The 1,135,636-nt window shown below is 43.6% G+C and overlaps 23 protein-coding genes, 3 long non-coding RNA genes and 8 other non-coding genes across 93 annotated transcripts; 12 read left to right on the top strand and 22 right to left on the bottom strand.

The window, feature by feature from the left end:
• Positions 1 to 2,856: 2,856 nt before the first annotated feature.
• RGL1 (ral guanine nucleotide dissociation stimulator like 1) lies at positions 2,857 to 86,598 on the bottom strand. Its single transcript, XM_009463546.2, has 18 exons — positions 86,460 to 86,598; positions 85,392 to 85,502; positions 56,628 to 56,836; positions 45,698 to 45,775; positions 29,103 to 29,287; positions 25,687 to 25,811; positions 24,828 to 25,043; positions 20,847 to 20,950; positions 19,633 to 19,717; positions 17,101 to 17,190; positions 15,139 to 15,225; positions 13,964 to 13,996; positions 12,295 to 12,416; positions 11,341 to 11,430; positions 9,113 to 9,299; positions 6,962 to 7,213; positions 5,520 to 5,634; positions 2,857 to 4,872 (listed from the first exon to the last, which is right to left on the bottom strand). Exons 1-18 carry the CDS (start codon positions 86,484 to 86,486, stop codon positions 4,685 to 4,687), a joined length of 2,304 nt encoding a protein of 767 aa, XP_009461821.1. The 5' UTR covers positions 86,487 to 86,598; the 3' UTR covers positions 2,857 to 4,684.
• Positions 86,599 to 122,191: 35,593 nt separating this feature from the next.
• Positions 122,192 to 123,222, top strand: APOBEC4 (apolipoprotein B mRNA editing enzyme catalytic polypeptide like 4). Its single transcript, XM_009463586.2, is given in 2 exon segments — positions 122,192 to 122,986; positions 122,989 to 123,222. Coding segments are annotated over 2 exon segments (1,029 nt in total).
• Positions 123,223 to 124,982: 1,760 nt separating this feature from the next.
• On the top strand, positions 124,983 to 129,903 carry ARPC5 (actin related protein 2/3 complex subunit 5). Its single transcript, XM_087732316.1, has 4 exons — positions 124,983 to 125,189; positions 126,051 to 126,122; positions 127,922 to 128,098; positions 128,616 to 129,903. The coding sequence occupies exons 1-4, from the start codon at positions 125,046 to 125,048 to the stop codon at positions 128,676 to 128,678; spliced, it is 456 nt and encodes a 151-aa protein (XP_087588442.1). The 5' UTR covers positions 124,983 to 125,045; the 3' UTR covers positions 128,679 to 129,903.
• A 151-nt stretch (positions 129,904 to 130,054) lies between these two features.
• On the top strand, positions 130,055 to 145,632 carry NCF2 (neutrophil cytosolic factor 2). 2 transcript variants are annotated; one of them, XM_009463549.2, is made up of 16 exons: positions 130,055 to 132,999; positions 134,315 to 135,023; positions 135,525 to 135,607; positions 135,942 to 136,050; positions 136,276 to 136,410; positions 136,783 to 136,890; positions 137,749 to 137,808; positions 138,983 to 139,026; positions 139,228 to 139,369; positions 139,675 to 139,737; positions 140,127 to 140,205; positions 141,892 to 141,935; positions 142,677 to 142,828; positions 142,908 to 143,019; positions 143,289 to 143,451; positions 145,395 to 145,632. In XM_009463549.2, exons 2-16 carry the CDS (start codon positions 134,850 to 134,852, stop codon positions 145,490 to 145,492), a joined length of 1,566 nt encoding a protein of 521 aa, XP_009461824.1. In that variant the 5' UTR covers positions 130,055 to 132,999; positions 134,315 to 134,849; the 3' UTR covers positions 145,493 to 145,632. The 2 variants fall into 2 exon arrangements, with proteins under 2 accessions (XP_009461824.1, XP_087588441.1); XM_087732315.1 differs by lacking the exon at positions 145,395 to 145,632 and adding an exon at positions 143,689 to 145,375 and having other exon boundaries at positions 135,525 to 135,680.
• A 1,324-nt stretch (positions 145,633 to 146,956) lies between these two features.
• Positions 146,957 to 201,580, bottom strand: SMG7 (SMG7 nonsense mediated mRNA decay factor). Of its 8 annotated transcripts, none has more exons than XM_087731416.1 (24): positions 201,199 to 201,580; positions 193,179 to 193,330; positions 179,343 to 179,374; positions 177,908 to 178,025; positions 176,826 to 176,958; positions 173,372 to 173,543; positions 172,451 to 172,522; positions 171,577 to 171,727; positions 171,092 to 171,227; positions 168,835 to 168,997; positions 167,565 to 167,721; positions 164,518 to 164,588; positions 164,127 to 164,187; positions 163,300 to 163,419; positions 162,731 to 163,166; positions 158,862 to 159,006; positions 157,246 to 157,634; positions 156,126 to 156,491; positions 154,417 to 154,566; positions 152,186 to 152,266; positions 151,422 to 151,581; positions 149,878 to 150,048; positions 149,627 to 149,778; positions 146,957 to 149,111 (listed from the first exon to the last, which is right to left on the bottom strand). In XM_087731416.1, exons 2-24 carry the CDS (start codon positions 193,205 to 193,207, stop codon positions 148,998 to 149,000), a joined length of 3,579 nt encoding a protein of 1,192 aa, XP_087587542.1. In that variant the 5' UTR covers positions 193,208 to 193,330; positions 201,199 to 201,580; the 3' UTR covers positions 146,957 to 148,997. The 8 variants fall into 8 exon arrangements, with proteins under 8 accessions (XP_087587542.1, XP_087587543.1, XP_087587545.1 ...); XM_087731417.1 differs by having other exon boundaries at positions 193,179 to 193,327; XM_087731419.1 differs by lacking the exon at positions 193,179 to 193,330 and having other exon boundaries at positions 157,246 to 157,376; positions 157,494 to 157,634.
• Positions 201,581 to 212,224: 10,644 nt separating this feature from the next.
• On the top strand, positions 212,225 to 242,027 carry NMNAT2 (nicotinamide nucleotide adenylyltransferase 2). Its single transcript, XM_087734168.1, has 11 exons — positions 212,225 to 212,404; positions 234,648 to 234,736; positions 235,464 to 235,531; positions 236,259 to 236,337; positions 237,513 to 237,642; positions 238,298 to 238,378; positions 238,494 to 238,538; positions 239,875 to 239,951; positions 240,920 to 241,021; positions 241,267 to 241,334; positions 241,476 to 242,027. The coding sequence occupies exons 1-11, from the start codon at positions 212,320 to 212,322 to the stop codon at positions 241,576 to 241,578; spliced, it is 927 nt and encodes a 308-aa protein (XP_087590294.1). The 5' UTR covers positions 212,225 to 212,319; the 3' UTR covers positions 241,579 to 242,027.
• A 3,005-nt stretch (positions 242,028 to 245,032) lies between these two features.
• On the bottom strand, positions 245,033 to 264,749 carry LAMC2 (laminin subunit gamma 2). The gene is made up of 23 exons (XM_009463554.2): positions 264,619 to 264,749; positions 260,108 to 260,296; positions 257,376 to 257,505; positions 256,334 to 256,432; positions 255,972 to 256,108; positions 255,460 to 255,582; positions 255,141 to 255,330; positions 254,676 to 254,788; positions 254,142 to 254,360; positions 253,109 to 253,288; positions 252,388 to 252,621; positions 252,002 to 252,138; positions 251,525 to 251,678; positions 251,213 to 251,418; positions 250,855 to 250,934; positions 250,249 to 250,389; positions 249,324 to 249,468; positions 248,927 to 249,076; positions 248,457 to 248,571; positions 248,170 to 248,369; positions 247,415 to 247,573; positions 247,227 to 247,326; positions 245,033 to 247,015 (listed from the first exon to the last, which is right to left on the bottom strand). Exons 1-23 carry the CDS (start codon positions 264,698 to 264,700, stop codon positions 246,765 to 246,767), a joined length of 3,534 nt encoding a protein of 1,177 aa, XP_009461829.1. The 5' UTR covers positions 264,701 to 264,749; the 3' UTR covers positions 245,033 to 246,764.
• Positions 264,750 to 270,562: 5,813 nt separating this feature from the next.
• On the bottom strand, positions 270,563 to 340,021 carry LAMC1 (laminin subunit gamma 1). Its single transcript, XM_087731195.1, has 28 exons — positions 339,523 to 340,021; positions 295,895 to 296,199; positions 293,837 to 293,967; positions 292,251 to 292,417; positions 290,934 to 291,122; positions 288,760 to 288,877; positions 288,560 to 288,658; positions 288,319 to 288,455; positions 287,315 to 287,437; positions 287,038 to 287,227; positions 286,656 to 286,768; positions 285,136 to 285,357; positions 284,853 to 285,041; positions 283,205 to 283,450; positions 282,728 to 282,881; positions 282,141 to 282,283; positions 281,230 to 281,408; positions 280,914 to 281,070; positions 278,324 to 278,529; positions 277,819 to 277,898; positions 277,269 to 277,406; positions 276,930 to 277,074; positions 276,126 to 276,275; positions 275,598 to 275,712; positions 275,042 to 275,241; positions 274,654 to 274,812; positions 274,015 to 274,114; positions 270,563 to 273,573 (listed from the first exon to the last, which is right to left on the bottom strand). The coding sequence occupies exons 1-28, from the start codon at positions 339,917 to 339,919 to the stop codon at positions 273,317 to 273,319; spliced, it is 4,809 nt and encodes a 1,602-aa protein (XP_087587321.1). The 5' UTR covers positions 339,920 to 340,021; the 3' UTR covers positions 270,563 to 273,316.
• An 18,154-nt stretch (positions 340,022 to 358,175) lies between these two features.
• SHCBP1L (SHC binding and spindle associated 1 like) lies at positions 358,176 to 363,934 on the top strand. The gene is given in 5 exon segments (XM_087732519.1): positions 358,176 to 358,401; positions 361,457 to 361,510; positions 361,512 to 361,655; positions 361,657 to 361,707; positions 362,352 to 363,934. Coding segments are annotated over 5 exon segments (567 nt in total). The 5' UTR covers positions 358,176 to 358,267; the 3' UTR covers positions 362,536 to 363,934.
• A 323-nt stretch (positions 363,935 to 364,257) lies between these two features.
• On the bottom strand, positions 364,258 to 393,103 carry DHX9 (DExH-box helicase 9). Of its 7 annotated transcripts, none has more exons than XM_087732515.1 (28): positions 392,876 to 393,103; positions 390,914 to 391,054; positions 389,539 to 389,650; positions 389,150 to 389,262; positions 388,613 to 388,758; positions 385,449 to 385,495; positions 384,643 to 384,776; positions 383,938 to 384,027; positions 383,681 to 383,842; positions 382,243 to 382,320; positions 381,732 to 381,923; positions 381,080 to 381,221; positions 380,470 to 380,552; positions 379,117 to 379,273; positions 378,370 to 378,470; positions 377,314 to 377,527; positions 377,022 to 377,116; positions 376,751 to 376,824; positions 375,945 to 376,097; positions 374,168 to 374,328; positions 372,149 to 372,260; positions 371,290 to 371,451; positions 371,010 to 371,137; positions 369,678 to 369,907; positions 367,264 to 367,379; positions 366,169 to 366,369; positions 365,103 to 365,260; positions 364,258 to 364,512 (listed from the first exon to the last, which is right to left on the bottom strand). In XM_087732515.1, exons 1-28 carry the CDS (start codon positions 392,987 to 392,989, stop codon positions 364,421 to 364,423), a joined length of 3,708 nt encoding a protein of 1,235 aa, XP_087588641.1. In that variant the 5' UTR covers positions 392,990 to 393,103; the 3' UTR covers positions 364,258 to 364,420. The 7 variants fall into 7 exon arrangements, 5 of the variants coding, with proteins under 5 accessions (XP_087588641.1, XP_087588642.1, XP_087588643.1 ...); XM_087732516.1 differs by having other exon boundaries at positions 364,354 to 364,487; XM_087732517.1 differs by having other exon boundaries at positions 364,464 to 364,582.
• Positions 393,104 to 393,616: 513 nt separating this feature from the next.
• Positions 393,617 to 405,854, bottom strand: NPL (N-acetylneuraminate pyruvate lyase). 3 transcript variants are annotated; one of them, XM_087733719.1, is made up of 13 exons: positions 405,421 to 405,854; positions 404,838 to 404,906; positions 403,127 to 403,200; positions 401,931 to 402,018; positions 401,714 to 401,773; positions 400,706 to 400,763; positions 400,542 to 400,617; positions 399,181 to 399,273; positions 398,211 to 398,359; positions 397,978 to 398,024; positions 397,083 to 397,167; positions 396,174 to 396,213; positions 393,617 to 394,764 (listed from the first exon to the last, which is right to left on the bottom strand). In XM_087733719.1, the coding sequence occupies exons 2-13, from the start codon at positions 404,900 to 404,902 to the stop codon at positions 394,613 to 394,615; spliced, it is 987 nt and encodes a 328-aa protein (XP_087589845.1). In that variant the 5' UTR covers positions 404,903 to 404,906; positions 405,421 to 405,854; the 3' UTR covers positions 393,617 to 394,612. The 3 variants fall into 3 exon arrangements, with proteins under 3 accessions (XP_087589845.1, XP_087589846.1, XP_087589847.1); XM_087733720.1 differs by lacking the exon at positions 405,421 to 405,854 and adding an exon at positions 405,181 to 405,255; XM_087733721.1 differs by lacking the exon at positions 401,714 to 401,773 and having other exon boundaries at positions 405,421 to 405,836.
• A 14,556-nt stretch (positions 405,855 to 420,410) lies between these two features.
• On the top strand, positions 420,411 to 425,686 carry HEBP2 (heme binding protein 2). The gene is made up of 5 exons (XM_009463556.2): positions 420,411 to 420,559; positions 422,944 to 423,028; positions 423,411 to 423,546; positions 423,801 to 423,966; positions 424,636 to 425,686. The coding sequence occupies exons 2-5, from the start codon at positions 422,954 to 422,956 to the stop codon at positions 424,808 to 424,810; spliced, it is 552 nt and encodes a 183-aa protein (XP_009461831.1). The 5' UTR covers positions 420,411 to 420,559; positions 422,944 to 422,953; the 3' UTR covers positions 424,811 to 425,686.
• Positions 425,687 to 426,234: 548 nt separating this feature from the next.
• LOC148052210 (small nucleolar RNA SNORD47) lies at positions 426,235 to 426,307 on the bottom strand. The gene has a single exon (XR_015699362.1). It is a non-coding gene; the product is annotated as a small nucleolar RNA SNORD47 (small nucleolar RNA).
• A 1,235-nt stretch (positions 426,308 to 427,542) lies between these two features.
• LOC148052209 (small nucleolar RNA SNORD79) lies at positions 427,543 to 427,621 on the bottom strand. Its single transcript, XR_015699352.1, has one exon. It is a non-coding gene; the product is annotated as a small nucleolar RNA SNORD79 (small nucleolar RNA).
• Positions 427,622 to 429,933: 2,312 nt separating this feature from the next.
• On the bottom strand, positions 429,934 to 430,019 carry LOC148052208 (small nucleolar RNA snR60/Z15/Z230/Z193/J17). The gene has a single exon (XR_015699371.1). It is a non-coding gene; the product is annotated as a small nucleolar RNA snR60/Z15/Z230/Z193/J17 (small nucleolar RNA).
• Positions 430,020 to 430,183: 164 nt separating this feature from the next.
• LOC148052207 (small nucleolar RNA snR60/Z15/Z230/Z193/J17) lies at positions 430,184 to 430,266 on the bottom strand. Its single transcript, XR_015699370.1, has one exon. It is a non-coding gene; the product is annotated as a small nucleolar RNA snR60/Z15/Z230/Z193/J17 (small nucleolar RNA).
• Positions 430,267 to 430,624: 358 nt separating this feature from the next.
• LOC148052206 (small nucleolar RNA SNORD24) lies at positions 430,625 to 430,704 on the bottom strand. Its single transcript, XR_015699360.1, has one exon. It is a non-coding gene; the product is annotated as a small nucleolar RNA SNORD24 (small nucleolar RNA).
• A 239-nt stretch (positions 430,705 to 430,943) lies between these two features.
• Positions 430,944 to 431,010, bottom strand: LOC148052205 (small nucleolar RNA SNORD75). Its single transcript, XR_015699377.1, has one exon. It is a non-coding gene; the product is annotated as a small nucleolar RNA SNORD75 (small nucleolar RNA).
• A 782-nt stretch (positions 431,011 to 431,792) lies between these two features.
• Positions 431,793 to 431,868, bottom strand: LOC148052204 (small nucleolar RNA SNORD74). Its single transcript, XR_015699369.1, has one exon. It is a non-coding gene; the product is annotated as a small nucleolar RNA SNORD74 (small nucleolar RNA).
• Positions 431,869 to 432,930: 1,062 nt separating this feature from the next.
• Positions 432,931 to 457,818, top strand: ZBTB37 (zinc finger and BTB domain containing 37). Of its 5 annotated transcripts, none has more exons than XR_015699121.1 (6): positions 432,932 to 433,048; positions 435,029 to 435,140; positions 436,641 to 437,590; positions 438,997 to 439,096; positions 441,349 to 442,862; positions 443,971 to 457,818. XR_015699121.1 is itself a non-coding variant. In XM_087733884.1 (5 exons), exons 1-5 carry the CDS (start codon positions 432,946 to 432,948, stop codon positions 441,835 to 441,837), a joined length of 1,758 nt encoding a protein of 585 aa, XP_087590010.1. In that variant the 5' UTR covers positions 432,931 to 432,945; the 3' UTR covers positions 441,838 to 457,818. The 5 variants fall into 5 exon arrangements, 3 of the variants coding, with proteins under 3 accessions (XP_087590010.1, XP_087590008.1, XP_087590009.1); XR_015699122.1 differs by having other exon boundaries at positions 441,349 to 451,349; positions 455,962 to 457,818; XM_087733884.1 differs by having other exon boundaries at positions 432,931 to 433,052; positions 441,349 to 457,818.
• A 1,789-nt stretch (positions 457,819 to 459,607) lies between these two features.
• SERPINC1 (serpin family C member 1) lies at positions 459,608 to 471,195 on the bottom strand. Of its 3 annotated transcripts, XM_087733880.1 has the most exons (8): positions 469,111 to 471,195; positions 467,872 to 468,063; positions 464,277 to 464,655; positions 461,746 to 461,961; positions 461,277 to 461,414; positions 460,791 to 461,184; positions 460,381 to 460,445; positions 459,608 to 460,155 (listed from the first exon to the last, which is right to left on the bottom strand). In XM_087733880.1, the coding sequence occupies exons 1-8, from the start codon at positions 469,155 to 469,157 to the stop codon at positions 459,982 to 459,984; spliced, it is 1,605 nt and encodes a 534-aa protein (XP_087590006.1). In that variant the 5' UTR covers positions 469,158 to 471,195; the 3' UTR covers positions 459,608 to 459,981. The 3 variants fall into 3 exon arrangements, with proteins under 3 accessions (XP_087590006.1, XP_087590007.1, XP_009461834.1); XM_087733881.1 differs by lacking the exon at positions 467,872 to 468,063 and having other exon boundaries at positions 468,433 to 471,195; XM_009463559.2 differs by lacking the exons at positions 467,872 to 468,063; positions 469,111 to 471,195 and adding an exon at positions 468,159 to 468,399.
• Positions 471,196 to 472,323: 1,128 nt separating this feature from the next.
• RC3H1 (ring finger and CCCH-type domains 1) lies at positions 472,324 to 536,883 on the bottom strand. Of its 16 annotated transcripts, none has more exons than XM_087733857.1 (21): positions 519,268 to 519,285; positions 518,245 to 518,383; positions 513,193 to 513,560; positions 505,572 to 505,692; positions 504,043 to 504,282; positions 502,934 to 503,109; positions 501,910 to 502,110; positions 500,600 to 500,732; positions 498,376 to 498,494; positions 496,290 to 496,402; positions 492,505 to 492,786; positions 491,959 to 492,176; positions 490,069 to 490,445; positions 488,797 to 488,928; positions 488,037 to 488,207; positions 485,664 to 485,874; positions 484,445 to 484,535; positions 484,192 to 484,327; positions 482,021 to 482,191; positions 481,318 to 481,433; positions 472,324 to 480,072 (listed from the first exon to the last, which is right to left on the bottom strand). In XM_087733857.1, the coding sequence occupies exons 3-21, from the start codon at positions 513,421 to 513,423 to the stop codon at positions 479,919 to 479,921; spliced, it is 3,393 nt and encodes a 1,130-aa protein (XP_087589983.1). In that variant the 5' UTR covers positions 513,424 to 513,560; positions 518,245 to 518,383; positions 519,268 to 519,285; the 3' UTR covers positions 472,324 to 479,918. The 16 variants fall into 16 exon arrangements, with proteins under 16 accessions (XP_087589983.1, XP_087589981.1, XP_087589985.1 ...); XM_087733866.1 differs by lacking the exons at positions 518,245 to 518,383; positions 519,268 to 519,285 and adding exons at positions 480,894 to 480,977; positions 536,746 to 536,883 and having other exon boundaries at positions 479,933 to 480,069; XM_087733867.1 differs by lacking the exons at positions 518,245 to 518,383; positions 519,268 to 519,285 and adding exons at positions 480,894 to 480,977; positions 536,746 to 536,883 and having other exon boundaries at positions 480,015 to 480,072.
• On the top strand, positions 536,512 to 555,968 carry LOC148052203 (uncharacterized). Its single transcript, XR_015699124.1, has 5 exons — positions 536,512 to 536,584; positions 541,127 to 541,201; positions 543,412 to 543,463; positions 547,872 to 548,436; positions 555,863 to 555,968. It is a non-coding gene; the product is annotated as an uncharacterized LOC148052203 (long non-coding RNA).
• On the bottom strand, positions 555,400 to 557,080 carry LOC148052202 (uncharacterized). The gene is made up of 2 exons (XR_015699123.1): positions 556,669 to 557,080; positions 555,400 to 556,336 (listed from the first exon to the last, which is right to left on the bottom strand). It is a non-coding gene; the product is annotated as an uncharacterized LOC148052202 (long non-coding RNA).
• A 54-nt stretch (positions 557,081 to 557,134) lies between these two features.
• RABGAP1L (RAB GTPase activating protein 1 like) lies at positions 557,135 to 818,864 on the top strand. Of its 5 annotated transcripts, none has more exons than XM_087733877.1 (27): positions 557,135 to 557,295; positions 558,054 to 558,132; positions 578,426 to 578,593; positions 579,859 to 580,039; positions 581,875 to 582,085; positions 584,500 to 584,674; positions 585,466 to 585,626; positions 586,459 to 586,569; positions 591,067 to 591,133; positions 593,087 to 593,189; positions 594,833 to 594,999; positions 599,588 to 599,732; positions 615,558 to 615,651; positions 620,413 to 620,563; positions 704,119 to 704,232; positions 715,140 to 715,214; positions 718,748 to 718,873; positions 720,251 to 720,394; positions 733,881 to 733,922; positions 753,003 to 753,131; positions 802,710 to 802,802; positions 810,145 to 810,255; positions 812,670 to 812,774; positions 814,000 to 814,083; positions 814,578 to 814,649; positions 816,039 to 816,236; positions 816,570 to 818,864. In XM_087733877.1, the coding sequence occupies exons 3-27, from the start codon at positions 578,459 to 578,461 to the stop codon at positions 816,723 to 816,725; spliced, it is 3,150 nt and encodes a 1,049-aa protein (XP_087590003.1). In that variant the 5' UTR covers positions 557,135 to 557,295; positions 558,054 to 558,132; positions 578,426 to 578,458; the 3' UTR covers positions 816,726 to 818,864. The 5 variants fall into 5 exon arrangements, with proteins under 5 accessions (XP_087590003.1, XP_087590002.1, XP_087590001.1 ...); XM_087733876.1 differs by having other exon boundaries at positions 558,050 to 558,132; XM_087733875.1 differs by having other exon boundaries at positions 557,991 to 558,132.
• Positions 646,427 to 653,384, top strand: GPR52 (G protein-coupled receptor 52). Of its 2 annotated transcripts, none has more exons than XM_087733885.1 (3): positions 646,427 to 646,557; positions 646,634 to 647,130; positions 648,276 to 653,384. In XM_087733885.1, the coding sequence occupies exon 3, from the start codon at positions 648,469 to 648,471 to the stop codon at positions 649,552 to 649,554; it is 1,086 nt and encodes a 361-aa protein (XP_087590011.1). In that variant the 5' UTR covers positions 646,427 to 646,557; positions 646,634 to 647,130; positions 648,276 to 648,468; the 3' UTR covers positions 649,555 to 653,384. The 2 variants fall into 2 exon arrangements, with proteins under 2 accessions (XP_087590011.1, XP_087590012.1); XM_087733886.1 differs by having other exon boundaries at positions 646,446 to 646,553.
• Positions 818,865 to 824,074: 5,210 nt separating the features above from the next.
• On the bottom strand, positions 824,075 to 825,343 carry LOC148052201 (uncharacterized). Its single transcript, XR_015699125.1, has 2 exons — positions 824,772 to 825,343; positions 824,075 to 824,283 (listed from the first exon to the last, which is right to left on the bottom strand). It is a non-coding gene; the product is annotated as an uncharacterized LOC148052201 (long non-coding RNA).
• Positions 825,344 to 825,431: 88 nt separating this feature from the next.
• On the top strand, positions 825,432 to 831,467 carry CACYBP (calcyclin binding protein). Of its 4 annotated transcripts, none has more exons than XM_087733889.1 (7): positions 825,432 to 825,595; positions 826,213 to 826,405; positions 827,064 to 827,160; positions 827,756 to 827,855; positions 828,297 to 828,461; positions 829,168 to 829,262; positions 830,105 to 831,106. In XM_087733889.1, exons 1-7 carry the CDS (start codon positions 825,575 to 825,577, stop codon positions 830,115 to 830,117), a joined length of 684 nt encoding a protein of 227 aa, XP_087590015.1. In that variant the 5' UTR covers positions 825,432 to 825,574; the 3' UTR covers positions 830,118 to 831,106. The 4 variants fall into 4 exon arrangements, with proteins under 4 accessions (XP_087590015.1, XP_087590013.1, XP_087590016.1 ...); XM_087733887.1 differs by lacking the exon at positions 830,105 to 831,106 and adding an exon at positions 831,148 to 831,467 and having other exon boundaries at positions 825,438 to 825,595; XM_087733888.1 differs by lacking the exons at positions 825,432 to 825,595; positions 830,105 to 831,106 and adding exons at positions 825,640 to 826,014; positions 831,148 to 831,467.
• Positions 831,468 to 832,891: 1,424 nt separating this feature from the next.
• On the bottom strand, positions 832,892 to 836,096 carry MRPS14 (mitochondrial ribosomal protein S14). Its single transcript, XM_087733891.1, has 3 exons — positions 835,921 to 836,096; positions 835,359 to 835,517; positions 832,892 to 833,284 (listed from the first exon to the last, which is right to left on the bottom strand). Exons 1-3 carry the CDS (start codon positions 835,963 to 835,965, stop codon positions 833,102 to 833,104), a joined length of 387 nt encoding a protein of 128 aa, XP_087590017.1. The 5' UTR covers positions 835,966 to 836,096; the 3' UTR covers positions 832,892 to 833,101.
• A 98-nt stretch (positions 836,097 to 836,194) lies between these two features.
• TNN (tenascin N) lies at positions 836,195 to 872,567 on the top strand. 2 transcript variants are annotated; one of them, XM_087733872.1, is made up of 18 exons: positions 836,195 to 836,564; positions 838,708 to 838,840; positions 847,563 to 848,018; positions 849,052 to 849,429; positions 852,865 to 853,128; positions 854,014 to 854,199; positions 854,748 to 854,837; positions 856,933 to 857,196; positions 860,186 to 860,449; positions 861,465 to 861,728; positions 863,129 to 863,392; positions 865,995 to 866,125; positions 866,655 to 866,787; positions 867,639 to 867,790; positions 868,915 to 869,011; positions 869,682 to 869,849; positions 870,383 to 870,546; positions 871,122 to 872,567. In XM_087733872.1, exons 3-18 carry the CDS (start codon positions 847,607 to 847,609, stop codon positions 871,266 to 871,268), a joined length of 3,378 nt encoding a protein of 1,125 aa, XP_087589998.1. In that variant the 5' UTR covers positions 836,195 to 836,564; positions 838,708 to 838,840; positions 847,563 to 847,606; the 3' UTR covers positions 871,269 to 872,567. The 2 variants fall into 2 exon arrangements, with proteins under 2 accessions (XP_087589998.1, XP_087589999.1); XM_087733873.1 differs by lacking the exons at positions 836,195 to 836,564; positions 838,708 to 838,840 and adding an exon at positions 840,685 to 840,694.
• Positions 872,568 to 875,143: 2,576 nt separating this feature from the next.
• On the bottom strand, positions 875,144 to 885,916 carry KIAA0040 (KIAA0040 ortholog). Of its 3 annotated transcripts, none has more exons than XM_087733935.1 (2): positions 885,588 to 885,916; positions 875,144 to 878,690 (listed from the first exon to the last, which is right to left on the bottom strand). In XM_087733935.1, exon 2 carries the CDS (start codon positions 878,577 to 878,579, stop codon positions 878,247 to 878,249), a length of 333 nt encoding a protein of 110 aa, XP_087590061.1. In that variant the 5' UTR covers positions 878,580 to 878,690; positions 885,588 to 885,916; the 3' UTR covers positions 875,144 to 878,246. The 3 variants fall into 3 exon arrangements, with proteins under 3 accessions (XP_087590061.1, XP_087590059.1, XP_087590060.1); XM_087733933.1 differs by lacking the exon at positions 885,588 to 885,916 and adding an exon at positions 884,734 to 884,793; XM_087733934.1 differs by lacking the exon at positions 885,588 to 885,916 and adding an exon at positions 879,576 to 882,527.
• A 7,824-nt stretch (positions 885,917 to 893,740) lies between these two features.
• TNR (tenascin R) lies at positions 893,741 to 974,485 on the bottom strand. 3 transcript variants are annotated; one of them, XM_087733192.1, is made up of 23 exons: positions 974,290 to 974,485; positions 929,803 to 929,875; positions 927,127 to 927,682; positions 923,919 to 924,395; positions 923,198 to 923,461; positions 922,230 to 922,345; positions 919,541 to 919,691; positions 916,610 to 916,879; positions 914,618 to 914,803; positions 911,665 to 911,754; positions 911,289 to 911,552; positions 910,378 to 910,644; positions 910,150 to 910,269; positions 909,460 to 909,603; positions 908,692 to 908,811; positions 907,968 to 908,111; positions 907,211 to 907,341; positions 906,077 to 906,209; positions 902,914 to 903,065; positions 901,856 to 901,952; positions 900,870 to 901,031; positions 899,083 to 899,246; positions 893,741 to 898,630 (listed from the first exon to the last, which is right to left on the bottom strand). In XM_087733192.1, exons 3-23 carry the CDS (start codon positions 927,620 to 927,622, stop codon positions 898,511 to 898,513), a joined length of 4,068 nt encoding a protein of 1,355 aa, XP_087589318.1. In that variant the 5' UTR covers positions 927,623 to 927,682; positions 929,803 to 929,875; positions 974,290 to 974,485; the 3' UTR covers positions 893,741 to 898,510. The 3 variants fall into 3 exon arrangements, with proteins under 3 accessions (XP_087589318.1, XP_087589317.1, XP_087589319.1); XM_087733191.1 differs by lacking the exon at positions 929,803 to 929,875; XM_087733193.1 differs by lacking the exons at positions 909,460 to 909,603; positions 929,803 to 929,875.
• Positions 974,486 to 987,261: 12,776 nt separating this feature from the next.
• COP1 (COP1 E3 ubiquitin ligase) lies at positions 987,262 to 1,119,392 on the bottom strand. 10 transcript variants are annotated; one of them, XR_015698751.1, is made up of 22 exons: positions 1,118,869 to 1,119,389; positions 1,112,297 to 1,112,356; positions 1,110,655 to 1,110,752; positions 1,109,219 to 1,109,295; positions 1,106,687 to 1,106,806; positions 1,104,471 to 1,104,539; positions 1,092,320 to 1,092,379; positions 1,090,316 to 1,090,392; positions 1,085,207 to 1,085,264; positions 1,080,875 to 1,080,989; positions 1,077,217 to 1,077,352; positions 1,061,471 to 1,061,614; positions 1,052,964 to 1,053,072; positions 1,051,090 to 1,051,171; positions 1,044,133 to 1,044,249; positions 1,025,344 to 1,025,461; positions 1,021,315 to 1,021,439; positions 1,020,048 to 1,020,208; positions 1,008,408 to 1,008,539; positions 1,003,378 to 1,003,966; positions 990,383 to 990,427; positions 988,053 to 988,388 (listed from the first exon to the last, which is right to left on the bottom strand). XR_015698751.1 is itself a non-coding variant. In XM_087731541.1 (20 exons), the coding sequence occupies exons 1-20, from the start codon at positions 1,119,216 to 1,119,218 to the stop codon at positions 988,371 to 988,373; spliced, it is 2,139 nt and encodes a 712-aa protein (XP_087587667.1). In that variant the 5' UTR covers positions 1,119,219 to 1,119,388; the 3' UTR covers positions 988,053 to 988,370. The 10 variants fall into 10 exon arrangements, 2 of the variants coding, with proteins under 2 accessions (XP_087587667.1, XP_087587668.1); XR_015698746.1 differs by lacking the exon at positions 1,008,408 to 1,008,539 and having other exon boundaries at positions 1,003,378 to 1,004,085; positions 1,118,869 to 1,119,390; XR_015698748.1 differs by lacking the exon at positions 1,008,408 to 1,008,539 and having other exon boundaries at positions 1,003,378 to 1,004,085; positions 1,109,231 to 1,109,295; positions 1,118,869 to 1,119,390.
• LOC148052200 (small Cajal body-specific RNA 3) lies at positions 1,006,161 to 1,006,295 on the bottom strand. The gene has a single exon (XR_015699373.1).
• Positions 1,119,393 to 1,135,636: the final 16,244 nt, after the last annotated feature.

The raw sequence follows: 1,135,636 nt of genomic DNA, 5'->3' as shown, positions 1-1,135,636 counted from the left end.
CACTGTGTGCTGGGGGCTGGAGAAGGAAGGGACTGACGCCCTGGGGGCGAGTGTGCCATCCCAGCTCCCTGTGCTCGGGTCCTGCTGGGCTCATGGGTGGGGATGTGGTCTGTGGCACAGCCTCACAGCTGCCCCTTCCGTCTCTTCCCCAGGGAGGTGAGGAGCATCGCTGCATTGGTCATGCAGGAAATACAGAATGGATTTAAAAAAAGGGGGATTTGAGTCCCCCTGCTTTTTTAACCTTAATGTATCTCTTTCAAATGATAAAAAGGAAAAAAGGTCTCTGCATCACCTGCACAGCCTTTGTATTGCAGCAGCTGGGGTACCCTGGCCTTACAGCAAGGCCGGCAGATGTGGCGAGGGCAGGGGCGCGAGGCTGGACGCGGCTGGTGCCGACCACCAGGCAAAGCTGCTGTACGGTGTGGCAGCCCGCTCGCCTCGCACGGGACCGGGCTGGCTAACGCAGTGCTCTCAGGAGGCGATGCTGTCGGTGGAGCTGGTTTGGATGCTCAGGGAAGCTGAGTTTTCTTGAACTTTGATTTCCTTAAGCAGAGCAGCAGCAGTTTATTAAAAACATCATCTTGACAACAGCATTGGTGGTTTTGGGGGGCTTTTTTTCATGTGTGTTTTTTCTTTTAGTTGACTCTGGAAGTGAGTAGTACAAGGGGTTTGGTGGCGGTTTCAGGGGAGGGGGGGGAAAACGAATAAAAATGTAATGAATTAAATGAATGTGTCCATTTCAGAGCAGACAGGGCCTCAATCTAGCTGATTGGTCTTTTACCTATATGCATACCTGTGTGTATACGTACATGATTTTCTATTTATTTACACATGCAAGACCTGGTGGATGGCCAGTGGTTCTACCTGCTGTGACAAGTGCTGTTTTTCCCGTCTGTGTTTTCAGTTCCTTGGCAGGTGTTGCCCAAGGAATTAACTGTGTTTTGGAAAAGTAGGAGCCAGTTGAAACACCTCTATGGTTTTCTGATATTTTTCCGCTTTCCATGTACTTATTTTTTTTTTTTTGACTCGTCTAATGGGCTTCAAAACTGAGCGCAAGTAGGAGCACCAGCTTGAACCGGCCTTCTGGCGGCGGCTGAGCGGGCTGTTTGCTGCACCCAGGCCGGGGCCGCGCTGCCCGGGGGGACGGTGCAGTCCCTGCGGAGCCTCCTGCGGGTTTAGCGCCCACAGCCTAAACGTGGAGGTGCCTCACGCTGCGGTCGTGCGGTTGGTCCTATGTCTTGAAAATGAGTTTCTGTTAGCAGAACTTCACAAGTGAGAATTAAGAATTTGCCAGGCTGCTTCATGAACCACAGAGGGCTTTTTTTTTTTCCTTCTCCCCCCCTGCCCCCCCGCCTCCTTCTTCCTCCTTTTGGTATGGGGTTTTTGCTCTGCTGTAGGGCATTTGAGCTGAGCCCCCAGCTGATGGAAAAACCACCCAGCAGTCCCCACCCCAGTGAGTGTGGTGACAGAGCGGTGGCAGCTAGGAACAGGTTTTACAAAGCAGAAGTAGCAAGCCAGCCAAAAAGGCAGCTTCTTCACAAGAAAGGTGGTGGTGACAGGCCCTAAAAATGATCATCTGCAATCAGACTGCTTGTAACCTGACAACTCTGTCCTTGTTTAAAAAAGGCAAAGTGCTGTTGTACTGTCAATATGGCAATATGAAATTCCTAGTTCACAAATAGATTGTATTTATCCTGAAGGAAGTCAAGTAAGGTTGTGGTGTTGCGTTCTGTCTCCCTAGGTAGTTTAAATAGAAAAAAAGCAAGAGGCAGCTTAAATTCAGGGTAATCTTTCTTTTGCCTTTCCTGTCGTAAGACGAGAGGCCCTTCCGTGACAAAGGCAAGCGCCACAGTTCAGGGACTCAGAGGGTGACCTTCGGCTCTTGGGAGTCTTCCCCCAGCGCTGAAGTGGCTTGCGGAAGGGCCGGTCAGCTGTGGGAGGGGGCTGAGGGGAAGAGGGGCTGTGCTAAAAGGTACAAGTGGCTGTGGTGTGTAAACTCCAAACGCTCATATTGTGTGCAGGGGAGGGGAAAAATACCAATAAGCTAATGGTTATGAGGCCAGGAGGAAACATGACATGATGGAGACAATGGGGAAAAGAAACCCCAAACTGGTTTGAGTGTTTCTCTGTTTGTATTAACTTGCTGCAGAAATCATTCAGTGACCCAAAAGAGAATGAGTTCATGAAGAAGTTATAAAATTTGTGTGTAATCTAAGTTAGCTAGTTAGTTACAACACAAATTAATTGTTAAAATAGCACAAAATATTCCATAGCAACAGCAGGTTGGTACGCATGGCTGATGCACTGGGATGGCTTTTGCTTTGCTGCTGTTTACCTGTAGCTCGCAACAAGCTCGTTGCACTCCTGCAGCGTACAACTGGACTGCGTACGGCTCGTGATTAGCTGCTGCCACGCGCTGGGTAATGTCGGTGAGAGGGTGGTTTACTTGGACAGCCCTTCCAGCCACACTGCTGAAGAAACACAGAAGCTGCCCTCGTAAAAACCTTTAGGAATTAAAAAAAAAAATGCTGACAGCGAGTGTTACAAACAGTACAAAACTGTTCCTGGCTGTGATGTTGAAGAGTAAAACAATGCTGAAGGAAAGTTGTAGCTGAAGGGTTACAGCTACAGGGAATACATCTAAAATGTGGTGTTTCGAGTTCTCTGCATGGCAGGGAAGATGAGTTGTGAGAGCTGGAAGAAGTTGAGAACAGTTAAAACAGTGAAAATGATGAAGTTGAAGAGAGTGACAGTGAGGGAAGTGGTGTGAGGTGTACAAAAAAACCAACCAAACCAACCAGAACTGACATGCAGTAATAAAGTCTAAGAGAAGAAAACAGATTAACTCCAGGCAAATATTAGTGGAAAAAAGTTTATATACTTGTATAAAGATTACAGATAAGCAATTAAAAAAATCTTTTTCATATATAACCTTTTGGAGGGTGTAATTTTAAAATCAAGAACACTCAACTTTCAGCTTGAAACAGACATACAACCTCTATACTATACTTACGAATGATACTGTTACAGACATCAATGCATGCTTACACTGAAATGCAAAGAAAACTGAACTTCTGTTTTAATCGTGCCCTAACTCTGGGCAAGGGTTAAGGCTCAGTTACAAACTCAACATTTTCACCCTCTCAACAAAAATACAACTGGAATTCTTGAACTATTCAGACTAGGACCTGCATGGTGCTACTTGTAAACAGAAGTGATAAATCTTCATGTAGTGTAAAACATAGTAAAACCCAACATTGTTTACATCATGAGTTTATCACTAATCATTAATGTAATCTGAGCCCAATTTTGAAAATTAGTGCTACAGAACTGGTGCGAAAAAAGGCTGAGGCATGTAGAAAATTCAGTATTTGAATTTAACTAATACTAATGTATCTCAAAGACAGCCTGTTCAGTAAGGGCTGCTTACAATCCAATGTCTCATTTATGGCTTTTTAAAATAAAACTTCTAACTATCCTTTGAAGGAAGCCTGTGAGACTCAAGAAGTATGTATGTTATATGATTAAATTCTTTATTCCAGCTGAATTATTTATTCCAGCTGAAAGGATGTACCATGTCAGGAAATTCATTTAGTAGATGTATATAAAAGCAAGGGAGGTGCCTGTAGATTATACAAAATAATGCTACAAATATATAAAATCTCTGGTTGGTTGGGGTAATGCTTAAAGCCCGGCTACCTCCTCTCAATACCGACTTTCAAAATAAAAGGTCACGTAGTTGCCCCTTATGAATGAAAACGTGAGTTAAAAGTTTTGCTCTTGAAGAGTGATTGCACATTACAAAGAGGTACATAAGTCATTTCAGAGTACATGCAAAAGGCATTGATTTCTGTTCAATGGGTTAGCAAAGTAAAAGGAAAACCACCCTGTAGTGGCATTAAGACAAGACCTAGACAAGTAGTGTTTGTTTGCCTTGTTTGTGAACAAACCATGACATTCATCCAAAAGCAAGTGCAGTCCATTTTTTTTAAAGTTCTTTGGGAAAAAAAAGTCCAAAATAGGTAATCTTCTGGCGTGGAACAAGTGCAAAAAAAGAAGTTTGCCAGCTGTGTGGAAGCAATACGCACACTTGCAGTTTCTGCAGTCTCCAGCGATGAGTGTTTTGGGGGATGTACCCACGCTGCTTTTTTGTGAATGCAAATGCCTCCTGGTGGCAGCGACTGCTAGTGGCACTCCGCTCACCCACACCTTCTGCAAACCAGTGCTCCCGTCAGTCAGCTGCAGAATTGTATTGACACTTTTCTTCTCCAGTTCTATAAAAATAAATTTAGTCGTTCTTCTGTGTAATACTGGCACAAAGGGAAAAATGTTTTCTCACAAAAAGAGTTGGCTTGTGTGGTGTTCTTAAGACAAATGTTGCAGTCCCGTTTTCCCCTCTAACTGGGGCTTCTCACCTTCCTAGGCTAATGTGCAAAACAAAAAACAAAAACCAAAACAAAACAAAAATTCCAGTCTGTACTGTCCCGTAAATCCGTGCCTGTTTGTCCATATCTGGCTTCAAGGGAGGAGAGACATCTCTGGCTGTAGGTCTACCGAATGTTCACTTTGCATTTCAGCCTTAAATATTTTCGAAGTTGAATACTGACACATTAATCTGCTGTGATTTTGTAATACTGGATGGTAGCAAACGTACGGCTCTCAACTCCCCGTGGCCTTGTCTCCCTCACAGTGTAATTTTGCTGGGCCTGTTGCTCCAGCACCCCCGTTTGGCAGTTCTGGGGAGTGTCAGACTGCAACGGCTCCTCATTTTCACCTGCCCGTTGACTGAAGCTTTTTTCCGCAGGATGAAATTGAAGTTCACGTGGCTGTTCATGGCGTAGAACACGTTGGCGTTGGCAGGGATCACCAGCTCTGCAAAGGAGGGACCAGAGCAAGTGTTAATTCAGCAGAAGGAAAGCCAGGAGAGAACAAGGACTGGGTGAACAGACTGAGCGTACACAGCCAGGCAGCGCTGGGCCCCTTTCCTTGTTCCAAAGCTGCACTGGGTGGTACCCACAGCAGCGGTCCCACAAAAAAGGGGGAGCAGGGTTGCAGAGGACAGGAGATGGAGGCCAAACCCAGACCACGTCCAGCCTGGCAGAGGCCCTGGCAGCCCCTCCAAGAGGAGGCTGTGCTGAAAGCTCTGCTTGCGCAGCCCGATGACAGCGGTAGGATCCGGGCCTGCCCTGATCCCGGGGGACGTCGCACCCTGACACCTGACGCCTGTGGCAGACTCTGCGCAGGCAGAGAGAGCAGCTGCCCTTCGGCTGATAGCTCTACAGTCACAGCGCACATACAGATGTCTAGCTGGCAACCCACAAGCGAGCTCTGCCTGTATAAAGTGATGTGCTGACAGGCTGTGATAAGTCATCCCTGCGCACCCCTTATCGAGAAGGGGTTATTCTCCCTGGCAGCTGTGACAACACGTCCATGTCACTTCTAACGCTGCTTCACCTTTTACCCTTTCCTTCAAAATCCAGCAGAACTTTTCAAGCAGCAGCAGAGTTCTGCTTCCCTACCTTTGTTCTCCGAGATGACCTGTACAAGCTCATAATCCTGAGCTGCGTCGGATTCCAGGTTGTGCTTCAACATAGCTCTCTGGATGACAGCAGGAGTTTTGTCTTGGCTAGTTACCTGGAAAGGTAGAGTTGCAATGAGAGATTCTGCTTATTCACTCTATATAATGAATTAATAATTGGCAAAGGCCTGCCTTTTTGCAGACCAGTTGGCCTTGGAAAAGATTTCAGAAAACTGAAAAAATATGGTGGGTCAGTAATGAAGTAGTAGGTACTGCTAGATACTAAAACATGGTATTTGTGCCATTTGGTGGTGGTGGTGGTTTTTTAGTTCAAGACAACAGATACTGTACTAGAAGAGACAGCAGTAAATCAGTGTCTGCTCTCCTGAGCAAACACTGAGAGATGAGATGTTGTTCTCGCTAGCCATGAAAGCCCACGTAAATAGCTGCCCCATCTGTTGTTTGCAGACATCAATTAATCTGCAGTCTCCTCTGCTAAATACTTTCTTTGACATCCTGCAAAGATTTTTGGCCTTGTAACTGGGTTTTCTGTCTGCTGTGGAAGTGCTGTGCATCCGGAGCAGACACAGGGCTCCCTCCAGAGCCTTATGCAGTCAAGAGGAAGATTTGTCTCACCAGTAGCCGAATTTGTCATGCCCTTGGGGAACAGCTCTCTGCAATTTGGGGAGGTCAGACCATTAAAATCATCAGGTAGCTAAACGTGCTAAGAACTACCCTCCAGTGTGTTGGTTCCCCCCAGGCCCTGAGGGACCTGAAGTGTTTGCTCAGCAGCTAAGGCTCCGTCAGGTATCTGCAGAGATCGCGAGCAGAGGAATCACATCGGCCGCGATCCAGCACAGGCCCTGCGCTCCCTCTGCCATTGGCCCGGCACTGGCAGAATCCCTCCATAGGACCAGCATGGAGGGAAACACCTGAACGCTAGTTGCTGCTGGTCTGGCAACCCTTGCCACAGAGAGAAGCTGCGTAATTAAAGGGCTTGTCAGCTTCTTCATGTACAGCTCCCTGTTTCCAGAAACCAGCTCCTGGGGAAAGTTTCTCCAGGCAAAACTTGGCCTGTGGCATCTTGCGTCAAAGCTCGCACACAAATTCTGTGCTGGAGAAAAAGCAGCTAGTGCTAGCAGAAGGGCAGGAGCAGCAAAGCCTGCACTTAATCAGAACTCTTTATTTTATCAACAAGTTCAAAGTGAAAACTTTAATTTCAAGACCAGAAACTTCCACAAAGATGCTGTTTTCAAACCTCTCGTTCATACTATGCTCCGCATATTTTGAATTGTAACATTTGTCATCTTCCCTTTCAAGCCAGGTTTGATTAGTTGGCTCAGTGAATTGGTGTTTTCAGAACTAAAAGCACCATTTGTTTAAGTCACCCTGGATGAAAACATCACCAACAATAACAACATTTTGCTGTTCCACACCGCTTACCAGGATGCTCTTGTACATATTGCCATTGTTGTCTTCTACGCTGATCCGGATGATGCACATATCTTTGTTCTGCTGGTTGTAAACAGGAGGCAGTACTTTTGAGGTAACGGGTGTCACGGAGACAGAGCCCTTGTCGTTGAAGGACACCAAAGGAGCGGGTGAGATGAAAGATGACACCCCCGAGGAAGATGTGTCCATGGAATGGGTGAAGGAACAGGAGGAGGAGGAGGAAGTGGAGGGGGATTCAGAGAGCTACACAACAGAAAGAAAGAAAAACACTGTCACAAACTGGACCTTTTGTGTTATCTGTGTGTGTCATTCTGGAGGAAGAAATCGAGAAAGCAGCAGGCACATACAAAACCTCAGGCAGCTGCACTCTGTCCAGCAGGCTGGCAGTGGTATTCCCTGCCTCCAGAAAAAGTGAACTTCACTTGATTAATTAATTTCTAATTCGGTGTGCCAGACACGGCTCTGCGTGCTCTTGCCTCTCAGTACGAGCGGGCCAGGAGGTGGCAGCAGATACAACGAACAGAATCGGGTTGTGGGCAACCAGCTGGGGACTGGGACCGAGCAGAGCAGGCCATGGGCGCCCAGCGCCTGCACTAGGTCGGAGCGTGTGCACGGGGAGCTAGACTGGGGTGAAAAATACACATATGACTCCCTCTCTGCCACTTCTCCTTGAATATACTTTCCTCGATGGAAACTGTCCCCTTACTTCCCCTGCTGCTCAGGGTTTTGCCTTTCTCTTCATCTGCCTTGCTCAAAAACTGCTGAGAGGATCTTCCCTCTCCAACTTGCGTATTGAAATCACCTTAACAACAGCTCCAGCTAAACAGTTTAAACCATTTATGGATGCCAGTGTCGGGGACCTCGTGCTTTATTTCATTTAAGAACATTTAGTACAATCTAATTTAAAATGTCCATAAGCTAAACCCCAATATAACAGTCTTCAGCAAAACATCCCTAAAAAGGGCTTCAACAATACAGTTAACGCAATTTAGTTCAAAAGGGAAGAGTCTAGGAAAGATGTCCCTGTGGATCCCCCCCATCAGATCCCTTCTGCTGGTTTCCTGTCTTTATAGTTTGCCTCTCTGGATGGTATCAGCACACACCCGGCCCATCCGCTCTCAGCGTGAACGCTCACAGCTTCAGCCTTACACTCATTTTGCTGTGGGGTGTCCCAGCTGCCAGCCTGCGGGGTGTAGGGCTTTGCCTTCTCTGCAGAACAAGGGATTTCCTGGCACGCTGGTTCAGTGCCTTTGCGCAAGGCACCGGCTGCGTGTGCTAAGAGTGAGCTGGCGTGCAGGAGGAGGTGCAGCAGCACTGCACCACACACCGACTTCCCCCGTGGAATTAAACTGAGCCAAGGCGAGGTGTTCATCTTGGCAGCAGGGAGCTCGCAGGAGGTCAAACCCGCAGGGCTGGCGAGCTCTGACCTTACCTGCCTGTCACTTGGCCAACTGCAGCTGCTCTGCCTTTCCCAGGATTTTGCAGTGCTGTCACTAATGCACACAGCTGATTGAGCATGATGGATGCAGCAGCAGGCTGCTAACAGCAGAATAACTCATCAAACCCGAGATATTCGAGGAGGAAATGACTAACTGTTGATCTTACTCCTCTTCAGCTCATCCCATCTCCTGTTTCATTTGGTTTTGTTAGTGAGGGCTTATAAATCCTCTTGGCCACATCACTGCTAACATCACGCTGCTGTGTGCTGGACAGAAGCACCGCCATCTGCGAGTGTGGTGCTCAGGCTCCTCACCCCACTTCCCACAGGCTCCAAGGCAGAAACACTGCTAGCCTGCCCCATCCCTCTCAAAAAGCACAACGAGGGACTGAAAGAAAAATTAACGTCGTGATGCTCCAGGGCCTCACCTAAACCTAAAACACTGGCAGACATCACAAGAAAATGGTATTTCAAGGAAGGAGAACTTCAGTCTGCCTTGTAGCTTGGCAACATAGAAGGGATTGTGCAAAAATCCTGACTGGATTGCTTCCATTTTTACACATTTGTTTCTAGAATCTCTCCATTCCACTAAAAGTAATGCTCTAGTCAAGACCAACAGGCTTGGGCAAGCATCTAGGGCCTGCCTGCGATGCGGGCAGTCTCTCACAGGCTATTTTATGCTGGCAACAAGGCCCAGGCCGTACCTTTTTCTGAGAGTCATCAGGAGTGCCTATGGGACTGATGCAGATGTCTTCAGATTCAGAGTGATTGAACTCACAGGACGAAACACTGGCCGAGTCCGTGCTTTCACCAGAGCTCCCACCTGGAGCAGATTTGGGTTGCTCTTTGATGGGTGTGCTATGGGCGATCACCTCAGAGCCTAGAAACAGTCTAGTATAGAAAAGAAAGCATAACAGCCAGTAAGTGAAAGCAGAACAGAGCTGGGCTGAGCAAAGCTGTCACTTGCTTCAAAAATCTTACGTACTGTTTTGTTTTCCTATCTTGAGTGGCCTATTGTTTTCGTTTCCTCTATGTTGTTTATACAGTTTGTCAAGAGAGCTTGTTACACACTAACAAAATACCTTCTTGACCTAGCGTACCCACCAGCTGCAAGGCCAAAATCGGAGCTAATGCCCAAGTATCTCAAATGAGACTCCTCTTCAGTCCGTTAAATTTTCAGACTCACTTGTCAGGAAACGATTGATCGTAAACCTGATGCGTTTACAAACCAAGGGACGAGGGGCAAGTTAGAGGCACGGCAGGTGGCCCCACCTTACGTGCTCCTGCACACTGCTGTCACACACTGGTCCCTGTGACTCAAGGCAGCTCAAGACGTACTCGGTCGCCATGAGTAAGTGAAACAGTGCGTGAAAGGTAACGCATGGCCATACACTGGGCAAAGGTCTTCAAAAGGCAAATTCATCCCCGCTGCAAATTCTTTCACTCAATAAAGGTGCCACAGGTACCAGTTCCTCTCCAAGAGTCTAAACAGACATGTACACAATAAGGAGATCACAAGAAAGTGTAAATTATAGGCTCGCTCTCTCTCTCCGAGACTCATTTCTAAATGCAGGTCAAGTAAATTTAAAGGAGGGTCGAAGGAAACAAACTTGTATAATATACAGAGGGAAGCAAGATGAATTAGATGCTATGTCAGCATGCAGTTAATGATTTAAAGCAATTTGGAGAGGTGTCGCTCGCTGTTTCTGGGATGAACTATGCCAGTCTTTTCTACAGTATTAATTTGCAAAATACATTCAGAGTGCAGATGAAACAATTCTTTAGACAAAGATTGCATAGCGCAAACAAACTCTATATGGTAAATTACAATACTACAGCACTGAAATGCAGTCAGAAATGAGAGAATAAAGCCTGTGCTCCGCAGTGACAATTCTTACGCACAGCTTAGGCACGCGCCAAGGGAGAGACAAATAGGAGGCCACCAAGAGTTCAGGCACTGTCATCTTCAAAGCTCACGTTCTCATAACGTTATCACCACCAACTCAGATGGACTAATTGAAACACTTTCCAAACAGCTGCCCATAATTTTTTGCATATCATAACTCAAAACTCTAGATTGAAAACATCTATTCTTCCTTCAGACCCTAACCTGCAGGAGGACTGATGTGAAGTGAACGGCTACTGGCTGTTCTGAGGAAACTAGGTACAAGAACCAAGCAGGAAAGAAGAGTTAAGAGCTGATAGTGCTGTTAAATTAATCATTTCCCCCCTCATCTTGATCATGCCACTGGTATGTGGGAGTCCCTTCACATCTCCTCTTGCATCAGGTTCAAATTTCTCACCTTTAAGATATTTTTACTTCCGTCCTTGATCTCTGCTTTCATTCCCTGCAGCTTTCCCTGAATTCCTGCTAGTGTATTGTTTCCTGTGTGAGCTTAGCTGCATGCCCCTGTTCTCCACCCACCTCCTGTTTGAATCTTTGCGGTATTAGACTAAATTGGACCACGTCCCCATGATTTTTTTCCTTCTCTAACTTGAAGGCATTTACACAGATTGTTTTTATCATCAAATGCCTTCTTGCTAACCTTGATTTTCATATTAAAATCCTGCAAGGAATTTTTTGCTTGTGTATAGCAAATTAGACTAATAATGGGCCAGACTTTATCCTCATTTACTCTGTTTTGCTACTGCATTCAAGAAAGTTACTACACAATAGATATTGAATTTACCTTAGGAAGGCTTGTTTGTTTCTAATATCTTTCATCACTAATAATCCTCATAACTACTTGTAAAAATAGAAAGGGACCGCTTCAGACAGAAGTATGCACTTCTAGCTGATCATGTCTCCTTAAAGTAATGCAGTGGTCTGGATCCCCAGCCAGGTTTTTCAGCTGGTGAAATGAGTACTGCTTGTTTGATTTATTCAGGCTCATATTAACACACCAAATGCGCCTTGTCCCATCATACTCACAGGCTGAATCTCTTCACCATGCTTTTCCGAGATTTTGGCGATGTGGTGCTAGTGTCAGCAGCTGCTTCAACCTCACGTGAAAGGCTGTAACTGCAGAACAGAGGCCACCGGGTTAATTTTTACAAACAATACTATTAGTTATATATCTCAAAGTAGCAATATTCAAGAAATTCAAGAAACCTTCAGTTATTCCCACTTCAGAGAAGGTTGCAACCCCACAAAAAGGAACATAGCTCTGTCCGCATTTTACCATAGTGAAGGGGATATTTCACTTATTTACAATAGTTTTAAAAACTAGTGCTTTTTTGGATGACATTCATCATTTTATTTAAAAAAAAAAAAATCAAGAAAATACTTAACATGTGAATCTTGGATAAGCTGACATTTTTTTACTACAACTCAGTACAATGCAGTATGTATCTGTGCTTACACTCTTAGTGCAGCAGAGTGGTATTCAAATACCTCGTGGAGATATTAAAATGCTGTAAATAGTCTTGGGTTGATCTGGCAGCACGTGCAGTAGCACAGAACTCAGCAGGGCTGCAAACCCCACCCCACATGCCCAGGAGACATTTATCTGGTGAGCGCTCCGTGAGCTCTGCATTGCCTTGGCTACCAGCTGCCTGCATTCACCAGCCGAATGCTCAGTGACTGCATCTTGACATCCCTTAGGATCGACTTCTGAGCATGTGTCTGGGCATACAGACAGCCCAGACACAACAGACTATCACATTTCAAAGTCAGAAGCCTGATTTCCAATCTCAAAACTAAACCCTGCTAAGTGTTCAACAGGTTTTCTACAGCTGTTTAGCAGAAGGCAGATGTATTTCCACTCTCCTCTAGCAGCAGCATATGTAAGTTCCTGTACGAGGATAGCTAAAGGCTGACATAACCTACCTGCAGGTGAGTGTGGGATAAGAAAAGCCTGCTTTCCCAGCTGGACTGAGAACCTACCTCTCCTCCTCAGTTAAGTGCTGCTGTGTCCTGAACCACTGGATGAATTTTTGGTCTGGTGTCATGCAATAGCTGTTACATGCAGATTGCAAGAGCTTAATTTGGGCAATTACTTCAAATTCCTAAGAAAATAAATAATCAAATAGGAATTCTAATTAGAAAACACAATAAAGCCAAACAGACTCATTCATATACTAAACATATGCAACAACAGATCGAGGAGAAACTTAGTTTGACCTGAAGTTCAGTTTCAGTTGAGTAACCGACTATACCAAGAACCAGTTTTTTGAACAACAAAGATTTTATTTTTTGTCCCCCCCCCGGCATCCATAATGTAATCCATTCTGTAATGTGCATTGAAATGTGAACACTTCACATCAAACACGCACAAATTAGAAGACAAACACAAGGAACCACACTTCACCACAGAGCTTTTCCCAAGTACTAACCGAAGTGTCATGCCAGTGCAAACCCAACGAATGGCAGCACTGCTGGTTGTTCCTCTAGGAACAAGGGTAGCAAAGGGTCACGGGTTCTTCAGATTACCCTACCCGCTCACCCGTGCACTGGCCAGACCAGGTCTGAGAGAAGAATCATGCTCTGTACTTAGGTGGTTCTCAGGCAGCAAGCAAGGGTAATAATTAGGGGTGCCTGCGATGAAAGCAGAGAGTCTGATCCTCCCTGGCTTTGCACTTTGTGCACTCACACTTGCACCAGAGGAACATAAAATGCTACCCTTAATACATGTAACTAGAATACGCTGCTCTTCTGTAACACCACTTGCATACATACTTTGCCAAAATAATTCTTAAAAAGCCTTTGTGTTAGAGCAGGTTATAGAATCAGGATGCGGGAATGGAGCTGGGTGCTCAGTACGGTTCAGAGGGCAGCTTTGCCACTGGTTTGTATGAAGCTGGACTGATGACCATGGAGAAGCTCATGTATCTCACTATTAGTATCTTAAGCCATGCGGTTATACATACAAGGCAAGTCCAAGAAGTGCTTTGTAGAGCTGGGAGCAGTTAAGGGAAGGAAATGGCTCCATCACAGCCAAATCCAAGTCTGCTTTCAGACCCCAGAAGGGAGATTTGGCACGGCTTCATTCAGACAGACGTAACCCTAGTACCTTTACTCCTACATGGCATTACTTATCTCTGACCAACAAGGATCAGGCTGAAAGGAAAGACTGATAGCGTTTATGTCTCAGTCCTGTGTACCTAGTTCACACTCTGCAGCCTTTTACCTATAAACGGTTTATTGCAGCAGAAAGAAGATGTTTACAAACTCTATCTTCTGGAAAGCAAAGGTCTCATGCCACCAGGTCTGATTCACTCTCAACACACAGGACATACACATGTAACGTATTCCCATGAACTCCAAATGGAGGGAATGTGCATGCCCCTGATGTAAATTCCATGGAAGTAAGTGGCCTGCAGCTCCTCTTCCCCTATTGCACACATCTAAAAAGTAGGTTCTCTTCCTGCACCACCCCTCACAGTTTGGCAGAGGCTCACAGCATTTCAGGGATCTATTCTTTCCTCAAGTACAAATAACTTGCATTCAAATTAGTGGCTGTTGTATGTGCCTGAGCAAAGACAACAGGCCTCGCCAAGAGAATGCTGTAGAAGAGGGCATCAGTAAACTAAAGATCACAGAATATTCAACTTACCCTGCGCCTCTTCTCAAAATTTATCAGGCCACCCTGTTGGAAGGAAAGAGAAGGGTTCAGAATAGAAGAGCACATGCTTAGTTGAATTTAATCACAAATAGGATGAATTAGCAAGGCTAATGTAAAGCACAGACCTGCCCTGAGCAAGGACCTTCTAAAAATACCTGTTTCCAGATCTGGTAAAAACCATAGCACTCATATATCCGAGTCACCAAAGGATATCTGTCCTCATGGCCTAAATGGCAATCTGCCCAAGAAGAAAAGCCCAAGACAAGAATGTTCGTAAAAGCTGTGTTGAGATCAGGTCTGAAGAATGCTAGTGGGATTTTGCATGCAAGAAACAAACTCGGCTTTTGCCTGTGCTGTGGGTTTAGCAGTGTCCTCAGTGAGTTTCAGAAACACCAGCTGAACACAAAGCATGGACAGAAGGGAAACCGCCAAAAAGAAAATAGACATATAGCAACCTTATACGGGCCTGCACAACCAAACCAAGCAGCAACCATTACCAGACCCAGGGAGAGGTGCGTTTGCCCACTCTTATCATAAATACCAACACCAGCACAATGAAGGCTGAGTGCCTGCAGCATGGCTCATCAAGTGACTCCATTAACGGGGCCAATTTTCAAAGGTGTTGGAAATTGGCCTCATTCTCAGTCTCTGTTAAACAACCAGCCTCTCCTGCAATCCTTTTTCCCTTCCTATGCTAGATTGGGTCCCCCTACTTGTTCAGAAAAATGAAAAAACAAGTGTTTAATCACTTTAGGGCTCAGACCCATCTGAGTCAATACTGAAGCACTTCAGTGATCAGTCTGAAGAGCTGAATTCGTGATTCAGTGTATTCTACCAATTATTCACAGAAATCTTTATACCTGAAACGTTGCTTTCAGAAAAATAAAACAGAATAATGAAAGCCTACTTTCTTCACATTTTCTAACCTGAGAAAACAAGGTAAAATACAATGCTAAGCTTGTCCGTTGAGATAACTGCACTCAAACTCATACAAGATTCTTGTTGGTAATAAAACTGCATATTGCTCCTTTTTTTTTCTTTTTGAAAGCAGATTCCTCCATTTTTAAGAACTGCACAAGAACGCAGTAGAAGATACAGGAACAGACACACTCAGAGCTGGGAAGGCAGGGAGGATACTTAGGATTCAAAAAGTTGCTCCAAATTACCTCAATATAGTCCTGAAGGGCTGTGTCAAGCATGATGAGATCAGTGAGGAAGGTACCAAGATAAGGTACCGTGCCTTGCATTACTCCCTGCAAATGATCAGAGCAATGTAATGAGAAATGGTAATGGTAATAATTAGAATGCTAGAATACTCCTGTATAAAAAAAATGAAATGAAAGTAGTCTGCTTAACTGAACAGTGGTCTTATAAATGATGTTTTCTTTCATTACATCATCCTCGGTATCTAATCTAGAATTTAAATCAATTTCTAATGAGAGCAGGATGCTCTCACAGATATTGCCAAGTGGCTTTATACTACAATCCTGCCACCATACACTGATTTCTAACAGTGAGTCACCAGGAAACATCACTGTGGAAGAAGCATTGAGCACCAGGGACAGGGTGCCTTGGTTTCATGCTACAAGAGAAAGCCGGGGAATGGTCCTGGCTAGCCTGTGTAAACAGTTTCTCTCTCTGCTTCATTGCAGTGGATTTGTCCTTAATGATGTTGTTATACTATGTGACAGTCAAGTGAAATCAAGTCACAGTTTTTTCCTCCAAGAAGTGACCATCTTCCCCAGCTATTCACTGCATTTTAAATAGTCATTATTCAAATTTTAAACTTTCTAGACTATTAGCCGTTGTAGAGTTCAGGCTCTTTCTACACTTGTGAAGGAAATGCTTGTTTCTGTCACCCAAAAGAATCCATATTTTTTCCAGTCAAACTGAGAGACAAACAAAAAAATCATATTCAGCACTTTTGCCTCCCTATCCCAGATTTCTCTCCCCCTGTCCTTTTAAATCTTTGCCAACTTTGAGACAAAAGCCATTTTCACCAGCAGACTGGAAGCCAGACACATTTTACAAAGCAATCTCTGTAAAAGTCTGTGTAATTTTCAAGCTGGTATGTCAGAAGTTTCATGAGCTTGTTTAAAAGTAAATGAGATTTCTGCTCTGGCCAGAGCTAATCTTCTCTATCACAAGAATTCCAGTATTTACATTATGTATTTTACTACATGAAAATTGTGTGGCTTTCCCTGTATCGCTCTCTAAAGGGTACCAAGAGTAGTTAATGGAATTCTTTCTTGTAGGACAGAAACAAGACAGTTGAAGATGATGAACACATGTTTATATCCATCAATCATTTATTACCATTTTATATGACAGTTTTAGTAAATTTCTGGAAGACTTGAAGCTAAGGCCAAACCCTTGGCTCAGCATCCATCCTGAACAGCTGGTTGGGATGTGAAGCAAATGCAAGCGGGGAAAGGAGCAGCAAGACTATACATCCAGTTATCCCCTTGCAGGGGACAGGGGAAGACTGGCACCAGGGAACATAACGTGGCCGCTGCGTACGTCCACCAAATCCTGAAATCTTCGAGCATTCTCAGCATCAGATCACTGAACGCAGTGGCTATGCTGATGCTTTGCATTATCCATTTCCTCCAGCATTTCAGTACAGAGACTGGTGTTACCAGAGTAAAAGGACAGCTGGGTTGCACTAAAAACCATAGCTGTTAACAGCTTGGTAGCTCAGCGTAGGCCATACAGCTTGAGCTGGCTGCAGCATGAATCCCACTTTATAATTGTTTATACGTACAGATGCATGCATGTGTGGGATTGTCTCTCTCTCTCTCTGCACACTATATATACACACACATAGTATTACCTGCTTGCTATGATCCACAGCATAAGGGAAATACAGCTTTGGGCGTATACTTACAGGGACAAACATTCTGACTGCACATTCAGTCTAAATCTTTCGGTTCACTTGCTTTGTGTCAGCTAATCAATAGCACCGATGTGATTGTTTTGCTTGACAGAGGGCACATTCAAGAGCATCACCTACTGTACACTCGCAGCAAAATAAATACCTTTCTAGATTTTGCTTCTTATATAATCCACCAATTAGGGTTAATCATGTTACCAGTTCAAAAAGGGTAGGAAAAGGACCCCAGACACACCATATCTTTTTGAAGTTGTAGTCGCCTCTGTGTCCTTTTCTGATTTTCTTTCACACTGCTGTCCAGATTCGCAAATTTGGAAGTTCCTTCCTGTAAGGGAATTAAAAGGCAATTAATGGAGGAGCTAAGTGGTAAGGTGGCAGCTACGGTTGTGTAAAATAATTGCAAATACATTTATCCAGGCAAACTAGGTCAGCAAAAATATTTGCTGTGCAGGTACATGCATGTATACATACACGTGCTAATTTTCTGGGACTCATACACTGATTGGGAATTTTGGACAAAATCCCACAAGATGACCATAAGGGAATTTTTCTGCAAAATAGCTCTACTCTGGCCAAAGCTAAGTGCTGCTGAAAATCTCCTGAGAGTTTAAATCAGAGAAGCTTAGATATACTTCAGGTGTCCAGACACTTCTCTGAACTCTATCCTGCCACTCTTGGCCTCAGAATTTCTGTTTAATTTACTAATCAGGACTGCTCCGAGTAAACATCTCTATCTTATGTAATGCTTAGTTGTTTTTCTTATGCTGCAACATAGAGATCCAGCAACTACGCTCTGTGGCTTATTGACTAATCCAAAACCACGCAGGAAATGGAAGTAATAGGTTTTCATCTCCACAATTCAAGCTTTCCTATGAATGGATAAGCTATTTCACAATAGATCTGTAGCCTTTATTTCCCTGGATCCATACGGGACGCTGCGAGTGGCCAGATAGAGGGGTTATGAATCATTATCAATGTCTTTTTAAGAGGCACAGACAACAGCCTGCACTTTTAAAGATCTTCTCATTACAACATTTCCTTCTCTCAGTCACAGCTAATGGACAGATCACTCAAACTGTATTTCCTTCCTTGCATGAAAAACAGGAGCAAATGAAAAAGGAGTGTTGTCTCAATGTCTTCAAGATACTGAAAGGTAAACTCAATATTCTCTAACAGCAGACAGAAGGCAGGCACAGAAGCTACAACTGCAGCTTGCAGCCGAGCTGTTGTTTGGGGAGGAGAGAACACAGTGCTCCCTCTCCACACTGGCCAACCTGTTTCATATGGCATTTTGTCTGCTCTACACTTAAATTTGCAGGATGGATAGGCAGGGTCAAACACGGCTTTCCCTAGAGACACTATTTATAGTGAAAGAAAACAAAGACTTTAAGGATTCAGTGGACATTAATCCTCTAATCATTACAAAACGGTCCAAGACAAGAAGTAGGAGAGAGGTTCTAGCTACTCTGTGGAATTTTTCTCCTCTCACTGTTTTCAAAATGTTTTGCAAATCTACTTACAGCAGCTGGAGAGAGCGATATGTTGGGAGCCAGAAGGTCTGGGCTCAGACTGAGTTGTTGTTTTGTCTTTTTAATATTTAATTAAATAAGCTATTCTGAACACACCTTTTCCCTCTACACTTATTATTGCCTCACCTGCTTTAAAATTTAGCTACAGATGTTGATAAATGGATGATTAAAAAAACCAGACAGGTTTGAATGTGCTCACCCATCATTCTTGAGCAAAACACCAAGGCAAAGGGGTAAGGTACAAATGCCAGATAGACTGGATAGAACTGCCAAAAACTAAACTGGTTAGCCAGTTTATAGAAACTTTTTTATGTAAACAGAAAAAACTGCCACAAACATTCCTCAGTTTCTACAGAATATAACCTTTCCCTCTATTCTTCCTCACTCCTTTCAAGCTCCTGAGCTTGTTGGGGTCCGCCCAGGAGAGCGCACAAGTCAAACTGTTTCAGACAGAGCCTGCTTTGTTGTCCATCTGGCCACACACAGAGCAGGAAGCCTGTTCCTTCGAAATTCCCAGCCCTGTTTTCTAGTTCCAAGAAAGGTATGGGATAGTTGGATAAACATCTTGGTTTAATTCTTCAGCTGAAGCTAAGCGGCATTGTTCCAGTGAAGTCAAAAGCACTACAGTGGTGCAACCCAGTTGAGAATCTCGTTTGGAGCTGCTCTGCACTTACCAGTGCAAACCTGAGCCTTTCCAGGTCTGCTCAAGGGGTGCGCAAGCTAGCGGTTCATCTCTATATACAGAGCAGTATAAAGCCAAAGTGCTAATTTGTAACTCATCTCAGTAAAATTACACTGTGCAGGACCTCTTCACTCTGGTTGTGGCTCCAGTGCTATCACAGGTACGATACGGCGCACATGGCTATTCTTGAGCTAGGCATCACCATGCCCAAGGGAGTGTTACCAGTTACCTAACTACAGCAGCGTGGCATTCAACCTGAGGGGCTCCAGGGGGTCCTGACCTGCTGCCTTGTGAACAACTCCACAGAATCTATGCTGCTGCAGCCTGCTGTTTGTGGGTATCCAAGCTCAGCAGGCTAATGCTAGCGTAGGTTTTTTCAGGAACAATGAAATCACCTCTCCGCCCAGTAGAAAAGCACAGATTTTGCAGACCTGTCTTCCGTGCAGCACCACATACAGTAGTTCAGGGAGAGATCAGCTTTGGCAGCTGGTTAGAAAAAGGGCTAACCTCAGCTTTGATGGAGATCACAAGCCTTGCAATTCAAGCTAATTCTCACCTTCATCAGCAGCTCCCTACTTGTCAAATAATTGTCATGGTCTGAGAAGATATAAGACAGCTCTTCAAACATCAGCATTATGTCCCTGTATAGGAAAAGATTAAATCATTTAGGTTATTAGTAAGCACCCTAAATCAGATCAGATTACTATTCAGCTTTTTTTTCCTCATGAATCGTTAACAGCTGGGCACATAAAAGATAACACTACCAAAATGCATCCAGTGAGATGCTGCACATCTACTAGGAACCTTCGTGGGATCTTCTGGTGCTCCCAGTAAAGTCAGGCCTCATTTGAGAGCATCACAAAGAAACGCCATAGGTATGCAGACCTATGAGAGGAGGGTTTTCGATCACACTGCAGGGTATGAGATTGTTGTAAGAAAGTGGGTAAATAGATACAACGGAACAGAAAAATAGCTGTGAGAGGTATCTTAAGTACTTCATTTTTGCCATGTTCCATGCACTCTGGAAAGCTAGAAGCATTTAAGCATACGAGTCCTTTTCTATTACCCGAGACTGTAAACATGAGATAGCAATATTTTGATCAGGAACAGCAACACAGGGCAGCGGAAGGAAAGACCCACCTCTTTCTAGGGGAAATGCAGTATACTGCGTGACAGAGTGACATTTTTCTTTGTTTATCAAAGGCAAAGGAAAGAAATCTATTCTTCCCAAACTGAATGAGCAGAACACCATCTTTCCTACACAGAGATTTTCTGTTTGGCATGCAGTAAATATGCCAGTTGCACAAAAAGTTATTCCCCTGTAAGAAATATTGTCTTCAATACAGATTTGGATTTTGTAGTTTAGGGATATATTTTAAGAAATGTCAGGACCAGGAGAGGATTAGTGAAGGCTGGTAGCAACCTAGACCTCCTCCAACTTCACAGGAAACTAGACAACAGGCAAGCATCATGGTGCCCTTTTGCTGACCTTCCGAGAGCGGTGTGCATGAGCTGGGTGAGCTATAAAGGACAGAAGAGACCCAGTATCCCTGAGGGCAGGTTGTCCCCTCAATATATGAAAGAGGAGCTCACAGCAGTCAGACCCAGAAAAGGGGTCTGAGCCTCACAGGAATGAGAGGTTCTTCTAAGAGAACAGATGTCCATGAAGGAGCAGAATAGGAAGACTGAGAAGAACAAGATGAAAAGACAGGGCACTGAGCTTTTTGCCTTTGTTTTGGGCTAACCACAGGAGTGGAGGGGGAAGCTTACTTTGGAACACACGCCCAGGCCTTCTTTAGCCGATAGATGGAGTTGGACTGCAGTGCTGAAATGATGGCCCTCAAGGAGGAAAAATTCTTCAGGATCCTACATTCCTGTGAAAGGAGCGGTTAGAAATACAGGAGCATTAAATGTCAGCATTACGAATACGTTGGTGCTCTTCTGTTTGACCGGTGTCATGCTTGCTACGCATTCTCACTGCTAAGCAGGCAGCTGTACAAATATTGAGCATCAAAAATATGACTCCCCCTTCCAGCCACCAAACACTTTATGGGCTTTGGCACTTATATCTTGTTTTCCTCACTTTCATGTATTTGTGGTGGTGTTGCAGTGTTACAGCTTCCAGTTCTCCTAGTAAAAATAAAAGTGGAACTGAATCCATGAAACCAGACTAAAAAGCACAAATGTTAGACTTCTTAAAAAGCTCTTTATAGTTACCAATCCCTTTTACCCTTTAGGGGAAAAAACAGGGTTTGCCTCTTTGTATGTGGTATTTAAAATGTAAACCCTCAATCATTTTTGTGTCAATTAAAAATAAAGACAGGCAAAGGAATAACCTGTTATTCAAGTATGTGTACACTGTTAAAGAGAAAAACCTTCCCAGCTTTTCCAGAGTTGGGATCAAATCCTAACAGAGAGACTGGTTCATAGACATTTCTTATGCAGCTTCTCTGTGGCAAAAGCTCTGACAGAAAAGGGTACTGAAAAACTTAATTCTCAAAAAAATAGCACAGATTCCTGGTAAAGCAGATGGAAGCAAGGGGTGGGGGGGGGGAAGTCTGGCTTGTGACTCTTCAAGGAACTCCTGTAAATCTGTTGGTGGCTCACGAACCAGAGCATGGGCACCACAGACTTAAGAAACTCTTGGAAATACAAGCTCTCACAAACAAGTGTCTCTACACGCAAATTAAGCAGACAAAACACATGCCAATTTGACTGTTGCATGTAGATGAGAAAGTATTCAAACTACTATTCCACTTCTGCAAACTTTTATGGGGCTGACTATTATACTATTAATGCTGATTACATAAAGGATCCTTACAGTGAAAATAGACATAATTTATTTCCTTTGTAGGACTGAACAAATGTAAAGCAATCTTAGCATAAACAAAAGTCAGACCTTAATATATCAGCAACTCTGTTCATGAGTTGTATTAAAATTGACTGAACAACTAAGGGAAGTACATTTACTTCCATTTATTTACCTAAAAAAAAAAAAAAAAAAATCTTTGTGCAACTTAGGAGGCTACGTTTAAGAAAGTGTGGCTTAAGAAGACAGACTGAGCAGACAGCACTTGAAGCAGGGTGGCAGTTAGTCTAGATAAAGACCAAGTTCAAAATCATGTGGTAGGACACACAGGAGCTGAAAGCTATTTTTGCGTGGTTTGGGGCCAAAGCAGCCATATAACAGCTCTTCTTCAGAGACTGACACATTTGAAAAGGAGACCCTTCTTTCTTTATGTTCAACTTGAAATTCAGGCTGGGGAGAACATAGATTTAGAGACACCAATTCTTAGCCTTTCTTTTTTTTTCAAATACAACAGGGGTTTGGACTGGAAGATCCAATTTGGAACCATCTTGACTTAATTGCATGTTGCATAATTTAAAGCACATTAAGAATTCAATATTGGATTGTGTGTTCTCAATGATTTAACTGACTGCAGACTAAACTTTAGCAAGCTTTCATTTGTATATAAGAAGAATTTTTAAAACTGGTTTGAATAACTTTGCTTCATGCTGTGTCCTTCACAAGGGGAAAACCAGAAAGAATCCTGTGCAGAAGCAACTTTGATTTAAAAAAATTAAGCATAACAGGGTATTAATGATTTCATTTTTACTTTTTATTTTTAAAGAAAATATTGTGTAAGTTAAATTGGCTGCTCCTGCTCAGGAACCTTAGATTTAGGTGGAGCAGAGAGGGCTGGCAGTTAGAAAAAGTATTCCAAGACACTGGATCCAAAAGTCACGAACAGATAACAAACGTGGAACTCCATGCTGCTAAGTTACAGAGTTGTCAGTGAATAACTGCACTTTAATGAGTGGATTATTTTCTAATTCAGGCATCTAACTATTCAAAACACTCATTTGCATGCACAAAGCAAGCAACTTTCTTCAGAAGTGGGCAGCTAAGTATATATACAACTAGCTATTCTACATGTGCAATTATTTTGTAGAGCGTGCACATGCATTTTTCATGTGCTTAGCTAAGACTGGAGTATTTAATTATGTGTATGAATTAAGTAAAGGGAGAAGTACTGAATCAACAGAGGTGGAGAACAAAATTCTCTATCCACAGAACAAGTATGATGAGCGTGCTGCCTGTCCTGGCTTCCCTGGTCCTCCCTGCTGCCCCGTGATGAGCAGGAAGCTGCTTTGTACCTGCTCGTCCCAGCTGCAGCCCAGTCTGCCCCATGAAGGCCCCTTTAGCTGGTACCCTCTGCAACTTAAAGATCTGCACACAGAAAATAGGAATCAAACTTCCTAACCCATTCACATGGGCTATAAAGCAGCCATCAGATGATAACAAAAACGAGTCAACGTAAGTGCCAAAAGAGAGGTGAAAGACTACTTCCCCATACCAGTTTCCTGAACCATGCAGTTGCCAGAGCTTAGGTGCCAGGACTAACAATACTGCCTCTGGAAGCATAGAAGTGCATTGTCAAGGTTGGAGAGCCTCTGTTTGGCTTAAGCTTTTTATGACTGCTTATTTTGTATAGCTCGGAAAGAATCCATGTGATTCTTAAAACAAAAGTCAACACACATCCATATGAAAGTGCTTTAAATGTTCTCTTCAAAAGAGAGATCTAGTTTACTGCCAGCTGCCCAGTGCTCTGAGAGGAGTTAAAAAGGTTACAGTAAATTATTAAAGATAAAATCTAAGAAATTAGCAAACTAGAGTTACGTAAAGAAGGCATGCAAACCCCTTTCACGCAAAGATTAAGAAACACACAATCTGCTACAAGACAAAGGAATTGAAGCAAAGAGTAAAAATGTGTTAGAGAAACACATGAGGCAATGATAAAGCAGAAAGGTAAGAAGATGAGGAGACTGGTACCATATTGTAACTCTACTTATTTTTTCTGGTCACTGCTTGCACCTCTCACCCCCTCTAAACCCAGCCTGTTTGTATACCTGATGTAAACAGTGAATAACTCAGTAGGCAAATGACTTTTCAGCCTCAAGAATTTTTCAAAACAAAAGAGTACAAACAATAATTTCATTTTTTCCATGTTAAAGAGGCTACGGCTTCCTAGAAGTAAGTTAGCTTTGTCTGCACTTACTTAAAACCTTGTATTTACTTTACTTTCATATACACACACACACACGTATATATATATAAAGGTATAAAAAGACAAACAGTTGTGCTGTCTTCCATCATATCTGGTTTCAACTCCCGTGGTGTTCATAGACACAGGAGAGGGAGCATGACTCTCACTGACTGAACATGAATGGCCAAAGGTGGGTAAGCGCAAAGCCTACTCTGCCTGTGCCCGCTGCCTGTGCCACTGCCAGTCCTACTCCATTCTTATTAAACTTTCCTCTGAAAACAAGTCTAACTTTTGGATGATATCAACCATCGCTTCACTTCTTTCACTGATATGAGCAGTATTTTCTTCCTAGGGAAGTAAACTGTCTGAATTTATACCTATCTTACTACAAATGTTACTTGATAAAGTATACAGCACTCCCCACCTGCAAGACACAGTATCTGCCTCACCCATTAATTAGCACTCCCAACCCTGTGAAAAGACAAGCATCAACCCCGTTTCCATGGTGGGGAGGGAACTACGGAGAGGAACGGCAACACTTCATTTGCTATTACAAAGGAAGTCAGTCAAAAATAGAAAGAATTAGAGCTAAGATGTTCACTGGCCTGGGACCAATGCATACAACCCCTTTCTCCCCTCCCAACTCCCTCACTCCAAGGCACCCGCACAAGAAACATTAAACAGTCTAGAATAAATGCTTTACATGTGCAATATGAATCCACTTCTCAATGATCTTGGCTCTTTGCTGTGTTTTGAGTTCTTTGCTCTTCAAGATAGTGCTGACAACACATTTGGTAACTGCATTGAACTGAGAGATGGTGGCTCTGATGGTGGGTGCCAGGTGCTTGTTTTCTTTCTTATCCCTTCGAGACCAGATGCATCCCAAACAGTGGTAGGGCACAACTTTCTTGAAGAGTTTCTAGAGTGAAATAGAGGTAAGTCAGCGGGAGTCTCCCTAGATCTCTATTGTCCACAAAAAGAAATGCATGCTTACAGTACAAATTGGATCTAAATCTAATATGGTATTAAAAGGTAAGTATTTGTTTTCTCTTAGTTTAAAATAGACACTTTGGCATACTCTTTATAGGCTTGATGCCCTAAAAGAACTCTCAGCTAAACAGTCCTGGGAAAATAAGAGATACCTTTATATCAGTTGCATAACCAAAGGGAAAATTTTTTATATAATGATACTTTGAAGGAGATTGATACAGACAAACAAAATCAGAGCACTACAGTTAAGAGTACCTATACATCTTTAGGCCAGGTAGCAATATAGTCAAAATGTGCTATTTCTCAGGTGTCAAATATTAAACTTTGCAAAAAGGCTACACATTATACATTCACACTTTAAAAACAACAACAACAAAAAAACAAAACACCAAACTTCAGAATGACTGGAGGAAAAAGCCCAATAAACAAAGCAAGTTTTGATAACCAAGTAGAACTGTGTTCTGTGTCCCAACAACAGACCTGCTCTGGAACACTTATACTTTTATTGACATAACTTTAAAAAAATTTTTAGAAGCCCCTAGCATTTCAAGTAGTACATATGCTCTACGTACTGCATCCATGTATGTCAACTGTTCTGCCACAAGGTCTTCTTGGAAAACAGAGAATTCTTCTGAACTGCTGATCTCCAGTTCCTCTTCATCATATAGGTTACAGGGGGAAGTGTTATGGAACCCATCTGTCCAGGATGGAAAACACGACTTAGTAAATTTATACAGCAAAGAGTGAATCAAAGCAGATGTTTGTTTACTTTAAAACATCACTGTATATATTATAGCAGAATGCCCAGAGAGTCCTGCCTGAGGTAATGGCCCCACTGTGCTGCATATTTTAGTGAGTAAGATGATGAGCAGAAGATTACACTGGCAAAGAAGAGGTGGAAGAAAAAGAAACAGAGTTAGAGACAATTGAGCTGTTCAGGGTCTCTTAGCTGAGAAGTGGCTTAACCCATTCGCTAACCATTCTTCTAAAAGAAAAAACACCACCACCACCCAAACAAAACTTCCTTATTAACATTGCAGAATTTTGTTAATCTACTTTTCAGTATTTACGCATTTTATAATCTGAAAAAAAGCAAACTGCAAAGGGACAAGACTGCAGTTATATCCCCAAACTACTGCATTAGGAATGCTCTTATATCCAGATTTCATCTCCCATGTGTGGAAACAAAAGGAGATATTTTCTTGGCACCGTTTGTGCCTTCACAGGGCTACATGGAAGAGAGTTTATTCCAGCATCCATCACCTCACCTCACCTTCCTCTCTGGGAATTTTTCCCAGAAAAGGGAATACAGTGAGCACCTACAGCATTCAGCTGAATGCTTCTTCTAAATTTGCACTGGGCAGCAGTGAAGAGGTGAGAGAGGAGAGCTGTCCTCATTAAGGGACCTGATCCAGTGCAGAAGCTAAGGGATTTCACAGATGTTCCCATGTCACCTTTTGGCTCCCACAGGGTGGGAACAAAGCCACATTAAAACACAAAGAAATGTGCCCTTGTTTCCCATGGTAGAAGAAGTCAAACAGAAAATCCCTGAAAATAAATCCTCTTCCTAATCCTTTTAACTGTAAGGCGACAGCAACTCCAAAAGAAGGGAGAGAAAAAAAAAATGGACTTGTTGAAGACTAACAACAGAAGTACTGAGTTTACCACTAGTGAGATTTCATTAACAAAAACAAGCAGTGCATTTCGGAGTATGTTATGCAATACTTCGTATCCAATTAAAGCACAACAGACATTAAAGCAACAAAAGCAAGTAAAGTGATACTTCATCATTGTTTTTCAAAATACTTCATTTTTCCTTTCTTCATTAATTAGAAAAACCTAATCATCAATGTAAACTGCTACAGTTTTCATGTAACAAATGGTAACTACAGGCTGTATTAGATTTCCATCTGTACATTCCAATTGCACAATTTATTGACAGAGCTGAATGCAATAAATGGAGACCTCAGTTCCAGCATCATTTTTCTGTGGCTGTTTTTTAACAATATGCATAATTAAATGGACTTCTACTGAACTGTTACAAGAGTTACACTTTTTTCTCTCTCTTTTTGGCTATGTAACTCCTCATTTTCCTTTCAGCTCTTGAAATTCAACTGAAAATCCGCACCACTGAGTTGCGGCCCGACTCAAAACCTCACAGTGCCCTCAAATTCAGGTCCTGGAGTACAACGCAAGATTTTCCTGTTTTTTTTTCATGCCTCTTTTTCTTCTTTCTCTCTCACCTTCATAAATGTGCAACCAGTCTTCTCCCTACTCCACAAGAAGCTGGAAACCTCTTGTACTCAATTATCTCATCATCTTCAAATCGCTCTGATCCATTTAGCCCTCTCAAAGTCCAGCAGCTCTCTTGACTTCAATGAGAGCAAACACGTGCCCCTTCTGAATTTGCAGTCTCTGACTCACCTTGCTTTGTATTGCTCAAGCTGCAAGCACTGAGGCTGGAGGAACAGCTTTTATCTATGTATCTGGTACTGCAATCTAATCTACTGGCATGGCTGATGGCAGCACTGAATGGAGGTCTGATTACACAAATCAAACTGTAGGATTAGGACCCAAATTTGTAAATTCATAGCACAATATGAATGCTTTAGAACAAAAATTATCAGCAAGTCTTGATTGCAGACAACACGTTAAGAGTTTTGAAAGAAATCTCCAAAATGAACAAAGATGGAGCTCTGATAAAGTGACAACTCTAAAACTCTTCTCTGCAGACCCTGCATATTAACTGTGTTATCCTCCTCTTATTTTATTCTAATTAACAGCCTCTATTCTAATGTTATCCTTCAAATTGACCCATCTATAACTCGGAAAAGAACTTTTTCAACTGTTACTTGAGGAAACAAATGCAGAAGCAGGGCTGCTGGGAACTTCTGCTCACTTTGAACAACAAATGAACCCAAATATAGCTCTCGTGAGGTTTTTCTTTGTTTGACCTGTGGGAACCAAACCCAGGAAAGGACATCAATGGGCACATATTAGCAATCCTGTTCACTTATCTGCGTTCAATAAGGAAAATGCCTGAGCTCTGTGTGGTACTCTTTTTCATGTATGTGTTAATGACCGAGTTAATTTGGCACTTCACAGTATTATGCATTGACATGGTATTTCTGGAACATCCGGCAGACATGATTTTTATGGGATGAAATGTTTTGGGTTTTTTTTTTCCTGTCATTTCCTTTGTCCTTTATTACATGAATTATTCTCTCTCGCCTCTCTACCAAAGCTGGAAGTTGATTCTAGTTCTCATTCACATACTACATGAGCTCCTATGACTTTTCAGCTTATGCCACAGGAAGCTTTCTGAGCAGGATAAGGGTATGTGTCAGGCTTGACGCTGCACACAGCATATTTGTGTTACTACAGTTCACTATTGTTTCAGTAGATTGTGACCCCCAATAACGTAATTTTTTCCTCTGTCCTTGGATACCAGCAGCCGGCCACTCAAATAGGAAAAAACAGCCACAGACACTTCCTTTGACATGATGGTAACTAGGAAGAAAAGCTTCATGACAACAAGGCTTGTGACTCACGCTGTATTTTGTCACAGCTCTGTATTTTGCTTTTTGTTGGTTTAGGTTTTTCTTGGGGTGGGGGGGGTGAAATGAGAAGACCAGCTAAAGACCAGCTGTGTGTTTAACTCAGTGACATGAGAAGTGTGCTGACAATTAACCACTGCAGCAACCTCAAAGCTTCGGCTAAATATTAGAGAAATGCTGGATTTCCCAATCCACCCCAGAATGAACAGGTATAGGCACCTACACTGTGCGACTATTTCATCCCACACAGAACCTGCAGCCTCGTACAGAGATTTTTTTTTTTTTTTTAAAAGAAACGAGAAAAAAAAGTCACTGGTGAGCCTCACAATATTGTCAATTAGCATGACAGTTGATGAAATGTACTCCACATAAATCCCTGTGGTACAGTACAGTCTGGGAGAACAGAAAGACAGAAAGGAAAAGTAACTTACCGTCGTTTTCCACTTCTTGGTTCTGGAACTGCTCCAAAAGGTTCTGTGCCCTCCTCTCCGGGTCAGAGCCGGGTATATTCCTCTTCAGGTAATCCAGCAACTTCAGCAAACACGGGTAGTCAGGTGGCTCTCTGAAATCCTCAGAGCACTGATCGAGCCAGGCTCGTAAGATTGATGCTATTGCACTAAGAGCAAATACACAGACAACACACTAGTTGTATACAGCATGTATTGATGCAATCACATATATCTGTATCTAATATAACAATAAAAACACTGAGATATTCATACCCCACGCGAAGGCAGTATGAAGACTTTTTGAGCAAGGAATTTAATTTGTTCTTTTTATGCATGGAATCTTATCAACATATCATTCAGATTTTGCCAGGGACTTCAGTGAAGTTGCTCCTGATTTGCACTGCTACGACTGGATCCAGTTATAGCCCCAAAATGCGAACTAATAAAGAATTAAATCCAATTAAGATACATTAAGATCCTTCTATTAAATTCAGGATATCAAATAATGATAGATAAAGCAATTAGGATAATAGAACAGAACAGAATATTTCAGTTGGAAGGGACCTACAACAATCATGTAGTCCAAGTGCTTGACCAATACAGGGCTGACCAAAAGTTAAAGCATGTTATTAAGGGCATTGTCCAAATGCCTCTTAAACACTGACAGGCTTGGGGCATCGACCACCTCTCTAAGAAGCCTGTTCCAGTGTTTGACCACCCTCTCGGCAAAGAAATGCTTCCTAATGTCCAGTCTAAACCCCCCCAGCGCAGCTTTGAACCATTCCCAGGCATCCTGCCCCTGGATGCCAGAGAGAAGAGAGCAGCACCTCCCTCTCCACGTCCCCTCCTCAGGAAGCTGTAGAGAGCAATGAGGTCGCCCCTCAGCCTCCTTCTCTCCAAACTAGACAAGCCCAAAGTCCTCAGCCGCTCCTCACAGCACATGCCTTCCAGCACTGTCACCAGCTTTCTTGCCCTCCTCTGGACACATTCAAGTGCCTGAACGTCCTTCTTAAATGGTGGGGCCCAGAACCGCATACAGTACTCCAGGTGGGGCCGCACCAACACCGAATACAGTCGGATAATCACTTCTCTTGACCGGCTGGTCGCGCTGTGTTTCATGCACCCCAGGATGCGGTTTGCCCTCTTGGCTGCCAGGGCACACTGCTGGCTCCTATTGAGTCTGCTGCCAACCAGCACCCCCAGATCCCTTTCTGCAGGGCTGCTCTCCTGCCACTCCTCTCCTGATTTACACTTGTGCCCGGCGTTACTCCATCCTAGGTGCACAATCCAGCAATTGAACTTGTTAAATTTCATCCCATCAATCATAGCCCAATGCTCCAATCTATCTAGAGCCCTCTGCAAGGCCTCCTGTCCCTCAAGAGAGTCAACAGCACCTCCCAGTTTGGTGTCATCAGCAAACTTACTAATGGTGCATTCAACTCCTGCATCCAGATTGTTGATAAATATATTGAATGGAACTGGCCATTCAATTCAACTAGAATTGAACCCCAAGGAACACCTCTGAGGACCGGTCACCAGCCAGATGTAGCCCTGTTCACCACAACCCTTTGAGCTCTGCCCTTCAGCCAGTTGTTCACGCAGCACACCATAAACCCGTTCATTCCACAGTTGCTTCCAGTCAGCAGGGACCTCTCCAGGCTCCCAAGACCTTTGGCAGATGATCAAGAGGGGTCCTGCCATACATCTGCTAGCTCCTTCAGTACTCTGGGGTGAATCCCATCAGTCCCCGTGGACTTCTGAACATTCAGCTGATACAGCTGGTCCCTTACAATTTCAGTGTCCACAAATGGAAAGTCACTGTTCCCACACTCATGGTCCTCTGACTCAGGGGACCAGGCAGCCCAAGGTCTATCAGTATTATTAAAGACTGAGGCAAAAAATGCATCTGCTTTTTCTTCATCCCTATTAGTTAGATGACCATCTTCAACCAGTATTGGTCTAATGTTTTCTTTAGACCTCCTCTTGCTATTAATGTACTTTAAAAAGTCCTTGTTATCTGAAACAACACTGGCCATTTCAACTCTAATTGAGCTTTGGCCTTTCATGTCTTCTCCCTGCATAAACGAACTACAGCTCTGTAATCTTCCAGCGAAGCCTGACCTCACATCCAGAGATCATACAGTTTATTTGTCCTCTTGAGCTCCACGAGAAGTTCCCTGTTCAGTCAAGCTGGTCTTCTGCCTCACGTGCTTGACTTACGACACAGTGGAATTGCCTGCTTCTGTGCTTCTAAAAGGTGGTTCTTAAAGACTGACCAGCACTCGTGGACTCCTAAGCCCTCAAAAGCAGATTCCCAGGGTACTCTGTTATATAGCTCCCTGAATAGCTTAAAGTTTGCTCTCCTGAAGTCCAGGGTAGCAACTCTGCTGCCCTTTTTTCTCATCACACTGAAAATTTTAAACTCAACCATTTCACCATCACTGTGGCCAAGACAGCCACCTACCATCACATCCCCCACGAGTCCTTCTCTATTCACAAACAGCAAGTCTAGGAGGGCATCTTTTCTAGATGGCTTACTGAGTAGCTCTGGCAAGAAGTTCTCCCCTACAGACTTCAAGAATTTCCAAGACCTGCTTGTCACAGCAGTATGATATTCCCAGTTGATGTTCTGAGAAGTTGAAATCTCCCATGAGGTCAAGGGCTACAAATCCAGACATTTCTCCTAATTGCCTATAGAATAACTCATCAGTGTTTACATCCTGGCTGGGTGATCGGTAGTAGACACCCACTACAACATCTCCTTTGTTTTCCATCCCCCTAATCCTTACCCAGAGGCTCTCAAACACATCATCACTAACCGTAAGGGCTGTGCAATCAAACCTCTCCCTTACGTATACTGCGACACCTCCACCTCGCCTGCCCTGCCTACCCCTCCTGAACAGCCTGTAGCCCTCCATCCCAGCACTCCAGTCGTGGGACTCATTCCACCAAGTCTCACTAATATCAATGATACCGCAGCTCTGGGAGCTGACCAATGCTTCCAGTTCATCCTGTTTGTTTCTCATACTGCGTGTGTTGGTGTACAAGCATTTCAGATATGCTCCTGAGCCTTCTGTGCTCTGGGAGCAGTGTAAATGTTCCCACTAGGACTGCCACTCTCTGGCAATGCCATGCCAACCCTTGGCTTACCTACTGCAATCCTGTTGGTATCCCCTTCCCCCATCAATTCTAGTTTAAAACCCTCTCAATCAGTCCTGCCAGCTTACACCCAAAGACCCATTTTCCCCATCAGGACAGATGGATCCCATCAGGCTCCAACAGGCCTTGTCTCTTGAAGGCTCTTCCATGGTTTAAAAACCCAAAGTTTTGGCGCAGGCACCAGTCCTGGAGCCAGGTATTGATATCCTGGCCTCGCCTGTTTCTTCTGAAGTCTCCCCTCATTACTGAGAGGATTGAGGAAAACACTACCTATGCTCCCGAATTTTTTAGCATTCTTCCCAGGGTTCTGAAGTCTCTTTTGATTGACCTCAGACTTCTTGTTGCGCCATCATTTGTACCCACATGAAAGAGCAGAAACAGATAGTAGTCTGAAGGTTGGACTAGGCTCTTCAGTCTTGTGGTGACGTCCCTAATTCGGGCCCTGGGGAGGCGGTAAACTTCCCTGAAAAGAGGGCCCAGTCTGCAAATGGGTGCTTCTGTTCTGCACAGGAGGGAATCACCAATGACCATAATTTGCCATCATTTCTTCTCAGCGCTGGTCTTAATGCAGGTCTTGTCGCGAGGAGTTGCTCTCTGATCTTGGCAAGACTGCTTGCACAGGTGTTTCTCTTACCGCTCTGTGCTGTAACCTTCTTCCACCCTTCCTTATCCCTTGTGACACTGCCTTCCTCCTGGCACAAAGCAGATCCAGGACCTGCCTCCATAGTGGCCATGCTGAGTTGGCTTCTATGCATCATAGATAGCAGAGCGTGGCTCCATTCATCAATCTCCCTCTCAAACTCTCGAATGCTCCTCAGTCTGCCCACTTCCTCCTACAGCTCAGCCACCAAGCAGAGCAGTTCATCAGTCTGGTCACACCCCTGCAGTATTGCCTGCAATCACTTTCCACCTCTAGGAATATCCCTTCACACGTCCCACAGCTGGAAACCTTGGTGGTCGCGTGCCTGAACAGAAGCTCTGTCTGTGCGGCTGCATTGGTTCTACCAGATGCTAGAAGCTGAGGAGAAGCAGGGGACAGTGCTTTTTGCTGCTGCGTGCCTGCCCACTCCGGCGTCCATTGCAATCAGCTGGGCTGGTTGTTTTCACCTGCTCAAATCTCCCACACTGCCAGGTGCAGGCTCCGTGCCTTGCTGTCTCATCCAGTCAGTGGGTCTGGGGTCAGTTACTGGGGGAACGCCCCCTGTTCGGTCAAGCCTCTATTGGTCCATGTGTATCTCTCCTCGTGTGTCCCGCTACTGCTTGCTGCCACCACTGCTGGTGCTCCTCACGCTGCTTTGGCATCCATTGCCATCGATAATAACAGAAATAGCCCTCTCCCAAGTATATAAAGCCAGCACTTCAGATAAAACCAAATAATTTTCTATCACTGGCATTCATTATGATCCTGCTTCCCTGTATTGCAGTTTGTCAAGCCAGCAAAGCAAGACTTGCAAATTACCTTGGAGTTATGCTTTGTGTAATCAGTTGAAGTATCTTTGCTTCGCTGTACCATGACCATGTTTGAATAACTACCAGACGTTATGCACACAATCAAAAGCAGAACATAATTTCTTGATTCCCTCTTGTGCCAGTGGGAAAAGCTGTGGCCCGGCGAGGCTGCAGTGTTTGCTCTGTTACTGCTCGCTGGGATGTTGTGGGAAAATAGCAGGGAGGAAACAAGGTATTTGCGACTCCTTGAGGGTAGCAGCTTCCCAGTGGAAGTGCTAAATCAAACGCTTCCTTTGGTGCCCTTCCTCTCATCAATTGCTGCTGCCGAGTCTGGGGACTAAACTGAAGCTGAATATTCCTCCACACCATATTACTCATTATCTGCTGTCTTAGTAGAAAGACTGCCTGTTCATGAAACCTTGGGTTCTGTGAAAAAGCAGTCTAAGCCTGAACCTAACCTCAACGAGCACACACAATTAGTGAGACTGCCTCATCTGTGAAGATAAAGCCCTAATCATGACACGTGCAGCATGGGCAACACTATGCTGCCAGTGCCCAGTATCAAGTTTGAAGCGCCAAGATAGCTGAACCCAGAAGACAGATTGGTCTTGCTAATCTTAGAATGAAATGCGTAACAAAAATATATCAGCAGAATCTTGATTTTACCCGTAGCCTGAAGACAAGGACTGGCTGTCAAATTATACCATGCAAAAAGGTATCTCGGTCATGCTGGCGGTGCAGGAAAAGGATGCTTATGGAGTTATAGGAGCGTTGGATCTTGTTCAGGACAGCTATCCCAGACCTTCTTAGACACATGCAGCTAAAATGACACCAACTGCAGAGAACTGCCCACGGACAATCCTTCTACAGACTAAGGGGGATGAGGGGAAACCAGAGCTGATGAATCAATGTTGTTTCCACTCTGCCTGAAATGGAGGGAAGTGATCTGTTTATCTACTTTTCCTGGTGTGTGTAGCTTTTAATCCACACTCACCTATTAGATTGGAACTTAGATACCGCACAAATATATGCTTATGCGAATTTCTTTAAATCCTGTCTTTGCAGGGATTTTTCATCATTTCAACTTGATTTTGTAAGAAAATAAGACTTACAATTTATGCTATGGCTTCCCAGAAATTACTTACAATGTGGTTGACGAATTTCAATTAAGTGTGGAAAAACTGGAAGTAGCCTGGAAAAATAACTAAATTTCTTCAAGTTTTAAGAAAATTCAAGTCTGGATAAAAAATAACGATCAACTTATTTTTTCTGCTGCGGGAAAGACTGTGAGATCTTTGGTTCTTCATAGCAATGTGACAGTAAATCAGCATGTATATTTTGGTTCACCAATTAGCACTGGCCACAGGACATATTACAGGCTGGGAAGACACAGATGGCATATCAAAAAACTTTTTAAAGATAATTTTGTTTACCTGAGCTGACAGAGAGATTAGGGAAAAGGACTTTTCTGTGCAGTCACATAACATGACACACTGGCCATGGCCACTGTCTCATGATTGCCTACTGTGGTGTTCAGAGTAGGACATAATGTGAGAGGGGAAAAAAACCCTTGTTCCGGAATAAAAGGCACAATAAATATCCAAACTTCCTGAGAAAAGAAAGTCCTAAAGATTTCCTCTGCAACACTGAAACCATTCCTGTATTTCAAATCTCTTCCAGCCAGTAGTCATAAATGCTGTGGCAGGCGTGAGAGGTGACTTACAGGTACTGCTGTCAGGGAAAGCAGGGGAAGACATTTAGGAGAGAAGAAACACAGTTTTGTAGGGAAGCAGATCTCATGAGCTCCACTGCCATCAGAAAAACAGCTGAGATGACCAAGTGACCACAGCCCTGGTTTGCAGCAGGTCCTGTTTGGTTCTGCAAATGCTTAGGGCTGTGCTGTGTAGCTAGCTGTGAGAGCTTAGCCCTCCAATGACCATATTTTTCACATCTACAGAAACCTTCCCTGATAGCTATTCCAATAGCCCCATTTGACAAGACCGTCATGCAATAACGGTATCCCGTACTTCCAATGATATTCCATGAAGAGAAGAAGGGCCATGCTCCCAGTAAAAACTTCTAACCATGAGTATCCAGTTAGAGACACCAATGTGTCAGCTCAAAGAGCATCTGTGCTCATGACAATCAGGCACTTGGCTTTTAAAGTTCAAATCCTCAAAACCAGGGATGTAGTGGCTCTGGGTCTATCATGTTAATAGCCGCAAAATGGAAAGGGAAAAGCATGCCAGGAAGATCTCTCTTTCCTCAATTTATGAGATCATGAGAGGAGTTCAAATATGAACACAGATTTCACATGTAGACAAGAAGGAACCCAAAAGCCAACCCAGAAAGCTCTTGTATCAGAGCTGTGTACAAATACTGGCACGTTTGCTCTGCAAGTAGGGAAACCACAGCAATATCCAGTTAACTGAGCTGCTCAGTGGCATTCAAAATAAACCAATAGTTAAGAAAGAGTAAAGATAGTTTCTCCCACTCTCCTTGTCTCATCTTAACTGTATTGGTTTTTCCTCAAAACTCAATTAACTTTTAATCCCATACAGATATCATTTTACAAGTCTTATCCATTTATCTGCTGTTTATTCTGTTTCTTTCTCTGATATTGTGGCAACTTGGAATGTCTAATTAGAGTATTTGGAAATCTGTCAGTAATACTGTTTGGTTAGGCTTGCTGACAGGAGAAACTCTGGAATTACAATTTTAGAGCTACAAAAAGTATTTACAACCAAAACTTAACATGCAAACACATTCTGGATTTCAGGTTACATTGCAAACATGAAACACAGATCGTGCAGCTTGGAAGACTTTCTTCACATTTGAAAACTGCTTTGGACCGAATTTTCACAACTCTGCTCAGACAAGCTTCCACCATACACACAACAACTACAGCCTTCACAGTTTAGGCCAGTGGTGGCCAAACTTCTTATCTGGAGCTTCAGGACCATTTTTCTCAGCCAGGACAGGTGTCACACAACAGCGAGTGCTCCACAACCTCCGCAGCAAAGCCCAACAGTGCCAGCCCACCTCCAGATCCCAAGGCGCAAGAAAGGCCACAACAGACAGATGTCCACAGCAATGCTCCCAAGCTCTCACTCCACCCTCCCCTCTCCTCACATTTTTAATCATCCTCTCTAGCCCTGTGCATACCCAGAACGCTGCATCGCAGCAGCACTTACAGTCACAAACACCACTGTCCTATATCCACATATGTCCACAGTATTTTTGTTTCTTTTCCACCACGGGTAGGGGAACACTGTGCCTCACTCCATGCCCTAATGGTGTATTTCACCCTGCTCTGTGCCCCTTTTCCCCACTCCCATCGTGAACTCACCATCGTCCCTACTGGCTCCACCAAAAACTAGGTTGGGTGTTCTTTTCTAGTGAGCATTTAAAAGTTCAGCAATGATTTGAAAGAAGAAACCTCTCCACAGGATAAGTTCCTGTACTAATATTCTTCACACACTCTTTATACTAAGCTCAGTTTCCAGAGGCTTGGTTGATGGCCACTTTCATAAGCTGAAGAATAAACAGAGTTTAAGACAGACCCAGTCTCCCAGAGCAGGGTGAAGAGTTCACAGCTGTTACAGACGCTGATTTTTGCCAGCAAAATCATTTCAGTCAAGAGGGGAAATAGGAAAGAGAAAAAAGGTACACTGTGCCCTACTGACCTCCTATCGCCTGACTGTTTAATTGGTGTGTCAGGGAGGGAAGCTTTCTGAAAACAGGCTGGAGAATTGCCCATATCTTGCAGTAGCTTTACATTTGCTGCCCTTGAGAAGAAACTCCCTGTACTCGATAGACCCAGAGACAGATAGGAACAGGAGCCTTCCAAGATCGACAGATAGGAACGGGAGCCTTCCAAGATCTCAGACAGGAAAGAAACATCACAGACTACATTTTTCATGGGTTGATTAGGAGCTATAAATTTTGCCTTTCCTGCCTATAAGAAAAGGCTTTTTAATGTTTAACTCCTGTCCTACCAACCACAGACTCTGGGCTCTGGTCAGCAGTGCTTTCAAGTTTCACACCTATCAGAAAGTCTTCTGATTTCCACACCATCTTTGCTTGAAGTCCATCTTTGAAGGTTTCAGTCTCCAAAATCTAGCTACTGTTAGGTGGAAGAAGCATATCTGATTCCATCATTCACAAACTGGGAACACAGAACTACTCATCCACTCCCATTTGCCCATGAGCTACCACGAAACGTGATGAGACTGTGGCAGCTCCAAGTCTAACATCTCTGTTAAGCTGAGCTAGCAGGGCACAGAGGAGGTGGAAAATAAGGCCTTCATATCACACAGCCACAAGTGATTCAACAGGTTACACGGAAATTCTGTGTAGTCTTTTCTCAAGTGGGAAGAGAGCTATAACACTGGTCCTGAAGAGGTCTGCATAGGAATTAGAGAGATAATTTCTTGCCAAAAAGGCAAAAGCAGTGTTTTCTTTCCCACCACAATTATTTCTAAAGAATGAGTAGAAGTTAGTCTCAACAATTAAAGAGAATAAAGAGAACCTCAGTTGCAAAAAGAGATTAAATGACTGATTCCTTATGAAATTAGACAGGAACATGCACAAAACTATCTGTAATTTGCCAAGCACATACTTAAGACCATCAGTGGAATAATCTTTACAGAGGGCTATTCCCTCTCCTCCACTGTCCACACAATAGCTTTCAGGTTTGCTCGCACAGACTAAATTAAGCCAGCTGTATTCTCTCAGTTTTGCTTGTTAAATAACTACATGGGCAGTTAAATCTCAGCTTTGAATCAGGGGTAAAATGTATGTAAACTGCAAGCAAAGGCTGATGTAAGGGTAGCTTCTCACACCCAGTCCGTTTATAAATAATGTGCTGATTACTTCCAGCAAATGATCTGCTCTTCTTTTGATTTGAGAAGAACTGGTTGAATAGCATATAGGGGGGCTTTTGCTGGGATGCATCTAAAGTCACTAAGGGAATAGCTCTGCTGGTCGTTCTTTGTTTTAATTGAGATGCCAATCATTATTTTTCTTTGCTCTTCTAATTATTCTTTTTTTGCTTGGTTCTGGCTGTTTTCATAACTCTCCCACTCCTCCATTGCTTATACTGCCCTGTGTTTGACTCTGCTTCTCATGTAACCACATTGGTTTCTGCTGTTGTTTTAGCTTAATTGGCTTTACTGGAATGAATGCTGATTGTGGCTCTCCCAAATGCGTCTTAACTGCTTCCCACCATGGATTTCCCAGGCATCAGAAACTTCCAGCCGATTTTCTTCCATTTGTCTCACATTCCTTAGGCGTCTGTTCTCCTGGAGTACGATGTTTCAGGACCGGCTTTATTTCTGCAGTACTGTAACTATGCACATTGTTTTCCAGCAGGACTGTTAACTTCAGTAGGAACAGATTTTCTGTCAGGAAGGTCTAAATGCACAAGAAGCCATGTGACAATGTTTGTCTATCCCTAGGAGAAACTCCAAATGCTGCAGTATTACATTGAAGGTTTCGGAATTTGCTATTTTAATGCAGAAGGAGAGGGGTAAACAGGCAAGACATGCCATGTGGTAGCTGAATAGTTTCTTAATTTTCTTTATTTGAACCGTTTTACCCAATTGCTGTGGAATGAAACACAGATTTCAGTTTAGCTTCAAGTTGCTTTGTCTGCGGTTTTCAATCGCGCCACATTCCAAGTTTTAATAACAAATAAATACCACATTTTGATAATAAAGCAGATGCAACTAGGAGATGACGTTCAAGACAACAAAAAAAGCTCCAAGTGTTTTGATTCATTGCTGTGGCCTGTCATTCATCTGAGGGAGAGCACCACCAATCTACTCCAAATCAGCAAACCGAAGCCAGTAGCAGAAGAAAACCACAACCTTATACTCCAAGAGGAGGCTTGAAAGGACTTTTACTGTTACTCAAGCTCATTTAGGATTTAAAAGCTTCAGGACTCAGCCATGGTGATGCTTGGGGCTGCAGAAGAGGAGAGTTTGAGGGCTTAAAGCTATTCTACTTTTTGTACTACATAAACTCTTTCTGCTTTTCATTCAGCTGGTCCACGCCCAGTAAGAATCCTCCCTTTTACAGCAGTGGGGATGTGAGTATACAATGTAGCTGGGGGGGGGGAGGGCGGGGAAGACAATTAAAATCCCCATTGAAACATCATACTGCAACCAGGAGACCAATTTTCCGGTTCTACCGCTTCCTCTTTAGTATCCTTGAGTAATATAACCTAAACTGGGATTTAGAAAAGCTCTTAAACTTTCTTTGGTTTCATCAGAAGGAGCGATGTAAATGAACAGATCAGAACACGGCTCACTGTTTGCGGCACAGCATTTCATTTTCATCGCCTTTGCCCTGGCTGTGGAGTCTCTCACTAGCTACAAATGCAAGAGTTATTTCTACTTACAGGGGAAGACCGCACGCTTTTTCCTCTCCCCGTTATATTTACCAACATGCCTAAAGGGTATCTTTAAAGAAAACATACCAATGTTAGACCTCTGGAAAACAAACAAAAAATCATGGTCCAAGTCCATGGACCAATATGGCAACATTGTCTGCCTCTTGAAAAACCTCTCCCACAGGTAATCTCAGGTTCGCACTACTATATCTTTGAGTGAGGTCCTCAAGTAACTAGATTCAGTTAACATTAAATTAGTCTTCCCTGATGGCAAACATTGCAGGCAAGCCTGAACAGCCAGGCTGGATATTTTTCTGTGTGTGCTGAACAGGAATGAATCACTTCTGGGACCTTCACTGACAGAAATCTTTTCAACTCGCAGCAACGAGCTCAGCACCTTTTATCCGTGAAGCGCGATGCGCTGCATCAGCTCTCGAGGCCTCACACACCTAGCAAGTCATATGAGTGACATGGCCCCAGCACGGTGTCAGACCCTCACATTACTCACAGATATCTCAGTATCCAATGAAGATATTGACTTCCAAACGGTACAAGCAACTACCATATTTTATACTGCAAAGGCTTTATGGTTCTTTCTCTATCCTCAACGAGCTCCAGCCAGGTCTTTAATGCTTATCTTCTGGGAAAGAAGTGTTCTGCTCCTTTAATACATCACCTCTTTAAATTCATAAGTTTGTAGTTTGGATATAGTTGTCTGCCAACAGTGGATTGCCCAGAGATCAAAATTAACACCATCTTTCAGTTGGGGGAGGCAAGTAGGGCACAAGTTATTTCACAGATCATTCTGCATAGAAAACTCAGCCTTTTAACAGTGAGTTAAAAGTTAACTGAGGAACTCTCCTGCTCTGAAGAGAGATCACAGTGATCAGCTCCTATCACCAAAAGCATTGTTTCTAACTATCTTGTAGGCAATACACACAACCATTTCAGTAGAACTGAAGTCCCCAAACAGCATTAGTTTTTTGGCTTGCTCATCCCCTTCCCAGAATATGTAAAGGTGCTCGAGATCTCTTGGGGATGACTCTGTCATAGATGTTTCCCATGACTCCTGGCTCGTAAGGTCCGTATAGTCTTCACATCAGACAGAAAAAAGAGAAAAGTACTTTATTTCTTTTTGCTCTACTTTCCTTCCCCGTTTGCTTTTTGTCAGGTGACATGTATCAAATGACACATTTGAACTACACAACCTCACTTAAAAAACCAAAACCATAATTGAATTATAGTACAAATTCTCTACAGATCACGTAAGGTATACTATCATATAGATCTCTCTTTAATTCTTAATGCTACTCATCATACTGATAGTTTTTATTTATGTTTAGCATATGTATGGTTTTATTCTGAATTGACATGTCTTGGTGTGTTATATCTACTCTTTTCTTTTTTAAAGTCAACAGAAGTCCTAAACTGAAAAACATGTAGTGAACACAGAGAACTCCAAAGACAACGACGACTTAACACGAGGCACCTCTCACACCTCGACACAAAAACATGCAGAACTGAGCAACAGCACCAGGCAATCTTGTTTATATGATGCAAAGAAGAGCAAAAAGAATTGCTTATAGGAGGAGACGGAGGGTCAAGTAAGTTACTCCTTACAACTCTCTTATCAGACAATTAAGAGAGACATGGCATCATATTTCTGGAAACACAGGCTGAAGTCCATCTAACTCAGACATTTGGCTGGAATATCTGACCTTTTCTGGACTTTATTCTTCTGTTACTTGCGATCATGAACTTTCTGACTGACTGAAAGTAGTGAGAACTGTGGAAAGCAAACTACTGAACATGAAAAGCTAAGGTGGGTCCTGATACTAAAAAAAAAAAAAAAAAAAAAGCTTAGAGTCATGCATGGCACATTTTTTTTAAGCTCACAAAACTTTTGACAGTATTCAGAGCTTACTCATAACTCTGAGGTCCAAACTGTCTGTGTATTTTTACAGTTACAAAATTACAGTACCTTTGTTTAAACTGTGTATTACTGAATGAAGTTTTAAAGAGCAATAATAATAAAAAGCCTGAAATATATTTTGTATTAGATGTAATTAAGTCAGATCCCTGTTGAAAAATAATTTTTTTTGACCACTCCAGCAGCCCAAAAACGATAGGAATGATGCTTAAGTGAACAGGAGAAAATACCCTTGGCAGAACGGATCCTTAGAAGGCATGTTTCCGAACATAGCTGAAGTGATCTTGGGTCAGTAACAACTATATGTCACTGCAACAAGTGTGAGAAGTAACTGCTGGCTGAGACCCAGAATCTGGAAACACAAGGGTAGGTTTATAGCTCCCACAAGTCTCTCAAACAAGGCTGGGCTGTGCCATGAGTGTGCTCGAGCCCCAGTGCAGGACTTGCAGGTTCTGAGTTACATGAACACTGGGTGGAATGCTAAAATAATAATAATCATAATAAAAAAAAAAAATTACATACATAAAGCATTTTCCTTCTCAAATCACATCACAACTCCACACTACGATTACAAAAAGCACAGAGAATTTCGACACAGAAATTAGTAACCTGTGGGCTTACAGTATACCACATACAACATAATATTCCTCCCATACATACCTAAGATTTTGCAAAAGCCCCTCTCTTCTTTAAAGCTCCATGAGATGTGTAAAGAGCCATAAATTCTTCTCCTGCAATTGTTTTTAACTTCTGGAGTGTGGGGTTTTTTTTTTGTGTGTGTCTGTGTGTGAAACCAGTGGAAATGCTTTAAATTGCATCCCCATTTCTAATGCCCCAAATGGATTTTTAAAGCATCTGAACTGTCACAACAGGAGTCTGACGAATGCAGAAGATCTTTGGCCACAGACCACTGGTTTCCCCACAAGATATTTTTCCTCTGAGAAATACAGAGTTAACGGCAAGAAATAACATGGCTCTACTGCTTCTTCCTCTTATTTCTCCAAGCCATATAAAACTGCAAGCACAATTATATCATGTTTCTGTTCTATGAGAAAAGAGGGTAAATGCAATTATATTGGAATTATCCCAGACAAGAGAAAACCTGAACTACTAGAACTGCGTGTTTCACAACAGGACTACAAAGCCAACCTCTTTTCCAGATACCATTAATCATATCTAAGAGACAAGTAGCCAGAGCAACTGAGAGCAATGGAAATTTTTAAAGCAGGAAAGTGAATTCACATTATACAGGACCCGCTAAAACACGTATACCTGACAAATTACTTTGTTGACAACTTCATTGTTGAGCTTTCTATAAATAGTAAGTTGGGTAACAGGTACAAAACTCAGACACAAAAGGTATCTTATGAGAGCCAAAGGATCAAAATCAGCTGTGCCAACTATGTTCATGAAAATTATGTCAGATAAACTCATCAGAAGTTGTGCTACCACAGGAATAGGACCACTGACTCCACCCATTTGTCAGTCCCTGGCTATGCAAAGGCGTTACATGACGATTACGTGCCAAGAGGGGAGACAGCATTGATGCAGCAGGAAGCAACTAGGCAGACTAGGCAGGGGGTATATGATAAACTATGTGTATATCAGTAGAAAAACAATTCCATTAAAAAAAAAAACCAAAAACAAAACACACAAACATGCTCCTACTAAATGCTATTTCACTTGCATGCTCACTTCTAGGAGTAAAAAAAAAATTGATGCATTTTACCCAAAGCCTGAGTGACACTAATGTCAAAATTGCTTTCACCCCTATTTTCTCCATCTCATAATCAGGCTCCTTTGGGTCCATGAAGAGACATGGGAGGGGATTAATCCCAACATGATTTATACTGTTGAAATCATCTTCCTCATCCCCAATATTAATCCTTAGTCTATTCTGCAGGAAGGGTACTGCTTTAGCTTGTATTTTATGGCTGGACTGACTGACATAGGGGGAGGTCTAACGGTCTGCCCAAAGCTGGAAGAGACCTTAGAGTTCATTTTGGATGGGAGTGTGGGAACGCCCTGGCTGCCTATTATTGCCTCTACCCACTACATAATACTGCCTTCTTGGTGCTTATGACCAAGTTTTAACTACCAGCTGTTTTTTGGTGAGATCTTATGGCAAAGTGGGAGAAAAACATGGATAGCTCCCTGTTGCACCAGCCAGGAGAACTGAACTCCCATGTCAAGTCTCATGGGGCAAGGGGAACAGCCCAAATCATTAGAGCTTGTAGCTTTCTGTCCTTGCTAAGTGCTTAAAAAAAAAAAAATTAACAAGTGATAACATTTTGTTTCTAACTAAAGCCTTTGAGAATCCTGTATCATTTACATACATTAATTAAGCTCTACATTTCTCCTGCAGTCAAGCAAGCATAATTCATTGTGTTTTCAGAGACAGCTATTGAAATGCTCACAGCCAAGGAGCTTTCACCAATTTATCTCTCGTGGTTAAACAAAACAGTTTCCACACGGATGACAGAAGGCAAAGCGACCCCGCTGTCTAACCACTCCATTCAGACAATGGAGGACAGGAAGGTGTTCACTATGTTAATGGCACATTTCTAGACGGGAATATTTGAACTGGTTTAAGTCAGACTCAAAACCCCCCTATCCCAACACATAGGCCATCAGAAGAGCATGGAGGTAAGCAGTGGGAAGAGCAGGCCCAATATTATAGAACAGAATGTGATTTGAATCGACAGTCTGCCTGGATCCCAGGAATGAAAAACCTGCAGTGTATTTCTCAGTCTTGATTGGACTGTGTATCTCATGATAGAAAAGTTCAACATTTTTCTTCTGTCTCAAAACAACAGGAAACTAAAGGCGGCTTCTTCAATCACGCCTTAAGAAATCAGTGCACTGACAAAAAAATTTAAGGTTTTCTTAACTAGTGAAAGCTGAGATAAATTCATAGAAAGACAATCTTCAGTAACACCGACAAGAATCAAGCATCACCACATACTGTAACCAAATATAACAACGCAGCTACTTTTTACTGCCACAATGCATGCAAACCACAGGTCATACAGACGTCAAAGTACAAATGCTGATGACCTAAGGCACATTTTACACCCAATGTCTAAAGATAAAATGCAGTTTCATATGACCCTAGGAGGATAACCAAAGCACTTTTTTCCCATTTAAACTGCATTTCAAAACAGCTTTCCTATTTTTCCTGCAAATTAGGATGACTTCAGAATTTAAATTTCACTCTAAAAGCAACACTGTAAATCATAGGGACACTAGTGGAAAAGATACATGCATACACACGTTGCCTGAAACCACCTCAGCTTTGGTCTGCAGACACTGTTGTAATGCACAATAAAATCAGTCATAAGCAATAACCATTTACTGCTATAGATAAGGCAGGGGAAACAAACACTCCTTGTTTGTTTAATCAACAAAATGTTGGCCTAGATGTGTTCATCTCATATTTAATTCTGAGACAATCTCCTTGACAGAAAGATCTCTGGGTTATATTATTGGATATGTTAGGAGACAGTTGATATTTGGCCTTTACACAAGCTTGTTTAAGCAAGCAAACAGTGCTGTGAATTTTCAAAGGAAATAACAGCGATGCTGCCCACATTCTCCTCCAATACTGAATCCTGACTGGGGATCACTGTACAAAACCATACTTACGTCCTGAGTACTGTTTTGGATTCGGAGGAATTCTGGCTTCCAACTTCTTCACAGCTTGAGGTCTCCAGGATTCCAAACCTGAAAAATGAGATGGGTGTTTAGAGGAGCCCCTACTGAATAAAAGCAAAATCTCAAATAGCATAATTCATGTACAATTATCCTAAACAACTAAAAAGCGTTTCTAGCTCAAACTACAAATACAGAATCTAACATTTGGGCAAAATTAAGGAGCTTGAAGATTATTTCAGTCTGAAGGAAAAAATTCCTAAAGAGACAGCCAGTACCTTCCAACCTAATTTGTTAATTTATATGAAGCAGCCTGCACACAGCAGGAATCAACCAAAATAGTTTCTTTGCTCACAGCTCCAAGACCCTTTTTGACTATTTTCACTCTATCCTTTCCTAGAGCAACATTCCAGTGTGCAATGAGGCTGTAATACAACCACTTTCTCTGATACAGCTTCTGTTTCTCTAGTATTTGTCATTCCTTCTAAACCCAAGTGTGATTTCACACACAGTTTTCTAGGTGGCACGTGCCCACTTGTGCCAAAACTGCTGACACAGTTGTCACAAGCAGGAATGGCCCGTGGCGCTGTGAAAATGCCACTGGGAAAGAGGAAGCCGTGGGCACAACAGCAGCGCAAAGTAAAATCTCTTACCTACATAGGCAACGCATATGCCTTGAAGGCAGGATTATGCACTTCATTTTCAATGGGAGTGCCTATTGTTTCAGATATACAGCTCCATAAAGAATTTCATGGTTCCTTACAGGCAGCTTTAATGAAGGCGCACAATTACTCACAGTCCAGAATGAGGCAAGCTGGTTTTACACATTCTGTGCTCAACTAATTGTGTCAAGCACCTGCAATTAATCTGAATAGTTTGGAGAAGTAGCGCATCTTTAAGTGTTTGTGCTACAACATCCTAGTAACATCAGATAGAGAAAATATCGTGGGCTGTCGGTTTGTGTCCAGAAGGTTCATGCCAGAACTTTAACAAATTCATCCAATATGTTTCAAAGGATAAACATAAGAGGTGGTAGTTTCATGCTCCTCTAAAGTATCAGTCTGAGGCTTCACATGTAAGAATCCCAGATCTGTACAGAAAGTCAACTAGTGCAACTGAATTCGAGCTCACTCTCACCACATCTGCTAGGTTGTAAAGAACATGTTTTAGCACCACCGTTCACCACCCTCATATTGATGTTTTGCCCTACCATGGCTCACAATCTCAGAACTCCACAATAGTTTAAAGTAAGAACTTGTTTCAACAATGTTATGACAAGGGCTTAATGTTGGACAATTCCACTGTGGATAGGGAAGCTGAGGCAGAGAGAGATCGAGGATTTGCATACATTCCAGGGCACTGCTAAGTAAACCCAAGTTAATAAAGGCAAACAATTAATCCCTCCGATAGGAGCAGCGTAGCCACACTCCTAAGGAGATCAGCTTGGGCTTACTTAGCCTTGAGAGTACTGCGCTAAGACCACTTGCATTATCTGAAACAGCTCATTTAAAATGAGATCTTGCCTCTCCAACTACATTGCAGGTAGACATAACAAAAATTATTTGCTCCAGTTATTACTGCATATCTGTGACAAAGCTGAGAACAAAATCATGACTGCTTGACCCCAGTAGCTCAGTCTGACCAATAACTGTCCCCCATTCAACCTGAGTTCCCACATCAGTGGCGAAGACTTCGGAAATCTCAGCGTTTTATCTGTCCAGAAAAAAAAGGCATAACACATGCATAAAAACTTGCAAACTTATGTTTTAAAGGGCCCAGATTCTTCTCAGTTATCCAGAAACAAACCTGCTGGTTCTATAGGACAGCAGAAGTATGACACTAGATTTTAAGGACTTCTTAAAATGGAAAGGGTCCTTAGAGATTGAAGTACGTACAGGATAACACATTTTGCTGTTGCGATTTCACAGAGCTAATCCAAGCATCTAAAGAAAAATATGCTTAGCAAAACTGACAATGGGGTAGAATCCACTTCTAAAACATGCTGAATAACACCTCGATCCCCCAGTGAATCACAACAGGAGCATTCACAGAACCACCACTGCTTGGTACAAGAATGGCTGTCAATCTTGTTCTGAAATTTTTGGTGCACCAATGGCCTCTGTGCTTTCTCCTATATTCTCCCAAGCAATTTCACACCCTGCCTGCGCTCCTTTTATTGGGATCAGCACTACTGAAGCTGTAAAATTGAATAGGTACCTTCTTTCTGACTCTCTGCTATGCCCAAATTCACCACTTAATCCTACCTGGCCTCTCTCAGCTCTCAGTCATATCCTAAATGCTCGTTACTAGCATTTGCAATTCAAAGTGAACGCAATTAACTATTTGAGGTACTTCCCACTGCTTTACTGCAAGGATGGAATAAATCAGAGAAGCCTTAAGAACAATACTGCCACACACCTCAGTGAATGCCATCACTTCGCTAAGCTGAAGCGGAAAGTTTAACTTGTTTTTATTTAACTCTATTGGTTTCAATATTTGCTCTTGAAGACCTGTAGATTGTCTTGCATTTCCAAGTAACACTGGGTAACACATTGTTTTACCAAAAAGATACAAAAAGAGCACAGGGGGGATATTTAGAGAACTATGCTGATGCCTTCTCAGTGGAGATTGCCCAAGACAGAGTCAAGACATGCTGCTGATATAACGTACATTACACGCTACGACGGCTGCTCCTGTCCTATTGCTAAAGGGAGAGGATTTCACTCTCCACTGCCATCTGCTAGGTAAGATGACTAAAATATATCTTAACCAATAGACAAAAGATATTTTTCCCCCTGCTGGGAGAAATATGCAAAGAAAGTCTCAGTTTTTGAATAAAAAATAAATTTTTAGATTGATTTTTCAAAACTTGCCTTTAATTCTTAAAGCACAATTTATTGAGATGACTCACAATGTCATTGTCCTAGTATTGTATGAAATATATGTATTTGCAGACCATTAGGCATTTGCATTTAAATCCCGCTAGAGACACACATGCTGGTTTTTATAATATAAATCCATAACACAGTAATAAAGAGCAGGCAATTTTCTACACAAAACTGGAGAAGTATATAACTCTTTGTTATATTGCCAGATGTAAACCTCTGCCTATCTCAACGCAAGAGCTCTGCATGAACAACAGGCCATTAAATACGGGTTAGGAGGAGTTAATGACACATCTGATGTAAAGAACAGCATTTCTGCAGACTTCCACTGCTCTGTTCTCACCAGCTCCTGGACAAAGAGCCATTCACTACCCAGCCTTGTATGAATGCTTTGCATACAAAAAGAGACATGAGAAACAAAAGGATCCTGTAGCCCACAGAACTTTTCAGCCTTGCTTCGTGTTTGGAAAGTTATAGACTCCACTCAAAGGGACTGACTAAGCAAATGAGACCAGAATGTAATGGGTAGTACTGAATATTTAAATACTGAAAAATAGAGTAGAAAACACACCCCTGCATCTCTGTTGAGGAGGAAAGGGAAGAAGAGGGAGGAAAATACTCTTTGAATGACTCGGAAATAATAAGGAAAGGTGGTTCTCTGCAAAAGCCCCGAACAAATCCCTAAATAAGACTTATAAGCATTGAAACAAGTGACTGGAAGCACAGATACTCAGCAAGAATTGTAAGGTGTTTTGAATTATACACACGTAGAATCATGGAAATTAAGTTCCTTCTTCAGTTGAGTAGACAAGCCACCTGGTATACAGGAAAACAACAGAGGAAAGAATAGATGCTACAGCAACAACAGTGAGCCAAATGCTATATAAAGCTACTGTCCTAAAAGTGTAGTCTGCTATGAAGGACCCATTCCTTCAATGTCCCCTCTCTGCCTTTATTTTCTTCTCCATTTACCCACTATCGAGCCATTCTCCAGAAGAAGAAATGAAATGAAAATATAAAACTAACTTGCTATTTGCTGTCATTATCCAGCTCTGGCTCTCCCATCAAACAGTATCCATTCCCTTCTCTGTAAACTCCTTGAGATAGGAACCAGTTGCTACTTTATATGCAACTGTGCCAAGCACAGCATGGCCCTGCTTTTAAGCGCTGTTGCAAGGAACACGATTACCAGGACAAAATAAAATACGTAAGAGAGGACCTTGGCCTGGTTCTGCTCTCATCTGGACAGCTAAACATCTTTGGCTTCCATCACACTTGTGAGCATTTAATTCCACAGCGCACCCAGCAACACTGGGGATACCGAAGGATCTCTGCATAGGCATCATGCTGTACCCCCACACCCAGGGGCAGGAGGAGCTGGTCTCTGTTTCCTCTCTCCATGAACTTCCATTGAGGGTTTTCACATCAAAATGCCAACAAGATTTTTTTTTCTTTTAAATCTGCCTGCCCACTTCTACCAAACAAAGAGAAAATATCAGAACATATAGTGTTAAAGACTTGGCAGGTTTTCAAAGCTGTCTGCTGCATTTAGATGCCAAACTTCCATGAATACTAAAGGGATGCGGATGTCCAATTACTCTTAAATAGCTTTGAAAATACAAGTCATCCCCCTCACTTTTCAACATACCAGCTTATGCCCAAGATTTTGTTTAGTTTGACTTCTACTCTATGTTAAAAGAAAACCTTTATAGGCTGAATCCAGCCAAAAGAATGAATAGGGCTGCAGGCTCAAATTTAATAAAAAGCAAAAGCTTAACTTGAAGTCCTGGAGGGCTGGGGGGGGGGGTGGGGGGGTGGGGTGCAGGGATGGGAACCAACACACCGACAAAAAAAAAAAAAAAAAAAGAACAGATTTATTCACAAACTCCAAGAAATGTTAAAAGTTACTCAGAAAGCAAACAGCACATCTCTGATTTTACTAAAGATAGAAGATATCAAAGGGCCCAATGTAAAGTCCATTACAATAGGTAGCATAGCACTAAAAATCAAATAACTATCTTCTGACTGAAACATGGGGAATTGCATTGATCTTAAAATAGTCTGAATTGTACATTAACAATTTAAACCTTTTCATACGCCTTGTTTGATACTTTGTGTGACTCCACTCCCTGCACTGGCTGTATCGTAGGGCAGAAACTGCCTTTAGAAACGTTCCTCTCTGCCCCGTTGGTTTGTGCATTTCTGTGATGACAATACCGGCACGGGCTGTGGGAGTCAAAAATACCACAAGGACTAGCACCGTGCAACTGTGCGATTCCTGCTGTGACATAACCGAAGCCATGCGTGTTTGCCTTTGGGAGGACTTCCTCCCGCTTTCTGACGTCATGTGAAGAGCAGTAAGGACAGTGTAAGCAACATGCGTGTCCCTTTTGTCCATCCTACCACACTGGGAGAGAGAAAACTACCAACTCCTCCGCAGCCATGCAGGAAATTAAGATTAGAGTGTACAGCCCAGAAAGGCCTCCTAGGAGCTAGCGATGGCTGCAGAGCCTCACATGCTCACAGGGCAGATCACAGCTTATTTTAACAGAGTAAGGCCCAAGCCAGGAAAAAGGTTTTGCCCAGAAGATTTCACAAAGCCTCACCGCAGCACAGACTGATTTAACAAAAGCACACATTATTCTGAATTATTCAAACCTTTTAAAAGTTCATTTTTTTTCTGCCCTAACACTTCAGTTTCTCTTAAGTACAGCATCTGCTTTTTTTATTTACCTCTGTCACTCAGGGAAGAGCATCTCACCTTTTTTGGACAGAAAAAATGTTTCATGCCCCAAATTCAGTTAATGCTTGCACTGCTTGGACAGGATACTCTGCAGACAGCATCAAATGACCAGCAGGTATCCCCACACACTGTGGGTACAATATATCCAGATTTCCCAGGACACTTTCCAAGAGTCCCAGGACCCTTGTTGTCTAATCTGGATTTGTGTATGTCTAATGCATACACCAGACAATTCTGCAGCACTCACGTGAGGGGTTTATCCACAGCAAATCCAACATAAACTGAATGCACTGGACTTGAGGGTGATAGAGCTTCCACACTTAAACTTTGGAGGAAGTTTGTCAATGTGTACGTTCCTACAAAAAATATGTCCCACAACTGGGAGAGGCAGATGCTGTTCTGTCATACTCTATGTCAAGGAGCTGCTCACCTGTAAAAAGTTAGAAGGGCCTTTTATGATCTGGCCACATCACTGTTCTGCCTTGGACCAAACAACAAGAGCTCAGCATTGCCATTCACGATTGTTCCCTTACTCCATAATCCTGCTCTATCACCAAGAATAAGAAACAGGGCTTAAGCTCTTCACATGAAACTAAAATTGACAACTAATGCCAAAATCTTACTTGTTTGTTTAAGAGACTGCCTTTTTCATTACTTTTTTCCTTCACTAGAAAACAAAAGACAAGTACCTCTAAAACACAGATTATGAGCTGACACCCACTTCAGTCTCTGTACTGATACTTATTAACAAGCATCACTAATAAGAAAGTTGCAAAAATGCAGACTCTTTGCTACTTACTCTGCACCAATGTAGAGATGAAAACTAAGCTGGTTAAATTCAATTACTATCCATTTCTTTTTTTATTTTTCCTTATAACATCTGCTTTTCTTCACAAGTCCATATTCCACAGCTGCATGTAAATCATTCTAACTTTTATAGCTTAAGTTTCATCTATATTTTGTCCCAAGACATAAAATTCTAGATTATCCATGATATTTGAAAAAGCCAAGAGAAACATCCATGGATTCTTAAACACTATTTGTGAGAGGGGAAGGAAGTGGTGACCTCCTAGGATTTCCTGTGGATTCTATCATTTATTATAAAAGGCTGGGGATAATGTTGACAAGGTCAGGCAGCCTACGTGCCCTTCCTCTGAAGGAGACGTTATAACTTGCTCTGAGAGGTACACAAGCCAGTAAGATCAGAATTGGGCCCAGAAAAGAAAGTTCTGTTCTATGGAGACTTTTCCGCTATGCTTTCTTGCCCTCTTCTGACATTTTCACCTCTTCAAAGCAGCATCAGAGGAGGGCAGGGCCAACTTCCTTAGAGTGACATATGCTCCTGACTTGCTGCTGCTTTAAACAACCAGACTACCCAAACTTACCTGAGATGTTGCTATAAATATCATTTAGGCTATTTGTTTGAAGCAAAACTACAGTATCCAAACTTCCTTTATCCTCCCTTCCTACCCTCAAAGCCAACCACAAGAGGATGTCCATCCTTAAAGCAGGGCTTCTACCATGCCAGCACGTTACCAAAAACCAACGGGACAGGAACTCAATCTCTTGAAGACCACAAGGACACAGCAGTGCACAAGTCTGACCCAAGATCCTTCCCCTCAATCAGCAGCCAACAATGCAGTGAATAACAAGCACATCATCTTTAGAAAAGGACATCTATTTTCCTGTCATTCCTGCTTGAATGCTCAAATGAAATCCCTTATAAACTGGCTATGCACACATTTCAAAGCTGAGTTAGTCCCGTCTGCTCAATTTCTTTTCTAATCAAGGCTTGTTTTCTCACCTCTGATACACTCCTGAGAAAAAGTAAGACAGACTCATAAGTCAGACTTGCCACTTCTTTTGTGCTGCAATCCAATTGTAATATTACAGATGTAATTCCCAGATATGAAAATATTAAGAATTTAATTGCAGAGTTAATTGAGCTAAATTGCACCAGCTATACAATTTACAGAAACCTTTACTGCATGGAGCTGGCATTTCCACAGGAGCCCAAAGAGTTTAGGTGTCTCATGACCAATGATTCTCAGAGTAATTACTTTCTGCAGGATGTTTTTAAAATCCTAACATTAATACTTACATTAAAGAAAACAATACAGAAATAGAAACTAAAGCCCATGATGATGAACTTCATAAAGATCTTGAGTTCTTCCCCCTCTCAAATTTCTGATCTTTGAGTATCTGATTTCATAACTTCCATATTTCACTAATTTTGTACGTTTCTATTTTTAGGTTGCTATGATCCTTTTCACTAGGGGAAAATATGGCAAGAAAATAGAACATATCTAGAGGACTCTAGAAATTCCAGTGCAAAAGCAAGATTCCCAAAAGACTTTGTCATCATCCTTGTAACACTGCAGCCTAACAGAGTTTGAACACTTCAATGGCTAGTAATGAAACGCCATAAAACAACCAAAACCATAACAAGGCTAATTGACTGTAGGATGGACTGATGTTTCAAGAAAATACCCCTTTGGCCCCAACCCCAAGTTTAAAATGCTTCAGTCCTCAATTACAGAGAGATTTAATTATTTCAGTACTCATTGAAGGGCTGAACTGACAATTCTGGAGAGCTATATCCCCTATTAAGTGCAAAGGGGCAAAAGCACGAGCAGGGACACCACAGCTGAACATGCCTTCCCATGCCTCAGTTCATCCAGACCTCCAGCAGCACCCACAGCTTGGCTTCTTGGACAGAACCGCCTGGAGCACCCATTGAATCCAGCCAGGTGAGGCGGCCAAGAGGAAAAGATCCAGACACTTGCACATGAAATAATCACCTGTCCCATAGAAGGGTTATACACGGAAAGTCCTCTGTGCAGAAGCACACAGGAGGACAAAGCATCCCAACAGCTACAAGATCGCTTTCCTAGTCCTGCCCAGGGACTTTGCATCAACCAAAGAGCCAGCCCACCACCAAGGACCCAAGGCAGCTTCCCAGTGCCAAGAACTTTTCTCCAAAAACATCACTTTGGTGATCACCCAGCTTAACAGATTTGATAGTAGATTCTAAACTTGCTTGTCAGATATACGGGATCTTTTATAATTATACAAATTAAACAAGTCTAATATGTGAATTGCTCTTTGCATAACAGTCTTCTGCCTCCTGAGGACAGCAAAAAACAACCAGATACGTTGTTGTAAAAACATGGATGCATGAAAACCCAGGTCTAATTCCAAAACTGTCACTGTGAGTTAAACCCTTACTCTCTCTTTGCCTTAGTATGCTCCTCCTAAGTATCTGCATCATAGTCTATTCCTCTCACTGTTTTTCTTTATCATCTCTTGACAGTAGAGGGTCTTCAGGGTGGGGCCTGTTGCAAAAATTTCTAGGCATGTTTGTACAGTGATTTGTAAAGTGAGGTCACAGCCTCAGGCAGGACATTTATTTGCATTACTGAAGTACCGCAGTAAGAGAGAAATAAGAATGGAAACTACTAAAAATCAAAACTATGTTGAACTGGGTGGGGAATGCACATGGAGATGCTTTCTGGGCATTTAAACAGGATATATGAATGTACTTTAAGACAAAATAAGTTGTCTTAAGACACCTTAAGAGCCTTTAATTGAAAAGCAAGGTGTATATCATTGGGTTTAGAGCCACCTTTGACTGACTGATTCACATTATTTGAGCTACTCGCAAGTTCTCATTGATTACAGAAAGAAAATTTCCCCAGATACACATCAATTAATATATAAGAGCCCTGAAAGAGCAGTCTGGCAACCCACCAACACAGAGCAACAAAAACTACACTGTTCGGGGAATGATATTTAAAATAGCCATTTTGGGCAAAGCATCCTTGCAAAGGCTACTATTTTACTTGTTCTAACTTTTTCTGTTAATATATTTTTATAAAAGTAAGTAAAATAAATCATACACGAAACATTACTGGCTGAAAGTGACAATGTATATGCATACAACTATTGGTTTCTCCTATAAATTTGTGGCTCTGGCAATTTCATGTGTTTAGGAAGCAAGAGATTCTCATGACACACTGTCACCTGGCAAGTTAGCTCCTCTTTAAAGTTACTAGAATCCACACAAACTTGGTGTCCTTTCATATTTTATTCTTCAAAGATACGTATGTCCAAAACATAGAATCCAAAACTGAGGGTGTAGAAAGAATTACCCATTCAAAAGAAGGAACTCCTCAACATTTTTATATTCTTTTATATATGCACTGTCAATTTTTATTGCTCTTCATGTCCTGCGTCAGAATTGGTATGGACTGAGAGGTAAAGCTCACAGTAGTAAATCTAAATGTACGTTCTGCTCCCCAGGATGGCAGCTCTTTCCTCATCTGACTTCTTACCTGGCTGTGAAGTTACTGGACTTGAGCAACTACAGCTGTTATTACAATCACAGCAGGCCTGGCAGCTAGGCATTTCAACATCATTATTAATTGAGCGACATAACATTCCTACAAAGCAAGTAGTATTATACTCCTCTTCAGATACAAAAGAAAAGCACAGATAACTTATCCATGCCTTGTTCCTTATCTACCTAGTGGGAGAGCCAAAATTAAAACCTAGTAGTTCTTATGCTACTCCTCTGTTCTAATTACTGTACGCCAGAATAACTGTTCCTGTACATCACTTGATTTTGAAAATACAATAAATACGTACTCCCAAAATAAGATCACCTCTGACCCAGTCATGTCTCAGTTAGAATTTAGGGTGAGAAAACTAATGTTGCATGTTCTAAGCATTTATACAGATATAGCAGACATGATTTAACAGTCTTCCCATAAAAGCTATTCTTATAACATTAAGCGGTTCTTGTGCTGTCTGCAAAAATTTATGACTGCACGTTCACGTGAAGTAACAGACAGGGATAGTGAATTCTTTCTTATGTTTGTACAATCCCCATTTCAAATCAGCAGCCCCCAAACAGGAGAGTGAGGTCTGAAAATATCAGTATCCGGCAAAACATAAGAATCTATTCTAGCTATGACTTTGCAGCCCATGCATTCTCTTCTTTTTTGGGGGGGAAACTATATTAGTTTTCTTGTGTTGGTCCCAGTTTGGTTCCTTAGCAGTCAGACATGGCACGCTTTCCCTACCTGGTGACTATGCTTTAATGAGAGTTGGGATGTGGGCAGCATGCATTTACACATTTTATGTTTATGCTGAAATTCTGAATTTTGCAGTATTCTTGATATCTGTCCATCAGGTTATTAAGTCCATGTCCACTAAAAGTAATGGAAGAAATTCCTGACAACATCTCCCTATCATGTAAATGATGGCTCAGTTTCCATTATATATAGGCTCTCACCTGTCAAGGAGAAGTTCCAGTACGTCCTTAGTAGAAGCAAAGGCCCTGTACGTTGAGAGAAAGATACTGATGTAGGTAAAATCATTATCCCCAAAAGCTGTCAGAAGATTCTCCACAAGTTTGTCCAAAGTTCCAGCTTTTATTGTCCTGATCTTGCATGTTTCATACTGGCTCACAGTATGTTCTGGAGGTAACTGGTCCCCTTCAACCTACAATGTTGAAACAAAAACAAAGCACAAAAATCAGACAGAAGCCAGATAGATCCCTGACACAGCTTTCACAATGAAACACAAGTGAAATTCCATCTTTTCACAGGAATAGTCCATCTTCAGTTACTAACCGATTTTGTCAATTTTGGCTCTCCAAACACCAAATGCTGTATCAAATAATGGAGGGTTTTAGTAAGTTTATCTTTAAGATATTTCTCTGACATGCTCCACAAAATATTTTATAGTGCGACTGCTATAAGTTATCTTATAATCCCATCACATATTATTATCTAAAAGAAAATCCATTATCCCACAAAGAATAGTATTACTGGAGGGAACAATAGTGGTAATTCAGTGTCTCACTTAACTTCTGAATAAATATGAAAACTGACCACAACTTTAGCATCAGCACTTGTGATTCCCTTGCTGAAAATACCACCTTTGGGTTGCCACACAGAATCTAAGGTCATGAACAGATTTGGATGCAAAACATTTCATGATACTTTTGCAAGGATGGTGTCAAAGTCATCTTGCAAACATGCCATTATAACATTTCATTTTTCTCTTACAGTTCCTGTTTGGCACAGTATTTGTCAACAAGTTTAGGGTTTGGTGTTGGGGGGGTGTGTGTTTTTTAAACGGCATTTGGTTTTAATGCTTACAGCCTGCTTTAAGCCTGAAATAACTAGAATAATTCTCTTAAATTCTGCCACTATTTAGAGGACAGTTCGGAAAATTAGTTTTGTGACTAGTTTAAATACTTATTTGTTAAGTATGTGTGATAAAAAGCTTTAAAAATAGGATTATAAATAAAAAACATCAACAAGGGCAATCTAACAGAAAATTTCTCTCTACCTTTTGAGTTGACTATCTCTGGGAAGGAATGCTCAGACCACTAGTGTAAGAAAGGCCGAACTCTACAGAGGCAGCATAGGGAAGCGTACAGTTCCCCTTCCGTTGCTGCTGTTTAACAGGAACTGAACCGACTGACATACTGCATCCTCAGCTTGAGGACAACGTGCTGTGACACACCTGCTTTTTTACCTTGGTCACAATTAGATGACATGCATCATAAACATTAAATCACTATAATCGCACATCACCAGCACTAATAAAACTCCAGTAACAAAAAGGTCATTTTCCTTGAGAGAAAGAAAGGGCTTGAGCCTGTTCAAGCGTCTGCAACCATGAGTGAAAAGAAAAACCCTGTCAAAAATCCCCAGACATCACTATGATTTATGTAAATAAACTATTAGAAGGTCATCTGAATGAATGAAATATCTTTTTGAAGTATAGAGTTACTTTTATTCACATATACTGAGTTTAGAAAGTATTTTAAGGCAAGGCTTGTACCTAGCTAGGCTTAATGGCATTACGCAAAGGAAAAATCAGGCCATCGTGAAATATTTCAAGACTCTGTGTGTGGGGGGGAAAATCTTAAATCTTTTTAGGCTAGATTAAATATATCAGTAGAAAAATACTACAGGAAATAAAATTGTACTTGGCATGAACACACAACAGTCTAGCTTAGTCTTTGCATCATCAATTCTCCTGCAATCTCAGGATAAAAACTAAGGAGTTCAACCCATTACAGCATTATTCCGCTGCAGATTTCCTCCTTACATATGCACCCACAGCAAGCTTTCACCTGGGACTGCTGTGATGGTTCTCTTCCAAATCACAACCTTCCCCTCCTAGGTAACAGCTTCTGCTGTATCATGATACCAGATAGTAACAGTGTATCATTAGGTCAAATTTCCCAGCCTTAAAGTAATATTTTATAATTTAACAGCTCTTCTGGGTTTTCAATATTGTGTCAGTATTTATACAGATTAAGAGACTCCCCTAAGGAACAATACAATCCATATTTTGGGTTTCTCCATGGTTCCTTGACAATACATCTCAAATTCATTCTGATGAAACACCACGAGGACCGAATATGAGATTTAGACACACAGCCATTTTGACCGGAAGTTTTGCTCTAGAAACTGCCTACTAAGGTATGAGTTAGAAACAACAAGGCTAACAATACTCCAATGTTAACACAACACCTTTGTACTAGACTGAGGACATGAAGACAGCATGTTAACAGCTCACAGTCACTACTGACTCTGGCTTGGTATACTAACAAAACACAAAGAAAAAAATTAATATATTCATAACATAATTAGGAATGGATAACCCAGCCACTTCATATTTATATCACTACCTTCCATTGCTTTTGAATTATTTATAATAGATATCCCTTTTTGGATTAAACAATCATAGAATCATTTAGGTTGGAAAAGATCTTTAAGATCACCGAGTACAACCATTAACCTAGCGCTGCCAAGTCCACCACTAAACCATGTCCCTAAGCACCACATCCACACATCTTTTAAGTACCTCCAGGGATGGGGACTCAACCGCTTCCCTGGGCAGCCTGTTCCAATGCTTGACCACCCTTTCGGTGAAGAAGTTTTTCCTAATGTCTAACCTAAACTTCCCCTGGCACAGCTTGAGGCCCTTTCCTCTCGTCCTATCACTTGTTACGAGGGAGAAGAGACCGACCCCCACCTCGCTACAGCCTCCTTTCAGGTAGTTGTAGAGAGCAATAAGGTCTCCCTTGAGCCTCCTCTTCTCCAGGCCAAACAACCCAGTTCCCCCAGCTGCTCCTCATAGGACTTGTGCTCTAGACCCTTCACCAGCTTCATTGCCCTTCTCTGGACACGCTCCAGCACCTCAATGTCTTTCTTGTAGTGAGAGGCCCAAAACTGAACACAGCACTCGAGGTGCGGCTTCATCAGTGCCAAGTACAGGGGCACTATCACCTCCCTGGTCCTGCTGGCCACGCTATTTCTGATACAGTACAAATGTCTAATATTATTCTAAAGCTCTGCTACTCTTGCAGAGATCTCATTTCCCAGCTAAACAAGGTCCAACAAACTCTTGTTGTTACGTTAAAATGCAACCTGCTGCCTGTATTAAAAAAAAACAGACTAGACAGGGAAAGATAAAATAGGAATAATAGCAGTTCCCCACAATGTTCTGGACTTTCTAACAAGAATTGGGCCCAGGCACAGTTTCTGTGGCAGAAAAGTGCCTCTGTGCCTGTAGGAAGCCCTGGAAGAGCCAGGAGCATCTTGCAGGATCTGTCAACAGACTGCAAAGAGTATAGACACAGTAGGCAAGCAGAGGTCCTAGGAAACTAGCAGCCACATCTCAACTGCAAAATGGCACCATTTCATACCGAGTTTAAGCTACTGAAAGAAGCCATTTCCAGAGGCCCTTTTCTGCCCGCCTCCTACAGCGAACTGGGCTGGGAAAGTGGTCCAGCCAAAACAGAGCCCTTCATTTTATTTGGTGGGGTCAGGTTTAACTCAGACAAGTCGCTCAACTTTGTTCACCCCATGGCTGCAGAAATACACAGGCTGACACAGGGAAAACAAGCTTGAGTGCAAGATGTAAGACAATTTCTGGAAGCACCCCAGCTTTACATCTGTTCAAACAGACTGTGAAATTACAGACTGGGTAACTTGGTCTCGTGTCATGAACCCATTAATGCCTTTTGTAAATAGACAAGGCAATGTCCAGTACTACTGCACCAAACCCCCCTGTTACCCCAATGCAATCCCACAGGGAATGAATGAGATTACACCAGAGTAACCTGCAAAATCTTGTTCCATGGATCTTATGGCTGTTTTAGAGGTGTATAATTTGTCATAAACCTGACTTCAAGGTGCATATAGAATTATATATGACACCACCGTTACAGAAACACTAAAAGGATATGTTGTTACCACCGCTATATATGTCCTCCATTCAAATTCTCACGAAGCAAAACTTGCTCAGAAAAAAAAAAAAAATTAAATTTTCTTGCTGACTTTTCATCTTACAATTAAAATACACTTTTGAAAACAACTAGTTACACAATACAACCACTTTCAAACAGGGAAGAAATTCTGCATGACTGTATTTAGCTCTTAATTTTCTGTCCAGCACTTTCCCCCACTCCACAATGTATTGACTTCAGGCCATATTCTGCTCAGTGTGTAAAAACCTCTCATTCACTGATGTGACTGTGTACCAAACAAGGGCAGAATCTGCTTCCAAGATTGATACATGCACAAAATTTTCCGTTAATTGCAACACTGCAACTTCCCCAGGACATCATGTTGGGAGAATGTTTAAAAAAAAAAACAAAAAACAAAAAACAAAAAAAACCCAAACAAAGCAAAACAAAAAAACAACCGTAAACCCTGAAAATCTAAAACTGAGTTTGTCAGCAAAACATTAAACTGCTAGAAATCATTTTAAGAGACTTTTAGGCATTGTTTGTATTTGTATTATTTTAGCAATTCTGCCTGTAAGTTTAAAAGGAAAAAAGACTTGGCAGACAAGCTCAATAACAGACTTTCAGAATAAGACATTGTGGGCTGAGTTAGCATGCTAACAGGAAACTACTCAGTCTGGATTTAATCAAGAGGCCATCTCTTCTCTGACATAACCAGGCTACCCAAAGGCAAAAGAGTTTTCATGTTTGCTTTCGTGTTGTCTGCTAGAGGAATACTGTATCCACTGCTATTAAAAGATGTGCTTAAAGCTCTTGGCAAGTTTTGACAGTGGCACACGGTGATCACTGTTATGTGGTACCAATTAAAGCCAACAGAAGTTTTGCAGTGTTATGTTCATCAAAACAACAAAAAAAGGCTCTCCAGCTCCTTCCGTTCATCTCCTTCAACATGTCCAGCAGTCTAACAATGATGTTAGACCCCAACACCTCAGGGCTTCAGTAAGATTTTCTTGGTCTTCTACAGGGCTAAAAATAAACAAACATACATGGCATTTTACATTATGATTTATTTTATGTTTTTTAAACAGTTTCATGTTAATTTTTCAGGCAATGGATTAGGACCTGGATAATCTGCAAATGTAACTGATGAGCAAATAGATTCCTACCAGATAGACAGCATCTTTCAAAAGCAAACGTAGAAAGATTGAACTGAGGTATATTCTTGCAAGTCATTTTTTGAGGTTGTGCAGGTACTGATCTAGTGTAATTCTAACATCTTTACTAATCTCCTGCAATGCTGTACCTTCAGAGGGGCCCACTCTCTTAAGGTGATCGTCTTACAGCTATAGAATACAAAACATTACCCACATATACAGTTCTTACTGAAACAGGAGAGCTCCACACAAATTAAAAAACATTCAGGCTAAAAAGTTCCTTCAAACACAAACCAACTCCAAAACCAGCTGCAGATGCCTGGTACTGAAGGAGCTATAATTCGGTTCCAAGCTGGTTACAATTAAGGTCCTGACCTTGCCCTGAACAGGCTGGCTCCTGAACCAACACACAATCTCACTGACTCACCAAGGCATTGTGAAAGTGCAAGATAGCCACACGCACAATTCCAGGATGAGGAAAAGATATGAGTATCAGCATAATATCCAACAAACGTCTTCTCTCTGCAACAGCCACCAATACAGGGCTTGAGTAAGCAGGTCCTAAGTTAGAACCAGCTTGTTACTAGGTGTGTAAAAGCAACACTCCCTTATGAATCTGATGAGACACCATGTGCGACCTTTGATACCATAAACTCCATTTCCTATCAGTCCTTCTTTGCAAGAACTGGGCAAGATATGCTTGCCATTTTACCTACCAATGACAGGAAAATAAAGTAAAACCTCCACATGCCCCAAAGCTGCCAGGTATTTCACTCGGTTTGACAGCCAGAATGCAGATCTGGATCCCACAGCCTCGTGGGCCAAAGGTAAAAACACTACCTGTTAACCTTCAATGGGATTATAAATTAATTATAAACTCCACCGTCTCCTAAATTAACGATACATCCTAGCAAGAAGGAGTAGAGACTCAAGGTAAAAAAACAGTTCGAATTTTAAACAGTACAAAAATAGGCTGCCACCCAAATAATGACATACAGAATTGTAGTCATTATTTCAGAAATATCACTGGAAACAATCGCTTTTACCCGAAAAAACACTGGTCTGCAGTTTTTTTCCAATGCAAATATTATCTCTGGAGATTCTCAAAGTGAGAATTGTGGAATGAAATCAATGTAATTGTTTTTCATTAGGCAGACTGGAAAAAAAAACACCAAAGAAAACAACTGGGATGAACAATAAGTAAATGAGATATCAAATATTCTTCAGGCTTAGTCATTTAAAACATTACCACTTCACTAAAGACTCGTTTTATTCAGAAATTCTGCAAAATTATTTTCAAGAGCACCTAACTAACTAATGTCTCTTAAACTCCATTTTTACTGATTTTAACAGATTTTTAAATGCTTTTGACCTTCCTTGAAACTTACAGCTTTTCCAGATGAGGAGTTTTCCACTCTACGTATTTTTATTAACTTACTGGACAGACACCCTATGCTGGAATAAAACTGCCTAAAGTGCAGTAACTTATAAGTTAACTAAAAATAAGGTGCACTAATCAAGAATGACTGTTTCATTTCACTGTTTGCCTAGATGTGAATCAGCTTTAACCTTCTGAAAGTAGGAATAAGATGCGCTTTGTGATTTTGCCCTTTTTTTTTTTTATACTGCTTTCTTACACACAGGCTCTCCAGCATAAGCCTTCAATATCTACACTCATCCTTGGGGGGCAGGGCAGCAGAAATTATTAAACTGCAAAAGCTCCAGAAATACAAGCATCCATAACACCAGTTTGCGACAAGAAAAACCTAAGGTATCCTTCACTTAACATGCAGTCACACACCGCTTAAAGAAAGTAGCAAGACAGATGAAAAAGTTGTTTGAAGAACAACTGGATTCCATGGCGAAAACACACAGAACTTAATAATTTGTCTTCAAGATGCTACGTAAGACCCCTACTCACTTTAATCAAGAATTTTTGTAAAGAACAACTGCAAAGATATTAACAACTTATTTGATATAGCGTTTCCTTCCAACAAAGATCCTAATGAACTTTATAATTGAGCCTGCTCCCCTTAAAAGGAAGAAAGCAAGATTGTCCTGTACATATATTGACAGATAAAATCCACAGCAGCTGACAATCATGCTGAACTGACTCAAACTTGCACACATTGTGCTGACTCCCCCCCGTCTGCACCACATGACCATTAAAAAAAAAAAAAAAAAAAAAAACAACAACCCTGTGAACAGTGGTAATTTTGCACTAACAATACCACATAACAGTGCACATTAGAAAGAGCAGTGACCGGACTAAGCTTATCAAATGAAGTCACAAGTATTTCAAGTGTTGTTAGGGTAGGCCCCCAGGTGTGCACATCCATGCTTTCTCTTGCAATCAGTTCTGCAATGCTGGCAGTATTTAAGAGCTTTGCATCCCACCGCTCTCCCCTCTGTCCTTGTCCTCCACTCTGCAGAACTGCCAGCCTGGAAAACAGCTTGCATGAGATAAGACTCTGAATTTGAAGGAGAATTTCCAGTCTAGGAAACCATAGCTTGAAATGCAGGATTTGGGTGGCCAGAGGGAGGAACTCTTGCAGCCTGCATAGATGCTTGCCTTTGCAAGGGCGGCTGCTTTTATCGCACAGCGCACTTGGAAATAAAATGACTATGGAGCTCTCCGCAGAGTTCTCTCCACTTCGCTAGCTCCTATTTCCTCATTTTGGATGCTGCTGAAAAATCAGAATTCTGCATGTTAACTGCACCAAACTCGGAAGCCAAAATAACCTTATGAGCTCTTTCCTATGATCCGACAGCTAGGGGTATTCCTGGATTTCCAAAGCGCCACCCTTTTCCTTTCCTACCACATAAATAACCTTTCTTGGCAGCAACCCAGAGTTTCCAGGACCAATTAATTCCATGGTCATTATACAAAAGGCATTCTCATTTTCTCGTATCCTTAGAGCTCACAGCCTGGCTGGTATCTGTCTGAAGAGCTGGCAAACAGTAACAAAAGCTGTGGGTCAGATTTAGAGGTAAAAAAAGGCAACAAAAAAAAAAAAGCCTCTTACGCAAATGCTGTTGCTCAGTTAGAACCCTTTCACTCAGGCACCTTGCAGCTACTTAAAGCCACTCTGGGGAAAATAAGAAACAACATGCATACCATGGTGCTGAGCTGTGCATTCTCACACCTTCTGAAGTTATGCAAATTTAGACTCATTTGGATATCAGTGAACTATGTGGGACTAGCTCTAAATGAATCAAAGCAAAAGTAAAGAAGCCTAATTTACACATCACCTCTCGCTGCATGCATTAAAAGGAGTTTAAGCAAGTGCATTAAGAAATTGAATCTTCAAAGAGGTCTACATTAAAACGGCATTGTCCAACTCTTAAAAATGGTGGAACCTATTCAGTCATGGGAATATATAAATTCTTCCTCCGAATTTGGCCCACTTCTTAGAAGCATCTGTGCACCAAAGGAATGTAATCATATTCAGTGAGAATCAAGCCCCCTGAGAGGTTCACTATGCAGCATACGAGCTTTTTAAAGAGACCAAAAATTGCCCCAACAAATAGCCCCAAATCTTCATCTCTAGCTATCTTTTATGATTTATACACTTACCTTCTCATTGCTTCCTACCTACAAAAAGTTCTGTCTCATCCTGACTCTCACCTCTCTTGCTAGAAGGACTTTTAATAAGATCAATACAAGCCCTCCCACCCTCTTCTCTTATCTGACTTATAGTCTTCATTGAGTTAACTGAACCTGAAACATCAGATTACTTAAACCCTTTTCATTTTTGTTTGACGCGTTTCACAGTTCTGCAGTTCACCACAATTTTGTTCTCTCGCAAGCATGCCAGGGACATACTATTTTCATAATACGTCAGTATATATAAATATTCCTTGTGGTGGTTTTGATCGGACATTGAAGCCTAGCAAGTTCCTAATTTAAAATAGAAAAGCAAGAAAAAGAAACCAGTAAGTCAGGTAAGACTGTTAGTCATGTGCATCTTACATCGTTTGAGGAATAGCTGTCATCAAATGACATTTACCAGAAACACTCTTCTAACCCAGCAAACAAACGTGTCCCATAATAAACATCTTTCCAAAGCCCTTCTATATTAACGAAGAATTACTTTTGTAAAACTCAGCATCCTCCTCTCTTCAGTGCATAGGAACACCAAAATGTCCAATCACCAAACTGAGCAGTAAATAAATACTCAAAATAATAGCTAAGTGAGTAGGGCACCAGAATGGAGGCAAGGAAATACATTTTATTGCCCACTTTGGCAGTAAAATCAGCCCATTTTGTAAAATATTTTGACTTCTGGAGATGAAGGAAGTGTTACATAGTGTCTCCATGAGGGAAGCACTATACATAGTGTCTTTGGACTTGCATAAAACAGTCAGTGATTAACTGTCAAAACTAATAAAAACTTTTACAGGTATGGATTATAAAGAGTCCCTAAGGGAGGGAAATGGGCATCTGGGGCAGTTCTCCTGTGCCCCAGAAACAGTAAATAGTAATTACTCTTTCTGCTAATAACCCTTATCTTAACTTCTCTTCCTCCCTCCCCACACTCTCATTGCTTCCAGCCTGTCCTGGAAATTTGTAGGTGCCAAAGCCTGCTTCCAGTTCCCAGGCTGAGTTACTTACTAGCAACCATAAAGGAGAAAGGAAGGGATGATTGAGCAGGGAAAAATAGTACAAAAGGTGGAAGACAGCTCAAGTATTTCACTTGACTCTGAAAAAGATTTCAGTAATCCTGACTGTAGGTTACAACGATAGGTATCCTGCACCTTCCATCTGAGGAATACTTCAGAAGTTCAAGCTCACAGCACAGCAAATATTGTATTTACATACAGAATGCAAGCCTCAATTATGATTATCTGAAAACATAGCACAATGTTTCTACTGTTCACTACCCCAGAAGTTAATATCATCCGTATCTATAAAATGTTAGACAAATCAGATTACACAGCCAAATATGCATTTGGCCACCACTAAGTTTAGCGAGAACTACTGGCTGTCATTTGCAAGAAGTGCAACTATTTTCTCTGCTCACAGATTTTAACTAATTTCAAAAATTTTAGCTGCACAAAGCAAAACATCTGTTAACTGCAGATGGTGGGGAGTTTGGCTCTTCAGATGACAGTCTTGCAGGAAGAAGAGTCTCTCCTGGGAGGTCCTCAAAGGTGGCTCAAGAGAGTCTGAGACTCTGGAAATTCAAGCCATGGTTATATTAGCCCTGGGTAGAGCCATATGCAAGACCTCTGTGTACCTCATTTTTTCCAGCTATGGAAGGGCACATTAACACTGACCTGTTCTATAAAGTACTTCAGAGTCCATAGATGAGAAGTACTCTATAAAACTAAGCAATATCATTTCTACACTGAGTCTATATAGCAGATGTAGAAGACCACGAAACCAATCTAGTTTTCTTGCAACAAGCAGAAGGCAGAAGCCAAAAATGACAACTGAAAACATGACAAATCCATGCATTCATCTCAAAAGGCCAGATGCCAGTTCAGTTCTTTGTAAGGTCTACTAGGAGCTTGAAAACAAACCACCTCTTACTGAAATGAAAACTTCTCCCCAGTTCCTCCTCACCCATTTTACCATCTTTGGAGGAGTCACCTGTCAGTGTCATGCAATACCAGTCAGTCTTGATCTTAATATAGGGTTGAGACACCAGAGTGTTCAACAGAAGAGACCTTCACGTGGCCTTAGCTTTTGCACTGTTACCCAGCGATTGTAGAATACTGTCACAAGCCAACAACTAAGGGCACAACAAGCAAGGAGTAGTACAAACCTAGGTGTGAACAAATACTCTGAAAAAAGAATACTGTCAAAAATCATTGTGATATTTTTGTTAAACAATGTGACATGCTGATATGCATTGTAAGCAGCCAGGTTGAATATACATAATGGAATTCACTTATTAGTGTGTAACTCCCCTACAAAAGAGCTAACTAAACTCTGGAAATGTGGCATAAATGGCTAAGGCCATGTCAACTTCTCAACTTTAAGAGCATTTCTAACAAACATGAAAACACACAGGTAATAACCTACCTTCCTCACTTCAGTAAGTTAAGCAGCTTAGGCTAAATTACTGACCTAAAAGCACATATTAGTCCCTTTTCGTCCTTCCAGGACTCATTTCGTATGCAAATATTAAAGAACTTTATACAAAGCAGACTGTATAAGCTAGTAGAAGTCAGGTTACCTGATTCAACGACATGTGACAACGCTACACAGAATACTTTCTCCTATTTTAAACTAATCTAGATTTCGAAGGCCTACAATATTGGACCTTTCTCCCCATGTCACCCACATCAATATCCTCCCAGATATAAAAAAACACAGTCACTAAAGTCATCGTCCAAGCCCATAAATATCTCATAGTCTGCCTTGAAATCGAAAGCCTTGTCCTTCAAGTCTCTGTATGTAACCCTGAGCCAAGCCTCAGCTCCTGATCTCGTCCACCTCAATGCTTATGCTGCAATTACTGCATAACTGCAATTTTAACATTGAGTCCCCTCCCATCTCCCTAATTCCCTGTTTTATCGTTAGATAACCCTTGATTATTTTGACACAAGGCTAGGCATCACAGGATTATTTCCAGTACAACTGAATTTTGATGCCACTTAATACTGCTATGATATCAGCCCAGTGACATCACCACCACACAGAAGTTGAAAATTCTCCATTATCCTTATATTTATAAGCTGCCTGGATGTTAAAGATGACAACGACTCTAAGTCTACCCTAAAAAATATCAGAGGAAAGTCATTATATAAATTTTGCTTGTGAAACACTGGTCAGTGAAGCCATTTGCCATCTTTCTTTCATGAAAAATGCTAAAACAAAATATGCTGTCATTTTTTAATAAATGCCAAGTATAGCAAAAAGAAGCGATGATTGATATTACCACTAACACAGTCAGATTTAATATGGCAAGAGTCACACCATTTTATGAAAATTATAGGTCAACATGAAAAAAATGTATTTTGACCCTTCAGAAACGTAAAGACCATTTTTCACCAGTACCTATGTTGTTGCTAGTCAAAAATTGTGATACTTTTCCTCTGAAAAGTCACATTATTTTTTCCCCTTCCAGGAACGTAATTTAATTTAATTGTGGAGCTCATCATCACTTTCTGCTCAGTCAGTAGAAACAAAGACCGTCCTGTATGAGACGGCAAGCAACACTGCTGAACTCAAAATGGATTTAAGGGATGCCACAAGTAATAATTCTGTTGCATAATAGTAGCATGAATGCACATTACATAACCCAAAATGGTTTTATTCATCCTGATTGTATTGTTGGCCTTCCTTTCACACTGTAAAGCTTGCTTAAACAGTACACAGAAATTAAAATTATACTGACTCAGGATTTCAGTGTAAACTGCTACTGCACTCGGTGTAAACAACAAGGCAAGAGTGATAGATTTTAATAGTACAAATAGTTGGAAATAAAAGTGTAGCTGTGGGAAGATTAAATGCATTCTGACAGGGGAGAAAATATTTAGCAGAGGACTGATTCAGATTTTAAAATAAACTGAACTTGAAGCATAAAGTATTTCTGTGGAAGAAAAAATATCCAGGAAATGTTGTTACATGTTTCATAATAATTACTGTGAGCAATCTCTATTGCCAAGCTTTTTAAATCTTTTTATAAAAGAAATAGGTTAGCAGTAAGTAAACCATTTTTATGACCACAGCATGAATACATACCTAAACTGTGTTATAAACTTAATTTCAATGGCTGTGCTTTTTACTACCCTTTGTTTTGAAACTAAGAGACCTCTCCAGGGTGGGGCCTAAGTAGAAAAAGCAGTAATAGTAAGCTAATGTTACCTAATATTAAGAGTTACCAGCTTGAACATTTACTTAAGTCCTGAAAGAGTCCAAAAATATTAGTTCAATCGCTAGTTCAGGCCAAACTGCATTTTTACTATATTATCTAGACATCACGTGGGATCAGATTATGGAATCTCTTAGGATTCTTCTCTTGTACACATACGCACACATATAAAGGGAGGGTCTATTTATGACTACATGTGTGTCTGTATGTACCATACCTGTGATGGCAACATCCTTGTGCCAATTCTACAGGTATCTTCTCTATGACAAATTCTGCATTTTGTATGACAAACCGCATAAGCATACGGCAACTAAACATATTGCATACCTACACAAATTACTGCCTTCTTGTTACTACAGCACTCGGCCATTAATCCATGTCTTCTGACACAGCAGAAAGCAGCCCAGGTTGCATGAGCTGAAGCTGAACCCACTGCAGACATTTGTATTTCAGTTTAAGAATGCTATGTTGCAGTTGAACTTAAATCCTTAGGCAATGGACACAAATCAAAACACACACATAATTATGTGGAAGTACTGAGTCAGAATGCAAAATAAGTACAGCTTACAAGTAAGGGGGAAAGAAGGAGCAAAAAATGTCAGGCTATAAGATAAAACAGAAATTGTCCATGTTTACTGTCTGTTTGTTTGGGTTTTTTTCCCCCAGTTGTTGTTTAATTACCCATCAAGAGTTAATAGCATACCTCTGTTCTTCTCTGTCCTGTTCTAACTCTATGGCCACCTGATGTTTTCCGAACAAGATGACTGGTTTTGCACGAAGAAGAATGCAAGCCTTGTGGTTTAAGTAAGTGTGCAGGAGTTCATTCACATTTTGTATGCTACAGGGAGCCAGCAGACCGAAAGCACAGCCAGAATCAATCTGAAGCACTCAACGGGAGGAATGCAAAAGCGTAAGATCTGACTTCGAAATGAAATACGTTATTGTTACTTATGAAACATTTCCAACAGCAGCACAATGTCTGCCATGTCAAAACATAAGACACCATCCCTGCCCTAAAGGGTTTCTACTCTAAAGATATAAAATGCACCGCAGCTAGAGCCAGAGATTACTGCAAACAGACAAAAGGATGCATAGGCATATCTTCATAATTATTTTCTTGTTGTCTTTGCATGTAATATTTAAACTGGCTTCCAAACACACCTCAGGAGCATTTAGTTAACTAATCTCTTTTGCACTGAAGACAACAGTTAACCTGAAGGGTGTCCTGACTTGTCCTTTGCATCCCAACACCAACAAAGCTTTGAAACTTTACCAACCTCATCTAATAAGTTTTGTCCAGGTGAATACTATAAACAACTGAAGGACATTCTGCACGTGATTTGAGTCAAAACAGAAATTCAATATGATTCAATGCATCCAAGCTTTTATGCAAGATTATGTGGGGCACAAACTATATATAGAAGGAAATAAAACCCTGGATAGCTCTTTAACATGTGATGGTCTGTTTCTGCTTTAGGATATATAGATACTCAGAAGTTTAGATCATTGATTTTTAAGAGTCAGAAGGAGTCCCTGAGATCAGGAAGTCTAAGCTACTACATAAGACATACCACAAGTCTCCAGTCTGAAGCCCAATACCTATGATAATTTGAATACATCTCAAAGAATTCAGTCATTCCATAATGTTCAATCATTCTGAGACCTTTCCATAGAAAATGCCACTTTATAATAAAAACATGTTGTTTTACTTGCACAAGAGCTCAAGGACTCCCTAGAAAGGAAGAAACAGCTATTGACTGGGAGAAAGGTTGAGCCTTCATAAGCAGAAAGGCAACTGTACAAAGCAGCTGAAGGGGTGGGAGGGGAAAAGAAAATAATCCTCTAAACTGCTTTCAGAACAAAAAGGTGGGAGGAACATAAGAGGAAAATAGATGAAAGAATAGAATATAACAACAGGATCACTGTGCAAAAGCATTTTAAATGCCTACACCTTATTAGTGCCATTGTGGCCCAGTGGCAGCATTGCCAGCTGTAGTCCACAGGCCATGAGCTGGAGACCCATGCAGCACTTGAAGCCACTGCAACCCACTCTGATACAGCAACCCACTCCACAGGGCAGGCACTCCTCCCTCTGCTGTGTGGTGCACTCCTAGGGTCCTGCTGGGAGGTTTTAGGAAGAAGAGATAAACTCTAGTGTCTCATCCAACACCCTTTCTCTTCACAGGAGGGATTAGAAGAGCCAAGCCTTTGCATCTGCAAGCAGCAGAATATATTGCTCTCTAATACTGCAACAGTAAAGATTGTACAATGGAGTCACAAGGCATAACAGGAGGACCCTGCTCTGCTACAGAACTTTTCTTGCATGTCCGGCACAGTAGAAGAGCTTTCTCTCTCATAGGTTTGAATACTATACAGTTGTATTAAAGCACAAGAGTGTGCCTCTACACTCCTTGGATCACTAAATCTCAGAATGAATAGTAACTATATTACTGGTGAGAAAATTAAACCCCCAGAAGATAAGTTGGTCAGTTCAAGCCCCAGGGTGAGTCATTAGCAAATGAATACTGAGCACGGGTACCTTTCTACATCCAGTATCACAATTGTCCTCAAATTGGTACAACAGGGCCATTATACATAACAATTCATGTGCTCAGTATCACATACAGCGAAGAGTTCATTCTCAGTGAAGATTTCACATTGCTTTTAAGTCATGGGAGACAAGTGGAGCAGCAGCAGCTAAGGGACCATGACCACGAATTTCAGTGGCGTTTGTAGCATGCAATAACTTCTGCACTGATGCAGGGCTGAGCTATATACAAATGATTGTAAAAATTTGGACATAAATTGGTATTTGGACACAAATTGGTGGCAAAGAGGAACAAGTGAAAACTCCATCAGGCTGTAACCCAGTAACCTGACAGAGCAAAAGGTTAATGACTGCTACCATGCAAAAAATGGCAGAAAGCTTCACACCTAAGGTGGAGGCTGCCAAAGTTTCATTTTGATTGCCAAAGCTGTTAAAGAGCAGCTACACTCTGATGGGCAACAGATGGCTTATGCAACTAAATGTAGAGAAATGTAAGAGGCCAGCAAAAAAGTCTGTTGAAAGTACTACCCTCAAAGGTCACACTGTGGCACACAGATCAGAGAAAAGATCTGAAGGGTTAGAGTAGGCAGAACATTAAATCTTTCAGCACAACGCTTGGAAGCGGCAACAAAAAGCAAACAATTCTGCAAAGTATAAATAAAGGGTACCAAAGCAAGTCAAAGGACATTATTCTTCCACTGCATAAAAGGTCTGATGAGACCACATGTAGAGTACCATACTCTGTTCTAGCTGCCTTATTTTTAAAGAGGCTATTATGAAGTTGAATGGGGTAAAGCAAAGGGCAACCCACACGATTCCTACATTTGCAGAGTCTAAAACAGCAAGGATACAAAGTTTTGTTTTACTCACAAAAAAAGCAGGATCTGAGCACCCAGAGTTCTCATTGACCAGGAGGAGGTTGCAGGACTGCTGGAAAACAGGCCCACAACAAACTCCCATACTATGTTGCAATATGGCCCTGACATCTTCTGGACATTAAAGGTCTCATGATTCTTTTCATGCGTGCCTGTGTTCAATTTTATTCTGCCTCATTAAATATTTGCTGCAAACAAATTGAAACCAGAACTTTATAAACAGCAACACATAATAATTGTCATTTTAAACTAAACTAGAGGTTTTTCCCTCTGACAACGGCCAGATGCTATAGAGGAAGGTGAAGAAATAACACCCGTAACATACAGAATAACCAGTCTAAAGGGAAAGACTCTTCTCAACTGCAGGAGGTGTTTGGTTTATACCTAAATCACAAAATGTTACATGTCTTGTGTTTTAATTCTCATATAGTATTCATGCATTTGTTCTCATTATTAATATAAATGTCTAATCCTTTCTGAATCCTTCTAGACTCAGTTGGACTCAATTACTTTTTCCAGCAGTGACTCATTCAGGTTAATTACACGCAATGTAAAATTACACATTTCTTCCCCCCCCCTCCTCCCCCCCGCTTTTAACCCCACCAAACGCTCCCTGGGGATAAAGCATCCCTTCTCCACTCACTGTTTTAAATGCCTTTGCTATATCCTCCTATTCGTTGCCAGTATTGAGCCCCAATGCTGTGAATATTTAACAAATGCTCTTATAGTTAAACCTGCACATCAACCCTAGTTGCACTAAGACACAAATTTAACAGTCCTCACCTTCTCAGTGTCTCCAAATGCCGGCAATCCTTTCCCACATATAGATCCCTTTTCTAGTTCTCTTATCTTTGAGATGAGGTGACAAGCATCAGCAATGAGTGAGGTGCTACTGTCATCTCCTTAGCAGTATTTTCTAAGCTTCACTTCATTCCCTGCTACAGCTTAATATTTGAGCTTGCTTTCTCAACTGTTGTTGCACGGTGGGCGAATGCTCCCACAGAATTCTGGACTCTCAGAAGTCCAGGTCTTCTCCCCAAGTGGTTTTAATTAATTCACTTCTGGTCCTAAATTGTTTCAATGTGCTGCTGTGCATTGTTAAGCAGCTGCTCCTTGCAGCATATATGCCACATGTGGAGAAGATATCCATGTGATAACACTATGAAGCCACTAAATAAATATTACCATGCAACTTTGACAGCTAATCCATCTCCCCCAGAACTTTTTCTAACTTTCAACTCTTTGGTAACCTCAAAAAATAGCCTTTTAAAAGTCACATTGTTGCAGAAACACTTTTTTTCTCCTCTCTTTCCCACCTCCCCAAATAAAGGGGAACTTTACCAACGCCCAGGCAACAGCACTGCTGCCGAGTTTTAAGCCCCACCCAAATCACACTTTTGTGCTCTGTTACATTACAACATATTTCGGATAGTCTGTCTGGTGAAAATTTGTGACCATGCTTTGAAAGTCATTTGGGTGAAAGATGCTGTAAGAATGCAAGATCATTATTATTTCACTTAGATATGTTTTTTACTTTCCTTCTGGTCCCTAAATTACTGGTGGCATGGTGCTGAACTGAACTACAGTGCAGCTGTATTCAGGCACTAGCATGAGTTCATTTTGGTCCAAGGTAAACTGATTTCCATAAATAGTAAATGGATTTCTATGGCCGAAATGTAGAATTCCTCACTATAGCTTTAAAACTTCATTAAAAACAAAACAAAACAAAAAATACCCCTCATTCTCGTACATCTCAATAAAATTCTTATTCCAGAAGGTGTAAAAACATAACACAGACTTTATAGTTTGGCCCTAAACGCTGGTGTACTGCCCATGAAGAACTACAAGTCACATCTTAAGGGCTTGTATGGCCACTGAACATGAAAAGAGAGCATTTTGGGGGTGAAACAAGGGCAAAAGCAGTTCTGGGAGACTGCAGGGGCAAACCACAATGACTCCTTGGAGACAACTACTGGTCAGCTGCTCAGCCCTTTAGGAATGAGGTCTAGATGTATCTGTGTTAACTAGGAGGAGATACAGAAAAGTATGCAAATAAAACATCAAAATACCATCCCAGTGTTCAAAGAATGGTCTGTCAACCCTGTCCACATCCACTGGACAAAAGCAGCTTTGCTGCTGTCTGAGCAATCCACTAAGAATATAACATTTCAAATGCAAGAGGCACCCTCTGTTTTTCTGATGTTAAAAAAAAAAAAAAAAAGTCTTATGCATAAAGGTAACGTTTCACAATCTCTGGTAGTATCTTACTGGGGTGATAAACACCACTAAGACATCACACACGCTTTGCCTCTGGTTTACAAGACACTACACACCAGCTACACAAAGACAAGCAAGAACAGGATTCACACTGAGTTAGCATTCATTTACCCCTTTCACACAAGGTAACCCCCCTTTCTTCGAGGGGCTAGGCCATGATCTGATCAGTTTGTGCTCACATCTTCACACAGCTGTACCCCCTTACGCTGCTGGCTATAGGAAGCTATGCATTTAGAAAACAGATTCTTACAGCAGCAGCAAAAGATGCAAGTTCAAAGCATGCATTTACACACTGTCACTAAACATATTTTTAATTAGCTTTACCAAGGCTAAATTTAAATCCAAGCATGACTAACATGCTCGCAATGCTTCAGCCTGTTTCTTAAATGAAAACATCAAACCCAAAACTGTAAAACTAATGGTTTCTCCAGGGCTATTCTCTTTACAGCATCTCAGTCCAGTTCGTATGCTGCTTCTCCCAGGCTTTCCGATGACACATAGCCACATTCCTTGCCAACACTTCTTTAACCCAACAAGTGACCTAGATTCTTCTAGCATTCAGAAAGAAAATGCCAGTTTCTTTGCAGAGTGAGCTGATGTTTTTGTTATTCCTTCCACTTATTTCTTCTTGAAAAAAGCAAATAAGGTAACATTCAGTGGTGTTAGCAGCAAGACAGTTAAGGTGCCACAATTCAGGGAGAACCTCTACCATCCAAGAAGCATAGTTTAAAAAGACAGGCATCCCGGCTAGTGGAGGAATTCCCAGTGGGGGACCAGTTATAGTACAGGATGTCGTTATATTCTTACTTGTCACAGGTAAACTGAAAGTATGCCAAAAGCAAGTTTTTGTACATAAGCAGGCTGGCTGCGAGATTTCCGAAATGCAGTCACACGCAACCAGTGCAAAAAGAGAACAGTGCAGTCCCCAGCAACATTTGCTCGAGGCCTCCCTCACCTTTTGCTATTCCAGTTAATATAACGATCATTAGCAAGAGATGCCTCTGCACAGCCTTATAGGAAGGGAGGCTTCCTGTGTCTCTCTCCCTAGTTCCGTGTGGCCTCGCAGGAGTATCCTACAGCCTTAACTCAGTGTTAATAACACCTCAAGATTAAAGCACTGCCATCCTGTCACCCTTTGACAGTTTGGAATGGGAGGTTTTAAACTCAACTGAGAGCATGATACCCTGCTACAAAGCCAGTTACCCTTCTAATTATGCATTTTGTATTTGGAACTGGGAAAGTAAAAGACAGTAATCTTTCAGGCTTCCATTTTAAAACTCATAATAAGCTCAGGATTCATTTTTGAGTGTCTGTTCCACACACAGCCTTTACCCAGCTGATGACCACATCAAAGAGTGCTACTTGGGATATTCCTGGAGCAGAGATCTGTGCCTGAACCAGGAAGGAAGGAGAAAAACATTCCATAAGAAGTCATTAATAAGGGCTACAATGCTATGGTACTACTACGCCCAGAACTGAAGGAATGGACAGGAGGAAAAAGCCTACTCAAAACCAAAAGGCAAGCTGAATGAGATGCCAAGGCTTTCTTTTTGATAGCTATGTACCTGTCTACAGGTAAAATCATTCAGTTCCCTCTGAAATCTCCTATATATCTTCTTTGTGGGTCTCCACCAGTTGACAGGCATCTTCCACCATGCAAAATCAATGTCAGTACACCCCATCTTTCTTCCTTCTCCATCTCCAAGACAGTTCCTTGGAGAAGATGGCATTTGGAGCAGACAATAGTGCAACCCAGTTTCTGTAAGGAGCCTGTCAGCTCCTTGGGAACTGCTTTTCTCTTTCGGCCAAACGTACGGTCAGAACTACACCTTGGCCTTGGTCTGGGTGGTCGGGACAGGCTGCAGGAACCTGATTCCAAAGAGACTGATTTAGCCAAAAGGGACCAACATATGCTATAAACCAAGAGACAAAACAGCAAACTGGAGTGAGGACAGAGATCAGCCAAGTCCTTGCCTGCTGGTTGCACAGGAAACTACACTTGACCAGAACATCTGGGACGCAAGAGTAAGATAAAAAAGAAATCACAGAGCTGGCTCAAAAGGGCATATGGGAGGGCAGGAGCAGGCTCAGAGAAAATTTGAGGTTTTTCATGTTCCAAAAATGTTGATGGTTCCAGGCACCATTTAAATCTCAACCCATATTTAGGAGGTCAGTGTCGGAAAGAAAAAAATCCAAACTAAAACTTTTTTTCTGACATATTGTTCAAGTCAAAGAGAAGGCTATGTTCTAACTGGGATATAGATTAGTTAGACAGACATTTTTGTAATGTTTTTCTGCCTGAACTCTCCAACACAAGATTCCTGCCAATGTATGTGAATGTAGAGGTGTTTAGAAGCCAAACTTGTAGTCACATGCAGTGTGCAGTGCGAGACAATCATTCAAAATTAATTTTTAAAACACCACAAAATTCTCAGAAAAGGTAGCTATCAAATAATGTCAGTGTTAAAAAAAAAAAAAAAAAGGAAGATTTGGTACTTTTCAGCTTTTCCCCTTTCAGAATTTTGAAGATATTTAAAGTACCCTTTTACAGCAATTTGTTTATAGTTTTGGAAGAACATGTTCTGCTATACACCCAATATTATAGCATTAAACACACCTTGAGAAAAGTAATGTTTTGAATCAATCTTTGCCTGAACAAACCCCAGAGCCAGAAGTTTGGCTGTGGCCAAAAAAAAGAAAGCAGAAAGAAAAAAAGATGTATCTAAAATCCACTCTAGACACATAACCAATAGCTAACTAAACCAGGCAGCACTGGGCATGAGGGAGCATAGTATTTCTCTGTTATCTGGATATTTAAGACTCAAAGGAAGAGCAGTCCCTGTCATCCATCAGTAGAGCAAGAAACTTGATGCTTGAGGGCTGGCTCTGAATGCTTAGCAATCATTTAAGATAGGGAGATACAGTCTCTATAGGCCTCCCCCGGTGCACAGAGGCTTGGGGAAATCCCATTCCTGGCTGCATTTCCTGCCCCAGTAAAAACTCCAGAGGCAGAAGGTAGAGTGCAGGTCTCTTCCTCACTCCTTCCTGGATAAAGGACTGCAATAGGAAAAACATTTGCAAGCGTTAAGGAGCCCCTCCTCCCTCAAAGACTCATTCCTCTCTGCTTCCCTCAGATTCCTCAAGGGCTGGACACCGGTCACCCACCCCTCCCTAATCCCTGGAAGGGTGAGATAAAGCACTATCTAGCTGCTTAACAGGGAGGTCTACAAAAGTCATTTCACAGCATTTTAAAAACTCTTGTTTGCTTTTCATTTTGTAATCTTCTTGTCCATCTGCCCATACCACACCCATGCCTTTCAGCACTCATTTTCTGTGGCACTGCATCCACCCTATTCTTCTTACGCCACCGTTCCCCCTCCTCCAATTCCACAACATTTTCTAACACCGCTCTGCTGCCTTTCTCCATCCACTTCTCCATATTCCGCTTCCCAGTGCATATTCAGACATCTGCACAAACAAGGCACTCTCTTCATCCATCTCCCCCACTCCCCAACTGTACGCCTCACTCCACCTGCCCTTCTCGTGCTGCCTCTAGAACGACAACTTCAAATCTAAAATTTGCCAGCGACCTCCTCTTTGCATACTGGTCTCTCCAGCAGCAGAAGGGACCGGCACCACCGTCTACCTTGAATTAACCAAGGCTTTACAGCCACACCTTTTCTTCATCAGCCTGGATAAGACTATGGGGGACTTATACCACAAAGTAGTGGCTCCCAAATGTTCCCCTCTGCAGTCTCTCTTCTCCAGACTCTCCCCTCGTCTTCATCTCTTACATACAACCAGCTCCCCACAATCGACTTCCCTCTCTCTGATTATACATCTTGATCTCTCTTTTTCTCTCATCACAAACTCCCATCTTTTTCCCTCAAGAACTCAACTTCCATATCAATGAACTACCCCAATCCTCCCCTTCACTGCACACTTTCTTGCTCTTACATTTTCTCTTGGCTTAGAAACATACAATTGGAGGATGCTGTGTCCTGCTATCAAGGGAGATTACCTTATAATCCTCTTCAGCAACTGATCCAGCTCCAATGTTGATGCTGTTGGGTTCTTTGCTTCCTTCATTCTTGCTGGAGCATCATTCCACTATCTCATTGCTCTGATGATTTAAAACTTTCTTCTAATTTCTAACAATTTATACACCAGTCTATAGCTGGTGTGAATGGTTCTTTTCCCTCCCTTGCGCTGACTTCATGTTTTTTCATAGGTATTAATCACATACTCCCTAAGTCTTCATTTTGTTAAGCTAACTAAGCTATACTCTTCAGATTATAATCAGACATATTCATAATTTTTTTTATGATCCCAAAAGTCCTCTCCTCTCTCCCTTCCAGTTTAAATCAACTTTCTCAAAAATGACCAGAATTACAGACTGTGAGCCAGGACTCTCTACAAGGGGGTTCATGCTTCCCATCTCTGCTGGCAATAATCTAAAACAACAGAGCATCACATTTGCTTTTTCTGTTTTGCATCATGCTGGTGGCTCACATATCTTGTGATTGACTAATACACCCAAAGTTGGAAGGGACGAGGACAAAAAACCTATAGCAGAAATTACTTTAATCCATTCACAAACATGCCTTTGCGTTCTGTGCTAGTTAATTTCAACCCACTTCTGTTAGAGCAATCCTGAATGTCAGCCTGTAGGATATTTCCATCCTCCAGGTGTTTTCTTCCTCTGCCAGACCATCAGATTTTGTCAGCATGCTTCTGCTTTTATGTCACAGACCCTAATGAACACGACAGCAGTTCAGTCATGGAACTGACCCATGTAGAGCTCCTGTAGGCACCTGTCTCCAGATCAACAGTCCCTCTTTCAGCTCGAGCTGCAGCAGCTGCTCTTTTTCAACAGGTCCTTCACCTACTTTATAATTCCTCAGTCTCTCCAGAGACTAATTTTTTTTGAGTGATTTCAAGAGTAGACTTTCAAACAAACAGATTAAACCCACAGCCTTTTTAAATCCAGAAGATCAGTTATCTTTGCGAGACAAATATCTCCTGCCTACCTAGACCACTCCTCCCCCACCCCAAATACAGGCACCACTGCTGTTCTCCAGTCATACAATGTCATTTCTGACTTGACAGATGAATTAAAACTCCCTGCTGCTCGACTATCATTTCATACACCAGTTCCTTTGCAATTCTGGGCTGGACACTGCCAGCTGCCCAGTGGGGGCACACATCAAGCTTTTGGGCAAAGACAAAACATAAAGACACGTGAAAGCCCCATGTGCCATCATTACCATCAACCTCCAGGTTCACTTTTTTCATCTTTATAGAAAATAGGCAAAAATTTATTTGTTTTTTTGGATTATATGTGGATTAACTTTAATTCCTATCTGTCTGTGAAGCAGACTTATTTTTTGTTGTTCTTATATGGCTGACAAACTTTTAGCTGTTTGTTTTCATTTGCTTTATAAGGCTTGACTTTCAGCAACTCTTATTTTAGCTCTTAGATACAGCTTTCTCTGCTGACAAGAACTTTTCTCTATTTGTCAAAACCTAATTCTAAAAAAAAAAACCAACCCAAACTTATCTTTTTTAGATGATTATTCCCACACCCTTTTCTGAAAGTTTTTTTTCCCTTATTCAAACTAGAAGTCAAAGTAGCATTTGCAGTTTTGACTCGCAAACTTCCAAGCTCACACATTAAGCTATCTGAACTTCCTGCTCCGCTTGACTTCACAAATACTTCCCACAGTTTCCAAGTGTGCCACTGTAAAGCTAAGCATCTCACAGACCTACTCTACTTACCTTTCTACAGAATTTAATCATTTCCTGAAAATCAGTTTAAGGCAGACCCCACTGACAGAGCATCACCTCCTATTGGATCAGTCATATTTGATGAAGGAATCAGCTGACAATAGTATCTACTTCCTTGGTTCAATTCTTGTCAGTTGCCAAGAACATTCACCCATCCAGGTAGCCTTAAATCACCCCCTCACTTGTCTCTTTGCTGTTTACACGGTTTAATTTTCTTCCTGCCTTATTGTCTTACACCATTCATTCTTTCCTCTTTCCATCACTGTAAGGCCCATTCTGCTAGCCCCCCATCCACTTACGTCTCTACCTGCTGCTGTTTCCTTTCTCTTTCAACTAACTGTTTACTTTTCAGTTTACTGTTTACAATAAATCACTGACTGGAGTTCACCTTTTCCAATGCCATTCATACTCTGTCAGCGTACTGCTCCTGGCAATGGAAATTCAGGTGTTTAGCAGCTGGTCCACTTTTACAGCCACTGCTTTACTGTTCTTATCTGCTTCTGGCTACAGTATGATTCAGCTTGTCTCTGTTTCATTTCATGGGTACCTGGCTGTCAGTTAAAGATCAAAAAATCCCACAGAACTCTAAATGTTTCACCTGTCTTTTCTGCTTTGGTGCCTTTTCTTCATGGACAATAGCACCATCCTGTTTGACACACAGGGTGCCAGCCTCCCTACAGGCTGTCTTTACATCCTCAGAGGTAAGCTGAATCTAATTTTTTAGGTTCTTTCTGTGTCATAGTTTTAAAATACAACCTTCTCTTTCTAGCCACATCATTAAAATTCCTTGCTGTACTCTCAAACCTTCTATTCCAGTTACCAATATGCCTTTTTCTGTAGCCTGACGTAATGCCATTCAAAATGATGCTGAATGTCCACTCAAAAGCCTGCTGCAGAAAGCATTCTCCTCATCCCCTCTTTTGAGCTTGCCATCCGTCTATACAAATCTCTACTTCTCCATCCTTCTTTCTCACAAAGTGAGGCCATGTATCTCAGTTTCCATGGCCTTCATGGCTTGTTCCCAATCTCCACATCACCTCTCTCAAGGTCCTGGAGACCTCTCAAGGTCTATCCTGGAGACACCAAAACCTTCTTCATTTTCAAAAAATGCCTTCATGCTTTCTCTTGTTGAACGTGTCGTGTTTGGGCAGTATTCTCTCTCAACATCTCCAGAAGTTACATTTGACTTTTGAAGTTTTGTTAAGACTCTCCATTGCCTTGATGTCTACAAATAACTTGAGAAAAATCAGACTGTTGCAAAACTGATACAACTGCCTCGGATACCAATCATCAGCTGAGACAACGTATGTGTGCAGACAAGCCTCATCTGATATTTAGTCTGTAAGTTCTTTTTAGTCAGAATAGTGCTTTTGTGCAGCATCTATCACAATACTGAGCTACTACTAGGGCTTTTAATATTTCATAATACTCTAGTGCCTGAAGTCTTAAGCTTCACTAAATATTTAGTGACAAAAACAGTAGCTATTATCGGCATCCTTCAATGTCTAATATTAAATTTAAAGCTAAGAGGTTTGGCGTTTATACAAAAGCTTCACACTTTTGAAAATTATGGAACTGCTGATGACTGCATAAGTCACAGCCTGATTGTCTTTTTCTTTTATTAATTGTAGAAGTTTGAAACATGGAAAAGACATTTCTGTATTTAAACAGGCAAGTGTTTATGGTGCTTAAGCTGTAATCTTATGATTGGTTTTTAAACAGATCATTCTCTCATAACAGGGCCAACCATTCGAGAACCCTGGATGGGTTCTTAGGATAGAGAATTTTAAGAAAGGTTTATTAGATTTCTTGAAACATAAAAGATCTACGTTCATTCACATACCGGTACCTGTACAAGAACGTATTTAAGCAAGCTTCTCAGTAATTAAAGGAATTGGTAACAAATCCCAACACACTCAGAATAAATAAGACTTTTTATATTCCTTTCAACACAGAGACTATGAAATTTTCAGTTGGATCTGCATTTCTCTCAGACACATCAAATAATTTACCACTAACTGTTTTCAGCTGAAAAGCCTCCAAATCACTTTACGAATGCAGCACCACTAAGAACTAACCACTCTAGAACCACTCAATCAAACCCCCGCTCTGATACCACGCAACATTTAATAGCCACATGCAACATCGAGGTTTGAAAAGACTTGGGCTTTTCAAGTCACAAGGAACTTGACCTGCACCAATAAACCATGAGAAGCTCAGTGCCGCAGAGAAGGTCAAACTGCTAAGTAGACCTTTACAGGACACAAACTGACATTGAAAAAGTAACTTTTTAAAAAGTAAATCCATGCATGCATGTAATAAGTAACAGAGTTACTATATTCGGTACAAGGAAGGCTCAACACTTGCTGATGTACAAATAGGTTGTTCCCATACTCGTCAGTTGACCTTGAGTCTTCAACCTAAGCCTGACTTACAGCACCATCAAAAAAATTAAGATCAACACTGATAAATCCAACAGCTTATTAATTTAGTGCTATGAATTTCAAAGCACAGAAAAAAAAAATCATAAAACCCTATAAGCTTCAGATAAAAAAAAAGAAAAAATCACCTGATGACAATTAGAAAAGAGACAATTATGCTTTTCAAGGCAAAACTGCTGGGGGTAGGGATGGCTATTCACAAATAAGGTTCTGGGTTAGAGGCTAGTTATTGACTTTGGGACCACAGTAAAGCCATTAATAAAACAAGATCACAAAAAGAGCTTAAAATATTTTATGTTCTGAAGAGTTTAAGGGAAAAAAACAGCCCATATGTTTAAAAATATTTTTAAATAATATGCATGAGATTTTTTGCTTGTGAAAGATACCAGCCTGGAAGCTGAAGTCACAATTTACGCCCAGAACAGGTGCGGACTTCTGACACACTGCCTCCTTCCCCACAAACAGGGCTCGATTCTGACCTGAAAAAAAACCTAACACTAGCCACAGAAAGCCAAAAGTCACCTCCGTGACCTTGCAGTCCCTTGTCCTCCTATTAAGATCGACACCATCAGCTGTGGTGATGATCTCAGGAACACATATGCACTCTTCCTTTGAGAATATGACAAAAACCTGGCAAACTCCTTCTACACACAAGGAACAACACAGCTGAAACAGTATAAAATTCTACTTTTCTAAAGTATGTTTATGGGACACAGACAGGTTCAAAATCAACCCCACCTCTTACACAAAACCACCAGCTGTGAAATTTACAGGAGCTCAAAAATACTTTCTAATATTTTTCCTGGTAAAAACAGGAGGCAGAGATGGGAAGTCTACCACTCAAAGGAAGCAGATTTGAAATTATCTGTTCTGATTAAAACTCTATGCACTTCTTGAAAATACGGGAAGGGAGATTCTAAGCACTATCTGTAGGACAGAATTGGCTTATCTTTCTTGACTGTGGTTTCAGCACTGCTGTATTGCTTTATGTCATGGAACTTCACAAGAAAATTATCTGATATATATCTCAGGGCAGTTTTAAAAGTCTTTAAAATACCAACCTGGATACTACATCAAACCAAGTTCTTACATTATTGCCTTTGATCCCAAAGAAAATATATAAACATAACAAAATAATATGAAAATTATAGCCACCTCCTGAAGATCTGGCTCAAACTGCCACAGCTGCACTGATTCCAATGAAGTGAGGACATTTTGTATCAGCTGGGGGCTTGGCCTGACAAAGGTGAAGGCACTCAGCAGCATGCCAAATTGAGTGCGTGTGCATTTAAGCTCCTTTTACTTACCACTAAAGCCTTCGTGCTTTGAAATACACCTTTGAAAAACAGTACAGAGCTGTAATTCTTGCAGAAATGCAGACAACTAATTTCTCATCTGGCTGAGAAAGCAATACAAAAATGAGACCCAAACCTATATTCACTTAAGTTTTGAGGAAGTTTCTGCTAACTTTTGAGAGAGCTTCATTAGTCAAAACACCCTATTTGTTTGGGAGACCTGAGCTAGGTTCCTAACAGCAGAAATGAGCCGTAGCCCTGTCTGAAATAACTGTTAAATGTTCAGCTTCTCAGGCCATAAGCTAAGATCCTTGTTCCCGCACTACGTATCATCTGATCCATGGCCACAACTGGTCAAATCTTTTTTACACATCAAGAAAAGAGGAAGAGTCAACACAAGGAGAGAGTTATTTCAGATGACCCAGACAGACAACCCCAGTGTTTCGTTTTTTTTAAATAGTGAGAGCAGTCAGTGCTAAAAGTTAATATCATAACGATTCATGTGGAATTCAGCTCCCTGGAGCAGGCTCCAAAGTCCATGAGCAGCCTTCCAAAATGCCACCGCGCCAGCTTTACTTACCCCTAGCCATCTTGCTCCTTTGTTGGCAACCTGCTGAATCTGCACTCTTTTCAGGGTGACATGGTAAACAGCTCCCTCTTCTACTTCTTCACCCCAGTCCTGAATTGTGCTCTGCCAGGAAAAGGGGAAAGAAAAAAAAGTAAGAGAGAAAGGAACATTTTCCCTCTTCTGCTAACCACAATCTATACCAGGTGCTCTCCTGCTTCATGCGGAGCTGAGGGCAGAAGATGGGCTGCACAAAGTAAATACAACAATCAAAGCAATACGGGATACTTTTAGATTGAGGGAACACTGGAGATATTCTTGGCAAGCTGTCCTTTCCTGTGGTATCAGGATACCCTGACTTTCCATTTAACTATTTTTCCTAGACTAGCACATATTTTAAATAGTTGTATAAAGTCTTTTCTAAGGAAATAGTTTGGTTTTGATTAGCAGTCTTCTCTTCCCTCTCCCTCCCTCTCTCCCCTTTTCTAAAGCAATTAATCTCTTTGGCCTTTCATTTACGGAAGGAATTGCACTTTTTAAAACTGTTGAATTACTTAGGCAGACAGCCTTTAAACTTCGAAGCTAACAAGCATTTAAAATACAGCAACCCTTTATTTCTTTTGACAGGAGGGATCTAAAGCACTTGTGGTTTGCTTTTCCAAAACCTATTATTTCAAGCTACAAAAAACTTTACAGAGTCGAGGCTTTAAAACGCACAAATAATAGAAAGCGGATGAAAAAAAAAAAAAACACCAAAAAAAAGTGCAACGTCTTCCAAACTTTAACTGAACATGTGCTGCAATGACTCCTCATTTCCTAGATTATTAACCGTACAAAAGAGCGCAAGCCGCCGCAACGCGGACAGAAAACATGCATCTGAATTTCTCCAGAGGGTAACTAACTTCCCTCTCTGGAGCACTCTCTTCATCCCCTCCGTGTCAGGCACACACACACAGTTACTCGTGAAGATAAGCATCACTCGGAAGCGAGGAAGAGCAGAAAGGCTCCGGGAAGCAGCGGGCGGCGCGCCCGGCCACCGGCACCCTGCGGGCAGGGGAAGGGGGGGACGGGACGCCCGGTTACCATTTTAGCTTTCCACAGCAATTTCATTCTCGATGCCTTCTCGGGCGCCTCGACGGGGCACGCCGCCGCTCCGCCCTGTCAGCGGCCGCCGCCGCCGCGGGCCGGGCCGGGCCGAGCCGTGCGGCCCCTCGGCTCCGCGGCGCGGGAGGCGGGAGGGCGGGCGGCCGCGCCAGGCCCCGCCCCGGCCCGGCCCCGGCCCCGGCCCCGGCCCCGCCGAGGGGCTTCCTGTTTACCGCGGGCAGCCCCGGCCGAAAAGTTACGGCGCGCTCGGTCGTCCCCGCTCAGAGCCGCGTCGGGACCGGCAGCGGGGCAGCAGCTGCCCGGGGGAGGCCGCCCGAAGCGGGGCGTCCATCCGCCCGCGCCCCGGTGGCCCTGTAAGAGGGACAAGGTGCGGCGCGTCCTGCTCGGCTTCCAGCGGGGACGGGGCGCGGAGGAAACGCCTCCTTCCAGCCTCCGCCAGCCATCGCCCGGGTGTAGCCGCGCACCGGCGCCCTGGCGGGGCGGAGGGGAGCGGCGGCGGCGGCCGGTGCCCGCGGGCAGCCGGGGGCAGGGGCGGGGAGCAGAGGGGCCGCCCTTGGGGCTCCCTGCCCGCTGCTGACGGGCTTTGACCGTTCTAGAATAAAAAGCCAAATAGGCAAAGGCAGGAATTTTAAGCCAGGCTTAATTTTAAAAACTTATTGCTACGAGTTTGAAAGTGAGGAAATTAAACGTTATAGTAAACCCTGACACCGCTGCTAGCGGCGGTACTCTACGTTGTCGTAGTCCTGCTCTGCAGAGGCGTGAGGAGCCTGCCCGGCACTCGGCCACCGGGCAATTCAGGTGGCTCAGACAGGAGCAGAGAGAGGGCCTTCCTCCTCCTCCTCCTCCTCCTGCCCAGTCCAGCCAGGCGGTGCCAGGGCAGGCAGCCCCCACCGTGCTGGCCGGGGGCGCAGCCGCAGGCCCCACAGCCCTCTGCAACCCCATCCTGCGACCCTCTGCAGAAAACCTCGCTCTGACAGGGAGATGGAGAAAGAGCAGGGACGGGGGATGCGCAGGTGTATAGCAGCAGGTAAGAAACCGGTGATAAACAGTGGAGCCATGAGGAGCAAGGAGCAGAGATGTGGGCTGTGCAGCCAGAGATGTGGAGGGGAACAGGGCTGAGTTGCTGGTTTGGGGAGATAAAGTTTAGGGTGATGGGAAACTGGAGGCATGGGGAAAGCATTCCTACCTCTTGGACCTGTACAACTGGCATTAGGAAACAAAGCCTGACTGTTTTCACCTGTCTTGCCGCAAGAGAATGATACTTCTTATGCAAGAAGAAAAGTTTCTCATACTGATTCTGTAATCAATAGATTATAGTCTATCATATTTCCCACCTATAGACTAAGACCACAATATCTTTGTTTTTCTTCTGTGGGAGTCCCTTGCTCACAGACAAGCCTGTATGAACCATGATCATCATCTCTGTACAAGCACTAGCTGCAGACATCAGCATGCTAACACAAGGATCTCAAACCACCTTAAAAACACTAACTTAAGTTGCCTCTTGAGCTGTCTTTAGTTACCTGGTTTTTTTAGACTTACAAATGAAAGCAGAGAGGAGTTGAGTGCACAAATTACTGTACAAGTCAATGAAAGCCGTAAGAATTGAACCAGAGAGTTCAGATCTCCTGAACCTCAGCACTAACAGCCAGTATATTAACAAATTTATACACAAGTGTTACTACCAATTATCTCAGGAGCAGTGTTGGTTCAGAGAGACGATTATCACTTGCAGCTGTTAACATGAGGAAGCACATGAAAGCAAGGAACATTATTTTAAGCTACGAAACCAAGATTGAGCTGTGTTGTCACGGGTGACTTGATCTGATTATTTGCCAGGCTGTGCACTTAGTTTATTTGTGTAATACTGAAGTGATCCAGAATATGCTGCGGCAGATACAGACTTTAATAATCTGACTGAAATATATTGTAGCATACAAATCAAAGTCTAGCTTTTCCAAAGTCCCTTGGCTGCTCCTGTAAAACTGCACAGAGCATTCTGAATGCTTTAGATTTTGAAACTGGTTTTCCACATCATAATTTTTAGGTGCAAAAAATGGATGCTGCATTGAATTCATATAGCTAGCCCAGCAGGCATGCAAGCAGTTTCAGAACAAATTGCTATTGAACAGGACAAACATATGTTAGCATATGAAAATGGATATCCAGCTACAAGGAACATAACACCAAAGCCAAATAATTATTCTGTATTGAAATAAAAGCTTTATCATGCTATGATGTTCTGGTGCCACAAGAAGTGCGGTAGTGCCACTACCATTACTTTGGATGGCAGACACCAAAAACCGGCAGTTATTTCTAACTATTTCTTTAATAGTAAGAAAATGGCAGTGAGTTAATAAAGTGGGAAGGAGCACACGTGTTTGACTCAATTTAGCTTCTGTTGAATCACACATTTTAGACTGGGTCCTTAGGGAACACCTTCTCATGGAGAGACAAGCTCAGGGCTTTTCTTTCAAGGCAGGGCACAAGCCCTCTCATGGATGATGTTTCTGAATCCTCTTGGTCACTGACAAGTGACACAGAGAAGCTCGATCAGGAAGCAGTGCCAGATGAACTCACGCAGTTTAGCAAGTAGCAAAAAAGCTACCCTTTTATTAGTTAGATTTGCCATTAGTCATGCTTAGAGTTAGAGTACGCTATTTTCCAGATTATTTTTAGTGAGATATGGTGCCCAGACTTTGTAACATTAGACACAGATACACCTTTCCAAAAAAACCCACAAATCGAAATCAAAGTGAAAGGTTATGGGACAGACAGTAATCATGCATATAATTCTGTAGCATATCAAATTGCAACCTACTTTTGTAACAGTATTTTGAACGTACACGTTGTCTTTCTTCCTAACAGACTGCAAGGACTGCACAAACAAGGTACTATATAAACTGCACCACTGGCACGTGGTCACCCCTGGGCTGCTGAACAAGAACCTGCAACACACACAATGCATTGGCATACAGGGCAATAAGGGGAGACAGAAATTTTGGCCAAGGTGATGAGGTCTGTATGGCAACAGATATGTGTATTTTGCAAGGACAGAGAGTTACCTACGCTCTTCCAGATTTGAAGTGTCATACAGTCTAAATCACACACAAATGCTAATCTTTACCCCTAGATCCCAGCTCTGCCAACGTGCACCTGAGATGGCAAATTGTTGTTATCTGCATTTTTCCAGCATCATCCACCCTTTGCTGTCATGGGTGCTAAATGCACTTGTGAAGGCAAATATACTTAAAGAAGCAGCTATTTCCCAGCTCAACAGATTTCTGAGTGAGCCTTGAAGATGATGCGTTTACAATGGGATATTTGGTTCTGTAGTGTCCTCAGTCAGCTGATCCGGGAGGGTAGGATCAGAATCAGCCTGAAGGAAAAATTCATTGTCTATGCTAAGAGTTATTGCTTTTTAAGGATGAGGGAAAAGTAACACAATATTGAAATAGTTTGTCTTTTGTAGAAACCTTCAGTATTTACTTGATTGAAATCTTAATCTAGTTATGTTGTTTACTTACCCCTTAAATTGGTTTACATGATTAAGCTTCTAGAAACTGTTTCCATTAATTAGTTCAGCTGCAAGGCAAAAACTGCAAGATGGCCAGGACAACACACAGTGCAACTTAGTCTGGCAAATTAATTTAATCTTCCTTTAGCCCCTACCTAGTATGCCAGTTCAGAAAAGCATGTAAGCAGTAGCTTTACTTTAGCATGAGCTTAAAACACTCCCATCAAAAGAACTAAATTCTTAAGATTCTTTGATGAACTGGACCCTAGACCCTGAACTCAAAGTGAATCGCAGGTTCAAACCTCCATGGGACCGAATCTTCTCCCCACAAGAATTACATCAAACATTGCATTGCAAAAAGCCCAGCGATCACATTTTCAACAGATTTTCAGTGAAAAACTGTTTATCCAAATCCTCTGCCAATTGTAATATTGCAGTTTTCTAGTTCCTTGGAAGTCTGGAGATAACTGCCTCACTCGGGAAAAGGATATTTGTAAGTTGGGGTGGTATCTTCATTAAAGCAGCTGACAGGGGATGGGATAGTGTGTTCCAACACAGTGTGCCTTTCTTATGCCACAGTATTTGCTTCTTTCCAGCTAAACAAAGAGGTCAATTTAAATATATTGCCTCTTTTGACAGACTTTGTCTGTATTTATATCATCAGATCTCATAGCTACAACAACGTTGCTACATGGAATATAAGAAATTTCTCTCAGACTGGTCAAATCTTTCAAAGTGAATGAAACGTACTGTACTGACTACAAATTTAACAGAAGGACCCACTTTAACTCCAACTCCTGTCATTAGCTTCTACCAAAACATGCATGTCTGTGTATGTATACATAACATACATGTATTTATTTGGCCTTTTAGAGAGAAAGGATTATGCTCAGTCTAGGCTCCTAAAAACCTGCCTTCTGTCCAAACACTGATTATTTAATACTGGAAAGAAGGAAAAGCATATGTAACATTTAACTTCCATTTAGTTGCATTCTAAGACCATTATGTAGTGTTCAACCACTTGTTTGAGACCAAGAGACAGGATCGGAATGCACAGGAAAACGTGAAGACAAAGCAGGCTCTGATTAATCTAAAAGATGTTCTGTAAAGATTTCAAGGACTGAAGGAAGCATGAAAAAGCATAAGAACAGTCTGCAACTCACTTTAGTAGATCTGCTCTTTTGCTCTTTCAACAGACTTTAATCATGAAACCGATCTATACCAATGAACCACACTCATGGTCAATGTTGTGTTAAATATTTGGTTCTTTCCGAATCATGTTCACACGCAATAACTACATTCCTGCCATAAGCAATCCCTGCGTCTGCCCTTTCTACTGAATCAGAATTGTTCCTCTAATACATCTGAGCATGTATTCCCTCCCCTTCGCAACAAGAAAGAAATACAAATCCACTTGTGAATGCAACCTTACACTTCTCACAGTGAAATGTTATATAAGAAAATACTTTGGGGTCTGGAAAGTTCTCAAACTGCAGATCATTGACCACTTACAGCCCAACAAGAACTTCCCGACTGTCCACAGAGAAATAAGTTAGTCACAGAGTGATGATTTTTCCTTGTTTTCAGCTGTTGCTACAGCTGGCATGCAGACGCTTTCATGAGAAGACAAAGCAAAAGACCTATAAACCAGCTGGAAATAAAGAACAGCTAGTCTTGCTGCCTCTGCTAGGGGCCTAACAGAAGGAGAAGAGGAAACAGAAATCACAGATACCCAAATAAGGAAAATATTCAGGAGAGAAAAGGAAAAGGACAAAGTAACCAGGTGATGGAAGAATCACCCCAGACAGCTTCTCCATGAGAGAAAGGCATGGCACAGCCTAAAAGGAAAGCAGCCAGGTACCAGAGATCTGTATGCAAATTAGTTTCACTGGGAAAGGATGCTCAGTGGGAGATGGGAAAGAAAAACACACAACTGTCTCATTTTTTTTCCAAAAAAGGGAAAACACTCCTTGCATTACAAAAAATGTTAAGTTAGGCCATGGTTTCAAGATGTTCCTTTCAATGGCAGTGCCAGCTCAAGCAGTTTCTACTCCCTGGTGCTTGATTGTGCCAGGGGCTAGAATTGTTTGTATGTTGGATATGCTAGACATTGCCTAGTAACCATGCCTTTGCATTAAATGTTTTTCCAATATTACATTTTTTTCTTTTTCTTTTTTTTTTTTTTTTAAGAAGCAATGGCTACCACCTCAAGGGTACTACCTGTACGTGTGCAACTGTTAATTGGAAGAGAGGATTCCACAAGACAGTCTGCCTGTTCATCCTGTAGAAAATATGAGAATCTATCACATAGAATAAAGTCTGCCCAAAGAGACACCCCTGCAATGGATGATGCATTAGAAGTGCATGCCTACAAAAGGAGATAAATACTGTTCCTATTAAGACTATCTCATTAATTATTATTTGTCTGGTTTCTTTATAAGCACATTTAGTTCTTGCTTTCCATTTATAGAACATGCCCTCGCTTTGATAACTAACAGGTGCTACAGAATACAGTTCTTGAGGTTGAAACTGTTTAAAAAAAAAATCACACGCAGATGAGCCACAAAAGCTACAGAATGCAGAGACTATAGAAATGCAAACACAAATCAGTTTTATATTGTGTTTTAATGACCGTGGACTCTGACCTGTAGCTTGGCTGCAGAGAGCTCTTTACCACAGTTACCATGTGAAAATTACCTGGTAGTATTCCTTTATGTTGTGCACACCTGAGTTCTTGCTTTCCACTCAATTACAGTTAGTTTGTCAGGAAGTGCTTTAGATCTGCCTAACATCCAGTGCGTTACAATCTCACCTACTCTGAAGGTCCCTTACAGCACAAAGCACCTCATAGGCACATACCTCATGCAGCCATTTCCATCAGTATAGGGGCAATGCTTTGCACATGCTGTGTGCTGATGTAGAGGGTAACAGAGGTGAGTCAGGTCCTCCATCCTCATTTGAAAATAAATTAACTTGGGTATTTATATTCTTTAAATGAATGAGATGCACTGTCACTACATGTCATCCAGTAAGAAAAATTGTTGGGATCAAAAATTAAATTTCAAACCACTAACTAATCAAAGCAAAAGAAACATTACATTACACACTCTATGCCTGATCTTCCACTGTCTGCAACATTTGCAATCCTTACTCCTGTGCAAAAAGGGAGGTGAGTTCCCCACTCACTCTGAACAGCGTTGAAAGATATGACAATGCAGGAGCAGCTCAGTAAGGAACCAGATACACAAGTTCATCATAATCTGTCTTCGCTGACACTAGAACTAAATAGAAGCCTTCAAGTAATTGGAAATATTAACCAGCTTCATTGTAAAATGCCAGAGGAAATGCAGCAGAGCTCCCATACATAAAACTGAATTAATGATTCGTAAGGCTGCATAATTAACAATGCTAAGTCAAAAAATTATGTAGTTACGGAAGCACATCCAGCCTTCCCTTGACCTCTCATTTCACATGTGATTGCAATTAGATAGGCATGCACTGTTTCACAAACTATGCTGTCCAATAGGATATGGCATGCTTTTGTATAATCTCAGATCTAGGTGGCATATCCTCTTCAGGAACAGCAAGTCCTTAGACTTCTATTTGTTAAGACTTCAAAGCAATGCTGCTTGCAAAACCACAGTCACATCACCGGTAAACAGCACCACCTGCAACATCATGTGGAGAAACAACGGCATATTTTACTCCCTGTCCCTTGAGCCTTTTGACTCAAGAGGAGCGTAAGTAGTGCCAGTGTACCTCAGCATCTGGTCTCATACCTGCCCCCTACTCAGTCTGCAGAAACCCCTCTTGGTTCTTTGGAAACGACCTGGAGGAGCAAAGACAGCAGGTCCTAGGAACTTGAGTCTCAGTCACACATATCGCAAAACACACAGAAACTTTTCTTAGGCCATAAGCGCAATCCTCTTGACTGCACCCTTCACAAGCTTTGAAGGAAGAAACAAAACCCTGAAGTACTTGCTGAGTACATGGTTTTCTAAGGCTCGTAACTCAGTCAAATCAAAGCCAAAACTAAGGCACTTCACGGTTATGGCTATTTCAATGCCAAATTTTCGCACACAGGCCTCAGCTACTCACGCTGCAGAGCTGTTCAAAAGAAGGCAGCAAAAAAGTCTTTATGGAGGGGAAAAATAGTTTTCCACTCTCCTCATACTCACACATGGATAAAATGTTTTCGCTCAAACTTTCCAAAAAATTCACCTTTGAGCAGAGTCCAAGGGCCTTATTTGAACAATTTAAAAACTTTCTGCAAAGAATAAATACTTTAATCGTATGAAAAGGCATCGCTCAATTACAAATTTGACTGTGGGTAATTCTCCTGACGTCAATTCCATTTCTCCCAATTTACATTGTCATGAGACCAGAATCAACCCCACTGCCTACGCAGAACTAATAAAAATTATTACTCTCTTCTCCAACAAAAAGTTATGGAAGACTGAAAAGAGAAGGCTAATATATCCAGCAGGCATTATATACCTATAAGTACAGTGACAAAAATAACAGCGCCATAAAAGTGCAGACCAAAATGCCTAAAACTTAAGCTTCATACCAAGATCTTCATCTCACAAGATGCATAAAAAATGGCAGAAAGGGAGAGCTCCAGAAGCATTTGAGGTTGAAGAGGGCAGTGGCTACCCGTGAGTCCTTCCTGGCCACGGTCAAATGGAGCCGGCCTTGGCATACAGCAGAGCTCCAGGACAACCTGGTGACTTCAGCCAGATAGAGATTTGGATCCTGCAGCAGACCCTGCATAAGCACAGCCCACGTCTTTCTTGGCTGATAGTTTAGGCATGGAATTATACTTGAACTGCCTATGAGCTTGCATAAGTTTACTACCCTTTCATGAGAATTCAATCATATCTCAAAAAAAAAAAAAAGGTAAAAACAATGTCACATGGTAATGTCACTCAGTAATTTCTTTGTAAAGAAGATGGTACAAAACAACTATAACAGGTCAAGGGTTTAGGCCTGAAAAGGCAGTAACCAAAGCATTCAGATATTGCACAGTGCTTGAAACAAGGCTGTCTTGGGGGATAACAGGGTATTAATGAAGTGAAAGTTGCTTATGCTGTTGAGATCCCTCTGTTTGTAAACAACGGGACCATGTTCTTTATCTTATTATTGCTTCATGGAGGAATAGGCAAGTGTGCATATAAAGGAGAAGACAGGGAGATGAAGCTCACTGATTTCTTCCTTTTTCAAGGAGAGGACTGATTTTCCCATCTTTTACACACACACTTCCATTTAGCATCGTTAGTATCATAACCACCAAGTTTTCTGCCACAGCTCCTGGACAGCATCATAAAATAAGTCCAACAAACATGAGGAAAAAAAAAAATCTTATGGACATTGTGATATAAATGGGTCATTTTGTTTGCATCAGCTGAATTAAGGAAAAGAAAACCCCTTTCCTGATTTGTGAATCAAATGGCTCTCATATACAAGTGTCACTGAAAAGATTGCCGCCTTCTGTGTTTCAGATCTTTTTTTTGCACCTAAGTAAGGTTTAATAATTAAATGGGTCATGGCACAAACATGTATTGGGCTGATTTAGCAAAATTCTAATTTTCCCTAATTGCTTTCTTGTCTCCATAAACAGGCTGATTCTCCATAAGAAGGTTATTACTTTCAATACATTTACAAATTTGTTATTTATATTATTGGCTAGTTGGTACTCAATCCTCCCCTTTATTCCCAAATTACTTGCCATAGTTCATGTTCTTTTCTAGCAAGCTTCAGTTTCCAGAGTATGAAATTTAACTATTTCATTAAAATGAGCTCTCAAAACTTCCAATTTACAAATATAACTTTCCTTTTCACTTCTGCTCTGTTTCATTTTGCTTTGGTTACAGATATACTGCACATATGCCTTTTATGGCCTGGTTACAGTATGCTTCAACAGTATAAATCTCTATTGACTATGAGGATTTTCATCTTCTTAATTTTCACTCCAGAGTCTTTTTCATTTTTCCTCTTAAAAAAGAAATATTTCCTCCCGTAGAAGTCTGTATCACTCTGGTATCCTTTAATCCAAGCACTCCCCAGAGGACTCTGGGCTTAATAATTATATTGGAGTGTCTATTATTTAGGATACTGGGAGTACTTCCCATTCTATCTGGGGCCTCCCGTTCCTCTGAAAAGACCTTTGCCAGCTAGCTCTGTATTTATATCTAACTAGTTCAAAGCCTAGTTCAAACTAGAACTAGTTCAAAGTGGGAGTTTGTCCCGCCCACCCATTGAGTTATAATCAGATGGCATGTCTTAAGTTTGAGTCATTCACTTCATGCATACATAGTTTCCAGAAAGACTAAATGAAAAGTTTAAATTTAAATGCTGTTCCTACAACAAATCCTAGTAATCACATTTTCAGTGACATTGTATATGTTAGAGATCACAATTAAAATGTCCAAAAGTAACTCCATAGCTTAGACTTAAAACGTGAGGAAAATCTGCATAAAGCAATCTTGTGAATTGTGAACCCCCAAAGTTTGGCATTTCTGAACATTGTGTACAAACACAACTCTCTTAACCTCTAAGAGGTCATTAAAATGACAGGGATAAATTAATCATAAATCCTTGTATCACTATCATAGTTTATCTTACTTGCTTTTTTATTCTAAATGACCCATATTAAAAACTATGTCCCCCTTTATTGTGGGACATATTGCAAAATACTCAGAAATTCCTAGACCCCACTTTAAGAAGCCTGCTGAATGCCAGTCGTATATGAGAGCTCTTCTGCATGCTGAAGACTGTTGAACACCATGGACAGATTTCTCAGCCAGATCTAAAACAAATTCTTGCAAGCTTTCATGTAAGATGGGCACTCTGTGCGATTCTCTGGTCTCAGATCGCAATGCTGTTAATCCAAGCCAACAAAGAATTCCCACTAGTGTAACAGAAAACAGAACATAGGCTTCAATTCAGCTCAGAGTGAAGACGTGAGAAAGAATCTCATTTTCCAGTTGGCTTGGGCTACTGACCCTACCTTTTTCCCAGTGCTCAAGCAACAGTAAGCCAGAGTTGTCATCTTTTTTCTTCTCTTCATTGGGTTAAAAGGGAAATAATGAAGTGAAGCAAGAATTCAGTTTATCTATGGGTCTCTGTAATGCTACATTCATTCTATCTGATTTCACCAAATCCTACAAGGATTTTATTACCCTCTGATAGCCCTGCCACAGAGCCAAGTAGGCACCATTAAATCAGACTCCTACTCCACAGCTTTCTTTTGAGTGCTGTTTAGATTTGCAGGGACAAGCAAAGAACAAGAGAATTGTAAACAAATACGTAACAATTAACTTTAGAAATTTATATACTGGTCCCTCTGTAACACGTAATGTTTTTTCATCATACATATCACTCAACTAAAATTTCAGGGCTTTACTAACTACCGCAGCCTTGAACACAAAAATCTCTGAATTAGAAAGGATATCTTTTGAGTGCAGTGCAATAAAATCCAGCTTTGGGGAGGCTGGGGTTTGGGGTTTTGTAGTTGTTTTTCTGTTTGTTTGTTTTTACCTCCTCCATCTCTAAAATATCCCATAGTCAGATACAACAGTCTGTACACCAGTGACTTGCCTTCTGCAGGCTCTGGGGCTCAGGTGGGTTGCTCCTTCGTCTTCTACCGAATCTCCGAAGAAACAGGTCCTTGAAGGAGAAATTCCACACCTGTTTGAAAACAACAGAAAGGCGGTTTTGAAATGCAGATAGCAATACATTTACTTTTCATGTCTGTTATGTTTCTCTCTCTTTTGTGAAACACAACAATGGAATAAGATCATTACACAGATAAGGAAGATGCTCAGTCATGTTCATTAGATGCAGTGCCAGCCACTCACAACAGATGGCATGGTTACATACACCCAAGCCCCCTTCCTACCTCGCTTCAATTTCCGCTTTCTCTGACATTAGAGTAAGTACTGCTATTGCAGTGGCCTAAAACAGTAACCTAGACAGCACATCTACTTCTCCCTCTTGACTACACTGCATATGTAATTGCAATGATAAGACTTCCTTGATCAGGACACCTCTAGATTAAGGAAATGGGTACTAAACATGTTTCTGCAAGAGACCTATTTTGCTAGGGGAGGCAAAAATGCTTTTACCAGCATAAATCAGCTCCCACCTTTTTCCCTTTATGCTGTTATGACTCTTGTCTTCCACCTGTTGCAAACCCTGAGCTTTCCAAAGCCCATATTCCTACCCTCCAGATCAGTCAAAATGCAGCATTAAGACTTTCTTTCGCATTCGGTTATTTAATGTTCACTTTTAAGATCCCTCAGAATTTGATCTCTCTTCTGACCCTCCTTATTTTAATCTCTTAGAAGCTTCTCACCTCTGTTGATGCTTCTTCTCACAGATCAATGCCTGCCAGAAGCTCCCAAGGGTAAAGTTCACTGCTAGGCTTTTTCTTTTATATGCTACCAGTATACACTTGTTAACCATTTCAAACCAATAAACCAAGCTTTGAGATGCACCTTTATTCTGATGCCAAAAATGCACCTGCAGTTCACAACAGTGACATAAAGATCCTGTGGGACTCAAGCAATATTTCCTTTACTAACAGAAGTTTAAATGATTTACAGCCTGCAATTGATGCGTATCTCTAGTGATCTATAAATACTTGCTCTCGCTGGTATTTACCTTCATACTTTGCCCTACATCCTTCCCACTGTTCGCTCTACCCATGTTCTGCCTTTTCATTTTCATTACATTCTTTGAGACACACTTCTACCCACTTGCAAATGTTCCAGGACAAGATGATATAAACCCTTGCTGTGACCTTTAGGCACTATTACAATGCAAAAATGGATTATACGATGGATCCATAGAGTCCAATACCCAACAATCATGCCAACTGATGCCACTCTGAGGTAGATTGATAGAGTACAACCCACTTGAACAAATTTAGATCAATACTTATTAAAAATTCTGTGAACTCTTGGGAGCAGTATGCCCCAGCATCCTCAGCTAAAGAGAAATCCCTCTTACTGCCTGTGCTCTTGCTACTTGGCTGCTGTTGTAGACCATGTATCACTTCCTTGAAGAAGTGCTGCTAGTGACTTCAGTGGATTCACTTGCAAGGGAAAGGTGACAGGATTAGAACCACAGGCTGTAAACACTTCAGTACCCTCTGGGATTACGTTGTCTTATTATTATTGGCGCATTGTGCTCAGACAGCAAAGACATTCATTTAAGGATACTAGTTTCTATTTCCAGCTCTATTACATCTATTTTTATTTGAACTTATTTAAAGACAACATTATCAACCCAGAAACAAAAGACAGGAAGGAGATGGAAGTCCACAATGCTTGAGACTCTAGACAATGACAGGAAACGGCCCGTGTTTTGACAGTTCCCCCAATTCTCTTCCAGATGATCTTTACTGAAGAATTAGACAAAGTCCAAAAAGCAAAATAAAAACATAAACAAAACTCTCTGAAGGGGAAATCCTCTTGTATTCAGATACCAGCAGAGTGGAAAATTTTAGAGAGAATCTAGGTCTAGAACATTATGTTAGAAAAAAATTATCTATATAAAAGCAGGAATGAAACAGTGATATGACAGTAACGAGATGCAACAAGAACAAATGATTCTGTGTGTTCCACTTGGAGAAATCCTATTGTCTGCCTCCAAGCAAAACTACAAACAAACACACAAAAAAAATCGTTTAGTGTGTTTTGTGATGGGTATATTAACAAGATATTTGGCTTAGGCATTTTCAAAGTACCCACCACAGTGACAGTTGAACATAGTACAGGAATGTTTTAGGTATATGAAGCATCACATCCAATCCACTTCTGAGATCTCCACAAGCTCAGAGAAGAAATGTCCTTTAGCTTATATATGCCTTCTTAATAATTAATACATTAACATAAAAACCCAGCTGTGTTAGAGAAAAATTAAGAAAACCTACCAATGAGCAAGCCAGACTGTAAATCGGTTTTGTGCTGTTCTGAACAAGCATCCAGCTTACTGGCAACGGAGCATTACTTAGCAAACTCAAACCCTATCCATTGTATTGGGATGACATTACTAAAGATGTATTTTGAAGTTTTTACATAGATAAAGATCTAGCTGAAGTCAAACATACTTTCTCCTCAGTAAAAACCAAGTAAGAACTTCAAACCTGGCCAAGGTCGAACACTGTAACACAAAAGTTTGAGCAGAAGCCAACTGTTTTGTTCTCCAGAGATCAGCTGGAAACACACCAATAAACAGGATGGAAGATACTCTTTTCAAGGGAGTATCATAACAGCAAATTAATTGTGCAATATGTTACTATGCTCAGGGAGATGAACTGGATTGGAAATCAAAACCTAGAGCAGATAATAATTATGCAGTTATATTAAAAACACTAAAACACACACAAAAAAGCCAAAGGAATATTAAATTATTGCACTTTAGGTTATAAGCTGAACATTGATGGGATCCATGGAGGGACTTTTCCTATAAGAAGTTACTCCATAGTTGTCCACAACTGAACTGTCAGGAGCTATATACGCACTACGTAGACAATTTGTCAATCTTGATATAGCCACAGCTGCCTTCCACATTACAGGGATTTTGCAGCATCCTCAAAGAATGAGCTAAAACATACAGTCTTTCATCCACAAATAATTTATTACCTGAAACTGCCTTGCTAGAGAGGACTATTCAAATGGTAAGGCAATTCTTTAGTAATACTGCCGGCAAGAATACCAGAAAGTGTCAAATACAATAAAGGAGTTTATAAAGTGGTCACCAGTGCACTGAGGACTGGAAGAAACCACCTGATGCATTTCACATCCAGCATCAGACAGCATCAGGTGGCAGTATGGTTCAGTCATTACGGATTTATCCTGGATTAAGCAAGCAAGAAGTGAAATGACTGTATATCTTCCTCTTCCCCCAAATATGTGTTAATTATTCTTTATGGCTTGTTTTCTTAATCTTTCTTTTGCAAAGCAAAAAGAAAGCAAGGAAGCCCTAGCTTTATTACCTTTTTTTTTTTTTAAATATAGAATTTAAGCTTACTGCAAACCACAACCAGACGTGCATTTATCACCATAACGTGGCGTGATGTGTCAGTTGATAATTTGGCGCCCACTTAAGAGAAGGAATTCTGCTTATTTTTTATTCCACTAGCTAGTCCAAAACCAAGTGCAAAGTTGCACAATCCCTCCAACTTTGTTGGAGAAGCAATAGTCAGAACCTAGATTCACAGAAGAGGGAAGGAAAAAAAAATCCCAGTCCTCTTTTCTGGATAAGTGGTTATATGTTAAAAAAGCACGAGTTCGGCAGAGAAAAACACTGCTCTTTTGCTTTCCCAGGCAGGTTTCTTGCTCTTCCAAGTGGACTCCAAACTTCATGTATTTCTTTCCCTCCCTCCCTCCCTCCCACAACCCTTGATGGTAGTATTTGGCAGGATCTTTTAATTAAAAAAAAAATCCAGACTGCCTTTGTGCTACCCCAGCAAACCTCTCTGGGGAAATGATGTTCTTTGCTCAGCAATTCCTGTTCAGCACAGAGTGCCAACACGAGGAAAACAGCTGGAGTGACTTCCTATTCTCCATTCAGGCCTGGCGGCCTAGGAACAAATCCTTACAAAAAGAAACAGAGGCTGAAACCAACAAAGAATCATTGACAAAGAAATGCACGATGACTTTTGCACGATGTTATTTTCAGCTCATTTTTTAAATGAATACATTCAGTCTCTCACAATAACACAGAACTCATTGACAACCTGACCCAACTACCACCAAAGCTGTGGAAAAGCTTCATGTCAAGTGGCAACCAGAACAACAACTTTAATGAAGAAAGTGGATCTGTTGTAAAGACGGTGCAGGAATGACCTGGGCAATGGGCTTGAGCAGCACGTACTACAACAGTCTGAACCTGGATGCAGCCTCCAGCATTAACAAACAGCAACAGTAATGCAAAGCAACAGAAATCTGTTCTATAGCATCACCCGATGAATGCGCTGAGGCTGGAGTATACATTTTCTAGGCCAGACATGCGTCCCAATGCAAGTGATCCAGGCAGCAATCTTGCCATATGTCATGATTTTATCTATTTTTGCATTTTCCCTGAAGAACCTCCTGTTTAGTCCCTGAAAAGTCTTGCCTTTCATTTACATACAAATAATTTTCTATATTCCAACACCTCAATATGGTTCCCCCAATAACTCCTTTAACACCTAAAAAGTGAAGATAATGCAAACATTATTAAGTCTTGTAGTTATGTCATCCTCATATTGGGGAGGGAGGAGCTTGCCAGGTGGGACTGATAATTATGTGGCTGCAATCCTAACAGCTGTCGTTCAGACACATAAAGATATCGTCCAGTTTAATCTGAACACCAAGAGATTTACTTTAAATCCCTTTCCACTCTGTAGAAAAGCAATACTAACTATGCAGCTATCACCACATCTCCCCAGGCTTCAAGATTATTTTGATGAACGTTATTTTTTTCCTGAGAAACACAATGTCTGTTTACATGTGTAGGGAAAGCCAACATTTAATCCAAGGACTACAGCCATGAAGTCCTGCTATTCTAAATCAGACTGCTCCTTGGGCTTTAATTTGAAAATCCATATATTACTTGCTAACTTCCTTACATATAAATCTCAAAATGCAAAGCATCTGAGATCATAGCTGAGTTCTGGAAGAGACCCAACAATTAAATCTCCAGGGAAGCCAGGCAAGGCTGATAATTGGGTTCAGACAAGGATATATATTTGTTTTTTACTACACTGATACTGGATAACACGCCAGCCTTGCATTTTCCCTTTTTTCCAGGTTTGCTCCTTTCTTCCTTTTAAGGAAAGGCAACCTTTTTAATTGCCTCTCATCACTAATCACATCTAGATAATACTAACTAACTAACCAACCCTTTACAATAGTCTGGCTACTAATGGTTTAGTGAGGGGAGAAGGAAGGGAGGAGAGAGCAGTGTTATACCTCTAAGGTGACAGAGTTTACAATTTGAAGGTCTGTCCTTTTCCCGAGGCTGTGTCATCCCAACACTTACACCGCTTGCATCTGAATGACAGGATGGGTCCACTTCCTTCTCTCCCCACCTCCTTTTCTTAAATTACCATGGATTTCCTTCACTGTAACCTTGTTGCCAGCTCTCAGCCTACTCAGTGGACAAATGACAAATACCTCTGGTTTAGTCTGCAGTTGAGGGACGAGGAAAGCAGTTCCTCCAACAGTATTTAGAAAAGGAGAATGGAAACAAATATTGCAAAGTAATATTCAACCAATTATACAAATGTTGATTAATATAAAACTACATTAAAACAAAGTGCCCTGCAAGTAACATGCAGGGTATATAACTTGCCTGTTCCTACATGTTTAATCAAAAGACTTAAGAAAAAAAGTCACGACATGTATCACATTCAAGTTATGATTTGTTTCAGGATCAGAATACAGCACTAGCCATCTCCCATAACAGTCATATGGCAACAAATCTCTGTGCTAACCTGTCCTCCATAATCTTTGTTGGTCTCCTGTGCTTGTAAAAGAACTGAGTACAACACCAGGATCAAATGCCGATATTAAACAGGTATGCTAAAAAAGAGAATCCACAGCAAAACTTAATTAGTCTCCATGGGAGAGACACCAGGGGCACTATGGAGTCCCTCTTCAGGACTTTGTTATGCTTATTGTGCTTGTGAAAATGTTTCTTATCTAGGTCACTGTTTTACCTTTTCCTGCTCAATTATTTGAAGAATTGTTTTACAGCCTCCTTTGATCTAGGTATTCAGGCCAGCAACAATAAAGCGCAGAGTGGGATATCTTAAACAATATTTAGCAAAGACCATAGAGGAATTTTTCCAGTTTATCATGTTTCCACTGCAAAGAAAGATGCCATTAAAAGCAAGAGAACACCTACACAACAGTAGCTCAAGAAGGCCCCCAAGATAAGCAACTACTGACCTGTTTGGGCCTTCCCTGACGTGCAGCAATCAGTGTTTGCTTGCCACATATAAGCTACCCACATACCTGAAATTTATTGAACAAGGAATTGAGAAGATATGACGACTGCAAACCAATTCTTCATTAGACCTGAAGCTAGAAAGGCATTATATATGTGTTGAAGAAGAAACTCTAAGTCCAGAGGTTTAAAGTTAGTAGCAAGTCATAAAACTCCTAACCACAGCAGCCAGAACCTGATGAGATGTTGGGAAGGATCAGCCTTACTCTGAGGGCTCAGCTGGCTAACTCTGTAAAACAATACCGAAGGAATTAGATCAGTATAGTCTTTCTTTTTCAGCTTGATTTCCCTTGTGTTCCTGCAATCACATTGTCTGCCACCCTCCCCCTTAAATCAGTGGATTCAAGCCAGGTTGAACAGAAATTTAAACTGCTGTACGGTTGATGGAAATCTTCTACAGCTGGAAAGGAGGACAGGCCCTTCTAGCATCTCATTGACAAAAAATGGCCCAATCTTGGGAAATACTTCATTATGAGCACACATCTTAGAATCCAGAATCAGTCACAAAACACAAACTAGAGGAAAACCAGTCTTCATTAGTTCGGGCCTCCATGGTTGCGAGTGCCTGAAAACACATAGGGTATATTCGACAAATCTCAGAAAACCTCATATGTGGAGTTTTGGAACAGATACAGAGAAACTCAGAGACTTGGATTATCTTGAAACCTCATTATGCAGACCTGAAACAAATCAGTTTTGTGAGCAAAAGAATGAATGAAGCCTAGCTTCTGACCAATCTGTGACCTAAGTCCTTTCATCCCTTCCTCCACCTAACCCAACTCCCTTACAAACACCCTCATCCTACCCTCCTTCCCAGGTAGCCCAGGCAAAAACCAACACATATGGTAGCTGGTGTCCCCCCCCAGCACTGACTACCCAACCAGCACGTGTACATGCCAACTGGCCTGCTAGAGAAAAGCCAAGGATAAAATTTTTGGAGCCCCGACTGGAAGCCTTTCTCACAGTGGGGTCATGAAAAACATTCTCTATCCAAGTGCTGATTTTTATGACGCATTACTACCTGGGAAACCTCTACTGCTTTGCTAAGTCAAGCTGATATCTGCAAAGTGATTCAAGATTCAATTGAAATACAGGCTAAAAGAAGGCATACTCACATAAACCTCACTTGCTTAGGCCAATAAATAAAAATGCTTTGAGATTAGAGAGAATTTGAAAGCATCCTTGCAAAATGAGACAAGGTTTTGGAGCAAAGTAAAATTAGGAAACCTTTACAAAGAGATGGTTTGATTCTACAATTGCAGAAAAAAAAAAAAAAAGTGCATCTTAGGCATGAAAGGGATTTTATACAAAATTAACTAAAACAGATGAAGACAATGTAAGATACAGTTGATTCGGGAAAGGAAACAACCAAAAGTCAAAATAAAGACCTTCCCAAAGCTTTTACAGAACAAGAATCTAGGCTCCCCCAGGAGAGAGCTGCAGACTCTGCGACTGGATGACTTACAGCAGTTTACAGTCCCACAAAAACATACGGTCCATTGGTGATTTCCATTTATGCTACTGTAGTGAACTGTAAAAGTTCTGGTAACTCAGAAGTGGATACATATCCTGTTTGGTCATTTTTACTTACAGGGGCAATAGTTTCAACAAAAGAGCATGCAAGACAGCTAAGGGCAGTAGCTGCATCTGGCTTCCCAGATAAATTTACTTGCTATCATAAATGGAAATTTTTACTTTTAACTTGAGTTTTAGCACAAAGTCAGAGCATTGATTAACTTGTATGAAGAAAGAATAATAAGAAAGATGGTGGCACATGGATGCCCTGTAAGCTGTGCAATGGCAGAGAGGAGCATGGGAAAGGTGCTACCTGGAAAGAAGCTGGAAACTGAAGAAAAAAACCTCACAGCAGTTTGAATCCTCTTGTACACAAATTTGTTGCTTTGAATATATTTTTTATCAACAAGCGAATTGAGTTTAAAAAAAATGTCTGGTTCTAATGACTTTTTCTTCCTAATGAGAAAAGTCTGTGAGAACCCAAAATACTGGCAAGCTGCTTGGGTCAAAAGGGGACCAGTACAACAGGAAGGTATTATAATTGATTACTGAGGATTGGGAGTCAGGACTTTGCCGGTGCCTTGCATAGTTTTTGGAAACTTCCATGATTTTAGGAAGAGTTTCCTGTGTTTACCTATGTTTAAGACATGGATAACACTTAGAACTGGTCCAAAATTTTTCAGATGTTAAGGTTTTTTAATCAGAAAATGGGTCATCTATTGAGTCAATGTGGTTCATCAGAAATACCTTGGGTTTGAAATATCTTTCTCCCAAACTGCAAGACTTTCCAGCAGAATTCTCCCTAGACTCCTATCATCTTTGTCCCTGGCCAGAGGCTCACTAGTGCTCACAACTACAGAAACTGTAAATTGCTGAAATAAATTTGTGTTAATGGAATTAATGTAAATGTGAATGGCAATTAAAAAAAAAAAAAGAAAAAAACCCAAAACACAAACAAACCTACATGATCCAGACGACTTCTCATTTATGTGAAATGTGAGAAGTAGTTTGTTTGAACCAAAATCAAGTTTTGAAATAAAACTAAGACTTTCTGATTTTTTAGACACGTCTTTCTTTCCTCACACAGAACAGTATGAAACTTCAGTTACTTCACAGCAGGTTATGGTCCTTCCTCCACCATCCCTTCCCTTTTCCAAACCAGACAAAATAAGTATGTCATCCCAGAGATCCTTCTGTCTACAAGAAAGTAACCATTCAGCAGCTGTGGCCATGTCTCCACAAAGGAAGAAATCTCTCAGTGGGTTTCCCATTCATGCTCACCAAGAAAATACACTTGTGTCTTACACATACTATGATGGAATCCATACAGCGAAACCAAGATCTAATCCTGTGTCAGACACTTTATAAATAAATACATCAGGACTCTTCCTGCCCCTAGGAGTTTAGTTCCACATCTGTAGAGCACTTTGAAGCCATCAGACTGAAGGTACTACAGAGAGAGTAAATTATTTTAAAAATATTAAAAGCAACTAAACCAGCAGGTTTTCTTCCATGTAAAGGAACGATGCTTTGCTATCACAACACAAGCCATATGTTGGGTGGAAATCCAGGTTTTCCGTGACTCACTGACACCTGGCCCAAAACAGAAAACAGCTACAGTCTTCCTGTGCAGAGTTCTATTCATTCTCTGTTCATATTTTGAAAACAAGTTTTATCATCCTGTAATTTTACTTTACTTTTGTTATTTAACTAATTTTAATTGTATTATTTCTTAGTGGCAAAAAAATACCGATATTTAGAGCGCCCCTTCTCCTGCTAATTCAGAGGGAAAAGAGGGGAAAAAAAATCACCCTAGGAGAGCAGAATGGAGAAAAGAAAATTACCACCTGTACAGGAGTGTTACAAAGACTATGGGTAAAAAAATGCCCTTCTCAAAAAACTTGGAGGTAAACACAACTTTTTTTTAATGCAACTAACCTGTATTCAGGGCAATAGTAGAAACTATGATCGTGGAAAGTGAAACAATGAGTTACAGTACTACAGAACAAAAAACTCTCCGTGTCCTGTGAACAGCAAGTGATACAACACACCATGCAAGCTGAGAAACTCAGAGGCAGCAAAATATTTCATCTGTTGCATTCCAGACTGCTATCCAAATGCAGACACGTCATTTTATAAATTCAGTTATCAAGCATTTGTACATCAAATAGAGATAGAAGAGGTCAATTAGGTAGCAGACACAGCTGTCAAACTTTAACCCTTAACCTATATATATATAAACACACATAAAAATATATAAAAATCAAGGATCAAAGCACCAACACCCAGCAAACACACACAAGCCATTCTGCATTGTCTTTGCAAGTGCTATTAAGAATTACCCAAGGTACTCTTAAGATCTGATGAGAAATCCAGACACAGCCCTGCTAAAGCATTTGAAAACCTAAAGAAAAAGAAAATTACAGTTCTTTAAGCATTTCCTATATCACAGTAAGATTTTTCTCCCACTCTGGGATATAAAAGCCTGAGCTCTTTGCAAAAGGCATGACTATACCAGATGTACATTTTTCTCAATCAAATCTGTTTCAATTTCTTATTTAGAAGGATATGGCTTTACACTACAGCCTTCATACTGAAGTGCATCAAAAGGTTGTACGGAACAAAGAATTACCTTCAATTATGATCTGACTTTGTAGGCCAACCATATGAGCACAAAGGACCCACTGTTAACTCCAGCACAGTTTGGGACATTACAACTTGTTTTTTGTAACATTTAGCACCCTTGTTACATCCTTTATCAGGTCTCCTCACATTTCACAGATTTTTACTGAATTGAACATCCCACAATTCTCTAAGAAGCAAGGATGAAACGTTATGAGGATGAATATTACAGAGCAGGAACTGAACCACTGGCAGTTAAAATACTGGGAGGGACTGTCTCCATGCAAGAGCCAGGAATAAATCCTAGAAATGTTGACTTGCGGTTCTTTGCTCTAGCCGGTAGGTTCAGTCAGCACTCAGCTCCCCATAAGATCTTCATAGTGCTACCTGAACAGCAATTAGGAGCTAACAGTTGAAGAAATGTTGATTTAAAATTTTATTTTTCAGGCTACCATTCCATGTACATTATGCAGTGCAGTGTCAGACGGAGGTCTAAGCCTAAATGCTAACTTGGGACCTGAATTCATGCCTCATAAGGCCAGAGTCCTCCACCCTGAGAATTTTTATGCACTTTGCTAATATATCAGCAAGGTAAGCAGCAAAGATCAGAGCCTTCGTTTCTGCAGAGCTTCTGCCAACCACGAATCTTGAAAGCAGAGTGGGGTATAATCAGGAAAGCACTTTGGTGTCACTTTGAAAGGAAAAAGCACACAGCTCCTCCCCTTGGCTAGCGTTTCCAGAAAATAATTGCATGCAAGGAAACAGAGTCCTCGAGGTACATTCCCAAAAGACTACGTCCTTTGGGACTGTGGTGAATGGACTAGGAAATCAGCAGCCCATCTCTCCCAGCACACCCAACACTGTGATGAGATCCAGCCCTACTGTTTGCACTGGGAGAGGGGTAATATGTTTACAGCACACTGACCGTCTTTTCACCACACATTCAGCAATCAGCCACATGCATACGCAGCTATTGTATAGGACAGAGGGATTCCTCTATATCATCTTGCAGGACATTGTAAACAAGCTCTCAGGAGTCAGCAGAGCAATACCTGGAAAGAATTAGCCTGTTATTTTGTACATAAGCAGTAACACAAAACGAAAATCTCAAAACATCCAAATATAATAAACTGTGTAAAGAAACATGTTCATTAAAAGCAAACACACAAGTGTATATAAAAATATATCTTGCTTTCATCTATACAGTGACTCCATTCAAAGGCAAAGCTGCAAGAAGCAGGACCAGTAAGATTCACACACAAATTCAACATTGATACGAATAAGAATCACATCTGCAGTACACTGGTTAGAACAACAACCAAATGGGCTGCCAGACCTTCAGCTTCTCTGCAGGACCTGCCCACTGACAGTGCTGTGCAATTCAGTGAGTTAAGGTGAGTCGGGGATTATCCAAAGTTTCTGAAACTGGTCTTTTTTTTGCAGATGTGATGCTGATCTAGACAGAGTTCTTTGATCTGTTTCTTTAAGGGCCAACTCCAAGGGGATGTGAGAAGGCTACCAATAATGTTTACATCTGCCTTATGCTACAGCACATCTGGCTTGTAATGGGAGCAGCTGGCACACACAAGCATTGAGGCACTGGAAGAAACTGCTGTTCTGGGCAAAGTTAGTCTTGCTGCTGACACAAAGCTGGAAAAATCTGGATTCTTTTCCTGGCTCAGTCAGTAACTCACCTGTACCTTCGTTTCTTGCTCTATACACTGAACATAAAGGGTTCTGATTCTGTTACGCTAAATACTACTGATACAGTGACTTCATAGATTTAGCTAGCTCAGAGAAATGCACAGTCTATTTCATTGGTATTTATAAAAGTGTTTTAGAAGTCCTGAAACAATGGTCATATAGCAGAACAGGGCATCAATACTCTGAAAATAATCTTTAGTGACATTCAGAATAAAGAAAAAATAACAAGACATTCCTCACCCGTAGGTTTATCCGTCTAAAAGACTAGCAAGCATTAAACCTCCTAGAGTGTCTGAAATATCTGGACAGAAATGCCAAAACAGGGGCTTTGGGGTATTTTCAACACAACCAGAAGCAGGAAGGACCAGAGTGCAGACCCATGAGATTTAATTCGAATAGATAACTTCACTGCTTATCTGATCTACATCTGCAATCTGAACCTTTTGAGGTTTGCCCACCACCACTAAACATGACACCAAGCTGAGAACACAGGAAACCTCAACCGATTTAGTCAAGAAATCACACAGGCAACAAAATGACGTCATGCAATTCTTGCAGCTTAACACTGGCAAAGGGAGAAGGGAGTAGAGAAGGAAGAGGGAGGAAGTCCACTATCCTGTAAAAGCAAGGCACTCCATAGCCAGTGATATTCTCACGTTTTTCTATTTGTGTTCATCCATTTTCCTGTTCTACTTTTCCCCCTCCTCACAAGCTAATCAATAGTGCAACTAACATGAAATAACACGAAACTTAATCTTCCCATTGTCTTAATACCATCAATTATACCAGGAAACGCCTTATTCTCTCCTAAGTGATTCTGATAAAAACCAGCTTAAACTGTGCAAGGTACACATCTAGAAATAGGATATCCTTTCATATTGCAGTTTTTACTGGACCTTGAGGTGACAAACAGATTTTAGGTAGTTTACATGAGTTTTAACCAAACCAAATAAGAGACTTCAGTGCTGTACACAGAAATAGCTTCCCCTATTCAATCGGCAAGCATGTAGAGCTGCCCTACACGTATCAAAGGAGTCTGAGTGAATTCCCATCATCCATACTGAATACATCACTTTATCCAACCATGACATAAAAGAAAAAAGCTGGCTCTTTTCTCATAAAAAGGAAAATAGCAATACCCTGAAATCACATGTCTTCTAGGCAGCTTCCCAAGCACACTTTGTTTTCATTGACTAAAATAATGCCTAACAATAGAAATTGAAAGCAGATTTTCCTACACTGTAAAAAGTCTTATTCTATTAGAGACCAGCAGATCTTAAATCCTGTTATTTAGCTGACACTCGTCTCTGCATAGTGAAAGAACATAGGTCATCTAAATAGAGAAATATTATTGACTCTTTCTCCACTCTCCTACTGTTTTAATGACTAGATTAGAGATGGAACTGGCCCAAAACAACACTCTGAGCCTCATCAAACCATTTGGAAATATGCGCCACATAGTCCTATTTATTGGTTCTCTGATGGCCGTTCTTGTAAATAACCCCAAAAGTCACAAGGGCTGTAGAGGCTGTTTGGGATGCCCAGGCTGAAAGCCCACAGTTAAAACATCCCCAGGCATCTCTGAGTGTTCCCAAAGAACACCAAATTCTGGCCTCCTCTTTCTTCTTGTTGACATGCAGCCAGCATTTGTCTGTCTGTTTGATCTGAATCACCAGGCAGCTAGTTTGGAAGAAGGAGTTGATAGGTGTAATCATCCTTTATTGCATTAGCTAATTTTGATTTGCCTGGTTTATACCATTAACAGAGTAGAGTCACAGCTGAAATGGGTTTTATGTCAGTGCGATTCCATTTATTTCAAAAGAAGGGCCCTAAATTAGACAAGTGGAAGTGAGATCAGAATTGGACTGAATATTGGTGCAATATTCTACATGTACACAGCTCATAGTTCATACAAAAATAAAAATGAACATTTCTGCCTGTCTTATGACCCTTATGCAAGTAGTTGGTAAAACTTTCTCTGGCCCTATGCTTCTGGACATCATCCTAACTGATCTTCACTGAAGCAAATCTGTATACACATTAATCATTTGACCCTAAATCTCAAATGATTTTCTGAACTGATATTTTGTAAGAATGAAATGAGGCTCTTTGAGTCCCAAGAATCGTCTTCACTTTAAATGGAAGGAAGATGAAGCAGCATAGTACTAGCAGTCATTCAGTAGCTGCTTTCAATCGTTTTTTTGTTAAGTTTCTTTTTTCTACTTGCTTCATGTGTTTCATACGAATTGCAGCCAGCTTTGTAGACCTGCTTCGTTTTTCACTCCTGTAGAAACTGATAGTTAAATAGAACGTAACTCAGCAGTATCATTCTACCTTAAAAAAAAAAAAAAGACAAGGTCTCTTCTTTTTCCATCTCTTAAACTTATGTTTTCGTCTTCCATATTTTCTATCTACAAACACAGGCTCTTGGAAAGTTTGTTGGCATTTTCATAGGTCAAGAGGAAATCTGTCCAATTGTTTGACAAACAAAGCATACTGATAACAGTTTATAAAGTAATATGGAAGAATTTCTAAACCTAGAATCTGTATTGTGACCACATTCAATACCATGGGATTTTTTTTTAAATAATCAAAAAGCAAGAAAAATCCTGGGTTACTTCATCTATAATTTTTCCTTATACTTTTTGCTGTCCTAAAATTTAAACTGGTCACCCTGCCAATGACATTTTAGTATTCCTTATTTGCCATTCACCTTACCAATTGCTTGCTGCTACAGGACAAATCTGCATTTCAACACAAGAGATTGCAGTATCTCTCTCTCTCATTCCTCGAATAGGACTAATGAGGAGACCGCTCAGCTTTAAAGTCAAACAGGAGCAATACCCATCCTAAGACCCATCAGGAGGAGAGAACCCACGTTTCAGGAAGAGGTGAGTAGTAAGAGTGTAGGAAAACCACTGAAATGAAGAGACAGGTGTCAGGAGGAGAATGAATGTGGTTCACTAATTCACCCGAATGGATGTGATGGTGTGTATCTCAAGGTTATGCAAAGACCATGAAATATGAATGAAGACTGCTGGCTTTCCCCATTCTATGGCACTTACAGCTTATTCTTGACTCAACAGTTTCCTGCTTTATCCAAGATGGACAATATTCCAAAGCCAGAAAGCATTTGTCTTTCATTTTCTCTGGTTTTACCTCTGCCTAATCCAGACAATTGCAATCTTTTTTTTTTTTAAATAACATTCTTGCATTCTCTTCAATACGGATGGGAAACAATCTGACAGATGAAGTTTTTGATCAGTTAACAACAAAATATATTTTTTTCACTTTTATGATCTAGTTAGTTACACTTTTTAAGCTGTGAATGTAATCAAAACAGGGCCAGATTTTTCCCATATGCAAGCACAGGAGTAACCTACTGTAACACACAGACTATATACAAAAATTGGCAAACCACTAACCAAACATCCTTACATAACAACCAGGAAAAAAACAAACAAACACGCACCCCCCCCAAAAAAAAAAAAAACCCAAACACACATCACTACCAATCTCTGTCCAGTGAAATTCACACTCTTTTCAGAATATTTGCTGCATGGCCAGAAATTAGGATACTGATAACCAACAGGTTAAATTTCCACTCTGCCTTCAATGCCAATAGCACATATTATTCAGCAGTCTCCAGTTAAAGAGCTGTGTGCAAATACATGAAAACTGTTATATTAGATTCAATTGCTGCAATTTCATTTTCTATTCACTAGGAGAATGCATACATGAGAACAGTATTTTTCTAGCACAAAAGAAAGACATGTATACGTTCTGCGCTTCGCAAACTGAAGACACAACAGCCTTTATGGAGATTATTATACAGGAGAATAAAGCAAACCTCTCTCATTTACCATACCCACATGGTTCCCTGAAACCTGAGCACATGAATGTCTGGTTCTGATCATTCACCCGTGTCAGAGTGTGTAAACCATACCTTATCCAGGAAAGGATGAGCAAACGCCCAAGAAATCTATCAGTATTACTTGCCTACAAATAGAGCCAACAGAGTAAAAGTCAGAGGGCAAATATAGATACGAACCTCCCCTTCCTTCCATTGGGCTGGAAGAAGTCATGAGCAAAAACGGTTGACTGAGTCCTGAAAAAGGGGACAAAAGAAGGTCCCAGGACAGTCACCCTGCAGATCTGGAAAAGGACTTTTGAGCACTGCTGCTAGATTCCAGGAAGAAACTGAAAGAACCACTTCTTTGAAAAGAGGAGGAACGAAAAGTAAGTCAGAAGATGACAGCAGGATACTGTGGATCAGCATTGCTTAGAAAACACCTGGTTTCTTTTGAAAGCTAAAGAACGCCAAAAGCCTTGGAGAGGAGCATGAAATGGCCAGGAAGACAAAGTTATAAAAGAGAGGGATGACCGGAAAACCCAGAGGAGCAGGTGGCATGTGACAAGAGTGTAATACCAAGCTTCACACTGCAGGATGAGACACCTTCCACATGCACATGCAAAGCTCACTGACACGGACAGCGTCCTTCCTCTCACCTATGTCTGCAAAAACAAGAAGCAGGTTCAGTATCCTCGCTGTTATGAAATAAACTGTTTCCTCTTTCCAAGAGAAAAGTGATACCAACAGTTACTTTCACAAGCTAGACCTCCACCAAAGCCAGTGAAAACTGTATTTTCTTTTAGAGGGAAAGCAAGGTAGCGAATTATGCTGGTGTTTTCGATTACCAGATCGTTTGCCCTGCTGCAGATGAAACCAAGACAAAAGGGAAAAAGTGATGTCAAAACACAATCAGTGATGTGGAAGAGGAAACATGTGGGTAGAAGACACCCAAACAATGCACAGCTAATGCAGAATTACCTTGGACACCTTAATGTTCTCACATCATGGATATAGTGTAAAAACTTTGTCCTACCTGAAAAAGAGACATACAAACATACACAAAGTACAGATAATCTCACTCTTGGATAGCAATGCTCATACTTAGCCCTTAAGATAGGAACCCAGCTAACAAAACCAGATTACTGCTGAAGAACCTCAGTGCCTTTCACTTTTTTCAAAGTTTGAAAACTTTTTCAAAGTTTGAAAACTTTTTCAAAGTTTGAAAGTTTTGATGTTGGAAGGCAGGTGAGCCCTTTCTTTCAGTAAATGGGGCTTAACTGTCACACCAGCCTCATGAAGTGCTGAAGGCTGGCAAAGATACCAGTGTGAATCTTGGATCCTAATTTATTTAGGGTGTACACAAAGAAATATGGCATTTGTAGCTGCCATTTGACATATCTTTTTTCTAACCTCTATTTACATTTTTTTCATCCAACCACATTATCAATCTAAATTCATATCCATAAGAGTAACAGCAGGTACCAATTTGACCAGTTTCATACAATGTTAACCATCACCCTCAGCAGCCAGTACCCTCCTTCATACAATAACTAAATCATCTTTGGCAGCTGTTACTGTTTTAGTCCTGTACCCTGCAAAGATTTATAGATCTGCTTAACTTTATCCATGTAAACAGTCCCAGTGACACTAGCAAGAGCCCTCACATTTGTTAATTTAAACTTTGTAGAATCAGGGCCTTGCCTAGAATTCTCACAAGCAAATAAAATCCAGGTCTGAAATAAATATTATTATAATTTCTTCACTTTGTGTTTTCAGGTTCCTATTTTTCATGACACCTTCTCAAGTGGTCTTAGATTCGAATATGTGTCTCCAAGCTCAGAAAATCTTTCAAGGGCTCTTTTAGATGTCTGCCTGTCTATGAGTGAGAGCCATCAAAAGGAACAGCATGATTCTTTGACAAGAAGACACTTGAATATCAGTTATGGCCATTTGCCTCAACAGTTTTATAATCATGCTGAACAGTAATCTAGATAGACTATTTAAACTAAATGAACCAGAGGGTAAGTAAGTGGCTCACAGGCTAGTCTAGCATATTGCACATCTATTTTTGCTAATCTTGGTCTAATTCAACAGCAAAATTCTATTTAATGGCCACATCCAGGTCACCAGCACCTACCTAATAAAAAACAGTAATAAATCAGTATCGTTAGTGCAATGGATTCTGGAGAGAACAAACACTGAAGTACAAGGAGTGCTAGAGATGCCAGTTAAGACTGTCTGGTCTTCTTGATCCGAGATGATGCAGTTTCTAGTTGTAACTTCTTTCCTTGGCCATTTATTCTACCGCCTGTTGTAGCTGCTACGACTAATAGCATATGAGCTAAAAGATCACCTGCCCTTTGTTGCAGTCTCCAGGATTCATCCACAACATGCAAAAGATTTTTTCCTGCTTGATGCCAAGGTGAGAGGGCCTAATTCTCAATTCCTCTAACATAGCAAAAATAGAAATGACATAGCTGAAATGCAAATATACCCAGTATCAATTAATGGCCCTCTGCATGTTACAGTCCCAGGCCATTGCACCTCTGTGGACATGCCATTTGGCTCTCATTAGCTTACATTTTCAAACACATTCAACTTAACTGCCACAGCATAAAGTTCACCCCATCTAAAGTTCACAAACATAGTATGTGAATTTTTGGTATAAAGAACAATTCTGTAGTGAGTTGATCTGTGTAGTGCTATACTACCCAACAAATAAACATCATCTTGAACAACAATCAGCAAAGTTTCCATTATTTTTATATTTTCAGCTTTCTTAAGCACTTCAGGCAATTCACGCTGAGACCTGACTCAACTGATGTAAAATAGGCCTTTCTCTCCTCTTTTTTTTTTTTTTTTTACTGCTTCTGTAGGGTTGTTCGCCTGAAATCCTAAAGAAACAAAGCATATGCAGTCCTGCTGTCTTTCTGCCCCCTTCCAGCTCCATCCTGTGTGATTTCTGAAGTCATTGACTCACTTGAACCCATCAAACCCAGCTGAGAAATGAACAGAGGTCACCAACATGCTGGGTTCCTACTAACTTCCAGAAAATCAGCAGACAAATAGAGATAGAAGAAAGTTCCCCTACTAAGGAAAATTTGTCAGCATAACTCGTCTGCCACCTGCTCAGCTAGCCACCCATCAGCTGATCCAGACCTGCACGGTTTGAAACTCGTTGCAGCCAGACCCCTTTCCTGGCCAGCTTACAGATTGCCTAGAGGCTGCTACAGAGAGAAACAGTTCAGAGGTGGTATTAGGGGTGAGATTATAACTGATGCCAAAAAAAACCCCAGCAGTAATTTTCAGGCAAGTGGGTGGGGATAAATAAGACAGGCAGTACCTTACAGACTTCAGGAGGCCTGCTGCCCATTAAACATGGTTTCATATAGAGTTCTTCAAGATTACAGATAGCTTGGGTATAGCAGAATGCTCTGCCTTTAATTTTCATGATCACCATTAGCTGAGCTACATGCCAATGTAAAGGAAGTGGAAGGCAAGCTGCTGTTCGTTATCAGAGGCATCATAAATTTATCAGTGGATGGAAGATTTAAAACTGTGTTTTTAAATTCCACTCTGAATAGACAGACAAGGGAAAAAATACTTATTTTTAGACATAAAGATAGAGAAAGGGAAACAAACAAACAAACAAAAAATCTCTGGTGATAGTTTGAATCACTTTGAGGCTGGACAAGACAGGTGAGGAAAGTTTGGTGGAACAGTTTTGTGAAGGTCTGACTTTCACACGAGCTCGAGCAGGAAACGCTCCAAACTCAGGGCCTAAATCGTCGCTAATCTTTACGTCCTGGTGGCAGAATGCAAAATACCAGGGCTCCACTTCGGAGCTGTGAGCCAGTGTTCCTGCAGTAGTAGATATCCCAAACTCACGTGTTAAATGAACTTGAGATTGTTCAGTGTAGAGGCAACAGATGCCACAACAGCTCAGGTTTAAATTGTCTGTGTGGATGTGTTCATTAGCAGTTTTGGATAGCATTCTGCTTCTTCCTTCACTTCGTATTTTTAAAATCTTAGGACTGTACAGGAACGTCAAGTCTCTGGCTGTTTAAGGACCATGTGACTCTTCTGTACTTTGAACTCAGATAAACTTCTTACTGAATGAAGTCATGTGTAAAATGCTTTCCAACAGAGATTATTTTGAACCAAGCTGTACTAAGAAATGCAACAGAATTTCAACACTCATATTTCAGCAGCAAAAAAAAAGGAACCATTCTTGTACTGAGTGCAGCCGTTTAGGGGGAAGCACCAGATCCCCTCACATAAACAGAACTACACTGGTACTAGACTATGGAAGTAGATCATGTTTTAGTTCAGGGAATAAAAAAGTCATCATACTTCCACATAATCACAAGTCAGAAAAATAGCTTTTGCCTAATCAATGCATGCAACTTCGCTTCCAAAAGACATCTTCATAAATCTCCGTATCCCAAATTTTAATCAGTAAAACCAGTATCAGCTCCAAACTGGCCACACTGGGATGGATCAGAATTTCTGTGTGTTTTTTAGCCTGAAGAGATACCAGGTTTTAGCTAACGTTTGGATAAAAAAAATGCACAGACCTGGTCATTACGCTTTTTTTCCCTAGGAGCAGAACATATGGCTTCTATCCTGGCTAACTTCCAACCTGAGTAATTACGTACTGACCACATAAGTTTCCCCTGCGGTTTTAACTGGATAAAGCATTCCTTTCCAGTTCCTCCTGTGAACATTTATGCCTTGTTGTGGAGCACTATTAAACAGCTACTGCCCTCTGCCCCAAAGATGCCTGCACTTTAGTAATACATGAAACAATGTCTTAAAATTATCATTATATCCCTGTCCCCTTCAAATATAATTGGGAGGGACAGGGATACAATGATAATTTTAAATGTAATTGGGGGGGACATGGATCTGTTTCATTCCTTAACACGTGCTTTGAGTTTCTAATCATATCCATTAGACATGATCTTCTATATCAGGATGATGTTTTCATGCAATGAAATGGATGGATGAAGATGGTATTTTTCCTAACAACTTCCAGCGTTAAAAGACCTACCCTTAGGTCCATACAGCATATTTAAGATCAGGCATTTCTTGGTCCCTATGGGCTCAGGAAGGACTGGGTGTTGAAAAAGATTAATGTTGGAGAAGATATGGGCAAGCTTTCTGCTCAAAAACATGGGACAACCAGACAAAGCAAAAGAACAGTTTGGGTATCTTGGTTTTATACCAGGGCATTGACTATTTTGATTGGTGTGTTGTGTTTAAACAATAAAGAGAATGAAACAGAATGAGCTATACATCACCATACAACACTGCGGTCCACCAGGTATCCTGAAGATCTCAAAGCACTTTACAACTGATTAGTGCCAACACGACGTACTGGAGACAAGCATGAGGAGAGCCTTCTTATAGCTAACCACAGAACCAAACCAAGTACCTGATCAGGTAAAATTCTTCCTCCCCCCTCAATCAGGATTGCAAACACTGAAATCAAGACAAAAATTACCAAAAGGGAGAAGTTATTTTGAGTACCTTCATATTTTATCTCCCAGCCTGAAACCATCTGAATTCCAAATTTCAGACTTATATAAACTATTAACTTCAGCTAAAGTCTGCAGCATTTACTACCTCTGCAGATGCATCAGGATCGCTGTGACAAATTAGGCACCCTGAAAGTCAGAAGCCACTTTAACAATTCCCCCTGCACAGGACTTAAGTGATACTAAGCAGCAGAAATACCGGGAAAAGAGCCATTTAGACCAGTCTATATTTTAACCACTTGGTCAGATTTATAAACCACTTTGAAGATGACAAATGCTACTGAGATGTTCAGTATTACTAAATAAAATTCTGCATGGGAATGAATTTTTTTCTGCAAGAGAGCTGAATGATGAGTGCTCCTATTAGCTGCTTAATCCACACGCATGTATACATACACACACATCCATATGTACGTGCATATATACATCACTTTAAGAGATCTTGTGTAACACGTTTGCATCTTTTTTTCTGCTTTAGAAAAAATCTTGGGAAAAAGGAAGAAAAAAACAACTTTCTGCTTTCTCATAAACCAGAAATGGGTCCATTCTGAGAACATGATGAATGGTCAGCTTTCTTCCATTTTGCTCGACTTGCGCTTTTTGTAAACATCCTTCCTCTTTGCACCCCCAAAATGATCAGTTACGGGACTGACGTACATGGCAAATGAGGATCCTCTGCCACGCTCACAGATTCATTGGGATTCTGCTCCCTGGCCCTCTCTGCTCGTTGGAGCTGGCAGAGGATTCGGAGCAGTGGGAAGGCTGGAGCGCGCAGAGGCAGAGCGAGCAGCCCTTGTCACTGCGAGCCCCAGCAGGCTCACAGGGACAGCGCTGGCAAAGGAGCCAAAGGCTGGTGCAGCACACACAGAAATGAGCTCGGATTGTGGGAATGCTGTTCCAATTAATCCATCAAACTGAGTAGTTTGGGATTTGACTCCCATCCTGTAAGGATGCGACACTATTAATTGAGAAGTCTGAATATTTGCTGGGTTTTCATCAGGCCAAAACACCAAACAAACAAACAAAAAAAGGCAAGTTTTAGAGGGAGATGTAAAATTTTAGGTTTCTCTAGTGGCATTCCTTTAAACACACTGAAACAGAGTTCAAGCCATTGCCTCGATCAACAAGCATAAAATGCGATACATCTCTGGTGTGCAACATTGCCATCATGTGGCCATTCCAGCGCTGCAAAAATACCAGCAGGGACAGAAGGCATTGGAACCTTGCCGCAGATTTGCAGCTTTTTAAATTGTCTGTAATAATATTGGCAACCTGCAGGAGAACTGGAGAGGTGGTGATAACTCTCTCATAACATCCCTCTAGAAAGAAAAACACTCACTTCTTCAGACCTGCTCTTTTCTTATGTTAGGTAGCAAACACATTTTTCATTTTCTGAGACACACCGCTGCCATGATTATGTTGCAATGTGCAGTATAGAGTGCAACTGAACATCAAAAATGTACAGAAACATCAAAAATGACAAATGGAGCATTCCTGATGTCAGGAAGCCAATCTTTAGAAGTAATCTGAATGAGAACAGCACAATGGCCTGGATCAGGAAAGAGCTCCAACACAGGAAAATACACAGGAGTTGGCATAGAGTCAGGAGTGGAAAACAAAGCAAATTAATCAAATTAGTAATTTACGAAGAAAATGAAATACTGACAGTCAGAGGGCAGAACAACGTGGAATGCAGAAGCAAGCTGTAACAAAATATGTGGATGGAAGAGTTGTACATAGTCAGAAAAGTAGTAACAGAATTAAACCAGATCCAGTGATGATGAGTGGCTCAATTAGAGCCACAGTGAATAAAAATAATTATCTGCCTCAGTGCTTGAGCCAAAAGTTGTTCATCTACACAAAACTTGTGTTTGCAGTCATCTGGAACCCTGCCCAAGCAAAGCAGGCATGATTTAGCTTACTCACGACATGGCCCACTGCTTGCTTGGATTACAGCCTCAGTGAGGGACACCCACAAACTTCTGAAAGAAGGGATGACGTTGTTGCCTGCATACGAGAGCAGAAGCACAACAGGAGCTTTCTGCCCTGCTGGCACAACAGACAGATACTCACAGAAATAACAATCACCTGGAAACAAATTTAGTAACACATTCGTTAGAAAAACATCCATCTTTCAGCTATGGAAAGCCTTGTATCTAAACAGCACTAAAGAAACAAAGGAAACATAATAAGATAAGAAACAAATATTGACAGACAAAGAACAGAAGCTTAACTACCACAGATGGCTGGCCGTACAAAAGAAAATCCTGTTTATGTTCTCGTCTCCTAGCACTTGGCACCTGTAAACACCTAAAGGAGCCCGCCTGCCGTCACCATTACAACTGGAGCAAAGTTACCGCGCTTGGGAAAGATCCTTCTACAGCTGAACTGGCAAAATCAGGGAAGAAATAGTAACTTTCTTCTTCACCACGTTTGAAAAAAAAGCTTGCAATATTCACTGAAGTGGAAACTCTGAACCAATCCTAAAAAGCCAGAAATCAGATAAATATTTACTGTTACCCTGAGGTGGAGCTGCTGAGGTGGTAATTATACCTTTTTTTTGTGTTGGTATTTACTTGTTTGTTTTGTCAGATTGTGTAACACTCATCTGCTAATCAATTCCTGGAAAGTATGGCTGGTTTTATTATACAGTTTCTCCTCTTTAGGGTAAGAGGGCAGAAGACAAGGCAATATTTTTAACTTGTGTTTTTAGCAAAAAGGCTAGTTTGTGAAAACTAAAAATGCTCCCAGGCTGCAAGAGAGCTTTGTTCTCTGTGTCATCGAGCAAGTTTCTATGTCCTGCTACAAGTTTTGGTACATTTTTTAAGAAACTACTCCCCATTATTTTTGCAGTTTAAATGGAAAACAAATTGAAGGGTTAAATCAAAATATTAATTTCCTTTTTCATTCAGGACCGTCAGCTATATAGCACATAAACAGGAAGATTTTTCAACAGAACATGAATCCAGAAGAGAAGACAATTTTCCAAGAATATCTGACAAACCAGGGAACTGTGGTAAAGCCCTATTGCTGGCAGAGACAGAACCACATCTGTGCTAAGTGTCCCTACCACATACGGACCGGGGAAGAAGCAAGAGTCCCTTACACAGAATTTCACAGGGTCTTTGGCTTCCCATACAGATCAACAGTAACTCTCCAAAACAAACACCTTCTCTTCTATGAACTGAGGAGTTTCTCAGGCACGGTAGTCCAAAAAGGCCACGCTACAAACTGTACTGACCAAGACAACCATCCAGAATCTACGCTGTTTGAGGTGGGCGGTTATCTGGATGCAGTTACAGATGCCTATGAAGACATCGGATACATCATCCTCTATTCAAATTACTCTCCTTGTAACGAGGCTTACCACTGCTGCATAAGTAAAATCTACAACTTCTTGCTGAAGTATCCAGAAATCACGCTCTGCATCTATTTCTCTCAGCTTTATCACACTGAGGACGGTTTCCCCACTGCTGCGTGGAACCGTGAAGCTTTGCGGAGCCTCTCCAGCCTGTGGCCTCGGGTGACTCTGCAGAGACTGCCTGGGGGGACATGGCGTTACCTCCTCTGCAATTTTGTGTGTGGCTTCCCAGGGTCAACCCTTTATCACCCTGCTTCACCATCAAGCACCTTAGCAGATCAACAAAATCCACACCAAATTAACAACTTAACAAGAATGAAACCGTGTTTTAGGAAAGCCTTTCCCCAAGCAATGCAGGGAAAGCCTGCTGCACAGCAGAACTTAAAGGCCTTTTCTTCTCTTCTCCTAGACCGGCCTCCCAACAGCCTTTACAGGCAATGAAAGGCAGTCTGCTGCCTCTGATGTCTCAAAGCCTCTTGATACTTTTCCCAGGCATGTTTCTGCCCTTTCAGAGGGAACATCTACACCCCAGACCTAAAAATATTGTAAGACACTTAAAAATGCCAAAGGAATAATTCAATGAAACTCATAATTCTGAAACGTTTCCAAGTGGCAGACACCTACGCTGAAGATGATACGAATTGAATTGCTTTCAGGCTGTAAAACTGAGATCACAGATAGCAAAAAAAAACCCACCAGTAAAGTCACCTACTACAAAAGTTAACCCACAGAATAACTGTGGATCTCAAATAACTGATTATGAAGATAATATGCTTTTATTTTAGTCCTGTACCTTTCAAACGTAAACCTATAGCAGTAAAACCAAAACCTCTATATCTTCTGATTACCTCCTGCGATTAATTTCTTTGTTGCCCTTAAGCCAATTTCTACCAGAAAAATGTAAACAGTCTACAAGCTACAACCACAGCTACAGCCGGATTGTAGCTTCCCAGCTGAGGTAACTTTGGGGGAACACATGACATAGCCTAAATTCCTCCTCTGTCAAGAAGGTGGTTCTACAGGTAAGGCTGATATATGAACAAAGTTTTCCCACCAGCTGTTTCCTTAATAATGAGGGGGTTTATATACACATAGATGTGTGTGTGTGTGTGTATGTATTTTTTTTTTCTAGGGCTGCTGCCCTCCACTAAGAGGAACCTCAGAAGGCTGTGTAATTTTCTAATTAATAAGAAATATCTAATAGGATAATATAGATAACACAGATCTACAGAGTCCAAGCATAACTGGAAAAGGAAAAAAAATCCTATCATTTCAAGCAGTGTTTTCACTTTGTGATTCAATACGTTTGTTATTATACTAAAGGTTTTAAAGAATGGGGCAACTGAAGTCAAGAACATGTTTTTTCCCAGCAAACAGGGCTTCCTTCCCAGGTAACGTCAATTGTGAAAAAACACACTGGCTAACTCGGTAGAAGTCAGTGCTTCTGCTCCTTTTTTACTCTCTTTGTGGTCACAGCTATTACGTATCTGAGTAAAAAAAAAAAAAAAGAGGCTGCTACCCAGTGTGGCCTGAAATACCCTTCACTTCAGCAGAGGTGACCCTGCTTGGAAACTCAAATGTTTTTCTGAGTCTCTTGTGACTTAATAGAGGTGGAAGCGTGTTAGAATCCACCAGATCCCTTACTTTTACAACGCCTAGGAGCTTTTTTTAGAAAAGCTTTCTTGAATTAGATCATGCTCCTTCTGCGCTTCCCGATAAAATGTTAACTGACATGATCACAAGAAGCCACCTGTGCTGTAGCATTGGCGTGATTACTTTCTTTTGCCAAGAAACACAAAGCCAATGCTACTTTTTAACTCTTGCAGTGACAAAGTGGTGTTTGGGCTTGGGCTTCCGCTGTCACCAAGTTCCGAGCCAAGCCCCGGACGCCGCTCACGGGGCGCAGGTTACATTGGGCTGCGCTGCCTGACCCCCGCTTCCAGCCCCAACAGGCCTGTGAGAGGAAGGAGAGGCCCTGCCTTTCTCGTGCTCGTCCGAAAACAGGACCAAAGTCCGCTCTGCGCGCTCATCGTGGGCTGCCTCCGGTTCCGCGGGGCGGGCTGGCTGCCGCGGGCTGCCAGCGGACCGCGCACCCGCGCCTTGCCGGCGGCGAGAGGCGGCGGCCCGACTGGAGCCGCGGCCGGACGCTGGTAACTGACGGCTCAGCCGGCAACGCCCGCACGCGTAACCATGGCGACCGACCGCCCCCTCGGGAAACCGCGCCGCTCGCGGCCGACCAATGGCAGCTCGCCTCCCGCAACGTTCCACGCCCTCCTCCCCCTCGTGCGCCCCCTCGCGCCGCGGGAGGGTGAGCGGCCGCCCCTCGGCGCGCCTGCGCAGAGCGCGCGCCCCGGCTGGCGCGTGCGCCCGGGGGCAGGCGGACGGGGGCGGCGGGCGCCTGCGCGGGGCGGTGGCAGCGACAGGGGCGGCGGCGGCGGGGAGCGGGGCGACCATGGCGAAGCACACGGTGTCGTCGGCGCGGTTCCGCCGGGTGGATGTGGACGAGTACGACGAGAACAAGTTCGTGGATGAGGAGGAAGGAGGCGACGGGCAAGCGGGGCCCGATGAGGGCGAGGTGGACTCGTGCCTGCGGCAATATCCTTCCGCCGCCGGGCGGGAACAAGTCCCGTCGGGAGCGGGCGCGGCGCGGGGTGCGGGGCGGGCGGGGAGCGGGCGCGGCGTCCGCCGACGCCGGGGCTGCCTTTTATGGGAACGTCCGTGCTCGGCGCTCCCGCCGAGGGACGGGAGAGGGGCGACCCGGCCGTGTCCTGACAGGAGGGCGGAAAGGGGCTGACGGGGGCCCGGGGCTGACAGGAGGAAGGGGCCCGGGGCTGACAGGAGGAGGGGGCCCGGGGCTGACAGGAGGAGGGAGCCCGGGGCTGACAGGAGGAAGGGGCCCGGGGCTGACAGGAGGCCCTGCTTCCTCCCCCACACGGCAGAGGCGGCGGTGTCCCGGGGCCGCGGTATCTGGGAGGTGTCTTGCGGGGAGGCGGCGAGAGGAACGGAGGAAGGGGGTTTCCTGTGGCGGAAAGGAGAGCTCCGTGTGCCCACTCCCACGGCCAGCTTTCCCAGCTCTTCCCACCGGCCGATGCTGGGTCGCTGTCCTGGCAGCTGTTGGAGGTGGATGTGCCGAGCTGAGGCCTGTTCTCAAGGGCTACAAATTGCAGAAGTGATGGAGAAGAATTTGTTTTACTTGGATCCTCATCCAACAAAGGGCTCAAGAAGTATTCTCCAATACTGGAACTGTACAGCTTCTTGTTCATGCTGCTCCTTCCTCAAATGGCCTAGTAATTGCTACCTTACACTGTAATCAGTGCTATCTGTTGAGGGGATCATTGCATCCACTGAACCTTAAGTATTTTCAGTCATGCACAAGCCAGCTACAAGTATCGCTGTCCTGGAGGTGGTTCTGTTGCTTTCCAAATATTTGGTGTCTGGTCCTTAACCATCTGGCACAGGAAACATGATGGCCGCACTACAGGCAGCTTTGAAGAACCCTCCTATCAACACAAAGAACCAGGCAGTGAAGGTGAAAGAGTAACTAACTCACTCATGGGTTACTCATTAAAAATCTTTTCCTGTTTCTATAACCCCTACCCCACCCACCCTGCCAGGTATGCTTTGAAGCAGCCAAGAAAGCTGGTTTTTAGGATATTCCCTGATGTCCAAACATCCACGACGTCTGCCTTTTTAATCTTGTTCAAAGTACCGTAGCTCGGATGTCATCTGTCCACGTACCTTTAACTTGGTGCTAGATCAGGTTTTGTATGTTCTCCTACGTGGCTTGGTTGTATATTGTGTGCCCTGGCTAACTCCACACATCACCGGGTGCCCGTGCCCGATCCAGACCTGGCAGCACATAGATGTAGTCAGCACTGAACAATCAAGGAACCACAACTGCAGTAGTCACCTCTAACTAAGGAAACTCTGCTAGCGCAGCCAGACCGTGAACCTACAAAAAAGGAAGAACTGATGGTTATTGCATCCAATCAAAATTAAGCCGTTAAAACCTCAGAATACGCAAGCACTCCCCCCTGTGACAGAATATAGGAGCCTGCTGCATGCACGTATTTCTGAATCTCCCCAGAATAAACCTTGAATGGCTCATGATTGCAGTGGCGAGAGGAACAGGCAGATAAGACATGGAACTGCCCAGATGGTGAGTGCCTGCAGAGGGCTGTTCTCCCTGCTTGAGGAGAGTCCCACGGGCACGTTTCCGTGCTGCTCACCAGGCCACTGGTGGAGATTTTTTCACCTAGCGCCAGCCCTTTTCTGAGAGTTTGCACAGGGTCTTGAGATCCAGCTGTTTGTTACGGATAGTGCTGTATAAAAGACTGAACAGCTTTCTCCTCATATTAGTGATTTCTTTCCATTAGATCCATATTGATGTATTAAGAATACATTTTGAAGGCAGTGGAATTGAAGAGGGCAGAGTGACTGAATTTTAATGTTTGGCTTCATTTTTAGCTGGTCTCATGGAACTTGTAATGTTTTTACTTATAGTTCTTCATGTGAGGTCTCGCTAAGCCAAGCGGCTACGGGATATTAAATTGAACAAGAAAACTGACATCCATAATTTTTGAAGAAGGAAGCTGCTTGAAGTATTTGTATAATGGAATTATTCAAAAGTCCAACAAACCCAAGACCTTTTTCTTTCATCCTCCCTCAGTGATGGATGAACAGGAAGAGCTGCTTTTTGCTGATTACATGGCTAATCTGCCGCTGTAATCATGCCACACGCATTCCTGGGCCTGAAATGACATCGAGATCAATTTGCAAATGGTTATTAATGCAAAATATTAATGCTGCCAGTTTGTATTCTGTGTGCCTGGGACTGAAGTTGACTGTGTTGAAAATATGTGGCTTCCAGCAGTCACCTCTTCCAGGCCGGCCCATGGCATTTCCATGGAATATAATAGTTGTATCTCATTAAACAGTACAAAGGCATGGAAAAGGCTCTGGTGACAAGGGAGGCCAGTCAAGTACTTAATTCTTAAAATTCTTTTGGAATTTGCCAGACCTTGAGTTTCGATATGGAAATTTATTATTTAGCCTTAACCTCATTTAATAGGTGGAGATTTGCAAACACAAGCAGAGAGGCAGAAAACCTAGAGCAGGCAAACGCATTAAGTTTTTATGCTGTTTATCATTGGGAGGATATATCTGTTATACATCATTATCACAAGCTTTGTGCACAAACTGCCCTATTCAAACAGATTTTAGAATTGTTTAAAAAAATCTAGTTTTTTTTGTTGGAGAGGTGAGTAATATTTGAAACGCACCTTATACGAGAGCGAATGTCTCTCTGCCTTCCTTATTTGTTGACAGGATCGCGCAGAAAGTATTGTCCTGAAGGTCCTCATCTCTTTCAAAGCCAACGACATTGAGAAGGCAGTGCAGTCGCTGGACAAGAACGGTGTTGACCTGCTAATGAAGTACATCTACAAAGGCTTTGAGAGCCCCTCTGACAACAGCAGCGCTGTGCTGCTGCAGTGGCACGAGAAGGTGCGTTTATAGGGCGTGCTCTTGCCTGGGTTATCCATGGTAGCAGGTTCTTGGGTCCGAGGCAGGCTCACTGAGCCTGGTAAGAACTGCCTTTCTGTCTGGTAAAACTGAAATGCCGTATTTCACGCTGTGAGGAGTGTATGGTCCTGTGAGCTCGTGTGCCTACTTCTTCTGATTCCTTGGGTAAGGATTCTACAGTTAAAATTTGGTTTTACGTTAGATGGAGGCAAACAAAATGGTTCAATCCAGTGATTCAAGCGGATGGAAGTAGAATTTCCTTCCTAGAGGGAAGCAAAATTTGCAACTTGGTTATGCAGTGAAATAAAAGCTTGTTAAATAGCTGTCTTTAAAGTGAATGCGGTTATCCTTCCCTGGCACCTTGAGTGCTAGTGTTTCGCTCTTAATGTAAAGGGCGGGGAGATGCTCATTTGAAATACAGCCGGGAAACCTTTCCGCTCAGTCATTTCAACCCGTAGCTACCTTGACCTGGTGTTAATTGCCGTGTTTCTTTTCTCAGGCCCTGGCTGCTGGAGGAGTAGGGTCCATTGTCCGCGTTTTGACTGCCAGGAAAACGGTTTAAATCCAGCAGCGAGCGGTTGTCTGCCATCCACGGCGTGGGAAATGCTGGTACAAAACCCAAACAACCAAATGCCATTGCTGCCCTGTGGGCAGCGCCTGTCTCTCAGCTTGCCTTCTCGCTGCTTCTTTCATACCTGACAAATAATGCATATCGTGATCTCTTTTTTTGTTAAATTCTGGAAAATTATGAAGGTGCAATTTTATTTCTAACAAACAGGAATATTTGGTACTCGCGAACATTTCAGTGACACGTATAGCGACATATACAACTTCATGTTTAGGATGATTTGCATTTGTGTATAATTATGGCAGATCCAGACCTGACTTCCCAAACAAATGCTGAGGGACCTAGGGCAATGTCTTAATTCTTTTCGCTAGCCAAGCAGTGTTTTGACGCAAGATCTGTATTTGAGAAGTGGGGCAGCTATTAATATAGGTAACTGGACCATGTTTTCTTTGGTCAGCCTCTGAACCTACGGCTGTGAATAGGACAGAAAGCAAAGGCTCCCTTCCGACCCCGATTATCATTCCAGAGAGCTGAGTATTTTCCTTAACCTCGCATCTCACGGCCTGTTCAGGTTCCTTGTGATCAGTCAAATACTGGGTCCGCAGCAGGAAAGTTACAACAGGATGAAGTTGTCCATCATGCAGTTTGGATGGTAGGATTTAACGGGTTGATGGTCCGTTTATGCTGGAGCCCAGCCCAGTGAACTCTTTTTATTTTGAGGAGCAAAGATCCTGAAGAGGAGAAGAAAAAGCAGCTTTCGCACACCAAATCACCTTTCAGCAACTTGAAAGTGATTTGATTATGTCAAGCACAACAAAGTGGCTGCCTGGGGTAATCCGAGAAACGCATACTGGTATCCATGCCATCCTTGCAAAGCTCCCATGTTTTGTATTCTAGATCTGCAGGGTCTTAAAGGATACCAGACAGTTCACGTTCCTGTTGTATTATGCCACGTGTGTTAGATAGTGGGCGAATCGGGTTACAGAATAAAGAGGAGTACTTTAAGAAGAATTAGGAAAGCCCAGGGCATCCCAGACCACAGATCACCATTGAAGGTTTAGGGCCAGGACTGAAATACATGTGTTTTACATTCACCATTTTACTGCAGTTCAGTTGTGTGAAACTGTTGGGGAACTTGTGAAATCTTTGCTGTTTTTTGATATCTGCTTTTTTTGTAATAATAATAAAGACCAGACAATAAATCGTCACTGAATATTTACGCTGCGTCTGAAATGCCTTGAAATTAACTGTTTGACTAACTATTTTCAGCAGGCTGCTATTCAAGGATGGACAAGAGTAAAAAAGCAAGCCCTAAAACTTCTCCTCTCCGTTATTTTTCTTGATAGGTTTGCTTTCTAGCCTTTATTTGTACCTGTACGTAATGGCGATACATGCGCAGCTTCATCCGCTAGAAAATCTGAGATTATTTCAGTGATATATTTAAACAAGAAGAAATGTTCCAAACCAGGACTGCTAGAGATGTCTCTGCCTATGCTAAAATTGGAGCCAGAGAGCGAGTTCATCACAACCATTGATGTTAGATGCTTTCTCAAGACCAAAAGAAGGAAAAGGGTAATGGCCTAGTAGGGTTGTTTTGTGGAGCAAAACTCTTGATTTCACAGTTGGGCTTTTGTTTGTTTCTCTGCCTGCCCCAGCTCCAAGAGATGAAACATTTAATTGTTGGTTTTAATAATAATTTAAGCACAGGTACAGTCCTGGGCTTGTCCTGTGGGTGGGATGACTGCGTGTGCCTACGTCATCACTAATGGCTTGAACTTCTGAAGGGCCTGAGCATACAGAAACCTGGTGTTGAGCACTCCGACATCTGAAGGGCATCTCCTGTTCGTTACCCAAGTCGCCGCTTTGGAAAAGCAGAGCAAGTGCCTTCAGACGGCTCAAACCAAAGCGTTCCTGGTGCGCCACGTTCGCTCAGGAATCAGTAAGACGACAGCTTCGGTAATAACTTTTTTTCCTTCCATCCCACCTCCTCCCCCGTTCCCCCAGGACAGCCCGAGACCTGCATGGCCGCAGCTGCCACGCGTTGCGGACGTGGGCAGGTGCGGGCAGGCAGCCCTGTGCGGCAGCTGGAGCAGCCGTGCCTTTCTGAGCAGGGTAGCAGAGCCCTGTCACCCAGCCTGTCTCACCCCGCCGCCCGCTCCCCGCAAGGGGCACAGCGCCCCGGGGCCTCAACGCAGACAGGCACTGGCATGGTTACCCCTCAACCGTTGGGTGCCCTCCCTACCTTCCTTCCTAGGATCCTTTTTCTTGCTTAACTTCAGAAGAAGAACACAGGCACAACAACAGGAGGCGCGGGCCACGCAAAGCGGAAGACCTGGCCTTGCTGCAAAGACAATGGAAAACGTCCATGTTTCAGCCATACATACGGACATACGTAGGCCTCACCCTCGTGGCCACGTGCAGCGACGGCTCTGTCCTTACAGCTCTGCCAAGGACTGCGTTTGGCTTCTCTGTTTCCTTCCGTTCATCCAAATTTGGTTAAGACACCAACTGATCCTCATTTAAAAAAAATAATTAATAAAAAGCTGTAATCTCAGACAAGTGAAAAATATTTTCCAAAGCAACTGATGACAAAGCAGGTCAGCTACCTCTAGGTGGCATCAGATAAACGAAGGCAACAAGAAGGGCGATCTTAAGGTTCTCCAGACGCCCCTTGGGCTGGGCTATGATGTATTTAGAAACATTTACAAAATGTATACATCTGCCTCTGCATCCAGGGATGTGCTAAAAGACATGCACTGATGTGGGGGTAGTAGTGCAAGATTTACAGGAAGGCATCTCTTCTGTTAACTGATTGACAGGAAGTTAAAAAGTACATCTAGTTTAAAAGAAAAATTTACCTCTTTCTTCCAAATCCTGCCTTGCTCGATTTCACGGACCATACAAACACCACAACAGGGAGCAAGCCCCAGCCGTGCCAAACAGCGACCTGTGTCTGGATGCTGCATTCACCTTATGCGGCGGCCGCCACCGGCTGAGCGAGTCCAGAGCAGCGCCGAATCCTCAGGCACCAGCTCTGCGGGAGGAGGCACGCGCTCCCACCGCCCTGCTGGCAAAGCAGAGCCTGAGCTTGGTATCCCCAGCAGGCACACGGCAGAGGGCACTGAGCGTTCCCGGCACAGCCAAAATCCACCAGCGTGGCCTTAACGAGACCTCCAGCAGTGCAGCCCAGGGATGGGACCAGCCCGTAAAGTGGAGAGGAGCTCACCATGGGAGTCACCTCCAGCTACTCACCATGGGAGTCACCTCCAGCTAGCGCCGTCTCGCAGCAGTTGGGGCTGGTGGAGGCCGTCTTCAGCTCCTGGCCCCAAACCCCACTCGTCCCCAGTCACCCCAGGAGAGCGGCCATTTCCATGCACCCAAGCAGAGAGGGTGTTTTAATCCTTTGAATAATACGGCACAACAAGTTTCTAAGAAGAAAACAGAGAAAGATGGGCAGAGAGGAGAAAATCCCTGAACAATTTCATTTTGCAAAACACATTTCCCTTCCTATTATGAGAAGGAAGCCTTCAATACTTCAATACAAAGAAAAATACTCTGTGTGCAGATCGGACCTACTCGAAGGGGAACGGCATTTGCAGGGCCCTACTAGGAAGTCTCAACACTTCCAAGCCTCGCTTGCAAACCTCCCACCACTGCCTTCAGCTTTGGCCCGAGCATGTGGCAACGGCACCCTGTCAGTCACATCCTGCTTTTGTAACAGCCAAGAGAAACTGCTGCCCTCCTGCTGCCCGGAGCTGCGGCCCCCGCTGAGCCCAGGGCTCTGAGTCATCCGTCACTTGGCCAAAGACTTTCTGGGCTCCTGCCTCCCTCCCTGCCACCGTGCAGGGAGTGAGCCAAAAACTCAGGTCCTGTGCAGAGAGTGAGCTCAGACCTGCCTTCCAGGGAAGGAGCTGGACACGCTCCGTCTCCTCCGCTCCTCCTGCGTTATAGATCTCCTCCCAAACAAGATCAATTCCCTTGATCTTTCCTCATAAGTAATGATGTTTTCTAGTGCCCAGATGAGTCTTTTTTTGGGTCTCTTCTCTCCAGAAATTATGATAAACTCTTGCATACTGTTGCTGTACAAACTTAAAAATGACTGCTGCGCCCTAGCTGGATTTTGGGTATTATTTCTACGTATTTCTTACCTGTCTCTTGGCAATCTGCATTTGCGCTGGATTCCAGGAATCTCCCATGGGAGATGTCACCATCTCTGGTTTACTCACTTCCTCTTGGACGTTATTGTAGAAGAAACAAATTTGCCTACTAAATCAGCTCCATAAGAGAAAGGCGAACAAGAGCTTCACTAGAAGGGGTATGTTTATTGCAGCTTTGAAATTGCTTGAATGTTACATTAAAAATAACCAAGCAGAAGGATAGCTGCTGTGAGCATTTGCCGTTCTTGCATCTTTCAGATCCCATCTTTCTGTAAAACGCAAGAAAAAAACCCCAACACTTGTCACAGGGGTGAGCTGGCATCCTCCTCCAGCTCCCCTTGTACCAGTTTTGGGATAAACCTGACCCAGCAGTGCACCAATTCAAATAATTAAACGAGCAGAAAATTATCCCTACAATAAGGTGAACCATTTTCTACTAGATGGGGTCCCCCATTCCTCACAGGAATGAGAAAAGGCGTCTCAGAGGGTTTTCACGCTCACCATGTGATTATTCCAACCCCTCTCCTTCAGCATCATTTCAGCTGGTTGCATTTCCCTCTGCTTTTCTGGAGATCAGAGAGTCTCCTCCATGCTCCTGTAGGAAGCCCATGGGAGCCAGCTGGGCGCAGAGGGATGCTGAGGGCACGCTTACAACTGGAGAACCAAAGGGAGCCCCGGGTTCAAGGATGTGCTTGGTCCTACTTTTTATTAAAATCCAAGTCCTTGCTGTTCAGCAGCTTGGGCTTCTTCCTGAGCAGAAGTCAAACAAAAGTCTCCTCCGCAGTCTCCCTCCTGTTGTTGGCATTATGTAATTTGCTGGGGAAGTTTGAGTAAATGCACAAGGGCCAAGTCTTGCTGACATATTTTAAGCTCTTACAAAATACGCATTGCATCGCTGGTAGATGTGGCAGAGGCAAAGTACTTCCAAAACTACTTAGAAACCACGTGTGGAGCACCCAGCTCGTGAGTCAGCAGGTCAGACCCCTGCCATCACTGCCTTCACTGCTGCCATGTGCTCAGCATCCCCCTGTCCTCCCAGCAGCGCTCCAGAGCCAGGTTGCGCACGTTGGCCATAAAACACCTTGACAGAAGCGGTGTTGGGCTGAGCGTGAGTTACCACCGGTGCCGGGGCTCAGCGTGGCACGACGGCTGCTCCCCAAAGCCCCATCCTTGGGCAGCTCCGCGCTCCCGCAGCAGCAGAGCTCCTCACTGGGGCAATGCGGTGGGGGACGGGCAGGGCAAAAGGTTTCCCAGGTTGTGCCTTGGGCTGTACTTTGCCTTCTCGCTTGGGCGGGCAGGGTAGCCCCAGCCCAGCTGCAGGCAGCTGTGCCTGCCAGGGGATGAAGGATGCATGTCTTCTGTTAACTGACTGACAGGAAGGTAAAAAGTAAATCTAGTTTAAAAGAAAAATTTACCTCTTTCTTCCAAATCCTGCCTTGCTCGATTTCACGGACCATATAAACACCACAACAGGGAGCAAGCCCCAGCCGTGCCGAACAGCGACCTGTGTCTGGATGCTGCATTCACCTTACGCGGAATGCATAAATGCAGGAACCATTTAGCAACTACCTCCCTCAAGGACCACGCTTCGGAGGGCACAAGGGGCTCAGCTGCAACACTCGCCCTCTGGCTTTGCAACCCTAAATTTGACCTGATCAGCCACCCAGCTGACAAAATCCATGGCTTTTCATGAAAAACACAGAGAAGCAAAACCCGAAGAGATGAGGAGTGGCTGCCGGAGAGGACCTGGTGCACAACCCGTGGCAGCTCAGCGTGGAAACCCGCTGTGGCAGAGGCAGCCTCTGCCCCACTTCCCCATCCCTGGGCTGCGTTTCACTGACGTGATTGAGGCCACTTCCTGCCAGGTTTGCAACACGGGCAGCGGGGAAGGCAGAAGTAAAGGCAGAAGGGAGCTAGAGAGAGGCCGAGCAGCACTGAAAGGAAGGACGAGGAGAGGGGCGAGACCCACGACGCGTCCCAGGACTCCACATCCCGCTCCCACCACACCATGTCCCTGGTAGAGACGATCCGGCTGTGGCAAGAAGGGGTGTGCGCGGCAGACAAGAAGGAGTGGAGTGTAGCCCTGGATGCCTTCACAGCCGTCCAGAACCCCCCTGCCAAAATCTGCTTTAACATCGGCTGCATCCACCTTGTTCTGGGGAAGCTGGCCGAGGCGGAGGAGGTAAGGTACAGCCCTTACAGTCACTACCCCGCTCGCAGGCAGCAGTGAGTTTGCATGCAGACCTGCCAGACACATGGATGCGGTGGGAAAGGGAGGCATTAAGGGCCACAGTCTGACTAAGGGAAGGATTCGGGGCCTTTTAAAGCTGGGATAAAGTGTGACACCCCTGGGCTGTTCCTGCTGAACCTGTTTTCTTGGTGAATCAGAGGCCAAGCAGCAGAAGAGGTGCACGGCTTGCTGCTTGCGCTTTCTCCCTCCCAGAAGTGACCACAGGGCACTAAGCTGCCAAGCAAGCAGTGGCCGATGGTTCCAGCTCAAAAAAATTAGGAGCCTGGTACAGGCTCCACCACCCAGTGCCCAACACTTTAGGGAAACGTAGCCCACAGAGCCCAGTTTAAGCCCCTTGGCTAAAGCAGGACAGGTATAACTGCTCTACACCCTCAGTTTTTTTAAATGTCTTCCTTTTCACCCCTTTTTGGCCCCACTCCCACCTCCGTACAGGCATTCACCCGGAGCATTGGCTGTGACAAGCACCTGGCAGTGGCTTATTTCCAGCGAGGGACTGTGTTTTACCAGAGGCAGATGTGAGTGGAGGGCTTTAACGTTTCGGTTTTGCCGTTTGCGGAGATGCCAGCCTTCGGCTGAGGACAGGCCCAGGTGGGTTGGTACCCCAGGGGCCAAACTGCAACCCCTCGAGGTAAAACAGGCTCCTGTTCATCAGCAGTGCAGTCTTGGGATTAACACCAGCCTTGGGGCATCTCTCCTCCCCCTGCAGTGCCCAAAAACACTACGAGGAGATAGGAGAGACCCAACTAAACTCAAACACGTTTGAGTAAAGACTTAGAGGCATCTGCGAGGTGTACCAGGCAGCCAGAGTGCCACCACAAGGTGGTAATGCCCTTGTCTTCTGCTCCACAGCCATGAAAAGGCCATCGAGGATTTCAAAGAGGCGCTGGCACAGCTGCGAGGCAACCAGCTCATCGACTACAAGATCTTGGGGCTGCGGTACAGGCTCTTTGCTTGTGAGGTGAGAAAGACTTGACCGGCAGTTTTGATCCAAAAGCGTTGTTCACAGTCTCAAGAAATCTAAGGAGAAGACAGCCAACCTCTCTTCGTGCCTTGCAAAAAAGCAAGCAAGCTGGTGCAGTGCTCTGTGCGGTGCCACAGCCCTGCTGTCCTCTCCTTCACCGCACTCTTGGCAAGCATCCGTCTGCTCTAAGAGCTCATTTCCTTGCTCCCATCCCTCTGGCAGATACTCTATAACATCGCGCTGGTGTACGCGACGATGGAGGACTGGAAGAAAGCTGAGGAGCACCTGACACTGGCCATGAGCATGAAGAGTGAGCCGCAACACAACAAGATCGACAGGGCAATGGAAGCCATCCTGGTAATGAGGAGCAGGTCTTACAGCCACCATGTTTGCTCACAGCAGCCCCACAGGGAGGAGGGAGAAAAATCCCAGCGACAGAGAAACCACCCTTTAGCTACGGCTTTAGCAGAGCAGGAGAAAAACACAGAGGGCTGAGCAAAATGTGGGTGTCCTACTGAGACACGAGTTGGTGGGAAGAGCTTTGGGTCACTGGGGAGGCAGGGACAGGAAAACCGGGTTAAATGGACCATGTCAGGGCTGGGGTCGGGCTGTCACAGTGGTGTTTTGCCTTTATGCGATGAGACCTTAACCCCAGAGGTAGAAGGCAGGGGATATTAAGCAGTCCCTGCTCTCACCTCTGAAGAGTGCTATGACTCCTCTGTGCTACAGAAGCAGAAGCTCTGTCAGCTGGTGGCCATTCCCGTGGGGAAGCTGTTTAGACCAAATGAAAAGCAAGTGGCTCAGCTGGAGAAGAAGGACTATCTGGGAAAGGCTATGGTAAGAAAGAAATACCTTATTTACTCGAGCCAAGCCTGTGGACTGAGGAGACCTGCTGATCACCCTCTCACCACCCCTCTGAGCTGCCATCTACTGCCTGGTGGACAGCCAGAGACATGGAGCCAGTTTGGGCCTCAGGGATCTCCCCAGGTGTGGAGGGAGGGATGGCACATAGGGGTCTTGTGGGAAGCAGGGAGTCTGCAGGAATAGAGGAGCTAAAAGCCCGTTTCTGCAGAGCATTTTCAGTTTCTCTCCTTAGCAAGACATGAGGGATAGTCAGTCAGCAACAAGCTGGAAAGGTCCCACTGGAGCTTCAACTTGAGCCAAGATTTTGTTCAGGGAAGGAAAAAAAAAAAAAAAAAAAAGGCAGCTATTTAAAATCTGACACCCACAACTGACCTCCAGTTCTCCCCCTCCTCCGTTTGAAAGGGGCTTTTCAGCTCGGATAAGCGAGCAAGCATTTCTCCCATGAGTTTGCAAAATCCAAGCACTGGGATATCGCCCTTGGGCTCCGGTCCTGGGAGGCAGTGCTCCACTGGAAAGCAACCCATCGGCTGTGCGGGCACTGGGGAATCAGATGACCGAGAGCCAAGCAGCTCCTCAGGTGTCAGGGGATCCCCAGAAACATGCACACATACATTTATGAACTTTCTAAACGATGTTTAAAGTTGCCTATAGGAGGTAAGGGCTTGAGCTGGACTCTTTGACTCCCTTAAACATTTGTGATTAAAATATAAAGGGAAACTTTAGGTTATAATGATTCTTAACTGCAGTAATGGTGAGGCTAAGAGCTGAGACCTTGCCACAGCTGAGAGGTGAGTTTTGGTGCCAGAAGCACCTGTCTGTCTTTGGCTCTAGGTGGTGGCATCCGTGGTGGACAAGGATGATTTCTCAGGATTTGCTCCACTCCAACCACAGGTAAGGCACCACCGATGAACGAAAGTTGGCGAAAGTTCAGGAGGACGTGGGGATGGGTATCATCCCACAGCATCCCAAGGGCTCTGGCTCATAGTGGGGAGCAAACAGCAGCATCGCCACCATGAACTTTCTGCTAGTGCCGCGAGGAGGAGGCGGACACTGCCCCCACATATCAGCTGCTCTCTCCATCATCAGAGAGTGCAGCCCAAACCCACACACGTTTGTGGCTGAGGTTAACCTGGTTCCCTGAACAGGGAAGTAGCGGCCTAGCAGCACATCCTCTGCCCCCGACGTTGCCGTGGGCAACGGCTTTCAGCAGGGAGCGGTCTCAGACCCTCCCCATGAGTCATGGGGTTCATCTGTCTCAGCTCAAGCCATCAGAGAAGCAAGAGCAGTTTTGCTTTCATTCCCCATCCTCCTCCCAGTTCCCAAAGCCCTTCACATTTTCATTGCCGTTTTCCTGATGATGTAGCAGCATCTTTCCATCTCTAAAGGCGCCCGAGAGTTTTTACAGGAGCTTTTCCAGAGGATCCAGGGAAGGGCAGCTGCTGCAGCCTACAGCACCATTATGCAAGATAAAACACGCTCTTCTCAACGCAGCCAAGCATTGACACCTCACTGCAGGAGTCAGCACTACTTCAAGTAGCTTCTTCAGAGGGCTGATAAATCCACCGGAGACTTCAAATTACTTAGGCAGGAGAGACCATAAAGCATGACGACAACGGCTGGGGATTTTACAAGCACAATAATGGGAAGATACATGGAAGCACAACTTACTGCTTAAACCAGCTGATCTCCAATCCATACTCTCAGCCCTCTGTGGGCTGAAACCAAAATCACGAGTGAAAACAGGATTCTGTCTCTGAAAACCAACTGCAGGTGGAAGAATTTAGGAACTGCTTGCTTGAAGGAGCAAAGCCAGTGATATTCCTCACGGCACAAAAGACAGTTGCTTTACGCATCAGGCTGGCAGAGAGCTAAAAATCTACCACAGCTGGCTGAAAAGCAGCAAGACTCCCTTTAGGTTCAAATTGTCTGACCTGACACCAGCACGGGGAGGAAGAAAGTGTGTAGGGGTGATGGCAGGTGTGGTAGAAGGCTGCAGGACATTTCTGCAAAGCAACTGAAATCCTCCAGATTACTGATAATTTTCTTTTTGTCTTCTTGTTGGCAGGCCTCTGGTCCTCCCCCCAGGCCCAAGACCCCAGAAATCCTCAGGTAAGTTGGATGAAGGATGGACAATGCTGCTAACCTGTGCAGCCTGGCACCATTGCAGCTGAGCATCCAGCTGGCACCCAAAATTCAGGAGGGGCAGGGAAGGGACCGTAGAAACAAGGAGACAGAGGTCTGGGTTTCCCCTACAAAGTAAAACAACAATGTCGCCCACCTTCCTGACCCGGCCGCTGCTCCCACACCCAGGGCCCTCGAAGGGCAGCCACACCGCGTCCTGTACGAGTTCATCCCCGAGACCGCCGAGGAGCTGCAGGTCCTGCCGGGAAACATTGTCTTTGTCCTGAAGAAAGAGAAGGACAACTGGGCTACAGTGATGTTCAATGGAAAGGTACCAGGGGCGTGCTTGGCAGGAGGGGACGGACAATGGGGCGGATGCTGTGAGGTTCTGCAGAGGACTTGGAGAGCAAAGCCTTGCCATCAGCAACTACACGAGCTTCTGACTTAAGTCCCTTATGTCCACCCTGGCTTAGGCCACAGGGTTTGGTGAAACCCACCCAACCTGCAGCAGCTAACCTTCAAGCCTCAGGGACTCTCCTGGATTCAGGGCAGGGCAAGGACACGCTCAGCTGCGTCCTCCAGCAGCGGGTTGCCTCCTTGCCACGGAATCCCCACTTGTTTCTCCTTCCTCCACAGAAAGGGATCGTCCCCTGCAACTTCCTCGAGCCCGTGGAGCTCCAGAACAAGCTGCACATCCAGGTGAGGAGGCCCAGGAGGAGATGGTGTGCTGGGGAGGGCAGATGCCCACATGTTCACCCACCACCTATTCCGGGCCTTCCAGCAGGACCCATACCTGCAACTTCCTCCCCCTCGTAATGCTGGGGTTGGTTCTTCCAGATCATGGTCACCTTAACATGAGCTCAGAGACCTGCAAAATCTGGGCAGATGCTGTGTTGATGGCCCTCTGGGTGGTGGTTGGCAATGCCAGGGAGATGAAGGGGTAGCAAAGTCACCCCTCCCCACTTCAAGACCCCAAACAGACCTTGGGAAAACAGTGGGTTGGAGGGGGAGCTCCACAAGGCAGCAGCACCCCAGCTCCCTTAGGAAGGGTGGGATTGACAGCACTACCTTCTTTCCATCCGGCACAGGAAGAAATTCCTCTTGAAGCCGAGATCCCAGAGCCACCCAGCTCCCCCGCTCCAGAGAAGCCACGGCGGCCAGCACCAGGTCAGTGAGGGGAGCTGAAGGGATGGGGGTGCTTTAGGGGCAAAACCCCAGCAGCAGGTTTGAGACAGTCTCCTCAGTGCCATGTCCTCACACTTTGAAGCCAGAGCTTGGCGTTCATCTCCATCCCATTCCCGGGCCTGTTTGCAGTCAAGGATGGAGAGGCATTAAAGCAGGAGGCAGAGATGGCAACTGCAGTGCCGAGGATGGAGTAAAATAGAGCATGTGGGTCCCCGAGGAAAGCAGGGCCCTCCGTGCTCTTAATTAGCACAGTGACTAATGGGAAAAAGGGCCCGGGGATGGGAACAGGGCAAGTGACCCAGCTTGTCCAAGTCTTGGAGTAGAAGGTTCCTGACAGGCTTGTCCTTAGAGCAGGGCACCCACGATGGTTTTAGTGCTGCTGTGAGCTGGGCTAGATTTGAAGGAGCTGTGGTTGCCCTGGGAAGGGGATTCCTGTCCAGTGCTACCCAGTGTCCCAGGCCTGGGGCAGGGATGGTAGCACCAGGGCCACCACACTGCCCCCAGCACAGTAGGTTCAGGATGCCGGGAAGTCGAAACAGGGCGCTGCCAGCCACAGTCACGCTGCTGCAGGAGTGCTCAGGTGCATGGTTCAAAATTGTGGTTTAAAGCTGGGGAGCACATGTGTTTCAGCAAGCTGAAACGAAGAGCTGGGAGGAAGCATTGTGAGTTGCCCTCTCTAGAAAACATCACACCGTGCTTGGAGGTAGGAGCCTGCAAACTCCACACTGCTGCAGGAAAAACCCATCTGGGGTAGAAAATATCACTGTGCAGAGACTGTACCGCACAGGTGTTAACCTGCTGCAGTTTACTCTGGCTTTCGACGGCCAACCTGCCAAAAAAAATTGAAATATGTGGACAAGCAATTGACAAGCCCCCTGCTCTGAGGTGGGTCTGAGCCAGTCGATGGTGGGGAAAGGTGGACCAAAAGCCTACTAATGACAGGACAGGGCTCATGTCCCAAGCAGAGCAGCCTCATAGGCGGTCCAGTGGTAAAGTTGACAGAGAAGATGGCTGTGGCTCATGGGAGTTAAGGGCAAACGTCTCAGGGACCCAACAAACTCAAGGAGCATCTTTATGGCACCAAAAGCCATCGCAGATCTAGCAGTGGGACCGCATTCAAGAGCATAGCTCTGTCTCTTCCCATAACGAGCACAGTCATGTCAAAGCACTGGCAAATCCTTGTGAGCAGAGCAGATCCTTGTGAAAGGACTTCAACAAACCTGCATCAAATCACCCTACCTGGCGGTCTGAATTTAAGCTTTACAACCCCAGTGAAGGACAAGGATTGCCTCCAGTTTTCAGTGTGGACCTGGGGAGATCAGAAGAGCAGACACTAAACCCAGCAGCTCCTGTATTTAATTTTTCTTTTTTTTAAATCCACTCAGGAAAGACATCCCACCCCTAAAGCTCCTGTCCCTGTAAGAGGGAAGGCACAGAGCCCAAACCTCTGCTTGGTGGTTATGTCTAAATCTTATGGATGAACCCCATCACAGCTGATGCTGCATCCATTCAAGAGACCACCACTGTTTCCAGGGTTGGTTGCTGTTGCTGCAGATAATGATGGGTGTCGAGGAGAAGGGCTGCAGGAGATCTCAATGCATATTTAGGTGCAGAGCAGCAATGCTTACCCCATCCCACTTGCTGAGCCACCTCTTTCTTCCTCCACAGACTACACTCCTGCTACTGTGACACAGCCGAGAGAAGCAGCCAAGGTAACATCTCGTGAACACAGATCCCAAGGTCCATGTTACAAACCCCCATTTATTGCCCATTGAAAGGTGCTGGCGTGGTGGCAAGCACCATGGCCCTGGAAGTGTTTCAGGTTTTTATCATTCAGGAGCACCTCCAAAGCATGACGACAGGCCTAGGGGCCAGCAGGTCATCAGGACCCAGCTGGGTGACTAGGGCTCCTTTTTGGGAGGTCTCCTGCAGGTCCGCTCCCCACTGGACCTGTGGCTGTTGGCAGAGCCCTTGTACAACTTGTGGCACTTGAGAAGGGAGAAACAGGAGAGAGGTTGGCTGTAACGCACATGCTCTTGGGCAGGGTCAGTGCATCAGAAGGTCATGCTGGGGAGAGAGATGGGAAAACATGACAATCCCAACTCAAAAAAAGAATAAGGGGGGTGGGGGGTGGACACACCTCAAATTTGGTCACCCAAAACCCATAATTTGGCTGCTAAGTGCCTAATTTATTACTGTGCTCTCTCCTGGGACAAGCCCAGGGCTGCCAACCAGCCACACGTCCAACCATAGCTTGGGTGGCACAACTGCTGACCCGCCCCGAGGGAAGTGCCAAAGGCTGCACATGCTGGCAGAGATGTCTCCCTGACCAGCAGCCAGCTGATGCCCCGCAGCTCAGATTTGACTCAGGCGACCGCAGTTTCCATGTCCTGGTCCCTCTCCCTGCTCTCGCCAAGTTACACAAGCTCTCACATCCAGTTTACTGCCCGCAGGAGGCCGAAGCAGCCCTCACCAGCCCCTACATCCTCAAGGTGCATTACAAATATACGGTCGCTCTGCAAGTCGAGCCAGGTCTCTCCTACACAGAGCTCCTGGACCTGGTTTGCAAGAAACTGGAGTTCCAGCCTGCACACACAAAGCTGAGGTGAGGTGCTGCCCGCTGCAGGCAGCAGGAGCCGTGTTTCCATGGCTCCCACCCTTACCCATGTCCTCCGTGTGCCCAGGTACAGGCCTGCGGAGAGCCAAGAGCTGGCGACTCTAAGCACGGAGAACCTGAAGTCAGCTTGGAGCCAGAGCAAGAACAACTGTCTGACAGTTTGGTGTGACATCACGGAGGTCAGTGACAGCTAGCGGTGGTGGCCACCTCTTCTGCCCGCTCCCAGCAACGAACCTAAGCAGAGGCTGCCTTTGCTTTCCTTGCGACAAGCGCAGGCTTGTGGCTTTCAAAGCAAGCCAGCGACCTCTTGAAAGGCAGAGGAGCAAAGAGCAGGCAAAGAGGAGAAGCAGAGCTTGTCTCTTACCCTGGTACAAAGAAAAAGGAGATGCCAAAAGGTGTCCTTACCTTACCTTACCTTACCTTACCTAAAGCTTATTTTCTGCCCTAGGGAGAGGGGTTTTTACTGGACAGTAAACCAGAGGAGTCGCCACAGGAGGCAACGCTGGAGGAGACAGGACCAACCCAAGTTGTAGCGCAGTACAATTACGAAGCCACCCAGCCCGAAGACCTGGAGTTTCAGGCAGGAGATGTGATACTTGTTTTATCCAAAGGTAATTGTGCTGCTTCTGCGACAGGGGAGGGAGGGACCTCCCAGCTCTGGTGAGAACACGGGCCTGACCCTGAGATGCTGAGCGCCTGCGGCAGCTGCTGCACAGTTCAGTGGAAGCTGTGGGTTCCCAACATCTGCCAGTCAGGCCAAAAACTCTCAGGTATTTGGTCAGACACTGGATGCATGTTCTTCAGTGAAGCCTACAAGCTTCATAGGGACTTTTGATCTCTTTCCCCAGATCCTCCTGTCCTCCAAAGCAAACTGCTTCATGCTGGGGACCTGCAGAGTAACAGGCTGGCTCAGGCAGCCTTCACCTATAGCAAACTTCTCCTGCGAGTTGCAGTTTGCCACCTTTAGACAGAAAATAGGCTACTCGGATTTCTGCCACAGGGCTCTCCAGGAAAGCTTGCCTTGAATGCAAACACTTTACAAGACAGGTTGGAAAAGAAGCTTGCAGAGATTGGATGAGCATGAGGTGGCAGGTGGAAGCCAGGGGAAAGGACAACCTAAGGACACATACGAGAGTTGCTTTCCTTTGCATCACTAAGAGCTGCATCACTGAGCTTCCAGTTTCTGGATTCAAAGGGCAAATTCACTCCATCCCCATGAAGGACACAAAAAAAAAAAAAAAAAAAAGTCCAACCTACTGCAGCGTTTCCAGCCTCTGCTTTACATGCTCCTGACTAACCACAGGCTTTTCAGCTTACTAGCCAATTCTCTGGAGCCACAAGACAAGCAGGACCCAACATCTGCAAGACTGCTTTCCACAAGTGCCTTCTTCCACCGCAACCGCCTTGTGTGCTGTAGCACAGGCAGAGCTCCTCCAGCTCTACCATGGGCTCCCCACCCAAGTCCCGGTGTTATACACACTTCTTCCAACATATTTTCATCACACTCTTGTTTCTGCCACCTCCTTCCCCAAACAGTTTCAAGATGGGAGAGTTTCACTAGACTGTGTTTAACTTCACTGATCACAGTTTGTTTTTTAAAGGAGATGCCTCATTTTGGCTGCCACCCCCGCAATGGGAGAATGCTCTTACTCCCATTCCCCTCACCTGGCACCTTCTTCTGGCTGCTTTTCTTTTTAAGGGTACAATCTTGCATTAGCCTCAATCCTCTTTAATATTAGTCTTTATTAGTGCTTCTATGAGAATTGAGGCTTAAATACAGACTAAATCTCAGCAAGATGTAGTACATGTTTTTGAGCTGGATCCTTTCAAGTCTGTGCAAAACGCACAGGAGGGAGGACAAATTCTGATACTTTGCTATATGTAGCTCTATCACTAATTCGTGCCGGCTGGCAGGCTTCGGCAGCGGTACGCAAGCGATCATAGTCCCCCCCCCTCCACCGCTGTAGAGGCGAGCTTTTGCACCATGCAACATTGATGACTCCTCCCCCCCCAATCCTACTCCACCCTTCACTGCTGAGCTAAATATTTCCCATTAAGAAGTTGGTTCTCACCTCATTTGGTTCCTCACAGCAAGAGCTTTCAGAGCTCCGAACCTTTACTCAACCCAGGGTAGCAGAGGCTTTTGGATTTTTTTTTTTTTTTTATATGAACATGGAAGAGCAGATGAAAATACACTTTAGTTGGCATCTTGAAGAGGACAGCCTGTCTGAGATCATTTCCTTGCTCTCCACGCTCACTTTGGTTGTCTTCTATTCAAGGCAGTTTCTAAGCCCCTTGGTCTCTGTTTTGATCTACTTTTCCCACCTTCATTTGGCAATGCGTTCGCTCTTACCTTACGGCTTTGCTCTCTACCTCATTCCTCCTCAGCCCCTTTCCTCCACATTCCTCTCTCTGCCAGGCTTTAGCATGGCTAAAAGGTTTACCAGCAGAAAACCCTGAAATGGTGACCTCGGGCCTGTCTGTAGCACGCGGAGGTTATTATGCTCCTGTATATCCCCAGGGTGACAAAAACTGTGTCGATTTTATCTTCCAGTGAATGAAGACTGGTTAGAAGGCCAGTGCAATGGGAAGATAGGCATCTTCCCATCCGCTTTCGTTCAAAAGTCTAACACTAAAGACCCGGAGATGTGATTTCAGAAGAGTTTAAAGTCATGGATGTGGAAAGAAATTAAGAATTCAACTGTTGCAATTAAGAAGTCTCCATATTAATCACTGCATCTGAAAATGAACTTTAAATATTATTGCTGCTTGTATTAAAAGCTTTGGTTTTTATTTTACTTTTTGCATTGTTCTCTAAAACAGGTACTTATTAAAAAGTTGCTAATTGTCTTCCTGTTAGGAGTACATTCAGTCCTAAAAACTGTGCTTACCGAGAGCCTTGCTCTGTCCCACCTGCCCTACCCTTAACAAAGCTCTTCTACAGACATGCCAGCAGCTGGGAAAACCCCTGAGAAGGTGGTGCTACTTGCATTTACAGCCCTGCCAACAGAGCCAGAAGAGGAACTGGCATTCAAGAAGCTCCGGCCCAGGAAAGGCTGAACTTCCAACAGCATTTGCCTCCTTAAAACATCACTGCCAACCCCAAGAGCTTAAACAAGAGATACCGTGCAGCCTCACCCTGCTCCAACTGACAATTCACTTCAAAACCACGGTGACTTTACCCACCCCACCCCCAAAGTATAAACGTTTTGTTCACCTTTGGGAGTCATACCTCAAAGCTTTTTCTCAGCAGTCAGAAGAGACAGTAACTTAGAAGGACACCGCCTGGAGCCTCAGCAGGTCATACAGCAGCAAAGTTGTCCCCTTTATAAAAGCCTATACAACTTGGATGCCCTCTTCCCTGTCCAAGAGGTTTGCCCTCCTCTGCCCTTGGCGCTACTTTCACAGTATTTCACCTTCCCCGGCTGCTGAGAGCCGGTCCTTCTGGCATTTTAAAATTATCTACCCTGCCCCATCCTCAAAACACACAAGCTGTAGATACAGCCAGCCACCTACAGCATTGGGAGCACTTTGCTTTGAAGGTGCTAAGGGCAGCAGTTTCCCCACTTCGGATCCTATCACACAAGTTCTGGACAGCCCCACTGTCCCAATAACCTAAATATCATAGTTATTTTTAAAGGAACTTATTCTGAGGAGTTGCCTGGATACAATGAAAGCCTCTCATTTCAAAAACAGAACATCTCTGTAGTTTCCTTTGACGCATTTGGAAGTATGCTGTTTAAAAACTGGCTGCAAACAGCCAACGTCCCGATCTGTAGGCAGGTCAACAGCAGAAGGACCTGTGTCCTCCAGCTCCCACTGCCTGTGCTCTGCCAGGTTCAGCCTGCAACTGAAGAAGAGCTTTGCAAGCTACTCCCATCCCATCTTTTTGGTTTGGTAGGTAAAACGCATTGCACACAGGCAGCACAAAACCACGATCCAATTATCTGCACTGAGCCCAAGCCAGAGTCTCTGCGATTTATTTAGTTCTCTTTCAAATAGGAAAAAAAAAAAAATCAACTTCAAACCTTCTTCTGACTTCTTCAGAAAAATAACGCATTTTTAAAAGCCTGTAGCCAAGTTACACAGGAAATAAATGCTACACACAGACCTGGATGGAGAGAACATGGTTTAATTAAAGGCAAAGCTGATTTCAGCAGCTGCAGTTCTTGCACAGACAGACAAAAAACACAAAAAAAGCTTACGACACAAACCAGTTTCTGTTGGGGGCCCCTTCCCTCGCTCCCCCAGGCGTCGGAGGGCGGGAGGGGAGTCCCAGCCGAGAGCCGGATGCATTCCCGAGGCTGGATGCTCATGCACAAGTGGAACGGTGTGGCTGGGACCCTGGCACTGCCGGGAGTGAGATGGCGAACCTGGTTAGCTCGTCTAGGGTGCAAGAGTCAGTGACGGTTCAAACACTGGAATGTCGCAGCTGCCTGGGTGCACAGCTCGATACACAAACCGGGAGGGCCGGAGGGAAGTACAGAGGGGTTTGGTTCATATGACCACTGGGTGGGAACTTCACTTTTTGGACTCTTTAAAGGAAATACAGCTTCAAAATGCAACAAAGAACAGTGATGTTGCTAAGGTGGAGATCGTGGGGGTGCTGCTCATACCCCCCGGAGAGGTATCGTGTCTCCTCCGTCTTCCCTTTTTGTATTCTTTGGGGCTGCCCAGACTCCAGTGTCACTTCGGCTCCTGCATGTGCTTTGCTCTGCAGCTGACTTCCAGCTCAGAGATCCTGAATCATCACACAAACCCCTACTGCTAAACACAGCAAATGGACATTGAGATTGTTTCCATAACTTCCCTGGGAAACCTAACAAAAATGCTGTCCTTTCTTTAACGAAGCTTCCAGTCTTCCTTCCCCCTAATAAATAGCAAATAAAACGTTTTCCTTTTCCCTTCCGCACCTTTTCATCTACGAACAGCACTATGCTTTCTTCCGTGTGTCTGTTACACACGTGTGTCCAAGGGTGCCTTGAATTTCATTCTGGAACTGAAAGCTTGGGGCTGCAGCTGGGGGCAGGGGGCGCAGGGGGGGACGGGTTTCTGCAGAGCTGATGTGTGCCTGCGGGGGTGCGTACACTCCGCACTGTCCAGGCTGACTGTCGGCTTTACCCAGCCCTGCTGGACCCCTGATTATTTTCTGCGAGATGTTGCACGTTGGTAATGAAACTACTAGCGTCCAGCAAAGATGGGAGGATGGAGAGAGAAAGGGGAAAAAAAAAAACCAAACAAAAACCATTGAAAGCTTTCTACCTACCTATTAAAATGAGTCAGGCTGTGAATGCACAGACTAGCCTGCCCTTTGTGGGGCTAGCCACTATGCTACAGTAAAATGTACAGGAATCAAACATTAATTTAAAACCCCATAGCAGTTAACTTGCTTGTCCAGCAGAGTGCTGCAATGCCCCACGTCACCCGATTATAGCTCAAACACCTACTGAGAGGAGGGCATTTCATGCTGGAGTCTCTAACCCACCCGTGGGCTGGCCAAAGCCTTTGGGTGAAAGGTGAAGTGGTATCAAGTGCCAGACTCTCCTTCATGAAACTCCTTCGCTAGCCCAGGAGATAGAGCCCCACCTCACCACCAACCACCTCTGACCGGAGCAGCAACTGGGGCTTTCACTGCTACACACTGACTACGAAGCACGTCTGTGTACGGAAGAATTCAGTGTGATCTTACTACTGAGATAGTAATAAAGATGTTTAGGAGTAATTTCAACTACATTCTCAGTCAGCAAAGCAATCATTAATGGATTCCTATTTTATCTCCCCAAAGAGAGGAAAAGGATTGAGAAGTTCTCATTGGCTTCTCCCATCTGCCCTTCATTCTCAGCTTTTACTTCCCATGTGGCTGGGGACATGCACGATGGAGAAGGTGAGAGGCGGTGATATCGGGTTACTGAGTGAGCCAAACAGCAGTTCCTCTCTCCCTCCAGAGGGCCCAGGGAAGGGAGAGTTCCTGATGTTGTTTTCTTGCACTGCAGACGTTTTGTGCACACTCAGTGGTTTGGTGGAGCACTTACGCCCTCCTGACAGCAAGGAACAGAAGAGAGGGCTGCCACCTGCACAGGACTGTGTGGGCCAGTCCTGCAAACCCAACATGCCATGGTTTATGGAGCCTTCGTTTGCAAGGGTTGCCACCTCTGTCTCAGTGAGGTGGGTTCATGGTGCCTTGTCCGCGTTGCTGCTTCTGCTTCTGCTGCATTAACAGCTGCTCCAGGGCTGAGGGTCCAGGGTGCATCATGGAACTGGACCAGATGGACTAAAAACAAACAGCCAACACTAGCATCTCTTTGCGTTAGACAGCCCCTCTCTTACAGATGAGAAAGCAGAGACAGTTTTCTATATTCTCCCTCTTCCCTTTATCACTCATACCTGGCTTATCGTGAAAGTTATCCAGACTTCAAAGAAGGCCTTCTAAAGAGAGGCTCCCTGGAAGAAGCTTCTCCTCCTCCAGAATCCTCATTACCATAAAAATTCATCCCACATTAATGATTACTAGTTTTAGACTAGTCAAAGCAAATGATGTAATTCCTTCCAGTTCTGCCAGCCTGGTCTTGTTCCGCAAAATATTCTAGAACAGCAAGAACTGGAAAACCGTGACACCTTCCAGCACTGGTCACACCTCCCACATTGCCTGCGTAAGTGGATCTGCAGGAAAAACTTCCGGTTTCTGACACTGAACTCTGACACTTGCAATAGGCTAACGCCCATCACCGGGTCTTCTGGCCCCAGAGACAAGCACCCATTCCTGAGCACAGTTCCAGTCAAACATACCTTCAGGCTCTCCATAAGCACAGCTGAGGAGTCCTCCATCGTGGGAGGGCCTTGGGCTGCCCAGGTGCCACTGGGAGCGCTGGACTGGTGCCAGCTGCTCTCCGAAGACGACGATGTTGCTGGGAGATAGTCCAGACCAAACCCTCCCATTGCTAAAACAGGAGGAAGACAAGTTCAAAGGAATGTAGCAAAACCACTGCAAAACAAACACCATCAGCTGGCTTCACGCAAGCCTGGAACCCAGCACTTGCCTGGCTTATCTGTTTTCCAGCGGTCTGCGACTCTCCTGTCTCTGTTGTCTGGAGTCCCAATGGGTCCGAAGTTGGAGAAAGGAACAGAATTGTGGTTATGGGTTGGAGGGGAGCTTGGCAAGCTGCTGGGGTTGGAGGAGTGAGGAGACTGGCTGGCTGGTGTCGAATGATCTAGTGATTACAAGGCAAGAGGAAAAAGGTCAACAGAAACAGCAGGAGCCTCCCAATTTTGAATTTCTTAGTGCTGCTGCAAATTCTGCCATCACCCAGGTTTCTCCAGTGCTGAAGGTGAGTTTTTATTCCCTCCATTATGCAAGTGTAATGCAAATTCCTAAGTTCCATGTGAAAATTTTTGTGCATATACAAGAACAGAATGACTGTGTTTAATGCACACACGTGCTTACTAGAAAAACCAAAAACCAGGAAACCTCAAGGCTAGCCAAAGTGAGTTTTCCCCACGTTTCTTGAAGAACTTTTCTCAAACTAGAAAAACAAAAATCTGTCTCCAAGCTTGACAAACCAATAAAAAAATGACATTAGACCTTGAGGAGTTTGCAAGTTTACAAGTCGAACCCCCAAGTCTGTGAATGTTTTACTCTTCTATGACTCTTAAAGCAATTCAGACCAGAATCCAGTACTGAGCAAAAGAGGAGAGCAAGCATCAAAAAGCCTATCTGCAGGAAGGAGAACAATGCCTGAAGACAACAAAGCATAGCAGGGTGGCAGGAGACTATGCGGTCTTGAATGAAAAGGCGAAGGGAGAGAAAGCTGAAACCATGTGAGCCATAAATCCTGCTAGAATAAAAGCACTTTGCAACTCCTTCCGTTTCACCCACAATGGTTATTCCTGGTTGGTTGCAAAAGTCTCAGCGCAACCAAAAATCTCATCCAGTGCAGATGTTATTTAAAATCCACTCATTTCTTAGATTCAACTAATTCCTCCCCTCATGCTCTTCTGGATTTTTAGTGAGAATAAAATAATGAAATAATAGTTATGGTTTATGCCTTTAAGATAATTACTAAGGAAAAAGCTGGTTTGCTTTGTAGGCTGCTTAACAGTAAAAAAAAAAACAAAACAAAAAAAAACCACAAAAAACAAAACACCAAAAAACCCACTGTCATATTTTCCTCTACGCTCTTCAGTCATATAGTTTCTTTCTCTTTCAAATATCTACGATATGAAATCCAGTTCTTCCTGCTTTTTCCAAAGAAGCAACACAAAGTATACAGATGTTTGAGTTAAAGCCCTACTCCCAAATGCTTGTCAGGAATCTAAGTTAAAGAGATTTCAGGATTTCACACCTCCTACAACTTTCATCCTGCTCAACTACTTCAATGAAAATCCAGGTTCTTATGCTATATTAATTACAGAATCCCCTCATAATTTCTGAGGATATATGGAGAAAAACAAACAGAAACCTTCAGACACCTTGTCAAGCAGGTATTTTTTTTTAATTTTCAGTTACATTTAACTTGCAGTAGGTTCAGAATTAACTCAAATCCTCTTAAATCAGTAGACACAAGAAAAACCATACCAGGATTACCTGAGCTGGCTGGAAGGGATGGAGACCACGGAGTCCCTTCAAAGAGAGAATATAGTGAAGTCTCCTGATGGGCAACTGAAGGGGTGACTTCTGTTTTTGTGCTGGTATTCATGTTCTTCCCATATACCTCATTGAACATGCTGTTATTTGGATATCTTTCCTGCAAAAAAAGAATGTAAGAGTTTAGGTACTGGATTTATTTCAAACAGCAAGACTGTACAAAGGAAACAATTATAGATCAGAATATTTTCCTAACTCCTTTTTCACCCCTGAGCCTCCTCCTCTTTGACCAATTTATTTAACATACACCTTCTGAATCAGGACAGGTTTCTCCTGGTTGGACTGCAAAGCCTTCACAAAAATCTTTAAATTCCCAGTACTCACAAAAATTGTATCAAAACCCTGCTCAGTTCTCTGGAAGAGAATGGGTAATCCATTGCTCAGGAAATAAAAACCTACACACCGTAACACTTTGAGATGCACCTTTTGAGTCAACTCCATGATTCTACTAAGAGCAAGGGGCCCATGAACTCAGCAAGATTGAACAGTATGCCTGCGGAACTATAGCTAGGGTGACTTTGGGAAGACAACTGATAAAGGCAAAGATAATCTTGCTGATACAGACTGAAATTAATCACCCATATAGATTTCTTTCAGGTTTTCCACTGGTTTGAACTAAAGGATATCCCCATACTTCTGCCATGTTACCTAGTTTAATGGCAAGCTCAAACAGCAAAGGGCAGCAGACTCGGGTCCTCACTTACCTGATTAAGAGAAAAGCCACCGAGGGACAGGAAAGACGACGACTGAGACATCAATTCTGATGGTTTTTCCAGCAGGGACTTCTTCAGAAAGCAAAAAGGGAAAAAGAGCCATTAGTGTTCAGTGTAGTGAGCAGGAGGAAAGTATGCTATCAGAAACTGCCAAGGTGGTTTTGGTCACATTTAAAACCTTGCTTCTATTTTAGCTTCAGCACCTTGGAGGACAGGGGGAGCAAACTAACAAATGCAGAAAATCAGTAGTTTCCCTACTAACTGTAATTAATACCTAAAAATCCACAATCACGACAGCTGAGAGTCTCAGGCAAGCCCCGCTATCAGAACAGCTTTTCAAATCATAAGTGTAATACTCTGTCCGATACATCTAGGGGGAAATTTCTGCCAAAAAAACCCTATGGTTGTGTAAAACCTTGAACAAATGAGACAGGATCCTTTTCAGTAATCAGAGGACTCCTTCAAACATGACTAGACTCTTGTACGTTGCTACTGACAGAATATTTTTCAGTTTTGAGAGCATCCCTGCTGTACAGACATTCTTAGACAGCAAGAGCAGCCAAGTGCTGTGATTTTTTAATCTGTTTAAACAGTCCAAGTTTCATTTAGTGCTCTCTCATTTTCATTATAAATGACTGTAGAGAGGAAGAAAAAAAAAACCAACACACCAGTGTTTAAAACAGAGGTTCCAAAACCCCCCTGGGGTTCCACGTTAAGATATTACGGGCCATGACCTTTTCCATCATCTACGCCACCCCCTCTCATACAGCTGTTATTTCCAGCATATTTCTCAGCTTTCTCTTTGGTTCTTACTATGACTGAGCAATGAAAAATACTGTCTCTGAAACAAGCCTATTTAGGGAAGAAATAGGATCAGTTATCATCGATACAGAAACCAAAGAAAAATTATAAAGCTCAGCTGATGGACAATGAACACCACCAAATTTAGGATCAGGATCACCAAGCCATAGAATTAGTGAAGCCGTAAGTAAAACTGTGTGATCCAAAATGAAAGCTGCAGTCTTGTTCCAAATAAAAGCCGCCTTACACTCATACCAGCCCAGCATGTCAGATGTTTTTAAATTTATTGTTCAAACAACAAAAACCTGAACTAGCATCCCCCTCTTTAACGTGGCCCCAATATCTGGAATATCTTTGCTGTTATCCTGTAAACCTAAGACAAATAGCCTCATTTTCTTGGCAAGCAGCTCCTAGCTTGTTAGATTTTCAAAGTGACAACTCATTACTTTGAAAGCACATTTTAAAAGGCAGACAAAATTCACACTCTGCATATCCACACAGCTTGCACAGAGAGGAATTTCCTTCCATTTGTCAGCAGACAGCAACTCTAAGAGCTTCAAAGGAAGCTGCTGAAGAAGCAGCTATTAGTTTCTTAGCAAAGGTATCTAATGAGACAGAAATGGGTGTCTATTTTGCTACTGGCTTCTTGGGATGGCATGTAAAATAACTAAGGAATAGACTTAATCAGAGATTTTGAGTAGAGTCACAAGTAACTCTTCTTTGTTACTGCTACAATCTGAAATAGTAGTATTTAATGAACATGCTTGTAGCCATACTAGAAAGGCAGACTGCATTTTCAGAGGCAATTTACAAATCCAGCAGCTCTAAGACCCTCCAGCTATTGCACTAGGAAGGTTTTAATACACAAATGTAAGAAGAAATGTCTCTGTCTGTCAAAAACAACTGTATTTCTACAGGAGATACCGATTATTTAGCCAGTTGCTTACAATTTTCTTCCAAGATCATCATCTCTTTTACAGCCTCTCCTGCATTTAGTAGGGGAGCTTCGCCCTGTCTTTATGTAATTTTTATATGTAGATTATAATAAGCCATACTTGTTCTGATGACTTCCCACAGCTGAAACTGTGCTCCCCCTTGCCCTTATTACTAAGCCCATACAACTGCAGAAAAGTGAGTGCATTAAACGATGCGTCAACATCTCTCCTGTGGACTGTACTTACAAAAAACTCCACTGTTATTCTGATTTCTGAACAAATTAGCAGGCCTGGATTCGGCCCAAGAGCTATGCTGCGGGCCTTCAGCTGGTCTGAGCTCTCGCATGAAGACTAGCTCAAGGGTGAGGCAGGGAAGTGGACAGGAGGGATGGGGGAGAGAAAAGAATTTCACATTTCTTACAATTTCACAGAAGAGAGAGATGCCAGTTAAGAGTGAGAAGCAGCAGTATTACATCAAATACATACAAAGAGGCTTCGTCCAGGAAGAGAGGCGAGAGGCCCCAGCAGAGCTGGGTAAAGATCAGGAGGATTAGAGAAAATCAGCTCTTCCTCCTCCTCCAAGGCAGCCAGACTCTTTAACAGGTCCGGAGGAAGCAGAGGGGAGCTCTTGGGGTCCTAGTGACAGAAAGGAGCACAGTGAGACAACAGAAGGCAGAAGGGGAACAGCAAGAGATGGCGAGGAGAGGCTAAGCCACAGCAGGATGAGAGAAAACGACAAAAGAAAGGCAGAAGGCGACATGCAGGAGTGCGAGGTGAGAAAGTGGTGCAGCAGAAGTGTGTCGAGGCACACAGAGAGAAATTGCTGAGCAGAAAACATAACTAGCCACGTGGCCTAACACGTACTGGGAGGAGCGCCACACCATCAAAATGATAGGCAGCTAGTTTTAATTAGTGGAGCGTGTGCTTCCCATTGCATCCATGCCAAATATTGAACCTGTTTTTGCATTCAAGGAAAAGGAACACAAAATCTTACAATTATTCTTCTATAACTGATCAGTGAGTAATTTAGGTTTCAAGTAAAATTATGTTTGCATCTTCTTCCCTCCTCTATTTGCGGAGCTTAAATCCCATGAGGCTTATTTCCACTGCTAATGGCTGCTACGCCAACACAGAGCTGACCAGACCACTGGGCCAAAAAACCCTGCAAAGTGCTGGTTAAACTGGACATCTTGACTTTTGTGAGGGATGCTTAAAACACAAGCATCACGGGCACAGCTTCTGTCCATACTGCACTGTGCTTGCACCAAGGCAAGGTTTCCCTTTTAGGGATGAGAATAAGCATTTGACCCCGTCTCCACCTAAAAACCACAACTTGACATCAAGGGTAGAGGCAGACTCCTGTATATTGCCTGGCTTTTCTCTCTGAAGCATACGCCAAGCGCTCTCAGCCGCCCTTCTGAAAATCCTGAGTGCATCTACAGAGGCACATCTGACCAAAGGTTTAAAGAGGCCTCTGTTCAAGTTTCCTTATAAACATCACCAGAAGCACTCACAGACAACTCCAGGACCGTTAATAAATAACAAAGATTGCAGGTTTTATAGACAGCAACATGAAGCGCAACTGCATGAACAGAAGCAAAGTATTCCATTAGTGCAACCAAGAGCTAAGGAAGTTGTTCAGCTCTCTCACTGCATGGTGGGATTTGCAGGAAAAAAAAAAAAACAAAAAAAAAATCCAAGACAAGACTGCTCCTACCACCCTCCATTTCCAGCCTCAATCTGACTATTGCAGCCTCAGCCATTCAACACACGCAAGATACTATACGGGTGTTAAGAGTTCATCTAAAGGGTAATAATTCAACTGCAATTATTTGGATGGCTTTTATGGTTTTCATCAGTTGCCAAACAAGAATTTTCCCCAAAACTATCAGCTGCCACATTTCTCGACCTGACAGATACAGTGCAGAGATCAGTGTCACATCTACACTGAACAAGGACTTACACCACGGACTTGAAACCAAATCTTCAAGAGCCGGATCCCACACACAGCCAACTAAAATGGAGAATTCATCACTGTTTGCTGGAATCCCATTTACTGATACCCAGCTCCCTACTAAATATGCTCACAGTGACCTACTTGGGGCTACAGGGCGTTCCTGAAACAGGGAAGCTCTAGAGTTGTCAGGAATATCAGAGCCTCATTGGTTTTCACCACTTATAGCACGGATCTTTACCTCAAAGGTCATCCTGGAGACAGCATCCTGCTCTGGGCGGAAGACTCCTTGCCGTTTTCCCCTCCGGTCCATGTTAGACTGCTGTGCCATCACCCTGTTGTCAGCCATGCCATAGGAAGAGTCCCAGTAATATTCTGGCACCTTGACTTCTGAGGGGTTCTGGTTATATGGCTCCATTGGGAAAGGCTTCATTTTTTTCTCCAGAGGTTGCTGTTGCATCACAGGAGGCTGTAATGACTGTTCAAATAATTTTAGAGGGTCCTGGGCCTGCAGGTAATAGGACGGCTTTACAGGCATGATCTTCCCCAGTGAGCCTTGGACTTGAGGCGGGTTCCAGAGCTGCTTTGATGAGTCTGTCTGCGGATACTGAGGCAGAGACACATGACTTTCACCAGCAGGTAGGAACAATTAGTATTAACTGAATGCCTAACTCCATTCAAACTGTCAGTCTGGCTCACTTGTGACAGACATTCCACAAACAATCTGATTTGCTATGTTTTTCACGAAAATGCACAGTCTCCATAGGCATCTAATACTCCCTAGTCAAGCTTTACACCAACAGCCCAGTATAATCCTTACGCTAATCCAGTACCTCATGAACGCCTTTACTAAGGCACTGAGCCAGCATTTTGCTGCCCAGAACACCAGGAGGGTCTCACCATCGAGTCCAGACATGCCAGAAGAAAGATTTTCTCCAGCACGACGTGAGCATAAAACTAAGAGCTGTGAGGGAACTGACACTGCAACCCAGTTACCCAAAAGGAGAGTGCAGGTGAAGGTTCAGGCTCAGTCCTCATTACTCAGACAAGAAAACCAGACAGGACTAAGACAGAAATACCTGATCAGAAATATCACCTTCATATCTTGCCTATAAACAGAAGCACACAGAAAACAGATTACCACCTTCCCGTTCCAGTAGATACCTTCCTCAGTTACAGAACCATACATTCATACCCACTGAACTTCAGCTCTTTTTCAAATTTGCCCAGAAGGTCACAGATCAAAATTCCACACTAAGGTCTTTAACGACAGTTTTGAAAAGGTAATCCATGAATGTAAGTCTTGAATGTTGCCATTTATTTTTAAACAAAGCTTAGCACATCGCATTAGTCAAGTTTACCTGCTGGAATCCAGAGTGGTGTGGCGGGCTCTTCCCCAGGCCCTGCACAGTTTTCGTAGGGGACTGTTGCTGCTGCTGCTGGGCCAGAGCTTGGACCTGTAACTGGCTTGCGGACTGTGCTGTTGCCTGAGCTGGTAAAGATGAGAGGGGTTGCTGGGAAGGAGGTGGTGTTTGCTGAGGTCCCTGGGTCATTGGCCCTGGTCCAGAGGGCCGTTGCTGGCTGTAAGGAATGTGGGACTGTTTCCCACCTTGCACCTGGTTTCCTGCAGGCGAGTGAGCTGTGGGCTGGAGGAAGGTTCCTGGGACAGAAACACCACCTGGGAAGGTGTACCCCGTGCTCATGGAGAAAGCCACAGGAGGGGGGACAACGTAGGTTGGAGGTGGAAACCCTGGAAAAGATAAAAACTCACCTTTAATCGAAATTTGGCAGAGCAGGTAGCTCCCTCAAGAAAACATTTAGTGTGGGGTTTTGGTTTTGGTTGTTTGGGTTTTTTTTCCCCTTGTTTTGCTCATTATGACCATGAGGACAGGAAACACCAAGTACAGTTTGTATAATGCACCATAACATCCTTTCTCACTTTTGCACATACATGGCTGTGATCAAAGGGTTATTCAGGGTTTGTTCTTGAGTTTTCTTACAATATTCAAGGCACTGATAACAGTTAGCCGGGCAGTATCTGGGAGAGTCATGTGTCATCCGTCCGTGTCCCACCCCCAATCTCCCTGCCTTTTTTTCCCTGCTACCTTTTTCCTTCACCATTCTGGGGTTTTTGATGCTTTACCCTCAAAGTTCTCCCCCCACCCCTCCCCCCCTCAAACACATGCATTTTCAGGGACTAAACTTCTGGAGCAATGGACAGAAGCAATCAATAAGTCTACTGCCTCCTCCCAGAGGATCACCAGTCTCAGGATCAATTTAGACAGAGACAGGCGGCAAGCAAACAAATCCTCGTATCTGCAAGATCAATTTCTTTCCTGTAGTTCACACGGAAAAGTCAGGTTTGGAAGGCAAGCTTTAATTCTGTGTGTCTCAGGCCAGATTTTATGCTGGCTTTGGGACAGGAAAGATGCTCCTGTCTTATATTGACCAGCTATTTTGTGAGCAAATATGGACAGCAAGGTATGACAGGAGCAGTCCGCAACAGAATGGGAACATGCAATGCAGGACCAACAATAAATAAGACCTCACAAATTACAGCTTGAAACATGAGCACCACTACAAAAGAAACGGAGCTTTAAAGAAGAAAGCAGTGTGATTCACCTTTTGTAATGGAGTCCTATGCACAGAGAATGCTTCCTCCTGAGCTGGCAGAACACTTTGTCACGTTTTGACTAACTACAGAAACAGCCTGCTGTGAAGTTCCTTGATCTCATACCCACGAACCAAGAAGGAATGTGGCAGATTTCATGACAGACCTTGACTCCGAAGCATTAGGAAACTTGTTTCTCTCACTTCAGTTCTGCTCTGCCCCTTCTTTACTACTTCGTAAGATTCTCAATGTGAGAATGCATGCTCATTAAAACAGCTCTACCTTCAGAGGCTGTAACAACCACTATTACAGTATTTTCTTTGCAGTCAACAGTAAATCACACTTCAAAAGAATGACGCAAATTACCTGGTCGGCTAGGAAGGGGAGGGAAGGCTCCTGGGTGATGAATGGGGATGAACTGAGAACTGCTGGCCTGACTTGGAGTCTGAGTTACAGGTGTTTTCCTGGCTTCAGACACCGGAGTCTTCCTCATCTCCATCTGGGATTTCACCTAATGCAAAAGAAAGAAGAAATTAGGTAACTTTTCCTGTAATTATCCACATCATGTCTCAAGCCAAAAAATGAGCTCCCAGATTGTCTGAGAGATTATTTTCTTTTCCCTAAGTAACTGGGAAAGGTTTGGAACACAGGAACTCAGTTCCCTCCTCACTGACCTCAGGCAGGTTACCCTGCCTGTCCCCAGGCACTCCTAGCTTCACAAAAGCTCTCTAAGGATATCTACCCAGAAGACTGCAACAGGCTCCTTCTCTAGCGAGAGAGTGGGAAGTGGACATAATATCCTCAGACCATACAAAGAACTTACCTTGCTGCTCACCTCCAGTGCCTTAAAAACAAAAAGTGCAGATGCCATTATGCTTCTCCTAGGGCACCGCTTCAACCTAACTCATGCTACTTACCTGCAGCACCTTAAAAAACAAACACTACCATGTTTTTTCCTAGAGAACTCTTTCAGCCTAATCCATATGGTGACATATATGCACAAACTCCTGCATACTATGAAATTCTTTTGACCGAGAGCATACAAGACAAATAGCAGAAGCGCTTAACCTCTTTCAGTTTACTGTGTAACTGCTGTATGTTCTGTTAAAAGAGCTGCACCAGTTAAAGGCAGAGAGAAGAATGTAATGTAATGTTTACCTGAGTCTGAGTCTGCTGCGGTCTGGGTCTTCCTGGAGAGGAAGACAGAGGGGAAGACTACTTTCCCTTTCTGTTCAGCTCAGCAGAACTGCCTGGAATGCAAGATGGAGCAGGCAGGAAAAAGACAGCAAGCAAGGAACCCGGGCAATACAGAAAGGGCCCAGGAGCAGACCTGACGCCAAGCCTCAAAGGTGATTGAAAGAAAGGGTTTTATCAGGGACCAAATTAAAAAAATCCAAACCAAACAAACTAAAACTGTGTGGGATTTATTTCAATATTTAGTGCTGCTGAGTTGAAAAGAGTTAGAGGGCAGGTCTTTTCTGCCAAAATACAGTAGTAAAGGGGTAGATGCACTCAAACGCTTTCTTAAGTTCTTTTTCAAATAATTCTGAACTTCCCCATTTACAAATTATGAGTGCGCCGTTTTTTGCATTTAATTAAAAAAGTAGATTGTAAGACTGGGAGGTTTGGGTATATTTTTGATCTCCTGCTAGAAAAAGTCAGGAGGGAACTCCACCTCAAGGTTCTGGCTGATACTAAGCACCACGAATGATGCAGCCCCTGCTCATGCCGCACCTATTCACTGCCCACCTTCGCCCTTCATCACATTGTGTATATTCAACTTACATCGTGCTGTCCCTTTTTTCTCCACAATGAGCCAAACATTTTTTAACCCATACTGAGAGGTATGCATTCTTTTATAGCAATGTTGGAGAATTCAAAAGACAGTCTTCCTACCATGGCATTTCAAAACATGAGCTCTAGTCCATCATAAACTCAAAGCTGCTATAACACATTTCCAAAAGTGGCTTCCAAAAGACCCCCGCATGATTTATAGTTAACTTTTAAAAGCTAAATAACTAAAATTGATTAATCAAGACAGACAAATTTCTAATTTCTAATTGCCCTCACCTCAAAAGCATCAATTCTACCAAATATTTATGCCTGCAGTGGTCCTGAGGGTTCCTACACAGTAACTGAGAGAAGCACCATTTCATCACAGTGGCCTCTTAGAGTACGTTACACCTTGAGCAAGTCTGCACGCAACCTTCCTCAGCACCTAATGCTATTTTCCCTAAACAGCAGATATTCGACCTATGCCACACTTTAATGATCCTGTCTGAGCATGGAAGTTTTCCACTTATTTGCCAAACAGGACTAATTACTTCCATATAACATTCTTAACATTTTTGCTAAGTAGGAACTGCAACATTTGCAGCATTTGGGCTTTGGAAGGCAATGAGGTATGGAGAAGATAAAAGCCTTAAGTATCAAGGAAGACCAAAGCAGAGCGCTAACAGACCACCCGTCGGTGCAAAACCTACACTGGTGTCTCCTCAGCTGGGGGGAAGCAAACCTTTCCCATCTTCTGGAATAGGTCTGGATAAAGAAGTCCACCAAACTATATAAAACAAAAGGTATTTCATTGGAATGGTTGCCATAGCAAATACAGCTGATGAACTAAAAAGTCAAAATTGATTTCTATTCCACAAGAGATGAAGAGTGACCAAACACATCAGAAGCGAATCCACTACAGCTGGGTTTTAAATAAGTTTTCCCTGGGTTTGTTATCTCTTAAGACTAAGACAAGCAAATTTCTGATAAATCAGCTGGGTTAGAATTAAAATATCTTGCCTATCCAAAACACTACACATACTTCTCAGAAGATCTGGCGAGTTTTACTGGCCTCAATTCCTTATTTTGCAAGACAGGGGCACAAACACTGAAACTGGGAGTTGTGCTCAGGCCTGCAACCACATTCCATATGTGTTCAACAAATAAGAGACCTGCTATTCTAACTCACCTACCTAAGTTGTTCTTCAGATACCAGACTCTTGTTCAGTGACTCATGAATGATTGCTACATGGTTTCTGTAGGCTACTCCCCTTTACCCCCGCTTGGTAGGGCCCCCTGCAAAACCAACTGCATAACACTGCCAGTTCAGACCTTCCGTTTCATAACGACAATGATTAACAGCAAATAATCAGGAAGAGAACAAGAATGATCCAAGGGTCCTAACACCACAAGCCGGAAAGACTGAAAGAGCTGGTTTGTCTAGCCTAGGGAAAACAAGACCTCAATTACACAGGCCTTTAGAGCAGATGCAAAGAGAAGGACTTAAGTTATTCTGCGGACCTGTCCTGGGAAGCAGTAATAGGCTTACACAGAGGCAAGGGAGATGAAGTAAATTAGGAAATAATTTCCATTTGCAAGAACAGTGAAGAACTGACAGTTTCTCTAGGGAAATAATAGTCTCCATCACTATCATTAAATGCCTCCAGATGTCATCAGAGAACGACTGAGATGCAACCAAACTATCCAGGTACAGATCAGATCAACCCCGAAACTCTACACCCTTATTTACTACAACTCAATGGAAGTCAGACCAGTAAATTCACTATCTACTTACAAGGTGAGCATTTTTGTACATAATGCTCACCGAAATAGGGGGGGGAAAAAGCATGCCTCAAAAATATGACTGAGAAAAGAGCAGCTGATATGAAAACAAACAATTTTGAGCAAGCGTCTGAGCACAGAATTACGGTTTGAGCGCAGTGTGGCTTTCCTTACTTCCACAGAGGGCCACCTGACTGCACACACAGTACGGAGGGTCTTATTCCACATAAACAACTGGGTGCTTTTGTGATGCGTTTCATTTATTGAATGGGCACAAGTCAACTGAACCAAAAATGCAGAGTACCCAGTTCCTTCACAACAGACCAAGAGCATGACTAAGACCTGGCCACGCAAACTGCCTCAGTAGCCCAAATAATTTGTGCAACAACAGGTAGAAGTCTGTTTTTGACGACAGTTAACATAGCAAAATCACCTTTCATTGCTCCCTACCTTTTCCTCCCCAACAAATTGAGACAGCATCAAGGACAAGGGCAGAGACCCAAAGATAACTAATCCCTGGTCTTTGAGATAGATGTGTTTGTGGTTTTTTTGTGCATTAGCTGTACCTGCAGGGCCCACAGTGAGACCTCAACTCTACTGTACTCTACACAAGTAGCGACGGCCCCGACACAAACATCATACTGCCTAAGACGCAGTATCCCTTTGATCTAAAGGCTTACCTGAACTGCCACGTTCTGCTTTCCTGCTTCCTGCATCTTATCCAAGCTGCATTTCTTGGTCTCATTCTTTCTTTTATTGTTATCCTTCTTTCCATCATTCTTATTGGCTACTATTCCTTTGCTATAGTCCCGTCTTTCCCTACCTACATCTTTAGGGGGATAGATTCGCCCTTGCTCTCTGTTGATTTCCCGTGGCTTGATGTTCTCTTTGAACGTGACCATTGGTTTTTCTCCTGCATCACAGTTGTTGCTCAGACTTCTGCCAGAGGACAGAACTGATTTGAGTCCAGGGCTCCCATCTGTAGATAGTGGCTCTGCAATAGATGTTTCCTGCAAGGCGAGACTCTCTTTGGCTTCACTAGGGTCCTCTAGTAATAATTCTGGGATTTCCGTCAAAAACAACAGCTTTCCTACCTCATTTTCACACTGAATCAACCTGAAAAAGACAGAACGGAATTGAAAAGCAAGTAGGAATAGTTTTTCACAGGGTAACCCACTTCCCCAAATTATAAAAGCAGAAAGTCAACATACAGCAGCAACTGAAACACACAGATGCTACTTGCAATTACCTCGGCTGGTTATCAGCAATCCATTTGCCTGTGAATATCAGACGCTGTTGCCGTATCCGACGTTGTTGCCCTTCCTTATCTCCTGTAATTGCCTGGTGGCCTTTGGAAAAATCCAAGTTCCTAGTATTGACATAGGAGAGGGAATAATATTAATTATAGAATCATCCTCTGCAACATCATATTTCTTTAGAAATACAACTGGTCAGCTCTATTATAAGCTGTGAAATTTCATCAGATCTTATTCAAAACATGACTCTTACAGATGTCTGATTTACAGATGCAACTCTTCTGGTAAGACGCAGCCACATTAAAGAGGTTGTGGGTTTTGTTGTTTTTTTTGTTTTTTTTTTTGGGGGGGGGTGGTGGTGTTTGTTTTGTTTTTTTTTTAAACAAAAGGCCAAAGTTTATCTGTGTGATAATCAAAATCACAAAAACAATAGTTGAATGAATACGTCTAATATTTAGTCAGCATTTGTGCATGATGTCAGGTACATGGACACAGTTAAAAATAGAGTAAAAAATCAGCGAAGTAAAAACATCAAGCAGTTTTCATGTAAAAGTATTCCTTTCCTCACTTCTTACATTTTTCCCTTTCAATTTACTAGTCCGAAGACTACAAAAGAAAAACAAAAGTCATGAGTGATATTATAAGCTCATGACTTTTCCCAGAGTTTTACTACATAGTCTATTACAGTTGTTTTGCAAAGATACCTACATCAATCCATACATTAGTAAGTACTCATAAATAAGATATTGTAGGGAACAGGTCAACGTCTATCAAAGTAGTGACATCAGCAAGAGTACAGTTTCCTTCAGCTGTCACCCACCTGAACGATGGCCTCAGAGCCAAGAATCCTTGCAACTCAAATTCTTCTGGAAGGGGGGTTGCTGGTGAATAGACAGTAAACAGAGTAACGAAAGCATGAAAGCATTGAGTACAGTATCGTAAGTAGATAACTCAGCAAGGTCACTATACATAATATAGCGTTTTATTAACATGCTCATCTGTACTGGTCCACCCTGCAATCTGAGGAGCTCAGGAATGATAAAGTAGAGCAAAGTCTGCTCAGCACGAGAAAGCAGCATTTGTAAAGTATTCATATGCACTAATAAGACAACTTGCTCCCTTATTTGCTCTTCAACTGCAAGTCCCCACAACATCAGGAAAAATGTGCATCGTTCCCAGTTCTTTATAGCACAAACTAAAAGCATCCTTACCATTATTATTGGATAGATCTTCTTCATGAGGCTGGAAGCTGTTTAGAAGAGAAATCAGCCAGGGCCATATGCTACAAACCAGAAAACAGACAAACTATAAGTGAAAACTACAAAACATAGAATCTACCTGCCTTACTAAGAAAACATTAAACTGTTACAGTCACAGCTACCATTAATCCTTTGATTCCCAAGAAAAGTTAAAGTTTCTCCCATGTGTCAGGGAAAAGATCACTTTCTCAAAGAACTTAAAGTTTTTAAAAAAGTCAGTCTAAAGTTACCAAGGAAGCCAGACTCTCGCAGCACTATGTTCATTATCCAGCAAGTCAGAAAGCCTACTATGAATTTAACTAGGCAAAACTATTGCATGAGCAAAAGTTCAGAGCACTCGTTTACAATCCAAGTTTTCCAGTCCAAGGCTGACTGCTCTCAAAGCACAGTAAATTAATCAGTTGGGAAGCAAAACAATTTATCAAGATACAGCTGTGCAGAAGTACTTCTGTTCTGTGAACATGAACACTGTACTGTAGCACTGAAACAGTTACCAGAACGGTAAGAAGGTCTAAGTAAGGGTTGCACTAAGTAAGACCATTAAACTAGAGGTTAACTGGCAGTCTCCCTGCCTTGCACTGGCAATACCTGTGCAAGCAGTGACTGGAAATTCTTTACAAAGGCCCTGGAGCAAATAACTTAAAAATCGCAACAATCACCACATAGGTGGTTAACATTTAACTGCCACCAAGAGGCTGCTTTCTCCTATTTTTTAAAAGCTTTAACCCAAAAGTCTAAGCATCCTTCTCCTGCTTTAGTCATGTGCATCAAGTCCATCGAGGCAACAGAAAACTATTTTAAGAAGGTGCCCACTGTGCTCAGTTGTTAGCGAAATGAATCTCCATCCTCCCTCAGCAAGGCTTCAGCCATCATCCAGCACCTGGATTAGAAAATGCAACGTGCACCCAAAAGCCTGAGGTCAGCCACTTCCCTGCACCGCTGCAGGGACTGGAAACATTATGTTTATGCTTATTCTCTACACTAAACTAAGCAATACCTCCTTCCCATGACTGACAAGGAACAGAAGGAGGAAAAAAGGGAGAGTGAAAGTCTGTTGCAACCTACAGTAAACTGCAATCTTCCTGTACAATATTTGAAATAATGAGATTTCATAATAAGAGATCTCTAAAGAAGAGTGATGTAGTGACACATGTAAAAGTCTAGACCTAATGTGACTTCCACAGGGCAGGTTTGGAAAACTCGTTCCCAAAGAGCACACACTAGTACTGTAGTACTAGTAGTCATTTCTGTCCTCAGTTGCTGCCTTCAGATTCATCTACTTTTCTAGGGAAGCATGTTTCCTTCCTATTTCAGATGCTCATTCAGTTTGGGGTAGGATTAATTATCCACAGGAGAATGGTAAGCATAGAGTGGGGAAAACTGAAAGTTTAAAAAGGAATATGGATTATTTCTTGAACCAAGAGCACCATTAAGTATGAATTCAGAGTAAGGAAGACTTTTCAATATAAAACAGACATCAGGTTATTAAACAGAGGCTAATAAAGGCATGTGTGTGTTTGTTTAGTCTGCAAAGAATTATTTTCATTAGGATCTTCCAATAGAAATAAAAAGAAAACTCTCATCCTTATCAATAATGGGAAAGATGGACAGTCACCTCCACTTTTTAGAGCCAACAACTATAATGGCTACTAATGCCCAGTTTGACAACTCTTAGCAGTCCTTAACTTTCTTTTCATCTGTGCATTTTACAGCTGTTTGCTGCCCACTTCACAACTCTTTTGTACGATGAGTACCTGAGAACACCATGTTATCACACCACAGATTTAAAAAACAGGCATGTTCTTTAAAGAGACCCTGATCGTTTTATGGGCAGAAGGATCTGCTCTGGCTAATTCAAAATATACATTCACACCTGAAGATTCATTTTGATACTCCACAAAGTACTGCCTGCATCTCCTCTCTGCAAGGACTACCTCATATCAAGTAGTAATCTTCCCTATTAAAATACTGGTATAAAGTCTTCCTTCAGAATATGCATACAGTCATACTTATTACCACCTCAAAACAACTTGTGAACTCTTATTTTCCTTAATCTTGCCTTCAGGAACTCTGGAATTGAAGCTCCCACAGCTCCAGGGCTTTAGGTTTTGCACACATTTGAGCGAATCTTATTACTCATTTAGCAAACCAAGGTTAGAGGGACCCTTGCTCCCCATACACCAATGTACAGAAAATGCGAGCCTTGGCTAGAGTCGCACCTTACAGCACACACTGCCAAGACAGAGCCGAAACCACTGTGGGGGAACATTGCACAAGAGCAGCTAAGCAGCTGGTTTCACACTGTTTTCCTTATAGTGGCCATCCTAGGCAAAATACTCATCCAACTGTGTCAGTAACAATCACTCCAACCCAAAGAAACATCTTACAGGTCAGAAACGCTTTACTGAATTGCTATAATTCATGAAAAGTTAACAGGCTATAAAAAAAGTTGGCGAGTTTTGAACTATTTAAGCCTAAATTAATAAGATTAGAGGCAGAAGTGAAAAATCAGAGTAACAGTCCAGAACAGTAATGCCTGTGCTGACGTTTAAAGACCCCTTCTACTTAATTCAATTTAATTCCTGGATGATGAGCCAAGAAAACTGGATTCCAGCACTGCCCAAGAGATGGCTCAATGCATGAAATTAAGGCAAGTATTCTCCTGCCACCTACCTCAAGAAATCTGAGAAATCATTACAACAGATTAGACTAAGGGTACACTCAGTAGTTATGCTCAAGTCAAACATTATAAAGTAGATCCCTCTGATCTTAAAAAAAAAAGTTACATGCAAACCTAAAGCCAAATAAAACAGTGAATTTGCTCATGTAGCCCACCAGTCTCATGTTTTGTTTTATGAACTTTTTAGCGCATCCATACTCTATCATTTTGATGCCTGTAATAATGACTTATAGATCACTTTTCCCATTACTAATTTGTGCATCATCAGTTATTACTACTTTATGCAATTAAATGTATCAAAAGAAAGATTAACACTCACTACCGTCTTTCATCAACCACTGCCTCCTGGAAAACACTGGGCCTAAGTTTCAGCCAGTCCATTGAAACCTTCACAGCTGGAAGAGGATATGCAGCCCCAGAGTCCTCCTGGTAGTCATTTTGTAAAGGACACTTGCACAGAACTCCAAGAAAGGACACTAGAAACAGAGCAGGGAAAAAAAACAAAAACAAAAACAAGAAAACAAAACACACACCACAAACAATGCAGGAATGACACTTTAAAGTTGACCAAATAACCTAATCAAACACATCCCACACATAAAACCCTATTCTTAAGAGCTAGCTCTTTAGGACAAAGCAGCCCAATTAGTTAATCTGAAAAAACCCACTAGCAGATCAGAACATCTTTTTTCAATAAAGAGTTTTCTACCATGAAGCAGAATCTTGGTGTTTTTTTCTCCCCTCCCCTTTTTAAGGGTCATGGCAAATCATTTTGGTAAGTTAACAAAATCCGGTGAGACAAGCCCATTAGAAAATTATTCATTCATTTATTTATTAGAAATGATCAACTCAACTATCTATCTGCATTTTATCCACTTTCCCGGGTCAGCAGGCACACAAATCCACCGGAGCTAGCTCTGCAGGCAGGCACCCAGCTGAGACCCACCAAGGCACACAGAAACAGTAACCACACCAGCGTGGCCATAGTGCTTTCAGAATAAACTCCAGGCTGGAATCTGGAGAAATTCAGAAATTTAGGCATTTACAAACAAGCCCAAGCTGATCATGGGCCAGATCAGGTTAAGCGAATCAGCGTTATGCAGCTAGAGTCTAAAATGCTCTGCACTCCCACTTATCTCCTAGTCAATATCATCAAGAGCACAGAAGCAGCTGAGGTCCTCGTTCAGTCAGCTTCAGCCCTGCTGAATCACAACTAGCTCCATTCAAAGCAACTCAAACCACATTGCAGCCAACTGCAGAGCAGCCCCCCAAGAGGGGTACTACCCACCACCAAGTTGGATCCAATTTTGCATCCAAGTTAAAATGTTCTTTCGGAACCAGGAAAAAGATGCAGAGTTCTGTAAGGCTTCAAACGGAGTAATTCCGGGGCACATAAATCCAGTGTCAGTCAGCACAGCGAGACTTACACGATCCTGCACAATCATCTTTTCTCTTAACTTTCTCCCATAACATCTATTCTCATCACTTACCTCACACAACCATTAAGCTAGATATGGACAGCAAATTACTAATGGATTCCATATAAAAATTAAAGAGAAATACAAAAGTCAATTAGTTTTCATACTTACTGAAGAGAGCCAGTAACTGTGTCCAGCAGAGCTGCTCATCCTGGCTGTAGCTATGCTGCTCCGTTTCATTGCTGAAATCTCGCAGGTGATGTAGTTGAAACAGATTGATAACAGTAATATGTACTAACTGCTGAGAATTGAAGGCCTTTTGGAATAACAACCTCTGTAACAAAAGACGCACATACGATGTATGTATTTTCATATGGTAAAGCACACACTTGAAAGGATTCGTAGTTGCAGTATACTTCACTGCTTGATTAATGCTTCTGCCCTTAAGACAACATTCATTCTAGATTTTATTTTCAGGTCATCCCTATTAGAACAGCACTGGGCTTCCCAGGAGGACATGGGCAGATGCATGCCCACTGTTAAGTCCAAGGTTTTTGCTCGTACACCAACTCATATGCACAACAAATCAACGTCCTCTTGGACATGGTTCTCTTTCAGAGCAAGTGCAACTTTAATGTGCAATGACAGCATTGCAATGCAACTGGAAGAAGTGCAGAGGCATGTATACCCACTGTATTTTTCAGTCTTTCGAAGAAACAGCACAGAGAAGGTGACATTTTAAAAAAATACCCCAGGAAAATTTAACTACTCTTTGGTTACGTATTAAAGACTAATTCCACATCTGACTTCATGGGTCATGGAACGCCAGAGTAGACCATAATAGCACGAGCTATTTACAAATGCATTTCAGTAACTATGCTGCAAAACACACCTTTTTCAGAACAGGAAAAGAAACTTTAATGCTTTTTTTAGCATTGTGAAAAAAAGGAGATATCCTAAACCACAACCAACTTATCTTCAGACACAACAGTCAGGGAGGCAAGTGGATTAACCAGCGTGAGCATCAGGAAAAGGTTTGAGCTCCATGTTCAACCTTCATTTTTAGTTGAGGGCATAAAGCACGCTACAGCCAACAACTCAAACTGGCAGAGCTGTCAGCAGCAGAATCGTGGGCCTGGCTGAAGACTCCTAACCCTGTGACTGCTCTCCTCATTCAGAGTTAAAATCAGCCACAAAGTTAAAGTTATTATCCCCCATACAGCCAATTTCACATCCACATTCAACCCATTTAAGTCAGAAGAATTGCCCTCTAGTAAATTAAGCCTTATGTTGCATAATATAAACAAAAAAGTAATCTACGCAACAAAGCAGGGCTCAATTAGCTCTATTTTAACACCCTGGATCAGTTCAGAAAAATAAGACTGTTCCACATGCCTGAGCAGTGCTCATAATTATTGATTATAAGCACTGTGGAAAAAGCAGTACTTGTTCAACAGCCAACATGACACTAAAAGAGAGATACAATTATTTAATTTTAAAACAACATTAACTCCCAGTGTTCAAGCAGCTCATATTCAAAGCTAATACAATTCACAAGTTTTGCGCTTTTTAAAATTTATTTTAAACACAATTTGGACCTAGCTGTAGCAGCCCAATTCAATGCAAAAATGCAAAAAGACACTGTAAAGAACATTTGTAATTCTTTATATTGCTAAGACCATCTTCCCCTTTCTTACTTTGGAACAGCATCAACTGCTTTGTTGAACTTATCCATAGTACCTGCTCATTTTCCACAAATGAAGAAGCTGAAGCAGAGCAGTTTCCAAAAGGCACAGTTAATACGATGTCCTCTTTGAAATTGTACTACCTTGTACCTTACAAAATTCTTTGTTTCAATCTTTGCTATATTGTCCAGCTTAATGAGATGACTATATGATTAATGGGTACTCCTGGATTTTCCAGAGGAAACGTGTTCAGAATAGTTCTAGTCTACACACAAATTAAGGTTGTACTGGAACACTTTTTAAAGGCAAGCCACTGACAGGAGAGGCAAGTTGCCTGAGGAAGATTAAAAGCAGCCTTAACTGGTGGGACTGAATTAATGCCATCCAAAAATGAAGCTCTCAAAATTCCTCAGGCAACTGAGCCAAGACTTCCCAGATGAATCAAGTGCTTTTCACAGGTATCCAAGAATCATCCAGGTTAAAGAGCAGAGAATCAACGGTGGTCATTGATTTCTCCTCTATCTCCACCAATAACGCTCCATGTCAAATGGGAAAAATCCCTACTATTTGCAGAAGTCAACAGAACTATCCAGCGTTAGCTGTGATGCAAACCTTCCATAACTGGCTACTTGAGCTTCCCGTATTTTAGCATGTGAGAAAGTTATTACTGGACTGTAATTTCAGAACTCAGCTGCTAAAAATACTCTCCTCAATACGCTAATTAATATGTTGTTAGAACTAACCTTGAACTGTTCTTCCAGCTTTTCTCGAAGAGGGCTCAGTTTCTCCAAGCTCTTGCTCAGGTACACGTGGCCATGGAATTTAATAAATGCCTTGATGAAGTCAGACACGCTCCATCGAGTCTTCACCTCATCACGACTACATTCAGAACAGAAATATCCGTCTTCAGTCTTTGGAATTAGACACAGCTGCATGTAACATTACATACTTTTTCTGTGAAGTTCAAGAAAGGAGGAATGCCCATGCAAAGCTACTTTTTCACGCTGGCACAATATGCTTATTTCCTGCATTCACTATTCACACTCAGGAGCATGCCGGACACAAACTATTCTTTGTTCCATACATATGTTAGGATGCTCTGACTGGATGGGGGCCGAGGAACTTCTGTTTCTACTACCAAATATGAGTAACTTCTGGCAAGGGAGGTACATTTGGAGGAAGTCTCCTCCGTCTTATCTGAGCAGAAATACATTATGCTTAGTCTTACCTTTCCAGTGCTTTAGAAAGTGCTTTTTGTAGGTTAGTGGAGGCAGCTGGGAAAGGAAACTTCACAGCAATGCTTCTGCAGTAGTAGAAAATTGTGGTCAAGTGGTCTCCTTTGGAGGAAGCTAGAATAGCCAACTGATTATAAGGCTGACCTAAGGGAAAAAAAGACAAGTAGTCATGGACTGAAGCGTGCTAGATTTCAGCCTAAGTATAGTCACCTTAAAAGGGAGCACGAAGTCCTAAAATCTTCAGCATACAAGATCCAGATTCATCTGCTGACCTTTTTACTCCAGCCTCATTATCAGTACCCCTCAAATGAAAAAGCTTCCAAACCTGCAGTACATTTTCTTGTTCATTGGTGGTGGGGTTTTTTGGTGTTTTTTTTTTCTTTTTTTTAACACATGATTTAAAATTGGACAATAAATATGGTGTAAAAAGCTAGATACACGAACTAAAGAAGCTCTTAACTTGCATGAGCAACTTGAAAAGTCCAATTTTAGCTACTAAACTTTACAAACTGGCATGTGAACAAGCAATAAAAGAAAAAATGCTGCTGGTAGGCCAGTTTTCATTAGTTGTACTTTGTAACACATGAATGCAATACAGTATAATGTAGCAGTAGTGAAGCCTTGGAGTGAAGCTGCGCATTAACTTCTTTTTTTTAAATCTTCACAAAAAGGAGACAAGTGACACAGATCAGGCAAACAGCTACTATCTAAATGATTTACCAACGGGCCAGGCTTTGTTGCGTGATTGTTTTGGGTATTTGGGGAGGAAGTTTTATATAAAATCCCAAGTTTCCAACTGCCACACAAGAAAACCAATACCCCAAATCTTCTTTCGAATTACAAATCTAAAAGGTATCCCAGACTCACCATTAGAAGGGACAAGCTGAGCTGCATGTCTGTAGTAAGACTCTGCCTGGCTGGTCTGATTCCTATAGCGAGCTAAGAAGAAAACAAAAAACCGAAGTTGAGACAAAAAATTCAATTCTCCCACACTTACTTTAATACAACCCAGTTTACCTGAAGAGCATTTTACTACTATTTTAGAAATAAGCATCAAAAGAACACACAAGTACACCAAGCAGCATGAAGATTCAAAAGGTTGAATTTTAAGGTGGTGGTTTTTCCTCAAATCCTATTGTCACAGCTTACCAGTTCTTATTTAGAAAGATGTTGTGCCAACAGCATCACATCCAGACAGCTAGAAATATTTTTCATACTTCTTTGCACAATCAGCAACTAGATCTACTTTTAGGTTTTTTACAAAAGCAATTGCAGATTCCTGTGAGAAGAGAACTTTCTAGAACACATAGTTCTACTCCAATCAACAAAGAAATAAACCTGTTGAATTTAATGTAGAAGAGAAACGTTGTTTATGAAAGGCTGGATTTCTAACTGTTGCCTTTGCATACAAGATTTAAAAGTTCTGAGATGGAGAAGTATGCTAGCTTGCTGCAACAAGCTTTTGTAATAGTTACCGGTTTCAACATTTCACTATGCCTACCAGCTATAACATGATTAGTATGCTAGAAGACAGATTCTAGCAAATCACTAGAAAGCTAGTGATTAACTGTCTCCATGCGTTAATGTGTAACACACATTAGAAAAGTCTAACAGCAATCCTTTCCAGACCTCTCCCCCTGCAGCAACCACCAAGCATACAATCAGCTACTAGCTACTAATTTGGAGCACACTTGGTCAGTTGCCCAGGGTACGTACAGATCTTTCCTTCATGAGGGCTGAACACAGGTAGAACTCAGCGTCCCACCTCTTTTTCCTTCAAAAACTCACCAATATCTCCAAGGTGGACAAGGCAGTGCTGGCAGATGTAAGAGCAGGAGCTAGATTGCGGCTTCACTATGGCGCTGGTGTGCGTCTGTTTATTGCTAATGATTCCCAGCTGGGAAGACTTTACACGACATGGCAAGTCTACATTAAAAACTGTGCACAATTCCTGTAATAACTAGAAAAACAAGTCTAGTTTAGTAGCAGCTAGAGACAGTAATCAGAAAAGTACTGAAAAAACAGACAAAACTAGCAGGTCATCACTTGGAGGCACGGATCAGCTAAACATATTTGAAATGAACAAGCACAGGTTACTGAAAGTGAGACTTTAAATTACATTCTCCATATGGGAGTCATTGAGCTCCATGCTGCATTATTCTGCCCAGAACCATGAAGAGAAGTTTTACTTCTCTTCTGTAAGAAAGAGCTGTGCATCCCAAACCACTAAGCAACTCAATTGCCACGATACTTCAGTTACTAAGTATGCATCAGTGGAGATTGACTATCAGAGGTCTTGCTGCCCTGTTTTTGGTTTTTTTGTGGGTTTTTTTGTTGTTTTTTGTTGTTTTTTTTTTTTAACAGACCACTCTTAAGAAGAGCAGAATCTTTTTTTATACCTAGATGAAGTGACAACATTCTCTGAAAATAAGAAAAAGGAATGCCACTCATCCTCTGAGGAAGCTTTTTCCAACATAAGAAACAGCAGTACCCTGGCTTAGACTTTAGAGAGAAGCCAGAACAAAACCAAGTCTGTAGGCAATGCAAGGAAATAGCATCCAACAGTTCAGTGGCTGAGTTGCAGTAAATATTTGTGCTAAGCTAACAGTGAGACTCTTTCAAAGAACAAGGCATCAGCTACTTCATCAAATATCTCAAAAGCTGATTGAAGGAAAATTTCGCCATTCTAATTACTGCTTTTGAAGTTTTTCCTAATGGACTCCAGCAAATACTCTGGAAAGTAACAGTAACCATGTAGTGATGAAAAGTGGTTGTTCTACTGTGTTCAGGGTTAAAAATGCAAGTAAGAATTGACAGACTTTCTCCCAGCTGGGAACATACTCAGTCTCCAAATAAAACAGACCTGCAGCAGGGTTCCACTTCCAGATAAAGGCACATAGAAAGCCCAGGGCTGACAGAGATGCACACTCTGTCAACACCTAAACATGCAATGCGGTGCTTTTGCTTGCTGCAGAAAAAGGTTTGTGTTACGCCTCCCTCCCCCTTTTGCTCTGTCTTTTATACAGTAGATAAAGATCCTCAAACAAGAGGGATCTCGCAGGTGAAAGCTGGATAAAAGAGAAAAACTTGACATCTTCCAACATGCGGAATTAGGAGAATTCATGCTCTCTTTCAAAGATGTCATTTACACAGGCCTCACAGTTAGAGAGCAGGTATCTTGCCTGAGCAAAATCTTTATAGACTAAAAATGGGACAATTAACATCACAGCAAACAGAAGGACAACCCCGTCTGAGGTGTCATACACAAGAGCAGCAAAATTCCCTGGATACACTGCAGGGAAGAACAAGGCTTTTGCAAGACAAACTGTGTAGATTGTAGAAAACCCTTGGCAACCATACCACTGGCTGCTTCAAACAAGAAGCTTTCCAAAAAACAATGCCCAAGGGAAGAAGCGGGGGGAGATAATCACACAGATTCTGGAAAAAACCTGAGATTGCCTTGCAAATGCTCAGAATCAAACCAGGAACCGATAAAGTAAGAATGACCTACTGTGCATGTTGTAACCTGAAGACAGTGCAAACTAGCCACAACAGAAAGTCTAGTCAGACCACTACTTGAGATAGAGGATTCAGCAGCGACCATGTTGCTGAAGCACACAGCAAATGAGGGGAAAAGAGGGAAGAAAGGCAAGTTAACTTTAAGGCCATTATCACACACTGACTCTTATTCTCCATAATCTGTAAGCTGAAATCTAACATTGCAAAGAGAGTATGGGCAAAACACTGGCAGCAAGGAATAAATACAGGAATCGCACTCCTTTTGCAATTAACTGAAAGTCTCACAAAAGATACTTAGCTCAAGAGCACTCACCAATACGGCTTTGCTTAAGGGGAAGAAAACCTCCTGTAACTGAAGTTAGCAATTCTAAATAATTGTTGACAATAATGTAGAATTAAGACTGAAGATGTGCTTGTAAGCCTGGGAGTCTTGATCAAAAAAACAGCAAGGCATTATGTGTTGCAAATGCTACATAATACTCTTGGGGACAACCACCCTACTTAAACGCACAACCGTGGTGGGCACTAAGTTAGGTATTATTCAGAAAAAGCATGTATTCAAATATGTATGTAGTATGTACATAGATTAACTCAATGCTCACCATCAGTGTTAGGAGTTACAAGAAAGAGACGCAGAACAAAGCACAAAACATTAAAGCATCACACACATCCTCAGTGCATCTGCATTTTGGAATTCTGGACATATTTCTGTTCTTGAATAACTGGAGCCAAGAACAAAACTGATTATCTTTGCTTATTCTTTGCTATATAGGGGAAGTCTCACATTTTTCAAAATGAAAAGGAATTATGACAATGGCCCACAAATTCATGCATAGTAATGAGAAGGTGAATGGGAGTTTTTAGAGAAATGGCAGAAAAAAGAACTAAAAGTACAATGAAATCATCGGTTAACATGTTTGTTGGGGTTGGGATTTTTTTTGTGTCATTGTTTCTCTTAGACATTACAATTAAAATACAGAATTCTTCACCACAGATCACTGCAGAGACCAGGGTAAATGGCTTCAAAAGGGACCAGAGAGTCAATGAAGGCTAGACCTCCTAATAGCTAGGTGATTCAGATACAAACTAGCTCAAGGTGGCAACAAGTGTACAGCCAGAAAGCAAGAGACTAAAGTAAGGAAGTATCTATCATTCCACATCTTCCTGCTGCGTAATGCTCGCTCTGAGCGGTCACAGCAGAGTGCTGTAAGAGACAAAATATGGGGCTAAATGGACCTTTGATCTTACCCAAAGATGTGGTTTTTAGGCTTTAAAGCAGATTCTATGGAACAGAACTTAAATTGTTGCCATGTTTTTATGGGGCACCAAAACAACTACCAGATTCACAGAAGTCTGAGATCAACTAGAGGCTGCTGCTGATCAAAAGCACATCCCCAGCTTTGTAGACATGTTCTACTGAGAGCATCGGTGTTAGCAAGGTACACTGCTTGATCCAGAACAGCAACAGTGTCCTACACTAAGGGAAAAGAACAGATTTTACCCACCTCAAACCAATCCTCCCACCCTTCCTCAAAGGGATGAATACTAGTTCTTCATGCTGGTATGAGATCAGAGCTCGTCTCTCATGAGCAGTTGCTGGAGCAGCACAGATCTGACAGCCGAAGCTTTGTACAGGACCCATACATAAGCAGTATAAGGCTGAAGCACACTTGCTTCCAGACTGTGCAAAAATACCACAGCCAACATATTTTTTGCAACTCACCTGTGTGTAGAAGCCACTAGCTGCCTCTAAGAACAGAGAGAGGTTCGCCTGAACTTCGCTCCGATTTGGATTTGCTCTATTTTTCGCTTGACCCTGTAGCGTCGTGATCTGATTTTTAAAGGCATGATTCCAACTGAAAACAAAAGAAGCGTTTTCCTTTTTTACTTTGGAAGTGCCTTATGCAGATAGCATAAGCAATAGGAAAGAACTGTTTAATTACATAGCATCAGACATGAAAATGAATGATATTCAGACAACATTCTGATTAGAAATAACTTTAAATATGGAAGAATTACCTTTCCCCACCTCTCATAACTAGAGAAACCAATCCTAATATCGGACAGCTAACACCATTAGTATTTGCTTGTAATTGTTTTGTTTCAGGCAGCATAGCTCTCTTCTGAAAACAGGATATAGGGTATAGAAATTTGAGTTACTCCAGCATCTGGAGGCATGGACAGCACAACTCAGCCAGCCTACTCGTCTTATTTCCCTCAGCGCACCAGAAGAACCACATGCTTCTCAACTAAACCTTTTACAACCCATGTCTGCATCTTAAATAACAGGGAATGGACTTAGGGCACAGAGAAAACCCAGCAGGATCTTTCCTGGATTCCCCTGACGCCATGAGCACCCCCGTAAATTTCTCTCCTGATACTTCTCCCTCTGCCCAGCCCTACCTCAGAGGGCTTAAAGTGAGGGTCTCCTGTTAGACCTTGTTCAAAGCTCCAGGTGATTGCATCAGGTAAATTCCCTCCTTTCTGGAAACTCCAAACTTCAGCCCCTTCCCTGACAGCATAGAAGACTGATGTTTCTTAGCTCTCTCCCTTCCATCTGGCTCACCAAACCCCACTCCTGCATGACATGGCTGCTCCTAATTACCAGAGGTAAAATACTGACCTGTTGAATGCTCTTCATCAATTCTGCAGTGCATCCTCATGTTTCACCCACAGCACAGCTCTCATTTTAAAGGAAATAAGACAACCACTTCATAGGATACAATCGCTTTTCTGGAAGTCTCAGGGTTTACTGCTCATCAGCTCAGATTACATATATACATAAGAATTTATTGAGATACTTACAGGTCCTGCTCCACTTTTTTATCTAAAGCATATTCCAAATCGGTCACTAGCATTTTCTGATATAAGTCCTGTAGAGCCTGTCTGGACGTCCAGACTTCTGCTGGACCCAGCTTCGAATCTGAGCAACAAAAAACAAAGACACAACAGTTTTTGTAATACTCAAACTTACGAGTTATTCCAACTGATTTTTTTACTCACCTAGCAAAGGAAAGAATACAGTACAGTGTAAGATATCCAATGCCAAACACCCGCTTTTATCACAGATTCATCAGAACAGTGAAATACAAGAACTACAGAGGGACTGAGGATTAACTGATCACTGATTAACTGATCAGTCTCCTACAACACCAGAACTAGACATGAGCAAAGTCAGCAGCTGGCAAGTTAAAAAAAAAACAAAACAAAACAGACAGGAGGAGGTGATTCTCCAGAAGTCATTAAGCTGCAGAACTTCTTGCCACTGGATGAATTTAGAAAAATTTCCAGAGTAGCCTGAAAAAATCTGCATAAAAGAAATCCATCAAGGGATGCTAAACAGGACAGTCCCTGGAGCTAGCACTGTTGGTATTTAGGAGAACACTGCGGGCAAGTACTACTGCATGCTTGCCATTTTCTAACTCTTTGGTAGCCATCTGCTTTCCATCACTGAGGGTGAATGCAAACACTGCTCCCTGCTATCACAAGTTACAGAATCCAATTTCCCATGCCTTGTAACATCACCTGAGCTGGGGCTGCGAGAGCACAAGGGATGGGCCTCGCTCCAGGGAAACCATTCTGCTGATGGTGTAGCCACTCCTGCTAGGTTAGATGGATCCAGGTAGTTACAGTGTTCCTACGGGGACTACATCAACCTGCTATGTGTACTACGCCAAGGTGGGAAGCATGGCTGAGCATAGGTTCATTATGTGAGCTGCTTGTACTGTGTGGCTGATATGTTAATATACACCATTTATATTTTCCATAAATACATACAGCTTTAAACACAGCTTGTAGCATCTACGGGTTGCCCTTTCATAACACACATGGTAGCACTCAGACCAACATTTCTGTCACCCGGGTTTCTCAAAACCAGCCAGATCCTTTCCCCATTGCTAAACCCAAGTACAGCAGTTCCTGTGACAGGTTGGACAGCACTTGCTTTCTCTTCCCCAAAGGGAGAACACTATGGGAAAGGACTAAGGGCATGATCTCCACCTCCAAATGCTCTAAAGCACCCAAAGTCAACTTTAAATATATATGTATTCTAGGTACAGGAAAGAGAGGCACACTTGTTAAAATACTATTTATTTATATACAGAGGACAAACCTTTAACATAACATCACATGCTTTCCAGAGAATTCTTAGGAACAATGAGCATAAGGAACACACAAAAGGAAAACAAAACCAGGAATCAAGTATTGGCAGCTAGATCAACTGTATAATAAAGGCAACTACCTGTCATGTCAGCCTTCAGGACTTCTGCCTGCCTGTAAGAAAGCAATAAAACAATAAATTAGAAATGGACTGATCAAAATAATTGAACCATGCTAAAGCACATGCATGCAACAATGAGTAGAGAAAGTAGGGCCAGCTCCGTAGAGGCTGCCTACAACCTACGGTTTATCCCATACAGTATGGATTTGAGCTACTGTTGTTCAACAGTATGAGTTCTTCTAATTCACAGCACAACAAAAGTCAACTATTCACTTTTCCCTGCTTAGCTTAAGCCTCTTTCAGAAAAAATACAAACTAAAAATGCTTACACTGTATTTTAAGCTTTACCTGGCAGCAGTGTCTTGCCAACATTAGTGATACCTGCTTACCTGTAACTGGGAATTTGATATCAACTTTAAGTTGTCACACGTGAAATGCAGTAGCCAACATAGAGCAAAGCAAACTCCCACTGGTGCCTGTCAGCACGTTGCTATAGCCCTCCTGCCCCTCCATGCTGCACTAGCATTCCTTAAGGAGAGGTGATAAAAATGGCTTCCCCAACTACCTCTCTTCCTTGCACTGCCTCCCTGAAGCCATGGTTTGATCAGGTTTTCAAGAAAAAAAACCCAACATACAGAACATACAGAAAGAATGGCAACTACAGGTGACCAACTACCACTCCTTTGCTGAACATCCTCTGCAAATCCCACTGCTGGTGGAGGCTGGCAGACAGTTTCTCAAATAAAGGAACACTGGGACACAGTCCTCACTAAATAAATACTTATGAATGGTCATCAATGGCTAGATGGAGCAGGCAATCGAGATGCTACGGTTAAACGCTGTCAGCAGTACATAAAACTTCAAGGGGCAGCACTGCTGTCCTGTCTGACCAACACAGAATTAACACAGGGCAGACAGAGGCAGAAGGGATACAAGTCTGCCTGGTTTGGCTGGGTTTTGGTGGAACATTTTGCTTTCCTTTTGCTACACTCAAATGTTTACATGTATTTGCAAAGAGTGCAAGCTTTCCATACCAGTCACGGAATCCTCCTAGCATACGAAATACCCACTTCAACCTGCCTCCCTCAGCAAAAAAACTAGATGGAAGTCACACCATGACTAACATGAAAGTCAGATGCCAGCTTGGGAAAGAATGGAGAGCCAGGAGAAAGCACCACCTAATCCCTAAAGACGCTTCAGAAATAAGTATATACTCTCTTGCCAAAGTGAAGTTGTGGTAACTGTAAAAATAGTTTTTCAGGTTGTTCTGGGTTCTACCTACTGGCCACAAATTATAGGGAAGGTTTTGACATCCACATCAGGATTAAAAAGATATCGTAATAGCTCCAGTGCTTCACTAGGAAGATGTATATCGGTAAGTCCCTTCACAAAGTTTCTATTTATTGAATGCAAGAATTATCTGTAGCAACTCACCATAGTCACCACAGTGTACCATCCAAGAAGCAATGGGATGCTCCAAGGGCTTTAATTAAGTTAAGAATATCTTAACTGGTGCCAGAAGTAAACCTCTATGTTCCTCACTTGCTTCAGAAATTTAATCTATTTAAGATAACTTTTTTTAGTTTATTTCTTTCAAGAAGGCGTTAATACATTTTTTCAATTCCTAATAACAGAGTACACTGGAAGGAGAGATAACCTATTACTACTGATGGACAAGCAAGGAAAATTTTAGGTATTGTGTCATGAGAAAGCCCAAGAAACATTTCTGCCTCGTCCACATGGAGGTAAGGAAAGGTGCCTCAGCAATGCCCTCCCCATCGCTGCAGCTAGCAGCATGGGAAAGAGCAGATCTTTTCCCCCACACAGCTAAGAAGAGCCAACGAAGGATGGCAATCTCCTCTGCGTGCTGCGCCTCGGGAGCCTCTGCGACGCTGACCTGCAAGTCTAGTCAAGCACAAAGCTGAGCAAATTCTGCAGTGCTATGACTTGGCAGCTAGAAATGCCACTGCTCAGAAGGAAAAGCTGACTTGCTCAGGTGCAGAAGTCTCTCTTTTTTGAACGGCCAGCCAAGTTAATGCAGTTTGGCTCACACTTTAAACACCTGCCAGTTGTGCAAACTTTTTCTTTGAGCTGAGAACATGATCTGTGTTGCCAAAGCCATGAATCCTACTGAGAGGCTCAGCCCGAGCGGGACACACAGCACTGCTCCAGCAAACACGAGCCCAAAATTCTCCCCCAGGCAAAAAGGTTCTGCCCTTTTAAAGCCAAGAACTGCTCCTCTGAAAATTACTTGTGCAGAACTACCATCCACTAATCCTTTAAGGGGGAAATACAAACAGCACCATTGTAAAGGCTTTCTTTTCATGAAGTTTTGACCAGCTGTTTCCTGGAGCCTCAACCCCTACATCAGTGCAACTGCTGACAGATGCTCTGTAAATGCATAGCCCTAACAATATTGCTGGACCTGAACTCTTACCAAAAAGACTTTTTTTTTTTTTAGAACACCTTTTTTCAAAGGCAATACTAATGGGCTTACAGAACGAGAGCTTTAGCACCAATCTCTTCACTAGCCATAAAGCAAACTGCCTTTTATATTTTATAAGCTTGCAACAAGCTACACTAAGGGGATTATCACTATAATTTTTAATAAAATGTATAGAAGTTATTTCAATACTTCCTAGAGGCCAAAGGAATTAAAGTAGGTCTAACATTAGCACGCTCTGTTTCCACCTAAAACCAACTTTTACTTAAAACAGCTGCACATACCATGGCTAAGCCAGGATGAGGAAGGGCAGCCTGGATACCAAACTTGTTCTGCATCAGTGGCAAAATATTAGCACCTCGAGAAAAGATGCATTGCCTGTTCCTTGAACAGACTTCACTGAAGAGCCTTTGCTGGTGCTCAGAGACTCCTAGTGGGCACACATCGGAGTTCACTGATAACAGCAAGACTTTCTGACAGTGCAAATGGCTCCTTATATTGTAAAGCACCTTTTAGCAAGCCTTTTTGTCCATATATTTTCTTGCACCAACTCATATTGAATTTGCATTAGAATGACTCATTCTGGTGCAAAAATACATTGCCTGCCAGCAAACTTGGTACAACCTTGCTTACACATTTTAGCATTTCGAGAATATTCTCAAGTACCTCCTTGCCCAGTTGGCCTCAGCAGTTCAGTCTTCAAGTCAAGTTTCCTGGAGTTCGTGGGTCCAAAGCCAAATAAGCACAAACTGTAGCTCAAAAATTGTATTTCAAGTACCTCTGTTAGATGATATCTCATCTTGGTATATTGTTATAGCTATTCTTTATAATTTCCTAACCAAATATAAATTCAGCCCATGCTTTAGTTCAACTCAAAACTCAAATACAAAAGCCTTCCACTCAATTCGGAGATAGTTTGACAGCAAAAGGAATTTTCATTTTATTCGAATACTTGAAAAGTTTCAAAACTTCAAAAGACAGTAGTCAGGACTCTCTTCTGAAGTTCTGAAGGCATAGCATATATTAAAATTTAAGTAGCCACAGATGGCAAAGGAAACTTTTCTTCTCTTAAGAACCTGGCAGTATATGAAGTCCAGTTTTGCTGTAACTCAGGGGAACTCAAGACACTATGTTTAGCCTGAAATGAACCACCAGATTTAGCAAAGGAAGACAAGACAGACGCATTTCGTTTGTCCATTTTCAAGTTTTTACCGTTCTTGATCAATTAAGTTTTCCCTAAGCAGAAAAAGAAAACAAGTTGTTCCCCTTAAGCTGGTAAACACTACAGAGAGGAAACCCCACAAATATAGGGATGTCTCTCCCATACACATTTTCAAATGTTTAAACCGTCACATTGAGAGGCTGAAAGGTATATCGAGAGATGATGTAGTCCCACTTACACTTTTACACTAGGACAAGGTTGCTTAATTTGCTCTTAAAATGCTACAAAAAAGGTCATATAACCTCCCTTGTTAACTATTGTGTTGCTCAGTGATAGACCAGAAGTTTTTTCTGAAATGCCAACTTAAGGCCCCTCTGCTGCAAACCAAGTCCTCCCCACAGCACACCCGGCTGTCATGCGGAGCTACTGATCACCGCCTTTGTACAACAGCCACTTGGAAAACCACGGACTTAAACGCGTACTCTGAACCATCAGTTCTCTCTTGTAAGCTAAAATGTCGACCTTCATAAATTAAGTTTTCCAATCCTCTTATTGCCACCTGACTTCAAACTCCATTCATGTATCACTAAACAAAAGGATCTATTTTACTGTTGTCCCCAAAACAGCTCATCTCTGTTTCAATATATGTTCTTCAGTTCTGTTATAATTCAAAGCATGCATAATAACAAATTTTCAGTTCTGCATACACCACAATGCATCTCTAAGAGGGCAATATCAGTTCTACAGAAGCAGTTTTGCTAACAAGCTTCATTATTAAGCACAGAAAAGCAGATAAAATTAAGCCCAAGTTTTCAAAGCAGCAGTCTTGTGTTACCCAACTAACACCCACTAATTTCTGAAAGTTCAACTGGTCAAAGTCAAGCTTCACTTACACCACACTCCTCTCGTTTACACAGCGAGGATGAGCCAGGCAAGATCTGCTACAGCATGACAAGTCCTACAAAAAAACATGGAAAAACCCCAACCTCACAAAAAAAAAAAAAAAAACAAACCACTGAACACAATGCTCTGCTTTCCACCATGGCTAAAGGGGAACTCCACTCAGTTTTCCCCTGAAGCATCAGCAGCTGTATCAGTTCCCTTATCAAATCTCAGTTACACAAACCATCTGATAAGGAATTGAGGATTTTCAGTACTAAAATAGGTAATGAGTCCAGGCAGCTGGGCATATAAAAGCAATCGGAATCCAATCGCTTGTTCTATGAATACTCTACAAACTAACAACCATATTAAATGGTCAGGTTTCACTCCAAGCAGGAATTCATATTCCTGCACTTTTGCTCCCCAGAGGTACATGCAGAAATAGTACCGCAATGAAAAGTGCCCACAGCCTAGCGAGCTTTAGCAGGAGGTGACTGATCCAAGGTTCATCAAGGGCACTGCCAGAAAGTCTTCCTTCTTCTGAAAGGGAATAAGAACATATAGAATAGACCATATATAGAATAAATGTAGGAAATCCCTGATTTTAGGTAGAGAAGGTAAATTTTATTAATGCTAGCATGCTAAAAAAAGTGAAATACACTCAACACACTTAAAACAAGTTGTTATTATTTTTTAATCACTCCAGTAAGTGGCAAGGCTCACACTCGGAAGAAACTCCAAAGCAACACCCAGCAACTACTATTTTAGATTTTCCTCAAACTAATATTTAACTTGAACAAAAATTAATAATGGTTTAATACCCCAGCGGAGTTTTTGTTTGTTTGTATTAAAGTACATTTGTGCTGATTCATGGCAGGGGAAAGCTGTAGAAAACACCGCATGGGCACTGAATATTCTACAGCAGATTTAGGGGAGAGCTGGGTTGCTCAGAAGCCCCTGATTTTGAAAGACATAGAAATAACTGACTTCCCTGAACTATTTTGCAGACAGGAACTGTATTGCTAACTACCACCTGTCAAAGGGAAATATTTTCATATCAATCTTAGGATTGTGCGCAAACCTAGATTTTTACACCTGAATAACAATAGCAGGGAACTTACAGATAAACTTCATCTTTGATATTTCCTTCACCTATTAATTCAACATCACCTGAATATAACAGGCTTCAGACTGCAGCTCCAGTTAACAGCCTGACACATCTTTTCCTAAAAGTGTAACTGGATGGAGTCAGGATTTTGCAGCAGTAGAGGGAGTCCGATATAGATTTCACTTACTTATTTGTGTATAAACTTTACTTACTCACTTGTGCATCAGATATGTACTGTTTAACAACTTTTTTAAAGCAGCTTTATTTTTATGGAACAAGTTCTTAATGTTCCAAACTTGCAAGTGTTGCCACCTAATTTAAATGACCATAGTTTTCATAAAGCGCTGGAATCACTTGCTTCAGGAGCAGGCAGGTTTTGGTGATGTCAGCTCTGACTGACATAGCAAGAGATCTTCAGACTATGAGTCATGGAGTTAAATGCTCCATGTGCCTTTTACACTGAAAGGACAGTCTTCACAGATACAGCAATGAAAAACATCTTCAACAGTACCACCTTATTGTCAATTCTATGTGCTAACTAGTTTAAAGCTTATTATTCCTGTTACAGGCAGCTGAAGTCAGGGTACAGCTAATTTCTTTGACCGGTGGCTTTATCAGATTATAGCTGTAGATCAAAGCCACGCAAACAATTAATTCAGCATCAGTGTAACTGTGCAAGTAGAAAAACCACCTCTGCAAGCAGATGCTAAAGCAAGGCAATCAACACCTGAATCCAAACCCTCTACATAAGGAATCCTGCTCTATCGCCTTCTTGTTCCCACCTCAGCTGAGAGGGATGGTGAGAAATGGGGACACAGAATAGGAATTTTTTTTTAATCCCATCTTCCCCCTTTCTCCTAGTCCAGGCTCTATTAGAAGCAAGTCATAATAATCATCCTCAAAAAGCAACCACCAAAAGCAACTCTTTCCACATTTGACCAGAACTGACAATCCTCCTCCCTGGATAAGAGTAAAAAGCACCCTCGCAGTCAGCTTCATTCAAACTCATTTTTTTCCTCCAGTTTCATGGAAGTCAGTTCCTTTGTCTCAAGATTTGAAAGAGACGTCCTCAACAGGTAAAAGTTACCCTAAGGGAAGTTTATATGTGCTTACTCTCCAATTTAATCTACAGGGAGGGAAATACAAGTCTCCTACCCTGCTCAGGCTTCTAGCGTTCAACTGTCTCCACTGAAGTCTCCGCTCTCCCTCTCATTTCAGCCTAGAGCTCACATCAAGGATAGGAGCAAGTCTGAGCCTTGTTAGAAAAGCAGCGCTGCAAACGTGAGTTAAACACCTCAGAAATGGGATCTGGTCTGTAGGTAGTCGTTCAGGATGAGCAGCATGCCTGTGCCTATTCCAGAGAGTTCTAAAATTTAAGCCAGAAGAGTTACCTGCAAACTAAATACCCAACAATCTATATTTTTTCAATTCAAACAAAAATAGCTTGGAATAAATGTACAGTATTAAGACTAGATCAGGAAAGCTCAGCTGTGTTTTCCATAGTTGCTGGTTTGTAAAGATATTTTTTAAATACTGACTATGCTGTTCTTTAACTTTCCATCTTGACCTATTAGTTATCTGGAATTTTACTGGAGCTATAAGGGAGAAAACTAATCTCTAAATGGATGTTGCCCATGAAAGAAAAGCACAAGAATTCCAGTTACTTTGTTTACTTCCCAGGAGCTGACAGCATAGCTCCGCAGGTGACCCTGACAGTGTTTTCAGTACAGAAAAATTAAGAGCAAGTTACCAAATGATTAAAAACAATTTAATAACCATAAAAAAGGCAGGCTCAGGAAAGAATGAGCAGATACTTAGTATGTGTGGCACTTCAAGACATGGGTATCTTTTAATATTTTAAGGAATAACTTTAAATGAAAGTTTCTGATAGGAAACAGTCAACAAATGAATACACTTAAGGAATACTCCATTTCCTTGTCAGCATCCATACAGTAAGACATTTACTGCATCGGCTGACAACATATCAGCTTTGCAGTTGACCTGAGAACAACTCAATGGCAAAACGTTTAACACAGAATACATAATCTGTCTGTGTATCTCCTTACTTTACACTATCCATCAGCCAGGCTAGTTTTTAAAAACGAAAGCAATCTTAAAGGTGTGAAGGAACAAAAACTTCTTCAAGATTGCCTGACAATCCACTCAAACACTGACAGCCCACTCCCTTAAAAATATGCAGATTTTGGAGAGAAAAACCATAAAGCTCTGCTTCCTCACTACCCACAATAGGGAACTTTTGGTAAGCACACAGAAGGTTTATTAGTTCTTATGACTACGGTGCTAAGCGGGATGAGAGAGGTTTGCACCTGAACTAACTTATTTCCCATGGTAATTCCAAAAAGGTTTTGAGACTGAGCAAGGAAAAGCAACGTAATTACTTTCTGAACAAAAAACAGAACAAAACACCCCAACAAATTATGCCCTTGTAATATTACTATCTTTCGCTCTTTCAAATCCACCCTGATTAGAGTGCACACAATATCAGGTTTCAGTTGTGATAAATATATAGTAACACCAGTACTCATTTGTTATGTTACAGTTCCTGACTTGGTAAAATCTTGTGTTAAGAGCTGGAAACTGCAGACAATAGATGTTAAAATAAGTGAACACTATTTAACTTCTTTCAACAGCTTTTGCATTATGAAAACCATGTCCAAAATTATGGAAAGTGCAGAAATCAGAGCATCGAGATCAGCTTCAGATGGATATCATCAAATCAGTTTCAGAAAGTTGTGCTATTTAAGTCAGCCTTGCAGAAGCCAGATCAGCTAAGGTCAGGCAGCAGACGCCAACCCTCCCTGGACATTGTACGAGATCTCCCAGGCAAGTGTACAGTATTCAATTCAAAGGCTGGTAATTACACAGTCGATTTAGTGCCACACTGTTGCAACATGGATAAAATATGCCCTCTTGCCCGCCCGTGGAGCTAGAGAGCAGAGCGCCTGCAGCTAGGAGCTAGTTACAAAGGTGACAGATATTTCCCCCTGGAAAGTCCACCCCACTTCACAAGAAGAGGGCAATACCTGCAGCCCTCTAAGTCCCGACTTTTAGCTCTAGCAGTTTCCTGCTGCCTCTAGCCTCGGCTAATAGCTTGGGATATAAAACCAAGATATATTGCTGATTTTTGGTGTTTTCTATGGACCTCCTTCCTCTCAATCCCTGACTCTGAAATTACCCCTCACCCAGTGGCAAAGGCTGATCCTTACGAGCAGTAGTGCTGAGAATGACTCACATTGACACAGGAGGCAATGACCATTAAAGAGGAGTCAGTTATTGGGAATTCAGGATACTGTCTTCCTTGCTAAGCAGCAGATGAAGAAAGAGCAAATACATTAGATGGCACCATCAGAGGTGGCAAAAATAAAGCACGAATAACCCCTCATACTGTGCTTGTAGCAAGTTAACTATGATAGATACAGTAGAGTTCAGCATTTTGAACATGTGCTCTCCCAGTACTAATACTGAGATCTATGCCCAGACAGTCAAGACCTTCAAAAACATAAGGCCTAAAGCAAAATTACTGACATTTAAATTATTCTTTGCAGTCATTCAACAGTTGTATGAAGCTGGGTTTTGCCAACCCCCTTCATTTTATAAACTCACAATTATATAAACATCACACAAAGCACATACGTATGCACAAATGTGACATACCCAGAAGTTTTAAAATAGCTTTTCATAACTAAGAGATTTTTCAGTGTGAAAGGACACTGTATGGTTTAGACACGCTATGACAGATAACACTCAAATTACATCTGAGTATGATCCTAATTGCAAGCTGCATCTCAGAAATTATTTTCAATTCTCCGTCTTGAAACTAAATGCAAGCCACACTCTGAAAGCACAGCAATAGGACAAAGGCTGAACACCAGTCAGGGAGAACGATATCGTCCATTTATGATAATTAAATGGGTACTCAGTGCATCATTGCCAATAGTTTACAGGAGTCTTATTAGCTGCTCCCCATTCTCTATCAGAAACACACAGGCAATGCTGTTTTGAAACGTACTTACTTTTCAACTAGAGAATATTTGAAGAACTGTTTTCCCAAAAAAGTATGGAAATAAGAAAAAGTAGGAAAAATCCTCTGCCACCATAGGTTTAACGCAGCTCTATCACATACGTTAATTTCTAATAAAAAAAAGGATGCCTGATCATTAAATTCTCACCTCAAACCACACCACCAGCAGTATTTACTACATATTTCAAAAAAGCATGAACATGACACAAGGTATCAAGGACACCCCTTTGAGCTGCGTGGAACTATAGGAAGGAGAGGTTGTTAATGAACCTCCGATTCAACTTCTGAGTTATCAACACACAGCTCTCCCATAGTCCTCTGCTCTTGGTTCTCCCCCCCAAGTTCAGGAGCTCATCCAGATGGGCTGTCAGCTACAAAACCCAAGAGTCCATCACCAAAACACGTGTACTCCTGGAATATGTAGAAGTTACTCTCTTGTCTGTGTTCAGCTGAAGGAGAAACCTATGACCAATCCAACCAGCTCAGATCTAGCAAGTTTTATTAGCTCAGGAGTGAAGCAGCACGGACACGCTACTATGAGAACTGCCCCTGCCTAGGAAGGCTGCAGCTTGAAGCTTTTGAGCCCTGTCAAACACAAACGGGTCCTGAGGAAAACCAGCCTGGCTGAAGTGGTGCAGCTCACTCGGCCAAACCCGGCTGATCTCTGCAGCTCTGCTTGCAGCAGGTCCAAACTGCCTCCAAACAGAGCTGCTGCTGCTGCAGCTATCGCCCTGTGGAGCGCTCTCAGGTACTGCCAGTTAACCAGTAACCTACCTTTCCCATTTTAAAAACTAATGGGTTGGTTAGGAGCAAGCATCTGAGCAAATTTATAACTTTCAAGGTTAACCCTGCTTTGGGGGATTAGATGTTTTTATAAAAATAATTTTATTTCAAATTTAAATCTCAATACCTTAAGACAGATTCCTTTCTAGTTCTGTATCTAGAAAAGTTCACACGATGTACAGCCACCTACAAATTGGCATCTGCTTTACGAATCACGTATGGAAAAAGTTTTGGGTTTAGCAGATCTTTACTGAACATAAACTCCGTAGAAAACAAACTTGAATGTTTTGCAGACTGCAGTCTCCCTTTCAATAGTCAGGCCAGACCTGTTAATTACACTCATTTTACCTTCTGCAACGGCTGAGGAACAGGCTCCATAGCAATGGACTAACACATCTAGCCTGAAGATCAAATCTTAAGGCTGGAAAGAACCTCAAAAGGTTATGTAGCCCATTCCCTCACCCTGATGCTATTCCTGACAAACATTTGCATTGCTTGTTTTTGAAGTCCTCCAGAGGCAGACACCTCCATACCCCAAAGCAGCCTATCCCAGCCACCTTGCTAAATTGTTTCTGCATGGCACTGCATCTTGCCTTAAAGAACCGCAGCATGCCTTGGGTTCACCCACTCTGTCTCCTTCCTCTCACCAAATCCCTCAGCAAACATCACCAGCCTTGTTCAACCCACTGCTGCCTTCATAAGGTGGTGAAGAGGCAAGAACTGTCCTCACCTGGTTAGACTGAGAAGACATTTTCTGAATCTTTGCCGCATATTAAGCAAGGAGGGATGATGCCAGGAAAAGATTCAGCATGTGACTACGCCATTACCGGTTATTAACTCAACACTCGTGCATTACTCAGGTTGCACAAGCCAACTCAGCCCTGGCATTTCACTTTGCAACCACAATAGCTTGGATCTTGTCATCAAATGTTTTGTATAGGATACTAGCATGTGCAAAACAAATTTTAAAATAGAATAATTTTGGCAGTGTACTTCAGCATTTGACAATAAAGCGTGTGAACTACGCAAATCATGCTGCTCTAACCCCAAATCTGAAACCCATATGTTCAACAGCACTTTCAACCACACAAAAAAAAAATTCCTGCAGCTGAGTCCTTAGAGGCCCCAGGATCTTCATGTCTTCTGATCTGTCATTCCTAAAGACAAGACACTCCTGGGCCACATCACCTAACACTCCAGCATAGCAGTTTCTAGTTTTGTAGTCCTCAAAGATTTCAGGAATTAACAGAATCAGTTATACATGATATAAAATACAATTTTAGAACCATCTTGAATGCAAAACATGCAGAATTTTACCTGATTTTGAGAGATTATCCCAAAATTCTGAGTACATAAAGTTACAGATAGACACATCACTTTTAGTGCTCACTTCTGCCTAGCTGTCTATGATGGAAGCTACCAAAATAGTCTTGTAGTGCACAAGCAGCATCAGCTAGCATTTGGCACCTTCATTAGAAAGATATCGGAAATTTCTGTCCGGACAGCTTCAAGCTTTAGAGCTTTTATTTTAGTCTTTGATATCAAAACCAGGAGAAGATGAGTACTTCAGCTGAAGCTGGACTGCACACCGGGCAAGCCACAATCCCCTACAGCTGTCTTTCCCCAAGCCCCGCAACTCCTACAGTTTACCTAAAAACAAAACAAATCTCTCAAATGAAATAGTATGGGTACATTCAAGCTGGGTGGAAAAATTGCCAGAAGTTAATGCCCTAGCATAATCTATGTGACATGCTCCTAAATTAAGGCATTCTGTATAAATTCAAATGAATTTTGACAATGCATATTAGGCAGCTTATCAGTTCTTTTCTAGTTAAAGATTTCACATATATGTTTAACTTTGTGCATATTGAGGGTATTACGACAAACTGAAACCTAGATTTTTATTGCAAGTTTACTGTCCATCTTTTAATAATTTAATTTATAATCATTAACCCATACAGAAAAGTAGCCTTTCTTGAATCTCATCTTTTTCTTCATATTGAAATAACATTTACTCTATTTTACTAGCAACTGCTGGATGTTGAAGCTCTAAGAGCTGCTACAGTTTTCATGGTTTTATACACTCTTGGTGGTTTTAGGTTTTACTTTAATATTAAAAAATGTGGCTTAAATCATTTGGACACTATTCTTATTGCCATTCACAAAAACCAGACCCAGCAGCAGACTGGCTTTTTCTGGGGAACAGCTGACTAGATCAAGCCTCTACGCTCAAGAGTTTCATCACAGCATTGTCCTCGACAAGTATTTACACTACTTCAGGACAGACAACTAGCATCTATGCCACAGACAAAAGTTTTGTCCCATTCTCCTTTCTTCCCCTCTTCATAGGTACAGATGATTAGCATTTCTAATTTTAGTTATTATTAGGCTAGTCTGGAAAAACTACCCTAAAAAGCCCTCCTAATGGCTCAAGTGTACCTCCAAGAGTACAAATGCTCAAAGGCACTGCCAAAACCAGTACTGACTGCAGAAGGAACTGAAGCTGGAGTCTGTCAAAGGTTCCTTGCTGGCTACAGGAAACCCTGGTTTAAAAAAAGATTATCACACAGTTGCAGCTGTTTGACACATAGCAATACCCACGTGCTTTCTTCAAATCACAGTGAGACCAAGACAGGACACGGCAAAGCAAATACCAGGAGACCTTCATTGCAACAGGAAGTACAGTAGCAGAATTTACAAGATTATCATAAAACAAAGGGGGAAAAATGGTCTTCCCAACAGATTTATCAAAAATTCATTTCTTTCTATTCCTGACAACACCTGTAGGGAAGTCAAACAGTGACAAATAATGCAGCACAGACAAACCACTGGGGAGTCCAGGGGGCCCTAGAACAGGCTGGCTCCAAACAAACTGCCGTTTGCTGTAACCTGATCAAATAGGAACAGCTATCAAGGCCTCGTTAAATCAAGGCACCGAGAAACACCAAAGTCAGTCTTGAATAAAAACTCTCAATGCCCAAAAGGTCTGTTCTACTGTGTCCAAACAAAAAGTCTAATCTCTGCCTAAGGTTCTTTAAAGTAATTCAAGAAATTTTCCCCAAGTTCATTTGGCTGAATCAATCTTAAAGGTTTCACTGGAAATACATTCAGAATTAATTTCTCACTTCCTAACAGCTACAGAGCAGCTCTCAGATAATTCAGCCATATGACAAGTGGGGCCCGCAGACTCAAAACAGACAATGCTGGGGGGATAGGATAAAATAAAAATCAGCTTACACATACCAATATTAGATGAAGCAGAAATCTGTTCAATAGGGCTAACCACTAAAGGATATAGAACACCACAGACAATGAAATTAAAATACGAGAAACAGACTGCTGATGTATTAGAGATATCATAAGTACTTTCAGAAAAACGACATTTCTTCTCCCTAAAGGTGGAAGAGAAAATTAACTCTAGCAGGACTCCTAAGTACCTCAAGGGTATCTCTGATTTGAGTCCCATCAGTGAAATTCAGTCTGTCGCCCACGGCTGTGTAACAATCCCAAGAGACTCCTCAGCCTTCTGGTTCCTTATGATAATCCCTTGAGTGCAGAAGCCAGTGTGAATAATCCGAGAAAAGTCCTACTGGAATACAGAAAGAAGAGAAAGCAGGCCTAACGTTACTCAAAAAGCTCTTATTCCACCCCAACTCACAGCATTACATTGACCTGAATGAGCAGTTGCTGATTTATCTCAGAGGAATTGAAATACAGAACAACAAAACACTGCTTAAGCCATTTCCCCCTCATTCGGTTGTCTAGGAAGTGCCCAAGCTTACGATCAGAAGTTCTTCTTAAATTCAAATGGGAAGAAAAGCAGTGGCCAGACAAGCCTAGAAACGTGGCCTAAAGGCAGGACTCTGAGTACGGCTGCACAAGTGGAAGCTGGTGATGAAACCAGTACAACTGTAAAGCTACATTCAGCAAGATACTGCATGCAGCAACACGAGTGCTCAAGAGGCATGTACAGAAAAAAACACCTGCCCTCCCTCCTGGATGAAATAGTGAGAAACTACAGCCCACAAGTCAGCTCCATGATTCCTTGTGTCACTCCACAACACACATTAAGTTAGCCCTCTGTTCTTTTCACTGCGGTAAGATGGAGAAATAGAGTTAAGATGCCATACCCCTCCCTGAGCACAGGAAAACTTATACTTGACCAATCACCACTGAAATCTGTGACCTCTCTAGTAATATATTAAAAAGTACAGGGCCAAAGTATGCAATTCTGCTAATGATTTTAAGGAAATAAACATGCAGTTTTATTCCCCTCCTGCTTGACAGCAGCTGCACAGCTTCCAAGCAAGACGAGGACAAGCCTCAAGTTCAAAGTAACAAAAGCAATAACTAATGTCCTCCCACATATGCTCCTTACACATTATAGCTGCATTCCTTAACTGTTCTTCCACCATTCCTTACTCTGAGGAGTCTGCTCCTATTATTGAATCTCTGCTGCTGTTGTGAAGATCCAACGGCAGTGATGAAGGACCCTTAAAACTCTACAACCCCCAGCAGCTCAACCCCCAGCAGAATCTCATCCAACAAAATCAGACACTACAGCAAACCATCCTCTCCTCCCTCCCCAGTCACCATGCACTTGAACTGCAATTACTCCTCTTCCATACTGATTTTGCTAGCTGAGCAGGGCAGGGCAGATGCCAAGGCATCTATCCATCAAGTCACTGTCTTCTCCCATCAACCCAAGCGATCCTGAGCAATGACTGCAGCCAACCTTCTCTTCTCAAGTGGGAAGCACCAAGACATCTGAAAAGGCACGTGATAGCCAATGTGGCAAATGGAAAAGCAGGGCAGCTTCACATTCCACGTAGATTAATTTAAATAAAGCTTTAAGTTGCTTGAGGTGAAAGTTAGCGATATAATTCAGTGCCCAGATCAGTTTATTTGGAGGCAGAAACATCTCACTGGAGTAGGCTAGGGTTACTTGTTATAAAACCGCTACATGGAAGATACACTTTCAGGACAGAAGTAACAGATTTTACCAGTAGCTTGAATATCACGGCATTCTTTATATTGAGTACTTAAATAAAATAGCTAAGCACTCATCAAGCAAATTTTAACAGGCAAATATGTGTCTTCACACTGCACTGAAAGGAAGAAACTCAGCAAAAACCCTCCAAAACCCCATATTCAGAGAAGGGGGCAGCCGCTTTGCTGCGGCTTATGTGCCCCCGTCAAAACTTCAGATAAGCATCACCTGGTTTCACTGCCACAACAGAACTTTCTCCTCTTCAACAAAGATCAAACTAAGCAGGAGTATGCAGGTTAGAACAAAGAACTCATGGCTACAAGAATCATCCCTGCCATCAAAAATAAATAAATAAATACAGCTGTAACTTTACTTACACTAACCTGCACTTCTAGGTCACTGGAACACTGTTTTGCAAATAACCTCAAGCACAGCACAAAGCACAGTAACAGCATCCACAGTGAGCTGTGTTCTGCAGCAAGAAAAATAAGGGGAGACTCTCAGCCCAGACTGAAAACAGGGGTACTATTTGTGACAGTGATACCAGCTATCACTATTTTCTATATATTATATAGATATATTCTATATATAGCTACAGCTATATTCTAGGAAATGGGGAATTATTTACTAGTGTTATGGGTCAGTGAGCACTTTAATGATAATGAGCGCTATCACCAGAAGCAGTCCCACCCTGCCCTTACTATTAGTGTCTCGTTCCTGTTGCACACAACCTCACCCCTTTTGTCAGCACATGTGCGGTAACATGATGAAAGGGATCAGGAAACCAACTCAGACTAAACTCTGTGGGTAAAAAACAAAACAAAGCAGTTTTAACCTAGCGTAGTTCCCCAGTCCAATCCACTGAAGACCTGGCCATAAACTTACGCCACCAAATCAGGGCTGAGGGTGAAAGGAAGAGTGAGAAACTTCTGTCAGGAGCAGGTGAAGTTTAACACACACCCTTTGTCCATATGGCCAAGCTTTTGCTAAGTGCTAAGCAAGTGGGGGTCAAGTTCTCTGACGACTGCAGCCCTCTTCCCTCTGGCACACTTTCATACATAGTCACCTTCCTGCCAGTCCCGCCAGCAGAAAAATGTGCCCCCCACCTGCTAAACTGCACACGCATTCAAATCCTCGCTATTAACAGAGGAGCAAACTCAAACTCCATGCACAGAAAAGCACGTCACAGCTGACATGAAGCTCTCCATGTGCTGATTCACACCAGCTGAGCTCTGCCTGCTCCTCTCTCAACAGGCACACTTATTTGGATCGCTCTTCTAACCAGCTAACTTTTGTAAAGTCAATGGCAACAGTCAACTTTGAAACTTCTATCCCTCTGTAGAAGACTGCTAAAATTTGTCAAAACCGTTTGAGAAAGAGGAGAAAAAAAGTGATAAGCAGTACATTCACACAAACCTTGTTCCTTAGGAATCTAGGCTTGAAAAAAAGTATCAGTTATGATAGCACACCCAGCCAACTTGTGACTTCAGCACAAGTTGTCCCTGGGTAGCAAGAGGGTGCTCAATAATCCAAATCTCCATGACAGAAGAAAGGGAGCAAGTAAGAGCTGCTGGGCTACCACGGCCTGGCTGACCCAGATACCACGCTGCAGCAGCTGGAGTTGGTGGGAACCTGCCCAGAGACCTTAGGGGTACGGTGTGTGTCTTGGGGCTCTCAGCAAGACAAATTTCCTTCAGCAGAAAGCTGAGAGGGGAATTGCTTAACGCTTTTCTTACTGTAATTCTTTTTACTTCATAGGTCACCACAAAAAGTTTGTTGATCAGTAGTAATCATCAATCTTATTTGCCTTTTTAAACCACTACCCTCACCCTTGAAGAGGGATAAGAAGTGTTGCTCATACTAAATGTTGGCAACAATTCTAGTTATCAAATGCTAGAGACACGTTGTATGGAGGAAAAAAAAAAAAAAAGAGAGAAAAGAAAAAGGAATGTTTTCCCTTTATGTTCCCCCAAAGAAAACACTGTGCTAAGAGGTGCCTCCTGAAAGGCCAACACAGTATTTGATCTCGCCACTACTCCTCCCCTGTTTAAAATTCAAGAGTAAACAATGTCTGAAAGTAGCATTAATCATTTCAGAACATAAAAAGCTGGAGGGAATACTTTCCAAGACTGACTAGTCTTGTTCAGATATCAAGACAAATCAAGAAATCAACCTGAGCGAGGTCAGCGGAGGCCCCCAGGGTGGTTGGGGCTGGAACACTTGCATTCAGGGCTGGCGGAGAGGCCATGGGAGCGGCGCTTGGTCAGCCTGGGGCAGGGAAGGCTTGGGGCACCCACAGCAGCCACACGCCTGCGAGGAAGGGATTGAGAAGACGGAGCCAGGCTCTCTGCAGTGGCATGTGGTGGGAGGATGAGAGACAAGGGGCGTAAGTTAAAATACAAGAGGTTCAGACTGGATGCAAAGAAAATCTTTTCCACCGCGAGGACAGTCAAGGAGTAACAGAGGCTGCCCCAAAAGGCTGAGCTGTCTCCATCCTTGGAGGTTTTCAAGACCTTAGTGGACCGAGCCCTGAGCAACCTGGTCTGACCCCCTGCTTTGAGCAGGAGGTTGGACAGGGACCTCCTGAGGTCCCCTCCAGCCCAAGTTACCTTGTGATCCTATGAACTCCAGGCAGCATGCTGCAGGCATGCATTACAAGATTATCTATTAACACTGTAGTTACATTTACTACCTTTTTCCTCTATGTACCCTCAAGATAATTAAATAACTTACTCTGCCTGTCCTGTTGAGATTCATTCTGGGTTTCAAACAGTATTCTGGTTTCTGCCTTCCAGCACTGACAAACATCAACTCTACATCATCCTGATCAGGAATCGGTACCAGAACATGCTCAGACACACAGATTGCAGCACTAAATTACCTCCGCTCTACCCTCCTCCATTAACAGTGAATAAACACTGCAAGAGGTGCGTCATGGACAGGCAGACAGCAAAGGAGCAACCATGAAGAGACACAGCAGATACAGAAGTTAATGGAGCTACTGATGAGTCTTTGAAAAGAGAGCCACAATTTAAATTATTAAAGCAGTCAAACCTTTAATGAAGTTGGTTATAGCCTCATCATAAGACTACAGGAAACTACCTACTGGTTTGTCAGCACTAGAATTTCTAAGCGGTGTTCAAGCCCTGTAATTCAAGCACTTTTTATTCCATGTTTACAGAGTGCTAAAAGCCACAATTTACCAGGGTAATGCCACATTTAACTAGTAACTAGAGTTCACATCTTTGTGAAATGCAATTGAGATGGTTATATCTCAATTCAAGCCAAACTGCTAAACTTCTGAATCCAAGTTAACTACTTGAACATTAACATATAAAATTGGCAATGAAGATAATTTCCTTAAAGTGAACAAACATGGACTAAAGCTCGATACTGTCTTATAAAAAGGATGCGCTCGGAAGTTTCTGTAGTATTATGTTAGAAATCCTATCGGTAGTGATACTTTGCTTAGAAGTGACTTCTTCTGTACCTAGCAGGACACATTAAATGTTTACCGTAATATGACTGCCCCACGAAATTAGTTTGATTTATGGGGAGTGCTTGTAGATTCCCAAAGCAGCACAAATGGTATCGGTACAAATTTTTAGCCAGATGAGATGAACACGTTCACATGAACAGAGAGATGTGAACCACGCGTCTTTTTCCTAAGAGCTCTTTGAAAGAACCTTCTGAAAGGTCTACTCACCTGACCAGATGTAACGCAAATCTTTCGAGAAGTGACTCAAACAATGACCCGAAAGAAGTTTCTAGGAAACTAGATGGGACAGAAGACACTCCAGTACTCTTGAAAGGTGACCTTGAAAAGGATAGGAAGACTGGGAAAGCAAAATCCCCAACACTTTCTTACAACATATGAAGATGACTTAAAAACAGACTCTCCTGCAACTTTTGAAAGAGTCGGTACATGAAGTCTGACCTTCTTTGTTCATTCTGGAAGACTTCTGTAGGAGTCTCAGGTGTTTCTCAGTTCTTGCACTTTGATTGAAGGTGTACAGTCTTTTAAGGATAGCATTTTAAAACAGCCGATTCATATAGATTTATACAGAAAGCGAGAGACTGGTAGTGGAGGAGTTAAGGCAGTCCAGCTGAAAGTCCTTTCTTCCCTGCTCATTTTTTCAGTGTCTTGATTCTTGCAGAGTCATTATTTCACTAGTTATTCAACCATTACGTGGTCACCTTAGAAATTCAGCTCTCTTCTGTCTAAACATCAAATACAGAGAAAGATTTCTCACAAAAACTTTTCTGTCCCTCCTTAGTTTTAAGACGATGAGCACCAGCAGAGACTAATTGCTCCACATCTTCATTTGGCACAATGTTTTGTTAAGCTGCCCCTTCATATCATTACACTTTTGTCTATTTATTCCTTCATCATTACACTCGGATTGAGCTTCTAATGCTACAGTAAGGAGGATGCCCTCCTCCTTAAGGCAAAGGACTAACAGAACTGGCTCTGAGAGTTTGAGGCTCTATTCCCAGTTCTCTTTATGAGCTTGGGCTGCAGTAATCCTCAGCTCAATTTCTGCCCTATGCAAATCAAACAATTTAAATAGTCACTCTGTGGATGTAAGGAAACTATCCCCAAGCTTACCTTCTACACAGAGAAACAAACCCAAATGTTCTTTAGAGAAAGAAGAGGAAGATTGCAGACTACAAAGTGCTTGAAAATTTTGGGCTTTTTTGGGTTTGTTGGGGTTTTTTGGGGTTTTTTTTGTTTTTGTTTTTAGGAGGAGATACGGTTCTTGGTGACAAAGACAGGAGTCATTACTTGTAAGACATTAGTGCCCAGATGCTTCAATCCCATTGTATTAGGCACAATAAAAACAAAACAGTCAGGAAAAAGTGATAAAGGCCCAGCTATGGTGCTGGAGGAACAAAGCTAGAAGAAATAGGTGATTACTGCCCACATGCTTGCAAGCAAGAAGGATCTCCAGCTTGGTGCAGCAGAATACAAGAATGCTAAGAAAGAGTACGGTGGTGCAGGAAGGTGACTGGGGCAAGTGCTGCCTCGTAACAACGCAAGGCAGACAAAGACTTGTAGTCATGGGGAGGGAGGGGGGGAACAAGAGGTTACAACGTTATTAAAAACATATACTAAAATTAAAAGCAAGTCTTTTACTGGTAGAGGAGAGCTAATAATGAGGCATTTAAGAGCTTTTTCCATAACGTAACAGGAGAGAAAGAACGAAGAAGTTTCTAAGGCAGCATAGGTTGGCAGCCTGGAAGAGAAAAAGGCCCATAAACTTGCTATTAGAGAAAAAGATTAATTTCTTTTTTTTCTTTTTTGAAAAGATGAACTTGAGATAGGATCTCGACTACCAGAAGGAGGCAGGCAGAGATACATGACAAGATGAGGAGGAAGAGGAGGATTTAGAGAATCTATAAGAAGAGACACCTGAAGTGTTTCAGAACCCTGGATAGAAAGTATATTGGAGATGTAAAAACCTCCTTGAATTCACTCCATAGAAAACCCTCCCAAGCCCCGAAACTCTTCAGAAAGAATGTGCATACCCTTCTGGCATACCTACACCTTTTCCATGAGGCGCTCTGGAAAGGGCGGGGGGGGGGGAAGGGGCAACATCACAGACCACACGGTATTTAGCATTTTATAGCTACTGAAAAGCCATTTGTATCTCACAGTGCTCCTTTCCAAAGTCACTAGAGAAGGAGCGTTTCATACCCTAAAGATAAGTTCACCCAAAAGCCTATCAAAGTTCTGCTCATATCAACGTGCAGCATCTAGCGCTCTCGACTTCAGGGACTCAGGAGCGTTTCCATTCAGCGAAGCGTTTCGAAGCAGCACAACCGCGGCAGACTCGCTTCTCTCCCAAACCCTCGCCCGACCGTCCCCAAAACTGATCAACTGTACAAGCCGCGACAGAGGACTTTCAGCAGGCCGCGGGCTGACTGGTGAGGGCCGAGACACGACTCCTGCTACTGCCGTTCTCCCAGAGCACCTCACGGGGCTGCGAGCGCAGGTTTCGCTTCACCGCCGGGGTCAAACTTCGCAGTCGCTCCGCAGCGGCGGGTTATCACGGCACCTATTGGAGAGGGGCTGGAGAATTCCTGCAGGGAAGCCGGTGGGCTCCCCTGCCCTCCCCGCGGCTCCAAGGCACCGGCTTGACCTTGCTGCGGAGCCCTCGCCGTGCCGGGCCGTCCTCAGCTACGCGGCAGCCCAGGCCGCCCGCCCGCGGGAACGCGGCTCCGTCCCCCTTCGGCCCCTGCTCCCCGCCAGCAGTGCGGGGCTCGGTAACGTGGCGGCCGGGGTCCCCCCAGCCCCCGGTCACATCCCCCTCACAGCCCCGAGCTCCTCGCTGCCGCTGTAGGGACTCCCCACGCCTGAGGGGACCCCGTCCCCCGGCTCCCCGCCGCCTCCAGGGCCGCTGGCCGCGGCCTCGCCTCAGGGCAGGCGGCGACCCCCCCCACCCCGCTTCCCGGCCGGCTCTCACCGGAGATACTGCGCGCACAGCAGGCTCATCCTCCGCCGCTCGCCGCCCCGTCCCGCCGCGGGTCTCACAGCCCGGGCCGGCCCGCCGCCCCCGCGCCGCCGCCGCTGCTGCTGCCGCTGCCGCCTCCGGCCGCCGCCGCCATCTTCCCGTGCAGGGCCTGCCGCCGCGGGGGAGGGGCGGCAGGAAGGAAGGGGCGGGGGTGTCCCCGCTCTGCGCTCCGGCCGGGCAGAGACGGCCCGCGCCCCGCCGGCCCCGGCAGCGCCGGTCCCGGGGACCTCAGCGGCCCCGGCAGGCCCCGGTAGCCGCCGCCGCTCACTCGCCCGCCTTCCCGCCGCCCCGCTGAGGCGCCCTGACCCTCCTGCCGCGCCGGCCGCGCTTCCGGACCCGGCCCCGCCCCCGCCGGCACTTCCGGCGGCGCCACCGGCAAACCCTTCCCCCGCGCCTTCCCCCCGCCGACCCGCGGCGGCGGCCGCTGATTGGCTCGCCCGCTGCCATAGCAACCGAGGGGGCAGCGGGGCGTCGTCACGGCAACCGCGGCGCCTTCCCGCCCGCCGAGGCCGGGGCCGGGCCGGGGCCTGCAGCCGCGGCGTTAGGCGGCCTCGCCTCTCCCGGGCCCTCGCAACGACACCTCGTTTTATCAGATTCCCCTTCAGGGAGCTCGGGGAGGCGAGAGGGTCGGCCTGCCGGCGGGCGGTGCCCCACGGCGCTGTGGGGGAGCCCCTGTCCCTCAGCGCGAGGCGATGGCAGCAGCCTCACTCTTCCCTGACAGAAAAGGTTTTAGCGGGAACAACGCTGGTAGGCCTGGGCTTCCCACATAAACCAGGCTGCCCGTTCCCTGCCTGCTTGCCTGCCCACACCCGAGGATTCCCAGCGTTTGGCTGCTCAGGTGTCTGGCCCTGAAGGGCACCCCAAAGTGTACCAAACAGCCCTCATCTCAGATTCCCTCCGTTACCCAAAACCGCTGGCACCATCAGCCCCAGCACCTGGAAGGCAGCAAGCTCAGGCACGGGATGGGCCCCGCACCGGGGACGCGGCCCGCGGCCCGCGGCCCCAGGTCGGCACTGCAGCCAGCAGGCCTCGGCATGGAGCCGGGCGCTAGGCGGTAACCTTGCGCCTCAGTACAGCAGTCTATCACATCTAAATATTTACACTATTTACACCATGTGGTGCTGCCTCCTATGCCGGCTTGGTGACTCGTTTTATGCTCAAACCAGTCTTTTGGGGCAGAAGTCCCACTAAGTTCAGTGGCTATTCGCAGGCATGGGCCAGCCTGAAGAAATGAGGCAGGTGACAATTTAGGATCAGATGAGCACCGAGGAGGCTGGCTAATGCAAACTGTGTTATTTGAGCATGTAATTGACCCCAAGGACAAAATGAAAGATCATGTTTTGAAAATAAATCCCTCACATTTTTTTCAGGTTGAAACGAGAACGTGTTTAGGGAACGATTTTCAGGGCCCCACATGTTTAGACAGAAGCCTCTCAAAGCTGCAGAATCAGTTTCCTGGTGTCAGTGCAATCAGGGCTGGGCAGCGAGCCACACCGCCAAACTCCCCATCGAATCGTCTGCGGCACCTCGGGCAGGCACCGCAGCAGGGCTCGGGGCTCTGCCACCATCCCTGCAGGCTCTCGGCTGCAGAGCAGGAGCAAACTGGTTCAGCGCTGGGCAAACTGGGGCTGCTCCTGCCTGCTCAGAGCCTGTCTTGGGCTAAAACAGACAGGTTAAGTCTGCACAGCTGCCACAGGGACTCTATGAGATTGTATCTATCTTGTGTATCAATGCACAAACGCTGCTCTTCTTAAGCCGCACCTCTCAGGGCAGGGCACGTTGTCCAGGACTCTCCCCGGACCCTTTACATTGCCAGTGTGATCTGGAGCCTCGTCCCCTGGTTTCTGAGCACTTAGGGCACTCTGCATCTTGGAGGAGACCCACCAGGCAGCACGTACTACTGCGCAGATACCTCAAGCTTTTCTCTACTTTTCACGTATTTTTCCGTCCATTCCTTCTCCTTATGGAGGAGTTGAACAAGCCAGGTTTTGAAAGAAGAAACACCTTAAGCCGATGCCGCTTCCCCTTCCACCAGCCCCTCATTTCCATCCCCTGTTTGCAGCCAGATCCTTTGCCAGTCCCGTGTTCACAGTATCCCGCAGCAGCAGAGTGGTGCTGTGAGAGCAGCTTACGCAGCAAAAGCCAAAACCTCACAGGAACGCAGGCTTCCTGTGAGCTTCCCTGCCTCCTGAGGAGCCGATTTGGGATTTTCCTGGCAGTTTTCTCCATCACTCTTCTCCCAGGGGCTGTTCCAGGGACTCCCCATCCCTTCTTTAGCCTTGGCCAAACAAACTGTTGTTTTTCCACCTTTTTCTGGTTTTTTTTGCTGGAGAGGATCTCCTGCCAGAGGCTTCCTCCCAGGCAGAACAATATCGTACAGCCTGACTATAAGGTAGCCACCAAACTGCAAAGAGCACTCTGGCACATCCTCTGCTTCATGCCCCCCTGGCAGCAATGTTATTGCTTAAAATAAAATGTTCAAAATAAAATTAATGTTAACCTGCACTGTTATTGCTTAAAATAGAAGGTAATTCTTTATTTTTCGGTCCACTTTAGCACCGTGCTGGACCTTAGGCAAAGTCACTGGAGCAGAAGTGCAAGTGCACTTCTGAGCTTGACAGGTTGGATCTGTGCAAACAGGGGTTTCCAGGGCTGACTCACCCTGACCTCCTGCGTTTGCATGTGGATAGGAGAGGGGAAATTCAAAGGCAGAAGCTTGATTTTGGACATTTTGCCCAGGAAGGGGGTGGCACATTCTGGCTTTCTGCAGTATCTCCTCAGACAGCGAACAAAGGTCTCATCCAGGAGGCCACAAAGCGCTCCCTCGAGGCGTCATGCTCATGCCGCGTCAGGCAGAAGCAAGGAGTGGGCAGCACTGACTCAGTGGCTGTCTTGTTTGGTTTGGCTGCATCCAATCCACTTCCAGAGCCACCCCGAAAGACCCAAGAGGTTTGCATGGGGCAGAACTGACTTCTGAGTCTTGGGCAGCGGGGAATAGGCAGCCACGGGTATTTTCAAGAGAATCTGATGGGTGTTGTCACCGGTGTTATTTAACCTGTTCAATGTCAATATGAATTGCAAAGTGGAGCCATACCTAGGCACAGCTATATGAGGGAAACTGTGACCCATCAGGGCAACCTGCCCAGCCACAAAGCTTCCCTTTGCCTTTTCTCACTCCTCTTGAATGTCTTCCAGCCACAGAACCAAAGGACGTCAGACCTTGCGCAGGGTTTTCTCTGTTTTTCAGGGCTTTTCCTCTGGATTGTGGAGTCTTTCACTTCCCTATGAGTTTCTGTGGTGTTGGGACGGATCCGTCCATTAGGACAATGTGTCCATGAGTTTCTCTCCCCAGCCCACTCTTCTTGCCTCTCGGAGAGCTCTTCCGCATCCCCGCGCCTCCAGATTTGGCCGCAGTTTCTACCACATGGCATTTTTGAGGACTTGGTGTTGCTGCGGATTGCTCTGCTCTGTTTCTTATTAAATTCTACTCCAAACCTTTTGGTGCACACAGCAAGGGGGCTAATCTCCTTCCATTTAAGGGGGAGCCACAAATCAATCTCCCCTTAGTTTTGTTCCAAGAGATTTGTGATGAAAGTCTTATCTTCAAAGAAGCAGATTTCTTGTAGGGGCCACCACATATTTTCATTTTTAACATTAATGGGTCAGTAACTACCATTTTATTAATTACAGAGCATTGGGAAGGATTTGATCCCCAGATGAGGATGGCAGACCAGAGACCTTATGAACCCAGTGAATAACCCTGGCCCTCCACCAGCAATACAGCCAAAATGCCCAGGAGTGAAGCTGCTCTACTCTCCGGAGGGAAAGTCTCGTAATCCCAAATGTGAATCTGTTTTACAGCCCTGGACAGCCTGTTACCATAGGAGCTCAGCATTTCACAGACCTTTGACACATTTATCCTCAAAACACTGATCCAGCCTGCTCTAAGAGGAGAGCGAGTGAGCATCCCCACTTAACAGATAGTCAGAGGAGCAGAAGAGATTTTCTCAAGGTTGTTTAAGACAAGAATGGAGAGGTGGGCCAAATCGGAGCCGGCTCCCATGCTTCTTCATTAGCTCTAACATCTTTAACTGTCCAGGAATATCCTGTGAGCGTTGCCGAGTCCAAGGTCTCCCTTTTGTGTGCATAAACTCTCCCTCTGTTTTCATGTACAGATGTGGCCGCTGGACAGCCCTCTGTCTCAGTGCCAAACCTTGGCGTTTAGGTCTTTGAGACATCACATTTTCCTGCTGCTCAGGGTGAAAACCTGGGATAAAGGAAAGATGAGAGTACAGCTCAACAGCTGAATGATAAAATGCCAGATTCTCTGCAGGTTTGGTGATTATTTCAATCTAAATGTTGTGAATGTGGGAAATTAGCACTCAAAAACAATTGAAGAACTTGAAGGAAGAAACAAAGTATGAAGATACCTAAACAATCTTAATTTTGCCTGGTATTTATCCCTCTCAGTCATTATGTGATTAAAATGTATTTGTTGTCATCTGAGATTATACTATTTAGATTTTTAATTGTTGGTGACGAAAGCCTCATCTTACCCTAATTATAACCTCAGTTCTCCAAATACAGCCTATACGCAAAACTTCAGGAATTTTGACTGTATAGAGGTTTGTCAAGTCTTCATTATCCCCTTGCAAATATCAGTCAGAACAAAGACAAAATTGTAAAATAGGCTGCATCTCTTAAGGAAATCCCATTTAATCCTTATAATTCATAAAATATCTACTGGATTTACTTTTCATTCTTTGAGAGTAAGTGTTGCGCATTCTGGAAAGAAGTACCCTTTCACACTAAATAAAAGCTAAATCCCTCTTGGAAGGGAAAGGGAAAGCAGCTGTTCCTGGGGAGCCATGCTGAGTGCCTCTGCTTCGCGCCCCCATCCCGCATAACCCAGCTCAAATCGTGACTGCGCAGATCGATCCATCCGGCACGGCTGAGCTGTAACCTCAGACAGAATTAGAGGCATTAAAATGCCTGCGGAGCTAATTGCATCTGTGGCCAATGCTCAGCTGCTGAATATGGGCGAGAGAGAAATCTTTTACCAAGCTGAACTTCCCAAGGAGATATCTTGAAAAGTCAGTCCAATGTCCTAGAAATGCTGCACAGCGCCTGGGGATGGTTTGCAGAGGCCACCGCGCCGGGGTGTTAGGTCCACAACCTCAGCACACCCCCAGGAGCCCACGGGAGCTTTATCCCACAGCGTCCTTTGGCAGCTTCTTCCAGGACATGATGAACCATGCCCTGAGAAAAGCTCTTGAGCTGGAAGGGGCGGCCACTGGTTGGTTCCTGGCCACGCTCCCCAGGCTACTCATGAATTTTCAGACCTGGGTTATAAGTCATCTGTTTCTCTGGCTGAAGAGCCCTGCTCACCCATTCCTTGTTTGAATGTCTGCTTCTACCTTGGGTCATCAGAAATTGAAGGCTTCTCCCTTTGGGCAAGGCTGTCCCATCCAATGTGGCCTCAGACCTGGTAGCTGCAGGTTCGGCAGCTCCCTCCAGCTCAACCAGGCTCATGCCATAACAGCTACCCCGAGCCTTGCCCGTCTGCTCCCACTTACTGCCCTGTGCAGTTGCTCCATGATCAACGGGTTCACCTTGGCTGGTCCAGCCTGGACCAATCTGCCAGTCCAGTCTGGCATGTGGGGAGCAGAACTGAACTCCCTTGTTATCTCCAGACAGCAAAGGCTCTGAATTGCGGTGAGGTGGGTTCACAACTGGTTTAAGCCCCTCTAACTCCTCGGCTGGACCTTGCAATCGTTTGGCTGTGGGTAACACGGCCAAAGGACTCAATTTGATTTGTGCTTGTTGGGGCCAGCAGTGGAGAGATGGGGGAGAGGGGGCAGTGAAAGGGTGCCCAAGCTCAAGGTCACTTCCCAGACATCCCATCTAGGATCAGCCTGTGGGGAAAGGATCTGGGAGAGACATGAAGAACCTCCTCAGGGCCTCCATCCTCTGCTTGGGAGATGCTTTTAAGCTCGGCTCCCTGCTTGCCTGCCCTTGCAGAGCAGCCCTCTCCTGCCCCCGCCCCCCCCCCCCCCCAGCAGGAATTGCCCTTTTCTCCAATAGATTTGGGTTGTTTTAAAGAGTTTGCAAACTGTCAGTTTAAAAGCCTTAAGTGGGAAGGTTTCCCTTCCTCCTCCTGAGCCCAAGGGGAGAGACAAGGTGAAAGGCAGTGCCGGGAGAACCAAGGAGCCCCCATCCCTCACCCCAGCAAACACAGGCAAAATCTTCCTGCCTTCTGCTGCATGGCCTCACTGCTTGTGGGGCCCGGCTGTCTGAACGGTGAAGAGCCGGACACATCTGCATGCAGAAATACCCTTGGTGTGAACCACAGGTGATGTTTCAGGTGTGTTAGCAGGTCTAGCATCGCTTCTCAAGTCCTACAGGCAATGATTTTGCAGTGCTGCTACAAGCTCCCTGTGTCGGGGTAGGCAAGCCACTGTGTTTCTCTGTGCTATTTTCTTCCCCAGAGAATAAAACCAAGCTAATCATCCTTCTGCCCTCTGTCTGTCCTGCTGTACCAGCTCCACAGATGGCAGGTGGCTGCTTGCCACCATGGGCTGGGTTGGAGCCCAAATCAGCTGGGGGTCTCGGGGCGCTCCAGCGCTGCACGGCAATCACAGCGAGGGCTGGCAGGGAGCATCTGGCTCCTGCAGCTGGGGCCATTGTCTTCACCAGTGGGAAATTTGCACACACACGCTCAGGGAAAGCAGCAAGGAAAAGAAAATAAAGGCTGGGCTGGAAAACATTGGGGGGAAAAAGGTGAAATAACCTCCTCCCGCACACATAGTCTGTGTTGGAGGCAAGGAACCTCTCCTCGTGCATGCAGCTCCTTCTGCACCCCAGTCTCTAGCAGGCGCTTGGCTCTGGGTGCCCATCTCAGTGGGCTGTGCCTCGGGCTGGCTGATCCACCATGCAGCCTGGCAGGCATCACTCCCGCACCAAAACCTGCTGCCGCTCCCGAACCGGCAGCGTTGCTAAGTGACAGCTGATTTACCACATCACTTACCCACCCCGGCATGCAGCAGAAAAGCAAAGGAAGAGGTGCGGGCAGCGCTGGCCGGACCTCATCCCTGCCACAGCCAGGCGATGCGTAACCCACATCTGGACAGACCACCTTAACCTTTCGCTACCTGGTGTTTAAGGTCAAACCCCAGCATGAAATGGAGCAGGCAGAGATATTTGGCTGTGCGTGCCAGGAGCTGGCAGGCGCAGTGGGCTGCGGCGGGGATCACCAGGCAGCGGGAGAGCTTGGCCACGTGCAGTTTTCTCCATTTGTGCTTTCTCCTGCAGCAGCAGCACCTGATGCTCCTATGGCTGCAGGTGGTGCAACCTACAGAAGGCTGAAGGGAAAAGATGCCTCCTTGCAAAATTTCCTATGCAAAATTAGTGGGTTAGGATTAACAAAAAAATAATTTTCAAGTGTATCACCTGAGCTTCAGTCTCTTCTGTATGAAAGGAATCAGTGAAGGAGTCTTCTTGTAAAGGGCAACCCCCCACATTTCATGTCGGTGCAGAGTTGTACTACCCCAAGGAAAGGGGGTAGGACACCATCTTAGGTGGGAACATGCAGGAGAGAAGCACCATGTTCCCCATTGACAAGACCTCTCACAGCTCTGGGCTTGAGCCAAACCAGCAGTGTCACAACGCCGTTCCCATCCGAAACCCGCGCTGACGTACAGCAGGGTGAGCCGAGGAGCTCTGGGCCCATCACCAGGGGAGATGGCTGAGCTGAGAGGAGCCCAAGGTCGGCTCTTGTGCAGGAACCGCGGCAGCTTGCAGCTTGCTCCGTTGCTTTACATGAGCAATGATTGCTCCCTCTGGTAGAGACACTGGAGCATCCACAATGGAAAACCAGCACCGTTACCCCCACCTTGCCAGAGTGGAAACCAGCAAAACATCTCACAGTTCAGCACCAAAAACACGGGAATTCAGGTCTCCCTGGTTTCCAGAGGAAAAGAGGTTTCTGTCCCTCAGTGTATTAGACTCCAGCTTTTGAACCTGTTGGCTAATTTTTAACAAAATTGGAGAATAAGTTTTGTGAAAAAAGAGAGAGATACATGCACACAGAGGGCCAGTCAGTCAGCACACACATGTGACTGAGAGAGGCTTGAAGACTGTCCTCTTTCTCTGCTGTCACCCCGAAGCTTATAAATGCTAATTAAAGCCTGTGGTTTTAAAGGCAGAGTTATACTGAGCACAGCACCAGTGTTAAACCGCAGAGAGCCACAATTTTTCCTGAAGCAACGAATCTCTCCCTTTTGGGGTAAACTCAGAGGAGCAGCACAAAAAAATCCCAACACAACCCCCAAAATCTCATCCAATTGAATCATCAAATGTCTGTACAGAGCTGGTAAGAAGGTAAAGCACCACTTTCCGAGAAAACATAAAAATGCACTGTACCTTTCCTGTCTTGACATTATTTGTTCATTTATTTATCGCCATTTATCGCCGTTTCCCCACGCAGCTGATGGCAAGAGATGGATCTGATTGCCCTGGCCTTTCCGAGCCGAGCAAGCAAACGTGACACCAATGTTTTTAGGGCACCATTAGACCTTTGCATGGATTAGCAGCCACTGCGCATATCTAATTTGATGGCTGACCTCATTCAGACTTGCACCCAGGTCACGCTGCCACCAAGCCAGTTTTTGGCAGGGGCCAGGGGACGCAGCTGCATGGCAGCACCTCTCCTACCCTGGCAGGGCAGTAGTTGGGCTGCCGCTCTTGATTCCACCTCATCCCCCAGCTCAGCCCATCCTGCAGCCGATCTGCCATGGCCGTGTCGCCTACCTGCCCGATGTCCTGGGGTTTGTTCGGCTTTGAAACTAACACCAAGAGCAAACCTCTGAGAACCCAAATCATTTTGTGTTTGCAGCAGCAAGCTCCCCACCTGGATTTCTGCTGGTGAGAAAACAGGATTCCCTGAAGGATTTTTGCCTGTAGACAGACATTTACACCCATAACACCATTTTTTTCTCACACCTGAGAGTATTTTCCTAGTGTGTTTTTTTCAATTTTTTTTTTTTTTGCCCCTGGCCGTAAGAACCTCTGGCTAAGGCATGTAAACTGCTTTCTCCTTTCCACGCTGCATGTGCTGTATGGGTGGGTTTTTTAATGGTTTGTTTAAATTCTGGCACCTGCTTCTCTCCCAACCCCCATCCTGCAGCCTTCAACCTGCGAAGCCTATTCAAAGGAGACTGTGAGCTCTCAAACACCAGCAGGTTTTGAGACGGCTTGTCACCAAAGAGGAACACCCCGTTAATATATCCCACATCTCCCTGGGGATCTGGATGGAGTCAAAGGGGAGAGGCAGGGGGCAGAGCATACCGGCTGTCTCAGCATCCCTCTCCCTCAATGCCAGCGTAGTCTGAATTAAAAATAAGCATAAAAATATAACCCCGGGGTGTGTTACCACACCCCTATGTGGCAAGAGAGACCACCACTTGTTATCAGTGTGTGCTCCCGAGGGTGGGACTGCAGCCATGGCCTCCGCAACAAGGATTTAAGGGTTTCCTGAGCAAATGGACTCAATATCTTCTTGGGTTTGTTTCCCAGGGGTCTTACTCCTTCATATCACTCAGGAATAGGACTGATGAGCATTCCAGCACCCGGCTGAGCTGGCAGGGCAAAAGTTTTCAAGCAAAGGACTGGAAATAATTGATCTTAGAAGGCCAGCTGCGGGCAGGGCTGAAAGCCACCGCCTCGGGAAGGCAGAGGGGAGATAACGGCGACTGCAAAGCCCTGCAGTCGGTACCTCTTCAGGACAGAGGGAGGAGGACAGATGAAGGAAGAGAAAGGGAAACCTGTTGGTGGCAAATAACTCCCTGTTGGGAGGAAAGGCTGCATGTAGGAGATGGAGAGAAGCGACAGGACAGAGACAGCCTTTGGGAGGTGGTTGAAGGCAGCTGCCTGCAGCTCTGCCTGCAGTGGCTGTGAGCAGAGAGGGTTCTGCCGGCCCTTTCTCAGGGAGAGGAGCTTCTTTAGCAGAGAACAGCAATGCTGCAAGCATACAAACAAGAAATGAAGACAATTAGTCAGTCAGTCAGTCTGGTACTTGTTTACCTTGCTGCAAAGACTGGTTTTTGGCATACCCACAGCATCTACGTGATTTTTACTTCCTTCAGACAGTGAAATGGAGGTGTTGGGTGAAGCTGAAGCTCTCCAAGCCAGTTTCCCCATGCAGCCCCAGAAAAGGGTGTTGCAGCAATGCTGTGCTGGGGCAGCTGGGAGGCCCATGTGGGTCCCGGGCTGGGGCTGGGGTCTCCGGGGTCATCTGAGCAGGACTGGGGGGACACGCAGAGCATGGCTGCTCTTGAAGACCGAGTTGTGGGGGTGGGGGTGGGGATGCGCGTGTTATGTCTCCTCAGCCCTGGGGATGCCAATGTGTCACCTCTGCTTGCGGGGGGAGGCGCAGCCCCCCTGTGGGTGTGTGTATCTGCGTGTAGGTATCTGCCACCGCTCTCCAGACCTCTTCGGAGGAGGAAGACGCATCTCGGTGTATGTGTGTGTGTGCACATGTGAAGCTGTGCACATGTGTGCATATACAGGGGGTGTGCCTGTGGATGTATGCATATACAGGGGGTATATGCGTGTGGGGGGCTGGGCGCGTGTCTCTGCAAATGTGTGTGCACATATGGAGATGCCTGTGGAGATGGACGTGGGCGTGTGTTCGTGCGCACATGTGTACGTGTATACATACACATCTCTCCGTGTGTGTAGGTACCCCGGAGTCCGGCCGCAGCCCCCAGCCCCTGGGCAGGGGGTGCACCGCCTGCCCGCGCCTGTGTCTGCGCCGTACCTGCCCGCCCGCCGGTGCCAGCCCGCCCGCGGGGCCTGCGTGCCCCGGGCTCTGCGCGGCGGGGGCGGCGCCGGCCCCGGCCCCGGCCCCGGCCCCGCTCCCGCAGCCGCGGCGCCGCCCCCGCTCCCGCCCCGGCCCCGCTCCCTCCCTCCTCCCCTCCCTCCTCCCCTCCCTCCCGCCGCCGCCGCAGCCGCACCGAGACACAAAAAGCGGCTGGGGCAGGGCTGGGCAGGGCCGGGCAGGGCCGCGCCGGCACCATGACGGAGACCACCAAGACCCACGTTATCCTGCTGGCCTGCGGCAGCTTCAACCCCATCACCAAGGGCCACATCCAGATGTTCGGTCAGTCCCGCCGGGACGGCCGGCAGCGAGGCGGGGAGGAGGGGTGGGGGGTGCCGGGGCTGCGCCGCGGGGTGTGGGGGCGTGGGGGAGCGCTTCGGGGGCGCAGCCCCGTGCCCGGGGGAGCGCCGCGGGGGGCGGGAGCGGCGGGGCCGCCCCGGCCGGGCGCTGTCCGCGGCGGGCGGTGCTGAAGGCGCCGCGGGCGGAGGCCGACCCGGGCCTCGGCCTCCGGCCGCGCCGAGAGCCAACAGCAGAAAGGCTGACATCCAGCCTTGGGTTATGTTTCCCTTAAGGTAGCGGGGTTCCCCCCGGCTGCACTCACCTTGTCACGCTCCCGCCCCCACAAAACCCCCGGGGTCCGTCCTGGCAAGGGCTCCCGGCGGTATTTGGAAGCTGCCGCTTGCCCGTTGGGTCTGCGAGTCTGCGGTCGCTGCAGCACTTTTATATCCTCTCTGACCGGGGAAGGAGGGAGGGACCGGGTCAAGCAGCTAAAGCCAGGTATGGCAGAAGTGAACAAAAATATAGGCAGTTAACTGAAATATTAGAATACCCAACCTTTAGATTGACAGTAGGTCGAAGGAATCGGAAATGTTTGTGTGAGATGATTGATATTACTGAACATCTGTGAGATGATCCAAATGATGGGGATGCTAGAATCACTGCTACAGCCTGTTCAGGCAAGACAAGAGGGAGGGAGGGAGAGAGGGATGGAGGAAGGGCAGTCTCTGTCAAAGGCAGTCTGACATGCCATAAATACTGACAGTTTGGGTAAAGCTCGAAATGCCTGGAGATCCCTATACAAACAGTGACTTACCTGGGGTGGGGAGGAGTCCTGTGAGGGTGAAGTGTCCACTGCAGACCACCGAAAAAAATGGGAGTAGAAAGATCAGCTCCTCTAATATCCCTCCTTGGAGTGCAGACAGAGGAACCATCCTTGATGTCTGATAGGAGATTTGAGGCTGGGGACCAGATGCTGAAGGTCTTGTGCTACAGTTGGAGAAGCATCCCTGGGGTTTCTAAAAGCTGTACATAAGTTTCTAAGTGCAAAAATGATTGAGATCAGCTTGGGGTATTTCTGCGTCAGACCTTGTTTTCATAGATCGTAATGAGTTGGGCAGCAGGCTAGAAAATGATGGTTTTCTAGATGCAAATGATGACATTGTTATTCCATTTCATAAATGCCAGCAAAATGTAGTCCTGGGCACCAATATACCTGAAACTTCAAAAAAATCCTATTCCCTAAGCTAAAAACAATTGCGAACAACAAGGAACAAGAGGAACTATTTAAAAATAAAAACAATAGTTAAATGAAATTACAGGGCCTTGGTTGATAGAAGCAACTATTGATAAAAGAGATTTCTGTAATCCACATTGTTTAGTCCTAGATGATATTTTGATTAAGAAAAGTAATACTAAAAATATCAATGTGGCCCATATTCAGTGCACTAAAAACCAGTAACAAGATATAATTTAGAAAATAAGGATCAGTGAGATATTGGTATGCAGTGGGTGTTTTTAGTAGACTCCCAATGAGATTTTTTTTTTTTGCTCAGTACTGTTCAGTATCTTTATCAATGACCTGGAAAAAACCATATAATCCCTGCCAGTAAAACGTACCAATGACCACAAAGTGGGTAGAATAGCAATTAATGATGGTAACAAGTCGGTTGTGCTGCCCAACTCGGGTTGTTTGATGAAAAGGGCTTGTTCAAACAGCGAAGTCAAATGCAAAGTCATATGTCCAGCAAGGAGGAACGCACATCAAATATAAACAACAGGCAAATGTCTTCTGCCAAACAGCGACTGTGTCAAGGACTGAGGAGTGATTGTACGTAGCCCGCTGAATACAAACTCTGTGTGATGCTGTAAATAAAGCAGCAAATGCAATCTTTGTAGATATAAGCAAGGGAATATCAAGCAGAAGAAGAAAGGTTGTATTATTTTCATGTACAGCATTAGCAAAACCCTTCTTGGAGGAACAGTAACAAAAATTACTTTAGCTCCAGAAATAAGGCTTTGTGGCAAGAGCTTAGAGAGGCTCAGTCTAGATCCACCCTTAAAGATGCTAAGGAGCAATTTGATCCTGGCCTTAAGTATCTGCTTGGGGGAGGGATATGTGATATGTGATGGAAGGGGGCTCCTTTATTCAGCTGGTGAGGACTGGTGAGATGCCAGGAACAGGTTTGCGTACCACACCACTTCAAACTACAAACATGGTGTGTGGTTTTGAGTGAAGGTAATCAAGTAGTAGGAAAAAGTACTTGCGTACCTGGTGGATTCTCCATCACCTGAAGGCTGCAAATCAAGACTTAGACGTCTTTCAGGAAGACATGTTTTAGCCCAAAGAGGATGGCTTGATGCGGAAATTTTCTATGCATATGTCCTGCAGAGATCCTGGAATATAAGTCCTGAGATACCTGATATGGACAAATGAGTCTTCCACGAGGAAAGGACACAGAATTTAGGTTCTAAATCCCTGTTCATTTTTGTTTGAGGAACACTTCCGCCCAAGTCTAAAAGAATAATCATGTGAAGCCATGGGAATCTCAACCAAAATCTGTGTTATTCATTTAGCTCTGTGCTATACGAGTCCAACCAAAACAGTACTCCATCCTGTAAATGTTGCGTTTCAAACAGCTGAATTTGTGCAAAAATATTGTCTTTATCTTTCAGACAAATATTTGGGCTTTGTGAGCCTGATAGGAGGATTTTTTGCTTAACATAGAGAGATACAATTTATCTGTTTAACACATGGCACTAATTAAGCCAAAAGGAAGTATAAGATTTGCACTGGTATGCCACTATAGACATGCCATTATATGCCAATCATAATTTTTCTCAGTCTGGATCTTACCATGTTTTATTCAGGCCAAAACCCAACCTTTTCCCGTAGGATTTTTGCCTGAATAGGAGATGGGTTAATTATTTGGAAGTCTCTTCTAGTGGGGGAAAGATTCCCACTGGATTATTTTTTCCACCAGTCATGTGAATTTAAGACTCAGTATCATCATTATCCTTGGGTTTACAGAAAGCTGGGATTCTTGTTACAACCCTAGACCTGCAACTGCAGCCCACCGTTGACCCTCGCGTCTGTGCAGAGCTGAACTTACTGCAACAGGGCTCCCTCCATCCTCTGCCAGTTAAAAGGCTGGGTCACTAGGGCTCACCAAATGAGGCTGATTCATGTCTGTGTATATAAAAACGAATACTGTACATACAAATTAATAATTAACATTAGGTATATGACATATAATAAAAAAGTAGGTGAGATACGGTGCTGTACAGCCATCCATACCAAGGGGTTGAGACAAACACCCACATAGCCCTGAAAACACTCTGAGTTATTTGTGGTATCAGATGTGCTTTGAGATATACGTATATTCTGAGTCACAAATTTGAGTTGTATTTTCTAGCTTTATGTGGCTATGAGAAACGGTTTAGGATGATAATGTCGGGGGGAAGAAAGGCAGGAGGAGAGCAGAGAGCAGAGGTTGTTTCTAAAACTTGACATGAACATTGGTGGCCTTTAGCCTGAAATGAAAATCCATTTATATTCTGAAGAAGCACGGAGAAGAAAAAGCAGATCCCATGCAGAAAGTCTTAATAATTGGAGAAAAATAAGATTCAGAACAAAGTCCTGTGTTAAAGCCACATGCTGGTGGTAGATGGTGAGGCACTGGAACAGGTTGCCCAGAGAAGCTGTGGATGCCCCATCCCTGGAAGCGTTCAAGGCCAGGCTGGATGGGGCTCTGAGCAACCTGGTCTAGCGGAAGGTGTCCCTGCCCATGGCAGGGGGTTGGAACTGGATGATCTTTAAGGTCCCTTCCAACCTAAGCCATTCTATGATTCTATGAAAACCCCACCACTGTTTGGTGCCAGGGAGCCCAGCAGCTTCCCTCAGCCAGCACGGCCAGCAGACACCCAAACTCAAACCAATTCACTTTAATTTCCCTCTGACACTTGGAGAAACACTGAACATAGGGTAGATGCCTAACCCTCCTCCCCTGCAGCTGGCTCAGGAGGGGGTCCTCTGAGATGTCCCCATGCTGGCTTCAGCATCTCAGTGCCGAACTGCTGGGGACATGCGGAGTGGCATGGCACTGCCGGCCATGGGATTTGCTGCCTAAAGGACATCTCCCTCCATCTTGGCCTCGCTGCAGTTCGCCTGCAGCTTCCTTCCTATGCAAGCGATGCCGCCCAAAGGACAAAAGCCAACAAACCAATGTCAAAAGCAAAACCTAATCCATGCAGCCCTGCTAACACACTGAAGCCCATGCTGGCACTCTTCCAGCTGATGAGCTTGGGCTTGCTTTGACAATTAAATCATTTGCCCACCTTGTCCCAGCTCAGGGAACCCCAACACAACAGTGTCCTCCTCCTTCTGGGGTTAAGAGCATGAAAACCAAAGGGCAGCCCTGCAGGGCAAGGTAGAAAGTGTATTTTTCAATCAAAAAAACATGATTCACTTTGAAGGTGGTCTTGGGTAGAATACTGGGATTAAAGGCATCACCGTGCAAGGTCAGAGGCTCCAGGATTAGAGAGGGAGGCAACAAACTGCCAGAGTTGGATGGAAGAGATTTTGATGAGTGAGTTTCTTTGTATCTCTGTGAGGGAAAGGGCTTGTCCTGTCCTGTGGATATGTGAGAATCAGAGAGTTGTTCTGATGATTTCTGCAAACTGAAACATGAGTGGTTTGGTGGAGGGAGATGGTATCAGATCGATCAAGATGCAGTGTTTTGATATTGATTTTTTTTTCTATTTTCTTTTTATTCAATTTTCTTAAATTGTAGAAGAAAAGGCCTCTCTGTAAATGCCCACATTCCTTGTTTTGGCACATTAAACATTTTTTCTTGCCTTTTTAAAGTTCTGAAATTCCTCCCAACCTGTTCTTTCACGTGCAAACTTCTGGCTTCAAGGAAATGACCTTGCTCACCAAACGTGGTTTTATTTCAGCCCAGCTCTAGGAGCAGCCTGACACAGCTTCATCTCCAGGGCTTGGGTCACCCATCACATCCATCCCTTTTTGACATGTCACGTCCCTCTTTCCACCTCTGCTTATCAGCCTTTGATTAGCAGAGCTTTACTGGGGATCTCCCTGCCCTTGTGGAGGAAGGTTTCAAGCTGTCCTTCCCCTCTCCCGGCTGCACAGTGCCCGTGAGGTCAAGGGACACGAAGGCTGGGGGCAGCGGGATGCTCAGAGCTGGGCTCAGAGGCAGGAATTTGGGTGACCCCCAAGGAAAGGGTTGGGATGTTGTTATTTCACTCCACAAGAGGCACTTGGCTTTTTTTACAGCTGTTTTTTTTTTTTTGGCACTCAAGTGTTTGGTAGCAAATAGGCGATTTTTATCAAATCTGTAGTGTCTCAGATGTAGCCTTCTCATAGGGAGTCTCGCTACCTTAGATGGTTTAAACCTGTTTGGCCATCGAGTTTCCCACCCACTTCATTTCAAACAGTGCCAGGACTTGGACTTGCACAGAAACACATAGCTTGTAGGTAGGGTGAATCTTGAAATTCAGCAAATCTCTGCTATTTTTCCCTTCACCGCCCTTTTTGTCTAATTAAAACTAAATTTTCCCAATATCCTACATGCATGTGTTATTGAAGAGAGTTTATATCCTAACGAGCAGTTGGATAAAAAACATTTCTGATGGAAAACAATGAAAGAGGACTCTGCCATCAGAAGTAAAACTTTCCATTGCACGGCTTCTTAAGAAAATTTGAGCAATTAAAAATCCCAGCAGGCTGCTCTTTGATTATTCAACACAGCCCTTCCAGAGGAGCAGCCCTGAGGTCTGCCGCATCATGTAAATAGGCTTTTGAGGTAAAGGGATGGAGTTTTGTAAGTACAGAGGGAGGAAGAGGCAGGAACTGAGGCCTTTGTCAATTGTGTGTCGTTTTAATATCCTGAATTTCAAGAATCACTTTTTCTTACTTTGTTGAGATGACTGAACTGCAGAGCAGTTTAATGAGAGCATCGCTGCCTGGGATGGAGCTGGGAGAAATGCGTGAACAGAATGACAGCTCACCCTTTCCCCTTTTGCTTAAATGTGAACATATCTGTAAATGACCAGAAGCAAAATTCTGCCTCCCCGCCCAGCCCCAATCTAGCAGAAGCTCATTGGGAGCTTGAGAGAGGTTTTGCGTCTGCCGTCTGTAATGTGAGTAAGAAGTCAAGGCCTCTGCAAGGCTGCCTCGTGTTTCCATTTCATCTCCGGGCTGAAATCTGAATGCGTAATTAGCTGGAGTAATCAATGGAGCGAGAGGCGGGTGATGGGACTCCGGGAGGATGTGACGGACAGGGAGGGCCTGATTCAGCCCCGACTTTGCTCCGCATGGCATTGGCAGGGCTCAGGGAGCGCAGGCAGCGCAGGCAGAGCAGCAGCAGGAAGGATCCAACCTGGGGCAAAGCCAGGATAGACGTTACTTATAACACCTTGGGTGATTTATTGGACATGGGGAGCTGCAGCATCCGTGTTCACCTCTCAGCAGCTTTGTAAGTTAATTCTGGACGGGCTCTGCAATGCCTTAGAGGTGATTCCACTGACACCCTAGCTGCTGAAATCACAGCAAACAGCCTAAATCTTTCATAGGAAGAAAGGGTCTGGGAGGGCAAGACATTCCCAGCCTGGCCAAGTGCTCCCAGCTCAAAGTGGAGGCAGAGGGCGAAACCGGTCAGTCCAGCCTTGTGCAGTGGGGGGGAGTCACCTGCATGCCTCCACTCCCAGCACTTCCCCAAAACATGCCGAAACTGCAGTTTCTCGGGTGCTGTGCCAGGAGGACAGAGCAGCACCAGCAGGACCACAGCACCCATGGCTCTTTTGGGTGCCATTATATATCAGTTAATGTCACATTCCCATCACTGTATCCCATACAGACTCTTTTTTTCATGGCCTTTATCACCGGCTTCCTGCAACTCAAGCATCTCCTCTCCTCTTTATGACCCACAAAGAGGAGGAGATTTCCTAAGCACCAGATTAAACTCCATCAATAACCACTCAGGGATTCTTTTAAAATATTTATAAGCTCTTAAACATTTAGCAGTATTTATTACAGCCTGTGAGACATTACATTGTCTCTATGACAATGCCACCTCCCAAAATGTGCCACATGCCTTCTCTTACTTCCACCGACTATAAACAAACCCAGCAGTGAGAAAAACAGTCCTACAACCTCATTCAAGAAAGAAACAGGGTCTCCACTTCTGTTTAAAAACCGTTTGTGCTCACTAAGATGCTCACACCTCTTGCATCATCTTCTCTGATACTTTTTAATACCAGCCTGTGCAATGCCTAGGGTATCAATTAGCTGAATGCTAAACCCCAGCAGTGGCAGCCCATGTCTCTCATGCGACCTTGGACAAGTTACTTAATCTCTCCTGACTTGTGCAATGAGGGGGGACTCACGTCTCGGCTTTCCCTGCCAGGCTGCTGTGCGTTTGTGTCGGGTACTGCAGCGATGGGGGACACAGGTAGGAGCGGCTTATGATTACGCTGATCTTTGTGCATCTGAGCAGCAGCTGGCCTAAAATAGACATCCTCACCCCTCCATGCTCTGGCCTTCGAAATCCTTTCTGGCAGCAAGGCAGGGGGACTGCAAGGGGTCCCCTGAGACAAGGAAGAAGGCGCAGAGATGTATCAGAGACGGCTCCGAGCCTGTGTCTCATCACTTGCGGCTGGGGAGCAAGGGGCAAGCAGAAACAGTCTGGCTGTGTTGAATGTGCAGCACAGGTAACCCTAGCTCTAGCCCTAATGCTAACCCTTACCTTAACCCTAGCCCTAGCCCCCACCTGGGACCAGGGAGGTGGAACAGCCCAAAGCACCCAACAAAGACCCAACAAGCTCTAAGACAGAAAAATCAGCCTAAGATAGAGATAAAGCCAGGGCACCTCTGGACTTTGAGATGAGCATGTCCTCTCTGGCATTTATAACCCCTTAATGCAAGCGCTCCTGCAGTGCCACTGGTGCCCAGCCAAGCAGGGCTGGATTTTTGGGATGCCCTGCATGGAAAAAGCTGGAAAAAGTCTGCGGTGCCCACCACAGCTCTGAAAACAAACCAGGGCCAGGGCACAGCTCTTGTCCCCCCAAAGCAGCATTGCTTGCATGTGTTGATGGTGTGCAGTCATGCCTGGAGAAGACAACCTCATTCGGGAGCATGTTTTATTTCTCTCCTTTCCAGCATCAACTAATTTCCTTTAGTAAGCTTGAGCTGCTGGATGTAGCTTGGTCGTGCCAGTAGAAAACTGCTATATCCATATTTTGGGAACAGAAAAACCTAGAGTCTTTAGAAATACGTATTTTCAAGAGCTTGCCCTATACGTTTGTTTTGGAGCTGGAGTAGAAGGGGGCAAACACAGAGGAGCTCCCCACGGGATGGGTGGAGAGCCTGTCTCTGAGCCAGGCAAGGAAGGACTTGCTCAGCCCCTGCTCCACAAAGGTTTCTACTTTCATCGAAAATCCAACACCCCCTAATTGAGCTTAAGCCTTCCCTAAGGAGATCATGTTTTGCTAGGGCTTATTGGCAAGGGAAGTAAGAAAATCCAGTTTTCCCAGCGAGACCTCACGAGCTGGGTTGGAGGTGCTGAAAGGCATAGCTTTGCTTCTGGCGCCATATGCTTTGTGCAAAGACATCATTGATGCTTCTTTTGGGGGAGAGGGGGCCTTGGGAACAGATCTGCAAAGAGAGAGAGTTTCACTGAGCCACGCAGCCAGGCAAGACACGGCTGCAGTAATGGGAACATGACATCCCTGTGGTATCACCGTGAGGCTGAAGTCCTCCCTCAGCTGCCTCTGCCACCCCATGCTGTCACCAGCATCCCCCCGACCTTTCTGCATCTCCATAGGTGGGACATTTTCTGCCTGCACAGTCCCAGTTCAGCCAATGCAGATCCCTGTCAGGGTCACCATCTTCGGATGTTTTGCCAGCAAAGACAAGCCATGGGTCAGAGTCACGGTGTGGGGGTCAGCCCCATGTAGAGGCAACCCAAGTCCAGCAGAGAGCCACCAGGCAACTGCTCCCTGTCTCTGCTGCATGGGGATTTGGGGACCGTAAATCCTCTGCTCCTGGTAGGGCTGTGATTCTGCCATGCGTCAGCCCGAAGGAGCAGCACTGCACGAGCCGGGGTGTACAAAGCACTGCCTTTGATGTGCTACAACAGCGTGGAAATGAAAACAAATGGAGTGCTTGCACGGGGAAATTAGGGCAGTGGAAAACAAGTGTGGAAATCAGTTGGAGTTTTTCCCCCCCCATTTTTTTTAAAAAAAAGGCACTGGATGACACCGATTTCCCAGCCTGTGGCTGGCTGACATGGGGACTGGGACCTCTCCAGGGACCAACATTGAGGTGCCTGTCCTACTTCGGATATGCATCCTGGTGGAAGCAAAATAAGACCATGGCAGGATAATGAAAATATTCGCCAGGTGCCTTTTGCTGCTACCCTTGTGCTGTTTGACTATATCTGTGGGCCCAGGGCAATAAAAATCATTTCAAAACAGAGCAGTCAGGACTATATGCAACACCCTCCCCTTTGCTTGCCAAACAGTTTATTTTTGCTCCTGATATTTAGACTTTCACTGAAGCCAAGATACAGCCACAGACTACCAGCTCCGGGCCAGATTCGTGCTGCAAATTGATGTCACTTTACTGCGGGCGGCACGTTTACATCGCTTTACACCAGCTGGAGAGCTGTTAGCCTTGAAAACCCTACAGGAGAGACGGATTTCAGACGAAATCACTCCAATTGCTTTCGGCCCAGTCCAGCTGCAGTGATGTTCACTCCCCTGGTTTGTACTTAAATAAATCCTGGTGCTCAGAGGGGCATTTTACCCCAAGCGCTAGCAAATGCACATTTTGGCACATTTCTCTCTAAAAAAATGAAGAAAATACTATGCTGGAGGAGAAAAACTCGCTCCCCTCCACCATGCATCATGTTACAGCATGCACAGCTCTTGCTGACTTATGGGGTGGCTGGCTAATGCACCAGCCAGGGAAAGTTATATGGCCTCTCACTTTTCACTTCAATACCATGCATACAGAGACTTGTCTTACCTAGAGATGCTTAATCCTTCTCTGAGGGCTTCTAAGCAAGGTGTTTCGGTGCTGTCCTGTGGCAGGGAGCTCAAAAAATGTCCTTCTTCACATCATCTTCTTCATCCATTTTCATCTGCTAAGAGTTGCTTTTACCAGCTTAGATGCTTCCCCTCACCTTGCCAGCCTCAAGACCTCTAAGATGCTCAGGCAGTAGCTCTGGGTGTCAAATACCAGGTGGAGGGTGGTCCACCTTGGCAGAACTCAGCTGCCCATCCTTCAGGTGAGACCCAGCAAGGTGCTGAGCACATTCCTACTGTGATACCAAGGTGGAGATCTCTGGGCAATAAATTATATTGCTTCTCCTTAGAATTGGTGAGAATGACAGCACTGTGCTAATCACCTGCCTGACAGAAAAGTAGGTCCAATGCCTATGTGGAGGAGCTGGTGGCAGCTTCAACTCAAGAAGCAACTCCCTGTACTTGTCCTCATGTTGCTCACCTGATGGGCATTGCCTGCTCCCACCTGCTCCACCACAGCAGGGTGGGATGCTCTAGAGGGGAAAAGTGCTTTGGCCTGGGTTGCTTTGCCAGGATCTTCCTCAGATGCTTTTTCTCAAGCTCTGAGACCTTGAGGGTTTCTTCCCAGGGTCCTGTGTGCCTTCTCACATGCACTGCCCCTTGCAACACTCCAGTTCTGAAAAAAGAGGGAAAAATAGGATGCCTTCAATTTAAATTTCAGTTATATCAAATAGGCTGTTCCTCTATGGCCCAGGCCACCTGGGACCGGCCAGATGCCCTGCCCAGGCCCCGTCTTGTTGGGTCTCCAGCAAATGCTCTGCTATTTCTAGATTAGCTCGCTGTGACTCAGGCTTCAACCTTTTTTTTTTGGTTTGTTTTAAACATCTAATTTCACTTTTCTGCCATGAATCCATGAGTGGTCAACAGGTGGTGATAACATGAGTCTCATTAGTCATCACTCGTGTGGCTCTCAGAGCTGGACGCTGGTGGGGTTCCTGGGTGGGCCAGGAGGTGGGAGGGTCAGGTGCTGCAGCATCATTTCTCTGGGGTCTTTCATAGCCTCCACTTCTACTGCAAGTTTCCAGGTATTTGGTGGCCAATGCTTTTTTGTGCCTATGAGAAGCAAATGTGCAGCAATGACTGAAGGCATTTAGCACAGAAGTCCCTTCTAAATTTCTTACTTCTACAATGCCTGGATGCAGCTATGGACTAACGGAGTGAGGCGGGAAAAGTGTAACAGAACAATTAGCTTGGAGATGAAAATCATTAAACGTTAGGGGGTTTAATGGGATATTTCTACCAACCAAAAGTCTCCTGGGAATCTGACTGAGATCATCTAAGGGGCACTGAGCTTGAGGCAGGACAGGCTGTTTGGGTCAGTGGGACACACTGGGATCTCCCTAGGCTTGCCTTGGGAAGGGTCAATCCCATGACAAAGAACCGTGCTCTGCCCCCTCCTCCTGATTGTCTTGAAGAGCAGTCAGGGCTTATTCTTCTAGTAGAAAAGTTGTTTTGTCCTTCTTGGAAGTCTAGGAAATGGAAGTGCTGATGGTTTCCCCAGCTTCGGCCAAGGTGCAGCTGTAGGCAACGGGTGGGTGAAGATGCTGGTTGGGGCAGAGAAAGTGGCCCTGGAGCAAGTGGCAGAGGAGAGCTGGGCTCTGAGATGAGTACATCTCTGATGAATACATCCCTGATTCGGCATTCAGAGGTTGTTTTTTTTTGCTGTTGTTTTATTTTTTTTTTAATATATATATACACACACCACTCAATTAGGCTGAGAATAACTGCTGGCTCCTTGCCTGAGTTGGGCTCGGGGTAGAAAGCAACATTTAAGTCCTGCAAGTGCTGCTAGCTCGAGAATAAAACAAAGTGTGCTGGCGTATCTGGGTCACTCTCCCCTGCAGGAGAAGGTACTTTAGACAGTGGGAAAGCGCCTGCCTTGCCCTCGGCACCTTGTGGCCACGTCCCGCCTCCCATCCAAGGATGTCGGAGGCCAAATTGCTCAAAATGAAAATGAGACACCTGGGAAATGGTTTTGCCTTCTCCATCACTTGTGGCTGTGCATCCTCCTCTTCCCTGGCTCTCAGGGAAGAGCGATTAAGACTGTGCAAAACTTTCTTGCCTCCCTGCTACCTCGTGTGTGTTTTTGGAGGGCTGGCGCAGAGTGTGAGTGGGCTGCAGCTTCAGTCCCCCATGGGGAGAAGGGCATAAATCAGAGCTGGCTGGTGGCATTCCTCCGTGAAAGAAAAAAAAAATAAAAGGAAATAGGAAGTCTTAGGGGTGCAGATGAACCAGGTACAAAGGCAAAGCAAATACAATTTGAAATTACACCTTGAAAAATTGAACATGAGGAATATTTGATTTCATTAACACCAATTTAGGTGATGGAGCAGTGCCAGAAGAGCTGAAACATTGCGATTAAATATACTCAGTGAGAACCGCCAAAACGAAACATCTCTTAAATAAGCACTGATTTCCTATTGGGGAAGCAGGATGCTATTTTTTCATTCAATCTGGACAAAATCATCACTTATCATTTTTGTAGCCTTGGACCATATCCTCTGATTGGTCTTTCCCCACTGTCACATTGCAGGAAAGCAGTAGAGCCAAAAATATTTGAAGTGCATTTGCAGAGGAGGTGAGCAAAGCTGGGCTGGGGCAGCGGGGAGGTGTCAACAGTGCTTGGGAAGGGTCCAAGTGTCACCCCTGTCCCATCCTTCACCAACATAGCAAGGCTAAGGTCAACCACCAGCCGCTGCAGAGGGGCTGTGCCAGAAGGCATGGAGCTGGGGAGCTGCAGCTGAAAGCTCTCCACTGCACAACCGTGCTGCCAGTGGGCTAATGCATGTCTTGGCAGGGTCCATTGCTGGTAGTTTATTTATGTCAACAATGTTTAAAAGCCATGCAAGTTGTCTGGAGCATTAACGACCATTTACACTGGAAAAGAAATGAGCTTTTCTCTTCCAACCCAACATCCTTGCATTGGTGTTGCAGGCTATAAGGTGCTTGTAGAAAGTGAAAATATTGGAGGCTGTTTTCTGGGTCCAGCACAGTCTCTGGACATGACAGGTATTAAACAGGAAAGAAATAGGCTGGGAAAGGGCCAGGAAGCTGTGACAGGAGGCTGAGCCCAAAGACAATGAACAGGCCAGAAACCCAACAAACCGGCAGAGATGCAGGACTGAGACTCCTGAGACCAATGTTTTTTCAGACCAAAATCTACTCTTTCCCAGGCAAAAAATCTTTGCACAAGCAGGAAGGGAAGGTTGGGAGTTGCACAGATGGCTGACTGTAAGGAATACAGACAAGAAGAGGAATGCAAAGCTACTGCAGTGTCTTTGGCGTCAGCCATGTCTGCCAGGAGACCACAAGCCTGGTCTCCACAAGCAGCATATTTTGCATGAAAGACGCAACAAATTTTATTAAAAAAAGACTTTTTCTGAGAACACGGACTTGGGGGTTTGGAAGAAGCACCACAACATCAGAGCTGCCACAGTGGTTCAAAGCAATGACCCACCAAACCCAGAATCCCATTTCCAGAAACCCAGAAGAATGACCAGTGCTGTGTTGGGTGCGGGGCTCCTCAGCTTAGCCCCACGCTGTGCACAGCCCTGCTTTCTTCAAGGGCAGCAGAATACCCAAAGGCAGAAGAAGACCCAAAGGCAGAAGATCCAAAGGCAGAAGATCCAAAGACAGAAAGAGACCCAAAAGCAGAAGGAGACCCAAGGACAGAAGGAGACCCAAGGACAGCAGGAGACTCACCCTCTTTGTCCTTTCCATGCCAGCCATGACCTCCGTTCTGTCTCCCTGTCCTTGCTGCCCAACTCCTAGTTGCTCCTTGCGCAGAGCCACATCACTGATCACCCATTGTTTCGAGATGCTGAGACCCACACCTCCTCCCACATGTGCCAGGAGCACACGCTGTGGCAGGAGGCACCACGACCTCTGCCTGGGGGAGGGCGAACCACCAACAGCCCCGGCATCTCTTAGAAGAGCTAAAGTAGTTTTGTCTTGCCTTGTACAGAGGATGAGACTCAAGTCTCGATGAGCTAATGCATTTGGACAGGCTTGGTTACAGCTGCCTGTCGCCCTCTTCATTTAGCCACTGAAGAGTAAGTCAGCCTGAGAAAATTGAATCTGTAAAAAAAAATAATGAAGCTTTAAATGCAGCATCGTGCTTGCAGCATGGATGCATCTAGACGCTGCAAACTAATGCCACTATCTTGCGCCACCCTCAAGCCATGGTGCCACCTGCCCGAAGTCCTCTGCCACTGTCCCAGCAGCAGAGGTGGCTGCTCCCACTGTGGTGCCAGCCCTGCTAGCAGCACAGCTCCTCTTTTTAAAGGCTTTTTCGTTGAACTGAATGGCTGTGAAGGTCTGCCTTAGCTGATGGTTACACAAACAAGTGAGCCAGCAGAGCTGCGAATGAGTGGGCAGAGCCACCCGATGGACACAGCCCTGCAAGCAAACATAGAATCATTGAATTGTAGAATCATAGAATCGTTAAGGTTGGAAAGGACCTCTGAGATCATCAAATCCAACCTGTTAACCTAATTGCCTGGTCCACCTCTAAACCATGTCCCTAAGCACCACATCCATGCGTTTTTTGAATACTTCCAGGGACGCTGATTGCACCACTTCCCTGGGCAGTCTGTTCCAGTGCCTAACCACTCTCTCAGTGAAGAAATTTTTCCTAATATCTAATTTAAATCTCCTCTGGCACAACTTGAGGCCATTTCCTCTCCTCCTATTGCTTGTTACTAGGGAGAAGAGACCGACCCCCCACCTCACTACAACCTCCTTTCAGGTAGCTGTAGAGAGCAATAAGGTCTCCCCTCGGCCTCCTCTTCTCCAAACTAAACAACCACAGCTCCCTCAGCCACTCTTCGTAAGACTTGTGCTCTAGACCCTTCACCGGCTTCGTTGCCCTCCTCTGGACACGCTCCAGAACCTCGATGTCCTTCTTGTAGTGAGGGGCCCAAAACTGAACACAGCACTCGAGGTGCAGCCTCACCAGTGCCGAGTACAGGGGGACGATCACCTCCCTGGTCCTGCTGGTCACACTATTCCTGATACAAGCCAGGGTGCCATTGGCCCTCTTGGCCACCTGAGCACACTGCTGGCTCATGTTCAGGCGGCTGTCGACCAACACCCCCAGGTCCTTTTCCGCCAGACAGCTCTCCAGCCACTCCTCCTCAAGCCTGTAGCATTGCATGGGGTTGTTGTGACCCAAGTGCAGGACCCGGCACTTGGCCTTGTTGAACCTCATACAATTGGCCTCCTCAGCCCATCGATCCAGCCTGTCCAGGTCCCTCTGTAGGGCCTTCCCTCCCTCCAGCAGATCGACACTTCCACCCAACTTGGTGTTGTCTGCAAACTTACTAAGCGTGCACTCGATCCCCTCACCCAGACCATTGATAAAGGTATTAAACAAACAGGACTGGCCCCAATACTGACATGGTCTGCCCCAAAGCCAGGTGAGAATGAACCAGTTTGTGACTTGAAGACACTCTCTGCCAGCTGTGGGCAAGGCAGAACCAGAAGGCAGGTATTCCCGTTCCAGGCTCAGCCCTCTGTTTGCTACACTATACTGCTGCTTCATAGCACGCGTGTCGACCCGCATCCTTACTTTGCAGAGATTTACTTGAGGAGATTTACTAGTAAATAAATATACTTTTTCCATGCATATTTATATTCTATTTGGCATTTCTGAGGTAGACAACAAGCTCTTGAAAGTACAGATCCCAACTTTTATATATATATATATTTGAGAGCAGCATCATTTTTACAGGTTTCTCTAAATAATACTGTGCAGGTTAAAAAATAAATGAACAATTTTGATGGCAACACAGAAAGCAGCAACATCCATCCCCTCCCAGCAGCACATTCCTCCGTGAGTGCTGTGAGGCCAGCAGCACGTCATCATCCCATAGGATCTATCCTGCTGAAGCTATTGACCTTGCTGTAGAAACAGGCAAATACTTTTTCCAGTACAGTCACAAGAATTATACAGGTTTGCTTGGGTTTCCAGTCCTTTGCATGCTTTCATAAGAAACGAGCTGTTTTCTGCAGGAAAAGGTGTTTTATTAAGGCAGGTGGTGGTAGAGGCTCAGTGTGAGCTCCTGAGAGCCAGAGCTGAGATGACATGCCACCACCATGGGTCACATCCCCTGCAGATGCAGGCTCGGTTCCAGGCTGTTTAACCAGACCTCGAGAAATTGAGAGCCAGGTGAAATCTTCGGCTTTTGCCACCAAAAACTCAAGGCAAATTAATACCATCAGCTGTCTTTGCGAACGTGAAGCAGAAGTTACGTGCAAGGAGTTTATCTCTTCTTAAGAGTGAACTTTATAAAGGCACCGTATGGAATAATGAGAGATGTTTTAATTTAAAACTCAATGGCATTTTTTGTTTGGGAATTTCCTTTTTCTTTTTTAGTTTGCATTTATATTGCATTACAATGTAAAGGTAGACACGGGTCTGTTGATCTCTGCTCCTTGGCACACCCAAAGCCCAGGCTCTCCTGCATGGCAGCATGCATCAGGGAGGCTCCACTTTGGCTTTTCCAAAAATCAGCACTCAGTTTTTGTCCCTCCGTGGTGGCAACTGGCTCCAAGCGTTTCAGTTGCCTTCTTGCGTGTGCTTCCAAGGCAGTCAGGACAGCCTTCCCACGAACCTCCTCTGCTTCTAGGCTCATCCAAAAACATTTCTTCACTCCTTTTAATTCCTCTTCCAACATCATAGCTCAATTCTTTAATTTTTTTTAAAAGTCTCTTGGTGCTGTTTTCTGTAACTTATACCCTATGCAGTCTTTTTTTTCTTTTTCAATCTAGAAGAGGTCCCGGGATATGGTTTGTGTGAAAGATGCCAGAAAGAGGAGAATCAGGAAAAAAAAATGGCTTTTTTTTCTCTCCTTCTTGATTGATTAACCTTGAAGGCACCGATGGGAAAGCCAGTAGCATCAATAAAGGCAAGCACAGAGAAATGGAGAGGGAAATTGCTGCTGGTACCCCTGATTCCTGTTTTTAAAATGCAAAATGGAGAAGAAAGAGGATTTTCTTGCACATTTGGCTTTCTGGGCAAGTGGTTACAGAGGGCTGTTGTGGTGGGGTGCAAAGGGAATCCCACCACCCATGGAACTTTGTGCTTTAATTTATGATGCTGGTTCAACCTCAAACCCCCTTGCCCATGCAAAAAAAAAAAAAACAAACAAGAATATTGTATTTTTCTGTGTGTGCTTCCCCATAGGGTTCTTCATGGGGTACCACTTGGAGCACAGATAGCCATAGTCACACACAGGACTGGGTTTGGTCCCCTCGCTGCCCCGATGAAACCTGCTGGCGGATGGAGATGCTCCCACACAGTTCCCAGTGGATAAATACCCAGCAAAGATGAAAAAATATGGTTCAAATGAAACTGTTAGTGTTAACCCCTTCAAGCTTACGATTTTGAGGGCAGGGAGGGAAACTTTCAGTACCTCTAATTCAGGCAATTGAATTTTACTCCCTGCACCAATCAAATGATTTAAATCCTTTTTTCTCTCTCTGGGGGCTGATGCGCCCAGGGCACAAGATCTGGGAAGAAAGCCAGGGAAACGATTTCAGGCGAGTCTGAGGAAGAGGTTTTATTGAGGCTGGCAAATCTCCCACAGCCCGTCACAGGGGCCTGGGTCTGCTCAGCGTCCTTGGGGGTGGGGGAAGTCCACGGCAATTATAGTCCCTTAGTTGACTTTTAACTGACCCAATAGCTGAACAATATTCCCAAGTAGAAATTTCAGAATTTGGAGGAAAAAAACATCATTTTGCCCAAGTGGTTCTTCAGAAACATCCCTACGTCCCTGCCCTGCTCAGCCCCTCTCACCTCCCTTGACATATGAGTGCTCCTCATCTATCCCAAGCCATTGCAAGGGAGCTCTAAAATAATTTTAGAGCTGAATTTTTGCCCTGAAGCAGAGCAGGAGCGAGGGCACAGGAGCTGAAGAGATGCACTGCTGGGAGAACGGTCCTTTCCTAAACAGCACAACACCATCCACACCACCCAGAGAGGATCATTTGACTGGGAAACAGGCAAGAGAAACATACCCATCAATGTACCCATGGAAAAGCCCCTTTCCCCACATCTGGACCCACCAAGCCGTGCTCTCACCTGCCCATCATGCTGAGCTGTGGTTCAGGGCTCAGCCACAGCTCCCACGTGCTTGAACCCAACTGCTGTTACCCTCATGGCACCGGCAGGTGTGAATGAGCCTACAACATGGCTAATTTTCAATGAGCAGCAGGACAACGAGGTGTTTCTGTTGCTACTAAAAGCCCAGGAGCCCCAGTTCAGTGCAGGAGCTCCAGAAGATGCAGCAGGATCCCCTGTCCGCTCGTGTTCCTCTTCGCACCTCTTTGTGTTTGCATCTGGCAAACACTGATTGTTCTTCTTCCCCTCTTTTTTCCTATTTCTCTTTGGGAAAGTTTCTTTTGGAGTGGAAATGGGAACGTGACTGGTTTGGCAAAGATGGGTTTATAGGGTGGGTCCTCTGCCCCAACAGCAGCTGCCATGTTGAGCAGCCAGGATGCAGAAACATCTCCCCAGATGGCAGGAACTAGCTTTGCTGCTTGTTTCCAAGGAATAATGCAGCTATACCACCGAGGGAAGCAGGAGCCATCCTATGCAGGCCGGAGAGCTTTGCACCAGCTTTAGTGGGTGCCAGCTGGGGCTGGGTGCAGGTGGCAGGGGGGAGGAAGGCTTCCTGCAAATGTCTCCCCATGGCTGCTGCACAGGAGGGCACCAGCCCTTCAGGCACGGCTGCTCCCCAACCCTGGGGAAATGCTGGCAGCTGGAGCAGGGTGCCTGTAGGATACATTGCACAGTGACATCTCAGGATGGCTGACGGATCCCAAAGTCACTTTAGCTTCAGAAATGCTTGTTTTCTTTGCAAAGGCAAAGTATTTTCTAGATCCTCCACTTGCAAAAAAAAAAAAAAAGCACTTTCTTATGACTTACCAATCTCGTCTCCCTTTTTGCCTTTACCTTTTCTATCTTTTTTTTGTTTCTACTGTCTCAGTAGCTGGGGCAGGCACTGCTGCACTGTGCACTCCCCAACCACTCTCCCCACACTCAGAAAAGGAGGCAGGGCCAGCCCAGCTGTGGCCACCACCACCACCACTGACCTGCCCCACACTCGTACCTTCCAGCCTCTTCTTCCTCGCTTTCTGCTGGGCTGCACCCCCATAGCAGTGCCATGGTTCATGCACAGGCGTGGTGTGCCTGGGGGACAAGGCGGTTGCAATGCACCCAGCGGGAGACCTCAAGTAAAGGGGGTGGGTTATACAGCTACAAAAGCTTGGGGGGCAGGAGGTATTGCTGCTGTGGTGTGAAAAGATGGGACTTTCCATCTCCAGCTTCGGTGAGAATCCCTCTTTGCTTCTCTGACAGCATCTTCAGAGAAGCATTAGGGCACAAATGTGTGTGCTCTGGGGCAGGTCGGTCGTGGCATAGGAGCCCACATGAGTTTAACGACTCTTTGCCAGCATGTTTATCCTTGAGTGTCACTTTTGGAAATATCAGCCTGAGACTGTGCATCGGGCTGGAGGGACTCTGGCAAGTCCCTTGGCGTGATGGGTCATGGGCAACACATGGTGTTGACGCAGGGAGGGAGCAGTGTAAGAGCCATGCGGCTGGTGAGGAACCAGCTCGGACGTGGGTGGCAGGTGCCATGGTAAGGGGACCTGAGGAAAGCCCCAGGGATGACACAGCTGACATTTAATAGCATGTGTCGCAGGGAGCAGCGAGAATTTGAGGGAGAAAGGGCTGGAGGCGAGGGAGCCAGGTGTGTCGGCAGATAGTATCGCTGTGGCAGAGTCGTGACAAAGATGGGTGCAACCTTATGAGGCATTGGCAAAGAGGTTTCTAAAGGAGAGGACATAATCACCTTTGCCCAAAGCCCGGGGTCCCCTGCCTGCAGGCAGAGAGGGAAGCAGGATGGGTGGCTGCATCAGGACCAGCCCAAGGAAAGAAGGGAAAAATGGCAGGGGGAAAAATGCCCAAAAGCAAGTGAGACCTTAGGGATCAGCTGGCAGCTATGGCAGGGACCATGCCGTGACCAACCCTGCCATTGCTCTTGCAGTGGAGCTGCCATTCCCTGACAGGACAGCTCCATTTGTCTGTCCGAGACCACACAGGGCAGACCCCAGGAGCCCGCACACAGGGCATGTGAGCCTCCCCACTCCCCAGTGCATGCAGGAAGGGCTCTCCCCCATCCCGCTGTGATGACATGCTCTCAGACCAATATTTCCTCTCCTCTGCCAAGGCTTCGTCCTGCAGCAGCAGCTGTCTGTGAGTTGGATTGAGCAGGGAGCAAGCAGGGCTGGAGCAAGCAGGGTTTGAGCAAGCAGGGTTTGAGCAAGCAGGATTCGAGCAAGCAGGATTCAAGCAAGTAGGGAGCAAACAGGGTTAGAGCTAGAGGTGGTGAGTTCACCACCAACATCCCAGTGCTTTCCAGCAGAGAGGAGCAGATGGGGATGAACATCTCAGTCCTGGTGTGGTGCTCCTCCTGGTGAACCCTTCAGCATTTCCAAAACAGCAGCACATGAGGTGTGGGTCTTGCAGTGGGGGTGGCAGGGATCCATCCGTGCTAAGCACCCATGCATGCAGCCCCGTGCGTAATGGCAGTTCTTAGTTAGGCTGTCAACCAACAGCACATCTTAGAATGGTTTGGGTTGGGAGGGACATTCAGAGATCCAACCACCCCCACCACGGGCAGGGATATCTTTCATCAGGTTGCTCAAAGCCCAATCCAACCTGACCTTCAACACTTCCAATGGTGGGGCATCCACAACTTCTTTGGGCAACCTGTTCCAGTGTCCCACCACCCTCATGGTAAAAAAAAGTCTTCCTTATATTTACGCTAGATCTACCCTCTTTTAGTTTAAAAAAAGTCTGCCCTCTTTTGTTGCTCCTTGTTCTGTCACTACAGGCCCTGGTAAAAAGTCTCCATTTTTCTTATAAGCTAACTTTTTGTATTGAAAGGCCACAATAAGGTCTCCCCACAGCCTTCTCTTCTGCAGGCTGAACAACCCCAACTCTCCCAACCTTTCTCCAAAGCAGAGGTGTTCCAGCCCTCTGATGATTTCCGTGGCCTCCTCTGGACCTGCTCTAACAGGTCCATGTCTGTCTTTTACACTGGAGACCCCAGAGCTGGATGCAGTGCTCCAGGTGGGGTCTCATGAGAGCAGAGTAGAGGGGGAGCATCCCCTCCCTTGACCTGCTGGCCACACTGCTCGTGATGTACCCAGGACACAACTGGCTTTCTGGGCTGCAAGTGCACAGTGCCGGCTCATGTATCATTTGTCACCCACCAGTATCCCTTTCTCGGCAGGGCTGTTCTCAATTCATCCATCCCCCAATCTATGTTGATATCCTTCTGCAGGGAGTTACGGCCGGCCACTGACGCATGAGCCAGCAAAAAGTTTTCTGTTCATAAAACCACAGGGTTGTCCCTGCAGCCGAGCAATGACAGAGGCAGCAGGTTTTGTTATTATCCTGTTTTTTTTAATCTTGCCCGCATCTAAGGGGTCCCTGTCAGAAGTTATGCTCCTGGTTAGGACAGCCATCAGTCACCTTCCAGATGCTAAGAAAGCTTTTGGCTGGTAGTCAGCAGCAAACCATAGCAGACAAGGAAGGGAGAAGTCATGGGGAGAGAAAGGATGAACGTAGGTTATGGACAGAGAAAAATAGAAAGGAAAGGGTTTGTCTGCAGACAGTGAATGAACCAGCTTTATGCATCACCTTGTGAGCTCGGTCTGGCCCCTCCAGAGCTGCTGAAAGAGCCCGTCTCTGCTGAGTGGCTCTCATCAGTGTTGCAGGCTCTCAGCTGCCCCTCTGGTGCCCTTGTGAGGTGGTTGAAGGTGATTTGGGGTTTGAATGTGATTTAGCTTTTGCTGAAGACCTGCCTTCTTCCACCAACTCCTCCTTCCACAAGGTCTGGGAGTCCCTGGGAAGGTCCATGCTCAGAATCACCAAGGATGGGACTGAATGAGATGGGCATTAAAGATGAAGCCAGGCCTCTCCTTGCTCACCTTCCCCACCCAGCACGGCCCGAGCCAGGATGAGCTGCTCCACAGGCGCTGGGCAAAGCCGGTGGGCGGCAGCGGGGCATTGTGGGGCTCAGTGGGTCCAGCTGAATCCCCCTGCACCCTTTTCGTTGTCCTCCTTCAGAGCGAGCCCGGGATTATCTGCACAAGACTGGACGCTTCATCGTCATCGGTGGCATTGTCTCGCCCGTGCACGACTCCTACGGGAAGACGGTGGGTCGTCCCCCTTTTCCCTTTCTGCCTCCTACACACAATGGTATCTCTGAAGCCAGGGGCGAGCACTGGGCAGTGCTGCCTGCACCCATGGTCCTTTCATGGACCTCCTCTGCCCGGGGCAGCTCCTGATCATGGGAAAGTCTCTGAGAGGAGGGAGAGGATGAAACCATTCACTCTTTAGATAAAACTGCAGCGAGACCCTATAACCAGCCAAAGTACTAGACAGCAAAGAAAGAGAAACATTCTCACCCAAAACAGTGGTGGTCATCTTGTTGGGTTGGGGTTTTTTTGTTGTTGTTTAAGTGATTTCAAAGCCAGTTTTATTGTGGGGGTGGCAACAGTGCAAACAGGGACCTTTAAAAGCATTTTCTGGGGCAGGAGGAAATCCAAATTAGGAGAGGGTTTCCTCCTCTCCTGAAAGCTGGAGAAATTTCATCAAGAAGCCACCATCCATAGGTCTGGCCCCACTGAAGTGCAGGGCTGCACGTGGTGGTGCTAAGCCAATCTCACCGACTGGTGCATAACCAGGGCTTAAGCAAGGCAGGGACTTCTCCCCTCCAGCAAACAGGAGCTTAAATAAATTTTTGTGGGCAGGAACGAATCCTTCTGGCCTGTCTCATCTGAGCGAGTCTGATGCTCTACCCCAGGAAGGTTTGCAAGCCCAGACTGGCCAGGGCACGATGCTTGCATCCCATAACCATTCCTCCATCACCCTCTCTTGCAGGGTCTGGTCTCAAGCCGGCACCGCCTGACCATGTGCCAACTGGCCGTCCAGTCCTCCGACTGGATCAGGTGAGTGGCAGAGCCCGCACCCACCACAGCACCAGCAGCCCCCGAGAGACCCTGCCCCTCCTCTGGCACTGTGGTGGCAAAGTCCTGCATGCAAAGTGGAGATGCCACCAGCTGCTAAAGCTCTAGGATGGACTTCCTCCTCTCCCAGCCAAAGCTTGATTAAAAACCGGAGGCCTTCCTCTCCTAGTCCAGCAGAGAACCAATGAGTAGCATTACACCATCCTTCAAGGGAGCCCTTTGGCTTCAGGGGGTCTTGTAAGCCCCCCACTGAGTCTGTTGTGTCTGGGTGAGGCCCAAAGTCACCCAGCCCACCCCAGCCTTGTGCCGTGGCACCTTTCCTTTCTACACCTGCAGCACCAGCCCACGGACTCTCCCCTTCCCAGCATTGCCACGTGGCATCTGGCAGCTGAGTTAGGACCAGAAACATCGCTGGGTTGCCCTCAGGAAACAGGGTTGTAACACATGTAGTTACATCCAAGCCAAATGAACGCTGGTTAATTGGGTACCAAGAGTGGAAAGGTGTCCAGGCACACATTCAGGTCCCAAAGCTATTAGGGAGAGCTGGATGGAAGGGCTGGAGGAAGGACATGGTCCGTAGTAGAGCTGAGGGAGCAATGGTGGCTGCTTATGGCACTGCTGGCCAGCCTGGTGGGGAGGAGGTAGCATGGCCAGGAGGTCCAGGCAGTGGCCATCGGCCAACACTGTTGCCTTACCGTGCTCCCCACAGGGTGGACCCCTGGGAGTGCTACCAGGACACCTGGCAGACCACCTGCAGCGTGCTGGAGCACCACCGCGACCTGATGAAGGTGAGGCAGCCCCCTCTGAAGGTGGGTGCACCCAGGGTGAGGGCGTGGGGAGAGCACGGGAATAGGATTGCTCTTGCACCAGCACATGGACATCAACAACCAAAATATAGCTGGGATAGACAAAAGGAAGACTTGCAGGAACATGCCTGAAACCCTGACCTGGAAGAGGCGTGACTTACCTTGTCACAGATGCTTTGAGCTCCTTGCCCTGATGGTGAAAGCAAATTGAGCCCTCCAGCCAGATCCAGCAGCCATCCCAGTCCCACACACACCAGGAGTGGAGCAGGGGTGGGCATAAGCCAAATCATTAATGCTGACCGCTTGCTCCACCCTGAGGGGAAGGAGAGGTGGACGGGCATCCCCACTCACCAGCTGAGCCAAAACTGCTGTATGAACCCAATGGCATGACTCAGCGGGAAAATTTGGCATCTGGGAAGTCCCTAGGGAGCACAAAACCCAAGAAGAAAAGTCCCTCCAAAGCCCAGGCAGGCCTGAGAGCTGAGGGGGAAGGCGACTGCCCTCGGGTGACCGCAGGGACAGGGAGAGCGGGGCTGCTGCCAACATTTGGATCTAGCGAGCAAACCAAGGACGGGAAATGGATAAAACAGCATCATACAAATTCACAGGCAGCCCAGACAGGAGGCATAGAAGTAACATTAACCAGCCCAGCAGGATGTCCAGTGCATCTAGGGACCGTGGGGTCAAAGCCAGGGAGCCCCTGGAGATGCCTTCCTTCTCCTGCAGGGACTGGTGGAGGAGAAGAGGGCACATTTGCTCCCAGTGTAACATGTAAGTCACTGGCTTTGCACCACTGATTCATCAGCCGCTGTATTTTTATTTATTCATCAGAATTTATGACCACCTCCAGACAATGGGGGCAATGCCTGCCTGCAGGCAGCACAGCTGCAGCCTTGCCAGCCTCATGGGCCCACAAAAAAGTTAATCCCACTGTCCCCAGCCTTAATCATGAGTCGTTATCCACAGGGTCCTGCCAGCCCCAGGTCCATCTGGTGAGGTCAGATGGGACTGCGGATCCTAAAGTGAGCTTGGACATACCTGTCACTAAAGATGCTGTTCAGCCTGAGGTGCAGAGGCTCGATACAGGGGTCGTAAAGGTTTTTGGGATGTTGCTGGGGTGAAGACACTGTTCCAGTTACATCTCTCCTTCATTGCAGAGAGTGACTGGCTGCATCCTCTCCAATGTCAACACCCCCTCCATCACCCCCGTGATCGGCCAGCCCCAGAATGAGTCCTCTCAGACCATCTACCAGAACAACAACAACGTCTCCAACAAGCCCACTGCAGGTAGGTGGCAGAGGGGTACAGAAGAAGGGGATGACCACCCACCCCTCACATCCCAGTCAGGGCTGCTGAGTGCTAAGAAAGGCACTCCAGCATCTCATTTTTGGGTCGGGTCACTCATCAGGGTCCATGCACCAATCCCAGGATCAGGTGGGGATGCAAAGAAGGAGTTAGTTAGCATCCAGCACAGCAAGGGGAGCCAACGACAACTTAAAATGGCTGTGAACTCTCACTGGTCTTTAGCTGGATGATGTTCAGGCAGTGAGAGCAGCTAAGAGAAAGGCTACCTGGCACCTGTGGGGTGTGTACAAGGGACGAGCTGGCAGGAGAGGTGATGCAGCTGGATCCCCCATGGGCCGGCAGGATGTGGGACATGGAGGTATTAGCAGGGGAGAAGAGGGAGGATTACTTAAATCCCATAAAAACGAACATCTTATGATTCTTTTAGTGATTTTAGCTGTCCAGCTGGTCTCTTCAAGGCACAGCATAGCACTCTCAGGCGTTAAGATCACGAGAGGCAGCGGTGGTGAGGTGCTGAGAGCAGTTCCCACACCTGGGCACAGGAGCATCTTGCAGGATCAGGGTGGATGAAGTGTTTGTGTGGGTCAGTCTGCCAGGGCATTATTGTCTCTGGTTAATTTTTCTTCTTCACCTTTAGCAAAGATCCTGGGGAAGGTGGGAGAAAGCCTGAGCCGGATTTGCTGCGTTCGCCCACCCATGGAGCGCTTCACCTTTGTGGGTAGGTAAAGGAAAGCCCCAGCATCGCCTCAGCTTCGGTGCCAGCCCCCAGCCTTCCTCCCAGCCCCCTCTCCCAGGCCAGGCACCAGCAGCTCTCTTTTGCTTCCCTTCCCCAGATGAGAACGCCAACTTGGGGACGGTGATGAGATACGAGGAGATTGGTGAGTACGCAGCCCCCTCCACATCGCTCTGGCTCTTCCGGGCCAGCACTATGTGGCTCAGGAGTGGCTGCAGAACAGATCTGGTGGTGAGCGAAGGATGTCGGATCATCATCCTGTCCCAGTGCCATCTATCAGGGCTCGAGTAAAACAGGAGCAGTGCTAAACTGGCCTGAGCCCATTCCTGTTGGCAGACAAACAGCCTAAAATACGGGAGCAAACCACAGAGACCTGGCTCCCAGCGCTAGCACAGACCTGCCGTGGCATTGTGCCTTGAAAGTCACCCCAAGCACCATGAAACCTGCCCTCCGGCAGTGGTGTCACCCACATCCTCATGTTGCCCATGGCCCTGAGGAGCTTCACACTCAGCAGTAGGAGGGATTTCAGCCGCCTGAGCAGCCATGGTGCTCCTTTCTCCAAAGCCCTTTAGGGGTTTTAGACCCACCAGGCTGCCATGCACTTGGCACCACCATACATCACCCAGGGCTCTGCATGGGGAGCGTGGCCCACCGACAGCTTGCTGGTGGTTTTGAGACCCATTTCATGGGCTAGCTCACACACAAACTGGCACAACACCCATCCTAGCAGCAGTACCATTCAGACCCCAAAGGCTTTGGCCACCTGGAAATGCCAACCAGGGAGGCACCGTCCCATGCAGCCGCCTCTTCTCACCCCTCTGGGCAGGTTTTCCTCTGGTATTTGTGCAAATAAATGAATCCTTACAGGCCCGTTGGAGCAGAAAGCTCCTTCCCGCAGCACAACTTTTTTGATGTGCTTACTGAGCAGCAAAGCCAACCCTCAAAGCAAGCTGTCGGCGAGCACCAGTCCCAGTCCGGGGAGAGAAAGGGAGGACACAGAAGTCCTCCAAGGTGTGCAAGGAAAACCTCTGGTACTTCATGATCAGCTTTGCTAAAGCAAACATGGCCACGCCCAGGGCTCTGAGCAGTCCTCCGGGCTCTCCCCATTGCCCCGTGTCTGGAGCCCCTGCAGCAGACCATGAAGAAATTGCAGGTGCCTATAGCATGGAGAAATTACTCCCCCCGGGGATACCCCACCTCCAGGGCTAGAGCACAGCCGTAGTTTAACGGCACATAGCAATGCTGACAACAAGCCAGCAGCACGGGAAAGGAGCTGAAATAAAGTAGGGTGGGGGGCATTTCATGTTCGGTACCAGTAGGGATGCGAGAAGGACCACAGGATCTTTAGCGGGACTTGTTTTGGCAGGGGAGGTCTGTGTGGAAGAGGATTCCCCTGAGCAACACAGTAGGATGGCAATGGGGGGGTGCCTGCTCAGCCCCGTTTGCTCCCACCTCTGATGTTTTCTGCTTCTTTTCTTCAGAGCTTCGCATCTTACTGCTCTGTGGCAGCGACCTGCTGGAGTCCTTCTGCATCCCCGGTCTCTGGAATGAGGCAGATGTGAGTCACCACCACCAGCTGCCCTTCTGTGCTCCTCTTCCCCAGGCTCCTTTCCTCCTCCTCCTTTGCTTCGCACACCCAGCACTCCTGGGAGCCGCCTGGGTCCCTCAGGATGGCAGGAGTCATCCCCACTATCCCCACCTCCTCCTCCATCCCAATCCTGACCCTCACCTCCCCTATGCGCGGGCAGCCTGAGGGACAGGGTCTTCTGCTCCCAAGTCACCAACCCTGCCCAGCCTCCCCTTCCACAGACCCAAGCCCTGCTCCCACTTACGCAGAGGACATCACCCAGGGTGCAGGTAAGCCAGTCCCAAGGGATTTCCAAAGGCTATGCTCCCACTCCTTGTCCCTTGGAAGGACCCAGCATCAAGTAGATGAAAGTCCCAGCAATAATGTGTGGAGGTAGGAAATAAGAGGTTTACAAAAGTTGGCCTGACATTAGAAATGAAACACATTTACAGACAAATCAACAGCTTTCACTTAATAAAATTTGCTAACCCAGAGCTCTTTCGGCTGAGCCTGGTTTGCCCTGAGATGGGTGAGGCAGTGGGAGCCATCCCCATGCAGTGGCAAACTTGGCCACCAGCCTTGGCGCAAACTCAGGTTTTCTCTGCCCAGGGCAGAACAACCTTACAAGACCTCTGTCAGGACCAACACATCCATCCTGCTCTTAAAGCCTTCCAGTGAGGCAGAGGTCACATCCGCCTCAGGCAACCTCTTCTGCTGCCACCTTCCTTCTACTATGACAAGCCCTCCCTAAAGCTTAACCTCAATGTCTATTGATAGGATTTAACCCTGTGCCTTTTCATTTCGTCCACCGCAGACTGTCCAGATAGATAGCCTCAAATTCACTTTCTGTCTCCATCCAGACCATGGCCCAGCTTTCATGGTGCAGGGGGGTTAGCAGACAGTGGCAGATTTTGCACAGGATGGCTATGAAAGCTCTCCCTGCTTTGGGTTGCTCCTAGATGGAAGTGATCGTCGGGGAGTTTGGGATCGTGGTGGTACCCCGGGATGGAGCAGACCCTGACCGGATCATGAACCACTCCTCCATACTCCGCAAGTACAAAGTAAGTGAATGCACATATGGCCGGGGAAGGTTGTGAGAAGACCCACAGCCTCTCTTTACGCAGGGGAACGCTTCAGCCACAGGGCACAAAATGTCTTGAGGCCAGACGCTCTCAACTGCTAGGTGGGATGAGCAACGGGGCCACCACACAGCAGCCCCCAGAGGCCACTGGGGCAGGACATCTGGTAGGGCAGATGCCCACTTTCAGGCTATCCCTTCACTCTTCTCTTCCTCCTTCCCCTATAGAACAACATCCTGGTGGTGAAGGACGACTCAAACCACCCCATGTCGGTTGTCAGCTCCACCAAAAGCAGGTGGGTGATGCAGGGGGACTCCTGCTACGGGGTGGGGAGAGGGGTGCCCCCAAGCCAGCCCCTCCATTTGTGGGGACACCAAGGTGCCACCTGACCCACCCAAGTGGGCTCTGACTCCTTTCTCTCCCCCCGCACCCCCAGACTGGCCCTGCAGCATGGGGACGGACACGTCGTGGATTACCTCTGCCAGCCCGTCATCGACTACATCCTCAAGAGCCAGCTCTACATCAACACCTCCGGCTAAGTGCCAGAGGCCTTGCAGCGAGACAGCCCTCATGTCCCGCCTGCCTAGAGCTCTCCATCACTCTTTTCTCTCTCTCAGTCTGTGTCTCCATCTCTCTCCCCACCCCATGGCCTCCTGCCTGTGTCTGCCTCTCACCCCCAGCGCCAACGCTCCATCGTGCAGCAATGTCCAGGGAACCGCAGCACATCCCCGAGGGGAATGGTTTGGTCTCTTTTTTCAGGGAACTGCCCTCCCCCTTGTACATGGGGAGCGGGGGGAGGGGGGTGGTAAAAGAGCGATGTGCTCGGTGTGCTTGAGGGGAGGCAGCTCCAGCACCCCCCTCCCAGCATGTCACTGGGAAATGGTCCCCCTGGTCCGTCCTCCCAGCATGCTCAGAGCAGGGGCTTTCTCTTCTGCATCATCTTACAGTACTTAAGCTCAATAAATCTAGGTGGACTTTTTTTCTTAAATAGTTTTAGTGCGAGCCCTTTGGACCTCTTGACACGATGACCAAACAAATCTCGGTTGGCAGCAGGCAGTTGTAACCCAACTGGCTCAGTGCCGCACGGCAGGTGGACCTCCTCAGGCCAGCAGTAGGACAACCCAGCTAACAAAATCCTCCTCCTGGCCCTGAAAAATCATAGAGAGGGCATTTCTGAAGGGGAGGAGAGGCTTTGGCAAGCATCGCTGCCAAAGCATTACTAGGGGGGATGTCATGTCTCACCTTTCCTTGGCTGCAAGTGAACCCAACCCACCCCAAGCCACTCCCTAGGCAAGTGGAGTTGGGGTGATGCTCTACTCCGACCCAGTGTTGGAAGGAGCAGCCCACAGCACCTAGAAAGGGACCTGCCATTTATGAAGCCAAGAAACGAGGGAGGAAGAAGCAGGTGGTGACCCAAAGCCTCTGGTGAGAATTTGCCCCAAACCTGACTGAGCTTCATAGGGGCTGGGTCCATCCCCATCCTCTAGCCTTCAGATCTCCACTCCTGTCTGTAAACTTCCCCTTTCTCCCTCCACTCCTACCCTCTTCCTCTCCTTAACGAGTTTATTAAATGCATGATACCTTCCCTCTCCCGAACCGGCTGTGGCTGCTTCACACATCCCTTGAGACAAGCCAAGCTCCTGCTCTCCTGCCTGTGACATGCCCTCAGATGCCAGGGATGGAGCCTAGTGCAGATGCTTGCATTAACACTGGGGCAGATAGATAACATGGAGCAAAAGAAAGTTATTTAAGTCCTGCAGAGAGGAGAGTTGCTGAAGCAGGCCGTTGTCCTGCTGAGCATCCCTAGGGTGCAAGGACCCTGCACAGCCCCTGGGAAAGGTCACAGCCACAAGGAGGAAAGTACAGTCCTGCTTTACTCCTCACCTTTTCCTCTCCCTTTGCTCTCTCTAACCTTCTGTCACTTTGGGTGTAGCCCTGCTGCTCCTGGACATCTGCCTGCTCCCCACAAATTTGGGCTAACTAGGCTCAGGCTAGAACCCCCCACCAAGGCATGACTACTGCCCATGTTGGCTTTGTGGCTTTCCTAGGGCAGCACTGTGACTAGCTGCTGGTCCCCAGCAAGGGACAGTGTTGCATTGAGACACCTGAAGGCTGATAGTCCTCCAGGGTGTTTCAGGGAAAGAGCTGAAATTACCTTTTTTTTTTTTTCCTTGAACATCTACGAAGCATCACAAATTGCTCTTGTGGAAGTTCCGAAGATGAGACATTGTGCTAAATTTGGTGACCTGCTGGATGCCGCTGGCATCTCTGTAACAGCAAGCAACTTTGGACAAAAAGTAGCCTACAGCCACAGGCTCCTTGCAGCGGGCAGGGTTTTACGAGCAATAGCTAATGACTTCTCGAGGACAGCCCTTCCCAGAAGGGAAAGCAAGAGAGACAGAAGTGATGTGACTTTCCCAAAGGCCAGAAGTTGTCTTTCCTTGCCAGAGATTTCCCTCCGCATGGAGAGTCTTGTTTGGGAACTGTTGTAAATTCAGCAGCTGAATCCCTCAGTGCCAGCTCTGGTATCACTAGGGGGTTGCGTACGTATCCCACGGGGTGAGGAGATGCCAAAGCAGAGAGGGTGGTGAGACTGTGCGGGACTGGGAGTGCAGGGATGCCTCTTCTCCAGGGAGGTCTTCCAGCCAGTTCAAGCTGCTCACTAACACCCTACTGAGTTCCCTTAGCTAACAAGCTGGGCAGGTGCCTGTGGTGAAACATCTCATCCATGAGACACCCAATGTACGTAAGCCAGTAGCTAGACTCCTCTCCACCCGTTGTTCTCACGTGCTCAGTTTTTAAGTCTCTCCTCCCTCTCCACCCCAACACAGAAGTTATTTCAGACAGCAGCCTCCTCTCCTTGCCAGATGTCACCCATGTTTCTTAGCTCCAAGCCGGAAGAGAAAGAGTAATGGTAGCAACCAGCCTCCAAAACACACACACATGCACACACAGAGGGATTTTAACCTCCTGAAGGAGCGATGCCTCTTTGAAGCGAAAGGAAAGACAGTGGGTTGTAACTGAGGAAAAGACAAAAGGAAATAAGACAAAGGAGATGGAGAAGGAAGGCAGGCAGCACGTCCAAGAGCCATCTCACATCCTCCCTCCTTTCGTCCCTCCCTCCCTCAGGTATGCGAGATGGGACGCACAGGAAGCCAGCCGGCTTCCCATCCCATTCTGGTTAGGACGGCATGCCTTAGAGACATAGCGTTGTGGTACGGATGATGAGTATCTTCTGTCTTACTAGTCTTACCTGCGCCTTCGTGTATCCGTTCAGTAAAACTCACAGTACAGGGTGGGGTGGGATGGGGGGTTTGTAACAGGTCGTTCAGCTCTGGGATTGGTTTGGAAAATGTCTTTGGGTGGGTACAGAAAAAAAAAATCATCCCTGAAGATCCATGTGACCGCCGGGAAGGTGAAGACCGGGGTTTCCAGGGTTCAGGGGAGGGGTGGGAAGAAGCTCGTGGGTTTTGGTCTTTGAACCTCCACTTTTAAACAGTGCAATTTGCTGAAAGAGAAATGAACTTCTAATGCCTTTTGGGGAAAAAAAAATAGGGGGGGAGGGAAAAGGGTTGAAGTTGCCATGCCACCGATTTCACCTTTGTCAAAAGTTTTGGAGCCTAATTTCTTTTTTTTCTTCTGTTGCTATATGAAAAAAACAGTCATTGACAAAAAAAAAAAAACTTTATCAGCAAAATGTTTAAATTATGTAATAAAGAAAACAAAACAAAGATGTTGCTGATGTCATTTCAAAACAGCACCAAGATCGAGTGAGCACAAAGAGTGCAAGCAGCTACACTGCTGGGACATTTGATGGCCAAACTCACCCAAAACAGGGAGCTAGAGAAAATAAACCAGCAGGCAAGATCCAGCCAAAAGTATTCAGTATTTATTGACCTCCTGCCTTTCAAAAAACCCAACTCGTGTTAAAATAAAGTCAGGTCCATAATACCTGTCCCTATGCTGTACAACGGGAGAAGGAAAACATGCCAGAGGCAAGAATACATCTCGCTTAAATAAAAGTATAAGGCAGACATATTACTTGGTATATCCTTATCAAGCAAAAGCATGGGTGCTGCTTTATCAGAGAATCAGAGCTAACGAGGGGTAAGCATGTCCCCCAAAGTGTCCTCCTCCATCCAGGATCTCCTCTTTTACCACCATGCAGGTCAGAGGGCTTCAACAGAATTGAATTCCAGCACATGCTACCTCTTTTTTCCCCTGAAATGGCATCTAAAGGAAACTGGGAGCAGTATCAGAAAAGAGCTGGACCCACAGGAAAGCCATGGGTAGGTGAAGGGAGCACCATAGTCTTCGGGTCCTCCAGGCTCTGCTCAGATGTACAGTGGAAAACGCTGCGGACAACTAATTAAGGCTCTGAGAAACATCCAGCACCATGCAGGAGGGAGGGAGGGGGGAATGGGCAGCACCAAACCAGAGGCAGAGACGCATTGAAAACATTGTCAATATTTTTAAATGGATCAGATCAGGGTGCTGGCACTCCAGCAGGATGGGACCGGGCTCTCAGACATGAAAGCTTGTAGCTGCAGATCCCTGGAGAAAGCCCCCATTTCTGTGACAATTGCTGCAGGTTCCTGGGTGCTTGTGCAGAGGGGACACCACCTTGCTTCTCCCAGGCGCTGAGAGACGCGGGAAACTGCCTGGTACCAAACTGGCTGGTCTTGGAAGAAAAGGTTGTGCTTGAGTGTGTAAGGGGATGGTAGGGAGACCTGTGCTTGCCCAGAGGGAGCTCTGACAAGAAAGCCATCCGTCAGGGGCTTTGGGACTCAAAAAGAAGTGCAGGAGAAAGAAAGGGGGTCCTCTCCTCCTGGCTGAAAGGAGCAGGTGGAACAGGAAAGACTTTCCATTTGAGGAGCCCCAGCAGTTCTCTCCTCTGCTAATCTGCTAGCCTGGGATCCCCTTCTTCCTCCATCCAGCACATCACCCTGAGCTCAAAGGCAGCTGGCACATTTTGTTTTCCCCTTTAGCAAAACAGTAACCACCTCACTGGGAAGCGCTGTGGAAGACCTCCAGCTTTATGAAAAGGGTCAGCAGCAGCATCTGATGTCAAATCTCCAAGCCACAGCAAAACCACACCAGCACCACTCCCAGCAAGGTGAGGACTGGGCAGGCTGGGAGCAGAAAGCCATGTGAAGCATCACTGATGCCATGGCTCAAAACTCATCTCCCCCAGCTGCCACTTCACGCTGCTCACTCCCTGCCTCCTGAGCTACCGAAGGCGAGGAAGACCCCGCAGAGAACATGGGGAAGAGGTGGTGGTGGCAGTGTCAAAAGTAAGGACAGAGACTCTAGTCCTTCTGTGTGTGACAGACCAGGAGAGGGGATCTGCAGGGGGTGGAGAACCTCTCAGCTGTGAACTTCAGGCTCTGAACCACGCAAACTCCCAAGGCTGACACCAAGCAACGCCCCCCCTGCACCTCAAAGAAACATTGTAGGAAGAGGCTGTTCTACAGCCAGTAGCACCTTCACGCAACCAGGCGTCTCTTTCCTCCTGTGACTGAGAGACGGACCACTTTTTTAAAAATTGGGGAATCTCCAGGCCCAGCGTGGCGATGCGAACTTCAGCCACCACGCTGAACTTGAGGGTAAGGATCAGTTCAACACGATCAAATGTAGCCAGTCCTGCGGGGTCTGGGGAGGGCAGCTGGGCCAGGCTCTCTGGCCTTCATAGCCTGGCAGGTGCTGCAGCCTTTCCAGAGCTCACTCATGGCAATTCAATGGCTTTTGTGTTGTAGCAGCCCGGAGGAAGACTCCTCTGGATATCCTCCAGGTTCTTAATATCTGCCAGGATCTCGTCAATGCTGCTCTCCAGCGTCCGCACCCGGGCCTTCTGCAGCGCTGCTGTCTGCTCCAGCTCCAACATCTCATCCTTCAGCTGGTTGCTTCTGGTTTTGGCTTTGCTAAAATTCATCTCAAGCTGCTTCAGGCCATCCTCATCCACAGCACCAGGCTGGTCTGTTGCACAGGAGGAAAACAAGGAAGAGGGAACCATGGATGGAGGCTGAGGACTAGATCTTTCTAGATACTTTAGCAGCTCTAGCCTGCTGCCCAGCCTGTTTACAGGCATCATCTGAGGCAGCTTCCCGCACAACTCCCAGCACCCCTGCCTAGACCCCATCAGGGACCTATCTCTCTCCACACCCTACAGCAGCAGCACAAAACCTACTCATCAGACGCAGCAGCTCTTCCAGGGCACTCAGTGTCTCCTGCACGACCACCCCTGCCTGGCCAGCCTTGGCGTGGACCTTCTGAGCTTCCTGAGCTGTCTGAAGAAGACAAGGTGGCAGCTGTAAGGCCAAGTCTCACCCGAACATCAACAGGGAAGGGGGCTAAGTGCAGGAGACAGGGAACCACCTCCTGTATCACAGCATCCTCCGCCTCGACCTCCGAGAGCTTCCTCTCAAATTCACCATCCACTTCCTTGGCCTCGCGTCGCAGGGTGGCCACTGCCTTCTCTAGGGTGAGGACGCCATCGGCCGTCTTGTTGGCTTCCACCTTCAGCTGTGTGATCTCCTAGGGAATGCAAAGGGACTTTCAGAGGGGCAGAGCATGGCTGAAATCAGTCTGGGTGCACCGGGGCATGGAGCTGGTGGAAACTGGTTCCTTCCACACGGACCCAAAATTATCACAGGCTGTCCTGCATCCTTCATGTGCTCCCACCAGTTGCTCCAGAGAGTTGTTTCTATGATTACAGCTCAACCCCTTCTGCAGATATCAGTGAATCCCTTGGGAATTACAACATACAGTCTGGGAGTCGAACCCACCAACGCCAAGTCTGGGAGCTCACAAGCTTACCAGCTGAGACTGTGGAAGTGAAAAATCCCCTTGGTCACCAAAAGGTGGCTACAGAGAGATGCCACAGAGATCCTCACGGGACAAACATGCCTGCAGAGATCCCCATGCACCCACTCATCTACAGCCAACTCGGTTATCTCTGCAGGATCCACTATAGACAAACATCAGCCAAAAAGTCAATGCATCAGGTCCAAAAGTCAGCACATCAGGCCCACCATGAAGACCCATTAGAGTTGCCAACCATCCCCTCTTCTTCCATGGTTTTCCCTTCCAAACTCTTTTCTGCCAGCAATAGCCCCAGGGCTTGCCCTCACCTGCTGGATCCCCATGGTGATCTCCTTTGCTTCCCCTGCCACCCTGCTGGCTGCCTTGGATTTAGAAGCGGCGCTGCCCAAGATTGCTTCAGCTCGGTCTGTCTTCTCCCTGGCACTTGCAACCATGCTGCTGATAGTCGGTAGCCTCTTCATGGCATCTTCAGCTTCCCTTCTCTTGTCATCTGCTTGCAGGTTAAACTCTGAAAGGAACACATGTGGAAATGAAGCTGCGCTACCTTTGTGAGATCCCACAAGGGAGGGGAAAGGAAGGTTTTTTAGGACATTACCCCGGAGGCTCTTCAGGATCTGTTCCACCTCATAGAAGGTGGTGTTACCAGCGCTCACAGCTTGCAGGGCTGTGCCCCTGGCGAGGCTGGCTCGGGACAGCAGCTGCGTCAGTGTCTGCAACAGGCCAAAGGGACACAACAGGCAGATGAAGGAAACGGTACAGGAGCATTGGACAGTCCCTCAACCAGTTCCACCCATCATGAGTCATCTTAGATCTAATCTTTCCAGGAGCAGGTCTTCAACCTGCCTCACATGGAGGTGGTGTGCTGCTAAGACCCTACACCAGCAGCTTCATGCACACGGTGAGGTCTCTCACCGGCTCCAGAAGACCAACCCCAAGTGGCTGTGTTTGTGAGGAAGGAAACAGGCTAGGACAGCATGTAGTAGTGGTGGTGCCACGGGCATCCCACTGGGGCTCCAGCTCATGCTGAAGACAATTCAAGCTGCAGCCTCCCAGCCAACTTCTTACCGCTCTCTCGCCCTCTCCCTTCCGCAGCAGCTGCTTGATTTCTTCCTCCCAGCGCCCCATGCGGCTCTGCAGCTGCCTGTACTGTGCCATGTAGGTGTCCACCAGGCTCAGGAGAGCACTGGCATCCTGCTTCAGCCGGGTTGCCTCCCCCTGAAACACAGATATGATGACTGCCTGGGGGTCCCTGCATCTCCCCAGGACCCACAGCAAGCAGCAATGGATGCTTGTCTCTTGCTCCTTGTGCCGTGGCCAGCTATGGGGGCAAAAGGGTGGGAAGATGCATATCCAATGGTTCTGCAATGGAGACAGAGCCCTGGGAAGGGCTGAGCTCCTGGCAGGGACGGAGTAGGAGAGAGCAAAAGGGGATCTCCTGGTCCTGCAGGAACAATGCCCTCACCTCAAATGAGCCGATGTCAGTCTTTGTCAAGCGGGACAGGGAGTTGAGGAGCACCAGGCTGCCCTGATAAGCCTTGTCTGCCTCGGAGGCCATCCCATTGGCCTCAGCCTTCAGGCCTCCAGCCAGTGACTTCAGCAACTCGTACCTGCATGGATGCGAGGTTGAAGAGCACGGTACCAGCCAAGCTGTCAAACCCCACCACAGCATTAATGCTGCCTCCTACATTTACTTGTTCATGCTCCCTGAGCACTCTCCAGGGCTCCACACAGATTTATCACACTGGGAAAGCCAATTGCAAACGTCCCCCCCATCCCAGCCCCTCTGCCAAGCAGGGCATCCACTGGCTCCTTGCTCATGCTCCAAAATCCAAAGGTGCTTCACACCAGCTGAACCCTCACAGGCTCTGCAGTGGCTTGGCTAATCCTTGCCCTACCACTGGATGTTTCCTCCTGCACATCCCCATTCAGCTCCTTAACTTTGTTCGGGGCCTTTGCTTGCACCCCAGCAGTGGTGTGCAAAGTCCCAGCACAGTGGTGGGCTCTGGAGAGGCACCAGCCCGACCAGACAACGTGGGGCTAAATCTATCCTTGGGCTAAACACAGTCCATATTTGCAACTGGGTGCAGAGTTGCCCCTGGGAGCCTGTTCACACACACAGTGCTAAACCCCTTCCCCCAGCTGCGGGCAGGCCCCCAGGGAGCATCATGGTCTGTGGAGCGGGAAGCAGATGCTCCACAGAGCTGCTGACCCTCCATCTCTACCATTCAGACAGGCCAGTGTCCTGCCTGCAAGTCCCTGCCTGCCCTGCCTCCGACCGCACATTTCTGCAACTCAGCTGGGGAGGCAGGGAAGGGGGACACTTGGCCACCCCCCTTCTCCCTCCCACATCCCCCCATGACACGCAGGCGAGTGCAGCCTCCACTCACTTCCCGAGCAGCCCTTGCAGGGAGCTAGAGGTGGCTGCCTCTCCACCAGCCGCTGCGCCGCGAACCAGCTCCAGCGCCTGCCGCGCATCCTCCCGTGCCGCCTTTGCAGCTTGCTCAATGGTGTTGGCAGCTTGCAGGTGGCTGCAAAGCACGGGGGGGAGGCTTGTGAGAAAGGTTTCCCACCCGAGTCTTCCCCACCAACTTCCTTTACCGTTGTATTCAGTGATGCTGGATCACACCTCCACGTCTCGGGAAATGCAGTGTGTTTGAGAAGGGGCCCTATATTTTGCTTGCCCCTCCTGCGTCTCCCAAGGGCAGAGGAGCACTGGGGGGAGGCAGATGCTGCCTGTTCCAACTGGACAGCCATGGGCCGAACTCTGACCCCAAACACACTCAACACCACCCTCAAAGGCAACCAAGGACAGCTCTGTAGGGCAGCAAAGCCAGCCCAGCAGCCGCATCTTCCCCTGCTCCAGGGCTGGCACAGAGGCTGTGGCAGCTGCAGCCTAGTGGCTAGGCAAGGACCCCCAAAAAGGACCTTCTGGGCCCCCAGCAGGATTTCAGTCCCCCTCCCCTCTCTCGTGGCCCACGGCAGGAGCAATTCACCTGTTTGCCAGTCTCAGAGCCTCCTGGGCCAGCATCAAGAACTGATTCGAGCCCCCAGGAAGGTTTGAAACAGGAATGGTCTGAGGAGGGAAGAAGAGAGGTGTGAGTGCTCTTCCCTGCCCTCCATCCAATTCAGCAGTGAAAGAGGCAACTGCAGCATGTTAAACCTCCACAGCCCCCCAAAGACACCTGCCAGCACCTCTCCAGGTCCCAGCCCTACAGAAAGGGCGACCAGAACATCTTCCGCACTCACAAAATGAATGTAACAATGGGAATACATTAAATTCTTGCTCTCTCCATGGTTTTTTTTTTCAGCCCTGGGCTAGACTAGGAGCACGTTGCACAAGGATGCTCTTACCACCTGACGCAGAGCAGCCCCACTGCGGTCGAGGTCCAGCCTGGCTCTCTCCAGCAGCTGCCGGGTGTCCTGCACCTGCCTCTCGTACTGGCTCCCGAGAGACCTCAGCCTCTCCACCGTTGCCTTGATCTCATCCAAGCGGCTCTGGCAGCTGGACCCTTGCCCCTTCATCCTGGCCACACGGCTTTCCAGAGACCTGTCAGAGGCTGGTGAGAAAGAAAGAAGGAGGCGGAAGAGAAACTCGTGACTGAGCAAAACCCTCCCCTGATACGGCACAGATGGCCCCATCCAAGGGCAGTGGGCGGGTGGTACCTTGCAGGCTCAGGGCTTCCCCAAGGATGGCCCGCAGCATCTCCTCAGCCAGCTGCATCCTCCCCTCCAGCTCCTGGCTCTTGGTCCCACCACCAGCTTGCACCTCCGAGAACAGCTGCTCCAACTCTGCCAGCTGCTGCAGGTACAGGTCCACCTGCAACCACAGCAGACCAGGCCATCAGCCAGTGGGACACTGAACCCATGATCAGGATGGGAACCAACTCCACAGTCTGGCCAGAGGATGGAGAGCAGAGCGAGGGCTCATTTTTGGATGGGGCACAGCAGGCCAGCAGCTCTAGGTTATCGGGTTTTTATCAGTTGAATCAGGTACAAACCCAAAGTTCAGGCACAACCTGCAAAATCACTTCTCACTCGCACCAGGAGATGCTTGAGGAGGCCAGGAGGAAATGCTTGAGGGCATGCGTATCTTTGTGCCCCTTTCCGGTCAGTGGCCCTGGGGCCGGCAGAGATGCTCACCTGGGCTTTCACCTGGCCGTAGCAAGCTGGGCACTCGCTCTCTTCACAGCTGGGACCCTCGAAGCCGGGCTTGCAGATGCAGGTCCCGTCATTCCCACACTTCAGAGGCTCGGCGCCAGCCGAGTCACAGGCACAGGCTGTGGGTCAGAGTGGCACAGGTTCAAAGGAGCCTGTCCCCACCTCAGGTCTCAGCATGTCCACCCTTCCATCCACCCTCTCCTCCTACTTTCCTCCCACTGTTTAACCCCGTGCTCGAGTTCCTGCCCCCTGCTCCTGCTTTCCAGCCTTCTTACATTTTTGCAGCATTCCCCTTCCCATCAAGCCACCCTGTGCTCCAGCACGGATTTTCTTACTCACCCCCAGCTCAAACAGTGCCCATCTCTCACCTCTGCACTTGTCGGCAGGATCATGGGCGAGGGGGTTCCCAAAGAAGCCGTCTTTGCAGCGGTCGCAGTAGAAGCCGGCGGTGTTGTAGATGCACTTGAGGCACTCGCCCGTCCGGCGGTCGCAGTTCCCCACGGCGTTGGGCTCCACGTTGCCATTGCATTGGCATGGCTGGCAGGACCGGGAAGCCGCTGGGTCTCCAAAATAGCCGTCGGCACAGTACTCGCAGTTGTCTCCTGGGAAAGGAGAGATGAGGAGAAGCTCACGCTCTTGCCCAGAAGGCAGAGGCTGCCTCACTCCCTCTGCCCCACAGAAATGGGGGGCCGACACAACGCCGTCTCCACTCTCCTTGCCGCCATAGCCAACACACAATGCTCCGGGCAGGCTCTCAAAAGCTGGGTGCAACGATCAGCCTCAGGCAAGTCATTTCCTATTTGTTTTTTTCCTATTTTTCTATTTCCCCTCCCTCCCCACCCATCCTTTTTCCATCCACGTTATCTGTTTAGATGAGAACCTTTCCCGGGTCAAGGCAATGCATATTTACACAGCCCTTAGGGCTGAAACACCCTGTTACAGGCAGGAGCTGCAGTGCCGTAAGCAAGCCAGGCTGAGAAGATGGGATGACCTGCCCAGCTCTGAGCATCCTGGCCCGCTGACACCTGCGTCTCCCCCTTAAAGCTCCAAGGAAAGGCAGAGCAGAAGCAACCTGGAGGAGGGCATTACCAGCAGCTCCAGGAGGGCAGCGGTCACAGACGACCTCCTCGCCACCGGGCACCACTGAGCAGCCTTGGCCATTGCTGCAGGGGCATGCCCTGCAGCCGTGTGGCTGCCAGGGGTCTCGGTAGGAGCCGAAGGGGCAGCTGACACTATTGCCCACATTTTCATCTCCTGAGTAGCATTCGCCTGAAGGAGGAAGGAAAGGGCTTAGGGCAGTGTGCTCTCACCCCCAGTGGGACACCCTCCACCACTCCACCCCCTGGCCACCCCTCGCTGTTGGCCATGCCACGCACTACAACACAAGCACCCATGGTCCAACATCCTCCACCAGAGCCCTTGCAACCCTCACACCTGCCCATACATGCTCCATTTCTCTGCCCATCAGTCCCTCACCACTCAGGAAGGACCGTGCCCTGCTCCTGTAACGGGAGCCCAGGGAGACCCCACCAAGGAGCCCGTCCCAGGGCATGGAGGCTGGCCATCACCACCCAAAGGTGACTGGATCTTGTTTTTCACAGCTCATATAGTTCCTGAGGAGCCACACGTTGCCTTTTGTGCCTCCTGATCAATGCTCAGATATTTGGAAATTCCAATTCAGACTTGGAAAATAATAACAGCTTAACTTTGCTTTACTTTGACTTTACATGGCAACGCTGCAGGCTATTTTAACAAGACAGGTAGTAAAAAAATGTTTACATCACTGATATCTACTGACATCATGCTTATCTTTAAAACAAAAAGTCAGAAGAAAAGATTTTTAATGCTATCCAACCAGTATGAGAAGTTTTGCCCTCTCCAATGAGCATCATCTAAGCCTGATTTGATCCCAATGCATCTTTCCTGTATTTTTGGCTGCAGCACTTCTAGGCTTTGGGGAGACTTACCCCATGATGTTGCATGCACTCCAGCCCCCCAAGCCAGGGATCTCATCCCACTCAGTGCCCCCCATGCCCCCGTATAGCTCAGTTCTTGGGAGGCAGGCAGCTGCCCTACGATCCCATATGCCCTACAAGCATAACGCTGTGGTGGGTTCTCTTACCAGTGTCAGGATCACAAATTCCTCCCCCCTGGCAATTGCACAGCACACAGATGCTGAACGGCCCCAGGCCAGGGGCATCTCTGCGGTAGCCAGGGGCACACCTCTCACAGAACTGCCCCTGGTACCCCACTGGGCACTCGCAGTGCTCCACCCAGGGAGCGGGGACTCCAGTGACAGGCTGTGCTGACACCAGGGTGACGTTGTCGATGTAGCCAGTGCCTGGAGGGAGATACAGACGGTCACCCACAGTGGCCAGCATCTCCACCTGCAAATCGCCCACACACGGGACCTGCACAGGTCGCATGTTTCATTACAGCGCTTGCGGGCAGATGGACTGGAGCCAAGGCTTTGCTGTCCCCACTGTTGCCATCCTGCTCAATCTCTTTGTAATTTAATTTTGCCCATCTTAGGGCATTTTTTTAAAATTATTATTATTTTTTAATACCTTTTAGCAAAGGTGTCTCCATCTGGAGACTTGGCATCTCCAGCAATGGATAAGCCAACCTTGTGCTTACAAGCTCTGCCCCCACTTACTGTACTCCCCAAAGGTGGCTCGGATCCAGAGAGCTGTCAGGTTTCCCAGCAGCCTGCGATACTCAAAGTGATTCAGCCTTGGGCTCCACTTGCTGCTCAGGTGCTCGTCCAGCCTGCCCATGGGAGGGGGGAGAAGTGGAACCGGTTTCAAGAAAACAAGATGCCTCATCAAGAAAATGCAGCAGCCCTCGCCTATCACTCTCCTGAGCCCAAGGCTTCAGGGAACAACCTCCACCCATGTGACTGACCCCGAGCAAAGTACCTAGTCCAACTTCAAGCCAGATCGTCTACCACCCCGCTCACAAAGTAACCTCCTCGTCCAGGAGAGAAGAACCTGAGATGCCTCCAGCCCAAACCAAGCAACAGTTTGCCACCTCTGAGGGATCACAGCTGAATCTAGGAGTTCCCTGAAGCCGCAGCCTTTCTTGCTCAGCCTGCCCCAAACAGCCCAGCATTCCCCTTTACCTGAACGTGTACGTCTGGGTGACGCCACAGGGCAGGACCTTCCCCTGGGGTAAGAAGGGGGCAGTGACTCTCAGGCCATCTCCTTCCAGGACCACATCGTGTGGAGATGGCTCACGTCCCCCTCGGTCCAGGCGGTAATCAAAGGAGAGCGTCTGGCCATAGCTCAGCTGCTGGTTCCCAAGGAATTTTGCTGCGAAGGGAAGGAAGGAAGAAGATTAAAGGCTTAAAATCTTGCCTTCCTCCTAAAGGCTCGATTCACAGGATCAGGCCAAGCAAAAGGGACACTGACACCTCTCCCCTACACCGATCCCGCACCTACCAGGCGCCACGAAGTATATCGGCTCCGATCTCCTCGCCGCTATGAAGGCATCCTGATGGCGTGGGGACCACTGGAGGTGGGCTGGGGACCCGCTTTCATGGATGCCTCGCCAGCCTTCAGCACCTGGAGCACCAAGAAGGAGCAGTCAGTGGGGACAGGGAAGGTGTTTCCCAGACTCCAGCATCTTTCTGGAGCTGTATCTTGTCAAAACCTCTGGCTTCCTACCCCTTGACCTCCAAGGGGGCAGCACAGATATCCCTGTGCTGATATGTCTGTAAATAAGCTGGACTGAGCATAGGGCTTTCCTCCCAAGTGGCAGGAAAGACATGATGAAGCAAGCCTACGCTCCCCCTACCCTCATACCCTACTTCTGCCTATGGTCAAGCCATCCCACCCATCAAAGCACAGGGACTCCCAGCACGGCTGCGAACCAGACAGCTCCTCCAGCACGTCAAAGAGAAGGGATGGCAGACACCCCCAGGAACCATAGGGATGTCCTGCTTGGGCTTCACCTTGCTGGAAGGTGGAGGTGATGTTGTAGACACTGTGGTTGTCTGCGCTGACACACACAGACGAGTGCCCATAGCAAAAGCAGGGGGAGCATCCTACGGGGTTTCTGGCGTCCAAGTTATAGAAGTTTCGCTTGCACCTGGGAAAATGCAAGAAGATGATAAGTTTAAGTGCATTTTCTCCTCTTCCTGGCCAGCACAACCAGCCCTCTAATGACAGCCACGCAACACAGCCATCACCACATTTTGAGGTCATCGCCAGGCTGGGATGGCGAGACAGGCATGCGGGCACTGCCAGGGATGCAACTGCCAGGGAGATGGAGGACAAGCCATGCAGCCATCCGGCAAGTCCTCCCGACACCCACCTCTCGCACCGTTCTCCAGTCGTGCTCGCCTTGCAGACACAGCGGCCGGCGAGGCAGCCCCCCGTGCTGCCAGCTGGGTCGCACTCACACTGTGGGCTCCTGCAACAGGGACAGCGGGAACCTCCACCTGGATTTCCAGCTCAGCCTAGGAGCTCCATGCCCCCAGCTGTTATACAAGACAGCAGAGAATTCCCCCAGCTACCATTCCCATGCTAGAAGGGGAAAAATAATTGGCAGAACCATCTTTCTAAATAATTCAGCTGCAGCAGAACAGATGCCAGGCTGAGATGGTGCCCAACGCTACTGCCCCAGGACACTCCAGAGCAACCATCCCAGGTGCCTCTCTTTAGCAAGACCCATCTACAAGAACAAAGAGAAGCTCTGCTGAGCTTAATAAGCCCTGGCTGAGCTTAATAGACCCTGGCTGAGCTCCAACAGGCAGCAACATGCCAGGGAGGCTCTGGCAGGAGGCCAGGCACAGCAGCACAGCTGCAGGCAGCCACCCCTCGCCCCCACCCTTTGCCTGCTGGGAGGCTCAAAGGAGCAACAGCAGGGTGAAGCAAGGAAGAAGAGGACACAGCGATGAGGAAGCCGAACCAGAAACACTTTGAAAAGTGTTTAAACGGGGCTCTGTGCAAAGGAAGGAGTTGATTTTTGCATGCACATGTTTGCATGGAAGCAATCCTTGCGAGTAGCACTGACACCAGGCAGACCCTCGTGTGGGCAAGTTTTATTTTACATGGCTAGCCTGGCTGGTGCCTGTTTGGCATTATCTGGATAATAAAGCAATTCCTTCACTCTGGTTTTGTTGCTATTGTGTCGCAGCAAGCTCTGTGGGCTGGAAGGAAGGTCTAGCCCCACTCAAGCCTGCTCTCTCCCGGTGACAGTAGTATAGGGCTGTTGGTGTGGAGCCATGAAACAAACAGCTTCTACCCCTGCACGGCATGGTTTCAGCCAGCATGGGCTCTTTACAGCAGCTGGGAGAGCTCTGGATGCTGTCCCTCCAGCTGTCCCCGTGCCATCAATGGTCGTCAACACTTACTGCCTCTTTCTCCGGCAGCCGGCCTCAGAGAGGGACTCGAAGCCCGGCTGGCACTGGTCGCACTTCTTGCCCATCACGCCGGGTTTGCAGCTGCACCGGCCATCGCTGTCGCACTGCGGGCCAAGGGCACCTGCAGAAAGAAAGGAAGGAGAGGTTCGGACAGGCACCTCTCTGCACCCTCCCGGTGATGCTGCTGGTGGGACAGGGGAGCAAAGCACCACACTGTCATTGCAGCAGCAACCCCACCTCAGTGACAGGTCCCCCCTTGAGGCCCCAGCACAGGGCTGAGACACCAGGTCTGGCTGTTAAAGCTGCTCCAGCCTCCCCGACTGATGCAGGAGACTTGGAGGAGATAAATCCCAGCAGGCATAGACCAAATGATCAGGATAAGTATCTTCTTCCCTACTATAAAGGTCATTGCGAAGAACAAGATGGACTCCAGGGCACACAAACCAAGTGGAGAATTAGTTTTTCTTTGCCGAACCCTCTGCTAGTAGACATCTGTACAACTTGATTTCGGTGCCACCACAAGGACATTATGGGGCTGAGAGCTGTGGTAGGCTCTTTCTTTTCTGACCTACAACTGTGCACATGCAGGCACCGAGGGGAGAGGACACCAGAGCCAGAGGCAGCCATCCTACTGCTGGGCCCTCCCTGCATGCTGGCATGGGGGGCACTCATGGGGATATTCACCCTCCCACCACCTCAAAGCCTATTGCTCTGTCCTCTTCCCTTCTGTTTTTTTATGTTCAGGTGATGCTTTTAGTGATCTTCCTGCATTGACAGATAGCAACAGGCATTTTGGTATCTACAGCACCTCAGTGCAAGAGGCACAAGCTATCTACTGCAGAGCAAGCCAAAACCTGATGAGGATGAAGGAGCCATCACATTTACTGTGTAACCACCACAAGACCCACAGAAAACACCCCAGAGCTAGAAATCCCATCTTATAGCATTGCAGCCTGCAAAAAGCCACTGGAAGAGCTGGAGAGGCTGAAGATGCCTGTTAGTCACCAAGAGCCACAGCACTTTGCACCACCTCCTCTGCCGAGGCGCAACGCAGTGAACTGGGGAATTATCCTTTCGCTTTTACAATGCAATTAAAAGCTTCTGTGGAGCCTGCCAAACATTGTGACACCCAGGAAGCAGCAGCCTGACTCACAAAGACGGTGAAAGCCCCCACTTCCGCACTGGAGTTTGGCCACCATCCTCAAGATAACGATGGCAGCCGGGAGGGGCAAGCAGCTCCGCACGGGCATCAGCGGGTTCATGACCACCCACCAAATTCACGGCAGGGCAGAGCAGAGCAGGGTCCCTCTTGGCAAGGCAGGGATTGTTGATTGAGATGCTGGAGGGAAGGGATGCCATCCAGAGGGACCCTGACAGGCTGGAGAAGTGGGTCCATGTGAACCTCATGAAATTCAATAAGGTCAAGTGCAAGGCCCTGCACCTGGGTCAGGGCAATCCCCAATATCAGTACAGACTGGGGGATGGATGGATGGATGGAGAGCAGCTCTGCAGAGAAGGACTAAGGGGTACTGGTGGATGAAAAGCTGGACATGAGCCAGCAATGTGCGCTTGCAGCCCAGAAAGCCAATTGTGTCCTGGGTGCATCACCAGCAGCGTGGCCAGCAGGTCAAGGAGGGTGATGGTCCCCCTCCATTCCGCTCTCGTGAGACCCCGCCTGGATCACTGCATACAGCTCTGGGGTCCCCAGTACAAGGCACGGACCTGTTAGAGCGGGTCCAGAGGAGGCCATGAAAACTGTCAGAGGACTGGAACACTTCTGCTATGGAGAAAAGCTGACAGAGTTGGGGTTGGAGAAGAGAAGAAGCCTGGAGAAGGGAAGGCTCTGGGGAGACCGTATTGAAGCCTTTCAATACATAAAGGGGGTTCAATATATAAAGGCAAGCTCCTCAAAGGCTTTTAATTGCATCGTAAAAGCAAAAGGATAAATCCCGAGCTCACAGCATTGTGCCTCAGGAGGGGATGTGGTGCAAAGACAGAGAAACTTTTTACCAGGGCCTGTAGTAATAGATCAAGGTGCGAAGGTTTTAAACTGAAAGAGGGGAGGTTTAGATGGGACATAAGGAAGAAATGTGGACTTGGCAGTGATAGGTTAACGGTTGGACTCGATGATCTTAAGGGTCTTTTCCAACCTTAACGATTCTATGATTCTATGAAATGTTTTATAATGAGGCTGGTGGGACACTGGAACAGTTCACCCAGAGAAGTTGTGGATGCCCCATCATTGGAAGTGTTCAAGGCCATGTTGGATGGGGCTCTGAGCAACCTGATCTAGTGAAAGATGTCCCTGGCCATGGCAGGGGAGTTGGACTAGATGATCTTTGAAGTTCCCTCCCAACCCAAACCATCCTGTGAGTCTGTGATTATTTTGGGGGGCAGGTGGGTTTTGAAGCCTGGCTGAAGCCTGGACCTGCTGAGGGGTTCAAAACTCCCAGCACCAAGCAGTGAAGCAGCCAGGAGGAGTTCCTACAACTTGCAGTGCAACAACACAGCACTGGGCTCTGGCACCTCCCCAGATAATCCCACCTGGAGACAAGCTGGCCCCACTCACTCCTCCTATGATGCTCTGGTCCGGTATGTAGGGACCCAGAGCCTGACCTAGCCCAGGTGCTCAGCAGGGCTGAGGGACACGCAGGGCAACAGACACTTTAAGCCCCCCTTCACCCTGACCCAACCCTGTCCCCTCCCGGCAGGTGGTCACGTACCCTGGGGGTGGCAGTGGCAGGGCAGGCAGCAGTCCTCTTCCCACTGGCGGAAGAAGCCCTCCTTGCAGCGCTCGCAGTGGGCACCCTCCGTGTTGCCCAGGCAGTCAAGGCAGCGGTACCCGTTCCCCGTCTCCCTCAGGAGATGCCAGTCGAAGATGCACTGCCTGGACATCCCATTGCAGTCACAGACTGGGGAGAGGAGAGAGACATCTCAAATGATGCTTAGAGATAAGAGCACCAGCTACAAAGCCATAAGCCCACCCTGATGCCCAAAGAACAAGCCCAGTTGATGCAAACCTCCTCTTATTGCTCTGCTAATAACAAGCCCTGTCCCCATGTCTCTGCGCTTGTCCCCATGTGTCTGCATCCATCAGCCACTCACGTGCCATCAATGCCCACGCCGTGCTCCACATCCCCGCGCTTTGGAGCGATGCCCGGTTTCACTGCCAACACAGCTCAGGATGGACAAAACCCCTGAGCCAAGCAGCCCTGCTCCACAGTGCGGCATGGCCAGGGATGTTCTCCATCCTTTCAGAGGCCTTCCAGCACAACGAGGTCTTTGAGTAAGCAGAGATGGTAAACAAACCCCCAAACTTTGTCCTGATAAAAGCATGGGGAATTTTACTGGTGACTTCAGGGAAAAGGGAAAGACCCCTGAGGTTATGCTTGGTTTCACCCAGCCTCTGACCAGGAGCAAGCGCAGAAGGAAAAGCTCAACCAACTTCCACCAGGTCCCTCTATCTAGGTCTGTGATGCAAGTGTCCTCCCAGCCAAGCACAGGGGTGATGAGAAGTGGTTTGTGATCAGAGGAGCTTGGTGGAAGCGTGCCAGCTGAGAGGGAGTTTAAAAAAAGGTTTTGGCAGGATTACACAGGTCATCTCACCCCACCCTCCCCAGGAAGAAAGCTGCAGCTGCCAACATCGCTGCATGATGGATGCCAGGAAGGATAGGCATGAGATTTTTGCATCCCACTACAGCCAGGACAGACAGGACCTCTGGAGAGCAGACTGGCAGATATCTCACCAGACATGCCTGCTCCAGCACTCTTCTTCATTGCCTTGCCCAGGTCTTCTCTTGAAGTCACCTGTCATCTACTTACCAAGCCCTCAGCGGGCTTAAACTAGAGGGTTTAAGCCTGAGGACCTTTATTTCAGACAAGTTCCTCAGCGCCACTGAGGAGAGCAGACACGGTTATGAGAATGGTTGGCAAAGACAGGCAGGAGAAAGAAACACCCTGAGGGAAAAAGCAGGGTCTGCCGGGGTGCAGAGCCTGCTGACAAGCTGCTGCTGGAAACCACCCCGATGCTGCCATGGGATCCTCAACCTCCCTCCGAGAAACTCTGCTCACTGCTGACCTCCTTGGGACGCGAAAGGCAGTCCCCAGCTGCCCATCCCAGCTCAGGTCACCTCTGACAGCACGGGGAGGCAGAGGAAATCCAAGAGCAAGCAGAAATCTGCAGCATGGATACGGACAGCAAATTGTACTTGATACACATGGAAGTTCCTCTTTCCCAGCGTTCTTCTGGCACAGCTTAGCCCGAGGATACAAGGTCCTGTCCTCCACATCTGTGATTCCTAGGACCAGGCGAAGCCTCCTGCGCTCACCGCCCAAGCACGCAACGCCCAGCACTCACACCTGGGCACCGCCCGCCACCCTCGCACACACCCATTAACATCCCGCATACCAGACGAAGGCACTCAGCAAGCGGCAGCCAAGCAGGGAGATGACCTCATGCGCCAGCGAACAGAGAAAGATTTTTTCCAGCTCTGGCAAACACAGTTCTTCCCTTGCAGCCTGGCTGCCAGGAGACTGAGACCCAGCTGCAGAAGGTCTTCTGCCACCCCAGCCTGCTAGGAGGGGAGCTGCGGATGCAGAAGTTCTGCCTCTTAGGGTACGAGAATGCATCTAGAGCCTCAGTAGACGTCAGCAGTGACCAAAGAGCAGAGACAATACAAACCACCCACCAAAAGCAACAGCGCAGCACTTTCTCAAGGTATTTGTGCTCACCTTCACAGCGGGACTGCTGGGGTCAATGCCACCCCTCATCCCTTCACACCAAAGTTGTTAAACTCTGCCCACGCATCACCCTATGTCTATGTAATCCAGAGGATTTACCGAGTTGCTAAATTACAGGCATGAGCACCATCCCCCCAGGGAATGAAAACCTTCTTTCAAGTCTTGGTCTAAGGCTGCAGCACGTTCAGGGCCAGCTCTCCAGCCCTGGCAGTGATTCAGGTCTCACTAATCCAAAGCCATTTAAGATGCTGTTGCAGGTTAGTGCCACCACCTCACCCGCATAGCTGTTCCTGTTGCTGGTCTTCTCCTGGAAACCTGAGAGCTCAGGCAGGCTCATTTTTACCAAGAGTGAGGCACTGGAGTTGCTAACGAGATGGAGCATGCCAGAGCTGCTAGGAGATGAGGACCAACTGAGGACAGATCCTTTTTGTATCCAGGTGCCCTGAGGCTCTGCCCTGAGATCATCCATTTCTCAGGCAGCTGTGGAGAAGAACAGGCTCCAGAGAGGAGAAGCTTTGCAGCTGGATTTCTTAAGCACTACGTCAGGATGAAGGAGGTCCGAGGCATGCATCCAGCAGGACATCATTACCCCAACTCCCGCCCAGCAGAATAAGGCATGAAAAACACTTGTTTGCTATGCTGAGACAAATTCCCACATCAGAAAGGCTCAGAGAAAGAGACAGGCAGCTTCGGACCTCTTAAACTGTCATCTTAAATTCACAAAACCAGAAAATGAGGTCGGCCCTGGGTCTGCGAGGAGCAGAGCCAATAGCTCCGTACTTATGAGCTGGTCTGCAAAGACTCCTTTCATCAAGGGATCAACACAGCTTTGCATGCAACTAAGCCTCCGTGACAACACAAGCCATTCCCCACTCCACGCTTTTGGGGCAGTGACCCAGAAGGCTGTCACATCTGCTACCCCAAGTCCTGGGTTTCCCCATCACCCGACTCCACAGCTTTCTTGCTGTGGGAAGACCTGCCTGCATCTCCTGGGGCTCCATCAGCATCAGCAGGGAGAGACCACACCCTGGGAGCCAAAACCTGCCATTTGGTGTCTTCTCCTTTCCAACATACCAAGTTAGACACCTCATTAGCACGGTGAAGCTCTGACCTCCGCACCCCAACTCTTCCCCGAACCCTGGGAGATCCCTTCAGCCATCACGTGCAGGCACACAGCACCGAGGCAAATGCACGCTTGCTCGGCTCTCCGCAGTTCCGGGTACAAGCGCCCTGACCTCTGCTACTCAACCAGGCCATACATGAACCCAATTTGACTCAAGCAGTTCATTTGCAAGCAAAATGGGATTACGTGCGCTAATTACAAGCAGGCAGCTAACACTGGGACTGGAGGAATAACAGCACAAGAGACTAATTTACACCACTGAACCAACTCAGAAAGCCTGCTGCAGCGTAAAAGCATGGCCAGTTATCGAGTGTCCCTTTTACATACGCATAGAAATAGGTTTAAGAGTCCATGGAAAAGCAGCAGTTGCCTACACACTGCCAGGAAGGTGAGGGGTGGGGTGGGGAATCTACATCAGTATTTTAAAACTTGCATGCCATTAAGGCTGCTGTAATAATTATCCAAGTAGGAAGTAAAGCAAATCAGGTATTTAAAAAACAAAAAAACAAAAAAACAAACAAACACTTATTCAGCACTTTTTTCCCTTATCATGCTGCACTGCACTAAAAGGAAAACTGAAAAAGGACCAATTCAAGCCCGGTGAGCGTATTTCAGAACACCAGTACTGCAGACAAAAAAAAACCCTGAAATTGCTCAGTATTTACAAAATACACATAAAGACCCGATTTTGGCCAAACGTACCCATCTCCAGACTATAAGCCGATAAAACTGAAACCCTGATATCGAATTACCACTGGGCTGAATGCACTTAAACATCCCTGCATCGCCCTCTCTGCTACAATTGCACATGCCAGAGGATCCTCTGGATGTTTAAAGCTCTCCATCGGTCTATGTACTGCAGGAGGCTTGCTGCCTCCCACGGGGTGCCGTGGGCACCTCGTAAGCCTCACAGATTCACACAAAACACAAACACCGCACGTGTTGCTACAGCAAACTGGATCCTGGATGCTTGCAGCTCTTCCTCAGGCTTAGGGAACGTTTTGGTTACAGCAGTAACATGGGCAACGCTCATGCTCACACCCGAATCCCACCCAAGTAGCAAGGCTTTATACAGAAAGCAATAAAGTAATTGCACATAAATAAGTTATCTAAAATGGATGCCAGCAAAAAAATTATGTCTAAATGCTCATGGGATATTTAACCCCAAAGGAAATGTAAGGAGAAGCACCTACAGGTCCAATTTTAATCCCAAAGGCAGGAGGGGAGAGCGCCCTAGCAGGGTGCTGTGGCACCCAGCTGTCTCCCAGTTACCGGGACTCTCGGGCACTGGGGCAGGGCTGCGAGCAAAGCTGACGGCAGGATTGCATGTCAACGCGAAAGCAGGAACAGTCGGCCTTCCCAAAGCCTCACCTTCTCCTCTGTTGGTGCTCAGGGCTGCAGGCAGGAGAGACGCCGCGAGGCAGCACAGGGCCAGGAGCCAGCACCCAGCCATTTCTTATGCCGGGGAGCACAAGGCACCCGCTCCGGCAGGCAACAGTGGGGCTCGTGACCGGCTGCCTATTGCTTTTTTTTCAGGTGGTTTTTATCGGCTGCTCTACCTGAGTCACTCCCAACAGGAAGAGCGCGTGTGCCGTGGGCTGACTCACCCCGAGCAAGGAGAGCCCAGCCCAGGGAGCGCAGACGGGCGCCCGCACACGCACCCGCCCGTGGCTGCCCTGCGCCATCGAGAAAGAGGGATTGATGGGGCACAGCACCCCGAGGACCTGCTGCCTGCACCCTCCTAGGGGCACTGGCTCATGGAGAAAAAATAAAACGTAGCTGCAGCCCCTGCGGACATTCCTCCTGCCCATCCCCACTCGCCCAGCTCCATCCCACCCACTGTCGCAGCCTCCACAGGCAGGGCACCGGTGCTGGCTGGGGAGAGCCAGGCTGCCCGGGCATGCAGGCGGCTTGCAGGGAGCTAAATGAAACACGATGAGCTCACGGGAAGCCTGGGAAGGGTGGATAGGGACTGCCTGCTTGCAAGCCAGGTCCAGCCAACCAACCCGCAGCAAGACCATGGCTCAAAACCAACCAGAACAGATGACTAGCGGGACTCACAGCCAAGGGCTGCTGGGGATGCAAAAAGACCTGAGGACAGCTTGGACATGTACTCGGAAAGCAGATCTATCGGGATTTACCAGACAAGCATCAGGTTCAGGAAATCCCCAGACCTGGAAATGGGGTGGAGGCCAGGAATCATCACACGTTTGTCTGCTTTTGCTCCCGAGATAAAAAATGAGGTTAGATAGGTCCTTGGCCTGACCTAGCACAACCACTTTTATGCTAGAAAGAGGATGAGGAGTGCAGACAGAGAGGGGAAAAGGCTTGCTTGAGGTTGCTGATGGAGCCAGGATGAGGATCCCAGGCTGCACAGCCCCAGGTTCAGTAGCATTTTGGTCTCAAGGGTAGCCAATGAGCCACACAAGCCATGAAGGGCAATTCTACCTTGCTCCTCGCCTTTGCCTTGGAGGAGGATGCAACCACTTCTACAGGGGAAGAGAGAAATTTGGAGGTGGGGTCCTCCTAGTCCTGCATACGTCAGGGTAAGTGAGAAGCCGGCACATCCGCCTGACCTGGAAAAGCAGCCCACCAGAGGATCACAAGGAAGGACGGATCTTGTGCTGCATCACAGCATCTTCCCCTGCTTACTGCTAGGGGACACCTCCTGTCACAAATGACTGTGAGTGGTCCGTGAGCACCTTTAGATGGAATGAAGACACGTAACAAATTTGCCCCCAGTCTAAGACACAAGTTGTCTTTCAGGTCACTTTCTGCATTAGGGACTGAAACTCAACCCAATGAACAACGGTGCTGACGCGCTGCTCATTTCAGAGCTAACAAACCCAGGGTGATTAACATTTAGGTCCTCATCTGAGCCTCTTATGCTGTCCAACAGCCTCCAGACACTAGTGCACCTGGAGCTGACTCAGAGGGCTTTCCTCCGCGGCTCCTGGTGATCTCATGGGCACAACCAGCCCGAATTCACCACATCTTTGCACCTCCCTTTGCCAAGCTTACCTGCCTCCGCTGATTGAGTCAACTATCTGTTATAAACAGTCTGTTTCCTTTTAATTTCACACGCTGGATCTTAATATAGTTCACAACAAGGAACCCAGCTTCATGAACGCGCTGGTGGCATGTTGTGTTTTGGCACCCAAGGTTACCTTATTTGATTTTTTTTTTTTTTTTAACTATTATTTTTTAAGAAGCAAGACAAAACCACTTATGGCGTTCCCACCAATTTGGCAGTTCTTAGAGTCTACTTATTCTTCTAACGAAACACACTTAATCTCTTCTGCTCTAAAGTACATCACTTGCCCCAAACACCTCTTCTGCATCCTTCCTACCCGCTGACACCCCTCTGCTTGGGAAACTCATCTCCTCCAGCAGCACTGTCAGTACAGCGGTTCCCTTGGACCTTGCCCAGCCCAAATCCTTGCCTGATTTCTCACCACCTCTCATCATCATGAAGCTTTTCCCTTATCCGGCTCCTGTGTGGTATCCCTTCTAGCTCACCGTTATCACCCCACGTCTTACTTCACTTCTGCAAACAAGGCACTGACACAGCTCTCTCTCCAGTCATTTCTGCATATTTACTTAGGTAACTCTTACCTCGTCATCCTCCACCATCCTTCGAGATCATCTCTGAAAACCACATGAACGTGCGCATGAGGCTGTCCAAAAATATATTTTCTGGGGCCTTGATTTTGTAAGCACACAAAATCTGGACCAAACTGATGCCCACCTCCCTCCACAGAGCAAGTGTTGCCCGTTACCGACCCATTGCTACGGCAGCACCGTAGGTCTGATACAAACATGGTTAACAGAAATGTTACTTTTCAGAGTGAGCAGAAGTGTAAGCGATGGGAGGCATGAAGAACAGTGGCACGCATCAGACATTGCAACAAATCAGCATTTCTTCACTGGAGAACCTGTGTCTTTTAATCTGCAACATAAGAATTGTCATTCTGAAGGTGTCCTCTGCTCATTCTTCATAATAGGGCTAAGAAAGCTGCTACAGCAGGGAGACCACTGCGGCGGATGGCAAGTTTATCAGTCCTTGAGGACATGGCCATGGCAGAATTAACCACTCCAAAGACAGTCTGGATCCACACAGTGATCTGAATTTTGCTGATGGTTGCCGATGGCAAGAGGTGGATGTGCAAAAGCCCCAAAGTAATAGCTTTATTGATGTAACCAAGGGAGAAAATCCATTTTGGTGGCTCGTGACAGATAAACGACACCAGGATGTTGCATACATCCTTGCAGCCCAGCTCATCCCTGGCACCCCCACGCCTCCCTCCATAAGGGACCTTCTGAGCTGCGATGTCCTCCTGCAGCTCCGGTCCTGGGCTGCTTCTGCACGCAGCCTCACTTTTCCTTCAGGGTTTGTTGAGAAGTGGCTTATCACAAGATGTTTTCTCTTTGCTTGCCTACTGCCCTTCCTGCCGCCTCACATATGCACCCGCTCAGCACCAGCCTCTTTGAGCCTGAGGAATTTCTCCTCCAGTCTGGCAGCAGACCTTTATCCTGCCACCTGGGACTTCCTCGGCATGGAAAATCAGGGATCCTGCCGCGCCAGTATCGCCAAACGCACGGCGTAGCAATAAAGCCTGGACTTTGGTCTCTCTGTTGCCAGATGGGTGCCCTGGGCTTCTCAGAGCAGGCTTAGGGCCCGCACACCAAGCCACCTTCCCCATGCTGGCATGGAGGTGGTGCCCTGATACAGCGCTATTCCTGGATAGAGAATCTGATTTATAACCTAGGATTTAAAGCATGGTGACATTATCTCTTATTTTTTTATTTCTTTATTTATTTAAAGAATCAAATCTCCTTGCTCAGGAACACATGGGCTTCCTTCAGGAGACATGGCCTTCTGGCGCGTTTTGGTTTTACAGCTGTTTTTGGTGGGTCTAGAGGTGCAGTTAGACACCTGGGGGCAGCCCTTGCTCAGGGGTGGCAAGTCTCCTCCTGTCAACCAGGGCCACCCAGAGCAGAGGAGATCATTCGGGCAGAGGCTCTGCCAGGATGGGCAGAGGCAGGCAGGGGAGCAGGCAGGCAGTGGGACACCGGGGGTCACAGGGGAGTGCTGCCCTGCCCCGGTCACAGCGGCGGCAGTGGTGAGCAAGCAGGGCAGGGCCGGGCAGCAGTGGCACAGCAAGGAAGTGCCGTCATGTCTGGCCTTGCCTCGCCTGTGCCCTGCCCGTACCAGTGAGGGGGTGAGACAGACAGACAGACAAGTGGAGATGAGGGAAGAAGGCAGTGCCATCCCACCATGTTCCCCTCTCTGCCTCCACACCCCGCAGTGGTGGCTGCTGGGCTTCACTGGGGACCTCAGTGGTGTTTTTTTGTTTTGTTTTGTTTTTTTACATGGCATTGCTGATGTTTCTCAGATGGGGACACGCTGAAGATACAGCCCAGCAGCTAACTAGAAAGACTAACCAACCAGAACGTGGTCCAAGACATCACGGCTGTAGCTGGGGAGCACAGGACACCGCCAGCTTGGTGCGACAGCTGTACGTCCCCTTCTCCTTCCTCAGATTCACGAGGACGCACTAGAGCTGCCTCCTCCAGGCAGTTACTCCCAGGACTTATTAACTCCTGACAATCGCTCATCCTCCCCAGAAGTGCGAGGGAACCTGGCTCAGCAGCCCCACGAGGTCAGGTCCTCTGAAGTTCACCGTCCCCAGAGCAGCCCATGAAGCCCCAAGCCCCGCTCCTCAAGCATCTCTCCCCCACTCTGCTGGGAGAAGCACCCCAACGATTTTTACCCAGCTGCAAAGCCCCCAGCTGATAACCAGTGCCGCTCTGGCCAAGTCCTTCCCATTGCCACCTGCTCACCCACTGCCAGTCTCTCGCTTCTCCAGAGAGCACCTGAGATGATGGAGCTTGAACTTGGACAGGGAGAAAATCCACTGGAAATCAGAGCAGAAACTCAAGTCACTCCTCAGCAAGGTCCCTCCTCTTCCACCCTGAGGTCAAGCTCAGCCCATGCTGAGCAGAAACACCCTCCTCAGATGTTCTCTAGCTGGACCCCAAAACATTAATAAAACAGTTCTTTAGTGATCTGGAAGCAGCACTTCTGGTGCCCCTTGGGGTCTGCTCCTCCCTGTGGCAGAGAGTAGCACGTATTGCCCTCAAAAACTCCTAGAGATTTTGGGTGTTCTAGACTGGTGGGATACAAGTGTTTCAGAGACTCGGCATAAATCTACAGAAGCCAAGAGCTTCACCTTAATTTGGGATTTCACCCAGGCTTTACAGAACAAGCACTGATGCTGTGTGACCTGCAGATGAAATAAAGAGCACAGACTTGCTTCCTAAGCTGAAGATTTTAGCCCCAAAACGGTAAGAGGCTCCATGTCAAGCTACAGCCCATGCAAGGTCAGCACTGTCCCACCGCTTGATTCTTTGCTCCCCAACTGCTACCTACAGTCCAGCTGAAACATCAGATTTTACCAGCCAGGATTTGCTCAACAGCAGTGTTGGCCAAAAAAAAAGGGCATTTTAGAAAACAAATGCAATAGTGGCAATTATAGCTGAAGAACAAAAAAGCTGGAGCTAGACAAACTGAAATAAAAAAAAAAAATAATGAAAAGAACTTACCAGTTGAGAAGGGATTAGCTCTGATGCAAGTTAATGACACATGCATTTTCCTCTGCCGAGAAAAATAAAGAAATCCAGTCTGCAGCTGTAAGATGGGTGTGATGGCAGAACTGCCCAGCCTGTTAGCACAGTCATCTGTCCTGACACTAAAAACTTGCAAAATTCGGGAATAAAATTTATCCTGGGTTCTGGCAGACAGGACTCACGGAACAACACAGAGTACCCAGATTTATTGCAGTTCCCGGTAGAGAAGTTTCAGTCTCTTTATTTAGGATTTTTATTTTTCTTCTCAGGAGCCCCATCCTTTTTCGTGTGTTCATCTGAAAGCAGAAAGGACTTTACCCTTACATTGTAAAGGAACACCCCCCCAATCCCCCAGGGCTTTCCAGGACAGTGCAGCTCCAACAGCATCAGCTCCAATAGCATCAGCACCAACAACATAATCTTATTTTTTAAGGCCTGGAAAACCAGCAGCATAAAATTCATTGTAGCTATGGCAATAGAGCAGTGGACATGGGGAGAAATCATAATCACTATGGCCCTCTGCAGCCTACCACATCAATTTTCAAATTACTTTTCCCTTTCTCCCACCCCAATCCAGCTCATCTGATTAATTAAGCAAGAGGTGAATCTTACAGCTGAGACACATCCCCATCAACACCTTCCCCCCCTCTCCCCCCAAAGCAATACTCAAAAGAATGCCAAGGTATAAGGGGGTTACAAATATTCAGACTTTATTATAAATAAGAAATACTGTTTTATACATAAAAACTGCAAGTGTTGCATTTTGTTCACCGCCCCAGACAGCAAGACCACAGATTAAGGCAAAAAGCTGGAGTGAAGGCACGTACTGAGGGGGCCACAGTCGGGAATAAGGTGATGAAGGGACTGTCACGCACTGCCCGTGACATCCAGCACTCCACCAGCAGCTGTTGCACCATCACATTACGTAAAGAAATAACTGGACTTATACAATGAATAATGGCTGTAATGCAGTAGTGATTAAGAGATTGCTTATAAAGATTTTTTATTTAAAAATAAAATTCTGTTAAAAACAGCTTAGGGGGGGGGGGGGGGGGGGGGGGGGAGAAGAAAGCAGGAAACCTTAGGCCTGAGGTCAGCCAGGGCATGCGCGCATCTTCGCATCTGCTCTTCTCACAGCCTTGGCAGAGAGGTGATGCGGTACAGCCAGCCATCTGACCAGAGCAGCCGTCCAAGACACTGACCTCAACGTCCCACGCGCGTGGGCGAGCACAGGTAAGCTCTCCTCCAGGTATTAGGTATGTTTGCAGGCAGGGGGAAATCCCAAGCTGGTAAATGGTAAGAATCTCTAAGAGAAGGGGTACAAGAGGGATGCAGGGTTTGCTGGGAACACCCCCCGCCCAGCAGCGCTGTTCCCGAGGGTGCACCAAGCCTCCCGCCTCACACAGTGGTATCAAGATGTCCCCAAAACCAGCTCTCTGACCACCTCAACACTGGGTCCAGTCTCCCAACAGCGCTACAGCTCCTCACAGCCCAGCTGCAAAGCCACAGCCCCTGCTCTCCTCCCGGCACAACATCCCCAGGGACAAGGGGCACAAAATGGGGTGCTGTGAACACCGCACATCAGGGCTGGCTGTGGAGGGAGGGCTAGAAAGCATCCACCCAACAGGCAAAGTGGTTATTGCTGATGCCCCAAGGGGTGCTGAGGGTACGGGAGAGGGAAGAAAGGGGAGCCCAGCTAGCAGAAATACCAAGCTGTAAGGGAATAATACGGAGAGAAGCGACATACGGTGCATGTGCCTCGATGGCTGTAACAGAAAGCACATAGAGGAGGCCAGGCTGTGCCACTCTGGAAATACGGCTGAGTATATTTACACACACATACGCACACACAAGAGACTTCCTCACACTATAATCATGATAAAAAAAACGGAAAAAAAAATCACATTCACACAAAAAATATAAATTTGAAATAATTAATAGCACCAGTGTGTGTCAGATAATAATTTCTTCCCCGCTACGCAAACGTACAAAGTTGCATAGTGTTTAAGGATAGATATATACTGATCTCAAGGAGGGGGCGGGGGTGATGCCAGGCTGGAGGCAAGGAGGAAGCTGCAGAGGATGCTCTCGTTTCAGAGGAGGGCTGGAGGAGGAGCGAGGGGCTCCCCGCCACTCCCACCCAGCACCAGTATGCAGCTGGGAGGCATTACCTGGGGAGGGAGCCTGCCAGGGACATGGCAGCAGCGGTGTGAAATGCAAAATTGCCACCCGAGCCCGGCCTGAAGTCCCTGTGCTGTGGCGGCTTTACAGTGACCGGGAGATCGGTGGGCAAAAAAAAAAAAAAGGACACCAGTAAACTCCAGCTCTTTCTGCCAGGTTAAAAGCAGGCAAAAGGTGAGAGCAATGCCAGGAGATATAAAAATGCCACTGTCCTCCTCCAGGAAGAAGATGGGGAGAAAGACCTTTTCATTTCCACTTGAATGCCCCCTTCCTTCCCCACCCAAAGACATTCAGCATGAAGGCCAATGCAGCTGTCAGAGCTCTCTGCAAGCAGCTCTCCTCTTCAGCAAGACTTTTCCTGCTTGAACAAACTAATCTGTCAATCAGACATTCGTAGCCTAAAAAAAGATCCTCTGGCAATTCGATAGCAACACCTACAGATGGGAACGCAGCTCATGGCTTCCACACTCCCCAGCCTGGACTACCCAGCAGGTAGCTGCTTACAGACTGGACCCAAAACTTCTCCACAGACCAGGAGCGGGCTGGCAAGGCCTACCACTCCGCCAGTAAAGACCTACCACTCCACCAATATCCCGTCTTCCCAAAGAGCTCCTCTCAGAGCCTGCATTTTCTCAGAGTGATGCATCATCACAGAAAGCATTTCAGAAAGAGGCTTCGGCTATTTTGTCAAAGGCTACCAACGCTGTCGATTGGCCACTAGTTAACAATAAAAAAAAAAATTCACAGGGTTAGAAGTTGGGAAGAGGGATCTGAATGAGTGCAGCTATACTGGCCATTACAGTAATACTTTGGTAGCCATCCCCTTCCTTCATAGGGACAGAGAGCTCTGGGACTGAGGATTTTACAGTCAAGGGGAGAAGAGAGGAAAGAAAGTAGGGTTAGTTTTGCCTTGCTGTATACAGCTCACATGGTTATTTCTGAACCACAGTAAAACGAGTCCCGAGCATCTCTCATCCTTGCGCTAATCAAAGGGAAACTGTCTGAGAAAGGGGCAAAGGCGGAGTGCTCAGGAAGACAATTTATATAAAAAAACCCCTTTGATGCCCAAAGACGGATATTTAATTTGCTTCTCTTAAAAAAAAAAAACTTTCAACTTATCCTGATTTGAAAAGAAAACAGTGGCTGCGAGCAGCAAAGAGTTGGGGATTTGAAGAAGGTAATGTGTGTTAAGGCACTCCATAGCCAAACCACCGCTCCACTGCTCACCAGGGGAATACCTCCCACCCCCAGCGCACCCTTAGGGTTTCTCAATGGACGGGGTGTTAAAACAGCCAGACGGCAAGGTCTTCTTGATGTCTTCCAGGTTGCTAATGTCCTTCAGGATCTCTTCAATGTCCCTGTTGTAGGCCTGTATCGCATCGTCTTGCTTCCTGGCCTCTTTCTCAAGGAAAGACACTTTCTGGTCCAGGTCGCTATCTTTCATCTGGTCTTTGGCACTGTTCAGGGTACCCTCGATCTCATTCAGTTTGTTCAAGTCCACTGTCTCCAGTTGTCCTGAAAAGCCAGAAGCAAACAGTGAAGTCCATTAAAAAAAAAAAAAAAAACAAACCTTTGACGCACTGGTTTTGGGTGCTTACACAGCTGAGCCCGTACCCGGACCGAGATCTCCACTGGGCCATCTCTGCATTAGAAACAGCGTTTAAAACAGGACCAACCAAACACATTACACCTTCACTGCCTCAACAACGGTCCTCAACTCCCAGAAAAGCAGTACCAAACATTGCACAACAAGCTTTGAGACCACCCCGGGGGGGAAAAACCAAACAAAACCCTTGCTGGAAACACGCAAACCCCATTTCTAGAAGTGAATGGACCAGTTTAATTCGCGGCACAGCACTGGCATGGAAGCCAGTACACTGTGCCAGCTGCCAGCACTGCAATGTCAGGCAGCAGGAAAACACTCAAAGGTGTAAGGCACATTAAGGACAGTCTTACCTAACTGATCCAGCAAGTCATTAATGACAGCAAGCAAGCTGTTCACAGAGTTCTTTGCTTTTCTTGCATTGTCTTCTGCCTCCTGGGCAGCCTGTGAGGCCTGCAGGGTATAAAAAAAAATAAGAGCACAAAAAGGCTGTAGGGATTACAAAACCATTGCCTCTCCTTTTCACAGGTCTGCCCAAGCAGTTAGTCTCACACATCCCTGGCTCCTCTCTCCAGGATAACACCCCTGGGCTGAGATCTTTATCACAGCGCTGGCAAAGAAGGACAAACTTCAAATAATCAGTTTTCTGATTATTTCAGCATGGGGATCCCTGATAACCGAGAAGGACTTCACAGGAAAAGTCAGAACAGACTCAACAGGCCTACAGTCACGTTTCAGTTAAAATAAAAGGAAAGTGTTGCATTAAGAAAACTGGCTCCCAAATTCCAGCAGGGAATCCATGCTAACGCCACCAGAGGAGCTTCTTTGCTCATCTCATGTTTTCAATCCCGCTTAAAACTTGGAAGAGATTGAATACTTGCTGGACCCAGTGTTATCTTTGCAAGAGGACAGGGCAAGAAAACCCTGCATTGCCAGGACGGCAGGGAGAAGGCACCTTCTTGCCACTGCTGCCACTTGCCAGCATTACTTACCATGCCTGCCATCATCATATCCTGCTCAGCATCATCCTGCTTCCGCTTCAGCTCTTTTTCTGCATCCTGTAGTTGCTTCATCATGTCATCCACTTCTCTGGCCAGCCCCGTCACATCAGCAAAAGTCTTGTCAGCTTCAGCTTTGGTAGCAGCAGCACTCTGCAGCCAACAAGGGGAAGAGGATGGAAAAAGGTGGTGAAGGTGCAGAACTTCCTTCAATCCTTTTCGTCAAAATGCACCCATTTCCTATCATGCCGCATTTTGCATTCCCTAGTGCGGAATACAGCAGAAATCACGTGGGGCCCACCAGGAAATACTGGAACAGAGGAGGTTATACAGTCACACACCAATATCACAGGGGGTGGCTCCAGAACCACAGAGGACTCACCTTCTGAACAGAACTGGCAATTTTCTCAGCATCATCTGCTTTAGTCTTGGCTTCGCGGGCATCAGCAGCAGCATTGCCAAGTGCCAGCTCTGCCTGGCGCGTCTTATTGTTGGCTTCAGCAATGGTCTGGGTAATGGCAGGAATCTTTTTCAGTGCCTCCTCAGCTGCTGTCTTGTTATCATTCACTCGCTTATCAAAATCTAAGAAAGGGCAAAACAGGTTCTTATCACTTGCTCCAGAAGAGCCTTGGGATGCTTCTTTGACCAAGCTACCAAGGCTTTGCCACCTTGACATTAGAGGGATGAAGAGGAAACTGGGGGTGGGGGGTGTATGCTTGCAGCTCTCCCAATTACACCTCTTCTGACACTAAATAAGGAACTTAAACAAAAAGGCGATTTCTAGTCACTGAAAACATTTCTACTTCTTTCTTTAAAGAAAAAAAAAAAAGCCAAAAGAACACACCCAACACCTAGGTGCTAACAACAGCACAGACCATTTAGCCAAGTGACTTGCCACACAGGAATTGAAGGATTCTCTGCAAGTGCTTTCTCTTTACCTTTCAGGTTGCTGAGAATGGTATTAGCCTCCTGTAGCGTGCCGTTGCCCTTCCGAGCAGCTTCTTCAGCCAGGGCTTTCGCTGCATCTGCTCGAGCCAAGAGCTGGTCTGCAGTCTAAGGAGACATGATATTTATCAACATATTCTTACCTTTTGAAGGACAGCCACCTAGGTGTATCAAAAAGCATCGCTGAGCCTGAAACACCAACACCATACAGAACAACATTCATCCCTGAGTGGCAATGCTTTCCCTGAAACCAGGTGAATTAAGGTACTTTTGGAATACTGTTCTGAATACAAAGATGACACCACACCTGGCAAACATCCCCTATTTTCCCATATAGCCTCAATGCACTTGCTTTTAACAGCTTTTTGCATCTCCTTTCCGGGACCATTCTTCAGTATTCCTATAAGTAACAAGCAGTGCGAAGGTAAGACTGAATAAGACCAAATCTTTCACATCTGGCCAGTTACTTGCTTTTCTTTGTTTTTCCCAGGGAACAAAAGCCTGCACAAAACAGAACTGACCTGCTGCTCCGTCTTCCCTTTCTCCAAGAGGTTCTTTACTTCTAGCTCCTTTCCTTTCATGTCTTCTCTCAAGTCCTCATAATCTTTCAGCTTCCTGGCAATTAGCTGATCTAACTCCTCTGCTTCCTTTTTGATCTTATTTGCTTCATTCTGCAGGTGGAAATCAGAAACAAATGCAGATTCCTGAATGTTAAAGAATTTCTGAACAGGTGGCAGAACACGGTATAGTTTCTAGGATGGTAGCAAAATGAGAGAGAAAAATAAGTAATATGGGACTTGATGATCTTAAAGGTCTTTTCCAACCTAAACGATTCTATGATTCTAAGCTATGATGGGTTCCCATCTCTTACAACTACAGTTGTAACTTTGCCTTCAAAGCTCTGAAAACCATGAGGGTCAGTGCAATGAAGGACAGAGGTTGCAAACAGTTTCACATGCAAGAAAATCTACTGCACTACAGTAAGCACAGGAGAGGGAGTAGTTCTGCAGACTTGAGAGGGAACTGAAATTTTTGCACTTCTCTGTTCAAGCCAAGATGTTTGGCAAACAACATTTCACTCAGTTTTTTGTCCTTCAGAGACCGGGGTTTACGTATGTAGTTTCCTGCATGCAAGTCCCCTGCATAAAAGCTGAAATGCACAAGTCTGGATTACGCCTAGATGGACAAAAATTCCACAGACTGTTCTTATGCAAAGAAACATTAGCAGAGCACATGCAAGGCACGTCAGCAACCTAGCACACTGCTATAAAGCTTGGCCTCATTGATCTTTAGAAAACACTGCACGTGATGCTTCCCGCATGTACCTCTAGCCCCGTGGAATCCACAGTAGGTAGACTGGTGAGATTGGCGTAGATCTGCAGGGCTTTGTTTCCAGCTTCCTCTGCCTCTGCAAGCACCTTGTTGGCCTGTTTCTCTAAGTCTCGAGAAATATTCCTTGCTTGATTATACCTAAAAAAACCCCAAGGATCCAGTTACACTACAGTTTTTTTTGTGGAACTGAACTTACTAAGAGAGTAGAGAGGCTAAGAAATTGAAAGACAACTCTCATAAAACCCAAAGCATACAACGTTACAGAAGGCATCTTAGTTTTAAGCACTGCTCTAAAGCCAGGAAATAAAAATAATTTTCTGTTACTGACTCACTTCTGGTTGAGCTCATCAATGTCCTTTGCAGTTTGGTTTTCTCCAGCCAGGGTTTTCAGCAGCAGCTGATAGGCTTCTGTGGAAGTATCATTTGCTGCTTTGGCTATGCGAACAATCTCATCAGCTTCTTTTTTGTGTCTGGACAAGATTACAGAAGAAAAGTAATGCCATTAGAATTGTCAGCCAGCGGTTTCTATTCTCAATTCCAGATTTTATTGTCTCTTACTTCTCCCTCCTTCACCCAGATTTGCATATAGAGGATGCTGAAACATTTGCAGTGGAAGATGCTGTTTGAGACCATCTCTGCAACCAAGGCATCACTTCAGCAGTGCCCACGAGATCAGCTGAAAGGCACCACTATGGTTGTACACGTCCCTCACGCACATGTCCAGAGTTTGCCCTCAATGATACACAGGCATGCACCCACAGTGCCAGTCTCTTACTCAGCAAAGGGCGTGTGTTTCATATCACGCAAATTAAATTTTGCTTCCCCCGTGTAGGAAAGAGCAGGGCCCTAATGCTGGCTGTGAGGAGCCTTTCCACAGCCTACCTTTCAGCCAGCTTACGGGCCTCTTCTGCTAATAGAGTCATGTTGTTAGGGTCCCCGCTTGACTCTGGAGGTGTAATGGACTGGAAAAAAAAAGAAAAAAAAAATCTTAAAGCTCTTTTTTCATCTTTTATTCACCTCTGCTTTAAATATTTATTGTCATGATCTAAGTGCTTAGATATGTCTAACCTACTTCTGACTTCTCTGTATTTTTTTTTCTTAAGCCCATGCAGTTTCCACCACTGGTTATCCCTTAAAAAACAAAGGTGCCGATATTTGTTTATGGGTTCTTACGTTGGTTTCTTCGAGCAGGGGCTAAGACACGATCTACGACAGACACTGGTGATCTTCCTTTATTTATTTCCCACAATCTTGGGTAGAGGAGAAGATATTTGCACAGCAAATTTGCGATATGAGAGAGAGAACAAGCAGAGAAACACACCAGAGGGCACAGAAAGGAAAGGCCCTCTCCTCTCCTAACCATGTGGGATCTCGGCAGCACACTCACCACATTGTCAGCTGCCATCTTTGCCTTCTCGAGCATATCAGAAGCTAAGCTGATAAGGTCCTCGGTGTCCTCCACCCGCACCCGGGCTTGTTCTGCCAGGTTCTCTGTCTCCCGCACCGTGCCCTGGATGCTCCTCAGCCTGTTGAGTTGACTCACTAGTGTGCTGTTGATGTCTTTGAGACGATCCATGAGGCCCTGATCTACATCTGAAACACACAATAAAAAAGAGAAGCAAAATTAATTACAGCAGGAAGAGAAGCTGGAGCAGCAGCTTACCACTGCAGGCAACATGTTGGTAGGTTAATCCCCTATTGAAAGGGGATCAGCAAAGCCATTTCGTAAGTCAGTCAGCTTGAGATCAAAGTCATCATCAGAATGTGCACCAAGAGAAATGAAAAGCCATTAACTACTAATAAGCCAATCCTGCTGGGTGTTGGAACAGACTCCGATAGGTGATTTTGCGTTCAGAATCACGTTTCACCTCTACCACTAACTTAAAGACAACAGAGCTGCTCCTCAAGAGGTATGAAACACCTGCTTTGTGAATTCTCTTTAGCTTAACTCCCAGAAGGTAAGCAGAGATGGAGAATAGTGGGGCTGTATGTTATTCCCTGCTTTGTGCAATGGTGGCTACTCCTGAGCCAGACACAGTCTTCATACAGAGCAGCTAGAAGATGTGCTGAATAGCAAACCCACCCCAATCTCCCCCCTAAACCAAAGGGATGACAAAAGGTGGCAGAATAGAGCCTTGGCTCTCCAATCTGTAGGACCTGCGAGCCCCCCAAACTTCCCCGAATTTTTGGGCCACCAGGTAACTCCCCGCAACACTGTCTTAATAATGGAGCCATAAAAGCACAGATACGTGCCTCATGACCACAGGCAATTACTTCTGAAAAGGTGAGAGCGTTATTAAGAGACGAAGTACAAGCAGAAGCCTGCAGGCCTCCAAAATTAAGATTTTTTCCCAAATACGTTGCCTTGACCTTGCAGCACATCTGAAGTATTGAACATGGAATGTTTGACACATTTCAAAAACATACTACAAACTACATATCAAGTAGAAAAACACAAATAAGTGCTACAGGTATGCATAGATTTTTGCAAGGGTTAGTTTTTGTTGCACTTAACTTGCCTCTTAGTTAGGAAAGAGCAACAAAGCTGGTGAAAGGTCTAGAGCAAGAATCTTGTGATGAGCGGCTGAGGGAGCTGGGGTTGTTTGGCCTGGAGAAATGGAAGCTGAGGGGAGACCTTATCGCTCTCTACAACTACCTGAAAGGAGGTTGTAGCGAGGTGGGGGTCGGTCTCTTCTTCTGAGTAACAAACGATAGGACGAGAGGAAATGGCCTCAAGTTGCGCCAGGGGAGGTTTAGATTGGATATTAGGAAAAATTTCTTCACCGAAAGGGTGGTCAGGCACTGGAACAGGCTGCCCAGGGAAGTGGTTGAGTCCCCATCCCTGGAGGTATTTAAAAAAATGTGTAGATGTGGTGCTTAGGGACATGGTTTAGTGGTGGACTTGGCAGTGTTAGGTTAACAGCTGGACTTGATGATCTTAAGCGTCTTTTCCAACTTAAATAATTCTATGGTTCTAAGGAGTGGAAAGAAAGATGAAAAATACCACCACAAACCCCAATCCATTCCCTCACCTTTCTCCAATCCCCACCCTCCTACCCCTCTATATGTGACTATGATCTAGACACAGATGCCAAGCAAGCAGCATAAAGCTACCTCAGCTAAAATTGAGAGCAGCTTCAGTGATCATTTCCACTGGCAGGAATCTTCCGAAGCAAACGCAAGCGTTAGATGTGCGTCAGCTTTTTCCCAGCTTCACACAAAGGGGACAAATTTTTCCAAAGTGGTCTGAAATCACTCAACCAACTCCCAGGGGAACATATTTTACTGCAAAGTCAACAGTCTTCTTGAAGTTCCTCTTCTCCAAAACACACATCAGCTTATACATTAAAAAGACCCTAAGGACAAGCCACCGTCACATTGCTTAACGTCCTGCTCACAGACATCCTATGGTAAGGGTGACAGTACAAGAATCACTTTGAAGCAGGACAAAAAAAGGACAAAGAACAGCAAAAATAGCTATAGGCCACCACAACAGCACTTTTCATAACATTATACACTTTATGGTGGGATAATTAAGCTTGCCAGCAGGATTTTGAAGCCTTCATTCTGATCGCTGATCATATCCCAACAAGAACTGCTTTACCACAAGATGTCTGAAGAAATTTAAAAGCATAAGTAAGTATATTGGAAAGTCTTCTGCTTGTTTAACAAGTAAGTAAAAACCTCCTTTGCATCTGGAGAAGAGAGTAACACAAAACACACCTGCATCTGTACAGAGCTAGAGGCAGATCTTTACTTTGCGTGTACAACAGAGACCACTGGGAGACCAGCAGCGATAAAAGCACAGCCACCATTGTTTTGACAATAACTTACACTGTCTCAGCGCTATCTGAAATAGCTGCCTGTCCTGATGCACAGCATAGGCTTGAAATAAAACGTGCTGTGTCCAAAGGGAACAGGAACATCAAGCAAAGAGCTCATTTCACATTGGTCCATGTCTGATCAGGTCAACTCACCTTTGCTGTTTTGTGCTTCCTGAAGCAGCTCCATAACATCTCTTTCTGCCTGCTTCAACCTCTCTTCGAAGGCTTGATCGGTTACTGTTTCTTCTCCCGTACCCAGATTTGCTATAAGATTTTCCAGCTCCTGCAACCTCTCTCGTTGCTCTGCCACCTACGCAAGAAGGACAGAGCACAGCTACAACACAGAGCAAAGCACTTTGAACCTCTCTCTTTCAGCAAGCGTCAGCCAGCCACGGGCGTAAAAGCTGCTGCACAAGAGGGCACGTGCCACCATCTCCAGCGGTACCAACAGTGGCGCTTGTGGCCTTACCTTATCTTTCACTAATCTGTAACAGGCCGGACACTCTTGGCAGCCTGGCCACGAGCGGTTGTAGAAATAGTTCTCTTCACACTGGTCACAGCGGCTCCCCACAAAGCCTTCCTTGCACTCGCAGCGACCATTCTCCCGGCACTGCAGGGAGCGCGAACCCTCAGGATCACAGTCACAGGCTGTGGGGAAGTTGAACCTCAGTCAGACTGGAGAAGAGGCAGAAATACCCTAAAACCCCCAGGGCGAGAGCGTACTCTCAATACCCTAAAACGTCTGCAAGAGCAACAGGGCACAAACCCACAGCTGGAGCCCCGCTCCCGATCAGGGCGCTTCTACACAGAGCAGGGCACTCTGTCTAGCTGGACACAACATTCATTGCATGTGTTCACAGTGTTGCTATCGCCTCTCCCATGAAGCATTGTAATTTTCTACCCCATTTCATTGTAATCAACTGCAGTTAATTTTTCTGCTCTTTACAGGCAGGGATATTGAGAAGGAAAGTTTGGATCATCCTGTTTTTCAATCACGTTCACAAGATCTGTTGCTCCTCAAGACAGAATCTGTATATTCAGGTCATTTGCAGAGTAGCTGTGCTGATTTAACGTTAGGAAACAGGACCGTTGCAGGACAAGATTCAGAGAATGTATTTACACCAAAGAAAAGTGGGTATCTAATAAGTTCAAGTTCTTCCTACCCCCAATTAAAAAAATAATGAAAGAAAAAGGGGATAAGCTATTGTACAGAGATCAAATTTCACCATGCAGGGTGTGGACATAAAAGTACCAATTTCAGCTGTGATGAAGAGGGAGGTGAGAAAGTACCTTCCCAGAGACAGGAGGAAAGCAAAGGCAAGGCTGGCTATGTAAGGATGCTTCCTTCCCATCTGCCTCGCTCCAGCCTCTCAGACTTACGTTTACAGCCTTCGGAGCCAAAGCCAAAGTGGTTGACCTCGCATCTGTCACAACGCTGGCCGGCAACACCGGGCTGGCACTCGCACTGCCCGGTTCGGATGTCACACTGGCCGTTGGTGGAGCCCAGCGCGTGGCAGTTGCACCTGGGGGAGGCAGCCACACGTCAGGCAGTGACACAGAAGGGAAGCATGGGTGAAGCACCTCTCTGAAGGAGACTTAACAAGCACAGCTCAATGTTTCCACTTCCCAAAAGTCACTTTTCTTGCTGGGCAGATACAGGAGGTGAAGCACTGTGCAAGGTCACTTGGGGCCTGCACTAAAAAAAGGAACCCATGAGCCCCTGCTACCAATAATCACACAGTCACGTGGCACTTTTCTATTTAAAAACCCTGATTTAAAGCTATTTATAAAGCTATAAGTCAGGCTTTTTGTACAGCCTTCATAGCTGTTCCTTGACTGCTGCTCTTCCCCACCCATAGCAGCATCGAGGCACACCAGATACTTGTGACAAATATCACATTCCTGCACAAGGTAAGCACAGAACCCCCAAAACCAGGCTCTTTGCCCTGAGCCAAGGTGAACATCACCTCTCACAGCCACGTCCACTCTGGAGGTTGAAGAAGCCAGGCTCACAGGCACTGCAGTCCCTCCCGGTGACGTGAGACAGGCACTCGCACTGCCCGGTCACTTGATTGCAACTCGTCTGCTGATTCACAGTGCCATAGGGATTGCAGTGACAAGCTGCAAAAATAAAAGGGATGGAGAAATATGCAGAAAGTCAGAAGTCCCTTGTGGTGATGGTACTCTGCTAGCTGGTCCCTAAATGGGCCTGGATCCAAAACATGCGGCAGCCCAGCCCCTGCACTGCACAATGCTTTTGCTTTGACGGCAGTAAGCGCCCAAACACAAGCGTTTTACCAAGCTAGAACCACCACACCAGGATAAAGCCACGCATCGCTGCTGACAGGCACGAACAGCCTGACATTGTGTCCTAACAACACATCAGGAAACAGCAGCTCTTGGGGACAAAACCATTCTTCAATGCAAAAGGAACTGTCTTGCACCTCTGCACTTGTCGGCAGGATCAGGGGCGAGGGGGTTCCCAAAGAAGCCGTCTTTGCAGCGGTCACAGTAGAAGCCGGCGGTGTTGTAGATGCACTTGAGGCACTCGCCCGTCTGGCGGTCGCAGTTCCCCACAGCGTTGGGATCGATGTTGTCATTGCACTGGCAGAGGCGACAAGGCCGCACAGCACCATTTTCACCCAGCGGGTCTCCGAAATAGGCGTCGTCACACAGCTCGCACCTCTTACCTGGGACACGGCAGAAATGCATATGTTGCGGCAGAAAGCCCTTTGCTGCCATCTCACCCGGACCCCCTTTGCAGCCCCTTCTGAAAAGTCAACTCTCCATCTTCCTCCCCTTTTATCTTTCTGTTGGAGCCAGAAAAGTGTGTGAAACCACACACAAATCCCTCCCCATCTCTAAATTTAAGCTGCTTTTTCACTGGAACTTTGCATTATGAATTATTTCAGCTCCTCTTTTCCGTCCTATCCCTTTAAGCCAAACCTATTTGTTGTAATCTGTTGTTAATTTAAGACTCCAAGCAGGTAGAGCTCCATGGGGCGTCACTGCTCCACGAAGCCCCACTGCCAGTGAGATCTGCCAAACCTCCACAGGCAGCCACTGAAGCATCCAACTCAGCAGCTCCCTACACTTACTGCAGATTTGACCTCCCCAGCCAGCTATAAACTCCATGTCTTAGGCAGTTCTTGCACATGCAAACCCTCTTTTCCCTCACATCCCAAGGTGGCGACAGGAGACAAGAAGAACTCTTGTGCGATCACAGAGCTACAAGATGAGTTTGTACTGAAACCTGAGCTGCAGGGAACCTGGACCCCTGGACTCCACTTCGTTTCACGAAGCAACGGCACCCATGGGAACCCCCACGAGCTGCCTCTGTGCTTGGTCAGGGGCTTTTCTAAGCATTTCAGGCATTTACAGGTATTCTGTACTTTGGACTCTGCCATGCCAAGCATAAAATCAGCAGAGAAGCATGGAGGCTGCCAACCATCCTAAGGCTTCCTTGCTGTTTGCAGGCAGAACAAAAGGCTCTGCTTAATGACTCAGGCACATGCTCAGACTTCATGGTTTACTGCTAAGAAGAGCAGCTCTGTACCTGTTTGCGTATTTCTCTTTAAAACTGCTGAGCCTAAATTTGGTCTTGTATATTTTGGGCAGTGTTTGTGAGTCACTGCAGCCTTCCTGCTTCTCCTAGGGAGGGCACTGGCCCTCCCCTGCAAGCAACCCGCAGTGCCTCTCTGGCTGGCAAACTGCATCTTCTAATTTTAATTCAGTTGACCTGCGTTCCTGGCTCTTTTAAATCTATCGTATTTTCTGCCCAACACCATGCAATTAACAGAGCCCTGTTAGAAGATAGCATGGCTCACCCACGTAGCATAGAAATGTTCAGACTTTGCACAGATTAAGCCTTTGTCTCCCTTTTGTTCTTGAGAGACAGACACAAAGAACACCGGTAGCCCTGAGCCTCTCGCAGGACAGAAAATAGGGCTGAGGAAGGGAGAAGCATTTGAACCAGAAGACACAGCAGCTTTCAGCACTGCTCACTGCAGGTCAGAGCCCCAGAACTGGCAGGGGACACATTTCCACAGGCACGTGGGGTGTAGAAAAAAGACTTTTCATGTAGGAACATACCTGTAGTGCCAGCCTGGCAGCTGGTGCACACAACCTCCTTCGTGCGCGGCACGATGGCACAGCTCGAGCTGCCTGGGCACGGGCAGGGCTGGCAGTCTGAGGCCGTGCCTGCTGTCGCATCTCCGTAATACCCATCACTGCACTTCTCACAGTGAGACCCTGCCGTGTTATCCCTGCAATTGCACACGCCTGGAATAGAGAGGGACATGGTTTTTCCTTCATCGTCCAACCCAGAAAGAAGAACTAGGCTCTTGCTGCTCCCTGTTTTGTCAGCCCCTCTTACCCGTCTCGGGCTCGCACGTCTCGCTGTGCCCGTTGCAAGTGCAAGGCACGCAGGGGCTGTAGGGCCCGAGGCTCGGCGTCTCTCGCCGGTATCCAGAGGAGCAGCGCTCACAAAACTGCCCCTCATATCCTGCCGGACAGGAGCAGCTCTCCACCCAGGCCACAGGCACACCGGGTCCAGGGCGAGCGCTCGTGATGGTAACGTCATCCAGGTGGCCAGCACCTAGAAAGCACCAAGAGGGGAAATGCTTTGTAACCACAAAGACTATCATCACTGCTTCACCAAACATATATCTGAATGGTACAAGACACAGACAGGTGGATGCTCGCAGTTGGTAAGGTGAATCAAGAAGCAAAACCCTCTGGGAAGGTTTAGACAGATGAGAAAAGATGTAATATAGTTCACACAGGGCACGCGCAGGGCAGGAAAGCTGAGAATAACAATAGAGGAGGATGCTGAGAACAGCATGTGAGCAAGTACGGTCAGTTAAAATAAGTTACGTTTTGCACGTATATGGTTTCAATTTCCAAATCAAATACCAAAATCAATTCCTGTCTTTCTAGGGAGGACAGACCATCTCTTTAATACACAGTGTCTAACACAGCGTCTGCAGACCATGCCTCAGGGCGAACTCTTCAGCTATCCCTCTCACGCCATTCCTTCGTCTGGCATTTGAAAGCTCCCTCCTCTCCACCCAGCCCCTTCCCTGAAGCAGAACTGAGGCCTGGACACGACATAGCTGGTTTTTAACTTATAGCAGTGTGTTTGTACCACTGCAGCAGCTCTAGAGCACCGAGCAGAGCCTCAGCTCCCACGTATTAGTGGCGGCTATAGCACTCAGGGGATGGCTTGCTCCACACCTTTCCTCCCCTCCATCTCACAACCTCACAATCCTCTTTACGAGCCACCTCTACTGAAAACACTTGCAGCTTTCCCACCTTCCGCAAATGCAAATTCATCCTTTGCATCCTTCTGCAAAAATTCTTCTTCGTATGACAATACCCAATATTTTTGCTCCTAATTCATGCCTGGTTTTTATAAATCCTCCTTACAGGGAACTTTGACTCAAGTTCAGCACAGGCAGTGCTTTTGAGACCTTGTCCTTCCCATTTGTCATGCCAAGGCAAGACCAGGAAACAGGGGGGATGTAACCATTCCCAGTATAGCAGAAACTGAGGCCCGTTGTAAACTCCCTACATCTCTTCTACCATCTCCTTCAGGACTCTGTACTATGTATTTCTACCAATCTGGAAGACATTGGCTGTGCAACACAGCAAAACCCCCACATTTAGAAGCAAAGAATCAGCAGGTGATGGGTGCTCAGCTTCCAGACTCTCAAAGGCAGCACCTTTCTCCCCCAACTCCTCTCCAGGAGGTCTGGGAGAAGCTGTTACACAGGAAGACCAGGGGAAAAGCAATCAGCACGGGCTTTGCCAAACAACCTGCCACAGCTATTTATGACCGGGCCCTAAAATAAAGCAATGCAAGCACTAGACAAATGCTCCTGCCCAACAACTTACTTCTCTCACTGTACGTCCCGCGGATCTTGATGGAAGTCAAGTTGTGGAGAAGCTTCTGGAAGTCAAATGCTGTAAGAGCAGGCCTCCATGGGTAATCTGCAGCCTCGTGAAGCCTACGGAGAAGAGTCATGCATCATCAGCAAAGCTTTCAGATGCTAACAGCTGTGCCCTTTTAAAGCACCCTTTCCAACAGTGGTATGCTATTGCAACATACTTCGCATAGGCTTATGCAATGCTGCTAGACAGCAGGCTTCAAATTAACCTGATAAGACTGCTCTTCCGAGCTAAAATTAATGCTGTTTATTTTCTCAAGAGCTCAGAGGCCAGGGGCACCACAGGCTAGGTCCCAGCTGCTCCCACCACACCTGCAGAGCCCTCTCACCTGAAAGTGTAGATGAGTGCATTCTCACTGGGGTAGGGGTTGCCCTGTGCAATGAGCGGCACTGACACTCTCAGCCCAGCCCCTTCCAGCACCAGGTCCTCTGCTGAGAGGCGCGTGTCCCGTCTGTCCACGCGGAAGGAGAAGGTCAGGTTTTGCCCATAACTCAAAACCTGGTTGCCCAAGAACTTGCCTGAAAAGGGAAGAAATCGTTACAGTTAGGGGACAGAACAGAAAGGGCACAAGTAGCACAGAAAGTCTTGCTTCTCAAATGACCTACGTGGTGCAACAAAATACATGGGGAAGTAGCTGTCCGAGATAACAGAGATATCCTGGGTCTCCGCACTCCACTGGAGTAAGACTTCTGAGCCGTCACGCTGCTCAGCGCGCCACTCATCCTCTCCTGAAAAATCAAATGTGCAAGAATTAACACCCTTTGAAGACACTTCTCGTGTCATACTGCACACTGCTCATATATAACTAATCTGTAGTCTGTACACTGGCACTAACAGACTTTAGAAAGTAGTTGTGCAGAAGAACGTAGACAGCAAACATCATCTTTCCAGTTCAAGCCCCTGACTCGAGTGCTGACTTGAACCCTCTGAACCTTGAACCCTATGACAACTACTTGTTCAAAATCATCTTTTCTAAAGAGCTTAAGCAGGGATGAGAAAACCTGCAGTCCCCTATGACGTAATGCAACTTTCAGCCTTCATACGAACTATTCTCCAGTGGATTTTAATTAAAAAGATGTTCTTTTCAGACTATGCAGCATGAAAACATGCATACACACAGGAAACTGACTATACAAAAAAGACCTCTCCTGAGCTTACAGACCTATCAAACACAATTGTGTTTTATTCAGAGCCACATAAACCCCAAATCTAAAGTGATTATAATCCTCTCAATCAGAAATTCCTGATTTGGTTCTAAAATTAAGAAAATGACCCCTTCCAGCACCTCTCTCAAGCTACAAAAGCTTTACATTTACAATTCCTGTTTGCACCTGCACTGGGTGCCCGAGGCCGGAGCTGTGAATTCATTCCTCCCTAGCTGAACAAACGAGCTGCTGACTGGGAAGCTCCCAGTAACTTCAGCAGTAACTCAGCACTTCCAAAAGAGGGGTCCTGGAGCTGCCTGCCCAAGGTTTGCGATCTTGCACAGGGAAGAAGGAGCAGGGTTTGTTTGTTTTTGGTTTTGTTTGTTGTTTTTTTTTTTTTTTTAAATCACTTCTGACTTGAGTACACAGGCCAAGCCGAGATACAAAGGCAGGCTCAATTTTACCAAACTGGAAGCTGGAGGTGATGCTGTAGATGCTGTAGCCGATGGCATTGGTGCAGACTGAAGAATGTCCAAAACAGAAGCAGGGGGTACAGCCCCTTGGATTGGAGGAATCCAGATGGAAAAATCCAGGTTTGCATCTGAAGATGTGAAGGAAAGAGAATTAATTTCCCTGATCCTTACCTCAGGCCATTGCTCAAATGTTTCTCATTCTTGAAACAAAGCCACAGGAAGAGAAACTCACCTCTCACAGTGGAAGCCTTCAACATTGTCCTTGCATGTACACCGTCCTGTCTCGACATTGCATTCCCCTGTGCTGCCAGCCGCATTGCAAGAACAGGGCCTGAAAGAGCCAGGAGAGAGGATAACTCATTAAAAGCCACACAGAGAAAGCTTTAAAAAAGACACCTAGTTTTTCTTTTAGAGAGCAGCAGTATCCCTTACCTGCACCCAGCTTCGGAGAGGGAGTGGAAACCTGGCTGGCACCGGTCACACTTCTCACCCATCACGCCCGGTTTGCAGCTGCACTGGCCGTAGCTGTCGCACTGCGTGCTGAGGGAGCCTGCAGGGACAGAAGGGACAGGCATCTCAGCAGACCCACCCAGCTCTATTAGCCTGCAATTTTTTAAAACTTTACAAAATGGGCAAGAAATATGGGAAAAGAAAGTGGGAAGCATAGCTTCAAGCTGATGAGTGACAGCTTACCTAAAGACTGTCCCTAGTTCACAGGGATTTTTCCCCTAGCAGCTCTAGAGAGATAAATCACTACCTAGTCTTCCAAACTATATTCAGCTTTAAGTATTCCTACCAACCAACCTTTTTATATATAATTTTAACTTCAGGTTGCATTCTCATCCTTATTCCTATTTCATCCTCAATGTTACCTTTGCATGCCTCTAATTCCATGCCTGTTTTACCCTGCAATGCACGATTTCCGAGATTTTATTCCCTGAATCCCTTGTGTTCTCCCTAATCACCATCTCTGCTTTGCCAGGGGATATCCTGACCTCTCCCTTTCACGCTCTGATTTCCTCCCTTGATTCCCAAGTTGGATTTAAAGACTAAACCACCTCCTCAGAGTGAGGCTGTGTGTGCCACTATTAACCCTAACAAACTCTTCAGCAAAGCTCTCATTTTTGGCAGGATGTCTTCCTCAATACTGCTCTGTTCAAGCAGACTTGAAGAAAAAGCACCAGCAGTTTCTTTAATCCACAGCTGACAAAATGCTTTCTCCCAAGCAGCAGTGTAGCTAGCAGCCTAGGCATTGTCAGCATTGTAAGAGTTAACTACCAGGAGAAAAGTATTTTAATATACAGAAATAGTGGCTTCTTTCCACTTCAATCCACACCAGAAGATTATAGCAAAGTGAAGAGTTACAAGATGATTAGGCTGGACAGGACAGAAGAACTCACAAAACCTTTACCATATAAAGCCAAAGTTCAAATCCCCTTTGCAGTCCCACTTATGATTATTTAGGAAGAAACAGTACTTGGACAAAAAAATAGCCATCTAAACCAATCCAGGGCTTCAAGTAAACTCTGGGTGCCAGTGTGCCACAGGATACAAGCTGACGTCTAAGATATAAAGTCCTTTGAAATTTGTCCTTAAAGACCTGAGAAGTCACCTCCCTGCCTCTTCTCGACCATCTCAGCTGGTACCAACCCTCACCCCTGTTAAAATAAGGTCCGACACGAGGACCTGGGAGAGCAGACAGAGGAAGAAAGAGGCCTTTCTTGGTCAAAAATTTGACAACTGTACAACTCTCTGACCAAATTAGATAGGAGACATACCCTGGCAGACCTCTCGCTGACTGCTTTTAGGGCATGCTGCAAGCAATTACTTATTCCAGCTACTCTATTTTGGAACCTCACATCCTATCTTACTATCTGTTACCCTTTTGTCTCCTTCCCCCTTATTTGCTGTGGGCTGGTGTAGTTCTGAGATCACTCCATATGGGTCAAGTGGTTCCCTTGACAATAAAAGATTTGTTCTCCTGCCAGAATTTTTTGCATTTGTTTTTTTGTTTTGGTTTTGTTGTTTGTTTGTTTGTTTTTTTAAGGAGTTTAACTACATATTTTGAGTTTACTTTGTTTTTTCTCACCACCACCGCCTTTTGTGTTTAAGGTTTCACTGGTTTGTATTTATAGTGCTTGGATACTCAGTAGGAGAAACTGATGCAGCTGAAGTTCACTACAATTCTTCAGTATGAAGAACTTCCAGAAATATCTGCTCACATCATCTTGTTTATTAAGAATTTAAATGAGCTCTTTAGTACTGGGAGTGTCCAGGGTAACACATACACAGTGGCGGGGAACCAAACCCAAAAAAACACTCAAACCCGAAGTAAAATCTATTTCGGAACACACTTGAAGGAGTAAATGCTGCAGAGGTGAACCAGCTGCCCCTGCCACCCCAACCCCAATTAGATCCAAGGATAATTTAAACCAAAATGCAACCCAAAAAACATTTCCTACAGGGGTGGGGGGAGACTGAAAAGAAAACCAAACAAAAACCCACTCTTTTTACCCCGTAGTGTGCAATTAACTGCATAACAGAGATAAGAGCTAGCTTTTGTGCATGGAAGTTTCCAAGCAGAAATGTTTGCTGCCACTGCTTACCGATTGGGCTGCAGCTGCAGGGCAGACATCCCTCCTCGCTCCCCAGGCGATAGAAGCCATCCCTGCACCTTTCGCAGTGGGCACCATCGGTGTTATCCAAGCAGCCCATGCAGTGGCCCCCGTGGCCCGTCGAGCGGTACAGCTCAGGGTCAAAGTAGCACTCCTGCGACCTCCCGTTGCAGTTGCAAGCTGCAAAGACAAGGGTACCATCAGTGAACACCACATGCGGCCATCCGACCCCGACAGTCACAAAACCTGCTACGCAAAGCTCGATATTAAGTTGTAGGGGAGCTGGAGTAGGAGCCTTCAACCATCCCGAGACCCATGCACAGACCCCCTGAGGCATTTGTGCATCGATGAGAAGAAAAAGGGGGAAGCATGTTTTTGTGGTGGTTGAACATGGGGAGGGGGAAGCAAGACTAACGATGAAACAGACTCCGAGACCACTCTCATCTGCATCCAGAAAAAAACTAGCATTTTCTACCCTACTCCCTTCCATGTTGGGCTGCCAGTTGCAGCTGCAATGCCACCCTCCCACACAGCAACACTGATCTCAATCATGCAAACAAGCACGAGAAGATAACAGTGAGGCTGACTCCATACTATAAGGAGAGTTTCTCCCCTGGATTACAAATCCCCTCTGTCTAGGGAGCAGGAGACCCGGGTTTCACCGGCCTGTCAAGGGAAGCCACAGGTCTTTACCAGGCAGCTGGGATCGATCAACACACACAGAGGTCAGACAAGAAGAAAGCTTTTCTGTCTGAAAAAGCTTCCCCATAAAGTAAACTACCAGGAGCTGTGGTGTGCAACACAAAACCAAGCAAAACAAACTGGCATTCCATCACAGAGATCCGCATTTGCGGTCCGGAACTGTTGCAACAGCCTCAAAACTGGATGAAATAGTCTACAAGGCACTGTAAAAACCAATAACCCAAATACAAGAGGAAGTCAGCGGATGCTAAATGAGGAGCTTTTTAAAGGGCAATTATACTCCAGCATACTAATTACAGATTTTTTTTTCTATGGGTCTCAAAGTACAAGCCTGTATGTTTTTGCAGCACACCTCTTTCCTAAAGGTCACTGCCATCCTTTTCCAGAAAGGAGATGCCCCTTTCTACGGATCTACCAGAAAACTCCTAACAGGACAGGACTGGAATGACCAGCAGTCCCACAAACTGAAAGACACCAGAACTGTGTTTAACACTGGCTAACTGCAACTGACATAACTTAAAACCATGCAGGGCCAGCTTCTGGACGCCAACAGAGGCAGGGACCTAACCCCTGAGAGATTTCCCCCTCAAGCGTGGTCACACGTACGCAAGCATTCATTGGCACTCTCTGCTGTCGCTCTCCTCCATGGACGGTCATTGAAGAAAGGAAGACATTTTTCACAGTCGACCCCAAAGGTGTTGTGTTTGCAGTTGCAGACCAGCTTCCCAAGCTCATTCTTCACGCACTCACTCGCGTGCCCGTTACATTTGCATCTGGTTAATGAGAGACAAGGAACAGGTATTTAAACTCCAGGGATCCAGGTCACTCACAGAGCAATCACAAAAAACAAAGCCCAGATCTGAAAATCTGAGACGAGACAAATTCAAAGGTAGATGGTCACAATAAAATTGAGAACAAAACTGCTATTGTTCAGCTTGGAGAAGAGGAGGCTCCAGGGAGACCTTATTGAGGTCTTTCAATATCTAAAGGGGGTTTACAAGAAAGATGGAGACTTTTTACCAGGGCCTGTAGTGACAGGACAAGGGACAATGATTTTAAACTGAAAGAGGGTATGTTTAGATTGAACATAAGACAGGGAAGTTTTACAATTAAGAGTGGTGAGACACTGGAACAGGTTGCCCAGAGAAGTTGTGGATGCCCCATAATTGGAAGTGTTGAAGGTCAGGTTGGATGGGGCTTTGAGCAACCTGATCTAGTGAAAGAAGTCCCTGGCTGGGGTGGGGGGAAGGAATGGATGATCTTTGAAGGTCCCTTCCATTCTATGAAACAAATAGGTTTAGCATGCTTAAGGTAGGCATTTAGAAACACAAGAATGTTAATCAACTTCTTCACAGTCTGTCACTATAACAGAATAAGCCGAGTAGGAGAAGCAAAGATTTTGTTGGCTTTAGGTTAGTATGTTCTCCATAGCTTCTCTCTCATGAGAGTCCAGGAAAGGGGATGCATGCTGGCTGTGTACTCGTATCACTAAGAAATTAAATAGCACAAAGGTGACTAATACAGAAGCCCAGGGACCTCCACAGACTGGTGGTGCAGCCAATGCAAATCCCCATGTTGTCAAATCCCAGTCTCAGGACTGCTCTCTGCAAACAGTCCAAAACACTGCACTGGTCTCAGCTCTGTTCATGAAAACATTTTATCGTCAACAACTTAAGATTTAAGCATTCTGCAATACACTTTGGCAAAAGGAATGGACAACCACGGTATGGTACAATGCTTCAGATCTTCATAGGAGATAGTTCCCAAAATATATGTGAAGTAGACACTGAGATTTTCTACTTGCTGTTATTCTAGCTACAGATATAGGCAGAAAACAATTAATAACGCATTAAAAACCACACAGAGTGCAGGGTAAAAAAAAAAAAAAAGTTGTGCTTTTTTTTGTTTTACCTTTTTGTCACTCTTTTCACCCTCTGCCCTCCCAAATCACTTAACATTTGATCTAATCAAGGAAAAAAAAAATTTGATCTCTCTCTGCCCTGAAATTATAGCCACAAGAGGTTATACACAGTATTTGCAAGCTTCGTAATATTCACTGCATTTTTGGTTTAGGACAGTCAATAAAGACCAGAGCCTAATGGTACCATGTGAGTATAATCAAAATCTTTAAACCACTCTAGCAATCCTGACCAAGAGCTTTAAATAAGTACAGAGGTTTATTGTCTACTCACCTACCACCCACAGCAAAATCAGAAATTGCATAGTAATAAGACTTGAGGACTTTTGGGTCATTGAAAACTTCATCTCCAAATGTGTTCAGACGATTGAGGGTCACTCTAATATCTGTAGCCGTCACCCATTCCTAGAGCAGACAGAAATCCCATCAGATTAAACATCAGACATCCCCCTCAAGAGCATACCAGTACTGTGTCTTGAGCCATTGTATTTACAAAGTCATTCATCACTCAGCAAGTTCCTTCCTCATCATTTTCCCTTCTGCACCTCGGAAGCTCACATGTCCCTGCCCGAGAAGCCTTACACCGCATCCTCTCGGATCGAATGTATTTTCCAGACCCTGCTCCTCCCTGGATACCCTTTCCAATGCCTCTTCGCATCTTGACTGCTCTCAGCTGCGAAGCAGTGGGTAACCTCTCCAGCAAAAAGTGCAGTGCAGGCAATTATGCTACCTTGCTAATTGTACGTATCTATCTGACTGCAGTTTTCCTGCAAAGTTATACAGCACCAATGGGAAAAGCTTTAGGGCGCACTTGTCTGCAGACATATTCCACCAAACAAAAAAACACAGACAGATGAATGAGGCTGGGGGAGGCTGAGGAAGAAAAACAGACAGGCAGATCTGACTTACAACACAAGAGCTTTTCATAATATTTACACAGCATCTTCAACACACTACCCTACCCTCCTCCAGCAACAGCCAGCAAATGTAGTCTGTCCCCAAATTTCACATCACCTTCAGACAGGGACTGTCATTAGTACCTCCTTGTTTTTATTACAGCTTTTGCAATGCCATTTTCCTTCCGACACCACAGAAACAATAAAAACATCCTTGTATGTACAATTGCACTGCAGCTGCATTGCTGCTTAGCCAGTACAATAAGAAGATTTGCTGAATTACAAACACTGGCATAAACACATGAAAATGCTGAGCCCAAAAAGACACTTACTTCAGTTCTGAAAAGCAACACCAGAGGTTTGTACGTATTTTGGGAAACTGGCAGTCAGGTCTCTATTCCTTACATAGAGGAGTTTATCAGAAAATTATATGCCGTATCGCTAACTTGAAATCTCTCCGCTCCCCTTAACAATTAGACCCTGTTCTCTCCAAGGACTAGCTACACCAACAAGGCAGCCAAACTGGTTCTTTTCCATTTCAGGAGTTCCTCCTTTCCCATTAATCTTTATTTTTGTTTGCAGAAGCAAGCACCACCAGATTCTGCTTTCCTGCCCACTGGCTGGTGATCATGTCTCAGTCTGCTCCTGCTGCTCAAAGAGGAAAGGGAAGAAGTGGCAATCACAGCTCCGAAAGGAAGGAGACGAGCCCCGATGGGGCAAACCCCACAGCTTTAGCTCCTTGTTGCAATATAAGCTGGAGAGGTCATCAAGCAGCATACAGAAAATGGTAAGTAAACTGGACAAACTGGTGTTCCCAGTATGCTCCTGACCACTGCCCAACCAGTGTTGTGAATGGTAGCAACAAAAAAAAGAAAACCCCTTGACCAAACCCTCTCCCCAAGCTGCTTGTAAGAGAAACTAAATACTGTGGATAAAATCAAGCTCCCTCACCCCAACACACATGTAAAAGAAGAGGTTAGGGTTTCCAATAACCCTTTATTTGTTTAGAAGAATCTCACATTTCTTAAATTTTTGCTTTCACAATATAAATGCAGATGCCTCAAAGATTCATTTGACTTAGGCTTTACCTTCCTCTGCCCTTGTATCTGAAACAACAGCAAAATGCCCACACCTGCTTTCTAAGCAGGCAGAGATTTGCATCCATCCTAAAAAGACTTCCATGATGCCTAATGACACATCATCCTTAATGCCACCAATTCTGCTTTTTCTACCATAAACTTACTAAAAATAGTCAAGAGTTCAACTCTTCCTTCAAAAGCACCTCTTTGGATTGTCCATGCCAACTTAGCTGTGCAGGGGCCTTTCAGCATGAGTAAGGGCTGTAGTGCAGCCCCCAGTCGGCACAAAGCCACCATCCACAACAACTAAACAGACTCAACTCAGGCCACCCAATTGACTTAGTCCTGTTCACATACCTGTAGCACAGGGCTGTTGTCAAAGTTATAGGCACTGGGACGCCCCTCCAGTGTTGAAAACGCCACGTTGCCCCCAGTGAGAGGGGAGATGTCACTGAACTCGTCCGTGCAGAGCGCCTGCTGCTCATCCTCTCCAGTCCGAATAAAGCCCCGATTGACTTTGTGATACGTGCTCTCACAGGAGCCACTGTAATACTGGTAGGGCACCCACGGACCATCTTCCCTGGTGCGTTTGTAGATCGCAAAGCTCTCCGGCCGACTGGTGTGAAACTTCAGACGCACATACGTGATGTCAAAGGCCTTTCCTGCGGATGAGAGAAGACAGACATGAGAAAGACTCAACTTCAAACAAAAAGAATGGGAAGAGCTGCACTACAGTTCTCTCAAGAAGAAACATCTCCTCTAGTACCATCCAGAAGGATGAACAATGTCCAGTAGCACCAGAAGTACCTCCTCCAGCCCTATGTACTGCATCTCCCGGCAAAGACAAGGTGAAGGAACCAAAGGCAGAAGTCAAGGGCAGGCTAAGTAGATAAACAAACAGACCTATAAACTTCTGTGCAACCAAACACACATCTCAAGCTGCAATTTTCTCCTGCAACAATTTTCTCTCTCCAACAGTGTCCTTACCCCAACAGATGATGTATTACATCAGAGCCACAAACACACTGCGTGTCTCTAAGCCCAGGTCCAAGTTAACCATGACATTTGATAATACTTCTTCTAAATACATGTATGGGAGAAACAGTATTAACCAGAGAGGTAAGGGTCACACTGTAGAGCCTGTTTTGTACCTCTACTTCCTCCCTAAATAGACAATATCCCAAACTCTTTCTACTACTCATGAAGCCTTTCCTTCAGCAGTGAACTACTGAGTACACCCTCTTTTACTCATTCCCTGGGAAAGATAAAACAAGGTTTAAGTTTCCCAGACCATATGATTAAAGTTGCCAAGACACTTTGCAGATCTGTGTGCAATGATTTACAAGCTAGCCATGTTCTCCCTCTTGTAAGAGGATAAATGTAAACCCACCTCCCTGCCCTCTACTCATCTCCTAACAGGTCTGTGGCAATCAGCAGATCATCCTCCTTCATGGATTCTTCTCCAATGACTTGAGCATCTACCCCTGTGCACATAAACCAACCACCCAGGGGATTCACACCCCCGACAAAAACCATTAGTGGAAAAGGACCGCAGCACACTTCAGCCACCTTCCTGCGCCGCCCCCACCAGCCGAGGGGCACGTTGCCAGGAGGCGGCGTACAGCTGCGTGCCGGCTGTTCTTGCTCCACTTCGGCAAGCACCCTGGTGCACGTACGGAACTTGCTAAAACAACGTGAGCTTTGTCTGGAACAAAACCTCGGGCGTTTAGTCCCTGCCATACTCTTTTACGCTCCCACCACCTCCAAGGAAAACACTGCTCTAAGCAGAGGCTGCAGCCATCACTGGTCCCTTCACTGAACAAAACAAAAAGAAAAAAGTTACTAGAAGAGTTTCAAGTGATTGAGAAACAGGTTTTTTCCACCTGTAGAAGTCATGCGGATTTAATCTCAACTTGTAAAATTAATTAACTCCACCGTGTTAAATTTTAACACAAGGCTTTGCACCTGCTGAAGAGTGGCTCACTTCACAAGTTAGAGCAGACCAGGCGGCACCAGGCAACAAGAACAGCGTGCCTCTCAAAGCACACATGCAAAACCTGATTGCAAAATCAGGTCATGAACCACAGTTCTCACTCACAGGCCACCCACCAGTTACACCTGCATTAGGCACATCATGCCCAGAGCCCAGACGGCGCAAGGGAGGAACCTCTGTCCTTTCTGGCTGCTGGAAACACCAAAGTAGCAGGAGAAGCATGGCAAAGGGTCCAGAAATCAACATACCAGAAAAAAACTGAAGTAAAAATCAAGACATGCGGCACCAGAAAAAAACCTTACACCTGCATGTCCCAAGGATAAAAAAAGACCAATCTTGTGTTTAAAGCCAAAGAAATCTGCTGATACCTTAACCTACCAAAAAGTACTATCTGCGTGACATGCAAGACAGCTGGGGCATTGTACAGATACAACCCTCCCAATACTTCCCACAAAATACCCTTTACTGTTACATCATGTGTGAGGTTACAGATGACCTAAGCACAAGACTGGAAGCCAGACACTCACAGTCTGCAGCTCTTACTCAATACTAGGTCACTTTTGGTTTGGGGTCAAGTTATTTAACAAGATCTTCTTACACACAGAACACAAGTGAGAAGGAATCACACTATTAATGCCAAACTGCTTCCACAAGGGCTAGAAACTCCGAAGGTTCAACACTTAACATTGTAATGCAGCTTAGGCCTACCCTCTCCTTGCTGCCCAATACAAGAGATGATTAATCCTGTTTCCATTTATTTGGAAGTATTTTTCATATGAATCTCAATGCAAGAAGCAGCCATCAGGTATACAAATCAGTCTCTTCCAGGTTTCCCATTTCTCCTGATACGTGGTCTCTTCTCAAGAAGAGAGCTCCTCACTGAAGGCAAAGCATGCTTCAGAGGTGAAGAGCATGCACACACAGAAACTCAAGGTGAGCGCACCAGACACAAGCCAATAGACCAGACATGCACAAATACCTTTTCCAGGCCCATGGTAAACAAACCCAGGATATACTCCCCATCTTTTCCAGATAAAGGCAAGGAGTCCCAGAAGCAAATGCCTCCTTGCTCTTCCGCAGGAAGACCCTAGTATATGTGTTGACCTGCAACTCGCCAGTCCAAGAACTTCACCGACACCTTGGATGAACAGCAACTAAAACCAGACCTACTATCACGGTTTTATCACTAATAAAACTGTCATCATCAGCTTCATGAGGAAGTTTTCTTTGAGCTCACACACTGAAGTAAAACAAAATATGAGGCTGAAAGTCACTGCCCTGGTGAGACTTCTTTGGGTAATTTTCATCACCAGTGAAAACAGTAAAGACACCAGGCAAGAGCCACCATTCCATGAGTCAAGAGGGAAAAAAAGTCAGAGCCAACAGCATGAAGATCATTCAATTAAATTGTGTCAACTGAATTGTCAAGAATACCCTGCTACTTTCACGTGGGTCAGTTTTCTTCCACTAGTACTGCATTCCTCTAGCGTGAAGGAAAAACCCTGTGCTCAGGCTTCATCAAGATGACTTCAGGGAGGAAACGCTTCGAAAGAATCCTGGGAATGAAGAGGGGGCCAGGCGTGTGCTCCGACTACACACACACACACAGAGCTTTCTGCTCTAGCAGAAAGGCCAGGTCACAGCCCACACGTCCCCATAAAAAAATATTTTTCCTCTCCACTGTAACTGGATTACAGTCCCTGTTCCCCAACAAGGTCTCCTACAGCTCCTTGCAAAAATTCCAGCTCAGCTAAAGGCACAACACATGCAAACTGCACTCTGGGCAGCGCGAAAGCATTTTCCATACAAATCCCTTGTGCTAAAATGGAAAGGACCCTCCCTTTTTCATCTTCAGTTTTACACCACGGGCCAAAGAAAACACATTCAAAACCCTCCCAACCGAGCAACCCAGGTGAAAAGACATTTATTTCAGCTGGCAGCGTAACTATTTGAGAAATCCTGTTAATGGCATTGAACAGGAATGCAGTTAATGCACACAGCGCGGCTGTGTGCTAGCGCAGTATCAGCTTGCCGTGGGTAAATACTGCTGGAACAATAGAGTTTACCCAAGACCAGCTGACACAGTGTTGAAACACGTTTCCTCCATGTTCATACTGAATGTAAAAGCTGTGCTCTGCAGCCTGGCAGCTAGCAGGGCTCTTCAAGGTTGCAGAGACTTTTTCTAGCAAAGATAAGCCGCCTAGGTTGCTTTCAAGTCTTGGAGGGCTAAATAAATATATACTGCTATTACAGAGAGAAACGGCAACAGCAATAACCAGGTGAAAGGCAGTTTTAAATGTTTCATTTGGAAGACAAAGAGTCATTGTTCTCCTGTTCCTAGAAGCTGGTAATTATTTTGATCTCAGTTTGGCTTAGAAGTGTCTGATAGTGTCAAGTATCAGGTAATATTTCCCGCTGTGTACTGAGAAGTGGCAGATCTATTTTGCAGGAAGAACTCCAGATGTTTGTTATAAAAATTTGTTAGAAGAAAGACGACTAATTAATGACCAGTGCAATCTGACATGCCTTTAATGCATCCAGGGCTCAAAATCACGAGCCCCACATTTTAAAACTGCATCTTTTCTGAGGCATGAAGCTGTTGAACAGCAAGAGACAAGATGACAAAATAACCAGCCCCTTTTGATCATTCACGCTGATGTAGAAAACCCTGTAATAACATTCTCTAAAGTAAGCGAGCACACATATAATCCTTCAAGACAGTACTGCAATTACAGATTCAAACAAGCAAGCAAGTCTGAGTGCCTGCAGAGGCAGCAGCAGTGGCATTGGAAACGTTCATCGTTATTTGATGCAGGGGATGCTTCCCCCAACAACCTGCTCACGTTGTCGGGCTGGCCACAGCTGCCAGACGTCATCGGCAATCAAAGCCCCTCCTCAACAGGGTTATCACCCAATTCTGTATCCCAGGGTCCACCAGGAAATGCACCATGCTGAAAACCGTAAAGATAGACTGGAAAAATGTAAGCAAATGCTATTTAGATCTTTAGAAACTCCTCCCTTTCCCCTCCAAGTTAGGAATTCGTCCCTACACACAAAAGGCCTCCTTGTATTCAGACCCCTTAGAACGGATGGATAATTTACATCAGGAAAACGTCCCGCCAGCTGGCACGCCACTACAAGTACTGAATTGTGAGCAGATGCCTGGATGAGATAAGTCCAGACGACACTAGTCTCCTTCATTATCGGTCCACCCGCGTCCCCTGCATGTGGGAAGAAACCATGCTACCTCTTCTGCACTCTCTACGATCCCTTGGTGCATCCTCCTGGCAGTGAGCTTTAAAATACAGCCGCTGAGTTTTACTGCACAGGAAAAAAAAAAAAAAAAAAAAAAACAAACACCTGAGAAGATTGTATTAGGCAAAGAACCAAGCCTTTGCAGATTTGTTTTCAGCAAAATTCACTGAGCAGTAATTAAATGGTTAAACTTTGCTTTGTTTCTCTTTTGGTTGGCTTTTCAAGGCAGCTTTTTCACACAGGTACCTGCAGACAACTTATTTCTAAGTAAAGGTTAAAAGAATTGAAAACAAAACAGTAAAAAATACCACCATATTTATTACTTTTGTTACTGGATTTCATTTCCATTTTGCGGTGACAAGACAGAGAGCAAGCAACTACCACTGGCATTTCTTTTTGCTCTTATCTGACCTGTTTCCCCATCATTCCCAGGAAGAAAGGCCAGCTAGAACATGCCCCAGGCCATTCGCCCATCTTCTCCTCTACTCCTATCTCAACTCTGTTCTTGAACCTTCAACTCTCCCCACCACCAAACACAATGCTGGACCAGCTATAAGCAGACAGACTTACTCTGCTGCTTCAAGACATAAGTGCTCATTTGCTCCTCTCTGACAAATAAAGAGCTACCAGCCATAGCAGGAGGCAGCATCTTCCACTCTTACACTACCATGACATGCAAAGGGTAGCAGAGATACCGGAACCTCACATGAGCAGTGAATTGCAAGGGACAGAAATATTGATGTCAATAGACAGAGGCCAGCAAGTTTGCAAGATCTTGTTCAAGACTGATTGCTGCTTCTTGAGTCAACCAACCACTCCAAGTTCTCAGCTACTGCAGTATTTTGTTCAGCCTCCCATGCTAGAAACCTTCCTGGAGGCTTCCTTCCCAGAGCACAGGGGCTACAGATGAGAGGGAAATATTTAAGGAGACTGAGTTATCCCATCCCATGGAATGGGACAGGATTTTCCAGCATGCAGATGGGCAATGAGACCAGGACAGTGTTTATAAGGAAAGGAGGAGAGTGAGAAACATCCTGAGCAACTTGCTCTTTTGGAATAAAAGTGTTTTATTAAACAACAACAGTCCCGACACCTGCAAAACACGTAAGCAGTAAGTTATGTCACTTGCATCACATGCGCATGAAAAAGCCAAACTTATGACAGAAAGTAAGAAGTTATTATAGTTCTAGAGCAAATGTCCGTTACAACTACACCCTAGCTTTTCTGGGAAAATTTGTGGAGGAGGAGGAGGAAGATGAGAGCACCGGTATTGCACAAGCAAATGGAACATCCAGGGTCTGAAAAAAGAAAATGCAGGATTTTCTTTTTCTGATGATCTTCACTGGGGAAATAACTCCACGCAAGAGCACAGATGACAGCTCTCAAATGCTGAGTGGTGGCCCTTATGGGAACACAAACTGGTAATAATAAACTTTAGGTTTATTTGCTTGTCCTCACCTGAAGAGTCTAGAGATTCAGGCACGTACATGATGAACAAGAAATGTCTGCTGGATTTTAACGCAATCTCATCATAAACCACGCTCCACCAAACCAAAGATTTTGGCATGCAGAGCTCCACCAGAGACGGGCGCCCGGATTTTAAGAAAGCTTGATAGAGATACAAACACGGGTTGCTTTCTCTGGGCTCCTGTACTAAGACAGGGATGGAGAAAGGAAACGCATTTGGGACACTGGGGGAATGAGCGCAGCCTTGAGCGCGCTGGAACGAAGGCGAACTCCCACCACCCCATTAGATCATGCATTCTTCCAGCACTCCTGAACAAAGGCACCATTGACTTGTGCGCGTGGGCGGCTCCGGACAGCAAAAGGCTGCCCAGTAAATTATTGCATGATAATCCAACATTGATAAGTCATCAAGACTGCTTGTTCTAGTCATGTTTCCAAAGGGGGGAGGAGGGGAAACTTATTTTCCCCTTCATGGGCTGAAGGCAGCTTCATAAGAAATACATTTCTTCATTTGATCGCTCCCAAGTCAGTGTAAAAGTCAGAAAACATTTTGTCTAATAATTCAGTACAGCTTGCTGCCTTATTTGTACAGCTTTGATGCAAAGATGTTAAGTCCGTTTCCCAAAACGGCCAGCTGTGTTTATTCACTAGGGACTGGAAAGATCCCATATACAACACAAAGTCCTATCTGCACAGGAAGCCTCAAAGTCCTTCTTCAGCACAAACGATAAAAGCTCGTTTTAAAAAGGCACTTTACACTTGGCAAGCACAGCCAGATCACAGATGATCAAGGACGCCATGGGCCATTTGGGGAGGGCTCCATTTCATTCACATATCCGGACTGCAAAGCCACCTCCTGCCACCACTGTCAGCACCAAGACGAGCAGGATCTGGGTTACAGTGGGTCGGGACACTTGGAGCGTTCGTCTGCTCGTATCAAACATCCAGAAGCTGCTCTGTGACCCGTCCACAACAGGTATGGGTGGAAGAGAGTCACTCCCCCAACTAAAGGAGCATGGAAAAGTGGGGGGGTTACTCCCCTTCCTCCCCCCAAAATGGGGGTTTACCCAAGGGAAAAAAAAAAATTGCTCTGAAAAATTTACTTATCCAGAGAAGACAAAAAAAGCTGTCTTTTGCCCTTTATTCCCAGCAGAAGAATGCATGGCAATTACCAAGAAACCATCATTTCATCACCGATAGTCCGTAGCAACACCAATAGCAACTTCACTAATAACTGCCCTTTAAATGTGGCAATCTCCACCCATTCCAACTCACTGTGGGACCTTGGTGCCCCAGCAAGGTAACGTTTTCCCAAGGGTTGTCCTCATGTTGGAGGTACAGCTACCATTCAGTAATAAACAAAGCAAGCAACCACCACCACCACACTCCCCCAGAAGATCAGAGCTGGTGGCAGCCGCAGGCGGGAGGAGATTCACCAAAAAGCTTTCAATTGAATTGTACAATGAGATACTTCTCATCCATGGCAGCACGGCAAGACATCTCTTACGAACATTTCTTGAGTAAGAAAGCATCTCCAAAGGAATCACAACAAAGCAACAAATCTTACCCACCTTCAAGTCATTCTCATAGCATTCAACTTAAACTGACAAAACAAAGACCAAATCACATTACATTTTAATTTCCCCTCAGATACGTTAATTTGACAGTAGGAGGTGTAGGAGGGAATATTCCTGACGTTCAGCTCCAACTGTATCTTTTCAGAGGTGAAGATGTGGGGATGGAAGAATGACTGGAAAAAAAGACTAAAAATTACTTTCAAACTCCAAAGCAAAAGTTTAAATAGCTAAACAAAAATGAAATTGTAGCTTCTTTAAATACGATGTTTGGCCAACTGGCAAACACATGACTTGTAATAAGAAAATAAGTTTATTGGATTGTAGTGCAGTATCTTCCAAGCAAATGTAAATTATCAGACAATCTGGCGAGAATTACAAAACCATTTGTTTTAAAGGACAACTAGATTTTACTGACTGGTGACCAAGAAAAAAAAGAAGTCCAAATAAAAAGCATTTTGCAAATGGGATAGTTAGTGCAGGAATGTTAACAGGCTTTCCTGAGGTCTGTTTTCCTTCTGCATGCCCTCCCAGGAGCCTCTCCCTCTAGCAGCTGGATGCCCTTCCCTTGCACGCTTTCAACTAGCACACCTAAAGTCAAAGCGTATGCAACGCTTTAGTTTAAGAAGTTCAACAAACCCAAATGACCAGAGTGGAAAACGTCCTGGCCAAAGGCAGCATGAAAGTTATTTTGGATGGTGTCTGCATGTGCGGGTGAGACGCCAGACGCCCCTCGCTCCAGCGCTAGCACTCCTGGAGGGGAGGTACACCGGCTCCCACCAGAGCGCTGCCTCTCGACCCAGTTCAACGGCTCCATCGCTCATGAGAATTAGCTGCTAGTTTCTATTAAATAATATTTTGAAGCTTTTTCCCCTGCCTGTTGAAAGGTGGTGCTTTCCCCACTTGCCCCCTCGTCCTCCACATGTGCTCATAGCCCACAAGAGCTCTAATGCCTGGCTTTGCTCCTATCTGAATTAGATATCAAAACCACACGGCTCGCATTGAGCTTAATTAAGAACAAATTAAGTGATAAATATGAGTGTTCTGAGCAGCAGCACATTCAGCAGCTCTGGGAGCAAGACGACCTTCCAGACTAGCTCCCACACTGCTGGCTGTACAGCCGTGGAGAGGCCAGAAACGTTCCATACACAAAACACTGAATTCTCTGGAATTTTGATGTTTTAATCTCCCTCCTGCCCCTGCCCTTCCACCTCCCACTCACCAGCCACAGATTTTTTTCAGACACAGGCCATAATTAATACCACAGCTATTTAGAAATAATACTGCTGCTATTAGCATCCATCACCTGGCCCTGATGCAGACAAGACAGCTTTCTTTACTCGAGTATTTAAGGATTTTTGCATTCTTCAATAAACATTTAAGAAAACTAACTTTTAGCACGTTTGAATCGTGCTGTTTAATGTTGCACAGAGTTTGCAGGCCTCCTGCCTCCCCATCTCCCACTAAGAAATCTCCCCCTCCTCCCGACCGACTCCTGCTGTGGATTTTTAAGTAGCAGCTTACATGCCTTCATGCTATCTTTTAATGCATTTTCAGTCAATTATAGGCTTATGCACAAGCTACCATTATTTATGAAACACAAATTACAGCAATATCCATACGGACCATTTTCAACCACCCACCCAACAGTTTTACTTTCTCAGCCTATTAAGCCAGGAAAGGAATTGGGATAAACAGACCCGACAAAACCATTGCTGGAGTGAGGCCATTTCCAAAACAAAGCTTGCCACTGAGTTATGTTTCAAATATGTTTTGGAAAGTCAGAAGCAAAGCTCTTCCAAATTTTTCTTGAAGCAGAGAGGGAATTGCACTCCAGTTCTCGACTCAGAAGTAACAGCCAGCATGTGCCTTCACCTCCGTCTCTGGCGGATAAACCGCACAAACTGCAAACGCTCATGGAAGTTGCAACGGTGTATTAAACACACAATCATGAAAGTTCACGTTCCTCTACACGTTCTGTCTGGAGACACGTGAAGGACAAGGAACTACTAAATGCAGTGACTATTTCTACGGAAAGAGTTTAGCAGAAAACCACACGTACTCAAGAAGGTAGCATGGCTTAGCATGACTAGCCTCCCACAGAAGCGACTCCGTAAGATTATTTTGGAACGCCATGAACAAAGAAAATGAAACTGGATGCTCTCTGCTGACCCTTCAAAGATAATACTAACTCCAGGCTTCTCAATACTTCCAGCTGCAAAATCTGAAGCCTTTGGTTTAATTCACAGACTAGAACGGAGCCAAATCTGCTTTACATCAGGCTCCAGAACACCTCGATGTATCCACACCAAACCTAGATTTGGAAAGTTATCTGTAGATCAAAACTCCCTCCACCCAGGCTAAAGGCTGCCCATCCAGGAACAGAGAAAACTCTGGGAAGAAAAAAAAAAGAAAAAGAGATATTTGCACAGCCTTTCCTTACCATTTTCTATAAGAGGGAGATTTCCAGACTGAGACAGCATTACTTTGCTGCTCCTTTGTAAAGGAAGGAGTTAAAAGAAGGTACCGACATAGTTGCTGAAGTGGGACCAAACACCACCTGGGATACCACTGAGACAGTATAACATCAAATGAGTTTCCTACAAAGCATGTTTTCCTGCAACAGCTGCAGCAGAAAAAAAAAATTAAACGTTAACGTGTTTAAAAGACCTTCCACAGGGACTTCTAATTTGTTGAGCTTATCTACTGATCTCGAAACACAGGCCATACAGTATGGTATAAAGCTAAATGTTAGCACCCAGTTCCCAGTGGCAGGAATGCAACTGAACCCTAGTAATTCTGCAATTAATTCACCTTGTTAACAGTAGAGAAGCGAGGTAGTTGTGCTGTGAAGAACAGGCTGAGTCTGATGAAAAAGAAAAAAAATTACACAAAGAAATACATTTTATTCCCAGATGGTCAGAGGTCATGGTGCTCAAGAACTCAGACCTGCATTTAAGTTAAAAAAGCGTGGATTAGGAACAGCTGCAGAAACACTTACAGAGCAAAGTCCAGACAAGGCAACAGAAAACCCACTCACTCCACAAAAAGTAGGTTCATCAGCCCTGGGACTGTTGCAGAGGACATTTCCAGTGAGGTCACCGTGGAAGAGGAGCCTTGCGAGCAGCCTGCTAGCAAGCGTCTAAGAAACATCTTGCACATCAGAAGACAAACCTCCCCTCCCCAAGCTCCATGTTGAGAGGCAATGCTACGACTTGTTAGCTCACGCCACATCCTCCCCAGTTGCACACAGGTTCCTGGGCAGCACAAGACTTCCTGAGGTAACAGCACTGCCTAAAAGAAGGTGATCGCACAGAAAATTTGTTTAATCATTTGCACTGAATGCCGAATTATTATGAGATTTTCTTCAGGAATGCTACACCGCTGTGAAGCCTAAATGAACTCTATCGGAAGTTATTTTTCTCAGGAGAGACACTATTAAAAATTCATTTCCTGGTTAGTACTGCTAAGGCAGTGACATTCCTTTAAAAATGCTGATTAACTAGTTGATGAAAAAGACTTTTTTTGAAGTTAGAAGATAACTCTCGTAACTCAATTAGTAACGTAAACTACCACACGTTAGAACTTCAAGTAGTCTGTTGACCATGAAGTAGGGGTCAAGATATTTCTTCCTCGCTCTGCTTTCAGGGTCTTTAGTATGTATACTGACTCTTTTGACAGTATTGGGGGGGGGGGGGGGGGACACAGAGAAGAAACAGCCACTTAAACCCATCTGTAAAGCTGTTGCCTTTGTGAAGTGAAGTCTCAAACAATACAGCACTCTCAAGCCTTTTTTTTCCCTAAATCCTTATGTTTAGTGATAGGTCAAACCCAAACCAACCTACCTGTGGCTCCTTCAATCCACAGACACCCCTAGAGAGCTGAAGTGCATCACGCTCTGTAATCTACCATGGAGTTACAGCAACGAGGACTTGGCTTCTCCAAAAGCTCAGATTTCAAGACCCCACAGTATCCCCACGTCTCTGTTGCCTCAATAGGTACCTCATTCAGAGGTCAAGAGAAGCTACCGCCACACAACCCCAAACATTAATCTTCACAGATATGACCGTTACCAATATGTCAAGGTGCCTATAAAAGATCAAAATTTGGACAAAGCGCGGACAGCTCAAGGAAAACCAAAGCTACTTTGGTTGGAAAATAGAATCAGTTGAGAAACCCACAGAGCCTAGCTAAGATTTCATTTTCCACGGGAGGTATGCAGCCCATCTTCATCAAAACATTTATAAAGCCCTCAAACTCTGCTCCACCTCATCCAGGAGGACGTGCTTCTTACCTCTGCCCTCTTTAAAAACTGTCATCACTCCTTCCTAGCCAAGATCCAGCTAAAGCAATCAATACATTTATCACTTCAAGAAAGATGTGTACAACTCAGTGCAACAGAAATGGAGAAAAACCCCAAAGATACCAAACGGTACAAATTCTAGAGGCTTGCTTCCTTGATGGCCTGATCAGATAATTATTTTTAAAAGTCTACCATTTCCCACTGAACTTCTGATATCAAATGAAGATTAGTCCTTATCCTTAAAGCAATTAATAGGGCCTGTCATAGGCAAGAAACCCCCTAATTTTAAACCCTCAATAGCAGCACACATCAAGCATAGTGACAGCAGCTATCTTCTTCTGGCACAACGCGTATCATGCTGGGTCTCCACTTTAAAAACGTAAAATTTAGAGACAAAACATTTTACCAAAGGAGATTCGGCAGTCACATGAGCCTCTGAAAGGAGAAGAAAAGTCAAACCCAGGATCTGTCCACATTAAGGAAACACTGCAAATGCACTGGAGCAGTGGGGAAGGATCTTAATTCAATCAGAATGATGAATGTAACACCGGCAATGCTTTCTACCTTCAAACCCACTCAAACTTTTCCTTATAGAACTTCATACTAAATTAAAAGTGAAAACCTGGGTCTATAGTGTTTTTAGTTTGAAAATAAAAGTTGCTAAAGAGTAAAAGCTTACCAAGGACTTCAACATTGGTCTTAAACACAAGACATTTTGTTACCATAGGGCAGCAGATGAACACAAGACAGGCAGAAAGACGTCTGTTGAGATCTGCTTGGGTGAAGTGAGGCACTTGAAGCCACTGCACCCAGAATCCCATGCAATTCCTGCTATTGCTAAAACAAGAAGGGGGCAACAGAAGAAGCCCTGTGAGCAGAGGAATTAATAACACATGGCTTCCTATATGCAAGCCTCTTGGTTGAGTTTTAGAAGGGAAGTCTTGCATCTTCTGAACTCCTTGACAGGGATATCTTCGGAGTCACATCTGACTGCAGAAGCCAAAAACTGCGACAGGTGAAGGTGTACGTTTGAAACCTGGTTCCTTCTTTGGTCGACCTTTTCCATGACACTAACAAGAACCGTCATTATTGTGGAGAGCTTCCTCCTTCCACCCATCCAAGCAGAAGAAGAGCAAAGGATTCAGAAACTGCGTGGGACATGATAGGGCACAGACCAAATTCTTACGTGAGTTTTACTTCCACAGGATAATGCATTCCAGCAAGAGAAACACAACTGCCTCTTGTTTGCAAAGAGGATATTAACAGCCATGACTTCTGAGTCATTGCAAAAAATTCCATGAGCCTCCCATGACACCGTCAGGAAAAAGCTTTAAGATACAGAGTTAATACAGCAATATCAGATGTAACAGCCTCCCTCTGGATGAGCAAATGGACAGTGACATCCTTCTTGGATGTCTCACTCCTCCAAAGACTTGGAGAGCAGTTTTACTAAACGGTTTCATTACCAGCTCCTACTTCCAGAGAAGAACACTTGAAATACTTCAAATGCATGGACAAGTTGCGCACATACTTGGGTTTCCTTTCACCAAGGTCTGATAACCCTATATTTTGCTGTAGATTATTTGCATTACTATAAAAATCTTATTTCATGTGAAAAAGTCCTTTTATGAAATATATATTCTATTCCTTTAAAGTCAGAAAAAAAAGTAATTTTTAAGCTCATTCTACACTTCCACTACCAGCATGGTAACGCAGATACTTGCTGAATTTTCTTAACACAAGAAAAAATGCTCAAGTACACACGGTATCATTTAATTTCAGGTCTCCTTATACAAGTTGATACAAAGAAAAGCACTGCTGTAAAAAAGCTATCAGCCCATTGTTAGATACACCACATTTCACACAGATGCCAAGGAGAGAACCTTAAATCAATACCAGCAATAGCGTAATCGCTTCCAGATCATGCTGGGATAATTCTACAAGAAGTTATTTGAACTTATCTCAATTACTTTTGGCAAAGCTAAGGATAGCAGTAAAAAAGTTAATTTTCAGCTAATCAAAAAACAGCAATGTACATTTCTTTTAACAGGTGTATAAAGAAATCCAGATCTGTGCTGCCGATTTCTGAAACAGTGATGATGGTGGGGAAGAGGCACAATCCTGGACAAGAAGTTGATAGGGCTGACAACTTAGGGGGGAGGATTTTCCTGGAATAGCTGATTTTGCCGAGGATAAGGGAGCAGCTTTCCCTATACTTCAAAGTGCAGTATTACTTTGGTAAAATACCACTAGAGTAAGCAGGGCTTACTTTGGATGAGACCTGGGAAAAGACCTTCAGGGAGTTTTAGGATGCATTCATGCTTAGCCTCCTACCTCTCACTTCAGCTGCAAGAGAGTGATTTCCTTCCTCCCAGTCTTCCTTTATCTAGACCCCCTAAGTACTGAAGGTAAGTAAATGTGAGGAGGAAAAAAAAAAAAAAAAAGAAAAAAAACAACACACAGAACACCAAAGTTGGAGAGAGTGCAGCTAAAAATTTGTACACATCAAAGTAATTTTTACCCACAAAAAGATCACTACTAAAGAAATAGTCACTGCACAGATCAGATACTGCTTCATTTTCTCAAGTATTACCAAGATGATCACCCAACCAGGTCTGGTTACTTTTTATTTTAATTTATGTCGTAGAAAGACAGTGTAGTTGGACAGATTGGCTTTTTAAGGGCATTTGAATCTCCCAGGAACATTAAGTACACAAATTATTCACTGCTTCATTAACCAAGTGACCAGATAGTAATGGCCTTCAAATTTAAACCACATTGCCTAACATGAGCATATCCTCCCCCAGACTTGCTGGTTGAAGAGTAATCTATTTTCCCCCAGCTCATTCTCCCACAGCTCCTGGGAAAACAAAGCCAGGCTGTTCCCAGCCTTTTCATGGACATACCAATAAGCTTTGGAAATAAGATGAACTTCAGTGGGTAAAGCTGTGAGCACGAAGATGCAGAGAAGAAAATCATTGTACTGTCTAGCTGCATTGCAATTCAGAAAATAGCTTTTTTTATAATCAATTCTTCTCAAGATTCAACTCCTTCCCTCCCAATACAGAGCTCTCAAATATTTCAAGGTCCCTCTGACACAAACATTTTTACAGCTGAAAAAGGTGGATTTGCTCATGTATTTGCTAAGTGAAGTTTCTGTAAATATTTGTATCTCTATAGCAAACAAGCATGAAGCTGTGCCAAGTCTATTTGTATAGGATAGTCTCCACATACTGTTTAAATGAGCACTAAACTAAAAAAAAATACAACAGTAAATGGTTATGAGATCTTTGAGCTTGTACTCCAGGCCTGGGTGGATATTCACCACCAGCACATAGGAAAAACAAAAAACCAAAAAAAACCACCCAAACTTACAGCTCTCCCTTTTCCCACACTACTTTTAACCCACTTTAAAATCAACTAATTCACCCAGTTCCCGCTTCCGAGTCTAACAATGAAGGGCTACAACAGCTCCCCAGATAATCCATCAATCCTAATACCCACCAGTAATTGCAAATCTTAGAAGTGTATTCAAACAAAACATTATTCAGGAAAAAAAAAGAACCTTCAAACCTATGTAAAAGAAAATGATAAAATAGCAAAAGCTTGGTAACAAACTTGTAGGCAAAGAGTTGGTTTAATCCTTGGTCTAATCTATTTCTTTGTCTAAATGGGGGGGAGGGGTAGGAGGGAATTAAACACCTCCTAGCTCAAGTCAAGGTATTAAAAGATTTTTCAGGAAATGCCTTTCTTTAGTGATTCTGTATGTGGGTCATCTTCAGTGGCATGGATACTACTTCATGCTTCAATTCCAACTCAAAATTAAATTCCAAGCTTGTTTTCCAAAACAAGACAGCAGCACACGCTTTACAACATGTTTTGAAGACTTTTTTGCTCCACTAAGCTGCATGACTATGAACATCTTCAGCATCAGCAATATTCCCAATAACTCCTCAAATACTCAAAAAAAAAAGAGAGAAAAGTATTAATCCTCGCACTGCATCTGAAGTCCTCTGGCACTACCATACACTGGAGGAGAGGTGATCATCTCACACCAGTACCTGCATGGCTTAGGGGATGCTGGGCTGGGGTTTTCTTGTTACATGTGTTTCCCTTATGAAAACTGCTCAGATAAACCACCACTGCTGCTCAAGACAGTCATCATTCTCCCTCTCCCAAAGGGAAAGCAATAAGAAAGGAAGAACAAATTAATAAATTCAGGTCTGCAGTGTGGTCTGAAGGCAGAAGCATATAGTGTCCTGCATCCAGCTGAGCATTCAAGTCTGGGGAAGGGCTGTGCTCCACGACAAGGACTGCCAGATCCACACAAACCAGATACACTGCATCTGCTCCCTTTCGATCGCTCAGAGTCCGGACAACCCAGGGAAGCACAAACTGTACTGGTATTTTTAGTTTTCCTCCTGTTTACCCCGTAAAATTTGCAGCTGCAGTGGGAAGCCTCTCCTCCTCCTCAGAGAAGCCCCACCGGGCTCACAGAACAGCACACAGAGCAAGTCCAGATCCTCCCCCCTCACGTGTCGGACACCCACGCGGAGGAGCTCCAAATCGACAGCTAACCCCACCCCGCCAAGCTGCAAGGTCCAAAGCTTCCCACGCAAGAGTACAGGACCCATCCTGGCAGCGGGGGACCACATTTCACAGGCCAACTGTCAAGTGCAATCAGCAACAGATAAATCACCTGTGCTTCAAAAGAGCCTGTTCAGGGATTAAATGAAACAGATGTCAGCATGAAGGACATGCCCCATCCCTCTCCTGCCCACGAGAAGCACCTGCTTCTTCTCTCTGCCCCTTGGTCTGGCTTGCAGGTCCTCGCCAAACATGCAGGGAGCTGCAGCCATTTCAGGCTGTGGAGCAAGGGAAAGAAAACAGCCAGTGCAGTAGACAAAGCATGCTCCAGGCTTGCATGTTGCTGAGATCGGTGGCAGGACAGCAGAGAGAAATTTCTGTCCTTGGCCTTGATGATTAACGGCCAACTCCTTTGATGGATAAGGGTTTGTATGAGGTGGAGGAGTTGGGAGGAGTCTCCACCCCCCAAAAAACCCATAAACGGAAGATTTTTGTATTCATTTGAGCACTTAATATTTAAAATTTATTAGGGCATTATCCAACAGTAAATTAAAGCATTGTGTTTCTGGCTTAATAGTTTGAATTCTTCAGTGTTATAAAATATTTTCTCCTTTTAGTAAGTATTGAGGTTACCACCCACCCCATCCCAATTTTGGAAAAGGGTAGGGAGGGGTTTTGAGACCATATAGGTACATACTCTCCCAAAAATCAATCCAAAGAGCTTTAACTGATATTCAGCATAAAGTCAGCAGAACTTAAGTGATCTACAGCAGTGGTTCATGCTGAATAAGATTACTTTGCACCAGATGCTCCTGCTAAATGCAACTAGAGCCCAGTAACCTCAGCGGTGGGGCTGCAATGATATCCAACTTCACTATGGTATCCCCAAAACCATCCTGCAGCGGCACTGTCTATACTACAGCCAAGGATGCCATTTTCGACGCCAACTTTTCCATCTCAAGACTCTCCATCTCTAAAATTTTTCCTCCCCTTCTCCCCTTGAAGTTTAATCCATGCCATCATCCCCCTCATTTCTCCAATAACTTCTTAAATTCCAACCAGCAGAGAGGTCTTGAGAGTCACCGAGTTCGCACAAGGCTTGCGCAGCAGTCATAGCGATAATGATTTAGTAGCCATTGGACATTCTCCTTCTCTCTTGGTTATATCTTCCATTACTAAAATGAGAGCTGAGATACAATTAATCCCACCTGCCAGTGGAGACACACCCAATAACACATGGCTAACTGTTTTTCCCAGAGTGAATTCAGATCTCATCAATATAACCTAATAGCTCAAACGTTTCCCTTTCATCATGCAATACTGAACACATCCATGGGGGATTTTATCTGCTGCAGTGCTATTGAATAACCTGATCTCACTGCAGCCTTTTGAAATTCCTCTGAAACCACCTAACCAACTTCATTAGCGCTAACTTCAGTAGCTGTGTCATCTGAAAATATTACCTCTTCACTTTTTAAAGAGATTAAAAACCACAGATGCCAACAAGAGCTTCTTGAGAAATCCTATTTCTAACCTCTTATGAAAAGTGACTGCACTTGTTTTTCCCTCCTCACCAGAAGCAAATCTTGAAATGTAAAAGCTTTCCAAGCCTACCCCATACTCTAGCAAGTGCTCTCATAAGTTGTTTGTTTGTTTGTTTTTAATCCCAGGAATGCACCTTAGACAACTACTGGTTTTTTTTTTTTTTCTTTCACTGAAAAGGAGCAAGTTGAGTTTAGGAGTGGTACTGCACTGATCTGTCCTACACCCTACTCCCAGTCCAATGCAGCCATGAGCCTCTTCCCTCCCTCTCCCAGAAAACCCACCGATCACCAAAATACCCTCTTGGCTGCAGATGAGGAATACGAACAGGGTTTTTTTCTTTCATTTTAAAAGATTTTAAGACCTCTGGAACAACAGGTTCAGAGCTTGAAGCATTTATTAGTAGCTCAGTCACCTCACAGCTAAGCTCCCAGGCTAGCACCTTGCCCTCACTTTGAGGTGATACTGTTGTTTTCTCTGGACCACACCTGTCCTGGCACAGGCACCTCCATCCAAACCCTGTTAAGCTAATTAGGAGAAAGTGAGTCCCCTCCCTTGGAAATGTTGACATTTGGCAGAATTTACCACCTGAAGCTCGGCAACAAAGAGCTGAAAATGGCTTTTGTGTTACTGGCTCTACCAAGTTCAAACCTCCAACAAGATGGTCACCAGAGTAACCCAAGCACCTGACAGCATGCCTGGCTGGGCTCTTTCCAACACTTCCAGCTGAGAGCAGCAGAGACTCACTTAACTGGTGACATCAGCCCTTCGTGAGTTCAACATAGCCAGCTGTAAACAAAATATCAGCAAAACCAAGGATGCTGTCCTGGAAAGAGAGGCTAGCACACGGTGAGCCCCTCCCAAGGATGTAAGAAGGCAGATGAGACCTTGACCAGGGTTCATCCCCACCCCAACAGTCCATTTTGTTCCAAGCTCCAAAAAGGCAAATGAGCTTTATGCCTCCCAGCCCAGCTGGTGTGACCCTGCCCTGGGGAGCCAGGGCTGCTGTACCAGCTCAGGGCCCTGCTCTGGAAGAGGTAGACTCGAGCAAAGATAAGAAGTGACCTGCGCCTGAGCTCTTTCTCCCATTCCTCCTCCCCTGCCTGGAGGCTGGGAGCAAGTTTTGTAAACCACTGCTCCCAGACATGCAAACCAGAGCAAATCAACCATATGTTTATATGTATTTACACATTCTGTTTACAGAAGTCTCTGGAATTAATAAGATAAATAATTTCATCCATCTGCAGGGGAGAAAACATTGTAAATTCAGAAATAAGCACCATCTGTTCCTGCTGACTGCCCCTGTCCACCCTTCGAGCTCAGATGAGCTCTTTGAACCAGGCTTCAGCGACGTGGGATGGAGAGCTGCCTTCTGCATCACCCTCACCTTCACACACACACACAAAGTAGCAGCTTGTTTGGCCAACGATCCACACACGAAACACTGGGAATGAAAGCACCATACACATCCCATCTGCAGAAGTACATGGACAAAATGGGCGCACACATGCAGCTGCCTGATTTCCAGCCTCAAATACACCACATTTCCGAGCCCGAAACATTGCGGTCTCTGCGCAGTTCTTGCACGTACTGATGACCGGCCCTTGTCACACAGCTAGGGGGATTTCAGCTTTTTCAATTGCTTGAACCGATGCCGAACCGCAAGTACTCCATAGGAAACACTTACTCCTATTTTCAAAAATCAGCCACGGAAACCTCAGCTGCATGCTAGACCTATTCTTGGTTTTCAATATGTTGACATCCTGAACTATGAAAAATTAAGACAAATAAATCTAGTGGTCTTCAGAACTTGAATATAACCAGAAACTGTAGCTATTAGGTCAGTATGGAAAAGACAAAAAAAAGAACATGGTAATTTATATAAAAATCCACAGGCACCTGGTGCACATGTGTAACCCTTCCAGCCTACTTTTCTTGAGATGGATTTCTACTACAATTTCTGCTTTACAAAACAGTTGAAAAACCCACATTAAGAAATCAGTTTGCTACCAACGGTAGTGAAAACCAGCCCAGGGAAGATGTGGTGGGCAGAGGGCTTCACAATTGTCTGAAGGGGAAATTTCATTTGAGGTTTTCTTCCTACCCACCTCCTTTTACTTTCAACCATTTTTAAACTTCAAAGCTCTAAAGAAAGACTCGGAAGTAAGGATTTTTAAGCACCACAGGACAGCTCAGGACCCTTCCGAGATCCTGCACCAGGATGCAATAGCTGCTCCATCACACTAACCCATGAGAGCCCAACTCCATATATTCTTAACACTCAATTGTGCAAAACTCATCTTGCCCATTAGTCTCTACATGTCAGAAACAGTGTCTTGCTCTAGGGTCCAAACACCACGGATGTCTTTCAGATTTTGGTTTGAACAACCCATTGGGGAGAACAGGACAATTCACCCCTTTCGGTTAGTACTACAGTTACTGCAACTGTGGTTTGCAGAGCACCCGAAGAGAGGGACACTTGTTATTTCTTAACGCAGCTTTGTAATCTCATCAATGAGGTGTTTGCTTCTTGAAAGAAAGTACGAAGTTCTGCAGAAAATATAAATTAACAAGAAAGTCACACAGGTAGAGAAGCATCAAGTCCACAGACCTTCAATGCAAGCACGTCCCACCAAGAGGAACAACAGGGGCAACAAGATATCCCTTGATCCTACCCAGCACGCTCTTTGCACAACCACTGAGCGAGATGTTCCCAAGTTGCCAGCTACAGAAAACGAGTGAGCCAGCCAAGAGCTCACCAATTCAGCTTCTCCTGTTTCTTCTTTCCAGTCACTTAGTGTTTCTTCTTAAGGTATATCTCCATGTCAAATGGATGTAAGCATCCGAAATAGTATATTCTGAGAAGTTAGCTTATAATTGATGCTTAACAACCAAGGGCTCAGCAGTCCGCTTTGTGATTGCTACCCAGAAAATCAAGATTGTAATAAGCAAGAAACCATACAAATCCGAAGAGGCACAACTGCAGAGGGAGAAGTCCTCAACATAAACACCAATGCAGTGAGTTACTGTATCACTGCATGAAGAAACATCATGAAGAGGACTGGGAAGTTTTCAAAACCAGACTGGGCAAAGCCCTGAGTAACCTGGTCCGAATTCAACATTGATCCTGCTCCAAGCAGCAGTCTGGACTAGAGGACTTCCTGAGGTCCCTTCCAACCTCGCTTCTTCTATGAACAGAATCAGAATGGGATTAAGGTCCAGGCTGTAGACAAATAAACTCAGACACCTAAATATACATGACTGACCTCCCATGATAGTCAATGGCGCCCGTGTCAAAGCAGTCAGGAGATTTTTGGAGAGCAATCACACTAACACAGACACCAAGACAGGGGAAGACCTCTCAAGACTGACTAACCCAAAGCTACACCTAAGCTCCACATGGACAGGGACCCAGCCCAAGTAAAATAGAGCATAATACAGCTGGAGACCCACATGCTTTGCTGCCACAGCCTTCGATACAGAAGACTGACTTCTTGGTACACACAGGGGTCCAAAAGGGCTTAGAAGCACACAGAGAAGTTTCCTCATTTGGACTGTTTTCCTTCATAGCATAGATTTGTTCAAATCTGATTTTTTACACAAATTATCCAAAATGAACAGGACTGCTGCCGAGCAGCGCAGGTGGAAACAGATGCTGCAGTCCTCTGCGTTGGCTCCACGTCCCTCAGCTAATCTCTGCTGTACAAACCCAAACTCGCACCCACAGAAAGTCTGCACGTAGCAGGCACAGCAGATGCAAAGGCAGTGTCAGGTAACCCCAGGCCTTGCAGGGAACAGACAGGGCAACGCCTGTGGTACGTGGTCCTCTCTGCAAACAGCATCAAGCTTTCTGTAGGGAAGTTACTAAGAAATCAGAAACTCTTTCATGGAAACTGTGAAAGCCAGGAGCGAGGGGGGAGGGAGGGGAAGTGCTGTGTGCAAGAGAGTTGTATTTTCTAAAATAAGTATGGGTTTTTTTTTTAATTTTGAAGGACTAAACAACTGAAATAATTTTCCTCCACCCACACAAAACAGGAGCAGAAAACAACCCTGCTCTGTACCAATACCACAGAACAGGCAGCATGCAGCACACTAATTCTGCCTGAAACAGTTCAATGAACCCACAGCCAAGGAAACGTTTGGTTACCAGAGAAAAGACATACCTACCAGACATACACACCACCATACACACCAGCACTAGCAAGAGAACTCAGCAAGGAGCTTTATTAAGCTCCTTTTATTATTTAAAGGCTTTATTAATAGAGCCAAGGGGAAGACGGTTCTGTTTCATAGCAACCTCCAAGGTTTTGAAGTTTGTTTCTGTTCTTTTTTGGGACAGAAACAAAATGTCCCTGACATTTTTCAGGAACAAATCTGTAGCAAGATATTGGAGTTAGAGATCACCATCTTGCCCCTTCCAGGGGCATCACCCCGTGAGTAGGCTGGGTAGGGATGCAAAACATTTCACACTCAAGAAAAATTATTTGGCATCTTCCCTACCAGTTCACGTCGGATGAACAACATGAAACCCTGTCTCTGCAATCCAGGCCTGTGCTTTAAAAAAATAAATAAATAAAAAGTTATCAAGCTACAGTGTCCAGACCAACTTCTTTTCCTAAAGATTTAAAGCCAGAAGCGTTCCTAGTGATACACTGCTTTAAGCAAGAATGCTTATTTTGGCAAAACTTCATTTAGCTGAGAGTACTCTGCTCTCCTCGAGAGGCTAGGAAGGAAGCTTCTAGCTGAGAGCCCTCAGCTCCCTGAAAAAAAATTGGTTTCGGAGCTAACAGTGATGCAAATGAAGCTGCATGCACCACTTTCAGAGGAGAAAAAAAAAAAATCATGTGAAGCCCATGCCACCACAGCAGGCATGAACATCAAAAGCCCCCCGAGGCAGCTCCTCCTGGCAGAAGCCCCTGCACAGCAGCACAGGCACATTGCTCTGCAGCAGCGTCACAGCGAGTCCCCCAACAGAAGGATTTGGGCTTTTCCTTCCTAAGACAGAGCTGCCTGCCACTCCCAGCTCCACCAAGACATCACTTCTCACCAACACAGACTGAGCATACCAGAGGGTCAAAGACTATTTTGATGTCAAGTTGGTAGACAGTCCTAAAGGTAACCCTTGCCCCAGCTCCTGCTAGGAGCTAAAACCCAAAACCCAGAGCAACCCATAGCGATGGGAAGATTTTTTTCCAAAGGTTAACACACGCACAAGAACATCTCCAGGTTTCAGGTGGACCCAGGGAGGGCAGAAAGGAGCAGGGTGCTACGGAGCTGCAATGCTGCACGAAAGGACCAGCCAGGAATCACCACAGCCTTGGCTTTCCCCAAATTCTGATAGGATTCATGGTTCCTCAGTTCACAGAAAAACAACACTGCATTCAGAAAGGGATCGGCACAGCTGTACCTGCTGGGCACAGACCCCACACAGGTTCCCGTCTGTGCTCCTGGCACCAAACACACAAGCCCCGTTCTGTTGCAAGGCAGATAAATGCAGGCGACAACAGCAGGTTGGATTCATGCCTCCACACCACAACCAACACATTTGTCCATTTCATCTTCTGCTTCTCCATCCGGCCATTGAACTTCTTTAGAGCAGGGACGGGCAATTAATCTGTAGGTCAATTCCTAATACATACATATTTATTTTTATAATTACCTTCGAAGAGGGGTTCATAGACTATTGCTTAGATTCTGTTCCTTCTCATGCAGCCTTTGGTTGCATCACATTAACTGCAGGGGGGATCATCTCAATTATCGATTACTACTTATTAATATCACAGTTTTATAACCCAGAACAGAGTTTTGAAGCATTTTAATTCACCTCAAAGGCAGCAAGCCTCCATCAGAAAGGCACACCAACAATCAGCGCCTGGCAATTTCTAGCTCTGCAAACCCTCATTTCAAGGGGCTGTGCTGCACTTAGGCTATGAACAGTTAGGAAAAAACCAACAGGAGAAGCAACTAAATACCAGTTTTGGGTTTTTATGGGCTGTTGGTCCAGCAAGAAAAAAGGGGGGGAGGAGAGTTTGCCAGTGCTTTATTTTTGCACACTCAAAGATAGGGAGGAAGGGTTTCCCTCTGACACTTCCAAATTGGTAATGAGTATTTTCAAAAACAGGAGACAAATCAAAAATTGCATGGAAAGGGACAGGCAAGAACCCTGCAGACCAGTGCAAAAGCGCTTTACTCCTAAGGAGCAGGACAAATATTTGAAAGCCAGGCAGAGTAAACAGGAAAGCCGTAGTCCCCAGAAACAATAGGATCAGCCAGGTTCCTTTTTTGGGTTTTACCACCAATTGTTTCCCTGTGCTTTTGGAGAGAAGTTTAATGTCTATGTGCTTAAGAAATCCTCTCGAAAAGCATATTAGCTTCCAACAGTGCAATGGAGTATCACAGAGCAGCTGGGGTGGAGAGCAGACCCTTGGAGCACTTACCCTGCAAGCCTCGGAGTGCCATAACCCACCAGCCAACATAAGCAAGACAGACAGACATCAGCAAGACAAACAGGGTCATTCCAGAGACAAACTTGGAAGAAGTATTCCAGCTAACACAGGCCAGCACTTCTTATGTCATTATGAATAAAGTGAACCTAGTTCAGGGGTTTGGGTGCTTTTTGTTCAGGTGTCCAGCACTGTGCTGGTAGCAGCCAAAACATGACACTTTGGAAAAGCCCAGAGGCAGGCAAAGTGTATAAGCAACTTCTTGCAGCACACTTGAACTTCCAACGCCATGCCAGTTGGGCACCAAGCCAGAGACAGTGGTTTTCCACTCACCATCCAATTGTAGCATGGACCTGTCTTGAGGTTTCTGGCTGGCCCGGTACCATTTCCCCCCTTTTGGCCTATGTGACAAATTCACATAAATACCCTTGAAAAGATCTCGTGCTCGAGCATCCCAGGGTGCTCGGGTCTGGACCACGCACTACCTACTGCTTTTGCAAGAGAAGGCACATGATTCGATATGGTGGTCAAGGTCCAGGCACAGGCAGCCAGGGGAAGAACACTAATCTCTGCATCTGCCTTTTTTTTTTTTTTTAAATAAAAAGTTTGACTAGCTGTAATACCACAGAGGGAGAAAAAAAAAAAAAAAAAAAGTGTGATTTGTTTGGTTTTTGGTTGGGTTTTTTTGTTGTTTTTTGGGTTGTGGGTTTTTTTTTTAAAAAAAAACGCAAAATAATTATTTGCAAAATGCTGGAAAGAAACACAGAAAAACCCTGGATATCTTTGACAGATTTTCATCATTTTCTACAATTTCACCTCCCATGCAGCTGTGCCTTTATCGCACACCAAAAGCAAAGAGAAACTGTGTGGGGATTCCCAAGCTGGTCCAAAGCCGCAAGCAGGAAGCGGCTCTGAAATACAGGGGTTTGGCAGAAAACAATGAGAAACCACAAAGAGGAAAGGGAGCCTCACACACGAGAGGCAAGACAAACATGACACTGAAAACCAAGTAGCTGTGACAGTTCAACTACTTCGAGTCTCGATTTTTTCCATGACAGTGGAAAAGGCAGTGAAGGATACAAAAGCAGTGGAAGCAAAAAATGAAAAAAAAAAACACAAGAAAAAAGAATGAAACTAAGCACCTCTTTCCCCCAACAGCTAAGCAGCTAAAGCTTTCTGTATCGACCTGACATGAAAGTTCCCAGAGAAAAAGCAAGCTGCCAGCTATATTCCCAAATTTAGCACAGAAATATTGTGACCTATGACAGTGAATATTTCATAACTGACAACCACAAGGATAAATAAAAACTTTAAAAAAGGCTTATAGAAGCACGCTACTCATTTGAACTCCAAAAAAGCCTCAGAGCATAACAGCATTTTCTCACGCTTCCCGCCCCCCCAAAATCTATAGTCTCCATTATTTTTCTTAAAGGAAGTTGAAAACTCCTACTGTTCAACTAAAAACCTCCAGAAATATTAAAATCATTTGCCAACATTTACAATTAACTTCTGAAGATGGAAAGTAAGTGTACGCACTCGCTCTGAACACATTTTAGCTACGCACCATGTGAAGTCAGGGAGGGGTGCTTCCCACCATGCTCCAGCCCCAGCACTGCCACATACCTACCATGTCCAAGAAAACAATAAACTTTTGCACATTTAGAATAAAGGCACAACCAGTAAGTGACATGAAGTAACCTAGTTATTTTTATGGAGGTTTTTTTTATATACACTTTTTAGGATCTCTTTATATTACTACAACCATCTGTTGCACAAGTCACAAAGCTGCACAGAGACGAGCATCCTCCCAATGACGTATGATCTGATTTTGGGATCGTTCCAAGTCTGGGTGAGGAAGCACCATTAATTGCTCCTTATCAAAACACACATTCCCCTGCTGGGCTGGGTCTTGAAGATTAGATGATCCTGCTAAATCAGGGGGAATCCTAATCACGTGAGGAGGAAAGGGGAAAAAAAAAAAAATCTGTGCCAGTGTAAAGGAAGCAAGAAGGGAACAGTTGCTACATTACAAAAACCAGAACTTCAGCAAAACCCTCTCTTATTCCTACCCTTTTAGGAAAACTAAAAAAAAAAAAAAAAACAACAAATAAAAAAACCACCACACAAACCCACAGCTTTTTACCTTTCCTATACGTTTGTCCTATGTCCCAGTTTCCCGCAGAACTGCAATTCCACACAAGTTACAGATGACTTTCACAGCTGCACAAGAGAGAGTTGGGTACAGAATAACACCTGGCAAGCATTGTGCAGGCTTGAGATAAGCCTGCGTATCTGCTAATACAATCGGCAACGGTGCAATAAAATCTGTGTGGTCACCGCTAGATTTCTGTGATGACAAAACGCAGATACCAACAGCTGACTGCTACTATAAAGAAGCCAGCTTGAGACGGGAGGCTCAGGAAATTGCTCTCCATCATTTCATGCACTATTTACATTTGGAAGCTTGTCTCTGCAACCACGACAGCCAGAGATGCTCACGGTTTAGGTTTATATTTGAGGACACAGCTCCATAGTTACAGAATCCCACCAAATAAAGGTCCTGCATGCCTTTGTCTTCTCTCCTGAAAAGCCTGCCTTTGGTTTGGGGCAAGCTGGGCAAAGTTGGGGGTCCTGAAAAAAGAATGACTCATTTTTTACAGTGGTTACAGCTACTGGGGAGAGGGAAATTGCAGAGACTTACTTATTTGCTGCATGGTACAGCAATGGGACAAGGAAAAAAGTATTTTTAGTAAAGGAAAGAATTGTACCAAAAAGCAAATGGTCTATTAGATATTATTTCAGGTTCTTTCACCAACTAGCTTTGCAGTTGGTGCCTCTTAATTACAAAAGGCAACAATTCTTCAGAAATCCCAAGCTCAGTCTATTATTTGCAATAATCACACTACCTAGTGAATGGTAGCACACCAAAAACCTAATTTATCCAAAAGACTGTCTCTTAGCTCAGAAAAGCAGCTCCTCAGTGCAGGGTGAAGAGGACGTAAGAGAGCAACCCCTTCCAAAACCTGGTGCTTCTTAAAATACAAGGCATGCTTCAGCTTCCAGCGAACCTGTCAACACCAACACAATAGCCCTGCCTTGAGCACTTCTATTTTTAACATTTTCCATCCATGCAAAGGACAACTATTTAATAAATCTAAAGGAAGCATAGCTAAAAGAGAGAGTTGAACAAAACTCTTTTCAGGGCCAGCCTGATTAACACGAGCACAAGCCATAACCTTAGGCAACCCAAATGCGTTGCAGGGATTACTGAATTACCAAGGTATACTGGCCTCAGAGACAGGAGAGGTGCGGAAAACCGATGCCCGATCACCTGAGAGCACAACAGCACATGACAGAGTTGAATGTGATGCAAAGGTCAATGCACGATATGCTTACGTGATAGAGTAAGCATCATCTGGCACGGCTGCCATGGAGAATAGGTGCTATAAAGGATAAAGTTGACCTTAAATAGCTTGTTATTCATTAGATGTATCTGATCCCTTTAATTTTCTTTAGGATGCCTAGTAAATCTGAGCACTCACAGAGCGCCTTAAAACCCCCCTGGACTATGCATACGTGTGTACGCTATCTTTAGCGAACAAGCCTTTGCTTGCCTTGCTGGCAGGATTCAGCTTGTGTTCAGGCTGAAGACACCCTGCTCCAAAACAGTCACAGACTTGCTGCGCTGGAAGGAAACTATGCATTTAGCACCAAAAATAAAATGACCCAGAGATTTTTCAGTGTCTATCCCAGCAGGAAGGAAGGGGCTGAGCAGTCCAAAACCCCCCAGCAGGACTCTGTGGCTTACGTACCCCGGTGACTTCACGCTACTTTTGAAACCAAGCCCATTTTGGACAGCTTTCAAGCATTATCTGGGGAGGAGGGAGTTGACTACTCACCACCTTTCCGCCAACTGGGAGGTGAGGGGGAAGGATGAAGTTGCACTATAAAACTGTGCCTGCACTTGCAAAGGAGCTTTCAGTGATCTGATGGAAGAGCATCTGTCCCCATGCTCTGCTTTCAGGTGTCACTACCTGTACATCCCTTTCAGGAATAAAACAAGAAATTACCTCAGTGCATGCTCTGCCTGAGCACCCCCACAACCTGAACACCCCACTGATGATCACCATACCTCTTCCCAACACATCAGAGGCAGCTCCAGGCCGGCAGATGGGCTGGGTCCTTCCAGCGAGAGTCGCTTGGGCAGGAACTGCTGCATACCCATGCAAAAATGCATCGCTCTAGGGGTTTTCTTGCTCACCTTTATCTCTGTGTGGGCAGGACACATACTAAAGGGAGACCTCTGTAAGAAAAGCCCTCAGGTATGCTAAACTCGTTTTCCATTCCTCCAGGCACCCGCAGATTAAGCAAGTAGGTGAAAGTTGCATTAAACAAACCCTCTCCTTCGGACTAATGAATACAGTTCATTTGCAGGACCAAAGAGCACTTTTTTTATCCCCAAAATCAGAAGGCATAATCATTTTTATATCTATATTCTACAAAGATTTATCACCATTCATTTGTTGACTCTGTTTGCTGGAAAAGCAGCTCTACAGCTCTGTACAGGTGGCGGAGGACTTGCAGGAAAACTTCCTCCTAGGAGACGCATATGCCAACTTTTGTTAAAAAGCATCGTAAGAGATGAAAAGAAATGCTGACACAACATCAGCCTGGCCAACCTGACATGTAAAGAACAATAATTATGCAGAAGCTGCTCTAGTAATTAACCCAAATCACTGAGACACTTCAGCCTCCTTCTCTCCTTTGGCCATATGTTTAACTCTTAGATAAGCAATGAGTATCAGCAGCACAAGAGTCCTTTATGCACTCTCTCTCATCCATCACTACGGGAACTCCAAGCCCATAAGGAAAAAAGCAAGTAATTATGGTGTCATTAATTCTGAAATGAGAAAGCCTATAAATTTAATAGCATTGGGATGCACCATCTCAAATTTCAGCATCAGTTATGAAAATTAGATTTAGTTTCACATTGATTTTTTTTTTTTTAGTAATTCTTGGTGATGAAAAGCTTTAAAAAAGACAAACAAGTGGACTGTTTATCAAGTGAATTTTACACTATAGATCAACCTGTTGCCCTTGAACCTACTTCCAGGATAAATATCGGTTCGCCCACTTATTCTAATGGGTTATTAATGTAAAAAAACAAATCTCATTATTACTGCTTATGCAAAGTCAGCTAAAACAAGCTACGACAGCTGAATCTCCAAATAAAGATGTTTTACATACAGTAAAACTCTACAAGAATTCAGTGTTTTAACTTAAAACACATACATGAATGTCTTCTCTATGAAAACCCTCCCCCCCAAATGTTCTCTAATCTCTCTCTCAATCTTTTTCTCAGGTTTCTTACTTCAACTAATGAGCTGCATCCATGTGCAAGGCACAAAAGTGGGAATTTCAGATTGCTCATTTCCTTCCTTTCACGAAAGTCTGAGCTTTCAAAGCTCTCAGTAGCTTCCCATAATCCAATCCTCACTTTGAGTTCATCTTATCACAAGAGTCCTTCTAAAAAAAGTTATAGGGTGTTTTCAAAATTGGCTGCAACTGGTGTAAGCCTGCCCCATATCCCCGGGCTGTGCATCCCTGGTGCCTCCTTCCCACCAGCCAGCACTTAGGTGGCCCCAGGCACATCCCAGTATCACCAAGGCCACCAAAAGGTTATCTTTCCATCAGATTAAGCCACTGGGACTTAATCAAGCAAGCTGATACAACCAGCCCAGGGCTGCATGATTCCTTGCCCCCAGCTGCGGTGAGGTGGGCAGGGCTGAGAGCAGCCAGTGTACCTTGAGAGACCGTGAAGCCACACCTTAATTTCTTGCCTCTCAAATTTTAAGCACCCCACTGAGCCGCAGTTCGGCTGTTCCGCAAGGACACTAGGATTCAGGCAGATAAAATGCTTCTGCTTTTTAATCTGTTGTCACAGCAACTGAACAAAAACAACTGTCAGCGTGAAAGCCTTGGGGCTGGTGGAAGAGGAAAAAGGGGAAGCAGCAGATGTGCAAGATAAAAACGGTATAGAGATACATGGCAAGTACTTGAGCACCTCCTGACTACTGTCCGTTACCCAAGCCCAGAACAGAAAGCCCAAGCCTCCTACAGCTGATCCTTATGGCTTACACTTCATTTTGGAGAATCATAGAATGGTTTGGGTTGGAAGGGACTTTTAAAGGTCATCTAGCCCATCCCCCCTGCAATGAGCAGGGACATCTCCAACTCGATCTGGTTGCTCAGAGCCCCATCCAGCCTGGCCTTGAACGTTTCCAGGCGTCTACCACCTCTCTGGGCAACCCGCTCCAGTGTTTCACCACCCTCATCGTAAAAAATTTCTTCCTTACATCTAGTCTGAATCTACCCTCTTTTAGTTTAAAACCACTACCCCTTGTCCTATCGCAACAGGGCCTGCTAAAAAGTGTGTCCCCATTTTTCTTATAAGCCCCCTTTAAGTACCGAAAGGAAGAAGTTTAATGATGATTTGGTTGTTTTACCATGGTAACATTCTTCAAAGAAACAAAGCGGCACGTGTCCTTTAGGCATGGTAGATGGAAGATGCTCCAAGAATGCCTTACCAATTATTTATTAATCACTTTTTAATTGCTGATTCAGAATGACCAGTAATCTTTTCCAACAGGGTAAGAATCCTCCCCCTTCAAAAATCTTTAAACATGCCTTTCTCAAGGATGCAAAAAAAGCACACAGAGCTAGGAGTTACATGCTCTTTTAACTACAAATGCTTGTTTACACTTTAAAGCAAGTCTCTGCTACTAGAACTTAATTAATTAATCATTAACTCTATGATAGAAAGAGTATGATGTTCCACTCCACAATGTGCAAAACCATCCTCACTTGTCCTGGAGGCTCTTGTCCTTCCCATCGCATCTCATCTCAGAAGGCAGAGGCAAGAATAAAGAAGCAGTCTTAGCATCTACCTCAAGAAGCCGGACAGTCAGAAAACCACCATGGAGTATTTTTTTTTTTAAAGTACAGTGAGGCTGTCCTTATTTTAGACCTGTCAAGACACCTCATAGAACCACCTGAAGCAACTGCCATTGCTTTCCCAAGGGTAGCCAAGCATGACTGTAACTTGATGAGTAACTGCTTTTCAGCAAGGCAAAACCACCTTTCACAGCCTCCACGCTTTCCAACCAAAGCCTTTTGCAATCCATTACCTTTTCTGCTGTTACCTGTGCTGAAAGCGGGCTTTAAAACATCAGCAGGAGAAAAGCAGAAGCTGAGAGATTTCAACCGTATGTTTTAAGATAATCTTCCCTTGAGCGGCCAGCACAGCTACCTGAACAAAGCAAGCGTTTCTGCAGACCCCATACTGTTACAGGAGCACACGCTCCGTTTGCATTTTGGACTATTACCAGTGAATTTCTTAAGCAAGTCTGGACACGCGTCACTCCTCAGAGGGGGGTAATAAAGAAAGTTTTCCTGTGTTACACTAATTACACACAGAGAGCAGAGACGTGAACCGAACACTCCACACTTTCACATCCTCCATGGGTCCAACAGCAACACCAACTCGTTTTCTTGAGGTTTCTTCCAGCCGGTCTCTTGCGGTTTCCCCAAAGCCTTGAGCAGCTTTCTGCGGCAGGACTGGAGGAAGCAGCGGGGATGCTGAGCACGTGGGGATGCCCGGACCAAGCAGCTGTGTGTTTGCAGGAAGGACAAAAGCCAGCAGGGCTGCCAGCACTGCTGTGAATTTCAAAGACTCATGCGATTTAGCCAGGCACAGTTTAAACTTTCTGGTACGCAGTGCTAATGACGCAGATGAACGACTCCAAACTCTATCTGTTTTGCTGAACCACCTCTCCTCCCACAACCCCTCTCCATACCCTGTCTAACTCAATACCACTCCCACCAATGGGATCACACTTTCAAAGCACGTTTCATTCCCTCCCACTGTTTTCAAGTTAATGTCGACTTTTTAGGGGTGGGAGCAATAAAAAAAAAAAAAAAAAAAAAGGCGGTATCTGGGGGACAGAAAGGCTGGGAGACAGAGACCCTCCCATCTGCCAGAACAGCACGTTAATTTTCTACCACACATTTCACAAAAGAACATGCCACAGCCCTGGAGTTGCAAAACAGACTGTATGGATGACACGAAAAAGGCGATTAATTCGCAGACAAATTAACGAGGAGACATTTTGTAGCAGGTTTTGCAACAGGAAGAATGGAGCTTCCTATAAACATTTGTAGCCTCTTCCATGTAATAGCTAGTGAGTGACACCATCCAGGCAAAGATCAGTGTCAGCAGCCCAGGCGACAGCACTGTTGTAACTGCGCACCCAAATCCTTGGTTAATTAACCATTAATTTGGTGAATAAGAAAGTACGAAGAGACCAAAGCCAACTACTTCAAGTGCACCAGAAAACCAGTCCGGTTCATTCCCTGACACAAATAAGAGCTTTCCAAGGGCTGTAACCAAAGCTCTCAACCTCTGCTGATGACCGCAGCACTCACGAGCTGCCCGTGCCGCAGCTGCACCACAGCCGCTCCAAGCGGTTTTCAGACACCATGGGTAGGTGCTATGAATTAGGACTAAAACATGATGCGTCATCAAAAAATCCCAGGATTGTTACTGCCATGTTTTTGCTTGAGCTCACAGACAATCAAAGCACAGAAGGGCAACGAACCCGACTTTGGGAATCTTCTGATGTCCTCCCCCAGAGCTACCCATGTACCTTCAGAGCCGCAAACGCATTTTCCTGGAGATTTCTAAATATATTAATGGATACGAAATTAAAGATCTTTTAAGAGTGGCTCTTGGATTATTTTTCATGAAATTGTGCACCCCGTACTCAAATAAAGACTGGTGGCAGTCCGCCAGGGAACAGAGAGAAACAGCCTGGAGTGCAAGGGGTGCCCCAAGTTCAGGATTTGCAGCCTTTCCAGCATCTTCCAAGCAGTTACGAGCTTCTCCTGACACAGCTCCTACGTCTTACAAGGAAAGGAAGTACAGAAAAATAAGGCTACAAGGAAATCTGTGGCAGAGAAGATATACCTTAAGTTGACCAAAATCCCTAACTACTACTCCTGCCTGCTTGCCAGGGACAGATGAGCAATATGGTCTCATCCTGCAGACTTTCAGCCAGATGCGCTCATCATCTACACTGGCAATTTCTAGCTACTTTTTCTTCACCCAACAGCCTCGACTCTCCGATTTAAAGAAATGTAATTCTGGAAAAGGAAAAAAAGGGGGTTTTTATTCCTGCCTTTTTGGGATATTGACAGACAAGAATAGCTAAAGTCACTTGCAAGAGAACTGTGGTTTCAGAGCTGTAGTTCTGTCAGTCAATTAATTGTTTCTTAGGGGTATTTACCATGATTTGAAATATCAGTCCTTCACGAAAACCACAAGCTTCCCTTCCTAACCAGAACTCAGGGACTCTGGCACCGCAACAACCTGCCTGCAATGTTTTCAGACAAATTGCCAAAAAGAAACGGACAGCACTAAATACACTTTCTCATAAGGGCCTTTTTTACTTTCATTGTAGCTGTTATTTCCTGAAAGTGCTATGAAGCTGTTGGAAGAGCTCATCGCTGTATCATTACTTCCAAAATAATCTGTACTTTGTTCCATAAGGAACTCGGGTTTAGCTGTCCCAACGGTGGAGGCACCAGGGATGGCCCTGCTCGTCCCCCCTGCAACCGGGGCCTGCCCGAGGGAGGGAGGGAGGGTGTGAGAAAGGGGCAGCGTGCGCATACAGATGTATGCGGAGTCACTCTGCTTAGAAAGCAGAAGAGCGGTGACTCATGTAATGCCAGTAATTTAATCAGTTAACTGATGCCTGCAGAGCATGGATGGAGGGGACCGAAGAGCCATCCCAGTCCCGAGCACCCCTCCCAGCTCCGCTGGCAATCCCAGTACTGGGGGGACAGGGGAGGGAGCAGGCTGGGAGGCAAAGTAGGGAGAAAACTAGATTTCATTAAATAGACACCGCACAATGATGGCACAATACTGCTTTATTTAGAGTTCAGATTTCACCCTGGCAGCAGTACCAGCCCCTGCAGCATCTGCCCCATCCCTGCAGCCCCCAATCTCTTTACTCCACGCTTTGTATATTTTCTTTATAACCCTGCTGGGAATCAGCAGCGAAAAACATTAGATTTTAATGACAAAATAATGCTTTCAACTCAGGAAAACTTGTAACTGTCTTTTGATGGATGAGGGGCTTCCTCCCTCCCCAAACTCTAATGTGTGTAAGAGGGGAAACTACGGAATAATACTAAGCATTTAACAATTCTGGATTTGTGTTGTACCTCTCTCTGACCTGAGCCTAACCAAAATGAAAACTGCCAGCCTCTTGCCTGAAGACCTGTATAAAGCAGCCAGCACAGGAGGGCAGCAGCAATGCTACCCACGCAGGCTGAGAGGCTGCTGCTGGGACCAGAAGTACTGGGAGATCTCAGTAGAACAACCCCATCCTGGGGACGGGGGAACCCCCCCAGACTGCACTCCCCTGGAACATCTCAGTACCAGGAAAACAGGAGCAGGAGGGAGGCGAAACCCAGGCAGGTTGCAAGTAGCTTCAGAAAGGAGAAGGAAGAGGGGCCAGAAAACGAGTAAGGCAAACAGGAGGTTTACACGCTTAGAGGAACTACAGCGTTAAGCATCAGCTTCTTAACTAGTTCATAAAGCAGCTGATTCAGTGTTGAGAAACTGCTTGTCCCACATTACTCCGGCCAGGATAGCGGGACCCACGAGACCCATGAAGGCAGTTAGCGAAAGCAGTGGCTGGAAGGAAGGCACCAGCTGCTCTAACAAAATAAAAGTAGGTTGCTGGGCCAACCCCTGCACCCCAACCGCCGCAGACAGGAGGCAGAGCAGAGGGAGACACGCTGGATCCCCACAGAAAAACCACTTTTTTTTCAGAAGCTGGGAGGCAAGGGCGGCAGGCAGGGCAGCCTGTCCACAGCTGCTCCCCAGGGACCAGCCCCATGAGCTGCCCGGAAGAAAATCCCACTGCAAAATCCCACCGGACGGGAGCATGTAAAGAACTGCAGATGAAAGGACTATAAATAATCATCATAATCAGAAGCGGACCACAGAAGTCCTAGGACAAGAATGTTTTCTTTTTACTCTGTCAAGCAGTCCCACTTAACACTGATTAAGGGACAGATTTTTCATTCCACTCGTATCTGTAAGAGATGCTCCCAAAACAAACTGCACCTTTCAGAGCATGTAGCTTATACTCCACAACCTTGTAAGTACATCATAAGAAAGTACCACAAAAACTGCCGGTTCATCCCTCCTGAAGAGGTTCAATGCAACCATTTGCTTAAAGACTCTATGAGATACATTATTTTTTTTCAGGAAAATGAATCTTTCTGACCTTCTTTGAATTAAAAGATATTCAGGGAAGAGAAAGAATTTTTTTTTGTAAATCTGTTCAGGATCCTTAATATCTTCCCCCCCACAAAAAAACCAAACCAGCCCAAGCACAATGAGCTGTACAGGCACCAGCTCACTGAGGTGGGAATGAGGTCTTTTCTGATGCTGAGTAGGTTGAGCTATAGAGCAGACCTTGAAAAATAACTTGCAAGATGAAAGCAGCGTGCTCAGAACTGGGCTGGTGCCAACCTCAAACACCGCAGCACTCCCTTGGCCCTGGAGCATCCGAGGGAATGAGCATTTTGGGCAACCCACTGGCGAGCCAAGCACTACCATGTGCAGTCAGCCACTGCCCACTTGAACACACATGTGCTGGGGAAGAACAACCCCTGTTATCAAGCAGGTTTTGATGTTTGGTAGGTTTTAGGGTTTTTGTGGGTTTTTTGTTTGTTTGTTTTTTGTTTGTTTGTTTTAAGAGATTTCTCATACATAGCTGATCTTCCCATTACAAAGGGGAAGAGCAATGCAAGGGCCAAGTCTTCCTCCTTTCCACTTCAGGCCACTGGTAGGGGCAAGCTGCCACACCTGAAGCCATTTAACAATTCTGCACCCTGATCTTCCCACAGGAGCACATCAAGCCCCTGAAGATGAATTAGAGAATTACCTTGTAATTGAAGATGAATTAGAGAATTACCTTGAATTACCAGTAAAACACAGGACCCACTACAAAGCCAAGTCAGGTAAGCAGTTCTCCAAGCACACTGAAGTCTGCAACAGAGACAAGAACATTACAGAAAGCTGACCCAAGAACCCACAAACCCTGGGTCTTTGCAACATCTCAATATATCCTCTCTACAGATGCCTTACAAATCTTCCCCTTCCCCCACAAAAACAACAAACCCCCAAACCAACCATACAAATAAGCCCTCAAGCTATCTGGAAGTCTACCTCCCATGTACAAGATGGTACTAGCTTACCTACCAAAGAAAAAAACCCAATAATAGTTTTTGGATACTATTTCTAAAAGAGGAAATTTTGAAATTCTCCATTACTGAACACAGCTGTGTTGTGTCAGAACTGCAGGCATGATTACCTCTGGAAACAGTTCTTTGATGACTATCACACTGGAATATCTAAAACAAGTAGAAGCATGGAAACATGAAGTGCTTTGCCACCCAGTTTCAAAACAAAATGCTGAAGATCACTAAATAATATATAAGGGGGTGGGTTAGGGTTTGGGTGTTTTTTTTTTTGGTAAAAGATCTCTCAAATAGGGCTGGACCAGTAGGAAAAAAGATTAAAGAGGGAGGCTCTTTTTTCTTTCTTTAAATTTAAATAAAATTACCTTGCCATTTCAGATCCTTTTTACAGTTGGTGAGTTTTCACCATTTTCTAAGCTTCTCCATGAGAAAAATTCTGAGAAATCATTATGTTTCACCTCAAAAGTACCTAACATAGCCCACAAAGGCTAACAGCGGCTTGCACCTGCAGTCTGGCAGGTTACGAAAAGCAGCCTCTCATCTCAATGTTCCCAGCCCTGTTTGACAACTGTGCATGTCTACTAGTAGGAGCTCTCTAATCTCACAGCGCAGTTGCTTCAGCAGCAGCTGTCCTGAACCTCTCCTCAATGCTGATGTGACAGCCAACATCCCCATCATACCAGCACACTGCTAAAAACCCAGTGTTACTCAAGGGCTGCTACAGACCACAAGAGCACTCCCAAGCACATCCTTTGCAAATGGCTTAGTGTTAAGAGATTGTGCTAATATTACAAAGAGTTTTAAACACAGCTAGTGATGCCAAAGGTCCTCGACACAAGCATCCACCTTCATCCCTCACTTAAAGTCTCTAAAGCTTGACTTGAGACACACTGGGCTACTCTGTACCTGGCAGGGGGGAGAACCCAATATACTCCTGTTTGTGCAGCAGGACAACAGACCCAGCAAGACTTCTGCAATTTATTGGGAAACTATGAAACTTACTTTATTTTCTGATCAAAACACACTGTGGTAGCCACCAATAAGCAAGACTTCATGGTTAACAGATGCGTAAAAGGAGGCTGAAACGGTTCTCCTCAGGCAGGAGCCTACAAGAGGGGCTGCAGCCCCAGGCTGAGCTTCCCAAGGTTATTACAAACCAGAGACGGTGACGTTAGATGCCACTAGTTCAGTTTAACACACCAGACCTCGTATCCCAGCTAACCCACAGGTAGAAAACAGAGCCAGACAGTAAGCCTGCACAAAATCACTCAGCACAGCATCACCAGTGGCAGTAAATGATGAATTAGGGCCCCAAGGACGCAAGCGGGAGGTCTCAGTCTGATAAAGGTTGTATGATTAAGGACAACACTCACAGTCCTGTTTTTAAGAATTATGGTGAACTAGAGATCCAAGTTCCCCATCCCATCCATCTGTGCTGGAAATTATTTTCTCTACGTGTTGTTTGCAGAGCAATCCCATTTTTCACTTCCGTGGGAAGCAGCAGCCTGGGATTTTCACTTGCAGACGCAGAGAAGCCACGAGAGCCTCCCGAAGCCTCGGGCTACAAGAGAAATGCTACTTAATGCTACTGAATAAGCCAGAAATTTTTCAGCAAGCTAACAATTCTGAGCAGCAAATGACAGTTTCCAAGGTTTAAACCTACAAAAGCAACTATTTGACTGTGTGAAAACCAGCGATTAATCCTTCTAGCAACTCAGGGCAAGCACCACAAATAGCAGCTGTTTTTGCAGCAAAATACCACACAATCCCAGCTCCCTCCACCCCCTAAAATAAGTGCTCTGCCATGTATAGTATTCCCAAAGGCGTCACGCAATGGCATCAGCATCCCAAGAAAGACACAGGACAGAGGAGTTGGAGAAAATCTGGGAATTTAAAGGGTATGCTGGTAAGTGATAAAGAGCTTTAAAGCGACTTTATATAACTGCACTGAACAACTGCTGGCCGTTAAAAGCCCTGATCTCTTAACTACTCATGTTGAAACCTGCAAAATGTAAATCAAGCCTTTGCGAGACCAACTAAAATAGAGTCCCCCCCCAGGGTTCCGCAAATACCACGGTGAAGCCACTGCGGCGCGGGGCCGGCCCTTCCCAACCCCAGGCTCAAGGCGTCCGCGAGGGCTTCCCGGCATACTCGGTAACACCAGCCTAAGTGCTGGAAACACTCTCCCAACGCATTAATTACCATTTCACAGTTTTTAAATTGCAGCTACGCTATGCAAAACTTCACATGCGTACATCCTGCTTGTTCGCCGTTGGTTTCTGCGGTGGTTCCCTAGGAAGGCAACGAACCGCAGCCTCGTAAAGTTTTAATAGGATAACTGGCAAACTACTGGCATCACTATGCTGCGCTAAATAAAACAAAGCAACTGATTGCATCCCAGTTGCTTAAACTACATACTTAAATTAAGGCACATTTATAGCCCTCCCTTCAAAAAAAAAAAGCTGCTTTTCTGTACTTAAAAAAGTCTCATCTGCTACAAACAACTGGCAAATAAAGATGAGGCTGAACATCAGAACTGGCCTCTTGCCTGGGTTTCCTTGTAAATGCCTTCAAATGGCAGTCATACCCCAAACTATGTGTCGTGGACAAAGTATATATAGGCAAGCATCGTCGCTCTCCTCAAAGCCAAATAAAGGACTGAGCAGTTAGGAAAGGGGGAGGTGAGGCAGACAGGCAATCCATTTCTCCTAACAGCCAGCAGCTCTTAAGAGTTTTGTTTTGTTTTTTTTTTTATTTTATACATACAAGATACCGTCCAGCTTGGTGACACGGGTTTCTAGGCTGGCCTACAGTACGGACTTCAGAAAAATTCAAGAGCAGGAACACTCAGCTCTAACCACGCTCCATGCCCACAACACACAGACAACATGTTTTTAACAAAGGCAACCAGCAATTTCATTTTCCTTCTTGGAAGGCAGGCTAGCAGAGGGCTGCCCTCCAGCACCAAACACTGGCTTCTCTTCCCAGGCGAAGAGAGAAGAGGTGGGAATTGGTCTTTCCTGCCTACCAGCTCGTCTTGAACGCATGGTGGAGGCCACCAGCATCACCGGCCAAGCACATCTCCTGGCCACTGTCCCTGCTGAGACGCAGCGGGCAGTCACCCGCAGTGGGAAAGCCAGACCGGACCGCTCCTAGCTCGCAGGCTTGTTGATAAAGGCACGGCTGCTCTCAGCGCAGACAGGGCCACCCCACCACCACAAAACAACCACCAGCATGCTGAGGACGCTGCCTCTTTGTCCGAGGAACAAAACACCAGGATCACAATAGCTGAAATCAAGCAGATCCAGGCAGAGAGTAAAAGTGGTAGGGAAAAATGAGAGGTGGCTCTAGCAGGACTGGTTGGGAAGGGAACAGGGAGGCACACGTGAAAGTGGATAAAAAAAGGTGTAGAAACAGTAGAAACAACAGCACACAGAGATTAGAACTGCAGAAGGAAGAAGCGAGAATCTGCTCTGAAAAAAAGATGCAACATCTGAAATAATACAAGCCTTTGTCCAGCAACACCTCCCAGCACCAAAAATTCTCCTTGCACCTCAATGCTATTTCTTTTCCCCTTCTTCCAGTGTTCAAAGGAGCATCTTTAACACACAGCTTTGTTTTGGTACATTAGGGGTCTAAATAGCAAAGCTGTGCTAAAACGTATGCACACAAAGTGCTGGGGAGATGCCAGAACTATCCCAATGCTTCCAGCAGAAGCAAACAGCACAGACTGTAAAAATAACGTGACGCTCTGGCTTCAAAAAAAGCAGACAACTAACTACATACCATAATGCCTTGGCTTCCATCTTCTATTTAAAAGCTGGCACCACTGCCTCGAAGTCCCTTATTCCTGGAATATATGGGAACATGGGGGGAGGGCAGCGTTGGGAAAAAAAAGACTGGTTGGGTCAATTCTAAATTAGAAATAATTCAACCTGAGGAACTGGAAAACAGGGGAAGAGAAGGGATACTTTTAAGAAAAGCAGAAGAAAGGACACAGCAGTGCTCCCCCCTCCTCTCGCCCACTACCCTAATTACCCAGACACCACCCTGTGAACAGGTTCAGCTCCCCCCTTCTCCTGACTTACAGCTGCAAACTCATGCCTCCAAGCCTCTTGGGGGAGAACTCTTACTTAGGGGGTCTTAATACCCTCTCATACAAAGAGAAACAGCTTTTACAACTCCAGATGCTCCTTGTGCAGGGACTGGTAATTACCCCAATTCCCCTCTCCCCAGGGAGCACCCTAACTTCTGGGCACAGATCTCCTTTCCAAACACTCCCAGGATCTGAGCCTTTGACTCCGTAATAGTGATCTGTGCTGTATCTTTCTGTATCAGGCTCTCTGCTAGCATCTCATCCCAAAACTAAATGTTTTTAGACTTGTTTTGAACTAGAAATTGTAATAATATTCAATGAAACTCACATTCACATGTTGGCAATAGACCCGCACTTCTTATTGACCTTTTGAAGGCTCCTCCAAAACCTTACTTATCTACATGGACCGAACATTGCTGGACGTTAATCAAGACATCCCAAACTGCCAAAAACACAGGGCAGGGCGGCATTTGCATGCAGAAAGCCCGGAGCCGACGCTGCCAGTCCTGAACGGGTGCAAAGCAACGCTAACCATTCAGCATACCAGTGCTTTTAGAAATAAAGGCGACCGCAGCATCAAACAAGGATACGGGTTTTGAGCACACAGCCTAATCCTCAAAGATCACACAGAACTAACTGCATAAAAGGGCTTTGTGTCCCAGAATGCATTTATGTCCTCCTGAGTACACAAATACTTGTCAAGCCCTCTGCCTCTTCTCTCTTACTGATGTCAATAATTAAGTGTCCCGCAGACCATGGCGTGCCGTGGGGAACAGGCCGGGGGCACGCAGAATCCAAAGGCGGTGCCCAACAGCTCACACAAAGATGGTTTGAAGGCTTCACAAGAGCCAAGCAGAGCAATGCTGCAGAAGAGTTTGGGGCATTTGAGACTAAAATGGCACTTTTTGGTACTCAACAGTTCTTCAACCTGCAATGAACTCAGCGACACATACAAAGTCATACAGGAATATTTACTGCTTGCACAGCACATGCACAGATAGCATAATACCTTGCTATTAGTCTTCTTAAAACCAACTCCCACCACCACGCCTGTAACAAGCTTCCGATTCTTAAAAGGCTTTACACTACAAATACCCCACCCAAAAACCTAACTGGAAAAAAAGAAACAAAAGCCACACTCGGCACCATCATCTCCACCTCACAAACACGGGTGGGAGCTTTCACGCAACCTGTCCTGAGGTTGTGAAACCCAAGAGCCGGCTCTCCGACCCCTAACGCAACCTTTTTTCCTCCAAATTACACTGAAAGTGAGACACGTTATTGGTGCTAAAACTTAAGGTTCAACAGCGGCTCTTGAACAGAAACCATGAATGGTTACACTGAAGGGTTTTTTTAGTTTTTACTTTATTTAATGAGGTGAGGATATAAAATGTGGTTTTAACTTTCCGTTGGCTGGCCTGTCGTCCAAGCCAATTACCGTTCCTTCATGTCAAGACAGCTTAAATAACTGAATGAACAGAGGAAAAGAAAAGCTTGTCCGCAAACCAAAGTGAGGGCTAAAATACTTTATCCCAAAGGAACCTCTGGGAATGCCAATTAATCAGAAAATTCACCTTTTCTTTTTTGACTCGATGCTACAGGTTCTGCAGTAACCCTGGCCGCTCTCTGACAGACCTATCCCACCCAGTACGTAAAGGACAACGCTGCCCCAGCGTAAGGGGACGCGGAGCAGACGGGCCCTTGCGCCCACGCTTTTCCCCGCAGCGCTCGCCGCTTGCCAAGCCAGCCTCGCCCGCCTGAATCCCAGGCCCGCTGGCTGCAAGGCCACGGGATCCGAGCTCTCCCAGCGCACGGGGCACGGCATGACACGCGCCCCACGCCGCTGCAAGCTCTGCCTCCAGCAGCACGGGCGTGCGCGTCTCGCCAGTCGACGGCACAGCCAACACCGGTGGCCACGAAGCGACCCCAGGCAACGTTGGTTTTCACTTCGCCCCTGCGGAGCAAGCCAAAATTCACGTTTGCAAAGCACTGTTTTGCAGCTGTTCTTATCCTTAAAGAAAACACCAGCGGCCGAGGGGCGAGGAGGTGGTGTCCTGCAGGAGCAAACCCTTGGGTAAGAAGACCCCAGTCGCCACCAGGACTTTGCAGCAAGCAAAGCTTTGCCAAAGCAGCGTTGCCCGAGACAAGGCGAATCCAGCCGGGACCAGCGCGGCCGGCCTGCTTACAGCTGCCGAAAACCCGCTTCTGCCACGGACGCCCCCCGGGCCTCGCTACAGCCGCCTTTCGTTAACGGGTGCCCAGGCAGGGCCTCAGCGACCCCCGCCGCGGGGCGGCGCCGCCGCCCGCCCGCCCGCCCCGGTTCCCGCTGGCTCTGGCGCCGCTCTCCCCCGGGCGGCGCGGGGGACGGACGGACGGACACGACCCTTACCCAGGTGGAGGGTGAGGTTGACGGCGGCGGGGTGCTGCACGCCGGCCAGCATGGTGCGGCTCTGCCACCAGGTGGCGTCGGCCGGGCTGTTGTAGTCGGTGAGGAAGGCGGCGCCGTGGCGCAGGTGGGGCTGGGCGGCGTCGCAGAGGTGGCAGGACTGGGTGACGCCGGTGACGCCGGTCTGCACGCAGTACTCCTCGGCCGGCGTCCCGCACGTGTGGGTGGCCAGCACCGTGGCGTTGAAGGCGGCGTTGACGAACTCGGGCATGCAGCGCTGCGGGCGGCCGCTCCGCTCCTCCGTGCACTCGTCCATGGCGCCGCCGCACCGCCCGGGCAACCACAGCCACAGCACCGCCAGCCACAGCGCCCGCGCCCGGCGCTCGCCGCCGCCCCCCATGGCGCTCGGGCCGGCGGCGGAGGGGCTGGCCGAGCGGCGCGGAGCCGGCGGAGGGGCTCGCTCGCTGGCTGCCGCCGCTCGGCGCCTGGCCGCGGGCTGGGACGGGCTGGGATGGGCCCGGCCCGGGCGAGGCAGGCGGCGCGCGCGGCCGGGGGCGGGGCTGGCGGCGCGGGGCAGGCCGGGAGCGGAGTCCCGCCGGCGGAGCGGGCCCGGGAGCCGCCCCCTCCCCCCGCACCGCGGGGCTTAAAGCGGCGATGGCGCCGCCCCGAGGGGGAACGCCCGATTCCCGCCCTCTGCCTGCCTGCGCCGCAGCGGGCGCCTCGGCGGGCGGTGGTCCGCGGGAGGGGCGGCCCCCTCTGACAGGGCTGCCGGGGCGGGGGGGGGGGGGCGCCCTCCCAGCGCCGCTGGCGTCGCCTGTCGCAGGCGGGAACGGCCCGCCGATGGCGCCGAGCCCGGTCACCGCCTCTGCCCTCTCAGAACCCAACCGAAGCCACCCGTTTCTTTCTTTTAAAGGCTTCTCACAGGAAAAAAAAATCAAGTTTCTCAAGAAATGTGAGAAAATGGATTGCGCTTTGCCAGCTGGGCGGTTCTGAGCCCGGCCGGCCTCAGGCTGTCCAAGGGCACGGGCCTGGAGAAAGGATGTGGGTCTGAGGGGACCTGTGTTGCCACCTCGGCTTCTTTAAATTTTAATGAACTTGTAGCTATTTTCATATCTAAATCCAGATCTCTGCGCTGCTTAGGGGCATCGGCTCTGCCAGAGATGGCCAAAGACCGGGTTGTGATTTTTACCTGTCGCCATAAGATCACCCTGTGACTTCTCAGGTTGAGGAACTACGTAAAGATCAATTGCATAAAATCGAGGAACCGTGTCAAGCCAAAACTGCTTTTATAGGAGAAAGTGCTTCCAGAAGCCTGATCAGGAAACAGGAAACTACTCAGTGAGATAGAACCTGGTGCGAGAGTCAGAGAGTCAAGGAAAGGCTTTGTAAACTCTGTGTCAGTTGTATTCTGGGAAAGCCTGAACGCAGCCTGTGGCCGAAAGAGCAGAAAAAACATAGTCTGTTCTGTAAAAAAGATGCACTTTCTTGTTTTGAAGCAAACACATGCATTCCATAGAAGTCAACCCTTCGCTTCGTACGCTAAGAGTGTCTGTAAGACTGTTGACAAGGTCCGCACAGCACGTACTCATAAGCGAGCCTGGAAATTATCCTGCTGCTGGTAGATGTTGTTATTACGTTTGGTGCTACACATTGGTGCAGTGATTCCTCTTTTTCCCTCCCCAACAGAGAATTAACCTGGCTGTGATGAGATAGCCTCTGTGCCAAGAGTCCCCCGGACACCCCCAGCACCAGCAAAAGGGACGCGGGGGCGTTACAAAGTCATCGCTGCATCCCTGTTGTTCAGGCTGGAATTACACATCTCCAGTGGAAAGTTTGACTTCCGCTGCTTCCCCCCCCCCCCCCCTCCTTTTCCTCAGTTCCTGAAAACAAGTCAGCTGCTGTGAAAGTGGTGCTGATCTGATGCATCAAGGCAGAAGCTCTGGAAAGGGCGCGCTCATGGAGCTTCCCAGGTTCAGTAACAGCCTGGCTGATGCCTGCAGTTGAGAGTGAACGTGGCAGGGCAGGCAACAAGGAAGAAGAGAGCAGGAAGCCACGTGGAGCAGATCGATGTGAGGGAGGGAAGGATTAGGACAGAGGTGAGAAGGGGGCAAGGACTCTGAGAAGGATCAGAGGGTATTGCCACAAATCTCACTCAGTGGAGCAATGGGATTGTCTGTCCACGTGTGGGAGGTTCCCATGGATAATGGAAAAAATTCAGCTTAATGCAAAATTCCTGCATTTAAAAATACTCAGTTTTAGTACCTAAAAACAATAATTCACTTGTGTTTTTTAACTAATCGTTTTCCAACATTTTATAGTATGTATGTAGGACCATCCCCACCAGTTGATGTGAAACCCTTCTGTCATTTCCAGGTTACCAATTCTAATAAAGAAATCCTGAGACAGAGATATCTGATGATATCTCCCATCAAAATCCACTTCTTACTCGTCACTGCAATTTCATCTTTGACATACATATTTAAAGTACTAGGACAGATCAAGCGATGCAGTGATATTTCATTTGGTAAACCTGCCCTCATCTATCTAAAACCAGAATTACATCTCATATCCCTATAAATACATGACCTGTGCTTTCCTTTTAATGTCTTCCCCACTGAAGTACTCTATCAAAGCATCACAGCATATTCCCCATAAACCCATTTCCTTTCCAACACAGAAAAAAGCATGCTTATGTAAAATAACTGTCTTAAAGGCACAGAACCCGGATAGATGCTCTAACTTTGCAATGCTTACAGGGGTGAATAACAGTAAAAATACCTTGGTCAATAAATTCTTACGACTGGAAACTCCCATGAAGCGGAGTGAGTCATCCTGCACGGCAGGAGTGGCCTGAAAGGAAGGAAGGACTGTTTGATAGCTAGGATGGGCACAAGAATGAAACTTTCAGTTAACCATCTGTACAGTAAGAATGGTATTTGTGGATAAGGTTTGTGACTGTGCTGGGCTTAGACAGCACGGGCACAATGAAACAACAGTGAAAAAATGACATGGCTGCTGCTTCAAAAGCAGGTGCAAGTCTTCAAGCATTTACTGCCCCAAATTGCGCTAATCAGAATGATATCAAGTCTCAAGAAAATTTTGTTTCTATTTAATAAAGAGATGGTCAGGAAAGAACTTCAATATATAAAGTCTACTGTAGAAATTGTCACGTTATTACTTCAATTCTTTTTTGAAGTACACAGATCAGGTTAAATGAATAAGAACAAGCGGGGAGAGAGTAAGAACAAAGAGAAGAAATGCAAAAAAGGAAAAGCAACATAAAAACCTGAGAGGAAACAGCCTTTATAAAAGCAAATCTTACAGGAAATTCTGTCAGCTTTCGGAAGGCCAGAATTCCTGAGGCTGGCAGTCTCACTCTTTGAATTGGCCTCTTCTAGAAAAAAAAGAAAAATAAAAGCAGTATTTTCTTTCCTTTTGATCAAAAAAAAAATTGCAACCTTGTGGTGTGCACCCACAAGCGATTTCAAATAACAAATCAAGGGCACAGTTAGTCTCTGTCCTACAGCAGCTCAAACCAAGCGCTAACACACCTATTCGCTAAGACATTTGACCCATTTGGGGCTTATGAGGTTCAGAATGTTTTTAGTAAGCGTCACAGGGGAGCAAGCATTTTAATTTTTCAGTCTTGCCATACTGATTTAGCATCCGCATTTGTTCACGGACAAAATTTGAGTGCATACACTAAGGAAAACTGCTCAGAAGTTTCAGACTGTGATAGTGGAGCTTGGTTGTTGCGTGGGTCTCAATTATTAAAACAGGTTGATAAAAGTAACCCCCGTGGAGAAAAACAATCTGCATTTGCTAATAAATGTAAATAGATGGCTTGAGGATGCCCAAATGAAAACTGCTGTACACCCAAACATTTCATTACCAGTACATACATGTCAGTTTACACTAAAAAATGAAGGACAGAAAAGCCCCGTGCTCGCCGTCAGCCTTACAGGGTTACTAGCCACCGGAGGAGGCACTGAAGCAACCTGATGGAATGTCACTTGTCACCATCTGGCTGGTTTGGGCAACGTAAGACGACATTTCCAGCACTTTCCTGCCCTGCCCTCTGCCACGCAGGGGCTTCCCATGGGCCCCACCGCTTTTCTCAGTGGACGCAATCAAAACAACGGTAATCACAGCAGACATCCACTCCCCAGCCACCAAAACACCAAAAACATTTATAATAGAGCAAGCAAGTCAGCAGATTCACCCAAGAGTCAGTGGAAAAGAGTCAAAATTCAGAAAGGTTGGGTAATGAAATTCAGATGCTTTTAAAGGTGTATGCGAAAATAAACCACACTGCAGTCTCCAGTAGTGCATTGCGGAACACAGAAATAAACCCGCTCTAAACTGTTTCTTTTTATGAAGATAAAAGCCAAGCTTTAGGCTTACTTGTTTTTCTGTCTTGGTTGAAAACTTTATTTTACCAAGTTGGCTTAAATATTTTGACTCAGTCTCAGCTGGGATAATCTCTGTGATTCCACTGAAGCGTATAAATGACTGCAAATTTAATTGATTGATCCATCACATCTTTCTAGTGCCCAAAGTGAAGTGATCAAAGTGCCTGCGTGCTATGCAAGGTGGGATCTCAGTTCTGTTCTTACCAGCTGGGTGCTGCTTCGGTCTCGGCGTCAGCGACAATGATGCAAAAGCTTGGTTTCTCCAGGCAATGGCCTACAGGCATGTCGAAAACGGGAGGGAAAAGCTGTAGCAGAGTTAAAGCATCTCACATTTTATTTCAATGGGGACAGCAGAAACTGCAGAGGGGGGAACGAGGGTAAGGATCAAACGATCTCTTCCCACTTGCAGTGCAAGAGATGCAGCTTAGGACTAATGTTACAAACGCGTAAGGAATGCAATTCTGTATTAAAATTGAAGCATGGTTTAAAGCCACCCTGTTTAGAGAAGACCTTCTGCAATCAAGGATAGGTCTGCCGAGAATGTGAATTAGTTTGGCAAATGTCTGAGGTTTCAGCGCAATCTTTGTCCACTATCGCTACCAGTAAACGTACAGAATAAATCAGAGACCCGTACTAGCTACTACATATTCATACCTATTGTCATTTTATGGAAGCAGAGAGTTACTGTAATCTTATAAATAGAACTGAAAAAGAGAGCTGCTAGCCATGAAAGCAGAAGATGTTTCATAAGGTGGTTTATTTAAGTTTGACTTTCTTAGTCGCTCTTTTGCAGATTATCCTAAATAATCCTGTACGGCAACTACTGGTAAGTGAATGAAAAAGTATCTCTGAACCTGTTCGTGAGAGGTAATCTGCTTCTTACAAGTTTCTGCAAACCCAGGAGAAATGAAAGACATAAGCTGATCATTTTATCTCTTTTCTGAAGTTGGTCTGGGATGTATCCTCATTTTCTCTCCTTAAGACTGTAATGTTCAGAAGAAATATGCTAAAACGAAAATAAAGCATGAAAGGACTGTGTAGCTTTTCATCTTCCTATTGTGGATTCAAACACAGCCCATCCTTTTAACCAAAACCCATTTTGATTAATGGATGTCTGGTGGTGTATATGAAATGAATTCATAATCTTCGATTCCGAGTAGATAAGATTTTTATCTTTTATCTTTACTCCCTCTTTTTATTCTGCAGTGTAGTCCTGTGCTGAATTTAAGCAACCACATCTTGCAGCCTACATTAGATGGTGGCAGTAACATCAGAAGGACCCGAGCCAGCCCTAACTATACTTCCTTCCCTTCTCCAAGACCTCCACTCACCTGTCCGATACCACCATGAACAGCCGCCTTTGTAAAGCCCGCTGACGAGGGCATTGGGAAAGGGACATGCATGGATGGGTGCATTCAGCCTTGAAACATCCAGTGGGCTTCTTGGAGATGAGGTGTTCCTCAGCACTCCTCTTCTTCCCTTCTAGCACTCCCATTCTCAACCAGTACACCAGCAGTGCACTGCACAGAAGAAAGTATGCCAGAGGGACTGATTAAATTTATTTCGGTATGGTACTACATCTGTAGTATAGAGACACTAAATTCACCAAGAATAGTCTCAGGCTCAGTACCACCTTCATCCTTGTGCTATACCGCCCACTAATGATGCTCTGCCACCAAAAAATTGCGGCAATATTTAGGTTTCCGGCGCGCTGATGAAGTTCTCCCTGTAAAGAGCAGGACTTGTTTACCCAGATCCCTTTGGATAATGTCTGAGTTCTGTTCTTCACCGACTTGTATAGCTATGCAAATCCTTCACGGGGGTGAGCTGGCGCTGTTTACACTAACTGTAAAACATTCCCAGTGGAACTATCTTCCAAGCCTGATAAAATGCTATCCCAGAAAGTAGTGCGTGTGTTGGGGGTGGTCATGGGCATCTCACCATGAAGGGTGTTGACCTGCGTGACCACAATGAAGTTGTTTAACAAATATCCTTCCTGAACTTCCAGCAGATTTCCCAAGATTGTTTTCAACAGAAAGTTGGATAACTTCTTTTGCCCAGTGCCAACAGGGCTGAAATTTTCTTCCCAATTAATTCTTAACGATCGTTTATGGGCACAACCTGTTTTTTTATAGCACAGTCTGCCAATCAGTTTTTCCATGATCATGATTTTATTAGTAGTAAATCAGGTTGCTGTTTTATCATTTATAAAACCCTTCTTTTCCTCCTACAAGATGGCCATTGAGAGCCATAGTTCGTCTTGACTAGCAAGCTGCCGTTTGATTTGTTGTTACGCCAGAAGAGTCACACCTAGATGCCCAGCTGGAGGCCGGCAATACTAGCACGTAATTTGTGGATCTGGAGATTCACTGATCTCCCCCAGCTGCTTGTTCCTCCCCCTAAAGCTCCTCGGCCACTTTTCTCTGCTCCCACATGCAACTGAGTTAAGGCAGAGCTGCTTCCCCATTGCATGACTCGGAGCATACAGTGAACGACGAGGAGCTACGAGCCTGACCTACAGAGCTGCCTTTGGGATACGTACCCATGCCTGTTCTTGGCCGCCTGTCAGCGTGCCCCCTCTCTAATCTTGGTACCCCCCAGCTCGCTATGTTCTCCCCTGCATTGCCTGCGTGTCTGTTGACTGTCAGAGGATGACCAGTTGAGAGGACAGAAGAGACATTCTCTGGACTCAAAGCCCCCCTGCCACCAACGACTAAATAGACAAAAGAAGCAATTCAGGGAAAATCTGTTCAGCCCCTGCAGCAAAAAAAAGTACTTGGAATGAACAGAATCTTCTGAAAATATAGCTCTACAAAGTCTCTGCAAAGCTACAAAGCACACACGAACTACGATTTTCAGAGGTTTGTAACTCAGCCATCTTTAGGTAGATGTTTGCAAGAACACTAAAAGCTTGTTTTTTGACATCAAGACCATTCCCCTATCAAACATCAGTCCCTTGATCTACTGTTCAGAAAGAACAGAGTATCACAGTGAAATACATACAGTGGCTTTGATATAAGTTGCACACTGTAGTAATCCCTAATGTTTTTGTTTGATCCAAATCACTCTCAGCTGAAAATGAACACAAAAACTCAACAAATGTATTGATAATGAGACATGTACCACATGCAGTTTCAGTGGGAAAAAAAGAGTCAGTTTTGCAAAATTACAAACAGTGGAAAAGTCAAGGCTGAAAATGCTACATGTTTGACGACGCTACCAGCTTTGTTTACAGTAAAACAAGGAACGCTGATTTTGTTTTAGCAGAAAAGAAGGCATGGTCTAGCAGTTTGACCTTCCTACCAGCATCACGACTGTAATGCCAACTTTTTTCCTGTTCCCTGGCAGAGCACTTAAACATTCCTCATTCCTTCCTGACTATAAAAATATGTAATACCTGTCCATTAACACATTGCTATGCCTGCTAAGTGCTCTTGGGCAAATCAAATCAAACTTATCAGCCTCCATGGTCTGTCACATCTATTGAGACTGGACTTCTCCAGGATGTCTTCACCTCCGTTTGAGTAGTAGGTAGCCAGAAGATGGTCCATCTCAGTGGGATAACACAGTACCTTTACTGATTTACTGTTACTTTACGTTTCTTCTTTTTCTCCTCTCTCATAAAATTGCTAAGCCTTCTGTTGGTACTAAATAAATAAAGACCAGGGAGCTATGGGTCTAGTCAGCTTCTGAAAAGCACCCACAACTCCTGCTGCAAAGAGCTGGGAGAAATGCCAGTGCTCTGGTATCCTACCCTTCCTTCCCTTTTCTTTGAGTCAACGAAAGACTCTCCAAAGACCCAGAAGTCTGGGTCCTGTGGGAAAGAGAATACAGTCTGCAGCGGCCAGAGGTTGTGGCCAGGGCTGTGTCTACCCTACCAAGTCCTTAGCTAGAGCAGAGGGCAAGTCACAGTTTCCTGGGAGTGTTAAGTCTTACGATCTTGCAATCGTAAGAGGAACTGGGAAGAATATAAATGCGCAAGGCCATTCCCTGGTTGTTCTGTCATCCGTAGGTATCACAGGACTGGAAGATACCCTAATTTTGCAGGGACTAGGAATTAATCCCGATCCATAAGGCAGAGTGTTGGAACCTCATTCGTTGGGAGCAACTGAATTCCCGTTTCCTTCTGTGTCCATAATTTTTTGAATAATAAGAGAATTTACCCTCCTCGTTTGAAGCATGCAAAATGCTATGTAAACGCTCACACTGCTACCTATGGATTAGCAAAGCAAAGAGAAAAGTTAAGATTGTTAGGGAAGGAAATGACATTTTTAAACCCATCAGTGGATACCATAAACAATGGAAAAACCTCTAAAATGCCTTATAAATAGACTGTTTCCTGGTAAATGTCTCCTTTTTTTTTTTTTTTGCTTTTTGAAGTATCAGTAGCAAGCTACCTGAGGGGGAGATTTGAAAACTTATTAAAATAAGAACTCAGTAGGCAAGAAAAAAAACGTAGTTTTCATAGCTGTAAGCTGCATTGTGCATGCTGGGAACTCAACACCCTACCCCCATTTTCATCCTTGATACTCAGTTCACGGAAATATCAGAAAGACAAAGTCAAGTGTTCAGAAAAATGCAGTGATTGCGAAGGGATGGGAAATTCTAAGACCTGTATCCTGTTCTTCTACTTGTCAGATCTTTAAAGAATAGGAAATCTGTGGTCTCTTCAACTGTTATTCAGTTCTTCTGTTTTGGAGCTCAGGAAAATTATTACATCAGAGGATTTAATTACATTAAAAGCATTTATCCGAGTAGATCAACTGCAACATTTATCTGACAATTCATTTTTGATACATTAATTTACCTCCAGCTATAAGCACGTTGTTTTAAAATCATATGAAGAAGTTAAAATCAAGATTTAGTGTGTTGATTTATTAAACAATGAGTTGTAATTGTTCGCAATAGGGTTAACTTACAATAAGCACCGGGAGAGAGTACAGAGCATAGCCTACATCTTTATAGGATGGTAACGTCAATCCCTCCGCTCCTGTTTTCTCGCAAAGATTCAGATGCCTGTCAGTGAAAGGCTGTTGTATTTTAATTAGCGTTGAACTGACATTAGAGATTTAGATAGCAGAACATGCTTCTTAGAAGTTATTTCTTATATGATTTTAAATCGCAGAATGCTCTTTAAAATAGCACCTCATTGTGACTGCCCAGTGTTTTTTTAACCTAGAATGTAGTTTTTGTTGGTCCACTTTTTGGCTTGAGTCGTTCTCAAAACACATTTCACACCTCCCCATCAGCCACTGGCTTGTGGCAACCGAGTTTTTGCCACCCGAACTGTTGAACTTCAAAGGTTAAGAAAACAAAAAGTCTCCAGAACATAAACATCTTTCTATAGCAATACATACCTAGCATACCATTTTCATCAACACTTCAGTGCAGGTCCCAAAGCTCTAAAATAGTATCTGAAATTTTATACAGGTTTGTTGAATCCCGCATTTTCCTATATTTAAAACTAAGAAGTGTCCCTGAATATGTACGTTAGTAGGGAAGGCTGCCTTATTGAATGTTACTGGTTTATCAGACACCACCGGATACCATTTTCATGAATTTTATACCCTTGTTTGAGGCCTCTACAAACCCACAGACATATTCAGCTTCTCTTTCATTTTGCCGAACCACCTGTGTTTCTTCTTACAATGAAGTGGGTTGCATAATGGGTGAATTGGATTTAATGGGTTTTGCCAGATGCGTATCCCCCCGGGGTACTCCCTTCCAATTCATTTACGCAAATATAAACGTAATTCCCCACACAGTACCTGAAAGCGTGGTAAGCTTCCAGATAATCACTAGGAGCTCTTTTCAGCTCGCCCTAATTTGGGTAAATATTTAAAGTTGTTTTCTTTTTTTTTGCCCCACCTTGTGTTTATGTCTTCCAGCCATTCCTTGCCCTGCCTGGATCTGAGGCTTTAAGTCACAAAGGAGCCAAGCTGCAGGAGACTTTCCTGGTTTGTTAACCTGTAGAAGAAATCAAGCTTGAAAGCTTTTACTCGTATTCACCTCATCTCCAGCTCAACTGTGGGCAAGTACGGGTGCTCACAGTTTTAACAAATTCCATCTCTCAGGACAAGAGGCAATAACAACTATTCCCTCGTTGGAAGCCGCATGGCCAGGTCTCAGTTTAGCAACATCTGGCTTTCCAAACAGAGAAAAAAGAATGAACAATGCTGCACAGATGACACACAACTTCATTAGTCCCCTGAAGTGTACAACGGGCAGTTAGCATTTTTCTCATACTGAACCCAAGTACTCACAGTCAAGCTTCCTTCCAGGTCACAGTTGGGACAGCAGATGTTCTCCCAATGTGTTATTCTCCTCGCATCCTGCGGTCAGGATTGCCAATTTATTCGGGTTCCAGAGTATAAACAGGAGTTAGCTCAATGAAGCAATTGTTCATCCCGCTACGAATTATGTGAGATAATTTTGCAGGCTTCTCTTGAATTCCTGCTTCAGGGGAGCTAAAATGTGAAGGGGTGAGGACTAGACCTGGTGGCACAAAGCAAGAGGTAGCTTGCAGTTGCTCTCAGTAAGGATGCCTCCTGCTGTCCTGCATGGCTGGAAGGGCACTGGAAAAAACATTTCATACTCATTGTTAGGTCATTAACATGCCATTAATTTTTTTTTTTTTTTTTGCTATATATTTGGGGCATTTAGGGACTCATCAATGCTAGTTCTCTATAAACTGATTTGTGTGATCAACAACAACAGACAAATTTGATGTTCTTTGGTAGGTGAGACACGTACAGGTTTATCCCGAGACATTACAAAACAAAAATTTTAATAGGGTTGTAATAGAAAGAAAAAACTTGATGAAATGTACTGATAACAGCTGATGTTCTTCAGCTGAGTATTTTAAGTAATGAAAACTCGGTATGTGTTGTAGAATATAGCAACTTGGAAAAGGAAAGAAGAGATGAGCTGACAGATGGGCTGCGTCGAAGACAGTGCCGTGCTTACTACCCTTGCGCTGCCTGAGCAGAAAGATTTCCACTCTTCCCAACAAGGGCAGATAGCCAGTTGTCTGTTTTGTTGCTGTCCCAGCCTGAACCGTAATGCCCTTTCAAACCATGGTGCTGTATAGTGCCATCGAGACTCTTCCAAGCATGTTGTGGTTTCTGTAGCTGTATACCATAACTTCCTGCATTTTTCGCATTTCCTGGAGCTTGTGGAGTTGGAATTCTCCAGTAAATGGCTAGTTTGAAGAAAGATTAACAGGCATGGCACGGAACAAGCGCCCTTGTTAAATATGTGCAGTCCCAAAGCTGTCAAGAGGCAGAACCCACCTTGGTACCAGTCTTAAAACAGTGAGGTACTGCCTGGTTAACACGACAGCAGAGCAGCAGAAGATAGTCTATAGGCAGAGGTTGCCAGCGATGCAACGGACAAATAGCTTTGGGAAAAACTGAAGATGAAAGAAAACAACTGGCTTGGGATCTTCAAGACTAAATCAGAGTGTTTCATCGTCAATTTGGAAGATTTAATTACACCTTCTGTTGGAAAACTTGTTGGGATAACTTCTCTGGCTATCTATCTCGTGTATCCATGATGCTATCCATGATGATACGTATCCTGACGATCCATGAAAACTCATGTTAAAATCAGTAGGCTAATGACCTATATAGTCTATTTAATATAACAGAATTTCACCAAGGGTCTCTCTCAGTGAAGGAAGTTATCTTTCCGTGGGATAAAATGAGCATTACTAAGCACAGTGTGTTGTGATTAAAGATTTTTTTTTTCTTAGAAAGGCAACTAATGTTCTCTTTTAAGACTCCTGTTATGTAAACACTTTCAGCTCAAGATTAAGTTCCCAGCCTTCTCTTGGATAAGCTAACTACACTGAAGTCTTTTTGTTAGACCTATTTTTGGCCCTGGGTACTTTGTGATCACTTTGAACTCTCTCCAAATTTTTAACACTGTAAAAATGTTGGATGTGAGAACTGGGTACACTTTAGAAGTAATCTTTCCATTAGCATATGCAGAAATAATATAAATGTTTTTATACACACATGTCTTTGCAGCCACCATGTGTTCACATCTTTTTGTTCACTTACTTTTTTACAGTGTTTTTTAAGTCCTCCTCAGAGATAGCTTTCTACATAGTCAGCTGTGCAGATCTGGTTTTACTAAACTTGCTTTCTGGACAAAGATCATTTACTTGGAACAAGAAAAACCAGACCTGAGTCCACATTTATGTTTACAGTAACTCCCCCCGCAATGGTCTCTTTTGGAGAGTCTCCGCTCAGAGTTTGAAGGTCACCCTTACCGAGGCTGAACCTGGAAAGTTTCAGTCTGAAAAGGAAGGCTCCATTTTTTTTCAAAGGCTCCGTTCCAGCAACAAAGTAGCTGGAAGCAACTCAAAATAAGTTATATAGTGTGGGAAAGCTAAGTAAGCTACTTGCATTGTTTAGACAACTTTGAATATATGAGTCACAGGCAATGAGGAAAGGAACCATCCTCTAAAATGTAAATTCAGAAAGCAGCATTTGGGACAGCTCAAATACACTTTTGTTGCTTGCTTGTAGATGTTGGTCACTATAGCCGCCTGATGTAGCCATTGTGTATATTGCACAGACTCAAAAATACCCTGCCTGGAAAGAATTACAGGAAGATCAGATGCTGTTCTCACAATACCGATTTTTAGTTTAATATTATAGACCATTTATTTAAGTAGTTTTGTGAGTTGAATGACAAGATCATACAGCTACGCCTGTCTCTCTAGTTCTTTGTGCGTATGACGATGCTAATGTAAGGAGGTACTGACATATGTAGCCTTTTGCCTAAATCAGGTTACTTGCAAACCACCTCAGAGTTCACCATGTCAGCTTAAAGCCTCTATATCTTCTGCTGAGGGATTTTCCTCTCATTTTGAAAACGTTCCCAAGAGAAGTGATAATGTTCTGGAGCTTTGTGTAACATTGCTGGAAGCGTGGCCTGGAGAGGGACAGGGTGGTGCTGGATTTGAATTGCCCGGGCTTTGAAAGTTGTGAAGCATTTAGCTTTTTGCACTATTTTGGCATTCCCAGATGATACAACATTAACTGAGGAGCTGTATCCATAGCAGAAATATTTTAAAGCTTGCTTACTTTGTTTTGGTAGTGGTGTAAGAGGAATCACGCAGAAAACTCGAATCTCAAATGCAGTAAGACCGAAAACGTATCTTGAGTAAATCCATGTCACGTTGCTAAGAAGCTTGTCTGGTTGAGCTGACCTCGCGTAGAAAAGTTTATCAGCTTCTAGTTGCCCCATCCTTGGCTCTACAGAAATCTCTGGTACTTGCTCTCCTCGCTCAAGCGGTGTCTCCTTCCCCCACCTTGTTCTTGTTACTTCCAGAGGCACTGTTGCTGTTGCTGTACTGTTCTCAGTGCACAGCATTTTTAAGGCTATAGCAATTTATCTCCAGAGCTGACAGGACATTTTAAAACATCTTTGTTGTCAGAAATGTCAGGTAGGGAAAACTGGTGTGGAACCTGATGACTCTCGTGCTTGAGAACCACTCGGGGGGATAAGGTTGTTGCAAAATTGTCTTTGCTTCCAGTGATAAAGTGACTCTTCTAAAGCAATCAGTTTGAATCCCAGAGATTTTTCTTTGGAAGAAAATGAAGACTAAATTGTTTAACACCTTTGTCAAGTAAATGCCATCTGGAAGACTAAAAGACGAAACTCGCTCTCCGAGTTTTGAAAAATTTGGTCTCGGACTTTGTCCTAAGTCAGGGAAGAAAAAGAAGTCCTAATCTCAAACTCTCAGAGTTTGCAGACATGAAAACGCTTTCACATTTAGCCACTGATTTGTTTTTGCTTCATTTTTGGTGCCTCACCCTTAGAATAAAGATTATCAAATGGCAGTCTGTAATTGGTAAGAAGACTTTTCTCCTAATGGTTTGACTTCGGTTTTCTCACTTCATATTATATTCTTCTTTGTATTATAGCCTACTTCAAAAATTGCAAAGACCCTTAACAGCAGAGTAGGTGAGGGCCATACGAGCGTGCAATTAGAGGAACCTAGTGAATGCGTGTTTCCCTGCAGAGGACAGCAACATTTATTTGCACAGCGGGTTTCATATCTGTTGAAGTCTTTCTTGTCAATAGTTTTAAAAGTATCATATGTGTGAATCGTCTTCAGGATGTTAAAAGATTATCACGTTATTGCCAAGAGTGAGCAGGCAGGATCTGCTTCCAAACAAATGCAATACCTGCTTGCTTTTCATCCAACACAAAATTTCCTCTTTCAGCATTATTAATACGTTTAACATTGGTGAGATGGTTGTTGCTGTTTCGGGGGCTGTTTCCCATGAGTTTGGGAACAAACTGATATTAAAGCTAGAGTTTAGCTCTGATTCTTCCACTGTCTGATGATGATGGTGATCCTTTTTTTAGCAGTCATTAGCATATGCAGAGGAACATCTTTTTGCATGGTTTGTCCTAATTTACATAAAGCCAAGATCAATGTGTGTTGCTCCTTCAACTTCTGCCTAATATCTACCTCCTCCTATAGGTACCAGATGCTTTGCAAACCATTACCACTGTAAACACGAGAACACAGGCGCTCCTATGAAAAACAAGAGAAGCCTTTTGGAAGCAAATTTCTGTGATAACTGCTGCATCAGAGATGCTCCCAAGGCCGATGGCCTCGCCAGTGCCTCTCCTGGGCTGAAAAAGTGGGAAGCTCCTTAGCGAGCTCTTTGACAGGCATTTTTTTGCTCCCCTGTGGGAAGGTTTGGTGCAGGATGAAGATGCTGACCCACTGGTGTTTATTTTCGGTCTGTTCTTTTTGGTCAGTGTGGCTTAACCCATCTGTTATTTCATTGCCCTTGCTCACTTTCTTTTTTACCAGCGTAACAGAGCCACCTGGCTTCTGTTGGGCTAGTACAAATGCATCTCTCCTACCGGAGTGCACCAGAAGAACTGGCCTCTACAGACAAAGGTATGGTATTTTTTTAACCCCTCTTCTCTTCTTTTGTGGCAGACTGCTGCCTTCCCCAAACGATGAGTGAAGCCAAACTGCATTCCAGAAGCATTGCTGAGTCTTTGGCTAGTCCTGCGAGCAGCCTGCCAGCTCCACTGGCCAAACCAAGTGTCTGTGTTAGCCCTAAGGGAGGAGGATGAACCATTTTATGGCAGCTGTAAAAGGTCACACAGTAAACACCAGTGCTACTGCTCATCTGTTGTCCCAACTGACCCAAGTAGTTTGGATGTGTGTGTGGTATGCGAGTGGTTCAAAGCTCTCTCCTGGCTCTTCGAGATTCAGATTACAAACTAGAGAATTAGCAAAACTTAGTTGATTAATTTGGGTTGGTTCTATCTAGCTTGAGACTGGTTGTTCAAATGACATGAGTCTCAAGGCCTAGAACGCTTGAAAACCTTTGTCTTAAAATACATATTCTGCCTTTCCTGCATAAACCTGCGCAAGGTCCGGGGCTTTTTGGCTTTGTTTGTTTGTTTATAAGCATGGGGGCACTCCCTGAGATTATAAATATCTAAGAGTCTAACATTGTTCCGCAGTCTAGCATGTACTAGAAATCTTCTGATTTGGCTTCTCCTAAGAACAGAACCAAGCTGTTTCTATTGTTGTGAATAGCTTTCGTATTATGAGTTTAGTAGCCCTTTCCTTCTGCTTCCAGAGGTGTTTTTGCAATGTGTTTACATGTTCTCATTTCCTTCAGCCTTATCCCTCTGCAGGGATGCATTCAGGAGATTGCTTGAAACATCCAATAACGCTACTAATCTCTTTTTTTTTTTTTTTTTTTTTTGCTTATTTTATATGTTATCGATTATATTCTGCAGAAGAACAGAAAAGTTTCATTGTCCCGGAATGCTTCCTAGTCTTCCCCTTCCCCCCAGTAAATGATAGCTATACCAGAATTTTTTCTCATCTAATTATATCATTTGCAGTCTTTCTATATTAGGAAAATTATCTGCAAACTTCTGTGAGATTAAAAAAAGAAAAAAAGACAACTTTTCCCTGCTCTCTATCCACTTACATACTGTAACATGAAGGTATCCTTTACATTCTTCAGTGCCGTCATTTGGAGGGCCGGGGACGATGAAGAAAGGTGTGAGAAATAGTCAGCTCTGGTTGAGGAACTATTCATGCTACAGTGGGTCACCATTTTAAAAACATCTGGAGAAGTACAAAATCTTGCGTTTGGAACTGATTCATTACCAAAGTAGCGTTAAAGAAGAACTGACAGCTGGAGAAGCTGATAAATACTGGAAAACGTACTGTGCTGAGTGAACTGCTGAAGAAATGGGACACCTAAGTCTCCAGTAACCGTTCTGGGTCATTGGCTACTTGAAAATTTAGGGGAAAAAAATAAAAAAGAAAATAAGTAAGTACTTTGAAATTGCAGCCTTCATTGCCTGCATATCCACAGGCTAACAGGCAGATGCCTTGCACATTGCACACAGAATATAAAGAATGCACAATTAATGTGAAACTGGATTAAATCTTCTGTCTGGAATTACATGGGAAATCGGGAAGTATCAGGGAGAAAAATCTCTTTTCTCATGTAAATGAGCATATAAATTCCTTAATTATGACTTGAGTGATTATGTACCAGAAGTACTCATGACCAGAAATATTTTATGTTTTAAGAGGGGTAGTGGGTTCAGAAGTATATTGGGCAAAATGTTCTATTTGTTATCTGGCACAGTATAATAAAGATTTTTTTGCTTTTTACCACAATGTATCCTTGTATTAGATAATGTACTGTGTTTTAATCCTAACTTTTATATCCATGGTCTTTGGTTGTCCTGAGACTTTCGAGCTCTGATCAGCACCTGGTATTTATGGATTCTTTCTTCCACCCCGGTTCCTTAAATTCATCTTCAGTTGGATTAGGAGAACTCTTAACGTCAAAGTCTACCCTCCACCCACTACGGATGCTCATATCATACCAGCAAAGCTCGCACTTTACACAGTGCCAGATTTCTGAGTCACTCGAAGATTTTTAAAAAATTAAAGTTTATAATGGTGCCTTGGAAAGTATGACAACACCGGGAGTTTCTCACAGAAGTTTTCTGCTCTGAGAGCATCCGGCAGGCCGTGCTTGTACAGTTCCCACCGTGCAGAGTTCGGATCATCCTAAATCCTCAAATTCTTTCTTGCCACCAAATCCCAGAATTGATCAGCCCTGCAGAGCAAAGGGGTGAAAAGTGGAGGACAAGTAGAAAACAGATGTAGAAAACATCTTCAGGAATGTCACTTACCAGTGCATGGAATGAAGCAGAGTTCCTATGTAAGAAAGCATAGAATTAAAACTACAACAAATCCACCGTGAAATGGTGATCTAGGTTATATGATACTTAAACTCCATCAAAGCAGCTTTGGCCATATCTATTTGTTTGTCAAACAAACCTTATAAAGGCAGCTGCGCTGGAAGAGCCGTGTTTAGACTTCAGCACTTGTTTTCAAACATGAGTCAAAGCCCGGAGCCCTGACATTCCGCGAAGCTGAAGTTTATTTTGAGGGTTTGGATGTGGCAAGCAGGTGGTCTGAGCAGCTGAGCACAAAAGGAATAACCAACTGAAATGGTAATTATTGCACTGGAATCATCCACAGTGCAGCATGAAAATGGGGCATCAATTGAAGGAGGAATTATCTTTTAAGACGCTTTACAATAAGTAACATCATCCAAAAAACCCCAACATTTGAGGCATCTTTTCTTCTTCCTTAGAGCCTTCCTAAACTCATAGGTACCACCTACTACGTATCTTTTCAGGACTGGACCTTCAACTTTTTGTTCCCTATCTGTAGGTGAGAATTTTGGGCCATCATTACAGTGACAGTGGCAGATGGCACAGAGTTACATGACCAAACATATTATTCTTTCTGCTCACCACAGTTGAGAATTTTCTTTTTCTTGCAATTTCGTTCCTTGAGAAGAGCGCTGATGCAGTTGAGACAACGCTTACGCCCCTTTCCCCCTAGGAAAGAGTTGGCTACACTGAGCAACTAATTTCTTTAGTAGAAGGTAAGAGGAACAGTGGGGAATTACACACCAGACATTGACTATAGGTCAGGAGCTTAGATGTGCACAAAACCAGCAGCTAGGAAAAAAAGGCAATTCATCATGTGTTTTCCAGTGTAGTCTTTCTGAATGCCTCTTTGCAGACGGCAGCGTGGGAGGAAAACTTGGAATTCCAAAATGCAGTCCTGGTATCTAAAAAGCTCCTGCAAAAGGAAGTGACTGCAGGAAACAGAGCAGGGCAGAAGATTTTTAAATTGCTCTTAAATTTGAACCTTTCGCTTTGCCTTTTTATTTTTAGTTTGCTCAAATGTAGGAAGCGGTGCTCACTCTTTCCTGAACGGGTGAAAGACTTTTTCTATGGACACTCCAGTTCAGCAACGTGATAATTTCAACGCGGCTTTAGAAAGCCGGTACAGTGGAGACCATGTGGTCGTTTTCCCAGGAGAATACAAGGCTGTAAACTTATCCCTGTTAACTAAAGACATTATTATTGGACCTTAGCATTGTATTCTCTTACAATTTACCTCTGTCTTTATGAACCATAGCTCAAAAGCAGTCCTGATTAACGGTAGGGAAAAGTATGTTTACCAGAGCTTTTAACGGGATTAAAAATTTCCAGTGTGAAAATAAACAGTGGAATGTAATTTGTTAGCTGCTACCTAGGGAAAAAATACTGTGCAACTGGAATACAGTATAGCAGGAATTCAGTGAAAAATTAGTTTCATAAAACATATGTATATATAAAATATACATATTTTAAGGCAGCATCAAGTTAAGCAGCACCTCTAAAGTAGGCAGGTCCTCTTCCTTGATGGCTCTTGAAAAGTGTGATTTGTTTTTTGTCTTTTTGTTTTGTTTTTGGTTTTTTTTTTTATAGGAATACCAACATCAGCACTGCATTTAACTCTCCCATAAGGTGACAGGTTTAATAAGAAATTAGCATCAGCAAACTTTCCAGCCGTGCTTCAGCAAATCACACCTTGCAGATTTAAAGCCTGCAAGCACCGTTTATCTAAATGCACACGTTTGCTTGTTCAGGTTGATGCCTACACCGTCGTATGGTCTCACATCTTGTAAAATACAGCATAGAGTTCCAAGTTTATCTTTTACTCCATCAATTTTTTATGCTTTTTAGTATCCTGCAAACAATGCAAAAGCGCTCCTTCAGCTGCCCCTCCATTCTAGCGTGCTGTTTTAATGCGCATTACCTCCAGGGGAGAACAGTCACTGAAAGACATCCTGCTAAAGCTGGCCCTTCTGCGACACCAAGGCTTATGCTAACCAGTAAGGCAAAGCTCCCAGCAGAAATACAGAGAAACTGAAGCTATTTCTTGCACCTCAGCCTTTTAGCCCCTTTTCCTGCCCAGACATGGGCACGCTTAAAATGCGCGTGCTTCACCAACACTAAGGCAGCATCTCTTGCTTCTTTAAATGACCTTCTCATCCTTCTAGACCCAATCTGCTTTTAAAAACCAGTGCCTCATGCAAGCTACGGGTGAGGACTTTTCATTTAGCTTATTTTAAGGATGCCTTAATGCAGCTGTCTGTTACCAAACAGGTTTCAGAGCTCTTGACAGTGTTGGGAGAAAAGCACCAGGAGGCTAGGGAGCGGGCAACGGGGAGATTTGGAATGAGGCAATAGAAAATGTCAGTGAATCTCGGAGCTGGTGCGTGCCAGTGAAGCGTGCCTTTCTGCTGCAGACAGCAAAGCCATGCCCTTCAACAGACGACATCCGAACTGCCAGAGTGCTTGTAGGCAGCCATCTTCAGGTCCTTCTCCTGTCAAAGCTCCGGGTGAGCTTCTGAATAGAAGCGTTCATCTCTTCATCTTTTTTTGCTGTTTTTAAACTCGTATTGTGTCTCTTTTTCAGAGACAGGTAAGGCATCGCTATCTTGCACGCTAAGCCACCCACCTCGATGGATTTGTATTATTTGTGACATTGGCTTTCCTCTGGCTGGCATTCCTCACCCCATTTTTGGTTTGGAGGCAGGAAAAGAGATCAATTAGATAATTGCAACACTAATTTGGTCAGTTTTCTTAGGAACAAATTCAGCATGGCCACACTTTTAACACATGCTCTAAAGATCAAGCACAAATGTTTCTAAGTAACTTCACAGAAAGAACCTTCCTATAAAGAAACTGCTTAAGAGCAGATTTCCTTTCAAGAGAAGGACTCACCCTCCTTGGAGATGGTGGTCTTGAGATCAGTGGGATACCATCAATGCTGATGCCACAACTGACCACTTAGTTTTCCTTTAAACTTTCTCCAAGTCAAGATCATAGCATAGCATAGTTCTGTGGAATTTTTCTCCATTGGTGGAAATCTCCCTACGGCTAGAGACATTTTTCAAATCTTACCCTGGAGTACGTTATAGAATCATAGAATCGTTAAGGTTGGAAAAGACCCTTAAGATCATCGAGTCCAACCATTAACCTAACACTGCCAAGTCCACCACTAAACCATGTCCTCAAGACGTCTGCCCTTCTTTTAAATACCTCCAGGGATGGAGACTCAACCACTTCCCTGGGCAGCCTGTTCCAGTGCCTGACTGCCCTTTCGGTGAAGAAGTTTTTCCTAATATCCAACCTAAACTTCCCTTGGCATAGCTTGAGGCCGTTTCCTCTCGTCCTATCACTTGTTACGAGGGAGAAGAGACCGACCCCCACCTCGCTACAGCCTCCTTTCAGGTAGCTGTAGAGAGCAATAAGGTCTGCCCTCAGCCTCCTCTTCTCCAGGCTAAACAACCCCAGCTCCCTCAGCCGCTCCTCATAAGACTTGTGCTCTAGACCCTTCACCAGCTTCGTTGCCCTCCTCTGGACACGCTCCAGCACCTCCATGTCCTTCTTGTAGTGAGGGGCCCAAAACTGAACACAGCACTCGAGGTGCAGCCTCACCAGTGCAGAGTACAGGGGCACTATCACCTCCCTGGTCCTGCTGGCCACGCTATTCCTGATGCAAGCCAGGATGCCATTGGCCCTCTTGGCCACCTGAGCACACTGCTGGCTCATGTTCAGGCAGCTGTCGACCAACACCCCCAGGTCCTTTTCTGCCAGACAGCTCTCCAGCCACTCCTCCCCAAGCCTATGTCACGTGCTGCCTGAGTACTGCCGGGTAGATGAGATCAATCTTCTAGATATTTACTCTAACAGAGCAACAAAAGGCGGACGCTCAGCCTTCCTCTGACTGACTCTAAATATCACCTCAAAGACAAAAGTGAACGTGCTGTGCAGAGATACACAATCCAGGCCTTTGTGGTTTGTGTTCTGCTCACCAGGCTTTTGAAACTGAGCAGCCAGTTTGCATGAACGGCGTTTCTGTTTTGTTTAATGCAGCATGGTGCATGCAATCAGGCAGGCAAGCAGGAGGTCCAGAAATTAAGATAAGAAGTGTGTTTAATGGCAACTTTGTAACTTGTTGGTAGCATTAATATTTATGTGAGAAGTTTTAAAACCAGCAAGCTAAAAATTCAAGTAACCAACGGACAAGTGTTATCCTTCACATTATGATTTTGACACTATTGTCAATATTACTCTTCCCCTTTTTCACGTGGAACTGGAAAACCAGAAGAACCCGTGATTATTTCCAAACCCCCTTATGAGATTTGTGGTATCAAAAGCCCAAGATACAAACCTAACGCACCTGAGGTCGGTACAGCAGAGAATAGTCAACGGTGTCGTGGCTGCCGAATCCGGGCAGGTGACTATAGCAAATTGTGTACGAAGGTGTGAAGGAACTGGCATCTGCGCTCACTGGGGCTTCTCTGACCATCACGGATAGCGAGATTACTGGAGCTCAGGTAGTTTGTTCTTGTTGAATTTCAGATCATTAAATTTGTTGGACAAGAGACGGGAGTGCTCTGACAAGCTGGCTTTTTTAAACAAAGCACAGATCAATTTACTGACACAGTAAACTCATGACAAGCTCAGCTTTTACTGTGAAAACGTACATGTCATTTCAGGTTAATTTTCAGTTTTCTGTACCCAGGCTGTTTAAGCTCCTCATTAGCATGTCAATCCTTGTTTAGACTGTGCTATTCATTTCTGGCACGGGAAGTGTAGGCAAGGATTATTGCTTTCCCACTTAACTTGCCCTGATGGATTAGATACTAAAAAACAGACTGAATGTTGTTAAGCAGTATTTTCATGCTTGACGCTCCTTAGTATGTAAAACACTAGCACATAGATAAAACCAACTAAGCCGTAATTTGTAGATGCTAAATAGTCCATGGCACCTTCCCCCTTCACAACCTGCGACCTGAGCAGTCCCCAGGACTGGGTATCCTTGCAAGCTCCATCCCAGCAGCAACTCCCGACGCAGGCTTGTGACCTACACAATTTCATACGTTATTACACCAGGCTGTATTCTTAAGTGCCAATTAATTTTTTTAACAATTCTTACAAGCAACATGAAATTAGGTATAACCTTTTTGTTAACGAACGGGGCGCTGGTGTTGGGCAGTAGCCAAGAAGCACAGCCATCTTAGAGAGTGACAAAATTCATCACCGCAATAGTACCAGAACCAGTGAGACCTCACATCATAGCCAGGGCAGCATTGAAGTTAAGGTAACATTTTTTGTTCTTTTTCCAGTAATAGTAAATAATAGCTTTATGGTTACAAATTAGAATAATTTTTGTAAATAGGCCTGAGAAACATCAACTTCACTCTTAAAAGGGAATTTCTTTAGCTAGGACTTAACATCAAAGTACCCCCAGTAAAACCATTTTTAGCTAGTATCATAGCATATTGTACATATACTTGATAATCCCTGGTATCCTATTCCACCTCCTAAAACTTACGAAATTAGAAGCAGGGAAAAGCTAACGGTAATTACGTAGTTGAAAGCAGACTGTGGCGAAGGCCCCGCTACACCTGAAGACCTGATCAGAACAAAACCTTAACTGAAATAGCAGGACTCGGTCATGGAAACGCCAGCGAAGCTGCTCTCCAGGGGGAGGCCAGCTCACTAGAATTCATCTGAATTTTTCCCAGTATCGCCAGCTCTGTTTCTGCACACGTACAGACTGCGGTAGTGCTGAACAGCTGAACAGCCTATAGCTGTAGGGTCCTTAAAACTCTGGCCTGTGCTCACCTTGCACCCATCCCTCCTGCCTCCTGTTGAAATGCTGACTTCTTTTGAAGACCAGGAACAGCTAGAGGAAATTAGACAGCTTTAACAGATATTAGATCATATGCAAGATCTGTAGGCTTGATACTGAAATTAGTAAGTATAGTTCTTTTTAAAACCACTGGACATCTGCTTCACGTTTCCAGTTTTGTGTTAGTAACACAACGGGGATGACACAATGTTTGAGGGGCAAACCAAGAAAAGCAAGTTTTATCTGGATGCAATAAATACAGATGTGGAAAGGGAAGGTGGCTAACACTATAGCACACCTTTCAGTGTCCAGTCCTTCTGACTCCCTAACAGGTTGTTCCTGGAGAAGAAAAATAATCGCATTTTCAGTAATGGTGGCACCATTACTGAAGAGTAACCATTCTTCAGTCTACAGAAAAGTCTACATCAGCAGAGAGGACTGTGGAGTTTACTGCATCAGATGATGCAGAGGAAGATACACACTCCAAATTAATCCCAGATTTAAGTTTGGAGATGAACAGTGATACACGTGATGATATCAAAGATAGCTCTCTAATTCATAGCTGGATATCTAAGCTTCATGTGGCATTTGGCTTTTAGCAGTTTTGATTAAAGGAACAGTGCTTCACCCTCACCTAGTTTTTAAGAACTCTTCATTAGAAATACAAAAAATGTTGGTCTTGCTTTAAACTTCACTCAAACACCAACATCTCCCACAGCCCTGTAAGCGCAACTAATTACTGGTTCTGAATAAGCTTTCCAGTTGGATTAGTGGGGAGGTGGGGAGGTTAATCTCGCCAGGATTGGTAACATAACAGGTTTCATACTGAGCTGTGCCCACAGACGTGTCCCTGTGCTGCTGGGACCCTGCAGTGCAACGTGTGTGCGAGAGGCGGTACCTGCCTGCTGCTGCCTCAGGGCAGCACAGCTGGTTGCGTGGCCATGCTGTAATAGAGGTAAGGGAGTTTTGGCCAAAAAAAAAAACCCCAAAACCATTCATACACACGCATTCATTGTAAACTGGAATGCTTCCCTCATCTTGTTCACACAGGTGTTCCTGCACAACACGGCCAACTGAGGAAAACCCTTGAGAGTACTCTGTACCTGCGGGTACCCCGTGTCATCCACCCCTGCTCCAGGTCACTTCCCAGGTGGTAGTCTGAGAGGTACAGAGGAAACCACACCTCGCTGGAGGGCTTTTTATCCCCTATGTGTCGATGTACTTCTGCAAGCACCAGGCAGCCAGCTGAGCTTTGAATGTCCGGAATCCACAGGCTACCATTCAAATGAATTCTAATGAAAGAATTGCTCTCTTTCACATGTATTTGGAAGGAAGCACGACTATTTTGGAGTAGCAATGTAAATGAATACCGCCTCAGATGAAGGGCACAGTTCACGCTTCTGAGATCGCTTCAGGTTCTGCAAAGACAGGCGGCGTCACACCAGTCTTGTAAAAGGTATTCCATGTCCCCGCAGTATCTGAATCGGCAAAAGAGCTCATCAGCTGCCGTGCCGCGAGGTGTAACATGGCATGCAGCAGGCCAGTGGCTGGCTGCAAGGGAACCAAGTGCTGCCTGGCACAGACAGAAAACCACCGCAGAGAGGGCTATTTGCACAGTTTATTAGACAACAAAGAAAAATCCCCACTGAGCCCAAGTTCTGTAATTTGAAATTTGTTTGGCAGAGAATGGTTTTAGACAATGAAAAGGTTTCCTCAGAATGCCTTATACCTCCCCTACAACCAAAACTAACAACAGCTGGCTTCAAAATCCAAATCCAAAATTAAATGTATAGCATATAAGTCTTTAAAAACAAACTCAATATTTATTAAGAATAAAATCATACAACTTGCAGTAAATTCCCTAAGGGTATGATATATTACAGAGCTGTACTTGTACTAAGGAACTGAAATGGCAAACAGACTGGTAAGGGCAAGAAAGGGATTCAGGAGAGGAACACGCTTTTGTCAAAGCAGAAAGACTTCACTGAACTCCCATAACTACCACCTGCCCCTCCCCGGATCCCCACAGCCTCCTCTGTAGCCACCGCCTGCTCCTCGATACCCTCCTCCTCGATAGCCTCCCCCCCAGCTACCTTGGTATCCTCTTCCTCCTGAGCACCTGCCGGAGTAGCTGTAGCCACCGTACCCTCTACCTCTGTAGCCAGAGCCACGCGGGTAACCTCCCCAGCCCCTGAGGCCGCCTCCATTGTCGTAGCGAGCCATTTTGGGGGGGCGAGGACCATCGCCGAACCTGGGAAAAGAGAAATATTATGTATCTACTGCAATCTTACGGATTCCTTTTTTTTTTTTTTTAAATATTCAGAAGATTAATCAATTGCCATGATACTCGGTTAAGATGCCTCTATTTTCTGGTAACAGAATATGATGTTTGAATTAGTTGCACTTTTGCACCTTTTCTACTTCAGTAAAGAAAATGGCCTGCCATGCCACATAAGCAGTTCCTCCTCTAAATCTCAGCCAGGTCTACACCTGGGATAGAAAGTTTTCCCCTCAATCCCACTTCTCCAGCTCACACAAATGCGTAGGGAGCCCCATTCCTGTTTATGGGAGCACAGTGATCTTTATTTTGCTCCTCGCAAAACGAAGTGAAGTGTACATCTAAGCTGTTCTTTGTTTTGATCCTTAAATTACTAACAGCTCACAGGTGTTTTCATTTTCCTTTGCTTCAGAAGCAAGACATGAAAACAATGGGCAACAGAGGGGTGCAAGCACAGCCAAATATTTGTTTTGTTTCCAGAGACAGAGATGAATAGGTTTGCCCAAAATAAATTTGGATTATCTTTTCTTTAAAAGTCATTGTGTTTTGGAAGAAGCGATGACAGCTTTTATTCCTGAGAGCCGCTTGTCCTTCCTGTGGAAACAGGCAGTGATCTGTCTACATCAGACTTTGAACATGACAATTTTACATACGCTCAGACTACTGATTTTGTAGCAAAAGCCCGAAGCTCCCATCCACACGGGACAAGACTCTGCTGGTGATTTTAGCTCTGGGCTTCAGCAGCCACCGTGCAGGGAGGGAGCAGTGGAGCGGACAGCTCTGACCTGCTCTGTTCAGGCTCTTCGTGTCCTTGGGGCAGAGGTGGTGAGTGCTCCTCGCCCCAGAGCTCCAACTGCACGAGCCAAGGGAGCCGAGCTAACCTTGCATTGGCAGCCATGAGGCTGATGCCCGCGGCTGATGGCCTGGAGATCTGACGGATCACATTCAGCATTCGCTCATTTGCTGGGTCCAGCTGCCGAATGATCTCAGGATCTTTAGTCACTTCTACAACAAGAGCCTCCATCGCAGCACGCAGAGCAGTGATGCAAGCCGCCGCGTTGTGGGGCATCTTCAGCTTGATCCTAGAGCAGAAATAATTACATTAGATGTTCTACAACTTCTAGCAGAGAACCTGTTATGAAAGATGTTCTGTGGAGTGGTTTTTCATTGCATGCTGCACACACTGAGCCAGAAATCTACATTCTCATCTTTTAAATTCCAATTTGTTAATGAAAGGACATGAAATTCAGGAGGCAAATTTGCCAGATCCCTAAAATTTGACATTGTTAAAACCTAACTATCCTTCTGTTTAAATTTGCTCTTGAGATTGAACATACTCAGATAACACCAATATGTAACCCCGGCATCAGAACAGAAAGATACAAAATATCAAGTAAACTAAAACCATGAGGCTCCTCAAGACTTTGAAAGCTCCAGGCCACCCTCAAAAATATTAGTGAATTAAGCTTAAGCAAATCTTCACCTTCATTTTACTGACCGGGGTGGGGCGGGGGGAGGGAGAGGGGGAGGAAGATATCCAGATGGTATTGAGTCATGGCCATAAAATGTAGGCTGCCAGAGGCAACCACCAAATCCGTAGCATTTCTCTCCTCAAGCTATGTTTTTGAGACTTAAAAACAAGGTTCCCTCGGCCCCTCTCTGAAGGGGAGGTACAAAATACATAGTACCTCTTATTCATGTTCCAGTTAAAGGGGAAAAAACCAGCAGTTTTTATGGAAACTGCCTGGTATCATGTTTTCAATTTAAGCAGATAATCTGCATGAAATAATGCTGCCAATACAAACTCCTCCCTTCCTCATAGGAAACAAAGGTAATGCCTTCACAATTAACCTGTAGTGCAGGGCTTGCGCTAGGGTTCTGTTCTATAGAGATTTACGCCTGCCTTAGCAGCCACTCCCCCGCAGTCTGTGTTCTTTCATAGACCTGAATATTATGAGCACCAAGGAGGTCCGTACCAGTCGTCTACCAGAACGACCTCCCCATCCGACAGGACTTTCTTAGAGGCAAAGAGAAGCAGCTGCAGCGGGCTCACCAAGGTCATTGCTTTGGCAGAGATGGCTCGTGTTCGAATCTGCAGGTGGAAGAAGAATATGACTCTTGAAATGGAAAATAGATCCCTACACCTTCCTCTGGCCACTGAAACCAGAGAATTCTGTAAAAACACCACCACAAAAAAATCTAGGTATAGCGTTACGAAATTACAGGAGCACACACACATACAAAATTGAATGCTAGGCAGACGTTTACAGGGATTCAGCACTGGCTGGTGTAAAAAAAAAAAACCCAAAACTACCTGCCATTTAAAAGTATGAATTTTTCCATGACTGCATGTCTGCAATTATGCAGCTGACATTTTGCAAGAGCCATCTCAAGCTTGGCCAACATAAAAATGACCAAGGTATAGCTGAATTATCTTCCCACCTTTTGCATTGCTGGGGCTGTGATGAAAAGCTCATAGCTTCTTTAGTAGGGTCCTACACATCCAAATTTGGAAGCTGCTACACGTCCGTGCAACCAGCCTGCTTTGTCATTCTACAGACCTTCAGCTTGTACTTGAAGTGAGCACTTGGGCAATAACAAGCCATCTGACCTGAGCCAGAGATAACAGCACTGACTGCATGGGCTATTGCCCTTCATTTTAAAGAGGAACTGAAGAGCGGTACTTAGGGTTTCAGCCTCCCACCCTGACAGCTGCCTCTCTCCCCTTTTCTTTCACACAGGAGCACGATGGAGCGTGATGGGCAGGATTCGTTGTACTTGCTTGTCCTCAGGGAGAAGATTTGCTTCTGCCTGGAAGATATCACACATACTCAAAAGAGAGAAGCTGCCAGAAGCTGGAAATTGTGGCCAAAAAATGGCCACAGTGAGGAGTGTTGAACTTGCAGGTCAGAGAGAGACTGCCAAGTGCAGCAGGAAACAGACAACCAGACCTCAGAGAGAAACTTTCTTTTAGCAAGTACATACTGGGTAGGGAGAGAGCTGCATATGAATCCTTCCTTCACCCCAGTCTCACCCAGGTGCTCTCTTAGCCACTCTTACACCACCATCTTAGTCACTCTTAGTTTCCCATGCGTACTTTGATTTAATAAAGAATAGCTTTTTGAGTTCAAAAGTCTTTTGGTGTTTTTAGGTGAGCTCACTTCACAGAGATGGTCGAGGCAGATCAAAGGTCTGACCCACTTGGCATCCTGTCATAAAGGGTGAAGAACAGGCGAAGCCTCACCACAGCTCTGAACTACGTATGTGGAAGTCCCGAGCGTCAAGCCAGTGCCCAAAGGAGTCAAAATTCCATTTATTACCAATGAAGTTGATTATTTGCCATTACTAAAATGTTGCACGTCAGCAAAAAGGATTGAGGATATAAAAATCAGCATAAACTGTAATTCTGAACTAACTGGTGTAGACAGCGCGACAAAAAAGAAACCCATACAGCGTCCCCTCTGCTATAAGATCTTAAGAGGCGCTCCTTACAGCAAGAGGCCTTGCCAATTCAATGCTTATTCTCCAAAACATCTTTACAGCACTTCCCAGGCTGAAGGAACTCCGGTGTTGTGCACAGCTGGTTTCAACACCAGGCGACAGAGTGCATCAGGGCCTCCCCATCGCTGCGCTGGAGTAGCTGTGCACAGGCAGCCCAAGCAGGCTGGCAGCCCGAGGACTGTCTCACAGCTACGTCCTACACAAAGGCACTGCCTTCATTTGCTCCTTGAAAGAAGGGTGAGCAGGAGCAGTTGCATTCATGATGGCCATCACTGGAGCACATGAGAGCACACAGGGGTTTAAGTGTACACATACAGTATGTGCCGAGTACACAAAATTAATGGGATGGAGGAAAAGGTCATGGGGACCCTGGGGAAAGCATCTCAGGGTTTTTGTGAGTTGCTTGGGAAATGGGAGTTGTCCTCGGGAGATGACAAACTACCTATATGCCAGAAAGGGAGCACCCTGCTGCCATATTACATGTTCCTGTTTTCTCTCTGGATTCATAAGTAGCAGAAGTGATAAGGGCAAAAATTCTCTAGTGCCTAGTAAGTATGGAAGAGCTCCTAAAGCAATCTCTTAAAGATAATAATTTAGATCTTTCTCTACGACCTGGCTGTTTTCACAAAACTCACAGGAAGTTTCTGTGCAGCTCTGCTTCTACTGAATTTGGTTGACTGGAAGTTACTGGAAGGCTGAGTGACACCACGACCACATAAGGTTCACTTTCTGGAGGGCGGGGGGAAAAACCCAACAACACCCACCCCCCCACCCCCAAACCAAGCTAAATATTGCACGGTGTAGTTTTTTTTCTTATGGCTTCTTTACCAAAAAGAGCCTCTTAGACAACTTGGGGGCATGTGAACAAGAGTAAATTTGAAGCTTTTACCTTTTCTCCAAAGACAAAAAAAGGCGATGGATACTTGATGTCCTGGCTGCTGAATGGGCAGTTGACAGATGACTTGTGGATGAGTGCGTTGTGCCCCTCAGTGGTAAGAATTTTCCTCTTCTCCTTGTGGTAGCAGACATTGGGGTAGACCCCAAAAGCAAGCAGGGAGATTACAACATCCAGATTATTATCTGGTCCAGTGTTGTTAAACGGTTGAGTCATCAAACATTCTGTTGACAGAGAACAGAAGACTGGCTTGCATCCACGGGTCATGTAGGACAGCACAGCAGAGTTGTTTAGGATCCCGGATCAATGCATTTTCTGATTCAATCAACTGGTAGATATGCATCTGTTCTCAAATGACCTCTGCACTCAAAGCATTTCAGTTCTACATTCAATTTTCAATTTATTCATGGAGAGCAAAAAGCTGAAAAATACTACTGCAAAGAGATATTTTTCTCTCCCAAGCTCTTAAAAAACAAGGAGAGAGGGGTTTGCCCAGAATGTGCTGTACCACAGTGTGTTTCCTGTAATTTGTTTTGGAGACAGATCTTTTGGGGGAGGTCAGAATGGATGTTTTCATTAGTTTATTTGTTACAAACCTCCCCAGAGTCTCTGGTGGCTTGTTTTCAGGTCATCTTGCCCAGAAATAAAGTTAAGGACAAATGCAGCAACGATCCTTGCAGCATGAGGAGAAAAAAAAATAAAGGAATTTAAAAAAAAAAAAGAAAAAAAAGGAGGGAGGATGAACATTTGCTGAATCCAGCCAGCCATGCCATTTAACTGAGCAAGCTCCTCAGGAACATTAGGCAAATTCAGAACCTGGTCAACTTTAAGAATTTTTTTTTTTCTTTAGAAAACTGAATAATATGCCACACTACTGCACATCCCTCCTGCAGCACAAATCCAGAAAATCATAGGGCGCATAGCACACTGTTTAGATCACACAGAGTCCCTAAGGCTAATGAAAAAGAACGGGGAAGCACAGCACATTTTGGAGACGCAACAAGTGAAGAAGAAAGAAAATCAGGGAAGTAATTCTCTAAGGACAGTTGTTTAATAGATTTTTAATCCTGCAGCCCTAATCTCAGCCTCTGAAATCTCCCTGTGTTGCACCACAGCCATCACAACTTCTCTGGTTTAGACAACTACGAGAGAATGAGACAGCATTAAAATTTCATCTGACCACAGCTGTAAAAGCAGGACAGCTTTATGGCAAACCCACTATAGGCCTCTGTGCTTCTGTATTCATCATAGATTATCTTGTTTATTTATTTCTCAACTCAGAATGAAAAATGCAATCATTAAATTATTATGTCCAAGTAGAATCACCTTCAGGGAAGCCAGAATTAATAAGTATATCTTTCAGCTGGACTTTTGCTTCCCAAGTCATTCTAAGAGTAGCCATGCTGAGTCTTTTGTGTTCACAAAATCTTTTTTCTGCTTCTTCACCACCCATTCTAAAAAACAAACAAAGTGAATTAGAAGCCTGTGCAAGAAAAGGAAAAGTGGGACAGTCATAGCATCCATTGACATATCTAGTCTGGTCACAAAACTGCTCGCTCCGTGTTACGCACAGCCTCTCATCAAATTGTGTGCCAAGACAATATACCTTGCATCGTCCCAGGCTTGAAAGACAGAGAGCAAAGCAACATGATCTGAAAACCTGTTCCCAGCAAAATTCCTGTGGACATAACCCAGCCGTTTGCCTTCACTGATGAAAGGTTCAGGGAAACAGGTGGCTGCAGAGATGGTACAAATAGCATCTCCCACACTGAAAGAAACCACAAAAGGTATCAGGATTGGGTTTATTCACAGTATTGCTGCCAGCAGCTACTACAGGCCGTTGATCCGAGTAAAAACTTACGGCTTGAGGTTAGAAACCTTAGTAATTTGGCCCTTGTATACCAGACTTCATAGAAACACATCCCAGGAAGTGGATGTTAAATCAGCTCCAGTTCCAGCAGCTAACCTTTCACAACAGCACCTGTTCACAAGTCCTTTTTCTATCTTCCCTCCCCTTCCCTCATCCATACACAGTTCTTTTCACCACCTTCTTCTGCTGGAAAGGACCCTACAGCCATCACAATTACAAACAACAGTTCTTTATTTCTGTTGAAGCAAAATGTGTGGATTCATTTTTCTTCTTAACTAGGTCTCAAATTTCACATCTCCCCACCTCTAGCTCACTGCCATACTTAAGCATGTAGAGTCCCACTCTTAATTCATAAATATTCAGCCTATACTGGTCCCTTTCCACTACTCTGAACTTCATGACTACTTTATTCCTTTTACTAGAAGTTATTTATCCTCTGCTCTCATGAATATTCAGTTTCCTATCCCCAGCTGTAGCATTTATTGCTCATCTAGATGTATTGTTTTTTCCTCTTGTAGCGTGCATGTCTAGAGGCTCAGGAACTCAAGAGAAACAAGAAAAAAAGACCACTGAGACTAGAGACTACAAAACTTACTAAAAAATACAGCCCATTATCATCATCTTGCCAAGACGAGGTTCAATGGGAAGTTTGGCTAGGATTCTTCCAAGAGGTGTCAACTCATCATTGGAATCCAGGGCATCAAGCTCTGAAACAAGATGTCTTATTATCAAAGACAGTTAGCTAATCCCAGAAATCCTTAGATAAGATATTCAGAATTTTAATAATGGTGTTTAAATAGAACGCCCACCTATATTTAATGTTGTTTAAAATATTGCCAATCTGATTTTCAAAACTGGTCTGCGGTCAAATAAACAAATTTTACTTTAGCTTTACAGATGTTTTACTACCTCTTCCACAATTAAAATAATTACTATTTAATTCACAAACTTATTTTTCTATTTCTTTTTAGCTCGCTTCTGTACAAACCACTATTACACTATTAAACTTTTTCAAGTCCCTATATTTGATCTAATTAATCTAACCTAATTTCTGCCTCATGAAAATCAAAGCAGCCCTATCACAGCCAACTGTAGAGTCTTCATTGCAATGGCCAAATCACAGAACCCTCCATCAAAAAGAAAACACCAGAAACTCTCTCTTCCATGAGGCTTTGCCTGTCTTTCTCTCCTTCCATTACCTAAAAATTATCACCTGAGCTCATCCTCAAAGCTATCAAGCCATTGTCAATAATAAAGTCAAACAAGTGTCTCATGAGTCTGCTTATCTTTCTAGCCATTTGGCCATAACCATTAAAATCTACTTCATAAAACTCTTTTTACGTTTTCATGACAAAGAAAAGCAATAAAAGTGTGATCTTTAAAAACCCTTTCAAGATATAAATGAAAAATACAAACTTATAGTTCATGTACTCTATTTACAGACTACTTTGGGAAACTTCAGTATAAATAAAAGCTATACATTTAAAAAAAAAAGCTTTGTAGCCTCAGCAATTAAATGGGAAACCGAACAAATAAAGGACTCCTCAGCCACTATCGAATCCATTTTTCTTGGTATTTAATGAACTCAAAAGCCTAAAGAATATTTTGAAGAATAGCATGTCTCGCCATCCTAAACACATACTAGTAGCATACATGCACTGAAAAATGACAGGTCATCCAGGAAATGGATGCAGATGCAGAAAACGTCTCTTTGGTGTTAAAGCTGAAAACACCGGCCTTTTCCCCTGGCTTTGCATTTCTTACCTGCAGTGTAAGAAAAGCACTAACAATTTTTAGATCAGAAAGTCATTAAACTTGAATACATATCCCTAGCTGTGTTTTTCATTCTGGTCTCCCTTCTGTACACAAGCAACGTAGGCTCGTCACACGTTTTTTTCATAAAATCAACAATCAGATATTTCAGTTCATAGAAATTTTAAGAAATGCTTATTTAGTCACATTTGCAAAGCATGCTGAGGTTCGAGATCACTGCTTTAAATCCAAAGCATAAATTTAGGGTTCCTCCCTGCTTCATTTTACTCATATTCTAGCTAGTTCCTTGAAGAAACTGGGGAGATGGCTTAACCCCCACCTCAGTTTCTCCTGTTTTAGGAAGATACTGATGCTTGCATATTCATAAACTGGAGATTTAATTACTTGACAGAATACTGAGGTCTTGGGCCAGCAAACTGTACAAAGTGGTAATTATACAATAAACTACTAACCTCTCTTTTTCAGTACTTTTATAGTAGCTTTGTAAATGGCTTAGGCACTGGACTGAGTCTGTCATACACAGCAGTGCCACAGCTGGAAAACAGGAAGCTGGAAGCTAGCATAAGTTACTGGAAAAATAACAAAACAAGCCTTAAGTTTGAAGGCTCAAGTTTCTTAAAGGAATGACACTCCACTTGGGAATTCAAGTATTTCTTCAGCTGCAAAAGACACTGCCACCCACACGATGCATCCAGGAAACACCTTGCTGTTTCAGACAGCATGCTACTACACAAACAATCTAACCAGAGATGTTAAAGCAGTTTTTAAGTGACCATTATACATGGGAAATCACTTGGAGTCAGCTTCATTAACATACAAGCTTGTGGACAAACAACGATACCTCTTAGTGTGCGCTCTGCTTCAATCACTGCATCCAAAGGTGGCGGCTCTATTGCTTTGGCCAAAAATTGACCAATTCCTCCCAGTCGCAACAATTTGATGCTCAAAGCAATTTCGTGAAGTGGTGTTCGAAACATTTCGGGTGTCATGTGAGTTTGAAGTCTGGAATGAGAAGAGAACAAAAAAGCCCATGTTTTTCTGAACACAGGCTTTGATCACCATCATGGGTCATTCCATCAGCATAAACTACCGCCCTCCAAAGCAAATACCGCCTCCCAGCCAACCCATCAACTCTCATTGTGCTCCTGTAACTTAGGCTCTTGTACCAGTATTTATCTTCTGTGCTTCTCAATTCTCATCTCAGGGTAAATTTACAACGGAAATGCACAGAAGGTATAGCCCTCACACCACCACTACCCGGTGTGGTTTCTAGCATGGCTGAAGCCCGATTCGCAGCATAGCTGTGTCCAGCCCCACACTTGCTGCCTTACAATCATCTCCTACATTGCTAAGGAAGGTCTTCCATTCCTAAGACAGACAACCTGCTTTCAGCCTGCCTTAGATACAAGCACTTCTCTACTTGTCCTTCTGTCAACTCCAAACCACCCAACTCCTCCTGCACATTTCTGCTTTGATCACTAAGAAGAGTAACTATTTTTGCTGGATGCTTTCCAAAGGTGTTTTTCTGGTAGGAACAAGACCTGATGGAAACAGATAAAGCCCTTAAGTCTTTAGCACAGTATCGTTACTGATCCTTTAGCTTGCTGGTTGAAATATGAACTCCTAGGAATGACTGCACTGAGCAAGAGACAGCTAGAAAAGGTTTCAAAACACCTTGAACAGATATCCAGATTCAGCTGGCACCAGATTTCGGCACCATGGAGCTAGTACATTTTGGGTTTATATTCTTTGAAGGAAGGTAACCTTAAAGTCATGAAGTCCCATGATTACTTCAGTAGCCTAAAATCAGTTCACTGTCAAAAATTCTTAATTAAAATCACTCCACTGTACTAGACAGCAGGTGTAAATAAATTTGAGCAATTTAAGGAAAGTTTTTGATCAACCGATGCTTTCAGAGGTTACAAAAAGCTGAGCATCAAACACAGCTATGCTTTTACAGCTATGTGAGAAAGGGACACTGAAATTTTCATGAGAGAGATCAAACACTGAGTGTAACAGCTGTGTAGACTTCTGCGACCAGCAAAAAGATTTCCATGGCTCTGGTAACTGAGAAACAGCTTGGCAGATAGAAGAGGTCAAAAGTTTCAGCAGCAGGGAAGGTGCTAGAGCAGCAGTTCAGCAGCATGAAGGGGCTTCCGGGCCACAGAATGGGGCTGGAGGGAAAAGTAACATCTGTCTTCCCTGCTTTTTACCACTTTCACGACAAAATTGCCTGTTATATGAAGATGCCAGGGGCCTGCAATGTTTGAAGGCAGACTAGAGCCTTATCCTCATTCCAAAGCCCTTTTCTGCCTTGCCTCAATTTCCAAGCCGTACTAATTTTTCTCCTCAGAGGTTCTACAGGTTGCAGTGAAGCTCTCAATAATAAAATCATGAACTATTTGTCCACCTCATACTACAGGTAAAAGCATATATACATACGTAATTTTTTTTTAAGCAAAAGAACCGAGATATCCAAGAATTCCAGTGTGAACCGACTTCACGCATCTCCTCTCTGTCCTTTCTGAAATTATTTCCCCAGTTTGATCAGACGTAGCATACAACAGTTCTGGGAGAAGTCTCTGAGGTTATTTTATTTCTAAAGAGCGCAGCCTCACCTTTCAAAGCGAGCTCTGCTGCACAAATGGAAACAAAATCCGGCACGCACACGTCCAGCTCTTCCTTTACGCTGCTCCAAATTAGTTTTTGATGCCCAGACTGTGGCATAGTTTGTCATGTTATTATGAGCAGTGAACAGCTTCACTTTTTGTCTGTTACAGAAAAAAAAAAACCTTAAGATCAGATGTTCTTCATCTTAAGTCCGGCCAAATCAGTTCTTATTGCATTCCTTGCAGCCACACTGCTTTTAAGAAGCAAACCACCCCTGTTTGACTAGCTAAGCTTTGGCTAGTTAGCCATCCATCTGGAAGCTAAAGTATCATACTCTTTATAAAAAGCAGTGCCCCAAGCTATACACAGAATGAAGTCTTCACAGCTGTCTCAAAAGCTTAAAATTCTCATGCAATTAAAGAGATCCCTATGTGTAATTTGCTCAGAGAACATGCATAGCAAGACAGGATCAGACTACAAAAATCTTCCTATTTTCCATCAGCTATACACTGGGTGTTTGTAATATTCATTTGGCAGATGACATACTTCAAATACGCATGTAGACCCAGTGACACCTCACATGAATAGTGCCAGCATGAATGCAGCTGACCAAAACCAGCCCACTGAAATGCCAGTGTGGTTTGTAACTGTTTTGAACGGCTAAAGACAATGCAAATTTGTCTTGAGTGAGTTAGAGTCCTCAAATTCAGCTCTGTGCCTATGGGAACACAAGGCAGTTCTGTGTGTGCGGAAAACCTTTTTTGCATTCTAAAGGATAGGATTTACAAAACAAAAAGCTACTTCATGAACTCACTTGCAGGAGTCTATAACATAGACCACATCATTGATGGTAATGCTAGTCTCTGCAATGCTGGTAGATAAAATAACCTATAAAAACAGGAAATGCATATTGAAATATATTTGGTCTGAGAAAGTTAAGGATGGACTGCAAGATAAACTACATTAACTACTGCAAGACAAACTACATAACCCCTACTAAAAAAGGAAGAAAAGGAAGCAATACATTCCACAAAAGCACAACAGAAAAAAGCGTGTTACACTCCACAAAGAGAAGGCTCTCATACTTTCGTTACTCCAGGAGGCACAGGATCAAACACTCGACGTTGTTCCTCCAGAGGAATTTGTGAATGCAGAGGTAAAATTCTATACTGGCGTCCTCCTACAACATGAATACAAGAAGGCCAGTAACTATAACTGTGTAAAACTCATTTGTTCTTTGCACAACATTATAATTTCTACCCATTCGCTCTCACATCAAATCAATCCTGTTCCCACTCAGCTAACCCGCATCTTTATACAGTCAGTAGTTTCCTTTGGAAAAGGAGATGAAATATAATAGAACACAGTTGCTTGTACCAAAGCGTGGATTCATTTCTAGGTGCTTCTGCATTGTATATATCAAGTTCCAGCCAGGCAAGAAAACAAGTACAGCTCCAGGGACATTCAAGGTCTTGATATAGATTAGCAGGGCTTCAATGAGTTCAAAAGAAGTTTCTTTCTCATTCAGCTGAGCCATGGAGTGCTTTGTTTCTGGGCCATATTCATCACTGCAAATAAGGTTGCAATTGGCCTACAAAAAAACCCAAAACAACAAAAAAACAAAACAAAAAAAAAACAAACCACAAAAGAAATCACATAAATTAATTTATTCAGCCGGTGGAGCCTAGCTGGCCAGGCAAACAGGAAAATGAGATGTGTGGATAGGGAAGAACATCTCAGGCACAGCTCACAGAATGACTCACAATAAGCAGTTCAAGTCCTGCTTCCCCAGCTTTCTAATACAAGAATGGAATTGTAATTCAACAGGAATGGAATTGTAATTTGCAACAGGAAGCTATCAAACTAATTTAACTTCCATTCAGATGAACAGGGATAACATCATAAGGAGGAGAAGAAAATGCTTCTCTCAAGAAAAACTTATAATTTTTTAAAATATCAAATAACTGACCTAAATGGCAGTTTCAGATCTACAAATTAAAAGCTTTCACTATCATGAAAGTCATAGTTTCTTGACAATATATGTAAGCACTAACAATAACAACTGCAAGAGAAGAAGGGAGAGAATCTAAATTTTCACCCTTAAAAGGCATCACCAAGCTCATATTTCTGTATTTATTTTTTATTCCAAGGTCACCAATGTTTTCACTTTTAAAAGCATTTCAGTTCTATCTTTAAAGAGAAGCAGGCTGACAAAACCTCAGAATTTTAGCTTCAGCAAAAAAAAGAAATTCTTCAGTTTCCAAGGGCAATGAGAAAATTAAATTCTATTTCTGAAGTTAACAGCAACCTCAGATATTAAAAATACGACAGCTGGTAAAAATGTTTAAGTTCAACAATGCCGAATGAATTACACTTGAGCTAGAGTCCTAACTGGCACTTGTTTATTTTTTCATATTAAAAAGTCAAACATACATCATCATCTTCACCACTTTCTTCATCCTTCTCTTTCTTCTTCTTTTCCTTCGGCGGCGGAACAAACTGAGTCATTTGAATGCAATCTTCCAGAAAATAATCTGCAAGGACAGACACGTGTTGGTTATCAAGACTGACCACTAGAAGCGTGCATAAGGGAACACAATTATTTTTGTCATCTCTCAAGATTCTCCTGGTATAATCCTGATGTTTCAGAGTATGAAGCCAAGATTAGAGAAAACTCCTTGACTGGCAGCTAGGGTATGAGAATTATTCCCACACTATTCCAATGATTATTCCTCTATTCAATATACTTCCACATAATTTTTTACTGGTTTGTTTGTTTGTTTGTTTTTAATACTGACTCATCTAAAGCTATTTCCATTATTCCCAAGATCACAGACAACTAACTGATCTGTAACACCACAGCTTGACTATTACTGTCTCATTCTCCAGTGGAAACTACCCCAAGTGGTAGCATTTTAGGGTGGTGGGGTTTTCTGTTGTGGGGTTTGTTTGTTGGGTTTTTTTGGGGGGTGGTACTGTTTCCTTGTTTGGTTTTGTTTTTAAACCAAACGGTGCTGTAAAATGATTCAGTGTTACTGACTTCTTTGCCCAGGGTAAGCCACATCTGTAAGACATGACAATCCAAAAGAAATGTGTATCTTGCTGTACCCATAATCTTAAAGCATATGACTGATAAATTCAAAACTAAAGCAGTTCCTGAAAGTTCAATCAACAATTTACCTTGGACAGGGTAGGTTCTACCAAAGACCTCAACGACAGGACAATTGAAGAAGTATTCACAAAACATACTAGTATCGATGGTGGCAGACATGAGGATAACCCTGATTTCAGGATATGCCTGAACTACATCTCTCAGCACCACCAAGAGAAAGTCAGTCTGCATATAAAGAGAATAAAAGCATCATTAATTTCCTATCCATAAGAAGCAACATCTTCCCAAGAGACCAGAAAGAATTACACAGACATATACATTTATTGAGCAGGAGCTTTGCTGGGCAAGAGAAGTAACAATTATCACAACAATATTCTATAACCAGAAACAGTTGTCAGTGCTTTATTTTGCAAATACTGCAATTCCTGGGCTAAGTGAATTTTAGGACTTCCAGTGTAAAGAAGAGTTATTCCTTTATCAGAATGAAACAAACTAAAGAAAAAAATTCAAAAACAGTTTGCTTCCTTCCTAACAATACATTACAACCTAAGGTCTTTTTAAATTTGGTTTACCTATAAAATAGCCATAGTTCAGAAAATAAATAGGAATGACTCAGTCCAATTGTATGCAAAGTTTTATAGTTCTATTTAAACATGACGTTTATTCAGTTTTGCCATGCAGTTAGCTGGGCCCTTAGTTCAACAGATAAAATTCCAGTCTCATTCAAAATTTGAAAGCTTATATTTTACACCATTAATAAAACAGATTAAGAGATCAGAAAAATCTGCATTGCAATTCCATCTAAATGACTCTCCAAATTCTGTCAAAACAAGCTTAAATAGCATGTCAGAACTTAGCAGTTTCTCTCACTCTTGGTGTGGCAAAGCTGAAAACTATACAGAAGAATCAAGGAGACAGAAAATGTTTCCCATTTCTTAAGTTACATACAATCCCTTCCCCAATTCTATTTTCAACTTGTTGCATTTTCCTTTGTGTCAAAACCAAATTGAAATGTGTCACTACCAAGATGGCAGCTTCTGTAAATACCACTGGTGTTCCATTACAGTAACACAACATTGTCAGTAGAAAAAGCGCTCCAAAATAAAACTGACATTCAACATGCTCCCACATTTGGACAAGAAGTGCTTGTACTATGGCGTTCTATTTTCCAGAGGACCAGGACATAGAAGGAGATCCTAACAGGCAAAAGAGACAGAGCAGCAAGTAAGCACAAGTCCTTGCTCTTTTAATTAGGTAAGGAGTAATTAAGAGAAGAATTTCTAAAAATCTTATCGAAGATGGAAAACTCACATATATGGCCATTAGTAAAATGCAGTTTACTATTACACAAGAACACATGCAAAAGTTAAACAGAACAGAAGCACAGAGAGAAATAGGGTCATAATCACCAGCTAACTCACATTAATGTCTCTCTCATGGATCTCATCGACAATAACATGACTAATGCCACGGATCCCAGCCTCCACCTTTCTCAGAAGAACACCTTAAACAGACATAGTAGTTAAATGTTCATGTAGGTAACAGCTCAGTCTTCCCCCTGCCCCCGACCCCGCCTCATTTCATCAAGAACAGTTGCACTGATTTAAAAATCAGGAAGTGTGCAAGCTGCCCAGCATCTTTTACAGCCCCATCTCTAATTGCCGTGCTTTCATTTCTACAAGTGATGGGGAGGGTATAAAGTACTACTACTAGAAAGACTCTTTCTTCTTTCCCACCCAACACTGCTTCCCCATCTGTCTTTTAAGGACAATCAATATATGGCAATTTTATCTCTTCAGGAGATTATTTCTGCATGGTACTAGACCTGTATTATCATATTTCTGAACAACAATTTTAACCTTTTTCTGCACAACAGTATGTCAGCAAGCTTATTCTATCAAAAAGAAATGTTAATCTTTTAAACAGATTTTCTAAAAATTTTCATGTAACCATGTTTCTACTTTTGCTGCTAACTCAAAGAATTCAGACCCATAATTAGTAAGCTCCAACCATAAACAGAACAATACAGACCTACAGTGCAGAACATCACACTGGCATGCGGCCGAGGAAGCACCGATTCAAATCGCACGCTGTATCCACAGCTTTGCCCAGGTTCTTCTCCTCTCTCATATGACACACGTTCTGCTACAGAAACTGCACTAATCCTCCGAGGCTGAGGGATGAAAGAGTTTTCTCTAACTTAATGAAGAAGTTTTGTAAGTTTATCAGAACACCATCGAAACCAAGAAAGTAAATTGTAAAAGCTATAGGTGTCCTGTCCTAAGATTTCTTTATAGAGTAGTCATTAAATGGTAATACCTGTAACAGCAGGCTTTTTTCTTCTGAAATGGTCAATTGTGCACATACAATTACAGAGGAGGGATATAAGGATATACGGGAGCTACCAGCTGCCATTTGCCAAATCGTTTCCCCTTCGTCTGCCAAAAAGTTTTCACCTGGGCAAGGTACAAGCCAGGTTATCCCTATTGTAGATACATGAAAGAATAACTCTCCAAATGCAAATACACGTGATGCTGAGGTTTCTCCTACATGTAGTACTGAGGAGATACTTTTACGAACAACGTCCTGTAATGATAATCAGATTTCTCAACACATCCTAATAGGTGATTTCTAGTATCCGATCACAAAACTTGAGTGGTTGTATTTGTAACATATTCCTCACCTGTGTCACTACTATGTTGCACTCTGCAGCTCTGTTGGTTTTGATGTATTCATCCAGGATGTACTGTGGCACTTGTGTGGTTTTGCCACAACCAGTGGCACCACGAATTACAACAACAGAATTGTGACGGATTGCATCCAGAATTTCACTTTCAAAATTCTTCACTGGTAAAGTCTCTCTCTCTTGTTGGATCTGGAAAAAAATCCAGCATATTTCCAAAAATCTCCAAAAATCAACCTGTTCTTCCATATCCATACTTTGTCTCACTCTTCTACACAGGTTTCGCTTACAGAAAGGAAAAACTGCTTAAGGAGAAAATACAAACTATGATTTCTTCTACACAATGCAACGCATCCCCATATCCATCCCAGCATAACATTCAGTACTTCTGAAAACTTGGCGCATGTTACTACTGAAATCCAGTCTTACACACTTTGCATGATACGTTCAACCTCTTTTGGAAAAGAAAAAGACTAGCACAAGCACGCCATGTTACACGAAGTGCACTTACCCTTTGTAATTCTTGATTGTGCTCCAAACAGTACATGAAATCACTTTTCAAATCCATGCTTATTTGCTCTGGAGTGAGCTGTAAAGACAAGACATTTTTCAGAGGCTTTTTGACCCCTCTGCTTACCTATATCATAACTTCAATATAAAATCAGTCACAACAACATAATGATTCCAAATATCAGTAAAGGATCATTTCCTACATAACTCCCTGAAATCGGTTATGCCTATGAGTTATTCTATTTCGCTCATTCCAGTGTGTCAAAATTAAATGGCCATCCTCAAAGAAGTTTCTCAGAAAGATCCAATATACTGAAAAAGAACAAGTGTTTAAATTTAAATACTTTAACTGCTTGAGAAACACACTCTATTCAGCAGTAAGCCAATGAGATACTTAGATGAACATTCAGACAGGAGTTTTTAATGCACGGAATGAGATAATGTAAGCACGTAACCACCCACAGAACAGCAGCTGAAAAGGGAAAAGTGAGCAGAGAGGGAAATTTATCAGGAAACTCTTGTATTTCAACTAAGAAAGAATTCTAAAAAAATTAAGATTTGTTACCAAAAGGCTAATTGGTTTTACTGAAAATGTTAGCTGTACCATGACTAGCATATAAAAATCGTAATGAGATTTGAAGCCAGCTCAATTTGCAATGTCCGTAAATATATTATGTGTTTTAAGCAGCAACACTCAAATTTACATCAGTTCCATATTTTTTAAATCAATACATAACGATCAATGTTAAATTAATGTCATTTATGGAAAAAAACCTGCAGTCGAAAGTAGTATGAAATCACTATTTTGGTCATAAGTATTCTGTTTCCCTGTTGTAGGAAACTGAAGTTCCTGCCCTGAGAGTCTTTTCTGACCAGGTTATATCAGTGGCCAAATTATGCCTCTGAACTTGGCAACATAGTATTTCTTCCCTTCTTCGTCATTTTATCATGCTACATTGCTGCTTTTCATTTGTTCTGTGGTGAAAGGGACTAGAAATGACAAAAAAAGCAAGCAGGCTGATTGTATAGTGGCACCGGCTTGGAGCATTTTCTCCTCCCAGAAAAGAAAGTCCTAGCATGGAAATATGGGAAAGAGAGGCTAGCGAATTATAAATGACATGCCCTTACGCTTACCTTGTAATTTCAATTAGAACTTTGTATGGGCTGCACAATAGCAGGCAAAAAGTGAAACAAAGCAAAGAATTGGGACATCCAAGACACTGCTGCTCAAGAACCTAACAAAACATGAAGTAAATACAAAGAACTCCTACCAATGAAAAGACTCCCTTCCTCCAGGTCAAGAAGGGAAGAAATTTTATCAGTGGACTGTTTTCTCCTTTGGAATAGCTCATACTTTAAATCCTGGGGGAAAAAAGCATTTAAAAGTTCGGGAAGCATGGGGAAAACAAACAACAAATCAATTATTTAAGCTATCTTACATTTGCCAGAGGACCCTCATCAATATTGCAGCTAGTCCAAGGGTTCCAGTTGGAATGAGGTGGTGACCATGGAACAACTCCCATATGACATTGTCTCTGAGATGGTTCAAAATGGGCCAACTTTCCAACATTAATCAGAACTGGATTACTGGGATCTTCAGGCTATAAATCCAAAAGCAAAGTGGGCAAAGAAAGATAAAAGTATTAAACAAGCAGGCCTGACGTTAAATACTGGAGCATCTGAAGCACACACTCACCAAAGGCACAATCTCCAGAGACAGTTCCCGTACAATGTTTTGCAGCCGATTTTCTAAGTCAGAAGACAGCGACACCTCAAAGGGTTCCACCTATTAAATGTTTAAAAACTACATGTTGATATACACAAAAAGACAGACAATGGAAGCCAGAACTGCAGGCTACCAGAGAGTACACTGAACCATCAAATAGCTCCTAGGGAAACAAGGCCAAAGAGTACCATCACTTCAAAATTCACCTTCTCGAAACATTTTGCCAACTTTTCATCTAACAAGAATCCGCAGAATATTTTTAAATATCTGAGTTTAATTTCAGAGGAAGACATTCCCAAACTTGTAACCATATACCAAAAAATGCTAATGTGCCAGAGAATGAAACAAAATAGCTGAGAATTGTACATAGCATAAACACAAATCTTTAAGCTTCTAGAAAACTGATACTGAAAAAAGCATTTGTTACAAATCCTATTTCATTTAATATGCTGTAAAACTAGTTTACTGCTCCATTCACACACACACCAAGTTCTGTTTCTGATCCAAATCACTGGCCAGAACAGAAACAGTTGCTGGTCTAAAGAATCAGAATTGTTATTAACTCGTAAGCTGTCAAATATTGAGAGCAAACTCTAACTCACTCATCTTTATAAGAGAGTGCTCGCGCATAATTAAAATGAAAGCAACAATTTCTGACCCTTCTACGAAACTCACCAATTCTTCTTTTTTCTTTGTCTGTCCAGAATAAGGTTCTATGACACCAAGATGGTAGAGCTGTCTAACCAAGGAAAGGGCACAGGACTGTGCTGCCAGCTTTTTGTTTGATCCATGCTCACGACTGAAAATCCCTGCGGCACAAAAAGTTCAGAGCTGTAGTAGCTGATGAGTCAAACGGCTTCCACAGAAGATACTACTCTGAGATGGGCTTTGTGATTGTCCACACAGGCCAGGTTTCAGGGAAAGAATCTCAAATCTTGATAAATCCAGAGTTCCAACATAAAATCCAACCAGGGCCCTTCATCAGCTGACTCACACTACCTGTGTAAAGATACTTATGGACTTCCCGGGGAAATCCTGTGAAGTTTTTTCTGCCTTCAGCATCTAAGGAAGTACAATTATCCTATACCACCCAGCAACATTGTACAAATTTCACAGCAAGCTCTACGTAAATGGGTATGGTATGGACATGCTGGCCCATTGCTGGGAACATATTAGACACCTGCATTTCTCAGATATGTGAAGAAGAAGGAATTAAGACAAACAAAACCTACCGCATCTCACAAACATTTCTTTGTCGTGAGAAAAAAGACTCGTGGAAGCATGTAATGGACAAGCAGTAGAACACAACAAGCACAGCACAGAGAAAAAATATTTCACGTCAAGAAACAAACATGAATCGTCACCTCTGGAAGTGGCTCCAACACGTAACTATAAAAGTCTCTACCCACAAGTGTGACCTATTCCTCTGTACTAACACCCATCTCCTGCTAAGGTGAAAAAAAATAAATAGGAACACTTACTTCTGCCCAGCTGCTTCACATAAATGTTCATTTCTGCAATAAAGCTCCTGTAAGAGAAAGAAAGAACACAAAGGTGCAATTATCAATAGCTGACACTGCAAAAATAGCCACTCTTTCTAATTTTTCTAGGCAAAGATCTCTGTGTCCTCAGTCAGAGACTCCCAACTCATCAGTGGCCAAGGTAAAATGTTACTGCTTTTAGTCCCTTTAACCCCAAGTTAGTAGGTAACAGACTTGCCATCAATAGAACCAGTAGATCAGTTAAGAAGAGTCCTGCAAATGCCACCATTCAGCATTGAAATTTAAAGCCACATTATTAGGAAATACGCTCTGAGCTGTCTAAGTTTAAGGCAACAGTTATAAAGCAGATAGCATGTTAATGTAACATTAACATGCATCCCACCGTACCATTAACTGTACCCACATTATATTCATGTAACCTACTAGTAGCCCAGGTTTATTAACTCAGATGCAACACTTAATACAGCTACCCTGGTTTTTGCCACACATTTGGCCAGATCAGAGCACAGACAAAACGAAACCAGGTCATGTTGTCAAAGACCATTAAACATATCTGCACAGAAGAATACTTGCACTTTCATGAAGCCCTTATTGCCATACTCTGGGAACAGCATATAGTCAAAAGTAACTCTGTGCAGCAAATGTAAGTTTGCCTAGTAGGCACATAACGAATTAATTTAAAGGTCAACTGGTATATTAATTTAGGCTTAAAAAAATGAGAAAGACATACATCAACAGAGTATGATGGAAACCAAGATCCACATTTTTAGGAATCACAAATCTAACCATATATTTGCACAGATTAAAAATGAAAGCCAATTTCTTATAAGACAGGATTTAAACTGGCAAATGATTCAAGATGTATGACTGGGCTTTATCAGACTGAGATCCTCTTTGAAAACTATGCCTTGGTACTTCCACAGCTGCAGGCAGAGCCTTGCATCTGTGTCCTTCATTTCTTGCTGTAAACAAACAAACAAAAAAAGGTTAAGTGATGGATTTAAATTTCAAGTTAGAACTCCTTCCTGTACTACCAGTGAACTGACCTGCAGGCACAGTGGCTTCATGGGTCAAAGGCCACTGGCTTTCAGGGACACAACAGCCAACTAAGGCACCGATGACAGTATGTTTCTCAGCCAGGCCTATAGTCAGCATTCAATCTCATTCTCCTCCACCTAAGGGGAGGAGAAACCAGAAATCAGTTTGCAGCAGAATCCCATGTGATTGTTTAGTACAGCCTCAGCAGCCCGTGTGTGAACACACACAGATCTTTGGTGTCGCTCACTGCCACCATCTTCAGCAGGAACACAAGGAGGCAAAGGCATCCCACACTACCAATGGAATCCCAAAAGACAAAAGCCACATCCCATCCCTTAATATTTGGTTCACACTTTGTGTATTAGGAGGGCCATGTTTATATTTACAATTTATACCCTCCTGTCATAATTAAAACCAAATTTCTGAATTCAAATTTTCCAGCTATTACTACGTTCTTATAACATGTGACTATGATTAATTGACAACAAAAATACATTTCTCCTTTAAAAACCTCTGAGAGCAAGGCTGACATTTCTGTTATGAAGACCATTACTTTAAAAAAAAAATCAGATTGGTAAGATATATGGCAACTGCTATTTCTTACAAAAAACCCCAAACTATATTACTGTCCTCAAAACTCCACAAACATCTGAAATTATTCCTTTCCTGTTATACATACCAAAAGGATTAAATCAAATAGTTTGCCCTCTCTCAATGAACACTAGAAGACATTAGGATTGTTTCATGCCTATCCAATCCATTGCAGCAGATAGTTAGTTCCCCCTTCTGCCATTCCATCCAGGGCAATTCACGCAAGCTTTCCTGGATGTAGTAAATACAAAATTCTGAAATGCTGTCCGGAAGAACAGTAAGTGGGCTGAGAAACATACTGTCATCTATGGCCATCTCATTCTGCTCAAGATTATATGCATTTAAATACATGGGGTTTAATGCTTTTACCTGCAGAAGGCATAACAAAATGAGCTGCACAAGTAATCTGCAAGTTACAGACTAAAAGAAGTGCTCAAGAACTACATCTGCAACAAGCATATTTAAAATTCCTAGTACTGTACAAACGAATTTTTTACATTACTCATTTAAGGGAAAGAAATATCCTTCCTTGGAAACATAAATGGAGATTAAGTGACTTGAAGACAGGTTTTAAATGAGAATTTAGAACTTTCTGACACCAAGACATATTTTAGATGTTCTAAATGCTTGTAAGACTTAACAACAAAAGAATACCAGAGCTCCTGCAAGTGAGGCTCTCATGGAAGACTGTAATAAGAAAATTCACTTGTCTTTCTAAGAAAAATAACTTACAGAAAACAAATTTATAATATGCAAAAAAACCCCCAAACCCAACAAGAATCCAGCAGCAGCAGCATGCCATTGTTTCTGACCACAAAACATAATTATATTTCACAAGAAATAATACAATGTCCTGAAGTTGTGATGATTTGTAAAGACTATTCCAAACAGAGGTAAAAAATCAAAACCATCCATTCTTTATGCACAATCTGTTACGTGTTATTTTCATTTGGGAGAAGCACATGTAAATTTTCTGATGGAATGGGCAGAAAGTCAATAAAAAGTAATACCCAACTGGTTTCAACTGAAATTTAAGATGCTCAAAGCTCCTTTGGGAACATCCTGCCAAACTAATTTTTCCAGTAGAAGATTCTGCTGCCAAAAAAGTTAATGATAATAAAAATATAAATAAAACATCCTTAAAGCACATTTCTACATAAGCAAATGTAAGCATATTTAAGATTTACTCAAAATGTACAAAGGCAACTACAGTCACACAATTACCACAAGCAATTGAGCACTCTTTCCACCCAAACTGACACCTCAACAGTTAGCCAGGGCACAGAGCTGCACACCCATGAAAAACATTAGACAGAAATTTCTTCAGAGTCACTCAGATCTCGGCACCAAGGTTCATCACCCCCATTTCAAGATTTAGGGATGTTGTTGGTCCTAGTAAAGAACACGGCTTTCTCAAATGGCACTATTAAGCCCTACAAATCAGTGTGATTAGCCACTGTCACCAAAAATATTTCTAACCCTTCATATGCAGAAGGTGAATAAAACTACCAAACCTGTTGTGATCAGGCCCCATTTCGGTGTATTTATATTCTTCCTGAATCTTCTCCTTTTGGAAAAACTGGTTCAGACGTGCCTTGGCATTTTCCAAGGTCCAACACCCGTGAAGGTCGGCATTTAAGTCCACTTCTGACTCCGAGGTCTAATATTGAAAAAAAAAGGTACAATTTACTGGTTTCTAATAGATTTCAGTTTTAAACATTCTTACAACAAGTCTTTGAAATAACTTGTCTAGATGCTATAAAATAATTATGACATTACAGAAAATGCTAAAATTTCCTTATTTTCCCAACAAAACGTCTACACAAACAATCGGATATTCACAGTCTCCAGAGTGATTTATTTTGTTCTTCACTTAAACAAGCTACCATTGTTAAATGTCAGCAGGTAAATCTGCAGCTTAACTTAAAACCAACAGCAAAATATCAAACAAAAACTGCAAGCTTGATTATAAATGCTAATAACAAATGGAAGGGAGTGAAAAATACCTATTTAAGAATGAAAGTAAAGGAGAATTACAAAGAATGACTTACTGCCTGCACTTCTTGCTCCTCTCTCTTTGAATAGTAATCTTTCAAATTTGCACCCCGATCCCACTGAGCTCCATGATTGCCACAGTTTCCAGATGCTGCACCTGGGCCATTGCCTATCACGTGGGGAAAAAAAACAAAAGCAAAATAACTCTCCCAAAACATGTTCTTAGCAATGGAGAGGTACTGCCTGGCAATCTCAACAGGACATGGCCAGTCCCTCAGATCTCATGCAGTCATTGACACCTCTGCCTCAAAACTACAATGACTTCTGTCTTCCGCCTGCAGAATTATGCTATTTGGGAAAAAAAAAAAAACAAACAAAAACCACCCAAATCTATACGCATATATTACATGCACATACATGTAAATTACAGTTTTCACAGTCTTACCTGTTTCAGCCTCTATAATCAAATGCGGAGGAAGAGGCCCACCCAAAGTAGAACTGGAACCAGTAACATCTCTAGCTGCTTCATGTCCATCAGGGGTATCAGCAGCTGCTGGCTAGGAAAGAGATCAGCATGTTTGTACAGAATAAGTCTTTTTACTCTTTAGCTAGAAAACTGTCCAGGCAGTTTAAGGAGATCATGCATCATTGTGCAATAGTTACCCCCAGCAGTAACCCCCAATAGTAACACCCTTTTAAAAACTGAAAGGAATACAATTGCTGAATATTTGGCGTTTTGTGGGTGTTCTATAACAAGATTTCCAAACAACAAGTAGCCCTGACTTACTGAAGTTCAGCAATTATAAAATCAACTCTTTTAGCACCCAGGATAAAATAACAGGTACAGTCCTTATCATATATCCGAGGGAACTCAAATATACTTTATGAACACACAAAAAAAAATGCTGTAAGAAAACATTAATACCCTTAGGAAATGACAAAATTATGGTTAATCATTACAATTTGAATTCTTCCCACTTTGAGATCTGTATGTTTAACTAACTGATCACACCGCCTCTGATTTATTCCAGATACAGAACACGCTGTCCCTTTTTAGGATCTAGCCATGCAACACGCTGCATTGCCATGAAACTAACTGATACATCAGAAACAATACAGGTCCTGTCACCATAAGGCTTCACCTAGGCTAAGGAGGCAGGGACACTGCCTCCACTGATCAAACTAAGTATCTTGTACAGATATATCCTTAATGAGGCACTAGAAAAAGACTCTTCCAATGTGTAACGTGTAGCTTCGTGCTTTATTTACTGTTCTCTAAAATTGCTCTAAAGATAGAGTAACCTTCCTCCTCAGCTTTTATGTGATAGTCATTGCTGATGCTTGCATGGTTCATAAAACATCATAAAAAGCAGTGATCCTATTACACATCGGAGGTAAGGCAGAAAGCATTCACTGTTTAAAAAAAGCCAAGTTTTCAATGTCTGGTTTGAGACGTGATTTTTTTTTTTAAAAAGTACATAGTATTATATATCATAGCATGCATTTAAAACAATTCCCAGTGTCAGGTGTAAGTATTCAGCACAATATTCAGTATTCACATCAGGCTGCACTTTACAGGGACTCTGAATTCTCTCCAGCCTCATCAGTTATACAGACGAACACGCAGCTGTTTTTACCAGATCAGCCTACAACATTCACTGTATATATTCCAGCTTCCCAGCACTGCAAGTGGAAGTCCCACACTTTCAGTCGTCTTCACTGCACACGGGTGCCAGGCTGAACTCCAGGGATGAAATGCAACCAGATGCACAGCACTGCAATTAAAGATTAGCCTTGGGTAAGGAGAAAGAGCAGCTTACTCCAAAAGCAGGAATTTCTTCTCTCTTCATTTCATTCACCCGAACCAAGTAATTGACAAAGTCTCGAGCAGCGTTGCTCTGTGCATCTTTCTTGTTAGTGGAATTGCCCATGCCAATGTAGTTAAAGCCTTCCACTCGAACCTGCAAATAAAGATACAGATCTGTGGCACGCACAAGTGAAAGTGTCTTGAAAACAAATAATACTGAAACACCAAATATCATTTGCTAGTAAGTACATGAGAAATATTATTACTAAGTATTGTTACATATCATTATACATATACATATACTTCTGTAGGTTTTGAATGTGTACTTTATACCTCTTAAAGAAAACACTCACAGTCCATTCTCAGACAGCATGAGTGTCTCCCAAAACCTTGTTGAAGAAAACGAATCCGTGTAGGAAGGGATACTACCAACACACAGCAGCAAACTCTGCCCAGGTTCACTTTCCTCAACCTTAATCCCAAACCCTCAGACAACAAGGAGAGGAGTGAGCCTGTGTGTCCTCTAGCGTAGCTCCATGTTATTACAGCTAGCAAGATGCAATGTATTTCATAGAGACAAGCTTTAGAAGAGCAACTTTTTATCCCGCTAGCTTGCCTGACAGGCTGCTGCAAAACTCAATCACGGGAAACGTATTCAAAATTCAGACTAACCAGACTTTTTACACACGCTTTTCTGCAACCGCTGCCCCTCATCTTGAAGTTATTTTCTTTTTTTCACATTTACAGTCAGCAACTCCATTTCATTTCAGCTTCACTTGGATAGACCACTTAAGCATTTCTGATTTCCACTCTTCACTCTGCTGACCATGTAAACAGCTTTTTACTGTAGCTAGTTGTTCTTAAAAAAAAAAGTATGCAGACTTGCGTATAACATTCCAGCTAGCCCAAACCAGAGTTTTGCACAATATTACTAATGCTAGACTGCATTTGTCCTTCGGTGCGGAATCACATTGGAAGCCAATACCCATTTTCTCATCAAACAACATACTTTGTTAGTATTCTGCTTAACAGGTTCCAAAGAACAAGCTTCCACTTTCAGCACCGAGTATCAGTCCACCAGGACAACGGTATCACCAACCAAACAGTAACCGTACTGGATTCACAACCATCATACCAGACTGTGAAAATCAGTAAAAGAGAATGTTTTAGTGAGATCGATCCGTTCACCCGTTAAGTTTCTACAGATGCTCACGGGGCATCAACATACAAAACAGAGAATGGTTCAACAATGTAACTGTCCCTACAACCACTTCATCCGAGCAATGCTCAGTCTCGGTTACAATACCGAGAAAATTGGCTTAATATCACTGTGCTTCTCAGTTTCGTTATCGGTGGGGAAGATGAACCGGGAAGGAAGGGTATAACGACAAATTCAAGGTGTTTAGTGCAGACCTACGGCGTCGCTTACAAACTGGCCCGTTCCGCACGCGGCCTTGCGCTTAGCGTCAGCTCCTTCTCAGAGCCCAGCTGAATTCAGAGCGCCCTGCTGGCGCACCCACCGCGCCTGGAGCGGGAACAGCGCAACATCATAACAGCACACGGACCAGCCGCCAGCCCCGCGGGAATCCTTCGGTACATCTCAATTCAAGTTCCGCAGATGATCCGAGTTTTTGCGAAGGGGACACACAGTCCCCCTGGCCGGCAATTTTAACAGCCAGAAGGGTCACAGGCGCGGTGTGAACGCACACATCGCCCTTAGGGAAACCGGCTCCTTTTTATCGCAAGAGCCTTGCCCCAGGCCGCTTTCCTCCCGCAGACCCGCTCGGCGCACAAGGAGCCCGGACGCTTTGTCCGCCGCACGGCCGGGCCTCCCGCCGCCTCGGCCCCCCAGGCGCTCCCTTCGCCCCCGGCTTCCAGCGCCCTCCCGCCGAGGGCCCGGCCGACCCCGGAGCCCCGGCAGGCCCCCGACCCCTGGCCCTCCCCGGGGGCGCCGGCCAGGCGGCAGGGTCCGCACCTCGCAGAGGAAGGTCTGCCGGCTGCGGCCGCCGCCGGCGGCGCGGATCTCGTAGGCCGGCGTCACCCTCCTCCTCCCGCACCAGGCGTACAGGTAGTTCTTCACGTCCCCCATGGCTCCGGCCGGAGGAGCTGAGGGGGGGGGACGGACGGGGACGGGCACCGGCCGGGCCGCGGCCCGCCCGCTCCTCCCGGCGCCGGCCTAGCGGCGGGCAGCACCGCCTTCCCGCGCCTCACGACGGCGGCCGCGCATGCGCGGCGACGGCGGCCGCGGCGGGACACGGCGGGGCCGGGCGGGGAAGCCCCGTCGCGGCGGCCAGAGCCCCGGGGCCGCAGCCGCCCGCGGGGGCCGCTGCTGCGCTCGCCTTCTTCAGTACCGGGCAGGGCTGCGGCGGCACGCGGCGCTGCCGGCCCTCACAGGGCACAGCTTGGAGCACCGTAACTGGGGCCTGTCAGGAAGGTTCACCCCTTACCTCTGCCCTGTACCGAAATACTCAGCGAGTCACAGCATTGGCATGGCAGCGTTACCATGTATTTTAAAAAGGGCCTAGCAAGCAATTCCCGTGTCCTCAGAGGACCAGGGCCTCCGCAGGCCGGGCGGTGCGCTCGCCCGCAGGCCTCCGTCGCTCCCGTCCCACTGATGGTGCAGGGACAACCTCCGCGCATACCCACAGCTCCCCGGGCTGGTTTCACTCTCTTCCCCTTACCTGTCAAAGAAGAGCTCTCCTAAATTTCTTACAAATTCAAGGGGGGTAAAAGGAAGCCTTTATTATTGCGTATTTCTTGTTCAGTGGTTACACAGCAAGAGGAAGTTAGTAGAATTTTCCACACTCTTGTGTTACGAGAAGTTAGCAACGTGCCTCTCCACGTTTCCCCCTCTCCCTTCCCTCCTTCCAAACGTCCCGTGCGATCATTTTCGCACGCGGGAGCCCTGTCAGGAGGTACGCGCCGAGCGGCAGAGGGCACAGGACCTCGCATTTGTCAGCTACACGTGCCATCAGACAGTAAGAGCTCAAGCTGGTGGAGAGGGATCAGTCCAGGGCACAAATACAGCCTTTCGCTCTGACAGCAGATGACTTTCTAACATACAAGACAGTATTCCGCATTGCGGCATAGAGACGTACAGCTCAATTCTGCTTTCATTTTTGTTGCAAGGAAAAAGATTGAGAAATATCTGCACATTAGAGAGGCAAAAGCTTTCTGTTGCAGAAGGTTTTTTAAATTTTGCATTAAGCGGAGGTGCACAAAGACAATGAGATCAGACAAAAACTGGATTTTACATACATAGTGTTCCAATGACTTTGTGACAAACAGTAAAATACCCATCTGAGCAACTAGATGGTGTCATACCAATGTTCAAAAACACACTGTAGTGCTGGAGATACTTATGAAGGGAGAGGACAAAACATGACCTAGCTGGAGGGAGGGTAAAGACAGATCTTCCTCCTTTCTAGACAAAAGGAGTCAGGATCCTTCAACTGGGGAATATTTGCTTTTGTGTTTTTTTATTAAAAGATACCAGCTAGTCCTGGGATGTGCAGCACCCCAGGGGAACAGAGTACAGTTACACAAAAAGGTGGCTACACCTGTGCCAACAAGGCCAGCCCTAACAGGAAGGCGCTCAGGCACATTGCCAATTCCCTGAAAGAAATCACAGCCCATCACGTGGGGAACGTGCCAAGTGACAGTGAACCCCAGAAAAGGAACCTCCACTTCCAGATCGACATGGAAGTGAACATCAGTCACCATCAGGCCACACAATGCTATCCAGCTTGGCTTTGGCCTTGACGATGAACTCCTCCGAGGCGTCAACAAGCGGAAGCCGCGGAGGTCCCATGGGAATGCCAGAAACAAAAGTCATTACAGCTTTAGTCTGTGCAACACCAAAACCTGGGTAGACAAAAGGAGAATCAGGTCATTTACAGCTCATTTTGCTTAAAGCAGTCTCTATACAGGCGTCCATAAAAGCAGCAGCATAGAGTTCCTGTGTAATCCAGCATAAACCAGTCTTGAAGCACTTCTCAGAAGTGAGAATAGTGTAATAAAGAAGAGAGAATCATACTTGCAGACAAGAAAGACATTACAGTAAAAATTATGCCTACTTATTTATTTATGTATTATACCATCATTGTTTCCCTCCTAAAGATACCAAGCAGAGTATCTTCTTAGACATGCACCTTACAAACTACTACGTCAGTTTTACAGATAACCAGGGCTGTGTGTGTGCGCGCGTGTGTGTGTGTTCCTTTCTCCTTGCCAAAAATGTATTGCCACGCAGCCCTGACAATAGAAAAGATGGTGTGAGTCCTCTATAGGTAAACCGAGCAAAAATAGGGCTACTTCAAGTTTCCCTTCACCGGTAGGCTGACCTATCCCAGCCAATTTGTCATCCCAGCAACCCGATCTTTGCAGCCTCATAGCTATCCCCTGATGGCAGACTCACGTAAAATAATGCCCTGGGAGTAGTAGTACCAGTTTAATCCACCATGGGAAACTTCAGGAGGCCTCTGTGTCCATAGCTCAAGTCTCCTTATGTACCTCTGGAAATTCAGTGTTTCTCTCTTACTTATAAGACTAAATAATCATGCATTTCCTCTGACTTTTAAGCCAAGAAATACAACCAAGTGCTAAAGCTCAGCTAGATTCATTGGGGTTTGCATATGTATAGCAAAACCACAGTGAACAGTTTTCTTCCTTAAGTGAAAACCATGAAATGTCTGATTCAGTCCCCCTACACTACTCTGACTTGGTTGGTTTTAATTGCTTTTTATGTTAAAACTTGATTTTGTTTCTAAAAATCATTCCATTTTAAAATGCTTTGGCCTTGTACAGCCTTGAACAGTTACTCTTAAACTATAGCAAGGCAGGAGACACAAGCATCAAAGCTGTTTTCTTACTGAAGCACCGCCATTTCAGAAAAATTACTCTCTAGAAACAAAGCTAGAAATGAGCTTTTGGAGACAGAATTTAAAAAAACAAAACAAAAAACAAAAAAAAACCCAACCCACAGGAAGAGTCAGGATAAGAAAAAGAGTAAATCAGAGTCACAGCTTTAAAGCTGTGAGATTTCACAGAAGGAGGAAGGAAGCAAGCAAGAGTGGAATCTGTCAGGGATGCTTGGTCAGCTCCCTTTGCTGAGCTCCTAGCTGCTACTAACTCGGGAAATAGCACACGCAACATTTTCTCACTGCAAAATCTTTCAGGAAGGAAGTTCTGAGGGTACAGCAACATGAGAGTTTCTGGAGCACCAAGCCTGCATTTTTAGATATAACAAGGGAAACGGGCAGCGTAGGACTTACCTAGTTTGATGACAAAGCTGAGAAATTCCCCAGTGAGAAACTAGAAAAGACAGACAGGAGTTTATTAACTCCTTCAAATGTTAAGATGTAAAAGCATCTAGAGCTATTATGGTATTTACATCTAATACAATTGTTGCACAACCTTGAGAAAAGCCCTTGGCCACCTGGCCAGTCTATGGGAAATACTAATTGAATTCCATTGGAATAGAGGAGGGAGGGATGGATATAAGAAAACCATCACTCCCTCTTAGTCTGTCACTCGGTGTTCAAGCTGTCCCTCACTGCAAGCAGTCTGAGAACACTGATAAGTCTCATACTGGTCCTAAAGGTTTACAAATCTGAATATCCACTGCCAAGTGAAGAGATTTCCCAGAGCAGATCATCCTTCACACGTCTTTTAAACTTTCATCCTGCAGTCACTTCTATTTTAAGGCAAAAGAAGGATGCCTCAAATGTCCCATAAAAACATTGGGTATAGATTGTCTACCGATTGCTCAGAACTCCTCACAAATCTTCAAGCTGCTCAAGATCAAGAGGGGTCAAGGCAGAGCTGCTTTGGGATGCCTTTCTGCCCTACATCATGTAGGGTATCACCAGAATAATATTCCCGGCCAAGGGGCTTGGCCATTGTGGGCTTGTTCAAGGAAAAAGGTCAGGCCGTTGCTCACTCTGCATGTAGGAAATTAGACGGTTGAAGGATAAGTAAGGCAGGTCTTGGTTAAAAGTTAGTAAGGACTGGTCAAAAAGGCGAGGAGAGATGAAGAACAAGCAGGGCTGTTGGAGCCGAAAGAAGTTTGCTTTAATAAAGCTACCTTAGGGTATGGATGACAAAACCGCATGGAAAACAGCCCCAGTAAAGCTAGAGGAGAAAGAAGGCTGCTCCTAGTGGGGACAGTAAAGATACTGTACCTGATACTTCCGTGCTAACGCAAGGTCTGGCTTTGCAAAGGCTTGCAACATCAGATTGGTTTGTCGGCCCAAATAGTTGTATGTACTGCCAAAAAAAACCCAAACCAAAAATAGAATCAGTAAATGCGAAGGAGGCACTTAGAACCACTGAAACAAAAGATGTAGCCACAGGCTTTCTCTGTTGACATTATAAGAATGCCTTTATTATGATAGAGATTCATGCAATCTATGTGCGGTTTATACTGTCAAGCATCTGAAGTATGCCAAGCCCTACGGAAGAGTTTAGAGAGCAGATTTCTCTTCCCAGTTCTTTCCAAATGGAACTGCTTTTCAAAATTAAAAAGGAACAATTAGACACAATACAGAAAGTCAATCACTTAATTTTCCAGTTGCTTGTTCATTTAATGGATTATCTACTCAAGAACAGAGATATCACACAGTAATTCATCCAAGCACTCTGGTATGAGGGGCAGAAGACAAATCAGAAATAAAACTTAGCAGGGCCCTTTTCCTCACAGACTTCTCATGTGAACTAAGGTAAATGATTTTAACCTCTTTGGGTTTTGGTTCCTTACCCATAGAATGATGATAAAAGGGACTCCCTACTTCAAAAAGTTGCTGTGAGGATAAAGAAATATGTTGAAACCTTTGGGTCAGCTTACAGACTGCAACTGCAGCAATAATCACCCAAACTAACGTACTCTAAAATCCCAGATTATACGACTGTCCCATTGCTAGCACTGGAGCTCGCTTGTCTGTCTGCTTGCTACTGTACAGCCTTACCCTGCAAAATCCTCCATCGCTGTGACAGGAGACAGTTAAATACTGTGTGGACAGTGGAAGACATAACAATAAGGTGCGTGTGTCAAGGGGAAGGAGTCCAAACCATACTGACCTTCCAACTGCTCCATCTGCCCCTATTGCCAGCGCACTCAACAGTTGCTAGTTCGGGGTGGGGGGAGAAAAAAAAAAATTACTTCACGTATCAAAAAAAAGAAAAAAAAAAAAAAGGGCATTGGGAAGCAGCAGCAAAACTACCTGGCACTGAATGTCCAGGGCTACTTTTTTCCCCAAGGCTGAAGCAAGAGGATGCCACAGAGGAAATAATTTTTAAGAAGAGCCTCTTACCTCATCCACCCCATAAAGAAATGCAAACTGTTCTCTCTCATTCTTGTTTATACACTGTGCAAGGTCCAAGAGGTCTGTGTCGCTGAACTTCACGCCCTGGAAGGTGGGGATCCGCTCTTTTATTCCATCCAGCAGCCCTTCAACACGAACTGTGCAGAACAGCAATCTCATATGAAGAAACACACCCCTGTTCTGGGAGATCTCCCTGTCTTGTCCCCAAGAGGGAGACTTACTATTTTACAAGTTGTTCACTTTTGGCCTAAGCCTAGTAAACTATATAGCTCTAAAACAACCAGTAAGACAACTTCAGTGTTGTTATTTCCCAGAGTTATACATGACAGCTTTCCACCCTCTCTTTGAAGCATTCCTTTTACCAGATCAGAAGGGAAAAACCCTGGATAAGTGAAGGTTTAGGAATGAACTGGCAACAACATATTTAAGAATAAATATAAGTTCATACATCCAGAAACACCAGATAACCTGCTGTCTAGAGCAAGTAGCCAAAGATCTGTATTCTATTCCTCATTCCTCTGCTAAATAATAAGACTTGAGAAGCACTGTGGTTTCACACGTAATTTACTAGCAAACATGACTATGCAGTCAGTGTACACCAAGAGAGACAGTGGTAACTATCTTGCAAAAAAATTGGGATTCAACTATGGTTATCCAAGGCAATTACCTATCCTGGTCCACACTAATTGCAAAGCCATGGTCAGCATCACCTCCTCCATCCCAGTTGTTCAGTACTCAAACTGTGACTTTTTTCTGATGAAGAGGAATTCAATTTATTTTCCAGTCTTGCATTCACCTCCCATTTTTGGAAAGGAACCTTTCCACTACAGCTTGCATGTGATGGGAGCAGAGGCCACATACCTGGTTTAGGCTGGTAGACTAATCACACCAGCCACTGGGATTACTCAGGTTACTATGAGCCTATGGGCTTAGGAAGAGCTGACTAAGCAGTACTTACTCTTCACACCTGTCAGAAGAGGAATGTGATAGTAATAAAACGGAACCGCAGGGGCTTCAGATGCAACCTTCTGTAAGAAAGCAATCAGCTCATCTGAAAGAAAACAAGCAAGTACCCCCATAAGAGAAGGAAACTATCTGTAGTGAAAGACAGTTCAGATTCACAGCAGCCAGGGTATGTGGAGAGGCAACCTACAGCTTGCGGACCATACACAGTGAGTCATAAAAACCTTAAATGTAACAAAACTCAGTGGAAGACCTTAGGAAAGGCAAAGACAATATTTGTTTTAAACCAAACCGATTTCAATAACTCACACTCATTCCCTTACAGATGAAACTCATGTATGCTCTCACATGCAAACTGGAAGACCTGGGTGCCAAAGCGGTCTCAGCAGGATCACTTGTGTGCAACACAGAGGACAAGGGATCAAGTTCATATTCACCTCCCTGGGGTACTGCTCAATGGTGGTGATGAAGAGGTTTTTGGACAACTTTTTTGTACTGTTTTAGGAATCAAAGAGGTATTATGGTTGACATTCTTCCTGAGAATCTTGTTCACTGCATCCTTCATAAATCTTAGGCAAACTTCCCATTGGCATAGCAGGAAGAGCAGCTGGCTGAAACCTCACTGCCATCCTGCTACTATCAGCGAAGGTCTTCTGCTGATCTTTGTGCTGTTCCTCTGGGCTTACCAGTTTGATTGCCACTGATTGTGTCCTTGGCTGTCAATAACAGCAATCCCCTCTGGTTTCTTCTGGTATTTTCATGTGAACGTTGACATTCATAATTCATTCAGACAAATTTTAACATACCTGTTACAAAACCTCCACTTCATGTGGTTCTTCTAGGTTATGTTCATGATATTAAAAGCAGAACACTCAATTTATAAGTTCTGAGGTAACTTTAGGTGCACAGAACCAAACCCGACCACGTCAGTAACAAGAGGCATGCGTGTGTATCAGCAGTTTATCAACTTGGTCAGTGTCCAGCAAGGGTCAGCATGGAACCAGCTGCTTCCTAGCGTGGCCCAGATCAAGCGTAAACTCCATACTATCTATTCAGAAGACAGACTAGTTAACTACACTTTCCATAAGCAACTCTTCTTTTTACAAGAGGCTAACAAAATACATCCCAAAAGACATCCTTCCCACTTCTTACTGGGAGACTTCTGATATCTCCCATCTTTAAAAAATGTTTCTTCTAGGTTTTGCTTTTGCATGACACCAGACATGACAGGCGTGCGAATATTATCACCAGAATACTTTTGAAAGAAAGAAGATGGCATTAATCCTTTATCCATGATAAAGGTTTGGAGGGCAGTATAAAAGGGGCTCAGCAGGTCTGGTAATCACATCTACTCACCTTTATTTGTGGGTTTGAAGAAGAAAGGGGCTATTACAGCAATACCACTAGCACCTATGGCTGCTGCATGTTGTGCCTATAAAAAAAAAGAATGGAAAGTATCTCAAGGTACATCTGCTTTATATGTATTACACACATAGCAAAAAGGAAACATATATACACACCAGTTCTTGGGACTCTGGCAAACTTAGTGCTCCCACATGAATGATCACGTGATCCAATCTGCACAAGAACAAATTCAGAAGGTTTGGGGAGGCTTCAGTGGTGGTGAAAAATATCAGTCTGCCAAAATAAATCGCTTCAGACCAAGGAGCCACTGCACAAGACCTTCATTGGGCTAGATTAGACCTAACAGGGATTTGAACCTGTGTTGACCTGATGAGCAGACACACAGGGAAAATGCCGACAGTGGCAAGCAGCTGGCGGTAGAAAAAAGAAAACACGTTTGCAAATATGAATGATGTGTGACTCCTTGCTGTCGTATTTGCAAGGCTGTAAGGGGGGACTAATCTTCGCATTTTATTAGGAAGGTAAAATTAAGCCATTAAGGATTTAAGAGGAAGCTGGGAAAAGGAAAGGATATCAAAGCATACGTTTGCTTTCTAAACTTGTTTCTCTGCAGAACTACCAGAAGAGTTCAACCTCACAGCAGCACCTTTGACCGCTTGTCTGCTCCTGCCAAGGGAATCTCCCAGGTTCCAGTCCATTGGTCCCATTTCTGTGTTTCTCCTTTATATCCACAGACTGTGAGCCTCACACCAGTTTACTTCTGCTCACTATCCTTCTCACCCAAAACACCTCCTCCTCCCCACATCTTCTGACGTAGCAACTAAGAAGGCAGCAGTGGTGAATGCTACAAGAGTACAACAGGTACAAGAGATGGAGAATGGAGCTGCAATTGGATACACAGGTGAAGATTCGGATTGAATTGCTTCTTCTACCACAGACTTTGCACCTTTAGGGAAGCACCAAAACACTTTACACCTCAGCTTCCCCCATACCAAATCATTGAATACATTAAAAGGTTCAGAAATGTTCACAGGGCATAAACAGGCAGATTACTCTTTACTTTCATCTCTTCTCAAGAATAAGAAAAGGGTACAGCCCTTTTTTTCCCCAGAGCCCTTTTGTGTCCCCCTACCCCTCAGTATACCAAAGCGAAGGACACTTACAAGCTCTCTAAGCAGTATGAATGGACACCAGCTAATGGGCAGTGACAAAAACGCAGACTTCTATGATAAAGGAGAACAAAATGTTTGCGAACAAAGCCCAACAACAAAATACTCCAAAAAACCCAAAGCCATCAGCAGATGTGGCTTTGCAATCAGTCAGGCACGCCTGTATCATAACACGAGATCTGGAATCCCCTGTTCACTCTCAGCTACTCACTTGTCTTTTCCTTGGCACACCCATTCTTCGGCCAACTGCTTCCTCTCCTGGATGTTAAGGGACAGTCCTTCTCCTGTTGTGCCATTCACTGTTTCAACACAACACACTTGCTGAGGCCTGGCCTACATGCATTGGCTTTACTGAAGACAAGAACTGACACTTTTAATGATATTAAACAGAAATATTTTCACCTCAACTCGTTTCAAGATAGTTGGTCCACACCAGTATCTGCATGGGGATTGCAGTGTTATCACCACTAAATGCTCGTGTCGGAAACCTGGGTGTTTCAGGATCAGCAGCAGTAGGAGGGAGGAGACAGCTGCTGAAACTGGGAAACTGCCCCCCAGCACCTCCTCCCCAGCAGACACCACCTCCTTCCCCCAGCAACACGAGTCAGGCTATGACAAGCACACAAAGGGACGCCCAGCTAGCCAGGCAGAGTGACTGTCTGTCCTCCACTCCAAGGAAACCGTCTGACCTGACATTTGGTGTCTTTGTCATGAGTTGAACCGCGTGTGCTACCTAGGCTAAAGCACTCCTAGAAAACAACGAGATGTCAGTATGTTCACTCACAAACAGATTAAAATGTGGCAGCTGAAGTCACTGCCACGGTCTGCTCTGCATCTTGGCATTCTTGACTGAAGTTTTGAACCAAAATCTTATCACTGACTTCAGCTTACTTAACTATGCCAGGCTGTGAGCAAAAGTGTTTTAGCAGATGCTGTATTCTCTATCCAGCCATCCCTGCTGCCCCCACAGCAGTCCCTGAGAGAGAGGTGGGAGCAGTGACCACCTTGGTATCACCCAGTGCACCACAGGTTTCCTAAACAAGCCCATTTGGCTTTGATGAGCCCACTGAATTCCCCTGACTCCTGAGCTGATGTTTTTTCATCAGACAATTGGCAAAGGGGAGAATCATTCAGTTGAATCTTCTCTGCCAAGACAGCATTATCCATTCATCTCTGGAAATGTCACTGTATGAAGGCAATGCTTATTTTATCCCACACAGAAATGGGGTGTAGGCAAAAGCAGATGCCTTAACTATTGCTTACGTTCTCTCCACTGATGAATATAAATGTCTAGGATGATCCCACATCCACAGTCCCTCCCACTACAGCTCTTATCAGGCAAGGTATCATCGGATTGCCATCCAGGCAAAAGGGGTGTAACACAGTTTCTGTCAAAAACACACTTACCAAAGACGTTCTTCACGTTCTGCTCGGTCACCAGATAATCCACATATTGACGAATCACCGAAAGGTTAATCTGTCTGAAATGAAAGGAAGTGCAGCAACCTTAGGAGCCTCAGCAACCATAAGTCTCCACCCACAGATATCTTAAACTTAGAGATTAAGAAAACAAAGACAGGCATGTATTTTTGAAGCCTCGCATTTGTACACACACAAACTACCCCAAGGTATGATACCCTCAGCATGTGTTTAACACTTCAGGTAACAGTTCAGTTCTGAATTCTTTCTTCCAGTTTCTCTTCCTCCTGACAAGTAGTTCACTGTTCCAACCTTTTATCTCAATTGGTAATTACTGCAGGCTCATCACAGCAAAGGACTTTTTTGGGGAGATATGGGAAAACAAGAGGCACTCAAACCTTTTTGACTGTTGAGGGAAACAGGAGTCCTCTTGAGAGCACAAAGATATTTGTGCAACTGCTGGCAAAGAGTTAAACTATACTTGTAACTGCTGGACACAGACCGGCATCTGCTGGATGTGACTTTGACCTCTCTCTCTCTCATTAAAGGATGAGGAAAGCAACAGACTTCCCTGGCAAACAGGGGAAGTTGAATTCTAGGTTTATCTTCTCTGCAGGACAAACTTATTTTGTTTATCAGTGTGTAATATTTCACCGTTGTTTTCATTTGTCAAACATACAGACCAACCCTATAGTCTGGAAGTCAATTCTGGGACCTTGACTGGGTTCACACATCACCCAAAATTTCATAGCTGCTTTCACAGAACGTATCTTACAAGGGCCAGGCACGCCAGGCAGCAGGCCCAGATCACTCTCCAAATACCATGTTGCAATAAATCTGAGTAGTAATAAAAATGAAATTGGAAATAAGTTTCTGTTAAAGCAAGAAACGAAGCAGTGACTGCAATGCAATTGAGTTCCCTGACTGAGACAGTACCACGCTTTACAGCACTTTTCAAAAGTAAAGGATCACTTTTAGAGGCCTGTAGTAGCAAATCTCCACAGTCTCCCTCAGAAACACATACAGATCTTGACACAATCCCCATCAGAGAAGCTCAGGGTCTTTTGCTGACTCCAAACAACTCTGTCTTGCAACATCAAAATGCAGTAGGGACGACATCTGTTTACCATCACTGCTTTGAGGAAGGCCAAATTTCAACTTTCAACTTGATGTTATTTTCAGAACTGTGCAGTCCTTGCAATATTCTCTTCTGGTTTAGACTAATTCCATGCACACATATATACACACGAATGCTTGCATGAGTTAAGTAGGGTAAAGTGTAAAAGGACATCAGATTTTGACAATTATTCTCTAGCTCTCAAGAGCTCTTTTTAACTAGGACTGTGATTTTGCCTTAACAAATGTGGAAATACTGCAATACTCTACACGTATAACCTTACTATGATTTAATTCGCACCTACAAAAGCCATAGAAAAAGAGATGTAAGGCTGATCCAAACTCTCCAAACCCAGACCTACAGCACTTGCTGGGCAACAGGAAGATGCAGAGGCTAAGGGAACCCACTCTAGTGCTAGTGGGACCAACCTAGTAGTTTCCCCAGCCCATCAGAGATCTCATTTAAAAACAAAACTCAAACCAATCAGTTCCAAATAAGAAAGAAGGGAGACAGGGGTTTAAGGTAACAGTAAGCAGTGCAACTCCAACAACACGCCGTGTTGTGATACAGGGTCATACTCACCCATCAGGAGTCATTGGAGTGATTGTAGCAGCTACAAGACCCTGTAACTTCTTTCCAGGTGTCATTGAGCTGTTTGGAAAGGAAAGAGATAAACATGATTCCCATCTTTACTCAAGTGCAGTTTCAACTAACTTCTGTGAACAGCAAAACTAGACAGGCAAAGTTCAGAAGAAGTGGACTTTGCAAGGGTGTTATTTTTGGTTAGAGAGAATCATCTTGTTGTTGTTGTCGTTGAAAGAGCAGCTTACAGCAGCTAGCCACCATCCCAGGTACAGCTACATTTCAGAGACATCTTCTATTTTACCCTCCCTTTCCCACGAACAGGTTATGCTCTCGCACACACCTGGTAACGCCTGGCAGCTTGGAAGGGAGAACAGTTTTGCAGAGAACCGGGCTCAAAACCCTTCCCCCGAGAAAGGCAACCTCACCCTGAACACACCACCCCCCCCCCCGCAGACCACAGCACCCGGCCGAGCCGAGGGGCCAGCCCGCCCGGGCGGGCGGCTCCGGCTCCGGGGAGGGCAGGCTGAGGCCGGCCCGCAGGGCAGCGGCGGCGGCGCCCCCCAGGCCCTCCTCTCCTCACCTCGCCTCGCCGGCGGCCAGCCCCGGCTCCTCAGCGCCTGCGGCCCCGCCGGCCGCCTCGCTCCGCCCTCGGCCCGGCGGGAGGAGGCGAGGCGAGGCCCGGCCCGGCCCAGCTGTCGGTGGCTCCTCCGGGCTAAGGGGGCCGGCCCCGTTCTGGCCCAGCCGGCTCCAGGCACCGCGTTTAAAAGCTGTGGTGCAAAACCCGCTGAGCAGGCGGAGCGGAGCGCCGGGCGGGCGGGCGGGCGGAGGAAGCCGGCATCAGCTGACAGCTCGCCACAGAAACCATCTCTTCACCGCCCCTCGTCTGCTTGCTCCCCGGCTGCCTTTGGTGGCCCATGAAAACGCGCACCATCCCCGCGGCCTCCCGTAACCTTCGCTCTGCAGGTCATGCTTGAAAGCTAAGGCTTGTTTGGATTATTAATCACCATTTGCAAACTTTTAAAAAGAAAAAATAAATCAATAAACTTTTAAAAATAAAAAATAAATAAACTTTTTAACATAAATAAATAACACAGTGGAGAGCTAAGAGAGCTGGCTGCACGACTGAGGAGACAGCGGGCTCCACCAGAGGCTTTGCTGGAGGAATGGTAGCCATCGTAGCCGAGGCAGACAGCAGCCCTGCAGAGCATCAGGGCGGGAGATTGGGGAGTGCTTGGTTAACAGCCCTACGGATTTCAGCAGGGATTTCTGCCCAGGCACAAGTCACTGTAGAAAAAAGGGGATACCTTTTTGTTGATGGCTGAAAATAATGAGGGAAGCCTGGATGCAAACTAGAAGCAGGTTTGCAGCTGAAGCAACTCACACAAGATCAGCTCCCCTTAGGCTCTCTACTCATACAACAGAATCATAGAATCGTTACAGTTGGAAAAGACCTCTGAGATCATTGAATCCAACCTGTTAACCTAACTGTCAAGTCCACCTCTAAACCATGTCCCTAAGCACCACATCTACATAGTTTTTGAATACTTCCAGGGACTGTGATTGCACCACTTCCCTGGGCAGCCTGTTCCAGTGCCTAACCACTCTCTCAGTGAAGAAATTTTTCCTAATATCTAATCTAAATCTCCCCTGGCAAACTTGAGGCCACTTCCTCTCCTCCTATTGCTTGTTATTTAGCAGAAGAGATGGACCCCCACCTCACTACAACCTCCTTTCAGGTAGCTGTAGAGAGTGATAAAAGTCTCCCCTCAGCCTCGTCTTCTCCAGACTAAACAACCCCAGCTCCCTCAGCCGCTCCTCATAAGACTTGTGCTCTAGACCCTTCACCAACTTCGTTGCCCTCCTCTGGACACGCTCCAGCACCTCCATGTCCTTCTTGTAGTGAGGGGCCCAAAACTGAACACAGCACTCGAGGTGCAGCCTCACCAGTGCAGAGTACAGGGGCACTATCACCTCCCTGGTCCTGCTGGCCACGCTATTCCTGATACAAGCCAGGATGCCATTGGCCCTCTTGGCCACCTGAGCACACTGCTGGCTCATGTTCAGGCGGCTGTTGACCAACACCCCCAGGTCCTTTTCTGCCAGACAGCTCTCCAGCCACTCCTCCCCCAGCCTGCAGCGTTGCATGGGGTTGTTGTGACCCAAGTGCAGGACCCAGCACTTGGCCTTGTTGAATTTCATACAGTTGGCCCCAGCCCAACGATCCAGCCTGTCCATGTCCCTCTGTAGGGCCTTCCTACCCTCCAGCAGATCGACACTTCCACCCAACTTGTGAGCCAGTCCAACTCGTCCAGCCAGTTTTTAACCCAGCGCAGAGTGCACTTATCCAAGCCATGAGCAGCCAGCTTCTCCAGCAGAATGCTGTGGGAGACAGTGTCAAAGGCCTTACTAAAGTCCAAGTAAACAACATCCACAGCATTCCCCTCATCCACTAAGCAGGTCACCTTGTCATAGAAGGAGACCAGATTAGTGAAGCAGGATCTCCCTTTCATAAAGCCATACTGGCTGAGCCTGATCCCCTGGTTGTCCCGCACATGCCATGTAATGGCACTCAAGATGATCTGCTCCATGACCTTTCCCGGCACCGAGGTCAGGCTGACAGGCCTGTAGTTCCCCGGATCCTCCTTCCGACCCTTCTTGTAGAGGGGCGTCACATTTGCTAACTTCCAGTCATCTGGGACCTCCCCGGTTGACCAGGACTGCTGGTAAATGATGGAGAGTGGCTTGGCCAGCTCCTCTGCCAGCTCCCTCAGTATCCTCGGGTGGATCCCGTCGGGCCCCATGGACTTGTGAGCATCCAGACGGAGAGGCAGGTCAGTGACTGCCACCTCTTCAACAAGTGGGGCTTCATTCTGCACCCCATCTCCATCTCCCAGCTCAGGGGCCTGAGAACCCCGAGGATGACCAGTCCGGCTATTAAAGACTGAGGCAAAGAAGGCATTAAGTACCTCAGCCTTCTCCTCATCCTTCGTGGCAAAGTTTCCCTCTGGATCCAACAAAGGAGGGAGATTCTCCCTGGCCCTCCTTTTGTCACTGATGTATTTGTAAAAACATTTTTTGTTATCTTTAACGGCGGTGGCCAGATTAAGTTCTAGCTGGGCCTTCGCCTTTCTAATCTTCTCCCCGCATAACCTCACAACATCCTTCTAGTCCCCCTGAGTCACCTGCCCCTTCTTCCAAAGGCGGTAAGCTCTCTTTTTTTTCCTGAGTTCCAGCCAAAGCTCTCTGTTCAGCCAGGCCAGTCTTGCCTGCTCGACTTATGGCACGTGGGGACGGCCTGCTCCTGCGCCTTTGAGACTTCACTCTTGAATAACATCCAGCCTTCCTGGACTCCTTTGCCCTTCAGGATGGCCTCCCAAGGGACTCTGTTAACCAGACTCCTGAACAATCCAAAGTCTGCCCTTCTAAAGTTCAGGGTAGCAGTTTTGCTGACCCCCTTCCTTACTTCTCCAAGAATCAAAAACTCTATCATTTCATGGTCACTGACCCCAAGACAGCCTCCGACCACCACATCGCCCACCAGGCCTTCTCCGTTTGTAAACAGCAGGTCCAGCGGGGCACCTCCCCTGGTTGGCTCGCTTGCCAACTGCATCAGGAAGTTATCTTCCACACACTCCAGGAACCTCTGGGCGCAAAACTGAACACAGCACTCGAGGTGCGGCCTCACCAGCGCCGAGTACAGGGGCACTATCACCTCCCTGGTCCTGCTGGCCACGCTATTCCTGATGCAAGCCAGGATGCCATTGGCCCTCTTGGCCACCTGAGCACACTGCTGGCTCATGTTCAGGCGGCTGTCAACCAACACCCCAGGTCCTTTTCCGCCAGACAGCTCTCCAGCCACTCCTCCCCCAGCCTGTAGCGTTGCATGGGGTTGTTGTGACCCAAGTGCAGGACTCAGCACTTAGCTTTGTTGAACCTCATGTAGTTGGCCCCGGCCCAACAATCCAGCCTGTCCAGGTCCTTCTGTAGGGCCTTCCTACCCTCCAGCAGATCAATGCTTCCACCTAACTTGGTGCCGTCTGCAAACTTACTGAGGGTGCACTCAATCCCCTCATCAAAATCATCGATAAAGATATTAAACAGAACTGGTCCCAACACTGAGCCCTGGGGAACACCACTCGCGACCGGTCACCAACTGGATTTGACTCCATTCACCACCACTGTCTGGGCTCGGCCGTCCAGCCAGTTTTTTACCCAGTGTAGAGTGCACTTATCCAAGCCGTGAGCAGTCAGTTTCTCCAGGAGAATGCTGTGGGAGACAGTGTCAAAGGCCTTACTAAAGTCCAGGTAGATAATGCTCCAGACAACACTCATGCTCTCTGGAGCTCCACGAGAGAGAGAAGCTCATGCTAATTAGCAGCGTCAAGATGCCCTCCTGGAGCTGTCTGCCAGAGAGACACATCCACTGCGCGGTGCAATAGAAAGATAAACAGATTTTCTGTAGTTCAGTGCCATTGAATGAGGATTTCGAAAGGCTCATTGTGGTAAGTGAGGAAGCAAACCCACACTGCCTTGTCATAAAGGAAACAAGCACCAGAGGGCATGTCAAAAGCTTATGAAGGCCTGGGAACTGCAATAAAGAGCATCTCTGCTTAAAAGATTATTTTTTCCAAACAAATTAGTCTAATTTCATCTTTTCTCTGTTCCCAGACAAAAACAAAGGTACAACTGGAGATGAAACCTAAAACTACAGCTCAGTCATTTAAGGGTAAGCACCACAATATTATCATTAACGTCAAACAAAATCCCATACACCCAAAAATTCAGCATCGTTCCAACTTATCTTACATTTCTGCATTTCTTTTAAATGACAGATGTGCACATTTCATCCTCAGGGTCTCAAATCTGTACTGAGCACCAAATTTAAAAATTGTGGCATTGAAGAAATGAGCCAGCCATTGATCTCCGTGCCTTAGTCCCCCTTTGTAAAGTAGAGGTCATATTTAGCTCTTCTGTTCCTTGCCATGGTTATCTAGCTGCAAGCTCTGCAGATAATAATTGTCTCTGATGGATGCCCGCTGTGGTGGGGACCTCCTGTTACCCAGTGCCTCTAATTTGCAGTTCTTTTACAAATCAACATTATTTGGATAAGAGAAACCCAAGCCAATAACATATAATGTATGAATAGAAAAACCATGCCATAAACCAAAAGCCACGAGATCGACAGAAGTGAGAAGTTAGGGCAAAGACCTGCTTCATTTCAGCCACGCTATGTACACCACTACGGCCTGGGTGCAGCTCACATTGGGAAGGCTGCAGTACAGCATGAGGACTTCAACCAAGAACGGCTTCAGCTCCACTTTTCCTCATCTCTTGCCTGTTTCTTGTTCCAGTGTGGTGCTGGAAGCACTCCCAATGCCACTGCAGTGCCTTGGCTCTGGGACACGCGGGATGGGAAGCTGGGAAGATCCATGCCACGGTGTGAGAAAGGCAAATGGAGGTCAGGCTACGACAAGTGAGCAGAAACCAATGGCTCATGGGGAGCTAAAACCACTCCCCGCATGCAGCCCATGTGGCTCTTGTTTTCTTCTCCAATATGTGGTTTTACCAGATGTGTACCACGTGCAGTGCAGAGCCTGGGCTCCATAGCAGAAATGCAGCTGTGCACAGCACAGTCCTCCTCCATCCCACCAGAACCGCAGCTGGTCTGGAATTCAAATCTTCTCCCAGCAGATCTGACCTCCAGACCACCAGCACCTCTTAAGACAAGGTAGTGCCCTGCACAGATTTGTAGCAGACATTTAACTGACTCAGAAGAAAAGGGGCTATGAAAGGCCATATAGAGTGCATATGGACTGACCACCAAAAAGACATCAATCGGTCTTTCTTGAATACGCCCCAATGCCTGCAGCTTGCAGCTCTCCTGTGGGCTTGGTTTGCTTCCTGGGGAAAATCATTTGGGTTTTCTACACCCATCCGTAAAACAGATGCAATAAAACATTCTGCCTTCAGTGTGTACTTTCAGATCTACCATTAGAGTGCGTTTTGAGAACATCCAGTGCCTGCAGTAGAGAGAACAATCCCCTTTGTTGTGTGCTCTGGGAGCACATTTTTCATGTAGTCACATAATCATCTCAGGAGTCTGGGTTTGTGGTATTCCTCCTCCACTCCAAAATATGCTCACTGTGGGCTGTTCACATGCAGAGATCACTTTCTCTGGGGTTTGGTTTTACTAACAAGTTCTCACAAAGCACATGTATTTTTATTTTCTTTGAGGCTCATCTCGTTCTTCCAGAAATCCCCTTTTCTCTATGCTCTTCCATCCCTATGGGTAATTTCTTTTTTCCAGGCTGAACAGTCCCACCTCTCTCAGCATCTCCTTGTAATACAGATTCTCCAATCCCATGATCATCTTCAAGGCCCTTCACTGGACTCACTCTAGGATGTCCATGTCTTCCCTTTGCTGAAGAGCCCAACACCCCAGATGCATCTCACCAGTGCTGAGCAGAGGGGACGATGACCTCCCTTTACCTGCTGGCAACTCTTTTCCTAATGCAGGATACTGCTAGCTCATGTTCCGCTTGTCCACCAGGACCCCCAGGTCCTCTTCAGCCAAGCTGCTTTCCAGCTGGGTGGCCCCCAGTCTGCACTGGTGCATGGGCTTATTCCTCCCCTGCTGCAGGGCATTGCACTTCCCTTTGTTGAAGTTCATGAGGTTCCCGTCAGTCCATTTCTCCAGCCTGTCAAGGTCCCTCTGCAGACTTGCTGAGGGTGCTCTCTGCTCCATCATTCAGGTCATTAATGAAGAGGTTAAGCAGTACTGGCCCCAGAAGAACGGTGTATTTTGGGAGGTTCAGAGACAATTCAGCACTCTGTAGAGCCATTTAGGGAAAGTTCAGATTTTTTGAGTATTTTAAGAGAGTTTTAGAGCTACTTTGTGCTTTTGACAGCATATGAGAGAAGTTTTACAGTAGCCTGAAGTGGTTTAGAGCCGCTTAGAACAGTTTGTCAGAGTTACAGATTGGTCTAGAAGGGTTTTAGAGCTGCTTAGAGCTCTTTAGAGGAATTTGAGAGCTGTGTAGAGGAGTTTAGAGTTATACAGTAGAGATTTAGAGGCATTTCAGATGTATTTAGAGACATATTAGTGCTGCTCATAGCAACATAGAGGAGCTTTACATCAGTTTAGAGGTGCTCTGAGGTTTTTAGAAGAGGTAAAGGAGTTTACAGTTGTTTAGAGTGCTTTATAGGAGTTTTGGCATACTTCACAGGACTTTAGAGCTGCTTAGAACTGTTTATAGGAGCTTTAGAGGAGTTAGATGAGTTTAGAGCGGTGTGGAGCTGCTTAGTGCTGTTTTAGAGAACTCGGAGCAGTTTGAGAGGACTTCAGAGAAGTTTTACTGCTGTTTCTCTAAACAGGAGTATCAGAACTGCAGAAAGGAGTTCTAGAGCCATTGCAAGGAGACTGAGAGGGGTTTGAGACCTATTTTGAAGCATTTTACTGCTGCTTAAAGCAATGTGGAGGAATTTTAGATATTAGTGTTGTTTAGAGGATTTTCAGAGAGGAGGGGTGGAGGTTTTAGAGGAATTTATAGCTTCTCACCGTTGTTTATAGCTGACTAGAAGAGTTTAGTTTTAGTGCTGCTTAGATGTGTTTTAGAGCAGCGTAGTGCACTTCAGAGGTATTCTGGAGCTGTTTAAAGAAGTCCAGACTGGTTTAGCGGCACCCTAGAGTGTTTTAGAATCAGTTAAATAATTTAAGAGTGTAATTTAGGGGGTGTAATAATAGCTCTTTAAGAGCTCATCAGAGGTGTTTTGTAGCTGTCTGGTGGTATTTTAGAGGGGTTTAGAGCACCTCAGAGCATCTTCAAGGAGTTTTGAAGCAGTCCTTAGAGGAGTTCAATAGGCCTAAAGGAAATTCAGGGATCTTCAGATCAATATAGAGGAGTTCTAGATAGATAAGATCAAATTAATCTGAAAGCTGCTTAGAGGAGGTTTAGAAAGATGTTAGTGCAGTTCAGAGGACCCTAGTACTCTTTAAAGCAATATTACAGCTCCTCAGAACTGCTTAGTGTGCTTTTGAGGAGTTTTGGAGGAATCTGGAGTTATTTTTCAGATCTTTAGAGCTGTTTATAGGAAGTTTAAAGACATTTTAAAGGTGGTAATAAATCGTTAGAGATGTTTAGAGCCATTTAGTGACAGTTTAGAGCTGATTAGAAGAGTTTCAGAGTGGTTTAGAGACCACTTAAGAGTTGTGCAAATTGCATCTGTTTTGAGGCAATTGCCTCATTGCAGCAATACAGAGGTCCTTACAGCTCTTCAGAGCTAATTAAAGGATTTTTAGAGCAATTTAGAAGAGATATACAGTGGTTTAGAGCTGCCTAGAGGGGGTTAAAATCCTGCAGTAGTTTAGAGACATTTTGAGAAATTTTAGAGCTGCCCCAGCCCATCACCTCCCCAGTTCAGTGCTGGTTCAGGGTTGGGACTGTCTTCCCATATCCTTCAAAGCCACGATCACTGTTTCTGACTCTCCTCACTGCCTCTGTCCGTCTCCCCGAGTCCTTGGGCGAGGGTTTCGTGTTTCAGGGCAGTCTTCGCTTACCTTTGGAAGGAATGCAGTTAAGAAAATGATGGTAAAGATTCTAAGACTCTATGATATTTACACTGATGAGGCCCTATGTAATTACCAGAAGGAAAAAGAACTGTGCTTTAGCCAAAACCAATACACTAGTTATTCCACAGAGGTTTGAAGGACAGCATAGGTCCAGTTCAGCAGTACTACGTAATACAGTGGGTAATTACTAACTCTCTTCATTCCTCCTACAGTCATCAGCAAATGAACACCTGCACGTCCCCTTACACTAATCTCCCGAGTGCTAGGACACCACATGCAATCAGCAGTGCCAATGAGGTACAAGTTCAGAGTCCTAAGGATGAGAGAAAGAAGGAATGAGTTTACTTTTGCCATTCAAAATACTTCCTCTCCTTTACACTGATTTTAAGTGCATGTTTAATACCAAATATATCCTTCCAATGGAAAAAAAAAAAGCATTTAGGAGGGCTCAAGTGGCTGTGCGAATTTATATTCAGGAGAATCTGAATACATGAACTCACATTCAGGTTCCAAAATCTGCATTGTAAATTTTGGGCAAGGCAGAAGAAGAGTTTAGGCTGTCTGCAGCTGCAGCATGCTGTGTAGTGACCAGAAAAGTGTCTTCTAACTTACCACTGAAATAAGCAGTAAAGTGTCAGTGGTGCCAAAGCTCAGAGGATAATAAGGACACCAGTGGAAAAAACAACAAAAATCAGTTGCTATTTTTCCAAAACAAGTATAGGAATAAAAATACGGTCTTATAGATTTAAGAGATTTTTCTATAAGGAAAAGAAATGAACACGAATGTCAAAAGCTTATTTAAATAACTCCATAGGGTAATTTCAAATAGGGAAGTTATAAACACTTTTGTGTTTCCATGTGCCAACATAGTGGATTCACATATCTATTAAGAATTCCACTATTCATATAACTGATTTGCGGAGGTAGGTTAATTACTAAAGCTAAAGGCCCTGCAAGTGTCCTCCAGACTTCCTTGTTGTTGCTGCGTTAACATTTCCAACATTTTCTACACTGACTACAATTTACCACCCCTGTCCTTTACTTCTACTTTCCCCAAATCACACTTCTCTCTACCTATACACAGTTTTGACATCTGAATTTTCCCATTTCTCAAGCGACCATGTTCTGGTTGGGCATAATTAAACTATGGTTTTGCTTCTGTTTCTCTCTGCAATAAACAATTGTACCCAGACATAATTTTCTTTCAAAGACAGACCCAAATCTATTTTCAGAACACATACAAAGTACCAAAGCCTAAATGATGGAAGAAATTTAAAAAGACAATACCTGAGAAAGTGATCAAATTCTGTTAAATACCATCTTGGCTGGCTGGTATTCAGAAGTCCATCATCTGAGAAGCTGACATGATGTCATTATACGTAGAGCATCTACCTCATTTTCTCTGCACTAAATCTACAGGTGCAAAAATCAAAAGAAATACTGACCTCTCAGATTTTTAGTTTTAAACTGTTAAGCTGGATATCCGTTCTGCCTGGAAGCTTGCCAGTTTAACTCTTCTAGAAGTGAGCATAACTTGGAAGATTTTCCTAACTTAGGATTTTCTTAACTGTCCTAACACAGACATTCAGACTGGTGCATCTGCTGCATAAAAGCTGTTTAGCATGCCAAGATGTTAATTTTTTAGATGTTAAGATGCTTAAATGTTTAATCTTCCCATTAACAGTTCACTAATAGATAGTAGAGTATATTAAAATGTAAGGCTTTAGAAATAGAACTATCACTGTACACTGGATCCATTAGCGAGCTAAAGTGACCATTGCCAACCAACAGAGTTTGAGGGACTTTTGTATTAAAGTAAAACTCACCTCTAAACACAAACAACAGTGCCACCTGCTGCAGAATGCAGCATTGGCTCATCTTGAGACAGGAGAGAAAGAGAGACCATGTTCTTAAAGAATACATCTCTGGAGGCCTTACTTGCATAATCTAAATAACAAAAATGCCCACCGAAACCCCACACCCACTACCAAAATCCCCACTGTTAGAAGATGGGAGAAATTCTGATATGATCCGTACTCATGCAACTAAGATCAGGAAGAAGCTTAGGAGACAAACCCTCAGCTAGGATAACTGATCGATTTGTGCTTAGGTGGTTAGTTGGATCGACAGGCCAGAAAGAGAACACTTTCCTACAGCCATGCATCGCTAATGCCTGCATGCCGACAAATACATTCACGGTTAGACTGCAAGGGCTTTGTAATGGATTCCTCATTCTGCTTCACATTACCCAATAGGTACCGCAGTGGCCCTCAACTCGCACTGCTGAAGAGCTGTCACAATAGAGACACTCCTAGCAAGAAGCTCACCATTTTTTTAGTTATCTCTTCATGTCTTTTTGGAGAAAGTGAAAAATATTATTATTTTAGGAGACTGTTTTCTTTAACATTTTTCTAAGATACTAGTCCTTATGCTCTGGGCCTGTTTCTATCATCTCTGGACATGTTTTCAGGTCATTGAGACTCCATAAGGAAACCCTGGCATCTCTAGGGCAATTTCTGCATACCTGGGTCCTTTTTAGACTATTGGGGCTGTTCCCATCGTCTCAAAATAAGCCTTCAGCAGAGTCAGGAGCTTAACCCAGGCCCTGGGCAGAGGAGCAGCCTGTCTAGCAGGTGAGATGTAAGAGGCCTTGGACTGCCACTGTGGTTGCTCACTACTTTTTTCTCTGCATTGCTTGACAGCATTATTTGTGGTACGGATTGTTGGTAACTTCAAATACTGGACTTTCCTATTGGTAAGAAACAATCGGTAAATGCCTGTTCTCCTTAAGGCTGTTTTTTGAGCCCTCTCTGAGTAATGTACTCAGATAATTGACGCCTGGGCTCTTTCCTCTTCAGAGCTGTGTTTGCAAAGGTGTATTCTCTCTCACGTTAGGCTATACCTTAAGTCATTGTTAAATACCATTTAAAAAAGCAAAAATAGCAATACAATAGGTTCGTGTCAAGGCTTTTTTCTATAGCAAACATTGTTACCTATGATGTGACCTTAATCTTGTTTCCCCGAATGAGATGTTCTTATCTTGAGGATAAAAATTCACCTTGTTTCATGCTCTTGTTTCTGAGAAGAATCTGTCAATAGCAGAATGTGGATGAATTTGTAGGGGAAGATGAATTCACTTCCTCTCCTTTCATAACTCAGAGACGACTCTGACTTTTCTGTGGATTTAGGTAAGTATTAATGCTGGCTAAAGAAGTTTACTGAGACAGTTGCTTGTGGGGTTCAGCTGATAGCTAGTTCCCTAAACAGATCCATATTAAGAATAACCCTTATTTTGGAAAGAAGGCAAGTGAATAAAGGAGTATATAAAGCTGAGAAAGCTTCCAGTCTCTCTCTGGGCTCTATGGACAGAAGACAGGAAGGTTTAGGAAGGTTTTTCATGGCAGCTGGAAGGAAGGATTAATTTAGGATTAGTTCTCCAAGCCTAGAATGATTCCAAAACGTGACCTTCGGCAGAGAAATCTTGGAAAATGCTAAGTCAAGAGTGCTCTTGCCAAGTCCACAGTGGTGTTGGATATAGGAAGCTTTTTATTTGGTCAAGAGCAGGCAGTTCCATGCAATCTCTGATGAAGTGAGCAAGGAGTCACTCATTTAGCACCATTTTAGGTAATGCTGTCATTCAGTCAGCTGTTCAAGGTAGCAAGGAGATGCAATAGTTTCATGTGTCATTTGTAACAAATTAGCTGGCATCAGGCAAAAAGCAGATGGACAAAATCCACATATACATTTCCAGAAAGCAAATGATTTTTGGCTGAAGGCCAATCCAATGGTAATAAATTGGTGAGCTGACATAAAATGCATAGGTTAGAGCACAAGGTCTAAATATCATCTCGTTAGAGTTACGGCAGAGATTTCATGTCCGCAATTTGCAAGCGATAACATGGAATCTCCTTGGAACAGTACTAGAGTACATTCAACTGCTTCTTTAGAAGATGGTACGCTTATGCTTCCTCATTTTCCTTTCTGGAAGTGAGAATTATATCTTATATCTATTTATATAGAGAATTGTATCTATTTTATCTATTATATCAAATGGAATTTGCTAGAAGGCTTTCTCTTTCTTTAAAGCAAGGAGATAAGAGACTTCTTTTGTGAGATGAATTTGCAGAAAACCACAGTTCATCTAACAACATGTAAAGACACTTTTGCTGCCCTGGACTATTATTTACAGTAACTACAGTAACATCACATGCTCAACTTCCTTATTGTGAAGTAAGGGCTTCTGCATCATCTGGTAAGTGTGTGTTTGCAAAAGCAAATGTCATTTATACGTGAAGAGTCTCAGCTCTTTTAAATCAAAGGCTTAAACTCAAGGCTAACTGATGCTCTGACAGGCTTAGGCAGAAAACATTGCCTGGAGTGTTTGGGTTGAGACCACTTGTTAGAACATGTGAGTGACCAGACTGGAGATACAGGCATCCCTCTCTGTCCCTCACATGCAATTTTTTCATATTATGCTACAGACTTGTCAGTTACAAGAACATGACTCGAAGTTATCATTAACCATACTGTAACGAAACATTTTTTCCCGGTCTTCTCCAATCCTGACACACTTACGTCAGTGGAAAAGATTCATTGTTTTTGTGCAAGCAGGCTGTGCTTGCCTCTAGGGATAAAGGCAACTTACAACACACTTCCATGAATTTGACAGCAGCTATTGTAATGTTGCCACAGAGCAGACTGAAGCACTTTTGCTTTACAGCATGTTGCTTAAGGTCTTGTCTGGGCTTGTTATAGATAGGGTCTATAGAGAGGAAAACTGGAAATCACTAATGATCATATCACGGGCTTGTCCTTATCCTTAACCAATAGAAGCTGCTCGCCTGAAAAAACATTTCTTGAGTACAAGTTCATTACGGTGTTCTGCCCAGAAGTACCTGCAGAAAATAGTAAAATTAAGCTACAAACCGCATGCTTTTATGTGCTTGTGCCCTCGTCTCTACTCCTTGAGTTTAAGGCAAAGTACAAAAACCACGTTGCTTTGTCAGCTATTGCAGAAAATACCAGCCAAGGCCCAGACAGATATATATATGACATTAAACACAGGTGTCATAGGCTACCTTTGAGACTTAATTACTGGCTGTTTAATTAGTACATTTAGGGCTCCTCTGTGGGCAGCAACTCTTTGCATTAGAGGTATACTGTACAAGAAGAGGTTGGTATTTATATAAGCAGTATGAGCCTGTATTACTGCCTGGTTTTGCTTTTCCCCGTGCAGTAGAGATAGCCAGGCAAACTAGCAGTATACGTATGCTGTTGAACTTCCCTGTCTTATGTTCTGCAAACTACTGGGACCTCAAGGTGCTAAAACAGTTCTCATGTTCTTTTCCTGTGTAAAGGGCGAGGGGTACAGAGTTAGCGTTATTCAGATTTTCCCCTCTTTGGAGGTACCAGTGAGACTGTGTGTCAGCTTCCATCATAATCCCTTCCCCATCCCCCTAATCATATACGGTTTGGGTATGTATATAGTTACGTACAGTATACATGTCCTCATGCCTGCCCTACTGCCTCTTCCAACTGTTGACATGTTCTCTCAATTTATATGTGAAAAACAAGAGTGTTGGAAAACAACCTCTCGGGAAAACACTAATGATTGTTCTCCAACCTCGGGCTACTGCACCAGGAACAGTTAGCTCTTTGTCAGGGACAGAAACATCAGCTGGACACATAGAAACTGACTGGGGATTTGTTCTGGATCTCTCTGCTTCAGAAACAAAATGAGAATTCACAGGGGGCTTGTGTTTATCTACAAATTGCCCCTCTTTCGAGGCAATACTTCTCTGTGCTCATGATTGGGGGAGATTTGTTGAGATCTGCCAAACTGTCATGGCTGGGTGTAGTTTTTTACACAGCCTTCTCTACTCTGGAGAAAATAATTACTAGTACAAACTTGACAGGAACGTTAGGATGACGGAGTAATGTAACTGCTAACCTTACACAAGCACGTGCCTTTGCATGGCTGTAGCTCCTGAGCAAAGACCATGAAGTAGCAGCTTCTGCTTCTCCGAAACGCCCTGCTGATTTTCCTGTTTGACCCAAGCAGAACACAGGTAAAATTGAGAGAACGTTTACTCCATAAAATAAAAGTACAAAGCATGCAGAGAACTGGTTCTGCATTTCAGGCCTTAACATGTTCTAATAAAAGAACTGGCTTATGTTTGCAAGTTTGCAATCGCTATTTGGCACGCGTTTGGGTTTTTTTAATTCTCCCTTTCGGAATAGGGGTCTATCACACAGCATCCTGATTAAGTTCTGCGCAAGCAAAGTGTGTTTCCTGTTAAAAGTCATTCCCAGCTATTGATCTTCAATGTCCCAGAGAGCTTGGCTGAATTTGGCTGCAAGGAATGTGCACAAACCACGACAAACACGGGAGGTGTTCTCAGAACTCAAACTGTGAAGTTTAATCTGCCCTGTTGTGCTGGTACCTAAATATGGCTGGAGCTGCAGCTGGTTACATGAAGAGTCCAGCTTCACTTTGTGTATTATAAGCAGGACAGTAGCTTTGTATAACCCCTTTGTGCGAATATCCAAGGGCTAAGGGAGCTGATTAGTCTCAAATACCGCTCAAAACAGCCAGCCATTATAGAACACTGTCTGTCTTTCATAACATGCCAACAGAAATCTTGTGAGGATGGTCTTCGCTTAGTTTGCAGCCAAATTTCTACCTACCATTTTACCCCAGGGGTAAAAAGGAAAAGCTGTCATTCTGTACCATCACTCTCATGTAATCTCAGTCTGGGGGGGAGCGTTATTTATGTGAAATTCTTTCTCCCTAGAGCACAAAACCTGCCGCTGACCCTGACATAAGCAGGAACAAAGCCATGGAAACCAGGGGTAGTTACACAAGGGTGCAAAACTGTTTATGGAGCCAGATCACACACACTGGACCCAATGTTGTCTCGTGGGCAGTAGGTGGGGCTTCTGGCATTTGCGTGGGAGCTCTCCAATGAGGCCCAGAGGAGGAGAAGGCTGCAACGATCTGGTTTTCATAACAGCATCTCCCTCCAGTAGGGCTTAGGCATGGGCGGAGTTCGATGAAACAAAATAAACACTGACACGCAGCATCTCACGAGTATGGGCAGCCACAGAAGGATAGACTGCAATAGCTAGAAGGATAAGGACAGCTTAAAACGTAAGTATGTCTACTTTCTCCGCTTTCTTAACATAATTCGCGGCTTGTGAAATGGCACGTTCTGGCTATGCTTACTCGCTGCATCATTGTAACCTGTGAAGATGCCTGCTATGCTTTCTGTCCCTTTGGCCCATGTCGTAACACCCTACAGTGATATGTTTATGAACAGATGGAAATCTCAAAGCTAAGCTTTCCTGTAGATCTAAAAATTAATTCAAATGTAAATATTTGGAGGATTCTTCTCAGTTAGTCTTCCTCCCCTCAAAAGCATTGTTTTATGTAATTCAAAAGTATTTCATACGCATGTACCGACAGTACTGGCCACAAAGTTATAAAAGACCGAGCTGTGAGAGATCTAACCAGCAGTTAAGCAAATGTGTTGGGGAGGAGCTGGAATTGGCAAGTAGAGAGACAAGCCAGCTCGTACAGCAGCTGCAACAGCATGTGTTGAAACTGAGGAACATTTACTTCTGTGCTTTCTAACGTACCCAGGGAGCACATGAAATCGTTTTTCTGTCAAGTCGTAGCAAGGAGAAATAGAAAGTGGAGTGATAGCAAAGCAGCAGCATCTTTGCCTTTGAAATGGCAATGGATAAAATAAATTACTGTAGGAAGTTTCAGTATAATTGCTCACATTTGCTTCTAATAAAATGATCGGATTCCTGCTTTATTGTTATGCTTTGATGATTTGTGAATACTACTGACAAAAAGTGTATTAGAGTACAACTGTCCAGCTTGGGACTGTGCAGCAGTCCCTGGTGACCAGTCACTCTGGTAAAGACCGCTGAAGATGTTCTATCTTCAGCCTGGGACAGGGAGAGGGACAGCGCCTGCTTTTAGCCGCTGCCATCGGTCTCCTGCTGTGTGGTTCTCTGGTCTTCCCTTGCTCTAGAGTGACAACTGAAGGAGCTGCTATACAAACAGCTCAACACGTGAGTGCTCTGTGCACTACTTATTTTAAGGATTGTAAGTGAAATCAGTGCCAGCAGGTTTTTTTGGGCGTTTTTTTTGTTTTTTGATAAAAGCTTTTCAACCTCATAGATCCTAAAGAGAAAACTCCTTGTAGCCACCTCTAAACCAAGGTACAGAAGGGGATTAATAATATTCAACAGTAGTTTACATGTCGTAAGAAAATGGAAACAGAGAAGAAGGTAGGCGGGTAGTACAAGAAAGTTCTTAATTTACAAAAATAGCCATTCACAAACGTCATGTTAAAGATGGCATACCTTACAGACTTTACCGCTGGAGATGGGACATGCTGTGAATTGCATCAGTGCACCTTGAATACTAAAAGCCCATGAAAAAAGCAGAGCCACAAGTGACAGAGCAGTGGCTTCCTGTTGACTGTAAACAGTTGAGGAGGTGGAGAAATGAAAAATAACCTCAAAGTTTGTTCTGCTACCCAAGAAACATGCAATAAAATTATATTCTGAGAAGACAATGTAGTATGATCTAAGAATCAAGATAACTGCTGAATTAACTACGGGTCATCTTTGCAACGTGAAGTGCAAAGGTCATCATAATGCAATAGAAAGCAGAGGCTTTCTCAGGATGCAGGTTATCTACTACCATCTGAGTGGTATAGACAAAAATCACAACAGAAGGCTCCTAAAATGTCAAGACGTTTAACCAGATGTGATTATTTCAACAGTGATTTTGATTATTTTCACCTGCTTTCTTTTGGGACAGTGAGAGGAAGTTGAGCGTTTCCATGTTTTCAGCTTTTTCCTTCCGTGTGAAGGCTACCTAGGAAAGTAGCTACATATTCATATATACAGAAAATCTCATCTATCCGCAGGACTCTGGGGCTAAAGGCCTTTAAGAAAGGCATCAGCTATTAGGAGGCCAAATAAAGTTATAACGGAGTACTCATCAACACCAATACCTTTTCATCCAAGAGCAAATTGGCTGAACTCCTCAAGTCCTTTTTACTTACAGATTTCCACACAACTGCCACTTGCAGAATCTCAACCAATCTCTGCAATCTTTTGCAGCCAGAAAATGCCTTCGCTTCACAGAGAAGGGAAGGCAGCTTATCCTGGAAGATGACCACTCCCACATCAGCCTAGACATAGCTTCTTGGTCTTGGTTCTCTGTTGGTTCCTTCAAGGGCTTAAAGGATTTCAGCCCCTGTTGAATCATTGGGGATAAGCAGTGGAATCCAGGCCTTTCACAATTTCAGGGATAACTGCCTTTTAGAAAGCACCAGTCTCTTGCCTGAACTTTTCCAGTCACGTCTCAGCGTAGCAAGCATTACTGAAAGGTTGGAGACCAGAGGCTTAGGAAAAGCTCTTTGATATTAGGCAGAAAAGCCCTAGTGCTTTCTTCTTCCCCATGTATACTGCATTGATTGGAGAGGCCAATGAACTGTGTCTGCCTTTCAGCTCTGGCAAGATGATCAAATCCTTCAAGCAAACGTTTCTGTCCCTGGATCTGCAGTCCCCTCGGTGGAGCTCAGCAGAGACGATGGTAACTGCTCAAGGCAGGGAAACAGAACTCTCTGCAGTCAGGGCGCTGCAGAGCTAAGGTGGATTTGGGATTCTCGGTCCAATGGGTGTGGAGGAGCTGGGAAGTGTTACTATAGACGTTGTTAACACGAAATTGCAAAGGGGAAGAGGAACACCTCTTTATAAGCTCTGGGGAGCTCAGCCTAAGGCAGAACAGCATGGTTTCACAAGGGAGGCATCAAATCGTTTGATGTTGGGCATAGGCCCAGAGTCTGCAGCTAAGTGGCTGCCCAGTGTTATCAGATTGCAACAATACTTTCATGCTGATTTGGAAAGAGTAGCTATTAATTTATGTTATCTGTGACATTCATCTTATGGTTACTGCAACTTTTGCTACCTTTCAGGCAAAGGATTATGAACTGCGTCAGTATGAGATGGCTAAGTGGGTCAGCACAGTCATTAGAGGAGAGACCCAGAAAGAAGCGATGCGCCAGGGCTTCTGGAAACTCTTCCACTACATCCAAGGGAAGAATGAAAAAGGTACGATGTGCTGGTTTTGAACTGCAAGAAGCACAAACGGGAGGCAAAGCTGAATAGCATAAGACAGTAGACAAGCTGCGGGACAAAGCAGGTTCACTTTCCTGGTCTAACACCCTTGTGACTCCATTAGGCCATGATACCCATGAGGCCGCTTTGGTTTCTGCTTTTAGGATAAGTCTGCATGACCCTTTAGGGCAGCATTCAGGCGCTGTCTTTGCTTGCAGCTCAGAAGACTCCTTTTCCCTCTCCTCTAGAAATGAAAATTGATATGACCGTGCCAGTGACATGCCTGATAAAATCTGGCTGCACAGACTTCAAGGTCTCTTTCTTTGTGCCATTTGAACATCAAGACTCTCCACCACAGCCCACCGACTCAGATGTGTTTATTGAAGAGCGGAAAGCGGCAGCCATCTTTGTCCGGTAAGCAGCACCAGCACAGCTGACAAATGAAGGTAACTACTGAAAGGGTTTCATCTATTAAGACTACTCTTTCTTACAGCTGATTTTTAACTGTGGATATATCCTGCTGTTCAGAGCCTTGATTTCCAAATGCTCAAGTTCTGTCAATCTTTCTTACTAAGTACAAAGAGAAATGACCAGGTTTGGCAACATTCATTTTTCAGCACTCTTGAATATTGCATTGAGCAGGTTTCATACAAGTACAGCCTACAGAATCCTCCTCTCTTGGGCACACCCCATGCTACAGAACACCTAAATCACTCTTCCAGCCCCCTTTATGTAGTCCCAAACTCCTACAAAACCTGCATGGCAGCTCTTTATTACATGCAAAGCTACGCTCGCCCTCTCTACATGTATTAAAGCCACAGCAACAATCTGTGTCAGCTAATGCTCTCAGAATTGCGTGCAACTTAAAGAGTGGTTTTTTTTTTTTAAATTCTTTTAAAGTAGTATACATAGCCATACGCTCCCTGACAGCTAGTTTCTGCATAGTTTACCTAATAACTACCATCTGCATCAGAAGTGCTCAAACACTGCATGCTTTGCAAGACTGAAGTTTCCTCCTGTGAAAATAAAAAGCAGGGGCTTGAACTCTTTAACAAGAAACCCCTCCCTTTCCACTTCCATCAGGTCCTTTGGTGGATTTGCCTCCCCAGAGAAATATGCTGAGGAAGCTGAAGTCTTGGCCAGAATCTTAAGAAACAGAGGCCAACCGTTCCATGAAGACTTCTTCTATACTGCAGGCTATGACAGTCCCTTCAAACTCTTTAACAGGCACAATGAAGTGTGGTATTTTAAAAAGTAATATGGTGGTGGGGAATATTAAGAGGCTACTAATCAGCTCTGGATGAAAACACACCTTATTAATGGCTTTTGCTTTAGTGCAGAAGAGATTTAATTTGCACATGGACACAGGATCACATCTAATTAATTTCCTTTAGGATGAAATACAATTCTGGTTAAAAAGATTTCAGCTCTTTCTGTAAGATGTGATTTAAATTCACACAGATTGTACCAGGTGTAGTGGGAGGGAGATATGACAAACATATTCCTCTTATTGAAAATTTCTAGGGAACACTAGTCATCTGAAAATATACCTGCAGAACAGTTTGAATGTCTAGTTTTACTTCTAATGAGAAGTGCTACAGCAATAGCATTAAGAAGAATGAGTTCTTCATAGAGCTGACTTTTCCCATATTGGTATCACTCCTGAGACAACAGAAAGATGGGGGAAATTAATTTTTCAGAGAAGAAACCTACCATTAATGAGTTCTGGGAAGCAGCAATACCTTAGCAGGCCCTAGTGCCTCATGGGCAGTAACTTTTTTTTAAATAGTATTATCACAATCCCTCACCTCTCCACTCAAATATTTTTTTTCCCCTCATGGAGGCTGTATGCTGTCTTGCTCCAGACTAATGCCAGTGACCAGGTAAGACTAGAAGTCCAGTGGAAAAGGGTTAACAGTGTCCAATCTGTATGCTTATTCTGTGCACATCATCTGCGCCTGAACATGTAATACGAGACTTACTGGTGGCCTGCAATTTTAGGAGCAAATACACAAGTAGTAGTGTTTAGCTCTCACCTATGAAACACTAATTACTACTACTTCAATTATTTAGCTTTGTCTGAATCTTGCTATTGGTCAGGGCAACTGCAGTCTGCACACTAGTAATATCTGACACCTAAGTTAAGACACTTGCAGGACTAGCATGTAAACTCATTTAGTCCCTGCTCTAAATCAAGCATTCAAAGCTTTTATAAAGTAGCCTAGAGCTGGTTTACAGCAAGCTGTTCAAGTCAAAAAGCAGTTCACAACAACAGGTAGAGTTTACAAATTTTTATTGGTTCCAATCAGTATCGGGCAAACATTACCAGTGTGGTAAAAAAAAACAAGTTTTTTTTTAATGCTGTTCATGCAAGTGTAACCCACTATTCCGCAATCTTCCACCTATTAAAAGAGACATAAGAACCATTATAAGGCACCAAACCAGCACAGCAAGCTTGCTGGGAACAACTCAGACCTTAGATTTTCATCTCTGTTCAGAGAGAGAGTTCAGGCTAAGGTTATCATCATTTGTTCCAGCAAATAAATTTCATTATTACTACAGTTACACTCACCTTCTCAGTTCTTTATACAGTCATTTCAAAGTTGCCTCCTCACCTAAAGCAAGAAAACACAATTAACATATGCAGTAGCACAACTACTACAAGCTCCACAGTAGGTTTGTAACCTCAGAGAAAAAAGGAACGGAATTGTAATCACAGTAATTCATTTGGCAGAATCAAATTTCATCAGTGGCTACAAATATTCCCAGAAGTTTATAATAGAATTAATCTCCTGTGTGGTCTTACCCAATAAGGTTGCAAACAGCACAGTCCTTTCCTGAGAAAGAGAGAAATTGTTTCAGAATAACAGACATTACTACATGCAAGTTTGATTATTTATCTATGAAATTCTATTCACCAAATTAATTTTACCTACAAGGAGGCTGCAATTCAGCTGGCAACTGACAAGAACGTCAACTTGCAACACCCAAATAGGATATACAAAGCTTACAAATCCTAACTGACTTGGAAATACAGAATTCCTAACACTGGCAGAATCAGGTTAAAGTACGAAGCTACCACTTCCTTTCTGATACTCTCTCTCCCCAACAGAAATTTGTATTCAATGAGTTTTGATACCTAAAATACAAGTCCCATAGAAATCATCTTGAAAATCTATCCTGAAGTGAGAAGCAGTCTGCTGGAGGAGACAAGTTCATACAGCAATTATCTAGAACTTGTTCCTAAATTTGTGTACAGCCAACATAGCCAAGATTAGCAAAAATTTGAGTAGTGACAACCACAGCATATAGGGTTGGTGTTTTGGTTTTGGTTTTTTTCTTTTTAATTCAAGAGTGCATTGTTATAGTGTCAGTTCACAGAACAGCCAGATATATCAGAGATGAGTTATGACAGGAGTTGTGTTTGCTGCTGTGCATTCCACTGTACTACGTTACCAACACTGTATTGGCTAAGTGGTCTCCGCTGATTCAGTTCCTTTGCTATTTCCATTGTGTGAAGACATTCAGCAATAAACCCCCAGTTTTTAGAGTCATTGAGGCCACATCTGTTCATACAAACAGAGCTCTGCATAAAGTTCACCACTGACTACAATTCCAGGAATTGTCAAGGTATCTGCTCAGAAAGAGCCTTTCCTATTTAAGTCAAATTCAGAACTACATAGAAGTACATTCTTGCTTCAAGCACATTGTGTTTATTCCCACAGTAGCTGGGAGTGGGAGGATCCAAAGACAATAAAGGAAGACAAATCAGATCTGTAATAGGACTAATTTTAAGAGGTACTACTATCTAGGCATTTAGCACAACAATATTCCAGTAATTATCAAACCCCATGCACTCTACACACTTACCTCAGAGATAAGTTAGTCTTGTTTCTCACACAAACTCCCCATGAGCTTCACTCTGTAACAAGTGAAATTTTATTAACACGCTCTCCTTGGCAGTGCTTCAAGAGTTAGTTTGAATGCGTGTACTGTTTCAGTGCAAGAGTCCTCCTCAGCCTCTCTCAGAGAGATTCCCATTGCTTAGAATTAATCATCACAAACAGTACATGCTTAGAGAAGCTTAATGTTCTGTTACTTTTGTTTCTCCTTAGAGGAGGACCCGACCTCAGCATTTCAGACCTTATTCCCAACCACATCTTCATTCACATCATGTAAAAGCTCCAATCTAGCCATCAAGAAAAATAGTTCACCACATTACTATTCAAGATCAGTGCTACTCCCTGCAAAAGCCCACTATTCAATTTAACCTGTAAAAAGTTAAATAGCAAATAATTGTACTGTTTCCAGTTAGCACAAGCTCTGCACTGCCAGGTTACCACACATTCTTATCAACTAGAAACTCAAGCAGTCCACAGCAGCTACATTATTTCAACTGGCCCATACTGTTTCTTTTCAGTTACAGAAAGCCATTACCATTTTCAAGTAATAAAAAATCTTATGGCAACTAAGAAGCAAGCAGCTTACCAAGTAAGAAGCATCTCTCACAAAGTATCCAGCAGTTCTCCCATTCTCAAGTCTAGGATACACACCTAAGAAAATGAAATGTCAGTCCAATGCTGATGTTCCTCTAGAGTCTCATTAAGATTTCCAGAAACTCCTTTGTCCATTACTGTTACAATCATCACTATCTTATCCCTGTCTTTGGTCAAAGTATGAGATTCAGTCCCTAGCACCTCAGGTAAGTGAACCCAGCAGGGTGTTGGTAACCTGCGATCTACTGGTAGAGGTAAGAACATCCTCAAGGAAGCTTCTGCTGAACACTGGCCTCAGAGACCACCATCTAGTAACTTCCCCATCACACAGTTCTGACCAGTCATATGCATTTGCCAGCAACTTACTTTTGCTGGTGGCACTACCACCTGCATCACTTCACAGCTCCTCCACCACCACACCAGCCCTAGAACAGAGCAAAAGTTATCAGGAGAGTGCACAAGCAAGCACACGAGGATTAAATCTAGTCAGGTGCCTGCAGTCAGATAGAGCTAATTGCAGACCTCCATGATTGAAGTCAAGGTAGTCACATCTCATCACACAGGCAGCTCACATTGTCAGTCACGGGACAGCTATCTGCTTTAGGCTACGGCTGCTATGAGGAAGGGGGGGCAAACATGCAAACAGTGCAATCAGAGCAACTTCATGAGCTCACAGGCACACAGTGAAGAGTTTAGTACAAACCAGCCTGTCAAGGCTGGGCCTTATCCAGCAGTGCTCCCCTTAAGCATCCTCCTGGTTTGGCCAAGATGCAAGCAGCAGCCACCACTGGCCCCTTGCACCTCCCCTCAGCTTATATGCAGTTAAATACTTCACTTCCAGGCATATTTTATGCTAATACTCACGAAGTTAAAACAAGTACTTACATCGCAATGAGAAATGCTTTGGAAGCCTGCAAAAGAAAATTTGCTATTAGATAGGGTCCAGCAGAAGTTTTGGCATGACAGTAGTTCTGGTGAAATACTGTATCAGTGTTTAGTCAAGTTTTATCCTCATTGGGATCAGAGACCTGATTCAACATCATCTACAGTAGACTGCAACACTCCCCTCCCCTTCCACAAGGGGGGGTGTAAAGCCACCTCCCAGCGCTCTCCCCAACACCCTTGAGATAATTTCTCAACTCCAGAGACTGCTGGAATTGCAGAAAGGAGCAAACCTCTAAATGGTAGAGTTCAGTGACAGGCATTTCGTGTCAACATTAAGTTGGCCTAAGCCAGGAAAAGCATTTCAGATACTAAATTCATAGTACTGCCACATTCACCATTTAGTCTCAACACGCATGATCTACAAATCTTTTAACACCACAAAACAATTACTTAATGCTTTTCCTGTGAAGCATAGGGGATCTGAAGGCATGCTTAGGGTATAGTGTCTTTGCTTCAGATTTTCCAGAAACAACAGGGATGTGCAGACCTTCTTATCTCCAAAAGCAAACTCCCAAGCTCAAATGCAGCACAGCCAAATGTAGCATCCATCTAAAAAATGGTTTTCAATTACCTTCAGTTAGGAAGGCCTTGTCTTCACCAGCATCAGTAATAGGTGAAACAGCTTCTCACACTGGAGGCACAGCTTATCCTCTGTCCAGGGCAGCCTGCAAAGCGACAACACTTACAGAACCTGGAACACTAACACCAGATCAACCAAAATTTTGTGTTACTGAAATAGCAAATTGATTCTGCTGTATTTATGCTTAATTTCACAAGCACAGCCTACTCAACCCTTCTATTCATCCTACTAAATTTTTTGATGTTTAGCCCATTTACTGATCTTCTGAGAAATTTTCAGAACACATTCATGGAACAAAAGTAGTGTTTCACCCTCAGCTTTCCACATTAATTTGCTGTCAAAGTTAGCCTGAGATACAGAAGGCTGCATCAGATAGGAGCGAAAGACAATAACAGTGTTATCACCACGAGTCATCTGCTGAACTATGCAGTCATCACACGCAGCCTTTTCACACATCAGGGTTATAATTTTTTTACAGATGCAGGCAATACAATATTTACCTTGCACAGCTTATAGCTTCATGTCCCAGTGCCTACAACAAAAGAAAAAAATCAGATTCCCTCAGCCTTCATGGCCAGGCCTACACCTCCTAGCAAGAGATCACAAGAGCTAGATACATCAGATAGGAGCGAAAGACAAAACTCTGTTCTTCACAGGATATTCTGCTGAACTATGCCATCATCACTGTATCTACTTTGGAATAATAGTACCAAGCAATTCCCTCTTGTGACAACTTTGAAAAACTGAAGTTCTCCAAATAAAACAAAAATATGCAAGAGTTTTTGGAATACCACCAAGCATCAATTTTTTGTGTGTATTAGTGAAAACTAATCCCAATGTACTTCCCTCCCATTTTACACATCCCACCCTTTCCACTGCAGTGTTTCAGCAGCTTTGTGAAGAAACCCCTACAGAGACTACATGTTTCTCACCAGGTGATGCTTCTGCAAGTCTTCCAAGTGCACAACTCAAGTCCTGGAAAAAAAAAAAAGAAAAGCTTATGAACAGCATATTCAGAAGTCAAAACATCAAGGGGAATTCCAAGTTGTTGTGCCTCAGAAAAGTTATGGTGGTAAAAGTGCTCATCATTCTCTTGGTCAAGAGTAGCAAATAAGTGTCATCATTGTGGCACCAGAGGGAAAACTTAGCTCAGGGAATAAAATCTGCCCACTGATGTCATTAGAAAAAAAGATGCTGTCTAGACAAACACTAAGCAGCATTTTATGCTGAATTTTCAAGAAGTATTTTTCACCTTGTGAAGTAGCATCATGTCTCCATATTTGGTGCCAGATCTGGAAGAGAAAGAACAGCTTCAGACACTTGTAGAACTAGAGGGAGTACCTCTGGTAGTGACACCAAGTACAGAAAAAAGCCTCAGCACAGAGTTTTCAGAAATCACTTCTGTCCACTACTCTTATACTGAAACCATCATAGGCTCTGATTTAGTTATCAATCCTGATAGTTACAGGTTCTTTTTGAAACATGCATCAGGCACTTCTCTCCAAACAGCAAACTATTTATTGCTGTGGATGGTGAAACAGCAGTAACGAAGGAAAAAAGGCATCTAGGGTACCACTGCAGTCTGGTTACAGGACAACTAGTGGTTCAGAAATAAGGGCCTCGCATCCACTTTCCAATACAAAGAAAGACTTGACTTTTCCCAGCAGAAGAGTGAGGACTGCCCGGAGAAACACCACAAGCAATTAGTGGATTACAAATGCTGGTGCTATAATTTCCTGTAATAGCAGAGTACTCCAGGATAGTTGCTCTAAGTGCACCTACACATTAATTCTCAATTTAAACTCCGTATTTCAGAAGCATCACCTACCTGTTTTGAAGCCATAAGAGGGTCAAGAGTGTAGCTGATGTATCTTAACTGAAAATAAGAGATTATCCATTAGTTTTTCTTCTAAGAATGAAGATGTTCACGAATTCTTTTTTGAAAAATGCAAGTGAAACCCAAACCAACACTGAGCCTTACAGCAAAGCCCCACCTGAAGCAATCTACACTTCAGCTCCTTTGAGACCCCAGGCCACACCATTAACTGCTAGCCCATATTTTTAAGCAGGACAGAACCACTAAACTTCTTAATCTTCTACAGCTTCAATTCTAGTGTATAAGCACCTTGTCAGTCCTGCAGCCATTAACTTAGTTTGGCTGCCCAGAAAGGACCACGTGGAGTTTCAGCCACACCAGATACACCACTATACACTATTCCATGCCCTGTTCAGATATGTTGGTATTCATCACCCTCTCAGATGTCCCTACCAACATAGTTTTCATCATGCAGGCACATGGAAGCCCAAGTGAGCCATCGTACTACTTTGTCAAAATCGGGCCTTTAATTGCAACACTTGGAATGCTAACTATTACCCCGAGCACATGATACGGGTAAGGCTGCCTCCTCATTTACCAATAAACTGTTCTGCAGGGGACAATCTCCACCTTCCCCGCAACGAAAGGACTCTCCCCAGCCTGGCATCGGCTTCCGAACATTAATTTACGGAGGGGCAGGCAACCCTTAACCCTAACACAACACTTCCCATTTACCGGTGAAAACTACCTCCCTAAAAGCATAGTGCAGAGTAAAAAAAAAAAATAAAAGTGAAACCTAAAGCTGATCTCTGCAGCTGCCGCACACCATCTCGCCATCTCCCAGGAGCATTTCGCATGGGACAAGGGCTTCCAGACAACACGCCGCCATGCGGGCTGCGCCTCGCTTCTCACCAGGCGCCCCCGAGCTCTTCCCATCAAAACCGAGCCCAGGCCGCAGGCTCTGCCTCCCCGCTGCGCTCACACCCAGGGCACCACCCAGCGCCCCCGCACCACCGCGGCGTGACGGGCCTCCAGCCTGCGGCTCCACGGGCCCGCCATCTCGTGGGGCCTGCGCTGGCCTCCCCTTCCCGCAGCCCGTGTGGGGGATCCACTACCTGCCTCCGCTACGTGCCCCTGCCCGTCCCCCGCCCCCTCCCTCCCCGGGCCGCCACGAGGCGGAGTCCCCTCAGCAGGCCCCAGCGGCCTAGGCCGCAGACCGGGCCCCACTGACCCAATCCACCTTCATCCTCCCCCGCCGGCGCCCATCGGGGACCGACCCCTAACCGCAGCACCTCCACATCGCCCCCCGGAGCGGCGCGGGCCCGCATCCGGCGGGAAACCCCCGCCACTCACCGGCAGGGCCGCAACAAACGCCACAACGACCGGCTGCCGTGCAGGCCAAAAAGGCCGAGGCTCTTCCTGCGTGCCCTTTATATAGTCCCGGTGCCGGTCACGTGGGCCCGGCGCGGCGGGCGGTGCGCGGCCCCTCCCCTCTCGGCGTCGTGGGGGGGCGTGGCGGGGCGCGGGGGCGTGGCCCGGCGGCGGGCGGGGGAGCGATGCGCGCCGCGGCCTCACGGGCGGGAATTTTCTTCCGGGGTGCGGCCCGCTCGGGGGGTTTCGCTTCCGGGACGGTGCTGCGGCCCTTCCCACCCCCGCCAGGTAGGTACCGGCGCGGCGCGGGCCCGGCGGGCCGGGCGGGGCGGGGCGGGGCGGGGGGAGGCCCGGGCCCGCCCCTACCGTGAGGCGCCGTCACGCCCGCGGGGGCTGGGGAGCGCGGCCGCGCCCCGCCGCCGCCCCTCCTCCCCTCAGGGCCGCGGGGCGGGGGCCGCCGGGCCCGCTCCCCCCTCCCGCCGCGGGGCCTCCGCCGGCCGGGCCCGTCCCTCTCCAGAGGCCCCGCGGCCCCTCCCGGGCTCGCCGCCTCCCTCCGGCCGGTGCTGCCCCCCGCGGGAGGGGAGCGGTGCGTTGTCAGCCCCGCGGGCGGGATGGCGTGGGGCCGATTCAGCCCTCGGGGTGCGGGGAGGGTGGATTTCGGTCCGCCGCCTCCGCGCACCCCCGGGTTCGGGTCGTCAGGCGTCTCTCCGCAGCTGTCAGGGCTAAAAATTAACCGTAACCCCCTCGGCCGGGAGCGAAGGCCTGGAGTCACCGCTTAGGAGCGATCTAGTGGGGAATAAACCGAGCGCTGCTAAATCTGCTCCTTTAGCTGAGGCGGGGAAGGATGAGAAAGGCAGCATCTCCCATCTCAATTCAGAATTACTACTGTTATTATCTTTATTAAGGTCCCCTCGTAATTTGAAAGTAGTCAAGTTGACCAGTCGTCGTAAATCTCAGCCCTAAAAGCTGGGACTTTTCAGTTCCACCTCCTCTATACGGCTCCCCAGCTTGACAGTTTTCTGACAAAGGATATACTCAGAGTGAGCATCACCTGCTGCGGATGGTCTGTCCCAGCTTTTTCGAGGGCCCGATGGATCGAGAATTTCTGCTGCTCTCGGTAGTTGCACTTGCCTCACCGGGTGAAAGGCATTTTCTGAGATAAGTAAGTCCAAGTCTCAGCTGGTGACACTTTAAATTGTATTAAAAATAGATAAGTCTCTCGATATGTTCTCTGTAAAGAGCATTGTGCACCAGGAGATCCCATTCATCCTGCAGGTAAAGGCTGAGGTGATGAACGTGTAGTCTGGCACCAGGAAAGGCAAAAATTGAGGTGTCATTGCGCTGCCAGCTGAGGTGTGTAAGCTTATGATAGGCCCCGTACCCGGGAGGACAGAAATCATCTTCTGACAAGGGTATTTTGATCCAAAAAGACAGAGTCCCCCTCACCAGCCTCTGACTGAGGTTGCCCCCAAAGCATATCATAAAATGCCGCTTCCTCGATACTGAGGTAAACGAAGCTATGTGGGGCCTTTTCTCCTGCCGTCAGTGGTGGACGGATTTTTCCATGCCTTTGGAGCAAAAGCTTGCAAATAGTTTTTTGGGCTCCCCTGGGAGCAGCTGACTTCTGACCGGGGCAGTACACAGCCACGCTCAGCAGTTAAGATCTGATTATTATTTTTTCCCTTCTCTTTCTGTACGCCCTGAGCTGACGCCCTGAGCAACAAACGGTCGGCCTCTGCCTCCAGCCTCGCCTCCCTGCGCAAGCCTTCCTTAAGAGAATGCTTTGGGGTTTATCGCTTTAGAAACTGGTGGTTTGGGAAGATTATGTGATTACAGGCTCCCCAATCCTGTAAACATTTGCACATGCTCGATGTGATTTCGGCTGTGTGAGTGTCCCTAATGGCATAACTGAAACGGCTCATTTGAGGAAAACCCTGCGTGTGTTTAAATGCTGCAGGGTTAGTGCCAGAGATACCAGCCCTGTAAGAGAGGAAATGACTTTCTCAGGTTATTTGCACTTCCATTTTTTATTTTAATGACCATCGGTACAACACAAACACTGAGCAGACACTAGGGAAAGATCAATTTGATAAGATTCAGTGTTTCTCTGTGGTTCGGGGTGGGACGTCATGTAATGGTTAGCTCATCCTGCTGCTGTATCCTCCAGCAAAACAAAGAATGACGAAGCTTGACGTTCTTGATTGTGCTTGGGAGAACCCAATTCCTCCGTGCTACGTTTTTTCTTTCTTTTCTTTTTTCCTTCTAAAGGGGAAGGGGGCAAAAAGTTTTCAGACCTTCTTACTACATCAGAAGAAAAAAGGAAAACAACAAGATACCACCCCCGTTTCCTCCCCTTTGCATGTTACTCGTAACGTTACAGGTAAGATGTCGGATTTTCTATTTCACCTTGTTTTGCGCGTTTGAAGTTCTGCTCTTAACGTTGTGTCGATGCGGACCTGCGTGCTATAGTTCCTTGATTTTTGTGGGCTTTATTGCTTTCTTCTAAAGATAGGGGAGGGGGAAAAGAAGCCGTAAGACGTGGCGCTGTTAAGCTGCACCTTGTGAAGTTTTGTGCACGGCACCCCTGATCTCACCTGCCCCAGAGACATACAGCCGTCCGGCCATTTAGTAATCTCTTTGCACAGCTTCACAAGATTGACAGGCTGTCCTGCAGCTTCAGGTTTAGTAACATATTTTGCCAAGTTTGCACAAAGTCTGCTTGGGCATATGAACATGCGCTATCCTGCAGCATTCATAAATTTAAAAAAAAAAAAATCCTCAAAAGGCACATATGCTTTCCTGTGTGCTAGTCCCTTCGATTCTGAGATTTCTCGGAGTAGGCACTATAAGCCTTGGTATTCCCGGCCTGCCTGAAATCGTTTTAATATCCGCAGCATTCTGCTTAATCGACACTTCAGATGCCATCCAGCTTGGAATCTGTTCATGCCACGAGTGGTCTTTAATAAACTTATTTACTTTTTTTTTTTTTTTTCTTTTTGGGAGAGTTTACGTCTAATTTTGGATCATTCTGAATTTTTACCATATATGGTCAGGGCTCCTTTTCAAACTTTGCCAAAATGAAATGTGATGATTATAGAAAAATGAATTATGGAAGGGAAACCGGGAGAGCTAGTTTGTTAATCCCCATTGTTCATAAGTTGTCTTTTGCTGTATGCAGTATCTCAAACTACCCAAACGCCAGCTTCTTTTGCCAGGGAGTCACTTGTGCCCAGTGGATGGTCTGATAAGCTGGTGTTTAGAACTGGATTCTGTTCTTTTTCTTTCACCGTCCTGTTACATATTTTCTGTCATGTGTCAGAAACGCCACATATGATGAATATCTTGGTTTTAACGGTGTACTTAAGATTCCTTGAGGTCAAATGTGTGCCAGTCAGCTTTCGAAAAGTCTCTGAGGAGGATTTAGGTCCCAGTGTCTCCTTCCTGATTCCTGCTCAATAAATGAGGAATAACAATATTACTTTCCCTCTTCAAAGTGCTTAGAAGGTACAAGTGCTAAGTATTTTAATCCATTATGCAATCAGTTGCCTATTTTTAGTACATGAACCATTTTTAATGTTCTTTTTACAATGCAAATGTGCTTTTATTGAGGCTGACAGAACAAACTGTTTCAAGCACTTAAGCCACAGGGAATGGGGAATGAGGATCTATCGGGGACTGGTTTAATATAACTCTTGTGAAAGGTGGTGTACAGCACAGAAGGATCAGAGAACTGCTGCGACGTGCTTGTAAATTAAATGGTGAGAGACTTCTCTAAAAATCCCCATTTTTCAAGCTGCATGAAAGTAGGTGAAAAATGTTTTAAATGCAAATGATAGACTAGCTCTGTTAACGATGGTATTTTCTCCCCTCTTTCCAGTAGGGTCGTGCACCTGCAACTGGGACAGCCATGGAGAAGAGTGGGAACATTCAGCTGGAGATTCCTGACTTCAGTAACTCTGTCCTGAGCCACCTGAATCAGTTACGCATGCAGGGTCGCCTGTGTGACATCGTGGTCAATGTGCAGGGGCAAGCTTTCCGCGCTCACAAGGTGGTGCTGGCTGCCAGCTCGCCCTACTTCCGCGACCACATGTCCTTGAACGAAATGAGCACCGTTTCCATTTCTGTCATCAAGAATCCTTCTGTTTTCGAGCAGCTTCTTTCCTTTTGTTACACCGGTAGGATATGTCTGCAGCTGGCTGACATCATCAGTTACCTAACGGCTGCCAGTTTCTTGCAGATGCAGCATATCATAGACAAATGCACGCAGATTCTCGAGGGAATTCATTTCAAAATTAATGTGGCGGAGGTGGAAGCAGAATTGAGCCAGACCAGGACAAAGCATCAGGAGAGACCACCGGAGTCTCACCGGGTGACGCCAAATCTAAACCGTTCTCTGAGCCCCCGTTACAACACCCCAAAGGGGAGTCGCCTGGGCCAGGTTAGCACGGTGCTGGACATTCGGGAGCTCAGCCCACCCGAGGAGTCCACCAGCCCCCAGATAATTGAGCAGAGTTCAGACGTGGAAAGCAGGGAGCCCATACTACGGATTAACAGAGCGGGACAGTGGTACGTTGAAACGGGAATGGGAGACCGCGGGGGACGGAATGATGACGACGTCCGGGTGCTGGGAGGAGTACACATTAAAACAGAGAACCTGGAGGAGTGGCTCGGGGCAGAGCATCAACCATCAGGAGAAGATGGGAGCAGCGCCGAGGAGGTCACTGCTATGGTGATCGACACCACGGGCCACGGATTGATGTGCCAAGAGGCTTACACGTTAGGGTCCTCTGGGGCCAAAGTGGTCAGGCCGACCAGCAGTGAGATTGACAGGTGAGTTTTCTTTAACTTAATTACTGACCTTGGCTGTAAGAGGAAATTGTACAAGATTTTCACTTGGCCGGGTTTGTCGCTTTGGAACGTTTGCCCCTTGTATTTCCTGTAGCCATTGAGCATAAGCGCTGAAGGAAGTTTTTCGTGGTGTTAGAAAGTGTATCTGGTTTGGGTTATAGTGTTTTGGCTGGGTAGTGATCAGACCAGGATCTCCAGGTACAGGCTAGTGTGGGAAATTAATTATTGGCACTTAGAGATATATAGGTTGGAATCTCTGCCTCTTGGTGTATAGCTGAGGTGGAATTTTTGTCTAAAGGAGATATTGCAGTTCAGTCTCAGTAGATATCGTGCTCAGCATCGGAATTAACGAGGTCACACAGTACGTGTTATGCAAAGTGTCATTGCAGTGGTGCCTTCTGGCCTGAAAACCTGGGAGTGTTTCTGTTTGAGAAACAAGCTGGTCACCGGCTGTAGGTCAAGAGAAAATTGTCTTCCCAGTGGTCCAGGACAGCAGTGGGTTGTGGGTTTGCATCTTCTGAAGCAGTTGAAGTGGGGAGCCCATTGGCCTCCGCTGTTGTTTTGATTTGTACAAAAGAGCAGAAAGCCTTTACTGAAAACGGGTGGTGAAATCTGCTGTGTTTTGATTCTGCATCCATCTGCTTCCCCCCCCCACTCCAGCATTTGTTTTCTTGCCCTTAGCTCAGACCAAAGAACAGATCCGATAAAGGGCAGATCTGTTGTGTTTGAGGGGTTTGTATTTGTGGGGTTTCCCTTCACATCTGCCTCTCTTCTCTTCTAGCTCAATCCCTCTGGTCCCATGGGGGAACAGCTACCTGGAAGCAGTGGATATTCTGTCACTTGTCACTTAATAAATCCATCAGTGGGAATGATCTTGAGCTGGCCCTTGGGAGAGCGATCCTTTCCTAGTTCCTTAACTCTTTTCCACAGGTCAGCTAGCCTCGAGCATCTCTTTTTGCACGGCACTCAATACGCAGTGTTTCCTACCTGGAGTCCATCACATCACTTTTGTTTCACACTTGAAAGGGGGAGGAGGGCAAGGGTGGTGAATAAGAGGTGCCCTTAGGGAAATGGTTTCTTCTCCTGTTGTACAGTTCCTGAGTCACTGGGCCCATATCGGTTTACTTGCGATAGCGACCGAAAAGCTCTCTGTTACTGAACTGGAAGCCAAATGACTCAGTTTTATTTTTCAGATGTTAAGACTGAAACCACAGACCAGTATGACTTGGTTTTTCCTTTATACTTGCGCTGTTCCACCTCCTGTGTGTTAGCTGGTGAGGATGAAGAGATGCTATACAGGTGCCTCTATTGCTCACCCGTTGTTCTAAACACCGTAGTGACCTGATGCCCATTAAAAACTCCATTTACACTCTTCCCCCACCCCACAGATTTAGCCCTTCTGGCAGCATGGTTGCTGTGACTGAGCGGTACAGATCAAAAAGCGAGTCTCCCAGGCGGATGGATGAGCCCAAGCAGCCCAGTTCCCAGGTAGGCAGATCAAGAAGTTTGCAAGTAAATGTTGGCATTGAAGGTGAAGGGGGCTGTGTTGTGATGAAGTGTATAATATTTTATATTTGTAAGCAATGCTCTTTGTGAAACAAAGACCTTTTACTGTTGCTGTCGGTATATGATTTAAAATTGATTTTGGCTGTCGTTTGGGATTTCGGCCAGATACCTGGAAAACATGAGGAGTTTCTCTTGTTATCTGAAGGCATAAATATCAACCCTCGTTCTGGGCAGGCCACCAGCTCCTGAGGAGAAACCCCATTCGCCTGCAGAGTTGGATCTGCCCTAAAACACTGACAGCAAATGCCTGAGTTGACGGAGGAGGTGTTAGTTGGCTTCTGTGGAAGACTGAGGGGTGACAACAGCTGAACCTTTCCATGATAGTGCCAAAATCATTCCAAAAAGCCCTCCAGGCAGTACTACACCAGTAAAACTTTAGGGTGAAGTGTCAAAGGACCATGGATTTGTACAGAGGTCTCTGTCTCATCCCCAAGGGACTGTGTTGCATAGCAGAATTTGCAGTGTAAAGTAGCTCCAACTCCTCGGCTTTCTTGGGGTACGGGCACAGTTTTGGGGTAGGAGGGAGAGATACACAGAAATACAGAAGGACAATGGGCTATAGGGTGCAGCAAAGTGGGGCACGGTGATAATACCTGTGCCTAATCATTTTGATCTAATTTTTTTATTGCATACAGTCAGTATTGCAGTGGCACTATAGTGCAAGTGTGTCACCCAACACTGTGTAGAACAACTCTTGTGTGCCTGGCAAATAAGTAATATGTCAGTTCGTAATCAAATGACTTTGCTGGAGGCGGGTGAGGAGTTACCAGGCTGCTTTGTCCTTGAGTAAGACCAAGTGTAATAAGGGGAAAAAATTGTGATTGCTGTCTGCTAACTTTGTAATCCGCTTCCATAAAAGAAAACATATCTTCTTGTTTCTATTTTGCCAAAGCTTAGTTTTGTGTCCTCAGAATACACCTAGAAAATTTCAGGTCAAACTAACCCTCCAGGGCAAATGCGACATACAGAGCAATTTTAGCTCTACGTACAGAAAAGCTGCTATTATTTCTTCATTATGAGATGGCCTCAAACACAAAACTGTAGGCTACCACGTACACGGGGAACATCATCACCTTCCGCTCTTCTGGTATTGCCATATCGATGCTAAAAATAGTCTGCCTGTGATCCCTGCCCAGTGGCAGTGGTAGAGTGGAAAGAGAGTACCATAGCTTTGCGCTATAAGCACAAAGTGTTTCAGTCCCGAGCAGCTCACCAGTGCTCATACAGCCGGATTCCACAGCATCTGGCACAGTTACGCTGCTGCTTGCACGTGCACAGCCCTCGTTGCCGGAGGAGAGGCCCTCCTGCCATTACGCTTGTTGCTTGTCTGCGTTTGGCATCATCAGGAAACAGCGTAAGACTTGGGAGTGCAAATACTGCATCCTCCAGCACGGAGGCATTCAGGAGACTGTCTGTTTGTGCTTGTTCTGAATATGATAGCCAGAAGCGGTTGTCCTAGAGCCCGCGCTTGCGGTTCAGGGTTACCCTTGGCTGTTTGTCTTTCTGGCTTCAGAAAATAGCGAGGAGCCAGCTAGTCCTTGCTGTGTGACTCGGGCCAGGCGTGCTAGCTCTCTGTGCTGCAGATCCTCCCCTGCAATGCCGCAGGGCTGGGATGGATTACACAGCCATTTAGGCAAATGTGATTCATTATAAAATGAATCCTGAATGACACCTGAATAAATACTTGTGTAAAATGACACCTGAAGAGTTTCTGGTATGATTTGTAGTTTATTCCACCTTCGTTTTACTGCAAGCTCATCAACTGGCTTCTTTTTAACCTTTACTAAGTAAAAGAGAACGTGGTATACAGTATTTTAATCAAACTGGCCCAAGTTTTAAAAGAAGTAACATGTATTGGCACGTTTGGTCCACAACTCAATCGGTGGTTAAGCACCCTCCTGATGAGTGCTGTCTTTTCTTCCCCGAATCTAGTGAACGACTTGGCGGAAGGGGCCGCCATAGCAGAGGTTTCTAATTGATTGCTCATTTGTCTTCAGCCCCAAGGCCCCAGTTAAGCACTTAAACGGCTGCTTGAGGTTGAAGACATTAGTGCTGCTGATTTCGAGGTTTGGCACATGCTTCAGTGATTTACTGGCTGGACTGGGGCCTGATCTTCTTTCCTGCAATTTGTTTTAGGCTGCTTGTTATTTAAATCTCTGTTGCTTCCTTCGCAGGGGGAGGAATCGGCCATGCTTGGAGTGAGCGGTTACGTGGAATATCTCCGGGAGCAGGAGGTTTCAGAGCGCTGGTTCCGGTACAACCCACGGCTCACTTGTATTTACTGCGCCAAATCCTTCAACCAGAAAGGCAGCCTGGACCGGCACATGCGTCTCCACATGGGCATCACGCCTTTTGTCTGCCGCATGTGTGGGAAGAAGTACACCCGCAAGGATCAGCTGGAGTATCACATCCGCAAGCACACAGGCAACAAGCCCTTTCATTGCCACGTCTGCGGCAAAAGCTTCCCTTTCCAGGCCATCCTCAACCAGCACTTTCGCAAGAACCACCCTGGCTGTATGCCTCTGGAGGGGCCTCACAGCATCTCCCCTGAGACCACCGTCACATCTCGCGGGCAGGCAGAGGAAGAATCTCCTCCGCAGGAGGAAGCTGTCGCTGTGGGGGAGACGGCACAGGGATCTGTGTCCACAACTGGGCCAGATTGAAACACAGCTGCAGAGTCTGGGAAGAAAGGACCGTCTTCCCGTTTTTGGCTCTAAAGAGTCAGCACCAACCTGGCAGGCTGGTACTGTAATTAGTGCAATGCCACCACTGGACAGAAAGAAGCTCCCAAGATGTTGCCAAAATAGAAAAATCTTTCTCTCTCTCTCTCTCTTTCTCTCACACACCCACACACACACACTTAGAGTGTTAAAAGTTTTTCTCCCTTATTCCTCCTCCTCTCGGAGAAAAACAAAACAACTGTGTCAATCAACTTCTTATTCAGGGATCGACAGGATTTTAAATTTTTTTAATGTTCCGTAGTGATCTGGGATGAGCAGTCATTTGTATTTCTCTACAGCATTTTGGCCCAGCAGCTAGGTCCTGCTGGCCGTCAGCCGTGCAGACCCAGTGAGCCTAGCATGCAGGGCTGCTCCTCGCCATATCTGCTGGTCCAGCTCAAGGGGAAAGCAGGGGCGAGGTGCCATTGCCTTCCTCCATTCCCCAGGTAGTTGCCACGTTAAAGAAAACAAAAAGACTGTCCTGGTGGAACCCGCCTTGCCCGAGTGTATTTATCCCTGTCTTATTTTTGGTGTGTCTCTTTTTACCTTTTTACTTAAACTATTATTTTAGGGCTTTTGGCTTGCCTGTTCCAGGCGTGCGGCCTCAGCGCCCCTTGTTAAAAGCCGGCACGGCTATAAAGCGGTATTCTAGAGGTCAGCAAAATTTGAAGCGCTTTGGCTACTGAAAGTGAAATTTAGCAGCTGTGAGGTTTGCATTAGGCTCTGATGGGTTGGAAGAAGGGTTGGAGGGGTCTTTCGGAGGAGGTTGTCCTTTGCTGTTGCTGATCTGGAGAGTTCAGAGCACTCTGACGTCCTGACCGGTGCGCTGCCGTGCTTCAGGTGTTGCTGAGTGTTAGGAAGAGTTCTTCTCGACTGGCTGAATTGTGGAGTTAGAGGCTGGCTACCAAAGTCGTCCTTCACCCTACACCCCACTCGACACGCACTTGATCTTTTATAACAGCAATATGGTATACTGAAATACTATCATCCCAGCCAAGCAATTGTGGGGGGTTGCTTTTAAACGTGTTTCTACAAACTAGTTTGATAACTTTTTTATCAATGAAATGCAAAAAGAAAAGAAAACCCTACTTTATTTCCTTGTAACGGTTCAGGAAACTTAAAAGTGAATGGTTCCTAGAGCAATCACAACTCTGTCCCCTTGCATGGACTTAAACTTTTGTATTCTAAGCGGCTCTGATGTTTAGAGCAAGTTAAGCAAACCTGGAGAGACATGCCTGCATTGTGTATTGTAGGTGTTTGCACGTGCTTACGTGTTTCATAAACGGAAAAGCATGGGACAGGTAGATAAGTGCAAATATCTTGACATCTTTTGAAGAAGTCTTTTAAAAAATATGCAATACTTTAAGAGTTTTCTCTGGTTCTGATGCCGAGTTGTTCGCAATGGAGGGGGAAAATGAACGACAGGTTGCGCAGATTGGGTTTGGGAGAGGACGTTTGGTTGAAGGAGTTCTCTTGAGGATGTATAACGTGTACAATAAGGAATGATGAAGTTCTGATCCTTAAGGTGATGGGAGGAACAATGAGACATCGAAAAAGGAATACACTTCATCTTGCTTTGGCAAAGCAAGCCGGGCGAGCGGTTAAGAGCGTGGGCTTGGCGGGCAGGAGACTCACCAAGTGAAAATAAAGCTTGCCCTGCAGTCTGACTGCACAATTTTGGGCACATGGAAACATTTCCAGCCCTCCCTTTCCTCACCTGCAAATTGGGACTCGGGATCATTTTCCTGCCCCTTGAGAGGGAAGAATTTGGAGAAGGGTAATGTATTCTTGCCTCACTTTATGTATTTTTCTCTTCTATAAGCGAGGGGTCTCACTGTTCCTCCCATGTCTCTCTCAAAAAGCAGATGTGGCTCTAAAGATTTTTTGGCGTGTGGGGAAGGGAAGGGCTTGGTGCCAGGATCACGTGTAACGGGGATGTGCTCCTAAGAGAGGAACCTTTGCAGGTGTTCTGAGCCGGGCACCTGCAGAGTACAATTTCATTGACCATTTCAAACAGGAAAACTGATATTTCACCTCCGTTTTCCTTCTGTCCCTTCTTCCTCCTCTCCTGTCAAGTGCATCGTCACACAGTGAATGGTTTTCTAAGTGGCCACCCGAGGGACCAGCCCCATTGTGTTTCCTGTCGAAGGTCAAACAGGATGGTACCGAAACAGTAAGGTTGCCAGAGAGCAGTCGCAGAAGATGAGAGATGAGAGGGTGGCTAAGGTAGGTTTCGTTGCAATTGAGGTGCGGGGAGAAGCGGAGATGTGCAGAGTATGCTGCTTTAGTCATAGCTTTTGAAGTTACCAAAAATCAAAAAGAAAAAAGTTAAAAACTTTGAAATCCTATCCTGTTCACACTAGAGAGCATCAAAAGTTACTTTTAGTTGCTTAAAAGATTTTTAAGTGTTTTAAAATAGAACTTTTAAAAGAATACTACCAAACTATAAAAACATAAAATTATTTATATACATATATTATATATAAATATAGTGGGAAAGTTTCCCTGCTAAGCTTGCTGTGAAGAGAAGGGTGAAGGTGCAGTAACTGCTATACAAGCAACATGTTTCTGAAACAGATGGCAACCGATCCATCAAAGCATAGTGATGAAGGGCTGACATAAAATGGTGAATGCCTTTATTCATATGGCATAGCTGTGAGTTTCTTGAGCAGGTTTTTGTTTTACTGTATCGATACTGTGAATGGAGGAGCATCCGAACAGTCCAGGATGCCAGCAGTGCGTCCTGTTTTGCTGATTCACTACTTTCAATTGGCCTGGTGAAAACCATGAAGTTGGTCCTTCGTATCGTACTAGGCTAGTCTGAAAACAAAGCTTGTGAAAGGTTTTTATTTTTTCCTCTTTTATGTTGTTGTTTTTTTTTTTGGTGCAGAGGTTGCCACTGTATAAACGATCATTTCTGATTGCATGCAAAAGAGCCAATATTCTTGCCCCAGCCTCACTGAGGTGAAGTTTATAGCTTGTAGCTAGAGTCAGTATAAGGTATGGTAGTGGGAATCATTTTAATATTATTTCTGTACATTTAATGGATGTGTATGTGTATGTATGTGTAGGAATCATGGTGTCTCTGATGTTTTCTCGAACAGTGCTGAAAGCAGTTTAGGCCCATCCGCACTAGAAGATGGAACCAGTTCAGAGGAATCGTTTATTAAACTTTTCTTTCAGTGGTTGACATCCTCAGTGCACGTAAGGCCAAGGTTTGAGAAAAAAGGGGTTGGAGGTCGTATATGGTATGGAAAAACCTCATGTTAATTTTCTGGCAGTGGTGTAGCTACTTGGAGCTGCTTTCCATAACAGAATGATACCATCTTTTGTTGCCTCTCCATTGGCAAACCGTCACTCTTTACGGTTGCACCGAAGCTGTGGAGAATCAGATGCCAGCTTCCCAAGCGCGAATGCTTCTGTGATGGGTTGAGGCACAGCTTTGCATTTCCACGTCTAGCTGCAGCTTTTTCCCCTCTGCCAAAACTGTGATTTCAACTGTGATTTAAGGAGGATGTGAAGAGAACTGTGTCGTATTTTAATACCTCTGTACGTAACATTTCTGTCCGCTCCAGAGTTAGGGCTTACTAACCCATTTGTTTGCTTGCCTCAGGCAACAGGGGGAACACACTCTATTTCTGCAGTTTTCTTTCTCGGAGGGGGAACGCATTTCTTAGTTCTTTGCTGCGGCAAAGAAGCCTTCCAAATGTGAAGTGTTGCGGTTATCTCCTTGAGCCTGCAGAAAGCCCCAGTGCCAAGTCACAGCAGAGTGACGTGACGGTTGCTGTGGCCGTTCCCTGCTGCTGCCAGGTTCCCTGTGAATAGCTGTGAAAATAACAAGAATTGTGTTAATACTGTGCTGCTGCTTTGGGGAAAAGCTAAACCTCTTCCTCTCGGGAGGATGACCGATGTGAAGCTGGGAAAGGGAAAAAGCAGAAGGTCTTTTTGCTCTCTTGCAATGCGACTATGTGAAAGCAAACCGTGCTTCTTATTTCCAGCAGCTAGATAGAGAGGGATGAATGAGGAGGCTTTATGAAATGTGAATTTATAACAGGAGGCTGAGAACACACTTAGAGCCACTTAATAAGATCCAGGGATATCAGCCTGGGAAGAGTCAGAGCAGCCGATGTAGATGGGCAATCCCTCGCCTGTGCTCCCAGCATTGTCCGGCCAGCAGGTTCAGTCCTTTGACTTACCTACATCTTCTCTACAATATTTTCAAGCTGCGATCCGTGTAATTTAACTTTCAGAAGTTTGAGTGGTTGGAGGGCAGGAAGAATAGAAAGCATTTTGTGTCTCTGCTGCTGTTTTAAATCCAGCCAAGGTCGGTAGCGACTGACTCTGTTCCCATCTGACAGCTATTCAGAGCTGGAATTGCATTTGGAACAAGCTGCGATCTCGCTGAAAAGGGTAGCGGGGCAGGCTTGGTGGGGAGGGCACGGAGCCAGGATTTTAGCCTTCTGCGAGATCAAGGTTGAAATAAATTGACAGGATAGATCTCCCTGCTTGTCCTGCTCTTGTTTTGTGACAGCTAGGTGACTTTGTTTTCCAGGGCAGGCCGTCCCACGCCTCTACGCAGTAGTAATTTCAGTTAAAAGTGCGATGCCCAGTTTGGTAAATGATTCTAAGCAGTCTGGTCTTGATTCTAAGCAGTCTGGTCTTTGAGCAGAGTCCTTCTGCCGCCTTTGGGTGATTCAACCCTAACGATGCATTTGCAAGAGCAGAGTTGTAGCTTTTATTTGCTGCTGACTTCATCTCTCCTGCAGAACCCAATGTATACATAGAAAGACAGCTGAAAAGGTGCAGTTTATTTGGGCGGAAGGTAGCTTTGTGAGATAGACCGAGTCATGCATCTTTAAAACCAACAAAAATTAGCACCCCTTAAACTTATTATTTAAACTTTATAAAATTCTCCTCTTCAATCCATGACATGCCCGCCAATTTAGCCATACCAGCATCCAAGTGTTTCTGCAGATTAGTGACACCAAAGGCTGTTCTTGCTCTGCTGGAAATATTTTGGGGATGGGAGAAGTCAAGGAGCTGTAATTCAGGAAACTTCTAATTTTTGTCAAGGTTTGGGCTCCAAGTTTCCCCTGGGAGCTGAGCCCGTAGCCAGGACTGCAGTCAGAGAGTCTGGGGTCTTTTGACGGAGCTGCCAGTGATTGCTGGCATAGCCTCGTCTGGCAATAATGACATTCTCAGAGATGAGCATTACTCCTGTCATGAGGTGAGATCCATGCACAGAGCTTTGACGTCTTCAGTGGAAGGTCCTAAGGAGGAGCTAAGTATCTTTATTTTAATCATTGTCATTCAAAGGATATTTTAATATAAAATACATACATATATATGTATGTACATTTTTATCTTTATATATATTTGTAACCAAATAAAAGCTAGAACTATGCAAACACTACTGGCTGCTGCTTGAAACTAATGTCTACCAGAACGTTTTGGAATAGAGTAGATTTGCAGTAGATTGGTTGGTTTTTTTGTTTTTCAATAAAATGCAGCAGACCAAAGTTTTGCTGCAGTTAGCCTTACTAGAAACTGAGGTTATTCCTAATCTGGAACCCACTCAAGTGGGTTATAAAATTATCTGAAGAGTCCTGCCATCTCTAAAATATTTCCATCTGCTGAAAGGCTTTCTTTTGCAAAACATACATAGGAAAACACAGAGGCTGGGACTAGGAGAGACTGAATGTGATGTTTGGGATGATAGTTAGAAGAGAAGTAGAATCAAGGGAGCATTTTCTTTCGGACGTAGGATTGAGTTGGCTTCAAGGAATCCTCCTACTTGTGACAATGTCCATCGCTGAGACAGAGGCAGTGATTGAAGCATCACCAGGCTGAATTCTGGTCCCGGTGGAGGTATCGGAAATCTTCCTGCTGAATCTGATGGTACCGGAGTTTAGTCTGCTGATAGAAATTTCATATGGTTTCTATCGTTTCTTTGTGTCAGATCCAATCTTCGCTTTTAGGATTAACAGAAATATATCCAACTGTAATCTTCAGTGACCTTTGACTTTTTATTCCTGGGGACTGTAGAAAATTCAGGTTTCCTAAAACATTATCCTCATCCCAACTGTGAACAAGTTACTACTGCTTCTTATAATTTATTGTCTTTCTGTTCCTGAACGTCTATGTGATCCAGCTGTTCACCCGCGCCACCTTCCAGTGCTTCATTAGCTTTTATGCACAGGGAATTGTTGCAATGGATAAGTTGACCACGCTAGTTGGAAGAGTAGAAGCCTTTGGAGAATGACTTTTGCTTCCTCTAGCTGTCATTAGGGAGTGCACACACACATACCTGTATATACATATATATGTATACATATATAAAGTGTTTCAGTATAAACTCATTTAGCATTATTCTTATTTAATTTATATTTTAATCCAGTTGTAAACCAAAGTATTACAGCTTGTGAAATGATGTGTCTCGGAAATAGGAGGAACCTTTTTAGATGGGAGCTCTGAAAGATCTTTGCTGACAAAAAATGCGGATACGTGTAAGACTTAAGGTGCTGGTGAATCCTAGAGGTTTGCAGCCTCGGAAGGATTTAGGACTTACTTACTGGATAAAGTCTGGTGGTGGGGAAGCAGTAGGGGTTACCATTTTAAAACACTGTTGTTTTTTTTAACTTACCCGGTATAACTTGGTATTGGAGGAATTGCTACAAGAGCAGTACGGCGGGGCGTCTGATGGAGATGAAGCGCATGGTTAAAGCTAAAAGGGCGATGTCAGGTAGCACCGTTTGCTCCTGGTGTCTTCCGTTCACAGATCTGGACTGAGGTGTGCTGTGTCCAGCTCTGGGCATCTCGGTACCGCCTTGTCGAATGACGCGGCGGGCAGCTGGTCGGTTGGTGGTTTGAATGAACGCTTTAAAAGCACGACTCAGCAGCGTTTCTGCTGCTGGACTTTTCCAGCAGAATCGCTTTGGAGCCTCTGCCACCCTGCTGCGCCTGCTGGTCACAAAACCTGGGGCTTCTGCCCTGCCTCTTGAATTGGGATGCTTTAAGGAAGCGTGAGGACTTGCCTACTAGAACGCCTCAAGGAAATCCTCTGCAAGGGAAAATGAGGCAGGAATTTAGGCATGGATTTGCTCTATATGCTGTAACACGGATCTAAAGCGATTCCATATGGTCCTCTGCCTGACCCCTTCCTTATAAATGCAGGGTTTGGATGAATCTTTGTAAACACGCATAGAGAAGACGAGACAGGCTGTCTCAGTGCTGGCACTGCTCCTGCCTGCGTCCCCTTTGGCTTGCTGTTTCTTGCTGTGGTATCTAATAAGGGCTGGAGCCGAGAGGTGTTTGTTGAGACAGAGTACAGCTGCCACTGGCCCAGGTGCTCCTGGGCTTTGCCTCATCTGTGCTGTCAGAGTGATTAAAGCAACCCACGTTTCAGAGCCTTCTGAAGGCTTGGAAATGGCAGTGTTTTTCATGGTACTTAACGGTTTCACAGGAAAACAAATATGTTCTGGGGAGCCTAGCAATAAAAAGGGAGAAGACAGCAAATCAGACCATAGTCTGGCACAACTGGGAGCTGGAGAGAGAAGGCCACAAAACAACCGCTAATGTATTTAGTACCTAATTTACAGTTTTAGAAAACAGGCCTTTGCTATTTACTGATGTCTAGAGGTGGTTGGGGGTTTTTTTTAGCAACTTCTGTGGAGGTGCGTGTTCTGCTGTCCCCAATGGAAAGAAAAAAATGCCTTCAGAGATAAAATGTTGCTGATTCTTCTGTGCCGGAGAGTAATTGCCTTTCCAACACATCAGCAAACGCTATGAACAAATTCACCTCTAACAATCTCTCACAGGCTTGGCAGCGGCTGAGTTCCCTCTTGCTCTTCTGCTCAGCCCGCACGCTGGAGTCTCTTTTCGGAGCGGGTTTCCCTGCGTCCCTTATATTGAGCAGGACGACAGTCCGCCTACCTTTGTTGATTAAGTTCATTGAATACTCCCCAGCAGGATTAGCGCACACTCGCAGCTCATGGCGTATCAAGCACTCTGCCAGCTACATGCGGTACAATTTTTAGCTACTAGATCTGGCAAATATAAAAAGACTGTAAGCTAATCTACTTCTAATTGCAGTCACCAAGTACTGCGGGTTGAGTACAAGACCGCTTCTGTGCCGCGTGCTGTACCAGTGTGTAGGAACATCATCCGTTACATCGAATTCCTTTTGACTGAGGCATCCTGTAAGCAACGTCGGTGCGAAGGTGCTTCTCAGTGCAGCTGTCGGGAGAAACTGGTCTGATACCAGCAGCAGATCCCGCCTGGCTGCTGTGTCAAATAGCAGTTGCTCTGATAAACCAGGCAAAGGAAAAAGGGAAAGCGGGGTCAGGAGAAGAGAAGTACCTTAGACCAAGCACTGGCTGCTAGTTGGGCAGAAAAGAGTTATTTGATTGAGACAGTGGTCTGTATGTGGATTTTCTGTCATTTTTTTGTTCAAATAACTTTTAATAACATATATATATATATATAATTTTTTTTTTATGAAAAGGTAGCCCTTTCCACTGAAAATTTCCCAAGTTCATTATCAAGTAGCACTAGTGTCAGTATGCTGCATCCAGTGCCTCCTCGGTGTTTGGTGGGTTGGCGACGATACGTAAGCCGGAGGCTTTGGGTGAGGGGGTTGTGAATGCATGCTGCTGACTGTCTTTCCCAATAGTCATTCTGATGGCTTTGGGACATGGACCAAAAATTATTCTCTTTGTTTTAAAGCTTTAATTCTTTTCATGGAAATGTTGAAAAATCCTAGCTCCCTCCCCAGTTATTTTTATGTTCTGTTTAGTTAAATTCTCATCCGGCATCAGTTTGTGATGTAAGAACAATTTCTGTGACACCCATGAGTAGGACTTTGTAGGACTTCGCAGATCACAGAAGGTTTAAGACCTGTGGCTGTAGGAGGTGATGTTTGTAACATGGTTTTTATGCTGCCATAGAGGTTGGGAGGGATGAGGAAGGGTCTTTGCGGAGAGCTGGTCTCTGTCGCAGTGTGGATCGAGTCACTGGGCACCAGTGCCTGCTTGCACGGGTCTTCGAGGTTAGAGATGCAGATGGGATTTTCTTCAGAGGTTTTCCTCGTGGCTTCCCATTGCATCAGTGCTTCAACTCCCTGCTTAGGCAGCGAACAACAGACTCCGCTGCCTTCAGCATCAGGAATGCAGCCAGCATTGAGGCTGTGTGCCGGGAGCCTGTGGGGGAACCTTAGGAGGGGAATTGTGCACCTTCAGAACCAAAAAGTTGAACTTGTCAAAGGCTTTTGCGAATGAGGAGTTACACCTGCTTTTGGCAGGGTGGTGGAGTAGGCCTGGGGGTTTTGGCTGTTAACATATATTCAGATCCTTGTTTTCGCAGGGTGAGATGGGCCATTTCAGAAATCTGGGCAAGGAAAAGTGGTAGCGTTTGAACCCTGTGTTCTCATTCCAGGTTTCCACCGAGAACCACACCAGGTATGTCGATGCCGTCGATGGGGTGGAGGGGGAGCTGTGCAGCGTCATGTTACGTGGCTGGGAGTGTGTACGTGTTACATCGGGGGGTGCTGGGTGCCCCGTGCTAGAGATGTCCCAGGTAAATGGGCACCTTTTGAGACCAATAGGATGGTGAAGTGTTCCCAAAAAGTGGTCTGAGCTGTGCCCATCAAGCTTGCAGGGTAGTCGTTTTCTGATGAGCTGGTGAGTAGCGTTGGGAGAGGAATGGGAAACATTTCACCATAAACTCCTTGCACAGTGCTTCTGCAAAGCCGTGGGGCTGTGTTGTACCAGCACAGCCCTCCACAAGCCCCCCCTGCTCATCCTCTACTGCTACATGCAGCATCAGCAGAGCAGGCCAAGCTGAAACTGTCTCCGTGGAAATAAGAGGGTGTTCCCTTGCAGAACGCGGTGCAGGAAGGGAGGGGGCTGTGGGATTTGTGCCCCAGCTGGAGCCCAGGCTTTTTAGCCCTGGGCACAGAGAGCTCAAGACCTATTGCCTGTCACCGAAGCAAGGGGCTCAGGTGGGTGGTTTTCTTCTTTGTGAGAGGGAAGCTATTATGTCTGCTGGAAAAAAAAAAATGCATGTGGAGTCTGGGGTAATTCTTGCTAGGAAACCAGTTACATTACTGGTTACATTCCAGCAGCAGAATAATTAACAAAATACTTCTTTTCGTTAAAAAAAAATCAGTGTTAATTCTAACCTGGTGACAGTCACCTGCTTACATCATCTAGTGCATGATTCACATCACACCTCTTATGAAGCTGTTTCTGTTTTCCCACCATAGAAGTGGTGGCAAATCTCCCTACAGCTGCAGACTCGTTGCGGTCTGTAAACGGGAAGAGGCCCCTTCCCCGTCTGCTGGTGAGCACTGTAAAAGATTCAGCCCACAAAGCGCTTGAAAACAGCAGCACTTCAACCGTGCAGATAGTTTGCCTGCATTAGCCAGAGTTTCTTTAGACAGCCAGAGACACGCCCTCGGCTTCTTCCTAGCCTGAGCCATTTGTTGTAGCAAGGAGATCATCTGCAAAGGGCAAACAGAAATAGCGAGGAAAGGAGGTTGGCTTAGCGGCGAGGAGGGAGACACCCAAAAGAAGAGGAGGGCTCATCTGTTTTCAGCACTGGCTGTTGGCACTGGAAGCCAACAGGAGGTGTTGGGTAGAACAGATGAGACGTCAGCAAAGCGTCATTGGGATGAAGCGTGCGTGCGTCTCTAGCATGTTGTGGATGCTGTGGGCAGGGAAACGCCAGTTGTAGAACCTGCAGGTGTTCAGGAGCGTGCAGGAAGCCTTGCTGTCTTGGGAGACAGGCGTGCAAAGATGCCTATACCATGTCCTAAAACGTCAGAGCGGAACACCACCAGTGTTTTCCATCCTGGAGCCGTGAATGGTAATGAAGGAAAACAAGTCAGTCCCTAGTGGAGGCGAATTTGCTGTGTGGATTTCAGAAACGCCCTTGGAAGGAACTGAAGGCTGGCAAGTGAAGGCTGCAAATGGGTAGTACCAGACAGATTTCAGAGTGCCATTTTCTGAATGTTAGGTTTTCTAGCATGTGTTTAAGCTGTTGAAGACTGAAGTTTGCTTTCGTTTCAGTACTCTCTCCTTTACCTATGTCATTTCTTCTATTTAAACTCAGCAGCCGTGGGGAAGGTGCAGAGGAGGCAGAGCCAAACTCTTCTCAGAGGCGCATGGTGGAAGGAGGAGCAGCGGTAGGCAGAATTTTACACAAGGGAGATTCAGGTTAGGTATTGCAAGACATTTTTTCACCGTGAGTATAGCCAAACAGTATTGGAACAGGTTGTCCGGAGAGGCTGTGAAATCTCCATCCTGGGAGATACTTCAGACTTGACCGGGCAAGACCCTGAGCGATCTGCTTGAAGTTAGCCCTGCTTTGAGGGGGGAGGCAGGGCTGGGATCCAAAGGCCTCCCTCCCACCTCCCCTTATTCTGGGCTTCTCTGTCACTCCCCTGGAGTATAAAACATTGCCCCACCGTGTGCTGCACTGCACAATGCAAAACAAGGGATAGAGAGTTTTATCCTACCAGTGCATTTCCAGTTAAGATTTTTGTTCATTTGTCAATGATTAATCCATGAAACAGCATCTTGTCTGCTACAGTCCGTGAAGCCCAGCTGCTCCCCAAGCGTGAGTGCAGCCTCCAGGTTCCTGTTTCCCTTAGACTACACCAAGCTGTATTTTTGTTACCTTTTTTTTTTTAGTATTATCATGTAAAAATGGGCAGCTCTAATGGGCTCCCTAGTTCATATCAGTTAAGCTTTTGAAACATATTCAGGTATCTTTTAAATACTGCTGTGTAAGAAGTTCCTTGTTTAATCTGACATATTCTGATTTATTATTTTACTGCAGTTATCTAAGGCAGTACTTTAAAAAAAAAAATCACTGCATTAATTTTTTGCAGACTGTCAGCTATGTTAAGCCTCCAGCTTTACTTAGTTTTTGTAAATGTACTTAACCCTCTCAGATCTATGGTTAAATGTCTTCATTATTTTTATATTGCAGTAAAGCTTATTTATTTAAACCTTCCCGTGATCTTTGCAGGCAGACCCAATACCATTGGCTATGAAACTGTGAAACTAATTAGGAATGAAGCTAGATTGGTTAGTTTTACTACTGGTTGTAAAATACAGAAAGTAGCAGCATAAAAGAAGAAAAGTACAACTGAAATTACTCAGTCTGGGGCGGGGGGAGGAATCACAAAACTACAGCTGAGAAACTTCTTGGAAAATTAGTTTTAACCTGATGATGTTACTTCACTGGTTCCCCATTTGGCCAAGTTCAAAAGATGTGTCTTGAGACCGAGAGGTGTGTCTGGGATCCATTCGTTCATCTGCGTGTCTAGGGCATTGGTTTGATGTGGGAGTTTGTGCTCCCGTGATGCTATTTTCTTAGAGTTTACATGTCTGAGGAAACTCTATGGATTACTGTGAAGCTTTTATTTAATACTTCATTGCATGTAAATTGGTAACTGAACACAACTCTTGGCTTAACAGAGGCGAGGGCCGGTGGGGAGGAGGAAGGTGCCGTTTTGTCGCGGAGGCTGGCAGCTGCGGGTTACGCGAACAAAAGGTGGACAGTGCAATTCTTCCCGTGACAGCTTTGATTTTGGCAAGAGGTGTGAAGCCTCGTCACCCCTGCGGCTGTCCCCTGCCCATGGGGCGCTTTCAAGGTGAATTAGTCCTAAGTTTCCTCCGTAAAAACACAGGGACGGGGGTTTTGTTCACACAGGCTGTCATCGGTGCGTGTGTTCACAGGCCGAGGGTGAACTGGATCTCTGAGGGAGATTCAGGGAATGAGTTTGTAGGTGGTGTGCAGGTACTTTTCTCCAGTGTTAGAAAGTTTCCAAGGCCAGGGTTACGGCTGCTTCTCCCAACAGCAGCCTGGATTGCAGGTGAGTTTGGGATGGACAGCAGAATTTTGCTATACCCTTTGCTTAAGACTAATTCTGCTCCCCTCAGGTTCTTGCCTGGGCAGAAAGCTGACGTGCGACAGCTTCCAGGGCTACGTTGTTGTCACAGGGCAAGTGACTGTGAGAAATACTTCGAAGCGAAAAGGGATCGTTGTCATTCACCTAATGCACGTTTCTTTTGTGTTTGTGTATGTAAAATTGCTGGCAGTTAGGACAGGCCGAGGGGTGCAAGAGTAATCCTTCTTGGTGGCAAAACAGGGACTTTCCTGAAGAAGCTCTTTTAAAAGCAGAGTTAGGAAGGGAATAACACGCAGCTGCGTGTTCTTGTGGTAACGTATTCCTCACCTTGATGCCCCACGCTTACAGGCAGAGTTAGCGAAGGACAAGAGAAGATTGTATCAGAGGTCAGCTCACAGAAATGAAAGCAAGCTATTCAAAGTACTGCTTTTATCTGAAAAGGGAAGGGAACGGATGCAGGTTTCCCCTAAGCCTCTGGTATCTTAAACACTAGCTGAAGCTCCCACGAGCTGTGCCCCAGTTGTCTCTGCAGCCGCCCTCTGCCCCCTTCTTTCCCTGGCGTCACCCCATCTTTCCTGTACAACACTGTGAATATGACACCAGTAGCTCTTTTTAATATTTCCATTAAAGCGTGCTCAGAGCATGAAATGCTGTCCTACGCTGTCACCTGGTGACGCTGTAGCAGACAAGCTGTGACCGAGAGCCCTGTTCAGCTGAAGAATAGCCCCCAAACAGGGACGCTGATGACTGAGCACTTCCTTGCGGAGCAGTGGAAGAGTATCGTAACAAGAGTTAACAATGTAGGTGGCTTTGTATAGCAATTTGCTAATCGAATTGATTTCGTAAGGAACTAAACTGACAATCAATTTCTAAAATATAAAAGCCTCTTGGAGGGAATAGTCAAGTATGTCTTCAACAGAAGGATTAACTGGGATAACTTTTAATAAAGAGCACAGGATTTTTTCCTTTTTTTTTTTTTTTTTTTTTTTTTTTGAGCAATCACTCCAGAAATTGAGTTGCATTAAGCAGCAGAAGATTCACAGGACAGTAACTACCTCTCTCTCTTGGAGTGCTGAGGTTACCACACTACACACTCTATCAGCAAAGCTTTCACTTAAAACAGATTTGTTTTCCTTACCTCTGTGTTTCAGAAATGCAGGTCTGCTCTGTAAAGTGACTCTATGAAAATGGCATCTGGCAGGAGCAGGGGGAAGCCTTTTGGGGTCCATCGTCCCTCTTTGCCGCCAGTTTCTCGCTATGACCCTTGCAGGTTCGCTCTGGGGCTGCGACAGTTCAGGGTGGATTCGTTACTTTGCGTATTCTGCATAATAGCAAACTGTCCAGCGGGCCAAAGGCTGCTGCCAGAGCTGCGAGACTGCGGGCTCAACGTCCTGCACTGGGAAATTAGCTAACGGTGTGGAAGGTAAGAGGAGATTCCATCTCCCTCCTGCCTCCAAGGGAGCAGGCAGCAGTAAAAAAGCAATAAAATAAAATAAAAAAGAAAACGCTTTTATATGTTGGTCATTAATCAGCAGATCTGACTCTGCAAGTTTATATATATACACACACACATACACAAACACATACAGAGAGCAGATCTCTCGTGTGAAAAGGTGCCATTTTTTTTTTCTAAACAGAGTCCCTTTCCAAACTAGAACAGCACTTTAAATAGGTTCCTCTTGAAAAAAAAAAAGAAAAAAAAAAGAAAAAAAAAAGAAAAACCCTTTACTGAAGAAATGCACTTTAAATCATAAGATGAGTATGGCTGTTGCTGGCTTTTGACACAGCTGTACAGGTAGGTGGCTTCTTGTCAGCCAGAGCCCAGGAGGGAGCCATGTTGCCAGACCCTCGACCGCAGCTCTACCTCCCGCAGCCCTCCCGGCCTGGCGCTGCCCCTGCCGCCACTACAGACAGGAGTTTCCACCGCAACCACAAACCTGGTTGCAGCTCAGCCGTGCTGTAGCACTAACAGGACTGGCATGCATCGGCCTGTTAGAATACTTTTGTAATCGGTTAAGAAAAACCCACCTTTGCCTGTAAAGAATATTTAAACCCTGTTTATAATAGGTCAGAAGTTACACCCAGTTACAACACAGCAGACAGCCCATCCGCATGCACAGGGCTGAGCTAAGTTGAACGAGCGAAGCTGCGATGAAGGTGTTGCTGGGGTTGTGGGTTTTTTTCCATAACGTGGATATGGAGCCCTAGTCAGTTCAGTATTTTTTTTTTTTTTTTTTTTTTAAAACCCAAGTTTGTATGTCCCACATTGGTTCTGCTCTGAGCTGGTTTGCAGAGTAACAATTTGTAAGAAAAATTGTGCTGTCACCTTCAACTGTTGACCTATAAATCAAACTTTTTAGGACAGGTGTCCTAACACTCAAGACTTACTTTCACAGTGAAGAAATTTCCTGCTGTACTAATTATTCTTTTTTTTGTTTTATTTTATTTTTGGTTGCAATCCTTATTTCAAGGAAAAAAAAGAAAGTCAGTGTTCGCATGAGTCTGCAGTAGGTTGAGGTGTGAGCCTGCTGTAACTTGCGCATAGCAGACTGTTCTTCAATGATGTTACAAGCTGTTCCCAAGCTGGTCCTCTACCATCGCTTTCCTTTTCCTCTTCCAGCGGGAGCTGGCAGATGATAGCAGCTCTTTGGAAGGGCCACCGGCTCCATGGCTGATGGCACACAGGGATGGCCAGTGCTGCTGGAGGGGGGGCAGGCAAGGGTGGCAAGAGAACCAGAGTTGGGGAAGGGGGAAATAAAACCGCGGTAGAGGGGACTGTACAATTGCATTGAAAGCAGTTTAGCAAAGAGCGCTCTTGTTGGACAGCTTTAAGAACAATGTGAATGAAAACTTAGCAACTTGGGTAGGAATCTTTGAAAATTCTATAAATGTATACTTGAAATTCTGTTTGTATTAAAAAACAAATCGCATTTTCTTCTTTCTTTTAACACTGTGTAAAAGAACATTATGCATGTGAGTGGTTTGAGAATTAAATGGTTTAATACTCAGATCCTCGTCTGTGTCTTGTGGCTGACTGGTCTGACCTGACATTGATTTTCTCTCTGCTGCCCGCTTCGAATCGGCCGTGGTGCGAGAGCCTGGTCCCTGCTTTACACAGCTCTGCGCTGCCCTAAGCTTAGCAACATGGGAGAGGCCGGGCTGTGCCAGGCTGCTTTTCCTGGTATCTTAGATGACTTCGGTCCTTCTCTTTTTATGAGCTTTGTCTCATCAATTCTGCAGGCTCAGCCCTTTTCGGTCTCACAGGGTAGAGAAAGCACTGTGCTCTCACCGCAGGCCAAGCGCCCGAGTCCTGTTGCAGCAAGAGGGCTTTCCCAGCTGCCGATGGCAGGGGAAGCATTGTGGTTCAGCACCATGCTAGGGAGACCCAGGCGCTTCCTCAGCCCTCCTCTTTCACCAGCTGCTACCTCCACAGCCTGGAGCACAACCGCAAAGGCAGAGGTCACAGGAGGAGACTGCACGTTTCTGGAGCCGCGCAATGAGGTAGCAGGCAGAAGATAGGATCCAGCAAGAAAAGACACACCGGTGAGTGCCAGAGTAGGACAGGGAGAGGAAGAGCTGCTTTCTGAACTCCTAGTGATTTCCAAAATGCTCCCCCTTTTCTTCCAGGGCCCAAGCTTCTGCATTAAAGTAGCTGCACACACAGCTTCTTCCAGAGGTATTACTCTGGGCAAGCATGTCAGCACAAAAAGGATAAGTGCTTTTCGTGTGTGTGTGCAGGGGCCTGATGAGTACAGCCCGGTGACACAACACAGGAGGTGACTCTCCGTGTCCAAACCATGCACCACTTGCAACACAACACAGAGGCTCAAACCTTCCTACAGGAGAAGAGAGAGGGCTACAAAACCTTCCAAAACTATGGAGACGTTCCCAGACACGTACAGAGATGTTCCCAGATGTGACCAAACATCTTCTCATCCCAGCTCTTCGGCAGACTGGCACATCTGACTTAAGTCCCTCATTGCTTGGCTTGCGGTGGCAATTGCTGCTGAGAGGAAGCCTTTATAAAGGCAGATGTTTCACTGGTTCTACAAAATCCAGAGTAAATGGCACACTGGGGAGTGCCACCTACTGGTGTTTTAGCAGCTGTCTGCACACAACACTTCTGTAACACGTACTGATGACAGGACAGGACTGTGCTTTTGCTGCCCTTCTTGTTTTAAACAGCTGCTCTAAATGCAGAAATCTTAGAGGGAAGCTCACCACATTTTTTTTCTGCATCTTGAAGACAACCCTGTCAGAAGTCCTACAGCAGCACGGCCACCTTGGGTGGACGAGAGGTCAGAGTACGCATCTGGCATGGCAGCAGGCCAGGACACCTCAGCTCTAGGAGTAAACTTGCAGGTGAAATAACAGATTTGTAACGCAGAATTATGGACCTTCGTTGCCTTACCTGGGCATTGTCACGGTTCATAGACACCCCCGCTACAGCAACTTTTAGCACGGAGCTAGTTAAAAGCTTACTACTCAGAAAGACAGATTCACCGCCTTGGCTACGCGAGGCTTTTTGGACACATGGGACAGGCCAGACCTGTCGGCGAGTAGGGCTCCGGTGTTCGGCAGCTCTGCCACCTACCAGCTGTTCCACGCAGAGCTGTGTGCAGGTGTTTCTGGCCCAGCCAGCACATGCCATTTGGCTGCTGCTGTTCCGCTGACCTCTCCGGTGTGGGGTTGTTCTGCTGGGACCGGGGCGTGCAGGGAAGGACCCGTTTGTTGAAAAAGGAAAGTTTAAATAAGTCTGGGGAGTGACTTAGTGAAAACTGTCCATTCAGAGATCAGTTTGTTACATTCAGATCTATAGGTTTTTAATGTACCAGGGGATCAGAGTTACAGTTTGAGGCCTGAAAGGGAGGAGGGTTGGATATAAGAATGACAGCAATGCTGGACTCAGGCTTAGGTGCCACAAAAATACTGGTGCTGGAAAAAATTCAGCTTCCCTTTGAATGAAGGACAGAGCAGGTGAGGTGCCCTCTGAGCCCCCTACCCGGCACAGCAAGAGGAGCGGTAACAGCCCAGCTGGACACAGTCCCTCCCTGCAGCTTGCACCAAACAGTAAGACCAACCACCCCAGGAGCAGCCTGGGCTCTGTGGCAACACCCTACCGCCCCTTTTCCAGAGGCGGAGAAGGGAGGAGCGAGGCCCCGACAGCCCCTTTAGGAGCAAGGATCAGCTATTCTGCCCATGAAGATAACGGTGTTGAGGGCAGCTTCCCGGATGAAAAGCAGGAAGGGCCTGTTGGCATTGAAGATTATTCTGTTCATGGGGAAGGAACGGCCGGAGACTACGACAGCTGTAGCAGCTGATGCCTCGCTGCCTTCTTCATTCACCTACCAACCAAAAGAGAAGATGGGATTAAAACACAGGGATTATGCAGTATGTAGAGGGCTCTCCCTCCTCCCCCATGGGAGGTGGGTGCCAAGCTCCCACTTCCCCCTAACGCCCCAGATTGCTGAGGAAGTGAACGCCATGGATGCAGAGCTATTTTTTCTTTTAATGCTTCATGTTTTTAAAAGCAAAGAGGAGGACACTCGTGGGAACAAAACAAGGCTTACCTCGAGGAAGGCTTTGTGGAAAGCCTCAGATACGTACAGGTCTGTACGGCCCTCTGCAATGATACCTGAAATACAAAATGGAGAAAGTTAAAACTATGTTCTTAGACAACAGCTCAAGAGAACACCCTTCTATCCTTCATGGCCTGTGTTCAAGCAGAAAGCATGTCTGCCCTAAAACAAGAATATCCTCCACCAGCTACAACTGATTGCTTCACTCCCATGCCCTTAGCGCAGAGCAGGGCTGCGTGTCCGTGATGGGACTGACAACAGAGTCCATCATTGACCGCACCAACATCTAAATGCTTTCATGTTCTCGTTCCTCACATGCTGCTATGCTTACTGCCCTGGTGCCTGTGGAGGAACGGTTACCCCCCACCTCCACCCTGCACCACCCCGTCTCCACATCTGACCTGGGAGTCTGGCATTTTCCGGACTGAAGAGATCTTCCAGCCCCATTTTTCTCAGCTTCTCCTTGACACTGAATCTGTCCTCAACACGGAAGCGAGGGAGGTAGACAAAGAGAGAGACCTCTGTCATGGAGTCTATCCAGCCCTGCAGCTTCTCCGACGTCAGGGCTCGCTCTACCTCCACCAACGGCGTCCCAGCGTTGGGCAGGACCAGCACCATTGTGATATCGTCCCCTTTGTAAGGCAGCTCCAGCACCTGGACTTTGTCCTGGGGGATGGACGCGTGGTGGAATTTGGACTCTTGATACATAATGGGGACTTTGCAGGTCTCGCCATTGGCTTTATGAAATAAATCCAGTTTTGTGTTTGGGACTGGGAACTGTGATTTCCAGTGCCCCTAAAAGGGAGAGGAGGAGGGCAAACACAAACATGAGCATCGTGTTTTCCCCCAGGCAAATGGGTTGCTTCCCCCAGTTTTGTTTGCCATACCTTAAAATAAATGGTGTTGACCAGGACCAAGACAGTGAGATCATCAATAGCTCTTTCTGGGATCACTTCTGTAATGCGCTTCTCTGTCTTATTAGCCACCCACTCATTAATGATCTTCCTGGAAAGTTCTGGCTTCTCCTGAAGGAAGAGACCAAAAAAGGTTAAGTCAAGGGTTTTAAACACCTCTTTTTATCCCTTCTGAAGGAGACATGATTAACAGGGTGTGTGCTCGGGGAGGACACTACTCCAGTGTAGTGCTGCAGTATTTAGAAATGAGGAGTGGGGAAGTGACGGTGGTTACGGTGAGCTGGGACAGGAGGAGCTGCATCCCCTGCCTTCACCCATGTCCCGCGCACCCAGAGCGTGGCACTCCCTGCAGGCGAAGGATGAGGATGCAGCAAAAGGAGAAGGACAGGGAGGAAAAAATCCCCAACCAATCAAGGAGAAATCCCGGGCAGTTCAAACTCACTTTGAAGTTCAAGGGCCAGAGTTTCGCTCCATAAACTATTTCACTGATGTTCTGGTAAGTCTCATTAAAGACCAAGGACTTCTCCCCAAAGAGGCGGTTGGCTGATACCAGCTCTGAGGATTTGTTGGCTTTCTTGTAAAGCCGGCAGTTCAGCTTGGCAAAGAAGAAGTGGATCTGATCAGATGTCTTCTCTGAAATGGTGTCAAATTGAAAGACCTAGAGGAGCCAGCGAGAAGGAATCCATGAGCAGGTTCTTGTGCTCCCACAGCTCCCAGGCCCCATAGCAAGTGGCGACGCAGCCTTTGCCGGCTGCCCAACAGCCTAAATCGTGGAGCCAAGAAATTTGCAGGCCCTCAGAGCTTCACTCTCCATGTTTAATTTGGAACCCAAATCTACGTAAAAGCAACACATCGCTAGCCCAAGACCCTGCATTTTGGACTCCAAAATGCAGGATTAAACACTGCTCAGCATGCAGAGGTACTGCTCCTCTTTCTAACCCTGGCTTCCTCGCTCTCCATACTCTGCCTTTGACTGGTCCAGGCTCCTGACTGTCTTTGACCCAGTGTCTTACCCAAGAGAAGACTCCTCGCTGAAGTTCCTTCCCCGGCGCTAGCGGCAGGGCGCCTGCCCGAATCTGCCTCTTTCTCTGCCTCTGTTCTCCACCCCCTTTCATTGCCCCAGCTGTCAGGGGAAGATGCATCATTTTGTATGCGTCTGTCTCAAATGTGGGCATGACGTAGCTAGACCCTTGAGGTGATTGTGCAGAAGACACACTAAGGCCTTGGAGATGTTTTCCTCTGTGTGATCCGACCCCTCTCAGGGAACAGATTCTAGCTTGGCATGTGAACCACAGGGCTTTTCCCAGTGCTGTTAAAATGAACACAGTTTATGCACAGTGTTCACAAACCCTCTACCAGACCCCTGCGAGAGCCTCACACGAGATGAGCATCGGGCTGATGGGGCCTGGAAGCGGCTCTTGGGTCAGTGCAGGTCACAGGAGGACTCACAAGGTTTGCGCTAAGCCCTCCTGTGATGATGCCAAAGGCTGCTCCTCCCCAGCAGCAATTCTCATGGCCTGTTGAGCAATTCTGGTATGTTATCTATTTTTGCAGGGAATGGGACTATGTAGCAATCATTTTGAGGGCAGATTTCTGCAGCACAGTGAATTTTTTCTTATCTGCTCCCAGCTGCCAGCTGGAAGGACAGTTACGATTTGTCTTCTACTATCCAACCTCAGGGCTTTAAGGCACAGAAAATCCCATAGCACGTTGCTCCACACAAACATCCAGGATCTCTGGCACCGTTCCCTACGAGGCAAAGGTGGTGTTACCAGCCCATTTGTATGGAAAAGGGGGATTAGGAGTGCAGCTCTGCATCCCGGGTGGCTCAGTGAGAGATGGGTCCCCTTCCAGTGGGAAGGGCTGCCCAGAGGGGAAGGCACAAGTGAAGATTTTGGAGATGTGGTTCGCTGCTCTGTTCTGCCCAGGCTGCGTGGATAACATCAGGAGACCCCAACATGACTAACTCCAGAGGCAGGATTTGTAAGGACAGCAGCAGTGGGGACAAGTGGAGCAGTTTGATTCACACGTCCTTGTTGCAGGGAGAAAGGCCCCTCTGGGCTGTAGTCTCCCATCTGCGAGGAAGGTACAGGCAGTACCAAACCCCACATGGCAGACGAGTGCGCTCACAGTTGTCAGGCGAGCAGGTCTGACAGTGAGAACGGTGCTTGGACAGGCAGGGGGCTAACAGGTCCCACAAAAGAGCCGGAACTCAGGATTACCTCTCAGTCTAGGACCAGAGCTCCTGCCTCCAAGTTTAGGAGCCACAGCTGGAGGGAGAGGCTCCCTGCATACAGGCTCCCCTGCCTGGGAAGCTCAGGCCCTTCCTGTGCTGCTGAAATACTGTCCAACACAAGCAGAGAGAAGCTATTTATTCCTGGCTGAGTGCTCAGACTGTCCTTCAACTTACTACAAGGAGGCCCTCAAGAAATAACTGATGTTCCTGTGCTCCCGCAGGGTGGCAGAGCCCTGGAAGCCAGGTGGACTGCAGGGTGTCCCGTGTGTCTTGGTTTTGTCCCAAGGGAGTGAGAGAGGGAATGTGAAAAAGAGCCTCTCCCAATGGGATTTATCATGGCTTTTCCTGCTTTTTGCGTAAGAACACGCTTAGCTACCTGCTCAGCTACATGCTTGCCCGATCTGCAAGAAACGAACTGTTCCCATTACCCTTCCCTCATCTCCCAAATGGGCTTCCTTTCCTCCAGATAAAAACTAACCTCTCAAACCCAGGAAATCCACCCTGAATGCTGGATCCAAATAGGGAGTCAGAGGAAAGAGCTGGGATCTAAACAAATCCAGAGATAAGCAGCCCGTGCATGTCCTTCCCAGGGCCTTTTTAAATAAAGGTCTCCCTTCCCAAGCCAGGGAGCCACCCTGACCCAGAGAGCCCTTTAGCAGCCGTCAGCCACTATCACCTTTGCTGTCTTTCAGACCCTGGTGACAACTACAGGAAAAGGCTGAGGAAATGCCACCGACCTCCATGAGCTGCTGGAGGGTGCTACCACAAGCTCCAAGCTTGGTCATGGCAAAGGCTGTAGAAATGCTGAGGGGTGACATGAAGATGTTTTCCCCATTGTCCTTGGAGTCAGCCAGGTACTTGTAGAAGACAACAGCAAAGCGCGAGTTGGCCTTCGACAGCTCCCAGACCCGGGGGTTAGTAGACTCCGGGAGCTTGTCTTTCCCTGGCTCTTGCCCCTCGTCCTCCTGGGGCTTCTTCACAGGGTTGCGATAGATGCAGATGGGATTCACCGGGATGTCGCGTGGCTTTGCAGTGCAGATATCTTCCACGACGTACTGCTCAGGGGCAGCCAGACCCCAGACACCGAAGAGACACACCACAAGAAGATGCATTGTCCTGGAACCAGAAAGAGAGTGCTTATACACACTTGCCTGCCCAGAAAACCCACGCTGCCACCGCAGCCCACGGACCCCATTTCAGCCAACATCAGAGCGACAGGAGCCCCACAGTCCTCTCCAATTCTCCTTCTGTCCCGCAGCTGCAGGATAAATCAGGACAGACACCACCAGCAGGACAAACATGCCTCTGGGCACACACCGCTTTTACAAACAATATACTCTGCATTCCTAGAGCCCTGGCTGCCCTCTTTTTAAGCAGCAGGCTCAACCCTGACAAGTTTGTACCAAAACATATGGACTGAACGTGTTTCCTTCCCCGGTTTGCTGGGGGAGTCTCCTAGTTTTCCTGGTCTCTCTTCTCCCTTCACCTGAGCTCCTCTGTCCCCTTCAATTGCTGTCTGTGCTTTCAGGCTCACCTCAGCTCTACGCTATTTAAGTTACTGATGCAGGAAACGCTACAGCAGAGAAGAGAGGTGATAAGGAAGAGGTCTCCAGGGGAGCTGGTCCCTCCATGTGTTGAGCATCTTTAATCCCTACAAAGTGTACTTTATAAGCACGTACGGCGTAGCTGGTGCATCACAGATATTCCTGTCCAAAGTTCACAACACCTCAATGCAAATTGACTGTCCCTGGTACCTGAGGAGGGTAGGCTAACGTTAATAACCATGTTCCAGCAAAAGCAAGTCTCTGAAAATCTCCCAATAAACCAAAGATAATTTGTATTTTCCACCTTTGCTAAAGCAGGGGATCTGCACACCCCATCAGCTCTGCTGGCAAGGCCTCATCAGCCATCCTAGGGCCGATTAAGTGGCACACAAGATTTCCTCTGCACTGTGGTTTTGAGATGCCCTTTACGTGACTGTGTTGGGTTTGTTCACATACCCCGTGGGAGGAAGCTCACAGACCACAGTCACAGCAGCTCGGGAAACAACTACTGGAAAGGGCTGGCAGCCCGCCCAGGACTCGCTCGCTGTGGAAGACTTTTTCAAACTTGGGAGGGTCTCTGCCTGCCCCCACATACTCACTGCCACAGCTACCAAGCGCTGCCTCCTGCATAACTAAATTAAAGATCAGCTGCATTTAGCACTGGTGCTCTCCATGTCTGTGGTCTTGCCAGCACTGGTGGGCCAGCACCTGGGGGCAGGAAAACGGGAGCGGCTCAAGGGCCGATCTGGGATGCAGGAGACCTCTGGGTTCTTTCACAACCCCCTCCCCGGGGCTCTCGGGCAATGACTTCATCTCGGCTCCAGTTCCTCCGCACAAGCAGAAATTACCTCATTTGGCACCAAGACCATAACGAGCCCTAAGGGGCCGTCTCTAGCATACGCTAATAGCATAGCAACAAGTACTGCAAGAAAACATACAAAACAAGACGTACTTGCTCAGGCCACGGCCACCGCTCTTGCTGGTAACAACAAACAGATTATCTTTCAAAAGGTTTAGGGTAGATGCAACACCACAAAGGGCAAAAAAAAAAAAATCTAAAAGGGGAGAGAAGTCAACCAAATACAGAAATACAGAAACAAAACACAACAGCCAGGGCAGGAGGGCAAGAGGAAGGAAAACTATTCAGACAACTGAAAGTACTCCAGGAAGCGCTGCTCTTCTAAAAATTTCCCTCCTACAGGAAAAATCAGCCAGCAACACGCCAGGCACATTTCTGTGCTCCGCAGCCCTAGGGCCAGGACCAGCGAGCGGCCCTTCGCTGTCTGCCAGCAGCCCTCCCTCACCCACACTTAATTCCCCCTGGCTCCAGCCGCGCTGACGTGCCTGCCGCTGGTCCCACTGCAGAAAGGACAACCTCGCTGCGGTCCCTGCCCTGTCACCCTGCTCACCTCCAGGGAAAAGCATGTCCACAAGCATGTGCTGACCTGCCTGTGCAAGCACAGCCGCCTGCTTCTGTCAAGATAAAGGCAGATCGTGGTGTCTGCCGTCACACAAAGTGCTGCTATTCTCGCATTTAAAACTCAAAGCACAAGAGCAGGGAAAGCACCTCATCTTCATCCTGTCCTGATTTAATGGGAACCACTCCCTGTTTCTACTTCACAGTAAAGTCCTGACTCCATCTTAGAGGAGACTCCAACTTAGAGGAGATACAAGACTTCATACTAATGCCTTAAATTGAATTTATCAGCCACTAAGGCTGGCTCAGCCCCTGACACACCCAATCTACGTGCGTAGCATTTCCTGCAAGAGGGGAGATGTGAGACTTGTGGCGAACTACCACCCTGAGAGGCGACAGCTACCCTGTAGAGCAAGAGCCCTTGCTATTTCTTAGGCCAGCTCTTCACTGTAGCATTTGGCCCAAAAGCACTCCTCCTCCCTCCACAGCTCTTTGGCACTCCCTTTTCCCCTGCAGCACCGCCACGCACTCCATATGTCAACTGCTCTCCTTCTGGAAGGATCCCAAAAGCATTACCACAACATCACTGCCTGAAAGGGGTTACTGGCAAGGAAGAATGTAAAAATTAGGAAGGGCTCTTTTCCTCTGCTTCACCCCTGTAAGAAGTGTAGAAAGCCAAGAAAGAAGTTGCTGATTCAGCTCAAGATCAGAAGGCTCCGGGCAAGTCTACAGAAACTCCATCCCACGCCTGCTGCGCAACACGGCCGGGCTCCAGCCAGCGCAGGACATTTCCATCCCACTGTATCTCATCGCTGCATGGAAGGACGAGTAACTGGGCTTGCAGACCCACAGCTCGTCCTCCAACAAGCACCCTGCTGTACCTACTGGTGCGACCCACGGCAGCCTGAACGTCCCACAGCACCCATGCAGCGTGCTGAAGAGCCCAGCGAACGTTAAGTAGCTCAAACCATTTTGAGATTGACTTAGGCTCTTGAGAAGAAAAGCCTTTCCCTGTCCGCCCACACCACAAAAACGGAGCGCAAAGCAAATCAGCAGTGTTCTTTTACAGCCAGGCAAGAAATCAGTGATTACTCAGGACATCCTGACCTTATGAATCGCCCTCCACACCCTGAAGCATTGCTACAGGTTGGGGATAAAAGTCAAGCATGACACATTCGCGAGCTGTACAGAAGCAAGCCTTCTTAAGAGCTGGGATGGGAGGGCCCTCTTGAAACGGCTCCTCGAGCCCATGCCCAGAACTAAAAAAACACTCTGGCAGCAGCTAAAATTCATAGGCTCCCGCAAAGGGAAATGAACCTGTGACAAGGAGTTAATTTACAGTGAAAGATTAGTGGAATCTGTTTCTCTTACCTGCCCCTGTACCTCCAGCCTTCTGCTTTTAGGATGTAAATGCAAATCGTTAGGAGGACAGGCAGTCTTGCTTGAGCCCAAACCAGTCCAAGGCAGTTTTCCCACTGGATTTCTGTGCTCAAGCAGAGCTGGGACAGAAGCACGGGAGGGTGGGAGGGGAGTGGGATGCCGAGGCCAAAGGCTGATGACCGGCTGCAGAAGGTTAAGCAAAGAGCAGAAAAAAAGCAATGTTTAGTTTGAAAGAGGTTTTAAAGTTCAATCTGACAAGGGAAAGTTTGACCACCTACCCCACGCAAGTGCCAGATGCCTTCAATTCTTGCCAATAGAAAATTAAGTGCTCATGCCATGAAAAACCACCCCAAACTTTCAAGAGTTCAAATAAAAATGTGATGATCTAAGGTATTTGTAAATCTCACTTTGGTATCTTGTAGCTCAGCAAAACGCTTCTCTCTGCCCCAAGCCCTGTCACCCCCCATTCCCAAACAAACAGACACGAGTTGGGAGCAACTGCCCCACTTCACACTCTGCAGTTTCAAATACGTCCCTCTTAACTACACTCACCTTTTCACTTGCACAACTGGAAAGCCGAGGATTAAGAGCATCTCCCCCCACCTCCAGCCCACGCACAGCAGTGTCGGGAGCAGGACTGAGCAACACAATTTCAGATGTAGAATGCGGTTGCTCCACAAATTCAACAGCATTGCCTCCGGAACGTCAAAACCTAGGACCTGGCTGGCTCAGCGGGTGCTAAAGCTGCCCTGTTACTGGCCTCCAGTAAGAGCCCAGGTCTTAATGGAAACTAGTTTGGGGGAAATAAAAGACCTTACTATACCAATAAGGGCTAGAATAAAAATGGGACAGAGACTGTGGAAATAAATGCATGTGAAGGAAAGGATGACATACTCTGGACCCAACTGTGCTTTCGTGGGTTCCCCTCCGTAGCCTGGGACCACAAGCGCCCTCTTAAAAACTGCCTCTGCCCAACATAACATCATTTTTGCTCTCTCATCAGTTCTATAATCAGGGATATCTTCAAAAGCAAGCACAACAGCTACACAATTCCCTCTCTGCGCTGCCCAGCAACACACACAAACGCCCGCTCCTCAGCATTGCTTTCTGCCTGACCGCAGATCAGGCCAGACCTGCAATGCAAGTCGGTGAGTAACCCGCAGGTTGGGCATCTGCAACCCGCAGCAGGAGGCAGAGCGTCCTTTATGAGAAAGGGCTCTCACACCATACCTTGTTGCTCCAAGCGGCTGCTGGTTTAATTTTCCAAGGCAAATCATACACTTGCAGGTCCCAGGGTCTTTGCAGGGAATTACGGATCCTCCACGCCCAGCAGGCAAACATCCAAGCACAGGTTTCCATCCACCCAATACTTAGTTTAATGCAGTAAAAATGAGAGCAAACACCGATCATATTTTGCACATCCCATGTACCTCAAGCTAACGTGAATGAACTCTAACCAGTGTGACAAAGTATACCGGCATTGCGACTGCATGCTGCTTCACTGTAGAAGAGTGGCCAAACACCTAGAACCGAGCATGGAAGTGCTTCCTTTAACGACGGTGGCCCTATTAACAGTGAGGTTAATTTCAGAATTGACACTGTAGGGCTGCAGTAATCTATAAGCTGCCCAAGCCAGACCCTCTCGGGTGGCTGATAAGTATTCTTTTTTTTTGAGCGTGGTATGTAAGTGGCAACTTATTGCAGGTTCAGCTCAAAGAAACAACCCAGCATTCAAGCCTGAGCAGAGCTATACCTAAGGAAGCATCCAAAATGGCAAGTGCGTTAATACAAATCATTAGCTGCCTTGTTTGCTCTAGCCGAGGGACTGTTTTTCTCCCAAAGCTGCTGTTCACAGAGCCAAAGCAGGGGCCACCCGCTCAAAATCGCCAAGCACCAAAGCTTTAAGCCTGGTGGCCTAGGGCAAGAGGGATCAGGCATCACGCCTCAGTTTGAGCCTCTCCCACACTCAGAGGCCAGGAGACAGGGAGTCAGAGTTGATAATCACAGGGCAGGAGGTTACAGAAACAACTCAAGACATCCCAGCCAGGACAGGGGACCCCTTCGCTTCAGGGTGCTCCTGCCTCTTCCACGTGCCCGCGGAGCTGTGCGGTGCGGCACACCGCTGCCTGCCACCTCTGCAGGGCGATCGCAAGCTCTGCTTCTCACAGAAAAGAGCCCAGAGCAGCTTACAGCAGCAGGGAGACAGCATGTTTTCCCAACATGCTTGCACTGTCCTCGGAATTGCCCCTTTTTTTGAGAAGCTGGCAACAGCCCTTAAACGTACCCGAGTGGTGAGCTGGAACATAAATTTGCTTAATTTTGGTTTGTGCTTTGGGTGCTCACTGTTGAGTTTCACGGCAACGCACGGGGAAAAAAAAATTTCCAGCAGCTGCCATCCACCTGAACCCGGCCTCCCCTCTTTTCCATATACAAAGACCTCCAAGTTTCCCCAAAGGTCTTCTGATGCGGAGCAGCCACTGCTCCCTTCTACAGGGATCTGACTCTCCACAGCACTTCAGATCTTTAAAAGCCAACCACTGCAGAAATACACTTTTTTTTTTTTTTAAATTCCTGAGTGAGTACCTGAGCATCCTTGACCCTCAGACTCGTGGAAAGGAAACCATCACCAACTGAAACATCCATTTTTCTGCTGGATTGCCCACCAAATACAATTCCCTTTATAGGAACTGCATGCTTCAAGCCATCCAGCAAGAAAACACAACTGTGTGGAAGCGTGAGGGGGCCTAATAGTCAGCAGTAATGGGCTTCAGTCCAGCAAAGCACACGCTTCAGACCAGATCCACGGTGCCTGAGCTCAAAAGTAAAGATAGAAGTAATAAACATATGCATGAACTCCCAGGGCAGAAGGCTGTGCTTGCCCTGGAACAGGAGAAGGAATAATTTTTCAGCAAAGCAGCAGCTTATTCCATATCAGACTCTGTTCAGCCAGTCTCAGATTTATAGCCAGCTACTGACTTACTAAAGCCCACAAACAGGAGTGAAAGGAGAAGAATAAAACCCACAAACTAGACTGTGGGGCAATCCTTATTCTCACTCTACGGCAAGTTCCAAAGCAGGCTCAACATGAGAGGCACACTGCTTGCTCCTTGCTCTGAAGGGCTTGTTTTGTTCTGTTTTTCAAATATGTAGACTCTCTTCGAGCAAAATAATTCATTTTGCTAATTGAGTATCCTTTCTTGTTCACCTCTGTTGAACACCTGAAGAAGCCACTTTGCTTACAGGTAGAGTCAGAGGAGAACAGACCAGACCCCCAAACAGAGGCACGTGGCTCCTCTGCTACTTGGCATCTCTTCTGCTCCAGCCCGGCAGAGAACAAACACACCTTGACCTGGAGAAAGGCTTACACAGTCGGTCGTGCCCAGTCTTACACATCACACAAAATCGAGAAGAGAACGCACACTCATCCCAAACAGAAAATGAGAGATATTTCAAAGTGTTCTCCATTAATTTATCATTTAATATAAATGCTGACAGAAAAGCAGATAAGACCTTGTAGACACTTCCATCTATTTACAAACCAAGTACTGAACCACCACCTTTCCACTCTTCTCTTTGTTGTTGAATCTGCAACTCAAAGGACCCTTAGACACTATGTGGAAGCAAGGTAAGGCTGAGTCAGCTTTAAGAGGGAGAAAAGCCAGGTGCAGAGGGAAGTAGAAACAGCATTTCAACATATGGCTTTTTCTATATAACCACCATGCACACACAATAGGTCTCTACTTCCTTGTTCTTTAATACAAAAGTGACACTGTTGGCCCTAGAGTTCTAAAAAAGAAATAAAGGAGACAAATACTGACTTTCAGATCTCTGGATCCTCTTGCCTTTTGCTTCCTTTAATCCACTCCATCCCATTTCAGCATAATATCTAGAAGGCTTTTCTTTCAAGTTTAAAAAGTATGTTGCAGGAGTAAAGACACAGGGAGTTGGATATAGCGACCTCTTTTCTTCTACTCCTTTTGTCATCTCAGAGTTTTTCCAAAAGGTAGTAAAGCACCTAACCTTTCAAGGAAAGCGATCTCGATGCCTTCCATGCCTCTGAATGTCTCCCCCCTGACCAGGCCTGTATGTACAAGACTTCAAAATTCCCCTGAACTTGCAAAGAATTCAGTTTATGGAATTCTTCTTATGCATTCTACTTAATCTCTACTCCTATTAAAAATGTTTTGATAGTTACAAACAATAAATATTCACAATATCAACCAGAGCCAGCCATTCCCATAAAGGCTCAAGATTTTTTTTTGATGGAGAAGAGAAGCAGGAAAGGAAGAGAACAGCAGAAGGAAGAGAAGAGCAAGAAAAGAACCAGTTCAAACACAAAGAGAGAATTCATGACATTTTGTTTAGCACTGATTTATGAGAACAGCAGACAGGGAATTTCATTTATCCAGGATCCTAAATAAATTCAAGAAATAGTTCATAGCCTGACTCAACAAATCTCAGGGTCTCCTTTATTACCTAGACTATCCTTTTTATTTTATTTTTTGTTAAATATACCTCTGCAGGGCACAATCACATACAATCAATACGATTGGAAAATTACATGAGCTCTATCCCAAGCATATATGCACCAATGTTAAAAAGTTATTTAAAAAACCAAACAAACCAAAAAATAAAACTCCACCCAAAAAGGTGATAATGACTGCAGAATGTCTCGGGGAGACTTGTACGGAACTAACAAGATCAAAGAAAACTAGGCTTACAAAAAACAGGAAAAAAGTCATCTATAGAGAAATCCCACAACTGGAAGTAGATGATTTCAGAGAGGGGGGCGGGAGCTGTCAGACAGAAGATCCCACAGCTCTTCCTCCCTCCTCCCATGCATGCCTTGCCTCACACCTCTTCCTCCCCATAGCAACAAATACAATGGGGAAAGAGCTCGACACTATGCTACCAGTTACAGAAAATAGGGAAAAATAATCAAGCTACAGCACAGTTGCTAAGCTGACTTCAAGGAAAGCTCCTCTTAGCATAGAGGCTGCTTACACAGCAAGCAGAAGCCGAAGGGGTAATGGGAACTCCTTAAAATTAGAAAAAAACTGAAAGTCATTTGATGTGCTAGATTTGCCCATGTTAGAGCAGCTTCACTTAGGAGAGGCTGCGGATTAAAGGTACCAATTGCAAACTGTGCAGCAGCTGTGACATGAACAGGGTTTCTTCTCTTCTGTCTCAGGTCGCTTTATACATTTATAAAATGCTGCTACCGGGTTTCTTTTTAAAAAGCTACAAATAAAAAGGTCAGTGCACACATCCAGTTGTGGGATCCATCCAATACACAATCTGGTTGGGATGCCAAAGACTTGTGAGTACTGTCTGCCACAGAACTATTAATAAATCTCTTTAACATTACAAAGAAGCAAATAATTTCTTAAACATCAAATAGTCCACAAGATTTTTTTTTTTTTTTGCTTACAGATATATTTTCCCCATATACATTTCATATGTAATTCCATCATCTCTAATGCTTTTTATTTTCAGAGACACTGCACCACCTGTTGCTTCCATCTTTCCCAAGACTGTATTTTTCAAATTGAAGTTGATAGTTTTCCTAAAACTTTCAGATCTTAGAATCCGTTGTTTCCTGGAATATGAAAACATCCAATCTGTATATCCAAAGACACCTGCCTTGGTGGATAAAGCTAGGCACCTAAACTTTCCCAAATGCTGAACACCTGGCAGTTTGCACTAAAATCATACACAAACTCACTGGAATTGCAAAGATTGCCTGGGAAAGATCAGTTAATTATTTAGGCTACTAAGCTATATGCATCCCATTTTGATTATTACGGTCACATATTTCAAGCTTTAAATGACTGGGATGTTCCCAAGGCAGGCAAATCCACGTTCCCACGTGCTCTTTTTCTTGAGAAATTTCAGAAAAAGCTGCACCCTCTTTGCTTACCATAGTGTTCAAAGAGTTTCCATGGCATACTACACTTGCCATGGGGAAATAAAATTATAATGAAAATCAATACTAAGTTTGTTCTCCTTTCCCTGCTAATCAAGGCTCTACCTGCATCACAAGAAGTGCCTCGAAGACTGTGACAACACTACATTCTTCTTCCTACACAAGAACAAAGACCACATGTTCACTGCGTAAGGACACTGTGCTGGGATAACATTCCCAAAAATTGCTTACTTATATTGTATAACTTGAACTAACTTACTGTGGCCTCTTTCAGCTCCCTGACATTTCAACAGAAAATAATGCAGTTGATAACAGTTGAGTATGAAGAAGAGAATCCCCAATGAAGTTTTTGACATTTCAGATTATATTTGATCTGAGAACAAATTAATTTATGCTACATAATCTGTATGCTGGTATACCACAAGTAACAACCACCAACTGTGAGCACCACGGCTATACCTAAAAGGTGGCTCAGAAGAGCTGTTTCACTTTCCTCATAAATTCAGAGTTTACATTTACTCAAGCAAGGCAGATGTTTTTCCAGTTCATGTCTAAATTACCATTTAGACAACTCAAGAACTTTTGCTTCCTTTTTTTCATCCAGGGGAACTGATTTATTGTGATACAAAAAAATTAAGTTGCTGACACACTGCCTTTTTTTGGTTGTTTTTAAATTGGTGCTATCAACATTAGGAGACTGAAGTAAGAAGTGCGTGTTTTGGAAAGTGAATGATGACAAAATTTGAATATGAAGGTAACATCATGCCCCAGTCTTGCTCTGTGTTCCTTCTACCTATTCTAGGACAACAAAAACTTCTTTGTGTACACACAGACAAGCACAAAACTTGCAGGCTGCTTATATGTTTTTCCCCCCATTTTAGAACAAAGATGATGAGATGGCACTCCTGCTCTTGAGCCTGCTGATAATTAGCACTGAATTTCTTGGACCATAAAAGTGGGTCTGAAATAGCTAGTCAACCGAAGATACATTATATTGGGGTTCTTCAGATAACTATCCTGTAAGTCTGCTTCATTACAGTCAAGATGGATAAATGGGAATTGCAATGGAAATGAGGGTTTATGCTACTCTGACTTAGATTTCTCTCTGAACCTAAAAACCTTAATAACAGTCTGCAAGAGTTTAAGTTAGATCAAGGAAGGGAAATGCAAGTGGCTTTCTTGTATTATCAATGAAAAGCCTCACTCCTTGTCCTTTCTAATAAAGAATTTGCCCCACCTTACTCAATTCATGCTGTCAAGAGACAATATCATCATACAAGTTTGCTTCTTCCACATCTAATTTAATGTAATGCTACAGTTTGACATGTCTTTTCAGTTCAATGGGCTTAAAAGTCAGTCACATTTGCAACACAGATTTATCTTTTACTGTAACTGAAGAAATTTCAAATCAGTATTCAATTTAGATTTCAACACTTAAAGACAAGGCTTCTTTGATTATATAAAATTTCTATGTTCCTTCTCCCTCTTTAAATGAGCCATTCCGTCAGCTGAGAGAGTGCATGAGAGACTGAAAACACATCAGAATACCCCAATACATCTCAGTACATTGCAAGTTGTGTGACTAAATGGAACGATTTTCCACAATTCAATGCATGGGTAAGGCTTGACAACTATTAACTTTTGTAAATTGTTATTAGGATAATACAGTCAACTCACAAAACCCTACAAAGATTTGACAATCAAAATGGCTACACTAGGAAAAAAAAAAAGTGTAAAGCACAAGTCTTTGGCTCTCCTTTAAAGAAAAACAGCAGTTTACCATGTTTATACAGATCCCCCGTTTGCCTACCAGTAGGGGCAATATCACATTTGTGCATCACTGAGTAATAACACCATTAGAAAAGGCAACTTCACAGAAGTTATTGGCTAAGCGAATTCATTTGAATGCTCTGTTTTGAGGCAGCAAGCTGTCACTGTTACACAATCAGGGAGGGTGAATGGGGAAGCCACAGAAGGAAAGGAAGGAAGATATGGACAAAAGGGAGAGAATAAAGCTCAGAAGAAACTAGACAGAGAAGAACTTGAGAAGAAAGGGGATAACAGTGCTGCAAGTTTGAAAGGTGCTCTGATCTAAATAAAAAAAGTCCTACCCTAAAATGGGACAGGATACAATAGTATGTAAGAGGGGCAGAAGAAGAAGCGCAAGTTTCTCCTATTAAAAAAAAAAAAAAAAAAAAAAAGAGAACTAGGTCACAGGAAAGAAAGAAGAGATGTTGACAGAAGAAGGAGGAAAAAACACTACAGAATAAACAAACATCATTTCTACACTGACTGAATCACTGTTTGATTAAGACTGAACCAAACACTTGAAGCTTCCTATTCTGGGGGGTTTATCCATGCTGGGGCTGAAACCCAGGTATCAACGAGTGTTCAAAGTTGTCTACTGCAGTAGAAAAATCTAACGTACCTACCAAATGATGCGGTAGTGCCCTAACACCATTGTAATACTGCTTCTTCTTGCCCAAGTAGAAAGAACTAAACCACTTTCTAGCTGAGACCAATTTCACTGAGGCGGACAGCATTCCTGTACAACTAGGACAATGATGGGCTATAGAAATGAACGCAGCAGTATACAGTTACTCCAGAAATTTTCATTCCTTAGTTATTTGCTGTAAGTATCAGTGCTTCTGTTATATGTAGAGCTATCTGTCCTCCCATTTCTACTAGCGTGCTTTTCCACAAAAAGGGAAAATTTTAGGTGCAGCTTCCAGAAAGACTTAAAAGCATGCGCTGTGTTTTGCTGTTTGACTTGTTTCATCAACTAAACTTCTGCAAAAAAGCAGAAAAAGGACAAGAGGAGGAGGGGAAAAACAAAGCCAAAAATCAATACTGTTGGTAGATATTAAACAAACTATTTAACAAGCTAAACTATAATACTGGGCAAACAGGGCATTCACCTGGACACACTGATCACAACAAGGACACTATGCACAAAGTACAGCACGGAGAGCTGGATAAAGAAGAAAAAACAGGAAGGTCTCCCTTCTAATCCACAGGTTTTGGAAGCATTCACCATATGTAGGCCAGCAATCTGAATAGCTCTTACTGCAGAATTCCTCCCGGGAGCAAAAATGGAGAAAAAAATCCCTAACCTGGCAAGGAAACTAGCTGGCACAAGTAATAAAAGGCAAAAAGTTTTTTGCCCCTCCAGTTTTTCTTCCTAGTGTTGAAAAATGAATCTGTAGATTCAAACATATCATAACCGTCTTTGAAAGTTCATTTTACATCAAGAATTACTCAGTCAAAAAAGGTACATTCTGGGCTTGTCCTCCTAGATGAGAATATTGCACTAATTATCTCAACTAAAGTGAGCTCCCTATGTTAATAAAGACACAACACGAAGAAGTAAACTAATTAAAACCAACAAGAAGGCGGCTGACCTGACAGTGGTGCTCTCCACTTAAGGATGGGAGAACAGGGCACGGTGCCTGTGTCAGTTGACTTGTGAGCAGGCTGCCAGGGGAACATGTTATTCATCATCATGCCCAGAGCAGAGAAGGGAGGAACAGACCTGACGGGCTCAAAACTGCATCAGCCTAGCTCTGCTCAGCTCGAAAGGGAGCGGCTGTAATGCTAGGCCTCAAGTAGGAGATATGGATGGATGGGGGCAAGGCGTAGATGAAGCTGTTCTACTGCAAAGATGATTCTTTGCCAAAAGTTAAGAGGGGTTAGAAAAAAAGCAAGCTTCAGAACTACTCTTGGCAATTAAGAGGCCAAAGTTCAACTAAGAGCGAAATAAACCCGTGTGAAGACATATGGAAAGTGTGGGCGTGGGCGCTGAAAAATGCCTTTATTTTCATTCAGTGCTTCTACCTCCCAGACATTTGATCACAACAGCTGCGCTCATGCGAAAAAATTCTTAAAACATACCCAATATATATACAGATATAACTATGTATATATGTATATATATATTTATATATAAATTTTTATTTAAATAAAAAAGAAAGCTCGAATCCCAAGCCAATATGTGTATCAAATCCTTGACCAGCCAGGTCTGTAGGGCATAATCAAATTCAATGTGAAATAGTATATAAACGCGGTGCCTTGACTGGGCAAATTAAATAATTGCTACTCAAAAGAGTCTTCTGTTTGGACTCTCCTACTGGTAGGCAATAGTGGGACTGTATCCCCTCCCACCCCCCATTTTGTTTTATTTAACAGTATGATGAATGCAAAGCTTAGCCCAAGGTTGCTATGACCTCAGCAGGAGTTAAGGTTAAGGAAAAAACTAAAAACGAAGAAAATTATTGACTCTTGCTTTACCCAACCAAAGCAATGCAGTAATTTATTACATAACCAGTGCTTTCCGATTTAGTAGTCTAACCCAGAAAGAAAAAACGGGAACAGGCCAGGAAGGTGCATAGGGAGCAGCACTTTTTTAAAATTGTTCTCCGAAGAGCTCTTCATATACAGGGTCTCACCCCAGTGCATGTCAAGAGTCAAAGAATGTGCAGCAAGAACAAAATCTCTTTCATTTCTTTAACTTTTGAAGAAAACATCTAGAAAGGCTTACCGTTTCTCCAACTTATGCTTACAAAGCATCTACTTGGAGAAGTAGCACACTAGATCTATCAAGCAAAATTTGCTTTTCAGCACTACTTCTGACAGGATCCGTGCTGTACCTTAAGTGGTCATTTTGATGCAACTTTTCCCCTAAGAAAGGGGAATCTAGGAAGGATTCACTGCAGCAGTGGCAGACAAGCTGCAGATTGATTCTCAGGTGTCAAATTCTAATATGCACAGACCTTAAACAATGACAACTTTAAAAAAGAAATAAAAATTCCCATCTACTTTTTGAAGATTGCCATCATTGATGCACACAAATCAAAGATGTTGGTCTCCTTCAGTAAAAGGCCCACACAACAGCATTACAATTAAATAACTGATGTATCACTGAACAAAAGAAAAGAAAAAATCAGGTTATAGCAGAAATTATTATGTTTTTAATAATAATAAAATAGCAATGAAGAATAAACAAAGGCAAGAGTTGCTGAGAAGGAGGCATACATGAAAGACCTGTTTCAAAGGCAGTGAGGTCAGTAAGTCCCTCTGTATCAGCTTAATTGTATGGACTTTGGGTAAGCTTGTTTTAAAGGCATAGTGAGAAGGGGAAGAAAAAACCCCAGCAAACATCCTTCTAGCATCCTTCTAGCAACTGCATAACCGTATGTTCACTCTGCTTCCTATTTCTAGAGATTCTGCCTTGGTCACAGCTGCACAACCTTCACTGGTTAGTTAAGCCTCTCTATCACAAGCCCCAGCTAACCAGCTTCAGAGATACCCATGGCGTAGTAGACTGGTCTGCATTCTGCTGACCTCTTTAGTCCCAACAGACAATAAAAGGCCGGCAACCTTCAGATAAAATAATGTATGCTGGACACTTGTTTTGTTATCCTCTTTAATTACACACGCTGTGCTGGGACATACGCAAAGGACTGCACCTGTCGCATTGCAAAGATTCGGTCACTTGTACTTTAAACTTAAATTATTTAAGCAGTCTCGCACAAGCTGGGGTTCAGTTCCTAGCCATAATGGGAGGAATTGTTTTAAGAATGAAGTTTGCTGCACATCTTTTGACACTGCAATTCACAGCTACTCTCCAACCCTCATTCCTTGTTTACCATTAAACCATACAAGGAAGCGGCCAGGTTGTTTTAATTGTTGAGAAATTAAGGTGATAAGGAATTATGCACTGGGTATGTAATAATACCAAAATAAAAGAAAAAAACCTACTTCATTAAGATCATACAATTAATCAAACAGAGTATATATATAATATCTTTTTTTTAAGCCCTGGGATCCAAGGCGTCCAAAGTTATTAAAATAAAGTTCATTCACAGAACAAAAACAAATTTAATTTGAATTGCTTGCAGATACTGCTAATTTTCATTTTTTTTAATTAAAAAATGCGTTAATGTGAACTATGTGCAGGATTTGTTTCTAGTAGTTGTGTTTGTGCACATTGCCTCTGGACCTGCTGCTCTGCTACTGCTGTTGCTCCTGGGTTTCTCCAATCACCCCTGGAAAAAAACGTGATGGAAGCTACCAACACCCCAGGCAAAAGAAACTGGGGTATGCTGGCCTCACTTCATGGAGCAGACGTGGGCGTAACTCCCGCTCTCTGGGAGTCGTGGTTGTCTCCTCCTCCCTCTGGGTCCTCTGACAGGCTGAGAGATGCTGTCTTGTTTGACAGGAGGCCAATGTTCTCTTGTGTCAATGCTGATCCATTCGGAACATCACTGCTGAAAGAAAGTTGAGGAGAAAGGGGGAGGGGGTGAAGAGAAGTAATTACCGAGATTGTTCATTTATTTTAAATAAAAGGACTTCAATATTTGTTGTTGCAGCATCTCAATGAACATTCGCCAACATATATAAACATGTAAAGGCTTGCCTCCCATAATAAATAGGTTGTCTGGTATGATGCAGGTACTTAACAGAAAGAGAAGAACTAATATAAGGCTAATTGAAAACAAACAAGACTACATATTTTTAGGGTTCTCGATTAGTTACATTTTGCAAAGTATTTCAGTATATGCCACAAGATGTACAGTATCAATCTGTAAAACGCACACATTCCAGAATATTTAACTTATCTGGACCATTTATCTTTTTTTTTTTAATAGAAAAAAACTTAGTTGTTTCAAGATCATTACTTCCAGAATTTCATATGGAAAAATTACTTTCTGCTCTGGAGGCCTCAATCTACTGGTGCAGCACAGAACTCAAGGATTGATTATAGGACTTCATATGCAATTGAGAGGGATACATTTCCTGGATAAATACACTTTCTGAATAAACATCCAGACCCCAAACTGCTCATGTAAAGTTATGTAAACTTGACTTAACAAAACATCTGCAGCATTTGAGCTTTAATAAAGTATTAGTCTGAATACACAGATGCTTGCAGCCATCTGAAAATGGTTGCCGTGTACATTTCCACCATTCTCAGCCAACATCTTATTTCAATTGACTATCGAATGTGAGTTTAAATCAATCCCAGCACCTACACAGATAAATATTACTGCCTAAAAATAAAAATGAACTTTGTTTCAAAGTTACATACCTTCCTAGACAACATCCACATCACAAACCTTAGCAGGATGGAATAACTTTCCTCTCACATTTGGAACATTTCTTTGCTTTGAAACTAAAACAGTAGATAGAGATTTCTTTTATGGTGGTTGTTTATCTCCTGCTCCTCCCTACTAATCATCCAATATTGACTAGATGGACTTCTGGTCTTACAAACATTGCAATTCTTCTGTTGCATTAATTAATATACAGTCTCATTCCACTCACCTACTCATCAGCTGAAACAACCCTTAATTCATGCTCACACTATAAAAGCTTGATTTGTACAATCTTTTCCTAGTAGATGCTTCCACATTAGAGAATGTAAGGCAAGGGTTATTATTCATATACCAGAGAGTGACCCTGATGAAAGTCATTCTCCTGTTATATAACGAAAGGTTGAAGACCCATGTTACCTGAATGTCAGTGCGAGGTCCTCAGCTGGAACCTTGCTTTGTGGTTCTAATTGTCCATTTTCTGTCTGTTTAGTGGTGCCCAGTTTGTTTTTTATATCCAGTGAAGACTGGCTCTCCTTTAAAAAAGGGACAGAAGAAAAATTCTTTAACATTGTGTTAAAAGAATTTGAGACTTCATCTTTTGGGACCAATTGGAGTCATATAGTGTAACCCACAAAAGCCATGAGACAAGAAAACAGACTCAGTAAGATATGCTCATCCTCTCAGGACACAGTATTTCCCAAAAGGAAACGATGATTCTTGTAACAAGCAGCAAAGACCATAGACTGTAACAGCACACAGACTTCTGAACACTAGCCTGTACCTGCAGATAATGTTTTCTACGTTAAAGCAGTTTACACAACTCATGGCACAGTGACCTTGGAGACGATTCTTAGTTTTCAACAAATTCAGCTTCATGCTTATTTTCAAATGGTGACAAAATAACAGCAGAGTATTTTAAAGTTGCTAGAGTTCAAATTCGTCACAAAGAAGAATCAAGAAACTTTTCAGGAGGTTTTGAAGAATAGAGAGGTGAAGAGGAAGATGGATGACTCCAGCTGTGGTCATCCAGTGGAGAGCCTTTGTGCCAGGGTGAAAGGGCTGCAGCCAGCTACATGGCTCTCCACTCCACCTCTCTGCCTCCCACCCCCACAGCACTCACCATGCTCAGCTCACGGGTTCTCTTCCCAATTTCCCTTTCCACCTGGTGTAGCTCCAAGCTCAGCTGTTCACTTGAGATCATTCCAGGCCACTTGGGAGGTGGGGGTGGGGGCTGTGGTTGGCCTGCCAGGGTAGTCGCCTCCCTCTGCAACAGCAGCCTGTTACTAACAGCCTAAATGCATAAAGCCAAGCACATACACAACTGAGCACACAACACACCAAGCACAGAAAGAGCTCTAGGTCATAACTCTAGAGTATTGCTTATTTGCAAAACCAAGGCCTTCTCTCTCCACGTTTAACAAGGTCCCAATCAAAATCACTTCCAATGGAAGTTTAAACATTTTTTACATGCAGACGAGTCTTTTCACTTTTGAACAAGCAGCGTTAAATACCTTTTACTGTAATAAATTTGCATGGGTTTTCCCCATATACCGCTCCCTTCTCAAAACTAAGATTAAGCATGTGAACAAAAACACTACTCTTTTTGTGAGCTATTTGTTGAACAAAAGATAATAGCAGATAAGCAAATCTGCTGCTTTATTTTACAGTAGTAGAATTTATCAAGTTCTACAGGAGAGCCCGTATTATTACTAAATCATATAAAACATCTTGAGAGATGTAGATGTCAATATGTAGCTCTCTGCTGACCCAGATTAGGAAGCACAGGAACAGAGAGGGGCAAGTGACTACAGTCATTCACAAGTTGTAAGTTACTAGCAGCCAAGTAAAAGCAGTAACCATGTCAGCTACTCCAAAAATCTGCTAATACTTGCGAATCAGTTCTGTAAGTGTGTGCTCTGCATTTAAACACACTATCTACTACTCCACACAACCAAACATCTGGCTGGTCTTCAAGTAGAAATGCTCATTAATTTGAGAAGAAAGCAAAATAATCTAGTTCTTCATGCTCTGATCGAATTAAGCAATTGCTACAACCTTGTAACAAGGAAATCAATAGCCTCCTGAATTTCAAATATCTACTGCAGCTTTGAACGCAAGAGATAAATTGAAAGCTGTTATTACTCAAAATAAGCGATCAGTTCTGACAAATTCAAATTATTATAAAATCAAGGCTCAAAACTCAACTACATAGGATTTAACACTGACACAATCACAATAATAACGAGCAGGAGAGGCAGACCACTTACGGGTTTTGCAACTTTCCAATACTCTTACGGCAAAGGCAGACATGCAAGATTTAAAACGTTTTCTCCCCTTGTTCCCAAACAAGGGCACAAGAACACAAGTTATGTTTCAAGTAACTAAGAGATGCATACTACTTGTAACTGCTGCTGAGACTTAAAAACTGTGAGCTCTTACAACTAATCCGTAATAACGCTCCTCTGTAACATGTGTTCTTAGGTAACCATAGTTTCAGCAGAGCTGCTATCCACTACTTATAGCAATTCCTTCTGGGAAAACATTAGTATGAATAGTTGCCGAGGTACCTAGAATAGTTTTTTGGTAAATATTTACTGATTTTTCCTAGCAGGAAAAAAAAAAAGTAACTACAGCTTTGCTAAAACAATTATTTCATTATGCCTTGACATTTCTCCTTCTGTGTCTCACAAAACAAAGACTTCAGCTCATTAATTCTTTTTACTAATGGAGACTCCTGTCTTTCCTCATGTTGCAAGTGACTACATTTCTTCTAAGCAAGGAGACGTAAAATATTAAGCTTTAATTTTTCAAGCTAAATATCTTAAATATTAATTTTCTTGACTCTTGTGGCTTGCGCTATTTAGGAAGAAATAGGAACAACACAAAGCCAAACATGAAACAGATGAAGGTCATAGCTTTCTGTACATAAGATCAGACATTTTCAATGGCAGTAAAGCCAAGAGGAACAGGTATCTACACAAGTTTGCCTCTGAGTTAACAGATAAACAGAGAGGGGGAGTAAGTGAGAGAGAATGAAAGCAAACATGAATGAGCACAGAGTGCAGACTGAAGTATGATGTTGACTTGCACGTGAAGTGCAGGAAGTTTCTGCTGCTGAGCAGAGAGGTTTACACTTGTACCATAATCGTGATGCCTAGCATCACAGAATGAAGTATTGTTACTGAGTATCATTACAGTCAGAGAAAGATCATCAAGGCATGAAAAGCAGCTTTACCAGCTTCATCTCTCTCCATACCACCCCTCACCACTCTTCCAAATGTTGGTACCAACCTCTAGTCCTCGCATTTGTGTCTGCTGGCTAATCTGATGGTCTACTTGCTGCAGCTCCATGCGCAGCTGCTGCTCTCGCTCCGCTGAGGGCAACTGTTTGCCATGACCAGCTACATCTGACACGGACAGTCTCTCCCTTTGGGATCAGAAAAGCAAAAATAAGTCGATTTCCAAGAAAAGATTTACTCAGCTGGCACAGAAAGAAATAGATAAAGAAAATTTAGAAAAGAGAAAAAACATAAAGCAATCCTACCTGTCACTGAAACGTCCCTGAGAAGGTATATTTTGATGAGGAGAATATGGAGAGCCTCCCCAGCCACCGTGAGTTCCATAAGGATTGTAGTCTGCCAGGGAACAGAAAGAAAACCATGTCACATTACTACAAAACTATCCTTTAAGTAGTTCAGCCAACACACGGAACTGAACAGAAATTAAAGAATAACCAGGAAGGTCAGCCCTCTAAGAGTAAGGAAGTGTAACATTTCTCCTGCTGAAATGAACGCAAAAATACTACATGCGACCAGTCTCACATACATAATGCATGACTTCCCGCACATCCCACAAGATTTGCTACAGCCTCCCACAGTCTACGAGCTTGTGAAGGACTTCAGACATGCAGGGGGACAGGGGAATAAAAACAAACTTACAGCCACTGTGAGAGCAATTATTTTTATTACTTAAGTTCCTAAAAGACTCAGGAGTTAATTGATAATTCTGAGATACCTAGTTAACACCAGGTTGAAGATTAAGCTTTCAGGGAAGCCAGAGTTCTACCTGTGATAAAGTCCAGAGAGTTATTGCTTGAATTAAGCAAATGAGTTTTTGTTTTGTTTCCAGCAGTTAACTCCTGAAAAAAATCTAGAAGGAAGTTTGGGAGGAATATAATTAAGTCTTTTCTTAAGATTATTCAGTGCACTTCAAGAAAGAGACCATCTTTTGGAGCAAGATATACAGCCACACCATACACATGATTAGAAAATAGATGTGTAGAAAAGAAACCATTCCTACTTTATTTGCTTTACCTAATAGTACACAAAACAACGGCTGCATGAAGCTTGCAGCAGCAACTATCCATAAAGTAAGAGCACAGTACAGTACTTAGTTATGATGGTTTTGCATTATGTATTTGAGAAAGCAGTATGTTTCTGAATTCCTGTACAACAGATTTAAAAGAAGCCTCATTTCAGAGAGACCAGCAGAACAAAATAACTTTTTCCAAACAGCAACAAATCACCAACATATACACTACACATGCACAAACCTGTCCATGGAACAGGAAGTAGTGGCAGCCTTTTTCTTCAGGCTTCTCAGTGTAGCCCTACCTAGAGTTATTTTTAGTGGCGTAACATACATCTCATCTATCTTTCTAAGATAAGAAACAAGTTTACAGGGGCTGTCTTCAACTTGCACTACACTGTAGCACTAAAGAAAATAGCAACAGCCAGCAAAATCCAAGAGCACACGCATCATACCTGAAATGATTGATTTGGTGGTAGCTCCCTGAACTGCCATGGCCTGCATGGGACCAGAATTCTGGTACATCGCTTTGGAAGTACGAGAGATAGCCCCAAATCTCGACACAGTTGGTCGGTCTCCAAATGGAATGAGGTCATCATCACCAGTCTCTGCTGCTCTTCGCTGCATGTCTAATCGCTGGTCACGCATGGATTTACTATCTACGTTCTAGACAAGATATGGAAAAGGCAGTCAAACACTTATTCAAAAATGAACAAAACCACATTCCTTTTACAACAAGCTGGTACCAGTACAGTTAAGTGTCTCTTGTATTCTCTATTCCCTTCATCCTTCAAGAATAAGGATTGCTAGAAACAGACAAGATAACATAGCTACGGCAGGAATAAAGGAATGAAAATGGCAGTCACAACTGGGTTGGAAGCTAAACTCAAGAAATGTAACATGTTGAAATTGGAAGAGGCATTAGACAGCATCTACTTTGGAATTCTGAAAAAAATGACATTTTAATCTCAAGTCTGTAAGATGGTAGTACCAATTTTAATTTATTTCCATTTACTGAGTGGGAAGAAAGAACGTAGTGAAGTTGCAATGCCATCTGCATAAAATCCAGCATTATGCACTCTCAGATGATACTATTCTTATCCTTGAAAAAAGGGAATTTTTGATGAACAATAAAAAAAAAAAAAGGAAGAATTCATTCACTTGCCATCTGCAGTGAAGGTTTCCTGAGAATTTTTTCCTGTGAGGAGACAGAAACTGAAGAGTAGCAGAGATTCTATTTGCGTATCTGAAAATTAGCTCTGGGGCAGAAGAACGCTTTGTTTAGCAATGAAAAAGGAGGCTGCTTCTCCGGAACCCTATTACCTCTCTTAATTGAGTTCCAGTTTGTTTGCACAGTTTTCTAGCAGCAGGGATGAAAGACAAGAGCTGTTTGTTGGTTCCTGAACACTTGGACAGCAATACACCGATTCTGAGTAATCTCCATACTTCCCCAGGTCAAATGTGACCGTGTTATGACTCACAGTAAACACACTGTGTAGGACAGAGAGCAAAAGGACATGTGAAAATCCCAAAGCTGCAGATGAAATGCCTTTTCTTGCTCTGCTTTTTCTGGGAGCAAGCCTCGTTTTTGCTCCCATTTCACATAGTGCCTTCAATGTTTTACAGGAAAGCAACTGAGTGGACAGAAACTAGATGCATTTCATTCCAATGAGGCAGAGGAAAAACAGGGAAGCCTGCTTGTGGTTTGCCCAAGAAGGAGAAGCTGGAGAGAAAAATCCTATGATTTAGTAAAGTGGTTGCAACAGGTGAGCACCTGTCCACAGAAGAATAAATTCTGGATAGAAATTTCTTCCCTCTCCCCTTATTGGTCAAAGAAAGATCACCATGACAGTGACAATATATAAACAAAAGATGATAGAACACTTTTGCAGATGGGAGGTGAAGGAGAAAAATAGATGCATGTCTGTAAAGTAGTCCCTCAGACTAAACTGTCCTTTCTCTTGAAGGACTTGAATGTCTTCCTACTTGTACGGGCTACCAGCATACTTCTTGCTGTCGAGTGACACTTAAAAGTTAGGACAAAAGAGAACAGTGGCAATATTTCAGAATCCTGTTTCTTTTTTTCCTGTTTCCTATTTCATGACTCCCAATAATGACACCCTAGCAGCCCCTTCTTTTTGCAAAACTGACCTAGCAAAAATGCAGCAGCACAAAATAAGATCACAACCAGACACCCACGGCTTCAGTGAAGGATTGAGTAAGCACAGCATAGAGTTAGAAATTGCCCTCAAGAAGAATCAGCCTATTTATGACTATGTTATGACTATGCTTCTCTCAAAAGCTTCATGCAAGTTTTGGGTATTCTTGTGGTCACAAATCAGAATCCTTCAAGTAAAAACTAATAACATTGTCAACAGCAGTCACAATCACCTTAAAAGGAATTAATAGTACAAAGTTAAGTTACAGCATCTCCCTCTGACAGAAAGCAGTACAGGAAGCTACAGATGGACATGTTTAATTGACAAGCTGCCAGTACAGTGTAATTTTTGGATTTCAAGTAAGTGTAAAGAATCATGGCAATATATCTCTTGCTACCTGTGCCTTCAGAGCAGAGTGGCTAGCCTGCATCTACATCCAGAATTTTAAGACATCTACATCCAGAATTTTAAGACATCTACACAGATGTAGGTCTGTTTATAACTTTGAAAACAAAGCACTCTGCACACTTGGAAATGCATTCTTTGACTGTAATGCACTTTCGAGCTTAAATACAAGCACTGCCGTCATCCTGGAAAGCAAATGAAAGAGTCCTTCCCAACCCACAGAAGCATGAATTTTTCTTCTGTGTTCCCCTAATCCCTACATACCGCCATCTCCACACTCCTTGCTGCCACAACATCTTTGGGTTTTGCATCTTTGGTTCCAATGTAGGAGCCGATGGTGTCACAGGACCAGGGAGAGTACTGGCTATAGTCATTTCCTTTGTATTTCCCAGCTACCTTCAGGTCTTCATCCAAGTACTGTACAAACACAAAAATCTGGTTCTGTAAGTGAAGGGAAGAAGCAGCTTCACAGCCACCACTTAGTTCAACACCAGTGAACTTGAAGAAAAACACCACCAAGATTCTTTTTTTAGTGGATACATCACCATTTGGAATTGGGCCATGGCAAGCATGAAATGTGCAAAATTCTGATCACCTGGCTAGACTCCCAGTGCTGACTGTTCACCTGGCCAGTGTGAAAGTGATATTTTGACCTTGGTTAAAAAAAAAGACACCTCTATCAAGCTGTTACTTAATTCTAAACATGTCAGGAGTAAATGAAGCAAAGTCCAGTAACCGTGAAGACTGCCTACTTCAATTAATAATGGCTCAAAACTAATTCTCTTGGTTGCATCGAAAGCAGATAGCTTCGGATCAGTGGCAGATCAGAGAATCAACAGTCAATTGAGAGACTGGAGACTGCACTAGAAGGGCTTCCCACCTGAAGCACAAAATCTACCCCCCCAACACTTGCCAACACTGTACTGTTCTGATTTTCTTGTTGTCTTCACCTATCAGCACACACAAACTCCAAAGTATTTTCTAAACATGCTAGTAAGTCACATTTTTGTCAAAATATGCTTACCTCCTCTGAATGAAAAGTATGAGGCAAGGTCGGTGACGGTGCAAAAGGAGGTGGAGAAATCACCTTCCTCTCTTCCAACTGGGCCATGATCTCTTTCCTTCGTCGGTGAAGTTCGTCCAGGCTGGGATGGGGCTGAAATGAAGACAGAAATACATTACAAAATACAGCAACCATATACCACAAGAAAATTAGAATACAGTGAATAGACAGTATCATTACAATAATAAGTAATGGTCACTTTGTTAAAAGTCTGTCAACTTTCATGTTTAATACAGGACACGCATGTTCCTACACTGGCCAGAGTGTTAGTTCAAGACACCCCAAAGGCAAGGAATGTTGTTGTTTGCCTAAAACTGATTAGATCCCCACCTAACCCAGCGTTTCTAACTTTAAAACGACTAATCCTTCAGCTCATGGGTAGCTCAACATGGCTCTGTGTTCCAACTTGACAAAGTTTCCATTGGAACATGTTTCAGCATGGCAAGTCCCCATTTCAGTCATACGGGGGAAGTGGTAGAACTCTACAGATAACTTAGTCACAGTTAGCTTGCATTTATTATTCATTTTGCAATAGAATTAAACATCCCACAAATGTGTCAAACTCAAAACTGATAAATCTATAAGCTACGTTAAAAATGCTTCCTGGACTCAGCAGTATGATTCATGTAGCCTTTAATCTGAATGACAGCTACATAAGTCCAACTACTCTACAGGACTCAATTCCAGCTGGTGATTTACCAAAACGAGTTTGTACACTCCTACTAGGAGTGTACACTCCTACTACACTCCTCCAGTTTGCAATCTTGAAGCAGAGAAAATTTGGAAGAGCAGAATTTTTAGTTCCTCTATCAAGGGACACAAGTTTGCATATTTATTTATTTAGGCACAGCGATGGTCAGTCATAGATGGGCAGTACTAGAATGCACACACTGTATTTAGTCTGCACTAGAAAGAGTGGCCCTCTCCAGCCTAATCTTTGTTGGAGAAGTCAGGGCCATATGAGACTTCCAAAATTAATTACAACACTTTTCTACTTCAAGCACTAAGCAGCAGCCCGCTCTTTTACATATTAATATCATTACAATTGCAGAGTTGACCAATAACTAAACTGCCTTCCAGTTTTTGATCAGCTTTGTGCAATGTACCCCTTCTTAAAGTTCAAACTTCGAATTCCTCACAAAAACCATCAACTTACTGCAAAAATATTCAACTTCAAGTAGTTTATATTTTCTCTCTCAAACAGCTACAAAAACACAATATAAAAAACCATACCCTGTGGCACGAAGGTCTGATCTGACCGAGATGTGGAGCCACTGGGCAATAACCCTCTGTTTGCTGGTATCTGTCTCTGGATTCAGGTACATAGGAAGGTACAGCTGCTTGTGGAATTTCAATGGGTACAGGGCTTCCTCGGACAATCTCCTCTCGCTGATATGGCTGGACAGGGGGATATACACGACGGCTGTCATAGTGCGGTGGGTATATGGGTTGTGCCATAGGAGGATACTGCTGTGGCTGTGTGTACTGTGGGCTCACCACACGATCCTGAAGGTAGGGGGGGTAATGGTCTAAATAAGGCGGACCAGGTTCAGGAGCTGATGGAGGAGGCCGGACAAAGCGAGACATGGACTGAGTGGGATAGTAAACTCCTGAAACAAGGCAAGAGGAAAAAACACAAACAAGGTATAGAAAGTGATTATCACAACTGTCCACAACAGCAAATTGTTTCAAATACTCCAGTCTGCAAGTATCATGAAGAGAATGGTATAAATTAATTCACATTTGTTGTTTGCCCCCACTGTCTATAACCAGTATTTATACTCAAAAATTAATCACACAAAACCTAGAAAAAGCAAACGTTGATCTAAAGCTCAAGTGACACAGTTTAATTATCTAAATAAGATACCAGCAAGGTGTAAAGGTTACAGTAGCTGGAGAAGAGGTGATGAGACTCAGCCCACCACAGCTGCCACAGAAGACCTGCTAGCATAACAAACAGAAATAATTCACTAGAATGTCTCTGCAGGTTGATATGAATGCTTTTAGCTACACAAGACCTAAAAAGTAAACTGAAGATTAGCCTGTACATCTTTATCCATGCGACTAAAATTCAATTTGTCCCAATGTATCAGAGCCACTGCCTGTGTAAAAAAAACCCTCTGATTAATTAGAACTTAAAGTTATGTAAGATTTGTTCTACCTCTTGAACTTTAGAGGGAAATTTCAGTACTGTGAATCACCAAAAGACTTCTAAGATCTCACCTCCTAGTTACCTGAAGATTTTAGTAATCTATCCAGGATCTCTGGGTAACTTAAAAATATGCACGGATATGTGCATACCATCAATGTGTGCATCAAATTTTATGGACAACTCAGATCTTCATTTGCACACAATAATCAAATGTAAGCTTCCCCCACCCCCCCTTCAAAATGCTCTGCAACTTTCTCAAAAATGGTCATGTGTGCATCCCCCTTCCTTTCTAGGCCTTTTTCTTCTTCTTTCGGTCTTTCATTCCTTATTTTTCTTTCATATTAACTTCACTTTATGTCATTTCTCTCTCCAATCTTATGTTGCATAAGAATCATTCCCTGTCTTTATATATAGCTATACTTTTTCTTTTTAATCCCCTTCAATATTATCTTTCTCCATGTAGTATTCTTTATACTTAGAACTTTTCCTCTTATTTCCTTTTTTATGATTTTTTTTGTGCCCAGCCCTTTTCTAATTTCACCTGTCTCTACCCATCACATGCATGTGCAGACATTTCTGAAACACTCATACGCTTTTCATTAAGGACATAAGTACTTTCACCCCTCAAGCATAAACCCCTCTGCTGGTTAAGCTTTATTTCTATTTTCCCCGAGTCAAACTGAATTAAGGTTTAGCAGATCCCTGATCTAGCCCAGTTGAAGAACTAAAGAAAGAAGGATTTGCTATACTGGACGGATACAAACCTCTGTTTTCACTTGCATTAAAGTCCTCAGTTAAGACATAAGAAGCCTGCCAATTCCCATTTTATTATGCCATCGCCACATTAGCGCCTATAGTCCACATGATATGCAAGAAAACTTCACCTTAAGGGCTTAAGTAAACACCAGAGTGGGAAGAAAGAATAAAATCAGTATGAAGACGAAAGATAGAGATCTTGGTCTCAAACTTACCTTGTTGGTAGGGTGCTGGCTCAAATGGTGGGGCAGCTCCTCTAGGATCTGGATAAAACATATCTGCTTGCTGAGTATTATACAACTGAGACCCTCGTGGTACCATCTGCAACTGCTTCGTGACAGACACTGAAGGCAGATCTGTTGGTGCCCGAGCAGGCACAGGATGAGGGTTCACTGGTAAGGCAGAAATAGAGCTCTTGGGGACAGATTCCAGCCTAAAAAGTAGAAAGATGGCACTGCTTATTAAGGCCTAATATAGCACACTGTACTTTAACACACTGTTCTTTGTCTATATTCCACCTTCTGAAGGCTTACATCACCTTCTTCAATTAAAATATAAGCAAACAGGGAAGCAGTTTAGAGTTTCAGCTTTAGTTTTCTACTCTAATCTTCAATCATTTAAAAAAAGAAAACCAAAACCAAACAAATTCCAAACAACCCAAAAAACCCTGTTCTGTTTCTTTTCTAGAGAACGGGTTTACTTTGTTTCTATTGCATATTTACACACATGACACTTTGAACAACAGTTAGGAAGAGCCGTACAAGTCAGGAGGGGATCCAGGGGCACTGCTACTCAGATGGTCCATCTTCCCTGGCTTCAGAGATGTTTCGTAACTGGAGTCAGTCCCTCGAGAAATAAGTTGCGTCACCGTGCTGCCTGTTGACACAATTCCATTTGGCAGAGCAGAAGTTTTCCTATTGGGCAAGTCCACTCCCCCTTCCTCTGAGAGGATAGCTCCTGAAGGCAGGCCCACCTCATTTAGCTGGCCCAGGGAGGCACTCAGGGGTCTTCTGGGAACCAGACGCTTGTTCATTTTACGGAATCTTCAGAAAAAGAAACCATACATCAAAAATTGAGACAAAAAAAAAAAAAAGAAAGTTACATTTTCAAGATTTTTCAAACACAGATGCTACTGTAAGCTTCAAGTTTGAATTCAAGTTTCCTAAGGGCTTGTGAGAAAGTTATTACGAATATCTGTTAGACTATAACTTCACTACTATTTGAACTGTTAATAGCAGTTTCAATCGGAAGAACAGGGATGGATTTTTAATAAGTACACCAAGAATTCACAGCTCAACTTCACACAGCAAGTTGAAAAATATTATTTCCTGTACATATATGCATTTCAACTGTATAGAAAACCAAAACCAAACATCACATAAAATACTACCTACAGTAACAGAAGCTTCAGAATAAGAATCACATACTATTCAAGTCTATTTTGTTCAGAGAATAAACTAATAGCAGAAAATTAAAGTGACAAAAGATGAACAGATTCCTTTTTGCACCATTTGTCCAACAATAAGCCAAGTCAAGCCTTTCTTGCCATGTGATATTTTTAAAGTACAGTTTGTTAAGATTTATGTTACTATACCAATATGCAGCTTACACCATTTGCATTGTTTGACAAATTAAGTGATTGCAGAGATAAAAACTCTATGAACACACTGTAATTCCAAGAATTTAACTACTTCTGACAAGTCTGAACAAACATGAGCCTTTTAACTAGTGTTCCACAAAAATCAGCAGACTGATGGTACTGGACCAACAAATAGAAAATTCCAGAGTTGACAGTCCTCCACTAAACATTCTGCCATTAGCTTAGATACCAGAATGCAAGTGGGAGGGCATATTTGTAGGCCTAAGCATTCCCACTGTTTATACTGCACAACAAGACGCCATTTCCTATGCAAGAAGGTTTCAACAGGGTTGAAGCCAACACTTTCATATCATATCTAACAAGCAAAGTGAGATGGTAACACAGACTAGGAAGGTACACCCATTATTGTAGAAAACAAAAAAGGGGGCCAGTTATAAGCTATTACTCAGTCTTCACATAATCTTTATGTTTGCCCACATGCACAGCATTAACAGCAACGCAACAGAGGCAAAAAGGTTTTTCATTGTTGGGGGTTTTTGTTGTGGTGGTTGTTTTGTTTTTTAGATGTGACTGAGTATAGTCTCAGACAAAATGTGATCTTGTTATACAGATTTGAGTGGTTCATCTGAAAGAGTTCATTGATTATCTTCTAGCCACCTTCCTAACTCTCCATCAACACCACAATTTCCTGGCTGGATTAATCTTTACCCACATAATCAAACTAGAAATTCAAGCTACATAGTGCTGACAGGGGGCATCATTCAGAATGCATTAAAAAGGAGTAAACAAACCAGGCTATCACCACAGCAGAAGCACTTGAGTAGGGACAGACTACAACTTTCTAAACATATGCTGTGCAGAAGTCATTCTGGCATCTCATGTCAGCCATGCAAGTCAGCTGGACACACGGAGGTGAGCAGAAGTGAGCTCCCTGGGCTGAACTTAAGGCTTTGCTTTGGCATCCTGCTCAATATCCAAACCAGTTCCTCCCTGCAAAGCAGCAGCAGGACATTGGGAAATCACTGCCATGTTCTCCTTGCCAATTACTTCTGGACAGCTGCCTCCCATCAGGTCTCTTAGAGGTGCAGTGTCTGATGGCTCCTGACTCTCTGAAGGCTTGCACACAACTTGCAAGATGAGGAGGACTGGCCATCCCTGCTCATTCATCTAGAACATGACAATGCACTCAAGAGAGACGGGTGCACGTGTATAGACACCCATTCAATCAAAGGTGACAGAAAGTTTCTATAGCACCCTCCAAGATAAAATACTGAGAAAGAATAAAAGTTGCACAGTGCTGCCCTCTGGATTCTTCTGAACAATTTTCTGGATCTTTGTTGCAGTCTCCATAAAAATAATCTAAAAAAGTTTAATACTTGCCTATGCACTCTGAGTCTTTGTCCCTTGCCAAGAGGGGAATCAGCTGCTGTTTAAGCAAGTCTAGATTATAATTTGCTATCTAAGGCACTACCACATACTTCCCCATAACCTTCCTGCAAACTTAATGCTATATATAAGATACAGGAACTACATAGCAACAACAGTACATATTATTCATACTAAACATTTTTAAAAGGAGGAACACTAATGCAATATCTACTCAAAGGAATTTAAGATAAAAGGTACAAGAAAGAATCAGAACTCAAAGTTCCCCAGCCACCTACAGAAACTGCTGCAACCTGAAATAGAAAACACATTCACTTCACCCCATGGCAACATTATTTCTAAGGCATACAAGCCAGTCTGGATAAAATAGGACTCTTCCAGTGGCAAAGCTGACGAACAGTCCTTCTTGATACATACAAGTAGTTCAGAGGCACTAATACTGACTCACCACCTTTGTTAACCATCCAAACCAGCACTACCAATCTCCATTTTCTTAACACCATGACAAAAGGGGAAAAACCCCAACTGTTTCTGCAGAACTCAAGTATCAAAGTCCTATTCTTTGTTCATTTGAATAACTGCCTTTGCCGTTCTACCATCACGTGATCTACTCTTTTTTTCTTCCTGTTTTGCCTATGCACTGCATGCTGGCTATACAGACAATGAAATGCTATATTAATGCTTCAACTTTTGGATTTTTAAAGGAGAAAAAAAAAAAAAGAAAGAACGCATACCATTTCAAAATCTTTGGAGTTTTCTTCGGATGAAAAAAAAGTGCCTTTTCTTGAAAGAAGTGAATTATTTTAGCCCAAAACCCAAGTAAGAAGTTATACATACTGCATAAAATACATTGTATTTCTTTTAACTCTTAAATAATACATTTTACTTTCAAAAATACAGTAAAACAACCCTCAGAACAGCAGCAGCTTGCTCTTGGATAACTGGGTGCTCTCTAAATCTGTAATGAATGTAACTTATTTACTGCAGACTTCATATGACCACCATTGTTTAACTCTTCAACAACAGCTTTAACCACTTTCACGTTACTGCATGTGCAATCTGTCAAAGAGTTTCAAAGAACAACTGTTGCAGAAAGAAAACTTGCAATGCTCATTTTTAGCTCTCTGGATAGCCCTAGCAACACAGAAGGAAGAACAACAGAACCCCTACATCTGGAAAACTGCCAGCAACCTACTTCTCACACCTGCATATAAAGGCAAGATGAGAAATACACACAAATAAACAACCATAATGGATGCAGACAAACAGCATGTTTAGTCACACTTAAGAAATAAGAAAAACCTCCAAAATCTCCAGTAACACTCCAATCAAACTTTCAGAGCTGCGTTACTTCTGAACAAAGCAAAGTATCCTATATTTAAGGATGAACAGTTCCAAAACCTAAGAGATGGCTGTTACAAGGGTTTTTTTTACATTATTTCTTGCTAATGTAACAGATACCTTATGCCTCCTCTCCCCATTCCTAGATATGATAAATAACTCTTATGGATAAGATGAAACAAAGATTGGACTGATTTCTACCAGAAGAGGTACACTTACTTTTCTAGCTCCTCCTGTGAATGTGCAAAGGTGCAGCTGGCCCCTCGGGGGCATCCTCCTCTCTGTTTCATGTCTCGGCACATATATGTCTTGTACTTGCTGTGCTGAGGAGGCTGACAAGGTTAAAGAAACCAGGTGAGATACCTGAATATAAGTGCACTTAACCAAGAGCTGAATGTACCCTCTTATTAAAGGTCTGATGTTTGACTGTTGATAATTCCTTCAATTTAAATGTTCCAGAAGTACCTAATGTGAAAGAAAATGACTGGAGCCGTATTCGTGTTTGGTTCTTCAACAGAACTAATAGATTCAAGTAGTTATTTTGACAACTAAGCCACTATCAGGTTTTTAAAAGATTTTTATTCAAATGCCTTACTGGAGCTTCATTGGAACACAGCTGTATGTTTCAGGAAACGGTTAAGTGGAGAAAAGTGATATAGGCTGAAAAAAAATGACCATGCTTAATCAGAAGTTGCCAAATATTCATCAAGCTTTGTGGTAGATTTAAAATAAATACAACTTAGTTACTTTTCCCTTGCTTTCTGTTAGCTCAAAATGGCACTTGAGTATCCCTTTGATCTCTATGAGAGTTAAATTTCATTAAGTTCACTTTTACTCCCCTTTGGACTAAAAATCTCTTAGCTATGATAATAATTTCCATCAATAGTTGAGGATGCAACCTTACTGCCACATAGATCAGCAGGGTATGGGTTGGCTTCTGTATTTTTAAGTTTCCCAAGAAACAACAACTTCCTGCAATCTTGCTGTCTGCATGTATGCCCATTTGCCAGTCTCTAAATAAATTCTGACAGAAGGCCAGAGGTGGTCTCAAAGACATTTAAGCTCCTACAGTTTCTATGGCAGAATTAAATCAGAGGCCAAAATACCATATCAGTTACCACCAAGGCAAAGGTCCATAAAAGTAAACTCTTGCTTTCTGAGAAACTCAGCCAAAAGATGTAAATCCATACGAAGCCATCTGCAAACTGATTTTTTTTTTTTTTTTGGCCATCTACTGTAGTGAAAAAAAGGATTTAGGCAGGGTGTACATAAGCTGCACAGCCCTCTGCTGGCCACTGCTGCCAGCCAGCAAAACTCTGCCCAATACTCAGTAGATGTCCCCTTCCCAACGTGGGAGACTTTGGGTTCCCTTCCAAGCGGCACAGCATGTACCAAGTCTAGGCAATGGCCTCAACAGTACAAAAACTCTCACTGTTTTTCCCACCCCGATTTCCACTTGTGTATTCCTACTGCTTTTCCTTTTGCTGCTAACAGTGCTCATAAGGCATTCCAGTGAACGCAAAAAAATAGAACAGCAGAAATAATTCACACTGATTTTGCCCTTTTTTTTTTTTTTGGTAGAGATAATCTTTCTATTAGTTCAGCTCCCCAAACCAGCTCTCCAAGAGAATGAGCGCCAACGCAAGGGAGGGAGTGGGAACATGTGACAGGCAGCTCTTAGAGCAGCAGCTAGCATTTATATCAGCTTCGCTATACAACAAAATGAGATCAAAGCAACATGTGGTAAGATAACTATGAGATAAGCTAATATATATATTTGGCAACAACATTTCATTTCTGAAACAAAAAATTTTGCTTCAGGAACTTGGATTGCACCTTTACGTTAAGTCTTCCCAAATCTTTAGACTTTACAGACCATTAAGCACAGGTATAAGAATAATTTCATTAACACAGAGCCATAAGGCTGAAATGTGTCACGTTAAAACAAACCCAAAGAAAATTCCCACAGATCATAGTGCTAGGCACCCCAGCTTCTCTTCCCTACCCTCTGGTCAGGAGGGTTGTTTATTCATTTCCTTAAGATTGTAGCGGTATCAGACTGTTTTCTTCTCAAGCTAGTGAGCTGTGCAAATTAATGCAAGAAGTATTGGAGGGGGGTTGTGTTGTTTTGGGTTTGGGTTTTTTCCTTTCTTGTTTCTTTTTTGATAAATATGAAACAGCAGTGATATTTTTAATCAGCTCCTCGTCAAACCAAATCTCTCCAGATGACATTAGTAAACCACTACTACTGGATACAGTCAATAAAATTTAGGGATAAGCATTTCCTAAATGATTTTGCTTTTACCTGTTGCTGATCTGTTCCTTTCTTACTGTGATTCTGGATATAATCAACTAAGCCGTGAACCACAGTCCTCACAGCAACTAGTCCATTTTCCAGTTGTTCCCATGTTGGAGGTGGAGCATCTATGGCATTGACAGCAAGCAGAGAATATAATAAGAAAAGTCAGAAAGATTTTCCAAAACTGGGTACAAAGAAACCAACAGCATCACACAACTTCACTAGCCAACCAAAAATATGTTATTGGAAGCACGTGCCATTAGATAAAAAGTGTTCAGCACCTTAATTCAGGGATATGTACTACTTAAAGAATAAAGCTACCTATAGACTCAAGATTGAACCACACAAAATATCAAATGAGCCAGCAAGACTATTATTAGCATGTCAAATTATTTTCTGTTACTAAAACTTTCATATCCTACAAGAACTCCAGAGTAAATGCATTGTACAAACTCTGCACATAACGGAAAAAAATCGGGCTGAAAATCCCTCTTTGCATTCAGACTCCTGTAGGTAAAATCAGTCTGTACAAATACCATCATCACTGGCCTAAATCACGGAGGCACAGCCACTGAACAGCAACAAAAATTGATGCCTCTCACATGGAAAAATGTCACAAGGCAAATCTATATCAGATCACAATCTAACATACAGCAGCGTGAATAAATTGTACAGTCTTAATTCTATAGGGGCACTTGTTCTTTCTAGCCAATTTACTTTTTAATCTGTTCCAGCAGATGACACTTCCAGCACGTGCCTACACACTCTGCTGCAAAACGCTGGACCTCAAAGTGCTTCACTAAACACCTTTCAAGATCTTTAGCACAATTACACTCTATTCTGCTCACAAGGACTTCAGAGGAACTTCAACATAACTACAGAACAGCAGGGAAGCAACTCGACAGCACAGAAGAGAAACAAAGATCAGACTCACCTGCTGAAACTGAGTGAGGCTATTAGTGATTCCACTTTTCTTCCCCAGTCTTTGGCTAACAAACGTGCAGTGTACTGCACGGTTTTGTCCCTGACTTGTTACAGTGTGAAAGATTTGGGAAGCACTACATCTCCTTTAGAATTAGTTTAAACAAACAGAACCTAAGAATTACAACTTCTAATCTCCTGAAGTCATAGTTTAGGCCTTCACACTATGTTGATATTAATATTGATTTTACAAATGATAACGATACAATAAAACTTCAGCCACAGCACTCTGTTCTGTCCCTTCCCTTCTCCCTCAGGTGGTCAGTCCTCACAGTGCTGCTGACTTTTTCAACAACTTCCATCTTTCCTCCGTCAACAGCTTAGATATTATTTCCCAGTTATATTCTTTCCAACTAACTTCCCCTTCCCAGTCTGTGTGAAAAAACCTTTGCAGAATCACATATTAACAAGAAAAATACTAAATTCCCCAGGATAACAAACCTTTCTTGTCCGGGCTGATTTTTGCCCAGCTTTTGTCTATCCTATTTATCCAAATTCTACTTTGGAATCCAAAATTGTTTACACAGAAGACGCTCTATGATTTTAAGCTGCCTCTAAGAGAGTCTTCTGAGTGCAATGTCTGCAGGCTAGAGACCTCAGATCAAAAACTAATACACAGAATTTCTAGAAGAAAGAAAGAGACATACAATTTTCAGATACGTCAATGGAAGTCCTTAATCTGGTGTTTTCTTGAAGACTTCCCCTAGTTTGTAAACAAATTATTTGCTCTGGTAAAGAACTGGAGAGAAAAAGGTACCTTAGAGTGACAGCTAAAGCTCTGCATTAAGTATAGTGGTTCTGTCAATCTTTGTGTTGCTTTGCAAATCTGGTTTCAAATAGCAGCATGTGTACTAAAAAAGGGAAAAGGAGGAAGCTAAGACTGCTGCCACTCCCCCCAATTAGCATTGCCCAATATCAAGTATACACCATGTAACCTCACAGGATTGTATGTACTCAACATCCTCATCCATGCTTGCCCAGTGCTGTCAAACAAGGAAGATCTCTTCAGGGAAATGGTGAAATTATTCCTGCCCTACTTTTGAATCTATTTTAGCTTCAGAATAGCTCAGTTCCTCACACAGATTACTGCTGTTCCCAGGCTGGTTATGAATACCACTCAAGAATCGTAAGTTTGTGTGTTAGAGGATGTTTCCTTCCACTTGATGAACAGCTTTCAATCCTTCAACCATGTTTAAGCTCCTCTTGCTAAACTGTAAGTTAAAGGTTTCCATAAAACATCTAGACTTACCTGGACTGGGATCAATATTTGCCAGGAGTTCAAGGTGAGGTCGAAGACGATTCAGGTTAGCTGGATCTCCAGTCCTCTGAAGAGCAATAGTTAATTCCTGAACACTCTGTGCAAACGAGGCTGGGGTCTGCAACTTAAAAAAATTATAATAATTAACTTTCTACAGGCAAAGCAATCCTCATGGTTTCTGAAGGTTCCTCCACAAGCTCACAAGAGCTGTCTTCCAGAACTGGAGTAAAATGGTTTTTGCACAAGCCCATTTCAGCACCTTCTATTAAACTCCTCCTCCGGCATTAAGAATCACTGTTCTTTGACATTGCAGGTTAAAATACAGCTCTAAATAGAAAAAACAAAGGCTGGTATTATTTCTAGCAATGTAATCTATTTCTTTTCTGTGTTGCGCTGGCACCCAGAAAAAAAATACAGAATATTAGAAAACATTTAATTTAGATTTCTGAAGAGTCTAATATCTCCAATCCCTGAAGCACCAGGTTTGCACCCTGTTTTAAACTGAGTAAAGCAGACAATAAAGAGCAAGACGGTTGAAGGATAAAGATAGCTAGTAACGTTCCATTTACTAATACCACAAAACTTCAGTATTTAAAATCCTTTAATTCTACCTAGGTCCTTCAGAAGATGTCTGGCAGGACACCTGAAAAGGTGGGCAAATGCATAAATACACAGCAGACCAATATTGACCAAAGCAATTGTTTCACAGCTTTTGTAACCATTCAACAATCCCACTTAATTTAGGCACTTACATGTGAGTCCCATAATTTAAAAGCCCATTTATCCTATGTTCCCTCTAAACAAAAAGAGATCTGGCCATTTCCAGAGGTTGAGTAATTTTATTCAAGAAATGTGCTTCCACCTCTCTTACCTACTTCAGGTATAGACTAGGGGGCTGGTTTTTGTTGGTTTTTTTTTTTGGTGGTTTTTTTTTTTTCCCCCCAACTTGTGCACTAGCTTCCTGCCTGGAAACATGAACCATTAACCTCTGTTACTACACTGGCAGTCATCAGCTGTTCAGAAAGGACACATCCCAGCTCTGCAGCTAACCTTTGTAGCTTCCCATCTGCAGAAAGAGGTAAAGTAGAAAGAGGTGGCAGGATGGCACAGGGAGCAAGATTCATTAGGTTACAAATATATATTCTAATTCTGTAGGCCATAACAGGTTTTGAAACAACAGGGCAAATGATTAATGGGTAAGGTAAGTACACATGGGCACAATTTGTAAATTTGTGTTACAAGCATTTAAATCTACTACAGTTGCAAACAAGATAAATGAGGCTGATTTTAGGTGGCTTTACCTTGTCAATGATAGACTGCATGTGGGATTTGTGAGACTGGTCTCCATATAACAGTGAGGACCACTGATCTGGTGCAATGCGTAAACCTGCTTCCATAGCAATTTGAACTATCTGGGAATCATGTTCCCTTCTCAGAGCTTCGTAAGTCCGAAATTCCTCCTTCAGTTGCATCAGGGAGGAATCCTCATCTCGCTTTGTCACCTAGTGGGGAGAAACGAGCCAAATACAATTAACCAGAAATTATGCAAAGCCCGAGGCAAGTGAAGTCTTCAGTCAGCAACTAAGTTCATCCTCCTAAACTAAAATGAACTATGATACTATGCAGTGAACGTTAGTTCCTACTAAAATAACACACTCTTGATAAACTGGAACCACTATGAAATGGATACCAAACAATTTACTCAGACTCTGACCCAGATATTGGTGGAAGTGTCACACTTAAAACAGCTTTACAGCATCCACACCTTACTTCTCCAATCAAGGCATTTTGCCTATACTACAGAATTTTGTTTGAGAGTACAATTAGCAGCAACAAAGCATTTTTCTTCTCATTTAGCAAAAGTGAATGACATTGAAGTTGAGCACCTAGGAATGGACCATGAAATACTGTAAAGTACAATAAGCAGCTTAAGTTCTCTTTATACAACTCTAAGAGCCTCCTATTTCTTTGTTTCTAACCACACTACCGCTCCATTAACAGAACTGGGGATTTTCCAGCTTTAAGCCTCTTCTAAGGAGATAAGTTATGCTGACTTACATACAGGTTTTGTTACTGTGCATCTATTAAACCTTGACAGAGTCAAAACCTAGCTTTACAGCTTAAAAGTTGCAATTTCAGCCTACATTGCCATCATAGCTGTATGACAAAGAACTCTCCAAACACAAGTGGGACTTAATGAGTAATAATTTCTATAACTACACATATTTTTAGGCACATTTCATGTTACAGGACAAGGAAAATTGAAAATGAAAAACAGTAGTTTTCATAGCATTATGAAATCTCTAAGCAGAATCTTTTTCATACCTTGAAGCACGAGGCTCTGTAAAGAAGCTGGACAACATGCCCAATGCTAGTTTTAGAAGCTTGAGGAAATCGTGGCTCCAGCCTCTGAACCACAAACAGAACCAAGACCTTTCGTGACAAAGCAGATCCATCTTCCAGAGCCAGTAGAACCAGCTTTAAAGCCTCCTCTTGCATTGCTGGGGGACAGGGGGAATGCAAAGAAAAGAGACAAAAAGATAAGAGAAGACCAAGAAAGATTTCTGCACAGTTTCTTGTCTCCCTACAAGTGGGAGACCAGCTACAAAACACCCCCAACACATACACACAAACCACAGACAGGAAAGGGAGCTGAGCAAGAAGGGAGGGAAAAGAGGGAAGGAAGATATTCTGACTAGACCCAATTATCAAGCAGCAAGACCAAGTTATCTTACACAGTGCATATGAACACAACCTGCAAGTATTAATCTGACAACACAGGCCAGTTACATTCTTGGTTTGTTTCTCTGTTTGTTTGTTTGTTTGGTGGTTTGGTTGTGTTTTTTTTTTTTTATTTTAAGAAATTGGCTTCATATTTCAAGGCATTATTTTGTTGGTCCTTGACAAGTGAAGTCTACATTTTCAGTAATGAGACTTCATTAATTTTTTTCTAAGCAAAATTGATTGTTTTCGTATTCTATGAAAAGGAATTTAATTTCTAAGTGTGTAACTTTTTAAAAATGCATAGACACATACCCCAAATGTAACAAATATCTCCCCACAACTGTTTTGTATGTTTATTACCCTAGAGAAGGAAAAGAAATCATGTCCAGTCACTTCTAGTAACCTTATGTTTTCTAGAGAGGTCTTACTTCTTCAAAGAATAGCAACTGGGAAACTACTTCCCATTTTATCTTATCACAAGAACAAAAGGACACACGATATTCTGAATTTTATAGAAGACTTGCAAAAGCACCAAAAATGTGAGAAAGTCCATGACAGCAGCCCAGATACATCATTAATGCTGAAGACCTACTATTAAGAAATTAAGCCTCTGCCTAATAAAATCAGTCAGGCAATTTGACACCCGTTTATCAATCCTCCTCAATTCTGAATTGCTTCTAGTATAGAAGTAGCGCTGTGATGTTACCTACCTGGTCCAAGGAATTGGCACCCTCTGGCTCTCACTGCAGCCCAGAGGTTGGAAGAGAGCTGCTGAGGATTTTGATGCTGAAGAATGAGCTCTGTGACCGTTCTTTCACCAAGCGACCGCGCTGCACGCATGGCTCTGATCCGCCCTTCTTCCTCCACTAGCTGGCAATGAACTAATGTCACAAGTTTCCTTTGCATGGGACGACTTAGCACGCTCTGAGTAGTACTGTTAAGACCCACACCTTCAAAACAAAGTGAAGCAGAAAAAAAACTACCTCGTATCTCTTCTTACACCAGCCTTCAACTACTGTACTGTAGAAGCGCAAACCTAGTTCTCCTGATGTCCACTTTGTTAAACAGAACACTAGAGAAGGCATACCAGAAGTTCATTTTTGTCAGTTTGTTTTACTCCGCGTTAAAAGCAAACAGTTCCTGGGAGTCAGCCTTCCCACAGGTTTAAGTCTTGTGATTGACTGATTTGGCTCTCTAAGAAGGTGGAATCTCTAATGAATTCTCTCCCCGTGTTAGAAGTCTGTCTTGCACCCTCCCATACGGATTCCCAGATGACTCCTCAAGGGTAGGATCATACTGCAGTCCTTCCCTTATTCATGGGATTCAAGGATCGCTGCCTTCTTTGACCATTTGTCTGTTTTCACAAGACATTTACTTTCTTATCTATATCTGATATCTCCACTGCTTTGGCCTAGCCAAACTGAACTTCTAGAGTTCAAAACTGCTCGGGTGATGTTTAATTATGTGCAAAAACTGTGATTCACAAGTGTGCTGGGAGCCACTGAAACCAGGTTAAAGGAACAAGTGACTCACCAGACATATGGCTGCCATACTGAGTTTGTTCTACAGCACAGAGCTTGTTCATTGGGCCACAACTACTCAGTAATACTGCTATCACACTGTACTAGTTGGAAAAGCTTGAGACAGCTTTTTGTAAAAATTCATTTTTGAAAACCTGATTCCTATGATGCTCACTTCTACTACTTGGATTGACAGGTTTTCGAAGTCCACCATATGTAATATAGATAAAATCCATACTCTTGAGCCCAGTGCAGTTTTGCTAAATTAGAATTACCCAGATTGACCCAGCTCTTGTATAAGATCTTGTATAAACAGAGTATGACTTATTTCTCTTATATATCCTATACACAGTAACTTTCTCATTTCAGTCTATTCCTCCTCCACAAACAAGCTGCGTTACTACAATTATCTCAAAGCAAAGCAGAACTCAAAAAAAACCAAAAAACAAAAAACCAACAAACAACCCGTGGCCAAATACCTCAGCCTAATACCTCGGCTTTTTCCCAGTATTATTTTTTATATAATGCCTTTAAATTCCATCCCCCACCCCCCCATCCCTGTGAAGACATAACCTTAATGTTTAGGAAATTTGTTTCAATTTGTTTTTAAACTACGTTTATATCCATTTTTCAAACAGACTAATAATCATTTGGCTAGTTTGTTTTGCATCTTCTTTGTTTCCAGCTTTCATTTTCAAAGGAAACAATGCAGGAACTACCTCTCGCGCTGCTGAGTGGTTTGAGGTACAATGCTAATTCTTCAACACATTTCTTGCCCTCCTCATAATGCTTGGTATCTTCAGCTCCACTACATAAAGTAATTGGCTGCTGCTCAGGAACCTGAAAAGAGATGACACATACATCTACAATGAATATGCATAAATAAGCGGCAGTCATGCTTACAAACACCACATCAAGCTTGTTAATATCAAGCATTTCCTGTTCTGTTCGCCTTCCGTGTTTCTTCTGTATTAGTAAGCATTTTTTTAGCTTGTTTAATGAACAAACAGCATAAAAAAAGAAATCAGTGAAAATTAAGACAAAAAAAATGTAACGCATTTATGGTTAGTAGACTTATTTTGTGGCTGACAGGAACTAGAAGCAGAAAGCTTATTCCATGACAAAAACTATTACATGAGAAACATGGCATTTCTTGTAACTATAAAACTTTGGCTGAAATAACACGCATATTGAGACACCCACAAAGCTGGCTAGCCAGAAAAATCGGAACAAATCAGACAAACCCTGGTTTGCAGGTAAGTACAGATTCATATCTAGGGCCTCACAGTTCTAAAATCATCCAGGGGGATAAGTGATGGGAGCTACCTGGATTTGTGGGAGAAAGATTTAGCAGCAAATATACTAGAATATCCTTGGAAGATATTCTGACTAGACCCAATTATCAAGCAGCAAGACCAAGTTATCTTACACAGTGCATATGAACACAACCTGCAAGTATTAATCTGACAACACAGGCCAGTTACATTCTTGGTTTGTTGGGTTTTTTTTGTTTGTTTGTTTGGTGGTTTGTTTTTTGTTTGTTTTTGTTGTTGTTGTTGTGACATTTATTTCTTCATACAGGCATTCACCAGAAATCAGGATTTTTTCAAAGAAATGCTGGACGACCCCTCCCCCCAAGTTATAAATTTGTTTTTCTTTTTCTCCAGTTAAATTCTTAAAGCTTTCAACAAATGTGGGGGTGCAGTACAGCACTGTACTAATGTTTCTCAACATTACCATTCAGCAATCAACTCAATATATGACAGTATAGGAGAACTGGAATTTCTCAGAAGACTAAACACAAGCACTTTTTGCATATGCTATTGAAGTGCAAACAGATCTCAGACTTCAATTTCTATTTCAAAGTCAACCACTATCCGACTGGCGATAACAGCATGCTAATCCCACGTAGCTGCTTACAGGGACCAACCCAGGCCCTGAGTCTAAAAGCACAAGCCTTTAATGCTTGAGTTAAAGACAGCTACAAACCTGCTAACCTTCACGTGCAACCCAGCCATGTAAAGAGTAGCATTATGATGGCAGCAGCAAATAAAAGCAGTGAATGTATATAAACTATATATACACACACACACACCCCCCCACCAATGTGGACAGGAGCTTTCCTATCAATTTTAATAGAAAGTAATCAGTTTCAATCATACGATCACACTTCGCCTGCAGGCTTAGACAGCTGTGTGTGCCGAGCTGCTCATTTGACGCACATTGCAAAATAAAAAGTTACTAGCTGCCTAACTCTTGCTTTTACAGTAGGTGACCAAAAAAAGCCTCCAAGTTTAACATATCAGCTGCAATTAGGAGAGTTGATACCACCTCAAAACTAACATCACCAAGACAGCCTGGATCAGATACTTCCCCTTTTGCTCCTATTAAAGGGAAAAACAAATCCAAGTTTAATCACACCAAGACAGCAAGGTTAGCCTGTATGCTTTTCACAGACTGCAGTTAAAACTTGAGAAGTTTTGGGGTTTTTTTGATTTTGTTTAATTTCGGGGATGGGGTAGTATTTGTTTGGGATGTTTTGCTTTTTGGGTTTGTTTTTTTTTTTTTGGTCTGTAAGCAAGAAAGCTTTCAGCAAAAGTAGATTTTTGCAACTGTATCTTACAGTGGTCAGCCATAACTGTTCCAACAGCAACAGCCTCAGCTGGAGTGGTTTCTTGAGATTTGCGAAACAAATATTAACACCTTCAATATTTGCTTTCATGTTAACAGAATACTCCACCTCCTTTTCAAAGCCACTGCCATTTTAGCAGTCTGCTTCTGTCTGGGAAGTTATACAAGCAGAACTGGCTTATTGATCAAACAATGCGCATTTCATGCATTTGTGCCAAGACAGAGACTACACAGTCTCTGTCCCATTTACTGCTGTAATATATTTTGTGCAAATTCCTATTTACTCCTGCAAGCATTCAGTCCAGCACTGGCGACAACCTGAAATACAACCACAGCGTCACAACACCCAGCAGACAAAGAGGGCTTGGAACAGACACGGGACAGGAAGCCGTGTTCAGCCCTGGATTTCGATCTTGAATTAAGGCAGGTTTAGCAGACATTCACAACAGCAGTTTGGAATGCCATACACAGCACAACTCCACCAGCGAGACACAAGGATTGTCTAGGCAACTAACAGAAAGCTTCCCCCTCCCCCAGGGAAAACCTGGCGTAGAAAAACTATCAAGAGTTAATCAAGCTATTCAGCACTGTGTATCTGCATATCATTCCCATTTCTTCTCTTTACAAGGGAAGCTCCAGTGTAAAAATCTAAAAGCCTTGCACAACTGTACTGTTTGCAAAATGAGCCCAAAAGAGATTAGAGTTCAACTTTCATCTTAAGCTGCAGCAAGTGTAGTACTAAACAATAAAACAAGATGCATATTTTGTTGTTTCACGAGTCTTCAGAAGAGAATGTATTTCTCCCCACACACATTTCATCTTCACTCATGTGATGCATCTCACAGTAAAACTTACAAATAATTTGCCCTTTGCTGGTTCTATTATATGTATTTCCAAGACTTCTTTTTAATGTTTTAGGGTTAGAATGATTATAAGAACAGCATCTACCAAGAGAAAAATGGTAAAGATGTGATTCATAAAAGTCACAGGAGATCTGAATTTTAGTTTTGGCTCTGTCATGGAATTGCTGAGGGACATCTGAGAAATAATTCAACTCCAAAGCATTTTCACTTCCCCTTTGCAAAAATGCAAATAGCATGCAGGACCCTATGGCCACTCCTGTTTACGATGCCTCTTGAGAGCCTCAAAAGAGATGCCCTGCAGAGTGAGTCCATTACTTTCATCCTCATTCAATATTCCATTCTCTCAAGACACCACACCCTTATCACAGTTTTCACTGCAAAGATCTTTACACAATATAATAAACACCTCCCAAGGGGGACTAGAACAAGACAGGAAAAATAATCTTAGATGTTTAATTACTTTAAATTTGTGATTGTTTTGTGTTCATCTGCCTTGGCAATGACTGCGAGTATCCCGGCAGTGGAATGCTGCCCATCAGCATGACTACTTGCAGCTCTTGGAAGAAGCATGTTATGACAGCATGAGGAAGGGGACCGGAAAAAAAATGCTAAAGCATCATCTCATACCAGGCAGTGATTTTGAATTAGTGATTTAAGTGTAATTTGATGAAGGATGTCAGCTTGAGTTGTCACTAATTACCATTACACAGCTAATTGCACAGAATGAGAACATGTTAAACAGACCAAACCTCTTTTCGTCTGGTTTGAAAACTGTTCCCACCCCCCCAATATTTTTTCCCCCCTGCAAACAGATAATTTGCTTCCTACCAAAAAAACCAAACAAAAAAACCAAACAAAAAAACCAAACAAAAAAACCAAACAAAAAAACCAAACAAAAAAACCAAACAAAAAAACCAAACAAAAAAACCAAACAAAAAAACCAAACAAAAAAACCAAACAAAAAAACCAAACAAAAAAACCAAACCTACTGTCTTCAGTTCCTCAACAGTTTGCACTAAGGACAACTTCTTCACAGATAGTTCCTCTTTTGTGGCACCTCATTTCACCAAAAGTTGCAATACAACATTATCAAATGTGCCACTAATATCTCTGCAATTGTAATCTTCCCCTTTTGAAAGGGCTGTGAGTTAAGATCACTCCACCTGTTCTCTCGTCACATACATGATTCCATTGCCTAATGATCAGAATTGTATTTGTCATGTCCAGCAGGAGAGTACGAAAGAAATTTAAGTACCACAGGAATTTTTGCCACTTACTGTCATCTGTTTGGAATGTGCACACTGCTGTTTCATGTGTTAACAGGAGGGAAGAGATTAGATGACAGATCCATGATTATGTACCTTCTAAACACTGGCCTGGTGAATGTTTAAAATAGTTGCATATAGTGAGTAACATGGATGCTTGAATAGTTAAAATTCAAAACCTCATTCCCATAGAAACTAGCTTAAGGGATTTCTTTAACAAGCAAGGTATCCCATGAATGCCTTTTTGATTTGTGTTTAAGGCCATTGTGCCTCCCTTCCCTCACAATATGCTTAGCTCCTGCTTAGGCGCTCAGCTGTTTCCAGCTCTCCCAGGAATAATTCTTGTCTTCCCTTTACAATCGCTTCTCACTGCCATCATCTTATGCACCTGAACTTATCGATACGTGGGCTGAATTGCCCGACCACTGCCTTCCAGAATAGGCTCTGTAACCACTGTCGATGTGTGCCATGCTACAACGGGGCAGCAGAAATTTGAGTCTCTGCAACAGTTAATTTTCACATCAAGGTTGGTTATAACCTGGGCAACAGGTTTCATTTTTGGAAAGGGATGGGGAAAGGGAAAACTGAGAAACAGCCTGTAATTCAAGTAAGAAACCAACTCTTTTCACCATTAAAGTGACAAAACCTACACAGAGAGATAATGCTATTGTCAGAGAAATAGGTTACTGATTCCCCGGGGTGCCTGTGTGACAAATTTAGTACATTTTCCCCAGAAGTACAGTCCTGATCATTTCACCCATTGTGCCTGCTCGAAGAAAGCCAACCAACATGACTTGCCCTGGAATCCTATGCTTGCTGCCAGTCACTGCAGAATAGATTTGTTTCTTCAAACTGCCCGGTCTCCTCCTTTGCCTCTAGCAAAAAAACAACCGCTTAATGCTTATGAATGTGTGAACTTCTCAGAAGCATCCCCAAAGGGAAAAGAACAAACTGTTCTTTTCCCCCCTCAGATAAAAGCTTTAATTGTGTTGCACTGTATTTCCTTCTAAAATGAAACCTGGTTTTTGGAATTTATAATTTAAAAATAAAGTATTACACATCTGCATGGACCCAGGTTAAGGTGTACAACAGTTCGCTGGAGATTCGGGGATGTTAATGACACATACATCTTCCTGAAACTAAACCAAGCAGTGGAACAAGAAAACTTTAGCTTTCATTAAAGTTGTTGATAATACTCATGCTCTGTAAGCTGGCTTGCTGCTTACAGATAATTTCTGTTGATATGTACCAAAGACAGACCACCTTCTTAACAGGACAGAGTTCAAAATTACTGTAGTTTCTCTAAAGGACTCTCCCCCCCTGCCCCTTAACCAAGTCCTTTTCTGTAAAAAGATTTTTAAAATGGCCTCAGAGAGACTACCGGAAATTAGCAACTGTTTCCCTGTCCCTCATAGCAAAGTAGTGTACTTATTTTCTAGTACTCCATAGTCTGGTAAACACTACAACAGGTGCCAGGAAGGGAAAGGGAAAGAAGAGAAAGGAGGATGAGTTATACTGAATGCTGATTTCACTCACATGCTCATTAAAATTAGGAGCCTGGGAGGGAGGTGGTGCAAATTTCTCTTCAGCTGAAAGTTTGTCAGTAATAAAAACCCAGCTAAGATCACCAATTATCGTTTAGGTATCAGAATGCAGGGAGCAGCATACATGCAAGAATGAGTGGCAAATGAGGGGGAAGGGAATACTGTCTCTTTTGGTGACATTTGCAGCTTTAAGGTCACCATGAAACAAGGTTCTATGAATCTTGGTCACAAAAATTTAAAACATAAAAAGGAGCAAAAAAATTAATGTCATTAGTTCCAAGTCTGAACCTAGAGTTCAGAGCGCTCTCAAGACAGATACAATACCATCACAAAGCCATTCTTCCTTCTTCATACCTCACGCATATATGGATGAGGAAACTCTGGCTGGCTAACTAGGAAAACCAGAATAAAATTCTCAATTACCTGTAACAGAGGCAGGGTGATTTTCCATCTCATTCCAGAGGATCTTTTTATGGAAATTTTAATTCAGGCAAAGATCAAGTTAAAGCTATCACACAGCTTTTCACAAAGCTTAACAAATGCACACAGAACAACCAAAAAAAATGCAGGAGGAGAAAGATATTTATCATAAATGCGGACATTTGGATACAGCTGGAACTATTCTAGAAACTCCAGGGAGGAAGGAGGAAGATAAGGGAGAAAGAGAATCACAATGTTTATTTATGGCATCACCCACAGATTTCACACTGCTTGGAAGCTCTTCAAAGATGGCGGCATACACATATCACAGAAATGGAAACACACAGTCTCATTGCCCTCTCCTGTAGAGCAGGATGAGTCACTTAGCACAGCCAGAAACATAACTCAATTTTAGAACTTCTGATATAACTTCTATGCTGTACACCACAAAAGAACAACAAATTAGCTGCATTACTTGATAAACCAAATGAAAGAAAGAAGTGGCAAAAGCACGTTTGGATCTCTAGGTCCCAGCACCTAATAAAAAGCATCATAAGAACATCTTTCTTCCACATCTTTAAAAGTTTCTCCAAAACACAGCTCTTCCCTTTTCCCTGAACTACAGATCTTATTGAATTTTCTGCTGTCTCCAACTCCGCTGAGCCCAGACATGGAAGCAGAACAAAGGAAAACAATAACCCCTCTATGATAACTGCATCTCGTCTACATTTTTGTTCCTCACTCATAAGTTAGACACGATTGTCCCTCCTCCCCCCATGTCCACGATCCTGTCAAGCCTTAGGAGGTATGGGTCACAGGCAACTACCAGTGATCTAACCATAATCAGCTCATGCCAATTTAGATCTGTGCTGCAACTGAACAGGGTGATCCTGCTTTCCACACATCCCTGCCCCTTTCCTCGGGCTGCCATCAGTACCAGTGCCAGTGGAGTACCCATCTCCCTCAGATTACAAGTCCAGCTGAACTCATGAGTATCCATTCCAGCAGAAAGGGGAGTCTCGGGCAGGCTCTCCCCATTCACCTATATGGATTTAGATTAACAAGTTAGCTCAGGAAGTTACATTTCCAGAGCACAGTTCCAAATTAAACATAAGGCAGGATGAGGGCTGCTACCAGAGGGTTCTGTCCCACTTCCCCTACTCTCCCCTCCTGCTTTCAGGACAACCGATCACAACTCCATAAGATGAATATGGTAAAGCAAGTAACCTACTACAGAACAGCTTCCCACCAGATAAGCTCACTGATCCAGTTCATGCTTTTGGCACAGCATGGCTAGATACAAGTTAGGGAAGAAGGAAGGGAACAGAACAAACCCGTTCTGGTGACAGCCCATGGCTACACTAAATTAGATGTAACACAAAATCACAGTCAGTGACCGGTAGAATCAAGATTTGAACTGTTGTTCCAGGCACGTCTACTACAGCACGCCAAAGGTCTAAAACTTGTATTCAAAGTCAGTCTACAAAAAGGTAGATGTCTACTCTGCATACCATTAACACAGAGGCATATTCTTTATTCATGACTTGTCCTCCTAAAAGAAAGAAAGAAAGCAACATAGAAACAGATTTTAAAAAAAAGAAAAAAAAGTACTGATACCTGAGCACCCACTAGTTGCAGCAAGGCTGAGTTCACAGGAAGGAGTTCAATGTCTGTATTGATAGTGGTCTGGTCAAAAGGGCATGCCTTACGGTGGAGCTTGTTGAGGCACATCTTGCAGACAGTGTGGCCACAACCCAAGCTGATGGGCTTCCGGATTGTTTCGTCGAAAGTCTGTGTGCAAATTGGGCAGGAGAGAAAATCCGTCCATTGTGGAGCTTGTACAGGCATTGCTTCAGGAGTTAATTGACAAGACAAAAATCTAAAGCACAGATTCCACTGGAATCAAAATCTCTGAAAAAAAAGTCTGTTTGTTTTTAAATATCTTCTGTAAGTACAGACAGTCAGCACATAGTGTGAAACATAACCTAAAAGAAAACAGAAAGAGAAAGTTAGCATTCTCTACTGGAACAGGCATGTGAAATCCTTTGTGCTAGGTAAATACCACTTGCAGAGGTAGAGCTGAACTAGGAGTGCAGTTCTGACATTAAATAGAGGACTGAGTCATGACTTGCTTTAATTCCAGCTCGTCTCTGGCACTGGAAAAGCCACTTAAAACCATTTCTGCTGTTATGCAGCTTAAAAAAAAATAATCAAGATAGTTATCTATCTCATTGAAGTTATAAGACTAATTAGCTTTAGGTTTTTATGTTCTCTTTTTTTCCTTTACAAATGAGCCAATTAACACAACTAGATTTGAATAAAAAAAGACCATTTTTGAAGGGCTGTTGTGCTTATTCCACTAAAACAATTTTTTTTTTTTTTTTTTTTTACAGTATTCATTGTGAGCTTTAAGTAATTTTGCTTAGACAAGGCTTCATCCAAAACCTCTATCACAAGCAAGCTTTCTTCTGAGTTCAGTCGTCTCTGGATTGGCACACAATGACTCCGTGGAAACTTCTGAGCTGCCACAGCCTCAAGAAATGGATGAATGGCTCAGGGTACAGTCAGACACCGTCTGCGTGCAATACAGCTCATGAAAAGTGCTACATAATAATACATACTGCTACTACAGCACCTTCACACAAGCTGATCTGTACAGAGCTGCACAGTACCACATGGACTCATCCAGTCACATCTCAGTTACCCTGGGAATCTCCATGCATTAATTCAGCATTGATAACTTGCCCTCAGTCAGGGGATCAAATATTACTGGTTATAAGGGAATGGCATATAAGGCATCTCTATGGGACAAAAAAAAAAAGGCAGAAATAAAAGCATATAAGGAGAAATATAAGAGTAGACAGATGAAGTGATAGAAGAAGAATCATTATCAAAAGGAAAATTGTTAATAAAAATATTTCTGATGTCTGGCTTACTTTCTATCACCAGTGAAGTTAGCAAAAAACAGTGCAAGTCACACAGATTTACTACCAAACAGATTTTTTCTAAATAAAGCAGCAAAACAACAACAAAAAAACCCAACAACCCAGATGTGTTAGTTTCTCTTTCCCACACACCACTGGCTTAGGTTTCATACCAAGGAGTGTGCACTTGCTTGCTAATATCTGTTCAGCTACAAAGCTCTTGTATCAGCAAGACAGCAACCTTTTCTTGACTCTTAGCTTAAAAAACAACCTCAAACGTAAAATAAAAATTCTAAGTAAAGGCAAAGAGAGAAACTTCAAGATAGGACTTGTTCAATTCAGAATCAAAGCATTTTAAAACAGCAACAAAAATCTAATGCTAAAACAGACTCTGAAAAGCCTCAGGCTTTTGTTCCAGAATTTAGTGCAATGTTGTTCACAGTTAACATCATTTTGCCAAGGCAAACAATGAAGAGTTACTAGTTGAGCTTTTAGCCATGTTTCATCAACATTAAAGCTTAGTTCTAAAGCTAATAAAAAAAAATTACTTCTGTCTTCAAAAGACAACATACAATGCCACACAGCCACTGTTTACCAGCCAACAAGGAATCAATAAGAAATCAGTACTACCCAGACAGGGTGGTACTGAGGAAGAGGCACTGCACTTGGTTAACCCTAACACCACTATTGCACAACTAGAAGATCTGCCAAGGTTGTTCAGGGTTCCTCCCCCAAATTACCTCTTGAAAAAAAAAAAAAAATATTGATTTGCTATTAATCTTGTCAGCAGGCAGCCAAATCATTCCTATTACTACTGTATCATCATAACCCAAATGAAAATATTTATACTTGTAAGTTACTTGACTGAGCTAACTCCCCAAAACATCCAGGAAATTTATTTCCAATCCTTCCCCACCTCCCTGCCCCCTTTATATATTTTAAATAAACCTTGGTATCAAGTATTCTTTGTAAAACAAATCTGTAATAGAATTTACCTTGAAACCCCACAAAAATCCTTCTGCAAAGAGTGGTACACAGCTTGATAAATCTAGCGTAGGTATTCCTGTGCTATGAAATGCCATTTGAGGTTCAAAATTTAAGAGCTGAATCATATTGCTTCCTTTCTTCCACACTGGAATTAAAATATCCACCAACAATTTCCCAGACTTGTCTGCAATTCAGAAACAATCTGAACTGTCTATCCGAAACACTGATTATTAACCAAGCATTAAGGAAAAGAGCAATTTCTTACTAACTGAGGAAATCTAAAACCAGAAGCTAACATGAAGCTATACCATCTATACTAAAAAGCAGATGTGGACATGGAGACTTCACCATCCCAGGCTGGAAAAAAGGAGTTGAACACAACTTTAACACAAGTTAACTAATTAAATAAAAGTAATAAACAGAGACATGTTCTTCCTACCTGTACCTCTGGCCACTCCAGACAACTGGCATAATGAAATAGGTCATATTTATTTACAATCTCGACAGTTGAAAGAGAAGTTTGGGGAGTCTGGGGAGGTAGGGAGTAATTAGTGGCATCCCTGATCCCTTATCAAGGCAGGTCTCAAAAGGCTGGAGAACAAAAGAAGCTTAGCTTACATACAAGCACAACTCTCAGAAGGGTCCTAATGAGGCCAAGCCTGCCACCAAACTGCCAGAATAGAAGGGCACATCATATGCAAATGGAAAACCCACTGCCCTGACTGTGAATGTGCCATCACCAGTGGCGGCTGCACATCAAAATGCAGTTGCGGGTGGGTGACAGTTCCCTGTTATCCGTGGTGGACTTCTCTCCTATCCCTCATTTCACCAGACTCTGCAGTGCCTGTGGACACATACTGGTGCCTAAACGCCAGAAGGTCACAGATAGCACTGACAATAGAAAATACGGCTGGGAGAAACCTCAGGAAATCATCTATTTCAGCGCAGTCTAACTGCTAGAACAGATGGCTAACTGGCTTGATCGAGCCAACCTTTTCCCCACAGGAGAAAAGAATAGCTGTCTGAGCAACAAACCCTGCTCTGCTAATAAAGACAGGAACGGCATCACAGGGACTGAGGGTTTATGAGCTGCGTGCATACAGGCTGGCACCAAACCAAGTACTGCTGCTGCGGCCACAGCTTTGCACATACATGGCCCAGCTTTCCTGCTGGATCTTCAATCTTCAGACAAGGAAGCAGGGTCAAGCGCCGAGATACAACATAAATCTCTCCCAGGTACAAAGCATACAGATGGGGTATACATGTAAGAAGTGAAGCTGGGAAAAACATGCATCTTTTTGCGAGGTTTGTGACTTGCTATGACCTTGGAAATAACTGGAAGCAAAATATTCTCTAACTTCAAAGAGCTACTTTAGACAGGAGAGATTATAAATGGCAATGAAATGATGGAAACAAGACAGTTTCATTATCACAGACAGCTATTGGAACAATCATCACTAGAGAGAGAGAGAACACTTCCTTGTACAGATAAGGTAGAAAAAGCATATTCACACTTTCATGGTACAACACTTTTTTTGGAAAAAAAAAAAAAGAAGTTTCTCTCCAGCATCATGCCAGACGTAAGCAAAATTTAAAGAATGCAAATATTTATTAAAAGACATATCCATTTAAATAAAATCCCCCTCCCCATAATATTATGACATTTTTAACCCACCCTCTCAATTCACTAGGTATTTCACTTCTATTCACTTCCAACACTTTAAATATATATACACACACACACACTTCATGCATGATTGAGGAAAATAAAGATATGCCAAAACTCAAGAAAACAAAAAACTAAAAAAGACACATCTACAGTACATAAATTGGAAGACAAGAAGCTGTAATTAAGAAAGAAGATGCCCCAAGACATATACCTTGGATAGTAAATTGGGACCAGAGACAGTTTTATTTCCTTACTTCTGAGTCTGAACGTATAAGATACCTGTATGCAAGTCTCCTCCTCCTGCTTAGCCCTGCATAAGCTGTTTCTATCCTCAGCTAGAAGAACCTGAAAAAATTTCTCCTCTCTTCTGAGCCCTCCCCCACCTCCCAAGAAATCCTTGAAATTCCATCCTTCAACCCAGACTGGAAATGTCATGCTGCGATCAGATCAGTGACCTGTCTCCTCTGGGACCCTGCCAGTGCTTCAGAGAAAGACAGGATCATTCTATAAACTGCCAGGACAACTGCGCAATGCTTTATCGCATTCCTTACTCTGCCGGACTACAACTCAGAGGGGTAAAGCAGTCTCCTGTCCAAGCTGTGCCCGTGATGACCAGAGCCTTCCACACGTAGCTAGAAAGCTTTGCAGAGTCAACCCTCGAGAATAAGATGCTTTTAAAACGCGGAACACTTTGTACCAATATCCACTGGCATCAAGTTTCACACATGACGACATACAGAAAAACTCTTCTGCTTTCAGTTAAAATTCAACTCCCTTTAATCACACTTTCGAGTCCTTCGGTACAGGTACCAAGTATATACCAACTTCCCTCACAAACATGTTATTTGGACCAAACGTGTACTAGCACAGACGTATCATGTGCCACTTCGTCATGCACAAGTTAGCACTGATCTTTCCCAGCAGCAGTCCACAGTAAGTCATGTTACAGTTTAAGGCAGATGACTCAGCACACCTACGGGGCACCCTCTGCTCAGTTTCTGCCATTTCAGTATGTACAGCTCTTAAGAGCATTACCTGCTCCCATGTTTTTACGTATCGCTCTATGGCATTTCACTAAGCTTTTCTTACCCAGCAATATCATCATCTTCTTGACATTTGAAGATCAAAATTCCAAATAGTAGTAATCTTTATTGTCTGCTTTTATTTTAGTCCTGAAGCTGTTTCATTTTTGCCGAGTCTTATTCAGAAATAAAACGAGCAGAACTTCCTGTAACAGTTAACAGTGAACATATAAGTAAGCCTACTTAGTGCAAAACTTAACACTAAAGCAGCTCTTCAGTGCCGAAACAAACTCAGGCTTGCCAACCAATCTGCTCACAAAAATACAGCTCTTGGCTAATCTATAATTTAATCTAATAAAGAAGATACCATTTTACTAATTCTTTTAAAGACTCTTACTCCTTGGTAGTAACAAAAATTTCTGAGAAAAAGTAACCTAGCCAAAGATGCAATTCTCTCTCCCGTGGGACTTGTTCTGTGATACATTAACTACTTCAAAACCTCTCTAACACATGAGATTAAAAATACACCAACAACCTAAATGAAATTAACAGATAATAGTAGAAGAACTCCTAACTGATCAGGATTACCAGATACCCACAGTGCAATCCTACCCAACAACTGGACCTCTCCATACATGCCTAGTGCCAAACAGACACCACCAATTACCACCAGTGCTTCACAGGATCTATTTAAGTAAATAAGTTTTCCATTCCAGTGCGTTCTATGTAATAAACAGCATTTCCGAGAACACTGAAGTATCTTTCCTCTCCTTCCTAAGGAGAAGTGCAGGACCTAATACTTTAAAAAGTCCTGAATTTCATTTTAGGGAAAAACTGACCTGACAAGCCATGGGAAACCCTGACTAGCCAGAAGTAATGGGTTGTTTATAGAGACTCAACACTTTGTTCTCAAAAGGCACACTGAAGCCACACACACAAACAGCCCATACTGCCAAGTTCACAGAAAAGGATAAATCATGCTAGCTGTGTTTTCCGTATCCAGTTCCACAGAAAAACCTCTGAAAAAAAAAAAAAGAGAGAAAGCCTATGCCTGACCAGAGAAGAGTAGGTAGAAGAAAAAGCTTCTTACCTCCACCCTGGGAGCTCCATGAACACTAATACAGTAAGCCCAGAATAGTACTTCTGATAGACTGAAATTTTTCCCCCCTTCTGTTCGCTCTCTGAAACTTCACTGTACACCGTCAACTGACGGCAAGTGCTTCAGTTCCTCATTCCTCCTCTGCGCTGCACGCATGCCTGCTTGCATGCACGCTCCCCACCACTGCTGAACGCTTGCCCAGAAGACAGAGCTCTGTAACAAAAGAACTTCCCACCCAACAGCAAATCCTGGAAGTTTGTGTGTAACGCTTGTTCCCACCCTTCTTTCAAAGATACATAAACACCAACGGGCTTCAGTGGCCATATAGTAAGTCTTCTTAAAAAGAAAGAAAAAAAAGAGAGAAAATCATGAACACCATCAAGATTCTGTCCCAAACTCACTGAAGCTCAGTAAAACCAGATTCAAGATTTGCTTTCTTTTATCCTCAGTAATTTTTATTTTGACTATGAAAACAAAGGAAGAAGTTTATCTACTTTCATGCAAGTGTCTCTTACTTGGTAGTCTGTAAAGTACCTTAGTAAAATGGGGCCACTTAAGCACAAGACGCTATCCCTCATTTGAAACTTCCTGGCATGTAACAACGTAAGGGAAACAAAAAAAAACAAAAACAAAAAAAAAAGAAAAAAAAACCAAGCCACCACACCAAGAACATCACAACTCTACCACGGTACCTCCCCAACAGAGGATCTAAAAGCTATTTAAAATTACTTAAGCTTCACAACATCCTGTGAGGCAACAGCTAATGTCTTACTACAGAACAGAAAGCTGTTGAACAGAGTTCTTTATCCAGTGTTTCACAGGAAAAACATGGAATGAAGCCTAATATGTCATTTTCTTGACCTCTTATTCTCACTCAACATTCAGTCACTAGTCTTGCACCACTAGGGTCATGAACCTTAAAAGACAACATGTGTGTAGAGGAAGCTTAAACCTCCCAGCTCATACCCCTCAAAACATAAGATCTGTACATGGCTCAAACAGTAAATTTTCAGGGAAGATGTACATGACTAACTTCATAATTTCTGGCTGATATTATACATCCCTTACAGCTTAGTTAAAAGAAAGGGGAAGTGACCAATTCTTATTAGTAAATGGTTTCATGATCTATTACCTCGGAAAATTTTTCTATAAGGATTCCCAAGCTCACAGATGATTAAGTCTAGGGAGTTAATAGCAGACGAGCATGTCTAGAATATGTTCCTTTCATCTCAAATTAAGAGTTCTTGCATTTGTCAATGCAAATGACTACAACAGTAACACAATGATTAAACCAGGATTAAAAATCAAGGAAGAACCAAATAGATTAACAGAAGAAACGCAGAAGGCACTTAAAATATCCACAATAGTTTTCAGAAGAGGCTTTGGTTCAACTGGTCGAATACTCAAAAGCTGTCAAGCCTGCTCTTGAGGAGGCAAGCAAATAATATGTTTTTCCCAGGAGCAGATATGTGTTTGAACAGTTGCTTTCTGAACACCCAAATAACCAAAAGAATTGCAACAACTACAAATTTGAAAACTACAAGCCAATGATCAAGCAATTAATGTGCCCCTGAAAAATTATATTCTGACATTACTGAGTCTGAGGCCTTATCCATACCAGAAGACCAGAAAAAAACAGGTTAAAGTTTCTGCGTCCAGGAGGACTAATCTCTCCTATGACAGTTTTTCAGAGTTTATACAAGAGCCTATATCACAAAAAAGGTTTGTTTGGTTGGTTTAAAAACAAACAAACAAAACCCACAACTTCCATTTGCTAGTGCTTGCCATCAGATCACCCATGAAAGAAGCCACAGGAAAGATAACAGGACAAGCTTGTAAAAGTCTTCAGATTCAAGGGTACAGACACACAATACCTCTTGGTGTCAGCTAGAGAAGTCACTACTCTTCCTTACTCATTCCTTTCTAAGGTATTCCAGCTGAACTGTTTGCACAGTTGTTCCCTGGTTTAAGCTAGCAGTTTTAAACTTAGATCTTTATTAATAAACACAGGTAGGCAGAAATGTGGGTGGACAGCAATTACACAACCAATACCTCATTTTAACTGAAACAGGGCAACGCATTAGCCACACAAACAGCTCATCTAAAATAAAAGTTGAAGTAGTAAACTTCAAGAAGAGAAAGCAGTGGGAAGAGGGGAGCATTCTGGAGGCTGCAAACACTTCAGCTGCATAGGCACAGGTGAAGGAACAGGCATCATTGAGTTCTAACCTGCTGAAGCAAAACCTTTTTTTTTCCTATACACCTCTTAGTGATCTGAAGTATCAAAAGTATCACAGCAGTAATAAGATTGGCATCTGCTAACAAGAAACCATATTAAAGATCAAAACCACTAAGGCCAGTATCATTCTTTTTCATGCAGGAGTAATCTACAGTTGCCTGACTACCAATTCAGTAGATGAAAAGTAAATTTAGGAAAGGAGGGGGAAGATTTGTTACCACTGCAATGCCTTTATCATTTCTTAGACTGAGATAAGTAGACATGAATCATTTAGTCAAGACCCAGCACAATTCAATGAAAGAGAAAGCACAAAAAACCCAACCTACAAAAAATTAGAAAGTGTTGCTTGCCACCCACTCTCCAGTAAGAGCTCTCCCAACTTGATTCAGCAGCTATAATTCTGCTCTGATGTCAGTGACACTACCGCTACAATAACACTATCATTGCGATGTGAAACAACGAGACAGAGAAGGAAAAACTGAAGTCCGGCTGGAGACACTGGCCAAAAACTGCCTAAAAAATCTCCCCAGCCTCCAACCTACAATACAACCTTTAGTAATTCCACCCCCCACCCCGCCCAGCAAACTCTTCTCTCTGAAAAGAAAAGGAAAAAAAAAAAATCCAGAAATTACCAAAGCTGTATCTTTTTGGATGCTTTGCATGCGTGCACATTTTTTTTTGTAGTGTACCATGAAAATATTACTGAAAACATTTCTTTGATAGACTTACATGGCTAGAATCGAGTAACAGTCTGAAGTTCCTCCCCACCTCCTTCCCTTTATGTTCAAGACTTAACATTACAGTATTCACTCTCCCAAAAATGTTTTTATTTGTTTTCAAACTACCTAGTAGATTTAAAAAAAGCCCAAACCTCTTATGTCCAAAATTCCAGGTGCAATACTAAGGAAATGCTGAAATATACTGTAAGAACAGTATTAAATGAATACACCTGTTACTGCCAAGCATAGGAAAGAAGAGGCTTCTATTTCAATGAGTCATTCAAAGTAAAACGTAAATGTAAAATCCCATTTTACACAGAATTTCGCAGGTATTCAGAAAGCAACTATTTCAACTGTCCACTTGAAAACTTTGTCTCAGAACTTCCTCTTTAATGTTCCCCCCTCCCCCCAATTTCTTTGATTTGGAGGTGGTTTTTCTTGTCACTTAGTAGATGCTGCCTCCATTTTAAAAATAGCTGTCAAACAGCTTCATGTCAATAATCGTTTACATAACAGTAGTCTCTAATAAAGCTTCAGTTATTCTATGTACCTTCAAAGCAATTTTATTTTGGAAGACTGCACTTAAACATCAAAAAGATCTTTTAATAAAAGCACAAAGTCATCCAAGAGCAGTGAAAACAACTAATGAATTTTTAAACAAAACTACCAATACAGTTGCTCATCTGCTTGTTTTTAATTCGTGAATTCATTTTAAACATATTATAATCACAAGAAGGGATCTCTTATTATATGTTGCATATAAAACAATCTCTAGACTACTGTGATGTTATTTCAAAAGGCTGGGGAGCACCTGGTTTGCTCACACATGCATTTCATCATAGCAGGAGTTCACAATGACAAAGAAATTCTTTTACTCCCTAAGCCTTATTATAATTCTATACCCTGTTACACCCTCCTCTCATAGTTTAATAACGCTGTCTCAAAATCTTTATCAGCTGCAAGAATTCAGCTCCTCTACTTCAGGCACCTGTTCAGTCAACCATGTGATACTATTTCAACATCAGTAAGAAACTGTACAGCACCATCAACTTCAGAGAAAAGATGCACATTTGAGAACAGCTGACAAAACACTGTTCTGCTTACCACAACACTGCAGTCTTAACAACCACTTCCAAAAAGTGGAGGTAGGCAGACTGAGGAGCTGCTAATAGAAGATAATCTAGGTTTTCCCCATTTCTCTCCCAGATCACAGCGTAAGTCTAGCTGCACTCATCCTGTCTAGAACTAAAAAGAGAATTGTTGAACAATTAATGAAAGCTTCCAAGCTGTAAACAAAGACCAAATCATAGCAGCCACTACCTACAAGCATTAGACTCCAGACAAGATTTAAAACCACAGCAACAGAACCTCATCTCTACTGAGACAGCAGATAATAACCTGCATTGCTTACCAGAAGCTAACATGGGTTAGCCATCTTATCCTTGTGAGGACTGGAACATCCAGACTTAAGTTTTCATTCTACCACCACTGAATACAGATAATGAAATTTTTGGCATTTTCAGTGCAGTTTCATGCATGGCCTACAGTGGGGCAAGTCGGAACTCCTTCTCAGAAAGTACTCTTGTGCCAGCTCTAGATCTGACACGTTATCTACACCAGGGACCTAAACCTGTCAAAACCAAATCCCTTTCCTTCCCACATGAGCTTCTAACAGGGTCCAAAAGCTATTCCAGATCTGTTAAATGGTCAAGCAGTCCTGGAAACATAAGGGAAACAGTGGGGGAAGCACAGAAGAGGGAAACTTCAAGACAGCCTCTTTTAGCATCAACACAGATTAGTCAATTTTTTAGGTGTAGTTTCACGAGCAGCTTATTTTGGCGCAACCAGGGCAACACAGATTTTTAAGTATGTCTCCTCATTAATGGAAGCCAGCTCTAAAGTATTGCCTAAATTTTAACTACACATTTAAATGCTATTAAGCAATCCTAACAATGAGGATGACTAGACTAACAGTTTGGCATGATGAGAGCAGGTGAAATGGAATACGGAATTCAAGCGATAACAACCCATGGAATTGTTTCTTTATACTAAATCCATCTAAAAATTTCCTATGTTTCAAAAAAAATGCTTCACAGCTAGATTTAAGCAATGTTTCTTGACAGTGCAAGTCACACAAATAGAGTCAAAACCACTCTTTCAGCTCATCATGGTTATAGCACTGAGCAAAGTGCTATCTAAAGAAGATGAAAGAATGCTGTAGCAGTCCCTAACTCCAAGTTTTCTTACTGCTCCTAGAACTAGAGCTGCAAACAAAGAAGCAATCATGTAAATGCTACAATAGCTGATACAAAAATAGCTTACAGGGACCAAACTAAGCCAGATATCCTCCTTCAGCTAGCCCTGTAGTAGCTTCACTGTTAATAATAGCACGAATAAAGATAAAGAACATAAGTTTCACAGATGACTATTCTGCTTGTTTCCATGACGCAGGCTGCAATTGTGTTTTAATAACGTAACCTAGTCTACACTAAAGCTCTGGAGTCATCCAAGGTTAAGAGGCAGCTTGTTGCAGAAATGGCACTGAGCCTGGAGAATTTCAGCGCTGTTGTAACAGTTGCATAAAAAAAAATTAGCTAGTCACCATACTATTCAAAATTTTCTCCACACCTCTGAGCATAGTTTTGTTGTAAAAATCCAAACACTATTCAGCACAGATAAACCTGCTCATCACTTTTAAGTAGTGTTAAATTACCATTCACACAGGGCTTAAAGTCTTTAAGTATTAGTAGGAGAGGTCACACAACTGTTGCTGAAAAGCAGGTTAATTCAGGTACTTCTGACTCAGAATGTAATTGAGCCTCATTTGCTTTAAATGCTACTGGCACTCGGTGATTCAATTTGTAGCACTGCTAAAAAGAGCAGTTCCAGAGGCCTGAAATAGCCTGGGGCAAGGTACTCCTTCGGAATGAGACTTTTCATGTAACCTTCAATTATAAGAAAAAAAACCACCACCACCCTTAAATATTTTGCTGCTTTGGTGTTAGTCTCACTTACGTTCCAGATTTATAAAAATAGCATCTTTTCTTTACAGCTTTACAAGACCATTAAAAACAGTACTTGTGGTTTTCGTGAGTGGAAACAAAAGGCTCAAGTCTCAGGGTTTCCATTAAACACCTATTCTTAACCAATAACAAACACCTCAGAGCTTAACCACAAAAATGAAAGCGGCTTTTTTTTTGTTTGGCTTCTTTTTTTTTTTTTTTTAATATAGCAAACAATGCAAGACAGTCGTGTATAAGAGAAAACCCAAACCTCCAACATCCCATTGATCCTCCGATCAGTAATGGATAAAAAATTATATATATTTTTGGCAGGAGCTTGAATTCAAATCGGAAAAAAAGAGTATCTTACTTCCTCTTAAGAGGCTTTGAATTATAACCCTAGTTATAAAAGTTTAAAGTTACAAAATTCGAAAATCATCCAAGTAAGAGGCCAAAATATAATAATCCTGGGAAGTTACATATTAAAAATCCACTGCCAACTTGATGAATTTAGCTGCTCTGGCCTTGTAAAAACAATTCTACTCCAGACATGTAATTCTGTCCTTTTGGAGGAAGTTCTCTTACTTTGCTTGAAACTTGTTCTAAGTGGAGCAGTCCATGAAGAACAATTTTCTCATTCTCAGTTTATAATGCTAAGCCTTAAAAGATGTATTCATCTCTGAAAACATATTACTACTATTTTATAGCAGTATCAGCAACTGGAATGATGGAAAATAAAAAATACATAGGACACCATCTCACAGACTCTATTGCCAGAGTTCTATTACTAAAAAGTATATAGCTCTCCATAGCATGCTGAACTAGTTTACCTTTTTAAAAGCAAAGAGTAAACTTCTGTTAACGAACTTTATTCACAGAAGATTAAACCTCACTTATGGAAAACTAAGGACTGGAAGATACCCAGAAAGAAAACAGTAGCTGCACAGTGAAGCATCTTTGTACTTCAGCTGGGTGTTTTAACTTCCATTAACAATTTCCTTGAAGTGGTCACAGCCCACCAAGAGATTTTAATGGGCACACCATCACAGGCTGCTATGAGACTACAAGTGTTTGAGCCTTCATATGCCCTGACTGCAATATTACCTATTCCAGTACCTTGAGAGTAAATCTGATAAATGTTTTATAGTTACTGCACACATGGACTACACAGAAAGCTACTTCTCTCTATTTTTAAAATTTCTTTCTTTTAGAGTCTTAAAATAGAACGGATGCACTTAGCTGCCAATCACACCTCTCTTGCTGAAGCTCAAGCCAGGGTAAGTGACAAGCAAGCCTTGCATTACGTAAGCCCCTGATTAAACAGGAGGTATCTAAATGTATAAGGCACAGGAAGGGAAAACTAGGCATTGAAACCATCTCACCAACCATGCCGTCAACATCCCTTTGTTTTGGGAATAAAACCAATGACAGTAAGCTAAAACCGAATGACAAACAATTCAAAAAAGAAATTTCTCAAAATTTGTAAGCCAAAGCCACCTGTAATAGCACTACTGAAGCCCTCATAATTGCACTGGGAATTATTTTCTTTAATATACAAAACCTAACAGGAACAAAGTATTTAAATGTATTTATTAGCATACTGCAGTCACTGGATTTTCACAGGCTTACTGTCAATTTTCATTCTGTAATGACAGCTCACATACAAGCTTGTCACATCAACATGACTGATTCTATTCCCACTTCTCAAAAGCTACACTAATTGATTAATGTAATTTCAGAACTTATCAGATGTGCTTGAAGGAAGATTGCTGTCAGTCACTTCCCCTTCCTGAAGGCTCCCAATTACTGTCACATGAACAGGCGAATGAACCAGTCTAAGGCTTTCTTTTTCCCCTGTCCTAGGGAATGGGGTGGGGGGAAGGACAAATAACATTTGTCTTTATCAGGTGAATTTATATATTACTCACAGGAAGAGAGTGGAATGGTTTGGGTTTTTTTCCCCCTTCAGATTTTATGTAAAAGAAAATAGGCCTGTGATCGTTTTAATACCTAGTGAGTAATACTGACACCACACCCCATTCTCATCATGCAGTGCCTAATGCGATAGCCACACCATTACACCCTCAAATATAATTTACCTTACTGATATCAAGTATTCCTACGGACGCCTTTCTTCCTGGTATGTCCTGAAATCATCTACATCATGCCCAAGCTTCAGCTTGACAGAGCTCAAGTTGTTCTATTCTAAACTGGTCTAGCGAAGCTGAAAACCCACATGAAAATGGCTGCGATCATATAATTCCTCCTCAGAAACACACCCAGAGACATCCCCACCCTGTCCTTGTGTGCTATTTTGTTAGAAACATTTGACTGAGAAGTTCCACTGAGAAAGGAGTGACCAGAAAAACTAACTACAGATCTCTGTTTGCTGAAGCCATGTAAATCCTGAGACTTAGAAAACCAGGGGGAAGTATGTCTTTCTACATACAGAACTACAGTGCAGAGACTTTGACACTTAATGTAGAATAACCCAACTGATTAATTTCTGATACACCTGGTACAGGAACAAATGCAAAAAAAAAAAAAGCCTGAAAGAGACTTGCCAGTTTTTATGTCATCTTATCAGTCCTATTTTTATTCCTTCCTTTTCGCAAATGCTACAGAAATGAGACAGAACATCACGCATTAAGGAGAGATGAAAACTTTGCCAAATATTTGCCCCTCCCCCAGGAACATATTCTGCAAAAATTACAGTGCTTGGTGAGAACATAAGTCTTCTTAATTCTGGTAATAATTAGAGAAAAGGGATAAATTTAGTACAAGTATAACCTATGGAATTTATTTTGCTTTGCAGCCACAAAGCTGTCAAGTTTCCACTACCAGATCTCTCTCGCTTTAACCAGAAGTCTGCCCTTCTCTACCAGCAGCCGTCAAAACAGGAGGCTGAAAGAGAAATGCTCCTCTTAAAATTCAAGCAGGCCATCAAGGGCGACTTACACAATACAGGTCCTTAGCCTGGAAAGTACCAACTGGGCTGTGCCTTTTCGCTTTCTGGTAAAGTGCTGAGCAGAGTTTTTTCCACAGCCTTTTACTTTATTATTTTAATAATAAAAATAAGAAGTATCCTACACTCCAATAGACGTTTTATTTCTATGTCCTCAGTCACCAGTAAAATGCTAAGTAGCACCACTGAAGGGAAAACTGAAAAGCTACATTTCCCGATGCATCCTGACGCACCAGAACAAAGTTATTCCCGGTACCTCCAGTCGCCTACTGTTACTGATAGGCAGCCTCTTACTTCTACAAAAAAGCAGAGATGGATGATTTAGAGGGTTTCCAAACACACTGTCAACCCTTACTTTGAGCACCTTTTCTGTGCACTAAATGACAATTATCAATGCAAAACAAACTATTCGCCTTCCTGAAGATCCTTAACACAAACACATCCTTAAACTTGACAAATGCAATAGATGATTCACAAGAGGAAAATGGAGGGAATCATGAAGTAAGTCATCTTCAAGTCAGGAAAGGCTCTCTATGAAGTACAACACAGTAGGTAAACAGCATAAAAAGGTCTCACTTAAGCAATGTTTTCAGAAAGCAGTCACAACGTGATTTAATACAGGACACAAATACAAGAGACGAACAATGCACACAAGCATTAGCAAGTCCAGAAGACATCCCTGATGGCTCACACCTTTCCTGTAGAATCCAACAACAGCTGGCACCAGAACAGTCACATTTAAAATAGTCTGGACTATTCCAAGCAACCAAAGTTTTACTAATTCTCACTTTCCTGAATAACATTTTCTTTCCACTTTTTGTATGAATCACCTACCAAGAAGTTATAGCATTCCAGGCTTCCATCCTTAAAGCCTGGTTAAACAAGACAGACTAAAATTAAAATTCATCATTTTAACTAAAGTTTTTTGCAGCACTACCAAGACCTGTCTTTTAATTAATTCTACAGGAGGCCTTTTCATGCAATTAAGCAGAATGACTCATAAACAGGAAGGACAGCCTGAATCGTAGCCTCTGGTTTAACTTACCCAGTCCATTTCACCAAGCCAGTTTAGCCTAACTCATTTTTATCTTTCTCCTTTCAAATTTACAGCAACAGCCAAAGTAGTCACGAGGGAGTGCGCCAGGAACAATGCTCCCTAACTTCTCACCAGTTCCAGAGGAAACACTGACATTTTGATAGTCCCCAGTAAAGTCCAAGAACAAAGAGTCCCACGGTTGCTCCATTATCCAAACAGCCCATCCTGCAAGTCTGAATTGTCAAAGCAACAAAATTAACAGGCAATATGCCATCTCTGTTACCTGCATTAGCTAGCTGAATTGAATAATGGCTCAGAACAAAGTTAAACTTAAAAAAAAAAATCACTTAGAAGGGAAGTACCAGAGAATGGAAGATCATTAAAGAGAACCAGAGAGGTGAAGACACCCATGGATCCAGGAGGAAGGAGAAAAAAAAAATCCTACAAGAAAACAGAGCATTTTAGCAAGCAAAGAAATAAAGACTCATTACAGAAAAGTCATTTCAAGTCTGAAAAGATACATGGGAGAGTGGTATTTTCTTTTTAATTGCTTCAGTAATTAGTGAGACTTTGCCTTGTTCTGATCTAATTTTGAAACAAAATCCACGTTCTCTTTACAAGACTAATAATCACTGTCCTTCTGGAGCTGCTAAATAAGAGCTAGTCATTTTCCAGCTTCCAAAAATTTTTGAATTTTAATGTCTACCCACACAATAATTAGTAACAATGTAGGTGACCAATGACAATTTCAGTATTATAATAAACAACTATTTATCAAGATACTTCAAATTTGATTAATTGGTTCTGTTGTTTACAACAGAGTACTTTGTCAATTTGGTACATTACATGTAAACACCTGAGCTCCTCAGACTTTTCTAAAAACAATTGCTCCAGAAGAGCTCAAGAAACACCAGCCCAACCAAGATAGAAAATACATCGCAAACTACTGGGAAGATTTCTCATTTGTAGACAGCGAAGGCTAAGACTTGCTTCACAGGATGCATACACTCCTACTCTCTCTTCCATACCTCCTGTCTGAAGCAGTTTAGCACTTTGCTGTTTCGTATCTCCTCAAACCACTTAGAGCACTTCACTGTGGCACAAAACCCAGGCTTGACTTTTGTAAAATGAACTGAAATAGGAATTTTAAATTGTGAACCATCATGAACAGAGATGACTGCTCCACCGGACTCATGAGCAGATTTTTCAAGATCTCATTAGCACAAGATTCACTTGTATAGGCAGGGGAAAATTTTCTACTGAGCGTCCCAGAGAACAGCTTACACTCAGAAACAGGAGATTTAATTATCATTAGGCCTGCATAACTGCCAGAATTATTAACGGTCATAAAATAATGTTTATGCAACATGCCACAATTTCAGAACACCATGTAAGCTAATCAAACTCACTTTCTCCTATTTCTTACAAATTTAGTGACTGTTAATTTCAAGGTCTCTCCTTTGGTTCTTGCATCTTGGCGTGGAATTTAAAAAAAAAAAGGGCACAAACCACTTTAGTCTTGCTGAACTTCGAGTACCAGATTCATCAGGTACAAACACTGGATAAGGAAGTCTTAACACTTTCATTCGTTTGTACAGTTCCTAACATCAAATAGTAACCGAAGGATTTCCATTCTAAACTGATAACAAGGCGGGAGGGGGGAAACAAAGAAAGAATGTGACTTACAACAAAAGTCAACAGTAAGAGTTTTATTTCACTCACTTTTGAAGGGCATTTATATTACACAGTCACTGTAGTAGAACATGGAAGAATTACTCATTCAAGTACAACTGCTACAAAAAGTGGAGTGCTAAGTCAGTATGAATAATGTTTACTCTAAAAACAAAGGACAGAAGAAGTTAGATGCTATTGAACACTGGGAAGGTTCCATAGAAGCTGGTTTATTAATAAGTAGGTAACTAAAACCACCCCCCTCCGCATGGATTTCAATTCATTCACTTTGTAATACCTTCACTGAACCTCACTCATTTTGCCCAAAAGATAGGTCTTAAATTTGAGCTAGAGACCAACACTACCTGCCACAACTTATCAAAAATAATTAGCTTGCGGGTCCCTGAAGACCTTCAACACATAATAAAGACGACAAATTTCCTGCTACTCTAGTAGCAGTCTCCTTTCAAAACAGTAGGGAACTTGAAAGTTGTAACTGGAAAACTTTCCAACTTGCTCACCGTTTGAACTGAAGGAATTGCTAGAAATTATTTCAGAAGGAAGTTCTGAGAAGACCTTTAGAACCAGGCTACAAGCACTACTGCTCCATCAGCTGATCAAACAGAATTTTATTATGAACAACAGGTTTAAAAACAACCATACCTCAACCTTCACAGCTTATCCTGACAGAGTCTGATAAACATGGAAGCACCCCAGAAAATAATGACATTTGGAATGCGCAGATTTTATGTTAAGATTAACAGCCTGCTTTTAAACAGTAGTTAATCAGATCATTTTAAGAACACCTATTAAACTGGCATAGTAGAAGGATGAGACAGACCAGACTTTCCTTGTTAAAACAAAATAAACCAAAAGAAATCAGGAACCACCTGCAAGATCTAGATTCTCCCAGACAAGCACATTTCAGTTATTTCAGCTACTACACATGCTTAGTTTCTTCAGTTGTCTCGTAGCTGAAGCACAGTCCTACTACAGAAGTCTCAGATTAACATAAAATGCACCCCCGAAACTCCAAATATTTGTGCGATTGAGAAATAACGCTTTATGTGAAGGATTAAAACAGTGGTTTTGCAAGACTTTGCAAGAAATCAGTAGTGAGAGGGATCTGTACAGCAAGAAGAACATGTCATTTATGACTATTTTGGTGAGGTGACTTCAAGGTTGGAATGAATAATTGTCAATAAACCCTCCAGCTTTTGTAATGCTGAACCCAAGACTTACCTTAGCACAGTATTACCCGTCTGACACAAATACTCTTTTCTGTGTTCTTTGTCTCAAATTACATAGCAACCTCTGCTACAATCTATGTGAAGCAAATGGAAGATCTGTTCCTTCCTTCAGCCACACTTGCACTGCTTTTCAGTTTAACTGCATATCCTCCATTTCTTATGTTGCAAAATGAGAAAAAAATGAACGCTTTTGTCTGTCAAAACAATCCTCTTCCCTTGCCTCCTCTCTCCTCCTCCCAACCATCTCTCATATAAAGATTTTTCTCCATGTTCCTAATAATTCCTCTTTTTTAACAGTGTAGTTAACATTGTACAAAATAGGTAAAGGTACACAATCAAGTGATAGAGAGATTGTCTGTATTATTCTACATGTGGCCCTTATGCTTCCCAAGATCCTTTTCTTCCCCCCCCTCCCTTTTTTCCCCTTCCCCCCCCCTTTTTTTTTTCAGAGGGGGGGGGCGGGGGGAACAGGGGGAAACAAACACAAAAAACCCAAACAAAAACTCAAACAAAACACAAAAAACAACAACCAACCAACCAACCAGCATGCTGAGCAGAAACTTTCATGTAAAAGTCTGCAAAGGATGTCCAGGTCCTTTTTCTATGTGAATTAATGTTAAAGTCTTTAGATTTTCCAAATGTCAATGGCTGGTGGTCAGGAGATGCTGCTAATTAGACGATATGACATTTTTCATCTGCATAATGCAACAGTGTCTCACTCACACCAAGTTCAAGCTTGAGCCAGAGCCAAGAGCTACCTTCTCAAATGTAACAGTTAATACCTACTCGAGGTTATTCTGCCAGTCTTACTGCAAACTACTGAAAGTCTGCCTGCATAGGACTTCTGCAATTTGTTTCTGATGTATGTAATAACCCATCTCTATCTGCCGGAAGTTGCCCTAGACCACATGTAGCTGCCTTCCTTCTCACTGTATTAGAAAGAAATCTCAAAGTGGGGACAGGGGGACACCCATCACACTTGCATGAAACACACTCCTCTACAAATTCCAACATAGAGCAGTGCACAACCGGTACTGCTTCTGGCAACATAAATTTGCAACAAATGATTTAGAAATCTTTATATTTCTATCACAAAAGTCCCTTCCTTCTCCCGCTGGTAGCACACAGCGTGTTGCTACCATGCAGTAACAGGAAAGCTATTTCCTAAAGCACTCTAACCAGAAAGTCTCTTTATATCAGAAAAATCTATTTACAATAAGCTGATAGGACTTTTGCACCTTCTTGCCCGTCACACATTTCCACAAATAAAAAGAATTCATTAGAAATCAGTGACACCTTTGAAATCTAATACCATTTCAACTTTTACCGTACTAGTAACCAAGAAAATGAAACCGATGCAAAAGATAACCGTCAAGAGACACACTTCTTGAGAAAAACAAGTGGTCAAACTAAGTGATGGGAAATGCACCTAATTCAGCATGCACTGTGGAATATCTCTATACAGAAAGGAAAGTAACACAACATAAGTAAATATTTGTGGTTTTCTTTCTCAGTTATCATGAGCCCATAGACTTCAGACTGCATTACTGTAATATAGCCTACACAGAATCTTGAAGGTCACACTGAAATTTCAGCTGGTACAGGATGTTTATATAATGATCTTTCACAACAGAAGCATATTATATCTTTATTCCTCTATGATAATGGTTTAATATTAATTACCAAGTGCAGTCCAAGACATTAACTTCAAACTACAAATTCCCCTATGGCTTATCTCCCATGTCCTTTGAGTCAGATTTTTTTTGGCCAAACAGCCAATATTACTTGGGATGCTCCAGCAAACAACCACCTGATTTACTGGGTGCGGGAAGAACCCCCACAAAACCACATAGAGTTTCATATGCAAAATGATTCAGTGACTCCACTGGGGAAAGAATTTCAAACAGTGAGCAGGCTTTGCAAAAAATTATAAAGTTTCATAAAGGGTCATCTGTTTAAAAGGTATCTTACAGTGGCTGCTCCATCGCTATTTCGAGATGCTCAGGATGTTTGGCAGCCTAAATGCAGGTGAATTCTTTCCTTCTAGTTCAGTTTTACACTTCATACTGTTTGAAAGCTATGATTCCACAAGTTCTTTCAAATGGATGAAACATTTTTTCCCAGGTATCCAGCATGGAAACCATATGATTTCTTGGGTGGAATTTAAACAAAAAAAAGGTAATTATCCTTCATATTATTACATATTACAGAATTGGACAGGCCAATTCCCTAAGTATCATGAAAAACCCTTTTACAGCACTGGCTAGTTATGAGATATAGACCCTAAATAAAATGGGATGTCAGTCTGCCATCATCACCAAAGGTGACCACCATCAGCATCACCAAGATCTCTGAACCACATATAAAGAAATTAAGTCGATATTTTAATATACACGCTCACTGAATCTCAGCTTCTACAATGCTTTATTTAACAAGACTGATAATAGTTTCCACTCTGATTCCTGGTGAATCACTGGCAACACAGCAGAAGTTTCTGCAAGCAATCCAGTTAATTTCTGTTCATCTGCTTTATCATGACCACTTTTATATAATAATATACATGTCCCAAGATGCCTGTAAATTAAACCCTGACATATTCATGTATGGAATTTCTGAATTCATACATTCATCTGTTCATTGGAACATTAGTTTTTAAAATCATTATCAGCATACAATAATCTCACCATAAATTTCTAAAATGTTTTGCTTTAAAACTAAGCTAGTTTGGATACAAAGCTGACAAAATAAAAAAAAAAAACCCACCACACCAGAAAACATACACATAACTTCCCACTCATCTCCATTAAGGTTACTGCTGCTCAAAAGTGATTGACAAGCACACCACTCAAGTCTCTGGTTGTCAAAACAGACCATGCTGATGGTACCTGTATTTCTAAATTTCCCTCAAAGCAGCCTGTCAAGCTGTCTGCTTTGACAGAACATTTTCTAGGACAGGAAGGCACAGCGATAAGCTATTGTGGGGAAAAGAAAAGGTGCCTAACTGATAATGTCTGTTTCTATTCATGTTAGTGGAAACCGTAATTTCATATCAACATTGTGTATTAATGGACTGAAGAAAGCCATGGTGCTACTGATGAAGCTTAGAAACCGTCAAAAATGTACACACTCCTCCTAGGAACGCTGGTTTATTTATACAACTATGAAGTCTCTTATTAGCTTCACTGACTTCAAACACAGAAAGAGACATTTATAGTTGATAAAATTAACACCCTCCACATCCTTATAAGCCTGAAGAGAATAAAAAAAGTAAGTTTAGGAACACATTAATTTCTGCTTCGTAGTATTGCTGTGTTATCTAACAACTCTATAGCTATATGACGTGAATACAGTATAAATGCTGAATTTAACTGCATTTCTCTTCCAAGCAGAGTCATTAGAAGACAGCATTGCTAAACCAGTTACAGTGATTAAAGCACTCTGCAACAGTCCAGGTTACTTTGAACCTTTTAATCATTTTTGCAATTTTTTTTCCACTTCGGCCATTTTTAATATAGTAAAAACACACAGAAACCAGCAGCTACCACCGGAGGGACATAAGATTTTTCATTTATACTTGACTGTAATTAAAAACAAACAAACAAACAAACAAACAAACCCCCCGCAAAAAGAGAGAGCTACTCTTAGGAAAAAGGCACACAGGCATGTGGAGAAAATCAAACGTTCCCAGTTCCCAGGAAAAAAACCGCATCAGTTCCCTGTTTTAAAACGGCACAGGCCTCACAATGGCTTTTCAGGACAAAAACTGACACCAGGACATTCCCCATCACCAAAGCACATTAAAATGCAGCTATACCAACACCGCACTCCCAGCAAGAAACCTTACCCATCCTCGCCCTGTTAATCCAACAGCTAAAACAACGCCAGGGTGAAAAACTAGTGAAAGTAAGCGGAGTTTCTGTTTGGTTTTATCACGGTTTCTCCCCACGCAGAGGGAGGCCGAGGGCCACCTCGCTCTTCCCTCAGGCGCCACAGACAAAAGAGCGACAACCGGGGGCGGGGGGTGTCCCCCCACACCGACGGCGGGAACGGGGGGGCTCTGGCCTTATTTCTTCCCCCACCCCAGTTGTTCGTTTAACTGTGCCGAGTCCGACACGGGGTGAGGTTTCTCTTCTTTCCAGGCACGCAGAGCCGCTGGAAAAACAACAGCAGGCGCAGGCCACACACAAAAGCCGCCTGTCCCTTCTCCGCCGTAGCCTGAGGTGATGCCGCCTCTCCCCACCCCCCCCAGGCCGGACCCAACCGCTGGGCCCTGCCCTCCCCGCCCCCCTCCTCCTCCCACGCACCGGGGACAGCGGCCTCCGCAGCTCCCTCCCTCCCTCCCTCCCTCCCTGCCCGGGGCGCTCGGAAATCGAGCCCGGCAGGAGCCTGAGGCCTAGCGAGACAGGCAGCAGCACGGGCCCCACAGGTAAGCGCAGCGCCCGCCCCTCCGCCTCCCCTCCCCGAGAAGGGGAGCGGAGCCCTCCCACCAGCGCCCCCGAGGCCAGCCCCATTGTTCCCCGCACCCCAGGCTCTCCACTCCCCGCAGCTGAGTCCGGCAGCGGGGGGCAGAGGAGACAGCGCACTCACCACACGGGCCGGGCTCCCCGCAGCGGCCACCGGCCCCCTCAGCTGCGGCACACGGGGGCGGCCGCAGCGCCCTGCTCCTCCAGCACTCGCAGGCCCCGGGGCTCCCCCACCGCCGTCGCCTGCCGCCCCTCCGCCACCGCCGCTGCAGCAGCGGCCATCTTGTGCGTCGGCTGCCTCCCCTCCCCGCCTGCCTGCCTGCCTCCCTGCACCGCCTCGCCGCCGCCGCCCGCCCCTTCCTGCGCCCGCCCCGCGGGGCGGGACCGGGAGAAAAAGCCGAGTCACGGCTCGGAGCGCCGGGACGGTTTGGGGGTGGGAGGGATGGTGCTGCCGGCTGGGGGTGCTGTGAGGTACTGGCAGGTACTGTCCGGGGCGGTGCGTGCTCCCCACTGCCCTCGTTCGCCTTTTGGGTGGTTCTTTTGCTCTTTCACATCATCTTCTTGTCGCCGCTGATCGTGGCGGGCGCAGCCAGGCTGCGGGGTCGAGGTCGTGGCTCTTCATACGCTAAGTGTAGCCCAAGGAACTCTCTGCGTGCTCGGAGCCTCCCGAAGCCCCTAGCCCGCCATTTTCTCTCCCTCAGCGCCCAGGGCTGCACTGTGGTTCCTCTCTTCCTCACTGTGATTGCCTCATGCCATCAAACCTTAGAGCTTGGGAGTTGGTTTATTTTCTTACTCAGAGGGGAAAAACACAAATGAATGCTGTTACCACTTAGGTGGCCCTGCAGGGCAAAGACCCCGTTGCTTTGCCCACCAGACCCATGGGAAGGTGCAGAGCTGGGCTTGCTGCTGGAGAAGGTCCCCTGTAGTTTTCTTTGCTGCAGGACACGTTTAAGTCATCCTCAGCCTCAAACAACACCACAGATAAGATGTGTTGGGGCCCCACCAAGCCTTTTTGTATCACACGCTATCTGAACTACAGTTGTGCTACAGAAGGAATTTTAAAATGAACTTATATCTTACAAGTATTGATGATTACTTGCTGCATTTAGTTAGCACATACTGATAGTTTTAAAATGCTTTGAGAACTAATTATTTAACATCAGGATATTTCAAAGTAGCATCAAATTGATCTCCATTTTATGAGAACGTGAACTGTGGTGCAAAATACCAAGGAATTTGTCCAAATTTATTTCCAAATTTAATAACAAAAATGGGGTTCAGTGGTCCCACCCTATTCCCTAGATATTTTATCATGTATATGCCCAGCTGGAGGCTCTGTGGGATCAGTGCTGGTGTGAGGTCACTGTGCAGGATGCTGCATATGGAATCACTGCACTTTTAAACACTTCGTAACACCATAAGGAGCATGAACTGTATTATCGGTTCAACATTCAAATGGCAGAGGACTATATGACCTTGAAATACAATTAAAACAGTGTAATGTCAGATCAGAAGTAACCAGGCCCAGAGCCAAGGGCTTGAGACAGCAACCTGCAAAAGGAAGCTGGGCCATGACATGCAGACAGAAAGCCAGAAACAAATAGCAGAGCTAGACTCCTAGGCACAAGGGGAAAAACTACATAGGGTGAGGTTAATCTTCAGCTCCTATTTCTGACTTCTGTTGCTGGTAGACAGATTTTCATGTTAACTTTACAAGAAATGTGGCGATAATAGCTAAATGTGTTATTTCTATCAGTTTTACTAAAGAAGTTGTCTCTATTAGGCTTTTCCACCAAACCAGTTGAGCTTAATGCTTGTCAAGGATCAGTGCTTAAATAAAATAATATTAAGAACAGCTATTAAATTAATTTCTGAAAACAGGGTTTTCTTGCCATATTCATAGGCATTTGGGATCTTATGAATACAGAAGGCCAAGATCTTTACAAAGACCACCTTTAACTTAGCGAGAGCCTTGCTGTGAGTTACAAAAGAAGTGTAACTCAGTGTAAATTGGGAAGTTTAACATGGAAGTTTAACATAGAAACGTGAATCTTAAGCATTATGGCTGTTTTACTGTTATTTCAAAGAGATCAACAGAAAAGATTTAGAAGTCTACAAACAGAAATCTAAAAATCAATGTCTATAAGCATCAGAATTCTTAGTACCATCATTACACAACAAAATATCTGAGTGAATTATTTAATCAAGATAATCACAGTTAGCCAGATTCAGAAGTCAGGGATGATCACAGATTAGTACATTATTATATTTTTATCATTATATTGGCATTGTAATACTTCCTACAATGCCCCAATGAAACATTAATACCACTTGTTCTTAATGACTGTATAAATTATGTAAGAGTCTTTGTCCTGAAGCACAATCTTTCATATAACCAATTGGCAAATCGCAGCATAATTTGTTTAAAAAAAATAAAAAAAAATCTGAATCATTATACTCCTACCTAATTAGTTCTCCCTCTTGGAAATTAACTACTAAGCAGTATCTCTGCACATTAGTCTAATCAATTTAAATATTGTCTTCATACTATTACTCAAATTTAAAACTGTGCATACCACAGAAAGTTTTCAGTCAGCAATTCCCATCTTTTGCATGCTCCTCTCCTAAATGTTATACTAGAAATGTGAAGTTACCAGTATCCTGTTCAGATGCAGAAGACAGCACTAGGAGCTAAAATGGTAGGTGTTCTTTGCAACCTTTGTTTAAAGTCACAGGTCGAGGGCTGAGGACATCCTCCTACTTCCTAGTTTATAGCAGGTGATTGTACACAGTACATCATTTTGGTGTTTTGTTCAGTCTGGTTTTTAATACTCCAATCTGGAGACTTCTACCACTTCCTATACTTGGTTCCTGTATACGGTTCCTATATTGCGGAAAGGTGTTCATTTTCAGGTAGCTTATGTTTTCCCTCAGCATTTAATTCTGTTACCAGTATTTACTTGCTAGCAACAATTTTCAGTATTACAACATAGTTTACCACAGTACCGCATTGTTTAAATTTAAAGAAGTGGGCTCTGAAATGACCTATGGTTCTTATTAAGTAACATTGCAAGGATGAGTACTCTAAACCTCAAAATCTGTTTTAGACCTCCATCAGAGTAACACTTTTCTAATGATTATTCTTTATTCTGGATTTTAAAGGTTCCAAAATTTGTAGATGAGCTTGTTCTCTCTTTGGGAACTGATCCCACTAGATACCTAGATTATTTTTAATGTCTACTTTCTCCAGTTATGCAGCATTTCTTCCTGCATGACACACCTCCTCAGCATATGAAACACAACACAGTATTTGCTTTTAGGATTACTGTTTTCATATCTCACTTCAGCTTATTACTAAATCTGCTGTAATTTATCTCCACTTGTTCACATTGTTCTTTCTTTTATGTCCTCAAAACCCCACAGGAATTAGTTTTGATTCTACAACATATCATCTCAATTTTCCATTCCTTCTTTTTCTTTTATTCCTTCCAAAAGGGGATAAAGTGTAGGCATGGTTCTAGGATTTTACATTTGTGGCCACCCTAGTAATGTTCTTCAGATTATACATTAGAAATGAATCCCCATATTAGCCTGTATGACTGAGAGAAATAGGTAAAATACCAGTGTAACTGTCAAATGGTATCATCTCATGATTCAATTTTTATATTACTCTTTCCATATAAAACTGTGGTAACAGAATAGCTGTCTTCATAAAAAGAAAGATTTTTCTTCTAATGCGTTGGCAATGTTTCAGTTTGCTATTTTAGTTATCTGCGTGACCTGTAAAGCTAATAATAATGGAAAATGTCTCATTTTGAAACCTGTGATATCAGAATGAAAGGCAAGAATTAAATATTTTTCCAGCTGGCTGCAAGCATTTAAAGAAAAGTCCTCATTATTTCACACAGCCAAGATTCTTGCATATATTATATAAACCAAAAGATAACAAAAAATAAAATCTTTAGCATTTTTGTGTGCTTGACCATCATGTTAACAAAACCTAAAATTCCTGCACTTTTATAAAATTCCACTGATAAAAGCAGAAGACTTAAGCATATTGGCCCAACATAATGATTGTAAAAAAACCCCAATACTCATTAAAGAGTATGCTGAATATCATCCAAGCTCATGTAATTCAGAAGCAACTTTTAGAATTGGTTATATATGCTTATTTTAAAATAATAAGAGGATGATAGCAAAATAAAGCCTTCCACTGTGGAAGGGCATGCTCAGTATCTTGACCATAACATATAAGGTTTCGATTTCCTTTATGCAACAGAAGCCTCAATGATGTAAAAGAATGTGAAGTGCACAAGTGTAAAATTAACATTCCTCCATGAATGCTTCTCTCTCAACCATTCAGTTTGCACAAGCAAATAATGCTATATAACCCACCAAACATTATCAGATATGTTTAAACATTTGTAAAACTTCTTGCAGTTATTTGATGTTATGTATAATAGATTTGCAGAGTATCAGTCAGTTATTAACATTTGTGTTTTCAGGCTGCTAGGAATGCAAAAACTCTGTATAAATATACCCTGTGGCTGCTGTGAAAAAAAGAAGCAATGATAAGGAAGGTAAGAAACTTCCCTTTGATGACTTCTCATTAGAAGTTTCACTTAACTGTCCCATCTCATTATCCTCCTTGTCCCACTGACACACAGAGATGCAATATGCGGACTTAGCAGTATGTATGTGCCACAGATTCTCATGGTACTCCTTACTGCCTTTTTGCTTACGTGTAATTGCCTGGTTTGCTTTAATCCCAGAGTTTCCAGTGTCATTCGGCAACCTCTCTCTCTAAGCGTGACAAAAATTTTGAAACATCATAAAGTACAAGAATTTGCAGCATAACAAGAATGTAGACCCACTTGGAGGCTGTGAGGATATCGGAGTTTTAATGTTCACTGGGCAGAGCACGTCAAAGTCACTACCACATACTTGTCATTCTGGTGCCCTCTGCTGAAATAACCATCTGGCTTCTGAACACCCCCTGGGGAGGGTCAAGAGCCTCTGCCAAGTGCCATATGCTGCCACCTCTTCATCTTGCACTTTAGTTCCTTGATTTATTTCCTTTTCTGTTCTGCCTCAACAAAAAGCAGAAGTACGACCCTTTATTTCCTTTCCTTCCTCCAGCGGTACTTATGTTGAAATTTGTTCTTTTCTCTTCCTTCATAACATTGTTGCATCACATTTTACAACAGCCAATTATTGAGCTTAGGAAAGTAACATATGAGTTGAGATAATAAAGAATTAAGAAAATTACATTTTATAAGAATTGCAGCTCAGATGTGCGTATAAAACCAAGAACCATCTAAATTAGCAATGTAATTTTTGTTCACTTCTGGCAGATTTCCTCATGTACTATAAAACAAGGGGAAAATGAAAGACAGGCAGGGCGATACAGTCAGCATGGGTTTTCTACAGCAAGTCAGTACCTTTGTTTAGCTGCATGTAAAACCACAGCCTTACTCTCACTTTGCAGGGGAAGCTACATTGTAGAGGTTAAGCAACTTTTCAGGTTCACTTAGCAAGCAGTGGCAAGATGAGGAGTAAACCCCATGGTCTGGTCTTCTGTTCCAACCACTACACCTTGTGCATCCACCACACTTGTGCAAGTTGCAGTAATTACATTATGACTAAACTGCTATCTATCTGAGTAATTTTTCCAATCAGATTTCCCAGACAGAGCACTCATAGTACAAGTAAAAAGTGGGACTGTCTTACATCTCTGTAGTCGCATCACATTTCTGCAGTAAAAGAAAACATGCTGACTATTTCCAGGAGTTATTCTTGCTTAGTATCACTCATAAAGACTCAAAGTTTTGTACTGGTTTGGTTTGAGAACCCCTGATACAAGACTCCCCAGTGCATCTTCCAACAAATGGGACTACAAATTCCCACAGGAAAATAAAAGTAAAGGACCATCCTAACGTATGAATAACTGCATAAAGCAGTGGTTTTAGGTGGTTTTACATTAGTGTGGATCTCAAGTAGCTGCTGCTTATTCAGATCTCAATTCTAGGAGTTTTTAAAAAGTATATTGTTCAGGTAATTGCAGAGGGACATTTCTTACATTTCATCCCTCAATGGTTTTTGAGAAGAGACCTATAAATAAAAATGAATTTTATAACATGTAGCTGCAGTACATGCTTGATAAGCAGTTTACAAAAAGATTATTTGCAGTGGAAACATGTCAAATTTGTTTAGGTAGGCTGAAATTATTTTTCCGAGATTATAGCTCTATGGTAATTTCCTTTATTCTTTTACCAGATTCTACACATCATGTCTACTTTGACAGGCAAATTCTCACACATGCAAAACTCTACCTTTTTGCTAAGAATTTCTTCCCCCACTTTTAAATTTATTTTCAGCACAGTATTCTTGGTTTCCTCCCTCTCATTACTGTGCTGGTAAAAAGCTGTTACACACCATTCCAGCAATTCAGTTTCATCAGGAAACAGAGAAATTTCTGAATCCTAAATGTACAGTATAATTTTTTCCTGTTGTGTATATTCATCTTGTTTTGGTAGATTGTCATCAAGAATTACATAATTAATCCTAACCTTGAAAGTTTTGGTTGTTGTTTTTTTTTTCAGATTTAACGTTCCAGCTATTAAATTTATTTTTTAACTTGGTTAAAAAGAACACAGGTTTTGTAAAAAGAAGTTGCTATCTTTTATTGTTAATAAAATAACAAGATTTTTTCAAACTTGGTGGTTTGTTGGTTGAAGGCTATAGTAATCTGACATGTCACGTGATGCTGCCTACTATTCTTTGATTCCAGCAGGTGAAGGAGGCATTTACAGAAGAAAAAGAAAATTTACTAAAGGGAATCAGTAAGTTGAATGAACAATAGTAACTAATAGTGGAATTAGCCCTCATTACCAGACAGGAAGAGACAGTATTTGTGGTTTGGCTAGTTAACTACTTTGGATGTTATTTTTCTACATAAGCTACTGATACAATTGCTAAAGAAACAACAGTGAAAGGATCAGAATGTACTATGAGCACAGATGGAGCTTACATTGTATACATATTTTTAAGACAGTCAATTAATTTCATTTAAGTAAGAGTGACATTAGTTTCTCGGAGATTAATGGGTATTTATTACACACTTATTGAGGAACATGGTATAGGCAAATAGACTATACATAGACTATAGTATAGACTGTATATAGACTATGGTATAGGCAAAAGTTTTAGCCTGTTAACAAAACCAAAATATTTTGAGAAGCACACTTTCTGCTCTGTTAGGGAAGTTTCTCATTCTCATACATAAGGCCACAGTATCTCCAGTCTATTTGTCCCCAATGCTTCTGGCGTTCTGGTGGCTCTGCTAGGCAGACACATGCTACCTGCACGTAAAAACAGGAGTCAAAGTAAGTTATTCATCTTCCTCATAAAGTCTTCAGTGTTTACAGCTTGACTGTAGTTGAACTTCAGTTCCGCAGTTTGATATCAGAAGGTTGTTTATGTTGCAGTTTATCACTGTCTCTCCCAGCCAGCAGCTTTTCTTATCAATGTTTCCACTAACATGCAGTGTTGTGCAAAAAAAGAGAAAAAAAAAAAAAAAAAAGGAGTGTCCTCTGTTTTCATACACAAAACCCACCTTCTCCTTCGGTTTCCTTCCACAGGAAGCACATATGCATATATACACTTATTTGCATATTAAATAGACAAGATAAAACTGTTTCTACCCGACATAGAATCATAGAATCGTTAAGGTTGGAAAAGACCCTTAAGATCATTGAGTCCAACCGTTAACCTATCACTGCCAAGTCCACCACTAAACCATGTCCTCGAGCACCACGTCTGCCCTTCTAGGAGAGTTAAACATTGAAAACCAGCTGAGAGCAAACATAGTCATTCACTGATCTCTCAGGTGTAACAGCTACAACTGCAAGTGTCAGGAGGCAGAGACTGAAACAAACTGGCTTTGTCTTGCACTTCTCAAGCTCACAAATCTAAAGGAGAATCCTGGGAATGCACTATTAAAATTCTAAAAATCTGACCCTCAGTCTTCTTTCAATGTTAGCTGCTAAAAGAACAAAAACAGAGAGATACAAACCGTATCATAGAATCATTTAGCTTGGAAAAGACCCTTAAGATTGAGTCTGCCTGATCACATTATTGGGTTGTCTGGTGCCTTCTGGCTGGGAGATCCTCATCAGTCTATCTAGAATGGGTTTATCCTGCTCTTATTTGGAGCTTGTGCTGCTCAGTATTTGTTTCCTGGCCTCCGTGTATTCCGCCTCCCTGTGCACCAAGGATTTCACGGGAAAAGCTGGTTTGCTGGCAGAGTTGGGATTACAAAGCACGCTGTTCGTCATCGGCCTCTATAAGACCCAGATCTGCGGGGAAGGACCTGAAGGAAGGCTGTTGTCCTGAGTCACGACCGGCACTTTAGGAGGAGATTTTGACTTTCTACTTCCCTTCTGCATGATCTTCAGCTTCTTTTCCAACTGTCTGTCGGCTGCCTCCTCCCAGCTCTTGGTGACCTCCTCCAAAAGAGAGCACTGTGACTTGGCTGAAGGAGAAGATAATATTTCTGCATCCAGCGAGGGGGGGAGTCAGCCCTTCAGCAGCCATGAGGGTCACCCAGAGCTCAAGCACTGCCTCCTCAGCAGGCACAGCGTCAGGGAGGGGCAGGCGGTAACAGTGGGCCTGGGGTGGTAATTATGGCCTGGGGCGGGGGGGGCAAAGCCCCAGTTTGGGGCAGACACCCCCCTGGCGCTGTGGGTGTTGGGTATCTGTGCTGGGTCTGTGCCCCGCTCCTGGCTGTGGGGGGAGAAATGCCGCCTCCGGGGTAATGAATCCCCCCTGGGGGTAAATGCACCCCTGAGGGGGTAACAGTGGTTGGGGGGCAGTTCTGGCTGGGCCCTGTGGGTCCCTGCCCACGATACCTGTGCCAGGGCCACTGTGGGGCTGGGGGCAAATGGGGGGTGTGGGGCAAATCAGGGACTCTGGGGGGCAAATGTGTGGGTGGGAAGGATGGGTGATGCCCCTCCCCCAGTGGCAAGTAACCCCTCCAGTGGTAAATCGCCCCCCAGGAGCAGATATGCCCTCAAAGGGCAAATCTTCCCCTCAGGGGAAATTCCCTGCCCAGGGGCAGATTCCCACCCTGAGCTCTGTGTGGGGCAGCTGAGGGGGGTAAATGCCCCCTCCCAGGCCTGGGGGTGGGCAGTTCCTGCCCCCAGGGCAGGAGCCAGGGGCAGAGCCAGGAGCCATGGGGTGAATTGTCACTGCAGGGCTCAGGGCCAAACCGTAGAGAAATTTAGAATAAACGGTGACTGTCAAGAAATCCATTCATATTAAATAGAGAATAATTTTCTAGTAATGTTTACTAATTTACAAATACATTTATGACAGCCGGCTGGATATGAGCCAGCAATGTGCTCAGGTGGCCAAGATTGCTAATAGCATCCTGGCTTGCATCAGGAATAGTGTGGCCAGCAGGACTAGGGAAGTGATCATGCCCCTCTACTTGGCACTGGTGAGGCTGCACCTTGAATACTGTGTTCAGTTTTGGGCCCCTCACTACACTACCATCGAGGTGCTGGAGCGTGTCCAAAGGGCAACGAAGCTGGTGAAGGGTCTAGAGAATGAGTCATACGAGGAACGGCTGAGGGAGCTGGGGTTGTTTAGTCTGGAGAAGAGGAGGCTGAGGGGAGGCTTTTATCGCTCTCTACAACTACCTGAAAGGAGGTTGTAGCGAGGTGGGGGTCGGTCTCTTCTCCCTAGTAACAAGTGATAGGACGAGAGGAAATGGCCTCAAGTTGCACCAGGGGAGGTTTAGGTTGGATATTAGGAAAAACTTCTTCACCGAAAGGGCAGTCAGGCACTGGAACAGGCTGCCGAGGGAAGTGGTTGAGTCTCCATCCCTAGAGATATTTAAAAGATGGGTAGATGTGGTGCTTAGGGACATGGTTTAGTGGTGGATTTGGCAGTGCTAGGTTAAGGGTTGGACTTGATGATCTTAAAGGTCTTTTCCAACCTTAACGATTCTATGATTCTATGACAGTTTATAAAAATAGGAAATTTCTAACAATATGTAACAGTTTATAATACATTAGGGGGGTGCCTGGGACCCCCACAGAGGGGCTGTGACTCCTGGTTTCCCTCTAGTTTTCCTGCAACAGTCCCAGCCCCACAATGAAGACCACAGCCTGGATAAAAAATAGCAGGATGGTGATGCCTGTGGGGACAGAGGGGACACGTGGCAGGGGTTGGGGACTCACTTTCCCCTGTCCCCAACCCCTCCGCAGTGGACCCAGGTGTCTGGACCCTCTTACCCAGGCACAGCAGGGCCAGGTTGCCCCTGAAGGTGCGATGTGGCTGCAGGCTGAACATGGCTCCAGCCATGAAGAGGTTTGTGGTGAACGAGACCTGGGGGACACGGGGGTCAGCAAGGGGACCCAAGCATGCAGACTCGGGCCCAGGAGCTTGGGCAGCCCCAGGCGTCCGGGGGGCATTCCCAGGAGGACTCAGGCTTGGGGGGGGTTCCCAGGGGAGACCCAGGTCTTGCATGGGAGGAGGGGTGGGGGTTGGTTCCCGGGGGGGGACTAAAAGACGTACTGATTTCATGGTGGGGATGGGACCCCATGGATAGGGGCTTGCTCGAATCAGCCACACCAGTACATATTCAAACTAAAGGTGGTAACTCGTCCTTGATCTGACAACATCCATTGCCTACAGAAGCCACAGCAGGGGCAGCACCACTACGAGAGGCATATGTAAAAAAGGGAGCACTGGTAGAATGTTAGTCCCCTTGCAATGCTCCTGTCCTGCTGATCAGAAAACCCAAACTGGGGTGAGACAGCAAACAGGTTTACCAGTTTGTGCAAGATCTTTGGGCAGTAAATGAGTGTGTCATAGTTCCTCACCCGGGGGTACCAGATCCTAGGATTATTACATTAATTTCAGCAAATGCTAAGGGGTACTCTGTAATTGACTTATGCACCGCATTTTTCAGCATACGTATCTATCCAGACCCTTGGTACCCTTTTGCGTTTACTTGGGGGAAAAATAGAGCAGACATGGACAAGGCTTCCCCAGGGCTTCCCTGGGTCCCCCACTATTTTTTCTAGCATTTTAGTGGAAGATTTGCAGGATGTTGCGTTTTAAAAATGGATCTGTTTTGATACAGTATGCTGATGATTTGTTAATAGCCAGTACCTCCAAGGAATCGTGTATAGCTGACACCCAGACGTTGCTGTTTGCATCTAACGGGTGTGCTGTTCCTAGATCCCAATCTGGAACTATGTGCAGTCGGGTCCTCGTATTATTTGAACAGCAACTGAGCTATGGGTTATTCAGTGACTCCTGTGAATGAAGCAGTGGAGGCTTCACCACTCAGTCTGAAGCTGAGCGCACAGGCAGCAGAATGGATTGCATTAACAAAGACTTGCCAGCTGTCCAAAGAAGAGGCTGTAAATATCTATACTGATTCTATACTGATTCTTGGTTGGATTTGGAGCATGTGACAGTACTGGGCAGTTCTGGAAGCAGCGTGGGTGTCTAACTTTCATTACAAGTAAAGTACTGAACTGTTAAAAGCCGTACAATTGCCAAAGAAACTAGCTATCGTTCATCAGCCAGCCCACACCAGCGAAAGGACAGAGGAAGAAATAGCAAATGGTCTAGTGGATGTTGCAGCTAAAGCCCAGCACAACCGCTGTATGAACCACCAGATTTACAAGCAGTGCAACCATCCGACGTGGTGTTGCCTGCTCCTGAAGAGATACAGAAGAAGCTGACTCTTGGAAGAGGAATGAAGCGACCAAAGACTCCTAGGGAATATGGAGAGCAGGTATGGAAAACCTTCCTGTTTTACCGAAGCAATACCTGATTCCCATAGCAAAAATGCATCATCATCCAGGGCATTTTGTGACTGCTGCACTAGCCCAGACATTGCTGAAGAATTGGTTTGCACCAAGAATTTATGCTGCAGCCAAATAAATAACTGTCTTGTACACACTGCCTTTAGCCTTAATGAATCTTTGGCAAAGACCTCAACAAACAACAAAACTGTCTCCCAATGAAATACCATTCAGAAGACCAATGCAACTCCCTGAAACTGATGTACCCGCCCATCTAAGTTTATTAGCAGGAGATAAAAACATAACCCAGTATATTTTACAGGTTCATAGATTATTAAAATGCAATTGGGCCCAGGCACAGCTTGTACAACCAGTACCTCTAGAAGGGGCTCTGCACCCCTTCAATCTAGGGGTGCAGAGTTTTGGAATTAGGTTTTGGTAAAAGGACACAAAAGAAAGGACAACTTACCCCCTCAAGTGGGAGGGACCGTTTTTGGTATTGCTAACCTTTCTCAGCCATAAAGGTGGAAAGAAAATGGAGTTGGATCCACCACTCCCACCTGAAACCTGCGACCAGTCCTTTTAATTCTGTATATTAACTACTGAGCTGCAGCATAGCATAGGAAATTATTGCTTCTCAAGTTTTTGGAAGTAAAAGTTCTCTGTCGCAGGATTCTACTATTTCATCAGACTAGAACTGCTTGGTTGCTCGTCATTTTTCAGCTTTTCTCTGAAGCCTGAAAGAGATCTGCACTCTGTTAACCTTGAATCCCATAGCCATCACTGCTCAGCTGTCTGTTTAGGTATCAGATTTTATCAATAGCCAAGTGACGGATATTTTCCTCAGAAAACAGTTTCTCACACAACTTCCAATTTTTTCTTCTTCAGAACTTGCAGATGAAGGGGTTGCTTTGAGGGTCGGGGGTTCTCAAAATAGATAAACACACTGTGGAGTAGAGACATGCTGCCAATAGGGAAGGTGTTATCCCCCCCCCCCCAGCTTTTGCACCATGTAAAGACAGACTTAATTTCTTAGTCCTTACACCTTTGTAGGGCTTCCCTAATGAAGCCTACGAATTGCAGCTTACCACAGAAGGGCCTAAAGTTACAGAAGCTTTGCTGGTTAAGATTCAGAAGCAGTGCTTTAAGACAGCTTTTAGGCACGTCTTGCATTTTTGAAGGTCAACACATTGGGATTTCTGGACGTTGGGCTTTAAAGGCAGAAGTGTATAGATGTAGCAACAGAGAAGTTCTACATAGCTAGATCAGAGATCTGTGCAATACACATCATGTTTATGTGGGTATGGCTGTATGTTTTTATATATATATATGAATATGTATAGATATACTTAGTGCATGTATATGAACATCAAAGCACTTGGTGATGGGAGGGTAGCATTCCCTGTCACACATTTTTGCACTTACCTAATTTTGTTTCTTATAGCTAAAACGAGATAAAGATCTAACTCAGCAGCATGAAATGTAAGCATTGGAACTATATAAGTGCGAGGAAAAAAATTATTGTTGTCCCTATAGAAGATTTTAATTTATTTTTTTGATAGAGAGCTAGGATCACCAGCAACTCAAGGAAAGCGCAGTTATAGTCTACGTTAATTGACTGATACATAATTGGCTACAGCATGTGAGTGAGCACCCCTGATGTTGTGTACTACGTATAACACATACAACAGTTACACAAAATATGTAAGGAAAATTGATCTGGCTTCCTCACACTCTGTTTAATGGTTTGGTAATTTTGATACAGATTTAGACCCAACTGTTGCTTTTTCATAATGATAGCATTATGAAAGAGAGAGAAAGATTAAAAGTCATAGTGATAAGACCTCTGTAAATCATAGATTGTCAAGTGAATTTATATTACCTACATAGTGAAGTGATAGTTTACATGGCACAGCAGGTCTACAGAAGATCAATATAATCCTTATCAGCTTTTGCATAAAAATGACCTAATTTTTCCCACCCCATTTCATATTAAAATTCTACCCTGAGATACTTAAGTATAAAAATGTCCCTTTCTCTCAGACTCTTCCATCAAATTTGAGCTCAACACTAATTAAATCATCAAATCCACGTTTCTCAGAAGGAAGCAGTTTCCTTGATACCTATTCTGTTCCACTCTACCCCAAAAAAGGAGAAGGGATGCTCCTTTCATTCTGCTGACCATTTACTGAGCTGAGCCCCCCCGTTTTAGCAATGCCATTTGAAGCCTGACACTCAATTCAGATGTCACAGGGCCAAGACGGCCACGAACAGCCCAGTCACTCTTTCCTGACACACAGAAAGGACCAGCAGAACGCTTTCGCATGTTTGCAGTCCTGTATGTAGTCATACATAGTTATAATTGGCTGAAATACAGTAAAAATTTAAATTTATTATGAGAAATTTAAAAGCGAAAGGAAACCTTATTCCAATCGGGAACCTAACAGCTAGAAAAGTCGTCTGCTGAGCCTAGTGAGAGACAGGGACATTGTTTTTCATCACACAGGCACAGGACATGTTGACAGGTAGCAAAAGGATTTTATATGTTGATGGTGTTATGCATATGTTTTCAGCTATGTTTTGCAAGCTACAGATCACAGCTCTAAAACGTGTGTAACTACAAAAGGGTTGCTGCTCTTTTTAAACATTTAGAATCTCAGCAGAAAGGTTTTGCATTTGTAATTAAAATTATGTTCTAGAGTTATGCATTTATATACCACAGGAGTCCTTCTGGGTGTGGTTTTCAAATGGTTCTAAACTACTGAATTGTGTCTAATTCACAAAATTGTTATAATGCTCTTTATCATTCAAGCTATCTCATTCCCTTCTGTTGCTTTGCTGGATGCACGTTTTAGAAAAGTTACCCAAGTCGTCTTTTGTCAGTAATTTCTCATAGGTCTTTGTATTTCTGTTATGATGATACCTTAAGTCTACAAGGTGTTAATGTTCTAAAGAGTAACTGCATTGCTAAATGAATCATGCAAAAGTAACAAGGAAAATAAGCCCTAAATTTGTAAATCTGCAACATACAAAAAGATCATACCAAATCTCATTAAAATATAGCACTAATATGTAAGAATAACAAATAATTGTTTGATTTCTACAAAAAGAATGTTGGTAATTTTTTAAATCTCCATAGACACGATCTCACTTTTAATTAAAATTGATTGTATGGTTATGTGTGTATAGACTATCTCATTAGAATGTCGAAATACTGTATAGTTGTTCATTAGGGATCCAGGACTAAATTCCATTCCGTCTCAGTTCTGAGTGACTGTGGGTAGCGTAGATCTCAATTTATTCTCTGTAAAAGAGAATAATACTGTTTTTTGAGGCAGCTAAAGGTGAAAGAATTTGGAAATTCAGTCTGTAGCTGCAACTTAAGACAAAGGCCACATTTTCATCTTAAAAACTCTGGAAACAACATTTCTGTGTGTTTTCTCCCACTTAATACTGCTGAAAATAAGCTATTACTTCAGTTGCAACCATTGTCAGATCCTTATCGATTTGTTCTGTCAGAAATAACTTGTAAAATCATTTCTGTACTACTGAACTACTAAATATGGGAAACTAACAACCACATTATAAAATAGATTATCTATATTCTGTTCTTGATCATGTGGACAGTGTGTTTATTTAGGGCTGTGTCACTGTTTAATGAGAATATTTGAAATGTGCTGAACATCTTTAATGCATTGAACTTAACTTCTCCACAGTTTGTATCTAGAAAGTCTCAATAAGTATTCCAAAAGTGAAATGCTTCCCATAAAGTTCAAGTATTGATTAATTACCCGTTGAAGGGAATTTGACTCCATTTTACCTCTGGCATATGATGTTTCGCACCAGCCCTAAGATTTTAAGGGTATCAAACCTCCCTAGAGAAAAGTCACTGCATGAGCTATTCCTAAGTATTTCCTTCCAATGCTATTAGTTCTAAAGCTGTAAGAAGTCACTCGCTTTTCTGGGCTTTAAAGCTTACTCCAGCAGTAAGATCGATATATTAGGCTAGTGTGCTCAAACATACTGTAAAGACCTGAGGCAAGGTCCCTGGGATGATGCTAGGTGCCTAAGCTGTGGGAGAAAAAGACCACAGCAGGATCAGTTACGAACTCTCACTAATTTTTAATTTCAGAACTTCTGATGTAACAAGAATGATACAAAGATACAAAAAGCTGCTGGGACCATGCCATCCACACAAGTTGCGCATTAGTATATTCTACAATGTGTAAAAATGTTTTCCCAGCATTCCTGCCCCAAATTTGGCGGTTTTATTCTGAACAATATACTTTCTTCCTATTATTTGTGGGGATAGACCTAATTACCTCCTAAACAGGAATTCTTCTTCAAGCCTGTTTTCAGACCTCCCTAGACAGACGCAGTAGTTCCCTGGTTTCTGACACAGACAGGGCTGTGGCAGCGGCAGAAGGACTGGTTGCGGGAGCTGCCCATTCAGAGCCCAGGCCGGACGACCTTGGCTCTCCATTAGCCTTCAGGGAAGGTTAAATGGAATTCCCTCTATCAAGACAAATATTTATATGTGAGCTCTGTAGAGGTCAGGTTGTGGAAATTAATACGCATGGACTTTATAGCTCCAATTAAGTGTGCAACTGGATTCCTTTATCACCATCTGTCCAGCAATATTACGCTTTGGCTCCCTGTAGTGGATAATGCAGGAGAGGCCTGGCATTGATTTTTTTTTTTCTTGGTGGATTTTAAAAGAAGTGATTTTTTTTTTTCCTCAATGTATGAATGCTCTACATCTTCAGGATTTTTATTACACCTCACAGGATATTAAGGATACGAGGATTTAAGTATGCTAAGAAAGAAAGTCTCGTTAAGTGTTTTAGCTTGAGAGTTCATTATGCAGCAAAAAATTATTTCCGTTATCAAAGAGGTGGGCTGGTGTGTGTATTCACTTCTCTTGTATACATACAGACTGCTTTCCTTACACAAACTCTCATATTTTTCTAGGCTGTACGTTCACATGTCTTTGACTTTCCAGATGTCCACCTGAACTTCTTTCAGTCATACTTGAGTATGACTCAAGGTCAAGTTGTGCAGACTTCTGGTAGTTCTTTATGTTCTGCACAGAGATCTCCGTAATTGAAAGGAGGTGCCCAAAACTGAGAACTGTTTTTCACTGGAAGCCTTTTTGATCTCAGTGGAGTGGAAGAATTCTTTCGCTCTTCTTGTGTTTGACAGTCTTTTTCTCCATTTCAGTAAAGCAGTCACATTTTTTGCAACAGCAAATCACTGTTGACTCATTTTCTATTTGTGAACTGCTATGAACCAAGACTTCTTTCTGTAAAGTAACTGCTTAGCCAGTTTGTCTCCAGCTTACATTTTTGCAATTACTCCCAGCTATACGTAATAGTTTCTTGCCTTGTTGAATTACATCCTATTTACTTCAGATCTTTGTTCTGACTCATCGTGATTTGTTCAATTCTATGTTCCAGAATGCTTGCAGCTCTCACCTGAACAGGACATCCTCCACAAATATGGTAAAAATATTCTTTATCCTGTTGCATCACAGAAGCAGTTCAGGACTCAGGATGCGAGCATCTGGAGATCTCACTTGCTACGAACTTTTTATTTGATTGTGAATCACTTGACACTACTTCCGAGTGCCATTTTCTAACCATTTCACGTAAATTTCATGTAGCCCATGCTCCTCTGTCCTTCTTATGAGAGTATTAGATGATACATCGTTAGAAGCCTTGCTGAAGTCAAGACTCCACGATTTGTTTTTGAGATGTTATTGTTGATTATTATTAATCTTATCATCCAAGGCCTTACAAATAATTTGCTCAATAATTTGTTCCAGTATTTTGCCTGATACAAAGTAAAGCTGACTGGCCTCTGATTCCCATCCTTTTCAAGGAAGGCACCGTTTCCTTTTTCCTGGTCTTATGGAACCTCAGCTCTCTTTTCTGAGTTCTTTAAGGTACTTGCTAATAGCTTTGAGATTGCTTAGCCATTTCGCTAAATATGTTGGCTGAAACTTACCTGGCACATGACTTTTGTAAGCATCTTACTTGAATAGATTCTATTTCTTTCCTTAGTTTAGCTTGATCATTTGTTTTTACGTTGCTAATGTTAGCTGTGTAAGCCACCTAATTACAGCTGACATTTTGGAGAACAAAGCAAAAAAAAATGAGGCTTTGGTCTTCCTTACATGACTTGATAATAGTTTCCTCACCCACCTGAGAGCAGGTCAGTTCTTCCCTGGTCATCTTTTACATAAGCCTCTTGTTGTTACGCTCGATGGCTCTTCAATAGTTTTAGCTCATTTTGTATGTTAACCTTTCTGGATTTTCCCTACGTATTACAACAATCACTTTGCTGTCAGTTTTAATAATTTAACCTAGATTCTGCTTTTTTCAAAAGGTGCAGGCCATCAAAATGGCCAGACTCCTTTTGCTAGCTTTCTTTCTCATTGCGACGGTCTGTTTGCGGCCTTCATGTCCATTCTATAGGAAATGGCACACTTTCCAGTGTGTACTTTTCCTTAGATTTGCTACAGTGGGGTTTGGCATTCAAACAGTGCGTTTAGTGAAACTTATTTTCTGCAAGTCTGTTGATTTTCCTTCCTTCTCTTTTGAAGAGTCATTAACTTACTTAATGACCACCGTCACCCATATGGTCTCCCAAATTCCTTTCTGAGTAGGTATCTTGCCATTTCAAGTCTCATTGTCACCAGTTCCTATGCTCTAGATGATTTTATTCAAATTAAAGTACCATGCACTTGATCTTTTTCGTTTGTGGGTTGCTAACGGGTCTTTGCTGTGACACTGTTCTTTTCCTTTCCTTTTTGCCATTATCCAAATATTTTCACTAGCTCTGTACCTTATGTTCCTTTTCTCCTACCTATTCTTCCTGAACAAACTCTACATTTCCATAACAATAACCAGTTATGACAATTTATTCATAATTTTCATTATGAATATAATGACTTTCAGTTCCTCCTGTTTATTACCCATATTCTTACACAAGCGTGCACCATCTGAGTAGAATGCCAAGGAAACTTTTTTCTTGTTATTCCCCTATTGTAATATTCAGTAAAATTGTTCCCTTCCTCCCTCTTCATTTTTCTTCTTTCCCCACGATTTTGTGGTTTATCTGTCTGAACCCTGTGGTGTGATAAAAATAATCTGAAGATAATTTAATTTACACCAGCTGCAGACAACTAGGAACGATGTGTAATAGTAACAGCAACAAAGTGGGGGACTGGCATAGCCTATAACTGGCCAAATAGTCCTGCTTTTCTTTCCTCTGGTAAATGCTCCTCTTTGTCTGCTCGCCTTGCCAGCTTTGAGACTGGTTTGTTACGGCATTACAATGCAAAAAGACCATGTAACAAATAAACCATCTCTCTGCCTGTTTGCATATTCAGAATTTGCCTTGCTTTTCTTACAGCATACAAACGAGCATTAAGGAGAATTAAACGCTTGGACGTATCAACTTTCAGTAGCTGTGCCCTTACAGTGAATTAAAAAGATCTCCAACATCAGACTTCAGTGGCATTGCTGGTACAAGTAATTGTGCTTCAAACTTGACCCCGAGGTTTCCCAGCAGCACGCCTCTGCGGCAGGTAGCAATGACGGGAGGGGAGGCTAGCAGCGCTGCGGCCAGCCAGCCTCCTTGCATTTCAACACCCGGCTCATACAGACGCAAGCTGTCGGAGCAGAGCTGCTATCTCGCTGTCATCGTGAGGAGCGCAGCCTTCCCCGCTTTCAGCCCCGGTGACGAGAAAGTAGCGTACACGCAGCGCCCGCACGGGGAATCCGGCTGTCCCAGGGTGACTGGACACAGCCTGCTGGCTTGCAGGAAACAGAGTTATTTTATTTAAGGCTGTGGTCTGACATTCCTTAAGGTTTTGCTGATCCACATCTGAAATGGAAAGAACACAGGCAAGCTGTATAAATTATGTGGTTAATTTAAATGTAATTTGTTTCACACACAAGACAAAAAAAAAAAAAGAGAAAGAAGAAACCAACAGGACAATCTTTCATTATCTAAACATATTTTATTTAAACATAAACAATGCTGATATTTATTTAAACATACACATATATTTACGATTTCAATATTAAATATTTGTTTAATCATACAAAACCACTGTTGATAAGCAAACACAATCTACTGCTTAGTCAGACTGGGGTACAGACTCAAAAGGCAAACTTAAAAAACAGTATTTTTTTGTTCTTTTTTTTGAAGAGTACCATGGTTTGTAGGTCACTTCCATTGTTCTTCAGTTGCAGTCAAGAATTTCGACACGTTTAGGGGCCGAAGAGAAACGTTTTCCAGAGCAGGCGCTCCCATGAAGCCACGCTGGACTTGAAGACCGACTTCGTGCCTGGACAGACAATCGGCCCCGTCAGGACGGGAGCGGTCCCGGCGCGGGCCGGCCGCGGAGGCGGCCTAACTCGGGGCAGCCCGCACCCGCCGCCGCTCGCACACCGACTTTCTCTCGGCCGCCAGATCTACCCCGCTCCGGCGGCGGCCGCCGCCTCGCCCGCACAGCCGGGCCGCCCCCCCGGAGGGGTTGTGGCGGCGGCGGGTAACGGCCGGCCGTGTTGCGCCCGCCCGCCCGTCCTCGGTGCCGGCGCTCGCGCCGTGTCGGCGGGAGGAGGAGGGGGGGAGGGGAGCGGTGCGCGCGTGCGCCCCCGCCCGCTCCGCCATCCACCCGCCGCCGGAATGTGGACGGCGCTGGCCCGGCCCTGAGGCGGCTGCGAGGCCAGCCGAGCCCTTCTCGCCCGGCCTCCCGCTCCCCTGCGCAGAGAGCTGGCGGCGGCGGACGGGCTGGAGGCGGCGGCGGCGTCGCGGGGAGGACGGCTTGGCTGCCGGCGGTGAGAGAGGGGGGCGCTGCCTCGGGCCTCCTTCGCCGGGGCGAGGGGAGGGGGTGGGGGTCTCGTGAGGGGCGGAGGCGGGAAGCGTCGTCGCTCCCTCAGGAGAACCGGCGGGGAGGGAGAAAGGCGCCGGTTCGCCCCCCCCCCCCGCCGCCCCGTGTCACGGGGTGACAGTGCCCAGTGACCTGAGGTGGCTTCCTGCTCCGGCGGGCCCTGCCGCCAGAGCTGCCGCCCCCGGGCCGGCTGCGCGGCCCCGGGAGCCGCCGGCTGCCTGCCCCGGCCCCGGCCCCCCTCGCGCGGGCGGCGGAGGAAGGAGGCGGCACGAGGTGCGTGGCTGTTCGGGGACGGTGCCGCGTCCTCGCGTTTTCTGGTGTTTGTGTTGGGGGGGAGTTCCCCGTGCGCAGCGGGGCGCCGGGGTGATGCCCCTTCGGGAGGAGCGGAGCTGGAGGAAAGTGGGGGATTTAAAAAATGAAGTTGGGTTCGTGGTGAGGGAAGGGAGAGGGTTGTGGGAAGCGTTCATCTCCCTTCCTCCTCCTCCTTAGGAAAAGTGAAGTCACTTCCCAAGAGCCAAAACTAGCAAACTACTGTCCTAAATCTGTGCCGTCTGCATGGCTCAGATTCATCCACGTTTTGGGTTTTTGTGGGTTTGGTTGTTTTTTTTTTTAATTCTATTTTTTAAAATTTATTTTTTCAAGCCCCCTTCCACAGTTAGGCCCTCCTTAACTGTGATCCGGTGCAAAAATCCTTGTCTTAGATAGAGTACTTCAAAACCTGCTGAAACCATCTGAAGTGGGTATGGCACTCTGAATGAAATGGACTTGGCCACTCTGCTCATTTGTAAGTTTCTGAAGTGTGGCATGTACTTTGCTCTTGGTGTCACTCTTTCAAAGCTGTGTTGTTAAGATTGCTTGTTTTTGATAGTGTTGTAAACAAATCATAACATCGTATTTCATAGCTGCATGCATGTATGCATCTGTTCTTTTGCACAAGAGGGGAAAAAAAAGATTTAGAGTGTCAACTCTTTTTAAAACAGAAACAAATCCAGCAACAAATAAGAAATAGCTTGCTTAGGTAAGCGTTGCTTTTCTCTTTCACTGTCAAGCTGTAGTCTCACAACCATGTTGGCAACTTTTCAAATAAAACTTTGGAGAAGGGCAACTGTCCTTTCTGTCTCCAAAGAGAGATCTTGGTGATGTTACAGGCAATGTTTTCTTATCCCTTTAAATTCAGGAAAGGTACCATGGCTTTATTTGACCGAATCTCTGTGATATAGGCCAAAAACCTGAGTGCCCGTCAGACCAACTCATGCTCCAGATATTATGAAGATTTACTGAGGGTATAAGATTTTTTTCTGCCTGTGTCTAGGTTTTAAGTAGGATTGTAGCCAATAGTGTTTATGTGGGTTATATGGTATTAATGATACTAATTAAGAGGTTAGTTTGCAGTTTAAACTTGAAGGGACTACAAATATAGTTACACGCAGTAAGCACAAATTGACTCCAGTGTTGTAAGAATTGAAGCTAAATTGGAGCATTATTGGAAGTACTCTGCAGTGTTTTCTTTAAGATGGTTACAGTGAAATGTATTGCTTGGTTAAAAATAGCATTTGGTCCTTTAAACAGCGATTCACAGATTAAGATTTGGTATCATTAATAAGGGGATTGCGAAAAGATCCAGGGCATAATGGGGCCTTCTGTGGAAACAAAGTTCGTGGTGCATACTTCCTAGCATTCGAAGGTAGTCTGAGTAGTGGCTGCGCCTTCCCTTGTGTCATCAATGGGACTTCCACAGCCAGGAAGTGAGTTAAGAGAACTAATCGCGTCAAAAAGTAGTACTTTTATTTCTTTTTTTTTCCTCCCTGAGTTACGTTTTGGTGAGAACAACTTCCTCAATCAGCTCACTTGCCTGGTCATATGGACATTGTCTCAAACCAGAGGAGGAAGAAGTGTGTTGGTAGGGAGGAGGGCACAACTGCAGTCCTGATACAGTCACAAAACTTGCGATGGGTGATGCGCTTATCTGGGTTGTGGTTTTATGGTCGGTAAGTTAGTGTAAGAAGGCGCTACCACTAAAAGAAGCTGCCCTCTGTTTTGATTGGCTTATGCCACTTGTGGTGAAGGTAGCAAATGATACTAAAGGTGGTAGGAGCTCTTTTTTTTTTTTTCTGTTGGTACTGCCTTACGTTGATTATGAAGCCATGGAGTCATTTGTCTTTTTTATTTACTTTCGGCAACATTAAATGGACTACTGCTTTTTAAGAGCCACTTCTATGTCTCTGTTTTTCTTCCATGTGTCCACAGAAGTAGCTGTGGTTTTTTCCTGCTCTCTCCTTTGCATATCCTTTCTTCTCTCTAAACTTTTTGCTGATTCCTTAATTTCAGGGAACGATCTGTGCATTGTTAGATAGGGGCTTTTTGTAAATTTATTCAGCTCTAATTTAAAAATAATCCGTTGTATATTGTTATTACCTCTGCTATAATTGGAAGGCTATTTCAAACTTGACTGACCTTAGTAATTACACACCTTCTGATTTCCAGTCTGGATTAATTTGTCATTGGATTATACCTGTTTTATGTACCCAATGGACTGATATGTTATATTGGCACTTTTGATCTTGGTATCAAAACCAGCAGCACTCTTAAGCAAATGGATGCAAAAATGTGTCAAAGTGCAACACTGAACGTTTCTTTTCTCTTTTGACTGCTAGCTATGTTCATTTTTCCTGTAATAACTCTCAGTTTCTCCCCATGAATTTTAATTTCAACCTTCTAAGTGAATATTAAAATGAATGTTTCAGGTATTAACACTGAGCTTCAATAGAGGTGTCCTTTTAATGGAGATTAAGATGTTTTCAAGCATATTTTAATAAGATGTGTTTTTTGAAATTCATACCTTTGGCAGTTTGTTCCAGCCTTGATCTTACTCTGTTATGCTGGTACAGCTATTAAAGGAGCCATTATTGTAACCCAGATTGCTGAAGGGGTTCTTTCTCCTTTGACAGAGTCGTCGTTCATAAGCAAAGCCTGACATATTTGAAAAGAGATTGAAATTGATTTATTTCCCCTTTTTCTGTATTCTTAACTTCAAAAAGAAACAAAACCTATGCATAGATTATTAGAAAATACCTCCATGTTTTTTAGGGTGTTTACTTAATTTTGATATCAGAAATATTCCAAGAGGGGACTTTGTGAAGCTGAAAGAGAAAAAGTAGTTAGTTTGATGCGTGCGTATGTGTGACTGTTTGTAAACAGTACCTAAATAAATAAATTGGTTTCCAAAACCTGCTTAGTTAAATAGATTATTTTGAAAGATCAGTAATGCCCTTGTGGCAAACCTCTACTATATTGTTTCTTTGTTGTGATGTTTCTTGTTCTTTGGAAACAATAGCAGGGGCAAGGGTCTTTCTAGTGTTTTTAAGTGAACAGAGGAAAAATTAGTTTTTGCCACAAAGTGAGATGAGTCACAGCCCTCTGCTTTCTGACTCTCATCGTCCCTGAAACACGCATCAGGATATCAAAGAAGGTGTGGGGCTTTTTTAGACCAAGTAAGCTTAAAAGGGTAAAACTGTTCTGATGCTAAAAACTGATGTTCCCTAGTTATGGGGGAAGAAGTTCTAAGGGCAAGTAGATAAGAGATGTTTACATTTTTGTGTACCACATTGGATGCATGCTTACTATATGTACAGGAGAACTGAAATTCTTTAATACATGATTAGGAGTAATAAACTTGACACAAAAATTGATGAATGAAAGTTTGTGAAATGGAATCATAGCCAGATGAAATAATAAATTAATGAAATAGAATCATTTAGGTGGGAAGGGGCCTCTGGAGGTCATCTAATGCTTCTGTCTTCTGTGTGCTTCTGAAGCTGAGATCAAAACTGTTTCATTTTACCCTTTCATATATAGAAATGTGAAAACTTTGAAAAGAAATTTTTTGAAGTCTTGGTTAATAAATGATTCTAACCTCAGTGTGGATGTGGTGCTTAGGGACATGGTTTAGAGGTGGACCAGGCAGTTAGGTTAACAGGTTGGACTCGATGATCTCAGAGGTCCTTTCTAACGTTAACGATTCTGTGATTCTATGAAATGTTTGAATGAAAGATGTCAGTTCCTCCTAAGCAAGCAGTAAGTGTTGCCAGGCTCTTGTGATAAGGGTGTAAGTCCTGTCTAACATGTAGAGTGCAACTTGTACTGTGGTGTCAAGGAGACAAAACAATGAGAAAAATGAACCACACCTTTTTTTATTTTTAATTTTTTTCCTCCCCACAACTAAAATAATTAACTCCAGGTAGAAATTTACAGCTTCATTGTATGCCATTCCCATTTTTGTTCATTGTAGGTAAAAAGGAGATGTTGATATTTAGCAGCAAGATGGTTAAATAAATACTTAACTTAATGCAGTCTGTACGTAAGTGCTTTCAATTGGAATTAATTTTATGTTTTTCTGTTGATGCCTAAATACATTTTAGAAATCATTGGAATAAACCAAAATTTTGGAAGTGGAACCATTTTAAATGACTAGTGGGGGATCATTTGTTTCATGCATTTATTCAACCCCTCAGTTGTAATCTTTGAGTTTTGTTTTTCTCAGTTATTAAAGAAAAATAAGGGAGAAAGTTGTTGAGCCATAGCCTGTGCAAACAGTTTGAGACAAAGTTCTTAGTCGGTTTAAACTCTCTGCATGTGCTTGACATTGCCTGCAGTTTCTTAACTGGTATAAGTGTTCTGATTTGTGCTGATGTACTTTTGTTGACTTAGCGGTCCCAAGATAAAGCCTGGGTTATAGGCTCAGGTATGTCAGTTACTGGTCTGACTTTTCTGTCTGAATAGGTCTTTGGTGTCCGTTTGGACTAGAAATACAGTTTTTTAGCATGGTTGGGAGCTCTGAGTTGATTTCTAGTGTAGTAGAGAGGTATTCGAGTGGAGTTACATTTCTATGCAAAATGATGCTCAATAACTGCTGTAGTTAATGGTGAAATTGCAGTCTGCACATTTGCCTTTCGAATGTTATCTTTCATTTTACATTAGGCTGCTGGCAAACTTAAGTAGTGAAGCTCATTACTAATGATGGTGGGTAACTCACTGGCTTAATTGCTCTAACTCTTAGTATCTCCCATATGACTTCTAAATAGGAAAGAAAAGGTCAAAGGATAGAAAAAAGAAAAGTGAAAGGTATTTTTAAGAACCAGTAAGTTGTCAGTTAAAACAAGATTTCAGTCAGTGACTGAATCTAAGAGTAGATCTTGAACGCCGTTTGCTAAGTGGCTGAGTATGATTTCCACGTTACTGTTGGGCTTAGAAGTGAACTAACTTGCGTGGAATGGACGCGAGTTTAAGTGACAACAAAGTCTTTTCTCAGTACTTGCTATAAAACTCGTGTAGTAGTAATCCTTTTAGTGTAAGGAATCAGGTTTGAGTAACTTAGCGTTCATGACCAATCCCTGGTCTTTTCTTGCAGGCAAATACAGTTGTCAGAATGTCTCTTACATTATGTATTTTTTTTTTTTTTTTTAATTCTTTCCTTACCAAAACTTCTATATGGCAAGTTTTGTATTGCAAGATGTAAAAGTAGAAGTTTCCAGAGGACAGTTACTTAGTAGTTATGGAATAATCTTGAAGTTATACTTCTTGTCAGTGAATAAGTGATTCTTAAACCCCTGTACTTTCAGGGTGCTGAACGAAGTTAAGTAACTGTGCTTTCAATTCAAGTATAGCTGACCTTTCTGGTTAGGTCATGTCTGTTGTATGTACCTTAAGACACACCACCAGATGTTTTTTTTTGGGGTAGGAAGCGTATTCCAGATGTTGATCTGTTGCAGTTGTCCATGCATTTGATAGGCGAACCTTATTTTTCCTATTGGAAAGATAGAGAGAGAGTTAAGGCTTTGTCTGAGAATCTTATTCTAAGGATTGACTTTTAGTGTGAACTAATTGTTTAGTTAATTTTGATAACCTTCACTACTCTTTAGGGAAATAGATCCTTTTATTTTAAAGGTTTCTGTCTTAACTAGAGATGCACCATCACCCCCTCCCCAGCAATGTTTTATTTAAAAAGTAGTTACATTGAAATACACTGCTTTTCTATTCAGTACAATTACTCATGTTACTAGTGTTATGGCCTTACAGTGATATTATAGTAGCATGTCTCCAGGTATTTTTGAATGTTTTGATTATAAATACTATAGCAATATGCACTTTCTGAAATTTCTCCAGTGGAAAGCAGTTCAAAGTAATTCAGTTTAGATATATTGACTTGATTACTGCATTTCACAGAGATCTAGAGTCTTGTAATCTACTATTTCAGCATAATAAGTAAGATCGTTCTAATTTGTGCTTCTGTTGTGTATGCAAACTATTACTGTGTTTTTTCTGAAATTAGACAAAATGATTTTGCTGAGATTCACAGATTTGTTCCAATACGCATATTTGTTACAAACACATTACAATAAAAAAGTATGTATGTTAATTTTTTCTCTTCACTGTCTCTTTATTCCCCTCCCAAAATTTTAACTTAGGATGAAGGCTTTGCTATACCTTTTCAGTTCTCAGGCCTTTGCAGGCAAATCAATGTGAAAATAAAATGCAAATAATCTTAATCTCATGCATTGTCTTTGTGTGTGTGCATTTAGATACAAAATACAAGATCCAGAATTTTAATTTAGAAGTAGGTAGAGAAATTCAATAACTGGCTAAACTTTTAAAATAAGCTTGCAAAAATAATTTGGAGTTTTTTTCTTTGTACTTAAATAAGGTACTGGTATATTTCCCTTTATTAAGAGTTTGAATGCTGTAAACTGATATTTTTTCGTAGGAGCCTGCCTGATTTTTTTTTATTTTTTTTTTTTTAAGATGCTACTGAGAAACAAATTAGACTAGATTATATGATTTGGACTGAGCCATCTGAAATGCATATGGCAGAAAAAGGATTCCCCCCCCCCCCCCCCATTTTGTGAACCTTTTGTTTTATTTTGTTCCACTGGTGTATAGTTTTGTTATTTCCTGTTATTTTGAAGAGAAGTCTCACAAGTAAATTCTTGGTGGTGGTGCTGTATAAGCAATGGCTGTCCCCAGTCCCAGCTGCTTGGTTTTGTCTGTGTTCTGTGCATTTATTGTGCTAACATAGGTGCTTGTGTAGTCAAGTGTTGAACTGGCTGAAGAAAAGCTCTAATCCTTCTTTCTTTCTCTGGGGTTAGTTGTCAGTCACTTAAGCTGCCCAGGCTCTTTCAGTGTGTGACTGCCCAGATATTTGTGCAGTCTTAGCAGAGAAGGTGGGAAGAGTTGCGGCTGCTTAGGCAGTTCTTCATCTCTTGCATCTTCAAGATATTGCTGAAATATCTGTAGCTTGTAAGTATCAACATTTTCAGCTTGGATTTAAGTGTTTGTGAGCACTGGAGTGCAAAACAGCAATAGAGTTGAAAGAGAACTTTTTCTATGTGCCAGCAGTTGGTCTGGGAGTAAAACTTGCACTGGAACGCAGGTCAGGTGGTGCAGTGAAGACTAGCCCTTGGAGATACTAGTCCTTTCTGTTCATGTAGACAGAGTTTGTGTTTGGTCATAGATGTACACTTCTCTGATGAAAAGGTATTTTTATTTCTGTTATACTTGATCCTAATTGCTATATAGTTAGTGTTGGCAGTATAAACTTCCAAGAAATTGGGAACTGCTAGCTAGATTTCTTCTTGGAGAAAACTGTTCAACGATTTTGAGGAAACAAAGAGTAAGGAATGAAAATGACTAAGGGTGCTGTAGAAAAGTCAGTAACTGATTTTTACATTGTTTTGAATGTTAATTGTTACTGTTTATTGCTATAGGGATGTATAAAAACTGTGAGGGGAGAGGGGAAAGAGTTGATCAAAATGTCCAAGAAAATACTTTGTCAAGCCCCAAAAGATTAACCTGAAGCTGGAAGTTCCCCATAGTTGTTGTGACTGCTATATTTGCCTTTGACCCTTATAGCTTCCCTTCTCTGATTCTTCTTTTCTTTCATCATATTGAGACATCGGAAAGTGAGACTGATTGTAAAGGGGTCAGGCTGAAGTGTAGGTTATTACCTAGCTTTTGATAGTAGCCAGAGAAATCAAAGGTTATAATAAGACAAATACAAGTGATCCTTCTTCCAGCATACTCTCCCAGTTTCTCTCCCTGGCCTCTGTGATTCTCCTTTTTGTTCTTTCCCGTAGTAAGTGAACTCCTGGGTTCTTACTGTGGAGTATGGAAAAAATAGTTGTGTTATTCTGTACATTTCCCAGAAAATTCCTGGGAGGTGCCATAATAAGATTACATTCTCACACTGTGTAAATGTGCAGTTAGTATCATCTGTTTGCTGGGGCTTCTGAACAGCTGACAGTTGATTTTGCACGGACAGGGCTTGGATGCTTTGTTGGGCTTGTTGAAGACTCAGTTTTGACTTGGATGTGTGATGGAATGCTGGTGCTTATCTAGGTTGTATTTCATATTTTGGATTTGGATTCCTTGTATTGTAAACGGTTTACTTCTTCCATTGGTTTTTCCCTGGTGGTGCCAGCGTTACCCATTCTAACACTTTGGCTTGTTCGTGGTAGCCCACCTGTGTTAGTTGCAATCTCTCAACTGCGTGTTTGTCATTTTGCGAGCTTGTACTGTGTTTAGGGACTTCAGAACTTAACGCTCTCCCGTAATGGAGACCAAGGTGGTATACTGAAAATACTGTTGTGGAAAGCGTGTGCTTATAACTACTTAGTAGAACATGACCCTTCGTACTTCTTCCCATTTCTGTGAATTTTATATTTTAGATTAGTTGCCTGTAACTTCCTCCCTTTGTTTCCAGAAGTAAAAATGTTTTGTGGAAGTATTTAGAATGTAAACATTGATAGTAAGCTTTCATATCTGCATTTAATGCCAACCATGTGTCACTTGTGTTGAAACCAATAGTAAAGCAGGCTTCTGTTTGGGAAGCTATCTTAAACTTTGAGAGATAGAGGCAGTGATTTAAAAAAAAGAAAAAAAGAAAAAAGGTATAGCAATTGCAGATACAGCTTTTTAGCTTCTCCGGATTTCTTGTTTTATGCCAGCAGGTGAATTTATCAAATTAGAAATGTGATACAACACTTAAAAGTCAAGCTACTCTGGATAACCTGTCTCAACAGACAAATACTGGTTTTGTTCGTGGGTGTTGGGTAATGTTGGACAAGGTGATTGCATCAAGAAAGTTAATGGGAATTCTGTCATAGCTTTTTGCACGATTTTTGCAGTTATACTTAGTGATGATATAAGCAACTATATTGTGTTATTTTAGATACCTTTTCCCCAGTAAGAGCTTATTTTGTAATTTTTATAGACTGGTCTAGATTAGCCTGAGGCTTACACCAAATATAATTAATGAGAGTCATTCAGTTTAATAAAAAAGGTGCATAAGATCTAGATAATGGTGATCTGGCCAAGAGGCTAAGTTTATTTATTAAAAAAAAAAAAAAATTGAGCTTTTTTTCTTTGAGCCCAGTGAGAGTTTCACCATAAGAAAGATGTAAAAAGTCTTTTTGTCATGATGTTTTTAACATAGAATTTAAAGCAATTCTATTTAACAGATTTGATTACTGGAAAAAAGCTGCAAAAACAAACCAAAAACTTTCTTTGGCAGCCCCAGATTAATTTATCTATTGAAAACCTTTCTTTCTTGCAATCATAGGTTAAAGGTGGCTTTTTGTGAGTCTTTTCTGTAACACCTTGAGATGTACTTGTTAGTTGTTTCAAGGAATTTTTAAAACAAGGATGTAAAATAGAGTGATCAAAAGATCATGCCTGTCTTTTGGTTAGGTGGGGTTTAATTTTTTTTTTAAGTTATTTTTTTCTTTAATCCTTTAGGAGGAATAATAAATTCTGAACATTATGGATGTCTGGGATGAAAAGAAGAGAAATTGTGTCTTGGAAAAAGGGCATGCATGTTCTTTCTCTTTCCCATTCCCCTTTTCAGGCACTCTGTGGAGGAAATACTGAGCTTAAGAAATTCTTAAGCTTTCCAGGGCTTGGTATGAAAAATGTTCTGGAAGGGAACATTATGCATAGCGTCTTCTGAAAATCAAGGTAGTACGCAATCTGCCAGTGTGAGATTATATATACACATACACACGCACACCGTTCTTGGGTTAGAATTTGAAGGTAACTTCAAGTAATGCAATAGAATCATCTTTCTTCGTGTGAATTCCACCCCCCCCCCCCCCCGCCCCCCAATACTTGAGCATACAGCTTTGAAGGATACTTCCTTTAGGTGAGGTAATTTTTTTGTCAGAATTATAAAATATTCTTAATAGTTTATTAACTGAATGAACAGGCTTTTGTATAGGGGTTAGTTGATTTTTTTCATACTGTCTTTCCAAGCAGTAGTTCTTCCTTGAATTACAGAATGGATTTGGAATAATTTGATTAGTGAAGTTGACCACACAGAGAAATCTTCTCAAAGAACACACTGTCATAAAAAAAAAAAAAAAGGTCTGTTTCAATTAAGGAAGATACGCATTATTCCTTGGTATGTGTCTTTTAGAAACTTTCGTATACACATCTCATACCAGTTCACAGAAGAGTTTAGGTACTTTGGAAAACTTTAAAAGTGATCTGCATGTTGAGGACGAACCTTGTTTTTTTCCTCTTGATCAATGACATGAGCAAATTGTTTTGATTCTTCAGACTTTAAATGGGAAAAGCAGAAAGTGAAGGAAAGCCTTTTTTAAAATTTTTTATTCTAATGTGATTAGGTGGGATAGAGTGGTGTATTAGTACCAGGTATATCTGATTACATGCTGACCTGTTCTTACCAATGGAAGATAATTTTTTCTATTAAGGAAACAGTTTTATTTATGGATTTCCATTCTCCATTTTCTAAAACGTATCAAGGCCTTTGAAATTAGCAACGGAGATGCATTGCAGAATATATTTATAAAAACTTGCCCTAGGAATGTGGAATGCCAGCAGATCAGTTCTGGCACGCAGAGGGCATTAAGAATTTATTGGTCAAATAAAAATTAGAATGCTAGTTGAACCACTACAGTTCATCATGCATAGGACTAAGAGAGGCAATAGTTAAAAAGAGGGTCATTTGGTGTGGCTTTTAATTGTCATGTACACCTTTCTATATTTCTCATTTTCAAGCAGTTAACTTTCAGGAGGTTTCACTTTCAGTTAATTTTGGTCTTTAAAATAACTGTGATTTCTCTCTCCATCTTTTCATATTAATCTAAATATTTAAATTTTCAAGTGGCAATTTAAGAACTTAGCTTGGATCCTAAAGGGTTTTAAGTGTATAACATATGTCGAAGTATTTATTTTTAACAAGAAGCTTGGGTTTGTTTCATATTATAAAGGAAATGTTTTTCTTCCATGTAAAGTATTGGGTGCACTGTTGAAACTGTACAGTTTCGATACAAAAGCAGTAGAAGTCTAGATGGCTGTCAAATCAAAGCTCATAGTCCTTGTGATTTTGGAAAGTCTGTAACTGAATAATACAAAAAAAAGTCTGGTGTGGTTATTCATTTACAACTCACGATTGCCTTTGACAACTACTAGAATGAAAGACTTAAGATTAAGAAAAATATCTAAAGAAAATGAGATTAGAAGAGAGCATGAAACGTTGTCTAGTCCATCCCCCAGTGCAGTGCTGGACTGACTATATATAGTTTAACAGTTTTTGAGAAATACTATGAGAAATAGCAATCTCATTGTGGTTGGTAGTATAAAGGTAGCTTCTGTGGTTAAGAACAAAACATTGTGATTTCAGGTTAAATCTGCAAAACCTAATATTCCCAAAATGCATGTTGCAAATCTCAAGATAACAATTGTCATAACTTAAAATTTTGTCTTTGAGGAGCAAGGATTTTACTAACTCTGAAGGCAGTCAGTGCCAGGCATTGAATCAAGATTTCTTGTGTGTTCCACTGATGTCGGAAGTGACACTTTGTAAGGCACTTGTTTGGCAAGGAGAAAGATTGGCACCCCAGATCACTACTGCATTGTATCATACTGCTCTTCCATATGGTCTCTTTTGCTCTGCATCGTGTAATTCTTACTGGAAATAATAGCTTGTAGAGAAAATACCTGGTTGAAACATTCAATATATTTAATGCGGAGAGGTTGTTCCATTGGCTAAATTAGACCAACACTGTTGTTTTTACTATTAAGGAATAAACCGTGAAATAATCTCTTTAAAACAATGATTGTCTTATGCTACTGCTTTCCTCTGGAATATAGGTCATCATATTTTTGAGAGAGTGGCCGTGCAGTTCAGTAAATCGGCTGGTGCTTGGTTTTCAATTTCAATTTGAATGCTGCCTGCAAGCACCATGTAGCAATGAAAAAAAAAAGAAAAAAGAAACCCAAGTTTGTCAAACTCCAGCTATGAAAAATTGGATACTCTTTATTGCTACTTTATATTTTCCAAAGTTAAAAATTAATTACTGGCTCAAGCGTTAGTGCGTAGTTGATGGCAGGGAATTGGTGTGAAGGTGTATTAGAGTTGCTTAATTTGCATTGTTTGCTTTATCCTCAAGGCAGAATGAGCTACTGTGCTTAAGCTAGTTGTTTGAAATTCTGGTAGGCTACTGAGTAAACCTGTTTGCCAGAATTTGACATATAGGTGTGATTATTTGTTTGGGTTTTGTTTTGTTTTGTTTTGTTTTTTTTAAATAAGACACACATGAAGACTGATAACATCTCCAGAGTAGCAGAAGCCTTCTTATTTACACTTATTTCTAGGTTGTATTTTTTGGAAGGGGATAGGGAGGAGAAAGGTTTTTCTTTTAGTTGGGAGAAAATAAAATATATTTCCTTGAATTGGTTAAACACTAATTGGATTAGCTAGCATTGATTATACTTCTAAACAGCATAAATTAATATGTGTCAGCAAGAGGCATGTATGCTTGTGTACTTTGGTCTTCAACTGATGTCTCTTACGCCACTAACTTCTGTGTGTGGACAAATCTTAGGCCTGAGTAATTGTTTAAATAATTGTTAAAAAGAATCCCCCCAACCTTATTTTTAACTCTGTTTTGTCTAGGATGTAGCTTGTCTTCCATGCCTCTTATTTGCTCAAACTGCACAAATAAAAAGAAAAAAGGAGCTATCCACATTGACGGGAGGCTACCTTTGAGGCTAGCAGCTTACCCGATATTCTTTCACTTATCTGGACTGATATTTCATCTAGTGTTCATGATGCTTCTTCCACAAAGTATGCAAATTTTACGGGTTCAGATCTGTGGTTTTGTTCTCTTTTTAAATTTACTTCTCGTCTTCCTTCATGCCTTTGACTTGCAGTGATCGATGATATCTGCTGAAGAGGAGAGATGGTGCTTCTCTGTTCGTCTGTAAATGTCAGCTGCTTCCTTGCCTGAGTCATGCTCCACTGAAGTACCAACCACATGTCTACCATTCCTCTAGAAGGGTTCTTCACCCTGATGCTCTTAAAGTTAAGATGAATAAACAAGTATTTTTTCCTGAGCAACTCAAAACTGTGAATCTTTGAATGTTTAAGTGGTTCAGTGGCTTATGCGTAATCCAGAGTTTCAAGTCAGGGAATCTCTTTCTCTCCTTTATAATAAATGTCTTGCTATTCATAATGTGATGCATTTAAAAAGTGCTAGTTAGAATTTGTTTGAGAAGATGTGGATGTAGTATGTTTTTGAAGGAGAGCAGACATTTTCTTGTTTACGTAGTTCTCTCTTGATTCTGTTTTCCTTAAACTGTTATTCCTTGGCTAGAAGATTGACATGTAAAAACAGTCTGCAAAACCTCTGTATCTAGGCACCCGGTACAACAATTAAAAACAGTTTGCCGTCCATGAACAGACTAATTATTTGCTGTTGCCTACATAGTAGTTTGCTTTCACAGAGGAGACAGTGTTGCCAAAATAAGCGATGTGGTTACTTTCTAGTTGTGGGGTTTTTGTTTTATTTTTGTTTTTGGGTTCTTGTTTTGTGTTTTTTGGTTTTTGTGTGGGTTTTTTTTTTTTTGGACAGACTTTTGTTTGTAATATTGCTTTTATGGAAATTAGAAGAATCTTTGTATACATGTATGTTTATGTATTTTAAAATATAGTGAAACGGCAGTCATCTCTCTGTATTATGTTGATTTTAATCTTGGGAAACAGTATCCGTAAGCCAAGTAAATGCTTGCTTGTTTGTTTGTTTTTCCCTGTATGTGCTTTACATAGTCTTTCACTGCCAGAGATAAGACACTGGGAAGCAATTTATGGGTAATAAACCAGTAGTTAGTATGAACGTAGAGATTTAGCTTCTTATATAAAGATTACACAAAGAGAAGTTGAGATTAAGGATAAAATTACAGTGCTGCTGTTGTCAGTGAGATTTAAACAAAGTGATTTTATGAAACCTAGGATTTTCTTCTGCGTCTATGTCCACTCAGTCAATAGAGAGGAAGAGGGTTTTGGGGAAGATGGTTGACCATACTGCTTCAACATACACTATAATAAGGAATTTTATAAGGTGGTTTAGTCCTTGAGTGACAAAGCTCTGAAAAGCTAAAGCTTTGTATATTTGAAGCATTTGTTAGCTTTCTGGGGAAGATACGCCTCCCATTAATGTTAGCAAGCACGCAGGGGTGCGAGCTCTGTATGCCTCTCATTAACGTTAGCAAGCTCATGGGGTGAGCGCTACGGTAACACGTAGTTTTGATACATTTCTTAAAAGTAAGATGCTGTGGTTGAGACACTCGGTTATATATGTGTTTGTGTGTGTATAACTGTCAGTGTCTGTCCAGTTTCCAGTTCCCTAAGCAGCAAGTTAGAATGTAAGCACATCAGTAATCTAGAAATTGTGATTTCAAGTTCAGTTAGCTTAATGCTCTTTTTTCCTGTCATGCATTGTATTGTGTGGCTCAAAAAAAGGGAATAAACAATGCTTTTCAATGTATACTTGTACTTCAGACATCTGTTAGCGGAAGATGAATCTCTGCATAGCTTTATTGGACCTTCCTCTTCAGAAAGTTCCCAGAGATTCCCTTGAGAAACCTTAGTTCTGAAATAGGTAGAACTTATTTACCAGTATTTTGTTTGGGGGTTGAGATCATCAGGCAAACTATATGGCTTTGAAAGCCTATTTTTAATACAGGACCTGATTTTGTTTGTCTTATAAAGGAAAGTATGAATTGGCCTGCCATTGACTGTCATCTTTCAAGAAGGCAGGAAGCTTCCCTTTAAAACATATTGCTTGTTGCTTACTGAAAATAGATAGATCAACTTTTATATTGCTTTTCTGTTGTCTTTTTCTTTTATTACACAGCTCTACATTTTGTCAATTTTTTGGTTTTTGTTGTTGGTTATAATGCTGAAACAAAATTAAAAGAAATTTTTTATTTTTTTTTCCCTCCAAACCAACAGTGAACTTGAGCAGTAACTTTGAAGTATTTGTTGAACACAAACTGGAAGTAAACCCAAAAATGTGTGGTCACTGCTTCAGAAGAGATTGGTTCATGTAAAAATTGGTGTTTACTTTTGGGGACCAGTTTGATGAGGAAGCTTTTTAACCTAATTGGGTCTGCAAAGCAGCTCCCTTCTGGAAAGTCAGTGGCCTTACCTTTGATTCTTTTTCTGCTGTGATAGTGACTGTGTGTTGCCAGCAGTGCCCTGTCTTGAGCTGCTCTGCCCATCAATCCCGTGGACATACATCACTACCTAGGTATTTGTCTTTCTGTATCTGATGTGTTTTTGCAAGTTTGGATTCAATATGAAATACATGGGAGAGTTAGGGAGGGAAGGAATTAGGATCATTTCTGTCCTGTGTCCCTTACTCTGATACAGTACTGAATCCACTTAGGTTTTCCAGGATTGCTGTTCTTCAACTTCTCTTGCTCTTCAACCATTTAGGCTACTTTATAAAGGGAGCTGCAGTGAACCTGGTATGGCTTTCTGGAATGAAGTGGGGAAGCTGCTAGGTTTGGACTTCCTAAAGCTTAGTACTGTACATACGTATAGTCAGTTCCAGTGTCTGGCCCCAAAACACCTATATTTCAAGTAGTATGGCTTAGATTTTATCCAGGACTTTGTATAAGCAAAACACTGAGAACTGAAGTACAGCAGAGAGATGAAGTGACTTGCCCAAAACTACACAATTTAAAAAAAAAAAAAAAAAAAAAAAAAAAAGAGCGACAGCTTTTCTTCAGTGTTTGTAGTATCACTACAACTTAAGATATTCTTCAGAGCAAGATCCACTTCGCCCACCTTTTAAAACTAGGTAAGTCTGATTAATTACTTTGTATCTCCAAAATCCTTTGCTCTCAAAATTTGTTTGTCAGAAAGCCCTTTCTGAAATTGTTACTTTAAAAAAAAAATAATCCTTTTATCATAGTTGGCTTTATTTAGCGGAGGTTAGGAAAATTTACTCCTGTGTATTTGTTGCTGGGTTTCTGAATTTTTTTTCTGTGTGGTATTGTTTATCAAAGTGTGGAGGAAAAATTATCTTCTCTATAGGAAAGAGCATGACTGTTCAAGATTCTTCTTTTGTAGAAATTACTTCCTTGCGGTAGTAGTACGTACTTCCCAGTATTTCTTACCGTGAAGAGAACTTCCAAAGCACAATTTGTTGTCATCTTTCTGAAGGCCCTGTTGGAAGAGTGATTCTGACTCTTGGCTCTGGTGGTTTGGAAAGGTACCATCTGGTCTGAGGTTTTAATCCTTGGAGCAGTGTTGGCAGAACAGAAGGTGTATTCACACCTTGGCCACATTTGTTCATTTGGAACTAAACTGTGCTAGCAGCTTAAATAAGCTGTTGGACTTTGTGCAAAAGTAGCTGAGGTGCATTATGTTTGCTGACTTTCCTGTCCCTGAGTGTCAGCCCCTCTCTGTTGGTTACTGCCCTCCCAGGAACTTTGAACTGATAAAGCAAATGCTAAACCTCTTTCATCAGTGTTCTGAGACAGCATTCAGCTCCACCATTGGCTGCTGCTAACTTCAGGGAATAAACTTAACATGATTGTAGACTGTACAGCTGTCTATATGTTCCAGCTAATGCAATCAAGAATAAATTCTTACTTTTAGCTTTTCATCAGAAAGGATGATCAAAAAAATGAGACTTATTTATGAGTTTAGTAGTAGGGGTCTGTTCTTAGGTTTTGTACATGTCTAATAGGTGACACTGTCATTTGTTCCTTACCTTTTGTAGGAAAAAGAGGAGTTCAAGTGTATAACTCAGTAATGAATAAAAAAGGAGTAAGTCCTCAATAGGACAAAAGCTTACGACAAAAGGGAAATGACATAACCATCTACTGACTGGAGGTGACTGGAAAGTCCAGAATGCACATGTCTCTTCTTGTTAGCAAAGAATAAAAAAAATCTTTCAGATATTCCACTCCTTCCCTTCCCCAGATTACCTTAATGCATGATTCTTTCAGAGAGGTTTTTATTCTTTTTACTGCTTTTCCTCAAAAGTGCTTAGCTGAAGTATTAGATCACATGCATTTATAACGTAAAAATAGAATTTTTTTCCCTTGAAGTAGTTCACTACTTAAGATGGTATCAATCTCAATAATCTTCATGAGACTCCTAGTTATATTTTTAAACTCTGACATGAACTTTGCTCAAGTTGTTTAATTTGAAAAATTTCTTGGTCATGATTTTCGGTACATAGTTTGTCTCTGGCATTAAAAACTATTTTTGATCAAAGACTGATCATAAAATATTGTGTATAAAGCTTTTGCTTTCTAAATAGCATGTGACTATGAAATGAACAGTCTGTTTATTCTGAGATTTTAATTTTTAGTACACACATTTTCCATGAATGATCTAGAGCACTGCTATTAATTTGTCATATAGCAAGTTCTGTAGCATGGACATGAAGAGGTTGTCTTGGCAGAAGACCTAAGTGGTTTGTAGACTTGTTCTTGTAACTGTACTTGTGTGAGCTACAGAGTGTGGAACTGCATTCTTCTGGTTGAGGCATTTGCTTCCTGAACGTCTGACCTGTTTGTGTTCGTGTTTTACTACTAAACTGAAACTAATGTGCCTTTGTTTTGACTGAAATGGGATAGAGAGCATTCACATGAATAATACTCATGGCAGGTTGGAGTAGGCTATAATGAAAGGCTGGAATTAGGGGTTCTGGGGTGGTAATTTATTCAGCTAATGTAGTCATGTGTGGAAAAAGGTATGTGTCTGCACTGGATGTGGTGGTTTAAGCTGATTGTAAAGACAAGCTTGGAGTAGACTCCTAAGGACATTAAAGGCCTTGCAACTCAAATGTAATTGCAAGAATGTATATGGTGTGCTTTTAAGTATCTGATCTGAATGAGAAGCTCCTTGTGGTCATCTCACGTTTATAATATTTTCTTCATCTTTCTGATTAAAATTTAGGAAGTAGGAATTCTCTTAAGCTGCCTTTATCCACATAGGGCAAGAACAAATATTTTGTACATCAGTATGCTTCTCTAGTTGCATTATCATAATTTTCTCTGGCTTTGCAAATGTTACATTTTCCCTGGTTTTATTATTAAAATATTGCTACAAAAACTTTTCATAGTTCACAGCGTGCCTGTAAGTTCTTACTTTGCTGCAGAAAGAAGAACTGGTGATACGCTAATGTTAGCAGCTTGCATTTGTCTTTTGACAATTCATGTAGTAGAACCATCTTATATTGGAGTCCCTGTGTTACTCTCCCATAAGCAATCAGAAAATTAACTTAAATAGACTAAACCACAAAAAGTTGTCAAACTAGCATATCTTGTGATGTCTCCTTTCTGCAAATGTGCTAGAAGTAGTGGTGAGGCTTCGGCTTTGTCATCTTCAGGAAGTCCAGCAATAGTAGGTATGGAGTGGGAGGGAGAGAGGCTTCTGGTAGCCTAGATCTTTGCTCCTGATGAGGCCAGTAGGACTGACAGTCATCCTCTGCTCTTTTCTCCAGTGATGGTGTAACTGCAGAGCTAATGGTTGTTCAGGATATGCTGTATTTGGGGAACATAATTTTATGTCCTTTCATTGCCTCCTAAGAGTTCTGTAATAGTGGACCTTCACTTTCATATTGTGGATTTACTTTGAAATTAATATTCACTTTGAGCTAGACTTGCTGTTTATTGCAAATAATATACAAGCTCTTCAGCAACATTTTTACAACATGACATTTGTTAAAAAAATACATGGACTTAATAAACTGTTTATAACATACTTAAAATCTTGTGTATTAAAACTTTGTCTTTCTTTTGCCAGAAAGATCTTTAAAGCAAAGATGCTTTAAAACGCTGAAACAAAACTTACTTCAATGGTGAATCCATTACTTAGGCTTGGGTGGAGCTCAGATTATGTCATCTGTCTGAAAAATATTCATGCTTGTGAGTTCATGCTTGGTCTGGAGATATGAAAGACAACAGAGCACTAAACTGCCAATCCATATTTGTAATCACTCTCTGAATATTATAGCTGCTGTTTAGTGTCTTTTTTATAAGGTGAATCTTCTAACAAGTTTTTATGTTATATACACGTCAGTTACCTGAAGAACTTGAGTTCTTTAGTTATTCTGAGATTTCTACATATAATACCCTTGCTGGGTTGCTGAGTAAAATTGTGGCTAGGTTAGGGAGCGGGAAAATATTTTTGTAGAATTGCATGTATAAATGGTTATGACAAGCCAAGTATTTGAAAGAGTAAAAAAGCATGTTGACTGTAGTTTCAAAAGTGACACAAAATATTTTTGTATTGAAAGTAGTCTAGTTCCCATACTTGGTTTTTGGTCCGAAGTTGCTAAACCTCCTCTTGTGGCTAGCATGTTAAGTAATGCCTGTCCAGAATGGCGGAGAACATGCATGTCTTTTTTTAAGTGCTGTTTTTGTGGTTCCCTGTAGCCGGGCCTAAATTTGCATTCTTTTCTTGATCACTTGGTATTTTGGAACTGTAACTGACATGCAAGCGTGGCATAGTTCTGCACCTTGCTACTGCTGTGAAAAGCAATGTGAAGCTAAACCTGTCCTTGTTCACCAGTCACAACAGACGTTTGGTTGAGCTACCCCTCTTTGGGCACTCTCCAGCCTTGCAAAGGTGACAGTAGCGGTTTGTTTCCCCCTGTGCTATATGTGACTCTTCTGAACTCTGAGTCTTAAGCACAATAAATCCCGGCACTCAGCCAGAGTAGTATTTTTTGGGAAATGGAAATAGACCATATCAGGGAAGTGCATGCTATTTATAAAGTCTATCTGAAAGTATATTTTTTTCTCTTTTTTAACACAGAAAATATAAAAACATAGATCCATTTAAAATATAAAAAAGTCTAATACACAGTGTTCTTCATTCTAGCTCTTCATTCCCTAAGGAATCAGGGAAGACATTCTGAATTAACATAGGTGATACTGTCCTTATTTGGTGGATACCTGCAGTAGCTGTCCTCATTCTGAAGTGCTAGGAATGGTTTTGGTTCTGTATTTTTATATGAACTTGTAATGTATAGGCTGACCATTATTTTGTCCATGCTTTTGTTTTTAGATTTATTTTTTGCTGTGCAGACAAGGGAAAAATTGTTCTTGGTTTCCATAATATTTATAGTTTTGTTGTTTTGTTTTTTTAAGTGGCATGGTTAATTTTAACTCTGTTGCGGGTAGTTTCAGAGAAATTTTCTGAGAAGGATGTGATTGTGGTTTAGTATCACCTTTGACCTCATCGCCTATAGATATAAAGAACAATAAAATAACTCTAACATAATCAATTGCTAAATATGTTTTCATGTGGAGAGCACACACTTTGATATGCAGTTTTTGGAACATTAGTCTTCAGGTAATCTGTATCTTCACACAACCTGTGTGACACTGGGTAAGAAATATACCTGTATGAGGGAGAACAAAGGGCAGGAATTAGGGAGGTAGAAGGAGCAGGCTATGAAAGATTAAAAACAGGGGAAGTAGAAGCTCTGAGGTGAACTTCCTCATGTGTTACCTATACACATAGATAATAGCCACTGCTCTTAAATCATAGGATTTTTAAACACACCCCCTAAAAACCATAGTTGCTATTTAAAAAAAGATTCCTTATAGCAATGAAATCAGAGTTTGAGGAATATAGTCTCATATATAACTTTTAAGTATTATATTATTCCACAATAACTTCCTATTACACCTATTAACATATTGTTTACAGCTTCAAAACTAATTATTTAATATTTTTCCTTCTTCGTTAGGTTCTTGTGGCAGAAGGAGAATACTGACCTGAGATGGAAGTCAAAACATCATTTAACAAAGCCAGTAGGATTCCTGAAACTGTATCCACATTAATTAATGAAGAATTTGTCCTGGTTCATCAGCAATCTGAGGACACCTCTGTAAAAGATGAAAAACCTCAGCTAAAGGTTTACTATTACTTTATTTTAAATGTGTAGTAAGATTTATATTGATCAACAGATTGCAACTTCTTTTGAATATTTAATTAATGATACTTGTGTGTGCTTGAGGAGACTCTTAGACTGTAATTTTTGTCCTTGCTTATTACCAGTGAAATTAACAGCTCGGATTAAGCAAATCTGTGCAAAAGTGGCAGTTCAGTTTTTCTTTTAATAGCTTCTTTGGGGGTCAGTTTTGTTAGTATTCTGTGGATTTATACATTAGTAAAGGACTAAAAAGTTCTTTTCAAAGAATGAGCTTCAGATTAAAGCTTGGGAAATATTTATTTAAGGATCAGAGACTCTGAATGTTGTTATCTTAAAGGCATGTAATTAGGCTGCATAGGAATAGACCACAGAGGGTCTTGGTTTTTAGTTTTTAATTTAGTTTTCCTGTTTAGTGCTACTTTAGGCACGACTAAGACCTTTTCTAAAAGCTTTCTACCTCGCAATAGCAGAATATTTTAGCATTTAGGTGACAGCTGATCGGTTAATTACAAATTTCCCCACTAGCTGATTTACTGGTTTTGGTGCACTTGGAACAATAGGAATTTGTTTCCCTTGAAATGACAATAAGTACTTAGTCTGTCTTTGCATAACTGTTTGGCAGTTATTTACAACCGATGATTTCTGTCTGTATTAAACACTAGCTGCTTCTTTAGTAATTATGTCTGGAAAGAGGCAGGTGAACTGGAGGCAGAATCCATGATGCAACTTTATTATTGGCCATGGTGGTTTTGTTTTTTTGTTTTTTTTTTTGGTCTGAAAAGCTAGTGCTTCTGAAAGGTTGTATTTGTTTTTTTCTAGAGAATGTGTCTCATCATTTTCTTGCCATTTCCTTAGACTTGCACCCTTCCTATGTGTGGGACAATGGGTGAAACAACTGAAATGGATTGGATATGACTAAGAAAATAAAATTTTCTTTAAGACTAATCTGTAACAAAGTCTGTTGATCTTTGTTCTGAGTGGAGGATCTAAACACACAAAGATGTTACTTCGAGAGGTCTGTAGTTTTTAGGTGGATGATTGTCAGATTAGCAGTGAGAATATGTGCATTATATGTAATGGGATGGGACATTGGATTATATTTGATGTAGTTTTGTTGTTCATAGCGTGTTGTCTCGTTCAGCAAAGTTTCTTAACTTTTGCAATGAGTAAGACTGTATGTTTGAAAAATAATAGTGAAAGTAAAACTCCAAGTACCTTTAAAAAATGTCATCTCCTTCTACTTACAGGTATTTTCAAATGGAGATGATCAGCTGGAGAAGGCAATGGAAGAGATACTGAGGGATTCTGAAAAAGACCAGAGCAATTTCACTGCTTACAGTGATGCAAGCAGCCAGGCAGCTGGAGATGGGTCAGCAGATCAAACAAATCAGCCATCTTTGCACCTTGTTTTAGACCCTTCTACTACAGGTATTGCTAAAGTGCTTCCCCCCTCAATCATATATGACAGTTGTTTTCTTTATGCAGTTGCAAGTTAACCTTAAAATGAATATAAAGCTTTCTGGAGCTTCATTCCGAAACTATACTGGAGAATACCCTGGGGCCTCCTCTCCTTTTCTGATTAGTTGAGAATTATAGACAGGAATAGATTATCATCAGATTGGTACCCTGTGCTGCTCTGTTTTGGTCAAGATAATTTTCATTTTGTCTCCAGCCCTAGATGAGTTAGAACTAGGTATCGTGTAACTTGCAGAATGGGCAATAGTTGAGGTAGAGATGCTACTGATGGAGTATGAGAAGTTTCAGGGCAGTGTTCCTTGACAGTACTACGTACAAATGAAATATACCCTGAGCAAACTGATAAACTTTTCAGCTCTGGTTCTATTACCAGCTATCAGTAAGGACAGTTTTAGATTTGATATTTGCTAGGAATGATGGTGGTACTTTTCTGGTATTTGAAGTTTTGGTGAAAAAGGGAGGGCTGAAAGCTTTTTATGTAAACTATATTGTATATATTTTATGTAAAATATATTGTAGCTTTTTTTTTTAAATACATGTTAGAAATACAAGGCTGTGGCCATATCTGTGGGCCTTGAATTAGAATTCCTTTTCTCTCAGTAACATGCAGAGCACTTCTGTGGCATTATATCAGGTAATTCCCATAGCATCTGTTTGGGAAGTAAAAAAAAAAAAAGTTTTTGTGGTAGAATAAGATAGACAGTTTGCGCATAATGGAAACACCCTTCTCTTAATTACAGGTATGCTGTGTTTTTGCGAAACTTACCTTATTGGCTCCCTGTTTGACTTGCTTCAAACAGAACACAACCCTTAGCATGAATGAACAAAGAAATACTGGTAGATATGGCCATCCCTGCCCCCCCCCCCCCAATTCAATTTTGCAACTTTTAAGATTTAAGTATTATGGAAATATTAGCTATAAGAAGAAGAAGTAGAAATAACAGGGCAGATTGCTTAGAGAGGTTTGGAGTGTCCATCTTTGGAGATACCAAAACTCAGCTGGACAGGGTCTTGAGTAACCTGATCCAGTTTTGAAACTAGCCTTAACCTAACCTGATCTGTCTTTGAGCAGGAGTTAAAGCTAGATGACCTCTAGAGGTCTTTTCCAACCTAAATTACTCTGATTCCATGCTTAATGAATTTTTTTTCCACCTCTCCTCTCGTTTCTCAAATGTCAAAATGTCTTAAAAAAATCCACCAGACAACAATAACAGCAAAACTCCCAAAAGCTCCCTCAAGATCGCCCTTGTCCATAGTAGTGTGACAGTGGAAAAAGAACGCTTCTCTTCTGCTGAGCAGAGGAACAAACAGATATCCCTTTTCTTTTCTCTGGCTCCCTGATGGTTTAATGCAGTTAATATAGCTACCCCAGGAATGTGAACCACATTCAATAGTTCTACACAAGCTGCAAAGACATGGGAGAGAAGAGAATTAGAAGCATCTTTATGCAAAATGATGACTAGGAATTGGAAGGGAGTATAAGCAAACTAAAGTCAAGAACATCTGGGGAATGTAGCTTAAGGAAAAAATTGTATTCTAGCACTGCTAAAAAGAATCAAAAGGCAATTTATCCCTATGCAATACTTGGAAACATGCATTAGAATAGAATAGACTTAATGTTAACATTAAGCTGCCAAATGGATTTCTTGCTATTGGAGCTGGACTTTTGACCCCCGTGTCTATTCTCAGAAAAAGTGGGAGATTTTGCTATGGAACTCGTTCAGAAAACAATGTGTAAAAATAAAAACAGAAATAAATGGTTAAAGAAGTGGTTTCTTCATTTTCAGAAATCTCTGCACCAACAGCATCTTCTCCCAGTGAACCCCTGGAAGAGGACAGCGTATTGTTTAACAAACTGACTTATTTAGGTTGCACAAAGGTGTCTGCCCCTCGAAATGAACTGGAAGCTCTACATGCCATGGCAAACATGAAATCCTCAAGTCAAGCCCCTTTACCTGTAACGCTTTATGTTCCAAACATTCCAGAAGGCTCTGTAAGGTAACATACAAATGTTTCTTTTGTTACTTGCACAGACACCTAAAAGGTGGATTCTGACTTTGTTACGCACACGGCGAAGTAGAATTGCTGGATTTGTGCCTGAAGTTCTTGCTGAAGAAAGTTATTTTTGAGAAATTCCTCTGAAGCAACAAAATGCACGCTCAAATTTAACATGCAGTGCATGGTTGGTGGTAGCGGTTGCCATACAGTGTCAACCAAAGCATATATCTCTACCTGCATCTCTGTCCAGATATGATAATAAGAGATGCCTCTTTGTCCACATCGTTCATTCATGTAAGCTGCCTGCAAATTTGTGGTACCTGCTTGGAGCTTAAAGCAGAGAGAAATGTTATCGTACTTTTTGTCTACATGTGCATGCCATTGCTTGTAGATAATGATATAGAAGAACACGGTAGTAATACTGCTTGTCAGTAATCAGGTACAGTGAAATACTTTGCCTTTTAAAGAGAGGTGGTTTACCTGTGGAAGTGCTGTATCAATGATCACATTCACTTGTTTGTGGTTATTTGCTCAAAGCCCTTTACACCATGAAGGATTATTTGAGCCATTTCAAACCAATGAATCCTGAAGATGAAGTATGAGGCCTGGGATTACTCTGAGGGTCAGTGTCTCTCTATTGATTACCAGCAAGTGCGTGTTTGTTAGTTGTAGGGCCAAATATTCTCAAGCATCTTGTTCAGTGGTTTCTGATATACTGGAAAGGGAGAGCTAATAATGCCTGTTTTCTCCCAACCTCCCTAGTCTGTAATCATCTCCAAGGTAAATATGTTGAGACAGTAGTAGTCCTGCTGGCCTTGGGTTAGCTTAAGTTTCAGTTCAAGACTCTTCCGTATTTGTTGAGGACTTGCGATGCTAGTTTCTATTTTCAGACATTGATGTGCTAAAGCCAAGTCTCACTTGTGTCTGCCTCATGATGCATATGCTGATAGTTTCTAGATACTAGAAAACATTTACTTGTCCCATGTGAGAAGGGTCTTTTAATTAGCGATGAGAGAGACAAGGGTTCTTAATCAGGGTGCACTAAAGACGCACCTGTAGCCGTCTTCCATCCAGAAGTAGGGAGCATCTCAATATTCCAGATTATGATTTTTATTTTTAAACTCTGATACCAAGATATCTGAAGGATATGGTTAGACTTCCTTCCTTTCCCGTGCTCTGCTGATGTATTGACTATCATGTTGTGCAGAAAGACAGAAAGGCCTTCAAGCACATATATTATTTTCTTCCATTTTGGTCTTTGAACCCAATTAAAGTTTTTGCTTGATGTTACAGCAATATTTCTTTTGAATTAGGAAATCACACTGCATGCTTTTATGATGGCAACTGTCACATAGACACTAGATGTTAGGTGTGCTGTACCTGTTTTCATAGCCATTGTGGCCATTCAAGAAGGTTGTTTTGCAAGTGAAACTCCATGTTCCTTTGATCTTTAATTGCAGAGGACATCATTAAGCAAGGGACTGCCTAAGAATCTGCACAGAACTGTAAAGGTGAATCCATGTGTGACATAAGGCACTCCATCAAAGTTCAAGTGACACCAGTGTCATCTTTGCCCTTCCTGGTATCTGAATACTTGTCATGTGGGGTTCCATTTTACATGTCCCACCAATATTACAGCGTGGTGAATCCTCTCTGGGCTTTTCTTGCCTTTAGAAGATTAGTCCTTTTTTTTTATTGTTACAGACTTGGGATTCTATTCCAGGTCATGAATGTTTATTCACCCTTGATGTGAATGTGCATATGGACAAGGAGAGAAAAGACAGGGGAGAACTGTGTAGCTCTACCTATTACTCTTTAAAACTCACTGTCTAGTAGTCCATTCTGAGACTACCAGCCCTCTTGTCTTCTTTAAAGTTTCTGAAATATTCATTGAGTTCTGAGTTTGAGAGGAATTTAAAATTTTGTATGAGCCCTTAGATCTGTGATTAATATTCATGTAAACATGGCAGCCAGCATTTGCTAAGCTATATAGTCCTGTAGATTCTGAATAAATAATGTTTTCTTAAACAGAGATTTAAATTCTTTTATAATGTTGAATTTGCTTTGATCTTTGTATGTAAATTGCATTGTCACAGTTGCTGTGGTTTCTACATTTCTACTTGTGTTTTTCACAAATTATTGCAATGATGGTCATTGTTATTGCATGATATAGAGGTACTATGTTTGTCTGTATTATGGAGTATAAAAAAAATTAAGCCAATGTTACAACCAGAAACATTTACATCTTAAATTTAGAAAGCCTGACATTTCTGCTCCTACTGCCCATCTTGTGTACTTGAATTTAGAGGCAGTTATAGTTCAGATATTTATCTAATTGCAGAACAGTCTTTTAGGTAGGCCTGTTTGTTTTACTGAACTTTTTCTTTGATCTTCCCTGTTCTTTCCCTTGCCAGAATAATAAATCAATCAAGCAATGCGGAGATAGCCTCTTTTCCAATCTATAAGGTGTTGTTTTGTGTGCGGGGACAAAATGGGACTTCAGAGAGTGACTGTTTTGCATTTACTGAAAGCAGCTGTGGAACTGAAGAGTTCCAGATTCATGTTTTCTCCTGTGAGATTAAAGAGGCAGTAAGTATTAAATGTTGTATCCTCTTTACAAGTCACTGTACAAGCAGCATTTTAAGAAGTTATTCCAGATGTGGAAATGGTATATAGTGCCTTGAAATATATGTTAACACATATATAATGAATTTCTCAGAATGTGCAGCTAGTCATATCTCAATATTAATATAATTTAAACTTTTTCTTTTAGTATTTCAATAAAATTCCAAAGTGCACTGTAATGGGAAGATTTAGAAAGCCTAAGTTTAAGACAAATGTTTTCTTTTTCAGGCCTCATTTGGGTAGGTTTCAGACTAAAGTTGCATTTAGACCTTGTGAGTTACAAAGAATCATTTTACAGTATTCTGCCCTAGATATTTTAGGAAGAATTATGTGATAGTTTGGAAGAAAAGGATTTTCTAGGGTGGAAAAATAGAGGTTGAAAAAGAAGAAATCGCCTTGTTTTTTTGACATCTGCAAGAGCAACTGTAAGTTGTGTTCTTAAATACACAACCAGGGAAGTACATTATTCAGGTCCTCTAATGAGTTGCATTCCTAATCTTGTAACATATATTAACTTACTGAGCGTTACATGAACAGTGAATGTGACACAAATGGAAATAAGAGATGTTGTTGCCAAACTTGCTTGGATTTTAAACACCTGATCTGAATGTTTCGTGCTATATGAGGCATGCATTGTGTTCAGTATAAGAGGCAAGTGACAGTAATTTTATGACCTTCAAAACCACATCACAATACCCCATTAAAAAGACTCTTTAATTTTTGATAAAACTATTAATTCTTTTGCTTTTCTGCAGGTCAGCCGAATTTTGTATAGTTTCTCAACAGCATTCAAACGTTCTTCCAAACAAGCATCTGATCATGTTAAGGACTTTGTTCTTCCTACTCCAGATAGTGATGTGTACACTTTCAGTGTTTCCTTAGAAGTCAAAGAAGATGATGGAAAAGGAAATTTTAGGTAATCTGAATGGAAAGGGAAAAGTAGAAATCTCTTTGAAAAAAGTATATAGCTATTTGCAGAACGTACAGCTACTATGTTGCAGTAAAATTGATTTGGCTTCTTTTCATAAGTAGACTTTTTATAAAAAGGAAGCTGTTGCTTTGCTTTTACAATTTTCTCTCTGTATCCTTTCTGTAAAAAGATTAAAAATCAGGATACCTTTTTCAAATTAGTTTCTTTTAAATAGATGATTTCTGGTAGGGATGCTCAAGGTAGGCCTATGTAAATGGAAAAGATAGCAGGAAGTCTGTTAAAAACTTCAGTCAAACCAATTTTCTTGAGTAAATACAGTCTAGTAGTCATCTTTTTTTGATTTTTTTTTTTTTTTTTTTAAAATAAGTTAATGAATTCCAAAGTTATTGAAGGTTTAGAAAATTTAAACTTCTCTAAGCATTACAGGGGACAGGGGAGCAAAGTATTCTTTGCCTAACAGCTAATTACAAGATTTTTTGGAATGGAAGAGAGAGTTGATAATAAGAGTTAATTCTGTGAAAATGTTTTTTGCTTCATAGCCAGTATATAGCGCATTTTCTGTCATTTTAGAACCTAAAATACCCCATGCAGTTTTGCATACATTTGTCTGATAAATCCTGGAGACAGCGTACTAAGTGTGAGCCTATAGTCTGTTTTTTCTTCAGTGCCAGTTTATTAACCTGTGAATAAAGGAAGAGAAGGTCTCTGAAATGAGTTGAACCATTAACATTTTAAGTGGGCTGCTACTCTCTTTTCTGTATTTAACAGTTAATCTTCTGTACGTATGCTAAAGAAACTTGTTTCTTTATTCTTTTAGCCCTGTGCCAAAGGATAGAGAGAAATTATATTTCAAGCTTAAACAGGGAATTGAGAAGAAAGTGGTGATTACAGTTCAGCAACTCTCGAACAAAGAACTGGCCATTGAAAGGTAAGATTCTTATAAAAATAATGCAGGTTAAGTTTTTGAGAGAACAGTATTTCAGCAAGTCTCAAATAAAGAACTGGCCATTGAAAGGTAAGATTCTTATAAAAATAATGCAGGTTAAGCTTTTGAGAGAACAGTATTTAATGTACTTTTCCCTCGCTTTGCGAGTTATGTGACAGAAACAAATAGAACAATAACACAGAAAGTATTATTGCACAATATAATTAATTTATAGGTGTGCAGTTGAGTTATAAATTTCTTTTGAAGTGTCTGTGTGATTTTTTTTTTTTTTTTTTTTTTTGGTGAAAACAGGAGACATAGTCTGTAATCCTCAAACATTCTTGGCTTTTTTGCCTTTTAATTGTCTTTTTGAATGTGGTGTTAGGATAGTTATGACATACAAATGCTTTTGATTTTGCCTTCTGTTGTTTTTAAGTAGTGCAAAACATGCATTTATTGTAATCCTGCATAACCAGCATCTCGCTGTTTAGTAAAAGTAACCAGGTTAGGTTATCTGAGCTATGTTAAACCTTGGAGAACATTAATTTGTTAGATCAATGTACTGGAACACTACATTTCAAACATGAGTTTGGACTCAACCTGCTGGTTAGAAGATGCAATCTTTTCGTGGAGTCTTCAAGAAGAGTAGGATTCCTTTGTAGTTTTGTTATCATATAGTCCTAATGTTTATCTTGAAGAGATGGTGAAGAGCTCAGGAATGGTTGATGACTCATGTTTTATTTCCTGGAAATTACACGAGAGGGATCCCTTTTGAACAGAATAATCTGACCTTTTGTGCAAAGCATTTGCACAAAAAGTGGACCGTGCATGTGAAGAATAACAGTTAGTTAACGTGTACAGTCACACATTAACTCTTGTTACTACAGTAGCAGTAGGTATCGTATTAATTTAAATTAGAAAATTCCTTCTCAATAGCTCAATTTTTAAAAATAGCAAACGCCACCAGATGGCAATGTTATCAAAAGAGTAACAATAGGAGAATTCAATTTTAGTGAACAGGGAATTCAGGATAACAGGAGAATCAAGAAAAAAGCCTCACAACCCTCCCTGAACCTAAGACTGATTTCTTCACTTGCTTTCAAGCTCTTATTTAAAAAATGAAACTAAAACCTAAAATTTTAGACAATATACAGTAGAATGTTTTATGTCGTTCTTTTGTGTTGTAAAATTGTGCTTTTGCTACCCATTGGCTTTTAAAAATATATCCTGTTTTCAATGTATTTTTAATTTAAATAATTTTGGCTTCAGAATTCAGTTAATGAATGATGAACTCCTTTCAGCCTTTCTGAATAGCATTTGGTTGTTGGTTCTGCCATGTGTGTCGTGTGTTGTCTCCGGCCCGCCCCCCCCCCCAAGTAAAGCTACCTTCCTTGGAAATCAGCTTTTATTTTGATGCTGTTTAGGATATTCAATTAGGATGTTATTTTTATCACCACAAGGTTTGCCGATAAAAAGTTATTTAATTGACATGACATACACAGGTTTGCAAGTCATTTTATGTATTTACACTGCATAATAATAAAATTCAAAACCAGTGTAAAAGATCAATTCAGGTTACATCAGACAGTGATCTTCTAAGCAATTTAATGTGTCTTCAAAAAGTATTTCTAAGTGGAAATTATAATGCAAAAAAATGTTGCTGTTAAAGAAGTTTGGTCTCTGGTCTAAAGACTTCAAGAATCTTTCTTCATGGTCTCAGAAGAGTAAACCTGGTATCACTCAGAGAAACTTGCCACCTCCTGGTGTTCAGATAGGGCCTATGGCTGGGTTAGGTTGACAAGTAGGTTACTCTCAGTTGAGTTACTTTGTCCCTTCCTGCCTTTGTGGCCTGTTTGACCTGCATTTTGCCTGTTTTTATCTAGGTCATAGCAGGTAAAGGAATTATGTTCATTCCTGTCGCCCAGGTTTGAGTCGTGTGGCACTACATAGGTTCAGTCCCACAATGTGGGATATCAAGACTCAGTTGTTTACAGGATTCAAAAAGAAAATTCTGGTTAATGATCAAGGGACTTTAAGAAAGTTGTTCTGAAGAGTGAAATAGCCTTTCGTTGTGAGAAATAAGAGGCTTGACTCTGTTCTCAATACAGTGGTGTTAAAATATAGTATGTTAGCAGTCATACAGGAGAGTTTATACCAAGTTACGTAGGTATAGCTTAGGTTAAAGTAGACTGGTGTCCTTAGAACTGATATACAGAATATTGGTTGGTTGCTCAGTAGTACTGGAGACTCTTAAAGATCATGTTTCCATGTTAACTTAATACCATAAGCCTTATCTGTGGGTAGCATTTGTATTTATATAAATGGAAATATATATTAGTGAAGAATAATTTCAGTTCTTTTTTTACAGGTCTAGAAACTAGTTGAATTTAAACAGAGTAGTGCACCTGCATATAGCCAGCTCTAAGTGCAGAAAACCCAACATGTCAGAAGTGGAAAGACAGACTGAGGCCCACAGTCTGTGCAGGTCATTTTGAATCCTGGGTGTGTGGTTCAGCCTCCTCAAATCAGAGGCTGAACCTGTTGACAACTGTTTGCGTAAAATCTAGCTCCTCTGCAAGTGAGGGTCTTGAACTGATTTGAACTCATTTTGCTCTTTGAACTTAGTGGGAAGAGAAGCCCTGACTCTTCTAGTAGTAGGATGCAGCCAGTCATCATAAGTATCTGCTTCTGTGAGAGGCAGGGGTTACTTGTTCCTGACTCCCACTCTTTTGGAAGCATACTGCCCAAAAATTTTGGCTGGCGCACATGAAAACTTCTGTACATCTGAGAGGAGCACAGCAAGAGCTAGGATCTGTAAGCTGTTGTCTTTGAAAAGCACAGATATTTTGTCTGCCTCTGAATCTTAGCCTTATGGGTTTGGTTAGCAGGTGTACCAGAAGCTAGTGAGCACTCTACTATCATAAATTATAGCCCTCTCAGAATTATTTCTGCCTCAGGAGCAAAAAGTAGTAAGTCAGTCTACTGTAACGTTCTGCCTGGTCTAATTAGTCTCAGAGAGAAGCCTGCTTGTGTGGTTAAATGTTAAGTCCTAGCATCCTAGCTACCTTGGTTACTTTACTGCATTATGCCATATAGATAAATCAAAATTGTCTACTGTTTTATTTACCACTTTGATTTTTAAGATTCTAGTAGTGAAAGAATATGGAGAAGAAAAAATACAATTGTGGATGTAAGTTACTGTTTAAGCGTAATGAAGTGGAAAATGAAAATCATATACCCAAATGTAATGGGGACAAACTTACTAGATGGTGTAGTAATTGCAATCTTAAGACTTTTACAGTTAATAGCATTATTGAAATAACAGTTGCTATTATATCTCTGTTCATGATGCAGTGTGCTTGCCTGAAAGCTGTGAAACTGTTCTGTCTTCATTGCTAACCTATGAATGTTCAAATGATCTCTTACAATTTACGTTTGCTGAAAAATTGAAATTTTCATTTGGATAAGTGGGTTGCCCATGTGACAGAACTGCTTTTGTTCAGATTTAGAGAAGGTGGGGATGGGGGGCTCTTCCTGGTGCATGCAAATACCTGGTGGGAGGGTATGGAGGAGATGGAGCCAAGCTCTTCTTGGAGACGCAGAGTGGTAGCATTAGAGTCAGTGGACACAAGTTACTTCCCTGGAAATTGCGCTGTTGCATGAAGCCAGTTGTTGTCAATAGAAAGGGAGCTGAGCGTTGGAACAGGTTGCCAAAAAAGGTAATTTTCTGTTCTCGGAGGTGCTCAGAACTTGACTCGACAAGGTCCTGGGCAACCTGATTCAAGTTGGTCCTCTTTTGAGGAGTGCCTTCAATATTCAGAAAGTTCGAAAGTCTGAGTGTTTTAAGAATGTTTTGGAATTTTTTTTTTTTTTTTTTACTCTTAAAAATATCAGGAACATTCTCTTGTGTAACGTCTGGACTGGAATTCTGGAATTCAGGGCCCTGTACAATACAGAAGTTCAGTTTTAAAAAAATAAAGAATGAAAGTCTAAAAATTGAGCAAATTATTATTTTTTTAAAGGCCTATGATGCTACATGATGTTTTACACCAGTGACATTATGGGTGATAGAATGTGTGAATTTGTAACTTTTCATGTGATTGTATGAAAATAATTTTTAAAGTAGACTGGGGAGAGTGAATTTCTTCTTGCCAATCTCCATCACTAATGTCTAGGAATTGCTGGTATCTTTAAGCTCAATATTCTAAGTTGTCTTTAAGAATAATTGATTGTTCACAGGTCAGACACTAATTTCTGTCATCTTCATTCTGGAAAATAATTTCATTGTCATTTCTATAATATATATTGTGATGTTTCCTGAGCGTTGCCATAACACTAACAAAAAATTACTAAGAAAGGTTTTCTTTAAATTAGAAGCAGTAGGTGGCTGTGCCATTATGTTCAAGAAAATACTTTTGTATTTTGAAAAGCTAATTTCTATCTTTTCTTTCTTTTCTTTTTTCTTTTTTTTTTTTTTTCTTTTTTAAATAAACTTCACAGATGCTTTGGGATGCTACTAAGCCCTGGACGAAATGTGAAGAACAGTGACATGCATTTACTAGACATGGTAATATTTAGCTCTGATAACCTGCTTAGTAAGATAGAGGTAATTTAAAAACAAACAAACAAACAAACAAAATCCAACAAAACAAACCTCTCATCTGTTTGGTTTTGTTTGCTTTTTGTTTCTTAAATTCTGGGGTTTATATCTTCAAACTAGAAACAAACTTCTTACATACGATGGACAAAACATTTCAATTAATGTAAAAACCTGTGGCATCTGTTTTTTGTTGAACTGGTGAAGCACTGATTAGGTCAGCTGACAGCTGGTTGTTACAAATAACTAAGCTTTCTGTATTGTATTAAGCATGTTGCCTAAAAATTTAGAGCAAATAATTATTTTTATATTAGGGCGTTGGAGAAGTGGTCTTATTTTTCCAAGACACTGAAAACTTTGCCTTTATTTGCCTCATTTGAATTTAAATTCTTGCTCAGAGTTTGAAGTACTCACTTGTCTTCTACAATCTTTATTTCTTATGAGTGCTTCTAAGAGAACTACAAAATAATATGATACTTTCTGTGATAATACCAGTTTACTTTCACGGTGTGGATAAGAATACAACCACTTTCAAGTCAAGAAGTGCTTGAGTAAACCAATCAGAGATTTTGTGGCCGTACAGTTATCCCTGTTTTGCCTAGTCCATTTCTTTACTCATGTTGATGATTCTAGCTATCAGTATTTCGTTCTCTTGTCAGACTCTTTTATTTGCCTGTTTGTATCTACTAGCTCATTTTTTCTGGTTTTATTTGCTGACATTAGTTCTGCTTTTCCATTTTTATTATTTGATTAGAAAATTGAATAAATGATAGTGAGTTATGGAGCATAATGAATTGGCTTCTATAAATCTATATAATATGTGTGGACTGTATATTTGAATTCCTGTCTTTACTTCACCTATAATTCTATTTACATTTACATTCCAAGTACATTTAACTGCTGGATGTAACGGCTTATTAGTTCATTTCTTGGCTATATCATATACATATACATTTGTGTTTTCCTTTCAACTCCCTTTCTCCCTATTCAAATCTGGAGAACTCTGTCACTCTTACTGGTCTACCACAAATTGGATTGCAGAGTAGGAATGTCAGTCGTCTTTCATCTCTAAAGAGGCTACTGTACGGGCCTGTTGAATCCATAGGAACTGTCCCAGAAAACTTCAGGAAGCATGTATTTGCCTCATACTAGTAATAGCTCATATGTGCAGGTCATGTACTCTGATTATTCCTAGCAGGTCTGTAAGAAATATTTGTAGAAGTAACAGATGTATAGCATAAGATTATTTTAACCAGATATAGGGGCATTGCTGTTAGTATTAAGTCAAAACAGCCACATATGATAAAGTTTATTTGCATATTGTCCTGAAATTTAGCTCTTTAAATCTAAAATTCCTATGGACTGGAATTCCAGTCCATTGGCATACTTACAAATGTAAGTCCATGCCTGAGCAACCCAGGGAGAAATCTGGCAGAGGTATAATTATGGATTGGGAAAAATCAGATTGACCTTTGGGTTGGAGTTTTTAAGTTCTTGCTCTATTAAGTTTGTTTTTGTTGTCCCCACCCCCGGCTCATTTCTGTGTATACTGGGGGGCTAGTTTAATTTTATGAAGTCTGTTGTAACTCATCCTCTCCTAGCAACCACCTCAGCTGCTCAGAAAGTAGAGTGGCAGACATCCCACCATGCTTTCATGCTTACAATAAGCATTAAAAAAAAAGTTGATAAATTATCTTGTCTTCAGTTTCTTATATAATGTTTCTTCTCTTCTAATGTTTCTTCTTTCTCTTCCATTTCCCTAGAGCCTTTCTCAATCTATTATTTCATATTTATTTAGATTGTGTTCTCTAGAGTGAACACAATCTTACTCTGAAGTTCCTGGAACTATTTCCCCTCCCCATGCTTAATCTCTTTGATCTCAAACCATGACTCTAATAGAATCCTGTATGTTTTTATTTTTAGGAGTCCATGGGAAAGAGTTCTGATGGGAAGGCTTACGTAATTACTGGAATGTGGAATCCTAATGCACCAATGTTTCTAGTACTTAATGAGGAAACTCCTAAAGGTAATTTAATCTAATTTGTGTATTTGCTTTACCTGACATGGGTTGGGTGTATGTATCTTCTCCTGGGAATCATGGTGCCTATGTCTGATTACGTATACCATTATGTTCCAAGAGTCCGTGGCTAGGAACTTTTCTGTATAAGCATATGCAACATGGAAATGTGAATAATTGTTCATAGAGCTGTGTGGTGCTGATTTGGAGACATTAAATTAGGGTTTGGGGCTTATGTGCCTGTTACCTGGTTATCAGGACTTTCTTATCCTAAGCATGCAGAAGTTGTTTTCCACCTTCTGTACTCAGCAAAGCAGTATAAATTGTAGGCATTGCTATTCTCTTTCTTTTCGTTTCGAGGTGAGTTGATTACAAATAGCATTACATCCCCTTCATCTTGGTGCAGCTGGAAGTGATGCATTGAAGTGCTTGATTACATAGCACCATTTCTTATTGTTAGAATTGATGATCTCTGATGTGATGCAAAAGGTTTGAATGCAAATCTGGAGTTTGTTTCCTATCCCATGGCAGAGCTCACATCAGTTGCTTAAGGGCATATCCAAGTATATACAGCCACTATCACTGTTACCGCTGCTGGATTTTCAAACCACAATATTTCTAGTAGCTATAGGCAAAACTCTTGCTGTGCAGATTGACACAGTTGCCATTTTATGATATGACTTTGTGTGTGTGTGGTGTGTTTTGGTTTTGTGGTAGTTTTGTTGGTGGTTCTTTTTTTTTTTTTAAAATGCCCACTTGCCTTTTTGGTCTGATAAGACAAGGGAACCTAGGGATCCGTAATGTCCAGTTCTAAATATTTATTTTAAAAAATCTGCGCTTCCTGCAAGAAAGGTATCAGTTGTGATACAATGTGATGGTTACTACCTCTCTCTGTGGTGAATGTTTCCAGAAGCAGCAAACATTTTCTTGCACTGTAAACCTGCAAGATACACTTGGACTATTTCAGTGTCATCCTCTGGTTAGTTGATCCTGCATTCTTCTCTATTTGAAAACGTTGGAGTTATGCTTCAGTATCAGGAAGATGGAGCTATCACAGATTAAGATTACTCATCCATGCTTTGCTTTAAAAATATGTTTTTCTGCTCTGAGGACTGTCTGACCCAGAGTGGGATGGGGAAGGGTAAAACATTTTGAGTCCTTGTAACTGACAGAATACGAGCACGGACATAAAAAATTATCTGAAGCGTTTCTTAGTGTTATGAGAGGATTTACGACAAACAATGCTATAGGAGATCCTTGACACTGATTTGCTATACATATATGTATTCCCTCAGCAGTAAGTTCATACTTTAAAATGTAACCTTATCCTGTGCACGTTCCTTTTGTCTGATAGGGATCATGTATCTTAATGCTGTCTTCTTTGCATGATGTTTTGCTTCTGTCTTTAAAACAAAGACATATTGTCTTTGTTTTAAAAAGTTATCAGTTACTTAGTACACTGTTTAATACATACTGTCATTCTATGCAGCAGGCATGTAGGGTGTAGAACTCAGATAAATGGGTGCAATAGAATCAATAATTATATAGAAAGGGTTTTCAATTTGAACAACAGATTACTTCTGTCATTTATTGTTTTGAGAAATTTGAACTTTGAACAATTTTTCCATATGGGACTTATTTTTGTGTTTTAGATAAGCGTGTATTCATGACTGTGGCAGTGGATATGGTTGTTACTGAAGTAGTAGAGCCAGTCCGGTTTTTGCTGGAGACTGTTGTGCGTGTGTATCCTGCCAATGAACGCTTCTGGTACTTCAGCAGAAAAACCTTCACAGAAACTTTTTATATGAAGCTAAAACAGGTATTGCATGTTTGTTTTTTAAAGAAAAGTTGATGCTGGGAGCATTTGTTTCATCTGTCTTAATTTGGCTTTTATAAAAGTTAGCATGGCACCTGCACATCAGTAGTTTGTTTCTTTTAACAAGTTATTGCTCAGATGCTTAAATGTGTAATGGATAAGTAGCATATATAAATGTTCAATGCCTTTGTAAGCTGAATTATGATGAGTCATAAGTCATTGGCTTTGCGGGCTTAAACAATTTTGAACCTACCTACTGAATTCTCTGTAATTTCATACAATCTGACCTGTGTGCAGACATCTAAAGCAAGTCTATTTGACTGGTAAAATGGGGAAATGACTCTTTAATTGTTCACTGTAATATCAACTAATATGTGTCAAAGGGAAATCCTGGCTATTGAGGTTCAAAACGTGAAGGTAGGTTGCTGTAAGAATATAATCAGTTAAAGGCAAAGGAACCTAATGCAGAAGTTTAAAAGAGTTAGGTTATTACTATTGTTTTTTCAAAGTATCGGAGAAGGTAGATTTCTCCATGTTTTCAAAAAGAGAGAAGTTTGGAAGAAGATTATCTGGAAAAGTAAGTTCTGCTGCATGGAGAAGTTGCCATGTTTTCAGCCTCATGGTTGCTGATGAGGGTATAAAATGAACTATGTTCTTGTCCTTCACTGCCCCAGGGCTTTTTGAAATGGTAGCATAAGGGGATTATTGTTGCAATGATTTATTAAATTAGCATTGTTCATGTGGTTTCTTGCTGATGATTGTAACCTTGTGAAATGTTCAAATAGCAGTAAAGAAATAACTATTTTTAGCAAACTCCTCTCTGAAGTATTTCAGTTTGCCAGTCCTTTGGAGTTTGGCTTTTAAGTCAAGTTATATGAACACTGCTCAATTCTACAGAGGGGAGGGAGTGCTTAAGATGAAGCTTAATGCATAGTTGTGTATTCCCTCTATGTTAGCTTTCCCAGTCCCGTGCTTCTGTGATTAATGTGCCTTTATTTCTTCCTCAAGCACTGAGAGATGATATATCCATCTCATGTTTGCTGTACAGTTATCTATTGAGTAGAATGCTAAAGTGTCTTCCATTTTTGACACTGGGTGAGGTATGTGCAGTATGTATGTTTGCCCATTATCATTGTAGGATGATGCACAACTGCATCCTCCTGCAGTGACTGTTGACCTGCTTTCTCCAAAGACTGATACTGTAGTATTGGTTCAAAAAGGGAACAGCAGAGGCTAACTGTATCATTTGCATTGGAATGGCGGTCCATCATCTTTGACTAATGAAACCAAAGAGCAGTGATTTAATTTTACTGAGCGTAATGTGAATATCTGAGTTGTCGTCTTCCTGTGGGGTACTGTAATGGTCTGAAAAAACAAGCTATGTTGATATTACATGGCAAAAGTGCAGCTGTGTTTAACACTTAGCGAGTAAATAAATCTTGTGCAATGCTGTTTCTGTATTTCTTCCAGAGATTAACATAGCAACTTAGAATTTAAGAAAATCTGAGAAAACCAACTGTTATATGCAAATGTTGAGAATTTCTTTACATTTAAAATGTAGATAATACATTTGAAAATACTACATTCTCAGCTGTTTGATACTTCTCTATAATCAGTTAAGCTTTCCTTTTAAATCACTTGCAACTGTACTGTTTTTAATTGAGTAATATGGATGCTTTCTTTTTTTCTTTCTCACCCCTTATAATGTGACAATATACACGTGCCTCCTCTCCCTGAAAAAACACATTCATTTCTTCCAGCTGTAAAATTCTGAGGAGCTGTGCTGCAGATTTTTGGGAAAGGAATGCTTTTAATCTTCGTAATCTTTCTATAAGGTTAAGTCCTGATTATGGATGACAGGATCTCTCTGGTTGACCTGTAGCAAATCTTTATTTAGCCAGTTACCGGTTGGACAGTTTGTATTGCAATAGCTGTTCCTACAGATACCTCTGAAAGATGATGAAACTCAGGGCACATTTACTCCTTGGAAGATAACTTTGCAGATGGCATTGGGATCAGCCATTTGTGAACTTTTGGGGAAAGCAGTGGAGCTTAAGTAGATTCTAGGGAACGTAACAGTGGATTAATGTCAAAAGCTGCGGCTCCAAAGATAGATGGCTTCTCTGTGCAGGAGAACAAATCCTGTGGTATAATTTCCTGCTGATGTAAAATCATGACAATAATGCTGTTGGTCATTGTGCAAATGTAGTGTGTTTGACTGTGGGTGAGAAATTCATGCGTGCAGTCTGCCCAGTTCCAAGTTCTAGCATGCAGAGTCCTTGGCAGGAAACTTTAGGCTTGGGCTGTCTCAGCAAGGTGCCCATTCCAGTGAGGGAGCATCCGTTACCGATGTTCCAAAAGGAAGCAAGCAATGAAATGGCGTTTTCCTGCAAGGGGTAAATGGGACCTGTCTGTATTGGCAGCAAAAAATCAGAACTCTTCTGAGGAAGGTTTCAGATAGATTTGATGGTCTGAACCGAGATTGGTAAGGTGCAGTCAGATATGAGGAGTGACATAAATGCAGGTTGCTGTGTGATTTAGGATTGTTCTTTCTGTCTGTCTCTTTTATCTATCTGTGTTACTCATGCACATTTTCATCGTTCGAACATGATTCTTGTAAAGGCGGATTCCTGTAGATAGCAAATTCATACTTCAGAAAAAACAGATAACCAAATTATTTGCATTTTATAGAGAAGGGTCTTGCAGTTAACCAGCGCAAGGAGCTGAAGACTTGTAATTCTTGTAACATCCAACAAAATCCATAGCACTTCATACCTTACTCCCTCTAAAATAAAAGCTATAGATAGCGATGGTTAATAATATTAGTGGCATTAATACTTGATTGTTTTAACCAAGTTTTACAAGTACTTTGTAATTACTGGATAACGGTGTTCTGTGAGAAAAAAACAGGGATAATGGTTCTAATATCAAAATGCAGGGTATGTATGCCTACACCCCGAAGTTCATTAAGCTACTTCATGAGAAGTTCAGTCAGCAAAACTGGCTGATAATTGGAGGCACTGCTTCCAGGGAGTATCAGCTTTAAAGGAAGCAGATCTGAATGATGAGTCTAAAATACAGTAGGAAAGTTTTCTCAGTGTAAAATAATTTCTGTTGTGTCAGTCCAAGCAGTCCCTATTTAAGCTATCTGTCTTTATAATTTCACCAGCTTGTTGAAAGCATGAGTGTTGGTCAGCAGTTCATGTGCATCTCCAGCAAAGGTGTCATGGAGTCTTCCAACTTTATAATAATTTTGTTTTTTAAACGAATTGAATATTCTCTAACTGAAGTTGTGTTCTTTTTCATGGTTAATTTGATGTTTTTAATATGTTTAAAAAATTACTTTATTTTAACTTGATTAGGCAAGATGCACAAAGAACAAAATAGCACAACATTTTGGGCTGGTTCATTTAATACAATCATTAGTTTGCAGTTTTATACAGTTCTCTACAAATACATTAATCACTGCATGTCACTGAATAATAATTGTGTTCAGAACTGTAACTCAGAGGAGAAACTAATACAAGGTTGCAAGTTTTAAAATAAAAGGAGTATTCGGTGCTTAAAGTATAGCTAACTAACTTATTTTTCATGTGAAAGTCCATTGAACATGAAAGACTTCGATTAAACTCTGAACTTTTCCAGCTTGAAGTAAAAAGAAAACAAACAACTTCCCCCTGCCCCCCAACTTTTGAGGTAGTTTGCCTCGAAAGTTATCAAATTCCTAAAGAGACAGATTCGGAAGAAAAACTGCTTTTACAGAACAGAATGCTTTCCACTGAAAACATTCTGACCTCAAATATATGTAGTTACAGGTACCACACTCAAATTTCCCGGCTAATTTAACTGTTAGATTGACAGATATTTATGATCTATACACGTACACACAAGCAGACACACATGTATATAAAAGTAATAAAGAAATAAAACTTAGGCTGCGAACACAAACTTTATAGCTATGTACAGCTAATACATTTCCCCACTGAAAGGAGTATATTGCAAATTATACTCTCTGGAAGAAAGATGAATTTTTCTGGTTTTTTTAATGAGTAAAACACTACAAGGAGCTTTTCACAATTTACAGCTTTAAAAAAGCATGAGGTTTTGTTTCTTCTTTAGTCTTGTCTTTACCTCCTAAAAACCGTTACATTAAATCCCCCCACCCACCCCCAAGGCATTCAGTTCCTGTTCCTGTGATGTCAATTATTCCAATATTTTTCCTGTTTGTTCTCTCCTCTTTTCTGTCTCTGCAGTTTCTCTTTGACCTCATCTCATTATAGCTATATTTAAATCGGAAAGCTTTTTTAATCATCATTCTGAACAGTACTTAAAATGGTTGTTAAGAGGCATCTTTGGAAATAATGCAGTTCTATTTGTATTTTCTACCTATAAAACTTAAAGAGAAACAGAGCTGTCAATTACTGCCAGTCTACGTATGCCATTGCAAAGAAAGCTGAGGGAGTCTTGCTCAAACTATTGTTTAGCCTTGATAGGAGATTTATTTGTATGTGTTTGGGTTTGGTTTTGGCATACTATTAGAACTGTATTTATCAACAGTGGGGACCTAACACATACACATATTTTGTTTTAGTCTGAAGGAAAAAGCCACACAAGTGCTGGGGATGCAATTTATGAAGTTGTCAGTCTGCAAAGAGAATCTGCAAGAGAGGAAGAATTGGTCAGCCCAACAAGTGGAGGAGGGCCTATATCATCGCAGGAGGATGAGGCAGAAGAAGGTAAGAATAAATGAGCACTTATAGTTCTCACAGATAGTACTATTATATTTCTGCTGTTAATTTACTCATTTAATTCTTCCTATTTGTGTCTATTAGAAATACAACTGTTTTGGACAAAAAGATCGCATGTAATTTTCTGCTAGCAGCAGTTCTTTAGTAATGCCATTTTTACCAACCTATTATTTGGAGTTCTGCAGTAGCAGCAGCAGACAACGCATGTCCATTTTTCTGTATGCTTCAAAATGTGTTACTGCTGCACTTGTGCTCTGCTAACAAGATAGAAAACCTTTTCTAGAAGGATTTTCTTCTGATCAGCAGCCATTTGCCTTGAATGTGCTGCTAAAGGACAGCATTGGAATGGGCTTTCAAAAGGCGGCCTTTAAATGCCTGTTTGTAAAGAAAAACAAAGAAAATCCCAGACTCATATGGGGAGTTCCCCCAGCCCCCAAACTGTCTGCTTACCATGTGATTCATTTTCCCTCATTTGATAAGCCCTAGGTATAAAATTATCTCCTCATTCAGTTGGGGATCATGTTGGGGATTGCTGTTGTTCATGGACCCAGCATATTTGCCTGCCCCTTCCAAAGCTAACAGTACCTCAATGTCTTTCCCACCAGTGTGTTTTTTTTTTTTTGTTTGGGCTTTTTTTTTGAGTGTCTGTTGGGTGTTTTTTGGTTTTTTTTGTTTTTTTTTTTTTTGAAGGCCCTTGGCCTCACCTCTTTGTACTCTGAGGCCTCACCTCTTTGTACTCTGAGGGCTAGCCCGTAGCATTCAGAATAGGCTTTTTGTGTGCCATTTTTGATCTGGATATCTGACCTACCAGAACTCGTGATAGTTTTACAAAGTTGTTATTCAGATTTCTGGCACTATTCTGTCAGTACTCTAAAAAAGTCTCACTTATTGCAGTGGAAAAATTCCTTCTTGATTCTTACTTATATCTAAGTAGTTGGATATTAGTTTATGCAATGCGGATCAGATCCCTGTGATTAACACCATCGGGAGCAGACAGGTATGGTTACATGGTTACTCTCTTCCAGTTACAAACAAAAAACCCCACATATCCCAGGTGACACCAGGCTTACAAACCCCACAGCCACGTGGTCTTTGGTGAATTGAAAACCTTCTCCTGATTCCTGGGAGGGAGCAGGATGGACATTGACAATCACTGTTATTCCCTCCTTTATATCACGTACCACTTCTGAATAGTAAAAATACTGTTTTCGCTAAATGAGCTTTTAAATTGGTATTTGGAGTTATTTCAGATTTGACCTTTGAGTATTGTGGTTCACTGTAGAGTAGTTCAACATCTCTGCGTGTTCTTTTCCTTGCTGGATGTTTCATAGTTGTATAGTCAGAATGTTTTCTGGAGCTTGTTTGATAAGATAGGATTTATGTCATTACTTGAATACTTTTTTTTTTTTTTTTTCATATTGCTTCTTACTGGGAAGAGTAAAGCACTGTTCCAGAATTTGATGAATGTAGCACAATTAGTAATAATGTGGATATTGTCCTCTTGGTACTATTATAGAATGACTCTATTTTATTATAGACTAAAAGTATTCCACTGGGGTATGAACCCAAGTTTAACTTTGGTTTAGTTTCCTAATGCTAGTTTCCATATTTTAAATGTAGATTACTTCCTAAGAGAAGACATTAAAAATATCATGATGTGACTCTGTTCTCATGGAAACTGCATTTAGAGTTATCTGCCTAGAAGTTATCTATCCTAGTGGATATGCAGGTTAAATGAGTCATTTGCAGTTGTTCTAAATAAATCTCTTCATTCTTTTTCTTTCTTTTTCTTTTCAGGGTACTAATTATGATGATGGAAAAAAAACCCCTTGAGTTTACAATGTCTTGTCTTAGCCTTGGAAGAAGGCTTTTTCTTTTCTTTCATGTTAAGAATGGTAGCTACCTGGCCATGTGGGTTTTTTCTGCTTGCAACCTGACTAGGGCAGGTGTGCATTGTAAGGATTTTCCTATTTCATAGGTCAGAGGCTGGTATTCCCATTACAGATATCGAGGAGGATTATCTGTTCTCTTTATTTTTTTTGCTATATCCTCATATATATCCTACATGCCCACAGAATATGACTTAATTTACTTCAGAAGCACCATGCGTTGCAATTTCATTTGTATAATGCTGTAAGACTGCATGCCTCATTTGCACCGTCCCCGATTTCTGTGTACTCTGTGTGTGTGTGTGCGCATACACATAGCTCAGTGGGATGTCTTATGTCATGAGTATATGAATAAAGATGTTCATAAGAAAGAAGGCATTTCTTTCAATATTCTTTTTGTTTTAATGAAAGGCCAAACATGATTCCTGCTCCCCCCCAATGATTTAAAATAATTACTGTACTAGTGTTAGGTGTAGTCTCTTTCAAATAGGCAGCAACTGCATATAGAAAATTGAGATCATATATTCCCTAAATAACATTCTTAGCTTTTCATATTCTTATTTTAGCTTTATTTTTCATCTGAACAGCTATATAAAAAAATTAAGACCTTTCCAAAGATTGTGCAGTAGCTACTTAGAGATCTTTCAGATCAACCTCACTTATTTTTTTTTCCCCCCAATTATTAATATTGTAATAGATATTTCTGGCAACCCAGTCATCTAAGGTTCCTTGCTTTGGAGATAATAATTTTTAAAATATAATTAATATTAATGCTTTCTTGTCAAAACCTAGAATGTAAAGTACACTTCTTGATAAGAAGTTTTCTATTAAATTCAGAAATAATTTAAAAAAAATATATAATGAAGAAATTCTTACACTTTCTGGAAAGGTTTCAGATAAAGTGGATTTAAGTATCAATTTTTATCAACAAGCAGAAAAATTCACTGTTAATATTTAATTTTGAGTAGAACCTTGTAACAAGGTGCACAGCACAACTGGTTGACCTAATCTTTCTCCTTTTCGGAGCATTAAGAGTAAGTGAGAACATGTACAGAAGTAATGGCTTGTATATTGTATTATTTAAAAAAGACAAAGCTGCATAGAGCATTTTTATTGTAGTGTCATTCTATGGCAGGATGAAGTGGCTGGCTGCATGTGTGAGCCCAAGGACTGAAGAAAATTGCTTTCCAGCAGAAGCATTTGCAAGGAGAGTGTAGTCCTAGAAACAAATAATAAAGGAGAAGGGAAGCATAGGTTGGCTTCTTTTAGCAGCATTGCTTGCTTAGACCATACATGAAATGATGATCTTCCTTTGGCTCTAATATTTGAACTCTTTTTTTTTTTTTTTTTTTTTTCTTAACTGTAACATAACATTTCAGGAGAATACTAGATAACTCCATTTGAGTTTCTTCTTGAATCAGAATAATGTTAGAAGGTTAAGGCTCACTGTAAGTGGGAGCAGTTTTGTTTAAAAACAGAAAATAGTCTTTAAACTGATTGTAACTGAGTTGAGTTGTTTTTTTTGGTTTTTTTTGCTGAGGTTTTATATGGTCCCAAGTGTCCGGTTACTAGCTCTTGTTCCAATCCATAAACCGCATGCAGAGTAAACATAGAATGTTTAGCAGACATCCTGAAACAAGTAATTCATGATAGGTAAAAGATAACATGCCTGCCAAGTCTCCCAAAAGTTTCTCGATTGCCTCTAGAACACTCTCAGTTGACTTCCAGGAATGCAGTACTGTTTGGGTTTGTGTTTTTATTTACTGCAACAATAGATTTCATGACGATTTAGATATTACTTTTCTGACAGATGGGAACTGAGCAGGGATGCAGTTGACAGCATAGTGGATACTGATGCATAAACAGTGGACTTAAACCAAAAAGAATCCTATTGAAATGTGTTTGGTGTTTAGTAGTTATTGGCCTTTAATAAGAAGAAATTATATATAAATATGAAGCTGTAAAAGTAAGAAAGATCAGCAGAAGAGAAGAAATAACAAACTTAAGAGGGTAAAACTATCTCTGTGCTCTCTCTAGCTGTCTTAACTCTAAGAACAAAAAGAAAGGGATATTATACAATAGAAAAATTAACGTAAGAGGTATGGAAATTCAGTGTGGAGATGGTGAAATCTGACAACTAAAATGGAAATGAAAGGATAGAGGACCCTGAAAGCTTCAAAGAAATCCGAGTGTGATGTATCGGACAGCACAAAAAGATGGTGTGTACAGTAGATAAGAAGTGGGCAATACTAAATGATCGGAGATGATCAGCCAGACTAAATTAGGATACTGTGTCAAATGTTGTGGGTGGGTAGAGGCTGTTTTCAGGATTCAAAAAAGCAAAGGAGTAGAGGAGGTGGTGTTTTAGGTCAATAGAGCTATTGGGAGTATTTTGTGATAAAATAGGGGTTTATGATGAGGGATAGCAGGAACAAATGAGGATGACTGAGTGAGAAGAATGACATTAGTAGTGGGGAAATAGTTAGCTCTGCATTTTTATCCAAATTAAAAATAGCTTTATGTAATTCATAGGAACTGTTTGTTATAGTAATCCAATACAGAATAATCTTGGTGGGTCCTAAACAAGATCAATTAAGTCTGTATTGGGGTCTTTTTACTGTCTCCATAAAAATTAACTAAAACTTTATAAATCCTAAATTCATGAGGTCATTTGGCTAGTGGCTGTCTTCAGACAAGAACTCTGCTGCAGTTCTGTAAGAGACGAGTTTTAAAATGCAAGCACTTCTGAAGAATGCAGATCTATAGCTTCCAAATAAAACGAAAATATTCCTGATGAGCCTGATGTAATTTTATGGACTCTACTATCCGTTCTCTTGCACTGGATTATTTTCATACCTTGTAAGTTAACTTCTGTTATTAAAAATAATAGAATCATAGAATAAATGCACTCAATTGACTTCTGCAGCTATTATTGTGCTGCCAGAAAGAATATGATCCCTTCCTTAGTATATAAAAAAAATACTGAGTGCAGAAGACTGTATTTTTTAATATGCCCTGAATGGTGGCAGTTCTTGTTGATGGTTACAGCTGTATTTAAATTTGTTCATGCAACTATGGCCTTTCTGTTAAAAGGCAAGTATTTGAAATGTTTTGAATTTGAAGCACTTCTGTGGGTTACAGAAGTATTTAATGAAATTGCAGGGTTGTAAATGAAAGGGAAAATTGGGGAATTTTAAGGTTGTTTCTGTTTTGGGTTTATATGGAGATGGAAGTACAGGGAAGGTTGCCTGCCTGGGTCTCAGGTTCTTTCCTGTCCTGTAACCCAGATCGCTGTTGGAGTTCGCTTGTAAGCTAGGTTTGCAGGCTAGGCCCTCAAGAAATGAATGTGGCTTACTCTGAGCTATGATATTGCCCTCTTCCTCTCCTGCAAGGTGCGTCTGGGAACACATTGTAGGTAGGAATTCTTTCTTTGATAAAATCTATTGCTCACACTGACTTTGTAAAGTTCAAGGCAAAATATAATTCCATAATTCTGGCCTGTGGTTCATGAATACTCCAGGGAAATCTGTCGATGACTTTGGTTTATTCTTGCAGAATAATGGGAAAAATTACTTTCAAATTAAGGGAGTTTTCAGTTCCTTGGGTACATAGGTAAACCTGTTTCTGTGATTTCAATCCTTTTTTTTTTTTTTTATAGTTTACATAAAATCACTTCAGATTGTGGTACAAAATAGACATTTTTCAGTAATAAATGAGCATAAATTGGTATTTGCATCTTGTCTGGAAGCAATTGCAGATTATTTTGAATGTTTTGGATGCTTTATTTCAGTAGTGGTTGTCTTTTCCTTGTCTGCCTATAAACAGTATGGTTGTTTGAAAGTAATTTAAAAAAGGATTTGCAATCCTGTTGGCTTATTAGGAATTACAACTTCCTATTGCTAGAGGATCTTCTCAGGTTTCAGTCATGAGTGCCATGGTTTTGTGTGGCCTCAAGCTGCCACTACTATGCTCATGTGATTTCACATTTTGTATCATTAAAAAAATTCTTATTTAACCACCTGTATATAAAGGTGATTAAAAAGGCTTTTCTCAACAAACAGTTCCCCCTGACTTTTTATTAATAATTGTTAACCTCCATGTGAGATTCTTTTTAGTTTTGGTCTTTAGCTTTCTAGTATTTTGTTAAGTCTAAGGATTTTATAATCAAAGTGCCTTGAATACTGCCTTGGCACTTTAAGTAAATGCCAGGCAATATATAATTTTTATGTGTTTATAATGTTGTGTGGTTTTTGGTGGTTTTGTTGGCGGGTTTTTTTGGGTGTTTTTGTTATATAAAATATGGCAGTAGATACTAATCTGCAAATTCGTAAATTACTAATACAGAGTAAAGAATTGCATTGCCTTAGAATTGTGACAGCATCTCAAATTTTATTTTCTTGCGTGTTCTCAAAGATGTCAGTTTTCAGGCAGCACAGTACATGTGGAAGATGTTTATATTTACAAGAATACCTCCACTCTGCAGCATTTAGTTGGCTGTGTCATCTGTGTGGGAGCAAAACTACTGAAATGAAGTGATAATTTTTCTCCATCTTTTATTCAGCTTTAAGCATTTGTACATCAGATTTAGATATGTCATGGTGGCCCACTTGTATGTTCACTACACGAGGGCAGAATCATTTCTTTGCACATGTTTCTACACTCAGATTTGGATGCACAGTTAAGGTTTATTTTTGGATTTTTTTTAATGATTCTTTTTTAACATGACAGTAATGCAGGGGCTGTGTAGAAACTACATGGCACAGAACTAAGATATGTTTTTAAATGAGGAAATTTTTGTTGTATTAAAAAGAAAAGTCAGTTTGGCTAGCCATTTCACACAACCAACAGAATTGTTTCCAAGTAGACGTGTGGGTCCTTTAAGAGATTTTGCATAGTCTTCTTTATAACATGTGAAAACCATTATCATATGCAGTGAGTGAAAGACGGACATCATCTAATCCCGTGCTGTTCCACCCACTTTCAGTGTTTATCAAATGTAGGGGTTTTTGGGATCCAGATTTTCAGTTACATAGAGAAGCAATTAAATTTGCAAACTGTTTGCAAGGTATTCAAAATTTTGAGATTTGTCAGTGTTAGCTTTTGGTTGAATGGTTTTAAGTGAAAAATGTGTATCTTATAGTTCATAAAAAGGAATAAGAATAAAAAGACTATTTTTTGCTATTACTGGTTTGCTTTTAGTGAAAAATTCAGGTATGTTTCTTTTTTGATTTTACTCTCTTTATATGTATTTCGGTAGCTGCCAAATGAATTTTTCTTCAAGTTAATTATGTAACTTACATATAAACAGAAGGTTCTTGTGAGCAGAATTCAATGCAAGTCATCTTTGTTCATGTTCATAAATCCGTATTTTTCTGCTCCTGATTATTGCTCATCCCTCTAAATTAGAAAATCATAGAATCATAGAATCGTTAAGGTTGGAAAAGACCCTTAAGATCATTGAGTCCAACCGTTAACATATCACTGCCAAGTCCATCACTAAACCATGTCCTCAAGCACCACATCTACCCGTCTTTTAAATACCTCCAGGGATGGAGACTCAACCACTTCCCTGGGCAGCCTGTTCCAGTGCCTGACTACCCTTTCGGTGAAGAAGTTTTTCCTAATATCCAACCTAAACTTCCCTTGGCATAGCTTGAGGCCGTTTCCTCTCGTCCTATCACTTGTTACTCAGGAGAAAAGACCGACCCCCACCTCGCTACAACCTCCTTTCAGGTAGCTGTAGAGAGCAATAAGGTCTCCCCTCAGCCTCCTCTTCTCCAGGCTAAACAACCCCAGCTCCCTCAGCTGCTCCTCATAAGACTTGTGCTCTAGACCCTTCACCAGCTTCGTTGCCCTTCTCTGGACACGCTCCAGTACCTCGATGTCCTTCTTGTAGTGAGGGGCCCAAAACTGAACACAGCATTCGAGGTGCGGCCTCACCAGTGCCGAGTACAGGGGCACTATCACCTCCCTGTTCCTGCTGGCCACGCTATTCCTGATGCAAGCCAGGATGCCATTGGCCCTCTTGGCCACCTGAGCACACTGCTGGCTCATGTTCAGGCGGCTGTCGACCAACAGCCCCAGGTCCTTTTCTGCCAGGCAGCTCTCCAGCCACTCCTCCCCCAGCCTGCAGCGTTGCATGGGGTTGTTGTGACCCAAGTGCAGGACCCAGCACTTGGCCTTGTTGAACCTCATACAGTCGGCCCCGGCCCATCGGCCCAGCCTGTCCAGGTCCCTCTGTAGGGCCTTCCTACCCTCCAGCAGATGGACACTTCCACCCAACTTGGTGTTGTCTGTAAACTTACTGAGGGTGCACTCAATCCCCTCATCCAGATCATCAATGAAGATATTGAACAGGACCGGCCCCAACACTGAGCCCTGGGGAACACCACTTGTGATTGGCCGCCAACTGGATTTGACTCCAAAATGTACTGAGGACTGTAATTTTGTAAATATATCATTTGGAAGGCATTTTGAAATCGTTTTGTCTTCATCAAAATATTTAGTAACACACTGAAAAGTTGGACCTTTCTGAAAATCTGCCTTATTTCATTCTAGAATGCATTTCATGACTTAGAGTTTGTTTCACTCTTGCCTTTCCTGGCAAAACTATAGTTCATGCTCTGTAATTTCCTGTTACCTTATAAATGGAAACTTGCTTTTTTTGTGGCCTTTCTCACGATCCTCTTTTATCTAGTATGTATGGAATGATTCCATGTCAGTAACGTCTATATCTTGTTGCCCTGATAATATGCTGCCAACTTCAGCTCCCCCTTCATTTTTGTTCTTCTCCTACATAAAAATCAAACTTCTCATTTTTGAAGTGTTCCAGTTCTATTCCCACCTATCTTCATGACCTAATTTCCTTCTCCTTCAGGCTGCTCCAACTATATTATTTTTCAGTTCCACCTACTCTTTATTTCACTTGTAACAGCTTCTCAATTAAAATTCATTAAAAATCCTTTTTTCTTCTTCACATCAGTGCTCAGATCCCACCTGTTCGGTTTTTATCTGCTATATTCATGCATTTCTACTCATTTTAGGATGTACTTCACTTACTTACTTTTATGCTTGTACTCTCTGAAACAACAGTATCGTTTTCCGCCTTATTTGCCTTTTTTGTTAACTGATAAATGAGTTCGACTTCTGAGGTTTTGTCATATTTCAGGTGATCTAGTAGATTTCTTTAAGAAGAACTGAATCTATTGGAAAAGTAGCTCTGTAGCTATATAAATGGTGTTAAATGTGGATGAGGAGAGCATTGTTTAAGGGAAAGTTTTTGAAGTAAGATGCACAAAAAAGCCCATTCAAAAAAACTCACCCCAAAACAAAAAAACCCACCTCTTTCACTGTAAAAACAGGAAGATTAAAAACATTCAAGCATATTTAATACCTCAGTTTTTGTTGACATGAATAAGAGGCCTTAACTGGAATCTTATTTCCTCAAGCCAACAATGGAAAATACCAATAAGCATAGTTGATTACTTCTGTTCGAAAGAGTCTGTTAAGTACCTGGTCAGAGAGAGGAACATCTGTGCTATTTGACTTTTTTCTGAGTTGGTTTCTGACAGTATTTTGTCACAGTCTTTGCCCAACTTGTCAGTGCTGCCGTGAATACTAGTGTTATCCTCTAAGGGTGTTCCATGTTCTGTATTTGTGGGCTCCCAAGCCTTGAGCTTTCAAAATACATGAGGGGGAAGAAGAGGCCAAGGTTTTCTGTCTGTGTGTGTATGATTTTTTTCTGTGGGGTATTTGCTTATAATAAAGAGTTACTGTCTGCGTAATTCTTCTGTTTTGAACACTTGATGCCTCAGTATTTTGTTTGAACACCTCTCATCAAGAAAAAAATATAGACCAGCTGGAGGAAAAAAAATCAGAAATGAGTGGCAGTCTGGAGAATGTGTCCCTTGAGGAAAGAAGCAGAGTTTTTTAGAGAAGAAAGAATAAAGACACTTTTTTTTGGAAGTGAGATGTGCTGAAATTGTTTAGGAGAAAAAGGTAATTAGCATAAATTGCAGGTAGAAAGAATTAGGTTCGAACTCTATAGTCCATAGAGTAAGAGTAGTGAAGCGCTTGGAATGAGCTGCTTAGGGAGGTAACTGGAGGTTTGTGGGGTTAGGTTAGACAAATATCTGCAGGGGACTGTATGATCAAGACCTGTGTTCTCTTTAGTCAAGTTAAAAAGGAAGAACTTGGATAACCTAGTAGAGCTGTCTCATAAGACTCGTCTTAATCACTCTGTTGCTATCTTGGGAGATAGTCAAAGCCTATCATGTTTTTACAGTGCTCCAAATGTGTACAGCCATTTTACTGCATAGGGTGGTCTTCTGTGGCACTTAATCAGTTACAAAGACTTTATTATACAAAACAAACAAAAAACCCAAATGCATACCCCCCTCCCCCAACTCAAAATAACCTTATTGCCATTTCATACCAAAGGTAATTGTTGTAATTCTGAAAGCTTTATTTGTTTTCCACTAAAAACAGCCTTTCAGGCTATTGTGGATCAGACTAAATCCAAAGAGGTGCCTCTGCTATGTGGAAGATGGGCCACTTTGGGAAGCATTTTCCAAATTACTTGTTACCAAGAATAATATGAGCCATAGTTTATTTTGGTAAAGGTGCTACTACAGCGCTAAGAGATCTTTCATACCAACAGTCACGCTTCTGCAAGTTGGAGTCTGTTTTTTAACGGGGGGGGGGGAGTTATAATTGAGCTTAGTCAATAGAGTATTGTTACATAATAAATGTTAGTGCTGGGCCACTTAAAATACAACTCTTTGTGTCCTATTCTGAATAGTCTGCTCATATAATGAATAATTTATATAAGTGTTTCTAAACGGAGTAGGCACAAAATTATATATATCCAATTGGCTGCCAGTCGTCTTATCAGTTAGATTTAGTTCTAGAATGTCCCTACAGATTCTTGAAAGAGACCATTTTTTACACGTTTATGTTTGTCTATAGGTATACTAACAAAAAACAGACTATATGCAAAATTTATCATCCAGAGATCCTCCCCCATCCTCAGTGGTATCTGTACAGGCTTCCGTATTTCTCTCATGCATATGGCAAATGTCCATAGAAGAAAAGCAAATGTCATTGGGCCAGAAGGAAGATCCAGGTCAGTCTAACCTCAGTCCATGGGACCAGTTACAGAGCAAATACTCCCGAAAGTAGTTTCTAAACACGTGAAGGACAAACAAGGTCATTGGGAACAGCCAGCATAGATTTATGAAGGGTGAATCATTCTGACCAATGTCATTGCTTTCTGTGACAAGGTGACCAGTACTGTGGACAAGGGACAGGCAGTGAATGCTGTACACCTTGATTTTAGCAGGGCCTCCAACACCATGTCCCATAACGTCCTTATCATTAAATCAATGAGATAGGGACTGAATAAGTGAAAAATAATCTGGTTAGAAGGTTGGCTGGACTGCTGGGATGAAAGAATCAATCAATGGTGCAAAGTCCTGCTGGCAGCCAGTAAGTAGTGGTATCTTTCAGAGATCAGTATTGGGATCAGTGCTGCTAAATGTCTTTATTAATCACCTGCATGATGGGACTGAGCTTACCCTCAGCAGGTTTGTGCACAGCAGCAAATTGGGGGAGTGGCTGATAATGCTGGAGGGCAGGGCTCCTACTCAGAGGGACCTGGACAGGCTGGAGAAATGCACTGGCAGGAACCTCATGAAGATCAACAAAGGCAAGTGCCAAGTCCTGTATCCACGACAGAATAATCCCATGTGACAAGACAGGCTGGACACTAACCAGATACAAAGTGACTTTTGCACAAAAGTACCTGGTGATCCCAGCAGGCAAAAAGTTGAAAATGAGTCAGCAGTGTACCGTTGCAGGAAAGAAGGCCCAGCACACCCTGGGCTGTATTAGCAGGAGTCTAGCCAGCAGGTCCAGGGAAGTGATCCGTCCCCTCTATTCAGCACCTGTGAGACTGTGTTTGGAGTACTGGGTCCAGTTTTGGGCTCCCCAGTACAAGACAGACACGGACAGACTGGAGCAAGTCCAGTGGGGGCCACCAAGCTGGTCAGATGGTGGGAGCACATGACATACAATGAGGGGTTAGGGAATTGGTTTTGGTTCAGGCTGGAGAGGAAAATGCGCAGAGAAGAATCTTATTGCTGTCTACAACTACTACATCAGAGGACTGGAGCCGGGCTCTTCTCGGAGGTGCACAACAACAGGCTGAGAGGCAACAAACACTAGACACAAGTTGGACCCTGAGAAATTCTGGTTAGATAAAAGGATGTTTTTGGTGTGTTCATTTGTTTGTTTTTAAACCATGAGCATGGTCAAGTAGAGGAACAGGTTGTCCAGAGACGTTCTACAGTCTCCTTTCTTGAAGGTGTTCAAGACTCTACCCTCTCACTCAGGTCCCTGAGTGACCTGATCTAACTAGGGCTGCTTGGAGTAGGAGGTTGGACTAGATGATCTCCAGAGGTCTCTTCCAGCCCAAAATATTCTGATTCTATGCTGAAGCCATGCAGAGCAATGCTTGCTGTAGAAGCGTGATCCTTCAGGCTTGCTTTAAACAGAGGGTCTGAATTCAGGGAACTGGTTCATGAGGCATCTACAAAGTGAGTTTTTTGGGAATCACATTGCAATTCAAAGCAAACAAATAAACAAAAAACCTGAGAGGCTTACTGTTATCTGTAAGTATTCTTAAAGGCTATTTGTGTGTACACATGTTTACAACCCAGCTCCTCAGGTTTGCTCCCTTGAGATGTCTTCCACCCTCCTCCTGTTCTGATGAGGCATAAGTTTCATTGTCCAGTTGAGAGGCTGTGAGAGGTCAGGGCAAATAAAGGAGGAAGGGAGAAATACATGATACATTTAGAGGAAGGGATCTGTGGCTTTCCCTGCAGAATCAGGCTGGATAAAGCCATGCTCTGGCTAATGCTGCTGGCTTATAGATGCTATAGAATGTGGGGGAAAATAAAGGATAAAAGTACACGTCAGAGAAGAATATAATTAAATATCCCTCCAAAGACCTCTTTTTTTTATTTTTTTTCCCTTTTTAATTTATACCTAAGTGCTTACACAGGTTGGAATATGTAAATAGTCTTTAGAGTGGAAACAAAGTAAAGATTTTTAAAGCTGTTTATTCTCTCTCCTTTGCCCTGTTCTATTTTGAAGTTTGACGTTAGCGTCTTTTGAAAGGGAGCATATGGCATTTCTAATTAAGGCCTGTGATTTTCTGACATATAACTGAATAATACATTCCAAATATCGTTAAGCCTTGCAGATGAAAGAACTTTCAGGACTTAAGCACTGTAGTGTTGTGATATATCTTGCCGGAATACATACGCTATGTAACACTGATCTCCTTAAGAACTTCGAAGAATTTTCCATAGAATACCAGCGTAGAAAGAAGGGGGTTGTTTCTGTTTTGTCTGATGTTAGTATTCCTTGGCAAGCTCAGGTTTGGATCAGATAACAGCTAGTGTGCTTTGTTCCTGAAACTATTCAGTGTAGCTTCATTTTTAAATGTTTTGGTCTGGTTGGGGATTTGTTTTATTCGTCTATCAGATTTGGTTTCAGACTGCAAGATTTGTTTGTGTATGTTTTCACCAGTAGCTCTTGTAGAGATGCACTGTAGCTCTTCAGTCTCTCCAAAGTAATTCAAATCTCTGAGAATTTTGTGCCAAATTGTCTTCCTTTACCTTGAATGTGCGAAACCTTTCTGAAATTGCAGTTTATGATAATTTTCTGAGGCAGGTTTCTTGAGATTCTTAACATGTATCATAACCATTAATATGTACCTTGTATCTCTGAATGGCCAATGGACTCAGTCTAGAGAAGGTTTCCTCAAAATTTTTTTTCCTTGTTTCCATGGGAAGTAGAAGAGCTGCATTTATAATTGATGTCTTTGATCCGGTTAGGCAAATCAGGAGAGGAGACAATTTAAAAAATGTAATGCATTTAATTGCTTTAAATTAACTTTTTTTAGTTATTCCCAGGCCTGGGTGGAAAGTGAGGAGATTTGCCTTTACAATATTTTTGATAATTTTAAAATGAAAGGAAAGTTGAGTCTTCAAATATATTTCTTCCACTGGAACTTAATGGGTTCCTTTGGTTCCTGGGAATCCTTTTATAGTGATACCAAATTTTAGTTAAACTTACAAATTTGGGGGTTTTAGATCTTTCTGTTTCCATCTTTAGATCTAGTGAATGTTTGCAAAAGATTGGGAAACATTAATATCAAGTTTCCTGTAGGTTTATGATGAGCGTGGGTGTGTTTGTGGTGTTTTTGGTTTTTTTGGAGGTGTTTTGGTTGGTTGGTTTGTTTTTTTTAAATTCTAAGGGGAAGTATTTAAATGCAGGTTGGTCTTATATTTTGGGGCCTGTAAAGCTGTACAAACAGGTTCCAAGCTTAAGGGTTTCACTAATCTAATGTTCAATGTGAAATACAAAGAGATTTCTGATATGCTTCTCTCTCCTCTCACGGCAGCATTTTTGCTGTTAATTGTCCTTAAGATACAGTATATGCTATCTTTGTCCTCACAGTTAGTTGTCAAATTCAAGCACTGATGATATTTTTATTAAGGGCTTGTATTTGACAATTGCTGAGACTATAAATTAGAAATGTGTAATTGAAGTGAGAATGACAAGGATGAAGATCTAAGAGGATAATTGTGCAAGTACTGAAGATCCTCCTCTACCTGAGCTACTACTGTTGGCTACATAAAGGTGGACATGAAGTGTTTAACATACCTGAGGAATTAAAGATATTAGGTCAGCAACCAGATGTGACTGAGCTGTGTTGAAGAGAGTACCTAAGGGATTTTGGGAGCAGATGTAGCTTTGGTCCTCCTTTTGTGTTTTATTTTAGCTTCTTGAGACAGCTCAGTTCACAGGAAAGAGAAGCCTTGGAGACCTTCTAACATGTAAACTGTCTATAGCTTCAGAGGCCTCTGAGGATAATGGGGCTGTTGCAGTGTGTCTGTTTATTTTGTGTTTCATAGTAAAGGTGCTGAGAATTGGAGCCCTGTCAGTGTTTGGTGGTCTTGAAATTGTACTCATGTTTAATTTTTAGCAGTGTTTTATTCAGATAAAACTGGAAAAAGTCCAAATAACTGCAAAACCATGTTCACATGAGGACTGTTCAGCTTACTGTGGACAGCTGCATAGACCCAGAAGACACTTGGAAATTGGATTGTTACTTGAATTGGATGGTTATTTGAGCATGCTATCCCAGGCTCACATTATCCCTTCTAGTTTTGTGTATTAGTCATATAATGATATGTATCCCTCCATAAGTGTTTTATTCTTAATACTTACGAGGTTTCTTTTCCATTTGAAGCATTCTTTTCTGTTCCATGCAACATGACCTTTAATGTCACAGTGGTGTTTTTGCTGCTCTTCCATGAACTTGTTTCAGTAAAAGAAATTATTTTGTGGCTCTGGGTAGGCTGCTTGAGATCAGAGTACCACATGAGAGCAGAATGGCATGTAAGGGATGCAGTGTAATGAAGTAGTGTTATCTACTGTGCTTTAAAAGAGAGTTCTCTTTATGTGGAGTCTGGAGTGAATCTGACTTTTAGATAATAATGCATTGTGAACTTTCATTAAATGGATAGTTGACAGCCTTGAATCTTTTCTCACGTAACGCTTTCCTAGATCCCAACCCTTTTTCCTGTAACAGTGCTGTGAATTATTCCCTAATCTTGTTCTCTTAAACTTTATGGTAACTTTATTAATACACTTGGTTTGTCAGGTCTGCTAAACGTTCTTTATAGTTCCACTAATATTTTCTATGTCTTTTTGTGGTTTTAAAAGTGATAGGTGAAAAAAATTTGTCTTGAGACCTATATGTATGCATCTTTAATGTCTATTCTCTTTGGTAATTGTGTGCATGCTTTTGTTTTCTTGTTTTGTCTTTTTTTTTTTTTTTTTTCCCTTCCAGAGAGTGATAATGAACTCTCCAGTGGCACTGGTGATGTGTCAAAGGACTGTCCTGAGAAGATTTTGTATTCCTGGGGAGAATTACTGGGGAGATGGTAATGCTTCATTTTTTAAATTTAGATTTTAAATACTAACCTTTTATTTGTTTTGTGAGACTATGTGCTCTTGAGCAGGAGGTTTGAAAATCTTCACCTTACACAGTTTAAAAACTAAAATACAAAACACATTGAAGTCTGTTTTTTAAACCTAGTTTAAAAGGACCTGGTAAATCCTCTTATTTTAACTTGCAGTTATTTGACAAATGTCTCCCACAGCATCTGCAAAACTCTTGTTTTTTTCAGTGTTTGAGAATATGGCCTGTATGCTCACACTGCAGGTGTGAGTCTTTCTGGCCACCTGTGTTCCTTGGGACTGGATTTTAAGCTCTCATGAAACTTGGTGCCTCTCAGTGCTAGGATAGAAAAGACAGAGCAACTCCAGTTTGTCCTGTCTTAAGTCATTTATGCTAGCTGATGTACATTTAATTGATTGATTTGTTTAGAGGCACACTTTTTTTTCTTTTTGTGCTACATGTAAGCACTTGAAAAGGGATTCTAGAAAGACACTGATCCTCGCTGAAACTGTTTCTGTTGGAGAGTAAGATGAAGAATATTTGTAAGCCTAGAGTATGTTCTCAACAGTGTTATTTCTTTGGTTTAATTAAGTGCTTCAGTAGCAGTGTATACCTTGCCAAGAGAGGAAAATATCTGCATATTTGCTACCTCTGAGAGACCTTCTACTATTAGCAAATGCCAGAACCACTTACTTGGTTTTCCCTTTGTAAGTAGTAGCTCTGGCTGCCTGAGACAAAAATGATCAGAGGCCCTTAATTTGGAATTGGCAAAGTTTCCTTTTCCTAACTCCAAAAAGAGTGCTGAAAAACATTTTAAGGATTTATTCGGGCAATTCCCCCCTTTACGTGGTCACTTTGTAGCTTTAGAGAAATGCAGCCTCTTCCTGCTGACCTCATCTTTAATGGAGATCTCATGCAAAGGTTACTAAATGAGACATCACAAGATTTTACTGAGCTTAATGGAACCCTTCCCTCCGGAACCCTTCGCTCCTGCTTGCTTTTAACTATTCTGTCATCCAAGTTTCTGGCCTTAATGAAAGATGTTTTTGGGTAGGCACAAATATTTAATTTATTTTAATGATTGTACAGATATTCTCGCTATGGACCCTCTGAATGATTAAGAAAATACTGAGGAAAAGTGTGGAAGTCAGTTGATCCCTATAGACAAGTGTGGTTTCCTCACCTGAAAAGGCTGTAAACAGATCTGCTCTGGGGTTGTTTAGAACTTTCCAAGGCCTGTTCTAAAGAACATCCAAGAGAGAGTTTATAAATTGTTTGCAATTTTATATCTGGCACCCCTTGGCCAATGAGGGAAGCCATCCTGAGTCCATAAAGAACTGTGTGGCAGGTTTGTTTTAATCTGCATTGCATTTGCACTGGAAGATGCTACTTTTTAATTTTTTTTTTCTTTTCATTCATCTGTCAGTTGATTCTTTTAGTTCTAACTTTTGCCCTTGATAAATATCTGGACTCCTGTGGATAAGCATGCTGAAGTGAAGAACCACCCACGGCTCATTCTCTCGAGTTTCACATAACCAACTATTTCTTCAAGTTACTCAAGTATACTATTCAATGAAACAAAACATTTAAGACTTTTGGAGTAAACTATTTTGAAGTCCTAACATAAACTTATACACTTAACTCAGAGAATCATTCAGTAGTTAAAACGCCTTAGTTAAAATGAGTTAAAAATGGGATGAGAAATGGGAGATCGCAGCCAGCTTGAAGACAAGCAGTAGCAAACATTTTCTTTAGGAGTGTCTCAAGCAATATTACCTTTTGAGAGAAATTCAAGTGTATAAAATACTTGACTTCTCGAATAGTGTTAAGCTACATTTTAAGAACAAGACTTGGAAACAGTAACAGATGAAAAATGTTAACAATTTGAAAACTAAAAATAGAATTGTGTTGAAAACTGCAGCATACGCTAGTGGAATATCTGTGCACTTGTAAAAAAAGTAAGTAAATAAAAATTAACATTTCCACTTGGAGAACTGGTGTGCTGATTTGTCTCTTAGATGAAAAATTTCTTGCATTTTAATTGTTTCTTGTCATTTCATTAAAATGTCACTATAACCTAACGGACTGACTCAGCAGAAACATTGCTCCAAGAGTCTCCTTCAAACATATAAACCGGAATAAGAATAAGATAATTTACCCAAAAGATACAATAAACAGTTGGAAAGTAATGGAATATCTTTTAATTTATTTTAGTATTTACTGCATCCTCAGCGTTAAAGTTGTTCTTGCAAGCTGAGCTAGTTTAGCTGAGTACTTAACTATTTCTGATGTGTTTAAAAAAAAAAAAAAGCTGTAATGGTCAATAGGAGTCTTTAATCAGAAATATTTGTTTGTCAAGTCGGAGCATAGTCTATGCATCGCTGTTCTGTATCCTCCCTCTTTGATGTTTTAAAATTATGTGTTTGAATTTTGCGCAGGAGAATTACAGCACTTGGTAACAAATTAAAGATGTCAGCATCCATGAATGACCCCTTTTTTTCCACGTGCTAGAGGATAAGACTAGAATAAGACAAGCTTTTATTTTATGCTTCTTTCTGTTATAGTCTGGCCAAGCAGGTGTCAGAAAGTGTCTAGGAATGTAAGGTGCCTGGGCCTCTACACAAAGGAGGGAAAAATGTGTATTTGCTCATTATTGTAGAATACAGAGCAAGGTTTATTAATGATCAAGCTGTTTCCCAAACAGACATTCAGAAACTGAGAAATTGTCTATTAAAGTTACAGAGTTATGCTTTACTGCATGGACTAATGTTGCTAAAGTATTACCTCTACTGTAAAACTATCTAAATATATGACAAATCCAGTAAAATCTGGTGTACTGTAGGATGCTTAATTCTCAGTTGTGAATGTTTAGTAGTAAGGATGGTATTACAGCATGGAATGTGCATCTCTGTTAGTTGTTGCCATAAACTATTTGCATTGTTTTCTTAGTGTCACTGAAAAATTCCCTGTTATGTTTATATGGGAATGCGTCTTTTTAGCTGTTCTTTTTATTTTATCTGCTTGCCGAGTCCTCAGAGGTGGCCTTCTGTGTTTCATATATAATACATATGACAAAATCCATGTAATAACCAAACTAACCTGATTTGAAGTGTGCTATGAGTGCTTCATTTTCACACAACTTGAGCTTTAAGTTTCTGGTGTATTTTATTTATTTATTCCTGAATGTACGTTTCATAATTCTGTAACCGCTTACAGTGTCTAGTTCTTTTAATATTTCTGTGGATATTGTCTTTTCTTTCTAGCTTTTTTCCCATCACAAGACCATTAGTCTAATGTGACTTGCTGTAAAATGTACTGAAAAAGAGAAAAGGGACTAATTGGGTTTTAATTTGGCTAACCGAATGATAAAATTTGAAATTACTTTTGTTGCACTACACATTTAAAATTTAAAATAATTATTGTGTTTAAAGAACAAGGGCATTACACAATCACACACTCTGTTTTTAATTCTCAAGTCATTTAGAAAAAAGGGGATATCCTCCGAGTATAGGAAAAAAAATTATTTAGAGCACCTTTTTAAATTTAAAAACAGTAGCGGTAAACTGTTCACATCTTAATGACCTGTTTCAAAGAATGAGTACTCTAAACATTTACTTAAAATTGAGGGTCAAATTGCCAGTTATTTTATTTAATTGCGGCTTGCTACCATTTGGCTAAACCGCCACTCTCACTATTCTCTTACCAGTAGAGTTGAAAAACATAACAATGGTAAAAACAGTGAGAGAGCAAAGCACTTCCTGCATTAGAAAGAAGAGAGTCAAACCACACAGTCTTCCTGCTGCATTGCGATGAAAATTGCCGTAGTAAGTCAAAGCGAGGTTTAATCTAGATCAGTAAACACTATTATCTCAAAAAAGATTTTTAAACATCTGTGACTGAAAGCTCTGCAATATTGTGCGTATGCAGTGATTTTATCCTAAATGTATGGGCTCAGTGACTGGATTATTTTTGAAAAACACATCTTTAGTATTCAGCCTGTCTGAATACAGCCTTTGCATAGTTTTATACACCAACTTCTGTATGATTAATTATGCAGCGTTGGAAAATAAAAAAAAGTCATCCCGCAATTGTCTTCCTACATTTCTTGCTGTGTGTACAGATAGTAAAATGCTAGCTCAAACTAATAGGCAGCTTTCTTTGGAATGGTGGGATTTTACCAAGGTATGTGCAAGTGTTACTGCTTTGTGGGACTTGCAGCATACTCTTGGCATTAAGTGTAAAACTGGAACTTCAGTCTTCACGTCAGTGAATAAATCTGGCTTTTATTTGTTTTCCAAAATTTATTTCTCTATACAGCTTAGGTTATTTTTAATTTCCTTTTCTTAACCTGAGCTAAATGTATATGTTGAACAAATATTTAAATTGAATTGTCTGCACAGATGGCACGGTTTTCTCTTTCAATTAAAATTGTTCTTCATTAGCCAGTTTAGTTCAATCTCTGCAATTGTTTATTGTTCTAATTTTCATTAATTTTTCCAAACCTAGAGAATTTGGGTATCACTACATTTTGCCACTGGTTCTTATTGTAAATCCTTGCAGAATTCTTGCTTTCCGTCTGACAAATACTAATTAGGGTAACCAGTGAAAGAGAAGTTTATGTTGCTAGTTGCTGACTCTACTTTTAAGAATAACATTGGAAAGTTGAAAAAGTTTTACTATTTTTTGTCTTGATTTCTACTCTCGTAGTTGGAGTAAAATAGGCAAATGATTGTCTGTTTCTCAGGCACAATAACCTTGTTGTGAGACCAAATGGATTATCTACCCTGGTGAAAAGTGGTGTTCCAGAAGCACTAAGGGCAGAGGTTTGGCAGTTGCTGGCAGGATGCCATGACAACCAGGCAATGCTGGATAAATATAGAGTTCTCATCACAATGGTAAGTGATATATTTTTTTTCTTCTTTCTTTTTTTTTTCTCCTTTGGTTAAAATGAATTCTACTGAGCAGCAGCTTTATTCAGTGGCAAAGTAGCAGAACAGTGAAACACTTTGACTTGTTTTAAGCAACTGAAACTGTGATTAGGTGACTACCTCCTGCCATGGGTACCTGCTGAATGGCATTAACAATAGAAATTGCTGACCTATATCTGTAGTAATGCTTGACATTTAGCTTTCTATTCACTTGCTGTGATGATAATAAGCACATCAGCCTGTTGTTCAGTTGTTTGGTTTTTTTTTTTTTTAATAAAGTAAAATTCATTGCTTTGTTTTTCAACAGCTTCTGTTCTCTGTATGCCTTAATTTTTTGTTTTTTAGTTTAAAAAACAAAACAAAACAAACCCAAACAAAACCCCACAATATTGGGCATTTCTTGCTTTATTGTTTATTTAAAAACGAATGTTAAAAACATTTTTACCTAGCAGGAAACCAGTGTCCTTGCTGTATGGGTGATTCGAGAAGAGAATCCTGTTGGGAATCTCTTCCCATTCTGTATCCTAATGTCATCGGTGCAGTCAGTAAACGTTATAAGAAGTTGTCTGCATAGATGTTCCAAACTGCTTATAGATGTGATGGATAGATTGAGAACCGCTGTGTTGTAGTAGCAAAAACTCTCTGCAGCGTCAGGAGGTAAACTCACCATTTGGGGTTCTAAAGTTCTTGCCACTGCAGGTTAGTTAAGCACTGAGAAAAACAGCAGTCCCAAAAATGGTCATAATGGCAGAAGCGGATGAAGATAATTTTATATGTTGCTCATAGAAAGTGTTGGATTTGTTATCTAGGGAATGAATCATCTCTCCATACAAAAGTTCTGGGGTAGCTGTTGTTAGTAAAAGTTTCCTTTGATAAAGTTGTCATATCTTTTTGATACTTGCCTTCATACTTTGACCTACCTGCTATGTTTGTAAAGTTTAAAAGCATCCCCAGAGTAAGATCTGTCCTCATGGCTTCTTTTTCCTTTACTAATAAAGAAGGATGTTTGGATAGTGTAAATTTTTCTTTTTGACGTTCTAGTTGGGTTATATTTTCCTTAGAAACCATTCACAGGACATCTGTCAGCTGTATGTTGCATCAAAACCACCTCCATTATTTTGCTCTTGCTTTCCAAAAGTGGGGAAGATGTTTGTTTCACAGCGGAGGAGGGAGTGGAAAACTTCTAAAATGCAAGCCTTATCTTGACGCTAGGGCCTTATGCCTTAAAAATAACTTGCAATACTCGGCCTTTTAACGATAGAAATATTTCAGTGATATATATTTTGGAAGATGATATTGCATACAGTATTTAATATGAAATATTATACTGTTATGGATTAGAAAATTAAATCCTATTCTGAACTGAAGCATTTATGCAAACTCAGGGTTTTTTTTCTGAAGTAAATCACTTTTCTCTGAAATCACAAAATTTCTTCTATAGTCTGACTGTATATAACTGCTAGTGATCACATCATTTGGCAGACGTTGCGTGAAAGGATTCATGAAAAGAAATGAACAGGAGAGAGTCTATGCCAAACCAAAGCTAAGGCCCATTTTTAGGAATAGTTAATATTAGGCACTCCAGAAAAACTTGTCAGCTAATTTTTTTAATGAATTATTATCTGATATTTATGTCTGTGAACAGAACTTTTCTCAGTTTCATTTTGGTGTGTTGGTAATGTGAATTAAGCTAGTGGGGGGCGGGAGGGGAGGATGTATATATTATTCTCTGAATCCTACTAAAACCTTTGCTGTAGTCTTATCTTATGTGTCTCAATAGTAATATGCATGTTAAACTTCAGAGTTATTTGGGTATTAATGATTGTTCACTTGCCTTTCCTGTATGAAAAAAGCAGAGCTGATTTCTTTTTTCTGCGTTTTTGGTATACTACCGTTCCAATATACCAACAGCATGTACTTTATTTTTTCTGTAATTATTTATTCTTCCCATCCAATACATAGCTTTAATCTTGATTCTTTCAGTTTATGCATACATTTACACAGATTCATTTTCTCCTTGTATTTTGGTCATTCTGCTTAACGTTTCTCTCTTGTTTAGGCTCACTTCTGGAAGCTGGATATTTTTGTGGGTATCTTGACCACTTTACTAGCACATCCTGTAAGCATTCCTGAGTGTATTTCTGTAAGACATTCCGAGGTGGTTAGAGGTGGCCATGTTCTGCACTTGCAGTCTTGAGAATAAAGTGTGCTGAGATACAAGAAGTAGGAGGTGGTAGTAACATCTGCAACCTTGACCCACTACCTACTTACCTCCTCGTACAACTCCCCCTGGTACAGCTCTCTCCCTTAAACAGCTCGCCATTACTGCCTAGGTCGCTTGAACCTTTCATAACACTCTGTCCCGTGCTGCTCTGTCTCCTAGCTCATTTTGACAGCTCCTTCGTAAGAGCCTGCCCTCCCAGCACCCCAGCCCTTTCCCCTTTCTGGTCATTCAGCCTTACCTGCACCATTTGGCTAAATTGCCAGTTGCAGTACCTCACTGAGAGGGAGGGCACCTGGAAATCACTAGAAAAATCTCTGCACCCAGGGATGTGTAAGAAAGTAAGTTTATATGGGTGCAGTTGGGGTTTTTTGTCTGGTGATCAAAATAACATGGCTGAACTGTGTAACACCGTAGCAAATGGAGTACTGTAGGAATTAATATAGTGTTAGCCAGTACTTACCAGTAAGGTAAGGAATACCAGCCAGTTTTCTTGAATGAGGCTTGGCTTTAAAAGCATCTTTGGCATCTTTGATTTCTTGGATTATGAGAAAATTTCAGAGGGCTAAGTTAAGGAACAAATCTTGAAAACTGTCATTTTACTATCATAGTGTAAAAGGTGAACCCGATAGCTGGAATTATTAGTATTGAACATATGAAGCCTAATTTATGGCTACCTCTTATGGGGGAACAGAGAGAAGTCTAGTAAAAACTGGAACTTTACTACAGTGTTGCTGGTTAACTCCTGGTGAAACTGTGCTCACCAGTGGAGGAGACGAATTGTATTGTTGGCAGGCCAAAAATGTGATGAACTGAATGATAGCAGACTCTCAACGTTTAAATTCACTCTAGAGATTGAGATATAGACACATTTGTTGTTCTACTCCAGTTGCATGCAGTTTGTCTAGTATGTTAGATTGGCCAACTACTGTTCACAGCACGTAACAGATCTGGTGTACGTGTTATAGTGTGTATATCCATCTGCATGCAGAGCTCTCAAATGTACTGCAGTATTTTTCAGTTAGAGGAGTGTTTTGTTCAGTGTGTTCTGTAGGAGAGAGTAATTTGGGGCTTGTTTTAGTATTTCAGTTCAGCACAGAAAGCAAAATAAAATCTCTGTCTTATTTAGAAAAATCAACGCCTTACTTATTTTCCCCAAAAGGCATGTCCTCTAATCCTCTGCACTGGAGGTCAACAGTCTGTCACGAATGATCTAGTGAACTCTGTTTCCTTTCCCATATCAGAGCATTCACACACCTATACATTTCCCATCTCTAGCGGAGTTTGGAGTACCAGGAGGGAAGGGAGAAAGAAATACTTTTGCTCTCACAAATACTTTCTTACTGACAAGCACTGTCTTGCTATATCTCATGTCTCTCGCTGAGTTTCAGCTTGCTGATTACCATGAGCCTCTCAGAAATTTTGACTGGAGCACAATAGTAGGTCTTGCATACAATTTTAGAGAGTAGGAGTTGTGATTTGGCAGCTGCTTCATTTCTGACATATATGTAAATCTGTACTGTATGACAATCAAAATCTGCCTTAGTTACCTTTCTGGCATGTGTGCCGTAGGCTTTTGACCCTGCTGCACGTGGCACAGTAAAGAAAGGGGAAAATAAAAGATACACCAGCAGAGATAAATACATTTATATGTGTATATATATATTTAAGGGAAACACAAACACAAATTAGAGTGAGAAAAATCTGCTTGTGTGATGATAACGAAAGGGTAATACTGGTACTTGTATATAGAGCTTTTGTAAAAGCATGTCAGATCCATTTGTTAAAAGAAGGTAAGTAGAAAACCATGCATAAGCTAGGGGCACTTCATTGATAGAGTTTTTTCTCCTGACCACTTGACATTATTTCATGTTCAGCTTCACTGGTTCCTCTCAAGAGACTCAGATGAATATTTCCCATGACGAGATATATATTCAGCTGCAATAAACTGACCACTGACAAGCCACAGTTTACCCCACTTAGAGTTGAGGTGACTGGTAACCATCTTCGGCAATAGTTATACTCCACCTTGCCCCACTTGCTGCCCTAACTCAACACTGTCCCTTTCAGAGGAGGTGTCCGGCACTGTCGATGTGTACGTTGTTAGAAATCTGCCGTCACTTGATGGCAGTCACAAAGCAACTTACTGTAGAACACTTGTTGCATCTGAATTGGGACAGATGTTTCATTTATTACATCTTATGCTGCCTATTATTAACATTTGCTTTTGTGTTTTAGATGGTTTCATTCTTGTATGTGTTCTTACTGCTGAATTTGTAGGGCAAGACTTCTTTACATCCTTTTCAGTGTTACGGACTGGGTGCCTGTTTTGTAGTGCTTTTACTGATTACTCTTGAAATTACCTACGCTCGATTCCTTTTTCCTGAGTTTGGAAAGTAACAGCTGTCAGGGTTGTATGTAGTTGCATAAGTAAAATAATGAAAGCAGAAAAAGAAGGCAGTCATTCACATTTTGTAGTTTGAAAACTTTTGGATGGACCATTTTAAGGTAGGATTTACGACTGGTAAATGTATAATTTCTTTATAAAAGACTTTCAGTTTACAATCTGATTTCCATTAAGAAATGAGCTGTATGTATGAAGTTCATCAAACAGCTTATATGGACTACTTTTGAATGCTCCTCTGGTTTAAGAAAACAAAACTTGTTTTAAATTTATTATTATTATTTTTTAAAGTATGATCAGAAAAAGAAACCTGGTTTCAGATAAAGTAGATGTTGGTAGCAGTATGTAACTCAAAAGCAATGAAAGTTTGCATATGAATGTGAATGCCCATTTTCAGATGGATGGTGACTTTGAGTTGAAGGTCTTAAAGAAAGACTAAATGGCTGTCCTTCCAAATGACTTGTAAGAGAACCAAAAATAAGATTATTTGTTTATTGTCATAATTTCCTTTGGCAATATGAGCATGTGCCCAGAACAGTTAGAGATAATAACTAATTAAAGGGTCAGGCTTCAGAAGAGTTGGCCAAAAAATAGCTTTGTCTGCTGACTGTGTAATGGTGTTTTGCGTCTGAGCCAATAACATTTCAAGCCATTCTACAGAAGAGTGAAAATCCTAAGAATTCTTCCAAAGTCTGAAGCAAATATGAGAGGCATTGATTTGGGGATTAAATATTGCCCTATAATGAAAATAATTTATCTCAGTAATATAATAATTTTAAATTGGCACTAATGACACAAAGGTGTAATTCTCATGCAGTAGGGACCAATTACATGGAAGTACATTCCATTGCTGCAGAAGATGGACCAACTGTATTGTTTTTTTTGCCTGGATGAAATCTAATCAATTTAGAGCTAATATATGTAGTTCATCTGTTCTGTTTGGACCGGTATTATTATTTCTGATTCCTACAAGGCAAATCCTCTCATCATAAAGCAAAAAGAAAAAAACGAAAGTTAAAGTTTCAGATTTCTGGAGACCTCTCAGGTTAAGACGTTTTGCAGGCCCAGACAAAACATTAAACTTTAGCACTTGTTTGCTGAAAAAAACAGAAAATGATGGCAAGTGGAAACAGTCTGCATACACTGATGGAGTTACATGTTACACATTAATTTTCTCTTATCCATGTAGTCACAAGCCCTACAGTGGATGTGTTCAGCTGCCTTGGCCAGGATCAGTTGTGTGTGACATGGAGGACAAGGGATGCTGGCTACAAAGTCATCCCTACACCTCTTGGGTTTCTCTTGGTTAGTGACAACAAACTGTTTTTTTGACAAGTTTTTGGTACTCTGTAGGAGCCAAACAATTCTCATGGTGTGGTCTTTTCCCTCGGAAGCTTGCTGGCTTCCGCCTGTGTAAATCTTAAGACAGCGTTGCTGCTCTTTGTCTCCGTTTCCTCATTGTGGGTGGGTTTGTGGCTTCCAGCCTGTTTTCCTGGTGGCAGAGGTGATGTGCTGTAGCTTTGCTGCTGGTCTCTGACTGGCTGGTCATCAGATCAATCTTAACGCTTCTGTTACAAACCTCTACAGAAAAGGAAGAGCTACAGTAGAGAAAAATCTTTGAAATTCTTTAACAGCAGCTGTATTTCATTACTATAAGCATTTTCTGAGAACGGAAACTTTTTCACAGTGGTAGGACTGTGAGAAGTCCTACAAATGAATGTCTGTATCATCTCTTCTCCCAAAGGTGTAATAGTGGCCTCTTGTCCAAAATTAAAAGTTAGAAATAAAATAGCTAAAAATAGCAAGTGTCGTTGAAGTTTCATCATCAGTCTTCCATGTGTTGAATTAACTTTAATTATCTGTTTTCCTTAGTGCATCTATCTGCAAACTGATCTCAAAGGACTGAAGTAAAGATCAACTTTCATATAAACCTAATGTAGAAATGTATTTACTTTTTGCACTTTGAAATTACCCAAAGTGTTCAAACGAGAACAGGTATTTGCTTCTTTGCTTCATACTTAATATTTACTTGGCTTTTTTATTTTTATTGCTAGTTTGCTCGTATAGTTAGTAAATGCAAAGTGGAGATCACACATGAGCCACGGTGTCTATGCAAATAGGATTAAATGCAGTTAACTTTGAAAGTGGTGCCTTGATACCATGTTTGTGGGTTTTTTTTGGTTTGTTTGTTTGTTTGTTTTTTAATTTGTGTTAAACAGTTTGGTTGAAACAGTTTATCTGTGGATTGACAGAATTACTTATATAGGAAGGCTATTTTCGTTTGAGTAGAAAATTAATCAAGCTTGTTATTTGCAGCAATACCAAAGGATATTAAGTTAGCCCTAGGAAGAGCAATATTTTTTGTCCCAATGGCATCGTGCAGGGTTTCACTGCTCAGTGTTCTGAGACTAATTAATCAGTAAGGGTGTCTAATTAAAAAGATGACTGTTCACCAGCTGCCACAGCAGGTTAGTTAATGGGCTGAAACATTACAGTATTTTTGTAGCAAATATTTGTGTTCAGAATGCTGCATCTGTTTGCCCTAACTGAAAATGGGGGAGTTTATGCATCTACATAGCGAGGAATAACTTGTATGTTCTCTGCCCAGTGCAGTGAGGAGCGACCTATTTCAGCAGAGCTCTGTCTGTTAAGCAGTCTGGTCACAAACAACGTGAGAGTATCAAGAGTAGCGTGTAACGTGTGGGTTTCTTCTTGCAGCAGTTTTTCAAAAATGTGTCTATGAAGTGAAGCACTCTCATATTTCTAAATAGACTGTTGTCCTGGACTACAGCCAAAACTGGTATGACTACCATCTTTACTTTTGACACGTGCTTATGGCAAATAGCCTACTAAAAATTATAAAGGTTCCCCCTTTTGCAAGAAAGAGCCCTGAAATCTTTGAAAATGGTACCTTGCCCAATTTGTGATGAAAAATATTAGAAACACAGCATGCCTGTCTTTTTGCACTGAAGAAATTTCCCAGCAATAGAAGTTTAAAAGTTTTGGAAATGCTGATCTATTATATTTTTGTCATTCTAGTTTTTTCTTTGCATCTTTATTTGTTCTCTCTACTAATTAGGAACAGTCTCCCTTAACTTTTAGGGACATTAGATATCAAGGATGACATAGCTATATGCTTATCAATTATAAAAGATCGTATTAAAAAAGGATGAATTATCATTCTAAAAAAATTGTGATTTTTTTCAGTTGACTAAAAAGATTACTAATACCTGTTTTATTGCTTTTTGAATGAGATACTTAGATATTAAGCAAAATAATTCTAGAGGAACTGATCATTTTGAGATGTATGTGCAACTTTTCCAGTTTCATGTTTCTTTTCAATTTAGTATCTATAGGCAGTTTCTTACGTTTTACTTTTCTCTACCTTTTCTGAAAGGATAAGGATAGAATCACAGAATGCTTTGGGATGGAAGGGACCTTTAAAGGTCATCTCGTCCAACCCCCCTGCAATGGGCAGGGACATCTTCAACTAGATCAGGTTGCTCAGAGCCCCATCCAGCCTGGCCTTGAATGTTTCCATGGATGGGGCATCTACCACCTCTCTCTGGGCAACCCATTCCAGTGTTTCACCACCCTTACTGTGAAAAATTTTTTCCTTGTGTTCAGCCTAAATCTACCCTCCTTCAGTTTAAAACCATTACCCCTTGTCCTGTTGCAGCAGGCCTTGCTAAAAAGTCTGTCCCCATCTTTCTTATAGGCCCCCTTTAAGTACTGAAAGGCTGCAATAAGGTCTCCCCAAAGCCTTCTCTTCTGCAGGCTGAACAACCCCAGCTCTTTCAGCTTTTCCTCATAAGAGAGGTGTTCCATCCCTCTGATCATTTTTGTGGCCCTCCTCTGGACCCTCTCCAACAGGTCCCTGTCCTTCCTGTGCTGAGGACTCCAGACCTGGACGCATCACTCCAGGTGGGGTCTCACCGGAGCAGAGCAGAGGGGCAGAATCGCCTCCCTCAACCTGCTGGCCATGCTTCTTTTGATGCAGCCCAGGATACGGTTGGCCTTCTGGACTGTGAGAGCACATTGCTGGCTCATGTCCAGCTTTTTGTCTATCAGTACCCTCAAGTCCTTCTCAGCAGGGTTGCATTCAATCCCGTCATCCCCCAGCCTGTACTGATATCAGGGATTGCCCTGACCGAGGTGCAGGACCTTGCACTTGTCCTTGTTGAACCTCATGAGGTTCGCACAGGCCCACTTCTCAAGCTTGTCCAGGTCCCTCTGGATGGCATCCCATCCCTCAGGCGTGTCAACTGCACTGCTCAGCTTGGTGTCATCTGCAAACTTGCTGAGGGTGCACTCGATCCCACTGTCTATGTCATTGATGAAGATATTGAACAGCACTGGCCCCAGAATGGACTCCTGAGGAACACCATGTGTCACTGTTCTCCATTTGGACATCGAGCCATTGACCCCTACCCTTTGGAGGTGACCAGCCAGCCAGTTTGCTATCCACTGAACAGTCCACCCCTCAAATCCATATCCTTCCAATTAAGAGAGAAGGATATTGTGGGAGACCGTGTCAAAGGCCTTACAGAAGTCCAGATAGATGACATCTGTAGCTCTTCCCTTGTCCACTGATGTAGTTACTCCATCATAGAAGGTAGGACTTGCCCTTGGTGAAGCCATGCTGACTGTCCTGAATCACTTCCCTGCCCTCCACGTGCCTTAGCACTGCCTCTAGGAGGATCTGTTCCATGATCTTCCCAGGCACAGAGGTGAGGCTGAAAGGTCGACAGTCCCCAGGGTCCTCCTTTCTACCCTTCTTAAAAATGGGTGCAATGTTTCCCTTTTTCCAGTCAGCAGGGACTTCACCTGACTGCCATGACTTTTCAAATATCATGGAGAGTCCACTACATCAGCCAATTCCCTCAGGACTCTGGGATGCATCTCGTTGGGACCCATAGACTTATGTATGTTCAGGTTCCTCAGGTGGTCGTGAACCTGATCTTCACTTACAGTGGGAGGACCTTTGCCCTCCGATCCCTGTCAAATGGTCCGTTGACTTGGGAGGCGTGAGGAGAGAGGTTGCCAGTGAAGACGGAGGCAAAAAAGTTGTTGAGTACCTCAGCCTTCTCCTTGTCTGTTGTTACCAGCTCGCCACTTCTGCTCATCAGAGGGGGTACGCTTTCTTTAACCTTCCTTTTCTGATTAATGTACCTATAGAAGCCCTTCTTATTATTCTTTGCATCCCTCACCAGGTTCAGCTCCAGCTGAGCCTTGGCCTTCCTGATCCCATCATCACACAACTGGGCAGTGTCCCTGTACTTCTCCCAAGATACCAGTCCCTTCTTCCACTGCCTGTGCATTCTCTTCTTGGCCTTCAGTTTGACCAACAGGTCATGGCTCAGCCATGCCGGCCTCTTCCTTTCCTTGCCTGATTTCTTACACCTGGGGATCGAGAGCTCTTGTGCCCTATGGAAAGCATCCTTGAAGACCTGACAGCTCTGTTCTGCTCCCTTATCCCTGAGGGCAGTTTCCCAGGGAGTCCTGTTGATTAACTCCTTTAAGAGCTGGAAGTTTGCTTTCCTAAAATTGAGGGTCCTTACTATACTCTTCGCCTGAATAGGATGACTTGTACTTACCTCTTCTCTTAAACTGAGATCGTTCATTTCATGGCAAGTAGATTCTTGATATTTTTATAATTTAATGTGGTTTGTAGGGAAAAATCAGATCATATGTCGGTTAGATTGATAGGATGCCTTATTTTTGGTATAAGTTGAGCTGTTAGTGCTGACAGTTACAGCCTTTTACTTGTTTGAATTATTTTAGTGGCGCTGCATATTGTGGAATAATAAAGTATATATGAACTGAAAATACCTATTAGAAATTAGTGAAAAAATGGTGCCTCTGAAGAGCAGAAGTTGACAGAATTTTAATTCTTTAAATAGCTTCATTCAAATTCAGACTTCAGATAAAAGGTTTAGTTTATTATGAATGTACCGGGGTACCTAGTTTCATAGTAAATGTTAATACTAGTCTTACAAACTCAGGAATAAAATGTCCCTAAGGTGAATGTAATTTGCCAAGTTTTGATTCATTTAGAGCTCATCTGGAGAAAATCTTTCAATTTTGTGTGCACAAAAGGGAAAATTTTGTGCTCACTCTTCATCTTCAAAGAAATTCTTCAAAGTAATGACAGCTCTTTTCAGGAAAAAAAGGAGTAGCATCCATTAGTAACTTTTATTTTTATGTCACCTTAATTTTAACTTTTATGTATGATAGTTGAGGTGGAAAATAACGCCAATAATATTTTTTTTCAGGGCCTGCATAAAATCATAAAACGTTCTGCCACATTAAGAATTTTCCTGCAATTTCTTTTCCATACATAACCACTTATGATAGCACTAAAATGACACTCACAATACAATTCCTGGCTCTTGGGGCGCTGCATGACCTAGCGGCTCTAAAAGTCACATAAATTGACACATTTGTTCTGAAGGGTAGAGTGCAAATGAGATTTGCATTTGCCCTCTTGGAGACTGCATTCTGTTTTGTCTGTGTGAATTTATAATCTGTTATCTGCAAAACCAGGGGAGCATAGATGCCCAACGTTTCAAACAGAACGATAAAACGTTGGGTAATATCAATATTATGGCCTGAATAGGTTTAAATGATGGTTACTGGAAGAATTGATATTAAAATTGATTGTCTCATAGACTCTGCATATATGTATATTGATGCAGATAAAAAGTGTTTCATTAGGTAGGGTGGAGCAGGGATGTCTCAGTGTTCCGCTATTTCTTTACAGTAGAGTGTGTGGTAATAGCTGGTAGTTCCGGTAAATGCTTGGCACCTCAGAGCTCATTTTAAAAATCCATGATACTCCTTCGTAGATAAAACATTAATAGGTATCCTAGTTTAATTTGAATATTGTTTTGTTAATAGGTGTTCAGTTTTCCTGTAGCAGTAACGATGCTGATGCTTAAAGAGCAGTCATAGTATGAAGATGTTTTAAACAATGGTATTCTACACCACTGAGTAAAATTGGATCATTTCTGCAAGTTCTCTGCAGTGTGTGTTGTCTTTATGTAATGCATATTCATTCTGTGTGTATGCATCTATCTGTTACAGCACAGGGCACTGCTTAGATGAAGCAAATTGTTACGTATGTGGACCATTGTAAGAGAGCTGCAATTCCTGAGAGCATAATTTTTTTTTTCTTTTTAAACAATCAGCCTTCTCTTGGTATTACTCTTTCATCTAAAACTCACTTCTTCCTAATCATCCCCTGCTTTCAAACGAAGGTTGCATGACTGGCATTCAGGAGGCTGCATTACTCAAGGGCTGGAGCTGTTGAAGGTGAGAGGAAGAGACAAAACATGGGGTTTTGTATGTTACTGTAATGGAGCAGTTAGTATGAGCAGAATTAGGTGATATTATCCATATAACATCCACATTCTGGAGATCAGAAGACTGCACTGAAAATCGAAGTAATTGGATTTTAAATGTCTTGTTTGTAAGGCTAATGAATTTCTGTTATTGCACATGTAAATAAACAGTAACGTTAGTCTTCAAAAAAATTTCAGGCCAGCCTCAGTCTGACTTTGAAATAAGAAAGCCATTTGTGTGTCACTGAGTTGCTGAACTGCCACGTTGGCATGTGCAAGTGGCTTGCATATGCAAGTGCAGTGACTCTATCTAAAAAATACCCGTGTCTTTTGAAAATCTGGATTACTAGCTGTAATTTGTAGTTGCAATGGTTTGTGTCTGAATTAAAGCTGAGAGCAACCTCCTTGTAGATTCTGTTGCGTGATTTTTGAAAGGTGGTTTCAAACCATCAAGAACTGCTTTCTCTAAAAGCCCAATCTGGGGTCCCATACTTGCTTACGCAGAGAAGGATGCAGAAGTCAGTCTTTAAAATAAGCAATATTTCCTGTGACTATTTTATGAAAGTTAATTTTTCAAAAATCTTAAATACATTTATTTAAGAGAGTAAACCACCTTTTCCTGACTATTAATTGCTGCTTTCAGTACGTTAACGTTTGAGGCGATAAGAATTAAACAAAGTGATCTAAATGCTTGGAGAAGAACACTAAGAATCAAAGGATCCAAAAGTATACTTTATATCTAGCTTTTTTTTATTTCTCAATTGCTGTTTAAAGTCTCTTAAAATACCTTTGTTAACAACAGTACTAGTGGTCAACATTTTATTAAAGCATGTTTTACCATAGCAGTGTACAGCTAGCAATGGGCAGTTCATAATAATTGCAATAGTAACAAAACCAGAAGGGCTTGAGCTGTGTGTGTAGAACAATTAAAGCATACATAAGTGATGAATACATCACTTGAATTCAATCTGGAATTTAATATAGGGGTGAATTCTGATACCTTTTGCTACCTTAATTTATATATGACTTCTTTATGATAAAACCCCAAATGGCAATATTATTTGTATGCTCTTTAGGAATGTTCTTTCTTCTAAGGGGCTGAGCTAGTATGGAATACATTTTACAGTAATCACTTCAGAAGAGGTGAGAGACCTATAGATCATCTTTACAGCCTGTATCCGTTAAACATTTTTTCCCCTTTGTAGTGATGAGTGTGCTCATACCAATTAAGAGTAATTTCCTCTATCAGCAAGCAAATTTGCAGCTGCTGAGGTGAACTAACCAAAAGGAGATCACTTGTAGTCTGCTAGTGCATATACTCTTTCTAATAATCTCTTATGTAGGTTTCTGTGGACATACACAAATATTTTGGCAGCTAAGATTTTTTTTTCTTGTTGTTAATTTTCATCAGTTGTTTTTTTAAACTGACAACTGAATATTGATGATAGGGAGCTTCACATTTTTTTATCATATGCTGCATATCACAAAGCCATCTTCGTATGGCTGGTTTGTCTCAAAAGCAATCCAGTTTCAAAATACAACCTTTTTTTGTCTAGGTAATACCATATACAGCCTGAATCTAAAACTAAATTGTATACGGGGGGTGTGCTTTCAGTCTGTGCCTCATCTAGGCTGTGTGCTTGCCAGAAGAGGTTTCTTTTACTGCGTGTTCTGTCTCTTCAGTATACCCTATCTAGCGATTGCAAGGCTGATACATCACAGTAATTTGTAGGCTTTTTATTTAGAAAACTTCCTTCCCCCCATTTCTCTGTTACAGCAATGAGATTGATAGGCTGTGTAGCTGTGTTGTCACTAGGTGTGGTGTAAGGGGCGAGGTGGGAGTGTATGGCTGGGGCAGGGCAGGACGAGGGGTGAGCCCATTTTTGAGGCAGCCTTAGGTTAATGTAACACTGCAGTCTAAGTATGCTACTTGTTACCTATATGGCAAAGGAATTAGAGGTACCGTTTGGAACGATGCCACCTTTCTTTCATGAATTTGTAAATGTAATTTCAGAAAGCGCTTTTGGTCTTTGTTGTCACACCTTCCAGGATTTCCTTTGCCTTTCTATGAAAATGCTTGCTCTCAAATTCTTTTTTATGGAAAACTGAAAATAGAGAAACATATGTTAGGGATAAAATGTGCCTGCAAAAGTTAGAATAAATATTCTTTTGGGATGCTTTTCTATATACATATATATTTTTTCACTACAGAATGGCTATACCTGAAATGTGACCCCCACATGCTGAAGGCAAGCAACAGATTTACATAGCTGTCAGTGAAGTGGAATGATATTTGGACTGCTGCACGTTTTCTTTGAACTCAAAGACTTACATTTCAGGCAACCATGCACTTGATGAAGTTTAGAATATTATACAATGAGGAAACTAATTTCATAGAAAGCTCAGAATAGCATGTCTTTTGTTTTCAGTAGCTGGTTGAGTCAGCAACAAACCTTGAAAATACGCAGCCTGGCTCCTTTAGCCTAAGCATTAGACGGAATACTTCTAAAACTTTGATTTAAAGCCTTGATATTCATATGTCTAAGATTTATCCTGAACGATGAAAAATTATGTATAGTGACTGTTGTACACGGAGTTTTCCTGTGCAGAAGCTGTTGACTTTGTCACCGGTCCTTTAGTTAATGTATTTTCCTACATTATTTGTATCTTTAGAAGTTCATGTGATGCTTAAGAGGGAATGAGTTAACTGTGTATGAGTTAACAGTTAACTGTAAGTAACAGTGAACTGCCTCAAGGATTAATACTGAGGTTGGGGAAGCAAAACTACAAAAATATACTTAAATTTGTCTGTGTTATCCTTGCTGCACTCCCTTGTCTGTTGTTTGAATTTCCAGTGTACATATCTTGATTTTTTTGTGCTGCAATAAGGAGTTCATCTGATTCTTTTTCCCTTTAGCACAAGTGAAGGAGGAACTTGACTTTGATCTGTATTCTTGGTCATGCTACTCCTGCATGCTGAAAGCTCTCATGGACTGGGCTGAGAGACTTTTCATATGGGTCAAAAAAGAGCTAGGAGTAACAGTAGTAGGAACCTTGACTAACTGCAGTGAAGACAAAATACAAGGCACATACTGTGTTAAAATACTAGCTTACACTGGGATGCTAGCACATGCTACGCACATGGTTCCAGTGCAAATATTTCCAGTGTAAGTTACTGTTTCTAGTCATAATTCTCTGAAGTATCTGTTAAATACTTCGCTTATTATTAATTAAGGCTTATCTGAGTAGGGGCTTTGGAACATTTCACAGTGCACACAGTTCTGTTAATTTCTTAATAAAAGTGGCAATTTTGACAATCTGACAAGTGTTGGATGGGAGACAGTGAGTTCTCCAAGATTGTCGTGGAAGTGCTTGTATAGCTACGAGCCCTGTAATGATGATCAAGCATGTATCAGAAATTTAAATACGTTATGATCTTGTAATTATAGTCATCTTTATAATTCCATATATATAAAGGGGCAGAACTCTGCTGCTTCAGACAGATGAATTTTGGTATTCCCTAACGTTTCAGTACTTAATTTAAAATCATTAAGTAACTTTTAGTTATACAGTGCCTTTTGATCATTGTGATGACTGACATAAATACTGTCCTACTGCTGTTTGTTTTAATAGTAAGCTGATACATTTTATGGATCTAGGTAAGGTTGCCAGGACGTTAATTAAGTGGCATAAGGTGTGTGTTTCTTCCTACTGACCGTGAGAACTTCGGATGACTAATTTTCTGTTCACCTTGATTTCCTCCCTTGTACTCTGTGGAGTTCTCTGAAACTTGTACTAATTGTGATCTCCAAAGCAGAATCCAAAAAAACCCACTACTTGTCTCTGAAGCTCTTTCTGAAAATTGAGTCATAGACGTTATATTTTAAGCCAGCAGAATGTTTGATTATTCTACTTTTGACTGCCTTTAAAATTCTAGTTGCCATAACAACTTTATTTCTTTATTTTTAGCACATCAGTTGCCATAACAATAAAATATAGCTTTTTGAATGTAACCATTTTTTCCTCACTTTTTTTGCTTTATTTTATAAAGAACCTCCTTTGGGGGGGAAAGGAAATGTAGCAAAGCTCTTCCCCTGTGAGCACTTTGGTTAAAACGTAAGCTGAAAAATGTATATATATTTTTTTAATCTAGCCTTATTCCATTTCTATGGCAGTTTTTTGACTACTGAGTATTTTCATAAGTTATGCAGAAAAATTAATGCAAGTCACTCTATAAAGCCTTTGTAGAAAATTGCTGTTGGGATTTCATTTTTTATTTGTTGTAGTTAATGTATTAGAAAACCATAACTGTTAGAGAAATTTCCAATATCTTTGTTTCATTATATGGAATGGCTATAAATAAGGTATAGGCAACTGCTACTGATATGGGAAGCATTTTTCTTTATGCTGTTGAAAGCTGTCCCTCTTTCTGTTTGTTTGGTTGTTTTCTTGTTCCTTACTGTAAGATTGCTTTAAAGATTACTGTTTAAGTTTTGCAGCAAGTAACTCCATTTTTGTCATGTCATTCTTTATCTTATCTTTCATTAAAAGTATGAGAACAAATTATGCTCAGTTTGTTCCTGCAGCAGACATTACAGACATGCTGGGAAGAAGGGTGTTCAGGAAACATGCTGTGTGCCTTTTCAAGCCAAATTAATTCTAGTGGCCGTATAAAAATGATGGCCACTAGCATCCTACGCAAATATAGCAGGTAGGACCCAGTGCTTCCATTTCTTCCTGTGTGGCCCTTCCCAGGTATATAGTCAATTAGTTAGAGGCCAGTATTTAGTTCAGTGTGTTGATATGCTGAGTTTTGGAAAGTTATATGTGATACATCTTAAAAATATATGAATGAAGAGATTGACATTTAGCTTCAAACCATAATTTTGAGCAGAGAGGAAAGGTTTATGTGTGAATTTAATATTGGTGAAAGAAGTTGGACTTAATCTATAGACTTGACTTCTGTATTCCCTGATAGTGTCCTTTCCAAAAGGACATGTAAATTCTCTCAAAAATGCTGTCTTTATATTTAACCTATTTTTAGTACTGGTAAAGTATATGTTTAATTTCTTTTTTTTTTTTCTTAGAGATGGAAAATAATGTCAGGTTTGGTATTTCTTTTTTAATAAAAAAAATAATTTCTCAGTTCACATAACATTTTACATGTGCCAATTTCTAGCTATAAATATGAATGTCCTCATTATCTGCTACAATCGAACTAATTTAAGACAAAATTTGCTAGTTATTGGAAGTTGAATGTATTTAGATGTTATTAATCTTGAAACATAGTTATCAGATGTGAGATGATTTTATAAATTTTAATTAGATAATTTTTAACTCTGGGGGGAAAAATAAATCAGTAACTCTTGCTTTCAGCGGCATTTTCCCCACATCTGTCATTGCTGGGTTTCATGTCTGTGAGTTAGCCAGGAGTCTACTTCAACTGCTATTGTTTGCAAAATTTTCCCTCTAGATTGCTCTTGGTAGGAAGCTATTCCTGGCCCTTGCTCATATATGGTTATTGATGCAAGTGTGTGCTGATATAGACTCCATGCTGTAAGAGAATATAAGTGATACCTCTTCAGCAGTTCCAGCTGGGAGGAAAATTTGGTCTAAATGAAGCTGAGCTTAAAATCCATAAAAAGAAATTGTGCCACGCTTCAGTTTATAAATAGTTTTCATGCCATATCCTTTCCATGTTCCTCTTTTCCATTTCTTCACAAAAGTGGTAGAATAGTAATACTGAGTAACACTTTGTTTAAAGATAGTCTTCTAAAATTCACAATTTACTTTGATTGTTTTCAGCTTTAGTATTCTCAAGAAATAGTGGAACTGGATTTACTAGTCCAAATTTGGGGTCAGTACCACCAGCTCCTCAGTAGATCTTGCACTAAAACAAATAGTGAATCTTTAGTTCTTAACTGATTTTTGTCTCTGACTTTCTCCTAAATGATCCTAGTTGTTTGGTGTTTTTCTGAGCAACCTCTTGTCTCCTTGAGGAAGCACTATTTCAAAATATCTATTAAAGGAAAAGTTTAGGGTGGAATGTGCCAATTATATACGCAAATAAAAAATAAATTGCCCATGTGACTAGGCACATATTTCCAGCCAGCCTGTCTAGATCGGACTAGATGCTCTGGGAGAATGTACTGTGACCATTTAACGTAAGCTGCATCCATGAAAAGTGGATTTGAATCTGGTTCTGACAGGCGTCTGTGCGTTTGTCACATAATGGTAGCTGCCAGTTCACAATATTTAGAAAAGAGAATTAGATTGAAGTGGATAATTCTGAAGGTTTTAAACTATTTTTGAGAAGAAAACAAATTATGCACACAAATGCTCTCTGTGTTGTAGTTTTCAGTATGATTAAAACTTGCCAAAGGTTATGGTGGGGAGTTTTTGTCATACAGGTTTGCTCTTGTGATGTTCAGAAGTACAGTACTGAGATGGAGAAGGATTTGGAAGCTCATGCAGTGTTGATCATACAGTAGTTTATGGATGTGTGGCCTTGGCTTTGAGTTCTGAGGAATGCTTTGAGGATGAAACAGAGGTGATGCTCTTGGGAGAATTTAAAGAAGTAATATTGGGTGCAACTGTGTTTGTTTGTCTGTTTTTAAAAGGCAATGAAGAATGGAAGTTACATTTGCATGCACTTCAACTTTATGCTCTGGTGCATCCAGACTTGTGATTTTGAAAGACTGGCAGATGTATATGGTTTTGATCCTTGTATTCGTATCTTAGTAGTTGCTTTTGCACAGGCCTTAGAACTTGGCTTCATAATCAAGGCTACAATAAATTATTCATCATTTGAACTCATTAAATCAAAGTTGGTTGCTTTTTAAAAGGTCATGCTGTAGTTTAGGAGAACTCTTTGGCTTGCAGTATATTAAAAACCAAAGTAGGTGATCATAGTCTTTGGGATTTTTTTTTTTTTTTTTAGTAGCCTTAAAATCTGTTATTCCAGATCTGCTGAAATGGACTTCCCACTAATACTGACTGAGCTGCTGCTTCTGCCAAGTCAGCTGGAGTCCTTCTGAATATACACTTTCTTGGTGCCCAGTTGTGATACGGTTTTAGAATACCAATATCTAGGGAATGTAATTCCTGGCTTGATAAAGACAAAAGTATTAGTAAAAACACAACTATGTCAAAACATGCCTCTAAAAAGTTTAAATGAAGAGAGTATTATAATAATCTTTTAAGTATTTTTTTTAAATATACAAAATGATTCCCACAAGAAAAGAAAGGGTAATACTACCTGCACTGTTGATACTATTCTCTACATTTCAGTATTTCTTCATTTACAGTTCTCTTAATTGCTGTCTTTTGTCCTGTGATTTAACAGGTGAAAATTTTAATTGTCTCTTGAAAGCAGTGCAGTTAATAGCTAGGTCATTTCCGTTCACTCTAATGTATTTCCATGCACAGAGGTGATGTTTTATGGTAGGATAGCTGCATGGATTGGACATGGGTTTGTTACGGTACTTAAAATGCAGAGGGACAATTTTGAACGAAATGCACATTATTTTTTTTTTTGGACTGTCAGTATGCTTTCAGAAACCGCTAACTAAACATTAGTCACATAATCAAAAGCAGGAGCTAAAGGAAAAGCAATGCAAACAACAGGGCCCTTCATCGGGATGCCTGGAGCAATGGTATGTAATAAGCCTGTATTCTTTTGCCAGTATACTATTTTTTTAAGCTACTGCTCATTTAAGGACAGATACATTAGTTTTAGTGGCAGCCACATGACTCTGTCAGAGTGCGTATGTCTTAATTTTTTGCTTTTTATACCATCCTAAGACACTTCAGTAATTTTTTCCATTGTTCGTTTTCATGCATTTTGGGGCTCTTTTTATCATGTGTGATCAGTTAGTAAATAGGATCCTTACATAGCTTAAATGCTGTTTTTTAATGCAAATGCTATGTTTAATTCCTGAAAAATGCTAATTATCACCATTCATTAGACTTCACAGCATTTCCCTGAAGTAAATTCACTTCTTGATAGATAGTTTATTGCACGGTGTTTTATTTCTATTGATTTGAGGCCCAGAAGTTTGGTGGTATTTGTCGCTCTGAATTGAGCTTGTAAAGTGAATTCCATTTGTCATAGGAGCATCAATATAATCTTGAGGGAAGCTCCTCCTGAAGAAAAATGTTCTTTAATGCAAAATTCAGAAAAGTAACGATCTAATCCATGAGATCACAGGTAGTAATGTTTAAGGGGAGATTGTAGCAATTTACTCTGAAAACTTGCTTAATATTAATTACATACATGAATAATGTTAGTAGCTAATTTAAAAGTTTCAAACTTTAGAAGTGTTTGATGTAATTGTTAAGTAACAGCATGAAAGGACTGCACAATAAACTTGCAAATGTGAATGCCCATCTTTCTCTGCTGATCTACCACAACACAGAAAAAAAGGTATTTTTCACCAATTTCTTGTTCTGCACCACAGCATCCTAATTACCTAACATTTATATGATACTGGCTAATATTTGCCTCATTAGAAACAGTATTGGAAAAGGACTGGGGCTGTGAGTCCAGCAGGAGCAGGCCGAAATAGAGCCTGGTGGAGGAGTAGTAAAAGGAAAAGGGATCATTAGCTCCCTTCCACATCCCTCGCACACCTTGACCGTTTAGAAAGCTACTGTCCTCTTCCAGCCTCTTACCTGAACTCCCCCCACCCTCCATTCCAAATTTTACCGACCTCTTCCTTCTTCCCCGCCTTACAGAACCTACTCTGTTGCTGCCATCAAATTCAGTTTCGCCTGTAATGTGGAAAAGGCTTATGTAGGCTTTGGGGGTAATTTTTTCCTGTAACAGTGAGGTAAGTGCTCCACAAGAGCATCTGCATTTCAAAAATGTAGCTGTGTAACCCCTATCACTTGATCTTTTTTGCAGTCACTGGAGTATGTGGGCCATAGTATTGTAAAATGATTTATGGCATTTGTTATGATCATGGGGTGGGAGGAAGAAGGAAAGGAAACTGATCTGTGATAGCAAAGCTGATAAATGAGACTATCAGGTGGAGAAATATTTCATGGGTTTAAACTTTCTACAAGACACTGTAGTTTCCTGGAGAACTAACGCTTCTGAGTTTTTACCACTGGCCCAAGTGTGTTTAGTCTTGGTGATGATGAAGACAAACTGCAACAAGAAAAATTCTGAGCAGATACTGGGAGTCACAGTGAGAGTGGTCAGACGTTGGAACAGGGGCCCAGGCAAGCTGTGAAAACTCCATCCTAAATTTGGCGTTGGACCTGACCTTGAAATTTGGCCCTGCTTTGAGCAGGGTGTTGGACCAGATGATATCCAGAGGTGCTTTCCAACATAAAGTGTTTAAGAAGTCTAAGATTATTTTGAGAAAAAAATAATGGTTTTATATATGTATATGTCTTATATACCTGTACTCGGGTGAAAATTCCTGTGTATTGTGTGTAAGCTAGAGCTCTTCACGGCAGCTTTTTAAATAGACAGCTGTAGTGGGTGGATTTTGGGAAGAGGCTTTACATTCCAAAGCAAATAAAACTGATTTCTGCCTTAAATACAGCACCAATATGACTTCAGAGAGCACCTTCAAGCACTAGTCTGATGTAAAAAAAAACAACAATGCAGAATTTTTAAGGCAACTACTGATTTTTCTTCCTCCTCTCCCTCTTTAAGCTGCACTACAAGCTGCAAGCTTTACAGAACTGTCGCAGTTTAACCCCAGCCAGCAACTCAGCACCACGCAGCCACTTGCTCACTCCCCCCTTGGTGGGACGGGGGAGAGAATCGGAAGGGTAAAAGGGAGAAAACTCGTGGGTTGAGATAAGAACAGTTCAATAATTGAAGTAAAATAAAATAGAACAGTTAAATAGGTAAAGCAAACGCTGCGCACGCAAACAAAGCACAGCAAGGAATTAATTCGCTGCTTCCCCTGGGCAGGCAGGCGTTCGGCCATCCCCGGGACAGCAGGGCTCCATCACGCGTAACGGTTACTTGGGAAGACAAACGCCATCGCGCCCAATGTACCCCCCTTCCTCCTTCTTCCCCCAGCTTATATACTGGGCATGACGTCATATGGTATGGAATAGCCCTTGGGCCAGTCTGGGTCAGCCCCCCTGGCTGTGTCCCCTCCCATGGGAGCATGGGAAGAGGAAAAGTCCCTGATCAGTGTAAGCACTACTTAGCAACTATTTAGCAACAGCTTAGCACTACTTAGCAAGAACCAAAACATCAGTCTATCATCGACATTGTTCTCATCCTAAACCCAAAACACAGCCCCATACCGGCTACCAAGAAGAAAATTAACTCTATCCCAGCTGAAACCAGGACAAGAACAGAATTTTTCTGGAGGCATTTAAAACAAAACCAGGGTGTCCATAGGATGTGGTGGACAAGTAAATGCCAGAGGTACTTAAGATAAAAATAAGGCAAACTGAAGAAACACCTTTGTTCTGTAGGCTAAGGATAAAGTGGATAAAAGAAAATAATACTTTAAAAAAAGAAAAAAGGAGTTGGGCAGCAGAAAAGAAGATAAGGAGCTGGTATGTATACCAACATTGTCATTCAGGTCTGCATCTAAGAAAGTAACTATTACATTCCTCATGCCACACTCTTAGCTGCATCTCCCTGCTCTATCAATGTCTTTTTTAAAAGATTTTACAGAAATTATTATTGTCCATTTAATCCAGATGACCATCCAGTATTTTAACACAGAGAGTACTGAAAGACTTCAAACTAGAAATGAGGGGTGCGGCTGAGATGCTGCTTTGTGCATTGCAAGAATTGCTTCTGTCGGTCCTGTTGCCTTACAAAACAGCTTTAGAAAACAAATATTCCTATTCCTTTCTGAAGAGAAGAAATGAGTAATAGATTGTTTCCTTGCTTGGAGCGTCTAGATCTACCTCTGTATGGACTTTTTCTATCTGAGAAGCTTTATCTCGCTTCCTTACAGGGTCACACACATCACCACTGCTTTCACAGGCTTTCTTTTCGTACACAAAGCTCGAGCTCCTACCACATCTCCTCTGTTTTCAGCAGGATCAGATGGTGTGAGTCTTCTGTTTTGGATGGTAACTTCTGTTGTTTCTAGCTGATGTAATTCTTAAAGAAGATGTGGAATTGCTCCTTCTTTTCAGCTTGAAGAGTGCTTAGTCCTGCTGGACATAATCAGCTATGGAATTTATGCACCAGGTAAAATAGTGCCTTGGTGACAGCCATTAAATTCTTCCAACATAACTGTTTTCTCTTTCTTAGTTCCTTTTCTTTATATACAAATTAAAAAAGGTCCTGAAGCACATTTTGTTTAAAACTGTGCCAGAGACCCTAAGGTGTCTCTAATCTACAGATAGAAAACTGTTTCCATATAGCTTTTTAATGTGCTGCCTCTGATACAACGTTCCTGTATTGCCACATCTTGTAAAATTCTGCCTGTAGTTGCATAGTTTCGTCAGAACTAGCTGATTTCTTCTTTAGTTTTCACTGGCCTCCAAATATACGTAAACTACAGTACAAGTTAGCGCAGTCAGTCTGTTGCAGTTTGCACTGCTGCTTCTTAGCAAACGTCACTGGGAGTTGGGCTCTGGGAGTAGCTGAGGCGATAAAGCCACTGGCAGCTTGCAGCCTGACTTTTTTTTTTTTTTTTTTTTTTTTTTTTTTGGTAGTGAAGGAAGCCTACTCGTATTGCCACAAAGAAAGAAACCAAACTTCCTTACTTTTGAATCACTTATACTCATGAAAGGGAAGCATGTTACCTGCACTGAAAACCAACCAGCAGAGGTTGCCATTGATTTTTCTGTTGCCTCTTACCTGCTTAGCAGTATCTGGATTTCTTGTACAAGACCTGAAATATTTGGCTGACGCCAGTGCTTGTTACCAGAGCTCGGTCCCCTGAGCACACAGTAATAGGCGCTGCAGTTTTGTACCTCGGCTGGATCTGACCTGTGAGCAAGGTGACTCAGTGGTCACCGTAACATCTGGAAGCTTTAGTGGTTGCCAATATTCAAATCTGCACCGAGCAGAACGCACTGAGCATGTCGTTTCTGTGGTCCACTTAGTTTTAGGCTTTACCTTGGCTTATCTAACGTGCCTTCGTGTCTTTGAGGCTTTCTGACATCCATTTTAAGATGTTTTGGCCCTTTGTTTCTCTGGTGCCTGCCACCAACGGGCTCAGGGAGGGGAGGGAGAAGTCCTGGTTGCTGCCATGCCTGTGCACCCCGTTGTTTGTTCTCCTCCTCCTCCTCCCCACAGGAGGAGTGGGAAGAGGAGGAATAAAAATTGCTTCCTATTGTTCCGCCCGTGGTATGGATAGCTATGGCTTAAAGCTGCACTCGGGGACTAAATTTAGTCATTAAATCTCTTGTCGCAGCCATTTACAGGTCTGAGGTATCGGAGCGATTTTAATTTTTTCTTAAATCCTTCGATGGAAGAACTTGGAATTATCACACGCCGTTATTGCAAACCGCTCTCACGCTGCTGCGTTTTATGCTGCTTCACATTTCTACAGAGTTGTCGTTCAGCCTTGAATATTTGCTCCAGGCTATACTCAAGATACAAGATGTTAACCCAGGAGCAGCTTATTGAAATTTTGCCAGTGGTTTGCCTTGGAACTAAAAGAATTTAAATCACTGTAGTTTTTAATGACTTAGTTTGTTAAAGCCTCCGATACCATTCTTGACACACGTATTTTGCTGATCTATAGCCCAAAATGCTGTTTCGGGGTTGGTATTTTGGTATCTAAATTTGCTGCTTCTCTCCGTGTCTAAGGATGTATGGAGTGTCTATGCAAGATAACTTCGATGATTGTACTTCTGCTAATGGTTTTATTTTTAGGAAGCATGAAGTAAACAAAAGTTGTGAGTCCTTAATCAGGGAATAACAGCATCCATTTGCATGAATAGAGAGATCAGTTAATTGGGTTAATAAGTCCGTGCTTTGAGAAATAACGTTACTCACAAGTATTCGTATTAAAACCGATGTTTGCAATCGGCTGGAGCAATTAAAAATTGGTACAGTATTGAAACCGGTTGCAGATGAGTTTTAAAATAAATCTGCCTTAACTATGAAAATAATTAATTTTTAGGGGACTGTAATTTTGTCTTTTAAGCAGGACAAAATTTGTGTCAAACCGTGGCAAATATACATTGTCTGTCAATGTTTAGCATCGTAAAATAAGAGATGCATTGTGAAATTAGTAATCTGAGAATAACTCTTAATAAACATTTTTAGTCAGGCAGTGATGGCGGTTTCTAAAATAACCTCCGCAAGTGCAGTCAGTTGGGTGGACCTGATTTACATGTTTGATTTGGGGGGGACGGACGGACGGAGGGACGGACGGACGCGCGTATCCTGGGGACTTGAAAGGCTGCTGCATTCAGCGCGGTTTGTCCGCACTGAGCCGGAGCGCAGCGGTCTGGACGAGCAGGTCGCAAGACTTCTGAACTCTGACCGAGCGACCCCCCCCGGCTGCTGCCACCCTGCAGCCGTCCCTCTGCCCGCCCGCCCCGCCAAGGTTGCCGGGCTTGCGGGGCCAGTACCCGCCCCTCGCCGGCGCTGCCCGCGGCCGTGCCCCAGCCCTTCCCCGCCGGAGCAGCGCCGCGGCCGGGCTCCGGGCGCAGCCCCGCGGCTGCCGGCCGGGGCCGGGCGCGGCGGTGGCGGTAGCGGTGCCTCCGCCGCCGCTGCCTCCCGTTCCCCCGCCGCGCTGCGGGGGGCGCCGCCGGCCCAGCCCGGCCCGGCCCGGGCGCCGTTACCTAGTGACAGCGGCGCGGCCATTGGCTGCGCGCCGGGGGACCGGGGGAGCCAGTCACCTTTCCAGCGCCCGGCTCGTCTGCATCGGCGGGGGCGGGGGGGGGGAGGAGGAGGAGGAGGAGGAGGAGCGGACTCAGGTGCAAGCAATAATTTCAAGGGGGAAGGAGAGAAATAGCGACAGAAGCTCTAGCCGCACCACAGGAGCTAGGAGTCCCCTGTCAAGCAGTTCATCAGAGCGGCTGATAAGGATGCGTGTAGGTGAGAAAGATTGCTATATTGCTTTAACAGAGAATTAGAGAAAGTAGTAATTTTATACGTGCTCTGTTGCTTATAGATGAAGGGAATGAATAGCCGGAAATATTCTGGGATGTTATGAAATCAAAAGGACTTTCTGTACAGCGTGGCGATGCACGACAGGAAATTAACTCCAAAAAGAATGCTGTCTCTCAAACTGCTGCAACAGAATTGAGAATTTTTCTTTTCTAGCGTCTGAAATTCCTCCTGAAGACACAGCAAGGACTATCAAAAACATCAAGAGAGATTCTGGTACTTTTAAAGAGACTTAAAGCAAATGCCAGCATAATATCTGAATGACCTTGGAGATCATTTTGTGTGGATTCATTAATTCTCACTGCCAGTCTTCTGGTCTCAGGAACTCGAGGACTGAAGATGGTTTTAACATTTTAGGGGCCTTTCAGAAAGCAAGATTGTATACAATTAATTACCTGCCTAATGATTCCTGAACTAATCAAGCATTTACTTAAAACTGAACGCAGAAGATGCTTTCTTTTAACGTTTGCTTTCTCCATAACCGCAAATAAAATGAACAAGGTAATGTCCTGCAATTAGAAGAACATTTTTTTAAAGCACCTATTTATTTTGCTGATCGTCTAACAAATATAGAAACCCTAAAACTACGTAGGAGATGAAGCTGAATAACAGAATAATGGAGTAGTAAACAATGGCAGCTTTTCTAGTCAAATCAGCATTTCATTAGCTTCACAGCAGAATGCAGATGGAAGTTTCTGTTCTCGTTGCATGGGGGTTTGTGAAATGATTCAGGTGTAGCTACAGAGGTGAGCAATATCACGGATATACCTATGAACTCCTGGGTACTGAGCCACTGTAGCAGATATGGCAGAGTTTCCAAAGATGATTATTTTAAATTACCATTGCTGAAATTAAATTCAGGAGGATTTATTTTGTCTGTGGGGACCTTGAATTATGCTTCTGGCATTAATAATTGTAATGGATTATAACTGTTGGAAGGAATTGTGAATATTGACATAAGTCTCCAAATTCTATTCTTAAATTATTTTAATTTTTAAATGAATAGACACTATCTTCCTCATTGTATGTGAGATGTATGTTTTCTTTCTTGGGAGTCAGAGGACAAATCTGCCTTGTCCCCCACCCGACTCCCTCCAAATAAAATTCATTATTCATACCCAAACAGTGGTGAGTCTATTGGAATTAACCTTGACAAAAATGTTTTCCTTACCTTTCCAATGAATAGCATGGATAAGACGGAGTACCATCTCCTGAATGGAGCCCGAAAAGACAGCATTAGATGGTGAACTTTTTCCTCTACTCTTCAGTCAGTCTGTGATTTAAATTGAGGCATTAAAAAGATTATCTCCCGTTACTGCTGGTCCAGGAAACCTGAGCTGTACTGAGGTTCCTCCTTCCCTTCCTCCCCCTCACCCCATTATATTCCAAAGTAAATTTCTTTCTCAGGAAAATAAGCAGTCAGAGATTGCCCCCCTCTTTCCCTGGGAAATGAATGTTTCTCTTCAGTTTTTATTTCGGTATTTCACAGTACCTGTTTGTTTTTGAAGTGCCTTGTGTTTGCTAAAGATTGGTCAAGAGCACTGGAGGAGCTGATCAGTGGCCTTTCTCTTTCTGGCTTTTTTTTTTTTTTTTTTTTCTTTTCTTCTCCTTTTCTTTTCTTTCTTTCTTTCTTTCTTTCCTTAAAGCTAAGGTGTGCCAGAGGTGATGCACTGATGCTGAGGAGGCATCAACAGCTATGGGACTATAATCCTCTCAAATGTAAGCACTGGCAGTGTCTACAAAGAGAGATCGTGAGACGCTGAAGCAGAGTTTAGCTGCTGTTAAGCAGGTCATCTGCTCACTTAAGGCTCAGATTGCAGTGTTCCCTAATCACAAAACATGAACCAGTCCCGATGGATTGAATGGAGGACTCTGAATATGAGCAGTAGTGTTATGAACATATCTGAGCATCTCTCCTGCCCTCTTGGATTTGGTCACTACAGTGCAGTTGACATCTGTATCCTTGAGACAGTTGTTATTGTCTTGCTAACATTTTTAATTATTGCGGGTAACTTAACTGTGATATTTGTTTTTCACTGTGCTCCCCTTCTGCACCATTATACCACCAGCTATTTTATTCAGACCATGGCCTATGCCGATCTTTTTGTTGGAGTTAGCTGCTTGGTTCCTACTTTGTCACTGCTTCACTACTCGACAGGTGTCCACGAGTCCTTGACTTGTCAAGTTTTTGGATATGTCATCTCTGTGCTCAAAAGCGTATCTATGGCATGTCTTGCTTGCATCAGTGTGGATCGCTATCTCGCTATAACAAAGCCTCTCTCCTATAATCAACTGGTCACACCTTGTCGCTTGAGAATCTGCATCATTTTGATCTGGATATACTCTTGTCTGATCTTCTTGCCTTCCTTTTTTGGTTGGGGAAAACCTGGTTACCATGGAGATATTTTTGAATGGTGTGCTACCTCCTGGCTAACTAATGCCTATTTTACTGGCTTTATCGTGTGCTTACTATACGCTCCTGCTGCCTTTGTCATATGTTTCACGTATTTCCACATCTTTAAAATTTGCCGGCAGCACACCAAAGAGATAAATGATCGGAGAGCTCGATTTCCTAGCCACGAAGTGGATGCTGCTGGGGAGACTGGGCACAGCCCCGATCGCCGCTATGCCATGGTTTTGTTTCGGATAACCAGTGTGTTCTACGTGCTGTGGCTCCCTTATATCATATACTTTCTGCTGGAGAGCTCGAGGGTGTTGGAAAACCCAGCACTTTCCTTCTTAACGACATGGCTTGCTATAAGCAATAGTTTCTGCAACTGTGTGATATATAGCCTCTCCAACAGCGTTTTCAGGCTGGGACTGCGGAGACTGTCAGAGACAATATGTTCATCTTGTATGTGTTTAAAAGACAGGGACGTACGGGACCCTAAACCAAGAAAACGGGCTAATTCCTGCTCCATTTAAAGAAAACTGGTGCGTGTAATCAAACACGGAGTTTTGATAGTATTTGCTGTATCTGGAAACTTGCCAGAAGAGAAATGTTTACTTGAGTAGTTCACTATGATGTTAGAGTGAGTTTAAAAGTGATTGTGGAAAAGGAAAAGGCTGCTATAAGAGGGGTCACTGAACTTGAATATAGCTCTTGTGAAACTGTGAGGAGAGCAATTCGACAGAGACGATGAAGAAAGACAGAACTAAAAATCTTCCAAAGGGCATGAAATAACTACCACATCAGAGGAGGTTCCTCATTAAATAAATAAGTTAGTTACTACCTTATATTTTCCCCCTTGTAGAAAAGTTGTCTTACTACCTTTGTGTCAAAATATACTGTAGCCTTCTGAATTTAAATATATTTAAGAGGAAACAATCAACAACACAGTAAGTGGCTATCCGTAAATTATATACCTGAGGACTATAGTAGATATTGCAGATTAATAATCAGCTCTGTCTCTGCTCACATCTTGTACAATTTTCAGTCGTACAAACAATCCGCAATGCATAAAACCCTCACTGGGCATGACGCTTTTGGATAAAATGGCACATTTTGGTACAGCTTTCACAGAAGCTCTCCCTCTCATTTCCCCTTTTTTTCCATACCGTGCATCCCTGGATTCCATCGCGTCCAAGTGGTTTAGTTTGAGGGTACCTCTAAGGTAAACCGAGTTTCAAACCATTCTTCCTGCAGAAAGCAATAGTCCTTCCTGGCTGGCTCGCTAACTGCAGCTGCCCATGTACGATGACTTCTTCAATCTTTCATTCTCTTGATCCTGTTAAATTAGCACACAATATTGATGTAGTGTCCTTTAGGGTGTACTAAAGCTTTTCCTTTATTGGCTACACAGATAATTCTAATGCAAATATGATAATAGCACACAGCAGTGTGCATCACTGCTTAGAAAATTGAAACTAACTAACCCTTTTCTTTGGGAAGTCTGAATAGCTTACTGTTGTAGCTGTTAATCTGTTGTGTGAACCTAGCTTGCACATACTGTATTTTTTTTTTTAGAGAAAACGTAAATTGTGGTCTGTGCCTAATGTTTTCATAGCACATGGAATAGGTCAGTGCTACAGGATTAAAAAATTACACTTGCTTTAAGAGAAATACTTCTGTGCAGTTGTTAGACAAGTGTTCTTGGAGGAGAAGAGCAAGACAGTTTAGTGTTAAATACAGGCAAACACCTTCAGTATTTTTTTTTTTTGTACTGAACCGATTTTCAGGTCCGCTGATGAAATCTTTTTTATTTTGCAAGGGCGCACATTAGGTTTGTGTAATAAATTGCCAGGGGTTCAGATGCATGCCAATCAATAAAATACTTAAATTATTATTTTGAACCACGTGTAATTTTCTTAGATGCTATTGGCTTTTAAAAAAGGCCCAATTATTGATTATTGGTGCCTTTTAACACTGCACTATTAGTCCTTCTTTGACCAAAATGCATATGTAAAGATCGTGCCTATTACTTTTTGTAATGGAAGCTAACCACGCTTGCACACTTGTGGTTTGACTCTAGATCTCCCTTAATTATGTATTCCTTGTTCTGTTGAGGTGGTTCTGAACCCCTGTACGTTTTTTAAAACCTGTAAGAAAGTTGAAACAATGGAATAAAGTAGTATTATGTATATCAAAACCAACCTTGGCTTTAGTTCCCTGATGTTACGCTCTGTTCTCTGTGAAAGTTCTTTTGGGTTAGGACTCAAGAGTGAACGGTTTAAAAGTCCAAACCTCAAAGCTGCTTACTTGCAGTCTTAAACGTTTATATACCGGTTTCTAGCATTGCACAGTCTTTAAAGCAGATTGAAATATGACTTGAAACATTCCTCTAGCTAAGCAGAGCTGTTGCTGACAATTAGCCCTGATAGATATTATGGAAGAATGAGTAGTATTCTTTGCACGTATCTCGTAATGCTCCATGTCTACAGGAATGTGTCTGCTGCCTTCTTTTCAAAAGTTGCTGTTGATTTCGGAAGGCTCTTTTTGGCTGACTGCTGCTCTGTAGGGTTGCGTAACCCCGTCTCTTCTTACAAACATCACTTGGATTCCTTTCGTTTTGCCATTATTTTGTCATTGTTTCCTGCTTAGTAGGTCCTCAGCATGCAAGATGTAGACAAGGAACAATGAAATATCTCATTTCTCAGAACTCACAGGGCTGATTTCATACAATAAAGTAGTTATATTTCTGTGCTCCAGAGCTGGCCGTTTACCGCTTCTGGTTTTTGTTGGCATTCCTGGTAAAAAGTTTCTATGGGATCTCCTGAAATTCAAGAAAAGATCTAGAAAATGCTTGAAGTTGAGCTAACCTTTTATTACAATCAAGCAATACCGCCTGGAGGCAGTAGATGCGTTGTTAGCATGGTACTGTAACTACAAATATGTAGAAATATACAAGCTAACTCATCTGTATCGGTAGTGCCTTAGTTGAACCCTGCTTGTATAGCCTCAGCAAACGGAGTTGATGTGCAGCAACTTGAAGCTTTATTGCCTGCAAACGGTGGATCAGAAAGAGCTTCACTTCAGAGGCTGCTGCACAAGGTTTACGCACCAGCCCACCGGCTTCTTGCCCTAAAGGGCAGAGTAAGCAATGCTTTTCTCTCTACCGTCGTGTTGAGCTTGTGGAGTTGTCAGGTGGGACGGAAGATTTCCTTTTTCCTCAGGCTGTCGTTGGAGGGAGAGGATATAGCAGAAATGCAGTACCCTGCAAACAAATTGTAGCTTCCTAGGTTCTTTGCCCTTTTTTGCAGGTTTGTTTCTTAAACATTGGCTTAACGTTGTTGGTGCAAGAACACTTATTTGCTTATCCGGACCCCAAATTTCAGTTGCTGTAAAGTCACGCTTCAGCCTGTTCTCTGTAAATCCGAATCTCCTGGTCTCCTGGAATCTGTCAAATTAAACATCCTCAGCAGAGTTAAATACTGCGTTTCTTCTTGCTGTTTGCAAGATGACAGGATTTGACCTGGTGGTCAGTCACATGAATTTTTAAATTTAGTAAATGTGTTTAATTTTTTTGAAAGTATGTTCTAAACTCATGATTTAAAATTTTATTTGAGGGAGGTTTCTTATTGTGTTACTAATGCTGTCTGAGGATTCCAGCTGGTGCTAAATTCTCTTCCAAAATTATGAGGCCGGACATTTTAATGGATAAAAAAAGTCCAATAGAAATTCCAGTCCCCCAGTCTGTCACTTTTGATTTTCATTCTGTCATTATATAAAGTCTCATGTTCTTACATGAAAATCTGATTAAAGAATGGGACTTTTAAAGCTGGGATCTGGGGTACATACCCCACTTGTGTGCCTAAAGATCTTTATGATTTATGAAATACCTAGTAAATAGGTGACCAGACACTGACCAAAGAAATTGACATGATAAAGTTGATAATACAGGTAGTAATAAACTCTCTTCATATACAGATACATTGAGGGAGTGGCTAAAACTTTAGGTTCCTTTTTTAAAAAAAAAAAAGTAAGCGTGAGAAGAAAACGTATGTAAAATATTAAATAAAAAGGTTACAGTGAAGAGATATGCCTAATAGGTAAGCAAAACAATTTTTTTGTCTATACATAGATAAAAAAAGTCCTTTGTGCAAGTAGTTTACGTTGTGTCGTTATATTTCTCTTGAATGCTTACGCTTGTAGCGTAAGCATAGGAGGCTATGTCAAGGTTGACTGCATTACCGTTTTTGGGATCTCATGTCCTCAGCCTAAGGAAAAGTCAAAAAAACTTGTGTAATGGCAGCAAAAGCGCTACCAGAAAAGTAATTTTTTTCTTCACCAGATTTTATGTGCGGCTTTATTTTCTGGAATGGCTAAGTGAATTTCTCCTTAAAATACTGTTCTTCAAAGGGAAAGAAAACTGAATGAAAATGAAAAGCACAATGCTGTGTTTTAAAAGTTTGCTTATTGTCTTAGAGTAAGATCCTTCCCCCCCCCCCCCCCCCCCCCTTTCTGCTTAAGAATCCATTCTGTAATTGTACTTGGGAAAGCATGAGGTATCATGCTAGGTTTATTTTTGTGCAGAATCTTTGTGCTTCCTCTACTGAAAAGTTTGGAGTGTTTTGCTTTATTGAGCCACCTTTCATAGGTAGACTTTATGAAAACCATTTAAAAATAGCATTCATATTGTTTTTATGATTATTTTTAATTCATTAGTGTTTGACAACTGAATATCCATAAGCACACTTAGTTTTCACACTCAGCAAAACTAATAAAATGTCCTTTTTGGGTATAATAACTTGCCGGTTGATATTAGAAATGCGTTGCTGAGAAAAGTATATCAATGTAATGATTAGTTATTTCATTACCTGTTTCATCTTGTGTATGCAAAATTAAGTTTAACTCTAAAAAAAGACAGTTGTTGCAACAGGATATGGAGTTGATGGGAAATGCATCAGATCTTACACTGTCTCACAGTTGGTTCTCAACATGAAACTATTTTATCTTTCCGTATTACAGTTGTAGCCAAACAAATAAATATGTGGATTTTTTTTAATGCTGCTACTTGAATGCGGAGGATCTGTATCTCTAAATCCAAGGTGATGCTCATGGTGGGAATATCACTTTAACAGATCTCAAACTCAGTTGCAGCGTGCCTAGCAACATGATGGTCCTGGAGCTGACTTTGCCAAGGAGAAGTGCCAGAGGTTCACGAGGCCAACATTGCTGTGGGGGAAGAATGTCAATGAAGGTGGCAGTGGCCTCCCCAGCCATCCTCCAGGATCAGCTGATTTGCAGATCTTTCAGTTTTATTGTCACTGCCACCAAAAGGATAAGTTTAAGCCTTTGACTTTATTCCTGCCCTCCCCCCGCCCCCCTTTAGGCTGTTTTATGGATGGAGTGGTGCATCATTCTACTAAAGAACTAAATTATATTTATTTTGTTGTTTTTTTTTGATTAAAATATTTTATGTAAGTCATTTGAATGGCAAATCCAAACATTACTTTGTTAACTACATGCTGATTAATTTTTAGGCCTTTCCAGAAATGGAAGCATCCTGAGGTAGTGTTTTACTGTCACTTGCAGTACTGCCTGGTACGTTGCTTAAAGATAGTATTTTCCAAAGATTGCATGATTTTTGCTAAACCAAATATGAAGTTCAAGTAAAATCTGTGAGTTTTTTCCTTTTTAACAAAGGCATATTTAATTTTTTTTAGTATATACTAAATTTATACATAGATCTCCGCAGTCATTAAGCATTTTTAGTTGTTAACAAAAGACTTATGTCATTACTGTAGATCAGTGGGGTGAAAGCAATATAGAAGGGTATTTAAGGATAGCTTCCTACTCACAGATTTTTCCAGTCAATCTTAAATAAAATTACTCCTTTCTCCATCTGATATTAGGAAAATCCTTCCAGAAAATATGATCTGAGCTCTGTGCACTTTAAATGCTAAAGGAACAGTATGTGAACGGAGAAGCGGCTGTTAATGGCTCTGTGCCCCAGCACAGCCTCGAGAAAATACTTACAAAACCTCACTTTTACATCCATAATTTCTGTGGACTTTTCCTTTGTCCAAGTACTGTGAAAGGTAGGAGGAATATAAGGAAACCTTGGTGCTTTCAGCTGCACTGACAGGAGGCTAGGAAAAGCAATTTCAGGCAGTAAAAATGCCTGGAGATCTTAAGGATTTTATCAGTGTCTTATGCCAACTGCTGCCAAACCTAACCCTCTTGAGAAGAATGTGACAGCAATGCTGAAGGCATTTCATTTTAATCACTGTGTGACTCGGTTTGAACAAAGAGAAGGTGATTCGGATCAAAATGAAACTTTTGTAAGTGCAGTGATTGCCAGGGAAAAAAGTTCCACTTTTTGTATGCGATGTTCATCTCTGCCTCAAAGCTTGCAATGTAAATTTTACAACGGCAGTATTAGAAAAAGTGACAAAACATGAAGGTTTTGAGAAGGGGAAGCTCAGAGATGTCAGCATTAATCATGCGAGGGCATTTCTGCATCTTGACAGCATTGCTTTTTGTTTCATTGTTTTCTTTAAATGAAATAGATAATGCTTGTCTTTTTTTTTCCTTCTTCAATAAGTTATTTGAATAAGCACAAATCCTTTTCATCGTGGAAGAAGTCCATTTTATGAGATATTTAAATGAAGAATAGGATAGTGGACTGGGAAAGTGTAACAGAGCGTCCCCGGGAGAGAACAAAGTATGTTACTTGTGGAATACGTACTGCTTTTGGTTTCATACACTTTAGGCAGGAAAGTCTTCATACCTGTACCCGGTGGAGGTTTCTAGTCCTTGTATGATCTCTCCGGTGTTATTTATGCTTGTGCATGTATTATTTAACAGTTCTTCCTGTGTGACATCTAAATTTACAGTTGTAAATGGACAAACGCTATTTTCCATGATCAAGCAAATTTGTTCTGACCTAGGAAAGACATCTGCAGAACCCACAGGTTTTTGCTGTTTATTAAGCGATTATAGCATACCAGTCCTTATTAGCTGTCTTATTGTGGGGAAACAAGTATAGGAACTGTATATTGAGGCAGAATAGCTGACCATTCTTCAGATGGACTGCTCATCTGTTGCATGGCATTATTACATCAGATGAACCCAAGTGTGGTTGTGGCTTTGGGGGCCAAAGCTGGAGAAGGGATGACCTTTATTTACTTATTTTGGTAGTTTACCTCAATGCCGCTGTGTTACTCTATCTCCGTGTTCACATCTGTGCTTAAATGAGGATTGTCAAATACAAAACACTTGTGTCACTTTGGAATATGTATGCCCCTCTGTTCCCCGCTGAGATTCATGTAGGTCTCTCTCAGTACGACGTGCCATTTAAACCTCTGATTCATGTTCGCTGACTAAACCCGTGGTGGTTTGAATTGTTACCGTTCCGGCAGCAGAATGAAACATGCCTCGCCTCGCCTCGCCTCCTCTTCCCTTGGTTGTTTCAGGTCAGTCTGGCAGCTTAGCACAAACCCGTTTTCGGCAGTGGGTAGGGCTGTATGGCAGAGAATGCTGGCGTGGCTGCAGCACGTGCGCGTCCTCTGCTTATGCTTCTACTACGTGCAGTTAATCCTCCACGGAAGGGGTGGCATAGACAGCCGAAGGCAACAATGCCTTAAACTGCCTCAACAGTGTTTTTGCAGAGCTTTGTTTATTGGAGTTTTTAATGGTAAGGAAATTTGTTGTAATTAAAAAAGACAGAGTAATGGATTGTTATTAGGTCAAGAACAGATTAGTCTGCTTTTCATCTATGCCCTCAGTAGGTGAACAGGATCTTCGTAGGAGAATTTTATTATAATCAGGTAGATTTTGGACACTACAATTTTTATAATGAGTTTTAATGCAACTGTATGTACGTAAGGGTTGTAAAGAGTCATATAATGGCAAGGTTTCAGTGGCAGCTTTTTCTTCATTTCAAGGGCTTTGGGGACCACTTTGTGGCTAGAGTTGGCTAAGTGCTAAGTGTGTACTAAAATTACCAAAGCCGAAACAGCAAACAGGCTATAAATGAAAGACCTTTATCCAAAACTACTTTCTGTGTAATATTGGCTACTTAATATTGTCCAGGCAATATCTCCTGTTGGCTTGTGAAGATGACATACAGAAAAGCAAGAAATCTAATAAACATAAGCATAACTACACGCTATCAGAATTAAATTATAATGAAGATTTTTGATTTTTCAACTCAGGACTTTCGCAGACCATACTTTCTGTGATCTTTTGCCTTGGGAACTCGCAACCAATTAATTATTTTCCTTTGCGGGCTGTGCTTTACTTGTCTCTGGCTTTTGAGTTTTTTAAAGTTCAATTTGAAATTTGAATTTGAATTTTAAATTCAACACATAGATGCGTTCTTCACTTGAGTCATGTAAAGACCTTTATGAGAATATTAGAATGATCATGTCCTTGAAGGGAACTATATCTAGTCTTGAATCTATTTAGGCTGCATTTCACTGTATCTAGAAGAAGCTGTTGCTGTACCTTGTTTACTAGATTTCAGGTGTCTTGGCAACAAGCTTCCTCGACAGATGACAAGTTCTCTAACCTCTTCTGTTGGGCTGAAATATTACTTGCCACTGATTTTATTTGTAAACATTGCTAACTAAAGAAACTCTGTTTTGCTGGTGAATCGGTGTTTTGGATGGGATTTATGGAGATACTTTACCTCTCGATTGTATTTCCTTTGATTCTGATGGCACTACATGAGGGTTATTGCTTAAGGGCAGCTGGAAGTTTTGTCCATGTTATCCCTGTGCATTTGCAGCTCCTTTCTTCTGGTTTATCCTGGCTTAAGAAGCTTTTTGGGGGAAAAGTATGTCTGTGATGGTTGGTCGTTCATACAATTGTGCTTCTTATTTTATGAATTTCACTTTATTAGTAATGGCTGTATTTTAAAAATAAAAATCATAGCAAAGTGCTCTTGTAATAATGGTATTGATTTTATTTAAAAATAAACTTATAGCAAGACAAAAATTTTTTACGTTGGTAAAAGGAGATTTGAAATGTGATGTATGTGAGGAATACCTGTTGATAATTTATTTTGGGAAAGGTTTGGATTTAAAGTGGCAGATGAAATTCAAGAGATTAAATATAAATATTCGTTCTGAAGAAAAGCAGCTCTTAGTTTTCATACAATAACAAAATGAATTGTATCCGTTTTCTGTCAGGAAGAGGATTTTGGGTTACTGTAAGTCACCTTATGGAAACAGTAGTTTAAAGAGCCCTGGCTTACCAAAAACTATTGAGATATTAGTAATTATAAAAATAATAAACAACACTATTAGAAATTGTTGCTACCCACCATGGTGTGCCTGGGTCTTGAATACTGAGTGTAACTGGCCCATGGTAACAGAGCTGGCAGGAGTCCTGACGAACGACAAAGGAACTCCTCTAATTCTCTGAGGGAGAATTAAAGTCTCTGGAGTTCTCCAACCTAGAAAAGAAAGGATTAAGGTGCAGGGGAGTGTGAGAGGTCTGTAAGGTTGTGAATGTCAAGGGAGGGGAACTGGATACAGTTACTCATTGTTTCTCTTCCAGTGTAAAAAAAGTTAAAATCATTGTAGCGGTATGAAAACAAACCGAATGTAGTGAATTGTGGAGTACATTGACAAAAGACACTGGATGTCAAAAGCTGACATGGAGTAAAAATTCAGAGAAATTCGAAGAGGAATAGTGTATTAAATGCTGTGATCATGCTTCTGGCTTGGCAGTCCGTATGCCACAGATTACCAGAGGCTGGGAGGCTGTGGTGGGGGAATTGTCACGGTGTGCTTGTCCTGTTCTTATACTTGTCCTGAGGCATCTGTTACTAGTTGCTGTTGCAGACAGTATTGATGCTAGAGGAACTAAGGGCTGACCTAAAGTGTGTGCTCTTACCTTCCTGCTCTGTTGCGTTGTTACATCTTTATTACTTTTCATATACTAACTCTGGATATTTCTTTTCATATTTGGTCTGTCAGGAAAAGACTGCACAATTTACTTCAGCTGTTTTTTCTGAATAAAATTATGAGTGAAAAATGAACATTGTGGCTGCGTGTCTTTGTGCATGTGTGGAAGGTGACTGTGAGAGTAGACGTGTCAGTATGATCAACTGCCCCCATCTTTTCTCGCTACTGAAGCAAAATACCTTGCGGGAAAGCATCAACAAAGCAGTCATGAAGGGGATTATGTTGCTAGTTCTGATATCAAGTACTAGGGGATAAACTTCAACTTTTTTCCCCGATGATTATAGTCGTTAGGAGCCAAGCTATTATTGTAGGCAGTCCCCAGCAAAAAAGGGCTTCTTAACCCTATCTAAATATAATGATTTTTTTAAAATACAAAGTGATGCTGCAAAAGTAGGGGTGCCTACACTACACGTGGCTGTCGGATACCCCTCCCAAGCTGCAGTTCGTTCAGCAGAGGTCCAACAAGTCCTCTGCTTCATCATGCCATTAGAAAATGGGCGGTATCATACTGATAGGAAAAATGATGCGGAGGTCGCTAACAGTATTCAAGGAGGGACCAAATCCTTGAGAAAATTTCCTTGACAGCCTATTGTGGCTGATGACATGTAGTTAGCAGCTCCCAACAACTAATTGGTATTTTCTCAAGTATTTCTGCAATCACCAAAGTTAACAGTGAAGCTAACAACGAAGTTCCATAGTGAACAAGGCAAGTATCTGAATGAGCCATGATGAGGCTCGAGTATGGCCGTTGTTGTTCCACTCCTAATCAGCAGCATGTTATCTATTTTCTGCAATAATGTGTTATCCATTGAGAAGTAAAACCAGAATTCAAACTAGATCTCCATATAACTGGGGCTGATATATTTATAGAGTTGGAAACAGCATGTAGTTTGCTCTGCCTGTCAGCATATCTCCACAACTACATATTCTCATCATTTTTTTTATAGAGGGAAGCTGTTCCATCCTACTCCTTTCATTTTGCGTTAGATCAGTTAACACTGGTTTGCCCCTAATAACATTTTCTCATTTTCTTTTAAAACCAGTATCAATAGTTAGTTCTGTGAATAAAATGTGATTTTTAAGGTGCATTCTGGTCCTTTCTTTGCTAGGTGCTTGTGCCTTGTCTTTAAGTAGCTAAATAATGAAGTGGGTTCTCATGCTCAAATTTGTTTACCTGTGTTGCGGTTCCACGCGCTACTGCATCTTCGGGCTAGCTTGGGGCCTCTTCCTCTTGTTCATGGATTCAGGATGTGGAAAAGATGGGAAAATGTCAGGCAAAATTGTAGCTTAGGATGTCAGTGCTGAAATGATTTTCATGACTGAGTATGTCTTGTTCATTTTCTTGTGGATGAGTTTAAGTGAACTTGCAGAAACCAGCAAGACCATGGGTATTTTTATTTTTCTTCCTTATAAAGTAATCATTGTTTGAAAACCAATATGCTTGGGCAGAAAATATAGAAATTTCAGGTGGATATTTAGTTTATAATGTGAGGTTTGGTTTTTTTCACTATTCTTGGAAACATTATTCTTGTTACTGGTAATTTAAAATAATGAAAAATGAAGGTAACATGCATCGCAAACGTGCCTGCTAACAATGTTTGCGTTCATGCATGCAGACAAATTTCAGTCTAGAAGTCAGCATATCTTTGCAGTGCTTACATCAAAAAGCATTTTTGCAGCTTTTCAATGCGGTAGCTCATTCGTATTATTAATGATATATATATTTTTTGGTCCAACCTTTCATCCCTGCTGCATTCCCATTGACTTCAGGGGAACCTTGGAATTTTAAGGAGGTTTGGCTCAGTTTTCTATATTCAGACTAGCAGTGGTATGGAAAGCCCTAAACTTTTGTTTTTTTGGCAAGTACACAACATGACTCATGAGTATCTCTATTACAGTAGCAGGGAATGCAGCAGAAGCATTACTAAAGAGGACAGAAGTCTCACATGAAACAAGTATGCATCTGTGTTTGTGTGCTGAACTGAAGACAATATGTTAACATATGTTCAAAAAAATCACGTTTCTCTGTTCAGAAATACTGCTATAAAGCATAGACCATGAAAGATAAAAGGGAGAGAACGCTTAGCTCTGGTTTGCTGCATTGTGCTTCATGTTTTCAGTCTGTTTTCCGAATAAGCAAATTGACTGGCAGGATTTAAAAACAGTATTATTTTTCCATGTATGAAAAAATGCTAGTTGTAAGCATATTGTGCTACATTATTTCACATTATTAAAAAACTTTAAATATAGATTGTTATGGTAAATACATGGCAGTTGAAGAAGTATAATTCTAGGATATTATTTTAGAACTTCTATATCTGAACTCCAAAGAGTTTGGCTAAATTTTGTTATAGTTTCTTTTTTGAGCCCTCCCCTTCCCCCCAGTTGCATTCCATTGCTCTTATTTTTTTAATTTAATAGCATTAATTAGCCATTTTTCCTTGAAGTGGAATACAACCATATAACCATAAAAGGCATTAAGATATTCTATAACTAGATTAAAGATTAAGATTGAATCAAGATTAAATCTTATCTTTTATTGCTGTTATCTGTTACTGTCCAGTTTGTCTGGTGAAATATCTGAACATTCAAAATTAGAGTTGAAATCTGAAATTCTGTGTGTGTTTGGTTTTGGTTTGTTGTTTGCTTTTTTTTTTTTAATGAAATACATATTTTTCTATTTATGTGAGACTGTAATCTTAAAAAAAACCCATTATTTTACTGTTTACTGCCATGTAGAACTTTTGTTAGATATTTAATTGGTTCCTTGACTACTGCTACGAGAAGCATTTTTTCATCCTGTGAGAACTTTCCGCATCGCAGAATGTTGTTGGTCACACTTCAGTTTATTATTCATGCTGCCTTTTTTTGTCCACAACAAAATAATCTCATGCATGTAAATCAAGTTCAGGTTATGTCTTGTGCTGTTACAACTGGACAGAATGATTTATCTCAGTTCAGTCTCTTCAGTTCTTTCTTGTTCTTTGCAACAGCATCTCTAGCTGTGTTTGAGTTGACCTGCTTTCTTATTAATCGTTTTCTTTCAAAATTAGGGCAATATTAGCATACTTTGTGTTATATTTAGATTTAATTGTTCTTAGAGTTCCATGAATTTACAGTTAGATTTAAAATGTGAATTTAGTATTTTGTGCCAATGGATTTGTATCCTGTCTTCGTAACCATTACAACCTCTTGGAAGTGGTTCTGAAGATTGGTAGCAAAATCTTGGCTCTGAACCCTAATAAAAAGAAGTATTTGTAATAATTTTAGTGTTAACACTTAGAAAAATGTTACTCTTAACTATAAACGTAGGTCCAGTTTTTTACTTCTCGTAATAGATCAGTAGTTTTGATAACCAGCTTGATTGTAAGCTCACTTTCAACAGTGATAGAATAGATGGTTTTTTTCCTTTTTATTTTGGTCTCTTGTTTGTAAAGACTTGGATCTTGATCAAACATATAGGTATAGGCTGTCAAATGGGCAACTTTCAATTCACACTTTTTTCAATATTAGTTAGATAAACACAGGAGATAAAATTATGTATAGGAAAAGGCATGAACCCATTCTGAGCTCTTTTCAACTTGACATTCTGCAGTGCTGGTTTGAAAGATTTAAAGTCTAAAACTCATCCAGAACTCACAAAATTAATGCCTGAAGTCATATGACTTTTTTAGGCTGCGTATGCTTATGAGTTAGATTCCCTTGGAGAACTCTCTAAGTGTTTGAGCATATACACTAAATTTCATACCAGCAAGGCAGAAACTACATGCGTTATGGTCCAAACATATTTTGGTGTTATGATACGTGATTGTAAATAGGCCTTTAATGCTCTTCCTGTATTAGAGAATCGGCCTGAAGGCACTGTAATTCTGTTCCAATTCTTTTGTTTGTTTGAACAAAGTATTCTCTGTAGGGTTGTTGTTAGGGCTTATATAAAATCTGAGCTGCTTGCTCCTCAGCTGAGGTTGAAGGAGGACGTCCTTTCTCCCCACCTTGTCACATGCAGAGATGCCATCTGGGTGTATGGGACCAACTCCAGATTGGACTTGGAACTAATCCAGTAAATGTTACAGAAACCTTGATGCAAACAGAACAAAGCATAACCAAACGAAGCTTTTCATCAATAGTGATGCATTCAGTGCCATAATGATTTTTTAATGTGTGTGATACCGCAAAGCATTAGTTTCCTCCAGTCAGTGTGGGAACTTTTGGAAAGGTGTAAGTTTAAGTGGTTTAAGAGCGTTTTGCCTGAAACCTTATGCCTTATTTTTGAGGGTGTTTCTTCTTGTGGTGTTGTCAAATATTGGTTTCTGGAGCAATGGTTTTTTATACTTCTGATTAGTTAATTTATTTCTCTCAGTAGGACTGAATGAAGAAAGAAAAGAGAAGAAGCTTAGACAGCCATTCTTACCTTTACTAGTTTTGATTTCTATAATTTTGATTTTTTTTTTCCCTATGAAAAGTCATTTTCTTAGACCTGTGAAGTGGAAGATTACTTAGAAAAGCAAGAACCATTTTTCTGTTCCTTTTTTTTGGATGGTTTTAAACAGCTACTTTTTCTCGTGGTTGAACATCATTATTTTCTTTATTTCAAAAAATACCTGAAGGTCCGTATTTGATCTGTTCCAGTGCATTCTCAGTCTCTAAATTTATGTTCTGTTTATATTACCTAAACCTCAAGTAATATTGTTTCAATCCTGACACCAGGTATAAATTCTGTATCCTGTAATATATTCTGTTTAAAACAAAACAAAACAAAACCCCCAAGTTATTAATATATGACCGAGAGCTGATCAGATGGGTTCTAACTAATTTTGCTCTTTTTGATCGTCCTTGTTTATCTTGGTCTCTCTGAGGTTTCCTTTTCCTGGCTGATCAGTAACCTCGCTCCTCTCGGTGTCTAACGTGCTGTGTCTGAAACGAATTCAGATCTCTACTTGAGACCTTTCTTTAAGTTTAAAAGATAGTACCGGTTCCGAGAAGTTGTTAAAGGGAGCCATGGCATTCTGAGTGGAAACTCTCAGGCTCCCACCCAGCCACAAGTCAGTCAGTGTTTCTTTGTCATCTTCTCCATCTTGCAGACCTCAGCATTATAAAATAGGTAACCCACAGCACGAGATCCTTAATTTTAAAGGTCATTCTCAAATGGCTATTAGAGAGGCAATAAATAATCAAGAATAGCTAGGACTTTTTGAGGCAAAAATTATTTCCTGTGGCTTTTAGAGCTTTGCATATTGTGATCTTCTTTGAGGTGTAACGGAAGGAGCTAGAATGGCACTTGGAAACCTGGGGATTTGAAGTTAAGTTCCTAAATACTCATTTGAGGCTACTAAGTAGACCTGGCCTGATTTTTCAGGATTGCTGAGCAACCCAAAATCCCAGTCAAGTAACTCAACAACTGTGGATTTGTTACTAAAACAAGTAAATAATCTCCACAGATTGTCTGTAAACTTACTGAGATTTGAAATTTGATCATTTTCTTCTAACTCATATTACATGATGATTGTTTTTTAGCCAAGTTAGGGATTATGGGTATTTAACCTAGATCATCTTTGTTTCTGATTGTTGAGTTGTCTTCCTCAAACTGATGGTTATACCACTGACGGAAATACTGTCATGAGTCAAATTTAATGGATCCATCAACATAATGAATTGTTTCCATTCCTCCCATTTTTCATTCATTTATATATTTTTAATTCCATATATTTGTCAGTCGTCTCTTTTTCCGATGCTCCCCGTTCCATGTAGTTGCAGTCAAGTGTTTTCAGGCTTTTCTAACAAGCGGTGCTCTGCGCTGTACCGAGAGCAGCGTGAACGGAAGCAGCGGGACTGGAGAGGAAGAGGAGGAGCTGGTGTAAGAGGGAACTGAAAGTAACTGGTCAGTTCCAGTTCTTTTCAAAGCTGTGTTTAGGTGGTTCCTCCTGACTGATGAGGGAAACACCTCACACACACGTGTTAGGATACTATGACCTTGCCTTTCATATCTGACACTTGTTTACAATTTGGTTGTGATCAGAAGGGAGCAGAAAAGTAACCTTTCTGAGTATGGATTAGAGTTATGACACTGGTGTCAAATAGTACGTTTTTGAATTGGGAACTGGGAGTCTCCAGGGCATGAACAATTAAGACTTAATAGGGAGCAGTTGAAAACCAAGTAGGTTTTTGTTGATCAAAACATATTTCAAAGATTCGGAGTTGTATTTCAAAAGGGAGATTTTAACTGGGTAAAAGACTTAGATAAGAGGTTGGACGGTGCGTGGAAAAATGAAATCAAATGAAGCAATGACTTGCTTCAATCTGTGTTTTCCATTGCTTTCACAGTGGGTAGTATCCATTGCGTGCTTACTGGAGAGCTTGATCTTGCTGGGCTGCGTTTCAGTGACATTTATTTTTGAAGTGGGCTGCTCTCTTAAACTCAGCAGTCACACTTTTGTCCAGTGTCTAGGACAGGTGAAAGGATGGGTGACTTACGCTGTTCTTCATCTAATATATATGAGGTTGTTTTAAAATACTGCTAGGTGGTAGCAGGAGGGTAAGAATAAATCACGTTTCTGCTCTGTTGGAACCAACAGTGTTTGGTTTTGCTATCTCTTTCTATCATCCAGCAGAGAATTTTTTGTAACTTCTTGTTAATGCCAAAAAGTAGACAACATCCATTCCTTCACTGCGTTTTTTCCAATTCCACGGTTTGTGTAACAAAATAATTATGTTAGAAATAAGAGGTTTCTTAGAAGTTGGCACTGTTACATTTGTATGTGCTGTCTGGATCTGAGCATTAATAACTGTAAAACAGGATTAGAAAAGTAACAGCTGAAACAGTTGTTTGCCAACACCTTGTTTGTTTGCCCCCTGGTAATTCTTGGTGCGAGGTGAAATTGCGCCGGGGAGATGAGCAGCATCCGTTGTCTAAGGAATAAACGAATGTCTTTAGTGGGCTAGCGATGCGACTTTGTTGAGATGAATGATGCATTGCAGAAAATCTAGTTCTAGAACTGCAGTTCTTACGATTGTCCCCACCAGCTACACGTTTTCAAAACTTGTATGTGAACTCTTGGGTTATGTGCCTCCTTTCATGGGGTGCTAGGTGAAACAGGGCTGTGCGGGAATCAATATTGTTACTTTCCTAGTCCGTATGGAGTTGAAACGAGTGCTGAGTGAAGGCTGTTTTGGGAAAGCTGTAAGTGCGCTTCTCAGCATAGCTAGACAGGACAGTTTCCAGAGTTTGGAAGTTTTCCTGGTTAAAGTGTGAAGAAAAGTTCTGTTTCTGATGAAGCTGCATTTTCTAGAGATCAAATCCAAATATACCTTACAACAAAAATAGTAAGAAAAATCTTACGCTGCCATTAGCGGCAAATTTGTCTGAATAAAATAATTTGAAGAATCCGAAGAGCGGTGTACTGTTTTAGACAACTTCATCCCAGAGAATCAGCACTCTTCAGAATGCACGTCTAATCTTTGTGTGAACGAGAAAAGTGTTTAGCAATTCCTTCTGTTACAGCCAGTATTCTGAAATCTGATGGATGCTGTATCCTTTCGCAGAGGAAACGGTATACGCTGTCTGTACTGAGTTTCATTCTCTTATCATTGTATAAGAAATATTGTACAGTGAAAAACTGACAACTTTTTGATACCAACATTGTCACGCTTTCCGTGCTTTCCAAGTACAGTTAGTTATTCATGCTTGTGGTATTCCTAGGTGGATAAGAAGATACGAATAATATCCAAGCCACATGGACAGAGCATTAAAGTTCTAGTAAGAATCTAGGTTGTTAGCTCAGATAAACCCCACACATTGGAAATAATGGTTCTCTGCTATATTTGGCTTTCTAAAGCCTGAATAAAATAGCAGGATAATTCTAATACTTACGTGGATGTGTGGATTCTTAAGTCGCTATTTTGTAGCATTACTTATGGGAAGGTTATATGAGCGATAAATTGTACTGATAATGTATTTATGGACAATGCGGTTGGGGATGAATTATTAACAGTGTAAATAAATGTAGTGTTTTGAAACGCTATTGTTTGTACTTTAAGTCATGATGCTTTATTCAAAATAGGCAGCTGAGAAGAGATATCACTGGGAATAAATATCTCTGTAAGTACTGGAGTGGTGTTCCTCAGGCTCTTCGTTTTGCAGATGATGCCAATTACAGTTGGTTGTCGCATGCCTCTTACTGTCCTCTATGTCTGTGTAGAAGTAAAGTTCTCAACCCTCCTGCCCTTCCCAAAAGAACAACTGAATGCTTGATGTTATCAAGGGAAGAGCAGTATGGCTTTGTTTTAATAATGATTGAAATGCAGCTGACCCCGAAAGTTAAGAAAAAGTACAAATCTTTGGACAGAAGAGCAAGTTAAATTGTTAAATTGTGGTCCCCTTTGTGGAAGAAATTGAGGTGTTTTCTATGCGAGTAACTGATTTGAATGTTAGAAATTAACATCCTTTTTCTCAGAGTGAACAACGTAGAAGAAATTGATATGAGGACAAATTGTTCAGAATTACCTAAATATAAAAAAAAAAAAAAATGTGTGCATCATGGTGGCGAAGAATGTTTTGGCCAAAATTTAAACAGGTGAAGAGAGATGTTGCAAAGGACATTAACCTCCCAGTCTTCCCCTACTCAAGCCCTCAAAAAAAGCCCAAACCAAAAAAACCTCCAAATATAACATGCCAGCCTTTAGGAACCATGAAGGTGGTTTTTGTTATGTAACTAGCTAGTTACAGCTATTCACAGATACAACAAATTAATGCCTGTACCGCCCAGCAGTGATCACAGAGGCAAGGAAGAATGTGATTTAGTGAAAATACTAGTTTTGAAGTAATTTATTTTCTATTTCTGACCTACTGGCATAAACAGTTTGTCTACAAATAATAAAGTGGGTAACGATTAAAAGTGTCAAGCGCCTTTGCTTTATGTGTCAGTGAAAATTCGCTCCTGCTGCCCCTCACCATGGATATTAAAAGGAGATACAAACTGAGGGAAAGCTGGAACCCGGGGAGTAGTTGGGGAAGATTCATTTCCATAAGAAATGAGGCTAAAAATACATTTTAATGCATTGCTAATAGTGATGTATTGGTGAGAGCAAGTTTAATGAAAAGCTGTCTTATGCAGTTACAGGATAACATTGTTCCTGTAATTGGGCACTGAAAGCAGGCCTTGTTATTTGTTGCAACAAATACCGGCGAAATGACAAGATAAAGAAGAGGTCACAGAATGGTGATGAAGCTTTTAAAAACAGAAACGATACACATGAACGCTTTTAATGACGAGATGGTGTATGAATGGTATCAGTGCTAATGTTTAGTCAGCGGTATTAAAGTTATTGAAACAGAACATGTTTTCAGTAGGTAGAGAAAGTTTTGTAAAGCCTGCTCAAGCCTGCTCAACCGATTCAACAACATAATACTTGAGAAAATAAAGAGAATGGATAATAAATACATTGAAAGTGGAGTGTATAATAGACTGCGTTTGTCTGAAGCAGTATTTGAGGATTTTCTTGCCTTCCGGACGTTACTTTCTTAACTGTGGAGGCAATGGTTTACAGTATACAGAACAGAAATTTACATTATTTTATAATAATATATTATAATTAATATAATTATTAATTGTAATTTTAATTAACAATTTTAAATTATTAATTGTAATTTATGTATTAATTACATTATTACATTAATTACAATATATTATTATATCATTCACAGTTTTTAAAAAAGCATGGGACTGAAGGTAGAAGAGAAGGCACAGATACAGCCTGAATAGTCTGATAGTTCCTCGTCTTGCCAATGTCTGCTTTTGTTGTTCTACTAAGGGGAAATATCTGACAGACCATAGGTCTGAAGGAGGTGGTGAAATCATTCGGTTGATCCTGCCTCCCGTATTACACTTGTCATGTACTTGTCCATTTTTACAAAGATGGCAAATGGTGGAGACTGCCGAGCTGTGCTGGGCGCTCTGCTCCGGTGCTTCGCTGGCCGCTGCTGTGGGGACAGTGGGTTTGATGAGGATGATGATGGCTATAGATGGCTGTCCTTTATCTGAGATGATTGTTTAGTTTGGCAAGAAAATACAAAGAAAATCTTGCAGAGTAGGTGTCACTTGGGATACTAGCAGGTTACTGCTAAGAAGCCAAAGGGAAAGAGAGGCTATGTGCTTGGTGAAACCAAAGGAGGTTCCTTTATTGAAGTATGCTGAATCGTTTTTGTATTGAAATGTTAAACTTTAGCATAGAGTTAATTTTCTTAAGTGAGGATAGGAAAATGAAATTTTCCTATTTCAGTTTTTCTTACTTAATTTTATGACTTTACCGTAGTAATTGTTTAAAGTAACTTCAGTTTTTCTCAGAAACTGGTTTACAATTTACATTGTAAGAATGTCAGTAGACTCTAAAATGTCTGTTGTCTTCATTTCTTGTTATAAACAGTCTACATTGCCAGTGTACCGTGTGGCAGGAACGTTTCTTTGCCTCTGTAATTTTCAACAGTGTAGGTGCTAGTAGGCAAAAGCGAATTAGAGAAAGTTACTTCTTCTGAATGCCACTGTCTAAAAAAAACCAACATTCTAGTTAACATTGGTCATATTTAATGCATGTACTTATTGCAGAGAGATTTAGCAACAGTTAAGTGGAAATGACACCTGTCTGCTTTAAGAAAGGTTTTAGCATAAAATGTTCCAAATCCAATGACAATGTATAATGTTCTGTATGCTAAATGGGTATGTAGTGTAGTCATTTGTCTTAATTATAGTCAGTCATTTTCTTCTTAGAAATGAAATGCTAATATAGTTTGCTTTTTAATTTTTAAGCTGTACAGATTCCTTCACTGTCTTAACACGTATTTATATACATATACAATTTAAATTAAATGTTACAACTGTTGCACATACCTTAATAGTTATTATCGTCATATTTCCCATTTATGTTAATTTTTCTTATTATGTTCATTAAGTTGCCTACCAATGTTGTTCTATAATGTATGGATCTTTTATAGTTCTGATTTCCCATCATGCCAAGAAGCTAGGAAGATATATTGTGATGGACACATGGAAAACCAGTATTTTTTCTTAGCAAAGTAATTGTATTTTGTGTTCAAATCAAGACCTAAAAGTAAAAACCAAGAGTAGTGATGATTTAGAGCACTACTCAATCTGACTGTACTGAAAATACTGACACTAAAATGGGGGTGTATGAGTTGGAGCTTTAGTTAGAGTTGACAGGTACCATGAGGCAGAAAACCCATTGCCAGGCTGTTTCAGATGGCTTTGGGAAGAGCAGCACTCCCTTCCTTGCCCCTGTCTACCTCCTTCTCACCCTGCAGCCACCCTCCTCAGCATCCTATCTACCCTGCCAAGGGGCATGGCTCAGTTTTAAGTGAATTTACGTTACTCAGAGAGGAGTGGTGTTTTGCAATGTAATTTTTGTATGGAACAATGAGGAATGGAAGCTTTTGAATTAATTGCTTAGTAAGCGGGAATTAGTTCTTTGTACTGAACTAGGAATGGTGTGATGGAGGTATGAGTGAGGGATTGCTTATACAGCAAATTCTGGTGTTTTTTTCCCTTGAGTTTTGTATACTTGATGTTGTATGTGTGTTAGTAATGCGAATAAGATGGGATCTAGAGAGTATTTACTCATGTCAGAGTTCTTTTATTACTAACATAGAAGATTCACAAACAAAAGGAGGAGATTTCAGTGAGCCTGCTCGATAGAAAAGAAATAGATTTCACATGGCAAGCAAGTGGGTTTTAAGTAACGTACTCCTTAAAATTGAATGTTGTTCAGTAGTTGCATAGAAAAGGCAAATGATGTGATCTCTCCACATCAGATGGTGGAGTTCAGGATCCTCTGTGGAGGAAGCAGGGCAATAAGTAGGATTACAACCCTGGACTTCAAGAGAGCTAACTTTGGCCTCTTCAAGGACCTACTTGGAGGAATTGCATGGATCAGGGCTCTAGAAGGTAGGGGCGTCCAAGAGAGCTGGTTAATATTCAAGCATCGCTTCCTCCAAGCTCAAGATTGACGCATCCCTATGGGTAAGAAATCAAGCAAAGGGGGCAGGAGACCTGCATGGATGAGCAAGGAGCTTCTGGCAAAACTCAAATGGAAGAAGGAAGTTTATGGCATGTGGAAAAAGGGACAGGCCACTTGGGAGGAATGTGGGAACATAGTCAGAGTATGCAGGGACGTGGTGAGGAAGGCTAAGGTCCACTTGGAATTAAATCTGGCAAGGGATGTCGAGGACAACAAGAAGGGTTTGTTCAAGTACATCAGTAGTAAAAGGAAGGCTAGGGAAAATGTGGGCCCGCTGCTGGATGAGGTGGGTGCCCTTGTGACGGAGGATACATGAAAGTCAGAGTTACCAGATGCCTTCTTTGCTTCGGTCTTTACTGCTATGGCTGGCCCTCAGGAATCCCAGACCCTGGAGGTAGGAGAGAAAGTCTGGAGAAAGGAAGATTTTCCCTTGGTCGAGGAGGATCAGGTTAGAGATGATGTAGGCAAACTGGACACCCACAAATGCATGGGCCCCGATGGGATGCACCCACAAGTGCTGAGGGAGCTGGCAGATTTTATTGCTAAGCCACTCTCCATCATCTTTGAAAGGTCATGGAGAACAGGAGATGTGCCTGAGGACTGGAGGAAAGCCAATGTCACTCCGGGCAAGAAGGAGGACCCAGGAAACTACAAGCCAGTCAGCCTCACCTCCATCCCTGGTAAGGTGATGGAACAGCTCATTTGGGATGTCATCTCTAAGCATGTGGAAGAAAAGAAAGTTATCACAAGTAGTCAGCATGGATTCACCAAGGGGGAATCATGCTTGACCAATCTGATAGCCTTCTATGATTGATATGCTGGGTAGATGAGGGGAGAGTAGCGGATGTTGTCTACCTTGACTTCAGCAAGGCTTTTGACACTGTCTCCTATAACATCCTCTTAGGTAAGCTTAGGAAGTGTGGGTTAGGTGAGTGGACAGTGAGATGGATTGAGAACTGGCTGAATGGTAGAGCTCAGAGGGTTATGATCAGTGGCACAGAGTCTAGTTGGAGGCCTATAGCTAGCGGTGTTCCTCAGGGGTCAGTACTGAGTCCAGTCTTGTTCAATTTATTCATCAATGACCTGGATGAAGGGACAGAGTGCACCCTCAGCAAGTTTGCCGATGACACAAAACCGGGAGCAGTGGCTGATACACTAGAAGGCTGTGCTGCCATTCAGCAAGACCTGGACAGGCTAGAGAGCTGGGTGGAGAGGAACATAATGAAGTTCAGTGAAGGCAAGTATAGGGTCCTGCACCTAGGGAGGAATAACCCCATGCAGCAGTATAGGTTAGGGGTTGACCTGCTGGAAAGCAGCTCTGCGAAGAAGGACCTGGGAGTCCTGGTGGACAACAGGTTAACCATGAGCCAGCAATGTGCCCTTGCGGCCAAGAACGCCAATGGTATCCTGGGGTGCATTAGGAAGAGTGTGGCCAGCAGGTTGAGGGAGGTTATTCTCCCCCTCTACTCTGCTCTTGTGAGGCCACATCTGGAGTAATGTGTCCAGTTCTGGGCTCCCCAGTTGAAGAAAGACAAGGAACTACTGGAGGGAGTGCAGTGGAGGGCTATGGAGATATTTAGGGGACTGGAGCATCTCTCTTATGAGGAAAGGCTGAGAGAGCTGGGTCTGTTTAGCCTGGAGAAGAGGAGACTGAGAGGGGATCTTATCAACACTTACAAATATCTTAAGGGCGGGTGTCAGGAGGATGGGGCCAGACTCTTTTCAGTGGTGCCCAGCGACAGGATAAGGGGCAGCAGGCACAAACTGAAACACAGCAAGTGCCATCTGAATATGAGGAAAAACTTCTTTACTTGAGGGTGACAGAGCACAGCAACAGGCTGCCCAGAGAGGTTGTAGAGTCTCCTTCTCTGGAGATATTCAAAACCCACCTGGACGTGATCCTGTGCAACCTGCTCTAGGTGAACCTGCTTTAGCAGGGGGATTGGACTAGATGATCTCCAGAGGTCCCTTCCAACCCCAACCATTCTGTGATTCTGTGATGTTACCACATTATACAGTAAATCATAAAAAGGTGTTTCTTTGGTTACTGTTTAAGGTAAGGGATATCTTGAACACTTACGGAAGTATATGCAAAAAAAAAACCCAGACCTTTAAATAGAGATGAATGTGATTGAGTAGTATATTCTGTTCTGAAAAATTTCAGGTATTTTTTTCAGTTTTCTAAATGTAGGCCCATATTTTGTTGGTCATTAATCTGCTTAGTTACAGTACCAACATGGGCCATAGCGTTGCTGTTCCAACTTAGATATTTATGTTCAGTCCCAACCATTTGTTATATTTTCTGTGAAAGATACATTGAGTTACATTTGTACAAGTCCTTGCATACTTAGACTCTGCTGATTGGGTATATATATCGTGGTTCCCAGACTGTACAGGTAGTAATAAATGTAATTGATTTACTTTGTGCAACTTCCTTACCAGCCCAGGCTCTTGCCTTACTCCTGTTCCTGTATTTGGGGTTTTGCTTTTCTTAGACTTGTATTTGATAAGAGGAAGTTTTGGTAGAAATTCTTGAAACGTTTAAGTTTATAAACCTCCAAGCAACCACACCAGTTCTTAAAAAAAAAAACAAAACAAGGGGAGGGGGGGAGCAGAAGGTTTCAGGTGAGAATTAAGATAAAAAACTAACCTTGGTTTTGTTTCTTTGGTCTTCTAAAAATACCTTTCTCCTTCTCTTCACCATTGTGAAAAATTAATTCAGCCCACTTGCCTGCCCCATCTCTAGTGTGGGAGTGGGAAAAGTCTGTCTTGGTAGGATTTGATAGTGCCAATTCCATGTCTGCAGTCCTTTGGACAGTGCTATTTGTCGTTTCTGCTATTAGATATTTAGATAGACATGTTTTTTTATTTGCAGGACTTAGAAGCATTCTCACTGCTGAAAAATATTGGGGGAAAAAAAGATAAATTTCTTTACATACCCATTTCAGTAGATAAAACCTGTCTCTGAACATGCAATTTTGCTACATCTCCACACCAAACCAATTGTGGATATGATTATATTATTAAAAACCACAGGAATTGGAATCACAAGGTCCCAGCATTTAAGAACACTTATATATATAAGAACTTGATAAAATTTCTATTTCTGGAGTTAAAAATGAATAGTTATTTGATTTTTCTTAAACACATCTGCATAGGATAAACAGGATTAAACATTTAGTGATGGAGAACCTTGCTTATAGGAACAGGGATGCTGTCTTGTTCAGGAGAAATAATCAGTCACTATTTTTCTCTCTTTAATTGCAACAATTCTTAATTACTGAAAAATAGCAGAAGAACTTTGCGTATAGCTTTCAGTAAACCCTTTCATTTCACAAAATCCATTCTTAACTAAAAAGCAGAGTAGAAATATAAACAGATTATCTACTGTCTGCACTTTATTTATGTCTGTTGGTGTCTGTTAATGTCAGAGAGATGTATGTTGTGGTATTAACAGGTCTGACATGGATTACTTCCAAATGCATTGTCTTTGTCCTGATGCCCATCTCCTGGGCCTGAGCAGTGACATAATTACTGCTGTTTCTCCTTGAAGAAAAAGAACCTTGAAGAAAAGGAGCCTGCAAGCTCCTGATTTTACAGCCTTGCTTTCTGTCTACATGTTGTTATTTTAATGCGTTTCAACTTGATTTAAAATGCATTTTTTTGCAATTTGTATTTCACTTCTTTCTCTTAAAAATAAAATGTTATGTGTATGTTTGATACATATAATTTCTTTAAGATTTTCTGTGTTGGATTTGGAGATGCTGATTTATATTTATCTAAATTTAGGGTTGAAATGCAGCATATTGTACATGCCATTGTCTTTTAATTGTAGGGAGTGCTGAACAATTTTTAGTTCTTACAAAATCAGGTTCTTATTCTTGAAATGTGACCAATTATCTAATACAATTCTTTGTGGGTGTGGGTTTGCATGGAACATGGCACAGCAAGCGGTGACGTGTAATCTCCCTTTTGAGGAATATGTATTGTATTTCTAAAATACCTGCTGACAATAGCTGCCAAAATTACGTAGAAAACTGAGAGTAAGAAGATATTCAAAGCAAGAATTTAAAATCTTACTTGCCACAGATTTGTAAATGAGTATCAATTAAAATCTTAACATGGTGGACACGATCATGAATATTCTTTTTCCCCATTTTTAAGATTGTATCTATTCTTGCCTTATATCATTCTAGCAATATTTTAAAAGGCTACATGCACTCAGATTTCATTTTTTTAAGTTAAGACTTGATTTGTAAAACATAAACAAAAATAGAGAGTCTGATATTTTCTGGTGCTACCTTCCAAGCATATTCAAGGTAAATATTTTCTGTACGAATGCTGCAGTGTTTTCAAAATACTTTTGTGGAAGGAGAATGCAGCTATTGGTAGCTCTAGAGGCAGCGTAGAAGAAGGACGCAGCCCTGCTGATGCATCACACTTCACTGTGGGTAAATTGTGACTTCTACTCTGTTGTGGTTAAAAGTTTCATTGCTTTTTCTGTCATTTCTTTCTCCCATAAAATCAAGAGGTAGTTTTCCATCAGAGGCTAAGTAGTAATGTCTCAAGCCAGCATGGCTGAAGAATGGCAGAGCTCAGGCTCCTCTCAAGTGCTTCCCCTTCAGTTTTTTCTTGTCCTTCACAACTGCAAGTTGGGTTCTGTTTTCCAGTATGAAATTCAAAGTACAGTTGTTTAAATATTGTGTTAGAAACTAAAAGCAGCATAAAAATGAGGAAAAGCCTTTAAAATTAATTGTACCTAGTAGTGAACTACTAAAAGCTGCTCGGTACTACGTGTCATGAGTCTTTAATTACAGAAGTTAAAAGGTTGGTACTTGTGATTTTCCAGATGATTGAAGGCATTCAAAGCTTTTCATGTCTGTGCCACTTTTCAACTCTCCTCCCACCTCTATTTGTTCATTCTCCTTTGGTCGCCTCAGTGTGAGTCAGGAAGAGATGAAAAGAAATAATTATCAAAGCAGAAGAACACAAAATGAACAAATTAGGTATTTTAAAAAATATTGTCAGGATTTGAGCTATACTTAGCACTCCTTTAACTTTCCAGAACAATGGAGAGTTGCACTGTATTTTGAGTTAACACATATGTGCGAGTTACACAATCCTAAGAATATTCCTAAAAAGCATTTATTGATCCAGCTCAAAATGTGTAAAAGAGAGAAGCCTTTTAAATCAAACAGCATGAATTTTTTATGTTTGGGGATCTTTGCTCCTTCTTTCTACTCTTCACCTTTTAAACTTGTGTTAATAGACTCTCTACCAAGATTTTGATTTATTACGAATAGTTTTTCATGGTAATATATTGATTTTTGTCTCTGTTGGAGGAGCGCTCCTACTTTGTCAATCATTTTGACCGCTCTTGTGATGATAGTCTGCTTTCTTTGAATGTTTGAGAAAGAGCTTATAGAGAGCTCCCTTTAAATACTCACTGGGGAGGATATGGAAGAATTGGATTAAATTTTGTCCTTGGTTTAAGAAGGATTTAAATAGATGTTTCTCATGTCTCAAGGTCCCAGCTTTGAGGTAAACAGCAGATGTGAGATGGCAGTGCTCTGCCTCTCTTGGTATGGTCTGCCATTGTGCACTGGAAAAAAAGTGATTTGTTTGGTCAGAAAAAGCCAGCCTGAACGCGACTCTGAAGCCTTGTCGTTTAGGACCTTTCCTGGGAAAGGAAATTGTCGAAAGACGTTTATTCTAGTTCCAATTCAGAGTGCTGCCTTGTGTGTGTTAGTCCCATGACAGTTTACTCATTTTTTCCCCCCTGTGTGCCTCGTTACTCTGCTTTAATTTTTGAAGTGTTTGATGTAATCGCTGAGTCAGTTTTTGTTGGACTGCATCTCCTTACAGTTGTCAGCGGGCAACTTTTCCCTTCTTTCCAGTGGGCTGTTGGCCTGCCTTTTCTCAGTTTCCATACGTACAGTGTGCCTATCTGTCCTGCTTTTGGGGGGTTTGTGGCGCTTTTCTTCTAAATTTCATTCAATAGGTCAGTGATGAGGATGGTTTCAGTACTGGACGGTTTTTATCTAGGGCCTCCAGAAAGGCTTGTTTGTCTAATGTCTAGCTCAGAATTTAGATTTAGCTAAGGTAGAGAAGCCTGCTTGAGGAATTGACGATAAGTAAAAGTGAAAGTTTTTAATATTAATAATTGTGATCCAATAAAAGTATTTAATAATCTCTCATTTCTTCTTGGCAAATATTACAGTTTTTAGTGACAGGTATTAACTCTGCAATGCAAGAGACTGAAAGTGATGATAAATAGAAAAGAAACGAGCGTTTTGGTTTTCACTGTCCCAATGGATGCATAAAAAATTATACCGCATAAGTAATAATAAATGACACTGTGTCAATTTGTATTTAAATGACCACAAATTGTATTTCCACCGCATAAAAGCAAATCTTTTAATGGCCACTTGCCTCTGCGACTGAAGTGTTTTGTAGTGCTAAATCATTTCAGTCTATCACTTCTGTTTCCCTTTTATAGAGTTTGTTTGTGTTTAACTGACAACTTTAACCTAGACTTGTGTTTGGAAGTTGCTGTTTTCAGATTGATTGGTGTGTAAATGTCGTGTGGTACTTTCTACACAAATATATTAAGTTTTATTTAGGATAGACCTCTTTAAGTAGGGAAGAATAAAATCTATGTTAAGTTAGTCTAATTACAGAATCAGTGGAGGGGTTTAAAAATAGCTAGTCTCAGATGGTATTTGATAAAGGTAATTAAAGTATGAAGAGTAATGATGAAACCTTTTGTTCTGCTGCTCTCCTGTAGTGCTTCAGGCTTAGTGTTTCACAATCAAAACACTGGTTTCTGGCCTGGAAACCTCACTGTGATGGAAACTTCTTGTCTGCTGCAGAAATGGAAAAAATGTTGCTAGTGTCCTCTAAATATATACATTAATAAAGAAATATATTATTTCAAAAGGTACTGGTTTGTGAGCTTGACGTGTTTTAACTGTTCATAGCAACTTTGCTTTTTTGGAAGAAATACCATCCAGGTAGAGTGATATGTTAATAAAAAATGACCCTTTATTGACTGCTCATGTATATAGTTTTAATGTTAGCGGCAAATAAATAGAAAAGGAATGTGATGCTGGTTACTATAGCTTGCTAGATAGATATTCTTGTGTGAAAGCGTCGGTAACCAGCTGCTGCCATGAAGGTCTACAAGTGGTACTGTAAGCAGATACATCCTCCTCGGTGCGTAAGGCAGAGCATTGCCAGCAGGTCAAGGGAGGTGACCCTTCCCCTCTGCTCAGCCCTGGTGAGGCACAGTGTCCAGTGCTGGGCTCCCAGGACAAGAGGGACATGGGCATGTTGAAGTGAGCCCAGCGCAGGGCCGCAAAGATGATTAAGGGCTTGGAGCACCCATCATCCAAGGAGAGGCTGAGAGCTGGGATTATTTATCCTGAAGAAGAGCAGAGAAAAGAAGGCTTGGGGGGATCTTATCTGTGTGTACAAATACCTGGTGGCGGGGGGTGTTAAAGAAGACGGAGGCAGACGCAGTGTTATCCAGTGACAGGACAAAGGCAATGGGCACAAACTGAAACACAGGATATTCTGTTTAATGGTACGAAAAAACTTTTTACTGTGAGCATTGTGAAACACTGGAACAGGCTGCCCACAGAGGCTGCTGAATCTCCATCCCTGGAGATACTCAAACACTGACTGAGCAACCTGCTGTAGCTGCCCCTGCTGTGAGCAGGGGGTTGGACTCGACAATCTCCAGTGGTCCCTTCCAACCTCATCAACTCTGTGATTCTATTTTAGTCAAAGAACTCTAAAATTGCAGAATTTGGCTGTATATTTCTGTACCGATAAGAATTTTTTTAAGCTATGTTGATTATACCTCGAGTTTTCCGTGGATTAGTATTTCTCTGGGCTTAGAAGAAATCTCTTCTGTGCTTTTTTTTGCTTATTCAGGCAGGTGAATTTATCTTTTCAAGGATGAGATGAAAGTTTTACAAAGGATGCGTTTTATCCAATTTGGCAGTCTGAACATATAATTGAAACAAAATCATTGATAGAGTCACTTATGAGAAACTGTAGTTCTTCTAGCTGCCTAGAAAGAGGGAATGAGTGTGCCTGTTTCACTGGCTCTGCTGCTGAGGCAAATTCCCATGTGAAGCAAAAGTGGATATTTAAAGTGTCAAGAGTGTGCAAGTTAACAGTATGTGGGTTAAAGTACGTAGAGATTACCTTGTCAGAAAGATTACCTTGTAAAAAGTAAATGTGAATATTTGCTGTCTCCTCCTATTGACTTGCTCTGTAGATAGGAAAGTGACTACTACTTGCTAAGTACCTCACTCCACTCGCAAGCTAAGCTCCTTTGCGTGGAGGCAGGCTTCGTGTACGCTCGCACAATGGAAATACGAAAGCTTTGGAAGATCTTGGCTGCTGTCAGAGGAAAAAAAAATTGATCACCAGGTGCCATCCCTCTGAACCAGACAGCTGAGCTGGAAAAAATTCTCACCACAGCGGGTGACTTTACCAAAGTTAGGAGGCTGATTCCTGAGTGGGATCTTTGTTTACCAATTTCTTCTTCCTTTCTCCAACTCTTCTTGGGGAACTCTAATCCTTACACCAGAGGTCCTAAATAGAAACAGAGACACGACAAGCTACAACATATGTCTGAAGGGTCCATCCCGGAGGCACAGCCAGAGATGGGGAAGGGATGGCTAGAGGTCACCTAGTCAAGCCTTTTTCTCGGAGCAGGACTGTCACTACCACTAAATCAAGGTAGCTACAGCTTGGTCTAGCAAAGTCTTACAGACCTCCAAGGGGGGTTTCTGAATCTGCTCTGGGTAACCTGTTGTGCTGGTGCACTGCCTTCCTAGTGTCCCATCAACGCGCAGCGTGAGCGTGTGTGTATAGAACACATCTCAAAGAAAAATAGTTAGAGGTAAGTAAGCTTTCGTTATTCTTGCATCTCTTTCATGAAGATGAGCGGCAGTGCTGTTAGTGTGACCATGACCGAGCTCACAATTCACTGTAGCTTACCTAGCACTAAAGTCACAGCAGCTCAGCACAGTCACAGCACGGAAGCTCCAATTCCCAATACCATTCTGCATCTGTTAGATTTTATAGGTAGTGGAAACACATATTTTCTTTAGAGCTAGAGAGATTCCAAAAAGCTGAAAGACTGCAAGCTAAATTGAGCTTATCATGCATTTTCATAGAATGATGCAATTAGCATGATTTTTTAGGAAAATATTAGGAACGATTTTGCTTAATTTGATGGTGGAGCTCTTAAAATGTAGGTCTGAGCAATGCTGGAGATATTTATGTACAGGCTATAAAATTACTCAGCTCTTCAAAGAGCTTGATATGGTAAACAAGGTTATCGCTTTATGTTATTTTTTTAAAATGAAAAGGCTTTAGGCAGTTATGGTTTATGTCAAACCATTTTTTGTATAAAAATGATAGAAAAATAAAATTTCCTGTATTAAAGGAAATACCAGTGTAGCAATACAAACAAACCATGTCCTAATTGTGGAAAAAAGTTCTTGACTTAAATGACTTTGAGATTTTACAAGTATAGAACACAGAGAATCATAGAAGAATGTAGGCGTCTGCCTCCGTCTTCCCCATAACCTCCCTCTTGATAGACTGCAATTAGCTTGCGCTTCAGCCTTGTGTTTCTCAGGTGAAACCAGGCAGTCGGGCTCTTCCCTCGTGTCGTGCTTCAGCCCTCAAGCCGTCTTGGTGGACCTCTGCTGCGCTTTCTCCCTTTGTTGATACATCGCTTGTACCGTCGGGCTTGACACAGGACGCGCACTATTCCAGGTGCAGTATCGCAAGTGCTGAGTACAGAAGAATTATCACTTCCCTTGATCTGCGCTGTACAGGATGTATACATGAGCAAGCAGGGAAATGAGAGATCTGTTTTGAAAGCATTAAGGATATTGGGGAACCAAATATGTGGGATATAACAAATGTACTCAAAACTACGCTGTTTAAAAAAAAAAAGCAAAATGTGTTTGCTCAATCTATTGATAACAACTCTACGAGCATAGATTTATAAATATAAGAGAAACATTGTTGAATTTTATATAACTTCTGACTAGTGATGTCAAAATCTGTATGTAGAGACAGCTTTTATTTTAGAACAGTGAAGCCATAGCACTGCTAAATCAGTAGCAGTTCTGCTTCTGGCCACAGTGAAAGCAGAATCAAGCCCCAAAGTATTTAATCAGGAAAAGAAAAAAATCAACTACCATGTCTTTTTCCCAAATTAGCAACATTATTTGGCAGAGCCAGACTAATTTTGTAGTCAACTTCATTGCAGTCCTTTTTGTGGTGAAATCAGGGGTTTATCAGCCATGGTGGTCGTGTGCACTCACAGGGGTCACACCGTTCCGTGTGGTGGGCATTGCATGAACGATGTTAAACTACAGGCATAGCAGTAATATGAGGGTTTGCTTCGGAAAATCCGAGCTGTCTGGGTTATGCTGGAAGTGAAAAGATGCTTTCTTGTCATTCTTGGGTCTTGAAACAGCGCTAAGAGGGTCTGTCCCCAGAGTCCGTGCGGTGGTCTAGTGTGACGATGGACAGAATTGAGGGTCTGGGGAGGAGAGGGCAAACCCTTGTGTCTCAACTCGCTCCAAATTCTTGATGCTGACTCATTCAGAAAGTTCAGTTTGGCTTCCCAGCTGGATTATTTTTGGCTACTGCAGTTGATATTTGAGGTTTATTTTTATCTATTACTAATTTCTGTGAAACTGAAAGCAAGAATGGTGTCATTGTGAGGAACTGTGTCTGAACGTTACAGTAAGAAAAGTGCCTGCAGACTGTACACAGTATTATTAATTATACTTTCTAAGGTTCTCTTAGCATTCATCCGATTTCTTTATAGTAACGAGTATCAAACCAGCAGTTAATTACAGCGGTACCATTTTTGTTCCCCACCTCATTATCTCCGTCTTGCACTCTGGTTTTGCGCGGCTGCTGGCTCTGCAGCCGCAGGCCTGGCAGCACGGTGCGAGCCCAGCGCCAGCAGCGCCGGCGGCACAGGAATAGCATGGCAGATGGCAGCAGGCACTATTTATAGCTTCGGCCAAGCTGCCCGAGGTGAGCGCTGCTGAAATAGTCTGTCAGGATTGTTTTCAGCTATTAGGGGACTGAGAAGACAATTTGGGGGGGGAGGGGGGGGGAGAGGGGGAAGTCAGAATTTGCATTCCTCAGAAGCCACCCTGGAAATGCCCAAGTCTCACCTAGTATCAATTTCTGCATTTTCTAAACAGCGGAAGCTATTTTTTCTCTTGATTTCTGCCCTATCTCCACCAGTGGCCCTGCAAACCTTCCAAATACAGCCTTCCTCACAGCTTTGTAGCGCTGGTCGTGGCAGAGCTGGAAGAATTTATTGTTCTGTGGAAGTTGTGCTGTCATGGCAACTCAGGCACACAGAATTTTAATTGCAAGGCACAATATATGTTTATGAAAATAATTAATAAAAATGCCAACAGGGGTGTTTTTATTATATTAGAGGTATCTTTTGTAATGTGTTTCTCACTCTTGCTTTTTTGCACAAAAGGAATTCAGTGGGGAAGGGTTTTTTAAAATCACTGATTTTACTGTTTTCATCATGAAGTTTTTTTGGTTTGGTTTGTTTCCCCCCCCCCCCCCCCCCCAATCAGATCAGAAGGCACATTGTTTTTTCAGTGGTTAACCTAGATATTTATGGTTGATTTTGGGTTTGATGGCATTCGTATCAAAAGCTGTAAACAATATTTCGTACCAAAGCAGTGGAATTTGTGCAATCAGATGCATGCAATCCTGAAAAGCAAGGCTTTGGGCTGATAGGAGTCTGTGAAAAGGAAAAATAAGGAGAGATTATTTTAAATTTTGTATTATCCAAGAAAACTTATCTTACCTTCCAGTTACTATTGCCTTTTTGGTGTTGTACAAATGTTGGCCAGGTGCTCAGTCCAGTGCCTGTGCTGCTGTGCCAGTGCAGCGTGTGACAGAGCCTCCCTCGTCTCCCCTCAGTGTATCGTGCAGGACAGCCATGTTTTCATAGAATAACATAGGACTGGAGACACAGTGCTGTCGATAACTCGAAATAGAGGCATAAGGCACTGTGCGTAATCTGTGCCGGAGGTGAATTTTCTTACTTCATCTTATTGACAATTAAAGTCTGTTGTATGGTTTTGTTATTGATTTTTTTTTTTTTTTTACTGTAAGCCATGCACTAATTCTGTCTTCCTGTGAGCAGTTAATATTGTTTGTTATGCAGTATTTTATATTTCTATTTTAAAAAGAATTAAAGACAACCCAATAAAAATACAGGCTTTTTAGTTTTGAATTGAATGCAGCACTAACATAGTGATCTAGACATGGTAAGTCTGTTTAGTTATTCCACATGTTTTCCTCGTTTCTCTCTGACCCTCAGGCATGAAGATTTTAATGCTGTTGCTGCTAGTAAAGTGAAATGTCATCTAATTCATTACCATGATTTTTGCTGGGTATATGCAATATATGAATTTAAATGCTAATGAGTGGATTTTTTTTTAAGTGTGTTGGCTTGTAAATTTTCTTTTAAAAATAACAAAACTGGGCAAGACCTCTTCCTTTAAAGATTAATAGTATGTGATACCAATTAAACTTTATATTGGGACAGGAAAGCCACCTACAATTCAATTATATCTCTATATTTCATCGTCTGCTACTAACTTCCTCAGTTGTTCGCAAAATACTACCTCTATTATGATACATTGTGCATTTAATGTGCTGGCTTAATGACTTCATTGCTGTGTGATAGCTTTCAAATGGATGGGAAAACAAAAATACATTCTGCTCATTAAAGGATTGTGTATCAAGTTCAACTTCATTAGTTTTGATTAGGACTGAGTCGGTGCCATCTGTGCTGTCAGTATTGTACATCTTTCACAGAAAAGATGAGAGATTTGAAATCCAGTTCTCTCATGGTGTATTGCCCTCTTATTTTGTGTGGTTTCATACAAAATTAAGTTGGCTAGATGCCATTTCTTTGTAGCTGAGCTTTTTATTTTTGGCTTCAGTTACCTGGCGGTGGAGTCTTTGGGCCAAGTTTTGATCTTATGTGCCTGACTGGTTACCATGTGAATTTTTTTAAAGCTTCAAGTGTGTTGGTTTCAATGCATTTTCAAAATTAAGAAATACCACAGTATGTTATCACTACATTTAGAAGTACATTAGAAATACCGTTGTCTGAGATAATACTGAAATACATTTAAAACTATTTAAAGGAAGAAAATAAAACAGGATTGATTGCTAGAGATGCAGACAACTTTCTTGAGTAAAGAGCTAGCCAGTGAAAGAAGAGTTGTTACAGGATGCACTAGGTGTTACGGGAGGCACTTAAAACTCGTTACCAAATGTTAACAGATGGAATCAGCTACCCAGAGTCAGGCAAACCTGATCTCTTTATCGTTTACAGATGACCATTCCTACAGCGCTTCATAAGATGGAATTCTTTGGATATTTTTTTTTTTAAGTGATAGAAGTGAATGTAACAGATACACAGATAATCTGGGAGATTCTGCGTTAAACTTGCTAATGAATCGTGCCAGGTCCTGCCTGAGCTCTCATTTTGGGAAGCAGCTTCTGTGCTAAGTGTTCTTTCCAGTACTTTCAGTTGCAAAGGATCTTTAAACTTTGTCGTACATGAAATATTATGTGGCACAGAACTGCTGCTTTTTGAAAAGCTGATAAGAGAGTTCCTTGGTAGCTTAAGCTGATCTAAATTTGGGTGGCTGCGGTCCTGACCTCTCGCCTGCCCCGGCTGACCAGTCCTACCTCCTCTGCTTTTCCAGTGCCACTGGAGCTCCTGTGAGCAGCCAGGAAGAGACATCAGGGAGCTGACCTGGATGGAAATTAATGATATATTTTCCTCTGGGGTAGCTGCGGCCTAGATTAGTTCAGCATATGATCAGATAAGTGCTGGTTCTCGCTTAAGGGAGTGTGTGGGGATGCATAGCCAAAGGGAGGAGCAGCACAAGGCTGTGGCAGCCTTAAGCCACATACAGTGTCATTAATATGTACTAAAATACTGTGATACAGTATTTTAGAAGTGGATGGCTAATTGAGGCAGAGGCTAACTTGCCCTTTGACTTTGAAGTGATGCTCAGTATGTTTGATCCCCTTAATTTCAAATAGGATTATGATTTCTTTTTAAGGCTAAGTTGCCATTGCTCGGCCTCACAAAATTAGTTCTGAAGTATAAAACAGACTTCTACAAGTTATTGACCCTAGTTTTTGTGAGTAGCCATGCAGGTTGGAGATGCACCCTTTTCCATAATGGCAATTATATCATTATAAATGAGAATATTGCCTTTCATCATTCATGTTACACACAGCCCTTGAGGTCTTGAAAAAATTTAGTAGTTTTGCTGACAAAAAGTAACAACAGAACCCAAGCAGGATCTTTAGTGACTTCAGTCATCCCTTGGTGCTCTCTCTAGTGTTAAAAGCTTCTTAAAATGTGAATTTTAGACAATGCCTGGATTCAAAGAATGCTGTTACTTCCATTTTATTTTGGCTAGCTGGAATAAATCCCTCACTTGGCTTTCTCCCTTTCTCCTTGAAGTGATGGGTGGTAACTGCTGTGCAGTCTCATGTGTTCACAGTGCTCACGCTGTAATTGTTGCCTGTCCGTTTGTAAGAGATTCTCTCTTCCTCTCTCTGGGAGCCAGCTGTAAAATAAGCAGTAAGCCTAACGAAGCATGAAGAATTATTGGCCTACAAATTAACAGTTAAATACTTCAGGGTTTGTTTTGTTTTGTGGTTTGTTTTTTTTGTCTCAAAGATCCAGAAATACATGCCTGTCTTCTCAAAAAACAACTCCACAACATCATTGATGTGTTTCTAGGTAATCCACTGGGAAATAAGTGTGAAAAATACCTTTGAAAAATGCATTTACTTTGCACCTGCAGTGAGAATAATGCACTTCAGTCTGTATTTAAAGTGTGTGTTCAGTGTACTTTGAATGCAACATTTTTGTGTGTCAGTTATCAGTTTTGTATTATTTCATGAAGATAGAGACCTCTACCAACTCTAAACACCGTGCCTGGTTTACTACTTCACCCCGTGATCCCCACAGTGCCAGTGATGAGTGGGCATGTTATCTTAACCCATACCAGTGTGGTTTGTGAGCGTTTTCTTCCTTATTTTTCTTCAGAGGTTTCCCAATACTATTTATTTCTCTCTTGCAAGGTTCCTTGTATCATTCTGTCAATTATTGATGAGATCTGCTCTTGGAGCATTTGTTCATAATGAATAATTTCAAAGACAAATAAAAGACCCCTCTGCAAATTTAATGTATTGCTCTTTTGTAGTGTGTTATATTGCTTTCTTGGAATGGTGCACTGGGAAAAACAATCCAAGGCAAAAGCTATTTTGTTTGAAGTTTTATGCATTATGTATATTTCCTCTATGAAGCTACAATATGTGACATATCTAGGATGACTAAGAATGACAGGCGATTGTGTGATTTGCAAATTGAATGACAAATACTTCTTTTAAGTTAGTATTTTATGTATTAGTATTTTGGTTTTATATGTTAAAGGACATACAAGCAAGAGAAGGTAGATCAGGAAGAATTAGAAGAAATTCTATGCTTAGATGTAAAAAAGCCTAGTTTAACAAATAGTCTGAAAAGGAAATACTTTATTTTGATCATGTGCCTTTTTTACTCTTTAAATTATGATTGACTTATTTTCACTGCAAAGCGTAATATTTTCTCATGAATGTAATTACAATCTAAAATGTGGATTGATTAATTATATGATGGGTCTGAAAATTAGGGACAATCAGTGCTATCAGATTGCAGTCCTTTTTCTTATTAAAAAAAGTTTTGATTCATGACTGTATCATGATGGGTTGGTTTTTTGCCTCTTTGTAGCCCAACCTAAAATGTGCTTCGTGGAGGAAGGGATAGTCATTAGGTGAGCTGGGAAATATGCTGAGTTAACATGTCTCCAGGTCATCATGAACCTGCAATTTTTGTGTGTTATCAGAGGAAAGGTGAGAACACCACCTACCCTCTTCTGGGTTTGAGTCGTCTTTGAGGCTGAAATCAGGAGTACTAAATTTGGGGTGTGCCCTTTCTTCTTTTTCTCCCCACCACTTTGATTTGTGATGAGCTCTTTAAACAGTAGAGTATATGAAGTAACATAAGGTAACTTAAAAGTTACAATAATGATATATTAGATTCGAGAGATCCCTTGAGCTTTAAACCTGGAACCTTACCTTCCCCACACTTCCCCCCCCCCCCCCCCCCCCCCCCAAATTTTCATATCACTTAGATTTCCCTTTTTTTGATTTGTAACTGACACTGCTTCTCAGATTGGGAAGAACTTTTAGATCATTTTTCTACTGCTTGCTTTGAAACAGCAAATTTAGCTGCAGGAAAACTGTAGAGATAATTTTAAAATCTGTCTTCAGGCTGAACTTCTGTATTTTCTTTTTTTTCCTATGACACAAAGCAAGGCTGAACTAAAAATAGCAGGCTGTGAACTTTAATGTTGTTAACTGCTGATTGAGCCACTGTCACACTGCATGTTTTTAAGACCAACAATGTGCAGAGAGATTTAATGGGGTTAAAAAAAGGTAGATAAAAGCTTTTTCAATTACAAAACTAGCATTATCTATTAAATGAATAGCTCCCTACCTTACTCTGAGACATATATTGTAATTTGTTTATTTAGATTTTCATTATTAATAGGATACCATGCTTTTCTGATAGCTTTGCAAGAAATTACAGGTCAAGTCAAATACTTTTGCGGTCTTTGAAGGTGAAATATTTTCCAGTTAAAAGAAAACTTGGGAAAATGGTAGCTGTCATGTAGAAGAGTAGTAAGCAGAATTGAAGAGTGAGAGACTCCAGGTGTTTCCTGGACACAGGTTTTTGTTTTGCCTATAAATAGCAATCTGTGTTTACGCCTACTGATTCTTTGCAGAAAAAGCTGCAGGTACTTAATGGAAAACTTTGGACCATATTCTGTTTAGAATCAGGTTTCAGAATCTGGTTTTATGTATTTTCAGTGTTTTCCACCTTTTATATTCTATCTTGACAGATATTTATATAGTGGGATGTTAAGCTTTTCCCTCTGCTTAATCTGTCCATGAGAGCCTGTAACCCGCTTTTCTGTAACAGCAAATTTAGTTTTCTGTCTTGATCTTGACAAGGTGAAAGTGCTGGTAAGACTCAATATTGCTAATGCCCTGATCAGTGTTTGTTCTGCCTGTTAAGATCATTAGTCTGGCTTTTGTAAGAATAAAGTCATTTAGATGGATTGCTAGGTCAGGTACACCTGCCTTTTGGATCATAGTTATAAAGCAGTTCGGGGAGTTTTTCAGTGCCAAAATCCACATCGAGAATATTCACCATAATGCTACCCTGTGCTGGTTAGCATGTCCCAAAAGAAATTTGCTAATTTTTTTTTTCTTTTTCCTAAACAGGGATGTGTTTGTGTTCCACTAAGCTGGTCCTTTAGCTGGTAGAAATGTCCCTCTGACTGTACTCTGAGCTTGTATGGTCTGTGTGCCCTCAAATAGTTTTCTGTGATTTGGAAGCCTCTGTGCCGTAGTAAAGATATTAGCCAGGAATTGTAAGATCGGAGGGGTAAGTGGAGGTGTGAGGGTTGTGTCTCTGAAGTTTTAGACTAGAAAAGAATAGAGTAGTTCTGTTGGAAGGGATCTACAACAACCATCTAGTGCAACTGCCTGAAAACTTTTGGTCAGCCGTGAAGTAAAAGCATATTATTAAGGGCATTGTCCAAATGCCCTTTTTACCATCAAAAGCATTAGACACCTGTGTGAGGCAGGAGAATGAGATACCATTCACAGTGGGTTGTGCAGCTTTATCATCCTTCTGCTCCGAAGATCAAATTTTATTACAATTATGTAGTGGGATAGCTGTGTTACAGTTCTTATGATGACTTATTACAGTTGTTTGGTTTTTTTCTAATTTTTTTCCACTGTTTCTTACACATGAACTAACGTTTCAGCAACTGCCAGCAGCACATGCAGTCTTCGGTAAGCCAGTATTAAATATGAGACCCCTTGACTGAGGAGAGATTTCTTCCTCCACTGAACTGAACTGCTCTGCAGGTTTTGCCTGCCCTGAAGTGAAGGCACTTCCAAAGTAAGGTTTAGCCACTCTGCCATAATCTATGCGAGAAGAGTCCAGATTTTGCAAATTTGGTATGTAGGGTTGTTTGTTGTTTGTGCATATCTAGATTTAGATGCACATCATATTTTAAGGAAAGGGTATCAGCTGTCCTGTTTGTTGGTACTTCTTTTTTTAACTTATTTACATTTGTCAGTAATAAGAATAGCTTTTGTAAAATAGTTTAGTCCTTATGGTTTAGCCCTTACTTTGCCGTTGCAAAAAGAATGTGTTCGAGAAGCACGTGATGTTCTTCGGGACTTACTTAATCCTCTTACCATGCTATATGCTCCGTGAAAGTGGTGATATACACATTCTTATAAACCTATATGGCATTTAGTTTTAAAACAGTACTAATACCAGTTTACAAAAAAAGAGCATAATAAATTGTTTTTACCTTCTAGATTGAACTTTCCATGTTGAACACTTTAAAACTTGATGGATCTCATTTTTATGAGCCAAATGATCTGAAGCAATATAGGCTGTTAGCCTGTAAACCCATAGACACCTAAAGGCTACTAACTATTCCAGAAGGAACACCCTCTGAAAATAGAAAAAATATAACCGGTATGCAACTCAGAAATATTACCTACCTGGAAATATGGATGTTATGTATAAATGGATGGAAATGGATGTATAAATGAATGTGTGGTGTTATAACAATGTCAATTCAGAAGTAATAAGAAGCTATCTTTATTTGCAGCATTCTCCGATACACATTTATACACTTTTAAGTAGATCTTTCAATTAATATTTCCTTCAATTTGCAAGTTAACAATTGTACATGATGGTAAAAGTGGCAAATACACTATGAAAACACTGTAGGCTAAGCATGAGCGAGCTAAGGTCAAACAGATAAGGAATTGCACATTATAACCAAGTGAGATCTGAAAGTGTCTATTAAGAAACGCGATGGTGAAGTATAATGCAGGATACAGTAATGCTTGTCGGAAAGAGTAATGAAAACAAGACCGAGCATTTGTTATCTGTGTTCTTGTCAGTAATACCTGTAAGTATCCAGATTAGAGAGAGCATTGCAGTGCATGCAATATTTTCTTCAATCTTGCTTTCTAGCTGTCATAATTAAGTATAAGAAGTGAGCAGTAGTATCCAAAAAAGCCAATATCCACTTAAATAAGTCCCAAGTACATAAGCAACTTTAAGAAGTTTAAATTGCAATCTACATCAGCTGTATATTGTAGGAGGTCAAGAATTCTTGAACAGTAGGATTGTTTTAATAGTCTAGTATATGTTTATAATGCTCAAAAAGGAAAAAAAACCTTTTCACCTGTCTAATAGCTGTAACTAGATTTTATAAAGTTCCATAGCCTGCATAGTATAAAACTAATTTGGATTTTCTTTCAACTGATTTTCATTGATTTGAATGAAGATAAGATATTTGATTTATAGCTTCCTTTTATGAGTCAATGAGAACTAAATACAATGTATCTGGTACTTCTCTCTTGTTTCCCATCCTTTATCTTGTTTTATTTCTTCTTGGTCCTCTCCACTTCACCACTTCTTCCTGTCTTCATTTCTGTCCTTTCTGTTTACTTCTGTTTTCCTCTCTCCTGCTTTAGATTTTTTCTCTGTCCTGTATTTCAATCCCTGCTTGCTGCTCATTGTCCATTGACTCTTTTGCACAGTGAGAGTCTGATAGAACTTTTTTCCTGTTTTCCTGTTGACTAGCCTGTTGTAATCACATTTGTAAAGTGCTCGATGTCATTTAACCACGAGTTGGAGCCGCCTCTTCACCTCAGGCAAATATACATATAATGAAGTAACAAAATTTCATGAGAAGTATTTTGTCTGGAAAGCCAAGAAGGAAAAAAAAAGGAGGACAAAAAGCTAAATCAAGGTTACCCCTTCACTGTAACCTTGTCTCTGTACGTTATCCTTCATTCAGAAACGTGCTCTTTATGTTATCCTTCAAGCAGAAACGTGCTCGCAGTTGCGCAGCTCTGGGGGATGCCTTTGCAGATAGCAGCTTAACTTGATCTGTCTTGACTTGTGAGAAGTCATTTTTGTTGGCAGTTTTGAGAAGGCCTCAGAAGTCCCAAGTACCCTCCTTTCCAGCCAGACCTGCTGAGCCCTGTGGGAGGTACCTTTTGTGTCTTTCCAGTTTTCTATCATATCTGATTACAAGATGCCCGTTTTGTTACTTCTTCTGCCAATATCTTTTTAGATGTTCTTGTAGGTGAAAAGGATATGGTGACAAGGAAGTTACTAAGTCAATTTAATTTTCTGGTTTTTATGTAGGTGGGTTTTGGGTTTTGACAGACTTTGCAATAGAACTTGTGGGAAAATGAACTGTATAAGCAACCTTATTTAAAAATGGGGAAGTGATTTTCTTTGCGTAAAATGTAATGATCTAGTGACATGGTAAACAAACCCTCCGCATCATAAAATTTGTATTTAATTGATGGTGACCCTTGAGAAGTATTGTAAGAAAATACGCTTGACTTCAGTCCAGCTATGGGGTTTTTCCTGGGGGGAAAGTGGTGTTCAAACTTCACCAATTTAGCTTTACTTAAATGTTACGTGGTTGGTGGCTTTTAATGTAGATTGTAACATGACTGAGTAATATAACTGAGCTATGTTATGACTGCAAATGCGTGGAAGTTGCTTCTGTAGCATTAAAAAGAAGTGCTGTCTCATGGTATTTTTTCAGTAATATCCTTTATATGAAGGGAGTAACATCTCTCTGTGGTTTGTTTTCATTTTATCATTATAACTTTGTTTTATTCTTCCGTGCCTGAGGGTTTATACTGAACTGAGTTAATTGCATCTTATGATGATGAAAGTAGCTGTTTTCCTGCGTCTCATGGTTATTCCTTGTTTCTTATGGGATGGGAGATCATAGATTTTCCTATTTGTATTGCTCATTGGCATAAATGTCAGAGGTGCCAAGAAGGGCAGTGTTCACATAGAAATTTTGTTAGTGTGTTACTTCTTAAAATGAGGGGATTCAGCAAGTGATCGTTGTGAAGCAACAATATTAGCTGTAAACTCGGATAACCTCCCCATCATAATCAGAATAACTGGAATAACTAAACTTAATTAAATAAGAGGTGGACATAGGCTCCCTTGGTTTCTTCCAAGGAGAATGAACAGGTGAAGTATCCCTGAAATCTGCTTATTCCTATACAGTGCCTGTATAAAGTGCTTGAGAAATGTTCAGATACACTAAAAAGTAGTATATAAAAACCTGATAACACTTGAAACTCAGTTAGGATTATTTTTGTGCACTGTGCTGTCTTTGCACTGTCTGGTCTTTATTGTTATGACCCATATGTGTCCAGATAAATACTTTCTAATTTTAGTACTGTATTGATCTGAATCTTAGGAGGCACCTAATCTAAAGTGAATTTTAGTTTTCAAACAAAAGGAATAAACTAGATCAATATACAAAGGCAAAAATTGAGCTTTTCATGATTCACACACAGCCCCATAGGTCTCAATTACATACAGAGCTCTGTAGCATGGCCCTTCCTTTGTCATATGCAGCAGTTACACTGCTGTCTCTCAGCTGGGAAGAGTGGGACTTGAGGACTTATGCTGAATTAAGAAATCTCTGTAGAAAATGCTGGTTTTGCTTGAGAATTAGAGACACAGTCAGAATGAGCTAATTGACACGCTAGGTTCTAACACCCTAGAAACTGACTGGCTGGAATGCAGCTTTGCAGAAAAGGACCTGAGGGTCTGGAGGACACCAAGTTGAACATGAGACAGCCTTGGGCCCTTGCTGCATAGGCGGCCAATGGTATCATCCTCCTGCATCAGGAGGAGGGTTGCCAGCAGGTTGAGGGAGGGGATCCTTCCCCTCTGCTCAGCATTGATGAGGCCACACCTGGAGTACTGGGTCTAGTTCTGGGCTCCCCAGTATGAGAGAGACATGGACAGAGGAAGAGGTCCTGTGAAGGGCCAATGAGAAGGTGAAGGGACTGGAGCATCTCTCCTATGAGGAAAGGCTGAGAGAGCTGGGACTGTTCAGCTTGGAGCAGAGAAGGCTCAGGGGGATCTTATCAATGTGTGTATATATATATATGAAGGGAGGCTGTAAAGAAGACAGAGCCAGGCTCTTCTCAGTGGTGCCCAGTGTCAGAAGCAGAGGCAACGGACACACAGGAGGCTCCACCTGAACATAAGGAGAAACGTTTTTACTGTGAGGGTGACCAAGCACTGGCACAGATTGCCCAGGGAGGTTGTGGAGTCTTCACCATTAGACACATTCAGAAGCCATCTGGACGTGGTCCTGGGCAACCAGCTCTAGGTAGTCCTGCTTGAGCAGGCAGGTTGGACCAGATGACCTCCAGAGGTCCCTTCCCACCTCAAACATTTGTGATTCTCTTCCTTCCAATATTTTTCCTCATTAGTTCATCTACAATTGTATTAAAGACTTCTACTAATAAGCTCAGATATTGACAACTCATTATCAGCCTAGGCAGCATCTGCTTCAACCTACTTTTAGCTATATGTAGCACTGTTGGGAGGTGAAAGCCTCTTTGTGCTGCATTCCCTCTCCTTGTAACTAGGAGAAGATTTGAGGAAAGAAGATCTGTAGTCTCCCCATATCAGCATTTCTAAATTCCTTCTGTCTATCTACAGTTCATCTTGCAGAAAATTCCAGAGCTGCATTTGCAGTATGGGCCACCTGTAGTGGCAGTGGTTGCTCAGCAGAGACCTGGATGAATGCAGTTTCAGCAGCTGTATGCAATGTCTCATACACTCTGAAGGATCCAGTGAAGAAATGTACATCAAGTGTTGTCCAAATTGTAGATGAATACAACTTTTTTTCATAAATGTATTTAAAAACCAGCAACAAAATAGATTAAAACATTATGGGCAATGATGTACTAGCCTTATATAACTTTTCCTTTTAGTACAATGTTGTGTCATCTCCATAATTACTTCTATGTTAGGTATAAAAGTGCTTGACACATTAATTGCTTGTTTGTGGATGTTATCACTCTAGATTTACCCATGAAGGACTTGTTGCTCAGAAATAATACACACTATTCAGTGTATCCACAATTCAATCAGATTCTGACAGAGGCAGGAATGAAAACCGTGTGCTTGTATTTCCATCCTTTTCCTGAACCGTTTGGCTAGCCTTCATCTTCTACAATGCACTGTTTCCTGAAGCTGGAGTAAGGACTTTTAAGACCTTGTTGAAAAGTGATTTTGATCTTATATGCTCCCAAAGAGCCAGAGTCTTTGGTCTTACAGTCTGATGTCAATGCTGAGTGATACAAAGGGCTGTCAAGTCAACAAAACCACCAGATTTTGGATTTCTTATATAAAGAACAGATTACTCTATAGTGGGCTTGTTGATCTTAATAGTTCTGGAAGATGAGTGGTTCAAAAAAGCACATACTTCCAAATAACAGGATGCCTTCACAGTAAAGAAAATGTAAAGGCGGTGTTGTCATAGCAAGCATTAAAATGAAAGCATCCAGGATATCAAGTGATTGCTTGAATTATATACCTGTTGTCAGGGAGCGGATCTGGGAGGTAACCGAGTTGGTGGTTTTTACTTACTGTAAACATTACAGCTGACCATAGGTCTTGCTGAGGTGTTTCTGTCTGGATTATTGGAAGAACTCCATTGTTTAAGAAAATGAGGGAGAGATGTTGCCTTTTTGAAGAAATAGTCTGTGCACTTCAACAACTACAAGCTTAAGAAGCTTTTTAAAATCAATGTATTGGCAAATCTTTATCTGCATAGTGCTTCAAGGCATTTCCTCCTTGTTAAAAATCAGCATCACTGAACCAGATAAACTTCCTTGATATTACAGCATTTTCTCTTTTTATTAACATTTTCCCAGCAGCAAGCAATACGGATGCTAAAGGTTAGGGTGTGCTAGGAGGCCCTACGTAGCTATGAATTTTGTTACAATTCTTTCTTAGACCTGGAGTCACTCGGCTTGTAAAGGAAAAGTCAAGCAACTCTGGAAAGCAACACTTTCTTTAAAATCTTAAATGGACTGGTTACATTCATCATGTCATCTTTTGATTGCCGAAAGTAGGTTTAATTTCAGAATTCATAAAAATGTGTTGAAAGAAACACTAACTAGATGGACATCTACTTGGTCAGTGATGCTGCAGGAAACTGATCTCTTAAGACCTAGGTTTTTAGAGAAGTTTGCTTTTTAAAGATTTTTTTTTTTTTAACCAGTAACTGTATTTTTCTTTTTTTTATGCTTCTTGTAGTGGAGATTTCTCGCACTTGTTTAAAATGGAAGTAAGTTTTTGTGGTGGTTTAACCCCAGCTGGCAACTAAGCACCACACAGCTGCTTGCTCGCTCCCCCCCAGTGGGATGGGGGAGAGAATTGGAAGAGTAAAAGTGAGAAAACTCGTGGGTTGAGATAAAGACAGTTTAATAGGTAAAGCAAAAGCCACACACACAAGGAATTCATTCACTACTTCCCCTGGGCAGGCAGGCGTTCGGCCATCCCCCAGGACAGCAGGGCTCCATCACGCGTAACGGTTACTTGGGAAGACAAACGCCATCACTCGGAACACTCCCCCCTTCCTTGTGCACCTGGCAGAGCACGGGAAGCTGGAAAGTCCTTGACTAGTGTAAGCACTACTTAGCAACAACTAAAACATCAGTGTGTTATCAACATTGTTCTCATCCTAAACCCAAAACACAGCACTGTACCAGCTACTAAGAAGAAAATTAACTCTATTCCAGCTGAAACCAGGACAGTTTTGTAGCACCATCAATTAAGGTAGATAAATAGGAGCCAAGGATTCAAATATGCCACCTTTTCTGTTTTCTGTGAGCATTCACATGAGTTTTCCACAGCCATCTGATATGGTGCAGTTAAGTATTGTTTGTTAGAAGCAGGCCTTACCTTTCCAATTGCTTCTGGAAATTATCCAATGAGTTGGTGGTAGTCAGAAATATTTGAATTTCAAATTACAGATTAATCACAAGAACATTTTTTCCAACGTTTACAAATGTCTAACAGAGGAGACATAATCAGAAACCTAATCTAAAAATTAGCAAACCAGAAGGAACTTGGACAAAATTAACTTCCTACATGGATAAATCTGTGGGTTACCTTTTTACTTGTCTGTTAATGAAGTAGTGCCTATACACATTTCAGAGAAAAAAGGTGAAATGATGATAAGTAAACTGGATAACATGCATTTTACTTGGTCTAATATGTCTTCCTGTCCTCTGGAGAGGCCAACCTTCCTAAGTAATATCTATTAAAAACAAGAGCAAACCTAAGACGAAATCCAGTGCTTAAAAATTCTCTCCAACCTTTAACAGAAGAATGCTGGATATCGTATCTGCTAAAGATCCGGTGACCCAAATAAAGCCCCAAATACAATAAAATGGAAATTGAAATACTGTGATATCTACAAACAGATGCGTGTGGCCCTTCATGCCAACTATACATCATAAGGAAAAAAAAAAACCAAACCCCATCTGCTAGTGTACGGAGCGCCTTCTCTTGTGGGAGATCAGGGAGCTTTCAAGATAAGTGTTTAAGAGTAACTCTGAATTCACAGTGTACCATCCCAATGGCAAAAAATTGAGCCTGGTGCATTCAAAAGTTGATCTCTTGCCCAGTAGCACAGAAAGCCTTTTTCTTTTGATAACGTCTTTCAGAAAGGATATGGCAGAGTAAGGAGAATAAATTATGTATCAGTAGCGTACAAGAGAGGGAGGATGTATAGAATAGGAGAGGGAGAAGGAAAACAAAACACAAAGATAGTAAAGGTCATGGATATTTTTTGTTTTTCAGAAGAAGAGACTGTATGCAGAATTGATCGTTTTGTGTCTGATCTAGTTTTGCTGTGATTTTTTTACAGAAAAATGTCATCTCGTCTGTTGCTGATTGATGGCTTAACCCTGTTAAGATCTGAGCTGTTTCTGCCTTACCTCTGTGACTGCTAGAATATCGCTTTCTTTTTTATAGCTACATACAGAATAATATTTACATAGGTATCTTTAATATTCTAGTACTACCTTTTTCTTCTGTGCAGTCTTTAGGAATCTTGGAGTTGTCATTCTCTGTGGTCCAAGTCTACCTTGTCCAGCATCTTGTAGCTGAAAACTATCAGCACCAGCTTCTGGGAGGGTTAAAAACCTCAACCTGGGCAGTTGGTCAGTGTGTCCTCATCAGGGCTCCTCCCAGGTAGTTTTAAGATTGACTTAAGTGTTGAAAGAAATACAATGACAGCCTTTCAAAATGAGCATCATTCCCCATTTCCTTGGCATTCATATGGGTGATCATATAAATAATAGAACAGTTCATAACAAGCTCTTGGCCAATTCAGTCCCAGTGGTACTGTATCTAAAAGGATTAGAGTCCCAGCCCACAAGCTTTTTAACAATTAGAGAACTGGGTATTTAGAAGAGATTGGTAATTTTGCGTTCTTAGTCTAAAAAGGGGCATGTTGTAGATGCTTTTCTGAGGATCCCGTCTTGGCAATTGTCAAAATTTGAGGCATGAGCAGCTGCCCGCTACCTTATCAAACACAGCTTGGGAAGAATAGGAGATAATTTGATAAAAGATGATGTCTACTTCCTTGGGCAGAGCTATATTAGTAATCCAAAACATTACGCTCATGAGAAAAGAAAGAGAGCCTCTGACTAAATTTAGATCCAGACCTGACCTGCCAGAAGCCCAGGACTGCTGAGATTTGAGCTATTGATTTGGCCCCATGTCCAGTAGGACTGTTGTTTCTTTCCGCTTGTAGAAAGCGGTTTTGCCCAAGCAGCAATAAATACAGCTGATAGTGAGCCAGAATTTGCAAAGTTCAGCTGACCAGTGTACTTATTGAACTAACCTAAATATTATGTTCACTTTAAATATCTTGATATGTAACTGTTAAAAAAAGTCTAAAGAATAATCCCCTGCTTTTTTCTCAGTTTGTTTCTCTGTTAATTAGTACTCTTTGAGTATTACATGTTCTCAGCTGAATAAAAGCTGGATGATTGAAAGAAAATCTATTTATAGAAAAGAGCTGAACTACAAGGTATGTATTACAAAAATGCTACAGAAGAACTGAGCATAAGCCAAACATCTTTTATTCAATGTTTTTAAAAGGAAGAGCCATTGATTTTTTTTTTCCAAATACTGATTGGTAGGGAACCTGGGATACTTTATACTTGGAGGGTTATAATCTGTCTGGAAAATGATGAGAGGAAAGAGGTTGATGATATGTATATATGTGCTGACACAACATGATGTCAGGTTTCACAGAAAGCATGGGTTTGGGAGGGCATCATTAATAACAAGGGGCAGAGCTAGATGCCAGTTACGCAGATGTTGTGGTTTAACCCCAGCCAGCAGCTAAGCACCACACAGCCGCTCGCTCACTCCCCCCTGGTGGGATGGGGGAGAGAATCGGAAGAGTAAAAGTGAGAAAACTCATGGGTTGAGATAAAGACAGTTTAATAGGTAAAGCAAAAGCCGCGCGCACAAGCAAAGCAAAGCAAGGAATTCATTCACTACTTCCCCTGGGCAGGCAGGTGTTCAGCCATCCCCAGAACAGCAGGGCTCCATCACGCGTAACGGTTACTTGGGAAGACAAATGCCATCACGCCGAACGTCACCCCCTTCCTTCTTCTTCCCCCAGCTTATATACTGAGCATGACGTCATATGGTATGGAATAGCCCTTTGGCCAGTCTGGGTCAGCTGTCCTAGCTATTGTCCCTCCCAGCTTCTTGTGCACCTGGCAGAGCACAAGAAGCTGAAAAGTCCTTGACTAGTGTAAACTCTGCTCAGCAAGAACCAAAACATCAGTGCGTTATCAACATTATTCTCATCCTAAATCCAAAACGCAGCGATCTACCAGCTACTAAGAAGAAAACTAACTCTATCCCAGCTGAAACCAGGACAGCAGATCATTTCAAACTCATGCTGACTGACCTCATCTATTTTGTGTATTTTGTATTTGCTGCCTATTTGTGACTGAGTTTTAGAGAACTTAAAGTTATTATTCATATTCCCATGTGCGCATGTGTGGAACTGTACAGGACCACAAAGAACTTTAAGGAATAAAATAAGCAATATGCAAAAAATCTGTTCCTTCAGCAAAATGCTTAGGATACTGAAACAATGTCATAATGTCTAATAATGTGCACTTGGCAAGCCAATATTTAAATTTACAGCTTTTCAGGATGGAGAGGCATGGATTTACTGAGGGTATCTCTAACTCCTGCTACCAGGAGGTGGTGTGTTTCCACATTGTACATCTCTGTCTAAACAAGAGTGATGAACACCTGCAGCAGCTTGGGAGTTTTTGCTTTCCATACAATGTGTAGAAAAGTTTCAGTATCATATATTCACCTGAACCAGCGTGACACACCAGATTTCCAGGTCGTGGTAATGTTAGATGTTGAAAGGCCATTTTGAAAATTTTTTTTTCCTTTTCTTACTTTCCTTGGTACTCTGGATTCTGGCTATTTTTAGCTAGTGAAGAGAGGAAGCATGGGCGGGACAATTTGATGCAAAGTCAGCTGTTTGAACCTCAGCAGAGATGCAGACCTTTTAAATGGGTCCAGTCAGGTGAACTTGTATTGAGTCTCCAGCACATACAAATCATATTGTTTTCGTATATAAACTTATGTGATAAAACCAAACTTGAAGGAGTTCAAGATTAGAGATAAGCCTTTGGAAATTAAGTACAATATGAAAATTGCCTACTCATATGCATAATGATATATTCTTGATCACACATAGTTCTGTGGTTTTTGGTTTCTTCTTCCCGGGATCTCTGCCTTGTTGTGTACAGAAGGAATAGTGCTTTTCTAATGAGCAGCTCCCTCCCCCCCCGTCCTCCTCTGTACTATTTTTCATTGTGTAACCCTGTGCCTTACTATATACCATTCAGATCAGGATTTGAGGATGAAGTTATTATTTTCCTCTTTGGCATTTCTGTAGGACTCATCACTACAGCATTTCAGTGCTTCAGATGTTAATTGATTTTCATAACACCCTACTGAGATGGGGAATTATTATTAACCAGGGAAGTAGAGCACAAGGAGATTGAGGTCAGAAGTACTGCTCAATTTGAATGCCATGTTTGAGACACCTGTGACCCGGTTTATTATTTTTTCAGTATTCACATAAAACTCTTGAATTCCTTTAATTGCAACTGTAAGTAATTCTGCATTTCTCCATATTGAGTCAACAGCTGTAATATAGGCAGCTGTATAGTAAGGAAAACTCAGGTGACCACTCATGGAATTTTTTGCGTAAGTGATGTGCCTGGTTTCACGTAAGCAATTTTGGGCAGAAGTGGGGAAAGGATCTGAGTCGTAACACAGCATTGAGATGTTACACCCCAAGAGATTTTTCTTTCTTAATACATTCTTCTGGCTCATACCATACGTATACTCCAGTTCTTGCAACAAAGGAAGCAAGGCTCTACCGACAGGAGTCTCTTCTACTCCCTAACCGTAATTCATCACCAGAATGGGTACACTCATGACGACAAAAGAGTAGAGGTCCTTTTTGGAGTGTGTGTGAAATGTTCTTAATTAAAAAATAGTTCCTGATATACATGCATAAAGATTGCCCTATATTTCTTAATTTTGAGTGCCGATGTACCCTTAATTTTCTTTTAACATTTATTTAATATACACAGTTTTATGTTCTCTTCTGTATTTCTATGTCAGCCTGCCTTCTGGCATCAAATGTCCACATTCAGCAGCATCTTAATAGTTTAAAATGGCAGCAATGTCAAGGAGTTTTTATCCCAGTACAGTTGCTTCACAATTGCAGGAATTTAGCTGTTTTAAAAGTGAGACGACTCAAAGTAGAGAGCTTGTTCAGTAGGATGTTAGCTGTCATATAGTTGACATATGAAGATAATTCTTTTCCTCAGTAGAATATTGTTTCTCTGAGTTGGCAGCACAGAAATGATTATTAGAAGCGAGAAAGATTAAAACTCTGAATGCTTTGATAGCCATCTCACCTTAGCTTTTTTCATAAGGAATTAACTAATCATGACTTTCAGAAGAATAAAAATCGTCTGAAAACCTGAATTAGGACAACCATAAACTCATCTGCTGTGGTACTCCTGAGAACAGCACTATCAACAACTATCTGGAAAAGATAGAAACTTAACCAAAATATTTTTTATATGTTTTAAGAAGTCATTCTACACTGATCTTCACTCTAGACTAATTTCTTGTTTTTCTTAGATTATGGGTTTATCGTATTTCAGATGGATGTTGCCTTTTCAGAAGGAGTTAATTCTCCTGTCTTTCAGCTTAAATTTTGTTTTGGGTGCATTTAATTGTTTTCTTCTGTTGTTTTGGAAGTATCTGTTGTTAATAATGCTGAATGAAGCCTCTTCTTCAGGCTCCTTTTAACTCGGTAAAAGTGAATTTGCATTTGAGCCTTTACACAAATGTTTTTTGGTCCTACCTTAGACATCTACCTTGTCAACTTCTATGTGCTCAATTATATGTTGGCCTCTCAGTTCAAGAAAAGACAGAAGTAGAGGGAAGTCAAACGCAATCTCCTTTCTTGACAGAAAAGTGATGTATGTGCTGGACGTGGTGGCTTTCCTGTAACTTTCTTTGAAATGCCTGGAACTTTTCAAATTTGTGCTGAAGAATTAATGTAACAGATTTATATAATGGACTCGGTAACTGTGCTGTACCGGTAGATCTTAAATACTGTTTAAGGCATTTCCTCACAATGTAACTAAATTGTCAGATCAATCTGGGAGGAAGACTGCAATTATTTAGCCTCTCGGGTGTTTGAAAGCCATGTAAATGAAAATACTCATTAAAGAAGTCTGATTAGAGAACTGCTTATTATTAATTTTTTATTATTATTCTGTGTTTTGTGCATGTGATTTAGACTCCGTGGTTAGTTTTGGTCAGTAATAGTTGCATGATGCTTACATATCCTGAAAAACATGATGGTAACCTGGTGAAAGCGCAAAAGTGTGTTTATTTTCTCCAGCACTACCAGTTAGCATAATCACTTCTTTTTGTAAGCTTTCCTTTTCTTAGCACATAACAGTATGCCTGGCATTTTACAAAATACAGATCATGTTACTGTCTTGTACTAAAGATGTTATTGTCAAGCAAAGGGAAAGCAACTATTGAGATCACTGAAAATTAGGACATCATAAATGGATAAATTAATGATGGTAGAGATTCAGAGAAGCTGTGAACTTCAGGGAGAGATTTGAGAGAGAAGGAAGAGGAAAACTTCTGTGTGTAAGAACTGGAAGATTGTGCTAAGTGCAGAGAGGGATGTGGAGGAAAGATGAAGCCATAGTTTGATATGGAGGGTTGAGAGAACCAAGGGAAATGAGAAGACAGATGAGAACAGAAGAAGATTAGATTTAAAAAAAAACAACCAGTTGTTTGGGTTTTTTTTACTTATCTGTGATACTCAACTGAGTGCTGTTAGAAAACATTTAAATTTAAAGTGACGTTTGTGCTCGTTGCGACTATAGCTATTTTCTTAGGTGCTATTGAAGTGAATGGAGAAATACAATGATGGGTTTTCATCTCTGAGGTAGCCTGATATAGCCCAGGGTGATGTCTTTGTGTGTATTGGTTATGGATGGGCCCAAAAGGAAACCATAGTTGGGAATTGCTGTGGACTTCTCGCCAAGCCCCCACAAACAGCTGCGTTACGGTATGGCATAGTCTCACCATAGAGGCTTTATGGTGTTAGGAAACCACCCAAATTTGGGAGATTATCTGGTTGCTGACTCTGGCAGGTGTAAAGAAGCTTTTTTATGGAGAGTCCTGGATTACAAACTGCAATCTGAGGGTTTGGAAGCTTTTCTGTAACAGACATACTTTGTTTTCAAGGTAAAAGTATTTAGAAAGGATTTATTTTCTAAGTCACAGGTGAGGATTCTCTTGGCTTTTCCTTGAGGATTACAAAGGTAATAGAGAAAAGCACCCTTTTATATTTACCAACCTAAAGGTGCTATCTCACACTGAGGGTAACTGGAACCTGAAGAGAATTGATTAACTGTTGTAATTCCAGCTTTGACATTTTGATACGACTTTCTCATACACACAGTGGTATTTCTCAGGTCTGATTGCAATGATTTCTGTCTTTTTATAGGAATGCAGTATTGTAAGCAATTGCTTCTTTATCTACAGATCTAGGTGTGTCTAGGGAACAACTCAGTTGCCTAAACGTGGGCATTTGGTGTCATTTTAGCTGTCTCTGGATATGCAGATCATCCACATGGAGCTTGCAGAGATGATGCAGCACTTAGAGCAGACTTGTATCCTTCTGCAGCAGCAGCTGCTTACTGGGCAAGATTATCTTCGGGCTTCTAAAATGGCATTTGACACCAATGTTTAGGCACCTGAACTCATCCCTAGTTGCTAGTCAATGTAAAAATGTAATTGAATTGGAGATGGTAGCGGGGAAAGATACAGGATTTATCTGGAAGTATAACTTTCTGGTACTTCTTCTGGTTTTGTTCTTTCAAAGACCACTTAATAGTAAACTTTGAACATGTCTAAGTAATAGTTCTAATTTGTAATTAACACTGTTTTTATGGTAGACTGATAAACATTTTAAATTAATACCTCTGAGCTTGCAAGAGAGAGACAATCTCATTTTCTTCTTTTCTTTTTTTTTTTTTTTTTTTTTTACTCCAAGACAAATACAGTAAGCCGATGTTCTGTGGTAAAAATGCACCTACAATTAAATAACTAGTCATTTCCTGTGAGTGTTAAAGTTGAACTGTAAGCCTGAAGGACAGAAAACATGCCACGTTGCTCTTGTTAAACTGTCAAATTATTACTGCATATGCGACTAGAGGATTTTCAGTTTCTTCTCAAAGCATTTTTAGAAGATGAGTCAGTAAAGCAGTTATCTAATGTATCCACATTGACTGCACAAAGAATTTTATATTCTGTTATGTTTAATTACACTGTTACCAAGCTAATACTTCAGGATTTTTCTCTCTTTTTTACAGGATTCTGCACAAGAGAGTGTCATTACACGAGATATTCATCGTACATTTCCAGCACATGATTATTTCAAAGATAGAGAAGGAGACGGTCAGGAATCTCTATACAAAATCTGTAAGGTACAGTCAGTACTCTGCATTTTAAAGTGTGTTCCATATTTTGCTATGACTGTATTTTGCCCTGCTAACCCTGTTCTGATCCAAGTCACTAATCAATAAGATTTTAAAGCTTTATTTAGATTGCATGTGGAGAGTGTAGTGTTTCTGCAGTACTGGGTATCCTGAAGTACTTTTTATAACCTTGCATTTCTTATCTCCTGAGATGCATATTAGAAGAGCAAGGCTCAAGCTAGCTTTACTAATGGGCAGTTAGATATCAGAGGTCTGTCTCAGTGGAAGCGTGGTGTAGTAGAACTTTCTTTGCTCTGCTGGAGGGGAGGTTTGCAGAGGAAGGGAAACCCTCAGTGCAAGCTCTGCTATGAGAACGTCTCTAGACGGTTATCTAGAGAACAAGTTAGCAGACCTTTTCACAAGCAATGTGTATGTGTAGCTTTTCACTCATAGCTCTCAGATCACCTCTGATCAAAGAAAAATCTAATTTTTTCCAATTTGCACACGGGGAAGTTGAGGTACTAAATGAACAGAGTTGTCCAGCTTGTACAGACAGACTTTTGTTGCTTAAGAGAGATCCAGAAGGTAGAATATTGCAGCTAGATAGGGAGTTCTCTGGCTTTCAGTTGCAGATTTTATTGTGTTTCTGGCAGGCAGTTTTTGTTTTAAATTTTATTTCTACATGTAAAATAAATGACTGCCTTAGACAAAGCCATTTCCATTTCCCTTCCTTTTCCTTGTTACTTTCTTTCTACCTCAGTTGATTAACAGGCAGAAATAACGGAGTTGTTATAACAAGCAGAAAAGAGTGTCCTGCCTTTTGGGTATAATGATACATATTCCTGTTCTCCAGATAAATTCTATGGTGATACAGACACCTATTCAAATAATAATTTGGACGACTGTTAAATATAGCTGCTTAGGTTACATATATTGAAGTTCATTGTCATGAGTAATTCACATTAAAAAAAAGTAAAAAAATAAAGGAGCAGAGAGAACTTTGAACCAATTATATTGATTTCTCACTAATCTTGGAGGGCTCTAGATGGCTACAAGAAAACCGTTCCTGTGCCAGTCTTTGAAAAGAATAACTAGGACAATGCACGTAATTGTGGGCTTGTCAGTTTGATATCAGTTAAGTGAAAAATGATGGAATAACATTCAGCTTGTCAAGAATTAAATGTGAGAAGTATATTATAATGAATGCCTATGAATTTACTGAAAATAGATTTTGACAAGCTAATACAAAAGAAATAAAAATACAGATTTCACCGTTGAAGGTAATTTTATCGAAATTCTGTAGATCGTGTAGTCTGCCATGCAAAAAAGATATAAACGCTGGACAAGTTAGAACATGAACAAGATACACATTAAAGAATTAAAGCTGGCTGGGTAGCAGGTTACTAAACATCAGCACTGAATAAATGTATTTCAAACAAGGCGTCATGAAGATCGCTTGTTCATTTCATGTACTCTGGTTAGTCACCTAAAAAAACCCAGAAAAATAATTTCTGATAAAGATAACTTGATGACACAGAGAAAAAGGGAATGGTAAATACTAAGGTGTTAAAGGATGTATAGACAGATGAATCTTGTGTAGGAATAGAATGACTTGAGTAACTCAAGTTTTTACAGCTGCTGCAGCTGCTTTTGATTACTGTGTCCATGTCGTGGTTTAACCCCAGCCGACAACTAAGCACCACACAGCCACTCGCTCACTGCTCCCCGATGGGATGGGGGAGAGAATCAGAAGAGTAAAAGTGAGAGAACTCATGGGTGGAGATAAAGACAGTGTAATAAGTAAAGCAAAAGTCGTGCGTGCAAGCAAAGCAAAACAAGGAATTCATTCACTCCTTCCCATCGGCCAGCAGGTGTTCAGCCGTCTCCAGGAAAGCAGGGCTCCATCTCGCGGAGCGGTAACTTGGGAAAACAAATGCCATCATGCTGAATGTTCCCCCTTTCCTTCTTCTTCCCTCAGCTTTATGTGCTGAGCATGACATCATATGGTGTGGAATATCCCTTTGGTCAGCTGGGGCCAGCTGTGTCCCCTCCCAACTTCTTGTGCACCCCCAGCCTCCTCACTGGTGGGGTGAGGTGAGAAGCAAAAAAGGCTTTGACTCTGTGTAAGCACTGTTCAGCAATACCTAAAACATCCCTGCGTTATCAACGCTGCTTTCAGCACAAATCCAGAACATAGCCCCATACTAGCTACTATGAAGAAAACTAACTCTATCCCAGCCAAAAGCAGCGCAGTCCAGAATTAAAGACAACTACTTCTACATTGGAAAGAATCTATAGAAGTTCCATGAGGATGATGAAAGGATTTGGGAACATACTTTGGGAAAAAAAATTCTTTTTCATAAATGAGTATCTCAGTCTCTTTTGTTTAATAGAGAGAAGATAAAGGAATGAATCTGTCTGAACTAGAAGTGACTTAGAGGAATTATCTGTCTAGCAGGCAGCTTCACAGAGGCAGACATCTCAGACCTTCCTGGGTTTTCTGTAGTAAAAGTGAAGAATTCTACTCATCTTCCAAAGCTGGGAGCCTTCCCTGCTCTCAGGGCCTCTACTGCTCCTGCAGAGAAAGTTGCTGCAGATGTTGGTCCTCTTTTGTTGAAGTATCTAGATCTGAGGCCTGTCAGTGTGTACATCAAGTTGAGGACCGCTTTTCCTGTGAAGCGTTTTGTATTTATCTACAGCCGAATGACCTCTGCCACTTCGCCACTTTCTCTTGATATGAACGTGTTCTGCATAGCGTCTTTGCAGTCAGCTTTTAATTTTCTGCTCCAAACAGCTTTGTCTCATCAGCAGTCTTTGTTACTGTGCTATTTTTATGTGTTCTGTATGATTTGTGAATATTTTCAACAGCATCAGCCCTAGCACGTCTTTCTGTAAGGTTCTGTGAGTGACCTCACCTTCATTCTGTGGGTGAGAGCTGACTGTTTATTCCTACCTTTTGCTTTCTATCCTTCAATCAATTATTTGAGTGCGTAAGAGGACCTTCTACGGCAGCTTAGTTCCTTAAAAACCCTTTGGGAAGGGAGCTTGTTGAAGGTTTTCTAAAAATCCTAGTAGACTCTATTGACTGCCTCCTTCTTTTATGTGCTCATTGGTTCAGAGAAGGATTTGGGAAGCATTGCTTCCTGGTAGAACAGCCCTATCCAATCTTCAGCATTGAATTATTCATAAGTTTACTGATTTTATTCTTGACAGTTTCTACCTACTTGCCAGTACGGAGATCAGACACAACTGCTGTGTAGATTTCTAGACAGTTCCTTTTCCTTCATCCTTGCACTGTTTTCTTAAATGGCTACGGCTCTGTTCTACAGGTGGCCTGTCTGTGGCCAGGTCTAACTGGACTTTGAATTTATGATTGACCAGTGTTGAGAGTAATCATTGTGGCTGGTTTATGTTACTAGTTTAACTTTTAACAGAGGGGCTGTGCGCTTATGCCCTTCTTCTAATATGAAAGCAAGATATTTGAAGAATGGGATTATTGAATAAGGCTAGAAAAGGTCTCTCCTCAAGTGGGAGGGTAAAAAGCTGAAGAGCATTTTCTTCATGCCCCACTGAAATGAGAGATGATCTGAGCTGTCAGATAAAAAGGAAAACCATTAAAAGCTCACTGCCTCATTTTAACGGGTCTGTCAGTTTTAGTTCCATCTCTTAATCTCTTCTTCAGAACAGTAGGAAATCAGGAAAAATGGAAACTTTTTCAGTTGCAGAACATTTATGTGACAAAGTATCTAAAAATAAACTTTAAGGCTGACAATGGTGATAAGGAAGGAAGAGAGTTCCAGATTCTAGATTGGAGATTTCACTTGAGGACATCGCATAAGCTAGATTTGCACAGAGAAAACATCTTTGGGAAAACAGTTCTGTTTCTTGCACACTTTCTGTTTAAATACTATGCGAATTCTAGCTCTATTTAAAGAGCTCATTCTCTGCGTTACAATGCATAAAAGAATCGTACTCTCGACCTACTTCCATGCGTGCATATGTATTTAACAGCTCGATGCTCCAGGGAAGCAAAGCACTTGGCAGAAATAGTCCTCTCAACTGTTTGGAGTGTATGCAGTGCAGAATTTAATGTGAGCTGTGTTTTCTCTAATTTTCTGATTAAAGTAACTCCTATTCGACAGACAACCGCTGTGACTTTAATAGGAGAAAGGGAGTATGTTGCAGGGAAATCAATCAGGTTAGCTAGGTGAGTGTTCTTATTGGGCAAACTGGAAAAATAGACGCAACGCTTCCCTGTTTTTCTGAAAATGGTTGAATTACTTTCTAGATATTCCAAGTTGGTGTTAGTGTTTTCCAGTAAATAAAGCCATTATGGAAGGATATGAATCATTTGTATCATGACATATTTTGTTACTAAATACTTATCTCCTTGGTTGATCAAATTTGTAGTTTTTTTCCTAATTCTAGTCATACTTGTCTGAAGGTTTTATGCACATGATCAGTGTGACGGCTGGTTTACTGTGAAACGAAACACTCTGTTTTAATTGTCATTCCAATGTCTGTCTGTCTGTTGGTACCCACATTAGTACAGGGAATAATAAACTGTTTTTCTAACAAAGCTAATACTGAATGGACTCCAGTATGAGGTTTTTGGCTTTCTTTGCTGTATAATTGAAATGTGAAAATGTCTTTGAGTTGCTCTTCTGTGACCGGTAACTTCTATACTATGATAAGCTGCAAATGATGGATTACTCTTTGACTCATCCTTCAGCATGGCAGAACTGCTGCTTAGTGCTGTCCTGTAAGCTGATTGTCTAACTTTCATCCCTTTTTTACATTTTCATTTCCATTTCATTGCGGCATTTTTTTTCAGATGATCACCTCTTCTCAGCATGCCTGTATTCTTCCACATTTTTCAATCCTTAGTATCTCCTCAGATTTACAAATGGGAAGTTTTCAGCATTTGTCCACTTCGGTTTAATTATTTGTCAGAGAGCAGATCCCTTTCTTTCCTATAGGAGTCTTATTTGCCAATTTTAGAATAAACGTAGGAGCATAAACAGAATCAGTTAAGAATTATTTTTCATCTATTTTTAGTTGTTTATTTTCTTTGTTCCTGGGTTGAAGAGCAATTTTAGTAAATATTGTTGTCTTGTTTCATGCAAAGGATTTTTAATGTTATCTTGTCTCCTTCCATTTACATATTAATAAGGTTCCTTCTCTGTGCATCTGTGCTCAGCAAGGAAGCAGTGGTACTGTACTCGCATATGGGGTTTCTGCTGGGACTGTACTAGTGGGAAGGTCAGGATTGTGAACCTTGAATGCTGGAAAGAGAGTAAAGGCTTTAGTATGTTCGGAGGGCTGCCTGAATAAATGTGAAGATTTCTTCATTCTCTCGGCCCTTATAACTCTGGAGGAGGCATATTGTATAACATACACGTGCCTCTCCCTGATACTCAATAAATGAGTAATTTCTAAAAATACAGTTTTCAGTTAACACAGAAATTCCTTGTGTAATGTGATACATCCTAAATGCTGCAGTCATAGGAATATTATTGCTTTCAGACTGTTAGTCTTATAATAAATTTAGGTATGGAGTTTTAAATTATACTATCACTAAGGTTATTCAGCGACCAAGCATGTCATCAAATACCTTGTTGCGTGAGAAGTCTACATCAAAATATGGATGTTTTCTTGAGTCAGTCTGTTTTTCAGACGCCATGTAAGTCTTTTAACTCTACTAAGATGGACTTCAGCACAGAGCTATGTCTGTATCAAACATTGAGTATAGGTTCCCTAGATAATTTCTGTCATTTTGGTAGCGACACAAAGGTAGGTCATAAGAGCAAATCAGGCTTGTAATTCTCCCCCAAAAGACTTGCATTCAGTTCCTGTTACATTTTCCTTTTTCCTGGGACACAGATGCTGGATATCTCGTATGACTGTTAACAAGCATTGTGCCAGTGTGCCTGTCGTTTTTTCAGGGAAGTGAGTGTTTCCTGTGCCAGAAAACGTTATTACTGACAAGAGAGATACCGTTATTGCGGATGAGAGATGGAGATCTGTAGAGCCTCTGCTCATAACTTTGCCTCTGCATTGCCGTGAAGTGTGTGTGGGAATAAAAGCTTTGGAAATGTAAGCCCTTTGTATGAGGCAGACGCTAGAGAAATATTTTTCATGAGCTTTCTTTAGTTTCTAATGTAATTGTAGTGTTTTAGTTTCTAATGTCTTTGAGTTACTATGGTAAAGGCAAATTGGCAATGTGATTGTAAGCTGATATTTGCTAGTTAGTGTTTTGCATCTTGTTGTTTTAAGTACATTTGAACCTTCAGCAAGTATAAGCAATCATTTTCATGCTTATGAGGATGCAAAATGTTGAAAAACATTTCATTCTGGAATTTGAGATGTACTCCCTACTCCTCCTTTTTAAAAACTGTTGGGACTCATACACAGTACTTGCAGAAATCCCAAATCTGAGGTTTTAAATTCAAATCAGCAACCTTTCCATTCGTATTTCAAATGCTACTTACTTGGAATTTTTATATTTACAGAAGGTCCTGATCTTGGGAGATTTTCCTCCAGTAATTATTTTGGAGAAGAATTTCTGTCCATCTCTGGATCCTTCATGTACTTTTCCAACACGCAGGCGGGTCTCTGCCATTCACTTTATTTGAGGAGTCTGTTGCTTCCAAAGTATTCACTTTCTAACGATGTTGTACTAATCACTTCACCGTAGTTCTCTTCAGAAGACAGATAACTATTAAAAAGATGTTTTAATTCTGTAGGTGAGATCTTAATTTAGTTAAAATGAATGAAAGTAGGCTTCAAGTCAGAATCGTCATTAAGTCCCATTTATGAGATAGAGAATATTTAAAATCTCAGTTAACTGGAGAATTGTGATTGGAGGTTCCCCAAGAGCTTAAGAAAATAATAACTTAAAAGACTGCAGCATTGTCGCAGGTTGCCATGGGAAAAATCCCATTCTCTTGAAATTACAAAGTTACAATGACTGCAATGGCAAGGGGATTTGGGATTTTGCTTTGTTTTCGTATTTCATGTGGAAAGACAAAGTTAATGCTCCTCAGTCCCTTAAAAGGATAAATCTTAAATAATTAATCTTAGATCTTTTGTTAATAATATGATATTATGGTGATATCTGTAGGCAGCATCCTTATTTTTGAGGCTATTTTGGTTAATTACATCATATTTCACCAATATCAAGTCCCATGGGTAACTTAAAGCTAAAAAAGTATAATTGGAAATGTAATATGCACAAAGCTTCAAAAATCTCTTTGCTTTGGGCAGATACAATGAAATCATGTAGATTTTAGAGACTTCATTAAAAAATAAACCTTTAGTCGCCAGGATTATGACGCTTTGACTTAACAGGAGAATCTTTCTCAGTTTGATCTAATTCTCATGCAGAACTGAAGTTAGTGTCTAAGTATCTGATAACAGCTGTGTGTGAAAATCAGATCTTGGGAAAGGACCTAGTGGAAATTAATTTCAAAAAGCAAGCAGATCAAGCAGTTACTATTTTTTTCGTAGTTGTTGGTTGCTTCAAAGTTTTGTTAATGATGATGTTCTTTTACGGGGGCTCTCAGGCATTTTTCTCTTATATATACTATGTATATCTGTGTCCACTAATTAATTTGAAATATTTTTTTAAACCAAATTATCCAGTACTTACTGATTTGTAGTTCTATGGATCACCTCGTTTTACAAATGTTTCAAATTTGTCATTTATTCTTCTTATTTAATCAGCCAATTAATGGTTTCCCAGTTTACTCCTCCCCCCCCCCCCCCCCCCCCCCCCAGGCTTTTTGGGTGAATACTGTCGGTTCTTAATAAATTTTTAGTATTTTTATTCCTTTTAATTTATCATCTCTTCTGCTACTCAGCTGGAGACAGATACTTCAACACATCCCCTGTTAGAAATGGTTCCAGCAGGATGACAACCCCTGTGAATCTTCTGTAATAAAACAGACACAAAGAAAGTTCACGTGGATTTTCTGCTATAGTTTAAATAAGACTTTTCTACCTTGATCATGTATTTTCCAAGTAGAGACTTTGCCTTCCTGCTCTGAATGTGTTTAAAAATGGATTTCTTACTAGTTTTAATTTGTTTAAGAAGTCGATTATGAGAACATTTCTTGGTCTTCCTTTATATTTTTATATTTAACATGCAGAGTGAGGATTTTTCCTCACTCCATTTTCCTTCTTTTGCCACAACTTCCTTCACAATCTCAAAAGGAGTATCTTTTTATTTCTGATAACTGTCTTTACTTTTTAATCTATGTCAGTTTTGGAGGCAGTTTGTTTTCTCTGATGTGTTGGTTTCTCAATAGTTATTTTAAAACTTGTTTGGATTAATTTATTGCTGTTCTCGGCCAATTATTAGCTATTGTGCTAGCAATGCTTCTCACAACAGAGAATCCCCAAATATTGAAAATTTGCTATTAATCTTTCAGCCCGAATTTTTTTAAGTAAAGTAAAAGTGGTGTTGTGTAGTATGAAGAAATCATAAAACAAATTTATTATTTGTAATTCTGTATATCTGTTTCGAAGTGGAGCTGGCCTTTCAAAAACAGAAGTAATACATCTTTTAGGAATGCTACAGAAATAAAATATTAGGCATCCATAAACTGATAGATTTTGGGAACAAATAGATAAAGACTGAGGATGATGATTAACAAGTGGATGGTTCTAATTAGTCATATGCAATATTAATTTAAGTGTTGGAAGTAATTTCTGTTAATTCGGTGCTTAGTAGCTAAAGAGTAATTTTGAATTAACTTTTTCCAAGAGAGCATCCTTTTTTTCCAATTCACAATTTTGTGTCTGCTCTTGTACACTTCTGGAGTTATTTTTTATATTTTACTTTTGTGGCTAGAGCTGGTTAAGCTAGTAAGCAGATTGTAGTCGTTCATTAAATTTTTTCAATAGTTTATGTGACTAGTCTTCTTGTATTTGCTCAACCACTGAAACTGAGCAATGGATTGGGATTGTTTTCACTCAGGTTCTAACTAATCCCACACACTATACTTCAAAAAAATGGTAAGTAATGTAGACAAATGGCAAAGAGTTGTAAGTCACAGTTCAGTTTTTCACAAAGCTGCAAATGTATTAGGAAATGTATGGATGAGTTGTTAAACAAACAGTGACCTTTAAAGGGATACTCGGGTTGTATTCTTTACAGAAATCTTCTTTTCTGGAATCATTACAGAATTCCTTATAAATATTTATTTCTTAGTTTTAGCCCATCAGAATGAAAAAGGAAAGGTGGTTTAAAGACTTTAGATATGTTTTGGCATCCATTTCAACATTTCTGGCAGAAATTATTTGCAATTATGTTAATACTGTTGGCTGGAAAGGAATCACATCTCTTCTTGAGTCACAATTCTTACCTTTTGAAGAGGCAGTTTAGCCTCCTTTGAAATATTGTATGATAGACCCAGGTGGGTTTGGTTCCCCAGCATACCTGACATGGTTTATTCACAGTCTCTCTGTGCTTCCTTCCGTTCGGTGAATTTGCAATCTTGATTTCATTCAAGACTTAAAAAGAGAAGAGAAGCACAGTGTTCCAGTTCAAAATGTTCTCATCTGTAAACAGTCTTGGAGGTGGTGTGGGGGCAAAGCGGATTTTCTGATTCATGTGGCTTGTTCATCCCCGTAGCTCTGACCTTGTGCTTTTGTTTTGCCTGGCTGTAACCTTAGTACCTTCCTTATTCTCTCAGGATGTCTCTCTCTCCAATGTCAATCCTGTTGCTGCTTATACTTTCTCAAGTAGAAAGTATACTCTTTCTACTAGAGAGTGTCCAGAGGAGAGCCGCAAAGATGGTGAAGGGTATAGATGGAAAGCTGTATTAGGAGCGGCTGAAGTCACTTGGTCTGTTCAGCCAGGAGGAGAGGAGACTGAGGGGAGACCTCATCACGGTCTACAGCTTCCTCACAGGGGGAAGAGGAGGGGCAGGCGCTGATCTCTCCTCCCTGGTGACCAACGATAGAACCCAAGGGAGCGGCAGGAAGATACGCCAGGGGAGGTTTAGGTTGGACATCAGGAAAAGGTTCTTCACCCACAGGGTGGTGGAGCACTGGAACAGGCTCACCTGGGAGGTAGTCACAGCACCAAGCCTGAGAATATTCAGGAAGCATTTGGACAACACCCTCAGACACGTGGTGTGAATTTTGGGGTTGTCCTATGTAGGGACAGGAGTTGGACTCGATGATCCTTGTGGGTCCCTTCCAACTCAGGACATTCTATGATTCTAAGTTTCCTCAAATTCTTAACATCCTCTGACATCTCTCTAAAAACAGTATCTGTCTTCTTGTCTCGGAAAAGTAAGGGGAAAGGAAAGGTTGGTTATTTTAGTTTGTTTTTTTTTAAGAGTAAGAAAAAAGTAGTATGGCAATCTTACCATAGAAAAAGGAGTCTTGTTCATTCTTCAGCATAACAAGGACATGGAAAAACTGTTTCTGATTAAATTTGCAAGCTAGAGTAGTTCTCAGTGGTTTTCTAACAACGAACCTCAGGTCCTATACTTTCACAATGTAAAAGTTTGTTTTTCCAAAACTGAACAAGCACTTTCCCCACAACACAAATCAGCCTGGTTCTTATATCATATTTGTTATATCGTTAAAGTTATGTCATTACTGACCTCAGTGGAATTATCCCTGGTTTAGGTGAAGGGAAATTGCATTCAACTCTTCTCACGCTGTTGAAAAATAAAAATAAAAATAAAAATTTACAAATATGGCATCTATGGAAGATTGAGGGTGACCTGTACATGTTTTCTTAAGTGCCCTGAAAGTCTATGCAAGAATGGTTACAGTTTCACTCTCTTTATTATTTTAGCCTGCATAGTAGTACGTATTCTGAATAGCTCATTGATTATTAAACATTTTGATAATGCCTGCGTGCATTTTAAATATATGTTGACTTTTATTTTTTCTAGGCATACTCTGTGTATGATGAAGACATTGGCTATTGCCAGGGACAGTCTTTCCTTGCAGCTGTGCTTCTACTTCATGTGAGTTAATTGCAAAATGAAAGCTTTGATATTTGAAACCAAAGCAGCTTTAAAACCAGTAGTACTGTAACATACTATTTGACAGATATTTACTGTTGTTTATTTTTCTGTATTCATTTTCCTCTTGCTGCTTTTTGGCAAATAGTGACTAATGGCTTCTATCTTTATGAATGTAGATTTCCTTTATCTAGGAGAAATCAATTAAATTGTCAAGTACTTCTGTGTCAAAACCTGAAACTGATTTGTTACATATTAATATTTTCTTTTAATTTAGTTGTCACGTAGGTGAACTCCCTTTGTGTTTATGGGGAATTTAACTTTGGGAGATATTCTCAGAGTAGCTAACCAGAGCAAGCAGTCTCATTGATTTTCAGTGAGACTTTTTCTCCTAGGGACATGTTATAATATCTTTTGAGTGAAAGCTAAATTTTAACCTTGGTATTTTAGCCTGTAGCCAAAAACTGTATAAACTTTGATCTGTTGCTTCCTATGTATACATGTGCACATAGAGATAGATAGATAAATACACAATTTTTGTCTCTGCAAGAGGCTTTAACTTCTTAACTTAAACTTAAGATGTTTTAAGCAACAGATTCAAGTAGTATGGCTATTATAAAGAATATCTGAATAAACCACCCAAAACCCCAACAAGAACTCTTAATCGGGCTGTTGCCTTCTATCTCTGTCAGGCTTTAATTAATAAATTATTAATTATGGTTGAAATACATTTCAGATTGTGGTTTTGAGTGAGCTGTTGGTGGTATATATGTTACACATGCACTGCCTAAGGCATCTAGAACTCAAATTCAGATTAATTTAAGTTGTAATTCCTAGTAAGATCTATGACTCCTTGAAGACTTAAGGAACATGATACACAGTGACAGTCTTACAGGGAAGCTTTAGAGTTTTTAAGGATAAACCTGAAATTAGTCACATTATTGCAATCCCGCATATACTGCAAATTAGCTTATCTAACAGTTATTTTGCAATTGATTTTTTTACCCAAAGAAGGATTTTTACGTTTCACTGGAAGAATAAGCCATTTTCAATACCAGATTTGTTTAGAAATGAGTGAGTGTCACATTCTGACTAATACTTCAGCTTCTCTCAGTTGTATGCTGTCATTACTATAGAGAATCACCTCTGTTTCTAGTGTTTCTGGAGTTAGAAGAAATTGCCCTGTATACAGGGAATACTAAATGGCAGTTACACTCATTTCAATATGCCCTTTATAACATTTGCTTTCATAATAGGATATTAAACTGAAATAATCAGAGAAAGGGGGGAAGGGAAGCAGTCTCAATAAGCTCATGTAAGTTGGGAGCTTCCCAGGATGTCCTCAAACTCTTGTTTTTCTCAAATTCTCCAACCAATCTGTATGCTGTGAATGCTTGTAAGACCCCCTCTAACTCTTCTATCTTTGCATGGATTTCTAGACCCCTTCCTTTCCCTTTTTTCTGGGATCCTTTCTGGGTATCCTTTCTCTTCAGTGTAGATATGTTTCAGGGATGGTTGGGTAGCCTGAACCTCCATCCTGTCTTTTTGTGATTTTGCTGCTTTGATGAAATTCTTCTAATAACTTCTAGTCACAGGGGGACAGTGTTGCCAACTCTAATCATTTTACTGTAAGTCTCACAGTATTTGACTTTTCTTTCTTATTGTCTACCTCTTGGAGTCATTGCTATGTGAAAAATTAAATTTAATTTTTAAAAATGGTAAATTTCTGGCATTTGTGAATACAAAGAAAAGATAATAAGGGGCAAATATCTAAATGCTAAAAATGGGAATGGAAGCACCAAAAATATGTGTTTTGTTTAAAATAAATAAGAAATGAAAACTTGATTTATGATTTTGAATTCTTGGCGTTGGTAATATTGGAGAACCTCTGTGCACTGAGAGCAAGGACTCCGTGGCCTCTGCCTGTAAACAACTTTGGCCTAGTACTCACCTCTGTTCCCTCTCCCTGTCTCAGGGGAGGAATGATTGTCAATGCACGTGTGTCTGATTGAGCATGCAAGGTAGGTGTGCTTGTGCATGAACATCTGTCACTTTATTAGAAATAATTGTTACCTTAAAAAAAAAAAAAAGAAAATTTGCATTCATGTTATTACAGAGCAGATTCAAGGCTTTTGGTCAGGGTAAAACTATTTCTTCCCTTTACTTTGTCTGCAGCTTTTATCCGCTGTCAGTGGGGATCATTCCATCTAGATAAAATTGTGATAAAGAGCTTTGAGATTCCTAAGAGCTTGTCCTAGGCGAATCTAGCCTGGACAGGTAGCTAGCAGCTGATCAGGCAGTTCTTTATGCTAACTAATTACTTTCATATAAGCTGTCTGAAAATGAAAATGAAAGTGTCTGCCCATGGCCCTGGAGACAGGCTATAATCATAGGCTGAACCATAACAGATGAAACTGTGGAGATAAATATCAAGAGACTAAAATTCTCTTTGAAGAAAATACTGAGCTTTTATCTATTACTGATATTTGATAAGGTGTTGGCAAGAGGCTGAATGGGTGAATATACTAAAAGGTCAAGAGTTGTCATTCTTGATACTCAATAATTGTTTTCATTTGTTACAATCTGGTGCCTGCAAAAGAAAGGTTGTTTTTAGATGTGATTGAAAACCTAATTTGGGGTCTGCAGTGACTCTGCTTGTGCCTGTCTTATTATTGTGTTACCTGAAGGCATGGGGAAGGTGGGGGAGATGTCTTATCAGTGGAGGTTTCATAACACAGGGCTTCCCACAGATTTGGCATTCAGTGGGCTCAAGCCAACAAATGTAACTTTAGAGTGGCTCACACAGCTTGTCCTTTAGTACTGCCTTCTAAAACTCTGTTGGATGAGAAATTTTGGTCAAAATGAAATAGAGATTATGGAGATGGGTCTTCTGAAAAAGTCATGATGTTAATAGATGGGATCAGCCCTCCTAAGCTCACAAATAGGTTCTGAAGGCAAAATTTGTTATTTCCTTATTCGTCATGGGAAACATGACTTCAGAGAGTTGGTTGTCCTGGGATTTGGATGGAAGTAGACAAGCATTATTCTCACTAAGGTTGGTTATACCCTAGTTCTCCTGAATTTTTCCCTTTTAACCAAGTCTCTCTCTGTAGAAATCACTATCGTGAGTTATTGTCTTTTTCTTTTCTTTCTTCTTGTGGTTTGCTTTTTTTTTTTAAATTGTTGTTCTGTAGCTGAGAGTTGTGTACTGGTTGTTCTCATATCTATTTGGCAGAAAGAATGCTGATGACAGTTGTGCTGCTGTAGGGATGTATATTTACATGAACCTATGATATGATCCTATATTATCTTCAAAGAAGGTCTTACAGAGCCAAGTCAAGGTGCTCATCAAGGAGAATAGTCCCCTTGAGATTTTAGTTGCTTAATTTTACATTCAGAGTGGTTTACTGAAAATTTTAATATATCCCTGTTTCTGAATTCATCATCCATAAGGTATTTAAGTGTGTGTATTCGTGTAAAGAATTTCCAGCCTCAGCTCAGTTTTTAAAATCATGTTTGTGTATTTTTCCAAACAGATGCCGGAGGAGCAGGCATTCTGTGTGTTTGTGAAAATAATGTATGACTATGGCTTGAGGGACCTCTACAGAAATAACTTTGAAGACCTCCATTGCAAATTTTTCCAGCTGGAGAAGTTAATGCAGGTGGGGCCAGGGTAACAAATTCTTCTACTTTCATGAATGGAAATACTGGTATGAAGAAGAGATTAATGCTTTGCTTCCATAAGCTACTGGACAATAAAAACCCTCTCCTTTAGAGGTGGGGTAGAACCAAAGCAGGGAAGTTTAATATCTGGATCCAAACATTGTGAGTCAGATTTATTTCTCATTTCTTTTGTGTTTCATATACCAATCTTGCTGCCAATCTTTGTATCCAAGCAGAGTAGGTATCTGGTTTATCATCTGTCTCTGTTTGCTTACTCTCTCTCTTCCCTATTTCGTGATGTTGCTTAGAGAGAATGTCTCTGTTCTATTAAGGCTGGAATATCTTTTGGACTGCCACCATCAGTGCCCTACTTTCTATGAATTAGTTGATGGTTAAGAGGTCAGGCAAATCGGGACATTCTGATGCTTATGAAACTTGAATCAAGTGTAGGTCATTTTGTAGATTTTACTGTGTTTTCAATATGTTGCTCTTTTTTCAGATGGAATTATTTCATAGTCAGAGCAATTTAGCTTAAATAAACAGCTGCAAGTTTTACACATTGTTGTTCTGACTAATAAGCAATTACTAACAGTCCATTAAGCTTTGACCTACGCTTCTATTAGCATAGTGAAAGCTAGCTGCTGGAGTCAGTTACTATTGATGACCATATATACCTCTGTGAGATATAATAAAACCAAACAAAACAGACCACAGTGAATTTAGTGATCTTTTTTTCAGATGTCAAATTGCACGTATTTCCTACTTGATGAAGTAGAATTGCATACTAATTAATTCGATACTTAACTTTGGCATATGGTCTTCTCAATATTTACATATGTTAACATAGTTTTTTACTTTATTAACTGAACATGAATATATCATCAGGGTACAGTAGGATTATCAGTGCTTATTTTGTGTTGCTTATGTATCTCCTTGTTAGAGAAATTGTCTGATGGAGTTGTGGGCTTTATTGCTTTCAGGCTCTGCAAGGTGATCATCTAGTATCAGTTAGTTTTTATAGCAGTAGCATTTACAGCAAGACACAGCAAAGGAATAACTTAAAAATATACACTATGCATGACATAGATTTCACAACCGCTCTGCCTTTCGACTGTTGAAGATTTTGTAATTTCTCAGGATAATCTCAGTACATTATTTGAGACTGTGATAGAATCCACAGTGGATACCTTACTAAAAACTGTAACCCAGGGCACTGAAATTTATGAAGAAACATATTTCCATTGCTCAGAAGAAGCCATGATTTCACTTTGTTGTGTTTTTTTCAGTGTTTAGCAACCTGGTACTTACTGGCAGTGTAGATGAAGAGCTCGGGTTAATGAGTAATACTGAAACATTTATTTTTTCCTTTACTCTAGGAGCAGTTACCAGACTTGTATAGCCATTTCTCAGACCTCAATTTGGAAGCTCATATGTATGCATCCCAGTGGTTCCTCACTCTTTTTACTGCCAAGTTTCCACTCTGCATGGTCTTCCACATCATTGACTTACTACTTTGTGAGGTAAAAAAACTTGAATCAGAAGGCCCTTCCTCCACCCCACGAATGTTTCTTCTTTTTTTGTTTTGTTGGAGTCATTTACTGTTTAATTTCAAAATGCATGTAACTAAATTATGTAGAAACCATGGTTATATTGAAGAGAAGATGTTCAGTGAAATGCTGGTTTGGTTTTAAAATTAGAATTGTGGATTGCCTCGTTTTTTGCTAAGAGATCTAATTAAGAATATCTGATGCACACATCTGTTCTTCATTTAATTTGTTAAATAATTTATTCAAAGTTAGGAATTCTAATTTCTTGAAGATACCTAGTAGTAAAAGCCTAGCAGGCTTTTAGTGGGAAAGCTCTCCAGATTGTCTGATTCAGAGTGCCCAAAGACAGTAAGGGTATTGCATGTTGCTTTGATGGCCTGATATTAAACAAATAGTGAGAACTGCCAAACAGCACAACTGAATGAAGCTCTTTCCTTTTGTTTTTTACCCTACTATTCCAACTAAGGAACGCATTACTCCAGATACAAAATGGTATGTTTCTGTATTGTAGATATACCTGCACTTCTTTTAAAAACTCAGGCAGAATAGATTGATAGTCTGGAATGTTTATTTTGATAAAATACTAGTACTTTCTTTTGTCACAGGGAAGTCAGGGCATCCATGGAATTAAACCTGGTTTTGAACTGCCACTGATTTCCTCTCTGATTTAAATGGGTCACAAACATAAAAAAATACAAATAAATAAAATAATTGAGAATTTTAAATGCAAAGGGCTTCATGAGTATGAAACACTGTTGACTCTAGTTCATTCTGTTAATTTTTATTGTGAAGTATTTTACTTGAGAATTTTCAGGCTTGCTGCACATGCCTTGATAGTATTCAGTATTAAACAAATATTGTCCATCACTCATGACTCAATAATTTTTTTCCTTAAGAGTGTCACTTCTTCTGCATATTGATGCTCGGTTATGAAAAAGAGGTAGGTTAATACCAGCAGGTATCCAAGTGAGTGCGAAAGGTAGTAATAGTGAAGTGATTTCACATTTCCATATAAATATCTGAGCTCTATTTCTTTCACAATGTCTTGATTGCTTTAAGTAAGCAAATAGAAAAAGCAGAAAGGTTGCTAGTTTTTCTGCTCTTTGTCTCCTTCTTTGGTCATGCAGTAGGTGAACACAATTCCTTGATTGCTTTTGAACTGTTAGTGAGTTAATTTTCAGGATGAGCTTCTGATGTGGATTTGATCATTCTTTGTCAGTTCAGTTTATTACTTCATTCTGATCTTGATGTAGAGCTGCACTCAGAAATGACTATTTTAAGAGATTGTTTGTCAAGAAGCACAGAACATCCTTTCATAGTGGTGATTATTGTGATAGCAGCATAGTTACATCCTGTCTGAAGCTCCTGCACTTTTTATTATATTAAGCTTGATGATAAAATAACGCTGATGAAGTCTTTTAGTCATGGTTAATACAGATTTAATATTTAGAATGAAAAATGAAACAACTCTTAAAACATTTGCATTCATCTCACATCTGGCAGTGTTTATCTCAGCATGTCTGAGGGAATTACTCTGGGAAAGAAGGTGAAAGAATCCAAGGAGAAAGTGAGAGAGTACAACACTAGAGTCTGCTAGAGAAAGGGAAACTTGTTAGCATTTGTGGAGGATAATCACATAAAGCTAAAGGAGCCTCTTTTACAACAGCTAAAAATAAACCAGAAATGGTAGGAAAATTGATTTCAAGTGAGAAGATACATACAGACATCTTGAGAAACAGTGGGGCAGTGTGTAGACAACATACTGAGGCAACGGTGTAGACTATCAGAAAACTGCTCCTAAGATTCATGAGTTAACCAGTCTAAAGTAACAGGCACTTCCGAGAATTTGTGGGAGGAGCGTAGATTAAAATCATATTAAAATTAAAATCTAGTTGGCCCTCATCATAGAAGGAAAGTAAAATCTGAAGGCATATGGCCATAGACAGAATAAGAAAGAAACCGTTCCTTAATGGAAGGCTGAAATCATATTGTGAAGCTGTCTGTCCAGTCAGCCTCCAGAACGAGTAATGGAGCCGTCAAAAAATAATTTTTGTCTGCATTAAATTGTTCCTTACTTTATCTCTGAACAAACAGCATGCCTGTAATTCCAGCAACTGGAAGGAGAAAAAACAGTTGCAGCTGCTAACAGTGGAACATATTCTTCTGCAAAAAAAATCCTCAGAAAATCAAGAAGCCTTTGAAGTGAACTGTGTTGTGTTTTTAAAAACAAGCTTCCAGCCTTCTCATTAATTTGTCATAGATACAGATGAATTTTAAATAGCCTTCAACTTCCTTCCTGACTGTGCTTTCTCCACATCCGTGTCTTGTCTGTCGTTGACAAAATGTTTACATCCTATACAACTCTTTTATGAAAGAAAAATATTGGGGGAAGAAAAACAGTTAAAACCATTGCTGAATGGGTGCTGCCAGCTAGTCATTCCAAGGGAGCTTCTCTGGTCCTCATGAAAATATTTGAATTATGGATGAACAATTTGTGTCAACCAAGAGTGTTTGGATGGGATTTGTCTTTTTAGTTCTTGACTGTGGCTGGAAGAGTGAAATTGGTCCTTATAGATACTCTTTAACTCTCAATCCAGAGAGGAAAAATACCTGTTGGAAATCCTGTAGTTTCGCAGCTAGCCAGGGAGGCATGGTTCCTTCCCTTGGATGCATGGTGGAACGGTGGCACTCAAGCTGGGGGGTGAACCTCCTGGGCAGGAGCATACCCAGGGCTGTGGAAGCCTGTGAAAAATTAGTTAAATTTATGGTGGGAATTAAGTTTTATTGAGAAATTTTTAAAGACCCACCAAAGTATGTGCCATTACAGCTGAGGTGTTTTCATCATTCTCACGTTAAATATGGCTTGATAGAAAGATCAGTTTTATTTAAATTTATACGAATGTGGGACTTGCCATGGCCTCTATGTGGTTGAGTTCTTTTATCCTGTTGTCTTCCTCTGACCTTTTTTATTTTTAAGCTGTCTTCAGGCTGTTGAGGATGTGATTCAACGCCCAAATTACCCAAATTTCCAGTGGTCTTAGAATATTGCCTCAATAACCGCAGGAGAGAATCTGTCACCCATCCTCACCTACAAATGAAATGTTTTTGAATTCTTTGTATTTCCTATGACAGAAGCTAGAAGAAAATTGCGGGCTTGCAGGCAGGTACTCCACAGTGCTGCGCCACATGTTATAAAGCTTAATACTTTGACTGCCTGTAATAAAAACACAAACCTCTTGATCCAGTTGAAAGTTTTCATGTGATTACAGCAAACTCTGTGTTTTTGAGCCTTGCTGTGTAGAGAAATTTTGACTTGTCAACATCAGCTGAGGATCTTTCTACAATGTCCCTTTTCACTGCCTGTTTCAACTGCTTCATTTGTCTCCTCTTCTTTTGCTATTCCTGTTTGCATTGATGAACAACTTTGTTGATGAAATTCAGAGTTGTATTTGGACTTGTCAATCTTATCTATCAATGTGACATTATGTTATTGAACGCTTCGTGAGCCTCCTCTGTTTTGCTGTCTCTTTTTGTTCCATTTAAAATTATTTATTTAAAGTCATGCTCAGAAATAGCGACTTATCTAGGTAAAGCTCATGTCGCTTAGATAGAGCTGTCCCCAGTGCAACAACTGCACCTGGGTTATACTATAGAATATAAAAGAGTTGACATTTAACTTAATTTTTCATTTTAAAATTTACAATTGAAAATGAAAATATGTGTTTTAAAAGCACTAAATAAGTGACCCTAAATAGGCAGTTAGAAGAGAAAAAACCCCAAACCAGTTGGCAGACAATTTATAAGCATTTTTTAAAATTTTCATGACTTTTTCTGCTTAAAAAAGAAAATATTTTAACCGGTTGTGATATATACAGTACTGCCAAAACTAAAGGAGGGGTTCAAAGCTCAAGCTGTCATTCCATTATTAACTTAGAATTTTAAGACACTATTGGTAACCTCTGTTTTAAGTCAATCTGGCTATTTTTGTGTGCAGTTCTTGGGGATATAAAATACTTAAGGATTGTGCTTCTCTCCTTTTAAGGAGTATACAAAAACCCCTGCTACATGCTGCCTTTTCTGGGCTGGTACAGATATTTGTCTATTTTAGTGCCAGTAATTACATAGTCTTGTTACAAAAATGAATAGTTTGACTACTAAGCTGCCATTCTATGATCAAAACTGAATAGAAAGGGATGCAACTGGTTATCTATCAATTTTGAATATGAAATAATTTAATGTTTTGTAATATACCTAATAATAGAGAAGTGAAACTACCTTTCACAGGACCACACAGCAGCACAGTGGAAGAAGTGGGAACTGAAAGCTAGATATCGTCATTCCTTGGCCTTTATTTATCAACTATTGCATTCAGAACTTTGTATAAAATAACTTTTATAATCAGCTTTGAGAAACTATCTGCAATAATGAAGACTGATGGGTGTTTTTAAAAATCTTTTAAAATGTGAGTGACTTGGTGCTGGTAAATGAGCACCTAGTGATAGTAAAAATGTGGCACCGTGTTGTGTAGATGTGCTTCCTGGGAGTGCTGCTTCATAATGAAATAACGAAAATCTTAGAAGAATTATAACTATTGGTGCTAAAGATTTGATTTCTGTCTTATGTGTGTCTTGCTGAAGAATGGATGTGCCAGGAAACACTATGCCGTATGGTATCACTCAGACGATAAGACCAGTCGTCTCTGCGTGTTAGTACTAACTGAGTAGTAGATACCATAATAGCCTGCTATTTTTTATCTGTCACTGTCAGATACTTCTGTGATGCCTTCAACAGAGTTGAGAAAGAACAGATTAACATTTTAATTTATTAAACTTCCTCAGGAATTGAGTCAGGAACAAGCCCACGTCTGTAAATCTACACTCAGATGAAATGTGAATTAAATAAAAGATTGTGTACAGTTGTTTATCTTCTGTAGATCTATAGGGGAAGAAAGATTGAACTTTTTGGAATTACCTGTTGTTGACACATTGTCTGCGTTTGTTAACCCTTCCAGTTATTAATGTTTTAATATATCTTACAAAACAGCAGTCTGGGCTTGCTAGAAATAAAATATCTTTTATTAATAGCATATTAAAAGCTAGGCTTAAATTCTGAGTAGGTATAGATGTGTGCTGAAACCGCCTGCATTATTTCAGTACTATTTACAAAAGTAAAGTCAATGTCATACATGTGAGTTGGAAAAGGCGAGAAGGTGTGTGTGTTTGTTTTCCTTCTTATGAATATAGGCGATTAGACTTTGGCATTTAGACTGCGTCTTTCCTCCTGTCCATTGCTCTTTGCATTGTGCCTGCTAGAGAGCTAAGTCTCTTTTTGAAGTTTTTATCAGGCACTGCTGTTTCATGCAAAGAGATTGGAAAGGATTTCTTTCCGAGACTGCTAGCTTGTAATTAATTTAAGAAGATAGTAGGTTGTCTCAGAGTCCAGGTGGAAGACTAGAATTTGAACGTGCATGTCCAATGGTAATGCTGGTTTGCTACATTCAAGCATCTGTTGACATGTTAGCCATTATAATCTTTTTTGTTGCAAAAACTTGAGGTCTGCAGTGGAGCTGGGTCAGGTTTTCTGGCCCTGGATGTTTTGCTTTTATGTATTTAGATGAGTTATTTAAATCCATGCTAAAAGGAATTTTAGCGTAATGACTACAGCTGTATTCTACTGTGGGTTTTTTCAGTACTAGAACAGAAATTTAAGTAAAAAGAAAGGGAAAAGGATGTAGTATTTGATTGTGTGTTTGATGGATGAGGAACTTTTTAAAATTTTTGTATATGTGTGTTTAAAACAGATTATAATGATAAAGAATTTTAAGTTACTTTCAAACTGAAAATCGTAAGAAGTATTAGGTGTTTGGATATAAAATTTCAATCAACAGCAGAAATACTGGAGATACGTAATACAGTGTTCTGTGTTGCCACAAGCACAGGGGAACACAAAATGTTCTATTCACTTCTAAAGCTACACAGAATTTATAAGAATTCAAGCTTGGACTGAGGAGAAGAGTATTTTAATGGGAGTACATCTAAGAGGTTCTTGGAGAGCCACAGGGTTTAACATAACCCTTTACACTATGCTGTCCAGCTGTTCCTGTGAGCATCCATAATTTATGTATCCTCCATTCATAGCTGCAGCTTGTTTATCCCAAAAATAACAAGGCCGGTGATAAATACTCAGCATGAGCAAAGAAAAAACAGTCTCACAACAATCTGCAATTCAAGATAACTTACATGAACAGAAGGTACCTTTTTGGTGATGTTGATAAATGTTGTGGTCCTAAAATTTTGAGGCTGCTTCTGTTTCAGAAAGTGCTCTAAGAGACAGGTGAAAAGTTACCAAAGATGAGGGACCTATTTGAATGACCTAGTTTGTGCCTTAGAGGGAAGAGACATCTAATGCCATGTCACAGTATGTCTCTGAATTACTTTCCCCATTGCGACTGAAATATTTTAGCCACTTACTAGTTGATGTTCACTTGGTTGATTTTTCTAGGAATACAGTAAATTTCCATAATGCTTACTTAACACCAGTGCCATCTGCTGTATTTGAATAGCAGCATATTCTAAGCAGTCTTGGCAGTCCTCAAAAACGCTTCAGAAATAACTGAAGGAAAGTATCACAAATGGGAGAGTGATATTCCGTGAACAAATTCAGGAAGCTAAGCTAATTTGGGGACTGTTTTTAAAAAAGAGGGTGGTGCAGTCTGCCTCTGCCAAAACAAGTTTCCATTACTTCGTGCTTGGAATCTGAGGCTGTACTGAATTTTCTAAGCACGTAGAATCAAAACATGTACTTTGCGTTCGAGTGATTGTTGGGAAGGGAAAATTACTGTCAAGGGCCAGGACTGTGTTGTGGCAGAGAAGGGGAGAAAATGAACACTGGGAAGGAGATCAGATGGAGTGCAGGGAAGCAGGACATTGATTCAACGGGCACGCATTTTTCTTTGTGTTACGTGACCACATGTAGAGGGGGAAGGAGATAGGGCGCTCTGTCAAGAGATGTTCTGAACCCCTCATCTTGTCCCCTCTCAAGAAGATTGGGGTCTGAAAGATTACTGCTCCTCTGAGCATTTCTAACAACCATTCCCTGTCTCCAAATGAGAGCGGGAGGACCTGTCTTATCTACAGAGGTATGAGGCCTCTTTTTCTGTCCTTGTTGTATGTGTGTGGTGAGGCCCTTGATGCCTAGTGTGGATTCAGGCCCCCTTCTTTGTCTCCATATCAATCTGGTTTGGAAAGAGGGAAATGAATGTCTAAACCCCTGTAATTTAAACCTCTGAAAACCAAAAAAGTAGTGTTATATATTGCCTGGTCAAGCAAATGGAGAAAACATGCTGCCAGCCCATAACCAGCTGCCTGTGAATTAGGAACACGCCACCACAGAAATACCAAACGTCAAGGAGCAATTTGATACATGGAAATGACTTAAAATTCTGTGGCTGTAATTTTTGTTCTTTGAGAACAGTGACATAAACTGGAGAGGAAAAAGTGCTAGTCTCAAAGCACTCTTTACCTTCAATCAGCCGTAGCAACATCTCAGCAGCAAATTATGTGAAAATCACCTAAACCATGCAAATATTCAGTAGCACTCCTAAATCCCATTCCTTTCTGTTAAAAGCAACCAACCAACCAAAATTTCATGACAAATCATACTAATACAGGTTCACGGTTGCCTGGTAGTATTTATTGCGTGCCTTTTCATGCTGCAAAATACAGAAAAGTGGCACAATAAATTCTGAATCCCATGGTGCCATTTTTACCATCTCCCTGGTACCTGCTTACCTAATAATTCAGTCAACTGGTTTTAATGGGGTTTGTGTATTATTCACAGCATCATAGTATCAGGATGGAGATTCCTGTATTTTCTTCTTTCTTGTGTTAGAGCATTTCCTGTTGTGAGTAACTGTAGTAGACAATGTATATGGAGTCACTGGGGGAAGCCCAGCATAAGACATCGACTATAGCTCATACGTTAGCAGTAAGATCTCTATGCAATTTGGTTTTTCTTTATTTTCTAATACAACTGTTTAGTAAGAAAGCTGTATCTGTTGCTTATACAAAGCTTGCTATTTTGTGTTGTGCCTTATTTGAATGAGAGTTAACCTTTCTTTTCCGTAGTTGTCTTGTCATTGAACTAGCATAAATGTACAAGCTATGCAAACTATATCTGAGTAAAAGATGTTAATTAACATGAATATTCCTGCAGAGCGTGCTCTAAGTCTGCATTACTTACGAAGAGGAATTTGAGCTTCAGACCATATATTTATGTTGTCAGCAAAATAAATACATTTGTGACATTCCTAAAACTCATTGTATGCTCTCGACATATTAGAGTTGCCAAACAAATGTTTTGCTGGAAGCAATCCAAAACATAAATAGAATTTTAATTCTCCTTTAGAGTTTGTAACCCCAATTACCCTCTGTAGCGCCTTTGAAAGAGTGTGCAACTGAACCCATAATTATGAAACACTTTCGAATTACAAAACAATGTCAAATTAACTTCAGTTGAATAGCTAATCTCTCTTTTAAAAAAAAGGAAAAATCAGTTATTAGAAAGCTGGAACAGATTAACTGGTTCTCCTGATGGCACGTTGTGTGAGTCTTGAGGCTTCTCAGACCTTAAGAAGGTGCTCAGTTGACTTTCAATGTATCTTCTTTACCTGGTGCTGAACTTTAGAGAACATTTTATCAGTATCTTCACTGTGTCCTCCTACATGTCATGCATATCTAGGAGCAAAACCACAGATAAGGACGCTAATATTAAATGAATTTTCCATGTATTCAACATCTGAAAATGATGCAAAGGGCATTGCCCTATAACCAGAGGAAGGTCTGTCAGATGGTCTGGGTTGGAGAGGGAGAGATGCTAGTATTTAATATAGCCTACCTTCTCACAAGGCTTTTGTCATTAAGGAAAAGCTTTAAAATGGGAGATAAATTCCAAAGTTGTCCCCTATGCAAATGTTGTCCAAATACTACATGATTAAATTGTTTGGCCTAACTCTTCTGCCAACTCCACGCTATGCTGTTGAACTTTGCCAGTAGCAAGTGTTAGTTTGCTGCCCCCTTAACTCCCTTTTTTTTTGATCTCTGGGTAGATTTTCTGGGTCAAATGAATAGATATGCCTCCTCCCTTCTAAAGGAAGCCATGAGCATCCTTTCTGTCACAGAGATCTCATTGAATACAAACTGGATCCTACAAAATCAGATCTTTACCATTCTCTGTTCTTTGTTCCCAATCTTCTTTTCAGGCCTTTTGGAAAGGCATCTTGCTTCAATGTGCAGAGGGACTCAAAGTGAGGATGCCTCAAAGAGTTCTTCTATCTGCAGAAGGAATCTTGGCCTCAAGGGACTGTGAAAATCTCTCACTAGAAGAGTTAGCATAATAAGATTTCCACTTATTTTAAGCCAGCCTTAATTTCAGTGCACATGTATCATTTCCAGTTGAAGTGTTTCATTTTTACAGTCTTAGGAGATACAGTTTCACCGTTTTGCCCATGAGAATGTTACCTACAATCTCTGTCAGAAATTATGGCCTTTTGACATATAATTCACGTAAGCGGATGCTTCTATGAAGGGCAATCTTAATGAATTAAATGGTGGCCTAGTGGATGGTGAGTGTTCATCCCAGCACTGTCATCCCAGTAGATATGATGGGTTCTTCTGCAAAACTATGCTCTTGAGTAAGTGCTGTCCTACGGAAGTCTTTGTAAAGCAGAGAGTGGTCAGCGTGGCAGTTAGCAGGAGCCATAAGGAGGCTGTACGATAGCACAAACTCTAAAATTTTCCCTTTCCGAACCCTCATCTTACCATCTTGACTGCAGAAGAGCTGTCTGCTTTGAGATGGGCTTGTTCCTTCTCCAAAACTCCTGAGCTTAATGAGATCTGTTAAAATGCTCTAGGCCTCTACACAAGCTTAAGAGGGTTCTTAAATAACACCTGTTGGAAAGAAGAAGATACTGTGCAGATGCTTAACTAGGCAGATAAGCCTCTAAGACAGGCTGTCATAGAAACTGCTGGCCTTCTGCAAAAGGCTAGTTAAAAGCTCCTTGGAGGAGGATATCCACATGCCTCATTTCTGGGATCCTTGCCTGTGGGCTTAATGTCTGTGAGCTGTGCAGGCTGCACACTCCTCCTTCATTTACTCACTAGCAGCAAAGCCTCCCAGGTTGAAAAACAAGAGAGTGGCTGCATAATTGCGAAGTGATATGACATGATGATAAGTCCCTAACTGTTCCTGTGCTCTTATAACGGTTTTTGTTTAGTAATAGCATATATTTTTAGTTTTGATTGTTGTATATTAAAAACCACAACTGTTTATATAATTATGAACAACTTTCATATTTGCAAATTTTTTAAATATTAAGATGAGATCTGCATGATATGAAAGCATTTATTTCCAAATGCCTAGTTAAACATATGACCTTTGGTTTTAAAAAGTAATTATCCAAAGCTTATTTAATATGGGCTCCCTTCTCTTTCCCCCTGTGGATGATTTGTATGTACTTTCATGTTTCCATTATAAAATTGCTGGAGGGATATTGCTAGCAATGATTTATATGTCTGGTGCACATTGGTATTTTTGGTCCTTCTTCTAAAATAGATGGAGAAGTTTAAGCTGAATCTTATAAATCAGTGTGTGGTAAATGAAGTAGGATTTTAAATAAGAGATTGTGGAAAAATGAGCTGAGCCTTCTTTTTCATAATCATCATCATTAAACTTGGCTATGTCAGAATAGACTTGCATGCATTAGGAAAAAATAACTCAAGTATGTAGATCAGTGGTTATAAAATGTGTTGTTAAAATGGGTGGGTAAGGCACTGCATTTGAAATCTAAAGCGTCTTGCTGTAAAGCCAAACGTGAGTAGAAGCCTTACTGTAGATTGCCAGATGCCACCTCCGATTCACTCAGCTGTCAAGGGGTCTATTAGTCCTTCAGGTGCAGCAAGTCCAAGCTGGTCAGCATGAAACGGCAGCAGTTGATGCCTCAGGCCTAAAATAGTGCCTTGATTTGGGAGTTACCTCTCCCTTTGAGGAAACAGGAGGGTGCAGATTGTCTTCTGTTGCCAGGAGTAGTGGCGTGCCGCTCAGGACAGCTGTATACAAAGGTTTTAAGGCCTTTTGGTGTTCTGATTTTAGGGCATTTGTGTGTTGAACAGGTTATCTCAAGTAAGATGACGGAGTTTGTGAGCCGCCCCTTGCCCGGTGGGGCTAGAAAAAGAGCTGGGGATTCTCAAGGCAGGAGTAAACCTATTTCTGCTGCATTTGCTATCCATGTGAAGAGTGATCATATAAGAGGAGTAGCAGGAGAGAGTTTGATTAATTTCAATTCAGGAACAATGTGAGTTTCAGGCAGATCAGAAAAAATTATTTAGAAAATAAATGAAAACTGTTTTTTTGTTTTGTTTTTTTTTTTTTTTTTTTTTTGGGTAGTGCCAGAAAATACACAGGACTCTGATTTCTTAGTAATCCAACAACTAGACATAATACTCCTACTCATAAAATAACAAAATCTGATCCATCAGTTAAGAAGAAAACACAATGTTTGTGATGGCTTGTAGTTATGGCTCTCATTTATAGCTTGTATGTTCATATCAAATCCTCTCTGCTAGGAATTAAAAGTTGTTAATGTCATGACTGTGTGGAATGAACTGTTGACTTCAGATTGATATTTGGAATAAAACTGAGAGTACTATGAACTTATTTTTCTGCTGCTGGTGCTCTAGTATTATCAGTGTCATGACTGATTCACAGCCAGACATTTTTTTCTATTAAAAAGAAGTATAAAAAGCAAAATAACTGTTGTTTACTTAAAATATTTGTTATCCCATTTGGAAGAACGGTTTGCTATTAATGAAGCAGGGTTCAGTCCTGCTACAATTGTGACCTCTAGTGGAAACAGTCAGTTTGTTATCATAATGATTATGCATCGAATTGCAAAGTAATTCACAGAGTGTTGCAATATTCATTATGTCTAATGTCATAGCATTTCTAAGACTCATTAATGGTAAAATCCCTTCAAGGCACCATACTATCCATGTAAAAAACCACAATTTCTTCCCAAGAATGCCTCTGAAAAGTCTTTGCAGATTTTTATAAAAGCTAATTTTTATAGAAATACCGTCTCAGGCTTTCAGGAAGAGGCTTAGAAAAATACTTAATTGCAGAAGCAGAAATTTCTTGGAGAAGGTTTCCTTATAAAAAGTCCTGTTGTTATCCCACAACAATATGTATTGCAGTGACAGTATTACTTGTGTGCAAATCTATTGAAACATTTTTAGATATCAGCTCTGAAAGACATTATAAGAAAAGATTTATCATGCCATTAAACAAGCAGACAAGATTTTTAAAATATAATCTAGGAAAACAGTCTGAACACAAAGTACATAATACAGCAAATGAGAACTGCATATGGTGTTTTTTTATATTTGGATGAACACAAAGCTATTTATAATCTTAAATAATCAAGATGTGTAGACTAGAGGCAGGAGAGTCTCTTCCATCAGCAGAGGCAATGTGTGCCCTGCCGGCAAGGCTGGCATCTTGCATCCTCTGGCCTGAGCTGCCCCTGGCTAGTTTTCGAAGCAGGACCCCAGGAGTAGTTTCAGTTAGGCTGCTCCAAAGGAGCCTTGTTCAGGGTATGTGTTCACCTTCCCCCGGGAAAATCTCAGGGTCTTGACTGCCAAAATAAAAAGATGTTCAACAAAAGCAGGGGAGTGATATTTCTTATTTTTGTAGACAATGTTAAGCGGAAAAGTAGCCTTTTTCACTCCTCTATAGACAGCCAGTGGAGTAGTTTTTGCTTTCTTTGATTTTTGAATAATTGGACATTGTCATTGTATTATTCACTGAACTTGTATTTGTAGACTTGTATTCCCAGCTTGTGCAAACCAGAAAGCAGACTATTTGATACAGACATCAAGTTTCTTGCCTATGAAATAGTTTTGATTTTTGGCTGATAACAGAAAAAAGGTGTATTTTGTACTTGTGGAGGGTTTTTTTTTGTTTTATTTTGCCTTTTTTTTTACAGTTTGAGCATGAAAGATTGTACATGATTAATCATAGCTAAGCTCAGTCACTTGGCAAAAATCCTATCAACTAGAATATTTATTACATTTTCTTGATACCCTGCTTGTTAGAATACTCTGCACTGTTCATGAAAACCAGCATTGACAGGTACTAAAGTGATGGAGAGAGATCTTGTCACATCCATAGCACCTGACGAATTGAACTGTGAGATTCCAAAAGCTCCAAAGAGCCATCGTCTTCCCCAGCTGGGAGTTTGGAAACTGCCTTGGGGCTTTAATGATGAACTTTGAAGTGTAGCAGAGAAAAGGGAAGCATTCCCTAGAGATTTACAGCATCTAGTTATGATGCTACATAGTGATAAGTAATAGAGAGTAGAGATTTGTATGCTGGGACTGATTTAAGTCTTTTTCTTCATTTTCAGGGTATGAACATAATTTTCCATGTAGCCTTGGCTCTCTTAAAGGTAAGTCATTGATTAGAAGGGGTTTTTTTTAATTTTATTAAATTGTATGGAATATTTTCTTAGCTTAATGTATCATGTCTAAGGGAACAATAATAGTGGGACTTCTGGAGGAGGGAACAGAGGAGAAATAGCATCCATTTGGGTAGAGATGTCTCCAAAATTGTCCTTAGAGTAGATCTGTTTTTATTAAACTTCATCATGTCGTAAAGTTCCTGGAACAACGAGTGCAGTCTAAGGATTTAAATGTCTCATGTGTAATTACTATTAAGAAAACAATTCTGATTCATTTCACTGTGTATTTATTTTGTGGCTGGGTTCTTTCATATAACTATTCAAGAAACGTGATTGAATACTATTTGGGATCAGATATTTTTGTAATGTCAAGAGAGGTATGGAAATCTTTCATTATATGGGGAACTTCTGTCTTTGGCTTGGACACAGAATGTACCTAAACAAACAAATCAACCAACCTGTAGGTAAAGCATTGGCCCTTTTGATGCCAGTGAGATAGCTCCAAGTTAACTCACATTAACCTTCCCAAGTTGGCACTAGTTCAAATCCAGTCCATGTGCAGGCACATGGTATGGAATTTGTAATATCACCTTTGAATTCAAATGATATTCCCATTCAAGAATTTCGACTAAAGCTCAGGGTAGAACAGCCTGTCATTCCTAACACAACCACCCCGTATCATGGATGCAGGCTAGGATCATTTGGCGCTTGCTAGTCCTCTAGTGTGTTTTCCTTATCATTTACCTAGAAAGGGCAAACAGCTATTAGTTGATCTTTTCAGTAAAGAGGAATTCTCAGACTCAGCTTCTGCGGCACAAAGTCCTAGGGCAAAAGTGCTCCACACTAGGAATATATAATATGCTGCTGCTGTGACCAGAGCAATTGGAAATTTCAAAACACGTATATTTTCACTTGAGGTCAGGTAGCTTCGGTGAAGTGTTGCAGTGTAGGTATGAGATAGTATGTAGCATTATGGTAAGGAAATGTCCAAAATAACTTGTGGTTTACACTAACACAGTTAATGTGTCAAACCGCGTTGGGGCTTTCTACGTGCGTATATGTATTAAATGAAGTTGCCTATAAACAGGAAATTTGTTCAATGTACGTTTCCAAGGAAGTGCTCCTACACAAATCTAAATTTGTAAAAAGGGGCGAGGGAAGTGTGTGCTCTTTTCTTCCTGTTTCATATTTTATTTGCAACTATGGGGGCTTGTTAATTTTCTGTTTTTTAAGGCCAGTACGGATAAAGGGAAATCTAGTAGGTTATGGCATGATTGATTGTAAAAGAAGTGAAAGCAAGCATCCAAGTGACACCCAACAGGTATGCTGCCATAATAGTAGGAACAGGTTCTGGAAAAAGGTATTGATACCAGTTTATGGATCTTAAAACTCAAGAAGAAGAAAGAAAACAAGTAGTACTTGCACTGAGCTGAAAATGGCTGGCAAGGTTTTCAGGAAAGGAGAACTTTGTTCAGTTTGGTTATGAGGGATGGTTTTGAGAGCGTGAGCATACACCCAGCAGTCTGTTTTCTTTATGTTTGCTGGTGCTGTTAGTGGGAATGGTTGAACTGGGGTTAGCAGCAGAACAACTGTTTAGAAAACGTGATAACGTTGGAAAGGACTAAAATCCTTAACTCATGGATGTCACACTGCAAATAAGGAGGTTTTTTGTGTTGAATAATTAGCTCAGTTTCTTTTAATAGAAAGTGCTCAGTCTTTTCATTTTATTTATATATTCCACAACATGCTGCTTATCCAATTGAGCATTTCTCTTTGGCTGTTCCAGAAGAGGAAAACTCAAGAAAGTATTTTGTCAGTCTTCTTATAACTATTTTCTAAGTTTAAGAGTTTTAAGAGTTGGTTTTCATTCTGCTTATAGCAGTTCTTTTATATATATATATATATATATATATATACTGTATCTGCCTGTTCTGGCAGTAATAGGCTCTAAATGGTAAGGGAGGTGTTATCCTGAGAAAGTATTTCTATATTGCAGCCAAAAACAAGTACAAAGAAAATACAGGTAAGTCAGATAAGATTCTGAGTCAGAAACACTCTCATAAGAGTACAGTTCCATAGTGGTACCAAGATGGAGCTGGTGATTATATACAATTGAATTAGCATATGATTTGCTTTCAGCAGGAATTGCTGTTCTGTTAGGGAAGAAAATTATTTTGTACTCTGAGAACTGAAGTAATTTTTTTCCTATTCAAATGTGTTCGTAATCTCTCCTAATCATTAGAAACAAAGTGGTTTAGTGCACTGGTCTTTTTAAGTTACAGAAACTGAATGTGTGTGCTGCAGAACAACCACTTTAAAAACTGTGTTTCTAAGGTCTTGTTTCTTTCTGATTCTGAAGTGAATGAAAAGAACTCCTAAGGATTTGTTCTTTGATAAAACAGAGCGATTATTCTCTTATCCACAACCTTTTGGATTATTTTTAATTTGGACGAGGGAATGATTTATCGGTGGAATATCTGAGTCTTTACTGTGTAAATGCCATTTTCCTTACTTCCTTATGAGGCATGTGCCTCACAATCCCTCATTAAATAGCAACAGAACAGAAGCTTTTTTCTCAAACTGCCTTTTACTCAATGCTGTTTCTCACTGTTACAACCAGCTGCTAGTATTCAAAGTGAATGCTTGTTAGTTTTGAAATGACAGTACTACTTCTGTGACCAATTACCCGAGACATCTTGATGCAGTAATCTTCAGAAAATAAACATGTATTTAAGACACGAGGGGAATCCTTTCCCTTTCCTTCTCCCACGTTCTGAGTATGATTGTAGTAATGAACAGCTAGAGGATTAAAACTCTTCAGCTATGGAGGCCATCATTCGTAATAGGGCATTAGTCTGATTTCTTATCAAAGGAAAAGCACAGTCTTTTTTTTCTGTAGCATCCAAATGTTACGCTTTCTAATGCATGTCAGTGCCTTTCATGTATTCCATGGTATGCTCATCTGTCAGCTGGTGGCAGTATTTTACAGTTTGACCGTGATCATTTAGTTACGTCATGTAGAGACTGCACCTGAATTAACGTTTAGTAAGCTGAGCTGATAGAAAATCAAATCCCTCTCCTTTCATTTTCTGAGCATCAGAAAATATAGTGAAGCACTGGGGTGTGAAAAGAACGCCAGTGTTGAAAAAGACAGCGTTAAAAATTGTGGTTTAGAACAACTCAACAAACAACATTTATATTTTCATTTCATAAACTAGTAACAGCAGCAATATTGCTGGTGGAAGGCCATTTCCCTTATTCCGGTTTAAATTTATTACTGACCATTTTATACCCTTCTACTCTTATATCAGCATTGTTCTTTATCTTAAATAGTGCCCTTCCAGCGACACTCACACTAATGTTTATCACCTTGAAGTATTTATAGATACCATTCATATTGTTTACTAAATAAACCAATATTCTTAGTGTTGTTGAACTCCAGAGCATCTTAGTAGTTCTCTTCTGCATCTCCTCAATTCTGTATTAATCTTTTGAGAGGTGATGATGACTGGATCTTTAAGAGAGGTGACACTATGTTTTCTGTATTAGTGTTGTATTTCCTTATTTCTAAAAATACTACTTTATCTGATAGCTATGAGGATTGTATTGTTCTCTTATGTTTGTATGGAATAGTATTCATGACTAACCAGGGAGTTCCACAAATACTGTTTCACCACCTTAGATGTGGATTTGTGTAAGAGCACAAATTTTGAATAAAATTATGCTGTATTTCTGTATACATTTACATTTCACATCTTAATGAACATATAGTGAATTGTAGCTTTTCTTTTTTTCACTTTCAAGACATTGTTTTCTTTGGATAGACATCTGACCTAACCTGTCCCGGATTTTGTCCATCATTTATCTCCTGAATTACCACTTGCACCAACCCAGAACTTCAAAATCAGATCTGAAATTTTGTTCTGTGTTAAAGGCATAGCTCAAAAATTTATGCTCATGAGAAGTGGACGTACCCAAAGACAAGTCAGAGCAGTCATCCATTCTTGTGCACCTTAGATCCTGCTGTTCATGAGTAAATTATACCTATTCCTTCAGGGAGCTGTGTGGCTTGCAGTGTAAACCAAAGCGGCCAGTGTGACATCCCTTGAGATTGTGCCTCCCTTTTTCACCTGCTCCTGAAATTATCACTTGCCACTATCTAGCCTGGGGCATTAGTGTTTAAAAAGTAGTGTAGCCTTTTAAGGAGACAAACAGGGAAAAAGCCAAAGGGTTCAAGTCATAACAGCAAGTAATGAAATAAGTTTTATCAGTCAGATAACAAGCAACATAAGAGGAATAGTTCAGTTGAACAACCAAATTCTTCCATATCTTATTGAAATAAGATACTGATATTTTGTATAATCTTACTAGCTAAACATCTGAGGATGTCAATGAAGACTGGACAGGTGCTTATTTTAGGTAAAACTTGCATATTGTCAATGCAGATAATCAAAAAAAGTGAATTGTCTTTCAGTCAGGGATGAAATTGTGATAATTATTGTAACTTTTTGAGAGATATCACATGAAAAGCACACTGAGTAGGCAACAGAGCTTATGCCATGTCTCCAAGAGATAAAACAGCTATTTCATTCTCTCTCTGCATACCATCACTCTTACTTTCCATTTTCAGTGACTTGAGGAGCCTGAACTGATCTTGAAATTAGCACTGCTTTAAGCTGGAGGTTGGATGAAGTGACATAAGAGGGTTCCCTTCCAACCTAAACTGGTTTTGATTCTAGGTGATCTAGTTTAGCCTACTCTGTAAGTGCACTAAATCCTCAAAAGGCTCTTTTCAAGATAAAAAAGAAGTGTCCACATTAAAATCTTAAGACAAAATAGATGTTGCCCTTTATACCAATTTTTTTATAGCTTCTGTATGTAGCTTATCCCAGGATCAGCCCTGAAGCTTCTGGTACAGAAGTGGATCCTAACTTTTTGGTGCTAGAGATCAGGACCGACTGTTCTCTTTCCAAGGTGTTCTCCATTAGGCAGAGGACAAGAAGTTCACTTTTTAGGAAGCTCTCAGATCTCTGCTTTTGTATTTCTAGTTCCTAAATTGAGGAGTTCCTTAAACTGTAGGCTTTACTGAGCTGAAGAACTCCTGCCACCCCCAACCCACTCCCCCTACCACAAAAAACAGTACTTGGTGACTTGTTGGAGATTATATCTTTAGAAAGAGAAATCCGTACCTGAAAATGTCCAGAATCAATCGACTTCCAGACTACTGATTTTCTTGCCCCAATATAACCAGTTTTCTATTTTCAAATGTCCACCTTTATTTGCATGCTAAAAATCCGCCCCGTCCTGACTAGTTACTTTCTTAGCCCATTTGATCTCCTCCTCACACCTTAAATCAGTTCAATTTCTATTAGCTGAATGTTCACCATAAATTTTTAATTTTGAGGGAGAAGAAGTGTTCTCTTTTTAAAGGAATAGAAGACTGAAAGCAGAGAAAGCATGAATTCGTTGGACTGCATTTCTTTAGCAGCACTGAACCCTGATTTAGATATTAATGGCACTTCAGCATTATACCGTCTGTTTATAATTTCTAGATATTGGAAACTGGAGATGGTGTTTTCAGGACTACATATAGTTCTGATACATATATGTATTAATTATTTTTTTTTTCAGTATCCTGTATATGACTCATGTACCTAGAAAATCTTGTGATTCTGGGGGAAATTTTTTTCTTAAGTATGTAACTGAAGTAAATAAAAACATGAAAATAGTCATTCCAGATCAGACTTGTAGGCTTATCTACCCCAGTATCTTGCTGCCAACAGTGGATACACAGGAAGGACTGTAAGAACAGGGCAATAATACTCCTTTTTTCTCTGGCAATTTGTGTCTTGGGGACTCTCTGAGAAAGAAGTAGTTTCATGTTTAATAACTCCGTATGGATTGTTATTCCATGGGTTTGTCTGGTGACTTTTTGAACACATGCAACTAGTAGCCATAGAGATTTTCTCAGCTTAATTATGGATTGTATGAAGATGTGCTTCGTTTTGTTTGCTTTGAACCTGTCACCTATGAGTTTCATGTGAGGTTTCTGGTTCCTGTGTTGGAAGGCATTTTGGACAGTTGGTACCTCTTCACTTTCTCCACAGCACTCATGATGGCATTCTCTATTTAGATCGCTATTCCTTTCCTATTATTTTCTACCATTTGACTTATTTGGTTGACCTCTGCTGTGCACTGAGCTGATATTTTCATAGAACTGTCCACAGTGACTCCAAGATTCATTCCTGAGTAGCAATTGTCAGCTCAGAGTCTTATCATTTATATGTAAAATTGATACTGTTCTCCATATGCATCAATTTACATTTATATACATTGACTTGCATTTCCTGTATTATTGCCTAGTCATTCAGTCTCTTACGGTCCTTCTGCAATTCTTTACTGTAAGCCCCTGTCTTTAAAACCCTAAATAATTTAGTAGCATTTGCAAACACAGTCACCTCATGTTTCACCCTCTTTTCCAAGCTATTTAAGAATAGTCCAACCAGCACGGACCCCCACACAGATTGCTGATGGAATCTACTATGAAAATTAATTGTTTTGTGTTCTTCCTAATAATGATAAAGATGTAAACTTCACTAAACCCAGATTCACAGTTGTGATTAGATGTGAAGAACAGAAAGGACAAAGTAATTTCTGATAAGGTAAGAGGTGAAGCTCTTATTGTGAGCATGATGTAATTTGTATGGATTGTCAGAGTTGTTCTAGTGCAGAATTTGTCTTATCCTTTTATAGGAATAAACTTGAAAGAGGACTTTCTTCTTTGTTCTTCCAGTTTTAGGTTCTATTTACCTTTTCAAAGTCAGTAATCTTTGCCACTAAAATGTTAAAGGCAATCCAGTTCCTTTTTTTTTTTCTTTAACAGTTGACATAGAAAAGAGAGATGCTATCATACATTGGCATTGATCAATTAGCAATTCATATAGCAATTATGAAAATGTTTAGTTTATCTCAGCACTGACCTTTCAGTACTCTGCCCCATTATCGTAAAAATTTTATATTCTTGTCAACCCAAAGCGCAGGATAGGAGGCAAGACTAGCGGTGCTTTTGCAGGAAGGACTGGGGCAGAGGGAGGGAAGAGGCTGGGCTGCTCGCACAGGGAGAATGTGGGCAGGCAGAGGAAGCAGAGAGGGAGAAAGAAATCTATAGTGCAAGGCGGGCAGGCTGCCAGTTTTTACAGCAAGTTGTCATGCCTTGTTAAACATGCAAGTGAGAACACTGTTATCTGGGAACTAAACCAGTATGAACACCTAAAACTAGCACATTTGTGTTCAGGCTTTGCGCACTCTTGGCAAAATATTAAAGATATAAGCTGCAATAGTCATAATGGCGCATACTTTTTTCCCCATAGAAAACAGTACAAGAAGCACAAAGCTTCCACTTTGACCGTCATAAAATGATAAATAGAAACCCATCATTTTTCTTGGAATCCCATGAGCCTTTCCCAAATATTTTCTCAGTTCTTACATACATACGTATACACATATATATATATATTTATGTCCTATAGTGTACCTTATGTTCTTGTAATTTGGTATATTTTAAAGCACAGATATTTCTAAAAGACTCCCCATCAAGATCCTTGGTGTCTTGCTACAGAATTCAGAAAACAGATAATTTCAAGTCATATTCTGTATGGTTTTATTTGCTTAGAGAATATTTTGCCATTAGCCACTTCTTCTGAGCTCAGTGGACCTCAGCAGTGTACGTCTGAGCAGATCTTAACTGCATCAGTACCACGTGAGCAAACAGACATTTCATGAATTGGAAGGCCAGAAACAGAATTTAACTGTACTTAAAGACCAGATAGTCTCTGACATGGATATCAAAGCATGAGTAATATGTGTTTACTCTATGACATTCTACTTGGTGTGCAAGTTACTGCCTTTTGGGCCATTTTTAGTTTTTAAGTTGATTTCAGTCAGGCCCTTCTGAAGAATGCAGGACAGTAATCTAATGGCATGGATAAGAGTAATGAAGTCTATATGAAGGAAAAATCGCAATTCCTGGTCAGACACGGATAAAAAGAAGATGTAGTGTTCAATGAGGATGTAGAAGTATTTAAGAATGGTAGGGAGTGTAAAAAGTCTCAAGCTGGAAGTCTGAATGCCGGTTCGCTGTTACGCTGTGTGAAAGGAGTTCCTGAAAAACAGAGCATTGGATTTCAGCTGATAATTAAGGGGTTTTTGTCAAGCCTTGGAACTTTTTGGATTTGAGAGACCTCTTTTTAAACAAGAAATCTAGGTCTGATGTGAAAATCGTAATGATGGTAGTAGACCACGTCTCTTGGGAAGCTAATCCTGTAGTTAATTTTTCTCATTCCTAAAAATTTGCACCTTATTTCTAACCTGAATTCATCTGGTTTTAGCCTCTAACTATGGGATCCTATTATAACTTTCTAGAATTAAAGACTTTATTCAATAATCACTTCATTCCATTTTTCAGAAGCTCAGGCCTTACCCAAAATGAACCAAACCTGAATTTCTATAAGGATGAGAGTTAGCTATCAGCTTATTAAAGTCTGACTTATGCAAGAAATAATTTAAGGCTCTTTACATAGACAGTGCTCTGAATTATCTGTCCTCTTGCCTGTTTTGCCCACAAGTCACCAATGACTCTGCCCGTTCATCTCTGTGCTTCTAGTCGGTTCTGTAACTTGCTTCCCAATACATACAGTATAATGCTCTCCTTTCTTCCTTTTCAGTGTTTTGAGCAATGTTGTCATTCGCAGGTGGAAGATAGGACCTAGTGTTTCTAGACTGTCACGTTTACCAGCGTGTGTTTAAATTAGATGTAAACACTTTTAAAATTCAGAAAAAAAATGAAGAGCTACTTCCTTTCCTTTAAACCCTGTCACCCTACAAATATGCAGTCTGGTAAGCTGAAAATTTAACCTGTGATAGATAACTGATCGGTATTGTGGTGTTTACCTATACACTTAATAACAAACTAGATAATGAACCAGGATCTCTGGAACTGCATGCTGAGGGAGCTTGGACAGTATAGGAGAGTTCCCATCACAGTCTTCACTATAATCTTAAACTGGAATGAAATGTGTGTTAATTATGGTTTCTTTTTTCTTAAGAGAGTTGTGCATAGCTTCTCTTGAAAAGGACCTCAGTAAATACCCCTAATCTCAACCTAGACAGAATTGCTGTAGCCTCCGTCTCTTCAGAATCCTGCTCTGTGGACTAGTCCATATGGAAGATTTTCATCTGCAAAATAGCGTTTCACAACCCGAGATACTTAAATCAGCTTTCAGAAGACCACCTGTATTAAACACCTTATTCAGTATTGCACAAAATTTGCAGGTGCTTTAGTTGACTTAAATCTGATATCACCAGAGGTTAAATCGTTGAGGCCTCATTGTCATCATCTGTCATCTTTGACCTATGACTTCTGCTGGTTCTGCTTTAACCATCTTCCCACCTGCTTCATGTGTCACCATGAGCCAAGGTGACCTGTGTGGGTGGGGCTATTTTTGGTAATAATGTCCTTTTTAAAAAAAAAATTATCATCCAAGAAAATTTAGTGGTATTTGAAAGGAGTCCAGTATGGGTGGTGTATCAGGCTGAAGGCAATTAATTTATTTTTCTAATTTTCTCTGCTTTTTGTGATACTTATCTAGGCTTGTTCATGGTAAATTAAAATTATTCTCATATTTTAACTACTCATAAACTACTCATTAACTACTCAAATTCAGCGACCCCATGCTACAGATTTTTACTTGGCATAAGTATTTTAACTAAATACTTACAGTGTTTTTTCTTGACATGTTAGACAAATGATGTGTAGAGCTTAAATATGCATTTGCAGAAGTGTCTGCAATTAATGTGTTCTAGATCCATAGAGCTCCTCACAATATTTTAAGTTACCGCCTTTCTGTATGTTAGATATGTATGGAATATTACTGTCTGCTCCAATTGGAAATGTGTATTGTTCTGTTACATAGCCCATTTTATAATGAGGCAATTCAAAAATGAAGCAGCGTAAAAACATGCTTTCTAAAACACAGACCTATGAAATGAAATAATACCTGCTCGGCTGCCTTTACCCAGATGGCAGAGGCACCTGGCCTGTTCCCTGCATAAGAGTGATGCGAGGCAATTTAAGGTGTGACGTCATAGCATTTTCCTTACAAATGTGCAGTTAATTTCTAGAATCAATTCCAATGCATGTGCTGACATCATTGCCTCCCTGCCCGTCGTCTCCAGATTTAGAAATGCCTCCTGAGAACACAGTGCTGGAAATTATCATTATTTAAATTATTTAATTCAATCCTGCACAAGCTGTGCAAAGATGGGCTACGGCTTCTCAGCCTCTCGCAAGCTGCCTGCTGCTCTCTCCTCTCCAGCAGTCCATCACCATGTCCTTTCCCCTCTTCCATTCATCACCCAGAAGGGATGAGCGTCTCCTGCCCTGCCTGCCCGTCTCCGGGTTGCACTGAGTCTGTATATGCATTATTCAGAAGCAGATCGAATACAAGTCATTATATCGGCTGGCAGGCCAGTTTCTTCCTAACCATCGAATGTTAGAGGATGCAGTTCAGATACCGTAAGCCTGGGATTCGACAGCAAAAACCCTCGCGGCTGAATTGATTTAAGGTGGACGGGGAGGGGGAGCTCAGCTGTCCAGCCGCTCACTATTGGCTTCTTATTACGGCATTCTCCCCTGAGACGCTCCCTGCATGCTCATTCACCCCCTCCTTCTCCTCCCAGCCCCCTCCTTGCCTACCCCTTCATTACGGATTCACAGCGAGAGGCAGCAGCGGCAGCCGCCACGCTTGTCACGAATCAGAGATTGCAATGAGCTCATCCTTTTCTCTTTGCAGCTTCAGAACTGCCCTGGCTCTATTGCTCTTATTGCTGCTGCTGTCTGCTGGCACACACATGCACAGACACTGAGCCCTGAAAGCTCTCCATTGCTTTTCTCCCATCCGATCTTTCCTGCACTCATTTTCTGCCATTTTCCTGCTTTTTAGGTACATTTTTAGATCCATGTTTTCTCTGGTTTGTTTTTCAAATCTACTTTGGACTCTGGCTGAGCCAGCACGGTGGATCATATTTTTCCTTGATTCTTAGCAAAGATGGTTTTCTGTTTCTGAGAGACTGACAGGCGTTGCTGTAGGCGGCCATCCGAGCCCGTTTCAAAGATCTGAGGCTGGCTCTCCTAATCTTGCACTTTTTGAAATTACGGTTCAAAGCCTGTTCTTCTCACTCTGGATACTTACTACTTACTGCTCATGGAAGAAGGGGTACCTTGCAAAACCCCAGCTGCCAAGCTCACACCGCCTGTCAAAAAGTCCCAGGACATGCATGACGAGAGAAGCAAGCTGGTGAATGAGTATGCATGTCGGGTGCTGGAACTTCTGGGAATGGGGCATCGCCTATTTGTGCCTCGGCTGCTTGCGGTGAGATCACATTTTCTTGAAATTAATTCATTGTGAATTTCCCACCTTCCCTCCCAAACCTGCTTCCCCCCCCAGGACTCTTGACACTGAATGGAGGCATAAGAGGTCTCTTATTTTTTCCTCTTGGCTTCTCATAATGCATCTCCTAAGCACTGAGTCTTTCTTTTTCACGTTAGCTCGGGAGGGCTGGGTGCTAGTCCTGCTCATGGGGATCGGTGCCACTCCTTAACTAGCTTGAAGGGTTCACAACCAGGGCTGTGTTGTAAAAGAAATCTTTCCTAAAGCCATGAATGCTTTTGTTCTCAGTCCTGTAATGATTCCAAATAAGCAGCATGACCTGTCTGCTTCTAGATACTGATGGAAAGTGCATTAATGCTCAGCATTTCACATTTTATACTTGTGACATCAAAGGTTAGTTTTAAGCATTCACAGAAATTCAAGCTATATTTTTGGTTTTCTACTGTTTCTCTGTTTGGTTTTGAAAAGGCAGTTGACGCTATGTAAAAAAGCTTAAAATACATGTGTAGAATTATCTGGGAAATAAATTGTTAAAGGTGGTTTTATCCATCATAGTAAATGACATCTGTATGTGAAATGGCCTGAAATTGGTGTGGCATGTTAGAGTACAGAGAAGTACGCTTTTATCATTTCTAGTGCTGTACAAAGCAGACTCAAAACCACAAAATAGTGGTGAATCCAGAAGTCAGTACCTAGTCCTAGCCGGGTCTGCTCTGCGGTACCGTAACTAAACCTAACTGCAGCTCAGAGGTACAATTGGTTGATGGCCTTGTGCACCAGAATGTCATTTTTATGTGATGCATGCGAAGACAGTTCTTTACTGATCCCATCCCATTTTCTAGTGGGATGGTGCCTTTCCTTTATCTCCATACCCTGTGCAGTCCTATACTGTAGTTACATATAGTGACCTGTCTTGCATTTGCCTTGTGCTACTGAAACCTGTCTCCGTGTTCTGCAGTACACTCACGTAAGTGAATGTGCTCTGCGTATTACAGAATGTTCAGTGTAAAAAAAAAAAAGGTGGGTGGTTGAACCAGTGTGTACCTGCGCTGCGAGACGTTAGAGAAAAATAAAAAAATTCACAAACTCTCTGATTGCTAGTAAAGTGCAGATGAATTTGGATACCTACAGTCACTTGTAGAATTGAGTATAGTGGCTAATAACGCATGGTTGAATCTGTTGTATGTGTAAGCGTTATTCCAGGTTACTTCCAAGTGTACCTAAACACTCATCCATCCCATCCTGCTGATGGTCTCTTGGGCAAGGACTGCCAAATCATTCTGAATTGTTTTGTGACGAGCTCTAAGGAAAGCAGAGACAAAACGACTAAGCTCTTTTTCACTTGACTTAATCAGGCTTTGTATCTGGCCCTCCAGATGGAGAATACCAGGAAATTTAGCATACTTCATCACCCATGCAGCTTAGCTTTGCTGAATGACATAATATTGTTTATTAAAAAAGAAAAAAAGGAGGGGGGGAGGCAAAACAATATAAATAATGCTTGTGTTATTAGAGAGTCTTGACTTGTGGAGTCAATGTGATTCCCTGTCAGGTTTTATTAGCTAATATACCTCTTCTGACATATATCCCTTTTGACATATACCCCTTCCATAGAGGAGGAGAGACTGTGATTCTGGTAATTTTTTAAAAATGAGAAAATGAGAAATCTCTGAGAACCAGGAATTTGTACTTTAATTGGAACTGAAGATACTTCAGAACCTCAGTGTTTCATAAAATTAAGAACTAGATTCTTTTTTACGTGCATAAGCTTCTCCCTTTGCTGTGATTTTGGGAATAAATGCCTAGGATGGGCAGAACACATGCCATTGTAGTGTTATATGAGAAATATAATCTATAACCTTTATGCCAGCCTTACAAAAATTCAGATCACCTACTCACTGCATCAGCTAACTGCGATGACGGGCAAATGAAACAGCACTAATTCTGTGTGCGTTTATCCCCTTTGGGATGGCTATGGGTGGATGAAGCTAGTAAATTTTGTGTTTGTGCTTATCCACATTCATCAGTATTTTATGTGGCAGAATTAACACTGCCTTTGTAAGTCTGGAGCTACATACAAATGCAGTGGTGAAATTTTGAGCAGAGGGATACTACCGGGTGTACACAAGATAATTGCCGTATTTATGGATGCCAACTCATTGCGCACAAAACGAAAGCTATTTTTTTTCCATAATGCTTTTGTACCAAACAGTGTTTTACAGGAAGCACAGATTTTATTGAGGAAAAAATGTGTTTGACAGTATAGCTTTCACAGTAAAGAAATGGACATAAGCGGTGCCGGTGAAAGGAGTCTTTTGGTGTATTGTGCTAGAAGTACCTGCCAGTGTAACTGTAGCAGTGTAGCTTTACCCATCAAACTTTCCCAGGCCTGGATCCCAAGTTTATCCACCCTTGTGCTCCTTGGCAGCACAGAAGGTCAACTTTGTCCTCCTGGAGTCATTGAACAGGTGTCAGATCTGTGGCTCGTGTTTAAGGACAGCACAGTGCACAGTCGTGCAGCATGCAGCATTGCGGTCTTGTTGCTACCAGTGGAAGGGGAACTATCAAGTTAGAAAAAATAGCTCACATACCTTGATTTTACATTGCGTGTCTTCTTAAAAGAACTTAAAACCATGTCTGTGTGTGTTATAGATTAAATATTATGTTCTGAAAAATTAGTGTGAGGATACTTGTAAACATTTTGAATTTACCAGTGCAAACTAAATAGTGGAGTAGAGTATGGCCAGTTCTTTTCAGCCTTTAACTTGGTCTTGTTCCTGACATATGCTCATTACAGTGTAAAAAATGCAGTTTATGCTCACTGGCATTCTATAGAAATTCTAAATATATGTACTGTATACATGGAATTCTATAGAAATTTGTCATTTTTATCTGTTTGTATGAAAGAGGAAGAATTAAATTAAGGAAGTGTAGCGTGGTTGATCCAAAATTTCTTCTGCTGTATTAGTTCCCAGGTGGGAATAGGAGTTGTAGTTGATATAGTCAGTAATAAATGAGACTGCAGAATAATTGAAGACAGAGAAATTAAATTAAAGAAAAAAGCCAAGGCTTTGTCCTTTATCTTAATCACATTTCCCTAAATATTTTGGGGACAGTAGTAGTAATGTTATTTATGTGGAAAAAAAAATATTCACAATGAACATCCTTTAAGTCTCTCAAATTCTGTTATGTTTTTTGAACAGTTGCAGTTTTCCAGAACTTTACCTTTAGATTTGAAACCTTCCCAAGTACTTTTGGGAAGGAGCTTTCCCTTAGTTTCATCTAATCCATATAAGACAATTTTATGAATATATTGAAATACTTAAGCAATGTGGGAAGGACATTCAATGGCATATTTAGTCAAACCCTAAAACGCAAGCCGAGACTTTTGGTCATAGTTCTCAGTTTCCTCTTTTGCCTGGTTGTAAAAATATATTTTAACCAAAAATAGGATTATTTGAAAATTACATCTAGAATAATAAAAAATGCCCTGAGGTCCCTGACTACACAAAACTGCAATGCATCTGCCAAACTTTAATTATTGGCTCATTAAACTTACAGATGCTTTAGTGAAATAAGTTGTTGATGAGTTCCCAAGATGAGTGACGCAAACCAATGAATTTACGAATCTCTGCCTGTCAGACAGCTGCCAAAAGGTTCCTGAGATGTCTTTATGATTTATTGATTAAAATCACAAAATGTCAAGAAGTGTGAATCTTAGGATGCCAACATTGCTATTTAAAAAAATTTTTATACTCTGTCTTTATGTTGCTTCCTAACCTGAAGAGATTAGTTTGCAGAAAACACACAAAGTACGCAACTCGGTTAATGTCGCTCTCAAATTGTTACTTTGACTTCTTGTGATTTTAATAGTGAAACTAATTTATTGATCAATAGATTATTTTAATGAAATTTAAATATTCAGCAAAGTAGAAAGAGGTGAACGGTGTAGGCTCTACCACTCATTTTATCGAATTATACAATGTGATGGTTTATAATTTTTCATAACTATGATCTTAGCAAACTGTCACATAAGTTTTTATTTCCATGATTCACCATTATTCTTATGGCATTTTCATTGACTAAAGATTTTTCAGGGTTGAGACCTCAAAATTCTCAATAGTTACAATTTTATGAAAGTAATTTGTTCGGGGGCTTTTAAAATATTATAACAACAGTGATTCAAGCAGAAGCCTAAGAGAATTAAATCTGACTTTAAATGTTTTACATGTAATTGCTGTTTTTCTGACATATTTGCCTCTGTCTTTTTTTGTATTTATTTTTAAATGAAGTGCTATGGACATAACTGGTAGGTGCATCTGCTTCTCTAAAGTTTGGCAGGGTAATTTAATTGTTGATTATTACATTTTTTAGGGTTTTTTCTCCTCTGATTTCTAAAATAAATTCCAAAACGCTCAGTGCATTATGTTAATTTAAGAAAAATAAATTAAATACAAAATTAAAATAAAAATGTCTAGCCAGGACCTCTAGGAAGAATACTTGTTTAAAATTAGGGTAGCTCAGCTCCTAATAAAATGCTAAAACTTTGGCAAAAAGTGTGTTTGGGGTTTGTTTTGTGCTGGGAGCAACTGTCCAGAAGTCTTAATTGAAAACACCCTCCCACTCTGTTGGAAGCATGTACCAGTCAGCCTGTCTTGGAGACTACCCCGTCTTTCAGCACAGCAGTATCTGAGCACCTTCCGTGTAAAACCAAGAACAGCAGCAAAATGGGTTTTACAGGTTGGCTGGTGTCCCTTTGCACCTGGGGTCAGAGTTGTGTTCATGGCCGGGTTTCAGAGGAGGATGGGAAAGGCCGCCACAGCATGAGGAAGAGGAGGGGACTGGAAATGTAGAAAAGCTTGTCTCCAAAGAAGGCAAACTTGCAATGCGATAGGGAAATCTGTTTGAATTGTATACTGTTCACAGCTGTCAGCATCACTGAGAGGGAAGGAGAGAAATCACGTTCAAGTAAGCTGGTTATCAAACCTTTTACTGCTTTTTGATCAACATTACCCAGCTGAACTTTGCCCAGAAGCAGCTTGGTTGCCAGCGCGGGCTTTGGCAGCGATGCTGTGTGCTGCCTGTGTGACAGCCTGCTCCCACCAGGCTCTACAACTTGCAGGTAATCTTAAACAGAGCCCATCATGGATACAAAATGGTGATCTAGTCTCAAGTGTGGCAAAAGCCTATCTAACCTCCGTAAAACTCGTCCAGAAGAAATATGATGTTAGGAAGAGGAAACGGATGTGTTGTCCATAGCTGCATTCATGAGTGGGTCTGATTCATTAGATACCCAACTGCACCAGCTTTCTGTCAACACTACATCGGTCTTGTCTGATTGAGTCTCAGCCAAAGAGTCCTCCTGCCAAATTTTTTGTGGACAGAATCAGATGTGATAGTTTGTAAAGCTGAATGTTTCTCATCAGCATCCTGAAGGCAGCTTTTCTTGTGTCCCTGCAGTGATGACCCAGCAGCCTCCTTGGCTGTGAAGGAAGAGAGGATCAAATAGATCTTGAGAGAACTCTTGAAGATTTTGATGACAGAAAGTTGTCTGCCTTAAAAATGCTGCAGTCATGGGGAAATGGATCCGCTGAAGCTACTCCAGTTGTATTTGGAGTCTTCTCGCTATTTCCTTGTGATTAATGTAGCAAAAACTACTGTGGAGTGCCCGTTAGGGTATACAGTATAATAATCTCCAAAAATAGATAGGGTGATAGGCAAACATGCACAATCTAGACTTTGTCCTTATAGGCTCTTGATGGAGGAAATCAAAGGGCGTATTGCTATGCCCATTCCCCCAGTGAGACTGAGCACAGAGCAGTGATGGTTATCAGCGTTTGGGGGGCACACCTCTGATGTCAGCTCATGCTCTCCACTATCAAAGATACTGGATAACCATGAAAGTACCCCCTTAACTTCTGTTGCTGTTCCGAGTTTGGTGCATAATTTAAAATCCCTTCAAAAACCCTTCTCCCTTCCCCCCACCTAATAAAAGCTGGGGTAAATTGCTATTTTTGATAGACCCTCTCGGTAGGGTGCTGTAGCATTTTCGGCAGAAATGTGGAATATGTCAATCTAGGTTTGAGTATTACTGTTATGTGCTTCCAATATCTGCAATACCATATTCAAGTTCAGTTTGCTTTGGGAAACAATATTTTTGTACTTTTAAGAAGGGCTTTTACATAGTAGATTCAATTAATTTCATGTAAATGAACTAGTGATGCTAGTTTGTAGGGTGTGTAGGGAGGATTTGTAAATAAAAGTAAAATTTTTCTCTGCTTTGTAGTGAGAATTATTTTTATTTATTTAAAACGAATTTAACACCCAAGAGAAATGATGATATCATCAAGGCTCACCTCTTGCATGTCAAAGGCTGCACAGTTTCTCCCAGTTCTCCCTGTGTAGAGTCAGATCTGTTGTGTTTGGCTGAAGTGTGTTTCTGGAAAGACGTTGGCTGAAATTGGAGACAGCAAAGGATTTTGAGTGGATGACAATATAGTTAAGAATCAAACTCTGAAACTATGTGTATGTAATAGACCTACTGCGTATAACAAGGCAAAAAATTACAAAGGGTGTTACTCATGAGAAAGCGGAGGATGCACACATGAAAATGTTGGCTGTGGTGCTTGAGCAATTAATTCACCAATTAACCTTAACCAAGGGTACCTGTGCTGCTCCTGAGGTATTTGTAGTAATAATACTGCAGTACACAGCGCCGGTCTCCATGATACTAGTCTGTACGTTGACACGTTTTTGTTCACTCTTTCTGGGTTAAAGATCTTGAAATTCACATTTTTGAGATGACGTCCTAAATGTCTTGTCTGGACACACCATTTCTGTGAACCTTTTGAACTATCCCAAGGCTTGGTATTTCATATCTGTTAAATCTCTTGGTGTACTTCTTAGTATATCTGAAGATGAATACATTTGTCCCCGTGAATCATATCACTCCGTTAGTAGCAGAACTGGATTAATGTTGAATGTTTAACATTTTCTGACCTGTTAGGCTTGATACCACACTGAGAGTTACTGTGTTATGAGAGATATAGAAATAAGCATGTAAAACATTTTCTGGCACAGTGTTCTTTGAGAAATTGTGTCACAGACTTCTGCACATTGACTTGCTGATGCCTCTTATGAGTCATATGCATTTCTGCTTCTGCTGTTCATGTCTGCAACCATGTATATCTATATATACATTGTCTTTTTTAGGGCAGCATTATGAGAATCAGCAATGGTCTAATGCACAAGCTTTCTAGAAAACATTATAAATTCTCCTAGGTTTTTGTTGTTTGCTTGGTTGTTTTTTTTTCTCCTCACTGAGTGACATCTTGACAGGCTGAGCCAGAATCTCTTTCTTACCCTGCAGGTATAGAAGGATAAAATACATTAATGCGTTACAGTCCTCTGATTGTGCTGCTCTGCCTGGGATTTGTTGGATATGCTTTAGCCTCCTTTTTGTTTTATGAGGTAGGGGTTAGAGAGCTGATTTCAAGGAGGATGTTTTTGAGCTAATGTGAATATTGGTGGTTTGGAATACATTCAGTAAATGACAAATCCAGTAAAAGAGCATGACTCCATGTTCTCAGTGTTTACTGTAGTTCCTTGTGTTTAATTGCAGACCTCAAAAGAGGACCTTCTACAAGCTGATTTTGAAGGAGCTTTAAAATTCTTCAGGGTTCAGTTGCCCAAGAGGTACAGAGCTGAAGAGAACGCCAGAAGACTGATGGAACAAGCTTGCAACATTAAGGTAAGGATGGTCTTCATTTCTTCTCATTCACCCGGCGTTTTTACAGGAAAAGTAAGGCGCAAGGTTAAGAATGGCAGTAGCGTGTGGAAAGTAAAGTAATGAAATCCTTAGTTTATTACTTTTTATATATGCTTGTATATTTATACACACACACGCACGCACGCACACTTTTAATATTTAAAGAAAGTAAAGCTCTGAGCTTTTCTCTCTGCTTCGGTACAAGCTAATAATTGAAACAGAAGACTGATGCATGATCAAACAAGCTGAATTATCAGAACTCGCTGTTTCATTAGTTGATTTATAAACAGTGATTACACTAAACCAATTAATCGAATGTGTGATAATCATGCAATCAAAAATCAGATATTATTTGTTTTGCCCAAAAGCTATATATTTGCTGAGTGTTGCTGTATAATACTGTCCTGGTTTCAGCTGGGATAGAGTTAATTTTTTTCCTAGTAGCTGGTATAGTGCTGTGTTTCGGATTTAGGATGAGAATAATGTTGACAACACACTGATGTTTTAGTTGTTGCTGAGCTGTGCTTACACTAAGTCAAGGACTTTTCCGCTTCTTATACTGCCCTGCCAGTGAGGAGGCTGGGGGTGCCCAAGAAGCTGGGAGGGGGCACAGCCAGGACAGCTGACCCAAACTGGCCAAAGGGTTTTTTGTTTGTTTGTTTGTTTGTTTTTGTTTTTTTGGGTTTTTTTGTTCATGCTGAACAAAAACTGGGGGGAGTTGGCAGGGGGGGCGCTAACAGGAACTGGCTGAGCATCGGTCAGTGGGTGGTGGGCAACTGCATCGTGCATTGCTTGTTTTGTGTATTCTTTTATCATTATTATTATTTTCCCTTTCTTTTCTGTCCTATTAAATTGTCTTTATTTCAACCCACAAGTCCTACTTTTTTTCCGATTCTCTCCCCCATCCCACTGGGGGGGAGTGAGTGAACAGCTATCCAAGACCATGCTGTCAAAAGGTAGGCTTCTTTGAGCGTCTGGAGCACAAGTATTGGGCTTGTAATGAATGATGGCAAATTAGAGGAGCCTGACTGTAAGTTTTTGAGGATGGAAATCTTCTGTTAAAAATGTCCACAGAGGTTCATAAAGCTGTCATTTGAAAGGTCTGCTATTTTTGCTGTGATTTTTTTTGTTGGAATATGTATAGCTATGGATGGGCTTAACATTTGATCTTGAAAAAAACTGCTTTTATTATTTCTTGGAGTGGGAGCACTGATGGGAAATGTGTGTTTGCTGTGGCCTAAAATGGGCTGAGAACATCCCACCGGAAGGAATCCTCCTCTAACACCCCACCTTTTTTCTTTCTCTCTCAATATATTTATTAATCTACTTTTGTGCTGCTTAATTTCATAGTTTATTAAGCAAGGGCTTTTTCCATACTGGTTGAAACTCTGATGTTGTGAAAGAGTGGGGCTTGCTGTACTAATATTTATTCCAGCCAGAAAGAAGAAGATCTGTGCAAAGATTTTATTAAAATTGAAGTTGAGATTTGAGCTCTCCTACCGAAAGAGAGTATTTGGGAGTGAAAGACTACAGTTTGACATTTAGGGTTTAGTCCTTTGCTCAGTTCTTGAAAATGAGTAATTTAAGGACTTTCCAAGTACAATAAAATTATCTTTATGTTGTTTACTCAGTGTGTATTTTTCTGATGAGAGGTTAAAGTTGAAGTCCTCGTGGTACATTTTGGAAGAGACATTTGTCAGTTTTCTTAGGCCTACCTTTCTCATTTTCCTATGTAATATATTGTGTGCCACATGATGATATTTTTCATTAATTTTTCGATTTGTATTGGGTATGTATGTACATGATGTGCTTTGTTGGGCAAGTATTTTGCAATGCATTTAAGGCACAGTGCATAAGGTTTAGTGCATAGTGCCTCGTATGGGTTCAGCACATGGGGCCTTTCAAAAGCAGAGTATAAAATTCTGAACCATTGGTTGATGAGAATGGGAAGGCGGCTGAAGGATTTGACAGTGAATCCACTGCCTATGCAAGATTCCGCATGTTCTGGATTCTGGCCTGTAAGAGAAAAAGCACAGATGAGTACAGCAGACATGGAGTCGAGGCGCTCGCCTGTGTGTTACAGAAGTACGCAAGGACTAGTAGGAATTATTGGAACGGAGGGAGAATTCAGGGCTGAGACCTGGGGTTATCAGGGGTGGGAAAATTAGAAGATTTAAGTTACCTTCTGCTGTGTTAGTAACGTCCCACCTTTGTAAGGAGTACAGCTGGGAGTTGGGTTCTGCTAACTCACTGGGCATCTGACTCATTCCTCATTCAGGTATAAGACATAGGAGGGGATCTAAACTGTGTCGTGAACAGTCTTTTGATAGTTAAGCTAGGAACAACTAAGCCCATGGAGGGAAGTGTTCTGAAACTCAGGCCTTTTAGTTAAGGTTGTTGTCAGGATTAGTGGCATAGTCAGGAGAGTTAATCTAAATAGGGAAAACTCTCAACCTAAGGTGGTGTATTTAAAACAGTGAAATTGCGAAAGACTTCAAGAACTCAATGTGAGGAAACACAGTGCAGGATCTTACTGGAGGGGAGGATGGTAATTACTTTAAATGAACCTGTTTTCGCTCACTTACACTCCTTCTGTCATAGATGCCGCTCATACTGATAGCCATGTGCTCACCAACACCAAGGCCTCTGCCTGGCCAGGATCACTTGTGTGTGGTGAGGATGAGGGACAGTGGCTGTAAAGTCCTCACTATGTCTCTTGGGTTCCTCTTGATTAATGACAATACACTGGCTTTTAGGCAAAGTTTTTGTACTCTTTAGGAGCCACACAGTTCTCATGGTGTGATGTTTCCCTCAGAAGCTTGCTTGCTTCAGCCTGTCATTGCTGTCCTTTGTCTCTGTTTCCTCATTGCGGGTGGGTTTGTGGCTTCCAGCCTGTTTTCCTGGTGGCAGAGGTGACGTGCTGTAGCTTTGCTGAGGGTCTCCAACTGGCTGGTCATCTCTAGTACGGCCTCACCAGAGTGCCAGCCTTCTGATCTAGATGTAGCAAGACATTTCTCATTGTTTGGCAGTTTGACTGCTCTCACTTGTGTCCTTCCTCATCAATACATGCTGTTCTCATAACCCGTTCTCTGTATTGTTTCTTCTGGTGCTTTTGCATGCAGGCACTTCCATTCATACTTCTTTCAGACTGATCTACGTATTTCTGTTACGCATCCCTACTGAGTGATTATGTGATGCATTGACTCTGTTAACTTGATGTCCCACATTAAATTAAAACATACAAGGGTTGAACTGACTTCACATTCACAGTTTGTATTTATTTGGATCAACTTTTCTCACTTTTGCCAACTAGAATGTCCTTAGAGAGCCAAATCAGAATCACAGGAACGTGACCTCTGACTGGAGATGGCACATAAACTATTTGATAGGCAGGAAAGAAAATCAGCTCATAATGAAGAAGGTGACCGGGAGTAATCAACATGGTGTTATGAAGGCTTAGCCAACCTGATAGCCTTCAGTGATGAGATGACTGCCTTGGTGGATGAAGGGAGAGCTGAGGATGTTGTTTATCTCAAGCACAGCAAGTATAGACACTGTCTCCCATAACATCCTTCTAGGCAAACGGATGAAGTATGGACTAGATAAGCGGACAGTGAGGTGGATTGAAATCTGGCTGAAATGCTAGCTTCAAAGGGTTGTGATCAGCAGCAGGATGTCTGGTTGGAGGCCAGTCATTAGTGTTGTACCTTGGAGACTGATACTGTGACCAGTAGTGCTTAGTGTCTTCATTAATGACCTGAACGATGGAGCAGAGAGCACCTTCAGCAAATTTGCAGATGACACAAAGCTGGGAGGAGTGGATGATAGACTGGATGGGTGTGCTGCCATGCAGAGGGACCTCGATAGGCTGGAGAAACAGGCCAGCAGGAATCTCTAGAAGTTCAACAAAGGGAAGTGGAAGGTCCTGCACCTGGGAGGAGCAACCCCATACACCAGTACCTGCTGGGCGCCAGCTGGCTAGAAAGCAGCTTGGTAGAAAAGGACCTGGGGGTCCTGGTGGACACCAAGTTGAACATGAGCCAACAGTGAGCCCTTGCTGCAAAGAAGGCCAGTGGTATCCTGGGCCGCATTGGGAGGAGTGTTGCCAGCAGGTCAGGGAAGTGATCCTTCTCTACTCAGCACTGGTGAGACTCATCTGGAGTACTATGTCTGGGTCTGGTCTTCCCACGAAAAGAGAGACATAGCTGCAGTGGTGAGAGTCTGGCGAAGAGCCATGAAGATGATTAAGGGACCGGAGCATCTCTCCTGTGAGGAAAGGCTGAGAGAGCTGGGGCTGTTCAGCCTGGAGAAGAGAAGGCTTGAGGGGATGTTATCAAGGTAGATAAATACCTGGTGGGAGGAACTAAAGAATGGGGAGCCAGGCTTTTCTCAGTGGTGTCCAGTGGACAGCCAAGAGGCAGTGAGCACAAAATGAAATAAAATAATTTATTTATTTAAAAGCTATTTATTTATTTATTAACTTCAGGGGTGATCAGACACAGGAACAGGTTGCCCAAGGAGGCTGTGGAGTCTCCATCTGTGGAGATATTCAAAACACAACTGGCCCTGAGCAACCTGCTGTAGGTGACCCTGCTTCAAGAGGGTAGTTTAGACAAGGTGTTCTCCAGAGGTCCCTTCCAACCTCAACTATTCCATGATTCTAAAATTAGATATTATAATTGTGGTATTTATTTACAAACAGGAGCTAATAATTACAGGAGTTGACATGCTCAAATAGGAAATTATAGTCTTGATAATCATCACTAGAAGAGGTCCCAGGGAATGCAGAGGTTATACGAAGAGTAGTTGTCTGTTTTGTTGAATGCAGCAAAACTTGTTTGGTTCAAAAAAACCCCAAATAAGACCCTTAAACATGTTTTCTTCTGCTGTATGAATGAGGCACTGTGTGTCTTTCAACTGCTTTTCTCTTCTTTATTAGTATTTGTAGACTAAACACCAGATGCTTTTAGAGTAAGTATCACACAGTAAGTGCCAGGGAGTATTTTCTTTAGGTTTCTAAGCTAATTACTGAGAATCATGGTGTGGCCAGGTTTCATAGTCTGTCTGCATCTTTTCCAGTGTTTCTTTTTATTTTGTTCCTGTATTACTGCAAAACAAAACAGGAGTTTAACATGTAATAATAATCCACCTCTCCTTGCTTCTTTTTTTTAACTTGAGCTCTAGCTGACATAGTTCTAGAGAAGGCAAATAAAAAAATACTTGGTGTTTTTTCTCCTTAATTTCGCAACTTTTAAGTTCAAGTCATGCGTTCAGGACCTAGCCCTTGGATTTTGAAGGTGCTGCATTGGAAATAGTTTTATCATCCTTTTTTTAAAACAAAAAGAATTAGCATCAATCTCTCCCTTAAGAACAGCTCTGCAAATACAAAGGAAAAAGCTCCTATTAATTGAAATTGTATATAAAATGTGGCAGAGAATGTCTCATTCAATTAAGGACCATCCATGGTGATTACTCACCAGGCAGGTCTGAATTTCAGTCATTTATCAGTAAGAAAATCACTGTGAACAAAGTCAGTGGAATTCGAAATATTATTAACATTTCCAGCAGTTGACTGTTGGGTAGTATTCCTGGTTTAGGAATGTTTTGAACTACTTGATGCTATGAAATAATATGGCCTACGAAACTACCCTTTGTTTTTGTCATATGCATCTTACCTGCTTATATGCAAAGTTAGGGTCCCATTAATACCTAGCTGATGGATTATAGCGAACCTTTGCAGAGTACAAGGTATAGTCAGATGGAAGAGACTGAATCTATGAAGACGTCTGCTGAGACTCTTAGGACAGATGGAGCCCAATATTGCACGTTTCCCAGCTGAGGAACAGTCAAACAGAGGAGAAAGACATTAATTCTCCAAGCAGGGTGTCAGATGCTAATTTAAGGGTTAATGGAATTTAATACAAGATTAAAAATTAGAGTTGATAAATGGGGGATTGTCCTCCTTTGTTTCCTGTTAGTTTTCTAATCTATAATGACCATACCTTTTAATTTTGCGATGGCCTTTACAGAGGGAGGGGCATGTTTCTCCTAGAGTAGTCAGTAACAATTATGGTTGTAAAAATGAGTTCAAGAATGATAATTTTCTACCTGACCAGAGCAGGCTGCATATTATCTCTCTAGAATAAGGAATTATCCTAATTTCCTACTTGGTAGAATGATTACCAATGCTTTTTGTATTTATGTTTTTGAGGGGTGTGTGTGCTTTTTTTTCTAATTTTTCTCTCTTTACAAAGCATTTCAGAGGTTTTTCTATGTCTCTGGAAGCCCAATTTGATAAATGAATGAATGAAGAAAGAGCCTATTCTAGATTAATCGAGGTTAACCTTAATGATGCTATTTTATTAAAACAACTAACACATTCTGCATACTTGCTAATCTGCCTCAGTTGCCTTTTGCATCTTGTAATGCAATTTCTCTTGTAGAGATCTGCGTATGTCCTAAAGAAATTGTAACGTCCTTTGATTTTAATATAGGAAGCTTGTCACCTCTATTCTTACACCCAACTTCAGTCAGTTGAGTTGTAGAATGGGAGAAAGTAAGTCTCATTGGGAGATTTTCTCCATATGAAAATTCCCTGGTTTGGCAGTTTGCAGGTGAATTCAGGGAGTTGTGCCTGTTTCTCTGTGACTGTCCTGTGATATTTGAAAATTGAGCAGAGCTGACATTCAAAGTGTGTTACACTGCAGATCTAGAAATGCCATGAAGTTGAGTGTAGCAGACAGGTAGGTGGAGAGATACTGGGAAGTTAACTGTGAGTTTTCACCCCTTGTGCCCAGGAAAGGTGAGGGAAACGCATGGGATGGGCTATATAGGAACTGAGTAAAGGAACCTGCAGGGAAGATTTTTCTGTTTATGGGGCAGCATCTGTAATGATATCTTCTTTTACATGTCTCAGGGATTACAGTGACTCCTTTTCTCATCTTCCATCATCATCAGTGGCAGGAAGGACCTGGTATATTGAAGTTCTTCTAAGAGAAGCTGCTTCCTAACCATGTAAATCTCTCCCCTCTTTGAAGGAAATAAGGTTCCCCGGCAGACCCAGCAGCATTACAGGGTTGCTGCTCTCAGCACCTTAGGAGAGAGGAGCAAATAGCCTTGCGAAAAAAATTGTGCCTTTTTCAATGCAAAGCAAACATACGCATTTTTGTCACCTGTCACTGCACTGACAAGGTTACTGATCCCTCCTGGGTGCACCCACAGGTGTGACTTGCACCAAGACCCTTGTATGGCTTATGGAGAATAGCTATACTAGCAGAGTTGAAAAGAAAAGGCTAATGTAGCAGGAGCTGTACTAAGTTTTTTCTCATTTCAGAGTTGTTCCTTGTATAGTTCTAAACCAGTTCTACTTTAATAATGTTGCTATTTAAATATTTTGAATTCAAACCAGTGTTTGGAAGCTCACACCTCACTGGTGTGGATGAATTACTTTATTCACACCTCTGTTGCTGTTTTATCTGGAAGCAATTTTTTGCAGGCATGGTTTAACAGGGAATTATATATTGATTTATGTGAGTTTCATTGGAAAGGAGTAAAAATAGCTCACTTGCTCTCTCCTCTCTAGCGCATTCTCTCTCTTTGTGTTTATATGTATATATGTGTATTTATCTAGATACTCGGGGTTTTTTGCTATTGTGAGAGGTGGTAAGACAACACAAATGGCAGAGAAAAGCAAAGGAGATAACTGCAGAAAGGCCCTGAAACTGCACAAGCCTTTTATTCCTTTGGTTCTACCAGTGATGTATCTAATTAATCTTCCAATATAAAGGACAGCAAAAAAATTGCTCATTTATCAACTTCTCAAGAAAAGGCCAAACCAAATTGAAAAGAATTGTGTTTAGATCTATAGAAAACCCTGCTGTGCCTGTATGCGATTTCTTACTAAAAGCCAATGATCAATTCTACTTACTATGTCCACGCTGTTATCTCCGAAGTGCAGGATCCTATTGTTGTTGTAAGGAGGGTCAGGTTTTTTAATGCCTGCTCTGTTTTCAGCTTCAGCTTCCTTCTTTCTGCTTGGCTTTGTGGTGTAGTACAGCGCAATGAACTGGCACCTGAAAATCAGATTAAAGTGCCTACAGTGGAATTGGATGTTTAATATTATTGTCATCTTGGTAATAAGTGTTAACAACGTAGAAAGTGTCATGCATTTAAAACATCAGCTTCAGCCATGAAATACTTACTTATATGAACCCTGCATATCTGGCTTTCCAGTGAGCAGACATGTTGCCTGGTAGTGAGGTTATATTTTCATGGCATTTAAGCATTGGTAAAACCGTTCAGTTGTTTTGGTTTTAATTTGGTGGTTTGTGTTTTTTTTTTCACTTGCTCTGAGTTGGCATTGTAAATGAAATCAGGTATATTGTTAAATTTTATCAACAGGGAAGGAATATGATTTTATTAATAATTAAATATAGTCACATTTTAAACCATCTAAAGTAGCTTTGTGACCTGACTTGAGTACAAATATTTTGGTGTCCTTGTAATAGTCATTTGTTGGCATGTGTGCTTGTACTTCCATGAGTAATGGCATCAACAAGAATGGTGTTGAAGGTGAGGATCTTTAAAGAACTATAAAAGTTTGAGGTGGAAAAGTGGATAGAAATATTCATTGTCTGTATCCTCAGCACCTGTATCACAAAATATAGCATGATGAGATTTGCCCTAAGTATCAGCGGTTTAATTCAGTAAGGTGAGGGTGACATCTGAAAACTGTTCCGTGGTCCAGCAGGCCACCTAAACTTGTTTTGTTCAGCTCTGTGCTGTCAGGAATCGTGGCTTTCCAGGATGACAGATGTTTTCCTGTTCAGAATCGAAGAAAGCAAGCATATTCGGAAGGTCTTTTGGCTTAAGCATCTTGAATCTGGCTCTTTCCTCCTGGATGAATAACAGCTCCTTTCCATCCTTGATTCTGAAAATAGTACAGAGAGCCATAGATGAAGGTGGCAGGGAGTCGCACTGTTTGACAGTTCTGTCTTCTGCCATCTTTGCCACGATTTGTCTAAAATAACTCAGCTCTATGAGTAAGAGGAAGTGAACATTTTTCCTAAGCTGAATTGGACACATTTGAATCCCAGATGGAGGTTGGCTGGAGGATTGACTAACCTCCTATAAGGTGACACATTAAAATGTTCTATAAAACGTTTTCTGCCACCAGTGGTCTGTATGTCAAGCAGTAGCAGAGTGTCTAGAGTTACTATTGCCAGCATAATAGTCATCATCTTAGCTGTTCTTTAGAAGACAAGGTCTAAACTCTCTCTTTCTTTGAAGGAAACAAACCCAGTAACTTGTAACTGATTTTTCTGAGGGATGCCTTGAGTTTGAATATGGAGAAAGACTGTGATGATGGTGCCCGGCAGGTTTGCAGTACCTCTTGTTCACAATAAGATGCTTTTCTTTTTGAAGACGCTTCTGTGGTGCAAAAGAGGCTGTAGAGGAAAAATAAATGTATCTCAGCATCAGCACTTATGACCATCATGAAAAGCAAAACACCGCAGGCTTTCATATTTTGTGGAAAAAGACGTGTAGCTAAAAGTATAGATACAGAAAAAAAGTATCTATACAGAAAAGTATAGATATAGAAATCAACAAAACTGTTGAGGCTTAAGATGGAGAAATCTCCCTGGAGGTGAAAATTCATCTGTGCTTCTCTTGGACCTCTTTCGAGCAGTCAGATCTGAGGAAACAGGTAGCATCTCAGCAGTAAGTAGCATAGTGGTAATTCAGAGGAAATCTATTTCTTCACGTACAAAAGATCCTGGGGCCAAGATGCTGCAACTCTTGCTAGCTGACGTCTTTGAGTTGCCTGTGACGACTTTTTTTCAATTGTAGGACCCTGAAGAATATTATGTCTTTATTTTTTTAGAACGCAGTTTCTGTGACCAATGAAACTCTTGTATTCCCCCCTCTGAACAGTGGGGGAAGAAGCTCTCTTGCCTACTGGAAGTTCAGAGCCAACGAAGAGAATTATCTTTTATTTCTGTGCCTAGAAATCTTAGAATACTTGCATTTGGAAAAGATTACATTTGGGCAAAAAAATTTCAAGTTGCCTTCTGTCTTATTAACATCAGCCTTTCTATTAATATCAGCCTTTCTGATATGTGTCTTTCTCAGGAATGCTGTGGTTATTTTTTCTGCAGATGTTACAGAATTTAAAGCTTAACTTATTGGAAACACGACATGACTATGTTACAGAAAGTTCAGGTAATCCAGAGCCAGTGGCTATTGCATGCAGTGGCTTGGGGAAAAAAACAGTGATTCATTCTCAGTGTAGTGCAGAGAACAGCTGTGACAAGACATTTGTTTCATCTCATGTGTTTTTTGACAAATGAAGTGAGGTGACAAATTCTGAAGCACCATGCTATATGGAGACCTAAAGCTAAACGTTTACAAATAATTGGGGGGGGGGGGGGGAAGGCAAAGGCTAACAACGTTGCCTTCTCCCCCACCCCCGCGCTTTTGCAAATAAACAAAGAAGAGACATTGGGGACAGTGTCTTTATGCATTTTTGCTGGTGTTTGATTTCTCAGGCACCTGCAGTTGAATGTCTCTGCTTTGAAAATAAGCGAACAAACAAAACTTAAGTATAGAAAGATGGCTGTATGCATTTTATAAATGCAGAGCTCTGCAGTGACAGTAGCTTTTAGAACTGAAGTCCCTATTAATAACTTTCCATTACAAACCCCAGGTATTATTTTTGCCATTATTGATACTGTTCAAAGTTACATTCAGTGAGTGATTACTTGACTGTTGTCTAAGCAATACATAGCTACAAGAGTAGAAGTTTAGCTGGGTGCTTCCTACGGGCAACGTTCACATGTTTAGGATCTCCTTATCGCTTCGCTACAGGAGTCTCTGGTTTCCTGCAGTTAATTGCTTTTATTTTTGCCATATTATTGCCTTGTTTCTCTTGTGTAAGTAAGTAGTGTAGTAAACATAGGGTTAAATTCTTTATGTTGTTTAATTTGTTTGTGTTTGGGCATAAATAAATTGCATCAGGCTGGTAAACAGCGGTGAAGAGCTGCATACCAGAGGCTTTGGAGAGTCCAGTTAAAGTGCTATATAGAAATGTCCTAATATATTTATCTCCATTTGTAGAGGTGTTTCATTTTATTTAAGAATGACAATGTGCCAGCTTACTGTTTCACAGATTTTTAAGTAGTCCTGTGGTGTTTGACTGTTTTGCATTGATTACATCTGAAATAATTCCTTTGTAAATGAAGATTTTTCATGCAATACTGTGAACACCTGGGCAGAGAGGTGCCAACCCATTGCCACATGAGCCAGCCTCTATCTAAAGAAGTTCATTACTGTTACACTCATTGCTCTTTCAGATGTGCACCCACAGCCCTGCAGGTGTACCGACGAGTTGTGGAAGCCATGGGGGGGATGACAGGTTCCTTCTCCTCTTTGCTCACGCTTCCCCATGTTCGTTATCTCTGCAACAAAAATTAAAACTATAGGAAAAAGTTAAAAAGCATTATTGTGGGTCTGTTCACTAGGAAGCCTTGACCATGTATCTCATTTTTCTATTCAATTGTTCAAGTAGAAGATGGAGTCGTCATTATGTTATCGTATCTGTTTATTATTCTTTCAACTTCCTTTGCTTAACTAATGAAATTTCCTTGACAATAATGCTTAACTAAAATTTCATTCTGCAAGTGAAGTTAGTGAACAGCCATGAAAAAACCAGAAAAACTCATCTCTGAGTAATTAATCAGCATAATAAATAATCTCTTAAATCTGGAAGCATAGGCACAAATTCAGTGTGCGTGCACAGCTCGGGCCCAAAGACGGCATGTTACGTTGAGTCACCCAGTTACTGTGACAACAGAGCTGGAAACTGTTCAGCTTCAGCAGACCTGCAGCCCAGCTGCATGTGCGCATTGCACCAGCCCGGAGGGGGTCCTCAGCACTCCTTTCCCAAATGAGAAATACAGGTGTGCTTTCACTAACGTAAGTATGTTGTGGCTGACATAGCTTGGAGAGGCTTAGAGGTTAAGGCTTCGACCTCCAAAAAAAAAAAAAAATTAAACTATAGCTAAAGTTCTTAGCAGAGTCAAGTGATTGTCTGAACAGTTCTTTTTTAATCTCAGAAATCCTTTTGTTAGCCCGTAGCTTAGAGCACAAGATCAATGACCTTATCGTACATCCTCATGAGGAACAATTTCATGGCAGTCTGAGTAAGCCACCTGATTGTGCCACCTGGGATGCTCCGTCTTTACACAGTAGGGAATATTGATTATATTTCAGCTAGTCAAGAGCAGTGGAAGAAACTGGAAATGGATCAGGGCTTTGATCCCTAACTGCCTAATGAGAATACTTTGTTCTTCTTGCTCCCACGTTCCCGCTTTCCCCGAAGGTAGCCTGTTGCAAGCTGCTGTATTCAATAATGCCTGCGCCTTCTGATAAACTGTTTTCCCCACTTTGGGCTCTTTTCTTTTCCCACCGTCAATGGCACATGAAAAATTTATTGTCAAGCTGTTAGTTTTCATGACTTTGCAATCTACTTCACGTTTCAGAAATGAGAAAAAAAATTTCATCAACTTGTCACCACTGCATCACTTTCAAATTTTAAATATTCCTGAAAACAGTAAGTGCGATTTATTTCTTTGTGAGGTAGAAATGAAAGGGGGCTCTCACACTGAAAGGAGCTGCAACTTGGTGCCTGCAGAACATAGATCCCAACACACAGTTTTCTTCATTACAGCAGCTCGTTCAGACCATCATCCTCACATAGGCCTGTACAGACACAAATCCTGTTGCCTTTAAAGCAGCAGGAAGCGCAGAGGCAAATTTGGCCATCATTTCTCTTGTAATGCAAAGTGAAATTTAGGTTTGTGTTGTAATAAATTTCCTCCAAGAGTACTTAATTTGTTTTTTCCTTTTCTAAGCACAGCTTGAAGCAGAGTGTGTTCCTTTCTGAGGAGGAAGGACATGGGGTAAGAAAGCAGCATCTTGCTTGGGACAGTCTGTGTTTCCAAGCAGGGCATTTTGACAAGGGGTTCTTGCAAAGGCGGTGACTCTCCAGCCCAGGAGGATCTGGTTTTGCAACATGTTTTTTTACTCTGCCCTGAGATGTGCCAGAGCCATTTCTTCCAGCTGATGTGATGAACCCAAGCACTTCAGGACTTGACAAAAATGCTCCAGGTCAGGGCCAGGGGAAGTGGCCCCGTGAAGGTGTGAAGGAGAAGGAGGCACTGCCTGGACTTGGTAACTCTTGAAAACCCCCTCCTCTTGCTCTCCGACAGCAGAGCACCTCCTGGCCTGAAGTGAAGGGGTTCATCACAGGCACAGAACTAATTGCTGAGGTGAATTGGGAGGAGGGGTGGCTGTGGGCCGTGCCAGCATCCATCTTGCGTTCTGCTTGCTCTCATCAACCTCTCTCCATCAGGCAGCTTCTCCTCCAGAAGCAGGCTGAGGCCCTAATGGCTGAAGCAAGCAGGAAACGAGCTGCACATCTGTAGATCCAGCGCTGGGCTGAGAGCTCACAGGGGGGCTAGCGGGGAACCCTGGCTCCCCTGCGAACAGCAGACAGTCCCTCTTTACTTTCCTTCCATCTTTCTTTATTGTAATGTCCACAAAATGTCAGTAACAATAATGTCTTGTAGAAGGACTTTTTCACAAGCAGTGTTCACAGGCTACCTGTTTAAACAAGGGAACTATTTACCTATATGCCTTGCAGATTTTTCAACCTTTGATCCATCATACAGGAATGTTACACAAGATTATGCACTGTCATGGGAATTTGGGGGCAGGAGGAGAGGTGGAAAAAACTGAGAAATGTTTTCGAGTCCCTGATGTAAGGGATTTCATACGTCCGTACTCAACGATGAGGGCATGTGTAGAACAAGCACCTGTCATAAGGTTACATGCATCTGGATTTCATATTTGTTTCCTTTTTGTTGTTTTTGTGATATAAAGTTAATTGTACGGAGTAGCAAGAGAATAAAGACGTCTGTGCTCTGGGAGGCTTCTTGGAAAAAACAGTAATGATGGCTTTTAACTTTTTAATGTGCCTTACACTACACTAATGGACCTAAACCAGCATTTTATTCTGAAGGCAAATTTGTTGACATCAGAAAAGGAAACTTGGCTGCTACAGGAGTGTAAAGGACATAGAGCAGACCGTAATGTAGGAAGGCACTGAGCTTTTATTTTTGTGACCTTGTCCAAATAGGAAGTAATTACAATATAATTCAATTCTGAAAGTCTGGAAACCATGACAGTTGACAGAGAGTGACATTTTAAGAGAAATAAGCATGTGTTTTAATAAATCTTCCCTTTCAACTCCTAAGCATTGTTGATGCTATTTGCTCTTCCCGCTTCTCCTTCTTTTCTGCTCTTAATACATGATCAGAACACAAGATTCAGGCTTGTCTGTACCTTCACTAATTAAATCTCTTCTCCCTGGTAATTTCCAGTACTTACAACCTCTCCTGGCTCTACTTCTGCGCTCGGTTCGTGTCACGGCTGAGCAGCCGCTGCATCTGTCTGTCCTGTGAAGGGAAGGAAGCGTTTCTGTGCCCATCCCTCTGTAACTTCCCTTTCTGACCTGTGCTGCTGGTACTGGCGGTACCAGAGCGAGGGAGCCTGCAGCCCCGTCTGTATTACACTGAACCTTAGCCTGGCATATACTAGTTAGCCAGCTTCAACAGGTGATGCACACAGCTACTAGCCATGTAAGCAATACCGCTTCCCCATGAAATGGCGCTAAGCACTGGAAAATATGTAGTATTGTGTAATAGTTAACCTTTTAAATAAAATCCTGTGTGGTGGAGATCGATGTGAGCCAGTTGCTGTATGCCTGGTAACCAGTATATTTTTATTAATATAGCAGTATTGTTTAATCTCCTTGGGGAGATTAAATCCTGGGATGCACATCTGCAAGGATTCACTTAGGAAAGTGGAGAATAAAATTCCTTTTGAGTTTTGATACAGTCTTTGGCTCTTGTGACCTAAACCAAGACTATCTCCCTTCAGTCACTCATTGTGCTCAAGTTCAGGGAGCACTAACAGTTTCACCAGAAGCTTGACTCTCCAAATACCCCAGAGATGAATGTGTCACAGCAGCTCCGTGAAGCAGGATTTTATCATCTCCCGTTCGGAGGAGGGGAAGCTGAAGCAGACGGTGAAGCTGTATGCTCAGGCACAGCTAACTCTGGCCGTGCAAAAAGGGAAAGTGTCACGGTATTTTAGGTTGATGTACTTCTCCAGTAACAGAATCATATTGTTCCCAATTAACTATTGTAGCCTATATGATGTTTTCTTGTGTACGTGTACTAGGAATATCTCAGGATAGTCAGTTATCTCTCTGTCTTTCCTCTGAGACTTGTAGTTACACCTTTGATAGATTTGTTTAATAGGCTCATTAAGGAAATGGAGGGCATCTTGCCTAAGTGTTTGTCACATCAGTGAGCCTCAGTTGCCTTCTTTTCAACCCCAGACAAATAGGAAAACAAAACATTGCTAAAGGCATCTCTTCTGTGCAGCCCCCAAGGACCCAGAAATCATTCTGAAAATTATAAGGATTGAAAACAGCCAACCTACTCTACAATACGTAATTTACTGCCTACAAAACTGGTGATGGCTTGTATACGCTCTACCCAGTTCACAGGAACAGTTAAATGCTGTGTTGGGGCACTAAGGAGGATGAAATGCAGGTGAGAAGTTTCCCTGCTCCACGCAAACTTGTTCACATGTAGGCCCTCAGATAGGTCTTACTCTGTTTCTGAAGTGCCACACAAATATAAGCTGCTGCTCTGTAAATAAGGAGTAAAAGAAGTTATCACTGCTCTGTGCGTATGTAAACAGCAGGGAAAAGAGACACTGCGTTTCCTCTCTCCTCCTCTAGTTCAGTGCCTGGACAAGTCACTTGGCATCTCTCCTGACCCGACCGCCTTCCTACACCACCTTCCAATGGACTATGTGCCATACGGGTCCCTGGTTGTGTCTTGCTGCCAGGGACCAGCTTCACGCCCATTTAGCGGTGGAAAACAATTAACTGGTACAATCTGGTCCCAGATTAAGTGACCCAGAAAAACCTTTCATTCAGAACTCCCATTTGAGTCCTCCATGAAATGTGTACACGTTGTTCTTGCTGTTCTCATAACTCAGTTCTCTCTAATAGCTGTCTATATAATGATTCTCTGTGTCCACACGGGGTTGTTCCAGAAGGCTAGAGAAGCGGTATGATTTAGAGGAATTATTTGGCCAGAACAAGTGGATCTTCTATGCAGTTGAGATTCAGTTTCTCGAAGGAAGCAAATTCCTTAAGTGAATGCAGAGATGGCATCGAGATAACCTAGAGCTGAAATAATGAGGAAATATATTAGATAACTCTGCAACTGAAAATGTGGTGTATAGTTAACTGGCACTAATATAGCAAGGGTAGTCTGGTAGGATTGGGTTTGAGCTATTTAAGATCGTTAATAAGTAATTAACCCATGAGGTGACTGCAACGGCCGTCATTTTAATCAAGATTGAATTATTAAATTGCCAGGCGTGCTTTGGAATTAATCAGTACCCAGGCAGGACAAAGCTCCTTGGCCACATTAATTAAAGATTCCCCGCACTCAGGAAACACTCCTAAAAGATGCCCACCATATCAGATTCACCAGTTAATGCTTTTCTCCTTGCTGCCACTCAACGGCCACCTCCCCAGTTTTACACTCAATTTGTCTTTTGCTGAAAAGCTGCTAATTTCATGCTACTTCAGCCCTGCAGCAGCCAGCCTGTTGCTAAGCAACCTCCAAAATACTGAAGGGGCTACAGTCTAGCTGCTTTCCTGCAGCCCACCCTTATTCTTATTTATTTACGTATACATCTTATTTATTTATATAGCTAAACAGATTTCTTCCATAACGTGGAAGCAGAGCCGTAAGCCTCCAAGTTGCAACAGGGTGCCTTTACTTGCATATCTGTTTGTCTTCTCTCCAACACCGTCCTCTACCCTATTTTTACTGGTGTTCCTGTTCATCAGCTGAGCAAACTCCTCATGATATTTGTCGAGCTGGAGTGGCATCCAGGAGTGTGCTCAAAGTATACTTCAAAAGCATAGCTGGCTCTACGTGGTGTGAGATAGCAGCTGGGAATCTGTTTGGTCCCAACAGTCCTTGATGTAAGGAAAAAAAGGGTCAGAACAAAGACGGCTTTAAGCCATTTTTCTGCTTACTTTATTTCTGGCTGCTTTAACTTCAGCTGTGTCCGCGTTCCAGGCTTCTTGTAGCCTAACTAGATCTGCAAAGAATGAAAAGACGGTTACCCTTCACCTGCCCAGCAGTGCTGGGAAAAGCCCTGCTGTAGAGGCAGTTCTACAGGAACAACTGCATTTTTGTGGGGTGGGGTTGGGATCCTGGCCAGGGCACAGATTTGCCTTAAATTGTATCAATGAGAGGAGCAGGTTGCTGATGGGAGTATTCGGTGTGTAGATAAGCTGGCAGAGCGTTTGTAGTGGCTGCATGTGGATAGAGGAGGATAGCAGACAAGTAATGAAGCTGTTACCGTGCCATTTGTTCTAGATGTGCTCCCAAGATGGGCGAAGGTGGAAGTGGTTTGTGTGCACTGTTTCATCACGTGCCACCCAGAGAATCTCCTTGTCAAGCGAAAAATCAGGACCACTGGTCAGAATCACTTTTCACAACCAGGAAAGCACTTAGTGCATATACTATAACAGAGCCTGGCTGTGTTTGTTGTGGTAGCGCTGGTCACGTCAGCATTGGTGTTAGAGAGCGATGGTAACTTTGATGAAAGAACTGCCACGCTCTTCAGTAAAGGCTTCAGAAACAAGTCAGATGCTCTCACAAGCTCCAGTATTTTGTACCTTTTCTCCAGCACAATACTGTAGCTTGAGAAAGAGGAGGATGAATCCTGTAGAGATTTATTTGGAACAAACAGGTACCAAGCTGTCTTTTTCCCCTTTCGCCTTTTATATTTTTTTCCTTTTTGTTTCAGCAAGCAGAGACAATATTCATGAGCTGAGTCTCCGGACTATACTTCTTCCACAGCTGTTGCCTTCTGGTTCTCTCCTTACTGCCTTTGGCTGCTACTGCGACAGCTTCTTTGTCTGTCTGTTGTTGTTTTCATCACAGACTTCTTTTTGGTAGAAAATGATCTTTCTGCTTTGATGATCCATCCATTACCTGACCCTCTCTGGAGAAGAACAAAGGGAAGCACGTGAACACTTGTTTTTGTACATGCAGTCCTGCAGAACAGGGGTTGTGCACAAGGCCAAATGTAATTTTTTTTCCCATCAAAGTGAGATGAGGGAAGGTGATGTTTTAAGTCCAAATTGAATTTTCCCCTTATTCCTTTAAACATTCAGTTACTCATTTGGAAAACTAAAATATTTCTGAGAGTGGGTTGGCATGCTCATTCTGATTTTTTCAAAATGAACTCTTGGTCTTTTTGTCATTTATTACACATCTGTCACTGGGATGTCCACTTTTTATGTGTATCCAGAGGAGTGTTGATTGTAAAACCTTTGCTGACCTGTGGCTCCATATATTTTTTTAATATGGTTGAAATTTCATAAGCCAAGCTGTGCTGTTTGTGGTAGCATGTATGTTTTGGCACTGTTATTCACATAGAGCTCAGAAATGTGCTAGGTGCTTGGGCAAGTATTTAAGTTATCTCAGGTATTTTCTAAGCTGAGTTGTGAACAAAACACAGGAGGCTTAGAACCAGCTCAAATGCCCAGGAATAGCTTCTGCTGCCCCTGAGAAGTTGTTTCAGCTATGTTTAAAAAGATTGAGTCAACAGATCTTAATTGCATTAATTGAAGATAGGAAGAAAAGGATCTTTCATATAGGAAGATGTCAGGTGTCTTAGGGAGTGGAAGATAATGATTAACACCTTGAATTACACCCAGAAGCAGGCAAGTGGCTAGTGTGGGTGGGGATCGCTGCATTTCTTGTGGCTCTTCCCACTTGATGTACTCAGCTTTTGCTCTTGAACTTTCAGAGCTCTGGCAAAATGTCGGGTTGTCTGCGATGCTGAGGGAGGATAAAGTATACCTGAGCTGATAAAGGCATTACAGGAGACACAGCTGCCCTACGGCTGCGTCTGATCGCTGGTTTGTGCTGCTGCCTCTTGCTGTATGTTTGGTGGTGTTGCGCCCAGCCAGCTGTCTATACTTTGAAATCCCATAACTCTGAAAGATCCAAGAAGAGCACAAGAATGCAAACAGTACTGATAAAGGGAGCACAGGTTGTACGTTCCTAAGAGAAAAATTAAAAAAATAAGGAAAAATAAAAATATAGTATTGCCCAACAAAATAACCTGAATGTTTTGCAGTCTGCTACTGATAACAGTTGGCCAAGGTAGGGTGCTCCATCTTTAGCTCACAGTGAGCTTTTTCTCTTGCTGCTGCTATACTCCATTCTGAGAGATAAGAAAAATCTGATTCAGAAGTTTCTGGTATTTCTCAATTTAGTAGTCCTAAGCAGTGTTAAGGAAACTATCCTTTTGTTTTTATTTTTTCCCCAAGACAGCTCAATAGAGATACCATCCGTCTCGGTAATGTCAATACTGTGCAATGTCAGGGATACGCTGTATTACAAGAATCACCAGTCTGACTCATTTATTTCACTCTCCTTAAAACTGGGGGGAGCCCAGTTAATGTACTGCTAAATCAATTGCCAGTCCCCAGGCAACTCTTCCAGTCCCAGGAGTGTTGCTAAGTCCACGTTTAGTTCTCCAGGTTATCATGAAGTTCTGCAGTGAGATGTATCTAGAGAAGAAAACAGTGGTGTGGCATTCCAAGAGACGACCATCATGTGGCTGAGAGAGGGGATCAAATCCTTCACCGCTTTTAAGGAGTAATTAATTTTAAAGAGTAATTAGAAACTGAGTTATTGTCCCACAAATGCAGCAGAGAAGGACATCTATAACCTTTCAAACCATTACAGAGATCACCTGGATTTACATTACATATAATATCCATATGGAGACAGCAATACAGCTTTTCTTTTTCATGTTAGTTATTAGTTTATTATAAATTGGTTTATTTTCCTGCATTTTCATATCAGCATCATGTTTACACCATCAGATTAAATGTTGCAGTTCACTTGTTGTAGGCAAAAGAACGAACCCCTAGGGTTTATTCTTGCAGTCTCCAAATGAGTGAACAAATGCAGACACTGATTTCCCCCCTATTAATTTTAACTGTAAACACAGAGTTGAAATTTGATAAATGGCATCCTTTTGGAATACCAATGAATGGTAGCCTGAAACTGCTGCCTTATCATTCATAACCAACATCAAAACTGAGAGAAGCAAAAGAATGGTTTCTCTTACTTTTTCATGGTTATATACCCGACTTTCCCATTTTTTAGCACAGTTTTCCTGTTTTGCTTAGAGGACTGACTTTCCAAACAGTGAAAATAATGATGTTCCTCATATAAAAAGTATGATTTGGAAATGAATTGAGGAATTTTATGGTAGAAATCTCTTTTTTAAAACTTCTTTTTGCACATCATCCTAAATTTTATTGCATCCTCTGTTTTTCTTTGTTTGCTGTTGTGTTTTTTTTTTTTCTTCAAATCAAGGAAAAATTAGCTCTCATTCATTCCAGGCACTTCCCTTGCATTCCTTGCAGAAGGAATTTTGCTTAAGCACTTCCCCTATATAAAAGGCATGTTAAAAATCAAGAACAGATTAGAAGTTGTGGCTCAATTTTCTCTCTAAATATAGCTCTTTATTTGGATGTCGAGGGGGAGTCAGCAGGAGCACTGGGAGTGAGTGAGTTTCCAAGGGAGCACAGCCCTTGCACGCATGGCAGAAATACTGACCTCAGCTTGAGCAGTCCATTGTGCCCAGCCTGAGCACATGGATACAAGGAGAAAATGTTCTGTTGCCCTGTGGACATCTGTGCTAAGCTGGACCAATTCCTGATTATTTTTTTTTAGGGAGTGTCTCCTTTCCTTTAGTTGCATGGATATAATAGTAGCAGTAATACAAGACCTATAGTCCAGATTTTAAATAAAAGACAAACTTGGACTAAGACAAATGGGGAGGGCAAAAGAGTATGTGAAAATATCTCAGGTCTCTGATGTCTGAAGAAATACCTCATTATCACATAGGGAGCTCTTTGATAACTTGTGTAAGAACCTGCCTTCTCTCCCCTTCCATACATACCATTTGGGCTCTTAAAATAAGCTTATTAGCAGTCAAATCAAGACAGGTTAATCTTTAAATCATATGTAAATACAGAAGCTTTTCTCATTGTGGTATATTGAAGCATTAAACATAGATGCAGATTTTCACAGTAGGAGAGTAGATCAGCACAGTTAAGCACTGAAATAGTTTGTCTCATAATCATCTTCTGAGAACAGAATTTCCCTTTCACTGTACTGTACGATGATGAATAGGGATTTAGCGGCAAAGTATTATGTGAAGCTTGGGTTAGTGGATGCTGCTGGTAGTTTTATACGGCTGATCAGCTTGCACGGTCCTGAGCTGCTTTCCTCCTCTGGAGTTGACCTGTACAAATTCCAGGGGAATTTGTCCAGGGGAGCACTGAGACTTAGCTGCCTTCTGTCTTTCCAAGCAAATGGATCTCATCTCAAATGCCTTCTGTATCAGATTGCTGTTAATCATCTTTGGTATAAATCTGTACTAGCGAGTGCTGTTTTCAGTCCTTTGACCTCCAAGTTAATGCTTTCATTTTTAACTCCAGCATTGTGGGACACAGTGCTCTCCTGGAAAGTATCAGTAGTTGTACTTTTAATGTATAATGCATGAAATAATGTCATTTCAGAGTCTTCAAGCATGCCAATCAAACTGTCTGACTTCTGTACCTCAACTGCCGAGATACTCGGACTCGTTTGTCTGGTTTAGTCCAGTTTAGCTGGCACCACGGGCCATTTCCTGCTCACCCGCGTCATTTCAGTCATAGTTACTCTTTATCTCATCTTCCAAGCAATCATACTGTGGATTTATTTTTTGTTTTGGGAATACGCCATTGCTATTGTACTATTTACAGATAGAAATGTCTCAGCTTTTCCGTGAGGCTTCTGTCAGGGGGTCCACGTGGAAAACATGGCCACAGACCTTTCTGGGGCTTTGCCGTGGTGCTCCGGAGGTACCAGCACAGCAGCCCCTGTCTGATCATTGCACAGCAGAGTATGTTCTGGTGGGTTTGTGCCTGGCTGGCTTCAGTGGTTTTGATGGACAGAGGATGTGCTGTGGTCCTGCCTTTTTCTTTCTTTCTTTTATTTAACTACAAGAATTTCTCATAGTGTCTGGCTCTCCAGCCTTTTGGGCTTTCTCCTTTTTTTCTCGCCCCAGTCTAAAGGTCAGGTGCAAAGTGACCGTCAGTAACGATACTAAATCTGATGTGATACAGGGCACTTCGGACAGGTCATCCAGGTAAACATATTGTCACGCTCTGCTGCAGGGTCCGACCTCCCTGTGCAGCGTGGCTGGTTCATAAGACATTTAACAGCACTCTGGAGAAAACTTGTCAGACAACATCATAACAACAACAATAATAATACCACTTACAGTTTTGCATTTTTCATAAGTTTTACCATTATTAATCTTTCTCTGGGAGGTAGATAAGGACTGTTAATACCTCTTTGGGGAGGGAGAGAGAAATATGGAGAGGTATATCCACCTTGAGAAAGAAAGTCAGGTGTGGGCTTAGAATGAGAAACCCCGAGTCCTGGGCCCCAATCTGAGTCTCTTCGTGCAACAGATGTCACTATTTAATGTGCTTCATGATGTTAATTAATGTCTTTTGTTTGCTGATCTTATGTTCTAAATGAAAAGCCAGCAGACCATAGGTGAAGGTAGCAATACTGATATATACTTGCTGTATGATTGTTGTTTGTATGAAACCTGAACTAGTTCTGTTACTCTGATGAAGTTTTGGTTGATAAAATTTGGCTCTGCTTGCATTAGCCTGTGGGCTATTTGGGTAAAATCCCGAAATCAAGCTATACTGAAATCAAGCCAGAAATCCATATAAATAATTGTAAGTGCAAAGCACTACTATACAACTGCTGTGCTAATTTTCTTGGAAAATATGCTTGACCGCATTTTTTTTTCTTTCAGTGCCCGTTGACAAGATAAATGCAACAAGTTTAAAGTACACTTCACAAGTAGTGTTGGTTAGGATCACTTTGTTCTGGAACTTAACTCTCAATGGCATTTGTATGCCATATAGACATTATTCAGTTCTTGGATTAATAGCCCCAGGGAATATGTATCAGAGACATTTGCAATGGCAAACAGATTGTTAATGTTTGTCCCTTCGGCAGCTGGAGGGACCCGTTTGTATTGATTGAACTCTTGAGGGCATAGATTCAGGAGTCACTGGTCGTAGCCCTGGGGCAGATGTGGGAAGGTCCCTGGTACATGGCCCTGCTCTTGAACTGCTGCTGCCTCCCTCCGTTGCGGTGTTGAGTTGTTTATGGGCCTCTGCCGTCACTGAACTGGGAGGAGATAAAAAATGGTTCCCCAAAGAGAAGGGGTGAAACATGAAACAGGTGGCAAAAGCCTGCTGCTTTTCAGGAATTTACGCTCTAAGTCAGTTTAGGAATTTCTGCCTTTTCCTTCTGAATGGTTTCTGTAGGAGTGCCTGCGGTGCAACCTAGTGTGGCCGCACTCGGAGTGGTTAGGCTGGAGTAGCCGTGTGCGTGTCGTGGAACTCACCACTACCACCCCTTGCCTTTGTAAATAGGAAAAAAAAAGTCCCCTGTTTTGCTAGAAGAAAAGGATGGGTAAGGAAGAAATATGCTCATCTCTGTTTTAAACCTCAGGTGATTATATTGGGTTCTACACACAATGTATGCCCTGAGTATGCTGTTAAATCTATTTTTTCAACAGCTAAAGGCTATGATTTCCAAAATCTCACAGTAAGATTCGATATTCCTTTTACTTGGTAACAATACTGGCTCAGGGATGTCTGGCTCTTTCCGTGTTCCTCTGTCCCACTGCCTCTATCACCTGTCACACCGCAGCTCTTTCTAGGGCCATGCCATAAACTGCACCAGTAGTTTGGACTGGTCGGAGCCCTGTGCTGCCTTCGCCTGTGGAAGAACACAAACAAGCAAAAAGTCATCCCAGCTCTAATGCAAATTCTCGGCAGACAAGAAAGAAGTTCACAAAGTGAGATATTTCTGCCAGACAGTTGACATCTGAAGGAAATTTAGCTGAAGAGAGGAACCAACTTCTAGTGCCCTTAGAAAGTGAAAGAGGCAGTATGGAAAAGAAATATGAAAACATAAATTAAAAATGTGAATTTAATTAATTAAAAATCAAAAGAGAGTCATGAGTTAATTTAAAAGGCTGGAACATAATCTGGAAGGGACTGAGCTGAATAATAACTAATATGTACCTGTAGGCTGGCATCCCAGCTGCGCTGCTGTTTCATCTTTTTCAGATTTGTATAGTTTTTAGAAATCAAAATGGGCCGATTTGTTTTAGGCAGCTTCATGCCCTTGTTTGGCTGTAGTTTCAAGTTAATGTAAAACCTGAAATGAAGTGCAAACTTGACGCAAACCCTTTAAAATTGCAAGCATTAATAACTGTCTCTTTGAGAAACAGAACAAATACACAGAACACAATTAATCGAGAATATGCTTTTAAAAATACAGGGAGTGACTTCCAACAGGTTGGGGAGCTATGGGCTGGCCTGTTCTTCCACATTGTGTAGTTTTTAGAGGTGAGGGTAATAAATAATTTTACTCCTATTCATGAGCTTCAAAGATCATCTAGGAACTCTGTGGAAGAAAATCCTTACGCACCAGTTGTTGCAGGGGAGCAGGACAAGCCCTTTGTGTGACACACAGCTGATTCGGAAAGGCTGGGAGAGGCGCGTTTGAGTGTTTTCTGCTATGTTCGTTGTAATCCGTAAAGAAGCATTGAATACATTTGTAAAGGTTCCTCCTGCTTTTGCAGTGACTTTGCTGTTAGTGCTTTCCCATAAGACTGAAGGCGACCAGGGTGATAGCACTGCCCTCCTCTATTATTCGTGCTTGCAGTAAATAATGGAAGAGGCAGAGTGGGCAACATAAAATGAAGACTCCAAAGTCCTGAGCCTTTCCCGGCGGTGGGCTACATGTTTCCAGTGAGGGGGAGCGCACGCCAGCATCACCGGTTTGTTGGGAATGCCTGTGCCTCAGCAATTCTAGCCATGCTGACCTCTGCTGCTGCTGGGAGAGAAACATTCGCTCTCTCCAGCAGGATGGCTTTGCTGGCTTTAATCTGTGAAATGAGTTTACAGTCTTGCCTGCTTTCATATCAGGAGAATGCAGCATAGCTGCAAATTGGGAGGATTTACCCGTGTAAGTACATATTCTAAAGCACATCAAGCCCAGATTTTTCCACACATTTGGAGGATTATTTTAGGAGAAACACAGGTGCATACACCCACTTCTTTGGGAAAAAAAAATAGGCCATGTTATTTGACATTTTAAATAATAAAAATAAAACTTGGAGAAGCAACTGCTGAACTATAGATCAGCCTGAGCCTGGCAACTGCTTTTATCGAATGGCATGGGGCATTCCTGCAAGCAATGGCTTCGTGTTCAGTGCTCACTTTGAATCCAAAAACACGTCTAAAGGTATTTACCTTCTGATGTCTAAAACTGGAATGGCGTTATGAATAAAATTGCAGCCTTCTGAAGGCTGCACCAGCATAGCAGTAAATGCTTTGCTCCTTAATTCACTGGGATAACCACCCATGCGAAGGACAGGCAGCCGCTCCCCTGCCTTTTGCTCCGGCACAGGCGTTTGGTGTGGCCGGGGATTCGGCACAGCAGGGCGGCTTCCCGAGGGCAGCAGCGATGTCCCTAGGGGCTTTAGGTGGCCCCGCAGGTGACTGAGTGTGCGGACTGAAGATCCAGGCTATTTGCTGTTCTCTTACGGCCAGCAAGCCCTTTGTGGGTGAGGAGGGAACGTAACTGTGCTTTGGGATTCACAAGCGTTTGACTTGCATCCAAGTGTTTTTCACTTGCTGGTCGTGTTCAAAACAGTTCTTACAGGTCATCAATGGGTAAGGGAATTATGAAAAGAGCATGACACTACTGTTATTCATTGCCATTTGGGGGAAAAAACCCTGTAAACTTATCTTGGAGGCTGCCAAATGCCATTCCAAGTGCTATGAAAGGAGTTTTATGTTTCCTTATCTGAAGACTGCTGTGATCTTCCCAGATTCATTAATACATGAAAAGCAAATCGCAGAAAACGCCTTTATGTTTCAGAAACGCGGTGGCAGGAAGGGAGCGCTTAGCAAGAAGCTGCACATACCTCACATACGTAACGCTTTCCCGTCTATCAGAAGATCCTATCCCCGTCAGATAGCAGCAAGACATTCCTGGGGGTGGAGTGAGAGTGAATTTATCTTGGGAGTGAGCAGGATTTTGCTTTGCTAAGCTAGCTGGTTTGCTCAATTCAGGAATTTTCCATTCACCTCTATTATCCACCAGCATATAAATCCCAGTAACTCTAATTAGGGCTACTTCCCTTAATGAGTTAACAGTTGTCTGCAGCTCAACCTGTCCTTCTGCTGGCTCTCTTCTGTCGTCCTGACTGCTTGGTTGAACCGCTTCTCCAAAAATTCCTGCTTTGGAGGTATGCTTTCAAAACTATGTCGTGGAAGGGACTGCATTCCTGTTCCTTGAGGAAGGCTGCTGCAAGGTAGACGTGGTGTTATACAGAGAAGCGCTATTTGATTTAAAGAAATATGAAGCTGCACTGTGTGGTTTTTATTGTCTTTTGATAGATTATTCATCACTTCAGCACTCAGGGACCCTGGCTGAGGGGAAGGCTCTGTATTGAAATGCTGGGAGGAGTGTGTAGTGTGGCCTGAGGAGGTGGTCAAGGGCATCTCTCTGCTTGCCTTTTCCTTTCCGGTTCCTCTGGTGTGAGCGTGCCACGACTATGTCTGGGTGGACATACTTGCTTCAGTCAGTTTAATTCAAAAGATTTAGTTTAACTGGCTTCATGCTTATAATTCTGTGTGCTTATTCAGAGTATAGCACAGACTGTTAACGTGGCTGTAAAATGCAGGTTTGTAGGGATTTGTGGGCAGCTCAGCTCCATTAGCTTGAAGTAAGAGCTGAAAAACATCCTTTTTAAAGTAAAGATATGCATTAGCCAACATAAAAAATCAGTTGTTTGTTAGTTCTCACAATTGCTACTTGCAGCATGCCAAAATTACAAGCCCTCTGTTAAGAACAGATATGAGAAGAATTATTCGGCCAACAATACAATAGTAACATGTAGAATTACTTCTGTTAAATCATCGCCACCCTTCTGTTTAAGATGAAAAAAAAAGGGAACGTAGGTTCTGGTCCATAATTCCTTATAAATAGAAATGCCTATTGGCTAAATCAGGGAAGGGATCCGAGTAGCTGCAGCTGTGGTGTACTTCTGATCATTTGCATTCTCCACCTCCTGCCCTTATTGCAGAATTAAATTGGTGTCTCATTAGCATGGGGATGTTTGTTGTTACACTGCCTGCTCTCTCCCCTGCGCCTACATGACTGTTCCAATGTAATGTCAGTCCCTGTTGGGAGCCTCCGGAGCGAGTGCCAGCGGGGCGGGAGGGGTGGTGGGAAGGGACTTGCTTTACCTCTTACAACAGGTGCCTTTATCAGCACACCTCAGAGGCAGCCAAGGAGGAGCCACTCTTAGCCTTATCCTTTTAACTTTTGCTACAAGAAAAAAAAAAAAAACAACCCACCCCACAAGGCAATGAAAGCGAAGAGGGAGCAGTCATTTAAAGCGCTTTGGAAAACCTGAGCGGAATTTAGCATAGCAGGTATGATTTTTGTACAGGTGACGTGGAGAGCGATCTCGTGAGCTGGATATCATTTCAGGATCGGAATCTAAAGTATCTCTGCTGTGGGAATTAATTTGAAAAAATTTGCAAGCCTTTGAAGAAAAATTTTTTAAAATGCACTATAGGTGCATTTCAAGGAAAAAATAAATTTCTTCCTCCTGCAAGGGTTAAGCATGATCAGAATCTGCTTTAGTCTCAAGGATTTAACCTCAAGTGCTGCATTTTTTGTTTGCCGTAAGCCTATTAGAACTCTCTCTGTTTCCTAGCAATAACATGTAATTTCTCCCCCTATTTAAGTGAAAGAGATGTTGGGTTTTTAATCCTGTATGCTACAGCTGTTGCTCAAGTTTCCTATTCAAATGCAAATAGCACCTGGTGCTATTTAGATAACCATGTAATCTTTGATAAAGATACTCCAGGAGCACAGGAAAAAGAGAAAAGCAAGGTGGGTCTGACCCTGTTTATTCTGGAAAGTCAGAGCATAACCATATGCTACCAGCAACCTGAACTGGAAATTTCTACCAGATTTGCGGCATCCAGCACATACTCTTTTTGGAGACAAATGCACGGCTGAAATGATTTATGTTTCTCGAGCAGGCATGATTTTTCACTAGGAAGAACAAAAGGCTTCCAGGGAAGATAAAAACATTGAGGATGAGTCTAAGCGGAAGTGCTGATTTGGTTCGGAGTTTTACCTTGTTTCAGTCTCCTGAAAGGAGTTTCTTCTTGGGACATCTTGTTTGTTTCTTCAAATCACTTATTATTTTCTAGATATTCATCTGTAGTTTTGAGAATATTGATTTTTAATGTTTTTTTCAAAACTTTTTCCTTGTGCTGTTTTTTTTCTGTGTCAGATAAATGTTACAATAAATTAATTGGAAAGTCGGGTGCAATTTGGAAGGCAGCTACGCTGTTTAGGACTCATAGACAAGAGATACCGTATCACTTCTTGATTAAAAGCAAACCAGTCCCAGATCCAGGTTAAAAACCTTCTACTGTGGAAACTTCCGATTGCATAAATCGCTTTTATTTCACTTGTGGAGGTGCGAGTTTATTCAAGGAAGAGCTTACAGCCTTCATTGCATTTTGCACGACTGTTTTACCCTGTATTACAAATGGATAACTGAAGAACTCTTTTTGGAAGGTTGTGACTTGATGCCATCATCTTCCTGCTAAAAATCAAAAACCATCTACGTGGCACAAGATGCAATTTGGATCTGCGTAAAAGAGAAAGTGAGTGTTTTTCAAGAGTTTAAAGGAGAGATGTAGAAACTTGTGGAAAATTCCAAGGAATGTCTTAGAGAAATCATCATTACACTGGTCTCTCTGAATTTACAAATAAGCCAAAAGAAGCAATTCATTGGAAAGCGAGAGTCTGCTAACAAGAATATCAGCTTTCCGTGGGAGAAAACTGGATATAAAGAATAAACAATCGCTACAAAGTTTGAGAAGAACAGAAGTGATTCCAGTCCTGCCGTCAGGCGCTGACGGATCTTTTCTTGCTTAATACTAATCTGGTTTGGCTACTGCTTTCTCATCCTCATCCTCGTACTGGAATTAAAACTACTTCCCCAGCTTTCACCAAACTTCAGCAAATGCCTTTTGCAAGTTGGGTGTTGGGAGCGTGAGCAGGTGTTTCATGTGTGCTTCCCGTGACAATAAAAGGCACCCTCGAGAGGAAAGCTCACACGGGAGCTGATTTGCTGGGTCATATTTTCTCTCGTGACACTCATTCCTCGTTAGCTTCTTCAGGTGGGTGTGAACAACTGACACGGAACGGAGCCAAGGTTCAGCCTTGGATTGTCAACCTGCTCCGGCCGCTAACGGCAGCTTGCCGGCAAAATGATGGAAGAAGTCTCCATAATGGTGGCTTACGATGCCCATGTTTTTAGCCAGCTGTACGATGAAGACTTTCTGGCCAATCTGGTGGCAGTCAGCAAACCCAAATCTGTGGTAGGTGTTACTCTTGCTCCTTTGCCAATAATGCTTAGGTTATACTCTTTCCAGTAGTTAAGACCTTCTGCTGAAAGCTATCTATTATTTATTTTCTCTTTTTATTACTCTTTCAGAAATTGGCTTTTGTGCGTCAACAAAATTAAAATAACAGTTTATTTCAGAAGGGATAAGATTATGAAAATAATATCTTTCTGGGTTACTAAGTTTAGAAGAAGGTTATTTGCTCAGTAGGATAATAGTTAAAATAATATTTTTGAAATAATATTAAAATAGTTGAAATAATAATTAAACTGGAAAACGACACTAAATGATGTAAACACTTTCTGTGGTTTAGCATGTCAGTTAAAGATTCAGGCCAGATGCTCAGCATACACCCAGGGTCTGGGGGCGTAGGTCACTCTCATCACTAAATCTAGGAGAATTTGTCCCTTGTATGGAAATGGTGATTTAACACTTTTACTTATGCTGATTTCAAAAGAGCATGTATCTGTAAAAGCTTTTTAGTTAAACTACCACTTCCCTTTCTCATAAATACTGTATATATTTATATAAATGACGTGTACAGTGTGGGCACCTTCCTCCCTCCTGGAGGTCCCAGTACTTGTGGGGAGCTGCATCGAAGGCACTAGTTTTGACTCTGGAATTTGGTGCCAAAGTTCATCTTTGGTCTCAAATTCTACAAATGGGCCCACGTTGAGTCAGTCTGCCTAGAATCAGTCAAAAGAAGTCTTTGAAAAAAAAATGAATGTATAGGTATTGAGCTTAACTTAAAAAGTAGATACAGTTAAAAATTTCAGTCTAAATGCAAATCAGGCCAATTATTTAGCAATCCAATTAAGCATTTGTGTTCGCAGGTTTTGGTCTGTACACGTGTTTGTATCCAGGTAGTTCACTAAGCTGTGACAAAGGAAGTGTTCTCAGAACAGGAGAAATTTGCTGTATTGCGATCTTGTGTAAAACCTCTCTAAGCCTATTCCCTGCTTGGGTTTTTCTGCCTGTCCATGCTCAGGAAATCTCGGGTGCGTGAACTCATCTCCTGCATCTCCCACACACGTCTGGATCTAAACCGGTGTTCTGCCCGGTCCCTTTTATTACGATGCCTTTTTCTGTCTCTGGCCTCCTCTAGACTAGAATTTACAAGGCCCACTAGAATAGTTAGCTAATAAGTATGGAAATCCAATATACACAAAACTGTGTACTTTAATATGACCTGGTTGGAGACTGGGCTCCAAATAGGCTTTAACTTAACCAGCATATTAGGAGTTGCATACTTTTTCCATGCTGGATATTTTTAAATACGTGGTATACCTTAATTCATTGTCCAGCCACAACCTTTCCTCTTTTTCTGCCTTAGCTGATTGCTATGGCAGCATTTATTATTTTGACTGGAAGCCCAGAGTAGTATCTTTCCTTCAGACAGGTACCTGTGTTGCAATAGGATTAACAGGAGCCAGGTGCCCGCGGAGAAGGTCCCCGCCGGCGGGCTCTGGGAGAGGCCCTTCTGTCGAGTTTCTCTGAGCAAATGATGGTGACAGCGGGGTTTCCTGGGTGCCTCCTGTCCTGAACTGCCTGCACGATCTAGAGCCAGTACGGCAGTTGTTTCAATTAAAACCCTTCTGGTAAGAAAACATTTCGTGGATGGCTTACCCTATAAATCTTTGAAAAGTGCTGTTTAAACAGGCTTGGTGATGGCGTCTTAAGTTTTGTATAGCTTCAGAGCAAAAGGAACAGACGTTGCGTTATGTATCTCTAGATTCCTCCAGATCAGCTGCGAGTGACTGGAGGAGAGAGTAACTGGTGTCAAGAGCACCCCGTTACAGCTCCAGCTGATTTTTGCCACTCTGAAACTATGATGAAATAACATTTAAAAAAAAAACAAAACATTTCTCTATGAAGTAACAACTTATCTCCTAGTAAACAGAGATACTTATGTGGAACAACCGTGGGAGGGGAAGGTGTCATTATTACTGTTATTTATAAGATCTGAATGATTGACTTTCGTGTAAGCACATGTTCTTACCAACTCTTTTTTTTCCCTGAATCAAGGAGTATTAACATGTTTCAGTGCATTATGTACAAATAAATAAGTTAAGAAATGTGTTTTTTGCAGGGTTTACGTAGGAAATACTTAACTACTCTTTTACATGGTCTTGAAGTATACTAACTAAGCAAATAATGGTGCAAACAACCTGAGGAGGTTTAAGATGAAGCTCAACAGGATTGTGATAGGATTAGATGGTGCGTGGGAGCCTGCACTACTAAGGGACGCGACCTGATGACTCAGAAAGTTTCTTTCAGTTCTCTGCTGTTACGTTTAATCATGGGACAAGCTGCCAATCGGGATAAGTTGATACTGTTGACTCTGTCCTGGTCATTTTACCAGATTGCACAAAGGTATGTGCTGTACATAAAGTAATGTTCTGCAGAAAGAATTTGCAGAGTTTTCGTTTATTCTGAGAGTTCAGGTTAATTGCACAGGTGTTTTTGCAGTCTGGGATTCATCTGTTTGTTTGCAAAATCCAGGTTTCATTTATTTTTAAAGGAGTTTCTAGTATGCTGCTCTGGTTGCAGAGAAAAGTTAAACAAAATGTTCTTTAAAGTCTTTCATCCTGTTCCGCAGTTTGGATGCCAGGATGGCTTTGTTGTAGTTCCAGAAATCTTGCAACTAGTACCTCGTTATAGTTCATTTGGATTGTGCAATGGGTCAGAGCGCACAGGAATCTCTTTTGCGCAGAGGAGAAAGCCACTTGTTACGACCTGAAGTGGCGAAGGGTTAATACCGAAACCAAATACCAGGCCGGGATCATGTGGGTTGCTTATGCTTAAGGCCCGCCCTTCCTAACCTTCTGACATGTCCAGTGCCACATAGGTCATGAACTTCGTGAGGAAAATGAGAATTATCTGCTGCTTCCCATCTCCCAGCAATTCTAGTCGTATTTTTCAATGGAAAATGTGAATCTTTCAGTGGAAAGCGTAGCAGTGTTTTTGTAGCGTTGCTTTGATGCACATGAATACCAGACGATTAAACAGGATGTAGATGATCTGAGACAAGGTTTTGTTAAATATGCTCCAAAGCAACACTGTATGATAGCAATCCTCCAACATATATTTTAATAAAATTAGTCATGTTGCAGTGTGACCATGACACATGGTTGTTTTGCTGTGTGGTCTTGCTTGCAAGATTTCAAGTTATTCTGAAACTACTTCGCACAGACATGCAAAGCAGCATATAAAAGTGGACTGCTGTGTAGTTTGTGCAAGAATTGAGTAGCTTTACTCTAGGGAATTTCAGTTCTCAATTTACCTGCGGAAAACTTGGACCAGAGGGGTTATAAAAATGGTATGCTAAGTGGTATAATCTTCTTAATCCAGAGTTGAAGGACATTCTTCTGGAAAGCTTCATTGTATTTTCATTTGCCTGCCTGCCTTGTTGTGTGTAGCTCTCTGTTCAGGGGAATTATCAGCCATTTCACAGAAGTAATTTGTGGTTACATGCCAGCAGACTCTGCCATAATGATTTCTAGGCTCTTAATTTTCCATCAAAGCCAAACTGAGGAGGTTCAAAGCGGATGGGTGCACTCCAAAGTGCTTGGAAGAACTGGGTGGCCTGGCAGGAGCACAGGGTGTAGTGGTCAGTGGGTTGAAGTCTAACTGGCAGCTGGCTAAACATTGGGTTTGGGGTTGATAGTGGGGCTGATACTGTTTACCATCTTCAGGCCTACACCAGAAGTGGATGCACCCTGTTTTTCAGATGGCAAAAACTTGGTTTTCAGGTGGCAAAAACTGGAGGGTAAGTGGTGGACGCATGGAAAGGCAGGCCTGCTGATCAGAGGAACCTCAGCAGGAGTGTGCTGAGAGGAACTTCCTGAGGTTCAACAAAGGCAAATGCAAAACACTGGGTTCCTCCCTGGGTAGGAATAACTCCATTGTCTGTGCAGGCTGGGGACCAAGTGTCTGGATAGCATCAATGCAAAAAGGGTGTTGGGAGTCGTGGTGGATGACAGCACTAGTGAGCAGTGCGCCTGTGTAGTGACGAAGGCCAGCTGTGCGCGAGGCGGCGTTACCAAGAGCGCAGACAGCACGTCAGGTGAAACGGTTACTCCCTTCCACCCCGCAGTTGTGAGTCTGCGTCTTGCACGTTGAATCCAGCTTTGAGCCCCCACAGAGAAAAGGGATATTCACAACCTAGAGTGAGTCCAACCGAGGACCACTGGGAAGGCAGGGGGCCGACCACACGAGGGAGGGATGAGAGGGTTGGGGCAGCTTAGCCTGAAGAAGGGAAAGCTCAGGAGGAATCTAATTGCAGTCTCCTGCCACCTAAAAGAAGGTCTTAGAGAGGATGGAGCCAGACTCTTCTCAGAGGCATGCAGTGACAAGAGGGAACGGTCATGATTTGCAGCAAAGCAAATTCTGGCTCAGCATAAGGGAAAGCAGTTCTGCCCAGCGAGGCCCTAGCATCTACATCCTTGGAGACTTTCATGAGCAGCATGCTCTGACTGTGAAGCTATCCCTGTCTGAGCAGGAGGTTGGTCTATATGCCCACTGGAGAGCGCTTGCAATCTAAATTTTTCCACGAGTCTCTGCCCCGTGTAGAGTCTTGCAGTGAGGAGGAGCTGGTAGTATTTGAGCTTTTGAAGATCATCTTTCCCTGGGTGGCATTACCACTGGCGTCCTGCTGCTGTTGCTACTGCCAAAGGAGGAATAAGGGAGTTTGGGTGGTCGCTGTTAGGAGAATTGGCTCTTTCCAGCAGATAAAATCCTCATCTGCGTCCTTCCCTTCCCAACAGAAGGAGAGATCCTGCTCTCAGGGTGTCTCTAGGAGCTGTCTTCCCTCCGCCCCTTCCTCCTCTGTGGGGCAGGAGCAGCCAGATTCTGCCCTGATCCTCTCGCCTTGTATTTGGAGCAGGAAAAACTTTCTTGTATACATGTATAATAAAATAACAAATTTTATTTGTTAAACGGGTGATGCAGAGAAACAAAAGCTCTAATAGTTTTTGTCTTTCCCTTCCCTTGATTGCTCAAGTTCCTTGTCTTCTGTGATTTCAGGATGCGGCTGCTCTTTCTTCAACTCTTCCAATTTTTCAAGGTTTTTGTGTGTTCCACTCACACTTGTCATCCTTCCAGTTTCATTAGCTTTTCTGCAATTTCTTTTACCAGTAAAAATCTTCAGTCTCCCCAGAAAATCAAATGAGCCATGTTTATATGGAATAGTGAAAATAACATGAAATGTCACATGAATTTTTGTTTATAAAAATCCTACGTTTTTATTCTGCTTTAAGAAGTCAGCCCCATAATGTTATCTTCTTCCCCTGAAACTCATCAAGATTTGAAGTCGGTGAAGGAAGCTGCTCGTATAAAGCTAATTAAATGGATCGTCGTATCAGACTGTAGTTTGCTTACTAACTTATTTTAGATTTGAGAGTGTAACTGATTTATATGAATATTCGTTTGGCTGCAATTTTTTCTCAGTAGGACTTGGTTGACACCTTTGGATGTTAAAACTAAACACATCAAAATGAAATCTCTTTCTTCCTTGGATTTCCCAAGGAAGACTTTAGTCTTGGAGTTCCAGAATATTTAGGAAAACTGGCACAGCTTCTGCAGCGACAGTGTGAAACCCACGTATGTCCTCTGTCATATACAAATCCTTGTGGGCCAGAGAGGAGGTAATTTCCCCGCAATGGGTAAGCTCCTGGTCCCTCCTGCTACTAAAACCAGACTTGATCACGGAGCAGACACTTGTCTGATAAAACTCGCAGAGTGCTTGTTTAATGTATGCAAATCTAGCCCTAAATGTGGAACTCATAAACGGTGAAGAAGCACATGCTTTATATTATGGTAATGTGTAGCTGGCATATAATTTTATTCTTGTTCATGCTTAGTTGACCTTCATCACTCATTTGTTATTAAATATGAAAACTAATAATTGGTACTAAAATACCTTGAGCTATTTATTTTTATATTGCATCCTGTTTGTTTTCTGCTGTCCTAAACATTCAATGTGCAGCACGTTTTTGCTGCCGCGTATTATTAATGTGGAGTAGAAACTGTCAAAGGTGACGCCATGGCCCTTGGTATCGGGGCAGAAAACAGTCATGGCTTTTGGCAGGCGGGAGAGCATGGGAGTCAACTCCCCACTGGATAAAGAGCTGTCAGCTGCTGCTGGGTTGCACCCAGCCCTGGTCTTTGGTATTGCATCAGTGCACATGGGCCTAATGGTTTCTGTTAAACGCTCTGTGGTGCAGTCTGTGCCTGACGGTGTCATGGTGTGGCCCACGTTTGGCATCGAGGTTCAATCGCATGGAAAGGAGAGAGGTGGTTCATCCTGCCCACTGATTCACAGAGGTTAAGGCTAGGCAGATCTTAATCTTTCAATTATCTAAGCTTCATCTCTTTCATCCAGCTTCATTCCAGTAGTATTTTTTGAAAATTAAAGACTCTCTTAAATGCTCTTCTGGAAAGGCATCCTGCTCTCATTTGAGTGTAAAAAGAGGTGGGAAAGGTATAATTTTCCATGGTAATCTGTTAATCTCTCGCTGTTCAAAATATGTTTCTAATTTCTTATTTAGATTAATTCTGGTTTCAGCTTCCCATCTTGGATCTGGCATGTGTTTTTGTACCAGAGTACAGCATTCTGTACCATTACTTATTTTATCTCTATGAAGGTACTTACATGCTGTGACCAACTCGGCTGTCTGTGCTCTCTTGTACAAACTGAGGAGCTTGAGCTCTTAAACCTCCTGCTGTGAGGCATTTACACCCTGCACAAAACAGTTCAGTGGCTCTGTTCCGCATCCTCTTCATTTTTGTTTTTCCCCCACTGCATCTCCCAGGACTAGATGCAGTATTCTGATACTGGTCTGGGTGACGATCCAGGGTTAAAACTTCCCTAGTCATCTTGCTTTTTCCTATCCTTGTGCATCCCAGGGCTCCCATTAGCCTTTCTGCCACAGCCTGACTCTGATGGCAGAATTACATTTCTCTTGCTGCAAAGGTGGTCGGTTCTTTCCCGCCCTTCTCTCTACACCAGCTTGTTCCCAGTCCCACACCGCAATGTACGGCCTCCCGAGCGGTGCCCATGCAGCTACCTGTGGGGCTGTGTTATGAATGGTACTGATACAATTAAAAATAAAAAAAATTAGCATATTCTTGAAGGATTATTTTGGTCAGCCTGCCATCAAGCAGGGAAGTGGGAGGAAGAGGGCTGTGGGGGAAGAGCTAGGTCTTGCCCAGCCGGTGGCAGGCTGCTTTCACAGCATGTGCCTCCCATTCCCCAATCCCCCATTCTTCCCAGAGAGCAGAAAAGTTTCCAAACTTTTGGAAAAGTCCAAATGGTGCTTTCTTGGGGCTGATCCCATCTCTTCATGGGAGGTCTACTGCTCTGTGCTGTAGTAAAGCCCTGCATACATTTGGTCTGGAGTCGGCATAGTGGTGTGTTTCATTTGAGTAAGCTATTTCCAGGAATTCAAATATATGTGTGCAATTTTCTGGTCCTCCTTCTTGTTCTTTACTGCTCTTTCTATCCATGTGTCATCTGCAGATTTTATTAACGGAACTATATTTTTCACTTTCAGGCCACTGATGTAATGTTTGATAGTGCTGGATCTTTTATGAGTCTCAGAAGACACCCTTTAGGATGTCATTAACCAAAAATGAAAAATGTCATTGAATAATGATTCACTTTGACAATGGCTTTTTGACCCAAGTCCCAAGCTTTTTAATTCATGCTTTATGGCTATCGGATATTCTTCTGTTTTTTGTGGGTGTTTTGTTTGGTTTGGTTTTGTTTTGTTTTTTTTTAAATAAATGTATCATGTGGTAGTGAATCCAGTGCTAGAGAAGACTGTTATAACTGTGAAGTTTTTATCAATCAAACCTGTAGATAAAGCATAAAATGGGACCTGCAGTTTCTAAAATCACGTTGGTGTGGAAGCAGTTACATTCCTCCTCTAGTTAGCGGCTGGATCCTTATCAGCTCTGCAGAGCGTGTGTGTGGGTTTCTGGGCTTCAGCTAACCAACCAAAGTAATCCAGATGGTTTGACCTGTGGTTCTTAAATATTGGTAATACAGAATTTTCTTCTAGTCTAAGTGAATCTCTACTGTGTGCAAGAATTTACTAAAAATAAACATTGGTGGACCAGAGATCTCCTCTGCTAGTTCTGTCAGTACTTCTGCTCTGCATAAAAAACCCTGCAGCCTGGCTTCCAACAGAGCAGAGCTGTTTTCTGGACAATTCTGACTTGTCTGAATCATAATTATTTTCAAGCTCTAATTATTAATGCATATGAGCAACGCTTAGGAATCGTCTTGGTTTGAGTATGCTCTAGAATCAAGTCCAGCCTAACAAAACTCAAGAATTTAAATGTTTCTTCTTGTGCATTTAGTTTTAGTTATTTTTATTTGTCCCTAATTAATTACCTAAATTATTTTCCATCTGTTTTCTCTTTTCTTCATGTTTGAAAACATTTCTTCTTGCTGCCCTTTTATTGTCATAGAATCAAGAGGGAATTGTTTAAGCAATGCCTCAAATAGACATTTTATAAATAAGAACAGAATCTTTGTGATTAAACATTGAAAAGCGGGACATTTCAGTATTTTGGAGCTTCCTCATTTTCTTCGTAAAAAGAATTCCAGGAAAATTGACACAAGTTTTTCTGGGTACTTGAGAAACTCTGCTTCTGTTTCTGTCGTTGTTACAAGCCCATTTGGGAGAAGAAATTTGAAATAAGTTTCTAGACTTTATTGGTTCATTAGGTCTTTATTTTTAATGACCTTGAACGTGTTGAGTATCAGCACGAACCTTTGCAACTAAAGAGAAGCAGGTGATGAGTTACTTTGTAAGGCCATATTTCAACATTTAAATGCAGAAATGGTTAGATTAGAATAAAGCAGTGTTTAACTTATTTCTCTCCCCACAGGTGACGAGGGTCAGGTAAGATTGATACAGCCACTTCAAATCTGTTCGATACAGTAGTCATCATGTTAAGATGAGAAAGTGAAGTGGGTCAAATGAAAGATTTGAACCTTCTGAATCCTAAGCCATCAACTTTCTTGCCTCTCTTGTCTTTTCTTGTAGATTGCCATTGTATATAATACATCACACCTTAGTAAAGCTATATACAAACCCAGAAGCTTTGTGTGTAATCATAGCAAATGCAAAGTACGTGTATTTATCGGTGTTCTGTCAGTGTCTCCATGATCAGTATGTTCATTGACTTGGAAAGGGGTGCTAAAACTAGACGAAAAGGCAGTTAATCTTTTTATAGAAGCCTAATTTCTTAATTAGTAGAAGGTGGATTAGAAGGTTCGTGCAGGTGAACGTGTTAGCTAAAAATATTCTGTCTTCATTGTCTACAACAATTTTCATTCCTTTTGAACCCAGTTCTCAGAAGAATTTGGCATAAATTCACTGCTGGGTTGGAAAATGTATTTCAGTGTTTTTTTTATCTTGTTTAGTTTGTGCTTGCATGCACCATTCAACATGCACATTTTTTCTTTACTGCTTCCTTCTAGCTGTCTCAACATGAACTCACAAAAAAAAAAAAAAATCCTACATTGACTGGAGTCACTGGTGTTTTAAAGCTGTAGGCTTCTCTTTTGTGCTAAGAAAAATCTAGATGGTTTGATTTCAGAGTAGCATCTTAAGTATGCCAAGACAAAGCTCACTGTGTATACAGAGCGTTGTAGTTTTGATACAAGGTAGAGTCACCAAAGTAATCCCAAGTTAAGATATCATGGCATTTGTTTGTCCTTTACCTTGGAGATCACAGAAGCTAAGTGTGTAGGGAAGAACAAGCACACAGGTTGTCCAGACTCAGGTTGAACTTCCATAGCAGGTCAGACAACACTGAATTCTGTTATCCCAAAAGTGAGGGTGCTTTTCCATGGAAGAGGAACAGGAGAGAGGGCTCGGAAAGAACACTGGGCTTTCTTCTTATTTGCGGCTGTTGGTACCAGAGGGTGAAAATAGCGGGAGCTAGATGTTGCTGCTAATCCTAACTGGCTTCCTTTTCTGGAAAAAGTGGGTGTTTTCCCTTTGCAAGAGCCCTTTCTTTTGTAGGACTCTCTCTTCAGTGGCAGCAGCAGCTTGGCTTTCCAGCTGAAGTTGGCAGCATGGCCACATTTCATCTTTTGCCTTCAGCCCCTCCTGCCTAATGCAAGCTTCTTGCTTTTGTCAGTGCTTAAGATGCTCATGGGATTTTCCCTGCTAGATGATAAAGTAGAAGGTGTTGAGTTCATTGGTAATTGATTAGCCTGACGGCGTCTCAGCTAAACTTAATGGATGAGCGCAGGTCTCCACACAGGTGAAGTGGCAAACTCAGCCGGTAGTGCTAGCGGTGGCAAGGGAACCATAGCTGGGGCAGTGAAACAGCAGCAGGTTTAAAAAACCAAAAAGCAGCCTTGTATATACAGGCTTGTGAATCGGTACGCCTGCTTTGTATCTCTTGGGGCTGACGTGCAGTGCTGCTGTGCGTTCCCATCCCCAGGCGTGCTCTCCAGCAGCTTCTCACGCTACATTAATGGCTGACTAGTGCTTTTAAACTCTCCTGGCCTGCCCTTCTTCCAGTTACCTGCCAGCTTCATGCCAAGGCGTTTTGCAGGTACCACAGAGGCTGAAAGGTGCGAACGTGGCAAAAGCTGAGGCCTCATTAAAGGCACTGAGGAAACCTCAGCAGATGAAGGAGTAGAGAAATAACAGAGCAAGGCAAGGATTAACTATTGCCGTAAAAAGCTTCAGTGAGCGTTTCTGATACCTTGGAAGTTGGACACTATCCCACTTGTATTTTCAAAATGCTGATCATTTAATGTGCGGTTTTAAAGAATTTTTTTTTGTATTTTAGGGTTTTAGCAGTTGTGTTTATGGAGCTGGGCAAGCAGAAGAAAGACAAGGCTTTTCAGAAGGTGTGGTAAAAGTTGTGTTAGTTGCTGAAATATAGATAAAAGTAGTTGATATAACAGAAGGGATTGTGCAGCCCTGAATGTAAGTATGTAATGGTTCAGCTTTAATATAGAAAAGGTAGGTATTTTCTGCTAGTGGACTAATGCACTAAAAAGTAATTGCTATTAGGAACTTGTAGGTTTGAAATATTTATAAAAGTAATGAAAGGTGTTTTAGCATCAAGGACCTCACCACACATCAGAGAAGCTTGACGGTGGTTTTAAAGACACAAATTTAAAGTGTGACAGCATTACTGTTTTCTTGATACTGTGACACAGAATTGATCTAAAATAATACTAACACATAGAACGTGTGTTCAAAGAATACTGCGAGCTTCTTTACTGATGAATGTAGCTTACCTGAGCATATGGTTTAGAGTTGCGATCTACCACCCATCCTCCATCTCAGAAAGTAGAATTTTTTTTAATGTCACTCTTGTGCTGGGCACAGAGTGTGACAGGAGACAAGACGTGGCTTGGTAACTCCGCAGAGTCAGAATCTAGTCTGACAGACAGCTGGTTTCACCAGTCTTGTGGCAGCTTTCAGAAGATGTATTCAGCTGAGGGTTTATTACCTGAAAGCTGTTGACTCTGTGTTGAGTCAACACAATAGTCAACAACCCTCTGTTACCTATTACGTTCAACGTGACATGTTTTACAGCCTTGATAATACCAATATTTTGAACCTGGTTACTGACCAGTTGCTAACCTTGTGTCGGCAATTTTCCATAAGTGTGATTGTGAGATAGGTCTGTGTAGTTTCAGGATAAACAAGGTTGGAAAGCAAACCCTAACACAGCGTAGCTAGGAGAGGTTTTTTCTTTACTAAGTGAGGCAAGAAAATCACTGGGGACTTTTTCCTGAATTTCTGATTCTCTTGTCACAGGGATGGTGGTGAAGACTGCACTTGTCTTCCCCGCTAGCCCTTCTCTTCTCTTGCTGTGATGTGCGACGAAATATAAACAAAGCTCTAAAATTGTTGTGGTCATGGGTTAGATCTAAATCAAAATGAATGGCGTACCTCTAAATGGGGGAGAGCCCAGCATCTGATTTTGAGTAGTCACCAAGGATACATATAAAACCTTTAGTACCAAATGCTGTATACCAAAAGGTGTATGTATGTAAGACACACAAGATCCCATGGAACTGTTGCATTATGCGGTACAAACCAATGAAAAAATTCTGTGCTGGAAAAACTGCTGCTGCTCATAGTAACTGTGTTATCCAGAGCAGAGCCTCGTCTGCCAGGTGGCTGGCCAGAGTGTCAGTTCCCCCAGTTATCTGATCGTAATCTGTGGCGGCCTTGGGGTATATAGGTAGTTTCATTTAGCCTATATAGTCTTTTGTAGCAGAGATCTCGTTGTTCAGGCATTCTTTAAGTTATGTTGGATAGTAAAAATGACCTGTACGCAGATATTTTCCATCTAGAATGTTTCAAATATTTGTATCCTTAACCACAGTATTCCTGTTGACCAGAGCCAATTTAAATGCAAAATGGGTGCTGGCTGTCAAAGTGGACATAGCTGTTGCTTTTCACGGTGTGCATCTCAATGCTGAAGCCCTTATCTGTACGCGAGAGGAAGCGCTTTTTGTCTGGATGAGCTGCTAGACATCAGCTGCAAGTATATAAAATAATCAGCCATTTTCAAGCACTGCTTTTAAGCCACTCAGGGTGTCTCTTTTTTTGCTAAAACAAATAGAGTTGAAGTGGATAATAAGCCCTCCGTATTTCAAAGTGAAAATGAATTTTTGAATGCTGAAAACCAATTTGGGGATCTGAAGAGGAGTGTTTTGAAGAGTCTCTGCCACAAGGCAGAACATGTTTTCCTTGAGCCTTTTTTTTTTTTTTTTAAAATGCAGATTCCTCTGCAGTCAATGTGTGTGCCTCTCAAACACAAGCACTGTGGTGAGTGCAAAAGTACACGCCGGTGTTTAGAGCTACGGTTCAGAGAATCTGAATTTCTCATTCTCTTTTCCTGTGTTGCCACTGGATTGCTGTACAGTGAGGCTTACTGAATATCTCTCGGTCTCAGCTTAGTCTTTTAACTTGGTTAACTGTATTGCTAACTGAGCCTAACTAAGCAGATCTTTAAACAGGAGGGCTATGGAAGAATAATGTGTTATGCCAGGTTCAGCAGGTTTAGATGAATGGAAATACATCCTGGAGATTAAAATCTGACAAAAGGATATGGTGTGGGAGATCATCCAGCGTCACTGACAGGGGCCACTGCCATTTTGAATCACAGTAAATTGTGCAGGTACTCTGTAAATTTTGCAACCTGCCTTTCCTCTCTTTTTATAAATTCCTGTGGTTGTCTCAGATGCAACTGAGATATTTTGATAATGAACTGATGTGGAAGAATTAAATAAAAATAAAAATTCACAGCAAAGCTGGTTTCCTTTGCCTCCAGCCAGCTTTCAAATTGGATTTGTGTTATCCTGAAGACTCTCTTCAGGAGGTCTTATACCTACAGAGCTGGCAACGAGGTGACTTGCTGAAGGAAGAAAACTCTCCGCCTGCAAGGAAGGGATATTTAGGTGTGCTGGTGTGGAGCAAGCTGCTTTGCTGATATAAAAAGAGCATTTCTGGAAGTTCTTTTTTCCAAAAGCAAGGTGGAGAGAGATGCTGTTCTGTAGCAGGCATTCAGACAGGCACGCATTAAGCAGACAATCTCTCCAACACAATGTACGTTTCCAAGGAATTTCAGGGAACATCTCCTTCCTGCCAGCGGAGATGATAAAATAGCATCTGACATTCAGGGCTTTTATTGTGCTGTGTGCAACGTGCGAGCTCAAGCAGAATAACAGCACCGTGGACCCACCTTCATCCCCTGCGATGAGAGGTGGCTGATCAGCCCAAGCACTGCAGGTTTTGTGCTGCGAGCTTGCCCAAAGCCAGGCTGCGATGAGGATAATGCTAGAATCAGATGATGTGCGAGAGGCTGCTTCACAAAAACTTTTTGATTGTGTTGCCCCAAAACCAGGGGTTAGACGATGTTTAATGAGATTTGTGGTGTGTTTTAGAGTTGGGGGGTGCCTGGGTCCTGAATGCAACGCTGTAGCTAGGTGAAACACTGATGAGGGCTGTTCCACTCGATTTCAAACCTGCGGTGAAACAGCTTGTTATCAGCGAGCCTTCACCGCACGGTGACAGAAGGAGAAATGGGAATTCTTCAAGCTGTGTTCCAGCTTGTGAATTTTCTTTAGGTAGCAGCTGATTTTAATCCCTACATTTTTTCTGCAAATGAATGCTGCAGATTTTCTTCTCTGCAGACTACCCAGCGCAAATAAGAGTTTTGTGAGAAATTACAGTTTGCCCTTTTTCCTTCAGGTTTCATGCTTGTGGCTAATATCTCACTGGAGATACAGTTGTTCAGATTGTATTGTATAATATCTAAATATAACATTCCACTCACTCCCTTTAAAGTCTAATCCAAGAGTCTGTTGTGTCAACATGTTACTGTGGGTTTTGTTCTTTCTTTTCCATCACTGCGTCCTCCCAAAAGAAAAATAAATTGTTTATCTGCTTCTGAATCTTATTCCCAGTGACAGATATTGCAGGATACTTCTTCGTGCCTTTTGGCAACCAGATTTTAAGAAAAGGACGATACAGTTATGCATAGCAATGATGGCACCAACCAGGAGAGCGCTGAGTTAGTTTCTCCATATGTTTTTGTTACATTAAAGCCTTAATTTGGCTTAATAAAGTGTTTAGGTAGAGCTATATTATCCTTCCTTGAACCTGATTTAGTCGTCTTTTAAATATGAATTATTAACTAGAACAAATTGATACAACAACTTTGAGTGTGAACTAAGACGATGTTTGTGATCTGAAATTTGTTGTCGCTATTCTGCTGTCTGAGGTTCTGTTTAAAGCTTGCAGTCTTCATATGACACACTTTGGAGAACCAAATGTCATTTCGATATTAACTTGCTTTTAATATTGTTTTAAATCATAACGTGAAGAAAATTAAGTACGCACACGTGTAACTCGGATCTCCTCGAGAGGGGCACACGTAACGGTGGTTTGTGAGAGCCACTTGCAGCCAGGACTCACGGCTGTGTGCAGGGTCTGAGCCAGGTTTGAGTGAGCTCCGGCTGGTCCCATCGCCTCTGAGCCGGGCCCCCAGGCATCACGTGGGCTTGGAAATGGTCCTGCTTTGCAGCAGCGAGAAGCATCTGGGCTTATCACGGGGATCACAGCCCGAGATGTGTGTGATGGGTGGATAAAAGGGAAGCTGGGCTGCAGCCAGTGTCTGTGGTTGCTATCAGTGCTCGCCCAAAGCAAGCTCAGGGTCTCCCACATCAGTCATCAGCACACAGTGTAACCCTATCTTTGCAGGGATGCAAGTTCCCCACCTTAATCTTGAAATACCAAGCAAATCCATCGCCAGTGAAACAGAAAATGAAGTCACCTCCTTCAAAGAATGGAAAAGCATTGCACATTTTGTTAATTGGCTTTTTTCTTTTTTTTTTTCTTGATTTTCTTCTTTCCACACTGAGGTGAGAACTAGAGAGGAAAAATATTAAGAGTGCAGAGATCACAGAATATTGGCTACATTGTTAGTGTGATGGGATGACGTATTTCTGGAGTGTTTATGCAGTGCTAGATAGAGAAAAGAAGTGGGGCTCTGGGAAGAGATACTCTGCTGAGTCTGGCATTGTGGCAGTGCTGGAAATTAGAAATCAGGTAATAGGATTTTTCTGTCTGCATCAGCCTCTGGCTGTCTTCAATATGTTCAGGAAATCACTTTACATCTCTGCTTCCATTTCCTTGGCTGTCAAATGAACATAATGATAACTACCTCCTCTGAGTGCTCATGCTTCATTAGAGCAATAAAACATTTTGGAGGAAGGAGTCATAGATGTGTGATTTATTAATCCAGCAAGGTCAGACTGAACTGGCTGTAAACAGCTAAAGAAATTGCAGAATGAGGGAAAGGTCTCCTGCAGCTGAGTGGATGCCAATGCTCAGCATGCTGCCTGTGCGCAGGATTGCCAGAGAAGCAGATCTTTCCAGCCCTGTCTGAACAGGGGGGCAGCTAAAAACAAAGTATTTTTGTTTCTCACCTGCCACGTATCACCTCACTGCGGCGAGTCCTTCGAGTGTTCAATGCAGTAGTCTGTTGGGTTTTTTTCAGAAAGAGGTTTTGCTTGTTCAGTTTTTCTCCGTGGATGTTTTATTAAGATGCTCTGCGTGGCTTTTTCTGTACGTACGACTAGTTGTGACGTGATTTTATGCTTGAACACAATAAAATAAAATGAGTCAAGGAGATAAGATACTGAGATAAACAGATGAGCAATGTTTATAAACTGCAACAGTCTCCTAAATTTGATAACCATCAGTTCTAGCCAATATACCCCATGGTGCTAAAGAAAGAAGAAATCAATATTGCAGAAGCTTTTACAGAAGATTTATGAGCACACTTTGTTCAGGAGCAGTCCATGAAGATTGAAGCATAGCTAGCACTATGAACTTACTTATGAAAAGGCTTACAGAGAAGTCCCTTGTTGAATTCACAAACTGTTTCAGGGAATTAAATTGGGGAATATGGAAATGGGCTTTTAAATTTTTTTTTAGTTTATTAGTGTATACCCAGAAGAAGAAAGTGCTGTAATAAATTATGAAGCTCCTTTGAGTAATGTGGCTGAATAGACAATAACAGCGAAGCATTGTCCCTGCCAAAGTTATTAAGCGTACCTGCTCAAGTTTGTATTTTATGGGGCAAGTGGATTAGTATGGACTGGTTTTCTAATAGGAATTTCCCCATCCCCAGATCCTTAAAATGGACTTTCACTGTATTTAGGCACTACTTTCCAATTAAGAAATACATACTAACATGTGTAAGTCAGGATACTCTTTCAACGAGCACGGAAGCTGTTTTCTGTGCCACAAACATGATGCTTACACCTTTCATGATTTGATCCCTGTTTCACGTATTATTTACTGTTAACATTGCTAAGAAAGCGTTGCCATGCTGTTTGCTTGCTGGAGAGCATGCCAGGCACGTGGCCCACCCTTCGTCCCAGGCCACGGCCATGGATAGCCCCTGTACTGCTGCAAGAGGTACCTTACCCTCCATAAAGCCACAGAGGACCCATGTGTGGTCCTGCTCACAGCTGTGAATTAAAATTTAAGAGAGTAAAGGAGAACGTATAGATAAGAATGGTTGGTGGGAAGAGTGACCGTGCATTAGGAAATGGTGGTGAATTGTCAGCGAGTGGAAGCAGGGACTGTGAAGACAGTGGAGAGCAGAGTTAAACGAAGCAGCTGACTCTCGTTCTCCCCTGCTCATCATACGGGTTTTGATGTAACGTATTCAGATTAGTTTCTGGTGTTGTCGAGGCAGATGATTAAGTGCCAGATAGACTCTGTGCAAGTTAAATTCTGCCTTGTCTCAATACAAGGTGAAACCAGAGAAATAAGGCTGTTGTCAGGCAGCTTTAAAAAGGAACATTTAAAAAACAAGCAAGGAGAGCTGCACGTTGCTGGCTGCTGCATGTGAGGTTGTCTTAGAAGAAGCAGCAGTCGTCTCTTCATCCACAGGCTCAGGCTGGTGAGGGATGGCTGTGGCACAGTGCCCAGCATAGGCAGCTGGGTCATATCCCATTTGCTTTATATCCCTTTTGCTCTCTTGGTAAGAGTTACTTACTCAGGTCATTACCTTTATGCTGTATTTTGCCTGTGTCTTCTGGATTAGAGAGAGAACTACGATTTTTGTTCACAAGTAATTTAAGCAAATCTCGTGGTTGAAGCGAAAAGGGAGGTGCTGCTCCAGGCAGCTGTAAAGGCGAAGCCGTTGGTGGGTCACTGCGGTGGTGAGTGGAGGCAGTCCCTGACACCCGGCGCCGGGCTGGGCTGCATACGGCACCGCTCACGTAAACGTGGGGGAAATGGTGGCGGGGAGGTATTCACGTGGCTGTGCGGATGGGAGGTTTGTCCCTTCTCTGTGCAGTGAGACTTACTTCTCATGTGTACTTTAAAGGCTTTATCCAGTCTTAGCGAAAAGCATCAAAAATCAGGATGATCTTTGGTTGAACACCTATAGTTACCCCTATGTTGCACCTTTTTGCCATACTGCGCCACAATGTCTCCCTCATATTTATCTTCATTTTGTGCTGGTAGCGTATTGGAGCACAAAACTCCACAACAGCACAGGAGACCTAGGTTTGGAGGGTGGAAGCCTTGATCTGCTTCTCTGCATAAGATCACAGTAAGAATGGTGGAAAGAGGGAATAGATTAGGCGTCGGATGTGTGATTGGTTCACTTCATTTAGAATACTACTTGGAAATGACTTCTTATTCTTGAATATCAAGTAGCCTCAACAGTTTCAAGTTGCAGCTAAGACAAAACAGGCTGGGTTTGCATCTGGAATGTTGCTCAGTTGAAACGTATACAAGCACCTCTGATTTAATCATTTTCATTTCATTGTGTTTTGCGCTATTAAGTATCATCAAAGTAAAATTCTCTTGTGCGTTTGTCCAAAGTGCTTCGTGGTTTTATGTTTACCCTTTTCTCTTTGCTTTCTTTAGGGGGGTTGGTTTAAGATTTCATCAGTAATTGTGGGCATTGGTGCTGCTTTATTGGTGCTGCTTTATTAGTGCTCCCCGTGTACTGTGCTTTGCAGATCATGGGTTTTCACATTTTCTACCTGTACCTCTGAGAGGCCTCTGCAGCGACACTGAGCACTTGCTTGGTGCCTTCCTGTACTGCAGAGGAAGGAGGTATTGGGCTGAAAACCAATAAAAGGAAAACAAGAGCAAAACTACATGTAAACATGTATCTCTGCTCATTGGCAGTAATTTTTTGCCCTAAGGCAAGGTGACAGTGGCATGTCCTCGCACCAGGAGTCAGCTAGACACGATCGATATAGGCCAGAGGAACAGATGTATACACAACAGATCCAGGAAAAGCGTACGTTTACAAGTCATGATGGTACACGGCGTTAGGGATCTCTCCAGCTGCCAGCAGATGACCTGACACTTAGCAGGGCCGGCTTCTTGTTGTACGGTGGGGACAGAGTAATGCTATTAAAGGTCTCCAGAGAGAGATGGGATCGCTCATATAGCACGGTATACCCAATTAAAAGGTAAAAGTAAAGCAGAGGATCTCCATGCTGTGTTTAAAAAAATACAGGTGTTCTTTGTGTACCTTGTTTTAAGTTGAAGCTGTGATTTCCCAGAAATCAAGCTGTCTGGGACTTGACCTTTCTGCATGGTTGTTTGCCGAATTTGCTGGTGATTTCTATGTAGTCGCCTCACTATTTCCCTGCTGCGGCTGGAAGCGGGCACTGCAGCGTCTGCACCTTTGCCTAGGAGGAGTCTGATGCCAGACTTCATGAGGGCATCCGTCACGAGCTATAATTTAGACATTAATACTCTTTCAGCAATAAAAAACATTACTCTGATCTCCCCCAGGGAATTGTCCAGTCCTTTTGCATGCACACTCCTTTCTTCTAATCTCACTTTTAACAGTTTTCTTGCCCAGGCATTGTTTTGTTGAATCATACCTATGAAAGCATGTTTTCCACTTCCCTGTTCTCTCACTCCTGTTGTTCACGCTTTTTTCCTTCTTCTTACTGTTATTAAAATGTCTCTACTTCACTCTTGTTTTCCTTTAAATATTTGGATAATTAACAACAGTAGGCACAGAAAGACTTCTGTCGATGTGAACTGTATTGGTAAGTGTTTGACATGGCTTGCTGGGGGGGGGGGGGGCGGGCAATGGGGAGCGACTTTATTCAGCAGCGGCTTTCCAGCACTTCCTTGGCTTCCTGTTTGCAAGGAGAGCTTTCAGACAGCCTTTCCGGTGTTCCTCTGATCTTTCAATGCCTGTTTTCCAAATGTGTTCCACAGGTGCCAACAAAAAAGCTGAAGAAATATGAGAGAGAGTACCAAACAATGCGAGAGAGTCAGCTGCAGCAGGAGGACCCTATGGACAGATACAAGGTACGGGAGATGTTACCTGGCTAAATCCCGTGGGGAATGACCCGGTTCCAGCGGTTAAGCAGAGGTGCGTGTACTGCGCTCACCTCTCTGGGAGATGCCGAAGCAGATCTTAGGGAAGTTAAGTGGCAGGTGAAACTCATCCCCTTTCTTGAACAAGCACTTTGCAACACTTGGACTTAGCGTTTTTTCCAGGAATATTTCAATCACAATTTGTAACTCTCAAGACATCTGCAAGTAGCCACATATAATATTTTTCTTCTTTCAGTTTATATGTTTGTAGGTAACTCTCCTGCTGTTGCACTTTTACGGGAGATCTTCATGAGACGCAGAAACAAAGGGTGATTCTCAGCTACAGACACAAAAAGGAGAAAATACACATTGCTCTAGCACAAGCTGTGTGCAGTGGCATCCACAGAGACTTTTGGAAGATGAACTCTTCCTTGACTGATACGATTCTTGTTATTCATCTCTGTTTATACCAAGTGTTAGTAATTTTTTGTTAATATAATGCCTAGTACGGTGGGACCGAGAGCTCTCCTGGAGTCCCAGGGTACTACTGCGATAGAATTAATAGTGATAAATATCCTGCTTTAAAGCAGCAGAGAAATAAAGGTTCAGTTATTAATGATAGCTTGATAGTTCACCAAAAAAGAATAGTTTTTTAATTGTGGATCAGCATTGCTTATCTTTCCAATGTATTTGCTTTTATTGTCACTGCTGCATTCTGTTGCCGTAGATTTTTGTGTGATGGAGGCTCTCCCTCTAGGCATATACTTTACTTAGTGTTTAGGATCCATTTATTGCTTACCCTCTTTTGAAAAATTCAGTTTTCTTTAGGTGAAGCTGCCAGAGATGAAGCACTTTACTGCCCATTGCCCGGGTTAGCTGGGAATTGACATTGCTTACATATATACCTGTACTGTTTTCCTGCTGTTCTTCATTGTGCCTTAATATGTTAAGTGACATTGCAGTTAGTACGAAGTCTACCAGGAGTGTGGAGTAGTCAACAATCCTACAGGGTGCAACAGGCTTATGTGGCCTGTGAACGTAAGGGAAGTGCACCATGTTCAGAAAACCACAGTGTGAAAATCTGTAGTGAAAGGCTATGCCATAATTCATAAATGTGACGAGACAGGTACAGGTGAAGTAAAACCGACTTTTTTTTTTTAATATTTACCTGTGAAAAATTATGTTTTGAGTATAGTTCTTTTGATGTCAAAGGGTGTAGATTTTAGTGTTTGTGAGAACTGGGACTGCTGTAGCAGCCGAGAGCCGACAGTGAGTATGACCTATGTAGAAAAAGAAAACAACTTGCTGCTGACTACATATTTTTCCAGTGGTTCACTTATAGTACTGTGGAATTAAAATAATACTTAGAAAACAAAAAAGGTTTCATTAAAGCTCTGTGGAAGTATATTAACTAGTTAATCTTAGGCGATAGACAGTGAAGAACATTATCCTCAAGCTGCAAATGAGCGTATAGAAAGTGACTTTGGCCACTGTTTACGTGAGTCGCTATCATAGTCAAGATCACAGCCCAGGGATTTGGCTTGCACTTTTGCAACTCACTGTGTGATTTTTTTTGTATTAAGCCGGATTGGGTCCGATCCTCTTAGTGATGCTGTGATTAGAGAGAGTCCCTGTAACCAGTTAGTTGCACATTAAGTTCAAAGTTCGGACGCATTCTTCAGCTGATGGGTGTCATGGAGAAATGCTTGTAAGTGCTCTCTGTTCCTTGTCTTGCTTGTTTGAGTTTATTAATGTGTCAAGCTGAGGTTGGTTGGAATCGACATTTCAAGAGTGTTTCCAAAGGGCAGCAAGAAACGCAAACTGTGTGGATCCTTGCAGGCAGAAAGTGGAGAGCCAGCTTTGCTTGTCCCTTAAATGGTCGCTCTGCAGCCCATGTGTTCAGAAATGCATTTTGTTTTGGCAGCATCAGTGCTAGACTTTGCCCAGCTGGGCTTGGTTTGGGTAAGGGCTGAGTCTACGCTGTTGAAAAGCCTGTGTTGCCTCTGAGTGCGGTGTTGCTGTTAGCTCCCTCTGGCCTTATGCGCTCTCTGTGTGGCTGTGCCCTGAAGGCCTACATTGTTGTAATTTTTACAGTTTCTCTTCCTAGAACAAAATGAGTTTTTGGTTTTCTGCCCAGGCAGGGGATGTTGCTTGGATGGGATCGCTGGAGTGGAGATCCCTGCAGAATATTCCTCTTATAGGTCAAGAAGGAAACAGGCTTTCAGTCTGTTGATAGTTCTTAGTTATAGTTGTTAGAGTTTTTGTTGTTTGCAGCCTATTACAGTTTTTATTGCCAACGGAGATTTGTCACGACCACAGAGACACTGGCACTTCTGAGTTGCAGTAATGAAGGATGTCTTGAGTAAGACACCTGCCTGTGACCTGGCCCTCAGTGGAAACGGCTTGATGGACTGTTGAGAGAGCCGGAGATGGGCCGTGCGCTGCGCCGGGGCGGGAGCAGCCGCTGGGACGGCAGTGGGACCCCCGCTGCGCTGTGAGCGGTGGGGAGGGAACTGAGGGAGCTGGCGCAGCTCTCGCGTGCGGCTCTGACTCCCACCCAGGGGAGACCAGGACGGAACCAGAGCAGCGTAAGAGCGTGGCGTGCCTCTTCTCTCCTCCCCAGCGCTCGGGTCCTAGAGGGGTTCCCAAGCGCAGGAACGGTGGGGCTGAGCACCTGTGAAGCGCCAGGGAAGAGGTGCTTCCTGCCTGAGGGCAGCTGGCTGTGTCCAGTCCCACTGACCCCAAACGCTCCGTAGGCTCCAGAAAAGGGCTGGTTTTTGCAACGTCTGGCCGGCCATTAACCAGTCGCGTTTTCTTGACAGGTTAAATTCATGTGCTACAATAAGCTGTGTTACATGCCCCAGGAGTTCCTGCCCAGCTCGTATTTTACATGTTGACTGTGATTTGACTTACCAAAAGAACAGTATTAAAGAGTGCCATTATTTTTGGTGTTTGTTTCCTTCTGTATTTACAAGTATTATTTAGGAAAAGTGTATTTTTTATGGACACCTTTTCACTTTATTTTCTATTGCTTATAACAAATTATCACTCACATTTTTGTCAGATAGATTTTTAAAAGGTGCAAAAGTAAATATGTTCTAAATTGCTGTTTGTCACCAAATTTCATGACTTTCGGTTAAAATAAATTACAGATTGCCCCTAGAAGCCAGGAGGAAGAGTGAATTGTATGTGCAGAAAAAATAGCAATATCGTTTAGATTGATATTTTTCTATATATTATGGGGTTTTTTCTGTGTTTGAGAACATCTCTTGTAACAGGGTTTTGGTTGACTTGATGAGAAATTGCTGGAGTTGGGCTTGGGACTTCTTGATTTAAAATAAAGAGGATATAACCATACAAAGAAGGGCTGTGGAGTTTCGCAAGCAGACCCTGCTTGTGCGCACAGTTCTGAGAGTAGAAATGCCTTTTCCTCTGTGGACCTTGTTGTGCAACGGAGAAGTTGTCTCTCTGAATAAATGTGTAATTTGGACATAATAGCCTTTTGCATGTTTGAGTGGAAGCAAAAATTAACACACTGGTCATTTTTATTCAGAGTCACGGTAACTGAATGGTAACCGTCATGAGGAAAAACGTAAGATAACTCTTGATGTGGATCATTGTTTGTGGTTTTTCAAAAAATTGTGCTGGGGCACTTTTGGGCATGCTTCTTCAGAGTCAACAAACAGAAAACACAAACCACCTCCAGGAGCCTCTGTGTTGCTTCCCATGAGAGGTTTTCCTGGAGAGTTTGCTGTAAAAGCCTTTTGGGTTTCTAGATGGAGATTCACAGGGTTTTCCTTCAGAGCTCCTCCGCAATCAAGAGCCCTTTCCAATGGGCTTATGAAGACTTCTGTTTGCTCACATCCAGAAAACTGAATTTTAATCAGTGTTTTCATTCCGCTATTGAGGATCTGTTCACCACCAAAGATCTGGGTTTTGGGTGTTTGCTCATCAGAAAATGTGACGCTGAATTGCTTAACAAGGTTTGTGACTCATTACACCCCGCTCGAGTAGGAGCACAGAGAGGATGCATCATCGCCACTAATCGTGTCAGAAATTGCTCCTTGGTGCTGGCTGGAAGGGAGCAGAGGTTGGAGTTCAGCCTCTCAGTCTTCCTCAGCTGAGTTTTGCCTACTGCTTTCAAATTTGCCTTCTTCTTTCCATCCAGTGTGTGATGGAAGCTGGAGTGTATCCTCTTTAAAACTCAGAACAAAAAACCCATTGAAGAATCAGCAACATATTTTTTTTGGCTGTCTTTGTTGGTATTAAAAATTATTTTATATCCTGTTTTCACTGTCCTTACACCAATGGTTGAAAGCAGTATTTGGTCTGTGACTTTACAGGAGGTAAGTTTATTTGTGTTTGTTATGTATCAGCAGTGTTTGTCCCTTTTGGAAATGCAGTATCCTCCTTTTAAAAGCTAACCAGAGTTCACCAGCTGCCTTTTGTAACCGGAAGGAGGAGTTTGGGAAAGAGGAATCTCTTATTTTACTGATTGTAGAAACTGAGCAATGCTGAAGAGAAAGAAATCATTGTCATAGTCAGTGAATTGTTAGTGGCGTGTAAAGAAGAGGCAGGAAGCTGTCTGTTTACACAAAGGACAGCTAGCAGGTCTGACGAGTTGGCTCATGCCAGGTTACAAAATGCTGTCTGCGATGCGAGTCCTGCTGTAACAAACCAGCTCCATCTGTTGAACTTTATGCCATTGAAAATGGTATTTTATAAAACCCTGTAAATATTTCAGAGCCATTGAAAATAGTTTTCTACATATGAAAAGTGCTATTTGCTATTTTTGTTCTTACTGTGTAACGTCAGGTTTTATTTAGACTTAAGCAGATTAAGAGTTTCCTCCTGAGGAAGGAGGCAGTTTTTCACTGCTAGATCTGGGGGGAGGAGCTGGAAAAGTCAAACCATCTAATCGCACATACTGCCCGGTGTGGAGGAGGAGTAAAGGTGGCCCTAGAAGAGACTTTCAGCTGGAAATTAAAAGTAAACGAGATAAAGCTTAGCTATTGACTGGATGCCCAAGGTAAGAGATCTTTAACTTACTAAAAACGTGCCATGTAAATTCTAGTTTAAGAGGAGGATAGCGCATTTCCAACCACGTAGCTTGCTTACCCACTTGTCTGCGAATGCAAAGCAGGAACTTCGAACTTCACATTGTGCGGCTTGCTTTGCGGACACTGAAGCTTTTGGCAAAAGCATAGCAAGAATGTTAAAGCAAACTTCGTTCTGGGTTATTTTGTGGAAGTCTTAAGAATTTGCTGATTTCTCCCTCTAAGCAACATCCCTATGAGAAGGTAGTGGTGCTGCAGCACCTGGCAGCAATACCATCCTGATCTGGTCCCGGTTTTTAGGTGAAATCAAGTCACTTTCTGACAACTGCTCTCTGGCAGAGCTGTGTCTGTAAAAATCCACATTTCCAAGATGGTCTGAACAAAATACAGAAAAAAAGACACATTGGAGCCTTTTTTATTATTATTATTAAAGACTGCAATTTGGTTTCACACTTCAAAGTTTATATTATCCTTACAGAAGAATTTTACTTTTTAAAATTCCGTGTCCCAAACAGAATACAGTGCAATTGAAATAAAAAAGATCCCCAAAGTTATGCGTCTTTTAGCAGTCGTTATTTTAACTGTGTTAAAACAAAAATATTTTACAGTTTCTGTAACAAAACAAGTTATTTAAAGTACGATCTTTTGGAAAGGAAACAAACTTACTTTCCTGTACAGGGCAGTGCATAGTCTAGTTGCACAATAGGGTCGCATTAAGGAGAGAGTATTTGCAGAGGTTCTGCTTCCTGCCACAGAGGAAGCTCCCACACAGAAGAGACCTTTTTAGCATCCTCTTAGAGCTGTAGTTGTCCTTTTTTGTTTAAGACAAGCATGCAAAATCTTCTTGCAAGAGAAATGAAAATTGCAGTTTCATGGTGGTGAGTTTGGAAAGAAAAAAACATCTGAGTGTAGCTGGTGAGCAGGAGGAAGTGAAGACAGGTGAATAATGTGCTTATGCAAAGAAATCGCATTTTGTAAGAAGGCGTTCACTGAACAGCTCTGGGAAATTTTTTGCTGTTTTAAGTGCTGATATATATTCACTTTTACTGTTTTTTCTTGAAGAATATGACTTACCTTTCAAGTGAGCCCAGGTCCTTTTTGAAATCTCAGCATGTAGGTTATTGTTCCTCCACCTATGCATTTCCATATGAACTCGGTATTTTTCCTTGAGTTTCCATAGTACACAGATTGCCTTTGCAGTCTCTTTTGGTATAAAAGATACATGGTCATTGTGTGACTGAAAGCCAGCACATTTTTTTCTTTCTTATAATCCGTTTGAGGAGGGCACCACTATCTGTCCCACCTGGCTGTGTTCTTCTGAAGATGAAGATGTGTATTTGATGTGGACTCCTGGAAGTCCACTGACCCACAGACACCTTTTGAAAATGATTCTGTTTCTCAGCCCTAGAAGAACAGTCACTGAAACTGATTTTTGAAAAACATGAATTACTACTGTTCATTCTTCTCCTGTGTACTTACCTTCTCTCGTTAGCGCTCTACGTAGTCATTTCTGCCTGTGCAGAGTGGGTAGGGAGTGCAGCGCAGCGAGGACCAGGGCCTGCAGTCTCGAAGGTCTGCATTTTGTGTTGCCATGCATTGCCCGCCAAGCAGGTTCTGGGCCTGTGCTCAGGGAGTGAGGTCCCCTCTCCGTCTGGCACTTTTTCTCAGCAGGTCTCCTGTAAAGCGTGCACTCTTGTCACTGGTGCAAGTTACAGAGAAAGTGCACAAGTGGTGATACAGATTATATGAGCTGTAGGGAGCTCCCTGCTAAACGCTGTTCTTTACTGGTCCCGCAGAAGATGGGAAGTTGGCACTACATCATCTACAAAATGGACTATTTTTATGGATTCCTGCAGACAAAATTTTGTAAAATGGAGCAGGACAGCTTTCTGCTTTCGATGAGAAACGTTATTATGCTTATCTCTTAATCGGTCCCTGTTCACTGCTGCTGGGTGGGATTTTATCTGCCTAATTTATTTCGATGATGAGCAAGCAGAAGCCAAGTGCTTTTGTGGAGAGGACTGTGTTTACTTTTGACAGAGAAACCCTACAATCAGTGTGTCACTTATGTGACACAAACATAACCATTGGGATGTAAGTGGAATCGCTGCATTTGCACTGCTGGCTTAATTCACTGTTGTTTCCCAGAGCAGCAGTCCTGTCTTAATGTGCACTCTTGCCTTCTTGGTGTTTTACACACACAATATACTCGCTTATTGCTCTTAAATATTGATAAGAATTAACTTCCTTTTCTGGTTGTTCCTTTCTTTCTGCAGAGGGAAAACCGCAGACTCCAAGAAGCAAGTATGCGGCTGGAGCAGGAGAACGATGACCTTGCCCATGAGCTTGTAACAAGCAAAATTGCCTTACGAAATGACCTGGACCAGGTAATGCTAACAGAGAGGGGTCCCAGCTCAGGCTTAGCAACACTAATTTTAGGAGCCCTGCTTTGTGCTCAAGTGAAAGCGTGAACACGACATTAAAAGTATAAGTATTTGCGCCTTTATTTTCCTGACAGCCTTGCTCCTAGTTGCAGTCAGAAAGCTGGATTCCCACATGCATGCAACTGTAGGTGTTGACAGTGGTGTCTTTCCAACACTGACTGCACCTTCTCTGTTGTGGATTTAGAAAATGTAAGCCGTAACCTTTAGGCAGATACCACAGAAGGAATATTTACTTGGTAAAAAAGGTATCACGTACTCCTCAAAACTAATTTCAAGGGAAGTTGCCTTGCAGAATGTCTACCACCTTACGTGGATCTGTTTTTTGCAGCAGTTTTAGTACAGCCAACAAACTTCAGAGATAATGAAGTGGCATGGCAGCAAAAATTAGAAGGGCTGCTGGGTGTCCTTCGATAACTGCTTTTGTTTCCTGTGAAGACTGGAATGTGGAGGGCAGCAGCATTCAGAGCCCTTTATCTCAGAGGTGACTGTCAGACAACTACACATTCAACCCTCCTCTTTCTGGAGTGTTTTATGTAGTATTGATAAATGCCCTAACAGCTATTATTAAGGTACTAAATAGAGGAGGGCCATACTCCACCACACCTCGTGATTAGCCCCTTGCTCAGTGAGGGCTGTGGTGCCTTTTATAATGTAAAATCTTCCTGCAAGGGCTTCTCAGTTTGATTTCCCGTAGTTACTTGGCTTTCTTTATCTAACTTCAGAATTGTAAACATTGTTGTGCAATTTGTATTTCTGTGTAGGCAGATCCTTGACAGTTAGGCTCTCCTGATTTGGATCCATGTGATTCTAAAAATCTGAGCTGTCTTGGTAAGCAAACACAGGCAGAGATGTGCTTTGCATGATGGAGTGGGCAGTCTCGTGTGAAGGCCAAAAGCAACGTGTTGAGGTGCTCTGTCTTTCCTGGGAATAGCTGTACATAAAGGTGTATCATGACAAGGCTGCCAAGCACATACCTTTGCCAGTCCCATTCCTTGCTCTCCTGCATTTTAGCAGTCTTTCTGTAGACGAGAGTGGCTCCAGGAAGTTTTCCCACCCCTGCCTCAGTTCACTGGCACTGAAAGAAAAGCTTTGTGCTGCTGCACTCCTCATCTGCAAGGACAGGTGATACCGTACACCACTGCAGGTGGTTGGGGAACCTGGAATGGAGACAAAAGGAGGAAAGATTTGTAGTTCCCTTCAAAGCCTATCTTAAACAGGTCTTTCACCAAAAATATCCTTGTAATCCCTGAGTTCTTTTGTTCTAAGATGCCAGTTTTAACAATTTTCCATTCTTTCACTGCTTGTTTTCCTTTCTGCCATACAGCCATATACACGCTAAGCAATGCAGGTATCCTCAATCCGTCTCTTCAGTCATGACCCTGGTGGAGCTGCTTCTGCTACCCACAATTGCCACTAAAACCCTCATTAATAATTAACACTGGCGGATAGATAAGCTAGTACCACCAGCAGTGGCAGAAAACCAAACTGCAACTCGGAGACAAGTTCTGTACCATTATTTGTTGTTTACAATGCCATCTTCCCTCTTGTATTTTCAGTAAACTAAGTATTATTTGACCACAACCATTGCCTGTTCTAGCACCTAGTTGCTGAACAGGAGTGGTGTGATGCAGTGCGTATCTCCCGGTTGGGGAGCTCAACAGAATATATCCAGACATTGAGAAATACATCTCTCTCCTGGTGATCAATGAGGATAGCGCTCACAAAAGCAAAGCATTCCCAGTATGTTTCATCATAAGCTTGGCCCTTCAAAGAAAGGAGAAAATCCATATTCTCCAGTACACACACAGTACCAAGTTTCTCCAGGTAATACTTATTTGCACTGATAAACAAACCATTTTATCTGGTGGTCCTGTTTGTCTCTTTAATGTATGTCTTTGCCCAGACACTTCGTACAGTGCAGACACCTAACATTTTCTACAATATCTGGTTTCCCCACTTACAGATACAAAAATGGAATGGGTTCTCTGAAGTTACACAGGAGCTAAATCATGCTGCCCTCACTTAGATTAATATTGTTCCCAACAAAAATACTCTATACGTCATTGTTTGTATTAGGTTTGTATTAGGACATACTTTCTATGCTTACTTGCCATCTAGGCACAGGTAAACGTTTGGCAAAAGGGTCCTTTTGCACAGTCGTTGAAACACAGTGAAATAACTTAGAAAATAGCTACTTGAAAAGGGAATTTCATGTAAAAAATAGGTTAGGTGAGCCATCAGAAGGCAGGAAAAGGCAATGCTAGAACCCGAATCTGCAATATTTCCGCAGTGTATATACCACTACATTTGTATTGGCAGAGATAACGTCTGACTTACACCAATGTTTCTAATTCTAGGCTGAAGACAAGGCGGATGTTTTGAACAAGGAACTTCTCCTGACCAAACAGAAGCTAGTGGAGACCGAGGAAGAGAAACGGAAGCAGGAAGAGGAAACTGCTCAGGTGAGGCATTCTCCAACTTTCCCTTTTAGCAAGGAAATGCAAGCAAAGGATATGCAGAAAAGCATGAATGTGTTGCAGTTGCGGAAAGGATTTTGTCTTCAAAATGCAGTCGCAATTCAAAATTTACAGTGTCAGGGTAAATGTTTTTTTTAAAAAAGTACATTTTTCAGTGTCTTCCTTTACTTGAGCTCTGAATGTTCAGTATTCCATACCTTATCCTCTTCCCAGCATTGTAATAATTATTTTCACTGGTGGTGAACAATCACAACTAAGGAGACATGATCAGACCTCTTTTAATTATCTAAACAAGGAGCTGGAGGAGTTATTGCCTTATAAGAGGCCATTGTGAATTCAGCTGCTGGTTCACCGAAATCAAGCTGGGAACATTCCTGTCTGAAGCTAGAACCAACAGCAGAACAGAGCTGAAGGTTGGGAGGATTTTGCTGACTGGACCTGGCCTTATACTTGTTTGCAAAATGTTCAATCTTAGTTTTTTAATCCTACATATCTGATGTGATGAATACTGACACACGCAAAGGTATGTTTCAAAAGCGGTACCCTGATTTTTATTGTTGCCATTTGACAACAGTGACTACAACAATCAAATGGTAATTCTCTGTGTCTCTCTAAAATGGATGTTGCCAAGTTGTCTGTTTGCTATAAACAAGGCAGCAGAGGCGTTTTTCCTACTGAAAGGGCTCTCAAAATTTAGTGGTTCTGAATGGCAGAGGAATGAGTTAGCTGTATTTTAATGCAGCGCCACAGACCAAATCAGTTTTTTTTTTCTCCTGCTACCGAGAGTGATAGTGGTGAGAGATTCTTCCTCCTGTTCCATCTCCGAACAAACAAATAATCTGTCTGCCCAGACCTGCTTTGACAGTGTGCAGAAAAACAAAATCAGTAAAACTCACTTAATAGTAATGCTGTTGTTTTTGTTCTGTGGCCCACGCTGTACCACCATTTAACGCAGAGAAAGCGAATTACCCTACAGGAGAATTCTCCAAGCGGGCTACACTGTATCACAGTACAGACTTTTCGGTTATAACTGAATATAATAAGTATTTGTTTACTGAGTAAATCAGACACTTGTCTGAAGAACTGGAATTTGGTGAGAAGCAGCTGTAGAACTGTTGTAAGCACAGCAAGACTCTGAGAGAACAATCTGACGACGCATTTTGAGAACTTCTTTCAGTGTACTGTGTAACTTCTCTCCTTCAATTCCTAGCTGAAGGAAGTCTTCAGGAAGCAGCTAGAGAAGGCAGAATCTGAGATCAAGAAAACCACAGCCATTATTGCAGAGTATAAACAGGTACTGTTCTAGAGACGCTTTCTCGTATTTCTTCTTTCAATCTGTTCTGAGAGCGGAATTTTCAGGGTTGCAGATCTCATCCTTTAAATAAGATACACTACATTTCAGGCATTCAGAGAGCAAGCATTGTAATTTGTCATAAATCTTTTCGTGGTTTTCCTAGTAGTCTCCTAATTTAGGGAATCAGGAATAACCTGTCTTTCAGCTGATTTTATTATTGTAGGGTGAGTGCTGCTTTACTCTGTGACATACTGCAGTATAAACATTATAAACCAATTCATCCATAAAATGTTCCAGTCTCAGTGTTCAGGTTCTGTATTGAATACTGCTGTTTTTTTTCAGTCTCATTCTCAGCAGCAGTGGATTTGTTAAGGTGGAAACCTGAGTAAGGCAGAATTTAAGAAATGTTGGCTCTAACAAAAATCATTGTTAAAAGGACAGGTTATATTTTAGTGTAGTAAACTTCAGCTAAGAGACTGCTTTCTCTGCTCCAGATTTGTTCCCAGCTGAGTACCAGGCTGGAAAAACAACAAGCGGCCAGTAAAGATGAACTGGAAGTTGTGAAGGTGAGAATGATGCCTCTACATGTGGGGTGTTTCTAACGCAAGTTAGATGAGGGGGGATACAGAACAAAAAGTGAATTGAAGTTTAATGTAACGACAGCGGTGTCCACGCAGCTGCCCTGATAGCCCCACGTGCATTTTTCATCAGACGTAAACAATGAAAGGGTTTATTTCCTTTCACGGTTCTTTATCTTCTGCCAGATGGGGTGGAACTCTCAAACTGAAGTGCATATAGTACTTTACTTGGCTTTTCTTTTTCCTGTTGAAATGGATAGTTTGGGCAAAAAATGTAGAAAGACAGTATTTACTTGCATGTTTTCCTTAAGTGGGGAAAAAAAAAAAGGCTCCCTAGAAGAGAAAACATGTTGCTTCTCCAGTGTGCACAGTGGAGGGGTTGGAACTGGCCAGACTGGACACTGTTTATATTTGGGTTTCTGTAATTTACGCAGAGTTGTTTTAAGTAATTGGCACAGCTTGGGCCATCCCCAGAATTTCCATAGCGGTTCCTCTCCCTTCTCCGAACCCCCTTACCAGGAACATCTGCACTAGAAGTAAAAGTTCCCTGATCAGGTAATAATTCCATCCCTCTGCTTCGTCACTACTGAGCAGGCAGAATTGTTTTTCCCCCTGCTATAGCTTCTAGTTTTTTCCTTCAGTACTCAAGCTGAAACTGATTTGTTGCTTTTTAGTGACTTTTTTATGTAACTGATAAAAAAAATAACTCTAGGATTGATGTTCCTATGATCTGCTGAAATAGCTCAATATCCCGTTTTAGTTTGTGCGAGCCAGGCCAGCTGTGCTGCATCTTCAGCCATGAGTAACTGGTTCGCCTCTCCAGGTAGCACAAGAACCTTACTGATGTGTGTCAGGCGTCCCTGGCAAAAAGGGCCATCTCCTGCGATGCTGGATAAGCACCAATAGGACAGCATTGGCCCTCGCAGTGAGCACAGGCTGCTCGCTTGCTTCTGGAAATACGGAAAAGCTACCTGGCATTCTTTAAAATGTCAAAATCTGTGTTAATTTGGTCAAGTGCTTTTATGGAAGACAAAAAGTCCCTAGAGTGTAATTTGCTCTTCTGAGTTGTGCTGGTATAAATACTGGAAAATATTACAAAGCTTTGGTAGCAAGAAGGCTTGAGTAATTCTAATCGAGGAGCAAAGTCTCTGTGCTTAGACAGAGCACACTAAGTAGATTTTAGGAATTTTTATACTGGTTAATATAGCCTGGAAATTGTTCATGAACTCTCCAAATTCTTTTCATGTCAAATATGAAAACTGCAGTACTAGTTTGAGTATTACTGACAGAAAGGCAGTCTAACATAAAAATGGCTCTTCCACGAAGCACAGCTCCTCCTGTAACATGGGTTAAAAATGAGCTTTCTGGGTATTTCAGGGTAAAGTGATGGCCTGCAAACACTGCAGTGAGATTTTCAGTAAGGAGGGGGCACTGAAGCTGCCCGCTGTCAGCATGGAGAATAAAGGCATAGAAACAGATGATGAGAAGGATGCACTGAAGAAGCAGCTGAGAGAGATGGAGCTGGAACTTGCACAGACCAAACTGCAGCTTGTGGAAGCCAAGTGCAAAATTCAGGTATGTAGAACCCAAGTGCAGCAGGGCGGTCTCCTTAACCTTCTGCTCAGTCCAAAATAATTCTGAGTCATGCAAAAAATTGTTCCAAAAAGGAGCATATACCTGTACCACTGCATACCTGTGAACTTCCAGAGACTTTCTGTCTTTAAAAAAAAAAAAATAGAAAAGAGGTTTTCATTTGTATATTTAAATATCTTCTGCTCTTTCCTCAATTTCAATCCGTCTTCTCTCCCCAGTTGCAAGGAAAGTGCTGGATTGCAGGGACTGAGTTTGAGGATGCTTTTTTGTTAATTAATTGGGTTTTGATCAATTCTGACTATTCTGCTTTCTTAGGAGCTGGAGCACCAGAGAGGAGCCCTTATGAATGAAATCCAAGCTGCCAAAAACTCTTGGTTTAGCAAAACCCTGAACTCTATCAAAACGGCCACAGGCACACAGCCACCCCAGCAGCCTCAGCCGCCCCCGCCACCCAAAGAGGGCAGCACATAGTTCCAGCCAGACCCGATACAAGAGCACAAAGAACAACACAACTGAAACCCTGGAGGATTCTTCCAGTGGTCTCTCCTCTTGGGGAAAGGACAAAAGGCAGGAGTGCAGGCTTGAAGTGAAATTCTTCGGTGTTTTTCATTCATTCTGATGTGACCCTTTTCAAAGGGGAAAAAAAATAATTCCTGTTTTATGTTGAATTCTTACTTCCCAAACTGCCTTGCTGAAAGCCACGTTCTGATACCTTCATACTTTTACACTTTATTTTATATGACTAGATGTTAAATAAATACTTCAAAACTAGGTCTTTAATACATGACTAATTATTCAAAATTATTTTTATCTTGCATAGAAGGTTTTTTCTTCTTCTGGAGGAAGAGAGAGAATGGAAAATGTAAAGTACTGAAGCATAATCTCTTCGTAGAAAGCACAGTGTAATAAGTACTAGTGTGTGTGCGGGTGTCTAGGATAACTTAACGCCCTGGGACCATCTCAGAAGTTTATCGCAGTGACTGCGTCCTGCAGAGAAGCACTTTTTGTAAAGCTTAGGCCATAGCAAAGATACTCTTGTGCTCTCTTGGCACAATCGTTTATGAGCTTCCCTGACAACTTCTTAGTTTTGATTGCTTTTTCTTCAGAAATGCAAGTAGTGCAGTTCTCTGTAGCACTGTTGTTTAAAGGCTATTTACAGCTGAACTGGAATTTAACATAGTTACCTAGTTCCCTTTTTTATTTCATGTTTGTACTAAGAATTCCAAGAAATAATTCCTTCCACTGGGATAAAGGGAAAACTGTTGAACATTTATTTGATGTTTTTGCTGAGAAGCAGAGCGAAGACCTTGCATAGTTTCGACCTTTTGTGAATTCTGTGCAATAAAGGGTAGGTTTTATGAATAAAATTAATGAAAACCTTTCCCTGGGTCTATATTCAAATTCTGAATTTGACACAGAAATGAGATATCAAATAAAAAACCCAAAAGGCTTGCGCTGCACTGATGAATAAAACATCACAGAAGCAAGATCTGTTTGCTAGAAGTGTTTGGTTAGGAAATGCTACGTTGGTATTACTTATTTTTATAAAAACAAACATTTTCAAGTGGAATACAAAATCTAGACTTTCCCATGGGGTAGACTTCTCTGATGATTCCCAAACCTGTCTGGTTGTTTTATATCTCTTAAGGTAAGAAAATTCAAAACCATTTGTTTTGACTGAACATAAAGTGTTTATAGAAATACTTATTTCATGGAAAATTAAACTATCGCTTGAACTGATGGAATATTTTTTTAATTATACCTGTCATGTCTAAAGATGGTCTTGCAGGTAAATATCATTGCTGGACTGAAGGTTGTGTATTAATTGTTCCATTTACAAAATTGTTCCAGGGACATTAGTTCTGTTTTGATTTTTTTTTTTTTAATGCTAAGGAATGCCATATGTTGTCAGTTTTGTACAATAAAATTTAATGATACCCATCTTGTGCTTTGTTGTCAAGCATAATTGTGAATTATTTTAAACAGGGTAGTACAAATTCAGTGTTACCTGTGCCAAAGGAATGATTCTGAAAGGCAGTCAGCTGACTGAAGTTGAGATCAAACTATAATCACTGTCCTGACACAACTATCCTGCAACGAAATTCTCCAAGAGTAAGGGGTTAAAAAATTGTGATATTTTAAAATGTACCTGCAAGAACAGTGATTATCTGGAAATGTTAATACAGTGAGAAAAAAGCGGGGGAAAAGCAGAAGGAATTTCTTTTGCAAATATTAACACAGGTCTTATTCTCCGGTCACTTTCTTGCTAATAATATTTGCATAGACGTTTCCATTCTCATGACTGTCTAAACCTAGCATTAGTCACTCACTCACCAGTTCCGCTTCACACTCGAAATGAACTGCATAATAAATTTGAAGTGACATTTAAGAATATGTGGTGAACATCTGATTGTTACGTTTGAGAGTACTGTGCCGATGAGTGACACTGATGGTTTGACGTGTCCGAATTTCTCATTTCATTTATCTTAAATCATACTTTAAAACCTTGATTGGAAAAATGCAGTAATAATAAAAAAAAAGGTTAAGACTGTTATTCCCTGAGCAGCTGAGTTGACATAACAACTCATTGCTGCTCAAAGATGTCACCCCTCTAACTCCCCGTTGTACAGTCGTGTCCCTTGTCCCTGTTACGGCACTTACTGGAGATGATTAATAACAAACTAAAAAAAGATGTGGGTGGATTTTCTCCCCCTGATTAGTCTTTTGCCAAGTTAATGAGTTAAATCATCTCAAAGGGTCCAATGAGTGCGAGCGGATCATGGGAGTGCGACTTCCCCAGTTCATCAAAAAAGAACTGTTCAATAACCTCACCATGTTTCATGGAACTGGCTTTGACACAACATCATCTTTCTCACTGTAGCAGCTCTTTGACTTTGGAAGTTGAGTTTCTGTGACAAAAATATGTTTGCTACCTGCTAGCCATGATGATCTCAAAACTTTGTAGGATGGAAGCTGGCTTACATGAGCAAAAAAAAGCTTCAGAAGGCAATGGCTGCATTATCGCTCTTGGCAATGACATAAAGGCAGTAAGCAATTTTCACCTTCCATCTGTAGATCCAGGGCAGCGTTTGTAGCAGTGGCATTTGGAAGAGTAACATTTATGTGGAAACTGTGTCTTCTCAAAACTACTGAAAGAATAAGAAAATAGCTCTATGGCATTATGGTGATGAATAAGCATAGTAGTTCTATTCAGAAACAAGGAAAGGAGGAAGACTGTGGGATTAAACCAGCCAAGCTAAAATTCTGCCTGCTCACTATACGTGCTATTGGGAAACTTAGCCTCCTGTGAGAAAACAAATCTGGGTTTTAATCAGCCCTTTCAGCAGCGTGTGACAGAGCTACGCGCACACGTATGCCAGACTGCCTGATCTGCCGGGGATAGCCGGCTCCTTGTTTAGCTTTTCAGCAGGAAACATCATCAAAGTCTCACGGAAACTGTTATTTTCATGTGACACTGGAACAGCTAACATAGTTCCTAAGTCTGGAGTGATTCATATTTTTTTCTTGAGTCAGTATTAAACTATGTGTCCGCATCAAACTTATATTAAAAGTAATCTGAATTTTATAAATATATATGTGGAACTAAATCTTATTTTTTAATTTTATTGAGAATGCGTAGGTCTGAAATAAAGCCTTTACTCTGATTAGGGACAAACCTCCAAAGAATATTTTTAGTACAACTGTTTTATCTTGTTGGATTCTAATCTGTTCCTCAGATGCCCAATACGAAAAAAAAAGTACTTTTTTTCACTTTAAAAAGAAGTTGTTTTTACTTTGACTGTAACACTTTACAGGATAAATGAAGCAAGGCTGATTTAGTTACATGGTACATCTGTGAACTAGTCTTGTATTATCTTTGTGACTCAGACTTCATATTCTAAAGTAATAGGACTTATTTCACTTAGTTTCACAAATTCTAAATGTACCCAGAGAGAATTAAAAACAATAAAATAGCAAATATCGTGCGTGGTGTTAATTCAAGGAATTGCAGAATCCCTGAGGTCCATGTGCATTAATGTTTAGTAAAACCAGTCTCAGGAAAGGCAGTCAGCCATGTAATCAGTACTGCCAGCTGACAAACACATCTTTGTCCTGCCCATTAATTAGTATGTAATTTGCTACAGCTAAGTTACATTGCTTACATAGGTAAGCAATTTTTTTTTCCTTGTTAGACATTTTAAAGGACTTCTCTTGGTTGGCCCTTGAAATTTCTTTTAAGATAGATGCTTTCATCCGTGCCATTGTGTTACAAACTCAAAAAAACCCAGCCATTTACAAGGGGAGAAGGAGATAAAAAGAAAGCCAAGAACAGCAAGAATTCAGCCCCTTGACAAAGCATGAAGTATCCCATTGACTTCAGAGTCCTGATGTCACTTGCTGACTGAATGTGTCAATTTAGGAGTAAATAAAGATCTGAATTTACTGGCACTGAAGCATCAAAACTCGGAAGCTGCATAAGTCATGCTTTCTCCACAGGATAAAGGTAGGGCTGTTCCCTTCTTTCTATTAAGTAGTTGCAGTGAAATCCATGAAACTGCTTGTGGGGGGGGGGAGAACTACACCTCTTATCTTGATTTACTGTTAGACTCAGGGATAATTGGCATACTTCTGCATAATCTAATAAGCCTAAATACCTTTGGCATTGAAAACAGAAATGCTCTTATCTTACTTACAATGCTGGTTTTCACCAACTGCTAGAGAGAAAACCTTAGTATGTGTTATTGTTGGAATGTGAAGATCAGGGCAGAGATCCTTCTCTCCGGACTGAGGGGCTGTTCTGGCTGACAAGCAGGCCTCTGGTAGAGCTGAACCCTGCAGAATGGGCTGTTGTGCCAACAGCTGGCTGCGCTAGACGTGTAACGCTGTGTATACCCAGTGCCCAGCATCGCGTTGTTCTTGCGAACACAGAGGCTTAAACTAAATTATTTTTCTGTCTATTATGCTAACATCCTACTGGGAGCTGTCCCATTACCTCCTTCCAAGTCATAATACTAAGGGGAGACACAGTGAAGCCCTCAAGTTTGGACCTTTGAAGTTAGGTTAGGCATACATCACAGCAGCCTTTAAAACTGGGCAAACCCATAGATGGGGTTTGGGAAATTCAACGAATTTGCAACTGGATGAATAATACTCAGCATTGATCGAGACCCTATCTTTCCCAAGTCACAAGTCTACATAATCTATTTCAGGATCGTGACTTAACACGTACAGGTTTATCCTCCAGGAATACAGGGCTCTCCATTTCTCCTGGATTCCAACTGCTTTGCTACTGAATGTATTTCATGCTATTTTTACCTGAAAAAGAAAAAAAGATATGGGTAGAGAATTAGGACATTACCTCCTCTTATTTTCTTATTCAGTGGGACTTGCTTTTATTTAACCTGTAAAGGAATATATATGTATCTTTGGAAAACTATATCTTATATATAGAATAATATATAGGAAACTGAATCACAAGGGGATAAATACATCAAAAGGATTTGGTATCATAAATTTCATTTGTGATTCGATACCACCAGAATCCTGGGCTGTACTAATTTCCTTTCAGTTTCTCTTATTTTTGTATTTTATGTAATACATGGATGGTACTACCAATGCAAACAGGAGCAGATGTTCTCAGATTTTTTCTCCAGATCCCAATTCCCCCCTTCCAGTAATTCCTGGGCTTGCGCTGCTGCTGGTGCCACCTTCAAAAGCTGTGCCAGGAGCTCTCTCGAGCTTTGGGAACCGTTGCTTTCCCATGGAAGAAGATCCTCTGACTTCTCTGAGCTGGGAAAAGATGGCACATGAATGCAGAAAAGGGTCTGACCAAGCGTGATCCAGACGCGGATCCCTCAGAGTCTGCCATTCAGGGTGGATTCACTGCAGCACATTGAAAACAGCAGCTTCAAAGCGCTGTCTCCATTACAGTGAAGTCCTCCAGGTCTGGAGTTGCATTTTTTATCTGGGTGTGTCCCAAGTTCGTAAAAGATGGTAATTTCCTCAAGAGTTAGGCAAAAAGAGCATCACAGCAACAGCAGGCTTTTACCTGAGAACAATTCAGAACTGCCAGTTCTTGTGTAACAAATCCATGTATTATATAAAGTATAATGTGGAAATATAAGTGTAATGCTTGTAATTAAAAGTGCAATTCAATGTACATGGTCACAACAAATGTTTACTTTTTTAATTGTTACAGAATTGTTTGGATCAGTACCTTGTTATCATTGTGTGAACGATGCCTTGTAAAATAAATGGAAACGCAAACAAAATGGGAATAAGGTGCTTATTTTCGTAAGCCATTTACTTAAGAAACAGCTTAAAATCTGTTTGCAATAATAAACAGCTGCTGTGTCAGGTTTTCACATGCAGGTCACTCCAGCTGGTTATTTTCAAGCAGCACTGCTGCAGCAGGACACAGTGACTCAGCACACCAGCTGTCCAAAACGCGCGCATGCTACGTAGCTAATTCCAGCCCATTCGTTAGGATAATGTACTCGTTCGCAAGGGGTAACCTGTTCCGCAGGGGTCTGACAGACGGGCGCTGTGCTAGAGAGCTAACGGGTCACCCTGGTCCTCCGCTCCAAGTGCTAGCCTGAGGTTTCCAGCACAGAGAACGTACGGGTAAATGCGCTTTTCCTAAAGGTTGTTGATGATACATAGCAGTGGGGAAATGGGCATTGTTGTCGAGGGCTTCACGCTTCCCTGGAAGTACACAAGAGAAGCAGGGAAGCGAGGCATGAGGCAGCATGCCTGAAGGAAAAGACACAGGGAGCAGAAGGAGCCAGCAAGAAACACAAAACTGACTCTGGTAACAGAGCAGCGTGGCTGAGCAAGAACAGGACAGAGAGGCATTTACAGCAGTCAAAAGTATTCATATGCTTTATAAAACCATTTTTCCGTGTCAGCAATTGCTCTAGGATTTGGTTTTTGTTAATTGAGATGAACAGCCATTGTTCCCAGATAACTGGAAAAGCATGCAGCACTTCAGGGGAAGATATGAAGGCATAGAGGTAGAAAAGCTGAAAATTAAATACTTCCAACTAGTTAATTTACCAGACATAACATTTTGTATTTATTTACCTCCACGTAACTACCCAAAGACTGTTTGTCATCAGTTGCTGTCAATGCCCGCAGACAGAAGCAGAAGGAATGGCCACTATGTGCTAGATAAAAAGGCCACATCCTTTCAAAGCCCTCTCGGATGCTTTTTCCCCTTGTTCCCAGAGGCGATGAGCACTGAAGATTGTGCTGCACTGTATTTTGTCTGCCAGGCAGACCAGACCGGGATCTTTCAGCTGGGTTTCAGTGCTCCTACTAATTCTAACCTAGCTCCTTTTCCCCCTCCTGACACAGAAACTGTTCTGGTTCTTCTCCCCCGACAGAAGGCCTGCCACTTGGCTCCTTGTGAGGATGCGCAGAAGAAGAAAACTCGGCTCTCTTCTGTTTCCAGCCAGGGGAGGACGGAGCATCCAGATGCTACTGCAGCTTTAGGCAAAGGAGAGCTGTGTGGAACTTGTTTTTACATTACAAGAGTGACAACTCTTCCACGTGAAAGCTGCCACTCAAGTGGAAGTGCCGTGGGCACCGAAATGCTCCTTATTTAAGGAAACAAAATAAACACTGGTTTTAAAAAAATCTCAAGAAAAAAAGCAAATTACAGGCTCACTTACAAATGTGTTTATGTGTTAGTGAAAGTGTTTTCTCCTCTAGCTAGAAATTACATTATAAAGCATACCAATTTAAATTCCAAAACTATGAGCACTTCCTAATATAAGACCACAACTGAGAGTGGAGAAACTCAAAGATTAGCAGCTAAGGAAAAAAACACAGAGTTTTTTATTGTCTCAGTGGCTGCTCAACAGAAAGATCCTAAGGAGACAGTTCCTGAATAAGCAACTGCCCTTAACCAATTAAATAACCACGGCGCAGAAGTAAATTCCAGTTGACCATATTGTATTTTCCAGATAAAATCAGCTAGCCCAGCTTCACATGCTGTTCCTGAAGATGGACAGGCTGAAGCTTGGTCCTATGAAAATTAAACATTACCACAGAGTTAGTTATGCAGATCTTTCCTGGCCCTTCTCTCAACTGCAGATCTTGAAGCACTGGACCAGAGGGTTATAATAAACACCTCAGTACAACGCCTGTTAAAACTGCTTTGTGGGATGCAGACTTGAACATAAATCCTTGGCTTCAAGCTTTCTATGAATTTACCTCCATCTAATCTATTCTTCCCTCCATACTTCTGTAAAAAAAAAAAAAAAAAAAAAAAAAGCCTCTTTACAGCTTAATTGCTTAATTCCTTGATGTTCACTTTAGAAGAGGAAGAGAAAAAAACCCTAAGCCCATAAATCAGCAAATGAGCTGGAATTCCTCAGTTTGGTAAAAGAGATGTTATAACTGGCACCCTCTTTTAGAGAAATCTGTTTTTTAAACGCTGAAGGGCTGTATCCTGCCTTGGGTTCCATCGTTTATAAAAGATATCTGGAGCCAAACGCTGATTCTGCCACTTACCGGCTTACAGAAAGATTGCCATTGCCTTTTTTTTTCCCCTCTGTGAAATGTTAATGCCCGGCTGGGACCCGGCGATACAGAACCTTTTTTGCTGTTGTTCAGCTCACTGACTGAGGTATACACTGAAGTATAGCAACACCTCGCTATACTTCTTCCCTCGGGCAGCTACAACCGAGGCTGCGGCACTCGGGAAGGTCATTTCAGATCTTCTCTACAGAAGAAGTGAGGACTGCGGTCGCACAAGAGGCCCGCTTGCTCGCCCGCCCGGGCCCCGCCGCCGCTCGCCTCGCCGCCGGCTCCCAGACGCGGTCGGGGGCGGGAGAAAACCTGCCCGGCGGCGGAGCCTGTCAGTGGCCGCCTCCCGGCCGGCCGGCCGCCCGCCCCAGGTACCGCCGGGCCGCCGCTGCCTGGGCCCAGGGCGGGCGGGCCGAGCCCCAGCTGCCTCACGGCGGCAGTAGCGGCCCGCTAACGGCCGCCGGGCCGCGGGCCGCGCGCCCCGCCCCGCCCCGCCCCTCAGGGCCCCGCGGCGGCCGGAGGGCCCAAGGTCCCGCCCCCGGCCTGGCGGCGCGGCTGCGTGTCGCCATGGCAACGCCGGCGGGCGGCGGGGGGCGGGGGCGGGCGACGGGCGAGCTGTTCCGCTCGCCCAGCGGAACGGGCGAGGCTCGCGGCGCGCGTCTGGCGGCGGCGGCACTGCGTCACTTCCGCGGCGCGGGCGCTCGCGCAGTGCGTGGGCGGGGCGGGAGGCCGGAAGGTTCCAGAGGGGCCGCGGGAGCCGCTGCCGCCGGGGGGGCGCCGCACGCGACATGGCCGCAGCACGCGAGGAGGTGAGGACCACCCCCTCCCCCCCCCCCCCCCCCCGGCTCTGACTGGAACCGGCGCCGGCCCCGGCCCTGCTCCGCGCCGGCGGGCGCCCGGGCCCGGGACGGGGGGGGCGCGGCCCGGCCCGACCCGACCCGACCCGACCCGACCCGACCCGACCCGCGCCCAGAGAGGCCGTGGTGTGGCCGCAATTAGGAGCCGTGGGGCCGGGCAGCTGCCGTGCCCGGGGGGCGGCGCGGAGCCTTCAGCCCGGGCGCTTGCTGAGCGCTGCCGGCGCCTCTCCCTGAGATGGTGCGGTGCGCCGTCGGCGTAACCCCGCAGCTCTTGAGGAGCTGCTCCAGCTGTCGGACTTCTAGCGGTTTCGATTGGTTTTTAATTGGTGAAAGCTTAAACCTTGAAATGTGCGCTGGTCGAGAAGCAAAACGTGAGTGGCCGGGGAGTGAGGAATGGGTGGCTTCGTGCTTGACGGGGTGTAGAGGGAGAGGAAACTACGACTCGATAAACCTGAAACTGCTACCTCTGAGAAACTTGAAGGTGTCATAACTGAAAGAGCTCAGCTGTGAACCTTGGGTAAAAAGACCTGTATTTAACATGGACGTGTGATCTTTTATTTTTTAACCAGCTGCAGAAAGATTTGGAAGAGGTTAAAGAATTGCTTACGAAGGCCACGAGGAAGCGTCTTCGTGATGTCCTGATGACAGAGAAACACAAGCTAGAGCTCGAAATCAAAAATCAGCCTCCACCGAAGCCAAAAGATGTGGCAGAGGAAGAAAAGTCGTCACTGGGAGGGTACACCGTGAAAATAAACAATTATGGTAGGATTACTTTTCTGAATGCTTACTAGAGCTCCAGCATGCCTCTGAAGAGAAGGCAGGGTGGCATTAGTGTGAGTTACAGTTGCCACTTAGCATTATAGAGAAGCCTGCTACGAGCTTACTGTGCCATCCCAGCCACAGCGTGCATTACTTCTCTTTGTGTGATGGGACTGCTGGGAGGCGTTAATGACCCCTGGTGTACCAACTAGTATCTTTCCATTGCCTAGTGCTTAGCAGGAATGAAAGAGCAAGCTTTGGCTTCTCTGCTCGCCATGTAGGTGGAAGGAGAGGGGATTGCTCAAGATACTTGGCATGCGGGGAGCAGGGGAGAAAGTGGGTCAAGGAAACTGCAGCAAAAGCAGGCAGCTACCTCTGACTCCCTCTGCACAGGCAGAGTTGCTCTCCTTTTACATGAGCTGATACGTGGCTTTTCTCAGAATTTGCAGGAATTAGGGAACAGGGCTACATGTAAGGACCTCCTTTTGCTCTCAAATTATTCTTGAATAATTCAGGTCTTTCCTTTATCCCTGTGAAGATTGTTTCAATAGGGCAGAGATCCTAGTCATTGCTACTAAGGGATGTTGCAGGGGGAGTTGGAATGGAATGGATGAAGTTTATGGAGGAAAGGTAGAACTTAATCTCTTTTTTTCACTTGCAGGTTGGGATCAGTCAGATAAGTTTATTAAGATTTACATCTCTTTAAATGGAGTCCAGAAGCTTCCAGCTGAGAATGTGCAGGTGAATTTCACAGAGAGGTGAGTTCATCTTGTTGTACCACACCAGAGGGGAGAGCATGGATGAAGAACACTATTTGAAATGCAGGAATGTGTTGTGTTGAGTTCTGTTCTGGGTCAGCCCTTACCCTCCCTCCCCGCCTTTTTTCTTTTTTTTAAACTTGAGCGGTATTAGCTTTTAGTAGCGCTTAGCACATGCCCTGAAGTATAATTCTCCTTAGAGGGCACCAGGGTATTTCCATTTTACAAATGCTTGTTGCTTCACATCACGCTTGACAAGATATGTAATGTTGGCCCTGTTTTTTGATGGTGATAGAACTGAAGTGTACATCAAGTAAATCTGCCTTTCCAAGGTTGTAGGAGATCAGTGAGGTAGAAAGAACCCTAGAGATCTTGATTTGTTGTGAGGTCTGGACAGGTCCTTTTAAGCCCTCAGTATTAAAGCCAACTGAAGGTTTGAGAGCCTTGGGAAGAAAGTAATTCAAGCCTGTTGACATGCTTTCCAAAGAAGTACATCTGCTAAAGGGCTTTCAGACATTGTTTTTGGTGGCAAGGCACGATAGTCTGACAATGATTGGAGTATTTGTGCCCCTCTTCCCCCAATTCCTGGTTCCAGGTCATTCGATCTGCTAGTGAAGAATCTGAATGGGAAGAACTACACCATGACCTTCAACAATCTCCTGAAGCCCATCTCTGTGGAAGGCAGCTCTAGAAAGGTCAGTGCGCCTCGGCTGTTGGAGATACTTAGGTCCCTCATCAAGCACCGTGTTCATTGCCTGACTCTAGTTCAAGAGACTCGGTGCTAACCTTCAGTCCCTCCCTTCTGTCTGTAAAGTCTCTTCACTGTGAACATGATTCTTATTAATCTGTAATTGTCATAACTGTGGAATTATTCTCTGGCATCCATGGGCTCCTATTTCAAAAGATCATGTCTGGATACTTTATGCTTTTTTTTCATAGCTCTCTAACAGGATTTCAGAAATAATTAAGCAGAAAATTCCATTAAGCATCCATTTGCATCCTTGTGCTTCTAAATACCTCTGAGAAATTCTTGGCAATTTTAAGGTCTAAGAGACTTGTCAGCAGACTGAAATCTTGGGAAGCTTAAATAGGCTTAGTACTCAAAGCAAAGTCTGAAACCTGCTCTGCCTTTGTAGGAGAGTGTTTCTCCAGAATTGAACACTAGTAACATTTTACTGATGACTGCAACTGGCGATAGTGTCCTTACTGTGCTACTAGTAGCAGCTTTCCGGCCTCAGGGATGCGTCAGATACCTTGTGTGTGTTCTGTGCAGTTGTGCGCTGCACTTAGTGACATCAGAGGTAAAGAAATGATGGTTCAATTTGAAGTTGCCCTAAAACTAGGATAGTGTAAAATTAAAACAACTGAAATAAACAAGGATGATGCTCTGGTGATTTTTAACAGACTGTAAAAGTGAGCAGTGGTCACGTACTTGCTAAGCTAAGCTAAAGCTCCAGCGGACTCCTGTCTGCTGCAGCACACAGGAGTTCTTTGTGAAATTTAGGTCAGGGTTGCAATTAAACAGGCTTTGCTTGTAACTTGCAAACATATTGCAAGATTAAGCAATGCCCTAAAACTAGTTTCTTATCCTTGGAGGAATAAATTGGGAGAGCCTCCACCTGAACTTGATATTTTTGGAGAAGTCTAGTAAATATAGCCACCCTTTACCCGACAGTCCTGAGTATACTTTTAGCATCCTGAGAATCACTGAATGGTGTTTCTGCAGCACTGTATGTTCTTCTGTATTGGTAGTATAGTACTGTACTAGTAGTATATTAATCGCGCCATTTAAATTGTCCACAACTGGGTTAATACTTTGTACCCTGAAGCTGAGTCCATACTGTACTTTCACTATGCTACATAATAATCAATAGCTGAGATGAATGTTTTGGGAATTTGCGAGTATAGAAAGACGTTTATGTTATAAACCAACCTTATTCATTGTGGTTGTGACTAGCACCCCTTTATGAAGCATTCTAAATTCATGCCTTGCTGTTCACCATACAGATAAAGACAGACACGGTCCTTGTGATGTGCAGGAAGAAGCGGGAGGAAAAATGGGAATGTCTCACTCAAGTGGAAAAAGAAAGCAAAGAGAAAGAGTAAGTGTCTCTTCAACCCTCCACCTCGTTTTCCATTTCTTCTTCTCCAAATTGCCTTAGGACTGCCAGGAGAGCAGATCTGTCCTGTACCGACTGTGCAGTCAGACTCTGAGAAGCGCTGTTCGGGGGGGACAAGCCACTAAGGTGTTTGAGAATCATTAGGTTGGGATTTCTTTGGTACTAGTAGGACAGGGAGTGGAGGAGATACACTTTGAGTAGCTGTTTGCCACTCCTCTACTGTTTTATTGCTCATGATGAATGCTGCAACATAAGAAATACGATAGATAAGACCTGCAGTGATAATGCTAAAGGTAATCAACCAATTAAAGATTCATTTGTATTTTGATGGCTGCATTCATTGCAAAAACTGCTCTAGTGAGGCTGGCTTTTTTTTTTAGGTTAAGTGTATATTATATAGAAATACATATATATATTTTCCCTGCAGCTATGCTGGTCGAAATAATAATTAGCTCGTCACCTGTGTCTGAAGTGCCTGCACAAAAATCCCAGCGTCCATTTAGCAAAACAGGTCTTTGTTTACCTAGATCATTATACAAAGTCTCGAGCTCATTTGTATCACTTCAAATGCTTGGGAGGAATCCTACAAGCAGCTTAGGCACTGGATATATAAGGGTCGTAAATTACAGCAGGAAGCACCTGGGGACAAGAGACTTTTTACATGTATATATATTTAAAAATCTATTATATAATAATTTTATATTATCTTACAATACATATTCTTCTCCAGAAGAGAATGTGTATGCCTACCTTGAAGCATGGAAACACTCACTTTTGAGAAAGTTAAGCCTGCCAACAACTATTGATTTTGTGTATGTTGATAGGATGATTTGCTAAAACCGATTGGTCCTCGCTAACCGTACCTGAATTTAGAGCAAAAATACCTTCTTCTCTCAAATGGCATCACTGGAGATTAGGAGAAGGTGACTTGACTACTAATGCACACTGCTGGAGGGACAGGGTCACTTTGTGAAACCTGTTACCTTGCGCAGAGAAGTGCTGCGCGCTGCCCAGCCTGTCACGATGAGTACTGCTGCCTTACTCCAAGCGTTGAGGATACACGCTATGACAAATGAGTGACTTCAGAAATACACCTCGTGCTCAGTACCCTGCGACTGGTGGTTAGCCCCGTGCTTGGGGAACTTGCTCCCTCTGCTGATCTGTTTTGATCTGTGTGTTTTTCAGGTAGCCTGCAGAAGCCAGTAACTATCTAAGGGATTTTAGAAAACAGGACAGAGAGTGGCAATTTTGCCAGAGAGGGCATTATGTGTAGTCTGGTAGTCTGGGGCATGTCATACCCAGGTGCTTACCATGTGGGTGGCACTGTTTGTCAGCTGGCTGCTTAAGCTGAGAAAAATTGCTTTGAAATGCAAGGTGTTTAAAAAACTGAGTCAATTAACTTCTGGAGATAATCTAAAAAAATGGGAGGCAGAAAATGCCTTTTGGGTTGTGAATGTGGTCACTTCGAAGAGCTCAGTGTGGTCATTTTTCCATTTTTATTCACTTCTCGCATAACGGCACAGACAGATGTTGGCACTTTCTGGGTGTGTCATATTGCACTCCTGCTTCCTAAAATTAATTTTGGGTGGTGCTTCCAGGGTCATGTTTACTGCAAAATGCTTCCCATCATCCTTAGTGGGACAGCTCTAGGTACACTACTCAACTTGCACTTGGTTTAAGCGTACTCTTTAGGATTCTCCCTACTCGGAAGCTGACTGAGGCGTGACTGAACACTGCCAGGGTCTAAAGACGTTGCCAAAGCAAAATCCTCACGGTTACCAGGATGTTTCAAACAAATATTAGCGTTTAATTTTTTGCCCAGAATTGCTGGATATACCTGATCATCTCGTATGTATCCATCTTGCAGGAAGGCTGCCTACGACACCTCAGATCCTAGTGAAGGGCTTATGAACCTTTTAAAAAAGATGTATGCAGAAGGGGATGATGAAATGAAGCGCACCATCAACAAGGCCTGGGTTGAAAGCAGAGAAAAGCAATCCAAAGGGGACATACCAATGGATATTTGAAAGTACGCTAAGGGCCGCCTTGATACCGATCTTCCATGTGAGACACGCTGTGCTGCAAAGATCATTGTTTACACAGCCTTCTTCCAAGCAAAGACAGTCATTTTCCATTTCAGGTTGGAGAAAATATTTAAATAAAATAGCTTATAAAGCATTTCTTTCAGTCAAGTGGTTCACCATTTCCTGAAGAGTGGAACGTAGGTATATCCTTACCCCTCCTTGAAAAAGCATCTCAGATGAGTGGAGAATGTTGCAAAACTGAAAACAGAATGTAAAAGAAAAGGAATCCTAAGCTAGGATGGGTCATGGCCCCTCTGTTGCAAGTGACAGCTGTACCCATCTGGTAGCCGGGGTTAATGTCGCACTCACTCCGTGGGGTCTGTTTTTTTGATCAGATGTGGGAAAGAATGTTGATCTGTAAAGCCTGTCACAAGGGGAGAAATGCTGAAGAAAGTAGAACCACTATCTCAAGCACTTGGTAGTTGCGCAGAAACAGTATGGTGTTAATCCTGTGGTATTAAAATTTAATGATTACTCTCAGAAATTAATTACTGGCTGCTTAACTAGTTTAATTTTGAAAATGAAAGCAGCTCTTTAGCGCCTCTGCTAACTGTGACTCCTTGGGGTGTCTTTGAGGTGGCATCAGTCGCAGGGCAGTGAGCTGCTGATGCTGGACAGCGAGTTCACCCTGGCTCTAGCAGTACAGGAGGAAAAGAGAGACAAGCTCCACTCTCTCCTGTCAACTTCCAAGGGCTTTAAGGAGACAGTAAGAAGTATATTGAGATAGCTTAATACTCCAAACTTTGACTCAGCTGGGGGCGATGGGTTGCTGTCAGTTTGCTGCCCCTGTGCCTTCCACCCGGTGGCAGAACCATTTCACTTGGCCCGGTTGTTGCAGGCTCTCGCCCCCCTGCTAGGGAGGGGGACAGAGGAGCCGTTGCCCCTTTATTGCCCTGCTTTGGAGAGGAGTAGGGGGCAAACGTGAGCTTAGCAGCAGGCTTGTTGCTACTGTTGTTTCCTTCCTGCTTCCTTCTCATGCCTCTCCCAAGGACGGATTTGTTTGATGTTACCTGATGAACTAAGGAAGCCATTACTCTCCTATTATGGTCTGGACTAGGACTTGCTACCTTGTTCTTAAAGCATTGGACCCAGCGCTGCACTACAAGCAGGAGATAAATACTAGCACATTGTAGTTTCTAATAGGTCCTTTATCCACTGTGTCTGCTTGTTAATATACATATATTAAGTTTGCATAGCAAGAGTATATAAAACTTGAGGCCATGTTTTATTTTCAGTTGGTGCTCATCCTTCTTAATGGCAGAATACTACTTTGCCCTGTTGTACAATTTCATTTATGCTTTTACCCGAATTACCATGGTGAATTTACCATATGGTGGCAAAAAAACTGCTTAAATGAGCCTTGTGCTGTATGTCTTTATTTCTGACAAACTTCAACTTAGTTCTGCAGCAATCAGGCAATGGTGTGTGTGTGTCCTGTGTCGTCCCCGTCGTGTGTCGTCATCCGTGTCTGTCCGTGTCCCCCCCCCCCCCCCCGCCAAAATAAAACCACCTCTCGTACAAACCAGCTTAGTGCAGTTATGCTGCTTCTTGACGGTTAGCTGATGCCAGTCGCAATCCAGTAAGGGAGTTTAATGAATCCGCATGGCTTCTCATCCTTCTCTTATTAGTCTGATATTGATGCTGGGCTCTTAGACAGGACAGTCTTGCTTTAATTACTCAAAACACACAAACAGCCTGTTTTGTGTTTTCTGCCTGAATGTATATCCACGTGGTGATCTACCACATAGCCCTCTGTATCCCAGACATCTGAGCATGGTCAGCAAAATGTCGGAAAACAATTCTGCTGAGCCTCCAACGTCGTTTCACCCCCCGAGGGCGGGATGTCAGGACGCACCTATTCCGGATCCTCACAGGGCAGCTGTCCCGGGGCAAGTCAGCAATCTCTTTATCAGCCACTTCCTAAAACAGAAGACCACAGCATAGAGTTTGTCTATGTTCCCCAGGATTTTGAGGGGGCTTATTGCCAGACCTCAAAATCTAGCTGTAGAGCTGGTACCACCACAAGCTTCTCTACCACCTCACGAGTATGCTTCGCTATTTGATAGGGAACTTGCACCTGTCTTCCTCACTCGACCCTTTCCTTCTGGGCATCCTGACAGTGAATGTAAAATGATCCACATGGAGACCCCAAAGTTAACCTTATTACACAGACTGAACAACCTCATGCCAGTAATTATCGTTAGTCAAAATCTGCTTGGCTTTGTCCATGTTGCAGGGTGGGCTAGTCCTTTAAGATAAGCTGAACTTATATATATATGTCCCTTATTAACTGCATTCCCAAGTAAAATGCTTTGATGTCAGTAAAAGGAATCTCATATACTTTGGAAGGAGCTACAGGCAGAGGAAGGCAAGTCAAAGTGTCTCTGTTCTAATGAGAAGGCTTAAGAAAGGCCCTTCCATGTACTACAACAAGAGAGCTCAACAGTTTTCGGGAAGCACCAGGTAGCAGCAAATGGAATTTCAGAAGAACAAGAAGTGAGCTCAGCAGGGAAATGCAGCCTAAAGGAAGTCGCTCGAGGCTAGGCAAGCGTCCCTAACTGCAGCATTTGTAATGTATTATTTTCTAAAGGACAGAAGGGCTGAAAAGAATCCTGTGTTCAGTCATGATAGCAAGTCACAGTTGGAAGTAAAGGGAAGGTCTGAGGCTGGACTACAAAAACTCCCACTATGTTGCAGGAGTGCTGAAAAGCAACAGTGTAAGGCTGTCTTCTAAAGGGATGTTTGCTTTCAAAGGAGGACGGCATCAAGACAGCAGCAATGGGACTTTCAACTTCAGTAACAGCAAGGTCAGTAGGACTTCTTATCTTCAGAACACACTTCAGTTACTGGTTTTGTCCATTTGTGCCTCTTATTGGCATATATAGCCGTATATATACACTATCTAGTACAGCTAAACACTTGCAGTATTTTTTCTGGCCTATTTAATTCCTACGATTTTATTCAGAAAGCAGCCTATACTTTCAGAGAAGACTTGTAGCTTAATTTTTAAGACTTTAATTTTGGAGACCAAGTAACATTTTGTAGGGGAGCAAAAAGTTACTTTCCTGGAGTCTTTTTCTTCAATCTAACTGCTGCTATGACTTTGTGACTTCAAAAGGTGACAAAAGCAGCTGAGGAATACCAAAAGCAAAGCCAGTTGCAATTCATTTTTTTTTTCCCCTGTAAGGACATCCAACGCAGTTGAGACTTGCCAAGAGAATGGTAAAGTCTATACATAAAGCCAGACACTTTCTCTCCCAGAATGTTTAAGGCTGAAAGGATCTCCCCACAACTAGGCATGGCCAGATCAAACACATGTAGGAATACTGTAGGAATATTTTTGATACTTGCAAATAGTTGTAATGCTTAACAAGGAAAGCTGAGAGCAGGGCAGTGAATATGTGCATTTTTAAGAACAGATCTAACACCCAGATCTGATGCAGCTTTTACACGCTTGTAGCTCAGGCAAGGAGTAAAATTAAGTATTTCTAATTGAACAAATTGGTGGGTTTGGCTGGATCAGGCTTCCAGGTTTTTAAATAAGCAAAAAAAAAGTAAAGTTTATTTAGGAAACGATAAAAGTAACCATATTATCAGAAATAAGGAAAACAGCTTTCTGAATGTATGTCAGTGACAGCTGTGAGGGAAAAAAAATGAGACTTCATCGTATGTAGTGTTACATATACTGCTTACATCAGCAGCACTGGTTTAAAAAAAAAAAAAAAAAAAAAATCCCAACCAAACCCACATCGCAACACACACAACCTCCAGTCAGGAGAATACGCTGTGGTTGTAAACACCCGCAGAAGGCAGAGGCTCCGATGACGCCTGGGTGCCAGCGGTCACCATGCGATACGACGGGATTCTGTGCTCGTGAGTTAAGGAAACGCGAGCGTCCGTGACCCAGCAGGGCCGCTTGGGTCTGCAGGGCGGCCGCTGCGGCCCAGTGCGTGGGCTCGTGCCGAGCCCCGGTGGCGAGGCCGCTGCCCGGTACCTGGAGCTCCTTGGGCAGGATGGCGTTCTTCCGGATGGCGTTGATCCGCAGCCTCTCGTCCGCGTACTCGTACGCCAGCTTCCTCCTCTTGACGTCCCGCAGCATCCTCCAGTCCACGTAGTAGCTCCGCGCTTGCCCCGTGCATGGCGAGGGGAGAACCTAATTAAAAACATTAGGTTTACAACACCCACCCGTGGCACGACCAGTTTGCCCAACGGAAGTATGAATTATTCCCGTAAACGTCTCTTTCTCAGACGTTTCCAGATCGCTTCCTTGCAGGGCAGCTCCCGCCCGAGCAGCTCACAGCAGCCGGCAAGGCGGCCACGCCACGGCAGACACGCGCGACCCCCAGGTCACATCCCCACCAGCCGTGTTCCCGCCGCCGGCCAACCCCGCGGCTCAAGCGAGGCTTGGGCTGACGCGGGGCCGAGCCGGCCGCCGCCGCCCCCAGCGGCCTGACAAGCCCCGGGGCGCCCCGCCGGGCCCTGCCCGCTCCCCGGCGCCTCGGCCGGGCGGGACACGGCCCCGAAGGGGAGCAGGGGAGGGAGGGAGGCGGGCTGACCTGCCGAGCGGCCCGCAGCGCCCAGCACAGCGCGGCGGCCGCCATCTTCTCGGTGCGGAGCGGCGGGGCCGCGCATGCGCCTGAGCCTGGGCCTGGCGGGGGGAGCCGGTGCGGGGCGGCGGGGTCTCGGGGTGGGCTCCCGGCCCGGCGGGCAGGGCTCTGCTCGCCGCGTCCCTCCTGTCCCAGTGAGGCTGCACTGCCAGTGCCTTTGCGGGTGGAGAAAAAGAAGAACCCAAACGGCTTTAGAGGGCCGCGCTGTATATCCCGGTGCTGACGTCAGCCTCGCTGGCACCTCCGTCATTAGAGGCAGCTGGCATCTTCCACAGAAACCTCAGGATCCGACTTGGGGTGGACCAAAAGGATCCCAGGTTGGAGAGGAAACTCTGGAAAAACGAGAGGGGAAAGAGTCCCCCCAGGAGAATGCGGTGCAGAGACATGGCACCGCGTTGCGCGGTCCCTCCCCAGAAAAGCACGTTTGTCCCGTACACCCATCATTGCTGTGTATGGGGTTATCTGCCAGCTGCTTTCCTAAACGCAGTTTTAGTTTTGTTTCTTAATAGTTTCTTTGTCCGCTTGCTTATCACCTAGGACTATTCCTAAATTTATATCAGCATCTTGCGTTTTTTTCAACTCATGAGTTTCGGGTAAGTTACAGCATTTTACAGACAAAATGGAATAATCATAACCCTGAACAATGAAAAATATATGGGAAATTCTGCTTCTGTTGTTCTTGACTGTCCTATTGTTTTGTGAGAGAAATTGTCCTGTTCTACCTACTGAGACTTCACTTAGGCAGGTTTTAAAATAAGCCTATGTCCTGATTTTAGGGAGAACATCCATTAAATTTTTGATGTTGAATTAATAATTTTGATTAATTTTTCCATTCATATCAGCTTGTTAGCTACATCCAAAACGTGACATGAGAAGCTGGATTCTCTCTCAGTTTGTCATGCTGCTCATTGTCTGTGTGCCAGGTGTTTTACTTAGATGCCTGGTGCGTTACACCAGTCCTGAAGTACCTAGGTATAATCTGGAAGAAGTGGCCAGATGGGCAGGCTAACGCAGTGAAATTTTATTATCCGTGCTGCAGTCAGCAGCAACAGCTTCCACAATAACTTACCTGCCGAGGCTGATGGTGCAGGTGATGGTGATGAGCAGAAAGAGGCTATTTTTGGTGCTGCTGAACTGGTTAATTCTCCACAGCCTGTTCAGTTTCTGGCTGCCTTGCCAACCCAGGTGTTAACTACCCTGAAGGTTTTTGTCCTGTGGATGTGCCAAGCTGAAACCACTAATACCTGTTACACAGAGCATTAAACTGTCATAGCGGGATAGCTATTTTCACTTCTCCTTGCTTTAGATGGGTCTCATGAGCCACGGAGAGGTGAGATGCTTGCTACTGGCCTCATTTCCCATCTCTCTGTGCTCCCTTCGTAGTCAGAGAAGCTGGAAGGCTGCTTGTAAACTTGTGTGAGGGTCTGTCTATGGAGGGAAACGGCAGCAGCAGAAGGGGCTCAGCCTGCAAAGCCTGTGGGCTGCAACCCTTCTGTCAGTGTCCAGTCTTCAAAACTCAGGCTGTTTGCCACTGTGCGTCCCAGGGATGTTGTGTGCTGATGCGTGACTGGCTTGGAAGTAGGTTTCAGGTGTTTGCAGGGAGAGAATTTCAAGCTTTGTTCCCTGATGTTATTGTTTATAACTTTCTATTTTTGCAGCTCTCCAGCTGGTAAAAGCAATCTGTAGAATAACAGCAGAGCAAATAAAGTAGGGGGCTGGATATGATCAAAGGGGATTTGGATGTTAGAGCATGCATTCTTTTCTTCAGCATTTTGTTGCACTTCCCTTTGGTCTCTTTGTGTTTGTTAGATGGTTCAGATGGGTGACGAACCAGTGAGTGTGGGAAGAACTATTCCTTCAGCCAGGACTGAATCCCTCCCTTGCTCAATAGCATCACCTGTGTAATCAGCACTTTACCAGCTTTGGAGGTGGGACCATGCATGTTGCCTTGCAGTAGTATCTTTCCCTTTCTCTAACAGGGTTGCCCAGGACAGAGTGTTTGGTGCTTACAACTTTAAAAAATACAAACTAAGTGAGAAAGCACAGAGCCCCAGTGCGAGTTAGTGGTGTTTGCCCTGTTCTGTGCGGTAGGCACGCTGTATTTGACTTCACTACCCTGTTGCAGCAACTGAGATTTGCAAGAGCTAACGATGCATGTTGATAGCCCTTAGCCTGCTGCCATCTTCAGCTCCCTCAGCACAGCTTCTGGTTGCAGTAAAGCAAAGTAACTGATGAGAATTTGAGACAGTTTGTTAGCTAAAAACTGGGCTCAATAATGCACATGGTTAAAATAATCATGTGGGTACCTTAACAATGCCTACAACAAATAATTTGGTTTAAGTTCTCAATTTTTTTTTTTTTTTTTTAAAGTATTGTGCACAATAAGTGCAGTGTTGTGTTTAGCTACTGCTGGTTTTAAAAGGTTTTAATTTCTGTGTCACTCCACCTGAATTTCACATCATTAATACTTCAAATGTGCTTGTCAATACGTGGGTCTTGGTGATAATTCTGAGATGTTTGCTGCCAGATTTATGGGGCTGGAAAGGCTTTCTGCCTTTTGACTAGAAGTGGAGCATAAAACAAATAGGAAATGGTTCTTTCTGCTGGTGTGCAAGACTGAGTGGGGAAATTGCTCCCAAACTCAGTGTGCTCCTTAGGCAGTTTGTGGGAGGGAAACACCCTGAGGCCTCTATTGGTTCCTTTCATCTGTTCCATGGGGACTTAAATTCACCGCAGGGACTGGTGCTGGTTTGCAGCTGGACTAGGAAGAAGAGAGGATTTGATGACCTTTCAGCTTGCTTGAATTACCTTTGCAAACGGTGGCTGTATCAGAAGGGCTCTGAACCAGACAGCTGAAAGTACTGGAAAGGTAAGAGAAAAGTATTTTTATTTCCTTTGAGATTCCTATTGTTTGTTCTGAATGAAAAACCCAGCCAATTTTTCTCTGACTTCCTACAGCAGATGCCCTCAAAGGCTTTGAAAGCCTTACGCAAACATCAATAATTCTGTATTATGGGCATGTATTATTATTGCAAAATGTACAGTAGTATTTAATGTCACTCCCTTTTGAAGGGCTTAAGCTTTCCCAGGTTGTCTCCCCCAACCATATGAAACCACGTATCTGCTAAAGTAAATGGGAGTTTTGCCTTTGGTTTTAACGGAGCTAGGGTTTAACCTAGAAGGTAATTTTTTTAGAATGCTTGTTCCTAGTAATTTCCATTTTAGGCTCTGATTTCTGTGTGACAGTAGTTGTTTTAAAAGCCCTTCCTTTTGTCATGAGATCATGCTGGAATTTGGTCACACTTACATCTTATAACTACAACAAACACTTTTAGTAATTTTTCAATATTTTCTCATCCAAAAGCTCTTCCTTTGCCTTCTAGTGCACCTTTTCACAGACTCAATGGTGGAAGCCAGTAGAAGTTCTTTACCACATAAAATGAAATATATCGCTATTTCCACAATAAAAGTACTTTATTGATTATACTATTTGTAATAAAAATGTCATTCATTGGATAAGTAAAATCGATCAAATATGGGAGTTACAAAATTTTTGAGCTGTGCCCACAACAGAACAAAGATTTGCTTCAGGAAAGACTGACTTAAACTGGCAGCTAATTATTTAACAGACGGGAGCTAGGTCATTTGTTACAAAATACATATTTATACTAACTAGCAAATGTCCAAATACTGTTAAGGCTCTCTGCACTTTCTAATGAGTATGTAGGATTTTGCAAGCAATCTCTCATTCACATATGAACAGTTAATACACCTCGCTTATCAGACATTGCAGAAAAATTAGCATGAAGAAAAGGTAAATATAAGGATTAATCTAGAAGCACAGTATCTACCTGGCTGATTATAATTCTGTTTTTCTATTCATTATTTCAAATCATCCCAAACTTCTGTAGTGTTAGGTAAGGTTCATTCAGTCTGGAAGTAAAAAAAGGTAGATACTTGCAAAAGAAACAATCTTGCTAAATTAATGGTTCCATTTTTTTTGTTGGCAGTCATTGGTTGCATTAATTGCAACCATTAATTGCATAAAGATTACGTAATATTGAAAACAGAATGCTGGCTAGCTTATTACAGCAGTTGCATCGAGTGACTTCTATGACCAATACCAGAGAAAAGGAAGTCTGATGCAGAGCTTTCTAAAGCAGATGGGGTCTGGAATGGTAGAACAGTTTCACCACAGAAAATAAAGACAAATAATCCAACTGGCTAAACTAAATTATACTTATGGAGAGTCTGTAAAACTAGTAGTTTGTCTCAGCTGAATGCTTCACCGAGAAAAATACGTAAAGCAGAACGAAAATGAGCTAGACTTCTTAGCAACTGAGTAGTAGTAACATAATTTTGTGCCTGTTTTGACCCTCCCTTCATTTTTGTCAGGCTCCTAACAAAAAATGGTAGCCCCTATGACTAAGTTCTGCTCTTTGGTGTTACTGACTCGCGTCATTCTTTATTGCTAGAAGTGCTGCAAGATGTAAGGAGCGCGACTGTATTCCAACTTACTCAGAGATGAGCTGGTTTATCAACTTCTGTGCTGCTACATCTTCTTCTGTATCTGAGAACACAGCTCTGCCATGTGCCTCTGCAGATGCATTTGCTTCTCTCTGCAGGCTGCTGCTATGCACTCCCTTGTCATCCCCATGACAGTATGGCATTCTACAGTCAGCACCCATTTGAGGGCAGAGCGCATGATAAATATCCATCACTGGTAATGCTTGTGTCTTCTGAGCCTAAATGCTACCTTCCTAGTGTTGGTCAGACAGGTCTATTGCTGCTCTTCTCAAGAGTTATTCAAGTAAGCGATGGCTGTTTGGATATTGGCAGTACTTCTGTGAAATTGCTAAGGACTTTCTGACATGTCTTCTAATATTTGTTATTCCTCTTGTGTTCCTCAAGAAAGCCCCGGGCTTTAGGATCATTAAACATGCCAATTTTCCAACTTGGCACTTAGGAAACTGCCAGCTCTTGTGTCTCTAGTACTGTGGTACAACTTGGTGGCTTCTGTTCTGGCTCTAGCGTGCAAAATGCTTTGCTCAAAAAAATCGCACAGTGTACTGTCCCTTGGTACTTAGAAAGCTCAGGTCTCAGCCCATGGCTCCTTTTGCTGCATCTCCTTTTTTTTCTGGCTATTTTTCTTCAGCTTCAGCGTGTGTTGCTTCTAGTGTTGCATTGTATAACTCTTTCTGCTTGGATATGTACATATTCTACTCTGCCCCATTTCTCAGTCTTTGATCTTATAACTTTCTCTCCCCCTCTTCCACAACCCCAGACCTGTCCTAGACCTGCATTTCCTTTTTCCTGTGACTACAAGTCCTTCTTTCTCTCTTCAATCCCATCTCCACATTGCCTGGGTGGCACCCTGCAAAGTATCTACATCCATGTCTTTATCAGCTCTTGCCTTCATAGAAGCAGATTCCAGTCCTGCATCTCCTATGGCTGACTGGGTGCTCGCAGAAGATAATACTGTAAAGGCCTATACCCCAAATCTTCAAGCACTGACCTGTAGGATGGAGAAGGACTTACAGAGTTAGACCATTGGAGTCTTCCACATAAATACTATAGGTTCTCTCCAGCTTTGGTCATCCCATGCTTTCCTCTGCAAAGGCTGAAAAGATGTGAGCAGGGCTTCTTCCATCCCTTTCCTTAGGAGAATATTCTGTGCCTAGTAGACCTGACTGTTAGGCATTCTTTCCTAAATTAGTCATTTCCCTAATCTGCTATTATTGCCAGCTGTATGTTATGATGTGATACTTTCCACGAAGAATCAGTTAAACCCACTCTTTTTAACAGCAGGGGAAAATCTCTGTATTACATGATGAGGAAGCCAAAAAAGCTGTCCTCCTCTTTCATTATGCCTGACAGAAATGCTTATGTTCAGGGTTTTTTTTTCTCCTGAATGATCTCCAGGCCCAGGAAAATCTGAGATCAATTTGTGGTTCCCATGAGGCCCTAATTACTAATGACATCATGTTATAACAGAATGCTACTCAGCACTTGGTACTGAAAGAAGGGATTGTGTGTGTGTGTGTGTGGTTGAGGGGGATTGGTTTGGGGGCCTCAACTCCAGGGGGTTGGAAGTAAACCCCACGAAACAAAGCCATTGATATGGGATGGCCTACATGGCACCAGGCTTGCTGGTGTCGGATGGGATTCACCTTTCTCAAAGGGGGAAAGAGGGTCTTTGCTCACAAGCTAGTGGGGTGCATTGACAGAGCTTGAAGGGGGGGGAATGATACCAGGCTTACTCGTGACAAGCTGTGGGATGACACGCCAAGGTTAGAGGGATGGGGTGCTAGCAAGAGCCCTCAGCCTGTTGCTCTGAGAGCGCGGGCTACGCTGCAGCACACTTGTCTTATAGAGATGAGACAGGGGCTCCTGAGGTAATAGGAGCCAACAGGGAAACACCAGTGAAATACCTCATGGGAATTAAGGAGTGTTCCTCCAAGAAGGTGACATGGACGACAGCCCAGCTGAAGTGCCTGTATGCCAATGCATGTAGCATGGGCAACAAACAGGAGGAGTTGGAAGCCACCATGCTGCTAAAAAGCTACAACCTAGTTGCCATTACTGAAACTTGGTGGGACGAATCCCGTGACTGGAGTGCGGCTATCAATGGCTACAGGCTGTTCAGAAGGGACAGGTGAGGGAGGAGGGGCGGAGGAGTTGCCCTCTACATCAAGAAATGGATAGAGTGTCAAGAGCTGTCTCTGAAGAATAGCCATGAGCAGGTTGAAAGCTTATGGGTAAGAACCAGAGACTGAGGCAACAAAGGGAACCTTGTGGTTGGTGTCTACTACAGGCCACCCGATCAAGGGGAGCCCACTGATGAAGCCTTCTTACTCCAGCTACAGGAGGCATCGTGCTCACAGGCTCTCATCTTGCTGGGGAAATTCAACCACCCTGACATCTGCTGGAAAAGTAGCATGGCGAGCTATAGGCAATCCAGGAGACTCCTGGAATGCATTGAGGATAACTTCTTAAGCAAGGTAATAGCCCTACCAGAGGGGATGTGATACTGGACCTGTTGGTTACTGACGCAAGTGAGCTGATCGGTGATTTCAAGATCGGAGGCAGCCTGGGCTGCAGTGATTATGCACTGGTGGAGTTCACAGTCCTGAGGGATATTGGTCAGGTGAAGAGTATAGTAAGGACCCTGAATTTTAGGAAAGCAAACTTCCAGCTCTTCAAGGAGTTAGTCAATAGGACCCCCTGGGAAACTGCCCTCAGGGACAAGGGAGCAGGACAGAGCTGGCAGGTCTTTAAAGATGCTTTCCATAGAGCACAAGAGCTCTCGATACCCAGGTGTAAGGAATCAGGAAAACAAGGCAAGAGACTGACATGGATGAGTCGAGACCTGCTGGTCAAACTAAAGAGCAAGAAGGAAATGCACAGGTTTGTGACCACCTGAGGAACCTGAACATACATAAGTCTATGGGACCTGATGAGATGCATCCCAAAATCCTGAGGGAATTGGCTGATGTAGTGGACTCTCCATGATATTTGAAAAGTCATGGCAGTCAGGTGAAGTCCCTGCTGACTGGAAAAAGGGAAACATTGCACCCATTTTTAAGAAGGGTAGAAAGGAGGACCCTGGGAACTGTCAACCTGTCAGCCTCACCTCTGTGCCTGGGAAGATCATGGAACAGATCCTCCTAGACACTATGCTAAGGCACATGGAGGACAGGGAGGTGATTTGAGACAGCCAGCATGGCTTCACCAACGGCAAGTCCTTCCTGACCAACCTAATGCCCTTCTATGATGGAGTGACTACATCAGCGGACAAGGGAAGAGCTACGGATGTCATCTATCTGGACTTCTGTAAGGCCTTTGACACAGTTCCCCACAACATCCTTCTCTCTAAATTACAGAGATATGGATTTGATGGGTGGACTGTTCAGTGGATGAGGAATTGATTGGATGGTCGCATCCAGAGGGTAGTGATCAACAGCTCAATGTCCAGATGGAGATCGGTGACAAGTGGGGTCCCTCAAGGGTCGATATTGGGACTGGTACTGTTTCATATCTTTATCAATGATCTGGGCAAGGGGATTGAGTGCACCCTCAGTAAGTTTACAAACGATACCAAGTTGGGTGGGAGTGTCGATCTGCTGGAGGGTAGGAAGGCCCTACAGAGGGACCTGGACGGGCTGGATCAGTGGGCTGAGGCCAATTGTATGAGGTTCAACAAGGCAAAGTGCCAGGTCCTGCACTTGGGTCACAACAACCCCATGCAACGCTACAGGCTGGGGGAGGAGTGGCTGGAGAGCTGTCTGGCAGAAAAGGACCTAGGGGTGTTGGTTGACAGCCGCCTGAACATGAGCCAGCAGTGTGCTCAGGTGGCCAAGAAGGCCAATGGCATCCTGGCTTGCATCAGGAATAGTGTGGCCAGCAGGACCAGGGAGGTGATAGTGCCCGTGTACTCGGTGCTGGTGAGGCCGCACCTCGAGTGCTGTGTTCAGTTTTGGGCCCCTCACTACAAGAAGGACATCGAGGTACTGGAGCGTGTCCAGAGAAGGGCAATGAAGCTGGTGAAGGGTCTAGAGCACAAGTCTTATGAGGAGCGGCTGAGGGAACTGGGGTTGTTTAGTCTGGAGAATAGGAGGCTGAGGGGAGACTTTTATCGCTCTTTACAGCTACCTGAAAGGAGGTTGTAGCGAGGTGGGGGTCGGTCTCTTCTCCCTAGTAACAAGCGATAGGACGAGAGGAAATGGCCTCAAGCTGCGCCAGGGCAGGTTTAGGTTGGATATTAGGAAAAACTTCTTCACTGAAAGGGTAGTCGGGCACTGGAACAGGCTGCCCAGGGAGGTGGTTGAGTCCCCATCCCTAGAGATATTTAAAAGATGTGTAGCTGTGGTGCTTAGGGACATGGTTTAGTGGTGGACTTAGCAGTGCTAGGTTAAGGGTTGGACTCAATGATCTTGAAGGTCTTTTCCAACCTAGACAATTCTGTGATTCTATCTGTTTCAGAAGGCTGCACAGCAGAAAAAGAAAGATATAGTTAGTTTCTGTGGCCCTTTGAGGGAGACGAGTCTTGGGGAAACAGAATAGCAGCTGGGTCTGGCTGGGAAAGCTGCATCTTTGGTCACAAACAGGTATTTGCAAAATCTCGGGAGACAGAGATAGGGAAGAAGTCCTGCCTCCACAGAGTGACATACTTTTCCTCCCCTCCTTTTCTCTTACTGTAAGTTAAATGTAGTAGATAAGTGCTGAATGGATGGAAAAAAAACCCCAAAACCCGAACAAATTACTGCTTGGGAATTAGCAGTATTATTTTATTATTTTATTATTTTATTTAATTCATATGAGATAAAGAATTGTAGACTGAATCTTTAAATCCGTACCCTATTTTGCTTCATGTCAGTGATGATTTTGCTTGAAGACAGATGAGCTAGCACTAGAGTGGCATGTCATATAGGTATAAACATGTATAATATGTATTTTGGATGGTGGTGTGGTTTTGTTTTTTAGTAGCCAAAGCCTCATGTTTCTGAGCATGAAGGACACCTTCCTGTAGCTGTGCTGCCAATGGTAGGGCATCAGTGTAATGGTAGGGATACTTCCGAAGCTTTGGGAGACATTTAGAACGTATAACATTGTTTCACAGAAACAGTTAATTTTCATCATAACCCAGGACTGTATGACTTTCAGAAATGTGATTATAATGGAAATAGCAGAGGAGCTGAAAAGTTAGTATGATTCTTTAGGAGTGGAGTCCTCTGTTACTTCAAAGAGTATTATCTGGGGTAGCACTGTTATCTGGGTTCAGATGTGCTGTTACTATGGATACATATTGGCCAAATGGTTTCTAGTTATCACATTACCTAATTTAGCACTTAATGTTTTTTTTTTTCCTTCTGCTTGTGCAATGAATAGCACGACTGCTCAGTATGTCACATATGGTGGCATTTTGTATTTGCATCCTGTGATATGAAATTCTAAGTATTTAGCCAAGTATATATCACCTCATGTACAGATTGACATCTACCATTAATGCCAAAATTTAGTTTGTAACATTGAATAAGCCAACCGATAAATTTAGGTTTCCAACTTTACATTTTATCCTTCCACCCATGTTTGTTCAGCTTCTTCCTTCCTGTTGTTCTTGCCTATGAGGTGTTCCTTTCTTAAGTCCAAACTTTTTCCTTGGTTGACAGCATAAAAACTTTACAGCAAACAGTCTTATTTCTGTTAAAGACTACATGAAGACTTTAAACTAAATGTTTGGACTTCAGTTTTGACCTCTAAATGTCAATGCAATTAAACAGTACAATTTATTTATTTTTAAGTCTTAGTTTTGAGACTTAATCAGCCTGAAAACAAGCTCTTCCTATTTATGTCTGCAGGGTAGGAAGGAAGGAATATTTTTGAAATAAAAGTACAGGAAAACAAATTGGTTTACAACACATCCTCTCACTCCATGTGTTAACAGATTTGCTCTAGTAGCTTCTAAATGAACCTTGCCAGTGCTGAGGTAACAGATCCGATAACTGAGTCAAAGCAAAATAAACTTGAAATCCCTCAAGTGAAGCCAGTGTTTCAGGCACACAAAATGCCAAAATACTAGTTTCAGATGGAGGAAATGTTTTAATTCTCCCCAATCCAGATAATAGTGTAGACTATGTGCTGTAACAGAAGAAGAGGATGGGTTTAATTTTATGTATCATTTGAGTCACATGGCTAAAACCTGATAATTTAAAGCTGAAGGGCCTTTTTGAAGTGATGGACTAAATAAAAAATCATCAAGACAAGACCCTGAAGCTGAAGACAGCTGGTTCAGCTCTCTGTCAGGACAGTTGTACTCAAAGTGAGGGTTTTGTGACATGTAATCAACAACACATGTGAAGCCAGGTGAGGATCTTAGTCCTGCCTCTACAGAGCAGATGTCCTCAGCTCCCCTTTTCTCCCTCCAGTGGGCAGAGGCAGAGATGGGGGCTCTAAGGCTGGGGCTGAGACTTGGTCAGGTTCTGCCGTTCACTTCTCTTAGCTGATCTCCCTCCTTGAGAAAGCCTTCTATGCTTATAGTCCCTGTAGAAACTGACTCTTGGCATCCCCTTCAACACCTTCCTGAAAACGCTTCTACCCGTGCCTGAAATGCAGCTGTCCTGGGAAAGACATCTCATGGCGTGATGCATGTAAAGTGGGCAAAACTATCTCCCAGACTTCTGGTACCGAGAGATCAATGTCTGAATTTTTCATGCGTGCAGCATCAGCACAGTTATCAAGCTTCTAGTTGAAAACCATGCAAGCTGCTGGAGATTACCATGGCCAGAAAGATGATCAGCAGTCCAGATCACAGCTGAGAGTCTACTGTAACTGCAGGGGAATAACAAGTGCTATGGCATAATTAATAATTGCTATGGATCATGATACTATGTCTCACTAGAAAGTTGCAAACGTAAAGCTCCTAGTCAGGGGGGTCTAGAAGCTCTTTTGTATCTAATTCATCCAGTGTGACTCTCTTCCAGGTACTGACCAACCTAGTATTAAACCAGGGCAAACCAGAGAATTTGTCTTTTAGAAAATCATGAAAACCAGCTTTATGATCACACTACTTACATTTTTCTTCTTGAAAGCAGCTGTGCTGTTTGAGGGGTCAGTGCTTCCTCTGAAAGCCTACCAGATGGATTTCCAGAGCTGGCTTGCCTTCCCAATGGGAATATTGCTGTGCTGTGCTCTTCAGACATCTGCCATTCAACAACCTGCATCTCACAACTGCACCAGCAATGGTCAAAGAATATCCTTCAGCCACTCCTACAAGATTGACCTGCCCACATCCTCCCAGATTAAGGTGGAGGCAGATCCATTACAGCATGAAGACAACAGTGAGGTGCAGCTAGATCCTGGGGAGACTGAGGAAAATGAAGAGCAGAATATCATCTTTAGGCACAACATCCATGTGCATGCACCCAAAGGGGACTGTGAAACTTTGACCCACATTAAGGGTCTGCTTGAGAGGGTGGAGAAGCTGGAGAAAGAAGTGGCAGAGCTGAGAGAAGTCTGCAGCCCTCAGAAGTGCTGTGGGGGAAGCCAAGGTAGGTAACAATTGCAGTATCTGTTCTTACATCCCAGATACAGCCTATTTACTGCAGAGATCTGGGGACTGGAATCCATTTGTCAAGGCTGTTGGGGATTCTCCATGAGCGAAATGCTCGAGTCCTACAGATGGGATGGTGCTCTAGTTTCTGTGATGTGAAAGGAAATCTGAAGGTCCCAAAATGCGGTAGTACGTACCATTTCTGGAACCAGCACAGGGGAAATCTCCCCAGGCATCTCCCAGAAGCGGAAGGGAACAGTTCCTGAGTTTCGCATAGGTGGGAGGATTCAGTGGAGGAATTTCTGGGGGAGGGTGGAAGATAAGGGAAGCACTTCTTGTTGGTAACTTTTCCTTTCTCATTTTTGCCTCCAGAATTTTGCAGTTGTTGAGAATTTGTCTTTTTATTTCCTCCTTGATAACTGACTAAAAGAAGAGCAGAGTTTATGATGATGATGTTTTGCAGTGGCTACTGGCTCTGCCTGTGATCAAAAGTTTGTAAAGCATGGCCTCTAAGAAAAGATTTGACAAACTGTTGTTGTTTGGGGAATGGAGACAAGGAGAAGGGCTAAGTCTTTGCTTACATGAAAAATAAAGGTATATAGCAGATGAGAATAATGTACTCTCCATCTTTAAATAACTGTGGTCAGAAATGGTGAGCTTAAATTACAGCCAGGAAGATTCAGGTTAGAGGCTGTGGAAAGATTTCTAATTGACTGTCTGGAGTGATCGTGGAATCTGCATTCCTGCTGACTACAGACAGATGTGCTGGGAAAGGCAAGGGTGGAGCTGGTCCTTCCTTGGACCTGGGGCAGACAGACCAGGTGGTATCTTCAGGTCTTTTTCAGCCCATGTTTTCCACTGATATTCATGCTTTTCATTTAATGACCTTGAACATACCTTTGCACTACCTGTCTATTGCTATGTTCCTAATTTTTTTCTTTTTCTCTCTCTCTCTTCCCTCCCCCCCCCCGCCTTTTCTCTCATCTGTGTGTCGCACTTGCTGTTGTACATCCTGGTGCTGCCCTGGCCAGGTGTCTCGCATTGCAGCGGCCATGGGACTTTCCTCTATGAGACTTGCAGCTGTAAGTGTGCTGAGGGCTGGGAGGGCAGTGACTGCTCCCGCCCCACCTGCCCCAGCCACTGCAGCGGCCATGGGCGCTGTGACGGTGGGAAGTGTATATGTGATGAGCCTTACTTTGGTGAGGACTGCAGCCAGCAGCTCTGTCCTGAGAACTGCAGTGGCAACGGCATCTGTGACACAGCCAAAGGGGTCTGCCAGTGCTATGAGATGTTCATCGGAGAGGACTGCAGTGAGAAACGATGTCCCGGGGACTGCAGTGGCAATGGGTTCTGTGACACAGGAGAGTGCTACTGCCATGATGGCTTCTTTGGCCTTGACTGCTCCCAGGGTAAGACATACTCTATCCTTTCTTTCATTCTAAGCTTCCCTCTTTACCTGCCCAGGAAGTGTTTGGCTAATATTGTAGGTAAGCCAAGCCTGGGGCCACCATGTTCCTCTCTGAGGTCTTGCTGGGCTAGGGATTGATGAATGGTCCTTGTCTTCAAGAATTGCCTGGAAAACGTTTGTGAATTGGGGAAGAGTGGAAACACAGTTTAAGGTAGTGTTAGTACAAGCCTGTGTGTAGGAGCTGAAGGAGAGAGCAAAGTGGGGTATGGAGCCTGTAATTAAAGAGGAAGCCAGCGTCTGTTTCTTGACATACAAATGAGACAACAGAAGGTAAAATCATGTTTGCTGCAGTGTGCCCTGCTTGCTGAGAAGGTGATTGATTTGATAAAATCTGTGAGACAGTGATGCATAAATCCTTTAAATAAACTCCCTTTGAAGTGAGGTCTTTGGGAAACTCTCCCTTATCCTGCTTTGTTACAAGGCAGTAGGATTTGCCTGAGAAGACCTGACTGAGCTGACCTTGAGGTGTGTGTCCGGCAGTTTCTGCTTAAAGCTGAATGGCTTGGTGCCTATTCTGAAAAACCTATAATCTCCCTATGATCGCAAGTTGATACTCCAGGCTTCAGCACTCAGCCTTTTACCCTGAAAGCCACCTTTGCCTCTCGGCACATCACTGCTTAGTCTAATCTTGCACAGCTCCTCAGGAAGGAGAAGCAGGTAACAGCCACATGCTGAGCACCAGATATCACTCAGTAAGGGTTTGCAGTGACCTTACTAGCAGGTCTTTTCTGCTCTGGATCATCCCTTACCTCTCAGGCCTGACCTATCTGCTTAGAGACTCACCTTTTATTTAAAAGATTATTAGCTCAAATTCTTCATCCAAATGAGAGCTCTGTGTCAAAACTTCACTCCTCCTACCCCTTCCACGCTATTCGGAGATGTTTCTGTGTGGCTCCAGCACTCTTCTCCCCTGTCAGTAGACCGAGATTTGCTGCTCAGTAGGCAGCACCTTTACAGAGGTGGCAAGAAGAAGAGTTTCTCCCAGAGCAGAAACAATTCTCCCAGAGAACTGTTGCCCAGCCAGCCTTTCCCAAAGGGCTGGCTGGGTCCAGCCTTGGATCCTCTTCCTTACACAACACCTGCAGCTGTTTTAGAGGCCATGAAAGTGGCCTCTGTTTTCTGAATGTGAGTGAGCAAGCACTACAGTTAATGCATATTGCACAATATGTTTTGCTGCTGTTTCTGAGCACTACACCTCCACTCCTACTTAAAAACTGTTTTAAGTCCAAAGGCAAATGGTTTCCGTCTCAGTATCTGTAGCCAAGCACTCCTCTTCCATAGCTCTCAAATTGCGTTTTCTGTTCCAAGTTGGAGTAGAATTCTGCATCCTGGAAGATTTACACTAAGCATTGTTTTTATTTATTTATTTATTTATTATTTTTATTATGTTTGTGTGTCTCAGATCATGAAAAGACACATTTTGTTGCATATTGCCATGGTAACTGGAATGTCTGAACATCTAGACATTACTATCAAGCATGCAACAGTATAATTAATGTCTTGCAATTCCTTGTGAAGGAGAAATAGAGGACAAGGACACATTGACCAGCAGGTATTTGCCTGTGGCGTTTCTGAACTTTGTTTACTGGCACTCCAAAATAGCACTGTGGGATATCTGAAGATGAATAAACCAGCAGTTTGAAACAAGGGTATCCACAAAATGTTGTTTGGTATCTCAGCACAGTATTAGTTTAACCAGGAAGTCTGTGTGTTGATGCTGTAATCAGGAAATTGGAAAGGAAAGTAAAGAGGGACTGTCTGCTGTTCGCAGGGGAGCCAGGGTTCCCCGCTAGCCCCCCTGTGAGCTCTCAGCCCAGCGCTGGATCTACAGATGTGCAGCTCGTTTCCTGCTTGCTTCAGCCATTAGGGCCTCAGCCTGCTTCTGGAGGAGAAGCTGCCTGATGGAGAGAGGTTGATGAGAGCAAGCAGAACGCAAGATGGATGCTGGCACGGCCCACAGCCACCCCTCCTCCCAATTCACCTCAGCAATTAGTGCTGTGCCTGTGATGAACCCTTTCACTTCAGGCCAGGAGGTGCTCTGCTGTCGGAGAGCAAGAGGAGGGGGTTTTCAAGGGTTACCAAGTCCAGGCAGTGCCTCCTTCTCCTTCGTGGGGCCACGCCTGACCAGGAGCATTTTTGTCAAGTCCTGAAGTGCTTGCATTTGTCATGTTGGCTGGAGAAGATGACTGTGGCACATCTTGGGGCAGAGCAAAAAAACTGCATTGCAAAAACAGATCTCCCTGAGCTACAGAGCCACCACCTTTGCAAGAACCCCTTGTCAAAATGCCCTGCTCGGAAACACAAACTGTCCTAGGCATTGTCCTAAACAGATGATACTGGTTTCTTATGCCACATCTCTCCTCTTCAGAGAGGCAGATGCAATCCTCTTCCAAACTATGCTTAGACAAGGGATAAACATCATCATGTGTATTTAGGTTATTTAATGTTTTACTGCCAAGCTGGATTATTCAAATCCAGCTTCTGTATCACAAGGAGAGGCAGGATGAATGTTCTCACATTTTGTACAGTTTTCATCAAAAGCAATGGCATGCACATATTAAGGGTGGAATTTGGTGAGAACTGTGAATTACACAAGGGAATGAATGCTGCCTTTCAAGTGAGAAGAATCTCATGATGTTATCTGACCTAACGTTGCTGACGCCATGCCTTTTTACAGGCACTTGCTATCGGTTAGTGCCTTGCTAATGAAATACAGCTGGTAGACGGTTTGATCAGTTTATGATGTGCTTACTTGTCATTAAAATCAGGTAAACTTTCTGATAGGTGTCGTACATGACTGCTTTCAAGGCCTGCTTCAAGACACTGATGTGTCTGTCTTGTGGCAAAACGGTTAAGACACAGTTGGCGTCCTGAAATTTATTATGTGCTGCAGATTTGCCCAGGTCTCCTCCAGGCACCAAGTGTAAGTTTCCATCAGTATAAAAGCTCAGTTTTCTACCTCTGACATGAAGGACCTGTGTTGCCCAGTTCTGGGAACTAGTTGACATTTTGAAATAACTCTGACAGTAATATGAAAAGAAGGTTTTGGCTTTTCTTTCTCTTCCTAGAGGCATTGAAAGGGACAGCCTTATGAGAGAGTTTTCCTAATGCCAGTGGGGGTTTAGAAGCTGGAAAGAAGAGTCCAGGAAATTATTGTATTTGTTACTGACTGCAAAATGCATTTGTATTTAACGATATGCTGTTGGGCAGAAAGAAATGGACAAATCCAAGATGACCACAGACTGGGAGTTCCAGTTCTGTATTCTCTTTATATTCAAAACAGGTTTGAAAAAGTTTCTTGCTTGGCCATGTGAGCCCTAGACCAAATGCTAAGGTGTCATCCTTGTTGCAGTGTTTTTCTTTGTTTCTCTTCTAGTGCTTGCTCCTCAGAACCTGCAGCTGCTGAACTCCACAGAGAACTCTCTGGCTGTCAGCTGGGATCAAATGATTGATGTGGATAATTACCTCATTAGCTATTATCCAGTAGGGTATGAGACATTGGTGAAACAAGTCGACGTGCCCAAAGGGCAGCTCAGCTATGAGATTGTGGGTCTCCGCCCTGGTACCACATATAATGTCACGCTTCGTCATGTGAAGAAGGGGATTGCCAGTGAGCCCAAGTATCTAGAAGCAAGTACAGGTAGGACCAGGCAAGCTTTTTCTTCATCATCAGAAGCTGTAGAACTTTACAGTTAGTTTCAAACAAGTGGAGCAAATTGTTCGGCTTTGCAGGTTTGTAACATCACTGTACAGCACTTTCTCCTCCCAGTCTCAGCTGCATTTTTTTGCCATTGTTCTCTTCTGGAGAATCTGTTTCCAGATATATATTGTTGGGGCTGAACATATTGCAAATTTCGTATCTCTCCCTTTATCTTGTCCAAATCCTACTTGCATTGATACCCCTGAATTCCAGGGAATCCATAACATTGCCCGCTTCAAGAAGCAGGAATGGAAGCATGCAATATAAGGCCAGCATGTTACTAAGAATAATGAACTGTTCAGCTGGATGCAGAAGGGACATTAAAGTAGGCAGGATGTCATTCCTAGGTACTAATTTGCCAAACATGCCTGCAGCAGCAAGTTTTCCTCATAGTCTTTTCCCAGGACTAAATGAGCCTGATGCTACTGAGGTTAGGAGTCTGGGTATGGAAAGACTGCATATTTGACACATTCTCTCTAGAACTGAAACGGCATTTTGTTAGCAGCTGATAGTATGCTGTCTGCCTGCAATTGGCAAAAACAATGAAAAGTTTGGTTATTTTGACATTTTTCTTACTTCTAGCACAACAGGTGGGAGCTGAGAGCCAGAAAACTCTTGAGCTGGAGTGTTACCATGGGTAAAACTAAGCCTGTTGAAATAACGATTGTACTGTACTTGCTTAACTCTTCAGTTTGGCTCAGGAAAACGTCTCAGGTCTTAGAGCAGGCGACTGGGGAGGGAGGGGGCTGTTCAGCAACTTCCTATCTTATATTCACCTTTTGGTGCTGATCCTGCTTCCTCACGGCCCTCTGCTGTCCTTCCCAGTCCTGTCTGCACTCAATGCCATCTGGGTGACGGAGGAGATGGAGCACTCCCTGGAAGTGGAGTGGGAGAACCCACCAACAGATGTGGATTATTACAAGCTGAAGTTCAGATCCCTGGTGGAGATGGATGAGAAGCAGGTCATGGTGCCCAAAAGCAATGACCCTAAGAGCAGACACATCATGACTGGTGAGTACTTCTGGGTATTCCAAACTGGGCAGGGGCAGGGAGAAGTGGCAGGAGCGATTGATGGTCAGACCATAGTCCTGAGATGATTCTTCTCTCATGTGTGGATGGGCAGTTTTCCTTCACCTTGTGCCTACTATAGGCCAGGGTGAGATCTACTGGGGTTCCCTTATCCCATAATGATGGGTGTCTCCACAGGGAGAAAGCTTCTATGACCTGCGGATAGCAAGTTTCAAGGCATATTCATTCAGCTTTAATTCCATCCTTGTTATTAATAAAGTATATTCTATTTCAGATCTGATAACAGTTGTGTTACGGAAATCCCTGCTTACTGTGTATGTCAACGTATGCCCTAATGGCAAGCCTGGACCAAAAGTGCTACCAAGGCATTCTCAAGACAAAAGGAAGTTCAGGCAGAAATCTAAACTTCTAAATCTAAAGTTCCTCTCTGCTACAAACCAAGAACTGGGTAGACTAAACAAAATAGCTTTCTTTAAGAAAAATTACTGTCTCCCCTAATTGTTTATAATGCTCCCTTTTGCTTTTTGTAGGCCTGAAACCTGGCAGAGAGTACGAGGTCACCATCATACCTGTGAAAGATGATACAGAGGGGAAACCATCCTCAGTGAGTGGTAGGACTGGTACGTGGAAAGTTTCTTTTATGATAGTGATGTTAGTACAGTATTCAGGGACAGATCTGTCAAGATCACAGCATGAAAAGTGTGTAATTGGCTGCTTCTTCATGCATGACCTGCAGCCAGGTCTGCTTATATCTTGTTTAAGCTTGTCTACACCGTATATTAAACACTAAACGTAGCCCTAGCTCAGTCCTTTGCCTTGGTTTTAAATCTACAGTAACTTCACCCTTAACTTGACTAACGGCTCCAGCCAGACACAGGATAAGCGTAGTAAGCTGGCCTCTGTATGTACTAACAACCCTCAAACGAGCTCAGAGCTAGGTCCAGCAGTAATTCAGTTTTCTGGTTCATGACTTCCCTAACTAGATCATTGACAGGATGACCTTCCTTAAACCTAGCACACACGATTTGTGGTCTGGATATAGCCCTTCCTCATGGATCCTCCGGACAGCTGCCGCTGACTGCCTTGCAGCTGTTAGCTACTGATGATTTGTCTGGTCTCTGAGCCCAGGAGCAATACGGAAGAGGACAAGTTCTTCTTCCTTCCTGTATTGCCTGGCTCCAGCATTATTTTTCTGTTCACCAGACTGAACAGAACAGTTGGACTGAGGGGCAGATTAGCACACCATTGCCAGGCCTGCATTTCCACTGGGGGTTATAGTCCCAGCCCGCTGTGTGGTCTGACACACCTGCCCCCATGGAGGTGAAGTTGTGCTTGTCCGGTGGGCTGCACTGTGGCACAGTCCTGGCATTTCTGTGATAGCTTGCGTCTTCACCTCTTGCATCTGAAGTGACTGAAGGGGCTTCAGCTACTTGCTGGCCCTTAGAGGCTGAAGGTTGAAGCTTTGGACTGCTTTATCTTGTAACAGAGCCTGAGTCAGACGTCGTCATTTCCAGCATGGGGAGAGCGCAGAAGCATCTTGAAGCTCACTTCTGCTCTGACTGTGTGCTCAGTACAGCTCAGAAGGCCTGGCAGATGCTACTGTTACTTGACTGTTATTTTTCCTGTAACTGGCAGCCTAGCCATTCCAGACCTGAATGTTAATCACAGAATGTCCTGAGTTGGAAGGGACCCACAAGGATCATCAAGTCCAACTCCTGTCCCTGCATAGGACAACCCCAAAATTCACACAAAAGCAGATCTAGAAGCCCTGTTGATTCATTGATGCTTCAAGCTCATCAAAAATGTGGCAGAGTATTTTTGAGCTATTATATTGCAAAAGAGAACTTGAATGAAAGCTCAAAATTCTTCTACCTATAAGATTCTGGAAACTCTGAAATTCATCTCTCGTACAAAAGGGTAGGTGTGCTGCATCCAGAGAGTGAAAAATCCCAAATCAGGTCTGACATTCCTGAGGTTGTCTTGTAAATTATTCCATTAAAAGAAAATTGATTTAAAACAACAAAACCTACGACTTGCACACTGCCATTGTAAGGCTGTTCTTCTTCCTTGTGTGGATTCTGATTATTTGGAACACTCTTGGCTTGTGTTTTCAAGCTGTTCTTCACAGACATGGGGGCTGCAAAACTTCTCACAAAGGAAAAAAAATCCACAATGAGTAATCCTGCTCATATTCTTATGTAACCCCGGGAATTTAGGAGCTGCGACTAAGACAAATACCAGCTATTACAAGAGCTGCCACTAAATTCTGATTCACCGCCTAAAATAGCAGAAACCTTGGAGGAGTCTGAGAGACAGGTCTGCAGGGTAGGCAGAAAGGGAGGAGCAATAAATGGCTGACACTGGCAGCAGAGAAAGGATGGGGCCTATACTTGGTGCTGTGAGGAGGGCAAGCGAGAAGGTAATGCTTGACTGAGTCGGTACCCGTGGAAGGTGAGGCAGGTAGCCTGCAAGCTTTTCCTGCAGAAAAAAAAAGGAAAGTTTCATCTAAATGGTAGAACAGTCCTGCTTTCTCCCCACTCCGACCATGCTGGTTTCTTTCTCAAGGGGTTGTAGGGTGAATCTAGGTGACTCTCTGTTTTAGCTGGCCAAAGCAGCAAGGCAAAATGAAGAAAATGTGCACGTGCCGTGACAGGTATTGTAGTGGTTTAATTCAGCTGGAGTTTCCTAATCCTTCACTTTGAAATGTTCCCTCAGGAGTTGATAGCCCAACCAGTGTGGCAACTGACAGAGTGACGGAGGATACAGCCACTGTCTCATGGAATAAAGTTGAGGCTCCCATAGACAGGTACATGGTGAGATACACCTCAGCTGATGGGGACATCAAGGAAATAGAGGTGGGGAATGAAAATGACAGCATCACCTTACTGGATCTGAAGCCAGGCATGGAATACACCATCCACATCTGGGCAGAGAAGGGACCCCAGCAGAGCAAGAAGGCAAGCACCAGTGCCATGACAGGTAAGTTGTAGCAGCAGCAGCGGAGGGAGCTGAGTTTGAATTTCAAACTCCTTCATCAATTTTACTTGTTTTAGTAAAGCTTCTCCTGCTTTCCACAGGCTTTTAGTGAGGCAAAAAAAAAAAAAACCATGTCATTCTTACTAGTGTAGGTCTCCAGCTCAGTGTGAAAACTCTTTGTTTTGAGTCCTGTTATGGACAGGTCCTATGGCAAGGCACCAGTTACTATCGGTACAGAGAACAGTGAAACACAGCCAAAACTGAAGCCTCATAGCTGGAACATGTAATTCATGCCTTGCCTTTAAAATACCATAAGCCACCTCCAAGCTTTCCTTTGGGTGACTGTTGTGGCCTTTCCCAACAGGACAGGGGGCTCATACACATTTTGCACAGGTAGTCATGACTGAGTGTTTGTTAAAAAGGAAAAACAAATTTATTTGGCAACATGGCATAAGGTAAGAATCACGTGGAGAATGAAGTCGCTGAACAGGACATTTGATCGCTGTCCCTTGGTGGCAGGGAGTCTCCACTGGAAGGATGCTTGCAGCAGGGTCTGCAGCTAGATTGGGAAACTCATCGAACCACTGTTTTGCTCAGTTCTTATAATCCAGCTAGCCATGGTCCAATGTCACTGTGTGAACAGGAGCAGTTTCTGCTGACAATTTACAAATGTCTTATCCATGTGCAATCTGTACTTCTGCAGCAGAAATTACCTAGGCGAGTGTTTGGGATGCTTCACTCAGGATGTCAACCAACACATTTAAGCATATAAATTGGACTAGACACTACAGGAGCTGCCTCAGGGAATTTGTAGGACCATCTGAAGTTCCCACCCAGAGGGGATCAATAAGGATCAGTCAAATGCTTAATTATGAAGCATTTCATAAGGTCAGTCAATGACCTACTTTCAAGTTGGTCCGTTGTCTCAAGCCAGCCCATGTTCTTACTGATAGAGGTGACTGGCTGGGGAGCTCCTGGACCACCCAGGGAGTAAAGGAGTTAAATGTACTGCATATGCATACAGGCACAGTCCATACCCAGCTGCAATGCAATCATAACTAAAGAACCAACTTGATTTTCGTATCACTTGATTTTTATATCACACAAGAAAATAATTCACTTGGTTTTCTTGCCACAGGTGAGCATCTTATACTGCTAACTAGCTGAGTTGTGATTATTCAAATAAACGTTCCCAGTATGCACTGCTCTAGGATGACACAAATGAGCCTCAGCATCTTTTATTAAAATGAGAAGTAATGTATCTTCATCTCACAAAAGAGGTGAGATTAGTACACACAGATGAAAAATCACAACTTTTAACATAGCTAATGTGTGATCCATCATAGTGCAGCTAAGCTGGTGTGTGGTAAATTACAGTGTGGCTGTCAGACGGTTGTGCATATGTGCTGTGGAGCTTAGAGCCTGCAACAGAATAAGCCAGAATAAGAAATGCTGTTGCAATAATTTGGGAGGCATCTGCAAGTCCTTCATTGCTCAGGATGCTGAGATGTATTTAGCAATTCAGTAGGGGGGAAAAAAAAAAAAAAAACACAACACAAAAAAACATGCTCTCTGTGCAGGTCATGTGCTGTTGGGCTGTCCTTGAAGGGCCACATTCCTGCAGGCTGCCTTGTGATAGTGACTTACAGCTTGTGAAGTCTAGCGTCATGTTTCTGTCTGTGAAAAGGGCAAGGGAAGGATTGTGATAATGGGAGGTAACTGAAAGTGGCTTTTCTTCTAGTGGAGAATGCGAACATAGTTCTCGCTAGTGTCATTGCCTGGTTCTTCACCTTCAAACCTTCTCTTATGAAATTGCCAGCATAGTGTCCACATAGCAGCCAGATGGCTGACAGAAGACACAGTCACAATCTCCTGGGACAGGGTCTGGCCTCTGATAGATGGGTACTTGGTGAGATACAACGCAACTGATGGGGACACAAAGGACATGGAGGTGGGGAAGGACAAGGGCATCACTGCTCTGACAGGACTGAAACCAAGCAAGAAGTATGCCATCAGCCTCTGGGCAGACAGAGGAGTCCAGCAGGTGTCAAAGCTGTGAGAGGTAGGAAGTTTTGCCTCAGTATGAAGTAATCTTGTTCCAGAAGAGCTGCATTTCAGACAGAGATTATAAGCAGGCGATTTGGTTTTTGGGTTAATTCCCAGAGCAACCCAGACAAGAGGTTGTGATCTTCAGAAAGCAAGAGACAGTAACACCATATTCTGTGTGGACTTTCTTCTCTGCCCATGCAGCTCAGCTGTGCTTTTGTTGCTGCCCAACAAAGAGCCCTGCTGTTGCAGCTGTGAGGAGGGGACCTAGACCCCAGCTGAAAGACCTCAGAATTGGGCACCTCCCAGCTTTGTAGTTGATAAGAAATAAAGGATGAGAAGTGGAAGAAATTGGCAGGGCCCTTGAGGGGAAGGAGTAAATGTAACTTCACTGGGACAACCCATGTTCTTCACTCCTAACTGTTCCTGCAGAAAGCAGCAGCCCAGCTCACCCAGTGCAGGGGCAGAGGGCTGGCTGGCCCTGCCAAGGCTTGGCCGCCTTGACATGCAAGTGTGTTTACCAACGTGTCAAGAATGGTAGGACTTGCAAGCGGTTAGCGCCCTTGTTTTATCTACCTTGCACTGTATCCAACAGTACAAAATCATTTGGCTCCACAAATGGTGATATCCAATGGGACTCACTTAAGTGCCAGTTATTTACACTGCATGATCAAAACACAGTTTATAGCTCAAGATAAAACTTCTATTAGATGTACCAGTTTGAGCTGGAGAAAAAAACAAGCGAGCTTTTGGTCACACAAGCCCTTTTTATGTCTTTGGGCATAGAATCATTTTCCAAAGCTCATCTGTTTTTCAAAATATATTTGATAGTCTAATAAAATATACTACCTCTGCCTATAAAACTTGTGTTGTCTGTGTCTTTAGACCATTGCGATTACCACAGGACTATAATAAAACTTCTAATAATTATGACTTTTGCTTACAGAAATCGACAGCCCAACTGAGCTGTTAACTGACCAAGTGACAGAGGATGCAATTACTGTTTCCTGGAACAAAGTCCAGGCTTCAATAGACAGATACAGAGTGAGCTACACCTCGGCTAATGGTGACACAGAGGACAGAGAGGTGGAGAGAGACAAGAATGTCACTACCTTGGCAGGACTGAAGCCAGGCATGGAGTACGTCATTTACATCTGGGCAGAAAAGGGGGAACAACAGAGCAAGAGGGCTAGCACTGAGGCTGTGACAGGTAAGAGGGAAATAGGTGGAGTTAAGAGTCTAAGTTACAGCCCAGCTTTGCCTTAACACGGAATAAGTCCATCCCAAGGCAGTTTCACAGCAGAGGGAGATTCAGGCTTAACAGATCAAGTCTTCAGGTTAGTGCATCTTGCTGTGAAACCAATTCAACTCATCACAGAGAGATTCTAATTACCTGTATGTACTACAAATGGGCTGTGTTGTGATTGCTAATAGGGATTAAGGAAAATAAAGCCTTTGCAGCAGTGTCTCATGTATTCGTACAGTCTTGTTTTATTTTAATTGGTTAATTCATTTATCCTTCATTATGAAATAGGGAAATGCTCAGTTCCTTTTTGCAGATGAAGAAATTGAAGTGCAGAGGGATTAATAGCATGCAGGATGCCTTTTCTTGCAATAGAATGATCCTTTTCCTCAGTTATTCTTACCGGGACTTACTTTCCCCTGTGCAGCCAATCCTGCTTAAGAAAGCGTAGTGATCTGCCCAGCGTGAGGGTTACTGGTTTCTAACAACATTGTAAAGCTGAGTGTCTGAATCAATTGCAAGCTGCTGCAAATGTTTACAAAACCCATGCTCTAGGTCAGGGATTTGCTGAAGGAAGATGAGTAAATGCATACCTGGGTCATCCTGATCTCTTTAACAAAAGAGCTTTGGTTGTTCTCTCACTTTCTGGACAGATGACACCTATGTGAGCTTCAGAGGCTTGTGACTGTGAGAAAATAAGAAAGTAACAATATCTTGCTTTGCAAAGGCTCTCTTCTGTCCAGGTCAGGACTGGCTGTGCTGTTCCCTCGGAGAGCTTCTGTAAGGATTAAAGACAGACCCCAGTCAAATCATCTCAGACCTTGATACCACCCAGCTTTGCGGATCCCATCAGTGTGTGATCAGAAATAGGACTTGAAAAAGGAAGAAACTGGCAAAGCCCTTGAGGGGAAGGAGTGTCACGGTGTCACAGTACAGCCTGACTATGACAGCCTGTGTTCTTCACTTTTAACTGTCTCTGCAGAAATCGACAGCCCGGCTCACCTGGTGACTGACCAAGTGACAGAGGACACAGCCACCATCTCCTGGGACAGGGTTCAGGCTCTCATAGATAGGTACATGGTGAACTACACCTCTGTTGATGGTGACACAGAGGAGATGGAAGTGGGAAAGAATGAGACTACCACTACTCTGACAGGACTGAAACCTGGCATTGAATATGTCATCTTTCTCTGGGCAGAGAAAGGAACCCAGCAGAGCAAGAGGATCAGCACTGGGGCAGTGACAGGTATTCCAGAGAATCTTTGTGCTTCTACATGATACTATGCTGTGGAGGTGATCTCAATTTCTGGCCTGTGGCAGAGCATATACTAGACACTGGTTTATCTTGTGGTCACCTATGATGTGGGGACATCCATGCTACAGGCACCTTCAAGCTTCAGATAGAGATGGTGCCAAGTCTAGAGAACTTCTATGAACTAATGACTGCTCTGTTAGTTCAGAAACTATCAGGTCAGTGTGAGCTTCACAGCACTTTGCTAAAGCACTGTGGTCCTCACTTACCAGCTTTGCCTGCTCTTTTTGGTTTTCATGTATGCTGAGCTTGGCAGGTGTGGCTGAGCTCTGCCCCACAGTATACACTACTGCTGTTGAATCCTGCCTAAACTTAGGATGGTTCAACTAGTGTCACTGATAAGAACAGTATTTATCAATGAATCAAGACTTGGAAGGAAACCCCCTATTTTAATCGTCTTCTCCCAAAACATGAAAGGGTAGCAAATGGTTTGAGCCTGGATAAAGTCTCTTAACGATCAGTAGTTCCCTTTTTATAATCAATGTTTTTGCTTATAGAAGTTGCTGCTTAGCTAGGCTGAGGACTGACTGATTGGCAAAGGACACTGCTAGCATTTCCTGGGAATGAGGGAGAGATGGGGTAGGACACAGGTCTCCATCCTGATTAGCTTGCAGCCAGATGTGGTGTACTTCATCTGTGTGTGGGCAGGGAAAGGAGGCAAGCAGAGCAAGAGGGCAGGCACAAACACTCTCATGGGTGACCTGTGGAAATCTTGGGTTGTGATTTTGCAGCTGTGGAAGGAGGGATGTAGCTTCACACGGTGAATTAGCTATGATTATGTTCTCCTTTGGCCACCTCTTTTTGCCAAGGCCTTCTTCCCTCGGTCATGCTGTAGAGAAGCGTTAACCTTGCTGGCACCTCACGGCTCAAAAAGAGATATTTGTCAGGGAGACTGATAAAGGGGAGCAGAGTGTTGGTGCTGCCTCAGTCTCTCACATCTTTTTCTTTGCCTCAGTGTACCCTGTGTCGGCCAGGACACCAGGGCTGTACATGCTCCCAAATAACTGGTCTAATGGATCTCTCTAGAGGCTGTGCCAGACCTAAATTCTTATGAACCTTAAATTTCAGTTGGACCTTCTTCTGCACAATCATTCTTCCCTGTATCTCTGCTTGATATTTCACTCCTGAGGCCTCTGTCTTACTCCAGTTCTGCATTGTCAATAGCAAGCATGGTGATTAGCCACTGAGACCCAGTAAAGCTACAGGTGAGTTAGTCCATGTCATCCTTCGCTTCCTGAGGGTAGGATCATGGGCCTTTAGAAAGCAAAAGTTTTCAGGGGAACATGTGTGTCTTTTAGTTACCCACGCTTTCTACTCTGTGCTTTATTTTTTAGAAATGGACAGCCCGAAGAATCTGGTGACTGACCAAGTGGCAGAGGACTCAGCCACCATCTCCTGGGATAGCGTCCAAGCTCCCATAGACAGGTATATGGTGAGCTACACTTCTGCTAGTGGGGACACCAAGGAAATAGCAGTGGGGAAGGACAGGACCATTACCACCCTGCCAGGACTGAAACCAGGCATGAAGTACACCATCCATCTCTGGGCAGAGCTGGGAAGCAAGCAGAGCAAGAGAGTGAGCATTGACACACTGACAGGTAACTGTGGGCAGGAGGGAAGTGAAATGGCATAGAAGGACCCTACTCCCTTGTTATTTTACATTTCATCATTTCTCTTCACATTAGTGGGTAATGAAGATCTACAGTCGTAAACCCATTCTGGAGACTGAAGTGCGTGAGTATAGACTACCATAACAGAGACTACTATTATAGAAGAGGCAGATGTCATAATACAGGAGTAATGACAGCAGATGGTACCCAGCTTATTTCACTAGTCCTTAATCAAAAGCATGTAGTGCTTCATGTGCTGCTATCAAGCCTAACAATAACAGAGGTTTAGCAACCGAAGTTAAACCAGTTTAGAACTGAGGACAGTTAAAAATAATGGCCTGCCCTTTGACTTGTGACCTTAGACTGGTCCTAGGAGACTGCCAAGCAGGCTTAAGTCTGTCCTGTTCAGTCAGCCATAAGGATTATGGTGTACTGGGAACATTTCAGGGTCACTCCATATCCAGCGGCCTTGCTAATGTACTTTTCTTAGTTTACGGATCAAGCTGGTGTGAGACAGAACAGTTGAAGCTTGGATTTAGGGCAAGATGCCAAGCAGTTCCCCAGTGCTTACAGAGGTCGAGGGCAGCTGATGGGGACAAATGGAGATCTCTTGAGGCCAAAAGACTGACCCTCTCTGGAACTGGAAATGCAAGGAGAGTTTCAGCGAATTGAAATGTTGGGTTTCTTTGAACTGGAATGAAAATGGAGACACCTGGAAATTTCACATGAAGTGAAACTGCTGGCAGAAGGAATGCATTTAGCACTAGTAGGGATACCTTTGAAATATCTGCACAAAGAAAAAAGTACTTTTTTTTTTTGGTGTTATATTTCCAAAAGTAATGACACCTCTGCTAAAATAATAAAACTTCTGAGGGGAAAAAACCCCGCATTTTCTTACTCAAGGTAATGGATGATTATTCCCTAGCATTCAGACTGGCTGCGGCAGGGAGCTGTTCTGCGGTGGTCTCCTGCGCCCAAGGAAACTGCTGACTGGCCTTCAAGAGCAGTGCTGTGAAACTGTAGGACTCTCTCTAAGGCTGCCCTTCCCATCCCTTGCTTCTTGTGACAGATTTGGTACCTTTTAGCTCCCTCTTCTGTCCAGCGGGAGGTATACATGTAATGAGCTACTCAGAAGATTTCTGTGTCGTTTTATTTAAAGCAATTGTTTAGTGGTCTTCCAAATGAAGCATGAGTTCATTAGATAATAAACTAATGCTTAACTCGGAGTCTAGTGAAAGGTGGTCTTCAGTTATAATGAATAGCCAGTGTTTTAAACAACATGCTCTGTGAATGTTGGTGTTACCGTCCCTGTTGTTCTCCTTATATTTGGTGTTTTCATTTCTTCTTCTTTGCCTTTGTATCTGTTTTAAGCAGTAACCCTGTACACAAGGAGTGCAGTGTTTCCTGGAAGAAGCCACACTGCTCCACTCTTCTCATTTATCTAAGATAGACGTAGCTTGGCCTTGTCTTCCTCCATGGCCTTTTCACAACTGTAATATTTCACTGATGTGTTATAATCGTTGTTATGATTATCCTCATAGCACCCTTTAAGGTCTAGGAAGTGGTGTTGCCTGTTTTATGTGGAAAAGAACTGAATCAACAGACAAGTTAAATGACATGCCTGTAGTCCCACAGGCAGGTCTGTGGAAGAGCAGGGAATTGAGATGAATTATTCAGTTATAGTTTGCTCTAAACTCAGGTGTACTTCAGGGTTGGAGCACTCTTCCCTGAAGGCCAGCACTGCCCACCAAGAACCTTCTCTCTAAACCTGGAAAGCCAGACAAACCTACTCCTTAAATTGTTTTCCTTAAGATGTTCCCAAAACACAAGAATATAGCAAGCACAGGGTGAAAATTAGAAGAGGCTTCTTCCATTGTTAATTCCAACTGAGCTTTAGAAATTGCTTTTATCCTGAGGGAAGCACTACAGTCCTGTTGTGGGTATCTCATAAGACAGATGCTTTTTGACAACTGCTGTGAACTGGCATTGCTTAAAAATAATTTTGTTCTCCTCATGCTGAACTTGGGCAGTCTGACTGCGCAGGAAAAGTCTGGCTAAGCCTTTGATGTCAGTGAAGGAGCTGGTGTCCCATATACAGCAGAGACTAAACAGTAAAGCTGTGGGCTTCTTTGTATTCCTGCATTTACTAAAGAAAGCTGAGGCATGACAACAATAAAGCCTGTGAAGTCATTCTTCATCTGCAATAGGGAAACAAGGGGTAGGGGCTCTCAGCAGGCCACACGAGGGCCATGCTCCAGGACTGGGGCATAAAGCCCAAACCTGACCTATCTGTGAATGCTCCCCAGAGATGAGCCTGATGGAGACTTCTCAGGCAGACATGTCAGGAGCTCCTGGGCCCTGTACAGTTGAGCCAATTGCAGGGCTCACAAAACATCCCAAACCAGATCTGTAGCAGACCCTGCCATGTTCGGTCTAGGCTTCCGCTGCTTCTTGCTAGCTGTGAAGGTCACTGGGTGACTTCAGTAGTTCCCAGTTAACAGGATCAGGCATTGAAAGCTCAGCCCAAGCCCTGCACTGCAGTTGCTGTCTTTTATTTATGCAGTGGGACTTGAATTTTCTTTTTCAATAGAGATTGATCCTCCCAAGAACCTCCGTGTATCAGATGTGACTCATTCTACTGGCGTAGTTACCTGGACTCCTCCTGCAGCACAGATTGATGGCTACACGCTGACCTACCAGGGTCGAGATGGCACGAGCAAGGTACAGTGAATTCCTCAGCCCTGCAGACCCCACTGAAATCACCCCTATGATTGTGGACTCTGCCAATTGGGTCTTGTGGGTATATGGACCACCGAAAAACAATTTTGAGGGGGAATCTATGCTATCTACGGTCCAGGGAGGGAGAGCTTAAGGAAGGAGATGTGCTTCTGTCATGAGTAGAAGCTGTGGAGGGACTTTGTGACAGTAGAACGCCTCTTCCCAACAGGTCTTCAGGTGCAGAGAACATGTTTGCTTCTTCACGTCTCTTTTCTAACTTCATATTACCTGGAAGGGCAGCACTCACTGGGGACAGAGTGTCCTCAGTGGCCTAACAGTGTTTCGTGAGACCTTGCCCCAAATCTTCCTTCTGAGGAGATAAGCTCCATGTCTCAAGGATATAGAATGAATGTGCCTGTCTGAACTCTACAAGAAAAGCCTGTAAATGCATATGGAGTTTGAGGCACTGTGGTCCAGAAAAGCTAAATGCTATTCAGAGTTGAGTTAACCTTTGATCTGTTTTATTTGGCAGGAAGTACAGCTGGGCCCTAGCGAGCAACGGTTTGTGCTGGAAGGACTGGAACAAGGAGTGAGGTATACCATCTTTGTGATGGCCTATAAGGGAGATCACCAGAGCAGAAAGACAGACAGTACCTTCTCAACAGGTAGGATTTTGCCTTGGGTGTTGCACTTTTTCCTGTGCTCTGCAGCTGTTGTACTTTATGGTAGAGGTCACAGATAGAGTTCGTGTTCTACAGATGCACTGGGAAACTATGTAATCAGAAGCAAACTATCTAGCGAGTCAATGATGTGTCTCCTGGCTGGGAGTCCATTCCAAGCCACACCATCTGGAGGCTTGGAAACACAACAGGATAGTGTGAGTGGAGCTTGCCCACACTGGTCAATGCTGCTGGCAAACAAAGCTGTCGGACAAAGCCTCTTGGTGAGCTGCCAGTGGGCAGGAGAGATGATGATACGCTAGAGATCTTTCTGTACCATCCTGGTAATGGTAGAGCGCAGCTGTTTAAGTACTGTCGTGGCACTGGGTAGCTGCCCAGGTTGTTTTCAGAGGTCAGGAAATGTACACCAGAATGGTAGCAAATCAAACAAAAGCTCACGCCAGCTTGCTGTGGGAGCCTCTTCTACTGTGCCAGTGCCCACAGGGCATTGCCAATTGTGGACAACTTGTGAAATGCAGAGAAATTAAAGTCCCTGTTTACTGGCACTCCCACCTTCACAAACAAGGGCTCCTCTTCCTGCTCTCACTGCAACCCAGGACTGCATCTCTTGCAGCCTGTGGGGACCCCATCCACGTGCCAGCTCCCAGGCAGTGGGGAAGGCTGCCAGCAGCAACTTGCTGGTGCAGCTCACTGCGTGAGTGCACAGTCTGGGCTGCTGGTTTCTTTACTTCTCTTCCAGTTCCATAGTCCTTAGGAGATTGCTAAGGGTGTGAAATGCCCCCTCCAGCTCTATGGCCTGCTTTGCTGACATGAAGTTCTGCTGTCTCTGTTCTCAGTTAGCTTCCTCTACCCGTATCCCGCGGACTGCAGCCAGACGCAGCAGAATGGAAATGCCTCCAGCGGCATGTACACCATTTACCTGAATGGGGATGAGAGCAGGCCGATGCAGGTGTACTGTGACATGACCACTGATGGAGGTGGATGGATAGTGAGTGATTCTCTGCTCCTCTTTGTTTTTTTTATGAACGTAATCAAGTGGACCTGGTAATGGTGTTAGCTGAGGCTCCCTTTGCTCTACTGTACTGCTGTCTTTCAGCTCCTGCCTTGATGGAGTGGCATGTTTCAGGAAGGGTGGTGGATGCTGATGTACCCCCTCAGACTGTCAGTAGGAATGCTGTGGGAGGCTGAATGGCTCAAAGGGTTTTTCATTGTTTGGTCGTCAATGCCACACAGGCTTATGTTATTGCTGATGGAGGGTAATGAGTGAGTTATGACAGCTGCCCTCTTGTGTTACCTCTATGTGTTACCTCTTGCCAGTAGGGTCACAGGAGTTGTATATGAGGGTGCATTCAGCCTTGCCATAAGATGAGATAGTACAGCTTAGCTTAACTGCCTTTCATAATGAGTTAACTAAGCTATATTATCTCATCTTGACCACAGTATAAGGTTACATATATGGACAGTTAATGCAGTTCAGCTGATGCCTGTTAGTATTTTAAATGCTAGTGCTGTAAGCATGCACCTGGACCCTGACCACACAGTAGTTGTTGAGTGGCTCAAGGGAATCTGGAGGCAGAAGCACAGATGCTTTGAGGTGAGGAATGTGTTTGAACATGAAAGAGTGAATCAGAGGTTCTTTGATAGCTGCCTCCCTAAAAGACCAAATAAAAATATCTTTATTTCCTTCTTCACCTTTCATTTTCAGTGATAAGTGATTTTAGTCACTGAAATAAATCGCTGCGTGTTACTGCCCAAGTCCCTCTGATCTTGGTGAAGTTTAGAAACTCACATGTCTCTGTGGATCTTGTCCCTAAGTCTGCTTTGTCTAAGTGTTTAGATCATGCTCAGATTTGTGCTGTCTATAGGCATTTGTGGAAAGTAAACTGTAAAATTTGCACAACTAAGTATTCATCCCAAGAGCAGTCAGAAAATGGAAATGGATTCCTGTGTGTACCATGCTCAGGTGCAGTGTACCATCAGCTAGAGTTGTCTGTTCCTGCTTGCTTCACCTTTTTGTCTGTGTTTGAATCAGGATGAGCATTTCTGACCCCCATCCTCCTTGTCTCTCCTCAGCCTGTTGTGAACTCTCACACAGCAATCTTTGCTTTGCAGGTGTTTCAGAGGCGGAGCACTGGCGAGCTGGACTTCTACAAACGCTGGAAAAATTATGTGGAAGGCTTTGGAGATCCCACTGGGGAATTCTGGCTTGGTACAGTACAAGGGTGTGACCAGTGAAGAGCTGAAGATTAGCTTTGTAGAAGCACCTAAATGCTGAAATATCTAACTCCCCAAGCCTGCAGTCTGGAACTGTCAGCTTCTGTGTCTTCCCTAGAAGTGCCAGTGAAGCACTGAGTGATCTCTAAAGGCCCTCTAAGTCTTTCCACTGGCATGTTTGTGCTTTGGAGTAGTCTCAGAGCAAGCCAAACTCTGGAAAGGTTTATTTCAGGCTTGTGTTGTTTTCCTATGAGTGGAAAAATAAATAAATTGCGTTCGTAAAAAATGCAAAGTCCAGGATACTACACAAAACTTGGTGTATTAGGTCATTTTTTGTTCTGTTAGAGAACTCTGCGTGGATCAGAGAATCCAGCGCTAAATAGGTCGAGGTCTTTGGAGCAAGAGTCTTTAAATGTTCTGGGAAAAAGTTGCACTACAGCCTGTCTTGTGCTGGTTTAGGCTGTTTGTTTTGTCTGATACTGCTGTCTCTTGCCAGAAAATGAGATAAGACAGAATAAACTTGGCAAAATGTCACGACAGTATCAAGTGGGAAGGACAGAGGCAGGAGATAGCTGATTTAACCAAAATCGCCACAGGGTGAGAGTCCAGGACTGCAAGGGTGAACAGGCTTTTCCCTTTTAAGAGTAATTCTTTCTTTCTTCTAGGTCTTGACAAGCTGCACAATCTCACAAGCAGCAGCCCCATCCGCTATGAGCTCCGGGTGGATTTGCGGACAGCCGGTGAATCTGTCTATGCTGTCTATGACTTCTTCCAGGTTTCCTCGAGCAGGGACAGATACAGGCTGTCGGTGGGGAATTACAGAGGCAATGCTGGTGAGGAGTGCCTCATGCTTGTGCTGTCTCTGCTTCGCAGAGGGGAGCAAATGCTGGGACCTGTGTAATTGTTTTGCCAGTAGCGTGGGAGCTCATTAGGTCAGGTTAGATCAGATGTGGTTCTCTTTGAGGAGAGAAGTCTGTACTTCCTAGGAGGACTGAGGAGAGTGTGCCCACAGGCCCATCTCCTGCTGAAGACAGGAGAAAGAGTTGCTTTTTCACAGGGAAGAGAGGGCTCTGTAACCAGTGAAACACCAGCTGAAAAGGCACCTTACCATTGCCATTGTGTCCATAGTCTTCCACTTATGCTTTAATCTCCTCTTGCCATAAGGTTTAGACCTTCAGCTGGGGGGATCCAGCCCTTGGACATGCCTTCTAATAGCAGCCCTTTAGAAATTATGGTCCAGACCCATCCTGTGCTGTTGCTTTTCCCCTGACAGGCCTGCTCTTTTCTGCCTGAAGAGTGTATAAGCCCTCAGGCTGAGCAACTGTAGTCTCTTACTCCTGTTCATGTCTTTCATCCCCTGCCTTAGGGGATGCGATGACCTACCACAATGGCTGGAAGTTCACAACGTGGGACAGAGACAATGATGTGGCTCTCAGCAACTGCGCTCTGACACACCACGGTGCGTGGTGGTACAAGAACTGCCACTTGGCCAACCTTAATGGGAAATATGGGGAGAACAAGCACAGCGAGGTGAGTGGCAGAGCTCTGTGTGGTGGTTAGCTCTTCTCCCTAGCCTTGAGAAAATACATGGGGGGGATGTCTCTCTTTGGAGCAGGAGAGATTGCCCAGGCTATCCTAACTCCTTTCACTTGAAAGGAAGATGATCCATAAGAAAGCTTGTAGCTCTTACTCTGTCCTCCCTGGATCCAAAGGACTTGAGCTCATGGCCCCCTGATTCTTGTGGGCAGAGATACTTGAGGTGGAGCTGTCTTGATTTCTGAGGGGAACACGTAAAGGAACGCTCACTAGGATGCTGGCTCACTGTCTCATGTAGCCTATACCTTGGCTGTCAGTGCATGCCTTGGTGTGCATCTCATTGTACAGGCTTATTTTGGGCTTGAAGATGGCTCAGTCCTGTTGTGTTCCAAACTGGATAGAGATTTGATTTGTATTAGGAGTGTCTGGAAGACTGATGATAATTACAGTCAAAATCTGGTGAACAACAGTGTCTCTGTTTATGGCAGGGCTAAAGAGGGGGGCAGTGGTAGACTCCTAACACCTGCTTTGGGTGCTTTAATAAAAGAAATTCCTTGGTCTTTTCCCAGGGGGTGAACTGGGAGCCATGGAAAGGCCATGAATTCTCCATCCCTTTTACTGAGATGAAGATCCGTCCTCAGTCTTCAAGTAATGAGCCAATCCTGGGGAGGAAGAAGAGGTCTCTATCAGGGAAGAGGAAGAAGATCAGGGCTTAAATCGAACTCTATGTAGGACAGTACCCAAAGATAATGATTCAGTATTTCTTAACAAAGTTAGATTCAGACAACTTTCTCCAGTACATTGGAGACAATCATTGACTGATGTGCACTCAGAGACCTCTGGACCTGCAGCCCAGCCTGCTTCCAGCCTTTGGAGCTCCTGATGGGTGATCTGTCAGAGACTGGGAGGGGGCTTGTGGGGAGCATCCAACTTGTAGCTCACCTGGTTGGCTAAACATGACAAGGACCTGCTTGATCCAATGTATGCAACTTCTATGAACTTTCCATAAAACAAGTTTTAACATATGATGTTGTTTCTCAAAACCCAGGCACTAACTCTTCTGAATTCTGTCCTTTTCTGGTGCCATCCACTTCAGACTTCAAAGAATTAAATTTGATCCCACTAAAAAATAATAACTCCTTAAGTTACATCAGAGTGAGCTTTCCTGAGACCTTCCCCTCTCCCTGTCTTGGTCTGTGGTCATCTTTTTCCTTTCTCCTCATAATTTGGGGCACACTCCCTACTCTTCCTCCAGTCAAAGATCTGGCGTTTGGGAAATGTTGTCAGGCTGCTGGCAAGGCTCATTAACCCAGGTGAGGTCTGTGGTCTGGGTCCCTCAGCCTCCAGTATTGCATCTCTCTAGGTGATTTGCTCTATATTTTGTTTGTCTCTTCTTGTCTCCTAGTCCAAAGAAAAGCCTGAGGAGACATGCAGTGAGTTAATGTTTACATTCCTAGGTGAGGCCCAGAACAGGGTGAGTGTAAGGGCTGTACTCCTCCAAGCTCTGCTCACCATCCCAAGCCTGTCTCTGCATACCGCTTGCCTAAGAGGCCACTTACAGACCACGAACAAAATTCTCTATGCGACTGTCCCATCTGCCACCTTCTGCTTTTTCATTAGCGGTGTGGTAGCTAGTGATGCTGAAATGATAATGCTTGTCATCTGCCTCAAAAATGAACATCTCTGAGTTAAACTAATCCTGCATGCTCTCCGTCAGGCTTTTCTTTCAGGCTGTCTGCAGATTCACGTGGGCCCCAGTGCATGGTTTCACATTTGGCTGCTTTTTCTCCTCACAGCCGTAACGGTGAGTTTTATTTTCTCTCCCTGAGCAGATATTAAAATTCTGAACCACCAGCTATAGCCAGGGAAGAAGTATGAGCTCACCAAATGATGCTTGCTCAAAGGCTTCCTTGTCTGAGGAGATTGGAACGTGATTGTCCTATGTCTTAATGGCCTTTTCTATCCCAGTGCTAAGCTGAGTAATACATTTTAAAGAATCCTTCCCAGACTTTGGGGAAGCAATAAAATTGCATATAAAGGAGGTCTTAAAGTATTTCTGTCTTCTTTGCTTTGGGTGGCAGAATTATTTTTTTTCCCCATTTAAACTAAGCCTTCTTTACGGAGATGGAGCAATACCCAGGCCCTTAGCATTGCCAGAGCAATGTGGAAAGACTGGGGCTGTGAAAATTAAGTCTTTGGAGTCTGCTCCAAAACAGGGATGGGGACACTGTGAATACTGCAAAGTGATTCACTGATCTGTGGCTGCTAGGACCTGGCTGAGGAGAGCTAGCTGGAGAGCCGTCCCTCAAAGGTGAGTACTAAATTCTTCATAGTACTTTCAGGGCTGTGCCTCTTGCATGGGTGGACAGGCAGAGACTTGGTGAGTTGTGTTAGGATATCCAAGCCCCAGTATGGGGGAAGGAGGAGACTAATGGAAGGAGGAGAGGAAAGGAAAATTGCACTTTAAGTGTTTTGCAGGCTCTGTGCTAAGAGCATGAGAGGACAACACAGGAAAATGATGAGGGTTCTTTACTGTGGTGAGGTGATTGCTCCCCATTGCTCACTTGTCTGTAGGCAAGGACCACGGTTCACTGTGTTGTTCAGTGAAAGGGCACAGTGTAGACATGAGGAAGGGGGGACCGGAGGACTAGGCTCACACACAGCCACTCTAAAAGTAAGTGTATGCTCTAAAAAGCAGCAGGCGTGATTGTGCCCAGCAGCTCTTTCCTGTGCAAACATCGGAGGCAAAGCACGATTCCCTTCTAAAGCTGAATCTTACCTGAGAGCAGGGAATATTCTCTTAAGTAGTATGAGCTTTGTATTTCAGAGAGAAAGGCAAATGAGACACCTTTATTTGCAGTTTCTGAGGAGGGCTTACTTGTCTCTCTTAATTATGGGCCCCTCTTTCACCAGGAAGGGCAGTCAAAGTGACAGTGGCTGGAAAACCATTGTGGGAAGTCAGTATTTCCGAACAGCCACAGGATGGCATCATCTCTTCATGCTAGTGCAGGAGAAACTTCCCTGTATCCAGCTGACCTCTGTGGAAAGACCTTTTTGGGGTTAACCAGAGCCTGTGCTCCAGCTCTGGAAGCTGGGACTGCTCAGATAACGTGGTTTGTTTGCCTTCAGGAACTGGCTGTTCTGGTTTCAAGGCTCAGGCTGGTTGGGGTAGTTCCATTAAAATTTCACATCCTCTTATTACCGTTGTTTTGCTGCTATACCCAGCCCTGTAACGGTGATGTGTAGGGCCAAAACAGATTCTCAAAACCTCTGCCTTGCCCTGAGATCACTTAAATTTTATAGCCAGTGAGGTTTGCAACATGCCCAGGGGGAGAATTTGAGTCCCAGAAGGTTCCTCTCTGCCTTGGCATCTCGGTGTTGATGCCCCATTGCCGGGCCCCAGAAGCCAGGACTTCTCTGTTGTGATACATCTGGGGTGCAGCACGGCCAGTGCTGCTGTGGGGGACCCCAGCGAAATGCTGCTGCAGGGGGAGAGGTGGTGGCTTCTTCAACCACCTCCCCACCGTCCCCGTGCTTACCCAGGAGGAGGAGGCAGAAGGCACGCTTCTTTCCAAAGGTGTTGCACTCTGCATGGTGTAATGAGGAGGGAAGACAGGAGAGTCTTGCTGCCCTGGGCACTTGCTTGGAAAGCAGCAATGTTACTTCTGGTCCCTGCTCTAGGTTTGTTGGCTGAATAAATAGAGGAGCAGTCAGTGAAGATCCCATTCTCCCCTCCTAGTGGTGTTTCAGGGGCCTGCAGGGACAATTTCTGCATCTCCTCAATCCCTCAACTTGACCTCAACCCATTCCTGTTTCTAACCTGGGACCCAGGAACCTCCCCTTCTCTCTGCAGCCCATGCTACCCAAGAATGCCTGGCCCTGAATATGGTGCGCAGGGTTGCCATCTGGAGAGAAGCAAGGTGTGCACTACTCATGCCTTCCCCCAAAAAGTGCATCTCTGCCATTTCCAGCTGCTCGCTGTTGCAGTCCTGCATGCCTCTTACCACCAGTCTCCTCCAGAGCCTCAGCTCTGTGGGCAAGGGGCAGCTTGGTGCATCGCCCAGGTGAGAGGCAGACTGAGTTCTGCTCTCGTGGAGGGACAGCTTAGCGGTGCACGATTTGGAAAGGCTCTGCCCAGCAGAGATGTGCGCCCAGTCCCGTTATGTGCCCGACGCAGACAGCTGTGAGAAGCTGCAGACACCGTGAAATACTTGTCTGATCAAAACCAACTGGGGTTAACTAGTCCATGCTGCTGACCCTCAGCAAGGAAAAACCCCTCTGCAGCCCACCTCCCGCAGAGCAGAAACGTGGCTTTTCTTCTTCCCACAACTTTTTTGCCCTTGGGGAAAGGTGCTTGACTGTGTTCATTAACAAGGCGCGGCCATTAAACTTGATTAAGCTAAGCTGTTTCTTTAAGAAAATGTCTCTCAGAGCTGCACAGCTGGCCCCAGGCACAGACTGCACAGCCCTTGCCCTCTGAGCTCTCCTGGTGTCTTATCTAGGGCCAGGATGCAGATACAAGAAAGATTTCCCCACGAAAATAAACACACAACTGAGAGCTAGAGACATGGCATTTGTTTGCAGTTTAAGAGTCATTTATTTTTGTTTTAAAAAAGAAACACTGCAAAAAATATTGTGTTTTTTTTTTTTCCCCCTGTTGCAGGGACTGTTTAGGAAAATAAAAGGTTGATATTGAAATGCAGTTGTGGGGAGGCAGCGCAGAGGCGTCTGGAGAGCGGGGACCCACGCAGCAGAGTTTCTGTACCGTGCATCTCCTGCCGCCTTGTTAGTGTGGGTGCTGCGGGGTTGCTGCTGCCTGGCTGATGGGTGACAGGTCCTACTGCACCTCAGGCTGCCGCTGCTCTTTTGCTTTTTTTTCAAGAAGCAGCTGATTCAGTGGATGGTTTGGTTAAAACAGCAGCCTTTGAGTGAGTCAGCCCCTCTGCTTTATGGGGTGCAGAGGCTTGGACCATCCACTGGTCAGACGGATTAGGGCAGGGTTGTAGCCTGGTCCCTCCCTGCCCAGCCCAGAGGTGGTTTGAATGATGATTTCAGGGAGCTCTTGAAATTCAGACCTGGCTCTGAAGTCCTAAAAGCCTGGATCGGAGATGTTGTATGTGACACAACACAGATGTTTTCTTGACAGCTCTCTGGTTCTTGTAGGAATCAGTTGCCCTTGCCTGAAATGTTACTCGCTAACCCTTCTGGAGAAGGACCTTCTTGCAGGCAGCCACTCAAAGCCCGGCAGCTCCACACCAGGTAGGCTGTACTCTGCTGGAGCTGGCTGCCTCCGTGCCCCTGCTTGTTCAGGTAAGCCTCTGGCCTCCCATCGTGTTTCCCTTCACTCTGATCTTTTTTTTTTTTTTGATTCCTCCAGGCAGCACCGCCCTTCCTCTGAGGCTGTTGGTGCCTCTGGATTGCAGCAGGAACACCTGTGAGGGCAGCTCTCTTGCCCACGGGAGGAGGCTGCTTTGCCCACCTGGTGAGCTCGAAGGCAGGAGGGCTGGGAAAAATACCTGCATGGGGGAAAGAAGGGAAGGAAGAAGGAATAATACAAGTGCAGTGCTGGTTCTCCAGGGTCCTGGCTGGACTGGGGGTTTGGGACACAGACCAGAGCTATTCCTGCATGTTTCTCTCTAGGTGTGGCAAATCCTAATTTTTTTATAGCATTACATGTTGCTTCCTCTTTTGGAGGAGAAGGGAGTCACTTCTTTCAATGCTAACAAAGCAAGCTGGAAAATAAGGCACATATGGGGTCAATTTAAAGGGCTGCGTGAGGAGGAGCCTGGCTTCCCGGCTCTTACCAGCACAGCCGTGCGCAGCCAAACCCCGTGATGCGATGTTAACATCACTGCCCTGTCCAAGTTGGACAAAACAGGCTGCGCTGGGACTGGGTGGCACAAGCGGCAGCCTCTAACCAGTGGCTTTGCCCCCCCGCCGTTGTGTGCCCCGGGAGCCGGGGGAAGGCGGCATCGCCCTTGCCGGGGCTGGAAGCGGTTGTGTCCGGCAGCTCCGTCCAGACTTGCCCACGTGGGTTTGGCTGCTTGTCCCCGAGATGTCTGGCTCTGGCTGGCAGCTCCGGACTGCTCCAGCAGCTTAAGAAGTGGAAGAAAGTGGGAGGAAAACATCCAGCGTACAGATGCAGGGCAAAAAACAGATGTGATCAGGCTTCTCATCACATGTGTGCATCCCTCGCTGGCAGAACAAGCTGGGGAAGACAGAGCCTGGCAGGGCAGAGAGCGGGGGGGCAGAGGAGACCCCCAGCTCCTCAGGAGGTAGGCTGGGCATGCAGGCACAAGGTGAGCAGAGGGTCAAAACCAGAGTAGGAGTGAGAGCTGTGTGTGGTCTCATTAGCTGCTGTGCCCGGTCGAGCCATCGCACGTCCAAGGGAGATGAGGATGGAGAGGGATGCAGGGTCCAGCTGTATGATGCACCCCTGGGTAAGGGATGACTGTGGGCATGAGCTTTACTCCCCTCTGCTTCTACAGCACATCCCAAATCCCAGAGCTGTCCGGCTTGACAGCCATGTGTGGCATACAGAGCTGCCTGCATGGCATCAGCTGGCGGCAGCATGTGCTCGTGGGTCTGTGTGTATCTAATGTGTGGCATAAGGGCTGCAGGGAGAGGGGACGGCTGGGAGAGCACAGGGAAAGCACACTTTTCCGTGCTGGGAAAGTGTGCTTGCTGCTTCCATACTGCCTCGGTGTGCCTAGCCCCACAACAGAGGGGCCTTTGGTCCTGCTCTTCTTTCGCAGTCATTCAATAAATAACTCTAATGCCCGTAGCCAAGCCTTTACACAGCCTCAGCTTGCGTTTCTGCTCTTGCAGTAGCGTGGTGGGCTCTCTAAAGGCAAGTCTGCATAAAACAGTCTTTCAAGGAAGATCTTTTTTTAAGTGCTGGTGCAAAAGGGCTGGTCTCGCAGCCTCCTCTCTCCTCCCTGCCTCTAGCCTGGGTGGCAACACGTCCTTCTGCTTTGCTGCTTAAGATGGCATCTTGAGGTCTCTAAGGTTGAGCTGAGGGCATCTGTCTTCAGATGTTCTCAGTTGCCTTTGGTTTGGTGGCCAGGGAGATGGCACATCTTTGAGCTGTGGGGTAACTCTGCGCTCGGCTTTTTTTGCATCTGCAGCATGAGCTGGGTTTGGACGGAGCCTAGACAGTCAAGTTGTGCCATCTCCGCAGCAGGGCAAGCACAGGAGGCGTGCCATCCATGTTTGTGCAGCGGGCGCATGCAGGCAGCTTGGTCTCCGAGCGCACGTGGTCCTGTGCACCCTTGTCTGTGCGATGGCGCGTGTGCTTGCACATGAGTGCAGAGGGAGAGCCATGCACACAGTTCGCTGCATGCCAGGCCACTGCGCGTGCGTTGTGCTCATGGCGGGAGGTACGTACGGCCCAGCGGCAGGTCACCCTTGCGTGCTCAGCGGGGCACGTGTCCGCATGCACGTCTGTCCTTTGCAGGGGCTTCTGCCCTTGGGCACACACTCTCGTGGTGGGGGAGAAGGGGCTTGCATAAACCTGTGCCCGACTGCCTTGCTCTCTGCTGGCCCTTCAACACACTGGTTAGCTGCTGGGCTCAGCCTCTTTTAAAAGTCACCATAAAGTGGCAGCAGCTTTGGCATCTCCTCACCCCTCATAATGCACAGCTGAAAGGACTGGTGGCATCTCAGAAGGGAGGGCCTGAATGCCCTCCTGTCTGCTAGATGGGCAAGGACGGTCTCTTGTCCAGCAAGAGCAGCTTGGGCTGAGCAGAGATCCACAGGTCCTCTTCGTCCTTCTTCTTCTTCTTCTTTTTCTTCTTGTTCCTCTCGGCGTGGAGCTGCCCGTTGCTGCTGGTGCCACCTTTCTTCCCGCTTTCTCCTCTCCGGCTGCAGAAGCAGCAGTGGCAGCAGATGAAAATGAATGCAATGAGGACAACGAAGGGCAGACCCATGAGCACAGCCAGGCAGACGGTGTTGAAGACGCCTTCCTCATGCTTGGTACGGATGAGCTCCAAGATGGAATTAAAGAAAGAGCTGATCTTCTGCTCCATGTTGGTTCCTGGGCAGGCTGCCTGTGCTGCTCACTCTGCTTGAAGGCCCCTTGGGATATGTTCAGCTCCTGTAAGCAGCTACTGGGCTCCACAAGCGTCCTTGGATGGTGCCTGCAGAGACAGGAAACCACATGGATCAGGTACCTGCTCCCTCAGCAATCTTCTCCATGGAGCTGCCAGCACAGCCGAAGCCTCAGCAGGGCGAGAAGTCTGATGCCATAGGGGACCAGGCCATGCTACTGGCCACGTCCCTTTGGGCATTCCCATCTGAGAAACACAGCCTCCCAGCCTCTCCTGGGGTTCATTCCTGGTGGTGGGGATGGGAAAGGAAGGCTTTGGTTGGGCATCCCTACTTGCCTTGGCATCTGGCTGAGCTGCCCCCTGGACATACATCTTAACCCTCACTTGGCAGCCAGCGCATGGAGCCTTTATAGCCCTTTGTAGGGCTTGTTTCTTAGCAGAGAAATCCTCTGCAGGGGGAGCTTTACTGTCTAGGAAGGGACTTGCCTGGTCCGGGCAAGGGACCACCGCGGAGAGTGGTACCACTACCATGACAGTTGGCACTCAACACGTCATGGGTCTCTCCTTACCCCCGATCCACCCTGGGATGGGGTGTCTGGTTTGGACAGACCATTTCTCATGGTCCGCTGTGGGTCATGCAGCAGGCATGTCCCAGGACGGGCAGCTGAGCTGCTGCAGGCAGTGCACTGCCCTGCGTCTGGGCAGCGCAGAGGCAAGTGCGCCTGTCCCAGGCACCGCGCTGGGGTCCAGTCCTGCCACTCTGGCACCTGGGGCACTGCCAGCAGGTTTGGGGTGGGGGCTGTGGTTAAACCACCTGGATTTTTGATGGGGTCTATGGTCAGTGGGACTCACAGGCTGGTAGTCAGGTCGGTGGACCCTGGCGAGCACCTCCGTGCACCCGGAGCTGGCCGCAAAGGTGGCAGTGGGGGAGGACGAGGGCTGGCTGGGGATGGAAGAGCCTCTGCTGTGCCTCACCTGGGAATTGCTCCAAGGGTTGGGTAGGGCTGAGGAGCATTTCTGCAGCCTGACGTAAGGTTTTCCCCTCCCTCGGGGAGGAAGAGGTGCTGCTTAGCAGCAGGGCTCCCGGGGAAGCCCTCCTGCAGGGGCAGGGAGCTGCTGCTTCTGCTCACGGCTTTCCTCCTCTCCTGGGGCCAGGCAAAGCTCCCGGGGGTTGTGAATAGGGCAGGGGGCTTTGTGCCGTGAGTTTGCAGTTCTGGTTCAACATGAGGGTCACTACATTATAGGTTGTGCAGGTGAAGAGCTGGCAGGAGCATTATCAGGCTCTAATACCATGTTTCACCCTCGCTTGGCATTTCATATCGGAGTCTGCCAGCCTTTGGATTCAAGCCCCGCAGCCTCCTGAGGGAATGCTGAAATCCCCACGTGCACAGGAGGGGAAGCTGAGGTGCAGTAAAAGGAAAGCCAACACCTCCATGTAACGAAAACTTAAGAGGTACAGCCTGAACTCCACAGGTGTCTTGGAGGGGTTGCTCCACTTGTCCCCTGTGACCACTGACTCCTTGGCTCTCCCTCTGGCAGCTCTCGCAGATCCCGGGCGCCGCTAGGTAGGAATGGGAAGGGGACCCAGGCTGGTTTCGGTTAAAGCCTCCTTGTCCATAGCGCTACCGTTCCTTGCTTTGAATTGCATTTATTGCTGTTGCAGCACCTGCTACGGGATGCTCTCTTGTACTGAGCGTTTTGGGAGCTGGGCCCCTGTCCCAAGCAAAAGTATGCTCCGGTGCCACTGTGCATCCTCCCACCTCGCTTTAGCATCCTAATGAAGACCCTACCTCCTAATGAACAGCAAAGCTGCCTGCCTTGCCCGAAAAAGAAGCCATGAGTCCCACCCAACCCTAACCATAGCCCTCGCGCTGCTGCCGATGCCCTGGCTTTCATACCCAATAGCCAAGACCCCAAGAGCCGAATCCTTCAGTGTAGATGCTGAGGTCTCAATCTGGGACTCCACAAGTGCTCAGATCCTATGTAAAGAGAAGGGTTGATCCTCCCCACCTGTCGCAGAAACAGACTGACCACAGCGAATTTACTGTTTCGATCTGCACAAGAGCATAGCTGAGCTGGCCACAATTTGCTGTGGTTTCTCTTTTGAACATAAGTGTGGGAAATGTGATAAAAATGGACGTACAAATATCTGTGGGTGCCTTTCTGAAAAGCTCCCATTTGAGATTTACAAAATGAAACACAGAGCTTTGGGAGGTAGTTTGGACTTTGGATGAACAAAGGTGTTTGTAGCTAATATTTTATTGCTGGATTTTTGTCCAGTCTGCTGCATCGCTGGGTGGGGTTTTTTTGGAGGTAGACAAGCAGGATTGTGGGGATGCCAGGCATGCACCCAGGAGGGAGGGATGGTGCTGCAAGAGGTATAAGAACCTTTTCCACCCCACCTCTGCTGCCGAGCAGCTTCCTGGCCTTGGGAAACCGGCTGCTCCCTGCATTGCCTCATTGCCCTATCCGGCAGAGGACGGTGATATCACTGCCGTCCTCACCTGAGAAATCACAGGCTACCAAGGAGGGTTCGGAGACTTGAAATGAATCCCATCCGTCCCCTTCCTACGCCCTGCCCGGAGCTGGTGGTGAGCATTACAGATCTGCTTTTGCTCCCAGGGGAGATGAGCGAGGGCTCTCTGGGTGCCGGTCTCTGCTATCTGCCGCCCGCAGGCATTACAAGCAAAGGGCAACGGGGGGGAAACAGTGAGGGCCACTTCTTAAAACTGCTCCTTGTCCCAACCTTCATCCTCACTGAGGCCTTTTTTTAGGACAGCTGTAGTAAAGGTTAAACTTCAACACAAATAAACAGAGCGGCTTTTCCTCAGCCTGAATCATCTGTGTGAAGCAGGTTTGCCATTTATCCATAAATATCCTGACAGCTCATTATCCAGGCAGGAACACTGGATGCCTATGATACACTTCACTCCAAAAAAGTAGTAAAAAAACCAACCTCAAAACAACAACCGCCTTATTTCAGACAAAACAGGATGTACAATTTTATTCCTGCTCTGAGCTGCTTCATATTTATTGCCTCTAAACTTCTAGGGAGGGAAGGAGGGCTGGAACTTCCTCTTAAACTTGTAATTAATTGTTTGCAGAGAAAAAAAAAGGAAGGGAAAAAAAAAAAAGCAGCAGAGTCCTTTGAAATGTTTCCACTTTAAACCGGAGCCGCACAGGCCCTTGCTGCTTGTTCCTGGGAACTGCCCAGGCGGGGACGTGCAGCCGCGCTGGGCAAGCTCAGAGCAGCAGGGATGCGGCCGAGCATCCTTTGGAAGGGGAAGGCAGAGGTAGCTGCCGCTGCCCTGAGCGAGCAGTGCCGAAATCCCAGGGCCACCTTTCAGCACAGCTATGCAGCTGGTTTTCAAATGCCTTTTTGGTGCGTGCACCATGTTTTGTTTTGTACACGAAGGGATGTCTGTGGGCTAAATAAAGGGGTTCTTCAGTTTAATATAAAAAGAAAAAAAAAGAGGAGGGGAAAGTAGAAAAACTGGTGCCTTTTGAGCCACAACTCCAAGGGTAGAGGGGTTACCCAAGGCCACCCATTTGTCAGCTAAAAGTCTGTTTGCACAGCGAGGAGCTGCGTTTAGGAAAAAATCCGTGCTGCTGCTCAGTTTGGTGTGACAGCAACATCTCGCCTTAGAGAGAGGATGAACACGGAGAGCCGCACCGGGGTCCACCATGGGTGTGAACCGGGTACTCAACGCACATGGAGCTGCAGCTGGGAGGCTGGCTGGTTTTTTGTGTCAAGGTAGGGGACCAAAAAATGAGGCCAGGGAGGCACTGGGAGACAGGGCAGCATCTCAGGGAGGGCTGCTAAACGCCCTGTTAAATGAGCTCCTTGTTTTTGGGTAGCTGGTGCTGGCAGCGAGTCAGGGGAAAGCTGACATGGTAACTTGCTTGGGAAATCCTGTGGCCAGGCATGGACGGCTCCATCTGATGGCAGCTCTGCACAGCTGGGGTTTGTGCAGCTTCTGTAAGTTTTAATCGAATTTGGGCGTCCAACATGAGGTTCTTTAATCCATGTTGGCTCTGAAGGAGCCGGTTTTCAAGGGTGGGGAGCATCTGTCACTCCTACAGAGTTACGGGTGGCTGTGGGTGGAAAACAAGCTCCTTTTGAGGGCCAGCTTGGGATGGCACCGCCAACCATTGGCGTGCATGGTTTGCCTGGCTGAGCTGGGGGAGTAAAGGCTGCCAGCCTGAGCACGGGGAAATCAAAACAGAGGGGTTGCCTTGGCAATGCTGTCTTGCCCACATCCTGCATGCTGCACAGCAACCGCGGTGGCTGGGGATGGAGGTAAAGTTTGCAGAAAAGTTGTAGTTGGCTGGAAACAGGGGGCAAAGGGCTGGAAACTGCTACGCAGGGTCACTGTGGCAGAGGGTAGAGAGCTGGAGATGTTTTAGGACCTGATTTTGCAAGTTAAGGCGTTTAGGCTCAACTCTCAACAGGCTCTTATGTCTGCGTGAAGTCCTCTCCAGCCTAGCAAAGCTTGACCGGCTTCTCTTGGCTGACATGCAGCCCAGCTCAGGCGGGAGCAGGGCTGCTCTAAGGTGCTTCTCCCTACATCCATGTTGAGAGCAGGGGCAGCTCCGGAGGACAACTGACCTACAGCCCATGACCTATGAGGTTTGGCCCCAAGTACTTCTAGGTTATTTGAACTCCCCCATGCTCGGTGTCCGGCTACAACTGAGAACTTGCAGAGGTGCCACGAAAGCATCTGACTCGCGGCCTCCCCCACTTCCTCAGTGCGGGTGAGACCTCACTTCGTGCAATTGATGGTAAGAGGTGCAAAGCAGGAATCACAATATTAAACTCGATCATTTCCTTCTCTTATTGGCTTTATATCAGCTTTATACCCCCTTTCCACTGGCAGGGATAGCTCTGGGTCAGGCTAAGAGAGGCTAACTTCTCTCTGAGAGCCTGCAAGCTTTCTGATACAGTGAGCACAGACACAGCTACGCACGCACACACAAGTGACACCCATTTTCCCATTTGCACCTGCAGACTTAAGGGAAAGCTGGATGAAACCTGACACTGAGAGTGAGCAGTTTCCTTAGCTGGGATTGCACGTTACTGTTTTGGAAATGGTGAATAATAAGTTTTACTGCCGGTCTCCCAGAACTCGTAGCAGGCTCGAGCGACCTTCCTCAAACACTAAAAATCAAACACCAAAAGCCACCACCCAGCAAACAAAACCAACCAAAGCTTCATCTTACTCCCACGGCCATCAAACCTTCCAGCCAGAAGCCGCACATAGATGCTTTCATCCCCTAAAGGGAGCGATTTGGAAAGCTACTGATATGAATGTTGGATAACAGGATTAAAGTGAAACTATTTTGCAAGCTGCTGCCTGGAGCCCACTCTGCCATCGCCATCTGCACACGCGCAGCTGCCGTCGGCCCCGGGATCGGTGCAACTCCTCGCCAAAAGACCAGTTTTGCTTTCAGAAAAGCACGGATGTCACCCCTGACGGCACCGGGAGCTCCTCTGAGCCACCTCGGTCTCCTCTGCAGCCTGGCACAGCCAGCGCTGCCTCCCCGGGGCCGGCGGGCAGCCCCCAGCCAGCCCACCCACCGCCCTCCCCGGGGTGGATCGCAGACGGTTTTGGCTACAGGAGGGTCAGGGGGCTGCAGATCCACCTGGGCCAGCCCTGCGGCTCCCCAGGGGAGAAGTAACAGCGAAAGTTGTTGGCACAGCCTTACCTCTAGCTTTCGGGACCCGAAACCCCTGGTGCTGGGCAGGCCTTCTTCTGCCAAATGTCCCCTGAGAGGTGGCTGCCCTTCATCGCCATTTCTCAAGTGCCCCTGTCCCCACCCGGCTCTGCCAGCACCTGCCCCGCAGGCTGTGCCGCGGTCCCGCCGGCCCTGCCCAAGCCCCGACCCCAGAGCCAACCCCACCGCGGCGGGCAGCTGCCTGCGCTGCTGCCCGCGCTGCTGCCCGCCCGCGGGGGTACGGGCGGCAGAAGATGTGGCCTTAAGAAAAACCGAAAGAAAAGCCCTGGATCTGGACAAGACAAAGCCAAGGATAACGCCCGGGGAAGCCCAGCCCGGCTGGGCGATGCCCGGCGGCTGCGGGTCCCCCCGGGACCCCTCTCCCGGGGACTCCCCCCGTCCCCGCCGGCCAACCTACCTCGGCGCCCGCGGCCCCTCGCTCGTCCTCCCGCCCGCCCCGGCGGAGGCTCCCGGCGGCCGGAGGAAATGGGACGCCCCGTCCCGCCTGCCCCCGCCCCCGGCCCGGCCCCGCCGCCCTGCCTGCCCCACCTGGGGCTCCCCGCCGCGCCCCGGCCCCCGCTGTGTGACCCCCGCCCCCTACACAGCCCCAGAACGGTGCGGGGGGATAAGGGGGGACCCCGGCGCTTCGCCGGCGGCGGGGTCCGCGGGCGCTGCCGGCCCCGGGAGCTCAGGAAGGGCTGGCGAAGTTGGAGTTGTTTAGTCTGGGAAAGAGGCGCGGGGGGGAGGTACAAAACCAGGCCCGAAATATGCCAAAAGTTGCTGGGAGGAGGGAGGGAACAAAGCGTTCTCCCTCGCCGGCAGGGAGGCCCGGGCTTGGGCGCAGCAGAGGTTTCCCCAGAAGCTTTTTTGGGGGGTTGCGGTAGGGGCTTGCAGGGGCGGCGATGCCGCTCCTGTTGGTGGGAGGCTTTGAAGGACAGGGCGGACCTCCAGCTCCCGAAACGCAGCGCCAGGGCTGCCACCCCGCACCCCGACGCCACCGCCCTGCCCCGATGCCACCTCCGTCCCTGGAAAGGGGACGCTGCCGCAGGGCGGGAGGGAACGCCCCGGGGGCCGCTCTCCCCCACGCACAGCACCCGGCAGAGCTGTGGGTGCTGTGCACCCATGGAGATAATAAAGGATGTTTCAACCCGAGGAAGGCCCTCCAGGTCGTGCAGGGGCTGGATATTTTCAAAATTTGATTTTTCAATTTGGATTGCCGCCCACCCCACCCCACTCACCCCCGCAACCCACTCCCACCCCGCCAGTTTTCACCTGCTGCTTTCTATTTCTTTTTTTATCTCCGTATGAGTGATATCCAGGAATCACCAGATCCCAATTGCTTTCCAGTCCAGGGCCGAGCGGTCTCCACACAGCATTGCGATGTTGACAGCCAGGCAAGCTGTGACTAGAAACATGTTTTGCTGGAATTTCTCTGGCCAACTTGAATCCTTCTGGATTGCAAAACCCCTGCGCTCGCCCTCCTTGCCCTCCTTCATGCTCCGGAGCCAGCAGCTTTGCTTTTCCGCTTCGGCCTTGGTGCTAACTCGTTGGGCTGGGGTAGTTGGGCCTGCCCGACCCTTTGAGGCTGCTGGAAAACAGCCCCGTGCATCCGATGCTGTGCCTCATCAGTGCCAGGAGCAGAGCTGCGGTGGGAATATGGCGAAGGCGGGGTGGAGGGATGGAGGCAAGCTGCCTGCCAGCCCCGGCTGCCTCCACTGCCCTCCCTCCTGCTGCCTTCATCCTAGTGCTGGGGCCAGAGGGGTGAGAGACCTCAAGAAACGCATGTTGCAGGCTACAGCTTGTGCTAAGTGCCTCCTGGTAGCCTTTTGCAAGGTGTTTATGTGCTGCAGGAAGTACCAAACATTTTTTACCTAAAGATTTGCTGCTTGTTAATGCCAGGAAATTTTTCCTTGGTTTTATGCTAGAGGATGGAGATCCCTGGGCTTTGCACCATGTTCATGGCTCACCTCATCCCAGCTCACCCCTTCCCAGCTCACCCTGTCCCATCTCACCCCATTTTGGCCCACCTCATCCCAGCTCACCCCATCCTGGCTCTCCCCCCTCGCTGAGCTGCAGCAGTCCCCTCGTTTGTGGGTACCAAATCCCCCTCATCACCCTACAAAATTGCCCTTCCTGGGACACACAGAAGAAGGCACCTGGGTGCTGGCAGTCACCTGGGGGACACCCGGCCACTCCACAACACCAGATAGTGTAACATCACGTTTGAAACCACCCTTACTAGGACTGCCTGGAAATATTTATTATTAGAGGTCCCTAAGGGCAAGTGTGGCTGGAGGTATTGGGCTTGGGAGCGCCTGGCCCCAGGGTCGAGGGGGCTGAAAGCCCTGCCCATCCCCAGTGTGCTGCCGCGGCAGTGGCTGGGAGGTTTGCTTTGTTCCCTGGGCAAACAACCCCTCTGGGGCTCGGTGCTTTCTTGTTGCTAATTTAACTTGGCAGAGGCCTTGCCAAGGGAGGAGCTGCTGGTCTGGGCACCTTCCCTGGCTTTTTGGGGGCCCCTCTGAGCATGGTGCTTTGGCACCCGCTTGGCTTTGGGCAGGAGCATTGCTGCACTCCTCTGACGAAGCGGTGGAGCTGGTAGGCACTGATAATGCTGACCTTGGCATTTAAACCTCTCGTGATGCTCCTACCCATAAAAGAGAGTGTTGATGCCATCAAGTGTAGCAATACCATTAAACCAAGTTGGGAAGCATTGAATGGACTTAAAGAAACTTAAAATTAATGCAAGAATATACAAATATAATCAGTCAGACCACAGCTCTGTCCAGCCTGGCATCCTCTTCCCCACAGTGGTCCATAGCGGATGCTTTGAAAGAATATAAACACCATTTGATGCTTGACCCTGTGGTTGTCTCCTGCAGCGAGGAGTTCCACGGCTCCTTCACATGTGACGTGGGGAAAAAAGTACATTTTGGAGTGGGGTTGAACCAGCCATCTCCTAGTTTTGTTTGGCATCCAGCGTATCTGGGCTCTAAGGGATTGCGCTTTGTTTTTCAGAAACTTTAATGGGCAAGAGGAAGCCATGACTCACCCACTGATGAATCACTGCTGCTCCAGATTACAAATCTCTCTGCTTGCTGGAGCCCCTCAAGCTGAGGAACTGATTAAGCCCGCAGGAGACAAGCTCCTGTCACATCATGGGATGTCAGTCTGAGCCCAGGCTTGGTACCAGCTGGAAATCAAATCCCACCTCCAGCCCCTGTTTTCCATCCATCCTTCCCAAACTCCTTATTTCCATGCGAGATCAAAGCCTTTCCCATGCTGAAAAGCCCTCCTGATAACTTCCATTTCCTCCAAGGTTCCCTCAAGCCCTAATTTTATTTGGAAAACACAAATCATTTTACACTGAAAATAAAACACCCTCTTGTTTCCCCGTTGTTTCATTTGATTCAGCTGATTTATTTACCAGTTTGCCCATTACACAACTGGGAGCTTCACTCCTGCCTTGATAACACCCAGCTGGTACCTAGGACCAGTATATTTGGGTTTTCCTCAGCATGGTGGGATGGGGCGAGATGCAAAGTGACTGCAGATGTGAGCACACCCTTCTCTCCAGTTGCTTGTTCTGCTCCCTGGTTGTGATTTCTGTTTGCAGATGCTGGCCTGGCTTAAAGTAAGCAATGGAAAACTCTGCTCCTGGAGAAACATTCCTCTCATTTTTCCCCCATGCTTCTGCCTTTTTCCCTCCCTCTCCCCCTCCCACAAAAAAAGCCTGCAGTTTAAACACCAAAAATAAAGCACACCCGGTCGTGGGCTGGATAAAAATAGCAGCCCTTGGTATTTACTTTAGCAGCAGCAATAGGCTTTCCGGCTTTGGAGGAGAGAGAACAGGAGAAGCAGGAGCGGGATGGGATGGGATGGTGACCCTTGCCGGGGTGGAGAACAAACACTGAGCTGGTGTTTTTGGGGCTGGCAGGCTCCGTGGCAGCTGCTCCCTCCCCTCCTCTCCCTTGGTTGGTGCCTGCTGGGCTCTGTCCCTCTGGGAAGGGGGGAGACCTGGGGGTGGATTGGACTCAGGTGCCCCAGTCCCACCTGGGTCTCACCTTGGTGCCAATGTGCTGGTTTGGGGCTGCCCTTAAGTGCCTGGGACTCAGTCCTGCATGGGCAGTGATGAGGGGAAGGCTGATCTTAGGGGAAATGCCCCAAAACTGGTGAGTTTTTTGGGGGTTCCTCTTCCCCACCCATCACCTGGGAGGCTTTGGGTGCAGCTGGGCTTGCTGAGGTGGGCCTGGGTCTGCTGGACCATTCCTCCCTGGTGCTTAGGGGAAAGAAAGGGCTGGGGTGGGGAGCGAGGTGGGGTCCTTGGGTTCATCTTCAAATCGTGCTTGGTGCTTGCCGTGAGAAAAGATGGGGTATGGGGCCCCGTGTGTGTGTGGGGAAGAGGGAGGGTGTGTGTCTCTGTGCCCGATGGGATGAGATCAAGCAAGAGACAGCAGCTTGAGGTGCATTTTGGTGTGTGCTGCGGGGTTTGGGAGGAAAGTGGTAGGGCTTTTTGTTGATTTAGAGCTGATGATTGTTTTGTGTGTGTGAGCCTTCAGGAACTCCTTCCTGAGGAAATCCTACAGGCAGCGCTAGTGGTGGACGAGAGGGAAAGGAGACGTGCCGGGGCCAGGCAAGTCCCAGCAGCGTGACGTGGTGCCTTCCCATTCAGGAACGGCTCAAGGATTAGTTACGTGAAGGCCAGGGGATGAAAAACTCAGAGGTAAATGGGGGTGCCCCTTCCCTCGGCAGGAAAAGGGGGTCACCGGCAGTGTTTTGATGGCTGGATTTGCGGAAGGTGTGAACCAAAGGCAGAGGAGTGAGTGATGCTCAGGCATGGCCCCGGTGCCCCCGAGGACCAGCATGTGCCCCCAGTAGTGGGAAGCGGCGGCTCATGCCTCCTCCCAGAGCAGCCGCTCCCAGGGTTTCCTGCATTGGGTGGGTGTTGGATCTGATCTGCCAAGGCTGCTTTTTAGGTGAAAAACCAGTTGTGCCGGCTGTCCCCTCTGGCGTGTTCTTTCCTTTGGCTCAGCCCCACAATGCTGAGGAGCAACCAGCAGCTGTCCTTCGGTGCCAGCTTCCCCCGGAGCCCAGTTGAGGCAGGCAGGGAGGTCCAATCCCATTTCTTTAATGATAAGCAGCTGCCAAATTATTATTATTTTTTAAAAAGTTTTTCTTATCCCTTCCCCTCTCTAAGCCACTTCCATGGGGGAAGCTGTGCCTGAAGATCTCCGGTGAGCTGACGTCCCTTGGTCTGGGGCCACATGAGGATTGTGGCTGGTGGCACTGGAGTGGTTGGCCAAGGTGTGCCCTCGTGCCGGGATGTTTTGTGCTGCCCTTGGGGCTTAGCTCCTGCCTGGGGACTATTTGACCCTTGCTCTTCACAGTTCAAAGTCTTCCTCCTCCTCACCTCGTTTGCTAACAGGGACTCGGTGGGGAGGATGCAGCTGGGTGCTGGGGCTCAGGCAGGGCAGGTCGGTGGGGGCTCACCCACCCCTGGGGAGAGAAGTGAGAGCAAAATGCAAATCATGGTGGGTGAAAGAAGAAAAACACACCAAAAGCCTTTCTCCTGGGGGTGTTTTGCCTCTTTCCGCCCCCCATGAGGGAGAGCAGGTTCCTTTATTTGGAGGTGCAAAGCCCACCTTGCACAGAGGGGAGTTGTGGCCTTGGGTCACGGGTGAGGAACCGATACGAGACGGCGAACAGGCAGATGCCAGCTACTTTCAGCATGACTCGAGTGCAGCGGGGGACATGGGACCAGGGGGAGGGCCAGAGCCTGTCCCCAGGAGCAGGGGGACACTGGCTGTCAGTGCTGTTCCTCCAGCCCTGTCCCCTTGATGCTCTTCTCCCGGCTGCCTGTTGCCAATGCCTTCTGAAATTCTTAGAGGCATGGTTTCCCACTTCATCCCCCCTTCTCTCACTTTCTATGAGGATTTTTCTTGTAAACATTTGCAGAGTTACTTCCTTCAAACCCCTCTTTTGTTGTGATGTCACCAAACACAGGGCATGGTGTGGGGACAAGGGGCCGTTGTGGCAAACAGAAGCGGCTTGTGTTCCCACCAGCATCCCGATGCTCTCAGCTCTGCTGTCCAGCAGCCGTGTCGGGCCCCAGTGCCGGCGGAGGAGTAATGTCGGGGAGATAACCTGGGTGGGAGCAAGAGGATCAGCTGCGCTGCTGGGAATAAGTGTGTTTATACATTGCCTGGTATGTGCTATAGGGGGGCTGCACACATCCAACATCCGTACGGACAGTAGAAAGCAATCCAAAACATGGGGAGGGAGAGAAGTGCTGCTATGAGAAAGTCCCTAATCACAGCTAGCACTCAGCTTCAATACCTCTGCCTCAAATATAACATATATATCTTTTTTCTTTTTTTTTTTTAATGGGGAAAATTGCTGAAACAGGTTGGAAGCAGAAAAATTACTGCATATTGATGCCATGGCTGTAGGGCAGGGAAGGGGGAATAAGCCTGTGGGCTGCTATTCACAGTGCTCCTCATCCCATGGAGAGGAGACAAATCAATGAAATTTAAAAGCCCTGTGTTTAGATTTGATTAAAAGAGATTTTTTTTTTTTTTACACTCTACATAATTAAGATTTAGAGCTTGTAGCCACAGGAGTTGAAAATATAAAAATGGGAATGAGGGTTTTAAAGGGATGATGAGCACATCCAGGCTTATGAGGGGGAATTAAAACCCAAGAATGTTAAAGATGGTGCTATAAAAATCACACCCCACAAGGCATAAAGCAGCTGTGAATTCATGGGATGAGGATGCCCCTTCATCGACCTGCTCCAGCCTTGCTCCTGCAGGCATTGTACCTCTTCCTGCTGTGCTTCTTGCTCGCTCCCAGGACAAGCATTTCCCTTGTGTTTTTTTGGGCTGAGGTTGCAGGGTGTGTTGCTGGGAATATGTTGCTCGAGCTCCCGGTTTGGGACAGACGCCCAACACCCTTGCTGAGGACCTTTGTTCACCCTCCTGATGTTTACTGGTGGAACAAAGTTCCCGAGCATCACTCATGCAAGAAGGGGACTTTGGTAAGAGGGCTGTGATGAAATATCTCCGTACAAAGTGCAGATGGGGGGGGGCTGGCAGTGGGATGCTCTGCGGTGGCTGGAAGTGCCCGAAGAGGAGAGTGGCTGCCTGCAGCATGGCTATGCTGTCTGCGGGTTCTGCCTGCACAAAGCCTGGGCTGCCCAGGGAGGTGTGCTCCTTGGAGAGGCTGGAAATGTGAGATACTGCCACGTGTGATACTGCAGGACCATGTCTAGAGTATACAAGTGGCTTTGAGTTGTGCAAGGGCAGAGGGGCCTGTGTGGTGAGGGTGGTGGGCACCTGCAATGGGTGACGGGGCAGAAGCTCCCCAGGGATTGGTGTGGTGGGGCAAAACACCTCCCTGGGCTTAAGTCAAAGCTTGGAGCATTTAGGAAAGGGCTTGTGCCAGCCCTCACCCCCTTCTCATCCCATCTGAAGCATGGAGCTGGGCCATGGTTCTGATTCTGGGAGATGGGTTATGGTTGGGAGGGATGCTGTGGCTCCACATGCTCCTGCCTTCTCTGGGTACCAACCTCCAAGTGGTGCGTGCCCACCTCATGCATCTGGTTATTGCAACAGACAGTCCGTGTTTCCTTCAGGTGAGCTTTTTTTGGGATGCTCTGCAGAGATTGAAGGTCCTGGGGGCCCCACCTGGCCCCAGACATGCTGAACAGGGGTACAGTGGAGGGCACTGCCCTTCTCTAAGGGGCCATAAATGAAACCCACTGTGTTGGGCCAACTGCTTGGCCAAGCTGCATAGGACTGGGATGCAAAGCACCGTCGCAGGCAGCCCTTCCTCCCCATCCCAAACCCATCTCCATCCCTCGGCTCCTCCGCGTGCAGGGGAGACCCCCGGACTTGCCTGAAGGGTCTTCCATGGCATTTACTCCCTTCAGACACGAAAAAGGTCATTTAGTTTAGACAGTTGAGTCTGTCAGGCTTCAGGATTGGCTTTTCACTGTGCGGTGGCCATGGCTGAGGCGGGGGAACCCCACACTCACAACTTCCTTTTCTCTCGAATCGGAGCAAGAAAGAGAAGTTGAGAAGCTGCCGCAAAGCAAATTCCCCTGTTTTGTCTCTCTGAAATTAAATTTAGAAAATATTGAAGCAGTCTGGCAGAAGAGCTTCTTTCGGGCTTTCTCATCTTGCCTGGCTACGTGTCAAACATGAAAACTTCACATGAGAAGGTCTAAATAAAGTCTGCGTGCGAAATGAGACTTTCAAAATTCTCTTAAATTCATACTTGTCCCAGAGATTTTTGCTAAATCAATGTTGGATTTGGGGTTTTTTTTTGTTGTTGTTTTCCACTGGGAGCATGTTCTGCTGGAAATAGCCTTGCAATTTGTTTTTCAGTGGGGTTTCCTTCGTGCTGGGAACAGATTGCTGTCTAAATTGGGAAAATGGCTTTAACTGAAGACTTCAGGGTCGTTTTGTTCTGCTCCCAAGCGTTTACACCATGGCTTTGCTTTCTCTGGCTATAAGCTGCAGAGCCGACGGCCTCTCTAGCTCATGGGAGCAGCTAAATTTATTAACAAAACATTTTGTGCTGGGCTGAGGCCAAAGCGCAGCTCCCTGCCTTACCAGGGTTAAAAGACTGGCCGCGCCGACCCAAATTTGTGGTCACTTTATTATTATTTATTTTAGCAGGATAGCTTGAGCAGGGGGGACCTTAGGAGCCTCTGGTCCGACCTGCTGCCCAAGGCAGCCCCAGGATCAGATGAGGTTGCTCACAGCTTTCTCCAGCCTGGTCTTGAACACCTCCAAGGATGGAGATGGCACCACCTCTTTGAGCAGCCTGCACCAATGCTGGGCTGCCCCCCCCCAATTTTCTCCCTCTCTATTTTTTTTTTTTATCCCACTGGATGTCCTTTTTCTCTCGTCTGCTCTATTGCTCCTGGTTCGTTTTTCTTGGTATGCTTTGCAAACAAGGAGTGTGCCTTCTTCCAGCTGCTGCTGGGCTCACTGGGGTGGCTGTCTCAGCTGCGTGACACCTTGCAGCTCAGCTGCAAACCGCTGAGTGAAAAACCAAGTCTCTGTGGCCAGCTGCTTCAGATGCAAAAGCATCTGAGCTCCAGTGGGGCAGAGCATGCCCTTGCAGGAGGGTGAGAATGTGAATCCCTGCTAATGAGCCCCCCATGCTCCTTCTCCCATGGGATAAATGAGGATTAGGGACAGGGGACACACATCCCCACTTGGCATGAGGTCGGGTCTACAATGCTGCTGGGCTTGGGTGCACCAAGATCCCACTCCAACCCCATTCCTGGACAGACACACGGCTCGCTCCTTCGGTATCTTTTATTAATGTATAGAAAATGCATTAAAAAAAGGAACTATACATAGCCTAAGAGCGGTCAGGACTAAAAATACTAGTTAACAATGGTTAACAAGCGTCGATCCCATTCTCTGAGCTACGTTTTCATTACAGGGTGGGGAGGGTTGTTTAATATATTATTTATTTATATTATTTATTTTATTTATGCATTTATTTGCTTTTTATCTTCCCCCTCGTTTGGTTGCATTGGTTTGTGTTTGAGTTCATCAGAACCTGTCCAAGGGATTTCATTGCCTCTGTTCTTCTCTCTTATTTATGGTTTTTAATTTTTTTAAAGTAATAAACACAATTCCAGGGTAACACCTGTACACAGGGGGCTGCCTGTTTGTTTGTTTAGGTCTTCCTGTCACCATCCTTCTGAGAAACCACTGACACCTGGAGAGCTGCAGGCGGGGTACTGAGGTGGGTTTGGGCACCAGCATCTCCCCAGGGAAGAGCCTTTCCCTCTCCCTTACCCCAAATCCCTGCCCTGGAAGGGGCAAGGAGCTGCCGCCACCATCTGGCACCATCAGGTTTAAGGGGGAAGGTGACCCTGGATGGTACCAGTGGTCCCCAAGGGGTTCAGTTGGGATTGATGGACATCCTGAGGTGCTTGGTTGGCAGAAATAGGGATGGGCTTCTCACTTGGCCCCAGGACAGAGCCCTTCGTTAGTGGCTGTAAGCATGAATTAAAGGGGTTTTTTGGGTGAGAGCTCTTTGTTGGCAGTGTCTGTAAGGTCAAGTCTTGTGGGTGTCACTGGGGGCTGTCGGGCAGGGGTTGTGTGGTCACCCCAGGGTGCAATGGTGGGGATATATCAGGAGGGCAGCTCTGGGTCTGGATGAAGGGCACATGCTGGCATGGAGGCGATGCGCTGAGTGGGTATTTTCGCTCCTGCTGTATTTTGGCAGGTTACTCTAAGCCTGTTGTGGGCCCAGGGCCACCCCAGTGCAGAGACACCACTGCCTGAGCCCTCCCCCGCTGGGGTGCTGGGGATGAAGGTGGTGTGAGCTGTGCTTTCAGCACCCTGATGCTTCATCTGGGGTAGGCATCACTCTGGGAAGGAGGTAAGAGGTTGGGTCAAGAGTGTGTTTAGGCTGGTACTATGCTTTGAGACGCACATAGTAAAGTAATGCAAAGATAAGGAGTAGAAGCAAAGGCTTTTCCCCAGCCTTTGTGTGGATACTCTTCCAGCATCCTTCTGCTAAAACCCAGCTACCTTTGGGGAGGGCCTGGCCTCTTTCCTTCCCCAAACTATTTGTTTGTAAAGGCTGCCTTAAGGATCACTTTACTAAAAGCAGCTTTTCCTTTCAGGCCTTTTTTTTTTTTTTCTTCTTTGGTTACATTTTAGTGCAGTGCATGGTGGGAAGGTGGGCTTGGAGGTCTGACAGGAATGGAAACAGAGCGAAATCAAAACTGGTCAAGAGATGAGAAAGTCCCTTGGTGTTTCCTTCCAGGATTTTGGGGTTAGAAATAAGAGGTGGCTTTGAAAGGCTGCAGGGGTCCTGGGCACATGTGGTGCTCTGCTGGGTGAAGGACCTGACGTGCTTCTCCCTGCTTGATGTTATGGGAGTTGGCATCATGCAGTGGATAGTGTGGTTTGGGTACAGCTTCAAGTTCGTTTGGGGGTCTGGGGCAAGCCTGGGCCATATGAGCTGGATGGCAGAGGAGCCACCAGAGTCCAGCAATGGTTCGCGTGCTGGAGGTCTTTTGAGAAGAGCATTGCACAGGATCCAGGCTGGGTTTCTGGGAATTTCAGGCTGTTGCCAAGACTTCATTCAGTCTCAGTGCTGTGATGATCGGGGACAGGGCCAAACTTGCTCTGGCTGGAAAATGAATTCAGAAAAAGGGCTTGCTCAAAGAGTGATGGAGGGTAAAGAGAGACTTAATCACCTGGCTGTTCTGTAGCATCAATGTTGAGCACAAATTTGCTTGAAACCACTGGCAGGAGCTTTGTCCAAAAAAATTCATCAGGCAATGATGAAAAATAAATTTCTGGAAAATTGCATCTGTATATGGACAATGTGAACAAGGAACAATGGCCCAAATGACTGGGTCATCATTGCTGATTGTTTGCTTAGGCTTGGGTTAGGTTATCGCCAGGAGAAAACCATGATGTGTAGAAGTCTTTCTTTTAAAAGATTTTGACAACTACGTTTCACCAAGGTAATGGAAAGGCAACACCCTGGTACCATGTGTGAGATCAGGGACCAGCATTGGTATGTAATGGCACCGGAAGGTTGGATATTATCTCAAAGGGCATCCTTCAGACTCGACGATGGAGTTGTGTCAACCAGGTCCTCTCATCCCAGTTACAGAACCTATAAAAGGGATGACAGACATGAGCAGGGAGGGAGAGATATACGTCAGTAAATCTATTTAGAGAATAATCAGCCTTTTTGAGGATCTTCTTTTGAACCTCCTGGAAAAGCTTGGCATGTTTTGATTTTCTGTTTGACTCATACTTTTGAGAAGAGAGGTTTCTTGCCTTCCACTTGATTGCGAATGATGAGCTCCCATGTTTCCACTGACGTCTCTTCCTTTCGCCTGGGTAGATAAGCAAACAGCACCATTTGAGACAGGCGATGAATGCTATCCACTGCCAATCTCTACTCCTAATTATAACCACTTCAATATAGTGCTTTTGTTAGGACACTTCTTGCTGATAAACTCTTGGTGATGTTGGGAAAAATATTACTCTGCTGGTCTACTAGGAGGCTTCTTAGGTTTTAATCAGTTCTACCTGCTGCTTCTTATTGGCTTTTGGGACCTAAAATAGGGCAGGCTGCTCAGGAGGTGTGACATGCTGCCATCTATGACATGGGCCATATCCTACAAGAGTTTCCATCATCTACAGCGTCTCTGACTGACCTGTTCCTCAACTGGTTGACTTGTTGCCTGATTTGATGCTGATGGGAAGTAAGAAGAGATGCCTGATTTACATGTGAGATGCTGCCGAGCTACAGCATCCTTTGTCTAGGTTGAACTGCAGCTTGTAAGCTGACCACTTGAAGGGCTGGACCCTGTATCTGATGATGACCTTAGGGTTAGCTGTGATTTCATGTGCCAGTACGTGACATGGACAAGGAGGCTGCGTTTCCTGCTTAATGCCCTTCTTCAGCTCTGCAGCCGTGGTGAGTAATGTCAGAAGATCCAGGAGCGTGATCATGAAAGAGACACTGGCCTGAATTATAAGCTACTGCAAAGATGCCTTTATGTTGCCATCTGGAAGATGTTTCTTGAGACAAAGCAGCTTCAGTGTGATAAAATCAAAAAGCAGTGTTTAGCATTTGTAATGCTCCCTTGGCTGCAAACCCAGCGATGAGCTGCATTGTCCTTGGACGTGGGGACAAGTCCCTTCTCCGAGACCAGGCCAGTGACAATGCCCAGCATTGATCAGAGCCCTTGGCAGAGGAGTGACTCCAGCATGGTGGTTGTTTGAGCTACATGGAGGTGGTGTCAATGATAACAGAGCACAGCCAGAGCTATCTGAAGAGTCCATCTTCCTTAAGATAGGAGAAGTTAAGGATGGGAAGGGCGAACGCATCTATTCTTCCAAGGGTCTTGAAGTGCTCCAAAATCTGAATGGACTAAACCTTCCTTCCAGGAGGGGAAACGGTTGATTTCCCATTAGAGAGAGATACCAAGGCACTGAGATTTGTGTTCCTCTTGTGATGGTGGCAAAGAGGGATGGTGTACAAGAAGGAAGGGAATGGGCATTTCTTGGCTTGCACTTGCCTTCCCTCGGCTGTGCTATCATCCTTCCCTGTGTGCCTGGAGGTCCCTGAAAAAGAGCACCTGGGCTGTGCCAGCTGCCAGCTTCAGGCTGGGCTGCAGTTGTGTGATCGCTCTTTTGGTTGCAGGTCCTTCTCTGAGACTCTTTGGTTTGGGACCAGTGACCTCAGTGAGAGACAGTGTGGTGGCATGTAGAAATAGCAGAGGAAACGGGCCCTAGACTTCAAGACTGCAAGTAGTGATTTGTCTCTCAAGTCCTCTAATTTGACTCCTTTCTTCTCCATCAAGCTCAGCGTAACCCAAGCAGATGTTGCCCACCTGAAGTGGGATGAGTTCAGCTCAGAGGAGTGGATGATGCAGGTTGGGTCTGGTGGAGCAGCTCTTGTTCCCCTGCACTCCATGTACACGAGGATGACTTTGGCTGTGGTGGAGCCAACACATGAGCTGTGGACTCTCTAGAGTTCGCCTACATATGCAGATATTTGCCAAGCCCTCCTGGTGTGATCTGTGAAAACTGAGGATGGGATGAACGTTGCGTTTGCTCATCCTCGCTTTGTCTCCATGTGTACAGTCCCTGTGCATAGGGGAGGGATGACCAGGCCAGAAGGAGAGTTCAGCCCATGCCTGCTGGAAGAGTTGGTGTCTACAGGATGGCACGAAGCTTGGGACCTCCCTGCTAGGAGGGGACAGGGAGGCAGGGAGAGGATGGGTGTCCCTGGCCATGACTGGTGTGGAAATGGCCGCACCAAGGTCCCTGTGGGGAAAATTTCTGCCATGAGCCCCATGACAAACATTTCTAACCGGGTTTGCTGGGGATTTCTAAGTCTTTTAAAAAAATATCAAAAATCTGTCTGTCTCTTTCTCTCTCTTTCTTCTCATGTTAAGGGCCAGAGTATTGGGGTAGGGAGACTGGAAATTTGGTATTTCTCTGGGACAGATGCAAAGCAATGAGGTCTTTCCCAAGGCCTTTGCTTGTGCCACGGTTCCCTCAAGCACTCGTGAGGGGCAGGTTGCTATCTGAGACGAGTAGTAATTTTTTTTTTCCCATTTTCATACTATAAAATACAAACAAATGACAGAAAAGGTCAGGTGGTGGGAGGCGGGAGGGAGTTCAGCTGGCTCAGAGCTGTAGGGACCGTCGCTTCCTCCCAGAGATGTTACGGTGGTTGTAAGGTCGCATCTTCATTTCCACAAAGGGGATGGAGAACTCGTGGCCTTTCCAATGGTACCAGTTAATCCCCTGGCAGGAAGGAGAGAAAGGCACAGGGTAAAGAAAGATCCTAACAAGAAACTAGAGTGGAAGAAGAAGGAATCAAAGTTGACCACCATAGAGAAGGCAGAAGAAAGGTCCTGCTACAGTGGGAGCAAGAAACTCTGCTGCTGCTCTGGCTTGATGGGTTTTTCCCACTGCTCAAAGGCTCCTGATCAAATTTTATGTATGTATTTTTTTTCAATGTAACTTAACAAGGTGCCACAGTAAATGACCATGGCAGCCAGCATGAGGCACAAAGCACCAGCCTAAATGGCTTGAAGGTGGTTGACTTTGTTCCAGCTTGTGTTGAGTCAACCCAGTGCTGCTCCTGACCCTGGTGCACCAACCACACAGCCCCAGCCCTAGCTTGGGCTTGCCGTTGTGCTTGGCCACGCTGCTGGAAGAAATGCTGAAGGCCCTCAGCCCAGCTCTGCCCTTACCTGACTGTGCCGGGACTCTCCGTACTTGCCGTTGAGATTGGTGCGGTGGCAGTTCTTATACCACCAGGCCCCTTTGTAGGACATGGCGCAGTTGGTCACAGCGACGTCATTGTCCCTGTCCTTGGTGGAGAAGGGGCGGCCCTGGTGATAGGTGAGGGAGTCCCCTGTGGAAAGAGGTGTCATTAGGGGTGATGGAGCCTGGGTCATCTGGTCTTTTCACAAGGAAATTAGGATATTCTGGTATATGTATGTGGTAGCCTGTCGATCAACAGCTCAAGCAGCTGAAAGTCTGGGAATAACGTTAACTGGAATTGCTCACAGTTGGTTCATCTGAGGTCCTCATCTGAGGTCAGTTTAGGATCAGTACAGACCACAGCAAATCTTAAAGGCTGCTTGGGTTTGGTAGATAAAATGCTGTACTGGGTTTGGATCGGAATTTCTGTGTTTCAGAAATGAATTAAATCCTAGATTTGGGCATTCCTGATCTCCTGAAGCCTGGATCTGCTACATAACTTCAGGATACTTTCAGCCTCCTTCCCTCCTGTTAGCCAAAAGGAACTTTTTCTCCCAGAGGATGCCAAGCATTCACCTCTTGAACCAAGATGCTTGGCCTTCTTTCCTCCCTCTGGATAAGGGGAAGAACCTTTTGGAAGGTGAGTGTTGTCTTATCCCACCAAAACCACCAACCTCCTCTCCCCTCCTTACTAAGGAGTCAGAGAGCTGCTTTTGGGTGAAAGAAGAGCCAAAGTGAAATATGGTCATTATTACAACTGAGTGATGTGCTTACAGAAGACATTCTTAATGAACTCTTTGGTGGTACCTAAGAAAATATGAAGTGGACTCATGCTAGCTGTGTGCAGTCCAGCCACTGAGAGGCTTGCTAGAAAGCCTCTCAGCAATGAACCATTTGGTGAGTCTTGGCTCTCTTTGCTCAAGGTGGAGCAGAAGCTCCTTGGTTGGACAGCTAGAAGAAGAGCTTGCATGGGGAAGGGGAGGGAGTTGTGTCTGCAGCACTGTTACTGGCATTTTTGGCAATAGGTTGGGTGCCTCGTGCCCTGGGACTTAAGGTCAGATCAAGTGCTGTGCTGCACGCAACTAAGATCCCTATCTCTTCTCTTCCAGTGGCAACTACCAGATATTGTATAGGAAAATTCCGCATCTTAGATATGGTGTGGGGTTCCTTGCTAAGTACATAGTGGTGAAGTTTTGTCTGGATCGTGGAGGCTTGCACTGGGCATGCCTATCCCAGCTAAAGGAGCTACAGCTGTACCTCTCTCCCCCTTCTTGGGGAAGAGACCTCCGTGCCCTCCCTCTATCACCCTTCACCCACCATTTTCTGGTGGGCAAAGCCTAGTGCTGCTAAATCAACTGAACAAGCAGGTGTGACTGTGTCCTTGCAAAACTAGACCATGTTTGGCCTCTGCATGAGGAAAAGCTGCAGAGGATTTCAGATTTTTCCATTGCTGTGGGAGGGCAATAAATACACCCTCCAGCACGACATCAATAGCAAGCTGCGGTGATTGCCAAGTGAGATGACACCTCTGATGACTGCCCTGGTTATTTGAACAGCAATGCCTCTGATATTTAGTATCTAATCCCCAGTGGAAAATTCCCTCTGTCCTTAGTGGGATTTGTCAGCCTGGTTTACATGATGGACTGGAGGAAGGCAGAAAGGGTTTGCGTTTTGCTGCTCCAGACGAGTAAGCTTTGATGTTGGGATTTCCTTCACAGTTTCAGACCCACCAGTCCCAGGATTTCTCTACTACTCACTAGCACCGAGATTGTACCTGAAGTGCCGTTGTAGTCCCCGATTCGCAGCTTGTACAGGCTGCGGGAGTCGCCAATGGAGAACTTGTCGTAGTAGGCGTACGCTGCTTCCTGGCCATCCCTCATGTCTATTCGCAACTCATAGCGCCCCTGGGACGTGATCTTGTGGATGTTGTCCAAGCCTGGCAAGACAAGCAGCAAGACACCTGGTGAGACCCAGTGCCTGGATCTGCTCCGTGAGCAAACAAAAAAGCTCTAGGCAAACAAAATGTCTGTGGGAAATGAGAGTGAGGAGAGGAACCAGAGAGCAAGAGCACTTCTGGTTAAGTCTTTGTCTCTCCTGGCACTGGTGGGGTCTGAGCTCTCTGTCCCCACTCAAGCTTCACTTCCCCATGGCTATGAGAGGTGGGCTCAAGCCCCAGGTTCAGCTTTCTCCATGCTGCTGAAGCTGGGGATGATCAGCTGGGGAGCCCTGGTGCTTCTTGTGTTGCACACACGTCTTTTAAACTGTTAAGCTCCTGTACAAGCCAGAGTGTGTTTATGCTGCAGGGCTGGCGTTGGCTCGTGTTAAGGTTTTGGGGGAGAATGGTCCATTTCAGAGCCATGCTGGGTCTCCTGCTCACCCCTTTCCTACTTTCTTTGGGCACCTGGCTTGCTGGCCAAGGCTAGGTGAGGTCTATGAGTCGTAGATGCCACCAATGCAACCTATAGTCATTCAAAGGAGGATGATGAGTTTTGGTCCATGAAGACCCCCAGCATACCCCCTTCTCTCCTAGGAGGAACAAATTAGGGAGCTGATGGCCTTTGCAATGTGCTTTTATGTGGTGTGCCCATGAGTGACTTTCTAACATGCAGGAGATGAACAGCGGAAGGAAAGCAGTCCGAGGGAGAGTGTAGAGGAGTGGGGTGAGAGGCGAGGAGCCAACAGCTGGCAAGGGCAAGCAGCACGGTACACATGGAGCTCAGGTTTGACGTATCAATGAAAGACAACTGGTGAAGGTCTTACCCAGCCAAAACTCATCCTCCAAGTTTCCGAAGCCCACCCGGTAATCTGCCCATTTCCGGAAGAAATCGGTCAGCCCGTTCTGCCGCCTCTGGAAGACCTGTGGTGGGGGAAGACCAGGAGGAAAATCAGTGTGAAAGAGAAGACAGCCAGCCTCGCTGGGCTTTGGGGCACATGAAATAAAGACAATACTTTGTCCTTCTGTCATGCATCATGCCTTTTGGGGCAGAAAATTGCAATATCCATACGGTTATTGTTAGTTGCAGCCATGTGCAGATGGAGAAACTGAAGAGATGTTAGGTGATGTCCAAGGGAAATTAATGTTATAATAGGGAGGAATCGGCCTTCAAGCTTTCCGCTCTACCTGATGCGTGGTGCCTCTGGTTTTCTAGCATGGGATTCTGCTTTTGTCTGGCTCTTTTTGTGATAGCCAAGGAGATGCTTTGAAGCAGAGTGAGATGGAGGGAAATTTCCTGGCTAAAATAACATCTCTGCTAGAAATCAGCATTTGAAGAAGCCCATTTTTTTTTTTTTGTTTCGACTATACATCTAGCGGAGTTTTGTGTAATGTGTGTAAGTAAGTGTTTGACATGAATAAAATCAAAGCACCAGAGCATTATTTACTTAAGCTGTCAGTCCATCTATGTCAAGACAAGTAGTGTTTGTGCAATTCAAAAGCCAAACAGGCATTTGCCTCTAAAATGCTCCTGTGCAGACTCAGTTGGGGTGATGCCTGACACCCTCCTACTGCAGGCAGTGTGAATCATTCCCCATGAAAGCTATTGGCCATTAATTTCATTTCTAGAACAATAAATCAGCTTCGCTCTCAGATTTTGCTCTCCAGAAGCACTGCAAACATGTCAAATAAATCAAAGGGCATTTCTTCAAGAGTAACTATTATTACTGGAGTGTGGGCTATTCCCTATGGCGTGAGAAATGAAGCGTGTGATATTAAGCCTGCTGTTGTTCCCACGCAGTGTGGTGCTTGGCTTTGCTGGTAGGATGTGGCTTGGTTACTTTGTGATGGGGACAACGCATAGGACAGCTGCACGGCTACTCACAATCCAGCCGCCTCCGTCGGTGGTCATGTCACAGTACACCTGCACTCGCTGGCTGAGGTCCCCGTTGATGGAGATGGTGTAGACGCCGCTCAGCGTGTCTCCGTTCATCAGGTGCTGGGCGCAGTCCTGAGGGTTAGCAAAGACACGGCCGCCTGAGAAATTAAAAAAAAAAAAAAAAAAAAAAAATTTAAGCATTTGAGCCATTCCACATGCCTCAGGCCCTACTGGTTGTGATCCAGGAGAGGTCTAACTTGGCTTCTGCATCCCGAGTCATCCTGCAAGGCGGTGGAACTCTGCATCTGCCAACAACATCAGAGGGTTTAATGGAAAAAAACGTGTGTGCATATATTAATTAATTTCCCATACGTCCTATATTGGAAAGGTGCATGGTAACATCACTATGAATGATGAGGCATGTCACTTCTTGGACCGTCTTTCTGCACTGTGTATGAAACCCTGGGGTTTAAGCTGTCACCAGCATATTTAGACAGCTGTGAAAATACCAAAACCTGTTCTCCTCTCAGGATTGCCAGCTTCAAACAAGGTTTATGACTTTACTGATTCCAGGGGGATTCTCCTGATCCATGCCCTTGGAAATGATGGTGGACTTATGCTGGGCTGACTGTCACTTGGAAACTGAGCAGGAATTAGGCCATGAGAGATGCTAGAGATGGGCAGCGTGGGCTGTGTGGCTGTGCTTCAGGTGTCCTCTAATGAAGAAACATCTCATCTGGGGGTCAGAGTTTAAGAGAGTCTTAACTATGAGACTCCAGAAGTATTGGGATGTCAACTCTCGGTTCAATTTTTTCTCATATAAGGCAAAAAGGGGAAATACATCTTTTTCTTTGCTGTTGGTGTGTATGGATGATGGAGTAAATGAGTGCAGAGCTGGCGATGTGGATGTGGCTTTCAAGGGTGTCTCGGTTACACATTGAGAAGGTGTGAAGGACGTGCTGAGTGCATCCGTCACAACTGCATGATACCCCGAAGAACCAGGGTACAGACCCTTGTCTGTTATTTCCCAGTTGGGTGTATTCCCCCCACCCTTGCGACCTAAAGACTCGGAGGTCATTACTTTGTCCAAATGTTGAAGATCCCCTATTTTTTCCCATCTCCGTAGTCTGTAGCGCAAAGTCCGGTGAGACAGTGTTTGTATTTTATGGTATCCAACAGTGAAAACTGCTTCAAAGACAACCACTTCAGGCTCCCCTGAGCTCTGCGGAGATTACTTGTTTCTTAATTTATATTCATATCTTTAAGAGCCAAGGAGACCTTGAAAGACATTTCAAACCACTATAAATTATAAATACTGTATCTGTTTCTTCCTTTTGTACCATCAGTATACAATTCCCCAAGAACCTTATGCAAACATGAAACAAAGAGGCCGAACTATTAATATGTCAGAGGGAATGGAAGAACCCTGGGATGTATACTGTTAGCAGAAGGAAGCAAAACAATTTAAATTAAGCCTGGGGTTTTTTTATTTTCTTTTTTTTTTGTTTCCTTCAAGACAAGTCCTTGTTCTCTGCAAAGTGGCCCGATACGCTGCCAGTGAATTGAATCCCAGGCCCCGATTCTTTGCTAAGGGATGCTGCGTTTTTGATTGCATTGCCTCAATGTTTGTTCCTCGGTGCTTTCGTCTTATCGATATTTGGGGTAAGTGGGGAGAAGCTGGTTTCTTGCTGATGCCTATCTTCATCTTAACAGCAAATGAAACCTGTGTTCAGATGCTGCATCAGCTGGCAATGGTGTCTCTAACATTGCTGAGGTTTGACATTTGCGTTTAATGGAAACAGTGCTCTCCTTACCTGACATGAGTGGGTTTCTGCTGATTTATCCCATCTGAGAAGCCAGCCCCATGCAGTTTTGTCCCTGACTCCCGAACAGCCTCAAAGATTACACACATTTTTCCATCACCTGCCTGAATTGCACTGGCTTTATGTGCCCGCATAAGAGGCGAGAATAACAGGAAAGCCTGATCTGTAGATGCATTAGAGAAGAGTATTCTCTGTTTTTGTTGATGTAAATAGTTTCTATTATCTCTTAAAAGCAGATGAAGGGACTTTTGCATGTAAACGGGATGGGGAAGTATATCCACAACAGATTCAAAGAAAACTCTCCTAATCGAACTGGCAGTGCAGATGGGAGGAATTTCGGCAGACATCATCTTCAGGCTTCTTAGTGCTTTTGAAGCCCAGGAGAAATGTAATTGGATTCAGCCCTGAACAAAACACGCTCTGTCTCTTAAGTGCTCTGGGCTAGCAAGGCTTTTCAAAGAGGGTGAGAAACTATGTACTTTGCACAGTTTCTGATGTGAATGGTTGCAAAGGGTGGGGACAATGGTGACATTTTCAAGCAAGCTTCATTCTTGCAAGTGTAAGCATTCCATCTGTGAGGGTTATGGTGGCCGTGGGTGCCCACCATTTGATTTGGAAAGGAAACCATTCCCATTGCCTTAGTGGATCGTGACTTCTCTAGAATTAGAGGGAGGAGGAGTAATGCAATTAGATAAAATCAGTGGGACCACAGTCCTGCAGGTATGCTGACTCTGCTGTCTGTGACTCTACTGATGGTCGTGGAGATGCACCTGCTTGATATTTCCAGGGATGCCCCATCCCTGGAAACATCCAAGGTCAGGTTGGATGGGGCTCTGAGCAACCTGATCTAGTTGAAGATGTCCCTGCTCATTGCAGGGGGTTGGACTAGATGACCCTTAAAGATCCCTTCCATCCCAAACTATTCTATGATTCTATGATCTTTGTGAGAGATCAGACCATGTCTACAGCATGGAGAGACCAACTGGGTCTCTCCCCACTCACTACAAGAGCATATGTGTTGATAACATGTTGTTGACTTTTGTGGGTTTTTTCCTCTATTTATGCATTTGAGGAGGGGCAAGGGATATGGCCTGGTAGGTGGTTCCTGGTCTGAAGCTCAAATCCCCTTGCCCTGGGCTGGACCTTGTGTTTGTATTATAGGTCCTTCAGCCATTAAATTTTTGTAGCAGAACAGCACTATGTGTTACGGAAATGAATGTATCTCTGTGTGGATCATGGTGAAATGCTGCCTGAGGAGGGAAAGCCCAAAAAAGCAGTTCATGTCTACCAGCACAGTATGTGGACTAAGCCTTGCCTGGCTGAGTGGATGTGGTGCAAGTCCTCACCTGTGGTGAAGGTGGTGGAGATGTAGCCGCTCCGCATGGCATTTTGGGCAGCTTGCAGGCGCACCGTGTACTCTGTGGTCTCGGAAAGCCCCTCCAGGCGGATCCACGTGTCCTCGGCATCCACAATCAGCTCCTGTACATGGGTCCCAGAAGGAGGTAGACACCAAGAGCAATAGATAAGAAAAGCGATGGGGAGCCTAAAGAGCAAGCGAGGAGGGAAGGGAAGCCACAAACTACTGCAGCCCTTGGTACCTGGCTGAGGAGTGTTACATGTCTGGTAACACCCCTGGACTAAGTCAACGTGAGGTCAATGAAAAAACTCAGCCTTTTGGGATGGTTCAGGTGGGAGAAAGCTAGCTGGTTTGGACACAGGATTTAAATATTTGCAGTCTGTGTGCTCTGTTTACCAACTCTGTTGGGATCTGCGTGCCCTCGATACAGGGCATGACAGATTGCCCATGCATTGCAAGGAGTAGAGCTCGCCAAACCTGGTTATCAGCCAGTTTTGACTCCGTCAATTCCTGTCACGTTAATTTTTCTGGTCATCAGCCAATACCACTTTGATATAGCATTATATCAAACCCCTTCTGCAAAGCTATTATCCTCTGGCCTCTGTGAGCCAGTCACACCTGCAAAGGAAACAAGACTATTTGTGGTGACGTATTTCTGATAGCGTTTGTAGCAGCTCTTCCAGACAGGCAGATATGCACACACTCATTAAATAATCAAATATATTGTACTGCAGGATTAATTAGCTGTCTGTACCTATCTTCCTTTTTGCAAGAAGGGCAAATGGCATTTTTAGCATCTCTGTTCATAGGATAACTTTCTTCTGCCTCAGCTTGCTTGTGTTTCATGAGTTGTGAATTTCCCTTGTTCTCCCAAAATTTCTAGGCATGCCCTCTGTGCCCAGACCTGCAGGTGTGCATAAAGATTTTACCCTAGGCAATCTTTTCCTGTGTTTTCCAATTGTTTATTTAAAGTATTTCTCATGCAGAAAGTAGCGTCTGCCCTTCTGGTCTCTCCCTGACCTAGTGAGCATTGTTCTTTTGCTTTATTGGGTTTCTCCTGCTCATTTCTCCATGGTCATGTTATTCCCTGACTTCATGAGCCTCTTTCTTTTTGAGTACTCACCTTCCGGCTGCCATCGGTGGATCTGTAGGTCATGACGTAGTTCTCGATCTCTCCCATGGGAGGCACCCAGGAGAGCAGGGCGCTCCGTCGAGTGACTTCACTTGCGGTCAGATTTGTTGGAGGATCCAAAACTGCAAGGGTGGATAGGGACCCAAGGAAGTGCAAGTTCTCATGCACAACCACCCCATCCCTGCTTCCCAACTCAATACACTGGGATTCAACCTCGCAACCCTGAGCTACAGCCCAAAGTCCGTCCTCGCCCTCAATTTCCAGACCTCATCACCTATCCCCAGCCTTGAACAGAATTCTGCAAACCCTCTAAAAGTCTTCCTCTGCCTGCATACTCTCTGAAGGGTAATGGCTCTGAAATTCATGTGCTATGGGGTCTGTCAAGCTTCTTGTAAGCAAAATGGGTTGTAGTGCTCTTCTGGACTATGGCCTTGGGCAAGAAAAAGACCTGAACAAGGGTCATCTTGGGAAACCACATGCACATGAAATCAAAGGGGGTGGCACGTGAAATCAAAGGGGGTGGATGGATGTTGAAAGAGTGAAAATGATGGTTTATGCTTGTTGTGATTAAAATTCTGTTCTTGTGTTGTGACCAACACTGGTATTTGGTGTCCTTTTGGCACATGGCAACTTCTACACCCACATATATGTGAAAAGAGCTTTGACTCAGCCTTGCTGGCTGCTTTTCCTGGGGTGGATGTATGGCTAAGGGCGTGTAACAGACAGCGGGGGAGGTGATTGTACGTACGAGTTGTAAAGTTGGTGCTGATGGTCTGGCTGGTGAGAGGACCATTGGTGGCATACATAGAGACTGTGTAGGTGGTACTGGGCAAGAGGTTGGTCAGCTGGTACTCCTGGTTCATTCCATCCACAAGAATTGTTTCTCCTGCAACTGTAAACCAAAAGAGATGGCTTAGGGTAGGTATTCAAGGTGGTTCTCCAAAATGTGTCTATGGATATGATCTTGTGATCAAAAGCACTTATACTGCTGAAACATCATGAGCTATTGTGTGGCAGCTGAGCTGTAGTGGTGGTGTTTGGTCTGAAGGATGGTCTTATTTTTCCCACAGTCCCTATATTTGCCTGATGCTTTCTTTCCTTTCAGTAGTGGGCTTCATGGAGTTTGTTACACATTGAATTTCTGTGGGATGGGTACTTGCCCCTGGGCTGCTGCTGGTGGGCCAGTTAGTAAAGCGGGAGGATCCCAGTCCCCTCCTGTGTAGACTGCTGTGTTCTGAGGCTTGGTGAGGGCCACTGCTATTGGACCTGTGTGGGAGGGGCTGGCATCTGGGGACAGGGTACAGCCCTGCCGCCTGCCAGCTGCTGCCCTCCTGAAGCAAGGGCTCCTTCTGTACTCCCTCCATGGAAGGCACCCACTGAGCCCCAGGCTTTGGGATGGGGGAGAGGTAGAGGTGAACTGAAATGGAGCCCCAGCAAAGCTCATGGCAGAGGGGCACAGGGTTTTGGTGTACCTGCATGGCGGGTAAGAACGAAGACGTAGCTCTCCACTTCTGACAGTGGTGGGTTCCACTGCAACAGCGCCTCAGTGGGGGTGACGTTGGTGGCTGTGACCTCCAAGGGGGCATCCATAGCTGCATGGGGGACAGAGTCAGAGAGTCAGAGGCATTAAGAGACCGGGCTATGAACTGGAAGTCCTTCTTGTGACCCATCCCTTGTGGTCTTGCCTTGCTGCCCAGGCACATGTGCCTGCAGAGGAGTTATTCCTGCCCTAGCTGGAGAGCAGAGATGTCATAGCTTGTGCTAGTCCGCTACCTGGTCTGCTCTTCCACTGTTTTCCTGATGCACAGCCTGGGATGTTAGGGGTTTTTTTAGGTTTTGAGGAGTCGGGATAGCAGAGGGTTTTATTCTTGCAGCAGATGCTGTTTGTGTCAGGGTTTCCCCAGGGATTATTTCTGGAAGTCTGTACTCCCTTTAGGAAAGGTTGTCATGGTTGCCCAGCGTCATATCTCTGGCTTCCCTGTGCCCAGTACACAGATTTGTCACTCCCCCCCATGACTACCTATGCATATATGGGAAAAGCTTTGCTTAGACATACTTCAAAAGTCCACATTGGGCCCTTGTGAGCCTTGGTCATCATCTTGAGCTTGCATCAGCCTGCTGTGAGGTTCAGCTTGCCCTCAACTTCTTGATTGCTAGTGCAAGCAGGGGCTGCCAGCCCTTCCCAGGGCTGGATCTGGCATTGTTTGATTGCTATCTGCCCACCAGGAGCTCCTTCCCACCTGTGTGCACGGTGATGGAGGCCACCTCGCTCTCCTCCCGGCCCCGCATGCTCTTCACCCCAATCTCGTACTTGGTGGCGGGCTGCAGGTGGTGGAGGGCATACTCGGTGGCATCGCTGGCAATGGCGGTGCTGTCTGTCCTTCCTGCAGGGATGGAGCCAAGAGCTTTGGCATCACGGCTGGCCCCATCCCTGGGGTACAGGAGGTGCTTGGGAGGGGAGGGTAATGCCACAAGCCCTCTCCAGGACTGATACTGGGGGTAACTGGGTTTTGTGCCTGCAGGTGCACACCTGCATGCCCATCACTCTGCTGGCTCAACCTTTCCAGCATCATAGGCAAAACTGGGGCCAAGGGAGATGAGCTGGAGTAAGCAGGTGAGGGAGGTGGGATTTCAGGATTGGGCCCTGAATTATCCATTCCCAGGGGGGCAGGCTGCAGGGGGTCACTCCCTGTGCCCCTCTGTGCTGAGCTGGCCCTTGGCTGCAGTGGTCCCTTCCCATCCTCATCCCAGACACCCTGGCCGCCATCCCTGCAGCGTCTTGGTCCATCCCAGCTATCGGTGGCTTTTCCCGGGGCACTGTGATGCTGCCTGGGGTGAGGATGACCTGGTGGCTTGCTCACACCTGCAGATGGAGGGCGGGTTGGCAGCTGCAAGCTCAGGGCATGAGCAAGAGTGGTCTGACCCATTACCTTCAGCAGCACGGTAGGATATTCTATAGTGGTCAAAGGCAGCAATGGGAGGGCTCCAGTAGACTATCATGGACTCTTGGGTGATGTTGCCCACCCTGAGGTCCTTCGGTGCATCAATCCCTGGTGAGACAGAGCAGAAACCAAAGCTGTGGGAGGCAGGTCCGCTCCCCGTCCCCCTGCCTGCCCTCCTGGCAGGGTCCCATGCCTGGCATGGGGGTCCCATGGTACCTGTCGTGATGGAGCCCATGACAGGCTCGGAGCTGACGGCGCCGTGCACGGCCACCAGTGACACCAGGTACTCAGTGGATGGCTGCAAGCCCATCAGGCTGGCGTGCCTGCGGGTGCCATCGAGCATGAGCTGCTGCGCCTCCTCTTCATCCCGGGGGCTGTAGGTGAGGATGAGGCGGTCTGCTGGTGGGGATGGATCACTCCACGTGACATTCACACTGGAGGATGTCAGCTGGGAGAAGTGGAGCTGTGTGATGGGCCGGACCCCTGCAAAATGGAGAGGGGAGACGTAAGCCCGACCGTCTGCAGATCCCGGCCTCCGCGTTGTTCCCAGCAGTTGTATGGGAAATACCCAACAGAGGTGGCAAAGCTGCAGCTCTGCACTCCCCGTTGATCTGAAACTGTGCTGGGATTGAGAGGCAGAACTGGGAGGAGAAAAATGGTGCTTTTCTCAGCTCTGCCTGCAAACACACTCCATCCCAGACCCATATGGTGAGTAATGAGGCTGTCCCACTACAGATGGTATGTGCTGTCTGGGTTTCTTGACTGCAGGCTTTTCATCCAGAGGTGCTTGTGGGGTCCCTCAAGGCTTGGATTTTCCTTCTTATGGACAAACAGACCACCCTGATCACAGAGGACAGCATGGGCTGGCTGATCCCCCAACCCTGCCTCTTCCGTATGGGAGCCTCCAGACAAGAAAGTGTGCTCAGTGCTGCTGGCCAGGGGGATGGGATCCCCATGCTGGTAGGGCCATCCTCCTTCTGAGGTCCACAGACCTGCTTCCACGTGGATGGATTGCCCCTGTCACTGCCTCAAGAGTTTTGGTGCTGAGAATATGGTGGGCTGGTGGAGGTACCGGTGTGGGGTGGTGGTCTGTGCCCTCGGCCCCATCCCAGCTTGTCTTTCTCTACCTGTGAAGGCATCCACGGTGGCCTCCAGGCTCTGCTGGCGTCCCCTCTCTGCGATGATGGAGATGGTGTACTCTGTCCCAGGCTCCAGCTCCGAGAGGGTGAGCTGTGACTTGTCCTGGGGCACCGTCACTTCGGAGGCCATCCCTGAGGCAGGGGTGAAGGTGACACGGTAGTGATCGATGGGACCTGTGGCTTTGGTCCAGGTCAGTGAGATGGACGTGTCCGTGGAGGCTGTCACCAGGAGGTTCCGGGGGCTGTCAAGCTCTGTGAGAGAGGATTGGTGCAGACCTTTGTCCCCATGCACGGATTGTCCCATGGGGACATCTGAGCCATAGGAGCCAGCTGTGCTTGGAGCATGCAACGGGACCAAACTCACCTGTCCTGGCGTTCATGGTTGCTGGCACGCTCTGCTGGCTGTCCATCACAGCCGAAATCCCAATGCCGTACTCTGTCCCTGGCACCAGATCTGCCGGGGAGTGCAAAGGACACGAAGGGGTGTGAGAGCAGCACCTGGCTGGGTGGCTTTGGGGTGTGACCCCCTACATCCCATGGCTGGGGACAGGGGTGACCCTCCTGAGCATCCCTGGGGTGAGCAGCCCTCCCACAGGTCACCAGTTCCTCTGAGCATTGGAGAAGAGCTGAGCCTTTTTTAAAAGCCCCGTGGATGCCTTTGGACAGGGAATTTGGGTTATTCTAGCTCAGAAATAAGCAATTTTAAAAAGTCGTTGCTGAGGTCTGCTGTAATTGCTGGCATCAAGACAGAAATTTTGTGTGTGAGCTGAGATGGGAACGATAAAGTAGCTATATTTGTTTCCAAATTGATTCAACATCAAATATTGTCACAGGGCTGGTGTCTTGAAGAGAAATAAATTATGCAGAGTAAATGAAATGCACATTAATTAGGAAAGGCACAGTCTTTCTGGGAGCCAAATCAAGAGCCGCTCCTTGGGGTGAAGGTATCCTGCGGTGCCTCTCTCAAGGGACAGGGGAATAGAGCTCACCCAGCTCCTTTCCTGCACACCTACTGCTGTTTGCTGTTTTATCTCCATGGGACATCTCCTGCCTCTGCCTGTCACTTCTGCTTGACTGCTGATGGCTTTATTCCCCTCCTCCCTGCGCTTCATGATCTTTCCCATGGGGTTAGAGAAAGCCATAAACCCTCCAGCCTGGCCTCACCCTGCCTTGCCCAGGGGCAGCATTCCCTGAAGCCACCAAAACCTTCCCTGAGAGGACAGGAGGGAGGGAAACCCCCATCCCCTGCTCCTCTCCTCTTGCTACGGTGCAGTCTTGGCGCTGGGGGGCAGATGGACCCCCTTCACCCCTGCCCAGTAAGTGTCAGAAATATCCTGGAAAGGAGGAAAAGAGCCTGGGAGAAAGGGGGAGTAGAAGGAAGAAATGAGCAGGAGCATATAAAACGATGCCTTTTCTCTCCCAGCTTTTTTGGGTAGACCAAAATTACGGATATTTCTGTGCAAATGCTGATTTTGAAGAGACACATATGGGGCAGGGCAAGGCTTGCTGTATTTTTAAGCTTAAATCTTTGAAAAGCTCTGCTCAGCGCTGTTCCTCACTGCTTTTCCTGCAGGTAGATGAAGGTAGCTGAAGGTAGCTGAAGGACTCACAGGTTGCATTTACACTGTGGATCCCACCAGGTTCTGGTGGCTGGAAACCCACCCCAACAGCCTTTGCACCACATGCAACAAGACCTTGGAGGACAGGGCTACCACATGCATAATGGAGCTATGGGAGAAACTCATGTGCCATCCACACTATGGCTACCCCAGATATTTTTTGCTAGCAGAATGCTTTTAGGTTATTTTCTGATATAAATAGATTTTTTTAAAAAAATGTTTATTACACAGGACCCTGGGAGCTAGAAGCAATGCACTTAAGTGATGATGGAGGCACTATATAAAAATCACTCACCGTGATCGACTTAAGCCTCTATATCTCTGGAGCTTGCTCTGGGGGCGTTTCTTGTAGCCCAGCCTGAATCTGACAGCAGCCAGGCAGCACTGGTGCTGTCAGGTAGAGACTTGGCAGCTTTTTTTATTTTTATTGAGAGAAAAGAGAGCCTTCATGCTGCCTCTTCCTCCAAGGCAAGCTCGCGCTCTGCCATGGGTGTCATCACAGTTTAGATCACTGGGGTAGTATTGCACCTCTGCCCCAGGGAGGAGGATTTGGCCCATTTTTAATGCTCCTTCTCACGTAGAAAGGCAGTAAATGCCTACAGGAGTGCTAGCAGGGGACCAGCACTGGGTCTGTGATCCCTTGCTGTCCCCCTCCATCTCATCCTGCTTCTCCATGTGCATCCTCATCACAAATGCAGCAGAAACTATCTGTAGCATTTCTTTTTTCCGCGTACCACATTTTTCAAGCTAACTGCTCTAATTGCTTTCCTGACCTCCAGCCTTTCTCATGACTCTGTGCCGCTGTGCCTGTAACTTGGCATTAGACTTTCCCACTGAACTTATTCCTATAGGTCCATATGGCAGAGATGCTAGAGCCCTCTTTGGGGTGGGGGGGTCCCAGGAGGGCAAAGAGCGTCAACGTGGAAGAACATGGTGTCCTGTCATATTGAAGAGCTTCAAACTGAATGAGTGATCTTTTTTTTGTGTGTCTAAGTAAGTCCTTTCTTTGCTCAAAAAAACGCCACCGGAGCTGCAAATCTGGCAGGCAAGCAGTTGTAGTTGAAAAAAAGGAAACCAGATCTCACATGGTGCTTTGTGGTGTTACTGCAAAGGGCATTTGGGACTTTCCTGGCAGCAGGAGGTGGGTGGTGTTTGCAGCCCCTGGTGGCACCCCCTGTGCTGGCCTGAATAACGTAATGCTTGAGGGTCTTGCTCAAAAATAGCATCCCTGCATTCGGGTCTGCTTTGTGCCTGATTTGGAAAAAGGCAACAAACTTGGGCAGCCTGGATCCCCATCGCTGCCTATGGGGCATCAGCGCCTGCGGCTCTTTCCCAGCAAGGAAAAAAAAGGTCAAAAAAATATTTTCCTCTAGATCAGCCTAAAAAGCCTTCCTCTCCCCATTTCTTACTGTGCTCCTTGCCAGCTCTATTTGGGACCTGGACAGACCCTTGCTGGAGGTGCATCACTCAGCTCATAGATAAGCAGTGCCCAAATCCAGACCCACAAAGGGGAAAACGAGATTCATCCCAAGGAAAACCTTCTCTCCAGTAACTAGTAAACTCCAAAAGAGCCTCAAATGTGTGCCAGCATGAGGGCAAAGGAGCATCGGTGCTGATTTGGGCTCTCCATTGCCCTACCTGCTTGCGAGGAGGAGGAGGAAGAGAAGGGAGAGGAAGGGCACATGGGTGCACACATACCTGCAAGGGTGGCCCGGGTGGTGGGACCAGTGTCCCGCGGCACCAGGACTTCATGGTAGTGCTCCCCAGCCAGGGTGCTGTAGACCACCCTGTAGCTGTGCGCCTCGGCCTCGCTGTTGTCCCAGGCGAGCTCGAGGCTGGCAGGTGTCCGCGAGCCCACCCGCAGGTTCTTGGGGGCATCGATCTCTGCGCGACACAAGGGAGAGAGGCTCCGTCTCACTGCTGGGCACTGGGAATGCACCCTGTAGCCTTGGCACAGCTGAACGGTAGCGGAGGGATACCCAGGTGTGATGTCCATGAGGTCCCACATGTGGTCCCTCGTTGCCGGAGCATGTCCCTGCAGAAAGGGCTGGGGCATCTGCTCTCACCTCCTGCTCAGCATAGACCCGGAGATACCACCCATGAGACTGACACGAGCGCTGGGGCATTCACAGCATCCCTCAGTAAGTTGCTTTGGCAGCTAATTGCATGTTATTTGAAAAAGAAAAGCGTTTTCCCCCTATATTAGAGTAAGGGAAACTGAGGCAGTGTGCATAAGAGAAAAAGGGCTCTGTAGCAGTCACGCATTGGCTTGAACTGCTCTTAGAAGACCTCGAGCATCCTTACAGGCTCATTCACTCTCAGACGTTGCCCAAAGGGTTTGTTTATTAGTGCTGCTGGGGCTGTGCAGTGAATCTGCTCTGGTTTGCATGATAAACCTCTCTGGTGAGCGACAGGTTGGTGCTGGGCAGGGGCTGGGTGGCAGCAGACAGCAGGTAATTACTGCTCCTTGATGGATCTGGGTTTAGGGGGGGGACTTTTTATGTTGCCTCTTAGAAATAAAGCAAGGAAGGACAACACAACAAATCAGTTGGGGTGAACATCTCGTCCAAAATATATATCTATAGAGATATATATACACACAATTCACACACTGCAGTTATTGTAATAGGAGCCTAGTATCCACCAGTAACGTACATGACAGGTAATTTATGTACCATAAACCAGCACTGAAATATTCGTTCTACCTCCTCCTTTATGGCACGGTAAATTAAACCTGTTAGCTATCTGCAGGCTTAACATTAATTAAAGTTTTACCGACCAGTTAGGGTATTCAGAAAAGATAGAAGATAACCACATTTCTGACTGGGCTGCTTTCAGCTGCTTGACTGCTGATTCCTCGGGCAATGCATCTGCCTTGGCTCTCGATGCTGAATGGGAGCGAGCATTGTCTTAAATTCAGACCTGTGCTTGCTGTTTTGGTGCTTTTGAGAATTGTACATTGATCTACGGGTGCTATTAAGGGTGTAAACTGCTGTGTTTTAAAGTTTTAGTCGTGGGCTCAAGCTAAGCTGTGCATCTGAACAGGTGTTGAAGGTGGTGGGGACGTGTGTCACAGGCAGCAGCAGGTTCAGCCTTGATGCTGCAGCAGGATGTGGCCAAGGTGGGGTTTGCTCAGGGGTTGTCATCGAAATGCAGGTTTTTGAGTGATCTGCCTGGTCGCTGGCATCTGGGGTCACCTGGGGTGCCCTGGGGACCATGCGAGCATGCCCGTGGGGCACAGGGCATGGTGGAGACCCATTGCACTGGAGGTTTAGGGACTAAACAGAAATGTAGGCACTAGTGGACAGGGGTCAGACGGTGGTGTGAACTGTGCATGGTGTTTTAGGGTGAGCTGAATCATTTGCTCTGCCTTGCTCTGCACCAGGATCATGACGGGATGCGAGACGCCTGCATTCAGGCATCTTCATTCGGGCCTGCCTCTTAACCATCATGTTTTCATTTCACTGCTTCCTCCCAGTACACCAGATTAAACCCCAGCTCACTTGTGCTGGGGGAAAACCAGGTACCACTAAATCCCAGGTGCAAAAAACCCTTAATTCGGCTCTGGATATGCAAAACCCCATGCTCAACCCAGGACAGCCCATCTGCAGATTGCAGCAAGCCATCTGCCCATGCTTGCTGGAGGCTTAAAAATTCATGCTGGTTCTCCCAGCAAAGCCAGTTAGCTACCTGTGGTGAACTGGGCGAGGGCTGGCCGGCTCTCGTTGGCACCCCGGAGGGCACTGACGGCGAGGTGGTAGCGGGCGCCGGGGCGCAGGGCCTGCAGGGAGTACTGGCTGAGGGGGGGCTGCAGGCGGAAGGTGGTCCTCCCCCCCTCCCCATCCGCCAGCCCGTACTTCAGCAGGATGGTGTCCACCTTGGCACGCGGCGGCGTCCACTCCACGAAGGCCACCGTGTCGGAGACGTCCCGCACCAGGATCTGCGTCGGGCCGTCAATGACTGCAGAGGAAGGGGGGAAACGGGCAACTGTTATTTTGGGAGAGTTGGATGGGGAAAGGTGGCAGCTTTGGGAACACCAAGCTTCAGATGGTTCAACCTGACCTTCAGAGTGGCCTGAATTAGCAGCCAGGGACAAGGCAGAGAGGTGGCATGAGCAAGAGACATAACCCCCTGCCCCAAGGAACTCAGGGGGTTTGGTCCTGGTGGATTCCCAGTCCCTTGCTCCAATCTCCTGCCTCTTTTCTGAACCCTCTCCACCGATGTCTCTCCTGAGCTGTGGACACTGGAGCAGGACCCAGCAGCTCTCCCATCCATGCCCAGTACAGCTATAATGCAACTCATGCCCTTCTCTTGAGCTGGTTATCGGCAACAATTCCTCCCTGGCTTGTTCAGGTGGCGTTTCCTGGGATAAAACCTCCTACGTCTAACTGCGGTCCACTTTCTTTGCTCCTAGATAACTGCTCGTACTTTGTGATGCATTGAAAAACATACAGTTTTCCTTTGTGTCCAGCTCTTCGAGCCATTCAAACTGCTTTTATCGATTATCTCCTTCCACTCAATTTACTCTTTTCCGAGCCTTTTCATCACTGGCAAAATTTATCAGCAACAATAGTATGTCTTTTGAAAGGCGTTGACAATGTGTTAAATAACATGGGGCCAAGGACTTATCCAAGCATTGAGAACTGAGGAACGTCTCTAGAAATGTTCCTGCTTCGGTGCCAGCTCCTGGTTTGTCGTTAAGCTGAGGGATCAGCTTGTAAAGCTGTTGATGTCTTAGCAGTGGGGAGAGAGGAGAAAATGCAACTGCTCTGATGAGTCTTCATAACTAGCTGGGTGTGGGGCTACAGTGGGTGTCCACCAAACCCTCTCAGATAAAGGGTTTTTAGATAAATTCATACCAAGGATCTACTGGGAGACCATTTGGGACATTTCTGCTTTCTTTTCCAGAGAATTGGGCCCTTCCTTCCTCTGCATCCCCCAACACTCGACCTCTGGAAATCATGGGCTCAAGCCTGGGTGATGGATGCTTTGAGTCCAGCAGGACCTAATGGCTGCATGAATGGACGGACGGGCCAAACCTGGGCATTGCTCCTGTGCCATGGCAGTGTTGATGCACGGACCTTGCTGGGCAGCCTGTTTTATCACTTACAGGATCACAAGGTGGGTGAAAAAACCCACGCTGGTTCTGTAATTCAGGCTGTACTGCATGCAAGTACATATATTGTATATATTAGAAAATGACACTAATAAGGATGTGCTGAATGCTGCACCCCAGGGTGGGAAATTCTGGGGGAGAAGTGTGTGGGCAGGGGTGGGAAGGACCAGGAAGGGTTAGAAAAAGACATGTGGGGGAATTGGGAACAGTGGGGTGAGGTCTGGGGGCAAAACAGTAACGGAGAAGGGAGGACAGCTGGGAAGCAGGGTGTTTAGGTAGGAGCTGGGTGTCCGTCTTGGCCAGGACCAGGTCAAGCTTATCCAAACCCTGAATCTCCAGCTACCTCGTGTTGTCCAGCCATCCAGGTTACGCTGGGGAGCATCAAGTTCTGCTTAGCTGTGCAGCACGAAACCATGCCTTTGCTGCTCAGTCTCGGCACAAGGTATTGAGGCAGAATGAGCATGATGGGTGCAAAACTATAGGGGTGCCACAGAGGAAAGCAGACATGCCAGCACAGGGACACCTTCACAGAGCAGAGCGCTGGGAGCCACCACTCCATCTGCGCTCCCCTGCAAAGGTCAACCACTGAGTTTCAAGCACCAGCCTCCCTTTTTATTTTTTGCTGGCTTCCTAGGGAAAGGAAGATTTGGGCTTGACCAGGAGATGTCTCTGTTAAGCCATGTCGAGCTGAACGTGGAGGCAAAGCAGGAGAGGACTGTGCTGAGGAATCTCAGACCTGCAGCAAGCTGGTGGAGGGACCCTCCCTTCACTCTCACTGTTGCCTCCAATTAGCAGCCTGGAGAGAGCACCACCTCATTATAACCCTCTGGCAGCTATTTAAATGCTGTTTCCGTTTGCAACAGCTTGAATGGAGGTAGATGTCTGCCTGGCTGCCAAGGCAGACTGCAGCAGATCTGGCATGGAGAGCCTCTTCTCCCCAGTGAGCTTTGCCCATCGCCACATCTCCTTTGGTGAGGAGAAGACGACCCAGCTGAATTTCCTCTAGCCTATGGGATGGACCAGTGACCGGCTGAATAAATTGGTTAGGAGGGGATGTGCTGTTGCTCCTGGCTCCCTGCCCTGCTGCCTGATTTGCCTGAATTGGTGGGAGTAGAGGTCATTTAGTGGCACAGAAGCAGGTGGGAGTTTTAATCTGTTATATATGAGTAGGCAATACATTTATAGAGATGTTTCTTGGGGGCATCCAGCCTCTGAAATTAGCAGAGAAGAGGAATTTATCCAGCTATGTAATACAAGCAGACCTGAGCCTTCACTCCCAATGCCATTAACCTCGCATGGTTTCTGTGCTCGCAGCAATTTGGGAGGGAGAGGGACAAAATACTGCAGGAAGAAGCTGTTGCTGCAATGCACCTGTAGCTTGGGCAGTTAGGTGGTGCTAGTTTTATCCCTGCCCACGCAGTGCTGGGCCACTCTCACTGCTGGGACCTTATTTTGGGGACCAAGCCCTGGACACTGCCATGCTGCCCAGGGCTGGGCTCACTCACGTGTTGAGACGCTGTCGGAGGTGGGAGGGCTCCTGGCTTGTTCCTTCAGGGCCACCACGGTGACAGTGTACTCTTCCCCTGGCTTCAGCCCTGTCTGGTTGAAGGTGGTGACAGTGCTGGGGAGCTGGGCGATCACGCCACCCTCGTTGTTCTGTCGGAGAGTGGAAATAACCATTAAAAAGCAAAAAAAAGGTGGTTTGGGGGGACTGATCCATGGAGGGGAGGTGCCCCCACATCACATCCTTCCACGCACAGCCCTGCACCCCCAAGTCACATCCTTGCCCTGGCACATCCCACCATGGAGGTGCAGAAACCCAGGGTGAAGTCACCCACCAAGCGTGGAGCACCCACGTTGCTGGGCTGAGAAATCCTCCCCCATCCCTTCTTCCCCCCCCTCCACTTCTGTATTTTGCCATCTGTGTGTCTCCTGTTCTCCAGAAGAGAAAAGATAATAAAACCAGAGCCTGGGCTGGACTCCTTTTCCCTGCTATTCAGGTGCCAGGAGCCTTCTGCTGTTCATATATAGGTATGAAACTGTAAGGTCTTTATTTTGCCATCTCCTACTTTTTAAGTATCTTTATTAAACTCATTATACTTTGCGGTTTTGCTCTGAAAAACTGTAAGGCTTTAAGCAACTGCAAATGTCACCTTTCCTGCCAGTGTTTGGACAAAGGATCTTTTCTTGCCGCTGTCTTCACTAATAACACGCTAAACAAATCTTTGCACATAGCTCTCAATTCATATTCATCTCTTTTCTCATTAAACAGGAAATCTTCCCTTTTAGCCATAAATTGCCAGCTTACCTTTCCTAATTTTCTTTTCTAAATCTCTTTGCTTCATCTTCCCCCCCGCCTCCAGCGCACACAGCAGATGGGCAATCCCTGCCTGACCCCACTTTTGGGGGCAAGAGCTTCGCCGGGACAACGGAAGGAGGATTTCTCTGTGGGAGGGTGCGAGCATCCTTGTGGGGACGCCAAGGACCAAATTAGCATCCCCTTGCCTGGTTTTCAGGAAGACAAAGCAAGCTCAATTTTGCTCATAGAGGTTATTTGTGATGCTGTTGTTATAACTCTCTTTCTTTGATGTTGCGGCCTCTTGGACTAGGTTTTGGCTTTATTTGGGGTGTGGTGATGGTTTAGCGTTTGCTCGAGTGAGCGTGGCTCCCAGGCATTAAAGGAGACAGCACCCTATGCCTTATTTTAGGAGAAAAGCTGGTGATGGAGAATTGGGAGGGTCCAAGTTCGGCAGCGGACAGGTGGGAGCACGACTGTATCTTTGTGGTGCAGGATCATGTGCTTGACCGACAGATGCGAGAACTTCAAAGCCCTGTGAGCCACATCCCTTCTCCGCCCCAACAACTTGCATCCAGGAACAGCTGTCCTTTTGCGCTTTATCTCTTCCTTTAAATCCTGAAATGTTTTTGCATGGTTTTAAGTTTAAAAACAGAAACGAGGCCAACAGTTTATGTTTATCGGTAAGAAAAACCTACCAGTGATGACCCTGTGAGGAGAAGTTTGCTTCTATCCCAGCAATTCCTCACCCTAAAATGGATATATCCCTATTTATCTGCTTCAGGGGGATGCTGTTGAGCTTAATTCCTGAGTATCAGTGAAATGTTTGAAAGATAGCTATTTTTTGCTACCAAAAGCTCCTCCCTGACATTGCCTTATTGTTTTGGCTTTTATCCCGACGGTGAATGAAAATTACCCTGGGGTTTATACCTGCAGTACCTAAACTTAGACTTCCGAAACAATTTGTGTATGGATGTACCCAAAATTGCACCCAGGTCTTTCCAGCCTTTTTGGAAGTGCGGGAATGAGTTATTTAAGCAATCGGGCCCTTGCTTCGTGCTGTGTAATGATACTTTACGGTTAAGAGCATTTAAAACTTTGGGGCCAAATTCTGCAGTTCTCCACTGCCCAGAGCTGCCTTTGACTCCAGTGAGGGTTTTGTACAAGTGAAAATGGCATAATTGAGCCCTTAATCAGCATTTCTTTTACTGCTGGGGCTTGAAAGCTCTTGTAAAGAGGCTCCATATACAATTAAAGCTATACTTATAGCTAAATGGTGTAGAAATTATGAATATAGATGAAATACTTGATGTACAATTTTTGTTGCCGTGCATAGAAAATATGCGATATTTAGGGCAACATTTTCATCCTTTCATCTTTTCTGGCACAAATTCTACCTGTTCATCACTGTGATTAAAATTCCATGGCAGGAATTAGCTATGCATGTGACTCGGAGATGCTGAAGGTTGTTGTCTGAGAGCTGGTGGCTGCTCAGTTTGATCCGGGCTGCTTTGGGTTGCTTAGCGTGCAGAGAGAAGGGGCGAGAAACAGGAGGAGGAGGAAGGATCACAGCAAAGGAGATGGAAGGGAAGAAGAGGGGGTGGCAGCAAAAGGCCATGAGGCTGGAAGGTTTACTTATTTGTATGTTCATCTCTTGATTTTTATTGGGGAATTTCTTTGAGGACACATATGTCTTGACACCAAAGACTACTGGGAAATGCAAGCTGGCAATTTGAGGTTGAGGTATTTGGGGTTGTCTGATGTAAAGCACACAAATTGCAAACAGAGGTTGTTTTTGGGGGAGGGGACATAGTTGGAAGCTAATTTAGGATCCGCTCACTCAGTGTTTTTAGGGTGACTGGGTGTAGCCCACGATGCCAGGCGTGTGGCGGCAGTACCTTGGGGATGAAGCTGATCTCCCAGCCATCGAAAGGGAAGGAGAAGGGCTCCCACTGCACCTCTGCTGTCGTCTCTGTGATGGTCTTGAACTTCAGCCCCTGTGGTGTGGCGAGGTCTGGAAGGGAGCAGGGGGTGGTGAGCAGAGCAGGATGGGGGTGTGTGTGCCGCCTTCCCACACCCTGCTCCCTGCAGCTATTTCATTATCTGGACAATGAAAATGGGACCCTTCTGGTAGCTGTTAGCAGAGTCATTGCCCATTTGTCCCCACTCCAGGTGGGTTAGAGGGAGAGAAGGGAAATGTCTGGGCTGCTGAACACCACGGCAACCCTTTGCATTGCACCTAACTGCACCATGCAGAGTGATGGAGTTACAAAAGGGGTCTCTGGATAGTTTATGTTTTCCCCTGCCCTCTGTATCTTTGGTTTCTGAGGATCCTTTCAGGAGGTTGCCATTACAGCTTGATACTCTTGTTTTCCTTTGTGCATCATGGTCCCGGGCAGGACTACATATGTCCTGATGCACAGCAGCATCCCCTCTTGCTGCACTATCGCCCGTGTCATTGGGATTCATGAACCCATCCAGGAGTGGGAGGAGAACCTGTGACTTCCGTGATATATCGCAATATTTTCTATGAGGAAAAAAGTGTAAGGTATTTCGAGCCATATTCTGGGGGCTTCAATCAAACACTGAAAGTTTCTTTGATTTTCAGTCATTTGGGTTTTCACCCAGACTGAGTCTTTATGCAGAGAGTGGACATATTTTCCCCTTTCCTATATCCCCATACAGATATAAATGGGGATAAAAATATCCCCAATATTTTCTTTTTGAAGGCTCTATTTTCTGCTGCTAGAAGGTTTTTATGGAAAATGTGAGCCAGCTTGAGCATCACCTCTGGAAAATATGAGCCAGCTTGAGCATCACCTCTGGTTATCTGGGTATCAAGCGACAAGTGCAGTAGGATACTTACTGGTCATCACCTTGGAGGTAACAGGGATACTCAAGACGTCGCCAATGACTGCGTAGATGCTGATGTTGTAGGCAACGCCTGGCTCCAGCTCCGTGATGGTGATGCTGCTCCAGTCCCCTGGCACCCGCTGCTGGAGCTGGGTGCCCCCTGGCCCCACTGGCTGGTACGAGACGACATACTCGGTGGTTTCCCCAGGGCTGTCCCACACCAGCTCGATGGAGCTGTCTGTGATCCCCATCACTCGCAGGTTTTCAGGAGGAGCCACTAATGGGAAGGGCAGAGGTAAGGAGAGCATCAGGGTGTGTGTGGCTTATTCTCCTGCCCAGCTGTGGGGAAGGCTGCATGGGTCTGCTGGTGGGACACGGGTACAGGCTTTGGGCTGGGGGTTATGTGCTATCTGTGGTTGTATTAAATGCTATAGCAAGGCAAAGGCTCAGGAGAACCTGACTGCAGCTTCTGTTGCACCAAGGGTTTACCACCGACGTTGGGATGAATGTCGCTGGTTTTTTGCTCACCTCCCAAACTTTTGCCCATGACAGCTCTGGGGACAGGGATAACAGGGAGACAGTCAAACTGTGGGACTTGAGCAGGTCCTATATGACATGCTCTGCCAGGTATGGGTTTCTCCCAGGCTTCGTGGTGCTCCTATGGGGCTCTGGGCACCTTGAAGCCCTTACTCATACATTAGGGTCTGTCTCTCCCCATGCATGCCCCCCACTACCTGCTGAGCAGTCCTGCCCTTCGTAGCCTTCCTCGCAGATGCAGAGACCGTCCTGGCAGACCCCACGGCCACTGCAGGCGTTGGGGCAGTGCAGCCACCCACAGTCCTCCCCGGCGTAGCCCTCCTGGCAGATGCATGTGCCATTGGCGCAGTGGCCCTTCCCCGAGCAGTCGCGGGGACACCGCAGCTGGGAGCAGTCATCCCCGGCAAAACCCTCCTCGCAGACACACTCGCCATCCACGCAGAGCCCGCGGGAGCCGCAGCCGGCGGGGCAGCGGAGCTGGGAGCAGTCCTCGCCCCCGTAGTCATTGTCACAGATGCACTGGCCCTCCAGGCAGACGCCGCGGCTGGAGCAGCCCCGGGGGCAGCGGGGCTCAGAGCAGTTGCTGCCTGCCCAGCCCTCCATGCACACACAGCTGCACGACTCCAGGCTGAAGTTCCCGTGGCCGCTGCACTGCGGGGTGTAATCCAGCTGCCCTGCAAGGATGTGGGACCGAGGGTCAGAGCCCACTGGGTGGGAAGTGGAAAAAGGTCAGCCTGTCAATGATGTGCTGTGGGGAAAGGGGGCAAGATGTGGGGCAAGTAGGGAATGGTCCTCCCTCTGGTTGAGCACGTCCAGCTCCAGGAAGCTGGTGGCTTTAGGGCTGGCAGGGGCAGAATTGGTGATATGGGCTCATGGTGGGGCTTAGGTGGGTCCCCAGGAGTTTGTCTGTCCCTTCGGGAGTGCTGGCCTCCATGGCTATGGCTGCCATCAGCCTTGTTTGGGGTGAAAGTGCTCCCTTTGGTTTTACTTCAGCTCAGCACTCAGTCGATGGGAACCTCCCTAGACCTCTTACTGGGGAAAAACCTTCCTTGGCCAAGCTCTCTGCACCAGCCATGACTCCAGTTGTCTCCTCTCCACCCACTGTTCCATTTTACAGGTGAGAGGTCCCAGTCTGCTTGCTCTCTCTCCTACAGGAAACAGGTATGTACCCAAAGACATCATCTTCGTCCCTGTCCTGGTGAGCCTGATTAAGACAGAGCTGTTGGCTTTGCACAAAGTATCACAGGTTTGGGCATGCTGGGGTTGTGGGAAAGCGGGGAAAGCACATGGCCACCACCTCGACGGCTTGCCTTGCACAGGATGCTCTGGGGCGAGGAGGGATGCAGGGGGACAAAGGCACCAGTCACTCTGACATTGCCAATGCTCCCCTCTTTTGCCCCTCAACATGGACTCACAGCTCCAGCTTAGGGCTATGAACTGAGGAAGAACAGAAATCCTTTCTGTGCTTCCTCCAACCCTTGGGAAACCTCTGCACCATGAAGACTCCAAGCCACAGGACTTTTTGTCCCCCAGCTAAGTTTTCCATCCTAGCTGAGCTACCTGAGCAGCTCTTCCTATGGTGGGTGCAGCAGACGCTCATGTAAAAGGCGTTCAGTTACACATGCTATGCCAGACAGACCCATCTGGGTTACTTTGCAGGATGCTTCCCATCTAAATGGCAAATACTGGGAATGGCGATCAGGTTCTCTTCAGAACTCAGCCTCTAGTTAACTTATCAAAAGAGGAGAGAGGATGCTTGTAAGTGTGCTGGAAGAGAGCAGCTTTCCTTAGGGAAATGCCTTGGGCAGTGGGGTAGGGACCCTGATCTCCTCTGTGGTGCAGTGAATTGAAAGCAACTCTGGTAAAAATAAATGAAATTACTCCAGTTTTAGCTCAGAGCATCTGCAATCAGAATGGAGACTCCACCAGGCGATGAATGTTTAATTGGACTGTCTGAGTGTGTTGCAAGTAACCCAAATAGGCCCATCAGAGTTTCAGATTAATTCCTTTAAAACAGGTTTTTCCCATTGTGTTTCCTACATGATTTTAACCTTTGCTTTGCACACACCAGTGGCATGTGTGGGTGTTTTCCATTTTGTCTTTTTTTAACACAGCTGATGACTGTTGCATTGGCAGGGGGATGCAGGCTGAGCCTGTGGCTGGAAACGCATTGACTTCCACCAGCTGCACAGGAGATGTCAGCCCGAGCCACCCTGCTGTGTGTGCCATCCCGGTTTCTCCCTTCCCAACCCACACACCCTTGGTTCAACTCTGTTGACCTGAGTGTGAGTCGCTCCCATTTCATTTTAATGTGTCCTCAATATAGAGGAGCTGGAGTACCACCAGAAAAATCACACTCCAAATAGCTGCAAAACTTAAAAAGAGGCAGTGGGTGTTGGGGGGGGAAAGGATTGCTTTTAATTTTTCTTCCTCCCTGTTGTTGTTCTTGGCCTGAAAAGCTGTTTTGCCTTGGAAAGATGCCCTGTGTGGCTCTCCTTGCTTGGTGGCTTTTTCCTGCAAGGAGCCCTGCTGTGTCAGAGCCCCAAGCAGGGCTGGGCTGCACAAGGGATGGATCCCCTTCGGGACCGCCCCTCTTACCGACCTCCCCGAGATGCAAGGAAAACCACCAGCATGCTAGCTCCCCTGCTGTCAAAATGCAGCCTCGAGCCCAAACCTTTCTTAACCCATCTCATTTCAACTGCACGCTGCTTCCCTGACTCTGAGGAATGGCCACGGTGAAACAAGGGGCTGTTTTTGATGGGGTAACCCTGATGGGGACTCTTGGAGATTTTCACAAACTGCACATATTGTTATTCAGATGAAGTATCCTATTGATGGTTTTGTGCCTTTGTTATAGGTTTTGTTTGCATCTTTCACGGCAACAGAAGTTATTCCCTGTATTTTTATTTTTTTTTTTTTTTAAATTCAGCTTTTCATACACATTCACTCCTCCTACAGAGAAGATGAAGGGTTTTATTGCCAGCTCCCGCAGTGCTGCCTTCAGCCCAGGGACAGCTTAGGAGAGCAGCAGCTGTCTCTCCTCCCTGTCCCACGCACAGTGGCAGATTTCTAACAGTGTTGCAAGGACTGCAGGGATGGGAGATCACCCTGCTCACCCCTTACCAGCGATAATTTTATCTGTAGTGGGTCTTTAGCTCTGGCCGTTACTGGGTTTCTGCAGCGAGTAGGGCATGGGGGCTCAAGTGACCAAATCCCTCCCGGGGATTTTCCTGCCTTGGAGTACCTAAGCTGGGCTTTTTCCCTAAAGCCACAGCCACACCATGGGTGAACATAGGTTTTCCTCCATCGCCACTCTGAATGGCATCACCAGCTTTGTATTTATTTCTCCTGCCTTTTGCTCGAGCCCTCAGTCCCCAGCAAGAGCTAACAGGATGGCGTTACTACCTGTGGCTGCATTTTCTTGGCAGCAATTGGAGTTGCATTGGTCCCGGAGCATGGAGACCTCCCTCTCCAGCATCTCAATCCTGCTCAGCAGCTCCTGCAGGGATGGGAGGGAGGTGGAGCACTTGCAGGCCTGCTTGGGCAAGTTTATCCTGTGGGTGAAGGTGACCTGGCTCTCACTGTCGGAGGTCTGCTCCGTGTACTCTGTCAGCCGGTCGTCTTCTGAACTCACCTCCTCGGCTGAAGACTTGAACATGGACGAGCAGCAGCTGTCCAGGGGGATGTTGATGTTGTAGATGTGGTGGAAGACCATGGGCTGCTCTTTGATGGGTGGGCTGCAGTTGGCAAGGCCACTGTCCTCATCCACTGCTGGCCTTTTGGCCAGTTCTGTTGTCACCTCCAGCCGGCACTCGAAAGGTTTGAGGATGGCACCCAGCAGAAGCAAGTTGAAGCTGATGAGCACATTCCTCAGGACTGGGTTTTCACTGTCAGTCCCCATTTTCTTGGGAGACGGAAGAGCCTTCTAAGCCAGCCTTGGTCAGCCAAGCACTGGGAGGACCTAGGGACACAGAAGAAAAAGAGCGTTGTTGGTGTTAGCCCTGAAACTGTGCTAAGCTTAGAGAGGCAAGTCCTGCTGGGCAGAGTCATCCAGAGAGATGTGGGGCTGACTTGACCCATGCACCATCTGCTGGCTTTGGTGGAGACTAAATCAGCCCCGAGTGGAGCCCATGGCTGGTGGGGAGACTCTGCCATAGCCCTTGAACAGTGACAGAGGCAGATTCTTGTTGCTATTATTTTTTTTTTTAAAAGGAAACAGTCAAGCTGGTACTAACAAAGCACCAAATACATGTATTTTCATGAGAAACACCCCATATGGGATCTATTTTCAGTGCCACATCAGTATGGCATGTAGGGGCCAAAGGGTTAACACATGGGTGACGGTGACGCAGCTCTGCGCCCTCCTTCGGTTGTCTCCCATGCCCCAGGAGCTGTGCCCAGGGTTGCTAAGCTTTCTTCAGTAGCTATAGGAACTGCAGCCTTGATGTTAAATACCATTAAATTACACCATGCAGGCTCCAGCTTGTTCAGGTTGATGCTCTGAGCAGACAAACCCCTTCCTTTAAAGTGGCTTCACCCTGTGCCCGTGCTCTGGATTACAGGTTAACCTTGCCTTGATTTGGAACAACACAACTTGGTCCGGTATCAATTGCAAGCCCCCGGGTGGTAATCCAGCCTCCAGGGACCACATTTATCTCCAGCCTAAAATCACCAGTGCCAGCCCAGTTGCAGCTGGGGATGGAGTCACCCCGATTACTCTTGTTGGGACTATTGTGTGCTGACCAATACTTAACGCCAACTGCTTTGCCATGAGGAATCACTGCCTGGTCCATCAGAGGATAGTGCTAATGGGCAGGCGAGGCTGTGTCTGCAATGTCATTGCACCCAAAGATATCATTTGCCTTGTGTTTTCTTTGCGGGTGGTAGTTTACCTGCAATCCAAGAGGAATTGTTGGAGTGTGGCTGCTCGGGGGCATGTTGTGCTGTGGTTAGAGGCTCTCAGCTGAGCCCTGGCACTGCCTTGGTGTTGGGCAGCTACTTAAATATTTCCAGCTAGTAGCTGCCAATGCTCGATTGGATTTCTCTTAGCATTTCAGGAGGGAATGTAAATTGCCGTGTTTGCAGCTCCCTACCTGTGTTGGGTTTGTAAGACTTGGACTGATGAATGCTGGTAATGTGCTTTGTGATTCCTTCTGCACCAGCAGCGCAAAAGATGCAGCAGGCACATTAAATCTGGTCAACAGGCTCTTTACAGTGCTGCTCCTTGCTGCATCACCAGAAACTTTACCAAAGCTGCAAGAAGTTGTGGGTTTTAGGTGTTATTCAAAGCCAGGACATGGCTCTTGCAGTGTCCACCCTTAATTCATAATTCACTCTAATAACTCTGTATTCAGTACCGTTAATAACTCTGTATTCAGACTCTAAGAGTGCTTAGCCATTCATACAGGTTTGAAGACTATGAATAAGCACATGGGACCATATGGGTTAAGAAGGACTTAAAACCCCTGAGTGCTGGGTGACCCATTTAGATGGGACCTGCCTTGAAGGGCCACTAGGTGGAGAGATGCAAATTGCCACATCTGCCTCCTTTTTTTTTTTGCCACATTGCCATATGCTCCTTCTGGGACACTTGGTGGCAAGAGGAGATGCCCGTCAACCCAGTCTGACCCTAACTGAACACTCATACCAGTTTCTATAAGTGGGAAATGAAGGTGAGAAGGAGTGGTGAGTTGAGTGGTTCCAACAAGCTGTTTGAAGTCAAGTCTCCCAAACTGCATTTAGTGCAGACCCTGTAGGGTCTGGACTTGGGGTGTCATGGCCAGTCCGTGCTAGGTTATCCTGGCTGTGGCAAGCATGAGGTGCACGGCAGTGGAGAAGATGTCCTGATGGCTTTTGGTGGATGCTTCCATCCTACCCATATGGGGTCTTCTCCAAGCCATGGGAGCTGGCCTGGCAGGGTGGGTGCACTACCCCAGCGATTTGGTTTTTGGGGGGTGGCAGAGGACAGCAGTGCAGTGCTCAGCTGTGATCCACAGCTGAGCCATGCTCGGGGCTGCTTGCCAAGTCTTACTTTGCCCGTATCTGCCAGTGCCATAATCTTGAGCAATTGCCCTCTCTTACCTCTAATGACTCTCGTGCTCTGGAGCTCTTCTCCGGTTCCCTGGGGAATAGCTGTGCCTCCCCTCTTCCCCTGCTGCTGAATGAAAATATTTGTTTACTCATTTCTCTCCTACAATACCACACTACTCCAGAAAATACCACTATTCAGCTGCCTAGCAGCATTCGCAGGGTTATTATCCCATATTACTGCAATGTTTCTGCTGCACTTTTCTTCTTGACTCCCTGCTTAATGCCTGCTTCTCGTGAGCAGGCTCCTGGGACTCCTTTGGTAGGCTGTCTTTTTTTCCCTGGTTTTAGGAAAAGTAAGAAAAATGGAAATAACTGCGGTGGGGTTGTCTCCTCCTTCCCCTTGGCTCCCGTGGTGGCTCTGGCCATGCTTGCAGAAGACAGAAAGAAGGAGGGCACTGGAGATGACAAGGGGAGGGAGCGAGAAGGGTGGGATCGATGCTCCATAAGTGGTGATTTGGGGCTGTACTCTCATACCTTGATCCCCCCCAAATCCTCCTCTGCCTTCTGGGCTCTCCAACAGCTCCTGGGTGGCCCTAGCTGACCCACAGAGAGACTTCTTGTCCCTATGTAATGGGGCAGCCGTGATGGGGGGGGGGGGGGGAGGCACAGGGACTAATTAGCGCCAGCTGCCTTTGATTGACTTGTCAGTGTTCGAGGCTAACTACCCACTCCTTGGCCTCTTGCTTGGCTTTTTTGTGTGTGCTCAGAGTGGAAGTAATTGTGGCTGTGAGCCAGCTGCGCTGAGCCGGGTGAGAGCTTCAAAGCAAGCCTCCTTGCAGGATTACAGGAGCAGCTTAGGCATAGGGGAACGAAATCCTCACTCTCCCCGCTCTTCAGATCCAGCCTGGCTCAGTAGAGATGCCACAGCCTGTTTATGAGGGACTGGGGGAGAAGGGCTCCAAGTGGATGCAGGGACAAGGGAGCAGGAGATGGTTTGGTGGATAAAGTGGGGTGAGCAGATGCATGGCAGAGATTGCTCGCTAATGACAGCAAGCAGGTTGGGTAGTTAACAACTCTCTAACCCATAGACTGAAAGCCATTCATTTGCTGGTAGAAACTGTCAGGCTCATTGATCTGAATCTCTTCATCAGTATATTCATCACAGTGGATGCTGGCAGGATGCCGCCCAGCTCTTGTTTCTGAGCAGCAAGTCACGGCATCCCCCTCCAGCCCCGCTCAACACGGTGGCCTTGGGCAGGGGGTGATGCTGCAGCGGTGGTGGCATCCCCATGGCATGATGCTAGGGGAGCTGCTTTATTATTATTATTATTATTATTATTATTATTATTATTATTATTATTATTATTATTATTATTATTATTATTATTATTATTATTATTATTATTAACAGGATGATGGAAGGAAAAAAAAGAAGAAAAAAGTATTCCTGCCTCAATTGGGTGCTGGGTCAGGCTTAATGCCACCTCTTTGCTGTGAAACAGTGAAAAGTCCCCCTGGTTCAGGATGTCCCCGGCTCAAACCAGACTGAATCCACAGGGTCCTGCAGAGCAGGAGGATGCTCCTTGGTGTCCTCCAACCCACAGGAGACAATTTGAGCCATAAATCCCTATTAACGCCTGACTTCTACCTGGAGGCTTGTGCTGACAGCTCTGAAGTCCTGCCAAATTCGTGGATGCATTCCCAGGGTCTGTCGTCTCCCTTCCCTATCTGGTCCTGCTTTGTCTCCTGCTCCTCCTGTCAATGATTTGCTTTTTCCTGAAGGACCTCATCACCATGAGCTCAGCTGGGGTGGGCTAATGTGGGGATTTAGCTGGCAGTGCTCTGTGGCTGTGTGCACAGTTTGACAGCTCGAGGCTTGTCGACTGGGGAAGAGAAGTTGCGATAACATTCCTGCTTCAGGTTCTTCATCCTCCTGCCCTCCCAGCACTTCCTAGCCCAGCTAATGCTGCCCATGGGCAGTGACAGAACCATTAGAAACCATTGACTGAGCGAATAGATCCAGGACTATATATTTTTTCCTTCTCCCTGTATGAGGAAAAAGAAGACATTTCTGTGATCGGTTCACGTGTAAAATGAGTTGCATTAGGGCATATTTATCTGGGGTGATTTTTAGTCTTTTTTTTCATGTCTCCTCCTTTGTCACCAAGTTCAGATAAACCTCCAAGCTGGTGGTGTTCCCAGTGGATTCGGTCCCTCTGTCCCTGGAGGTGGCCTTGGAAAACCTCCCATCCAGGGCAGCGAAGGCACCTTTGAGCCTGGCACTTTCCCAGCATCCAACAGTGATGTATTCTCCTTTGCTTTCCACTGGGCTGGGGCAATGCTTCTCCATCCGCTTGCACCCAGGACAGGACAGTTGATCTCCAGTTGCCTCTGGCACAGCACAAGCTTGAGGTTTCTGCTTTATTTTACCAGAGTTGGTTTCCATTGGTTTGCTTCGCTTCTTTTTTTTTTCCCCCCTAGGGTCCCCCAGAAACATCGGTGTTTGAATTAAAGTTCAAATTAAAGAGTTATTAAAGTTAATTATGAAGTTTGGCAGGCTCTGAGCTCTCGGCTCCAAAGCATTTCAACTTTGGGGAGCTGTGAAAGAATCAATCTGCTGCAATTTCTGTGTGGTGCTCAATAAAAAAACACACAATATAAAACTGAGAAAAATATTTGAGGGCTTTTGCCAAACATATACCACAGCAAAGCACTCTCTTTCCCTCCCGAACGGCCTCTCTCCATCTAGGGCTTGTGTCTTATGGGCCAGCGAAGGAAGAAATAGAAAAATCCTATTAAATCCACAGTGCATCCACCCTAATTATATATTTTTGGCTATTTTTACATTTTGCTGATGGGCTGTATTTGTGCAAGCAAATGGTGCTGGGAATGCAGAAGGGAACCTGCATGCAGTGAGGCTCAGAGCAGCTGTGCTGGGAAAGTCATTAATGGTGCAGCAGCAGTTTTTTGGGGGGGCAGCATCACCCACAAATACAGCACCCTGTCCCCCAGCAGCATCTGCACACCCTTTTTTATTGCTTAGCAATATCAATGTAGCAAATGCAAACTGTGCCTCAGGGGCTGCTGCGGGACAGGTGCAGGGACATCAGATCCATACAACAGGGATGATGCCAGCAGTTTTATCTCCAGCATTTTGTTGGAGATAATTTAATATTTGGATGGTCCAACAACATTTTTATTTTTGTGCCAGTTATAGTCAATTGCTTTGGTTAAAAAATACTCCCAAAGCTGCCTGGAAAGATGCTTGAAAAATTAAAGCATTTCTTTCTCCAGCCAGATATTGTGTATTAAAATGTTTTTAAAGTTGCTGAAGATGTGAAACTGAAGTGAACGTTTTGTTTTGGGGGAGAAATGTTTTAATCTACCCAGAGCACATAGATATATATGTGTGTATATATATGTATTTATATGCATTTATCATGTTTTCTTTTCCCAAACACCAGATAAACCACAAGCCCTGCTTTTTGGTGCAGATGGCAAACTGGAAAAATCAGATTTACTTGGAGTTCAGACCAGGATTCCTTAATGCCAACCAACAAACCATCAAGAAATGGAGTTTGCTGCCTGCTTTCTCAGCGTGGCAGGAGCAGGCAGACATTAGATAACATCCAGCGGTCCCCGAGCCGCGTCGGGGCTGGCTGATTGGAGCTGTGATGTGTTCCCTGCCGGAGCTGGGCTGGCAGGAGCCGGACCGCTGCGATGGATTTGCTCCCAGCTGCTGCTAATGATGGGAGCGAGCCCGGCGCATGGTGGTGCATGAAGCAGGCGGGAAGCCTCTGAGCATATTATTTGGGCTTCTATGTCAAAAAGTGTGTTGGAGGTTTCCCATAAGCCACAATCCCCCCGCTGGATGGTTTTCAAGGCTCCCAAAACCTCCCTGGAGATACCCGAGCCCCCAGTGCAGATGGTGCCTGCTCCATGTCACGGCGAGATGCAGCCACTGCAAGCTTTCCTCCTGCTCACAGGGTTCATAGGGAAGGAAATTTGTCTCCAGGGTGTCCCTGGTTGGCTTCCCAGCCATACGCTTTCCATCCTAAGGTGACCACACAGCTGGGAAAACAAGGTGGACTGAAAGCTCTGAAGCTGAACCCTGTTTTTTTTTAGACCTCTCAAGAGAGGCTGCAGCACTCACTGGTTTAGAGCAACCCATCGCTCCTGTGCATCAGCATCGTTATTGGCTCTACATTGGAATTGCTGCTGGGTGCCACAGTCCTCCAGCCACGGCAGGTGAGGACACGTGCATGGAAGGTGCACACCTTGCTTTTGCTTTGCTTCGTGATCCAGCGAGAAACTCTTGTGATTTACCCATCTCACCAGAAAGCACTTGCGTTGAATCAGCCGCTAACTGAGAATTAGTGGAAATAATTGGGTCAGCTCCTCAGCAGCTTGAAACTGCTGCAAAATTGGTGTTGCAAGGCTGATTTGCACCAGTAGGACCCTCCTGAGCAGATGTAGAGATGCAGCGTGTCCTCAGACCTGATTCCCTCCTGCAGTTTTCCAGGAGGTAGAAGAACACTGGCTCCCAGTTATTGCTAACTTAATGATGTGCAATTTAACTGCTTAAAAGAGGTTTTCATTTCATTAGTTCCCTGGGCTTCATGGCAGAATGAAGGTCCTTGCTATGTGCAAGCAAATGTAGTCCTCTCCCTGATCAACTCCTGCATCCTCTGCCTAATTGCAGTCCTTGTCTCTCCTCTAAACCCAGCCTGCTGTGGGCTTTCAGGGGAATTAAAGGAGATGGAAAGCTTAGAGGAGCGAAGCATCACATCCCCCACAAGGCTGGACCTCAGTCTGAGGTCGGTGAATTGAAGGCCAGACCCTGTGGACTTATGGGGCTGGAGCTAAGGACCAACACCGATACCTGCGCCACGCTGGAGAAACCCGACCAAGTCATTTCACGCCGCCACCAAGCAGCCCTTGGAGAGGGAACACTTTTAGCCCTGCTGACTAATTACATATTTAAGGATGAAATACTTTGATGCTTTTACCAGTGTTCCCTAACTATATGTGAAAGAAGAAACCTATAGTTCCTCCAACTGACTGTAAATTCTGCCAGCTTAATAATTCATGCACGCCTCTGTAATTGCAGCCTATGTTATATCTTTCTTTCATTACATATTCTTTTATTGAATTGCCATGGCATATATCAATAGCCTCTAAAAGCTCTCACAGGAAAGCAGGCAGCGGCTTAGCACAAAGGTTTTTGGGGGAATCTCCTTTCATTTTCCCATTAACAGGTAAAGCCCAGATCCAGCGGGTCTGACTTCACATCGTCTCATTCAACCGCTGCCTCCCGCCTGCTCCTCTGTGAAGCCAGAGCAGTCACCGGGGTGAGTCTTATTTTTGCAAGGGTGCTGGCTCTAATCTGAGCCCATCCCAGCATTTTACTGAGCAAATTATGGCATTGACTGTATTCATTTATATATATTTATATGCAGCAGCAGGTACATTATCAGGTCCCCCATCCAAGCCACTGTTCCTGAGCCATATCCCGCAAAACACTTGCTTGGTGCTACACTCACTTGTGTGACTGGCTTGCAAAGGCAGGCACCTAATTTTGCAACGAAAGCCAAGGTGGATGCCTAACTTCATAATGAAAGCTGTTAGCAGTAGGCTTGGACAGTGGTCCGACCGCTGCCCATACCTCTTTGCTGCGACCAGCCCAAGGAGTCCGTGGGCAATGCCGAGATGCAGGCACAGGCTGCAAGCCCACGGTGCAGCACATCAGGGCTCATGGTTAGACACTTTCCTCCAGCCTCTAACACCAATAGAAAGGCCCATGGTGTCCAGCGTCCTGCAGGCAGGTGAGCTGCTCCCTTCTGGGTCCAGACGTGACACCCTGGTCCTGCAGTGCCTGAACTCCCAGCTCCTAGTGGGAATCACTGGCTGCTAAGACTGAGCTTTTCCATACCTACTTATGAGGCTGGATGTGTGATTTGAGTTGTGGCAGGTGAGTATTTGGTAGCGTGTCCCTCTGAGTGCTAATATTTGGTGTCTGTTGGAGATGGCCTCAGCTGCCCCGCTGCTTGGACAACCCCATCCTTCTCTGCCCATGAAAGAGCATCACGTCCAGCGCTTCACACCATATATTTCTTCACACTCAGTTATGAAATAAATCCCCCCTCAGTGGGCCTGTATGTTCCAGAAGGGTTTATTTTATCCTTATGCAGTGCCTCCAGGTGTTAAAACAGTTTTACCAGGGAGAACCTAGGGGCAGAGCCTAGGACAGCTCCTGCCGCTCTCCCCTGAGTTGCTGTTTGCCTATAACGATGCTCCTGGGGGCACCGCTCCTGCCCCATGCCTGGGGAGAGATTCAATTTCTAAAGAAAGATTGTGGGATGGGGCCAGGCGTTTCTGAAGTGCTACCCTTCAGTGTTTAAGCCGTGCGCCCTGTTTCTGAGCCCCACGACGTCTTCTCTGCCTGCCCCACCGGCTCCCAGAGCTCCACCGGAGATGCTCCGAAACCATAAAGGAGGAATTAACCGTAATTACGGAGCATCGCAGGGCGTAAACACCCTCTAAATCCTATTTAATTACGTGGGAGCACTTAATTACATGGAAACTGGAATGTAAGCGCAAAAATAAATATGATTTCATTTTTATCTTCAGCAGGGGCACCAGTAATTAATTTTGGAGGGTAATGTAGAACCCAGCTGAACGCAGGCATGATGTGGACCCCGCACGCACAGTGCTGCAGAGGTGCTGCCACCCAGGACAGTCAAACCTCCCTTCTCCCTCTCCAACAGCCATGGCTTTGCCATCCTTTCCTGCCTCCCCCTTGGCAGCATCCCTCTTTTCTGTCCGTCCATGCACAGGCAGAGACTTGCAGACATCAGGGTAAGGCAGGACTGAGTAGCGGGGTACCCACTCATCCTCCAGCATGGAGAAAACCAAGTGTGAGAGCTTCCACGGCTAATTCATCTCACCTAAATTACGCTGCGAACCCACAGCCCGTAACCGGTGGGATTTGGATCACTCTCAGCCATGGGCACAAGGGTTTTTTTCCCGTTTGCTCCCAGCACACAGCTTGGGTGCCAGCAGCAAGTCCTCGTGCTTGTGTAGCTGATGCTTGGCTGTCATGTTGCATTAGAGTCTACAAGTCAACCCGGACCTCCTCAGGGCTTAGCTGATGCGGATGCAAACAACCCAGCTTGGGATGCTCTGTCGCCAAAATGCCACCACCCATTACCCCCAGTGCATATGGAGCGTACGGCTTGATGAAGATGAAGGAGCGTGCGACAAAGCGCAAAGTCACGTTGAAGAAATTGGATGTGCCATGACCTCCATTGCCCCAGATAATAACCACACGCTGCCAGTATGACCATGAAATGGGTAACAGTGCTGCGGACCAGGAGAGGAAAATTCCTGCTATTTTCACAGCTTTTTTTCACCATACTTAGGGAATTGTGGCATTTCCCCCTGGGAAACCTGAGTGAGGGCACTCAGGAATGCAGTTTGCTTCAGTTTTGAAGCCTTAGAAGCAAAACCACCTACTGAAGTCAAACGAGCACATTTTTTTAAACTTGCTTTTCAGTTTGCCTAGTCATTTATACCCTAACTCAAAGGTGGGGGAATGGAAAACAAACGCTCATCTAGTGTGTTTTTGCATTCGTTTTCCTCCCGCATGTGTGTTTTTACATTGCAGAGATGAAGCAGAGCTGATGTGATCATGAGGTCGTGCACGTTGTGGCTTTTCCCCACCTGCTTTATAACCCCTGTACTGGAAAAATTAAGATTTTTCTTCCTTTTTAATATATTGCTCAAACTAAACTGTGCGTTATGGCTGATTTACACGCATATGAAACCTGGCAGGTAGCAGCAGGGATCGTGCTGTTTGAACCCTCCAACAATTGATATTTTCTACTTGCCTTCCCATTGTAATTTCCCCTGAATATTCAGAGCAGCAGCAGATAATTTGCAATAGATTTGGGGCTGGAGCAAAGCTGCTGCGATGGAGCTGGCTGTTGCTAGAGGGTGGTTTTGCTTGGGCAAAGCTTGTCCCAGGTCCATTTTGGGGACGTGCAAGGTCTCCTTGGGAGGGGACAGCCTTGTGGCGGCAACCACAAGAAGCCTGCAAATGTTTTCTATCATCTCCCATCAAAACAGACAGCTGAAGAGAGCGTGAGCAAGCTGGAGCAGAGAAATGAATTGTAGTCCTGCTGCAGAGACTTCATTTGATAAATAATGTATATAGAGTTTGCAGTAATAACCGCTTTTTTCCGACTCAGGCAGCCGGGCTGGGTTTGACACATCCTGGATGTATTCCTCCTTCCAGGCGGTGAATGGGATGATGGGCGCTCGCTCGTGTGGTGGGGAAGGCAGGGCAGGCAGTGACAGGCTCTGTTGTGTCAGATCGGTTAATCTGGGGCTTCTGACGAGCTCTGTGTGTGTGTGTTTGTGGAGACGAGGTGGCACTTCCGGGCACTGCAGGAGGAAAGAGATCCGCTGGGGGCACAGCATTTAGGAAAACTCCTGAGGTTAACGCGTGCCATGGACATATAGCCAACAGGAGATGTATAGCCCTGGGTGGGCAGGTGGGTACCAGCTGCCCCAACACCAGGATGCTGCACCCTGACCTGCCCACCAGCCCCAGTCCAGCCCAATGCTGGAGATGTGGCTTCCCCACCCCAGGACCACCTCCCTCATCCCTCTCCTGGTAAGGGGGGGTCCTCCTCTGGAATCTCTTTTTTGGCTTCGAGCATGCTTTCCAAGGAGCAGGTGGCATCACCCACGGGTGGGCTCCCCCAGGAAAGATGGGACCTTGGAGATGACCAGCTAAATCACCCCTGGTTTATCCCTGCACCCTGCACAGCACTGGGAGCGAGGATTTCCCTTTGCGATCCCGTACTGCTGTTACAACAGCATGAAGCAAGGTGGTCGCATTGCCTGACCTCCCCAGTTTGCTGTCCCTTTGACCCTAACAGCCATTGTGGTGTGGCAACCCAACCCATCACCTGGACTTCTGGGTCTGAGGAGCTGGCTGGGTGCCTGCACAGATCCCCCAGTGCCACTGGAGGTATATAAAATGGCTTTAATCAAGGCATGCCAGAGATAATGCTCTTTAATAATTTTTATGGCAGGCTTTGAACATTTCTATTGGAGCAATTTGGTTAAAAATAGATTTTCTTCCATTGGACTTTGGAGAAAGACCTGGGCTACCATATTAATGAAGGTGAGTGGGAAACCCCATATCTCTCTGTGTTTTACATCCCTGTTCAAGAACTAGAAATAGCCTCAATGCTTTTATTGCAAGGAAAAACAAGATCCTTGGGAAGGGAAAATAACTGTAGTCAATGTGGGCTTGCATCAGCTGAAGATCTGAGTCAGGGTGGGTTTTTATTGCCCTATAATTGGTAAGTACTTCATTAAGGAGTGGATATAAATGCGTAACATAATTTCATTGAGCCTGGAGCCGGTGCAGGGCACGGGAGCTTGGAAGCGAGCCCACTGCTTTGTGATATTTTTTAAGCTAGAGCTTGGTTTTGCTCACTTTAATTCTCCCACTAGTAAAGTGTTGGGGTTAGACAGTTCACAAATGAGCACTTAAAATCAATTCTAAGGCTGTGTTCTTATGCTGAAGAACTGCATGGAGGTGTAAGACTCAGGATGAAAGAGACCCCTTCAGTCCTGTGACAGACAGTGATGTGATAAAACCCCTTTCATGAACGGGTCAAAATTCATCTTTGGGTTGACTCCCATGGTCCCCAGTGTCCCAGAAGGCTGGCTCAGCACCTTGTATTTCTGAGACTTTTATAATTTCTAAGCCAAAATTAACCACAGTCAGTTGAAACGCACTTTCTTGCCTGCCTTTGCTGCCCTCCTTCACTTCTGATCAAATGGATAGATAAATAATAATAAATAACACCTTGTGGCCATCTGAGTAGGGGTTGCTGAACTGAGAAATGAGATTGCTTGGGCAGGAATTGCACTACTGTGGGAAGACGGGAAATAGCCAAAAATATTTGCAGAGTCGGAGCACAGTAATTTGAAAGCGAGGGATTGTTGGCTGCATCCTATTCCTGCAGAAAGTGAGGAGCAAATGCCCCCTGATGCCTGCTGAGAGCAGGACAGCCCTGTCAAATGAGGCAAACTCAACCCACTAACTGAGATGGACAGGGACCGTTTCTCACACACCTTAAATAAAGCAAATAGGACAGTGTTCAAAGAGACGTCTTGGTATATGGCTGGACCTGGTCACTCCCTGGCTTCTCCCACCCACCACCAGCCTGTAATAAGCCATGCAATGAGGGCTATACAATTGTAATTTTCCCTTCAAAATCAGAAGCATTAGGCACTGTGGTGCCTCTGCTACCTGTAACAGTGAGCTGTGACTGCTGAGCAGGGCAGGGAGGATGGCACTGCAGAGGATGGGGCTGTTTTGCCGGGTCTGGAAGCTGGGCATCCCTGGAAAACTGCTGGTGAGGCCACCAGCTGGGAAGGCTTGAGATGCATCATGGCAGGACTGGTTGGACCTCCACGGTTCTGCTGAAGTTCGAAGTGTTGCAGCAGAAGACTCTGGAGTTGAAGCCTCTGAGAGATTTGTGCAAGAAGCGCTGCATGGGAAAATGAGTGGGAAACAGCAGAAGAAACTCTGTTCACCTTAACTAGCAAGGCAGGATCCCACCTGGGAACAGCCTCAGGTGGTTCCTTGCTGCAAGGGACAGATCCACTGACATTTCAGAGTGGTCTTCTTTGACAAAGGAGGTAACATCCCAACACTTGCACATGTGTACGGTGCCTCCAATTGGGTATTGCAATGGGTTAGGGGATCCTCCTAGAGGAGGTCAGCTGTGAGGCTTTCAAGCAGGTTTATATTCTGGCACAGCTATTTCCATTTTGGAACAATTGTTTTATCTTTGGGATACAATTCATTCATTTGGTGTGGCTGAGCAGGTAGGGTGGGCATCAGCAGTCAGGCATTTAATCCCCACCTGGCCCTGGCCATGATGTTTTGCCCTGGATACCTCTTGCTGCTGCCACTGCTGCTTATGTCCTTTGAAAAATGGGGATAATATAGGGCTATCTCCCTATGAAATGCTGAGATGACAGCCTAAGGAATAGTACCACGAGCTGGTGGAAAGTCACTTCTGTGCAGAGGTGCCAATCTAATTTTCCACTCTAGACAGATATTTAATAACCCAAAGTCCTCTTACTCCGGTGGGTTTATCTATGGAGTGCTTTTCTTCCACAAAGTCCAAAATACTCTATGAAAATGCATGTGAGAAATGAAAACAGAAAGACTTGTAACAGACCCCCTCAGGCATGTGCTTAACTAGGCAGTTGACAGAGAAAACTCCACTACCTAAACTATGGAAAAAGATTAATTTTACAATCTGGTCTGAAATTTGGGTGGGTCCTCTTCCTATCCTGGCTGGCCTTGCCCACTTCTAACATAGTGTTTCGCTGGTCTCTAGGAGATAAAACTGAGCTGTGATGTCTCTGATACCTCGTCTTCTTTTATAAGTGAAGTAAGTGGAAAAGTATGTTCTTTTAATGCAAAGCTTGGCTGGAAGATCAATAGCAGCTTCACATGTATTTTTGTCTAATATTTTGTTTTGTAGGGCTTTGCGGGAAAAAAAATGTTTCTTTTCATGCAGCAAATGGACGTGATGAGCTCTGCTGCCAGGTTCTGGGCTTTTATCACGAATTGCCTCCCCAGCCTGAGCAACTGGGGCCAAAACCATGTGGCAAGGGGCAGACAGCGATCCAGGACTGCCTGTATCCATCTCAGACCTTCTCCCGCCCAAAGAGATGGACACCCTAAAGCCAGGGCACGGATGGTGTTTAGCCTATGGTGTGCCTTGCAGAGGGGCTTTCACTCATTACTGCATGTACAGTGCTACAAGATGCTCTGATGGAAAGTTTTCTGATTGCAAGTCATTATAATCATTCTCATATATGATTACATTTCCTGGCAGGGGATTTAGTCTGCTAGATACACTCCTGCCTTGGCTAGTCTGGAGAAACCAAAGAAATGCCAAGCATTGCTAAGAGTTATTTTGAAATACCATCTTCTTCAGCCTGTGTTTCTCTTTTCTAAAGCTGCTGCAGCTCTCACAGGTGAGATGGCTAATTGCAAGGGGTGGTACCAGCCATGAGTAATTAGGCTGGCTGTTAGACTCCTTTAAGTCCATGTGGCTCTACTGATTTCTGTGCTTGTTTGTCAGCTGAGATCAGGTCAGGAGTAAAGCATCTTTGGTAAATGCAGGGGCTGGGAGGTTTTGTGGTGTTTGGAGGACAATGAGTGTCTGTGGTTGGTGATGCTCTGGACAGATAGGAGATGTGGGTAAGAGGAAGAAGAAAGGGAGCTGACTTTTTTTGTAAGGACTGAGATTCCAAGAGGAGCATCCCAAGTTTGGTGGGGTGCCCATGGGAGTGTTGCCTTTTGCTACTGGGCAGAAGAAATACCAGAGGACCCTAGAGACTTCTGTCTTGCTCCAGTATATGCATTAGCATGCTGCTGGTCTGCCATCTGAGGGCCTCTAAGTGTGAACATTGCCTTGCTGGGAGCTTTGGAGGCAGAAACTCATCAATCTGCTGTGTCCTGTGCTCTGGAGTTCAGGTGTGCTTGTTGTGTTGGGTTTCTGCTGTGCCTTCTTCTTCTACGATGCTGTGTCCTGTGTTGTCTTCCGTATCTCATGTTTATATATATATATATATAAAGTTTACATATATATATAGAGAGAGATATGTGTATGTGCTCCATTTTTTGATGTGTGGTGGACCCTTGCTGTTCTATGCAAAGTTGGGATGCTGAAAGGGCATAGCAGTTAATCTTAAGGAAAGACACGTGTCTGAAGGCGATTCAAGTATTTTCTTTAAATCTTCACAGCCTGAGAAGGATGACATTTAAAAACAAACATCCCGTCTTAAGTTCCTCAGAGCTGGCTGTCAAGCACGGGACAGGAGAAGATAGGGTGGGAAGGTCTCATCACTTCACCTGTCTTCCCACCCCATGTTTCCTGTCATTTTTGAGGGGGGCTTGATTCATGCCAGGACTTTGTTGTGTGCCCAGCTGATGCTGTCTCTTAGAGTTGCTTCTATATCTCCTCTGTGCTGCTCCTGCAGCTCTGAGCATGCCAGTGCTTATTGCAGGCTTTTCTGCTCCTCCTGGGGGACCTGAGAGTCTTCCTGTCCCCCTAAGCATGGGTGCTTTGGAGCATACAGACTTTGACATATTCTTTAGAGGAACAGTTGAATGCAGTAAGATGCTCTTTGTTTGCCAAAGCCAGGAGGCACTTTTATTTTTTTTAAGAAAAATAAAAAATTTGTTCAGGTTTTGAGAATTTGCAGGTAAATCAGTGATTTCCAAAGTCACTAGAGCACGCGGTCCTGAGCTGGCACAACTGCCACCACGGTTATCCAGCAGGTGTAAGTTTTTTTGTTTTTTTTTTTTACAATGGCTTTCTGAGGGTTTTAAAAAAATTTGTTTCTCTTTAGACAAAGCTGCTCTATTATGTGTTTGCTGGGTTTGGGTGAAAGCTCCTCCCATAAGAGCTGGCCAGACAGTGAAGGTGGGAGACAGTTGGGGTGGGAGCACCTCTGAAAAGCATCTTGGGAGGCAGTGCAACCGTGGGGACAGGGACAATGGGTGCCCTACGGGCAGTGGGGAGTCAATCAGTGTTCTGTGCCCGATGCTGACCCACTTCCAGTGCAATAGAGCTGTCTCCAGCTGGGGTTACTGGAGACACTGGAAACCTCTGCCCTGAATAAATTAAGCAAATATAATCCACGTACTCTAGGGCTTCTTCTGGGTGCTTTGCCTGGATGACTGCCCTGGAAGCACTGAGTGTGCCTGTTAGTTATGGAAGAAGGGTCTCATTCCAGCTGGACACAGTGCATCTGGATGGGGAGAAGCTGCTGGACACCCAGACAGGGAACTGCCCACCCTGAGCTGCAATGCTCCCTTTCCCTGAATTAACTTAAAACCATGTCAGCAACTCAACAAATTCTGTTTTCCCTTGCTGGCTATTGTGTTTTGCATTTTCGCTACACTTAAACCACGGGATAATGCTTCTGTATGTGATTATAAACCTGATAGAGCCCCCACTGAAGTACCTGCCTTCCTGAGGAGCTTAAGTAATATTTTTCAAAAAGCACTTCAGCGACCTTTGAATTTCCATGGAGCACTCAAGTACGCGTGACCCAAGGCTTTGGTGTTATGAATCCAATTCTGAAAAAACCTGGAAATTGATTTATGGCTGTGGGAAATGTGCGCAGGCTTTGGAGACATGGGAGAGATGATGACTTGTTACCTGACTCTGGAAATGCTTAACATTGGACCATCACCATGGGTGCACCCATGGTGGGCACATCTATCCTGCGGCAGACCTGCTCGTGGTCTCATCGAGCTTTCCACCATAAGAAATGTGAGTTCATGTTGAGCTGGGTTTAAAAGGAAATGTCTTTGCTGGTTAGGGAAGCCTGAAATACTGAAGTAAACAGTGCTGATGCTGATGGGATCTGTTCATCTGACACTTATCCGGTGGCTCCGCTGTGCTCGCACACCTCCAGCTGTCTGCTTTAGGTCTGTAGCAATGTTCTTGTTAGCATGGGCTTTTTTTGGGATAGGTGATGGAAACTCACTTGCATTTCATGTCAGCCTTCCTCGGCCTGTTAAAATATATTTTTTTTTTCTATTTGCTGTGACAGCAGGAGATTAAATCAAATCTTAAATATCTATAAAAGCATATTGGTTGTGGAAGTCCCTGCTTCCTGGGGTTGGGAGGCAGTACCGTGGTTGCTGGAAGGAACCATCTGACATTGCAAAATCCACAGAAAAATGTGACCTGGGAAAAGGTAACACAGTGAGGGAGCAAATCTGCTTGCAAGCAGCAGGTCTGCGAGCTCTGTCGAGGGCATCTGTGGAGCATCCTGTGGGCACTGCTCCAGCTCCTGGCTTTGGTCTGGGTCTGGCTGCCAGAGTAATGCGTTGGTTGGCGAAGGCAAACTGGGGCATATCAAAACAGTCTGCAAACCTGTATAAAGTTAACTTCATATGGTTGTAGTTGGAAAATGGCCCTGAAGCCGGAATATTTACTTTTAAGGAAATCTCTCAAGCTGTGTTTCAGGATAACTTCTTTTCCAAGTAACCTTATGCTGTCTAAAGGGAGGGAGGAAGAACTGCTGCAAAGCTGGGCTTTTGGTGGGTCTCGGTGTCCTGCTGCCAAACCTGGCTGGAGAGCTGATGTTAAGAAAGCAGAGTGACCTTTGCAGACAACCAGATGCTGCCCATGAGCTGAGCTTGCCAGGGGAGGATAAATTACCCAAATATACTGCTCCAGAGAGTGCGGCCGAGCCTGTGAAGGAGGCAGTAAGTGACACGAAAGCCGAGGGATGCAGATGAGGATTTACAGCATGGCAGTCGCAGTCCTATGCACTGGTTATTTGGGACATAGCATGGCCTTTTGGATGCTTCCTTTGCTTAATTTCTTTTTCCCCCTAAAAATAAGGGAAGGAGACAGCATTGTGGGGAGCTCCCTGTCTGCTGTGGGAGGCAGCTGATGTTGCTGCACACCAAGCATGTTCAATCCAGAGCTGCATTCCCAACCTGCTGGACTTTGGGACTGAAGGGAGAAGAGATAGCTGCGTCCTCTGGGAGGCTCTGGGACATGGTTGGGGCTGAGAATATTTTTCTTTTTTCTTTCTAATTTTATTTTTAGACCCAACCCTGATGGTGCCATATCAGAGCTGCTGCCACTTGCCTGAAGACTGCCTCAGACTGGGCTGATGCCCAGGTGAAACAGCTCATGAATCCAAGCCTACACTGTCCTGGTGTTTCAGTCTGCCATGGGAGGTGATGTCATGGTCCTGGGCTCAAAAGTAGTGTTTGGAGAAGACAACTTCTTCCCTCAGCTGCATGTAGGATACATCCTGGCACTGATGGGAGCTCTGCAGCCCCTGTGTCTCACTGGTGCTTTGCACCATTCAGGTGGGGAAAATCATGTTCCCTGAAGGTAGAGGTGGCCAAGGACAGCAAGGATGCCTTGACTGCACCAAAACCAGCTTCTGTGGTGTCTTCACCCTGCTCTCACCGGCTACAGGCAGGGTGCTGGCACAGCAGCACTGCTGCCTGGTGCTGCAGGCTGGTCATGGTGCTGGTGAGAAGGTGTCAAGTCTCCAGGACCTCACTGTGACATCTATTTTATGTTCCTAAGTGAGGAGGCTGCAAAGGAGAGTCCCTTGGGGGGTGGGGGCGGGTGTGTCTGTGTGTGACTGATGTGTGTGTGTGCTCAGCTTTAATCCCGCTGAGCAGCTTCGAGTGAGAGATGTCAAACGCAATAGCCAGGTGTCCCCCACCACGTGTGCCACCATGCCACCCCTCATGTCATCTCAGCCTGTGATGCTGCAGAACCTGGACAAGGCAGTCTCATCTCTGCGGGACTCCTCCTTCGGGTCAGAGGACCCCCTTTCTCCTCCTCCTCCAAGCACTTCACCCCAGCTCTCCCAAGCAGATCTCATCTCTGAATGGCCCAAGAGTTCAGAAGAAAACAAACTTCAACATTTTGGACATGTAGCTGAAGTAAAAACTTACGTCCAGGGAGAGGAGTGAACACACATCCATGCACACGCAGACTGTGCAATGCCTGTCATGGAAACTCTGCAGTGGTTGAGTGTACCTCCTCCAGCTCAAAAAGAACAAATCTTTAATTTCTATGACACCAGCAACAAATCAGTGTGGAGGCAACTTCATCACTGATGGCTTTGGCACGGTTGTCCCTGCAGGGGAGCAGAAAGAAGCACCAGGGCTTGCAGCAGCCAGTTCCCATAGGAGATGGTTTCACTCACAATTTTTACATGAATGCCAATCGATTTTTGCCAACTGCTTATGCCTTTTTTATAAAATGCCCAGTCAGGATCTCTCACTACTTGGACACCACAGCAATGGCCATGAAAACCCCCTCCGTTAGTTTGTCTGGCAAGCCCTGGACTGGAACCTGTACATGTGGGTTCAGCCCAAAGCTGGGTCCTGGCGAGACCTGTGAGCTCATGCTCCTTGGCTGTGACATACCTGAATTTTATTCCAAACTAAACAACCACAGATGCCAGGAGTGGAGAGTCCAACTTGCAAATCCTTGCAAGACTTACTTAAACTAAGAATTAAAGAGAAACTATAACTTTGGGGAAATGTAATTTGAGTTACATTTCCTGGCGCTTTTACCTCCTTGAAAGCAATACAGAGATTAATAGAAAATGGTTTTTGTGGATCATGCTCTATGAAAGGGCAAGAATAATTCTCCCTGCCATAAAAAAAAAAAAAAAACAAAACAAACAACAAAACATATTGGATGGTTAAAACTACTATTAGAAAGAGCATCCTGAGGTATTAAATCCTGCAGGTTTTAGGGTAACTCTATTAGCTGCATTGCTATTGCATCCCGTAGGATTTTCCCACAGGGTACAGTTTCTCAGGGAGCTTGAACCGCATATACCGACACTTGGGCATCTACAAAAGCTGAAATAACACCATTTCTTCTCTTGCATAATGGGGATTTTATCTCCCTTTTTTTTTCTTCTCTCTCCAGCTATTTCAGAAGCATCCTGAGGTTACGCCCAGATGCTGATACCCTCACAAGCTTGGGCAGAGAGTTTCAACAGGGCATGTGGTGCACGTGTGGGCTTTCCCCTTCGGCAGCAGGACTGCTTGCCCAGGTGGGTGGGCTTACGTGAGGTAAGGCTGCTTGCTGAGCACAGGGCACGATTAAAGCAAGCGTACAATGCCTGAAAAAGTTGATTTTGTATTTTTTTTTTAAATTATTTTTATTATTTTTGCTCTGTCTTTCCACGCTAACCACGATCTGTGCAAGCTGGGGACAGCCAGCTGTGGCTGGAGCCAGTTCCTTGGGGGATCACCGTATGCCTATTACTGGTTTTCTACCCTCCCACCATATTTCAAGACTGATTAATTCCTCAGTGGTGACAGGATGTGTCCCTGTGATGAGGTGTGAGGATGCAAATGATGCCATCAGCAACAGGAGCTGGGTCCCATCTCTGCAGAAACCCCAGTGCCTCTGGGTCCCAGCACATCACCTTGCCCCATAGCACCAAGCCTTGCTGCAGCACTCACGCCAGCACCAAAATTTGTCCCCCTGGCAAAAGTCACCCGGGTTACCATGGAGCCTGGAGGGGCTTTGGCTGCTGCCCAGAGGCTCTGAAGACACCAGACTGGGAACTTAGTGAAAAGCAGCTGGCAGAGAGCAAAAGAAGAGTTCAGCCCTTACTCTGTGGGGTTTCCCTTAACTAGGAAGGGAAGTCCTGCTCTGAGTCTTCCTCTGGCAGCCAGCACCAGGTCAGCTGTTTTTTCTTTTATTCCCTCAGCCTTTACTTTTGTTCTTTGTCTCCATCCTGCCATCCCCGAAGGAAATCACAGTCACTCATCCGCAAACGTGGGGGCCTGGGCTGGGGGGAGACCTCAACCCCAGGCATTTCTCAGTGTGCGTAATATTGTTGCAGCACTTAAAGACTGACTGAGCAGAAAGCTCTGCAGGAAAGCAGGCTCCAAATGGCTTAAATGCTTTATATTAAGGCTGGTGGACAAGGCATTGATCCTTTCCAGCTCTGTGTCGCTGGTGCCTTCCCATGCACTAGCATGGGTTTTGTATTTTTTTCCTCTGCTCTGGCCTTTTTTCAGGTTTTCCTCCTACATCAGGGAGCTGTAAGCAGCTCTGTTTCAAAATGACCAGCAAATATTCTGAGCCTCTGAAATCCTCGTGCAAACTCCTCCTGAGCTTCCTGGCCAGCCCTATACTGGAGATGAGGGACACCTTCCCAGTACAAACCTCCCAAGCAATGGTATGGGAAAGCCAACTATTACGGTTTCTCTTCAAGGCTCCATTGCCTTCCTTGATTTCTGTTATGTGATAGTGTTCACAGATTTTCCAACTTGTTATTTATCAGGGCTGGAGCCTCTGGTGATGACAAAAATGGGAGATTTTTCTACCAACTTCCCCGGGCAGCCACATCTGGTTAGTCATTAAAGGCTCGGTGCACAAGTTCATCCTGAAGTCAGGCCAAGTTTCTCTTCCAATTTCCCCTCCTATCCTTCACCCTCATTCCCTGTTTTCCCTTTGGGAGACCTGTTGTAGTGTATTTTTTTTCCCCCTGTATCTAGCAGAGTTTGATTTGGCAACCAGCCAGGAGACAAAGGACTTGCAATTGCTTTGTCCTTTGGTGGGTAAGGTTATTTTGACTTCATGGTTTTCTGTTGGGAAAGCGATTAAGAAGAAAAAGTCCCCATGTGACTGAAAATGGACTTTTGGTGATAAAAAATGTCCCTAGGTTATCTCTGAGGCCAGTGCAATCTCCTGCATTCTTCTCTTCCCAGTTTTTTTTTTTTTTACCCTTTCCTTAATTTTTTTTTTTGTTAGCTCCTCTATTTATTTCACAGGTGCTTGAGCATTTGAAGGACACTTCTCCCCTTCTTCTCAGGCATGTGCAGACAGTACTTTAAACCCATTAAATCCTGTCCCCTGGAAGCAGGGGCAGAATCGCAAAGGTTTTGGGGAGCTCTGGGTGAAATGAGCTGCGAAGTGGCTGATGGAAAGGCTGGTGGAGACAGGCTCACCGTTTTGGTGGTTTGCGGGTGAGGAGTTGAGAAACGCTCTCATCTGTTGCTGAGTTGGGGATTGGCAGAACCAGAGGCATTCAATGTGTATGGGGGGTCCTCACAGTGGGCAGGTTGGGATCCCCTTAATAAGGAGAAGCACCTGGTCATGCCGGCTTGCTGTCAAAGCAAGGAGGTGCCATGTACCCACAGGTGAACAGAAGAAATGCCAACAAATGGCAGAAAAAAAAAAGGTGAGATCAGAAAAGGGATGAGAAAGGAAATAACAAGGTGAGTGTGTCTGTACACACATGCTTGAGCATGGCAAATAAAAAGGCCGATGCAGATGTCTTAGTATCTTGCTCAGACTAGGGCTTAAATAGCATTACAGGGACTTGGTGGGATAAATGGGACCCAGCGTGGCTTGCTGGAGAAGAGCAAGCTGGGATGAAGGAGTGCACAAAGAATGGTGTGCGCTTGTCCTGAAGGTTAGCAAAGGGCTGGGAGCAGGCTACTTCAACATGGGTGACTTAAAAGGAGTGAAAGGGACAGACTTCATGTGAGTTATGAGGAGGAGGTTAGTGAGTGTGAGAGGCTCTTCAAACCCAGGGTACCTCTGCAGGGTACAATGTGGTGGTAATGGCATCTTAAACTCCACTGACATCTCTTGGGAGAGTGATACAGGAGGACAGACAGTTCTCTGGGTGTGTTAGTGCAACATCTCATTTCCAATGATGGCGAAAGCTACTGGAGAAGCTGCTATTTTGGGCTTGATTTGGGCTAATGGAGCAGAACTGGTTGAAAAAAGTGGAAGATAATTTCAGTAAATAAGCCACAAAATAGCAGAGCCCACAATGCCAAGAGAAAGGGAGTGAGAACAGCAAAGTAAGGATAATGGGCTGCAAAAAATCTCAGGGAACCGGTAGGTAGCATCTCTGGGGAAGATAATCCAAGTGATAAAGAGTGCATGGAAGCTGGCAATTACCTAAAGCGACTGCACTAGGGGCACCACAACAACACATCCTGATGAAGAAGAATAAGAGGAAGGCAGCACAGAGACCTGGTTGACCTGCGTCCTAAACAAGAGTTACAGAAAAGGGGAATTGAGGCCAGAGACCTGCTGATGGGGACAATGGAGCAGTGGCTGTGCAGCTACAAGTTAGAGATAAGAAGGTGCAGAACAAGCTCCAGCGGGCTATCCATTCAAAAGCTGTGCAAAAACCTTTTGTAAATGCACAAGAAGGAGAAGGAGAGCTGAGGAAAGCCCAAGTGTGTTGCTTAAATGGAGAAGAAAAACTAAGGGGTTCAGTGTGGGCTTTGCTTCAGCCTTCCCTTGCACCCAGCTAATTAGGACAGGATGATTATACTGGGCAGAGGCCCAGCTCAGACAGAAGCGAGACCTTCTAGGGTATTTAGATCAGTCAGGTGTTCTTCTGTTGGCAGGGCCTGCCGAAATCCCCCCCAGCCATGCTTCCAGAGCTAACCCAACCTTGGAAGTGTTCAGGGTTTCTCTAACACTGCAGAAGCCCAGGGCAGGCTGAGAGCTGCAGCAGGGCAACTCCAGGAGTTAGAGGCTTCAAAACAGGGAGCAATGCAAAAAGAAGTTATTAAGTAATCAATTTGTAAGAACCTGGAGGATAAGGAGGTTAGAAAGTAACAACGGACATGGGTTTCTCAAGAACAAGTCAAGTGAGACCAATCTAATTTTCTTCTCTGACAGGATAACTGTGTTCATGGATAGGGGACCAGTGGCAGATGGGCTAGGGCTTGGTTGGTGTTGTGTGGCAAGCAGCTGTGGGAGGGTGACCTGCCCTGCAGGAAGGGTTGGGGACCTTGGGCTGAGCTTCAGGGGGAGGTTAAGAGCAGATGCATTGCACAGGGGTGAAAACGAACACCTCAATGAAGGATGCTATCAACTGCTTTCTGAATTGTCCCCCTACAGTAGTGCCTATGTCACTGCAAGTTGATGTGCTTGCTTGTGTGTCTGTCCTAATGCTGCAAGGACCAGCCCTGCCCTTGCTAATTTGCCTCATGGTCATCAGCTGATCCCCACCACCATCATCTCTGCTACAGTGGCTCCTGTGGCCCTGCCATGGGCTGCCCTCACTGGGGGCACATGGCTACCACTAGCTGCTTTCCCCTGCCCCATCCCTGTCTCCTGGATTCAAGACCATGGAGGGCAGCCCTGCCCTAAAGCAAACCTCACAGGACTTGCCCAGGTCATTTGTCATGATGCTTTTTATAGTCTCCTCTGCCTTGTACCTCGTGCTGCAGCACAGCATCCCCTTTCCCCAGGATCTGCACCTCCACCTTGCATCTCCAGGGACTGTGGTCCTGCCATGCTCATTGCGTGGCTGCATTTGTCTTAACGATTGACCCCTTCAGTTATTATTAGCCTCACGGTCACCTCCAGCACTGCCTGTCATGACGAATTAGAAATAGAGTCCTCCCTGCATCATAGCTCTCATTAAACCAACCATCCCTTCTACCTGCCGCAGTCGTCACCTCATTATAACTCCATTACCTTTAACAACAACTCCATTACCATCCATTATCTTTCTTATCATCTCCTTTATAAGGCTGTTATCTGCACCTCCTCCTTTACAGCCATACCCTCCTCAATTACGATTCCATTATCTTTATTACCACCCCATTACAGTCATAATTATTCCCATTACAATTTTGAGATCTGCGTCTCCATCCAGACAAGTCAGTGTCTCCATCAGCCCCATCACCAGCAGCACACCTTCCTTGCTCGGTGCTTCTCAATTGCCTTCATCGCCTAGCGCAGTTACTACCACCTTCCCTGCATTTGTAATTATCCCCATACCAATGGTTGTATTTTAATTATTTTTCATTATGGTTTTATAGTCTTTTGCTGTTATTGCTTCCTTTATCGGCCATGCTCATCTCCCCGAAGTATCATAGTTAGGATGGGTACCGGAGTGTGAGCTCAGACTCACGTCAGTGATATTATACTGATTTGCAGCAGCCCTGAGCAGGTACCTTCACCCCATTGCTGTCCTCCATTGCAATTCTAGCATTTAATCTCTGTTGCAGCCCTAATTACTGATGTTATCTTTCCATTATCCTTCAGCTCATCTCCATTGCAGCTTCCCTGACAGGCACGACCACCTCCTCCAGCTCTTGGTGCCCCTTCTCCTCCTCTCTGCAGAGGAGCATCCCTGATCCTCTCTGATTTTCCATACCTACAGCTGAACAACGACTATAGGGACCATTTATTCTTTTTAATAAAAAGAATATCTATATGATATTAGTGGAAGGAATGTTTTTGTTGCAAAGGTACTAAGTTTCATGAATTCTTGTGGTCCAGCCCTGAGCGCTGCATCCCGTTGGTGTTGCTCTCCTCTTGTCTGCTGTTATGGTTTCAGCTGTGCTGCCAGATCTGCCTGTGCTCCTCCCAAACACCTTCATCTTCCAGAAACCACCCTGGTAACTCAGGAGTGGTGTTTGGCAGCTCTTTCATCAGCACAAAGAGGGGGGAGAAAGCCTCTTGGCCAGCATAGAACGGGTTGCACCAGCACTGCACCCCTTGCTCCGTGTTTATTGGGGTTTGGCAGTGTCACCTCACTCCCAATCTGACGGGAGCAATGCAGATTACAGCGTGGGTCCTGAAGGAGCGTGCCTGGCTCATCCAGCATGCTCAGGGCATCAGGGACCACAACTTATCAGCTAATCACAGCCCTTCCTCTGTGCACAAAATATCATGGACTAAAGATACAAAATGTGCATCGAAAACTGGTGCTGAGCTGGGCATGAATGTTGCTCCATCCTTGTGGCAACAACAGAGCTATGTGGTGAGAAAAGGACAGCCAGAGCCTCAATGCACCCATGGAGGAGCAGGGTATCATTTAGGATGCCATGGAGGAGTAGGGTACCATTTTATCCCCTATATAGCACTGATGCAGCCGAGGACAAGCGCTGTGCTGGCGGGTCCAGTCCTCACGCTCCTTGAGAGGACACTGAGAGATTGGAGTGGTTACAGAGAGAGCTGCAAAACTCCCCAAGGATGGGAAACCGCCAGCTTTAGAGAGCTCGGTCTGCTTAGTTTATCACAAAGATTGAGAGGTGACTTCATGTCTTCCTATAAGAACTGTCAAGGCAGGGAAATACTAAAGAAGGTACTAAAGAGCTCTTTATGGCAGCGGGGAAAGGCAGAGCAGGAGCGATGGCTGGGAGCTAAGGCAGGCAAATTTGGATGATTGATGCAGCACATGGGGTTTAAAGTGAGAGCGATGCCTGCTCCCAGCAGCTCCAGGAGGCTGCTGGAAAGGGTGCGATGCAACAGCTCGTGAATGATATTTCCTCGTGTCCCTAAACCCTATCGGTCTGCAAGCAATGCTTGGCAGCAGATGAGCTGGTAATGGCTCGCAGGTAATTAACATCTCTGGTGTAAGAGGGGATGTAGCTCATGTTTGAACGCCCCTGGGTTATTTCCCACAATCGATAAGCTTCGTAAATAATGTATCCCACAGGGGAAAAAAATGCTACTTTGTGCTTATCAGATTTTGTGTTCTGTTTGGTTTAGCAACGCTGAGAGGGAATACGGCTCAGAGGGAAAATAAAAGGTATAAAAGGTATAAATAAGTAAGGGGGTGAAGGGGGTGGCCCCGTGCTGCTGCACCCCCCACCCCCTCCGAGATGCAGCTGGGGAGCACCAGCACCAGGATTAAAAGCTAACGAAGGGGGAGTGAGCTGTCATCCAGCCACGCCACGGATGGGGAAGATAACAGCCCCCAGTGCCACACTGCAGACTTTAGGGGAGATTTTCCTAATTCTGGCTTGGTTAAAGCAGACCAGAAAAAGAGAGGCAGTTAGCATCCCTCTCCTGTTATTTCTTTGCTTTGCTACTTGTAAAGGCACCTGACGGAGCTGAGCTTGGTGCAACCCATGGGGCAGTGCCCTCCCCAAGGGGCACAGGGACAGCTGGCACTCTTGCTCGACCATGCCATTCCCACAGGGATTTTTGGGAGAGCACCCAGCGATGTCCTCTCCACACCTTGGTGATTGCGTGGGGAAGGCTGCAGCAGCAGGAAATTTAAGATTTTTTGGAGTCAAGGGGAAGGATTTGACTGAAGAATTGGGAAGCAGCACTAGGATGGGGACTGGCTCTGCTGGCTTTTGGTTTTAATCCAGAGCCACAGGTTGCCTCTTAAAAAGCATAAACTGGGATTGCCCAAGTGAGCAGCCAGAGAGCTGCCTCACTGCCACAACCTGCTGCTGACTCGAACCTATACCTTGGTTTTTTCATAAATAAAAGCAAGGAGCTTGCAGAAAGCAGGCAGCATCATCACAAACACCTTCAGGATTCAAATAACATCCCTAGTAAGCTCTTGCTAGCGGGTTTGTGCTGCTGAGGCTGCTCACTGAACATCTGGAGCCAGAACATCTGGGAGTTTTTACAAATTAAAAGGAAATGCAGGTTTCTCTGCCATAAAGTGCAGAATTATGATATGCAGCAGTAGAGCATGGAGGATTTTACAAGCTTCAAGGTGCTGGAAATTTTTGGCAAGGTCAGTAAATGATTCTGGGGTTGAACCGGGATGGCCCTATTTTCCACTGAGCCCCTTGCGAGGGTCTGATCCTGCTGCTTGGCAGCCCTCATTCCCTAATGGCAGGCAATTTCCACTACACACAGACTACTGCGGACTGCAAATAGTCGATCACCTTCTGGCTGGGACCTGGACTGGGCAGAATGGCTTCTACCATCCCCCCCATTGCAAACCAGTTGCAAATGGCAGCCTGGGTTGCTGGTCCCCCAACAGGGATGCGCTGGGCTGGGAGAGCTGCAATTAGGAGCAAGCACACTGCAAACTACCGGGCTGAGAAGGGAGCACCTTGGGGAGTCTTTAAATGCAGCTTAATTACATTAGCTATACACCAGCCGAGGGGATAATTTACCATCTCCAGACAGATGCTTTACTCCTTGCAACAAGATGAAAACAAAAGCGAGCGCAGCCCCATGCAGGTGCCACCCGTGCCAGGGGACTCTCCGGTCCCTGAGCATCTCCGATGGGTCAAGAGCTGCTGCTGATAGCGCTGGCATTTCCTTGCAAAGCATCACCCCTGAGGGCTTTGCTGTCTATCCCGTTTCTATGTGTGCCTGGCCTAGGAGTACCCATGTATGGCCCTACCTGTAGGAGTAAATTAATATTTGCTCAGCTGCTATCTATGGGTTGGGTTTGCTCCCTGCTCCCTGGGGAGGATGTTTTTCAAGGCAGCATGGATGCTTGCTGCTCCCCACCGGCTGGAAAGCTTTGCTCTGGAGCTTGGCTGCTGGACCATTCAGCTGTTTCACGGTTTAAATTTCAAGCTTCGTGAGGCTGGCACCATCTCCTGGTCTAATTTTGCCCGCAACCCATCACCAACCCACCAGAGCAAAACTCAGTCCCCCAGGGACTAAACCTTGCTCACCCCGGGGATATGCTGCACCGGGAGCAGCATTGCATTGCAGGGACCGACAGGAGCCAGAACATCCCCATCAGCGTATCTCTCTGTAACCATATCACTAAAAAAATCCCAGCTTTCCAGGCTGATGGGGCTGGGGCCTATTAAAGCTTTCCAGCCCCTGCAAAGGCTATTCCAGGAGCTGGAGCCCAGATGGTCTGAACAGATTACTGCAGCCTCCGGGGCTATCCATCCCGGGCAGTTTGGCAGCCCTGAATTCCCTCCAAATGACAGAAATAAATAAAATCTCTCAGCATTAAATGCCGGGAAGCCCATGAAAAAGCTGTGTACACAATGAAAACAAATATATGGTTAAATAACCTCTTTAACAGTATTTCTGTAAAATGCCTCTCTAAATAACACCAAGTGAAAGGCTTGCTCCATCCTGATTAACCTCAGTTGGGGAAGACTGTCTGTATCAAATCATTACTGTCAGCTGATTAAAAATGAATTAAATCAAACGGAAAACAATTCCCAAAACATGCTTTCTCCTTTCCAATTCAGGGCCAAAATAAAAATGACAATAAAGCCTATAACACCCAAGAGCAGCCCTGAGTCACCACAGTCTGAGGATGAAGCAGGTGATGGGGACCTGGGATGGGGTGGGAGGCTTGGCCATGGTCACCCCATGGAGAGGTGGCAGGACCATAAGGGCCATAAGGGATAAAGGGGACACTGATACGGATTAATTAAAATAACCCAAATGAGCTACCCAGTCCTTCGCCTCTTGAACAGACCCCTGTTTTGAAGGGCTGGAGTCAGCTAAAGTGACTTAACATCTCTCTCTTATTTTTGTTTTACTTTTAGGAAGCCCAGCAGACCCCTGTGGCCAATGTATCCAAAGGAAAGTACAAAGTCACAAATCTCAAGTGTCAGCTAGATAAATCCATCCCAACGGGAGAGCGCTCCAGCACTGACAGCCAATGGGAGATGCTCTCTTTCACACAGCAAAAGCCCATCCCAGCATGTTTCCAGAGAAAACATTCCCAGCAACATCACTGGCGAGTGCCAAGGAGAGGGGAAACTGGGCAAACCCTGCGTTTGGTACCCTGCACAGGCACCCTCCTTCTCCATCAGAGCAAGCTCCCAGGGAAAGCCTCCGAGTAATGGAAAGGCCTCAAATATTCCTTCTCCTGCTACTTATTTTTTAGTCATTTCCATTTTCTCAATTATTTTCTCAATAACTGCATAGCAGTTGTTGGGTCCCATCAGGACCCATCAGCCGAGTTGCTCCAAGGTCCTCCCCATCTTGGGGTTGAACAAGAGGCATCCTAAGCTGGAGCAATGAAAGAGAAAGGTCCCAAAATTTTGGGGGTTGGAGGTGCATCCTCCACCAAAGCTGTGCTGGTGACACTGCTGCGATGTCGCCATGGTCCCCCACATGAGCTGGCCAGAGACTTTCAGGTCTTGAGGTAGGGCTGCTGGCAAAATCCACGTTGCCAGCATGTTTTAGATACAAACCCACTGTGTTAAGAAGGAGAGTGTAATTACTAACTCTAATTACAAAGAGCAGTAAATCACCAAGAATTTTTTTTTTTTTGGCCTTCGCTGAGTTTCTTCGATATAATAAAGAAGAATAATTGACAACCAAAGAGACCCACCATCCTGACACTTTAACGACAGCCTATTTTGAGACACTAGATCAGCAACTCAGCAGTTCTAGAAGTTGTAAAAACTGTTGTAAAAACTACTCTCTGTCCAAGCAGCTGTAAAAACTTGTCTCCAATGATGAGGAGAGTATGACTGCTGGGGGGGTGCCCTGGGGCACAGGCATCCCTGCTGGGTCCAGTCCCTGGGAAAAGATTACCATCCCCCATCCCCATCAGCATCTGACCCTGTGGGATGTGAGGGCACCCAAAGGCTGCGGGGCAGAGCAAAGCATCACCAGGGTGGGCTTTTTCTTCACCCCAGCCATGCAATAAAAAGAGCATTTAATCCCCTTGCCAGTGGCAGGGAGAGACGGGAGTGAGCCCTGAGCAAAGCCAGGCACAGAGAAGCTGCGGCAGGAAAGGCTTTCTCCTCCATGAGACGTATGACGGTCAAAAAGGCCTCTATGGATGAGCGAGATTTTCTGCTTTTTGCTCTGCCCCTCTCCAGCTTTCCAACACCAGGACATCCCTGCATCTTCCCCGCAGTGCTGGCACCCTAAAACTGGCAGAAAACCCCACTATGAGTCTTGATAGGGGCAGTATGCCTGCTATGCACGTATGCATATATATTTTGGAGCATCCTTTTGGGGTGCAAGGCAATGCAATTAATAGCACAGCCCTGTCGGGGGCTCATTAAGGATCGAGGGAAGGCAGCGTGGTGCTGGGTTACAGTGCCTGGCTGCTGCCAGGAATTAGCATCGAGGTGTCACTCGCTTTGTTTTGAATAGCTCTTTCGACTTGGGCTGTAAAATTAATGTCTGAGCAGATAGCTGGGAAAATAGGAAGCCATATAAAGCAACTTGGCACTTGGCGGGGGAATTGAGATGAGCTGCATTTGGGAGATATTGGGTTTTGATTGTATTTCTTTCCCCTGCAGAGATGCCGAGTGCCCTGGCACAGTGGGTACCACATCCCCATCCCTCTGCGCCACACCCCCAGCTCTCCCTGACCCCCAGCCCCCCAGTACTGCTCTGATCTCACTGCTTATTTATCCACCCTGCTTTTCTCTCAATTCCCCCTTCCCTTGCATGTTTATCTAGCCCTCCGGCCACTCAGTCCCTGCTTTATTCACTGCTTCTCCTGCCCAGCCTCTACCTTGCGCTCCTGGCTAGAACTTTACCTATTTATATTCTTAACCTTTGTTTCTCTTTCCTCTGTCTCTTTAATCTGTGCATCAATCTTGTTTATGGCCTCCATCACACTGCTCATCTCGGGTGCATTACCAGCGAGCTAATACGGCCCCATCTCCGTGCCCTCTCTCCTAAGCCATCCTCAGCTCTAGCTCTTCCACACAGCGTGTGGTGGAAGAATACCCTTCAGTGCAGGAGCACAAGGTGCAGGAGCTCAGCATCCCACCCCAGGGATGCTTCTCCTCCCTGACACACTTTTTGCCCCATTTTTGGGGTTAGGCTTTGCCGTGCACATGGGCATCAAGAAACCTGCAGCTGGCAAACATGCACAGGGGTGCCCAACCTCCTGCATACCTTCACCCCGGGATGCTCGGGACCTGACCACCCCGCAGAGGACAGCAAGTTTGGGGAGAAAGCTCACATTTCAGTGAATGTGTGAGATTGGTACCTGGGGCAGCTTTTCCAAGCTTCCCAGAAGCCGAAATTCAAGCCCGGAAGTTCATCAGCTGAACATCCTCAATATATTACCCCGTTCCTACACCCCACTGGCTGCTCCGGCACTGAAGCTCCGTGCTTTTTCTTGGCCTCCCTATTCCCACCCCATCACTACATCCCATAAAGTTGCCTCGCATGGCCCTGCCTATATTTTTACCACCTTCTCTCTCTCCCTGGAGGGTGGGAATTTCCCTTTTGCTGATTCACGCCTCCGTTGCATCATTTTTTTTTTAGCGCTGATGCTGGCTACGCTCACCCCAGGGAAAGGCTAAAACCCCAAGCTGCTGCTTCGGGGACTGGCCCTCTGCCAGCCACGTGCTGCCGACTCAGCCAAAAACCTGCACCTGTGCTGAGCAAACCCAAACCTCTTCCACCGTTGGGGTCAAATAAGGGAAATTTCAGGGGTTCGTTTTCTTCCTGCTACCCTATCCCCAAACCTGTGCTCCCAACCAAGTCCCCATGCTGGGAACAGCACACCTCAAACTTCAAAAAAAGCCTTTTTTAGTATACAAATCCCATGGCACTTCGCTCTGAGCCATTAAGGTGGCAATAAAAAGGTCGAGGGACTGGTCACAGCCCCACGGGCATCACCTGCATCCCTGGTGGAATGGAGCCATTTGCAGCCCCAGAAGGGTTTTGGGCAGGGGGAGCATTCAGATCCCCCCACAGGCAGTTTTTTGGGGGGTTCAACAGCTGCATTGTGTTTGCCTCTGGTAATTCCTCCTTGCGATAGTCATCACTGGGGATTTCCCCCTCCCCTCTGTTTCCTCCCACCTCCCTCCACATCGTGCCCTGGATGGATCCATCCCCCTGCAGAGGCGTCTCTTGGCCAGTGGGACCCAAGGATGCTCAGCCAAATGGAGCATCTCATGCCACGATGGGCACTTTTGATGGGCTTTGCCATTTATTTTCTATCCTGGGTGACTGTTCTTTTATTTTTTGCTATTAAAACGGCTCAAGAAGCATCCCACCCAACCTACTTCCTTCCCAAACCCCATTAATTTCTGCATCCCTGCCAACCCCGCCTTGCCTAGTAGTAATCTTGCCTCCCACTGGCAAGGTATAGTGGGACCACACAAGACCTCACTGCCCGGGAAGAAATTCCAAGCAATTCCAAGCAATCCAAGGATTTCCAAGCAATTCCTGCTTGACAAAGGGTTGCAATGACCCTTGTGATTGGCTCAGGAGTGCTGCTGCCTGCTCAGCTCAGGCAGGGTCCCTGCAGGGATCGGGGGAATGTGTCTCCAAATCCCATATCATGGAGGTTTCCCATCAGTCATTCCTTGTGGGGTGGAATGACTTTGGAAGGTGTCAGCTGCACCAGTGTGCTCCCCCTCTGCTTTTCTGCCAGCAAAGGCTGCCTGTCCCCTGCCCGCACACTCAGTTCAGGGTGGGAAAACCCCACTGAGCTGCCTGGGGCCAGCACAGCTCTGTGTTCCCCATGGTCCCTGTGGCCATCCTGGGGGACGTCTCCCCTTTCCCCCATCATCCTGACAAGCCCAGAGGATAATTAGTGAGTCACGAGCCCCGCAGTCACAAAGTCAGGGTGGCTTTAGCTCCGGCTGCTCTGCCATGGTGCAAATAACAGGGAAACGGGGATTTTGGCATTCAGCTGCAAAGCCATCTTTAGGGATAATCAAGAGGTGCCCCGAACAGGGATGCAGCTGCAGGGTGCAGGGAGGGGAATGAAAATATAGTAATTACTTGGTAATTACAAAGTAACAAGTGGTGATTAATGCTCCTGGCCTGTGATGTAGCAGGGTGGCCCTTGCAGCCGTGGGCCTGGGACACCACGGGGCACCAGCATGGATACCCTGGGGACCGAGCGTGGCACAGGGGGATGCGGGCAGCTGCCAGGCTGCCTTCACCCCAGCAAACAAGAAGTTAAAGCTTTTCCTGATGTGACCAGGAGCCATTTACTGGGACCCGCTCCTGCTGGAGGCTGGGAGCTGGAGATCTGGCTCTGGGCTTATCCCAAGTGCAATTTTTCATACCAAATACACCAGGGCATAAATGGAAGGTGTTTTTTTTCTTTTCCCCCTTCTTTGCATTAAAACATTTGTTCCAAATGACAGCAAGGAAAAAAGGAAAGGAGAAGAAGGGATGCAGCTCCCTGGCGACAATGGTCAGGGAAGGGCTGGTGGTACCCACAGGTGTCACGAGTTTGCAGTGCCTCTGCCAGGCTGAGCCCAGGGCTTGAGGCAGCTGCACCTGTAAGGGAGAGCAAAGAGCTGAGAGCTTTGCTCTCTGCAAAGCCCTGGAGGTGACGCAGCAAGGCAAGAAGCTCCCTTGCTAGGGACAACCTGGCACTGGCCATGTAACTGGGGTGTCCCAGGAGCCATCACCCACCAAGCCCTAGGGATCCCTGCAACTCGGAAGCAGAGCCCGAGCCAGCAATTAACCGCATTTGTGCCTCCAATCTCATTTGGAGTGAATGTTTTTCTCAAGGTCAAGCAGTGGGGAATGTATTTCTGTAGCAGGATTTGGGAGGAAACCTCCTCCAAAAAGCTGATTTTTCATTCCCATTTAATTTTTAGCCTGTTGAGGATGGCTGGTGGTTCCTCCTGAGTCTGCTCTGGTTTTGGTCCGAAGCATCCCACCCTCGGATGCAGGAATTATCCTGGACGGCTGTCAGGGTGTGGGCACAGCCACGTGAGTGGCTTAGTGGGATCTGAGGAAGGATTAGACACCGAAGGGGATAACAAGAGAGGATAAAAGCTTAGAGGGGATAAAAGCCCCTGGTGCACTGGGGTGCGAGGCAAATACTGATTGCCCGGGATCAGGGAGGCAGTTTCCCTCCAGGAGGGTAATTTATGGCCGCGGGTGGGATGATGTCGGTACATTGGTGTGGCCGCGTCCCGCAGCCAGCGCCGTTCCCTAGAAGCAAAGCTGGAGTTTTGCCCATTTTGGGTAGAGAGGTGTGGATGTTCATGTGGAAAAAATACTTGTAAGTGAAAATAAGTTTGAAGAAAGCATCCCCAGCTCAGCATTGGTTAATGGTTCAATTTATACCCCAAAGAATTAGATCTGCTCTAATTCCCTTGGTGTCCTGTTTAATAAGACCCCAAGTGTCAACTGGGTAAATGATGAATGCCACTGGTTTCTGCAGCAGGGCATTCTCCAAATACACTTATTTTAGGAGGAGGGGAGTCCATGCTGGACTGGATCTTAGCAGCCTCCTCCATGCCAGCTCCTCAGGTCCCACGCACATCCTCCCAGCAGGAGCAGGCAGCGGGAGCGGACAGCCTGGATGTGGGCAGAGGGATGTGCTGCCTGCCCCAGCTCCCTCTGCCTCCATGAGCCAATTTGGGGTCCCTCTCGCCTTGTCCCAGCTGATGGAGGACTGTCCCACCAGGTGGGTGGGGTGGACCACGCGCCCCAGCGTGATGAGAGGTCTGTCTGTACCGGGCGTGGTGGAACCCAAACCAACCACCTGGGGAGTGGGGAGGAATAAAAGCCACCTGTGCCAACCCGCTGTGCTCAGTGGCCTCATGTCAGGCAGCAGCTTATTAAAAAGCCATCAGCGACCAGGCTGCTGCAGGCCATATGCTGGGGGAGAGGAGACATGTCCGTGCTGGTACCATCTGGGCATGGTTTGGGGGGTCCCTCTGCCTGTCCCAGTGGTGGTGTGTGTTGGCCCCTTCTCTGGGTCAGTGGCACCTGGGGGTCTGCACAGGGCTGGATGGCTTCAAATTAATGCTGGGGAGGTAAGGACCAGCACTGGGGTAGGAGGACAGGTCCTCCACGGCGATGCAGTTTGGTTCCTGACTGCATATGGTGGTGGCATCATCACCCTGCCTCAAATACCACTGAATCTGGGAGAAGAGCATTCCACCAGTGCTGGGATGGGGCTTGCACACACAAGGCTCATCATCCATGGGCTGCTGAACGGGCTCTTAAACTTTCCCCATGCCCAGCCAGGCTGCACAGGACCTGGGTACGAGCAAGTCTGCCAGCAACACGCATACATGTGGGTTGCAGCGACAGCACAAATGTCCCCTCCTCCAGCTGTATTTAAAATTAAGATAATGCCTTATTCATCTCTGCAGCACGATCAGCCCCATCTCTGCTCTGCTTTACCCAGCCTGGGGCAGAGAAGAGCTTTGCTCCCTGCTGAAGGGGGGCACATGCCTTCCTCAGCTCTCAAGTGATGCTCATCGGGATGCTCATCCTGCTGTTTACATAAGACCCATGTGCACAACACCCCGATGACATTAGAAATCAGTTTTTCCTGGCTAGATCTTGCTCTCCCATCAGCTTCATGGGATCCTGTACCAGAATTTCTCCTTTGGTTACGCTGGGACCTGAAGGGGATGTGCAAGGGGAGGACCGAAAGACAGTGCTACTCCTACCTGAGAGCTGAAATATGGACCGATGCCAAAATACGGATGAGTGAGAGTTCACCTGGGATGTAACGGGTATTTTTAAGACCAGATGTAATACCCAAGCCCTCACTATTTACAGTCATTAAATGTCCCCCGGTTCATTCTGCAAAGGGTAGGCACATTAACCTGCTGGCCTGGCTGCCCTCCACTAACCGCATCCTCATCACACAAATTCCCCTGACATTTGAAACTGCTCTTTTTTTCCAAACCCACTGCCTACTCTCACTTCCCAACCCAATATTTTGAAGCTGGGCATTTTCTTCTTGTCTTTCCTAAGGATCTTATAGCATAAATGATGCTACAGAGGAAGAAGAAAAGACCCGTTATCAAAGCATCAAACATAAGCACGTCTCCATCACAAAGAGAATATTTTTTTCTACAATTAATATCCTAAAACTGCAGGGAAAAGCCCTCCCTTGGGCAGCAAGGTGCAGGCGGGCAGAGCATCACCCTTGCCAGGGCTCACCGCTGCCTGTTCTGCCTTCACCACCTCTCCTGCCAGCTCCCATTTCCATGGAAACCTGCCCTTCTTGCTCCTTCCCCTGCCTGCATTCCCACTAATTTAAGGAAACCAGTTGCTTTCTGCTCCCCAGGAGTTGCCTGGACCAGCTGGAGACATCCCACCGGGGCAGGCAGCGATGCTCCCCTGCCTGCTGGTACCTGGCAGCCACTGCCCACCACTAACGGGGGTCTGTGCAACGCTCGGGGTGGGTGCGTACCCTTAGTTCTGCTCTCTGGCAGCTGGGGCAGGGAAGGGCAGGATCCCTCCTTATCTCTGCCTCTTTTGTCTCCTCTCCTCCCTCCTGATCCTTTCCGTGGCTGTCTCCCCTCTCCCAGCCCTCCTTATCTCTCCTCCCCCTGTCCCTCTCGCCAGCATTGTTTACATCAGTAAAACACTTGTCCAGGTCAAATACGGTTTCCTGATAAACGCATTTCCATTGATTGCTGAAAAGAAAAATCCTCCAGAGCAGCAGATTCTTTGCTCTGCAGATCGATAACACCTCAAAGTCCCTCTTATGGCCCCCCAGCTCTCCATCCTGGTGAGGAGGATGTGTTTTGGGGATCCCCTTAGAGTGGAGGCAGGAGGGACCCCCTCCTGCAGGTACAGGATGTAATATATGACACCTGAAGAAGATATATGATATAAGGCACCTATAAATCCACCTGGGAGACTGAGAGCAGGGCCCAAAGGGCTGGCCCCTTCTGTGCTGCACCCATGGGTGGCGAACTACCTCCAGCTGCTTCCCCAGGCAAGCACCCCAGTGCATCAGCACCTGCACCAATGCCCATGCAGGTAATCCAGGCTTCTCTTCCCTGGGGCTGCCCAAGCATTCCCATTTCATGCTGGAAATCAGGGATGCTCGGGCACTGCCACGGCTCCTCTGCCAAGCCCCACAGATGGGGACGGGAGGCGAGGTGCTGCCATGCAGTGCTGTGCAATGGCTGGAGTCCCGCAGGCCACTAATGCACTTGCTCATGTGTCGCTACAGCAAGTGATTTAGCCGTAAAGCCACAACTGATAAAGAGAAATTTAAAGGGATTAAGCTTTCTGCCTCTGCTGCCAACGAGATGCTCCCCATTGGGGTCTCCCCTCCCAGACCACATCAGCTGCCGTGGGACCTCGCAGATGAGACATGTGGCCATGGGCACCCACCCAGACCCCCCCCAGTACCTGCAGGGTTCACTCAAGAGGATTGTTTTTAGACTAAAAATGCTGAATGACATGTAATTTACTGTGTAAAATGATGTTTAACCCACCCATCCAGTCAGTGGTTCACCTCCTTTACAGCAAAACACACAGGGTGATACTGGGAAGCATCACAGCCCAGTGAGCCTTGCCATTTGGTGTGGGGAGAAAACAAATTAAATTATAATAATTAATAATTAATGATAAATAATTAATAAGTACATAAAAATGAGAAATAATAATTTGAGCTAGGAAGAAACCAGCCCAAGTGCTCCGTTATGGCCCCTGTACACTACCAGAGCCCTGACCTGAGGGAGCCAGCCAAGCTGCGTGGTGGAGCATAAGGAGCTGTAATGAATTCAGAGTTTCCACCAGGCTTTAATAAAGTCCTTCTGCAGAGGCTATTAAGGGAACTAAGACAAGAGGTGAAAGTGTGTTATGGATCAGAAATGGTCTAGAAGACCAAGAAAAAGATAAAAGAGCCGAGCAGTGATGAAGGCATCCTATGGGGTGGAGAGCCTGCGACATCTCCTATGGAGCACGTGCCACGGCCTGGCTGGACCGCGTCGGGGGCTGCAGGAGGATGTGCCATGCCCATCCTCATGAGCTGGGTTAGTTTTAAAGTGGAAGCTAAACCTCATTCATCCCCAGTGTGGGCGTTCATTCAAAACTGCCTTTGATGCTGAAGATGCTGATGCCATCTTCCTCCCGACAGCATCCAGCCTGCGCATTAACAACACAGCCCTGAACCCCCCCAACCAAAAGGCCAGGTTTACTCCAGCTCAGCCTTACTGATGCCACCAGGGACTCCGCTGCTGGTCGGAGCCCATGCACAACAGCTCCATCACGGATTTTCACCCAGCTCCATCCTGATTTTCAACCCGCATTGGCTCGGGGGGTTGCTTTGGAGGTGCTGTGGATACATCCCTGCCCTTCTTTGGGCACCAGCTTCGGGTTTACCCCTTGCTGAGAGGGCAAAGATGACCTTTCCCAAAGGCAAAACAAACCCCTGGGACATCCAGGAATTGAGGAGGGGTTACACCCCCCCAGACCCCCCCAGTCCCGCACGGCTTCATGCCTCCAAGCTCCCGGCGTGAAGGCTGCAAACCCCCGGCGCCTCCGAAACCCTGCCCTGCTGGGATGGATTTTTTTAATTGGATTGTGACAAACATTTAATACCTAATAGAGCTCACACCGGCACAGTTAATTAAGAAGGTGACTAATCCAATTCACTCGTGGGAGCACAGGAAGAGAGGAGCGGGAGGGAGGGAGCCTGCGTGCGTGCGGGGAGCAATGGAGGGGGGGGAGCAGGGGATGGGAAAAATCAGCTCAGCTGCTATCACCCTTCATTTCATTTTGTGTGAGTACATAAACGATGAAGAAGGACTTTGCTTCCCTGTTTTCTTTTCCCCTTGCAAGTGCTGGAGCCACTGGGTAAATGCTGAGCTGTCTCAGGCTCTGTGGGAACATCACTGGGGTATCAGCCCGGGGGAGGGTAGAAACTCATGGCAAGTCGGATGCTGGCAGCTGAAGGCTGTTTGGGGCTCAGCCCTAGAGATGCCCATAGCCGGGGCTCAGCCCTAGAGATGCCCATAGCCCAAACCTTGCTCTTTATTTTAAAGCATCCCCCAGCTGTTTTCCAGCTCTGGATGGGATGCCGAGACTCAGGCACCCCAGAGCATGCCCCCTCCACACAGGACCCTGCTGCGGGGCCGGTCCCAGGCACGTCGGGCCAGCAGAGCCAGCTGTGGCAACATCTGTATGCCACTCACTCCCCGTCCCCCCGGAGTTGATAAATAAAACAAGCGGAGTTATTTTGGCCCTGGGGACAGGGCTGTCTCCCGGAGCACAGAGCTTCTCTTTCTCCGTCTCCCCGTGGCGCCAGAGTTCATTGTTATTCCCCAGTGGAGAACAGGACATGGATTGAGCCGAGGTCCCCATCTGCAGCGGGCAGCCAGAGAGAGACTTTCTTCATATTAGTGCCTAACGGCATCAATAGCGCTTTTAAATGAAGCCCCAGGGGGGAACAAAAGGCCAGAGCGGGGAAGAGCGTGCGGTCAAAGCTGGAGAGGGATGGGGGAGACAGGGATGGAGCTGGGGGAGGAGTGGGGAAGTGAAGGATGAGCTGGAGAGGAAGATGAGGGGGGAAACCAGAAATGAAGTAGCTTTGTATAAACCGTGTTTACTACCGAAAACAGGGCAGCAGGAGGACCTCGGGATGCAGGCGGCAGTGGCATGAATGCCAGGTACCAGGGATGCTGGTAACATAGCCTGCCTCCAGCTCAGCTCAGCTCAGCCCTTGCCCGCTGCCACCCGCCCAGCAGGAAAGCGCCCTGCATGTTAATCAATGTCCTGCTGCAATTAGTCTTCGTTATGCAAGGCTAGTGAAAAGAGACGATGCTTTAGCAAAATGACAAGCGAATGGGTTAAAATTGGGGAGGAAAAAAAAAACCCAACCCAAAGAAAAACCAACCAACCTCTGCCCAGGGATGCTGCCAGCCTGGGGCCAGCGGCACCCACACAGGCAGCACCAAAAGCACCCGCTGAGACCCGATCGCTTGTCCTGGGGTGCACGGGGCAATGGGTGTACGTCAGCCAGACGGGGGGAGGACGTGATGATTCGTCAAGTGATTAATGAGGAATTACATGGAAGGTTCATCCCTCCTGTGGCCGGGAGTGAAGAGCCCCACCGGGGACCCCGCATTGTCCCCCTTGCAGGAAACAATTACTTAAGTTAAAATTATTTACTAAATGAGGCAATTCTCAGAGTGCTATCTTGGAGCCATTTGCACAGTCTACTTTGTTACTAGTGCTACATAATAAATTAACTGTGTAATTAAAGATAAGTTTAATGCTAGCGCTTTGCAGAAGGATTTTCTTTTAAGTCTCCATGCAAGTAAAAGCATCCCTTCTGAAAACACATGCACGTGAGCGTTGTGCGAGGAGAGGCTGAACCCTGCGCCGAGACAGGCAGAGACAGGCAGGGCCAGGAAGGGCCAGGCAGGGTACTGGTCCGCCATGAGAAACATCAGGTCCCATTAGCGCCAGTGTGTCCCCTTGGGGAGCCCCTTTGCCCCACCCAAGGCACAACAACCAGATCAAACCAAATCAATCTGCATTTTAATTACTGGCTGCGGGGATGCTGAGCCGTCTGTGGGTGCCAGCAGCCGAAATCGCCTCTGGTGAGGCTCCGTGCTCCCCTCCCCCATGTTATATAGTAGGGACATGGGTGTGCTCCATCAACGGGACCTATTCCCAGCCGCGGTGCTTGGCAAGATGAAGCTGCAAAACCCCATGGGGAACAGAGGACTCATCCTCCAAAAAAAATAAGGAAAATAAAAAAATGTGCTTTAGGAATCTGCGTTTTCAGAGATTTCTGCTGACTAACACGATTTCAGCTGAAATGAAGGTGGGGAAGCAGCTCCAGAGATTTGCCAGGAAGCATTTCCCTGGTGGAGATGATGCTCTAGGACCACAATGGTGGGACTTGACCCCCACGGGTGGGGACCACGAGAGACTGTATGAACCAGGGCACGCACACTCTGCCCCTCCTGCTTGCTCACCCATCCTGCACCCACCACCCCGCTCCAGCTGGGGAGCACAGTACAGGCAGGGCTCGCTTCAGGCAGGGCTTGGTGCAGGCAGGGCTCAGGGATCACATCCCCAGCAAGCTATGAGCTTGGAAAGCCAAAGCCCAGCCTTTCTCCATGCCGGCCGTTGGTGGGGGCAGCCATCCCCGAGTGCCTGCCTGTGCCTGCAGGCAGACTGGCATGGTCCAAACGCATTGGTATCGACTTGACAATCAATTTTCAAATCCCAGGCAGCCAGGCCAAGGAAGAGTAATTACACCAGCCAGCCGTGTGCCCCAGCTAATGCGAACAGAGCAGCTTTCCCCTGGGACATGGCCTCTGCACCAGCGTGCCCTTTCGCATCCCAGAATGGAGAAAGCGGTGACGGGTGGGCAGAGTTAAGGCTGTTTGCCTTCCTCTGGGGAAGATATTTGCACTTTGGAGGGAGACCCAGCACCCACTGGAGCATCTTGGCTCCCCAGGCACTTCTCCAGCCCCATTCACAGCCCTCAGCCCCGCACTATCCCAAGTGGGATCTTCTCCCAAAACAAGTGAGAAGAAGAGGAGGGAGCTGCCCAGGGGATGAAGGACAGAAAGCTGAAATACTTTCTCCCTCCCATGATGCCTCTCGTGAGTGGAGGGGAAGGAGAGAGACAACCCCTCGCCTCTGCCAGACCCCTCTCCTGGAGGACAGCCATTACCAAAGGACATTTCTACACTTGTAGTAGCTACATGCACTTTGTTTCCCCAAAGCATGGATGATTTTGAGGGCTCCTCCAAAAGAAGGAGTTCTAGCGGGGACAAGGGAAGTGAAGTGGGTTGACAACATCCCACACCCACCCAGAAACCAATTAAACACCCCCGAATAATTCCTCTAACAATGACCCACACGACCACGTGCTAGCAGGGGGCTTCAGTCCTCATCCTCCCATGGTGGCTCACCATAGAGGACAAGCGCTGGGGCTTTGCCTGCTCTGGGAAAAGAGATGGGGAGGAGAAATGCCTGCCAAAAAGCTCTTATTTAGAAAAAAAGCTGAGAGGGGCAGGGAGGAGGCAGTAGGTGGGATGGGATGGGTCCTAGCTTTTCCTGGGACATACTGTCGCCCAAAACCCAAGAGCTTTTAGGAGAAAAATGTTCAGATGAAGATCTCTGCTCGCCAGATCTCCTAGAGACAAGGACCTCAGCAAGCCCATACCGCCTCTGCTGTCCTTTTTGCTGGGGGGTTTTGGGGTCCTGGACCCCTTCCTACCCCCAGCTACTGTGGGGAACATGGTGGGGAGAATTTAGTGTCCCTGGGATTTCCACCCTACCTGCAAATCTGGCAGCAACTGGCCACAGGGTATGAAATCGTTGCCCATGAAGGTCCCCAGCCTGGGGAGGACAGGGGACGTGTGACATCCCGCAGCCACGACACCTCCACCCGCCCCGTGTTTTTCCAAGCTCTGCCAACCCGGATGCTTACGGGCCAGCAGGTCGAGCTCACCACGCTGGCTTATTAAAAGTGTTGTGTTTTACTGAAGGTGGCTGGTTGAAACTGGGAGACATAAGCAAGGCAGCTGCCAGCACCTCCCTGATGCCTGGCCTGGCTTTTCAGCTCCCTGTTTTGCACCCGCTGCCCTGTGGATGTTTTGCCAGGGAGAAACGTGCTAGTTTATGGAAATACAAGGCTTTGACATTGCAAAGCATCAAGGAAAACAGAAGGGGAAAAAAAAGAACCAAACAATTACGTGGGCCTCATCAAGGAGCTGCCAGGAGAGATTGCACTGGGTAATTATAAAGGGAAAATAAAATCAAGCTCCAAGATGAGGATGACAAGCTGGAGGGGACCAGGAAGGTGCAGGAGGAGAGGGGCTCGCAGCACCCTGCGGCGGCCCGTGGGTGGGAGGTTTGGTGCCGAGATTTTGGCGAGGAAGGATTTTCCTTTGAATATTAATTCAGTCGGAAAACTCTCCGAGCAGGTCCGGAGGCCAAGAGGCGGGTGGGGACGTGATGTCTCGACAGGCAGCGCTGAGCCAGCTGCCGGCTCCAGCTGCCTGTCTCTGGGCTGGAGCAGTCCAACTACTCTAAAATTCGGGGCTATTTCAAGGAATATCATCATCAATTAATTTGTGCAGGGATGCTGCTGCCCCAGTGGGAAGGGGCCCACGACCCCCTCCTTCGGCTAGGGAACAGTGGGGAGGGATGGAGGGGAGAGACCCTTTCAATCCCCATGAAACCCCGTTGAAGCAGCTCCCCTCGAGGGCTGTGGGAGTGGAGGCAGCTGATGGGGACAATTTACCTAAAGGTCAGCCGAAATGGTGCTGGGCACCCCGGGATTTGTTTCAGGTGCAGTGGTAAGGAATGCTCGATCTGCCTTGCAAGACATGCGAGAGCGCTAGGGAAAAAAACCCTTCTGCCAGGGAGGGACTAGTGGCACCTGCCCCATATTTTCTATTCTATTTTTTAATTTCTTATCCCTATCCCTTCTTATTTCCTTATTTTATTTCTTGCACAGCGAGGGTGACACCAGGCTGAGAGGAGTGATGTGAGTTAGGGGAGACCGGGAACTAAGCATGCCATCGAGCAGGTCCCATAGAGACTTTGAGCTTCAAGCACGTAACACCATCAAATTTAGCAGCCACCTTCCAGTAACTCCAGCCAGCACACTGGGCATAATTAGAGACCAGTTCCTGAGAGCTGGGAGAATCCAAGAGACCCCAGGCTTTGCCCTCGCTGGGATTTTAACCCTGGCCTGGCCGTAGGATTCTGCTCCCCTGGCTGGGACCACCCTACAGGGAGAAGCAGCATCTAACGACATTGACATTTTGTTTCTCATTACAGGCGCAATTAAAAGGAGAGAGGATTAGAGGCGACGGCCGCGTCGTGTCCCTGTCCCTTGGCCACCGCATGCTGCCTTTATCTCTTCTGCCTGGGCAGTTCCATCAATGGATCGACTTCTTCCCCCGCCTAATTTATGGCTCCTTTATGTTTGTTTATATAATATGGTTAAACATCTACTTTACACCCTGCATGCTTGTACTCACTAATTAGCATTTTTCTCGGCGTTTATTGCATTCGCTACGCGCTCCGGCAAGATGAACAGGAGCAGGGAGAGGGCTGGGAGCCCCATAGACACCCTGCGTCAGGGGCAGGAGCCGCAGCCCCCAGCCCAGCCCTGCCCAGCAGGTTTGGGTGCCTGTCCCCCCACAGAGCTGCAGATGAAGCTGTTGGCAGCCAGACCTGTGGCTGTGTCAGGGAAGGGCTCCCCTAGGATTTATTTCTACCTTCTAATGCAGTTCTTGAGACACTTTAGGGGGGGGATTGGGGAGCCTGGAGCATCACTGTCAGGGGAACAGCAAGATATCTGTGTCCCCCCACCATGGCTGCTGCCCAGAGGTGACAAACCAGTCCCGCAGCCTTCTGTCCTGCCCCTGCTGATGCTCAAAGCCACCCACTGAGCCCCTCTGAGTGGATTTGGGGTGCAGGGCAGGGCAGGGAGGTCTCCGGGGGGTGGCTTCAGCCCCCCTGTACCCCACAAGCAGCCCCCTGGACATGGCAGAGCACAGCTTGTCCCTGCCCACAGAGGCACCTCAGCCAGGAGCTGAGCCCAGAGGAAACCCCAGCTTCAGCCCAAACCAGACCTTCTCCTCAGCCTTGGTTTGCCAGGATTTACAGCCAAATCCCCGCCAAGCACCAGCATGATAAGCCCTGGCAACCAGCACTGTATCTTCCAGTCCTGGCAGTATGGATCTACATACAGATCCATACCACCCCGGGGCCCGAATCTGCCCCATGGCCCCTGAGGAATCACTATCTCTTGCTGCCCAGGCAGCCTGGGGGGGACCTGCCCTCCCAGCAGGCTGGCAGGGCCAGCGATGCTCCGCAGCCCTTCCCTCCCACCGAGTCTGCCTGTCTGGCATCCTGTCCTGGGGGTTCGCACCCCATCGCTGTGAGCACGGACCGGAGAGTCAAATTAACAGCCAGGCTCATGCTCCACCAAAGGTGCAGGAAAACCCTGTCTGACCCCTCTGCCTGCCTGCCCGGCTTCTTCCTCCTGCCCATTCCCTGCACCGCAGTTTCCATGCCTGCAGACGCAAGTCCCACAGCCACAGGGGGATACAGCCAGCAGAAAGCGATCCCCAAATCTGGCCCTTCCTTAAGACCCAATGCCACTGCAGGAGGGGATGCCTAGTCTCAGCCAACACATGGACAGGAGCTTCCAGCAGCGAGGTGCTCTCCATTCCCAGCCAGGAGGGCAGGATCCAGGGATGCTTCTTCCCCACAGGCTCTGCAGCACCTTGGCAAACACCCTGCCTTTCTAGGAAGCATCCCCCCACCGGGTTCAGCCTCCTCCTCTCTGGACAGATGGATCCTGCCAGAAGTAACAGGTAACTGCTAACAAAGCACGCCTAATTAATGTGCTCCTCAGAAACACCCTTGCCTCCCCTTCCTCCAGATGCTCAGCCACCCCTCTGCTCAGCAGCGACCGCGCCAAATGAGCGCTCTGCTCCCTGGCTTTACAAGTCACAGATCAGTGAAGGCTCAGGGAGCATCTTTCAGCCCAGAGCTCTCAGATGGCCCCTTCCAGGGCAGCCCAAGGGGTCGGCTCTCCTAGAGCAAGGCACCGACGCTGCCCACAAGGTATTCCTGAGCAGGCAGGAGAGGAGGTAAAAATCACCTTCAAACTTTGGTGAATTGAAGCAGAAAGCTGGGGTTAAGGCTCAGCAGAGGGCCTGGGTGGTCTTCGTGTCCGCCAGCAGCATCTACGGGCAGACGGCAGCCGTCTGCGGGAGGAAAGGCTGCGCAGGGTTGTTTCCACCCCGCCTGGAGTTAGAGATGCTGCTTCCCCGGCGGCTGCCGGCACGGCCCTGCGGGGAACCGGGCTGCGCTCAGCCCTTCGCAGAGGGGAGCCGTGGGCAGGAGGGGGGGGACGGGGTGAGAAGCAGATACGAAGCACGGCCTTGATGGGGAGAGGGTGTGAATGAGGCCCCCCCAGCGCTGCCTGCGAACATGCAGCAAGAAACCTCCTCCCCTCCCCGAATTGTCTCCTCTCTCCGTATGACGCAGGTGCCAAGAGCCAAATTTCTTTAACCTCATTCCAGCAACAAAAGGAACTTGCAGAAAGTGCGGGCAGCCTTTGTCCTCCCCCACAGCCCCCAAAAAACCCCACCCCCCCCTTTCCCCGCACAGCCCCCCGTGCCGGGCCGGGGAGTCGCCGCACCGCGGCGGAGGAACGGCGGGTCCCTTCCCACCGCCGCCTCCCTCCGCGCCCAACTCCGCGCCTGGCTGCCCGGCCGCGGGGGTGGAGAGGGGGACACGGACGGAGAGCAGAGCGCACGGAGCCCAGGCGGCCCCGGGCCGGGGCGCGGCCGCCCGCGGGGCCGGGATGCGCGGAGCAGCGGAGCGCGGAGCCGGGGAACCAGGAGCGCGGAGCCGCGGAGCGCGGAGCCGGAGCGCGGAGCTGGGAACGCGGAGCCCGGAGCGCGGAGCCGGCAGCCCCGGAGCGCGGAGCCCGGAACGCGGAGCGCGGAGCCGGGAGCCCCGCAGCGCGGCCGCCCGCGCAGCGCGCAGCGCGGAGCGCGGAGCTGTCCGCGGTGCTGAGGACACTCACCGGGCCGGGCCGGCGCCTCCTGCCGCCGCCGGGAGGAAAGTGGGGCGGCCCCGCTCCGGCGGGGTCCCCGGGCTCGGCCTGGCGCCCTGCCTGGCGCCGGCAGCCCCGCTGGCTGCTGCGGCGGAGAGGAGAGACCCCGGGACTGCCTCGCTGCCGCTCCCTCCCCTGCTTAAATTTCAGCAGCTTGGTGGTTTTTTTTTTCCCCTCCTTGTTTTTTTTTTTTTTTTCTTTTTTTCCCTTGCTCTCCCCTCTTCTCCCTCCGCTCCCCGCTCCGGGCTCTCCCAGCACGCAGCCACCTAGTGGGCAGAGGCGGGAGGAAAATCCCACCCGCAAACCCACGCGGCACCGCCGCATCGCCTCCCACCGCCGCCCCGGCCGGCCCTGCCGCCCACGGGCTGCCCGCCGGCCCCGCCGCGGCCACGCACCTCCCGCCGCCGGGCCTCGGCTCCCGAAGGAGCGAAGCGGCTGGAAGAGGGTGGGGGGAAAGGGGCCACGCAACAAAACGGGATGCAAAAAAAAGTGACTGAGTTTGGCCCCAGCCTTACTGGGCTGTGGATGCAAACCAGCGCGGGCACAAAAATGGTCAGCGGGCTGGAACACCTCTGCTATGAGGACGGGCTGAGAGAGCTGGGGCTGTTCAGCCTGGAGAAGAGAAGGCTGCGGGGTGACCTTATTGCGGCCTTTCAGTACTTAAAGGGGGCTTATAAGAAAGATGGGGACAAACTTTTTAGTAGGGCCTGTAGTGACAGGACAAGGGGTAATGGTTTTAAACTAAAAGAGGGTAGATTTAGACTAAGGAAGATTTATACTAGATACAAGGAAGAAATTTTTCATGATGAGGGTGGTGAACGCTGGAACGGGTTGCCCAGAGAGGTGGTAGATGCCCCATCCCTGGAAACATTCAAGGCCAGGCTCTGAGCAACCTGATCAGGTTGGAGATGTCCCTGCCCATTGCAGGGGGGTTGGACGAGATGACCTTTAAAGGTCCCTTCCAACCCAAACCATTCTGTGATTCTATAACCCCAGACAACGAAGTCTGGGTCTTGTCCCCCCTCCGAAGGTTAATTAACAGCCACTGGCCTGGGGGAGGATTTCCTACCCAGCTGGGAGGCTGGGGTGTCACGATTGTACATCACTGCCTGAAGAGGGGAACAGAGCTGCTTGGGGAGGAGAGGGCAGCAGCCTCAGCCCCAACGGGGGGCTGAGGACCCTCCTCACTCTGATCCCTCTTTGAGGGTCACACCCAGCTCCCCTTCCAAGCAGGATGGAGAAAGAAAGCCATGCTGGCATTATACATTGCCTCCAACTAGCCATCAGACCTTGGGGAAGTGGAAGGATAAACGGCCAACCTGGCAGCAGGTATTTTTACACCCGTCCTTACTTAACCTGGTTAAAAAGACCTGAGTTCAGCATTCCCCACTGCTCCTGTACAGCCAGAGACCGGCCTCACCAAAAGCATGAGAAACAAGCCTCAGTCCCCGGTGGTTGCTGCCTCAGATACAGCCAGGAGAAATTTTCAATCGAATTCTCTCTTTGCATGTCAAGAGCCATTGAAGCCATTTCTGAATTCCTGACAAATTCACCCAGTTACCATCACTCAGCCAAAATAATGTGGGAAAGATGCTGAAGAGGCTGCAATGTTATATTTTAACATATTCAGAGTGGTCTAATTCCTTTTAACATCAGAACCTACCTGAATATTTGAAGTAATAAGCCTCTGAAAGCTTTTTGCTCAACGACGAGCAGCGTTGTTGATGGTAGAGGCTTTTTTTTTCCTAGCTGAGCTGGTGAACTGAAGTTGAAAAGAGTGATTCAGTCTAATTCCCCATACAACTTTAGACATAGTTTCCACAGGTGGCTTAAACATTTTCCTGGCAAGCTGCTCCGTCAGCTGAGAGACTCTCATCCTGAGGAGTTAAACCAGACCTCCCTTAGACACAGCAACAAGGTGGCCCTAAAAGTTTCTGTGACTCCAGAGGTACGATTTCATTTCCCAGTTTCCCCACGTCACTTGGGGTAAATTGCCTAATCTACCTCCTACCTCTGTCAAATGGAAGCTCACTGAGAGACGTAAAGCCCATTAATAACGATGAGATGCTTCAGCTCTGTAGATAAGTGCCCACTTAGATGTATAGGGAGTCATATACCTGCACCTACGTGCACAGACATGCTACACAGAGTGAAACCCACAGCTCCAAGGAAGTAGGCAGTGATTTTTGATGGCCTCAGACACCAGAGCTAACTAAACCTGGTTGACCTACACCCAACGGGTGCCACCAGTGAGGTGGCATGCAACCTTCCTGACTGTAATGCAAAAGCCTGAGTTGGAAATGAGATATTTCAGCTGCAAGAAAATTCCCTCTTTGGTTTTACAGATGTACCAGCAAGACAAAAATTATGTTCGTTGGACCACACTGATGGAAAAAAACTAAAGAAGCCATATTCAAGCAATAGATTGAAATAGCTGATGCGTCCCTCCTGGCTTTCTCCACCCAGGCTCCTCGCTGTGGTGGGCAAAAGGACCTGGCTGGGTCCTGACTTGGATGCTGAAATCATGGTGGCTGGAGAAGAGGAGGTCATTGCTCTCCTTCGCCTTCCTGCCACGATGGCAAGCTTGCAAGTCAAAGTCAAGGGCAACATCACCGAAAGTCGTGGCATTTTGATCATGACCGTGCATGAAGCAGTGGTTTCTTGCCCAAGACCCTGGGGGCAGGGTGGCTGGGTGTAAAACTGGCATGCTTTAATTCCCATGGTAGTGGAGATGCAAGGAAGAAGCAGGGCCAAGCAGGGCTCAAAGCTGTCACTGCCTGCAGAAGAGGATCCTTAATGGAACCTGTGGTGAAGCTGAGGAGCAACACACAAACTCCATTACTCTTAAATGCACTTCAGAGCAAAATACACCCCAAAAATGAGAAACTCACTTGTTTTGCAGCCAACACAAGAAGTTTTCCAAGGGACACCTCCGGAGGGGAGAGCGTGTGGCTTGCATGAGGCACGGATGGTCTGAAGTGGTCCCTGGGGACCACTCTGGGGAAAACTAGAGATCTTCATTTAGAAGTCGTCTTTGGGGAGATCATTTCAAATACCTTTCCCCCCTCTGTTTTGCTTGTGCTTTTTGCAGCTCTTTGGGGCTCTGGGCCATATCCACCCATGTAGCCCAGGCACCCTCACACTTCCTGAGCCTGCCTTGCTGATGCCAGCAGGAATCGAGCCTCAGCTGGATACCCCAGGGACTTCCATCCCTGCAATAATACGGTGCATTAGGGAAAAGCACCCTCCAGTGAATGAGACCTTCTCGGATGGCCTGAAGACCCCAGGATTCCTTCCCTGTGTGGTCCCATTTGGGGAGATGCCCAGCAGTGAGCTGCCACTGTTTCCATCCCTCCACTCCTGTTGTTCCTCTCCCAGCAGAGCCCTCTAATCACCGGCACCCGCCTGCATCCCCAGGCTTTGAGCATCCCTGCTATTTCCCCTGGGTGTGCGGGACGATGGGAACTCTGCCTTTGCAGGAGGAGTTTGGGAAATGGCTTTTATTTATTCTCCCATCACTGACATTGGGGATGGCAGCCCCGGGGGTAAGGTCTTATGGAGACCTACATGTACAAAACGAAACTGCCTCTTGGCAGCGGTGATCCTCACATGTATGCAGAGGAACAAGCTGGGGCTCCCAGCCTGAATTACCAGAAAATTAAACATATGTCCTCATTCACCCAGGCGAGGAATTAGACGTTGATCCGTCCTGATTCCATCTACTTCAATTACAGCCGAGGGCAGGTGCTGCCTTTCCCTCACAGAGACCCTGGGAAGGCTGAATAATCCCGGAGAGGTCTCCAGCCCACAGCGCTTTTTCGGAGCCGGAGAGCACTCTGGGCACTGCAGCCCTGGCAAGACCCATGGAGGGGGATGCTCAGGGCCAGGAGGGAATGCTCAGGGCTGTGGGAGATGCTTGGGGCCATGGGAGGATGCTTGGGGCCATGAAGGGATGCTCGGGGCCCTGGGCTGGATGCTCGGGGCCCTGGGCTGGATGCTCAGGGCCCTGAGAGGGGATGTTTGGGGCTATGAGGGGATGCCCAGAGCCCTGGGCTAGATGCCTGGGGTGCCAGAGGTATGCTCAGGGCCCCAGGGGGCTGACAGCACCCCAGGTCACTTCCCCAGGAACTTGCAGCACACACAGGGCTGTGGGTCTGTGGATAATATGAGGAAGCCTACCATAAACCAGGAGCGATATTAAAAAGGTTTGACTGTAATCGCAAAAGCAATAAACTCAAACCTTTAAAACCACCTAATATCCTACAATCAAAGCTCCCAAATTATCCGCTATCATGCAATAGCTGAATGAAGGTGAGCAGTGGCAGGGGCGCTGAGAACTGTGGCGGAGCCAGAAAACAGCCCTGCAAAATAGGTGCGAGCTTTATGGCAAGGCAGCCCAGATGCTTTATTGGTCCACAGCACCGAGACTTCAGTCCTCCTGGTGATGGGCAGGGAAAGCCTGTACCCAGCTCACTGCAGAGAGCTCCCTTAGTGTAGGGTTTGTGTTTCCGAGGGAGAGGAGAAATACCTTGAGATGCTGCAGTGGTGGGAAACGTGGGCAAGCCTGGGTGGGAGATGCGCTGGCAGCTACAACCTGTGTGGCCCATGAGGGTGTCTCCATCTTTGACCTTGCTGGCGAGAAGCAAATGGCCTCGCTGTGAAGCTGGGGGAAGCTTGTTTTTTTAATGACAAAACAGTTTGTCTAACATTTCATATGTGAACAATAAATATTAATATTATAGTATGGCATTGCTGTGAAGTCCAAGTACTGCAGCAGGTGGGTCGAGCCAACATGGCTGTACATACAATGCTCATTAGGAGAGGAGATCTTTTGGAAAATATCCAATAAACCCATGCTTAGGAATCACTGGGAGCACACGAGAAACCAAATGGATTTTTTAATTTCACATTTTAAGGAAGGACACAGCTTCGCTGCCGAGAGCAGAGAGACATGTTGCTCATTGTGAGAGGTGCCGAGGATGGGATACCTCCTAGCTCTAAGTGTTGGTCATGTCCATCCTTCTCCATCCCCAGCCCCTGCTCCAGCACCCCTGGAAGAGCCCCAGGAGAAGAGAGTCACCCATGGGGCAACACTGAGGTTGGTCGCCACTGATGAAGGGAAGCAGCTGCAAAGCTGTGCCCCATCCTTGGGTTTCAGGGTGCTGCTGGCAGCAATTTCCCTGCTCCTCCCCAGCATCAGCTGTGTCTCAGTGTGTTCAACAGCCCCTAAAGACAGTAAAGCAACTTGGATGGAGGTGTTGCTGCTATGGAAGAAGCCACGCTCTGATCTACAGGGGGATGAGCCGCTTTGCTGCTGACCTGTGCTCAGACCCATCCCCAAATACCTCTCCATCCTGTTTGAGATGGCTGGTGCCTGGACCAGGCAAGTGGGGGGAGAGGTGCCACCCCACAAGGGCTCCTCCAAGGGTCTCTCTTGGAGCTCAGACCCCAGCAGCAGGCTTTGCACGTGAGCCGGGCTGGCAGTGCTATGGGGCAGTGCTATAGGGCAGCACATTGCCCCAGTGGCAAGGGGCTTTGCCATGGTGCTGTCACCTCACAGCCTCAAAACACGCTGCAAACTTGGAAAGCAACTAGTGGCACCCGTGCTCACCTAGACAGGGACACCAGCCTGCCTGGTGGGCAGGCTGCAGGCAGTGGCAGAGGATTGGGACAGGCAGGGTGCGATGAGCAGGCAGGGCCTGAGAGCTGGCATTGGGCTGAGCATCTCCTCCACTGGCAAAACAAAACCCAACCTCTTCGGTGTGCCGAGGTTCTTCTGTGCAAAGCAAGCTGGAAATCTCCCCCTGCTCTCAGGGCCAATACAAGGGTGCCAAAAAGAGGGTTTACTTAAGCCCAGCCACTCTTATCCTGGCAAATCATGATGGTTCCCAGCTTTGCAAATCATACTGGGTGGTTTGGGGCATTGCCTTCACTTTTTTTCTCCCCCTCCGCACCCCTGCTCGCAGTAGAAGGTGCAGCAGCAAGGCCACCCTTAGCTGCTCAGAAATGCCTGAGGCAGCCAGGTCCCCTCCCCAGGCAGGTGGCACCGATTTGGTTTTTCTCCCTCTCTCCACCTATCCCTGTTTCCACCTATCCCTGTTAAGCGATACCGATGCTAACACTTCATCATCATTAAAGAAAGCATCGTCGCTGTGACGAGCCCTTACTTTCTCATCTGTCAGCGGCGCCGGCCACGCAGAGAGGATCTCCATTGCCAGAATACATAGCCCTTAAAAGCGGAGGCAAGAGGCAAACAGCCTCCGAGGGCTCCGAGCATCTGTGTGGCAGCAGGTGGGCCCTCGGGGGAGAAGCCCCCCAAGTACTCCTTTCTGGAAACCTTCCCCCAAATCCCCCACCTCCCTGGGCAGCTGCGCTGACCCACCAGCCAGTACCACTGAAACCCATGGCTTTGCATCCCAGTAAGGAGAGGCTTTGCAGGCTCACAGACAAATAGCTACGTAAACAGCCATGGGGAAAACAGGCACCCGGGGGACGTTGGTCCAAGGACCGTGCCAAATGCAAGGATTTAACACCCTGATTTTTATTGCAAACAAATGCAACATGCTCTCAGCGCAATCGCTGGTCTCCTTCCCCCTGTGCAGAAGAGGCCAACCCCCTCCCCCTGCAATTGTCTCCTTACTTCTGCGGGAGGCTGGTGCCTTGGGGGGCCCTGTGCCTGGGTCACACGGTTCTGGGGACGTCCCCTCGCTGACTGCATGGTGCTGGGCTCCCTCTCCTTCCTCCTCCCAGCCCCCATGGGGCAGCTTCATGGCTCTGGTGGGAATTGCAGCATCCTCCAGCGACGTCTGGGCATTACAGGTTCCTGGGATTTTTTAAAATGCAAATACCTTTTAGCACACAAGGCTTTTAGATGTCACAGGAGCATATGAAAGTACTTAAAACCCACATTCAGACTTAAAATTTGGTATTAAAATGAAACTCTGGCAGCTCCGGTGCTGTACAGCAGCCCCATGGCTGCCTCACAGACAAGACAAAGGAAGGATCTTTAACCCCACATCTCTGCCCGGGGACAAGGCTATGCCCTCCCGCCTTTGCCAGCAGGTTGGGCACATCCTGGGTGCTTCCCGTGCCCCCCCTGCTTGCCCGTGCAGAGCCGCTTTCCTGTGGGAACCACCACATACCTGAGGTTTGCATGGGGGCAGATTTGTGCCCATTTTACAGCTGGGCAAAACCGAGCCCAGAGGTAGGAAGGGCAAGGCAGGAATTACTGGGATGGCTCAGCCCTTTGACAACCCTGAACATCACCTTTGCCAACAGACCGAGGTTGGGGGCAGCCAGGGTGGCTCACCAGGTCCTGCCAAGCTGGGGGTGCCAGGGGAAACTTGTTCTGCAAGGAACCAGCACATGGGTACAAGCATTTCCATCACTTGGCTGTGCACGGGTTGTTAGGAAAAAAGATGATAAATAAAGATAAATGGAGGAGAGCAGAGTATGCCGGCAACCCTTCTCCATCATTCCTTTTCTTCCCTAAGCAGATCAAATTATGACCTGAAATCACTGAATACATATTTTATTATGTGGATAATTTAAAGGATGAGGGTGAGACAGAGAATTCATAAGGTACAGTCATGTTAGAAGACAAAGAGTTCCTATTAATCTCCTACAGGACAAAACTGAACAGGAGAAAAGAGGGGGAACACAGGTTGTAATCGATGCTGCCCTCTTCTCCTCCTCATTTTGGGTCCAGACATAAGCTGCTCCTTAACATCTCACAAAACAGATGCAGCACTCCCAGCTCTTCCCAGCCCCACCGCCCTTTGCCAGCAACGTAAACCCATTATATCGTATTTAGTGAGCTTGGAAATCAGCTCTCCTCCTCTGCACAGAGCTGGGGAGCAGCGGAGGGGGTTAGGATGCAGCCATGCCTTCCCCCAGCTCTGGGTAGGGCTGCCCTGTGTCCCCCTCGAGACTCGCAGCCCCAGCCCGCCGCTCGCCCTTGACGGGGCTGTGCCGGGGGCAGCGCCATCGCGGTCTGCTGGGCTTTGGCCCACTTCACCCCGGCTCGGGCGCCCGTCTGGCGCCAGCTCGAACATGATGCTCTTATGACTTTGAGGGGTCAGCCCCGCTTCGCTTCCCCTCAAACTCCCCCCGTCCCATTAAGTCACGGGTCTCTCTGCACTCCGCCGATCAATGCCAGCTTCAGGATGTTTTTCGGTCACCATGGGACTGAGGAAGAGCTGCTGGCTCTTACTGATTGTTTTAATAACAACTAAAAAAATATATAAAATAACTAACTCTCTATAAAATAACTCTATATATGTTATGGGTAGCTGTGCCCTGGCACTGGGCTGGAGGGGTGAGGGCTCATCTCTGAAGGCAGCACCCCAGCACATGCCTCTGACCTGGGACACCAGCGATGGGACAGGAGCAGCTGGGCTGGTGGCTTCAGACCAGCTCCTGCTCAGCTCTAGGAGGATGAGAGGAGTGTGTTTTTCCTCTTAAACGCCTAAATGGTTTTATGGGGATTTTGACAAGTCAGATTAAGCACCGTAATCAAGACAAACTTGTTGTTTAAGTAAGGCCCCTGAAGACAAATCAGAGCTGCTCAGCGTTTTCCCTACCCAACCCCACACATCTCACGGCTGGTGGGCTGGGTGGTGGGATGGGGTCACACCTGCAGCACAAGTTGCTCATCCTCCAGCAGTCACCGTCCTCACCGTGGGGTCCGGAGAAGGGGACACATGGGATGGCCCAGTGCTTTTGCACCTCCACAGCTCAGTCCATCCGAGCCCAACACCATGCTCATGGCTCCCTGCAGCCCCACGGCGCTGGCCAGCCCGCTCTGGGAGGCTCACGATGCTGAGGGGGTTACAACAAGGTAACCTTTAAACAAACACATTTAATTTCTAACTTAAAAGCCCTTGGGGCTGCTCTCCTTCCCAGCAAGGCTTCTGGCGTGGAGAGGGGCGATGGGAAGGCAGGCAGGGCTGGAAGGGCACATTGGCGCTCAGTGGTTTGGGATTCGCATTGAGCTCACGGCGCTGGCTTGGTTTCAGCTGTCACATGCTATTACTCACGCCTCCTAAGGATGGCCTTTACATGTTTTTTTTCTGAAAGTCTCCAAATTATTTTCCTTGGCTGCCTGAAAGGATTTTAGGAGACTAAGTGACAGTCTGCTCCACAGCCCTGGGAGGGGCAGAGGCACCGGAGGGATTTTGGGGAGGATGATGCGGTTAGAGATGCTCACGGAGCTCACACCCCTCTGCTACTTGTGCAAGTCTCCAGGTGAAAGCCTATCCCATTGCTCCCCACCACCACATTCTGGGCGTCAAACAAAAGCATCAAGGTTAATTCATCTCTGAAGAGACTGGGGAGACAGCAATGCCTTTAAGAGAAGGCAAAATGGGAGAGGAAAAAATTAACCTGCCTCTCTTTGCCTTTGCCGCTGCACAGATCAGAGGCTTTGGGCAAGCAGCTATCACAGATAAGATCGTTCTTCCTCCACACTCCCCGATGAGCTATTTTCCACCACAGGCCGCTGACGGTAGCAGCGATGTTGTGCACACTTGCTATTCCAGGCAGATTAGAGGAGGCTACAATGGGCGTGCGGAGCCCTCCTTCACGTGAAAGGTTCATGAAGCAAGGAGCCCCGTGAGAGCTGGAACCACCTTCTCCCCTTGCACCACAGACTGGCCAAGGAAGGTCCCTACTGAAGTTCTCTTTCTCATGATTTATTTCTAAGAGATGTCAAAAAACTCACTTTTTCCCCTCCCAAGAATTCTTCCTGTTGCTTGATGTTAGAGGACGAATTTTTGTCCTCCCTCTGCTGAGTGATGATGGCCAGCCATCAGCTAGAGCCAGATTTAAGGTCTGAAAGTTAAGCTGGAAAGATTTTAAACAGTTTTTTTGGCAAGACCTACTCAACTATAATGGCTGGTTAACATGTGGAGCAGACGAAGAAGTCTTGCTTTAACCCAACCAACCATTTTAATTCATTTATGAAGACATTAAAGGCTTAGAATACCCAAATACTGCCTTGTAGTTGAACAGAGATAAGGATGAGAAGACCCTCACTTCAGGAACCCATCTGCAGCTCACTCTGAAAGTAAAACTAAAGCAAGCTACATGGTGATGATTACCAGAAGGCTACGGGGACTAGGGCTACAAGTGCTCCTCCGAAAGTAAGATGATGTGGGCTCTGGTCCTCATCTGATGAATCGTGCTACAATTCATAGCTTTCCATGGTCTCAAGCACACCTCCCCGCTAGCCAAACCCTTGGCTCCTCAACATTTAAAGCAGGTGACAGTCCCTGAGCTCCTACAGATGCTGAGTAATAACCCTACACCCACGAGCAAGTGCAGCATGTGGTCTGCACTCCTGAATGGAAGGGAAACCCCACGTGTAGAGCAAGCGAGGAGGATCTTGTGAGGCTGGCCTCAAGAAAAAGTCTTGTTGGGTAGCGGCCATAGTTTCCCCAATTGCCTCTGCTGGATGCCGGGGTTAGCACCGCTGCCTGCACGTGTGGACACTGCTGACACACAAGATGATTTCTTCAAGGAAAATGCAGCAGTGAATGCTCTACTTTGCCCCCAGACTGCTGCAGGTCCTTGCTGGGTATTTCTGGCCTCCAAAAAGCAGTGAGAAAGGAAAGAGGACTTTTGAGCAAGGAAGGAGTTAGATTTGCCTTTCCAATTATCCGCTGCTGTCGTTACGACCTTCCATAGTTAAACAAAATTACCCTAAACAAACAAGGCTCCAGCGCTCGCATTGAATGCTGGCATTAGCAGCTGTCCGCACTTGCTGCTGAAGAGCCCTGACATATTAATATTAATTTAAATTTCCCCTTGACCATCATTTTTGATTCCCTCCAGCACTGAACTTCTTTTTAGCACTGAGGCATGTTCCTCCTACTCTTCTATTAAATACCTTAAAATTAATTAAAGAGGCTGGCTGGCCAGGCAGGGTTTTAAATTCCCTTTCTCAAAGAAAAATCTGACTCACCCACCACCTCTCACAGGGACACAAGCGCTGGAGGCAAAACCATTCTGCGGCAGCTTCCAGCCAAGGGCTTTGTAACCCTGTTCTTTCAAAAGAAGAAAATGAGAATAATTACTGTTAGTGCCCACCATCTGCAATTAATTTTCACAAGGAGAATGGTTAAGCACTGGAACAAGTTTCCCAGAGGGACTTAGGAATCTCCGATCCTTGCTCAGTTGAGTTGTGAACATCTCCAGGCCCTGGAGATTGGACCAGAGACCTCCGGAGGTCCCTCCCAAACTCAATCACTCCCCAACTCTAAAAAGGCTGAAAACCTGATAGGGACCCTTTGTTGAGGAGGTGACTAGTTAAAAAAATATATTGACCAAATGCTGTTAATAAAAAAAGATTACAGTAAGTAATTATATGTGACTTAATACGTCAACTGCAAAGAGTTACCTGAAGGGAAGAAAATTAAGGGAATTAAAATAAGGAGCATACCACTTGTGACAAAGAAACAAAGACAAAAAAATACCATCAACTTGTGTTTATGAGCTGCTGTGTTTCTAATTAGGGCCAGGCACCAAATTTGCATTTTATCTTGATTGAAACAGAATGAAAACTGAAAAAATAAAGGCAGCCAATGTTAAACTGTTTTCCCTGTTTAATTCAAGGAGTAACCTTACAACATTGAAAATAGCTGCTTTTTTTCTTCTGTTTTTAAGATCTCAGCTTCATTAGAGTGATTTCAATTTAAAACACAGAGGACCTTCAAGTGGGGGGAGAGAAGGAATGAGGTCACCTGCCAAGCAGTGGCTGCACAGCACAGAACAGTGGTACAACAGCAGCAGCAGCTTGCAAAATAAATTAGTAGGCATCGATAAACAAGCCAGAGGCTGAGGGAAACCCACACCTGAACCAGGGGAAGCAGCAAGAGCGATGGCCGTCACTCCTCACGCTGGCCCTGCCTTTGGAGGTGGCTGGCTAGCAAGGATGCTCTGCACAGCCCACCCAGCACCAAATTCTCTTATAATCTGGAAATCAAGCTAGTGCTCAGCAGGATGCATCAGACAGCTGCTATTAGACAGAAGGAACCAATTTTGTTTCCTTCTGCCACAGTGACTCAGGCGACTCACGCGATGGAGACCTGGAGATAGCACCTCGGAGCAGAACACATGCTAATGTGCTCTCTTCTCTCTCCCTTCCTTCTCTTGCTGCTCTCACCCCCCACTGGCATGCCAGAAACCATGGAAGAAAACCAGCACACAGCATCTGGGGGCCATCCACACCTCTCTTGGAGCTAAGCATCATGTTTCTCCCCACTGGACAAGACTCTCCAGAGGCCAACAGCAATTTCAGTGTGTCCCACACCCTTCTAGCTGAAAGCCACAGCTGTTGATTGAAGGAGCATATAAGTCCCCTGTGGCCCCGCTGGAAACAGGCACCAGTGTTGAATCAGGACAGGATCTGCCCTCACTCTGCTCTAAGGCTTCATCCCTGCTCCTTTGTTCATACCCTCAAGAGCATCCTTGTTTTTCTTTTCTGTCCTGTGCCCAAAAGGATGTCAAAAAACCTCACAACCCTTCTGGAAAGATCAGAATCAGGCTTTCAGCACCTGGAAGACGTAAGACACCTTTCACATGCCACCATCAGTTACAGCTCCTTGATGAGTGGCCCAAGTCTGCAGCAGAGCCTTACTTTGCTGATGTGGAGAGTGAAGTCCCTACGGCAATCTCAGCCTCAGAGGTGTGAGGGAAACGTGTACTGCAATGAATGAACGCAGAGAGATTGTTTGCAAACTGAAATGCTTCCCACAGGTATCACTGTATACATTGCACCTTTGCCACCCACAGCTAGGAAAAGATGCTACACCCACCAATTCCACTTTCAAGCTTAACAAGTCCTGGCAGCAATCCTAAGAGCTCAGCATGACTGCTACTTGTGAAGGCCATCTGCACCTTCTTATCCCTCCCAGGATCCTGCCAACCAAGCAACAACGACTCTTAGCATCATGGTTTATTCCCCCTCCGTATGTACAATTAAGTGTATGCATGACCATTAAAAATAAGGCTACTTATATCATGGCTCTGAAACACATTACAAACCAACTCCATCCCCTCTCTTATTACAACATTCAAAATGCTTGGCTTCCATGATGTGCAGAGAGGGGCAAATGCAACCAGACCACATGGGCGGTTAAGTGGTGCAGGGCTTTGGTAACTGGATCTAGAAGCTTCCTCCTCTAGCTGAGATAGTCAAATGCAGCCACGTCAATGTAGGGGGAGATCATTATCCCACAATGTCTTGGTGAGGTCAGTCCAGGTCCCAGGCAACTGCAGGTCACCTCATCTCAGCACGTTGCTGGTGGCAGGCAGCAAAGAGGCCCAGGTTCGCATGGACGGAAGGACAACTTACTCCTCTCCTTTAGAGCTGCCCCTTTGGGTTGAGACAGGGGCATAAGGAGGGGAGGAAGGGGAAGCTGCCCGTCTCTTCTTGATGACCAGAGGACTTCAATCTCCAGAGGTGTCAACCTGGGTGACATTTCTCTACATTTAATGCATCTAAAAAAAAAAAAAATCAAAGGAACAACTGAACCGTATAGGATCTCAAAGCAGATCGCTTGCATGTCCAGGTAAGGCTTAGAGACTTTCTTTTTCCAGTGGGGATGAAGGAACAGTCCAGATGAAAGTAACTGGAGATGTGCAACTGAGGACAGCCCTGTGTGGTCCTGTAAGCTCCCTTCCCAAGTAAATCTGTTCCCATATGCAACAAGAGAGAATCTTCCAGCTTCAGCTTGTGGCTCAATAAATTTTATTATTCCTTTTTGTTTTTATTTAAAAGAATTTGTTTTCCTATCATAAAAATTAGACAACCATACCACCACCACCAGCAGCAGCAAAGTCTGTGGAGTTAATGTTGATGGCAGACAGTTCACTGGTGTTTCCAGTGTCTCGAAACGTCCTAGAAAGTCCATAATGGAAAAAAACCCAAACATGATGGTTTTGGGGAGGAACATCAAGGTGATTTCATTTTCTTCTCCTGCTGAGGATCCCAGATGAATACCGTAGCATATCAGCAGGACCAAGTACCTCATGCCTCAAGAGAAAACCCTTCATACCAGCTCCAGTACCTGATTAGTAGGGAAGACAAGACATTTAGAATACCAATTTATGACATTCATTATCTCCTACATCAGCATATAGATCACTAGGACAGGACTGACCCTTCCGTCTCCACCCCTTACCCTTTATTCACCAGCATGCAATAATATCACACAAATGGGATAAGCACTTGGCAAGGATCCCAATTTTGATGTCTGCTTGTGCTAGGAAAAATTATGGCATGAAGCAAAACCATCCACAGTTGTCTCATTTCCACTCATCCCAATCAACCAGCTCTTGGAAATCTTGTAATGGAGATCAGAGATTTTTGTCCTCTCAGCCCTCTGTGCTCACATTTCCCTCGTCCACGCTAAGATGGTGCAGCAGCCTCTGAAGGCATGGTCTAGAGATGGCAGAAGAAAAGTAACTATGAGGGCTGTCACCTGCAGAGTGATTTGCACAGCCTGTATTAACCCAGAGTGGTTTTACTGGGGAAAGCTCGAGAGCTTTAGCCCATGGGTGCTGGATAGCATGGCATCTGCCCCCAGGTTGGAGTGGGTTTGTGCAAACCCAGTCCTTTCCCAGACCATCCCACCTTCCTGCTGCATGCTGCCAAAGGCAAATAGAAATACCAGAGTTCTGACAGCCCTGGCTGTTTGCACATTTCTCTGTCTGCCTTCTCTCATTAACAAGCAAAGTGCATGAGCAAAATCTCTCCTTTCTAATCACTCTCCTGTTGCTGCTGGATTCACTTCAAGATATCAAAAGTGTCTGTGCATTTTGCCCATTTTACTAAGAAGGAAGTGACCAAAGTAATGAGCAACCAATTCCACAGCCTGCTAAATAAATCGCTTACAAATGAGAGGCTATGGCATCACATGCTGCAAGAGCAGCAGTAACCAGGCCACTTGTGGCCTAAAAAGGAGGAAAAAAAAAAAAATCTTGACATGCAGTCAAACACAGGCCACTTGGGTCTCCCCCCATTCCTGCTTTCTTTGTGATTTTTCCAGAACTGTTCAGACCAGCAACTCTGGTCTAGCTCTAGAGAGCTGCTATCATCACAGGGATGCAAGGAGAAATCAGGATGAGGACCTCAGCTTCATGAGAGTCACAATCCAGCATGTAACTTCACAAACATCAAGTAAACCTTTATCAGCAGCTACAGAAAGCTGCCAGGGCTCTGGGCTACAAGCTTGCGGCATTAACCACCAAGTCTCAAAAGCACGGTGGAGGTCAATGCTGCTGTGTACAATTTGGGATGGCATCAGACCTGGGGTTCTCAGGAGGATCAGCACCAGCCTGGGTTTGGGTACTGGCTTTGCTTAGCTGTCTGATAGACACGTAAAGAAAGACAAAGTCTTTTCCAAAGTACTTGACATTTCATGGATAGAAATACATTGAACAGACACTCTGGAAGACTTTTAATCCAAGTGCTGAAAACCTGGCAAAACGCTGGCTTCCCAGTGCATGGGGAAGGCTGTTGCTTTCACAAAACCCTGTGCTGGCAGCTGCTGTTTGTTACAGCCAGCCTAGGCACCAGGAATAAGCAAAGTGAAGGAGCATCCCTGCTCATTTCAAACATTGCTCCAGCCGGCTGCACATCAGGAGCTCAGCTTTCAGCTCTGCTGCACCCTGTGTCGGCAGCAGCAGCCAGAGGATGGGCTCTGGTTAACGCTGGCGAGTTAACATGCAGCCTCCGCTGCCACAAGAACCAGCACGAGCCTGGGGAGATGCTTGTGCCAGACTCTGTGCTACCAGGACCCCAAGGAGCAGCAGAGGCACAGCGGGTGCTGGACAGCCACCAGCAGCTTTTCTACACCTTGCTTTAACTGGGTTTCATTGCTGGTGTGCTGTCTGCTCGCTCTGCCATGTGCCAGAGGCAAATACATCATTTAAATTACAAACTTCTACAGTTGGGATGACCCCCTCTAATGGTTTCTCCTGGCTGTATGGTTTCTCTGACCTTGCTCTTTACTAACAACAGATTCAAGCGTTTAAAAAGGAGATGCATGAAATAACTTACCTTAATTGTACCCTGACTGTTAGCAGCAATCAGCACGTTTGACTCCTGGAAAAAAAGAAGAGGCACTATCACAATCTGCCATTGCTTTTTTTTTTTTTTTCTTCTCTTTTTTGGAAGAAGCAGCAGAGAAGCAGCAGTTGTTTTTATCTTAAACATTAGAAGTATATCTAATTTCAAAGGGACTTAACTCTTCCCATTTCCAAGATGCTTTTGAGGCTAAAAGTCTTTATAAAAAGTTATATTACCTTAAAGAATTAGAAAGCAATAATCCTTAGTGCTTGTACAGAGCTTTAAATCTCCAAAGCAATTTACAAACATGAATTAATCCTCACAGTCTCCCTGTGAAGTGGGCAAATAATAATAATCATTTTCATCTTTTGGCAGCATATGGACAAAGGTCTCCAGCGCCCTAACTAAACTGACTAGTCACCACGACAAAACCTCTCCGTCTCTGAGGCCACACCACCTCTCCCACAGCCAAGAGGTTTCAGACAAGTAAAACAAAGAAGAGATTAGAGAGCAATAGCAGATACACCCAGTTTGGAAGAGAAGATAAATAGAGAGGGCTCCAGCCCTGCTTTATTCAGAAAGGCAGCATCTATTTACCTGCTGCCAGTTGATGGAGTTGCCTTTGGAGATATAATGGTTGTCTGCAAATTAATGGTCTGCTGCATCAGTCAGGCAACCCCCAGGCAAGAACTGGGGGAGACAGCCTCTGCTCTTCAGACCGCGTTCCTGATGTGACCAGCAAGTGCAGATGCACCCTCCCAAACCCAAATCGTTCAGACAGGGGTAAATCCAAAGGAACGATATGGTGCCAATGAACCTAAACCATGTAAGTGCTGGGGCACTGGCAACAGGCCTGGAGATGCCGAGGTTGAACCACTGCTCCCAGACCGGTGTCCCGTATCTGTCCTTGTGCCAGCAGTTGTAACGTATGCTGCCAAACCGCCCACCGCAAACTCTAAAGACAGCCGATATATTTTCTCAGACACATTTTTCGATCTCTCTCACTGCTGCTATCCATCCCCAGACAAACTTGCTGTAATTATCCCATCACTTAACACATGCATTTTTAATAAACTCAGTAACTAGAATACGCCCCGCTTGAAAGGGAGCGGAAAGCCAGCCCCAACCCAGCCTCAACAGGGCTGCACGCTGCCTCGCCATGAGATTCAGGACTTTGCACAGCCACCAGCTTCGAAGTAAAGGGAGAAAAGTCCTTTTCAATCCAAAAACCCACTTATCAGGTAAGAGTAGCCTTGTGGTGGACCACTGGGCTAATTTTTATAGATAGATTTGTTCAACCCTGGTACAATCATTAGGGGACTAGTTAAGACTCCTGATATTATCTCACCAATGATCTTCCAAGTCAAAGCTCCTGAAAAGAAAGTATATCCTCAAAGAAGCATATACTCCAATTTCCATTAATTTGGTGGTTAAAAGAGTCTAATCCTGTGAACTGCTCAGCTTCTGGTTAACAGCATTAGAATCAAAACCTACCGGGGGAATGCAGATATAAATGTGATTTGGGGACTAAAACAAGTATGGGATGCCAGATAGGAATTGGAGGCAAGGGAGAGACACTGGGAGCTATCTAGTGCGCAGTGCAAGAGACTTGAACTCTTGAGTACAGATGATCCAGGGTTTGAATGATTCCTGTTTGCACTGTGAGTGATTGGTAATTCATCCTGCTGCTGCAGTCTGCTGGGGTACCACTGTAAATGAACTCTGGTTCAATGAACAGTTTTACCTGCTAAATAAAATAAAAACGCCAGAGGGTAATATACTCTCACTCCCTTGTTCCTCACAAGGCACTTTTTTTTTCAGTAGGGTCTGAGCTAATCACCACTCTGCTGCTTTCACCCACAACCATGAGATGCAAACAGGAGCAGACAGCAGCAAAATTAGCACCAAATCTGTCATCGAACAAACAGCGACTTGCTTGTTAAGGCACTCTAGCACTGCTTCCCCGGGAACACAGCTAAGTAACTTGTTTTTAATCCTCTAAAGAAACAATTCTCTTCCTTTCATGTTGCCTATAAAACAGCCAACGTATTCAACACGTTAAACACCTAAACCAGTCGTGAAGTTGCTTAGATCTGTAGGTTTGTAACTCGCAACAGCCGTGAGCATGTTGAACCAATCTTTTCTCCAGGACACGTCTGATGGAGTTACCATGTCCTCAGAAGACAACCACCATGACCCACTTAACTGGCAGAATACCTGTTTCCCCTACAGATGCTCGCAGTAGTGCGGTATCTCTTGGGTGTGAAAAACAGGGTATCACCATCCACTGTGGCTGCACGTTCTACTTTACCATAATCACTTAGTGTTTCTATGCAGCGCAAGATGGTTGAAAGCCTGGCCTTCCCCATCCCTCTCAAATTTGTTGTCTGCAGAAGCCAGAAACTCTGAAAGCAGAGGCAGGGGGTATGTTGGAGATCCACGCCGACTAAATAGTCCTGCTCTGAAGAAATCCATTTTTGAAATGACTTCTATGCATGCACCTCCTGCTATAGGTGGTTAGCACCTGTAGCCCTTCTTAACAGGAAAGGCAGAAGTTGCCAGCTGCTTGGCAAAAACAAGATTGAAGAAAAAACACGAACACACAACAAAATTCAAGAGACAAGGGTTTACTGCCTGGCAAGCAACAGCATTTTGTTCCATGCGGCTGCTAATCTCAAGTATTACTGCACTCTGGTGGAAAGCCACCAACTGTGTAACCTGATGAAATGTGGCAACCTCTCCTCTGCACATCAAGGCAGATAAGGAGCGATCGGTGGAGACGTGGCACAGTGCACTCAAGTCCCCTGCAACGAGATAACCTGGCATCTCAACAAGCCATGCACAGGCATAAAATTGACGGGAGACAGCTTAAGAGTTTTGGTCCTGTTAAGTCAACAGAAAAGAACAAGGCTCTAGGGATGTCAAAAGTATGCATCTTCTTGTCTCTTGGCATTACACATGAATATAGAAGGATTAATTGACAAATCTAGGTACATCGTAGGACTCAATCAAGATTAGCAGAGTGTGCAGGTCCAGAACAACTCTAAGATGCTCCAGGGCTGAAGTACTGTGCTAAGACTTATGAACAGCCTTCCACACATGCCAACTTTTTCCTTGACTGCAAAGACATTATTATGGGAAGTCTGAAGGACAGTTCCTTGACATTGAGAAGTACTTGACTCCACCACAAATCTTTGTTATTGCCTACAGACTGGACGCATATCCACACGGAGGTAGGCATTATGCAAAATGAAGTTGTAAATCAGTCCTGAGAGCAAAGACAGACCAGACAGAAGCACCTCTGTCCTGAACCTCACACATCCCTGTTCTGGATGTGGCACTGGATGAACACTACTGGTCTACCCAGAGGAACTTAGGAGCGCTTGCCCTTGGGATTTGAATGGACTTTCATTGATTATGCCAAAAGAAGAAATTTCTGCAGTACATTCTTGATGGCAAAGAAAAACAAAATCAAATTTAGGACCTTCCTGAGTAGATGAGATACCTGCTACATTCATCATTCGAAGGCATTATTCACCCGATGACAGCTGGATTTTGAAGCACACTGATTTCCTTTCCTCCTAGATGAGCCCTGTATTTGGATGGCCCTGGGGAAGCAAATTGTACAGGGAAGGAAGGAAGGAGAAGGAAAGTCAGGCTGACTGCTAGTATTCATGCAAGAGCAGTCAGCATTAAGAGAATCAGAAATGCTCTGGATGTTTCGCGAAGCTTGAGGAAACTCAGCTAAACAACTGAAAATTGTCAGAGCTGCTTCAGTGCGATAAGGAGTAAAAGACAGCTGAGGTTGTAGCTCTTCCACTCTTTCTTTACATCTTTGTGCAAGAAAACATTGGGGGGAGGGGCGGCGGGGGGGCAGAACTAAATGCAAGTCACCCCAAATGGACAGCTGTTAAAACAGCACACACATCTCCTTGGAGGGATGCACACTGATAATATTCAAGCGGACTCAACTTTACGGAGAAAGTGAAAGCTCTGGACAGATCCTCTAGCTAAGCTGTAAACCCATCCTCCCAGTAACTGTAAGGCTCCTCTCTGTCATCCCTCTTCACTAATAAAGAGCCACCGTGGACACCCACCTGCAGCTTCAGTGCTCCAGGAGTTAAGCACCCCTCTCACCAGCAGGCTCGTGCAAAATCACAGTTGAGTATTTTATCATCTTCCTTTCCTGACACAAAATAGAGAGCCTGTTCCAAAAGGGGCTCAAAATAGGCAAGATGAGCACAAATCACTCGCACCTTTTTTTTTTCTTTTCATATAATCCTTTGTGAGACCATTCCTCCTCTGTTATCCCATATATATCAGTCCTCACAGTGAAATTCAGAAGCTCACACTGAAAGAAAAGCTGGAGCATGGTCTACACAAGAAGAGGAGCCTGGACGCTGACTTTGAAACGTCTTGGTCCCCCTCTTGGGAGTGAAACTGTGAATAAGAACATTTATGTGTGAACATAACCTACACTTTTATAGTTTGTAAACGTGGCAGTTTTGCAAAAGCTAGTCTTACCAGCAACAGAGTCAGAGTACTTGAAGGTTGGGAACCGCAGTGGGTAGCTAACAACTACAGCTTTGACCATGTAAGCCAACACATAAAAGATGCAGCAGCACTTCTCTGTGCTGTTAGCCCGACAAAACCTTGAAATAAACTTAGCTGACTGTGTTTCCCTCAAGGCCCACGCTGAGGAAGGAAGAAAGTTTGGCTAAAGGAGAAATGGTACAATGTGGACTTATTTCTTCCTTTTACACTCTCCCCTACTTTCTACAGGTACCAGCAATAACACAACAGGTTGAAGAAGTTGCTCCTTAGGAGGATTATTAAGATGCAAAATGTGTCTCTTCAAATTGTATGTGCACATGTTCATGCGATGGACTGGAAATCCTATTTGGGACTTTCACAGTATTATAAATAATTACAGGCCATGAAGTTTGTGCCTCTTATCTCCCCCCTTTTCTGCACAAATAAAGCATATTTGCCTCAAACTTCCAGCGCAGTCATCATTGAGGTAAGCGTTAATTTTCTGGGTTTTCAGCTAGGTTTGTTCCACAGATTCACAGTTAGGATTCTTAAAGATCTTATTTTAAATTAACAACTTCTCACCTTCCCACCCCAGCAGACGTTTTTGCTAACGAATGGCTGGTTCGTCAGCAATTCTCTTTCAAGCAGACAGACTCACTGCCAAGTAACCCTGAACACTTATTCAAAGGAACTGGAGCTTAATTAAGCAAAGTTGTTGATACAATGGGAAAATATACTGGGTGAGAAAGCTTGCACTCTAATGACCATTGTCTTATGTTATTCATAGGCAGAATAAAAGTATATAGTTGAACTAAATCTAGTGCTGTTCGTACAGAAAGCCCATTCTTGAAGTAAAGCTACTCAGCCCTTACTGAAGATGGCAACTGTTACTCAGGTGCTAGCTTTTAGGACTGAAACTGCAGACAATCTGCAATACATATTTCACCAAAACTTCTCCCATCAACATCACGCGCAAAGCTTTTTCATATATCAAGATGTGTGAAAGCAGTTCCCCAACAGACCACCACTGCTTGACTGCTCTTCATCTTGTAATTAGCAGATTCTAATGGCTTTTCACTCTAAATCCCCCAGGATCCGGTTATTTTCTTGTATGACTCAAGTCAGCTTTTGTTTTTGAAAGAAAATTACAAATTCTAACCTAGGAAACACTATGAACCTCTAGTGTACAAAAATCAAGAGGTTTTTAAAAGCTACACTGCTAGAGTAGATCTCCTCCCAGCAGGGCAATGAGTTGCACGCGGAATTTTATTTTCTTTTTTTCTGCTGTTGTGCTACAATCATTATCAATGAAGGGGTGCACGGTGGGTTGGTTAAAGAGCAGTGCACAACCCACTATCTCCCTGTGTGCCTTTCACACTCACCTAACATTAATCCCTTCTGAACAATTTTAAGGGAATATTATCTATACTGTGAACATCAGGCCCAAGCAGAAATTAATTACTCCTTTAAACTCAGCACTTCTTTAAAGAATGAGGTCTTACACGCAAAAGACGTCATACCAAGACATTTCAGGAGCAGCAACACCCAGCTCCTTAGGTTTTAAACCTGGAACAGAACACGCATGCCTAAACTGCGGTGTCTTTTAATCCTTAGAAACTGTATTTTTATCTCATTCTGAAGGTAGTTCCTTTGTACACACAGAAATAAAGCCTCCTTAGGCTTACCTGGGCCCCCCCAAAAACCCCAACAACTCAATATATCTGAAAAAGGTCTCATCTGTGCTTCCTTCTAGATCCAGTTGCAAATACAGAATCTTTTGGGTTTTTAAGTTTATAAATGCTACACAATTACACCCGCACAGAATAATAAAAGTTATTTTCTTAACACATTAACCCACAGATTTACAGATGGCAGCACTCCTTTGGCTCGCTTTCTATAGAAAGACTTGCCTACAATCATATGCACACACGTATAGTTTCTTCTCACATAGGAATTCATGGACACGCTATAAAGGGAAAAAAGCTTTCAAACAAATTAGTCTTTTTATCATCCTACATCACGTAGAGTTTGCAGCTTCTGCACAAGATGAAGCGCGTCTCGCTAGGAAACGTGCACAGGTAGAAATTCAACATCTCCTTGAATCCCTCCCCTTGCTTTTCTGCAATTCCAGACTTTAACCTCCGTACGAGGGATGCTTTTATCAAGTTTTCTGACACTTCCACATCTGGTATTTTCTAACTGCGACTCTCAATACATGAATATCTCTCTCTTTCCTGCACCCTGAGGAAGCAGTCTTCTTATTTTTGGATTTTACACTTAATGCATTTTTCTACTCCTATTCAGACCAAACTCAGCAGAAGAAGATGCTGTATAACTAGAAGCTTATTTGCTATCATATATACGCAGGTCTCTGTATTCACAGCACATGGGTGCTCAGAGGAAAGCAGCCCAAGGCTTGCTCCAATGACACACTCAAATAAGTAGTAAGCTATCTCTCAGCCAAGTGAGAAATCACTTTTTCTTAGCATGACCTTTCTTTTCAGTGTGTAGCTCTCAAGAAAACAAGATCAACAAGGCAAGTGAAGACCAGGCTAGAAGAAAATAGAAGTACACACGTGTATGGTGCTGCACACAGACAGGCACCGATTTGGTTGTTTCTATGCTGTCTTCTGAATTCAAGATGGAAACGAAGGCCGAGACTAATGGGAAGAGGGCAAAGAAAGCTCTGCAAAGCCAGGAGAGCCAGCCAGCAAAGGCCACCCCAGGAACTGTTGATATATTATAGGCAACTGCCTCTGTAATTTAGTCATTCTGAAACAAAACTGGTTTTGATGTGTGCCTAATTTATTTAGAATTCAAGATGAGAATAACTCGTCAAACACTTACTATTCTGCATCTACTGCAAAGCGAAGAACACAGCTCTAACAGTTGTTGCACGCTCCCCATCAGGCAAGGTAGGGAGACATATGTTAAAACCAAATTATGTTGGCATTAACCTTCCTTCCCTAAAGGGCAAGTCTTCTCCTCCTCTATATGTGGGAATATTGAGCTCCACTGCCCATCTATCTGCAACAAGGTCTCTACAGCTACTTGTTCCTATGGTTGTATATCCCGGGATTTCAGACGCTCCCCATAAACAATATCCTCAAGGCCTTGAACAAAGCGGCAGCAGTATATAAATACAGCTTGCAATAAGCCTACAAAAAAACCCGTATAAACACGCAACACATTAGCATCAATATTGCAAAACCACAGGAAATGGCTAGGCATTAGTTTAGTGAAAACAGCTTTTAGCATCTATTCTCTTAATACTTAAAGCTCCCAATTTGTTTGGCAATTCTACATAATGCAATGCCATACGTCGCTTGACAACTGCACAGTCCAAGACCTGCATTCTTACCACCAATACATTTTCCTCCTTTCTCTTCTACTGTTTGTTGCAGTCAGTCATTACATCATGCTGGAGGTGATGAATTTAATCTCTCCCTAGCCAAGGTCATGCTGCCCTGCCCATCAGTGCTGTATGTGGCAAAACCAAGCCCTGGGGTGCTATCATTACTACTGCTATCGCTGTCGCTTATGCCTCCCTTCCAAAGCCTCATCAGAAAAAAAATGTGTGATCTGAAAAAACAGCCACCAATCTGCATGAGAGTATTCAGAAATGTGACCTAAATCTGGTAGTTTTAGATTTTGATTTTATGCAGACGAACAGCAAACCATCAGGGATCAGAGCCGTAAACAGAAATCAGTAGAATGTGAAAAGCCTTTTCAGCCCAAGCTACTCTAAGACAAGCGCTCCACCCTATAAGCACAGCCTACCATGAGTGCTACGCAGCCCAGTCCTGAAGCACAGCAAGGACTACCACTCCCAGCTGCTGCACTGTGAAGGAACGGATGCTGGTGGGAAACTCCTGAGAGATGCTAAAAGACATGCTTTCCTGGGCCTCCCAGCTCCTCGGTCCTCTTTAATTTACAAGACACTCCTTGCCCTACTGTGAAGGGCAAACTCCAACTTGTTTAAGCCCTGCTTCACATTTAGTTGGTTCTCTTATGCCTCTTTCACACTCATGATGTGTTTCTCCCATCCCTCTTACTTTCTCTATTCTTCTTCCTTCTCCTTTTTGCTAAGTCAGTGCTTTTTCTTCCAGCTCAACTGTATCCAACACTCCTCAGCTGCTCAGTTCCCTCTTTCAAATCTTCTTCACACCTTAATCAGCAATTCCCTAGTTTGTTCAAGAACGCTTTCATCTTTCCCACACCATCTGTCCCATATCCTTCGGGGCTTTTGTATTTGTGAGATCATTGTCCCTTGCATGGCATCTCTCATCAAAAGCCTACTTTCAGCACTCCGTTCTTGAGTTTCAACTGCCTCTTCTACAGCACTGTGTAGATCTTCCCATCTCTTCCTCCCTCCCCTCGTGAATCCACCTTTGAAAATCCTGCTTACAGAACAGTTTCCTTTTCTTTCCAACCCTTTTGCCTCCAACATGCTAGCACCAACACCAATGTGCACATCTTCCTTGGGTTCAGAAAGGAAAGATGGTTAACCTTCCTCTCTGGTCCCAGTATCCAGTCAACCATGTGTATCTGCTCCCATAGGCCTTCTCTTCTTAGCTCTGCACTTCTAGGTCCCTGAACCCATTACTGCACTAGGATGACACATCTGTTCCTCTGGTCCCTGCCTGGGCTGTCAACTACAGCTCATTCCCACATCCATGTCAGAAACATCTGACTAGATAAAAAACAGAGAATAGAAGAATACAAGGAGGCAGAGGCCTTATGGTTAGATGCTGAAACACCATGTTATTTTGTGGGAACAAACTGCTGCTGGGCCAGGAGCTTTCAGCAGGAGAAGGTGATCCACGCCAGCAGCCTTGCAGACACACACATGCCCCAGATATCCTTTCTTTCATGCTTTTTCCTGATACACAAGAGCTAATACCACACGTCAGCTGCTGGGCTGAACTGGAGCACACTCCTCCGAAGGCTGACAAATGGTTTCTAAGTTGGCCCAAGAGGGATCACTGCTAGGTGACATCTCCTGTGCTTTATGAAGCTCAGTGCACCGCTGATGCTGCCAGGGGGCCAGGCACTGGAGTTCAGATCCTGTTATTAAATCAGTCTCCACATAGAAATACCACAAAATAAGCTATTAGCTGGTCCAGCTCCTGCTTCCCTTCCTCTCCCAGTGCCGTTAGTTTCAGTCTCTAAATAGCTGAATGATACAGGCTTAAAATTGACCCAACCACCTTGATGTTAATATTTTAAATTATTAAGTCTTAGTTCTCTAATGCCAATAAATCATTTATATGTGCACATTTAATTAACAATCCAATCAGTAAAAACAACTTAGCATTCGCACAGCACATTTTATCAGAGGAACCAAAGACACATTACAACATTAATTAAGTGTAACAAACGCCCTGGTGAGATAGCTAAGTATTATCCTACTTTGACATGTGGGGAAACCAAGGCAACACACTCAGTGGATTTGCCCAAGGTTAATCCAGATGTTCACAATGAGGCACTGAAGAGAAAGCAGGGAGAAATACCACTGAGATTTAACTCTCCTAATAAGCATTCCTCTTCTTAACTGCAATATTTACTTATCTGCTGATGAGAAACCTGTTCCAGCTGCGTTCCTCTCCCAAACAGACTAGGGGCACAAATCATTGCTAGAAATCAACCGTAAACTGCAACAGCCTGCCAGGTGAGGCTGAACACACTGGGTCCAACATGATACCCAGCCAAGGGTTTTGAAGAACACTTATGACCCTTCCCACCTTACAGTTCACACCTATGCACATATCTAAGCTCATGGGATGCAGGACACTTACCTAGCAGTCATAGGTCCTAGACCTACATCAGTGTCTGGTATCTCTCAAGCACTCCAGCAACTCATTCAACCCTTGGGGAGTTTCATACCAGGCTCCCATGCCAGGAACACGGGAGAAGAGCAAGAAATTCCTGAATGACAATGACTCTGCTCACAACACGCTGAACAGTTATGAATCTTGGAAAATATCAGGTGTCCCAATATCCTCACTCTTCTACAAACCCATAGTTTAACCAGTCTTTCAGGCCATGAAGAGCCCATCCCGCCATCTCCTCCTCCCCCCTTCCCACACCCAGATGACAACCCTTATAGTGGTCCCAGAAAATGGTGGCACCCACACAACTGTGGCAGCTCTGTTTGAGGACATACTCTTCTGTGCCCTCAACCTACAGTTCTAGATCCAGCAGTTTTGTTTGCTTCCCCTATTTTGGTACAGAAAAACACCAATTCCTGGGACTGAGGCTATAGCTGACAGTGAAACTGATTTGGCCAAAGTATCAGGGATAGTTTTTTTTGATAGTGCCTAGCAGCTATCTAGAATTCAGTCCAACAGCCCATACTGGGGCAAATCTAGCCTTGTTTTTTCCAAAAATCATAAATTCTGCTCTGTATGCAAACTACATGCTGTGGAAATGCTTTAGGTTTCCCAATTATCATGTGATGAAACATTTCAGACCCAGATGATGCCTACTGTCAGTGCCTTTAACCCAAGTGTGTCCCTCCCAGTAAAGCTGGATGGATTTTCAGCAGTTCTCATTGAAACCAAGAGGAGCTCATATCCTCAACACCTTTGGCAATTGGATCTCTATGATTAAGGGACCTGAGTATCGATATGAAATCTGTCTCTTGATGGTAGGAAGAGCCTTCCTTCTCCAAGTGGAATGACATACAAAGTGTTGTTTACACGACAGTAATCCCAAAGTCACCAGTTCCTGCATGGCTCCCAGTCTGAGATAGGGTGTGCAGAAGATCCTGTGTAACACAGAATTCACCTAATTAGGGCAAGAGAGAGAAAGGCTTAACTAATATTAAGGTATTAAAGCTACCATAGGCTTAAAACAGGGCAGATAAAGCCCCAAACTAACCTCTGGAGAAATAGGTCTTGCAGCCACGTAACTGGTGGGAACATGTGCTGGCCAGTGCTAGTGGGACAGCCTGGAAAGAAAAACCTTAATAAACCCCTCACGTGACACTGTCCCCTCAAAGCAGAAGTGGAAGAACAATTAATGTATTACAACGACAAATGGTGGCAATCAATACAGGAGAACGGGTTAATCATAGGAGATGTCAGGAATGACGAAGGGAGCCAAGCCAAGTCAGGCTGGCTGGGTCAGCAAGAGGGGAACACTTTGGCAGGAACTCATGAAATGGCTGATGGACTGAGGAAATCAACTTATTGAAAACTGATAATGGATTCATACTCTGCTACTGTTCATTTTATACGGTTTGGCTGTCAACTCTTTGGGGCAGGAAGCTGTCACTCGCCGTCTACTTGAACAACACCTAGTAAACTGGATCTCCTGCCGATTGTAGCTTCTTTGCACCATCCTAATGAAATCACCTCCACCTCTAAGACTGGCCTGACAGAGATGCAAAAAACGGTCATGTTAAAGCCACCTGAATTTGTATGCTTTAACTGTAATAACATCCCTTGAACATACCCATCCATTTTTAAGTGTGATTCCACCACCAAACCAAACCCTGATACTACAATACCCAAACCAACCAGCTTTGAAAGTTCTGGACATATGTTAAAATCCTGACGGTTTCGTTAACGGGTCTTGGAATAACGTTGCAGGGGGACTTGAGTGCTCAATATCTGCGAAACATGTTAAATATTCTGAATGTTTTGCTCATGCCAGCTGGAAAAGAAGGATGATGGTCCCTCTGCATCTGTAAGCCTTCTAATTGTGTTACTGGATGGGCAAGAAGTCTGGCAACCGTGGAAATCAAAGCCTTTATTTCTCTTTAAGCCAGGAATAGTATATTTAATAGCAACAGGAACAGAGTCATGGGTCTAAATGTCAGCACTGAGGATGCTGTCTGTGGCGGGGGAGGAATCACAGCATATGTAAGATGCTGCATCTCCAGCCAAGGCTGCAGGCAGGGAGGGTGATTACACATCTGCGTGGCGAGCAGAGCTACAGCAAGGGGAGGGGAAGTGAGGCACCGTGGGAGAGCAAAATTATTTCATCCCTGGAGGCTGCTTCCACCCAAAGGGCTGCAGCCGCTTGGTGGTAAGAACAGAAGAGGGAAGGGTACCTGCCTGCAAGGTGGCCCAGCTTGTAGCTGCATAAACCACTACAAAATATGCATATATATTTCTTATATTTTCTATGCAACATATATGTATGCGTGCCACAGAAGTGAAATCACCAGGACGTGGTGAGATAAAAGAAGGGACAAATTGTTTCTTGCAGAGAAAAATCAATGCATTAACATTAGCATGTGTATAAGCTTCATGAAATTATACCTATACTAATGCTATTTATAACATACACCTATTTGGGAAAGAGGACTTTGATTTAAGGAATGGAAGTTTAATTAAGGTAAAACAGAAGTTTCCATTAATCTTGAAAGAATCCACAACCTGCTGCTCTCCTTCAGCATCCAATTCAGCTAATGTTATAACAAGATCAAGCGCAGTACTACGTACCTGAAACCTCCCGCAATGCAGACAAGGCTGGGCAAGCTGTACCAAACCACGTGGCCTTCTCTAGTCTTGAGAAATAGGAAGCTTTCTGTCCTCAAAATACTATTTCAAAAATGCCCCGAGTGCAGTGGGCAAATATTTTCACTAGCCAGGGCATGCAGGAAAATTATGAAGAAGAGATGTTGATAAACTTGAGATTGGCAACGAAAAATGGCTAGAGCCTATACCTGTAGGCAGCAGGTTCTGATGATATCCAAAACTGTGTTTAATGTCACAAGCACAAGTTTACTCTTGAGTAGTAATTAGGTAAAATTCCAGTTATACTTAAATCTTCTCCCTGCACATATTCAAGTCATAGGGTTGTGTTAGAAAAGTTTACTGTCTCCTGTTCCTGTGGGACAAGGTATGCACAGGTAAGAATGGAGCAGCGGAGCTGGGCGTCCTCCCCAGGCAGCAGAACCATCTCCTCTTCACCTACAGCCCAGAACAGGGTCAGAGCTGGCCTGGCTCAGGGTCAGCGTGGTCTCTGTAAATCCATATTGTATACAAAACGGAGCTGAACTGGACTTTGAGCTGGGTCATGTCTGCAAGGCTGTCGGGAAGAGAGCGATCTTTTGTTTGTAAACTGAAAGAGATGCTGGAATCCCTGAAAGAAGATACGTTGATGCCCACAAGCCATTTTTGCAGGTCAGTTTTCAAAGTAAGGCCACACTGCAAAATATTAGCTTTGATTACCAAATTGTATGGCTGGTATTGAAAAAGACAGTACAGTAAATTGAATTTTAATAAGATCTGAATGTACTTAAAAGGTGAAGAACTTCATTAAACAAAACCATACAGAGTACAGATGATACATATGAGGTTGCTTCTCTAGTATCCTACTACTGATGCTTCCTCCATTGTATTTATCTGGGAGGAGAAGGGAGTGGGAAGAGAAGACAGCTATGCCTTTAGGTATTAAGAATGATGAGAGTACAGCTTTATAGCTTTAGTACAATAAATGCAAAGCATGATTTCTTCCCTACTTCATTCTGCAGAATGAACTATTCAAAAGATAATAATGAACTTCGCATCATCTAGAGGACTCAATTGTGCTCTGCTGCCTGCTTCCCTGATCCCATCCATCTAAAACACTCCCGAATCCAGAAGGACGAGCGAAACCAGCAACAAAAATGCACCTGAGAAATCAGAAATCACTGGGTCATTCAGCTGTTGAAAAGCATTTTAGATGTAAAAACAAAGGATGTAAAAAAAAAAAACAAAACCAACCCCCACTGAGGACAGAGATTAAAGTCAGAAGAAAAATGTAGGATGTCTTTAGAAAAGTTCATTGATTGGGGGGGGGGGGAAAGGAATATAAATCGAAACTCGACACACAATTCTTACAACTGGAGAGAAATTCCCTATTCTTTCATTCACCTTCCACTTTCCCTCTCCTCAACTTGCTCATTCACCTCCCTGCAACTTACCCTCCCCTAAGGAACACGAGGAGGTAGCCCCTGAATTCTATTGTGTTTGCTATTCTACTAAATCCCATGGATTTACATGGGCAAAATTAGCAGGAGTTGCCTATCAGGCAGTCTCCACAATACCAGATGAGAAGTCACCTGAAGCTCTAGATGGGCTTTTTTTTACAGCCTTTAAATAATTCAGAGAGAGGAGTTGTCAAGCTGAACCCGCAAAGCTCCCTTGACTTTGGACATGCTATTAGACTGCCTGCCTATTGTTTATAAAGACAAAAGTGAAAACATTACAGGATTGTATGTCTGCATGGGAGGGGAGTCAAGGACTAGAAGAACAAGGCCTGTTGGGACAGAAGTAAAAAAAACAAACAAACAAACAAAAAACCCACCCAACCAAACACCGATGGGAAAGCAGAAGTAGGCAATAGGTGAAATACAGATGTACCAGCAAAGCAGCAAGAGCAAGTTGCCAGTTTGGTTGTGCTATAAATAAACAATGCTAGCAGTTTCTTGTGTAATATGATGTCATTCTTTAAAAAGGAAACCCCTAAATGCAAATGGTAACTTTAATTAGCAATTAAAAGCACATCTTCCCAGCTATACAGCTGCAGCCACCTCTCCCAGATCTGTCTCACTTCTGCACACCAGTGACAGTTATCAGGCAGTGGGCCAGCACTTAATAATCCCAAACCTCAGAGACAGCAATTTCATCCTTTCTCCCTTTCTTCCCTTTTTTTCTGGGCTTTTTGGGTAGACAAAGATTTACTAGGTCCTGCCTGGGGACGCCAGCAAACCACAGGTGATGGCCCCTGACATCCCAGGGAGCTCACACACTCCAAGGTGCCTTTTAGATTTTTTTTTTTTTTTTAAATGACTCTGGGGCATGCACAGCTTTGATAGGGTTTTGCACAGTCATTTTCAATCAAAGCTGCAAACGTGGCTTTACAGCAAATGACTGCTTCTTAAAGCAGCAAGAAGAATTGAGAGGGAAGGGGAACCTCAGGATGTTGCAGCCCTGCTCCACCCATGCACATCTCTCCAACTAGAACATAATCACCTCTACAGCCAGTTTGCTAAACCTAATGAGGACTTTAAAAAAAAGGGGGGGGGCGCATTTTAATACAAAACCCAATAACTATGACTACAGTCTTGCTTTAAACTACTGAGCTGGATTAACTCTTGGCAATTATACTTAGCTCTGGATACTGCAGACAAAACCCTGCTCAAGGGCTGTCCCCCACGTGGTGGGACATCACGGCTGGGCAGCAGAGTCACTGCCAAGGACGCTGCAGGAGCTGCCTTGGCACATTACGGGATAATACACGTGTGTGGAGGGGAACGATCCGGTTCAGTTGGCTCTCCTAAAGCAGACAGAGACCTCCACTTTGTTCTAGGAAGACTGCAACGGTGGACAAAACATATTTCTTTTGCCCATGACTGGTCCCAACTGGTCCCAGCAGCTTCCAGTCCTACACAATTTCATGATTAAAACAGCCTTTTATTACACTGTCTTTTATCCCGGGCTTCTGACCGTATCAAATCCTAAATGAAACATGACATAACGCATGCAAATAAGCTGAAGAAAAGAGGATTCGAATAATAGGAAAATATCATTAAGTGGGAAAGTTTAACTCAGAAGGTGAAAATCATTCTAGCCAGAAGAAAGAGATGCTGCATGGGGCACGCATGCACGCCCAATGGCCTTAAAACGCAGCACTGACGGCTCCTTTCTTACTCGCTCGGTGACTGCCAGCTAACAGCAGTGCCTGAAGCTGCAGTGCCTTTAATAAGTCCCTAAATCTCCTGGCCTTGAATACGCTTCTAAACTCCAGGGAACAGTTTTGCCAACGGTGTGCTGCCTGCCAGCATCCCTACAGCGAGGCCATTAAACAGCAAGCGGGTTTGTTGGTTTTTTTTTTTCCCTTTTTTTTTTTTTTTTTTAATGTGGTACATGCATCTGAAGTAAGTATTGCCAGCTCCCAAACATTACCGATCACAGCCCACTATCAGGTAGGAGTCTGAAATGAATTGAGGGGCTGTCAAGCTGACACGTCACAGCCTGGAAATCCTTGAATTAGACGCTTCCCCCCCACGCTCTCTCCTTGGCACTCTGAAAGGGTGAAAACCAGATGACATCCTTACTCTGTTCTAGGCTGTAACTGGAGATTTAGGACAACCTGACAGCTCTACACACTTCCTGCTAGAAAACAGGAGATTAAAAAAAACCACATTAATTCTTAAAAGTACGGTTTTGTTAGCATCACTGCATCGGCAGTGTGCAGTTGGGGCTGGTGGCAGCAAGGGGAGCGGTGGATCATGCTGCTGCTCTGCCTGACACACTGCCTGACAGCCTCAGGTAGCTGGAGTCTGAGCTTGTCCTTCTGTGGGGTCCCAAAGAGGAAACAAGGCTGCATTCAGGTACTTAATTTTCCATCCTGGCCACTCCACAAACCCAGCAGCTGCTCAGTTAATGGCAGACCTTTAAGCTGTCAGAGGCTTTTGCAGGTGGAGTGAGCCCTTTTTCTTATTGCACAGCAAAATAATTTCTAGCTAATATACTACACAGATTTAACTCATTCCATGCAACACCACCTAACAACTTTATTGCAAAAAAACTAGAAAGCATTTTACTTTCTAATGAGCCAGCAAATGAGGAAAAAGCATCCTTCTTCATATGATGTACTCGCAAGCAGCTCTCACATGCTCATGGTTTCTCAGCACCGCAAGACCAAAAAAGGCTTTCAATAAAGTGAGATCTGGGTAATGTTCTATATAACTGTTTAAGGACAATTCAATCATCTTTGTTCTGGATTAAAGTCTTGCTCCCGATTAATCTTAACAGAGTAATGAATAGGAAATCCACGTCCCAGGAAGTAGGAAAGATTTTATCTTTAAACCCAATTCACAAGTAAAATCATCTCTCTCACAATGGATAATTCTGCTACTGTTCAAGTTATTTTCACACAGTGGGTATAAAAAAAATTATCTCTAGGTATCTCAAATTGCAATGACTGTTTTTAACGCTCCCTGTCATTTTGAAGGCATGCAAAGACTGTATCAAAAATACTGTATCAAAAAGAGGAGCTCAACAATCAAGAAATCCATTAAGCTACCAATGACACTAATAGCAAAAAAGAAGTTTAAAAAGACTCAAGTATAAAAAGAAAAAAAAATCATGTCATTTTCCTACTGGGATTATAGGAGTGAACAAACCCCCTTGTGTTGCGACACAGTACCTCTGATTTTATAATATCCTTCAGCTACATAAATATTAGAATACAAACCCAAGCTCTGCTGACAAAGGGTGAGGGAAGACAAACACACACTTATAGCATTTGATTTTTTTAGCTCATCTGCTTCATCCTCCTTCGATTTTAGATATTCTTTCTGAAGAGATGCTGCTCAACAGACACCACAGCGCTGGAGCTGGACCACAACAGGTACCTCCTGCTTCCCTCTCAACCTGACGATGCCTCAAATGTTTCAGAGCAGAGATGAGAAATACAGGACACAGTACAGTGGATATAGGAAAATAAAAACTGTCCTCTTCCAGGACTCAACACTACTTACTTCTCGTCACAGCAAACTTCGTGTACTGCTACAGTCATCAGCAGAAAAGCTCCTGTGAAGAGTTCATGATCATCTACTGCTCTAGATATAGCTTCCAAGGAAGAAATAAGTGATGGTATAAAGAAATGGCCTCTAAAAAAAAAAGCCACACACAGAGCACATATACAGTATGAGTTTGTCTGGATGAGGAGACAGATGCTGGGGCTTGGTGTGCATCACATTCATTACTTCATTAATTTTGATTTGTAGTGAGCTGGGCTCAAATTCCACATTCATATGTTATCTGAAATTAACATAGAAGCCCCAGCCTGGCCGAAAATACACTTGTCTGCATCATAAACCCACCTCAAACCTGCTTGCAAAGAAAGACAATGGAAACTTCAAAAATCTGTACAAAAATGAGTTTTCACAGCTCCCCTCCCCAGTGCAGAATGGGTAATTCCCAGGTTCGCAGTGAATAGCAAAAGCCAAAGATTTAGTGACTGTGATGGGCTTACGAGGAGGAGACTGTCCTTGTCCACACCTGTGTGTTTAGACAGCTCTGCTCTCGGGTGAAAACCAAGGAGCCTTACAACGGGAAGAAGAGGGATCGCTGCAGAGGATGGCCAAGAGACATGGAGAGGGTCTGAGTTTGCATTCAGGTATACACGGGGAAAGCAGCAGCCAAATTGCATCCCTTCACCCTGTAACCATACGTCTATCCAAACATTTATCTAAAAAGAAATCTCTAAAGTGGTATTTTTCTTATATAAACATCTGAGCATCAGCAGAGTGATTTTTCACAGTGTGGATCTTTGCTTACTTTTGGCAAGGCAAATTATATATATTCTTAAGTTTTGGAACAAAGAAAACTCACAAGTTCCCAGTGCCGGCTGCTGCCTCCTATAATACTAGAAGAAAAGTTTCACAAACTGCTAACTCCTGTTTTATTTCAGCTTTTCATGCATTTCCCAACAATTTAAATGTCCTCTTTTGCATTGTCACGTCAAGCGTGAACCTAATGAAAACAGAAAGCCAACAGTGAGATGAATCCTTTTTGTACTAAATAAGGACATTTGTATTTCACTTCCAGCTCATTTTCTCTCCTTTTTTTTTTATACTCCTGCTGGCCCAGATTTATCTTTTCAAATGCTGGAGCTAACGTGCAAGTTGTGAAGCAAGGCACACACAGAAGCACTATTAACCTCCTATTTTAATCAAGGATATTTCACTCTAAACAAGTCAAGTCTTCCCCCAAGCACATACTCCCCAGACTAGACAGGCTTGCTGTTATTTGGTAGTCAGAAGAAACTTGGCCAGAGCAGTCTGCTTTGTAGAAGGTCTTTCTTGGAAGAAAAAGGCAACGAGGTCTCAACTGATCAACCTAGAAACTAGGAAGAAAAAAAATCATATATGCCTGATTTACACTCTGAGACTTGGCTAGCAATGCTGAGCCTCTGCCAGCACGGGTGGTGAGCAGGGATACTTCTCCTGCTGCAGTTAATTTATGTGTTATCTACAGATTACAGGTAAAAGGAACTTTTTTTAATTTAATGGATCTGAACCAATCTTTCTTCCCAGTATATGTAATATTGCTTATCTTCCCTCCAGTATCTCTCATTATTATAAGTAAATGGGAAACAATACACTGTCTCATCTGCCAGCTCCCCAGGCTGCCCCAGCTATACCTCTCTGCTTAACTTAATATTCACTTCAGACATACTAAAGTAAAACTAGAAAATCCAGTACTGCACCAAACAGCTCACCTCTCTCCAGCTTTAGCAACCAGATAAGAGTTTTGGAAGAGATTATGATACACAACAACATATAAGAGATGTAATTGTTTGAAGCAGCGCTTCCCTTGCAGAATTCAGAACACCTCGTGCAAGGGTCAACACAACTCCATTCAGCTGCACAACCCCGAATTTAACAGTATCATTTCTGTCTAAAAGGTACTCATTAAATTACTAAACATAATTTTCCTGCCATACTGGCTTTCCCTTCCTTAGAAAGGACTGATTATTATAATTCTGCGTGTATCCTATATAAAAACAATTATATATCCTAATTACATATCCAGGTAGTTTCAATTCAGACACAAGATTGCTTTCAAAGGAGTGACTGTTTTCACTCCGTGCACATAGCTAGCTCATCTAGCATTAGCTAGAATTAGATCAGAACAGCACCAAAAGGAAACTAAGTCTTATTTAAATAGGTTAAAAGGATCAAATCAGTGTTGCTGCTGGAAAACCAGTCTGAGCAGTTGTTTTTACAAGGAGTGTCATAAAAGCCTTAATTCTTGCTTTACCAACACGCAACACAATTGGCATTAAGCTGGTCACAAATTACTGGGTTTCAAAACACTTCGGCGTTTTGTTACTGATAACAGAAGGGCAGAAAGCATATGAAAACCTTCAGAACAGTTGCCCAAAGCCAAACAGTAACAATATTAATGCAGAGACCTACATAAAGTAAAGCTTTTGCAGAGAAAACCACCTGTGCATAAATGCTTCTACTTCCATTTCACCCAGAGGTTAAATTATGTGATCAAAATCTTGTGCTGGAAAGAAAAAAAATCAGTTCATATTTTTTCCACTTCATTTAGACTCTGTAAAACATTAAATCCTGCCATTAAAATTGCTTAATTAGGAGTGCTAGAGCAAAAGGTTGATGCAGCTCATGAGCTGTAACTACTGAATGGTGGTGGCCTGGCAGGACTTGCCATCAGTAGATGCACTGAAGAATGGGGAAAAAAACAAAACAAAACAAAACCAACACAACAGACAGTAGTGCAAGGTTGCTTTGACTGTAATTGAAACAGTGTCACTTGTTAGAGTGAATGAGGTTATAAACCCACCTTCAAAAAACAGCAGTGACAGCAGACCACCAGCAGTGAGGGTTTCAAACACCCTCGATGTGGGAATTCTGCTGCTGCATTGAAGTCAACTTCAAAGGCGGTGGTTAGCCCAATGCCAATGGCTTTTCAAAACCTGCTTCACTCTTGCTTTGCTTTTGCTGGTCTGAAACCAGAGTCCTCCTTTAGCACTGATTAAGTATTGAGAAATGCAGCTTTACCCCTGCAGCTCCTATCTTAAATGACCCCCTTCATCTGCTTCATAAAACACTGAATACTGGATGACTTACTGAGATTAGCTCTGAGCACTCAGACCTCATCTCACTGCCACTTTGTGCCAACCAGAGATTTCAGCAGATAGATGGCACTTCAAAAAAAAGCCAATGTGAACCTAGCAGTGGAAAGGATAGCAAAGGCTGCTCACACAGGAGATGCTCTGACTTACAGGAGACCAGCTGTGGTTGGAGCTTGAGATCAGGCAATAGATGCTGGCTCAGTACCTGTAAAACTTGCCTGGCTCCTACAATGACTTACTGCTTTCAGGGGGCTCTGCTCCAGGACATTATACATAATATACATTATAAAAACCCTAGAAAATACTAGGGATGAGCCTTCTTACCCAAAGGCTAAGAGTTGTGGGGGAAGCGAGAGAGCATGCCTGCCACCTCTAATCCCTAGGGCAATAGAGAGTGAAATGCCTGCAAGACAAAGGCATAACACTAAGAACAAGCATGGGAAGAGAAGAGCTTACAACTCACAACAAACAGGTTTCCAGGCATCATCTGGAAGAAAAAAAAAAAAAAAACCCAAACAAAAAAAAACCACCAAAAAAACCATGAGCCAAACCTTACAACAGGCTTATCAATTATTTAATCAGCATCTCTAGAACCCAGAAGGATATGTATCAGAGTTCAGACCAAGTGGCCCAACAGCAGCACTGCAGAGGTTGGGTGGGAAGGGAAAACAGTTGTATAATTTAATTCTAAAAGCAAATGCTCTCTGAATACGAATCTGCTCTTTTTCTCTCTCCACCCCAACATATAATATAAGGGTGACCCTGAGTATCACCCTAATACAAATAATTTTCTATTAAGTTGTACGGTTTGGGGCATAGCTTATACAAAGGGCCACACAATACATACTGCTGCACTTCAGCTTGCACCTTGTAACATTATGGTTCAGTAGGGAGTTGGGGATGGAGTCAGGAATGAAGTTCAGGTTCCAGGTGAATTCCTGACTTGGGTTCATCTGTTATAAAACTCATACTCAAATAAAGAATTGATGGCTACTAAAGCAGCAGAGTCCCAACAGGAGAGAAACATCCACTTACAAGTTTAATGACAGCTGCACAGAGACTTCTTTGCGTCCCCGGTTCATAGCGTGTATCATACCAATACAATTTGTGATTGCATTGGGATGCTCTTATTTTTTAAAGCCTAGGAAACAACAAGAGCCTGCTTGGACCTCTGCTTGCACCTGCAATGAACTGCAATCCATTATCTGTACAGCTGCACCATCGGGATCAGCTACTGGAACTGTAATGTCAACAGCACTCAGAGTTATGTCGACCACTATGTCGTTCACTTGCTCTAGGAAAGAGATGACTCTAATAAGGAGGACCTCAGTCCCATCTAGAGCACACTGTCTACTTCTCTTGGCATTAGAAGAGACACATTGGTAAGCAAATATCAGCTGTAAAAGTCTGAAAGAGTAAATGCTGCCTTCATTCAAGAAACATGTGCGACTTTGATCTGCCTTCACTTCAAAAAAACATCAACCCCTTGGCAATTTTCTGCGATCATGCAGGGAGAAAAAAAAAAAGCCTCACCTTGCAGAAGGAAAGAGAAATTGAGTTTGCAAATGTAAACTTAAAACCAACAAAGAAGAAAAACCCGAGCCACCTACATTTCTTGGAAAAGCTATTCTTAAAATAGAAGCTAGAATGATATCAGAGTGCTGCAGTACCACAGGGGACCTGAACTTCCAGAGTTGAACAAAAGCGACAGACTCATCCCCTCTGTTCGCACTGTCGGCACAGCCAGCTGCTCTGCATCTAGGAAAAGAAGAGTTAATGTAGGCACTGATGTACCAGCCACCTGCTGGCATGCCACCTTCAGCCCTGAAACAGCAAAATAAATGGTGCAATACACCTCCCCCCCCCCAACACACTAGACAGGAGGAGCACAGTGGACAGAGGTCAGGGTTATCAGGGAATCACCTGGCTCCCTTCACTCCTGCCCACACTGACTGCAGCAGCAGTGCGGTCCAGCAAGTGACTGCCCTCACCAGGAGGAAGCTCAGAGGGTGTCCTGCAACCGGGGAGAGGCAATACCAAAAGAACATTTACCAATATTTTTCTTCTTCCACAGAAGACTCAAAATTAAACACTTTCTCCTAAAGCCTGTCATTTGCATAATCACATTATCAAGATGGTATTTCACATGGACTGAAGTGTCAACACACTGGAATTTCAATATAATGTATGAACTGTTAATAACAGAGTATGATTTTTTTTTTCCACAAAGTTCTCTGCAGTTGGATTCCAAGGGCTGTGATAAGGAATAAAATATTGTTAGTCATCTGAGCATTTTTTTAATTAATTCTCCTTAGCCACAGAAAAAAATGGAGCCCAAAATGAGCATTTGAAGAGATATGGGTATGAAAGTATATAAGCATGTTCAGCACAAAGATGTCACAAGTTCAGTGTGCATGCTTCTTTTATCTGCAAGGTAGAAATTATTCTGCATATGAGAACAGTTTTCAAGCAGCATATAAAACAATATATACAGTGTGTGTTGGTATACGTAAGTCATATGCTAAGATTGGGGGCGGGGGGGAATCAAGCATGCATGATACATGAAGTATCTTTTGGTATTCTGGGTTCCACTTGTTTTTAACGAAGATTCGAGAATTTCAAACGAGTAAGGGAGGAATGAACATGAAAAAGGCAGGATGAAAGAGAAATAAAATGTATTTACTACCTAAGGAAAGTGTGAAGCAGCAAAGTAATAAAAGCCAAAGAAAACTTCTTGTTTAAAGCATTGCCAATGGCCAGAGAGCAGAGGGCATGTCAAGAGGAGTGGGAAGCCATCACCCAGACAGCTGGGAGCTTCACAGCACACATGCTACGGGGCTTAGCTTCCACAGGAAGGAGGAAAATCTTTGAAGATTTTCAGGAGGGGGAGAAAAAAAACAGTAGAATAAACCTGATCAAAGTCACATCTCTCTGCTTTTCTTAAAAGCTGCTCACTCAGCCTCCTGTAAACTGCTGTGCATTTCAATCACAAGAGAGAAGATGAAGACTATCGCATTTCCAGGATGAAGCAGTAGTGCGCTACTGCGCCGGAGAATAACCTGCAAGAATACTGGTTTGGGAGATGCTGCACACGAATGCTACAGGCCAGCCCTGGTCTCGGAAAGAAAGGATGAGTCAGAAAACAGCAGGCGCCCTCCTGAAAATATTGCGGTTGGAGCTATTCACACTGCTACCTGTGCCAGCAGCTGGTATTAGAGGCAGGCAAGAGAAAGTTTGGGTCTGATCACTCCAGGCAGGCATTTATCTCGTAAGCTTTAGATTACTACCTGGGTATATCTTAACATCCGAACAACTAGTTGAGGATGCTGCAAAAATAAAACAACACTGAGTTGAAGCTGGAAGTCAAAATTCTCACCAATTTTGAGCCTTTAAAATTTCAGCAGCAAGTGGAACAAAAATATCAAGTCTTACACCTTGTTTCCCCTCAAAATCCCACTGGAATTTATATTTCAGGTTACAAGAGATGTAGTTACAGTCACAAGTTACTTAAGAATGACACTGAATAAGCATTTGGCTATTTGGAAATGACAAAGGAGGTTTCATTTTTAATGTTCATAAGTCATCCAAATTAATTAGCGCTTTAAAATGGCAATGAATCACTTCCCAAAATAATTTGTATTGGCTAAATTAATTCCAGTGAAGGGAGCCAATTTGCTGATTGTAAATTATCTGAGTCCCTGACTAGCTCCTGTGTACATTGCGTACTACTTATTAGGCTACTGGGAAACAAGGGATGACTACTTTTCATCAGTGAACAAGATTACAGTCCTATTAAGTGACCAGCTTATTGCGGTGCAATCGTAGGTTTCTATTTAAAGAATTCAAGCCAGACATCATTAAGAAACAAAGCTGAATGTTCAGAGGAAAGGAAAAATAAACGGAAGAAAAGCTCATTTTCTGAAGAGATGCACCAAAAACCTATTTGAAGGGAATTTCCATCCTCTTAGATTAACAAGGAAACGTTCAGAGATGCAAGACTATGAAGATAGTTCCATCATATGACAGTGCCTAAAGGCAACCTGAAGCCTGGAGTCCCAGAGCCTGCTCCTCTCACTTGCGGCGAGATGATTGTTTCGAGACTCCCCTAAATTAAAATTACTTTGGAAGAGCAACAATGAGGTGAAAAAACACATACACGGATTTCTGCTCTCCCCTGTCAGGCAGAGGAGACGCTTTCGTAGCACTGCCATGCCACCACTCTCAGAGCCTTCCTCCCCAGTGCCAGGAGACCTCTGCATCCATCCAGTGTGTACCATCGCCCACCCGCTCACTGCAGCGAGATGACTTGGTCAAAGTCTGCAGTGCTGTTCTCAATGGATTTTCCTTCTTTACCCCTCTAAAAGAAAAAAACGTATGTACATAAAGCTTTACCTAAGCTTATTTGCATGGCATTCTCCTGCTCTTATCTGCATCTCCTCACTGGTATCAAAGTCTCAACATTTCTGCTTGAGAAATCCTTCCCTGGCTAACCTGCTTATCAGCAGTAATGAATACTCATGCAAACAGGTACAAAATTAAATGGCTTCTTTACAGTGATTATGATAGATTGAGCCATGCTTAATCTACATAATCAAATTGCTTCTGTGTTCAGTGGCAATACCTTTTTGCTGTCCTGGGAGCAAGTTCAGCCTTGGTTTCTCTTTTGACAGTTTCCTTCTGAGAAACACTAACCATGACTGGGAAAGGGGCTACTTGAGACGCAATTATTTAACACAGCTGTATGAGGCATGTCTCAAGCTCTGCAATATGGCAAAGCAGGTCTGAACAAAAGGTGTCCCCTTTAGGGAAGGGAAAAACATCACGTAGAACACAAAGGAAAATGAAATACAAACCAATCTCCTCCAGGTACCTAGACAAAACTGGAGTGACCCTCCCAAGACAGATAAAACATCTCTACCCACCTAGCTGCAATGAGCTACCACCACTACTATAATTTCCTCTCCCTATATGCAAGGGCATCATCTGCTTACATGCTAATGCAGTAGAAGAATGTATTTTCCGATCTCAAGACCAGACTGAAGTTTCAAATCAAGCTGGCTAAATCCTGCCAAGGTGCCAGAAACAAAGGATGGCACAGGTATATTATTAAATCCTTGACTTTGGAAATAAAAGGATTTGGTTCAGGGAAGGTTCTGAAAGGCATCTCTGTCTAATCCATGTTTATCAGGTCACTTAGGCCAAAAGTGTCCTGAAGCTTTCTCTACTTTTAAATATTGATCAATTTTTAGAGGAAAATGAGAAGTGAGAAATTGTTTTCCCCACAAACTATAGATAAGTGCTATTTAAAAAAAAAAATATTAAAACAGCCTATTTACCTTTGTCCAAAACACAGTATTGAAAGAAGAAGAGCAAAGGGTTGCTTCCTGATGTACCTGCTGAGAAGTTTTTGTTGGCTTCCCCACCCCCCACCCCCCCCAAAGGGTCTAACAAAACTATTAGCCTACAAGCTAGTACTTATTTCTAAACACCACCGAAGAGTTGAAAAGTGAGTAAGCCTGATGCAAAATGCTAATAAGCACTTACGGAGAACAATTTCTCTCCCTCATTACGGCTTTGACACACAGGGAAAGAAGGTGCCAGCTGGACCCCTCTGGTTGGAAAGGTGACAGCTCTAGCAAAAAGGTCCCTGCATCTTCGTAAGCGAAGGAAAGCCAACACAGAGGGAAGAAAAAAGATGGGTTCTGGCAAGGGCTGCTGGCACAGCTTGACTTTCCCTCAGGAGGAAGTAAAAGCTTGAATTACATAAAAATAGATTTAAAGAAAGAATCAGTGACATTTCATCTGAAAGTTTTAGCTAAGTTTTAATTAGGATCCGAGATTTTGCACTTAAGTGCATGAAGTGAAGGAGTACATGTACTCATGCTTCCCAAGATAACTGACAGATCTGAAACTTACTCATCTCATCTTGAAAGGTTAATTAAAGAACAATCCTTGAGAGCAACACCGTAGGGAAACTGAGGAGAGTCTGCTCCACCGGGGAGCCCTGGGGAAAGGCTGGCACGCAGCGCCTGCATCTCCCCCCTTGGAAATACTCCAGGTAGAAAACTGAAGCTACTGCCCAGTGCCCATGGCCTGGAGACAAGCGAGACAGCTTTGAACCAGCCCAGCAAAGCACAGAGAACAGCACACCCACAGCAGTATAAAGCTTACTCGCTGTGCTCCCTGCGGCTCTGGGGCAGGTTTCCCAGCCTGCGCTGGGCTCTGTGATGCTGCTAGGCTGGAGCTGCTTCGATGCACGCACCCTTCAGCGGAGCGGGCATGATCACCACCAGTGGTGAAAGGTAGGTGTGGTAACTCTTATAATTAGGGAACTAAGGCAGCATGACTCACCCAGGATCAAAGTCTGCAATTAAGCCAGAAATAAGCTGTGGGTTCCCCGATTCCCACAGATGCTGACAGCACTGCGAGGCAAAGGCTTTCTCTAGTTCATTCGAGCATCATTAAAAAAACACGTCAGCTTTTAGGGAAGCCTGTATTTGAAAAATTTGAAGCTCACTTGAAAAATTTTATGCCAAATTTAAGAAACATTATCAAAATGGAGAATGGAGAAAGTTTCATCATTTGAGCAAGACTTTGTCGACATAAATGACCTTTAGCTGTGCAGTAATTTAATTTCCTAAGGACACGAGCAAAGTTTCAATTAGGTCAGAGAGGACCACTGTGCTGGTAACAAGAGGGAAGAGAAATGTGCGGCTGCATCGGTGAAGAGTACTTCTCGTCTCGGGGGGACTGGAGATATGGTGCAAGGAAGCATTAAGGCCTCTTGGCAAAAGCAAGCGAGGCAGCTTGCTCAGTATGTAAAGCAGGATGGCATGCACCACAGGCAGAGGTAAAATACAGAAGCAAAAACCACTCAGCCAGTGGCTCTCAGGCAGCTTTTTACTTCTTCCTTTACAAATGAGAGCCAGGTACTGTGTCTGCCACGGGAGAAACAGGCTAATTTAGAAGTCCAGTGAAAAGCAGAAGAATGATGGAGGAAAAAAAAATGATCAGAATAGCAACAGATTCTGAATGCTGCTCAATGGACTGAAGCCTGAACGTTATTTGGTGCAATCTTGATGGGTCTGATTTAACTGTTACATTTTTGCACAATATTTTTCATACTGGTTATGAAGAACTGCTTAACAGCCCTTGGTGACTGCTCATAAGTTTCTCAGTCACTTAAGCAGAATGTCTATCAGAGTAAAGCACATTAATCAGAGAAAAAGCTGATAAGGAGCAGACGGCAACAGAAGTAACACCATGGGTGAGACATCACTGTTAGTCTGTTGCCTGTAGAAAAGCTGTGCAGGAGGTCATTGAGCAGGACAACACAACACAGAAACACTGCAGTGAAGAAAGTTCAGGGAAGGGCATTTCTGGACACACAGGTTCCTGCAGCACATTTTTATCCAGCAGAAAGCTGGATTATGCAACTTCTAACAGCCACTCTTCATCTGAAACCTGACATCTGTGTATACCAAATCCTCCTAAATGCCCAGCCAGAAAGAAGCTGGTGACTCTACATCACTTAGTCTCATGCCCACTGTTCAACCACAACAGCCCACTTCTTACTTTTAAATCAAAAGTGCAGTTTCAGACACTCGAGTTTATTTATATTTTGATTCAGAAGCATCTATCTGAAGTAAGTTTATGCCAGTGACAACTGCATCACAGTTGTGGGGGCAGTTTCTTCATACGGAAACAGATTGGTAGACATTACCCTTCCAAAACACTACCTTTGCAAATGCAACATCTCAGGACATCAATTAGGCAACATTCCACTTTAGAAGACTACTTGGAAGACTGTATTTAGGATGAGCTCCTCTCCTCCCCCTCCCAACAAGCCCATTAAGTATCTGATCTGCAAACCCTTGTACATACAAGAGAGTTACTTGCTCAAGTTTTTCTTTTTATCCAAGCTTTCAAGAGCACTCAGAATTTAGAAGCAGCATTCTGTTCTCCAGAGCAGCGTTGTGCCAAAAGGCCACTCACAAAAGCTGCGTCAGGTCTGCCTGCAGCATTAGTACACATACTACGTATATGAATTAAGTGTCACTGGAACAGTCATTGAGGTGACTGCAGCCTGGCTTGCCTCCTTTACATACCTACTCATCTACACACAGGGGCTGTATTTCAATGAGCAAGCCCATATAGACACAGTAACATTGAGGTAAGGCTCCAAAGTGAATATCTGCAGGTGCCTTCATTAAAGCAACAAAAGAAACCTGCTAATGCACCCACAAAAAACATTAAGTGCCAGAATTACAATGCTGCTTTGGGGATTTCAGATGCCAAGTAGAGAAATTCAAACACCCAGGTGGAAGAGTTAAGAGCACAGCAGTCCCTTCTCCTCCAGCATCGCCCAGCATTTCAGTTACCCTGCAGATCTTCACGTTCTCACACCTATCTGCAATACCCATAAACAGGAAAATACCAAGCAATGCTATTTTGTGAGAAAGCGGGAGGCATTCCTTTTGCACCCGGCTGGGTGCCTGAGCAGAAAGCTTACCCCATCTGGTAGTGCCCTCCAGCATACAGCACTCACAAACTCATTTGTGTCATCTTCTTTCCGGTCCTTGTCCAGGACACTTTTGACTGTATCAAACTTGAATGTCAGCAGTGTCTTTGAGAGGCCCTTATAGTATAGGTAAAGGGAATTATTTTCGCTTCCTAGAAATAAAAAAATAAATATACAAGATTAGGTTCTCGCAGCAGGTACAGAAATAAGGCTTCTTAGCTCTTTCATTGTTTAAGACAAGACCAGACGTTTCCTCCTTGTAGTTATCGTCACACTCATGGTGCCTTGGCAACTGGGAGCGTTCCACAGCAAACTTTTATGATGCTTAATAACAGAACCAGGTTTTATTACAAGACAACTGCAGCATGCAGCGCACTTGCAAAACATACAGGATCCCAACCGTCCCCGTAACTTCCTTAGGGCAGAGCATCTACACTGCCACGTGAAACACCGCTACACCCAGCCTGCTCAGCGTTACAGCTCTGAGGCAGGTAGCGCTGTCACAGTTTTGCTTGCCGTAATCAAGTATGACAGTTTGGTCTGTGGAGGTTTAAGTAAGAGAGACTAGACAGTGTGCAGGCTTTATTTAGAAATCCATCCCAATTTCTGCCTTGCAAGCTGTAGAGAGATCAGAGTATATACAAGCTAAGGTCCTCCCTTCAGTGCTGGCACAGCTGTCCTGCTCATCCCACAGCAATCAGCCTGTCACTGCTTTCCCTCCAAGACCTGTGGACTTACGGAGGTTCAACAGTCCAACTTAAGCAGTGAAAAGACAGAAACTGCCAAAGGGGTAACTGCTTCAAGATGATTTAGTCTTCTAGGGAGCTGTTCACAATGAGGGCATTAGTACTTTGCCGTGCAGAATGCCATACCAAGTGACAAGCACAGGACCACTCGTGTGGTCCAGGCTACTGCCCTTCCTTAGAAAGATGCATGAGAATGTGTCAGTTGATAAACTTGAAAGACATAAGTGATATCAACAGTGGCTACATTAGCAGTTGACTTTTGGTGACAGCAAGTCTGAACTGTCATGTACGAAGAACTCATCAGAAGTGGGAGAAAACCAAGTACAGACCCCTGTCGGTCAGGGGTCATTATGCCATTCCCTGGGAAGGGAAGGAGGGTGGAAGTTCAGAACAATCCTCTATTAAAAAGCCCATGCAGCTACATAGCACAACTGCTGGTGTGCTTTGCAAATTGAGAGGCACCAGCTCTGAGGAGTCCCATTAGCATTTGTCAGTATGGCTGCTCTACTCACCACAGGCAATGTAGTCTCCATTAGATGCGAGCCCTACGAAGTTCTTCTCGTTGATGTGACCCTTGAAGGAGCGCAAGCAGTGAGGCTTCCCTACATTCCACAGCTTCAGCTGACTGTCTGTTGACCTGAAAACAATACCTAAAGTTACCCTGCTGCCATATGTCAGGTACTCCTTCTTTGCAACCCTGCTCCTTAACACCCTACTTGCAATGTAAACATAGGAAGTCTTAGTGCACTCCAGGGGATTTATCCCACTTTCAATCATAAGCAACTCAGCTTGAGCTCAGAAAGGTTATCACATTATTTTAGAAGCCTGTCAAAACACATTACACATTTGAATAAAAAACTTCCCCCAAGTATTATTCTTCCTTTCTCCTATCAATTACAGAGTCTGCCACTGAACCCTACAGCCTTTGGGCCATCACTGCCTCCTCCAGATGCAGGACACACTGAATATTTTTTTTTTTTTTAAACTTTTACAGCATGGACAAAAATCTGTTCCCTTCTCTGTGCTGGCTACAACTCTCATTCATACCTTTACAGGAATCGGGTAGGAAGAAGCCTCCTCCCTCTCCAGCTGCCCTGAAAGCACATTCTCCTCCTCCTGCCCAATACCAAGCAGCAGCATACAAAAACCTATGGGGGCTCAGAGTTGCTATTAGCATTAAATTGATGTGGTTTTCTCACGTGTAATTGAGACTGCATGGATATAGATCTCAAACTTCCACTTTTTTCACCTTGGCAGCAAAGCTAAATATTACTATTAAAAATATAGAAACTCTGTTGGGATTAAATCAAAATTGACGTTTTCCATTGTTCCCCCAGATGCAAACATACCTGCCTTCAAAATATTTTCCTATTTACTGTGAGCAAACATTTTCCATTTGGCAAAAGAAAGGAGGTGGAGGTACTCTCCTCTGCCTGGCAGAGCTCAACTGAAATAGGAAGATCCCAGGTTTCCAGGAGATACATGATTAATTTCTTCCCCCAAACCTGAGGGGACACAAGCCCCTCTCACTTACCAGGCATTATTCTCTAGCAATCGCAAGGCTCTGATATCCTGGCACTTGCTGACTTACAGCAATGCACTCCACAGTATGTGAAGAAACACTGATGTGGTGGGACTGGAGCCCCGTGAAGCCACCCTTGAGGAAATGGGCAGTGCTGTTCCAATCTTAAATTTGAAAGAGACTGGGAGCAGGGCCTGTCAGCCTCCTGGGTGGGAGGGGAGGGAGGGAGGGAGGCAACGCTCCCCTCTTACAAGTCACATAACCCAACCTTGCTGCTTTCTGAATATTAAGAGCTGAAGGGAAAAAACCCCACCCAATATCCATCAAATATTACCAACGACATAACAAATTAGCCCTGCACCAATGTCACATTTACCTAAAAATATAGCACAAAAGAGTAGAGATGCACCTCGTGCTATACTGCAAAAACCTTATCTCAGCCCTCAATGACAGCTGGAATGACAAAGGAGCGATAAGGGAGCTGCAGCAAGATTTGTTAGTCATCTGTAATAATAGTATGAGGTCAGATCAGAACGAAGGTATGAACTTTATCTATAATACTGTGACTTAAGCAGGAGTGCTTCCCTCATCCCAGGTCTTGAGCAATGGGGGCCCTAAAACAGAGTATTCAGCTTCCCTGCCTGATGCTTGTTCCACGTCCATCCCTGCCCTATGCTGCTGCTCACTCTCCCTTCCCTTCTCTTGTCCTTACCATCACAGTAGCAGCATAGCTCACAGAAAGGGCAAAAAGGTATATACTACTGCTTGTTTGGCCCCCAAGTACAGGGAGGTACCTTCTGTGCTATTAGGGCAGCTGTATTTTTAAAATGCTGCTTTTAGAAGCTTCAGAGTTGCCTGAAAACTAAACTTTTCTGAAGGCAGGGTAAAGCAACAAAAGACTAATCCCTGGTCTACAAGCTGTCAGATTCCTGTGACAGCTTCTGCTATTAGCTAACCCATCAAGAAGACCTCATATATATATAGGCACTTAACCTCTGTATTTTCGTAGCATACTTTCTAGATCTCTTTATTAAAATAAAAACACTTAGTCTATTACTAATGGAATGCTTTTACTGTTAACAAATTCCCATCAAGCTCTAGTCACATTTGCATTGCTTAGGATAAGCACGCCATAAAAGAAGAAAGTTATCTGCCACTGGACCGCAAGGAGAAGAAAAGGCTGGTGTTGATCCTGCTGGTATTACACTGCTCTTCTGGTTTCATACCCTCTCCAAAAAAATATCATGGATGCACTGCTCTGTTAAATTTGTCTCTGTAAATCAGCACTGCAATCAATGTGTTGTGCTAAATACCAGGCAGTTCTGAACACCCTTGAGGTCAAAACCTAACTCTACAAGGCAAAGTAAATCAATGCAATCTATAAAACAGCTTTAGCTAGAAATCTAGAGAATCTGAATATACATATAATTTTTTTTCTTAAAAGAAATCAGTGCATGATTTTTGGGAATCACTACTGCTGTCTCCTCTCCTCAGTTTGCAAAACAGACATGAAAAAATCTTCTCTCTCACATTTCTTTCTGTTCACGCAGAAAAAGATAGGTGAACCCTCCAGTTAGTTCTCTCACCCTGTTGTTGCCTGTCCAAGCCTGACAGGTCCACTGATATTCCTCCCAGGACTGTAGGATAAACTTTCTCAGATGGTTGGCTCAAGCAGGACAGGGCCATTCTGTCCTGAAACATCCCATGGATGATGCTCCACTTGATCATGGCTGTAAAACATTCCCAGCCTCCTCCTGCTTCTGTTAAACACTTTCCTTTTACCCAGATTTGGTTCAAAGCATTAAATTTAATTTTCTCTGTGTTCTAGGTATGAATTTGCACCCTTATAGAGTTATAACGTTAAAGGAAATAAGAGAGGAGCTGATTAAATATAAACAGTACCAGAAGCCACCAGGGAATCTTCCATCACACAGCTCAGCTCAGAGTAACTCACTAGCAGCCTGAATACACCTTAAAACACTCTGCTTTGGCTCCAAGCTTCTAAAGCAAACTGTGTGAAAACATGGGACAGAGCCAAGCTAGATAATCACTGGCTCAGTATAAGGCAGCAGGCGTACTTTCGGGGACTAGATCTACCCCTGCGATCCATCCCTGCTGCCCTCGGGTGTTATACATGAGCGTGCTGAGATCAAAGATTCCCCTGCAGCCCCCCAAGGTTGCTTGCATTTTCCCCACTGGGTAAGAGGGGCTCAACTCTGGTTTATTGAAGAGGCTTATAGCCAGTCTTTCAAACCGCTCACTGTGTGATCTGACAGACACGCTCATGCCCACAGGATTGAAAACTGAGGCAGCCACATCTGGCTTTGGGGCAGACACATCTGGCCATGTAACTGAACAGAAGCTGTAGAAGAATATTCTTCAGGGCCTCCATAGCAGACCTACGGTCTACCCTGGCTGAAAAGCTGCACACCCTTAGGACCACAAAACACAGCTTCTCCTTGTCTGCTTTCTAACCCAAGTATAACCCTAAAAAGTGCCTTCACAGAGCAGATTAATAAATTACCAGAGAACAGATCAGTCAGTCCTACTCGAGTTGCTTTCAGGCTGTGGCAAAACCTCCTCTTCAGACAGAGCAGTACCATTTGATCACTTCTGTCACTCATCAGCTGTGTTTTACTGGAGATTACTACCCTCAGGGCTCTGCCAGCAGCCTTCTCTACAGCAGAGCTCTGGTCAGGAGCATCCTCAGCACATACAGCACTTTGTAAAAGGAGAGTCCACCTGCAGCTTCCCAAAGTCAGGGCTTGTGGTCAGGAGCTGCATCTAGTTGTCTTTGTATTCCTCATAAGCATTTCAGCCCCACAAGACGGAGCAGAGCCAAGTGACACCAGGAATGAATTTCTATTTTTATCTTGGAAAAAAGCAATGATCTGCTTCCCAAAAGCACAGCAGCTAGCGAGCGCGCTCACCCACGCAGGTGAACTTGCACCGTGGCCCTGACGAGTGCCAGAAAGCAAGGGCTACAAAGTTTTTAGCCTACATGAAAGGCAGTACTTACGCAGAGACAATTTCTTCCCCGCTCACAAATTTTGCATAGGAGACTGCCTTGCGATGCCCTTTGAACACCATGATTGGCTGCTTAGTGTTGCGAAGATCGTAGTAGTGAACACAGTGATCTGCAGATAAGAAAGAAGAGGGGCAAAATTTAATCAGATGGGAAGTATGCACAGGACCTCTAATAGTCAGTTCACAAAAGTCCTGCCTCCAGCTCTCGCATCTCACTTAAAGCCTCGTCTAGGATAAACAGTCTGCACTATAGCATAGGAATGTTTAAGCAGGCTTCTTAAAACAGCCCCGAAATTCTGTCTGTAAAGGTCCAAGCAGCCTTTCAAAGAGTCAGCGAGGGGAAAAGGTGCATCCAGATGTGCGTGAACACACATGCCCTCCTGCAAACACCGTTTAGCCCATGTGCAAGCCAGCAGCTAACAGGACCCTCGCCTCTCCTGCAAACACCGTTTAGCCCATGTGCAAGCCAGCAGCTAACAGGACTCTCGCCTCTCCTGCCTACCTTCTTGGCTCCCTGCCCAGCCACTCTAATTGCCGGTTCTAATTCCCTGCACCCCCTTCCTCAATCTGTCCCCTCTTGGAAAACTGTTGCAGAACCCTAGGCTAAAAGCTCAGTCTGTTTGCTACTTAAATGGGATCGTGGAAAATAAAGATTAAATTTCTCATGTGTACCCTAAATGGGTAACCTCCATACTTTTGGTTTTTGCTTCTCTCCTTTGATTATTATTACTAATCGAGACAATTAGCATTTCTGCTAATGAGAGAACAGACTAAATTCCAGTTCTTCTTAAATTTTAATTCACAGATGTGCTGCAGTGCCACAACCACATAAAAGGGATCACAACAGAATTAACGATACATATTATTTTCTGTACAACTAAGTATCAATTCCCAAGAAAAACAGAAAAATAAGAACAGACAACCCCATGAGACCCAAGCCCCGAACACCCCCAGGACTCTTTCCAGCTCAACAAGGTTAATAAGCTTCTCCCTTCCTGACTTCCAGCCTTTAATGTTGAACTTCATTTAATTATCTCTTGCTATTCTGGAAGTGCAGGGAGGGAAGGCCACACACATACACATGCACAAGGAAACCGAGCTGGACGCCTTTTTCACCAAGCAACTTGCAATACCCAGGCGTCATCTGAAAACTGCTCTGACCCTCCTCCCACTGAAATAACACCCCACCAATGGAAGTTTATCACAAAGATTACATGGAAATGAATTTAAATGCCAATAGCTATGGTTCTTTTTGTATTTGCTATGGTTCTTTTTGTATTTGCACAGCATTTCAAAGCAGGGCTCTCAGTCGTACAAACACCACCCAGCTGTCTCAAAATCCCATGTGGTTTGAAAGATAACTGGATTTACATCGATCAGGCTACAGCAGCTGCCGTCAGACTGGCAAGGGTAGCTTCTCCCCCATATGAACGGGCTAATTGGTGGCCGTGGCAGGACAGGGGGCTGTGTCAGAAACACCTTCAGTGAAACGAGGCAAGCAGGCAAGTCACCTTCCTCTCTAACTGCTTCTAGCATCTTGCTCTCTGCATAATATGACGGATTCCCACACTTCTCTAAGAGGTTTCTGGCTCTCTCCCTCCTTGCCATGTAAAAGTAGACACTCCAAGCAGCCACACCAAGTTTTCTCCACCACTTACACCAAACTGTTGAATTACCCAGTTGTGTTGAAACCCAGAAGCTATTGTGCCCATTACTGCTAGCACTGAAATGCCGGGAAGCGCTGTACCCCCAAGCACTCTTTCAAATGCTCCTGTTTCTTCTACCTCTGAAATATTAACCCTCCGAACAGCCAACACTATTGACCAAAATCCCAGAGTGTTGCTACCATTTGGAAATTTTAATTAGCTTTATAACAAGATGATGTTGTGACAGGCTTATTCAATAAAGAGGTTAATTTTCAAAAGGACTTTGAATTAAGTGTTAACACTCTGTTAAACAAGATTTGGGCATCCTGGTCCCTTCCACCTCCCTGAAAGCCTGAGCCAAAAAATTCCACAGTTTCTCATCTGGCTGGTATACCTGCTGCGGGACCTACGAAACAGTTAACTAGCAATTATTATTTTAATGAGCAGAATGATTCTAGCAGGGCTTTCTATTAGAAGCCAGTTAGTGGATAAGGCTTTCAAGCCTGTTTTTGCTCACAGTTTCAACCTCCTCTCCAGCTGGCCTGTCTTTAGGATGCCTTTTGAGCACCAGATTTCATCCTTCAGAGGGTGGCACAGAAAGGGGTACCTGCGGATGGCTGCGTGTGAGCAATGCAGAGAGAAAAGAGCTAGAGCAGGAAAGACAAGTCCATTTGCAGAGCAGAGACGCAAAGTTGCATTCACCTTCTAAACATCGCAATAAACAGCTCGAAGCCTGCCGGCATCTGGCCCCAGCACCGCGTGTGCGTTGGCTTGGCAGGGCAATCAATCACTGTCTGCTCTGATCATGATGAGTCCGAGGAAATAGGCAAGGCCAGTGGGTTCTAAAATTAGCCACTTAATTATTAATTGATTATTTCAGCAGCTGAAGTGTTAGTGCCCAATTGAGGTTTTTTTAAATTCAATTGAAGCAGCTATTTTTAAGTAGATATATGAAGACAAATGCTCACTGCATTCATTAAAATCAGAACAGGTGGTCATGTTTTACAATTAAAAAGATACTCTCTCTTGTAGGCCATATGGACTTTCTGAAAACATGATAAAAATCCCATCTGCTGAGAAAGCAGAGCGCGCAAAAATGAAGCTAAATGAGAAAAATACAACTCCCAGGTACCCCAGCAGCAGCCTCGCCTGGTGGAGTTTGATGAGCTAAAATTGTCCACAACCAGCAGCATCCCAGGCACGCCAGCAGGTCCGAGGCGAGGTGCTCTGGAAAGCTCTGAAAACAAATTAATCCTAAGAGCCAGCTGAAGGTAAGGAAAATAGAGTGGGCACTGAGGGGAATCAAACACTTCCCAAACTCTGCAAGAGCCCGTAAGCTCAGCCAGCACCACACTGCTGGCTCCTGCGCTTGGCATCCTGGGAAGACCACGGAGCATACTCCACCACTAACCAGCGACGCACAAGGGTATTTGTTTCTTGCTTTGCTCCTCAAACATGAGCATTAAAATAATCATTCAGCAATTTTTTTGCAGATCAACAGTTTCCACCCCGACCAGAAAACTCACTTAGAACAATTTCAACTTGGAAATGACATTTCCACAGTTAAAAGCCTCATGCCTAACCCTTTGGCAGCAACAGCTCACTGCTTTACTTCAGGCTTAATTGAAATATATACAAAATAATGGGAAAGAACATATATATATATACCATAACAAATTAAACACTCTGAAGCAATTCTCATCTAGTTCAATGTCACTGCAGAAGCTGAGCACGACAGAATTCTGCTGCTCTGCCTTCTGAATTCAAATGTTTGCTGGCAGGCTGCATTTTCTTATATACTTTTTTTTTTTAAAGCCATGTCAGAAGGCAAAAAGGGCAGCTAAGCTCTGCCACTGATGCTTAAAGGTCTCTGACCAGAAGCCTGAGTTTTTAAAAAGTGCTTTTCCAGAATGCTCAAGAACTACTTACTTCCCTCAAGACACTTTCATCTTCGAGCCATCTAGTGACAACTAATCAAGAATTCAGACTTTTCCAAACTTCCGAAAGATCTCACCACCTCTTCAGTAAATATAATCTGTGTCAGCAAAGGATGGCATCCCTTGTTGCTCGGCAGCTCATAAATTCACAAGACTCCAGCCAGCAGGAGCAGGGCGAAAGGGAAGGATGGTTTTGTGATGTACAAGGTGAAGTGATCAGCACCTTCTCAATCTTTGTCCTTGGACTCAGCTTGGTTGCAGGGATAGGAACACAGTGAACAAACTGATGATGTGGTTACTTGACCTTAGGAAATCAGGTTAAAAACTTCTTAAAAAAAAAAAAAAAGAGAGCTGGGAATTGCTAGTGGAGCCAGCAATATCTTAGGTAATTTCAGAGCTGTTCAGAAAGATGGAATTGCTCTTGGATCTGTAGTCATTTAAACTAACAAAAAAAAAAAAGCAAAGTCTATTTTTGCCAGAAATTATTTTCCTGACACTTAGATTTGTTAATAAAATTCACAAAACAGCTGTTACTAGCAGGCTTAAGGCTCACATTGCCTCTTGCAAAGCTCTTAAAATGTACTGAGGAGCAGCAACTCCAAGAGTTTCAAAGAGAAAGAGTAGGCAAGGGTTAGGAAAGAGCATCCCATAGCAGCAGTTTACATTTCACTGAGTACCAGTACATCCAAGGTAGCAACGCACACAACCCAAAAAGCAGAGTAATTTAACTCTCCAGGTACCCAGCAATTCCTAGTAACATTCATATTCCAGGGCACGTGCTTCACGCTCACCTTCACCACAAACATTAACCAGTCTACAGCACGAGCTAACTCGCAGATGCCCCTGAGGCTTTTTTCCCCCGACCACTTACTCAAAGGGATATCAAGGCAAGGACAGCAACAAAAAAAATTTATCTGCAATGCAACAGTTTTATATTCAACGGATGTAATGACTAGAAAGCCCCAAGAGCTGCATACAAAGGTTCTGTGGCTCTCCTCTGGAAAACTGAATTGCTGGAGAATCAATGACCATTTTTCTTGTTTCAATCATTTAGAAATGTGTATTTCTCAACTGTTCAATATTTAGATTATTGATCCATTAAAAATTAAGTAATTTACATTACTCAGATTTTTCAGTGCTTATAGTCTTGAGAATGTAAGTGGTGCTCGCTGCTACATGTCAGATGAATGTTACAGCCAAGAAGATGCCCATATTCAGAACCAAAGTTGTACGGTAGGGAGCCAGATGTTAATTAAGTGGTCTGTTAGAAGTCTTCTGTTAACAAAGCACATTTTGGACTTTTTTTTTTTTTAAATAAAAGATCTTCAATACCAAACTTAGGGGTCAAATTCATTTCATATATTAATGCTTTGGATACAGCCTGCAGTCCTGCAGGCCTTGCACTACAGATGTTTTACTGAAACAGAAGCACAGGTTAGAGCATAACCTTTAATGTGTTTCTCTTGTGCTTCTTTGACCATGATGATCTGATTTGTTGCATCTAGTAACTCACGTCCTCAGTTGATGAGTCCCTCAGCTTCTTCTCTTTTCCTCCATATGAACTTCAAGCTTGGATCAAGGCTGCCTGTTTTCACCAGTGAAACTCTGTACATCAGCAGTAAGAATAAGAGACATTTATAGTCTGAGGGGTGTATTTAAATGACTTGTTCAACAAGATTTAAACTGAGTCAGAGCAAATTCGGCGCAAGATACCTCTGCTCACCTCCAATTAGGTTATCCTGAAGAAACCAAGAAAGCAACAAAATAAAAGGGCACAAAAAAGCCCACAAAATATCTTTACTCAGAAAGAAAGATGAGGCATGATTTTGTGGAGTTTGATTCCATTTCTACTTTCACTAGTTAAAAAATAATTTCAGAGATCCTGGAGGAAGCCTCCATTGCTCAATACATATTGAAGGGGTTAGCTGAAATCCAATTATTTATAAACATCTACCTATAGAAATTGATCTTTCCATTCACTTTTCTCCTCTGTATACCAAGCATAAGCAAGATCACTCATCACACAGAGTGGCCACAATGAAGCTTTCAAAGCTACCTAGAATTGTATCTAGGCAACTTGTTTAGCAGGAAAATATAATCATATCCTTATGCCTTCAAGTGTCCAGAGCCCAGTGGTTCAAACCAAAGCTTGTGTTTCAAGTGTCTCTGGGTGAAAGGAAAGAGCACATGTTGTCATTCCCTTAAGTGGCATGCCATGAAGAAGAGAGCAAGCCACCTTAATGAATTTTTGTTGAACATAGATAAACAAGCAGTAGAAGAAGAGAGTTTTAACATCAAGATGGGTTAACCAGATGTCTCTCTCAGCCAGGCTCAGTGTGATTTCTTGTTATAGAAAGGAAGCTTGCATCCTCAGAGGTAAAGCCTTTAGCAAGACTAAAAATGGAAACAGAATCAGGAGGTTCACATGCAACCTCAGTTTTCACCATTAAAAACTTTTCTTCTTCTGTTAGTGAGGAGAAAGAGGAAGAAGATAAAAAGGGACAACATCCTGATTTAAAAATAAACTCAAATCAACAGTACTGTACTACAGCGTACTGTATTGCAGTACACTGAAGATGACTTCGCACATTAGATGCCTCAGTCCTTACAGAAACCTGAACAAGGGCCAGGTAAACAAGTGCTGCTGTTTCTTAAAAACCTGAGAAGAGACAGACAGCTGCTATCAGGACCCAAACCTTGAAGATGAAATGCTTTAAAATAGATTTCCTTTAATTTGAGAAGAGGCCTACAAAATCCTCAGCACTCTCTTGACCTCCAAGACATCTAACAAGCTGTATACTTACTTAGAGACTAACTAAAAAGCTATCAATATGGAACTGGAACCTCTCCAGTGGATCTTCTACGTACCTCCACACCAGGAAACAGAGCCTCGCCACAAAGGCAGCAATATCGTCAAAGGCTGGTCAAAAGACAACTCAGGATTTAACTATGAGGAAGCCCAAACTGAAACTTAATCCTACGCAGAGTGTGGTTTGTTTGAAATCCATTTTTGCTCAAGGGCCCTGAAAGGTGTAGAATAACATAGGTTGGAAGGGACCTCTGGAATCCAGCCAGTCCAACTTCCCGCTCAAAAAAGGGACAATTGCAAAGTTGGATTCAACTTCCAAGTTAAATAATTGTATTCAGGGGTCCTACTCAGCCAAGGTCTGAGCATTTCCAAAGACAGAGACTCTGTAAACTCTTCCCTCATCTTAGCTACCTTGAAAAGTACTCTTATGTCAAAGGACTACAGAGAAATTTTTTTTTAATCCAAATTTGCTTAAGCTATTTGCTATTGACATAAAGGAAAGGCATTAGCCCACCTCTCAGCATTACAGCATTAATGTTTAGGCTGTGTTTTGCTGCAGAAGTTTCTGGCTTCAGATCTTTCAGGTTTTGTCTACCTACTCCCACATGATAGGGGTGGCATGAGGCACTGCCATACAACCTTAATTCTCTTTTTTTTTTTTTTTTCTTACTAGTAAAAAAGAAAATGGAGAACTGCTGAACTTGAACTGTTGCCAAGCCTGTACTACCAAACAACAGCACTTAGAGATCTTCATGTGACTGAGGTGGCTTTGTTCAAAAAGTTTAGGGTGGAGATTTAATCTCGCCTATGTCAGAGGGGCAGACTGGAGTTTGAACATCCATATGTGGGTCTTGCTCTGGAGAGAAGACTGGGGACACAGGACAGTTGAACACTCCATCTTTGGGAATAATTCAACTCTAAGACATGTGAACCTTCATGGAGGGACCCACATTTTTAATCTTGGGTCACTTCCAAGGCAGAAGAAAGTCTATGGAGAAAAAAAAAAAAAAAAAAAAGTCTTTATTATAGCAATAGAAATGCAGAGTGGCATTTGGGCATTCGAGAAAGAATGGTGAGGAAGCCTTCCAGCCAACAAAACACTGTAAAGATATTTCATTTGACAGAGTAATACCAGGATGGGATATGATCAGCACAGGCTTTGGCCTATCACAAGCCATTTCAGGGAGAGAAGACAGTGTGATAGTTTCCACTACGTAAAGGAAATAGATGCTCTGGGAAAAGAGAAAAGGCAACAATGCATTATGGACGGGAAACAAAGACTTGAATTCAAGCAAAGCCCTGCACTAAAAATTAACACAAGAATTTTCTGAAAAAGAAATTAGATAATATCGACAGCAGTGAGTTGACATCAGTGCCCTCTTTACAAACCATTTCCCTTACTGTAAGGAAGGAGATTAAAAATGGGTTTGATACAGCCTGAAGCAAAGAACCTTTGACAGACAAAACTATCCGGAGCATTTTGCTGAAGAATGCAGTGTGCTGTTTTCCACTTGCAGCAAGACAAATCACATGAGGATGAGAGCAGAAATAAATCCATTTCACCCCAACATCTCCCTGTAGAACACTGCAGCACAGGCAAAGCTAACTGGTATTTTTTTTATTTTTCCTGTATATACCTTCCCTTCAGAAAAAAACCCAATAAACCAAGAAAGTTTTATCCCAACAGCCATCGTTACAAGCATGTTAAAATGTCTGCTGGATATGGCTTTGTATTCACAATTTTCTGTTCCAGCAGAAATTGTAAGTACTTTGTTTCTATAACTAAGACAAAATTATCCATTTGATGCATTTGCTTTTTCTCCTCTTTTTACCTGGAGTTCCCTTCACAGTGAAGGAACAGTTTTTCTTTAAATAACCATTTTCTGTTGCCCTGGGGGAAACTCAGCAATCTCTTCTAGAAGCAATGCTCTGGTCCCCAGCAGCAAGCTGGAACAATGCCCTTATTTTGTATTTCATGTGTGTGCCTGAGATGATTTAGGATGCACTACTTCATTCATGTTTGCTATCGGAGTTCTGTCTAGACAAGTGGTCTCAAACACCATTGTGCCAGACTCCCAGGGAGCTCCTGCACACCCCATCTTCACAGGTGTCAAACATTCAATGGGCACCTAAAGAGGGGCTAAACTTTGGAAGAGCATTCAATAGATATTTTCCTTGCGGGTCAAAGCCTCTCCCATGTGCTCTTCCCTTACAGCATGCTCTGAAGACTATACAAGATTAAGCAAGGTCTGTATGATTTATTTTGCTGGTGGCAAAATCTTAAAAAAAATACCTTTTAAGTGAGGAAGGCACAGAGCCTGTGATGTTAGCAAGGAGATGAAAGGAAGTTTCTAAAGCAGAGGAAGGCATATAGGTATTCAGGGATGACAACTCAATCTCATTTTCCTACACTGCAATACAGATGATGGGCAACAGCCTCCAAAAATCATATTTAGGGAATCCAATCCAAATCCAGCCTCCAAAAAATCATATTTAGGGAGTCCAACACAAATCCAGCCCAGGTTTTCATTTAAATGATGAAAGAGCACAGCTTTGAGAAGAAGGAAAATGCCTCACAGTGTTCTGTTTAGCAGACTGGGTGACAAAGGAAGTAACACGAGGAAGGTCCACTCCATGAAAACTGAATTAAGGAGAGCTGAGGTTAGATTAAACGCGTCTAATAGCCTCAGCCTAATCTCTGCAAAACCAACAGTACAATAAGCACCTTCTACCTTTCCTTCTACCAAGGAAAGGCTCAGATGTGACAGCAGAGGGTTTCAGGTTAGCACTTGAAATATTTTGACAGAGCTCTGCAGGAAAGACTATACACTGCTTCAGCCAGTGATTCTCATCTCTTACTAACACCAAATGTACTTTTTTTTTTTTAACATATATCAACACTAGCATTTCACTAAAGATCTATATCTCCCTCTGCTGAACAGATGAAGGGAACAGCAGCCCTGATGGGAACCGCCAACTGGGTTTTTAACCTTTGTATGCAACAGATTCCCTATGGCTTGAAGTTACAGATGACATTTGCCGGGTTATGGATAATGGTCTCTACACACTGGGGACATTTTTTTACTGACTTGTCTAAAGCTTTTGACACAGCAGCCCATAAAACCTGCACCCTAAATAACTTGTCTCATATTAAGGAGAGAAGGAGGAGACATAAAACATTAGAGATCTTAATCAGTTGAGAAAAGGGCTCTGATGGGAGGGGGAAGCAAAACAGATTTCTCTAGAACTCCTTTGAAACTTTGACCTTTATGGCTTTAAAGAGCTACAGAGATTTCTCACAGGAAAAAGGGATAGCCAGTTTCTGTGCAATTCGAAGATTGCCTTCTATCAGACTCTTGGAGAAACAAAATATTCAGTACACATCAGGAAGATTTACTAATGTTACAAACCCAATGAAGACAATAGCAGTAACAACCTGCAGCTTTTGGAAGAATTAATTCTTTATATCTGAAAGAGAAAATAGAATTAGGTACTGTTCAGAATCTTAATTTAACTTCCCTTCTTGACTATGTAACATGTACAACTCTATATGCACTAGTGCATGTAGGCCAATGTCCAAAATGAGTTTTAAGACCCCTAGAACATGTGAAGAACAGTCATTTTATAGTAAAAGGTGCTTCAGCCCATGCTGTCTAAATGGACTACATCTCTGAAGATCTGAAACTTCTCACACGAGCACCAGAAGCCCTATTTGTACAATGACTGTTGGATATATCTTTCAAAGCTAAAAGTACTACATCATTCGCCGAACAGATCTCTCCCGATTCAAGATACTTATTGCACACAGTATTTGTTCTTACTGCAAACCCATGTCAGCTCTGGTTCTTGAATGACTCAAAGTTGTGCAGGTCATGCGGTTGTGATGGAGAGAAAGGGCAGCACAGACTCCCAGGGACCACAGGCTCCAAGAAGTCCAGATCATGTAGATAAGGGCTTAAGAAATTAAGAAAGGTAGACACAAAAAGGAACATCCTCCCTAAGATTTTAGGAGTACATTTATGAAGCAACAGCTTTAGGGTTTTTGTCATATCAGCAAACATCATACAAAAAGAACCAAACAGGCTTCAGAGTGGTCAAACAGTCTCTAGGGAAAGTGCAGGCTGCCACCGCCATACGCATTACAATATGCAGCTGAGGACCCAAGTTTGCCAAATTATCAGTTAAACCTGATTTTGGCCCAGAACTACATTTTGCTTCACTAGCCTAAGGAGATACAAGCCTTCTTTTACTAGGTTCTGGAGATGGTGATCCGATTCATCACCTAAACTGCCCTCAAAGCAGACTCCACTGGAAGAGATGATGGATATTAAATACAGCGTCACAATTGCTAATATTCAAGCTTAGATAAAGAATGTTTAAACCAAAACCTCAAAGGTATGGTGGGATTACGCAGACAAGGAAATAAGCATGAGAAAATACACGATGATGCACAAGTATGCAATGTAGAAAAGAGGCAGTGTACACTCTAGCTATGCAATGAAATAAGTGACATGAAGGGGAACTAGATTTGCACACACATCTACAGTCTCACTTATTATCTTCTTGAGATTCAAATGGCTAAGAGGGCATCTTTAGACAAATTCCTCTTGACCTAGCCCAAGTGTTCAAAAATTCTCTTAAAAACACATGCAATGCTTGGATGTTCAGATACTGTCAAACAAAGCCTTTGAAATGAGAGCCCACACTGCATTTGCAGGTTATAGATTTTCCTATGCAATATGACAATCTTCACCAGTTTGTATGGAAAAAGTAGTGTATGTTATAAAAGTCTAAATGTGCACAGTACCCAAATAAAAGGCTGGAACAGTTAATCTATGCAGCACTCTGAACAGGAAATAACACAGGAAGCCATTACAGTCTATATCATTCCAATGAGCAATTCCTTTAAATGAGCTACCAGAAAAACTGCAGCTTTGGAAACTGCCGAGGTTGGAAAGGATTAAACTCTAAGGGATACAGCAACAGCTAGCAGCAAGAGCAATCTGGCATCCCGAGGAAAAGATGAATCTCAGAGTTGCTTATTCTGTTCCTGAATTTCAAGCCTCATTTCAATTTTAATTTGAATTTTGTAACATTGACTAAATGACTTCTACACCAGTCAGAAGACAAAATGTTCAGGAAAAGAATATTTAAGAAAACAATTAGCACACTCGTTCCTGCTAATGATAGATTTATTCTTTTTTCCAGAGAATCAAATGGAGCTTTTCAAGTTAGTTTTATTCATTCACTTGTTACTGAAGTGCGACGACCTCTAGGATAAAGTTTGGGAACTCCCAATAGGTCTTTATATTGTTACTCACTATTCATTGCAAATGCTTTATCCAACACAAGTCAAAGACTACTTTTTCTGTGCAAGGAAAAAAGTTACATAAGCTGTTAAACTCTGAAGCTTATGTGAAATTTGCATGTACGACATGTCCTGCATGCCTATGAGTGGTTTATGCGTCCCTTCGTGATTTCCTAGGAAGAAGCTGCAGCAAGGCAGGACAACACTGTGCAGTGCCTGGCTGATCTGGTAGCATCTCTGATGTGCAGATACAGACAAGTCAGCTTAACCACAAACACCGCAGGCTTAAATAACATGGCATAGCTGCAGTTCTCCTGCTTGTCAGTCCTGAGCAGCAACAGAATGTGATCTACCTACCAGTGCCAGAAAGATTTGTCTTCACCAGGACAGCAGAAGGTATGGCTTGATACTTCACTTTCAGGTACATCCCAGCATTCAAGAAGGATAACTTTTAAGGGGAACCTTCGAGATGGTGTTCTAACCTAAACAATCCCACTAAGCTCAGTGCTTCCCCCACAGTAAGTACTGTCAGGACAGAAGTATGATCACAACCACACTGGCCAAAAATACAGATTCCTCCAAACGATCCTCAACTGATTGAAGTGCTGTAGATGCTTTCAAAGGTTACAACAAATGAATTGCAATGAATTCTGGAATGAGTTTAAAGTTATAAGGTGACAAGCATGCACTTCCAAAACATGGACCTTGCCCCTTACTTCCCCTGCCAACAGCCTCAGAGATCATGGACTAGAGGAAGATTATTGAATACCCACAAAAAAAAGAAAAGACACTCCGCCGGTAAAGTCCAATACAAGTAATGGGCAAGCCCTAGACTGCTGCATGCCATACCCATTTCATAAAGGCTAAATTTTGAGCACTGCTGTGAACTTTTCCACAGGCTTGAAACAAATGCCTAACCTTTGTCTGTGCCTTTGAATACTGCGCTCAATTCGTACGCTAAAGGTAATCTTGTAGCTTAAGCCCAAAGAAGCTGCCTAACTCCACCCTAACATGTCATATATTTGCACAAATAGATTCTTTCTGAGTCACTGCAGGCTTTCAATAGAGCAGAGTACTTACCCATGAGAATCTATTAAGGTAAGACCTTGCTTTCAGTTGGAAAACAATTCTCTTCCAAAAAGGCACACTGCCTTCTTGGTCGTTAATATCACATCATTCTTCCGAGCTGAATGACAAGGCAGGCAAGTCACCCAGATCTGAGGAAGCATGAAAGGCTAGCTCTATAGAGAGATGTCTGGAAAAGAGGAATCACCGCTCCAGTTACTGCAGCGGAAAAATCAATATTTCACTGGACAAGGATGGTCTCCAAAGCAGTCCCGCTTGGACACCAGGTATATTAGCAAAATTGAACAATGCTGATAAAGAAGCCACATGTGACCTTGAACTGTAAGTGCATCAGGGCAATGCAGAGATCTTAAGGGGTGGGTAAATAGTTGTAAAGGAAAACAAAGCTGTTGACATAGCAACAGGAGTCCTTGGGCATGCTTGATGCTGTGGATCGGTATTGTTAGTTTTGTGGCCATTCAACAATGAAAGAAAGGCGGCAGCTTTCAAAGACAGTATGATGCCATTCTGTAATGCTGAAGATGGTGCACAGGGAAGATCTTCAAAAAACATGCAAAACCAGCTGGGGAAGGGCAAAACCATCTTTGAAGAAAAAGCACTTTCTTGGGAAGTGCTCTTGCTCAGTGTCACTGTACAAGTGGGGAAGGGAATAAGGAGAGACAGAGAGGGCAAGAAAGGAGAAAGCACAGCACTGGGAGGACACCTCATGTTCAGTGAGGATTTGCCCCTTGGTAGCTAACGCTGATCATAATTCACACTGCCAAAAGCCTGTCTGGGACTGGCACTGGTGCTCTATGATGAGGGCATGAGCTGATCCAGAAAAAAGGCAATTCAGTTTTGCCCATATAACTGCCAGTATGAAGGAAGAGATGGAAAAGCAAAATCGGGAATGTTTAGGAGGGAGAACAGTATCCCCAACGCAGGTAGTCTCAAGCTCTAAAGCTCTAAGTAGTAAAACCAACATAAATCAGCACTGCTCCATGTCTTCCCTGCCCTGTTCACTTCATCTGAACTCACACTGTCAAGAGTTTGTGATAACACAGTAAAGCAGTTTGGAGACCTGATCAAGGTTAAAACTAACCCAGCAAAACCTTAAGCTCTGACCATGTTGCAGCTGTTCTGTTGCTCTCCTCTGTCCATCTGTACTTTTCCACTGCTTCCACTTATTTTGTGAAGCAGGTAGTCTCTGTCCTGCATCTCTGCAGCCCTGAGGAGCCCCTCTCATCCCCCAGTCCAACCTGCTAGATTTGTGGGTCCTACAGGGAAAAAAATATAGCATGCAAGAGGATGATACATCTAGTGTAAGAACTCAGGAATCTGAAGTTTTGATGACATGATCTCTGCATAATATATGGGAAATAAAAGGTCAGTGGTAGCTGCTGACAGCATTACAGCATGCTAGGAATAAAGCATCGCTACTATCAATAACTACGCTTAGCTCACTAGAGTTAGACACTCTGATCTCACCCAGAGTGCACAACTTGGACATTCAAGCCGCAAACTGCATGCATTTTTAGCCTTTTTTTTTTAAAAACAGGGAAATGGTACTGCTAGAAAATCTATGGGTTGAGGGCATCAGTGCTATTGCTGAGGCAGAACAATAACAACTTCAGTCATGATTTATATAGCTAATTTCAGGATAAAACCCTATCTATTTTTAAAAAGAGGAAAAGACCACAAATTACCTGATTTTGTATTCGGCAGTGATTACAGTTTATACTGCCCAATGTTTCAACTCAGTAAGCATGCAAATAGAATATTTTATTAAAGTAACAGACAAAAGGGATCTTTTCTTCTTTATGTGCCCTCTCTACTGCAACAGATTTTATCAGGCTACAGCCAGACATGCTAGCTTCCCTCTCACCTAAAGTGCCTGTCTGGTTTTAAGAGAATTATTTCCCAAACCAAATACCCATTCCTTTCTTGTATGGGCTCTATTTCCAGTTTATTGCTCATTTGTTCTGTTTTAAGCTACCAAAATGATCTTTTGGTCATCTAAAAGCTTTCAGAGTGAAGAGCCCAGAAAAGAAACATATAGATCATCCATATTAGATGGTAATCCTGGGATTGCTTCTATAGTGGCAACTAAAGCATGGTTTTCTCTGACATCTGAAGCCAACCCAGTATTCTCTACTGAAGGGAAAGTGCTCCATATGGAAATAAACAATCTAACAACACTTTTGACCACAGCTACATCTAAATCAAAGCATCGCAGCAACTCTTTCCATGATCGCTACTCATGTTTACCAACAGGTATACTAAAGCACAGAGGGTTTGACCAAGAAATCCACGTAAATCCCAATTCCAACCCACATCATGTCCTTTTCAGGAGGCATCATTCAAGGCAGTCGCTTCATGTTCTCCTTCTGCTGCCAATGATGGGCAGGGACCTGCAGAGGAACTTGGCACAAGGGGGAAAGGGATAGTCTTCACGAAGGAGAAGCAGTATGATACGAACAGCAGCAAGCAGTCTAGCAGAGTCAACACAGTCTCATCAGGGAGAAAATCACAGCCAAAGCTGCTGGAGCAATAACCCCCATTTCAGTAACTGCCACAGCGTTTGCAGCCTGGTCTTGCTTCAAAATCCATCACTGCAGTCCTTCGGTTCACTCCTTCTACTTGACAATACAGCATGCAAATTGGGTGCAGGTGGAAATGCTTTTTTAAAACCAAGATCTCTGGTTCAGGATTACTTACAGAGCCCTGAAGCTGTGGTATGCGACTGCAGTACGCCTGAGGGACCCAGCTGAGGGTCAAGCTGCCATCATTCTCAGCACTGGACACACAAAGTGACCCCCACCCCAAAGAGCCCCTGGTTTCAGGGCCAGAGGTCCTCGGAAGATAGAGGCACACAGGGAACAAAAGGGCAATGAGAACACTTCAACAGGCTGCTGCATCAGCTCACATAATTCATGCCACATGTTGGTAGACCTCTATGGGACTTTTAAGTATCTTCCTTCCTATTTTTCTGTAAAAGAGAGTTCTTCTAAAATTGGAGAAAGTGAGAGAAAGCACAAAGGTAACTCTCTGAATATTTTACTTGTGCACAATATAACACCGCTGGCAGAGGTGAGCCAACAGTCAAGATTTTACTAACAAATGAGAAGGGTTAGATAAACTGGAGATGGGTAGAAAGGACCTCAAGATAGCCATTCTGTTTCTGTGGAGAATGCAAACAGGGAACCAGCACAGAGATTCAAAGAGATGCTGATCTAGTTGAAGCATCTGATCAAGAACACCCACTTCAAAGAGGCATTTCTAATAGATGGAGGCAAGTGGGCAAGATGCATTTGTCAATGGCAGAGGAAAATGTTTCATTAAGCAAGGTGTAAAAGAACAAGAGCTTATGAAAAGGGGTTTCAGCTGTATGGATGGTTAAGAAAGACTCTCAAGAGAAAATAAAAACAAGAAATGAAAAGTGAAAAAATTATAATTTCAATATTATGAAAAAATTTAGACTTGCAGTCAAAATTGCACTGCTAAAGCAAGGCATGCTAGCTAGCAAGCAATTCTGCATACAGAGAAAGGGGGGAAACTGAAACATGTATGTTTAGTTTAATTTAATGATGGTATATTAAATCAATTTACTTCCTCCTTTTATATCTGCAATATTAAGTAACAATACTTCCTTCCTCAACCATTTCATCAATTGCTTATCTCATCAAGTCTTAAACTGTAAATATATGTATGCACATATATAGCATTAAGTTCCATCAAATCAACAAATAAAACAAGAGAGTGTATACACAGGAGCAGCACTTCTGCCTAAATTCTGTACAAAACTGTGCTGGCCATGCAATGCTAGGAAGTCTTGGCTCTTTTACCATTGACTAAATCGCTGAATAAGTAATTGAAACAGTTTTCAAAACAAAATCCTCTCAGCATGTGAATAAGCCAAGGCAGAGCTAGGACAGCTTTCTAAAATTGCTCACTAAACTGGTCACTGAATTAGTGTTTAGTGTTTTGCTTCACTCATCTTTATTCCTGCTGGAGGGGGAGCAAACAGGAATGGCCAAGTCAGTGTGCTCAATCCACCTTTTTTTTTTTTTATACTACTCAAGGAAACCAGCTTTGGCTCTTCCTTTATTAATTTTATAGCCCACATGACAAATCACACAATTCACAAGTTAGATTGCTTTTTCCATAGACTAAATGAAATTAGTAGACAAGACCAGCTGAAACTGATGGAGGAAAAAATGTTTGTGTCCATCATAACACATGAAACAGGACTGTTTCACTACATGGAGTATGAAAATATACACTAACTCATTTCTCTGCTCTGATTTTTTTTTTTTTAGGAGTTCAGAGATAACATCTTTCAAGACCCCAGTATTTCTTTTAATTTCATATGCCATTTTTTCACATGTATTTATGGCTGAAAGATCAATTAGAATTCCTTTGTGGGAAGTCATTCCCATCAGTTCAATTACTCCATGTAATTGTTTCAGCAATCATAGTTAAATACCCATTTTAATTTTTATTTAGAGACTCAATTATCAAGCAGATGTAAACACTTTTAAAACTTTATCTTGTCTCCCTCCTACACCTTCTTCCCCAGTACAAATACCATTTTACCCCTCAGCATTCTCTAAATCATAAAAATGCACATGTAGTTATTTAAAACCTCCATGTAACCCCTAGTGCTCGCTAATGCTTCTTTCCCAAACACTCTTGTTGAAGACCAGCCCATCGTGGTTTATTAGACATGAGAGTGGGGACAGAGACACTCCTATCTGCTTCCATCCCACATGCCCTACAGCTCCGAAAGCCTTCACAGATTCATCTGTGCCCTATCCCGCCCTCTGCCTTTCAGGTGGAAAGGAATCCCAGTTACTGATTTATCAGGAAGAATTCTGTTCCGTGGTGCTTTTACATATCTATTTCAATCAGCAGCTGATCCATTTGGAGCTAGTGCTCTCATCTTTCCCTAGAGCCTTTCACAGATAGCCCCTTTCATACAAACGCTACTAGTAAGTATTGTAATTCAATGCTATTCTTGCATGCAATTCACTAGACTTCAGCGAGATACCTGTCAAACAAGTCAATATTTTACACTCCAACTTGAATTCATTTTTTACAGTGTATCAAAATGCAAATTTATTTTTTCCTCTTAAGAGTCACAATAAGGAGAACCAGCCTAGAAATGGGAACACCTAAATGAAATGGCAAACCAGTGGTTGCAAGAATGATCAATTTATCTCCTGAAGTCCAGAGATAGCAAATGTCATCAGAACATCTAGTTACAAGTGCATTAAAACTCCCCAAAGAGAAAGAAAATGCAGAGTTCGTTAAACATTTATAGGTACCTCCGAGTTTCAGCTGCTGCATGCGTAGCACGATAGTTACCTCCCAAAGCAATACCCGCTCTGCTCTCAAATCTTTGTATTATCACCAAGAACTATTTAACTTAAGTGAATAAAAGGTTCATCGTACCTTCCCCACTGACTACTTTAAAAAAAACAAAACCCAAAACCATTAACAGCAATGCTTTGTCCAACCTAGGAAAACATGAGCCCACCCACAGGGACTGTAGTTGCAGCTATGGGAAACACACGCAGCCACTGTTTTACAGCACGCCTCAGGTAAAACCAGTTAAAATTGCCAGTATGGCTTTGTAGTATTTATAGAGTAATGTTATAAATCAGAAAGAACAACTATCACCATGTTAACACATTAACTTTGCTGTAAGACTCTCAAAGCTGAGCTTTGCCTGGTTGCCTTAGTGATCTCAATAAACACACTAGGCAACTTGCTTTCATGAGCTTTTATCTCTGATAAAGGCACCCAAATTAAAAAGTCAGGCTGCAGGATGAAGTTGACACTCAGGTATCATGATGTCTTCTGGGTGACTGCACACTTGAAAAGTCTTATTCAGAGCTATTTTAACTGCAAAAACACCTCAGTCCTGGGCACAGCAGCCAACCTCACATTTTCGGCAGGAATAAGAAAAAAAGGAAGAAACCATATCTCTTTGCCCAACCCCCCTTTTACCTACCTGCACAGCCAAAAGCTAGGTGATACCTAGAAGAGGGGCTGAATTTGACACAACACACATTAGCCTTGGCCTCGATGCTTGCTACTGAGTTGTCCAAGTTGGTAGACCACAGCTTCACTAGAGAAATAGAAAAAGATAAATGAGTAAACAACAAACAACAACAAAAATCAACCTCATCTGAAAGGCATAAAATCTAATTATTTCATAAATAAGACTCTGAAAAGCCTCAGTTGCCAAGATGTGATTATAAAGGCTCAGTTGCTGCTGATGGCTGGTAAGCTTGAGAACATCCTCAAGCGTGCACTGTAAATATTTTGCCCACTTCCATACACACAGGAGATGCTGAAAGTCCGCATCCTGCATGGCTAAGAACATCAAAGCAGGTGACTAACAACATGTTAGAATCTCAGCATTTAAGGCTACTGGACCACAGATTCATATAACCAAGAACAGGAAGGCCTGCATCCCTTTTGTTCCTTGTCCCTTAGCTGGGATGCAGGAACTCCATGCTCCGCAGCAGAACTGCTTTGCACAGAATAAATATACCTAATTGTATGCTTGAGCACAGTGAGTGAGAACAACTTGTTTTATTCTCAAGAAACTGGCACAGACAGGAAAGAAATCAGTATGCTGGCTTCCTGTGATGATATATTTCCTTGGTACAAGGAACTCTACTGTTCTATGAGACTACCATGTGAACATTGATCAAGCTTTGTGGTACAGAATGAGCTCTTCCCCCGAATACTCACTTCAGTGCTTCACACAACAGCCAACAGAAAACATCAGCGGCTTTCCAAAATACAGCCTTCCCCACCCTCTACAAACACTTCCAGTATTATTTAACCTTGAAGACGAAGAGTGCCACGTGCTCCCCACATAGCCAACCTTACTATTAAAAAGCTACAGATGAAACACTTTGCCCTTAGTCCAGGTGAAGGGGCAGCAGACTGGCATCAAGCCCCAGTGATGCCTGCAAGGCAGACTTAAATAAGACTTACATGTTCTCCCTTCCCCCTTTTCTTGATGAGTGGGTTCTGCTGTACTTGAGTATCATGATCAGTGTGCTGAGGCAGGAAGCAGAGCAAACTGAAGCCAATGTCTGAACACGCAAGAGCTACATGAAAGCTTAATCCCCTAAACAGCTGCAACAAGCTGCCTGGACCTCTTCAGATCTGTGGCCAATGGGTCCTCTGCTGTCTTTTTACAGAAAGATCACTTTGGAGGTGAAGTGAGCAAAATGGCAAAAGAACAAAGAATCTTGTTACCCACTGTGGTCAATAAATGAGGTAAGCAGGTCTTATGGTGTGTCCCCCCACCCTCTGAGTACCCCTCTGTATCACCTCTTGGTCAGTTTTTCCCAGGAGCTTCAAAGAAGCAGCAAGGCTTCCACATGGATTACTCAAGGATGCTTTAGATGGTCAAGGAAAAGGAGAAACACTGACAGGTTCATTCCAGTGCACCTACTTTTTAATAGTGCGTTTTAATAGTATGGCAAGCAATGAAAAGCAACAAGACTGTGCTATTTCTGACCATACCTAGGAGAACTGCTTCAAGGATGAAGGAAATACGTGACTGCTCAGAGCTTACTAAGGAATCATTTTAAATACAGCACTGTGTGGGTATCTGACACCTGCCTGGAACCATTATAAAGCAGCACACACATACACCAGAAATACAAACACTGACGCATACTGTATTTGCATATAAGCATTATGTAAAATTCAATGAAAACAGCACCCACCCTGTTGTTGGTTTTCAGAAATAAAATCCATTCTCATTTACCACAGCTATAATATTCATCCTAAACATCTAGCTACATTTCTAAATGAAACCAACAGCTTTGCAAGCATGGCTTAAGATGCTCTCTTCTCCCAAGTGAGACTGGATGATATACCTTCTCCATCGTGTTTTGCACTTGGGGGCGAGGAGGGAAACAGAGCCAGGAAAGACAATTTTGCAAAACAATAAAACATTAGCATTTTGCTTTAACGAACAGACACCAGGAGATGTACAGTCTATAAGTTGCAGTGGCAGTAGAGGACATCAAGTTTATGGATGAGATGGTATAGGAAGCAAATAGTACCATGATTACAAGAGGACAGTCTTGGCAGACAACATTGCTTCAACTTGAGGCATGCGGGGAGGCTACATGATCTCACAGTTCAGAGCGATGTTCTGCCCAAATCTAGTACTAAAACCACACAGGCTTGTCTTGAAGCCTTCCAACCAGGTATCAATATTTAAAGTTGCATCCAAAGCGGCCAAGTCTCTCCTTGACACCACCTCCAATAAATGAATGGCCATCTGTTCTCAGTTTTGTAGCAAAAGCTAATTGAGGGCTCATTTTCAACTTGGCTCCTTTTTTCATTCAAGTTTTCAGGTCATAAGCAGAGCCATTTAACCTGGTGAAGAGTCAACCTGCACGTTCAAAGCCATCATAATATTTGTTACAACTGACAGACACAGATTAGAGTCTGCAATTTCTGTGATCTAACTGCTGTGGGATATGCTGGGCTCCAATTATATCTTAGTCAGTGCCATAAAAAAAGGATATATGCGACATATAACAACGCATAATGAAACATGTCAAGTTTTACCTGGAACTGCCCATTATTTTTTAAAAAGAACTGACAGGTTAATAAAGCATAATTCGTAAGGGTAGAGTTTATTTGCTATAGCTTTCAGCAATTTTGCTGAGGTCGAGGCAGTAATTATACAATGTACAGATGTCTTGATAACACTTAGAATTGTGTTGATGAGACAAGCAACCATCTGAGATTGACTAGTTCTAAAACACATCTTCTCAAAGCATATGTTTCCTAATTTTACAGCTGCTGAGAGAGACATCTCTATGTAGCCAAATGTCTACCCCTCACCAAACAAGTAAGAGGATGCCTCCAGAACAGGCTTTTCTGTTTAAAATATTTAGGTCTTTTCAAGATATTTTTTATTTGGTTGGAGCTTTACACCAGATATGTAGGTTTATAAATTAATTTTCTATATATCAGTTCTGTGTCTAAATACTGACTAAAAGAGGCGTAAGCCTGTACTGCAATAGCTGAAGGTGTTGATGTACACAGCTGGTACACTGATAGTAAGGATATTTCATCCAGCCTGTCATTCTTTAAAGTCTTATCTGGTCATGTGATGGAGAGGCTGCTGTTACTCTGAAAAAACCTGTAAACCAGGAAAAGGATACTGCTACCAGAAAACTCGTTTGCACAGATCTGAGGAATCCCTGGGAAAGAAGGAAGCTGCTGAATTGTCTCTGCTAAGCAAAATTTTTGATCCACTGCCTTGTGCATGCCAGGAGGATGATGTAAACTGATGACTGTTAGCAGGCAATGACCGCAGGGTATTCCTCCTTGCGTAAGACACAGCCAGACAGATATTTTGGTTGGTATTTTAACTACCAATATCTTCTTGACCTTTCAAGGTATTCCCAACTGAATCCAACAACCCCAAAAATCTCCAGGATATTATCAAACTTCTTTTAGCCAGGAAAATGAGCAAACTGAAAGTTCAGCCTGATATTTCAAGAGCAGTAAACACCTATACCTCCAGTTAAAGTCAGCAGAAGCTGAAAGAACTAAGTATCCCTGAAAATGAAGCCCCAAACAATTCTCTGGAAGTCCTCAACAAAGCTGAGGAGCAAACTCTGATCTGCAGTTCTCAGGCTAGTTTCCTCTCTAGAAGGCCATGCTTTTTTATGAAGCCAGCTCTGCAAATCTGTGTTGCCCCCCTGAATTCAGGGACACTATAAAAAAATAGCTATAGGACTGGTACCAGTGGTCTCGCTTACCAAGGCAGCATAGAAATTACTTTCCTTAGATGTAATGAAACAGATGCCTGCATTCCTCCTTGCTGTGAGACAATGAAAAGTAACCACTTGCTACGGCTCAGAACCATCAGGTGCTCCTGTTCTGCTCCACCTTTCCATTTTGAGCTGGGAATAGTGAAGGGACTACAGCTTACAGAAAGGATATAAAACCAGAACTCTTTCTTCAGTTGAGTTTATCAGTACTGCTTGTATCTCCTTGAGCTTCAGAGAGCTTCAAAACCAACTCCAGAGCAGAGAACAAATGTTTGATCACTCCAAAACAGGTCTCTACCCCAGTGGAGACTTAAATTCTACCCACGTGGCATTACAAAATATTTTTGCTCTATCTCACCTGCTAACTTTACCATGGCCATTAAACTACATTCCTAATCCAGAACAGACAGGGATGTTGGGTTGAGAAGCAGCTGTAAGTCATTAGCTAAGTGCACTAGCTCCAGCCCCATCCATGCACTTTGATGGCATCATTTTGCCTTCACAAAATTAAATAATCTTTTCTCCTCCAATAGCAGAAATTCACCCTTTCCTACTTACATGAGAATCATAGCTCCTGCTGCTATTATGTGCATAAAAACTGAAATTAAGACTGTGCCATTTCCCCAAGCTGCTTGTAGCACAAGTAAACACTTTAATTTTGCTCACTGCTGTCTAGTCTGAGTACACCATTAGGTCCCTATAGACGTACACAACTACCTTAGCCCCTTTAAAAGGGAAAGGCATGACAACTGTAGATAAAAGTGAGGTTTTCATACACACGGTAGTTACTTCAAATACAATAATGCTTTTATGCTCTCATCTGCTATTAAAGTAAAAAGATCTTCCACAAATAAGCATCCTGGATTATCTTCATCTAATGACGAGGACAATGCAGGACCTGAGGCCCAAGGATGCTGTTTCTAATTGTATCAGAATCATTTTATCCCTAATAGCACTCCAATCGTTAACACCCCCTTTGCTGTCCCCGAGCCTTGGCAGAGACAGCTGTGAAGCACTGATGCTAGGATTCCTCATCTAAAAGCTCCTTCCTCAACACATGCCGACCAAGCATACTAAGTGCTTTAAAAATTAGCTTCCAACTTGAGAAAACCAAGGAGAGACAGGCAGATATGCAGGCAAGCAGGAAGAACTGGCAAAGCTGTCACTTTTTTGCCTGCCTGTCCTGATCACTTGACAGGAAAACGTTATACCTGTGCTTTCTGGGTAAGCACGGCAAGACTAGTTCCAATCTCTCTGGTCACACCAATATCTATCAGCACTGAGATTCTTGTTAGAAAGCCCAGTGTGGTCTCACGGAAGCAGGGAAGTAAAAGAGGAGAGGGTACATAGAACTTGGATTTCCCACCAGATGCTGTACCTGGCAAAATGGGTATTATACGTACCCAAAGCTGGCCAGAACTCAACCAAACACTCCTGAACATGATAAGCAGAAAGACAAAAATTTAAGTTAGGCAGGTTTGAGTTAAGACAACTCATCATAGGTGTTACCTTTTCCTCACATTTAACCCTTTCAATGTGATCACTGAAGTGGAAGGTGGACACTAACATTAATTTGGACATTTGCTAGTATTGCTCTGTACCTTAAAGACTTCTAAAATCTGTGCTTATTTCAAACACTTCCACACAGGACTCCATTTGCCTCTAATAGGCTTGTTATATATGCAAATCACAGGCAAACGACAGTAAAAGTAAAGGATAAAATGCTGCAGCCTAGTTTTATTCACCAAAACCCCAATACACCTTCAAAAGACCTTTGTGAATTGAAATGCAAGTTATGTAGATCTGCCGACTTTATTACAATAATTTCTGAGTAAACACTACGCTTTTAGAAACTATTACTGAAGTGAACTGTTAAACTAGATACAGCAGCTCTGCTTGCAGCTGGCTTTGCAAAACTGGACAACTTGTTAACATGCTAATAAATGCATGTCTACCTGGCAGATAAGCTTTTTCAAATGCACAGCATGAGTGGGGAGCAATGTGATGAAGAGGATGATAATTTACAAGGCAAATGCTCTCTCCTGCTGCATTGAAACACACAGAAAACACTCTTGACTTCCACCAAAAAGGGGAGGGAAGTGTATCAAAAACATTTAAAACCCACCTTAAATAGAAAATAATCATGAAAGCTGCAGTTTGTAAATGGAATTACCAGCTATATTAAGACTGCCAAATGCAATTGAGGAACACTAATATAGCTTTCTTTTGAAACAGAATTTAAAAGCATTTTAGAGTGGGGAGTGGCTTGCAAGGTTTGATGTTTATGAAAAATTAATTTATCATTTCAAAGCAAATCATAAAGAACTCTGTCCAGAGCTGTATCAGCCCATCTGAGAGAGTTGTTCCCCACTGACTATGAAAGGAACTCTAACGCTCTTGCTGCTTAATAACTCTAATTTGATATTGTAAACATTTACAGATAAAATCTTGTTCATTAGGGATGAAGAATACTACATATCGCTCAGTGCTATCCTTTTCTTTAGAAGTTTCCTACTTCTTCTTAGAAGAGGAATGTTTTTCTACCAGTATTGTTAGGAAAGGGCTTGTCTTAAGGGTTCTCTTGAGAAGTCCTTCATCAAATGCACCCCAATGGGGACAGCTGAGAGTTGGTCCCAGTGCTCCCATTCAGTCCACCATCTGACTGTTAAGCTCCAAGAAACACTGCACATCATGAAAGCAGGAAGCTTCTCATTGTGCACAGTCTTTAACATTCAGAGCTACAGGTAAAACAGCAGCAAGCATTTTTAACTTCCGCTTTTTCACCAACCACCTCATTTTTGAAATATAAATACACGCTGTTCTTTTGAAAGGCCCCAAGGCTTTAACTCAACAAGCTTAACTAATGTTAAAACACATTTTGCCTTGTTTAGTGTCCTGGAAAATGCTAGCTAGAGAGCATATTACCGAAAAAATGTGAACATCGTACCAAGAAATCTTAATCGAAACAAAGCCTTTCCTCGTCTCAGATCTGAACAGTTCAGTAATATCGTGACACATTACCACGACAACTACAATATTGAAGGCAGCTGAGGAATCAGCCACTTGAAATGTCACATTTTTGTTCCTCAAAGGGAATACACAGAGTGTAAGCCTTCTGCACAGAGACTGAAAAAGAATAATACCTTTGGCATCATCAGAGCCTGAAGCCAATAGCTTTGGGTCCATCAAGTTAAAGTCAACACTCCAGCACCTTTTCTCATGCTCCTGTTTAGAGAAACAAGAAAAATATTGCAAGGTAGTGAGCTGTAATCTGATAAAATAGTAAAAGAAAACACACATGCTGTTTGGTATAAATTGTCAGGAGAGTCCTGAACAGAGAAGGTTACTGTGTTTAGTAGTTTCTCAAAAAATACCTTTTCTCCCAATCAGACCAATGCTTGTAGTATGCTTGGCATGCCATGAAAGCAAAAGACAGTAGAATAGCAATTTTAAAAACTAAAAACTGATTTTTTTTTTTTTTTTTTTTACTTGAAAGAAAAAAAATTATTTCAGGAAACGTACATTAAAGATCTGTGTTTGCAGCACAGTTTGACTGGCTGTGGTTCCACCATGTGCTGCTGCTTATTCTAGTAGATCACAGCTGTATCTCCCAATACCAATAAGATGCCTGTTCAAAGCCATTTCAAACACCTCCTCTCAAAGTCCAGGAAATCCTCGCCTTCTTATTGAGTCCTTAAACAAAACTTCTGGTATCTAATCCTGTGGTTTTCCACTCAAACAAGTATTCTTACAAGGATGCACACTCTCCCCCAAAACACAAAAAAGAGTTGTATTTGCTATGCTGGCACATCCTCCATGTAAGCAAAACACTGCATTGAATGAAACCCAAAACTTCAGTCAAACCCTTTGTTTAAAGCCTTGCAAGACGATGATATGAAAAGCTCGCCAGGACAGAGTCACTAAAGGATTTCTAATACACATGAAGCAGATGTCAGTATGCATGCCTCTATGGAAATCCAAATAAAAAATTCAAGTAATCTGATAGGAAGCAAAATGAGTTTGTTTTAACATAAGCAACAGCTGGTCCTCTCTAGGTTCATTATTCAGCCTTATAAAGAAATGCAAAATATATTTGAGAGGAAAACAGACAAGGTTTATTTTGTCCAGTATAATTTCTTTTTAATTGAGATATGCAAAGGATTAGTGAAAGCAAGCATTATAAAACAGCCAAAACACAATGGAAAAAGTAAACAAAGGCTTCAATAGGAATTAAAACTTATGTTGAACTGTCAAGAAGGGGGAACTGAAGGCTAGTCTGCAGTTCATTCATTATCACTGACCAGTTTCAATGCACTATGCTACCCACACAACAGCCTGCAGCACTTCCAGCCTCTCCCCAAACGGACCATCTTCTCTTCCAACCTCCTTGTTCCGACTACAAGCCTCTAAGAATCCATTATACAGAAACACAATGTTCAAATTGCATGAAAAGACAAAATGCCAGAAAGTTCTCCTGAAGCAGGTCTTGCTGTTGACCTCAGCCCACTTGCATGCGTACACCACTCTGCCAAGCACAGGACTGTACTGGGAAGGGTTCTGCCTACTGCTCCATTCTCCCAGCCTCGCCACTTAAGTCCGCATTTTGCTCTTCTGATTTACGAGCACCTGCAGCAGCAATCACTGCAGGATTTTACAAAAGGCTTTTGACAAAGACTGAAGTGGAACAGGTATGGAGAAAGAGAGGTTTCTAAAGAAAGGCGAGAGAAACAACTTCCAAATAATTTCTCCCTGTGCAGATTCCCTACCCGAAAGCAGCAGCAAGAAAACGTCAACTGCCTCATGACTGTGACAAAAAGATATAGCTGCCTCCCTCGGAGGACAACAGCTCAGTAAAGCTGTCTGGATGAGACACATTGACCAAAGAGGAGGAGCATCCATTTCACCCTGTGGGAGATAAAAGGCTACTGCTAGACTAGAAGCAGAATCTCGGACTGAATACTGCTCCCCCAACGTGGTCCATGGTGTGGGAAAGTGTTGCTCATTGATTGCATGTTACCTGGTAGACCTTGGATCTTTGTCCCGTGAATCCATCCCAGAGGATGACGGTGCCTTCATAGTCACTGCTGGCTAGCAGGTTCTTGTGGTAACTACTCCAGCTGATACAGCTTAAAAAGAAAAAGAGTCCCAGTCAGTCTTATATTAAATCATACCTTACAACGCAAAAATCGCTCTTGTGATATGATCAGGCAATTAGTGTCTTTGCAAAGCATGCAGCCTTTGATCAAGCCACCCCACTGAAACACTCAGGAAAGGACAAAACTAAAACCCATGAGAAGCATAACAAACCTTCTTCCACAAGCTAAAAGAAAAGCTTTATTGGCTTAAGTGATATCGCCTCCCTCAATATGAAGTGCTAGGGCTTGGTTTTTGGTTTTTTTTTTTTTTTTTAAACATTTTCATCTTTAATACTGCGATTGTTTTGTTATTTGAATTCCACACAAATTCTCACAGAGAGCTCAGCGTTTGACTTAGCCTCTTGCCAATAGCTACTACTACTATTATTACCATAAAGATAACTACTTACCTAACAGAAGCTATGTATGTAAAACACACAGCTGCATGGATGGTAAATCAACCCCTCCCCTGGCACATATACAACGTTCTATACCTGTACCTATGTGCAAATGAAAGTTTGACTTCTGAGAAACTACTTCTAGCTTTCTGTAAATCAGGAAAGGTTCCCTTCCTATCAAGAAGGAAACAGCCATTTTTTGCTACGGACAGTTTAGGAGATGTTCCTGATCAAGAACTGCAATATATATTGCATGGGTTTATATTTTAAACGGAATTAAGTGGCCATGCAAAACTAAATGACAATTCCACCAACAAACTCTAACCATCAGCAGACAAAACAAGAGTAGTGACGCTGCCAAGTCACATTCGTAGTGTTCTGGCACTATGCCTCCGCTCTGACTCCCAAAAAATTTGACAGAGGTAAGAAAATTTGTAGTACTCGTTCACCAATTTTTGGACCATCTGGCACAAAAGCACACCAGTTGCTATCAACTGTGATGCATGTAGCAGAAGCTGAACTGACAGATCCAATTCGTGCAGGTCATCAAACAGCTCTGACACAGTTAACTAGATTATGGCAGCCTTGGGGCCAAGTTTTAACCAACAATATAAACTAGAAGTCCATGATTCTATAACTTTTTAGTACTGCTTTGATCAGTGCAGCTACATATTTCAATATGATGTAGATACATGGATACTGATTTAGGAGTATTATACCTTGGCAAATTCTTGGTTCCACTATACACATGCAGTCTGCTTCCCTTAGGAATACAGCATTTACACACAGGAGGTGAAAAATCCTTTTCCTTTTTTAATGCAGTTAAAATATATAAACACTGTTAAAGCAGCACTGGTGTTCTGCTCCTAAGTATGGTCAAAATTAACTTACTGGGGTGTGAGTTTTATAACTATGGAGGGACTACACACACCAATACTAATCGTAGCTCACTGCTATTTAGCTGCATGGAATCAACAAGCTTATTTAAGGTTCTGGAACAGCCAAATAATATGAGGCAAGAAACTCAACTGGTTTTTAAGACAAATTTGAAGAAATACATGAAAGGAGCAACATGCTATTGGTGCTTGCATCAGCAGGAAGCTTCATGGAGTGATGCAAAAGACTTCCAGCTCTGACTTCCTCTGTCTGCACTAGTTACTCTCTAACTTACAGAAACAAGACAAAGTCATCCAACAGCAGCAGCTTTCTACAAGCCTCTCATGCCACTGCATGATGCTTGGAGAGAACCTTCAAGGACACACCTTCCCCAGTGGATCACTGGGAGCTTTCTTTAGAATGGCCAGTACAGAATGATGACATTGATGACACTTTTCAACCTGTCCAACATCACTCCCTGTGCACACCTCTATCTACCTACAGTCTGTTCACACACTTGCACATTTCCTTCATATAACAGCATCCCTTGGTTTTAAAACTTTGCATTCAGAAGCTTTAAAAGTTTTATTTACCCAATATAAGTCATCATCTTTAACCACCAGCTGCTAAGAGGATGGTTGAAGTGATACAGCTCAGGCAATGCTTTCCCTGATTTCACTTCTTCCACAATATGTCATTAATTAGAAAATGTTAGTGTCCTCAACCCTTGTAGGTACAAGGGCTGTCCACAAATGTATCATCAAGGAGCTATCATTACACCAGCTCTACTACCTTTAGGTACCCACAGAAAAGTGCATCTTGACAGTCTATGATTTACTAGAAGCCTCATTCAGAGAAGCTTAAGTGGTTCCCTGAGGACCAAATGAAGCTGGCAGGCACTGCCCACCAGGACTGAGGCAAAGGTTGCAGCAGTCCAGAGACAACCATGTCTGACATCTGGAGTCTTGTTTTCAGGTGGAGCAGTCAGTCACTGATGGAAGCAGAAGCAGTTCAGAGCCCAAGAGTTATAACACAGCGAGGCTCTGGGCTAGGAGCAGTCTCCAGCTAATGGCAGGGGGGTCGACACCGCAGTAGACATTTATCAGTTCAAACCTGTTCCCCCTGCCATCTTATCTCCACTCAAGTCAGGGCTTCAAGCAGCTTAAGAAAAAAAAACCATGATCTGTAAGTTTAGCCATCACACAAAAGCAGGAAGAATACAGCCCCGGGCCAGATCTCGGAGAAGGCCATCTTCTATCTGGACAGCTTTGAGAGTACATTGGGCAGCATGAGCAGGTGGAGAGGGTTCTAGAGAAAGGCAGACACACTGGTGCCACTCTGGCTGGTTAGAAGAGGGATGCTCTATGCTAGCAGAGCACAAGATCCACATCTGACCAGCAGAAAAGAGCTGGGCACTGCAAGCTAAACTATGAAGAGAATAATCACATAACTGTATCTTGTCAAAAAAAAAAATCACCCCAGATAAAGAAAGTTAGGAATTACTGAGTAGACAGAAAAATATAAAGGACAGAGTTTAACAGTGCTGCTTGAGATGTGACAGATCTAAGGATATATGAAATACCAGGTTTGTAGGCAGAGGTAATATTTTATTGGATCAATCAATACAGATTGAGAAAAATGAAGGACTTCTGTGACCAAAAGCATGTCCATTAGGTGTGGCACAGCAAAGATCAAGCTAAGCATTTTGTCCCACTGAAGTCTGATGGTGTTAACAAGGGGTTAACACTCACTTGGAAAGCATTTGTAGATAAACTGAGAGGGGAAAATAGGAACTGACAGGTGAAAAATGTTTAGGGATTTGCAGCCACTAAGTGGTTCAATTAACACCTTTTAAGTTACACACACCATAAATCTTTTATTTTTAAGGAATATGATTAAAGGATCATAATAAGATAAAAACAATCCTGTTCCAGCTCTCTGCCTTAATTCTCCCCTCATCACCACCCAGCTCTCTTTACGAAGTCTGAAACTAGAGTTTTCTCCTTGATGTTGCAATACCTGAGCTTCTTTATAATTTAAATCCTCAAAAGTAACCTTTGCAGAGCACAATTCAGGGTTGGATCAGGTGGAGGGGAGCTCCCTCTCCAGGTAAAGGATGCTTTTTATCAAGGGCTGACTGTCCTTTGGTTGTATTCTTTGGCATCTGTGATGAAGCCTGAAAGAAGGCTGTCCTGGAGCTGGGGCATTACGATGTTTCTCTTCCATGCGGCTTCCCTGGGACCTACAAAGGGTTGAGAAGCTACTACCATGCTCCCCTCATGGGAAGCACTGATCTTTCTTCCATGCCCAACACAGGCAACTTTGTTGAAACTGTAACGACATCTACTTTTTTCGGTTCCCTTGAGATGTTATCATGGGTAACAAATTGAATAACAGACTCAAAAATGCATGGGGGAGCAAGTTGGAGAAGGGGAAAGGAAAGGGCAAAGGTGAGACGGACCAAAAATGCAGCTTACACAGTCCTCAAACAGGCTAAGCATCGAAACCCCACAAGTACATAAAAATAACCTTTTGTAGACAACCTTCAGATGGCCTGCAGTCACATCCAGGGAGAAACTGAGACGTGGAAGCTATGAGATATGATACAAAAAATAGCCACCTAAGGCTGAGATAATGCATAGTTCAGTGCTAGATTAAAAGGAGTTGTGTGAGGCCATCTTTTATTTTAAATACTAGTAGCTATATTTTTTTTCCAGTTTTTGCTTTGTTCTTTAATCCAGACAGGGTGATAGTTCCACCCCAGAGGTTTATCTTGCCATAAGTTGTGATAGCTTTCCTTCCTAGGAGATTAGCCTGGAGAAACTCTAGTTGAAAGCTAATCACTGACCTCTGAAACGCTCTCTTAACCTCAGCATCCGATCTGGACACAGAGAAATCCTGACCCTGTAAAGATTTATGTGCGTCCTTCATTTTATTCAGAGACACAAGTGGGCCAGCTCGGTTAGCTTTGTCAGTCACACTGATGTTTCTTTCATGAGCCAGTATTTTTATGGCTGAAATGTCTCAAATCCAGGATCAAGTTACCCAGTGTCAACCACCCCTCTGGCAGTGAGAGTTAAACAGAGTTAAAGCTTTTAATAAGGCACAAACTGCTGTGGTCTGACCTGCTTCAGAGTGCCAAGTGCTTCAGATCCAGTATATTACCATGAGTCAAACAATGCCCAGTAGTTTTAGGACTGAAGTGTTTTTAAGGGAGTGATCTATTACTGCAAGGAACATCCACGTGAATAACAATGCTAACCGAGTACTGCAGAGACATACAAAATTACATTACCATTATGAATGTTTTTAAAAAAAAAAACCCACCAACTTTTTTCTAATCAATCCAGAGAAAACCTCTAGTAGGGTCTAAGACAAATACTTTTAAAGAAAAACATCTTACTGTAAAGTGAAGCAGTTACTCTGAAAACTGGAATTAATGAAAGTGGAAGGTCTATTTCCTTATAACCTGTTTAGCGTCAAATGTTTTCTGCATTGGAAATATGGGCACCCAACACAACCACTCATGAGGTTTTTCAGCATAAAGAGAGCTCATACCTCTCTAAATAGCAAAGACTCTACAATGAAAAACACCATATGGCAAGTTCTTGCTTAATTTAAACTTAATAGTGAGAACTGACTGCCATTTTAAAAACTGACAGCAATATACCCATGAACTGCTATTAGGAGAGAGCAATCACAAATTTGATTTATTGACACCGAAAAATGAAAACAATAAAATACTACCAGCCTCCTAAAGAAAAGCCTACTGATGCTTTGCTTTTACTGCAGTTGACTAAACAGATGCAGCTGATTTTGGAGGTTTGTGGTAACATCTATCACTGAAGTACAGATGCTGCAAACACACAGTGGCAAGCATGCAGAATACTAAACATAGGTTTCAAAAGCACGTTTACCTAACCACACTTGCACATCACCTATTGTAGATTAACGAGGCCTAAAGCCCATTTCTTTTACCTGAATGCTAGATCTCCTTATTTTTCTCCCCCTGCAACCTATGGCAAAACAACAAATCTGCCTCTTGAATAAATCAGAGAAGAGCTGTGGCTCACTGCTAGCCGTTCATCCTCTTCTCGTCCTTTCCCATCTCCTCCTGCATGGGGGGAGCTGCATATTATTTTCTGCCCGTAGCTAGGGACACAGCAAGTCATAATTAGCTCACAGGGTGCTGTTTATAGCTACTACACAATGCCAGGATTTGTTTCTTGTACTGAAACTATGAATCCGTAAATGGGATTTTTATGAGGATTTGTGTGTCATCTTGTGTTTTTCCTGGAAGCTTATGCCACTGTCATTCCCGGGGGATGCGATGCACATTTACCAGAAACCCGACACACTGACTTCCTCTCCATTCTTAAAAATAGGGATGAGAAAGCTCAGCAGATGATGAAAAAAGAATGTATTTAAGAAGCAGGTGGGTGTAAAAAAAGGGGGGTGGCAAAGAGGAAGAAAAACTCAGCTACAGCTGGTACCAGGGCTCTGCTCCAGAAAAGCCTACAATCAGTTACTGCTGGCATGAAGCTCAACCTTTCAGCAGGCGCCCAGCTGGCACACGGCAGAGCAGGGCTGGGCTGGTGCCAGCCCCATCCCAGGCAAGGGCTTCCCTTCCCGCAGCTGCTCCAGGCCAGCAGACTTGCTCTTGGCCAGACACAAGTCCTTGCAAATGCTGTCACCTGTCTGCTTTTATAAAAGCCTGTCAGAGCTGCTGCTCCTCCAAAAGCTGAGTCACCAACATAACCGCTAATGATTTATGTTCCAGCATCATCACTCTGAACAAGGTTAACCAGGATCAATTTAGGGTGAGCTTCCCATGACGTGTCTTTGGAAAGCCAAAGCGCCTGCGGACAGACAGCGCTGGTGCCGTGCGAGGATGGAAGGGACGTTACGAGCCACGCCAGTGTCACGCGCCAGCTTCAGCAGAAGAGACATGTCACCAAATCCCATCTGCACACAGACCCCTGCATCTCTGCTGGGAAGAGAGGTACTACCCATGTGCCACAGAAGAAATACCTCTGTCTTCGATATCAGAAAGGGCACTAGCAGGTAGAATAAGCCTCTGAAAGAAGCTGCACCTCCATCCAAATTAAGATCAACAGCTTTAAGCCAAGGCTTTTTACAAAAAGCAGGTTCCACTTGTTTAGATTTTTTTTATTATAATACAGGCACAGTTTCAGCATACTGCAATATTCCATAATGAAATTACAGCCTTCATATATAACTTCTCCCTCAGGCTATGCTGCTTCAGAATAGCAAGTTATTATGCTGCTCGAGCCCCAGCACCAGTGACTGGCAGCACAGCTAATGGATATAGCAAGGATGCATTTGACTGACAGCCTAACTTTATTTGTCAAAACCAAAAGCACCTACATACCAAAGGAAGGCTGATATAATGTGGAGGTGCCAGCTGGGGCAGGGGGGGAGGCATTTCTTTGGAGGATTGAGAGAAACCAGGGCAAAGAAACAAAAGGACCCTGTCCACCTCTGCTGAGGCACAGAGTGGCAGAGGACAATGCATTTAGCATCGTCACATATATATAATGTATATATGCATGAAATTTGAGAAACAGAAGAAATCTTGAATGCAAGCAGTATGCTGTCTGGAGCACAAAGCTGACAAGAGTAACACCACTGAAGGTGCTAACGTGGCTCTCCTCACTGGCGGCTGCCAGAGGAGGGAGAACAAACAACTTCCTAATGCCTAGCAGGATCACCAGGGTAGCTCCCTGTCAAATTTGAAGTAGCAAGTTTGGAAGTTGTCTCAGGCAGACCAAGAAATACCAAACATACATTTCTTTTCCCCTTCTAATTAAGGCAAAAGGTATTAATTGACTGCTAGGTGGTTCTCCTATTATTCTGCTCTTCTCTCCAGAATAATGAAGCTGAATGGTGCGAACTCTACTATGACTCAGGCAAAAACACTGAACATTTCACAAGTCCAGTAAAACACAAGCTCTATAATCAGTATGGCTTATCAATACAAATCCCTCTCAGACTGTTTTTACCCATCTTAAAAGTCAGTCCCAGGGTCAGTTGCATTTACATCTTTTCCTTCATAAAATAGTGTGACAATTCCCAAGAATAATCAGCCTGAGTGATACAGGAGTGACTGATCTATCTTAAGAAACATGTCAGCTACAAAACTAAGTGTGACTTTTATGCTATAAAGTAGGCTTGCAAACATTAAGCTTGTTGCGTGTTTTGTTTTTGGGGAAGCTGGACTGTTATATAAGTTTATTACTTAGTTTTGTAGGTGCTCTACCGTTTTTAAAATGTAGAGTACCAAATAAAAACAAATGAGTTCAACAGAGATGCTGGAGACTTGTATTATAATACTGAATTGGTTTGCCTGTATTGTTTACTTTTGAACTTTAACAGAATTTTTGAATTAGGATTTTTAAGTTATGTTAGCTGAATTCTTTCAATTGAAGTTCTGACATGATGCTCTATATTTCTTTGGTTTAAGTCATCTAAAAAGATAAAAAAAAAAAAAAGGTTGACAGTAACAATAGCAGCACAGAAGCAAAAATCAAGCAATGTCTTTTCCCAATAGCTTGATATTATGAGGCCCAGCAGAACAGTACTTCAGGCAGACATAAATTCATAGGCAGAAGGTGCAAATGAGGCACATTTCCTGAGGACTAGCAGCCTCTCAGCAGAACGGTAAGGATCTGGTCGATGAAGAGAAGAGAACATGAAGGAATCTGTGGCTATTATGAAGAACTGGGCACAGAAGTTACCATGAGACAAGCCAAGACTTTACCTGGAGCATATCTACTACTCCGCATTTATTCTCCTTTTAACTGCATAGGTATCCAACAGCAGTTGCAAGGAACAGAAGCAGGTCACTACCCTATGTCCCTTTCTCCTCCAGATATGTGGGCCTGCTATTACCTTGGATGAGCCCAGCATACACAAGTAACAGTGCTTGTGCCACCCAGTCCCACCAGGAGTTCAAAGCAAGCTCTCCATCCGCTCCTGCTTTCCTCCTTTCCCCTTCCATTACCACAATGGATAAAGAAAAGCAAAACAGTTACTGCACATAAACAAGCAAATGGAAGAGGACCTCTGAGTTCAAATGCAAAGTCAACACCTACCTGATTTTGGAATTACAAGTCATTTCATTCTCGGGGTAGTGAATATCCACCGCGTCCTGAATGACTGTACCATACTCATAGACTTTAATCTTCTTTGTCACTCCAGCGATGGCAAAGTAGTCACAGTCTCTGTCGAACTCAATACTGAGGAACAAAAGCATAGGTTGAGAACTGTGTAACACAACACATGTACTTACCAGCAGGGTATTTTACACCTAAATGCCTCAGTATGGCAGAGCTGAGAATCACAATTTGCAGTTAGCAAACACCCCATCCAGAACACCTTGGTCAGGTGTGGTACACATGCCAACAGCGTGGAGTTCTTGCTCTCAGGCACCATTTTCTAATCCCCTACAAACACACCCACATCTCCATTTACTGGAACAGACTTTTTGTGGTAGCACAATCTCCCTCCCACAGCCAGGATCTTGGTTCAGACGCTCTAGAGGTTTTCCAGTTCAGCTACACTATCTATACCGCGCGGTACCCAAATGTCAAAGCTGACAGCTCACCCTGGAAACATGCTTAATGTTCAGCTGTATGCTCTACAATCAACATGTGATGGGATGACTGCCCAGTGATTTCTCTCAGTTGCACTGCTGCATCCCTTAGCTCCTATATACAGCAGCTTGGTGAACTTTAAGTGTTAATGCAGAGCAAACCAGTATTTGTGGAAAAAAGCCTTCTAAATTCCCTGAGTAACAACAGAGGATCAAAACATATATCAGTACTGTAAAAACCATGCACACTGACTTCCACATAGAGTTGCTCGTGGAAACCAAGGCACCTTCTTTCTTGAACTGCAGGGCAAGTTTGTAATAGATATCAATGAAGTTGGAAGTAAAAGCAGTCACCTTATAACAAAGTTAAGCTGCAAATGAAAAAAGCCTGAGGTTGTACATGAAATACATCCGAGAGAAAGGCAGGCAGCAGGTTAGAAACAGCTAATGTCATTGCTACCTTTCCAGCTCAAAAGGGCTCAAGAGAAATTTATTAGACACCTAGTAGCCAGGGAAATAAACCTGCTCCCTAGAAGGAGCTCCTGCCTGCCTGCAGCCCATGTCACTGCAGGCAGGGTGGATGTGCACATACACCTACCTCCTTTCAGAAGTATCAGCCTCAGCAAGACAAAAAGTTTGCTACTCCTCCCAGAAAGGGTTTGGGGATAGCATTTGCCCCAAGTCTCCAGGTTGGTATGGTCAGTAACCAGATCTCCTCAAATCTCTTGACTAAGCATGCAGTCTACCACTTTGAGAGGTCTCTTCTGGGGTTCTTCCACTCAGTAATTCATTTCAACCTCTGCTGTCCCTATCATGATTTTTTTTTTAAAGCCACAGCACTTGTGAACCAGGCAGGAAATTCTGAATTGCAGCAGAGAAAACCAAGTTTACACTGATCAGGTTTCACATTCACATAGCTTGAAAAATCCTGACAGCAAGGGTATTTAAGGCACCTTTCTAGAATTAGAAAGCATTAAACCAATTACAAGAAGAGAGAGGGCTCTTTAGGCTGCCCCCATAGCTATAACAGCTAGAGTTTTCTACCTCTCTGCAATGCTTTCAAGAGAAGATAAATTTAAATGCCCACAGAGTTTAAATCCTTGTAAAGGAAATATCATCAAGTTATTTTTAAACTATGGAGAGAAAGGATTGTTGATATGCAGTCTGACGGTATAAAATAATTCAGTGAAACAGCTTGCAACTTGGCCTTTTAAGGCAGGCACCTAAACTTCTCCGAAGCAGTGGCAGGAGATGGTCCCACTCACGACTGCTTGCTTGCTAGAGAAGAAATGAGCTACTCGGGTCAAGCCTGCAAAATTGCAAGCCTCCAAAAGGCAAAGAAGAGGAACGTGCTTACTGCTGGGGAATAAAGCAAGCAAGCATGCATCTATTTCAATAAAAAGGGAAAGGGAAAGTAGTTATCTAAGCAGCCAGACTGCTCTCCCCTAGCCCCAAATCTACCCTAGTCTAATAATTTTTTATACAAACAGGACGAAAGCACCATTCAGGCCTGTCTTGTCTTGTCAACTCACCCTATTCTATGGAAGAATTGTATAATCGAAAGCCTCTATAACAATACAATGGATTTACTTGTACCACAATCTTAATTGAACTGCTGTCTCAGCTCATGCTCACTGCCCTGTGGATTCAGGTAAAGCGCGACTAAACTGATGGCAGCGATTCATCTACTTGGATTCAATTTATACCCTTAGCCTCCTGCTGCTGAAGAAAAAAAAATAATGTATTACAATGTCTGGTAAAAAGCCAAGTTATTAGAACAGAATAGAACCTCTCTCACCTGGGGTGGGTTTGCTTCTCTAGCATTAATTTTTTCTTTTTTAAAATAGAGACATGCTGTAGACATAACAAATGAGTACTTCAATATGTCTCTAAAAGTTAACACACCATTAAAAAAAATTAATAAAAAGCATCAACCAATGAAATTGTCAGACCTGTGACCTTCAAACAGCATCGAAGACACTGCAGGGAGAAAACAGATGCAGAAATAAACCACCACCTGCACAGATGTTCATTTGCTGTGAGGGAGGCACAAACCCAACACAGCAAGCCTAACACACACTTGCACCTCGGTCTCCATCATCCATAGATGGTGCAGCAAGTGTTCTCACTTTCTGCCAGCTGGCTATTAGTAAGCAATATACAAAGAAAAATATGAACTATCTAAGTACCTAATCAAGTGGCTAAGTACGTAATCAAGTGGATTATTTCTCATATAAAACTATTTCTAATATTTGCAAAGCTCTGCTTCCCCCTGGACTAATCAGGATTAGGACAAACAGCTCACTTGCATAGCAACAGTTATTTTCATGCTTTTTCCTACAAGTCTTCTAAATATATTTAGTATTAAGCAAGGCTTATTTGCATTTAACTAGCTCAATGGTATTCCTGTCACTTACTGCTTGAAGTCTTTGTTTCAATGTAACCACTTGCTTATGCATAAGCTTATCTATATGAAAATTTGCAAGAGAACTTAGTTTTATTTTGTCAAAAGACACAACAGGGCCAGCTCTGAAGAGCAACAACATTCCGGTTTGCAGGTGATACATTTCTACAAAGTAAATTAGTCATTAGCACAATGATAACATGCAATAGAATAATAGGAAATACTTTATCCTTTTTATCAAAAAGGCCATCGAGTCAAGAGATAAACCAGCTAGACAACAGCATCCACTTCACATGTGGTGAGAGGCACAGAGCCACCAGCAAGCCAAAGCAACACAAAATGTGCATGCACTGGCTATTAACATCCTGCTAAAATAAGAGCAATGTGTTTTGGTAGCACTATTTTAAGTAGACTTAACATAGGACTGACAATGAACATTTTCACCATCTCAGAGGGCAGATGGAGCACCAACTGTCTGTGTGTTACAAACCCACCTCAGTCCTAGCATGAAGCAACCTCCTCTAGAGATGGGAGACTAGTTCAGACATAATTTTCATTTTTTTAAGGAAGCACTGGAGGTAAGCCATATTTTAGATCATCTGAACATCCAGTGAAGTTCCCTTTTGGACTAGCAGTGGTCCTTGGTCCTCAAAGATGTGCACGTTAGAAACAATTAGCAATTGCTCCTTTTTTTTTTTTAACCTACTTTTAAACTCTACATTTCTGACCAACAAAGACTAGCTGAATTTTTATAAGGAATCTTTTGGGGACACAAAAACTCATGGATATTTGAGAAAGATTTATAAGTGTGCAACACAATTTACTTATAAAATCAAATTGAAAGGAATTAATTGTTTTTTTCCTAGGGAAAATAGAAGAGAGACATCTCCAGTCCCCAAGTCACTGTTTTCTTTTTCCTAAGAAGTTAATGACCAGTGTCCTATGGAAATACCACTAAGAGCTGCTAGAAAATAAACACATTCTCAAGGGTTTGGGTTGCTCTGCTGCTTATCTTTATTCTCAATGTGTGAGATTATAAATCAATTGCTTTAAGGCTAAAACCTACAACCTTGGAGAGCACTCGTAGCTAACAAATGGAATTATGAAATAAATTGCTTCTGAAACATGTCTGGAAGCCTGGCTTGGTGTTGAGGGTACACCAGTGGGGAAACAGTAAATCATGAGTATTTACCAGCTCTGCCATTGCATAAAGCCTTGCTACATTCACACCCTGATAGCACGTGCAGTTGTTCTCCACACCCCAGGAAGATGCACTGGAGTTAGAGAACGCGTACAGATGGGCAATCAAATTGATTAAAGGAATGGAGCAGCTGCCTTACCATAAGGGTTATGAAAAAGGCAACAGCAAGACTGGTGTTCAACAAGTCACTCCACACTAGAAGTAGGAGGCACTCACCAGAAGATTGATTTGGGACAGACGAGGGTTCCCCTCCCTCCCAGTCACACTTAAAAACCACACACACTCTACAGGTACTTACTCCTGCAAGACATGATGGTGGCAGAGTGAACTTTACAACAGTAATCCATAAACAACTGGTCCATACCAGATAGTAACAGAAATAAATATGGATATACCCTTTAGCATCCCTGATGTAGTGGTTGTGGATGCTGTGAGGCTGCAAGAAGACAACCCTACAGGCAGTGACCAGGCTGGCATGCTCTATGGTCTTCTGCAGGGACAGCATGGGGCTTGGTGCCCTCCAAACCGACCCCTGGGGCAGTTCACACTGTACTTGAAATTGCAGTTTGAAACACCCCAGGGGTCAGACTGGAGGGGCACTTACCCATTTCTCACAGAAACTCGCTGGGCTATGTTCTGGATCTAATCCTTCAAATCAGGAAAATGTGGAGGGTTGCACCTAACTGCATTTGCCTTTAACTGCATCACTAGTTACAATTAAAGGTCTGCAGTCAACTGTTCCTCTCCCCTTTCCATACACATACTCTACAATTGCTACTATAATCATAAATGCCTCAGCTGTGACTTGGTAACAAGATCTGTGACTGTAGGAGTTGCCATTTCCACAAAAGTAGATGACTCAGTCCCTTTCATGGGAATATATATATATTTGGGTTTTTTTCTCCCTGAATATACCAAAAACCTTTCAGTTCTACTTCTAACTAATATGGTGCTGTTTCTATTTCTGTCTCTAACCCCAACTCCTATCTTGCTCTGGCCCCATATTTAATTGCAATATATTGGATATATTGTTTTCAGTTTTGGGGGACTTAATTGGTGGAAGGAAGGAGAAATAACAGCAGCTTTTGCTCTTCACTTACATTTCCTTAAAGTCTTCCTCACTTCATGCTTCCACTCCCTAGCCTCTGAGGGATATCCTGTCACGTCTAACAATCTCAAGTCCCACCATCTTATATCCTGGTTGCCTATTTCCAACACTCATTTTGAGGCATCGAAGTCAAAGATTAGAAATTTAGGTTACAATCCAACACCATAAGCACCACTGCAGACTGTTCAGCACCTGGGACCAATACAGAAATTGGTATTAATATCACATACCTGAGAGTGTTTTTACAGCAGACTGATATTTTAAGGCACGGTAATTAGTGTCACTAAGCATGCACTAAGCATACTAATTTGTAAGTTTTTAAAAACAAAGCATTCAGGCATGGGAAGCTGGTATTACAGCACTGAGATTTTGTGCTCATCAGCTCAAAGGCTACATTTTATCACATATAAAAACAAAGGCTACTGAGACAAAGCATATGAAGTTTCAGTATCAAAAGACATTTTTGCTAAAGCTGTGAGTGGCTGAAATTAAAGATGTTGGGGTTTTTTTGTTGTTGTTGTTTGTTTTTTGTTTTTTTAAAGTAAAGCAACGGTTGCATTAGTTACTTCATACTCCAAAGCACCACCTACATCAGGTCACTGCTGCTACTCTGAAGTCCTTAACCTGTGCCACAGAGACAAGGATAGCCCACTGCTGGTTGAATATATTCCCTGATTCAAACCCCTGTATTGCTAAATGCTTTCTAAAATATAAACTAAGCAAGCATACCACAATCCCAGACAGGTTATTGCACCTCTACTCAGGAAGGACCACTTAAAGAAAAATGCTTCAATTCTATAGACTGCTATATGAATAGATAAATTAATTGTATAAACAAGAGTCCACTTAAATGCACCCTGTTAGAGAGCAAATGCCTTCATCCTTAAGAATCACATTAATTTGGGTTAGCTGTGACCTCCAGGTTACCAGAAAATTGCCATATTTGTCCTCTAATCAAGGTAAAGTTGTCTTGGCTACTATAATTATGGCCTCGCAATGGATCAGATTCAAGTCTAATGGAAGTCTAATGAAAACCATGGGACAGAGGACCCCAAGCTATTTCAGTTTGATCCCATTCCTTGGAGTTGTTTGGGATATGCCAGCTCCAGGTTCAGCAGCTCCAGATGCTGTTGAATGTACCTTGGGTACCCTCCCCTGCCATCACACCTCTTCCAGGCTTCAGACATCTGATGGGAACATGCTCCCCCTAAGCAAATCTCTATTTGAGGCATAAAAAGACAACATTAGAAAGTCAGCTCTGTGTCCCATCCCCGTTCCCGCCCCCCCCAGCTGAGAAACAGACAGGGAAGGGCATTATAACAGTTCATCAAAGCCTGCACTGCACAGAAGGACAGTCCTCAGCTCCGGGCTCCCTTGGTAAGACATTATTGCTCCAGTCATGCTGCAGTCACACTTTTAGCTTCCTTCTTGCAGCCACAGCAGCCTGGAGTTTTATTTTGCTCCGTTTGAAGAAAGGCATAAAACGGTACCACGTTGACAAAGTAAATGTCATTAGACCTAGTTCCAGGCCCACTTCATCCTGACAAAAATCCTTTTAAGTGCAATGAAATGCCATCAGGTCTAACAGAGACCACTTAGTGATATTCTCATTCCATAAAGAGCTTGTTTGAAGGATAATATTAAATCTGAATCAAGGTTTGGTGGGCTTAGTTCCATCTCACAGCTCTGAAATCAAAACCACCAGAGATGCTCTGTCATCACTAGATAAAACAGAGTCATTCTTTTTTTAAACCCAATGAGAGAATATACCATGCTACAAGAGATTAATTATGCTTCTTGCAACAGCTCAACTTTCAGAACCAGGATCCCCTCTAGTTTGGGGGGGAAGCAAGGGGAAGTGACCCTGGACCTCATCTCCTCTAAATACAACCCAAAATCTCCCAGGAAGCCATAGCAGACTTCCAGCCTTGTCTGTAAGACTCCATAGCTAGAGACATCCTGTTCTACTGCGTTGGTTTTTTTTCATACACATATTCAGGGGAACCTGGCTTAATTAGCACTAATGATGAGAAAACCTATAGGGAACTACTGAATTTTGCAAGTAACTGGACATAAAAGCATATTGATAAAAGCCACTTTACTGCTAAGCGATGCTCTTCTGCATGCTGAAGAGATGACGACGACAACAGTCTCAGGGTTTATATGCCAGATATACAGAAGTACAATGAGCCAAAGCTATTGCAAACACCTACTATGCAAGTTAATGAAGATTAGATTCAGTTTTTCCACAAACACTATTTTAAATAAGCTAGAGTAGGGAAATGTTAACTAAAAATGCCAACAGTTAAATGCAGAATGTTTCTTACGACACTATTTAAAATTCAGGCCAAATTATCAGTCTGCCTGCTGTAATATTTTAGGTAACCTATCTATGTTTGAAAACCAGGATCTGCCATTTCTCCCAGCTGGGCTGATACACAGTAGGTTACGAATAGCTCTGACAGTAGCAGGAACAGAGCCTCAACATTACAAAATACTAAGGTAGAAGAGGTTTTAAGTCTCCCAACATACTCAGCTGACCTCTTTCTACATTCAAGCTTGGGAAACATTTCCAGAAAGGAAGGTGGCAGCCTCTGCCCAAGCTGTGTAAGGAGCAGGTTTGAGGGAGGAAACCCTGCTCCACAACAAGTTGTAAGGTTGTTAGCACAGCAGTACTGTCTTATCAGGATTATGCCATTAAGTAGGAAGGAACTAAATCGGTTGTGATAGATGCTTAACTGCCTTCTAAATATAAGGCCATCCAAAAGCTTGCAAGCTTGTTTTCAAGCCACCACATTTATTACTACACCAACAAGGATTTTGTTTCTTCAAAATTGATCACAGCAGCTGCAGACAGAGCTGAACAGGCCGAGGAACAAATATCTGAAAGAGCTCAGCACAGGAAACCTCCATCAATACTGGGACTGTAAACACCACAGTCCATCCATAGGCTCCAATGATTTCCTCCATGATTTAGCTGCAGCAGCTGAAGACATTACTGCCTCCAGCTGACCACATTGCCAGAGGTCCCATTTCTCTGAACAAATCACCAGCCAGCCCAGTGCCCCAGTACACACCCTGCTATATTATTAACCCAAGCCTCCAAATTCACCCAACACTGCCATCAGCTATTCTGCCAACACCCTGCAGCACAGCATCAGGAGGGACAGCTGGAGACAGTAACCTCTTTAGACAGCTCAGCTCAATCCAACAGGCACCACGAGTCAGGGCACCAGCCTTCACAAATATCAAGTCCATACGCCACAGATGAGCCGTCTCAAGGAGCCAAAGAATAGGCTGGGGCAACTAACTCCAGTGGTCCTGCTGCCTAGTGATGATAGAATGAGGTTAAAACACCATTTGAAGCATTTCTCACCCAACTGCCAAATCTCTTTTAGGAGATTGCTTTGATGGCATTTTGAATCTCTTTTGGTCAGTATTTTGTATGCTCTCCTTAAACTACTCTTTGGAAAAATTAAAGGTACTTATAAATACCCTTAATTTCACACAATGTCATATAGAGAAACTTGATCTGACTTCTACCTTCATTTGCACAAATGAATACACACACTTGTATATAATCCTGTAAGAACATAAATGTCACTTCATAACTTATTCTACAAAACACCTATGCAGCATATAACCAATACATCTGTCTATATATAAAGTCTATATTTATTAATACAGACAATATTAATAATCATTAGCTCAAGCCTCTTCTCCAAGCTGAGCTGCTCATAAGGTTTTTTTTCCTCAGAATTGTTTAAGCCCACACCATACCTCTTTGCATACCTAACACACCACCTTAATTTTTTTTTTTTTTCAACTACCTACTATTCAACACACTAACTCTTCTAGTTTGCAAGGAAGGAACAAACAAAAAATCCAAAGGCATGCTAATGCTTTTCAGATAAAGACCTCCTAGCAAATTCAGGCATTTCCAACAAATATGGCCACAGAATTAAAAGAACACTGTAATAAGCTACAGAAATTCGTGTTCTATTAATAACAGGCTTGTTTCTTCAAGCAGACACAAAAATTCACTGTTTCAACACTGAATGTTGAAAGCAAGCTATAAAATTGGGAGGGAATTAAGGGAAATCCATCTTTGCCTTTTACCAACACTGTCGGCATGGAAGTTCTGTGTATAAGATGCTGTGAAACCACAGCTTTCATGGCTTGCAAGCCCAGTTCCTGAGGCCAAGACACAGCACTACTGCCTGATGATGGCTGCTACCTGCAGCCTCCCAGAAAAGATTTTTGTCCTGATCAATCAAGGAGTGGATGCAATGACGCAATGCAACTTCCACGTGGTACCATCCTCCTATCCTAAATATTAATCTCTCAGAAGACATTCTTGACAATACAGCACCCTTAATTTCTGCACTTCTATGAAGCTTCTCTTCAGAAAAGCCCAGTCTCATTCTAATAAATACAATCCTGTTTAGATTAACCCCCATTTTTAAGTCGGGGATCCCAAATTATGTAGGAAGTGCACTAGATGTGGCAAATCCTCAGGCCAGAGGAAGATGCTCGCTCAGCAGAAAGCTAGGGACAGAACCTCAAGTTTCCAACAAGTTGACTGCATACCTTTATCACAAAAGTACAGTCCCCAAGACCTGGAGGTCTCTATTCCAAGATCCTGCTCAGAGCAGGGGCAGCTCTTTGGTCAGACCAGGTTGTTCAGAGCCTTCTCCAGCCAGATCTTGAATACCTCTAAGGATGGAGCTTGCACAACCTTTTGGGGAAGCCAGCTCCAATGCCGGACTGCCCCATGCTGCAGCCAATGACCACTACACAGTATTGGCCAAGAAATGGAAACTGCTTATCATAGAATCATTACGTAAACTGCACAAAGTTTCTTCAAGATATAAAACAAAAAAGAAAAAACAGAAAAAGCAATCATTGTTTAATACATTTGGTTTAAAAAGCAGATTCCCAAATTCATCAAAAGACTGTTCAATACTTTTCACAGACCATTTATAAAAATTCACAAAGTTTAAATCAAACTAAAAAAACCTCATCTAATTATCTGCAGATGGAGACAGGTTTGAAGTACTAAGAGAACTTAATGGGAAAAAGATCTCCCTACTACCAAATAATCTGAAATTACTAGGAAAAAAAATGAGGTCCCACTGGTGGCCATGCAACTTCCATTCATTAACTTCCCAATTTCAAATTATTTAAGTTTTACCCCTAAAAGTGAAACCCTATGTTGACAGAAGAACAGACTTCTCTTCGCAGTGTCACCGCAGTCACCAGAAGGTTTATTTTTCTGGTCAAGACTAGAGATACAAGCAGACATGCTCTTCCAGAGCATGTTTCAGAGTCCCTTTTGGTACTAGCAGCCCATCCTGGGGACTTGAAGGGCTATGTTAGAGTTGAGAGCGTCTCTGAACTCTGAATTCAGAGATCTGAACTGACATCTGTATAACCCTTCTGCTGGTTACAAGTCACATTTAGCTTCTGCTCAACGGATCCAGACCACAATTATGTACTAGGAAATGTATCAGTTCTGCACTCCAGAAAAAAAAGAAGAGAAAGTAAGGAAAAGGCTTTGTACTTTGCTCTGCTTTAATTAAACAAAATCCCATTTCAGCCCCAGACAACCTCTGCTTTATAGGCCAAAACCTCAGATGAAGATAAGAGAACTACAGGAGTGGCATAAACTCCAGGTATTCAGGGTATCACACTTCAAGCGTTCAGGGTATTACACCTCAAGTTTCCTTAGCCACTCTGCAGTTCAAGTCTCTTTATCCAAGTATTTCTCTCTTCCTTCCAGTTGTGGGAACAGTCCAAATAAGACTGATCCATCCACAGTTTTCAGCTGCCACTTGTACATAAAAGTCCATTTAAAAAATGATCGATTTAACAGACTGTAAGAAAAATTCAGCCATCCTCATTTCTCATCTTCTCAAGGAAGAGCATCTACTGTGCTCTAAAATATAATCCTGTGAGGGATAAACCCACTTACATTTCTTTCATTTATCTTTACCACCAAGACAGAAGCATTGCTAGTCACAAACTTAGTAAAATGGCTCATCTAATCCTAGCCAGCCCAGGGCATTAAAAAAAGAAAGGAAAAAAAAAAAGGAAAAAAAAAAAGGAAAAAAGGGGCTTGTTATGGTGGACACAGAACTAAAAGGTACCTTGTTAAAGTCTGGATGTGAGAATTTATACACAAAAGTAATTGCGGTCCAAAGTAAGAAGGGGAACAAAAAAATAGAATGGTTCAATGAATACATGGAAAACATACTCCTAATAGATGATTTTTCTTTTAAGCTCACCTTTGAAGAAAGGATTTCAGGTCACATTACTGAAAGAGTCAATAGAAACAAAAATACACTCTTGAAACCAACTTAATTGTACTGTTTGAATACTAAGAGAAACCTCTTCATATCTTGTTCTTCACTTAAAAGGCAATGGAATAATAAGCAAGCAATAAAAAAAAAAATAATGGACCCCAAAGGTAAGATCCAGTTTTTTTGAACACTGTCTCAAGGTTTCACAGATGAGTTGAGTAAGGTTTCAGCAGTCAAAGACCAAGTTGTTTCTTTCCCTCTCTCTAAATCACTATGCCTTTAGATAAATATAGTTAGTCTTGGCTAACCAAAACCCTTCGGATGTCATTTCAAGACCTTTCAGAGAAATGGTAACTTAACCTAGAAGAATTTGAAGTCTGAGCAGATGGCAAAAACCCACACCATTTGCCCCCAAACCTCAGGGCCTCTGGGAGAGATGTACTTATGTTTCCAGCAGACCTGGGAACCACCCGGCAGGGAGAACCAGCTTTGTGATAACCAAGTTTCAGACAGACATCTTGCCGTAGTCTGTTTCTTGGATTTTTTTTTTTTTTTAAATATGAAAGACTGCCACATTATTCTCTGAAGGCCTCTGACAGTGCTAAAGCAATTTTCTACATAAATCATTGTAATGCTAACGCTGCAGTTTACAGACTCATCTTTAAAAGAAAGCCTTTACTATTTACTGCCACAGCAAGTGGAGAGAAGAAAAAGTTAAGCTCTGACAACTGCTCTGTCTGGGGGCATAATAAATGGAAAATTTATTCCTTGGCCCAATTCTAACTAAACTTAGTATACTTGTGAAAACTATGTAAATACTTTGTACTTAAGAGAACTGACTGTATTAAAAAAAAACATTTAGTATATTAAGGTACATATACATTCACATTGCAAGCATGCTGAAAGTCCTTCGAATGTTAAAGCAAAACTGAGCGACTAACAATTGCAAAGCCTTTTCACTGAACACCCTTCTCTGTTAATCTGTTTTTCTTGAAGCAAATAAGGGAAAAAAGAGCCGAGGGTTGTAAATTTTGCTTGTGAGCATGTTTCTAAGCAAGATAAGAAAGCTCTCCCTCACTGGGCTTACGATCGCATTGCGTGCACCTTTCTAAATAAGGCCATCAGGCTGTGATGGAAGATGCACAGCTTAGGTACCAGCACTGCATCGGTCCTCCACCCCCTGCCCAGCTCCTGCCTGCAGCCCCACGCTGCCAGCACCGCAACCGACGGCTGCCACCGTGCGGATGCTGCACGGCCACCGCAGAGCCGCCAGCCCAGCAAGGCTCAGCACGGGTCCCTCAGGAAAGCTCGCTGCCAGGCTGGGGAAACCTGAGGCTGGAGAGCAGGGCATTGGCTTGTCCCTTCATCCCAAAAGACTGTAGCTTTCCCAATACTGCACCAGAATTTTTATAGTAATACAACCTACATAGTGTTGTTTATGGTCTTTTATTAGTCCTCAAGAAGTCCAGACATTCATAAATATGCTTGTGGCAAGGTGCTCCGGAAAATACTACTGCTGCTCAGTTTCAGGTTTTTTCAGCCTGTTTATATACAGTCTTCAATTATAATTGTCAACCTGTTACCATAAACTCTGTTTTATTTCCCTTCTAAATAAACATCAAGGTTTTGCAGATAAGGAACATATTTCTATCTTCTTCCTTTGCAAACATAAAGCTAATACATCTTAAAACCCTCTTTATTTAAGCCAGCAGAGCTTTTGGAGTCCAGCGAGTGAATTTCATGTAGGGTTAAGGCAATGCAAACCAAACACACCCTTATATTCTGTCTGTAACAGCAGTTTATTTTTTTAAAAACCAACTATATTAAGTAGAAGGAAGTTTAACTTCTGGTCAATTCTACTTTTATTCTTAAATATACTTAAAATATCTCTTTAAAATACTTTTTAAAAAAATTTGAGGATTCCTAACTTATTAACCTTATATTTCCTTTGTATTTAAATGCATTTGTCTCAACAGCAACAGCTAAGCAGCAAGACTTACTTTTTGTCATTTCACCAGTGTTTCCTACACCATGCCCAGGAACACTTTCAGAAGTCAGCGCAGTCGGCCAGATAATAAAACTTTTCGCAGCATTTCACTTAGTTAAAAAGCTTTTTAAAGCACCCCAATAATTAATTTGTCCCATCCGTGGGTACCTAACAGCTGCTCTATTATCTTAAGCTGCCATCACTGAGACACACACCTCATTTAGCTTCACAGACACTCTCTGAACTTGAGTCTATTAATTTGGATGAAGAACAATGGTGAACAACAGAATTGTGTTGGCCAACACGTATTACATGTAAACTCTTGGTTAACAAATTCAAACTTTAAAGGAATGGTTTGGATAGCCAGAAGCTAACAAGAGTTACTGCAGCAGCACATTCAGCAGCCCTGCTTTACCAAAGCACTTAAGGACATGCTCAGATGTCAACAGTCTTATTCAGCTCACATACTAAAAACCCTAAAAATTTCTTAAATGCTTTGATAAATAAAAAGCATGAACATTGAGTTGGAAGCCAAGTTATTTTTCAGTTAAATGCATTTAACTACCAATTCTAGCATTGGCTTGGAAGGAGGCCCCACAGTATCTTCATTTTAACAACAGTAACACGCATACTTTTCAAACATATTTCACCCAAGAGTTATAATGCCTTCAAAACAGGAGCAAGATTTACTGCCCTTCCAGCATTTTCTAACCAAATACCACAAAAATGCTGCTCTTGCAGAATGTCAAGGAGAAGAAAGGGCAAAGGAGCAAAATCAAATCCGTGCTGAAGTTGGTAGCTGAGGAAGTTTGTCTACGTTGCAGCGAGATTCCCATCTGCATTTCATTGCAGCTAGTGTGAACCCAATCAGTGCAGGTTAAATATACGTCAGATCAGTGATTACTGTGTTCTGACCTCTGTGGCTAAGTCGGACATTATACATTCCTGCTACATATTGCAGTAGTTAAGGAATCAATGCTGCTTTAAAAAAAAAAGTATTCTGTGCTACACATGCCTCCATTTCTTCACATGGCACAAATTTCTCTGGGTCTTTCAACAAACATTCAAGCTGTTCTGTCACTGTCCAAATGGCCCCTTTGTAAGGCATTAGATCAAGACACAGAAACCCCAAGTTCCATTCATTATGTCACCGTCATGTTTCTTCCAAGACCTCAGGTATGGCCACTTTATTTTATACATGGGGAGCAGGAGATCTAGAGATACTACTTTCCTCCTTCAAAAGGCTGCTGTTAACAAATACATTTGAATTTGTGAAATGTGCCTGTAAGAAGCTAATGGGTCCTGCATGTATACCATGCAGAAAAGATTTCCCAACGAACATAGTTGCATCATTTTTTTCCCACCACCACCAGCTCCAAAACAAGCTACCACAGACTAATTAAATCCCCCAGGGTATGCCTCCACAGCTGCTGAAACCAGTTTAAGGTTAGGGCTGCTGGCAGGTCCCAGCCTCTCCCTACCCTATGTGCTCTCTTAAGCCTGATCCCTAAGGGAGCTGATTCATGGAGCTAAACTAGAAGAAACTAATTCAGTTAGAAGATAGTCAATAGCATTTCACCAGCTTAAGTGTCCAAACTAGTCCATGGGAGGCTCAGATGAGCTTCAGCAGCAGTGCACAGGACATGACCACCCCACACAGCAGAGGATATAGAGTTGCTGTTGGCAAGAAGAGAGCTGTTGAGTTGGCTTTACTACAACCACCCCCTCACTAGTGTTTAGCACTGTAAACAGAGCTTCCAACACTCAAGAGTTCCAAGCAATCGCAGCTAAAACCAACTCAGCTATTTAATATTTACCATTACAACTGGATCCACCAACAATATTTAAAACCACCACAGATTCTTAAAGCTATCAACACCAAGCAAGATGGATGTTTCTTAAAATGCCAGAACTGTACCACTTACAATGCACTATACTAGCATGAAGAGAACCGAGCCTACAACAGGCTTTGTGCTTTATCAGAACAGATCCAGATACTCACTGGCACCTCAACGTTCTGCATTCATTCTTGATCAACACCAACAGGAATAAAAAGGTACTACTGTGGTACTTGAGTGCCTTCACAGATCAATGATAATCACACATTCACGAAACTATTTCGGGGGAGTGACTGCAAAGTGTTATACATATACAGACCATAACTTGTTTAATACAGGTTATTAACTCAGCCTCAGCAGCCTGTATCAGCATGAGATGCTCTGTCAGAGCCACGATGTGTCTTACCTGGATACTATGCTGGAGCCATTGTAGAGGTCACTAGCGTAAGACAGCGTTGCCAAGGGTCGGACAGAATTGTAGCGTGTGAACTTGGATAGACACTCCTGAAACTCATCCAGCTGGCTTGTGGTTCTGCTGTCATCTAGAGAGAGGCAGCAGCATTGGGGAGGACAGAAACACAGTAAGATGATAAATAAACTCAACAGCAAACAAAAATCAAGATCTGTATCTTCATGTGACACTACCTCTACTTATTATCTGGGGAGGATTCTTGGTCAAGAACAGGTTCTCTCCCCTCTAGCATTCCCTAAAGGCAGTATGTTTTTTCAGAGCACAAATTAAGTCTTTCTACTGCAACACCGGGTGAACTTACTGTGCTGAGAATCTGTCTAGAGATCACAAATATAGCTTTCCTGGTAGATAAGCTCATTTATTTTATTCAAATTCAGAGCCCATAGGCCATATAGATTATTAACAGAAAACCTTGAAGCATATCAAAATGCCCTATGAAAAACATGTCTAGTTTTCTATGGAGGTGAAAGTATGTTCCTTTCCCCATACTTCAGTTACAATATGCCTACAGTTGGTGTCAATTAGATTGAAAATGCTTTTAGTAAAAAACATTTGTCTTGTTACTCCAAAAGCAACAGAGCTGAGGGAGAGCTGTTTCAGGGCTGGAGAAGGAAGACAAGCGTGAAACCAGAAGACTCCCTGTACTATAAGTTTTGTGAAAATTATGACCTTCAGCAGACAAGGTGAAATTGAGCCAGCTTGAATAATGATGATAAATATTCTGTGGGAAAATGGAACAGTTTACTACAAAAGTTAAAACTAAATTGCAGTGTAGATAGCTGAAAGTCTCGGTATGAACAGAATTTTATGTAAAACATTTTAAAATTTAGTATTTCCTAAATAAGAAAAAATTCCTAACTCATGGTGATGCTGCATGGGCAAGCCAACCTTCCTAACACGATCACGCATCTGCAGTCAAACATTACATAGAGCCTTCAGGCTTTGTAACAACCCCCAGAATTTGCAGCAATTCTCCCTTTCCTCCTCTAACACTCCCACGTTCGCTTTGTCTTTTTGCGCCAGTGCAACGTAAGGGAACTACAGCTATGGCTGCTCTCACAGCACTAACACACAGCACCTTGGTTTACAGGTAGTCCAGTCTGCAAATTCCATTACTGCACACCTTGCCTCCTGTTAAACCACAGCATCGACTGCAGCAGCAAAGAAGCTATACACGACTCGCTCACACAGCTGAGATCAAATTCCACCCACTAGTTAAGTTATCCTTATCTGTTTCCTTAACAGCAGCATAAGGAAATGACAAAGCCCCACTTATTAGACAGCTTTGGAAATACTGGGGTGAAAAAATGAAAAGGTTGATCTATAAAACCAAAATACAGCTGTGATTTCTTGTGGGAAAACAGAATAATCACTTTCTGCACTCTGGTAATTCCTTGTCATCAGAAATTATTATCTTGCTCTACACTTGTAAGGCATTTTGAAGTGTCCCTTATATGCTATTTAATGTTTGATCATATAAAGGAACAGTGAAGGCTAGTAATTAGCATGTTTAAGAGTACTAGCATATACATTGCCCATGTCAGATGGATCAAAAGGGGCACAATGAATGCAGTACTGCTCCAAATTAAAATCATCAGCACCTGACCACTACAGGAAACAGCTTAAGAAGCATGTAAACATCAGTCAGTTTTTTTCAAAGACTGTTTCCTACTTCTACACTTTGATAGGAACAAGTAGCTGCTGCTCTTCGATTTCCCTCATTTAGAGATCAAGCACACAGTCCTCCTATCTGTGCCTGGAAAACCAAATGTTATTTCTCAAGATATTTTTTCCGTCAAAGCGCAAGGCCATTTCATAATTACAGTTATATTATGTCTCCACTCCCTACTAGAACAGTCATAGGCACCTCTTGCAAAAAGCTTTAAATCCACATCAAATCCTATTTAGAATCTGTCAAAAAGCAGGAATGACTTAAAAGAAAATTTAATGAAGTATCACAGGTTATCCCTTATTTAGGAAAAAACTGCACTTGCAAATCCTCCGCTTTTGGTGCGGCTGACATATGAATAAAAAAATAGTTTCACTACATTCATATTTATAGTTCCAATTATGAAGAACGATGTCTTCTAGAAGGGAATGCTGGGAAGAGCCCCATTTGTTATCCTTGGTTAATAAGTATTATTTTAACATAAACACAGTTCTGCATCACCAAGTTAGCACCACATGAAAACATTTCAGTGTTATCTGTGAAGTACTGAATTCTGAAAAGCACTTGCTAGCACTTCAGAGGAAACTGGCTGGTCACATACAACTGGCTTCTCCAATCTTCCAGCTACTAAAGCACCCTCTAATCGTGCTGCATTCCTTACTAAAATTATTTTGCTGTGCATGATAAGACCCGAGTCAGTCACTGCCCTGAAGTAGGTAGAAGATGTAGACATATCTAAGAGTGAGCTCCACTAAAACACACCGCAGCCTTTAAACTTAAAGCAAATTTATTCTTTTTTAAATTAAAAAGAAATAATAACCAAGCCTCATTTTTATTTATCTATTTTAAAGTGAATAAAACAAACTAAATTCATGGAGAAAAAAAAAGCAGGGGTTTCTACCCCAGCTCTCTTGCTGACCTGTGTCCTGGGAGGTTGGTCCTTGCCTCCCAAGGCTACAAGTAAAGATACTCTGCTGAAGCAAGCTCTGCCTGGCTCCCTCTTGTCCCTAGGAGGTTTCTCCCATCCTCTGAGGGCTGGCTGCTCTCTGCTCCTTGCTGCAGCCTGTCACTCTTTGTATGAGCTGCAGTTTGCTGCTGCAAATCTCTTGCCTGCCACAGCCCATTGCCCGAAACTTTTTTCCCCCAAAGCTGGTTGCTTCCCCAGAGGGGCCACAGAGCAACCCTCCTCTCCCTCAAGACATTCATTTGACCCGTTCATTTCTTAAGAGAATCTTGTCATCTAATTAAGAACCATCCATCCACTAGGTAACAATTATTCTAGCTGCTGTCACACTGTTACTCAATTATGAATGAGGCAATCTAGGCAATTGTGAAAACAGCTTCTAATTCTACAGAACAAGCCTTAGATTTAAGGTGTGCCCCATGGGACAATGCTGCTGCACACTCAGCTTCTATACTCCAAGCCATTTGTTAACCAAGACTCAATCTAGACAACATAAAGGATAACCTCCAAGTGTCCTATTGCATGCTAAATACAGGAGAATTTATCAATTTATGTATATGCCTCTGTAGTATTTCAATAGCGATGTTTTTAACTACTGTGTTTATACCACATCTAGTAGAAAGACAACCCAACCACTGCTTTCAAACATTTGCATCTTCAGAACAAGCATCAGTGAAATTGTTTACTGTGGGTTATGCCCTTCACAGTACAGGATTACAAAGCAATACATGCACCCCTCCGAAGTGACAGGATTAAGTTTTCTAAATTTAGCAACCTCAAAGATTGGTCATGAAAGGCAAAACAGGATGATCTGAGTAACACACATAAATATGTACAGCAGCATTCCCACGCAGGGAAGAAGTGAAAGCTACTCTCTCAAAAGCCAGTCTTTTCTGAGGACTAAGCACTGTAAGAAGTAACTGATGTCAGAAGCTGAACACCACACAAGAGGAACTCACCTGAGACACGTGTCATCCTGGTGGAAAAATAACACTGCTCAAGGTCCTCAAAATGAGCTGTGAGCCGCTTGCGTCGTGAAGCTAGTGTGCTGTTATACCACGGCTGCTTTTTGGTCTGAATAGAGAAGAGAGAACACTTCAGAAAGGTAAAGCCAGGCCTGGGTTTCATTTCAATAGATTTTAACAAATTATAAAAAATTTATACATTATATGTGAAGGGTTAGAAGTGTAAAATGACAATAAATGAAGATCTTACCACCGTCAACAGTTATTCTTAGGGTCCTATGTTGCACCCTTTAACTTAAACAAGAAAAAGCTGCTTTTGGACAGTTCTTGTTTCCTGAACCTTTGCAAATTTACCGATTCTGGCCTCACATACAGGACAGACAGCAGCAATCCTAGGGGAGTTACCTCTTGCATTCATACAGAGACAGCAGAGGCCAAAGATACCAGGCTTCCAGCTTCACAAATCAAATAGACTGTACAACGAATACTTCCTAGATCCCTGGCAGACAGCTCATTAAAAAGAAGGAGGTATTTATTTTAAAGAGTTAGTTACTGAATTATTTCTTTTGAAGCAACTCAGTAACTCTCTGTAAAGCTAAGCAAATAAGGATAGAAGCAGAAGACACCATGAAGTTCAAAGGTTAATTGAAAAGAAGCCCATGAAACTCATCATTAATGCCACTTCCCAACCTCCCCAAGCAGTAATAGTGAGAGGTAGAAGCAAAGGACTGAAACTACATCAGTAAGCTCTCCTCCTGAAGCAACACAGAAAATACAGTAGTTCTCATTTTAATCACTAGTAAGGAAAAGGAACCAAATTCCCCTACTACACAAGAAGCATGAAGAAAGAACATCTTGCTTTAGTTTCTATTTAAGAAATCTCACATATCACATGCTCAAAGCTAATGGGGAAATTTTAAAAGATTTGAGAACCACCAAGCTCCCTAATGAACAACATCCCTGATCACGTACATGGTATGTAATGCCACTCAACAGCACTAACAAAATCCTCTCTGCATACAACTCCCCCTCAATCCATGCAGGAGAACACATTGCCCTCATTACAGCCATCAAGCAAGCCAACAAGAACAAACTAAGTTCAGAGCCCATTCAAATTCTGTTTATACCTGTATGAACAGTAATCTAACATTTTAGGGAAAAAGCAAGCCTCAAGCAATGAAACCTCCAGATGCCACTTCCCACGCAAAGCCCCTAGCTATACATTGATATTGTGACTCACACTTGCATGTTGACAGCACCTATGGTCCACACACGTTGTTTCATCTTGAAAGCAACTCCAATCTCAACACACAACTAGAACGCTGGAAAGTACTCCTACCTCGACACCTTTTAATGACAATTTTCTAAAACTTCACAGCTTTAAGAAATACTTAATGGAACACTTTTATAGCACCTTCCTATTAATTTTGCACACCAGCCTGGAAGGGCTCCAGCCTCTCTCAGCACATCAGGAGTGATTAGGGCTCAAGACGACTTCAAGCATCAAAGAGCAATCACTTCAGTCTCAAGTTACAATGAGCCACCTGTGACATGATGAGCAATATAACCCAAGCCCAAGTCTGATCTGCCAGATGAGCCCAGTCCACACCAAGGTGGAATCAATCATGGTAAGTATTTGCCTGCTGTGCAATACACCTGCTGGCTCTCCAGAGGAAGATGCCTCCCAGAGCAGGTCTCAGGCTGGCACATGGTGACCCAGCTGTGCTGGGAATCAATCTGCATTAACTCATCTTCATCATATCCTCCCCAGCTAAGCATTTTAAACTGCTCATGTTTTACCAAAACATTTATTGAGTTGCTATGAAGCCTGCTCCCTGACTACTTATTAAGCAATGCTGTAAAATAGGAGGGAAAAAAAAAATAAGGGAAAAGATAAAACATACCCAAGCAATTTTTATTCAACTGCTAAAACTACTGTCGTTGTCCTAGTTGAGGACATTAGGATTGCTCTGTTATCAAGAGTGATTTTACTGTCTGAACTCCATTAGGTGCTCTGAACAGTCCTCTAACAACTGTGGAAGAGCTTCATACAAGCTCCTTAGTTCTAGCAGAAAAGAAAGGTACTGTTACTAAATACTACCTTGTCCTGGTTTCAGCTGGGATAGAGTTAATTTTCTTCCTAGTAGCTGGTATAGTGCTGTGTTTTGGATTTAGTACCAGACATTGATAACACACTGATGTTTTAGTTGTTGCTAAGTAGTGCTTACACTAGTCAAGGATTTTTCAGCTTCCCATGCTCTGCCAGGTGCACAAGAAGCTGGGAGGGAGCACAGCCAGGGGGGCTGACCCAGACTGGCCAAAGGGCTATTCCATACCATATGGTGTCATGCTCCGCATATAAACCAGGGGAGTTGGCCATGGGGCAGCGATCACTGCTCGGGGATGGGCTGGGCATCAGTCAGCAGGTGGTGAGCAATTGTATAGTGTATCACTTGCTTTGTATATTATTACTGTATTATTATTATCATCATTACTACTATTACTACTATTTTATTTTACTTTACAAGTTTTCTCACCTTTACCCTTCCAATTCTCTCCCCCATCCCACCACGGGGGGGGCGGGGGGGCAAGAGGGGAGTGAGGAAGCAGCTGTGTGGTGCTTAGTTGCTGGCTGGGATTAAACCATGACATACCTGCAGAATTCCCCAGGGCCTATGTGACTTGTCCACTATTTACCTCTGAAGCTCAGCTTCTGGAAGAAAACTGTCCTGTAGCTTTGTGATACATAAATTCTTCCCTAAGAACACGTTCACGAGCAATGCACAAAGCAATTATATTGAGAAAGAAAGCTATGCTGTCCATTCTAGCACAGCTTCTTACTGCCAGCAGTGCCCAATCTATGATTTTTGCCATGACTGACAATTAGAAAAAAGCACAATTGAATGTATATTCTTAAAGCTATTTTTATGGTAGTCTTGCTGCAATTAGACTACCTTCAAATGAAGTGTTTAACTTCAAGAGTTCTCTTTCAACTCCCCATCCAAATATATATTAAAGTTTAATTCAAAAATTTGCACTGGAGAGTACAGATCTTGCACTCTTGAGAACAAATTGTCTTTGAGGACAAAAAAGATTATGCTCACACAAAAACACTGTCATACAGAATGACTAGAAAGTCTAGGTTGTTTTGTGCACTTACCAGCAGAATAGCTATGCTATTAATTTTGTCTTTGAAATAGAAAAAGTACCAAGACAAGCAGTGTCAGTGGAGAACAAACACACTGTACTGTATCAGAGTCCTGAACATAAGATCTCCACCCACATTTCACTTGCCCTCTGAAGTGAGGTCGAGCTACAATGCTTTGTTCAAGCAAAATCTCCCAGAAAACAGGAGCAGGACCAACAAACATTTTTCCACAGATTAATAGAGGGAAATTTCTAATTACCAATTAGTTATACAGCCACAAACCCCAAAACCTTCATGCACACATACATGCACATCAGCCCAAAATTCAGGTGTTTTCTCTTTGTATCAGTTACTCTATCAAGTAAGATCCAACAACACTTCTGTTAATTTACTAATTTGATACTGCTGTGTGCCATGGATGATCCACCACCACCAGAGAGCACCAAAGACACAACCTGGCACATAACCAACAGTCCATCAGTCTAAATCAAAACTGTTTAACCTTTTTGAAGCTGTGAGCTGGTTATCAGTATCATCTTACCAGCCCAGCTGAATCACTCTGAGCTGCAAAACTACAGCAGTGCTGTTTGGCATTCAGGAGGCCCTGTGGATCAGACAGTTTGGAGGCTACCTGCCAAATGGCTTCACTGTACACACAACTTTTTACCCTCTATGTGAATTTATAATACAGTTGGTAAGGCCCTAAACAAGGACAAACTACAAAACAGCTGTATGTTTGGAGAATGAATGCTTCTTGTTTTGAAAGTCAAGCTGAACATTTCTTGTTTTGAAAGTCAAGCTTGATCCAAAGCTATTTAAGTCAATGCAAAGGGTCAGGGATTTACCTCCCTTCCCAAATGCAGCCCACTTGGGAGAAGAGATGGAGAGCAAAAAATATCCCCTCTTCCCTGGAACAGTCAGCTTTGGGAAGAAAGTCAGATGTCTGAATATATTAGACCAGATTTCTTTCATGGTGTCAGTGTGGACACTCACAATCACGCACAGTCATTCCTACAGCTGTAGTCTTGGCTCTAGTTTGCCCACACAACCAGTTAAAAGCATTTACAAGACTCGAGATGACCAGTACCCTGGAGATGAACAGAGTTGTGCCTAATCTCTGCCCACCCTCCACATTTACTCTCCCATCCCCCAGTACACAGACACATGTATTACCTTACCTGAGAACTGCCACTGAAGCCTGGAGGCTGGCTATACTCTGTAGAGTCAATAATACTACTGCAAAACCAAAAGAAATAGTCTGCTTAAATCACTGTACAACCATCCTTTATAATTTTTAACCCATTTGCTATTCCCCCCTTTACATCCTGCAGCATGCTTGCCTTTAAAATTCATTTTACAGACAGGGAACAGGGTTATTTTTTGTTTGGGGGAGATTATTTTTTTTTTTTAAATACAGGGATATCCTAGAGCAGAATGCTGTCACACACAACTATATGTAGTGCAATCTAATGATTTCTAATTAGAATGCAAAAGCATTTCTTTTGTATGAAATATGCAGGATAAGACATTCTGAAAATAACATGCTACCATTGGTTTTCAGTTCCTTTCAAAAAAAAAAAAAAAAAAGGAAGTTTAATGCCATGGCATTTGAAGCAGCACTGTGAAGAGAAAAGCTAGAGAAATCAGCTTAAGACAGACACTAGTATTCCAGACATCTCTGAAGACACACAAAACAGACAAAAGTAATGAAATACAGAAATAAACTAAAAAAAAAACCAACAGCCAGGATTACTATTATTAGAAAATGCTACACCTTACATAGCTACATAGTATCTATAATGACACAACATACCTTGAATCACTGTTTTCAAAACATAACATACATATGCAAACTCAAGAGATTTAACTTTCAAAACTGCAAAAGGATCTACTGATACAAGCAGAAAACAGGTGGTTCAGTATTCTTGCACATATGGGCAAAATATTTAGCTCTCTCAATAAAAGCCCAGAGCCAGATTAAAGCACCCTTATCACTCAAAAATTTAAAATACTTTTAGGACAAGTAAAGGTTAGTACGCAAGAACACCATTTTATTAATTACGGAGAACACATTACAAACATCACCATGATTTGTTTCTAAAAAAATCTTTATAACTCACTTGCTTCCGCTATGTCATTTGGTTTGGACAGAAAAGAAACTACCTGGGTTCATCATTCTTAGTCTTACATACGAGGTAACCTTAGATTTAAGCATTGCTTGGGAAAACTGAAGGTTTCTTTAAAAACCTGCCAGAACACTGCTATAGGTCCTGGTTTTGTAAAAGATGATTGTACCTATTGATGTTTATGTAACAGCTGCCAGAACTGATGCAAAGACTTGACGTTCTTGGTCATAAAACAAGCGGTTTGGCTGAAATGCCAGTCAGAGTACCTGTAAGTCTAGAAGGATGAAACAGTGGTAGTAGTGCTTAAATATGTCTCCGAATGTTTTAAAGCTCCCCTGGAGGTGGAGGAAAGTAGAAACAGAAGATGAGAGATGATTTTAAAGTCTCATTAGTGGTTAACTTGTAAGATGAGATTGATTGGGCTTCTGTTACAGGCAAGACAAAAGCTGCAAACCAAGAAAATCTGAGGGATAAAAATCATTATTTGCTGTGAGCTATTGCAAGGGAGAAAACAGCAGAGCTGTTTCAGGCATGGTCAGGGACAACAAACTTTAAATTAGAATGTGGCCACATGAAATAATGAAACACATACAGCAGATCCTGCCAGGAACAGCATGAATAAGATGCTCGGCTGGAAGGCAATGAAAAGGTACTCCACTCTGAGACAGGTATAGCGGCAATTAACAGCAAAACACAGAATTTATAGCGCCCGGTCTCATTTTGCTGCAGGTTGTCTGGTGATGTAAAGCCTTCCAGAGTGCAGACGTCATCTCCCTAACCAGAATACAAATTCATAGCAATTTCTGTGTGGTGCCCGTAGCTGAGTTAACTGGCATACACTTGAATGATTTTCCTTTTAAAAACAGGAAGCAAATCAGAAAATTACAAAAGTTCCCTCTGATTTTTTTTTTTTTTAAAAAAGCTGTAACATTGGGTTCAATTAGGAAATTCAGCTACACTAACACGACATATTCAAAAACCTGGAACAAAACAAAAACACAGCAACCTGCAGACTATAAATCCCATTTGCTATACCCTTACGGGGGTGGGAGGGAGTAATTAGAACAAATGGAGGGGAAGAAGATCAGGATTTCAGTAACTGAATCAGAGTTACCAGGCAACTAATTTTTAGATCAGAATCTTTCCCCAGAAACTCCTTTTAGAGTGATAGTTTGTTATTTGCTATTACTGCCTGAATATGTAGTCACAGAGAAGTTGCTTATTTGTATCTCCTGTTTGCACCATTTACTGGTAGCAAAAATAGCATGCACGCCTGTTCAGAAAAACCCTACACAGAACTATTTGTTCTTTTCCCTTATTCTTCCCCTCTTGTTCTCTATTAGTATACAAGCCCAGCAATCTGCAATGCTGTAAACAAGTGCTGTGCTATTACCCAATTTAATATTTCATCATACCCTGTACCAGCATAAGAGAAAACACGTGTTTCTTGAAGCCAAGAACGTATTGAACGTGATAGCCGTACTTGGGTTTTTTGCTAAAGAACTTATGAAGGAAGATGGGGGGAGGCATAGTAATTTCACATTTTGAAGATGTTAAGAGTGTGGGGGGAAAAAGCTACAAACAATTAAAAGAAACAGAGCATTAATGAAAGAAGCCTGTGATTTAGAGGAAGTAGATGAATAAGGGCAAGGCACTAGAGACCAGATAAAAACAAATTCTAAAGAACTCTATTTTCTTGAACTTCAAATTCAAAGGCTAAAGACATTCTCTTCATCTCAGCACGAGTCTATGATAACCTTGTGCTATAAAACACATTAGTAAAATTTTATACAATTATATTTCATTAGCAGGGTGTTAAGCATGTTAACAAGCTATATTCCAATTTAAATATACCATTTTAATTCCCTGATAAGTTTAAAAGTCTCTGCAGGTTTAATAACATTTTAACATGGAAGTGAAGCCATCTCCAACTATATTTGTATTTCATTCTTACTGGTTCACAGCATCTCTAAAATGCACTTTGGAGATTAAATATTTCAGTTAACAGAGCTGAAAAATCAGCGTATTTTAAAGCTCCTATCAGTTTTTCTGCAGCATTCTTTCCAAGGAGGAATCAAAGTTACAGTTCTTGAGATACTCTCCAAAATTTACATTTTATGTTGAAAAGAAAACAAATTTCAAGTGGTAGACCTTTCTAGAATCTGAGTTCTGGTAATTCAAACCAATTCAATTACTTGAATTACACAAAACAGTAAGGATAGGGCAGGGATAGAAGTTACAAGAGTCCAGCAACAAACTGATGTCTGCTCAGACACTTCCTTCACATACTATTTTCTCTTCAACCACTCAAGACTACCTCAACACAGGAATGTGATTGAGAAACAGAAAAGGGGTCTTCTCAAGCAGAGAGAAAAAGGCAATCCTACATACCCTGGAAAACCCCTAAACATGGTATTATATCACACCCCTGGCATGCTGTACCAGAGGAAAAACCCAAAAGCTGAAGACATAACTGAGATGGAACCAGACAAGCATAAGAAGATCAAGCAAGAAAGAGAGACCGTGGACTCTGCACCCGCCATAGTCTAACCCACTGCCATCTCCTAGCAGACCTCAGGTTAAGCACACCAATCCAAAGTCACTAAAATATTTTGGACACTATCTTACATCTTCAAAAGCAAGAACTGAGAATGATTGATCCTAGGACATGAAATAAAGAGATATAAAGGAATAATAAGAAATTCTCAGTAGACTGAAACCAGCGTAGGCCTCGCACAGCGGATTCCGCACACCCCCCCCCCCCCCCAGCTCTTTCACCAAAACTCTGGGGCTTAAGATGTTATTCCAGCTTTCAACAGATAAAGAAGTTCTTTGGGAGCTTGTTTGTTAGCTTGGCTCAAGTAAGACAGATACATTTCCTTTCATAAGTACAGTCTTCTGTTAAAGAAAGGTTTCTAGGCCTGAAGGAATTCAACATGTAACATATTCAGCCCAAACAGTGCTCAAGTTTTCCCCAAGCAGCAGTACCATGAAGCAAACAGCAAGCAAGCTATTTAATAGCCAGTAAAACTCAGAGCCTGACAGGAATCTGATCAGCTTCACAAACCTGATGCTTGGTAAAACAGCAATAACCCACATCAAAAACACACCTGCACCCAAAAATTAGGCAAGCAGTGAAGGGTGGAATAACACTGTTCCCATCCATCTCGGCCATATTCCTGTCCTTTCTCTCAGGGCCAACCAGAGCTTCATAAAAATATGAGAGATTCTGGTCTCTGTGTCCAGAAATAGCATCCTGGTAAGAATGCCCAGCCAATATTGCTAGGCTCCTTACCAGAGCACTGTATCTAAATCTCTGTAGGGGAGGAAATCTGATCATTTTGTCTTACTTACTTCTGAGCTATTAGGTTTAGAGCTGCTAATTACAGAAAAGGTACCAGTACAATTTTATAACAGAAGTAAATAGTTTATAGAGCTCTACTACTAGGAAAATACACTGGGGAGAGGTAGGAGAGATGATCACTTAATAAAATCAGAGCTTTCTTACAAACAAAACCCACTGCGATAAAGAAGTAGAGCACTTCAAACCCTGGCACATGCAACTTAGACACAAAAAGCATCTGCCATTTTATCATCAAGAAACCAGACTACGCAATATTCCAGACAAAAATCCACATTGAAAATGTGTTATTAGAAAGGCATTTCATTAAATCAGAACAGACAGCAGATAAACAGAATCAATAGGCTGTGTATTTTAAATTTTGATCCTGTGAGCCTTTAGCCATTCATGTTAAGTAGGGAAGCTGGAGGACAACAATATCATACAAAATTAAGACCTTTCACATGCCAAGCAGAGCTGCATAATATTCAGAAAAGGCAGCATGTATTTAAGAGTAATATTTCATACCATAGCAAAGGTTAATGACAACTAATCCACACTACATTTAAAACCATCAGCTTTCCACAGCATCTGGTTTGGAGTAGACTTTTCATCCAACTGCAAACTCAGATTTTTTTTTTTTTTTCTTCTTCACTGCTTTGTTCACATGAAGTTTATACCAATCAAAAATAGAACAGGAAAATATTGTATGGCACTCAAACTAGTTTTGTTTGTGTTTTGGGCATGGCAAGGAGAGGACTAGCAAGTACAATGCAATATGTACAGCTTGAAATCCAAGTTCTGAGTTGCAAGCTCCATACCTGTGTGAAGGTGAGGGAGCCTCGAACTGCGGCACCGTACTGTCCTCACTGACTGGGGAGTACAAGCCACTCATTTCCTGAAACAGAAAGCCATGTTACAGCAAAGCTGACAAAACATAAATAGTAGGCACCATCTAATATACGGTGTTCACATAGTAATTTTTTGTTTTTTCCAAGCAGATAACCAACTATCTACATTTATTCAACTCTCACCTAAAGTCTTCACTATACCTGAAGAAACATTGATTTTCTTCAAATTTTTTATTCAGTTATCATTCCAACAGGGTTTCAGAAATCCTACAACTGCAGGGCTTTTTGCCCCAAAAGAGGCAGTTCTGGAGTTTATATTCCAAAAATCAATGGATTTGGTTACCATCCAATTGTCTCTAACCCAGCACCTCTCTTATGCATGGCAGAACAAGCAAGCTGTAACTGCATTTTTGAGATAACGTGGAAACTTATCCAATAGCCTTCATAGCTGGAAAGTAATGCTGGACATGGGTCATGGCAAGAACAGCCACAAGATGACAGGGCAAAGGTGGTATTGTGCCCCAGACTTAAAAGAGGATCTATCAGTCTTCTGTGGGGCAAGTGCACAAGAGAAACTTTGCACATAAACTTGGCTTTGTCACTGCCAGACTAAATCACTGCTGTGTACCCAGTATGAGACTGTACCTTTCATCTGTTTGAGAAATGGAAGCTATGCAGGATGCTGCAGCTCATTAGTTAGGGGGGCAAAGTGTTCCAGGACAACATTACTGATGCTTTATAAGTTCCCACTAGGTGCCCATTAGTTGTTAGGTGGAAAGTAGGATATTTGTGATGAGAGAGATCCCAGGCTTTAGAGGTCAGAACCAAGGTCACTATTACACACCAGATACGTACCCCAGCTGCAGTCCACTGAAGTGCCTGATTAAAGAGCAGAAAAGCAGGTAGCTAGATATTCTTCGAGGGATCCCGCAGCTTTGGGAATAGCTTCTCCTAGATCTGAAGACCTATTTACTAGTCTAAAGGAAACATGCTAAGGTATACTTATTTCCCAAGAGCCGAGAAACATTTAGGGGAAATAGGTCTGAAAAATGCCATTATCTACCAAGTTACAATTTGTGTAGCTATCAGCTGAAGGGAAGTTCCTGCAGTTGTCAGTTCTATTTATATTTTGATAATTCATCAGCATGTGTATAAATCAGAAGTGAAGAAATCTAAAAGGCTTTTGGGCAGTGGTTGGGATCTCGTGCTGACTGCTCAAGATGAGCAAGAAGAGAGAAGCAGACCTGCAAACTGATTCCCAAGAAGCTTTAAGGGAATCCTATTTTGAGAGGTGGCAGTCTGATGCAGTCCTGAAACATCAGTTTCTTATTCCAAGACCAAAACACTAGAATGATTAGAGGAAAGGACCAAGCAGAAACCTAAGGATTCAATAAGGACAGAAGGATTGAGCTGCTGGGTTTACAAATACTTGGAGAATAATTCTTAACAAAAATCTCAAGAGATCCCCATCATTAAGGAATTAAGAGAATTATATCATGAGGTAGCAGATTGCCTCTGTTTTGACACGCAGCAGGAGCTGCTTCTGCTCCTATCCAGTCTCTGCATTACAGCTTTCTTGTGCACCCCCCAATACCTCTCCGTTTCAAGTGTGGCATGCTGCTAAGATTTAAACAGCCTTTGCAAATAGCCAGAACACTGCAACGTACAGAAATCTTAAGTTATGATCAATATACTGGCTGTTGATTTCTAGCAATTATTCTATAATACTTACTACCAAAACAAAGAAATTGAAAGATATGATTATATAAGAGCTAGGTTTCAACAAAGCCCCCTCCTACCAACCTGCAGCTTGCACACATCAACTAAACAAACAAATTAAGGAAAGCATTATCTGTTCATTTTCCCATTACTGACTCCAATGCCATAAATTTAACACAGCAGCCCCACAGCAAGGCAGGCAGCTTGATGAAAATGAAAAATTGCCAGAGCCAGAACAATGTCTGGGCACCTCACCTCTACTCGTTTAATATCTTCTTCCAGAACACTTAGCTCCTTCTGGATCTGCTCCAATTGCTGTGGATAAGAGAATGGAAGAGATCTAAATCAATCTGCACTGCACCACCACCAAGATAAATTATGATCTTTTCAGAGAGGAACCTGAACTATCTTAACAGGGATGCTACATGATTCAAAAGTCACTAGGCAGGAAGTTCATATGCATAGATATGTAACATAATTGTGCACACGAACCACATTCTAGACAAAGTTATTGTGAAACATTACAAAACATAAGCATGAGGTACTTTGATATCAACCAGAGACCCATACTATTCAAACTAATATTTTTATGCTCCTCTAACATCTTCCATGCAAGGTAAACTGGTTTACAAGCACTGAACATAATTAGAAAAAAACACTACAAACAAGACAGTGATCATTCCACCCTTCAACAAAACATGAAAGGCTTTGCTAAAAGGTGTTAAGAGTATTTCTCTTGCTAGCAGTTAACCTGCCAACTGCCAATTTAAACTTACTGATAAAGTCTTCAGATTGAAGAAAAAAAAAAAAACAACACACACACCTATTGTGACCACAGAGAGATTTGCTCCTGGCACCAAGCAAGCGCCACGTGGCATTTCATTCAAAGGTGTGATACTTACCTTGGATTACACCATAACCTCTAGTCAATCTGAGAGCTATCCCTGAAGGGGTCACAAGGGGACTTCCCCTCTCATCAGCCAACGTCCCCTTTCCCTTCTTTCTGTCACATGTAATATTTTTCAGGTTTTTGCAGTTACTTTTCAGTCAGTCAGTAACCTGGCTTCACTCATCTCTAGCAAATGTGAAGCCACAGACTTGGAGATTTTTTTATCCCCAAGCAAGAGCATCATCTGCTTACCAGTTTTAATTCCCACTCTCATTCATCAGACATGTCCCATCCAAACACTCACACAGCCTATACCCAGCCTTGCAAGACTTAAACACATGCACTTCTCTAGGTGAGAGCTCTGAGTCTAGACCTAAACAGACAAAACTCAGCTCCAATGGACGTCTGGTTCACTAAGATGCATACGTCTAATGAATAAATTGAGAACTGGAAGTCCACCTGACTCTCCTCAACTCACAATAAAAGTCTACAGACAACTAGCACTGTGGCATTCAACCAGAAGCTGTTACCAAGTTGGCAAGTCTACTGAAAGCTTAAGCACAACACATTCTCTAAAGGCCAGACAAATTTTTGTCATTTGCAATTTTAAGGGAATATCAAATTGCTCAAATCCAAAGTTTAGTATTGCAAGACATATTACACTTAGTATGACATATTCCCAAGAACATTTGGCAAGCTACTCCGAGACTTATTCACTTGAGTGCTTAAGCTTGATCCCCCTTTAAGTGGCAGAAAGTTTTGCTTAAACAAAACCACACCCACCACTTAAACTCCCACTATTGATCAGCATTCCAAATATCTGTGTGCTCTGCATTAAATAATCCACCATTTTAATTTATCTTTTCAACATTAGAAAAGCTCTGTCCCTGAAGACAGGAGAGAAAAGGACTGCTGGGTCCAGACCTACTTCTAACATGGCTTCTCCTTCCTTGGAATAAGATGACATCGTATTTATATCCTAATCTCTCTGCTCTGAAGGTTTCAGTTTATATTTGAGTCACAGACAGCACAAATTTAATGGTTTAAAACTAGACTGCCACAGATAATTTACAAACCACTGCACCATAACAGATAAATCCATTTTCACTTCTGAAACCTACAGCAAGAATAGCAGGTAGTGCTATAGCTCCAAGATTAGCAGTAAAGTTAAGTGACACTTGCACAGCATGGGTCCTGCCTATACTCAGCTCTAGCAGACAAATACCATTAGTCCCCCACTTTCATAAATCCCATTTAAAAAGAAGTTACAAAAACACTTAGAAGTTCCAAAATGACAGCAAGGAAATCAGCTATTCTACAATGTACTGGCTCACTGCCAAAGTGGACAACTAAAAAATAATTGATGTTGTTCCCATCACATAAACAGGAGACCTTTTTACAGGAACATGAGTAGAGAGTTATTTTTAATGGCCAGCTTTTATTAGCTATTGCACAGAGTCGAAAGTACAAGGTCTGGGACTTCATTTACTAATTCTTCCTTCTAGTCACATTAAGGCAAGCAATTTGAACCTACCAAAAACTTACCCAATAGTAGCAAGTCTAAAAAACTAGGTAAATGTGTTTCATGCTTATTTTAGGGAGTCTTCTCATACTTTCAGCATCAGATGAGTTACTAATGCTCATGTTGAAACTTTTTTTTTGGTAGGTTGGCTCAAGTGTCTCATGGTTTAGCTTTAATCTATCAAAGACCTTAAATCAGTCCACATTCATTCCAATTAAACTCTGAAAAATGAGACTACTGATTTAGAAGTGCCAGTCACTGAGGAACATTTAAGGAAAGCTAAATGAATTATAGTCCTTGCAGAATATCCAGATTTATGGGCCCTTAATTTGATTTTTCACTATGTTGGGCACAGAAAGCAAACCAAGTCCTGTCCCAATGATGGGCAGAATCACACCTGTCAAACTTCAGATTAAGTCAGCAAAAACACATTGAATCATAGAATTGTTAAGGTTGGAAAAGACCTATAAGATCATCGAGTCCAACTGTTAACCTAGCACTGCCAAGTCCACCACTAAACCATGTCCTCAAGCACCACATCTACCCATCTTTTAAATACCTCCAGGGATGGAGACTCAACCACTTCCCTGGGCAGCCTGTTCCAGTGCCTGACTACCCTTTCAGTGAAGAAGTTTTTCCTAATAGTCAACCTAAACTTCCCCTGGCGCAGCTTGAGGCCATTTCCTCTCGTCCTATCACTTGTTACGAGGGAGAAGAGACCGACCCCCACCTCACTACAGCCTCCTTTCAGGTAGCTGTAGAGAGCAATAAGGTCTCCCCTCAGCCTCCTCTTCTCCACACTAAACAACCCCAGCTCCCTCAGCCGCTCCTCATAAGACTTGTGCTCTAGAACCCCTTCAACTTCATTGCCCTCCTCTGGACACGCTCCAGCACCTCGTCCTTCTTGTAGTGAGGGGCCCAAAACTGAACACAGCACTCGAGGTGCAGCCTCACCAGTGCAGAGTACAGGGGCACTATCACCTCCCTGGCCCTGCTGGCCACACTATTCCTGATGCAAGCCAGGATGCCATTGGCCCTCTTGGCCACCTGAGCACACTGCTGGCTCATGTTCAGGCAGCTGTCAACCAACACCCCCAGGTCCTTTTCTGCCAGACAGCTCTCCAGCCACTCCTCCCCCAGCCTGCAGCGTTGCATGGGGTTGTTGCGACCCAAGTGCAGGACCCAGCACCTGGCCTCGTTGAATCTCATACAGTTGGCCCCGGCCCAATGATCCAGCCTGTCCAGGTCCCTCTGTAGGGCACTGAAATGTATGCTAAAATTGAAGCACATACTATAAACTCTCTTCTCAGACACAGATGCTTTCCCAGAACTGAAAGGGCCGACATGGACAAGGAGAAGGTTTCAATTTTGCAGTTAAGAAGCAGTTGTTGTTTCAACTCCACTGAATGAACTACAAGAAGCAGGTATAACATTCTAGTCCCAAGTTAGACAAATACATGGGTACAAAAGAAAAAAGATGACCTCAGAATAGCCTATGTTTCTTATAACCTGTGGAAAAGGGATTTCAGAACATGCAAGTCAAGAACTAATGGACTGGAAAGATCTTCTCTTACATCAAGGAGCTGCATGTCAGTTAAGAAAAACAAGCCAACAGCACAACTCAGAGCTAGTCTCATCTAAGCAAAACTCACAGCAAAACTTCAAGGACAAACAAGGTTACACAATACACACTACTCTAGTGTGAGTAGGCAACTGACTCCCACCCCACAACTAGCAGTTGTAAATGTTTCCAGTAAAGGCAGGTGAACATCCCCCTTTGAAATTCAGTCTTTTCAAAGGTAGCTGAAGAATTCAAGAATATAAGGCATGATCACTGGCAACCTTCTTGTTCAAACGTACAGGCTAGCAGCAATAGGTCAAAACAATATTTGAAAGCAATGTCCAAGAAGAAAAAAAACTTACACTCAGCAGTTGCCAGAGAAGGCACCACAGTAGGAAACACAGGCTCTCATGTCATTCTTTTTAGGTAACCTTTCAGATCTAAACCCCTTTTACACCCATCAGGCAGGCCCCTCCAAAACACGCTGGTTCGAGTCTGAAGCTGTCTAGACAGACATACAAAGAGTCTTCCAAAGACAACCCTCAGCCCTGGAGTATGCAGATGAAAGGAAACCCCCTGGTTAGAGCTGCTCAGAGACAGACACACCCCACCATGCTACTGAACTACCATATAAGATTCTTCGGTGGAAATATTAATTTGAACTTGCTCAACACTAAACACCAGGTGATGGTCAGAGTTTCATTTCAGTTGGCTACCGACTAACAAGCATAGCCGGGCATAGTGCTGAGTTTTCATCCTTGATCTTCCTGTTTTTCCTGGACCACGGGCCCCTCAGGAGGCAGTGACTTCATCCTTCGTACAGCACAGACAGCAAGCGGTCCTGACTGGGTCTCCTGGTGCCAGTTTTAAATGTTTACAAAAAAGCTCAGCAGAGCCTCCCAGTGCCAGAGACAGCCGAGAAAGAAACAGCCTAGAAAAACACATTAGGAAGAGTCGTACACCCTTGACCAACTGTCTTTCCAATTCTAGAAAAAGCACAAGAACAGCAGGAGTTATTTTCTACAGAAATACTGTGAAATGACTAACACAATTCCCACCAAGCAACTTAAATAGAGCATCTGGATTCACACTGTTGAAAGCTCACAAGCCTTGTTATATTCAGTCAAACACCTTCAAGGCTCCAAACCAAAACCTTCACATACCCATCACACCATAGATCAAGACAAAAAGACAGACTATTACCAGAGGAAGCATCTTTTTTTCCCCTGCAAGCACACACAGCCATTGCACCAACCAGGACAGGGTGAAAACTAGCATCTGTCCAGCTGAGGAAGATAAATCAGGTAGTCTTTGTAAATAATCTATTAATTCTATCCCATAACTTCATCCAACATGATTTATTCCTACTTCTTGTTCGTCCATCAACTAGTGCTCTAACAAACTTGAGTGTAAACTTAAGTATCAACAGATGAACCTTTCCTAAAGGTATGCAGTGAAATTAATTTCTTCCCATAAAACTCAATACTTCAACAAAAAATTAGATCAATTTTTCTCTCTGGAAACCAGTTGGAGGTCTGTCTGTGTCAGGGTTTTCCTTCCTATATTGCTTCTGATACAGAGCCTATTATAACATACAAAGCAACTATGGCAAGGAAGAGTTTACAGAGATTTTAGCCTTTTAAATTAATTGCAAATCTCACTTATTTTGACATCAAATTCCATTTGTTAACACTTCACTGTTATGAAGTCTTTGCACAAGTAGAAAAAGATGCAAGGTTTCTTTTGGTATGAAGACAAGAAGAACACCTGAGCCTCCAAAAGTTACTTCCATTGGTTAAATATGGCATCCAAGCTTTTTAGACACATGGGCAGTCTGCCTATAACACTTATCTGCAGGGAATATTTCTTCTCTCTGATCAATACTTCCTCCAAATGGTAAGTGTTTCCTCTTAACTAGGGAAAAGCTAACAAAGGTTTGAGGGCAAGACCCTGGTTGAGTTGTTTAGCACACTCAGTTCCTGAGGGTAGGAGGAAGGATATGTCTGGCTGATCAGAAGTGTTTCATATCTTAAGTTTTCCTCCCCCTCACTTAAATCCTCCAGTTTGCATTGCAGGAGTAATGCTTTGAGGGCTTACTGATAGGGTCTGATAGAAAAGTGTCACAAGAGAAATATCTGAGGCAGGGAACAAAGCTGTCTAAACATTTAGATTAATTGCCTTAGAGTTTAATACATGCCACTTAGCTCCTAGTACTATGTTGCCCCCTCTCTTTCTTTGGAAAGACCTCTCCACTGCAGTAAGGAGAGTCACCTATTATAAACTGATGTTTATATGATAATCCCTAGCTTGCTGCTCATACACTATCTGTATCCTTGGCTTATTATCACTGCAGTCAGAGCTCACGTCTCTCATTGAGTAGCTTAGAAATGCAAATAGATTTAAAATACCAGTTATTTAAGTGCAGTGGATAGGAAAGAGATTACTATAGCTATAAATTCACCTCAGGAGTCCTGGAATGTAATCAAGACTATATGACAACATAAGAGCATGACTGATTTCTAGTTCTGTCACCTCCTCTTGCTTACTCATTAGCTCATCCATGTGTGTATGCGCAGAACAATGAGACTTGACAGGTGAAGTGATTAACACAACATAATGACATCCCTGGAGAATTCATGCTTATAATTCCATGCAATTATCCCACAATAACTAATAACTCCTCTTATTTTTAGTATTTAACATGCTCACAATATGGAGTAAGTGAAGACAGCTGGATTCACATACGCATTTGAGGCTGAAAAGAACAATGATACTCTGAAATGCTGAACAGGCACGCAGTGCCACAAACCTGAGACATTTCAACATTACTTCTCTGTCCCAGGATGTTTACCAGCTAAAAAACAGACCCCAGCATTAGCAGACATGAAAGGTCTTGTTTGTTAGATACAAGAGACAATGTGACGTTATTAGAAAGAAAAACCCCATGAAACAAAAATGAAGTGACAGCTGCCAAGAGAAACATGAATGCATCTAGGGAATATCACCTGTATGTTGTATAACTTGATTTGTGATACTAGTCACCAAGGTCAGTATTCTCCTTCAGTAAGCAATGGCGTTACTTCACAGAAATAGCAAACACTCTCCATCAGGCAGCTGAGCTAACAATGTTTTAGGACAAATTATATATATGATACATATGGTGGTGTCTAACTTCATTTGGTAACATTCAAATCCTGACAAGACAATTAGTAAGGCCTCTTTTTAAAGTTATGAATATAAAACAGGGGAGAATTTTTTGTATTAACTGATATTATCAGCTCTTGCAAAGTATTCAAGATGAAAGAACATGTGATCATTTAAAAGTAAACAGAGTTAAACTTGCAAAAGTATTTATGTAAGACAGCTAAGCTAACAGCATTAAAACTCTGGCATGAAAATGTGAATTTTAGAGTCACAGGTTGTTGCATTTGGTTTCCCTTGAAAATAGGAATAAAAACCCAAAGTCAAGTATTTCATTATTAAATTTGACCTTCCAGACTTCTTGGATCCTTGATTTCAACAGAAGAAACTGCTGGATCAAAAAAAATGGAGAGCATGCATTCAATTAACTGTGCACACATATGGAAAGGCACACAGCCATGCTAAGTTTGCCTTAGAGACAACCAACTATTGTGGATGATCGATATATTTCTCCCCTCCAAAGCTATCTGTTATTTTGTTGAAAAAGTATTTTCAAGCTTTAGCCATTTGTTTTCAATCTTTTCTCAAAGTAAGAATTTTTTTTCCCCCTATTATTATTGCCAAGGATTTGGTTCTTTGCCATATTGCCATAGGTCAAAAAGAAAACTATATATAAACTTAAAAGAAAAAGGACTTGCAAATACCTTTGTGCAAAAAACATGCAGTAAAATTCAGCTTGAAAGATCAATGTTTTGGAAAGTTATGAACACATCAAAACAGGATTTCTAATAGAAACTTCTGCAGGTGCTGAACCTCACATTTATCTTCTAGAGAAACGATGAAAGTACAAGAAAGAGGCATTTGTCAAAATACTTGACTACAGCAATATTCTGAATTCTTAAGTACAAGTCTATAAAGATAGAGTTTTCTTCTAGATATAAACTCCCTCAAATAAGCTCAGAAGTCACCATTTCATGATGGCAGGAGATAAAACCCAGAAAACTTATGAGTGAAGCAACCAAGGAGGGTTACAGGTGGTTAACTATATGCTCTGAACTCATTACGAAATATTATACAGGTACACTAACTCTTAAGGCAATATCTGTATTAACTAACAAAGTACCTAGTCTCTAAGTAAGACCTTGCAGTATGTAATAAATAAAACCTGTGAATAAAATAGTGCAATAAATAATGCTCAGAGAGGCATATTAGGAAACAAAGTTACCAGGCAATTTTACATTCCTTTAAACATTCCAGCCAAAATTTGAATTAGGCACTCTCAGCCACACACAGAGCAGCTTTTATTTATTTAGAACTTTATATTGCAGCTATGGCTGACTGAGTGAAATTGCAATTAGTCTGCAGTCATCTTTACTAGCATCAGGTTTGAATTAGGAAAGGAAAAAAAGATAGTGCTCCTCCCCATAATAAAGCCTGCTCATACGACGCATAGCTATGTGCAATACATGTCACAGAAGTGTTCCAGGGTCCACACGTGTTCGAGTTTTATCCTTATTTCTTAAACAGTCACCTACTACAGCATCAAAAGAAACTACAATAAACTTTGAAGCTCTGATTACCTTCCTCTGCTTTACTGCATTATTAATGTGGACACTTAAACCCCCCTTCTCTGCTTCCAAACTAGCATCTTGTGCTTTCTGAAGCCTGGACACATCACCAGCATAAGCTATGCCCTTTCCCAAACAGTAGCTCTTCTATTATCCACACACAAAACTCTCTCCAGAAAGGAGTACTTGTCAAACTCCACCAGCTACAGGGAGGACCTTGAGACCTACTAGAAAGGAAGCATCAAGTAGCTTAGTTTACTCTACGGGTGTATCTTGATTGATGAAGACAGATTTTGAAATCTTGCTAAAACTATCCTACTGCACTGGTCTGTATTTTCCATGCTTCCACCCACTGCTTCTCATCTTTATCCTTACCAACTGAAAAGAAAGATTGTTAGCAGCAAGTCTGACATGTCCTCATTTCCCTCTGCGGTGGGTTGACCCTGGCTTCATGCCAGGTGCCCACCAAAGCCGCTCTATCACTCCGCCTCCTCAGCTGGACAGGGGAGAGAAAATAGAATGAAAAGCTCGTGGGTCGAGAAAAGGGCAGGGAAAGATCATTCACCAATCACTGTCACAGGCAAAACAGACTTGACTTGGGGACATTAGGTTAATTTACTACCAATCAAATTAGCGTAGAATAATGAGAAATAAAACCAAATCTTAAAAACACCTTCCCCCCTCCCCTCACTTCTTCCTAGGCTTAACTTTACTCCCAATTTCTCTACCTCCTCCCCCCTGAGCAGCACAGGGGGATGGGGAATGGGGGTTGCAGTCAGTTCACCACACATTGTTTCTGCTGCTCCTTCCTCCTCAGGGGGAGGACTCCTCACACTCTTCCCCTGCACCAGCGTGGGGTCCCTCCCATGGGAAACAGTTCTCCACAAACTTCTCCAACGCGAGTCCTTCCCACCAGCTGCAGTTCTTCATGAACTGCTCCAGTGTGGGTCCCTTCCACAGGGTGCAGTCCTTCAGGAACGGACTGCTCCAGCGTGAGTCCCCCATGGGGTCACAAGTCCTGCCAGCAAACCTGCTCTAGCCTGGGCTCCTCTCCCCACAGGGCCACGGGTCCTGCCAGGAGCCTGCCCCAGTACAAGCTTCCCAAAGGGTCACAGCCTCCTTGGGGCACATCTACCTGCTCCAGCATGGGGTCCTCCAGGGGCTGCAGGTGGGTATCTGCTCCACCGTTACCCTCCATGTGCTGCAGGGGACAGCCTGCCTCACCATGGTCTTCACCACAGGCTGCAGGGGACAGCCTGCCTCACCATGGTCTTCACCACAGGCTGCAGGGGAATCTCTGCTCTGGTACCTGGAGCACCTCCTCCCCCTCCTTCTTCACTGACCTTGGTGTCTGCAGAGTTGTTTCTCTCATATCCTCATTCCTCTCCGGCTGCAGTCCTGCAGGGTTTTTTTGTTCCTCCTTCTTATAAGCGTTGTCACAGATGCATTGCCACTGTCGCTGAGTGGCCCAGCCTCAGCCAGCAGCAGGTCCATCTTGGAGCTGGCTGGCAATGGTTCTATCAGACATGGGAGAAGCTTCTAGCAGCTTCTCACAGAAGCTACCCCTGTAGCCCCTCCGCTACTAAAACCTTGCCACGCAAACCCAATACACCTTCAAAATAAATGGCAAGGCCAGATGCGAACCACTACAGCAAGGACAGAACTCACAGGCTTGCAGAAAAGTCTTTTGACACGTGACAGTCTGCATGTCATGTTTGAATATAAAGCGGGGTAAGAAATAACATCAGAGGAAATCTTGGCAGAGGGAACACATAAGCAGGGACAGAGAGGATCTGAAATAAGCTATGTGTCCCTATAGGCTTCAGGACATTCCCAAGGCCATATTCAGAGGATCTGCAGCCAAAATTAGGTTTCTTTAGCCTTAAAAAAAGGAAAAAAAAAAAAGAGATGCTATCCTTGTACATTATTACTAAAGCCAAGGGCAGGTGCAGATGAGATGGGAAAGGTTTCCCATAGTGCTGAAAATCAGTGGTGGAACACCATGTTACAGTATGTTAAAAAACAGAAGCTATGCAATTTCCCTTCCCTTCATCCTTCCCATTCAACACATGCAAACTGAAGTAGGTATCAGCAGCCCCTCTTTCTGTAAGAGTTGTTATAACTCAGTTTCAACTAGGGGAGGAGAAAGCAAAGTCATCATTGACTTCATGGTACTGCTCCAAACACCCTGCACTTGAATCACCACAGGATTACCCAAGGAAGAGCACCCCAGCCAAGCTGTGTATAAACCTCCTGAAGCGCTTATTCTCAATTCACCTCCCAGACAAAGGCAGAGTTCCCAGGAGACTTCCCCAATTATCTTAACAGTCCCTCAAGCTGCGCCAAATCCTGATGGAAGGTGTTTAACGAGTGCCAGTGGACAATGGCCAGTGCCTGCATTACTTCTGCAGTGAAGATGGGTCAAGCTTCCGAAATTCTCTGCATAATACTAAATATTATTAATACAAGAAGATGAAAGTAGATATTCTGAAGATTTGAGAGGTGTTTGTAGACTAAGTCAGCATAAAATAACTTTTATCACGATTCAAGAAATGAAAGCTAAAAGATACCTCAGTGGTTTTGAGCAACACTTGTGCCTTTGCTGTTTCAGCAAAAAAATAACAATACATATTTCTCCACTTTTTCTAACCCTGAAGGATCAAACAAATAGTATGCTTCATACCTAACAGAATCAGAAGTGGAAGCATGCCATTTTGTCTTCACTGATATGTCTAGTACACTAGAGATTATCTTGGCTCTCAGTTTCCTTTGACATTTGTATAATCCTAATAAGCACTGTTTTCACCACTTCTTCATGGGATACTATGCCTAGCCTACTAGATCTCATACTCTACAAATGCAACTTTATCTTGGACTCAGTTTTCCCCTTTAGTTAGTTCGTTTCCATTACCCCTGTTCGTTCTGGTCAGGCGGCCATGATACCTGTTGGTGGATGGACTCTAAACAACTTGCTTTGGGATGACTCCATAACCAGACCATCAATCCATTCTGGACAAGGCTTCTTATGTCACCTTAACGTGGTTCAAGTTTGACCTTAGTCATGCTGTTGGGTCTTATGTTTTTCTTCATCTTTCATCAAAAACCGCGACCTCCAAGAAAGCTTGTCCTTTTGTTGTTTTCACAATTATTTTTCTAGGTTTCTGGGGTATTTCTGGTACTAGGGTTTATGCATTGCATGAGATTATAATTTATAAGTCCCAAACCATGAAAGACCATGTATGTGATTATGGAACCCTCTCTCTCATTACTTGAGACACTCATTTTGAGACAAATAAGGAAAGAGCACAGAATATTCATTCTTTTACAACACAGTATTAGTTATTGCATTTGATACACTAAAAGAAAAAAATTTAAGTGATGATTTCACTCCTTCCCCATCCTTCAGTTTTCCCATCACAGAAAAAAATCTTGTTTCAAGAATTTGATGTAAATTTACAGTGAGGAATCTCTATCCTCAAGCTCCCTTCTTCCCACATGCTTTACCAGTGTGAGACAAAAAGGCAAGCAATTAAAAATTGAAGCTGCCACATGTAAAGAGATTAGTTTTCCTTGAAACCCATGTGTCCTCTGCCTGAGACTTCCCCAAACACACTTTGCCTTTTTCTTTGCAGAGATAATGCCAGGCTAACACATCACTTAAATAGAAATGAACTGGTAGAAAGCAGCAGACAACACCTCAACCACTGAAACACAAAGCAAGTTACCTCTCGTTTGTTTCTCCTGGCAACTTTGAGAAATTCCATAAGGATCTGCAATTGGGCAGCATGGGACTCCTGTAACACAGTAAATAAGGAAGTATAACTCTTCCATACACATTAAGAGAAACAAACATTCATTTTATGCACAGAAATCCACACTTAGCACAGAAACAGCTTACATTTAGAGGTGAGGAAGAGAAAATAGCTTATTAAAGCAGTTTTAAGAATGGTAGTTGTACTTTGCCTCACAGGTTTTAAGGTTTTGTTTGGCTCACGACAAGTTTTTATATAAAGGCAGAAATTGTGCTAACAACTCGTTTGTCCATTACTGAAGACTTACTAATAAGTTGAAGAGCTTTTCAGGTTGTTTTTTTTTTTGGCTACTGCACCTGAAATCAGTTTTGGAATACAGGTTTCTCAAACTCACCTTCCACCCTGGAAGATCATTAGCATCCACTTAATGATTAATATACTAAAGCATGAAGTATCTATTAAAAAACACTTCCCCCCAAAATTAACATTTGTGTTTATGTAAAGAGGTTACCATTGAAGATTTCTCCAGAGTGGAAGGCAACAATAAAGTCATTGATGAAACTAAAACATCCCTTTCCAATCTTTCCATAAGAGATCATTTACCTCAACCATCAGCTTAATATTTTCACCCAAATTGGCCAAAAATTTGACATGGCAAGATAAGAGAAGAACAAGAGGAAAGAAAAATAAAACCTATATTCCAGCATTAATATAGACCTAATCCTATCCCACCATTCTGAGACTTATTTTCACAACCTACCGAAATACTTATTAAAAGGACTGTGAACATACACTCAAAAAGGATCAAGACATAGGAGCACACAGAATCCATTAAAAGCAGATGATAGGACAGGAAAAGTAAAGAGATTAGTATGCAAAACTACTATTTTTCTGAGATTATCTTCTTCCTCCCCACCCCTGTGACAATAATGAAAGTGAAGCAAGTAAAACTAGAAAGGAAAAATGTTTTTAAATTGTTCTTTAAGTGTTAGGTGTGTTTTGTGGTTTTTTTGGTTTGGTTTTTGGTTTTTTTTGTTGTTGTTTGGGGGTTGTTTGCTTGGGTTTTTTTTGTTTTGTTGTTGTTGGGGTTTTTTTTTTTAAGGCTTAGTATTCTTAAAGATATTCCTGCTCAGAAGCACCCATACATCCAGTCCTGTGCCTTCTTTGATTTGTCAAAAATGACACAAAAAGGCTTAAGGGAAAAAAGAGGTTTTACTCTGAAGTTAGAAACTATACTCCCATCATATCTTCACTGAACCACAATAAAAAAAAAAGTTATGTACAAGTCCCCAAACAATAAAGTAACATGACAGTTTTGCTAGTAGGCAGTAAACATATTTTTGGGTTACTTCCCTTCCATCAGAACAACAAGTTGTGTAAATATTGATTCCGCAAGAGTGAATAAGATAAGCCATTCCCAATACAACTTTTCCTCACCTGTTTTAAAGCACCATTGAAATCCACCCTCCTACCCAAAGTTCTCTCTAGGCCAAATTTTGTAATCCAGTTTAACTTAGAAGGTCTGGCTCTCATAAATGGAAGATGGTCACTTGAGACCAACAGCATGGAATGGCCAAATACATGAGAACTATCCCAAACCAACTACATTTCAGTTAAATCATAGGAGCAGCTTGCTTCACATTCTATAAATCTTCAAACCAATCTCATAAACAAGACATCTGAACTTCTCTTTCAAGCATTAAATGCTAAAAGAAGTCTTCAGGGATGGCAGTGATTCAGGTGCTATCTGTTCCAGTAGAAACTAAAAGGTGTGATCATTTTCATATGTTCATTGAGTTTATTCCTTAACCTATATTTTGGACTTCTTCATGCTTATTACCAAGAAAGATCTGATAGTTACTTGTGCAACAGTTAATTAGCAAACATCTTCATATGCACTCCTCTGTTCTGCTAGCCACTTTCTCTTATCCTTTTCCATTTTCCCTGCTTGTTTATACAACCCTGCCAGCAGCAACATCATAAGCATGTTACAGACATCACAGTTGAAATGTTAGTTTGCTACAACAAAGGCCAGCGGGATGGCCAACACTTCAACATTAAAATGCAAGAGAATTCTGAGCAATTAATTCAGCAATAGAATCTTATTTCAAGAAGATAAAGGCATGGAAAGAAAAAACTGCTAACTAGACAACGGTGTTCATTTAAGTAAGACAAGAGAAACTTCTTACTGCTTCCAACTGCTTCTTCTTTTGCACCAGCAGCTCTAGCATCAGGTTAACATTGGCCAAGTCAAGATTGTCTTGATCAGTTCCCAACAAATCTTGAATTATCTGCCACCTATGGCCATTCTAGAAAGAGAACAAAAGAGGTTGGAGGGACAGTGAGTTCAAGCCATCCGGGGCTATATCCAGCAACAGATATTAAAAGCAACATTGCAGTATTTCATCCCTTCGTAAAAATTTCAAAACAATTTTCAGGAATCAGAATTCCCAATTCTCCCACATGTACAGGATACAGCTCTCCTGTCCTACTGTGTAAATGCTTATCTTATTTGGAAGATATTTGTGCTTTATGAGAGCATAGCTGCTGCTGCTAGGAAGAGATTATTTCATAGCCACAATTTTATCTGATTTGTGCCCTAGTTTCTGAGAACATATTTCTAAGGGGGGAAAGAAAAAAAACATGTTTATCCAAGCTTAGTTGGATTACATCTATTGAAATACAGTTAAGTGGCAATGCCTTTTAATTTTTTTAACCAAGTAATAGGTAGAACCCACATGCTAAATTCAAATAGAAGGTAGTATCAGCTTATTTTTTCTATTCTCACCTCCCACACTACCCCTCTTAAGAGTATTTTCATGGGAAATGTGAGAGCAGGAAAGATGGAGCTCATCAGGGTCATCTTCTCATTCAGCCTGTTAGAGCTGAGAAGGACTCCTCAGAGAGCCAGCACACTACCATGCAGCCCATTCTTCCCTACAGGCTGTTTGCTCTTCTTGTTTTCAGTAAAAAGTAAAAAAAATAAAGTATCTTTCAGCACAGGAAAACCTGAATAATAGGTTAATGCTAATATAGCCTTACATTAAAAAGCCTCAGGAACGAACAGGAGCCACTGAAAGGTCTTTAGGCCTTCTAAGAAACAGAGCTGGATTAAAAAATCCTGCCCTATAAAAGCTATGACACTAGATCAATATATTTAAATTTGCAAGAACTAGAAATGCCATCCAGTCTAAACCAGACATTTTCTAAGAGGTTGTAGCCTATTTGTATTGGCTAGATTAAGAAAAATAAGTTATGCAACATCCATATAGAACACACAACTTTTTACTTTTCACACAACTCAACAGAAACTGTGGAAAGCACACAGGCAAAAACTCAATTTTAATCTGGAACAACTGGAAAGAAATATAATTTTTAAGCAAGTCAACAAGATTTGAGACAAACTTTAACATATTAACGTAGTAGTTAAGTGTACTACTGCTAAACTACTTGGAAAGCTTCAAAGACATGTTAACGTGATTTCTTAATGAGACAAATCCATGACCAAGAAACAGCATGTTCGCTGCAACATGTCTTGAATGACTTCTCTTAATACCAGAAGTAATACAAGAGGAGAACAGGCACATTAAGGAGCTGGTACAACAGCAAGGTTCTCTTTTTAGAGGTGTTAGCATTTTAAATTTGCTGCCAAAAGGTAGACACAACACTGTTTTGGGCATGAAGTCATGGTAGATTTCCACTTACTGATAGCTATCTAACATAGATACATCTACAGGCATAGTTTTTAAAAGATGCACTATGAGAAAGTAGAACCAATTTCCAAGAAGTTACTGTACATGCCTTCATGTCAATTGTGTGCATTTTAAACCAGATATGGTTTATGCATATTTAATACTGAATATAAAAACTTACTGTGAGTAAACCAATGAATCCTTAAAGCGCACTCTTTTCTAAAGCATGCAACTGCTGAAAGTACTGGTTTCTGCAACACAGCCCCTAAATTAACAACGCTTCCATAGAGGGTTTTTTTTTAACTGACAAAAACAGAGGCCCCGTGATCTTTAATATTACTTTGCAACCTTATTATGAATTACCAAAGCCAAGGAAGTAAGCCAGACATAGCAAGACAAATATGCAAGTTTTACGGTTAATGTCATATATTCTTTCTGATCTTAATGTACAAGAGCATCCACTGCTGCTGTACACGGGTTTTCATGAACGAGAACACAGATCATGCTCTGATTCTGTGACATGAAGCAAGTCTAGAAGTTATCCAGGCAGTTTTATCTGGGATCAGAGCCAGAACACCAGTACTCTGAACGCATCCTTCTCCCTCTTGTGGTTGGTATTAGCCTTCCTCCAATTTCCCTATAGAGCACAGCTTCTCACATGTGATCAGACAAGCCCGTGGCACTTCTAATCATCCATTACTCCATTGTAGCTGTAATTTCGCACAGTGAATAAAAATTATTACCTTTAAACAAGTGTGCTTTCATGAGTAGTTTCTCAGGTTATATTCAATACATCATATGACACTTAGCTATGCTAACACAGCTTGCCTCTACACGTATATTGCTGGCAGGAAGAAGGAGAGTTAACAAGATTGAAGGGATCTAGTGCCACTGATATTGGTATTATTCCCACATTAAGCAACTTAAAGCATCAGCTCAACAGTATAATTTCTTCTAAATTAAGCAACATAATGACAATTGCTGTACAGAACCATTAAATAAATATAAAGTAAAAAAGTTGGAACATACGGTGCTACTCACTGAATGGTCCAGTTTGAGTCTTTTCTCCTCAGATCTTTGCTTCTGTTTAAGAATAAGTTCATTGACTAAAAACACAAATAAATATGATGTCAGAGTTGGATTTAAAGTTCACAATCAGTATCAAAAATTCTACCTCAATATTTTTACTTTAGTTATTAAGTCCAAAGCAAGTTTATCAGTAATTAAAACAGTAGATATCTCCATTTTTTCTCACCAATTTATTTCTTGATTTTTTTCATAAAGTATATAAAGATTTTTTTTAAAAAAAATCAAATATAATGCCTACACATTCCCCAAATCGCTTCAGTTCCTTTTTCTAAGCACCCATGGTTCTTTGACAAAGTTTCTCAACTCCAAGGCAAAAGTATATCACAGAAGAGTATGAAAGATATAAAAAACATTAACTGATTTACTACAGGCTGAAAACAAGCACAGAGGAGTAGAACAACTTTTTCCTTTAATCACTATGTGCATTTTTAAAGATATTTTTGCTACAGTTCTATTTCACACCAATTTAGTGAATGGTGCAAATACAGAAAAACAACCTCAACCTTTCACACAGACATACACAAGCTCTTCCCACTCCTTATCTGTTTTTCCCTCCCAGTACAGATCTGAAACCCCTGAATGTAGGCGTATGGCAGCAATGCTCTATGGCCTAACACATCCTCCAAGACCTGCCTCAGCACCGCCTTTGGCACAACATGCTTTGGTCTAAATCAGGATGCCCATTTCTGAAGCATTCCTTGAGTACTGTGGCTTTTAACCTATTTACTATTAAATGGATATCCCAGCACATGAAATGAAGATTTAATTTTGATATTTCACACTGTGTTTCCTTTAACCTTTTCTCCCCGTAGCAAAGTTTTAAACTCTATTTCCAGTTAGGAACATTTACCTCCTCTGTTTAAGAAGCAATCAATTAGGATTGTGTATAGGTACGTGTACAAATATTTTCTCTGTATCTAATTTACACATACATACATCACACGGACCTCACTACAGTAGCCAAAACAGTACAATATATAATTCAGCCTCCCCCCCTTCAGTGTCCATGCTTCATACACAGAGCATGTTCTTAATCATTAGACAAACAACAGCGCAAGAAAACAAAAGTAAATAAAGAGGCTCAAATCTCTAGCCATCAGAAAAACATCTCTGTTTTGCTCTTCTTAGTATGCAAACAGCAGCAAGTCAGTCTCACTACTGTAGCTCAGCATACAGAACTGCTGGAGGCAGTGGAGTATTAACAATTTATACTACTAACCACTTGGGTTTTTTATAAAAACCACAGCTGACCAAAGGACTAATGCTTGGATTTTATTTTCAATATCTAGAAGCCGGTTATTTATAGGACAAGTTTACAAGTGCCTGCCTTCCTTAACAGCCAAGATGTTTCTCATGCAAGCAAGCCTAGAGCTCACCTAAGAAGTTGGGATAAAGATGATCTATGTTGTCCACAACATAGTTGCATTTGGGACATCTGTTATTGTCCTCCAGGCTCTGGTGAATACATTTATAGCTGTTTAAAAACATAAAAACAAAGGAAAAGAACAAGTGAGCAAACATGAAGGAACAAAACATAAGCACAAGGTAAATAATATCACCCTTAGATAATGCGTACTCTGTGGTGCCAGCTAACAGCTGCATTGGCAAGATCCTACAGCGGAGCCAAAACGTTCCAATATTAACTCAGAGAGTGCTACAGCAGAAAGACAGCAAAGTTTCTTGGCAAGGATTACAAAAGGTATTTAAGTACTTCACTCTTATTTCCCTGAGGATTGTGGCAACATGGATACTTCAGCCACACTTTCATCTCAAATTTATGCCCTTCTTCCACCAATAGAACTAACAGACTGCATTATTCAGAAGCAACTCCTCTAGATTATGAAGCCACATTAAAATCTATTGCACATTCTGGGTAATTGAACACAGAAGAAACACCTCCACCAACCTCTTGCATTTCCTCCACCCCCTGGCTGTTGTTCTCAGCAGAAGTGACTTCAGAGGTGCTCTCTGTTGAGCTGTTAGCTATTTGAGTGACACAGTAACTACAAGATGCACTTCAGCATCAAGTTTAAGCATCTCACCAAGAACCTAGCTTCACGTTGACTGCTGGTAAAGACATCATGTGACAACATTTCTCTGTTCTTTCTAAATAAAGATATTTGAATGCTTTTTATCTTGGACTTTTTTAAAAGTTACAGATCTCGGGGATAAAGTGTTACCACAAAGGGCACAAAATCAGCTGTTATCTTACCTGTTGCAGGTGAAAACATTTCTGAAAGTTAACTGAATCTCCTGCTTGAGGAAGTGCTTTATGCTACTAAAATATTACTTGTTGTAAAAGGTAGGCAATTTATTTCTAGTTAACAGACATCATAAGAGTATAATGTACACAGGACATTAAAACATCATGGTTCAACATTTATTCCAATCCCTAGTTGAGAGCAGGAGCAGCAGATAGTTCCACACCTGCCCCTGGAGGGTTCTTGTACCTCTCCACAAAACATTTGATCCTTGTGATAGCCAGAGATAACACACTGAAAAATAAGTGAACCTTGGGCCAATTCGATACAAGAGAAACAAACCTGAAGCATATCCTCTCAAAAATTTAAGAGAATTGCAATAGACAATGTGCAAACCACTTCAGACTGTATATGGTCTAGCACAAAGGCAAGGAGGACCTCCCAACACCAACACTCATTCCCATGACCTCTACAGAGGTGGGATCCACTGCTTCAGGTGGTAACACACACCTTCCATTTCCAATAGAGATAAATTGACAAACTATTCTGACCCTGTGTACTGGATGCTACCAGCAGTTTATGACCATTTTATTTCTTTACAAAGGAAATATGGTAGCACAACATTTTTTGTTTTAAACACTAAGAAGACTGGTTTAATCTAACTGGTATCCATCTTTTAAAATTCTATTTCAACCTTTCTTCAGTACAGAGACCCAAAAGTAACAAAAACTTGGAAGGAAAGGGATTCACAGCAACGTCGGTCCTCACACACTGTAAGAGATGGGATGTTTTGTGCAATACAAAAAAAAAATCTTACCAGAAGCTGTGTCCGCATTTTGTCATGTAGGCTTCCTCAATCATATCAAAACAGATGGGGCTGAAAACAAAACAAAAACAACAAAAAAATCAGAGACGTCTTTTTATGTTAAAAAAGGAAGGAAAGTATTATAAATTAAAGGCAGCCACATAATCACACTTGGGTAATATTTTCTATTTGTGAAACGAAAGAAGACACACAAGTGCAACAGCAACCAGGCAGTATAAAGATCAAAAGGGCAATCAGCAGTTCTTTGAACTCAGAATGATACTGCAGTTTGCTACAATTAGAAACCAGGTAAATGTTCACTCTTGAAGCTTTCAACAGTTGCAAGCCACCTAAACAAAGCCAGAGTACCTTCAACAAGCAAGGCTGCAGAAGACCCTCCTAACCCTAACCATCTGTGCTAGGTCTCAAACAGAATGTAAAAAAAACCTGTTTTTTCCATGCACAGACATAAGGTATTTATAAAAATGACACCAAAATTAGTTTATCCTTCCTTTTTTGAGCCAATAGCTATCCGTAATTTTTAAAAAATGATGCAAAGAGGGAGAGCAGAACAGAAATAGTAACGATGTCATCAGAATGAGAATTAATAAGGAGGAGAAAGAAGGTGTCAGCGAGGGGGTGTGCCTGCAGAGCACTGCCAGGGAGCAGCCTGGCTGCTGAAGAGCACGATGAAGGTACAGTGCAACTGAAAGACGGAACAGTCAAGCATGGTGTTACAAAGTCAAAGGAGAAGGCAGGAAAGGTAGAACATGGGACGGTTCAGAAGGAAGACAGAGGAATGCAGATGGAAACAAGGGCTTTCATTTTTCCAAGACTAGTTAGCGACCAAAGCGCAGCCAGCTTTCTGGGAGGGACCACCAAGGACCAAGCAGGGAGCTGAAGAGAAGGATGTGCAAGCAAGCCGTGCTCCACAGCAACCTGAGCAAGACAAGAGACAGAGGAATTCAGAGAGATGAGTAGTGGAAGAAACCTGTCTCATCATCAAGTAGCTGTGACATGTTTGAAATTAAAATGAACACAAATGAAAGCAGAGGAGAGATGCATCTTACTTTCAGTGACTCCTACAGCTGCTATCCCTGACAGCTGGTAAGATATGTGTCACATACATACTCATTTTCAGGTCTTGGCCAGCTATCCAGTGAGATGTTGTGGACAGCAACGTCCGTTCTGCACATCACACATCTATCAGCTGTCTCACAAGTTTCACCTTGCTTTCAAGCCCTTGCAGAGATCCAAATGCTCTCCTCTCACTCCCAGAAGTCCACACCAATCTCAGTTCAGAAAAGTTTTCCCCAGCCTTTGTTTTCTCCAGAAACAGCCTCCTCCCACTTTCTGCCAACAAGGCAGTTCCCACAGAATGAGCTGTTAATAAACTGTTAACAACTTTTGAAAAGCATGAGTCTTTTTGAATCCAAGATCAAAAACCCAGATCTTAGACTGAAATAAGCAATGCTTGGCTGAGCAGGGGAGGGGAGCACCTCAATTGCTCCCCTCGTTAGCACTCCACAGAAGTCACTCCCCCTTTCTGTGATCCATTTTAGAGGATACTAAAATTTTTTACCCCATTAGGCATTTAAAAATAGGAAGGAGGAAACACCTTTTAAATAAACACTTCTTTTTTAAGCCCATAGAGGGGAAGCTGTGGCCCCTGCCAATGCAATCCACCTCCAAATGACCAAACTTGAAAACATGGATGCCATGAAAGGTTTGTCCACCCTCACATACAAACCAGGTTGTCTTAAATATTCCACCAAATTTCCATATAAACACAACATAAAGGCAAACGAATCAAACCAGAACACTACTCTCTGAACAAACTGAGCCACCAATTCTGTTCCTCAAAAGAAGCCTCCAAAATAATTAACACACACCTGTCCCTCTTCCACCCTGACAGACCCTTCTCTGCACATCATTTGTCTTGAGTAGCACCAACTTCAGGAGTTAAAGTCACTGTTTCCAAGTTAAAAGTTATTTTGTTTCAAGGAACTGTTTATTCAGAATAAATTACGACCAAACTTAGCCAACAAGGGTGGATTATTAAGAGGAGAATTAAGCATCTTTGCGTTCTATTAGCTGGCCTCTAAAAAAGAAAGTCAAAGACTTATGGTTATATGAGTATCTGAGACAGGTTTCTTCCCACTGGTGATGAACAGCTTAACTTCTTCACCTTCTTCTAGTCATGCTGTAGAACATAGTCCCACTTGCTGTACCATGCTAAACTGCTATTCCCCACAGGGCCAGATGTGTTTTTTCAAGCACACTCCTAATGCCCTGCCTCCAAAAAGTACAGCAATCAACAGAGCTGTAATGCTCCTGTGTCTGCAACAGGACACTGCAAATTAGAGCTCAAAAGATGAAGCTTACCTCCTAACACAACAGTCACCCAAGGCCACTGTACCCAAACTTATTCTTCTTCATACCAGTTTGACTGGAGAAATGACAGAGCCAAAACAGTTGAGAAAAAGCAATCAGAGCCAGCAAATGTAGCCATTCAGTGCCAGGGTCATTGTTAATAGAGCCTGAAGTTTCCATTAAGAACTGTTTCCCCCAAAATGCTCACTATGGAAACAAGATTGATGTCTTTTAATACTTACTGAAGTCAAGCAGTCTGTAACACATGAAAGTTGCTATGCACCAGTTGTTTTAAGTTAATCTAACACAGAGGGAAGGTTAAGAAAGTACTGGAGTGATGGGGACTCGAGACATAGTACAGCTTAGAGCATACACCAAAACTGAGAAGGACAGGTATGGTGAAATCAAGGCTTCTCTGCATGAGATAGCTCTTATTCTCTATTTGTCTTAAGCAGCAGAGCCAGGTAGAAAGGATGTAAATTACTTCAGCAAGCCAAAAATGTCACTGTTCTCTACCAGATACTGATGCCTTATTTACTAAGCTGGTTTTTATCCAGCACTGCAAAGGTTTACCATTCTTTCTCTAAGGGGTAGACCTCAAATATTTTTTAAATCATTTTAACAAGTTCATGCCTCTAAGTTTTGCCAGCTGTTTTCAAGGCACCTCTCAAGAGTGCTACTGTCACCCTGCTGCTACCCAAACACCCGGCTGAAGTGGTCACTATAGAATTTAAACGTGTTTCAAATTTGCTGTGGAGCAGAAGGAAACAAGACCCATTACAGTTTCTCCCTCCTGCTCTGCTCCTCTTTGGTCTAAGCAGAAAGCAGGACTTGCTGCAGGCTCTGTCCTTCACTCAGGAGGCAGCCAGGTTAAAGATCACTTGCCATTACTATCTATTCAATAGGAAGCTCCAATATAACATTAGATTATAAAACCATTATCAGGCATTGTACATAAACAGCTTGCTGTGTTTTTAGTTTGTGGCCTCCAGGGTCAATCTGCAGTATTCCTTACTAAGGGTGTTTGCTGGATCACAAACTTGTGAACAACTATACTCAGCCCACGCCTGGCATTAGCAGTTAACCACCTGAGGAAAGAACTGTTTTTAAAAACCCATGAACCTGCAAGTCCACCTTTAAATGTGGCACACAGCCCTTTCCACACCTGAGTTTGTTGGGTGTACGTCTCCAGGTCAGTATGCAACATCCCCTCTTCCATACATTCTTTTTTATGCCAGAGCTCAGAAACAAGCACTGGTACGAAGCAGCCACTAAAGACACAGCCTACAGTAAGATCCCCTCCATCCAGGGAGCAAAACAGATAGTAACTGGTTTTAAAGAGGTTTAGACAACCACTAACTGGGAGGCTTAATGTAAGGCCTGGGAAAACTATAAGCGATTACACTGCTGAACAGGAGGAAATCCTCTGATTAGATGATTCCCTCTCAGGTGCTCTCCAGGCAACTGGGAAGAGGCCTGGCTGCAGGAACAGCACAAATTCCACCTTTAAATTCTACATCCTGTACTAAGAGAAACAAAAAAGTTTCCCCTTTTGTAATAAAGTTGTCCAGTAAGTCAGGCCTATTTGCTTTCCTGACTAGAGTTACACATTTCCAGGCAGAAGCTGATACATACCACAAACAGTACACACTTGCAAGCTCCTGAGAGTACACTCGCTAAACATTTCACAACCCAGAGTAGCAACGTATGCCAACATTTACGTTAAAGCCTAGGCCTCACATTGCTGAGATAGCACTTTCAGAAGACAGGCAGGGAGGTTGCACACATTAACACTATTTACAGGACTTCCACTTGCACCTTGCTGTTTGAAACTCACCCAAACTTCTTTACTCTTTCCCACCTTCAGTCTGGTACAGGCAGAATCTACCACTGAGTTTACAACTGTAGTTAACTGCTAGAAACTCACAGCCCACGTTCAGAAAAATTATCAAATGTTCCCTACAGCTGGCAGCATCTTGAAAGTGTCCTTATGGAAAAAAGCCGGCATATGGAAAAATTCTGCTTCTCGGAGCGAGATATCCAAAGCTTGTTTAAATCAATTATTTAAACCCACACGCACACACACGTGTCTTCTTGGACATTGCTCAAAATTCCAGAGTTGCCCAGTTGAGTTTATTTCTGTAGTACATAACTGTATTTCTAACTCAAAAAAACAGAAATACTGTAATTTGAAGCTAGTGTTAATATAAGCAAGAACAAGCCCTACAGCCCACAGAAATACACAGTAGTGAAGAACTCAGGTCAGTTAACTATAATCACTGTCTGCTCTTAAAGCTTCTGACCTGCACTTCAATATGCCCAATGTGGCTCTTGTAAATACCAAGAAAAGGGGGACAAGAAAAGACATTTTGCCCTGATTACTACTCAGTTGATTTTTTCCTCTCACTTGTTCAGCCAGCAGCACTCCTCAATGAGGAGAAAACAGCTAATTACATGTTCTTGAAGCATGCACAGTACTTTCCTACAGGAAAAAAAAAAAACAACCAAGAAACTCGGCATTTTGAACTGCCTTAAAATACTTCAGCTGGCCTACAAACTTGCTATGGGTGTAATTTCCCTTCAAACACCCTCATTTTTATGACAGACAACAAAACGGGAAACAACAGCTGACTAGAAGGGGATGGGGAACCATGGCTGCAGACCACTACTGCTAGAGTATAACCACAGAGGGAACAGAGGGGCACGGGCATTTGCAATCGAGTTATCCCCCATGACCAACAGCAATGCAGCCATCTCCCACAGCAAGTGCCTAATCCACCTAATGTTGCCTACAGCCTTCAGCCAGAGCAGAATATCAGCTGATTACAGCTGTGCTCTCATCCCAATTCTGCTACTGAGCAAAGGACTACTTACAGTAATAAGCAGTAAGTTTTATTATTACTTATGAGTACTAAGAAGTAGTTACTGTTTTTTCTGCCACTAACTTTTTAGCAGCTTCAGGTTCTCACTTCAGTAGCAAGGATATTTCTTATCTGCTCTGCTAGACAGCTTACAAAGCTGTAAAGTCAAGGCTACAGGTTTTTGAGACAATGCCTGTCCTGTGGAGATGCCAAACATCCAACCCTCACCTGTAAGTCAGAGCTGTCAGACAAAGTCATCTTGGAAGCTGTGCCCCATTTCTCTTCCTCTTTTTTTTTCTTTACTGTTTCCTTCCGATACATGACTTTCATACAAGGCGAGCTTCTTTCCAGTATCTCCTTGCTGTTTGTCTCTCTCAGATGCGAACACTTACCCCTACTTTCTGTTCTCACATTTTAGTACATGCAACCAGCTATAAAAATCAAACCTACTCCTTATGTTAGAAGGTTTGAAACCCATTAGCAATGGGCTCTCTTTAAAACTGCAAATTACCAACAGTTCCCAAACCACATATTGCAGTGGGCCTTGGCCTACCACTTCTACTGAAAACGTACTTCCAGCTACGAGCTGCAGCTTTGGCTGAACATTAGAAGGACAGCACCTGAACGGCTTCAAGAAAAATCTTTATCCCATCATCACTGAAATTTCCCACTCATCTGGTTTTAGGCGCCAGACTGACATGAACCTTATTGCTGTTTCAAACTAGCCAACCTTTCCCAGCAAGGGAGGGAAACCCACGCCGTCTTTGCTGGCTCTATCAACCACCACGAGACTCCTCCAATCCCCATCTGAAGTAGCACAAAATCCTCTGCTGGCTCCTCTTCCAGAGGTCAGAGCAGGGCAGCGCAAGGGCTCCGGAGGGGCCATCTCAGCCACCGGAGGCCAGAGCCCCGCCGGCCTCTGCCAAGGCGACACGGCCCAGGCAAACAGGACATTTACTTGCAATGTCAACACGTTATGAGGAAACGCCTCAGGTTGCAGGTCCTTTCCGATAAGTTAGGCTGCTCCGGAGCGTACCCAAGGAGGAACCTGCTGGGAATAACCTGATTTTGCTTAAAAACAGAGAGGGTGAAAGCAACGCTGCTACACAGGGCGAAAGAGGCAAACAGACAGCCACGAAGGGGGGAAAAAAACCCAAAGCCATAATGCCTCGAGGGCCATGAGTCGTACAAACGCCTCGTCCCTCTCAGAGAGCCCCTGAGGTGCCGCTGCCGGCTGCTCCGTCCTCCCGCCGGTATTTTACGCCCCCCCGGGCTTCCCGCCGGCATGGCGGCGCCCCGGCTTCCCTGAGCGGGGTAGCGGGTGCCGCTGTCGCTATACATCGCGCTCACCAGACGAAGTCGTTGCTCTTGTCCTCGTAGGAGTTGATGAGCCCGTTGCAGAGCGGGGTAAGCAGCGGCCTCTTCCTGCTGCCGCCGCCCGCGCCGCTACCGCCGCCTCCCGCGGAGGAGCCGCCGCCGCCGGGCCGCGCCGCCGCCGCCAGCCGGGCCAGCCCCGCGCCCGAGCCCGACACAGCCGGCGCCACCAGCACAGGCCGCGCCGCCGCGCCGCCAGAGGAGGACGAGCCCGGCGCCATGGCCGCCGAAGAGGAGGAGGAGGAGGAGGAGGAGGAGGAAGAGGAGGAGGCCGGGGTGGCGGCGGGCGGCACGGCGGGGTGCGGCGGCGGGCGGCTGCCCGACATGCCGAGGCCGGGCCGGGGCGGGCGGAGCGGGGCCGACGGCGGAGCGGCCTCAGCGCATCCCCGCGCGCGCGGCGCCGCAGGAACAATAAAGTTCGTTCAAAGAAAAAACGGGAAAGAAGAAAAAAAGAAAAAAAAAAAAGAAAAAAACACGCCCGCCCGCGCGTCCCCGGCCCGGCGCTTGTTCAAGCTTTATTGACAGGCGGACAGCCCGCCGCGCATGCGCGACCCGGGCGGGGCCGGGCGCCCCGCGGGGCGGGGCGGTGGGGCCCCGGCCCGGCCTCCCCTCAGCGCCGCGGGCTCCGCTGTCCTGCGGGGCCGCTGTGCGGCTCCCGAGGCCGGGCGCCCCGGGGTGCGGCCGAGCCCAGGCGAGCGACCGCGCCGGGAGGCTCGGCAGCAGGGTAGGGGCCGTGTGAGAGGGAGCCGGGCGGGGCGGGGGCTGCGGGCCAGGAGCCTGCCTGCCCCCCTGCCCGCCCCCTGCCCGCCCCGGTGAAGGCCACACGGGGCGAACCCGGCTGTTGCTGTAAGCAAGACACGACGTCTCCGTCAGAGAGTCCCCTGAGGAGGAAGGCTGCCATGCTCTTCCTCAGAGCCCATCCCTGGCCGCCCGACCCCTCAGCGCCAGAGAGGGGGTCCCACGAAGGGGCAGGACTGATGGGTGTCTCACAGGGTGCTCCCGCCTGCAGTTAACCACCTGGGATGTGTACCCCGAAAGGCAGCTCTACGCCTGCTGAGCTTTACCCTGCCTATCGCACGTTGTCCAGCCCCGCAGAAAGGCACCCGGTAATGAGTTAACAGTGTTTGCCGGGCTTGAGCCAGCTCTCTTCGCTGCCTGGGCAGGTGGGAATCCCACTAACCGGGCCCATGGCGTGTTCCCATTTCCCTACAGTAGCCCATGGTTTTACAGTTTAACATAAGTTATGAAGGAAGTATTAACGAATGATGCCCCAAAGATATTTTTGGGTATTAAGGGAAATGTTGCCCCCCAAACCCAGATTTTTGCAAGCCAAACTGAAGGGTTCATGAAACACAGCACTTGCCAACTTCCCAGCTTGGCCAGAAGTACTGCAGAGATACCTCTTGTTTCCTTTCATTTCTCTTCCAACAACCTACAGACACGTATTGCCTGCTTTGTGTTGAGTAACTGTATTGTTCGCAGTCAGCTTTACCTGTCCAGGGTTAAAGAGGCAGCTGGTGAAACTCTAGGGCATCCCCTGAGGACGGTAATCCTAAACCCAGGTATGGGAAAACGCCCAAAGAGATGAGCTCTGCAGCACTCCTCCCAATACAGACAGCACAGTGAGCCTTCAGTGGGCTGTAAAACCAGTATGAGAGCTGGTAAAACTGGTCTGAGAGAAAAAAAGGTGACTTCAGGTAGGCAGTGTTGGTCAGGAGACCTCTCCGGCATGCAGCAGGGTGGCAGGGATGCTGGATCACAAATGTCCCAAAGTGAGAGCAGTGAAGCACAGCTCTCGATTTACTCCAGAGATGTTGCTGCATGTGGAGAGCTGTGGAGTGCTCCTCCTGAGTTTCCCCTCTCAACTGCGTTTGTATATTGTTGGGTATGTGCCTCTGTGTATTTACCCCTAATGTTGGAAAAAAAACCCAAGACAGTAAAAAAACCCAAACTGTCTCTCTGAGGAATGTTAGTGTGTAAATGCGGATCAGTGGATCGGTGCAAGCCAGGAAATTCAAAGGCAGCTTCTCTCTGAGATCCAAGTCTTACTTTTACAAGCTGACATCTGCCATTATAGTCACTCCCATGATTTAACCCTTTATTGCTGTTATTAAAAAGTTTCTTTTTTATAGTTTTTGGGGTTCTTTTTGGTGTTTTGTCTTGGTTTGGTTTTTTTTAGCTGTTGTGTTCCCCTGCTTTCTATAAATAGCCTTCTGACTGGCAGGTCTCAGGACTCACTCCATAAAGACATTGAAACACATCAATTCCCCCAGATTTCAGTGGGAGCAAAAGAGAAGTGCCTAAATACCTTTCTTTGAGCCTGACTGTTGATGTCTCTGTGTGTCATATCTCCTTTTGCTAAGAGAAGGGAAAGGATCATTTCCTTGTCTTCCAGAGGGACCAAAAGCTTTATGGATTGATGTCTGCAATGGACTTTTAGGTTTCCAAGAGAAGAACAAAGTTGTAGTAAGCAGTAGTATTGGCAAAAGCACATCTACATGCTTTATGTGTACTGAAATACTGGCCGATCCTTGAAAAGTCTTGCTATTCTTTGATGCTGTTACTGACTGTGCTACATGGAGGAAAAATGACACAGGTAAAAGCTATTAAAGATCAAATATATGCCCATGTATGCCTATATGTAACTGGCCTTCACAACAACACCTCTACCCACAGGCCCGGCAGTGAGTGTGGCACCCAGCACCTTCAGCACTGAAGGACTGACTCCCTAATACCTGAGCTTTAGAATATCATTACAAGCTCTTGGAGGCCCTTGAAGCGAAGACCTTCTCTTCACTGCCTTGATGAATACTGAACAGCCTCTGGCTTCTGGAGACATTTGTTTCCTGGGGTTACCTTGCATTACCTGTTCCAAGATCAATGTATGCAGCCTAAGGGAAGATTAGGTGCTACTTCCCAGAGATACCTGTGCATTGTACCGGGATAAAGGACATGGATAAAGTCTCCCGGTTTTAAAAGTTCACCATAGCTGGAGCAGTGGTGCATCAGTTAACTTCCAGTCCCTGTGAGCACGAAATGAGCTCTAAGAATTAATTTGCTACAGTCCAAGTATCGACAATGCTGTTATTGGACTCAGTGGCAGGGGTGCAAGAGTGAAACATGACAGATCAATTGTAAGAGGTTTTTCTCTGTCTTCTCCAGCCAGCAACATGCCAGATGCTTGCACCGCCTCGGGACTGGGATCCCGTATTGAAGAACAACTTGTGCTGGGTTCAGAACAGAGGGGAGAGTCCTGGCATGGGGACGCCTGCATCGTCATGTAGCACGCCCTTTCTAGGGTCCTGTTCAGGTTCAAACCTGCCCCCAAAGGATTGCTTGTGTTTCCTCGCTTAATCTGGGTATTACCCTTCTATCTTCTCTTAAAGGAGTTATTATGCCTCTCTGCCTTCGAAGGCATGTGAAGCACAGCAAGGCAAGCACCTCCTACCCAGCCAGTAAACACAACCCATTCCTGACTAGCCTGAAACTTAGGCTGAAAACAAATCAGTTACTCTGAGATAAGTCGTCTCCAGCTATAGCCCTTAGTGATTACTTTATACAGTGAAACTGGTATTTCTGACAGACGTACATTTTGGAAGACTGGCTGTAGGAATCTGCTCTTACTTGTCTGTATTTTCCATCCTCCGAAGCTGCTCACTGACCGTGTCTCAAACAGCAAAGTACCAGTTCTGATCCTGTGCGAGGAGGGATGACGCACTAACCCTGACATTAAAGGAAGGAGCAGACAAGTACTGTCTATAGATGAATGAACCTTAATAGCAATATAGGTTCTGCTTTTCTGAGTACATAAATCCTACTTACTATAAGCTCCGAGTTTGTGACTTTTACGACTGCAGCTCCATTTACCTGTGCAACAGGCAGTTGCAGCTGTGATGCCCAGTGGTAGCACAGCCACAGCAATCATTAAGGACGCTCTGCATGGATCACCATGCAGGGAGACTGCGACTTCTTCCTCACAGAGCGACATGTGGGACAGATGTTTGGGGGAAGTGACAGTCACCTCCCGGGCTCTGCTCCTGACTGCTGGTGACTCATTAGGAAAATTACTTCTGCTTCCTTTTCTGAGCCTGTTGCTGCCACCTAATTTCCTCTGGGTCCGTTAGTCCATTCAGGAGCGCAGCAACCCCTGCTAGGAACTGCCACCCTGGCTTGGGAATTGCTGCTCCAGAGGTCGTTAGAGAGCTTTATTAATAATCATTGCATTAACCTCCCAGCTAGCCAGTGACAGAAATGCCATTTCTCCCATTTTATAGCTGAGAAAAATGAAGCATAGACAGATTCATCACCTGGTTACAGAGTCAATGGGAGCTCTTAATGCTCCATAAATCTGAGAATTAGGCTGTCAGCAACTTCTCCTAAAGCTCACCTGCAGCAAAGCTATCCAGGAGACCCAGCTCCTACCCATCAGGTACACTCCCTCTCCAGTTTACTGGGAGAAACCTGGATACATCTCTCTGAATTTCAGTTCCTGCAGACAGACACAGAGAGACAGGGGGATCTGGAGGGCATGGTCAGAAGGCAGCAGCACCTGGGGAAGAGAGCTCAGCGCTCCCTGCCTACAGCAGACATCTCCTCTGCAGGGCAGTGGTACCCACTTGGTGCCTGCACAGGGGAGAGCCCCCGAGGAAGCGGCACGATGCACTTAATTGTGTTTTGGCAGCGGGGTAGGAATGAATTGCTCTTATAGCCACTCAGGTATGTGTCTGGTCATCACCTGAAACTTGACTGTGAAAGAATATTTAGTTGTTAAAACATACAATTTAGGTTAACTCAGGCTGCTTGGTGTATGAGTACAGCAGGAACTGTGGAGGACCTGGTTGGTTGTTTTTTTCTTTTTAATTTCTTTTCTAGTTCAATAGTGCAGAAGCAAGTAGTGCTGGGAGGGAGGATGCTTAGCGACATCTGTTATAGTTAGGATTATAAACTGTTATTAAAAAAAATGATTTTTTTCAATGCTTTATAACAACACCTTTGCCACTCCCAGATGGAATTTTATGCATCAGCTGCAGCCTAACTCCAAGTTGGTGTAGAGATTTTGAGCAAAAGTGGTTTAACCATTTTCAGAAATGAAGACTCAGCAAAATAAAATATTAACATTTACTGCTGTGTTTAAAAAGCTCTGATCCTTTAAAGCAAAAATAAAAAAAAAGGGTATCTGGGAGAAGTGTCATCTTTACACTGCAAGCTACATTGTTCAGGTCTTCTGAAGAGACATTTGACTTGATTGAACTAAAATGAGGTTAAAATCATTTGGTCATTCTTCCATAATACTGAAATACTTTCTCCAGAGTTTCCAAGCACTACAGAGACCCGAAGAGAAATGGACATGCAACTGCTGTTTCAATGCATGTGCACTGAAGCAAAGCTGCAGAGGAGCCTGATTTCGTTTTTGACCTACACAAGCAGAAATACCTGATTCACTGCTCAGAATTACGAAATTCCCTTTACAGGGGAAAAAATAAGATACCATCTTGTTATTAAACACCACACTGTAATGCATGTGCCTGGGGGTAGAGTGAAGGTTCCCTTATGGCACGTCCTTTCGCTCTGAGTCTTTGACCTTGTATTCAAAGAGTGGGCTTTCTAGGCAAATATTAACTAAACCCACCCCTTGGCGTAAGCAGGGCTAGAGGCAGTTTCTCTATCGCACAGGCTTGGCCCACCCTCATTTTGTGCAACCCCAGGTCCGTCTCAGGACGCTGCAGCACCGCCTCTGGTGCTCACTGGCTCTCACGCAGTACAGTGGCGAGGCTCAGCCGTTCCTTACCCAGCGTGCCTGCTCCCATCAACACCCCCCAAATCTGGCTAAACTCAGCCCCTGCTGTCGCTCCCACTCTTGGCTAATAAGACATGCCTAAATACATCCGTGATCAAATTCATTCTTTTTGTAACTGTAGTAATCATTTTAATAAAGACGAATTTAGCATCTGTCCAGGGTCATTTCTTTCCCACAAAATATGATTGACACTGATGTAGTTTATGTGCCCTTATAGTATGGAACAGATCTATTCAGTGGCTTGCAATTGTTTTTTTGAGCATTAGCACGTGCTGCTATCTCCTGTGAACTCCCTCCATTACATTATGGATGGCAAAAGTCATCTGTCTTCAATGTTGCCACCTGTTAGGGTTTACTGCGTGGCTGCAAGAGTTGACGTTTTCTTGTAGCCCCGGCTGCTTAGATCTGGTGTTTGCCTGAGCCACGTTGCTCTGCGGTGTTTTTAGGGAAGTGTGTGCCTGGCCCATGTGGTTATAGGGGCAGACGGGAAAAAGTGAGCTGTAAGATTTCAAAAAATCAGGAAGTGAAACACATATAGAGAAATCTATTTCAAATCTCAGTATTTTCAAGCCTGTTGAATGACTGTATGAGGGTTGGCCAGCCTGAATATTTTCCAGTCCACTTTCATTCATTGGGGTTGATTTTCCTGGTGCAAACCAATGGGTTTTGAAAAATGTATCCTTCTATGGAAGGCAGCTACCAACAAGGGCATTTCAGGGTGTGATCCACTGACCTACTGATGGTTTCCAGCCTGGGAAATTTCACACTGCCCTGTTGCCTCTGCTAGACATGAACTCTGCCCGCACAAGCGAGCTTTTCCGTCTAGCCTGTGTGCTATTCTTCACTGCCCAAATCAAACCCATGCTGGGCACAAGGATATGTCTGGTGCGTTCAAGTAGGAAGTAAAATGATATCTCTGCTGGTTATCTGGTGAGAAAAATTATCCTAAGACTTCTGGAATTGGCAAATAAAAGTTTGGGATCCCATCCTAGGATCCCTGTTGCTGTCTGATCCAACCCAAAGATCCATACACATCCACCTGTGTTCGAGCTGCTCTTCCTGACAGGTACGTACCACTCCTGCCCTCTGCTTGCTGCTTTGCCCGGCTAGAGTGGGCTCTGCTCTTCTGCATCACCCCTGTCACCTGCAGCCCAGGACGACCCGCTGTGATGCTGTCTTGTTGCTCACTGGCCAGGTCCAACATGGATCTTTCATGATTAAAAAAGACATAAAGTTGTGACTGCTCTCATCCCTCCCTGCCCACATGGAGAGGGAAGTGCAGTGTGATGCCCAGGCTGGATGCAAGGGACTACGCACAGACTTCAGCACCTAAAGTCCTCACCGCCCCTAGCCCTCACCCACCAATTTACATTCCCGACACCCTAACCCAGACAGGTCTCTGTTTCATTTTTACTACCCCTTATACTTTTCTTCTTCCCCAGGTCCAACCCTGGAGTCACAAGACGTGTGTGTGTATCACTCTCTCCTGGCTGTGCAACCTCCATGCTCATATGGCCAATCTGCAATCAGAAACAGAGGAGAAAGATTGGCAGCTGTCACATCCTCTAAGTCACCTCCCACATGAACATGGAGGGGAGCAAGGCCCTTGCTTAGTGCCCGCTTTGCAAGCAGATTTCCGTGAAGAGCAAGGAGCCAACAGCTCTGTCACTGTGGAGGTGAGCCCTGGGTTCTGGCCTTCAGCAGAGAAATAGGGGAGAGGCAGGAAAAAAGGGGGATGAGGATTAAGCTCTGCCCCTGCATGCAGCATCATGTCCGCTGCCAGGACCCAGAGGGCACCTAAAAGCCTTGATTGCCTTAAACAGCCCCATCTGGGACCTCCACCCACGCACCCTCTGGCCGTTGGCCCAGGAGCTGTATTTAAGGTCAGGCCTGGGCTTCTTCCCTTGTTTGGGGTGTAGTGCAACAGTGTCTATCACTAGTTCTATCTTCTGACTGGACCTGGTGCCTATGCTGAAGAGTCTAGTCCTGCCTCTGGCACTGTCTTCTGCTGCTCCTGGGTGGACCCGAGACCTGACTCCTTTGCTGTGCCTGGGAGTGTTGATGGACCCTGTTACCAGCACCCAGCCCTGCCTGCTGAGTTTAGGTCCCATGGGGCTGCACCCTTGTTGGTGAGTGTCCTGCTGTGCTGGGGTTGCCCTTGGCTCCTGGCTTGTCCCCCTGCATGAGGCAGCCCTCTGCTCCCTGATATTAGCAACTGCGGGGGTGGCTGTGCCCTGCCTGCATCCCCAGCCTGCTTTCTCTTTGCTAAGCTGGGTGGATGGCAGGTCACAGGGGTTAGTGCTGCAAGGATGCACCCCCCCCAAAAGAGTCAGCTGCTGGATTTGGGTAAGCTGGTAGATGGCTGGCAGAAGCTGCTTGTTTTCCTTCATGTTTCCTGGTTACTTTTTAAACTAGGGCTTAAAAAAGCATTTTGTGGTCTTGTTGCCCCCTTTGAGCTGCTGCAGCACCCTGCACTGCCTTGCTTGCCCTCTGCCAGCCCCTGTCCCCCTGCCCTGCTTTGGGCAGGGCATGACTTGAGCTGTCATGGCCAAGGGGGTGCCTGGAGAAGCTCCCCTCACTGGGACAACCTTCAGCCCAGGAGCTGAGGATGCCTTCATGGCAGCAGTGCTCTGAAATGCTTTATTAGTATCAGAGGGCTCAGCTGGGGAAGGGGAAACGCCCCGGGCCTCAGGGGAGAGGATGGGTTTGGGAGAGACCTGCTTCCTCTCAGTACCAGAGCTTACCATCAGAGGGCAAGCTCAGCTCAGGCGAAGATGCTCCACACCCGGTTACTGCAGCCTGCTGCTTCCCAGACCCATCTCTGCCAGGGCTGCCGCTGCTGCCAGGTAATGACAAAGGAAAGGGAGGCCATTTACCATCCCTCTCGCAGGGGAGATCCAGCTTCCCATCTCTGCATGCTGCCAGGAAGGGCTCTGCTCCCTGGTTCCCCTGAGAGCAAATCTTGCTTTGCAGGAACACCCCAGCCTGCAGTAAGTGGCAAGAATGATGCTGTGAGCTCTAAGCCAGATCAGCTTAATACAGAAGAGATTCCCAGAAAGCAGCAGGTTTGTGCTTTAGCGTCCCAAATACAATATAATCTTCCCCACCCTCTCTTCCTCCAGCAGAAATTGTATTTATGGCTGAGAATAGACTTTGAGCAGCATGTGGAAAAGTTGTGCTGGCTGGTGCTTGCTTTCTATCCAGCATCTCGCTGCTCTCCAGAGCCACTGGTGAGCATGGCTGCACAGCCCCAGCAAAACCAGTGGCATTAAGGTAACCTCTATGGGAGTGGTGCCCCTCAGGTGCTTCAGATGCAGGAGCAAAGAAAACTGCTTTATACTGCTGCAGCTCTGACCTCTCCCAGGAGCCCCATGTGCTGGCATGTGGTCCCTGCTGCCAGCCCAAGACCCTCTGTGCTTCCCAGGGCATTTGGTGAGGATTTACATCTTGCCAGCTCCCCCCTTTGCCTCTTCCAATGAATCTGTCTTAATCCACACACCCGTTGTTGCCCAGAGTCTTCCTTTAAAAAGCCTGACGCTGGAGAGCTTTTCAGAGGGGAATAATAAACCAGACGCTTTCCCGGTGTCTCTCTTTGTTTTTACAGCCATGGGTCTCCCCTGAAGACAGAGAGCCCTTTGTACTACATGGGGTCCCCTTACAAAAGGGGGCTTGTGAACAGAGCATCCTCCCATTGGGTACCACATCAAACTGATTTTTTTCCACCTGCCCTCCTAGGCATAGTCAGTGTAAAAGCCCTTTCTGCATACAGGGGACTGAGCCAATAACTTTAACCTTGGAGATGCATGATGCATGTATGTAGGATCGCTCGCAGCCTTCCTGCTGCCACCCTCTGTCTAACTGAAGGGCAAATGAAGGGTTAACCTGGTTGTCATCTTCTCCCCTACCCAGTTGATATTTGGAGTGAAGCCACATTTCATTCTCTAGATGGCCGATAATTGAATAAACTCTATCTCAAGTGAATTTAAAACCAAGACAGGAGCTCTCCCCACCAGAAGTCGATAAGTTTTCTCTAACAGGAATTTTTGTCTGGAGTTAATACTGCAGCTGCCTCTTCCGGGGATGATGGCATGCTTGTGAGCTGTTGATTTTTGCCTGATATGGGGCTTTAAATTTAGATCTCTATGTGCATGAAGGAAATTCCTGTTTCTGTTTGCTGTTAAGGGTGAAATCTAGGACTACAGCCTCAAATGGCCTTAAAACTGCTAAGCCATAAATAACTTGCTGATGGTTTGTTGTCCAGAATCCTTGACCAGGTAACACAGGGAAAGAAAGGCAGAGGGCTTCATGTGCTAGTCAGGAGCTTGAATCTGCTTAGATCACAGTGTGGATAGAAGAAAGCAATGTGATGTAGCTAATTAACATCATGCTAATTAAATATTGGGTACTCCTCATGTACCCTTGTGATAAATCACTGTTTCAGGTGGCAAATTCTCACACTGTCATTTAATATGTGGATGCATGATGAGGCTAAAGAAAGCTGTCTCCTGTGAAGTTGAGACTGGTGACTTATTGAGCTATTTAAGATATTTGCTTTGGTCCTTCTTTGTATTCACTTTTCATAGATATTCAAACAAATGCCTTTGAGTCTGGGAACCAGCAGCTTTTTGGCATGCGTTCATTTTGCAAATGGGGGCATTCACACCAGAAATGCAGTTCTAGGATTTCATAGCCACGCAGTGGGTAGACAGAGATGCACCATGCAATCTGTGCCCCATCAGAAATACCTAGCACAGCTCATGTTTCAAACTTCACTGAGCAAAATAATTGCATGGAGCTGTTTACTGTCAATCTGCTGACTGCATGTTATTAATAGGAGAGATGGAGTGAATAATTAGGACTAATGACTAAATTAGAGAAAGTTGTCATCTATTCATGAATAGTTTGCAGAGAAGCAGTGTTCAACAATTAAACTGATAGGCAAAAATGATTCATTCCTCTTTGCAAACATACTTTACATTATGCCAATACATAAACACCCACACCTGACCCAATGTTGAGACTGCAGCTTCCCTCAGCCCCATTTTGGCACTGGATGTAATTGCCAGAGGTGCTGGCGATCCCCTGCCCCCCTGAGCTTCCCTACCAGGCTTTGGAGCTGGGTGTCTTTAGGAAAGCAGAGGCATCTATCTAAAGTCTAAATTATGGTCTGAGGATCACAAATGATTTGGGATGGAAGATCACCTAGTCTAACGCCCCTGCCATGGGCAGGGATGTCTTTCACTAGATCAGGTTGCTCAAAGCCCCATCCAGCCTGACCCTGAACACTTCCAGTGATGGGGCTGTTGTGGTTTAACCCCAGCCAGCAACTAAGCACCCCACAGCCACTTGCTCACTCCCCCCGGCAGGCTGGGGGAGAGAATCGGAAGAGTAAAAGTGAGAAAAATTGTGGTTTGAGATAAAGACAGTTTAATAGGTAAAGCAAAAGCCGTGCACGTAAGCAAAACAAGGAATTTGTTCACTACTTCCCATCGGCAGGCAGGTGTTCGGCCATCTCCAGGAAAGCAGGGCTCTGTCACATGTAATGGTTACTTGAAAAGACAAATGCTATAACTCTGAATGTTCTCCTCTTCCCTTCCTCCTTCTCCCAGCTTTATATGCTGAGCATGATGTCATATGGTGTGGAATATCCCTTTGGTCAGTTGGGGCCAGCTGTGTCCCCTCCCAACTTCTTGTGCACCTCCAGCCTACTCGGTGCTGGAACGGAGTGAGAAGCAGAAAAAGGCCTTGACTCTGTGTAAGCACTGCTTAGCAATAATGAATAGATCTCTATTATCAACACTGCTTTCAGCACAAATCCAAAACATAGCCCCAAACTAGCTACTATGAAGAAAATTAACTCTATCCCAGCCAAAACCAGCACAGGGGCACTTACAGCTGCTTTGGGCAATGTTTCCACTGTCTCAGCACCCTCTTTGTAAGAAATTTCTTTCTTATATCTACCCTCTTTTAGTTTAAAGTTGTTACCTCTTGTCCTGTCGCTACAGGCCCTGGTAAAATGTCTCCATTTTTCTTATAAGCCCCCTTTAGATACTGAAAGGCCCCGATAAGGTCTCACCAGAGCCTCCTCTTTCCCAGGCTGAACAACCCCAACTCTCTCAGTCTTTCTTCAGAAGAGAGGTGTTCCAGCCCTTGGGTTGTTTTGGTGACCATCTAACAAGTCCATGTCTGTCTTGTACTGGGGACCCCAGAGCAGGATGCAATGCTCCAGGTGAGGTCTCACAAGAGCAGAGCATAGGGAAAGCGTCACCTCCCTGGAACTGCTGGCCACGCTGCTGGTGATGCACCCAGGATGCAATTGGCTTTCTGGGCTGCAACTGCACATTGCCAGCTCAAGTCCAATTTGTCACCCACCAGTATCCCCAAGTTCTTCTCTGCAGGGCTGCTCTCAACAAATTCATCTGAGTTTGGGCTCCAGTTTTGGATGCTGACAATCAGTTTGTGGAGTTGGAAGAAACTTAATGTTTTCAGCTGCCCCAGAAACACTGAAAACTTACTGTGTGAGTATGGAAAAATTAGCCAGCATGGGGAGACCGGGGGGCTGGGGCAGTTTTGCCAAGAGCAAAGACAACTGAGGGGAGGGTACAGAAACAGGCTCCAAATACACCCAAAGCTGCCAGAGAAGAAATAAACTGTCCTTTGAGGAAAAGGCAAGGAGTGATCGGCTTAAACTGCAGCAAAAGAGTTAGGAAGATCTGAGGAAACCCCTTTCTGCCAGCAAAAAAAAAGAGAAACAGTAGGAGATGTTGTGGGGAGTCCCCTTTGCTGGCTGGAGGATCCAACCTTGCTGCTGAAGCAGCAATGGGGGAAATGCCAAATGAGTTTTGCCCCATGAACTGGGATGCCCTGCTGGTTCCTCTCCTGCTGCTTTGTTGAAGGTGCTTTGTCCTTTCTCATGCAGCAACTGTGGAGGATAATGTGTGGAAGTGGATCTTGGAGACAAGGATGTTTGGAAAGCAGGGGAGACTTGCAAAAGTACAGGTGGGCCCCGAGGGGCAGGATTCACTTTAGCTATCTTCAACCATCCAAAAGCTAGTTGTTGCAGCAAAACCTGTTGTCCAAGATCCCTCGATGGCCAAAGGACTGAAAGAGCAACTGTCTGAGAGTGATTCATCCCATCTAACCCAATTGCCTCAGATACTTGGGATAAATCAACCTCTGGACTGAACGCTTGTTCATCTCTTCACTCACCAGAGAGAGAGCCTGGATGATTTGCTTGCTTTAGACAACCAAGCAAACCAACCAACCTTACAGATATCTGATGTGAGGTGAGATGAATTCAATATGAGCATTACAGGAATTTTCCATGGAACCACCCAGGTGAGGTGAGGTACCCAGGGGTCTGCTGAACCTATAAAAACCCTCTCTAGACTGTCCTGGGCTGACCAATGTCCATACACCAACCCTCATGCATCCTTCCTTCTCCTCAACCACCCTCTGCCCACAACCCCATTTTTGTTGAGTCTGATTCTCACCAAGGCTGGGGAACTGGTGAAAAAGGTCATCCCACAAAAGTTCACTTCAAACATTTAAATCCATTTGTTTCCAGACAGGAACCATACTCAGGGTGCTCACTATCCTAAGAACTGTTGAGCCAACTAATTTTCTGGTGGGAAAGCCTGCCAGCACGTTGGAGGCTGAGGGAATTCTGTGGAACACGTTCAGAAAGCAAATGATTGATTCATCATCATCGGTGGTGGAGAACTGATTCCAGGAATTATGTGTGCGCCAAGCTGAAGCCTGTTGAAGCCAGGGAAAAGGCATCCTTGAATTTGGGTCATCAGCCAGTGTAGGGAAATGCACGGAGGCCCTGGTACAGGAAAGCTTAACTTCCAGCACATGCTCAAGCCTAACTAACCTCCGTTAACGTCAACGGAGATAAAATTAAACATGAGGTCAAGATTTTGGATAAGAATGGTTTATGGCCTGGAGGCTTACGTGGCCGAGAAGGTCAAGCCAATGAGCCAGGGTGTTTGATATTGAGGAATCTAATCAAGGAGCTCCTGCGTCAGCTGCCCTGTGAATCAGGGAATAATTCAGCATAACAGACACATCTGAGTAATTTGTGACCTACTGGCAGACGATTCACGCAGACAGGCAACATCCATCAGCAATGTTATTCCGTGCATAGGTCTTCTTGTGAGGCTTAAGGGTCTGTGGGTGGCTCCACCTGGGGGGGGGTTCATTGAGGGAGAAGCTGGGAGCAGACGGGATTGCGCGGACGCCCCGGCACATGTTGCTCCATGGGGACAGAGCTGGTCCTTCACCCACCAGCATCCCAAAAGCCATGGTACAATAGGTGCTTTGGGCAAAGGGGGACCTTCAGGTTTTTCAAGCTGTCCTTGAGAAGAAAGGGATCAAGGCAAGGTGTGGGGGGCATTACTGTAGACCCCGTATCCTGTCCCTGCTCTGCTACACGCTTCATGTGTAACCTTGTTTAGACCTGCTTTATAACCTACTTTCCCACCTGAAATTTCAGTGCGTGTCTCTGCTTTCAGCTTCCAACATGGTCTGCAAGATCCATCAGCTGTATTCTGGTGTTCACCAAGAGCCACCATGAGACAGACAACACCACAAATACAGAAAAAGCCTAGCTTGGAGCTCTAAAACTGGGAGTCAAAGTATAAGACTGAAAATCTGGAGAAAACCAAGCTTCATAATCTCTGTTCATCACAAAACAACTAGTTTTCCAATAGCTAGGTACCTACCTCCGGTGACACATTGCCATGGGATAAAATATCTGCCTTACCTCTCCAGCCTGGATGCACACCAATGCCATGGCACTATAGCTGTATCTATGGTAGGCTTGTGGTTTGCCATGCCGTATCTGAGATATTAGATCAGACAGGGAAAAGTTTGAGCCCGACACCATCAAATTCCTGTTTGACAGTGAATCGGCAGTGCCTTTTGGGAGCTTCCTTTGGGTGCACTGTACCTCCGCTCATCTTCATGGACCAAATGACTCCAGGCAGTGCCAGGTGCCCCAGAAGCAGGAGGTCTCTGTGCCCCTTGCGAAACATGGTCCGGCTGTTCCACCTGGCTTGAAGACACAAAGGGGAGAGGGAGGCCCCAAGCCGTCAGCAGATGGGGTAGGAAGTGAGTGTTATGGGGTGACGTGGCTGGGATGTACCTGGAGCACAAGCAGAGAGGTGAGGGAGAGCTTCCTGAAACCCTATCAGGAGACCTGCACCAGCTCCAAATGCGCAGGGAAATCTGCTCCAAGAGAGTCATCTGTGGGACGGGTGATTTGCCAGAAAGTCTTAAAAAAAAAAAAAATAATTCCAAGTACAGCTGGAACCAGAATCTATAAAGGATCAACAGGGAGAAAGAATATCTTCACTGTGTTTGCATGATCAGCATCAGGCCTGGAGATGCTAGAATAAGAAATAAAAAAAGAAATCTCTTTTTTTGCCATGGAAAGTGCAGGAAAAGAGGGCAGCATGTCAGGTCCCTGCTGGAGTTTGGCTGGGGCCTTGCTAATGCCAGGCTTTTGCAGAAGGTGTGAAAGGACTTGCAGGCATCCTGCTAGCCCTCTCCTGCAGGATGCACCAGCACAGCCCTCAAGCCAGGGTGTTGGCACCCACCAAGCACCCAGCCACCCTCCCTGCAATGGGATGGAGTATCTTGCTTTTCCCTAGAGGGCTCCCACCTGGCCTTGGAGATGGGGAGAAGCTCAGAGCAGTACAGAGCTCCCCATCCTCACTCCAGCACATGAACATGGACCCAATTTTTGTGTATTGTTTGTACCGTCATTGGTGCTTTGGAGCCTCCTGTGTGGGGACTGTGCTCTGCCCCTGCTAGCTGACATCTGCCCGCATGCCCCAGTGAAGCAGATAGCCATCAAGCGGCTTCCACTTAGCTTTAAAAGTGGCTATAAAAAGAGCTTGACAAGATCAAATGCTAATAGAGAGGTTTTCAGAAGGTTGAAACTGATCTGCTCGAGGGCATTCGTGATGGGGAGATGCTAGAAGAAACCAAACAACCAGTGCATTGCGGAGTAAATCATTTGATTTTAAATACTCTGCGGGAAAGGATCCTACGAGGGGGAAAAAAAAGCTCTTTTAAGTGCTTGGAAAGCTGTTGCTTTTCTAAATCTCTCCTTTGCTGCAACATGTATAGAGCATTGCCGTCCAAAGCTACGGATGACAAGTGGGTCACTGTGGGGGACTTTCTTCCCCGAATTTATCCGAACCATGTGAAACTTCAGCATCCACAGTGTCCTGCCCCCATGGTGTCCATAGATGGTGTGGAAAACCACCTCCCACTGGTTGTATCCTTTGGTGTCCCCCATCTTTGTATTCAGAGGGGCAACAGACAGTCCCCTGGCCCCTCAACAGCTGGAGAGGCTTCGGTCGCATCCCCATGATGGGCAGAAAGGTCCTACCAGCAGAACTACAGCTCCCTCTCACCCAGCTGCAGCACGAAGCAGGGCCCATCTCCTGGCATGGGGTAGCTGTGTGTCAGTATTGGCTTCTGGGGGTTAGCTCAGTGCAATTCCACCCAAAATATGATCTCTGGGAAGAGTTTAATAGGTTGGTCCTTGCTCTCTCTGAAACAGGGAGGAGGATGTCAGTATTGCTCTTCCAGGACAGGGATCGAGAGTTGTGGCTACGGCAGGGCAAGCTGGGAGCAGCAAAATGGCTCATTAGAGCCCTGCCAGCATCTGTGTCCTCAACCCAGGTGAGGATGACTGTCCACCTGAACAACACCCATGTCATTACAGCCACAGGGCTTTACCCCTCATGACCATCTAGGCCCAGCTCTCCCAGTTTCCAGTCAACGCTGGCGGACAAAGGCTCCATCTCCACTGTTTTTTTTTTTTTGCAGGACAGATGCCAGGCCAAAAATGGCCTCAGTCCCGCTAGCATCACACCACAGCTGAGCCAGGCAGCCTGTTTCTCAGCAGGTCTATCGGTGGGAGCGCAGGAC

The sequence above is a fragment of the Nipponia nippon genome, unplaced genomic scaffold (assembly GCF_047370975.1).
Source record: "Nipponia nippon isolate SJK-2023a ecotype South Korea unplaced genomic scaffold, ASM4737097v1 scaffold_5, whole genome shotgun sequence".
NCBI lineage: Eukaryota > Metazoa > Chordata > Aves > Pelecaniformes > Threskiornithidae > Nipponia > Nipponia nippon.
Note: the sequence above shows the minus strand (reverse complement) of the source record. Positions and strands in the feature narration are given on the sequence as shown.

What these genes read in the sequence shown, in the direction of transcription:
- RGL1 (XM_009463546.2), bottom strand. Translation starts at nt 86,486, where the DNA reads ATGAAATTGCTGTGGAAAGCTAAAATG. An exon ending in AAGGAGCAAGATGGCTAGGG is followed by an intron (nt 56,837 to 85,391) that starts GTAAGTAAAGCT and finishes TCAACATTGTAG; the next exon opens with GTTGAAGGGGACCAGTTACC. An exon ending in AGTGGATTCATATTGCACAT is followed by an intron (nt 20,951 to 24,827) that starts GTAAAGCATTTA and finishes CTCCTTTCACAG; the next exon opens with GAATGTAGGATCCTGAAGAA.
- ARPC5 (XM_087732316.1), top strand. Translation starts at nt 125,046, where the DNA reads ATGGCGAAGCACACGGTGTCGTCGGCGCGGTTCCGCCGGGTGGATGTG. An exon ending in TGGACTCGTGCCTGCGGCAA is followed by an intron (nt 125,190 to 126,050) that starts TATCCTTCCGCC and finishes CCATCTGGCACA; the next exon opens with GGAAACATGATGGCCGCACT. An exon ending in CAAAGAACCAGGCAGTGAAG is followed by an intron (nt 126,123 to 127,921) that starts GTGAAAGAGTAA and finishes ATTTGTTGACAG; the next exon opens with GATCGCGCAGAAAGTATTGT.
- NCF2 (XM_087732315.1), top strand. Translation starts at nt 134,929, where the DNA reads ATGCCTTCACAGCCGTCCAGAACCCCCCTGCCAAAATCTGCTTTAACA. An exon ending in ACTATCTGGGAAAGGCTATG is followed by an intron (nt 136,891 to 137,748) that starts GTAAGAAAGAAA and finishes CTTTGGCTCTAG; the next exon opens with GTGGTGGCATCCGTGGTGGA. An exon ending in GATACTTGTTTTATCCAAAG is followed by an intron (nt 143,452 to 143,688) that starts GTAATTGTGCTG and finishes CTCTTTCCCCAG; the next exon opens with ATCCTCCTGTCCTCCAAAGC.
- SMG7 (XM_087731416.1), bottom strand. Translation starts at nt 193,207, where the DNA reads ATGGGACTCAAATCAGAGATACCCTTGAG. An exon ending in TGTCCACCTTGGAGATATTG is followed by an intron (nt 172,523 to 173,371) that starts GTGAGTTTTTGA and finishes TTTTCTTCTTAG; the next exon opens with CTCGCTATAGGAATCAGACC. An exon ending in TCCCCTTCCTAGCCGACCAG is followed by an intron (nt 157,635 to 158,861) that starts GTAATTTGCGTC and finishes TATCTTTTCCAG; the next exon opens with GGTTTCCACCTCCAACCTAC.
- NMNAT2 (XM_087734168.1), top strand. Translation starts at nt 212,320, where the DNA reads ATGACGGAGACCACCAAGACCCACGTTATCCTGCTGGCCTGCGGCAGC. An exon ending in CAGTCCTCCGACTGGATCAG is followed by an intron (nt 235,532 to 236,258) that starts GTGAGTGGCAGA and finishes TGCTCCCCACAG; the next exon opens with GGTGGACCCCTGGGAGTGCT. An exon ending in GTCAGCTCCACCAAAAGCAG is followed by an intron (nt 241,335 to 241,475) that starts GTGGGTGATGCA and finishes CCGCACCCCCAG; the next exon opens with ACTGGCCCTGCAGCATGGGG.
- LAMC2 (XM_009463554.2), bottom strand. Translation starts at nt 264,700, where the DNA reads ATGGCTGGGTGCTGGCTCCTGGCCCTGTGCTGCCTCGCGGCGTCTCTC. An exon ending in AATTTGTGATCCTGACACTG is followed by an intron (nt 253,289 to 254,141) that starts GTAAGAGAACCC and finishes TTCCTCCTTCAG; the next exon opens with GCGAATGCTACTCAGGAGAT. An exon ending in GATCCTGAAGAGCCTCCGGG is followed by an intron (nt 248,370 to 248,456) that starts GTAATGTCCTAA and finishes TGTTCCTTTCAG; the next exon opens with AGTTTAACCTGCAAGCAGAT.
- LAMC1 (XM_087731195.1), bottom strand. Translation starts at nt 339,919, where the DNA reads ATGGGGGGCGGCGGCGAGCGCCGGGCGCGGGCGCTGTGGCTGGCGGTG. An exon ending in CTCTCCGAAGCTGGGTGCAG is followed by an intron (nt 288,659 to 288,759) that starts GTAAGGGATACT and finishes TGGCTCTTTCAG; the next exon opens with GCCCTGTTCTTGCAATGCGG. An exon ending in TTGCCAGTTCTGTTCAGAAG is followed by an intron (nt 274,813 to 275,041) that starts GTGAGTCCTCTG and finishes TGTTGGCTGCAG; the next exon opens with AGTGCTGCTGCTACCAAAGC.
- DHX9 (XM_087732514.1), bottom strand. Translation starts at nt 392,989, where the DNA reads ATGGGGGACGTGAAGAACTACCTGTACGCCTGGTGCGGGAGGAGGAGG. An exon ending in TGTGATGTTCTGCACTGTAG is followed by an intron (nt 380,553 to 381,079) that starts GTCTGTATTGTT and finishes TGTCTGTTTAAG; the next exon opens with GTGTTCTTCTGAGAAAGGTG. An exon ending in TATGTTATAGACTCCTGCAA is followed by an intron (nt 376,098 to 376,750) that starts GTGAGTTCATGA and finishes TTTCTGTAACAG; the next exon opens with ACAAAAAGTGAAGCTGTTCA.
- NPL (XM_087733719.1), bottom strand. Translation starts at nt 404,902, where the DNA reads ATGACACCTGGAAAGAAGTTACAGGGTCTTGTAGCTGCTACAATCACT. An exon ending in TGCCAGAGTCCCAAGAACTG is followed by an intron (nt 400,618 to 400,705) that starts GTGTGTATATAT and finishes TTTTTTTTATAG; the next exon opens with GCACAACATGCAGCAGCCAT. An exon ending in CAGCTTTGTCATCAAACTAG is followed by an intron (nt 394,765 to 396,173) that starts GTAAGTCCTACG and finishes TTGTCTACCCAG; the next exon opens with GTTTTGGTGTTGCACAGACT.
- HEBP2 (XM_009463556.2), top strand. Translation starts at nt 422,954, where the DNA reads ATGATCAAATCCTTCAAGCAAACGTTTCTGTCCCTGGATCTGCAGTCC. An exon ending in GGAGCTCAGCAGAGACGATG is followed by an intron (nt 423,029 to 423,410) that starts GTAACTGCTCAA and finishes GCTACCTTTCAG; the next exon opens with GCAAAGGATTATGAACTGCG. An exon ending in GCGGCAGCCATCTTTGTCCG is followed by an intron (nt 423,967 to 424,635) that starts GTAAGCAGCACC and finishes CACTTCCATCAG; the next exon opens with GTCCTTTGGTGGATTTGCCT.
- ZBTB37 (XM_087733884.1), top strand. Translation starts at nt 432,946, where the DNA reads ATGCGCGCCGCGGCCTCACGGGCGGGAATTTTCTTCCGGGGTGCGGCC. An exon ending in TGTTACTCGTAACGTTACAG is followed by an intron (nt 435,141 to 436,640) that starts GTAAGATGTCGG and finishes TCTTTCCAGTAG; the next exon opens with GGTCGTGCACCTGCAACTGG. An exon ending in CCAAGCAGCCCAGTTCCCAG is followed by an intron (nt 439,097 to 441,348) that starts GTAGGCAGATCA and finishes CTTCCTTCGCAG; the next exon opens with GGGGAGGAATCGGCCATGCT.
- SERPINC1 (XM_087733880.1), bottom strand. Translation starts at nt 469,157, where the DNA reads ATGATTTGCCTTGGAAAATTAAACCAGCAGCCGCTTGGAGCAACAAG. An exon ending in GGCTGGAGGTACAGGGGCAG is followed by an intron (nt 464,656 to 467,871) that starts GTAAGAGAAACA and finishes TTCTGGTTCCAG; the next exon opens with GACAATGCATCTTCTTGTGG. An exon ending in TCTGGCCCTTGAACTTCAAA is followed by an intron (nt 461,415 to 461,745) that starts GTGAGTTTGAAC and finishes CTCTTCCTTCAG; the next exon opens with GAGAAGCCAGAACTTTCCAG.
- RC3H1 (XM_087733855.1), bottom strand. Translation starts at nt 513,423, where the DNA reads ATGCCTGTACAAGCTCCACAATGGACGGATTTTCTCTCCTGCCCAATT. An exon ending in ACCACTCAGCAGCGCGAGAG is followed by an intron (nt 504,283 to 505,571) that starts GTAGTTCCTGCA and finishes TTTGTTTTGAAG; the next exon opens with GTGTGGGTCTTAACAGTACT. An exon ending in ACAGAGCCTCGTGCTTCAAG is followed by an intron (nt 502,111 to 502,933) that starts GTATGAAAAAGA and finishes TCTCCCCACTAG; the next exon opens with GTGACAAAGCGAGATGAGGA.
- RABGAP1L (XM_087733874.1), top strand. Translation starts at nt 578,459, where the DNA reads ATGGAAGTCAAAACATCATTTAACAAAGCCAGTAGGATTCCTGAAACT. An exon ending in AAAGAACTGGCCATTGAAAG is followed by an intron (nt 586,570 to 591,066) that starts GTAAGATTCTTA and finishes TAAACTTCACAG; the next exon opens with ATGCTTTGGGATGCTACTAA. An exon ending in TTGACTTACTACTTTGTGAG is followed by an intron (nt 720,395 to 733,880) that starts GTAAAAAAACTT and finishes CTTCATTTTCAG; the next exon opens with GGTATGAACATAATTTTCCA.
- GPR52 (XM_087733885.1), top strand. Translation starts at nt 648,469, where the DNA reads ATGAACCAGTCCCGATGGATTGAATGGAGGACTCTGAATATGAGCAGT.
- CACYBP (XM_087733887.1), top strand. Translation starts at nt 825,575, where the DNA reads ATGGCCGCAGCACGCGAGGAG. An exon ending in CAGGTGAATTTCACAGAGAG is followed by an intron (nt 827,161 to 827,755) that starts GTGAGTTCATCT and finishes TCCTGGTTCCAG; the next exon opens with GTCATTCGATCTGCTAGTGA. An exon ending in AAAGAAAGCAAAGAGAAAGA is followed by an intron (nt 829,263 to 831,147) that starts GTAAGTGTCTCT and finishes TCCATCTTGCAG; the next exon opens with GAAGGCTGCCTACGACACCT.
- MRPS14 (XM_087733891.1), bottom strand. Translation starts at nt 835,965, where the DNA reads ATGGCGGCCGCCGCGCTGTGCTGGGCGCTGCGGGCCGCTCGGCAG. An exon ending in CGCTGCGGGCCGCTCGGCAG is followed by an intron (nt 835,518 to 835,920) that starts GTCAGCCCGCCT and finishes GTTTTTAATTAG; the next exon opens with GTTCTCCCCTCGCCATGCAC. An exon ending in TCCTGCCCAAGGAGCTCCAG is followed by an intron (nt 833,285 to 835,358) that starts GTACCGGGCAGC and finishes CTTCTGTTTTAG; the next exon opens with GAAGTGGCTGATAAAGAGAT.
- TNN (XM_087733872.1), top strand. Translation starts at nt 847,607, where the DNA reads ATGGATTTCCAGAGCTGGCTTGCCTTCCCAATGGGAATATTGCTGTGC. An exon ending in GTATCTAGAAGCAAGTACAG is followed by an intron (nt 853,129 to 854,013) that starts GTAGGACCAGGC and finishes TGTCCTTCCCAG; the next exon opens with TCCTGTCTGCACTCAATGCC. An exon ending in GGGAGAACAAGCACAGCGAG is followed by an intron (nt 870,547 to 871,121) that starts GTGAGTGGCAGA and finishes GTCTTTTCCCAG; the next exon opens with GGGGTGAACTGGGAGCCATG.
- KIAA0040 (XM_087733935.1), bottom strand. Translation starts at nt 878,579, where the DNA reads ATGGAGCAGAAGATCAGCTCTTTCTTTAATTCCATCTTGGAGCTCATC.
- TNR (XM_087733192.1), bottom strand. Translation starts at nt 927,622, where the DNA reads ATGGGGACTGACAGTGAAAACCCAGTCCTGAGGAATGTGCTCATCAGC. An exon ending in CACCGTGGATGCCTTCACAG is followed by an intron (nt 910,645 to 911,288) that starts GTAGAGAAAGAC and finishes TCCATTTTGCAG; the next exon opens with GGGTCCGGCCCATCACACAG. An exon ending in CATGGGCTCCATCACGACAG is followed by an intron (nt 910,270 to 910,377) that starts GTACCATGGGAC and finishes CTGTCTCACCAG; the next exon opens with GGATTGATGCACCGAAGGAC.
- COP1 (XM_087731541.1), bottom strand. Translation starts at nt 1,119,218, where the DNA reads ATGTCGGGCAGCCGCCCGCCGCCGCACCCCGCCGTGCCGCCCGCCGCC. An exon ending in AAATGCGGACACAGCTTCTG is followed by an intron (nt 1,110,753 to 1,112,296) that starts GTAAGATTTTTT and finishes GTTTTTAAACAG; the next exon opens with CTATAAATGTATTCACCAGA. An exon ending in AGAAGAAGCAGTTGGAAGCA is followed by an intron (nt 1,104,540 to 1,106,686) that starts GTAAGAAGTTTC and finishes ACTGTGTTACAG; the next exon opens with GAGTCCCATGCTGCCCAATT.